General features: G+C 46.4%; 12 protein-coding genes, 2 long non-coding RNA genes and 7 pseudogenes across 45 annotated transcripts; 7 read left to right on the top strand and 14 right to left on the bottom strand.

The window, feature by feature from the left end:
- Positions 1-5,439: 5,439 nt before the first annotated feature.
- On the bottom strand, positions 5,440-57,349 carry Kif3a (kinesin family member 3A). Of its 4 annotated transcripts, none has more exons than XM_087194980.1 (18): positions 57,144-57,349; positions 54,072-54,345; positions 43,965-44,109; positions 43,726-43,810; positions 39,869-39,974; positions 30,923-31,062; positions 30,208-30,405; positions 29,695-29,869; positions 25,879-25,977; positions 23,890-23,961; positions 17,230-17,386; positions 16,674-16,854; positions 16,350-16,460; positions 15,877-16,002; positions 12,279-12,332; positions 11,792-11,860; positions 11,099-11,223; positions 5,440-9,005 (listed from the first exon to the last, which is right to left on the bottom strand). In XM_087194980.1, exons 1-18 carry the CDS (start codon positions 57,147-57,149, stop codon positions 8,957-8,959), a joined length of 2,172 nt encoding a protein of 723 aa, XP_087051106.1. In that variant the 5' UTR covers positions 57,150-57,349; the 3' UTR covers positions 5,440-8,956. The 4 variants fall into 4 exon arrangements, with proteins under 4 accessions (XP_087051106.1, XP_004836666.1, XP_004836667.1 ...); XM_004836609.3 differs by lacking the exon at positions 23,890-23,961 and adding an exon at positions 21,441-21,449; XM_087194981.1 differs by having other exon boundaries at positions 8,913-10,661.
- An 8,404-nt stretch (positions 57,350-65,753) lies between these two features.
- On the bottom strand, positions 65,754-67,147 carry LOC101706065 (U3 small nucleolar RNA-associated protein 14 homolog C-like; annotated as a pseudogene).
- A 1,470-nt stretch (positions 67,148-68,617) lies between these two features.
- Ccni2 (cyclin I family member 2) lies at positions 68,618-74,174 on the top strand. The gene is made up of 7 exons (XM_021241445.2): positions 68,618-68,943; positions 69,157-69,285; positions 69,693-69,767; positions 69,892-69,997; positions 71,039-71,179; positions 72,101-72,331; positions 72,879-74,174. Exons 1-5 carry the CDS (start codon positions 68,629-68,631, stop codon positions 71,086-71,088), a joined length of 675 nt encoding a protein of 224 aa, XP_021097104.1. The 5' UTR covers positions 68,618-68,628; the 3' UTR covers positions 71,089-71,179; positions 72,101-72,331; positions 72,879-74,174.
- On the bottom strand, positions 71,006-96,051 carry Septin8 (septin 8). Of its 10 annotated transcripts, none has more exons than XM_021241430.2 (10): positions 95,929-96,051; positions 85,325-85,445; positions 84,187-84,382; positions 83,689-83,875; positions 82,961-83,122; positions 82,088-82,184; positions 81,757-81,925; positions 81,436-81,568; positions 81,129-81,319; positions 71,006-72,316 (listed from the first exon to the last, which is right to left on the bottom strand). In XM_021241430.2, exons 2-10 carry the CDS (start codon positions 85,440-85,442, stop codon positions 72,151-72,153), a joined length of 1,419 nt encoding a protein of 472 aa, XP_021097089.1. In that variant the 5' UTR covers positions 85,443-85,445; positions 95,929-96,051; the 3' UTR covers positions 71,006-72,150. The 10 variants fall into 10 exon arrangements, with proteins under 10 accessions (XP_021097089.1, XP_004836658.1, XP_004836657.1 ...); XM_004836601.4 differs by lacking the exon at positions 95,929-96,051 and adding an exon at positions 95,383-95,634 and having other exon boundaries at positions 83,689-83,869; XM_004836600.4 differs by lacking the exon at positions 95,929-96,051 and adding an exon at positions 95,383-95,577.
- Positions 96,052-122,917: 26,866 nt separating this feature from the next.
- Positions 122,918-126,668, top strand: Sowaha (sosondowah ankyrin repeat domain family member A). Its single transcript, XM_004836599.4, has one exon. It carries the CDS (start codon positions 123,362-123,364, stop codon positions 124,952-124,954), a length of 1,593 nt encoding a protein of 530 aa, XP_004836656.2. The 5' UTR covers positions 122,918-123,361; the 3' UTR covers positions 124,955-126,668.
- A 5,032-nt stretch (positions 126,669-131,700) lies between these two features.
- On the bottom strand, positions 131,701-152,045 carry Shroom1 (shroom family member 1). 8 transcript variants are annotated; one of them, XM_087194976.1, is made up of 10 exons: positions 139,012-139,091; positions 137,910-138,111; positions 135,676-136,083; positions 134,410-135,378; positions 134,274-134,329; positions 133,889-134,080; positions 133,129-133,689; positions 132,905-133,043; positions 132,531-132,803; positions 131,701-132,416 (listed from the first exon to the last, which is right to left on the bottom strand). In XM_087194976.1, exons 4-10 carry the CDS (start codon positions 135,334-135,336, stop codon positions 132,099-132,101), a joined length of 2,466 nt encoding a protein of 821 aa, XP_087051102.1. In that variant the 5' UTR covers positions 135,337-135,378; positions 135,676-136,083; positions 137,910-138,111; positions 139,012-139,091; the 3' UTR covers positions 131,701-132,098. The 8 variants fall into 8 exon arrangements, with proteins under 8 accessions (XP_087051102.1, XP_087051103.1, XP_087051100.1 ...); XM_087194977.1 differs by lacking the exon at positions 137,910-138,111 and having other exon boundaries at positions 139,012-139,098; XM_087194974.1 differs by lacking the exon at positions 139,012-139,091 and having other exon boundaries at positions 137,910-138,559.
- A 5,409-nt stretch (positions 152,046-157,454) lies between these two features.
- LOC101705704 (polyribonucleotide nucleotidyltransferase 1, mitochondrial pseudogene) lies at positions 157,455-168,278 on the top strand (annotated as a pseudogene).
- Positions 168,279-170,650: 2,372 nt separating this feature from the next.
- On the bottom strand, positions 170,651-176,678 carry Gdf9 (growth differentiation factor 9). 6 transcript variants are annotated; one of them, XM_087194972.1, is made up of 3 exons: positions 173,792-174,328; positions 171,390-172,380; positions 170,651-170,784 (listed from the first exon to the last, which is right to left on the bottom strand). In XM_087194972.1, the coding sequence occupies exons 1-2, from the start codon at positions 174,183-174,185 to the stop codon at positions 171,428-171,430; spliced, it is 1,347 nt and encodes a 448-aa protein (XP_087051098.1). In that variant the 5' UTR covers positions 174,186-174,328; the 3' UTR covers positions 170,651-170,784; positions 171,390-171,427. The 6 variants fall into 6 exon arrangements, with proteins under 6 accessions (XP_087051098.1, XP_012934409.2, XP_004836649.2 ...); XM_013078955.3 differs by lacking the exon at positions 170,651-170,784 and adding an exon at positions 176,364-176,678 and having other exon boundaries at positions 171,074-172,380; positions 173,792-173,987; XM_004836592.3 differs by lacking the exon at positions 170,651-170,784 and adding an exon at positions 176,056-176,204 and having other exon boundaries at positions 171,074-172,380; positions 173,792-173,987.
- On the top strand, positions 176,651-178,299 carry Uqcrq (ubiquinol-cytochrome c reductase complex III subunit VII). Its single transcript, XM_004836590.4, has 3 exons — positions 176,651-176,799; positions 176,935-177,101; positions 178,103-178,299. The coding sequence occupies exons 2-3, from the start codon at positions 176,948-176,950 to the stop codon at positions 178,195-178,197; spliced, it is 249 nt and encodes an 82-aa protein (XP_004836647.1). The 5' UTR covers positions 176,651-176,799; positions 176,935-176,947; the 3' UTR covers positions 178,198-178,299.
- Positions 178,300-182,962: 4,663 nt separating this feature from the next.
- Leap2 (liver enriched antimicrobial peptide 2) lies at positions 182,963-184,018 on the top strand. The gene is made up of 3 exons (XM_004836589.3): positions 182,963-183,118; positions 183,309-183,448; positions 183,732-184,018. Exons 1-3 carry the CDS (start codon positions 183,062-183,064, stop codon positions 183,766-183,768), a joined length of 234 nt encoding a protein of 77 aa, XP_004836646.1. The 5' UTR covers positions 182,963-183,061; the 3' UTR covers positions 183,769-184,018.
- Positions 184,019-184,707: 689 nt separating this feature from the next.
- Aff4 (ALF transcription elongation factor 4) lies at positions 184,708-285,065 on the bottom strand. Of its 2 annotated transcripts, XM_004836585.4 has the most exons (21): positions 284,926-285,065; positions 252,209-252,335; positions 248,886-249,668; positions 247,156-247,200; positions 242,467-242,553; positions 213,722-213,758; positions 212,037-212,082; positions 208,874-208,928; positions 208,275-208,312; positions 207,688-207,850; positions 205,844-206,761; positions 203,267-203,355; positions 202,465-202,705; positions 199,174-199,268; positions 198,120-198,183; positions 197,877-198,013; positions 197,445-197,516; positions 196,487-196,580; positions 195,540-195,583; positions 193,300-193,517; positions 184,708-190,361 (listed from the first exon to the last, which is right to left on the bottom strand). In XM_004836585.4, the coding sequence occupies exons 2-21, from the start codon at positions 252,329-252,331 to the stop codon at positions 190,234-190,236; spliced, it is 3,477 nt and encodes a 1,158-aa protein (XP_004836642.1). In that variant the 5' UTR covers positions 252,332-252,335; positions 284,926-285,065; the 3' UTR covers positions 184,708-190,233. The 2 variants fall into 2 exon arrangements, with proteins under 2 accessions (XP_004836642.1, XP_004836643.1); XM_004836586.4 differs by lacking the exon at positions 242,467-242,553.
- Positions 285,066-294,960: 9,895 nt separating this feature from the next.
- Positions 294,961-317,160, bottom strand: Zcchc10 (zinc finger CCHC-type containing 10). Of its 2 annotated transcripts, XM_004836587.3 has the most exons (4): positions 317,020-317,160; positions 305,844-306,005; positions 298,196-298,237; positions 294,961-296,880 (listed from the first exon to the last, which is right to left on the bottom strand). In XM_004836587.3, exons 1-4 carry the CDS (start codon positions 317,058-317,060, stop codon positions 296,613-296,615), a joined length of 513 nt encoding a protein of 170 aa, XP_004836644.1. In that variant the 5' UTR covers positions 317,061-317,160; the 3' UTR covers positions 294,961-296,612. The 2 variants fall into 2 exon arrangements, with proteins under 2 accessions (XP_004836644.1, XP_004836645.1); XM_004836588.3 differs by lacking the exon at positions 298,196-298,237 and having other exon boundaries at positions 296,097-296,880.
- A 1,199-nt stretch (positions 317,161-318,359) lies between these two features.
- LOC147823012 (zinc finger protein 704 pseudogene) lies at positions 318,360-318,794 on the bottom strand (annotated as a pseudogene).
- A 23,481-nt stretch (positions 318,795-342,275) lies between these two features.
- On the top strand, positions 342,276-389,126 carry Hspa4 (heat shock protein family A (Hsp70) member 4). Of its 2 annotated transcripts, none has more exons than XM_004836584.4 (19): positions 342,276-343,447; positions 353,538-353,595; positions 356,253-356,393; positions 359,001-359,123; positions 362,688-362,787; positions 363,619-363,752; positions 366,053-366,297; positions 371,485-371,561; positions 373,548-373,699; positions 374,636-374,742; positions 375,242-375,375; positions 376,376-376,557; positions 377,694-377,783; positions 379,956-380,108; positions 381,499-381,624; positions 383,307-383,414; positions 385,237-385,356; positions 386,656-386,817; positions 387,025-389,126. In XM_004836584.4, the coding sequence occupies exons 1-19, from the start codon at positions 343,341-343,343 to the stop codon at positions 387,226-387,228; spliced, it is 2,523 nt and encodes an 840-aa protein (XP_004836641.1). In that variant the 5' UTR covers positions 342,276-343,340; the 3' UTR covers positions 387,229-389,126. The 2 variants fall into 2 exon arrangements, with proteins under 2 accessions (XP_004836641.1, XP_087051097.1); XM_087194971.1 differs by having other exon boundaries at positions 342,778-342,985.
- A 631-nt stretch (positions 389,127-389,757) lies between these two features.
- On the bottom strand, positions 389,758-391,512 carry LOC147823011 (phospholipase A-2-activating protein pseudogene; annotated as a pseudogene).
- Positions 391,513-391,582: 70 nt separating this feature from the next.
- LOC101704963 (phospholipase A-2-activating protein pseudogene) lies at positions 391,583-395,614 on the bottom strand (annotated as a pseudogene).
- Positions 395,615-396,815: 1,201 nt separating this feature from the next.
- On the top strand, positions 396,816-518,803 carry LOC147823010 (uncharacterized). 4 transcript variants are annotated; one of them, XR_015444865.1, is made up of 5 exons: positions 396,816-397,118; positions 412,403-412,509; positions 412,746-412,856; positions 413,122-413,262; positions 500,321-518,803. It is a non-coding gene; the product is annotated as an uncharacterized LOC147823010 (long non-coding RNA). The 4 variants fall into 4 exon arrangements; XR_015444864.1 differs by having other exon boundaries at positions 412,732-412,856; XR_015444863.1 differs by having other exon boundaries at positions 396,822-397,118; positions 412,406-412,509; positions 412,760-412,856.
- Positions 456,131-457,318, bottom strand: LOC110345472 (large ribosomal subunit protein eL30 pseudogene; annotated as a pseudogene).
- Positions 458,458-840,196, bottom strand: Fstl4 (follistatin like 4). Of its 2 annotated transcripts, XM_004836583.4 has the most exons (16): positions 839,986-840,196; positions 832,690-832,825; positions 803,362-803,395; positions 640,482-640,727; positions 567,794-567,987; positions 564,520-564,643; positions 509,484-509,650; positions 496,668-496,788; positions 487,095-487,256; positions 486,641-486,775; positions 485,416-485,442; positions 481,933-482,051; positions 479,988-480,134; positions 473,163-473,270; positions 466,754-466,863; positions 458,458-464,325 (listed from the first exon to the last, which is right to left on the bottom strand). In XM_004836583.4, the coding sequence occupies exons 2-16, from the start codon at positions 832,813-832,815 to the stop codon at positions 463,623-463,625; spliced, it is 2,523 nt and encodes an 840-aa protein (XP_004836640.2). In that variant the 5' UTR covers positions 832,816-832,825; positions 839,986-840,196; the 3' UTR covers positions 458,458-463,622. The 2 variants fall into 2 exon arrangements, with proteins under 2 accessions (XP_004836640.2, XP_021096981.1); XM_021241322.2 differs by lacking the exons at positions 803,362-803,395; positions 832,690-832,825; positions 839,986-840,196 and adding an exon at positions 641,499-641,939.
- Positions 840,197-872,923: 32,727 nt separating this feature from the next.
- Positions 872,924-1,066,905, bottom strand: LOC147823009 (uncharacterized). The gene is made up of 9 exons (XR_015444861.1): positions 1,057,033-1,066,905; positions 1,054,904-1,055,107; positions 1,034,770-1,053,990; positions 1,030,286-1,030,312; positions 884,914-884,988; positions 883,098-883,332; positions 882,904-882,979; positions 882,638-882,821; positions 872,924-882,562 (listed from the first exon to the last, which is right to left on the bottom strand). It is a non-coding gene; the product is annotated as an uncharacterized LOC147823009 (long non-coding RNA).
- Positions 993,156-993,893, bottom strand: LOC101709551 (mortality factor 4-like protein 1 pseudogene; annotated as a pseudogene).
- Positions 1,066,906-1,071,526: the final 4,621 nt, after the last annotated feature.

Below are 1,071,526 nucleotides of genomic sequence, written 5' to 3'. Positions count from 1 at the left end.
CAAGAGTTCAAAACCAGCCCAAACAACATAGTTAAATGCTGTCTAAAGAGAAATACAGGAGGCAATAGTGCAAATGCAGGGCACTCTCATTTTAAAATAGGGAAATAAATACGTAATATGTAAAGTTGATGAAGACAAAACGGTTGATAAGTGAGATCCTACGGTGATGGTTTTAGTTGTAGCTGGGAATTGGGTGCGTGGGGATTGATTGGACTACTCTGGTTTTATACATATTTAAAATTTTTCATAATAAAAAGTGAAAGGAAAACTAACAAGTAACGAAGAAATCTTTATAATGGTGGCCACTAGAAAAACAAAAAACCACAAAAGGCAAACTGGCTTGCTGGAAATAGTTTAGTGCTTGGACTAAGGCAGAGAGATGCAGTGCTGGAGACAATTGGCTTTCCATTATAAGTCTGTGTGTGTAAATAATAAAGTATTTTTAAATTAAAGAAGAAAATTTAAGAGACACGATCAACCAAGCATGGGGCACACATCTGTAGTCGCAGTACTGTGAGAGGCTCAGGCAGAAGGATGGCAAGTTTGAGCCCAGCCTGGGCAACTTAGAGACTTAGTGAGACCCTGTCTCCAAAAAATTTAAGAAGGCAGGGCATGTGTCTCTGTGTGAAGGCCCAGAGTTCAATATCTAGTACTACAAAAAACAAGCATCCAAACAAGCGTTGGCAAAAATGCAGAAAAACTGGAAACCTTTGTATGTTGTGGGTGTGATTGGAAAATAGTGTGGCCACTCTGGAAAACCTCAACCGGTTAAACATAGTTTATGACCCTGCAATTCCAATCCTATACATACTCAAGAGACCTGAAACATATGTCCACACAAAAACCTCTACACAAAGGTCCACAGCAGCATTATTCCCAGTAGCAAAAAAGTAGAAGCAACTCAAATGTCCATCCACTGATGGATGGATAAACAAAACATGGTACAGCAATACCATAGAATGTTTTGGGTTTTTTTTGTACTGGAGATCGAACTTGGGACCTTGCGCTTGCAAGGCAGGGAGCGGAACCACTGAGCTAAATCCCCGGCCCCATAGAATGTTTTTGACAATAAAAATAAAGTACTAACACATGCCACAAAATGGATGAACCATGGAAACATCATGCTAAGTGAATGTAGCCAGATACAGAAGGCCATGTGCAGAAGGAAATATCCAAAATAGGAAATCCATAGCTCAGAACAGAACAGTGGCTGCTAGGGGCTGCACGGCGGGGAGTGTGTGTGTGGGGGGAGACTGCTGGTGGAGATGGAGTTTCTCTGGGGGGTGGTGAGGATGCTCTGACTGCGCCACTGTGTAACAGACTAAAAAGCCGTGGATCGTGTGCTTCAAAAGGATGAACTGTGTAGTATGAGGATTATATCTTAAGAAAGCTGTTATTTAAGAGAAATTAGAGAGAAAACCAAAACCAAGTGTCCCTGAAACCTGCCTTTTAAGCCATGTTCTGTGCAAGAATATGGAGGGCCGGGGATTTAGCTCAGAGGTGCCACCACCTGCCTCGCAAGCGCAAGGTCCTGAGTTCGATCCATGGTACCAAAAAAAAAAAAAAAAGAATATGGAGCTAGGAACAGTGATTAAGCACGCTTTTCATCCTTGCTTACACGCGTGACAAAAATTAATACTAGCACTAAAATTACTCCAAAATATATAGTATCTTTTTAACCCTTTCAAAATAAGGGAAAAAAATCAAAAGCTTAAAGTCTCACCCTGACCACAGCCAGTTTCACCCTGCCCACATAAAATACCAGCATGCCAAGGCCAAGAATAACTAAGAGAGTCATGGAGGTTTCTAAGGCCAATCAGTGAAGATAGATGCTGAACATTTTAATTTCCTTTCTCCTTTGATTGAACCTTATTTGCATTCAACGGGTAATATGAGCTGTAGTCTGCCACAGGATATGAACTGTGGGTTACACTTTAGGTACGAGGCCAGGATGATAAAGGAAAAGCCGTCAAAAAGAAAGACTTAGAAGGGGCCTCAGGAGGACCTGTGCGGGCCCCACGGTAAGTTTCAGTGGTCAACATACAACTGACATTCCCATTTACCTCAGACAGGGAGTCCCGAACGCTGAATTTAAACACCCAACAATAAGCCTTCAAATTTCCAAGAGAATGAGACCACAGGAATAGAGGATGCATTTTTAAAAGGTGACTAAAGAACAACAGGATTAACTGAAGGTTAGGAGTCCCACGGCTGGCGCCTGCCTGGGGACAAGGGCCTCCCTGTGCGTGGACGACATGGCACTGACATCTCTCTGGTGCCAGCCGTCTCCAGCTTGCACAGATGGACAGATGGCCTCCAGGGCCAGAAATAGGTATTGGATAAAAGAATGAAAAAAACCTGCTAGGCTCAAATCTATGGCTGTCTTTCCTTGAAGCATTCTTGGGCCTGACCCTGCCTCCTCCACACGCCATCTCAGCTGGCCTCTTGGGGCAGTCCTCTGAGGATGACAGCTTCCGGAGCAAGGCACAGCTGGGCTGTCAACACGTAAGGTTGGCTCCTCAGCTCCTACCCGCTTCTTCTCTGTGCAAGGTAGGCACTTTCTCTAGTCCTGGGGCTGATGTCTTGCTACTTTCTAGGTGCAATTTATCAGCTCAAACTGGAGCTCTGTTCTCAGGTGGAAGAGTAAAGTCCCAGCTAGCTGTCACGCCCGACATCTGCTCCAGGCGTATTTTGCTTCAAATGCTCCTTCTCTCCTTAGCTCTCTAGAATCCATCTTTTCTTTTCTTTTCTTTTCTTTTTTTTTTTTTTTTTGTACCAGGGATCAAACTTGGGGCCTTGCGCTTGCGCAGCAGGCGAAACCACTGAGCTAAATCCCCGGCCCTAATGCATCTTTTCTAATTCATCCTTCCGATGTCAATTTTCACTCTCTCTGTTCCATCCTGTGTCCTTTCAGCTGGTGTTAAGCCAAACTATGTTTTGTCAAAAAAGTAAGCCCTAGAATGGCCAGAGGAATCGCCACTTCTGCAAAAAGCACACATTATAAAAAGCCTTTGAAGCCAGTCCACGACTCGTCACCGCACACCATGAGGTGGGAGTAATGAGGAGAGCAAGGAAGCAATGGGAGAAGGAGGAGACAGTTTGCTCCCAGAGCCAGCACCAGTCTCTTGGGTGCAAGAGACAGAGGAGCCCGCGCGCGTGGCTGAGGACTGTTTCCGCTGTCCGGGTGGCACGCACCTGCGCTCTCTCTGGCCGAGTCTGCCTCCCTCCCACTGACTCCACCGCGCTGGATCAGCCGCGTGCACAGGGTCCTCCCCTGATGACTGCTCAGACCTCAAACAGCACTTCCGGAGAAGCAGCCTTTAGACACGTGTGAGGCACGGAGCCCCTCGCCGCCGTGCTCCCCCCAGAGGGAGGCCACTCCCGGGCGCCTCCACCATGCTCAGGGCGGGCACGCGGGAGGCAAAGAGGAGACGCACACATGTGCCGCACGGCCCCGGCAGGAGGCACGGAGGAGGACACCTGGTGACTGGCATAACTCAGGAGCAGAAATCAGGGCCAACATAAAATTTCTGTAATGGCTCTGGTACTTTTATGTTGGGTTAGGCAATATCCTCTTGCTAAGATTGGTATCGACTCTGAGGAATATTTTATTCAGTTGTAAAGTCCCAGCTCAAGTCTTTTGTACAATTGGAGAAATAAAGCCTTTGATTATAGACTAAAATTTCCCCAGCCCTCCGAAGAGGGGTGGAGGAGGGGAGCAGGTGTGGAAGAACGTCTGATCTGTCACTCTGCAGTCAGAGTCATAAACGTGTTCAGAGTCATAAACGTGTTCGGGTGAGGCAACCTGATGTTCTGATAACGCTGACAAAAGTAACGTGAAGGTTGGTCACAGGAAGCCCAAGATAAATGCTGAGAGGAAACAGGTTCTTTTTGAAGTAGCCTCTTCATAATCATTTTCCCACACATTTGTTCTACTTCCGAAGGACCAAATACTTGATTTTGCTTTGCAAATGGAACAGCTGAAGAACAAGAAATTCAGCAATACTGTGACTGAAGTGTTTGGAGACTCCCCCAGCGAGCTCCAGGTTTAGGCGGCGGCTGCAGAGCTGTGCTGTGTTCCTGTCAGCACAAGCTAGCTGTGGTCTTCGCTTACTTGGACACCACTTTGTTTCAAAATTGGGATCAACGTGATTTACTGATAAAGATTAGGCCAGAAAATAGCAACAGTATTATTAGGACCAAAGAAGAAAGAGAGTAAGAACAAGTGATCTAGGGTCAAAACGAATGTATGGAAGGCGGCCACCAGATCTTATAGTTCTGTAAGCCAAAGCCAAATTAAAAACACCTTTTACCTGGTGCTCATCATCCCCAAGGGTGGTAAGTGGTCCCTTCATGCGGTACCACTGCTGGAGGGACCTCGTGAGGATGACAGCGGGCTCGGCAGGCAGGGGAGGGAGTCTCAGTGGTGCTGCGTGAGGAAGGTGGGGAGGAGGGACAGGAAGGCTGTTCATGACGGTGCAAGCACGGCAGGCCCTTAATTACACTGGCTGGACCTACTCGTTCGTAGAAGTATTGCAGGTGGCACTTGAGAGAAGAAAACAGGGCAAACTCTGGAATGGCCAGAGGACCCTCTTCGCTATGTAAAAAGCAGACTTTAAGGGGCTGGGGATTTAGCTCAGTGGTTCCGCCACTTACCTGAAAAGCGCAAGGTCCCGAGTTTGATCCCCGGTACCAAAAAAAAAAACAGGAGACTTTGAAAATCTAGTCTACAAATCAAAATTTCTCAAGGTCCACTCTGAATTTCTTATGACTGCCTAGCACAGTGGTTGGTAATCAAGCTTTGTCAAAAAAATCCAAACAAACGGGGGGCCAGGGATGTAGCTCAGTGGTTCTGCTGCCTGCCTCGCAAGCGCAAGGTCCTGAGTTCGATTCCCAGTACTAGGAAAAAAAAAGCAATCAGAACATATGACTGCCAATAATCCAAGCAGAGCTACTGTTGTGGAGATTCTCTAAGTTTATGAAGAGTTTTTGAATGAGACCACGGTACCGTTACCTCTTAACTTTCAGAGGGATACAAAGTTCTTTAAGATACAAACTGAGAATTGGTTTCTCTTCTCAAAGACCTAATTAAAAGGACAACAGAACCAGGATGAAAATATTTCTGGGCTGGGCTATGGCACACACCTGAAATCCCTGGGACGCTCAGGCAGGAGGGTCACAACTTTGCATCCAGCCTGGGCAACTTAGTGACCTAATGACACTGTCTCAAAATAAGAGAAAACTTAAAAAGAACTGGGGATGTAGTGAAGGTCGTGGGTTCAATCTCCAGTGTTGCTCCCAAAACCCAAAACCCAAAAGGAGCTTGTGAGATCACACAGGCCTCTCCTGACCGTGCAGCACCAAGAGGACACGCACACAGGTCCTGCGCACACACCAGGTGGGACTCAACACAAAGGAAGCTCAGCCAAGACCACCACGGCCGCTAGGCAAAAGGGTTTTATTTCATATTTAACCATGCCACGTGTATACATACAGTACTGATATACCCAACTTAAACACATACAATTTATACATGAAGCACAATCGAAGTGTGGCTTTTGAATTAAATGAAACAACTCACTGTACGATTTGCAATTTTGGCCAGTGCACAGTAGCATAGCAGTTCCACTGAAGTTATTCATGATTTAAACCAGGACTACAGTATGAGTTCAAAGGCACTAGATGTTTTCTTCTAGTATTTTAAGAACAAAGAATAATTAAAAAGGAAAACAAATGTATGATTAAGAAACTGGGTAGACACGAGTGTGCTTAAATGTAAACTCTACCCATTCCTTAATTCACAGCCCTGGAGGAAAGAGAGGGACTTTCCATAAGAGATAAGGGGTAAGAGATTAAGAAAGACTAAAAGGAAACAAAAGACAACCCCAAACCATAATCACAATTTTTTAAAACATGCTATAGATGAAGCAGTACCACCTCCTTCTTCCAAAGCAACCTTAAATTTCTTGTTGTCCCCTTTCCCCCTTTTCTGGAAAGTAAATGAGACGGTTTGTCAAAGAGATTCTACTGTACATGTAGACGTGGAAATTCCCACCTACTTTGACAAAAATGGGGAATATTATTATTTTTAATATCCTAATTATTCCTACATAATTACAGGCTTTCTTAAAGAACATACTACATCAAGGCTCCTTTCAATAAATAAATACTACTTTTTAAATTAAAACAATACTCATTCAGTAACCTATTTATATAGATGTGCCACTGATTTTAAATCTGCACATTGATTTCAAATAATGAGCAAGTCTGTTTATCTTTCAGGAAATTTAACACTGAAGTTATAAAATATTTCATTTGTGGCTACAGACATACAGTAAATGTGAAGAAACCACAGAGCGCTCTCACTGGAGCCAAATGAATGAAGTCCTAAAGTCCATATCCCATAGCATCAAATGGGTATCCAGGCCTGGCTTGGGTGTCTACTTTGGCTATTTCATGAAATGAATATTTAATGTCCATCTGGTATAATGACTTCTAACATAAAAGCTTTTTAAAAATTTTGCTAAAGAAGGCTGCTTTGAGAATTTCTCACTCATATGTCAACCTCTGATAGAGCTCTTTTTGTTATGGTAGTGGGGTACTGGCTTACATTTCTATCGTGCTTTAATCAGGCATGGGAGCACATGGCTGTAATGTCAGCTACTCAGGAGGTTGGAGGAGGAAGATCACAAGTTCAAGGCCAGCCTGGGCAACTTAGTGAGACCCTGTCTCAAATTAAAAATAAATAAGTAAATTAAATAAAGGGCTGGGGATGCAGCTCAGGGGCAGAGCATGCATGAGGCTCTAGTTTCCATCCCCAGTGCTGGAGAACAGGGAAAAGGAAAAAATACCTACAGTGTCTTCAAAGCTCAGTTAAAAAGTTACTCTTCCCTATGAACTGAACTGTTAAAGGCTAGAAACACGGACTTTTAAAAAGAGAAGGCATTGACCTTTTTTCCCACTGCTAAAATTAAGATTTCTCAAGAGTAATTACTAACAGAGCTAAATGTGCATCACTGAAAATGTTTTACAGTTACCAAGACGGTCTGCTCACATAAGCCTTTCAAGACATATATTCAGCCGAGTCTTCACAGTACTAGAGGAAAGTTACAGATTTCTAACTATTTCACACAACAGGAAGAAAAGCTGCCGGTGAAACTCAATTCTAAGTACCCACCACACACAGGACACGCTGCGCTCCACTCTGGGAAGCACTTTAAATTCGCAGACACATTTTACTACCACCTCCCCAGTAGCCCACCTCTACTCACCTGCAGTGCTGCAAACCAACAATTCACCAAGCTTGTCAGAATATTAATTCAATAAACCCTACCTTGGGAGGTCTCAAGACCTTTAGAATTAATGTGTTTTAGGACTGATTACATAACTTTGAAACACACAAAACATAATCCTAAGTGGTTTAAGAGTAGCATAACTTTCAAAAACTAAAAATTTTATAAAGTAGCCAACAAAAGAACCAATGACTCTATTACAACTTATTATACTTTAAGAAATGAATACAAGGGCCGGGGATTTAGCTCAGTGGTTTTGCCGCCTGCTGCACAAGTGCAAGGATCCGAGTTTGATCCCCGGTACCAAAAAAAAGAAAGAAACGAATACAGTTTTTATTTTGAGAGGAGCTTTGTGGGGGGAGCCCTGGGATTGAGCCCGGGGTCCCACGTGTGCTGGACAAGCACTAGCACCACAGAGCCACACCCTCGGCCCCAGTTCCGGGAGGAATACGGCCTGACCAGATTACTCAACAGAAGAAATTTAGGGAAGAACATTTTGTTTATAAAATATGAAAACAAAGTGTTTTAAAGGCAAAAGATTAAAAGTTTTCTGTTTCTGTTTTTGCTTGGTTGCATTCTTTTGAAAATGGAGACCCTGGTCAATTGGGAGACTCCCAAAATTTAAAACTTGGACAAAGGAAAAGGTCCCTAAGTCATACTTCAAAGTGAATTTTAAAAAATATACGTATTGGGCCGGGGATTTAGCTCAGTGGTTCTGCCACCTGCCTCGCAAGCACAAGGACCCAAGTTCAATCCCCGGTACCAAAAAAAAAGGAAAAAAAAATGTATAGTCAAAGATAAGTGACCAACATGTAGTTTCTCAATTTTGTGCAACTGTGTCTCCTTCACATGTTTACAATTCAATGTTTCAAGAGAACATGAAGCCAGAAAAACAAAAATATGTGTATTTAATCTGAACTCAAAGTGACAAAAAAGAAGAGATCTAGGTGAAACACATTTTCAACTTTTGTTTTAAAAATGCATACTTGCGGGGCCGGGGATTTAGCTCAGTGGTGCCATGCCTGTCTCGAAAGCGCAAGGTCCTAAGTTTGATCCCCGGTACCAAAAAAAAAAAAGCATACTTGCAAAGACTGTTAAATTATAAAATTTTCTACAGAAATTCAGTAAGGTCAGTCATCTCGTACTTAAAATGCCACTAATGTTATTATACAAAGTAGAACATACTTAAACAGGGCAGCTGGGCTGGTGTTAGGACAGAATCGTTTCTTAGATGTGCAGCCCACACAGTCACATTTAACAGTGCATCACAGGACAATTCAATCTGCTACTCTCTATGTGCAAAACAGGACAGACTTTTTTTCTTTTTTGAAATTCGGATTATCTAAATATACAGTAGCTGGGTAAATGGCCAACAGACTGATGCATACCCCTTACACATGAATGCTCTCCCCACTTTCCAGCACAGCACAGCTGGAGAGCGGTATGACATCTGAACAATCACAGCTGCACAATTTTAACGTGCTATATTATCTTAACATGTACAGTCTAAAAGTTATTAGGCAAATTATTATTTCCAGTCTTACTCCATGATTTATAGCTTCCATTATTTGAAATTACACAGAAGTCTTCGGCGTTTTAATTGAAGATTTTGTCCAGGCATAAGAACACCACCAACTTTTATTGTGACTTTATGTTTGTAACATTCACTGAAGTAAGGAATCAATTATGGTCTCAGGCTTTGCTGAACGCTTTCTGTTTGGAGAAGACAAAAAGACAGCATGAATGCTTTCATAGAAAGACTGGGATGTCAACGCTTTACATTATGTAGTGGAAAAGACAGGGTGGCCACAGTCGGGAATGGCCCGCATTGGCTCCTGCCCACTTTCCCGAGCTGGGGGAGGTCACCTATTCGGCACCACACCTTGGTGTTCCACAACAGTGAGGGCTGGGCAGATGAGAGTTTCAAACAGGACTAAGTAGGCTGCGTGCTTACCAGACCTTAACCTCCTAGCAATCTCATGTGAGGTCTGCTAATGGTGCAGATGGACTCAATGACAATCAGGGACACAAATATAAATCATCTCCTCACAGATGCACACACGGGGACCAAGGAGAATGCTCTATTAACGTATTCCATCTACTGCTGTTTTGCCCAGCACACTGAACTGGTCTCTAGTGAGGTGTATCATGTCGAGCATATCATGTAATTAATAGAACGTCACCAATAAGCCACTGGACACACGTGCCTATGTGCACGGCCATCTCGGATTCTCACCACGCAGCACACTAATTCTGATACACACAGATGCTAAGTTTGGCTCACACGTTAGCTCACATTTTTTAAGGTTAAATTTTTTCAAGGTACATAATTTTACAATGAGATTTACAGAAGTCATAGCATTTGTTATAGGTCTACACAGTAAGAAAAAGACAAGGAACTAAAATGTGAGAAATATCACGTAAATAATATGTATTTTTAGCTTTTTCTTAGAAAAAGAAAATTTAGAAACAGTGGGCCTTCGATTCCCACAACTAAATGGGAACAGAATAGCAGCCACCCAACTGGACAGAACTGTGCCTCAGTCTGTCCCAGTCTGCTCCACTGCCTATTTTTCTCCTACACTAGGGCCAACTGTCTTGGCATTCACCGTCACATTTACATTGTCAGTTTGCTTACCGAGAGGAAAATGACTCTATTAAAAGTGGAAAGCAAACGATCTATAAGAGCCAGGTGTGGTGGCACACCCTGTAATCCCAGCACTTGGAGGCTAAGGCAGGAGGACTGCCACAAGTTCAAGGCCAGCCTGGCAACATAGTGAGTTCAAGGCCAGCTTGAACTACATAGCAAGACCCTGTCTCAAAAAAGCAAAACACAAAACAAACAAACAAACAAACATCTTATAAACCTTGTGTTTCTTGTAAATGAAATGCTTGACTCCTTAGTATAAAAGTTTTTAAACCCCTCATCTAAATTCCAAAGAATACAAAAATTTGTGCACTTCTAACATACAACTGATTTCTCCCAACCTTAGGTTCAACCAGCCCAAATTTGTAAGTATTAGGTTATGTCTGAGAGCATGAGATTCTGTAACACAAAAACCTAAAATTATAGTTTCACCCTATATGTAACTCAAAAGTGTGGACCTGGCTGGGGATTTAGCTCAGTGGTGCTGGCGCCTGCCTCGCAAGTGCAAGGTCCCGAGTTTGATCCCCAGTACTAAAAAAAGAAAAAAAAAACCCCACAACCAAATAGGGGGGAAAAGCTTATATTTTACAATTTTAGGAGGTACAAAATTATGCAATCATCTAGATAAGCTGCTAGCCCAGGTGCCCACATCCCCATGTCCCTGGGCTTAGATGACTATCCCGGTTCACGACCCAGTCAGAACCCGTGTCCACAGCAGGCACCTTCAGTGGTGAGAAAACATATCTCTGATCAGTGACTCAGGAAATCAAGGTTCATGGGGGCAGTGTTTACGACAGAAAAATGGACCAGCTGAGTACACTACTTTGAAAGTCCAACTGAATAAATTATTTAGCATTTTACTAGAAGAATTAGTACAAGAATTAAGAAATTAAAGATAGTAGGGGATCTATTACACATTTCGAAAGAAAAAACTGAATTTAAAACAAATTCTATTACTCATGAAACAAATAAAGAAGTGAAAAGACCTTAATTGTGTAGCCAGAGTTCATTTACTCAAACTGTAACTACATAAGGAATTTTACTTTTACTATATTAGCCAAAATATTTATAATGTTAACTAACTTTTAATTTCCTTTGACTGTGTCTAGTTAGCACGTTTCCTTGCCAACATGTCACGGGTCCCAAGGACGGTCCTTACCTTCTCCCCGTCTTTGGCCTCGCTTTCCCCTTTGAAGTCCGAGGCCTTTCCAATTTCATCAAAGACTGGCGCAGACTCTCCTCGGTGTAGGCGAGATACACATGGGAAAGGTCTACTTCAGAGGGCTACGGGAAAGGAACAAAGGATGCTCTCACAGGAAAGAGCTAAACCACTCTTTAAAGTGGTTTAAAGGGGGAGATTTCAAACACCTAGAAAATGCCACAGAAGACACAACCAACTAATGTCTAAAGACACCTTCTAATTCTAGTAGCTAAAATGTATCCCCCACAAAATGGTACACTATACATTTCCTCAAACACAGGGAAAAATCACTGCTGTTTTCCCTAAAGCTAGTCCCTCTTCTTGCTGACCGAGGACTAGAAACAGCTTTGAGAAGGAAGAGGACACATTCTATTCCCTCACCACATTCAGACGGCCCAGAGAGCTGTGAAAAGAAGACTCCAAAGTGACTCCACTATGGTGTCAGAAATGTTAAGTCTGCCATCGTGACTGAGCAGGACATCAGGCAGAACTATCCTAATCACCTGATCCAAGAGCCCTTATTCCCAAAACACAAGCCTGCTGTTCACCAGAGCTGGTTAACAGATACCAGGTTCATAACACAATTTAATGACCCACATTCCTATAAAGAAACAAGTGTAGTTTTGGAAAAAAAAAAAAAAGTACTCTTACATCTTTCTCCTTTTTATCAGGTACTGGGGTTTGCTTCCTCATGTTATTTCCTGTGTAGGCAACACATTTCTCAAAAAAGAAAAGGGGGGAGGGGAAGAAATGTCTTAATTAGTAATTAGTGCTGTGAATTAGGCAAAGCGCTGTGAGGTATTCTGATGCTTCATTAGTAAAACATGACTGAAATGCCAGAGGAGAAAGGGACCCAGAGGGCATTCAGTCCCACGAAGCCCTGACCTAGACCATTTCTAAGACACGATTTCTGTGTTACCATTATTAGAAAGACATCTTATGGGTGAAACTCTTAGAGCTTTCAATGGCGCAAACAGCCAGCTGTGGTACTCGTGCCATAGGGTTGCCAGCCCTCTCATCTCTATTAAATTCTCACCTGATGCAGACTCTGCACCACCTCCCCCGGCAGCCAGCACAGCTCCTAGTCCACGTGAGGCACTGCACAAGTACCCCAGGAGAGGATAAAGGTAGTACTCACTAGCTGCCATTCTCCTATGTCTTCATTCCAGTGCACATAGTTTTCAATCATCTCCTTTTAAAAGAGCCAAAGATAGACTGTTTTTAACATTTAATAATAATATTTAAAGTATCAAAATATCCATATAACTAAACTTTAATGTTACATGGAAAAAGTTACATCTCGAAACACTGTGTACTGCATGATACCCTTTCTGGTGTAGATCTAAAATGTCCCTGCAAATTCTCATGTGTGTAAAAGGTGATTAGAACAGGGGGTGCTACACTTGCAGTGGATTCTTCCACTGATGAGCTCAGTAGCTAAATGTGCTGTTAGGAGGGACTTGGCTGGGTCATGACCTGAAAGGGCACATTCTTGTCCCCAGCTCCTCCCTTCTGTGTTTCATGGCTGCCATCAGTTGAGCACCTTTTCCTTTGCAATGCCTCTCTGTCATCCTGTTTCTGTCTTGGAGTCTGCCAACCAGGAACTGAAACCATAAGCAAAAATACACCTCTCCTATTTTAAGTTGCAGGTGTCAGGTACTGCGTTTCAGTGACAGGAATGTGACAAGAAAAGATGCTGCAATGAGGAGTAGGATCATTGGTATGACTGTACCTGACTGACTAGGTGGTTCAGAAGTCTTTGGAAGTGGTTCATGTGAGAAGTTTGGAAAGGCTTAGTGATGCCAGCTTGAGAAGCCCTAGAGAATGATGCAAGCTGAGCTTAATGGAAGATTCTGGTCAGAGCTCAGAGGAAGAAAATGCTAACAGAAATATGGACACTAAAGGCCAGGCTCAGGAGGTTTCAGTTGGGAACAAGAATTCCATTAGCAGTTAGACTAGAGGACATGTGTGGTACACTCTGGAAGAAAATTTGTCTACATTTTGTCTATATCCTGAGATTTTGCAGGAGAAAGAGGATAAGGGTGGTTGACTAATTAATGTGGCAGAGGAAATTTTAAACAACACAACATTCAGGCTATGGCATGGGTACTGTGGGCTGCTTTTTGTCAGATGTATAGTGAGAATCAGGAAGAAATCAGCAAAGCTCAATGATGTGCAAAGTTTCCAGTATGGCCAGAAAGGAAGTGCTCGCAAAGTTGGGGCAAAGGAGAGCATGGTTAATGAACGATTAGCATAAAAAAGAAGCCAAGTATTTTACGTCAGGATAAGAGAAAAGATGACTTAAGGGCATCTGAGGAATCAGCAAGACCCTCACCCTTCGCAGGCTAAAGGGTGCCCAAACTATAAAGTTTTTATTTAAAAAGAAAGCCCCTACGTTCCTGCTTAAGAAGGGCTTCCTAATGAACTGATTTCCCAGGATTCATTTCATAGTGCTAAACCATCTAGGCACTCAGAGGCCTCTGAAGCCATAATCCAAGGGGGCCTGGCTACTGCTCGAGCTGGCAGCAGACCTTAGTATCATCATCTACATGGTGCTAGTTTTCAGACATGGAGAATGCAAGAGTTATGAGGTCTGGGTAGCTTCTACCCAAATTCTGGAGGAAGTATGCCTCTGAGAGGGCTGTGCGTGCAGTGAGAGTAAAGGTCAAAGTGCAGTGGGGACCCCAAGATGTCAGAGATGTTAGAAACGTGGAATCTCTATGGGCCAGGGATTTGGCTCAGTGGTTCTGCCGCCTGCCTGGAAAGCAGAAGGTCCTGAGTTTGATCCTTAGCACCAAAAAAAAAAACCACAAAAAAACGTGGAACCTCTGCTGAGAAAGTCATAGGCAGGGACAGGAGCCAGCCCAAAAGAGGCTGTGACCAGCAAAACTGTAAAGGCAGGGGACCCAAGCCCTTTGGAGCTCACATCTCCCTACAACTTGCCCCAAGGGCTGGACATGGAATTATAGGATTTAATGTTTGCCCTGCTGGGTTTGCTTTGGTCACATTCCTTTCTATCCTCCTACTTCTCCCTTTTGGAACGGAAATGTTTACCCTACGGGATTTTATGTTGAAGTATTTAACTTTCTTCTTGATTTTTACAGGGGCTCAGAGATAAAAGAGTATGTTGAGTCTCAGAAGCGCTTTGGACTTAGACATTTTAGCCATACTGGAACTGTTAAGACTTTAAGGACTCTTAAAAATGGACTAAATGCATTTTTCATAATTAGATGGACACAAGCATTTGGGGGCCCAGGGGAAGAATATTATGGTTTAGATCTAAAATATTCCCCCAAATTCTTCAGTGTAAAAGGTGATTGGAACATGTGAGCCCTATGTACTGAACGTGCTGTTAGGAGGTAGGGACTTTTCAGAGGTGCTTCCAGGCTGCCATAGGTGAGCATTTTCTTCCACCAGGTCACCTGCCATCCTTTCCACCTCTTAGCCAGCTAATCGTGAACTATAACCATGAGTCAAAATCACCCTTTCTTCTTTTAAGTCATGGGTGTCCAGTATTGTGGCTCAGGGACATGAAAGTGACTGACACCTTTTTTTTTTTTTTTTTTTTGGTACTGGGGATTGATCTCAGGATCTTGTGCTTTTAAGGCAGGTGGCAGAACCATTGAGCTAAATCCCCGGCCCCTGACATCCTTTTTATAAATTTTAAAATACATATTTCTTGGGAATACATATAGATAACATTAAACTATAATAAAAATAAAAAGCAATAGAATGATAATACGGGAATAGAATAATGAGTACTCTGGGGTGGAAGAGGCAAAGGGATGGAAGAGGGTGGGGAGACATTTAGCTATGCGTAGGTTACTGTCAAGGTCTTAGCTTTTGTTCTGGGAGACAGGTTCACAACAAAATAACTAGAGAAGAGCAGGCCCACCAAGGACCAATAATGAGTGTGTCATGAATCCAGATTAATTCTGTACATCTGAGGTCCAAAGGAAAAAAAAATACTTAGGCTTATTTTCAGACAAATTTCTTCAAGCTGTATTGAGATTCAAAACAGATTTTTTACAACATCAAAATGTTAAGAGTTTTTATTTTGCTTTCACTGCTGGAAGTGAAATATGTTAAAAAATTTTAAATTTACTTGACATAAATTCTGGCTAAGAAAAAGAGGACAAAACTTAAAAATTATACTAGTATTAACAAGCACCATCCATATGGAGATGAATGGTAGACGGCTGCACAACAATGTAAGGTGGTTAATGTTACTCAACTGTATACTTAAGAATGGTTAAAAAAAATTTATGATGGGCCGGGGATGTAGCTCAGTGGCACCACACCTGCCTTGCAAGGGCAAGATCCTGAGTTTGATCCCCAGTACCGAAAAAGAAAAAAAAAATTCATGCTATGTATATTTTATCACACACACACTCAGAATTAGCACCCATAAGCAAGGAGAAATAGCCCAGAAGTTCTGTTTATTCTATGTATATGATAAAAAATGTTGAATCAATGAAGAGGCAAGTACTTTGGTTCTGACCGCATTTACCCAAACCTGAGTTACTCCAAAGGAGTGAGAAATTCTTAGGTACTCAAGAAGATAAGTACATATTGAGGAGAGTTAACTAAAGTGAGATATGATGGTATATTCAAGAAAATTATGTAGATGATAACTGAAGTGTAAATAATTATCAATTAAATCAGAAATTATATTTCTATGTTCCTTAACCCCAGCCAAGTGAACTGATATCTAGGTCAGAGAACTTCCCATGTACCTGATAATCCTGAGGTATAAAGTTATCTATAATAAGCATCTGAAGTCGAAGTTCCCGGCTAAGCTGCCGAATGTTCTCCAATAGGCCTTCAATTTCCCTCTGATGCTCTTGTTGGAGATCGGCCGTCTACCGGAAAAGCCATGAACATTTCATAAGCAAACGAGATTTTAAGTACAAAACAGTTAACAGCTGACATACAGTGCTAGTCTAAGAGGACTTCTGAGAGCTTACCCAGTTTTTTTACAAAAATAATGAATGGACAGAGTAACACTATCACTGTCCATTTCAGGTTATTAGTTACGGTTAGAAAAACCTAGCTTAATAGCTAAAATTAAAAATTGTACATAAAGGAGAAATACATGTTTAAAATTGTAAGCACACATTAAGATTACTTAGGAATTCTTAATCTTAATCAAAGGAACCTATTTTAAAAATCCAGAAATACATTAGAAGGTAATTTCAAAGAAACTAACCTCTGACTTTGCAGCCATCAACATAGTCCAAACCTTTTTTAGTTTCTTGGTCTTTCCTTGGGCTTCCTCTTGTAAACTGGTATATTTTTCTTCAATATCCAAGCGTTCTTGCTGTGATAAAATTGGCAAACTTCAGAATAGTTTTCGTTGCTGATCATCGATTTAATATTTAACAAATGACATACGTTTGGCAACTACTGTCCTCAAAATAATCTATAAGTCTGGCTTAAAATCTCATTAAGATTATCAATATTTAGCTTTCTGCTGGAAAAGTTAAAAATCTCTGGCAAAGTATTAAAACTAAAAGTCACGAAGTCACATCACCTCTTTTTCCTCAAGTTCTCTGCGAAGTTGCTCAGCTCTTTTTCTCCTTTCTTCTAGTTCCATATTAGATTCTTCAAGAAGTTTCTCTTGTTCCTCAGCTTTGGCCAGCAAATCAACACCACCAACAATTACCTTCTTCTCCAGAGCAGACAATTTTTCCAGCAAAGACTGATGCTCTTGTCTATTGATTAAAACGAGAATACCCTAAATGTATCAATCATCTACTGTTCTAACATTTCCCCAAATTTATTAAGAAATTGTATAATTTCAAAAGAGAATTATGTAACACCTCTACCAAACTGCATCACTTTGTAGTATGAATCAATTCATAATTTAATCTATAATTCAAATTCACTAATACATTTTCCTCCTACACAGAGATAATCAAGAGATCTAATTTTTAGAAACATATCACATGTGTGGGATCTTCCACCCCAAACAGCTATAATACAGACAAAAATCAGGCTTTTAACTACTATTCAATTTTCCTGCTTATATATCCTATTAAAAATAATGAAGTTCAATCACAAGTCCATCTCAGTTCAATAATACTCACTGGGCTTTTAAAAGATCTTTTTCCCGTTTCTCTAATTCAGCTCTAGCCTTGTTTCTTTCTTCTTCTTCCATATCAAGCTTTGTTTCAAGTGCTTTTCTCTCCTCATCAATTTTTGCTTGCATTTCAACCATCTTATCTGGAGAAACTTTCTTTTTACCTATTTGAGTCATTTAATTATAATAATTACCAAAACAAGTCACTGTTTCAAATTATCTTCAACAAAGAACTGCCATGAGTCCTCAATAATAGAAATAACCTCGGTAAATTTGTTAATTCATTGCTACATTCAAATTGTTGTCTCCAACTGTACAATGACATCTAAGAACCAAAAAAGGTAAGTGAAAGAGAAGCAAAATAAATGAGCAAATAAATAGGAAAAGAAAGATTAATATTAAAGCCAATAAAAAAGATGTCTTTTTTCCAAATAACATAATTTTTTAAAAAGTAAAATGATTCTTCAGTTACTTTTTCCTGATAATTAAGTATAAAATCAAGTGGCTTCTCAAAATTCCTTCATCCCAATCACATTAAATAAATGAACAGATCATATATAGGTATAAAATACAGATTAAAATATCACACAGAATTTATATGAGGTAGTTTAATTTGTTTTCAGAGGGCTTTCTATAATTTTTTACTATAAAAAATTACTAGAAAAACTACTACAGGGCCGGGGATTCAGCTCAGTGGTTCCACCCCCTGCCTCGCAAGCGCAAGGTCCCAAGTTCGATCCCTGGTACCAAAAAAGAAAAACTACTATATAAAATTACTAGAAAGTATTTTCAGGTAGGGTATACTTTCTTGTTTTTGTTTTTTTTGAGACAGGATCTCACTATGTGGTTCAGGCTGGCCTCAAACTCACAATGATCCTCCTGCCTTAGCCTCCTGAGTGCTGGGATTACAGGTGTGCGCCACCACGCCTGGCTGTCAGAGTATATTCTTTTTTTTTTTTTTTGGTACCAGGGATCAAACTCGGGTCCTTGCGCTTGCGAGGCAGGCAGCGGAACCACTGAGCTAAATCCCCAACCCATGTCATAGTATACTTTTCTTAGTTTTGGGGGGTTTTTTTTGGTACCGGGGATCGAGCTTCGGCCCTTGCGCTTGCTCAGCAGGAGGCAAAACCACTGAGCTAAACCCCCAATCCCTATCATAGTATACTTTTAAAGGAAGAAATTCTATACTAGTTATGTAGGTTACACAGTAATTATTTTAGGGCTGTAATTATTTTAGTAATTATTTTATTTTAGTAATAATTTTAGTAATTATTTTACTAATTATTTTAGGGTATTTTAGGGCTGATGAGCTATCATGCTATATCATCATACCCTAAGTGAGCAACTAAATAGCTTATTACTATACCAAACTCAAATCTTTAATCTCCTAACTCAGATTAAACATGCCAAATGTCAAATATAAGCAGAAAAAATAAAGCTGGAATATGGCTTCCAAAGGATTATTTTTATTTATTTGTTTTTGGTACCGGGGATTGAACTCAGGACCTTGCACTTTCGAGGCAGGCGGTGGAATCACTGAGCTAAATCCCCGGCCCACAACGGATTATTTTTATTATACTGTCTAATAGAGTGAAATGTAACAGGTACCCAATAAAAATTCATGGATGATTTCAGAATGATATTCATATAAAAAATTAAAAAGAGAAAACAAAAACTAGCTTAGTGGAATGATTGTGAAACTGAAGCAGTGATAATTCATCTCTAGAAACCCAATTTCTTAGAAACATATGTTCCTTCAGAAAACTAAACAAACTTTTCGCAGAATTGGTCTGAGGCTCTCCTGAAAGCTTTGTCATTCTTAACTTCCTTCCCAAAGGACTGGAGAAAAAGAATATAAACCAGAAGAGTTTATAAACTGTCATTGTCTCCACCCAAAATCCAGCCTCTCCTGCCAACGAGGAAAAAGAACTGAAAAATAATTATGATGGAGATAAAATACCTGAATATATTCTTTTAAGAAATGAAGAATCATTCATAGGCTTTTTAAAACTCTTTAACACAAAATTATATCAAAAAACTCAAAATACACTATCCTCCATTTCTGCAGAACTATAAATCTAGAGCAAAACCTAAGCCACAACACAAATTAAATAAAAGAGTAAACAAAAGCACTGATCCAAATTCATGCTGTGGTGTGGTGTGATTCATTGCATTCCGAAAGTCAGGACACGGACCTGGCTCTGTTGGCTTGTTTGGCACAGTCATCTGTATGGAACCTGTTGAATTACTGTTAAAAAATAACTTTTAAAAATAATTTAACTTCTATTCCCAATGAGGTCCTAGAAAATGTTTCCTATCGGCAATAATACTATTTCTTTTTTTTTTTTTTTTTGGTACCAGGAATCGAACTCAGGTCCTTGTGCTTATGCAGCAGGCGGTGAAACCACTGAGCTAAATCCCCGGCCCAATAATACTATTTCTTAGATATTTGAGGGAGAAAAGTATAAGTTTGGGTTTATTGTAAAAACCTGTAACTTCCTTTCCACTTCAGAATTACAAATACTTAAAGGAAAAGTGACTAATATGTAAAGATCAAAATAAGATGTATGAAGACATGGATACTAATGGTATGGAGGAAATGGTGTGATCAACGAATGAACCTGTACCTTTAGGCTTCTAACTGTTTTGTTAGTATTTAAAAACATAGCTGGCCAGGTGTGGTGGAGCATGCCTGTAATCCCAACACTCTGGAGGCTGAGGCAGAATGATCACCATGAGTTCTAGGTGAGCCCTGGCTACATAGCGAGACTCTGTCTCAAAAAAACAAAAAAAAACCAAGAAACCTCCAAAAAACATAGCTCAAAACCCATTAAGAGGCAGTAAAATTAAAAAAGATGTAAAAATATAAAAATTCCTGACTCTTGATGAATTAATACTATACCTAAATTATATTAGTAATCCAAAGTCATTCAGGTAATTTTTTCAAACTGATGCTTTGGCAGCAAAAATCTTATTGTGCTCTTCTAACATTCATGAAAATTAGCAAGAATACATAGCTACAGTTACTTTTTTTTTTTTTTTTTGAGACAGGATCTCACTACGTAGTTCAGGCTGGTCTTGAGCTCAACTATGTAGTCCAGGCTGGCCTCGAACTCACAGTGATTCTCCTGCCTCAGCTTCCCGTGTGCTGAGATTACAGGCATGTACCACCATGCCTGGCTAACTTTGAAGTCTAGTTAAGTAAAATGTTACTCTAGCAAGAATCACTCTGAAAAATCATTATATTTCTTCAAATAACACTTTAAGCTAAATATGAGTATGTGCCAATATCCTAACAAGATATTTCAGAACAAAGCATCACTAGAAGTCAGTTTTATATGTATTTTAAATGAATTTTTTTACCCTTTGTTTTGTTGGATAGAACCCTTTGTCTCCAGGAGGCTGGCTTTGGAAATAGCAGGGCTGCTTTAAGTCTGGGGGAGACTGGGAACCCAGGAAGAAGGAGCCTGCACTACAGGAGCACCAAGGTAAGCTGATGTCTCTGACCCTCCGATGGGAGAAGAGACTATATGTTATGTTAGTTACTTTCATTAGCTGGGTACCGGAGCTGTGGCTCAGGGACAGAGAACCTGCCCAGCCTGCACAGCCCTTGATCTGTGCTTACCACCACCACCGTAATGACAAAACTCTTCATCAACCAAATCAGTCTATCAAAAAAATCTTTCTAATACTGCATGGTAAAATTCAGTAGAAAACTTCAGGTAAATAAATCTAAAAGCAAAACAGCTAATGCCATAAAGAATATGCGATTATGCCAAACAGAACTTGCAACATTTTAAGTTGCCTCTGCCATGTGCTCTAAACAAAACTGTGAAGAAGAACAAGCAAGGAAAAGCAAGAAGGAGCAACTTCAGAGAGGGCTAACTGAATTAATTTCATTTTTATCTCAGAGCACTCATAAGCACAGGTGACAAGAACTTGATTGTTGGCTTTAAAAAGGGAAAAATGTTTGAATATGAAGTCATAACTTTACTTCCAAAACTTGGCTTAATGGGTCTTTAAGAATTTAGGGCAAAAAGGAAGCTTTTTTTTTTTTAAAAAAAAAAAAGCGAAAATTGAGAGATTTTTAAAATATAAAAGATGGATACTTACCTTGTAAAAAGTTGTTTAGTTTTAAAAATGCAATGTATTTAAAAGACAAAGTTCTTTATAAGTTAAATAACTGTACCAAGTGGAGTGCAAATCAATCACACCAACCTGCTTGATCTTGCAATAAGAAGTGGTAAGCAAATCGTAGACAGGAAGCATATGCACAGAGATGAGGAGGAAAAAAAGGAAAACATTATTTTCTTTGTAAAACAAAGAAAAATGTATAATAGCATTCATTTTTAGTATAAGTGTAGAAACCATTATCACAACTAAAATAGAGCTCATGTAAAAAGAAAACACATTCAGTACTACGAGAGATCTAACTCAGACAAGGATAGTAAGGTTGAGTCTACAACTCCAATCTGTACCAAGAGCTTACACTGCCTGGAAAACTCCTGTAAGTGTAACAGTTCAGCACCACGTGGCTATGCTAATGGTAAACATGGGACTGGGGGCCTGCTAAGACCTAGGAAATCATCTAAAAGGACAAAACAGAAAATTATTAGACAATTTTAAAAATCAGTAAGTTAAGAGTAACAAAAGTAACATTGTAACAAAATTTCCCAATTCAATGTTTCTTCTAGTATCCATAACAGGTGTGCCCCATTTTAAGAAAATCTAACACAAAAATCTGAACCAACTAAAGTGATAAATTAGTTTACAATAATTTGCACTGATAATCTGATTAACAAACAGATGGTTTTTTTGGTACTGGGACACGAACTCGGGACCTTGCACTTGCCAGGCAGGCACGGCACCACTGAGCTAAACCCCCAGCCCTTAACAAATTTAATGAAGAATGTTTAAAAAGACAGCAATTTCACAGCATACTTGATTTTCCAAATTGAGTTCGAAGCATTTTTTTAAGAAAAAAATCATTACATAAAATGAAGCATACCTGTATAGTAGCAAACTTGCACTTAGCCTATTAGGAGACTGTTAAGGGTAATCATAATGATGATTCTACAGAAGTGAATGACAACTGATGATTCAAGCAAGGGACACCTCAAAAAAGGCCATTCATGTTTTTTAAAGGAAGGATACAAACACACCAATTACACAAGCAACCACATGCTGGGACATCTCTCCATTTCACCAATACACCTAAGTTACAACAAAATATTATGAGCTACGTGTGTAAACAGCAATTAAAAATGCTTGAGTTGAAGAAAGTACAGCTCACTTCATAATGTACTTTTTCACACCACTAAGAACTAAGGTAAGCTGTAAAACAGAAAACTAAACTTTATTGCTTCTCCCTCAGGTATTTCAGTTTCTAATACAAAATTTTACCTCTATACAGTCTCTAAAGGAACTTTATGTGTTTTACAAATTGTACTCTGAAATGAATTTTTTTTGTTTCTTGTTTGTTTTTTTGAGACAGGATCTCACTACGTAGTTCAACCTGGACTTGAACTCACTATGTAGCCCAGGCTGGCCTCAAGCTCATGGTGATCCTCCTGCCTCAGCCTCCAGAGTGCTGGAATTACAAATGTGTCCCACCACACCCAACACTCTGAAATTGATTGTTTTGGTAATTTGCTTAAAAATTATCAATAGACCAAAACAGTTTTCATATTCTTGGAATTCTTCCTCTAGAAAGTTAAAAACATAAGAACAATAAACAATTATTTTTGTTATTAGTTTTGAAGAGTAAGTACTGTATGTAGATAATGCTTTAAAAGACAGTAAGCTGCAAGCTGGTACAAGAAAGTAAGACCTCCCCTTTCTTCTAAAAATAAAATATAGTAGATAAAATTAAATAATACTTTTCACTTAAATTAAGAAATTTAAGAAAAAGGCCTTTAAGTTTGAAGTCTAGATAGATCCGGCATCAAATTTTTTTTTTTGGTACCTGGGATCGAACTCAGGACCTTGCACTTGCCAGGCAGGTGAGGTGCCACTGAGCTAAATCCCCAGCCCAGAATCAATTTTTTCATGTGATTCTGAATTCCCGAGAATTGACCTTAGAAAATTTCTTAAAATCAGGTAATTTAGAAGTGGGGATAAATGTCCATTTGAAATAAAGTACTACTCAATTTATCTTTACTTATTTTAGACTTTACATTTTTCTTTGAGAGCCTTCAATCTTAAGCTACTGCTGACAATGGGACATATCAAAGCATACAATGTTTACAACTCCATGACATGTTATAATGGGTATGGTGTACTGCCAAATACAACCTGCACTTTTAGAAATTCAGAATTTGTTGATACATATCTCTTGTACTGACCAGGATTAAAATTTTATAATGAAACATAAAAAAGGACCCTAAGAATTGTTCCTTTACACAGCTTACTAGCTCTCTTTACATTATCTCAACTGTGAAAGCATGAATCTCTCTTCCATTGTCTCAAACATACGTTTTAACAATCATGGATAACAGGAAGCAATGAAAGGGGTGGGGATCATCACATGCTTTGCTCTATTCAGAAGTCCAACATGTATATGTATTCTTCAAGTAATGACAGGGAGCGGTGCAGCATTTCTCAAAGGAAGCCCATGGGTTATGGAAAAGCCAAAGCTCTGTTAGAGAATTTACGAGCTGCCACTCACTAGGCAAGAGCTTATCCAGAGGTTTCTCTATGACAGAACAGGTGGAGTCTGAACTACTGCTGCTGCTACTGCCTAGGAGACAAAGAAATGAGCCCAACGGGAACCAAACAAAGAGGAAACAAGAAAATGAACACACATAGAAAAAACTTTAGTTACAGAGAAAGAATTTTAAAGGACAATCAAGTTTTGTATTAAAGAACCAAAACTTACTTTCCCTTAAAACCAGTCTTGGTAGTAGCCTAGCCAGTATTTTCTACTTCACAAAGCCATAAGGGGGAAGTACAAACTATATTTCTTTAAAGATTTACTGTGATCAAATCCCATTACTCATCTAAAACAATCATTCAGAGGATGGAAAGGATGATATTAAAAAGAAACAAATCATTTGGTGACATTTAAATTTATTTAAACCATTTAGGTTGATAACTTAAAGGAACAAAGTTTTAAAACTTAGTTTAAAACACAGAGTGTTCCTGGAATGATAAATTACTCTTCATTACAGACAGGATGGTCGGTCTGTCTCCAATTTCCCTTTCTCCCTTCAAAACATCAAACTTTCAAATATAATTACGTATGTTTAAAGTTTGACAGCAAAACTGAAAAGGCTCACTGAAAAAATTTTAATTTCTAGCCTAGAAGGAAGGTATGGTACTATTAAATATTTTAATATATTAAACTGTGGTATTTTTCTACTTACAATTTTATTTATTTATTTATTTTGGTACCCGGGATTGAAGAAATTTTTTTTTGGTACCGGGATGGAACTCAGGACCTTGCACTTGCAAGGCAGGTGGGGTGCTGCTGAGCTAAATCCTTGTCTCAGATTGAATAAAATTTTATTTTTAATGAACCTATTATGTGCTTTGGCTTGGAAAAGAATGGTTTACTCTCAAAAACTAGGTGTGAAACTTTTCTCTAAGTCAGGAGTTGAGAAATATTTCAAAAACAACCCCCAGATACTGTAAATACCTTAGGCTTTGCAGACCACATGCTTTCATGTGAAAGCAGCCATAGACCGTACGTAAACAGATGACCATGACTACTTTAATAAAACTGTACTAATCAAAACAGATAGGGGTTGTATTTTGTCAGCTCTTACTCTAAGTCATGCTTTTCCTGTCTTTTGAGTTTATATAATTTTGGAATTCCGGATCAAGCAGTGATGGGTTTATTTTCAACAAGATCATTTAAATAAAACAAGCGAAATATGTACCAGCTTGAAAACAATGGGTCACATTAATGGAAGAGAGTTCTGAAATAAATATTAGGGTCAGAAGTTTGAAATGTAGGCCATTATAATATGTCTGTCTCTTTTGCACGTTACCTATATCCTTAGCATAATAGTCTTACTTTTTTGTTTGTTTGTTTTGGTTCTTTGAGGCAGGCTTTCACTGCATAGTTCAGGCTGGCCCTAAACTTACTATGTAGCCCAGTCTGGCCTCGAACTCGCAGCAATCCTCCTGCCTCAGCCTTCTGAGTGCTAGGATTACAGGTGTGTGCCACCACACCTGGTACTTATTCTTAATAATATATACATTGCAACAGAGTAAGGATGAGACATTTTATAAAGAAAAATAATTTTTAAATCCTCACATAAATTTGTTATTTAAAATTTCAAAGACTTCTAAAAAATTAACCTTGCTTGAGGAAAACCTCTACATTATCCTAATTTCCTAAAAATGTAGGTTTTTAACTCAAATGGAAGTCCCTACATAAAACTAAAATCCTAAGTAAATTTCAAAATGGTACACCCACTATCATAGGTTTTTACGACCCTAAAAGAAAGGCCAGATAGTATTCTGAGCCAGCTATAAAGGGCAGGTCAGAACGAGAGACAACTGCACAGCTGACCAGGCACCTGGCACACACCCTCCTAACTGATATGGTAACTGAAAATGGCAAAATAAAAGGTGTGTACTCTACTATGAAAGCATCATGAGGTAGCAATCCTTGTTAGCTTCTACCAATCAAACCCTGAGTAGTACTTACCCCTTCTCTTTTTCCTTTTCTCTCCATCTTCTCCAACCTCACCCTCTTCATCGTCATCTTCCTCCGACCCACTGATATCAGAGCCTGATATTTCTTCCCCTAGGAAATGTAACGCAATGATTTTTAGTCTAAACCATTGCCATTGGCTATTTAGGAAATGCTTATATTGATTTTCTTCACTAAGTCGCGCTTGTCCCAAATACAAACTTAAATGCTATTTAACTGCTCCTAAAAATATATCAGGTATGCTAATCTAAATAATTAAGATATACACAGAGACTTTACTTTTTTATTTTTTTGGTACTGGGGATCAAATTTGGGACCTTGCACTTGCGAGGCAGGCAGAAGAACCACTGAGTTAAATCCCCGGTCAGAGACTTTATTTTTAAAGTTTCAAAACAGAAATTGGACTGTGACCCAATTAAAATTTCAAACCATTATTTAAGTACAGATATAAATATGTATAAAGATCATGAGTTAGAGTAATTAATTCAGTCTTTTAAAAATGCAATCACTTTGAGGGAGCATTTTATTTTTATTTTTCTCTTTTTAAGATTCTGGGCTGGGGATTTAGCTCAGTGGCACTGCGCCTGCCTCACAAGTGCAAGGCCCTGAGTTTGATCTCCCAGTACCAAAAAAAAAGATTTAAAATAATTCATTCAATCAGTGGGTTTTTTGGGGGTTTTTTGGTACGGGGATCCAACTCGGGTCCTTGAGCTTGCGGGGCAGGCGGCGAAACCACTGAGCTAAATCCCCGGCCCTCAGTCAGTGTTTTGTTTTGTTTTTTTGGTACTGGGGATCCAACTCGGGTCCTTGCGCTTTAGAGGCAGGTGGGAGAACCACTGAGCTAAATCCTTGGCCCCACAATCAGTATTTTTTTAGAGTCATAAAACTGTCACCTAATACGGTGATCTCATTTTTAGGACTGTATTACAGAAATATTTCAAAAGCTGAGCTTATTTGTATAAAGACTGTTAAATATGTATTGGCAAGACAAAAAACATCCAATAAAAATTATTAAACTAATGTTAATACAGATTATTGCTATATTAACTTCAAATTAGTCATTTAAAAATATCACTATCCACAAATGAAATGTTTAAGAAAACAAAAGTAACTGGGGAGGTGGGATAAAATACACACAAATCACAACCAGGTAACAGTTGTTCCTATAAGTAAAGATGGAAAGAGAAGAGAGTCTTTGGCAAATAAATTACTAAAAGTATTTTGTTCTTTGGGCTTAGGAATAGTGGTGGCTTGGCAGCAACGAGCAAACACTCCTAGCACCCAAGCCTTAGTTTCTAAATACATTCTCCAGTGAAAGAGACCAGGGAGAAACAGATGATTCGAAGGTCTTGACAGGGAAGATACAAGATAAGCTTAAAACATCTTGTAGTGGGCTGGGGATTTAACTCAGTGGCACCGCGCCTGCCTTGCAAGCACAGTCACGAGTTCAATTCCCGGTATAAAAAAAAAAAAAAAAAAAAAAATCTTGTAGTCCCAGAAAGAAGCGAAGTGCTTAAAAATAACCTGATGGGAACATGCTGAAAGAATGGCAGCATGCTGAAGGAGCACCCAATAGCTCAAACTGAGACAATCTGAGAGACAAAATAAATAATGATAGTATTGGATTATAACCCATGGGCTAAATACTTGATGAAATAAATAAATGAAGGAGAAAAGACTCTTCTTCTTTAAAATAGAATTCCAAACACCAAGCACCAAAGGAATGGTGAGATAGAAAAGTTGTTTCAGAGGAAATGCTACAGAATTATTGTTAAAGGCAAGAACCATTGACGGAAGCTAATCAGTAGGAGATAGTACAACGAGAAATAACCTTTGCAGTCTCAAACTATTGCCCCACAAACATACTGATTACAAACAAACAAACAAATAATACAGCGGAGAAGCCTAATCAAATAACTGTGAAAAAACTGTAGACAAAGGAATGTTCTACTTAATACAGGACAAGTACTCTTCAAAAGTACAGAGTCTTGGAAGACAGAGACTGACTGAGGAGACTGAGATGTGACATACAAATCTAATGTGTGGTCCTACACTGGATCATAGACTTAAAAAAAAAAGTCGGAAGGAAAACAGGCAAAGTGTGAATAAAGTCTGTAGATTAGTTAATAAGTTCAATAACAGAACTGTGGTTATGTAAGTTTTATACTAGGAGTAACTGGGTGAGGGGTAGATAGTAACTCTCTGTACTATATATTCTATAATCCTAAAATAATTTTAAAATTAAAAGGTTATAAAATTGTTTTAATGCTTTTGCCTGCTTTTTATTGTTTATGTGATCAACCTAAATGAGATTATAAAAATCAGAGCACAGAGTCACAAGAAACAAATAAAATGAAATATGTTAAAAAATACTACTGCCAGCAATTCTACTTCTGGTACATTCTTCAATTTTAATGCAAGACCTGGGACAGGTGTTTGTATACCCATGTATGCAGCAGCATTATTCACACAACTCCAAAAGTAGAAGCAATTCAATTATCTGTGACAGATGAATGGATAAACCAAATATAGGATACACATACAGTGGAATATTTTCAGCCTTAAAAAAGAAGGAAATTCTAACATGCTACAATATGCATGAATCTTGAAAGAATTATACTATGTGAACAAGCCATACAGAAAGGACGAATACTGTATGACTTTACTTATACGAGGTACCTTGAGGGGTCAAGTTCACAGATATAGAAAGTGACTAGTGGTTACCAGGGACTAGGGTGAGAAAGAAACAGGGAACTAGTATTTGATAGGGACAGAGTTTCTGTCTGAGATGATGAAAAAGTTCTGAAGTTGGAGAGGAGTGATAGTTGTACAACAATGTGAACGGAGCTTAATGTGACTGAACTATAAACTTTAAAATTGTAAATTTTACCTTATGTTACCACATAAAAATGCAAAGCATAAATAGCAAAGGCATGAACTCAAGATCAACATTAAAAATCTTTAAAACATACTGGCTATAAATACCACCTAGTGGTCACATTTAAAATACCAAACTTCATTATCTTCATTGTTTTCCTCAATAATCTCACTCAAGTTCACTGGATCAGGACCTTCTCCCCACATTAGTGATGGGCTTAGCATCTCTAGATTCCAAGTCTGATCTAACCCAGTCTACAAGGGTATGGTTTAAAAGCCCTGTTTTCCTGGAGCTTTGTGCTGTCAGAAGGGCTCCATCTTCAGCATGAAAGTGCAGCACTCTACAGTGCAGCAAAGCTACCCACCCACCCTCATGAATAAGATCCTAAAATTTTCTATCTTTCTAGTATGATCTTGCTAGAAAATAATTTCCCAAATAAAAACTCATGTTCAAATTTAAGTATGAAAACATATTTTAAGGCCATGCAACACATTTTCACGTAGAACAAGCTTGGTTTACCCATGAGCATCTGATGTCGGTTTTTTTACTCAAACAATGGTGAGCTGATACCAATCACAAAGCAGGAACTGTGGTCATTTTCACCCAAATATACACACAGTAGAATTTGTTTATATAGAGACAAAATTTCATTATTCAACAAGTGGTCATAGGAAATCTACATAAGATTGTGGGGATAAAGTAGACAGTATTAATTATATTTTGAAAAAAATACACAAATATTATACAATCTTACTTAAGCTTAATATGAAAAAGTTGAACTATGTAAGTACCAGGTTGCTTTTCAGAAATGTTCTCTCAAATATCAATGCTGTGGGCTCAAAAAATGTTTAACATGTGGTTTTTGTTAGAACACTTAGTGGACCAGTATGTTTTTAGCTGACACTCAGATTAATATTTTGGGGTGAAGTTACCTTCTTCAAGCTTTTTCTTCAATTCTTCTATTTCTTTCTGAAATTGACGAAGAAGAGCATCCTTTGGATCTTCATTAATTCTAGCTTTATTTTTAATATTCTTAGCACGATTGGCATACCGTAATGTACTGATGGTTTCATCATAATTATAATCTGCTGGCCCAATATTTGCACACTGTTGAATGAGAAACACAAATCATCATTGCTTCTTGGTCTTTTGTCTAAGATCAAGTGTAGAAATACAAATCATTTTACACTACTATACATTAATGCCACCATTACAAATATATCAAAACAAATGTTTGAAGTACATATGCACTTTGGCCCTCTTGAAAATCGAGTGTCAATCACATGGGCTTCAAATAACACTACTGTGGATTAATAAACACAGTTTACTATAAAAAGATAGCCACAAAACAAAAAAAGTAAAATAACTGATTTTTAAATGTTATTCACATCCATTATGGGCATAAATCAGAACCTTAAATTTGCCTGTTACAAGTTAAGGCTTACCATCATGGTTTTTGAGTTTCCTCCTAAAGAATCCTGAAGAAGACGAGTCAACTTGGAGTTACGATAAGGCACATGAGTGCTTTTTCCATCAACCAAGGCAGAAATTACATTACCAAGGGTGGAAAGGGAAAGATTGATTTTTGTAGCTTCCTTTAAACGCTGTCCTGTAGCTCCAGTTTTTGCTTGTCTTTCTGAGCCCTAGCAATAAACAGAAATGAAAGTCAAGCTAAAAACAAAACAAAACAAAATATTCTTCCCAAGAATTTTTTTTTTTGGTACCAGAGATCGAACTCAGGTCCTTGTGCTTGCACAGTAGACGGCGAAACGACTGAGCTAAATCCCTGACCCCTCAAGATTTTTTTAAAAAGTAATTTAACAGTAAGAATAGATAAAAGGTGGGCCAGGGATTTAGCTCAGTGGCACCTGCACCTGCCTCACAAGCACAAGGTCCTGAGTTTGATCCCCAGTACCAAAAATAAAAAGATTAGATAACAGTAGGTGAGAGTCGATGAAACAAGACTGAACATAGGGGCCATTATACTATTCTATTTACTTTCATATCCACTTGAAATATTCTGTAGTAATAATACGTTAAACACACATAAGTAACATCTTAAAGATCATAGGTAAGTCACACTTTCTCATTTTAATCTTTATTCATTTATGAGATAAATATTATAAGAAAAAGTTACTCCTTTAGCATCACGCTACTTACAGCAAGATCCACCAGGTGCAGCTTCCCCATCCTGACGTGCATGTTCCCATCCACGCCCTTCTCGCTGCACTCAATGGTGATTGTGAAGATGGCGTGGGAGCGGGAGCTGTGTTCGTTCATGTTGGTTGCACCGACAGAACCTTTAATGGAGGAAAAAAGTTAAAGCTGTAACAGAAAGTTCCTTTGATAATAATTAGGTATCCAGATTAGATTTAAAACACTTAATTTCATCACAATCAAAGGCCAGAGGGCTGGGAATTTAGCTCAGTGGTTTTGCCACCTGCTGCACAAGCGCAAAGACCCGAGTTCAATCCCCAGTACCAAAAAAAAAAAACATGTTTTGGGCTGGGGATTTAGCTTAGTGCTTCCGCCGCTTGTCTCGCAAGCACAAGGACCCAAGTTCGATCCCCAGTACAAAAAAAAAAAAAAAAAAAAGCACAATCAAAGGCCAGAGAACATGACTAAGCCATAAAAGTGCAGATGTGTAGTTATTATATGAAAATTTTCTTTTCATTTCTGTTAAGAATATTTTCATATTAAAGATATACTTTTAGCACAAAGTAGAGTTTCCATCTCAAATACTACTGAATAAAGACATATTGTAAGCATTTATTTGGGCATGGTGGTGCACACCTATAGTGCCAGCTATATGAGAGCCTGAGGGAGGACGATCTCTTAAGCGCCACAGTTCAAGATCAGCTTAGGGAAAAAAAATTAAAACCTTAACAATTGAAAAAAATATTGCTAAAAAAAAGAAAAAATTATTGGTGATTCTGCTGTTTCTAAAGAGAATTATACTCTGGGACTAACATTTGCATTCGATAAAACAAGAATATTCAGTGCAGCATTGTTTGCAACAGTGAAAAACCAGAAACAACCAACAGGACAATGATTAACCAATAGTAGAATAGTCATATTAGCAGTCATTTAAAAAAAGGTACATCTGCACCAAATAACATGAAAAGATGCTCACAGAATATGAATTTTTTTTTTTGGTACTAGGGATACAATTCAGAACCTTACACTTGTGAGGCAGGCGTGGTGCCACTGAGCTAAATCCCTGGCCCAGCATTTGAATTTTTTAAAAAGCCAAGAGGGGCTGGGGATTTAGCTCAGAGGTTTTGCCGCCTACTGCGCAAGCGCAAGGACACAAGTTCAATCCCCAGTAATCCCCTGGCCAAAAAAATAGGCAAATAAGGTTCCACCACTCCCAGCCCAGAGGAACAGGCTTCGAGGCCCTGATTCCACCGCTCCCAGCTCAGAGGAGATGAGCCACAGCATTTCTCCCCCAGCCCTCACACTGAAAAGAGAAGACACATAAACAAGTCTCAAAACCAGACTTCCAGATCACCCACAGCAACCCCAAAGGGATAGGAGATGGAACACTCTGATACTCAACCACCTGGACTCCCTGAACTGGCAACAAAAGAGGATCTGGAAAAAAAGAAATCAGAAATAATTTCTCAGATGAACACCAGAGATTGTGCTCGTAGTGCAAGACACGATTAATAAATCTACAGAAGAGCTGAGGAACATGATGGAATCCCAACATAGGAAACAAATGGAATCCATAAAACAGATGCAAACAGATTTCCAGGAGATCAAAAATGCCATTGAAAGTCTACACAGCAGAATGAGCCAATGTGAGGACAGACTTTCAAATATAGAAGATAAGATTGCAATTAGTGAACAGGAAAAGAAAAACTGCTTTAAAATTGTAAGGGACCACAAGAAATCAATCCAGCAGCTGCTAGATAATGCAAAGAAGAATAACATAAAACTGACTGGAATCAACACAGAAACAGGAGAGAGTGCAGATGACATAAAAAACTGTTCACAGAAGTGATGGCAGAAAACTTCCCAAGGAGGGGAAAAGAACTTGACATACAGATAAGTGAGGCATACAGGGCTCCAAATAGCCTTGATCAAAAAAAATCTACACATAAGAATATAATTGTTAAGATTCCAGAAACCCAACAGAAGAACAAAGTTCTACAAGCAGTCAGAGAAAAGAAAAATATCACATACAAAGGAAAGCCCATCAGAATCACAGCAGACTTCTCAATGCAAACCCTCAAGGCAAGAAGAGTGACGTATTCCAAGCCCTAAAGGAAAACAGCCTCCAACCCAGATTGATGGACCCTGCAAAACTATCTTTCAAAATTCATGGAAAACTAAGATACTTTCATGATGAAGAGCACCTTAGGAACTTCATGAATACCATCCAGGGCTCCAAAAAATTTTAGACAATATCCTAGGAAAAGACAATGAGGATCACAACCCCAGGAAGCATAGCAGAATGAATCTGTCAGGCGTGACAAGAAATTAAATGTTAAGGGGGAGAATCCAACAAAAAGAAAAAGTCATGACAATGATAACTCAATATGTATCAGTTATAACCATCAATGTTAATGGTTTCTATTCACCAATCAAAAGAAATTGACTGGGACTGGGGATTTAGCTCAGTGGTTCTACTGCCTGCTTTGCAAGCCCAAGGTCCCAAGTTTGATCCCTGGTACCAAAAAAAAAAAAAAAAAAAAAAAAGAAAGAAATAGACTGGCAGAATGGGTCAAGAAGCAAAATCCAACAATATGCTGCATACAAGAAACACAACTCAAAAATAAAGTCATAGACTGAAAGTTAAAGGGTGGAAAACAATACTCCATGGGACAGGAACCCGAAAAAAAGCAGGAGTAGCTATCCTCTTTGCAGATCAAGTAGATTTCAAACCAACACTGATTAAAAGAGACAAAGAAGGACACTACATCCTTGTAAAGGGAACCATCCAAGAGGAAGAGGTGACAATCATAAATATATATATGCACCAAACACTAATGTGCCCAATTATATAAAGCAAATACTAATGGACATGAAAAGTCATATATGCACAAATACATCTGTAGTAGGGGACCTCAATACCCCACTGTCACAAATAGATCAACTAGACAAAAAATAAGGAAATAATAGAACTCAATCGAACTCTTGAACAAATGAACTTAACAGATGTTTACAGAGTGTTCCACCCCAAAATCAGAATACACATTCTTTTCAGCTGCACACAGGTCGTTCTCCAAAACAGACCACATACTCACTCATAGAACATGTTTAAGTAAATGCAAAGGAATTGAAGTTATCCCCTGTATATTATCAGACCATAGTGCAATGAAATTGGAGATCCATAGCAAAAGAAACCACAAAAATTTCATAAACACATGGAAATTGAACAACACACTTCTGAATAACCAATGGGTCACAGAGGAAATTAAAGAAGAAATCAGACAGTTCCTTCAATTAAATGACAATGACAGTACAACATATCGGAATCTATGGGACACAATGAAAGCAGTCTTACGAGGGAAATTCATAGAAGTGAATGCACATTATTAGGAAAACAGAGTGAGCCCAATTAAACAACCTGATGCTGAACCTCAAGCTTCTAGAAAAAGAGGAGCAGGACAAACCCAAAGTTCATACAAGGGAGGAAATTATAAAGATCAGAGCAGAAATCAATTCAATGGAAACTAAGAGAATGATACAAAAAAATTAATGAACCCAAGAGTTGGTTCTTCAAAAGAATAAACAAAATTGACAAACCCTTAGCCAACCTTATCGGAAAAAGGAAAGAAAAGGCCCAAATCCATGCAATTAGGAATGAAAAGGGTGAAATTACAATGGGCCCAGCAGAAATCCAGAGGATCAGGCCGGGGATTTAGCTCAGTGCTTTCGGCGCCTGCTGCGCAAGCGCAAGGACCCGGGTTCAATCCCCGGCACCAAAAAAAAAAAAAGAAAGAAATCCAGAGGATCATCAATACCTACTTCAAGAACCTATACACCAATAAAATGGAAAACAAAGAAGAAACGGACAGATTCCTAAATACATATGAATTACCAAAGTTGAACAAAGAAGACCTAAAACTTCTAAACAACCCAGTATCAGCCAATGAAATTGAAAACATAATTAAAAACTTGCCAACTGGGCCGGGGATTTAGCTCAGTGGTTTCGCCGTCTGCCTCGCAAGCGCAAAGATCCGAGTTCGATCTCCGGTACCAAAAAAAACCAAAAACTTGCCAACTAAGAAAAGCCCATGTCCTGATAGCTTCACTGCTGAATCCTACAAAACATTTAGAGAGGAACTATTGCCACTACTATTTAAACTCTTCAATGAAATTCAAAGGGAAGCAATACTCCCAAATTCATTCCTGGAAGCCAGCATCACCTTCATCCCCAAAGCAGAGAAAGACCCAACCGAAAAAGAGAACTATAGGTCAATCTCACTAATGAACATAGATGCAAAAATCCTTAATAGGATACTGGCAAATAGAATGCAGAAGGTCATCAAGAAGATCATACACCCTGACCAAGTGGGATTCATCCCAGGGATGCAGGGATGGTTCAACATATGCAAATCAATCAATGTAATACATTATATCAATAGAGCCAAGGACAAAAACTATATGATTATCTCCATAGATGCAGAAAAAGCATTTGACAAAATCCAACATGCATTTATGATTAAAAACCTTACAAAAATGGAATAGATGGTCTCTACCTCAATCTGATAAAAGCCATCTATGAAAAACCAACAGCCAATATCATACTAAATGGTCAAAAACTGAAATCCTTCACACTAAAATCAGGAATAAGACAAGGATGTCCACTATCACCACTCTTGTTCAATACAGTCTTGGAAACATTAGCCATGGCAATTAGACAAGAGAAAGAAATAAAAGGAATAAAGATAGGAAATGAAGAAGTCAAATTGTCATTATTTGCAGATGACATGATACTCTATATAGAAGACCCCAAGAACACCACCAAAAGTCTTCTAGACTTAATAACCAAATTCAGTAGCGTAGCTGGATACAAGGTCAACACACAAAAATCAATAGCTTTCCTCTACACGAACAACAGACTCACTGAGACAGAAATACAGCAAACAATTTCTTTCACAATAACATCCAAAAAACTGAAATACCCAGGAATCACCCTAACAAAAGAAATCAAAGACCTTTTCCCTGAAAACTATAGCACTCTAAAAAGAGAGATTGAAGATGATATCAGAAAATGGGAAGACATCCCCTGCTCCTGGGAAGGAAGGATCAACATAATGAAAATGGCCATACTTCCAAAACTCCTATATAGATTCAGTGCAATCACAACAGAAATTCCAGCAGCATACTTCACGGACCTTGAGAAAACAATGCAAAAATTCATTTGGAACAAGAAGAGACCCAGAATAGCAAATGTAACTCTAGGGACACGGCAGGGGGTATCACAATCCCCAACTTGAAACTATACTACAAAGCTACTATGATAAAAACAGCATGGTACTGGCAAAGAAACAGACCTGAGGACCAGAGGAACAGATTAGAAGATGCCATCGCTTCTCGGCCTTTTGGCCAAGATCAAGTCTAGAAGATGCCAAAACAACTCCAGACACACTCTGCCATCTCATCTTCGACAAAGGAGCCAATCAACCTCACTGGAGAAAAGATAGCCTCTTTAATAAATGGTGCTGGAAAAATTGGGTTTCAACTTGCGAAAGATTAAAACTAGACCTATAGCTCTCACCATGCACTAAACTAAAATCGAAATGGATTAAAGATCTAAATATTAAAATAGAAATGCTGAGGGCCGAGGAGTTAGCTCAGTGGTTCCGCTGCCTGCTCCGCAAGCGCAAGTACGCGAGTTCGATCCCTGGTACCAAAAAAAAAAAAAAAAAAATACAAACGCTGAATCGGCTGGAACAGAGGTTAGACAGAACTCTTGAAGACATTGATGTAGGAAAAGATTTTATGAACAAAACCTCAGTTGCCCGTGAACTAGCACAAACACTCAAAAAGTGGGATCTCTTCTCATTAAAAAGCTTCTGCACGGCAAGAGAAACCACCAGCAATGTGAAGAGACAACCCACAATGTGGGAAAAAAATCTTCACCTGCTCTTCCTCAGACAAAGCCCTACTATCTCAAATCTGTAAAGAACTTAAAAAGATCAGACCTCCCAAATTTAAAGACCCAATCCAAAAATGGGCATCTGAAATGAACAGACATTTCTCAGGCAAAGAAGTACAAATAGTAAATAAACACATGAAAAAATGTTCAACATCACTGGTCATTTGAGAGATGCAAATGAAAACAACACTGAGATTCCACCTCACTCCAGAAAGAATGGCTGCTATCATGAAATCTTCCAATAACAAATGCTGGCAGACTTGTGCAACCACTGTGGAAATCAGTATGGAGATACCTCAAAGAACTAGGACTGGAAGTCCCATTTGACCCCGCTAGTCCACTGCTGGGGATCTTCCCCAAAGAATTAAAAGAATCCTACCACAGTGATACGTGTGCACCCATGTTCATAGCAGCACAGTTTGTAATAGCTAAAACTTGGAAGCAGCCCAATTGCCCATCAACTGGAGACTGGATAAAGAAAATGTAGTTTTTTATAAAATGGAGTACTACTCAGCCATAAAAAATGAGAAACTAGAGGCATTTATAGCTAAATGGATGCACATTGAGGCGATAATCTTAAGTGAAATAAATAGGACACACATGTAAATACCAAATAGTTTCTCAGTGTGAGAAACTAAAAGTGTAAATAAGGACTAAAACGTATAATAGGTAATGTGAAATAGGAAGAAAAGGGACAAAGGGGAAGAGGAAGTGGGAGGGGTAGGGGAAGGGAAAGAAGGGAATGGAATTAATACGAGAAAATGAAAACATGGAAACAAAAGTCTTTGTAATTAGGGAGGTTTGGAAGGGTTGAAGGGAGGGCAGAGGAAGGTGGAAAAATAAGAACCAAGAGACATTATTATAAAGGCGCAAATTTCCAATGTTGAATGTCATTATATTTTATACCTAAAATGTACCAATGATTAAAATGAGTAATTGATAATGCGAAATAGGAAGTTAAGGTCCAAAGGGTAGGGGAAGTTGGAGGGGTAGGGGAAAGGAAAGAAGGTAAAGGAAAAATTATAAGAAATGGAAAAAATGGAAACAAAGTCTTTGTAACTAGGGAAGGGGGGGCGGGGGGGGCGGGGTGAAGGGAGCACAGGGAATGGGGAAAAAATAAGAACCAAGATGCATCATGTAAAGGTACAAGTTCCCAATGAGAAATGTAAATGTATTGTACACCTAAAATGTACCAATGAAAGAATTTAAGGAAAAAAAAAAGCCAAGTAAAAGAGGAACATACTGTGTAGTATGACCCCATTTCTGTAAAATATTCATTTAGAAATACTAACATTTGTGTATGTAGATTACATGAACAGACTATATAAGCAATAAGCATATATTTAGTTTTTCTTAAATTCTGAAGTACTCTAAAAGCATTAATTTTACCTAATTCCAAAATTATCTTCCTACTATACATATTCATGCAGAACTTTTCTAACCATGCTTTGATTTTTCCAATTAGGACATTATAAGTGTATTCTTTATTAGCACTTGACTATTAGAAGTCATATGACTTTAATGTAAACTGCACAAAGCCCAATGAAAGAAGGTCAATGAAAATGATCTGATCATACACATAACTGTACTGAAATGTCACACTATATTCCACAAACAAAATCTCTGTGTCAATAAAAATAAAAATTTAAAAAACCACTTTACTGGGGCCAGGGATTTAGCTCAGTGATACCATGCCTGCCTCGCAAGTGCAAGGTCCTGAGTTCAATCCCCAGGACCAAAAATACACTTTACCTTGAAAGAAATATGAAATTTTAGTTCATGATGTGCATGCTATAATATTTAGAGAAAAGCATACTGACTTTGTGCAATTTACTTTTTTTGCTTTGGTTTGGTTTTTTGAGACAAGGTCTCGCTAAGTTGTCCAGCTTGGCCTCAACTTTGTGACCCTCTTGCCTCAGCCTTCTGAGGGCTGGGATTACAGGTGTGCACCACTACTCCTGGTGTAATTTACTTTTGAAGTACATGAAATGATAAGGCAGAGGAAATGGTGGGTAGAAACATAAGAAAGCAAGGAGAGTAATATGTTAATGGAAGACTCATAAAAATGCTTGCTGTAAAAATGTTCAGCTTGCCTGTATGTTTGAAATTTTTCATAATGAATTGTTAACGAAATTAAAAATAGAATAACTGAAGGTCTAAAACAATTACTGAAAAGAAACACAGGGACTTATGATTCTATACTATATATTTTAGCTTCTTTTAAATAAAATGATGAAACTTTCCCCAAAGCTATACTAACCAGTAATGATACACATATGTTTTCACAGACTAGTAGGTCTTATTTTATCTTCCGAGGTTTTTTTCCATTTAACATTATCTCTTATGTGTACAGTATTTTGTACTATAATTACATAAACCAGAGTTGTACTGATGATTATTTAGATCGTTTATATCTGAAAATACTTTTCTAGAATATATATCTAAAATTAGAAACAATGGGCCAGAAATAACATATTTTAAAAATATCCACAGAGGGCCGGGCATTTAGCTCAGTGGTTTCGCCACCTGCTGCGCAAGCGCCAGGACCGGAGTTCTCTCCCCGGTACCAAAAAAAAAAAAATCCACACATACTATTAACACTATCCTTCAAAAATGCTGTACAGATTTCCATTCCCTCTCAGTACCTATATCTTCAAAGAAAAAATGAATCTGGGTATTTATCCAATTTGATGGGTGAAATATTTCTCATTGTTTTAATTTGCATTCTCCTGATTTCTTGTGAAGTTAATACTGTATCCTTATTATATATATGTAGCTGTATGAGCATTTAGCATTATTTAAAAGAAATAAAAATTTTGGTCAGCAAAGAAAACAATCTTGTCTTATCTTTCATTCACATATGTGTCCTTACATAGTAAATAGTCAAAGGGAAGTTTTCAAGAAACCTAAAAATCCAGAATCTATATGGCTAAGTGCCATACTAGTTATTTCTCAACCAGTCTACCCAACATCACAATTATTGCTATACTTACGATTTTTGTGGCCTAGTGTCATAATTCTATCCATATCATCAGCATTATTTACCACATAAGCTGATAAATCTTTGATATAAACTCCTACATCAGGTCTTTCTTTAACCTAAAATAAATAAATAAATCAATACTTTACACTTACATCAGTAACTTTTCCACAATTATTTATTGAACATCTACTATAAATTTGATACTTTACAAGACTGTGAGGATACAGATATGAACAAGATACAATCCCTTCACTTGTGGTGGTAAAAATTGATAGGATGAACATACAAACCATTACATACAAAAATTATTTTATTTCAGCTGTGATGATGCTATTTAAAAAATGCAAGTCAGACTACATTACACACCTAAGGTGGTGAAGGAGACAGGATAAACTGCCCCAAGATGATGCTTGAAAAACTAAAACTTGAAGAAGAAACAGGAGGGGTTCAGAGCAGAGAGGATAAGAAAATGTGCAACATCCTAAAATGGGGGTAAGGGAGACCTACACACTTACAAAAAATAAAAATCAAACAAAAGACACAGTAGCTGGAAAAAACAAGCCAGATATTTGGTTATACAGACAGAGAGAGACAAGGCTAAGAACAGTCATCAGTCTTAATGGTAATAGCAATCTGAAGCCACTGGAAAATTTCAAGCAGCTAAATATGACAATTAGAGCTGTGAGGGGCTGGGGATTTAGCTCTGTGGTTCCACCGCCTGCCTCACAAGTGCAAGGTCCCAAGTTCGATCCCCAGTACCAAAAAAACCCAAAAAAACAAAACACAATTAGATTTGTGTTGTGGCATTCAGGTAAAAATACCACCTTTCTAGGGGTTACTTTTGCCAATTTTGAAGAATGAATTTAGGACAGAATTACCTAAAATACAGATATTGCTGTATACACAAAATTCACTTTGGAGGGCCTAGACAACACAAGCCAACAGAATAAGGTGAAAAGGAGCAGATGCCTATGGCTATCAGTGGGGAAAGCCATTCCACAGGTAGTAACACCTCAGAGCCAAAGGCAAACTGTGAACAGTTTCAGGGGCAGAAGTTACGAAGAAAGATACTCCAAAGTGCAGGTGTTTATTTTGGATCTAGCTCAGGATTTTGTGTATCTTCTTCATAACAATTTTTAAGATTTATAAACTAGTAAAAATTATCCTCTTTCTGTTATGAGATATAAATTAACCTCAGTTTTATAGTAGTAAAAAGAGTATGGTTTCCATAAGCCAGTGGGCTTCAAACTGTGCCCTGAGAAGCTCCCAAGGATCCCAGTGGCACTCAGGGACTACTGTGGGACCCAGAGTCTCCAGGTGCGACAACTCCTAAGGACAGCTCCACTCCCACCTCTTCACATGTGCTTCTTCGGCATCAGGTGTGGACTGATAAAGGTGTTCAGATGCTTACACCTTGTTATGGCTTCTGTTTAGACATCCCCCCAAAGCCTCATGCAAATGAGGTGGAGCTATTTCGGAGGTGGCTGAATCGACAGTGTATGATTCGTGGTGCACTGCTAGGCCGAGAGCACTAGGATTAAGGGTGTGAGTGCTACCCACACTGAGTAATCTGAATAAGACAAAAGGGGCAGGAAGACTCTGTTAAGTCCCTCGTGCCAGCCATGTTGTCTCTCCTCTGTGCTGCCGGTCTGCCATCCACCCCGCCTTGAAGCCACCTGATTATGGACTGAAACCTCTACAAACTGTGAGCGAAATAAACCTTTCCTCCTTTAACTTTGGGTGTTGGGTATTTTGTCTCAGCAACAAGAGAAAAGTAACTAAGACAAACCTTTTTAAAGGTTTAAAAATGACTGGTTTCTATCAATGCTTCCCAAAGCGGGTGGGGGAGACTACTGTAAAGGACAATGTGTACATTTCTAATCTGCCAAACTGAATTTTTTTAAAAAATAGAAAAATCATATACTTCATTGCCATGGCAATGAAAATGGCTATAAAGTTTTCAATGGCTTTTGTTTGTTTGTTTTTGGTTTGTATTTTGTTTTGTTTTTTTGGTACTGGAGATCGAACTCGGGACCTTGCACTTGTGAGGCAGGCAGTGGAACCACTGAGGTAAATCCCCCGCCTATAAATGGCTATAAAGTTTTTAAGCACCTATTTTCACTTTTTGTGTTCATCTCACTGCCCACTGGAAACAGTCTTCAAACTAACATCTGTCTGTGAATTACTGGTTTTTATCAACTTGAAAGTTTTTTCTAATCAAAATATATTAATTCAAAATACAATAAATATAGATAATTAGATATAAAATATGAAGAAATAAAATATTCTACATTTGTAAAGTTAAAAAAGCTGGGTACCAATGCTGCCAGAGAATTTTTATCATGGGCTGGGGGTGTAGCTCAGTGGTACACCATGTTCTTAGTGTGCATAAAGCCCTGGGATTAATCCACAACACCAAAAACAAGCTCTTAAGTCATAAAACCCATGAACTTAATTTTTATAACAAATATAGTTTGTAACAGTAAAACAATGGGTCTTAATGAAGGCTGTTACTCCCACACCCAGAATGTTTTAGAAATCGGTGGGGGCGTTTCTGGTTCACTTGAAAAACAATCAGCACTTATAGTAAAGGACTAAGAGAGTAAAAATCCTGAGTATTGCCCCAAGCAGAATTGTCCTGAACAATGTTCGATGTCCTACCAGATATTCACATGGGCAAAAAAAACCTATTTATAATTATGTAAGTCTAAGACCGAGTTAATTACACCTATATATAACTTTAAAGACAAAGTGCTTTGCCATGGTAACAGCAATAACAACAATAATATAATATGGTAATAAATGAAAACTGAGGAATATTTTTCTCAGAACTTTATCAAGGGCTAGTTACTGTTCTACAAGGCCATGCCATTGACAGTGACACCAATCAACACTCAAGTCCCTGTGATGCTCTGCATGAGCAGCTACTGCAGCCATGGCAGTTCTATATGCCTGTGACTTCTTTATTATGTCATCAACCGTGTCCCAGCTAAACAACATTTACTCATTATTATATTATGTAGAAGGCACTGATTTAAACACTTTGTTTAAATTTGTTAACACTGGCATTAATCTTTTAAGGTGTATACTATTATTCTTTCCATTTTCACTTGACAAAACTAAAGCTCATAGAAGTGTAGTAGTTAAGAGGTTAAGAAATCAAGATCAGAGCCAGAATTCAAGGTAGGACTGCAGGACCCCAGAAACCACTCTTCTTCTTAATCCTAACTGATACTACTATTCACTTGCTACACATAAATGAATCCCTCTAAATTTGTTTCCATATCAGTAAAAGTGAACTCCTGGGAGTACTAAATGAAATAAACAACATAGTACAGCTAGCAACTACCATTAACTACACTGAATGCCCACACCACATTGTAAGAGCTCAGTAATGCTAGCTGGTATTGTTCTCATATATTTTTCTATACAATTCTGAAATGGTGGCTACTCTTATTCTATTCTGTTATTCTACACATATTATTCTCCTCTAATGATTTTAATGACAATGCAATGCCAATCAAAATTCCAATATTAATATTTTAAAGACTAATCTTCCCTTGCTGTTTGTCAATTAAAAATTTGGCAATATCTATCAAATCTCCCAATCATTTACCACCTGACTCAGCAGTCTTGCTTCAGTAATTATAACAAAAAAGTAACAAGTTTATTTAAAATATTAAAAATATCTTTTGTATTGGACCAGGGATTTACCTCAGTGGTTCCACTGCCTGCCTCACAAGCACAAGGTCCTGAGTTCGATCCCCGGTACCAAAAAAAACCCAAAAAACACTTTTGTACAAAAAGGACCGTACTTTGGTAAATATTCTATTGCTGTGGAAATTACTCCAATTCAATGATCCTTACCTCTAACCTCTGTGTCTGGTCCTTGCCCAGAAGGTCACGAACTTCTTCATTATATATTTCCAAATATGACACTCGAACCAAAAATCTATAAATAAATAAATCTATAAATAAATCTATAACTATTTTAGTACAAAGAAGGTGATAAAGTATTTATAAATTTTTTTAAGTTTCTAAAATGTTTATCTATATAGCTTTCCTATGTTTGCACTTCTCAATACTAGAGAACAATTCTCTTTTACCTTGTATCACCTTCTGCTTTTGCAATATGACCAAATATGTGTGCAAATGAATTGGGAATAATTCCTCTAAGTTCAGGAACAGCTCGAACACCTTCCATGGTAAAAGTTTTGCCTGTTCCAGTTTGACCGTATGCAAATATAGTCCCTGAAAATGAAAAAGAGAATCGGTCACTTTTTAGAGTCTAATGTTACAGAATAGCACTTAAAATCAAGTCCTTTGACAATGTACTATAATTTATTTCTTGAATTCAAAATTTATTCTAGTACAAAATTCACCTTTATTATCAAAATGTATAACATTACTCTGTGATATATGCAAAAGCACTGTTACAGTATCAGAGTCAATGAGATATTCCTAATTGTCAATGAAAAGTATCCTAAGACCTAAACGCAAAATCTTGCCAGATAGCTAATTGTAAGAAATTTTAAGAAATGTGTATATTATAAGAAATTATAAGAAATGTATAATTAATTGCTTATGGTGGGCATGAACTTGGAGAAGGCAAAGAAGTACAGCACAAGCATGCAGGCCCTAGAGCAAACAGACCTCAGTCTGAATTTTTATCTGCCACTTTTGGGCCACTTGACCCCAAACAAGTTATCTGCCTAGAGATTGTCTCTTCAGTGGTAACACAGGAAATACTGTTCCAGAGTAACTACTTCAGAGCGATAGTACGAACCAAATGAAACAATTTACTTCAAGTGATCAACACCAGGCCTGGTAGGCAGTACCAGTAAATGATAGCTTTTGCTTCCCTAAAATAAGTTCATTCCAAAAAAAATTTTTAAGTAATAGTTTTAAGAAATAGGAGCATTGGGCTGGGGATTTAGCTCAGTGGTTTCGCCGCCTGCTGCGCAGGTGCAAGGGCCCAAGCTCAATCCCCAGTACCAAAAAAAAAAAAAAAAAAGAAAGAAAAGAAATAGCATTAACTAAGAGCAACAATACAATTACTACAAGTAATGTGAGAGACAATTTAAACTTTCTAAATATTTACCACACATCTGAGCCTGGCATTGTGTAGGTACCCCAGAGCAGAATAACAAGACAGATAAAATCTTTTTTTTTTCTGGTACCAGAGATTGAACTCGGGTCCTTGCCCTTGTGTAACAGGCGGCGAAACCACTGAGCTAAATCCCTGGCCCAAGACAGACAAAATCTTAATCTTAGGACGTGTATAATCTTGGGGAGGAGAGAATGGGCAACAATTCTAAGTGCTGAGTACTGAGAAAGGAAATGTTCTAGATGGGAAGGACACAAAGCAGCAGAAGAATGGCTGGAGGAAGGGAGAAAAGGACAGGAAGATTGTCCTGAGTTGTAAGATAAGATCTGAAATACAAATAAGAATCAGATAGGTACAGAGAGAAGAGGGAAGAAAGAGAACTGATACTCTGAGAAACAGAAATGAAGTCAGAAAAGAAGAAACAAAGACAAAAAGGGAAGGTAGGTGGAGAAAGCTAAAGAACCCGGCAAGGCCCTAACCACACAAGGTCATGGTGACCCTATCAGTTTGGGTCTTATACTAAAAGCAAAGTGAAGCCACAGAATGATCTTTCTGTCAGAGCAGTGGCATCGTGATCACTTCGGCTATATTGCGGATGAAGTAAGGAAGCAAGGGTAGATGTGGAAAAACCAGTTCGAGAGGTAGAGTAGTGGCCAAGACAATGCAATACAAGATGGCCTAGGCCCTAGGGTGTGACACATGAATGGAAAGTGTTCCTGCACTATGAATAGCCTATCCAGCTAACAAATGACATCATCATTTTCAGACTCTTATAAAAATAATCACACCACAAACCACATTCTACACATAGAGCTCTTTTTTTTTTTTGTACCAGGGATTGAACTCAGGACCTTGTGCTTGTGAGAAAGGTGTGGTGCCAATCAGCTAAATCCCCGGCCCCACATAGAGATTTTTTTTAAACCTACAATCTTTTTCAAACTGCTAAGTATTTCAATCTCTGCCATTAGGAATATAACTTACTACATTCAAAGTAGCTAAAATATTATGAACTCTGAGAAACACAATGGATTATTAAATAATAAGCTGTCTAATGACAACAGCTACTGTTTTTTTTTTTGGTACCAGGGATCGAACTTGGGTCCTTCCACTTGCAATGCAAATGGCAGAACCACTGAGCTAAATCCCCAGCCCCTAAAATATTACTTTTAAAAATCTAAAATGGTACTTGGGAGACTGAGGCAGGAGCACTGAAAATCTGGGGCCAAAAAAAAGTGACTGAAATTTTTTACTGTCTCCTCAGTTCCTGGCCATGTATTAAAAATGCTAAAAGGTCTGTACAAAAGCCTGCACATGAATGTCCATAGCAGCTTTACTGATAATTGTCAGAACCTGGAAGAAACCAAGATGTCTTCAGTAGGTGAATAAACTGTGATCCATCCAATAAACTAATATTCAGCCCTAAAATTAAATGTGCTATCAACTCCAGAAAAGAAAGGGGGTAAGCTTAAAAGCATATTACTCAGTAAAAAAAGCCCATCTGAAAAGGTTTTATACTGTATGGCTCCAACTGTATGTCATTCTGGAAAAGGCAAAACTATGGAGGCCAGAAACCTATCGGTGCTGCCACGCTGAGAGAGCAAGATGAACAAGGCAGCACAGGAGAGCTGAGCCTAGCGGAAACCACGGTGCTTTGCACGCACTGTCGCGTTGGGTAGGAATCACTACACATCCGTCCAAGACCACAGAATGGACAACAGCAAGAGGAAACCATAAAGCAAACTATGGGCTTCGGATGGTACTGAGTCACACGTGTGCTTCTCTGCAGGAGGAGGACCATCATGGAGAAGGGAGTGAATGTGTGGGAGTGGGAATTATATGAGAACCTGCTGTACATTCTGCTGTGAATTTTACTGTAAACCTAAAATTTCTCTGAAAAGCTTATTAATTGTTACAAAATATTATTATTTAATTTAATTAATTTATTTATTTAGAGTCAGGGTTTTGCTATTTGGCCCAAGCTGGTCTCAAAAGCCCAGGTTCCCACATATGTGGGACCTAAAGGCACCCACTATGGCATCCAGGTAAAATTATTTTTAAATAATAGAAAGATTACATATTTGCCGTTGAGAAAGCAAGAAGTTATAGCTAAATGACATTTCAATAATGAACAGTAAACTGCATTATATATTACAGCATTATAATTTTTGTCCTTTTTCATGTTTTTCTATTGTTACTGACAATTTTCAGTTAGCATGAGACACTAGAAAATAGTGTCCAGGGCCAGGGATTTAGCTCAGTGGTTCCGCCGCCTGCCTCGCAAGTGCAAGGACCCGAGTTCGATCCCTGGTACCCAAAAAAAAAGAAAATAGTGTCCAAACTCTTGATACTCAAATACTATTCTGTATAGCATTTATTTTTTTTAATTTTTTTTTTTTTTTTGTACCGGGGATCGAACTCGGGTCCTTGTGCTTGCACAGCAGGCGGCGAAACCACTGCGCTAAATCCCCGGCCCCTATAGCATTTTTTATTTTTTTTATTTTTTTTGGGTACCAGGGATCGAACTCGGGTCCTTGAGCTTGCGCTGCAGGCGGCGAAACCACTGAGCTAAGTCCCCGGCCCCATAGCATTTATTTTTAAAACCATACAATTGTGGTTGGGGATTTAGCTCAGTGGTTCCGTCACCTGTCTCGCAAGCACAAGGTCCTGAGTTTGATCCCCAGTACTAAAAAACAAAAAAAAACAACAAAAAAGCATATAATTCTTTTAACTCAAAATTAAACTAGTGACATTTGTGCTTCCAACCAAGATGGAAAGGGACCAAATATATCTTCTTGGCTGAAACTGAGATGACAAAAACATGAAACAACAGTTTGCAAGACAGTGAACATCAGTCACTAAAGGACTAATTTCTAAAGGATGGAAAAGAGGTGAGGTGGGTCCTATGACTGCCCACCTTACTCTCTTAAGAGAAAATCTACTCATGGAACAGGAGGGGTCCTCGAGTACAGGCCAGCAGACTCCCTGAATTAAGGACGACATGCCAAGAGAGCTCCACAGTGCGACTGCAGGGCCGGAGAGGTGTGAGCTGCAGAGATCTCAGCCATCTGCAGAGTACCCCGAGTACTGACTAGCACAGGAGTGTGGAGAAACCAAAGTAAGCACTGGGGGAGACTGCCTGGCAGGACTGGAAGGATGGACACTCATCATTCACACGAGGCAGGAACAATATCTGCTCCCACCACACACACTGGAAAACCCCATGATTCACAGGAAGTCAGGCATAGTGTACAAAAGCATCTCACCTCAGTAGTGGAGAACAATTAACTCTGGACTACACATGGCTCTGGAATTTAGTAACAAATTTTTTAAAAATGATATGACCCATAATGAAGAAACGAATCAATCCATTAAAACTAATCCAGAGGGTTGGGGATTTAGCTCAGGGGTGCTGGTGCCTGCCTGGCAAGCACAAGGTCCTGAGTTCGATTCGCGGTACCAAAAAAAAAAACTGTCAGAACTGACACTGATGTTAGAATTAGCAGACAAATACAGTGAAAAAATTATGAAAATTGCCGGGGATTTAGCTCAGTGGTTCCACCGCCTGCCTCGCAAGCGCAAGGACCCGAGTTCGATCCCCAGTATTAAAAAAAAAAAAAAATTTATGAAAATTATACTCAATATGTTAAAAATTTAAGAAACATGAATGGGAGATACAAAAATCCAAATAAAACTTTTAGAGACGACCACTACGATGTGTGAAATGAAATATACAATGGACAGTGTTAGGGGCAGATTAGACACTGCAGAAGAAACCATTAATAAACTAGAAAATACAGCAGTAAAAGCAACCCAGAGAGAAAACAGAAAACAGAACAGAGCAGCAGTGACAATTCCCAAGCAGCCTAACTTCAAGCACTCCTACATGTCTTTGGAGTTTGGAAAAAGGTATAGAGTAGGAAGAGAAAGACTATTTAAAGAAATATTGGCTGAAATGGTCTCCAAATTTTATTAAAATTACAAATTCACAAAGCTTAATAAGCCACAAGCACAAGGAACACAAAGAAAAATACACCAAAAATATAATTAAGTTGCATGAAACCAATGATAAAGAAAATCTTAAAACAACAAAAACAAAAACAAAACCAGAGGACCAAAGGCATATTATATATAAGATAAGGATGTAGGCAGGCCTGGTAGTACTTGGGAGGCTGAGGTAGGAGGACTGCTACAAGTTCAAGGTGGGCCTGGGCTACACAGTGAGTGCAAGGCTGGCCTGAACTCGGTAGTAAGACCTTGTCTCGACCAAAAAAAAAAAAGGAAAAAAAAATTACGTGAAACAAAAACTGATAGAACCAAGGGCCAGGGATTTAGCTCAGTGGTTCTGCCACCTGCCTCGCAAGCACAAGGTCCCAAGTTCGATCACCAGTACCAAAAAAAAAATACACCAAAAAATAAACAAACAAAAAAACCCTGATGATAGAACCAAAAGAAATAGGCAAATCTGAAAATATAGTCAGAAAATACAATACTCCTCTCTCAATAACTGACAGACCACTTGAACAACACTATGAAACAAATTAACCTAACAGACATTTGTAGAACACTTTGTCCAACAATAGCAGAATGTACACACACACACACACACACACACACACATATTCTTTTCAAGTATACACAAAGCATTTACTAATAATAAGTACATTTTAGGATATAAAACAAGTCAAGAAATTTAAAAGATTTAAATCATACAAAGTATATTCTCTAAAATGAAATTAAACTAAAATCAGTAACAGAAAAATCTTGGAAAATAAATATCTAGAAACTAAGAAACACACTTTTAAATCACTCAGGACTCAAAGAAGAAATTAAGAGGTAAAGTAGAAAATATTTTGAACTGCATTAAAAAATGAAAACATACTATGTCAAAATCGATGAGTTCCCCTAAAACAGTACTTGGTAGATAATTTATATAATTAAACTCCTCCACTAGAAAGGAAGAAAGGTCTCAAAATAATGATTTCAACTTCTAATCCACACTAAGAAAGTAGTAAAAGAAGATCAAATTAAATGAGTAGGCGAAAAGAAATAATAAAGACCAGAGAGAAAGCAATGAAATAGAAAACATAAAAACAATATATGAATATTAAAACCATATACTGGTTCTCTCAGAAGATCAGTAAAACTGATAAACATCTACTGAGTCAGGAGAAAAACAGACACAAATTATCAATATCAGGAATGAGAAAGGTTTTCTCACTACATTCTAAGAATAACAAAGGAACAGTATAAACAACTTTTTGCCAATAACTTTTTGCTTCAATGAAAAAGAGAAATTCTATGAAAGATAAATTACCAAAACTCACTCAAGAAAAACAACGGATAACCAGAATAGCCCTTGATCTATTAAAGAAGCTGAATCTGGGGCTGGGGATTTAGCTCAGTGGTTTCGCTGACTGCTGTGCAAGCGCAAGGACCCAAGTTTGATCCCTGGTACGAAAAAAAAAAAAAAAGAAACTGAATCTGTACAACTTACAAATCTTCCCAGAAAGGAAACTCCAAACCCAAGTAGCTTTACTGATGAATTCTATCAATATTTAAAGAAGAAATAATGCTAATTCTAAATAAATTATTCTATAAAATCAAAAAGGAAATACTTCCCAACACATTTTATAAAGTTAACATTATTCTGATACCAAAACTGGATAAAGACATTATAAGAAAATATATATTCTTATATCCCTCACAAACATGGACGCAAAAAATGTACACAAAACTTTGGCAAATCAAATCTAACATTTGACAAGAATAATACTTCATGACCAAGGAGCAAAGCTGATTTCACATTGAAAAATCGGCCCGGGGATTTAGCTCAGTGGTTCTGCCACCTGCCTTGCAAGTGCAAGGTCCCGAATTCGATCCCCGGTACCAAAAAACCAAAAAAAACAAAAAGACAGTGAAAAACCAATCCATGTAATTAACTATATTAACAAACTTAAAAAGACGATTTTAATAGTTGCAGGAAAAAATTGCTTTTTTTTTTTTTGTACTAGGGATCGAACTTAGGACCTAGCACTTGCAAGGCAGGCGGCACCACTGAGCTAAATCCTCAGCCCATGACAAAGCATCTTTATGAAAAAAAATCTATAGATAATAGCACGCTTACTAATGAAAGAATTAATACAGTTTCCCTCAGTTCCAGAACAAGACAAAAATGTCCACTTCCACCACTTCTATGCAACACTGATGGACATTCTAGCTAGGGTAATCAGGCAACAAAAAGAAATTTAAAGGCATAAGGACTGAAAAGAAAGAAGTTAAACACTATTTGTAAACTGCATAATCCTGCATGTAGAAAATCCTAGAGAATATACATTTTTTTAAGCAAACCACACCAAAAAACCCTACTAAAATTAATAAGCAAGTTTAGCAAGGTTTCAAGATGCGAACGGGGTCAATATACAAAAATCAAATGCAAACCAAAATGCAATACCACTTAATGCCCACTAGAATGGCTGCATCAGAAAGATAGTAACAAGCATTGGCAAGGATGTAGCGAAACCGGAAACCCGAGCATTGCTGGTGAGAATGTAAAATGGCGCAGACACTATGGAAAACAATCTGACCACTCCTCAACAAGTCAAAGTTAGCATGGACTCAATTCCACTCCTATGTTTCTATTCAAGAGGGTTCACCTATCATCCTAGCCCTCAGGAGGCTGTCAATTCGAGTCCAGCCTGGACTACACAGTGAGTTCAAAGCCAGCCTGAACTATGTAGTGAGACCCTGTCTCAAAAAACAAAAAAATAAAAGAGGGGACGGGGATTTAGCTCAATGGCACCGTGCCTTGCCTCGAAAGTGCAAGGTCCTGAGCTCAGTCCCCAGTACCAAAAGACCCAAAAATCAAAAAAAGAGAGAGAGTTAAAAACTTTCAGAATAGAGAGACCCTGTCTCAAAATAAAACAAGAGTGTGGGGGGGATATAGCTCAGTGTAAAAGCCATAGGTTCAATCCCCAGTACTGAGGGGAGAAAAAGATGTTCATACCAAACCTTGTATAAAAAAAACCAGCTTAGGGCTGGGGATTTAGCTCAGTGGTTCTGCCGCCTGCTCCACAAGGGCAAGGACCCGAGTTCAATCCCCAGTACCAAAACACAACCAAAGAAAAAAAAAAAAAAAGAAAAACCAGCATTATTCATAATAGCTAAAAAGTAGAAACTATTCAAATGTTCACCAATTGACAACTAGATAAACAAAGTAAGTCATATCTATACAATGGAATATTATTTGGCCATAAAAATAAAGAACTGATACTTTCCACAATGTGGATAAACCTTGAAAACATTATGCTAAGAAGCCAGATACAAAAGATGATGTGTTGTAGGATTCTATTTATAGGAAATGACGGTAATAAGAAAATTCATAAAAAGAATAGTAGATTAGGGCTGGGGATTTAGCTCAGTGGTTCCAGTGCCTGCCTCGCAAGTTCAAGGTTCCAAGTTCGATCCCTGGTACAAAAAAAAAAAAAAAAAAGAATAGTAGATTAGTGGTTGCTTTGTGGGGAAGGTGTTGAAAGTGACTCCTAACAAGTACTGGACTCCTTTCTTGGGGTGACAGAATTGTTTTGGAAATGGACAATGGTGACAGTTATATAATACTGTGAATTTACTGAATCCTATTAACTGATGAATTATATACTGTAAAATAATTATGAGTACATTGTATCATTTTCATAAAAAACTGTATTTCCATATATTAGCAACATATAATCCAACATGAAATTATGAAAACAAAAATCAAAAATATATAAGAATACATTTATCAAAAATTGTATGACCTGTATATTAAAATCACAAAATTCTTTTTTTTTTGGTACCGGTAATCGAACTCAGGACCTTGCACTTGCCAGGCAGGTGAGGTACCACTTTTTCAAAACTGTTTTGGCATTTTTAGGTTCTTTGCATTTTTATCCTTTTTGTTGTTGTTATCGGGGTTCGAACTCGGGACCTTGCACTTTCGATCTTTGCATTTTTATATAAATTTTAGAATCACTTTAACGATTTTCACAAAACACTTGATGGGAATTAGGTAAAAATTGTGTTGAACTGTGATTCTCATAATACTGAGTCTCAATCCTTGAATATGATATAGCTCTCCACTTATTTAAGTCTTGTTTAATCTCATCAGAATTTTGCGATTTTCTGGGCTGGGGATTTAGCTCAGTGTTGCCTCACCTGCCTCACAAGCACAAGGTCCTGAGTTCGATCCCTGGTACCACAAAGAAAAAAAAAAATTCAGATTTTTTTTTCCTTTAAAAGCACCATTGAGAAAATTAAGATAAGCCACAAACTAAGCAAAAATACCTAGTCATAAATTTCAATTCAGAATATATAAAAAATTAGAAGCTGGCCAACCAAATTTTAAAATGGGCAAAATATTTTAAGTGACATTTCACCAAAGAAGATATAAATGGCTAAGTGCATGAAAAGATATGCAACATCATATAGTTACTACAGAAATTTAAGTTAAAACATGATGAGATTTTATCATTACAGATCCATTACAGAATGCAATAATTAAAAAGACTGATGATCCAATGTTGTCAATCTGTAAAGGAACTAGGACTCTCCTATCACACTGGTGTGGAGGGGAATAGCATGGTCACCACTTTGGAAAAGATTCTGGCAGCTTAAAAACCCATAAACCATCTTTGAAAATCTGGAAACAATCCAGACTTCCATCAACTGGTGAATGGATAAACAAAATGTGTTATATCATACAATGGAACGCAACTCAGCAATAAAAAGCTACGAACTACTGATAGATGCAAAGCAAGGGAGAACTTCCAGAACATGTCAAGTGATAGAAAACAGAAAAAAAGATGATACATCATATATGATGTCATTTACATAAAACTTCAAGAAAAAGCAAAACTATGACAGAAGCAGATCAATGGCTGCCTGGGAGGTAGGGCAGCAAATCAGCATAAAGAACTTTTGGGACAAGTAGACGTGTTCTAGAACTGGATTATGGTAATGATTTCGCACTGTATAAATTTACTATAACTCATCAAACTGAGTTGCACTGGTGAATTTATGAGGTAGTATGCCTCAATAAGGGTTAAGAAAAGTAAACTCTATATTTACTTACCATTGTAGCCTTCTAAAACAGAGTCAATAATAGGTCTTGCAGTTAAGTTATAAACGTCGAGTTGTTTACTCTCTGGTCCAAAAACAGTATCAAAAGTAAATGTCTTTGGAGGCTCATTGGAAGAATCAGCCTTGTGTACAGTGATGGTTCCCCGCATCTCCTCCACGCTGACCGCCTGCCTGTAGCACATTGACTTCTCTCTCTCATTGAGGGGCCGGCACCTAACAACCACCTTCACATTATCGCAGCTTTCTGGCTTCTCTGATTTATTGATCTAGTGGAGACAATTTTTATAAATAATGAAGAGAACATTTTACTTTTGCCCTTGATACATTAAATTTATGTTTGAAAAAAAGCTTTTTTGTCATCAAGCACAGGTTAGGACTTCAGAAATCTTGGTTAAATACAATTAAAGATCTTATACATAAATAGGCAAAGTTTTTAAAAGATATGAAAAGGAAATAATTTATTTTGTAATTCAAAACATGAGACAGAAAATCTAATTTATATACATAATAAAAGCTGTACAAGTAGAAAATGAACTAGCATACTAAAGATTGTCTTTCTGGGGGCTGGGGATTTAACTCAGTGGTTCCGCTGCCTGTCTCGCAAGTGCAAGGTCCCGAGTTTGATCCCCAGTACCAAAAAACCCCCAAAAATCCCAGACATCCTCTGAATTTCTTGCCCCTAGGAAAACACACGTGAACATGGTTAACAACTTTAATTCAAGAATATAAGTAGGTCTGGGCCAGGGTTTTAGCTCAGTGGTGCTGCCACCTGCCTCGCAAGCACAAGGTCCCGAGTTTGATCCCGGTACCAAAAGAAATATATATATATATATATATATATGCAAGTCCTTCGCTCCCCAAGACACCTAGTGTTACTTTCCAGTATGCATAAGTAAAATATTTATCATATATCCACAGATGGCTTCTCTACTGAAGAAAACACTTAGAACAGAAAAGAAACTCCAATGGCAGACGGGGAAAAATGGCTTGGTATGACCTAACCTTAGGATCATTTATATGCACATATAAAGTTTCAATTTTTGAAATTTTACATGGTTAAGAATCTACGTTAAAACACAACCTTTTTTTTTTTTTTTTTGGTTCCGGGGATCGAACTCAGGACCTTTCGCTTGCCAGGCAGGCGCGGTGCTACTGAGCTAAATCCCCAATCCAACAACCTATTATTGTGTTCAATACTTTAGTTGAACAAATATTTATTAAATGTCTATTGTTTCATACATTTTTTCAAGCATTAAAGAGAAATAAGTATAAGCCATGCTGTTGCTTTGACACTGTGACTGACAACAGATAATATCAATACAATAGTCTTCTCCCCATCTCTGCTTTCCTCACCCTAGTTCGGGTCAATATCGCTTGGGCCCTGTACAGCCAGCCTTCTAACTTCATCTTATTAGATAGACCTGCAGTCTGTCCTCCCCATGGCAGTCAGTTTCAACACAAATCTTACATCACTTCCCTACTGAACATTCTTCAATAGTTTCCCATAGATCTTGAGATAAATAAGAAAAACTTGAGTTGGGTCTGTGAGATCTAGCTCCCACCCGTGTCTACTTCTCCAAGCTTATCCCCCAAGATACTCTGCTTGTTGTTCAGCCACAGCCACCCATGGCTGTGGGTTTCATGGTTTTCTCTAGTTACCATGCTCCTTCTCATCAGTGGCCTTGCCACGGGCAGCTCCTCCCACTGTGGAACATCCTCCAAATCTCTCTTCATTTATGTAACATGCTCACCCTCCAGATCTCAGCTCAACAGCCGTTTCATCTGGGAACCCTTCCCTGACTAGGTCAGATGCTTTTATGGGCTGTGAAAGCACCCGGCTCTCCTCTCCAAGGACTCAGTTTCACAATTTTTGTTGATTAATATCTATCCTCTCTTGGTACACCAAAGATGCAAACAAGTAGTCAAGGGCAGGATTCAGCCCATAAATTTTTGTTTGGCTCGTAAGTATCTTCAAGTATTTTAACTGCTAAAATTGAGACATTTAGCAATTATAACAACTTCTAAACTCTCTTGGAAAAAAAATATGATCTGATATCTGCAGGCCAGCTTATCAGACATGGCAACGCCTTCCAGTTCACAGAACCCATGTCTACTGTAAGCACTCAACACTTCATTCACTGAGGCTGTGCCTTATCTCTGTGGACATATTTTTTTTTCTGAGAAGACAAGCTTCTCTCTTTCCAAGCTCAAGGACGTGGTTGATTTTGCTCAATATTGTATCTCCAGGGCCTAACATGCGCTTGGTGACCAATATGTACTGAATGAATAACTTGAAAGCAACGAAAAGAGGCAAGGAGCATTTAATGCTAAACGCCAAGCGCTGCTCTTACCTTTCCTGGGTATTATCTTACTTCACTCTGAACAATTCCAGGAGAAAGTTTAATTATGTGTGAACTAAGGGCCCAGCCAGGGCCTCACAACCGATAAGTAACTCTCCAAGGTTCAAGTTTTCTCCCTGGCCCTTTCCTGGACTCACGATGCCCCTTACGAAGGGCACAGTAAAATCCCTGAGATCCTGGAAGATAAAGCACCTCTACTGCCACTGCCATACCATCCACACAGAAAGGCACTAGGCGTACACTCCGCACGCAAGCCACAGCGCCCCTCGAGGAGTGACTGACAGCTGGAGCCCAGGACAGGGGGGTCAGGGGCCTGGACCGAGGGCTGGCAGCCTCGCCCCACCGACACCGAGGACCCCGCGGCCCGGCCTCCCGGGAGCCAGTGCCGGCCGGGCGTGAGCTGCAGCGCATCCTCCGGCACCCGCCTCCATGGCAAAGCGCGCAGACCCCCGGGACGGCATGCCGCGGGGACGGGACGCCGGCCAGACGGCCTGCTCCGGGCGCCTCCCGAAGCGGGCCGACCCCGCGGCCCCGACCCACCCGCCTCCACCTCGCCCGCCGCCCCGGCCCGGTCCTGTCCCGGCCCGCCCTGCCCCGCCCCACCCTGCCGCCCGCTGGCTCCGCGCTTCTATGGCAACGGCCGCGCCCCCGAGCCAGGCCGCGGGGATGAGGAGGAACCTCAGCGGCCCAGCGGCTCTGCTTACCGGCATGGTGGCCCCCTCCCGTGCCCGGCGGACGCCCCGACGGGGTGCAACCCAGCAACCCCGGGTTCGCGGGAGAGGCTGGTCAGAGACTCGTCGAAAACCTCCTTGGCGCTCTCGAGACTGCGGCTCCTTTGGCGAGAGCACCCAATGCGCAGGCGCTCTCCGAGCTCTCCCCGCCCAACTCCGGGCTCAGGCGCCCTCAGTCTGATGAATTACGCCTGCGCAGAAGCTTTTCGAGTCCATCTCCTAGGACGCCAGACTGAGACTGCGCTTGCGCGGCGCTCTCCTTTTGCTGAGCTATGTACCTGGTTCATACTGACGCAGACCCTGGATGGGAAAAGGGGGCGCTCCTACCATAGATCTCAACAAGGGGCAGTTGCAATACCCCGAGCATTAAAAACAGTAACAGTTGTACATTGTGTCTCATATGGAGAGCTCATATGGCTTACGTTACTTTGCTTGACTGCTAACTGATGACCTGGTTTACCATTAAGCTGCCTCAGAGCTTGTCCGCATTCTCAAGTGTATTTCCAGAGCCCAGAATAGAACCTGGCACGGAGTAGGATTTCAATAAATAGTATGAAAGAATCACTGATTCATCCTCTTTCCAATCCTAACCTCTCCCCTGAGCGTCGGCCCACTTGAATGTGTAACAGATATTTCGAGTTTAACATGTCCACTGTATAAATCCTGATCCCTCTCCACTTGCTTTCCCTTCTTTGCCTACCCTATCCAAAAAGTCCCTGTCAGCCGACATCATCTCAACAAATGAATTCTGAAAATTGTTGAGATCACTGCAATCTCTTTCTCACACCCAGTATTTCAACCCCTCAATAGAGCTTGTTGGATCTATCTTCAAAGCAGAACTGCTTACCGCCTCCCTCTCTCACATGCAGTACAATGGCTCAGAACTGTTTTCCTTGATTACACTCTCTTCCTCTTTCGCTATACAGTCAGCCCTCCATATCTGAGTTATGGATTCAACTAAGAGTAAATTTCAAATAGGAAAAAGTTTTGCATCTGTACCGAACATGCACAACCTTTTTCTCTTGTCATTGTTCCCTAAACGATACAGTATGACAGTTATTTACATAGCATCTACACTGCATCAGGTGTCTTGAGGTTATTTAAAGTATACAGGCAGAAGGAGACAGACTTGAAAAAAATATACAGGAGGATGTGTGTACGTTATATGCCATTTTGTATAAATTACTCAAGCATGCACAGATTTTGCTATTGGGGTGGTCTAGAACCAATTCACAACGTTTATGCAGGGGCCACTATATTTTCAGCACAGGAGCCAGAGAGATGGTATTAAAACATGAATCAGATCTTGTCTTTTCTCTGCTCAAAATTTTCCACTGATTTCCCTTCTCACAGAGAAAAACCACAAGCCTTCTGCTTACACTCCTCCCTCCTGTGCCCTCCACACTAGCCCCACCTGGCCTCCGTCTTACCCCATATTCCAAGCAAGCTTCGTCTTAGCATGCAAGGGTCGTGTGCTTGTAGTAGAAAATGAAAAAAAAAACTAAAGCCTTTTACTCTGAGCAAGTGAACTGTTCTGAGTGTTTTACATTCTTTTTCTTTAGTCATTTAATCTCCATGATAACCTTTTGAAAGAGATATTATTTATTCCTATTTTACACACAAAGAAACTGAGGCATAATGCTATTAAATAACTTTCCCAAGGTCATATATATGGGCAGTGATGAACCCCACATCCAAATCCAGGCATCCCAGAGAGCTCTTCCCTGGCTAGCACCCACCTAACCCACCACCTCACCTCTTTCAGAGAGTCTTATTCACACAACATCTCCTCAAGGATTCCTACTATGATCTTCCCATTTGAACGTTCAACCTTTGGAGCTGGGGATGGAACTCAGTGACAGAACACTTGCCTAGCATGCACCTGGTTCAATCTCCAGCACTTTGAAACAAAATAAAATAAAACTCCAACCTGAGGCCCGAGCTGTTCTTATCTCCCTTTCCTATTGTCTCCTAGTACTCGAAAGCATCTGATGTTCCATATGTCCTGTACATACACACAAACTTGACTGAGACATAATTCACATGCCATGCTCTACAATCCACCAATTTCAATTGTACAACACAATGGCTTCTACTATACATACAGAGCAGAGCAACTGTAACCCCAATCGAGTTTGAACATTTTTATTCACTCTAAAAAGAAATTCTGTACTCACCACAGTCACTCTGCCCTTGATCCTTGAACCTGCATCACACCCAACATCCCAGGCCCAGCCAATCACCAACTTCCTGTCTCTACAGATTTGCCTGTCTGGACATTTCACATAAATGGAATTATACAATATGTGGCATCTGTGAATGACTTCTTCCACTTACGTCAATGTTTTCAAGATTCACCCATATCGTAGCATGTATCAGTAATTCTTAACTTTTACGGCCAAAAAATTCCACTGTATGGCTTTACTATGTTTTTTACCTTTTTGTCTTTGATGCGTATTTGGGTTGTTTCCACTTTTTGGCTATCATGAATAATGCTTCTACAAGTTTCTGTGTGAATATTTGTTCTTTTATTTCCCTCGGGTACAGGGAAGCAGAATTGCTGGGTCATTTGGTAACTCTAATTTTGAGGAACTGCCAGGATGTTTTTCACCATTTTAAATTCTCACCAGCAAGGTATAATGTTGACAATTTCTCCACATTCTTGCCAACACTTGCTTTTGTGTAGAATAGTATCTCAATTTTTTAAATTATCATTTTCCTGATGACTAGTAGCATTCAGCATCTCTTCATGTGCTTTTTGACCACTCAGGTACCTTCTTTGGAGAAATGCCTACTCAAATACCTTACCTTATGGGGCCGGGGATTAGCTCAGTGGTTCTGCTGCCTGCCTCACAAGTGAAAGGTCCTGAGTTTGATCCCCGGTACGAAGAAAAAAAGGAATGTCAGATACTTTACCCTTTGTATCAGCTTTTTGTCACTGGGCTAAAAATACTTGACATACACAACTTAAAGGAGAAAAGATTTATTTTTGGCTCACAATTTCAGAAGTTTCAGTCTACAGAAGCGGGTGCAAGGCAGAAGCATCATGTTGAAGAGCATGGCGGGGGAAAGCTGCTCCCCACAAGACAGCCAGGGAGCAGAGAGAGCAGGACGAGAGCCAGGAAGCGCCAGAGACCAGCTACACCCCTCAGGGTCAAGTGCCACCACTGCGCTGCCACACTCACAAGTGGCTTTACTCACTTCCTAGGCATCTGTCAAGCCAATCAAATTGACCATCAAGATTAATTATCACACCTATAACTCAAGATATTATAAAAGTCAATTTGTGCCGAGGATGTAGCTCAGTGGCGCCATGCCTGCCTCACAAGTACAGGGTCTTGAGTTCAATCCCTGGTATCAAAAAAAAAAAAGTAAATTTGTAAAAAAAAAAAAATTAATTATTACGCTCATTTCATCTTTATTAAATTGTAAACAGAATTATTTTGCAAATCTCTTTTTGTGTGTGTGTGTGGTTTTTTTTTTTTTTGGTACCAGGGATCGAACTCAGGACCTTGCGCTTGCGAGGCAGGCAGCGGAACCACTGAGGTAAATCCCCGGCCCGCAAATCTCTTTTTTGGTTATATGATATGCAAACATTTCTCCCCCATTCTGTGGGTATCCTCTGAAGCACAAAAGTTTTAAATTTGGGGGTTTTGTTTTTGTTTTTGTTTTCTGTACCGGGATTGAACTCAGGACCTGGGGCTTGTCAGGCAGGCACGGCGCCACTGAGCTACATCCCCGACCCAGAAGTTTTTTTTTTTTTATGGGTACATTTTATTGGTACACTTTGGGTATACAATTCATTTACATTTATCATTGGGTGCTTGTACCTGTACATGATGGATCTTGGTTCTTATTTTTTTCCCCATTCCCTGTGCACCCTTCACCCCCTCCACCCTTCCCTATTTACATAGATTTCATTTCCATTTTTTTTCTTTTCTCATAGTTTTTCAAAAGTTTTTAACTTTGATCAAGTACAATTTGTATATTTTTCTTTTGTCTTTATGCTTTTGATGCAAATGTGAAAAAAAATCATTTCTTAACCCAAGGTCACAAAGATTTGCTCAGGTAAGAATTGTACAGTCTTATGATCTATTTCAAGTTTGTTTTTGCTCTTGCTCCTGCAGTGCTGGGGATCAAACCCAAATCTTCTCACACGTTAGGCAAGCACTGTAGCACTGAACTACATCCCCAGGCCTTGGGTTAGTTTTGTACATGGTATTACATGGGGGTCCAATTTCACTCTTCATGTATGTGAATATTGTTATCCCAATCCCAGTCACTGAACAGATTTCTTTTTCTCACTGAATCAGCACCCTTGTTGAAAACCAACTGCTCATATATGGGAATGTTCATGTCTAGACTCTCAGTCTGAGTCCACAGACCTGAACAGCTAGCCTCGTACTGTGGTACTGCTGTCTTCACTACCATGGCTTTGTTTTTACATTTTAAAATCTGATGTTGTGATACCTCCAACTTCATTCTTTTTCAAGGTCATCTTGGCCATTCTGAATCCTTTTTATCTCCTCGGGGATTGTAGGAACATAATTGTCAGTCTATGCAGAAAGGGAGCTTAAATGTTATCAAGGATAATGTTCAACCCACAGATCAATCCAGGGGTATTGCCATTTTAACAGTTTAAGTCTTCCAATCTGTGCATATTTGTTTACGGGGAAAAAAAACCCTTTTAATTAATTAATTAATTTTTTTGGTGCCAGGGATTGAACTCGGACCTTGCGCTTGCAAGGCAGGCGCCCGAACCACTGAGCTAAACCTCTGGCCCTACCTCTTCCTTTTGAATCTGGATACTCTTTGTTTCTATTTCTTTTTCTTATCTACTTGTCACCTACACAGTATTAAACAAATGGTGAGAACAGACTTTCTTGTCTTGTTCCTGATCTTAGTTGGAAAGTGTTCATTTATCAATAGGCACAATGTTAGGTGTACCTTCTTCATAGACACCCTTAATCAAGTTTAAGTTTCTAATTTATGGATTCACGAAGTACTTTTTATTTTGATGTTGCAGAAATCTCAGAAAGAAATACACAGAGACATAGAATTTGGATAAAATAATAAAATTTCTTCACACGAGCAGGTGGGAACGAAAGAAACAGGTCTGGTTAGTATCTATGCCCTTTGTTCAGCGTTTCCCTTTTTATATCCTTTTTAGCCATTATCTCATCCCTAGTGGTCTTTGATGTGTAAATACAATTCCAGTTCCTATTTACAAGTCAGAGACACAAGATAGGCACATATACATTGTAAATTCACCCTGGCCTGGTAACTTTGTTAGGTTAATGAAGTTACCGGTTAGAGTCAGGTAACCATCACCTCAAACAAGGAGTTATGGGAAAAGCAAATCTTAAAAGAACACATTACTTATTTTGCTTCTACAACCACCTTAATATTCAATCTATTATCTAAAACTTTTCTGTATCAATGAAAGGGTACTGGATTTTGCCAAAGGCTTTTTTTGTGGACCTATTGAGATAATTGTGTGTTTTTAAACATATATATATATGTATATATTTATTTATTTATAACACCAGGGAGACGGTAGCCTCATAGGAGAAGCTTAGGATGTGGAGCAATCTCTTTTTAGAAAAGCACTAATCTCATCATGAAGGCCCTCACTGAAACCTTATTACTTCCCAAAGTTCTCATCTCCAAATGCCATCACATTGGGAGTTACAGTTTCAACATATGAATTTTAGGGGGATGCAGCTTTCTCCCCATGAACAGCCATAGCAAACTAATATAACTGTTTAATGCATTCACATTTAACATTATTATTGACATTTCTGGATAGGTCTTCCATTTTGTTTTATGTTTTCTGTATCATCTCTTTTCTGTTCTTTTGTTCCTTTTTTTATTGCTTTTTTTCATAATTTTCTAGTTTAACATTTGAATTTTTAGTGTATTTTTAGTTATTTTCTAAGTGGTTACAGCTTACAATATGCATCTTAATTTATAAGACTCTCTATCTCAGATTCGTCCTAATTTCAGTAAACTACATAAATGTAACTCTCATATAGCTCTATTCCTTCCTCCCTTTTAAATTTTATTACTTTTATACATATTATATCTGTATATGTTGCAAGTCCAACAATGCTTTGCTATAATTCTCACATTATATAATTTTGTAGGGGGGTTGTTTGATTGGGTTCTAGGAATTGAACCTAGGTCCTTGCACATACAGGGCAAGTGCTCTACCACTGAGCTACATCTCCAGTCCAATTTTAAGTCTTTTAAATTTTCTAAGACACTAAGCGAGAAAGGAGATTTAAGTTTATATTTTATGGAATTTGCTGTATTAGCCTTCCTGTTTACTATTTTTGATTCTCTTCATCCTGTGGATTCAAGTTACATCCAGTGTTATGAACATTTTATACATGACCCCATGTCATCTTCTTTACTAGAATACTAACTGTACTTTTTTTGGGGGGGGGGGGTACCAGGGATTGAACTTGGGACCCCGCGCCCTCCAGGCAGGTGATAGAACCACTGAGCCAAATCCCCGGCCCAGCAACTGTACTTTTAAAAACTGTTTTTAAAGAATTGAGGTATGTTATGCACATATACCAATGTCCCATAGTGACTGTAATTACTGTGTACTGCAAACATGTGCTAATGACAATTTTAAAAAATAAAAACTTTTTTAGTAGTTGCCCTAGAGTTTTCAATATATATTTGCAACTAATACAAGTCTGCCTTTCAACTAGCACTGCGGTACTTCACAAACAGACCACGTGCCTCATAACAAAGTATTTCAAATTCTTCCCTCCCATGCCTGGTATCTTTGGTGCCATTCATTTCACTATAATTTATTTCACTGTAACCTATAATCATCAAATACACAGTTACTATTATTTTGGGTAAACTGTCATTAGAACAGTTTCCATGTATTCCTTCATAACCTTTTTCCTTTCTTTATATAGACCTGAGTTTATGACCTATAGTTTTCCTTCTTTCTGAAAAATGTTTTTTTTTTTAAACAAGGGTCTCGCTATGCAGTTTAGGCTGGTCTTGAACTCTCGGGAATCCTCCTGCCTCTGCCTCCCGAATGCTGGGAATACAGGTGTGCGCGACCACACTTGGCTTTTTTTTTTTTTTTTTGGTATTGGGGATCAAATTCAGGACCTCTCACCTGCAGGCAGGTGCTATTGTAAGACTGAGGGCCTTACCAAATGCTCCAAGGAGCTGACTGCAGTGAAGCACACCCGGGGATCCCAGCGGTGCCTCCAAAATGTAAGACCGAGGGCCTTACCAAACGCTCCGAGGAGCTGACTGCAGCGAAGAACACCCGGGAAGGAACACACTGGACAAGTTGGAAAGTAAAACAGACCTTAGTCTGGCCAGACGGCACTCCCAAAGCAAAGTAGCTTAGAGAGGCGACTAGCCCAGAGTCCGAGGCTCTTTTTATAGGGGGTTGCAGGGGAAGTTAACAGGCGAAATTTACAGAAGAGGAACAAAGGTTAGTGGTCAGCTGACACGTACTGATGGCCAGCAGATGTTTGTAGATTGTTCTATAGATAGCGTTGTCCGGAACATCAGTTTCAAACAAAGAGTTGAGTAATTTACTTTGGGACCTTTTGGCTGATACAGATCTTATCTAGTGTCCCAGAACTAACAAGCATCTTTATCTATTTACTCACATTCACAGTTGGGGCTAGGGGAGTTTTATGATTACAGAGTTATATGCAGTCCCACACTATGCCACTGAGCTACATCCCCAGCCCCCCTGAAAAACTTTTTAACACTTCCTGTGTAGCGTCTCCTGGTGATACAGCCCCCAACTTGTGGTTGACTGATAAAGAACTTCTTTCACTCTGGAGAATAATTTCACTGGACATAGAATACCAGCTTACAGGGATTCTTCTCTCCATACTTCAAATGTTCTACTCTGGGCCAGGGATTTAGCACAGTGACACTGCGCCTGAATGGCAAGCATAAGGTACTGAGTTTGATCCCTGGGACCACCCCCCAAAAAACCCCAAAAAACAACTATTCCACTCCACTCTCTTCTTTGCCTGTGTGGTTTCCGAAGACAAATCGAATGAGATTCTTATCTTATCTTTGTCCTTGCTCCTCTATTAAATTTTTTTCTCTCTCTCTCTGCTTTTTCAAAATTTTTTTCCTCCCAGGCATGGTGGTGCATGCTTATAATCCCAGCAGTTGGGAGGCTGAGGCAGGAGCATTACCTGATGTTCGAGGCCAGCCTGGGCTGCATAGTGAGTTCAAGGCTGGCCTGAACTACATAGCTAGAGCTTGTCTCAAACAAACACAAACAAATTTCTTATCTTTCATATTCTGACATTTTTCTTCCAGTTAAATAGATTTTTAAAAGCCTTTATTAGGGCCAAGGATTTAGCTCAGTGGCAGTGTGCCTGCCTTGGAAGTGCAAGGTCCTGAGTTTCATCCCTGGTACTGGGGAAAAAAAAAATTTTTTTTAAAGCCTTTGTTTCTAAAATGTGGCTTAATTACACTCCCAATGTTCTAAGTTGCTTTTGGAAGTGATCCTGCAGCACAGAGCAACCAGAGGAGGAGCAGTCAGGGCTCCTGGCCCTGGCACCTGAGGTTTCTTCAGCTGTTTCTTGTGATGTCCAGGGGGTCATTTGGATTGCTCTGGGTGACAAAGAGGTCTGACCTCGGGAAGAGCTTTCCCCACATCCTCTGCTTTTATGGGCTTAATGATATGGCCTGGCTCGGTCACAACCTTGCAAGTGGAAGGCCCTCTTGGTGTTCCACATGGATCCTATAGGGGTCTGGATGCTCCTTTCAAATTGCCTATGTTGGGTGAATGGGTATGGAAGTACCTGCACCTGATGAGCCGCTGCATAGATGTTGCGCTTCTCTTTGATACTCACATTTGGCAAATTCTTGTCTTTTCTTGGAGGGCCTTTAGGAGTTTTAATGAGAAATTGGCATCTCTTCTTGGTGCTAGGCTTCAGACCTATCTATACCACCCCACTCACCCCAGTCAGGAAGTGTCAGGTCCACATCCTTTGGCCTCCACAGCCTCCTTCTCTTTCGAGAAATCTTTGATGACATGGTCTCCAGCAAAAGCTTCCTTTATTATCTACTTTTGTTGTTTCTCCTCTTCGTCTTCCAATTCCTCTATTGCTGTGGGAACTGCCAACTGACTTCATGGAAGGAGACTTTGTAGTTAGGAGATTCTGAAGATCAATCATTTGCTCCTTCTTTTTCTTCCCCTTAGGGGCATCGGCCTGGTTATTTGGGTTTCTCTCTGTTCCCCTTTTAACACAGGTCTGGGAAGCTCCTTATTTTGAAAGTATACTTTGTGGCCCAGGTCTTCTAGATCTTCCAGAGTCTGCGCTCTCTCTGCTGCTGCAGAGGCCCCTCTTCCTCTGGGGCACATTCCTCCCTCTGGACCTGGAGAACTGTCCCCATTGAATTCACTTTTTGCTTCCTAGATTGATGGGGTTTTTTGGTTGAGTTTCTGAGTCAATGCCTTCAATTCAGATAATACCTCCTGGTTGCTAAAATCTTTTGTTTCCTGACTGCCCACTGGCCCAGCATCCTGGTTGAGCTCAGATCTTTTTCTGAGGGATCACCTTTCCTCAAATTCCTGTAACAGAATTTTCTCCTCTGCTCCTGGTCTTTCATCCTCTTCGATTTCACAAAACTGGACCATGGGCTCAGGTGGTTGTTCAGGCTCCTTCTGGATTTCACCTTTTGCATCACTGTTACAATTCCTGAACATCCAAGGATGTGGCCCATCTGCACACATTTGTAGTTCATTCACTACGTCAGGGACAGGAAGTTCTTCCTCTTCGGCACCTTTCTCCTCTTCCTCGCTCTCTGAGACTACCTGGAGTTTGTGTGTCAGTTCTTTGTTCTTCTGCCATTTTAATTTGAATACCTACACGGACTTCTTGGCATTTATCCTGCTTGCTGTGTCTTGAGCTTCCTAGATCTGTTGTTTCGTGTCTAACATTAATTTGAGGAGTTCTCATCCACCACTGTTTTAACTATTTCTTCAGTTCCTCTCTTCTACTAATTTTTCCATGTATTTTGAATCTGAATTTAATGTGAAATTTTTAATAAAATATAGTCTGCATAAGGAAAAGCAAAAATTACCCCATGATCAATTTTCACAGATAAACAGAAAGAATATTACCAGCTGCCTATAAGCTCCTTATATCCCTATCTACTCATTACCCATCCATTCCCTAGGTGATCCCCATCTTGACTCTAACATCATACTGTATATAGTTTTTCTTTTAAAGATACTTTATTAAGCCTGGGCACAGTGGAGCGAACCTGTAGTCCCAGTTACTGGTAAGGCGGAGGAAGGAGAATCGCTTGAGTCCAGGGGTTTGGGGCCAGCCTAGGCAACCTAGTGAGACCTTGTGTCTTTAAATTCAACTTTCTGTAGAAAGCAGTCATCCAGTACAAACTTTTTTTTTTTGATTTTTTTGGTACTGGGGATCGAACTGCGGTCCTTGCGCTTGCGCAGCAGGCTGCGAAACCACTGAGCTAAATCCCCGGCCCCCAGTACAAACTCTTGAGTATCCGTTCTCTTACACTCTATCCAATGTTTTTGAGATCCTTCCACGGTATTGGGTATGGCAGTAGTTTATTAGTTTTCAATAGTGTGTAGTATTGCATTTTGTGAATAGGACGCAATTTTCCGGGCATGGTGGCACACGCCTATAATCCCAGTACTGGGAGGTGAGGCAGGAAGATTGCCGAGTTTGAGGTCACCCTGCGCTACATAGCTAGACATTGTCTAAAAAAAATTATGTGTGTGTGTGTGTGTGTGTCACAATTTATCTCATTCAACATCTCAACTGGACAGTGAGCTTATCCAGTTTGGGGCTATTACAAATAGTAATTCTCTGAGCATTTTGTAGGTGTCTTTTTGTACGTACGTACACATTTCTGCTGGGCATAAACGCAGTAGAATTACTGGGCTATGTGTTCTACTTGTTTCCCCTAACGAGAGTGTGTTTATTATCTATTTTGTTCACTGTTAGGTCCAGCACCTAGCACTCCATGGCAGTCAACAAACATCCGCTAGGGCCGGGGATTTACCTCAGTGGTTCCGACGCCTGCCTCGCAAGCGCAAGAACCCGAGTTCAATCCCCGGTACCAAAAAAAGAAGGAAAAAACCCCCAAACAAACAACCGCTAACTAAAGAAATACATGGATGTACGAAGCGCTTTCGAGAGCGCTGTTCTGCGAGGTCCAGGCACACGCGGGCGGGCACAGCGCAGGTCGGAAAGGCCCGGGGTGGCGGGGCGCTCCCGCGGCTCCGTACCTGGGCTAGCGGCCCGGGCGGGCGCGCAGAGACGCAGGTGGGATCCGCAGCTGGCCCGGGCGGGCAGTCGGCAGGGGGCCGCGTGCAGGCTGGATCCTCCCCGCGCGGCCCGCCCGGCCAAGCTATAAGAAACGAACCCGGGCACCGCGCGCGCACGCGCGCGCGCAGCCCCACATGGCCTCGGGCGCGCAGCCTCCAGCCGGGTCGGAGCCGCGGGCTGAGGGGGCGGGAGGTGCGCGCAGTGCCGGGGGGCTCTCGGACGCGGAGCCCCAACGCCCTCCTCCTCCCCCGCCGCCCGCGCGGAGCGCGGAGCCCCGGTGGCCCCGCGCCAGGTCGAGTTCGGCCCCCGCCGCCTCCGAGGCTCGGGCGCCGCCGCCACCCCGGACGCCCTGCGACCTGAGAGGTCCCCTGGACGAGCGCCGGGTGCTGGAGCACCTGCACGTGGCCCTGAGGCGCGAGGCGCGCGTGTGGCGGGGCGGGAGCCTCCAGGTGCGCAGGCAGCCGACCGCGCCGCTCGGGGCCGGCCTTCCGGGCTGAGCCCCGACGAGCCCCGCGGGCGGGCGGGGTGCGCTGAGCCCCCTGGCGCCGCCAGCAGGTGCCGCTGCAGGGGCCCCGCTCGGGACGACGGGCGGGCGCGCTTTTCTCGCTCGGGGCTCTCGGGCCCGGGCCCCTCACACGGCGGCTCCCTCCTTTCTCCCGCAGCCGGAGATCCGCGGCGCCTTCCTGGAGGTCGTGGTGTGGTTACTGGAGCGAGAAAACGCCTTTCACTTCGCCCGGACCACTTTTAACCTGGCGCTCAGCATCTTTGGCCGCCTCCTGGTCTCCGTGAAGGTGGGCGGCGCGAAGGAGCGCGAAGGCGGTGGGCGAGCTGACCTGGGTCGGTCGCGCAGTCCCGGGCTCAGCCAGGCGCGTGGGGGAGCGGAGTGGGGCCGTCACCCCGGACCGCGGCTCCGCCCCGTGGCCTCAGGGCTGGACTCGGGAGGGCGGGAGGACCCGCCGGTACGAAGGGGGGCGTCCAGCGGGCTCCGAGGCCGCACTGTCCCCGTCAGTCCCCTGCGCAGGAACACTGACGGGGCCGTGCTCCCGACAGGAGCGTCCTCCCTGGGACTGTCGCACAGTGGCTCTAGTGCTCCTGCCTCGTGGAGGAACAGTCTTTAAAGGGGGGATTATTTTCTTAACGCCCTGCCCGGCCTCTCCAAACTGCTGCTGGAGTCTGCCCAAATGTGCTCGTGCTGCAGGTGTCGGAGTGTCATCTCCAGTGTGCCATAATCACGTGTCTAAGACTTGCTGCGAAGCTGAACGAGGAGGAGGAGGTATGTCCCCCTGGGGTCCTCGCTGGGCCGCGCTCGAGGGACTGCAGTGTAGCCGGGGTTCCTGAAAGGTCTGGAAATGTCACTAACTCCTGTCACCTCTGCTGACCACCTTCTGGTTTGTGAGACCCTAGAGGACAAGTGGAGAAGCAGAACTGAGGCCCGATCTTGCAGATTCTTCTGGCCTCGCTGGTTGATGCTGGCCAGGTGGATGCAACCTGCATTAAACACAGGTGCCTGCTGTTGAGAAAAACCCCTTTTGGACCCCGTGGCTTGATGTTCACCCCTAGAAACTATGTCTGGGGAAAGCTGCTCGAGTCTTAGAGACAGCTGTGCCAGTGAACTCGGTCCTTGGGCACTACAGGACCTTTCTCTGGGACGTGCAGGGGAGCTGTGTGCTTGGCCACCAGAGTCCCAGACCTCCCACCACCCTCTGACCTCTTCCACTTTGGTGATGGGGAAACCACTGCCATTTTCAGAGTTTCCTTGGGTTGATGTCTGGGTCTGAGGAAGCAGGGGGGGAAAAGTTTGTTTCCAGTTGCAAACATTCAATAAAAAATTTTAACTTTTGCTTATTAAATATAATTTGTACTCAAGTTGTTTTTGTTCAACCAAAGATCAAGTAAATGATCCTTAAAAGAAGTATCTCTAGAAGTTATAGTCGTAATTTGCTCATCTACAAAAGGTGAGAATGAGTCTTGAGTACACTTGGAACTTGAATGTTTACTCACAGACAACCCTTATTTAGTCCCTCTGGAGAACAGTCAAGTTTTCCTAGCCCCAAGCCACCTTCAACTAAGATTGAAGGGAAAGCATCTGTAGTTGTAGTGCTACAAAAAGCATGGGAAGCTTTGTTGACGTGCCTCCCTCAGAAAGCTCAAAGGCCTAAATTTCCTCCCTGTGAGTAGCCATGACAGGGCTTGGGAACAGCAATGGCAGAACCCATAGCCCCTGGAAAACCTTGGGTAAGTTGTTGTGGCTGACCACAGACTGCACAGCCCCAGCCTCCAGAACACCTGAGTCAGCTGGGATGCAGGGAGGATCGAGACCTGTTTGCAGAGGGTGGCCATGGGCGTGCACTACAAGGAGTCTCAACTTCCGGGGGAACTGACAGCCAGCTAAACTCTGGCAGGTGCTTCCTCTCCAACACCTCCTGTGGCAGGCCACTGGATGACCCTTTACTCAGGTCATGGATACCCAGTCCCTATAGATAAAAGAACAAAAGCTACTATGACACGATGTAGGGCTTTGGCCTCTTTATTTTCTTTTTACAGTCAATTCCACATGTAAACGACTTCATAAAGCACTATGGCCCCAGCTATAGCCCGAAGGAGCTTCTGAGGATGGAGCTGGTTATTCTGGACAAACTGCACTGGGACATCCACACCGGGACACCTCTGGACTTCTTGAATATAGTAAGCACGAGGAGGCATTGGCTGAGTCTCCCGAGACTCACATGTGCCTTTGGAACAGCTGTTCACGACACGGGACAGATGGCAGAGCACAGGCGAGCACATGTACTTGCGCATGCACCACAGTGAGGTGACCCACGAGGCTTACCGCTTACGGAAGAGTGAAAATGTGTCTTAAATCCAACACCATTCCACCAGCCTCTCATTTCTAAAGGACATTAAATTAACTTGACAAAGATGTTTAGATGGCACTATTATGGTGAGGTTCTTCTTAAATACACACTGCAAAAATATTTAACTTTCCATTCTATGAACTTTGTACATAAATATCTCCTTTTGCTACACTTTACACACATTCACTTAGCTGTCTTTATTCACCTACACACAAGCCTTATTGAAGCTTTAGACCATATTGATCTGGCACTTGAAAATATATCACACATTAGTTTGTTTTAGTTAGGGGAATGATATCATCCTTAAGGATGTGATTCTGTTAGTAAGGCAAAATTATGCAGTGGAAATGTCATAGGGTTTTGGTCTGTTATGAAGCATGAAGACTAAATCACTAAGGGCTGTTTCACTGTGAAAACTGGCCCAGGTTGCAGTCTAAGTCAAGCTGATACAAGTAACTTTTCTGCTACCTTGATCTTGAATAGTATGTTTTTATCTTCAAACGGAAACACTTGTCATTAGGTACTTTAGGCTCATGACTGTATCACAAAGCAGAGTGCTTTTTCCTCCAGGGTCGATGCTCAGAATGGGCAGTAAGCTTCAAGCCCCTTCTGGGACCTTGGACAGAAATGAAAAGGATTGGGCCACACTGGATGCTCCCTGATGGAAACTGAAATTGTTTGCACTTTTGGTCGTTGATAATATGAAGAGGAGGGGGTTTTCTGTTCTAACATTAAAAACCGTGGTCTCTAGTTCCATGCCCTAGTGATCCTGAGCCAGCCCCGCGTGATCGATCTGCTGCCTCAGACGAAGCCTTCCTGCCACGTCGCGTCCCTGACCAGGCAACTGCAGCACTGTATGGCGGGCCACCAGCTGCTGCAGTTCAAGGGCTCCACACTGGCTTTGGTCATCATCACCTTAGAGTTCGAGAGGCTCAAACCCGGCTGCTGTGATCCTATATCTGATCTGCTAAAGAAAGCACAGGTAGACGTCAACTTTGCCCCAGGCCAGGCTCTGTGTCCATTCAGCTGACACTCCAACCCTGCCAAGGGACCCTTCTTGACCCAGGTGTGCTCCAGAGGACGCTCTGGCCTTGACAGCTCTGGCAAAAGTCTTTCTAAGGGCTGGGGCACACACTCGGCCATCTGTGGGACATATGTTCCTCCTCTGGACCAATGGGGGTGGGTTTCTGGCCATGACGAAAACCTCACCTCAGTGGCAGCCCTTCTAGCAGGAAGGCTGGGTTGGGGCTGGGGGTCCAGCTTAGGAGGGAGCAACCTTCAGCTTAATGTGGAGGACTCTACATTTTGGACCTGTCTCAGGCTATTTGAATACAGCTGGGGAAGGGAGTCACAAGCGCTGGGGACAGACAGGTCAGGACGGAATGCATGAGTTGCTGAGGTTGGAGCTGGCTGTTCCTGAGATGGCACTTAATGCTCTGAGTTGCTTCATGTGCCTGTGGTAGCACTTGGCTGCCTCCTCCTCAGAACCTACGATGGTTCTGCTCTAAGCCTGGCCCGTTCTAACACAGGTCAGTATCGAGCAGTACGAACTCTGTAAGGAGCTTGTACAGCAGCACCTGAGAAGTTTGCCGTCATCCTCCCGTGCAGACAACTGACCCACTGCCACCCAGCCTCTGTGCCACTACCTGTGCTGCAGAACACAGTGGGACCCTCCTTGCTTGGACACCCGTGAATCCTTGGCTTTACTAATCCTGTAAAGAGAAGGGTAGCGAGCCCTGGAAGAGCAACTGAGGCAGTTCCTCAGTCCTCAGAACAGCAGGGGCAAGGGTCAGCAGAGGTAAGACCGACAGACAGGCACAACCCTGCCTTCTCTCTCCTGGTGAAGCCACGGAGATCAGAGGCAGCTCACGCTGTGGTCATTTTTCCTTCTCCTGCAAGGGTTGGTACTGGCCCCTTGGAGAGCTGGAGGGCAGGGGCTGCTCCTCACTGACCTCTTCTTGCTGTTCTACCTGCAAGAGCTGGCTGTGTCCTCCAGCCTCGCAGGTCTGTCCCAAACATGTGGCCATGTGCTTCTGTCCCAGCTGCCCACATCTCTCCAGACCCACTTTCCCTCGGCAGTGACTTACACCTTCTCAGGACTGGATCTTGATTAGGCTTTAATGTGTAGTAACCCTGAGCAAGCAATAAACACCATCTTCCTTTGACCCTGCTCCCCATCCTGGGGGCTGAACCCAGGGTGCTCTGCCACTGAGGTACAGCCCCAGCCCTGTTTATATTTTGAGACAGGGTCTTGCTAAGTTGCCCAGGCAGGTGGGTGCAAGCTTGTGATTCTCCTGCCCCAGCCTCTTATTCTGAAGCAAAAGACATTTTTTGAACTAGAGGAATGCCAAGCTAATGCATGGGTATCACTGGTATGCCAGTGAACTACAGGCTTGGTTCTGAAAGCTTTTTGTTGAGCTGGGAGCAGGTTTGCAGGCCCTGCCTGACCCCACTGCTGTGCTGTGAGGTTACTTGCATGGCTGAGGGGAAGGCCAGCTGGCTCTCTGAAGCCGTGATACTATTGAATTCTGGGCACTGGAGCCCAGCTGGCAAAGATGCCAGCTGGAGCTGTGTAAATAGTGTTGGGGACTTAAACGACAGCCACATGCTTAGAGGTGGTTTGTGAAGTCTCCATTGTGACTTTTTTTCTTTTCTGTGAATGCGCCATGCTGTGGAGGCTGGGGGTGCAGCAGAGGGGTCAGGGACCAGGTCTACCATAGTCATGTCGGTATTACACAGTCTGAGTAACCTTGACCTTTTCTGGACACAAATCTTGCTTTTAGGAACTTACATAAAAATAAACTTTGTCAGTAATGCTGCCTGGATCTTATTTTGCATTTGTGGCTACTGTGCATTTAGACTCGCTGGAGCCAAACACATGGAGCATTCTCCTGGTCCTGTCAGTAGCCATCATCTAGGCAGATCCTGGAAGACCACGGTGAGAAAGTGAGGGAAAGCACAGGGAGCTGACAGCCTGGCAGACAGCCCCCGGCTGTAGCTTTACCTATGGGAGGAGGGGGCAGGGAGGCAAGTGTCTTGGGATGCCCCGGGCTGTAGGCTGCTCGAGGCCAAAGCTGTCCTGAGCCTCCCTCCTCCCAGCGAGGGGCACTGGAGCAGGTGCGAAAGAGCTCGTTCCGAAGGCCCACACCAGCTCGGACTGGCTCAGGCTTTGGGGAGCTGCTGAGGCTTCTGGGCTTCTCAACCCAGTGGCTCCAGACATAAACTCAGTACTCAGAGCTGCTCCCACTCCGTTGTGGGGAGAGAGAAGCAGACCTGGGTACCCCCATACTGAGATAAGGGACAGCCTTGTTGCCATGCCTTTCTGCAAATGCTGTACCTTTCATTCGGGGAAGCTGGCAAGCCATCTTCCTTCTGTCCCCACCTCTAGAGGGTAGACCTTGTTGAAGGACTGAGGCCAAAGAACAGAAATGGAGACAGCCCAGAGGCAGATGGAGAGAGGGAAGCTCAGTGTCCGGGAACACCGTGGGGTTTCCTTAAACTTGTCCATCCCCAATGGGTAGGCGAGTTGTGCAATGCTGCTCCTATACCAGGGAGGCCCGGCTCCTTTCTCAAAGCTTAACACAAACTCCCAGCCACCTGCCTCCCATAGGTAGAGGTGAGCTGCACCTCACGAAGGGCGTCTGAATACCAGTCTTCCTGCCTAGCTCTCGGCTCCCCAACCTCAGTCCCTGTGTTGTCATTTTTTGGTCTTCCTAGGATCTACCTAGTGCCCAGCAAAGAAAGTGCTGCAAGAAATGGACTCAGGTGTGTGGGATTCAGCTACTAGTCTGCCCTTCCTTGGCCAAACATTTCCTGTGTCCTAGGACTTCCTACCTCTACAAAACTTTCTACAAAATTTCCAAAGCCCACACTGTCAAACTGTATACTTTAACAAGGACCAGATTTCCACTCTTCTTCCATGGTCCTACTTGGATGCCAAGGAGCAGCTAAATCCAGGAATTAAGGAAACAGACAACGCACATTCAAATCCAACTTCCAGTCACTTGATATGTGACCTCGGTAACTATGTAACCTCTCTGCCTTCCCTACAAAATAGGGAGAGTAATGATATCTGATCATAGGATTACGATGAAGATTAGAGGTGTTAATGCATGTAACACAACTGAATGCACACAAATATTAGTTGTCCTGTGTCCACCTTCTCTGATAAAAGTTTGCATTCTTTGAGCCAGGTGTGCCTTCTCTCACCACCTTAGCCTAGTTACCCTGTAAAGATTCTTGGGCCACAGACTGCATTTTCTCTTTTCTGACTCTTTCCTCCATCCTACTCCTTCCCAAGAGTGACTCACAGTTGCCTGTAGCAGGATTCACTATTAAAATGTAATTCCCACAGAATCACACAGACTAGCCTCCATCAAGTTCTCAGAAAAGACAAACTATTTACCACAGCTGTGGCATATTAACAGGCTTGAGAAATTTGTTAAATCAAAAGAGATGCCCAAAAAAGACACTATAAAAACTCAAAATAAATGCGAAATTTAATGGGGGAAAAAAAAGTACAAAGTGAATGGAGAGGAACAAAAACAGTCAATGAATGGAGTAAATGAATTAACAAGTGAAGCAGTTTTAGAAAAGCATGTTAACATAACATCACAAGGCACGCTCCCTCAGCCTCCTGCCCAGTAACGGGAGCCCCACTGACCAGGAACCCCCCTACACACAAACATAAGTGCAGTCTGCACAACCACAAACCATGGCCTCGGATCCCCTGTAGCGAGTGAGACCACAAATCCTGGCTTGTTTGGGGCGCTTCCAGTTCATGCTGCTGGCCTGGCACATTCATTAACAGCAGCCCCTTTCTCTCACAAGGCCCAGTTTGGACAATAAATTATATGGTGGTTCTACCCCAAACCAGTGTGGTTCAAGGAAGACGTGATAGTAAATTCCAACGTGATCCTCTATGACATCCCAAATAATGCTGGCAAATGTTGAGAAATGAGGGGTACATCAGATCTGCACATGGGGGTCATGCTCCATGACAGTAGTTTGTTAATGTCAAGTTTTATCCTCGTCCTGTACACCAAGAATTTGGTCTCAGCTCAAGATGACAAAATTCCAAACACAAACGGCAATGGGAGAGGTGCAGTGAGGCTTGCTAATGTTGGGGCTGGTGGGGCAGCTCGGTCTCCAGAAAGTGCAAGTCTGTTAGGGCAGGCCAGCCACCAAGCACAGCTGGGCCTTCTAGTACGCCCGGGCTGCCCTCAGCATTGCAGTGGGCAGGGGGCAGCATGGGCCACTCGAGGCCCACGAGCTCGGAGTCCCCTCACTCACAGAAGCACTGCACCTGCCGGGTCAGAGCCTCGCTGTCAGAAACACATCAGCTAGGAAAGGCTACTTGCAAGGGCAGGCTCTGAGCCAGGTGAGTATACCTCAGACGTCCAAGCAGGCTGTGGAGGAGCTGCTCGGAGTACACACCGGCCTGTGACAAGCAGGGCTACCTTTCAGACACCACACTGATACGTCAGTGTCCGAGCACAGCCAGAGGTGGATTTACTGTGAGGCTGATGAAGCTTCATCTCCAGGGCCCCTTCCAAGGCCCATACCTAATTTTATATTCTTATTCTTTTGGTTTTAAAAGTCTCCTAAATAGTTTAAGTTTCTGGCCCTAGTCAGGGCGTAACTTTATTTGGGATATCAATAAAACCTCCTCTACTGCCGGCAGGAGGAGCCCCTCAACTGTACAGGCTGCTCCTTTCCGGCCGTTCCCCAGTGGACCCACAAGAGCCCATCCTTCCACCTAACTTCTGGGGTGTGAGTTGAGACAATGTCTCCTATATACTTCAGGCTGGCCTTGAACTCATTATGTGGCCCAGACTAGCCTCAAACTAGCAGTGATCCCTCCTGCCTCAGCCTCCCGAGTGCTATGCACCACCACGCCCGGCTCTCCCTCCATCTAACTCTCAATGCAGTATCATCTCAGAGGGGCAGGAGGAAGCCCAGACTTGGTCCTGGAAATCACTAAAGCAGGCCAGGCAGAAAGGGAGGAATGGTGACAGGAAGAAATACAGTGGGCATGAAAAGCTACCAGCCCAGCAATACTGAGCACAGCCCGTAAGGCTCCCAACAAGGAGTGTGCCAGGCTGTGAGCTTTCGTGGTCCACCAAGAAAGGATTTCACTTTCATCTCCCAGTCTGATGTCCACCCTGATACTCCCAGAGGCTGGCAGCCCACTAAGAGCACGGAAGAATGAATGCTGCTAGCACTCTTAAAATGTTCTTCCGTAGAGTGCAGCCCAAGGGAGAAAAGCTACCCTGGCTGCTTTTTCTCAGATTGTCTTAAACATACCAGGCAGCTCCTTCTCTTTGCCCGGAAGGAAGAAACAATGACCTCAAGGCACCAACAGCCTTTTCCTCAGAGCCCTCTTGGAACTGGAAAGCCAGGGTTGGCCGGGAGTCTTATTTGGAATTAAACACTTAACACACACACATGGCTTGGTCCCTCTTCACAGGTGGCACCTTGGCCAGACAATGGCTTTGGGCTGCTGTTCCATTTACATTCACAGTAAAAATGATGGATGTGGTCTTGCTCGTGATCCACTTTTATCGGTAAAGAACTTTCAAACACTGTCATTACAGGAAGTTTATTAACCACCTCTCCCTATATGTTATAGGGGTGCTCTATACATGAGAAGGGTTTAGAGGGTTTTTTTTAGTTTTTAAAAACCAGGGAGTCTGTGTTACGTATGAAAATAATGGGAGAGGATATTATTTGTCTTTACGCTGGTGCCAAAATAAAAATTTAGAAGAGTCTCAAAGTTATTAATGAAATTAAACTCGAGGTTAGAAAAAAATTAAAACAAAGGGGGCCCGGGCAAATTTTGCAGCATGTATACCAGACCACAGGCCGCACATACGGCACTGCGTGAGTCACCATCTTGACGCCGAACAATTAGGCCTAGCACCACCGCCTGGGGCCTTCACTAGAGTGGCTTATAACTGCTCCATCAAGGAATAGTGACACTGTAAATGGAAGACCAGCCACTGGCTCTGAAAAAAATAAACCTCGTCAGTTTTGGATTCCAGCATTCACGGCTTCTGCACGTTTGCACAGAGGGTGTGGCGGCCAGACCGAGGGCAGCCTGGGGCCGGGCGGGACGGGGCAGGGGCGAGGCAGTAAACACTGGAGGCTGCGCGCCAGCTCCCAGTCCGTCCTCACGCCACGTTATGGGAGAAGGGTCACAAGGTGTAACTCAAGCAACTTAATACATGAAAGTCTAAAGTCCACTCTTGACATGTAAGTCTGTGCGTGCGTTAACTGAAAAATAAAAATAAAACAAACAGAACAAAAACAGACACATTAAAAGATACGCAGACCAAATCAAACAGAAGCAAAAGACAGCAAGATGGACACTGGGGAAGGGCAGTCAGTTTGGCATTTGTGACGGGCGAAGCAGAGAACTGGCTTCAGTTTGTGGCGTCCCAGGCTGAGGGTCAAGATCTGATTGGGAAGTAATTTTGCAGAAATGGATTAAAATTTAAAGAACAAATGCAACCAATCAAAGCCATTCAATTAAATGGTCATGAGAAGTAGCCACTTTCAGAATGCACGCCCAGCCCACCCCATTCCATCAACCAGGGCTGGGGGGAGACTGCTGGGGGCCACACCCAGCCCACCCACTTCAGCCTCCACGAGCCAGCGAGGGCAGAGGCCAAACTGACTGAGGCTTCCTGGCGTAGCCAGCAAACACAAAGGGCCCATCCTCCAGGCCCGGGCCCAGAGGACAAGGTACCAGAGAGCCCAGACCCGAGCCATGAGCCCTCCACTGAGAGCTGTGTCGGAACCCTGCGGACAGCTTGCACCCCCAACTCCCCACCACTCCAACCCCCCGGGCCTCAGGCCCAACCTGGCTACAGGTCCTTGCTTCAACTTCTGAGAGGTTTCTCCACAGCATCTTTCCTAGTCTCAGCCCAGCTTTTCTTTAATGAGTTGGACTGGGCTACGCAGGCAGAAAGCAGGGCAAAGTCACTTTGGTCCATGGACCTCTGCCCCTGGCACCCCCAAGGAGAAACCAGGTTTCTGGGCTGCCACCCCAACCCTCAGGCTCACCAAGCCCGGGCTGGGCATGGGGCGAGGGGGAGCAGCCACTGTAGAGGAGAGGGGAAATTCTCAAGACTGAGGGGAGCACAGGGCTGGGTTTTCCCTGGGGACAGGAAGGGATTTATCCTTCCCAGCAGTGCCTGTGGCCCAGGTGGGGCCACTGGGTATGGGGGTACAGATTATAAAAAGAAGCAGGCGTTAGAAACGACAACTGAAATGGGAAGGGGACCGAAAGAGGAAGGAAAGTAGAAGGGAGAGGAAGGGGAAGTAAAAAAAATTAAAATGTGTTATGTACATTACCAACTCAAATTATTAAAAATACAAAAGAGAAAAATCACTATTTCCAGTTAAGAAAAAAAAAAAAAAAAGACAACTAGAATCCAACTCCCAAATGCCTGGTTCTGGCCTGAGTTCCCCAGGAGAAGTGGTTCAAGTTTCTCTCTTCCAGTAAGCGCCTGCACCCCTGCGCTGTCGGGAGACAGGTGCCCTGTGCCTGCCTGTGTGACACGGCAGGAGAGACAGGGCCGTGTGTGTGGTGTGCACGGTGTGAGCTTGTGTTAGGGAGCACAGTGGGGGGGCACGGCGAGTGTCTGTGCCGGAGGCAACATCCCACGCCACAGCTAACCAGCCTCCACCGCCACCAAGGAGGGGAGGGTCTGCATGCACAGCTGCGGACACTCGCACGGAGGGAGCCCAGGGCGGAGGCCAGCGCAGGCCTGCCTGCTTACTTTCTCCGCTGGCACAAAAAGGATGGTGCCAGACCCAGGCTAAGGGCAGGGGAGAGAGTGCTCGGAGACGGGCACTGCGGTGTGGCCAGGGTGGGAGAGGCTCCCGCAGGGTGTGCAGGCTCCAGCTCAGGGTGTGGGAGCAGGCTACAGAAACGCCAGGGGGGCTGGGGCTGCAGCTCAGTGGTCGCATGCCTGTCCCACATGCTTGAGGTCTGGGTTCCAGCTCCATCAGCACACACAGAGGCCAAACAAAAATGACTCAGAGTCGCCCCACCTGGCCACCAAGTGGACAGCACCCCTGGAGGCTGTGCCATTCCCGTCTCTCTCTCCCTTCTCTACAGGAACAACTCCAGCTTCTCCTGGAGGGGCGGCTCTGCTCCCCCACAGGGGCTGCTGTCTTCTCAGCCCACATGGCCTCGGAATAGCTCCGTAGTGATCACAGTGTCGGGGGGTCCCCGCTGGCCTCGGTTACCACCTGCCAGCCGGTGTGGGGCCACCCACTGCCTCAGAGACTGAGGAGGGCTGCACCCTGGGCGTCCCCGCAGAAATGCCGACAGTCCCAGGCCCTGTCCTTCTGGCCTGAGCAACTTCCCCAAGACGCTACAGCTCCGCCTCTCAGGCTGTGCCCTGCCCGTGTGGCCCGGCCTTCTACACACTGCAGCAGAGAGGGCCCGGTGCTGAGCGCTACAGAATAAATGGGTGAGCCAGAAAGGGAAGAGGAGAGGGCAGGAGAGAGAAAGGAAGTGAGGGAGAGCACACGGTCACCAGAGAGAGAGAGAGAGAGAGAGAGACAGAGAGAGAGAACAAGCGCCAGGTGATGAGACAAGAGCACCAGTGTTAGAAAAAGGACAGGAGTGGGGAGCAAGAATGGGGTGGGAGAGCAAGTGAAACGGAGCAGAAGAGAGCGCTCGACGGGGAAAGTAGAAGCAAAGACCAGAGGAGCAGGAGACAGTGCGTGCACAGCAGAGAGCAGCACGGGGAGCCACCACCTACTTCTTCCTGTCCTTGTCCTTCCTCGGGGGCTGCTGTGAGGTGGCATGCACGGCCTGAGACTGCAGGGCCTCCACGGCCGCCTTCCTGCAGTTGAAGGCGCTGGCCTCCTCTTCCAGCTCCCGGCGCTTCTCCTCTACCTTGCGCTTCTCCTCCTGGTGGATCCTCTTCAGGTGCTCAAACTTCTCGTGCAGCTGGGTGAGAGAATGGCTCCTGGCACACATGTGGGAGAGCCTGCGCCCCGGCCTCACCCTGGCTGGCCCGGCCTCCCGCACCCGATGTTCCTGCTGCGGCCCAGCCAGGCACGCACCTCCCTCTCCTTCTCCTTCAGCTCCAGCTCCGTCTCCTTCACTTTGCTGACAAACATCTGCCTCATCTCTTCCTCCTTCCTCTGCAGCTCGCTCAGGAACTCTTTCCTCTTGGCCTCGTACGTCTCTTGCAGGCTGTGGAGACCCCGAGCAGAGGGCCGGGGCTGGGACAGTGGCACATGGTGCAGGGCAGAGCCCGAGCAGCAGACTGGGGCGGGCCCGGGGCTGAGGGGAGGCCGGGCTCCTGCAGCCTCCGCTTGGGCCAACAAGACCCTAGAGGGCAGAGGCCGGGGGGCGAGAGTGACCGAGAGAGCGGCTGTCACCTGAAGGGCTGGCTGTCGCCGTCACTGTCCTGGAAGCCCATCTCCTCCAGCTTGCAGCGCCGGTAGAGCTCGTAGTGCCGACTGTGGGTCTGCTCGCGGAGGTCCTCCATGTTCACCCGGATCAGCATCTCCCGGAGCTTCACGAAGTCGCAGTGGTTCTCGTTCTCCACTGAAAGCAGGGGCACGTGGGGCATGGGGCGTGAGGCAGGCACGCGGCGGGCAGGGGCAGACAGCGTGCGGGGCTGCGGCCGGGGCGATGCAGGCACACAGGCGGGGGGTGGGGGACGGTGCAGGCAGCAGGACTGCAGGGCGCGTGTCGGGCCGCACTCACCCTGCACCACTCCCCAAGGGTACTGCCGCGCTCGGACCAGCTTGTTGCCCACCTTCACCTCCTCGGTGCTGCCCACCACAGCGAAGGGCAGGTGTGCCTGTAAAGGGCCCGGGTACGCGTGAGCACTCGGGGGACATAGGGGAGCACTCTCTCACAGGCCCTGTGGCAAGCGCCTCACCTCTAGCTCTTTTTTGTTTTGTTGTTTTTGGTTTTCTGAGACAGGGTCTCGTTATGGGTTCAGACTGGCCTTGAACTCACTGTGTAGCCCTGGCCGGCCCGGAACTCTTAGTGATCTTCCTGCCTCAGCCTCCTGAGTGCTGGGATTACAGGCGTGTGCCATCACACCTGGCTTCCTCTAGCTCTTTTGACTTTTTTTTTTTGGTACCAGGGATTGAAGTCGGGCCCTCGAGCTTGCCAGGCAGGCGGCGAAACCACTGAGCTAAATCCCCGAATCTTCTAGCTCCTTTGGAGAAATGTTCCAGACCTTCCAATGGGATAGTGAGCTGAACCCGAAACCCTCCCCCTGGCACTCCCGACTCTTCCGGTTATTCTTTTCAGGGCCATCCAGCTCCCTGAAAGGTCCTGCAGGCTCGGCTCCCTTCCGGTTCCTAAACCCTGACCTCAGGTCTGCTCACGCCTGCAGGCTTTGGGCTCCCACCCTGCGGTCAGGCCTTGCGTCCCTCTGACTGGAAAGCCAAGTCAGCTCCTCCCCGGCCCCCAGGGGACAGGCCTGGCCGGCGGGAGGGGCCCATATGTCCATCCTGGAACAGGCCAGGCTGGACTCCTGGGGGACAGAGGCCCCCCAAGCTGCACCTGCAATCTGGCTGCTCCGAGCCCCTGGCCCTGGAGCCCAGGCCCTTGCTCAGCACTCACATTCATGACTGCGTTAATCTCCGCAACGGCCTCGTCGTCGGTGGGAAACTGGTAGATCTGGACCCCGTTGCTGACCAACTCGCCCATGATCTTGATCTTGAACTTGTGGAGCTCGCTTTTGGAGATAGTGTCAGCCTTGGCAATGATGGGAATTATGTTCACCTGCCAGACCGGGGGAGGGACACGGTTACAGCCCTGCCCCAGCCACGTCCCTACAGAGGAGCAGAAGATGGAGCTGCACCCGTGGACTCTCCCAGCCCAATCTGGCCAACCTTTCCACAAAGCCACGGGGGCTGCACTGTCCTCCCACAGCTCTCAGAAAGAACCCCAGGGGTCCACGTCAGAAAGAAAGGGCAAGAGAGGGAAGAGCTAGGAATCTGGAGCCAAGAGAACAGGGCAGAGAGGAGGCTGAGCTGGCAAGGGGCGGGACGCTGAGCAGAGGGCGCGAGGGGGGCGGACACTGTTCCAGGGGGAGGGAAACAAGCCGGCCAGGCTGGGAACAAGAAGGAAGGGGTGCAGGGCTAGACTCAGGGGCAGGACTCTGGAGGAAAAACCCCGAGGACCACAAGGGGGAGACAGGTGGTAGCAGTAGGGGCCACTGCGAGTGAGACACAGAGCGAACCAAGCCAAGGGGTTCTGAGTCAGCCCCCGCCCACGTCCCTGAGGACCCCGGGGGACGGCGGAGCTGCAGCCCCCCGTCCCGTTCTGGGGGAAGGCAGGGCACACACCTTGCTGTCCAGCTTCTTCATGGTAACCAGGTCCAAGGACTTCAGGGAGTGCCCGGTGGGCGTGATGAAGTAGAGGCACACATGGATCCTTGTGTCGTGGTAGTCGAAGAGCGAGCGGCGGATCTTCAGCTCCTCCTGCAGATAGTTTTCAAACTGTGCATCGATGTAGTCGACTATGGGCCTGTAACTACAGACAGCTCCGTCACCTGGGAGGCCAGAGCTCAGCCACAGCCTGGGGACCCCGGAGCCAAGCAGGCTGCCGCCCTTCCTGCCAGGGAGCCAACAGCTGTGCTCCCTCTGGTCAGGCAGCTGACCCCTTCTGACCCACCCCAGGGAGTGACTGGTCAGCTCATGACCACAGAGCCCCAGACGCCCCCGGACAGCTCTCCGGCGCCTCTGGATGTGGGGGCTCGGTGACCAGCCTGGGGGCAGCAGAGCAGCGGAGAAGTGTGGTCACCGTGGGAGAGGCCTGGACGGGCCGCCCTTCCCGCCTCTTGCCTGTCGTCCTTATTGATCTGGTCCCCGAAGCCCACGGCGTCCACAATGGTCAGCCTGAGGTGCACGTTGCTCTCCTGGAGGTCGTAAGTCTGAGGCCGCAGGCGCACGCACCCCTCGTGGTGACTGGCTTCCTCAGTCTCAAAGGTGGTGTTGAAGAGCGTGTTCATCAGCGTGGACTTGCCAATGCCAGTCTCGCCTGGAGAGCAGGACAGGAGGGAGAGAAGTGGGCATCAAAGGCTGGCACAGGGGCTGTCCTGGGCTGGGGCCGAGGCCAGGTGGGGGCGCAGGCAGTCTCAGCCCTGATAGGAGGAGGGACAGGCGGGCTTCCCACTCCATCCACGTCCTCAGCCCTTGTCTCAGGGGCCTTACAGACAATGTGTGTGGAGTGGTGGCTCAGTGGGGCCGTGCTTGCACGCAGGAGACCCTGGGCTTGATCCCCAGCTAAAGGGGTGGAGGGCGAGGGAGGAAGAGGGAGAGAGGAGAAAAGAGGAAGAACGAGGAAGGAAGGAGGGAGGTAGCTAGGCAGCAGACAGGCAGGCTGCTCATCTATCGCACAGCCTGCCCCGAGCCCCATCCCTCCAAGGCCCAGGATGGGCAAGGAGCTGCGGCAGGGCCAGGGTTCGAGCCCATATGCCCTGAGCTGCCTCAGCCCCACGAGGTTTGACTGTGGGGAGGGACAGGCAGCTGCAGAGGGCATATGGCCGAGCACTCCAGAGACAGCCACCCTGCGTGGGCTGTCTATTCAGACACGTGCTAGATGTTTTCTTACATGCTACTGTGACGAAGGGCAGAGGCTGGTTTGCCACAGTATTCTTGACACACAGTAGGAAGGAGTAAATAAATGCTTTTTAAATAAATGAATCTGAATCACTGCGATAAACACCTGCAGTCTGTAAAGCACTTTCTCATGTGCCAAATCCTGCGTGCTCTGCATGACAGCGCTGGCCTGGAGTTGGGCCCCGGCCCCAATCCTGTCCTGGACCCTGGCAGAGACACTGACCACACCCTCATCCTGCCTGCCCCTGCCCCGTTTTCCTCGGCCTGGGAAGCCCCACGCAGCTTGACAGGGGGCCAGGGTACCTGAAGGTCCTCACCCCCCTCTGTCTGAGGATGTCCCCGGCCAGGCCACGAAACTCACCCACACAGAGGATGTTGAAGCTGAAGCCCTGAGTGATGGACTTGCTGACCAGCTGGTCAGGGAGGCTGTCAAAGCCCACATGGCCACCCAGCGAGAGGCTCCGGGGCTCGGACTCCATACTCTGCAAGAGACAAGCAAAGCAAGGCAGTGAGCCCACTGGGTAACACGGGCAAGTGAGGGACCACGCTGAGCGGAACGAGAGGCCCTGATGGAGCTTGTGTTCCTGTGACCAGCTGAGGACAGGGTGAGGCTGCCACCCCTCAGGACCCCCTTCTCCCAACTACTCCATGGCGCACGCTCCAGCCGAGGCCTCCCATCCCCCAGGCCACCCCTGCTTCACACACAGCCAAGTGTAGAGCACACAATGGCCCTGCTGGAGGGCCTCTCCACTCCTGCCCTCTCAGCCCTACCCGGCCATGGCTTAGAGGGGCCGGGTGAGGCTGTGCGGGCCTGGCCTCCACAGAGAGGTGGGCAGCCAGCCCTGACTGAGCAGGGGCCTGGAGCTGGCCCACAGCACCACAAAGAGAAACCCAAAGACCCGGGGCAGAGATCAAGGGCAGACCCCAAGGTGTGTGCCCAGCTTCTCTGGCTTCCCTGGGCCGAGGGCAAAATGCTGTCCTCCAGGGAAGGGCCCAGGCTCAGCCACTCCAGGGCAGGCCTCACACAGCCCCATTTGGGCAGAAATGCGCCTCCTCCTTCGGGAGCCCCCCTTCCTGCCTCCCAGCTTGAAAGGACAACGGCAGGAAAGGGCCGCGGGCTCGGGCGCCCCCTGCTCTCAGCTGCAGGGGAGAGGAGACAGGAGCTGGAGGGCCGGCATGGGAGCTGCTGACAGTGCCATCACAGCCCTCACACAAATGCAGGCACAGATAGGTGGGCAGAGGGGCTGAGGAGCAGACGGGGGCCCTGGTCCTGCCCTGCACGGGGCCCTCCTCGGCACCTGGGCCCCTGACCTGTGCAGCCGCCGCCTCCGGTCCATCTCTCTCACAACCGGAGCCCGCACACACTCAGGTCCAGCCTCTGCTCTACTACCTACGCCTGCCTCCCTCCTCAGCCCTGCACCAGCAACGCCTGCGTGTGTCTGACAGCCTGGTGCCCATCGCACACAAGTCCAGGTCACCCCTCTCCAAGGACCCTGGACAGCCGACACTCCCTCCTCACTCACCACCTCTTCCCAGGGCAGCATGTTCAACTCTCCTCATTCAAGCCCAGGTCCCTTAGGGCTGCAGACAGCCCAGCAAAGGGGTCCCCAGGCAGCTCTCTCATCAAAGACAACACCTGGAGCCAGGATGTGCCAAGCCCCTCAGCATGCTGTTCCAGAGCTTCCTCGCAGGCTCGGTTCCAGCCAGCAGGTTACTTCTGAATTCCCCTTTCCAGCTCTGCCCTTCCCTGGGCTCCAGAGCTCTCTTCACCTTTTCCCTGGCACCTGCACTCACCTGGCCCAAGTACTTACACCCCATCCGGACCCCCACCAGTGTGACCCGACTCCTCACCGTTAGCCTCCCCTTACCCCTGGGCTCTCCACCTATGCCACAAGCTTCTGGAAGTCAGCTTCCAGCTGGGAGAGGCCAGGCTTCCCATCCTTGGCACCCTTCCCGCCCTGCACCCAGAGCTGGCCAGACGCCACCCATTCACAAGCTACTGAGTGTGGGCTGTAATCAGCACCTCGCCAGGGTGTCTGCCCACTGTACACAGGGCTTGATCATTTAGCCTCTGTTCCACCTGCCCGTGGCAGCTTGAGGATCAAACGGAGGACAGAACAGTCAGCCTGGAGCTTTCTTGCTTTTCAGGGGAGACTAAAAATCTCCAAAATTTAAGGCGTGCTGTGCTTGCAGAGAGAAGGCTGTGTGTTTATTCATCCTCTTCTTCCAAGGGTGACACAATCAGGATGCAATCCAACATCCTGTAGTCTGCCGCCAAAACCCACCGAGTCAGCTGTGTCTGGAAACCGCACATGCACACACACACACACACGCACACACGCACACACACTCACACACCCGCCACAGAGTGCTTGCAGAGAAACAGAGGCTATCTATGCCTCAGTCCCTACCCTACCCCCACCTGCCCCGCCTTCTGACAGTCCCGGGTTTCAGAGGCTCAGAGCAGCCCTCGGGCTCACAAAGCACCCCTGCCTGAGCTCAGCAGCCCCCGCTGCCCTTTATCACATGCATGGCTCTGGGTGTGGAAGACAGGCAGGTCGTCATTCCCGTGTCATTGCCCACACTGCGCTGTCACTAGGGGCCCAGACCTGGGATTATGTCTGCCCAGGAGCCTGAAGGACCAGTGGGGGCATCAGTCTATGGGGTGCGCGCGCGCGTGCACACACACACACACACACTTACACACTGAGGAACATCCGACCACTGGGCCTGCTGGAGGCAGTGTTCTTCCATGGTCTCATGGACTGCTGGGACCTCCCGGCTTTACTAAGAGGACTCTCATTAATGCCAGCCTCCACACTCACGTATTCGGCATCAACAACAAGTGATCCAAGTGTGCCGCCCACTCCAAAGTGCCATCCTGTGAGTGTCTGCTGACCTGAGGGGGTCGCACCTAGGAGGGGCCAGCAGCCCCCAAAGCAACAGCCTATACATCTCAAGGACCACTCAGAGATAAAGCCAGGACCCCTGCTGCCAGCCCTGCCGTTGGTGGGAATCAATCAGCCTGATTCCATGGCTGGCTCAGGTACAAGCAAGAGACCAGGGCAGAGTCTTTGTCACCATCCTGTGACCACTGGGGTAGCTGGCCTAAGGCAGATGTCTTCTACCAGCGGATGGCAGAGCCAGAAAAATCAGAGAAGAGAGAGCTGATGCTGCCCTACCTCTGGTGCTTCCCTCCAGCCCTGGTCAAGCGGACCCCGACTGCTTAGCGAGTTCTTCGGCACCTGTGACCAAAAGCAGCCGGAGTCTCCACAGTGCAACTCTCGATGGACAGGAACAGGGAGGGAGGCGGGCAAACAAGGGGACTCCAGGGAGGAATGGGGTGAAGGCCAGTGTCCCAGAAAGGAGCAGATGTTGGAGATGACGCCAGCACACCAAGTCCGCCTGTCTGAACCAAGCCCAGGGAGTTGCCGGCCCCTCACTCAGTCCTCCCTCTGGGCACCGGACCCCACCTGATAGGTGAGGAAACCGGAAACAGCTAGGGATCGAACCAGGCAGGACAGGGACTCGAGCGGGGACCAAACCTTTCCCCCAAACCACTCTGCTACTCGGCTCCCCTGCTCTGAGAAGGCTCCCAGCTCATCACTGTCACTCACCACACTCATCAGACACACCTGCCACGCACCAGACACTGAGACGGCTGAGGATGAAAACACGGGGCACCAGACCCTGGACTTCGGGGGGGCTGATTCTCAAATGCCCAAAGGTCCCACGCAAGTAATATAAACAGGCAGAGGCCAGGATAGTTAACAATGACAGTGGGCACAACAGGAACAGCTAACATTCACCTGAGCACTTGCTGTGTGCAACTCAGGTTTAGTCTCGCTGGGCCCACACCTGGGCCCTGGAAGGCCAGTGGCCATTATATAGCAAGAGCACTGAGGCACCGGGAGGCTCAGGGATGTGCACAGGACCAGGGCTCAGGGGAAGCCAGGATCTGAATGCACAGTGTGACGGGGAAGCCCACCCTTCTTGCCACCTGCTGGATGAGACAGCCGCTGATGTGGCCAAGAGTGGGGTCCCCAGGAGGAGGTGGGAGTGAATGTGTGTGGGGGGGGTGCAGTGCTCATGCCCATGGGTGTTCCATGGCATCCACAGCCACGCAGCTCCAGCCAACTATGGAGTGCAGGTCTGGGGTTGCTAAATCATCCCCTTTTCAAGAGAATCCCCAAATCTAGATCTTCATGTGAAATCCTCTATATTTTAAAGGTCGCCAACCAAGACAGACTGAGAGTACGGGGAAGGCCCAACATAACCTTCAGAGGCTGGGCTAGACCAGAGGCCTGGCAGTCTGCAGGAGGCTGAGATGGGTGGACACACCTCTGCCACCAGTCTCCGGGAATGGGAGACGATTCCAGGGGAAGGGACTTCAGAGAGCCTCCATCCCAACTCTGACCCTGGGTGCTCACTCAGGGGCCTCCCAATATCTGGGAGCTCTGAGCTCTCGGCACACAATGTGAGGCTCCATGGGGGCCACTATCCCCTCTCTAATCACTAACAAGCTTTTGGCTCCAGAGCCAAGCCCCAGGCTTCTGTGTCACCACTTCTTTGGCACATCAAAGACAACAGCCAAAATAATAACTGCTTGGCTGGCTGGCCATCCAGAACACAGTGGAGGACAGCACCTCGTTATGCAGCCCAGTGGATAACTAGGGCATCCTTTTCCTGATCAGGAAATGCTTGAGGTGAGCCTTCTGGATCAGCCCAAATTGCCTGCCCAGAGGAACTGCCCATTTCACCCAGAGACAAGGCGGGATTTGGGAGAGGAAACCATGTCCCATGGCTTGTCCACACACAAAACAGGCTTTTATCTAGAAGGAACGGGGAACATGCTGGACGTCCAAACCAACAGAGCCAGAGAAAGTGAGGATGAGCAAAGATACCCCAGTCTAGGCAGGCTGTTGGAGTGGAAGGAGAGAGGATACCTGGCTCAGGGTATGGGGTTCTTGAGTCCTGGGCAAAGAGAGCCCTCCAACCCCAGGCCTGCCAGTTCCCCAGGCCTCTGGGCTTGGAATTCCCTTTTTTTTTTTTTTTGAGACAGGGTTTTGCTATGTGGTTCAGGCTGGCCTTGAACTCATGTGGCCTTGGCTGGCCTCAAATTCACAGCGATCGTTCTGCTTCAGCCTCCCGAGTACTGGGATTCTAGGTGTGTACCACCACGCTGGGCTATTGGGACTCTTTTGTCCCCAGGCTCCAATCCTAGCATCTACTGGCCTCAGCGCCCTGCCAGGCGGAAGGGGAAGCCCACTCCCCACGAGCGCCAGCTCCGGAGGTCCTGTGAAGTCAGAAGTCACTGCGCCACTGGAAGCCTTCTCCACCCATATTCCAGGCATAAACCATCCTGCCCCAGCTCCAGCTGCCTGGGCCTTAAATAGCCAGAGCAGAGGCCTCTGGCCAGAACCCGTGGTCATAAGTACAACTGTCCTTGAGCCCAAAAGGAATCCCAGGAATTTTCCCAGGAAAGGCTTAGGCCCTGGTCCCAGGATTCCACAGCAGGCCTCTAGCCCGGGTCAGAGGTTACGGGAAGAACCAAGAGCTCTGTGTGTGGGAGGGCAGGATGGGGATGCGGCTGCCCTGGGTGTAAAGGGAAGAATACAGACAGGTCACACCTGTCCCTGCACCTGGGAACCAGTTACAGTGACAGCAGAAAACAGGAAAGACTGAAGCGGGGAATCAACCTTCACAGCACCTCCATGATGGCAGAGAAGCTAATACCGGTGCGAGGCCGGCGGGGCCACCAGTCAGTCTCGCAAGGCCAACCATTCTCGACCTGTCCTAAGAAGGGAAGGAACTCTGTGAGCACAACTACCCCAGGAACCCAGGTCGCCCCTTCCGTCTCCCGAGGAACTTCTTCCGCTTTCTGCACAGACAGCCAGGCTGCAGCAGGCAAAGAACTGGAAGAACTGGAGATGGCTCACTTCACACATCTCCTGTCAAAATCCAGTTTCCCGAAAGGGCGGGGAAGGGGGCGCATGGCAGGTCCCTGAGGTCTTGGCCATCACCCCATCCCTCAGGCCTGGGACACAAACACATTCTTGGGCTTTGAGAACGCAGATGGGTAAGGCACTTCAAGCTGCAGAGGTACTGGACCCAGGCGTTCGTACTGCTTCACTTGGTTCAGGGACTTCAGAGGCAGCCACTGCTGCCTTGCACCAGGGAAAGCCTGGCTGGAAGGAGGCAGAGAATGAGGCTCCAGCTTGGGAAGGGGTAACACGGGCAGCAAAGGTGCCCAGCCTTCCTTCCCAACCCGGGATGGATGACTGCTCTGCAGGGCCGAGGAATGCAGGGGCACTGTGATCTGCCTCTGCTACCTGCCCGCTCACCCCAGCACCAGGCAGAAGCTCAGGCTCGGCCCCAGCCAGAGCCAGGTGTGGGGAATGAACACAGGTCCACGCCCACTGCCCCTTCCAGGCCCCTCAGGAGACAGAAAGCCACCTCAACCAGTCAGGCCCCTACTCCCTCTTGCCCTGGTTCTCCCTCCCCTCTAACTTGCCTTGGACAACAGAGAGTTAGAGGCCATGTGTTCTGAAGAGGAGGACACTTAATCTGCCCCAAGCTGTCCAGGGGAGCCTCAGCTACAGCCTAGACGTCCCTCACCCTGTCCTCCATCGCTTCTTCCCAGCCACAGTTCCCTTCATGACCCTGAGGATGCAGATGGCTCCTAAGGAAGTCACCACAGAGCACCCCAGCTCACCTTGATGGCATTCTGCCCTTCCCCAGGCAGATGCACCTCCCTCCTGCCTGCACAGCTTCACATCTGGCTGTCTGGCAGAGCTTGTGCCCTGGGGGCCATGCCCGGAGATTCTGAGACCCAGTGGCTGCACAGAGGCAGGAAGCCCAAGAAGGCTGCAAGGGACACAGAGGCCAGTTGGCAGTCAGGCCCTTTGCTCTGTCATCCTGCTGCCGCTGGCCTTGCTTTGAGGTAGCTGGACTGCAGCCACAGAGACATTTATGGTAGTTACTGCCCCAAATCTGCACCTCTACCCAGCCCACCCCAGGGCTCAGGATTCAGAGGGCTCCACCACCACAGGCACCTCAGGGGCCTCAGGTGCTAGAGTTTAGGTCTTGAACCACCCTTTACTGGCTGATGGACAAAGTCTGCTTCTTCACCCAACCTCCGACTGCTGACATTAAAAACATGATGGGCAAAAGCATCCAGTGCCCTTCCTCTTCCTATCATCCAAAGTTTTGTTTGTTTGTGTTTAGGTACTGGGAGTTGAACGGAGGGCCTTGCACATGCTAGGCAAGCACTCTATCATTGAGCTATACACCCCCGCCCTTTTAATTTTTTTATTCTGAGACAGGGTCTTGCTAAGTTGCCCAGGCAACTCAAACTTATGATCCTCCTGCTTCATGCTCCCAAACAGCTGGAGTTACAGGAATGTGCCACTGCAGCCAGCCCATCCAAAGCTTCTGACAAAAGTCTAGGCCCTGGGTTGTCAGCTTCCATCTATTCTCTCCTCCTCGGCACTGTGATCAGTCTCTTCTTGCAGCCATCTCTGTTCCCACCTTGGTTAGTCGCTTATCCAGTGCTCCCTTGCACTGTGCTTCCACCCACCTCGCAGCCCTGGCCCACTCTAGTTAAGATGCAAGCAGACCCTACGGTGGGCACCCAGAGCATGGTCCAATGCCCCAGAGAGGGAGGACGGGGCACAGCTACCTCTGGGGAGCAGGAAGAGCTGCTGCTTTGCCCCTGGTGCTCATGCCTGACCCCTCGATGCCACCAGGCGCTGAAAGCTGCCAGACAACTCTCACTCAGCTTGCATTTCTACTTCAGAAAGGCTGGGCAGGGAGGTCACTGGCCATTTTCACAGGACAGGGAGATACTTTGCTGTGACAGGGGCCCTGGGCCCCACTGGGTATGAGGGCTGCCTCCCATACCCCTTGCTTCAGGACAGAACAGGCACGCCCTGGATAGTCTGCTTCTTGGGGAGGTGTCAAGATTACAGGAGTGACAACGGAAGTAACAGATGGTGCTGGGGATAAAGCAGAGATGGGGGGGGAGTGACTGGCTGGGAAGAATGCCAAGCATGAGGCTGAGTTGCCTCACGTTTCTTCCCTCTCCCCCTCACCTCTCGTTTTCCCCAGGCCCTGTAGGGTCCCTCACCACGGAGCACGAATCTCGTCCTACTCAATTCTGACAAGAGAAACACAGGAGCTGGCCCTCAAGACAGGCACTATGAGTGTCAGAACCAGAGAAGGGGCCAAGCAAGGGTGGACGGAGGACTGGCTGCCCAAGGGAGAAGAGGAAACTCCCAAGGACTGTCCCCACATGCACATAGAGCAGGCACTGACCCAAGCCTCGGGCTGAGCCCAGGGTCAGCCAGGGGTCAAGGCTGCTGAACCTGTGGTATATACCATGTTAAACACATACACCAAAGGGTGGGGCACACCTTGATCTCCAAGCACAACTCGGTCCCGTCTCCTAAGCTCCAGGTTCTCAGGAGACAGTTCCCAGGCTCTCCCAGGCTGGTCTGACCACTAAGCTGGCCAGAGGGACGGTGCTGACCTGCCACACCTCCACCGGACCCTGGAACTGGTGAGAAATCAGGTTCACTGAGGCTATGAGTACTCTCACAAACTCGGAAGAATCAGTATGGCTGTAAGCAAAGAAATGCCTCTCCCAGGATGACAAGCCAGTAGGGGACAATGGAGTCTGTGCTCCTAAATTCAGGCCAAACTCCACCCAAGATCTCCACCCAAATTCAACCCTGTCCAAATCCTCCCAGGAGTCTGGCGTGGAAGGCATCCGTCCCTCTGGCTTCACCAAGCACAGCAACCTAGGCCCCACACTCTTCCCTGAGTCAGGCCCATCTGCCCACCTCGAGGATAACACCCAAGCTCCTCACAGAGATGGTCCCAGAGCAAGCAGGAGGAAGGCCCTGCCCTCTCTGAGGACTCTCTGGATGTACAGTGGAAGGAAGCCCCTCTGCAGAGGCCTCGTCCATGGGCTTCTCACACAGAGAGAAGATCCGTCTTCGCATCCAGAGACAAAGATTTCACGTGCAAGTAATTGTAGCCTCACTATGTGCCGGATGCTGGTCATGTACCCCACCTGGATTCACCGAGGTGTTCTCCAATAACCCCATGAAAGAGGGGACACTTCTCATCCTATTACACAGAACACTGAGGGGTTAAGTACCTTGCCCAGGGTCACATGGCCAACAAATAGCATCTAGGAGCCATATCAAGCCATCTGATTCTGGTTCTTCTACATACCACTCCCACAGGCAAGATCAACTGTTAGAGCAACCTCTGGCCACAGACAAGACCCAGACGTAACTTTCTGGTCAGGTGGGCACAGAAAATGCACAGACACAGGGCTCGTGGCCTCCAGCAGTTCCAGGTCTATTAGGATTCACGAGCTGCCTTCTTCCAGTACACAAATTCCACGGAACAGCAAAGAGGTGAAGTGGACCTTGGGTTTGCCAGCTTCTGAGTCTGCTCCTCATGTAGTTTAACTTACTTCAGACACACAGGCCCCCTGCCCAAAGGGAATAAAATACCCCAGTCTAGCGAATGATGAAACCAAGAGCGCCTGTTTAGTTATGCATATTTCCAAAGTAGACCGACAAATGTATTTTCAGATTAAAGGAGAAATCTACATATATAAATTCAGATCACTGTATTTATAGCATTAATTACATAAGTCCCAGCTCCCTTATTTAGCCCCAGAACCAATTCGTTATCGGTCGCAGTCAGAACCCCCTCCCTCCCCACAGCTCTGGGGCCTCCCCCTCCCTCCCCCTCCTCCGCCTCCTCCCGCTCCCTCCCCAACTCCCTCCCTTCCCTCCCCTCTCCCTCCTCCTCTTCCAGCTGACCAGGGCCTCACATGCTGGCCAAGAGGACAGTTTCCTTCACTGTCACAGCCTAGCCTCCCAGACACACCCAGATCCAGCCTTCCACACCAGGGGACGTGCAGACACGACCCCTCAAAGGCCTCCCTCCCGGGTTGTGATCAAAAACCCTTTAGCAAGTTAGCCACAGCCTGGCTCAGGGCCAGGGACACCCTCGCGGGGACCCCCGGGGCCGTCAGCCCGGAACGCAGACTGGGACAAGAGCCCAGACCGACATCACACGGGCTGGATCTGGAGTCGCCCCAGCTCCTGGGGCACGGCTGCCAAAGACCCGACCACCGAGGCCCGACCGCCCGGAGTGGCACCCAGGCTCGAGCGCGGGGAGGGATGCGGAGGGAAGCGAGAGCGGGCGCGGGTCCGGGTCTCACCTGGGCGCTCCGTCCCCATCCACCCGCACCTGCGCGCCCGGGCCCCCGCGCGCAGACGGCGCCTCCCGGAGCGAGGGTCGCGGACCCGACCCTGCCCTCCGCTCACACCTGCCCGGGCCAGGCGGCTCTGCTCCCCCGCCCCGGTGGCCGCGCCCGCCCTGCTCGCCGCTCACCGAGGGCCGCTCCAGCTCGGTGGCCGCCATGCTGCTCGGGCACGGGGCGGCGGGCCGGGACGAGCCGTGCGGGACGCGCTCGCCGGCGCCGCGCTGAATGGATCCAATATGGCCACTTCCTGGAAACTCCCCTCGGCGGCGGGAGAGGCGCCCCGCCCCGCCGGCTGGCTGAGCGCTCGGGCCCGGACGCCGGGGTCTCCGCGGCGGGGCCGGCGGGGCTGCCGGGACTTGTAGTCCGCGGGGCGGGGGGCGGGGGGCGGGAGAGGCCGCCGCGCCCGACGCCCGGCCCGGGCCCACCTGATGATGCTGCCGCCTGCGCCCGGGCGGGACCCGGCGGGACCGGAGCGTCCGGCCCGGCGACCTTCCCGGCCAGGCAGCAGCCTGCGGGCCCTTGCGCAAGCGGAGCGCGGGATGCGCGGCTCGGGCGGGGGTTGGCGCGGTGGGAGAGGAGCTGCGCGCTCGAGGCCCGGACTGGCCCCGGGCTCGGACGGCAGGGACCGAGTCGTGCCCCGTGCGGAGAGGACCGCGCTGCCCTGCTGACCTCACCTCCCAAAGCGTGCACGCCACTCCGAAAACGGCTCCTTCGCCCAAACCCGAGGCCTCTAGGGCTCTGCATCCTTCTCCCGGGCTGTGCACAATCCAGCCCCAAGTCCTCCGAAACCCTCCTTTCCCCCTTCCCTCTTCCTTTCCTTTCCTGCTCTGTGAGGGACAAGCTCCACACCCTATCCCTCCCTGGCCTCATCCCAGGTGTGTTTACTCTCCGCACATCACCCCCCAGTATCTTCCCGGGAAACAGCCTCTTCCTCCCACCCCGAGCCCCGGGCAGGCTGGAGGCGCCGGAAGAATGCACACAGGCCCGAGTGAGCGCTCCCTGCCCTTCGTTTGGCTGCTGTGGTACCCTGGACCTTCCACCCCTAGTGGCTCTTCCCTACTTTCTCTCCCTGGCGACCCAGCTGACCTTCACCCCCTGGACTTGCCCAACAGTGCTTCCACGTTGTTCCCCCCCACTCCTGTTCATTCTGCGTTGTTTCTTCAACATTTCTACATGTATAATAGGCGAGAGCTGTGACTGGGGAGCTGGATCTACGGTTGGAACTCGCCTCCACCCCTTGTTAGCTCGTGGGCCTTACACGGGCAAGTTCTTAACTATGTCTCCCTTTCCTTAGCCTAAAAATACAGGTACTACCTGTAGTTCAATGATCACAAGCGACGCCCAATTGGGCAACTCGTGGACTTAGTGAGACCCTGCCTCAGAAAAAAAAAAGAAAGAAAAAGAAAGAAAAATGGCCTTAAATAGTAGTTGAAATGTTCTGTTTCATAACATCTCCTCAGGACTGGGGATTTAGCTCAATGGCACCGTGCCTGCCTCTAAAGCACAAGGTCCTAAGTTCGATCCCCAGTACCAAAAAACCCCCATAATATGTCCTTCTCTAGACTAGCAAGGTCTTAATAGAGAGAGAATTTATCCCTACTTGGGCATATTTCAAAACATCCACTGCCAGCAGTACCAGCAAGAGCTATGAGAAGGAAAAGCCCAGACTACAGCTCTCTTCCTTCTCTTGGGATATGTTCCCTCTATTAGGAGAATTTACTCCTATTTTCCAAACCAAAAATTCCTTCATTATCATTATGACTACTACTCCTTTTAGGCTGCTTCTGGACAGAACTTCTGAGGGAGTCAGGATTACTGATAGGGACCCGAAAGCTGAGCACAGTGGTACCTCAGTGCCTGTCCCGTGGTTAATTGGTTCCCAGGGGCAGGATGAGTACCAATTGCTTTAGCTAGGAAGGGTAGCAAGTCAGGAGCAGTCCACACCAACAAGGTCTAGTTTGCATGGCAAGTACCAAATGTCAGTTACCGGGACACATTCTTAGGGTCTGAGTACCAAATTCAGTGAGTTTCGAAGCAGTCAAGTACCCAGATAGGACTGTATGGCAATCATTTCTCACATGGCAGTGTTATTTCTTGTGACAGCATCTCCCAGTACTCCTCATCCTCCCAGGAGAGATCCATGGATGTTGCAACAAGAGATTAGTCCAACAATAGAATCTTGAGGAATGCTGAGTTCCATACCAAAGATAGTTTCTGTGGAAGTCCACAAAGCTGTCTGATCAGCTGATACACATCTTCACTGCCTGAAACATGCAGGGTGTAGTGGATCCTCAACTTAGCTGACGTCCCTTCCCCTTGCACCCCCTGACAAGTCTAGCACCACACTAACCTTGAACAGGACAGACCAGCACTCCAGGAAATGCTGCACTCCAGGCCTCTTGTTTATCTTTTATTTTTGTTTATAATTTACAATTTCTTTTGTTAGTAGAGGTTTAAAATGTTTATATTGTCAAATTTACCTGTTATTTTCTTTATGATTTTCATTTTTGCTTTTTAAAAAGGCAATGAAAAAAAAGAAACTGGGGATGTTGCTTAGTGGTAGAGTGCTTGCCTAGCAGCTGTGGCGCCCTGGGTTCTATACACAGCACCACAAAGAAAGAAAAGAGGAAAGAAAGACCAATCCAGAAAGAAAAAGCAGGTATAGTAGCCCTCGCCTATAATTCCAATACTAGAGAGACTGACACAGGAGCATCACCATGAGTTTGAGGCCAGTCTGAACTATATAGCCAGACCCTGTCTCCAAAACAAAACAAGAAAAAAGAAAGGAAAAAATCCTTTCCAATCTCAAGTTCATAAAAATATTGTCTTAGTATTTTCCTATAAAACCATTTTTGTCATGTTTAGGTAATGTGTTTTGAGTACAGCAAACCAGTGGTTTCCTCTTTCCTCACTGATACACAACACAAATGGTATCAGAGACTAAGTTTCTGCACATGTGTGTGGGAAGGGCATGTTTCAGTTCGGATTACATCAGTGACTTCAACAAGGTAGGAGTTTCTTTCTTGTATTGCCTAGGTAGGTAGTCTAGGGCTTAGATGACTCTCACTGTGCACCTTCCATCTCACTGCTGTGAATGTCCTTGTCATGATCCAAAACAGTGACACTTTATCTGCATTCCAGGCAGCAGGAGGGAACGAAGTTAAAACAGAGAAAATGAGCAACTGCTCTCAAGTGATTCCAGAACCTGCCACAGGCCCTCCTGTTTATATTCCATTGGCCAGAGCTGAGCAATGGTGTCTTTATTCTGTCCATCAGTCAGAAGATACCTGCAATTCTTCCATGTCTGTTTCTAGGCTATTTTTTTTTCTGTCACAGTGAGATATCTGAAGATGTTTTTCCCAAAAACTTTTAAATTGTATTTATTTTTTTGGAACCTTAGAATATAAAAATGACAAGCACGAAAATCAGTCATGTACCACCATTCAGGATTAACTACAGATAACTTTTTATCCTATCCATTCTTTTAAAATAAAAATTGCATGATTTTTTAAATAAAAGTGATATACAGTTGAAATAATTCAAACAATATAGAAGAGTTTAGACTATCTTAATGCCACTACCCAGAAAGGGTCATCATGAACATTTCATTTACATTATCCCAGAAAGCTTTCTATGAATATTATAGACAGGAAGAAAAACAACAGTGATATTTTACAGGAGTAGGGACCATAATACCAATGCTATTTAAATTAAAAATTATTATATTTAATTTTACTTGAATTTAAAAGGTGCAAAAGAGGAAGTAAAACTGAAGGAAGAGTTGAGCTTCAAAGAATGTTTCTTTTTTTTTTTTTTTTTTTGGTACTGAGGATTGAACTTAGGTCCTTGTGCTTGCGCAGCAGGCGGTGCAACCACTGAGCTAAATCCCCGGCCCCAAAGAATGTTTCTTGACCACCAAAGATATTACTTCCTAAAAGATACCACTGAGGTTAAGCAAAAATTGTTTAACATAGTAAGAGGTTAGTCATTTTCTTAAGGTACACATTTCAGTTTGTGTGTGCGTGTGTTTGTATTGCTCTGAAAAATAAGCTCTGGTGACTCTTCCCATCTCTCCTGCCCCCAGCTTCCTGACTTTTGTTGCTTGTTATTGTTACGTTGTCTAGGTTTACAACAATCCTATTCTGTTCTGTAAACATAATTCTATAGTTACTTAGCATACATTCTAAATTCAAATCACTTCAATGCTCATCACTGGTCCTTCTACCAAGGCCTTTCAATTTTCAAGATCTTTGTTTCTATTCATCTCATAACAGGCTGAATTTCATGGTTCAGCTGTTTTTCCAAGGCGGCTTTAGGATGGCAGTGCAGTGCAGTGGTAAAGCACTTGCCTAGCATGCACGAGGATGGTTTCCATCCTCACTATTAAAAAAAGTGTTTCTGGAGCATCTACACTGTGGCCATATCGTAATGTATATTATTCTTGAGTCTGACCTTCTTCCCCACAGAAGTTTGTAGGTTTTGCTCTTTACTATTTTGGGAAGCAGTCTGACACCAGCCTGAGTTCCTCCTTGTAGCTGACATATTTTTTCTGCTTAGCTATCTAAGGAAGTAATTCTTCGTCATTTCTTAGTTCAACTTAACTAGGAGGTATTTTAGTATTAAACCTTCTGAATCAAGCTTTTCTGAAAGTTATTTTCTTTCAATCTAAAGTTTGTGTGGTTTTTTTCTGCGTTGTAGTTCTGTTTTGGCTCTGTTTTTGGCTTCTCTTCTTTAGAGATAGCAATCCTTGTATTGGATCATCTTTGCTGTCTTTCACGTCTATTCATTCTAATGCTTTAATCATTTTGTCAGATTTAGCTTGTGCAACTCAGTAATTTGAGTTTCAGGGGATCCATTCTCTTTCTTGTTGGTTGTAATTTATTCATTGGGTCTGCAATGATGTTTATTTAATATCTCTGATTTCATCATCTCATCTTGGTCTCCCCAATTTATTAAATCGATGTTCCTAAGTAGTTTTACACTGCAAAGTAGTTGTAAGGAATTCCTTAAGATTTGGGGGGAGCAGGTGGAGGGAGGCTTGTCTTCTTTTGCCCTGATTTCTCCTTATTTACCATGAATATTTTGCAGCCTGTGTTTGCATTCCTTTCTTGCCATTCTGGTCCCATGGCCCTGTCCAAACCTTTATAATGAGCTGCTGAAACGTGACAGTGAAAGAGGAGTCAGGACTGTTGCCCTACTGTTTGAGGACCAGTCTGGTTTTCCTTCTGCCTTGAAGGCATACTGGGTCTCTGGGTTCTCTACACTGCACAGTAGCCTGAAAAGGGAGAGGGCAGCTCGAGGAGACTGGAGGCTGTTAGAATACCTGGGCGTGCTCCTACCCTGGGCTTTCCTGTAATGTCCTAGAGGTTTGTGCCACCTGTTTTGTTTTGTTTTGTTTTTTTGGTACCTGGGATTGAACTTGGGTCCTTGGTCTTGCGCAGCAGGCAGTGAAACCACTGAGCTAAATCCCCGGCCCCATGTGCCACCTGTTTGGGGCCGGAGAGGAGGATGCTACAGGTGTCTCCCAAGAAAGGGAGGCAACACTGGCCTTGGATCAGTGTCCCCACCTGGACTGTTGTTCTGGATCCCACATTTCTCTCAACCAAGCAGCTGGGGGCCCAGCTCCTGCTCTACCCTCCACAGCGCACTTAATACAGCCCATGCAGACGAGGAGGACGGTCAGGCGCCACTCACACCTGACTCCTTTGGGATGCGGGAGCAGGAGGGCGGATGCTCAGGAGTCTGACAGTGTCTGGGTATGGAGGGCAGGGCAGAGGTGTGCTGGGCACCCCCTGGCCACTCCAGGATCCTCTATACCAATGGTGGCAAAACTACATGTGTGCTGCAGCGGGCTGTTCGTATCGTTGAAAGCTCTAAAAGGTTCACCATTGCTGCTCTACGTCTTTGTTTGGAGGCCACATTTGAGGATTATTGTATTGGTTGCTAATAGCAAAATCTTCCCCTGCCCCCATTTTATCTGCTTTCTTTTATTTTGCTGGGAATTTAGACAGAGAACTTCTATGGGGAAGCTCTGGCTCAATGTCTATATCTAGAAATGTCTTACACATTCTTAAAGCAGCATTTGACTTAGCCTTCCGGTCTGACTTGTATCAACAGCTGCTAACTCGATATGAAGCAAGGGCAGACCCAAGGGACCTGCTGGGTGCTGGGCCTGAGATCACAAGTCTGGAGGTGTTCCAGCAAGGCAGGTAAACCTCGCCATTTTGCAAAACATGGTTCTTAAAAGCCAGATAGAGGAAAGACAGTCGGCAGCAGTACTGGCAGGTTGAGGCCTGGACCAGGAGTCCTGGCTTGATGGAGAAGCTGGCCAGAGGGAAGAAACTGTGTTCTGACTCCTGCCAGGAAGACCAGCCAGAGTTGTCACCAGTGCTGGGTGTGGGAGCCATGTGGCCCTTGGTCCCCAGGGGAACCGGCAGGAAACAGCCCTTCCCTGCCTCACAGCTTTCCGGGTGTCCTCTCTGAGTCCACAGTGGACCCAATGCTGCAGGAGGGGACGGATGGCTCCCTGCCTCCCGGCAGAGACGGGGCACCAGGAACACCTTGCAAAGCTCTGGAGACTTCTCTGCCTGTCCTCACAGAGGCAGTCCCCTGGCACATGGGTCCCTGGGTCCCTTGAGAGAGTCTTGAGTCCACAGTTCCAGGGATCCATCCAGGTTCTGTGGAGTCAGAAGTTTATAGCACTTAGAAGGCTTTAATAAGAATACAGTTATAAAGACAAAGAAGGTAACGGAATTAGTTCCTGATTCAGAATGAGAAAAGAACAGGACTTGGAAGGGACTCCTGGAAGTGAGAGGCCTGGAAATGTAAGTTTCTTGGGTTTCTTGAGGTTCAAGGTCCTGAGTAAACGAGCTACAAAGACACAAAGCTCCCCAGTACCTAAGGCTGTAGGAATCCCAGAAACAACTCCATGGTCCAGAGCTGCCCACTGGGGAAGAAACCCCAGGCCAGCCCTGGCCTGGAGCGGTGGGCACAGGATTGACATCTGCTTCCTAAGGAGCTCCGTGCACCTTGTTCAGGGACTCTGCCATGGGCCTGCCTGCCTTCACTCGGGTCACTGAACTCTGGGCTTCCCCGTGGTGGAAGGGTTCTGCTCTTTCAAGTTATTTATGGCCAAAATGAACTTTCTGGAAAGAAATATGTCAACTGTCCAGTAACCGAGGCGCTCCAGTCTACATAAGTGGAGGACTCTGAGATCCTCACATTACAGAGAGGACAGGCTGCTGGCTGGCCAGCCCACTTCACGGTGGCCTCCCTCCCTGCAGCTGTGAGCAGATGGGATGTGAGCAGGTGAGAGGAAGCCCCTCAGGTGACTCTGTTAGGCAGAAATGAGAAAGTTAAAATGGTTTGCATTTTTTGGAACAATGTGACTTCAAGAGGCATGAGAGCCATGGAGTGAAACAATGTTTCATGTTGTCCAAGGCACTAAAGGAAGTCATGGTGGAGGAGACACTTAACTAAAGAGGCAAATCAGTGAGGCAAGACTCAGAAGGTGCCTGCAGAGCAGTGATTTTCAAACTGGGGAACAAAGATTGAGAGGTCCTCCCACCTTTTTTTTCCTTTTTAGTACTAGGGATTGAGCCTAGAGCCTCGTGCATGCCAGGCAAACACTACCACTGAGCTACATCCTTGGCCATTTTATTTTATTTACTTTATTTTGAGAAAAGGATTCACTAAGTTCTCAGGCTGGCATTGATCTTGTGATCCTCCTCCCTCAGCGCCCCCATCAGTAGCTGGGATTACAGGTGTGGGCCCTGCTCCATCTGCCTTTCTATATCAGGCTCTCATTTCAACAAAGACTTCTTCAGCAGCTAAAAATACGTCTGAAAGCCACATCTCTGGGGAGAATTTATTCAGACTGACAAAACAGACTCGGAAAGGCTGCTGCTGGGAGGAATTGGAACCACTGAGGTGGAGTTAGGAAGGCTAAGAGGGAGAGTATTACCTGGCATGAAGCGGTTGGCCAGGGAAGAAAGAATTTAAAGGAACTGAGAGAAATCACTATACCTTGAATCAGGAATAGAAATACCAGTGAATAAGCTTTAAAGAGAACACAACCAACACACACACACACCACACACACACACACACACACACACACACACACAGAACAATGCTAGAGATGTAGTTCAGGCTCAGGGAGAAGACCCTGGGTCCAATCCCTAGTACCACAAAAAACCAAAAACTCTTCCTGGGGTCTCACTGACCAGAATCAAGCCCTGTGACTACACAGACATTTTCAAGATTGCCAGAAGTAGGCCCGTACTAACACAATATGTGCTCACTGGATTAGTGAGAATATTTTAATCTGCTGGAAAAGGAAAGAAGGAAAAAAAATAGGCAAAATTCCTGAGATGTGTTAAGTATAGATAGTAAACTGATAACTTGTGAGACATGCTAGACATAGAATAAATGGAACATGGGTGTTAAGCACTGGTTAAAAGGACAGAGCACACTGTTGCCTCCAGATAGAAAAGGGTTGAAACCTCAACTTACAAGGGAAAGATCATGCAATTCCGGACTGACAGCTGGCATCCTCAGGTCAGGGCCCTGGAGCTCCCCGAGACCCTATCCTGGCCTCTCTGGTGCTCTTCCCTACCTGCCCAAGGGTCACAGGCAGGCTGTGGCCGTGCCCCGGTGTGCCCATCCCTACATTTCTCCCACAGAGCATGTGTAGCTCCGGTGCCTTCTGAACACTGCTCGCCTTCGTTCAGCCCCAACTATGGTTTTCATAACCACATTGTGAGTGGAGATGGATGACTGGAGGGAGGGGTCACAGGGACACAGGGTCCAGGCCATCCGCTCCTTTCACCCTGCTCACACCTGATCCTACGTGGGTTAACCTGCCCCGTTCCACTCCCCTTGTCCCTCACTGCAGGTTTCAAGTGGAATCAGCAAAGTGGTTGATTAGAGCATCTTAAATGGCCCACGAGTCTCTATGTCTCCAGACAGCTTGCCTGGCAGAGTACTCAGAGGCCACACTGCACCAAGATAATTACACACATGACGAAAAATAGTGATTTGTCCCCAGAGGCTGGGCACATGGCTCTGTGAACACATGGAGTGCTGTTAGACATGAGAAAACAGAATATCTATTGGATAGGAGCCTCAAGGCACAAGAGCTCACCCAGTCTGGTCTTCTGACTCCAGGTCTGTACACCCAGTTCATTTTAGATAAAGGGAAGAGTTTTTTCTGATAAACTAGGGCCTTTAGAATTTGTTCTCATCTGTGAAGTCTCTCTTGGAGGGAAGAGGACGGGTGGGCTCACTTCTCAGGATCCTGCTGGCTCAGGCTCGTATGGTTATAGAAATCCCTGGACTGTCAGCTTTCCACTACTGTGAAAAAGCACCAGAGACAGCCAGCTCTTAAGGAAGAAAGGTTTGTTTTGGCTCACGGTTTCAGAGGTCTCAGTCCATGGTCACTTGGGCCTGTGGCAGCACAGCACAGCATGGCCGAAGTGGGAGGGTATAGCTGAGGAGACTTGTTCACCTCATCATGGCCTGGAAGCAAAGAAAGAGAAACAAGAAGAGGCTAGGGCTCCAAGGTCCCCTTCATGGTGCACACAGTGACCTAACTTTCTTCCACTAGCCCCTACCCCCTAAGGTTCTACCACTTCCCAGTAGCGCTAGGGCTGGAGACCAAGGCTTTAACACACAGACCTTCAGGGGACCTTCCAGATCCAAACTACAGTGTGGACTGACTGAACACTGGTGTCATTTACCATTCATATAACAAGATTTATTGAGGATTTACTACATGCTGTGCGTATGGGAATAAATCAAGCAGGTCAGAATTGACCATACAGGCAAACATAAAAATTTTATAGCAATATATATAATCCAAATCTGCCCTCAGCAAAGCAAAATATGTTGGCAGTCAGAGCACAGGGCACAGACATCAGCATTAGGAAGCCCAAATCCTGAGCCACCTGTGCCAGCAACCTGTTCGCATCTCTCGCTGCCAACCTGCACCTGTTCTCCCTCATCTGTCTCGCTCCCCCCACTGGGCTTGTGGGAGGCTGCTGTAGTTTTTGACTGGCCTCCAGACCACCACTGCTGTGCTCTCCCTGGCTGGCCCATCCTGCTGGTGGATCCCTAATGCCTCTGCCTGGCTCTTCCCGCCCGCTCCAAATGTGTGCTCTGCCCTGGCAAAGATGGCATCCCCTCCCTGGCCTGATCAGCAAACACCAACAGGAGGTGCTCTGGCATGGTGCTGCTGCCAGGTGGCCAGAGGAGAGGAGGGAAGGAAGAAGGAAGGACAAGGCTTCCCTGGGAATGGCATCTGGGCTGAGGCCCACGCCACAATTTGCTCTTGTTAGCAGCAGCTTCAGACACAAAGCATGAGCCCACCCAAGGCAAAACTCTCTCCAGGAACGAAGCCAGGCCTTGGGGAGCAACATGAACTCTTCCAGGCCCCCACTGAGCGACTGACAGCAGGTCAACTGGCATTACAAAAAGCCCATCTGCTTTCTCGGCATGCTCCTGAGCTGCCAGGGTTGCATGAGGAAAGAAAAGAGTGTCACGGCCCTGCTGCCCGACAGCCCACATCCTGATGGCAGACTCCCCAGAGTTGCCAGGCCGTAGCCCAGCCCGTGTTCCCAGTCACCACCCTGCAGCATCGGCCCTCAACCCACCCCGTCACACTCAGCTGATGCCTTGACCTCTTTTTGACAGAGAAAATCCATTTAGTCAACACGCATTAGCTAGGGCCTCCTGTATGCTAGAGCCACGGGGGCGAATCGGGTGTGACTCACACCCTGACAGGATGGTAAGGGGGTCATCTGGGGGGTGAGGCCAGAGCTCAGTGGTAGAGTGCCTACCTCACACGTGTGAGGTCCCACGTTCCATCCCCGGGATTGTAATGAAAACTAAGTCATGAGCAAGCCAGCAGGCTGGGCCAGCTTCAAGGCCCTTCCCTGAGCCACCCACCACCACTCACCCGGCCCTGTCCTGCGTGGGCTCAGAGGTTGCAGGTGCAGGGGCAGGCATCAGAGGAGGAGGAGCTCATGGCCTGCCGCCGACTGACCACTGAAGAGTGACCATTTCCACCATCTACCTTCCCAAACACCTGAGAGCCAGGGGTAATTTTACAAGATCCACAGCTGGACATGTCATGGTGCGATTTCCGAATTTCAGGGATAAATAGAAGACTTTAAAACAGTGATGGCGAACCTTTCAGAGCTTTCAAGGATACAAACAGCCCACTGTGGCACTCGTGCCATAGCCCTAAAAGCTCCCTTGAATTAAAAAAGTAGGCCACATACAAGAACAGCTAAACTCAGAGAGGCCTTAGACTTCTCACTGGCAACACTGGTTGCTTAGAAGAAAATTAGCCGGGTATGGCGGCGCTGTAATCCTAGCACACAGGAGGCTGAGGCAGGTGGATCACTGAGAGTTCAAGGCCAGCCTGGGCTACATAGTGAGACGCTGTCTCAAACAAACAAAAAAAGTCATGAAAGTTTTCAGGTAAAACTACCATATTTTCAACCCAGATTTCTTTAGTAAGTCAAGCTGGTAATTCACTATAAAGGAAAGTTAAAAATATTCAGAGTTTAAAAGATAGAAGGTTTATTTCACACTGGGTGTGGGAGAAAGGAGAAATAAGACCCACGAAGCTCTTAGTTTTCTTTGGGTTTAGGAATTTTAGTATGAACTGTGATGTATCATATCTTTACAGAATTGCACTTCCAGATTCATCTACTGAAAGGCTTAGAAAAAGGACAGGCCACCATAACAGTGAGAAATAGGGTAGAAAATATAGAACAGGAACTGGAATATCTTTATCTTATCACTCCAGATATCAAGGAGGAGTGAACACCAGAGGCTCTGAACTACCTGAACCATGGCTGTGTCCACTGGCAAAAAAAAAAAAAAAAAGAAAAGAAAAAAGAGTATAATATGAATACCATTAAGGATAATAACTGAAATGAATCAAAACACAACAAATATGTTTAAGTTCAAATATTTTTGAAACTTTACAGTTTGCCTTTGTAGGACACTAAGGACTCATTATTTTGAAAAAAAATTTTTTTTGAAAAAAAAAGAATCAAGGGCCAGGGAATTAGCTCAGTGGTGCCGCCACCTGCCTTGCAAGTGCAAGGTCCCAAGTTTGATCCCTGGTGCCAAAAAAAAAAGAATTTATCCTACCTTTCCCATAGGAAACTCAGAGTAACTACTCAGCAGATGAGGGGAAATTTCTCTCTCACATAGAAATTTTCCAGATAATAAGTGAGGGATGGTAGAATTAAAACAAAGTATCGTCATGTTGTAAACCCTAATAAAATCACATATCTAGGCAAAGATCATTGGTTTGCTCACATCCTAACAGAGGGACAAGTCAGTACTGTGTGTCTCTTTTTGGAAGTGTGCAATACCACCTGTGAAGGCAACTGCAAAATAATCTGATTAAGACTCTGGATCTAATCTAGATCTAACGACTGATATATGAGAATTACAGGGGACAAAGGGCCATGTCAAATGTCACAACAGAAATGCAATCCACAAAATCCAGATTCCAGAATCTCTACGAGATAAATACGAGTCCAGACTCATGCAAGCTCACACACACATAAAATACCCCAAAACAGGGCTTTTTGTTTTGGTTTTTGATTTTTTGAGACAGAGTCTTGTTATAGAGCCCAGATGGCCTTGAAGTCCCAATTCTCTTGCCTTAGTCTTCCCATGCTGGGATTATAGGCATGCGTCACCATGCCTGGCAAAATAGATTTTTTTTTTCAACAAAGCAATTCAAAGCAAAGGAAAAAAAAAGAGCTGGAGTAGTCATAGATTAAAAGGAACTCATGAGATATCAAACAGCCATGATTAGATCCAATTAGATCCAATTCAAATAAGAAAGCATTCATTCACAGACAGATAGATGTATATATCTGAAAAATTTGAGCACTGGTTGGTTTTTTCACATTAAGAAATTATGCTCTGCTAGGTGTGGTGACTCACTCCTGTAATCCCACCACTCAGGAGGCTGAGGCAAGAGAATTGTCCATGAGTTTGAGGGCAGCCTGAACTGCACAGTGAGACCCTGATTCAAAAAAAAAAAATATATATATATACACACACACACACACACACACACACACACACGCTTAACTTTTAGGTGTGTCACTGGTGATTTTTTCAAAAAGCCCTTATCTTTAACAGATATATACTTAAATATTTTCTCTATATATCTGTACAATATCTGGACTTTGGTTCAGAATAATCTGCGAGTGGTGCATCGTGGGTAGGAGTGTAAGTGAAGTAAAGTTCGTCAGCAGTTGATAATCACTGAAGCTGACTGATAGACATATAAGGCTCACTATATTATTTTTAGTCTTTTATATATGTTTGAAGTTTTCCGTTACAAAAAGGTAAAAAAAATCCTTGTGATATTATATATCTTTGGCTTTCATCCGTGACTTCTGGCTCATAACTCCCTCCCCAAAGCAGGGCATAGAAACTAGAATTTTGCTCCCTAAAGCAGGGCATAGAAACTCTGATTTCCAACCTTCACCTACAGCCACACACCACTCCACCTTGGATTTGGCCATAAAGAAATTCTTTTTTTTTTTCCATTAAGTTTATTGGTACATTTTCTGTATACAATACAGTTACATTCATCATTGGGATCTTGTACCATTACATGAGTCTCTTGATTCTTATTTTTTCCCCGTTCCCCTGCCCTCCCTTCACCCCCTCCACCCTTCCCTATTTGCAAAGAATTTGTTTCCATTTTTTTCTTTTTCTCATATTTTTTCTTTTCCATTTTTTCCTTCCCCCATCCCTCCCACTTCCCCTGCACCTTTAGACCTTTTCTTCCTGTTACACAATATCAATTATACATTTTTAAAAATTATAATATCAAGATCTAGGAGACATTACCACAGATTTTACAGAATTTAAAAGGATATAGAAAGCATATTTCAAAAATCTGTTTTGAAATAAATTTGACAACTTCTAAGAAGTACCTTGGAAGGCAAATTAATGAAACTAACTCTGGAGGAAATATAAAATTTGAATAGCACCTATTAAAGAAAGTATATTCCTGGGCCTGTGATTTAGCTCAGTGGTTCCACCACCTGCCTCACAAGTGGAAGGACTTGAGTTCGATCCCCGGTACCAAAAAAAAAAAAACTGAGATAAGGCTTACCAAAAAAAAAAGAAAGTACATTCCTAGCTTGAAAACCTACCTATATGACAACAGCAGGCTCATATACATTTTAACTGATAAATTCTATCAAACAATTAAAGCAGAAAAAAGAAGGAACACTTCTTCCCTCGTTTTAGGAACTCAACATTGTGCTAATCCTAAAACTGGATAAAGATAATAGAAGAAAAAAGTATGAACATAGATAGAAATTTGTGTAACAAAACAAACTATTAGAAGTCAGATCTGGCAGGATGTAGAAAGTGGTTTTGTTATAGGGATGGCAGTGTTGGTTCAGCATTGGAAGATCCACCCCCAAAAGTCATCATTTTAACAGAGGAAAGGAAAAAGCCATACGATCCTGTCACTGGTTGGAGAGAAAGTCATTGGACTAAATTCTACAGCTGTTTATGGTAAAAGCTATCAGGAGACTAGAAGCAGAACAGAACCTTCTCAACAGATTAAAGACATGTACTCCATACTTCCAGTAAAAACACCTTATATGAATGGAGAAGATACAATGCTTTCTCCTTAAGGTGGGGAACAAGGGCAGATATGCTTACTCTATCTGTCCATTAAACTTTGAAACCTAGGCCCCACCAAAATAGTCTGGCAATAAAATGACACAATTAAGATAGGATTGGCAAGGTAGAAGTGAAATCTTTATATGTAGATGAAATGATCATCTACAGAGAAAATACTAAGAAATCTCTAGGAGCCCCTAGAACTTGTATTTGAATTTAGCAGGATTAGAGAACACAAGGTATATATAAAAATTCAGGTCTGTGTATACTTACCATAAATGAAGAATTGGATATTGAAATTTGAAAGTTATGTAGGAGTACAAAGGACCTAGAAAAGTTAAAAAAAGAAAAACAAAACAGAAACAGTGTTGGAAGACGTTTAGTACCTCATTTTAAGACTTCTTCTAAAGCTACAGTAATCAAGGCAGTGTTGGTGTAAAGAAAGACATATAGATCATTTGAATAAAACAGAATCTAGAAATAGAACCACACATATATGGTCCACTGGGTTTTGAAAGATTATTTAACATAAGCATTTTATAGAATATAAACTCAATTCAAGAGCCGAGGAAGAGATAGTGTTTTCAGCAAACGGCACTAGAACACCTGGTATCTGTATATGAAACATTTACCTCAACCCTTTATTTCCATACATGAAAATAACTTGAAGGGATCTATGAACCTAAATATGAAAGCCTAAAAGTATAAAACCTTAAGAAGAAATTATAAGGGAAAATGTTTATGAATTCAAGGTAGGCAAGAACTACCTAGGATACAAAAGACATGATGTATAAAAGAAAAAAATTGATAAATGAGATTCCATCAAAATTTAGAACTTTAAATGACATCATTAAAATGAAAAGTAGTCCTTAAACAGACCATATTTCCAATGCATATAACCTATGACCAGAATATATAAAGAACTCTTACAGCTCATTAATAGACAACCCAATTAAAAAGTAGACATAAGAAGATGATAAATAGCCAGTACAGCACAAGGAAAGGTGGGCAACTCTAGAATCAGAAAAATACTCATCAGTACAATAACAAGATTGAATTATACACTCATTAGGGAGATGAAGTTAAAGGTTTTAAAAGCCTTGTCATGACTTTTTCTTTTTGTTGGATTCTCTCCCTTAACATTTAATTTCTTGTCACACCCAAATGGATTCATTCTGCTGGGTTTCCTGGGGTTGTGATCCTCATTGTCTTTTCCTAGGGTATTGTCTAAAATTTTTTGGAGTGCCAGTTTGGTATTCATGAAGTTCCTGAGGAGCTCTTTATCATGAAAGTATCTTATTTCTCCATCAATTTTGAAAGATAGTTTTGCAGGGTACATCAATCTGGGTTGGAGGCTGTTTTCCTTTAGGGCTTGAAATACATCACTCCAAGCTCTTGTTGCCTTGAGGGTTTGTGTTGAGAAGTCTGCTGTGATTCTAATGGGCTTTCCTTTGTATGTGATTTGGTTCTTTTCTCTCACTGCTTGTAGAATTTTGATCTTCTGTTGGGTTCTGGAATCCTAACTATTATATGCCTATGTGTAGATTTTTTTTGATTAAGGCTAGCTGGAGTCCTATATGCCTCACTTATCTGTGTGTCAAGTTCTTTTCCCCTCCTTGGGAAGTTTTCTGCCATCACTTCTGTGAACAGTTTTTTTAATGTCATCTGCACTCTCTCCTCTTTCTTCATTGACTCCAATCAGTCTTACGTTATTCTTCTTTGCATCGTCTAGCAGCTGCTGGATTGATTTCTCATGTTCCTTTACAATTTTAAAGCAATTTTTCTTTTCCTCCTCACTAATTGCAATCTTATCTTTGGTATGTGAAATTCTATCCTCACATTGGTTCATTCTGCTGCGCAGACTTTTGATGGAGTTTTTAATCTCCTGGAAATCTGTTTGCATCTGTTTTATGGATTCCATTTGTTTCCTAAGTTGGGATTCCATCATGTTCTTCAGATCCTCTATTTTTTTATCTGTGCCCTCTCTAGAGTTATTAATCATGTCTTGCACTATGAGCAAAATCTTTGCTGTCATTTGAGTAATTATTTCTGATTTCATTTTTCCCAGATCCTCTTTTGTTGCCAGTTCAGAGAGTCCAGGTGTTTGAGTATCAGATTGTTCCATCTCGTTTCCCTTTGGGGTTGCTGTAGGTGATCCAGAAGTCTGTTTTTGAGGCTTGTTTACATGTCTTCTCATTTCCACGGGGGGCGGGCGGGGAGGGGGGATGTGCTTCTGGTGCCTGTGTGGCTCACCTTCTCTGCCCTAGGAGCTTGGGATGGCAGTGGGGGAGCTTCCTTCCAGGTGCTGGGACCAGCTCAGCTTCTCTGCCCTAGGAGCTTGGGATGGCGGCGGGGGAGCTTCGTCCATAAAGAAATTCTCTGACCGTCCTGCCTGGTAGACTCCCATCTCAGAATGGGTCTTGCGCCACAGCTTGAGGATGGATTCCTGAAGAATCAGAACAGATAGGTCCTCCCTGGAATTCCTGACCCTATTAGAATTAAACCAGACCTTTCTTTGGGTCCAATCTCATTTCAACACAGTTGCCCATACTTCAATGACGCCCATGCAATGTAGGCTCCATAAAACCCCAGAACAGGGCTCAGGATTTCTGAAGAGCGGACACACAGAGGTACCTGTGGGTAGCCCGCCCAGAGAGGGAGTCTGGGCCTCTTCTCTACCTCGTTCTGTGCCTCTCTCCATCTTCATCTCCGAACAACCTTCACAGTGAACCAAAAACCGTGTTTCCCTGAGTCCCAAAAGTCACTCAAGAAAATGTATCAAATCTGAGGAGGGGGTTGTGGGGAACTCGATTTATAGTCTATGGGTCAGAAGCCCAGATGAAATGCCTGGGGCTTTCTGTTGGCATCTGAAGGGAGGAAGGCAGCCCTGAGGACCGAGCCCTCAACCTGTGGGTCTGAAGCTATCTCCGGGCAGATAGTGTCAGAACTGAGTCGGATCAGAGAATTGGATTAGAGCTAGAGAGACTGACTGCTGGCTTGCTGATGAAAAGAAATCCCCATATCTTTTGCAGTCAGGGGAGTCTACTTCAGAGGCCACAGTGGTCTCCAACTCCCAATCATCCTGCCTCAGTCTTCTGAGTGCTGGGCTTATAGGCCTGGTAAAACAAAAAAACAAGTTGGGCCGGGGATTTAGCTCAGTGGTTCCGGCGCCTGCCTCACAAGTGAAAGATCCCAAGTTCGATCCCTGGTTCCACAAAAAAAAAAAAAAACAAGCACTGATTTTCCAACAGGTGCCCTGAACATCTTTTCTTGGGAAGTTACTTAACGGGATGCCTCAAAAGTTAGCAAGGAAAAGGAAAGCTACAGCAGTCAGCAACTGTGGCTCCCACCTAGGAGAGCAGTTCAGGGCAGCCCCAGGGTGTGAGGCCAGCCAGGGCAGCAGGCAGGACAGAGGGTCCCCTGGGCGCTGGACAGGGAGGAGCTGGGGCACAGTGGTCAACAGAACAGACAGCAGGCTTGATGGCTTGGAAAATTCATAGAATACAGAAAAGGAAGTGGGCAATTACACTCCCAGAAAAACAAAATCGTAGACAGGAAGGCTGGACCCAAATGTGAAGAAACTAAAACAGCACAGAGGGGGTTGCAGTGATTACCATTTTTCATGGCTATTAGAAAGTCAACTTTGGGCCAGGGATTTAGCTCAGTGGTTTCACTGCCTCTTGCGCAAGCAGAATGATCCAAGTTCGATCCCCAGCACCAAAACATAAATAAATAAATAAATAAATAAATAAATGTAAAAAAATTATAAAGTCAACTTTTCATTTGGCTGTTATAATCAACTTAGAAGCTATTTAGTCAGCTTTCTGTTGCTGCAAATCAATACTTAAGAAAAGCAACTTAAAGGAGGCACCATTTCTTTGGGGTCTTGGCTTCAGTCTGTGGCCAGCCGGCTCCATTGCTTCTAGTCCAGTGGTGAGGCAGACACAGGGCGGAGGGGCTGGGAGAGGAAGCTGCTCACCTCACGGCAGCCAGGAAGCAGAGAGGAAAAGAGCCAGAGAGGAAGGGGCTGGAGACCAGGTATATTCCCGAGGTCACACCCACAAGCCACTCCCTTCAGCAGGCCCCAGCTGCTAAGTTTCCAACATCCCAGTGAAGCCACCAAGTGATGACCTCGTGGACAGACCAATCCACTGGTGCAGCTAGAGTGCTCCTGACCCAATCTCCCTCCAAAAGCCCCATCTCTGAGCACAGGGGTGCAGTTTAGATCTAAGCTATAACAGAAGGAACTTATGGAAGAGTCCACTCTGGTTAAGCGGAAGATCAAAGCTTTCAAGCTGGCCAATACATGTCAAGGTAAAGGCAGGCACGGCAGACATGGAGGTGGTGGCGGCGAAAGCCCTAGGGTTCCTGTCACACAGGGCGGAAGGCAAGGGACAGGTCAAGAGAGATGAGGCGGGGCACTGAGATTCCAGTAGAGTCTCTGAAGTTTGAGAGTAGACCTGAGAAAGGAGTCAGAATTGGCAGAGGGTGGAAAAGGGCCACAAAAAGCAACAGATGGCAATTCTGGATATCTAAGGTCGATAAACCAAGACCTTCGATATAAGCATAATAATTGGAGATGTGGACATAAGCACCGGCAGCACTAAAATCAAATGGCTAAGAGAGGCCCCTCTGGGGGAAAGCGCCCCAACCCCAGGGAATGCTGTACCCAGGCACTGCGGCATTCTGCTGTAAGCTCCTCCAAGCATGCATGAGCTGTGATCAGAATACTCAATGGATGTTTAAATCAAGAAATGTATGGGCTGGGGATTTAGTTCAGTGGTTCCGCCACCTGCCTCACAAGTGCAAGGTCCCAAGTTCAATCCCCAGTACCAAAAAAAAAGAAAAAAAGAAAAGAAATGTATTATAGTAAAAGACACCTTGCCATTAATCTCCTCAAAATCCTCCCCTTTGCATCAAAAATGCTTATCCCATCCTTCTTGCACTTTCTGAAGCAACCTGGAAGTCCTTTTTCGTGAGTGTCCTTACAAAGTGTGATTAAAAAAAACTATGATGACTGCTACTCCCAAATGCCAGCCAACAGAAAGGCAGGCTGATAAAAACATGATGGTGAGTCCCCATCCACCTTATGAACCCGGCACCATGCAACCTCTGGCTCTTCCTCAAAGTCAAAATGCCCATGAAAAGTAAACATTTTGAATCAGCTCAGGACATCAAGGCAGCCACTACAGCACAAGCAAAGACAGAATTGGGTCTTCCAGAGCTGCTTCCAAAAGTGCCAACAATGATGGGATAAATGTGTGCACCTCAAGGGGCAGTATTCCAAGGAGGGTTATTGGCCATGTGTCTTTTACTGTAATAATTTAAAAAATGTAAACATTTGCCATACTTTTCAATCACCCTGAGCAATGTTCTGATCAGAAGCTGTATTATAGAGGGCCTAGTGAGCCAGTTTATAGAATTTTACAGACACACAGGGACTAGGATTAGATCTACATGGACCCCTCTGGCTTCAGGTAGAAAATGAAGCAGGGGTGAACAATTCCAGGAGCCAAGAGGTGGTTGTGACAGAGGAGGAGCATGGCCAATGTGCAGGCTGGAGGGGTGATGGCCTGGCCCTGGGACTGAGGGAGCCGGATGACCATGAGGTGTAAAGGCCACCCACATGCAGAAGACTGAAACTATTACTAAACTAACATCAAAATGCATAGAGACATAGATGCTAAAACAGAAACAATCTACTGGATGATAAAATAGGTAAAACTCTTTTTTTTTTTTTTGGTACCAGGGATCAAACTTGGGACCTTGTGCTTGTGAGGGAGGCGGCGGAACCACTGAGCTAAATCCCCAGACCAGTAAAACTCTTGAAGACATAGGCATAGGCAAGGACTTTCTGAACAGAACTCCAATTGCATGAGAAATAACAATAATCAATAAATGGGATTATATCAAATTTAAAAAGTTCCCCACAGCAAAGGAAACCACCAACAGAGTGAAGAGACAATCTATAGCTTGGTAAAGCTGACAGAGGACTACTATCTAGAATATATAAAGTACTAAAAAATTAGATCCCCTAGAATAAAAGACCTAATCAAAAATGGGCAATTGAAATGAATAGACACTTCTCAGATGAAGTACAAATGGCCAATAAATGTGTGAAAAAATGTTCAACGTCTCTGGCCATTAGAAAAATGCAAATTAAAACCATACCGAGGGCTGGGGATTTAGTTCAGTGGTTCCACCGCCTGCCTCACAAGCACAAAGACCCGAGTTCGATCCCTGGTACAAAAAAAAAAATTAAGGTATATTATGTCCATGTACCAACTCCCCACAAGGAAAGTAATCATTAGTAACTGCAAACACATGCTAACAAAAATAAAAATTAAACAAGAAAGCGAAAATGTCTGAACATAACTTCAGGCTGGGGTTTTCAAGGTCAAGTTGCAAACAGGGCCACGTTCGTTCTCAGAACCTTGGTATTTGAAGACACCGGTTAATAAATTTGTTCATGTTTCTCACGAGAGAAATTAAAAAGAAAAAGAGGTGTCAAGAGGGTGGTAAGGTGGAATCACCCTCCAGGCTCGAGTCTATGCCAGTGACTGTCCATTTTATAAACTGGGGAGCTGGGGAGGGGCTGAGGGGCCGGAAGAGGAGGCCCTGTCGGCTTCCGGTCACGGAGAACGTGCCAGGCCGAGTGGCAAGGCGGAAAGCGCCCCTCTGCTGTGTCTCGCCCTCACAACCCTCCTCACTCCTGCTCTGTCTTCTCAGAAGGCTCCAGGTTCGCCGAGGACCAGAGCTCCCTCGTCTGGGTGCCCAACCCGCTCCCGGTTGCTTCGCTGTCTGGCCTCAGCGCGTCCTTTGATCCGCCTATCACCCCTTCCCACCAGGGCTGCTTGACAGAAGACAGGAACTGTCTGTCACCTACCAGCCCTTGCACGCTCAGTTCTTTAGGTTGAAGTGTGAAGTATTTCTCGTTTGTCTACTCAGTCAGCCTGCCGAGGCCTCCGGGGAGCCCTGACACCGTAGGAGTCCAGAGAGACTGGGCTGAGGGCCGGGTAGGGTGCTGCTGCCGTTGAAGGGGCCTTAGTGGAGAAGATGGGGAACGGACTTTGAGGAAACAACTCTGTGGAGAGACACTGCAGGCCCTCTGCCTCATTCAAAAGTAACTCTTGGAAGAGATTTCTTAGGATCTGGTTATCTTCATACTGTAGGGAAGTTTGTACCCCCAAGATGTGATACATATACCAAGGTTCTACAACACACCACAAACGCCCTGGCTCTCGGTTCAAACATGATCAGGCCAGATGTCTTCACAGTCTTGGGTCACCTGAGTCCTAAGGGCCTGAAGAATACCACTCATATTTCAGGATGAAATTCTCCATTCCAGCAAGATATGGACAAATCCACCATTTATATTAGTTTCTAGGTTTCATAACAAATTATCATGAACTAGAAAGCTTAAGACCATAGAAATGTGGTCTCTTACAGTTCTGCAGACCAGAAATCCAAAATCCAGCTGTCAGTAGGCTCTACTGGAAAATCTCTCATTATTTCTTCCTGCTTTTTGGTGGCCCAGGTATTCCTGGCTGGCATACTCCAACCTGTCTCCTGCCTGTTTCCCATTGTCTTCTCCTCTTCTGTCTCTTACATGGATGCTTGTCCTTGGATTGAGGGCCCATCTGAATAATCCAAGATGTTCTCATCTTTTTGGGGGGTTGTTTTTGTTTTTTCACCGGTACCAGGGCTCGGACTCAGACCTTGTGCTTGTGAGGCAGGCACAGCACCACTGAGCTAAATCCCCAGCTCCAAGATGCTGTCATCCTGTGGTCCCCCATTTATTTCTATCTGCAAAGGTCCCTTTTCTCAAAGGAGGTCACCTTCACTGGTTCTAGGACATAGATGCATCTTTTGGGAGGCCACCATTCGATTTACTATACCTACTAAGTGGAAAATGACAAGCAGAACATAGGACTTGTTATCTTTGGGGCATAAGCAATTTCTTTTAGTGGAGGAGACATAACCACTATTCTTTAATTTTTAAAATTGAATACTGTAGTGGAAAAACTACCACAAAAAAAGCAGCAGCAAAAAGCCCAATCCTAGGGAACAACATTGACATGATTGTTTTTGTCCTTGCTGTCACAACCACAGAGGGCTCTGTACAGACTGTGGTCTCATTGTCTCTCCCTGGAAAGCTTCTAAGGCCCAGTATGTTGAGCTCTCAGGACACTAGAACACTGTGATGTTTTGCCAAAATTTTCCAGTTTAAAAAAAAGAAAGAATTCTTTTGCTCAGGAAGCTCCAAGACCATTGCTAACAAAGGCAGACTGGAGAAGGAAGAGGAAAGGAAGAAACAGTGTCACACATAAATAACCAAGCACAGCTTCCAGCCTCCTTGCACTGAGAGAAACTCTCAAGGGCTGCTGTGTCAGAGACCACATGGGGCAAGGAGAGCTCTTCCTTTCCTGGGACCGAACTCAGGACCTTGTGCTTGCGAGGCAGACGTGGTGCCACTGAGCTAACCCCCCGACCCACCATCTGTAGTTTTTGTTCCTTGATCTGGCTCCAGCCATTCTACCTGGAATTGAAGCCCTGCAGTGTGCGTTAATGTGGATTTTTGTGCTGTAAACCATGCTGTCTTCACATCCTTCCCATCAACATGTGAGGAGGTAACCAGCAGTTTACATTTATAAAAGTCCCAGAAAAGCATCCTTCTCTACACTCTACTCCTAGTTCCTAAAATCATGGAACACAAACAACTTAATCCATTGTAACATATGAGTTGCTCACTGACTCTTAACCCAGGGTGAAAGTCAAGTATGTAGCCAGTAGCCTGTGACCCCACTTTGAAATAGAAGAATCAGAATGATGAGTCGCTACCATGTGACAAATTGTTACTGTTTGATCAATAGTTACTGCACGTAAGGTATATCTTCATCTGGTTCTGCTGCTACCAAAAAACACTTGAGATTGGATATTTTATAAACTAGAGGGGTTTATTTGGCTCATGATTCTGGTGGCTGGAAGGTCCAGACAGTATTGTGCTGGCATCTGGAAAGGGCTTCCTGGCTCTCACAATATGGTAAAGAAGGAAAAGGGGAACAGGTACAGTATGTTTGAAAGAGAACAAGCATGTGGGGTGGCCTCACTCTGTGTGTGTGCGTGCTGCAGGGACTGAACCCGGGCCTCGGCATGTGCGTGTGGTACAGGGATCAAACCCAGGGGCACTCTACCACTGAGCTGCATCCTCAGCCCTTCATTTTTTAAATTTTGAGACAAACTCTCACTAAATTGCCCTGTTGGGTCTTGAACTTGCAATCCTCCTGCCTCAGCTCCCTTCAGTGGGATTACAGGCCTGTGCCAATGTGCCTGGCTGCTGTGATGCTCTTGCTGTATAAGAATCCACCCCCATGGAAACTGATCCAGGCCTGAAAGAGCTAACCTGCTCCCTTGAAAAGAGGGTTAATTCCTTTCGAGTGTGGTTCCCCCCAGGACCCAAAATGGCTCTCCCTAGGCTGCCCCTCTTAAAGGTTCCACTACCCCTCAACACTGCCACTCTGGGGACCGAGCTTCCAGCACAGCAGCCTGGAGAATGAACCATGGGAAGCGTGGCTAAGCCACAGCAAGGGGTAGAGACGGCCTCTGACCCCACACTTCAAGAGACAGGTCAAAGTGATAATAGGCAATGTAAAGTGACAAACTGTCATTTCATCATTATGTATTTACCAAGTAACTGCTCTATCCCCAACTGATGAGGACACGGGATCTTGATCCTGGGAGCCTGAGCCAGCATGGAAACAGCAGCTGAAGAGACCTAGATTCACTCAGCACCACAGTGAGTCACCAGTGCTTTGTTAGGCGAGGCCAGCAGCAATGAGGACTTCACCTCCAGGCCACATGGCCTCGCAGGGAGAGCTCACCTCCCTTTCTTCCTCACTGTTCAATGTCACAAGCTACTACGCTGAGGGCTGTTAATAAAACTGTTCAATATCTACTTCGCTGATGATCTCAAAGTGGCCAGCAAGCAGGTCTTCTGAGGGCCTGGAACTGGACCCTTGTCTTCCTGGCCACCCCACTGCCACTCAGACCCCAGTGTGGCCCCTCCCTCAAACACTGCTCTCTGACAAGGAGATCTCAGCCAACTCCTGACTTTCAGTCTCTCACTACAACTTACACCAGACCATTTTATTTCAGGCTGTCTGTTAACAAGCTCTTAGAATTACTGAATAGGCAGCTGGATAAGAAGATGTCTCCGAATTCTTTCTACTCAACCAAGCTGCTAGGCTGAAGGCCAGTTAGGGACTGGTTATTTCCACAGCTCTATCTTTAAAGCCAGGACCACTTTCTGGCAAGGTGGAATGCTTTTGGTAGGTTTCGTGTTTCCAAAGTTGGGGGCCCTGATCTCCAAGGCCATCTGGATAGGTTGACCATGGTGGGATGGAAGTCTGGCCTGAGTTGCAGATTCCTCCACTCTGGCCAAGCAGGGGCTCCACTCAGGGACACAGTTCAACAGTACTTCGCAGGCCTCTCGACCAAGGCCCTTCCTAATGCAGATGCTGATCCACCTGAAAGAAAAACTGAGCCCCAGAAGGGTCCTTCCTCATTGGGAAGGTAGGGTGGGTAGAACCTTTTCAATTAAAACTTGCTTATTAGAATAAAACAGGCCTGAGAAGGGTGGCAAAGGACAAACACCACGGGAGATCTCCGAGCCAGGAACGGCTCTCCAAATCTCCATGGGCCAGGCCTGCTGGGTCCCTTCCTAGCAACCGAGCAACAGCCTGAACAGTCAGAGAAGCAGCCTCACAAATGAATCAGAGACACAAAAACTCAGTTTACTATAGAGCCACATGATCTGACATTGGTCGCTAAGATTTAAAAATAAAGTCCCTCTGACCATGGAGAGGACTGGGCTTCATAAGTTGCACGCATGAGAAAGGAGAGGCCCCTCTTTCTTCCCCTGGGCTGGTGAGCAAGAACAGAATCTGATTTGTTCTGGGAGGAAATCACGACTAGAAAAGCTTACTATCTGGGCAAAGTCCCTTGGCAGTACCATTGCTGGGCAGCCCAGACCCTCACATGCCTGGAGCTCCTGCCTCATGGGGCCTGAGAAGTTCTTCTTCTTCACCAGGCTGATGCCTTGACTTGACATGGGGACACGAGAGGGCAGAAGGGGACGAGACAGTCACCGACATCAAACCTCCACCGTGGCTTTCAGCGGGGCCTAAGTATGGAGTTCAGAAAGCAGCATGGGTGGAAACAGGTAACATAATATTATAGAACGTTATTACAGAGTTCTTTAAATTTACATTTATTTAATAATGTGGCTTTGAGCAACTGCAAAGTGCCTTCTACCTTGACCTCCAATGTAAGACACTGGGTTAAAAGCAAGTTGCTGTTCTATTGCCTTCTTCACATTCAAGACGCATGATGGAATTTTATCCTTGCTATAAGTACACATCTTATATTTGATTTTCCTAATGTTATGGGCAAACTCCTGGGTCAATGGAAGAATTGATTCTGTAACCTCACTGGCAATAGGGCACCAAAATTAAAAAGCAGCTTGGGGAACTGGATGTCATTGGCAACCTCACCCCAATGTTTGCTCAAACTAGAAGCTAATCATTTAAAATATCAAAGCTGAGTATGTTCAAATGCACGGGCAAAAGGTTTATAAGCTACACTCTTACGAATTTTCTCTATTAGACATTTGGAACACTGATACTAAATAATTGATGATCTAACTTTTCATGATAAATGAGTCCTTGCAGACAGCCTAGGGCTCCAGTTTGGCTTCAGCCAACTATCAACCGTGGCCTGGGGCCAGTTAGTTTGTATGGCTGGAAGCCTGAAGCCTACTCAGCATCGTCAATAAACTTTGCTTGGACCAGCAGATCCTGTTTAATCAGCATTGATTCCCATCTATTCTTGGTGATCCTAGTCACAATGAGTTCCAACCACATAACCAGTGAGGGGCTTTGGAGAGGAGCCCTCCCTCTCCTTACCCTGGAGAGAGCGGGCAGTCAGACTGACCGAGGCTCAACTACCCATGAGATCATGGAAGAGCCTTCAAGGGCCATAGCGATGTGCCATGAAAACGTCAAGAAAATAAAATATAATATGTCCCTATTGAAATAAAAATCACCACAGATAGTGACTTTACAAAATGTACACACTACAGTGCAAGTCTGCTTCTGAAATCTTTGGCATTCATCTCTGCCCTGCTCCAGAACCATCACCCTTGGCACCGCTCCCAGGCTCTTCCTAAACCCCTGCTGTATTACTGATTTGAACACAGTACTGTGAGGCATTGTTCTGAGTGGCTCACAACAGCCTGAGTTAGTAGCACTATTTACACGTGCCCTGCCCTTCACAGACGTGAAAACTGAGGCCCCAAGAGCACTCAAGCAACTTGCTTAAGGTATAGCCAATCCCGTACCAAACAAAACAAAAAACAACACACACAAAGAAACATCCCATGGGCTGGGGGTGTAGCTCAGGGGTAGAGCGCTTGCGTAGCATGTGTGAGGCCCTGAACTTGATAACTAGGACCACAGCTGATTCCAACTTTGCTTTTTTATTTTATATATATATATTTCAGTACTGGGAATCGAACTCAGGACCTTGCACTTGCCAGGTAGGTGTAGCGCCGCTGACCTACATTCCCGACCCTTTTTTATTTTAAAGTATATATATATATATATATATATACACACACACAAGCACACGATGGAGATATTTTTAAATGTTACTGGTGATTTCAAGTGATATTTTTTTCCTCCTTTATGTTTTCCTGATGTTTTACTCCCAAAAGTCTAGTGAAAACATTATTTTATCATGAGAAAATTGCTTTTAAAAGCGTCTGTTCTTTAAAATGTAACTTGCGCAACATACACTGCCACGCAGAGAGAATTGTTTTTGCTGTGAATTGCGCGAAGCGGTTCTCCAGCAGGACATGTAATTAAAAACTGCATATTGGTGGTCTTTCAAAAAATTACCAGTTTTCTTTTGTGGTAGTTAGATATTGCTTAAAGGGAAAAACACCCGAGCCTCAGGATCCACCGCCGATCCACTGCGGCATCCCTAGGGAACACACCCACCTAGCAACGGCGGTGGGCAGAGCCTAGGAGCCGCGCTGCGCCTTTAATTCCGGGACCGGGGTGGGGGGCGGCGGCGAATTTCCGCTCCCTGTGCCTCCCCCGCCGGTGGCTGCCGTCACCTGCACCGGAGCTCCGCGCACGGGATGGCGCCCGGCGCCCACTGCACCGAGCGGAAAGGCAGAAGCCTGGGCCCAGGGCCGGACGAGCCCCCAGCGCTCTCTGCCGGGCTCCATCCCGGCTGTGCGGCGCGGGCGTGACCGAGGTCCGGTTTCGGGGCCCCCGGCGGGCTCGGCAGGGCGGACGTCCCTTGCGGACCCCGATCGCAGCGGCCCGGGCGAGCGGAGCCGAGCCGAGCGGGGGCAGCATGGCGCTGGCCGCAGCCGCCGCCGCCGCGGCCGCCGGGGTGAGCCAGGCGGCGGTGCTCGGCTTCCTGCAGGACCGCGGAGGGAAGGTGCGCAACTCTGAGCTGCTCGGCCGCTTCAAGCCGCTGCTGGACGCCGGAGACCCGCGCGGCCGCGCCGCCCGCCGGGACCGCTTCAAGCAGTTCGTCCGCGACGTGGCGGTGGTGCAGGAGCTCGACGGCGTCAAGTTCGTGGTGCTGCGGAAGAAGCCTCGGCGCGCCGATGGCCCAGCGCTGTGGCTGCCTGGCCTCCCCGCGGCGCCTGCCCCGCCGTCGAAGGCCGAGTCCGTCTCCCCAGGAGACGCACCGTTGGCCCCGGCGCAGCAGCAAGTGGCGCCTCCGGAGCAGCCGAGCCCGCTGTCCGGGCCACAGGACACCCCGGGGGCTCCAGCCTCTGAGCCCGCCCGGCCCACCGAGGCGCTGGTGGGCTCGGCCCAGCAGTTCGGGGCCCCTGGCGTCACCGGGGCTCCAGCCTGTGCGCCCGCCCAGCCCTCGGAGGGGGCCCCCGGGGATGTCGCCCCAGAAGCCCGCGCGCCGTCGCCAGAGGCAGCGGCGCCCCCGAAGCCCTGCATGCTGCCGGTGCGCTGCGTGCCGGTGGCCGCGGCGCTGCGGGTCCGCGCCGAGGAGCAAGGCCTGCGTCGGCAGCTGTCGGAGGAGCCGAGCCCGAGAAGCTCCCCGATGTTCCGGAGGCGGCTGTCCGTGGAGGAGCCGGGCCTGGGCGCCGGCCGCTCCCCGCACCTGAGGCGCCTGTCGCGCGCCGGGCCGCGCCTGCTGAGCCCCGACGCCGAGGAGGCGCCCGCCGCACCACCGCCGCCCGCCGTGCCCCTGGAGCCCGCTGAGCACGAGTGGCTGGTGCGCGCGGCCGGCGGCCGGTGGTCCCGCCAGCTGCACGGGCTGCTGCTGCGGGACCGCGGCCTGGCGGCCAAGCGCGATTTCATGTCTGGCTTCACGGCCCTGCACTGGGCTGCCAAGAGCGGCGACCGCGAGATGGCCCTGCAGCTGGTGGAGGTGGCGCGGCGCGGTGGCGCGCCGGTGGACGTGAACGCGCGCTCGCACGGCGGCTACACGCCGCTGCACCTGGCTGCGCTGCACGGCCACGAGGATGCCGCGGTGCTGCTGGTGGTGCGCCTGGGGGCCCAGGTGCACGTCCGCGACCACAGCGGCCGCCGGGCCTACCAGTACCTGCGGCCCGGCTCCTCCTACGCGCTGCGCCGCCTCCTCGGAGACCCGGGCCTGCGAGGTGTAATGGAGCCAGACACGGCCGGCGGTGGGCCTGGTAGCCTCGCGGCGCGCCACCCGGTGCAGGTGGCCGCCACCATCCTCAGCTCCACCACCAGCGCGTTCCTGGGGGTCCTGGCTGACGACCTGATGCTCCAGGACCTGGGGCGCGGCTTGAAGAAGTCGAGCTCCTTCAGCCGGCTGTTGGGCGCCTCCCCCATGGCTCCGCGTAAGAAGACCAGGGTCCGCGGTGGCCTGCCAGCCTTCCCAGAAAGCTCTCGCCGACCCGCCGCGGGGCCGTTAGCTGGCTTAATGTCCAGTCTGCCCCCTACAACCTGAAGGCCCCTGGGGTTATGGCCTCTTTGATCTAATAGGCCTGCCCGCTGTGGTCTAGGCCTGGGCGTGACACCTGCAGGCCCGTCCTGTTTCCACCCTCCTCCTCTCATGGGCCTGCTCCTCTGCCCCTCCTCTGAAGCTCTATCTGTCTCCAGGGGTGGGGTTGTGGATCTCGGGTGAGAGGCTTCTGCGGAGAAACCCCGAATCAGGCCTGAACAGCGGAGGAGGCTTGAAATTTAGGGTCAAAGGTTAAGGGGCAGCAGCTGGTCTGGGCCCGAACGCTTAACCAGAGGCCTCTTCACCTACACACTCGCAAGCCGGAAGTGGAGCAAGGGTCCCCGAATTGTTCTAATATTGGGTGGTCAGCTTCAAGATACCTGGTAGTTTTGTAATTTGACGCTTTTATTCTGTTTTTAAATTGAAATGAGGTAAAGCAACTTTCATAATAACCTTTAAAATTTATATTTTTCCATTTTTAGGCAAAATGCTCAGACATTTTCAACCTTTTGGTAAATATTTTAGAATCCTATTAAAAAATAGATGATCAAGTCTAAAGAAAATTAGTCCCAACAACAAAACTTTAAAAAAGTTTACCTACCTCATTTTAGGCACTCAAGATTCTGGTAGCCAGGGCATGGTGGCATACACCCGTAATCCCAGCCCTCGAGAGGCTGAGGCAGGAGGATCGCTACGAGTTCGAGGCCAGACTGGGCTACATACTGAGTTCAGGGCCAGCCTGAACTACAAAGAGAGACCCTGTCTGAAAAAGTAAAAACAAAAAGTTTCTGGAGAGTCTTGAACACAGAGAAATCAGTGTGACCCTCCTGAATGTAACTACTTTCACTTGTACTGTTACTATTAGGAAACGAGCATCTTGGGAGTGAAAGTGATTTGACAGAGGAGATATTTTGGCAAATACTTTTAAACTATGGTGAAATGTCAATGTGTGTTTGGCATTACTAGGTGGCTATTTTGATATGGCATGAATATTTAATTTTTTAAAATTGTGATTTATTTGTGAATTGGACCTTTGTGCCATGTTTCTGAATCTGTGGTTTTTACATTTGGCTGAGCCATGCAGTACAATGGGTAAATATTCAAAGAAAAAAAAGTCAGCATTACACTGGAAAAAAGTGATTAAATAGTAATTGATACAATTACAGAACAACTCTTATAGGAAAGTTCTCAACAAATAAAAATGCATGATAATACATTTTTAAAAACATTTGAAGCAAGGGCCGGGGATTTAGCTCAGTGGTTTCTCTGCCTGCTGCAGCAAGCACAAGGACCCAAGTTCGATCCCTGGTACCAAAAAAAAAAAAAATTTGAAGCAGATGGTTTATTCTAAAATACCAAATGAAGTGTCTTTAAGTGACCTTGGATGGGTGGCTTATTGTCTCTGGCCCTTTGTTCCTGTCTGTAAATTGAGAATGCTTGTAGATATTGCCAAGATGTCCCAGGTTCGGCACAGTCCAATTTAAATGGCACTTTTTCTTTTTTAAAGATGTAAAGCCTATGTGGTCAACCAACTTTTTAACATTCTGCTTTTGCAAATTACGTTTGCATGTGGTTAGCTATATCAAATGGCTTTTATAGTACAAGGTAATGGGGCTTCCCTATTCCCCCAAATATATATCAGTGAGGCATTTGAAATTACAAAAGCAATCATTCATGGAATGTTTGATATAAACAATGAAATAAACAGTCCCCCAATTTACTCCTGCAAGTGAGATGTAATTCCCTTAAACATCCTTTGATTTTTGTATTTTTTTCCTTTTACCTACTTAATTTTTTCCTTTCCTCCTCATTCTGCATATTTCAAGCATTCTATTATTTAAAGAGTTTGGATTTCTCTACAAATAAGAGTCAACCAAATACTGATCGTAGCCAAGAACTATGGATAAGAGTAGGCCCAGATCTGACCCTTCTTAGTCTTCCTTGCCTGGAACTCTGGCTAGTTTCCATGAATTACTTCAAAATGCAAATTAAATCTTTTGCCTCTGCAGAAAAATTGTGGGAGGCAATAATTACAGCAATTTGAGCAGCTGAAGATCTAGCTGCCAGAATGCAGTATTGAAGAGTTTCTATGATAAGGGTGAGGCCTGACAGAGTAAGAAGGGTCACAGACATAGACACGACTTGCTTGAGAAAGACACAATCTAAACAAAATAGGGCTGCGGATTTACCTCAGTGGTTCCACCGCCTGCCTCACAAGTGCAACGTCCTAAGTTCGATCTCTGGTACCAAAAAAACCCAAAACAAAACAAAAAATGTAGCAGTAACTAACATTTATTGCACTTACATGAAAGGAGGCTCATTCAAACAACCAGAAGAATCTTTGTTTCTGAAGGGTCTCTTACTCCTGTAAGTCTCCAAGTGAAACAAAATATTTGGCAAGAATTTAGGATCTATAAGCCTAAAATTCAGGCGTTAAAACCACTGCTATTTCTTCACAGGCCAACTCTTTCTAAAACTATAAGGTAGTTAGTAGGTAGTCAGTAGGAAATCAGGGCTGGTACACACATGGATAGTTTTCAAGAACCGTGTGTGTGTGTGTGTGTGTGTGTGTGTGTGTATATATATATATATATATTTTTTTTTTTTTTTTTTTGGTACTAGGCTAGAACTCTTCCGAGGCAGGCGTGGTGCCACTGAGCTAAATCCCCGGCCCCCATATGTTTAATTACAAAAAAAAAAAAAAAAAAAAAAAAATCCAGCAGTAAGCACACCTGCAGAAGGGTATTCTCAACCGACAAAAAAAATGTTAAGGCAATTTAGGTAAGAATTGTCACAGGGAAAACAACTCCCTTTTAATGAGAAGTTAATTGTTGTAGATATGTATGAGTCAGCCTCAGCAAACTTTTAAATTTTACATTTCTTTTAGTGGTGGGTGGAGCTATTATTGAGCAAGACTCACCTAATGGAGATTCTGAGCATGGGAGATTATATATACATTGTGCTTATTAAGTGCCAGGCAGAATTTTTAAACTTTGCAATTAATCAATTTTTACAAAGTATGTACTCTTAGCACAGTGGACCCTTAGGAACTCATTCCTGAGGGCTAGTTGTAACTAAGTCAGTACAGCTGAGATTTAGATGTTTACCTGGGTACACGGTATAGATAACAAGAGGCAGATGAATCTTCCATTAACCTAATTAACCCAAGTTCCTATGTCAGGCCCGTTGTAACTTGAGGGGCCACTGTATCTTGATTGTAACTTGATTTTAAAGTGAGGAAGCTAAAGCCTAGATGAGTAGTAAGTAATCTGTCCCCGCCTCACACCAGTGGGTGTCAGTGGCCGAGTTGAGAAGGGTCCTGCTGCTCTTTTTCGTTGAGCTCTGGAAACAGGTGATGTCACAGAAGCCTTTTAGAGTTAGTGACCTTGGGCAAGTTGCCCGATTCTCCAAGCTCTCTCCTCTAGGGGACTACAAGAACCCATCCTGAGGGCTGTGGGGAGGGATCAGGCTCTCCCTGAACTGCAAGGCCCATCCAAGATATTCCCCTCCACAGGGGCATCGAGCTGCATTCCAAAAGGATATAAGACTGATTTGTGGATTTGCCTAACACGATCATCATTCTTTTACCATATTATTATATTCATAAGTGAGCAATTGACTGTACTAGGAAAAATGTATTCCCACAAAAGGGAAATTATCCCCTGTTCTGTGCGTGACATCACGTTAACTAAAACAGAAGCAACAATGTTTTTCTTAACCTACATGCCTCTAGCATCCATACCCAATCTTGTAGGCCTAAAGCGCTGCTATTCATTCAGAGGGGCGGAAATCACCCCTCCATGTGCAGTTACAATGCTGTGCCCACCCAGGGCCCACATTCTACCTCTCTCTTCCTCCTCCTCCCCCTCTGTCTTTTCCTGGAAGAATCTTGGTCTCCGTGAACCGTGTGCACACGTCCTCTGTGGCTCTCCACATAGCCTTTTGCCTGGCACTGGCCTCTCGCGCGGGGGCTGCCACGCCTCCCGACCTGAGCCCGTGAAGAGGGCGACCTGGGCTGAGCCTACCGGCCAGATCTCCCACCCAGGGAAAAGTCCTTCTCAGTGGGCAAGACGTGCTGATTTAAATACCGGAGCCAAGCGAGGAACGCGGGCGGCGAACACCGGCTGCACCGGGCTGAGGCAGTAACGCCGCGCCTGAGGATTTCTTTACAGCAAGCGCCCCCCTCGCCTCCCCACGACCCCAGGCTTCGCTGGCACCGCTCTCCGCGAGGCTCAGCTGCCAGCGACTTAAATTTCCTCCTCGGCTTCTGATTGGCATCTGAATGGGCAGCTCGGCGGTTCTCTTCCGGGACTCGAGGTGGCGCGGGGCGCTGCGCTCCGTGCGGAGCCGGTCACATCCCCGTCGGCAGGCAGAGAACCCGCTGCTCACGGCTGCGCGCCGAGGAGCGGCGGGGGCGGGGCGGGCGCAGAGGCTGCAGCCAGCTGCTTGTTGCCCGGCAACAATCCCAGGCGACGCCAAACCTCCCCAGAGCCTGAGCGCGCAGCGGGTGCAGCCGGGGTCGCGGGTGCGCCGAGGATACGAGGGCGCAGGCGGCTGAAGGAAGGGGCAGAAGCGCGGGCAGGGCCCCAAGCCACCCTCTTTTCCACCCTGGGAAACGAGGCGAACCTCTTCGAGAGACCCCCGCTCCCCTCCTCCGCACTTCGCAGCTGACAGTTCCCCCACGAAGGCCTGGTGCAAAGGAACGGGAGCCGCAGACCAAGCAACAGGCTCAGCTCCAGCCTTCAGACGCAGCATCCCAGGCTCAGGATCCCGCAAAGGCCCGGGCCGAGCCCCGAGGGCGCCGGCGGGGGAGGTGCAGGATCGCTGTAGGAGAGCAGCGCCCCCTGCTGGCTGCCTCCCGCAGGCCCGCTCACCCGGTTTCAGCCCCTTCTCTAGGCCCTGGGCGCCAATAAAGAACATCTGTGGTGAGCTCATTCCTGCCCTCTGAAGGAATAACGGTGTGGCAGGGGGAGAACCGGGGCGGCAGGAGCAGGCCAGACGGAAGGGCCGGCGCGGGAAGCGTGGTCCTACTTTTGGGTCTGGCGGGGTGGCGCACACAACCCTCATATTTACTTCTGCGAGCGAAAACCCAGTACAAAACCGGAGTTCAGTTCCACCAGAAGACAGACGCCCCTCTCCCGACCCCCAAGCTCCCCCCGCCCAACCCAGGCTGGGAGTACTTTTGTTTGAAACGCACAGTCCCCACTGGCTTAATAGAGGGCGTTAATGTGTTTCTAGGAGTATTTAACGGGCGAATGCAAAGGGGACCGTGCAGGGCCAAAGGCAGAAATCAGCTCAGCAGCTTCCATCCCGAGCGCCTCGGAGCGAGCCCGCTGGGCCGAGGCCCCTGGACAGGAGGCCCCGCCCACAGTGTTCAAGGGAGAGGAGCAAAGCATAATGTTAGAACCCGCAATGGCCTCTGCAGGAGTCCCATATGCTTTTTATAAAAAGGCACAGTGTGAGCATTGTTCTGTGCTCAATAGCGCGACTGTTTTAACTAATGCTTTTGGTATGAATACGACCATTTACAGTTCCCAACCCTATGCACTTTGTGACAATACACATCAGAAAACAAGCCCAGGAGCAGAAATTTCTCACTTGGGGGTCAGTTGGTTTTAAATACACAGACACATGCCTTTTAATCTGCCCAACTTCCAAAAATATCCTGAACCTTAGCATAACGATGTTCTTATTCTGGTGTTTGCAGCTATATTACCGAAGCACATTTCCACAGTTTTCTCTTTGAACCTGATCCTTGCACACAGGGCTGATGCACAAATGGGGTCTGCCTTGTGTTTCACACCGCCTCAGCCCATCCTGGGATCAGCCTTTCAGGTACACCAGAAGCTGCCCGTCTAGGCTCTCTGCCCCTGTATGCAAGGTCTTCAGGGGCCCTACCTCTCTCCTTCAGCTTCCACCCTCAGGTTCCCTACTCAGGCCTCCCTGATGGGGTGGGCAGAGAGCTAGGTGAGCTCAGTTTTGTTTTTGCTTGCTTGTTTCTTTTTTGCCGTATTGGGGATCAAACTCAGGTCCTTCCTGCTAGGCAAGTGCTTTACCACCAAGCTACATCCCAAGTACCACCCCCTTTAAATGTTTCTAAGGGCTTTAACTTGAGATCCTTCTGCCCCAGCCTCCCAAGTAGCTGAGATTATAGGTATGCACCATTATTATGCAGTCTTGCTATGTTGGCCAAGCTGGTCTTGAACTCATGGTCTCAAGCAAATCCTATCTCAGCCTCCCCTGTGCTGGGACTAGGCTCTACTTCAATATTGATAACATAACGGAAGAGGAAGAAAGTTGCTTCTGAGTCTTGGAATGAATGTCCCCAAATGTCCAAGTGTACTGGACATCTGCTGAGGTTTGTAGGCAGCAAAGCATCTGCATCCATTTTCAGTGTGTGTGTGGGTCTCTATCACTTGAGTTGTGAAAGGAAGGAGGCAGTATTCCTGCTGCCAAAGTTGGGGGTTTGGTTAAAACCAGCTGAAGATACCTGGACTCAGCCAGTCAGAGCCAGGTTTTGTGGTAGGGACACAATGACATGGAGTTGAGGGCCCAGTTTCTACCTGGTCCCTGCTGTTTTCCAGCCTGGTTCTTCAGTCTTCTCTACGTTGCCAGACCCGACTGATGATCTGCCAGGTCCCTCTCCTGCTCTGGACTGGTGTGCAGTTTGTAGAAAGACCCCTCCCCTTTCCCCCCATCTGTGCGCAGGAGACACACACACACACACACACACACACACACACACACACACACACCCCTGGGAAATTTTTATTGAAAAAAATAAAAGGCTGTTTTGCTCCTCTGACTTGTCTCTCTTCCCTCCAACCAACCCTTACAGGGGTCCTCTCTCACCACAGAAAGGGGGAAGGAATACTGCAGGGGTTTTTTTTTGTTTTTTTTTTTTTGGTACCGGGGATGGAACTCCGGTCCTTGCGCTTGGGAGGCAGGCGCCAGAACCACTGAGCTAAATCCCCAGCCCAATACTGCAGGTTTTAAGACCCTAAGTCATTCCCAGGTAACCCACAAGACTTGGGAAAGGTCACCTGGAACAGTGGGAAGGATTCTCCTGGAGGCCAGCTGGGCCTGGGTCCTCCCTGCTCAGCATCGCCCCAGATGGGGTGGGGAATGCTCCCCACCCCGATGCCTGGAACTAAACAGGGGGAGGAGGGAATGGCTGTTTATCCGGAGGACAGGTCCTCGGGGGCCGGGATGGCCTGGGAGAAAGGTCACTCCTGACAGCGTCCAGTTGGTCCTGCAGGAGCCGGACTCGCTCGTCCAGGCTGCGCTGCTGGGCCAGGACCGCGGCCTTGTCAGCCAGCAGCGTGCAGTAGGCGCGCACCTCCTCCGCCGGCAGAGCTCGCGCCAGCACCTCGCGCAGGGCCCGCTCGCGCCGCGACACGTGCTCCTTCAACTCCCTGGCATCCTCCTGCTGTCGCCGAAGAAGGCCGAGTCGCTGCAGCAGAGAGGCCTGGAGCCGCAGGGAGAGGGCGCTGTGAGCGCGGCTGCCAGGATGCTGCCAGCCGGAAACTGCAGCCCCTCCCCCGACCGGCTCTCCACCAACCCTGACTGGAACCCGCTTTACCCGCTCCTCAGGGTCGCCGTCTGAGCCCACCCGGGCCAAGGCGCGGTGCACGCGGGCCAGCCGACTGCCTAGCAGTAGCAGGAGGCCAAGCACGCGTTCTAGGTCGGCCATGAACCGGCTGAACCGCTCCAGCTCCCTGGGTGCACAGGCCTGAGCCACCGCTGCCTCCAGAGCTGCCCTGCGCCTGGCCCACGCTTGAGCCACGCCCTGCAGCTGCTCCTGCCTGGCGTGGAGGTCCTGCAGCATCTTTTGGAGGAGGCCTGCTAGCTCCACCTGTAGGAGGTGAGGGCTGGGTATTCAAGGGAGCCTGGGTCTCTCCACCCAGACGTCAGGGCTTGCCCTGCCCAGCCTTGACCAGCCCTCCCTGAGCTCACTTTCTTGACCTGGATGCTGACGTTTTGTGCTGGGAGCCCCTGGCCACATGGCTGGTTGGGCACAGGTAGGAGGGTAGCGTTTTCTGGCCTTGTCTCCTGAGAAGCTGGTAGCAGCTGGGTAAAGCTGAACAGACAGGACCTGAGGACAAAGCCACAGCTTCCTGGGTTGCCCTGCCCCAGACTCCAGAGGAGCCGAATCCTGAGTCCCTGGTGCTCTCACTCACCCTGGCTCAGAAGTACTTGCGACCTCCTCTCCTGGCTCCCTAAAGGCTGGCCACACTGTGGCCTGGGCCTCTGTTAGAGGAATCAGTCCATCCAGCAGGCCCGGGGGCGGCTCTGGGCTGGGCTCAGAGGCAAGAGTGTCACTCAGGGAGGGGTCCAGTCTGGCTAGCTCCTGAACCAGCTCCTCAAGACGCTGGCTGGGCCATGTTGGTCGGGAACCCAACTGGCCAGTGCCCCAGCCCAGGGAAGTGTGGTTCTGGGGTCCTGCAGTAGCACTGCCCGAAGGACCCAGGACATCAACTAGGGGAGGCTTGAGAGGGTCACTTTCTGCCGCTGGAGGGGTGTCGGGGGTCAGCAGTGCAGTGGAGTCAGTGGGTGGGATGTCCCCGTTTGGAGTCCCAGGGGAGCTACAGCTTGTGGGCCTGGAGACAGCCACAGAGCCATTCATCCCTTGCCAGTAATCCTCTGCCCCTGCAGTCCTTGGACACTCATGGAAGGGATATTTGGGGGGGTCTGTAGCCTGGCCCAAGCCAGTTCCAGAATTCTGGTCAGAGGCATGGACACTGGAAGCAGAAGAGACAGTGAATCAGAAAAGACTGGGCCACAGACGAGTGGGCCCTTCCTGAGCAGCCTGCTCCTACCCCCCACCCCACCCCATGCCACAGGGGTCCTTCTAGGAGAGGTTCTCTGCCCGGCCCGCCCTTTCCAGACATGCAGGTGTGAGGGGAGTGTCTCACTTTGTTCAGAGAAGAAGGAATTCACCTGGCTGGGGCTCCCTGGGGCAATCTCAGCCTATTCAGAGGGGCTTCTTCTAGGAACACTTCATCATCAGGAAGGGAGGGCAGCCGGGCAGGCTCTGTGCAGGTCTCTGCAAGCCTCTCTTCACAGTCGGCCAGGCTGCTCCGAGGGCCCGCTGCCGGACACACCAGGACAGCCTCCTTCTGAGGCAAGAACCTGCAGGCGGGGACCACACAGCGACATCAAAGGGGGTTCCTCTCGCTGCACCGGGGAAACAGCTGGGCAAGCAGTTTGCAAAAGGCAGAAGGCTGAGACTGAGGGCAGGTGGGGGGCCCAGGCTCCCTTCTTGAGCAAGAGTTGTGAAAGCTGCCTCCCCACAACTTTGTCCAGAGTGACCCATGTTGCTCACCTGGAAAACGTGGTTTGAAACAGTGGTCTGGGGCTTTCCGGACCTGGAGGAACAGCCTAGAAGAGCCAACAGCAGATGAAACGCAGCCATCGTGCGTGCTTCCCTCCGCCACCAGCCCGGCCCTCTATCTTCCCACCTGCACAAGGGCCACGACCCCTCCTGGGCCTGTGCAGGGACCCAGCACCTCGCCCGAAGCGCTCTGCCGCCGACTGCCAGGCCGCGGGGCACTGGCACCGCCGAGCTTCGCGGACCCAGAGTCCAGCTCTGCTGTGCTCTGGTGTTGGGTTCTCGGCAGCCCTTGGAACGCAGCCCCCGCCGCCCGCGGCAGTTCTTGGGGCTCAGGCCCGGCGAGGCCCGGGCTGAAGCAGGTCTCGCTCAAGCCTTCCCCGGCCGGCCCACAGCCCCGACCCACGCGATCCAGCTTCCCCGGCTCCGAGAAGCACCACTTCCGCTGCTGGCTGGCGAGGCGGCCCTGGCCCGCGGTTCCCGGCGCGGGGGCCCGGCAGTCCCCGCCCGGGTGGCTGAGCGAGGAGGAGCGCGGGTGCGCCGGGGGCAGGTGCGCCGGGGCCGCGGGCCGCAGGCGGGCGGGCAGGCTCACGCGGAGCTCCCTGCGCTGGAAGGACGTCTCCCGGAGCACCCTGCGCTGCGCGCCCCGCAGCCGCTGGCGGTAGGCGGCCCGCGAGGCCGGCGGGCTTGGGGGCTCGGCAGCCCGCACCCCGGCTTCGGCCTCGGCGGCCAGCGCGTAGAGCAGCGGGGTGGCCTGTCTGCTGAGCCGCCCCGGGGCCCCCTGGAGCCCACTGTGCGCGGCGACCGCTGGCCCGGGCCGCTGGGCTGCGCTCTGGGTGGCGTCGGGCGGAGCGGGCCCCGGGCCGCCCCACACCGCGCGCACGTAGTCCCCGTCCAGGTGAGGCAGGACGGCCGCAGGCGATGGGGCGCGCGGCTCAGGGCCGCCTGAGAAGGAGCTGTAGGCCGAGTCGGCGCGCGTGGACGGCGGCCCCAAGTCTGGGCTTCCAGGGCAGGCGGCAGGGGAGGCGCGCTCGCCCCCAGGACCCAGGGCCTCCATGGCTGTAAGGATGGAGGCTGGGCCAGGCTGGCTCCGTGGACCCTGCGGAAACAGAAGGCGGCGTGGTGGGCGAGGCGCTCTGAGGGAGGGCTAGGACAGTCTGCGGACGCGTCCGCCTGGGGACTTACCCGTCCCCTCCCAGGTCATGCGGTCCCTACCCCTCCCAGAGGGGCATCAAAGATGGCAGAGGCACTAGGACCAGTCCCAGGGAGCAGCTCAAGGTTGACAGCCCCTTAGAGAAAGGAGCTGGCAGCCAGCCCACGGCCTCCTGGGGCGCCCCTTGCTGTGGACTTTACCTGGTCCCTGAGGGGCTGAGACCAGACCCACAGTGCCACCCACCCAAGCTGCTTCCTGGCCACTCTTCAAGCTCCTCCATGTGGTCTTTCCCTGATGAACAATGACCCAGATGTTCTGAGATCACAGAGGAGCCAGGAAGGGTTGGGGACCAGGTCAGGGGCCAGAGGGAGCTTCACAGCCTCCCTCCCTCTGTTGTGTTCTAGGGGCTTCATATAAATATTCGTCTTGATCCCCACAACTGCGATCTGCAGTCTTGCATTTTACAGATGAAGACCCTGAGGATCTGAGAGGGAAACATGCGCCGGGCCACACAGCTGGTAGGTGGCAGAGCTCTGGCTGGGATCTGGGAATGCCTCCAAGTTCACGCAGCCAGAATAGATTTCCGGGGCCGGGGATGTAGCTCATTGGCACCACGCCTGCCTGGCAAGTGCAAGGTCCTGAGTTCGATTCCTGGCACCAGAAAAAAAAAAAAGCCAAACAAACAGAATAGGTTCCCAGGGGCAAACCCTGCAGAAGCCAGTTTGCCGCACCCCTCCCCCAAGGCCAGAATGTTCCAGCAAGGCCCAAACTATTGGCAGACTCCTGAACAATGTGCTCCCTGCTGCTGCAATTCCGCCCTGTGTCTGGGGATGGCCTGGTGACCTCAGCCCCTCAGTGGCCTGTTTCTTTTGCTCCTCCTATAGGGCTCAGCTGGAAGATCTCCTGACCTTGTGGGATCCCCACGTGCTTCTGCTCTCCTGTCACTCATCACCCTGCGCTGTAACTGTCTGCCTGCCTGTTACGCCCTCTTCCACCCCCGCCCTGAGCTTCCTGAGGACAAGCTCTGCCCTGTTTGCCACACAGTGCCTGGCATGCAGTCGGTCGATGTTAAATAAATATTTGTTGGTTGGCAAGGGAAGGAACAGATGTGCAGGGAGTAGGTTAGAGGTGGCCTTGGTAGAGAAGAAAGAGTGCTCCTTAGCTTCTGTCCTTCCTATCGGTCTTTTCTGGGGAAGGAGGCAGCACGGGGGAGGTGCTTGCCACCAGGGACCCAGGGACGCTGACCAGGTTGCTCATCCATTATTAGGGACAATCGGGCGGGCAGGCAGAGCAGTAGTGGCTGGAAATTGATACCTCCCCAGGGCAGCAGGGAGCCAGGGGAAGAGCTGGTGGGTGTGCCTGCGTGGGGTTAGGGCAGCTCTGAGGCCTGGGCGTCTGGGGGTCCCAGTGAATGATGGGGGCGCTTGCCTTTCTGGCACTGCATGGTGGGGACCACAGAGTAGGTGGCCTGATGCTGGGTCATTTGAGTCCCCGGGTGCTATTTAGAGTTCAGTCACCCTCCATCCACCTCCTTGAGGCCCAGCATGCTACAGATTGTTGGTCAGGGTAGAGAAGGGGTTACTAGTACGAAGAAGAAGTGTTCCCTAAAAGGGAGAGGCAGATCGGCAACATTCCCAGGACCTCAGCAGACCTGCACCAGGACATCTTGTTGCCACCTACTATGGGCATCCTCATGCCCACTAAGCCCAGCCCTGCGGGTTGGTCCTCACACTCCACCTTGGCGATGTGTTCTGCAAAGTGTTTCCATTCTGTAGACTTCAGGAGGAAAGAGGCTAAGTGGCGGCTCCTAGGAGGACAGTCACCTCTCCAAGAAGTCCACCTGGCTCTCAGATGCCAGCGCTCTCTCTTCCTAGTCCTTCTAAGCCCAGACCATTACCAGCTCATGCCACCTACACCTGCCCATGTTGACCTGCCACACACAGGTAAGGGTGATCAAATAGAGAGACGCCCTCAAAAGAGGCTGTGAGCATCTATCTTATCTGGAAGGTACTGTGTTAACTAAGGATTCTGAATTCATCAAATAAAAACAGCCTGAATGGGCAACCAAAATGTGTACACATGTTTTCTTAACAGCTAACTTGTTCCAAGGATGCTTTTGCATTGGTGGCCTTAGCAGCTGGATGTCCACACAGTATGCTCTCACTGTTTCCTGTGTAGAGACTGAGATGTGCTAGGCTGCAGCTGCTCGAGTGTGTGTTTGGGGGCCTCAGCACAACAGCAAGGAGTTTTCACCCTTTTCTGGCTACAGGGGGCCTCGCATAGTCCAGCCAGTGCCTGTGGCTGAGGGGCGCCCTGTCCTAGGGGCTCCAGCCTCAGTATTAATGTCAGTGTCAGCTGCAGAACCAAAGTCCAGAGGTGCCCAGGCATTTGACCAAGCCTCACCAAAGCAGGTGGGGCAGAACAGAATCCCTGCAAGCAAACCACTAGTCTAAGGCTTGGGGGCATTCCATGTATACCTGACGAAGGACCAAAAGAATAAGAGAGGACAAAGGTGAGTTCAGCGTTCAGAGTGAGGGCCTGGCGGGTGGAAGCCTTGTCTGGAAGGAGGAGGCAGGGGTTAGGGACTAGCCAAGGAGTCCAGTCTCTCCAGTCTGGGGCCCACACGCTTTTCCACGTCTATGGCAAGTCTGGCCGTGGCAGGCATCTGGATCTGGAGATCTGTAGAGGGTGGACCAGGCCCCAGGCAGACCCAGGATTTCAGTTAGAGGTGGAGACAGTTCCACTGGAGAAGGGGGAGGCAATGGAACAAATCCAAGGTAACCAGAGCGGGTCAGGAGAAGGGCCAGCCTCAAATGCCACGACGACGGGCCAGGAATGAAAAAACTCTCTCAAAGGCCACCTCCATCTGACCTCTCTGCGAAGGGCTTGTCCCGGCCAGCCCCTCCTAGCTGGTCTTCCCGCAGTACTTGGCTGGCTGTGGGGCCTGGGAACAAACTCCATCTCCCTGCCGGGCTGGGCTCCTGGGCCTGGGGCTGTCCTGACTCCGGGCACCCATGCTAGGTCTGACTGGGCTCCACACCCGTCAGGCCGGCCCTACATGCTGGTTCTCACTCTCAGCCTTGGAAATGACTTCAGCTCCTAGGAGGACAGTCACCTCCTCTGAGAGGTCCACCTGGCTGGCGGCACCTGGAGAGAGGCGGCCAGGCCGCGCGCACACGGCAGCGCAGCCGGTACTTCAGGCTCTGGAGCCGAGGCACGGGCCTGGCAACCGCAGGGGGCGACAGAGTCGCGCGGAGCGGCGAGACTTGGAGCCGAGGGCCGCTGAGCGCGTTTCTCGGCCTTTCTCCTTGGGTTCCCGTCGGAGGAGGAGGCTGGGGTGCGGGCAGGGACCCGCACGATCCCGGCCAGGAGAGACTTGGATCCTCCAGCTGCTCCGACCAAAGGACTCGGGGCGCCCCCAGCCCCGCCAGCGGGCGCGTCCGGCTCCTCCGGAAGCCCTGCAGTTCGGTGGAGGCGCGCAGGGCCCAGGTGGATCCCGCACCGGACCCGACGCCGAGTCGGCCCCCGGAAGGAACCGCGCAGCCGCCGCCCCCCGCCCTGAGCCTGCTCCCCGCGCACCTGCGCTCCGGTCCGAGGCGCGGTAACATCAGAACCCGGGCTCGGGCTCCCGACCCCAGCTCCGGACCGGCCGCTGCCGCCGCAGGGGAGGCGCCAAGTCCGGCCGAGGGGGCGGGAGCGCGGAGAGGCGCTGCCCGGAGCCGCCGCCCCTTCCTAGCGCAGGCTCGCGGTGTGCTCCGGACGGGGAGTGTGGACTGGGAGGGCGGACGGTGTGTTCCCCGGGGCACAGGCCTCCCGCACGTCCCCTCCCCGACCCCTTCCTCCGGGGCGCCCCAGGGCTTGCTCCCCCATCCGCCCGGGATGGCTCGATGGCCCCAGCCCCGAGGCCCGCTCTGCCTTCAGAAGCCCTGTTTCCAAAGCTGGTCCCATCCTGGACTCGCCGCGGGCTTCTGGCTCGCGTTCTCCTCTCTCCCATTTCTCCAACTCCCCAGTACAGGCCCTGCCGGCCTGGAGACCCCTCAGCGTTCTTTGGGCGCTAAACAGGGTCGCACCCTCTAGGGCTGGAGACTGGCGCTCAAGGCCTTCACGACCCAGAGCCCCCACAATGAACCAAGCTCCCTGCCCTGTCTTCTCGAAACGACCCCACGCACGCCCAGTCTGCCGAGAGTGTCCCATTCCCGGGATCGGGGTCCCCTGCCTCGCCCTGCCGCCGTTGTCTCGGCTGCCCCTTCTGGAGACTGCACCTGAGGAACCATCTGGGTCTGTCGGGCGGGGAGGCCACAGGGGCCGAGCCTGGCTCCTGCGCTGCCGGCCCAGCCTCAGGCCTGCTCCTTCAGACTCCATCCTGACTCGGCTGCAGCTTCAACTGGAGCTGGGCCTCGGCTCTGAGGCAGTGGCCGGGAACCTCTTAGCTTTAGATCTCAGTATACTATCACAACAGGCGGAACGCAGCGCCGCTACCAAAAAGTCATTTAAAAAATGCTCCAGTTTTTTACTTACAGCTTTTTTTTTTTTTTTTTTTTTTGTACGGGGGATGGAACTCAGGTCCTTGCGTTTGCGCAGCAGGCGGCGAAACCACTGAGCTAAATCCCGGCCCACTTACAGTTTCTGAAAACCATGATGGAGACACACTGTCCATGGCAGTTCTTATTAACCCACTCTACCCGCTTGTTCCCTTACTTGTTTTTAATGTATTACATCAAATCTCTACCCGAGTCCTCAGAAAACTGAGGTCCTATCCCCCATTCTCTCTTAGACTCTTCCTGTCCAAGAGAGCAAAGCAGCTCCCAGGGTCTGGAAGTTGGTCTCAATGCCAGCAAGCTTTTGGTGTTGCTACACCTTAGTGTTTTCCTGTTGTACACCAGCCTTCTCGCACTGAGACATCCACACGAAGTCATTCTGTAACCACCGTGGGTCGAGACAAGAGGAAAAGCCCTGTGCAGCCATGTCCGATAGACACAAACACAAACATTGTCCAAGTCACAAACACAAACACTCGTTTTCCATCCTCATCTGAGTAACTTCTGCTTCTTTACTTGCTGCAGCTTTAGCCTTCTTCTAGTTGTTCCTTATTAACCCCATTGAATTACTCTTGCTTCCTTTGCAGCCCATAGAGAAAAGTCCCGCTTCTCTAACCCTCTTGAAAATCACTAACGTGAGCCCAAATCCTGCAAGTCTTCTCTAACGCCCTTTTCCTAAGTGCCCGTGGTTCCCCGAGGATTGTTCTCCCTTGCTGTACCAAGTAGCAACCCCAGTTTGTTCACCTACATGTGTGTTCCTGGTGGTCTCTGGCTGGAGGACGTTGACACTTCTTACCTCTCCATTACATTAATGGAAAGAATCTTGGAAGGGAGAGAGGGATGGAACCACTGCAAACTGGAGTCTTCCCTAATGGTTTTGGGTGTGGAGGATGCATGGAGAGGGCAGAAACATGCATATATTTATATTTTTTACTATTAAAAAAAGACACCTGGGTGTGGTGGCACACACTTGTAATTCCAGCACTCAGGAGACTGAAGCAGGAGGATCACCAAGTGTTCAAGGCCAGTCTAGGCTACACAGTGAGACCTGTCTCAACAAACCAAAAAAGAAAAAAAAGGCAGATATTTACACCGTTCAGTGTATCAATTCTTTCTGAGGCTTGGGAGAGTCTTTGGAAGACTCTCTTCCTTTGGAAGAGCTCTGTAGGTAGATGGATTTAGCCAGGGTTAGAGCCCCAGGGCATGCTGGTCCTGGCCAGAGCCTGTGTCACACAGCTGATGGGTAGGGAGGTGGTAGGTCTCTACTCCATGTGGTTTGGCACTTTTAATCTACACTGAAGTCATCGTACCAAAGCAGCTGAAAGCCCCAAGTCCCTGCGGGTTCTTGCTTTGATGCTATATTGGCTTTCCCATTCTCAAGACATGCTATCATAGAACCACAACTTAAAGGACAGGAAGTTTGATTCAGCTCATGGTTCCGGTGTTTCAGTCCATGGATCCAAGTCAAAAACATCGTGGTGGAAGGGCATCGTGGAGGAAAGCTGCTTATTCATGCAGCCAGGAGGCAGAGCAAGAAGACAGAAGCCAGGAACAAAGATATACCCTTTTAGGCCACAGCCCCAGTGACCCATCTACTCCAAGCAGACCCCCCTCTGAACCTTTGAGACTTTGGGGGGACATATTAGATCCAAATCCTAACAGATGCCTACACTCTCTTGGTTGGATTTGGTTAGGGTGATGTGACAATGGTTGAAATCCTAAAGGCCACTACTTTGGTACTGGGCACTGTACGAAGGGCTCTACTCATCTTTTTTAAAACCTGTTATTTCTTTTTTTTTCCCATTAACTTTATTGGTACATTTTAGGTATAAAATATAGTTACATTCATCATTGGGATCTTGTACCTTTACATGATGTATCTTGGTTCTTATTTTTTTTTCCCCTTCCCTTGCCCTCCCTTCACCCCCTCCACCTTTCCCCATTTGCAAAGATTTTGTTTCCATTTTTTTCCTTTTCTCATATTTTTTCTTGTCCCATCTTTCCTTCCCGCTACCCCTCCCACTTCCCCTGCTCCTTTAGACCTTTTCTTCCTGTTACACAATATCAATTATACATTTTTTAAATTACAATATCAAGATCTAGGAGACATTACCACAGATTTTACAGAATTTAAAAGGATATAGAAAGCATATTTCAAAAATCTGTTTTGAAATTAACTTGACAATTTCTAAGAAGTACCTTGGAAGACAAATTAATGAAACTAACTCTGGAGGAAATATAAAATTTGAATAGTACCTATTAAAGAAAGTATATTCCTAGCTTGTAAACCTACCTATATGACAATAACAGGCTCATATACATTTTTTTTTTTTTGGTACCAGGGATCGAACTCGGGTCCTTGAGCTTGCGAGGCAGGCAGCAGAACCACTGAGCTAAATCTCCAGTCCGAGGCTTGTATATATTTTAACTGATAAATTTTATCAAACATTTAAAGCAGAAAAATAAAGGAACATGTCTCCCTTCATTTTAGGAACTCAACATTGTGCTAATCCTAAAACTGGATAAAGATAATAGAAGAAAAAAGTACGAACATAGATAGAAATTTGTTTAACAAAACAAACTATTACAAGTCAGATCTGGCAGGATGTAGAAAGTGGTTTTATTATAGGGATGGCAGTGTTGGTTCAGCATTGGAAGATCCACCCGCAAAAGTCATCATTTTAACAGAGGAAAGGAAAAAGCCATATAATCCTGTCAGTAGTTGGAGAGAAAGTATTGGACTAAATTCTACAGCTGTTCATGGTAAAAGCTATCAGGAGACTAGAAGTAGAACAGAACCATCTCAACAGATTAAAGGCATGTACTCCATACTTCCAGCGAGAATGCCTTGTATGAATGGAGAAGATACAATGCTTTCTCCTTAAGGTGGGGAACAAGGGCAGATATGCTTACTCTTTATCTGTCCATTAAACTTTGAAACCTAGTCCCCACCAAAATAGTCTGGCAATAAAATGACACAACTAGGATAGGATTGGCACGGCAGAAGCAAAATCTTTATATGTAGATGAAATGATCATCTACAGAGAAAATACTAAGAAATCTCTAGGAGCCCCTAGAACTTGTATTTGAATTTAGCAGGATTAGAGAACACAAGGTATATATAAAAATTCAGGTCTGTGTATACTTAGAAGCTGTTATTTCTAAGAAGTAGGTATCATTATGGCCCCATTTTAGAAGTGAGAAAGCAGAGACTTGGAGAGATGGACTATCTTATCAAGATTCGGTAGTTAAGGGCCAGGGATTTAGCTCAGTGGTGCTGCCGCCTGCCTCGCAAGTGGAAGGTCCCGAGTTGGATCCCTGGTGCCAAAAAAAAGATTCAGTAGTTAATATGAATAAAGGGAAATTTTAAGCCTATGATGCCTGGTTCCAAAAGCCACATTATCATGTGGACATGAGCAGTGGGAAGAACTGCAAGGTGTGGATGTCCATGCCGCCTTCCCAGGAGAGCAGGATTTGCACTTCAGTTTGAGCAGAACTGGGAATACTGGAAGTAAGCAGCAGCAGGACTTCCTCTCTGTGTGGCCTCAAAAGCCCAACATGTATGTGGGCTAAATTTCAAATATGACTTCCATGGGTTTATTGTAAAAGGGTTATAGAAATATTTCCTTCCTTGGACAACTTTTTAGAGGTGCTCTGCATCCTTCTTTTTTATTTGAAAGTATGTATATCTTGGAGCTCTTTCAAATATCAGTACACACAGCTGTTAATTTTAAACAGGCACACCACTGTCCATCATATGGCCATAAATAAATTGTATTATTTAACCCTTCTCTACTGATGGACATTTAGATTAATCTAGTCTTACTATTAACATTTCAGGAGTTGGCTGTAGTGGTACAGACCTGTAATCCCAGCCCGCGGGAGGTTGAGGTGGGAGGATTGCCACAAGTGCAAGGCCAGCCTGGGCTACATAGTGAGTTTACGACCAGCCTGAACTACACAGTGAGACCTTGTCTCAAAAAACAAAACAAAACAAAAAACCCCAACTTTTTCTTAGTAATGAATACCCTTGGTCATACATTTTGCTCCCATTTTTAAAGCTTAGTAATAGAAAGAATTTCTAAAAACTTAATTGGTGGGTCAAAGTGTAAATAGTAGATTTAACTTTCTAAACACGATCACAAAAACATCTTCTACCTCACATTCTTTTTTTATAAAATGTGTCTTTGCCACTACTCCATGATGAGTCGGAGTGTATTTCTCCATCTCCTTGGATATGCGGTTAGGGCTGGCAGTAATTGTGTTAATCAACAGAATAGAGCAGCACAGCCTTTAACTGGACTGGAAGCTTCTACTTCTTTTTTTTTTTTTTTGGTACTGGGGATTGAACTCAGGTCCTTGCGCTTGCGGAGCAGGCGGTGGAACCACTGAGCTAAATCCCCGGCCCTCCTTCTACTTCTCACTTTTGTAACTGCTCTGCATCACTACTCTAAGACCACTGTGCAGTGAGAAATACAAGCCATATGGAGAGGCCCAGAAGAGCTGTGTGAGACAGAAGATGGAGAGGAGAAAGAGACGCCAAGGAGCATGAGGCTTCAGGGCTGTTGGTTTCAAGGCAGCTTGGGAGTGAGTCACAGCATTGAGCACTCCTGCTTACTCCGGGTGGACCAAGAAGAGCCGCCTGACCAAACCCTTCCTCAATTCTGACCCTCAGAAATGTCAGCCATTCTGCTGCCTGCCTTGCAAGCACAAGGTCCCGAGTTTGATTCCCCGGTACTAAAAAAAAAAAAAATGCATGAGCCAAATAATTATAAACCACTAAGTTTGGGGTAGCTTGTTACATGGTAATAGATTACTGAAACAGGGTATGTGAATTTTCAGTTTTGATTGATGTTGGTGAAGACCTTACAAAGATATCGTACCAGTTTACATCCCTACCAGGAATGGATGAATGTCCATTTTCCTACGTCCTCGACAACACAGTGTATCGTCAGACTTCATGGTGTCGCAAATCTGGAAGGTGAAATGGTATCTCATTGTTTTTCTTTTATCATAAACGAGGTTGCACATCGTTCGGGGCATTTAAAAGCAATTAGTATTAACTTCTGTGATGTGTTTATTTCTGTTGTTCACTTTCATTAGATTATTGATCTTATTATTTATATGAGATCTCTTTACATATTAAGACAATTGAAGTTTTTTGCTACATCTGGCAGAAATGTTCATAAGTTTGTGTTTCTTTACTCCATGTGTGAGAGCGGTGGATCTATAATCCATAACTAAACTAACAGATGTATCTTTCTATCTTTTTTGGAGGCGGGTATCAGGGATTGAACTCGGGACCTTGGGCTTGTGAGGCAGGCACAGTGCCACTGAGCTAAATCCCTGGCCCCAGATGCATCTTTCTTAGCTGGGGGATTTAGCTTAGGAGTTCTGGCACCTGCCTCATAAGCCCAAGGTCCCGAGTTCAATCCCCAGTACCAAAAAAGAAAAAATAAAATAAATAAATAGCTGTATCTTTCTTTTAGGCAGCAGCTACATAGCCGTCTCACTATCCAGAGACTGTAACATACTGATTTAAGGACACTAGAGGCCCGAAATTGTTCAACAAAAATGATGCTTTCTGTTTTGGAAATGCAGCCGAGCATGAAACATTGTTCATACACAGAGGCCTACTTAAGTTGTAAATGTTTGCCTCTGTAGGTTCCTGAGAGTGAAGGCCTTTGAGGGAGGGCTGAGGTCCCGGGATTGAACTGGCGTTTCCTTTCCCATCAGCATTCCTAGGACATGTCCCCGTGTAGTACACACATTTCGCCTTTGCCCGGATAGCCTCTCTTTGCTTTGGTCATGATAACCCACCTTCTCTCTTCCAGCCCATCTCCCAGCCCCGGGCAGGGCTATGCCATCCTCCTGGTCTGTCATTACTCAACTTTATCCACCCGTCCTTGGACAAAAGACGATCCATGAGATATGTGGATGCAGGCTTCTCCCCTCTGCCGCCAACTCCAGGGAACCCCAATTTGCTCCCCTGGCCCCCTGGCCCATGTCCCTTAAGGTTCATCTTGCTTCTCCAAAACAGAAACTACCACAGGCCTTGAACTAGACTCCAGAGCGGGTAACGGCCTCCTCAGGCTATGAATGTCCAGACCATCCCTCTTGTTTCAGACCCTAAAAAGGGAATGAGATGGTCTCTCAAAGCCCCTCTCCTAAAAGTGCTCTGTGTTGAAGCTAAACCACCCAGAGCTCTGCTGAGAAGTCGCCTGCTCAGCATTTTCAATGGAAAAACAATCCAGAATCAGTGGCAGCCTGCCAAGTCCATGTGGGATGAATTTTGGCTGTTGGCTTTGGAGACAGAGAATACACCCCTGATACTCACCTAGAAAACCTGCAGGATCCTAACCCATCAGTTACACACAACAGACCTGGATCTACCCAACACACACCACACACACACACACCACACAACTCTTTCTTTGTCAAGGGAAACATTAAAAGAAGACAGAACAGAACAGAGCAACAACAAGGTAGTGAGTTACTCCTGGCTTTTCTGGCAGATCATCAAGCAAGATGAAAGGGAAAGTGTATATTTGCTGGGACCACTAAAGGAATTCTGGGACAGAGGGCGACCAACAATTATCTGGAAGTGGCAGAGATGAATTCACAGACAGACTCATTGCCCACTCTTGATTTCTCACAATGCGAGGGGGACAAAGAAGTCTTTGGCAAGTTGGTGTATCCGGGGGAGAGGAACCCAGGGCAGTAAGACAAGGTGAGCTTCAAAATCTAGCCGACCAAAGTCTGGATGCTAGTGGCTATCAGGACCTGGAGACCTCCCAACTTTCCCGAGCCTCCATATCTTTGTCTGTCAAACAGGGATCCTGCTACAAACCCTCCAGGCAGAGTAAATGAGATTTAATACATATATTCAGCCCAGGCTCAGAGTAGGCCACTGACAATGGTGCCGGTTTTCATTCTTTTTCTCACTTGAGATCATCCTGTGAGGAATACAATCTCATCTCAACCCCAGCCTCCACTGGATCTCTGGGATCTTTCCGGGGTTGGAGGAACCAAAGTATGAGTTTATCCCTGCCTGAGGGTGAACAAGGATGAAAGACAAAAGACACAGGAATGATCTAGAATGAGGGGTCCAGGGGGCTCTTTGCCTCTAGTGGACAAAGAGTCCCGAATATTTGGCTCAAGTTGCTTTTATTCATTTAGACATGGGAATAAACAATGAGGTTAGTAGAGGATTCATCTGCCTTTTGTTATCCACAGCATGTACAGGTAAACAGACCTCAGCTTATTGGCTCTTCCCTGGAACCTGCAGTGCACTAGCATGCTTGCTCGTTGCCGAAGGAGGCAGAGCTTGCTGTTTTTCTCTTCTGCGCTCACAGCGAAGGTCAATTAGGCCTCAATCCTCATTATCTGGTCTCCTACAATGGGAGTCTGTCACGCTGCTGTGCCTCCTCATCTGGACCTCATCCGCTGCACCCTAACAAGGCCGCAGGACACCCCCAAACACTTCCTTCTAACTGGGGTGAGGGGCCTTCTGTAGGTGAGAGTCTTTGGGAGACAAAGCCCCTCCTCCCACTTTGAAAGTTAGCCCGGGCACCATGCACATCTGAGACGGGCTTACAGGTAACAGAGATGCAGGGACAGGCAGCTCTCCAGCCTTCTGATGAACCCCATAAGCCTCCAGGCCTCCTTCCAACACATTCTCTTTACTGAGTCAGGCAGAGCTGGCTCGGAACTAAGACGTTTGCAATGTAGAACTACTGAGGTATGTTTAAAGGCTGGAGGCCAGTGTAGGCTGGAGGGAAATGAAGCCCGATCTGGGAGCGACTTTCTCCCTGGGAGGAGCAACCACCAGGCCAGAGGACGAGAGGGACCTTGTTCTGCCCTTTGATGTGGGTGGAAACCCTCTGACAAATCTCACACAATTGCAAAACGACCAACTCGGGAAACAGGACAAAGCTGCACAGGAGCGACATGGGGCAAGCCAGTTCCTGGTTCAAAGTCATAAACGTTTGCTATAAAAATGAAACAAGATTTCCCTTGATAAACATCAAATCAAAGGCAAGAAAATGTGGAGACTGGTTGTTTTTTCCTACTCCTGTACTAAGGAGGGTTGGCCTGGATTCTCCTTTTCTTTTCAAACCAATGCGGCTCAAAATCCTGAGCTGACACCCAGCCTGGGGGTCTGCCTGGAGGTGCCCATCCCATCGCTGCTTCCAAAGGGCGCTGGGTATTTTTTTCCCCCCCTCTTTTAAGACAGGGTCTTGCTATGCAGTTCAGGCTGGCCTTGAACTCACTATGTAGCCCAGACTGGCCTCAACTCAAAGTGATTTTCCTGCCTCAGCCTCCTGAGTGCTGGGATTATAAGCATGCACCATCAGGCCTGGCAACGCGGGGCAGTCTTGAAGTTTCCTTTTCTCTTCCCTGCCCCACTAGCAAGTGTCCCTAAGGGCCCACGGCAAGGCTGAGTCGCCTGACCCTGAGCTCAGCGTCACCCGAGTGAAGCCTGCCACAGGATCGCGCCGACGTGGAGCGCTTTGTTCCCTGCCCTACCGGACACACACTGCGGAATCTATGATCAGTTAGTTGTCTGTCTCCTGACTAGACAAAGAACGAATGCTTTGCTGGACGAGGATCATACCTGGCAGAGCCGGGCTCCACAGAAATAGCAGCGGCTGATGAATGAAGGCACATGGGAGGCCCAGCCCATGCAAATGGCTGTCTCTTCTCCAAGTTCATGGCTGCAGCCGGGCTGCGGGGATGGCCTGGCCTTGAAGCCTGGGGACCAAGTGAGCACGTGCAGGGTGTGTGGGACGAGTGCCCTCAGGGTTACGGGAGGTGTGCAGGACAGCAGGCAGCAAGGGGAGCAGATGGACTAAAAGGACTAATTTAATCACAGCTGATTAATCGAGTGCCCATGAGCCAACTGAGCCACACTTAAGGTGAGAGGCAGAAAACACAATGTCCTAGAAGCCAGAAAGGAAATGGGCAGCACTTGCCTCACTGCTGGCCAATCTCCACCCTGGCCTCGGCCACCCGTGGAGTGTCCGGCTGCTCTGCTGTGGGCAGACCCACTGCCAGCCCTCACCGGGAGAAATGGTATTAGTATTGTTAATTGACGCTACTAAAGACTGAATCCCAGGGTCTCTACACTGAGATACATCCCCAGATCTTTTTGTTTGTTTGTTTGTTTGTTTCTTCTTGAGACAAGTTCTCATCAAATCACTAAGTTGCCCAGGCTGGGCTTGAACCCCAGATCCTTCTGCTTCAGCCTCCCAGAGTGCCCAGATGGGAACAAACTTTTTTTTGGTACCAGGGATCGAACTCAGGACCTTCCAGTTGCGAGGCAGGCTGCGGAACCACTGAGCTAAATCCCCGGCCCCAGGAACAAACTTTTAAAGCAACATTTGATCCTATACTGGTCATTTCTTTCAGGTCTCTACAATTCTTGTCCTGCTTTCTGTTTTCAGTGTTTCTAGCAAACAGATGTGACCATACCTAGAGAGGTTCAGTCACGCTCAGGCACGGCAGTGAGGATCTAGGAGCTGCCGCCATGAAGGAAAGCAAGGATTTTCAAGAGTCCATTTGGATTTCTAAATTCTCTTCACTGTCTTTGGGATTGGATTAATAACCTTTTTACTGTTGGCAGTAGGTCCTGGTTCTGGGGAACAAAGAAAGATGCTTTTCAAAAATTGGTCTGTGCCTGAAAAGAAAGGATTTGAAATGAAGGCAGATGGCAACTCTCTGGTCTTCCTGGAGAGCTAGGTGCTTTACCTAAATTGTATTCACTTCACATGCCGAACAGGTTACAATTCAACAATCAAAAGACAAATAACCCACTTCTTACAAACAGGCTAAGAATACGAATAGGAAGAATTTTGATTTTCCCAGAGGAGACGTAGAAATGGCCAATAAGCTCAGGCAAAGATGCTCACCATCGAATGCAGCTCCAAACCGCCAAGAGACATGGCTCCCCGCTAGAACGGCTACAATCAAAGTCGATAACCAGTGTTGAGGGGGATGTGGAAAAACGGGAATCCTGCCACACTGCCGGCAAGAGTGAACATGACTCATAATAGCCAAAAAGTGGAAGCAACCTAAATGGACACCGAGCAAAGACTGGCCTGGCCCTGCAATGAGATGATTGGACACAGAGAAGCGAAGGCCTGGTGTGGTACCACGTGGATAACACTGCAGCACAAGAGCGTCACATGATAAGTGAAAAAAAAACCCCAGATGAAAGGACCACGTGTTGTTTTGTGGCATTTATATGAAATGTCCAGAATAGGTAAATAGAGAGGAAAAGTAGATCAGGCTTAGGAGAGGCTGGGTGGGGAGTGACTAGAATGGGGTCTTCCTGAGATACTGAAATGTTTGGGAATTACATAACAGTAATCGTATACCCTTAGAGCTGTACTAACAACAGCTGTATTGTACACCTTCAAGGTGAATTTGAGGGTGAGATTTCCTGCGTGTATCTGTCCACACACACGCACAGACTCAGGTATGTGCTCATCCGTGGTCCCTGACCTCACCCCATTCTTGCTCATGGTCTTCCTGTACAAAGCAGGAGATGGCTTCGCAGGGCCCCGAGCACTCAGCCAGGCTAAGTGTTGAGTCTGTAAATGCAGAGGCAGCCCGCTCATCCCTGCCCTCGCTCCCCACTCCCCACTTCTTCCAAGTGTCACCTGCCCACACACCTAGGTATCTTGGGAGCTGCATGATTTCAAGTTTATCTGGTGCCCATGACTTCAGAGATTCATATAGACGTAGATCATGTGACTATAAAATCTACCAAGGAGGGCAAATTGAAGTCTACTAATTATTAAAAATTAAGAGTCTTGGGGCCCGGGATTTAGCTCAGTGGTTTCGCTGCCTGCTGCACAAGCGCAAGGACCCGAGTTCGATCCCCAGTACCAAAAAAAAAAAAAAGTAAAGGACTGGAGGGGTAGGGATTTAACTCAGTGGCACCACGCCCGCCTCAAAAGCGCAAGGTCCTGAGTTTGATCCCTGGTACCAAAAAAACAAAAAACAAAAAAGTAAAGGACTGGATAGCTAGTCATGGTGGTGCATGCCTATAATCCCAGCACTCTGGAGGCTGAGGCAGGAGGATAACATGTTCAAGTCCAGTCTGGGCTTCGTAGTGAGTTCAATGCCAGCCTGAGTTATATAGCGAGACCCACTCTCTAAAAAAAAAAACAACAAAAAAACAAGCAACAAACAACAACAAAAACAGAAAAATGAAACAAAACCAAAAAAGATAAAGAACGAGAGTATAGCTCAGTGGTAGAGCGTTTGCTTAGCATGCACAAGGCTTTGAGTTCCATCCCACCACCAACTTCAAAAAAAAAAAAAGTAAAAGGAAACGGGTAAAATTAATGTCATGTAGAGTAAATATATGGGCATATTTAATATCTCCAATAGGTTCAGTATATCTACATATATCACTTCTATATGAAATCAGTATAATCAATGGAGATATCTATATTCTTTTCTTCATATTTCACGAGTCTCCCAAAGCCACTGAAATCTGGTCTGTACTTAGTATTTATAGCTCATCTCCAATTCTGACTGACAACATTTAATTTAATTTAATTAATTTATTTATTATTTTGGTACCGGGGATTGAACTGGGGTCCTTTCGCTTGCGCAGCAGGTGGCAAAATCACTGAGCTAAATCCCTGCCCTTGTCCACATTTCAAATGCTCAGCGGCTGCACGGGGCCGGTGACCACTGAATTGGACACACAGCTCCAGAGTGTGTGGTGTAATAGCAATAGTTACAGCGCTAACAGTAGAAACAGTGCTTAGGATCTACTTGGAAGCCATTGCTCTAAGCTTTTTACATGTATTAGCTCACTTGACCCTCACACAACCACATGAAATAGGTATTATTATCATCCCATTTTACAGAAGATGAAACTGAGTTCCAGAGAGATCAACTCATTTGCTCACAGTTACCTCCAGGATGTTCCAAAGGTCATGCTTCCAGCTCTTCTGCTACACCCCCTGGGGCCTGCCTACGATTCTCCAACTAGTGCGACTGTGAGAAGCGGCAATAAAGCAAGTCCTGCACTGCTGGCTGCCTGGCAGTGTTTACTTCCCGTGCCTGTGTCTGCGCTGTGGTCCATCTGATAAGCTGGAGTCCTGAACCGTTCAGACCCAGGAAGCCGTCAGATGTGCTTGCCAGCTCAGCAGATTTCCAAGATTCCTTCATCTCCCCAACCCTGCTGCAGCTCTTTACAAATATTTCACCAACTGGCAGTGGTCAAGGGCATGGACACAGCAAGGCCTTTCGAGGCTGATGATTTCCCCCATCACACACTGCAAGTTCACAGCACTGGTCTTCTGGGAGAGTGATGCAATCAATGGAAGCCGGGAACACAAATGTTTCCTTTTGAGTCATAAACTGATAAACCTGTTTAGCCTGTTTCTAAAAGTATGATTGGACTCACATTTTCTACATTTAGGCAAAACTTTGGATTACTTGCTGACAAGTGGCTTGGACCTGGTAGCTAACACTATGTAATGAGGTACTTTTTTATGTTGTACGTACAGTATAGGGGAAACAGCCCAAATATTGATGTTCTCTTGCTTTAGAAATGCTTCTACTTTCCTTGCCTCAAACTGGACAGGGATCACGAGATGCAGAAGTTTAGATTAGGTGAAACATGAAAGATGGCAGAGTGCTCTCCTAGCATGAAGAGGTCGTGGATTCAATTCACGGTAGTAGAAAACAAACTAGCAAACACAACTATGCTGCACTTTCTGTGAATCACAAAGGAATTGTAATGTGCTGTACAAACGTTTCTTTTCCATTTTCTCCAAGTAGGGGTTTGAACGTGGACTCAAAATGTGCTTAAAGACATCCCTCTCTGGGCCTCGGAGAACTGAGCACTGATCTCTACTAACTTTAGAGAAAGTAGATAGCAACCAGGCCCATACGGGTGAGAGAGGCTAGCACAGCAATGACCCCGAGCGAGAACTGGGCTGAAAGAGTGAACAGGTCAGGAAAGCATGAATCCTGTACCTGCTGGGGGTGGGGATGTCAATGGGAAGCTGGTGAGTCCCGCCTCAGAACCCAGACAGCCTGGGAAACGAGGACACCCTGACCGCTGCGGGGAGGAGATGCCATCCATGACCGGAATTGGCTCATTAATGTTCATGCCCATCGCAAAGCAGCTGGGTAACTGACCCTCTCTCTCTCCACCCAGCTGGAGCCTGGGACTGATTCTGCAGAAGTTTTCAGCCAAGTAGACCCCAGCTTGTGAATAATGATCTCTTAGCCCCTTGCATCCTTGCATTGCTAGGCTCCAAAAGCACCAGCAGCTGAGTGATTAACTTTGCCTCATCTATCTCTCCTCAGAAGACTGGACAATTCTTCAGTGGAAAAATGGAAAGAAACCAATAGGAGCTTCAAACAAAACCCTAGCCCACTGATTGACACTTGCTACTCTCTCTCACGCGGAGCTTTGACGGCTGAGGCCTTATGGTTATAAATGGACCTCAAAAGTCTTTTGAGAAAAGTCTCCAACATGAGACGCAAAGACCAAAACAAAGAGAAACAAAAGCGAGCAAATTTCAAAAACTTATGATTCCGAAGCACGTCATCTGAATGGGAATATGAAGACAAGGACTGAGATATGTTCTTACAATTTCATTTACTGTAAGAACCTAAGTTTCTTCCTTACTAGGTTGCCACCTATAGCTCAGAGCATAGGCCTTCTGACAAAGAGAGAAGACACACACACACACACACACAATCTGAGTTTTTTCCACATCTCCGTGTACTCATCTCCACTGCTGTAGTCCAAATAGCATCATTCCTCATGGGAAGCATAATTGCCCCTCAAAATGTTTCCTTGCTCTGGACAAGTCTGTGCTAAAGTATGCTGCATAGAACATCCAGAAGGGTCTTTAAAAAAATAATTCAACCATTTCAGGCCCTAATGATTGCACATTCTCAATGTCTTCTTGCTGGACATGGCATAGAAATTCGGTTCCCATATACTGTCCAACAGAGGTTCTGTATCATCAGGTCCATCTGCTTCTTCAGCCTCCACGCATCTGCCCCTCACCCTTGCTCCTCTCATGGCTGCTCACATCCGGGTTCCTGTTCTAGAGCAGAAGCTGCTCTTTACCTGAGGCCTCTGCCCAGAGTTCCTGGACATCACTGCTCCTTTTCTTCGTTGTTGGTCTCTACACTCTGTAATTGAAGTTCCATGAGAGCAAGTACCATGAATACCTCATTTTCTGTTTTCACACCACTTAGGAGAGCACCTAATACATACTACGTGCCTGTTACGTATTTTGTAATTTAAAAATTACTTTAGCAGATACACAAAAACAGAAATTGGACCTATGTGTGGTACACTATGCGATGTTTTGGTACATGTATATATTGTATAATGTTTCAATCAAGCTGAACTTGTCTATCTCCATGAGCATTTATCATTTCTTGATGGTGAAAAAATATTTATTGAATAATTAAATCAGAGTACAAAAAGCTTAAAGTTTCAAGGGGAGAGGTAAAGTAGTATAAGATTAAAAAAAAAAATACTGAACCATGAGGTATGTCCCATCAGGGAATATAAAAACACTGTTGGTATTAGAATTTACATTTCCCAAATTAATAATTGATAATTTGAAATAAGAAGAAAAGTCCAAAGGGGTAGGGGAGGTGGGAGGGGAAGGGGAAAGGAAAGAAGAGAAAGGAAAAATTATGAGAAAAGAAAAGAATGGAAACAAAGTCTATGTAAATAGGGAAGGGTGGAGGGGTTAAAGGCACACAGGGAATGGGGAAAAAATAAGAACCAAGATCCATCATGTACAGGTACAAGCACCCAATGATAAACGTAAATGTACTGTACACCTAAAATGCACCAATAAAAGAATTTAAGCAAAAAAAAAAAAAAAAAAAAAAAAAAAAAGAATTTACATTTCCCTTCATCCAAGTAGGTTTCCATGTGGGAAATTTCATTTTATCAATGTTACTGTCTTGGCGCCCCTATTGGGGTATAGTTTTGTAGGACGTTATCATTGAGGGAACTGGGTAAAGGATACATAGGATCTCTCTGCATGCTTTTTCACAATTGCATGCAAATCTCATTTAATTTTTTAAAAAATTTTAAATTAAACTTTGAAAAATTTTAAAATTAAAATTAAAAATTTGAAAAACTTTACATATAAAGATAAGAGAATATTCAATCGGCCTGCTCGTGTGGTGCCAGCCTGAAATGTGTTTCTCCACAGCTCGCTCACTGACCACACGGAGGGTAACGAGGGAAGCCAACAGCTTTCCTGGAGCTGAGAACATCGGACTCTGTTCTTAGCCACACATGGAGCCTGGCCCATAGTCAGTGCTGAATAAATATTTATTCAGTGAGATATTGTTTCTCAGAAAGCCAAAGTGACAGCCAGGCGCGGCTGTGAAGAACTCCTCCCGCTACCGGTCACAACATTCCAGCGCGGAGAGAGCAGCTCCGCAGACAGGCCTAGAAATGGCTGCCTGCTCCCCAGGCGCTGGTGCCTGCACGGTGCAGTTGACGCTCACCCACACATGTCTCACTGATAAATTATTTGACCCAAATTGCACTACATACTAAGGTAGGACAAAGAAATCTGTCAGGCCATCGAAAAAATCCTGTTCTTTAGATACTGAAGTGGGCCTGGTCTTACTAACAACTCTAGACTTTTTCTAAAAATTTACTGGTGAGCAGTTTGGCTTTCTTCTGTTTCAGTTACCTGTGGCCAAACGTGGCAAAAGTAGCTCAATTTTGTTTTTCCTTTACAATGTCATGGATAGGAGATGTGTTCTTACTGTAGATATTAGGAACCTCACCATAGGATTTTTTTCCATCCTTAGTAAATCAAGAATTTTCGAAGGGAGGGCAGGGGAATGGGGGAAAAATAAGAACCAGGATGCATCATGTAAAGGTACAAGATACCCATGATAAATGTAACTGTATTTTATACCCAAAATGTACCAATAAACTTAATGTAAAGTAAAACGAATTTTCACCTTTTCACTCAAAGGAACTCTTCACAGTTTCTTTTTAGCGACTTGAATTGCCTGTGTCGCTACTCTTACATTGGGGGCCTTTCCTAAGTCAGATAAAGTTTACTGAACACAAGCAGTACAATACTGCACCGATCAGTCTGATGGCTGTCAGCTACAATAAGATTTTATTTTTTATTTTTAGGTCCTGGGGATCAAACTCGGGTCCTTGTGCTTGTGAGGCAGGCGGCGGAACCACTGAGCTAAATCCCCGGCCCTACAATAAGATTTTGAAAGAGAGAATAGATTTGTATAACTTTTATTGCAGAAATTATAATTGCTCTACTTTACGATCAGTTTCTGTTAATCTCTTACTGTGCCTCATTCATAAATGAAACACCGTAGTTACGTATGGAAAAGACGAAGCATCTACAGGGTTCAGCTCTCTGTGGTTTCGGCAGGGACTGGGGTCTCAGAACTTATTCGCCAGGCCTGAGGGAGGCCACTACAACAGGTGGGTTGAAACAGCAGCTGCAGTGATAAGGACAAGGCGTCTGCATCTCATGGTTGTGGTTTTCCTCTATTTCAAGAACAGTTCATGGGTAAGGCAGCTTAACTTTTCTATCATCTCAATCCAGTCAGCAGGCCTATATACCTCAAAACTGTTTGGGGGATTGGCACTGTTTAAAGGGCTATTTAAAATAGCTTCATTTACTTATCATTTTATATTACAGTCCCTGCACAATTAAAAATTAAAAGTGACTACTGAAATTTTTTATATAAACCAAGCTCTTCTATCTGCACATTTTCCCTTTTTCTCTTTACGTCACCGTGAAGACCGTTTTCCCCATGAAAGGGTAGCTTCTTTTCCCACAGAACGCCTAAACTGAGCTCTGAACCAAGTGAGTGGTTGCTGCCCTTGAAGCTTATTAGTAAAACACAGAGCACTCAGCCAACCCAGGATTGATTTAAACTGATAAAGAGCAGGAAACTCAGAGCCGAAGGTGAAAGCAGGCCCTGACATGCACCATTGTTCCCTGGCATATGGGGCCGTGCATCACCGTTAGGTGACTGCCTATCTCATCTGGACTAAATACCAAAGCTGAATGCATCTATTTAAGGCAGATGTAGCTGCATCCTTGAATTTCCAGATTTAAATCACTGCTGTCCTTTCTCTTTTATTGACTACAGTGGCAGCTTTTATAAGAGTAACTGAAGAAAAGTAGGTTTCATATGGAAGTGAGAGTTGGAAGATTCATTGTTTAAGAGAATCTTTGAAGATTAAATTTAGCAGATAATCACCCCTGAATATTAACATTGTCCTATGAATTAAACTACATTTACAAAAGAACCTTAAAAATTTTTAAATGCCAACCTTATAGTTCTTCAAGCTATTATTACTCAGCTGTGTATCAAAATACAGTGGACCCTCAAGTTATGATGGGCCGACATACGAACAACCTGGGTTAATTAGGTTAATGGAAAATTCATCTGCCTCTTGTTATCTATAGCATGTACCCAGGTAAAGCTCCAGATCAGCTGTATTGACTTATAACCACCTTGAGTTACAACCGGCCCTCAGGAAACAATCAAGTTCGTAAGTCAAGGGCCCACTGTACTATGTAAAAAATTTTAGCCAATTTTAGAATTTATCTATAAAAATAATTATTTTTCTGTCCCCCAAACTTTGGCATTGCTGCTTATTTTATTTTTTCGGTACCGTGGATCGAACTCAGGACTTTGCACTTGCCAGGCAGGCAGTGGAACCGCTGAGCTAAATCCCTGGCCCTTATTGCTGCTTATTTTTAACTTTCTTTAAAACTACCTTTTCATTTTCTTCTTTTTGAAATTCTCAGACTTCAGACTACATTGCATACTCAGCCGCAGAACTAGGCCATGTGAAAAATAAAAGTATGGTGGCACATGCCTGTGGTCCCTGCTACTCAGAAGGCTGAGGAGGGAGGACAACTTGGGCCAACCAGTTCAAGACCAGTCTGGGAAACATACTGGTCCCATCTCAAAAGAAACAAAATATATACAAACAACAGCAAAACAAATTCCCTTGTTGCCACAAAACAATCGGAGTAATTAGCAAACAATGAGGAATCGTTTTAAGTCTCTGTATATTTCATTTGGTTAACTTAAAAGCAGCTATACTGAAGGGAAGGAGCCTTCAACTCAGCTCAGTTGTGAATTATCACCATTCCTCTCGTCCTCTCTGTTCCCGATATTTTTTTACTCTTAAAAATGACAGAAGGGGGCCAGAGATTTAGCTCAGTGGTTTTGCCACCTCTGCGCAAGCGCAAGGACCCGAGTTTGATCCCCGGTAACAGCAGCAACAACGAAAAAAATGACGGAAGAGCTGGGGATATAGCTTGGAGGTAGAGCCCTTGCTTAGTGTGCACAAGTCCCTGGGTTTGATCCCCAGCAGGAGAAGAAAGAGGGCTGAGGGGTGGCAGATGATGATACAAATCTTTGAAACACCGATTGTCTCTGACTTTTCATCTCCTTTACTAAAGAGTTGTGGCTGCTTCAAGCTACACCACTGTTGTGGCAAAGCACAGCAGCTCAGTGTTACATCCAAGTGCTACAGCTCCAGCAATTTGGAGATTCAAAAATGCAAAAGTGGGCTGGGAATGCAAGGTCCTGAGTTTGATCCCCGGTACTGAAAAAGAAAAAAAATGCAAAAGTTACTGGAAGAGATGGAGAAAACCCTTTTATTATCTGAGCTTAGCAGAGTTGCAGTGAGAGTCCGTTTATAAACAGTTGGGAGAAAGGAAGCTGAGAGGAACCTTTTAGGGTGGAGACATAGCTAGAAGCAGAAACTTAGGTAGAAACATCAGGTAGTAACGGTTATACTGTTTGAACAAGACACTTTTTTTTCTGCTGGCAGAAATTGAACTCAGGACCTTGTGCTTCTCGCCAGGCAGGCGTGGCTGCTGAGCTTCATCTACAGCCCTAAAACACTTTTGATACAATGAGCAGACCCATATGCAGCATAGACAGTCATAGAACATTTTGATACATTGGGTGAGAACACTGTGTACAGCTCAAATGGTTACATTTCTGGGACAGAACATCTTAAGGAAAAAAAAAAAAACATGAGGGAAGGCAAAAGCCTGTCCTATTGGGCATTATTGCTTCATCACCACCAGATGGGACAGTTATTTGGAATCAAGGCTGCTGAAAATTTCTCCCTTTGTTTCATTTCCACTTGAAAAAAGCTCCATAAGAGGGAAAGATCAGGAGCAGTTGACAGCATTTAGTCAGTATGTGCTACTTTGTAAGGTGTGCATTAAGAGCACACTAGGAAATGATTCAAAAATGAAATTAAGGCAATAATCTCATTCATAATAGCATCAAGAATGAAATACTAAAAGGGATTTAACCAAAAAGAGCATAAAACAGGCTCTGAAAATTCTAAAAATGAAAGGTGATCTAAATAAATGGAAACCATCTCATGTTCATGGTTGGAAGTGTGCTCATTCATTAAGATGGCAATAATCCCCAAATAAATCTATATAGAGATTCAATGTAAACCCTACTGAAATCCAGGCTGACTTCTTCAAAGAAATTGACAACCTGATTGTTAAGATTCACATGATTTACAGTGGACCTAGAATAGTTAAAACAATTCTAAAAAACTGGATATGGTGCTGCATGTCTGTAATCCTAGCATTCTGGGAGGCTGACGCCGAAGGACCCCAATTTTGAGCCCTGCCTAGGCAAGTTAGCAAGACTCAACCGGGGGAGGGGGGAGAGAGGAAGAGAGAGAAACATAGAGACAGAGAGACAGAGGATTTGATTTCAAAACTTACTATAATACAATAGTAATCAAAACAGTGCAATAGGGCGGGGATTTAGCTCAGTGGTTCCACCACCTGTCCAGCAAGCACAAGGACCCGAGTTCAATCCCTGATACCAAAAAACCCCCAAACAAAACAGTGCAATACTGGCATGAAGCTAGACATATAGGTCAACGAAATAAGAGTCCATGGGCCGGGGATTTAGCTCAGTGGTTTTGCCTCCTGCTACGCAAGCACAAGGACCCAAGTTCAACCCCTGGTACCAAAAAAAAAAAAAAAAGAAATAAGAGTCCAGACATAAATACACCTATGATCAACTGATTTTCAACAAGAGTGCCAAAACAACAGGAAAAAACAGGTTGCCTAAAAACTAATGCTGGAACATCCACATGCAAGACAGAGAAATATGGCAATGATTTCTTCAACAAGAAACCAAAAGCATAGGCAACAAAGGAAAAGACTGATAAACTAGACTTTGACAAAACAGAAAACTGTTGTGTAAAAAGACTTAAGAGTGTGGAGGGAGAGAAAGGTGAAGTAAGAAGAATTAAGATGTGTTGTGTATGTGTACCACTGTATCACGATGAATGTATTCATTATGTACTGCAAACATGGACAACAAAAATTTTAAAAGACAAAAATAAAATTTTTTATTAGTCCATTTTGCAATACACGATTACATTCATTGTAGGGAATTGGAACATGTACATAACATATCTCAATTCTTTTTTTTCCCCATCCCTCCATCCCCCTTTATAAAAATTTTTTAAAATTTAAAAATGAGGGCTGGGGATTTAGCTCAGTGGTTCCATCGCCTGCCTTGCAAGCACAACGTCCTGAGTTCGATCCCCAGTTCCAAAAAATAAAAACGTAAAAAGGCAACCCATAAAATGGGATAAAATATTTCCATATCATATCTCATAAAGGAAAATATACAAAGAACTCCTTTTTTTTTTTTTTTTTGGTACCGGGGATCAAACTCAGGTCCTTGCGCTTGCGCAGCAGGCGGCAAAGCCACTGAGCTAAATCCCAGGCCTACAAGGAACTCTTAAAAATAACGAAATGAACCCAATTGAAAAATAGGCAAAGGAAAAGAATAGACATTTCTGTGAGAAAAATATTTAAATAACCAGTAAGTACATGAAAAAATACTCAACATCATTAGTCATCAGGGAAATGTAAATCAAAACCAAATGAGATACCACTTCACATGCATTAGGATAGTTATTATATTTTTAAAAAGCAAACAGAAAACAAGCACTGGCTATGAGGTAGAGAAATTGGATGCAAGTTGGGTCCCAGCTCTTGGGGAGGTAAAGGCAAGAGGATCTCAAGTTCAAGCCCAGCCAGGGCAATTTAGGGACTTAGACCATGACTCTAATTAAAAAAATAAAAAGGCCAGGGATACAGCTCAGTCCAAAGGCCTTGGGTTCAACCCCCAGCACTGGCAGGGAGGGGCGCGGGCTTTGGAACCTTTGTGCTGGTAAGAATTTAAAATGATGCAGGCACTTTAGAAAACAGTATGCAGGGCTGGGCATAGTGGTGGATGCCTGTAATCCCAGCACTCGGGAGGCTGAGGCAGAAGGATCACTGACAGTTCGAGGCCAGCCTGGACCACATAGTGAGACCCTGTCCCCCAAAAAACCCAACCAAGCAAACAAGGAAAAACCAGTATGGAGTGTTTTTAAATTAAAGAATTTCCAAGTGATCTATCAGTTCCATTTCTAGAAAAAAATCTAAAAGAATTAAAAGTGGAGGGCTGAGGCTGTGGCTCAGTAGAACAGCGGTTGCCTAATCTGGGTGAGGCCCTGGGTCTGGTTCCAAGCACCACCCTACACACACAAATTTGACCTAAAAAAGAAATGAAATTCTAAAACATACAACAGCAATGTTGAAAACATTGTGGCAAATGAAATAAGCCAGACACAAAAGGACCAATATGGTTCACAAAGGGGACCCCAATAATTTCCACAGCCTTATGAGAAAAAAAAAAAGGGCCAATATAGAATGATTGCACATATAGGAGATACTAGGAAGGGTGAATTCATAGAGACAAGAGACAGTAGTGGTTACCAGGGGCAGTGGGAGGAGAAAAAGGTAAGTTACTGTTTAATGGGTAAAGTTTCACTTTGGGATAATGAAAAAGTTCCAGAGATAGTGGTGATGGTTGAACAACAATGAATGTCGCTGAATTGTATGCTTAAAAATAGCTAAGATGGTAAATTTTTATGTTATGTATATTTAACCACCATAACAAAGTGAAAAGATGCCCCATACAATGGAAGAAAATATTTGTAAATCATGTCTGATAGGGAGCCTTTTTTTTTTTTTTGGTACCTGGGATCAAACTCGGGACCTCTTGCTTGCAAGGCAGGCAGTGGAACCACCGAGCTAAATCCCCGGCCCCTGATAGGGAACTTTTATCTACACTACATAAAGAACTTTTACAACTCCCTAATAGAAACACAAATAATGCAATTAGGAAATGGGCAAAGGATCTGAAAAGACTTTTCTTCAAAGAAGATACACAAATGGCTGATAGGCACATGAAACATGCTCTAATTAGTCATTAGGGGAATGCAAATCAAAACCACAAGACAAAATTTCACGTGCACTTGGATGGCTACAATTAAAAGAGGTCAAACAATTGTTAGGAGGCGGAGAAATCAGAACCACATGCCTTGCTGATGAGGATGTAAAATGGTGCTGCTGCTTTGGAAAATAGTCTTACAGATCCTCACATGATTAAATATAGAATTACTATATGACCCAGCAATTCCACTTCTAGAAACAGATAAATTCTGAGAGAAATGAACCCCAAATGGATATTTGTATTAAATATTAACAGCCAGAAAAGGAAACAACTCAAATTGATAACAAAAATTGATATAGTAAATTATCTAGCCATTAGAAGATGCTACAGGTAGGTGAAGATTGAAAACATGCTAAGTGAAAGAAGTCAATCATAAAAGGCCATATCTTGTGTGATAAGATTCAAATGAAAGTATGGAGTAAGGAAATCTATAGAGAAAGCTTAGTGATTGCTTAGGGTTAGGAGTGGGGCTACACAGGGAACAGGGTGATAGCTAAAGAACAGTGTTTCTGAGGGGATAAAAATGTTTTAAAATGACATTGGTACTGGTATCCCATGGTTGTGGATATACTACAAACCATTAAATTGCAATATTAGATGGGCAAATTATACCATATGGGAATTACATCTAATAAAATTTTAAAAGTACACCAAGAAAAATCATTATCAAAAATAATTATTAGATTTTTTTTTTTTTGGTACCAGGGATCGAACCCAGGTCCTTGCGCTTGTGAAACAGGCGGTGGAACCACTGAGCCAAATCCCCGGCCCATCAAGAATAATTATTAGAGGGCCGGGGATTTAGCTCAGTGGTTCCAGTGGCTGTCTTGCAAGTGCAAGGTCCCGAGTTCAGTCCCCAGTACCAAAAAAAAAGAGAATAATTATTAGAGCCAGGCATGGTGGTCATGCCTGTAATCCCAGTACTTAGAAGGCTGAGGCAGGAGCACTGGTGTGAGTTTGAGGCCAACCTGGGCCACATAGTGAGTTCAAAGCCAATCTGAACTACACAGCGATGTCTTGTCTCAAAAACAAAAAATAGAATAATTATTAATAAAGAGGTGCCATACCTGCCTAGCAAGCACAAGGTCTTGAGTTCAATCCCTTGTACCAAAAAAAAAAAAAAAAGAATAATTATCAATAAGAATGAAAAGTACATCTGCATTAAGGAGTTATTTTTGGTTTGTAGGTTAGAGTTCAGAAATTTTGAAACAGAACAAAAGAAGCCTCTCTGAGATTTGAAATCCAGACACTGGAAAATAGCTACTCAGGGTGAGAGAGAGAGAGAGAGAGAGAGAGAGAGAGAGAGAGAGAGAGAGAGAGAGAGAGAGAGAGAGAGAGAGAGATATCTCCAGGAATCAGGAAAGATCTGACAGGAAACTTAAAACCTACAGAGAAATTGAAGAGACAGAACACAACACAGGAAAGGAAAGGGACAATCTGTACTTTCTCCCCAGCTCCCAGCTCATGGCTCACAGGAAAAGGAGATTGAAGCTACAGAAACAAAGTGGAAGCTGGGGACTCCAGAGGATTTCAGGGAGAAATGTGGTGGTGGAACTGACCAGCAGGTGCTGTGAACTGCAGGGAGTGCTTTGGATTCTGCTCCTGTGTGAGTCTTTTGAAAGGCAACAGCTGGTGAGTGACTGCAGTCCAAGCGCCTGCCATATCCCAGGAGAGAGTGCTTGGTCAGACGGCATTCCAGGGAATTGTTGATTGTTTGAATCCAGAAATCACAGCAGCCACAGAATGGCTTCACTTCAGGGCTCCCAGTGTTACATTTCCACAGTGACTGGGTGAGAGTCAACCACAGGAGACAGGAATGATCAGGGAGCCATTGTTAGGCTGGAAAGAGATGCCCTGAGGGATTGGAGCTAAAGGACACAGGTCCCACCCCCACCGCTAGAGGCCAAGCTCAACTTGAATCACTCTGGATTGGAAAGTCCAAGCATTGGCACCCTGCCCTAGTCCTAGTGCCTGCTAGTAGTGCCTGCATCCGGCATGGATATGGGGTCTGACTGCCTTATCTACCAGCATGAGCAGGGAATATGTCTTGACTTAGACACTGCCCCAAAATTGTAGATCCCAGAAAAAAATCACACATTCAAAATCAGAGAAAATCCTTTTGTATTTTTAAAATAAATTTTATTTTGCCCCTTTCCTCCCCCTCAAGCCTCCTCCCCTATGTACACCAGCCTTGTTTCCATTTTTCCCTTCTATTTTCACTTTTTTTCCTGTCCCTTCTTTCCTTTCTCCCTCCTTGTTTTTGTATTTTTGTATGTACATTATTTGTAGTTATATTTTGTTTTTGCTTATTTTTTCTTTTCTCTTTTCTTCTTCACCAGTTTATTGGGGCTTGAGGGATTTTCCTTTGTTCTTCATCCTTGTTTCTTATCTCTATTTCTTCTTTTTAAAATATTTTCTCTTCTCCCTTTAATATTTTCTCTTATTTTTATTCCTCATATAATTGTTTTTACTCCTTCTCTTTTTTTGGTACCAGAGATCAAACTTGGGACCTTGCACTTGCGAGGCAGGCACCAGAACCACTGAGCTAAATCCCCGGCCCTCCTCCTTCTTTTTTATCTTCTATTTCTCATCAGTTTTTTCTTTTATTTTTACTTAATCCTATAAACTTTCTTCTACTCCCCAGTACCACTTTGTACCACTTTGTACCACTTTGTACCACTTCTCTCTCCTCCTCATATCATATATAGTTTAAGGTATCAAGTTTTTGCTTTTGGATTCCCTCATTCCAAAACCCTATATTTTAAACAGTACAATCATAAAACTTTATTAATCCTTTGATAGTTAACTCTATAAAATTCTCATTGAATTTGTTTCTACCATTAGCAGAGATACTATTGTATGTAGTACATATTAACTGAAAGTCAATACCTTGGTTGTCTCAATGTTTATACCACAATTGTAGATTTCTTCTCTAGGGTTAGAATTGCCTTTTTTCCCAGTACCAGGGATTGAACTCAGGACCTTCTGCTTGTCAGGCAGGTGAGGCACCACTGAACTACATCTCTGGCCCAATAATTGCTTCTTATGGTATGTTAATATCTACTTTGTCTTGGATGATACTACTGTAGCTGATTTGCTTGCTATTACCAGGGTCACATAATTGCTATTTCTCTATAAGCCAACACTCAAATTACCTTTGTGACATTAACAGTACTAGAGTACATTCCCGAAGAACTCAGTTGGCGAAATTACACTGCATCCTCCCCTTTTAAATTAACTACAGTTGTTAGATCTTGGGGCTAAGGTAAAGTACTATAGTTAGTCATGCCCAAAGTGATAGAGGGGGAATAGCTGTAACTGGCAAACCTGCTAGATAGTTTGTGTTCTCTAAAGTAGAAGAATGAATTCTAGGAACAACGGAGGTTAAGAGTAGGAAAAATTTATTGAGATAAAGATAGCTTCTGTCTAAGAGAGGCATAAGGAGGACTGGAAAGTGGGTTGCCCAGGGACCCTGTTTCCCAGGGGGTTTTTATGGACGAAAGTCACAAGGTGAGGTAGGCTCAAGGTAAGACAAAAGTATAGTTAACTAGTAAGATTTCAAGTACAGTCACTTAGGTAGTATTGGTCCAATGGGAAATCACCAGGTAGACATGAGGTGGGACAAAACTATGATCAACCAAAAAGATTATGAGTATAGTTGCTTAGGTATTATTGATTAAATGGGGATGCACATGGCTCAGCTGTAGTACAGTCAGCTGATACTGCGGTGATGGTCACAGCAGTCAGCAAAACCAAACTTCCCCTCCCCAGCTCATGCCTTTGGTGGGTGACTGTAGACAGAAGGCTGCTGCTGTAGGTAGAAGTCCCGCAAACTACCTTAGAAATTGGTTCTTCTGATAAAGACATTCTTACAGGTCAAATAATTGATTGATCAATTAGACCTCTCTTTCCAGCTGGCTTTATTTTTTTGGTACCGGAGATCGACCTTCGGTCTTTGCGCTTGCGCAGCAGGCGGCGAAACCACTGAGCTAAATCCCCGACCCCCAACTGGCTACTTTTATGATACACAGGTCTGTTAGCAGTAGATGGTATTAAGGAACCTGATGTCCTAGCAATGAATGGTGCTTCATAGCCTCTCATTATCAGATGTTCCTTGGAATAGACCTGTTGGGGCAGTACAAATAGGAATGATTGACGGAGAAGGTATTGTTAACCAAACTAGAAATGTCTTTTAGTACTTTAAATTTAGCGGTTGCTGGAGCACCTAAAAGTTACACTGTACAGTCATGCTGGAAGCCTCTGCAGAGAACATTTTATAGCAGGACTTTGGCCATGCTATCGAAGTGGGGGTAAAATATACCCAACAAATACTTCAGGGAATCCAGCAATTGGTAAAAGAAATTGGGGTTACCAAGAGGACACCTCAGAAGATATTCACCCTTCCGCCAGACACTGAAACATGCTCCTAACCGGGCCAGGGAGAAACCTTATGCAGCTTTTAGGTTATGGACACGATAAAGTTTCCAGAGATGAAGCTGTTAACAAGATACAGAGGAAAAACTAAAAGAAAAATGTCCAGAGGCTGATCCATATGAAATAACAGAATCCTTCAATGTTGTTGCAAAGCAGATTTTTTGAAGTATTATTTTGAATGAATATAAAAGGTGTGATGGACACGATTTGACTTCACTTAGGAATATAAGTTGTAAGGTAGGTATGTTTAAAATTCTCCATGGATCAGCATTATTTCAGAGGGGACAAACACAAGTGCTTTTTTCTGTCTACATTTAGTTCATTAGAATCTAGTATAAAAGCGGATCAAATTACAACAGCTATAAATGAGATCAAAGATAAAAATTTCATCTGTACTATGAGTTTCCTCCTCATGCAACTAATGCAATTGGCAAAGTCACTGGAATAAATAGGAGAGAACTTGGGCATAGTGCTCTTGCAGAGAAACCTTTGTATCCTGTTATTCCCAAAGATTTTCCTTTCACTGTAAGAGTTACATCTGAAGTCCTAGAGTCAAATGGATCCTCTTCTATGGCATCTGCATGTGGAGGAAGTTTGGCATTAATGGATGCAAGGGGTCCAGTATCACCTGCTCTCGCAGGTGTAGCAATAGGCTTGATCACCAAAATCAATCCTGAGAAAGGTGAAATAGAAGATTATCGTTTGCTGTCAGATATTCTGGAGATTGAAGATTATAATGATGACATGGATTTCAAAATAGCTGGTACCAAGAAGGAAATAACTGCATTACAGGCTGGTATTAAATTACCAGGAATACCAATAAAAATTGTAATGGAGGGCCGGGGATTTAGCTCAGTGGTTCGATCTCTGGTACCTCCCCCCAAAAAATTGTAATGGAGGCTATTCAACAAGCATAGGTGGCAAAGAGGGAAATATTACAGATTATGAACGAAACAATTTGAAAACAAGCATCCAGAAAAGAAAATGGACCTGTTGTAGAAACTGCTGAGGTTCCATTACCAAAACGAGCAAAATTTGTTGGACCAGGTGGATATCATTTAAAAAGACTTCAAGCTGAAACACGGGTAACTATTAATCAGGTGGCTGAAGAAACATATTTTGTGTTTGCACAACACTCAATGCAATGCATGAGGCAAGAGAATTCATCACTGAAATCTGTAAAGATGACCAAGAATACCAAGTAGAATTTGGAGCTGTTTATACTGCCACAATAACTGAAATCAGCACACTGGAGTAATGGTAAAACTAGGCCCAAATATGACTGCAGTACACTTCATAACATACAACGTGATCCACGAAAGATTAAGCATCACACTGCCCTAGAATTAGAAGTTGCCCAAGAAACTCAGATGAAATACTTTGGACGTGATCCAGCTGATGGAAGAATGAGGCTTTCTTGTAAAGTGCTTCAGTCTCCAGCTACATCTGTGGTCAAAACTCTAAGTGACAGGAGCTATTATAATGGGAGAACCTATTTCATAATCATTACCTAATTCTTCCTGGTGCTTTTCTAAAAAAACAGAATTCCAGGGTGATAGTCTGCAGAGCAAAATTCTAAGATGGAGAATTATACATAGTGCAAATATATTCAAATTGTTTGTATCAGAGTGCTCATTTACATATGCCATTTTTTAAATTGCAAGAATAATCTATATTTGCTTATTTTTATTTACATTATAAATCAGTATTTATTAAAAGTAAACCATTTATACATCTTAGGAAAGATTACCTTTTTCTGTAATTCTGAAATACCCCAAAACCTTAAAAATAATAGATCAGGATGGGGGTGTAACTCAATGGTGGAAAGCTGCCCAGCACATGTGAGGGTTTGGGTTCAATCCTTAACAACCACGCACATAAAAAGAAATAACAGATCACATATGATACAATGAATCTCTTCCTATATCTCATTTTCTTCTTTATAGTTTTCCTTTAGTCATCGTATTTATGGCTTACCTCTCTGCTCAACAACTTTTCTTGCCTGTAACTGTTTTACAGACTGTAACTTGCCATTTTCAAAGCCAGGGTCTATTTCTACAGAGTGATTACCAGTATATACTAAGAAGTTGAGGCAGTTAATAGCACCCATTTTTGTGTGTTTTTTTGGTACCAGGATTGAACTCAGGACTTTGCTCGGGCAAGTCAGGCAGCGGCACCGCTGAACTAAATCCCCGGCCCTAATCTCATCACCCACTTTTAATAATATGATGCTTTTCAATTGGTCACAAAACCATAAACACAATAAAGTTACAAAAGGAATTCTCAGAAAGAGGTAGTATGTTTTTTGAATTTACCTGAAGATATAGAAATCATTTACTCATCAAAAAGAACTAGTTCAGGGCTGGGGCTTTGGCTCAGGGGTTCCACCACCTGCTTTGCAAGCGTGAGGTCATGAGTTCGATCACCGGTACCAAAAAAAAAAAAAGAACAAGGTCATTTTTTGAGTGGGTATATTTCCAACATATGGATATTTTTTGTTATAAGAGGTAGAAGAATCATGATTTTCAGTTACTGTTTGAAATAGTCATGTGTAGACGTTATTGATATAATTAACTACTGTCAAGTTCATCCCCATCATTTAAAATATATTTCCACAAAAGCAAACAGATGGAAGTCTTAAAAAAATCAAACAATAACAAATGCTGGAGAGGCGTAGGGGTTGGGGGAAAAAACACTTCTTCATTGCTGCTAGTAATGTAAACTGGTACAACCACTATGGAAATCAGAACGGAGGGTCCTCTAAGAGCAGTAACTAGAAATTCCATTTGTCTTAGCTATTGGCCTTTTAGGTATCTTCCCAAGAGAGTTAAAGACATCATATTACAGTGGTACATCCATAACCATGTTTATACCAGCATAATGCATAATAGCTAAATCTTGGAAGCAGCCTGTGTGTCTATTAACAGATGAATGGATAAATATGGTACTTACATACAATGGAGTACTAACTACTCTGCTATAAAGGATAAACTCGAGGCATTTGCAGAAAAATGAATGCAACTTGAGACCATAATGTTAAGTGAAGTAAATCAGGCACAAATATCACATGGTTTCTCTTATATGAGAACCCCATATATAAAGTGCAAAATAAAAGAAAATAGGAAAAAGAAAAATTTATTGTCATCCAGCATGGCCAAAGTATCTAGAAGCGTACCTTGACTTAGTATAACTGCCTTGTGTGTTTCATATGTTTTCTAGCTATTAATCTGGCTATTAATGTTATAAGGACTTATAAAATAAATGAATCTAATGCTGGCAAAAATTTTCTTTAGGGGCTGGGGATTTAGCTCAGTGGCACCATGCCTGCCTCGAAAGTGCAAGGTCCTGAGTTCGATCTCTGGTACCAAAAAAAAATTTTTAAGGCGGGGAGGGGGGTTGAGGGGAAGGGGAAAAAAGAACTGACATGTTTTGTTCAGGTACCAATTCCCACAATAAATGTAATCATTATGTACTGCAAAGATGTACTAATTAAAATTTTTAAAATTCTGAAACAAAATCACTACAGCAGCCTAATTGCACCTCCATGGCTTTCCCAAGGAGATACTGAAAATCCACACAAGAGCTGACAGATCCCAGAAGGTCTGCTCAGTGACACAACGCAGTCACAGGGAGCTTAGTGTAGGGGTCACAGTGCTAAATCCATCTGGAAATAAGCCTGTGGTAGTGGGCTGAGGGAAATCAGCAAAAAGCAAACAGAAGAAAGAAAAAACAAAATGATCTCAACTTTTATAAGAAGTTTAAAATGTATAAAGGAGAAAAAACACACTGTAAAAATCATGAACATAGCTTCTCTTGGAAAACTCAAGGCAATTTCCTTTACACAAAAAGGACAAGTATTCGACTCAAATAAGCCAGTTAATGGAAGAACTAATGTATAGTGTACCAACCATCACACTAAGGCAGCAAATTGGTTATGCTGCATCCTCTTGTCTCAGTGAATTTCACCTCACCAGTGTCCAGGCGGAGGAAAATTAGCTTCCCTTTCACTCTGGAAACAAAACCAAAGTTGAGCCAAGACCAGCTTTTAGAAATGCTTCCTCTCTCCCAAGTAATAGAAGTAATCTTTAGCCAGGGATGTAGCTCTGGGGCACCAGGCCTGCCTGGCAAGTGCAAGGTCCCGAGTTCGATTCCCACTACTGGGGGAAAAAAAAGTAATCTTTTTTATTTTTGGTACTGGGGATTGAACTCGGGACCTTGTACTTGCGAGGCACGTGCTGGAACCACTGAGCTACACCCCTGGCCCAAAAGTAATCTTTATTTAATAAAACACACACCACTTATGCCATTGACAGGAATTTATTTTTCAGTTACAGAAGACCTCAGCACTCGAAATTTGTAACTGCAACTCCAAGATCTATGCTAAGACATTTTCCCATCCAAAATAAGACTTGTGTGAAAAGAAAAACACTGCTCAAGGGGAAAAAAAATTAAGCTCTCCAAAGTAATTACGTTTCAAGTTTGGAAATGTAGCAACCACACAACCACTGGTTGCCTCCATTCACTGACAGATGCCACAGGACTGCTGGACCTCCTCAGTGTGCAAGGCAGTTAGAGATCTGACAGCGTCCCCGGGGGCACGGGTGGGACACTTACGTTGCCGAGCGCTCCGGCTTTGGTTCGGGGCGCATAGGTCAGCGACAGGTGCACCGCGTGGCTATCATGTTCTCGTACTCCTTGTAGGCGATGGAGGCGTCGGGTTCGATGGTCAGCACGCTCAGGGGGTTGTAGGCGGCGGGCACACAGGACGGCCGCGGCACCGACGCGTCCAGCTTCTCGTAGATGATGTTCTGCACCACGGTGTGGAGCGGGGAGCCGTAGCGGTGCCGCACTGCCCGCGGACAGCCCCCTTTACAGAACCGAGGGTTGTACCTCTGCGGGGCCACTATCCAGTGGTCCCACCTGAGCTGCCTGAAGCTAAGTCTGAAGTCGAGGAGCTCACACTCGTCGTGGGGGAAAAGAAACCGTTTGAAGTGTTGGCTCGGGGTGAAGGACTCTGGAAGCAGCGACTCCAGCGGTCCAGGGCTGAGGGTTTCCCGGCCTCTCCGGGGACGGGGACGGGGAGACCTCCCGCCCTCAGCAGGCCCCTCACCCGCGGGGCAGGCGGCCACGCCTCTGCGCTGGCCGGGGTCCCGCAGAGACCGCTTCCCGTAGCGGAGGGAGTACCACCGGTGGTGGGCCTGGGCGCTGGTGTCGTTCAGATAGAGGATGAGGGAGGGCGGCTCGCTGAGCAGCGCGCTGGACAGGCGCCCCGGCCCGGCCTTCGGGCAGGTGAAGTTGACGAACATGTGGACGCTTCTCTCGTTGGAAGCCACTAGAGGCTGGAGCAGGGAGGTCACATCGATCTCGATCCATCTGAAATTCTTTCTCAGTTCCAACTGGGAGCTGAAGGGGAAGGAGGAGGGAGCTCCAGGGAGAGCCTTGCCGGAAGCCCTCGGCTCTGCCATCACCAGGCTGCACACACATTTACCAGCGGAGGAAAGAGAAACGGAGCTATTGAGCGTGTACAGCAAGACCGATCTGAGCAAGTGTTCGACGGCAGCAACGCGGTCCAAGTTAAACAGCAGGTCGGCGGACGGGAAGATTCCTGAGGAGAAAAACCACCCGTCAGCGGTGCTTGCACACAGAGGAGACGGAAGTCCAGCTGTTGCTCTGGGAGAGAGAGCACTTTCCCAGCATGCACCAGGCCTGGGTCCCGGCCCGGCACCTCGAAAAGTAGTATGTAATCTCTCTTCTCTTTCCCCTCACTTCCTCATGCCTCGCAACCAAGAGGGAGAGGAGGAGAATACACAGAGGAGAGGTGACTGGTATCCTACCAAATCCCAGCAATCACACCTGGCCATTTGCTCCCTGGAAAAGTCAGAACAGCTTGATGGGGAGTTAAAGCCAGAGGGTTCCAGTCTGAACAACTCGCCCCAGATAGAAGCTAATGAGTAAAGTAGTGCTTTGCTTTTGGCAAATCTATACAAAGAAAAATCATCCTAGTAATTTAAAACACTTGCCAGGTGTGGTGGCGCACACCTGTAATCACAGCACTCGGGAGGCTGAGGCGGGAGGATCGCTGTGAGTTCGAGGCCAGCCTGGACTACACAGTGAGACCCTGTCTCAAAAAAACAAAATACTCACCAGGCTTGTTAAGACATTCTATGCCGGGGCCGGGCATTTAGCTCAGTGGTTTTGTCACCCACTGAGCAAGCGCAAGGACCCGAGTTCGATCCCCAGTACCAAAAAAAAAAAAAAAAAAAAAAAAAAAAAGACATTCTATGCCCAGTGAATGATGACAATTAAAAACATTTGCCTGCAAAGTTAATTTGTAACATTTGAGACTGAAAAACAAATAGAGGTCTTACCATTACTATAGTAAAATAGCACATGGAGGAAGGGGAATGTGTTTTAAACAGGCACAACTGTCCTATTCAGTCAAAATGGTTTATGTCATGAACTACTGAATATAGCTTTTTAACGCATTACTCCTCTCTCATACACAAGACCTTAAGCAGCTCCCACTATGGAGTAACACTCTGTGGGGTTTTGGGGTGGTGCTGGGATTGAACCCAGGGCCTCAACATGCTAAGCGTGAACTCTACCACTGAGCTACATGAGCTTTGTTCTTATAAGATCTACTGTACCCAGGGGGACTTCGGCTTTCCTCACAAAAAGCAACACCTAAGAGGAAATATCCTGTTTGACGAAGCATACCATTGGCTATACGAGATGTTCCAGGCACATGCTTAACAGCTAGGCAGCAGGGAAATAGATGCTAGCCTTCTCCAGCACTTTCCTCAGCCTTCAGAGCCGTTAAGTCCATTTCAGGTCTAAAATTCTAGTAAATTAGCCCACTAGAAACAATCAGATCAAGTACCGAATTTGTTTCTGATTAGACAGTATCATGCAAAATGAAATGCAATTCAAGAAGCAAAGCCCAGTTCTGTTCTGTAACTGACATGAAGACACTTCTATCATCCCTCCAGCCAGTTAAGCAAGCTGCTTCCACACACCTGTCCCCCGGTCTCCGGAAGCGAACTTCTGTGGGGGGTGGGGGGTGAAGAGTCGCACGGTGTTGTAGAGGTGACTTCTAGTGGACTTAGGGATCCCTTCCTTGGTGGCATATGTCTTATAGAGCTTTTTCATGTAGTGCAGGGCTCTGGCGTCTGGCTGTAGCCTAGGGGGCCCACTTCGACTGCCAGACAGGACCTTGAAGAGGGGCAGAAGGGGGTCAGAGCTGTGTTCCCCATCCACAGGCTGGAGCAAGGACCAAGGCTCTAGTTCAGATTCCAACTTGGCACTCACTGAAATCTGAGCTTCTTCCCTAGACGCCGGGCAGCCAAGCTTAACAGAACTCAGCCAGGCAAAGCAGCAGAACCGAAGGAGGAAGTTGCTGGAAAGCGCCATGGTGTGGGAAGGACATTTCCCTACACCAGGCTTCCTCCTAAAGGCGGGAAGGCCCTAGCTTGATCTCTTAAATAACTTTTAGGTGTGTGGGTGGAACAGCGTCCCTTCTGTAATCAGGCCTCAAGGGTACCTAGCTGAAGATACTTTTTACCAGGTCTATATCAATCAGCTGATAACACCCTATTTACTCAATTTGTCCGCAATGGTGCCGATTTATCTGTTGATTTAGCTCTCCTCTCCCCTTTTCTCTGTCGCTTACTCAAAACCGAGTCAGTGTTACATTAATGGACTATGTAGCTGAAAGTCTAAGAGTAACAGGAATTATCTTAAAACCTCTTTTTCTAAAAAGAGAAACTATGATTCTGTTTTGGAGACAGATTCTCACTATGTAGTCCAGACTGTCCTTGAACTCACAGCACAGGCTGGCTTCAAACACTGCGATCCTCTTGCTTCAGCCTCAAGAGTGCTGGGATTGCAGGCATGCACCACACCATGCCCAGTGAGAAATTAGGACTTTTATTTTTTTGGTACCAGGGATCAAACTCGGGATCTTGCGCTTGCGAGGCAGGCAGCACCACTGAGCTAAATCCCGGCCCTTAAAATTAGGATTTTTAAAACGCCCCATAGGTGCTTTCTGAAACCCTCGAGGCATGTGGAAAAGCGTAAGTACTCAGATTTGTTGGTGTGCAATTTAGGGTATTAGATTTACTCTTGTCAAATCCTGACCTCCCTCCGCTCTCTCTCCCAGGTGCTTAGAGTAAGTAATTATGTGCTGCGTGTTGATTTGGAGGGTGAAAGTCACAGTTGGCATGGAAATTCCAGTGAGCTGAGAACTGTTAGGTTGCTCATTCCTCCCAGGTTGCTTAGCATAGGATATGGCTTGGCATTTTGCAACTGTACTTTGCAAAATATTTTAAAAGAAGACCCTGAGCTGGGTGGAGTAGCATTATGCCTGTAATCCCAGAAGGCTAGATAGCCTGAGCTACATAGCGATACTGAGGATGGCTCAGAAGGCAGTGACACTGTCAAGAAAAGGAGGTGGCACGGCCTGGTGGTGCAGGCCTGCAATCCTAGCACTTGGGAGGCTGCGGCAGGATTGCTTCGAGTTCAAGGCCATCCTCGACTACCTAGTAAAACCCTGTCTCAAAACAACAACAAAAAAGCAAAACAAAGAAGTGGGCTGGGAATGCAGCTCCGTGGTGTAGAAGTTGCCTAGCATACCTGAGGCCCTGGGTTGAATCTCCATGTCTCGTAGCGTGAAAAGAAAAAGTGAGCAAGGGGGTCTGGGGATTTAGCTCAGTGGCACCGCGCCTACCTAACAAGCGCAAGGATTCCCAGTACCGCTACCGGGAAAGTGACCAAGGAAGGAGAGAACATTGCCCTTAACTTTGACTAACGTTAAAATCCACTATCTTGATGTCTTTACTTTGGTTAGCACATTTATCTACATATTCTTTGGTTGAAAGGTTCTGAGATGTTTGCAGGTGCTGTGAAAGAAATTTTTTTTTTTTTTTTTTTTTTTCAGATAGGGCCTGGCTATTCAGGCTGGCCTTCAACTCATGGCAATCCTGCCTCAGCCTCCCAAGTGCTGGGATTACAGGCGTGTGCCACGACGCTCAGCAAATGATGTATTTCTAACAACCCAGATGGAGGTAGATTTCACTACAGTATTTTTGTCCTTAACTGTTACAAGTATTTGTATTCCTGTCTTGGAGCTGAGGGCAGGCTGGATACATTTTAGAAAAATGAGGCAAAGGGGCACCAAGAAAAGCCGAAGGCGAGGCCATGGAGCGCAGCCCCGAAAGAGCCAATCCTCTGGAAGAAAGTCAACCCGCATAGATACGAGATACAAAACCAGTCTGTGCGGTACCTAGATCGAAAAAGCTGAGGTGCGTTAGCAAAACTTGAGTCACTGCCCGCCAGCAGGGATATAAAACACTCCAAACTGTTGAGCGAGAGGTTAGCCCAGATTACCCACAGCCAGCGATCCCATTAACATCCGAGACAGCAGCAGCCGCCAGGGAGCCAGGTGATGCGGGCTCCGGAGCCACCCGGCCCGGCCCACGGCCCCGGGAAAGAAGCTAGCGGTCGGGAAGCCATCCCCACCAACACCGTGTGTCAACTGCCCGACACTGCTTGATGACTTCTGTGGCTGAAAATGAAACGGCTGTGTTGTACCTTTAAGGCACAGGTCACAGGAGAAACGCTAGGCCTCGGGCCCTCGTTCTCCACTGGGTCACCGACGGCCTGAAAAGAGCCGAGACCGCTCCCTCCCCGCGTGCTCCGCGCTCCCCACGACCGGGAGCGACGACTGGGTGCTCCTCACGCCTCCGCGCCCCTCGCCACCTCCTCAGCATCCCGCCCTCGCAGCCCGGGGCTCCTCCCACAGGACGGGGTCGGGAAGGGTGAGCGCCATCACACGGGGACAGGGCGCGCGGAGACCCAAGTCCAGCACGTGTCACCCGGCCAGGCGTCCTCCCCTGGAGTTAGTGGAAAAATGGTGTCCCCCGGAACTGACTTCCGGCCTCCAGAACCGGCTTCCGGTCCCGCCGGAAGTGACGTGAGAGGCCGGTGGCTCCGTCTCGGCGGAGGGCGAGGTGACCCCGGTGTGCGTGTGAGTTGCGGGGGGATGCGGACACCCCTGGGGTGGGGGAGCACGGGGCGTGCGCGCGCGGGTAGCGGGCCGGGGGTCCCGCGCGGGCTGTGGCGGTCCCGAGGCTGAGCTGAGCGCCCCGACCTTGATCTGCAGGGCCGCCGCAGCCATGGGCCTCCACTTTGGGAATCTGACGCGGATGCGGCACATCATCACCTACAGCTTGTCGCCCTTTGAGCAGCGCGCCTTCCCGAACCTCCTCAGCAAGGGGATCCCCAACGTGCTGCGCCGCACTCGGGGGTCCATTCTGCGCGTGACGCCGCGTGAGTGCCGGGGCGGTTGGCCGGGAGCAGACGCCCTCCCGAGCAGCGGGGCCTCGTGCGGGCGCTGGGGTCCGGTGGACGCCCTGACGCCTTCCTCAGGGAGCTTTGCTGACAGCCCTTGAGCTGGTCACACGATGCCGGGACGACGGGCCGAAGGTCGCTTGCGTGACTCCAGCGTCTCACTTGGAGCTCATCTTTGCCCCTTATCAGTGATGACCGTCTTGTGTTAGATGCGCTGTAGACACTGCTTGCCAGTTGCATGACATCGTGAAGATGCTAAGGACCCCTGAAGTGTACACTTAATTTTATTTATTTTTGGTACCGGGGATTGAACTCGGGACCTTCCCCTTGGGAGGCGGGCGGCGGCCCCACTTTATTTTGTTTTGAGACAGGGTCTCGCGATGTAGTTCAGAATGGCCTCGAACTCAGGATGTAGCCCAGGCTGGCTTCAACTCACAGCGGTCCTGCCTCAGCCTCCCAAGTGCTGAGATTACAGGCATGTGCCACCACTTCTGGAGAAGGGTACATTTAAAAATGATATATATAATATATATTATTATATATGTAATATATTATATATTATTTAATATATTTTATATAAATATGTTTTGTTTTTTTTTACTGAGACAAGGTCACACTATGTAGTTCAGGCTGGCCTTGAACATGAGCCTTAAACACAACGGGCTAAAATGGTGAAATCTGTGTTAGGTAAATTTGATCTCAGTTATCTCATTAAAACTTTTTGTCCAGAAGCTGAGCGGTGGTGATGCATGCCTATAATCCCAGCACTTGGGAGGCTGAGGCAAGAGGATAGCAGGAAAGAAATGAAGACCTGGTGCCAAATTTTCCTTTTGGTTACATGTAAAATAAGTTTGTAACCTAAACCTTTCTGGAGGCTGCAACGTAATAGTAGTACTATATTTGTAAAGCTAGAGAGTAACAGGAGGGCAGAAAGAGGACTGTGTCTTATTTATGCTTTCTCTTGCTTTTGATTTTTAAAGCATTTGTAGTGTTTTATCTTGTCTACACATGGGGAACCGAGGAATTTGAGAAATCCAAGAGGAAGAACCCAGCTGACTATGAAAATGACAAATGAGCAACCCATCTGCATGACAGTTCCTGCTTCTGAAAAACTTCTTTGAGAGAGGAGTCTGTATTTTAATTTCTTGAAGACACAATAAACTTCCTATGGGCTGTGTGTGTTGTGACCTTGCATTTTTGTGACCAGAGTACTTGGTGACTGTTAATATTCAAGTTCACGCAGGACCCCCTCCTCAGCATGAGTCCTGACCAGTTTTGCCTAATGAGACTTTTTGTGAAGGTGTGGGCTTTATCCCTTACCATGCAGCTATTGCTGGTAACCGGTTTTGAAGGTGTGGTTTGTGGGGAGGGTTGGTTTTTGGCCCTCTGCTCCCACTGTAACCATAAAGCCTAGTAACTATACAGTAATTACTGTTTGTCAGGTTAATCTCCTAAACCATACAAATAAAGTTTTAAGCTTAACCTTTAAGCACCATTATTCCTATTTTTGCAGATGAAACAGACCACAGGTTAAGTAATTTGCCTTACATTATTCAGCAGTGAGTGGGCAAGTCCAGGACCAGTGTGTGTTCTTAAAACTTAAACTGCCTTTCCTCCTAAGGCAGGCTCTCCTTAGCCTGAGAAATCAGCTACGAAATGAGATGAGGTGATTCCTTCTATAACGGCTCAACATCCTAAGCATGGACTTTTTGGGGGAGGGGATACTGGGGGTTGAACTCAGGACCTTGCGCTTGCCAGGCAGGCGTGGTGCCACTTAGTTACATTTCCGGCCCTAGGGCTCACTCAACATCCTATGGCCCATTCAGCCTAAAATATGGTTCCTGGGAAAAGTGCCCCTGCTCCAGGGCCTTTGAATTAACCTTTTTAGCTGAAAAGATGCCATTTCCCCTTTACTAGAAGGGAAAGGGAAGTATGGTTAGGTATGATTGGCAGTTGTATGCTTCTGGCTCTGTACCAGTTTTAGAAACATCCAAGGATACTCCCTACTAGTCTTCAGCAACTGTCACAGTCTAGCTGAGCTGGCTCAGGCAGTGTCTGCCTTTTCTAATTACTGCTGTTGGTTTTAAGAACCAAAATTATGTCAGCAAAACAATTCACAAGATAAACTGCACTGATAGGCAGGATGTGGGGTGGCTTTGGCAGTCGTGGATTCAAACCCTTAAACTCACTTGCTCACTCTGATACAGGCCAGAAACCTGCATCCTTGAGCCTTAAAGTTCTCACCTGTATGGTAGAAATACTAAAATCCTTAGGTTGTGATGGAGAAGTGAGTAATGGTGGTGTCTCGTATGGTGACGCAGGCTTACCAGGACAGATAGCAGGGTGTCTTGGGCCCCAGGCGGGGTCATTTTCCTATTTAGCTTTTTGTCCAGATTTATTCCCAGGTCTTGTTGCCAGGTATTGCAACATGTTTGGGTCATAGACTCCTTTGAGAATCTGATGAAAGCTCTGGACCCAAAGGCCAGTATACATGACCCACCTTTACCTTGCATTACTCAGGTAGGTCCCCAGGCCAGGGGAGGACCACTGCTGGACAGGTGCCTCAGGTCTTTGTGCCCCAAGCTTCCTAGGGGACACGGTGCGCTCTTCCATATTCCTGGTTGTTGCAAACTGTCTCTAGTTCTTTGATTCCTTTGGAGTTACCAGCTCAAAAGAACCAAAGGAGCTACTCACCAGCTATTGAGCCTGTTGGTCTGAATCCCTTTTTATCCCAGGAGTGCTCTACTGAGGCAACCCTGATTGGTATAAGCCCCCGATGTACCGAGATTCTGCTTGTGGCTAAAACGGTTAGTCTGCTTTAGGCCCGTCTCTTGCCAAGGGGCTTCTGAGCGTGGCACCACTGATCTCACCTCTGCGCTGGGTGCTGTGGCAGTGGTTATGTGGAGTTGTAGCTTGGAGCTCCTGTACAACATACTGAGACCTGGGATCGTTCTGCGGGGCCATTCTATTTGTTGAAACCTACAGAGAAATTGCTTGCGTAAAGCTTTTAAAGGGAGGCAGCTGCTGTGGGGCTCAACGCTAAGAAGCCTTCCACCTGGAGCTCACAGCCCTGGGTGTGGTGCTTTTCAGTGACCAGTACGTGCACTTGTTCCACGTGCCTCTTCTTTCCCCAGTGCTTCTACTCTCATGGGTTAATGGGCTATCGTCTCCCAACACAGTGCCCAATGTGCAGGCCCTGAAGTCTGCCAGCCCCAGCCAGCAAAATTTTTACCTGGAAGTTTTTCCATTTTCAAGCTGTTCATCTTTTATTAGCCACCTCCTGCTCAGAGATAACAAGTTTCCAATTACTGCCAAGTCCTCATGATCTCCTCTCCTCCTGGAATGTATTTCAAACAGCTGCTCATATGTCTCCTCCTTTCTCCCATTTCATCCTGGGCACCTCAGAAGCAGAGTCGCTCAAGTTGTATCCAGAGTGGCCAAGCCCTCAGCTACCAAGTTTCAGTTTCATTTTCTTGTACATTAATCATGTGGACCCCAAACAGTGCTAGAGACCTGAGATCTACTCCCATCTGACAGGAGACAGGCTGACCTGTGGGCGGGTGTACTACGGAGACCCTAGGCTCCTGCCTCCCAACCAAGCATTCTTTCCTATGGCTGAGGCTGCTGAGGCCTTTTTACTAGAGAAGGAAGTGTGTAACCATTGAGCAAAATGCTTGACTGCAGAGAGGCCGTGAACTTTCAAGTATTTCTTAAATTTTAGGAGCAGGTCTTCAGTCTCAAGGTACAGGATAGCTAAAGGCAGGGCCTGTCTCATTAGCTATCTGCTGCCTGGATGCTGCTTTGCTTCTCAATTTTAAGATCTTTTTTTTTTTTTTTTTTTGGTACTGGGGATCGAACTCGGATCCTTGCGCTTGCGCAGCAGGAAGCGAAACCGCTGAGCTAAATCCCCGGCCCTGCTTCTCAATTTTAAAACAACCAGTTTGTGTAGATGTTGAGATACTTGCCCTAGCAGTGGTTCCCTCTGAGAACATACAGAAGGAGCCCGACAGAGCGAGACTGGAGCCCCTAAGGGTCCAGTGATGTTACTGCACCCATGAGGATGCACGGTCCTTTTCCTCATGCACAGGGGGCACAGGGGGCACAGGGCTAAGGCTCTTTCCTTGCTATGGTATTGGTTTTAGAAATTAACATAGGCAGTCTGATTCTGCTCGGAATACAGGAAGGTAGAATGGAGGATGAGGGGATTCATCTTTTGGATGGGTTTCATGTCACTGCAGGTGGGTGAAGGGGAGGCTGGTGCCGAGCCTAATGGACCCACCTGGTTCTGGGACATCACGTTGTTCAGTCTTTTGCTTATCTAATCGGATTTGTGTTCTTACTCAATGTTCACTGGGTGACCACATGGCCTCTCCCTCAACCCTGCAGAAGTTCTTCATTAGTGCCCTACCTGGGTTCATTCAGTGACCGACCTCAAGGATAAAGGGAGCAGCTAACTAGTCTTGAATTTGTAGGATTGGTGAGTTGGGTTTGGTAGATAGATCTACTTCTCAATGGTTCTGAAGTCCAAGCAGCAGTGTCTCCCTTCAACCCCAGCTCCATGGTCCCAAGAGGACTGGAACCAGGACAGGCAGATTTGTGGTCACATCCCACCCAATTCCAGCTTTGAGGTCCATCATACCACCCTATTTCACCTTGGCAAGAGCCACTGTTTGCCTGGCCACAGGCCTGGTGATGATTATCACACCATTTAACGAATACCCATGCTACTTAGGGTTTGAGACAGGGTCTTGCTGTGTAGTTCCAGCTAGCCTTGAACTCACAGCAACCCACTTGCTCCAGCTTCCCAAGTTCGGGGATCACAGGTTTGTGCCACCACACCTGGCAACTCATGATTTAGATCATGTCCTCTCTTGATCTAGAAACCTGAACTGGTTCCTACTAAAGCTAAAGGATGTTCTAGACTTTGAAGTTATCTCAGCACTATGCTTGTCTGCTGGAAGGAAATACTCGGCCAAGGCCTGACTCAACTACTGGGTTGAATGTCTTGTTACTTCCCAAGCTCTCCCACTGACTTTCTATTCACTTAAAAAAGCAAAACAAGGGCCAGGGATTTAGCTCAGTGGTTCCACCGCCTGCCTCACAAGCGCAAGGACCCAAGTTCGATCCCCGGTACCAAAAAAACCCAAAACAAAAACAAATCCCTACACTCCGTCATTTCACCTATGTATCTATACGGCTGATAAATGCCATGCCCCTATTGTTTGCTCTTCTGGGAGGCATCAGGTAGGCTATACTGAATTTACCTGGTGTAATTACCAGGGTGACAGCTCATCTATGCAGATGGGGGATTTGAGACACAGTAGGTTTTTTTTTTATTGCTTACATATGCTCCTTCAGAAGGGAGCTGAGGGTCTTTCTGTATTGTCAGTACATGACACATCAGTGTTCTTTTCCTAAGAAGGCTTTAAGACTTTACTGTTGGAATTGTGTTTTCATTATAGTGATTTCACTGAGCTATTTTAGGCTGTGTGTGCGCGTGTGAACGAGTGCATGTGGTGGGAATTCAACCCAGGTCCTCAAACATGCTTAGCACATGTTCTACCACGGAGCTACACCCACAGTCTGCTGAACTATTTTAGAATAGAAATATGGCCAGATTCCCAGTCTCCCTCAGGGGTTTCACGTGGCGTTCAAAGGAAAGGAGGGGCAGTGTGGACTTTTGATATAATGGGTTAAAGGGTCTGGGCCAGCAACACAATCATTCAAAGTCCAGAGGAGGGATCAGTAAACACGACGTGCCTGAAAGTAGCCCTTGAGGACATTCCTCTGGTAGACATTAACTTACTAAATCGATCCTGATTACAAATATAAACTTTGCCCCATCTCACCTGGCAACCATGAAAAAGGCAGATGTCAGTCTATAAAAAGAGCAGTAAGTGTCCTTGGCTTTCAGACTTCAACATCCTTCCACTGCCAAGATGTGGCACCTCAAACTCTTTGCAGTGCTCATGATCTGCCTGCTGCTGTTGGGCCAGGTAAGGAAGGAAATGCATGTGTATTTGTGGACGGGGTAGTGGGAACGGAATTCGAGTGGACCTTGAGAGCCAGACTCAGACCTGAGGAGTGGTTCCTATTCTGAGCCTACATTACTGGAGAATGTTCCTTCTGTGAAGGTGTGCAGCAGTCACTTCTTCCATACTTCAGGTGACTGTCTTTGCTCTACAGATAGATGGCTCCCCAGTACCAGCACTGAGCTCATCAAAGAAAAGGCCGCGAAGAATGACCCCATTTTGGAGAGGAGTTTCCCTCAGGCCCATTGGAGCCTCTTGCCGGGATGATTATGAGTGTGTCTCCAGGCTATGCAGGTAAGCCACACAGCTGGGTGCAGGCCCGGCCAGAGCCCTGGGAAACTGGGCAGAGGCGAGAGCAAGAAACACAGAGGCTGAAAAATAAAGCTGGGATGGAGGAGTGCCACCTGGGCTGAGCTGCAAACTCCCTGGAGAATTCCGCAGAGCCAAGAGCCACTCAGGTATCACACAAGAGTATCTTTCCTGAGACCAGATAGCGACCGTTTAAGCAGAGGAGGGAAGGCAGCAGAAGTGGGGACTCTGAAACTGAGTCTTAAAAAACACCTCTTTTCCCTCCTAGAAAAAGACGCTGTTCCTTGACTGTGGCCCAGGAATGATGTACATACCAGGGGAAGAACAAACAGCGGTCAGCTCCAACAATGCTCCGTTCTATGGAATATTGATTAACTGCATTTTGGCTGGAGATACACAAATGAAGCAATATTATGTTTTTAATATTTAAAGACATATGATGCTTTAAATCGGTCTCCATTTTTTCTTAGAATGTTGATATGTGGATAAGCATAACTAAATTTATCAGTTAGAGTTTATTTTTCTATGGATACTATTAAATAACTCAAATTGAAATTGTGGTGGTCTGAAATTCAAACTTGAAGATGGATTCACTTTGCATACTAAAGAAAAAAACCCAGCAATGCACAATACTGTGTTAGCTTCTCCATCTGGAAAGCAAGGTAAGAGTTAACATTCTTCAAGAGTCTTCTAAAGAACACAACGGGCAGGTTAAGTATAAACTTTTAGCAACAGCTTGGCAAGTTCCTAAGTTGTAGCCTTGGGTCCTGGCCCTTACACTTCAGGTAAAGAACTTTTCACTGAGGGATCAAGATGGGCGCCTGGCACTTGCCACCTGATGATGTGCATGTTTACCTATGACTCTCTGAACTTACCGTGAGATTGAGATCCAGTGTAATAAAACAATAGAAGCCTCGGCCAAACAGAACACCAAAAAGAATTTGAGATTTCTGTTGGAGTAGAGAAATGTAATCTACACACAAGGCCAATCTTACACCCATGGCCTGAAAGTTTAGAATTTCTGTAATTAGAAAACTGAGACCTTTACTAGTAGGACCAGACTTTTAAAAGAGTACGGGACCCTGGGCCAGGGATTTAGCTCAGTGGTTCCGTCGCCTGCCTCACAAGCGCAAGGACCCGAGTTCGATCCCTGGTACCAAAAAAAAAAGACTACGGGACCCAAAAATACAAAACAAAAATTGCACGAAAAGGGCACAGTGAGAGCTAAAGAAGTGTAAAGAGCACAGTGTTCATAAACTTTAATACAGAAAATCTATTTGATATTTATTAAACTTAGTTTCTCCAGCTATGGTTTGGCATTATACAAAGCATCTTAATGACACAGTAGAGTTAAAAAGATTTTTACAAATTGAAATGTTGATACCCTTGTCTCCAAATATTTTAATTGCCATAAATTTGTTTAAAAATACACATTAAACGCATGTTTGACATTCTAAACTTTCTATAATCTCAATACCACAAAATACATATAATATACTATACAGATGTGGAAAATCTAGTTAGTATATAATACTTTGCTCACCATTAACAGCTTTATTATGTGAAATGCACATACTGTACTGCTTAGAAACCCTAGCTGTTGGGCCCCAAAGTACCTCTGAAATTTTAATGTATTCCAACAAATAAAAATCACAGCATATAATTGAAATTTTGGTTGAAAATGTCAGATGCCTAAATATTTTGGATAAAAGAAATGTAAAACAAAGATTTGGATCATGTACAAAGCAAAGGCATCCTATTAGTCACTAACAGTACCTTTCTGCACAATCAACAGGCTTGTAATTTATCAACAGCGTTACTTCCCCTCCAAAACCCTCCCCAAATATCAAACAACTATTTACCAAATAATTTTCAAATAACATAAAAGGATTTTCAATAAATATATAAGCATTTCCATCCTCCATATACAAAATTTCTTAAAATCATCCGAAACGGAGGCTAGATACAGTATCTTCCTAACTGTGCTTACCAACTCCACAGCTGGCCCTCAGAGGTGGCGCCTTTTCAGACCCAGATGACTGGGCCAGCTCTGTTGGGGAGCCCCACCCCACCCAGTACTGTCGAATGCTCTCTCGTGTCAATGACATGCCAGGGGCGTGTGTACAGTTGTAAAATGGGGACACTTCTTGAACAGCAACAACAAACTCAACAAAGTGGATAATCCTGGCATCAGTTTGAAAGGCAGCGCTTCCAAATAGCTATTTTTGAGAGAGGAACATAACAGGTAGAAAATCCCAATGGTTAAAAGCTGCAAAGGAACCCCACATGGAAGTTGCAAGAGGTCAAAACCAAGTATTAGAATTTCTGGGTGGGAGATTTTCCACACTCATTTAGACAGCTTTTTTTTTGTTTTCAATAATGGTAATTTATGCTCAGCTGAACAATGGTGGCAAGGAGCGGTCCATGCTAACATTCCTGAAAATCAACTTCTTGATGTGATGACTGCTTAGGCTGCTATTTTAGGATACTTTAAATATTATGACTTGGTCAAGACTTAACCTGAACACCTTATTCTGTGACCAAATTCCATTTAAGAGGTGTTTAGATATCCTTTCTATTCCCTTTTCTGAAGACAGTTCTTTTTAATTAATCACACGTCCAGCATCCCTTTACCAACTTTTTTTTATTTTTGGTGCCGGGGATGGAACTTGGGACCCTGCGCTTGTGAGGCAGGCAAAAGAACCACTGAGCTACATCCCCGGCCCCCTTTACAAACTTTTACAACTTTCTTCCTGTCATTTGCTTGTTTGGCTTTGGAGCCCAGAAATCTAAATTGAATTTTTCTACTAGTGAGTGGGTGAAAAGTATAGTCACAATCATGAATAATTTGGCCTCTTATTACTGCATATTCCAAGCCATTCAATGATTATTTCTCCTGATTTTACTGAATAGCAACTTTTGGTGTGCAATATTATTACTGGAAAAAAAGTCTGCCTCTCCAACACTGATACATAAAGTTAAAATGGAACCTGTGTTCTGTATTATCCAAGGAATATGAGTCATGGGAGTCTATAGATTTGAAATGCTCTGGCTCCCCAAGTTACTTAGGGTTTGTTGTTATTCTTTGTTTTTTAAAGCATCATCACAACCTGCCTGAAGTAGTCATCCCCAGTAGATGTTCCTGGGACCCAGATGTAAACTCCTATAAATCAAAATACACAATGAAGCCATTTTGTTCAATTAGCTATCAGAAAATTAATCTTTCCCACCCTGTAAGAGCCCTATTACACTACACAAGGGCTCAAATATATTTTAAAAGTTAATTTACTACAAATAATATTAATTAAGCTTTAACAATCTAAAGGAATACACATTGCACCCTTGAACATTATTATTCAAGGTGTCAACAAGAAAGTGTCTTAGATCAATTTAATAAATAATGTGGAAATCGTTGCACTAAGCTAAAATACTAAACACACACATTTTTGACAAACTAATTTCATGTTTTCATACATACATACGTACATATATATAAAGTGTGTATGTGTACAGAATTTTAAGATCCAAAGTTGCATACCCTCATACCTGGAAGAGTACACAGCGTACCCTCCTGCGACACAGCTACGTATCACTGACTGAAGCGATCACTGACTTCTCTGAAACTCCACCGAGTACTGGCCTCCACAGCCAGAACTTTCATGTATAATAGGTGCCTTTGTAGGCTCTTGCTTCACAATGCAAGCACATTCATTAAAAGTTAATGTTCCAAAGTTTCTGTTAAATATGAAATGATGCTGCCCCATCTAGTTGACTAAAACCTTTCATGAAAAGAAATGAACAATTTAAACAGTGAATCTACTGAAGCACAAGTGTATCATTCAAAGTGCAGCCCAGATGCCTTTGTGTTCTAGTGCGAGATCTCCCCAGAAGGACAGGCATATGTAGGCACGTGCGCATGTTAGTTAACATTGCTTTTATGTTGGAGAATTAAAATCAGTGGTGCTCGGTCTTCCCCACTCTTCAGTAGCTATAGCTGTAAATTTATCTGAAGTACTCACTGCTTATAAAGTTTACTTCTTGGCTCCCTGCCCAGAAAAGGGTGGCACTGGGGCAAGGAGAGGGGTGGATGCTCTCCAGCCAGACAGGAGCCTGGGCTGGGCTGTGGAAGCTTGAATCATTTGGCGGGGAGCACTCCCCACGGCCCAGGCAAGCCTGAGCAGGACTACTCTGACAACTTTGTCCGCCGCAACTGGTCTGCTGGTTGCCTCAAAAGAGTTCAATGATGAAGGCTGTTGCCTCCTGGCATACAAGTGTGGTCTTAAAGAGCAGTCAACTGAGTAATTTTTAAAAACAGTTGCTATTTTCATAATTAACTGTGTATTAAATACAAGTCTCAGACTAAGTTTTTAGCTACTTGTCAAATTCAGTTTTAAATAAAATACTGAAGACACTTACTGAGAAGGGAGGAATGGTCACCTGTACAGGAGTTCAAAGCATGTGCTGGAGCACATGACACAGAGCATTTGAGAAGACAGAGAGGGGAGTGGTAGTTCTATAGACCATGACATTGAAAATTCAATTATTGAGGACTGGATTTTGATCCACTGCCCATTACCACCGGGTAGGAAAAACTCTCCACAATGAAAAGCTTCAAAAATTCATTCTATAAGAATTAACACAGTTTTAAGGAGGAAATATCTTAGAGCAGCACCATAAAACACACAGGAAACTCTGCTTTAAGAAAACATCAGTGTGACCCCAGAAATGCTCCTGCTGTCATTCAGGACACTAGAATGCACTGAACTCAGAGGTACCCTGCTGGCTGCTGCTGAACTGCAAATTAAGGAATCAGAGTCACAGAAGTCAGAGAAAGGAGGACGTACATATTCTTGATATTATTTCTACTAAAGAACTATCGTAACTGCTGAGGAAATGTCCTCTTAAGGAAAACTGTTCCTAGAACACACCAAGATTAAATTAAAAGATATCACAGGCAATTTCTCCAAGAGAAAAAAGTTAGCTTCAATGTAATTTGAAGACCTCAATCTTCAATAGTATGTAATAATAACTCAAAGAACAAAACCATTAGAGCTCGACACACATGAAGCCACAGGACAATGAGAGCTCACCAGCTTCAGAAGGTAAGTGTAACAGAGACTTGAGCAGAGAATGCACTGCACCACTGGACTTGGGGATCTTCGGTTCCTTCTTTCCCCTTTCCTGTTTCAAGCCTCACCAATTATCAACAAAGAGTAGGGCAGTCACTTTTCCCAACTGGATAGGTTCAGTTTTGGAATAAGAAGACAAACGATTTCTTTTGAAGCAACATTACCCAATTAGTTAGACTAAGTCATGTACTAAAACTAACTTTTTAAAAAATGATTAATCCTTACATGACCCTAAAGGAAGATTTAAAATGAAAGAAAATTTATTATTAATGGAGAGGACCAACCATGTGTGGACAATCTAGTCCTAGTGTAAAATTTTATCTGTAAACAATCCACAAAGTCTCCATTTAAAGATAAGATTTAAGGCACACCAGACATGATAGGGGCACTCAAAACAAAGTACAGAGGGTGCATTTCTCACCCTAGACTCCTATATGCACCTTGTAGGGAAGGGTACTTTGATATACAATTCTTACAGTGCCGGCTTCTTAAGCTCCATCACTGCTCTCCTCCCCTTTCCAAGAGCTCACACTGAACCATTAGTACTTTTCTGTGTGAATTTTCTGATCCTACAGCAACATCACTAATGGGGGCCTTTAAAATGGAGAAATTCATCATCTCTACATCAGGCATTAGCACTGTAAGTTGTATAGCAAAACCACACACACCAACAATATCAGTCACTGCATGCTCATATCAGAGCATCACAAGCGAGTATGGGGGAAATTTTTTCCAAAGAGATTTTAACCTTTGGATGTTATCAATTAAAGAGACATAGGCAGCAACCTTCAGGAGTTCAGCAACAAAAAGAACAGTTTTAATAAAATCCGTGAAGTGTAAGATTGTCCTTTCCTGAAACCCTTCAAAATGATATGCTTCTCTTAGAAAGTCGGCCTGCTCTCTTTTGTAATGCATTAAATGCAAGTTACAGTCACCTTGTGATTTCTATAGTGTTATTAACACACCTTCACAGTTTTTGAAATAATGCATACCAAATCAGACAGATTTCATTTTTTTTACATCCACACTGAATGTCATCTTCTCATATTTAAATGATTTCTCACGTGTAGAATATGTTTAGTACTTAAGCATAAATTTTACAACAATAAAAATTGTAGTTAAGATCTGAAATAATATCAGCTAGTAGAAATGGAACATTTCCCTATCTTACTCATAGAAGAGCTATCACAAAAAGATATTAGGTAATGAAGCTCCCAAAATATATAAATAAAAATGCCTGCATTACAGTTATGCTAAATGTTCAACAGAGTAAATTTATAAGCAGAAATAACTAAGTTTTAAACAAGCCCCAATCTGGGAACCTAAAAAAATTAAAATAAATAAAATTTCACTTGGTTAGTCACAAACTGCAACTGGAATTTCAATCATATTACAGATCACTAAAACCATCTTATCAATGCGCTGCAGATTTAACAGCATTTAAATAATTTTTCACATTGGGAATATTGAAGGGGTCAACTGATAGGATGGCTTTGGGTTAGAAACAACAGCACATGAACCAGGGAGGAGAAAACCATTCCTCATTCTTAGTGTTGACTAGGTGACATGTTATGGCAGTTTTCCTTTGTGATGTGACACAGTGTTGTGGAGAAAATCAGAGGCAACGAGAATGTGTTCAGTTCAAGACACCAACTTGGCATCCTGGCGAAGCCAGTGTAGTCCCTGCCGGGTATAACGAGCTAGATCTGTCATGATGCTTGCATTAAAGATGAGAGGGCCCATTACTTTATCCAGTTCAGCAAAGAATTCTAGAAAACCAAAAACATTCATTAAATAATGCACACTTTTTTGAACTTCTGTTTAAAATTGAGTCTAGACTATAAAACAGCATACACATGAAGCAAAAACACATACCCTCCCACACTAGCATGGTAAGTCTGCCTCAGGACGAGCATCCCCACTGTCTCGCAGGTCACGTTGTTCCCAAAGGCATGCAACATTTTAGAGAACGCATGGTCTGCAAGTGTTATATGTATGTGCAGAATATCACTGACGGTAATTATAAACTGCTATTATGCCTCAGAATGGAGACCTAGTGCCACACACATACACAGTGTCCGTCCTATTTGATTACTCAAAACATTCTCTATGTACTGTTTTTGTAAGAAGCAAATGGCATAAAACAGAAGTAATTTTTTAAAAATTTTGCCCTTTTTTATTACCACAAAGCATACTAACAGAATGTTATCTAAGGAAGATATTCTTTGCATGTTTCCCATAATAGCCCCTGTGAGGTTAGATAATTATGACAGTCTGCATCCAACCTGTGTACTGTAATTGTATGTCATATACCAACGATAAAACCCATATTTTCAGACAGTAGTTTAAAAATTCAAGGGATGGAAATAAACGGATTCTTCCTATGTGAACAAATAATGGTTGCATATGAAGGAAATTGGGAGGGAGAACACTGTCCTAGGATTTGATTCCGATGTAATTATGAGAACAGAAAAAAGGATGTAAAACTAGACATTAAGAGTGTTTTTGCCCATCTGCCTTGCAAGCACAAGGTCCTGAATTTGATCCCTGGTACCAAAAAATAAAAAACAGTATTTTTAGACATGCAGAGAAGAAGAGGGTTCTTAAAAATACTGCTTTTGGGGGCCAGGGATTTAGCTCAGTGGCTTCGCTGCCTGCTGTGCAAGCGCAGGGACCTGAGTTCGATCCCTGGAACCAAAAAAAAATACTGCTTTTTGGCCAGGGATTTAGCTCAGTGGTTTCGCTGTCTGCTGCGTACGTGCAAGGACCCAAGTTCGATCCCCCGTACCAAAACCAAAAAAAGACTAATTATTACATGCCTCCAAATGTGGGGCAATAGTAAATCTAGTGTACTGTCTATGGCAGTGGTGGTGAACCTATGGCATGTGTGGTGCAGCGGGCATGCTGAGCCCTCTGTCCGCACGCAAGCCAAGTCACCCCAGCAGCTGAGCATCAGACAACAGTTGTATTTTCTAAACTAAAACCTTAGTATTCAGGTATAATTGCAGTGTTGGCGCTTTGCAATATGTAAGTGGGTTTTGGGTTGCAGTCTGGGCACTCGGTCTCTAAAAGGTTCACCATTATTAGTCTATGGAGTATCTTTATCTAAAACACTTGGGGGATGGGAGTATAGCTTAGTGGAAGGGCACTTGACCATCGTGTACAAGGCTCTGGGTTCAATCTACAAAAAAGAGAAACACACACACAAACCAACTGCACATGAATTTCATCAATCCTCAAGATGTAACTAGTAGTATAAAGAAAATAAGAGACAGAACAACAAATTAAGTAACATAAGGAAGTAATGAGTCAAATCCAGACTAAGATATTCTATGACCCAGGTTCTCATCATCAATAGCATGTGCTCCCCGCACCAAAAGAAAGTGGGAGGGGGGATACTTAAAGAGGCTTATCAGTGAAATGTTATGTGTATAAACCTTGCTTGGATCTTGTCTGAAATAAATCCAGGGCCTGGGATTTAGCTCAGTGGTTCTGGCACCTGCCTCGAAAGTGCAAGGTCCTGAATTTGATCCCCGGTACCAAAAAAAAAAAAAAAAAAAAAAAATCCAACTGTTTTTAAAAAGTAAAAATGCATGTTTGAGATGATAGGGGAAATCTGATGATAGACTAAGTATGAAAGAACATAAAAGCTAAATGTTGCGTTTCTCTTTTACCTTTTTCTCATTATTACTCCTCTTTAGGAATACGAGAGGAATCTTTCGTTTACATCTGAGTGCCTGTTCATACTATAAGTATTTAAGTGCCATGTGATAAAAATAACACTGACTGATCGGCTGTTTTAGTGTTCCTCTGCAAAAGATCTATCTGAATAAATGCTATGCACTTATATTTGCAAATAAAATCTACTATATAATAAGCTGGTGTTCACATAGTACTTTCCCCTAAGAGCATTAAATACTTTTATAATTTTCAATGTTCTTAGTTTAGGCAAAAATAAACATTTTTATTTTGGTACCGTGGATCAAACTCAGGACCTTGAGTTTGCTAGGCAGGCACAATGCTACTGAGCTAAATCCCTGGCCGAATAATAAACTTTTAAGATGAAATGTTTCAACCTAATTTTAAGGAAAGCTAAGAAATTGTTTCTTTTATCATATAAATGCCTTCCATTATATCTAAAAATCCAGCATGAATGTTCTTACATATTAAACATCTCAAATGAGTAAGACATCTAAATGTAATCCAATTTTTTTTTTGGTACCAGGGATTGAACTCGGGTCCTTGCGCTTGCGCAGCAGGCAGGGAAACCACTGAGCTAAATCCCTGATCCTGTAATCTTATTTTTATAGTCAAATATTAATCATCCCACAGTATGACATACTGCCTTTTTTGTTTTAGTTTTTTTGTTTTTTTCAGACAGGATCTCGGTACATAGCAAGGCTGGCCTTGAACTCACTATGTGGCCCAGGCTGGCCTCAAATTCACGGCAACCCTCCTGCCTCTGCCATCCCAAGTGCTGGGATTACAGGTGTGTGTCACCATTCCCAGCTAACATATCACTTTTAAAGTGTGAACTGCACTTAATATACCAAAAAGACACATACTTGTCTTAAAGCAAGAGAGTTTAGCTTATGTCACCAGGATTGTGAGAGGTATTACTAGGTAATAACACACGCCACTTAACTAAATCATAAAAGTTCCTTTTAACAATTCTATGCTTCAAACTTTATCTAGAACTCCACCAACCTTTTTGCTCTTTGGAAAGCTGCTCAGCTTGGTCCCAAATTTCAGTGGCATAGAGAAAGTTGGATGTAACCTGAACATAGCTGGCTGCCATCTGGTGGATCTTCTGTGGAATGGTCACTGAAGAACCACTTGCTGAACTACTGCCCCCAGAAGAATAATTTCCTGAATTGCCTGGTGACAGCTTTGGAGACACAGGGGAAGGCATCCCAACAGCTTTGCTACACACAAGAGAAAATAGGAAGCTAGTTCATACAGATATAACAGTATGAGATCAATGTAGCACTGGCTCTTCCTAGATGAAGGCTTTTAAAATTTAAGGATTCTTTTAGACTACAAGGGTTCCCAGAGAAGTTCAATTTCTTCTAAGTAAGTACAGTGGTGCTTGAGTTCGTGAACTCAATTCTTTCCACGATTCTGGTCACAAACTGAACTGGATGAGATCTAAATCAAATTTCCCTGTAAGATCAACATGGACCCTAACCACTGAATTTGACTCAGTTCTTGTCCAATTTGGTTTGTGACCAGAATCACAGAAAGAATTAAGTTCGTGAACTGAGGTACCATTTTACCAAAGGTCATTGTGAATTATGTTACAGATATCTTTTGTTTTAATAATGGCAACAGAACAAGAAAGGAGAGATGACTGAAGAAGTCACAATACCATGTTGGTAGTAGTTCAAACCCTTGAAGCTTTCTCCCCTCATTCTAGCTCAATACTTTGCACTTATGCAGGCATGTAATTACCTGTTTTTCAGATCATTTGGTAGAAGGGTGGATGGAATTCACAACCCCCAAAATTGTGGTGGTAGGTGAGAACTTCTTGAGCTCCATAATTTCTAGCACTTTCCTAATTTAACCAAATTATTCAGAGTGAACAAAGAGGTATAGCTCCCTCAATCAACTGCAATCACCTCAAGCTTTCTGCCAACTAAGTATTTCTTAACATGTGTTAAAATATTTCAGTTAATTTCAGAGTACTAAAATCTGTGAAACTGCCCAAAACTATGATCACAACACTGAAAACAGGAAAACCGAACACAAGTTGGGGAAGAAATCTATTTGTTTGTATTTTTAACTGTAGTTTTAAGATTACAAATTTGGGGGCCGGGGATTTAGCTCAGTGGTTTCGCCGCCTGCTGTGCAAGCGCAAGGACCCGAGTTCGATCCCTGGTACCAAAAAAAAAAGATTACAAATTTGGTCAGGAAAATAAAAACAAGGCAAAGACTGAATGTCAATTCATATAAACATAAAAACAGAAACATACAAAATAAAAAAGGTTTCACAGTGTTTTGCCTCCTTTTGTGTGTGGTTGGGATTAGTGTGATATACGTAAAGAGGAAAAACTATACTCATGCCACTAATTCTGGCAATGCCAAGACTTGAATAAAGTGAAGTCCACTGTCATAAATCCAAGTAACTACAAAAATGAAACTGTGAGAAGGGCTAAAGTGTTGTTAAAAATTCAAATACCTGCAGATAAAATGCCTCATCTCTAATCATTTTATGACTATAGGGGCTGGGGATTTAGCTCAGTGGTGCCACCGCCTACCTCACAAGCGCAAGGTCCTGAGTTTGATCCCTGGTACCAAAAAAGGAAAAAGAAAAACAAACAAAAAGAACCAGAATCTGATCATTCTATGACTACATATATATATTTTTGGTACCAGGGACCAAACTCGGGACCTTGTGCTTGCAATGCAAGCGGTGGCACCACTGAGCTAAATCCCCAGCCCATGCTATGACTATATTAATTTATATTCTTCATTCACAAATCAGGAAAAAATAATCTTAAAAATTATTTGGGACGGGTGTAGCTCAGTGGTAGAACATGTGCTTAGAATGCACAAGGCCCTGGCTGGGTTTGATCCCCAGCATCAACAAATGAAGAATGAATTAATATAATACTTTAATAAAATTATTTTAATTTGTAAAACAGTAGATAACATTTTTCCATTTTTGGAAAGGTGATCCCTAGCCATTCTACTTCCGTATTATATATAAATAAGCCTGCTCCAAACGATTATTGTGTGTATGCGGCATTAGAGTTTTAACTCAGGGTCTTCACACTGAGCTACACTTCCAGCTCTTTTTTATTTTGAGACAAAGGGTCTCATCTAACTAGCCCACTCTGGGGTCGAGCTTGCAATCCTCCTGCCTCGGCCTCTAAAAGTGCTGAGACTAAGTTACGTGCCACCGCATTTGCTGCAAATGATACTTTATAAAATAAAATTTGACCTACCTTCCTAAGCCAGGGGATGGTGCTTGAGAATTATTGTAAGAATTCTGTAGAAGAAAACAGAACATTCTTAACAAACAAAGAAGCAAAAAACACCACAACATATAAAGTACTAAATACATCTAAAAGCACTAGGCCAGAGTTCATCTTATGAAGCTGCATCAATTGAAGACACTAAAATGTGTGTGTATGTGTGTGTGTGTATGCACAACAGAAAGATGTTACTCAGTGAGAGCTGGGATGTCCTGGAAGACTGCATGAAGAAGCAAGGGAATAATGAATAACACTCAGATAAAGGGAAAGGGAAGTTGCATAGGGAAATGAGTTACACTATGTACAAAGAGGTGGCAGAAAAGACAATGTATGTGACCATACAGTTTGCCTAAAGCATAGGTTTAAACAAGGATGGGCCAGGGATTTAGCTCAGTGGTTCCACTGCCTGCCTTGCAAGTGCAAGGTCCCCAGTTCGATCCCTGGTACCAAAAAACCCAAAAAAACTAAAAACAAGGAATAAGAAAGAGAGAAACCTAAAAGACCTTATAGGCTTGGGTAAGCAGTACAGACCTAACCCTAAGGACAACAGTGAACTACTGAGGGGCTCCAAGTCACAACCAGAGCAGACTTTTAGAAGGATTTATGTGGTGCTGATCTGAAAAAACCATGGAAAATGTTTTAGAAAACTAAAATAGCAGTTTAAAGAAGCATGGTACTAGAAATAAAAGATCATTAAAGAGATAAATATAGCTGCTGCATACAGCTACATAAGTTCTACAATCAGATATACATACATTTTAAAATTTTCCCAAAAAACCTCAAACATATTTGAGAGTTCTGAAACAGCAGCTCCTCCCCTCATGAGTCTTACCTATATATGCGAGTACTTCTAGGGTAGGAAAGGGGGACTTCACAAATTTTGTCTCCTGGGAGACGCTTCTCTTTTGCATACTTACCTTCAGGTGCTCTGTCAGTGTCTTTGAGTACTTCAGAGCATTTTCCTTCTTCAGTTTGAATAGCCGCAGGTACAGCAAAGACTGGCATCTTAGGCTAGCCAATGGAAAAGGCAGTTTATTTACCAGGACAGCAGATTTGCCACAAATGCACAAGCAACCTTTGTGCTGTGCAAGACTAGAAGACTGGCTCTCGCAAGTGTGTAAGACTGAACATGTGAGCAGACCTCGGCACAATCCCCGGCCCCCATTATCTAGTCCTTTAATACATTGTTCTTTCTAACTACAGACAGGTCTCTTTACTCTTCTAACGTAGACTGTTCTTTCAAAGTAATTAACTCAGGCAGGCCCAGGGATTTAGCTCAGTAGTTTTGCCGCCTGCTGCGCAAGCTCAAGGACCCGAGTACGATCCCGGGTACCAAAAAAAAAAAAAAAAAGTAATTCACTCATTTACTTACACGTTTATTTATTTCTGTCTCCTCAAACTAGACTATAAACACCATGATGAATAGGACCATCAGATTAATTCACAGATACATTCCCACTGTTCGATACAGAGCCAGGCAGAGTAAACTAAAATAAGTGAAATAATAATATTTCCCTGGCTAAGAACAAAGCAAACAAGTCACAACCTTTTTCTCCTAAGAAAAGGAGATATATGTGAATGCAGAGAGAGGGTACGAAAAGGAGAGCTTGCACAAGCGATCACTTTAATTCAATGAAGAGTTCTAGTATTAATCCCACCCTACCAGCGCATTCATCAAAACAGAGATGGATCAGAGATAGAGTGACAACAACTACGATCTTTCAGTAGGAATTTTAAGTTATTTCCTGCTTGACTCTTTAAGAACATGTTTGTGACAGGGTTACGGAAAGGTATGCATGGGCTACTCTCAGAATACACAGCACAATTTATCAAGGGACTGCCTGTTACTGAACAGAGGCTAGAATGCACACTCACCAAAGCACTGTCAGTCTTTTGTCTGCAGCCGTAGCATCTGGGGCCAAGTAATTCTTCAGCTTCATAGTGTATCTGTGAATTAAGATAACAAGTAAGTGATGAGTACAATACTTGAGAGTTAGTTTAAGAATTCCGTAGAAAAAACAGAATATACTTAATAAAAAGGAACCAAAAACATCACTGCATATAAAGTACTAAATATATCTAAAAGCATCGGGGCAGAGCTCCTTAAGCTTCCCTTGATCTTGACTTTGTCCTAAAACATTAGAGTCAAACCTAAATAAAACACCCACTGAGACATCTAGTTGTCCTTTTCCAAGGAAAATGAAGGATTAAGCCTCCTCTTCAGTTTACGTATTTGGTTACATCAACCCCTTTCAAATGGACCAGAGAAATATTACTGCCAATGATGTGGCAAAGTTTTCCACTTACTTGATGAGCTCCACTGTGTCTGAATACATAGGGAATGGGGATTTGGATTCCTGAGCATTCTTCTCTAATGCATTCCCACATTCAATAAAGGACACCACAGCATCAAGATAGTATACTGCTTTCTCAAACCTGTCAGACTACAGAGAGAAGAACAAAAGGAACGAGTAGTGCTTCACTGAAAGTACAAACAACAAATTTAAGCTAATTTGATTAAACACGTTAAGTGCAAGAATATTTACATACCAATGCATCTGCATTGTGCTTTAGCTTTTTTGCTTCTTGTAAATAATGGTCTGCTGAGTAATTTCTGCAATGTAAATTTTCATTGTAAATAAAACAGCAAATTTTTAAAAAGATAACACTAGTTTCTAGTAATACTGTTTTCATACTCTTAAGAAAACAAACATCATTAAACATTCATCTCACTTTTTTTTGAATAAATGTTTTTATCAGGTTAACAACATATACCCATGGCAAATGTTTTACTGAGGAAAACAGAAACCAAGCTCCCTAGTGTGCATGAATGCACGTATGCACATATTTATTTTTTGCAGTCCTGGGAAGTGAATCCAGGGCCTTGCACTGAGCTGCGGCCTCAGCACTTTTTATATATTATTATAGTCTTTTATGTATATATTATAATATATACTAAGACAAGGCCTCACTAAGCCTAGACTGGGCTTGAACTTGTGGTCTTGCTGCCTCAGCCTCTCGAGCAGTTGGGATTAAAGGTGTGTACCACCACATCTGGCTCGAGCTCCCTAGTATTAACTCTCTTGAGTTGTTTTAAAGATTAAAAGCAAACAGGAACTAGGCATGGTGGCACACCCTGTAATCCCAGCACTCAGGAGGCTGAGGTGAAAGGACTGAGAATTTGAGGGCAGCCTGGGCTACACAGCAGGTTCAAAATCAGCCTGAAGTACAGTGAGACCCTGTCTAGAAAAAAAAGGACAAGGTAAGTAAGATATAGGTAGGAGAAATAACCTTTTAACAGAAAATTAAGGAAGCAACCGCACAGGTTTTCCTTAGCCAAGAAAACACTTATTTTAACAGTGTTACACAGTGATATCAGCAACAGTTACCGCCTACTGGAAGGCACCTCATCCTGATCCCCCCAAGGGTCATGCAGTTCAGTTAAAGGAGCAGTAGTGGACTAGGATTAGAGGGTGCTTTCAAGTTAAACTCGAAATATTCTGTGGATCACACACAAATATTAGACCTCTGGTCACTGACAGATATTAACCGTTGACTTGAAATCATTTCTTAAACGCATTTTTAAAAATCATATTTATCTCACCTGTCATCAAAGGCAAGCTTTGTTCTCCGAGGCTTAGAAGCATCAGGAATTGGTGTAGATGAAGGACAATTAGAGGAGCTATTTGGAGCCTTTTCCTAACCAAAAAAAAAAAAAATACATACAGTATGTTGAAAACTGTGAGGAGACTAAAAATTAAGCTAACAGCATTTCCTCAGCCACTGCTAAAATGAAAACAAAATTCCACTGTCTTTGTTTTCTTTTTGAGACAGGGTCTCACCATGTAGTTCAGGCTGGCCTTGAACGACTGTAGTCCAGGCGGGCCTCCAACTTGTGGTGATCCTCCTGGCTCAGCCTCCCAAGTTACAGGTGGGCGCCACCATGCCCAGCCAATTCCACTGTTTTTGGTGTTAATTTCTTTGTTATAAAACTTTGTTAAACTTTATAATGTAAACTTTTCTGTTTTGTTTTGCTTTTTTGGTACCGGAGATCGAACTCGGAACCTTGCGCTTGCGAGGCAGGCACCAGAATCACTGAGCTAAACCCCCCGCCCTATAATGTAAACTTTTTTTAACAAAATGGGTCCATTTTATTATGTAACCAAAACATTCATTCTCATATTTATTGAGAATTTACTATGAGTTAGGCACTGGGCTAGGCACTTGTTGAAATATAAGATACAAACTTCATAGCAAAATGGCACTAGAACTTAGGGCAAAATTTACTGGTCAATGAAAACAGCTACAATATTTATTAGGTGCTTAATCTTTATCAGGTACTAAGTTAACTAAGTACTTAGCACAGTTCTTCATCCTTCAACTCTATGAAATAGGTACTCTTGTTATACTGAATTAAAAAAAAAAAAGGAGTGTCAAAGAGGTTAAGTAAGTTGCCTAAGTTCATACATACTGATGTATGATCTGATCTGGCTCGTTCTAAAAGCCCATCCACTCTTAAACTTTATTCTGCTATCAACGATTCCTTTATACAAGGGCTCTCTCTTTCCAAATGCCTTATATACAGCCCTATCCTTAATAAGACCAATATATTATTTTCCTACAGTAAAACACTATAAACAGGGCCGGGGATTTAGCTCAGTGGTCCCGCTGCCTGCCTCAAAAGTGCAAGGTCCTGAGTTTAATCCCTGGTCCCCCAAACAACAACAACAACAACAACAACAAACCCCCCCCCCAAAACCCCACAACATTATAAATAAGTAGAATTTACCCTATCAACGCACATATGTTTCAACAGTAGAAAAACCTGATAATGTGTCATTTACACTTGTGCTTAAAAACTACTTAAAAGGGACCATGTAATAATTTTTTTCTGTCTTGTAAGAGCTTTTCAGGTCCATCTATAATATTATGGTTTACTTCAAGAAATGAAAATAGAAGTCCTAGAATCTGAGAAATGCTGGTAAAGTTTATGTTTATAAAATGCCTATATTTACATTTACTTGAGGAAAATTGAAGTTTTTTGAAACTAAAAAAATTTCCACATATTTCAACATACTTTTCTCCTATAAAAATTATATGTAATTTTGGTTTTCTAGGTTACTTAATTTTCTTTAGTTGATTAAAAAAAGTAGCTTATTTCCTAAGCCATAGATCTTTCTTCAACAAACTCATGTAACTGCCTAAATTAAAACTGCCAAAGACTAACATTAACATCTTTAATAACTGTCAAGTACCATAAGCTCTCAGCATCAAAATGGTAAGGGCATATTTTATATTTTGTTGAAAACAAGGCCAGGGATTTAGTTCAGTGGTTCTGCCGCCTGCCTCACAAGCGGAAGGACCTGAGTTCGATCCCCAGTACCAGAGTACCAAATGACTCCATCTGATCAAACAAATATTTCCTAATTACCCAGTAAGTAGGTTAGGCACTGGAGAACAGACACAAATACCTATTTTCAGGAATGACAAAGTTACTGAAGGAACTTTCTTCATAAGGAAGACATAGACAGTGATTTTTAACTACATATGAGATACAGTACTAGATAAGCTCACTTAATAAATGCATTTTCACAAAAAGCAACAGATGATTTAAGAAACAATTTCAGGGCCGGGGATTTAGCTCAGTGGTTCTGCCGCCTGCCTCGCAAGCGCAAGGTCCCGAGTTCGCTGCCTGGTACCGGAAAAAAATGCCCCCCCCCCCAAAAAAGAAAGAAACAATTATAAGCAATGGGCATGATGGAGCACGTCTGTAAATCCCAGCACTTGGGAGGCTGGAGCAGGAGGATCACTGTGAGTCTGAGGCCAGCCTGGGCTACACAGTGAGACCCTGTCACCACCCACGACCCCCAAAATTGCAGAGACCTTTACTCCTATACTTTAAGGGATAGCAAATGGAGAAAGAGCCAGTGAACTGGGACAGGGAAGAAAGCTAACAGAGCAGGGTCCTTGGGACAACTCTCCAAACTACTACAGAAGGGTGTTTGGCTGAAGAAAAAACCTTCTGTACATCACAGTTTGAGAACTGAATGACCTCAATTTTAAAAATTTACCATGTTTAGTAAGGATGACAGTTTTTTGTCAGTCTGAATTTTCAAGTCTCAAACTACTCACTTAAGTCACAAATAATAATCCAGGGAATTATATTGTTAAAAATTTAAGGATTTAATTTTTTTTTTTTTTGGTACCTGGGATTGAACTCTGGACCTTGCGCTTGCAAGGCAGGCACCGGAACCACTGAGGCTATGGATTTTAATTTTGTCTAACATACTGTTTGCTCCCGTTGAGATCAATTTAGAAAGCAATGCTAAGAACCTAGTAAACAAACTGAGGGAGACAGTCTATTGAAGAACAGCCCTGAAAAAACTTTGATCCAAATCTTCATCCACAGACATGAAGAATATTCTTCTATATTATGCGTATGTGTATAATTCTGTAATAATTTCAGTGTTAGCTCAGCTAACTTTTTTTTTCTACTTCAAGAATCAAAGTCAAGTGGTTGCTTTTGTCACTTTATGTAATGTAACTTGATTAGAAAGTCTAATTCCAAGAAATCCAAAGCCCACTGCAAACCATACATACACAAGTACTCAATCTAAGCACCAGAATCATTTGGTACTTGTTTTTAAAATGTCATAACCGACTTGTCCAAGTTTCTATCTGAATTAATAGGCATGGGGACAGCTTACTCATTGCTTTCATGATCTTAGATCATTATATAAATTTATCTTCAAAATTGTCACATAGTATAGGTAGACTGTATAAGCCTATGAATTTAATGAGATGTTTACAAAAATTTCAAAGCACAATGTTACCCTGAGGAAGTCACATAACAATGAAAGTGGCTTCTGAAAAGCTCAAGTTCCCAATATTGTACCTTAGCCTCCTTGGAGCTACTGGAAGTTTTCCCTTCAGTCTTTTTCTGCTTTGATGCGGAGGAACTGTTTTTGCTGCTGCCACTATTCTCCTTGTTGCTGTTACTGCTTGACTTTAAGGAAGATGACTGACTAATAGTCCTCTTCCTAGAGCCATGCTCTGATTTTGGATCTTTTGAAGGTGCGGGGCCAGCAGGTGAAGGTAACAATTCCTTTTCTTTTGCAGCACTCTGTTTAGATGACCTGTCAAACAAAATAAATGCCGCCTTCATCTTTCACACAGTAATATGGGGGGATGGATTTTTTTTCCTCTCTCTTTACCCGCTTTCAAAAAAATTTTATTTGCCCCATTTGATTACTGGGATACCTAATACTGTAAAACAAAATGAGACTGTAAATGCCATAAGGGTTGGTGGGCATTTTGTCTTTTTCTTCATCCATTTCTTTTTTCTCCACAGTTGTATACCATTTTGAAAATATAACCTGCCACACACAATTAGTCCTTAATACTGACTGAAAGAACAGATGAATGATAAAAAGAGATTAATGTTCACAACTTAGCAACATGTCTCTGGTAAGTTATAATCTTGCCATCTACCCAGAAAGTGATAAAGTTTAACTATTACTCATATCCACCCTCTCTCCTATTAAAGAAAATAGAAAAGAAAAAGTAAATCTTAAATGCTTTCCACTCAGCATAGGCACACATGTGGTATCAGCGACAACATGTTAGAAAGTATCCAGGAACAAATGCTATACATATATTAACCACTCTGGCTGGCAACATGTTTTGGGGAGACGTACTCTCTGTTGCTGGGTGGCTTGTGGCCTGATGAGTTCTTGTCCTCTGTTTTGGGTTTTTTGCTCTCACTGGCTCGGTTATCATCTTCATTCTGGATGAAAAAATGGAAAACAGCAGCTACCGGGTCTGGTTTTTAAAAATCTAACTTCAGCTTTGACCACTAGAAACCTCCAGTTTATACCTGATAAAACCTCAGAAATAAGATAATGAGAAGGAGAAGAGCTCCTTTAAACAATGTATAATAATGAAGGTCTTAAGGCTGAGAAAGGTCTCCTATTTTAGATACATAGAATTTCCAAATACTGTAACAGATTTCCTATAGTTTTAGATGGCATTTTCTTTTAGGTAATGATTTTGGAAGAGAAGGTATTCCATAAACTTATAATTAATATATAACTCATATATCATGAAACTCAATCTTTGAAACTACAGAATTCTATGGCATTTGGTATATTCATAGTTGTAGAACCATCACCTTAATCAATTTCAGCACATTTTCATCATCCCAAAAAGATACTCTATACCCATAAGCATTCTTTCCCCATTCTCTCCTCCCCTCAGATCCAACCATTAATCTACACATTCTGTCTTTCTAGATTCTGGATATTACATATAAGCGGAATCACATATGCATGGTCTGTTGTGTCTGAATGTTTCACTTAGTGTAAACTCTTTGTAAGGCCCATTCATGTTGTGGTATAGATCAGTATTTCACACTTAGGGCTGAATAGTGGATATATTACATTTTAGTTATCCAGTCAACAGTTCACAGCCATTCAGGATGACTTTTTAGCTTTCTTCCTTTAAATTGCACCTGTTGGGTATTGTGTCTCAGCAATAAACAGAGTGACTAAGAGGACCGGGGATTTAGATCAGTGGTTCCACCACCTGCCTCACAAGCACAAGGACCCGAGTTCGATCCCCGATACCAAAAAAAAGTGACTAAGATCTAAAGTAATTCTATATTTAACTTTTTATGGAACTACCAAACTGTATTCTAAAGCAGCTGCACTAGCTCATATTCCTACTAGAACTGTACCAAAGTTCCTACCCTTCTAGATCTTCACTAGCATTTATTATAGTTTCAGCTTTTCAGTATAGCTAAGCCCAATGAGTTTTAAAAATCTTTATGGCTGAAATTTTAAGCAGTGGATCTATTATTGATATGACATTTGTAGGTGAATCTAAGTTTTACTACTGCTCTAAAAACCAGGCACAAGAACATAAATATTCTGTCATAAGAAAAGAGTCTGTTCCTCTGTACAAATGATTAAAGATGAAGAATGAGAAAAATGAAGAAATGAAAAAATGCTACCTACAACTTTTTTTTTTTTGGTACTGGGGATCGACCTTGAGGCTTTGTGCTTGTGAGGCAGGCACTGGAACCACTGAGCTAAATCCCAGGCCCTATCTACAACTTTTATTGCCTTGTACAAATGTCTCTTCTCAGTTTTACTGACTTTGTCTCCAGGAATTGACTCTGATACTTTATTAAAACCACGTGTTTCAAAAATCATAATCAAGTTTCCTGGTGTTATACACTTTATAAAATCAAAATCTTGGGCTGGGGATTTAGCTCAGTGGTTTCAGTGCAAGCGCAAGGACTTGAGTTTGATTCCCGGTACCAAAAAAAAAAAAAGTTACAAAATCAAAATCTTTGAGATGAGATCTCGCTACAATGTTCAGGCTGGCCTCAAATTTTCAAACCTCTTGTCTCAGTCCTAGTTGGGATTACTGGCACACACCACTGAGTGTGCCATGTTTATATGACTGTTATCCTTAAATCTTAGTCATGAGTTTTCTCATTTCCTGGGCCTACAAAAAGCTAACCTTAACTATACACCAAATTTTGGTCCTAAATTATCTTGGATGTACTTAAAAATAAGAGCTTGTGAGGTCCAGCAGGGTTTTCCCCCTGTGGTGCTCAGGATTAACTCAGAACCTCACATATGCTGGTCACGTGCTCTACCACTAGCTAAGCCTTCAGCCCCAGCAGATGTTTTAAGTTCTGAACTTTAAGGGAAAAAAGCTAGGCACAGACACATGCAGGGTGGGTGAAATTCTCAAGCGTATCAAAATTTTGAGGGCTTTTTGGTATCGGGGATCGAACTCGGGGCCTTGTGCTTGCACAGCAGGTGGCAAAACCACTGAGCTAAATCTCTGGCCCTAGTTGGTTTGTCTGTTTTTTTAAGCTGGATTTAACCAATTATCTTAAAAGTGTGACTTGGTTTGGTTATAAATAGAAGAGAAAGGGTAGAGGTTGTATCCCAACTAGAACCAGACACAACCAAATTTTTAAGAATGCTGCAAATGCCTCTACTCCACTCTCACTTCTACTCTGGCCATCATATACTGTCAACAGAGGTGACTGGCTCATTTCTTATTTAGTTAAAAACTATTCTGCTCTACCAAGGGAGACAGCACAGAAATCCTCAAGAGTCTGCTCTATATTAGTCTCAATTGGGCCTTGGGCTCATCCCACTATTTTCTCTTATAACTTAAGACCTACTCACTGAGATTTCCATAGCATTTCAGATAGAGATGTTTTTAAATGAACAACAACAACCACCTTTACAAACCTTATGTTTCCTCTTTCCTTTGTTGGAAACTTTTTCTGAGGCTTGCTTCTGAGCCTCTCTTGTGTGCTTTTCTGGCACATTTTTCTTTTCCCCCTTGGGTGGTTCTGTCTCTTTGTAAGGCTTTCCTGGTATTCTGGTCAAGAGATTCAGGTCAATCTTCACAATAAGTGGATACCTGTCATCAGGCTCACTGAGGGGTGAAAGGAGTTCCTTCTCTTCCATGGGAGAGAACATTCGTTGCCGGAAAAAGCTATCTTCTTCCTCCACAGAGGAGGGTTTCACAGGAGTCCTGTTGCTATCAGGGTACTTGGGAGTTTGTGAGGAAGGAGGAAGGCTTTCACTTTCATCTGAATCTGAGGATGAGGTATCTGTTTCTATGATTTCCCTTGATTTCTGGGAAGATTTACTTGTTGACTTATATTTCTTTTTCTCTGCTGTAGGTCGAGGGGAAGATTTGGACTCCTTTTTTATATTGGGTTTCCTTGAGCCTTTGGTGGCTGCTTTGTGTCTGCTGGAGGGCAAGCTGGTAGCCATGTCTACAGGGGTTTCACTTTCTATCTTCAGGCCTCCTCGGGGCTCTTCAGCAGCTGCCTTCTCAGCTTTTTTGGGTTGCTTTTTGCCCACAGTTCTCCTTTGTGTTGTGCTATCGCTCTGTGCGGGGGACTTCTGCCTCCCACGCCCACTTTCTGATCCCTTTTGGATGGTTTTGGAGTCTCGTCCAGGAGTAGTAGAACTGGTTTCTTTAGGCCCACCTGGCTCAGTGTAGCTATTCCCAGTAACCGGCTCACGGCCTTCCTTTTTGTAGCCTTGAGATGATGGAATGTTACTATCTACAGAAGAAGCTGGTGAAACTTTATGTGGGTTTACTTTATTCAACCAATTATCAAGTTGCCACTTGTTTGTGGGTGGTGGTTCAGGCTGAAAAACAGAGAAATATTTATTTTTTTCTTTTAATATTGAAGCTTTCTCCTTTACAATGTCTAGGAGTAAGAAAAATGTAATTCCTGATGAAATAAAAGTACCTGCTTTTAAAGGTTCCAAGTGGACTGAAGCATAGGGTGAAAGACTATCAGCTCCAATCACGTGAGTTAGAAGATGGGCTTACTGTTATACGTGGCCTATCAATAGCAAATAATCCTCTTCGGAATCCAATTTGAATCCATTATCAAGTACCAAGAGAGATTTTTATGCCCCTCTCCTTTACTGGACATTGAACTCGGACCTGGCACTGAGTTACATCTCTAGCCCATTTTTTTGCTTTGTTTTGAGGCAGGGTCTTGCTAAGTCACTAAGCTGGCCAGGGTGTGCTTGAATTTGCAATCCCTCTGCCTCAGGCTCCCAAAGTGCTGGTATTACAGGTGTGCGCTACCAAAATGGGCAAAAAGAAAAAAAGACTTTTTAAACCACATTTTAAGCTACAATAAAATTATACGATATGATTCACTTTGTATTGTTTACAATACCAATGTAATATGAACTGCTATGTTGACACACAAAAGACCAGGCTAAAGAAATCTAATACTTGGGGCTAGGGATGTAGCTCAGTGGTAAAGTATTTGTCTATTATACATGAAACCCTGGATTCAATCTTTAGCACTACCGACCCCCAATCTAACATTTTAGCGACCCATAATATGACCTTAAGTAGTTACTAATCTACGAAAAATGTTTGTTCAAATAATAAAGAAAATGAAGTATTTAGGTTTTAAGATACACAATTCAACTGTCTTTTGTCAAAATATGTAACCTTCTGTCCTTCTTCACCTTTTACATCTGAAGAGTTCTCCACAAGACATTGCTAAAGGCCCGGAGAGGGCCCGTGAAGGCGGCTGCCCCCCTCTTACCTCAGGAGAGGCGCTCTGCGACGGCTCATTGGCCTCGCTGTCACTGGAACTACTTTCACTTTCTGAGTCAGATCCAGAGCTGCTTTCAGATCCACTATGGCTGCTAGAATCATCCCTGGAATTGTCTGCTCCTTCACTATTATGATGTGAAGGTTCAGAGTTGCTAATGGAGGTGAAACATATAAATGAAGAAAAGTTTCTTTTACAGTGACAATAAAAAAATCATCCAAATCTGACAGCCAACTTTATTTACAATGTCTTCCTAAGCTGTTACAATTCAATGAACCTAGAACTTCGTTATAAATGAAATAAACACTTCCCTAAACAAATTTCTGATGTGCTATTCAGCTATTAATACTCCCATTTTAAAAAGTTTGAGGTCTAATTTACATATCATAAATTCACCCAGTTTAAATGTCTAATTTGATGATTTTTAAACACCTAGTTTTCAGTATTAATTTACAGAATTCTAAAACCACCATCACAATTGCCAATATTTACTTTATAAGGCCATTTATTATATCACTAACAATGTTAATCAGGCTGACCTTACCCCTCCAAATAAAATAAAATGAAAAGATGCCCACCTTCCTGGTGTACCTCTTGGCATTGTTTTATCACAGTCCTAAAATTAAAGCATAAGAAAGAAATCTGTGAATGAACAAATGGTACTCTATTTGTGTAATGTGAACACTATCCTGAACTCTTTCTTAATTAACAAACTGCTGAGCCCGGGGAATTTAGCTCAGTGGCACCATGCCTGCCTTGCAAGCACAAGGTCCCGAGTTCGATCCCCAGTACCAAAAAAAAAAAAAAAAAAAAAAAAAAAAAAAGCTCTGCACAGCAATAATCTCCTGCTTCATAAATATGTTTTGACTGATAATAAATGTTAAAGAGGGCCGGGGATTTAGCTCAGTGGTTTTGCTGCCCGCTGTGCAGTTGCAAGGACCCGAGTTCGATACCCAGCACCAAAACAAAACAAATAAATGTTAAAGAGAAGACAAGGAAAAAAGTGAAGGTTTACAGACAGTGTAGGAAAACTACAACATTCCAGTGTCAGGAAAATTATGAAAAGAATTTATTTCAAACAACTGGCTCATAAATATTATTATTCAATTATGATTTTTTGTAAAATCAAATGCAAACAAATACTGTATGACAGGGGAAATGATTATAGCAGACACACCTGTTCCCCATCACTGTCTTCACTGCTGCTTAGCTTTAAGTCATCCTTTAACATACTAGAGAGAAAGGGGAGAGAGGATTATTATTTTTGAAATAGTTTATCACGGCATGCCAAAGTATTAGTATCTATCAATAATACTAGAAATAATCACTGTGAGAGCCGAAGATTTAATTGAAAAGCAAAGCAACAAACAGAAAACCGAGAAAAGAATTTAATCATTTCATAAGCTCTAAACTGTCATGGGTGAAACAGTCACCTTTTTTTTTCCCAATTAAACATAAGCTATTTCCTATAAACTCTCCCATTTACTTCTCTTATCACCAACTTTTTTCTAAATGCATGCGTATACCCATTATATCACGATTTAAACAAATTAACACAGCCATATCCAACAGACCACTAGAGAAATGTAACTCCTAAATAAAGCAAGATAAAAGGTAAGTATGAACCAAGTCTCTTTGTTCTCAATGTTCCCAAAGGAGAGATTCATACAATCATTGGCAATGGGATAACGGTGAAAAACAGAAGAACACAATTTCCTAAGTCAATAAATGCCTTAGTGTGAAGAACAAATGCTCTCTGTAAGCAGCATAAATGAGCAGCTATGAAGTTTTAAATCTCCAGGTTCCAAGTCTTCCTTGATCAAACTTCAAATTAGTTTTGAAAAATACACATAAATATCATAAGCTGATATTTTCTGGAATTTGTTTTTAAAAGTAAAATTAAAAATTTAAGTTTTCCTTATAAAATGAAAACCATTAAACCTTAAATCTGCATTACAATCTACAAAACACTGTCTTTTTATGAGAGTAAAAAATTAACACAAAGTTTAGGGAGAACTGCATTTGAAAAATGTCTGAATTTCTCATTACCAGTTGGTTCTACTCTACCTTTCTTTTTAAAATGTCAGAAGTCTCCAATCAGTGGGATGGAAATCTTTCATTCCAGTAACTACTTGTACTTTTCCCTCAAAAGCTCAATCCACTTTTCTAAATATGACTCAAAAGTTCAAATTATTATACAAAATATCCCCTTGAAATAAAGTAACCATATGATTATATAATAAAGAAAAGTTGGGACCGGGGATTTAGCTCAGTGGTTCTGCCACCTGCCTCGAAAGCTCAAGGTCCTGAGTTTGATCCCCGGCACCAAAAAAAAAAAAAAGGAAAAGTGTTGTAAGATTGGCTTAATCAAAGGGGATGGAAAAAAGAGTTTTGTTTTTAGTGTTTTTTGATAGGGTCTCACTACATGGTTCAGGCTGGCCTTGAACTCACTATGGAGCCCAGGCTATCTTTGAAATCATGGCAATCCTCCTGACTCATCCTCCCAAGTGCTAAGATTACAGGTCTGAGCCACCATGCCTGGACAGTTTTGTTTTGGAGAAGGGTTTAGTGCATCTCTATGACTGACTTTCTATAAGGAAATGTACTTACCCTGAATTCTCCCAGGCCTTATGATTTAATAACGGCAGCTCAAGGAATATATTCACATATACAAATACAGTGTGTCAAAGGTTTTACTAAACTGCTCAGTGTCCTGCATGCTGTTGTTCTCTTAGCAACCAAAGTGGTATGGTAGGCATGCATCAGTTCTTTGATATAAATGGTAAATAAAAATAAAATTTGAATTCTTCAGCAGCGCAGGAGGAAGCTTCTTTTCTTTGTTTTGATTTTTTCTTTTTTTGTGTGTGGTGCAGGGGTTTAAACCCTAGTCCTCCCTTCTTCAACTGAAGAGGCTACTGTTAGAGATAAACAGTACAGTTTGTGATTACAGCATAAACAGCTGGCACTGTGACCACAAGGACTTTTTTATTAGTACATGTTTGTAATACATACTGGCTACATTCATCACGGGGAGCTGCTACATGTACATAGCATATCTTAATTCTTTTTACTTCCCTGCCTCTGCTTTGCTCTTCCCTCCAGCAAGGTTGGAATTTTGTTTCAAAAGCTGAGTTAACCTGTGGTTTTAAGAGTTCACAAGTCCACTCCTTAAGCCGGAATTTATTACCATCCAATACACTACCCTATTATTATTATTATTATTTTTGCAGTGATGGGGATGGAACCCAGGCAGCACAGAATTATTCAGTTGGTTTGTTTTCTCGGTACTGGGAACCGAACTTAGGACCTTGCACTTGCCGGGCAGGTGCAGCGCCACTGAGCTACATCCCTGGCCCTTTGCACAGAATTATATACCCAGCTCTTTTTCATTTTGAGACAAGGTCTCACTAAGTTGCCCTGACTAGCCTCAGACTTGCGATCCTTCTGCCTCAGCCTCCCAACTAATTAGGATTACAGGCATGTACCACCACTCCACCCCTTATTACATTTTGATATATATTCCTGGTTCTGCCAGCAAAATAAAAATAGGAAAATTTAGCCAGGAGTGATGGCACATGCCTGCAACCTCAGCTACTTGGGAGGTAAGAGGATCTCAAGTTCAAGCTCAGTCTGAGCAACTTAGTGATATCGTGTCTTAAAATAAAAAGGGCTGGGGAGTATGTAGCTCAGCGTGAAGGTCTTGTGTTTGATCCCCACTAGCACTTCATCCTCCCCCCAAAAAGAAAGGGAAAATTTGAACGTAGTACAACCTGGACTGCTTCAACATATAACACCTTAGTAGTGAAATGGAGAGCTTACACGGAAGAATTCTGTCTTCTTTAGGATTAAATATAAGCTATGAATATATACACAAACAGAAACACACTTCTCTGAGATGAGAAAAAACCGTGATCTCCCTGCAGGGGTAGGCAAATCATGACCCACAAGCCAAATCTACCCCACCACTGTTTTGTAAAGAAAGCTTTATTGGAATACACCCATAATCATGGTCTATGACAGTTTTTATAGTACAATGACAGAACTGGGTACACAGGACAGAGGCCATGTAGCTGTGAAAACCTAGAAATTTTCATTATCTGGGCCTTTACATAAAAGTTTGCCTACCCCTGCCTTAAAGATAAGTATATCTGCCCAGGGATGTAGCTCAGTAATAAAGTATATATGCCTTAGCATGCATAAGGCCCTGGGATCAATTCTCAATGCCACAAAAAAAAAAAAAAAAAAAAAAAAAAAAGATGAATATTGCTAATTATTATTCAAAACATTCAGATACTATAGATAGCTTTTAGCAAAGCAAACTTATTAAGCAATAAACTTACGATTTAGACTGGTGGCCATTTGAAGTTTTAGTAGGATTATATCTTTCTAGAACAAAAAGAAGGCTGAAATAAGCAAATGAAGTTGGCTATTTGGACTACAAAACATCAATCAAAATATCTACTCTCAAAGAAATATAAACTGAAACAATGACCTATTAATTCTGCATCCATTTTATTTTATTTTTTGGTACTGGGGATTGAACTCAGGACTCTGTGCTTGCGAGGCAGGGGGCGGAACGAGAGCTAAATCCCTGGCCCTATTCTGCATCCATTAAAATGGCAACACACTGAAATCCAATAATATGACAGGGTGGGTATGAGGAAAACAGGCATGCCTGTATGCTGCTGGTAGGACTGTAAACTCACACAATCTTTTTCGAGGACAATCTGTCATCTTATCTCATCAATACTGTAACTATACTGCTAATGACCTATCTCAATGAAACAAAGTTATTTTGTAGATGTATCTGGAGGAACAAACACATACAGAGGAATGGTTTTTAACAGCAAAAGCTGAAAATAAATGTTCATCAGTAGAGGACTGGTAAAAAAAAATTAGGATCCTTTCATATAACACAATTTTAGTATTAGAACAAATGAATGAGGCTTTATAGTGATGGTGATAAATTTTAAAATAAAGTGAGTAAAACAAGATAACAAAGAGTAGATGCAGTTTATGATCCTCTTTGCCAGAGTTAGCTTTGGGGGGAGAGAATGAGATGGCATAGAAGCAAAGATGAGACATTCTTAAAAGAAAAGCAGGGCCGGGGATTTAGCTCAGTGCTTCTGTCACCTGCCCGAAAGCTCAAGGCCATGAGTTCGATTCCAGGTACCAAAAAAAAAAAAAAAAAAAAGCAAAAATGTAAATGATCTGGTCTATAGCTCGATATTTTGTACATATCAACAATGTCAGGTCCCTTTTTTAACACAGCTATGAGGCAGAACTAAAATGGATACAAAGATATAGAAAATTTAACATTAAGATATGCTAGCTTCATATCTTTGCCTTAAGATCACTAATAATAGCTAGCAAAGGATCAAAAAAGTCCCATTTTCATCTCTCAAAACACCTTAAAAGCAGTATAAATCTAAGTTATTTAAGAAATTGTTTCCCTTGGCAAAAATAACTGTTTTGTTATAGAGCTTTATGGTAAAGTGCAGACATCTGCAATGGTTCCTGACCTTAGTACTACTGATCTACACATCTCTTGGAATCCCATATAAATTCCCACACGTTCTTCTAGGAGGTCAAGAGCTGGGGTGAAAGTAGGGTGTAGAAGACTGTAGATTTTCTACCCAGACCGTAAGACTCAGGAAGAACAGAGAATACATAAATACAGGAAGACCAGAGCCACAGTCAGCTAAAGTAACCTGTGCTTGCCTACAGTTTGACCCTAACAGAACCAAGTCTTCTTCATGGAAGGGGAAAGACAGAAGCATGGCTCTTGAGTTTATGAGGTGCCCATCAGATTGAATTTATAGACTTTCAACTATTACTTCAAATTAAAATAGCTTATTTTGATCTCTAATGACCTACAGTTCTATTTTTTTAAAGAAGCAATTACTATTTATCAGATCATGTAATTATAAGACATGGAAAAAGAATTACTAAAGTAATCTGAAGGGTGGCCCATATGCTCTATTAATAACTTAATTTGAAAACGAAATGGAAAACAAATACTCACTTTGTTCTCCAGGGCCAAAATTGGACTGCTGAGACTCCTAAAGAAAAGGAACATAAAGTTATACAGAGTGATTTTAAGAGAGAGCAGTTCATTAGCGGAAAATGCTTCCCACTACGTAAAAATGATTCTAATACACAAAAGAAAAAGCACTGAAAGAATGTGATGACTATTTAATTATGGAGGCAATTTTCTAGTCAATAATGGACTTTACCAGAGCATCAGCAATGCTTTATAAAGAGCTATGTTACTCGGTAGACTTTACCAGTCATCTCTTTTCAGCAGCACCTGCAGCACTCATAACTTAATTTGGAGGTCTGGAGAGCAAACAATTTCAATTTAAGAATTTTGGTCTTGGGCCTGGGATTTAGCTCAGTGGTTCCACTGCCTGCCTCACAAGCGCAAGGACCCGAGTTCGATCCTCAGTACAAAAAAAGAATTTTGGTCCTAAGGAAATGCTTAATATTTTACCACAAACATATACCAATAAAAACACCTTCAAACGTTGAAAAGAAAATGCTTTTTTAAAAAGGCAATACTAGGGCCAGGGATTTAGCTCAGTGGTTCCACTGCTTGCCTTGCAAGTGCAAGGTCCCGAGTTCGATCCCTGGTACCAATAAATAAAAAGGGAACGCTTCATAATTTTTTTTAAAAAGGCAATACTAAACACAGTATACTAGGCAAAAATAACTATATAACCTATAGATATTGAAAAAATACCACTTCTATAGATCCCCCCAAAAAACAAAAACCACATGGATATTGCCATGTTATTTTATTCCATCTCTCAATGTCCCAATATCTTATAAACCATTAGCTGTGTGAGAATGAGATGGTCGTCTATTTCTTCTCAAAAGTCCGATAACAGTTTAGCAACTGGCACTGAAGACGCATCAACACAAAATGTTACTGTCAATGAAAGAAACATGGCTTTCTAAGTAATATTCATGATTAGATGTTTTATGTACTATGAGTATTTCCAGGTTGAGTTTCTACTTGATACCTGATGTAGTGCTAAAATTATATAGAGATGCCTCAAAAGCCTACTTAAAAATAAACAATCTTCTTTTACAACATTATTACTTGTGGAAAAGCAATCCAAATAGTAAGAAAGCAAAATTATAGCTCTGCTATTTAAAAAATGTAAAACTAAACTAGGCACAGTTGTGCACACCTCTAATCTCAGCACTCTGGGAGGCTGAGGCAGAAGGATTCCAAGTTCAAGCCCAGGCTGGGCAACTTAATGACTTACTGAAAACCTGTTTCAAAAAAGGAGTGAAGGCTTGCAGGGAATGTAGCTCAGTGTGAAGACCATGGGTTCAATCCCCAATCTCTGCCTCAAAAAAGTTTGTAAACCTATGACCTAGTCATTGATTTTCAAGAAGGATGCCAAGACCACCAACAGAGAAAGAACTGTCAATTGTCCTGTTTTTCTTTTTTTGGTAGCGGGATCGAACTCGGGACCTTGCGCTTGCGAGGGAGGCGGTGGAACCACTGAGTTAAATCCCTAGCCCATGAAAGAACTGTCTTTTCAACAAATGGTGCTAGGGAACTGAATAGCCACATGCAAAAGAATGAAGTTAGACCTTTACATCACATTGTACAAAAAAAAGTTAAGTCAAAATGATCAAAGATCTAACTGAATGAAAAAGCCACTGCTGTAAAATTCTTAGAAAAGAAAAGAAAATTAGGACCAGGGATGTAGCTCAGTGGCATAGTCCTTGCCTGTCAGGCATAAGGTCCTGAGTTCGATTCCCAGTACCAGAAGGGGAAAGAAAAAAAAGAAAATTAAGAACTTCTGTACTCTAAAAGACAACATCAAGAAAGTGAAAAGAGAATTTACAATTTACACAATAGGAGAAAATATCTGCAAGAGGAGAAAGTGAAAAGAGAATTTACACAATAGGAGAAAATATCTGCAAGAGGAATTGGCATCCACAATAAAAAAAGACCTCTTACAATTCAAAGATACAAGACAACCCAATTTTAAAAATGAAAAAATCATCTACAATACTAAACATTTCTCCCAGGAAGAAATATAAATAGCAAATAAGTTCATGAAAGATGTTTGATATCATCCATCATCAGGGAAATATAATCAAACCATGATGAGATACTATTGCATATTCATTAGGATGACTAAAATAAAAAAGCCAGGCATGGTAGAACATGCCTGTTACCCAGGAGGATCCCTGTGAGTTCAAGACCAACCTGAGCTCCACAGTGAGTTTAAGGCCACACAGCGAGGCCTTGTCTCAAAAAAAAAAAAAAAAAAAAAGACACACATTGACAAGGATGTAGAGAAATCAGAAAGCTGGTGGGAATGTAAAATGGTACAAATGCTTTGGAAATATTCTGCCAGTTCCTCAAATGATTAAACACAAGTTAACTATAAGTTGTAGCGATTCTACTCATATTTATATAACCAAGCAAAATGAAAGCATATGTCCACACAAATACTTCTACAAGAATGTTTACGGCAGCATTATTCATAATAAAAAATTGAAACAACTGAAATAACCAAGAGCTGATGAACGTATCAAGAAAATGTGACTAGCAGGGTGTAGTGGTATATGCCTGTAATCCCAACACTCAGGAGGCTGAGGCAGGAGGATCGCTGCAAATTCAAGGCCAGCCTGGCCTACATAGTGAGTTCAAGGCCAGCCTGAACTACAAAGTGAGAGCCTGTCTCAAAAAACAAAAAGCAAAGGGCCAGGAATTTAGCTCAGTGGTTCCACTGCCTGCCTCACAAGCTCAAGGTCCCAAGTTCGAGCCCCGGTACCAAAAACAAAAAACAAAAACAACAAGGTGACTCATGTAATGCAATATTTGTCCCTGAAAAGAAAATACTCATACTTGCTATAACTTGAGTGAATGCAGAAGACATGCTAAGTGAAAGAGTCCAGTTACAAAAAAATTACATATTATAAAAGCCCACTTACATGAAATGTCTGGAACAGAACAATTTATAGAGATAGACTGCTGGTTGCTCAGGAGGGAGTCTAGAGGGAAAGGGTATGAAATTTCTTTTTGGAGTGATGAAAATGTTCTAAAATTGTGGTGATGGCTCTACATATCTATAAGTATACTCAAAACCAATGACTTGTACATTTTAAAAGGATGAATTAATTACATGGCAAGTGAATTTTTGCGAAGTGTAATACTGGGATTGAACCTGGGCCTTTGCACTGATCTACATTCCCCAGCCCTTTTAAAATTGTAAGACAGGGTCTCACTATGTTTCCCAAGATAGGTTCAATCCTCCTGTCTCAGTCTCCTGAGTAGCTGGGATTATACGTGTGCACCACCACATCCAACTCAATCACACTTTTTCAAAAAGCATAAATAGGGCCGGGGATTTAGCTCAGTGATTTTGCTGCCTGTTGTGCAAGCACAAGGACCTGAGTTCAATCCCCGGTACCAAAAAAAAAAAAAAAAAAAAAAAGTATAAATAGAAGCCGGCTGTGGTGGCACATGCCTGAAATCCCAGCACCTGGTAGGCTAATGCAGGAGGATCACTGCAAATTTGAAGTCAGGCTGGGATTGCTGTGAGTTTAAAAAGTGGTGCTGGGAAAACTGGATATCTACCGTATGTTGAAGACCAAAATTAAAGCCCTACCTCTTATCCCATACAAAAATCAAATCAAAATGGATGAAAGACTTGTAAGACCTGAACCTGGAAGTGCTAGAAGAAAACATGGGGGAAACACATGAAGCCATAACCATAGGCAAAGACATCCTAAACAGGACTTTTAGCACAGGAAGTATCAAGAATGAACAAATGGGACTACATCAAACTAAAAGGTTTCTGCACAGCAAGAGAAACAACTAACAGAGTGAAGAAACAGCCTACAGAATGGAAAAGAAAATCTCTGCCAGTTATTCTTCTGACAGAGGATTAATATCCAGAATATATAAAGAACTCAAATTCTTAACACTAAAAAATTAAATAGAGGGCCGGGGATTTAGTTCAGCGGTTCTGCCGCCTGCCTTGCAAGCACAAGGATCCGAGTTCGATCCCCGGCACCAAAAAAACAAAAAACAAAAAACAAATTAAATAGAACAATCAATAAATGGGCAAATGAATTGAAGAGACATTTCTCAAAAGAAGTACAAATGAGGGGCCAGGGATTTAGCTCAGTGGTTCTGGTGCCTGCCTCGCAAGCGCAAGGACCCGAGTTCGATCCCCGGTACAAAAAAAAAAAAAAAGAAGTACAAATGGTCAATAAGTATAAAAAAATGTCCATCATCTTTAGCCATTATGGAAATACAAATCAAAACTACACTGTGATCCCCATCTCATCCTACTCGGAATGGCCATCATGAAAAGTACAAAAAACAATCTGCTAGCAAGAATGTGGGTGAATAACGAACACTTCTACTCTGTAAGTGAGAATGTAAATTAGTATAATAGTCACTATGGCAGTCAGTACGGAGGTTCATCAAAATAACTAAAAATAGAATACCATATAACCCAGCTACACTCCTCTTTGGCATATACTTGAAGCAATTCAAGTCAGCATGCTGTAGGGATATACCTGCATACTCATGTTTATTATGGCACAACTCACACCAGTCACGATATATAACCAGCCTAGATGCCCATCAAGATGAACGGATAAAGAAAATGTGGTATACGCAATGGAGTGTTATTCAGCCATAAGAAAGAAAGAAATTCTGTCATTTACAAAGGGGGGGGGGGACAAAGGATCTGAAGACTACTGTGTTCATCAAAATGAGCCAGATCCAGAAAGACAAGTATTGCAAGTTCTCCTGAATATGTATAATCTAAAAAAGATGACAAGAAAGAACGGTGATTATTCCTAGACAGGAGAAAGGGAATAAGGAGAAAGACAGGCAGACTATTTCTTAAGGAAATTGTAAAACACCTCGGTAAAAGGTGCTAGGTAAAGAAGAAGGTACAAAGAGAAGATAATTTAGGTCTAAGCATGACAAATACAACTGTGTACCCAATTAAACAGTAATATATGTCCTTTTTTTTTCTTTTGTATTATTTTATGTTCACAACCCAATGCTTGGCATATTGACACAAAAAAGTTCTTTTGTATTTCCTTGTAGCACACACAAAAATGCCTGGAAAACCTAACAATAAAGGAAGAGATATAGGGGAAAAAGGAACAGCCAGAGAAAAAGGGTAAATCTGGATTAGCAACATATAATAGGAGACAAAGAAGAAAGAGACTGAAATAACAGTCAATGCTAATGAGAAGCCCAATGAAGATGAGAAATAAAAAATGTTAACTGGATTTGCCAAAAAAGGATTTGGATTATAATTACCAATCTGCCACTGATGATCTTTTTTGTGTGTGTGGTACCAGGGATTGAACTTGGGACCTTGAGAAGCAGGCAGCAGAAGCACTGAGCTAAATCCCTGGCTACCACTGATGATCTTAATAAAAATGGTTCTGCTGGTGTAGTAAGAGTAAGAGCAAGCCAAACTGGACTAAGCTGAGGAGAAGGTGGAGCAAAGAAAAGAGCAAATAAGAACGGATCTTTAGTAAGTTTAGGGCTGGGACATAACTCATTGGGTAGCTCTAGGTTTGATCTCTACATTAAAACCAAATAAACAAGGGCCAGGAAGTAGCTCAGTGGTTCCACCACCCGCCTCGCAAGCGCAAGGTCCCAAGTTTGATGCCTGGTTCCAAAAAACAAAACAACAAATAAACAAAAACTACTAAGTTCAGCTCTAAACAAGAGTGGGTAGAAAAGGATGTGCAATAAAGGAGTTTCGTTGTTTCTGTTGTTGTTTTGTGGTGGAGGGTGAGTCTTGCCATGCTGTTCAGGCCGTCGAGAACTCCTAAGTACACACCATCTTCCCACCACATCCTCCAGAGAAGATGAAACTACAGGGGCATGCCAACACCCATGGCTGTCACTGTTGTTTTTGTGTTTTTGTTTTATGGGGTTTTTTTTGAAACCGGGGATCGAACTCGGGACCTTGTGCTTTCAAGGCAGGTGCCGGAACCACTGAGCTAAATCCCGGGCCTGTTGTTTTTGTTTTTGAGACAGGGTCTTGCTATGTAATTCAAGGTGGTCTTGAACTTACTAAGTAGACCTAGATGGCCTCGAGCTTGTGACAATCCTCCTGCCTCAGCCTCCTCAATTCTGGGAATACCATCACACCCAGCTTACTCACTGGTGTTTTTGAGAGACAAATTCAAGGATGGTTAAGTTAATGATAAGGATACTGTAAATCTAGCTCCCCAAATATGTTCCTAAAACTTCCCACCACCTGCTGCCTGTAAACTGCTTTCAGACTTTTCAATGGCATGAAATTCTTTCTGATGTGTTCCTTATCTCCCCAGGACCTGCTGGCACTCTTCTCTAAGCCCCAGTTGGGGTTCTCTCCTCCAGGATACAATCCTCAAATATCCCTAGGTATGATAATTTTCTTATTCCTCTGTTGTATAATTAAACCTGGTCCATATGGTTAAGAGACTAAGTACCTGTTGAGGCTTCATAGAATGCTTTATACCATATCACACATGAAGCTGTATTCACTTGAAGTCCAGAGAGTAAGATGGGCTATCTGTAAAAGCAAGCCAATTGAAGTAATAATCAGTTAAGTAGGAGACTTCCAGGAAGATGGTGGAGGGGTAAGCAGCCAAGAAAGAGCCTCTCCCGAGATTTGGTGTCGTAACTCTGGAATGAAGCAGCGTGCGGAGAAGAAAGAGTGAAGTGGGTCTTTGGGACCCAGGAAGGATCTGAGACAAGAACTGAAGTCCACAAGGAGAGTGAAGAGACTTTAACGAAGAGGAAGGAGGTTGCAAGCAGTGCTCTCTCCCAGAGCCCTAACACTTGGTGAGGGAATGGTGGATCAAACCCACAGAACCTACAGACACACAGTCACTACTGGCGACCCCAGAGGTCTCCAGAGAAATGCACCAGTCGAGGGAGTTCAAGGCAGCAGGAGAAGAACTGACTGTTGTAGGCTCAAGGAATCCACTTCCAGCTTCATAGCCAGAAACCAGCCTGAACTTCAGAGGAACTAAAAGGGCTGGCTGGCGGGGATTATCCACTACCCCTCCATGAAGCTACAGCTGGGTTTGCTGGGATGAATCAGTTTGGCTCTGGACTCTATCTGTCTGTGCTGCCGACCAGTGCCAGCAGAGACACACCTTGAATTGGACTTTTTTGGGGTTTTTTTTGCTTTTCTTGTTTCTTTCTTTTTGCCCTCCTTTCTGGTTCTAGTTTTGCTTTTTCTTAGTTGTTTGAACACAGTTTATAGTCTTTTGTTGTTGCTATTGTGTTCTGTTCTTGTTTTATTTTTTCCTTCTTTCTCACCTGACTTCTTGACCAGTTTCCTCAAGTTTGTCCTCCACCCTTGCTTCTGATCACTTCCTCTTCTTCTATTTCTGTTTTTTAACCCCTAACCCCTTTTAATTCTTCTCCTCTTAGGGTAAAATTGCCATATTAAGGGCCTATTTATTGCATTCAGTTTTCAGATTTGTTGTAGATTTCATTATATAGCCACAAATCTAGTCCATATGGTTAAAGGTGGCAAATTAATAGTTGCCACTGTTTGTCACTCTCTAGGCTGTATTTGATGCTACTGTTATTGGTGATTGTACTAGTTTAGCCAAAGTGATATAACTGTGCTAATCAGTTGTTCCTCTTGTTATACCAAGACAGAGATTGTCTAAAGGTCTTTAAAAAAAAACAATCTATAGACCAGTGGCAAAAAACTGGCGACTGGGCTAAATAGGCAGAAACTTCTCATCCCTAATAAATGGAAGAGGAAGGATTTTGCAACAGACTCAAAACCCAAAAGCCAGCTACACCTGGAAGACAATTCTGAGAAGCAGTCATTTCCTAAGGGTTCTGAATACTGGCAATAAAGCTACTTGTCGTAAGCAAATTACAAGCATTGACCCAGGAATCAAACTTAAAAAAAAGAGAAGAAAATGAGAAGACACTTAAACAAGATGCAATCCCCCACACTTTCAGCTCACCAAAGGCAAACCCCAGGGGCATTCCAAAAGCCACCCACTTGGACTCTCAGAAGTTCTAACAACAGAAGTATCAAAGGAGATGAATGAGGCTCTAGAAAAAATCAAAGCAGAAATAATTTCCCAGAGATGGTGAGCAGAGCAGATACAGATAAAAAAAAAAAGAAGGAGAAGCTCAGGAACATGATGGCAGCAATGAACACACAGCATAGGAAAGAAATGGAATCCACGAAACAGACTCAAATAATATCCAGGAGATTAAAAAAATCCATTGAAAGTATACGCAACAGAATGAGCCAATGTGAGGAGAGAATATCAGGTACAGAAGACAGGATTGCAGTTAGCAATCATGAAAAGAGAGATTTCTTTTTATTTATTGATTGATTTAATGAGAGATTTCTTAACAAAAGCAAAGGATCATGAGACATCAATTCAGCAGCTGTTAGATGATGCAAAAAAGAATAACGTAAGATTAACTGGAGTCGTCCACTATCACCACTCCTTTTCAATATAGTTTTGGAAACATCAGCCACAGCAATTAGACAAGAGAAAGAAATAAAAGGAATAAAGATAGGAAAGGAAGAAGTTAAACTGTCATTATGTGCTGGTGACATGATACTTTACACAGAAGACCCAAAAAAGTCTGCTAAAAATCTTCTACACTTAATTAACAGATTCAGTAGAGTAGCTGGATACAAGGTCAACACTCAAAACTCAATAGCCTTCTTGTACACAAATAACAGACACTCAATGAGAGAGAAATTGGGGGAAAAATTTCTTTCACAATAGTATCCCCAAAAATGAAATATCTAGGAGTCAGTCTAACAAAGGAAGTGAAAGACCTCAACCCTGAAAACAAAAGAACTCTGAAAAAAGAGATTGAAGAGGATCTCAGAAAATGGAAAGACATCCCTTGTTCCTGGGTAGGAGGAACCAATACAGTAAAAATGGCCATACTTCCAAAAGTGCAATACAGATTCAAAGCAATCCTCATTGAAATCCCAACAGATATTTCACAGAACTAGAGAAAACAATCCAAAAATGCATTTGGAACCAGAATAGCAAAAGCACTTCTAGGCAACAAAGACGACAGGGGTATCACAATCCCCAACATGAAACTATACTACAAAGCCACTGTGACAAAAACAGCATGGTACTGGGAAAGAAAGAGACCCAAGGATCAGTGGAATAAATTAGAAGATGCAGACATAACTCCAGACATACTCAGCCACCCCATCTTTCACAAGGAGCCAACCACCCTCACTGGAGGAAAGATAGCCTCTTTAATAAATGGTGCTGGAAAAACTGGAAAAACAGATTAAAACTAGACCTATATCTTTCACCATGCACTACACTAAAATCAAAGTGGATCAAAAATCTAAATATTAAAACAGAAACACTAAACTTGCTGGAAGATAGGTAGAACTCTTGAAGACACTAGCATAGGAAAAGACTTTATGAACAAAACCTCAGTAGCACAGGAACTAGCACAGAGAATCAACCACTGGGATATCATGTTATTAAAAAGCTTGTGCACTGCAAGAGAAACCACCAACAGAGCTAAGAGACAACCTACAATGTGGGAAAAAAATTTTAGCAGCTGTACCTCAGACAAAGGACTACTATCCAGAATATATAAAAAAACTTGGGCTGGGGATTTAGCTCAGTGGTTCCGACGCCTTCCTCACACGCACAAGGTCCTGAGTTCAATTCCCCAGTACTAAGAAAACCAAAAAACCTTAAAAACCAGACCTCCCAAATTTAAAGACGCAATTCAAAAATGGGCATCTGAAATGAACAGACATTTCTCAGACAAAGAAGTAAAAGCAGCAAGTAAACATATGAAAAAATGTTTGTGGGCGGGGTTGTAGGGAGAAAGGAACCCTTCTCCATTGTTGGTGGGAGTGCAGACTGGTGCAACCACTGTGAAAATCAATATGGAGATACCTCAAAAAACTAAGATTAGAGGTCCCATTTGACCCAGCTAGTCCCCTGCTGGGTAACTTCCCAAAAGAATTAAAAGAATCATACCACAGTGATATATGCTCACCCATATTTATAGTGGCACAGTTTGTAATAGCTAAAGCTTGGGAACAGTCCAATTGCCCATCAACTGGAGACTGGATAAAGAACATGTGGTTTTTTATAAAATGAAGTACTACCATAAAGAATAAAAAACTAGAGACATTTATAACTAAATGGATGCACATGGAGGCCACACTGTTCAAGTGAAATAAATAGGATGCACATGTGTAAATACCAAAGAGTTTCTCAGGTGTGAGAAACTGAAAAGTGTAACTAAGGATCAAAATGTATAATAGATAATGTGAAACAGGAAGAAAAGGTCTAAAGGAGAAGGGGAAGTGGGAGTAGGGTAAAGGCAAGAAGAGAAAGGAAAAATGATGAGAAAAGGAAAAAAATGGAAACAAAGCCTTTGTAAATAGGGAGGGCTCGAGGGGTTGAAGGGAGTGCAGGGGAATGAGGAAAAAATAAGAACCAAGATATATCACACAAAGGTACAAATTTCCAATGATGAATGTCATCATACTCTATACCTAAACTACACCAATAAACTTAATGAATTTTAAAAAAAGATTGATTGGAGTCAATGAAAAAGCAGGAGATAGAGCAAATGACATAAAAAAACCTGTTCTCAGAAATAATGACAGAAAGTTTTCCGAACAGGGAAAAAGAATTTGACATACAGATAAGTGAGACATATAGGACTCCGATTAGCCATGATAAAAAAAGTCTTCCCCAAGGGATACAATAGTCAACATTCCAGAAATGCAACACAAGGACAGAATATTAAAAGCTGTTGGAGAAAAGAAACAAATCACCTATAAAGGAAAGCCCATCAGAATCTCAGCAGACTTCTCAATATAAACTCTCAAGTCAAAGAGAGTATGGAGTGAAGTATTTCAAGCACTAAAGGAAAACAACCTCCAACCCAGATTGACGTACCCTGTAAAACTATCTTTCAAAATTGATGGGAGAAATAAGATACTTCCATGACAGGGAGCACCTGAAGAAATTCATGACCAACCCAGCACCCCAAAATGTTTTGAAGAATATTCTAGAAAGAGACAACAAGGATTAGAACTCCGTGAATCTCAACAGAATGAATCCACCAGGCAAGGGAAGAGATTAAACAGAAAAGGAAAGAAGGAAGCCAACAACAGACAAATAACATGACAGAGGTAAGACAATACATATCACTCATAACCATGTTTATGGTCTCAATTCACTAACCAAAAGAAACAAAGACTGGTAGAATGGATCAAGAAGCAAGATCCAACAATATGTTGCACACAAGAAACACATTTAATTCAAAAACAAATTCAAAGACTGAAAGTCAAAAGATGGAAAACAATATTCCATGTGACAGGAACCCGGAAAAAAACAAGAGTAGCTACCCTATTTGCAGACAAATGGATTTCAAGCCAAGACTGATTAAGAGAGACAAAGAGAGTCACTACATCCTTCTAAAGCGAACAATCCAAGGAGAAGAGATGACAATCATAAATATGTATGTACCAAAAGGCAATGCACCCAATAATATAAAATATTAACAGACATGAAAAATCATATAAGTACTAATACAGTTGTAATGGGAGACCTCAGTATGCCACTGTAACAAATATACAGATCAACTAGACAAAAAACACAACAATGAAATATTAGAACTGAACCAAACTTTTGAACAAATGGACCTAGTAGATGTGTACAGTGTTCCAGCCCACAACATCAGAACACACAAAGCTGTACATGGGATGTTCTCCAAAACAGACCATATACTAGCGCATAGAACATGCTTAAGTAAATGGTTGCTTATGTAAACTGAAATTATCCCATGCCTATTATCATTCCCTAGTGCAATGAAATCAGAAATCAATGGCAAAAGAAACCAGAACTTCATAAACACATGGAAATCAAATAACACCCTCGTGAACAACCAACGGATCACAGATGAAATTAAAGAAGAAATCAGACAGTTTCTACAATTCAACAATAATGACAATGCAACATACTGGAACTTATGGGATGCAATGAAAGCAGTCCTACAAGGGAAATGTATAGTGGTGAATTCCCGTATCAGGAAAACAGTGGGCACAAATAACCCAATGTTGAACCTCAAGCTTCTAGAAAAAGGGCAAGTCAAACCCAAAGCTCGTATAAGGGAGGAGATTATAAAAATCAGAGCAGAAATTTATGCAATGGAGACTAAGAAAACAATACAAAGACTCTGGCGGGGATTTAGCTCAGTGGTTCCACCGCCTGCCTCGCAAGCGCAAGGACCCAAGTTCAATCCCCTGGTACCAAAAAAAAAAATCCAAAACAAAACAGGTAAACAATACAAAGAATCAATGAATCGAAGTGTTGGTTCTTTGAAAGATTACATACAATTGACAAACCCTTAGCCAACCTTACCAAAAAAAGGAAAGAAGAGACTCAAATCCATGCAGTTAGGAATGAAAAGGAGAAATCACAACAGACCCTGCAGAGATCCAGAAGAACATCAGTACCAACCTCAAGAAACTGTATTCTTAGGAGGTGGCACTTCTGATGTATCAATCCTCACTATTGAAGATGGGATCTTCAAGGTGAAATCTACAGCTGGAGACACCCACTTAGGTGGAGAAGACTTTGACAGCCAAATGGTCAACCATTTTATTGCTGAGTTCAAGCACAAGCATAAGAAAGACATCAGTGAGAACAAGAGAGCTGTCCGCTGTCTCCATACTGCACGTGAACGAGCTAAGAGAACCCTCTCTTCCAGCACCCAAGCCAGTATTGAGATTGATTCCCTCTATGAAGGAATCGACTTCTATACCTCCATTACTCGTGCTCTATTTGAAGAGTTGAATGCTGACCTGTTCCGTGGCACTCTGGACCCTGTAGAGAAGGCTCTTCGAGATGCCACACTGGACAAGTCACAAATCCATGACATTGTCCTGGTGGGTGGTTCTACCTGTATCCCTAAGATCCAGAAGCTTCTACAAGATTTCTTCAATGGAAAAGAATTGAATAAGAGCATCAACCCTGATGAGGCTGGTGCTTATGGTGCAGCTGTTCAGGCAGCCATTCTGTCTGGAGATAAGTCTGAAAATGTCCAAGATTTGCTGCTCTTGGATGTCACTCCTCTTTCCCTTGGTATTGAAACTGCTGGTGGAGTCATGACAGTCCTCATCAAATACAATACTACCATTCCTACCAAGCAGACACAGACCTTCACTACCTACTCTGACAACCAGCCTGGTGTGCTTATTCAGGTATACGAAGGTGAGTGTGCCATGACTAAGTGTAACAACCTGCTTGGCAAGTTTGAACTCATAGGCATACCTCCTGCACCCTGTGGTGTTGCTCAGACTGAGGTCACCTTTGATACTGATGCCAATGGCATCCTCAGTGTCTCTGCTGTTGACAAGAGTACAGGGAAAGGGAACAAGATTTCCATCACTAATGACAAGGGCCGTTTGAGCAAGGAGGACATAGAGCGTATGGTCCAGGAAGCAGAGAAGTACAAAGCTGAAGATGAGACGCAGAGGGATAAGGTCTCCTCCAAGAATTCACTGGAGTCCTATGCTTTCAATATGAAAGCAACTGTTGAAGATGAGACACTTCAGGGTAAGATCAATGATGAAGATAAACAGAAGATTCTTGATAAGTGTAATGAAATCATCAACTGGCTGGATAAGAATCAGACTGTAGAGAAGGAAGAATTTGAACATCAACAGAAGGAGCTGGAGAAAGTCTGCAATTAATTCTCACAGAATTAGAAAAAACAATCCTAAAATTCATTTGGAACCAGAAGAGACCTAGAATAGCAAAGGCAACCCTGGGCAACAAAGGCAAGACAGAGGGTGTGTCACAATCCCTGACTTTAAATTATACTACAAAGCTACTGCAATAAAAGCACTATGGTAGGGCCAGGAATTTAGCTCAGTGGTTTTTGCCGCCTGCTGCATCAGCGCAAGGACCCAAATTCAATCCCCAGTATAAAAAAAAAAAAAAAAAAAAAAAAAGCAGTATGGTACTGGCAAAGGAATAGACCTGAGGATCAATGGAACAGACTAGACAATGCAGAAACAACTCCAGACATATTCAGCCACTTAATCTTTGACAAAGGAGCCAAACACCTTCACTGGAAGGATAGCCTCTTTAATAAATGGAGCTGGAAAAACTGGCTTTCCATACGTCGAACATTGAACCTAGACCCACACATCTTTCACCACGCACTAACCTAAAATTGAAATGGAAATATTAAAACAGAAACACCTGAGCCGGGGATTTGGCTCAGTGGTTTCGCCGCCCGCTGTGCAAGCACAAGGACCCAAGTTCGATCCTCGGCACCAAAAAAACCCCGAAAGAAACAAAAACAGAAACATCAAATGTGCTGGAAGAGAGAATAGGCAGAATCCTTAGGACACAGGAGTAGGCAAAGATTTCATGAACAAAACCCAGACTGCACAGGAAATACTACAAACAATCAACAACTGGGACCTCATCTTATTAAAAAGCTTTTGCACAGCAAGGGAAACCACCAACAGAGTGAAGAGACAACCCACAGAGTCGGAAAAATTTTTTACCCGCTATTCAGATAAAGGACTATTATCTAGACTATACGAAGAACTGAAAAAAACCAGAGCCCCCCCCATTTAAAGACCCAATCCAAAAATGGGCATCTGAAATGAACAGACACTTCTCAAAGAATTAGAAATGGTAAATAAAAAAATGTTCAACATCACTGGTCATTTGTGAAATGCAAATTAAAACAACACCAGGCCGGGGATTTAGCTCAGTGGTTCTGGCTGCCTGCCTTGAAGGACCCGAGTTCGATCCCCGGTACCAAAAAAAGAAAACAAAAAAAACCAACAACACTGAAATTCCATCTCAGTCCAGAAAAAATGGCTGCTATCAAGAAATCAACCAATAACAAATGCTGGAGGGGCTGTGGGAAAAAAGGAATCCTTCTCCACTGCTGGTGGGAGTGCAGACTGGTGCAACCACTGTGGAAATCAGTGTGGCAATTCCTCAAAAAACTAAAACTAGAAGTTCCACTTGATCCAGCTATTCCTCTTCTTGGTATCTTCCCAAAAGAATTCAAAGCATCACATCACAGTGATATATGCACACCCATGTTTATAGCAGCACAGTTTGTAACAGCTAAAGCTTGGAAACAGCCCAAATGTCCATCAATCTATGAGTGGATAAAGAAGATGTGGGGTTTTTTTATATTACGGAGTACTACTCTACCATAAAGAAAGATGAGCTTCAAACATTTATAGCTAAATTGATGGTCTTTGAGACCATACTCTTAAGTGAGATAAACTGGATAAATGTGTTTAAATACCACATTGTATTTCTGGTGTGAGATACTGAAAGTGGAAATAAGGACTGAAATGTATAATGGATGTTGGGAAACGGGAAGAAAATGTTAAAATGGGAAGGGGAATACAGAAGAAGGAAGGGAGAGAGGAAGGAAGGGACAAGGAAAAAAGGTGAAAAAAGAAGCAAAAAAAATGTAAACAAAGCTTTTATACATAGGGAGGGGAGGGGGCATTAAAGGAGGGCTGAATGAGATAAAATAAGATTTTTTAAAAAATCAGTAAGTAGCAGAGCTGTTTTGCAAACACCCAAAAATTTAAACATCTGAATGTGTGTGTCTCCAAATTCAGTCAACAAACACTTACTGAACAGCTACTATGTGCCAGACATTCTAGGCATTGGCACATACTTTTTTTTTCTTCCCTGTACCGGGGATCAAACTCAAAACCTTGTGCTTGCCAGACAGGCACGGCGCCACTGAACTACATCCCCAGCCCCACTGGCACCTACTTTTCCTTTTTTTTCTTTTTGGTATGGGGGGATGAAACTTAGGACCACTGAGCTAAATCCCCGCTCTTCTCCTTTCTTTTTGGATATCCAGCTTAGAGAAGGGACAATATTTATTTACTTATTTTTTTGTTTTTGGTACTGGAGATTGAACTCAGGTCCTTGCACTTGCACAGCAGGCGGTGAAACCACTGAGCTAAATCCCTGGCCCAGGGTATAATATTTCAATGGTACAGGGTTATACCTGCAGCACCTAAACACTATCAGAGGCTGTTCCATATCCCCATTGAGCTCTACTGTAAGGTAGCTAGCTATCTACTGCTTGGGCAATGAATCTCAACCCTTGCAATGATTTCTCAAATACTTTCTCTCTTTCCCATGTATCAAGTGTTTCTTTACTTTTTACTAAATCATGATCAGCACATAAACATGATAAAATACTCCCATAAAATCATTCTAAACATAACCATGACATTTCTAGCACATTTCCCTGCTCTTTTACAGAAAATGCTTCAAAAATATTTTCTTTTACATATTCACTATCTCCAATCTTTTGAGCTCACTGTAATCCATCTTTGTCCACAGCTTTCTACTAAAAAATGGTTATCAGTAAGGAACAACTGTCCAATCTGAATATAGTACAAGCTTACTAAGTATCTCCTTAAGAAATAAACATCATAATTTCATAAATGAAACCTATACAGTCTGAGACCAAAAATATATTAAGTGGGATAAAGAGCAGGTAAGACATTTAGAACCTGTAGATACAGCAACAGAAACAATACAAAATGAAGCTACTAAACATTAGGACTGAAAACAAATGAACAGCATGTTACTAAATTGTGGGACAATTTAAAGGTATCTCATACATGTGTAAATGGAGTTCTTGGAGAAAGAAAAGATGAGAGGGGAAGAGAACAACACTCTGAATACTGTAAATAATTGCAAAAGCTCTCCAAAATTGATGGAAATTCCAAGAAGCTGAACAAATCCCAAGCACAAGAAAGATGTATCATAATTGAATAGAATAAAACCAGTGATAAAGATAGAAAGTATCCTAAAAGCAGCAAGGGTAGAGGAAAGGCACATTACATATAAACAAAGAAAACAATAGCATATCAGAAATAATGATCCGGGCATGGTGGCACACATGTGTAATCCCACTATTCAGAAGGCTTCAAGGCAAGAAGATTGTTTTGAGTTCAAAGCCAGCTTGAACTATATAGGGAGACCCTGTCTCAAAAAAAGAAAAAGAGAGAGAGAAAGCGAGAAAGCAAGCAAGCAAGCACGCAAGCGTGCACACGCGCACACACACACACACACACACACACACACACAGAGGGGCAACATCTTCAATCTAGAATTCTATACCCAGAAAAGTATCTTTAAAAACAAAAATAAGCCAGGCATTGTGGCACACCTGTAGTCCAACTTCAACAAAGAATGAAGAGAAGAAAGGTAAAATAAAGATTTATTTCGGACATACAGCAGAGAAGCACTAAAAAGAAATGTTAAAGGAAATATACCAGATAGGAATTCAAACAAATAGAAAGGAATGAAGAACAAAAGAAATATTAAGTACATGGGAGGGGGGGGTGTTCTTTTTTTGTGGTATTAAGGACTGAACCTAGAGCCTTCATAGTGAATTACAACCCCAGCCCTTTTGATTTATTTTTATTTTTGAGTGACTAAGTTACCCAGCCCAGACTCAAACATGGGTTCCTACCTCAGCTTCCCAAGTAGCTGGGACTAGAGAAATATTTTAAAACACCTTCTGTTCCTATTATTTAAATACTAATAAAAGACAAAATAGGCTTTCAATAAAACAGTAACGATACTGTAGTGTCTATAACTTAAATGGAAGTAAAATATATGCAACAATACAGATAATGGAAGAGGAGAAATGGAAACATAACGGGGAAAGTTTCTTATACAAGAAGGCAGTATTATTACAAAAAGAGACTGATAAAAGTACACCCCACAAAACCTTAAGTCAATATTAAGTAACACGACAGTCATGGCAGAAATTAAAAAAGCAAGATGACATTTTAATCCAACCATATCAATAATCACATTAAATGTAAATAGTCTAAGTACCCCAAGTAAGCCAAGCATGGTCATCCACCCCTGTAATCTCAGAACTCAGGAGACCAAGAGAGAAGGATCACTGTGAGTTTGAGGCCAGTCTGGGCTACAAAGTGAGTTCAAGGCCAGCCTGAACTACAAAGTGAGACCCTATTTCAAAAAATCAAAATAAATACTCCAATTAAAGAGTAGAGATGTTAAAATGGATTGAAAAGGCTAAATGAAGTTATATGCTACCTACAATAAATGCATTTTAAATATAAAGATAGAAATAGGTTGAAAATAAATGTTGCAAAAAAGTATAACATGGTAACATTAATTTTTTTTTGGCACTGGGGATCGAACTCGGGTCCTTGCACTTGTGCAGCAGGTGGGAAAACACCGAGCTAAATTCCTTGCCGGTAGCATTAATTTTTAAAAAGCTGGAATGTAGGGCTGGGGATTTAGCTCAGTGGTTCTGCCGCCTGGCTTGCAAGCACAAGGTCCCAAGGTGGATCCCTGGTACCCACCCCCCCCAAAAAAAACCCAAGCTGGAATGTTTATATTAATAACATATTTTTATTATTAAAGTTAAAAGCAGTCATTTCATAACAATGAAAGGTTGATTCATGAAGAGCTAAAACAATCCTAAATGCTTATAGACTTAACAAAACATAAAAAGCATGAAGAAATGTGCAAGACATACAGATGAATTCAGAAGTATACTTACTGATTAACTGTAACTCTCAAAAAATCAACAGATTAAATAAAATTAAAATGAGAATATAGAAAACTTATATAATGCTATAAATCAATTTGACTTAACTGACATATACAAGAACACTCCACTTAACAGCAGAATACACATTTTTTTCAAGTTTACAGAAAATATTTATCCAAAAAGACACCGGGGATTTAGCTCAGTGGTTCCGCCCGCCTGCCTTGCAAGTGCAAGGTCCCAAGTTCAATCCCCAGTACCAAAAAAAGGACAATATCCAGGGCCATGAAATCAATCGATAAATATAAAAGGATTCAAGACATACAACGTATGTTTTTTGACCACAATGGACTTAAACCACAAGTCAGTAACAGAAAATATGTGGAAAATCTCCAAATATTTGAAAACCAACAAGCTTGAAAATAATCTGCAAAATAAAAAAGAAATTTAAAAAACACAAAATATGAAAACTTTCAGGGTACAAAGCTTCACTTTGCACATCTACAGCACTAAAAGCCTCTATTAGAAAATAAGAAAAATCTCAATTCAATGACCTTAGCTTCCACTTCAAGAAATATTCTAATAAGAACAAATTAAAACAAAAGAAAGCAGAATGGCAAATATGAAAGATCAAGATGGAAATCAATACAATAAAAAACAAAAGCAACGAGGAGAAAAAGTGCTTTGAGAAGATCGATAAAACTGACACCATCCAACCACAACAATCAGAAAAAAGAGAAAAAACAAATAACCAATATCAGGAAGAACAGAAGTACTGTAGTATCATAACAGCCATTAAATGTACAAGGGATATTATTAAAATTTTATACCAATAAAACTGGCAATGAACAGACAAAAGGAAAAACTCCTTGAAAGACATACTGTAAACCACCAAAGCTCATCCAAAGAGAAATGGAAACACGAACAGCCCTATATTTATTAAAGAAACATAATTTTTTGTTTTGTTTTGTTTGTCCCGGAGATCGAACTCGGGTCCTTCTGCTTGCGAGGCAGGCAGTGGAACCACTGAGCTAAAATCCCCAGCCCAAAGAAACATAATTTTTAGTTTACAGAGTTACACTTTTTTCCATCCTTTGTGCCTGTGTGTGTGTGTGTGTGTGTGTGTGTGTGTGTGGTTCCTGGGGATTGAACCCAGGGCCTTCACTCTGTGCTATATCCCCAGGCCTCAATTTTTGAGACAGGGTCTCACCTAGCTGCTTAGTTAACCAGGCTGGGCTTGAGCTTGAGCTTGTGGTTCTCATATCTCAGCCTCTGAGAATAATGGAACCATGTGTGTACACCACCTCACCCAGGTGGCTCCAACTTTTGACTTTTAACCTAATCCTGTATCTGCCCCACAAAGAAAACTCATATCCAGAGCACTTCGCCGGCAAATTTTAACAGATATTTTTAGGAAGAAATAATACCAACTCTACACAAACTATTCCAGAAAATGGAAGAGGAAGAAGTTACATCCCAACTTATTCTGCAGGGTTAGTATCTGATACCAAAACCAGATTAAAAAAAAAAAAAAACAGTACCAAGAAAACAAGGCCGAGGATGTAGCTCAGCAGCACAGTGCCTGCCTGGCAAGTGCAAGGTCTTGAGTTCGATTCAGAGTACAGGAAAAAAAAAAAAACAAAGAAAAAGCTACAGATCCAGATCTTTCAGGTACACCGCTGCAAAATTCTAAAACATTTCTTTGAAAATCAAATGCAGCCGGATATGGTGGCGCACACCTGTGATCCCAGGACTTGGGAGGCTGAGGCAGGAGGATTGCTGTGAGTTTGAGGCCAGCCTGGGCTACATAGTGAGTTCAAGGGCAGCCTGAACTACACAGAGATCCTGTCTCAAAAAACAAAATACAACAACAACAAAAAAGAAAATCAAATGCAACACTATATAAAGCGGACAATGCATAATGAAGTAAAATTTATATAGGAAATATAATGTTGATTTAAAATTTAAAACTTAGCCAGGAGATTTAACTCAGTGGTTCCGAGTTTGGTCCCCCATACCAAAAAAAAAAAAAAAAAGCCCATGTTACTCATATATTACAGACCAATAAAGAAAATTCCTATGATCATATCCATAGATTCAAAACAAAGTATTCAACAAAATTTAGAATTCATTCCAAATGAGAGCTTGTTTGCAAAGAGGAAAAGAAACTTCTAAAACTTAATAAATACATCCCTGAAAAGCTTACCGCCAACATGCTAAGGGTAAAAGACCGAATACTTTTGGCGCTATGGTCAAAAATTAGGCAAGAATATCTACTCTTACTTCTTTTGCTCAACACTTACTAGAGGTTCTAGCCAGTACAAAAGAGCAAAGATATGAAAAGAGGCATCCTGAAATGAAACTATACTCCCTATTCATAGATGACATTATCATCTAGTAGAAAATTCTGTCGTTTTCCGCAAACATGCTACTAAGATTAAGTAAACTTAGAAAGGTTGAAAGATAAAGGATAAGACAGGCATGGTGGCGAATGCCTGCAATGCTAGTACTCAGTAGTCTGAAGCAGTAAGATCAATGTGAGTCTGAGGCCAACCTGGGCTATGCTGCGAGCTCAAGGCCAGTCTGAACTGTTTAGCAAGATCCTGTCTCAAAAAAAAAAAAAGACACATTAAATATATTTCCATAGACAAGCAATGAAAAATCAGATACCTAAAATTTTTATATACGCTAAGTCCACATATAACAGTATGAAAAGGTTAAGAGATCTATAATATCTGTTTCTTGAGAACTACAAAATAATACTAAAAGAAAGTAAGCCTAAATAGAAAGAAATTAAGTAGTGTTCATGAGTCAGGAGACTCACCATTGTTAATATGTCACTTTTCCCTATATTGATCCATAGATCCAATATAATCCCTGTGAAAACACCAAAACTTCAATGCTGAAACCGACAAGCTGATATTAAAATTCACCTTAAAATGCAAAAGGTCCAGATAATTCAAAGCAACTTTGAAAAATAAGAATATAAATGGACAATTTACGTTATATTCCTTTTTTTTTTGAAACAGGGTCTCACTATTACCACAAGATGGCTTCGAACTCATGGTGATTCTCCTGCCTCAGCCTCCTAAATGCTGGGATTACAGGCATGCACCACTACACCTAGCTAGTAAGTCTTGAGGTGAGGTACTCAAGAAAGGTTTGTACTGGCACCATAACAGATAAACAGATTAATGAAACAGAACAAAGTCAGAAATGTACCCTACATATATGGTCAACTACAACTGCAAACTGGTTGTGCACCCCTGTAATCTCAGCATTGGAGAGGCTGAAGCAGGAGGATTGTTATAAAATCAACGCCACCTTTGGCTACATAGCAAGTTCAAGGCCAGCCTGACTACATAGCAAGACCCTGTCTCAAAAACAGAAAGACAGGACCAGGGATTTAGCTCAGTGGTTCCGGTGCCTGCCTCGCAAGTGCAAGGTCCTGAGTTCAATTCCCAGTACCAAAAAAAAAAAAGCTTCACACAGATACTGAAACCAAAGAACATATGCAGATGATAAGTACATGAAAAGATGTCAATGCTGAGCCTATCAATTCTTAGTGAAGATGTGAAAACAACTGGAACTTTCATGTACTACTGGAAGGAATATAAATAAAATGGTCCAGCCACTTTTTTTTTGGTACTGGGGATTGAACTCAGGACCTTCTGCTTGTGAGGCAGGTGTGGTGATACTGAGCTAAATCCCCGGACCAGTCTAACCACTTTCAAAAGCAGTGTAATTTTTTTTTAAAGTTAAATAGGACTGATGATGTACCTCAGTGGTTGAGTACTTGCCCAGCACATGAGAAGGCCTAGGTTTGATCACTAGCATCATCCCCCAAAAGTTAAATACCATACAAGTAAGTTCAATACCTACCATACAAGTAACAACTCCACTCACAGGTGTTTATTCAACAAAAACAAAAATGTTTATTGAAAAACCTCTACATTAACATTTACATTAGCTTTATTTTTAGTAGTCAAAAATTGGAAACAATCCAAATGTCCATCAATAGATATATGGATAAACCAACTGTTGCACAATCATAAAACTGATACTGTCTTAGCAGTAAAAGAATGCAACAATACAGATGAATCTCCACTCCATGCTGAGTGGAGACAAAACAAAAAGGACAGTATATATAGAATGATTTCATTTACATAAAATTCTTGAAAATGCCAACTAATCTATATCGACTGGGTATAGGGTAGACAAGAGAGAACGGAGAGGAAGGGGAAGTACAAAGATCAAGATGCTATATATATAGGTACCAATGCCCCATGATGAATGTACTTATTGTGTACCACAAACATACACTAATTAAAAAATAAAGTTTAAAAATAAAAATAAAATAAAACATTTAACTTAGAAGACAGGAAAATTAGGCTACCCAGGATTACGTTCTAACAAGATCTATAAAGGAGAGGAGGGAAGGAGGAGGCAGGGAAGGGAGATGGGAGAAAGGGAGGAATTGCCTAAGAAAACATTTCTCAAAAAGTGTCCTCCTCCTTAAGTGGCACATGACTCTGCTACAATTATGCAGTTACTACAATTATCATACAATTAACACATCCAAAGAATATCATCAAGGTCCAGAAGTAGGCAAATACATACCTGAACAATTTAGAGAACCAGAAATGGAGAGCAGCATACATAGGAACTTGATGCACCACAAAGGTACAATTTCAGTTCTTTTATTTTTATTTTGTATTTTTGTACCGGGGATTGAACTCAGGTCCTTGCGCCTGCGCGGCAGGTGGCGAAACCACTGAGCTAAATCCCCAGCCCAATAATTTATTTACAAAAATGGCACAATGGGCTAACCATCCGGAAGAAATAAAAGTCATACAGAAAAAGTCCAGATGGATTCCAGATTAAATGTAACAAAAACAAAATAAAACTTTTAGAAAATTTAGGAGAATAACCTTGAGATGAGAGAGGCATTTTAAAATAAGAGGAGCTGGGAGTGGCGGTGCACACCTGTAATTCTAGCACTTGGGAGGCTGAGGCAGGAGGATCACCTCAAATTTGAGCCCAATCTGGAATACATAGTGAGACCCTGTCTCAAAAAAAACAAACAAAAAACAAAACACAAGAATAATAAATAATAAATAGGAAAGAAAATTCAGAAACAGTAAATGAAGAGACAGACATATTTGAGAAGACACAATTTAACATTTTTGGATAGCACAAAACACAAACATGAGGAAAATAAGACAAATTATTAGGAAATATTTGCAACATGGTTATTCAGTTAAGTATTTGTTTAAACACCTCTTATGTGGTAGGTGCTACCACATACAATGGCTGAGTAAGACAAAGAATACCCTTGCATTCATGGAGATTACCTTCTAGTGACAGATGATTCATAAGACTGATAACATACAAAGAGTCCTTACAACTGATAACCCAACAGAAACATGATAAGAAAATATTAGTAGATAATTCAGAGAAGAATTCCAAATTACCCTAAACATACAATGGCACCTATTGCATTTGTAAGAGGAAACTGAGTATTTCTTCCCAAGTCTGTCTTTAGCTACCTCATGTTGGTAGTCTGAACTCAGTCATGATGGAAATATTTATACCATGGAAATCAGCAAATGCAACAAGTCAGGGTTTATTATTTTGTTAATTGTCTGAATTTAAAGAGTGATAAAAATATTTAAAATGCAGATTAAACTTGAAAATGTGGCATTGTCTGTAGCCATTAGGTTATGAATAACAGGAACTATTAAGGAGATATTCTTCTAGTATTTAAAAACTATCATCAGGCCAGGCATTTAGCTCAGCGGTTTTGCCGCTTGCACAAGCACCCGAGTTCGATCCCTGGTACCAAAAAAAAATAAATTAAAATAAATAAATAAAAACTATCATCAGGGCTGGGGATTTAGCTCAGTGGTACAGCGCCTGCCTCACAAGGCACCTACCTACCTCACACGTGCAAGGTCCTGAGTTTGACTGGGGGAGGGGGGTGACGACACAAAAACAAAAAAAAATTTTATCAATTCAGCAAAGTCACTCCTCTCTTTGATGAATGAGTGAAGTTCCACTAGATAATGCTGAAACTAAAAGGGATCCCAATTAGTGAGTAAAATTTGTACAAAGATGAAAAATAATTTAATAGTAAGATCACATTTCAGATTTAATGACAATTCATTTATTGGGAAGTTAGCGACCTGAAATGAAACTCCATTTGTCAAATCGTGGTTGAACTGCAATGACGGACTGCATGTCGATATAAGTTCAGAAAAAATCAGGGAAAGCATTTTTAACATATAACTGACTATATAGAACTTATGATACAGAGCCCTGTGTATTGTTTACTATTTGTAAATTGTATATCTTCACTACCTATAAAATGTATAATAAATTTATATTTTTAAACAAAAAATAACTCAATTAGTGGTTGCCTAGGGATAGAAAACAAGGGAAGAGAGGATTATGCAGAATCATTAGGAAACTTTTGGAGGTTCATTCCGGTATGTTCAGAACTCCTGATATGTTCATTATCTTGATCATGATGATGGCTTCATGGGTGTATAGATATGTTGCAACTTATCAAATTGGATAATTTAAATATATGCCATTTGTTGAATTAGAAGACTTAATAAAACTATTTAAAAGAAGAGCACCAGGCGTGGCAGTGCATGTCTGTAATCCCAGCACTCAGGAGAGGCTGAGGCAGAAGGATCACCTCAAATCCAAGGCCAGCCTAACTGACATGAGATCCTGTCTCAAAAAAACAGGGGCTGGGGATTTAGCTCAGTGGCATCGGGCCTGCCTCACAAGCACAAGGTCCTGAGTTCGATCCCTGATATCAAAAAAAAAAAGGAAAAAAAAAATCAAACTGATAATCAATGAAACAGAAGTTACACCCCAGAAATAAACCCTCAGATTTATGCTTAACTGATTATTGACATGGGTACCAAGACAATTTAATGGGGGAAGAGTAAACTTTAACAATGAAAGGCCACTAGAGATGCACGTGGACAAGAACAATTCTGGGTGCCCACTTCACACAGCACACGAAAAACTAACTGAAAATGAATCAGCAAATGCAAGGTGTGGTGTTGTACACCTGTAATCCCCACACTCCGGGAGGCTGAGTTAGGAGGATCACAAGTTTAAGACCAGCCAGGAATTTAGTGAAACCCTGTCTCAAAATTTAAAAAGGGGTTGGAAAAAGAGAAAAGAAAGAAGTGAGGGGGAGAAGGAGAAAGAGGAAGAAAAGAAGGTAGACAGGTGGGTAAGTAGATACGTAGGTTGGTTGGTTGACTTCAAAGACACATGAAAAGAATAGAAAATGGTAAATCAGACTAATACTAAATTCAAAGAAACCTGGAGTATGAGAAAATGAGTATGAGAAAAGTAGACTTCATAATAAGCACTGATAGCAGAGATAAAAAGGGCCATCTCACATCGATGAAAAGGACTGATTTGGCACAGAAACATAGTAATCTCATGTGTGGGTAGGCACTTCATAACAAAACTTTTCAAAACGCATGAGGCAAAAAATGACAAGATTTTCTGAAAGGGGAAATGAGACGAATCCATAATGACAAGACGTAAACATTCCTCTCAGGGACTGATGGAACGAGTAGAAAGTCAGTAAAATATAGATGACTGATGAGATATGTACACTCTCAATAAAGTTGACGTAAGCTATACAGATAATATCTGGTACTATGAAACAGTAAATGAAAAGCTTATATACAGAGCTATACAACAAATTTCAATAAGCTAACAAAGACTGAAATTATACAATATATATTGTCTAGAAAGAAGACAAATAAATTAGAAGTCGCTTATAAAATATTGTAAAAATCTTCAAATATTTGAGGACAAATCCACATAAAGGAAGACATCACACAGAAAATTAGAAAAGTCCACTGCACTGAATATGATAAAAACAGATCATATAGGGGCCGGGGATTTAGCTCAGTAGTTCTGTCGTCTGCCTTGTAAGCGCAAGGTCACGAGTTCGATGCCCGGTAACAAAAACCGAAGCAAAACAAAACAAAACAGATCATATAAAAATTTGTAGGATTCACCTATAGCAGGACGTCAGTGAAATCAATAATTTTAAATACTTATATTAGAAAACAATATGTACAAACATTGTCATAAGCTTCTACCTGAAAAGTAAGTAGAAAGAAAAAGAATCACAATAAAAGCAAAAATCAAAGAAAGAGGAAACAGGAAAAAAATTCCATAAATCCAACTTACTAAACTTTAGCTAGAGCCAAGCATGGTGATGCACACCTGTAATTCCAGCACCGGAGGCTGATGCAGGAGGATCACCACGAGTTCAAGGCCAACCTGGGCTACTTAAGTGAGTTCAAGGCCAGTCTGAAGTAAATAGCAAGATCCTGTCTCAAAAAACAAAAACCACCAAAACTAAAACCACATTAAAAGAAAACTATGAGGGTATGTTTATGATCCTGGAGAAAGACAAGCCTTCTTTAACAAGATGTTAAAGCAAAGGCTCTAAATAAAGGGAAGAATATATTGTGTTTATCAAAATTAAAATTTTCTACACCATAAAACTTAGACAAGAATCTAACTGGGAGATATATTTGAAATTACTAATTATTAGAGTCCAGGATTCAAACAACACAACACAAAACCAAGAAAGAAGCCTTCTTAAACTCTTTAGGTACAAGATGCACCCCAAATGGCAGCAGGAATAAGCAGATTCATAAAGAATCTAATTGGCAAAAAGAATTAAACTGTGTTATATATATGTCCTCACAATAATTGCAATTATGTATTGTAAATATGTACTAATAAAAATAAAAATTTTAAAAGACCAAAAAAAAATCAAATGGATGTCAAATGTGCAAAGATGATGGCCCTTACCAGCAATCCAGCGAGTACAAAGGCATTTCCACTCAACAGATTGGTGTTTACTAATATCAAATGGTGACATGCATATGTGGAACAATAGGTACTGCAACTGGGGATACTGACTGATACAAACCCTGCAGCGTGACTACAGAGAGATTTTGAGAGTATATGGTGAATATACTTCATTAGATGTCAGCAATTCTCTCGTTTTACATCCTAGAGAACTGTAATGCTCCACGTATGGAGGCACATGCCTGTAATCCCAGCACACTGGGAGGTTGAGGCAGGAGGATCCCAAGTTCACATCCAGCCTGGGCTACTCAGTGACTTAGATCCTGCCTAAAAAGTAAAAAGAAACAAGGGCTGGGGATGTAGTTCAATGTGAAGACCCTGAGTTCAATCTCCAATACTACAACAAAACAAGACAAAAACAAAAAAACAAACACACAGCCACATAAGAAGGTATGAACAAAGATAAGTACTAAAGAAATGTTTCAAGAACTAAAAACTTGGTGACAACTTAAATACCAAAGAGAAATGACTAAATAAACTAGGATATTTTCATGTGGATGAAGTTAAAATAAAGAAAAGATCTCTATATGTAATAACATGGGAAGGTATCTATAACTACTGCTGAAAGATGATACGGAACAATGCATCTGTATAGAAATAAAAGAAAATGCTTACATGTAATGACTATCTACATAAAACTATATATAGAAGTATGTAAATATATATAAAAGGATTTGCAAAGGTACACAGGAAAGCAGCTCTGGCGAGAAGAAGGAGCAAGATTTGGGAAAAGCTATTATTCAGGTTCTTGGTCAACTTTCTCAAGGAGAATGTATTATTGTATTATTTATGTAACTACTGTATAAACTGATATTTAAAAAACCTGCTGATTTTAGATGTGCTTACAACTGCTGTTTAAGGAACTTCTTTCCATGGCCATTGAATGGCTGCTGCGCTCTAAGGGCCTCCCCAAGGAACAGTCTGAGAAGCCCCTGCCACCTCTGATCTAGAATACCGTAACAGTTTGCAATAAATATCAATGCTTTTTTTAAGTCTCTCTCCATATTACCTTCTAATCTTTCCTCAGTACCTCTCAGTCCAAAACGCTCTTGATTCCATTAACCTGTTTAAATTTCTTCATAGTAACTGTTACTATCTGAACTTATCTATTTCTTTAAATTTATAGTCTAGTTTCCCGCTTGAATGGGAATGATAATTTTGATCTTATATGCTTTTAACTGAGCCATTTAGAGCTTTTCTTACATTACCAAAGACACATTTTATTTACTTACCTTAGTTGGAAAAGGAAATTTGGAAGGTTCTGTTTTGCATGGTGTATGAATAGCCGTTAGAGGGGGAGGCCATGAGTGCGTCATCTCCTGAAATGTAATTATTACAGTTTGTTTTCAACCAGGTCAAGGATAACAAACTATACAGCTAAAAGCCAGATTTGCACTTATAAATACTGGTTTCCTGATTGCTCCTCCAAATTATATTTAGTCAGTAAGTATTGATAAAGCACAACTGGGTGCAAGGCACTACGGGGCTGGTAATAAAGGAAAGTAAAAAATAAATACTCCCTGCCTTCAAGGAGTTTACAGTTAGGATGATGAAATCTGTGAATAGTTTCAGTAATCAGCCTATAATCAAGTACAAGGCACAAAATAAAACACTACTGAGGAGAGTTTACTGGGGAGTGGAGGAAAGTGATAGGAAACAGCCAGCATCTACTGGGTGCCGTCAATGGAGCAGACAGTATGCTCAGTGACTTACATGTTTGTTGCTCATTTAGGACTCACAATGCCATTATGACACAGATAACCTGACTACCCTATATCTCTACCTAGGATGGAAATGAAGCATAAAGGTTCAATTCATTCAAGGTACTCAATTAGTAAGTAAGGGACACAAAATTTCACCCTAGAAAGTCTGACTACAGAGCACCATGTGCTAATAGAAAAATCAGGCCAGGTAAGAAAATCTGAAGAGAGTTCAAAAACACACAAGGAGGAAAACAGACAAGCAAGACCTTAAGTCCAATTTCATTTAATGCTTTCTGTCTAATAATGCCAAATATGCCCAAGCAGGGTTTAGATAAGATTACTATATGTCAGAAAAGTAGCAGAGAGAGAGGTATCAGACTTAGAAAGGAAAAAAATTTTTAAAAATTAAAAAAAAAACAAAAAGGAAAAAATGTTTTCTTTCTGGCATTTAGTTCAAAATAAGCCATCATGTAAATTAAAGGTGTTTTATAATGCCTAGGAATTTATCCTATAGTGATAACTACAGTTATATGCACATGCACATTTCAGGGGCTCACATTTAAAAAATGGAAATACCTAGGTATATAAACTGATTAAATAAATTGCCAGACATCCATACAATAGAACACCAAGCAGACATTAAAATGAGAGAAATTTAACTTCTGATATGAAATGATGTCCACAGTATACTGTTAGGTGACAATCACAAATAATAGTCCTATTAAATGTTTATATATGAAAATGTCTCTGGAAGGACAATTAACAGTGGATTCCTAGGGCCGGGGATTTAGCTCAGTGGTTCTGTCACTTGCCTTGCAAGTGCAAGGACCCGAGTTCGATCCCTGGTATCAAAAAAAAAAAAACAACCCACAACAACAACAACAAAATAAACAGTGGAATCCTTTGGGCACTAGAATAACAGAAAGAAGAGTCCAGGGCATAATACAATATTTACTAGAACCTCTTAAAATGGCCACCTGCACAGAAACTGCTCTTTACTCTCTTAGAATGCTCTTATTATTTCCTACATCCAGGTCGAGAACGTCCACTCAAAGTGTGCAGCTATCATTATGAGCACCATATCCCCAGTGCTCGGCACATAATAGGTACTTAGCATGCTTTGAACTAATGAATCAGTTTTTTCAATAAAACAATGGATTAAAATTTCTTAGATTCACAATGGGATTCCTAGAAACAGTATTACTACAAATTATAAAAATAAAAACAAGAAAACATGAAGGGAATGTGGATCTGAAGTTTCTTGCACACTGCACATAGGGAAAAGGAAAAGAAACAGAAACTCATGTACCCAAGGGTCTTAGCATTGGCATTTTCTTTTCTTTTTTTTTTTTTTAAAGCACTGGCATTTTCTATCTCATACAACAAAATACTCTCCCAACTGAAAATGTATTTTATTCCCTATCATCAAGTGACTGAGCATCTAATATACTCAAGGCTGTGTGTCAAGCTTTATATATATAAAATGTGAAATAAATGGTCAGCAATATCAAAGAGATAATTAAATAAAAGAAAATCTTTCAGGTATTAAAATTCCATGTATTGCTGAGGATTCAGGAGGAAAGATATAATGCTCCCTGAGACTTTAGATACATAGCACCTAAAAAACTATTACGAGATTAAAGGAAACAGTTATCACTGTGATCTAATATAGGAGGGAAAAGGTTTTCATTGGGATTCTAAGGAAAAAGAAAAATCAATATACTACTGAGGAGGAAGGAAAAATACGACAAGAAAAACTTCGCTTCATGGAAGTAAAAGAAACCAGGCAGGGTGGTGCATGCCTTTGATCCCGATACTCTGGGAGGCTTGGGGAGGAGAATTGCAAGCTCAGCCCCAGACTGGGCAACTTATTATTTAGCAAGACCTTGGCTTGAAATAAGGTCTGAAGATGTAGCTCAGTGTGAAGGGGCTGTGTTCAACTCCCAGAACCAGGGAAGGGGTGGTGGTAGGAGGTAAAACAGAAAGTGTATGGTTTAAGGAAACCAATTCAGCAAAAGTGGTCAATGGGTAGTAGGAGAGGTTAATATTGGCCTGTGAAGGGTCTAGAATGTTAAATCTGGACATTCTTTTTTCATTTTTTTGTTTTGTTTTGTTTTGCCTTTTGTGGTACTGGCGATCAAACTCAGGACCTTGTGCTTGGTTTCAAGGCAGGCACGGCACCACTGAGCCGAATCCCCGGCCCTGGAGACATTCTTTTTTCTAGGGATCTTACAGAGCCACTAAAAATTTTAAGAGGAAAAAAAAAATTAAGTGATGAAGACCAGGGATTAAAGAAAAGAATGTGGAAGCAAGGTAGAAGACAGATGAACAAAAAGACATGGAAGGCAGAAAGGACTCTGTTAAAATTATTAAAGCTTAGGGCTGGGGATTTAGTTCAGTGGTTCCGCTGCCTGCCTCGCAAGCACAAGGTCCCAAGTTCGATCCCCGGTACAAAAATAATTAAAGCTTGGGCCGGGGATTTAGCTCAGTGGCACTGCGCCTCCCTCGCAAGTACAAGGTCCTGAGTTCAATCCCCAGTACCAAAAATTTAAAAATAAATAAATTAAAATTAAAATTACTAAAGCTCAAGACAGCAGATATGCAAAGAAAGAAAGATACATTCACTGAAATCTCAAAGTCCACACCTAACTTTATGATTAAATAGAATATGAGAGGACGAAGTTAAGATATAATGAGGATTCTACACAAGCAGGGGGGGAATGCTAGTACTACTAAGACAGGAAGTCTGACAAGTATGACTTTATATATGTTGAGTCTAAAGAAGTAAACAGAAATTCAAATGGAAACCCAGTTAAGAAGCAATTCAAAGACATAAATAAAAACCCAAAGGAAGTCAAGGCAGGAGAGAAAAACTGATAGCTATTTAACAGATAAAGCCAATGAGGGTGGGAAAGGTAAGTTAAAGTACAGACAAAAGAGACTAGGAGAATATACCCCTACTTAAAATTTAAGAGAGGTCACAAGGCTTGCAAAAAGGCAGAGAACAAGGTGGCAAGCAAGGTGGATGGGAAATAAAAACAATAAAGCAGAACAATAGTCAAGAAAAGAAGAATGATGTTTTCAGAAAGGAAACTTTAAAATTATCAAACAGCAAAGGCCATAAAGAAAATAAGAACTTAAGCTGGAATAGGAGCCTGTAATCCCAACTACTCAGGGAGGCTGAGGTAGGAAGATTATATGTTTGAGGCTTGCCTAGCATGTATGAGGCCCAGGGTTGTATCCCCAGTACTGCAAAAAAAAGGGGGGGGTGGGTAAAAAAAGAGCACAAATTAAAGCCCCAATGTAAAGGAGAAGGTAATAAGGAAAATGGTAGAAGGAAAAGGAGATAGTAGTCCACTGAAGGAAGGAATGGGAGAAAAAGGGTTGAAGCTGTTAGTCTCAAAAATCCATAGTGAAGGCCGGGTATGGTGGTGCATGCCTGTAATCCAAGCACTCACAGGAGGCTGAGGCAGAAGGATTGCTGGGAGTTCGAATACAGCCTAGGCTACACAGTGACCTTAAGGACAGCCTGAACTACAGAGCATGACCCTGTCTCCAAAAAAAAAACAAAAACCCCACAGTGAAATGCAAGTAAAACAAAAATTAAAGAGCTCACCTGCCCCCCGCAAAAAGGTATTAGTGATATATGATAATTTTCTCCTCTGAGCAAAAAAGCAGTCATTGTTACTCCCTAATTCATTATACTTTCTTTCCAACAGAAGTTTTCCTTATCTAACAGAGGAATGCACTTTTTTGGTCATGTCCAGTTTTAAAATGTATCCAATAAACTTTCAAAATGTGCAGTGCTCACTCAGAGGAGCCCCTTTATTGTAAGATTTCACTAGTATGGACAGATGAATCACAGAGCAAGCTAGTTTCAACATTAATGGTTTGAATGATAACTACTGAGTTTTTTAGTGCTTCAAATTATTGACTGATAAACCTGAAAAAGTACAGTTATATTTGGTTTCTTCCTCTTTTCAAGCCAAACTGCTAAGATTAGAATTTGTTTTACTTAAAAACAAAGTCAACTCTTTGAAGGCAAATATTAGAGAAATTATGTGATTCAGAACATAAGCGTAAGCAGAAAAATTATTTATGATGAACACAATGAGATTACACATAAAATCAATTTGTTGCTTCAGATCCTTTGTGAAACAGGTGAAAGGAGGGTAACGGTTAAAATAAAATATTGAGAAGACTTTAAAAAAAACTTACTTTAAGAATTTCATCTACACAGCTCACATCACCAGAAGCTGATGCCTTAAAAGAAATGTGGAGAAACTTATTAGATTTTTAGTATTCACTGCACAGATTTTAAAACATTAGAAATGACATAGAATTTAAATATCCATAATCCCGCTATTCTAAATCAGAACATTACTTATGGAACCTTTGGACTACTTTCTCTAAATATAAATTTTAATTATCAAACTGCATAGCTTGAAAACTTTGTATTTTTTAAATTTAAAAATTTTTAATCTTTCTTATATTTTAAATAATTTTTAAAATGTAATTTTTCAGCTAAGTAGCTTATCCAAAAATTTAAGTGTATTCATATACAAAATATACCATTGTACCAACATGTATCTATCATTTCACACAGACTAACAGAGTAAAAGGAGTATTAATGAAAGATTACTGGTCTGGAACAGTATGGACATTTTACACACTTTCAATCACAGAAAGTAAAACTGCTTATTCTAAGGCACAAACAAGAATTAAAGAGCTGAACTCAAATCTAACATATCATCACTGCACTGTTCTCTGGAGTGGAGTAATTAGATGACAAATGCAACTAACCCTGAGTTTTCCAAGGGCACAGGAAAGACTCCTAAATGTACTCAAAAGGGCTGGGGATTTAGTTCAGTGGTTCCGCAGCCTGCCTCATAAGGGCAAGGAACCGAGTTCGATCCCCAGTACCAAAAAAAAAAAAATAATAATCACCCTAAATGTACTTAAAACAGTGTTTTATGTATTCCCAATTCCTCCCCGCCATTTTGAACTGTGAGCTTTAATTTTTGGCTACTGACATTCTTTTTCGAATTTTTCACTGCACAAAGTACATTACAAAAAAATTTCAACTACTGTAGAATGATTGCTTACTTTTTCATTTTAAATATCCTGTTTTAGTATGAAGTTACAGCAGCTATCTTAACCTTTTTTTTTTTCTTGGTACCGGGGATCGAACTCGGGTCCTTGTGCTTGCGCAGCACGTGGCAAAACCACTGAGCTAAATCCCCAGCCCCATCTCAACCTTTTTAAGTATAACTAGGAAAGGACAACAGTATCCAAAACTATACATTGTCATAGACCCAAATATCCCAACAATCACTACCAAGAACTATGGCCCATGTCTTATTCATGAGAACACTAAAAGAATAGAGAATTTTCTTTTTAAACTCAAGAGGAGAAAAACTAAGGTACTGGTGGATCATACTTTTATTCTATAACTGACTTGCCATTTTAATATTTGAATGTTAAATGAATGACATTTTCTCTATTTTTCCAGAACAGAAGCTCACAGCTTTGTTGTTTTTTTCTTTGGTACTGGGGATAGAACTTGGGTCTTTGCGCTTGCGAGGCAGGCGATGAAACCATTGAGCTAAATCCCCGGCCCAAACTCACAGCTTTATAAATCCACTTGAGAGTCAAGTATTTCTTAAGCCGCACCCCTCCTAAACTTTTATATTCTTTACTTTTTTTTTGAGACAGGGTCTTGCTCTGTAATTCAGGTTGGCCTTGAACTCACTATATAGCTCATGCTGGCCTCGAACATGCAGCAATCCTCCTGTCTCAGCCTCCCAAGAACTGGGATTACAGGCATGTGCCACCAAGCCTGGCTATATTCTTTACTATTAAGGCAAAAAGAAAGTTCAAATTCATAACTTCACGGCCAATTATTCCACATAGTCACAATGTTGAAATAGTCTAAATGTGTGACTCACATCCAGTGGCTGGGAAGGTATTTTCAACTTGGTGAGATGTGCTTTGGTGCTGGGCTTCAGCTCAGTCATGCTGTTGCCATGGGACTGGCTGCTGTAGTGCTCAGAGGACAGCTTTGGTTCCATGGACTCCTGTCCGTCCATTGGCCGCACATAGGCAGTGGGTTTCTGTAACATTGAACTGGATTTTGATATCAACGAAGGTGGGAAAGACTGATTTGAGTGCTGCCCACTTGAAAACGGTACACGGGAAGGAGAATCCCAATTGGCATCAGGGTCTCGAGGTGACTTGGAACGCTGATGTTCCTTGCTATGGTGATCACTCCCATGAGATCTGGAATGACTAGAGCTTAATGAAGAAACAGCCTGGGGTTTTCCAGGGCTAGACGATCGTGATTTGGAGTGTTCTGATCCATGCTGGCCTTTTTTCCGGCTGCTGCCATATGAGTCACGGTCATGCCTCTGGCCGCTACTGTTAGTGCTACTGCTAGCACTTGCACTGGTCCTCTGGCTACTATGTCCACTCTGTAAGCCTGAGGACCGCTTCTGAGACTGAGAAGTACTTGGTGCAGGTCCTACAGGAGTCCATTTGCTACTCTGATGAGAGCTTCCATGTCTCTGTTCATAGAAATTTGGTTTTGATTTTTCATCATCTGTTGTTGGTAGTGTAGGCTTGGGAATTGCAACAAGCTTTGGTATAGCCCTGTCTCCTATTAAATCTTTCATTTCTTCGTAGTTTCCCAGCATACTCTGAATACGACTTGATAACTTATCTTCTTTGCTAGTCTACAGAAAAGACAAAATAAGATTACTCTATTAGCATAATCAGAAATAAGATATGCTTCTAGTTAAGCTTCAAATGGAAAAGGGGCTTTTCTAAGTAAGTCTTCACCTCAAGTCTTAAAGTTAGTATCTACATGCAAGCTCTAAATATATAATTTTCATGGTGAAAAAAATTCACCAAAAGTATCTGAAAATAACCATGGTAAAATACAAATATTCTGTAGGACACTAAGAAATACATGTAATAGGTTCCAGGAGAGAAAAAAATAATACAAATTTCACTAATAAACATTCTGGACCAGTAGTAAAAGTCTTTCGAAGAACAGAAAAGTAATCCACCATTATGTAATAAGTTCCAGACCAGCAGATTAGCTAATTCATATATTGATAGTCTATAAAAGCACTATATCCCTTATAATTCAATGATATAGTTAGAAACAAAAATTTAGTGAAACAAGTTATACCCATTTAATTTTAATTACTTTGCTGCTGTGACTCACCAGTTAATGAAAATCTTAAAAAAAAATTAAGCAAATAAAACTCAGTGATAAAGTTTTAAATCCTGGCAATTAACTTGGACCAATAAACTCTGACTACTTTTAAAGTTAATAATTTAAGTTTCAAAAGTTATTCTTGGGAAATAAGAACATCCAAAACATCTATAAGCATTAGGACTCTTCCATATTGATACACATAGAAGTTTACTAATTAAAAAGAAATAAAAACTGAACCATCACTATTTGGGGGGGGGGGTACCGGGGATCAAACCAAACTCGGGACCTTGCACTTGCGAGGCAGGTGGGGGAACCACTAAGCTAAATCCCCAGCCCCTGAACCATCACTATTTTGAGATTAGCAAATATCAAAAATGATTTTAAATTGTTCAAAAAATCTGACGAAGAGCTATTAAAGACATCACAATCAGAAAACAAATCCAATTACTATACTGCAATTACAAAATAAATGGTAGGACAATTCAAAGATTCTGGGTGAGGGCCAGGGATGTAGCTCAGAGGCGCCATGCCTGCCTGGCAAGCCAAGGTCCTGAGTTCGATCCCCGGTACCAAAAAAAAAAAAAAAGATTCCAAAGGAAAGCTTCTGTTTGTTTTTGGTACTGGGGATCAAACTCCAGTCCTTGCGCTTGTGCAGCAGGCGGCGAAACCACTGAGCTAAATCCCCGGTCCGCTTTTGTTTTTTTTAATGTCTTTAATCTCTAATTTAATCCTCAACCCTAAATTCTTAATTCCAAGTCTTATATTACATTCACATAAATGATATCAGTATGACTGCCTTTAAATTGGAAAGTCCTTAAAAGCTCTGCATAAATGGCTTAAAGCTCTGCATAAAGGGCACATCATTTCTATAAATACCAAATGTTATAGAAGGGCTACAATGAGGATGTGTTACTTTTAATATCTCATCAGGAAAAAATGTCTAATACCCTCTCAATGTCATGTTATAAACCAACAATTATCACTACTGCTAAACCAGTGCTATTGCTATTAAACATAGTATAACCCTTTAAAATGTAAAACACCTGAAATACAAAGTCAAATCTGTCACCACAAAAGTTATATTAGAGTCATTAGAAGTGGTACTATTCACCTTTCTTTGGAATCTCAAATCAGATACAATAGCAATAAAAACTATAATTGATTCAATTTATCGAACATTTCTGACAATTTCAATATAAATGTGATAGTTAAATAAGTATTAAATGCATGAGAAGGAAAATCAAGAGAATTTACTCTATGATAACAGAAAAAGAATCCAACTTATACTCAAGATATGTTTACTCAAACATACAAAAAATTAATGAAACCTAGAGTAAACTAAGCTAATTAATGGCAAGATAGGTGGAGAAGTAAAAGTATCTATGAAATAGTCATCTCTGATTGATATTACAGCCAAAGAACACCTAGGAAGTAACTAAAGGCTTTAAAGGTGCAATCCCTTTCCAGTGTACAGCCAGGAGTATAGAAATGCATGTTTGAGCCAATTCAGATCCCATTTTTAAGAGTAAAGGACAAGCCAGGGATTTAGCTCAGTGGTTCCGCCGCCTGCCTCAAAAATGCAAGGTCTTGGGCCAGGGATTTAGCTCAGTGGTTCCAGTGCCTGCCTTGAAAGCGCAAGGTCCCGAGTTCGAGCTCCGGTGCCAAAAAAAGAAAAAAAAAAAAAAAAGCAAGGTCCTGGATTTGATCCCCAGTACAAAAAACAAAAAATAAAAAGAAAAAAAGTATAGCACAAAAGATTTCTAGGGTGCAGGTAATGCTCACTTCTTGAACTGAGCACTGATTTTCTGAGGTTGTTCATGTGGTAAAACATTACTCTTCAAGGCATAACACTTACTTTGTGTAGTTTTATATGTGCCCATTTATATTCCAAAAAAGCTTACCCAAAAAAGTATGTTCTATTTAGAAGAAAAGAAAATATATTAAGTGGTATTCATGATAATTTTTCTAAGAAAAAAATGAAAATCTAAAAACATTTTAAAAACAAAAGTGTCACATAGATGGGAAAAAATTCAAAACAGGACAACTTACAACTTTGTATGGCTCAGCAAAGAGAGGAGAGCTAGGTGGGAAGGCGTCTTCACCCTGCTGAATTTCCTGATTCCGCCTTTCCCTTTCTTTCATACGCAGCACATTCCGGTCTTCAAGGTTCATGTTGCTATAAAGAGAAACACAATCTTTATATCACACAAAGATGGAAAAATTAAATTTTCTATACTGATTTTGTCAGTTTAATACTTGAATCAGATTCCCTTTCACCTTCCAAGTAACAAAAGGCATTAATGCTGAAGTTGCCTTTTGGTAATGGCTTTATCAACTAATACCAACAGTCTTCTGCAACTATACAGAGAAAAAATGCTGGTCCAGAATAGTAGAACCCACTCCTCTACTGAAACATTTAACCTTATCAAGTTTTTTTTTTAATTTTTTAATTTTTTAAAATTTTTGGACAAGTACTCTACCACTGAGCTACACCACTAGCCCATCCTTACCAACTGTGTATATGTGTGGGGGGTTACTGGGGGATTGAAATCAGGGAGCCACATCCCAAGCCCACTCCCTCCTTCTATTTATTTTTTTGAGATAGGGACTCCCTAAATTGCCCAAGTCAGGCTCACACTTGTGATATACTTCCACCTCTGCCTCCTAAGTAGCTGGAATTACGAGAATGAGTTTATGAATTTTTAAAGTAGTCTGTTAGCTAAAAGTAGCTAAAAGATGTATATTCAGAGGAAAAGTAGTACTTAAAAGACCCCCAACCTTCAATATTTCCTATAAGCTCTCCCTGCTTCCGCTTCAGTAATCTACCTATTCTTTGCCCTTAGTGACATCCAACCCATCCCCAACAACTCAAGTTCTTTTTCTCTACTTTGTATCTATCTTACCTTGATTTCTCTTTGTCCCAAACATAACTTCCTTGACTTTCACTCTTATGGCGGTTTGACCTGAACTTTTTTGTTGCTTTAGTTTTCCTTAAAAAATTACATTTTTACTTTAAATGTATTAATATTTCAATCAACTCAATAAATGGCTAGAGGTATTCACTGATAGAATCTAATATTAATTTAGATTAGTAACTGTAGCTAAGAACTGTGTTGAAAAACTTTTGGGGTGAGGAGAAAATGCAAGTATACTTTCTGCAATCATAAAAATATAGGAGTGTCATTTCTATAATCATTGTATTTTCACTAGAACGAATCAAGGGAAATAGCTTATTTATAGTAGCAGGGGCTTTTGGTTAAATAGACAATGATGAAAAAGTTGTCAGAGCTTGACACGAGGGATTATTATCATATGCAACACCTTTTTGTATGGGTAGATTAAATCATCTGTCATGGCTGTGTTTAAAAGAACAAGTCCTGGGCCGGGAATTTAGCTCAGTGGTTTCGCTGCCAGCTGCGCAAGCACCAAGGACCCGAGTTTCATCCCTAGTACCAAAAAAATAAAATAAAAGAACAAGTCATGGGCCAGGGATTTAGCAGTGGTGCCACTGCCTGCCTCCCAAGTGGAAGGTCCAGAGTTCAATCCCTGGTACCCTCCCCCCAAAAAAGAACAAGTCCTGCTGCAGGCCAAAAGCAAAAATTAAATTATACTCATGTATCATTTCTACATTTCTAGCCTACAATTTTAAACCAAATCAAAAAATTAAAGTCAATCGAGGTAATTTTCTTTTTGAGACAGGGTCTCGCTATGTAAGTTCAGGCAGGCCTCAAACTCACTATGTAGCCCAGGCTGGCCTTAAACTCCAGGTGATCCTCCTGCTTCAGCCTCCTGGGATTACATACAGGTGTGTGCTACCACACCAGCTTTGGGTGGGTGGGTGGGGTTTGAGACAGACTTCCTCCATAATTCAAGCTGGCTTTGAACTCATGGTGAACCTCCTGCTTCAGCCTCCCAAGTGCTGGGATGACAGGTGTGTACAACAAGATAACTGTAATTATAAAAGTAGAATGGGCAGCAAAATCAATATACTCTTGAGGGCTTCTATTAGCAGGTCAAACAGTGAAAGCAAACATCCAAAAATAAAACTTCCTGATTTGCATAATTTAGTATCATGCAAGTAAAGTAATTTAATGGGGGGAGGGTGCAGAAAGTTCTAAGTGTGTCTAATGTATATTCAAGTTTTTCTTGTTTGCATGATATTCTAATAAACTTAGATAAGAACATAATCTATTTCAGGTATACTGAGTGGTTTCTTAAGTTTTCCTAGTACTTAGCACTCTAAAACCAAAACCATAAAAAGTATCTATCTTTAATGAATAGCATAAAACAGCTATACTTAAGTATTCAGAGACTAAAAACAATGAATAATTATCCTACAACACATTTAGGCTGATTAATAAATTTTTATTACTAACCATCAAGTTTCAATTAGGCCTCTTGAACTACGGTGCTGCCAATAAAGATATGAACAGTCTAAGGGACATGTTAACTACCAGTTTCCTTAAATTGCCTAAATTCAAATACTGAAAGATCAGGCTGGGGATGCAGCTCAGTGGTAGATTCAGGGCTTAAGGCCCTGGGTTCAGTTCCCACCACACACACACAAAAAGTATATGATCCAATGTTATGCATTCAACAGCACTAAAATAATCATTTAAGAAGATTTGTATAAGCCAGGCATGATGATGTGCCTGTGGACCCAGCTACTTTGGGACTGAGGCAGGAGGATCGCTTCTTGAGCCCGTAACACTGCCAGCCTGGGCTGGACAAAAGGAAAAAAAGAAAGAAGGGAAAAAAGGAGAGAGAGAAGGAAGGTGGAGAAGGGAAGGAGAAGAAGGAAGAAAAGGAGGGATTAGTTGTATATTTGTTGTAAAAGCAAATTACAATTCACAGAATAAAATTCCTTTTAAGATTTAATGCTGAAGAAATTTTGCTTCTTTCTATGAGCAATGGAAGGCATCCAACCAATGGCTTCCTTCTAATAAGGCTGGCAGAGAGCTCAAAACTAAATTAATTGCTTCTAAAAATATCCCAGTTGTGGCTTTTACACTCTATTTTTGTGATGAGACTTATTTTTGTTATCAGACTACTTTTTTCCTCCTATGTCTCTGATCATCAATGTATCTCTGCCTAAAATAAAGTTTTCCCCCAAACCAATAATTCCAGTAATCTGCACTCCACTAAAATTGACAATGAATTTAAGTGTGAGTCAATCTGAAGTATATATTTGCCATCCAGGCAAAACTATTTTACAGCATATACCTCAGGACATCTGCAATTACTAAACTGAAACAGGATTCAGTTAAAATTACTGATCTGCTGTATCACAACAAAATGTGGGATAAGTTAAATACTTCTAAAAGAAAATTAGCAAGATGAGAGTTATCTAAAATTTTAATTACTTAATGTGAATTGTTTCAAGTATCCATGAGGTACTTATGTTAAACTAACACTGCACATTATAAACCATTCTCAATGGACAAAAAACCAGAAATTTTCAACTTTGCAGATTTGCTGCTAGTGGTGATGATGGGGTAGGAAATTCACTGCTACCGATAGAGCAAATCAGAAGTAAATGAGAGACCAAAGACCTTGCTATGAGAGAAGAATTGTCGTCAGTGTAGAAGTGGCCATGGAGAGCTCTTCAGCCATAGCCAGAGGTGGGGAACTAGGTGATGGCCACCCAGCCCTGACTCCATATGGGAACTCGGAGGCTTTTTTTTTTTTTTTAACCTGGGATTGAACTTGGGGCTTTTTTGTTTTTAGAGCCAGGGTGCCACTCTGTAATTCAGGATGTTCTTGAACTCACTGCATAGCCCAGGCTGGCCTTGAACTCATTTCCATCCTCCTGCCTCAGCCTCCTAGTGCTAGGATTATAGGCCTGCACATCCACACACAGCTCAAGTAATTTATTAAAATAGAGAACAAGGCAGGGCACAATGGCACGCCCCTGTCATTCCAGCACTGAGGGGCTGAGACAGGAGGACTGAAAGCGCTAGACTATGAGTGTGCCACTATTCCTGGCCCTCTATAGTAACTTGTAATAAATTTTCTGAATTTATTATTTCTGGGATGCATATTGTATTCAAATATATATTAAATGTGTTAGCTTTCTCTATCTGAAAAGCTAATGTTAAGTCCGTGTACTGGCAGTATTTTTCAGTATATATGTTTATTAGTACATATTAATTTTACAAAATACTGGTTTTCATTGTAGCCGTGTAGTGTTTTATTATTGATAGTATTTATTTACTGGTATTGGGGACTGAATCGGCCTTCACACTGAGCTACATCCCAGTCCTTTATAATTTTTTATTTAGAAATAGGGTCTCATTAAGTCACTAAGTTCCCAGGCAGGGCTCAAACTTGAGAACTTCCCTCAACCTCCCAGAGTGCTGAGATTACAGGTGTATGCCACCACGCCGGATTTATTGGTCTTTTAAAATGTGCTACAGGGCTGGAGTGTACCTCAGTGGTAGAGCACCTGCTTAGCATGATGCCCTGAGCTGAATCCCCAGCACCAAAATCAAAAACAAATAAAAAAGAACAAAGCAAAACAGCAACAAGAAACTACCAGTACAAAAGGAAAGCATTTATTCTTTCACTCCTCTGCCTAAGCCATTTTAGTTCCTTATGTGAAGCATTCATTCTTCAAATTAGGGTTAGCTTAAATTTTGGGTAAATGCTAAACATACATTAGTGTCAAGATTACATAATCTGGCCTTCAAGGAGGAAGACAAATCCAGTTTCTGTTTTCTGAAACCCTTGCCCATTTCTAGTCATTTTATAAACGTTTACTGAACAGCAGTTAGGTATGCATGAGGGATAAAAATGATGGCCCCTCTAGTGCAAAAATAAGAATCCAGGACCTTCCCTGTTTCCCCCCAAATGAAACCTAACCTGAACATAACCAGCTCTGAAAACCAGAGATCAAAAATGCCAGCCCCAGTCACCTGTCCTCTGCTGCCATTACACAGTGGCCACTGTGTAGAATAGCGAGGTCCGATCTGCCTGGCGCTGGCCGTCACCATGGCAACGACCAACACTTACCTTTCCATTAGGTCTCATTTTCAGGGAAACACAGTTACTGTGCAACTGTGTTTTAGAAAGCTGGAGGGGGCGGGGGGTTGGTCCAAATTATTTTGATTAGCCCAATATGTGAACTAATAATAGTAGCTCCCCTTTGTTGTGTATTCGCGCCAGGTGCCGAACTGTTTGCTTCATGCATATCCAGGCCTATAGAAAAACAATATTGCTCTCAAATCTACTAAGTTGGCGTAGGAATTGGGTGTGATTGTCCTAAGTAGCCCACAGCTAAATTTTTGGTACAGAACAAGCTGCGGTTATGGTCTCAGCTAACTCCCACAATAAACTAATAATATAAGTATGACCACATATTTTAGAAGTGGAAACTGAGGTTTCAACAACAGCTTACTAAAGATAGTATAGCTATATGGGAGAGTCAAGATTTCTTAATAATTTTAATTATTGTGAAATACGGCACATGTTCAAAAAATCATACACCATAAATGTGCTACTTAATAAATTGATATAAAAGCAGCATTCCATACACCGACACAGATCAAGAAATCAAAAACTGGGGCCTGGGGGTGTAGCTCCGTGATAGTCTGCCTAGCATATGTGAGGCTCTGGATTCAATGCGCGATACTGAAAATTTTTAAAAGAAAGAAACAAGCTGGATGCGGTAGCACACGTCTAGAATCCCAAGCCTCAGGAGGCTGAAGCAGGGGGATTGTTGTGAGTTCGAGGCCAGCCTGGGGTCCATAGTGAGTTCAAGGCCAGCCTGGCTGCATCGCGAGACCCTGTCTCAAAAAAACCACACCAAAAAAAAAATTTCTTACACACTAGAAGCACCCTGATGCGGTCCTGGTCAGAACCTCTTTCTTTCCCTGCTAAAAGTAACCACTGTCCTGACGTCTGTGGAAATTACTTTCTTGCTTCTCTGTATTTTTACAATCTAACCATGTACTACAATTTAATATTTACATTAAATTGATCATGAATCTGCAAATCATGGTCCACTGAATCTTGCCTAACGTGAGCTAAGAATGTCTCTTGGATATGTGTGTCTATAATCAGTTTGCTGATGGTGAGCACCTACTCTGAACTCCAGCTGAATGAAACGCTGGCCACAATACAGAATCCCATTCTTCTCGTTGGTGGAGCTCTACTAAAATTATATTTAAATATTATTTTAAATTTTTCATCAACCAAATATTTAAGAAAATTTACTTTTGTTCTTGTTATATAAGAACCTATTGAATAGCTACAGTTTTGCCTATTGTTCTACAAAGTATATTTACTATCTGATCCTTTACAGAAAACGTTTGCTGACCCCTGGTCTAAAGCCTTGCTAACTTTTGGTTTATTCCGAGGAGCTAGCCTTTCAGATTTTTTTTTTTCTTTTTGGTGCTGGGGATCGAACTCAGGACGTTGCACCTGTGAGGCAGCCGTGGCACCACTGAGCTAAATCCCTGCCCCCCTCAGTCTTTTTTAATTTTATTTTATTTTAGTTCTTTTTTTTCCCCCTCAGTCTTAACGGCAAAAAAAAAAAAAAAAAAAAAAAAAAAAAAAAAAAAATCCCTTCTCTCCCCAGGTGTAATAAGTAGTACTCTCTTGAGAAGGCCATGCACCTCTAGCACAAGAGTGCCGTCTGCTTCCACAGGTTGGCTTGGTTATTCTTTATCCTCACATTGATTCTCTGATTCCCCAAGGAGATTGTTTAAACTATTCAGTCTAAATATTCATCCTTGCACTCTCGAAGGCTGACACAGGAGGATCACAAATTCGAGCCCAACTTTGCAATTTACCAATTTAATGAGACCTTGTCCCAAAATTTAAAAGGCTGGGGACAAGTTCAGTGCAAGGCCCTGGGTTCAATCTCCAGTACCACACACACCGGAAAAAAGTGTCGTGTGAGTCACCTCGTCCGTCATTACTGAAATAAAATTGAAGAACCAATACTTTTTTCTGATCGTTTGTTTCTTCTTTCTGGTTTGAGACACGGTCTTCCTATGTAGTCCGGGCTGGTCTTGAACACACTATTTAGCCCAGGCTGGTCTTGAACACACTATTTAGCCCAGGCTGGTCTCAAACTCCAGATCCTCCTGCCTCGGCCTCCTGAGCTCTGGGATTATAGCTTGTGTTACCGTTTCCGGCAAGAGTTGAACTCAGTTCTGTTTTAACTGCAAGGACCACGGATTGTTTTTTTGTTTTCCCGTGGACCACGTTGTGAGCCACCTACTATACTGCCTTGTACGCCCTTTGTGATAAAAATTAAACATTGTTTTACACTTGATACTGTTTATGCTTTTCAGGGGAGGAAGTGCTATAAGGCAAATTTTAAGGCTTATTTTGCATTTTTTCCCTCTGTAGTGAAGCCAATAAGCAACATGTGAGGTGTCAGAAATGCTTGGAATTTGGACATTGGACTTATGAATGCACTGGAAAAAGGAAATACCTACATAGGCCATCAAGAACAGCAGAACTAAAGAAAGCCTTAAAGGAGAAAGAAAACAGGTTATTATTACAGCAAAGGTAGGTTTACATGTGGTATCCAAAGGAATGTTTGTTATATATGTCCGTAGACCTTCTTGAGGTACTACACGTCTTGTGGCCGTTCTCCAGATTTTAATTGTAATACTAGCTAGTGCTTAGTGAATGCGTACTATGAGCCGGGCACTATACTCATTTCTTTCAAGTCGGAGCTTAGTTAAACCTCAGATAGACAGTGCATTACTGAGCTAGATGCTGTTTTTATCCTTAGCTGGCATGTGCAAGAAGTGAGGCACAGAAAGGGTCAGTAACTTGCTCAGTGTCACATAACTGGCAAGAGGAAAAGCTAAGTGTGAAACCAACCAAACTGCCCCTAGGGTCAGCGCTCTTAATCATTTTATTTTATTCCCTCAACGGTCAGTGAAACAGCATAGAACACTGGGCTAGATGGTACAGGCAGATCCAGAAAACCAGCTGGGTGTGGTGGCACAGGCCATAATCCCAGCACTCAGGAGGCTGAGGCTGCAGGATCCCTGCAAACTTGAGGTCAGCCCAGGCTCCATGGTGAGAGCCTGTCTCAAAGAAAAGGAACCAAAAAAAACCTATCCAAGATACAGTAAGGGTACGTAGATAACGTAGAGAGTAGTTTATATGATATGCTAGGATTCATGTTAATGAAAAGAAGAAGCCAGGCGTGTAGTACCCGCCTGTGGCAGGATGATTTCGCGTTCCAGGCCAGCCTGGGTGACAGTGAGTTCAAGACCAGCGAGACTCTGTCTCAAAAAAGAAAGAAAGAAAAGAAGGAAAAACTGAGTGTGGTGTGACCATCCCTGTCATTCTGGGAGGCTGGGACTGGAGGATTAGAAGTTGGAGCCCAACCTGGTCAACTTATTAACAACTTAATGAGACCCTGTCTCATCATAAAAAAGTAAAAAGAGGGCTGGGGATTTAGATCAGTGGTTCTGCCGCCTGCCTTGCAAGTGTAAGGACCCGAGTTCAATGCCAGGTACCAAAACAAAAAAACAAAACAAAACAAAAAGTAAAAAGAGCTAGGGATATAGCTGAGTGTGAAGGCCCTGGGTTCAGCATCCAGCACTACAGGGCCGGGGATTGAGCTCAGTGGTTCCGGCGCCTGCCTTGCAAGCACAAGGTCCCGAGTTCGATCCCCGGTACCAAAAAAAATCAATGCCCGAGTTCGCAAGGTCCCTGAGTTTGATCCTCGGTACCCCCCCACCAAAAAGTATCCAGCACTACATACATATACACACCAAGAAAGAAAACAAGAGAACAAAATTTTTAAAAAGTGAAATTTTCTTGGAAATGTAAATGATTGAGAATAAGTTTTTAAAAATTTCATTTCTTTTTCTTGAACAACCAATGGGTCACAGAGGAAATTAAAGAAGAAATTAGACAGTTTCTACAAGTAAATGATAATGCCAGTACAACATACAGGAATCTGTGGGACACAATGAAAGCAGTTCTAGGTGGGAAATGGATAGCAGTGAATGCCCATATTAGGACAGCAGAGAGAACTCAGTCAAATAACCCAATGCAGAACCTCAAGCTCCTAGAAAAAGAAGAGCATAACAAACCCAAAGCCCATACAAGAAAAGAAATTATAAAGATCTGAGCAGAAATCAATGCAATGGAGACTAAGAGAACGATACAAAAAAAAAAAAAAAAAAAATCAATGAATCGAAGAGCTGGTTTTTTGAAAGAACAAATAAAATCGATAAACCTAATAAATAAATCTTTAGCCAACCTTATCAAAAAAAGGAAAGAAAAGGCTCAAATCCATGCACTTAAGAATGAAAAAGGTGAAGCCACAACAGATCCAGCAGAAATTCAGAGAATCATCAATACCTATTTTGAGAACCTTTATTCTAATAAAATGGAAAACACAGAAGAAATGGACAGATTCCTAGATACATACGAATTGCCAAAGTTAAATGAAGAAGATACAGAAATTCTAAACACCCCAATAACAATGAGTGAAATTGAAAATGTAATAAAAAATTTACCAACAAAGAAAAGCCCAGGTCCTGATGGGTTCACTGCTGAATTCTACAAGACATTTAAAGAAGAACTATCGCCATTACTCTTTAAACTCATCAAGGAAATTTGAAAGGGAAGCAAGGCTTCCAAATTCTTTCCTGGAAAATTCTTTTTAAATTTTTATTTGTACACGTTTGCAGTACATAATTATTACATTCATCATGGAGATTTGGTACTTGTATATAACACATCTTTATTCATTTTTATTTGAATATTTAACCCAGCAGAAATTTATTCAGTTATATATTGTAAGATAAATTTTTTGAGGGGGGAGAAAGACTCTCAACTATATAGTGCAAGGTGGACTCCAACTGGAGCTGATCCTCCTGCCTCACCCTTCCAAGTGCTGGGATTACAGCCATGTACCATCACGCCCGGCTACTATTTTGGCTATTCTTATAAACGTGAATAAAGAGTACTCTCCTTTCACGTATGTATTTTTCATAAGATTTATACTGTGATAGTTTTGTTTTTCCCATTATAAAGTAATACTTGCTCTGTGTTCAAAACAAAAAACATAAAACAGGCACTGTGGCATGCACCTATAAGCCTAGCTACCTTCGGAAGCTGAGATAGGAGGATCACTTGAGTTCAGCAGTTTGAGGCCAGTCTGGACAACACAGTGACTCCATGTCAAACAGGGGTATGGGGAGCCTAAGTATATAATAGAGCTACCAATTTCACTCAGGTTGAGAAAGTAGCTCACTGGTAGAATACTTATTTACCATGCACAAGTCCCTGTGGCTGATCACCAGCACCGCACAAAGTAATAATAATTTTAAAAATAATTTTATTCCTGTAAAATAAACAAATAGAATCCAGAGGAGATAATCATATATATGTTTTTTTTGTTTTGAGATAGGGTCTCACTATGTTTCTCAGGCTGGTCTTGAACTCACTATGTAGCCCAGGCTGGCCTTGAACTCCTAGCACTCCTCCTGCCTCAGCCTCCCTTGTCCTGGGATTACAAGTGTGCACCATCACACCTGGATGAACTTTTTAAATAGACTGTATCAACTGATAACCCTCCCAGAAACTGCACTTTAACCATGCCATTTTCAACTATAGGCATAATGAGTCTTTAAATTGTGTTGCCAATCTATGATGTTTTAAAAAAATACTCAGTATCATTTGTTTATTTCATTTATTCAACAAATATGAGGCCAGGCATGGTGGTGCATGCCTGTAATTGAGAGCACTAGGGAGGCTGAGGCAGGAGGATCGCCAGGACGTCAAAGCTGGCCTGCACTACACAGTGAGTTCAAGACCAGCCTGAACTACATAGGAAGAACCCACCTCAAAAAACAAACAAACATGAGCCTAAATACAATTGCTAGGTGTTGTGCCAGGAGCTACAGAGAAAACAGCAATATACAGGTCGTTCTTGACCTTACCAGAGATTATTCAATTGCATTATATTGAACTTCTCTAATAATTAATTAGATTGTATATCTTTTTATGTGCTACTTAGCCATTCATATTTCTTCTTTTATGAAGTTTTATCAAGACTGTATTTTGTCCATTTTCTAATAAAGCAATACCCTTCTGATTATGTAATAATTATGCTTTTCCAACCTGTCATCTATCTCAAGGGAGGAATGTAAGATTGAGATAAGATATTAAATGATGCATCCTAATTTCACTGACTTTCCAGTTCTCTGCCTCCTCCTCCAAGCCTTCTTCTAAACTCTACCCTCAGGCCATGCCCAAATTTTCTACAGTTGCTGAAGATTAAGATACATACTGAGGGACCAGGGATTTAGCTCAGTGGTTTCGCTGCCTGCTGCGCAAGCGCAAGGACGCGAGTTCAATCCCCCATACCAAAAAAAAAAAAAAAAGAAATTGTAAACAGTTTTCCTAAGTCTGTTTGTTTCTCACTGCTTTCCTCTTTCACCTTAATCTATATTTGTTCAGGTTCTCTGGAGTTTTCCATTTTTTATTTTGGCACGGTAACTATTACGTAAGTAAATAATTTTTAATTTCTATGGTAAAAACACTGTGCTATCTACGTCTTTATTTCTGTTATCTATTACAGGTTGAGTATTCCTTATCTGAAGTGCTTGGGACCAGAAGTGTTTCAGATTTTGTGTTTCTGGGATTTTAAGCCTTCCAAATCAAATTCTTATTAGAGATACATGATCTATATCCACAGAAACCCAAAGTGAATCCTACAATGGACAATAGGGGATTTCGGTACTAAAGGAAGAAAAGAGGTAGTTTTGGCGGGCAACTTCTACCACCCAGAATAGTTATAATGGACCTTATCTTCAGGGAATTGTTCCAAGACCCCAATAGATGCTTGAAACTAGATGGCACCACATTTTACGTATAGGCTATGTTTTTTCTATACAAACATATGTATGATACAGCATGACAGCTCAGCCTGTATTCCCAGCACTCAGGAGACTGAAGCAGAAAGACACCACAGTCAAGCCAGTCTGGAGTACGTAGGGAGACTAGGTCTCAAAAAGGGGGGGCGGGGGGGTTGATGAAAAAACTAATAATAAAACAGGAATGATAATAATATACTGCAATAAGACTTATGTAAATTAGTTGGAATCACTGGTCTCAGGGGATTCATTGCTGAAGTCTTCATAGGGGTTCAATGCTTTCAGCACAACATGTGTCATTAACTGGAACATCTTTTCTGTTCATGTCCTCCACCAACAAACTGAATGCCTTTTCCATCTTAACTAAGCCCTTTTCACACACTGACAATAACTTTGGCAGTCAGATCCAACAGCAAAACAGGAGTTTCTTGCGTCACACTTTCATTTTTACCATAGCTCTTCACTACTTCAGCACACAATTTGTTTTCTTTCCTTACTAGGTTGTGAACTTTCACCTTTTTCCTTCAAAAAAGTACTTTACAAGGGGCGGGGATTTAGCTCAGTGGTTTCACCGCCTGCTTCGCAAGCACAAGGACCCGAGTTCAATCCCTGGTACCAAAAAAAAAAAAAAAAAAAAAGTACTTTACGGATTCTCTTTGGCATAACTGATTTGTTACCTTTACTACTCTTGTAATAAGGCCATTATTATGTAAAACAAGGGTTGCTTGAATGGAAGCACTGTAGTACTACAACAGTCAATCTAATACTGAGACAGCTACCAAATGACTAACAAGAGAGTAGCATATATAGCAGGGATATGACAGACATAGGGATGATTCAGGGCCCAGGTGGGACCGAGTCGGATGCTGAGAGACTTCATTATGATACTCAGAACAGCATGCAATTTTAAATTTATTAATTTTTTACTTCTGGGATTTTCTACTTAATATCTTCAGACCATGGCTGACTATAGGTAACAGAGGAGTAATTAGTGCTAGCAGCTCCATCCAAGTTTAACTTAGGAACTACACAAATTAAGCAAAGTCCACTTCTCAGCCATTTATATTTCTCTCAAGATTCTTTACCTCTTGGGAAAAAAAAACAAAACTAAGAGTTAAGAACTCCCGTAATCCCAGCATTCAGGAAGGTGAGGCAAAAGGATCCCTGTGAGTTTGAGATCAGCCTAAGCCACATAACAAGACCCTGTCTCAAAAAAAAAAAAAAGAAAAAGAAAGAAAAGGAAGAAAAGGAAGGAAGGAAGGAAGGAAGGGGGGGGTGGGTAAAGAATGAACAAACAACAATCTCAGCCGGATATGGTAGAGCCTGCCCTTCCTGTCTCAAAAACAACAAGAAAATGGGCCGGGGATTTAGCTCAGTGGTTCCAGCGCCTGTCACCCAAGCGCAAGGTCCCGAATTCGATCACCCGGTACAAAAAAAAAAACCAAAATGATTAAGAAAATCAGTTAATTATGATAAGCAAAGAAAGAGAGAATAACCAGGGCTGGGGATTTAGCTCAGTGGTTCCAGCAGCTGCCTCACAAGCACAAGGTCCCGAGTTCAATCTCTGGTACCAAAAAAAAAAAAAAAAACAAGAGAGAATATCCAAGGTAAGTGCAGTGGTACACACCTGTAATCTCAGGCTGAAGCAAGACTATCACTTGTTCAGGTTTGAGGCTAGCCTGAGCTACAGGCAGTGAGTTCAAGGCCAGTGAGAGACTCTGCCTCCAAAGGAAAATTCAAATTACTAAAATCAAGAATGGGAGAGGACAATACTACCAACTTTACAGAAATAAAAAAGAGCTGGGTATGATGTAGGTGAACACCCACGACCAAAGCACTCTGATAGGCTGAGGCAGAAGGATGGCAACTTCAAGCCCATCCTAGGCAACTTAGTGAGACCCTGTCTGAAAATCAAAAATAAAAGTGATTAGGGGTAGAGCTCAGTAGCACCATGAATTTATCCCCAGTGCCATGAGTTTGATCTCTAGCACAAATATTAACTAATTTTTTAAAGGGCTAGGGATGTACTTCACCTGAAGGCCCTGGGTATAAGTACCAAAACTAAGAGTGATTATAAGGGAATACTACAATTATAAGGGAATACACCAATAAATCAGGCAACAGACAAAATGCAAAATACTCCTTAAAAGACATAAAATACCAAAACTAATTCCAGAATAGGAAGCCTGATATACCTATAACAAGTAAAGAAATTTAACTGCTAATCAAAAAATTTCCTACAAAGAAAAGCTCAAGAATAGATGGCTTCATGGTGAATTCCAACAAATGTCTGAATGCTAATCCTTCACAAGTTTTTCCAAAAAGAGAGAAGGAAACACCTGCTAGTTAATTATAAAGGCCAGCCTTACCCTGATATCAGAAGCAGAAAGCCTTTACAAACATACAGAAACATCACACAAAAAGATGCTCAATATAGTCATCAGAAGTGCAAATCAAAACCACAATGACAGGGGCTGGGGGTTTAGCCCAGTGGTTTCGCTGCCTGCTGCGCAAGCTAAGGACCCAAGTTCAAACCCTAGTACCAAAAAAAAACAACCCACAGTGAAATACCTTTTCACACACATTAGGATGATTATTAAAAGAAAAACAAAGCAACACAAGAAAATAGTAAGTGATGGTAAAGATGTAGCAGAATTGGAACCCTGTGCAGTGCTTTTGGAAACATACAATGGTACAGCTACTGTGGAAACAGTTTGGTAGTCTCCCAAAATTTGTAACATAGAAAAATTACCATGTAATACAGCAATTTTACTAAGTATATACCCCCAAACAATTGGAACATTCAAAGAAACAAAGTAAAATAGAGGTACAGGCAATGGGAGAATATTATTTCTATTTGGCACGGTAAAAAACAATTCTAAAAGTGGACAGTGGTAATTATTATACAATACTGTGAATTAACTTAAATGTAAAGTGACTAAAATGGCAAATTTTATGCTATGTACATTTTACCACAATAAAAATTCAGTGAGAATATAGTAAAAATAAAAATATAAATATGCATTCCCAGTCGATCAGAAATTATTTTCTATAATTTTAAAATAAACACTAGCACTAGTTTGATAACTTTTTAATTCCTTAAGTTTTAAAAAATACTTAAATCATTTAGAGTAAAATGTGTTACTTTAAAACTTGTCCCTTTCAAGGCGAACTCATAATCTGTTACTACGTAGTTTTTAATTTTTCCTCCAACTGGTATCTTGGAACAATTTTCCTGAGAAATGGGGTCACTTAGCTACCAGCTTTATTACACTCCAAAAGTCAAACTGAGAAGAGCTAAGATTTCAATTATTTTCAACTTGGTGTATTACAACTACTATGCAACTATAACTTCACCACAATGCACTATATTAAAGCACAAAGCCTCATGAGTACAGATACCCCTCTTCAACTCATTTGGCAGGATTTCTCTGCCCACGAGAGAGTCTGAAAAGATCACTTAATACAAAGCAGGAAAACAAAGGTTGCTCACCTGGAGATCAGAGCCAAATTAACAAAACACCAAATCCCAAGACAGTATTTTGTACAGAAGAGCCCTTGTCCCAAAGTCATGAGACTGCGATAGTCTCCCCTCACCCCTCCCAGAGCTGGGGATCTAACACAGGGCCTCATTTGTGCTGAGCAAACACTTTACCACTGGCTACACCACCGGCCCCTAGTCTTCAGATTTAAAATAATATAGTGAAAAATATGAAAGCAAAGATAACAATTTCATATCATTTTTTGCTTTCTAATCTCTTAATCACAGCTTTATGTATTATCCAAATTTCTGATCGCGGTGTTTCATAAATCACTTAACTTGGGTCCTCAAAGGTTCCCAAAATTTATACAATTTCTCTCTAGTGAATGTTCCTTCCACACAAGTACTAATTCATGGACTCCTATGACTTTTCCTTAATCCTAACTTCCATTCTACAAATGACCTTGTCTTCAAAGATTAAGAAACAGAATATTGGGGCCTAGGATGTAGCTCAGTGGTGCGGCACCTGCCTGACAAGCACAAGGTCCTGAGTTCGATTTCCAGTACTGAAAGAAAGAAGGGGGGAAGGAGGGAAGGGGGAGAGCAAGAGAGAGAAAAACAGAATATTTATTAAACCAGGTGTGGTACTACATGTTTGTAATCCCAGCACTCTGGGAGCTAGCTGGAGACAAGAGAATTCCAAGTTTGAGCCCAGCCTGAGCAATTTAGGGACACCCTATCTCAAAACAACAACAACAAAAAGATAAAAAGAAGGGGAGAGGCTAGGGATATAGCTCAGTGTCAAGGCCCTGGGTTTTATCCCCTGTTACATGCCCCCCCCCCCCAACGCACGCACCTGAAGGAAAAGAATACTTATTAAAAATCAGAGTGAACCAGATGTGGTGGCGCATGCCTGTAATCTCAGCACTTGGGGGTCCAAGGCGGAAGGATCACTGCAAGTTTGAGGCTACCATGGGCTTCATATTAAGTACAAGGCCAGCCTGAACTACAGAGCAAGACCCTATCTCAAAAACCAAAACAGAGCAGCACCAGATCCAAGATGTTGGCCAGCAGGCGGCTGATGAAGAAGCTTGAAGAGACTGGCAAATTTGATGAAGCTAATTTATTGACTTGGCAAGGGCTTACTGTTCCTGACAACCCTCCATATGATAAGGGGGCCTTTGGAACTGAAATCAACTTTCCAGCAGAGTACCCATTCAAACCACCAAAGATCATATTTAAAACGAAGATCTTAGCTCAGTGGCACCGTGCCTGCCTTGCAAGTGCAAGGTCCTGAGTTCAATCCCTGGTACCAAAAAAATAAAATAAAACGAAAATCTATTACCCAAACATTGGTGAAAAAGGGCAGGTTTGCCTGCTGGTAATTAGTGCTGAGAACTGGAAGCCACCAACCAAGACCGACCAAGTAATCCAATCCCTCATAGCACTGGTGAACAATCCCCCGGCCTGAGTACCCACTCTGGGCTGATTTAGCTGAATACGCTAAGGACCGTAAAAAATTCTGTAAGAATGCTGAAGAGTTTACAAAGAAATATGGGGGAAAGCGACCTGTGGACTGAAATCTGCCACAAATGATTCCAGCAAGTGTGAGCAGAGACCCCAAGCAGTGCATTCAGACACCCGCAAAGCAGGTGGAAAACTGACAGGTGCCACAGCCTGGCGTTCACCTGTGTAGTTACTAACTTTCTACAGTTTTCTTAATCAAAAGTGACCTAGTAACCTGTAAAGAAAGGATTAAAATTTTTAGATATTCAAAATAAAATAAAATAAAAATCAAAGTGAAACCTTCTCATCAATCAACCGTCAACTTTCAAACTATCAGCATCCCTATCTCTTCTCTTCTTTCCCCAGGTTACAAAGGAAAAAAAATTATTATTCCTATCAAAGAACAGTAATCCATTTTTGTTATCTTCTAGACTTATCAGTACTGCCTTCTCTCCAGCAACTTCCATTTCTTCTCTAATGAATCTTCTGAACTCTTTCCATCTGCGTTCAAGCATATTCTTTTTTTTAAAAGGCAGGGTGGGGAGAAGCCTGATAATGTAGCTCACTGGCAGAGCACTTGCCTACCATGTGCAAGCCCTGGATTCTATCCCCAGCACTACAAAGAGCAGGAAGGAAAAAAAGGTCCTCATTGTCCCCAAGTCTCTTTCCAACAACTCCCCTCTCCCTTCTTCATGGAGGGAGGTGATAGTGATAAGTCAAATTTTACAATTTCTTTTAGGAACATAAAACAATCTTCTGACTCAGTTTCTTAAGGTACATACATGTTTAAAACTCCAGGAGGTGTCTTGAGACTTCTCTAATACACGAAGTCATTTTAATATCTTTATAAAACATTTAGTCAATACATTCTTCTGATGAAAAATCAGTAACTAGGGCTAGGGATTTAGCTCAGTGGCATCGCGCCTGCCTTGCAAGCACAAGGTCCTGAGTTCGATCCCCGGTACCGAAAATTTTAAAAAAATATATCAGTAACTCCACTACCGAAAATTCTCATTCCAGGATTTAAAACTGTCCACAGACCAATTCTTTCCCACTTTTATAAAGGTTCCAGGCTTTATGGCTGTGAAAATAGCCTCCATACCTTCAGATGCAAGTCTTTATTTAAATTAGTCCCTCTGCCTAGAATGGCCTCCCTTCTTCCCACTTCTAGATACATTCATTTCCAAGTTTACCACATATACCACTTCTTCTAAAAAACCTTCCAAAATTTCTCTGCTACTAAAAATCACTCTTTTCTCCAACCATTTCTTTATACCTCATCTGGCATTTAATACTTACCTTATATTAGGATTATTGTATTTAGTGTTATTCTATCTCTAATCTCTTCTTACTCCCACATTATAAGCTCCTGGAGAGCAATAAATACAACTGTCATTTAACTTCCCTTCTCTCCTTTCCCTTCAAGTGCTTAACCCAATGATTGGCATTAAAACAGATATTCAAAATGCTATGTGAATTTTGTAAGATCACTACTATAGTGTGACTCCCTTAAGAGCCAGGTGAAAATACTAAAGACTGGGTCTTCAGAATACGATGTCACTCATCTTTTCCTATCCACAGACAACCTTCGAATTCTTTAAGATTTCTGGTTATCTGGTAACAGAAAGAGTTAAGTCTTTTCTCTGTATCCAATATGTTTTTATTACTCCAGTAAAAGCATTATAATGATACTAAGTGAATTCTATCATCTTAAGGCATTTTTCTGAGGATTTACCTAAAACAAAAATATATATACAAGAAAACACATATATACAGAAATGATCACTTTCTATTTTGTCTAAATGCTATTCTCTCAAATATTTACCAAATATAAATAAAAATCTGCCTCTTCAGGACAGACTTATAATACACATAAGGTACAATGTTAACACTGAAGTTCATTCAAGAACTACCTATCATAGTGTCTGCCAAAAAAAAATGTATACGTCAGGAAAAGAAAAGCTTGTATAAATACGTTAGTACTAAATCTATGGAGACATCATGAGATTAATGCAAGTTACCTTTGGCCTCTACAATTACAAGAGGTGCTCAAAGTGGTGGCTGCTAGCTTTCAGACATTTATTAGTACAGTGAACTGCTGAAGTGGGTATACATTTTTTTGGCGGACTCTGTAGTCAGTCCAGGGAGGATGAACGTTCTAGAGACCGAGTGCCCAAACTGCAACCCCAAACCCACTTATTTATCACAAAGTGCCAACACTGTAATTAAACCTGAATGCTGAGGTTTTAGTTTAGGAAAAACAACTGTGAGCCTGCTATAGCACACATGCCATAGGTTCACCACCACTGAAATATACTATGCCAGAGGATATAAGAACCAAAACTATTTCTCTGCCCTAAGATTTGTTTGCAGATAGCATGACTACAGAAAAGCAGAAGGGAAAGCAAGGTGTTCTAGGCAGAGAACACCATGTTCAACAGCCCAGAAGAGGCGGAAGCAGAGCACTTGGGGAATGCAGAAAGATTAAGTACAGCTGAAACAGGGCTGGGGATGGGGTCTTAAAATAGAAGCTATGACTGGAGAGATACAAGAAAGGTGAGTTTTTCTCACATCAGACAGGGAAGGATACCATTTCAATCAAAATTAAGTTTCTCGGAACCCGAGTTCTGACTTCAATTATCTTTATTATAAATGTTAACAAACAGTATAAACATAAAATTAAGTATAAATTCAACATTACACCTCTTATGTAACTTTACAAAATTTAAAATAACTTTTTTTGTTTTGGTTTTTGAGACAGGGTCTTGGGCAGGCTGGCCTCAAACTTACAGTGATCCTCCTGCCTCATTCTTCCTAGCATGTACCAACATGCCTGGCTAAAATGACATTAATGTAACCAAAGATGTTTTGCAGAAAATAGACCAAAATGTAGTTAAATGTAGAAATTATACAGTTCCAGGTCTTGTTCTATATTTTTAAAATTGTGACTTCAGGGCTGGGGATTTAGCTCAGTGGTTCCGCCGCCTGCCTCGCAAGCGCAAGGACCCAAGTTCGATCCCCGGTACCGAAAACAAACAAAAAAAATTGTGACTTCAATAACACTAATGAAGAAAATGCTTACAAATAGGTTACATTAAATGGATTTACTAACTGCAAGTTCAGCAAAATTCAACCTTATACTACCATACCAGATAGCAGTTCTTAAATGCTGATTTTAAAGATACTTCATTTGTTAATTCTGTTAATCTATCTTCTTCATTTGTGCTCAAGTATCTTACTGAAATTTTTTTTTTTTTTTTGGTGGTAGTAGGGATTGAGGCCAGGGTCTTCACACTGAGCTACATCCCAAATCCTTTGTATTTATTGATTTAATTTTAAATTTCAGGTGGCACACACCCATAATCCCAGCACTCAGGGGGCTGAGGCAGGATTGCCACAAGTTCAAGGCCAGCCTGGGGTATACAGTAGTACAAGGCCAGCCTGAAATATATGGTGCAAGACCCCGTCTCAAGAAGAGCAGAGTAGGGGCAAACCACTTTCTTATCCCCCTTCTGTTTCTCTTAGGCAGAAGCTTTTTTTCTCCCAATAAATTTTTCCTACTCTTAAAAAAAAAAAGAAGAGCAGAGCAGAGCAGAGCAGAGCCGAAATGAAATAGGGTTTCATTAAGTCATTAAACTGCCCAAGCTGGGCTCAAACTTGCAATTGTCCTGCCTTAGCTTCCCAGAGTACAGGGATTACAAGCAGGAACCACCATAACCTGTTTAAAATCAAGATTTAATGTGTATCTATTAGCACTGCTGAAGTATGGAACAATACACTCATATTACAGTTTCATGTTAAGAAATTATAAAGATGGGATACACCAGATTCATCTCAAAGTGGAAATATACTAAGATGTCAGGGTTCTTTGGGGTTTTATCTACCTGTATTAACACATACCTTGTCATGACCCAATTTTATCCATCTTTCCCTACCTGAACTATTGCAAAATCATTAGTGCAATGCATTATAACCTAATACAAACACAATAAACAAAATCTCAACATAGCAACAAAATCCCAAGGGAGTATTTGGCTATAAAGCAGTCTCTTCAGAAGTTTCTTATGACTCAAAGCCCAAGAATCCTCAAAAAAAATTACAGAAAATAGAAAACTACTAAGAAGTTTTAAGAAAGGATAAAACTGCTGGGCATGGTGGCAAACACCTGTAATTCCCGCACTCAGGAGGCTGAGACAGAAAGATTGCTGCGAGTTTGAGGCCAGCCTGGGCTACAATGTGAGGAGGGAGAGAGGGGGAGGGGGGGGGGAGAGAGAGAGAGAGAGAGAGAGAGAGAGAGACAGACAGACTCACGCCTCCAAGAATTCAAGAGATTGAGGCAAGAGGTCTCAAGTTAAAGGCTGGCTTGAGCAACTGAGTGAGACTCTGTTTCAAAATAAAAATAAAAAAGGCCTCGGGGCCGGGGATTTATCTCAGTGGTTCTGGCGCCTGCCTCGCAAGTGCAAGGTCCCAAGTTCGATCCCCGGTACCAAAAAACAAACAAAAAAAAGGCCTAGGATGGAGCTCAGTGAAGAGTGCTCCTGGGTTCAATCCTTGGTGACATGCACACACATAATAAAAATTGCAATTTAGAAGAAAAAAAATAAATCACTGACACAGACTGAAGTAGATTACACTGGCAATAAGGAAACAAGGAAGCTGTCAGAATTATCCAGGGGAGAAAAGGGAGCAGTAGTAGAAATGAAGATAATGTGGGAGTTTTTTGGTTTTTGGTTGTTTTTTTGTTGTTGTTGTTGTTTTTGGTACTGGAGATGGAACTCGGGTCCTTGCGCTTGCAAGGCAGGCGGTGGCACCACTGAGCTAAATCTTTGGCCCCTGGTTTTGTTTTTTAGATAGTTTCACTATGTAGTTCAGGCTGGCCTTGAACTCACTAGGTTGGCCCTGAACTCACACCGAGCCTCCTGCCTCAGCTTCCTGAGTGCTGGGATTATAGGCATATGCCACCACACCCAGCAGAAATGAAGACAGTGTTGAGAAAGGGTTTGGACTCAAAGATGTTAAAGAAGTAGAACTTTGGAGGCCAGACAGATGTGAAAAGTAAAAATAGATGAAGGAGGGCCGGGGATTTAGCTCAGTGGTTTCGGCTGCCTGCTGTGCAAGCACAAGGACCCGAGTTCGATCCCCAGAACCAAAAAAAAAAAAAAAACCAGACGAAGGAAACTTTGCAGTTTTATGGGAAAAGAGATGATAGTGGTAGTGCTCCCCATGCAGAATTTGGCGATGAAGGAACATAAAAGTAGAATGGCTCATCTGTGCATGTGAACACTTAGGAGGATTATGTGACCAGCATCTGGCCTCATCTCATCCCCAGCTTTTCTGGGAATTCTCTCCCCGCAATCACACAGCCGTACTAGGAAGAGACACACTACCATACAATCTCACTAAGAACCAACTCCTTGGGGTAGTTGAGAGGTGGAGTTTGAACCCCCAACTACAACTAAGCCAGTGCCAAAGTCCCACCTGTTTTATATTCTGTTTAGTATAACAATATGATCTATTACAATAGCATATTATATAGTTAAATATAAACTGTACTACACTGAATAGTATACTCGTTTTAGCATTACATACTATGTACAATATGTATTAGGTAATGCATCTTATGTGTGCATATATAATAAACACATACATTATGTACATTTTTATGTATTCTACAAAGAAAAAGCCTTAATAGCCTCTAAATAGGGATCTTGTGACTTACTACTCAATCTTTTTTTTTTCGGTACCAGGGATTGAACTCAGGACCTTGCGCTTGCGATGCAGGCCCAGTGTCACTGAGCTAAATCCCCGGGCCTTTTTTTTCTTTTTTTCCAGTACCAGGGATTGAACTCAGGACCTACACCTGCCGGGCAAATGCAGTACCACTGAGCTACATCCCCAGCCACTTACTGCTCAATCTTAAGGAAATCCTACAACCTAAGTATCCACTAAGGTCCATTTAATCTGCTAAAATAAAGCAAGAAGTTGGGCCCGGGGATTTAGCTCAGTGGTTTTGCTGCCTGCTGCACAAGCATGAGGACCCAAGTTCGATCCTCATTACCAAAATAAATAAATAAGTAAATAAAATAAAATAAAATAAAATAAAATAAGAGTCACCAAACATTCTTAGGGCCACGGAGTAAATATTTTAGCTTTAGAACACCAAAAACAGACACAGACAATACATAAATGGGTGTGCTCTTTTCCAATAAAATTTATTTACAGGTATTACAATTTCAGTCTCCTTTAACACTCACTAGTCAAAAGCATTCTTTTAGAGCCAGGGATTTAGCTCAGTGGTGCCAGGCCTGCCTTGCAAGCACAAGGTCCTGAGTTCAATCCCCAGTAACAACAACAAAAAAAGCTTTCTTTTTATATTCTCTCATTATTTAAGAATATTAAAACCCCAGCTAGGCATGGTAGCACACACCTGAAGCAGAAGGACTGCCATGAGTTCAAGGTCAGCCTGAACTACATAGTGAGATTCTGTCTCAAAAGAAAAAAAGGGAGGACTGGGGATTTAGCTCAGGGGCACCACGCCTGCATCACTGGTGCAAGGTCCTGAGTTCGATCCCTGATACTGGGGTGAAAAAAAAGCACAAAGGTCACATAGCAATTCCTCAAAAGCAAAAAGAAAAATCTTAGCTCATACAGACCATATACAAAACAAGCAGTACGTTGCACTGCATTTATTGATCATGGTTTGCTAACTCTTGTACTAAGGCAACATAAAACTGCCAACCCCCAAAATTCATTCCCAAATATCCTCTCAGTATTCACTCAAATGTCAGACAAGAAACAAGGAAAATATCCCAGTGGACAGGAAAATATACCAGTAGACAGAACTGAAAAATTTTGCCTAGCTGATCAAAGATATCACTCCATTTGCAAGAAGGTTGAGTCAACAAGTGAATTTGCTGGTTCTATTACTTTTTTTTTTTTTTTTTTTTGGTACAAGGGATCGAACTGAGGACCTTGCGCTTGCGAGGCAGGTGGCGGAACCACTGAGCTAAATCCCTGGCCTGGTTCTATTACTTATAATACTGAGTTTGGTATACTATAAATTTTAGAATAATAATACCTTCTCTTTTCTAATTGGAAGAGTTCATTTTTTTCCCACTACTTTGTACCAGTTATACTAGGGATAATCACATTTAGTATTAAGCCCATAGTTTTCAGACTTGTGATTAAAAGAAACATCACTCTTAAAAGCAAAACTTAAGAGATAAAAACAAAAAGAAAAAATCAAGACTTAAGAGAACAGTGGCTTCTGGATGTGGCTGCAAGATATGAATTTGGCTCATATACCCTCAAGGAAAGAAGGTTGTTTAATGATATATAAAAATAGATTATGTTAAATGAAAAATATTTAATACATATGGAAAAAGTAGACCTATGTATATGTACTAAATAATCATGAGATAAATGGGGTTAATAACTATATTCAAATATGCTTTACTCTATTTCTTCCTATAATGTTGCAAATAAAGTATTTTACTACAATTTAGACTGCCTAACCAGAGTTAATAGTGCCAAGATGGACACAGAATCTAATGAGTCCCTTTTCTGAGATCTAGAACTGAGAATCATACCAATCTCTCTGTGATAACAGAAGACACAAGATTTGAAACTCAAAAGAGATTAGTCAAGTTTTACAGTTAGTCTGAAGCAAAAGAGAACTGAATATGTTACATCTCAGGCCAGAGACAGAGATACTCCTGACCAAATTCTAATCCCTAGATACAGCTGTTCTACTTGTGCTTCTATGGCTTGTCATCTTTCTTAGAATTCATGGTGTTATAGCTTGTGTCTCGATGTCTCCCTAAAAGCCTTATGCGCTCATAGGTGGGGCTTTTCAGAGGTCCCTGGATCTAGAGTGTGTGACACTGGGATTAAGGGTGTGGAACTACTAAACTGGTCCACTGATTGGTTTGGCAGTTTTTGGAGTAGAAAATGGGAAGGCTCCCCCTGAGTGTGAGTGCTACCTGCCTAGGGCAAGTAGCATATAATGGACAGGAAGACAGCTTCTGTGGTTGCTTGTCGCTTGCTGCTTTCTGCCTTCTACCTGCCATGAACTGTTTCTTCTCTGAGATGCCCCCCGGCCATGCCACTCTGCCTTGGAGCCAGCCAACTATTAACTGCAACCTCTATAAAGCATGAACCAAATAAACCTTTCCTCCTTTAACTTTGGGCATCAGGTATTTTTTTCTCAGCAACAAGAAAAGTAACTAAGACACATGGGATACCCAATATATTCCCAATAAATTCTTTTTTTTTTTTGCTTTAGTTAGGTATGTGCCATTCTCTTAACTAAAACAAAGTACTTAATGAACAATCTAAAGAGTATATTCAGGGCTGGGGATTTGGATCAGTGGTGCCCCTGCCTGCCTCGCGAGGTCCTGAGTTCAATCCCCATTACCAAAAAAAAAAAAAAGAGTATATTCAGATGAAAAGAGTTCTGGTGATCACAAATCACTTCAAGATGGTAGCTGTTATAGTCTGGTTCGAGAAGGTCCTGCAAAAGCTCATGTGCTAAAAGGCTTGGTCTCCAGCTTGTGGCATTATTGGGAGGTGAGACCAACAGAAGGTAGGTTACTGGGGGTGAGGAAGCCCTGGAAAGAGACAGTAAGACCCCAGACCCTTCTCTCTTCTTTTACTTCCTGGCCACTGTGAGATAAACATCACAGGCTTCTATAATGATGTACTGCCTTTTGACAAGTTTAAAAGCAACTAGGCCAAGCAACCATGGACTGAAATCTCTGAAATTGTGAGCCAAAATAAATCTTTGTTCCTTTCAAAGTTTTTACCTCAGGTATGTACTTTGTCACAGCGACGGAAAGCTAACTAACACTGCAGCTAAAGAAACAGAAAAGGATGTTATCTTTGACAAAGGAGCCAAACACCTTCACTGAAGAAAGACACCCTCTTTAATGGTGCTCGGAAAACTGGGTTTCCACATGCCAAAGATTAAACCTAGACTAGACCCATATCTTTCACCATACACTAAAATCAAAATGGATCAAAGAGCTAAATACTAAAACAGAAACACTAGCTCTGCTGGAAGACAGAATTGGTAGAACTCTTGAAGACACTGGCGTAGGCAAAGACTTTATGAACAAAACCCTGACTATACAGGAACTATCACAAAGAATAAACAAGTAGAATCTCATCTTATTAAAAAGCTTTTGCACAGCAAAAGAAACGGAGTGAAGAGACAACCCACACTGTCACAAAAAATTTTTGCCAACTTTTCCTCAAAGGACTAATATCTAGAATACATAAAGAACTAAAAATAAATCAGACCCCTCAAATTTAAAGACCCAATTCAAAAATGGGCATCTGAAATGAAAAGATACTTCTCAGATAAAGAAATAGAAATGGCAAATAAATATATGAAAAAATGTTCAACATCACTGGTCATTTGAGAGATGCAAATTAAAACAATGTTGAGCTTCCATGTCACTCCAGAAAGAATGGCTGCTATCAAGAAATCAACCAATTGGGGCCGGGGATTTGGCTCAGTGGTGCCCCCGCCTGGCTCACAAGGTCCTGAGTTAGATCCCCGGTACCAAAAAAAAAAAAAAAAAAAAGAAATCAACCAATAACAAATGCTGAAGGGGCTGCGGAGGAAAAGGAACCCTTCTCCACTGTTGGTGGGAGTGCAGACTGGTGCAACCACTATGGAAATCAGTATGGAGATTTCTCAAAAACTAAAACTCAAACTTTGACCCAGCTATTCCTCTTCTTGGTATCTTCCCGAAAGAATTAAAAGTATCATACCACAGCAATATATCCACATTCATGTTTATAGTGGCACAGTTTGTAATAGCTAAATCTTAGAAACAGCCCAAATGCCCACCAACCGATGAATGGATAAAGAGGGTGTGGTTTTTTTATACAATGGGGTACCACACTGCCATAAAGAAGAATGACTTTGAGACATTTCTAGCTAAATGGATGCACCTTGAGACCATACTCTTAAGTGAGATAAATCAGACACGCATGTTTAAATATCACATTGTTTCTCTGGTGTGAGAAATCCAAAGTGGAAATAAGGACCAAAGTGTATAATAGATATTGGGAAATGGGAAGAAAATGTTCAAAAATGAGAACAGGAAGAAGGGAGGGGGCAGAGTGAAGGAAAGAAGGGACAAGGAAAAAAAAGAATGAAAGGAAAACATGGTTTGTAAATAAGGAGGGGAAGAGGGGTCAAAGGGGGGCAGGAATGGGAAAAAAAGAACCAAGATATATCACATACAGATACAAATTTCTTATGGTGAATGCTATCATTACATATCGCTAACATGTACCAATAAGGGTTTTGCTTAAAAAAAAAAAAAAAAGGAATAGAAAAGGATGAATTAACTCAGAAGAATAAAAAGGGAAGGCCAAGGCTAAAATGCAGAGCTACCAATAAAAAGACGCTACCAAATAAATCAGTCTGTAAAGGAACAACAGCCAATAGAAAAGTAGAAAAGGATAAAAAAAAAAAAGGTAGAATTATAAAAGTAAAAAACCCCCCAAAAAACAGTACCAACAAAGAAATGGTTAATGATATCAAGTACAGAAAGATATAAAGGACTAAGCAATTACTATACAATTTGGCAACATATAGTACTATAGTAAGGGCAACTATCATTGGTATGGTGGAATGAGAAGCTAGGCTGAAGATTTAAGAGTGAATAAGTGCACAATACTATCTAAGAAATAAGTTTACTTTTAAAAATATCAAATCTGAATCAAATCAAGCTTCTACATGTAACTACCAATTTACAGAAAATGCAGGGGACAGAAGAACATCTTACACGAAACCACAAGGATGCCATCAGCACGATTCAGACAGAAATCTCACAGTGTAAATGATCAGATTTCTTCAATAAACCAATTCTATGCAAACAACAGCACAAAGATGGAAGGCAATGGGGCAATGGTCCTTGCCTGTAATCCCAACTACTTAGGACACTCAGAGGGATCACAAATTCAAGGTCAGCCTGAGTAACTTAGCAAAACCCTATCCCAAAATAAAAAATGAGTATTTACATCAATACAAATGAGTATCTACATCAATAGTAAAGCACACCTGGGCTCCAGGCCCAGCACTGTAATTTTAGCAATCTGGGAGGCAAAGGATCACAAGTTCAAACCCAGCCTGGGCAATTTACCAATAGTACCCAGACCCTGTCTCAAAAAAATTTTTTTAAATCAAAGAGGACTCAGGATGTAATTCAATTTCTAACACCATTAAACAATGGAAGGGAAACCACAGATGTTAAAAAAAAAAAAAAAGAGTTGAGACATTTAAATCCAACAGAACATATGGATCTAATCTGATCCAAATTCAAACAAACTAACGGCATGGTGGGGCACACCCGTAATCTCAGCACTCCAGAGGCTGAGACAGGAGAATTGCCACGAGTTCCGAGTTCCGTTCCGAGGCCAGCCCAGGCTACATAGTGAGTTCAAGGCCAGCCTGAACTACATCCCCAGACCTTGTCTCAAAAGAAAAAAAAAAAAATCAAACAGACTAAAAGCAAAACAAAAACTGTTACCAGGGAAATGTGAACATTGACTAGATATTGAAGATACTAAACAATTTCTGTCAACTTTTTAGTATATAATATTGTTTCAATCACTATCTTTTACAGACACATAATGAAATGTATACAAAGTGTATCTTTCACTGTCTCCCACTGACATATTGAGCTCTTTGTCACCCATCAGACTAGTCCCATAGTAGCTGTTTAACAATTACAGAGAGATACAAAGTGATACAGGGATTCAAAGCAAGTAGATCCTAACTGGAGTAGGCTGGGAAGTCAAGCAAAACTTTAGGAAGCCTGGGGCTGGGGATTTAGCTCAGTGGTTCCGTCCCTACCTCGCAAACGCAGGGTCCCAAGTTCAAGCCTTGGCAGACACACACACACACAAAAACTTTAGGAAGGCAACTATACTTGCATCAGGCCTTAAATGATGATGAAATTTTAACAGAAAGGAAACATGCGAGGAAAAAAATGACATCCCAGGTAGAAGAAATGGAAGCAACTGAAAAGAGGTGAGAAAGCCGCTACAGATGTATTGAGCTCTATTCAACTCTCTATAAAACTGTTCCTTCCTGAAGGATGCCATGAAAAGGAAAAGTCAAAGTAAACAGCATAACCCACCAAGCAAATTCAAATTAATAAAATGGTAGGTCAGCCATTTAGCCCCAAACTACTTCCAGGGAACCCTCAGGAAGTATAGTCTCTGGGTAACCAAACCATACTGGCTTTCCAGGGAAACCTATTGATGTCACTCCTCTTTCCCCCCTTTTCCCCTTCCTCTACAAGGAAGCTTGGCAAAAGAATTCATCAGAGTCTTCTACCTGTTCCAGGAAATGATTATTAAAATAATTACGTTTTTAAGAGTATCTACTAATAAGTTGTATCTCCCTACACCACAAGAAAACCACTACACCACAGTTCATTAGGCACTCCACGCAAGATAAAGTTACACGAGATGCCTTCCCCTCAGAACACTGCTCGGGTTAGACTTTGTTTTTTTTTCCTGTCCCCGGGATCAAACTTGGGACCTTGTGCTTGCAATGCAGGTGCTAGAACCACTGACCTAAATCCCCAACTAGACTTTTTTTTACTGAAGCAGAGCTAATGGAACAGGTAGATCTTTAAGAGTTTTTTATTCCTTCAAAAATAGATCAGGTGGGGGCTGGGGATTTAGTTCAGTGGTTTCGCTGCCTGCTGCGCAAGTGCAAGGACCCGAGTTCAATCCCCAGTACCAAAAAAAAAGATCAGGTGGCTGAGCGTGATGGCTCATGCCTGGGATCCTAGGAGGGTCACTGTGAGTTCGAGGCCAGCCTGGGCTACATAGTGAATTCAAGGCCATCCTGAACTACACAGTGAAACTCTCTCAAAAAACAAACAAAACAGAACAGGTAATCCCAACATTAAAATATTTTGGAACTAAATTTAGTGGTTCTAATATCTTCTATGTTTCAAAACCATTAAAATTCTCATGGGGCCGGGGATTTAGCTCATGGGTTCCACCGCCTGCCTCCCAAGCACAAGGTCCCAAGTTCGATCCTCAGAACCAAAAAAAAATTCTCAGAATATGAGGACAGTCAAAATGAACATCGAGACAAAAAGGAATGTAAATGATCAGCCAAAAGTTAATAATTGGAATGTCTGTTGCTCTGTTCTATGTACCAGAGCATAACTTCAAATAACAAAGATGGGCAAGTATAGGAGTTGGAAAAAGTGGAGATGCATTTCTTGAACCAAAGGAAAAAGCAGCAAGGTAACAGGTCAGGTTAGCTTTGAACAGTCTTTAGTCACTAACTACACCTTATTTGACAATAACTGAGACTGGCAAACACCCTTCCAGAAATCAAATATAATTGTTCCAACTTATGAGAGGAAATGAACAGGAAGGGTAAAATATGAGAGTTGTGGGAAAAACAAGAAAGCTTTATAAAGGAAAGTTTTTAGATATCTGTAGAATAGAGTTAAAACAAAAAAAAAAAATCTAAGCCATCAATTTTTATGATACAAGTTACACTTCTGGGTCACTGTTCAGGTGTGCCCTCCACATTTAAGAATGCTCTTTGATTTTATGAAAAATACTACAAAGTAAAGGAAAGGCCACATAAGTTTTGGACTCAGTTCTAAACCAGTGATGGCCACAAAAGAAGAAATACCTGTTTTCTTTGTTCCTCTCAGGTGCACATAAACCATGCCATTTACCTACCTCTTCAAAAGAGGTAAAATATATAACTTTTAGAAAGTTTCATCTTATATCTCCCATTCTGAAGATGATACTCATTTTTGCCCCTTCAAATACTGATTGCTTGGTAGCGTAGCTTTCTTTAATGTTACCTAGTTAATCCAAATTTTAGATTGGATAATTTGATATAACAATTTCAGGTTCAAAATGCTATCACATTCTAGGCCCGGGGATTTAGCTCAGTGATTTTGCCACCTGCTGTGGAAGCACAAGAACCCAACTTCGATCACCGGTACCAAAAAAAAGCTATCACATTCTAATCCAACCTAATAAATGTATAAAATATTAAGGAGGGAAAAGATAAACATGATACTTACCATAAAGATACTACAACAGACGTAAAAGAAAAATGACAATCCAAGGTAGAATATATTAACTGTTACAAAAGGGGTACAATAATTAAAAGGTACAGAACAGAGAAGAGTGTATGAATCTAAGTATGAGACTCTTAACAAGCAGAAAGTGAACTGGAATGAAAACACTGTGTCTTAGGAATTCTTAATTACACAGCTTCCCCAAAGCACTGTCAGGGAACCTTACACCCCCAAACTTGCAGAATGAATTTCAATTAAAACAGTTAAGGTCGGGGCGGGGATTTAGCTCAGTGGTTTCGCCGCCTGCTGCAAAAGCGCAAGGACCTGAGTTCGATCCCCGGTCCCAAAAAAACAAACAAACACTTAAGGTCTTTTAAAAAAAAAAAAAATCGAACAATAAAGACTTAGTTAGTTACCTTACCTTGTCCTCACTGCAGGCAAAATATGTATAAAGTAAAATCTGCCTCCTGTTCCTACCGAGTTAACAAAAATCAGCCTTCAAACCACCACAATCTGAATGAATCTGCTGGTCTTTTTTAAAAAATGCTTACAAAGGTTTTTAGTCAGTTCACTCTGAAAGATAATTAAAAATAACTTATTGAAATATGTTTTATGTTTAGAGAATGAAAAATGCAGTGACTGATAAGGAAAATAAACGCGAGAGATTTGAAGAAACAGCTTTGTTGAGAACCCAGTGGCCACTTGCCAACACTTCATTATGCACATACGACCAAAGACGATTCTAGGCAGACTCAGCCACAAAGCCTCTTTATCAAATCCCAAATTAAGAAAGTTCTCATAAATACGTGAAGGTGGATAAGCTAAAAAGCAGTTAAATAAAAGGCAGTATAAAGCTCTGCAGAATCAATATAGAAACACAGCGTTAAGCCTTTCACAACTAGGCCCTAAAAAATAGCAGACATTTTAAACGTCACACAAATAGCCTATTCACAGGCACTTATAACTTAAATTGTGTCAAGAAAAATAGCAGACACTTGAAACGGGACTGGCCTTAGTTTACAATCTCCCTATAGGCCAGCAGGGAATAAATCGCACAATCCTGAATTCTGACAAAACTACGACAACCCTAAATCGAACTCTTCGTCTTCGTCTGAACTGCACACACAAGCATTTCAGATCTGTACTTTCAACTCCCTAGAAATGATGTCGTCGGTGAATGGAAAGGCAAGAAGGCTACTCCCCAAACTCCTGTATCCCATTATCCAACCTCAAAGAGTGGAAGGAACAGCAAAGTGGAACAAAGCACTGACGTCAATTACGAGATTAACCTCGAGCACAGGCAGCTGAGGGAAAGGCCTAAACATCAATATCCTAGCGCAAGCTCTGGGGTAACCGGGAAAAAGCCCGATCGGAAGCTCGGGGGGGGGCATTCAAGGATTACACCCCACGTTTCCATTTTTAGTCAACCCCCTTGGCTCGTCGAAGGCGGTATTTTTCCTTTTTTTTTTTTTTTTTTGCAGAGGAGGGCGAGGTGGGGGAGGTGCGCAGGATCGCGAGAAGGAAAGCGAGAACTAGTTGGTAAGGATAGCCAGAAATCGGGGCCTATTTTCTCTCCCACCAGAATAACCTGAAATTGAGGCGGGTACTAAAAGGAACAAGTCGGCCGACGGGCTGTCTGAGGGAGGGGGATGGACCCCGGGAGGAAAGGTGAAGGCGGCGAAATGATGGGCGCCGGGAATGCTGGTGGGGCTCGGGCTGGCTTCTCTTTCTCTGCCGACGCGGGGAGAGCGCGGATGAGGCCGAGGCCGAGGCCGATGGCGCAGCCCCGCCGCCCGCCCCCCCGGCCGCCCCGCCGCCAGCCCTGCTCACCTCTAGCCCCGGCTCCGCTAGGCCCGAACCATCTCCCGGCCGCGGCGGCGGCGGCGGGGCTGTACCTTCACCGGACGCGCATTCGGGCCGCGACGGCGGGCTGCCCGGGCGAGGGCGGCGAGGGCGGCGGCGGCGGGTCAGGAGCTCGGAGCGGCGGCGGCGGCGGCGGCGGCGGCGGCGCGCCTCACAGGGGAGCGGCGGAGGCCCCGCCCCGCTCCATGACGCCGGGGCCCAGCCCGCGGCGGCTGCCTGAGCGGCGGGGGCGGGCTGACGCAGGCCGGGCACCGAGCTCTCGCCCCGTCCACGGGCGGCGGCAGCGACGATTTGGCTCCCGCAACTCGGCCCTGACTGACGCAGCCCCGCGGCCCACGTGACCGGCTGGGCGGGGCGCGCGTCACCTGACAACGCCGGGCCGGGCCGGGCCGCGGGGCTGCGGGCCGCAAGCGACGCCCGCGGTGCTGACGTGCGGCCGGGGCGGGAACCGGCCGAGGGCGCCCGGGGTCCAGGTCTGGGCCGCCGGCCGCGGCGCGCACGTCCCCCTTCGCCCTGCTCGCCGGGGAGGTTCGGCCGGCCGAGCCAAGCCGAGCCGGATCTACCGGTTCTGCGGCGGGGAGGGGCCGGCCCAAAGCCCCTTGGCAGCTTCCGGTGCTGCCTCGGGCTGGACCGGGGCCGTGAGCGGCAGGGCCGGGTGCGGGGACTTCGGCGCGGGCTGCGCGTGAGCCCAACCCGGGGCCGAGCCCGCCCGGGTCCCTGTCTAAACCGTTTTCGCCTCTGCTGTGTTTTTCTGGTTGTCATTCTGGACACTTGCTGCGCCCCTGTCGTGCCAGTGCAGGCGAGCCAGGATTGAACTGAGAATGAGGGAATAGCTACAGACCAGACGGGATTGAGGGTCCCGTAGGGCCAGTGCAGTGACTGTCCAGAGAGGCAAGCTCTTTCTTGCTCATGTGAAAAACACGTCTGTTACATGCTGCATTTGAAGGCGCCTAATGAAATTTTCTCCCCCGTTCGTCTAAGAAATGTATCAAAGTGCTTTTATCAGCCCCAAAAGCTGGTAATTCACCAGCATCGGTAGGATATTTTCTTTTTTGCGGGGGGGGGGGGCGGGTACCGGGGATCAAACTCGGGTCCTTGCACTTGCAAAGCAGGCGGCGAAACCACTGAGCTAAATCCCCGGCCCCGGATATTTTCATTTTTTAAAATTTCTAACTAACCACTACTTCTTTTAAGCACCACTCTACTCCATAGCCACATAAATTTTATCTGTATATAAATTAAGAATTTTATTAAGGCAAAAACGACAAAATACACTGAAAGTTATACGGATATAACATAGCTTCTTTAGCTATTGTACATATTTGTTATTTCCAGTTTTTTAAAAGTATGGATAAACTGGGGTTGGTGGAGCACGCCTGTAATCTCAGCACTAGGAGACAGGCAAGAGTATAGCAGAGAGTTTAAGGTCAGCCTGAACTACATAGTGGGACCACCTCAAAAAAAAAAATAATAAAACCAGTACAAACATCCATGTAACACTTTGTGATCAATGATCTCCACTATTACTTTGTTTTTTGGGGTTTTTTGGTACCAGGGATCGGACTCGGGACCTTCTGCTTCTGAGGCAGGCGCCGGAACCACTGAGCTAAATCCCTGGCCCCTCAACTATTTGTGAAAATTCCAGCCGGGAATTTAGCTCAGCGGTGCTGCTGCCGCCTGCCCCGCAAGCTCAAGGTCCTGAGTTCGATCCCTGGTACCAAAAAAAAAAAAAAAAAAAAAAAAAGATGAAGAAAATTCCAGGTCACAACCGCAGCTACTTAAAAATTCTGGTAACTTTTTCACTATCCAGTATTTATTAAACATCTAGTCTATGGTGTCTCTCAGCATAAGGATAAAACAATTATCAGCTGCTAGCTCCCCCAAATACCACCGAAATAGCTTATCGAACCGAACCGAACTGAACCGAGACTTGAGCTTATCCTTTGCGGACCAAGAGAGATCTCTTCCTTATTAGACCCTCGGTAGCATTTCCAAGAGGAAGGGCAAATTTTTTTTATCAATAAAATTCACAATGTAGTAGTGAATAAATTTTGGAATTCAGGGTTACTAATGAGAATTTTAAAATGTAGCAAGTGATAACATTTCACTGAATTATGATCCAATGAGTGCTTTCTGTCATCAGAAGCAATTTTGAATACTCTATTAACGCTGATCTGTAATGAGACTGTTTCTGTATTTCACTTTTTAAAACACTTTTTCATACAGACACTGCCAAATATCTGATATGAATCAACTGGCCTGTGATACTGAGAATGCTAGCTGCTTGAAAGAAATTTATAAAATTCTATTAGAATCTTCTCTTAATATATGCCTTTGAGCATATCATAGAAAATATGAATATTATTTTATTTGTTGTTCATTGATTAAACAGTTACCTATGAGTTGATATTAAATACAAGACAGTATTCTAAGCCTAGGCCTCAGAGGCAATAGTGAACAAAATTAGGTCCTTGTCCTCATAAAATGGGGCTTCCATTGAAGTGGAGAAGATTCACACACATACTTACATAATAAACTGTCACATGCAAATGGAAAGAGGAAAAATCAAGGCAAAAACACGAAATGAGAGCAGGGGCCAATTTAGGCAGGTTGGCCAAGAAAAACCTCTCAGACACATTTTGAGCAGAAATCTAAATGCAGTGGGGCCGGGGATTTAGCTCAGTGGCACCCCACCTGCCTCGAAAGAGCAAGGTCCTGAGTTCGATCCTCAGTACCAAAGAGAAAAAAAAAGACATCTGAATGCATCTTTTAATAAATATTGACTTCAAAAGAGGTGAGCATTCATTTTTTATTATTACATAACAAATTACACAAAGCTTCGTACCTTAGGGCCGGGGATTTAGCTCAGTGGTTCCAGTGCCTGCCTTGCAAGTGCAAGGTCCTGAGTTCGATCTCCGGTACCAAAAAAAAAAAAAGCTTCATACCTTAAAATAATAATCATTGATTATCTCTCACAGTTTCTGTGGGTCAGGAATTCAGGTGCCCTTGCTAGGCAGTTCTGGATTGGGGTCTCTCAAAAGGTTGAAAGGCCTTTGCAAGATGGTTCACACCCTGCACACTCAGGCTGGTTGGCCTTAGCATGGGTGTTTCCAGAGAGGAGCCAGAGGCTGTGATGCCTATTATGACATCACACCCTGTCACTTTCATTCCATTCCATTGGTCAGAGAGCTTGGCTGGGATTCCATGTGGGAGGGGATACACAAGGGCCTCTGGAACCGGAAGAGAGGACCATTGAGAACCATCTCTGAAGCTGGTTATCACAATCTAGACTATGATTTTCCCTCATGTATTTGTAACAATTCTGAGCAATTTCCAGAAAGACAAAAGAACCCATTAATGAACACTGAAGTGTTAATTTTTATATTGATTCAATTTTATTTCCTTATATACATAGTACAAACTGTTTGAAGCTCTATTAATGTATAAATTTAAATGTTTAACTATTAAAAGTATGAAAACTGGGCTGGGGATTTAGCTCAGTGGTTCTGCCGCCTGCCTCGCAAGCGCAAGGATCCAAGTTCGATCCCCGGTACCAAAAAAAAAAAAGTATGAAAACTGCCAGGCATGGTGGCACTTACCTGTACTCCCAGTATTCGGGAGGCTGAGGAAGGAGGGTTGTTGAGAGTTTGAGGCCAGCCTGGGCTACATTGTGAAACCCTGTCTTGAAAAATGAAATTAATTAGTTAATTAATTAATTTTAAAAATGGAGTTCCCTAGGTGTGAAGGTCTTAAACTAGAAATGCATTAAAAATTTTTTTCTTCTCTAAAATTATTTCTATTAGGGCAGGGGATTTAGCTCAGTGGCACTGCGCCTGCCTCACAGGCGCAAGGTTCTGTGTTCCATCCCTGGTACCAAAAAAATAAATAAATAAAAAAAAAAAATAATAAGACTATTTCTATTGGTACATGTGTGCAGTATTTAATGATTACATTCATCATGAGGAGGTGGTATATGTACATACCACATCTTCTTGTTTTTTGCTTTTTTGGGTACCGGGGATCGAACTTGGGACCTTGCGTTTGCCAGGCAGGCGGCAGAGCCACTGAGCTAAATCCCCAGCCCCACCGCACCTTCTTTTTCTGTGCCCTTCCCGCCCCACTCTCACCCGCTCTGGTTTCTTTAATATAGGGAGATTTCATCATCAGTTTATTCTTCAGCAAGCTTTGGGAAGTTGTCTTTCAAGAAATGTGTCCATTCATGTAGTTAAATAAGTAAAGTTCTCCACACTGTTACTCCTTTATTGTGTTTTTGGTGACACACTTTTTTTTTTTTAAAACAGAGTCTCGATAGATGTGTAGTCCAGACTGGCCTTGAACTCACTATGTAGCCCACGCTGGCCTCAAACTCATGGTAATCCTCTTGCTTCAACCTCCTGAGTGCTGGGATCATAGGCATGCGCCACCACGCCCAGCTATTTAGGGTTTTTAGTATCTGTGGAATCTGTAGTGACATTGCTGCTCTCAGAGGTCCTGATATTGGTAATTTGTATGTTCTTTTTACCCTGAGCAGTCTAACTAGAGATTTATCTTTTTTTCCCCCTTCAGTATTGAGCTACTTCCCAGCCCTTTTTTATTGTTCTTTTGAGACAGGGTCTCACTAAATTACTAAATTGCCAGGCTGGGTTGGAATTTGCAATCCTCTTGCCTCAGCCTCCAGAGTGGGGGATTAGAGATGTACACTACCACTCCTGGCAAGTTTTATGTTTTGTTTGGTTTGGTTGGTTTTTTTTTTGCTACCGAGGATCAAACTCAGGACCTTTTGCTTGCCAGGCAGGCTCGGTGCCACTGAACTAAATCCCCAGCCCAGGTTATTATTTTATTTTTGTTTGGCGGAAATTTTTTGAGACAGGGTCTCACTATGTAATTCAGGTTGGCCTTAACTCACTATGTAGCCCAGGCTGACCTTGAAATCCAGAAAATCCTCCTGCCTCAGCCTCATGAGTGTTGGGTCCTGAGGGTGTGCCCTCAGTTTTGGTCTCTCTGTCTCTCCCCCACCCCCCACCCCCGCCTCTCCCTCTGTTTTTCCCTTCCTGGCCACAAAGAAAGTGGTTTTGCTCTGTTCTCTTGCCATAACATGCCTTGCCACAGGCCTAAAAGCAATAGGCCAACCAGTCATGGACCGAAACATTCAATTCTTGGGCCTTGGAACCCTAGGGACCTCCAGCTCCCTGGTCTTTGAATTCAGAGCTAAGCCACGGGCATTTGTCATTCTCCAGATGCAAACAGCAGATTGTAGGACTGTAATTACATGGGCTGATTTCCATAATAAATTTATTCATATGTTTCTACCTATGGTATGTGTAAGAGGCACACACACACACACATCCTGTTGGTTCCGCTTGCTCAGAGAACTCCAGTAGGTCTTCTCTTTGCGTTATTGGTTTATGTAGTAGGTTTTTGTTGGTTTGTTCATTTGTTTTATCTCATCCCTCCTTTTTGGATTTCAGGAAGAAATCAGGTATTAGTCTTTTTTCTATCACTAGGACAAAATACATGATATACACAATTGAAAGGAGGAAGGATTTAATTTTGGCTCACAGTTTCAGGCATTTCAATCCAAAAGATAAACTCTCCAGGCTAGGTGTGGTGGCCCTGTAATCCTAGTACTCAGGAGGCTGAGGCAGGAGGATTGCTATGAGTTCAAGAGCAGCCTGAACTACATAGTGAAACCCTGTTTCAGAAAACCAAAAAAAAAAAAAAAAAAAAAAAAAGATCTCATGCATGCAAAGCAAGGTTTCTGCCACTGAACTACACCCCTAGCCAACTGAATACCATGTACTGTAGAGTATGAGAGAAAAGACAACAATGGGGTTATTTTTGGTACTGGAGATTAAACTCAGGACTTTCTTTTTATTTATTTTTTTTCTTTTTGTGCTGGGGATCAAACTCAGGACCTTGCGCTTGTGAGGCAGGGGCCAGAACCACTGAGCTAAATCCCCGGGCCAAACTCAGGACTTTCAAACTGAGCTATATTCCAGGCTTTTTTTTTTTTTTTTTTTTTTTGAGACAGGGTCTTACTAAGTTGCCCAGGGTGGGCTCAAATTTGCCATTTTCCTGCTTCAGCCTCACAGAGTGCTGGGGTCACAGGTGTGCACCACCAGGTCCAGCTAGTAATGACAATTTTCAGTTAAAGACTTTGCCTCTCCCACCTATTGTGGAAGAAAAAAGGCGCTGGAGGCTGGGGATATAGCTCAGCGGTAAAGCATAAGATTAAAATCATAAGATTAGCATGCACAAGCCCCTGGGTTCCATAAAAAATATGGGCCATAAAAAAAGTAAAAATAAAAAAGAAAGCATCTCTCCTGAATGAGTACCATGAAATTAAAGCACAGAAAGCGAAGATGGGAAATGTTGAAGGCAGTGATGTCCTCTTCTTCCAGATAGCAAGGGCTGTGGTCTGAAAGTTTTGTCCACTTTAAAGCTCACGTTGTAAGTTAACTGCCATTATAACAGTATTAAGAAGTGCATCCAGGCATGGTGGTGCATGCCTGTAATACCAGCACTCAGGAGACACAGGCAGGAGGATCTCCACAAGTTTTAGGCTAGCCTGGGCTACATAGCTAGACCCTGTCTCAAAAAAACCAACCAACCAGCAAACAAACAAACCAAAACCTCCCTTCCCCCCGAAAAAGAAGTGAAACTTCGAGGTCAGTAGGCCTTGAGGGTTCTTTCCTCAATGGGGGATTAATGCCATCATTTAAAAGGTGAGTTTGGGACCCTTTTTCTCTCTTGGCCCTTCTGCCTTCTGCCACATTGAAGCAGCTTCAAGGCCTTCTATGGACCCCAGCACCTTGATCTTGGAACTTGTCATCTTCTAGAGTTGGGAGCTAATAAATTTGCATTTGTTATAAGCAACCCAGTCACAAAATGGACCAAGACACCAAGGTTCCGCACTTTATCTAACCACTGTGAACACTATTATTCACAATGTGTCAAAAGCGTAACTAAGACAATTGTAAACATCATTCAACAGTGAAAGGAACTGGTGAGTGTCAGGTAAAAGGGCCGAAGACCAAGACCAGACCAGGGCACAACAAGCCTTTATCAGGGGAATAGATCTGCCGGGCTGTCTCTGAACAAAGGAGAGACAAAAGCAATATGGCCGGGGCAGGGAGAGTCTTTTCTAGAGACTGGGGTGGGGTGTGTAGGGGCTGAGGCGGGGTTGAGTGCGGTAGTGACTAGGGAATGGAGGAGCCGGTGACATCACTAGGTGGTAGGAGGTGAGTGAGTATTAGGTTACTTTCTAGGCGGGAACAGGGGCATGCTGGGAAGAAGGGTTTGTTCTTTGGTGGGAGCAACCATCTTGGCATGACATCACACAGGGGAGGGGGCAAGGCACCATAGGAAGAGGGCAGCTACTATATATAATAGCTGCTGAGGTGGTGGGAGACCTATCAGTGAGGGCCCCTGGGAGAAGAGGTAGGTTCCACAGCTGGACTAGGGAGACCTTAAGGTGAGCTGGAAACATTGTGGTCAGTCCCAACAAGTAAGGAAATGAATGGTCAGAGAGAAGGTGGGCGTGGTGGTGCGCGGTACAATCCTTGCACTCACTCTGAGGAGGATAGTACATTCCAGGCCAGAGTGGACTATATGGTGAGGAGAGAGGGGAGAGAGTGGAAGAGAGAGAAGCAGAGGAGGGAGGAGGGCAGAGGTTTAAAGAACACAGGAGCCAATCTGAGGGTCACTTTAACAGTCAAAGGTGAAACAATTTAAGCAAGAAAAGGATAGTGAATTTTTACATCCAACAAAATAAATACCAGTAAGTCCATCCAAAATAACTAAATAAACGGGGGGAGCTCTTTCTAAAAATAGAGTTCTGTTTTGTTTTTGTTTTGTTTTTTGGTACCGGGGATCAAACTCAGGACCTTGCACTTGCAAGGCAGGCACGGTGCCGCTGAGCTAAATCCCTAGCCCAAAAAGTAGAGTTCTAAGTAACCAGTGTATTGGTTTTTATTTTTTAAGACAGGGCCTCCCTATGTAATTACACTGGTCTTGAACTCACTATGTAGCATCCAACTTGTGGTGATCCTCCTGCCTCAGCCTCCCAAGTGCTGGGATTACAGACACACCACCACACTGGGCTTACACTGTGTTCTTGACAGAGTCATGACATAGTCAGAGCCCACCGAAGGGATAAAAGAAACTTCTGGGCCCTTCTCCTGTTACTCATCAGAAGCATGATTTGTGTTTTCTTCTGAGGCAGTCAAGGACTTAAAAAGTTGTTTTTGTGGGCCGGGGATTTAGCTCAGTGGTTCCACTGCCTGCCTTGCAAGCACAAGGACCTGAGTTCGATCCCCGATACCAAAAAAAAAAAAAAAGTTGTTTTTGCTAACTTTTCACTTGGGCCTAGAAGTGCCCAATAGGTAACTAAAAGTAGAGCAAAGCCTGACCTTCGTTTTATAACTCTGGTCAAATCTTTCTTAGCCGTGCACATAGGCACAGCAGTCAATTAGGGAGTGTCTGTCTAAAAGCTGGTAAAACCAGGTACCTAGCCTATCTCATTACCCTTCACCATTCACAATTTCTTGATTATAATAATTGTACTATGCTTATGTAAGATGGTAACATTAGGGAAAACTAGATGAGGTATATAAGGAAATTGGGCTCACTTTGTAAACTTTTTGAAGATGTATGATCAGTTCAAAATGAAAAAGAAGCCAGCGCCATGGTGCACACCTGTAATCACCTGGGTGGGCTTAGGCAGGAGGTCTGCAAGTTCAAGGTCAACCTGGGAAACTTAGTGAGTCCTTGTCTCAAAATAAAAAATAAAAAGGGCTGGGAATGTCTCTCAGTAGCAAAGTACTTGGCTACTACTATTTCCGAGGCATAGGTTCAATCCCCAGTACTGAAAAAGTTAAAAGAATAAATAAAACTTTGAATATGAAGCTCAAGCTCTTGCACTTCTGCCTTCGGTGTTAACTAACCCTAATGCTGTATTTTGAATCTAGGCCAAAATTACTATTTTGCAGTCATGCTAACAAAATGTTCACGGAATAGAAACCTGTGATTTAATGGCTCCTTTTGATACAGTTGTGGGTGAGAAATACTACACTCTCTGTGTTTGCCAGAGACTCACCTTCAACAGTTCTGCATTTATGCAGGTGTCATGGCTGAGTCTAGCTGTCTCCCCAAAGCCTCATGAGGTCATGGGTGGGGCCTTCTCAGAGGTGGCTGGATAAGAGTGTGATACTGGGATGATTCCTGGTGCAAGGGTGGTAGGATTAAGGCTGTGAATGTCACCTGCCCTAAATAGTCTGGGTAAGATAAAAGGGGCAGGAAGATGCCTTAAGGTCTCTTGTTGCTTTTGCTGTCTTCCACCACCATGAACTGTTGCCCCTCTGCCATGTGCCACCCTGCCTTGGAGCCAGCCAATTATGGACTGAAACCTCTACAAACTGTGAGCCAAATAAACCTTTCCTCCTTTAACTTTGGGTGTTGGGTATTTTGTCTCAGCAATGAGAGAAGTGACTAAGACAGCAGGACACAGAGAAACTCTTTCCAAGTCTCTACTTTGCCACTGATTGTTTTTTTTCAGAGAAACATGTGACTAGAAAATAATCAAGTTTCGGCCCTCCACATTTCTTCAGGTATACTTTTTTTTTTTTTTTTTGGTACCGGAGATTGAACTCGGGTCCTTGCGCTTGCGCAGCAGGCAGCGAAACCACTGAGCTAAATCCCCGGCCCCCTTCAGGTATTCTTTTTAACAGCTGTAACAGTAAAAATTGAAATTAGATTTTGTTTAAATGCCCTTACCTATAAAAAGAGTAAGAACTAACACTAAATAAATTAGCAAAATGTTAAAGCTGTGAGCACAAACTCTGAGTTTTATTTAATTGCAAGGGATGCATCCTGTGTACACTTTCTCTCTTCCAAATTCTTTAACTGCTAAAATTGCCCTTCCGGAGACTATAAACATTGTAACATGTATTTAATTAGTAATCTATTAAAATTACCTAGGAAGCAATACATTTCTACTGAGCCTTTTGAAATGATGCTTTGAAAGTTTATTTACAATAATTGAAAGCAGATGGTTCTGTAAAACACACAGGTAATTACAGGCTTCTTAAATTCACAACATAATGTATTTCAACATTTAAGTAGAAGACCATTTCCTTCAAAAGTAACTTTCCACTACTTTCTCATAAAAATATAAAAAAAAATCTGTACCTTTAAGAACCTATATTTGACCCAAATCAAGGTCATTCTACAAACATACTTCTTTCCAAAAAGTTTGAAAGGCATCACAGAATAATGTGATGTTAAACCAATCTCACAGCAATATTTTACTTTTAAGAAACACTGTGCAGTTTCCTTTTTCACATTTCATGTCAGATTTCAACAGCGTATATACTATATAAACACTGATTAACCCTACTTGTTCATTTATGCAGTGGACTTGTCATATATGACCAGTTACCATATAAACTGTCCTACCCTAATTGTAAAAATGGCAAAAGGCAATCTTTATGAAAGCTTCAAAAATCTTTTTAATAAAGGCAACCAACAATGTCCTAACTTTCTATAAAAAGTACCTTTCTTCCTCCTTTTTCTTCTCTTGAATTGTACCTTTTACAGCATGTTAAGACACAAAGATATTTAGAGTGCTTTTACTAAATTAGCCTTTTACATGGCTGCTTTCTTTTCTGATATGCTGAATTTTTACTAAGTTACCAAGACTAGATTCCTTAGCTTCAGATTTTTTTTGTCCCTATTTAGGTTGCTCTAGAATGATTTTCCTCAGAAAAGGGTAACTCTAAGAATTTAAGGAACCAGAAGGAAATGAATGACGAAACATAACAACTTGGAAATTGTAACATTCAAAAGTTATAAATATATTAATTCATTTTTTGAACTCTTATTCAGGACAAATAGAATAATTTTCTGAACATCAACATAAAAATAGAGTACATTTCTTAACAGTAGGAAAACTCCCAAGCTTACAGTAACGATGTACTAAATCTTACATAATAACACAGCCAGATATTCTGATGATTTATCCTGAAAACCTGTCCAACACATACCATTATCATATAATAAAGCAAGGCATTCATTTAACAGGGAGAAAATATAATGCTCATCACAAAAACAGATTTGCTGGATTTTCTTTCTTTTTTTTTTGAGATAGGGCCTCACTTGTCAGATTGGCCTTGAACTTACTACGTAGCCCAGGCTGGCCTCAAATTCATGGCAATCCTCCTGCCTCAGCCTCCCAAGTACCGGGATTACAGGCATGTGCCACCATTCCTGGCAATTTGCTAGATTTTAGTTTTAAATTCTAGAGATACATTTTATTTATTTATTTATTTATTATTTTTTATTTTTTTGGTACTGGAGATTGAACTCTGGTCCTTGCACTTGCACAGCAGGCGGTGAAACCACTGAGCTAAATCCCTGGCCATAGAGATACATTTTAAAGATTTAAAAAAAAGAAAAACAAGATTCACCTCCAAATAAAACTCTTTCTATATATAACTGATTATTATCTTTATGCTCTTACAATGTGAAACACTTAGAAACTTCTGAACTCTAGAAATTCTGAACAGTTAATCTATTTGGCTTTAACACTGTCTGCATTCTCTTCTGAGAATCACGTTGGTGTTTTCGGGTCCCTGGTCCAATATGGATGAGAAATTCTATTTCTTCTTCTTCTTCTTCGGTGGCTCATCCTCAGAGCTGCTCTCTGTGCTACTGCTGCTGCTGGGAGAGCTGGAGCCCGAGTCTGAGTCCGAGGAGGAGGAGGAGGAGGTTGAGGAGGAGGCTGAGGACAACGAGCTGGAGGAGCTCTCGTCGGAGTCACTGTCCTCGGAGGAGGAGGAGGCAGATGTGTCTTCACTCCCCGATGAAGAGTCACTGGCTGAACTGTCACTGCTATCACTACTGGAACTAGTTACACTCTTGGACCTGTCAGACAATGAACATTGTACACATGGGAAGCTGGCATTTCATAGGATCTTTAAAAGCAACCTCACAGGACATCATCTGTGTATCCCCAGTGGCGGCTTGGGCTCACCTCACTGCTATAAGCCATGCCCATCCCTTTACAAGGTCTTGCTGCTTCAGCAAGCATGGAGTTCACTATCGCCTCTCAGCCTTGCGGCTAAGATCAAGTGAAGAATAGGGTCACAGTAAGTGTGTCTCCTGCATTATGCTTCAGAGTGGAAAAGATGACAATAAAGTTGCAGTGTAACAGTTAAAATTTATTTAAACCTCATGCAGGCTAACAAATGCTTCATGTTCTCTTTTCTTTCTTTCTTTTTTTTTGGTACCGGGGATCGAACTCAGGACCTTGCACTTGCGAGGCAGGTGGCGAAACCACTGAGCTAAACCCCTGGCCCCTCTTTTCTTTTTTTAAAAGTGGTACTGGGGACTGAACCTAGGGGTTTGCACAAGCTCTACTACTACCACTGAGCTACATCTTTGGCCCTTTGTAAAATTTTATTTATTTATATATATATATATTTAAAAATTTTTTTAAGTTTTTGAGACAAGGTCTCACTATATAGTTCAGGCTGGCCTTGAACTCACTATGTAGTCCAGGCTGGCTTCAAACTTGGGGCAATCCTCCTGCCTCAGCCTCCTGAGTGATGGGATTACAGGCATGCACCACCATGCCCAGCTTATAAAATTGTATTTTGAGGTAGGGTCCCACTAAGTTTCTGAGTCTGGCCTCAAACTTTCAATCCTGCTACCTCAGCCCTTCAAGCAGCTAGGATCACAGGTGTGCCCTACTATGCCCAAAATATTCTTTATTTTAACTTCTTCAGACCAGAAATGGCTGGCCAGCAATTCCTAACCAATCTAATAATAATTCCCTTTTTTTTTTTTTTTTTTGGTACCGGGGATCGAACTCGGGTCCATGCGCTTGCACAGCAGGCGGCGAAACCACTGAGCTAAATCCCCGGCCCTTTAATAATAATTCCTAAAAAAAAAAAAAAATAATAATAATAATAATAATAATAATAATTATTCCTGTTCTAAGCCAACTTCTATCTCCAAGCCTAAGGACTCTAGAAAGATGTGGAAAAAGGATAAATGGTCCCAATAAATTCCAGGCAAGGGAAAAGAAAAAAAGCACAAAATAAAACAATACTTAAGCATGAATGGCAAACAAGAGACTTCAAATACAAACTTTATAAGTATTATTTCAAAATCAGTGCTCCATCCCTCTAACCAGTATTACTAGTCCTCTGTAGAATATTCCCAAAGCCAGGCATACCTTTTTTTCTTGGTCTTTCTTTCTATATTAGTTTCTCCAATGCTGTCAACACAAGAGGAACAAAAGCTCCTGTTAATACAGTGATTATACCCAGCTCTGACAAAGCCTGCTATCTCCCAGACTGTTTTACTTTAGAGAAACACTGTCTTTTATAATCTACACCCCGAGCACAGTACTTTTTGCTATAACCAAGTGGCAAGTTTCCTGTTGTAGACAACTTAATCAGCACTTAAGCAAAAAATTTCATCAACCATAACTTAAAGGCCAGGTAAATTAGTAATTAAGATGGCTGAATGCACAAATTTAATCCTTTTAAAATCTGGAACTGAACTACTTACTAAACAATCACCCAAAGCAAATAAACACAATAGCTGTAATTTGAGTTCTCAGAGTCAATTTAATACTGCAAGACTATGTTCCCTTATTTGTGTGTGTGTGGCTACTAGAGACTGAACTCATGGCTTTCATTCTGATCTATATCTCCAACTCTTTTTAAATGTTTTAAATTTTGAGATAAGGTCTTGCTGAGTGACTAAATTGCCCTAGGTGGGCTGGGACATGCAATCTTCCTGCCTTTGCCTCCCAGACTGCTAGCATTACAGTCTTACACCACCACACCCGATCCTCTTACATTATTTATAAAGAAGAAAATCTAGTGAATTTGAATGAAATGTACAGAAGGCTTGTTGCTATATTTCTTTCTTTCTTTTTTTTTTTTTTTTTTTGGTACCGGGGATTGAACTCGGGTCCTGGCGCTTGAACAGCAGGCAACGAAAGCACTGAGCTAAATGCCCGGCCCATGTTGCTATATTTCTGCCAATAAACGTGTATACCAATCAGGTTTTCAAATTACAGACTTTTTTTTTTGAGACAGGTTCTCACTATGTAGTTCAGGCTGGCCTTAAACTCAAGGGGATCTTCCTGCCTCAGCCTCTTGAGTGCTGGGATTACAGATGTACATCACCACATCTGGCTTCAAATTACAGACTTACTTCTAACACTATCAATATTTCACTGTCCTATAAATATAACATTTCTATATTCTAAACTTCTATGTTTTTGTTTTTGTTTTTTCTGGTACCAGAGATCGAACTCAGGTCCTTGTGCTTGCACAGCAGGCAGCGAAACCACTGAGCTAAATCCCCAGCCCATGTATTTTCTATATAATGTTTCCATCCTTATTTCCTGAGTCTTTGCAAATAAATACTTATATAACACTGTCTTACATAATGAAGTTACTTACTGAAAACAAGTGGTTAAAAGTATATTTATTAAATCACACCATAAGAATTTGTGATCCTTGGGCTGGGAATTTAGCTCAGTGGCACCACCGCCTGCCTTGCAACCACAAGGTCCTGAGTTCAATACCCAGTAGCAAGAGAAAAAAGAAAAGAATTTGTGATCCTTGAAATTTATACATATCCACTGTTTTATTATTAAACCTAAATCGGCAGTCTTTATTCAACAGAGCCAAGGCTAAAACTTACACAGTTCTATACACACCCACACACACACACACACACTTATATATATGTGTGTGTATATATATATTGGAGGGGGGGGTACCAGGATCAAACTTGGGACCTTGTGCTTGAGAGGCAGGTGGCGGAACCACTGAGCTACATCCCTCGCAGTTCTATATATTTTTAAACTAAGATACTTGTGTGATACAACTAGGAAAATAAATGTTGGAATGACGTTTTTTTGTTGTTGTTAGACAAGGTGTTGCTATGTAGTTCAGGCTGACCTTGAACTCACTAGGTAGCCCGAATGGCCTTGAACTTGCAGTGATCCTCCTGCCTCAGCCTCCCAAGGGCTGGGATTATAGGTGTGCACTACTATCATGCCCACACTGGAATGACATTTTTTATAACTCTTATATTTTATTTCAGACAGTGGTCTTCAAAATTTTTTGTGCTTACATTTCTAAAAATTTTTTTTTGGTAATGGGGATCAAACTCAGGACCTCGTGCTTTTAAGGCAGGCAGCAGCACCACTGAGCTAAATCCCCAGCCCAAAAAATTTTTGGAGATCTCATATGGTAGAATTTTTATCCTAAATTTGAACATTTGCAAAGCATGCATTTTATACATACTGATTGTGACTGTGTGTGTGTGTGTGTGTGTGTGTGTGTGTGTGTGTGTTGTGGGGCTGGGGATTGAACCCAGGGCATGGTGTGTGCCAGGCAAAGACTGAGTTACACCCTCAGCCCATATTAATGTTCTTTTTTTTTCTTAATTATTTTATTTATTGGTGCTGGGGACTGAGCCCAAGCCCTTCTATTTTTTAGACAAGGTCCTGGCTAAGTCGCTAATTTGCCCAAGCTGTGCTTGAACTTGTGATTCCCCTGCCTGCCTCTCAGCCTGCTGGGATTACAGGAGTGCACCCAATGCCCAGCTGCCCCCAATGATGTCTTTGTTTTTTGTTTTTTTGGTACCGGGACCTTGCGCTTGCAAGGCAGGCGCCAGAACCACTGAGCTAAATCCCCGGCCCCCACACTGATGTCTTAAAAGGAAAATTGCTGTATCACTTTCATTATCATATCTGACAGAAACTAAGTGCCACAATGATTAGATATCTACCTTCACTCACTTAACATATATAAACAAGTTTATCTTCAACAGCTGGTACTTTTACACTATCCTTTCTCTTCTCTTTACTTTCCCCATACAATGTATCCTAATATATATATTTTTTTGGTACCAGGGATCAAACTTGGGTCCTTGCACTTGCGAGGCAGGCGGCGGAACCACTGAGCTAAATCCCTGGCTCCTAATACATTTTTATACATGAAAATTTAAGTGATCACTTGTGCTGTTTCTTTGCAATAAAATACAGACATAACTAGAAATTTTACCTTTCCATTACCTGTAATTATATGGCTTTAAAAGTATTTTAAAGTTCCAAATTGAGTTATTACTAACACACAATTGATTAAAACAATGAGAAAATATATCATAAATCTGACTATTACAAATAATTTTATTAGAAATGCACTTCTTGGGGGGGGTGCAGGGGATCGAACTCTGGACCTTGTGCTTGTGAGGCAGGCGGCAGAGCCACTGAGCTAAATCTCCGGCCCAGAAATGCATTTTCTTAAGAAGAAGGGTTTTTTCCTAGTTTATGTAGCCATCAACACATTTTTTTTTCTTTTTTTTTTATTACTCAAAAAAGCGTTCCCATCCTCGGCTACATAGTGAGTTCAAGGTCAGCCTGAACTGCATGGTGAGACCCTGTCAAAAAAACCCAAAAAACTTTCCTTTTTATTTAGCTTTCTGACTCTGTGCTTACACCTTCAACACTTCACACTGATATTTGCTCAACAGTAAGGACAGCATGCTGGTGGATCTTGTTGGGAACTCGTGGAGGAAAACAACCACCACAGGCCCAGCTGACGCGCTGCTTTCGTCTTGGACAATCTACGAACTGGAGGTCTGCAGCGTGAGCCCCTCAACACCTGCGCACCCGCGTACACCACGGGCAGACTCCATGCTTTCCCCATCTCCTTGGCGGAAGGATAAACAAGATCACCAGGGCCTGGGATGTCGCCCTCTTTCCAGAGCACTGTGCGCCGAAGGAAGGCCTTAAGAGGCCAGGTGTGAGACACTAACCCTGGCAGAGCTGACTGTTTACTGTAAGAATGTAGCAAGACTCAGCAACAATGCAATTCCTATTTTTAATTTTTATAGATTCAACCCTAACAAACCTTTACTTCAGTAGGAAGATGAAAATAAAGTTTAGTTAAAAATTATCACATAATTCTTTGAATTCCTTCCATTTATATTCCACGAGTTACATAATAATCAGTGTGTGTGTGTGTGTGTGTGTGTGTGTATGAATGTGTACATATATAATTTATAAATATACATATATTCCCCCCCAGTGCTGGAGACTTAACCCAGTGGCTCACCCATGCTAATCAGGCAGGCAGTTTCCTACTAAGCTCCCTCCCCAGGCCACCTCTGAAATACATTTTTTAGACTGACAATTTAATCCATCTTCAATTTTAAGGGGAAGAAAACAACATACAAAAGAATTTGCTTCTATTTATGGCCATTCACATTCTCGGTACAGTGTTTTTTGTTTTGGGGGGGGGATTTTTAGACAGAGTCATGTCATGTAGTTGAGGCTGGCTTTGAACTTGCTATGTGATCCAGGCTGACCTTGAACTTACAGTGATCCTCCTGCCTCAGCCTTCCAAGTGCTGGGATTACAGGTGTGTGCTACCATGCCTGGCTTCCCTTTCTCAGTATGAATATCAGTATTTTGAAAGACTTTCTCCATTCTTACATGAAATACTATATCGAGGTATGATTAGGATGACTAAGAAGTATGCTTTCTTTAAATTTCTTTTGTGAAATTGTTGTAAAAAACAAAGTAGAAAGGAGAACCAAAAGGCAAGTCCTCATTCAGATTTGCTTTTGGAAAAAATGAACATGAATGCTGGTGATCTAGAATCGGTTATTTATCTCTGGATGACCCCTGAAGAGCTTTCGTGTGCACAGACTGGAAGACTGCGGGCTGGGCAGCATTTGCCGTACTATTGTAGAGCTAAAGTCCTCACGAAGATGCTGCTTCTCATCTGTAACACTAAGCAGACTTGACACCTTCCCACTGCAGCTTCTCTAAAACAGATACTGATTTCATAGGCATTTGAAAAGGTTTAGGCAAAGGATATAAAAGACTGCATAATTTTCCAGTCTCGCTCCCATTGAGTTTTCCTTCTAGGAAGTAACAACTATTATCAGGAACACCTGGACCTTTGGGCTGGTCCCAACCAAGTCCACAACTGTGGATCCACACCTTGGCTCAGCCACTGCAAACGTGGAGCTGGCTCTGCATTGTTTCCCCTCTCCTGGGCAGCAGAAATGCCAGCCAAACAACGGACCCGGTATTGGGCAAGGCAAAAGTCTGGAATGGGGATTCCATATGGCTGACTGGAGACAGAGTCACATCATAGAAGCTGAAGAAAGATCCACTGAGAAAGAAGGATCTGGAAGATACAACATGGCCTAGTAGAGGAAGAGCGTTGTTGGAGAGACTCAAAGAACACCAACAAGAAACACAGAGAGGTGGAGAATATCATAAAAGGAAAGAGACATTAACGGAACACAATGTGGTAACCATGTCTGAATTCTGCTTTGAAGATTCCAACCCAAAGAACACTGCTTAGAGACAAACACAGAACATTCCTAAAGGAAGAGAGAAGACTGAGTTTCGGTGGCAGTTGGAACCTTCATGGAAAACAAGGGGTGCTGCTCCCAGACTGGCCTTCCACAGTCAGCAGCTGGTGAGTGGCCGTGGTCCAGGGCCCACCACCACAAGCGCTGGCAGGACGCCAGCGTGGGGAAGGGCTCAGCAGTCCAGCCTGGGCCGCAGGGCAGCCTCTTGGCTACAAGCCACACTCCACACAGTCAAGTTCCCAGCGTGGATGAGGGCAGGGCAGCCACGGAAACAGCTGGAGGTTGAGAGCAGGCTGGAGGGAGTCTGCTGAGGGGCTGGAGCTTGTGAGCACGGATCCAGCTCGTGTGGTCCGAGGCCAGGGTCAGCCTGAGTTACCCAGGATGACTGGAAGGTCACACTGGCACCTGTCCCGTTGTATGTGGTTCTCTGCACCCAGCACCATTGGGGTGGGGGCTGCCACCTCAAACTTCCAGCAAGACCAGAATCACATGTTGGCCTGAGCTCTGCTCCTGACCTAGGCTATGGCAAACAGCCACATGTCCAAAACAATAGAAAACTTCCTATTTATTTATTTATTTATTTATTTTTGCTGTTTTCCTCTTTCTGGTCACCTCCCCCCTTTTTGTTTGTTTTTGTTTTTTGAGACAGGGTTACTCTATGTAGCTCAGGATGGCCTCAAACTCAGTGATCCTCCTGCCTGAGCCTCCTGAGTGCTGGAATTACAGCTGCGCACCACTATGCCTGGCTCACCCAACTTTTATTGCATTATTTGCCCCTTTAAGCATGTGTGTGTGTGTTTCTCTTTCTCTTGCCCTTTTCTTCCAATGTAGTTTAGAGAGGTTAAGAGAATTCTCCCTTGTCCCTTTTTATTTCTACTTTTACTTTGACTTCTTTCTCCTCTTTCTCATCCTTGCTCTATTTTTCTTTTCTTCTACCCTCTCTTCATCTGTCTACCTTTAACTTTTTATCTAATATTTATATTAGCCATAGAATTCTTTCTCATTTCTGTATCTCACTACTGATTTTACACCCATTTTTCCCTGTTATCGCCTCTAAATATATAGCATACCTCTACCACCATTAGGATCCTTTGCCCTCCCACTATTTCCTTCTTCCCAAACCACAAAGCAGAAGAATTTTTTAAAAAACAAAACTTTTGGCCTCAGATTTAGCTCAGTGGTGCTGCCGCCTGCCTCACAAGCACAAGGTCCTGAGTTCAATCCCCAGTACCAAAAAAACAAAACAAACCAAAAAGTGTGTGTGTGTGCGTGTATATAACTAAATAAATTTCTACTGGGTTAAATACTCAAATAAAAATGAATAAAGACGTGTTTTTATGTACATGTACCAACTCTCCATGATGAATGAAATAATTATGTACGGCAAATGTGTACTAATAAAAATTTTTAAAGAAATGAAATTTTTAAAAACCTATTCTCAATCATTTACATTTCCAAGAAAATTTCACTTTTTAAAAATTTTGTTCTCTCTTTATTTCTTTCTTGGTGTGTATATGTATGTAGTCCTGGATGCTGAACCCAGGGCCTTCACACTCAGCTATATCCCTAGCTCTTTTTACTTTTTTATGATGAGACAGGGTCTCATTAAGTTGTTAATAAGTTGACCAGGTTGGGCTCCAACTTCTAATCCTCCAGTCCCAGCCTCCCAGAATGACAGGGATGGTCACACCACACTCAGTTTTTCCTTCTTTTCTTTCTTTCTTTTTTGAGACAGAGTCTCGCTGGTCTTGAACTCACTGTCACCCAGGCTGGCCTGGAACGCGAAATCATCCTGCCACAGGCGGGTACTACACGCCTGGCTTCTTCTTTTCATTAACATGAATCCTAGCATATCATATAAACTACTCTCTACGTTATCTACGTACCCTTACTGTATCTTGGATAGGTTTTTTTGGTTCCTTTTCTTTGAGACAGGCTCTCACCATGGAGCCTGGGCTGACCTCAAGTTTGCAGGGATCCTGCAGCCTCAGCCTCCTGAGTGCTGGGATTACGGCCTGTGCCACCACACCCAGCTGGTTTTCTGGATCTGCCTGTACCATCTAGCCCAGTGTTCTATGCTGTTTCACTGACCGTTGAGGGAATAAAATAAAATGATTAAGAGCGCTGACCCTAGGGGCAGTTTGGTTGGTTTCACACTTAGCTTTTCCTCTTGCCAGTTATGTGACACTGAGCAAGTTACTGACCCTTTCTGTGCCTCACTTCTTGCACATGCCAGCTAAGGATAAAAACAGCATCTAGCTCAGTAATGCACTGTCTATCTGAGGTTTAACTAAGCTCCGACTTGAAAGAAATGAGTATAGTGCCCGGCTCATAGTACGCATTCACTAAGCACTAGCTAGTATTACAATTAAAATCTGGAGAACGGCCACAAGACGTGTAGTACCTCAAGAAGGTCTACGGACATATATAACAAACATTCCTTTGGATACCACATGTAAACCTACCTTTGCTGTAATAATAACCTGTTTTCTTTCTCCTTTAAGGCTTTCTTTAGTTCTGCTGTTCTTGATGGCCTATGTAGGTATTTCCTTTTTCCAGTGCATTCATAAGTCCAATGTCCAAATTCCAAGCATTTCTGACACCTCACATGTTGCTTATTGGCTTCACTACAGAGGGAAAAAATGCAAAATAAGCCTTAAAATTTGCCTTATAGCACTTCCTCCCCTGAAAAGCATAAACAGTATCAAGTGTAAAACAATGTTTAATTTTTATCACAAAGGGCGTACAAGGCAGTATAGTAGGTGGCTCACAACGTGGTCCACGGGAAAACAAAAAAACAATCCGTGGTCCTTGCAGTTAAAACAGAACTGAGTTCAACTCTTGCCGGAAATGGTAACACAAGCTATAATCCCAGAGCTCAGGAGGCCGAGGCAGGAGGATCTGGAGTTTGAGACCAGCCTGGGCTAAATAGTGTGTTCAAGACCAGCCCGGACTACATAGGAAGACCGTGTCTCAAACCAGAAAGAAGAAACAAACGATCAGAAAAAAGTATTGGTTCTTCAATTTTATTTCAGTAATGACGGACGAGGTGACTCACACGACACTTTTTTCCGGTGTGTGTGGTACTGGAGATTGAACCCAGGGCCTTGCACTGAACTTGTCCCCAGCCTTTTAAATTTTGGGACAAGGTCTCATTAAATTGGTAAATTGCAAAGTTGGGCTCGAATTTGTGATCCTCCTGTGTCAGCCTTCGAGAGTGCAAGGATGAATATTTAGACTGAATAGTTTAAACAATCTCCTTGGGGAATCAGAGAATCAATGTGAGGATAAAGAATAACCAAGCCAACCTGTGGAAGCAGACGGCACTCTTGTGCTAGAGGTGCATGGCCTTCTCAAGAGAGTACTACTTATTACACCTGGGGAGAGAAGGGATTTTTTTTTTTTTTTTTTTTTTTTTTTTTTTTTTTGCCGTTAAGACTGAGGGGGAAAAAAAAGAACTAAAATAAAATAAAATAAAAAAAGACTGAGGGGGGCAGGGATTTAGCTCAGTGGTGCCACGGCTGCCTCACAGGTGCAACGTCCTGAGTTCGATCCCCAGCACCAAAAAGAAAAAAAAAAATCTGAAAGGCTAGCTCCTCGGAATAAACCAAAAGTTAGCAAGGCTTTAGACCAGGGGTCAGCAAACGTTTTCTGTAAAGGATCAGATAGTAAATATACTTTGTAGAACAATAGGCAAAACTGTAGCTATTCAATAGGTTCTTATATAACAAGAACAAAAGTAAATTTTCTTAAATATTTGGTTGATGAAAAATTTAAAATAATATTTAAATATAATTTTAGTAGAGCTCCACCAACGAGAAGAATGGGATTCTGTATTGTGGCCAGCGTTTCATTCAGCTGGAGTTCAGAGTAGGTGCTCACCATCAGCAAACTGATTATAGACACACATATCCAAGAGACATTCTTAGCTCACGTTAGGCAAGATTCAGTGGACCATGATTTGCAGATTCATGATCAATTTAATGTAAATATTAAATTGTAGTACATGGTTAGATTGTAAAAATACAGAGAAGCAAGAAAGTAATTTCCACAGACGTCAGGACAGTGGTTACTTTTAGCAGGGAAAGAAAGAGGTTCTGACCAGGACCGCATCAGGGTGCTTCTAGTGTGTAAGAAATTTTTTTTTTGGTGTGGTTTTTTTGAGACAGGGTCTCGCGATGCAGCCAGGCTGGCCTTGAACTCACTATGGACCCCAGGCTGGCCTCGAACTCACAACAATCCCCCTGCTTCAGCCTCCTGAGGCTTGGGATTCTAGACGTGTGCTACCGCATCCAGCTTGTTTCTTTCTTTTAAAAATTTTCAGTATCGCGCATTGAATCCAGAGCCTCACATATGCTAGGCAGACTATCACGGAGCTACACCCCCAGGCCCCAGTTTTTGATTTCTTGATCTGTGTCGGTGTATGGAATGCTGCTTTTATATCAATTTATTAAGTAGCACATTTATGGTGTATGATTTTTTGAACATGTGCCGTATTTCACAATAATTAAAATTATTAAGAAATCTTGACTCTCCCATATAGCTATACTATCTTTAGTAAGCTGTTGTTGAAACCTCAGTTTCCACTTCTAAAATATGTGGTCATACTTATATTATTAGTTTATTGTGGGAGTTAGCTGAGACCATAACCGCAGCTTGTTCTGTACCAAAAATTTAGCTGTGGGCTACTTAGGACAATCACACCCAATTCCTACGCCAACTTAGTAGATTTGAGAGCAATATTGTTTTTCTATAGGCCTGGATATGCATGAAGCAAACAGTTCGGCACCTGGCGCGAATACACAACAAAGGGGAGCTACTATTATTAGTTCACATATTGGGCTAATCAAAATAATTTGGACCAACCCCCCGCCCCCTCCAGCTTTCTAAAACACAGTTGCACAGTAACTGTGTTTCCCTGAAAATGAGACCTAATGGAAAGGTAAGTGTTGGTCGTTGCCATGGTGACGGCCAGCGCCAGGCAGATCGGACCTCGCTATTCTACACAGTGGCCACCGTGTAATGACAGCAGAGGACAGGTGACTGGGGCTGGCATTTTTGATCTCTGGTTTTCAGAGCTGGTTATGTTCAGGTTAGGTTTCATTTGGGGGGAAACAGGGAAGGTCCTGGATTCTTATTTTTGCACTAGAGGGGCCATCATTTTTATCCCTCATGCATACCTAACTGCTGTTCAGTAAACGTTTATAAAATGACTAGAAATGGGCAAGGGTTTCAGAAAACAGAAACTGGATTTGTCTTCCTCCTTGAAGGCCAGATTATGTAATCTTGACAATAATGTATGTTTAGCATTTACCCAAAATTTAAGCTAACCCTAATTTGAAGAATGAATGCTTCACATAAGGAACTAAAATGGCTTAGGCAGAGGAGTGAAAGAATAAATGCTTTCCTTTTGTACTGGTAGTTTCTTGTTGCTGTTTTGCTTTGTTCTTTTTTATTTGTTTTTGATTTTGGTGCTGGGGATTCAGCTCAGGGCATCATGCTAAGCAGGTGCTCTACCACTGAGGTACACTCCAGCCCTGTAGCACATTTTAAAAGACCAATAAATCCGGCGTGGTGGCATACACCTGTAATCTCAGCACTCTGGGAGGTTGAGGGAAGTTCTCAAGTTTGAGCCCTGCCTGGGAACTTAGTGACTTAATGAGACCCTATTTCTAAATAAAAAATTATAAACGGCTGGGATGTAGTTCAGTGTGAAGGCCGATTTAGTCCCCAGTACTAATAAATAAATATCATCAATAGGGCTAGGGATTTAGCTCAGTGCTTTCGCCGCCTGCTGCACAAGCGCAAGGACCCCAGTTCGATCCCAGGTACCAAAAAAACCCCTATCAATAAGAAAACACTACATGGCTACACTGAAACCTAGTATTTTGTAAAATTAATATGCACTAGGGCCGGGGATTTAGCTCAGTGGTTCCACTGCCTGCCTCGAAAAGTGCAAGGTCCTGAGTTTGATTCCCAGTGTCAAAAAAAAAAAAAATGAATATGCACTAATAAACATACACATTGGAAAATACTACCAGTACATGGACTTAATATTAGATTTTCAGATAGCAAAAAAACCAGCTAACACATTTAATATATGTATGAATACAATATGTGTCCCAGAAATAATAAATTCAAAAAATGTATTACAAGTTACTACAGAGGGCTAGATATAGTGGCAGACACTCACAATCTAGCATTTTAGATCCTCCTGTCTCAGCCCCTCAGTGCTGGAATGACAGGAGCGTGCCATTGTGCCCTGCCTTGTTCTCTATTTTAATAAATTACTTGAGCTAGGTGTGGATGTGCAGGCCTATAATCCCAGCACTAGGAGGCTGAGGCAGGAGGATGGAAATGAGTTTGAGGCCAGTCTGGGCTACCCAGTGAGTTCAAAAACAGCCTGAATTACAGAGCAAGACCCTGCCTCAAAAAACAAAAAAGGAGTCCCCTCTGGGTTCACATATGGAGTCAGGGCCAGGTCGCCATCACCTAGTTCCCCAACCCTGGCTATGGCTGAAGAGCTCTCAGTGGCCACTTCCTACACTGAAGACAATTTCTACTGTCTTGTCTCATCAGAAGGTGCTCAAAATGCCCGTGGGGACTGCAGCCTGTCAGCATGTGATGCTCTGTTACAGCTTGTATCTAGATATCCCCCTAAAGCCCTATGTGGTCACAGGTGGGGTTTCTCAGACACAGCTGGATCTAGAGTCTGTGATGCTGGGATAAAGCATGTGTGATTACTAAATCATTTCACTGATTGGTTTGGCATAGATTTCGGAGAGGATAATGGGAAGGCCCTCCCTGGATGTGAGTGTTACCCAACCTAAGGGCAGGTAGCCTGCATAAAATGTAAGGGACAGAAAGAGGGTCGTTGGTTGTCACTTGCTGCCTTCTGCCTGCCATGAACTATTTCTCCTTTGTGATGCCCCTGTCATGACACTGTGCTTTGGAGCCAGCTACCTGTGAACTGAAACCTCTACAAACTGTGAACTAAGTAAACCTTTCCTCCTTTAACTTTGAGTGTCAGGTATTTTTGTCTCAGCAAAGAGAAAAAGTAATGAAGACAGAATTTGGTACCAGAAGTGGGGTTGTTGCTGTGTCATTACCTGGCCATGTAGTTTGGGAACCTTTGGAACTGGCTTGTGAGAGGAGTTTGGAAAGGTTTGGAGATGCTGGCTGAAAAAGCAGCCCTGGAATGCCTTAGAGTGTACTTGATGACAAATTCTGATCAGAGCTCAGAAGACCAGAATGTTGATAGAAATGCAGCCAGTAAAGACCAGTCTCAGGAGTTTTTTTCAATTCTTTTTTTTTTTTTTCCAGTACCAGGGATGAAACTCAGGACCTTGTTTTTGCCAGGCAAGTAAAGCACCACTGAGCTACATCCCCAGCCCTGGCTCAGGAGGTTTCTCCTGGGAAGGACTGCATTGCCCGTTGGACTGCAGATGATGTGTGTTATGTCTTGGCAGAAAGTTTGCCTGCGTTCTGCTGATGTCCAGAGACTTTGACTGAGATTGAGATTAAGAGTGGTAGACTAGGGCTGGGGATTTAGCTCAGTGGTTTCACTGCCTGCTGCACAAGCGTAGGGACCCAAGTTTGATCCCCGGTACAAAAAAAAAAAGAGTGGTGGGCTAATTAATCTTGCAGAAGAAATTTCAAGGCAGTCTAATGTTGAGGCCATGGCATAGCTAATGTTGGAGGCTTTTAGCCAGATTTACACTAAGAATTAAGAGCAAAGAGCTTAGCCGAATGATTTAAAATGTTTTGAATTTGGCCAGAAAGGAAACTCCAATAAAGTTGCAGCCTGCAAAGAAGGAACAGAGGAGAAATTGGTCACTGAAAAGACTAGCAAGAAAAAGCCAAGTATTTCAGAAGAGAACAATAGTAAAGTTGGCTTGAGGACATCCTAAGAATCAGCAGGACTCTACCCTTTGAAGCCTCAAAATTGCAAAAGTGAAAGATTTCTTTGAGAAGACAGCCCCAAGAACACCATGTTCCAGAATGGTGGTGGCCTATGGAAGCTATTCCTTGGCATATAGTTCATAGGTACTTGACCCCCTACAGCCAAGAGAGAAGGAAGCTTAGCTATTGCTCTAGCTGGAGGCAGACCTAAGCATCATTCACATGGTGCTGGCTTTAGGTGCATGCAGAATGCAAGACTTATAGGCTCAGAAAGGCTTCCACCCAGATTTCAGAAGAAGGCCTGAGAGGCCAGGCAGTTTGCCCCTGAGCGGGCAGTGTATGAAGCTGAGTGTGAGGCTGAAGGTACAATGGAGACCCCAGAAGTTTGGGAAAGCCAGGAGCGTGGATTGTCAAGGAACACTGCAAGAAAGGAGCAGAGCTGGCCCAAGAGAGAAGGTGTAGGAGCTAAAACCCCCACCAGAGCTGGGTGTGGTGGCATATGTCTGTAATCCCAGCACTGGGGAGGCTGAGGCAGGAGGATTAGCAGGAGTTTGAGGCCAGCCCAGGCTATATGATGCATTCAGGGCCAGCCTAAACTACACAGTGAGACCCTGTCTCAAAAAAAAAAAAATTAATTAAATAAAATAAAACCAGCAGCAGTCCCATGTGATAAGAGTCACCCAAGCGCCTTGGAGTTTACATCTTTTTTGTGCGGCGGGGCGGGTACTGGGGATCGAACTCAGGATTTTGCACTTTCGAGACATGAAGGGGCACCACTGAGCTAAATCTCTGGCCCTGGAGTTTACATCTTACCACAGATTGGCTCAGATGCTGGACATGGAACTACAGGACTTAATGTTTGTCCTGCTGGAGTTTGGACTTGCTTTGTTCTCATTCCTTTCTATCCTCCTATTTGTACCTATTGGAATGGAAATGTTTATCTTGTGCCACTGTATGTTGGAAGTGTTTTAACATTTTTTTCATCTGTACAGGGGCTCTCAGATAAGAGTTTGCCTTAAATCTCAGAGACTTTGAACTTGGACTTTTCAGTAACGCAATGATGAAACTTTTAGGACTTTGGCAACTCTTAAGAGATGGACTAATTGCCCTTTGCATAAAGGCAGGTACATGAGTCTTTCAGGGACAGAGGCACAATGTTATGGTTTGGGTCTAGATGTCATCCCAAAGCCTTATGTGGTCATAGGTAGGGCTTCTCAGACACAGCTGGATCTAGAGTGTGTGATGCTGGGATCAAGGGTGTGTTTACTAGATTCCACTGATTGGTTTGACATAGTTCTGGGAGAGGATAATAGGAAGGCCCTCCCTGGATGTGAGTGCTACTTGCCCTAAGTGCAGGTAGCCTGCATAAAATATAAGAGACAGAAAGAGGGTTGTTGGTTGTCACTTGCTGCCTGCTGCTTTCTGCCTGCCATGAACTATTTCTCCTCTGTGATGCTCCTGTCATGCCACCATGCCTTGAAGCCAGCCACCTATGAACTAAAACCTCTACAAACAGTGAGCTAAGTAAACCTTTCCTCTTTTAACTGTGGGTGTTGGGTATTTTGTCTCAGCAATGAAAACAGTAACTAAGACATTCACTCTGTTTACTGTACAGGCAATCACAAACATAGAGGGCTTTTTCTCTAAAATAAAAATCTTAAATAACTTTAATGTATTTATCATACCTAGAGCGGACACAAAACTTAAGAGGAATAGCTAATATGAAAGATGACTGAGTTGGGTGTGGTGGCACATGCCTATAATCCCAGCACTCGGGAGGCTGAGGTAGGATTGCCATGAGTTCAAGGCCAGCCTGGGCTATCTAGTGAGTTCAAGGCCAGACTAAATTACATAGAGAAACCTTGTCTCAAAAAAAAAAAAAAAAAAAGACTGAATCAGGTCCAAAAAGTCTTAACAGGCTAGAACTCTGTCTTTAATCTTTTTCTTTTGGTACCGTGGATCAAACATGGGACCTTGTGCTTTCGAGGCAGGTTGCAGCACCACTGAGCTAAATTCCCGGCCTGTCTGTCTTTAATCTGACAAGATAAAATTTAACAAGCATGAAAGTAAGTCTGATACTTATTTTCAAAAAATCAACATAAGACAGGAGAGGCCAGACTTGATGTCAATTTAAGTAGAAGATACTCAGGTTTATTTTAAAATTGTAGGTAGGAAGCTGGGAGTGGTGGTATTCACCTTTAATCCTAGCACTTGGGAGGCTAAGGCAGGAGGACTGCCATGAGTTCAAGGCCAACCTGGCTACATAGGGAGTTCAAAGACAGCTGGAACTACATAGGAAGACCGGCTACATAGGGAGTTCAAAGACAGCTGGAACTACATAGGAAGACCGTGTCTCAAAACACAACACAACACAACAAAAATTACGGGTAGGGGCAAAAGCAAGGATATTAGAAAAAAACAGGGATTAGCTCATCATAAACTTTTTTTTTTTTGGTGCTAGGGATCGAACTCAGGACCTTGGGCTTTTGAGGCAGGTGGCAGTACCACTGAGCTAAATCCCCGGCCCCATAAATTTTTTGATATATTTAACAGGCCACTTCAGGAGGTAAGAATATCATCACTGAAGCTTGCTTGCTTGCTTGTTTGCTTGCTTCCTCTTTCACTCTTTCTTTTCCTTTCTTTCCTTTTCAAGGCAGAATGTTATTACGTCACTCAGCTGGCTTCAAACTCCTGAGCTCAAGTGATCCTCCTGCCTCAGCCTACCAAGTAGTACAGGCACCCACCATCATTTCCAATATGGCAACCATGCCCAACTGTTACTGGAGGTCTTTAATCCAACTTAGACAAATCCTCTGAACACAGAAGAAAGAGTAGAGAATTCAGAATAGGGTTTAATTGGGCCAGGGATTTAGCTCAGTGGTTCTGCCACCTGCCTTGCAGGCACAAGGATACCAGAAAACAAAAACAAAAACAGGCCTGGGGATTTAGTTCAGTGGTTCAGCGCCTGGCGCCTGCCTCCTGCCTCCAAAGCGGCACAAAAACCAAAACAAAACAAAACAAAAAAAAGAGACAAAATAGGGTTTAATAGAAGAAATAATGCCAAAGAGTCTCAAGAGTCTATAATCTAGTTACATATGGGTAGACCTAAGTACAATTTAAAAGATAAAAATAATTTCATTCCAATTGATTTAAAGTAAATTGATAAATCCCTGAAAGATCTGCTGAGTTGGGTGTGGTAGTGCACACCTGTAATCTCAGCACTCGGAAGGCTGAGGCAGGAGGATTACCTGTTTGAAAGTTGGAGGCCAACCTGGGCTACATAGTGAGACCTTGTCTCAAAAAAAACAACCAAACAAACAAAGGCATGAAGCACAAAAATAAACCTTTCTGATGAATATAAAATAACAAATGTCTCTTCAGCTTTTCCCCTAAATAGATTCCTAAAACTAATGGACTCTTCCAGCCTATGAGGGCCTTCCTTGTCTGAATCTCTGGGGGACTTAAAGTCTGTATACACCATGACAGTTATTATCATACACGCCATATTTTCTTCCTAATGAGACCAGAAGCTCCTAAGGGTAATAATTTATCCCTAACTTCTTTTCTTTAAATTACAAGGTCTTTATTGCATTACTGGAGGAAGTTGGCCAGACTATCCCCTCCATCTCTAACTTCTGAGTAGCTCACGAACCAAAAATTAGGCACACTGTTAAAAATTGCACATTTACTTAACTTTCTGATACTTTTTTTTTTTGTACCAGGGATTGAACTCGGGACCTTGTGCTTGAGAGGCAGGTGGCAGAACCACTGAGCTAAATCCCTGACCAACTTTCTGATACTTCTGAAACAAGAAATAGCATTATTTAGATGCTAGAAGTCTTTTTTCACAGTGAATATTGGCTGGACTTGTCAATCCATCATTCATTTACCTCCTGTGATTTACCCACCCAACTCCTCACTGGTTATGTCCATCCATTCAATTGAGCTAGGAGAAAAACAAGATCTTTAAGTCAGACTTTTACAAACCCTTATGCATAGAGTTGGGTGTATAATCCATCGAGACCAATGAGGTGTGATAAATTTGTAGCTAAGAGAATATAAAAGACCCTAGATACTGCAGCCACTTGGGACCAAAATAGTCTCATGCTTGGAGCCAACATTCAAAAGGGCAAAGCTGACAGAGAGGGAGAATTGGGACCCTAGTGACATAATTTAGCACTCCTATTAATTACTATTATTCTCCCACTCTTTTTTTTGGTACCGGGGATCGAACTCAGGACATTACACTTTCAAGTCAGATGGCGGAACCACTGAGCTAAATTCCAGACCCCTATTGTCCCATTCTTGATCTCAGAACTCCCTGACTTCAAAGTCTTCCAAGTTTATTATTCTGAATCTGTAAGTCTTTATCCTTATACTGAAGGAAATCTCATCAGGCCTGAGAAACAGAGTATACGGAGAGAGAGAGAGAAAAAGAAAAGGAATAAGGATATCTGAATACAAAATAAAAAGAAGTATAAACAATTATGTACAGGTGTATGTAGTGGCAGACTGTAAACTATATATTACAGAAACACAAATGGTGATGACCTTAAAATGCTGAGAAGGGCCAGGGATTTAGCTCAGTGGTTTCGCCACCTGCTACGCAAGTGCAAGCGCAAAGACCCGAGTTCGATCCCCGGTACCAAAAAAAAAAAAAAATGCTGAGAAAATGAAAATGTGGCAGATGTTGGAGTGTGCAGATTGGTAGAAGAAAGGCAGTTAAGGGAAATCTGAGTGGACCTCTGCAATATCTGCGATTTGCAACCCTCTTCTGCCACTCTCTCTTGCTCATATGCACAATGGTCATCTCTGAGATCTTACCAAATTCTTAGCCCAGGGTCACAACGCACATCTGTAATCTCACCACTCTGGAAGGTTGAGGTAGGAGGATGGCAAGTTTGAGACCAGCCTTGGAAATTCAGCGATTTAACAAGACTCTGTTTCAAAAACCAAACCAAAGTCCTAAGTCCTTTCCTTCTCCAAATACTCTTGTATCAGGTTCCTTTCTCATCCTTGGAATCGCTCCTCAAATGCCACCTCTTCGACATGCTTTTCCAGTCTAACCAACCTACAATGGGCCTTTCCTTTTTCCATTACATCTATTTCCTGTAAAGCTTTTTATCGCCAGGTGTAACATGTGCACTTGTTCTGTTTATTAGTTTCTACCACCACAATGTAAGCTCTTGAAAACAAAGATTTTGTCTTCAACACCTCCTTTTCTTAATACTCAAACTCTAGCATACAACGGTAGGTACTGAGTAAATATTTACTGAAGGACAGAATGAATAACACAAAGCGAAAAGACAGCTGGAGGAAAGAGGAAAGAATTGGCCTTGCTGTTGGCTGGCTGTTTCTACGGAATGCCAAAGGAACAAAGTAAGAAAAGACAGCTGGGCTGGAGGCTGCACAGCGAGCTGAAGTTTAAGCTGTCGGGAGTAAAGATTGAGGTTTTTCCGGCCACGCGTGAGGTGGAAAAGGGACATAAACCACTGAGCGATCAACTCTTGACCGCTCCCTTCGCAGAAACCAAACCGTATTCTGCGAGATCAGTAGCCGGGGTCACCAAACTTAGCCCCCCGGGCCGAGCCACGCCAACCTGTTTGAGAAATCCCATCCTCCCCCAGTCCCTACAGGGGGTCCCACGCCGGCCCCACACCCGGCGCCTGCTCTCGGGCCAGCTGCCGAGCCTCAGCCCGCCCCCAGCCCGCCCGGGGACCGAGCCCGCCCCTCGCTTACGCTTGTCTGCGGGCTATGAGGCGATGCATGGGAGTCGCCATCTTAGCGCAGCCGGGCCTACCGCGCTGGCTTTCGGGAAACTCCACGGAGGGGGCGGAGACATCGGAGCCGGCGCCGACGCCGTGGGCGGGGCCAGCGGGGCTCCGGGCCCCGGGGGCGGAGTCCTGGGTGCAGGGTGGGGATGGGGTTGGTTAGTGACGTCTCCGGTGTGGGTTGTGGGCTTCCGTGGTGACCTGGGTTTTAAGGATGACTGCAGGGAAGAAGATTCTCGAACAAAGGCAATAAATATTTACAAATATAGGAAGGAGTGTTCCCAAAACTCGAAGTGGTCTGGAGAATAAAATACAAGCGGATTGTACAGCCCTTAGATCATCAATTGAAATAATGGCGTTGGCAAACCATAGACTGCAAGCATTGTTCTGTATTTTATGTATTTCAGAGGAATGTTTTCTATGTTGTTTTGTTTTGGTGAGACAAGTTCTCACTATGTAGTTCAGGCTGGTCTCGAACTTGGACTACCCTCCTGCCTCAGCCTCCGGAGTGCTGGGACTACAGGCATGTGCCACCACACCCTGCTCAGAGGTCTGTTTTTTGTTTGTTTGTTTGTTTTTTGTTTTTTTTTTTTGTTTTTTGGGTACCGGGGATGGAACTCCGGTCCTTGCGCTTACACAGCAGGCGTCGAAACCACCGAGCTAAATCCCCGGCCCTCAGAGGACTGTTTTAAAGGCCAAATGAGACTATGTAAGTGCAGCTGGAAAAGGACTACAAAAATATATTTTAGCAGCAACTACATTTAGTGTCAGCTCATGGAGATACTTTCTTAGAGCCACATTCTCTGAAATAAATGGGCCGGGCATGGTGGTGCACTCCTGTGTTCCCAGCACTCTGGGACTTCAAAATAACAGACTGTATAAAGTTATTTATAATGACAAATAACACCTTTCCATATAAGGTATGAGTTCAACTATTCTAAATATCTTTAGGAAACATAGACATATCACCACCACCAAAATGTATTTCCAACAACTTACTTATCAACAATTGAAACTTTCTTCTAGTTTTCTAAAATGCCAGTCAAAACATCTTTCCGCCTTGGCCTGCCTGAACCATGAGATAGATGCCTTGCTGATGAGCTTACAAATATTGCTTAGGAAATACAGTGGTTTTGCCCTTCTGACTTGCATGTTTCTATAGTTTTATCGATAAATTAACATTTTGCGTTGCCTACATGCCGGCTTGTCCTTCTACTTACTGGAATGCCTGTGAAAGTGACTGGGGGAGGCTGCCAAGAAGTGCTGAAGCTGCTGGCCTTGGGGCTGAACTTGGCTGACCCGGAGTGGTCACAGGGGCGTGGCCCGGTGAGCGTGCACGGTGTGCACGAGGTGGAGCGTGGTGGGAGCCGAGCGGCTCAATGGTGTCATCCCCTTAGCGTCGCTTTTGGCACAAGGAGTTTCTGTTCTGCTTGAATTGGGGATGGGAAGGTCCGGGCCCTGGACACCCACCCCGCCTCCTTCCAGGACCGCTGCGGCCTCATTTGGCTGCACAGGAGGGCTTCGAACCGACAGGCGGGTTGACAAGCTGGTCAGTACCATTGCTGCTGTCACCTTGTCCAGGTCTAGTTCCTCTGAAGACTTTCTTGCTGGACGCGCATCAATATTGGAAGAAACAACTTTTCGTTTTTGCTCAAGGAGACAGCTGGATCGAGTGTTTTCTTTCTCGTGGTCAAGGACCCGGTTGGCTTCCTTGGCGTCTCCCATTTTCGTATCTTCCTCCATGGCCAAGGGGAACAGGTGATGAGACATTTTCTTACCGGAGTCACGGTTAAAGACCTCAGCATGAGATGTAAAGGTCACCTCCGGCTTGATGCTCCCCACTTTCAGACCCCAGGTAGGGCCCTGGGGAGCGGCCCGGTCGGAGGACCACCAGACGCTCCTCGCCATCCTGGTCATCTCCGTCCACCACCTCCTCGTCTTTGTCGTCGTCCTCCTTGTCATCCTCCTCCTCTGCGCCCCCTCGGGGCTTCTCCTCCAGGCGTCCGAGCCCCTGCGCTGCGGGGCCGTGCTCCCCCCCCCCCCGCCCTCCTCTTCCTCCTCCTCGCATCGCAGGGCCAGCAGAATTCTCAGCTTCTGGTATAGTGAACAAAACTTCTACTTTTCATAAATTACAGTATCTAGTCTTCAATATTTGTATTTTATAGCAACAGAACAGGGACAAAGACAATGTCAAATGAGCATAAGTACTTTAAAGAAAGATAATTGAGGCTGGACGTGGTGGCACATGCCTGTAATCCCAGCACTCTGGAGGCAGAGGCAGGAGGATCGCCATAAGTTCGAGGCCACCCTGGAATACATAGCAAGACCTTCTCCCAACCGCCCCCCCACCCCCACCGAAAAATTGAAGCTGGGAGACTGAGAAGGGAGAATCACAAGTTCAAGGCCAGCCTTAGACATAACATGACCTTGTCTGAAGAAGAGGGTGATTGTTCACTGTAAGAGGGGAGGTGATTAGTTGTGGGAGTTGCAGAAGGTGATAATGTGACCTTTGAGCGCATCTTGTTCTTTAAATCTTACTCAAATATGGGTACAGTGGGGCCTTGGGCTTGCCTATAACCCCAGCACTCTGGGAGGCTGAGGCAGGGGGATCACAAGTTCAAGCCCAGCCTGGGCAGTTTAGCAATTCAGCGAGAGAGACCCTGTCTCAAAATAAACAGTAAAAAAGGGTTGGGGAGGTAACTCGATGTGAAGGTTCTGGTTTCAAACCCTAATACCATACTAAATCAATAAAATCTCACTAGGTATTCTGTTTTCTAGCTAGGTTTTTTTCGTTTCTCAGTGTATTTACGTAGGGATTTCCCATATCACTAGGTAGAGACCTGAGGCAGGAGGGGGCTGAGGAAAGTCTGGAGAAAGAAGGAAGGCCCCCCCTGGGGGTGCTCGCTTTTGGGGGATTAGACCTCCCTTCTGAGTTAAGCATTAGCCCCAGAACAGGATATCCCAGTCCAAATACAATGGGAGAAAGTAACCAGGTAACTTGTACACAGGAGTCTCTTCCACAGCCCTTGACCAACCCCACCCTAATTACCACCCCATTGACCCAGCTAATTCCAACTCACCATGGGCCTTGGACGCCTGAAGGTCCCTCCAAACACCATAAAATGACAAAATGTCTCCTGACCCAGGGCAGTGCCCAGCCAACCTGCACATTGGCAGGGGTCAAGTCCAGACCAGTCCTTCAATCCTGCCTCAAACCCTGATGCTTAAAACCTCAGCACCAATCCCGCTAGGACTGTGAGCTCGTCTCCCTGGGTGACTCCTGTCCTGTGGGGTGGATTTTCACTTTCCAAGACATTCTTTGATCTTGCTGCTCCTTTTGGGTGTCCTGCTCAGTTCTCCGTTCGGAGCATCAAAAGCCTGTACAAGCCCCCAATCTGGTTACTGACCTAGTTCATTCCTTTGTCTATTCGTTGTATGGATTATATAGATATTCCATAATTTATCCACCAGTACCTTACTGCTGGACGATTAAATTATTTATCACTATGATGGAAGAAACAGATTTTTAAACCCTGAGTCAAGTTTTTTTTGTTTTTTTTTTTTGGTACCAGGGATCGAACTCGGGTCCTTAGTTTGTGAGGCAGGCGGTGGAACCACTGAGCTAAATCCCCAGCCCCTGGCTCAAGTATTTTTGTAAAATGATTTCCTAGATGTGGAATTGCTGGGTAAAAACATATGCCCACGTTGAATTTTTCTGTTTTTAAGACAGGGCCCGCTAAATTGATAAGTTACCCAGCCGGGGCATGAATTTGCAATCCTCTTGCCTCAGCCTCCCAGTGCTAAGATTATGCCACCACACTTGATTTGGGTCTAACCTGTTTAAAGGGGAACAGTAATGCCTATCAAGATCAAAAGTAGGGCCGCGGATGTAGCTCAGTGGTGCCGTACCTGCCTGGCAAGCAAAAGGCCCTGAGTTCAATCCCTGGTAAACCAAAAACTAAAAATAACTAACATCAAAAGCAGAGCTGGGCATAGTGGCACATACTTGTAATCCCAGCACTCTAGGTGGCCAAGGCAGGACAATCATAAATTTGAGCAATTTGGTCACATAGTGAGATCCTGTCTCAAAATGAAAATTTTTTGAAAGAACTCAGAATGTAGCTCAGTCCAAAAGCCCTGGGTTCAACCTTTAGTACTATAATAAATAAATAAGTTGGTTTTATCCAAACTCACTTCCTTGCTAGACTTGAGGATGGATGGTATTGTTAAATGCTGCCTATTTAGTAAGCTAATAAAATATATTACTGGCTTATGGAGGGTAAGTATTTTCTGTATGTTCGCTGTTAAGTTAAACTTACTTGGGTCTGAGACTGTTTCCACACCCTCAGTCCTTATGTAAGGAACTGCAGCCTAACTTGGAACCCAAACAAACTGAACCCCTGTGAGAAATGTGTTCACTTGTCCAGACCCAGAGAATGGACTTGAGGCGAGAAGAGAGTGAAGAATGAAGCTTTAACTCTGGTCTCTGAGGACGAGGCACACCAGGTGCTCACAGCTCAAGAGCACTTTAAACCCGGCATGAAGGGCCTCCCTCTTTTCCCTCATTGGCTGAGTGCTGGGTGGGGACAATCTTCCCCAATGCCACCTGTGTGCTCCCGGGTCCCCCTGCCAATCTGCCTTTGCATTTCTTCATGTTGTCTGTTCTTTACTGTGGGACTTTCTCAGAAGATGTTCCTGTTTAGCTGAACTTGTACCTTGGGCTTACTATGTTTCTACTTAGCCTTAGCTATCATGTCTACGATTTTTTCTTTTCTTTCTTTCTGTTTTTTTTATCCCTAAGAATTGCAAAAGTTTATTTCTTTGATTGCCTTTATCGGGCCCAGTGGCACCGCACCTCCCTTGCAAGTGCAAGGTCCTGAGTTCAATCCCCGGTACCAAACAAACAAAAAACAAAAAAGATTGCCTTTATTACAAATTTGAAATCTGGAGCTGGGGATTTAGCTCAGTGGCACCATGCCTGCCTTGCAAGCGCAAGGTCCTGAGCTCGATCCCTGGTACCAAAAATAATTAAATTAATAAAAATAAAATCTGGAGAAGCCCTATTCCCACCCAAATCCTTGAAAAATATGGATAGAATAGCCAAGTTTTTCTTTTTTCTTTTCTTTTTTTTTTTTTTTTGATACCAAGGATCGAGCTCACACCTTGCACTTGCCAGGCAGGTGTGGTGCTGCTGAGCTACATCCCCAGCCCAAGTTTTTCATTTTAAAAGGTCATATTGAAAATGGTCAGCTGGGCGTGGTGGCGTAGGCCTGTAATCCCAGCCCTTGGGCTGAGGCAGGAGGATTGCTGGGAGTTCGAGGCCAGCCTGGGCTACACAGTGAGTTCAAGGCCAGCCCCGACTACACAGAGAGACCCTGTCTCGAAAAGAAAAGAAAAAGGAAATGGTCAAAGATGATCTCCATATGCATTTGTCCAACATCTAAGAAGCAGTGAAATTGTCAAGCAGCCAGGATTGGTAAGATCACTCCATGGTCCCGAATTGAGAGTTTAAATTCCTCCGAATAACAGGAAGTAGTAAAGTTTCTATGGCCCAACAAGGGACAACTGCCCGTTCAACTTCACCTGACAGCGACCGCATCCGTCCCTCTCCCTTTTTGGGTTTATACGTAGGCTCTTCTCTTCTTTTCATTATGAAGCTTATTGGACCAGGGATTTAGCTCAGTGGTTCTTCCGCCTGCCTCGAACGCACAAGGTCCTGAGTTCGATCTCCAGTACAAAAAGTAAATAAATTAAAAAATAAAGCTTATTGGAAACTTTGGAAAATCTAAATACACTGAATTATATGTGATTGAAGTTTCAATGAAAGTGCCTGATTGTTGTTCATAAACCCTGATTTCACAGAAAGTTAGAGGAAAAATGAAGTCAGAGAAGAGGGGCTGCAGGACAGAGATGGGGCTGGACCTGCAGGTCATCCCCAGAGGCCATCGGTCTGGTCTAACTGTGAGCCATGCTGTGCTACAGGTCACTGCCCAATTGCTGGGAATGTGAGTCAACTGGCAGAGCATACCCACACCCTTCTAACACCCCCGCCCGAGAGATCTTTGTTATTGCTGCAGACCTTAGCCTGAGGGAGCCCCAGAAGCAGGATCTCTAGAGTTTTTTCTTAACAAAGGCTTTCTTTCTAGTTTATTCCTCCCCAAGGTCCTGGTTGCTTAGAGACTAAATGCACGAGCATTGCTAGGCTCCGTGGCACATGCCTGTAGTCCCACCACTCAGGAGGCTGAGGCAGGATTATCTCCAGTTCCAGGCCAGCCTGGGCTATATAGTGAGTTCAAAGCCAGCCTGAAGTACACAGTGAGCACTTGCCTCAAAAAAATCAAAAATATGGCCAGGTTATAGTTCAGCAGCAAAGCGCCTGCCTGTCAAGCGCAAGGCACTGAATTCAATTCCCGGTAACAACATAAATAAACAGATCAATAAAATAAATGCATGAACTTTGTCATGTGTTTAGACCTTTTCATTTTTTGAAGCAGGGTCTCTCTATGTAGTCCAGGTTGGCTTCAAACTCTGGGACTCAAACCGGGATTACAGGTGTGGACCACCACGCCCAGTGCCCGGCGGTGTTCAGACCATTTAACTGCCAGTGATTTTTCCACCCAGAGTTAACTCATTCATCCTGAAAATGGACCGTTTTAAGTTTCTTTTTCTTACAACACCTAACTTGGGATTTTTTCAGTTGATTTGTAAATATTTTAATATTTTATATCAAATATAATATTTAATATAATTATGTCTTTTGTATATTACAGTTTGTTTCCTATCTTGTCTGTCATATTTTAACTGTGTGACCATTTACTCTGTGTGGAGGACTGAATTTTTTATATTTATGTAGTGGTACTAGTACTGGGTTCAAACTGAGACCTTGCATGCCCTAGGCAAATGCTCTACAACTAGGCTGCACCCTGCACTTGTGAGGCAGGCGACAGAACAACTGAGCTAAATCCCCGGCCCCAATAATCATTTTTAATAATCTTTTTCTTTGTGTGTTCTTACATTTGGCTCATACTTATAATGGCCTTTAAGTCCCAAAGTTATTAAAATACTTTCTTATAATTCTTTAATTACAGTTATAATAGTTTTGTTTCTAGGTTATACTCCTTAATTCTAATTTTTTATTCTAATTTTTATTTAATTGCGATACTACTTATTAAATAATCTATTAATTTTCTATTGGCTTGACATGGCATGCTCATGCACTAAAAATGTGCAAATTTAGTTTGTTTGAACTTTGTGCTTTCCTCCAAGGATCTGTTTGTACCACTGTTTTAGTTACCATGGTTTTATAGGATTTTTTTATATCTAGAAAGGCAAATCCCTCCTAATTAATTCTTTTCTCATTTATTTATGGCTCTCAGGCACTTGTTTTCCTAGATGTTTATTATCCTCTTCTCAAGTTTTCTAAAAATAATGTTAAGATTTGTTTTTTAGCCAATTTTAAAAGGATTTCATTATAACAAGTATGGAAAGGCAAGAAACAGAAGGAAGTATGACAAACAGAAAAGAAGAAAACGACATTATTCACAATGGCAGGATTGTGAGGTCACAAGAATTAACTAAAGTCTCCTAGGGCTGGGGATTTAGCTCAGTGGTGCTGCTGCCTGCCTTAGAAGTGCAAGGTCCTGAGTTCATTCCCCGGTACGGGTGATAAACACACACACACACACACACACACCCACACACACACATCCTACAATAATTACTTGTTTTCTTCATGACAAGACCAAGCCACTGTAGCTCTTTCCCATGGAGACACGTGGGTTTGTTCAGAGTGAGGCTAAACTTCAGACACGATGATTTTGTAAACTTTAATGAGTAGGAGCTGAAAAAAATCACAAACTTACAGAGAAGCTGCAGGTAATTTCCACCTATCTGATAAGAGCAAACGCTTCCCTGATCTCACACATGATTCCTCTATTCTGGGACGGCCCCCTGGCGTGAGCTATGGAAGATGTCCAGGAACAGAAGAGGCCAAAACTGGAGGAGAGGGAGAGGCCCGCTGACCCAGGTTGCCTAGGTCAGAAGGCTGGAGGCTCCCTTCCCTGGCTATTGTGAGCGTCTTGGGTTCGAGGGCTGAAACCAGAAACACGCCTGCTTCTGGGAGCCAAGTACTGCAGCTGCCCGGAACACCACGCTTAGAAGGCCGGATGCTTGGTTCACTGCTCTGATCCTACCTTGCATCTTGGCTTTTTTTCTCTCTGGTAGTACAGGGGGTGGAACCCAGGGCCTTCACACACATGAGCTCCATCTCCAACCCTTTTTATTTTCATACATGGTCTTGCTAAATCACTAAATTGCCCAGGCTGGGCTCAGACTTGCTATCCTCTTGCCTCAGCCTCCCAAGGGTACTGGGATTACAGACATACCCGCTTAACATTTTTACCTTTTTTTTTTTTTGCAGTACTGGGGATTGAACTCAGGACCTTGCGCTTACAAGGCAGAAGGGGGACCACTGAGCTAAATCCCCAGTCCAACATTTTTAACTTTTGAAAAGGTGCCTTGCATTTTAATTTTGCACTGGACTCTGCAAATTATGAAGCCAGGCTTGTACCAGAAGTTGCTGAAACTGTTTCCACGAGGCATGCTAAGCTTTGAGAACAACATAAATCAGAAGATCAGAGAGGATTAATTGTCCAACCTTTTCTGGAATTCAGGGTCTTTCCCTGAAGATTGGTGAATATTTAAAAAAAGAAAGAAAGAAAGGTTTTTATCCTTTTATGTTTTACAGCTATATTGTAACTCCAGGAAACCCTCATGTCCTAACTGAATTGGACCCTGGTCCAAAATTAAATGTCCTGGCACCCAACACTAAGAGGTCTTCTCCTTTTGGTAGCTTAGGAGAACTTGACCATGGTGGCTGAAAAGGCAGCAGTTCAGAGCCGGGTGACCATTTGCTTTCTGAGGAGGAGTGGCCAGGCAGGGGACTTGCCCCCTACGGGTGGGCATTCTGGGCCTCTGGGCCTGAGGCTGTGGCTCTCCAATGAGAAAAGAAATGGTCTTGCTCAGCCTCAGGGACGGGGTGAAAGCTCAAAGGTTGGATCCTGTTCTCTTATCTTCAGGCACAGCCGCTTAAGGCGCTTCGGTATCCTTGGGGTGTGACTTTCTGTTTTATTTTGTTTTTTGAGACAGGGTCTTGCTATGTAGTTCAGCACGGCCTTGGATTCACTATGTAGCCCAGGCTGGCCTCGAACTCTCAGTGACCCTCCTGCCTCAGCCTCCTGAGTGCTAGGGTAATAGGCATGTGCCACCATGCCTGCTCAGGAGATAGCTTCTTAAGCAATTAGAAAGCAGGGTGGCTGTGAGTTTAGGATTTTTTGGTTCCTTCTCTGGTGATTTAAATTATTTGCAATATGCCAGCTTGCCCAGGTTGGCCTCAAACTTGTGATCTTTCTGCCTCAGCCTCCTGAACGTATGGGATTACAGGGGAGCACCACTGCTCCGATGTAAGAACATCTAGATCTCAGTACTGAGAACACGCGCATTTCCTCTTTAGACCAAAGACCGCAGACAGTCAGGTACACCCCGCACCACACCTGTGCCTCATCTCCAGGCGCCTGAGCCCACGTGGCCTGTAGAGACTCTGTGCCACGCGCAGTCACCATGACAGCTATCTAGAAGGAGGGACGCTGGAGGGACATAAGAGGGGAGTGAACACTGAGCAGAAACATAAACGATGTACCTCTACCCTGGAACGGGACCTTTCTGCAAGATCCTTGTGTTCAGAAGGCTCACACCCAGGTGTGATGGGACGGCGAACACATGCCTTATGGAGGCAAATTCAGACCGCAGCAGGAAGCAAAGGGACAGGAAAAACCCTTCTTAATTCTCTGGTTTTGTAGTACTGGCTATTAAACCCAAGACCTCGAACATATTAACCATGCACTCTACCATTGTGCTACATTCCCAACCCTTTTTATTTTTATTTTGTTATTTTATTTTTTTGGTTTTTTGAGACAGGGTCTGGCTATGTGGTTTAGGCTGGCCTCAAACTCGTGGCAATCCTCCAACCACATTTTTTATTTTTTTATTTTTATTTTTATTTTTTTTCTTTGGTACTGGGGATCGAACTTGGGACGTTCCGCTTTTGAGGCAGGTGGCAGAACCACTGAGCTAAATCCCCAGCCCTTATTTATTTATTTATTTATTTATTTGAGACAGGGCCTCGCTATGTAGTTCAGGCTGGCTTTGACCTCATGACAATCCTCCTGCCTCAGTGTTCTGAGTGCTGGGAATATAGGTGTGTGACATCTGACACCCAGCTTCTCTTCTGCCTTTTTTTTTTTTTGGTATCAATTTTCGAACTCAGGACCTTGTGCTTGCAAAGTCTTCTGCCTTTAACAATGTTTTATTGTGGGTTTATTTTATTCATTTATTTATTGGTCCTGGGGATTGAACCCAAGGCCTTAAGCATACTAAGCACAAATTCTATCACTGAGCTGCACCCCCAGCCCTGTCTTGACAGTGTTGAATTTTATGTATCATGTGCTTAATTCCTGGTTAAAAAATACCTCCCATGGTAACATGTATCTGTAATCCCAGCATTCTGGGAGGCTGAGGCAGGAGGTTTGTAAATTTGAGCTCAGCCTGTGCAACGTGGTGACTTAGTTTCAAAATAAAAATTATTTTTTTTCAAAATAAAAAAATTTAAGAAGGGTTAGGGATATAGCTCAGTGCAAAGGCCCTAGGTTCAATCTCCAATGTGCACGCACACATACACACACACACACACACACCACAGACTTTCCAAATTCCGGCTCTTTTGTCTCATAAACGATGACCTGAATGGTTTGTCCCCCTGAACTAAATGCACACCAAGATAAATATTTCCTGTTCTACTGACAGACTGAGAGGCCCGTGATTACGAGAGAGCACATCTGCTGGCAGCAAGGGAAAGAAAGGATCTGTGGATAGCACCAGAGGCCAGTTTGAGGCCAAACTGACGCTGTACCCCATGCTTTCCACAGAAAGGCAGGGTTCCCAACTGACTGGTCTTGTGTTACTTTTGTCTCTCTTCCCATTCTTATTTATAAAACAAGGTATAATTACTCTTTACTTTGAGACCCTGTCTCAAATAAATAAATACCTCATCCCACAATCTTGTAGGATGTAGTAAATTGGGCTTAATGTAATTATAAGTTACTTAACCTGACTGCTACTGGGGACATCTAGGTGATTTTCTTTTGTCATTGAAACTGAAGCCCAGATAATACCTGGGGCAGGGGTGGCAAACCCAGGGCACGTGTGCTGCAGTGGGCTGTTTGTACCACTGAGATCTCTAAAAGGTTCGCCTTCACTGCCCTGGGGGCTTTGCTGGCACGGAGAATTGGGTAATCTTGGCTCTAATATCCAGGCCCTGGGTTGCTGACTGTGCCGTGTGTGTGTGTGTGTGTGTGTGTGTGTGTGTGTGTGTGTGTTGCAGGGACTGAACCTGAGCCTTGCTCCATCTGCATTTCTACTGCTTTAGCTCCTCGTTCCTCTTAGGCTAGCTGTCTCTTCCTCCTCCAGGGCATAGCTGGATTCAAAGCTGCACAGCCCCCATACATCACCTATAAACGCCTCCAGCGAGGTTGGTAGAGTAAGTGCCCTCCCACCCTTCCTCTCTCCCTCTATCTCTCTCTTTGTGGTATTGGAAATTTGAACCCAGAACCTTTGCACTGCGCTACATCCCGACCTCTGACCTCTTTTTTTCTTTGGAGATTGGGTCTCCCTAAGTCTCGATGTAGCCCAGGCTGGGCTCTAACTTGTGACCCTCCTGCCTCTTTCTCCCAGACAGCTGTGATGACAGTCTAAGCCACCACACCGGGCTCATCCCACTTCAGGTGTATTTCAAAGCCTGCTCAGGCCTCTCTGGGTTCCTTAGCTCCTTGGTATTCTAGCACACAGTTGTTTCTTTCATTGTATCAACACAATGAGACCTCTTGCAGGATGTCTTTCTAGTTCATGATGACAGTTCTTTGCACAGCTGAGTTGACTCTGCACCTCCAGTTACACCCAACTGAGTCACCGTGACTGACCCACACTGGGTAATCCGGCTTTCTCAGCTGGGAATTGTATATGAAACAGTCTTCATCCCTGCCCAGGGCTGGCCCCAAGGCTGCACATTCAAGCTGAAGGGCTCCAGTATATGGAGACAGGGAAATGCGTTCTACAGAGAAAACTGTGAATTAAGAGAAACTTCAAATTCAAGGGTCCCGAATGTCTCCATAGTTCGCAGGGGATGCACCTGCTCCTTGTTGCATCCTGGGAAGGGCCTGCTGAGTGGCCCAGGTTCGGCCACGGGACACTCTCAGCAGCCCACACTCCTCTCCTCCTCTGTCCCTCTTACAGCCAGCTCTCTGCAGTTCCCCTCTCCTGTTTTCACAGGAGCTGCCTTCTCATCTGTCTTCCCTGACAGACTGCACTTGGCACCTCTCCTTGCTGGGAGGGAAGAAATCTTTTTTTTTTTAAGCAAAACATTTACTGGTACATTTTACATGTACATAATGATAACACTCATCATAGGGAATTTGTACCTGTACTTGATATATCTGGGTTCTTATTTTTTCCCATCCCCCCCCTTCAACCCCTCTTCCCCTCCTTATTTACAAAAGCTTTGTTTCCATTTTCCCTCCTAGTCTCTTTTTTTTCTTGTTGCTTCTTTCTTTTCTCCTTCCCCCCTCCCTTGTTCCTCTTCTCATTTGAACTTTTTCTTCCCATTTCCCAATAACTATTATACATTTTAGTCCTTACTTCTATTTTTGGTTTCTCACACCAGAGAAACAGGAAATATTTAAACACACGTGCCTGATTTTTCTCACTTAAGAGTATGGTCTCAAGGTGCATCCATTTAGCTATAAATGTCTCAAGCTTATCTTTCTTTATGGGAGCATAGTACTCCATTGTATAACCCCCCCCCCCACATCTTCTTTATCCATTCATCAGTTGATGGAGATTTGGGCTGTTTCCAAGCTTTGGCTATTACAAACTGTGCTGCTATAACCATGGGTGCACATATATCACTGTGGTATGATGCTTTTAATTCTTTCAGGAAGATACCAAGAAGGGGAATAGCTGGGTCAAATGGGACCTCTAGTCCTAGTTCTTTGAGGAATCTCCACACTGATTTCCACAGTGGTTGCACAGTCTGCACTCCCACCAGCAGTGGAGAGGGGTTCCTTTACCCCACAGCTGAGAAGGGAAGAACTCTTACGTGGTAGAATTCTGCATTCACCACAAGGCTCTGGAGGAGGGAGGGAGTGGGCCAAGAAGGCTAGAAAAGTCTAAGCTGTTTTGGCCTACATACTTGGAAGAGTTGGCAGGCTCTGCTCAGGGGCAATTTTCTTAAAATTGTAGTTAGTATTTTTTTCCTTACTTGGGGGCCCTAATCACCACTTCTAGAACAATTACAGGGGAAGGGAGAACCTTACTTAACAGACTGTTAGAAGAAACCACCATCACTATTATTTCTTTGTCAGGCACTGTCTAAGCATTTTAGATTATCTTATTTAACCGTCACAGGGGAGGTTCCATTATTTCTTCAATTTTTCATTTTCCTGTTTTTTCGAGGCTCGTAGACTATGAAGCCATTTTCCCAAAGCCATTCAAACAATGCCATGGAGCACGTGGTCCTGAAGCCTAGTCCTCCTGGGAAGTGTGCTCTAAAAGCTCCCTGTATGATCTGTGTCTATGTGCATGTATAGATTCACCTTTACTTTCTGTCAAATATACACTTTTAATTTTTTTTTTTTTTAGGGTACCAGGGATCAAACTCAGGACCTTATGCTTTCAAGGGAGGCAGTGGCACCACTGAGCTAAATCCCTGGCCCATCCCTTTAAATTTTTTGAAATGTTTGGAATTTAATATGTAAACTATTAAATACTTAATTTCTCAGGAATATATTCTGGCCTTGAGGTGGGGATCTAAAAGTTTTTCTGGGGCCGGGGCATAGCTCAGTGGTAGAACATGTGCTTAGCATGCACAAGGCCCTGAATTTGGTCCCCAGAGCCCCCAAAATGGGTTTTTTCCCTAAGTAATCAGTTGATGTCCCAAGATCACCTTCCTCACTACTGATTTCTTCATTAGGACTGTCTGTGTTGGTGACACATGGTGAGCTCACTGGCTTGGAGGTTGGATCCATGTACAGGTCCGTGTTGGTCTGTTCCGACTCCTCCTCTCCCCTCGTCCTGCCCTCTCCTCCCTTTCCCAGGTCCCTTCCCATCCTGCTGAGACTACCTCCCTGTTTCTTAGTGCAGCTATTTATTTTGCTCTTTAAATTGTTTATATTTGATGGGCGTGGTGGCACATGCCTGTAATCCCAGCACTCAGGAGGCTGAGGCAGGAGAATCACTGTGAGTTTGAGACCAGCCTGGGCTAAATAGTAAGTTTCAGGCTAGCATGAATTGCATAGTGAGACCTTGTCTCAAAAAAAGCAAAAAAGTTTATATTTTGGGTCACTCAGAGATACCATATGGTATTTAACCTTTTGGGACCGATTTATTTCACTTAACAATACGGTCTTGAGATGCACCCATCTTCCAAATGACTGAAAATGATCGAAGTGGGAGGACTGAGGAGAGTTTCAGGCCAGCCTGGTCTACATAGTGAGACCTGGCCTAAAAAACTAATTAAAATATATATATATATTATGTGTTATATATTATTCTTCTTTATGGCCGGGTAGCACTCCATTGTGTGTATCTACCACACTTTCATTTCATTTCATCTTATTAGTTTATGTTTGCAGTACCTAATGATTACATTCATCATTTGGAGTTGGTAGATGTACATAAGACATCTTTTTTTTTTTGTACTGGGGATCAAACTTGGGACCTTGCGCTTTCGATGCAGGCAGCAGAACCACTGAGCTAAACCCCCGGCCTGACATCTTATTTTTTTTTAATTTTTTAATTTTTTTGGTACCGGGGATCAAACGCGGGACCTTGAGCTTGCAAGGCAGGCACTGGAACCACTGAGCTAAATCCCTGGCCCCCTGACATCTTATTTTTAAAATAAATTTTATTTTATCTCATTTCTCCCCCCAAGTCCCCTCCCCTCCCTATGTACAGAAGCTTTGTTTCCATTTTTTCCTTCTGTTTCCCTTTTTTCTTGTTCTTTCCTTTCTCCCTCCCTCCTCCCTTGTTCCCCTTCCCATTTGAACATTTTCTTTCCATTTCTCAATATCCATTATACATTTTTTTTTTGGTACTTGGGATTGAACTCGGGACCTTGTCCTTGAAAGGCAGGTGGCAGAACCACTGAGCTAAATCCCCAGCCCTCCATTATACATTTTAGTCCTTATTTCCACTTTTGGTTTCTCACACCAGAGAAACAATGTGGTATTTAAACATGCATGTCCAATTTATTTCACTTAGGAGTATGGTCTCAAGGTGCATCCATTCAGCTATAAATGTCTGAAACTCATCCTTCTTTATGGCAGAGCAGTACTCCACTGTATAAAAAACCCCCACATCTTCTTTATCCATTTGTCGGGTGATGGGCATTTGGGCTGTTTCCAAGCTTTAGCTATTACAAACTCTGCTGCTGTAAACATCAGTGTGTATATATCACTGTGGTATGATGCTTTTAATTCTTTCAGGAAGATACCAAGAAGGGGAATAGCTGGGTCAAATGGAACGTCTAGTTTTAGTTCTTTGAGAAATCTCCACACTGATTTGCACAGTGGTTGCACCAGTCTGCACTCCCACCAACAGTTGAGAAGGGTTCCTTTTCCCCACAGCCCCTCCAGCATTTGTTATTGGTTGATTTCTTTCTTTCTTTTTTTTTTTTGTACCTGGGATCGAACCTGGGACCCTGCGCTTGCTAGGCAGGCTCAGCACCACTGAGCTAAATTCCCAGCCCGGTCGGTTTCTTGATAGCAGCCATTCTTTCTGGAGTGAGATGGAATCTCAACATTGTTTTAATTTCCATTTCATGAATGACCAGTGATGTTGAACATTTTTTCATATATTTATTTGCCGTTTCTAATTTTTCATCTGAGAAGACATCTTTTTTTGTTTGTTTGTTTTTTGGTACCAGGGATCAAGCTCAGGACCTTGCGCTTTCAAGCCAGGTAGTGGCACCACTGAGCTAAATCTCCCACCTAAGACATCTTCTTTTTTTTTTTCTTTTTTTTTGGTACCGGGGATTGAATTTGGGTCCTTGTGCTTGCACAGCAGACGGCAAAACCACTGAGCTAAATCCCCAGCCCCGAGACATGTTATTTTTTAATCCCCTTCCTCTTCCCTTCCCACACCCTTCCCTCCTTTTTTATTTTTTTGATTTTTTAAGACAGGGTCTCTCTATGTAATTTACATTGGCCTTGAACTCACTATGTAGCCCAGGTCTACGTAGTGATGATCCTTTAACTCGTGGTGATCCTCCTGCCTCAGCCTCCCAAGTGCTGGGATTACAGACACACCACGACAATGGGCTTACACTGTGTTCTTGACAGAGTCATGACATAGTCAGAGCCCACCGAAGGGATAAAAGACAAACTTCTGGGCCCTTCTCCTGTTACTCATCAGAAGCATGATTTGTGTTTTCTTCTGAGGCAGTTGTGGACTTAAAAGTCGTTTTTGCTAACTCTTCACTTGGCCTTCGTTTTATAACTCTGGTCAAATCTTTCTTAGCCGTGCACATAGGCACAGCAGTCAATTAGGGAGTGTCTGTCTAAAAGCTGGTAAAACCAGGTACCTAGCCTATCTCATTACCCTTCATGATTCAGGACACCAGGATAAGAGATTAACAGGACATGCAGTTATGTCTGGACTCTCCATTGCCCTAGATCTAGGGTCACCTGGGATTCCAGGCAGAGCCTCACATGACTGAGATTGCTTTTCAAGCCAGAAGGATTCCTCCCATGGGAACTGAATTGTCCCTTGAGCTACAAGGATCCAACATGAGCTATGGAACGAGGCCAGAGATAATAATTGACCAAACCCTGGCCCACCTCAGCTAATCCTTAAAAGCTGTCTCCTGTTTTGTTGTTGTTGTTTTTTAAAATTTCTTGAGATAGGATCTGGCTGTGTAGTCCAGGCTGGCCTGGAACTCTCAGTGATCCTCCTGCCTCAGCCTCCTGAGGGCTGGGAATATAAGCATGGGTCACCACTCTTGGCCTCTCCTGCTTTCATGGTTGGACCCGTCTGAACCTCTGTAGCACAGTGTGTCTCCTCCAGCTACTCAAGTTGGAAGAATTTCCCTATTTGCTCTTAATTTCCTTGTCAGGAGACTGGCTTGATCTCTGGCGGAGCTGGATCCCCCTTTATTTTACCTTACTCTTTTTATTCTTTTTCTTTTTTTGTGGTACAGGGAGTGAGCCCCAGGCCTTCTCATTGAGCTACATCCCAAGTCCTTTTTATTTTTTATTTTGAGACAGGGTCTCACCAAGTCACTAAGTTGCCCAGACTGGGTACAAAATTGCAATCCTGCCTCAGCCTCCCACAGTGCTGAGATTACAGATGTACAACACCATGCTCTGCATCCTATTTTACTTAATTTTCTTCCATGCAAATTCATGCTTTAGTTTTAATTTCCATTACCATTTGTTATGGCTTATGTGTAGCTGTCCCCCCAAATCCTCATGTGGTCATAGGTGGGGCTTTTTCAGAGGTGGCTGGATCTGGAGTGTGTGACACTGGGATTCATGGCGCAATGCTAGGATTGAGGGCACTAGGATCAAAGGTGTGAGTGCCACCCATTCTAAGCAGCCTGGACAAAAGGGGCAGAAAGATGCTGTTAAATTCCCTTATTGCTTTTGCTACTTTCAACCCCCATGAACTGTTGCCCCTCTGCCATGTGCCTCCCTGCCTTGGAGCCAGCCTGCTATGGACTGAGAGCTCTACAAATTGCGAGCCAAATAAACCTTTCCTCCTTTAACTTTGGGTGTTGGGTATTTTGGCTCAGCAAAGAGAAAAATAACTAAAACACTCTGAGGCAAAGTCTCATGCTACCTGGTGATATTTTCTCTTGCAGTTCTTTTTTTTTTTTTGTATCAGGAATGAAACCCAGGACCTTAAGCTTGCCAGGCAGGAGCAGCACCACTGAGCTAAGTCCTAGGTCCTCTCTTGCAGTTCTGACAGGACATCTCTGCTGGTGGTGAAGTGGGTGTGACCTGTTAATAGCAAAGTCCAGGACATAAGAGCAGAATAGTTTCCAAAGCTCTGCACATGGAGCCAATCAGAGGAGGTGTGACAGCACATGCCTGTAATCCTAGCACTAGGGAGGCTGAGGCAGGAGGATTGCTATGAGTTTGAGGCCAGCGGGGCTACATAGTGAGTTCAAATCCAGCCTGAACTTCGTCATGAGATCCTGTCTCAAAAAACAAAGAAAGAAACAAAAACAAACAAAAATTCTTCTCATGAGAACTTGAACAAGTTTTTGATAGGACAGCCTAGACCTAATGTCACTCTGAAGAGCGAGGAATACAAAAGCAAAGTTGCCAGTGAGCACTTTGGTACTGTGTGCCCTCTCGCACAGTATTATCTTTTCATGCTGCACAGTGTGCTTTCCCCCTACTTTTACTTGGCCCAAACTCGCTCTGCAGAGCACATTTTTCTTTTTTCTTTTTTTGGGGGTACCGGGGATCGAACTTAGGACCTTGTGCTTGCAAGACAGGCGCAGTGCCACTGAGCTAAATCCCCGGCCCACACATTTTTTTCCTACCTTTAATGAACATAAAATCTGGCTACCTTTTGCTCTTGTTTTGACCAATTCTTTGTTCAGGACAGAAGGAACCTGGAGACCACCCCTAGAAGAAGCCTGCAGCACCCCGAAACTGGTAACTCTAGTAACCACTGAAGGTCAGGGGGACTCATCTCTGTGAAGTGGCTATCTTTGCCGCACACAAGCGGCAACACTTCTCAAATGTGATCATGAAAATGCTTCCCATGCTTTAAAAAATTCTATTGCACATCCTAGAGAAAGGCATTAACTTGAGGAACTGGAAAGGAAGCACATGCAGAATGGTGTGTGTGTGGGAGAGAGAACCATCAAGCCTGTGTGCTTTGAGTGAGCAAAGCAGTAATCTCTGCAAATACAGAAGCTCCTGCCTTCTCCTTCGTGGGCTGTTCCCCTCCCAGGCAACTCCTCTGGAGCGTGGCTGAAACTCTTCTTCCTTCTGCTCCGGCACTATGGTCCCGGGACAGGTGTCAGGGCCAGAGAGGCCTGTTTCTGGGAATAGTCTTCTAGCTCAAGACTTGAGTGTTTAGGATTTTTAGCTGCCAGGTACAGTAGAAGCACAAGGAGCGACCTTCCAAAACTAACGAGGTACCTTTCGTCTTCACTTGCGTTTTTCTGACTTGTCCTTTCTTTTTCAGTCTTCCTGTCACCGCTTCTCCCAAGGTCAGGCCCATAGGCACTGTCTGTGTGATGTGCCTCCTGACGCCCACAGTTGGGTTTGCAGCTTCAATTTCACAGTCCCTTTGTAGGTGTGGCTTGTACTTTCTATCTGAAGTCCCTCTGAAACTACAACATGCAACCCTGAACTGAGCAGATGTGACCAAACCAGACCCAAACAAATGTAGAGTAATGACAAATCTAGAGGGAAGGATGGGAGGGCCAGGTGTCCTATTTCTTATAGTTATCCCATGGTACTAAGAGTACTTTCCAGATTTTTTTTTTTTTTTTTTTTTTTGTGGCACCAGGGATCGAACTTGGGACCTTGCACTTTCCAGGCAGGTGGTGGCACCACTGAGCTAAATCCTCGGCCCCTACTTTCTGGTTTTTTTGTTCCATCTTATCTTTTCCTTGGTGGTTTTGAATTAAAACAGAGAATCCTGACTTAGTCCATTTTAGGATCTCCAGAACAATTCAGTATGCTGCCACATAACTTTCTATTTCTTTGCAATTACTGATGTTAACTTATTTTCAGTGCTCATTCCCAGAATCAGCCTGGCCCAATTTTTTTTATTGTAGACAGGGTCTCACTATGCATTTCAGGCTGGCCTTGAACTTGTGGCAATCTTTGTGCCTCGGCCTCCTGGACGCTGGGACTACAGGTGTATGCCACTGCACCGAGCTACAAGAGATCTTTTAGTACAGGTGGGGCCTTCCTGGGACACCTCTCATTAAGGGGTAAGATACATTTGCCAAAGTTGAACATGTGAGTCCTTCCTGGCTATTCAGAGAGTGTGCTAAGGCTATTGGAAAAAAAAAAAATCCCAAGGTATGTTCACTGGCTTAGACAGTTGACTCTAGAGAGGGTCATCAGCTAGAGTGTTTAGTGTTTAGGCTCACTGCTCCTTCTCCAAAATAAAGTTGGCCTCTGGTGAACATGACATAAAATATATCCACACTTAACAGACCAATAGTATTCCCAAAGGATAAATTATCCAGCTTTTGATGAAAAAAATGACTTCACCACATGTCTGCTCTCTGCTGAGTAGCTCATTTTTCAAGCATTTCAGAAATATGGGCATTATCTTGACACTCTTTCAAAATATCTCCACCAAGGAGCCTTTGCTGGATGAGGCCAGGTCATCTCTTCTAGGGGTAGCTTCGTGTCCCCAGGAGCAGACTCCTAATGCTGCCAGTGAGCGAGTCACCTTTCCCCTCGCTGTTTTTCTGTCTTTAGCCACAGGGGTTGGGCTCCTGTGCCATTCCCTGAAAAATATGTCACTGTCCTGAGTTACAGCTTGCACTGCTGGCCTTCAAGTGTCACACTATAATCATCTAGGCTATATTTAGATTTTGAACTCACACTGCACTTGAACACTACACGTCAACAAGAAAATAAACGTCCTCCTTCCCTTGTGCAGGTGGAGTGCTGCATGAACCTGGTGCTCCTTGTGACCCTGATTTCCTTTATCAAACTGCAAGTACTACTCTATCACTCTTTTATGAGGAAACCTGAAGGTAATACGAGAGGCTACAGTGCCTTAAAAGATAATTGTCCTACTCTTTTTTCTTTTTTTGGTACTGGGGATCAAACTCGGGTCCTTGTGCTTGTGCAGCAGACAGCGAAACCACTGAGCTAAATCCCCGGCCCAAAGATAATTGTCTTTGAACCCAGGTGTGATGGTGCATACCTATGACCCCAGTACTCCAGCAGGATAAGGCAGGAGGATCACAAGTTTGAGCCCAGCCCTGGCAATTTAGGCACTTAGCAAGATTCTGGTTTTTTTTTTTTGGTACCGGGGATCGAACTTGGGTCCTTGTGCTTGCGCAGCAGGCGGCAAAACCACTGAGCTAAATCCCCAGCCCTTAAGATTGTTTTTTTTAAAAATTATATATATATATATATATATTTTCTCATTGTTTTAGAACAATATATTCCATCCTAGGACAAATGGGCTGTGCTTCACTTCAGCTGGAGGGAAACCTGCACAGTACAGAGTCCCATGACCCCGACAGTTAATAGAAAACACGGTCACAAAGTTGTAGGAGTGAGATGGCAGCTGCTGCTTGGCAGAAGACTCCTGGGGAGGCCTCAACTCCAAGCTGGGCAGACTGGAGCAGGGCAGGCCCAGGAGGTGTCATGTTTCTCCTGTCAGCTGACAGCTCTTCCGGCTGTCGGTGGAGGTGGAAGGTCAGCTGCTCGCTCGGTGTGAAAGGTGGGGCTGGTGATGAGAGGGTGGAGCCAGCAAATAAGGAGACTTGAGTCCTGCCAGGAAAATCACTGGTGATCCAGGGGCCTGAAGAAGGGATCCGCTTATGTGGCCCAGAGAATTCCGAGTCAAGTCCATGCAGCACTTGGGGACGGGGACGGGGACGGGGACGAGGTGGGGGGCTGCTACCGATACTGCAAGCCACACTCAGAGGGAGCCACCCAGCTTTGACGAGGTCCTCTGGATGAGATCATGGTGCTGCTATAGAAACAGTTTGATAAGCCAGAGTGGGGTAAAGATGTCAGCCAACTGGAGTTAGAAGTGAACTATGATGGTAGTTTTGATATCAGAAGCATGTTATTGTTGGATGGTTGAGTGAAAAAACAAAGCAGGAGACTACACTGTGCTTTAGCACTTAACACAGTATATTTTTTTCAGATGATCTCACTGTGTAGTTCAAACTGGCCTTGAACTCACTATGTAGCCATGCACCACCATGCCTGGTTCTATCTTATATTTGTATTTATACTTTAGGATTACACAAAGTTGAACAGGTGTTTCTTCAGGACTTGTCAGTCTTTAAAATCGTAATACAATTTATTAATATTTCCTGGTGCACTTTTCTGTGGAACCAGATTGAGAAAAGCTGGTTTAACCTAACATAGAAAGGTACCCAGGTGTGCAGTGGTGGATGCAACTTAGTGTGGAGGCCCTGGGTTCAATCTACACACACACACACACACACACACACTCGCAAGCACAAAAGTTAACCTAATATTAAAAATGTCACAACCGAGTTCAACAAATATACCACAAAAATACAGAGTAGAATGACGCATTGATTTTTTTTTTTTTTGTCTGTATGTGCTTATGTGTTTTTCTTACTTAATAAGCCTGTACCAGGAACAAGAGGTTAAAAAAAGCAGTGGTATAGTTTAGGAGACAAGTGTTAAAACTTGCAGTTTGAAAATCTGTGCAACCTTGAACAAGATCCTGAAGTATAAAATGGGAAAAACAATACTTGATGAAGATTACATAAAAGATAATCTATGGAAGTCTCTGAGGACAATGTGTGGCACAGCTGGTAGGAGCCGGAGATGTGGTAATTGCATTACCGAGTTAGTTACTGGACTTTTAGAGGTTAAGAAAGTGGCATTAGGGCTGGGGATTTGGCTCAGTGGTTCTGGCGCCGGCCTCACAAGCTCAAGGTCCCGAGTTCAATCCCTGGTACCAAAAAAAAAAAAAGTGCGACAAGAAAGTGGCACTGCTTCACTAAGGGTTAGCAAAAAAAAAAAGAGGTGGGGATGCAGCTCAGCAGCTGAGTGCCTCTGGGTTCCATGTCCACTATGGTCCAACAACCAAAAATACTTTCGGGGGGCTGGGGATTTAGCTCAGTGGTTCTGCCACCTGCTTCACAAGCACAAGGACCAGAGTTTGATCCCCCGTACCAAAAAAAAAAAGGTAACAAAAACACTTTTGGTGGTTTCTTAGGACTAAATTTAATCACTGTATCAGAGAAAAATGTCTAACAACTAATTGCTTCTAAAATACTCAGATGCTTCTAATGAATTAAAAGAACTTGTGCTCCAATTGTAACTTCTAACATTAAATATTCTGGAAACTTTATTCCTTCTCAATTGTAGTTTTGGAAACTTACCACTTTGGATTCTTCAGAATTTTCAAATATCTTTTTCTGACTTCATTAATTTAAATATCCCAGAATAGCCTCTTGAGCTATAAGTTTGATGATCCAAGAAGTTATTTATAGCAGGGTGAGTACTCTCTGTGACTGATGTTAGTTACATTTTATTTTGGGAGGGATAACCCACAAATCATTAAAAAGATTGATAGGGCTGATGTTGTTTTAAACTGAAAGCATTGCCAAGGCCAATAGGGGAAGTGAGGTATGAAGGTGGAACACAGAAAGATCTGGATGCATTTTTTGCCAGTTTAGCTACAGGGTGGAGAGGCCTCCAAGAGAAAGCAGGAGGAAACAAAGTAACTCTGACCTAGTGATCTTTTGGGTAGATTAGAAACTTCAGCCCTGGCAGCCTGGGCTGTTTGTCTACTACTTAGTAACTGACAAACGGGAGACAGGAGTCTGCCATAAAATCCTTGGTGTTATCCATATTCCCCCCAGGAAGGAGAAAAATAGGAGGCAGAGGAAGGTTATAATTATTAATCTTTAAAAAAGGATTATTTTTTGAGACTCAGTCTTGCTGAGTTCCAGGCTGGCCTCAAACTAGGGGTCAAGGAATCTTCTTGCCTCAGCCTCTCGAGTAGCTGGCACTACAGAATGCACCAAGCCAGGCCAATTTCTTTTCTTCAAACTTTAAAAAATTGTGGTAAAATATGACAAGAGTCTTTGTAGCCCAGAATGGCTTCAAACTCAACCTTTTCCTGTCAGCCTCTGGATGCTGGGATTACAGATTTTTTACCACCACGCCCAGCTCCATTTACATCATTTTAGTCAGTGTGATGGAGTATATTCAGATGGTCGTGCAACCATCACTATTTAGCCCCAGAACTTTTTCATCAAACCAAACAGCAGCTGTGTCCCTGAACTGTAACTCTCTACCCCAGAAACCTTGGTTAACCAGTATTTCATTTCCTGTGTTTGCCTTTGATAGGTGGCGCCTACAAGGGAAATCCTACAAAATCTGTCCAACTGTTCTTTCACTTCACTTATTTCTAGTTTATCTATGTTTTATCATATATCAGACACTCATTCTTTTTAAAGGTTGCACATTTCACTGTATTACCCCATTTAAAAAATCCATTTGGCCTAGGTTTAGCTCAGTGGTTTTGCCGCCTGCTGTGCAAGCGCAACGAGCCGATTTCGATCCCCGGTACCAAAAAAAAAAAAAAAAAAAAAAAAAAAAATCCATTCATCCATTAATGGACATATGTGTTGTTTCTAATTTTTTGCCTATTGGGAATAAGGTATGAACACGGGTATACCAGTATCTGTACATCCCCTCTTTTTCTGAAGGCTTTTCTTCCTTCACTTTTATCCCTATTAACCATTCTACAGGTTACACCTGGTACTTCTCTTTGAAAACAGCCTTGTATTAGCCAAAGTTTAAGAACTTTGTGGTTAATTTGCAAATTTGAAGGCAAACGACTTGGGCTTTTGCCTTGTCCCCAGAGACTTAAGTCCCTCTTCAGTAGCAAGAAATGCCCAGGTTTGCCTCTTTTAAAAAGAGGGGGTGCCAGAGTAATAAATGTTTTTCTTTGCTCACTATTTTTTTGGAGACAGGTTCTCTATGTAGTTCACGCTGGCCTTGAACTTGCAGCGATCCTCCTGCTCAGCCTCCCAAGTGATTGGATTACAGGCAATGCTACCGGGGGGCCCGGCTGAACGTTTTTCATTTTTTGAGACACGGTCTTGCTACGTAGCTCAGACTGGCCTTGAACTCACAGCAATCCTCCTGCTTCAGTTTTCCGAGTGCTGGGATTACACCACAGTGTGCACCATCACGCCCCGCTATCAGACTGTGTAAATATGAAGCACATATATTTTTGAGGGCCCTTATAAATCATTAAATATTTAAAACAAGAAATTGAACCGTGTTACTGGAGACTTGGGAATTCAGATTCCTTCTCCGGAAGTCTCTTTAGGTAATTTATCAGAAATGCTTACACAGCCTTGTGTTCCCGATTCCGAGCTGACTCCCCCTCTCCACCTGGAGCACTCCCTAACTCTCGGCCGCCCCTGCACTCCCAGGAGCCCGTGAAAATGAGCGACCCTGAAGCGGCAGATCAGTAGCTTCCATAAACCTGCCACCGAATAGTATGACTGGCCCTTCCAGAGCGGGTAGCATGTCACTCCTGGGCCTCCCGCGTCCAGCTCTGGTGCTTGGGATGAGTTCGGGTTAGAGAGGGTTAGTCCTCCAGCCCGCTCGTCTGCCCTAAGGACACGGGTGATTCGGAGAACGGTACGGTAGGACCGATAGAAAACGAGGAGTGACGGAGTGGATTCCTCCCTTCTGCGCTGGTAAGGCCGCTGCATCACTCTGACTCAGCTCGACTTAAGGACATACTCAGGGCCGAGTCTCAGCGGCGGGCCCTCCCATTCTGGTGGACAACCCCCGATGGGAGAGGAGCTCGCGGTCTCATTCCGGGGGATTAACAGAAGGCGGAGCGCCGACAAGGCCCGCAACGGAAGTTTCTTTGAGAGAAAAGAAAAACAGCGGAAGTACGCCGACCACATCGCTTCCGCCCCTGGCCTGAAGCAGGCTCTCCACTCTGTCTGGAACGGGGAGCGAGGAAGCGCTTCACAGTCACTTCCGTCATGAGCGCCGTGCGGCTGACCTGCGCATAGGCTCCAAAGGCCAGCTTCGCCTCCAGGCGTCTTTCGGTGGCCCAGTCCCTTCTCAGTTCCCGGGCCGGAAGTGAGCGTTTGCGTTTACGTAGCCGGGGCGGGGCCTCAGGAGGAAGCATTTAAGGGCCGGGATCTCGCGAGAACATTCCGTTCTTGCGCGGTTCTCGCGCTGCGGCTCTCCCGTCGCAACGAGATCCTTCGAGATCTTCTCCGCCCACGCTACCGGCGCCTCTCTTGCGGCCGCTGAGCCGGAGCCCTCCTGAGTGGCGCCCTAGCCTGCGGGTCTCTTTCCAAAGACCTAGGCGCTCGCGTGGACTCTCGTCCCCCAGTCTACGCGGCCTGCTTCCCGCGCGCCAGCGCCGCCAGGGTCCGTGTCCTGTCTCCGTGACCGGACCCGGGCCCGAGCCCGACCAGTAGCCGGCGCCATGTCGGTGGTGGGCATAGACTTGGGCTTCCAGAGCTGCTACGTCGCAGTGGCCCGTGCCGGCGGCATCGAGACGATCGCTAACGAGTATAGCGACCGCTGTACGCCGTAAGTGTGAGGCGGGCCGGCCGCGTGCACCGGGTGGGGAGGTAGTGCTTGCACCAGTTGGCTCAGGGAATGCGGCCGCGGCGATCTCCTGCGCTCCTAGCCGGGGGCCCAGTGGGATGCCCCCCCCCCCGTGCTTGCCGGGTCTTCCGTGACTGTGACCCGCAGTGAGCTTGGGTCTTCCCCGTCTCGAGGCTTCCCGCGTGCTCGAGGTGGTGGTATTAGGGGAGGGAAGGCTGGTCTGAAATATGGAATGGACCGAAATGCTTTTTGTTCCTGGCATGGGGTCGTCTCTTGAGCCCAACAGAGGGCTCAGGGCTTTGCATACAGTGATGAATAAAAAAAGCTGTTTGACTGAAACGGGTTTTGGCGATTGCCGGCCGCGAGACTGTGGAGCAGTCAGAGTCCCACGTGAGTGGGGGCGGGGCGGCCCCCGGAAGAGAGGCAGGAGGACTGGAGGCTTCGGGTGGGCCGGGCATCCTGAGATGGGGGTGGCACGGATAGCCATCAGAAGGGGCTTTAATAAAACCAGTGCTGTCTTGTTATCGTTGCTTTCACTTTTGCTTACCACATCATTTCAGGATTTTGAGCTGTACATGCTCATTCTCTGCCCAGTCTGTAGGCATCTACTTCATAGCGTTGCGATTTCAAGATAATGCATTCCAGTCGGGTGTTGGGTACAATTGTTCATGAATGACTCAAAGGCTCAGTTTGATTTCTAGAACCTATACTGAGTTATGGGACCAGTGTAGACAAAGCTCCAAAAAAGATGACTCACCCAGGTCTTTATTTGGTTAGAGTAAGAGTTTCTCTTTTGAATACATGTAGGTGATTTTAATCCTCATCTTTCACTTAGGCAATATCTTGTAAAAGACTTTTTATTAAAATTCGACGTTTTCAGTGTGGTGGTTAAGGTTCTCAGTTCTGACGCTCATCATCATTTTCACCTTGAATTATTTTTCCTCCAATACTGGATTTGGGATAGAATCCAGGGCTTCCTCTACCGCTGAGGCTCCCCTTCCCCCACAGCCCTTCACTCTGAAATTTTCTCACACTTTTTGTAGCCTTCTAGCCAAACTATATTGCTCTGTATACTTCACTACTCAGAAAGTTCAGTACATTCTACTTGCCACATTTCAATCCCTCTTTATATCTAACTGATATACTTCACCTGAAGATTCGTCCCATAATCTCATATCATAGTTTGATGTTGTTTCCCCAAGTTTGTTTAGTTTTTTAACAGCTTTATTGAAATGTAATGTGCAGTTTACCATTTATGTAGTCACAAAACAGCGCAACCATCACAGTAAGAAATTTTCATCACTCTTAAAGAAAACCCGACACTCAAGCTCCAGTCTCCATTTTGTTATAACTTTTAATAGCGGGTATTCTAACTTGTATTGTCAAGGAAATGTGCATTGATATTAAAAGAAAGTGTTAAAGTTTGTTCTTGAGCATTTTATTATTAATTTCCTATTAGATATTGCCTTCTTTGGGTCCTAGTTTTCTTTCTCTGTAATGATCGCCTTCCTGAGGAACTAAAAGGGCTAGACAATTGAGTTGGGCATGTAGCTTCTGCGTCCTTGCCTGCCTAAAATTGAACAAACTTGAGCTCCAAAGGGGACACACAAAGAGAATACCATTAAATGCCTTAAATTATGCCCTTGTTCCTATATAATTCTGTTATCTGTGTTCATATGTGGGAATGCTATGCATTCAAGTAGTTTTCCTAGTATGGGGAATTGAACCCAGGCATTTACATTGAGTTAATCTCCCTGGCCCTTTTTATTTTTTATTTTTGTGGGTTTTTGAGGGAGGGTCTCTTAGTTCAGGCTGCCCTTGAACTCACTGTGTAGTCCAGTCTGGCCTCGAACTCGTGATCCACCTGCCTCAGCCTCCCAAGTGCTAGGATTACTTGCTTGTGCCACCACACCTGGCCCCAGCCCTTTTTAATTAAAAAAGGATTTTTTTTTTTTGGTACCAGGAATTGAACTCGGGACCTTGTGCTTGCAAGGCAGGCAGCGGAACCACTGAGCTAAATCCCTGGCCCTAAAAAATTTTTTAATTTTGAGACAGGGTCTTGCTGAGTTGCCCTGCCCAGCTTCAAGCTTGTGATCTCCATGGAGCCCAAGCTGGCCTCAAACTGGTTGATCCTCCTGCCTCATCCTCCAAAGTGTTAGGGTTACAGGAATGCAGCAGTACCCCTGGCTCATTTTGGCACATTTGTACTTGTACATAACATACTTTGATCACCCCTCCTCCCAGTTTCACAGTTGTTTTGAAGGGGTTTCATTTTACATTTTGATAGCCGATTTCTTTTTTTTTTTTTTGGAACTGGGGATCGAACTCGGGTCCTTGAGCTTGCGCAGCAGGCGGCGAAACCACTGAGGTAAATCCCTGGCCCCATAACTGATTTCTATTAACTTAGATTTCTGTATTGGAGTCTTGGGCTACTTAGAAGCCCCCCCCCAATAATAGCAGAAAGCTTGATTTTTGTACAGATGATGGGAAGGTGGTTTTGGATCTCAGGTGCAGATGCTGTGTGATGTAGGCTTGTTTAGGGTGGAAGTGAGGTGCAGAGAGGGCCTTGAGGGTTGGTTTTGGTGGATGTATCTCCTTTTAAATTGTGAGTGTAACTTGGATTTCTTGTTTTTTTGAGATGGGTTCTTACTAAGTGGGCTGCCCAGCTGTGTAGCTCAGGCTAGCCTCATGATTCTTTTGACCTCAGCCTCCTAAGTACTGGTTTAGAGTCTTGTGCTCTGGATTCTGTTTTGAGGGTCCAGTGAAATCTTACCCACAACAGATCTTTGCCTGACCACTGAATTCAAGTTCCCTTCATGTTAGCAGATGTTGGATGCAACCAATGTGGCAGCCATCGCGCTAAGTGCTGGAGGCAAGATGGCGAGCAGATGAGGTCCCATGGTGATGGAATAGTTAGTGAAAGAAGCCGCATGCTAAGTATGAGTATATAATTACTAACTGGTAAAGGACAAGGTGGAAAAGCACAGAATACAGTGAGCGTGCCAGGGAGATTTAGTTCAAGTTGGATTCGGGGTGGAATTGGAAGAAGTGGAGGATGAGTAGTCTAGTTTGAAGGTCACGGTGGGTTTGAAGAAGAGCTGTTATAGGTGGAAGGGGCAGCAAGTGTTTAGACCTGAGACAAGAAGAGTTTGGCACCCTTGACTGACTGTGAGGATGGAGGCTCACCCTGAGTCCTGGTGAGGAAATGGCCTGAGGTAATTTGGAGGAATCAGCCGGGCCATGCACACACCAAGCCCTGTTAAGTGTTTTTATATGGGCACAGAGTGAAATGATTCGATTTACTTTTTTTTGGTGTCCAGGATCAAACTCAGGACCTTGCGCTTATGAGGCAGGTGGTGGCACCACTGAGCTAAATCCCCAGCCCCATTCAATTTACATTTAAAAAATGTGGTTGGCTTTTGTGAGGAGAATGGATTTATTTGAGAGCCCAGGAGGCTCTTACAGTACTTACTGTGTGTGGAAGTTGTTGGTTTCCATCAGTGTGATAGTGTGGGAGAGAAATGAGTGACTGCAAAACATTTTTGGGTTTTTGATTATGAATGTTTGCATCGAGTTACATTGTTTTGAGCTTGAGCTTTGGAATAAGATGAAACCCCTCCCCCCTTTTGATTTTTTTTTTGAAACGGGGTCATTTTATGCGGTTCAGGCGGCCTTGAACTCATTTTGATCCTCCTCCCTCAGCTTCCTGAGTGCGGAGATTACATGTGTATGCTCCAGGCCCGGGAAAAGCCTGGTTTGTTTTTTTTATTTAGTTGGATTATTACAATAGTAAGGGTTCAACCTTAAAACCTTTTAGAATAAGAATGTTGGATTACAAAAAATTTCAGGAGCTGATTGGGCCATACTTTCCAGAAGGAACTAACATTTAATAGGCTAAAATTAGTTACTTATGAAGCTCTGTGGATGAATTGTTCACATCATTTTCACGGACATGAAATAATAGGACCTTGAAGAGGTGCCATGATTTAACAGTTGATCTTGAGAGCAAAAGATGAAAAGTATGTATACTTTCTGGTTAATGGAAAGTGACATCTGGTCCCTTATTTGTGCAAGAAAATTACTCTTTGAAACTAATGTTTTTATACATTGTGTATCTCAAGGAAAGCAGCCTGATAACTTGGCTCCTTTTTTTGGGGGGGGGGGGTGAGTCAGGGTCTTGCTATGTAGTCCAGGCTGGCCTTTAACCAGTATGTAGCTCAGGCTGGCCCCAAACTTGGTGATAATCCTCCTGCTTCAGCCCCCCAAGTGCTGAGATTAGAGGCGTGAGCCACCACGAGGCTGATTATGAAGGTTTCTTAGAATCATTTAAAAACTAAAATACTTTGGATACAAAATCATTGACAGTAATCTGCAGGAATTTAGTCATTAGGTTCCATCTTGGGTTTCCTAAAGTAATTGTTTTTTCTTACTTAAAATACTAGTTTGGTGTAACAATAAAAGCACTGAAGTACTAAAGTGAAACTAAGTTGCCATTCCTGATTATTTGTTATTTATCATCATAACCTTTTACTTCTGCAAATACATACATATGGTATGTGTGTGTTGAAACACAGGATCATACAATATTTTGTAATTGTTTTTTCTCTTACAGTTCAGACGTTTCTTTTCAAAGTCAATAAATACAAACTTGGGGTCGGGGTTGTAGCTCAGCAGCACATCGCCTGCCTGGCAAGTGAGAGGCCTTGAGTTCCATTCACAGTACAAAAAAAAATACACACTTGGGAGGCAGAGGTAGGAGGATTGCCTTGAGTTGGAGGCCAGCCTGAATTACTACATAGGGAGACCCTGTCTCAAGAAACCAAACACAAAAAAGGTCAATAAATACAAATTTATCTTCCAGAATACTATGACTATGCCATGTTTTCTTATAATTGTCTCTAATTTTTTTGCTATTACATACAGATAGTTCTTCAGCAAGTAATCGTGTCTATTTGTGTTTACATATTGATGTCTTTTCATATGTTGAATTTCCAGAAGTGAAATTGATAGGGCAAAGAATGTGCTTATAGTTTCAGGACATATTGCTGGAATATGTTTCAGAAATTTAAGGGATTAATTTGTGTTAGGAACATACGTGATTTCTCTATGTCACTAAAGTTATGAGGGTTATGAATTGAAACTGTATATAACTCTGGTCTTTTTCTTGAAGTGCTTAGAATAATGCCTGGCATATAATGCACAATGCCAAAGTTTTCTGGTATTGCAGTTAGTTCTTGTATTTTTTATTAATGCTCTTTATTACTGGGTTAGATGTTAGGATACTAAAGTAAAACCTGGAAGTTTGCCTTTCAGCTTGTAAGCTGTGCGCCTTTTAATACGCAAAGCTTATTGATTAAGGATTTGGTGCATTTTAGGAAGTGTAGACCTCAAAAGTATGAGTAGCTTGGTGGGTTTGGTATTAAATTTTGTTACTTTGTAGCAGAGCTTTAGTAAACAGACAATACTGAGTGAGGTAGTATCCATTTCCATGTCAATTTTGCCCCAGCTCTTATCTGAGAGATTATTGTGAGATTAATGGCTCTCCTGATAGCCTGAGAGTGGCTCTGCACACATTTAAAACTACCTTTTAAGGATCTGTGGGACTGTGGGGTTTTTTTTGGGGGGGGGGCACTGTAGTTTTTCGTAGTAATATCAGAATGTGCACGAATATTTGGTCAGTAGTATCTCTTATCCAGGAGGGAACAAGTTACAGGACTGAACAAATGTGCTGTTTCTAGGACTCAAAGTTTAGAATAGAGGGATCTAGAACTTAAATTTGAATTAACTTCCTGTATGTCAGGAATTCAAGTTAATAATTGAAGTTAATGTAATTTTTTTTTTTTTTTGACACAGGGTCTTGCTGTGTAGTTCAAACTGGCCTTAAACTCACTAGGTACCCCAGGCTGGCCTCGAACTTGTACCAATCTTCCTGCCTCAGCCTCTCAGGTGCTGGAATTACAGGCATGGGGCACCATGGCTGGCAAGTCAGCGTAATTTGAAATGAAGGAAAAGTAATGTCAGACAGCAACAGTATGATTACTCTTTGGGTTTGTACAGCATTCACTTGGCATTGTGTGAAGTAGACAGGAAGTATGAGATTCCTGCTCTTTGGAGGTATAACTGATCTAGCAGGAAATATGAATGACATAAAGCAACAGTGAATAGCATAAGTACGAGTTTACAGCACAGATTTAAAATACTTGTTCAGAGGAAAGCTATGTCAGTGGGGGCTGGAGTGACAGGAAAGGCAGAATGGGATTTGAGCAGTTGGGGTCAAAATACACGGTGGAGCTGAGTGTGGTGGCACACACCTGTAACCCAGCACTGAGCTCAAGGCCAGCCTGCAGTACATAGCAAGATCCTGTCTCAAAAGACCAAAAAAGGGGAATGGGGGTAGATGTAGCTTAGTGGTGCTGCGCCTGCCTAGCAAGTGCAAGGTCCTGAGTTCGATGCCCGGTACCAAAAAAAAAGTTACGATGGCGAAGATTGGGATAGTCTGAGTGAAAGTAAGGAGTAGAGAAGGATTCAGCAGGGGCTGGCAGGCAGTAAAAGCACTTGTATGTATGGGTTTGAAGTCTGATAGCCTGGAGTTTGAATCCTGGACTTCACTAATTATGTCTCTGGGTACATTACCTTGGATTGCTTCTTTGTCTGTAAAGTGAGTTAATAATAGTTCTTTTCTCAGAATGTTAGGAAGTATCAGGTGTAAGACCTTAGCACACTGCCTGGGTTAAGGAGACAGTAATGAAATACATCAGACAAGGGAGCTTAGCCTGCTGGGATGAAAGAGGCTTTTTGTGACAGTGTTCGGATGCAGGCTGGGTGCAAGTTTTGAGAATTCTTGCTGAGGGATAGTAGAGTATAGGTTTTCTTTACCTATTTTTGTCATGCTTGTTCATGTCAAAATCCTCAGGACTTGCTGAGGAGAAGCAAACTAAGCAGGGTATTGTGGCATTTCACTTTGTTTTTTGAAGGGCTTTTTTTTTTTTTTTTTTTTGGTACCAGGGATCAAACTTGGGTTTATCCGCTTGTGAGGCAGGTGGTGGAACCACTGAGCTAAATCCCCGGCCCTGTTTTTTGAAGGACATTTAAGGACTGGATTTACTTGGATCGCAGAGGACTATTTACCTGCATGCTAATAGTTGGCCATGTACAGTGGTGAGGGTTGTGGAATTTAAGATCATCTCTCTTTTTTTTTTTTTTGCCTTGATATCATCTCTGTTTTCTTCTTTTGGTTTGTGCCCCGGGGCTCCACTCCCTTAACATGGAAACATTGAACTAAGTTTGAGTTCTGGCCCTAATACTCAAGTTAATCTTTTTAGGCTTTCTACTTATTTAACTACTGGGTGTCTTTGTGTAAGCTTTTAGTTTCAAAACACTTAACTTGGTGTTGTTTTACATATTAAAAACTCAGGGAATTGATCGTACTGGTACTGATCCGGGAATAGGAATGGGGAATAGGAATAGCTCCTGAGAGACAGGAGGGGTCCTGAATGGGTTGCCCTCATTTGCTTTTCTTTTTTTTTTTTGTATTGGGGATTGAACTCAGGACCTTGCGCTGTGAGGCAGATCCGGTGCCACTGAGCTAAATCCCCAGCCCTCATTTTCGTTTTTTAATGAAATTAGGATTTTTTTTTTAAAGTCCCAATGAATAGATAATTGTAAAAATGGCTGGCTAGATTTCAGTGGACAGGTTGAAAAGGTGAAACAATTTTCAGAGCAATCTAGTTCTAGTTGGTCTGTTTTTGTGTGAAACCCACTCTTTGGCTTTCTTGGAGCTGTAATAGCTAATATTATTTATGATATGCCAGTCTCTGATATAAACCCTATAAAAGTGTCTTGTTGCATTTAATCTACGGCAGTCCTGTAAGATAGGGGCTGATCTCCCCCATTTTAGAGATGAGCAAATGGAGTCTCAGATGAAACACCAGGAGCTGCACAGCTAGAAAGGTGGCTCACACTCTCATTCCAGCTCTTTATTGATCTACCAAGTTGATGCCAAGGTAGAAGAGCTTTGGATTTCTTTTTTTAGTACAGTAGTTGGTTTATTACTACAGGATTTTTTTTTAGAACGTAAGAAAACAAAACAATGTAAAAATTGGTAGTGATATATTTATGATAAAATATACTATAATTGATGATTGTATAGTACGGTAAGGAAGGTTATATTTTCCCACTGGAGGATTTAGGACTTGTTGGAGGTTTAATTCCTGTATTACGTGGCAAAGACTGAGGCTCCATTAGTGACATTTGATTGCTTTTAAGAAGTTGGGAACTATTTGCAATGTCTATGCTTAGGCCAGAAAAAAGGAGGTTGAATAATTTGAACCGAGGGATTTATTTGCGTTTTCAAGATCATGGAAAGTGTGAAGAAGGCAGGTGTAGACTTTAAAAGTAAAAATACTCATTGACTTGGAGGATATTGTCTAGAATTGTGAAGGTGAACCTTTTAGAGATGAGAACCCAAACTGCAACCCAAAACCCACTTACCTCACGCAAGGTGCCAGCCAGGGGTGTGTGCCGCTGTCCCTAGCTCTGTGCCGAGGCGATGCTGGGCAACCTGGCTTGAGTGCCGGCAGAGTACACGCACCATGGGTTCGGTCTAGAGCAGTGTCGTTGGGGAACATTATTCCAGAGGATGCTTTATCCAGTAGAGTATTCCGTGGTGATGGAAGTGTTCTATATCTGCCCCGTCCAAAACAATACCAGGAAGACACACATGGGTGCTGAGCACTTGCTGAGGTTCCCATGCTGGCCTTGAGCTTGGCGTCCTCCTGCCCCAGCATTTTGAGTGCCTTGGATTTTGAGTGCCTAGGCATGCAGCACGGCACCAGCTCCATCCAGCCCCTTTTTCAGTTTCTGAGGTTGGAAGAAGTAGGGGTTCTGGGAGGATAGAGAGGGTCAAAGCTGGAGTGTGTGGAGACATTATCTACAGTTCTTTCTCTGTTGTTTTCAGGTTACATGACCTTAATTGTTAAAGCTGTTTTTCAACTTGGTTTTCCCCTGTAAAATGGGAATAAGATAGTGCACTTCTGAGGATTAAACAGACAGTACACGGAAGCAGTGAATATGGTCATTACTAAAGTATGGAGGAGAGAAAAGCTTGTTGACTTAACAAGGAAGTTGAATCAAAAGAGTTTTGTGGTTTAGAATTTTTTTGGTGAAGTAGATGAATTGAAGCTGGGTGTGCGTAAGCCTATAATCACAGTACTTGGGAGGCTGAGCTAGGATCGCCAGGAGTTGGAGGCCAGCCTGGGCTACATTGTGAGTTCAAGGCTAGTTTGAGCTACATAGCGAGATCCTGTTTCAAAAACCAAAAAAAAAAAAAAAAAAAAGTGGGAGTTTGATCGTATTTTAGGTGAGGGAAGGCAGCTTACTGGAAAAGGAAGTGACTCGAGTAAATAGTGTACAGGGCATGGTTTTGGAGGGAGAATGAAAAACAGAAGCTAGAATAGCAAAGTGTCAACTTCAATACAGCTGGCTTTTAAAGGTTGTACACCTTTTTTTTTTTTTACAACTTCAAGTGGATTTTAGTTTTGCTTCTAAAAGAATCAGTAAATAGATCAAACCAGTGTATGAATTGGTGATTTAGAAGAAAGTTAAGTGAGAATAAAGTTTTTTTTCAGTAATTCTGAGTCCTTGGAAGTTAGCTCTGGAGAAACTGTCATTTACTTACTACGCAGTAGGGCAAGCCTTTTTAGCATTTGTAGATTATATTCTTGGTGAAGTTGTGAACTATCTTCAAAACAAGAACAGTATTTAGTTGATATATTGATGTGAGAGTTTGAAATTGAAGAATTAGGAGGTAAAGATTGGCTTGTCTGCCTCTCTAGTATTCTGGACAGGTGGTTAGTCCATCAGACTTGTACTCCAGCTTTCAGTAACAGCTCTCAGAGGCAATCCATTCCATGGACAGTTGTATTCAACAGAAAGGTTCAAATCGTGGACATATTATGTATTATGTACTGTTAAAGCATATGACTTTTTAGCGGAGATTCAGAAATCTTGCTGTGGTTTTGAATGTTATACTGCAATAACGTTTGATTCTTAAATGTTTGTTTTTATCTTCTAGGGCTTGCATTTCTTTTGGTCCTAAGAATCGTTCAATTGGAGCAGCAGCTAAAAGCCAGGTAGAATTTTTTTTTTTTAAATCACTTATTTCTCTTGGTTGTCCCTGACAGACCCTAGGTGTACAGCTGACAGTGGCAGACCTGATTCCTCTTACATATTTGAGTGAGAAACGAACAGCTCAATAGTAGCAATATCAGTACAATATGCTTATTGCAAACTGTTACCATGTATTTTTGCCCAGATCTTATTTAAGCAAGGCTTGTTTGATCTTGATATTTTATTTTATTTAATTTATTTATATTTTTGGTACCGGGGGATCAAACTCAGGTCCTTGCACTTGCGAGTCAGGCGGCAGAACCACTGAGGTAAATCCCCAGCCCTGTTGATCTTGTTAATGAAATTTCTGAAGGAAAGAAGATAATACCTCCAGAGACATATTAAAGGATGTATCTCTAGTTTTCTTTGTAAACCAGGAGCCTGATGTATCTGCTGGTTTCTAAGTAGCCAGAGCAGCAACCCCCCAAGAATTCCATTATCCTGGAAGTTTATCTGTAAAATTAAGTACTTGCCTGTTGATCTTTTTATTGTTCAATCTGGAGCAACATTCAGAATGAGTAATGCTTTGTTGGCCGTGATGGTGCATGCCTTTAATCCCAGCACTTGGGAGGCAGAGGCAGGAGGATCTCCTTGAGTTCAAGGCCAGCCTGGGCTACATAGTTCAAGGCTGGGTTGAACTACATAGTGACCCCCCTCCCCCCCAAACTTTTCTTCAGGGACTACAATTTATGAGCCTAAGAAAATTGTGCTTGGTCAGTTGGTTTTTAATTAAATTGTTTTATAGTTTTATTTGCAGAAAGTTCAAGTTATCTCAGGAGGCAGTAGATGACAAATTTTAGGCTATTTTCAAATGTGTTTCCTTCTAAAATTCCCGTCCTGTTTTTAAACTTGCTTTTGTTATTGAGAGCAGGTACTGTGCTACGCTGGATGCCCAATGCTGGGTTGATGTGCTCATTGTGTACAGAGTTTCTCCTTGGCAGCCTGCTCAAGTGGGGCCTGTTTGGGAGGCCTCCTCTGCCTTTAGACACAGCTGATGCTGATGAGCCTGTAGCCTCTCCTCCGAGGGCTTCTTACCTCTGTATTGGGAGGAGGAGCCAGAGAGCCTTAATCACATAATCCTTCTGGAATATTTTAAATGTCTGCCGGTATTTTTCTCCTGTAAGTTTTTTTTTTTTTCTTTTTTTCATGTAGTCCAGGCTGGTCTTGAACTCTCAGCTGTCCTCCTGCCTCAGCCTCCTGAGTGCTGGAATTATAGACATGTGCCACCACGCCTGCCTTTGTCCCATAAGTTATAGTTTACTTTAGAGGAATTAGAAAATGTAGATGTAAAAGTATAAGAAATTTGGAAGTCACGTTTTAACCATTATGCAGAAATCAGTGTTCATATTTTTTTTTTCCTTTCTGTGCTGGGGATTGAACCCAGAGATGTATGCTAAGTGTGCACTGTACCCTGAACTATGGGCTACAACCTAGGCCCTTGGTATCTTTGTGTGTGTGTGTGTGTGTGTGTGTGTGTGTGTGTGTGTGTGTGTGTGTGTGTAGCTCGGAATTGAACCCAGGGCCTTACACATGCTAGGCAAGGGCTCTACCACTGAGCTACATCATCAGCCCTTTTTGTTTTGAGACAGGGTCTTGCTAAGTTGTGTAGGGGGTCCTTGAATTTTTTTTTTTTGAGATAGAGTCTTGCTCTGTAATTCAAGTTGAGCTTGAACTCCTGTAGCCCAGGCCGGCATGATGATCCTTCTGCCTCAGCCTGCTGAGTGCTGGGATTGCAGGTGTGCTCCACCATGCCTGGTGGGCCTTGAATTCGTGATTGTCCTCCCTGAGTAGATGGGATTACGGGCTTATTCCATTGTGCCTGGCTAAGTCCAGTTTCTCCTGTGTAAGAAAGTAAGGTTATACTGTGTAAATACTTGTCTTTTCATCTAAAAAGTCTTCCTTGTGTTATGGTATTTTTTTTTTTCTTTTTGGTACTGAGGATCGAACTTGGGACCTTGTGCTTGCGAGGCAGGTGGTGGAACCACTGAGCTAAATCCCCGGCCCCTTTCGATATTTTTTAAAAAAATAAATTTTATTTTATGTTACCACATTTCTCCCCCCAAGCCCCCTCCCCCCATTATGCTTTTTTTATTATATGAGCGTATCATTACTTATTTCACCATTTTCCTATTACAGAGACATCCAGCTGTTTCCAGTGTTCTGCACTTATGAACACTGCTATCCCAATAATCCTTTGCTTTGCTTTCATATTTGTCTACTCATGTGATCATTTTTCTTTTAGAATTTCTTTAACTAGAACTTCTAAACTGATACTGTATTGCTGAATTTGTTCCTGGAGAATTTGAACCATAAATTATGGGCATTTAAAAAAGTTAATAGTTATTTTATGTAAATATTCATTAGCAATTTAAGAACAGAAAATAATCTTTGTTAGTGTAATTACCTGGCCTCGTGGAGGAGGAGCTGGGCTCTGGTCTTGCCTGCCATCGAGAGGCCTAGCCGGTCCCTTGTCCCTCAGGCCACATGCAAGTGAGGACCCTGCAAAAGGCTGTGTCCGAATGAACAAACCAAGGAGAAATTTTCTGAAGCTAAAACGATGCTCACTTAACCTGAGGCCACTGTAACAGTAGTCTTTCCACTCTATTCTTCCTTCTCTTAGGTGATTTCCAATGCAAAGAACACAGTCCAGGCATTTAAAAGATTTCATGGACGAGCATTCTCTGACCCATTTGTGGAGGCAGAAAAATCTAGCCTTGCCTATGATATTGTGCAGTTGCCTACTGGATTAACAGGCATAAAGGTAAGATTCTCAAGATAATCCCTTATGAGTGAAAAGCAGCATTTTATCAGCTTGTTAGTACAGTATCGGTACCTTTTTTTTTTTCCCTTAAATTCTTTCATCGGTATGTTTTAGGTGTACAGTACAGTTACATTTATCATTGGGTGCTTGTACCTGTACATGGTGTGTCTTGGTTCTTATTTTTTCCGCCTTCCTCTGCCCTCCCTTCACCCCTTCCACCTTTCCCTATTTACGAAGACTTTTTTTCCATTTTTTCCTTTTCTTGTAATTTGTGGTTTGCCTCTTCCTGGTCCGTCCTCCACCCCGTGTCCATGGCCACCGCCGCACCCGAGGAGCCCTTCCCTTTCCATGATCTGCTGCCCAAGAAAGACTGGGGCCAGCTCGTTCCTCTGCCGCTACCTGGAGTGTGACGGGCGGGGCAGTGCTCGTCCCTGTCCTGGACACCGGGATCGACCCCGGGGCCCCAGGGATACAGGTTACAACTGATGGAAAACCAAAAATCACTGATACCATTGATACAGTAGGAAGTGGCGATGTGAATACTGCTACCGAAGTGTCAGTACCTTTCTGATGGAAGTTGTAACGTTAATACTTAGGAAAACTATTTTTGTTTTTATGGTATTGGGGATTGAACCCAAGTCCCTGTTTTTCTTTAATTTTAAATCTTGAAAATACAGATTTTATTCACTAACAGCCAAAACTGAGAGAAGCTTTATCATTTAAGAATGTTTCCATTAATCATCAACTCTATAAAAAAATTCCTGCAAGAATCTGTAAAGTTTGCTGCTATTTAAAAATACGTAGAATAAGCACTAGCTTTTTCAAGGTCCGTGTTTGTAGTAATGATTGGGTTCTTTCTGGAGAGTTGATCTGTGTTCAAACACATCTTAATTCTGTGAGCCTAAGTCCTGGGGGTGTTAGGCAAACACTCCATCCTGAGCTGTACCCCGGCACATTTGAGGAGAGCTTTTGCTGGTAAAGAGCATTTGACGGTTTCTGAGAGATCTGGATCTCGGTGGAAGTCATTGGGTGTTGATGCTAATATTAAGTGTTACAGGCCTAGAGAGTGATGCCACTTTACATTTGTGTGATTCGCTGAGGCAGTGGTCTTTTTAATGTTATTTTGAGGAATGACTTGCAGAAGAATAGGCAAAACACTTACAAGTCATTAGGCAGATGGGGGGCTAATATACTTTGTAGCAGGACTTAGGTTTGAAAAAAAGATCTCTTTTCTGGGGAAGAGAGGTCAGGTCTTTATCTCTGGGGCATCCAGAGAAGTCTCTGTGTGCCAGTAATAAACAGATAGCAGAAGAGATGAGGGGCAGGCACCTCTGCCTCTCGCACTCAGAGGTAGCGAGATGAATCCAGGAGCATGGAGGAGCTTTCCAGGCAAATGAGTTTAGAGAGGTTTGGTGTTGACATCCCAGGTGGAGAAATATGAACCCTAAGAATTGGCTCAGAAGCCAAGAAATGGTGAGACCTGGGAGGACAAGGTAGTTGTGCCAGTGTAGCTGGAAATTCAGTCAGATTTAAGAGGGGGAAGATTCTGATAAGAACGGTCACTGTGTTTATTTAGTTAGGGTATCTGTGGCAGTGATCTCAGAACAGAATGGCACAGAGAGGGATAAAGCTGGAGTCTTAAGAGGGCAAAGGATTTCGTCATAAGTGTCACAAGAAGTCAGAGGAGAGATACTACTAAGATGATGTAGGGACCCACTAGGTCCAAGTATGGGAGAAAAATTGGCCAAAGTTAGACACGAAGCAGGGCACAAAGAGGACAGTTTAGAAGGGGCTTAGCAACAAGGCCTACTTCCCCATGTTTATCATGTAGTAAAGTTAGAAAGTGTTAGATTCTTGGCAGGGTATGGTGGTGCATGCCTGTAATCCTAGCACTGCAGAGGCTGAGGCAGTAGGATTGCTCCCCAGTCTGAACTACGTAGTTGAGACCCTGTCTCAAAAATAAAAAATAAAAGAAACTTAGATTCTAACCTATGATCAGTTAGGATTGAGCTGGCGAGTGAAGAGAATAAGCCGAGTTGGGACAGCAGCCAAAAGAGAGCCTTTTTCTCTTTGCTTAGTGACTGGGTAGGGTGGCCAAGAAGGAAGGGATTATCATGGGCCGCCATTCAACATTTAAAGTTTGCAACTCTTACCGAGATTGCAGACTTTCATCCAGGGTAGGGCTTTATCTAGAAACTTTTTTTGGTTTTTTGTGGTACTAGGGATTGAACCCAGGGCCTTTGTATTAAGCTTCATCCCCAGTGCTCTTTGTATTTTTTATATTGAGACAGGGCCTTGCTAAGTTGCCAAGGTTGGGCTCAAAGATTGTATTTTAAAAAGTTTTTTTTTTTTTTTTTTTTTTGGTACCAGGGATTGAACTTGGGACCTTGCATTTGCGAGGCAGTTGTGGCACCATGGAGCCAAATCCGCCCGCCCCCATTTTGTTTTCTCTTTTTAGGAGGGTGATGGTGAAAGTTTTCATTCTCCCTCTGCCTCCCAGAGTGCTGGGCTTATAGGCCTGTGCCATCGCTCCTGGCTGTTCATTTTAGGCTGTTAGAAGACTAGGATATGATGAAGCGTACTGTGGCTTGTTTTGTTTCCTTGCAGGTGACATATATGGAAGAAGAGCGGAATTTTACCACTGAGCAAGTGACTGCCATGCTTCTGTCCAAATTAAAAGAGACAGCAGAAAGTGTTCTTAAGAAGCCTGTTGTTGACTGTGTGGTTTCGGTGAGTTTGATCCTATTTGACTTAGGAACTTTGATCAAGAAGCACAGAAAAGAAACTTCTGATTGCAAATCAAATTGTTTCCATCTTGCAGGAGGGTGTGGTGGTGTGCCCTCCTGTAATTACAGCACCTGGCAGGCTGAGGCAGGAGGACCACCTCAAATTTGAGGCCAGCCTGGGCTACATACTCAGGCCCTGTCTCAAAAAACAAAACAAAAAAATAAAAACAAATGAATTTGGTTTTGTTTTGTCTCCGGATGTAACAGTTACCTCCAGTGTAGATTGGGCCTGTGTAAGCCTTGTCTGTGTGTCATGGCTTCTCTCCAATCCCACCCCTTCTTGATTTGCTTTAGTACTTAGCCGTACCTGGCATAGGGCAGCTACTTGTTTGTATCAGTTGAATGTTCCCAAGTATAAATGGCTGTCTTTTCTCCATTTCTGTTTGCTGTCTGTACCAAGAGCAGGAGACCTAGCCTCATCTCTTCTGTATTCCCGTTTGGGTGGAAGCCTGGCTAAATGTAGCTTTGTTAAAAGGTGTGATCGAGCAATACAGCGAATGTTGAAATAAAAATCATTTATCATAGTAATTAATTGCCCTCAAAATACTACCGGTTGTTCTGAACACACTTATCCAGTCATTCTTGTTTGTTTGTTTCTTGAGTGTCTTTATTTGCCGTCGCATGCTCTGTACCCTGAATGAATTAAAATCTTCCATGGTCATTTTGACTTTGGGGAAGAGCCAGAAGTCATGTGGTGCCAGATCTGATGAACAAGGTAGATGAGGACTCACTATAATGTTTTATAAGTGCCTTTTGTTAGCTGGCCCTTGGTAGCAGCATTTTGTGGGGAATCTGGCCAGGAATGAATGATTAAACTGTGGGACAAAAGTGCATATGCTCTGTGAGGATTGAGTGGTTAAACTGTGGGGCAAAAGCGCACCAACTGCGAGGCAAAAGGCACATAGGCTCTGTGAGAACAAATAATTAAATTCTGGGGCATAAACTATGGGGTAAAATCACACAAGCTGTGTGAGAATTGAATGAACAACCGGAAGTTCAGATTAATAAAGTATGTTGTGTCTGCCCCCCCCCCCCCCCCATTTCCCAGCCTTGAGATAGCTCTTGGCCCAAACTGCTTTCCCCCCTTAGACTGATATCGTAAATACAAGCCAGGGAGTTCTCCACTTGGTGGCTTTTTCTTCTCCCAGAGTCTCCTGATGGCTGGGTGCTCTTGGTGGAGAAACAGCCCCTCTGGGCCTGTCAGTGACTGAAGTAAGTCATCTCCGGGTGATCTTTTCATCCTCCACACAGCCTGTGGTCGCATAGCGTGACAGCATTTCCCATAGTTTCAGTTGCACCTTGGAAAGGCATGAAAGATGTCCCAGAGCTGCTTCAGAAAGTGGTAAGAATGATGGGCTAAGTGTGCTCAAAGTGAAGGGGAGGATTTGGAGGGGAATTAATGGCAATGGGTCTTTTAGCTCAGTGGTTTTGCTGCCTGCTGTGCAAGCACAAGGACCCGAGTTCGATCCCCAGTACCAAAAAATAGGGGGCCGGGGATTTGGCTTAGTGGTCCTGCCACTTGCCTCACAAGTGCGAAGACCCGAGTTTGATCCCTGGTACCAAAAAAAAAAAAAAATGAAGCATTAACTCTGTATTTTGATCACCACATGCATGCTTATAATATGGTGGAGTCTCTAGTAGCTATTGGCTTTGCCACTGAATCTCCTCCTCCTCCTGCCATTGTTACCTGGTAGTTTAGCTTCATAATTTTTGTGGTTGTTGTTGTTTTTCGTGGTACGGGGATTGAACTCGGGTCCTTGAGCTTGGGAGGCAGGCTCAGGGTGGAACCACTGAGCTAAATCCCCAAGCCCTGCTGTTGTTTTAATGTTAGTTTGTTGATTGGCAAAGCAAGCACTGTAAGGTTGCTTTTCCTTCTCAGAGCCTGGTAATTCCTTGGTTATCTCGTAATGTAGAATTGTTGGGAGTAATTGGATCATAGCTATGTACCATGTTTTGGGGATGGAAAGAAGAATAAAAATGCTACGCCAACAGCGCCGAGTTGATGACTTGGGTTTCTCAGCGGCTGATGTACTGTGTTTCTCACATGTGCCACACCTTTGCATTGGTCCCCAGATTTGTTCCCATTTCTTCATCTCATGCCTTTAACTTCGATTCTGAATGATGCTGACGTTGTCTTTGGCCACACCACCCTGAATGCACCTGATCTCATCTGAATGATGTTGGAAGTAAAACTTAATGTGAAATAGTGGAGTGCCTGAGTGACTTTCCAGTTAAAAAAATTCTGTGTGGAGGTCCTTAAGACCCCACTAGAGCTTTAGTGATTTGCTAGGAAGGTTGAGCATATAGCTGGACTCTTGGAGTAAGCTTTATACAGTGAAAGGATACAAGGCAAAATCAACAAGGAAAAGGTACCATGACACAGCTTCTGGAGGAAATGAGGCACAGGCTTTCAAGAGTCAGGCCCAATGTGCTTACTCCTCCCTCCAGCAGCAAGGTGGGCTAACATGAAGTATCCTCTACCAGGAAAATTTGGTCTGAGTGGAGAAGCCTAGGGTTTTTTTTCTAGGATTCAGGCACATAGATGCCCTGTACCCAGCATGGACCAAGCTTCTAGAGTCCCAGAAGATCAGGTTGTCAGCATAAGCTACATTGATTGTGTCACATTTTAGGCCAAGTGAGCCACTCTTAACCAGTTAGGGATTTCTTTTCTTTTTTTTTTTGGTACTGGGGATCAAACTCAGGACTTGGCGCTTCCGAGGCAGGCCGTGGAACCACTGAGCTAAATCCCTGGTCTGGATTTCTTGTTTTTTTAAGTTAACTTAGGGGGAACTCTTTATTAATAAGTTCCTAGATGCCAGTGGAGTTCTTTTGTTAAAAAAAATTAATTTTATGGGTACATTTTATTGGTACACTTTAGGTATACAATTCGTTTACATTTCTCATTGGGTGTTTGTACCTGTACATGATGTATCTTGGTTCTTATTTTTTTCCCCATGACCTGTGTGGCCTTCACCCCCTCCACCCTTCCCTATTTACATAGATTTCATTTCCATTTTTTTTTCTTTTCTCATAGTTTTTCCTTTTCCTCTTTTCCTTCCCCCTTCCCCTCCCTTCACTCCTTCGTCTTTGGACCTTTTTTCCTATTTCAAATTATCAATTATTCATTTTAATCATTTTAACTCTTGTTTACATTATCAGTTTCTCACACTAGTGAAACTATTCGGTATTTACACTGCCAGTGGAGTTCTTCAGTGCCATGCAAGGGTAAATTTTGCAGGCAGACCTTTGTAAGGACAGCATTCTCTGGCCTTCATACTAAAAAAACTTCAGGTCTTGTAATTGTCATCTGCTATGTAATGTATAACGTAATGCAGTATATGACTATACATTTGTCCCAATACTCTTGTTGAATATTGTAACTTTTTCTAATGGTTTGAAATACTTTCTTGATCATACATAGAATAAATTGCTGAAGGTATTCGACGGTGGTCCAGGATTTTACTCATGAAATGTTCATCATGTAATAAATTTGCAAATTTTTTTGTAGGTTCCTTGTTTCTATACTGATGCAGAAAGACGATCAGTGATGGATGCAACACAGATTGCTGGTCTCAATTGCCTGCGATTGATGAATGAAACTACTGCAGGTAAGATGAGACTACATGTTTTTGCTCCTTTGATTAGTGTTGAAAGTTGTAGGGTCTTAAAACCAGGATTCCTTGCTCTTTATTTTGCTTGGAGGGCTGCCATTCTTGTTTACAACCTGTTTGTCATAGTGTGTTTGGATACTGTGTCATATATGAAGAATTAATGTCAGCAGTACTTCTTCTGTACGCTTGCAGTATACACTTTGGTATTGTTTGAAAAGGAGCACAGTTACTGTATGTGTGGCAGTGCTTTAATTTCAAGGTTTTCTATCTGACTTGTGGACTGGTATAATCAGGAATAGGGGGGTAAAGTACCAAGCATCTCAGGGCTTGAGTATGTAGGAATGTAGTGGAGAAACTTGTAAAAATTTTTTTATTTTTGATACCAGGGATTCAACTTGGGACCTTGTGCTTGCGGGGCAGGCGGCAGAACCACTGAGCTAAATCCCTGGTGAGCACGTAGGAATGTAACAAGGCACAAGTGTTTAAGAAATGGAAGGAAGGGGCCAGGGATATAGCACACTGGCACTGCGCCTGCCTCACAAGCGCAAGGTCCTGAGTTTGATCCCTGGTACTAAAAAAAGAGAGAAAGAAATGGAGGAAGGAATGTCTGGACAATTGTCATAATTCATGGGAAATTGTCAGCTTTTAACTCTCTGAAGTTAATGTTCCTCATGAATAAATTATGCAATGCTTATAAAGAATTTTATTCTATTTAAGGTATAATACATGATGCAATCCCATTCCTATATGTAAAACTTGTTTTTTCTACTTAAATAAATTCTATTTATTACCTAGATGCTACCATTGTGGTTTTTTTTTTTTGTATAGTTGCTCTTGCATATGGAATTTATAAACAAGATCTTCCTGCCTTAGAAGAGAAACCAAGAAATGTAGTTTTTGTAGACATGGGGCATTCTGCTTATCAAGTTTCTGTATGTGCATTTAATAGAGGAAAACTGAAAGTAAGTATAGTTTTTTTCCTTAAGATTATTATAAGTGTGGTAATTACACATTTTTGAAAGACAAGTGGTTAACAAGTTTTGTGTTACTAATGGAAGCTTGCTTTGAGCCGTCTGAAGTAGAAACTAATTATTGTAGAGGAGAATGACGATTGTAGGTCCAAAATAATTCATCAAGCATTGTCATAGTCCCAGGTGGGATGGAGCATGATTATATTTCCAGCCACTGTACTGCCCAGGGTGATGCAGGAGGATCACAAGTTTGAGGCCAGCCTGGGCAATGTAGTGAAAAGTTGTCTCAAAAAATAAAACAAAGAGTTGGGGATGTAGCTCAGTGTTAACGGGTTTACCTACCGTGTGAGTCCCAGGGTTCCATTGTCAGTAGTGAGGAGGGAGGAAAAGACATGGCATGGTGTGCAGTAAACAGACCTTCAGGAAAAAGCTCTACAGTTACCCGAGTCTGGGCCAGGGAAGTAGCTCAGTGGTTAAACATAGTCTCAGTTGATTTTGCTGGTTTATGGTAGTTCCACAGTAAAGGATAAGATCAGTCCTCCATCTGACTAAGATGCTTTTATCTAATGTTTGCTTTAGTTGAGTTGTGTATCAGAGTTCTTGGTACCAAGGTCTAAATTGGCTCCTCTCCCAAAATTTGGGACTGGTAGGGAGAGGGACTAGTGCCAAGTAAGTATTTGGTAGTTTTGAGACTCTTTGTTGAGTAGTCCTGCTTTCTTTGAAAAATAGACTTGGCTCCACTTTATATTCTGGTTTACATTGTTTAGGTCTTTTTTGTTTTTTTGTTCCAAGTGTCGAACTTGGGACCTTGTGCTTGCAAAGCAGGTGGCGGAACCAGTGAGCTAAATCTCTGGCCTGTTTTAGGTCTTTTTAAAGCAGAAGCAAATCTTGGTTAAGAAATGAGAAGTTTTTGATGTTTACAGCTATAGATGATGGCTATTTCTCAGTATTTAAACTATAATAAAAGTATTTCTAAAATCCATTTTATATTTTCACCCTTTTAAACAGAAGATTCTGGCTGTAATTTAGCCCAGTTTTGGATCAGAATGATAAGTGTCAGTGATCATCTGTGTTTAGTTTCTAAATTGTCTTTCACTGCTGGGTTTTACCTGTCAGTTTACAAATCTTTTGATTGCTTTTAAATTTAACTATAAAAATACTCATTATTTTAAAAAATTCCCCAAACTTGGAGAATATTTATGTGTAAAGAAAAGGTGTTATTCATAATCTTAATGCTCTTAACAGTTCGGTGTATTCCTCCTGCCTCTCCCCTCTCCTTTCACCTCTCCACTTCTCTCTCCTTCCCCTCTTTTTTTTTTTTTGGTGGTACTGGGGATTGAAGCTAGGGCCTTTGCACTGAGCTACATTGCCAGTCCTTTTTGTTTTTCATTTTGAGACAGGGTCTCACTAAGTTGCCTGAGTTGGGCTGAATTTGTGGTTCTCCTGCCTGGGCCTCAGCCCCCTGACTAGATGGGATTACAGGTGTATACCACCTTGCCTGGCTTGTTCTAATTTTTTTTCTTGGTACAGGGGACCAAACTCAGGACCTTGCACTTGGGAGGCAGGCAGTGGCACCACTGAGCTAAATCCCCGGCCCCTAATTTTTTAATAGAAGCAAAATTGAAATCATTGTTGTATTCAGTTCTTTGTCCTATGTTTTTCCAGTTAATATATTAAATTCCTTAATGGCATTTTGGATTCTTTGAAGAGATTGTTTTTAGTTACTACTTATTTACCCTTTTATTGAATTTAATTAGATCTAATTTGCATCTAATCTGCTACAGATTTTAGAAACTAATAAGCTTATTGGACTTGTGCGAAATAGAGACCGAATTGTCGCCAGGGCTTCAGTATCTTTCTGGTAGTAAACTGCTTAGGGTAGCGGTTCACATTACTCACAGCTTTGTGATAGCGGTAAGACTAGAACTGTGTGTGGCATCCGGGCTCTGTCCCGGGATGTATAATTTCTGTGAGGGTCGGATCAGCAGAGTGGAGAAGGCATGGATTTTGAGATCAAGTTTTGGTTTTAAATTCTACCCCCACAACTTTAGTCGCTTTATGGCCTGCGGGTGTGTCACCTGTCTAGATCTGCAGCGTAATCTGTAAAGGAGGGATTTGCAGTGTCTGTTTTTCAGGATAGGTTTACCAGGGATTAAATGACACATGCTTGTTGCCTTGTTTCAACCTTGAAATGCACACTTGCTTTTTTTCTGAATAATCTATATATGTATCGTGATAGATTTTAGAATTAATGGTTAATTGTTGGATTAATTATCTTTTTTTTTTCTAAGGTTTTGGCTACAGCATTTGACACAACACTGGGAGGCAGAAAATTTGATGAGGTGTTAGTAAATCACTTCTGTGAAGAATTTGGGAAGAAATACAAGCTAGACATAAAGTCTAAAATCCGTGCACTATTACGACTATCTCAAGAGTGTGAGAAACTCAAGAAACTGATGAGTGCAAATGCTTCAGACCTCCCTTTGAGCATTGAATGTTTTATGAATGATGTTGATGTATCTGGAACTATGAATAGGTAACAGTATTCCTATTTTGATGTTAAACTGAATCGTGATTTTTAAAAAACTTACTAACCTTATTTAATTGTTAAAATTATGATTGTTAATATGATAACTTCAGGGCCGGGAATTGAGCTCAGTGGCACCGTGCCTCCCTCGCAAGTGCAAGGTCCTGAGTTCGATCCCTGGTACCGAAAAAAAAAAAGAAAAGAAAAGATAACTTCAGTTCTATGGTTAAAAGATCTAGGCCATTTGGGACTTAGTTTTTAACTATGTTAAGGTTGGGTTGGATTATTAGTGGAGGCTAATGTTTTTGTTTTGAGTAAATACTCTACGAAGTTAGTAGTTCTGACTCATATACATACATTAAACATATGTGAGTTATCAGTTTTCATAAAACGAGGGCAAAGAGCTTAATGCAGAATTAGGTTGAATTTAATTTAGCCATTGATTAAGAAATTGTTCTTTTTCAGTGGTTCGGTATCACTTGATAGCAACAGGTGTTTTTGTGCAACACTGCAAGAATTGTGCACAACTGACCTTTAGGGCTATTCTCAGAAAGAAAACCTCAGTGTTACTGTTGCCTGGTTGTGTCGCTTTGATGATAGGAGTGAGTTATTCTTTTAGCTGTGAGCTCTGCTGATAGATTTTAGTATACGTGCTGCTGAAGCGAGCACTCTGCTGATAGATTTTAGACAAGAGCATTAGCTTGTTTAGAGAAAGCTGTCTCAGTGATCCTTAGAAAATGGAGACAGCGTTTACTGTTGCCTAGTATCCAAATTTTTACTTGTCCTTTCTCTTACATGAAAGTAATAGCTTTCATTTTTATCGAGCAGCGGTTTTTGTGTGTGTGCACATATGTTTTCTAGAGACAGTGGCTAAGCCAGTGTGTTTCAGAAGTTGTTAGGGAGATGTTACATGTTTACAGGGCCAAGTGATACTGTTGCAGAAATCTTGGAAAGAAATAACACAGAGACACGGAATTCGGATAAAATAATAAAATTTCTTCTCACTAGCGGGCGGGACTGCCAGAAACCAGTCTGGCCAGTATCCGCACCCTCTTTGTTCAGCGTTTCCCTTTTTATATCCTTTTTAGCCATTATCTCATCCCTAGTGGTCTCTATGTGTAAATACAATTCCAGTTCCTATTTACAAGTCACAGATGCAAGATAGGCCATATTACATTGTAAATTCACCCTAGCATGGTAACTTTGTTAGGTTAATGAAGTTACAGGTTAGCGTCAGATAATCCTCACCTTAAGCAAGGAAAAGCGAATCTTAAAAGAACACATTACTTATTTTGCTTCTACAACTACCTCAATATTCAGTCTATTAAGTTATCTAAAACTCTTCCGTATCAATACCCTTTAAGTAGAAACTGGTTTGCCTATGTGCTGGTTTTTAAAAACAGATGACACTGTGTTGGCACTGTGAGAACATAGATCCGTTACTCTCTTTTTCATTTCTGTCTCTCTCTACTCCTCCTTTCTCTCTTTCCTCCTTTCCCTCCCTCCATCTTTCCCTTCTTTCCTTCTTCCCTCTCGAGAGTCATAGAGCTAGTCCCAAGCTAGTCCTCAGTCCCTTTTATTTTTTGAGATAAGGTCTTGCTGAGTTATGCAGGCAGAATTTGAACTTGTGACCCGCCTGCCTCAGCTTCCCAAAGTGCTGGGATTATAGGTGTGTGCCATTGCGCCTGGGTATATGCTCTATTTCATAGCCTTTATTTAGTCATTAACCCAGTAGTCTTTATATTTTAAGATTAACGACACCAGATTATTTGTGACATTATAATGTTTCATCTAACTTTTTCATTTTTAAAGAAATTGAGGTAAAACTCACACACCATGAAATTTACTACTTAAAAGTCTGGCATGGTGGTGCGTGCCTAAAATCCCAGCACTTGTGAGGCTGAGGCAGGAGGATCGCCCCAAGTTTGAGGCCAGCCTGAACCTATATAGTGAGTTCAAGGCCAGTCTGGACTACTTAGCAAGTAGTCCCTGTCTCAAATAACAACCCCCCAAAAGCAAAAGTGTATTTTGACATAGGGTTTTGCTAAGTTGTTCATGCTGTCCTCCAGCTTATGATCCTTCTGCCTCAGCCTCCGAAGGAGCAAACTGCCATAGATTCCTATGGCTTCCTATGGATTCCTGAAGACCAGCACATGTGGTGGTGTTCCTTCACTTTATAGTTTGTCTCCACGTTTACACTTACAGTTCTCTTCACTGGCCAGAACACTCTTAGCTCATGTTTCCTCACCTGAGTGCCTTAAATAGTGTGGTAGTCTGTTTTCTTTTGCTGTGTGGTCTGGCTGTCAGAAGTGTGACAGCTTACTTTTCTGTTATTCATTACTTGTTCTCTTTTGCCTAGATACTCAGGTGTTTTTGGTGGGGTTTTTTTTTCTCCCCTTGGAAGACTAATAATTTTACTGTAGTATGTTTTGGTGTTGGTTGTTTTGGACCAGTTTTCCACAGGTAAACTGTGCCTTTGTAGTAGTTTCACACCATTACACATTTTAAAATTTGAATGTTCTTGAATTATGATGTCTGTTCTGTTTTCTTTTCTTTTTCTTTGGGACCTTACCTTTTCGAGGCAGGCAGCAGAACCACTGAGCTAAATCCCCAGCCCTCTGTTTGTTGTTTTCATGCTTTAGTTTCCTTTGAGAACACTTGTGTAATTATGTTGGGTCTTCTTTGTCCATCTTCTGTGGCTGTTTTCTTTTTCAGTCCTTCATAGCGTTATTTAGTGGGCATGTTCTTGTATACATTCTGCTTAGTTTTCACTTCTAACATTTGTTTTTTAAAAACTTGTTAATTCTTTTCTAACCCTGATGTATTATTTTCTGTACCATTTTTTATTCTGAATGGGGTTCACAGATCCTAAAACTGTTTTGAAGTGTAAAATTCAATCATTTTTAGTATATTCATAAGGTTGTTCAACAGTGACCACCGTCTAATTATGGAATGTTTTTGTCACCCCACAAAAGACCTGTTGTAGTCACTCTCAGTTTCCCTCTGAAACAGGCAGCTACTAATACACCTTCTGTCCCTATGGATGTGCTTGTTCTCTTACTCTTTATTTTTAGGTGAAATAAGCATTCCTGAGCCTCTGGGAGGGAGTGTAAGGGCCTGTCTTGTTTTACTGCTCCAGGCCATCCTCTTGTTTTCATGGAATCTTGTGCATGCATGGGTGCATGTGTGTGTTACTGGGAACTGAACCCAGGGCCTACATCATGAGCTACATCTCCGGCCCTTTTATTATTATTTAAATTTTGAGACGAGATCTTGCTAAGTCACAAAGGTGCCCAAGTTGAGCTTAAACTTGCAGTCCTGCCTCAGCTTCCCAGAGTACTGGGATTACAGGAATGTACCAATGTACCCAGCTTATGAAATTTTTTAAAAAGTATGTGGCTTTTTAACTTTCCGAGATTTGCCTTCCCTCCCTCATGTCTTCCTTTGTCTTCACTGCTGTTGCCCTGCTCATTTTAGATTTTCTTGTTGCAGTTTTCCCTCAATATATTCCTTTTTCCCTTGAAGGGAACTGTAGATTGGGCCCATCTTGCTGTTGTCCCTGTGTCCCTTACCAAGGACTCTTTATGGTCTTGTTTTAGAGTATGCAGATGCCTTCTGATTTTGCCTGCTGTTTCCACACGGGCCTGCTTAGGTTTGAGTTTTCAGGTACATTGTATGCCATTTTTTCTTCAGTTGCCTTTTACAGAGCAGATAGCAAGGAGAAACTGTGGCTGTCCGTGGTTTACTTCTGCCTTTTAAAATTTTTTTTGGTACTGGGGATTGAACTCAGGACCTTGTGCTCGCGAGGCAGAGGCAGGCGGCGGAACCACTGAGCTAAATCCCAGGCCCTACTTGTGCTTTTTGAGATAGGATCTCAGCTATCAGGCTGACCTTGAACTCACTCTGTAGCCCAGGCTGACCTCCAACTCGCAGCGATCCTCCTCTCTCAGCCTCTCCCGAGTGGTGCGAGTACAGGCCCGACAGCCATTTGTGTGTGTGTGTGTGTGTGTGTGTGGTGTCACACAGGAACTCATACGTGAATATCCATTGCAGCACCATTTGTAATAGGTAAAAAAATGAAAATAACACCAGTGTCCATCAGTTGGTTAGTAAACAAAATGCGGCTTTATCGTACCGTGGATAATCATTTGGCAGTTTATGGATAATCATTTGGCAGTTTATAAGAAAATGGTGCATAGTACATACTTAGTTGTGGATGAAGTTTGAAAACATTATGGTGATGACAAGCCAGTTTCAAAGGATCAGTTATTGTATAGCTCAATTTATACGAGATATCTAGAATAGGCAAATCTAGCAAGACAAAAAGTATATGAGTTGTTTATTAGACCTGTGTGAAGGGTTGTGGAAAAGAACATTGCAGGGTAATGAAAATATCTTTTGGGTGATAATTTGAATCGATTATGCTGATAGTCGCACAGGTCTCACTGAATTCCAAGTGGCAGCTTGAGAGGCTGACATGTGAGAATTGGGAGATGGAGATCACCCTGGGCAGCATAGCAAGGCCCTGTCTGAAAATAAAAATGAGAAGTATCACTTGCCAGCATGCGTGAAGCTCTGGGCTCCATCTCTAGTATCTTAAAAAGAAAATCACTGAGTTAAACCCTTTAGGTGAATTTTTTTTGGTACCGGGGATTGAACTCGGGACCTTGCACTTGCAAGGCAGGCGGCGGAACCACTGAGCTAAATCCCCAGTCCCCTCTTTAGGTGAATTCTGTAGTATGTGAATTATGTTTCAGTAAAACTTTTTATTTTATTTTATTTGGTACTGAGGATCGAACTCAGGACCCTCTGCTTGTAAGGCAGGCACGGTGCCACTGAGCTAAATCCCAACTAAGTAAAGCTTTTTAAAAAGAAACTGTTGAAAACATTTGCCGCTGCCATTTTCCTATAATCTTTTGTTCCTTTTTTTTTTTTTTTTTTTAATGTGCTGGGTATTAAACCCAGGGCCTTATATGCTAAGCAAGCACTCATACCACTGAGCCAAGCCTCTAGCCCCGATTTTTAATGTTTTTTCTTTTTTTTTTTTTGGTACCGGGGATCGAACTCGGGACCTTGTGCTTATGAGGCAGATGGTGGAACCACTGAGCTAAATCCCTGGCCCTGCCTGGTTTTTGATTGTAGTCATCTATTGCACATGAAGTGGGGTGTGATTTAACTGCTGTTGTTTTCCAACAGAGGCAAATTTCTGGCGATGTGTGATGACCTCTTAGCTAGAGTGGAGCCACCACTTCGTAGCGTTTTGGAGCAAGCCAGTAAGTACTTCTGTGAGGAGTCCTCTGTGTACCTCAGACTTTTTGGAAAGTATTAGCATCTTCTTTTCCTCCCAGGCAGCATACAGATACTTGTGCTGTGAACTACTTGAGCTCCTTATTTTCTTTTGATCTTTATTTTCCCTCTGGAATGCCTCTGTCCCCAAAATAATCTTTGATAAACATCTCAGAAAATTTCTCTTAGACATCTAATTGAGACTCAAAGGTGGGTATAAGCTTTTCAGTAATTTACTAAAAATTGGCTTTTGGAGTGCTGATGGGATAGTCTTCTAAGCTTTTCAGTCAGTGAATCCTTGGTTAATGGAAAGAGATACAGCAAGAGGAGGCTGTGTTGCAGTACTAGGGCTCAAACCCAGGGGTGCTGTACCGCTGAGCTACATCCCCAGCCGTTTTTAGTTTTTATTTTGAGACGTGGTCTTGCTAAATTGCCCACGCTGCCTTGAACTTGAAGTCTTCCCGCCTCAACCACCTGAGTAGCTGGGATTACTGCAGGGTGGGAACCGCCTCACTGGGCAGGGTGCTGAAAGGTGGCAGTTCATTTAGGAACATATCGTCACTTTTCTGAAGTCTTCCTGGAGACAGTATTTTCTGTGCAGTACACCGTGTGCTGCTGGTTGCTAACTGTTTCAATGTTGAGATGCACTGTCAGCTCAGCATGGGCTTAGGTCTTAAGTCAGATTGATACCTCCCACCCCCCGCACCCCTTGTTTTGCTTTTGAGAAAGGGTCTTATTATGTTGTGCAGGCTGGCCTGGAATTCCTCCCGCCTCAGCTTCCTGAGTAGCTGGGACTGTAGGCATACCACTACACCTGGCTCCAGCCACCCCTGCCTTGAGACAGGGTCTCGCTATGTAGTTCACTAGGCTGCTCTTGAACTCACTGTGTAGCTTAGGACCAGCCCGTTTTTAAAAATAGTCCTCCTCAAGAAATTGTCAGTGGGTGTTAGATAAAATATGATCAGGAAAACCACAGGTAGTGGTGACACTGAGCTACAGGGCCTTGGTGTATGGTATCTTCTTACGTTCTAGTAGGAGACTACAGTAGGTCCGTGACTTACGCACAATCGAATTGCAAACTTTCACAGATAGGGATGGACCTCATGTTAAGAATCCTAGATGTGAACAAATCAAGGAAGTAGCTCACGTGTTTGCTGGACACTGTTGCAATTGTGCTGTTTGCATTACTGTAGAGTGGGATAGTATACAGTAGCAGTACAGTACAGTCGGACTTACTGTACTTCTGGTGTGTGTGTTTGGTTTTTATGCTTTACATTGTATATTTGTGTCAAAGGTGTATAAGACTCAACTTTGTCGAACTAAGAAATGAATCTGACTTACAAACTCTCCCTGAACTCGTTCATAAATCAGGGACTTACTTTACCTGTGGTTTTGTGTGTGTGTGCATGTGTGTGTAGGTGTTGTTATTTTTGTTTTTTTGAGATGGCCTCACTATGTAGTTCAGGCTGGCCTTGAAGTCACTATGTAGCCCAGGCTGGCCTCAAACTCATGGTGATCCTCCTGCCTCAGCCTCCCAAGTGCTGGGATTATAGGTCTGTACTGTCATGCAGTCTTTGTACCTGTTTTTTAATCTAAGCTATGCTAGTGTCACTAGATGTGATTGTGAATACTCTTCTTTCTTTTGCGCCAGGTCAGGTGACTTAATATTTTGAAGCCGTTTACAGCTAGCGTATGTGAATGATTGTACTGTTGATATTTAAGGGCCTGCAGGACGTAGGGTATGCCTGGCCCATGTCACCTAAATCCCACTATTGCTACACCACTCTTCACACCTACTGATTTCCAGATGCTGTGTACCTGCCGTGTGCGTGTGTGTGGTGGTGGGTGAGGGAGTGGGGGAGTTTGGTTACAAGTCTGTGAGTAAGATCTGACTGCTCTTTTATTTCATTATAAAACAATCTATAATGATTTAAAGATTCCTTTCATCTAAATGTCTAATTGTTTTAACGTAGAGTTAAAGAAAGAAGATATTTATGCAGTGGAGATAGTTGGTGGTGCTACACGAATCCCTGCAGTAAAAGAGAAGATTAGCAAATACTTCGGTAAAGAGCTCAGTACGACGTTAAATGCTGATGAAGCTGTCACTCGAGGCTGTGCACTTCAGGTGAGGTTTCTTCCCTTGCTAGGTTGCCATAACAAGGTGACAGTAGTTTATGTGTCTGCCTCATAACCTGAGTTAGCTCAGGGGATCTCGGGATGGTCATGGTGTCTCCCCTGCCAGGTTGAGGTTCTCAGGGTGTAAGACTCTGCAACTGTGTGTGTGTGTGTGTGTGTGTGTGTGTGTGTGTACTGGGGATTGAACTCACGACCTTGTGCTTGTGAGGCAGGTGTGGCACCACTGAGCTAAATCCCCAGCCTCGCTGAAACTTTCTTTTAAAATGTAGCAGAGATGATGTTCATGAAGGGAATAGTGCTGTATAATGCCTTAGGAGATGAATAAATTGACTTAGAAATGTGGTAGAAATATGGATAATTCTGAGGATGAAATACTGCTAGAATTTAGCATATTCTCTTGTCTGTGAAATAGTCTTGTATATCAATTAAATAAGGGTTTGAGGGTTAATGGAAAAATAAAAAGGAATAGTAAGGACATGAAGGTAATTTGACTGATAGAAGTTTATCAGTCTGTAAAACTGCTTGTTTAGACACTGTTAATTTATTAATGCAAATATTTAAAAATGAGAGCCTGGCATGGTGGCCCATGCCTGTAATCCCAGCACTTGGGAGGCTGAGTTAGGAGGATTGCTGTGAGTTCGAGGCCAGCCTGAACTGTGTAGCGAGACCCTGTCTTAAACCAAGAAAAAAATAAAACCAAACAAACATACAAAAAAGGTGAGCACCAGTGATGGTGTCAAATTATTATTTGTAAGTCTATGATATCAGTTCATAATGTCTGTACTTTTGTGTGTGTGTGTGTGTGTGGTACCAGGGATCCAACTCTGGACCTTGTGCTTGCGAGGCAGGCGGCAGAACCACTGAGCTAAATCCCTGGCAATGTCTGTACTTTATCAAATGGAATTTTTAAAACTTACTCTTCTAGTGTGCCATCTTGTCACCTGCCTTCAAAGTCAGAGAGTTCTGTATTACTGATGTGGTGCCATATCCAATATCTCTGAGATGGAATTCTCCAGCTGAAGAAGGGTCAAGGTAATACCTGTGTTAATCGTATTGATATTTAGAGTTAATGAATTAAGTCTGAGTAATACATTGCCTCCTTTTCAGTTTACGCAAAGTTGTCATATTCTGCCATAGTCCATGGAGCAAAGTGATCAGTTACTGTAGTCAGAATAAATTAGTGTCCTTATTTAGATTCCTCTCCTTGATTCTGCCAAAATCATCGGTGTCTTCTATGTGCTGATTGAGTTTACTGCTCTTTTTTTGGTACTGAGGATCGAACTTGGGACCTTGCACTTGCAAGGCAGGCAGCGGAACCACTGAGCCAAATCCCCAGCACCCCCACCCCACCCCACCCCACCCCACCCCGTTTAGCTGACTGTGCATATGGAGTCTTGGAAGTTCATAATGTGGAAATAAACCCAACCAATAAGAGAGAAACTAGAAGTGTACAATAATAGCAAACCCAGAATTGGTCAAAGAGTTAGGAACATCCTAAATTTGTATGTTTTTGTCTTTTTCCTCTATTTAGTGACTGTGAAGTCTTTCCAAAAAATCATGCTGCTCCTTTCTCTAAAGTCCTCACCTTTTATAGAAAGGAACCTTTCACTCTTGAGGCCTATTATAGCTCTCCTCAGGATTTGCCTTACCCAGACTCTGCAATTGGTGAGTAGAGTTGAGAATTGAAATAGCAAAAGCTTGTATGTACTTGGAGAACTGGGATAGCAGAAAGAACAGGTGCAATATTCTGAAGCTTAGGTACTTTAGATTACAAAGTAAAACTTCTAGTCTTATTAGCAGGTTCATAGCCAACCAGGTATTGTTATTTAACTGACTCTCCCACTGTTGGGGTGGTATTTCTCAGTTATGTTCATTGTGGCTATACCTTGTGCATGAGGTGGTGCTAGTCAAAGAGTTAAAGCGTGTAAAAGAGTAATTCCATTTTGACTGTAGCATACAATTAAGAGATTGATACACAGAAAATCATTAGGAGATTGTTAGGCAGTATCAGTCTACCCTAGGTTTGGAGCAGTATTGGCTAGAGTCTATGTGTGTAGAGAAAGCCTACATATACAAACTGGTAACTTTTATAATCTGGAAATAATACAAGTTGAGAAGAGAAACTCGAGTTAGACAACAAAGATTGTAATACACAAGTAAAACATCGGTAGTGTCAGTGGTACTTAGAAACTGTGGCAAGAAATTCAACCTACTCTGCTTTCCTCATCTGTAAACTAGGAATGATAATTAATATTTGGCAGTGTTGCGGGAATAAGCAAGAAAGTAGCACTCTTAAAATAACTACATCTAGAAATGCCAGTTTCTTGATAAATGACAAAAGCAGTGTGGCATCTTTGTTTTTGGAGAGGAGAATGACAAAGCTGTGTGTTGTAGGAATCAGTCTAGCAGTAGTATATTAAGAGAGGAAAGGCAACAATTTAGGAGGTGTTTGAGCCGTTAGGTGGGGCAGGATAATAAGAGATTGACCATATATGAGAGAGGAATCATGCTTCAGTAAGAGCCCTCGACCACAGATGAGGCTCATTTGAAGTGCCGCACTAGTCACTGGCCTGTCGTTGCCTATGATCGTGACCCGGCAGCGTGGGCCGTATTCCTGTTGGAGTTCATGCTGTGGTGTGTTCTCTTTTGTCTCCTGTATCCCTAGCTCAGTTCTCTGTTCAGAAGGTCACTCCGCAGTCCGATGGCTCCACTTCAAAAGTGAAAGTCAAGGTCCGAGTAAATGTCCATGGCATTTTCAGTGTGTCCAGTGCATCCCTAGTGGAAGTGCACAAGTCTGAGGAAAACGAGGAGCCCATGGAAACAGATCAGAATGCAAAGGAGGAAGAGGTAATGTGGACATTTCGTCAACCAGCAGTGGTGAACCTATGGCGCCTGTTACTTTTCTTTTAAGACATGAGTTATTTAGAAGCAGTGAGACCTCATTATTTAGGGTTACTTGCGGTGTTGTCACTTTGCCATGAATACGTGGGTTTGGGATTGCAGTTGGGCACTCTTCTCTGAAAGGTTTGCCATCACTGCCTTAGACCATTACGATGGCCCGGAGGTGACTTTCTGAAGTTGTAGCAGGTAGACTGGGTGACAGGTGACAGGGGTGGAGCATTGTGAGAGCCGCTGAAAGCTTGGACACGTGTTGTCCCTTCTCCCAGCAGAAGCGCACCAGCAGACGATCTTTATGGATGCAAGTGGGTCATAGTTGGCTCTTCGCTTCAGACCATACATATCTCAGCTTGAGCGAGTTAGTTTTGATTCTGGTTATGGAGCAACACTCTTGATTTTATTTGGGCTGGGCCCAAGTGTCAACAGTGTTCAAAGCCTCCTGGGTCATTGTGATTCACTGCAAGGCGCTGCGAGCCACTGGTTCAGCGCTGTCACGGACTTGTCCTTTTATCGCTGTTGAGAGAAGTCTCAGTGTGTCCACCTCTACTACATGTGGTGGTCATACCTCTGGGGATGAAGAGGCTGGTGTAGGAAGGATGCTGCTTTTGTGAAGAAGCTTGGCAAGCCTCATGCTGTCTTCAGATTTACTTATTTTTAATTTTTAATTTTTTTGGTACTGGGGATCAGACTCGGGACCTTGCGCTTGTGAGGAAGGTGTGGTGCCAGTGAGATAAATCCCTGGCCCTTCACATTGCATTTTGCAGTGATGCCACATTGTGTATTATGAGTACTTCATGGTTTACAAAGCATTCCATAATCATTCTCATTTATGTAGGAGTAGAGTAGGGCAGTGGGGCAAGTGTTACCCCAGTGGTACAGATGTATTTATTAGCTGAGAACCAGAGAGGAAAACTTTGTTGTTCCAGGTAACGTGTGATATAGCTGGACTTGGAGCCTCTGTCTTCTGATTGCTGGTAATTCAGCAAGAATTCCATATCATGTCACTTTGTCAGTATGTCATGAAGGTTGCTTAGTCTTTCATTAATAGTTTTTAGTTTCAAAATTTAACTTGATCTATTTTTCAGAAGATGCAAGTGGACCAGGAAGAACCACACGTTGAAGAGCAACAACAGCAGACACCAGCAGAAAATAAGGCAGAGTCTGAAGAAATGGAGGTATGAGTTATTTTGACTTTCGGTCTCTTTAGTACACATGGTTTTGGGTGAGGGGCTGTATCTTGGGAGGTGGTTATACTGTATTACTTATTTGAATCGTTTCTTTGCAAGATTTTGTAGTGGATTTGGAAAGTGCTGTTCATGTTGAAAAGTGCCGTTTGCAAGATGGTTTTGAGTTCTGATTGAGGTGATAATAGCCCCTTAGCAGCCCTGGTTTGCTAGGCTAGTGTCTACTATTCCTAAGTCTCACTAACTGTAATTTGTTACCGATAAACAGTGAAACCTGTTATTTTTTCCAAATTTTGTTAGCTGCCTTACTTTTGTCTTCTTATTGAAAGATAGGTAAATGACGTATTTAAGTACATTGTGTAAATAATGCATTTATCCTAAAATGAATGTGTAACCTTTGTATCCTTTACCACTGATTTCTTAATTTTGCATTCTTAAATTTGTTTAACATTGAAAATACGGTTTCTTTCAAGTTACTTAAGAAATTGGAATGTATGATCTCACGATCTGAAGAGTTTCTCATTGTGGTATTTACGAAAATTTGACAGAACCTTAAAGTGGCATCAGTATGCTACCCATTTTCATGTCAGTGAGAAATTTTACTTGCTTGACTTTAGTTGTACAGGTGTATTAAAAAGGAAAAAAAGGACAGGAGGTCATATTTGCAAATTCCTTAGCTGGCGGAAGACCTTTGGTGTTTTTGGGTGGGTTGTGGACAGCAGAGGGAGAGAGAAGTTTCTGTTCTCCAGTGTGTTAGCAGAAGCTGAGTAAGGAGAAGGAGGTGCCAGGCCCTGTGTGTCCCCTCTTCCCCAGGACCCTGTTGGTATTGCAGTTTTCCGGGGGACTGTTCATTCGGCGTCCACAAGGTGGCTCAGGAACTGAAGTGCCTTTTAATAGTATTGTTTCTAAGGCACATGGAATAAAGACACAAATGTTTCAGTAGCTAGCAAGTTACATGGCTAGGACGTGGGGAAGTGACATCGATTGCAGTCTTGCCTCACATCATAGAACAAACTGAGTTCCAGATGAATTCAGAAAAGAAACACTGACAGTTTTTAATTTTTTTGTGTTTTTTTGAGATAGGGTCGTACTATGTAGCTCAGGCTGGCCCCGAACTTGTGGTGATCCTCCTGGTTCAGCTTCCCAAGTGCTGGAATTATAGGTGTGCTTCCACCATGCCTGGCTTTAAAAGACAGTTTTGAGTTTGAACATTTTTCTAACCTATGGATGGTTTTAAGCTTTCAAATCATAAAAACAACAAAAGTAATCATAAAGGAAACGATGGATATATTTGACAATAAAAGAAAAAGACAGTATAAAATTGGAAAAAACTAGAAGACTCATCGTTTTTTGGGGGGTGGTCACTAAAGCCTTAAGGTCACAGTGGGTAAAATACAAGTAAGCAAATGAGCGGTAAGTATGGTATGAAGTATGTGAAGAATGGTTATTGATCCAGAAAAATAGAAAATATCTGAGATAAAGTTAAGTGAATTCCCATATGTGGACCTTGTTTAGTAGTATGGATTCTCAGTCTTTGTGAGAAGGTAAGTAGCCTGTTTGTTTAGGTAGGAATGGAAGAAAAATTTAATTTCATATTTTGTGGTGCTTGGGATTGAACCCAGGACCTTGCACTTGCCAGGCAGGTACTGTACTCTACCATGGAGCTAGCCTGAAAAAGTATAGTGATTGTATGTTGACTGTGGGATTGCAGACGGTTAGATATATAAATGTATATTTAAAAATTTTAAACTTTCCTAATAGTGTAGGATAATTAAACTTTCTTAATAGGGTAGGATACACATGATAAAGTTTTCCATCATAACCATTTTTAAGTGTATGTAGTACAGTAGTATATATATATATTGTGCAACCAATCTTTAGAACTTTTTCACCTTGGAAAATGAAACTCTATACCCCCTTAAACTATTCAACTCTCTATTTTCCCTCACCTCCTTGCCCTGAAAACTACCATTAATGTGTCCATCTCTGAATGTGACTACACTCGTTGTCTGTCATTTTACTTTTTATTATTTACTTAGTGTGATAGTCCTGTTAGTCAGTCATCTGAAAACTAAAGTTTTAAAAAACGCAAAAATGTCTTTTGAAATTTGACCCATTGTGAAATTTAAGTTACTCTGTATGTTTCTTTCTTAATAATTTTAGACTTCTCAAGCTGGATCAAAAGATAAAAAGATGGACCAACCACCCCAAGCGAAGAAGGCCAAAGTGAAGACCAGTACTGTGGACCTGCCCATTGAGAATCAGCTACTATGGCAGATAGACCGAGAGATGCTCAACTTGTACATTGAAAATGAGGTTGTTATTTAAAGTCCTTGAGAACAGTGAGCAAATAGATGAATGTGACCATAGCCTTCAGATTCTGTGCCTGGTGATATCTATGCATTTTTGGTAGTTTGGACTTGGCGAAAATAGATTTTTAGGGGAAGGGGAAATCTAAGTAGTAGATCCAGTGTATGCCAGAATTCTTCATGACACAGACTAGCACATTGTCTGTGTTCCTGGAAGCTCTGATGTGAGATTGTTGACAATAATGTCTTTGGTTTAGAAGAGGTGTTCGATTTGAGATGGGTATTTGTTCAGTAGAGATTGGGGTGTTTGGGGTGGTTGATCAGGAGGATAAATCACATGGCATTAATGTTAGCACTGTTTTGGTTGTTCTGTTTTGCCTATTGACTGTTGTCAGTCAGTTTGTAAATAGAGCTTTTCTTCTGATGGTGAACGATACAAGGTTTGGGGCCCTTTGAAGCACATTTATTTAATTTAATTGTTGCCTGAGATTTCTTATCAGGATCACATAGTGAATCTTAGAATAATTTTGTTTTGTAGCATTTGTTTGCTTGAATAAATTTGTTTTTTTCATGGTATTTTTTTGTTTTGTTTTGCTTTTTTTTGGTACTGGGGATTGAACTCGGTACCTTGTACTTTCGAGGCAGGCGCTGGAACCCCTGAGCTAAATCACCGGCCCACCTTGTGATATTAAACCAGTAGTTTTCTTATCTTAAATTCTTAACCATATTTTATTTTTTAGTACTGGGGATCAAACTCAGAACCTTGCGCTTGTGAGGCAGGCTCAGTGCCACTGGGCTAAATCCCCTGCCCTTTCTCGTATTTTAAAAATCTTTGTCTTCATATTCCCATTGTTCATTTTGTGTAACCTTATCTGAAAAGCCCCCCCCCCCTTATCGGCTGCACAGTGCTAGGGATGAAACCCAGTGCACATGTTAGGCAGGTGCTCTGAGACCAAGCTACCAGCTAGCCCCTAGCTCTTTGTTCTGTTTTTGGTTTTGTTTTTTAAAGACAGAGTGTTGCTGGGTTTCTCAGGCTGGCCTAGCTTGCCATCTGTCTGCCTCCCCTCCAAGCAGCTGGGAGTATAGGCAGGTGTGATGTGTGTACCACGCCTGCCTAGCACGCCCTTCTTTTTTTTTTGCTACCGGGGATTGAACTCGGGTCCTTGCACTTGCGCAACAGGCAGCGAAACCACTGAGCTAAATCCCCGACTAGCACTCCCTTCTCTGTCTTCAACATGTGTCCACAATTAGTTGTCCAGCTCTCCTTTGTTTTGATGACTCACAGAATTAAGAGGATTTGGGGAAGAAGAGTTCTCTACTTTTAAGTTATATTTGTTAATATTTAAGAGGAAATTGTCATAGTTTTCCTAGTGTCTAATTAATTTATATGTTCTCAGGGTAAGATGATCATGCAGGACAAACTAGAGAAGGAGCGGAATGATGCTAAGAATGCAGTGGAAGAATATGTGTACGAAATGAGAGACAAGCTCAGTGGTGTATATGAGAAGTTTGTGAGTGAAGATGTAAGTGTACCTCAGTGTGCCTGGGTATTATGTGTCTTCTAGGAGCATTTTCGTACGTGTTTGAGGGGAATTCTGCAGCTGTGTATACCGCATTTCCCCGACAGTAAGACCAGGCCTTATGTTAATTTTTGATCCAAAAGACATAACAGGGCTCATTTTCAGCAGATGCCTTATTTTTTTTATATACAGCAGGTCTGCATTTATTCAAATACAGTCATGTCATCCTTTTCTAGAACATGGTCCTAACTCTCCAAACCCTGAATTCTGGACTGAGTTTCTTGCGACTCCATTTTCTGTATAACCACTAGCCCCAGTTCTTCAGGTCCAGTGACAGAGCTCTCCTTAAATGAGCACTTTTGTCCATGCAGCCTGCTCACCACAGTGCATTGGCAACACAGCTGTCAGTGATTTTATCCCATGAATTTTTCACCCAAGTCATGACCTCTTGCAGGTTGGCTGGCCTCACAAAATTTCCATTAAATCAAGTGTTAATTGAAGACTTCTAAGACTGGAGTGGCAACACAAATGATGACAGTTGGAAAGGATGGTTCACACGAAAGGGACGAAAAATTGCAGGCACCAAATTTCAGAAACACTTCTTTATTTCACACAGCTGCATTAAGTATGTTCATTACAACACATGACACACTGAATTGGGAAGATTCTTATTAGACACAACCACGTCTAATAAGGCATACTTGTCAATAAGTGTGCATGGTATTTGTGCACCGTGTCTGTGCTCCCATTGGCCACGTGGCAGTAACTCGAGTTCATCTGTTTACACAGGCATTTACCCCTCATCCGAAGGTGGCTGACTAGGTTTTCACAAATACTCATTTATGATTTATATTATCATTAAGTGTTAATGTTATAATTGTATTTAATTATATATTAATATGATTTCGTAGTTCAGGATGTGTTTTGCAAAGGTAATGTGGCTGTCTGGCTGATTTTAACTGGGGCTTATTTTTAGGGTAGGGCTTATTACAAGCATCCTGAAAAAATTACAGTAGGAGTTATTTTCTGGTTAGGTCTTATTTTTGGGGAAAGACAGTACAAAAATTACTAAAAATGTACCTTTTTTGAAAAGGAAGTTTTACATACTTGTATTTCGTATTTTGTTATTGTAGTGATTCCCAAAGGTCAGTCTGTGTGCATTACTTTCATGTATCACTTTTTTTTACGTATCACTTTTTGACATATTTGAAAGCTGTTATTTATGTAGTGTTTCTTTAGATCAGCTTTTCCTTGCTATTTAAGTCACTGTAATTCTAAAAATTCCCAGCATACTCAAAGTCACTTACAGCAGGAAGAATAAAGTAATATACCCCCTTGTACCTATCAAACAAAAAACACGTGTCATTTGGCTTTCTATAATCCCCAGCCCCTACTTGTCTTGGTTTTGTGTGTGTGTGTGTGTGTGTGTGTGTGTGTGTGTGTGTGTGTGTGTGTGTGTGTGTAGAGTCTTTTGAGACACGATCTCACTGTGTACCCCAGGCTGGCCTCGGACTCACAGCGATCCTCCTGCCTCACCTCTCGAGTGCTGAGACTACAGGTTTGCACCATCACACCTGGCTCTTGTCCTGTATTTTAAAGCAAATCTCAGACATGTCAGTGCAATTTATGCCTGTGATTGCATTGGTGGTTTAATTTGCAATTTACAACATTGTCTTTATCTTTAGGATCGTAACAGTTTTACCTTGAAACTAGAAGATACTGAAAACTGGTTGTATGAAGATGGAGAAGATCAGCCAAAGCAAGTTTATGTGGATAAATTGGCTGAATTAAAAGTAAGTGGCTCTTGGGCCAGGGATTTAGCTCAGAGGTTCCGTTGCTTGCCTTGCAAGCACAAGGACCCGAGTTTGATCCCTGGTACCAAAAAAACAAAAACAAAAACGAAAACAACAAAAAAAAGTAAGTGGCTCTTAAGAGCAGAGTTATCCCAAAACTCTGTGCCATATGAGGATAGCAGCTCAGTGTGGGGAGGAATTTTAATGTCATGTTAAAGAACACAAACTGAAAATACTGTTTTGGAGAACTGCACCCTTTATGACTTAACACATTACCACTGGGTTGAACCACTGATGGTACATGTGTGACTGACTGTCCCATCAGGCAGCATGCACAGTTGTGCATGTACGGGCCCTATAGTGAGCCTGTGAAGCTCATTATCATTCTCACTTTTAGAGCCTCATAAAAACAGCAGTGTTTCATTGAATTGGAAATACAGTGCGTTCTTGGTGTCCAGAGGCGAAAAGAGTAGCAAGACACAGTCACCGTCCCAGGGGCCCTGTGGTACCATCGGGGCAGGCCATGTATATAGCTTTGTATATAAGGGATCGGTTTGTTAACCCTTAGGGTGAAGCTACAAAGAATTATCCAAAATGAGGCCTTGTATTTGCACAAAGAAGCCCATGCACCTGAAGGAGCATCTCCCTTTAGTTTTAGCCCTGGGTTGTTTGATTTCTCATGGAATGGGGCCATGATGACCACTCTCATTTAGGAACTTGTGAAGGACAGTCAGTGTTTGGTCAGGAATGGTCACAGTCCACATGCAGTGCTTCCTGTTGGATGTTGTGTTTTGTCTCCTGAGAGATGTCAAACATGACAGCAGAGACCAAGAGCTTCACCTTCTGGGGCCAGTTTATTTTTGTCTCCGTTCTTTCCATTCCCGGTGTGAAGCAAGTCCTTCATGTTACGTTTAATCCGAAAATATTTCAGTACCTTTATCACATCTAAAAATCATCCTTAATATCATCACACTTTAAAACAACAAAAAACCACAGTAGTATTCGGTTTTCAAGTTCCATTGCTTCACAAATGATTATTACCATTTTTTAGTTACTTTGAATCAGAATTCAGATATGGTCTATACATTTTACTGCCATGTCTCTTTAAGTCTGTGGCTCTTTCCATTACTTCTTTTCCTTCCTCACTTTATGAAGAAATTGGATTGTTTGCCCTGCAGGGTTTTCTCCCAGTCTGCATTTTGCTGATTTTCATCTCCATAGTAAACATTATAGGTAAAGTAGTGTTTAGATCTAGAGGCCTTGTCAGATTCAGATGTTATTTATCTTTAATTTAAAAATTGTCAATTTTTAGTGAGTATACTTTATATTTAGTTTTGTGTTTCTGTATTTAGGCAAGTAAATTTTAGTTGTCTCCACTGTGTTTTAAGAATGAGCTCAAAAAAAAAAAAGAGAGCTCAGATAGCTGAAGCCACACCACAGCAATCATATTGAGGTGTACTCGCGCCCAGCTTTATATTTCTTTTTCTTTTGTACTGGGGATCGGGCTCGGGTCCTTGCGCTTGTGGGGCAGGCAGTGGAACCACTGAGCTAAATCCCTGGCCCCCAACCTTACATTTCTTTTTTTTTTTTTTGGTACCGGGGATTGAACTCGGGTTCTTGTGCTTGCACAGCAGGCAGCGAAACCGCTGAGCTAAATCCCCGGCCCCATCAACCTTACATTTCTAATGGTCTAGGGAACATATATATACCACAGGAAGACTAAAAAAGGTATTTTAACCCATAAACATTCTTAGTTGTAGTAGAAACAGTGAAACAGTTAAGGTGCTTGGTGAAGAATTTGTGTATTCTCTTTCCTGTGAAGAGTTTAGGTCAGCCTATAAAGATACGGTTCCAGGAATCTGAAGAAAGACCAAAATTATTTGAAGAACTAGGGAAACAAATCCAACAGTATATGAAAGTAATCAGCTCTTTCAAAAATAAGGTACCTATTTTTTTTCCTTTTCCCTGCTCTTGTTATGATAGAGTGAAATTTTGAGACATTTATGCGTAGCATCTCTTGGTTCTCTTTAGTTGCTGTTTAATGCTTTCATTTTGAATGGTAACTAATGTGTGTAAGGTTTTGAAGAATCTTGCTAAGAAACAGGGTTTGCTGACTATCTTTCATACATAGAATCTGGACTGGAGGAATATTGTTGAATTCCTTTGCTGTGAAATGCTTCCTTCAAGTTAGACCTAACATGCTGTGTGTTGGGCTTTGGGAGAACACATTAGCTTGTGATTAGGTTGGTTTTGTGGATTTAATGTAATACTCTCCCATCAGTAAACTGCTTAGCGGTTTTTAGTACTATGGGATATACACTCAGTAATGGAAAAACCTTGTGAAGTAGGCAACAGATTATAAGTAACTTGTAACTCCTTTAAACCTCACTTTCTTTAAATCAGACCTAAGGTTATTAAGTTGGGAGAGCTGGGATTCAGCCTGAAAACCCTGACTCCAGAGCTTGAGTTTCATTAGATTCCAGGTTATTATTACTATTTTTGCTGGTGTTGGGTATTAAATTCCGGAGCTTGTGCACGCCAGGCAGGTGGGTGCTCTACCACACACCCTACCCCTCCTCCAGGTTATATATATTGGCAGTCTAAGAAATTTTAATAGTTATAAATTGAGTGTGCTTTAAATTTTTTAAAAATTTTGCTTGTGGAAATTTTCCTCTAGAAATTACATTCATTATTGTTTTGGGGCCAGACTAGCATGCCTACACCTTACTCCACATCTAAGGAAAGTTTTTACATTGTGAAATGAGTTTGTTTTTTAGTAAAACATGTGCAGTTGTTTATGCTGTTGAAGCCTTTAATTGCTACTTACATGTTTTCTTGGCCTTTGAATCTGTTGCCTGTTTTGTTTGTTTGTTCGTTTAGACAGGGTCTTACCGTATAGTTCAGACCAGCCTTGACCTCACTATGTAGTCCAGGCTGGCCTTGAACTTGCAGTAATCCTCTTGCCTCAGCCTCCTGAGTGCTGGGATTACAGAGGTGTGGACTGTGCCTGGCTTCCCAAGTGTTCTCATAATTCGAATTCTGTTTCTGTTCTTTAATGTTGAACAGCTTACATAGACTGAATATTGAGCATCTCCCCACATGGTTAGGCTGAATGTGCCTCACTGTTTGAAAGATTGTAACTTTTTGGAAGATGGTATTTGGGAGTTGGTAGAGCACCAGACAGTATCAGGGAGGGAGAGTATCATCCCTTGACACTTACCTGATTTCCTGCTGCTTGTAGGAGGACCAGTACGATCATTTAGATGCAGCTGATGTGGCAAAGGTGGAGAAAAGCACAAATGAAGCAATGGAGTGGATGAATAATAAGCTGAACCTGCAGAGCAAGCAGAGCCTGACCCTAGATCCCGTTGTCAAGACAAAAGAGATTGAAGCTAAAATGAAGGTAGTTTATGTCTTGAAGTATTCGGCAGTCTTTTCTGTCAGCTTTGTTACTCACAGTGGCCTGATGAGGTTTCTAGGAGGGAAGTTCACATTGCCTCTTAGCTTCTGGTGTGGGGGCCTGAGTGGCAAAGGGTGGGCATGGGCTCCGCATTTGTGTCCAGAATTTGTTAACTCATGAGAAACCAATAGTTTCCTCTCACCATTCTAGGAGCTGGCCAGTATTTGTAACCCTGTAATTTCAAAGCCGAAGCCCAAAGTGGAACCTCCGAAAGAGGAGCAAAAAACTGCCGAGCAGAATGGACCAGTGGATGGACAAGGAGATAGCCCTGGCCCGCAGGCTGCTGAGCAGGGTGCAGACACGGCTGTGCCTTCGGATTCGGACAAGAAGCTTCCAGAAATGGACATTGATTGATTCCAACACTTGTTTATATTAAAATAGACTATTATAAAGCTTTAAGTTGTCAACTTTGTTCTAAATATCAACTAGAGCAAGCGAATACTGGAGATTTCTTAGTCAGTTTTTAGGGAATTTTGGGGGGTGGGGATATAGGTACTGTATGGAGCATTTTGACTTCTAAATAGTTAGATACAGAAATGAAGTGCATTGTATCTTTTTTTCATAATGGTACTATTTAGAAGCCCAGTTAGTCTTACTGAGCTTATGCTTCACTCCTTTTATGTTTAATCATGCTTCTACAACTGCGTTTGTTTTGGAAAGTTGAACTATAGGAAAGCTGTAAGTTGTTTCCGAGCAGGCTTTACATCAGGACATGTGGCAGGAGCTCTGATCATGCTTAGAACTCTGTCATAGAGATTGCTGCAAAGGCTTCCCGCCTTGGGTGGGGGGGGAGAGTGGGGGCGCCCCCTATTTCCGAGGGTGGAGTACGGCCTGATGTGGAGAACATAGAGCAGCAGACACACTGTGTGTCTTCACAGTTCACCTGTACTTCCAGCCCAACCCTGTCCCCGTCCCCCCAAGGGCTCCTGTTAAAAACGCCTGGGCGTGTAGACACCCCCACCTGCCGGGAGCGAGATTAAACAGAATTTTAGACTTGGAAGTGCTTCCTGACGGAAAGTATATTCACTAATACCCGAACATCCAAATCTGAATGACTTTCTCTTCAGAAGTTTAGGATTGGGCGGATACGCTTTCCAATACCGGCATGGTGAATTTAATAGGAGTTGACCCTTGTTCACTATGGTGTAAAGATTTGTGTCCTGGCCTGTCTGTCAGGTGGGAGACGTTCTGTGTAAACGAGGTTTAGCTCCCACTCCTAGGGTAAGAGAAAAGTTCTTTTTAGCTCGCTCACAGCTTGTACTAAGTGTTAGTATCTGTCACAAATCTGCCGGTTTGTACATGTTAAACAGCTGACAGATCCCACAAAAGCTAAGATACACTGGATTGTACCAGATGAATCTGAAATTAGTCTTAAAGAAATGTGTACCCGGTGTTAGGGCAGGAGCATGTTCTTAACTGTGCAGCCAGGGTGGGGTGCATCAAGCATTCCCCTGGCTGCCCTTTGGGCAGTGTCGATAGACAGGAGTGAGGCATTTTGGAAACTTCAAAGGAAGCCTGCATTAGAGGCCAGATCTGGTACCTGCCTTAGAAACTGTGGCAAGCTTTGTTGGTTATGTTTTGGATCTTTGTAATAACTGATAGTCTGTATGACAGAGTGTCTCTGTTAGTTTTGGCGTATGTTGTTTCAAATAAGATTATACCTTGCATAGTTACGAGTCTCTGTCCATCTCTGCGCAGAAGGATTTCTGTCACAGCTCTGCAGTGCTGGAGGGAGAGTGCCACGGAGAGGAGTGAGGGGAGGCGCACTTTGCTGTGTAGCCCCAGGCGCCACGATCCGGACCCTGTCCTAGTGTGTCCTTTCTCTGTTCTCTCCCTGTTGTGCTTCAGGAGTCTCAGCTGGCCTGCCGGGAAGCCAAGAGCTGTTTGAAGTGGTGGCTGCAGGAATAAGCCAACTCTTGAGCAACTGACTCCGTCTTTAATGGCCATTTCTTATAAATATGTGTGTGGGGAAGGGTCTGGGTGCTGGGATGGGGATGAGTTCGAAGTTTAAAGTTAAAACTAGAAGTAAGATGCCGTGGTCCGCTGGCCCTGTTCAGCTGGGTTGTCAGACCTGTTGGTGCATGGAGGCAGGCCGGGGAGGGGACTGCTGACTGCGGGCCGGCATTTATCCAGGCTGCATGTCCAGATTGGTTTGTTAAACTCCAGGCACATTCTTACACGGAGGGAAACGTTCAGTAAACGTGAGACAAGTCTAGGAAAAACTAATAAAAGAAACCTGTCTTACACTCAAAGGAGCGGTTTTCTTAATTTCGTAGCACAGGCCTCGGTGTGTGTGTGTGCTTGTGAGTTAGCAGGTAACTTCTCGAGCAGAGCCCTTTATCCAGGTGCAGCTACCATCTGCCAAGGACCCGTCGGGTAACACTGCTCGCTGGTGATGACAAGGTGCTCTTTCTCTGGTTCATTTTCCCAGTCTCCTCCCCCACCCCCCAAGTATCGAGGATTGAACCAGGGCCTCCACTTAGAGCTACTTACACAGCGTTTTTTTAAAAAATTCAGCTATGAGACTGGGTCTTGCCAGGTTGCCCAGGCTGGGCTCAAACTCCTAGTCCTCCTGATTCAGTCCACTGGGCGTACAGGTAAGTGCCACCACCTTCTGCTCTTCCAGCCTCGGCCAGTTCCGCCTGATGCACGAAGCATTGTGGGGCCTTTGAGGGTTTTGAGCCTCAGCAGAAGGCTGGTGGTGGTGTGTTAAGGTGAGTGCCAGGAATGACACCTGTCCAGAGAACAGGACACAGTCTGAGTTCTCGGGTGCCAGTTGCTGCTCCAGATGTGCAGTTCAAGTGTGGTGGTGGTGGGCGTGGAGAGGGCTTGAAGCTGTCAGACCAGCTGTCCCGCTCCCTGGAGTCCTGCCTGGTCCTACGGCTACATTAGGAGCCACTTAACCTGTGAAGACCGGGAAACTGGTCAGTAAGGCTCGCCACTTGAGCCCTGTCTTACCATGAAGGCCAGGCCCTGATGGAGGGGAGCATGGCCCAGCCAGCTCGTGGTCCGCCAGAGCCGGGGATCTTAAGGCATCCTGGGGTCACTTGGGAAGAGGAGCCCTGTTTACCAGGAGGGTCCCAGGGGCCAGCATGGCCCTCTTGGAGAGGATGTTGCTGCAAAGCAAGGCTGGTGTGCAGTTTTCCAATGGGTCCCTTGAGCTTGCTGGGTGTGAAGAGCATTTTAGAGCTGGTGTGGGGTTGGTGAGGGTAAAGCAGGGGCCTTAGACCTGGTGGCTTTCGGAAGGCTTTTCAAGTGTGAAAGTGGTCTTGGAAGGGAGGCGGTAGGAATAGTCTGTAGGACTATAGGCCTTAGATCTTGTCCCCCAGCACTGGGATAAATAAGTACAGGCCCTCACACTGAGCCATCTCCAGCCACCCCCCCCCCCTTTTTAATCACTGCAAACATTTTTATTTCTCCTTTTTCTCCCTCTCCACTTTACAAGGTCTGAAATTGTACTTAATCCACAGTATTTTTTTTTCTTCCTACCGGTAACCAGTCATGTAAAATGTAAGACAAAACCTCACTAAACTAATCTGTCTCTCCCCTTTCCTACAGCAAATCCAGGGTACATCTACAGCATTCACTTTAGGTAGTTCTGATACTGGGGCATACTTTATTTGTGAATTGACACCTAAAGATTTCGCTAACTGCAGCATTTGAATGAATCGTCACTGATCAGTGTCCCAAGAGCCACAGGAAGTCTGAAAGTGGCTTGCAGGTCTTGTACAACTTCCAAGATTGTGCTAATTACTGACCAGCATTGAGCTTTTCCTTCAATGTTGTGGTCTTTATGAAAACAGAATAGTTCAAGGTCAGTGTAGCCAGAGCAATATTAATGTACTTAACTGTTCTCTCAGTTTTAGCGCATGGGAACTTACTGATTCCCCCCGGGATATCATGAGCTTTTGCTCCGCCCAGCCAACAAAGCAATTGCAAAAAGTCTTGAGAGGAAGCAGCTGGTTTGCTGGGTTCAGAAGATTGATAAGATGACTGCTGAAGTGAGCCCCTTTTCATTGCAGAAGTTCTCACTCTGGGGTGCTTAATTGACAATTGAAGAATGTCAAGTTCAGGAAATAATGTCTTCAGGCCAGTTAATAGCTTTCCACAAAATCTGTAGTTGGTGGCTGTGGGATTTTCTGAAGAACTTACATATTGGAGAAAGCATCTTTTGAAGAAGCACCAAGTTATCCTCATTTAACTTCTCTTTGGGTGTCATTAAGTTCCTTCAGTTGACCTAATATTTATGTAGGGTTTTCTTGTTCAAAAGTGACAGCCTCCTTTTTAGGGAAATAAATGCTCACTTTTAGGTCCAGCTGACTGATAGGCACTTGTTGGGAGCAATCTTACATAATTTTTGGGGAAAATCATTTGATTAGGCCTAGTTCTGCCTATAGGCCAGCTATGGCATTTCGAGACATGGCTCCATTTTGGCCTCTGGTCACAGCTGGACCTCAGTGGTCCAGTGATGCTGTGATGCTCCAGGACAGAATTTCACCAGCTGAAGACATCCTGGGAGGAACAAAATATTCATCTGCGTAGTTCCTCATTGTTTCATTTCTGCTGCCCTCCCGTCTTCTGTTACATCTGCTTCTCCCAATGTACTGAATAAAGTTTTGGCAAGCTTGGGGCCTTCATCTTTGCTGCCCAGAGGAGCACTGATCAGGGCCAAAGCTCAGCTTCTCTTAAGTCTCAATTTTGTCTTCCTTTCCTGTATAAGTTAATTCACCTTGTGCTGCTGGAGCTCACAGGAGACTAGGACTTACTGCACAGGTTCTAGTAATGTCCCCTTTCCCTGTTCCCTACAGGCACTATTCCCTGTGAATGGATCAACTGCCGTCACAGTTATGCCTGTATTTGGCAGAACCTGGCACATACCGACCAGCACCTGTAAATGGATCTGAAAAGCTGGTGTTCCCAAGACTCAACATTTGATCTTGTATTATCAATAATAAATTTAACACTTGATCAAAAAACATGGGATTCAAATCATTCTTCTGCAAGAAGTTACATGCAGTTACCAGGGATCATCACTAATATTATAGCACAATTAATATGTTGGTCCACCTTCACTGACAGGAATTGAGAAAACAGATTCTTTCTCTTCATACAAAACTTGTCCAGGTGTTTGCTGATTAGCACCAGGTGAGCCAACAACATCACCCATTTTCATCCATCCCTTTACTAACACTCCACTGATAGGCTTCAACGTTTCCCCGTTTCTGCTGAGACGAGTCTGTCCTCTAGTACCAGGTTCATTCAGATGTTCCCTCCCAGGAAGCTGTTCAGCATTAATGTCCCCAGTCACCAGTCTTGGAATCAATGGTTGCCCGAGGGAGCTCTTTTTCAAAAGCCTTGATTTCCCCAGCACTTGCTGTGCGATCCATGGATTCTGTAAATACTCTAATAATACCATCACCTGCACCAACCACAATATTACCATTGTCCAGCACAGAGCAACACCATATGGATTGAGCTGGAAGTCCGATTGTTTTGAGCACATTCCCTGTGTTTCCATATCCTCCGAGATCTGTCTTCTGTTGTCACAAGATCTGCAATTTGGAGAAATAGATGTGCTATAAACATAATTTATATGTGCATAGTACACCTCAAGATACTCTCCAGTGATCTGCCACTCTAATACTAGCATCATTTGCACAGGAAAGAAATTCTGTTTCACTCAAAATTGCCAAACCTCTTACTCAATCTTCATGCCCTGAAAAGTCTCTCATGACTTCCAGCCTTCTACAATTTAATAGTCTTGTCTGCTGATCCAGTTAACATTAAGCCCTGTTCAGGTAAAATCTTTACTGCCCGTACCGCAGCTTCGTGAGTAGGTGGGTACTGGTGCGCACACCAAGTTCAGTTTAGATCTTTTAGCAAGAGTGACAGGACATTCAGGCAGTGTCCTAGGACGCCAGAAAGAGGCAGGCCCGGGGCTCCACTGCTAGTTAAGTTGAGGTAGTTACTCTGTGGGTAGTGACAGGGCCATGTGAGGTAGGGGGCAGGGGGCCCAATGATGACTTTTTCCTGCAGTGCTGGGGACTGAACCCAGGACCTCCATGCTGGGCCAGCTCTAACCACTGAACTACATGCCCAGCCTGCTTTTGTTTTTGATCTGGCCTTTGGTAGTACACTCATCTGTACACATGATGTAGTTCACTCATTTTTAAGTGGCTTAAACAGAAAGGTCTTAAAATTTTACACAAGTAATGTAGGTTATAAACTGCATGGCCACCCATGTTCGAGGAAAAAACAAAACAAAACATGAAACATGTTTTCCATTAAACCCAGAAGGGCGCTGCCAAGTGAAGCAGTTTCCTCTCCAGGTGGGATTGTGGGTGGTTTTTGATTATTTTTGCTGATATGTTTTCTCTAAGGTTAGTAGCATTTAGGAACTTCACAATGTTAAAAAATTAGAAATGTATATAATGGAAGTGGCTCCAAGGTTCATGCTTGGAGTAACCACTGTGACTGGACTCGAAGAACTGTGAGTCTTGGGTTCGGGAGATGGGGCAGTCGGGGCGACACAGACATCAGGAGTTGTACAGCCGTGAGCTGCCCTGGTGTAGGGAATGGCCTGGTGGGATGCGGCAGGAGGAGGAAATGGGACCTTTGACAGAAGGCGGGAGCTGCCAGAGCGTGCGTGCGTGCGTGCGTGCGTGCGTGTGTGTGTGTGAAGTGGCCGTGGCCAGCAGAGCTGGACGCCCACTCAGGAGGCTGAGCTGCTCGGTGCTCGCCTGGGCGGCTGGTCACCAAGCCTGGCTGGTGGGAACGGAGGAGCAGCACGCTGGGCAGGGAGGACGGCAGGGCCTGTGCCGCGTCCCCGTGCTTATCTGGAGGCCGGGAGTGTGGAGCCGCCCGCGTGCCCGGGCATCCCCGGCAGGGCGGCCCCGGGGCCTGACGGGCAGACCTAGGCTGCTGCTGTCCTTGAGCCGGCTGCTGCCAAAAGTGTGGAAGTGGAGGACGTGACCCTTTGAGCATCGGTTCGGGAGACAGAATGGAAAGAATAGGCGACAGGAGCAGCACATCGGGGAGTAGAGGAGCCTCCCTCATGTGTCCGGGCACCAGGGAGGGCCGGGCCGGGCCGAGGGTGGTGGTGGACGGACAGCCGGAGTGGCCTCCCGACTTCGAGGTTCCTACCCGGTCAGTCCTTCTGCGAGCAGCCTGGCAGGGGAGGAGCCGGAGGGCTCTTCCCTCCTGGCTCCTCCGGAATTGGCAAGGTCCAAGCACAACGCAAGAAAAACGAGAGGCGCTGCCTTTGTCTGGCCCTTTTCCCTGAGTTGGGCGAGGTTGCATCTTCTGAGGGCCAGGCAGGTTGTGAGATTTGGAATCTGGGCCCACGGAGGTCGAGCACTGAAGCCGCTTCTGGTGTCGGAAGTTAGCAGGCCTTCACCCAGCACACCCTGAAATCCTCCCATTTGTGTTTATTTTCTACACGCACTTGAAATTTTCCTTGGAAATCTCCTCATCTCCTGTTTGGACTCCGCTAAGACCTGGGAAGAGAGCGCTGGAAACTGGGGAACCACGCCCGGGGCGGTGGGCTGTGTCCGGTAGGAGGCCCCGGGTCAGGGACCCTCAGCCTCGCCAGCCGGGAGGGTTCTCGGCCCCCAGCGAGGCGCACGAGGGGCCAGGAAGCCGTGTGGGCAGCTGGGCTGTGGCTTCCTCTGGGACCGCCCGGCAGGATGGACCCCACCGGGCTTCCTGCTCCTGCGGGATGGAGAAAGCGCTTGGCGCGCATGCATGCAGGAGCGCCGCCTTTTCGGCGAGGAAGACAGAGCATTTGAGCTCGTTTTGAACTCGACCAGCCCTCTGCTTTCCGGGTGAAGAAAAGGCCAACGCATGTGAGCGTCCCGAGGCAGGGCCAGCAGAGCCTGCTGGCTTCGGGGTGTGGGGCCAGGGTGGCTAGAGTGCGTGCTTCAGAAATCTGCCCTGAATATCGGGTCACAGTGGTCCTTCCTCACTTAGGGGGCTGCTTGAAGCCACGGAGAGTACCACGGCTCGTTCATCCCGCGCTTCTTCCCACGAGCACGCACCCGTGGTAACATTTCATTCATAAATGCGGGGCAGTCCTTCCCGGGTCTTGAAATCCAGGTGCTGCTGAGTTACAGGCAGACGGTACATACAGCAAACTTGCCAGGTGGGAGGACTCACACCCAGGGCAGGGCCGAGCAGGACCGTGAAATACCATCACACCACTCAGCATGGTATGCATTTAAAAAGTATAAATTATTTATTTCTGGAATTTTATATTTAACATTCTTGTAGTTCTTCCTTTCTTTTTTTTGATACAGTGTTTCACTGTGTAGTTTAGCTGGTCTTGAACTCACTCTGTAGCCCAGGGTGGCTTCGTAGTAGTGACGATCCTCCTGCCTCAGCCTCCTGAGGGCTGGGATTAAGGTGTGTGTCATGACAGGCAGGCACTAGCGCAGGCGTGAGGCAGCCCGCATTTAATTTTCTCAAACTGGTTGACTATGGGTAACTGAAACTGCATAGGCAAGACAGTGAGTGAGGGGGTGTGCTGGGTTTGGACTGGCGTCCTCCCCTAAGGTTCAGTGGGATTTTGACTTCCGTGAGCTGCAGTGCTGATGCTGCCACGTGGGGGCGCCCTCGCTCTTCCTCTGCCCCGGTGGCCGACCTTCAAGTCAAAGTCCTTGGCGGTGCAGACTTCCTGCGGAGTCCCAGAAGTGAGGAGGATGGAGACCATCACTGCCTCTTCCTCAGGGTAGCTCAGCAGCATACGCTGAAGGACAGTCCTGAGGAGTAAGAGAGGAAAACAGTGCTCCTTAAGAAAGACCAAGGAAAGCCAGACCTGGAGGGTCAGACCTCTGGGAGGCTGAGGCAGGAGGATGGCAAATTTAAACCCAACTTGGGCAACTTAGCAAGATCCCATCTCAAAATAAAAACTACAAAAGGTCTGAGGATGTAGCTCTGTGGGAAGGGCCTGGGTTTAATCCCTAGTAATGCAGAGAAACAACGACAATAACCACAAAACCTGGAAGATGTGGAATTTTGTGGAAGCTGTTTCCTACTGCAGGACGTTGCATACCCAGCCTGCACTGGCCCCAGGGATGTGGGCTTCAGGGTCCCTGGGATAGGCTCTGGCTCGCCTCCGGGTGCCTCTTACTTCCCTGGGGAGGGCGTGAGTCTGCTGCTTCCTATCTGGGGTCTTTCTCCAGACATGCGGGAAGCTCCTCCAGCGTAGCTTTTGCCAAGTTGAGTACTTTTATTTAATTCTCTTTTTTTTCTGACATAGGGGGTTGAAACCAGGGCCTCACACATGCTAAGCAAGTTCTCAACCACTCAGTTACATTCCCAGTCCTTTCTGTTTTTGAAACAAGGTCTTGCTAAGTTTCCCAGGATGGCATTGAACTGTGATCTTCCTGCCTCAGCCTCCCGTGTAGCTGGAATTATTAGTATGCATTGGCGCAGCTGGCCTAGGGTTTCCTTCTCTGTCTTCAGAGCTCACAGTTGGCAGAGCCTAGCTTTGGGTCCACACCCCATCTTTCCCAAAGTGGGGGACACTTGGTGGCCTGGAGGGGTCTTTACAGGCGATGTTTCCAGGTGAGGCATCCACGTGAGCAATTTGTTAAGTCAGCTTCAGCGCAGCTGCCCTATGCAGCTTTTAAGGACACTTAAAAGAGGCCCTAAATTGGCTCTCATGCATCAAGCAGCTCTGTTAATGAAACTGCTTCAGGTTAATTGGAGTTTACAAAATAAATGGCTCAGCAATCTGGCCTGGCTCTGAGGGCAAATCCCCCTGTGCCCGAGCGGCCAGGGCAGGTGCTGCAGCAATCACGGGAGGGGACCCCGCGGGTGCAGCTCCTGGGGAGCCCGAGTTGTTGGTTGCCTTGTTCGTCCTTCCACAAACCAGGGCCCACGCTGTCAGCACAGCTGAGTCCAGCAGGGCCCGAACATGAGTAGGTGATTAATGGTCAGCACAGGCAGCTGCAGAGCCTCGGAGGAGATGGGCCAGGGGCCAAGAGGCGCAGGAAGTGAGGGAGGGGGCTTTGTTCAGGGACCGGGGATGGCTTGGCCACAGCCCGCCGGGACTGAAAAGCAGCTCGGGGAGAAAATTCAGGGCAGCACTGGCAGAGGCTGACCACGGCCTGCAACGGGCACGGTGACGGAGGACCCGGCCTCGCCTCTTGGCAGCAGCTGCTTCCCGAGGGCTCGGGGCGGCGTTGCTCCTGGGAGAGGCCCTCCCAGACTGGAAGAAGCTGACCTGCTCTGAGTCGGGAGTGGTGAGTGAGACCAGGTGACAGGGGCCACGGGGTCCCGGGGAGGGTCTCAGGACACCCGGCCCTGAGGCCCCGGGAGGGGAGCGGGGTGTGCTGGGAGAGAGCGCCTCCGAGCTGGAGCTGCAGCCCGGGTGACGAGCAGCAGCACAAAGGGGACTCGTCTGTCTTTCTGTGTAGCGCTTCCTGGGGTCCAGGCCTCAGGGGCTGCGTGAACTTCTGAGTCCCGCCCAGGACAAAGCAGGTAGCTCTTCCTGGGAAGCGCCATCCCGGAGGAGGTGGAAATCACTGGGGAGGAAATTGCTGGGCTCGGGACACGGGACACGGGACACGGGACGCGGGACGCGTGCCTCTGCAATCCTGAGACAAAGGAGTCGCGTTTGAATCCGGATGGGAGCTGGGGGGTGGGGGGTGTCTGGCTATTTTGCTGAGGGCGTTGGTAAGCCCGAGTAGGTTGTTTTTACACTTTAAAATTACCTTTATTAATACAATTTTAGATGTACACAAGATAACATGCATCATAGGGAATTTATACCTGTTCATGATATATCTTGCTGCTTTTTTCCCACTTCCCCTCCTTTCAACCTCTCTGCCCCTCATTATATATAAAAGTTTTGTTTCCAGTTTTTCTATTTTCTTTTTCTCTTGTCCTTTCTTTCCTTTGCCCCTCCCCCTCCGTTGTTCCCCCTCTCATTTGAACATTTTCTTCCCATTTCCCAATATCTATGATACATTTTAGTCCTTATTTCTACTTTCAGTTTCTCTCACCTGAGTAACAATGCAGTATTTACACATGTGTGTCCGATTTATTCCACGTAAGAGTATGGTCTCAAGGTGCATCCACTTAGCTATAAATGTCTGAAGCTCATCCTTCTTTATGGCCGAGTAGTACTCCATTGTATTAAAAAAAACCCCACATCTTCTTTATCCAGTTTCCAGTTGATGGGCAATTGGGCTGCTTCCCAGCTTTAGCTATTACAAACTGTGCTGCTATAAACATGGGTGCACATATATCGCCGTGGTATGGTCCTTTTCATTCTTTTGGAAAGATCCCCAGAATGGGGATACCTGGGTCAAATGGGACGTCTAATCCTAGTCTTTGAGGCATCTCCACACTGATTTCCACAGTGGTTGCACAGTCTGCCCTCCCACCAACAGTTGAGAAGGGTTCCTTTCTCCCCACAGCCCCTCCAGCATTTGTGGTTGGTCGATTTCTTGATAACAGCCAGAGTAGGTTTGAAAGGTAGCTGGGTCGGCTTTGCCTGGAAAGGGGCCTGGCTGTTTGCAGGGAGGAACCCCGGCCCGGAGTTGCTAAGGAGGTGCAGCTAGGTGGCAGCTGTGGGGCCGGAGCGCTGGGCCTCGGCCTTGATGAGTGAGCGATCCCGATGCCAAGTGAAGGGGATTGGCGGTGGCCAGGCTTATGGCCAGGTTTCCATGGTGAGGGCAGCTCCTGCATGCTATGAGTAAAATCAGAGGGGACCTGCTCTTTAGGAAAGACAGCATTCTGCATGGGGTCATGGCAGGGCCAGGTGCGGGGGCCCTGATGGTTTGGGGACTGCAGTCCCTCTGTCCCGACATCCTGCGGTAAACAGGGTTGGGCTAACGTTTCTCTGGGAGGCCTGGTCCTCAGAAGGGTGGAGTGGGGAGGTCAGTCACCAGCCCCCGACAACTCTGCGGCGTGGCTGTACCCAACGCGCCGGCACGCGCCAGGCCCTGCTCACAGGGTCTGCCCTCTTGGTCGGGGGACAGTTTTCCTTCAGGCCTGTCCCGTGTGTCCTGTCCTTTGCGCCTCCTCTCTGTTCCTAGAGGATCCACATTTGCTAGCTGTGATAATTTCTCTCCTTGTGGTCACCGTGTGGATTTATATTTTCTTTTCACATTGGGCTCCCGGGGGACCAGCTGGGCACCGTTTAAGGAACTTGGGTGGAGGCTCCTGGTGCTGTCTCATTCCTGCCCCTTTGGGGGCCTTTTCTGGCAGACGTGGGGGTGATTAAACAGCCCTTTCTTTTCAGCCCTCTTGTGTTAAAATGGCCCAGTTTAGTTCCTCACCAAAAGCACGGGCGCCTGGGACTCCTCCCTGAACCTCTCCTGGCTCCTGGCCGGGGTCTCATGGTGGGGTGGACCTGCCTCTGCCTCGGAACTTCTGTGCACCAGGAGCAAAGCTGGGCCCACCAGTGCCAGATGGCTCGTTTCCGGCTTTGTTCTGATTGTCTAACATGGCGCCCTGGTGCTCATGACATCCTCACTTCCTAAGGCTGCTGTGACGAGGCCTTACCAACTGGTGGCTTAAATAGCAGATTTATTCTCTCATAGTCCTGGAGGCCAGAAGTCTGAGACCAAGTTTCCTTCTTTTTTTTTTTTTTAAATTAATTTTATTGGTCCATTTTAGGTATACAGTATAATGACATTCATCATTGGAAATTTGCACCTTTACATAGTCTCTCTTGGTTCGTATTTTTCACCCTTGCCCAGCCCTCCCTTCAACCCCTCCATTCCTCCCTATTCATAAAGATTTTGTTCCTATCTTTCCATTTTCTCCTATTAATCCCATTCCCTTCTATCCTTTCCCCTAGCCCTCCCACTTCCTTCCCCTTTGCCCCTTTTCTTCCTATTTCACATTACCTATTATACATTTAATCCTTATTTACACTTTCAGTTTCTCACACCAGAGAAACTATTCGGTATTTACACATGTGTGTCCTATTTATTTCACTTAAGAGTATCGCCTCAATGTGCATCCACTTAGCTATAAATGTCTCTAATTTCTCATTTTTAATGGCTGAGTAGTACTCCATTTTATAAAAAAACCACGTTTTCTTTATCCAGTCTCCAGTTGATGGGCATTTGGGCTGTTTCCAAGTTTTAGCTATTACAAACTGTGCTGCTATGAGCATGGGCGCAGTTATATCACTGTGGTATGATTCTTTTAATTCTTTGGGGAAGATCCCCAGCAGTGGAATAGTGGGGTCTAATGGGATTTCCAGTCCTAGTTCTTTGAGGTAACTCCATACTGATTTCCACAGTGGTTGTACCAGTCTACACTCCCACCAGCAGTGGAGCAGGGTTCTTCTTTCCCCACAGCCCCACCAGCATTTGTTATTGGTTGATTTCATGATAGCAGCCATTCTTTCTGGAGTGAAGTGGAATCTCAGTGTTGTTTTCATTTGCATCTCTCGAATGACCAGTGATGTTGAACATTTTTTCATGTATTTATTTGCTATTTCTACTTCTTTGTCTGAGAAGTGTCTTTTCATTTCAGATGCCCATTTTCGGATTGGGTCTTTAAATTTGGGAGGTCTGATCTTTTGAAGTTCTTTATAGATTCGAGATAGTAGACCTTTGTCTGAGGAAGAGCAGGTGAAGATTTTTTCCCACATTGTGGGTTGTCTCTTCACACTGCTGGTGGTTTCTGTTCCTGTGCAGAAGCCTTTTAATAAGGAGAGATTCCATTTGTTGATTGTTTGTGGTAGTTCACGGGCAACTGAGGTTTTGTTCATAAAATCTTTTCCTACACCGATGTCTTCAAGGGTTCTACCCAACCTCTGTTCCGACTGGTTCAGAGTTTCTATTTTAATATTTAGATCTTTAATCCATTTTGACTTTAGTGCATGGTGAGAGATATAGGTCTAGTTTTAATCTTTGTCAAGTTGAAACCCAATTTTTCCAGCACCATTTATTAAAGAGGCTATCTTTCCTCCAGTGAGGGTGTTTGGCTCCTTTATCAAAGATGAGATGGCTGAGTGTGTCTGGCGTTGTTTCTGCATCTTCTAATCTGTTCCACTGGTCCTCAAGTCTGTTTCTTTGCCAGTACCATGCTGTTTTTATCACAGTAGCTTTGTAGTATAGCTGCAGGTTGGGGATTGTGATACCCCCTGCCATGTCTCTGTCACCTAGAATTGCTTTTGCTATTCTGGGTCTCTTCTTGTTCCAAATGAATTTTTGGATTGTTTTCTCAAGGACCAAAGATTGTTTTCTCAAAGGTTCCTTCTGAAGGCTGTGAGGGAAAAGCAGCTCCAGGCCTCTCTCCTGGCATCTGGTAGCCTCAGGCAGTCTTAGGTTTGGAGGTGCCCATCTCCCTCTGTCTCCTCTTCATCTTTTTTTTGTTCCTATCCAAGCCCCCTCCTTTTTGACACAGGGTCTCATTATGTTGCCCAGGCTGGTCTTGCAGTCCTGGGCTCAAGAGATCCTCCTGCCTCAGCTTGCCAAATGGCTGAGACTGTTTGAGCCGCTGTGACCAGCTCAAATTCCCCGTTGGTAAGTGCGCTAGTCCTGGACTAAGGCCCACCTGAATGACCTCATTTTAACTTGATTAACCCTAAAGACCATTTCCAACTTTGGTCCTATTCTGAGGTACTGGGGATGTAGACTTGCCAGCCCTTCGTTGTTCAGGCCCCTTCGAGTGTGCATTGCATAGCAGTGGTGCTGGCCGAGGTGTCAGGCGCCACCCTGTGAGCAGCCCTGCGGCTGCCATTGGAGCACAGCTGCCAGGACTGTTGCTGGGAATTGGCTGGGGGGTCCCACATTTCCAGGCTCCCTCTCGTGGGTCTCCCTGGTCCCTCTGCACCTTGCTTCCTCTGGGGACAGGTGTGAGGGCGGGGAGCTGGGCACCAGTCTCCTGCAGTCCCCTCGTGGGCAGCCTGGCGAGGTTCTGGAGAAGCAGGCAGAGGCCTCTCTGTGAATCACGGCCACCTCTGCGCACCCGCCCTCCTGCTCCGCCACGCCTGTGTGCCAAGACCCGGCCCAGTGTGGGTTCTGGAGGGCTGGGAGGGGCCCAGTTGGCTGGTTTGTGTCACCTGAAGCCTAAGCTCTTGAGGGCGGGAGCTGGTGACCCTTTTCCTGTCTGCCCTGAGGACCGGGGTCTTCCTGGCCAATCCAGGTGGCGCATCTTCCGCTGCACACTGCCCTGAGGGACCAGGAGCTGGCTTTTTGTGCATGCTGGTCCCTGGAGTTGAGCGCTGTCACTAGGGCATCAGCTCTGCAGTGTAGCCTTGGCTTCAGGCACGCAGGGCAAAGTGGCAGCAACCGAGTTTCCGATGTAGGTAGGTCTCACTGCAATTAACATTTATGAGTGGCAATAAAAGGGAAGGCTGGGATTATATCTGCAGTTTCTGAGCACGAGCCATCATTTTACACACTCAAACATCTGTTTTAAGATCACAGCAGAGAGTGTTGGGTAATTGGCTCCCTTTTGTCCTGGGCCCATCAGTTAGGCCCCATCAACTTTATTGTAAACTCGGGATTTATTGGTAAATAACATTTTGGGAGCCTGACCCTGTCACCACACCAGGGAGCGGGCGGGGCCCAAGTGTGTGTTTATCAGGCTTCCCTGGCCAGGGCTCTGTGAGAGGCCTGAGCTGGGGAGACACGCTGATGTGCTCCAGGGGAGGTGGTACAGCCTCGTTCTGTGGGTTGGCCCGTGGGACAGTTGGGGACAGCGGCCTGGAGGCTGAGGGAGGGTGTGGAAGTCTGGAATCAGGTCCAGCCTCTGCCCTGGCTTCACGACACCTGTGTTGGCTGATTGTGGGCACGGCACTTCAGTTTTCTCTGCCTCAGTTTCTCTTTTGCAAAATGGAGCTAAGTGTCCTGTCTCCTGGAGTGACTTGAAGATTAAGGACAGTGGATGTGGGATCCCACAAGTGGGAGCAGGACCAGGGCGGCCGAGCGAGGGGCTGAGGCAGACATCTGGGGGAGCAGATGGCCATCTGAGGGAACACTGAGGGCTTCGGGGGAGACAGCTGCTTCCCCCACAGCCCCAGGTGACCGCCTTCCCCACGGCAGGTGTGGGCTGCTGGGAGGGAAGGTTGCAGGGTGCATCCTGCAGTCCGGGCTGGAAAGGCTGGTGCACTTGCTCTTCGTGGGCCTTTGAGCCCTTCTGGGATTCACTCTATCCTGCAGTTGTCCCAGCGACCCCTTCCCCTTGGCCACACCCCTTCTTCTCCTGTTGGCCTGGCCACCCTGCCCCTGCTCCTGCAGAGGGCTGAGTGCTGAGCAAGGCCAGGAGTGGGCTGTGCTGGCTGTTGGGGACCTGTGGGGTGTGCGGTCCTCTCCCCATGTAAGGAGGGGCTGGCTGGGATTCTGGCCACACTTACTTCCTGTGCTGTGTGGTGGAACATTCTCAGGAGATGGGGATCGGTGGGGAACCCAGTGTGTCTGTGGGCCTGAGCTCCAGGGCATGGGAGGACAGAACACCTGGCTCCAGGCCTCTCTGGGTCCTACATCTTCGGTGGAGCCAGGCTGCACCAGGCGGTTCCTGGGAGAGCCATGGACAGGGTCAGAAGGCCCAATCTGGCCTCCCTGGCTGGGGTTGGCCCAGAACTCCCGAGGGTAATGGGCTTCAGCGGGGAGCACACAGACAGCCCTGAGCCGGGGGGCCACACTGCTCTGTGACCTGGCCCTGGAGCTGGAATTAACCTCTCCCAGCCTCTGCTCCCTGAGCTGTGAACTAGAGTAGTCAGCAAATCCGCCCGTCGGGCCTTGAGTTGGCACAGGACAGTTGCCTAGTGCTGCTGCACCTGTACCTGGTAAGGTCGGGTAGATGTTGGCAGTTCTCACTCATCAGGTAATTGGGCTGTTGGCATCCAGGGAGGTGGAAACCCACCGAGGGCCTGTTGTGAGGCACAGAGAACACAGCTTCTGCAGCCAGGCAGGGCCCAGGTCAAATCCTGCCTCCATCACCCGTGTGGCAGTTGGGAAGTCGCCCTCTCTGGGCTGCCTTTCCCTATCTGGAGAATGGGCACGAGAGCTCTGCCTACCTCACAGGGGTGTCATGAGAAGTAAATGAAACACGATAAGCATGGGGCTCAGTAAGTACAGATTTTCTTAGTAGTAGTAATAACCACATACGAGGGGACATGCTTTTTTTCTGAGCCTCCTTCACCCCAGGTGTCCCTGGCTCAGCTTTGTGGAGAGGGAGCGAGGCCCAAAGCTTCATTCCTCACCCTCACTGTCCTCTGACAGCCTGCACACCAAGCTTCTAGTTATGGCATGGCCCCTAAATGGGCGTGATCAGCCTTCCAGCGATGCTTGGGTGGGGAGTTCTAGGGACCACTGGGCCACTCTGCTGTTTTGTTTTGAGACAGGGTCTTGGTGTGTAGTTCAAGCTTGCCCTCAATTTATTATGTAGCCTAGGCTGGCCTCAGACTCACAGGGATCCTCCTGCCTCAGCCTCCTGAGTGTTGGGATTACAGGCATGTGCCACTGTGCCCAGCTGAGGGCCACTGTGTTTTGGGCTTGTCCCTCGGGTGCTCAGAATCACACTAGGGCCTGAGAAAGGCTCAGTTGTTCCTCCTGTGTCCCCCGCTCAGCCTGGTGCTCTGGCCATGGAGGATGACTAGGGTGGGGACTCTCAGGTGAGCACGGAGGGGCTCTGGAGAGCCGTCTCACACCCCCCTTCCCTGAGGGGCCAATGGGCGGAGCTGGTCAGCAGTGCCCTCGGGGCCCGTGTCCATGTGGGGAGAACGCAGGCCGGTGGGCATTTGCATCCTGGGCAGGAGGTGAGGCGGGTCGCTGGGCCCATCTTGGCTATTTCTTGTCTGGGATGGATGGCGTTGCCTCAGAGCCCCAGTCTGGTGTGAGGCAGATGTAGGAGCTGTTTTCTCTCACCCCTCTCTGCTCGGCTTGGCCCGGCCCGGCCCGGCCCGGCCAGGTAGCAGAGCATGACACTCCCCGAGTCTGCTGTGCACGCGGCCCTGTTTCTGCCCCTGTAGCCAGGAGCGCAAGGGCAGAGGGTTTGAGGCAGGCTTGGCCACGAGGCTCCTGTGTCCAACTCCTGTGCTCTGGGCTAAGTGTCCGTGAGGCTGAGGTGCTGCTGGCCCACGTCCAGGTCTCTCATTGCTAATGGGGCTGCAGCCTCGTTTGTCTGATTTATGTTTCAGATTCTCCTGCTTTAGGCCTCTTCTCAGCAATTTAATAATGATCCATAAACTAGGCTCCTTGGACTTAGATTTGGAAGGTCTGTATCTCTGGGGACCCCTGAGATTTTAACACATTGCTTGAAGTAGCCAGGGGACGGCGCTTCCATCCAGCCGGTATGTGTGTGCTTGTGTTTCTCCATCTGGAGTGGGATCCCAGCCTGGCCCCCCTAAATGTCTGTGGTTTCCCTGTAGGTTCCTGAGCAGGTTGAGTCAGAGGTGGTGTTGGTGGCTTTGGTTTTTGTTATGGTTTAGATCTAGAAACCCTAACATGCCTCGTAGGAGTCCCCCCAAGACCTCACGTGTTCAGAAGTAGGGCTTTTGAAAGGTGAATGGATCGTGAGGTTGCTCTACTCATCAGGGGATTAATCCACGAGGAGTTCAGAGCTAAGTGAGCTGTTAGAGGGGAGGCCGGCTTGGAAAAGGCGGGTCCCTGGGCTGTGACCTGGGAGGATCTCTCTCTCTGCTTCCTGGTCCCCATGACGTGAGCAGCTCTCCTCCACCAGACCCTTCCACCAGGCCCTTTCTGCCTTGGAGCCAGCTGACCATGGACTGAGAATGTGAGCCAAAGTAAACTTCTCTGCCTTTAAGATGTGGGTGTTGGGTATTTGTCCCAGTGAAGAGGAGAGTGACGGGTAGTTGTGTCCTCTCCGGGTATGGTCCTGCCAGGCTGCGCTGAGTTTGAGTGTGCTGCCATCTCTCTCTGGAGACAGTCTCTAGGGGACTGCGGGTCCCTCCAGGTGGCCCTGAGCTCATGTAGAAGGAGAAAAAGTCCCTCTTCCTTTTTCACTTTTGGGGGTCCTATGGCCAGGCTTTTGGGGTCCTGCCACACTGGCGTTTATGAGAGACGGCTTTTAGGTTTTGATGCATAGCCCTCTCCTCCCTTGTCCACCAGGTTCAGTCATCAGGGCCAGTGCTGGCCACAGCTCCTCTCTCACTGGCAGGGTTTGACTCTGGGTCAGCTTCCTCATGCCTGCGCTTTCTCCCTCAGGAATCCTCCTCCCATGGAGACACCTCAGTGTCATGGCGGATAGGGACCGGGGAAGGCGGTGTCCTCCAGGCCGTCAAGAAACATCTCTCTCAGTTTTCCTCAGGATTGTTCAGGGGTGTTTTTCTCCGAAGGCTATGGAGGGACCTGCAGGACCAGGGCTGTGTGTGGGGGTGAGGACGGATGAGAGAAGATGGTGCTTCGGGCTGGGGGGGCGGGTGTGTGTGGAACTGGGGCAGTGAGTCTCACATCTCCTGGGGGAAGTCTGACGCTCATTTTGCTAGTGTCTCTAGGTTTGACATCCCTCAGAGAAGCCCAGAGGGTGTGCCTGGGAAAGCATGCTGGGATGTACCTGCCCGAGTATATGGACAAGTGGCCCTGAGTCATTAGGGTTTTCTAGCCAGACGAAGTCAAGAGGGGATGGAGGGGTGTGTGTGTGTGTGTGTGTGTGGCTTTGTTAGAGGGACTGACGAGTTAGTCATGGGGTAGAGAAGGCCCTGACAAGCTGTCTGTAAGCTGGAGCAGCAGGGAAGCTGGGGGAGTGGCTCCATCCAAGTCTGAGGGCCTCGGAACCAGGGAAGCCACTATTCTAAACCTGTCAGAGGTCAAAGGCCTGAGAACTGGGGGCCACTGAGCTGGGGATTCTGCTTCCCGAGGGCAGGATGGAGGTGAGTCCCGGCTCTAAGACGGAGAGGTGGGAGGGGAAGGGAGAATGAGCCAGTTTGCCTTTCTTGTGCCTTTTCGGTCTACCCTGGCCTTCGGCTGATTAGTTGGTGCCCATTCACTCTCAGTAAGAAAGGATCTGCCTTACTCAGTCCGTTGATTCAAGCACTGATCTTTCCATAAAACACCCTCTGGGTTGGGTGTGGTGGGGCACTCTGAAATCCCAGCTCCTCAGGAGGCTGAGGCAGGAGCCCTGAAGGTTCAAGCCCAGCCTGGGCAACTTAGCAGCACCCTGTCTTAAAATAGAAAACGATGAAGAGCTGAGGATGTGGTTCATGTGAAGCCCTGGGTTCAATTTCCAGTACCACCAAAGACTCCCCGCAGAAAACAAAAAAATGCCCACAACCCACACTTTAGGATATACCTAGAAATAATGCTTCCCCATGTATCTGGGCTTCTCTCTTTTTTTTCCTTTTAGTTTATTGGTACATTTTAGGTATGCAATACAGTTACATTCATCATTGGGATCTTGCACCTCTACATGATGTATCTTGGTTCTTGTTTTGTTTTTTGGTACCGGGGATCGAACTCGGGTCCTTGCGCTTTCGGGGCAGGTGGGGAACCACTGAGCTAAATCCCGGCCCCCATTGGTTCTTATTTTTTTTCCCCTTCCCCTGCCCTCCCTTCACCCCCTCCACCCCTCCCTATTTGCAAAGACTTTGTTTCCATTTTTTTCCTTTTCTCATATTTTTTCTTTTCCCTTCTTTCCTTTTCCCTACCTCTCCCACTCTCCTACTCCTTTAGACATTTTCTTCCTATTTCACCATATCCATTATACATTTTGATCCTTATTTAAACTTTTAGTTTTTCACACCAGAGAAACTATTTGGTATTTACACATGTGTGTCCTATTTATTTCACTTAAGAGTATAGCCTCAATGTGCATCCACTTAGCTACAAATGTCTCGAGTTTCTCATTCTTTATGGCTGAGTAGTACTCCATTTTATTAAAAAACCACATCTTTTTAAAAAAAATTTTGAACCTACACTTTTATTTCTTTCCAAAAACTACATTTTTCTTAAATTCTTTTATTGGTACATTTTAGGTGTACAATACATTTACATTTATCATTGGTTGCTTGTACCTGTGCATGATGTATCTTGGTTCTTATTTTTTCCCATTCCCTGTCCTCCCTTCAACCCCCTCCACCTTTCCCTATTTACAAAGACTTTGTTTCCATTTTTTCCTTTTCTCATCATTTTTCCTTTCCCTTCTTTCCTTTCCCCTGCCCCTCCCACTTCCCCTACCCCTTTAGACCTTTTCTTCCTATTTCAAATTATTAATTATTCATTTTAATCCTTTTAATCCTTATTTACACTTTCAGTTTCTCACACCGGAGAAATTATTCGGTATTTACACGTGTGTCCTATTGATTTCACTTAAAAGGATGGCCTTGATATGCATCCATTTAGCTATAAATCTCTTTAGTTTCTAATTCTTTAAGGCTGAGTAGTACTCCGTTTTATAAAAAAACCACATTTTCTTTATCCAGTTTCCAGTTGATGGGCACTTGGGCTGTTTCCAAGCTTTAGCTACTACAAACTGTGCCGCTATAAACATGGGTGCACATATGTCACTGTGGTATGATTCTTTTAATTCTTATCTGGGCTTTTCTTAATGCAGTCACATTGGTACCTACAAATAACCATCATAACCATCCACACTCTCACTCAGGGAAGAATGGGGGTGAGGTGGTGTCAAGGGTCAGCCTTGGGCCACGGACTTCCGGGCAGAGTGGAAAGAGCATGCTGCTTTGGGAAGAGTTGCATGGCCTGTGGTGTGAGAACCCAGCTCTTGTTCTTGTTTATAAAATGATTCTTTTCACTGAAGGTGGATAGTTAATGAAAGGAGCACTTGGTCCCAGACCTCATGGGGCACATACTCTATTGGGGACAGACATTTAACAGCTGCACATATGAGGACATGTTATAAATGTGTCGAGGACGGTGAGAATGGACATGGTAGGGAAGACTTCCTGCCACGGAAGCCATGTTGAACCTGAGGGCCTTGGGTTAATTAAGCGGCTGTGCGGTCAGAGAAAGGACACGGTGTTCAGGTGTCAGCCCCAGCGGAGAGGACGTGGTGGCTCTCTGTGAGGAGGAGGGGCAGTGAAACAGTTCTCTGGGGCTTTGTGACCCTGGTCACTCACACAGGTCATTCTTTGTGGGTGTGGCTACTCCGGACATGATGCCAGGTGTTTTTTGCTTATGGGAAAATCTTGTTCAGAATAAATGCCTTGGTGGGGGTGAGGCTATCCTTTCCCCTTTGCTTTATTCATTGCTGTGAATTGCAGTCGAAGGCAGCTTAACAGTGAAATTGTTGTAAAACAGCAGAGAAAACATTTCTTTGGGTATTAGTTTTGTTTTAGTAAATTACGAAGTAGTGATTTAACTTGCCACCTTCAGGATTATTTCTGCCTCTCAGTGGGGTAATATCAGCAAGATGTACTTCAGCTTTCAGTTTCTAGAGAACACAGATAAATAATCTCCCAATGTGCTCTTGGACAAACTAAATTACCTGTGATATCTGACATCCAGAACCTGGGCGATGTCCCTGGGTTGTGCGGGCGAGGGGTAGGGGACTGTGGAGATTTGTGGGAAGCCTGCAGCAGAGGGGACAGAGAATGAGAGATGGATATTGGTCCTCGGCAGAGGCCCTGCCTGTGCGGGGGGTATGTGGGGTGTCCAAGGGCATCGCTAAACCACATGGTGGCCAGAGTAGGCGGATGTGGGGTTCTAGAGAAATGCAAGGAGGCTGAGCCTAGGAAGGGGGAGCTCAAACAGCTCGTGGGTGACGTGGGCTCTTAGCCCCCCATAAACTTCCCGATTGTTCAATAGAATCCTTATTGTCTCTCCGAATCCCTATTGTGTGACTGTGCGGCACCGCTGAGGTAACCGGCCCTCACCTGTCCTTCGGGGCTGAGGCACGGAGGGACCCAGGGACTCGAGTGCCACCCAGTGTGGTGCCCACAGCACAGCGTGGTGAGCGAGTCTGCTGGAGGCTGCCAGGGACTCTTCCCTGAGCCTCGCAGACTGTGAGGACTTTTCCAAGTAGGGAAGGGGAGGAGGAGCCGCGTGGGCAAACGTGCCGAGGTGTGGAGTCCTGGACTTTCTGGAGGGGAAAATGGAACCACGTGGTGAGGTGAGAGAAGTAAAATGGCAGAAACACGAACACCCAAGGCGAGGCTTTTATGAAGGGACCGAGCTGCCGGGCTGTCTGGAACAATGGCAAGAGCAGCAACCAGGGCCCGGCTGGGTGAGGTTTATCAGGGCTGGGGGAGTGTGGCAGAGGCAAGAGCAGGTCTTTGTTCTCTCTGGAGTGACTCGTTTCCTGGAGGCAGGGCCATTTTCTCTGGCAGAGAGCTCTACCGGAGGGGTCTCCGGACTGCTAGCTGGCTCCTCCTCCTGGCCTGGCTTGAGGGGTGGGATGGCGCTGGGCTCCTGGGGGGAGACTCTGAGGCCTTCTCCCCAGCCTAGCCCTGCATGTAGAGCGGCTGCCTGTGAGAAAGGGCGAGGGGAAGGGGCAGCAGAGCAGGCAGCGGGTAATCTGGGATCCAGGCCGCGGTGCCCCTCGCACGGAGACTGTGTGGCTCTGGGAAAGCCACCGAGTCCGGAGCCCACTTCCTTGTTTTAGAGTGAGGCCGTAGCCTACGTCACGGGAGCCCCAGTACGCAGAACTGGGGAGTCACTGCCCCACGGACGTGCAGCTCTGTTTCCAGCCTCACCTGCTGGCCCTGGGGAAGAGAGGGTGGCTGGATGGTCAGAGAGGCGCTAGCTCACCCCTGGGCATGCGTGAAGCTGGGAAAGCTACCTTAGGAGCTGCTACGGCCAGAAGCACAGAAGGTGGCCGGCTGTGTTGGGAGGAGCCCAGGCGGATGGCCGCAGGCCTTTGCCGAGATGAGTATGCAGGTCTGGGGCTGGACTTCACTGCTGGGGGCGGGGGGGTGCGTCATTTTCAGAGCCCCTTACTCTCTGTCCTTCATGTCACGGTGCTCAGCAATTCCGCTGGCGAGCTACCAAGCACATCCTTAGCCAATACTTGCTTGGAAAGGCCTTAAATGATGACGGTGACCTCATGTTGATCTGGGCTGGGAAGAGTGGGGTAGGGGCTGGAGCTGCGCTGGCCATACGGGAGCCCCTGGGTGGTGGGCTGCCAGGTACTCGAAACGTGTGTGGGCTGAATAACCAGACATTCTGAGTACAAAATTCACCTGGACTGTGAAGACTGGACAAAAATGTAAACTGGTTTATTAATTTTTAATACGGAAAAGAGCTCTACCTTGAGTATATATTTCTACTTCGTATCTCCTGTCTCGTTAACTCAGCGTCCTCTAAGCAACCTTCTCTCCCTACCTCTCCCGCTCTCATACTCTTAAAATATCTATAATGAAATGATATTTTAGATGTATTGGGTTAAGCAAAATATATTAATGCATTTTCACCTGTTTCTTTTTATGTTTTTACACACGCCTACTAAGAATTTGAAATCCTATGATTCACGCTGCCCTTCTCTTGGGTAGGACCTGTCTAGAGACTAACGGGAGGAAGTAGTGAGCCTCTGCTGCTGCTTTCTTATGCTTTCTGAGCCTGTTAGCAAACCACTGGTGGGTCAGGTGGTGAGAAGTTTGGTGTGGCACAGCCAGAAGGTGCCATGCATGGGTTCCAGGTAGGGGACCCACTCAGGTGTACCGTGGAGCTCACCACGTGGGCTGCTCACGAAGGCTGCTCTCACTAGACTGAGCGGTCTGTGGGTGGGGAGCGGCCCAGCCTCTGCTCTGCAGCCACCGAACAGCCCACAGTGGCTGGCTGGACGGGTGGCAGGGTGGCTTTTCTGAGGACGTATGTGACACAGAGGCTGAGGACAGTGCGGTTGCATGAACAGAGGGCTGGATGGAGATCAGAGAGGTGGACGGAGTGGTGGTTGGGTGGATGGATGAAAGGATGGATAAAGATGGAGAGATGAAACTGGATGAATAGATGAAAGGAGGATGGGTGGACAGTTAAATGGGTGGATAGAATAGGTAAAGGTGAGACGGGTGATTGAGCAGATGGATAACTGAAAGGTAGGGCACTGGAGGGTGGAGAATGCGGAACCAAGTGAGCCCCATCTCAGCACAAGGAGTGTCCAAGGCCGATTGAGGACGCCATCTTCTGCCCTCAGGTGTACACTTCTCTCTCCTAACTCTGTGTTTTGCCCACAGACATGTTCCAGACATGCTTGGAACTTCCCCAGCCTTTCCTTGGATTCTCCAAAGAGTTCTCTCTCGTTGCTATGACTATGCTAATGAAGTCTTTCTTCCTAATTAGAGCTGTCAGCTCCCTGGTGGGCCACCTCTTCCACTCTGTGGGGCAGGCTGGGACAGGATGTGGGAGGGAGTGTAGATGATGTGTTTGTTAGACTGCGTGTGGGAAACTCTTTATGACGATCAGTCATCTTTCTGTACAAACATCACAAGACTCTACTAATAATTAAGGAATCAAGAGTGTGGTTGCAAGGAAGAGGGAGGAGAAAGCCACTGAAGGAGTCTGAGTTGATGGGACAGAGGTACAAGGTAGAAAGACACTCCCTTTTAGGTCCTTGTTCCTGATCTTAGGGGAAGGCGATAACTGCCCACCGAAGAGCCATGACCTCCTGGAAAGTTCTCTGACAGCCCACTGTCCTTTCTCAGCAGTCCTGGGAGGCCACATGGAAACCTCAGTCTCTTCTGGGGAAAATGAATCTCAGAGAGAAGGAAGGACTGGCTGATATGTCTGAACCCGAGTTGTGTCTCCAGAGGTAGGAATGGGTGTGGTGGGAAGTGCTGGGGTCTCTGGTCCCTCCTGAGGTGGGGAAGGGAGGCCAAGACCTTCACTGTCAGCTGGCCAGGCTGTGGCCCTGCCTAGGCCGGTGGTGGGAAAGGGCCACTTCCCCTCCAAGGCTGCGAGGCTTTGGATTTTCTGCATCCGCCTGGGCTTTCGTTGTCGTAATCAGCTCATCATCAACTGGTTATCTTTCAAGCACGTTCCTTGCAGAGGTTCCCTTGTAGGTGCTGCAGAGGGACGAGGGCCTCCTGCACACCACGGCGCCTGCTGCACTTCAGGAGCTGTGAACGCCGCAGCCACCAGCAGCAGCTTCCCCAGAAGGTGCACAAACCTTCCGTGTTCCTTCTCCTATTGGTGCAGAGAGGTGAAATGCACATGGGCGCACTCGTACCCAAGGGTCCCTGGGGCGCCGGCCTGCCCGCAGGCCTGAGATAACCTAGCTGGACTACTAAACTGGAGAGAATTACCTGACGTAAGGTCCAGGCAGAGCCTTCACTTTTTGGCCCACACCTGTCCCCCTCCAGCCAGAGCGGGTGTCTGGGGCTCGTGGTCCCCATGCAGCCATGAGTGACAGACGTTTCCTTAGGTCTCAAATCTGACCAAGCAGCTGTTGAACTTCCCTGGCCTGGCATCTCCTGCCCTCTCCTGAAGGTGTCTGCTTCCTCCAGGACAGGAGGTGCCTCGGGGCTACCACTACTGCTCTGCTGGATGACGCCAGAGATCTGGGGTAGGTTTGCTTCATGGAGCTCAAAGCCAGAGGCTCTTCCTAGCAGGAGCTGAGGTCCAGATTTGTTCCTGGTCTGTGGGGGGAATGAGGACAAGGGACAGAGGCTATTTCTGTGGTTGTGCCGTCTTCGAGCCTGCAGTCGCAGTTGAGCATCTGCTGTCTTGGATTCTGCAGCAGTAGAAAAGGAAGGGGCTATTGATCCGGAAGGCCCAACTTCAGAGAAGCCTTGGTGGGTGTTGGAAGTGCCCCAAAAGGAAGGCTGCTGCCTGCTGTGCCCACACCGGGGCAGGGATGTTGTGCACAGATCGGGGCAGAAGAGCCTGTGAACACAGGGTTGCTCTCAGGCACGCTGCCCACACTGAAGGGAAAGGGGACGCTTGGGCTGGGTGTGCCCAGGCTGGTCCGACTCAACGTTCCCCGCAGGGGCAGGGCCACATTTGCTCCCGATCGATCTGTCCAGCTCCAAAGCTGGGTGCTCCAGAGATGGAGCAGGTGCCTAGGTAGCCACACTCAGCCCAAAGTCCCCCTGCTGGCTCAGACTGTTGGTCTCCAAGTGTAAAGAGGGATGGAGTAGAGGAGCCAAGCACAGAGCTTCTGGTCTCCTGGGTGGCATTTTGGGGGTAGCTCCAAGACCCAAGGTGGTACCTGCACCAAAGACTGGCGCTGCATCGGCAGGGGTGCCAAACTCAGACTGTGGCTTTCAAACTGTCAAAAGCTGAGTCCACGGAGCTGCCTAAGGCAGAGTTCCCCAAGTGAGAGAGCTGCTGAAGCCGGGTCAAGGGCCAGTGTAGTGGACTCCTGCTGCTGCCCGTAGGCAGCCCCGAGTGTGGGTGGGGCATCGGCTTCTGGATGTGGTGGGAGGGGGCATGGCGCGTGAGCCCAAGGGTGCTGACTGTTGAGGGGTCGTGAGGCTGGATGTCACTGTGGGCTGGCGAGGAGAAGGGCCTGCTGGTGAGGGTGCTGCGAAGCTCGTGGTGCCGTTGCTTCTGGTGGCCATCCAAGCAGCACCGGGAGGGGACTGGCCAGCGTGGGGAATGCTGAGGGACTGGGCATGGCAGGTGGCTTGCCAGACTGGCGTACGGAGCTTGAGGCTGGGGTAAAGCTCATGAGAACAGCACCGAGAGCCCCAATGAGGAGTGGCTGAGAGGTGGAAGAAGTGCTAGCTGTGTGGCTCGGGTGCTGGCCGTACTGCTTACCCCCAAGCCAAAAGCAGGCTTTATAGCAGACGTGGGGGTATGGGCTGTGGGGATGGAAGCCACTGTAGAGGTGGAAGTGGCCAGACCAGTGCAGAGAGGGCAGCTGTCTGTTCAGAGAGGCGAGCTGACAGGGGCACAGATGTGGGTGGCCCACTGCAGTCAACGACGGGCTTGAAATTCAGGGTCACAGTGTTGGTTGCGGGAGGGCCGGGCTGCGAGAAGATGTGGTGGAGGAGGAAGCGTTGAAGGGAGGCTGCTTGGCACCCCACAGGGCATCTTGTGCCTGGGGTGTGGGCAGGGGGAGCTGGGGCTTTGGCAGGTGTCTCAGCCTGAGGGCTGGAGGTAGCTCGGTGTGGTGGGGTGGCGTGCTGCGGAAGCCGCTGCGGATTCAGAGTGCGGAGAGGAACCTGCCATGGTCCCTGGCAACAGAGCCAAGAGGGGTCAGGAGGCTGGTGTCTCTGAGGTCAGTGGTCCATTCCGGCCAGTGCTGGGCAGGATGCCTCTGCGAATTCCGCACATGGTCCGCAGTGGGTTAGCACGGGGGGGGGGGGCACGGGTTGTCGTGGTGGTGGAGGCCGGCAGGGACTTGGGCCAGCACAGGCAGGATGCACAAGGAGGCAGTGACCAGCTTGTCCTTCCGGACCTTGTTAGTCCCTGGAGCCCAGTGTTCTCTCTGTCCAGGACTTCCGTGGTGGTGGGGTACGGGATCTGGGGCTGGGGAGGCAGGGCAGCAGCTGGGTCTTCTGTCCCGGAACTGGAGCTTCCAGGTGTCGGCAAGGCAGCCGGCGAGTTCTGCTCTTTCTTTGCTTCCTGGTCGGCCTCATCCACCACCAGTGTTGCTGAAGAAGCGCGGTGACCACACCTCTTCTGCAGTTTGCTTGGCTGGCCTCTCCTGGGTCTGGGGGCAGGGCTGGAGAAGGAGGCTGAGTCAGGGTGGCCTCTCTTGCACAGCCCTGAGAGGGCCCAGTAGAACTGCAGGGAATGTGAAGGTGTCTCGGCGGGAGCATGGGCTGCCAGCCTCATGCAGGAGCCCACACCAGCAGCGGTGGTCGTGCCCTCAGATGGCTGTCGGAGTTGTGGAAGGGAGGCCTCTCTTCAAGGGCCCAGGCTTGGGCACAGCAGAGGTAGGGTCCTGCTTGCCCAGCGGGGCCCAGATGCTGACCACTCCCCGCCCTTGGCTTTGGGGCATTCTGGAGGGTGAGGACAGTGTTGAGTTCATTATCCGCTGCGGTCAGTCTGCAGCCGGGAGTGCAGCAGCATCCCCGAGTTGTGTGCAGTCCGCCTTCCTGCAACAGCCACCCTAGATCCCCGGGCCTGCTGGAGGGGCGGCTCTCCCAGGAGTCAGGACAGAGCCACAGGGTGGAGCTCCATGGCCTGGTGGGAGGCCTCCGGGAGGGCTGGGAACAGGCGTGGGGAGCTGGGGGTGCGCATGAGGGGTGCTCTGGGCTCAGCCAGGTGCTGGGAGCTGTGCCTGGGGCCCAGGTCGGTGGGGTTTAGCGGGTCGGGTCCTTTGAGCCAGGCTCTAGGTTTGCGTTCACCATGGACTTGGGACCAGGACCAGGTTCTGTGACGCCCACATGGAATGACCGAGGACAAAGGGCGCAGACCTGGGGCACACTCGGCCCCCGGCTGGGCAGCCCTATCAGAACCAGGCCCGGCACCAGGCCCAGCGGCGCTGGAGACCTCTCCTTGCTCATTTATGTATCCATCCGCCCATGTATTTATTATTTATTTATTTTGGTGGTACCAGGGCCTTTCAATTTTTTAAATTGAGAGAGTCTCACTAAATCGCTAAATTGTTAATTTCCCAGGCTACCCTTGAGTTTATGATCCTCCTGCCTCGCCCCGGGGGCAGCAGTGGGGGATTGCAGGTGTGTGCCGACTCCCCCAGCTTCCCTGTCCTCTTAGTTTGAGGGTTACACTCTCCAAGCCTGTGTACTAAGACCTTCATCCCTAAGTAGTTCTTTTGTCATTTCTCCGCTGTGTGATCAGAATAAAGCAGAACGCCCTTTTATTAAGACAATCTCAGTAGGGCTGAACATCCAGAAGACTCGAGAGAGACGCTCCGAAACGGGAAGGGCAAATGAAGGCCTGTACCGAGGGCTCCTCCTCAGGCTGCACAGGGAGTCAGCCGCCCAGCACGCTCGCTCTTCAAGTTCTTGCCGCCTGCCCGTTTATCTCCTTGCAACCCCCTCTTCTGGCAGCTGCTCTCATCTTGGCTTTATCTTCCAAACGCTTCATCTCTGGGCCGGCTTGCTTCCCCACTGGTCCAGCTCTGGCCAAGACCTTGGAAGCAACTCTCCGCTTCCAACCTTCACTTTCCTTCCCTGAAGCAAAGTCGGCAGTGGCTCCCCGCTCATTTCCCGCCTCCTGCTCTGCTCCCCGCTCCTGGCCGGTGTACTCGGAGGAGCCCAGCCTGGCCGTGCAGGCTGTGGGACGTGGGGTGCCCTGGGCAGGCGAAGCTGGGATGCCAGGAAAAAGTCTGGGGTGTGCGGCCTCTGGTTGGTCTTGGGCCCTGAGGCTCCCCTTTCGAAGACTGTGTCGGTGCCCTTGGCCGGAAACCCACTCAGCCTAGTCAGTGGCAGAAATTATTACAAGGACATAGAAATAGTTTTTAAAATCCAGGAAGAGCGCAGAAGCTGAATTTAGGACCCGGCTGGGAGTAGAACCTGGAAAGTTGTCAGTCCCCTTCCTGCCCTGCCTTTCTACCCTCCTCTTCTTTCCTCTTCTCCTCTCCCCTCCAGCTTTTCCTTCTCAGCCACGAGGAGGAAGATGGCCACTTTGTTCCTCTATAACTATTGCTAGTAGTATTATTAGCAGCCCTGGAGATAGAACCCTGTGCCTGTGTATGCTAGGCAAGCCCTTTTTAAAATTTTGTGACAGGGTCTTGCTAAATGGTCCAGGCTGCCTCAAACTTGCGATTCCCACCGCAGCCTCCAGCGTGGCTGGGATCGCAGGGCTGCGCTGCTGCACCTGGCCGACCCAGGCTGTGTTTTGAGGTTCCTGGATTACTGTGTGAGTAAGAGCTACAGGGCCGGCTCTTTGTTCTTTTTCTCTCTCATGTTTCCTGCCCTCAAGAACAGGCCCTGGCAGGTACAGGGGTGCAATGAAAGAATGAATTGGGGAATGGGTGAGAAGCTGCCGGAAGTCTCTTCTCCAGGGGCGACCTCATGGGGAGCAGGGAGGAGGAGGAGCTGGGTCACAAGTTTATCCGGAAGAAGGAACATTTGTTACGGCCACTGCCTGCCTCGTTCTCCTACAACCGTCCACCCACATAGCGCAGGGATTGCTTCTTTGGGGTGTGTGCTAATAGGAAGGAAAGGGCCATGCCTGGTGAGCTCCCTACGCCCCTGCCTGCTCCTCCTGGGCAGCAGCGTGACGGTGAGGGCAGAAGGCTGGTGACGAGGCAGGAAGGAGGAGGGGATCAGAGAAGGGGTCTTGGGGTAAGGGTTGAAGCAAGAAGATGGTTATTTTGATGAGAAAGACCTGTGGGTAAGGTTGAACTTCTAGTCTTAGAGAGTCCTGAGCTTGGGCCCTGAATATCTCTGCCGTGATTGCTGAGAATGGGGGTGTCTAGGCCTCAGGTTATGCGTTAGAAGCGGGGGAGTCCCCCTGGGCTGGATGGAGAGGCGCCCCGAAGGAGAATACCTACCTCCACCTCATCTTTACCTAGGGTTGTCAGATGAAACGCAGGGCGCCCAGTTAATGTAGTTTCAGCTAAATAGCAACTCACCGTTTCAGTAGAGTGGATTAGGGACCAACTGAATTACCCAGTTCTGAGAGAGGCCCCTCAGAGCATGGGGAGGACTTCCCAGTGGGGAGGCAGGGAAGCACCACCCCACCCTATACCAGCCCCAAGACATTCCCAGCAAACGTGAAGTCATCAGGCCTGAAAGCAAGACCCCACATCCCTACCCCATCTTGCTCCTTAACGGAGCTGTGAGCTAAGCAAGCTGCCTGCATCTCCTTCCACGGCTAATGGAAAGTTCCACAGGCTCTGCCAGACACAAGAGCGAGAGGCATACTTGCCTTCCAGCGGCTCCCAGCTGGTCAAAGGAAGTGACTTAAGTGTCCAGGAAGCAGGGTTCAGCCAGCCTGGGGGGCTTTTCTAAGTGGAGAGGGAGGGGCTCAGGCAGAAGGATGGATGGGAGTGACCTGGGGGATGTGGTCGTGCAGGAGATGACCAGAAGCCGAGGGCAGCAGGCTGGTGTCACAGCGTGGGAGGTGTGAAGCAGGGAGGGTGAGAGAACCCTCCTCCTCAGCACTTCCTCAGCGCCCTGTTAGCAGGACTCTGGAAGAGCTGAAGGACAAACTCTGTTTCTGGGCTAGAAACTAGGCTTTGGGAAGCAAGTGTTGTGAAGGAGATAACCTCTAGGTATTTGTGCTACCCTTAGACTAGCCTCATTTATTTCTGGTGGAAGGTTAAAAACTATACAAATAATTTTAATGGACACCATTATGTTCTCATCACAAAATAATGCAGCACAGTTCCATAATTACTCATAAATGATCACTGTGCGAACAGCTATTAATTAGTGAATAGCTTTGGAAAAAAACTTCAATAGATTTGGGAAGCACTGTTAATAACCCATTACGATATGTCTAGGGGTCACATCACCATGTCATGTCAAAGCTTAGATTTATGATTCTGTTTTTAATCATTTCAAAATAATTAAGAATGTGCTGTGCATCTGACTGGGCAGATTTGAGGTACAAAAACCATATATCTGCATTAGAAAGGGAACGGATCATTTCCGGCTAAAATGGAGATCAAAGCTCTTTCGACATCCATTTGGCAAGAGCATGCACATTTTATAGTTTCTCAAAAGTGGAAGCGATTTTAGATAAATAGCATTCAGCTTTTCTTTCCCTTTCCCCATGGTCACCTTCTCAACACGCCTAGGGAGGAAAATCACAAGTTGTCAGGAACTTCTGACCTTGATTTGGAATTGTGGGGAGTCTCGCCAGGCTGTGTCCGTTCTTCCAGCCAGGAAGGGGGCCTGGGGGAAGTGATAACTCTTTCCTCTAAGGGACCCCTCGTCTTATTTTGCAGGGGCTTGTGCTGGAGTCCCCTTTAGCCAGGCGGCCTTCCTGCCTCCTGGAGCCTGGGTTGTGAGGGGACTCTGTGTGGCCCCCTCGCGGGTGTGCTTGGAACCCTTGTTGGGGAGAAGCCAGAGCTAGTGGTGACTGAGTGTCTGTGTGTCGCAGGCTCTGTGGACACCTCGCGCATGTGATCACAGCACTCCAGGGGAGCAGGTGTTGTCACCTTTGCCTCCCAGTGAGGGCACTGAGGCTCAGAGAGGAGAGGGATTCCTCCAGGCTGGGGAAGGAAGCCTGAGGTTGGAGAGCTCCCACAGGCCATCTGATGGCTGATGCTTTGGAGGTCACCCAAACAGGCCTGGACACCTCTAATAGGATGCAGGGACTCACCACCAAGTGACCCGCCGTGTTCAGCATGAGTAGTAAGCAATATATGCTTATTTTTAAATCCAAAAATGCACATAAAGTAGAAGACGATCATTTTTTCTATGCCCCTGCTAATCCTGCTCCTCAGAAGAAATCACGTTCAGCAGTTGCATGCATATATAAACATGTAATTTTTTCCGTGTAAGTAGGGTCATACTGTCCTATGATGAGCTTTTCACGCAGCAATCAGTTATGGGTATCTTTTCTTACATGTGCATGCACCTACCTTATTCAACGCATCTGTTGCCTATTGATATATCTATCATTTATCTACAATATTTCTATTTATCTGTCCAGTTGGTTCCATCTTCATACTATTCTTCAGAACAGATCTTACCGCTTCTTACCACCTCTCCGTTATTTGGACTCCATACCAGCCTCCTCAGTGGGATTCCTGCTCTGCCCTGGGCCTGTCCTCTACCTTATTCCAAGCTCAGCAGAGGTGGCGAGCCTTTGAAGATGCAAACTAGATCATGCGAGTTTGTCACCTCCCCGGAGTGAAGGCCTGGCCCTCTCACGGCAGGGAAGGCCCTCTGTGTCCACCCCCTCTGGCCATTCTGTTCCTTTCCTCTTTGCCCTCCTGTTTGCTGTACTCTGCCAAGCTGGGCTCCTTGCTGTTTTTTTAACTGCCAGGGCTGCTGCTGCTTCATGCTCTTTCTGGAAAGCCATGCAGCTTCCTCTCTCTTTGCTGCTCAGAGTTTTGCTCACATGTCAGTGTAAGCTGTCACCAGCACGCTGTAGATGGATGTGATTTCTTGGGATGATATTTGAAAATTATGTATACATGCATTCCAAGTCAAAGCCAGAATTGTACTTACTGAGTAACCAATCACAGCATTCAAATTGAATGAGAGGGCTGGGGATTTAGCTCAGTGGTTTTGCCGCCTGCTATGCAAGCACAAGGACCCGAGTTCAATCCCCGGTACCAAAAAATAAAAATCAAATTGAATGAGAAAACAGACAAATACACTTTATCGATCTGTGCCTACAGGTGCCTGCACTGTGACGACGGACTGAGACCCTAGTGTCTGGAGAGTGGGTTTTCTGACAGGTTGGAAAGGCCGGGGTGGCGCAGAGTGAGATGTCTGAATTAAGCACAGTGATGGGGGCGTACTGTGGAAAGAGCATAGGGTCCAGGAAGTGGCTCTGTGTGGCCCGGATGGAGTGGAGGAGAACATGAAGGCGGTGGTGAAGGAGGGGGGGGCTGAGGTGCACATGGGTCATCCAAGGGGCTGTCACCCCAGGGGAGGGCGGGACTATGGGTGGTGGGAAGGGTGGGCTCCAGATACCTAAGTCTTAGATGAAAGAGTGGCTGTTCCTCTGAGGACACAGTGAAAGGCGGGTATTAGTGGACAGGGACCCCCTGGGCCTCCTGAAGACCCCGGGGCAGTGGTCTCCATGGAAAGCCAGGTCTCAGTCTAGGAAGAGAAGGTATCTAGGGAGAAGCTGGTTTTGGGGAAGAGCTTCTCATTTGCGGAGCAGAAGGCTAAAGAACTTTGTCCTGGAGAGCTAGGAATATTAAAAGTCCAGCCAGGGGTGGTGGTGCACACCTCTAATCCCAGCAATCGGGAGACTGAGGCAGGAGAACTGTTGCAAGTTTGAGACCACCCTGGGCTACACAGTGAGTTCAGGACCAGTCCAAACTATATAGGGAAACCCTATATATATATATATAAAAAAAGAAGCAAAACCTTTATTGGTACATTTTAGATATACCCAATGATAACACTCATCACAGGGAATTTGCACCTGTACATGCTATAGCCTGCAATAACATTTCTAGCATTTTGTACTTATTTTTCTTCACAATTTACCAATTTATGTTTAATCAGCATCTGATTGAAGTCAAACAAATCGCGGCTTTCCTTTTACATACTTAGTCATGGCCCGGATATCTCAGCTGCTGTGTCACCTCCCAGCTCCGAGAGAAAACACCTTTGGCTCTGGGTGCCTCCCCTCTTTCCATGAGCCCAGTTGGGGACCTGGGTCCAGGGCAGCTTCTGGCTGTATTCCCCCACCCCGTCTTCCTTCTGAACAGCAGACCCTTGGCATAGGTGTTGGCAGCATTGCAGAGGGCACTGGTGCTGTCACCGGGCTGAGGAGCCACCTTTTGATGGTTTCTTGCCTGTGGACGTCAACAGGACTCCCAGAGAGGGCTGGCTGGCCTCTTGAGAGATTTCTCCTGAGCTTTTATTCTTGCTCCTATTTCCGGGGCAGCCCAGTTTACTTGAAGGTTGAAAGGGAGAGCGGCTATAACAATGTTTGACAGGTTTCCTGGTGCGCAGTGGGTTGTTTCTGTGTTAGTCAAAGGCGTCCTCTGGAGGGGAGGGGCCGGCGCGAGTGCCCCGCCTTGTTGCGCAAGCGTTGACCGCTGCTGTCCCGGAAGAGGGTGCCGAGCACGGCCATGAATCACAGTGCGAGAACTGCTCATAATTGCCTTCCATGTGTTTTCACTTCTCGAATTTAAAACCATTTACTGCTGGGAACAGATGTTAAATTCAGGACGCTTGTCAATTGTTGGCGCTATACACAAAAAAGATGCTTAAAATTAGAAGCCTGATTGAATTTTAAGTACTGTGATCACGGGGGTTGGAAGGAAAATAATTAAAATGGCAAACAAATTTATTGTGGGAGATGGGAATAAGCAGTGGGAAGAAAAGCTGAGCTTGAATTTGAAGGCTCACGGTCCGGAGGTACAATAGGGATTCTCTAATGATGATTAAGTCAGTTCATACTTAATTGTAGTAGAAGCTCTTTGGCCGTACTTAAGTAACACTAATACCTAAGGTGTTCATTCATAACTTAGATAATTATAAGAACAGTGTGGTATTGGGTACCTATAATGTGCCAGGTATTGGACTTAAACCTTTATATATCTGAGTGATGTTTAGATATTTGGTTATTCTCCAAGGCCAGGAAGAAATGTTAGCTCTGCTCAATTAAAAACTTGTGATAAAATTATATAACATATAATTTGCCATTTTAGAGTTTTTTTGGGGGGTGGCATTCAGTGTGCTCCCCAGGCTGGTCTAAAACTTGAGGTCTCGGGATTGTCCCACCTCAGCCTCCCAAATAGCTGGAACTACAGGTGTGCACCACCATGCACTGGTGCGACAGACTTTTGTTTTGTGTTTTGAGACAGGGTCTCACTATGTAGTCCAGGCCAGCCTTGAACGCACTATGTAGCCCAGGATGGCCTCGAATTTATGATCCTCCTGTCTCGATGTGCTGAGTGCTGGGACAGGCATGCAACACCATGCCTGGCTTGAGACAGACATTTCGAGCCTAGAATTCAGGGTCATTAAGTTCTTTCATAGTGTACAACTATCCCCATGATCCATCTCCAGATTTTCTCATCACCCTAAACAGTAACGCTGTACCCATTAAACAATTTAAGTTTTTATGTTCCTCTTCCTGCTCCCCTGTAGCCTCTCTGGTCCTTTCTGTTTCTATAAATTTGCCTCATCCAAATTTTCCAGGGCTAGTGTCCCCTAGGCCTCTCCCCTGACTCCAAACCCTCTTGTCATGAGCAGCTCAGTTATTCACATTGTGACCCTTGTGGAAGGCAGCACCAAGCAGCTGGCCTGAGACATCTCTGGGCCTGCTGGGGGCCCAGAAAGACAGTTGTCATCAAAAAAGCCAGGACCTCAGCCACCCAGCTGAGGTTGACCTGCCTCCCCTGCAGAAGTCACGTGCAGGCTCCCAGCCCTGCTCCCCATCCTGTCGGGGCTCAGAGGGGGCCATCCTGTGGAGTTCACATCCCTCACATAGCACAGGCCAGCCGCAGTGGGTGCTTTTCATTCTTGGAGCCCCAGCTCATTCCTGGGGCTTCCTGGATTCCAGGCCTTGTGACGTTTCTGTCCCTTTTCCAGGAACACTGGTTCCCCATTGTCTCTTCTGCTTTGAAGAACTGTTAGTGCTTCAAGTCTCAGCTTGGAAGTTCCTTCAGGAAGCTTTCCCTGATCTCATGAGGTCACATATCCTCTGCTGGGTCCGGTGCCCACTGTCCTCCTAGCGTGTCCTATGTGTCTTGCATCATGGCACTCATTACATTGGATCGCCTGTCTGTCCACTTGTCATTGACTGCAGCAACGCCACCATCAGTTCTGTGCCTGGCACAGAGTTGATATTTGGTAGGTAAGTGTGGGACGAGCCCCCTCCACAGCCCCACTGCTCTGGACAGAATCACAGCGTGATGCTCCTTTGCCACCTGCTTTGACTGGGATATGCCTTGGGTTTCCCCTGGTACCTGTGCTCAAAGGGCCATCTAAGCACATGTACAATCCAGAGTGGGCATGTATGAAGGGTGATTATACTAGTCAGCTTTCTGTTGCTGTGACAAAATACCTGAGAAAAACAACTTTAAGGAGGAAAGGTATAATTTGACTCATGGTTTCAGAAGGTTCAGTCCATGGTTGGCCAGATCCATGGCTTTTAGGCCCTTGGTGAGGTAGAAACATCACGGGGAAGGGCATGGTGGAGGAAAGCTGTTCACTTCAGGGTATCCAAGAAGTAGGGGAGGGAGAGGGAGGAGAGAGAGAGAGAAAGAGAGAGAGCGAGCGAGAGCACGAGCGCAGTATTAGGGTGCTTCTTTCATTCCATCCAGCCTCCTACCATATTGGGCGGTGCCACCACTTTCAGGGTGGGTCTCCCCAACAGCTGGCTGTCCCACGTGCAAGTCCTCTCTGGAAACATCCTCATAGACACACTTCACTGTGTTGCACAGGGGCTTCTCAAGCTAATCAAGTTGACAAGATTAACCATCACAGTGGCAGAGAAAGGACAAGTGGGATGGCGCAGCCACAAGGGACTTCACCTCTAGCCTCAGCTGCTGATGGTCCTGCTCAGGGACCGTGTTTTCATCCTCAGAGGAGGAGATGTGTTGTGTTGTGTCAAAATGAGTGTGCATTGAAATTCTGGTGAGAGCAGGTCAAGACTCAGTTTCCCTATTTGCTGCTGAGATTTGCTTCCCAGACAGGAAATTCCTAGCTGTTCATGTGAAGTGTGAACATCACAGTCCAGCTTGCTTCCTGTTGTTGTTGCTGATGGACTGTGAATGAAGTGAATTTTAATTTTCCTAAACTTGCAAGTGTTATTTCAGTTGGAAACGAACCAGAGATGTCCTGTTTCTGCTTTGTTCTCTGCTCGGTGTGGTGGGTGAGATGATGATTATATAAATACTGTCAGGCCTGGATCTTGCATAAGGATGTCATGGGCTGGCTCTCCTGGGAAGGTCTTTGGGAATGTCACAAGGTCAGAGTTCAAGACTTTGGGTTCGACGTGGAAGAAGTGCGGCCAGTAGAGTCCATCATGATAACGAAGGAGTGACATCTGACTTAGGAAAGTCATAGCCTTCATGTCTCTTGTCATTTAATGAATCCTCTTGCATGAGTGCATCTTGGAGGTGTCTGTGTGTATAACACAGAGTGATTAAGACAGACCCTAAATCAAAGGCTTCTCTCTTTTGTAAATCAGGGGTAACAGTCATAGCCTCCTGGGTTGTGAAAATACAGTGAGGTAAAGCAAGTGCTCATCACTAGGCCTACTAGCGCAGCACAAATGCTAACTATAGGGGGGTGTAGTTTTAGTTCCATTATTTTTTTGGTACCAGGGATCGAACTTGGGACCTTGCGCTTGCGAGGCAGGCACCAGAACCACTGAGCTAAATCCCCGGCTCTCCATTATTGTTTAGAATTGCTGACACATTGAACTTGGACTGTGGTCTCCCACCTGCTACTAGGCAGATTCTGGTCTCTAGAGTCTTTCTTCTTCCCAGAGTAGAATCAGTGACTCTGATTCTGGGACTAATTTATTCTGAGACCAAACAAAAAGACTGGGAGGTGCTCCAGCCAGTCGTGTGCCTCCTTCAGGAAAACTCTTCTGTCCAGGAGGATCTTCTGACACTGAGTCTGGGCAATCCCGAATTATCATTGGTGCACTTCTTGGCTGGAGAAGCCCACTTGTGCTGTGAACCCATACTGTGTGCATGTATACTTGAGCGTATTCAGCCAAGGAGGCCCTGCTATGGCTGTTGGGGGTCTGGGATTGGCCCAGCTGTCTAATGTTAGTTAAAGCTGCTGCTGTGACAGATGTTCTTTTGCTTAGAGATTCATTTTGGGGTATTTAGTACAAAAAACTTGAGGTAAGCAGATAGTGCTCAAAGACTCATACTCTACATTAAAACCTCTTTATTAGCAATCTAGTTTAATGGGCAGATCATCCAGAGTCCTTCAGATAGTCATCTGCTACCAGTTGAACGCATTTTATCAGATAATGGTGTGAGAAATGGTGGGCCCTCATCCCTGGGAGATCTGAAGTTGCTCTTGGAGCTCCAAGAATCTAGCAGAAGTTGTTTTTTAGTGTCTAAAATTTCCTCTGCTCTCTCCACTCTATCCCAAGGCTGCTGGTTTTTATGGCACACACACAAGATCATGGGTGAGGAAGCTGAAGGGGAAAACCCCCTCCCGGAAGCTGGACTCTGTTGGTTGTTTGCTCTGTGACCTTGTTACCTTTCTGGCCCATAGGGATAATAGTACTTTTATGGTACTCTAGGCATCCAGAGTTCCCTCTCAGCCCTGGGGTGCAGAGAAGGCCTTGTTTCAGATGGGAGAATGGGAGATCACCTCAGCACTGACCCAGCCTTTACGGGGGTGGAAGTGCTTTGAGTTCTCAAAGCTTTTCATTTATCTTTGGGACACCTAGGGTTCTCCTGGGTGAGAGGCTTGGCCCCTCTAGGGCTAGAAACTGTCAGGATAAACAATGTGATGTTGATCAACCTTCCCTCCTGTTCTGCCTTCTGGGGTCTTGCTGTCTCTCACTGGTATTTTGTTCTTAGGAAGTTCTGGAGAAGTCTGGAGGATGGCTGGAAAATGTAGCTGAAATGCTCATCATTCTCACAAGCATGTCCCCTCCTCAGGTCGCCAGAACCTGGTTTGCTGGTCCACCACAGAATTCTTTTAGCTTTTGTCTTTTCCATTATGCATCTGGAATATTATTTCTCTCCCAAAGCTTTAGGTAGCTGGTTTTCTTAAAACAAGTGAGAAAAAGCTAATTAAAATGAGCCAAAGTAGAAAAGATACTGAACAGTTAAGATCTGAGCTAGTTTATCCAGCTTTACAAAATCTTACTTACCTTGAATAATATTTCCATGTTTCTTCTCATTCTTCCTATGTATTCATACATCAAATCAACATGCCATGACTTGCTCTAGTAAAGTGGAACTGAAGGTCAAGAATCCAATCACCTGGTAGCCACAGGGACACTTTTGTGTGTAACACTTGACTGGGTAACAGATGGAATTTGGGTTATGGAATCTGTCAGAGCCCACAGTGGTCTTCACCATAATTCTCTCAACAGAAGCATGGCTGCTCATCTGTAAAGCCCCTGTCTACCTTCACCGGTTCCCTCAGGCACATTCCAAGACTTGAGGAGCTGGTGGGACCTACGTGCACCTGGCTTTCCACTCTCCTGTGTCAGAACTTCCTTCCTGGTATCAAGAGTCTATTCTAGTCTTTAGTGTGAGGAGTGGGCTTAGCAAAGCAGTGCAGGCTCATTGCAGGTCACCTTCACCCAGCCGGGAAAGAAATTCTACCCACTCGCTGGCTTTCCCCTTTCCCCTGGACCCAAGCCTATAGATGCACACCGCTCCTTGTGTAGGATTTGCAAGGGCACCAGGAAAATGCCCTGTTGCTTAAAACTCTGCCCCCACCAACTTGCGTTTGTGTTTAGTATCTTGGAGCTCTACCCTTCAGGTGCTGAGGCGGCCCTCCCTCCCCACCCTGAGAGTTTCTTTATAGCAGTGAACACAGCCCGGGTGGGCACTGTTGACCTTCTAAGGTCAGGGCTGGGTCCTGGGGCCAGAGAGCCAGAGGCTCCAAAGCCATCCAGGCCGGGAGCTTTGCTCAGTGTGACCGTGTCCCTTTGCTTCAGAATGATGCAGCCCTTGTCAGGCTCGTGACAAAGGACTTGGTCACTAGGTGAAGAGGTTTCTGAGGCCCTGCAGTGTGAACTGCTTTACTTGGACCCTGTGATTCAATAAATCTTGGGATTATGAGGCTGAAAAGAAAAGTTGCAGATTTGTGTCTGTCTGAGAAGTGGGTGTGGGAGGAACCATTGGTCTCTGGATTCTCATGGAGTCGGTCCATGTTTTTTAACCACCTAGCTGATGCATGTTCCTGGTGAACCCTAATCCCAGAGAAGGGAGAGTGATGGCTAGGCCGGAGGCAGGGTGCTACACAGAGACCGAGCTACTGCTCCTGTCTGCTTCCTGCATTTCCAGTGCCACACTTTCCCAGTTTCCCTGAAGATGGGCATAGGGGTCTGGCCCTCTCCTCCCTGGTATCCTGACTTCCTGTCAGCCTGTACTGCTCTCTGTCAGTCCCTCTTGAGCTTCTGTGGCTCAAATAGAGGGCTCAGGCCCACTTATTCTCCTGCTGTAGGCCCCACTTTGTTCTCTTGGCATTATCTGTGGCTATCTGGGGTGAGGGGAACGGGCCGTCTGTGTGCAAAGGGATGAGCTTCAGGCAGGGGACTGACTCAAGTCGGAAGGCCCAGTTTTCTTCAGTGTCCTTGTCTTGCCTTAGTGACTCACAGGTGCAAGTCCTGGGCTAATGAGTCCCAGAGGAGGCCAGAACTTCCAGAGTCAGACGTTTGTGGAGCCCGACGAGCTCCTCTGCGGTGTCCCGGTTCCTGTGGTGATTGGATTGTCTGCTCTGAGTTGAAGCCTCTCCAGCGGTTGTCTTTTCCAGACTGTCAGCTCCTCATGCCTGCTCTGCCTTGTCCACAAAACTCAGGCCTGTGTGCTGATTCCTGACCACTTCTGGGAATTACTGAAGATGCCTGGATGGAGGGTGTGTGAGGATGAGAGGAAGGATCCCAGCATCTTTCTCTTAGAGGCCAGTAAGACAGGTGACACATGTTCCCACAACCCAGAAAACCAGGGGAGCATAGACAGCCAAGTCAGAAAGTCCTATGGGGCTCATGTCTGATGTGGGAGGTACGGGCCTGAAACCAGATTTCTCCCTTGTGCTACAGGCAGGCGAGGCGGCAGCCTGCAAGCAGGAGCCCCGGGCAGTCGCTCCAGCCAGGAGCCTGGTGCAGACAATGGTTCAGCCAGTACCTGCAATTTCCAGGAAAATCAATTTAGATGACAAAATCAAAAAGGTGGAATTGGAGTGAAGAAAATGGCCCAGAGCTGAGTGTCTTCAAAGGGAACTGGGGCTTTCAGGCAAGGATTTCATGTTTTAACAATTAAAATATTTTATTAGCACCTGTTTGCGGTATACGATGTTTACATTCACCTTAGGGAGTAGATACATTTACTGGATGTATCTTAATTCTCTTTGAGCTGCTTTCTGTCCCCTTACCTTTACTGCCCTTTTGTGTCTACATCCCCTTCCCACATTTTCATTTTGTTTAAGTTCGTGTTTGTGACGCATAGTGACTACATTCACGGTGCGTGGATGGTACGTGCACATGACACATCCTCATTACATCTGCGTCCCTCTGACCTCCTCCTTTCCCCTGCCCTCCATTCTCTCGCTCCCCTCCCCGTTCATAAAGGATCTATCTTCTCGTTGCCTTTTACCTTTCATTTTGCTCTGTACTTTATTTTTTAGTTTTTTGAGACATGGTCTTGCTGTGTAGTTCAGGCTTGCCTGGAACTCACTATAGAGCCTAAGCTGGCCTCGAACTTAGGGCGATCCTTCTGCCTCTCTGTACTTTATCCTTTTGATTGCTCATATGAGATAAACCATATGGTACTTAAGCTTGTGTGTTTGGTTTGACTTAACATTATGTTTTCAAGTTGCATCCATCTTCCTACAAATGACTCAAGTTTATCCTTGATGGCAGAGTGGTAAAAACCACATTTTCTTTACCCATTCATGTGTTGATGGACACATAGGCTGTTTCCAGTATTTGGCTATTATGAGCTGTGCTGCTATACACATGAGTATGCATAGGTCACTGTAATATGATGTCTTTAACTCTTTCAGGAAGATTCCTAGAAGGCAATAATTGGGTCAAGTGGAATTTTCATTTTTAGTTTTTTTGGAAATCTCTGTTCTGATTTCCATAGTGGTTGTACTAGTACATTCCCACCAGCAGTGGGGAAGGGTTCCTTTTTCACCATAGCCTCACCAGGATTTGTTATTTGATTTCTTGATGGTTGCCATTCTTTCTGGAGTAAAATAAAATGTCAGTGTTGTCTTAGTTTGGATTTCTCTAATGGCTAGTGATGGTGAACATTTTTTTCATGTGTTTATCGGTCCTTTGTACTTCTTCTGAGAAGTGTCTGTTCATTTCCGATGCCCATTTTTGGTTGAGTCTTTCATTTGGGGGGGCCTAATTTTTTGAAGCTCTTTACATATTCTAGATATTAGTCCTGTGAGGGTTAGCAAACCCTTTTCCCATTCTGCAGGTTGTCGCTTTGCTCTGCTCCTTGTTTCCTTTGCTGTCAGGCACAGATTTTACACCCATCGGTGGTGGACACTGGACACTGAGGAGCCCAGTGCCTCTAGTTCTCCCTGAATGTTGGGCCCTGGGTCCAGTCCAGCGGCGCTGCCTGGAAGGTGACGTGGAGAGGATCTTGACCCAGGCTGTCCGCGCGGTCAGACTTTACGTTAGGCTCCAGGCAGGAGGGAGGCCGGTTCCTCAGCTATGAAAAAGTGTGTGAGGGACGAGCTTCCTCCTGGCTGCCTGCAGTCAGGTCAGAATCACTTTGGCAACTCTCTCTGGCCCTTTTACCCCTCTCTCCATTGTGCTGCCTGGGGTTGGCATCGCTTGAGGCCGGGAGGTGCCACAGGCGGAATGGCAGAGGCTCCTGTAGGGAAGCAGCTTGGTGGGGTTGTCCAGGAGGAGAACTGAGGGACTATGTCTTCTGACCACCACAGAAATTATTTTTGTTAGAAAACAAAAATAAGCTATTGGGGCCGGGGCTTTAGCTCAGTGGTTTTGCTGCCTACTGCGCAAGCACAAGGACCTGAGTTTGATCCCCAGTACCAAAAAAAAAGTGCTATTTCATCTTAGCACATATGTAAGTTTTACGTTATGATTTAGTATTGATTTTATTATTTAATAATTTTAAAACTTTTTCTTTTGAAATAAATATGTATTCACAAGAAGTTACAAAGTTTTCCTTGATGGTTACATTTTATGTAATTACATGTCAAAACCAGGAAATGGCATTAATTAGTATGTGCTTCCGGATAATTTTCCCTCCAGTATTAGGGACTGAACCCAGAGAAATGTCATATAAATGGAATCATGCCATGTGTGACTTAATACTTTATTGCCTTTTATTGATGGGTAGTATTCATGCTATGGATGTCTGACCATTTAAACTATTAAGGGGATTTTTCCTTTTTCCAATTTTTGGCTGTTATAAAGAAATCTACAATGAACAATCATGCACAAGTGTTACATTTTTATTTATTGAAAATTTCTGGGTCCACCTCAGTTGCTGGTCATATGATGAGTATTGCATTTAGTTTGTGAAGAAATCGCCGAACTCTTTTCCAGAGTGGCTGTACTATTTTATGTGCCCATCAGCAGCAATACATGAGAGAGTTTGTTGACATCCTCGTTGGCAGTTGGCATCATCACCATTTATTTCCGCAGTTCTAATGGGTACGGCGATCACTCCTGTGATCTTGATCCATGTTCCCCTAATGGCTAATGAAGCTGAGCATCTCTCATGTGCTTATTGCCATCTGCATCTTCTCTTTGATGAAATGTCTCTTGGTGTCTATTGTTGTTTATTTTGAGGGTTATATATTAGTCTGGTGGGAGGTGTGATAGGGAAACACAATTTTTTTTTGCTGTTTTTAGTGCTGAGTGGATACTAAGAATTGAAATTTCTGATCTTAGAATATTCCGATATGGACAAAATAGCCGTAGTAGTTTATACTCCCTCTAGTGCTTTTTGGGGTACTCATTTCCATATGTCTTCATGAATATTTAATGTTATTAAATTTATTTTTTGGTGCCAATTTGACAAATGATAATAGACCCGACTCTTTTTATCTGCATTTGTCTGAATATTAGTGAGGCTGAGCATGTTTTTTATGTCTTGTGGTGTTTGTATTTACTCTTTTAAGAATTACCTGTTCACGGGCTAGGGTGTAGCTCAGTGGTAGAGTGCTTTGCCTAGCATGCACAAGGCCCTAGGTTTGATCCTGGGCACCGCAAAACAAAATCAAAACCAACTGTAATCACATGGATAATTTATGTATTTTTCTTTATCATCCTTTTAAAAAAGGAAAATAACCGGAAAGGTTAAAGTCCTCTTTGAATACCATCCTATGTCTTAACACATCACCCAAACTTAGTAACCTGAAATGACCGCCAGTTCCCCGGGAGGTGGGCTGGGTAGCTGAGCTGATTTGGACTGACTTCCCTCGTGCACCTGCGGGTGGTTGGTCCAGATGGCCTGGCCTGGGGTCGCTCTGCCCTTCTCCACTTGGCTGTCATGGCCTCCTGTTAACGCATCCTGGGAATGTTCTCATCACAAGGGTGCGAGAGACATGCAAATGCTTTTTGAAGAATTTTCTTAGGCCAATTTTGCCACTGTCCATTGGGCAAAGCAAGTTGCAGTAAAAGGTAGGGCAAGAGGACACTCCTCAAAGGCATAGACACATGGAGGCATGAAACTTTGGGGCTGTTGGTGCACTCAAGCTACTTACTGTAATCTACCCTTTGGTCACAACCAACCATCTCTCTCCCACATGCAGAGTATACTGATCCCTATTCTGGGAAACCGAAAAGGTGGTTCCAGTCACACCAGTCACACTTGGGCCTACGACCTGTGTCTACATCAGGTCTGCATGTGGCTCCTGGTTGTGGCTCCTGGGGTGCAGTGTCTCTTGGTCTGGGGATCTATGACCTAAAAAGACATACCCCCCTGCTGGGATGTACAACGGGGAGACAGACAGCACAGTTGCAACAGATGCTCCCACTTGAAGAGGGGAAGAGGGCCGGGGATGTAGCTCAGTGGGGCCATGCCTACCCGGCAAGCACAAGGTCCTGAGTTTGATTCCTGGTACAGAGAAAAAAAATGAAGAGGAGAACAGGAGGTACATTATTACTTCATTGTCCGTAGCTGGGACAAAATCAAGCTGAGAGAGTGTTGCCAGCTTCCCCTACTTGGGCAAGACTTCACTTTTCGATACTTCTTACTTCAGGGATGGTGCCCACCCCTGATTAGCACTTGTTCTGTCCATTGCAGTTGGCTTTCTAGCCCATTATTCCCCAAGATCCTTGGTTTCACCCACTGAGATGTCTTTCCTTTTCCATTACATTCCTTGGCTATTTTTGAAAAAAAAAGATTCTTCAAGCAATTTCATAGCCTTCTTTCTGTCCATAGGCCTTTTCTGCATTTGGAACAATTTCAACCCATACTGGGGCACTTCTTATTATGCAGCATTCTCAAAAGCCTTGTGGGTTTTCTTTGCATCTGATTCCATTTAATGCCGTTTGTCAAAGGCCACAGCCAGAATTTTGGAGAACTTCATCTTTTCTATGCTGAATCACTACTGCCTCGGGTGTGTGAGATAATGTTCTTAGGATTTCTTAGATTTCTGTTTGCCTAGCCGAGAGGAGCGGTAAGGCAGGACTACATGCATTTGTTCAAGCTTCTGCTCTTGTCCAGCTTCCCACTGCCCGATTGGCCGAGGCAAATCACATAGCTGAAGCCAGAGTCACAGTACGGGCAAACCCTACAAAAGGCACGGATTCCGGGAAGTTTCAGAAATTAAGGTTTTAGTGCAATCCGTCGACCGTAAAAGGTAATTTTGAAAAGTTTGATGTGATTTTTAGTGCGTGTGTTCATAAATGTGAACGGTATATCATTCTGCATCTTGCTATTTTCCCCTAACGATATCTCTTTCTGTGATCTATTCCTTTTAACTGCTGTAAGGGTTTCATTGGATGAATACATAGTGCATTTTATTGAGCCATTTCTATGATAAATGAACATTTAAGTTATTTCTAATTTTTTCATTATTACTATATTTCATGTAGTCTAAGATGTACCTTTTGCATTTTAACATTTTGGAGAGTTATAGTATCTTACAAGTATTTGGAAGTTTTATGCTCATTGGTGTATAAAATAGTGATGCATCTTGTAATTAGTATCATCTTAGTCTTGATGAAATATGGTATAAACAATTATGATCACCTTGCTTTGATTGATCTTCAGATCAGTGTTTTCATTTGTACTGTCCCCATTGCTCTCCTTGCCAATACTTGATTCATTTTTAGAGCTTTCATGATTTGCCAACATGATCGATGTGAAATTGTATCTCACTGAAGTTTTTTTTTTTTTAGGTACCAGGGATCGAACTCGGGACTTTGCGCCTGCAAGGCAGGCGGCGAAACCACTGAGCTAAATCCCTGTTCCTCACTGAAGTTTTAAATGTGGTTTTCTTTTCTTTCTTTTCTTTTTTCTTTTTTTTTGTGGTAACAGGGGCTGAACTCAGGTCCTTGCGCTTGCGCAGCAGGAGGCGAAACCACTGAGCTAAATCCCCAGCCCCTAAATGCAGTTTTCAGATTCTTAGAGTTCATATTTATCAGCCATTTAGGCTTTCTTTCTACGAGTTGTCCATTTATAGCTGTTGCCCTTTTTTTAATAGTACAGGGGGCCAGGGATTTAGCTCAGTGGTTCCGCCACTTGCCTTGAAACCTCAAGGTCCTGAGTTCAGTCCCTGGTACCAAACAAAACAAAACAATAGTATGTTTTTCCTTATTGATATATAACATTTATTTATACATTATAGGTGCTAATCTTTCTTCAGTACGTTGCAAATATTTCCTCCTGTCTGAATTTTTGTTTATAGTGTTCCTTATTGTAAAGGTAATTTAAATTTTGATGGGGTTGAAATTTAAGAGTCAATGTGGTTTTCTTTTTGGTATCAGGGATCGAACTTGGGACCTTGTGCTTGTGAGGCAGGCGGCAGAACCACTGAGCTAAATTCCTGGCCCTAAGAGTCAATGTTTTTTAATGGTTTTGGATTTTTGTGTTTTGTTTAAAAAATTCTTCAATATTACTACTATTCTAGTAGTTGCTGCTACAATTTTTTGAGCAGTTACTGTGTCCCAGACACTGTTCTAAGTGTATTAACTCATTCAAGTATTACAATAAGTCTATTGGATAGTTATTATTATTAACTCCACTCTATACTTAGGAAATTGGAATCAAGCAGCCTGTACTAAGTTAAATAGTGCTACTCCCCTGCAAAAGTTATTACACCGTAATTCCTGGGACCCAAGGGTATTAGGTCACATAACTAAGAGACGAATGTTCCTTTATGTGACAAAATGTGAGGTTAAGGCGCCTGAGAAAGGAGAATGGCCTGGATTATCTGGGTGTGTCCCAAATGCAGTCACAGGATCAGCATGAGAAGGAAGCAAAGGGAGGTTCTATCATACATAAGAGGCAATATGACCACAGAGGCAGGCACTGTGGTGATGTGGCTACAAGCCAAGGACACCAGAAGCCACCAGAAGCTGAAAGAGGCCACAGATAGATAATAGCTTTTCATGTTGTTATCTGTGTGGTTTTCTTTTTTCATGAATGATCTATTTTCCCTTTGGGTTATCTTTTTCCCTTAGAAATCTTTATTTAGGCTGGGTGCTTTGTAATGTGTGGAAAATAAATATATTTTCCAGTGTGCAGCCTGACTTTTTTTTGCCTTTCAAACTTTTATATTTTTATTTAGCCAAATTTATCATGTTTTTCACTATTGTAATCTAAAAAGATTTTCTCTAAGTTCACATGTTCTTCTAATGCTTTGATTTTTCGGGATGTTTAGGTTCTTCCATCCATTTGGAATTTAGTTTTGAGAACAGTGTATAGGGAGATAATTTAATTTTTTCTCCAGAACGGTAGGTCCATTGCCTCAATACCATTATTAATAGGTCCAGTTTTCTGCCCATTGATTTGAAATGCATTATAGATCTATATCTGAATTACATTCCTCTAGTTCGTTTATCCTTACTCTAATGCCAAACAGTTTTAATTCCTGTAGGGGTTTTCCCTATAGGTTTTTTTTTTTTGCTATTTGGTAGGACAAATTCCCTCTCTTGTCCCAGAATTTCTTTTGACTACTTTTGTATATTTACATATTCTCATATACTCATAATTACTTTGTGTAATCTCTTGAAAAATTTTACTGGTATTAGGATTGTGTTTGCAATGAAATTATAGATTATTTGGATGAGAGCTGTTGAAATCTTATTATAATAAAATTTCATCTTCTTAAAAAAATGGGTTTCTGTCTCCAGTTAGGTCATTTAAAAATTATCCTTCATTTAAGTTTTATAGTTGTATTATTTCTTGCACATTTCTTATTAGGTATACTCCAAAGTATGTTTTGGTACTAATACCTTTCTTTTGCTACTATGCATTATAATTGGTTAGTATTAGTAGATAGGAATTGTTGATTTTTTGCCATATACAAATTTGATTTGGTTGTAGTGAAATGTATGCATATTTAACTTTGTTTCTAGATTTTTAGTCATAGAAAGGGAAGTGTTCTTTATTTTTCTGAATGATGAGATTGGATATTCACCCATGCCTTTTTCTAATACTTTTATGTATGATTTTTTGTGTGTGTGTGAGACAGTGTTGCTATGTAGTTCATGCTGGCCTTGAACTCAGTATATACCCCAAGCAGCCTCGACCTCATGGCAATCCTCCTGTCTCAGCCTCTTGAATGCTGAGATTACAGGTGTGAGCCACTACATTCGGCTCTTTTTTCTTTTCATTTAGACCTTTGATCTGTTTGGAATTTATCCTGGAGCTTGGTGTAAGCACTAATCCACTGTGTGTATGTGTGGTACTGGAAATGGAACCCAGTGCCACTGAACTACATCTCTGGCATTTTAAAATTTAATTTTACTTCAACATTATTTTATTTAATGTCTTGCTGAGCTGCTCATTTGCCCAGGCTGGGCTTGACCTTGTGATCCTCCTGCTTCAGCCTCCCAGGGTGCTAGGATTACAGGTGTGAGCCACCAAGGCCAACTGATGCAGTTTTATCTTTTTAGTCTATGACTGTCTGGTGTACCAACACCATTTTAACCCTTACACCTCTCTCTTCCCCAGTGATTTGAGGTACTGTTTTAGTGTAGGCTAAATTTCCGTGTTTCTGAATTTTCTCTTCTGATCCCTTGGTCCGGCCAGTCAGGACCACACTATTTTAATCCTCGATCCTTTATGATGTTTTCGCTGCTGCTAGGGCCATGTGTGCGTGTGCATGTGTGTCTGTGTGTGTGTGTGAGAGAGATTTGTTTATCTGGCATCGAGTGGATCCTTTCCCTCTGTAAACACATCTCTGCCTTCAGCGGTGGGAGACGTTTATTCTCCTTCCCTCTTAATTTTCTCACGTGGTTTCCATCTCCTGTTTCTTGGACTGCTGCTCTGGAAGGGATTTGGCCTCTGCTGCATTCTTCAGCTCATTCTGCAACTGAGCCCTTTAATGAGCCTTTTTAAATATGAACAGCTCAGTTTTTATTAAAATGTTTTTTTGTAGCCTACTCTGTTAGTGTAATAGTTGTGCTATCCTCCCATATTTTTTCTCAATTAAAAAAATCTCCATACACCAGAAAAATCATTTTCTTTTTTTTTAATTCTTTCATTGGTACATTTTAGGTATTCAATACAGTTACATTTATCATTGGGTGCTTATACCTGTACATGATGTATCTTAGTTCTTATTTTCTTCCCCATTACCTGTGCGCCCTTCACCCCTCCACCCTTCCCTATTTACATAGACTTCATTTAGAAAAATCCTTTTCTAATACCTCTATTTCCTTCAAATTAGCACGGAGGTTTGCTGAGTTTCTTTTCTTGGGTTGGCATTGCTCAGGCGTTTGGTGATCACCTCTGCTCGCGCATTCTGAGTTGAGAATCCCTCACTTCTGCTGTCTCTTTGAGCAGTACGGTGTTGGCATGAGTGGCAGTCGCCTTTGTCACTGGCTTTGACAAGGACAGCGTGGGGCTGATCTGGGCACAAGCTCGAGCCCTCTCCTGCTGACTGCTGAGGACACTGCTCCGTTTGTCTTCCCCAGGAGTCTGCACTCCCTGCTCTCTCCTGGAGGCAGCTACACTTTCCGCTGCCCCAGGGCTGCCTCTCTGACCCCGGTCTACAGCTCTGTCCAGAGGCCCACGCCTGCTCTGGGTTTCCTACCTTCAACATGAAATATCTTCGCTTGTCTCTTCCTCCTCCTTTCTCTGCCACCCACTTTGGTTTCTTTTTAAAATAGCATTGTTTTTATTGCGTGCAGCATGGCGCTCTGTTCTGAAGTACTTGTACATCGTGGAATGGTTAAGTATAACTAATTGACAAATGTGTTACCTCTTGACTTGTCTTTATCTTGACCAATGGTACTTACCTCTGGAGCACTTTTGTTCTCTTGGAGTGTGTCTTGCAAGGATTCCTCATGTCTTGGGTCAGCCAGAGTTCCTCCTCCTTGCTTTTGAGCCCAAGCATATATTTATTCTTAGAATTTTGGCCAAAATTTTAAATGAATTTGTTGAAGAAGGGGAAGAATGTGGCCTTGATTTAGTTGAAACTACAACTCCATTGTATTTTCCCCTTCTTTCTTTCCTTGTTTTGTAATTTCAAAAAGAGATTTTTTCAGGTTTCATGGCAACTGTATTTTCCCTAACCTTTATAAATTATGTTGTTCAAACACATATAACATAAAATTTGCCATGTTAACCATTTAAAAACATACAGCTCCGTGGTATGAAGTACGTTTGCAGTGTTGATAACCACCACCACCATCCACCTCTGTAACTTCCCATCTTGTAATGCTAACTCTGCGTCCCTTAATCCGTAATGTCTTCTCTCTTTGCCCCAGCCCCAGGAAGCCAGCATCTGCTCTGTGTCTGTGGCTTTGACAACTCTGAGATTCCCACATAAAGGGAATCATACCTTTCTCCAGGCACACTGTCTCTAAGGGTTATCTATGTTGTCAGATGTGTCAGTTTTCTTTCCTTTTCCAGGCCAAATAGTGTTCTGTTGAATATACATTCCCCACTTCGTTTATCCATGAATCCACTGGGTGTCTCATTGTAGCTATCATGAATAATGCTGCTGTGAACGTGAGTACAAATACCTCTTGTAGACCTTGTTTCCAATTCTTCTGTGTACACACCCAGAACTGGGATTGCTAGATCATGGCATAAGTTCATTTTTGTTTTGTTTTTTTTTTTTGGTACCGGGGATCGAACTTGGGACCTTGCACTTGCGAGGCAGGCACCAGAACCACTGAGCTAAATCCCCGGTGGCATAATTTCATTTTTAAGATTTTTCAGGAGTCACCCTGGTGCTTTTTACAGCTGCTGTACCATTTCACATTCTCGCCAACAGTGCATCAGTGTTGCGATTTTGTCCCATCCTTGCTAACATTTGTTATTTTCTGCTTTTTTCTTTTTGGTATTCTCATCCTGAGAAATGTGACATGGTACCTCATCTGATTGTAGTTTTGTGTTTCCCCACTGATCAGAGATGCCGAGTGTGTTTTTGTGTGCCCATTAGCCATTTGTATATCTTCTTTGGATAAATTTCTAATCAAATTTTGTGTTTATTTTTGAATCAGGGTTTTCTTTGGTGTTCAGTTTTAGAAGTTCTCTATGTATTCTGGATGTTACTCTCTTCTCCAATATATAATTTGGATTTTCCCACTCTGTGAGTTACCTATTTGGACCATTGAGATTGTGTGTGTGTGTGTGTGTGTGTGTGTATGTGTGTGTGTATTGGACCCGAAGCCTTGCACATGCTAGGCAACTGCTCTACCACTGAGCTACATACTCAGTCTCTGGATCCATGATATTTTTTAAATTTCAGGAGGTCTACTTTGTCTATTTTTTCTTCTGTTGCCTGTACCTTTGGCATCATATCCGAGTATATTCTATTTCATTGTCTATATTTATATCTTTTAGCCAGTACCACACAGTTTTGATTACTGTAGCTTTGTAGGAAAGTTTGAAAGCTGGAATGGTAAGTTCTCCAGCTTTGTTCCTCTTTTTCTTGAGATCCCTTGGTGGGATTCCATATGATGTTTAGTATAGGTTTTTTATTTCTGGAAAAAAGTCACCGATAATTTAATAGGCATAGTATTAACCACTTTGGGTAATAATGACATCTTAACAGTATTCTTCTAACCCATGAATGTTGCTAGTCAGATTTCCATTGCTATGAGAAAACACCTGAGATAGGTAACTTAAAGAAGAAAGATTTATTTTGACTAAGAGTTTCAGTCCGTGGTCACTTAGATCTGTTGCTTTGGGCTTCTGGTAAAGCAGAATGTTTTGAAGCAGCACATGGTAGAGCAAAGCTGCTTAGCTCATGGTGGCCAGGAAGTGGGGGAGAGACAGACAGACAGACAGACAGACGGACCAGGGTCTCAATGCTCTCCTCGAGGGCACATCCCTTCAGCTCCCAATAGTACCGTCAGCGAGGGACCATGAAGCCTTTAGCACATCAGTTTTAGGAGACATTTAAGACCTAAACCATGATAAATGGAGTATGGAGTATATTTTGGTTTACTTGTGTCTTTAATTTCTTTCAGAAATGTTTTTTAGTAAAAGCCTTTTACCTCCTTGATTAAAGTATTTCATTCTTTTTGATACTATTGTAAGTGGAATTATTTTTGTAAATTCCTCTTCAAATAGTTTATGTATGTATTTTTTTGAGACAAGGTTTTGCTCATCTCGTAGTTCAGACTGGCCTTGAACTGGCAGCAATCCTCCTGCCTCAGGCTCCCAAGTGCTGGGATTACAGGTGCTTGCCACCAGGCGCAGGTAAATTGTTGGTTGTTAAGTATAGAATGCAGCTAAGTTTTGTGGGTTTGCTTTGTATTCTCCCCCTTTGCTTATTCATTTATTAGTTCCAACAGCGTTTTTGTGTAATCTTTAGTTTTCTACCTAAAAGCATATAATCTGAAAATAGTGGTAATTTTTTTCTTTTCCAACTTGGATGCCTGGAATGAATTTTTGTTTATTAAAAAAGATTAGAAAATAATTCCCACTCTCCAGAGCTATATTTGTTTACAAGGACAGTTTATTGTAACTTGTGGTATATACTTGTTTATTTGCATTTTAAATAATCAAAAGTATAGCAATGAGCTAGGTACTTAAAATAGGAAATGTCATAAAGGTTAGAATTATCTCAGATTCATAAATTATGTACAGTTGAGGTTAATTTAAAAATTTTGTTCATTAAATGGAAAAGTACTGAGGTGTGTGTAGCAAATACCAAAGTAACCTTCACCTACTGTGTACTGCTCTGCTTTAGCAAATGTCAGTGATATGCTTATTTAGCTTAATTCACTTCAGATTGATATTATTTAGATTAAAAATAATAGAAAAGATATTATGCATACCGCTGTGTTCCCTTACATGCCTTCACCTTATTCTCCCCTCCCGAGGTCATTGTTAATATGGATTTTTTTTGGATATTCATTATCATGTGTATTTTTGTACTCTCAGAAACTCAGGAATATAACAATGTCAATGTATAGTTAAATAGTTTGTGTGTTTTAAAAACTATATAAATGGTGTGTTGTGCATCATTATGTAATTTGCTTTTTAAATGCAACAGTATATTTTTGAGATTTATCCATGTTAATAAATTAATTCCCAATTCATTCATTTAATATTCCATTATGTAATTATACAACTTATCTATTCTTTCATTTAGGTTGTTCCCAATTTTTGTTTATTAGAAACAGTGGTATAATGAACGTTCTTTAAATGCTTCTTTGTGCATATGTAGCAGAGCTTCTCTAGGGTATATATTTAGAAAAGTGACTGGTGGATTGCAGGGTATACACATCTTTAACTTAATTAGATTTTGCCAAATTGCCCTCCAAAGCGGTAGCCCAATTTGCACTTCCACTAGAAGCGTGGAAGCCACCCTATTTCCTCAGGAGCTCATCAGCGCTGGGTGTTATTGGACTTGTTAATTACTGCCACTCTCATAAAGGTGAAATTGTATTGCCATGTAAATTTAAGCAGCATTTCCTGATTATTCATGAAATTGAGCAGTAAACTTTCATTTGTTTATTGGACATCAGGTTTCATTTCTGTGATTCTTATTCATATATCTGTTCACTTTTTATTGGGTTATCTTTTTCTTGTTAAGAATTTTTTTTTTTTTTTGGGTACCGGGGATCGAACTCGGGTCCTTGTGCTTGCGCAGCAGGCGTCGAAACCACTGAGCTAAATCCCCGGCCCTGTTAAGAATTTTTTATGTGGCCTGGACACTTGTGTGTGTGTGCATTTTGCTGGCGATGAAAGCCAGGGTCCTGTGCACTGAGACAAGTGCGACCTCCCCCAGTGCTAGACCGAATAGGAACTGTTCCTTATGTGACTGTAAATGCCTCGCCTCAGTTTGTGACTTGTGTTTTCACTTTATGGTATCTTTTGAAGTATAAACATTAAAAATTTATTTGTGGCCGGGGATTTAGCTCAATGGTTTCGCTGACTGCTGTGCAAGTGCAAGGACCCGAGTTCGATCCCCGGTAACAAAAAAAAAATTTATTTGTAAAATAGATGATAGAGTCATATGGTTAGCAATATTTTAAGTAGAGATGACATGACTGGCCAATTTGTCCAGCCGCCCAGCACTATTATTCATATCTCAGGCATCCTTCCTGAATTTCTGTGCATCTACAAACAATGCACAACTGTGCCTCCTCTTGCACATAAAAATATAGTTACATTTATCTTTATGGTTCGTATTGTTAGCTATTTTTTTTTTTTTTTGGTACCAGGGATTGAACTCGGGCCCTTGCACTTGTGCAGCAGGTGGCGAAACCACTGACCTAAATCCCTGGCCCTGTTAGCTTTTTGAGAAGTCATTCTTACTCTGAGTTTTGAAGATATTCTGTTTTCTTTTAACTTTAGCTTATTTTATTATTGATAGTTAATTTGTTTTAGCAATACTAATCAAATTGCACATATTTATTGCTTCTATGCACTGTTTTATTGGTTTATTGTTTATTTTTCTCTCAAGCTATGCAAGTATTTTAATCCCTGTAGCTTTATAAGAAATCTTATCTGATAAGATCAATTTTGCAGTTCCCTAACCTCCGGATAGTCTTGGTTATTCTTGGCCTTATTTGAGTTTAGTTAGGATTTTTTGGAATTACATAACATTTGTAGATTAATCTGAGGGAGAACTTTCATCTTGAGGACATTTGGCATTCCCAGTCATGATCACATGTGCCATCTTTTATTTAAGTCTTTAAAGAACATAATTTGTCCATAAAATGCTTGTGTACCTTTTGGTTGGATTGTTTTCCTGTGGAGTGCTGTATTTTTTATGTTATAAATTTTGTGTTGTTTACAAATTACATTTTATAATTGTTTGTTGCTGTTATAGAAGATCACAGATGAATTTTGTGTGTCTGTTGGCAAAGCTGTCAAACTCTTACTCTTAGTTGTGTTTTTAGAAGCTTAGATTTTCTACATATTTACAGCTAACAATAGTGATATTTTTGGTTTTTTCTTTTTTTTATGCTTGCCATTTGTCTACCTACCTACCTATTTTACTATACAAGGGGTGATCAGAATATACAGTGAATATTTAAATTTTTAAAAAGATTACAGTAGAAGACATATTGCCATTAATCTCCCTCAAAATTCTCCCTTTCACTTCTAACACGCTTATCCCATTGTTCTTGCTGCTTTCTGATGCGGTTCTGAAGGCTTTTTTTGTAACTGTCTTTATAAAGTATGATAAAAATAGAGTAAGTGCTGCTGCTGAGTGCCATCCAACAGCAAGGCAGCTTGTAAAAACATGAGGGTGAATCCATGTGCACTCTCGTCAATGAATGTGACACCGAATGATTTCTGGACTTGTGGCTCTTCCCCGAAGTCAAAATGACCATGAAAGGTAGGCATTTTGAATGGCTTCAGAATATCCAGGCAGCCACAACAGTGCAAGTAAAGATAGAAAAAAGGAGTTCTAGAACCGCTTCAGGCAGTGTCAAGAACAACAGGATACCACGTTCGAGGTGCGAGGGGAAGTGTTTTTAGAGGGATTAATGACCATGTATCTCTTACTGTAGTGAAGTTTTAAAAATGTAAACATCTATCATATTTTCCCATCAAAGCTCAGGACCTCCAGCACCATCCTGAAAGTAGAGGAGATGGTAAGCATCCTTGAAGTGGGTTTAACATTTTACCTTAAATATTACATATGGTTTAGTTACCTTTCTTAGCTGAGTCAGTATTAGCTGCTATAATGGGTCTGTAATAAACACAGGTTTATTTCCTGCTCACTTAAGTTGGGAAACATTTAACTCTGATGAGTGATTGATTCTTTAAAAGATCACACAGGGGCCTGGATTCTTTTCGACACCAAGGGCACCGGAGAGTAGGAATGAACGTGGAGGAGCACAAGAGGAGGGCTGCGTGGGTCAGGCTCAAAGTGATGCACACCGCTTACACCTACTTCCCAGTGGCCAGGACTTAGCCACAGGGCTGCACAGAACTGCAAAGCGGGTGGACACTGTCCTCTACCTGCGTGCCAGCCGAAGGAGAAATGGGGTTTGTGAATGGCCAGGTGGTTTTTACCATAGCCCAGCGCATTCATGACTTTACTTTGTCCCACGCAAACGCGATCCAGTATCCTCTTCCCAAGGGACACAGGCTCGGGTCACATGTAGTTGCTACTTCCGGTCAAGTTCTGGGAGACCTCTGGGTGACCTGCAGGCCCTGGTGCAGGTCCTTCCATGTCCTCTGTGAGCTGTGAACCCAAAAGAGAAGCCCCCAGTGAGCGACTAGCACTCAGAATTTCCACTTGGAAGAGGACAGAAGAGGCTGTGCAGCAGTGGCTGGTCAGTAGCGGTGACCAAACGGTGACCAAAGGTGCCCGGTGTCCCTGAGACCACTCTCCCCACCTGGCTTCAGGTGCCAGCAACCTCACTCGAAGATCATTGTCACAGATAATTCTCAGCTCTTATTTGCTTCCCAAGGAGATTGCCTTTTATTTCTTATTAGAAACTTTAAAAAATGATAAATGAGTGGGGGATTTTGTCAAGCCCTTTTCTGTTTCTACTGAGGTACTCACAGATATTTTTTCTTCTTTACTCTGTTAATATTAGTGAGTTATATTAATAGTTTCCCTAAGGTTGCTCTATCCTGGGATATGCCCTTCTCGGTCATGATGTATTTTCTTCTGAAATTGGATTTGCTAGAGTTTCATTTAGAATTTTCCTATTGTTCGTAAGTTAGATTGGCCCATAATTTTCATATCTTTTACTGTTCTCTGGCATTTGTTTCAGGGTTTACTAGTATCATAAAATGAATTGAGGAGCTTTCCTTTTTTATTTTCTGAAACATTCTGTATGAGATAGAATTGCCCCTTAAACTGTCTGGGCCTGGTATCTTTTTTTTTTGTTTTTGTGTGTAGATTAACTATTGATTTGCTTTCTTTTATAGGCTTATTTGGGGTTTCCACTTGTTGAGTTCATCTCAGCAAATCATTTTTTTCTCCTAGCAAACAGTGCCTTTAATTTAAGTTTTCATATGAATTTCATGAAGTAGTTCACAATAATAGTTGTTCTTTAAAAAAGAAAACTGCAAAATCTGTAATAACAATGTCTTCTTTTTCATTCCTAATATACTTATATTCTTTTTCCTGATCAGTCTTGCTCTGTTTTCTATTTTGTTAGTTCTTGCAAAGCACTAGTTCTCAGCTTTTTAAATCCTTTTCAACAATTTTTTTTTCTACTTTAAAAATTTCTGCCATTACTCTTAAATTCTGATTTTTGCCTTCTGGGCGGGGGATTTAGCTTCGTGGCACCGCATCTGCCTCGCAAGCTCAAGGAAGGTCCTGAGTTTGATCCCTGGTACTGGGAAAAAAAGTGGTTTTTGCCTTCTACTTTCTTTTGGGTTAACTCTATTGTTATTATTTATCATTATTTAAAATTTTTTTGTTTTTGTTAGTGCATATTTGCAGTACACAGTGATTACATTTGAAGAGAAAAGCCAGAGCCATTTCCCCCTGAGTGCCGACCCTGCCCCACGTACTTCTGTGCCTGTGATTATGAAGCCCCTGAAATGTGTATGCTGTGCAGGACATTCCAGATCCAGGGGCATTTGGCCTCTGGAATAGGAAACCTCACCCAGGCCCGAACCTCCTCCTTCCCTTTAACGCCCTGTCAGCCCTTCGTCCCCGAGAGGGAGCTGCTTTGGGCACTGTGGAGCCCTCGGCCCCTCTCAGGTCTTTATCCTGAATAAAGCCTGTTCTCGCTGCAAGGTTTTCTTTCTCTCTCTTTTTGTTTCTTACAACATTCATCGTGGGGATTTGGCACATGTACATAACGTATCTTAATTCTTATTACGTCCCCATCCCTCCCCTCCCTCAAACTTCCCTTCTCTCGGGCTCCTTCCCATTTGCAAAAGATCTATCTCGCTGCTTCCTAATTCTCTCTCTCTCTCTCTCTCTCTCTCTCTCTCTCTCTCTCTCTCCTCTCTCTCTCTCCCTCTGTCTCTCTCTCTTTCTTTTTCTTTCTTTCTTTTTTTTCTTTTTTCCTTTCTTCCTTTCTCTCTCTCTCTCTCTTTCTTTCTTTCTTTCTTTCTTCCTTTCCTTTCCTTTCCTTTCTTTCTCCTTCCTTTCATACTTGGGATTGAATCCAGGGCCATTGTACTGAAGTACAGCCCCAGGCATTTTTTAAAGTTTAAAATTTTGAGGCAGGGTCTTGCTGCGTTACTGAGTTGCCTAAGCTGGGCTCACATTTGTGATTTTTTCTTTTTTTTTTTTTACTTCCATATAGCCAGCTCTAGTGAGATCCACCCCCTCTGGCCAAAGGGAAAAAAGTGTTTGGCCTCACTTTCCTAGCTCTCCTTGTATGGTGAGTTGTGTATAGTTTTGAGTTTGGAAAAGGTTGTGTTTTCTTTAATTTCAACAGGTAGGGTTCTGTATACATCTGTGGATCCAGCGTATTTATTATATGGCTTAAATCTATCTCCTAGTTAGTTTTTATTTGTTCAAGATAATTATCCAGAGAGCTATGCTAAAATTTTCTGCCATGATGGTGCATTTGTACCATCGCAACACTATCAGTTATGTCTCTCTCACACACACATGTTCATGTATTTGAGGCTATATTTTTAAAAATTATGTGTGCTTTATTGAGTTATGATTCAAGTACTATAAAATCCATGCCTTTAAGGTGTGAAATTCAGTGCTTTTAGTTGTGCAGTTATCACCACTGTCTTTTCCAGACTGTTTTCGTCTACCCCTGAAGAAACACTACCTTTCAGTTGCCACTCTGTTTTCCTGTCCCTCTCCCCCACGAATCTGCTGGCTATCTTTATGGATTTGCTTATTCTGGGCATTTTATATAAATGGGCTCTATAACATGTGGCCTTTGGGTCATACTGTTTTCAAGGTTCACCCAGGTTGGCATGAATTGGTACTTTGTTCCTTCTTGTGGATACACCACGCAAGGTTTCCTCATTTATCAACAGCTGAACATGTGGATTTTTCTTACCCATTCATTTTTTATCCTTTAGTGTGTTTGCATTTCACAAGGTTCTCTTATAAAGAACATGCCGCAAAATTGTATTTCTAGAATTTAATCTAACAATCTCTGTTACCTGGCATCCTTCTCCTGTTGTGTTTGCTGTTGTTGGGATGTGTTTCTATTATCTTAGTTTGTCATTTTTATTTAGCAGGCTTTTGCTTGCTACTTGTTTTTCCTCCTTTCTTTCCTTCTACGGGATTGATATAGAAATTTGTTTGTTTGAGTGTCTTAATTCCCTGTCACTCCATCTGTTAGCTTAGAAATCTTATATTCAATTTCAGAATCTAAAAATATTTCCTTTTTAGTGCTAAATAACATAAAGGCTTTCAAATGCTTTAACAGTGATTACTTCCCTGCCCTCTTTTTTGTAATTGTTTTTCAGAAGTTTAATTTCACTTTTATGACTCCAAATTAGTAATTCTTATGATTTACAATTATTTAGAGATCTAAATTTTATCAATTTCTTGCCTATTTTCACTTTTTGCATTAATTTTAATCTCCTGAAAGTACATAATTGGAGGGGTTTCTGGTGCTAATACTAGGTTAACTTAATGTCTGTAAGCACTGCAAGATATCATTCCATTGTTTTCTGTATTTTCCTATTGCTGCTAAGAGCTGTGTCCACTGGGTTAATGGTCCTTTATAGCTGTACTATCTTTCCTCCCTGGTTAACTTTAAGATTACTCTTTAATGACCTACAATTTTATATATTGTGGATTTATTTTTATTCATCCTGTTGAGGATTCATTCTCTGAGTGTGTTGACTCATGAATTTTATCCTGTCTCAGCCATTATTGTTGGATATTGCCTTTGTCCAAATGCACCCAATTCTTTACCTGGAACTCCCATTAGATGTTTATTTATTTTTGTTTTTTAAAATGCTTTATTTTTATTTATTTATTTTTGGTGCTGGGGATCAAACTTGGGTCCTTGAGCTTTGCAGCAGGCGGCGAAACCACTAAGCTAAATCCCCAGCCCTAGATGTTTATTGATATTTTCATTTTGTCCACTATATTTTTAAATTTCTCTTATATTTTTCATTTCTTCCTCTTTTTTTTTTGGTGCCGGGGATCCAACTCGGGACCTTGCGCTTGTGAGCAGGCGGTGGAACCATTGAGCCAAATCCCTGGCCCTATGACTATAAATTCTTAGGGAAGGCCTTTTCTCTCATCCAAGAAACAGTCAGAGTTACTTTTCCTGGTTTCCCTAAATCATTACATAAATATCTCTCTAAAACATTCTTTCCCCAAAGATGGGATCACAGGTGTGCACCACCATACTCAGCAACTTTTTGTAGTTTTTGTTTCCTTCATCTACACATTAAAAAGTATTTGTCCTTGGTTCTGCCATCTGCCTCGCAAGCGCAAGGTCCCGAGTTCGATCCCTGGTACCAAAAAACAAAAGAAGACAAAAATATTTGTCCTATTTTCACCAGCATTTCTAGATAGTAATGGGTTTGATTTTTGAAACACGGTTCACTGTATTGCCAGAAAGAGAAGGCTTTTGTCGGACACCAGAGGAGAACTGAGTCCTAATTGGGCTCCTCCGTGAGCACAAAGGAGAAAGACTGCACTCAGGGGTGATGCGTATTGCATATTAGGGAAAAGTTAGACGGCTGAGGTTAGGTTGATTCTCAGAGTATGCTCGAGTGGATACTGAAAAGCAGATGAAGCTGGTGTTACTTGATTGCTTGTGCCCATGTTTGGGTGAGTAAAGGCACGATGAGCCAGATGTGTGTGTGTGTGTGTGTGTGTGTGTGTGTGTGTGTGTGGTCTCCTGGGACTGCCCACATGTTAAATTGATCCTGTGTCTCTTTGTCATTCATCCTCATTTCTGCCCAGGTCTGAGTCCTGGAACAAGGCCGGGTGGGGGTCGGCTACTGGTGATGCCCCAACGTGGAGCTCAGGACCCTGGCATCGACTGCAGCCTTTCAATAAATATTTTAACATGATGCACATAACGTAATGAATAAAATTAGATACAGCATATATAGACACTTAGTGAATATTATAATCACCACCAGGCCAAGGGACAGGACATCACCAGCACCCAAGAGCCTCTCTGTGCCTCTTAACAGCAGTCTCTTCCCTTTTTTCCTGGCTTTGGGACTTTGGGGTAATCATTTTCTTGACCCTCTTCATGGTTTTCTTACTCATCTATGTCTGTGATAAGTTCAGTTAGTCCAGCAGTTTTTGAACTGTATCTTCCCTTTTGTTCAACATTATGCTTTTGAGATTGATTTGTAATATTGTGGATAGCTTTTCTTGGTTCCTTTTATCACTGGATTCTATTCAATGAGTATATTATGATTTGCTCGTCCATTCTGTTGCCGAAATGCATTTGCATTGTTTCTTGTCTTTGCTCTTCCAGCAAATGCTGCAGTGACTAGTCGCGAACATGTGTTCATGCATGTGGATGGGCATGACTTCCTGCTGTGGGTAGATGTAGGAGTAGACCTGCTGGAGTTTAGAATGTGCACATTTCAACTTTAAAAAATAATGACAAACTGGCCCGGGGATTTAGCTCAGTGGTTTCGCTGCCTGCTGTGCAAGCGCAAGGACCCCAGTTCGATCCTCGGTACCAAAAAAAAAAAAGAATGACAAACTGTCTTCTACGGTGGTTGTGCTCCTGTCAGCCATGAACAACTGTTCCTTTTGGTCTATATTGTCTAAATCATTTGCTGCTCTTGGTCATTTTAATTTTTGCTAGACAAGTTGGAATATATTTGTATCTCAGATACATGTGTATTATCTACATGTATATACTCTGTTAGCACTTTTATTTTAACTTTTATTTTTTGTAGTGCCAAAGATTGATACTTGGGCTCTGCACAACTGAGCTACACCCCTGACTCTTCTATATATATTTATTATTTTTGTTGGTGCACATTAGTGATACAGAATAATGAGATTTATTTTAATATGTTGGTATGTGTACAGTATATAACGTATTTTGATTATTTTCATTCCTATTACTTTCATTTCTTTTTTCTACTCTCCCCCCAATTCCCTTCCCCATCTTAAAAAGTCTACTTCTAGTTTTCTGTCATTGTTCCTTTATTTATTTATAAAATTTATTTTTAGATGCTTATACAAGAGAAAACATGTGATATTAACATTCTGAGAGTAACTTATTTTGCTTAACATGATGGCCTCCAGCTCCATTTGCTTGCAAAAGACATGACTCTGTTCTTTATGCCTGAACAGTATTCCATTGAGTATATATATACACCACATTTTCCTTGTTCATCTGTTGATGGGCACCTAGGATATTTCCACAGCTTAGCTGTTATGAGTTGCACTGCCACAAACCAGTTTATGCACATAACACTATAGCATGCTGCCTTTATTTTTAATTTTTATTTTTTTTTGGTACCCGGATCAAACTCAGGACCTTGCACTTGCGTGGCAGGCATGGTGTCACTGAGCTAAATCCCTGGCCCTGCCTTTATTTTTTTTTTTTTTCAGGAATATACCAAGGAATGGTATAGCTGGATCAAGTAGTATATCTATTTTTAGTTTTTTTGAAGAATTTTCACATTTATTTCCGTAGTGTTTGTACTAGTTTATGCTCCCACAAACATTGTGGGAGAGCTCCTTTTTCCTTGCCAGCGTTCATTGCTTTTTGAATTCTTGATGATGGTCATTAGACCTGGGTCAAGATAGAATCTCTGTGTAGTTTTGATTTGCATTTACCTAATGGCTAAAAATGTTGAACATTTTTTTTTTTGGTACCGGAAATCGAACTCGGGTCCTTCCGCTTGTGAGGCAGGTGCCAGAACCCCTGAGCTAAATTCCCAGCCCCGTGTTGAACAATTTTCTTGGTCATTTTTACTTCTTTTTTTGAGAGTTCTCTGTTCTTATTTATTGACTGGAGTATTTTTTTAATTGCTTTCTGAGTTCTTTATATATTCTAAATATTAATCCTCTATCAGGAGAGTAGATAACAAAAGATTCTCTCCTATTCTGTAGTTCGTCTCTTCACTCCATTGACTGTTTCCTTTGTTGTGCAGAGGTTTTTAACTTCACGTGGTTCTGTTTGTTGATTCTTGATAGCATTTCCTTAAGGAGTTGGGGTCCTACTTAGGAAGGCTGTGACTGTACCTGTTGCTTCAAGTGTTTTCCCTGTGTCTTCTTGCAGCACTTTCAAAATTTATGGTCTTGTGATTAGGTGTTTGACTCATTTTGATTTGATTTTACTACAGGGGGATTCAGATAAGGACCTTGTTGCAATTTTCTGCGTGCGGATAGTTTCCCAGCACCATTTGTTGAAGAAGCTGTCTTTTCTCTTTTTTTGACTCCATTGTCAAAAGTCAGAAGAGTATAGGTGCTTGGGTTATTTCTGTCCTCCGTTTTATTCTCTTAGCCTCCATGTATGTTTTTGTGCCAGTACCATATTGTTTGTGTTACTATGGCTTTGTAGTACACAGTCATTCCTTGGTACTTGACTACTTTGAGACTCATCAAATTTGGTGCTTGATGTATTTTGAAGTGAAAATTCTGTCCTGGTGCTCATCGTTTGTTTGGCACTTGATATGCAAACCAGGACTTGTTGGTGTTGATTGCCTTGTGATTTGCTACCTTTTCCAGCCAAAACAATTTGTGTGGTACTCAATATTTTTGGTACTTGTTATGTCACCTGGAACCAATGAATGGTAAGTACCAAGATACCACTATACTTTTTTTTTAGACAGGGTCTTACTCTGTAGCCCAGGGTGGCCTCAAACTTGCGGTGATCCTCCTGCATCAGCCTCCTGCGTGCTGGGATTGCAGGCCTGAGCCACCACACCCAGCTTGTACTTTATTTAAAAATTTTTTATTGATACATTATGCGTAACAATAACGTTCATCGTTGGAAATTTGTACCTGTACATGATATATCTTACTTTTTTTTCCCCCATTCCCCTCCCCTCCCTTCAACTGCTCTTCTCCTTATTTACGAAAGCTTTGTTTCCATTTTTTATTAGAGGCCAATTTCCTCCAACTGCCTAGAAAGGGGGACTGTGAGGGCTAAAGAAAAACATAAGACGACAGAGACTTGCATAACTTCAAAGTACCTGGGGGCCGGGAGGTCAGTGGCTCAGAGTGAGCAAAAGCAAGGACTCCGAGCTTGCCACTATTTATTGGGTACACACAATCATTGGAGGGAACATCGGTGACTTAGGGGGCCTTGGCCATCTTATGTCTGATCCTGTGCAAATCTCGTGCTGATGAGCGGAAAGGAGAGCATCCCGCCTCAGTAGGTGGAACGAGCTGGGCCGATAAGGAACTGTCCCTTCCCAGGTGAAACCTTTCTCTTTTGTACTACTACTCGGTTCTCAGGGAACCAGGATGTGTTCAGCTGGTGTTATTTTGCCACCACAGCTTCTCAGACCATGGCGGCCTCAGCTGTGACCCGAGGCAAAACAGAGTTACGTTTCCACACGCCATAGCTGGCTCTCGGGCAGGGCGACGCTGGGCCTTAGACAGCTATGGTCATCCTTTCATTAAGGAATGATTTTTCCCCCAAATTGCTCCTGACAATTTTTTCCCTTCTATTCTTTTTTTTTGCTCTCTTTCTTGTCCCTTCCTTTCACCACTGTGCTTTGCAATCGGGTATTGTGATGCCGTCAGCATTGCCCTTTTTGCTCAGGATTGCTTTGGCTATTTTGGATCTTTTGTGCTTCCATATGAATTTTAGAGTTTACTTTTTCTAGCTCTGTGAAGAATGTTGTACTTTAATAGGGATCACATTGAATCTGTAGATTGCATTTGGTAACATGGCCATTTTAACAGTAATAGTTCTGCCAACCCATGACCAAGGGAGGTCTTTCCATTTTCTAATGTTTTCTTTAATTTCTTTCTTCAATTATAGAATAATTTTCATTATAGAGGTCTTTCACCTTCTTGCTTAGGTTGATTGCTTGGTATTTTATTTTGTTTTAAAGGTATTGTAAATGGAATTGTTTTCCAGATTTCTTTTTTGGTGGATTCTTTATTGGTATAAAGAAGAGACATTGATTTTTGTGTGTTGATTTTGTATCCTGCCACTTTGCTGAATTTGTTCATCGGATCTAAGAGCTTTCCGGTAGAGGCTTTAGGCTCTTCTATATAAAGGATCACATCATCTGCAAGTAGGGATACTGTAGTTTGACTTCTTAGTTTCTTAGAATTTGTATCCCTTTTATTTCTTTCTTTTACCTAATTTTCCTAGCTAAAGTTTCAAGCCAGGACCATATACTGAAGAGCATATATTGAACAGGAGACATAAGAGTAGACACCCTTGTCTTATTTCTGATTTTAGAGGAAATTATTTAAGTTTTCCATATTCAGTATGAAGTTGGCTGTGGGCTTGTCATATGTAGCTTTTATTAATTTGAGGAAAGATGTTTCTACATCTGTTTTCTTCAGGATTTTTATCATGAAGGGATGTTGAATTTTGTGAAAGGCTTTTCTGCATCTGTATGATCATGATCATGTGATTTTTAAACATCTTTGATTCTATTTATGTGGTGTATTACATTTATTGACTTATGGGTGCTAAACTACCCTCATATCCTTGAAACCAACTTGGTCATAGTGTATGATTTTTAAAATATGTCGTTGAATTTTATTTGCAAGAATGTTACCGAAGATTTTTGCATCTATGTTCATCCAGGATAGTGGTTTGTAGTTTTCTTTTTTGGTGAACCTTATCTGGTTTTGGTATTAGGGTAATCAGTGCTGGCTTCAGAGAGTGAATTTGAAAGCGTTCTTCCCTTTCAATTCATGGAAAAGTTTCAGGAGCATTGGTATTAGTTATTCTTTAAAGATTTGGTAAAATTTAGCAGTAAATCCACTGGATCCTGGGCTTTTCTTAATTGGGATTGTTTTTATTAATATTTCAATCTTATTGCTTGTTAATGATCTGTTTAGATATTTACATATTCTTAGTTCAATTTTGGTAGGTTATTTGTGTCTAGGAATTTATCCATTTCTAATGACTTTTGTAATTTATTGGAATGTCAGTTTTCATAATAGTTTCCGATAATCCTCTGGATTTCAGTGGTACCTGTTGTAATTTTGTCTTTTTCCTCTAAATTTTATTAATTTGGGTCTTAACCTCTTCCTTTTGGCAAGTTTGACTACTAAGGGATTATTAATTTTTTATATTTTCAAAGAACTCTTCGACTCATTGATCCTTTGTGTTTTTCTTTTAGTCTCCATCTCATTAACTTTCACCTCTGATCTTATTATTCTTTTCTTCTACTGGATCTGATTTGTTCTTTTTCTAGGACCTTGATATACTTCACTAACTTACTTATTTGGGATCATGCTGTTTTTCTGGTATAGGCACTCACAGCTACAAACTTATTTCTTAGAACTGCTTTCATTGTGTCCCATAAATTGATATGTTGTGTTGCCATTATAATTTTTTTTTACCTTTACATAATGTATTTTGGTTCTAATTTTTCCCCATTATCATTTGATTCTAGGAATTTAAATTTTTTTCCTTGATAATTTCAGTGACCCACCATTCATTCAAAAGTGGTTGTTTAGTCTTCATATGTCTAATTTCTGTGATTTCTTTTTCTTTTTCTTTTTTTGGTATCAGGGATCGAACTCAGGACCTTGTGCTTGTGAGGCAGGTGGCGGAACCACTGAGCTAAATCCCCAGCCCTTCTGTGGTTTCTTCTGCTGTTGACTTCTGTCTTCAATACACTATGATCTAAAAGAATGTGTACAATTATTTAAATTTTTGTATTTATGAAGCCTTGCTTTGTGGCCTAAAATATGGTCTATTTTGGAGAAAGTTCCGTGGGCTGCTGACAAGAAAGTGTATTCTGCCATTGTTGAATGACTCTGTAGATGTCTGTTAAGTCCACTTGATCTACAGTGTGGTTTAACCCTGATGTTTCTTTGTTGATTTTTTTTTTTTTTTTTTTTTTTTTTTGGTACTGGGGATCAAACTTGGGACCTTGTGCTTTTGAGGCAGGCACTGGAACCACTGAGCTAGATCCCTGGCCCTTCTTTCTTGATTGTTTTTGTCTAGTTGACCTATTTGTGAGAGTGGAGTGTTGAAGTCAGCCACTGTAATTGTATTGGGGTCTATCTGATACTTTATGTGAAATGTGTTTATGAAATTAGGTGTACTGAGATTTACTGTGTAGATATTTACAATCATATCTTCTTGGTGAATTGCTCCCTTTACCAATACATAATGGCCTTCTTTGTCTCTCTCTTTTTTTTTTTTTTTTGGTACTGGGGGTCAAACTCGGGTCCTTGCGCTTGCGAGGCAGGTGGCAGAACCACTGAGCTAAATCCCCGGCCCCTTTGTGTCTTTTAATTTTAATTTCAAGTTTACTCTGTTGGATATAAGTGTAGCTCCTCCTGCTTGCTTAGGGGTTTCAGAAAAGGACATTCCTACAATATGTCATAGTCAAACTATGAAAAATTCAGAAAAAAGATATTAAAGGTGATCAGAGAGAAATGCCAATTCACTTACATCCTTTCAGTCTAAGTCTTTGCAGATGAGATATGTTTCTTGCAGATGACATTAGTTCAGCCTTGTTTTTGATACAGTCTCCCAGTCTGTGTCTTAGGTATGTACTAATTCTTATCATTTTGTTGTTTTTCTAGGGCTTTATTCATTTCCGATTTTCATTTGTTTATTCTGCAATGAGATTTATTCTTTCCCTTGATTCCATAGTTACAATTTTCCCCTTTTATGTTTAGGATTCTCTTATGTACTTTCTGGAATCCCAGCATAGTGGTAATGAATTTCTTTATACTTATCTTGTAAGATATTTAATTTTTCTTTAGTTTTGAAAGAATAGCTTTGTGAGATATAGTAGTTTAGGTTGACAATTATTTTCTTTCAGGGCTTGAAATACAGCATTCCAAGCCCTCCTAGAATGTAGAGTTTCTTTTGAGAAATCTCCCATTACATTGATGGTTTTACTATTGTTTTATTTTATTTTATTTTTTTCCCTATAAAGTTTGATAGTTATCAGCACATTTATTTAAATGGAGAAGTTTCTCTTTCACTGTAGACATTTATGTTTTATATTACATGCAAAAGTAAAAATCCAGCAAAAATGAAAAAAAACCACCACATTTTGTAATGTTACAAGCAAAAGATAGACTTTGAAACCTATTTAAGTGGATCCTTTACAAAACACAAGCATGAGACAAATTCTAGCTACAGGGGAATACTTTTATTACAGTAAAACCATTGTTTTAATGTTTATCTCTAACAGTTTTTTGTTCTGTTTTAGTTTTAGTTTTTTTGAGACAGGGTCTCACTATGTAGTCCAGGCTGGTTTTGAATTCCCTCTGTAGCCCAGGCTGGCCCTAAACTTACAGGCAATCCTCCTGCCTCAGCCTCTCCAGGGAGGTGATTATAGGGAGACACCACCATGCTCAGTTTCTGCAACAGCTTTTAATAATCGTTCTTTGTTCTGATCTTTTTGCAATTTGTCTATGACATATTGTGGAGAGGTTCTTTTCTGGTCATGTCTATTTAGGAGTTCTAAGTGCCTTCAGTACCTGGGTATCTGTTTCACTGCCCAGCTTTGGGAAATTTTCTGCTATCATTTCAGTGAATAGGTTTTTTTTTTTTTTAAAACAAGCTCTGGCAAGTTTTATTAATGAAAAATTTTGCATGGTTTATTTTTCACCGGTCTGTTCTGGCATGCTTCTAATGAGATCAGAATCACCTGGATCAATGGTGGCCAGTGTGCATACTCTGTAGTATTTTCCACATGCTGTGCCGAGTTCGATATTATTGCCACTGTAGTGATGGACACCAGTTTTGGCCAACATGGCATAGTACTCTATTTCAGATTTCCGTCTTCTTTGCGGCCACCATCTGCCAAAAGCAGCCAGTGAATAGGTTTTTTATGCCATTAGCCCATGTCTCTTCACCCTCTTGTAGACCAGTGAGTCTTAAACTTGTTCTTTTAGGGTTTTCCAAGTGCTCTTATAATCTTTTTCATTATTTATTTCTTTTTCTTTTCTTTTTTTACCGTCTGAATGTTCTAGTACTATTTATATACAAGAAAGGAGAGGGGCGGGAGGGAAGATTTGAGCAGGTATGAGGAGCAAGAGAAGAAAGGAGAGAAAGGAAGGGAATAGAATTTGGAAGTGAGGAACAGGCAGGCACCAATGAAAAGGGCCAATGATTGGCCACGAACGGGCCAATCAGCAGGGAGCAGCCGAGGTTTAAACCTGAGGCGGGCTGGCTCCTCCCTGGAGCTGCGCAGGCCTGGCTGTGGATCACCCTTTGGCTGTTGGCCCCTGGTGGGTGCCGCCAGGCTCTCCTGGAGGCTCCGGTGTTCTGCTGCTGCCCACGAAGAGGAAGCTACGGTGCTTTGAGTCACTAGGAACACGAAACGTAACGCTGAAAATAAGACCACGGTCAGTGTGGCAGGCAAAGCCCAGCCTCGGGGGGCAGCCAGCAAACCGGCGAGGCTGTCTTCACCCATGGAGTTGGGTTTGGGTCAGATGCAGTGCCCAGCACACAGGAGGGCACCCTCCTGATGTTAATGAGGCAGAGAGATAAGGGGGTTCAGTGAGAAAGTGCGGCTGGAGTAGCTGGGCTACCGCAGGCAACAGTGTCCTTGCTTTGGACCAGGTTTGTTGGCCACATAGACTTGGATTTGAAGCCAGGCTGTGATTCCTCTCTGTAACACGGGGGTTGCAATGACACCTACCTTAGCGAACTGTTGTATGATTTAAATCAGGCGCTTAGCAAGTGTCTGTCACAGGGCCGGGACATTTAGTATCCTGGGAAAGATGAGAGCAACATGTTTGCATCACTGTGATGATGGTTCATTTTGTGTCACCCTGGCCGGACCACTCTAAACTCAGTGTGTCCCCACCCCTAAGTGTGCATCAGACTTCTTTGGGGAGGTGACCAGGACACCTATACCTGGATTACGATGGGCCAGGGGAGCAGGCGCCCGAGTGGTCCTGCCTACGTCAGTTTTTGCTTTAACAGCTACCCACAGACTGACAGGAGGAAAAGGTCACTTTCCTCACGTTTTATTGTAAAATCCTCAGAAAAAGAGCATTTACAATGACAATACTTTATGATAATCTGTGAGTCATTTTTTAAAAATCAAGTGGTACTGCAAATACGTCATGTGTTCAATACCAATGTCATACGTCAAAGTAAACACAAACTTATTTCAAATGCCACATACTGCTACTGTGTTGGTACAAATTTCTACTAAAGTTGATGTATTAAAAATAATTTATATATATTTTATAAACAAGGAAAAATTCACATGTATAATTACAGGAGACCTTTCAAGAAATACCGGTGATTACAGAAAATATATTTCGGAGTTTACACAACTGCTCAAAATAATGCAACCTGCCTTGACAGAAGCTTGACAGATGAGAGATCTGAAAGTTTTCTGAGGTGGGGAGGGGTGAGAATCTTAACAGATGTGTGTGGCTTCATGTCTTGAGGGTCATTTGATAACACGATAGCATGAGTCAGTGTGCGTGACCACTTCAGCAAAACTCCATGCCCAGTTCTGCTTTGAGGTCCTCTCACATGACCTTCAGAAAGCACAAGCAGCAGCAGAAAGGTGGGAAGCGATGGGGCGAGGGTAGGAAGGGAGAGGGCTGGCCAGCCCTGGGGGCCAGGCAGCGAGGCTTAGCAAATTTTCTCATCTTGGAATTCTTGGCCCCCCAACCAGCCAATTCTGTATTGGTCACCCTTACTCAGAAACAGCCCTGATTTGAAGGCAGTGCCTCCAAAGAGCAGCATGCTCTGCTGCTGCTGTAGTGACACGTGGTGTCACCAGGCTTGGGATGGGGCCAGACCACAGAGACTGCCTTGTGGAGTGTGGGCGGAGTGCTCCACAGCCCTCCAGGGCAGGGCTCACTTCTGTGGGGCCACATGGGAGAAAGATGGTCCCATATCCATCAGCATGAGTCTAAATAGAAGGGTGTGTGAACTGGGACTTGGTGTAGAAAACAAGAAACAGGGTAGACACTCTGGTGCTGGCCCAGGAAGCCTCACTATGGATTTTGGGAGTTAATCCCCACTCTCCCTGAATTTCCCATAGTTCCACACTCCATATCGATTAGATTAGGCTTCCCTGCTGGCTGCCCACAGACCTGAAGGAGGACGCAGAGGCCTAAGACAGTGCTTGCTCAGCTCTGAGTATCTGCCGGGTGGCTCATGCCCAAAGCCTGCAGGCCCAGGTAAGATGTTCAGATCCTCCAGTGACTTGGCAGGTAAGCTGGTGAGGAGAAAAGGGAAGGGGGCTTGTGGTCCACCAGCTTCTCGGAGTCTTGTAGTCACACCCTGAGGATAGGCACTGTATTTTTTCCCCTTTAAATCTTTTAAGCTTCTCTGTTTTATGATCCCTGTGATGTGGAGAGAAAACGAGGCAGTTACTGACTTTCTTGAACAAAACTGCTATGCCTACACGCCAGTCTCAGAGCAGATCGTAGCATCTGGCCTTTGAGCAGCTTTTCACTGGAACCCAAAGCAAGGAAGCCCTCTGGGTAGGGGCCGCCGGGGGCTTGCGGTGGGAAGGTCCTTGCTCCTGGATGGTCGCACCTGCCCTGGAGTGGCTCATGAGCAGAGGGTGTGAGACCTAGGGTGGGGCACAAGAAAGGGAGAGCATGGGCAGGAGTGGAGGGAGGCCAGGAAGCTCCCTCCCCAAGAGATGAGGCTCCGCTGAGATGTCCGGGCCTCCTCTTGCGGACAAAGCAGCTCCCCTGATAGCTCTGAGTGAGCGTTCTCTACTCGTGATCTCCTAACTCCCACAGACTGTGTGTCTGGGTCTGGGGGGTGATTCTGGGCAGCGCGGGGCTGTGTCCTGATGGGTTCTGATTGCGCTTGGAGTGGGATCAGGGGTGCTGGGTGGGGAGGTGGGCAGGGGACTTCCTGGTCAGCACTGTGGTCATCTACATCCCCTGTGTGGCCTCCTGGCCCGAGGGCCGCATATTCGGGTGGTGCTGGGGGGACAATGTGAGGTAGATTGGTGGATGCATAGGAGGGAGGGGGAGCCCGCAGCTCCCCTGGAGGCCTGAAGGGGAGGGCTGGAGACGTGTGGGGTTTTCCTAGGGAAGATGGTCCAGGGTCCACGGCATTTGAATGACACACATTGTGAAAAATGAATCTACTACACTTCTAAGCCCCTTGTAGAAAAATATATCCAGAATGAATCTGTTTCACATCTCAGTTCTGAAATCTCCTTTAGTTCACAGGTTATTGGTCAGTAGAAAACAAGATGTGCCCTACAAAGCCAGTTCCTGGCTGCCTTCCTAAATGGAGACTCGGCGGTTACAATGCTCCTGGGTAGCAGGCTGTTCTCGGCTTTATTTGGGGTTGCATGCTATGTTCCTGGGTGTCTCCCTGGAGCTGGGAGCCCTTTTTTGGCACACACGAGCAGGGAGATGGGGCGATGGCTGGGTGGGGTGGGGAGCACAGGCACTGAGCTCTGTCTCTGCCAGTGCTACTGTGGGTCAGTGGACCGGGCAGGGGGTGGGGGGGGTTGGTCTGAGTAGTTGGCCCCAGCCAAGACTTTGGAAGGCTCTTCCGACTTACTCCTGTGGACTGGGCAAGGGAGCCAGACATGCGAGTGGCTTGGGATGGAAGAAATCAATGTGGGCCAGCTCCAGGCAGAGCTAGGTCAGTGTGGCTGAGGCTGGCAGTGGCCTTCGCCAAGTCAGGTATGGCCTGCCCTCAGGCCTGCTTATGCAGGAGGTTCCTTCTGTTGGCCAGAAGCCGAACATCTCTCGCCATGCTGTCCATTTGGGGTTGGCTGGTTGAGCTTTTGGATCTAGAAACTTCATGCAGAGTCCTGCCTGTTTGGCCAGACGGAAAACCGGAACCTCCATTTCAAAGCCTCTATATTGCCATGGGTTCACACCATTTGTGTTCGTTATTCTGGAAAAAGAGAACTACTGAATTTTTGTGAAATCAGCTGTACTTCACAATTACTAATTATGTTTATGTAAGTAGCTTTTTGGTGATTCTTTTGGTAGATCAGCCTTCCTTTAATAGTGCAAGCTGTTAGTTGATCTTGGCTCTTGTCAGCAGGACCACTTGCCGGTTTGGTAGAGAAAGCCCACCTGTGGTCATGTCGGCTCCCTTTGTGGCTTTCAGACTGTGTGTAAGAGCTTCTTCAGGGGCTGAAGTGGGGAGGAAGGTCAGGCAAGCTCTGGCTGACTGTCCCCTGCCTCCCATCACGGCAGATCTATTGGTTTCAGTGCTAGAAAAATTTGTTCTCCTGCTTTTGTGCCTCTGCATCCGGGGACTGGGACCTTGCAGCTCTGAACCAGGCTTTAGGCCTGCGATTTCCTGCTCTCAGTCTTGTCCTTCCTGCTGGCAGGAGACCTGTGGTGGGCACCATTTCCCAGACCTTTACTGTGAGGACAGTGATTGGCAGGCACGCTTCCCAGGCGCACTCAGAGATGGAAGGAACAGTGGCAAAGGAGTGGTTGGGGTGTAACTCAATGCCAGCACTCCCTGGCTAGAAGGCCAGCCTGGATTGGATTGGTCTTTTCCTTGGGAATCCTGTGACCCCGAGGTGCTGAGGTTCTGGCCTCGTAGTTGGGGAGAGGGCTCTTCTTCCTCCTTGAGGCTCAGAGGCTCGTCTTCTGTCAGGGGCTGATGGTATTTCACCAAAAGGAGAGGTTCATGAACACTGGAGAATTTCAGTGATAAAATGGGAGTTTGGGAATTAATATATCAAGATATTGAGGCTGGAAAAAAGAGGCAAGATGTGCTAGCCTTCACCCCAGCTTTGGACCTCAGTATTCCCAATCTATCTGCATGTCTTACCTTAAAAAAAAAAAATCAACAATGTGAACACGCATGTAGGCACACTCCTGGGAGTCGTATGGGACAGGGACTTCGTGGCCCAAGAGACAGGAGATGTAGGAGAGGTATGGCCGATGTGGAAACTGGCCCAGGGGCAGGCGGCTTGGGCAGTCAGGAGCGGAGAAGGGACTGGGTGTATGGAGAGTGATACAGTCTGTGTTTGCAGGATCATAGCAACATTGGCAGGTGAAGGTGGCTAAATCAGCTGAGGTGTCTGGGGCGGGACCACCTCTCCCAAGCCTGTGGGGCTTACGGAGGGATCAAGTCAGAAAGCATGTGCAGCGCTGTGTGGGGCTGGGGCCCCAGAGCCAAGTGTCGGGGCCACAGGCAGAAAAGAAACCCAGCTTTCAGAGGTGCGGCCTCCCGAGCCCGGGGCTCATGTCCTTGGGGCTTCTGCACTGAGCTCAGAGGCCACCTGCACCTGGCCAGGTGGCATGAGTCCGCCCTGAATCTGGGGTACCGGGCCTGACAAATGAAACATCCCCTTTTCATGGTGAGGAGCAGGCATGCAGGGCTTGTCCCAGTCTCTCGGGGTTCCCCGAATAGGACAGAGTCTTCGCCAGTGTGGTGGTCTGATCTGCATTCAGGGAGTGGGGGCAACGGCACAGCAGGCTGCTGCGGCTGGATACCCATTGTTCTTTCCGGCTGTGGAATGTGCCACTGTGATCCTCAGAGACGTGGCCTAAGGCAGGGAAGAATACAGCCGAACCTTGAAGGGCGTCTTTCTGCTTACTAGCATTTGAGATTATAAAAAATTATTTTTTAATCAAAAATTTCCAAAATAAAGTGAGTGATTTCCCCTTCCCCCAAGGTGCAGTCAGTCAGTCACATTGGCTCTCCCTCAGGCTTACAAGTCAGGTGGGAAGGAAAGCAAGCAGCAGCTGAGAAAGAGGAAGTGGTCCCGAGCCAGGGGTGATGGCCCTGGCCCCTGGGAGGGAGGGTCCTGCTCCTGCTCCTGCTCAGCCCTGCCTTTGGCGGCTGCTTCAGGGTCTGTGGGACAGGACAGTGACACGGGAAGGCAGCCGACAGGTGTGTCAGCCTGGAAAGCGGGGGCTTTTGGGTCGTGGCAAACCCAGGTGATTTGGCCTGCAGCCCGGTACAGCAAAGATTCCTTTACACAGCAGCAGTGTTCTCGTCGTAGCTCAAGACGAAAATCATTCTTCCTAATGAAAAGACCCCGGGCTCAGGAGCAGCGCATACCTTATACTAGGAGACTTGCAAGGAGATCAGTGTTGAACCACAAGGTGGATACGGGTGTTTGCTTTTGTCTGTGAAATGGGTAGCGTGCCCGCTTGGGGCTGAGGCGTCAGGACTGCCCAGCGCTGCCAGGCCTGGGCTCCCTCAGACCTCGCCCACCCACACCACGGCGGCCGCCTGCCTCACGCCCGCCACCTGGCACCGCAGTGCGTTCCGCCTCCCGCTGACCAGGAACAGAGACTCCTGGCCGGGTGTGAGCAGGTACTGTCCGAACAGCCCGCTGTCCCTCAGGATCCTGCGGGGTCCCCCCCAGGGCCAGGCGGGCCCCGTGGGTGGCTCCTTCAAGTTCTTCAGCACGCCCGCCTTCCCAGTGGACAGCTCCAGGAAGAGCAGCCCGGGCGCCGCCTCCAGAGTGGCGTAGATGTCGTACTGATTACCCTCGGTGAAGGAGCGTTGGAAGGCCAAGTCGGAGATACCCGGGCTCACTCTCAGGTCGTAGAGGGTCTGGATCTCCCCCCGCGCCGTGACCTCCTGCACGTACAGCCGGGTGCTGCTGGTGCCGGCACTGACGATGAAGCGCCCGTCGGGGGACACATGGGGGGTGCCCGTCACGTCTCCATTGGGACCCAGCACAGAGTCCGTCACACTGTCGATGAGCAGCTGTGGGCTGGCAGGGGTGTGGCTGTCCTGCTGGCACTGCACAAAGAAGTAGCCGCCCAGGTGGGTGTGCGCCATGGCTGCAGGCACACAGCCGTGCTGCCCCAGGCTGATGGTCTTGAGTGGCATCAGAGTCTCCAGGTCGACTTTGTGCACCGCAGGCTCAGACTTGTTGAAGAGGAAGCCAAACCTGGGGGCAGAAGAACGGAGGTCAGAGAGCAGGAAGCCTCTCCAGGGCTGAGGGATGCGTCATCCGTCCTCAACGACTGCATCCTCATCTGTCCCTTTATCATGGTCCTGTGAGTGACCTCAGAGCCTATTAACAAGACGCACTGTTCCACAGGGGATGCTTCCTACCACACCGCCTATGAGGTCATGACAGCTGCTATTCAGTGACAAATGTTCCTGGCCTCGCGCTTGTCTTCAGGGTGTGTTTTTTCATTGTTGGGAAGTGAACCCAGGGCCTTGTGCGAGCCAAGTGCGGTACCACTGAGCTACATCTGCCTCTCTCTTTTCCTCCCTCCCTCCTTCCCTCCTTCTACCTTCCCTCTTTCCCCTAAAATAAGACCCAGCTGGAGAGTAATCAGCCTTGAAAACTAGAGATCAGACATGCCAGCCCGATCAGCCTGTCCTGGCCCTCCTTGACACCACTGTTCTCTTGTTTTGGGGCTGCTCTGTAAGGCAGGGAAGGCCGGGACTGGCTGATCAGGGAATTGAACCCAGGGCCTTTACATTCCCAGCCTAGTTTTCATTTTATTTATTTTTTGTTTTGAGACAGAATCTCACTAAGTTGCCGAGGCTGGGTTCGATCTTGTGATCTTCCTGCCTCTGCCCCCCGAGTAGCTGAGATCACGGGTGTACGTCACTGTGCCCGGCTAGGAGTGGTTTTTAAAGACAGGTAAAAGGCCTTCCGTGGCTTCTCCCTTGGGAATGCCTTCGAGTGGGCCTCCCCCAGGCCTGTGTCAGGGACAGTAGGCCTGGGATGCGACGTGAGCATGGGGGAAAAGGGAGAGAGATGCCCACCCCCACTGCCTGCGTGAGGACGAGAAAGGCAGCCCCACGTCCTAGCTGTTTCTCGGATGAATGGGCGGGGCAGGATGGGAGGACAAAGATACAGCTGAGCAGCCACAGATTTCCTACCCAGGCTCTACTCTGGGGCACTAATCATGTCTCATGCAGGGAGGGGGAATCGTGGGCAGGCTGCCAGGATAGTGTCTCCCTTGGGAGCGGGTGGTGCCATGGTGCTGCCTTGCTGGCCGCAGAGGCCGGGCCAGGCTGCTTGCTCTGAAAGCCTCATCGACTAAAAGAGAGTGCCTCCTTCCTAGGCCGAGGGAAGGTTCCATCTACGAGGGGATGCTGTGGGAGCAGCTCAAGCAGGTGGCTGTGGCTCACATCTGGGCTTCTGGAAACTCCGGGGAGGCTGATTGCAAGTACATAAAGGCCCGACCCCAGGTCCGACTTCCCTGTGACCCAGAGAGCCCGTGCCGGATCCCTTGGCCTCAAAGCTTGTTGGTGCTGGGCATACCTAAAGGTATGGGAAAAATCTCTTCTACAATTTCCTCTTGAGAAGCTATATCTCAGAGTGGGCAAAATGCTTCCTCCCTCCAGGTGCTTCTTAAAGCATCTGTAAAGAGCCAGAGCATGGACCCTGTGAGACAGAAAGCCCAGGTCTAAGAAGGAATTTAACATAGAAGACACCGGGCTGCCATGGCTCCCAGCCCGATCTGGCTTCTTTGTCCAGGTCTTTGTTAGTACAATCTCAGGCTCTTCCCAGGTGCTTTCTACTGGAAGGGGGTTCATGAGGTGGTTCTTTTCCTCCTTGGACAAGGGTTACTGCATGAGTTCTCCAGCATCAGCTTGCAACAGCGAATCATTTCCTGGAGCAAGGTGCTTGACATCAGAGTCTAGAGACACATAAATAGTGCCATGAGATCTTTGGCATCTGGAGACTTAGAGAGCAGGGAGGACTTTACAGAACATGTTGGGGCTTCTGAAACAAGGAAGGGGAAGGGCCATGCTGGGGACAGGGCTGCACTGGGGGCCACGGCTATTATCCTTAGGTTGTTACTTTGGATGGGGCAAACCATGGCCGTCGGGAGGCCGTGTCTCTTTGTGGGCCCCTGTACAGATGTCCTGGGGCCCCCGGGAACCATGGGTGGTGATTGGCCGGGAATGAGGCAGAACGAGAGATCGAAAGGAAAGCTGGGTTTACATTTAGTCTCTCTGACAGGCAGTTCATGCCTGTGTGACTTGGGTCAGTTTCCCTACTTGTGAAATGAGCCCAGCCCACCTCTACTAGATTGTGTCTAGTAAGTAGAGGATGCTTGGTTAACCACTGTTGTTTCCCTCTTTCCTCTGAGACTTCTGACATCACTGGGCCCCTGAAGGTGTCGGGGAGTGGACACCCCTTAACTACAGCAGAGTTGCTGAGCACTGAGGACTAGGCTCTGGGTCTGCTGGGCCAGAGGTGGATTTGCTTCTCTGTCCCTCTCTGAGGAGTCCAAAGCCTGTCGAGGAGGAGTGGGGAGAGGGAGAGGAGCCAGCCCCACCTGGGCAGGGCTGGCTCGTGCAGGGCTGGGCAGAGTGCCACTGCTCAGAGGCGGTCGGGGCGGGCTCACCTGATGTGGTTGATGACGAGGTTTGTTGGGGGAATGAAGAAATCTTCCACTCCTGAAAAAGGTGTTCGGATGAGGTGCTGGCCCTGGCCAGCGCTGGCTTCTGTGATCACCTACAACACAGAGCAGGATCTTTGTGAGGGCCTGCCACGGGGAGGACACCTGGAGACATCTGCGTGCTCTGGTGCAGAGTCCCACCGGGAGGTGCTTGGAGAGAGAGGGTGGCCACACCTGTCTCAGGCAAGGGTCAGGGGCCATGAGGGAGCTGCTTAGGGACGTCAAGGGCAGGGACGGTACAGGAGGTGGTGGACAGCAGAGGAGCCCCAGTCCCCCTCTCCTGCTGGGTCAGCCCCAGGATGGCAGACAGGGACCTGAGGGCTGGTGTTGGGCTTCTGAGATCCCCAGAATGGAAACATCACTGATTTTTGACAGGTAGCCCCCGCCCCCAGGTAATCCCACCTTCTCCACTTCGAGGCCACCTAGAGAAAGAGGGGGAGTGCTTTTAATAATTAAAACGTAAGTGGTGGAATTGTTTACTGGGAATTTGCATTCAGTGCCAGGTGCCTGGGCCACCTTATGGGCATCTCTGCCGTCTTCAGAACTGGTGAGAGAAGGCAGGAATCGGGCAGGGCTGCCACTCACAGATGCCGCTCCTGCTGCCGGGTGTCTTGGAATTAGAATGCGGGGGAGGCTCTGGCTTCACAGAGGGACTTGCTGTGAAAACTAAAGAATCAGGCCTTGTGCTCTGTACAAATTGGGAGTGACAGAGGATGGCTGCCACTGCTTCCCTACAGGCGAAGCTTTCTCCACTGGGGACTTGGCAGGGGAGACCAGAGCCGCTCCCTGCTGTGTGGGCGTCAGGTGAAGGGCACTGGGTGTGTGTGTGAGGTTAGGAACAGAGAGCGGCCGGGAGCTCTGTGTGAAGCCTGACCCCTGCCTTCTGGACATGCGCATCAATCAGCCTTCAAATTCTAGGCCCTTGCGCGGATACAGGCAGACTCTCGCCATCCGAGTGGCTTTCCAGCTCGCAGGTGCCTACGGCCAAGGGCAGCCCCTATGGGCAGATGGGGCAGGCTCTGGGCCCCACACAGAAACAGAGGCATTTTTCTTGCTGATGATTTGGTAGCTGTGTATGCAGAATGAAGGATCAGGATTTCTGCAGCCTGGGGCTGGGCCTGCAGGGTGAGGAGTCTCTCTCTGGCGTGGGCTTCCCACTCGCACAGCTCGGAGCTCTCCATGCTTCTGCCCTTTAGAAACGGGGCTGACTTCTGGTTTTTACTTTCACGACAAAACAGATAGTACCCGGCCTTCCTCCTCTGGCAGGTTTGAGTTTTTCCCGCCATGCTTCCCTCTGAGTCAGCCGGCATGATGCTGGTGTGGGAGACATGCCGTGGTTTGCAGTCTTGGAGCAGTTCTGAAGTTGCACTGGGTTATTTTCCTGCCATTTTCTTTTTTTACAAAATGGCCAAATGATACTTTGGTGGCAAGTCCTTGGGAGAAAAACTGATAGAACCGGGTATTAAGAGCAGATGTGGGTTAGGAAACTGATCTCAGAGCATCTGAGGGAAAATGCCAGAGGATTCCAAGGCGGTGCGCAATCACGGCTGATACCAGGCTGTCCTCTCAGCCTATAATGGAGATGGAAAATTACAGGCTGTCATCGGACCGTGTCACGCACGCTTCGCCGCCCTGACACCCTATATTCCGAGGCTGCTTCATCAAAACTCAGTACCGCGGGCCATGGCTGCTGTGGGGCTGTCAGCCTGTTCTCCGAGTCCTGTGTTTCTCCTTGGCCTGGTCTTGGGTCCTAGCGCAAGGCTGGGCCCACAAGTGTCCCAAAGGTAACTGTTGAGCCCACAGTTTTCCAGCTCCCTGGGCTTAGTAGAATGAGCCTCATTTCCGCACATTCCTCTGTGCAGCCCTAGCAAATTTTAACACATCTCTTACTGTCCCCACAGTTGGAAAGAATATTAGGTGGGTTTGCTAATATAAACAATGTGGTGACAGATGCTGCTGCAGCTGAATCTTTGGACAGCTTTCGGGTACATTTTGAGAAGTGAAGGTGGTGGTGAAAAAGTACTTTGGAGGCTCTGGTTGATTCTCCCCAGTGGTTCCCCACAAAGCCTGCGCCGGGTGACGTTTCCGGGAGTTTCTGGTCACACTGGTTTCCTTAACGCAGACCTACCGCCATGGACGTAAGTTTATTTAAACTCTATTTTTTGGTGGTGTATTGCATTTCCTAGACTTGCGATTACAGTGATGGTGTTCGTCATTTCTAATTCCTCATATTAAGTTGTTTTGCTGTTGGATTTAGGAATATTTGTTATATTTAAGAAATTATTTTTCTGTTCCTGTGTTTAGGCTTTTTATCAAGAATGTCTGTTTAATTAAATGTCTTTTCAACATTTGTTGAAAATATCCTTTTTCCTTTTTTAATTTGTCGGTGTTATGAATAATGTTTACTGATTCCTTACCTCATTCTGGAGGTACACGGCCCAACTCTATTTCTAATATGTGCTTAGAATTTCGTTTTTGTATTTGTAGGTGAGATTATAGTTCTTTAAATGCTGTTTTTAATTGGTTTTTATAATTACAGTTATACTGGCTAGGGTGTCATACATTTTCTCTCCTATAGTCTGTGAAAGCTCCAACAAACTTAAAATTATCTATATTTTGAAGCCCCAATAAAACTCAGATGTACATTTTTAATGGTAGATCTTTAATCTTAAAAATAACTTCTATGGTAATTGTTCTATTTCAAGTTTTCCTTTTTTCAGGTCAATTTTTTTTTTTTCATTTTGTAAGCATACAATTCTTCGGTTTTAAAATTTTCCACCCCAGAGTTGTGAGGTTTTAACCATTTTATTCTCATATGTCTGCAGTAATGTCCCTCGTCTCATTCCTCATTGTGTCTATTTTTATTTTTTCTTCTTTATTAGGTTTGACAGGGATTATTCTGTTTTGGTTTTGTTTCCTATTAATGTGAGTTCTCATTCTTAACACTTTGTTATTTTTCTAATTTCTTAACACAAATACTTCCTTTGCAGGGTTTCTTTGCAAATATTCCTTGCATACAGATTTCTCAGTGTTCCTATAGGTTTTTTTTTTTTTTTTTTAGTACCAGGGATTGAACAACCTTGTGCTTATGAAGCAGGCACAGTGCCATTGAGCTAAATCCCCAGCCCTAATGTTCCTATAGGTTTTGATATGAAATAGTCTCTTTTAAAAATACCTTTTGATTTTTAAAATTGCTTTTTGATTTTTCTAATAGCTATTGAGGAGTGTTTTCTTAATGGGTTGCCTTTTAATTATTTCTAATTATCAGATAATATAGTCTATAACATCTGATTTCACAAATATTTAAAAATTTTCTTTATGACTAATGATATATTTTTGTATATGTGAACAGGTGAAAAAATTCAGTCTGACAGACAAAAAGTCTTCTGCATATTATTAAACTCAGCTCCTCGGTATTGTACAGATGCTTTCTTATGTCACTATTTTGTCTCTTTGGCAGGTATAATCTAAGTCCATTTTAAACCAAGTTGTCATCTCACATAATCACTCTTGGCTTACTGTATTTAGCTATGTTGTATGACACATCAGCTGTTCATATTATATAATCTCTCTCCTGCTTTTCAGAGATTTTAACATCAAAGACCACCTTGTCTGTATTCATGTTCCCTCTCCTGCACATCTTTTTACCTCTGTTCTCACCCCTCTACATTCACTTTTTATTATCATTGTTTTATTGGGTCTCTTGTAAAAAGTTACTTTCTTTTTGAAAGCCCAGTCTGATCATCTTTACTTTTTTTAGAGTAATGAGATATTCACTCCTTAACATTCTCCAGTAAAGAGAGATTTTTGAGTATTTTTTACTTTCTCCTTCTAACCTCCACCCCTTACTTTTTATTGAAAAAACCTGTCATCATCATCTTTTACACCCTGACAGAATTTCTCAGCAGTCTGTCCTAATTCAAATGCCTCATTTATCATGTGTGCACTTATACTGTATACATTTCTGGAGTCTTTCCTCATCTCTCTTTTAAACCTTCCTCTCTCAGTCCAAGAACACTTGTTTCTTCATTTTCTCGCCATCTTGATGTCTCTGATCTGGTTGGTCTGATGTTGGTCTCGTCTCTTTCCTCGGCGGGGGGGGTGTGTGTGAATGACACAGCCTCTGAGTTCTCTCACACCCTTCTTTCTTTCTTCTGACTGGACATGGAAATGATGCCTTAGCTGGGGGAGGACTCATGGACTTCAGGCTTTTGATCCTCATGGTGTGTAGATGGGGCTCCATGGTCTTCCAGCTGTTGTTGCAGTTGAGTTCAGTGCCAACCTGATTGTTTTGTCCTTTATAGGTAACTTGTTCTTTCTGCCTTGAAAGATTTTGCCTAACAACATTTCCCCTTTATTCTTGTAGTTCTGGAATTTTACTAAAAAGAACACTGCAGTGTAGATTAGAACCTGTAGATTTTTTGGTCTACATGCTTAAGTTTCTTCAATTCGGAACTTTTATCCCAAATTTAATATTGGATTCCATTTCATTGTGACCTTCTCTATGTTACACTTCAGTCTTTTCAGATGTTTGCTCTGTGTTTTCAGGTTTTTCTGTTGTTCTTTCAGGCTATTTTTAGGGGGAGGGGCAGGGCTCAGTAAAAACCATGCACTTTCTAACTCACCTACTGCAGTTTTAACTTTTTTTTTTTTTTGGTACGGGGGATCGAACTCGGGTCCTTGCGCTTGCACAGCAAGTGGCAAAACCACTGAGCTAAATCCCCAGCCCAATTTTAACATTTTTTGTTTCACTTTTAGTTGAAGAACAAAACAAAACAACAAAACTTTTCTTTTCTTTGGTGGACCTTTTCCTTGGATTTCCTTTAAGTGCTTTCTTAGCATTTTTTATTTCATGTCCCTGGCAGCTCTATTTCTCTGGACATGTACTGTGTTCAGAGGGACCTCTGTTACGGCTCTTAGACCCTCTGATAAGTTGTTATTGGGACCCAGGACAGGTTGGTGGCACTCTTGGGTGAGTGTAGCTCAGCTGACAGAGGTGAAGCAGTCTTTCTCTGGTACAACAGGAGGTAGGTGGGTGGTCAGTGCCTGGGAGAGAGCTGGTTCTCATCCTGGTCCTCCTGACTTTGGAAACAGGGCACAATTATCTCCATTTGCAGTTCTCCTCAAATGGGTTTCTGAGAGAATGAAACTATTCACACATATCACCCGTTGTATGTAATGGATGCATTCTTCTCCTGAACATCTAGAATTCTCTTTGAGAGAGTCAAGCAAACAGGCATTCCAATCACTTTATGCAGGGCTGATTTCTCTCATGGATTCCTAGTGAGAAACGCTGGGCCAGGCACACACAGGAGTGTGTAGCCCCTCCCCGTCTGGTAGAGGGAGGAGTCCTGCAGATCTCTGCAGCCTAACCTCTTCCTGGGGGTAGAAAGTAAAGGGCAGGGATCTGAGCGTGTGGGCTGCACAACCACACTGCTTGGGCTGGGTCACAGGCGAACTGCTTAACTTTCCTGTACCCGGCACACCGTGAACACCTGGTAAATGCACTTTTGTTTCTGGATATAATCTCTGAGGCTGCTTCTCCCCTTCGTTAGCCAATGCTACCATCTGCATAGAGTTTGTCCCACAGAAACCCACACTGAGGCTTAGTCCAGCCTCTGATGTGGTGGTATTGAGAGGGGGGGAGACCTTTCTGAGGTAATTAGGTCATAAGCACTCCACCCTCTTGGAGGGATTAATGAGCTCCAGGGAGGATGGTTCGTATCACAAGAGCAGATTGTGATAAAGGACATGGCACTTCTCAGTCTCTTCAACACGGGCTTTTTCTGTGTGCACCCCCTCCCCACGTCTCTACTAGGGAGAAGATGCAGCAGGCAGTCTTCGCCAGAAGCTGACCAGATGTAGCTGTCTGATCTTGGATACAACCATGAGCCAAAAGAAATGTCTTTCTTCTATAAATTACCCAGCTTTGGGTATTTTGGTATAGCAACAGAAACTCGATGAGGATAGCCAGCATCTATGACTTGCTATTTTCCAACCTGCCCAGCCCACGGGGAAGAAAGCCGTGTCCCCCTTCTTCCTGCCTGGACCCCAGGGACTCATCTTGCTTGGTTCTAGGAGTTACTGGCTCAAGAGAGGCAGGTATAGTGGGTCTGGGTTGTCATGGAGTCAGTCTGTCACCATCAATATCACTGTCTCTAAGTAGGCCTGGCTGAGGATACTTTGTTAATTGCCTGGCAGGGGCAATTCCCTGAGGCCATTTCCTACTTTCTTCTTGAGCCTTTATGAAAATATTTTAGGTAACCGTGAACAGTGACCCAGGGAAGCAAGAGACATTTATTTTACAGGAAGAGCCCTCCAGTAGGGCAAATGCAGCTCCGTGTGCTTAACATACCTGCAGGCTTGGCTGGGACTTGTGCATCTCCCCCCAGCTCAGGACCCACACCTGGTCATGCGACTTGTCATAGGATAGCTTAGCTGGCAGAGGGTCCACACCTATGGACTTGAAAAAAAGTGGCGAGCAGTTGGTCATCTGGTGGAAGCTAATGTGATGGTCATTTCCGGGCTCTGTATCCACGGACATCAGTCACGGGGAGTGGAAAGCCGGCTTCTCGGGGATCCCTGTCTGGAAACCCAGGCCAGAGGCCTCCCCTCCGGCAGCCACTGTCCTCAGAGGCATACAGTTGATCAGTAATGTTCTCTCTTTCTCCCTCCCTCTCTCTCTCTTTAAATATCCTCTCTTTTGAGGACTTACTTTCTTTCATATTTTACTTGAAGGCACCCAGACCAACTGTGCCAAAGCCTGCACACAGAGGTTTGATGTTTACCACTCGGGAACCAGCCCCAGGGCTCCCTCCTCCCTCCTCCTGGAAGTTCTGTGGCCCCCTTCACACTCAGCACGTTTCCCTAGCTGCTCTGTGTCTCGACTCGACTCGTGGGCTGGTCCTTCCCCGGGGCATGTGAGGTGGGCTCTTGCGTTCACTCACTGTCACCCCTTTCTCATCTTTGTTCGATTCTGAGTAGCTTTTTCTTGTACATCCTTCAGCTGAAGCCTCTGGGATTCTGATTGTAGCACCGGGCTGACCCTCTTTAACTGCAGAATCTGAAATTCTGCTGTCTGAAGAAACCGTGGCCTCTTCTGGGGCCCTGTCATACGATGTAAGCTTTCTTTCTTTCTTTTTTTTTTTTGGTACTGGGGATTGAACTCAGGACCTTGCACTTTCAAGGCAGGTGGTGGAACCACTGAGCTGAATTTTTTTTCTTTTACTTCTTAACAGTGTAGTTGTATAAGTTCAAAAACTTTATTCCATAGTTCTCATATCACTAGACTGTGAGTCCCAGGTCATCTTCTTGCCATTCATTGGCCAACATCCTACTTATTCCCTTTGTTCACTAAATATGCCGACGCAAGATTCACTGTCATCTTTTCTACTACTCACTTGGTCACCAACTTTGGTGCCTTCAAATCCATCCACATGGCTGATTTGTCCAAAGCCTGCTTTCTTAGTTCCTTCTTGATTTCAGTGATCTTTTCCTCTACCCTTCCTCAGCCATCATAACCTGTACCTTGTCAACGTAATTTCTTTTTTTTTTGGTACCAGGGATCGAACTCAGGTCCTTGCGCTTGCAAGGCAGGCGACAGAACCACTGAGCTAAATCCCCGGCCCTGTCAATGTGATTTCTGAAATTTCAATTTCAGCAAACCATATTGAAGCCTTTCTGGTTGCCTGCAAAAAAATGAACCATCTTTGCACACACTGGTCAGAACTTCTCTGAAGAGTGTCTCAGAGCCCCTGTTCACGTCTCCTTAACTTGTTTCCACCAAATTTCCATCTTTTCCCCTCCATCGAAGTGCTCTAGACCTCCACGCCAAGTTCAGAGATCACACTGTGACCCTTCTTTTGATGTTTCAACAAGATTTCACCTGGCTCCCTATTTCATTTTAGAATCATTTTCTTCCTTTGTCTTCCCATCTCCTGGCTCCTGCACTTCCGCCTGACCTCCCACTGTTGGTGTCTCTGACCTGATTCTTCCCTTGTACACCCTTCTTCCGGTACTGGCTGCCAGTGACCCTCTGTACTCCGGTGGCCATGGGGTATTTTCATCTGTGGACTCTGCTGACATACGTTTAGGCTCCCCTCTTCACCGCTTGAGGAGCCCCGTCCTCCCCTACTCTAATTAGGAGCTCCTGTTCCCGAAGTCTCAAGGAGAGGCCATTTTTGTTTTTCTAGAGTCCACCAGGACCCTCCCTGGGACCCTCCAGGGAGCCCAGCTTGTTCTGTTTCCACGCTACTTCCCTTCATTTGCAGAAGGCTTTGCCACCCAACATGGTCTTTTGCTTCCCAGAGCTTCTTAACCCATCTTAACAATATCACCTGGACATTTTCTTTCTTTCAAGACAAGAGTTCAGGCTGGCTTGGAACTCACAGTGATTCTCCTGCCTCAGCCTCCCGAGTGCTAGGATTATAGGCATGTACCAACATACATGGCTCTTGTTCTCTTAAAAAAGAAAAAAGCCCTTCATGACTCCACATTCTCTTCCAGCTTCTCCATTTTTCTGCTCTCTTCTCAGCAAGCTTTCCCTAAAGTCTGGACAGTAGCTGTTGTTTGTCCTTTCTGGCTAACCTTCCCCCATCAGATTCATATTCCTGTTCTGAGGCGGTACAGAGGAGAAGGGTGAACAGCTACCCCCAAAATCTCTTAAGTTCAAAAGAGAATTTTCCATAGGAGGAGCGAAGGTCTGGGGAAGGGAAGAGGTCCTGGTGAAAATAGCAGATTCTTGGTTAAAAGCCTTAAAATGAGGGCTGAAGCAGAGGCAGCCTGAACCTTCTAGAAGCACTGCTCAGCCTAGCATGGGAAAGGGGAACCCTTTCTGTTGGATGACAGTCATTTAAAACCTCTACAATTTTTTAGATAAGATGTGTGGATTTAAAAAAATTACCAGGCATTCTTAAGAGACAGTGGATATGATGTAAAAGAACATTAAAAGACTGACAGGTGATCCACAAAAAGATAATTAAGAATTTATATATAAATAGAAAATGAAGTTGAAATTTAAAAAGTGAAAAATGAAATACCTGAAATAAGATCTCAGTAAATAGGCCTTGTTAAATCCATATTAGACACAGCGGGAAACATGTGGATAGGACATACCCAAAGTGAAGCAGAAGACACCCAGGATGCAATGGAAAAGTCTAATTAAAAAAAAGTAAAAACTGGGCCGGGGATTTAGCTCAGTGGTTCCGCTGCCTGCCTCGCAAGCGCAAGGACCTTAGTTTGATCCCTGGTACCAAAAAAAAATAAAATAAAATAAATAAAATAAAATAAAATAAAATACAAACAGAGTCCCAGAAGGAGGAAAAGGCAAGGGAGAGAGAGACAGAAGCAGAATATGTGGAGAATTGCTGAGATTTCCCCAATCTGATGAAAAATAATCAATCCACACAGTCAAGAACCTCTGCAAACCCCAAACCAGAATAAATGCAAAGAACACCATACCCAGGCATTTCATAAACTGCTAAGGATCAAAGAAACAATCTGAGAAGTAGAGAGAGGAGAAAGGGATATATTACCTTCAAGAGAACACCAGTAAGACTGAAAATTGGCCTATCAGCAAAAACAATGGGAGACATAGGATGACATCTTTAAATGCTGAAAGAAAATCTAGATTCTTTGCCTGGTGAAAATAGATATTTTCAAACAGGCAAAAACCGTGACTCTGTTACCAGCAGACCTATACTATAAGAGCTATTAAAAATGATCCTATGGGGCAGGGATTTAACTCAGTGGTTTTACCGCCTGCCTCGCAAGCGCAAGGTCCTGAGTTCAATCCCCGTTACCAAAAAAAAAAAAAAAAAAAGAGATCCTACGTACTTCAGGAGAAAAGAGCACTAGAAGGTAGATATAGGGGTGTGATTGCCTGTTCAAATAATATGTCCTGGCTGGGGATGGTGGTGCATAGCTGTAATCCCAGCACTCGGGAGGCTGAGGCAGGAGGATTGCCATGAGTTCAAGGCCAGCCTGGGCTACATAGTGAGACCTGGTCTCAAAAAACAATAAAACAAAGTCTTGTGGAGTTATATATAGAATTAAAATTAATTATAATAATGCAAAAGACACGGGAAGGTTAAAGTGTTCCAGAATTATTGGAGAAATGAAATAACAATTTATATATGTTGGTATTGGTGTAAGGATGCATGATATAACTCTCTGGTGTTAATAACTACATAGAAGAGTGACAAGCTAATAGACAGGAAAAACAATTAAAATCTTTGGCAAATCAAAAAAAAAAACCCAAAACAAAAGGAGAAAAAAGCAATACAAATATGTAGGCCCAATAAAAAGACAGTAGATACAACTCAGCCATATAATTACATGAAGTATAAATGGATCAAAACTTCCAGGACAAGACTGAGATGATTTAACTGGAGAAAACCCCCAGATCTACCCTAAATCACTTTAGGAAAGAATACTTTAACTATAAGGACATGGAAAGGTCAAAAGTGCAAGGATGGAAAAATTACGATAGAAGAATACCAATCAAAATAAACCTGGTTTAGCTCTAGTAGTCTTAGGCAAAAACAGACGTTCAGGCAAGCAGTGTTAGCAGATATAAAGATATTTTCTTAAGAGTCTTGGGGCCGGGGAGTTAGCTTAGTTGTTCCTCCGCCTGGCAGGCGCAAGGCCCCGAGTTTGATCCCCGGTATCCCCCCAAAAGATATTACAGTTTTAGAGCAAAAATGGACAAAACTTTGAGAAACAGATAAATCTCCCATCACAGTGGAAAATTTTAACATACTTCTTAGCAGCCAATAGACTAAGAAGACGAAAATTCACTAAGGCCAGGAGATGTGAACAACCCAGGGAATCAGACTGGCATCGCGGACACACAACACCACACCGGGCTGTCAGAGTACACACGCCTTAGGGCACACACGGGACATTTACCAAGATGAATCGTAAACCCCAAAGGACTGAAATTATTCAGAGTTGTGTTCTCTGGCGGGGAGAATCAGTTATGGAAAGATAGGCAGAAAACCTCCTGCGGTATTTGCCAGGAGAAACCCTAACCGGGCTGATGCCTGACCTCCTGCGAACGAGGAGCTTGCACTGGGCAGCTGAGCGTCGGTGAGGAGAGAGACGGCTCTCACTTTAAGTTCATACCCAGTCCTTCAGGGGCCTCAGTGCCGCCCAGCAGTCCTACCCCTGCACCTGGTCCATTCAGTCCCACGTTTAACTTTGCCTCTCTCCTCAAACCTTCAGCCTTGGTGGCAGTTTCCTTCTAATTTCACTGAGAAAATAAAAGCAACGAGATGAAAGTTGGTCTCAGTACCTCCTCCCCATCACCTTGGACGGAGGCCTCCTCATTTCCTCCTGTTCCGGTGGAAGAGGACTCTCGGGAAAGGCTGGCATCTCCTGGGCTTGGACTCTGCGGACCCTGCCTGCTTCAGCGATGCAGGGGTGGTTACTGCTCTGCAACCGTTCCTCTGGCCCCTTCCTTTGGCCACTGCCTCGTTCATCTACTTCTTTTTACTTGAGTGACGAAACCTCTCCATATGGCTGCCTACAGCCCCATCTCCACTCCCCTTCCTGGTATTTAACCAGGATCCCCTCCAGCGGGCCCATGTTCACCACTGTCACCCTTTCTGTCCCTGTCCAGGTGACAGCCAAGCCCAACAGCATCTTCATATCACACGAATGTGCTCCACTAACTGCTAACTCTCCCTTGAAGCACTCTTCACTCTTAGGAGCTCTCCTAATTTTCCTCCTGCCTTTCAGGCCACTCCTCCTCAGGCTCCTTTGTTGGCATCCTCCCTCCTTCCTGCTCCTTAAATGTTGGAGTGATCCAGGCCTCTTACCTTTGCCTGTTCTCTGTCACCCTCTACCCTAGAGCTCTCTGTAGACTTCAGACCTGTTTGGTCTTCTGCTTTCTTGGTGTCTCTATTTATATATCTAATAGCATCAAGCTAACTTCTCCCTCTGCTCTACCCCCTGCCTGCCCAAAGTCTCTTTTACCAGAGTGTATTTGTTTCATGTTGCCACAGTGACAAATTACCACGATTTGGGGGCTCAGAACAACACAGATCTATTCTCTTACAGTTCTGGAGACCAGAAAGTCCAAATCAATTTTGCTGGGATAAAGCAGCATGCCAGCAGCGCCATACTCCTCCCAGCGCTCCAAGGGAGACACGTTTCTTTGCTTTTTCCAGCCTCTGTGGCTGCATCCTTTGCCTGATGGCCCTTCCTCCAGTGCATGTGCCATCTTGCTTCAGGAGCACACAGACGCCTCCACCCCGGGGGACAAGTTTCTCTCGGCCTCCCTCTGAGAAGGACACTGCGAGTGCACTGAAGGCCCACCCAGATAATCCAGGTTAATCGTCTGGTTAGAAAATCCTCCATCACATCTGAGAAGTCCCTTTTACTATATAAATGGACATCCACAGGTTCCAGGGCCTAGAATGTGGTCGTGTTGGGGGCCCCTGTTCAGCCTGCTACGCATCGTAGATGGCACCATCATTCTGCTCAAGTCAGCAGACACCTGGATACTTTCTCTCCCAAACCTTACGTGTCAGAAAATCTTTTATGTTCTGTCTAAAATCCATCGAGAGCCTAATCATTTCTCACCCGCTTTGCTGCCACCACCCTCTCTTGATGGGATTAGTCCCACCAATCCCTTCTTTCTCTGAAAATGTAAGTCAGGATACGTCCCTCTTCTGATTAGGGCACTCCAGTGGCTGCCTAGCTCACCTTGGGCTTTTATTCCAGGACCTAACTGGCCTCCCAGACCCTCTGTGAGCTTGCCTTGCTGGCCCCTGCCACTGCTCTCCCTGTCCGGCCCTCGAGGCATTCAGATCTAGTGCTCTGTCCACCTCCCGAGGGGCCAACTCAAGGTAGCCGTACGGTTCCTCTGTCCCATTTCATCTGGTGTTTCACAGCCCTCCCGCTTACAGTTTGCTGAAATTTGGATTTTTGTTCTGGGATCTCATTGAGAATCAAAGTTCTGGGGACTGCCGTGCTCATTCGTGGCTATTTTTAGAGCACCCGGAACAGCCTTCGATACAGAGTAGCCAATGAATACTCAGTGAATAAGTGCGCAGGACTCTTGGGGCCTGCAAGTGGACCACTGCTCGCAGAAGCCGGGGAAGTGCAGGAAGCAAAGGCGAATGCGGCAAGCTGTGCCCCAGAATTCGGAGCCTTTCCCCCCTTTCCAAGTGTGTACCTGTAGGACTTTCTGGGCTTGAACATCGACCACAAGGACTCTGCTCAGTGCTGGCTGGGCCACGTAGATGTACCGGTTCCTGACGTTGACTGCAGATGCCCACTGGCACCGCTGGGTGGCGTCTCCTTCTCGGGGACAGATTTCTTCCTGTAAGGGGCGAGATGCCATGAGTGTTCTTCCTTCCTCCCCCGACTCTCCGCGGTCCCCTCTTCCCTCTTCCTTGGGGCTGGCAGAATGTTGCTCACAAGCCTTTGCATGTCTCCAGCCTTTCTCCCACCTCCCCAGTGACAGGTCCCCATAACCCCGTGTACGCTCTCCGTCGTCAGCACTCCCTGTGCGGCACTGTCTCCCTCTCCTTGTCCCTGCCGCTGGCCAGACAGTTCCGGAAGAGTGCCCCTCACTCTGTCTCCACTTCCTCGTTGCTCCTTGGCCTTAGTCCTTACCCACAAAGCTGACACTGTGCTCACGAGGTCAGTACGGACTCCCTAGTCGTTAATACAACCTGAGGCACCACCTGATGGTGCTGACCACTGCTGCTTCTCTCCCTCCCCGCATCCCCATGCTGAGCCCTCTGCTCTGTCTGCAGATCTATGGAGTACCCAGATTTTTCTTTTCCTTTCTAAAACTCCCTCCTCCATTGATCTCATCGAAGCCCATGGCTTGAAATACAGTCCACACGTCCGCAATGAACTGCCTTGTCCACTCGGGGCCGTAATGTGCATCTCAGACTTGTACATCAAAACCAATGGTCACATTCACCCCTCTGGTCTGCTCATCGAATCACAAACTCAAAGCTCTGTTGTTTTACTTTCCTAGACCAAAACCTTTGAGGTTACCCTGGAGTCTTCTCCCCTGCCTTCATCTCCCATCCAAGGCGTCCTAAATCCTTTCAGCCTTACCTTGATCACTCCCTCCTCAGCACATCTGCCCCTGGCCCCAGCCACGCTGCTGCCCACAGCTCCCAGACTCTGCTCCCTGGTTCTCGCCCAGCCTTCCCGGCCCAGTCTCCACAGCCCAACCGCAGGATCACAGTAAACCGTGAGCCCCGTTGTGTGGCTCAGCGTCGCCCTCCCTGATAGCATTCCTTCTTGCTCAACATAAAACCCCAGTGTTTCCCGAAACCCGCAGGGCCGTCTGCAGTTTGGTTCCTGTGTCCTGTCTCCCTGCTCACCGGCACACTTGCTGTGCCTCCTTCCACACCGGGCCCACCAATGGCTATCCTCCTGGCCAGGAATGCTCTTCTCCACATAACTGTCGGGTTTATTTTCTGTTTTCTTTCAGTGTTCTGCTCAGATGTCACCTTCCTGAGAGGCCCTTTCTGACCTCAGCTACTTCAGCTACCCTAGCCCTCCTTACTCCCTCACTTCTGCTGCAGTTCTCATTTGATGCTCGATTTTATCCATTTATTTGTCCACCTATGCATAGTCTGTCTTCCTGTACTACATTGCAGGTCCTACTTAAAGGAGCCCAGAGTATCCTATGAAACCAGGTGGGAAATGAAACAGAAAGCAGCCTGGGGTGGGAGGCTCAGCCCTGGGGAGTCTTCTAGACAGCTGGATCCTGAGCAAGGAAGGCCTTTTCTGGATCTCCCACTAGCAATCATTTCTTCTGCCTCTGTCCACGCCACTGTCCCTTTCTACTTGGCCTTGTGTTTCATTTATAGCACCTCTGCCGCTCTGGGCGCATGTGTGAGTTCATGCTCTCTGTCTAGGAGAGGATGCCTGTGCGCCAGCTGTCTGTCCACATTGCTGTCTCCACCCTATGGCCCTGAACTTCGGGAAGCCAGAAACCCACAGGTGTCCCTGCCTTGCCTGGGGCTCAGTGCGAAGCAAAGGCTGCTAGATGGTGAGAGGAGAGGTGGATTGCTCGGCCTTGGAACGATTGGGAACCACCACATACAGCTGGTGGAATTTAAGACCTGCATGCCCCAGCCATAGAGACTCACGTAGCTCATGAAAATCTTCTCTGTGGGTTTGAGGTGCCTCTGGATCTCACAGTGCACAGGGTGGATGACCACAATGCCATCGTCAGAGAAGACGTAGAACATGTTTCCCACACTGAGGCCTGGGAAGGGCAAACACAGCACGGTCGGGCCCCTGTAACAGGGTCCCCCAGGCAGGCCACATGCAACCCGGAGGACACAAGACACAGGCAGTTTGGGTGCCACTGGTGCAGGCCCACAATGCAATTCTGGCAGAAGTGGGGTGGGATGAGCGGCCGGCTGGAGACAGCCTGCTTGGTGGTGGGAGCGAGGGTGGGGAGAAAGGGCTGCTAAGGCTGAGAATCGGTGAGCCCCTCTCCAGCCCTGCGGTACCAACGCTGTCCTGGACACACACAGTTGCCCTATGTGGTATCATCTAGCACTGGCCACCAACGCAAGTTTACAGATAACCATGGCCTTGGCTTGGACATTCGTTTGGCCTTTCCTGTTCTGAAATGGAAAACATCCCTTGGTTGGTTGGTGTAGATTAGTCAAAGCAGAATGGATCAGATGGTGCCAAAAAGGTACAGGATTTTGTTTTGAAAGCATTTATGTACAGCGTTGTTTCTTGTAAGTGGGGGGCTAAGGGGGTAGGTGGATGGTACTGCTTTCTCCACACTGGGTCCCGGTGTCTACCCCTCCTTCCAGACACTCCGGGGGGCCGGGGTTGGCAGTGCAGCACACACCCTGGCCTTCCCGTCTGGCCCCGCGGTGCTCTAGGGCTGTGGCTTTTTGGGACAACATACTTGGGCCTTAGACAAGGGACCTGGGGAAGACAGCCCAGCCGATGACTTTAAAGATGAAGAGACTGAGGACCGAGGAAGGGAAGGCCTTGGCTGGGGCCACCGGCCTCTGGGGTTCGACCGTGAGCTGGAGCTCTCACTGCTGTCCACTCACTCTCTCTCCCTGAGGGCAGCCATGGCGCACAGACATGTACCGTCTAGCGTTCCTCCCATTTCTCCTTTCTCTCTCCCTCCTTCCATTTCTTCTAATGCTAGAAAATCAGGATTTGTATAAATTCTAAGAAAAGTATGTAAGTAAGGACTCTTTCCTAGCAAGCTGACAGAGCTGGTGCTGTGGCGTAATGGACTATCTGGGTAAGTTTTTAGGGAATTAGAAAAGAGTAAAACTGGAAAATAGGAATCGTTGTCTCGCCTCCTTCCAGAGCCTGCAGCACATGTCTTGGCCTCAGGCCCCTGGTGACTGGGCAGTGTCACTGTGCGTGGCGTGGCCTGTGCCCCTAACAGTGCCAGATGAACTGGCATGAGTGCCTGTGCTGAGAGGGCTCTGGGTTGGACGGCCCCTGCCACTGTGTGTAGCTGGAAGCCAGCCCTGCAGAAGGTGCTCGGCCCAGCTCCTGATGGGCAGTCCTGGGCTGTCCCTCAGGAGCCAGAAAGCTGGCTATCTGCAGATGCCTTGTCTCAGCCTCCTGGCTTCTCCACGTCTAGAGCCAGCGTGCCAGCTCACCTTTGCTCTGAACCACTGCACAAATGGCTTCCACTCACACCCAGGGGTTGGAGGGCTCCAGGTCCCTGCTAAACCACAGCCCCCAGGAGCAGCCTCCTTGGGCTGGTGGGAAAATCGGCAGCTGTAAGAACCAGCGTAAGATGGCATCTTCCGTGTGCACGTCGGTTTGCGGCAGTAACTACATTTCCAGTGGAGCGCAGCGCCATGCTCACAGCGCGGGAGTATGAGGCTCCACAGATACACATTCGACACGTAACCGGCTCCCAGGAGAGCCAGGCTCATGACCCAGCCCCAGAAGCTTCTGTTGAATCTAGCTTCTGCTAAAAGGGTCTGAAGGAGCTTTTTGCTTTTGTCTGCTCTCACCATCTCCCTGCTGCTATTGAGATTTGAGTGTGCCATTAGGCCTGTGGCCCTTCCTTTTGGCGTCTGTATTCCCTGTCTCCAGGGTGGAGCCCTAGCAGGGAGGGCACAAGTGTCCAGCTGCCCACGCATGATAGGATTTTTTCGCTGCAGCATTGCTCTTACTGCTAACCCTGTGCCCTGAGAGACCTGTGGGTCTGACACGGGCAGTGGGTTTCTACAGCTCATTTCACACCTCTCAGGGCCTCCTGCCTCCTTCCCAGCTCTGCTTCTGAACCTTGAGGCCCTTTGCAGCAAGCTCTCTTAGCAGGACACCACCTCTGAGGACAGCGCATGAGCGGTGTGCATTGTGCCCAGCGGTGAGGCTCAGGCTGCAGTGAGAAACGAGGGGTGGCTCATGTCTGGCAGCTGCTGCCGGCAGCGACTCCTCACATTCCGGGTTCTGCCTCTCAGACCTACAGCATCAGCTCTGGTGCTGACTTCCAGGAAACCATTTTGAGGCTGCGTCTGCTCGTACACACCAGATGGCAGGGATGCCACGTGAAGGGCTTTTGGAAAAACAGAGGAAACACCCTGGCTCTTCAAGAGGGAGCTGTGTGCTTAACCTGCAGCGCGGGGTTTGTCTCCTGCCTTTTGCTCCACTTCTGCCCACCCAGCTGGAGACCAAGTCACCCGAGGGCGATGTGGACTCTGATCTGGTTCAGAGGTCACAGGATGGGGACGGGATTGGGGACATGAGCACACACAAGCAGCGCCCCAGCTCTGCCCCAGCTCCTGTGTCTTTGTGCTATTCTCAAACCACCCGAAGTTGTCAATATCAGACCACTTTTGGTGTACAAAAATGGCATTTACATACGGCTCAATCCAATAGCTAAAGATTTGTTTCATAAATAAGATATGCTTTTGAAAATCTATACATTGAAAAATACATATTTACACAAATCGTTTGTTTCTCTGTAGCATTTTCTCAAAGCATAATTAAGGCACAGTTATTGTAGATGCCAGGGGGAATGTACTTTTTTTTGGGTGGGGATGTCTTTTAAAGTTAATTTTATTCATTTAGTTTTTAGCAGTGCTGGGGACTGAACTCAAGACCTCATGCATCCTAGACAAGTGCTCTGCCACTAAACGATATCCCCAGCCCTTTGGTCTTTAAAAAGCAACATAAGATAGGGGCCGGGGATTTAGCTCAGTGGTTTCGCAGCCTGCTGCGCAAGCGCAAGGACCCGAGTTTGATCCCCGGTACCAAAACCAAAAAAAACCATAAGATAACAAAGCACAAGACCTGGCGTGAATATCAGCTACTGGGAAAAGTCCGAGGCCCAGATCTGAGCGGGAGCTTCTGCCATGCGGTCTGCTTCGCCAAGGTGATAAGTAGCTTTCGATGGAAATTTTCCATTTAAAAAAATTGCCATTAAATACACCAAGAGGTTTTGATTTGATGTGTGTACCATTTGAGTTTGACTCTGGCCTCCCTGCACCCATCCTGTTTGGCTTGTGGGCCCTACTGGTGCACTGCTTCGTGTTCGCAAAACTGACAGCGGCTCACGGAGACGTGGCCCTTCACAGACCCACAAACACACATGGTCACAGGCACGACACAACAATCAGGTTTGGTACCTTCCTCTCTCCAAAGAATGTTTGCCACTGCACCGCAGAGTTCGGACAGCAGGGACGTGATTGCCAGAAGGGAAGAAGGAAAGCGAGGTCAAACGTGACTGTAGCGCTTCACTCTGCCCAGGAACACACTGCTACCTGCCCGTGATGTACAGAATCTGCATCCTCCACACGCTTCCAGGGCTTAGGACCCTTTTGACTCCTAAATGAGTCTTGGAAATTAGGACCCAGGATCGCAACAGTTAATGAGATCCCCATATTTTGTGAATGATAAGGAGTAAAGGGATTTCTCCCAGGTTTCCTGAATTGGTTCCAGGAGGACTGATTTCCACTAGGATTCTTCCAGGAGGAACATGGGAAATACTTCTGATTGTCTCCTTTGATTACAAAGGCTTGGCTTGGAGTCTTTGAGGGGAAGAGACTGTGACCAGCACCCACACTCACCAACTCTCACTTGGAGGCGTGGGGCAAGGTGGCAGTGGCTAAAGGGACAGCGCACTTACACACCAGATGGGTGACCGTCCCTGGGATACGGGCCACCACGCTCAGCGGTGCGCTGAGGTCCTGCAGGCCCTCCTCATCCGTGGGACACACGTTCCCAGGATCCCCCAAACTGGACAGTACTGAATCCTATATAGTCTATTTCTTCCTACATGTGTGTACCTATATAATATTTTATGTTAGGCACAGAAGAGATGAACTACAACTAATAGTAAAATATGACAATTATAACCATATACTGGAATAAGTTATTTAAGACTTACGAATTTTCTATTTCTGGAATTTTGGATTTAATACTTTCAGACCATGGGAAGCAAAACTGCAGATAAAGCAGGACTACCACAGGATGAGCTAGCTCTGGGTCCCTGAGAATTGCTGCACCTGGTGGGTGGACGCCTGAGGAATTTTGTGACCGGGGGCAGAGGTTCTGGTCACATAGCACCAGGAGGCAGAAGTGGGGCTGGGACGCTGGAGCCCTCTGTGGTCCTGCATGCCGTGTGCCGTTCAGAGACGTCTGCGTCTCCAGAGCTGACTAGGATGCCGGGTGGGGGGGAATCTGCACACTTTGGGAGCCCCAGTGCCCCGCTTTATGCACAGAGAATATGAGTTTACTAGGGCCTTCAGGGTTCATGGTTGAAGGCCGTGGCCCTGGTCATTTTGGGGTATTTTGCCACCTGACACCTCCCAACCGGCTCGGCCAGGAGCTTCAAGGCAAGAGCGAACTTACGGGTCTTCCTGGCCGAGTCCTCGATGAACAGTGAGGAGATGTCTTCGTCCACACCCACTTCATTCTTGGCAATGCAGGTATATGCGCCTGTGTCTTCATACCGAACGCTGCCAATGTGGAGCTCGCTCCCGTTGGCTGCAGAAAGAACAGTGCTCGGGGTGGCACACTCAGCCAGACAGAGCCCTGGCAGGACACAGGGCAGCCAGTGTCCCTTCTAACGTGCCCAGGAAAGAAAGGCACAGCTGAAATTACCCAAGGGTGACCTGCAAACTGATGACACTTTCTCATTATGGCTCTTGAAAGTCTCCCCAAACTATGTAAGCCCAGGTATCAGGGAATCTGGGGGAGACATCTGTTGCCTCCTTAAATATTGGGCACAGAAGTGAATCCTGCCTCTCATTTGCATTCCTGGGGCTGGATGGGAATAGCCCGGAGGCACATTGGTAGTTCTTACCCAAAAGAGAGAGCTGTTTGGACATCTGGGCCGAGACATCCATGCCATTTTTCAGCCAAGTGATTCTGGGCATGGGGATGCCCTCCGCGTGGCATCTCAGGCTGGCCGCCACCCCGGGCTCCTGTGCCTGGGATTCTGGGTAGACGCGGATGACTGGTGGCACTGTGGGTAAGAATCGGCGCAGGTTAGAGAAGGCCCTCGCCTGGCCTTTGTGCTCATGGCGCAGTCCTGACCCTGTCCCAGCGAGTGAGCCCGGGAGGTGACTCTGGAGTTTGCTTTCTCACCAGCTTACAGTGATCCTCTTTGGCAGCCCAAGGTCTGAAAGAAAGGGCTGTGAAATGGATTGCAGGCAGTAAACACGTCAGGCATTGTACCCTGTAATTCACAGCTTTCATCATTATTCTAAATATGATCAGAAAGACATCTAAATAAATATTTAATGCCATTCAGCTGCTACATGTAAAAGCAATGGTCCCTGGAATTTATTTCTGAATGAATAAAACTCAGATATATTATTTCTGTTATCAAAACCATTGGACAGGAGCTTAATTTCTTGTAGGAAATGCTTTGCAAAGCACTTCTGGGCACTGACAGGCAGGGTGACTAATTACATCACTGCTCTGTGAAGGCCATTGATTTTCCAGTGGGTCATTTTTATTTCACTTCCCAAGTCCTGGAGCCCAGGTGAAAGGCCAGGTGTGCCCTCTTTGGCGGGGGAGTGACCTGGCCCAGGGCCACAGCAGTTAAGCATGGGGCTGAGGGGCCAGACAAGCTTGGGTGGGCGAGGCTCTGGTGCCTCCCACAGTGCTCTGGGCCTTCTCATGCAGGCCGGCTGTGGGCAGACACCGGTAATGATGTCTGGAGGACCCTTCTTCCTGCTCTTAACTCTGGGCCCAGGAAATAAATTCAACATCATTTTCAGTGGCAGTGAGGGTTCATATTTATCCATATGTTTTACTCCACATATTTCCAAAAAGAGGGTTGTAGGAGTCTATGTAAAGCTACCAGATTATTAAACTAAACAAATGAGTATATGACAGACCTTTTGGAGACGAGGGAGTTGGATTTTTCCAAAAGTAGACAACTGTATTGCCCTAGGGGCACCTAGAAGTTTCTATTGTTCAATATAAAAGGCATCCCAGGACTTTAGGAGACAGGATTTTTCTTGGGATCAGAGCATCCAGAAAAATTATGCTTATGTTGGAGGACACATTGGCAGAGCAAGGTAGTGGAGCTCCGGTGATCTGTGCCGGGGTTGGCAGAGGACAAGAGAAACTCCACTGCCTCTTGGGAGAAGTAAACTGAGCTCCTGTCATCAACTCAGCTTGAGTTTCAAGCCTTTCCTTGGCCAATCTTGGGGGCAAAGTTGGGGAGCAAAGGTGAAATCCAAATGGATAACTGGCAAAGGCCATGCTCCCTCCCTCCCTCCCTCAAATGGCCCAGAGCTGTGTCCACAGCATGAGTTCAGAGCACATCACGGCCTACAGCACAGAGACCCAGGAACACGACTGTTGGGTCATCTTCCCAGTTTCTCCTTGTTAAATGTCACCTTGGGAGAGCCTCAGGATATGGCAGAAGGGCCTCATCCCAGACCCGGCGAGTGGGGATGGAGGAGGTACGCGGGGCCAGCAGCGCAAGCCTGTCTGAGGACTGCTTAGAACATAGATGTGTGTCTCCCTTCTCTACCTCCTTGGTTCAAAGAGGAAACAAAGAAACTTCCCTACAGCTTCCACTGGCGAGAGGGAGACATGGGGCTCAAGCTGAATAGATAGAAGCTTGGCTGGGAAGTTATAATTAAGAGCACAGAGACAGGCTGTGCGGTGATTAGAGAAGGTGGAGAGCAACCCGACTTCATGACTTGTCGTGGCCAGGAATTGGCCATCAGTGAGCTTGGGCTCTTGCTGGATCACCTCTGTTCGTACAGGTCTGCCTACAAACCCCAAAGTAAACTGCAGAAAGTTGAAGAATCAATAGAGATGGAAGCAGAAACAAATGAATCAATTAGAAAGCCAAGAAAGAATAACTGATAAATAAATCTAAAAGCTAGCTGTTTATAAAAACCAATAAAATCACTAAAGTCTGATAAGTTTAATAAATGAAGAGAAATAGAGAAAGAGCACAGAGTGCATTAAAAATGGGAGAGTACTGTATTCAATTATGGGTAATAAATGTGAAAATCTTAATGAAACATCATTTAAAAGGGAGCTTTAAGGTACCAACATTGAATTAAGGAGGGAATATTTTGAAAAATTTAATGTGCTAACCCAAAAGACACTCACATTAGTTTTATAGGAGATTTCCTTTGTAAAATGGAAGGATTGGATAATTTCTAGAGCATACAACAGGGAAGACATTTCAAATTCCATCTAGAAACTAGTAGAACCTGGACATCAAGGTCTAACAGAGAGAGACAGAGTCACAGAGAGAGAAGAGGGGCAGAGAAAGGCACACAAAAGGGTCAGCTACAGACTCGGGACTAGGTAGACCACAACCCTAAGTACACTGTTAACAACTCAAATCTAGCATGGTATTGAAAGAACACACTGAGACCGAGTGTAATATGTTTCAATGGCTAGTAGGAAATCTATAATTAATCATATCCAAAGTCGAAGGCAGTCAGAAGAAAAACCATTTGATTTTCTTGCTAGACACTGAAAAAGCTTTTGAAAAAAATTCAAAATCCATTTCTTGGGTGGGGGGAACCTCAATAAAATAGGAACAAATGGTATTTTCCTCCTACAATTTTCCTCCTATCTCTACAAAAGGAAAGAACGGCAGCATTCTTTCCAGAATGAGGAAACATTAAGTAAGGAAAGAGAAAAAGGAGAAAAGAAAGCCAGTATGAGACTCTGACATTATACAGGGTGTCGTCGGTGGAAGGCAAAAGATGAGAGGCACAAATATTAAAAAGATGAAAAAAATATTTTATGTGGATATCTTTCAGGTAACAAACCAAAAAAAAGGGGTAAGGATTAATTCAATAAAGAGGTTGGTACCAAAACACACAAAAGTAAAAACTTCCACACATATATATATATATATATATATATATATATATATATATATATATATATATATGAGCTATTACCAGGAAGAAAATAGAGTGGACCTAAGTGAAGAAAAATATAAAACCTCCCTGATGTCATGAAGCGTCTGGAATAATTGGACAGAGATGTTCTTTCATAAGAAGTCTTGCCATGGTTAAGAAACACCATATGCCACACTAAGCCATGCATTTAACCTAATTCCCATTTCAGTCCGTTGGGTGGGGTCCGACAGAATCATTCTGAATCTATCTAGAAAGGGAAAAGCTGTATGAGCAAAACGAGACCACTGTTGAGAAAATTTGGAAAGTGACAGCTTTCCAATTGATGATGGTCAGATGATGGTCGCTTTGGTAAATCAGACTTTACAAAGTATTACGACGCCAAAGGGAGGCTGAGGGGCTCTCATCTGTGACCCAGCACCATGTTCGTGACCGTGGTGGATTTTGCAAAGGTGCGATTCTGAAACGCCAGCCAGGTGTCAGCACCGTGCACACAGCAGTGACGGGGCCTCAGTCCCTGAGCTCATGGGGCTTTCCAGCTGAGGGAGGTGATGTGACACTCAAGTATAGGGGTGAGGATCACTCCCAGGGGCAGCTTCGGAGGACAGGGACAGTGGTCCCCGAAGACCAGGAGAGCGGGCTCCGATTCTCCCCACCTCACTCAGGAAAACCTTACAGTCTGGATGCCCGGGCTGCCTGTCTTTTTGCTGGTACAGGGTTTGTCCAGGAAAATGGGAACTCAGGAAATGGGCCTGGTGTCTCCATAAGTGATTTGTGGACTGGCACCCACTGGCCTTGGCCTTAGCACTGATCTTTGACAGGAAGCTGTGGATTCTCAAGGTTTTCATACTCCAACATCTACCTCAATACCTGGGGGCTTGGGAAAGCACCATGCTGGGCCCACCCTCCGGGTTTGAGTCCCAAGGTCACAAGGAGGGAAGGAATTTGCAACTAACAGGCTCCAGAGGAGACCTTGAGACCGCCCCACCTCGGAAGCCTTTTCAGACCAATTCAGCTCTAATTTTGAACTGAAAGGCATGGAAATGCTCCAGAACAAAAGAAAGCCAGCTAAAAGCCAAGGGTGTGGAATGAATCATCCATGTAAAAATGCCTGACACTTTGGTCTCCGTGGGCAGAGGTCTGAGTAAGACACTTTCTGCTGGTCGTGAGGCCTCCTTGAGTTATGGACACCCAGGGGCCTAAGAAAACTCCTCCCCTGTCTTCATCCCTGCCTCAGGAGGACTAAAGAGAGGCCCCAGACATCTGCCCACTCCAGCTCCCGTGCTCTCTTCCTCCTCTGCCCTGCACCCAGGCCATGCCCGTCTCCAGAAGGGCCTCCTCTCCTGAACCCGTGCTGTGCCTTCTGGACCTCGTGTTCTGCCCATGGCAGGGTCTCCTGTGAGAGTCGTCCACTGCTTGCTCCCACAGAAAACTGCTTTCTCCTGGTGCTGCTGCTTCTGCAGCCTTCTGGGTGGCAGTCCCTTTCTCTTCCTGCCTCTGGGTTAGGAGGAGGGGTAGGAGTGCTCTGTGGCCCTCATAATGACTTCTAGACCACTCTCCTTCCCTTCTCCAGAAAAATGCCCAGTTTTCAGTGCCAAGGCCTGCCCACCTCATTCCTAGATTCCTCCCTTCCCGCCCTTTTCCTGGACTTGCCTCGAGCCTCTTTCTTTCTCCTCAATTTCCTGTTTTCTACTCGATCTTCCCTGTCACCCTAAAAGATGCTATCTTCTCCTATCTTGAAAACGGGAGGTACTCTTTTTACTCCAACTTCTTTTGCCAACTACTCCCCATTTTCCTCCTTGCATGTGCCTTGAGAAGTTGTTCACGCTTGATGGCTCTAACTTCTCTCTTTCCCTCTCCCTTGAGCCAATTCCAGTTACAGCATACCGTGCCACTCTCCTGAGACCGCTCTTTGTGGGACTGTGTGATTCAAAAGTTAATTACTCCCCTAGGTTCTGTTGTAAATTTGATGGTTGGAGTGTGTTTGCCTTGGGACAATGGACAATCAGTAATAGGGCGAGGTTACTCAGCCATCTGTTTGCCCTAAAACCAAATGTCCCGGGGCCCAGTATCTATAGGACAGTCTGTAAACAGGGTGGTCGTAACTATTAGTCAGGATGTCTGCTGACCATCAGCATGTGACAGTGAGCCACTAACCTTTGTTCTTTTTTTCTGTGAATCCACACGTTAAACGCCCCCTTAACCCCCTATAAAACAACCTCGGACTCCGAGCCAGTTGCCTCTCTGAGCTATTTTGCTTCGGGAGTGCCGTCTGGCCAGACTAATAAAGGTCTGTTTTCCCAACATGGCCGGTGTGTTCCTTCCCGGGTGGTCCTCGCTGTAGTCAGCTCCTTGGAGCATTTGGTAAGGCCTTGGTCTTACATTCTGGAGGCACCGCTGGGATCCCCAGGTGTGCTCCACTTCAGCTCCTTGAAGCATTTGGTAAGGCCCTTGGTCTTACATTCTGGAGGCACCGCTGGGATCCCTGGGTGTGCTTCACTGTAGTCAGCTCCTCGGAGCGTTTGGTAAGGCCCTCGGTCTTACAGCTCTTCTTCAGGGGCCACCACTCCTACATGCTGGTCCTGACCCAGGGGATACTCCCTGGCCTCATCCTCTCTGAGCTGCCTGCAGCACTGAACGGGGCTGAGCACCCTTTTCTCAGAATACCAGCTTCACCTGACTGTTGCCCCGGGCCTTCCTAGTTTCCTGCTGCTCCCATGCCTCCTCTTTCCTAGTTTGCTTTGCTGGCTTTTTTCTCCCCCCGCCAGGCGACACGGCAGTGTCAGAGTTCTGGGTCTGGACATTCTCTTATCTCCATCACCCTTTGGGGATCCAACCTGGCCCACTGACTTTCTATACCATGCATCCTCTGATGCATTTGATTTTACCTCCAGCTCGGCCCTCACCTTGAACCCGAACTCAGAAACCCACCTGCCAGCACAGCACCCCGGAGCGCCCCTGCAACAGACACCGCATGTCTCTAATGTCCAGGGAGCTCCTCCTCTCCCCTCCTATCTCAGGAACGGCCCCTTTCCTCTTCCGGTTGTCAGACCAGAACTTTTGGGAGTCACCTTTGACTCCCTCACTGCCTTCACACCACTGTCACCTGCTCAGCGAAATCTTCTCGTGTCCTCCTATGTAAAGTGTGTACCTTTCATCTGACTCTTCTTTCTCTTTTGTTTTTCAAAAATTCCTCCTTCGCACCTTTACCGCTGATGTGCTTCCCGAGGGCAGGCCTTGTGCGCCCAGTGCTGAGCTGGCCTGCAGCTGGAGGCAGCTCGGTGGGTGTTTGCTGGATGAGGTGATGGTTAAACCCTGCAGGGTGCCGTGCAGTTGGCAGCAAAGGGGGAAAGAGCACTTTCAGGACAGGGAACAGTGAGGGGGTGCCAGGGAGTCAGGAGGACCAGTGTGGTGGGGAAACAGGAGTGTGTGGAGCATGGGGTAGTGGCAGTGTGGCAGGAGGGGAGGCCCAGAGGTGGGCAGGGTCAGGCTACAGTGCACGTGTGTGTGTGTGTGTGTGTGTGTGTGTGCACGCAGGCGCGCGTGTCTGAGGACAGATGTGTGGCACTCGTGGGGAGGAAGCCGCAGTGGGCCGGGCCTCCCCTTGTTCTCCCGAGCGGTTGCTGTGGGGCAGAACGACAGCGCGCGGCTCCGGGCACCTGAGCTAATGCAGGACCTAGGCTCCCTGGGTCTTCGAAGACCACTGTCCTATAGCAAGAGTGCAGTGACACGGAAGGCAAAAGCCGAGGAACTGAGAAGCCAAGAGGCCCATCTTCCCTTGAACTGACTACTAGCTGGTACTGGAGACTGAACCCAGGGCCTTGCACTGAGCTACATCCGCAGCCCTTTAGTTTTTATTTTGAGGCCAGATCTCATGATATCCACTAAGGTGCCCAGCTGGGCTTGCAGTTCTCCTGCCTCCGCCTCTCACAGTGCTGGGACTTCCGGCATGCACCACCGCGACTGGCCAGGAAGTTCTTTTCTAAGTCACTGCTCAGTGGGGTGGGAGCTTGCCACTGCTCAGAGGATGGCAGTGTCCTCCCCGGGAGATGAGACAGTTGCCAAGTCTGCGGTGGGGAGGCACAGGCCTGGCTCGGCGTGAGCGCCTGCTGCCCCTGCTTGCCATGGGCAGAACCCGTGGCTGCTAAGATGCCAGTCTGGAGCCAGCCTCTGCCCAGGCCGGGCAGGGCTCCACACAGGGGCTCTGCGGCTCCTGTCAGAGCAAGGCGAAGGGTACAGCTTTCACCCAGCCACACTGCAAGGACACAGCTGTTTCCCTTCGGCTCTGACCTGCCCTTTTCCTTTCGGGTTAATCTGAATACTAAAAATAATTTGTAGTTAATATATCCTGGGCAAACGCATTGTTTTCTTGTAAATTTGCAAAATCTTCAAATGAAAAGACAACAGCCAGGCTCATTTTCTTTGGGAAACGTCTAGCATTGCTGAGGTAAAAGGCAGCATAAATATGTCCTTTAGTAAGAGGTGCAGTCACAAAAGCACCAAGCTGGGGTAATAAACGGCTTTGGAGATTATTATTGTGTTCTGGGAACGAATCGCTACTTGTCTGAACTATGGGGAGGTCGAGGGTATTCTTAATTTAATGGATTAATCATTTATGTCTCAAGTTCCTGCTCCTCCTAGGAAAGCAATGTGGGAGCTTGCACAAAGTTATAAATCATGTCAGGTTCGGGCCTCATCTCTGGGAGGCCTGGGCTATGGGCAAGTTATACTAATAATGTGAGAGAAGCAGCAGCTGCCTGAAAGGGTTCCCCTTGGGCCACCAGGTCACTGAAGAGAAGCTCCCAGAGGACGGTGGCCCAGGCTATGCCAGGGGTGCTACCTGGATCCTCTCACCATCGGTGTCTACCAACTACAACTAATACGGCTTGAGATAAAGCCCCACATATCCGGGCTGGCCCACCTTGGACTCGGCATCTCATGCCAGGCATTTCCCACTCATTTTATGCATATCATTTGTCATTGGGCCCAAAGGCAAGAGATACCATTGTTGGTCCCATTTCACAAGTGCATGTGCCTACTTGTTTAAGACTTTTTGCTAAGAAAGCAGCAGCCCAGCTCTAGGCCTGGAAGGGCTCAGGGTTCGTGTCTTCAGCCTCTGTCAGCGGGGCTGCCAGCTCGAGTCTGCTCGTTGTCTCGGGGAAAACGGCCCGGGGCCTGCTCCTGCCCACACAGCTGGCCTGGCTCCTCTCTTTTCCTTATCAGCCTCCCATTCCTGTCTTCCTTCTGACGAAGGAGAAAAGCTAGAGTTCGGGGCACACAGCAGTGCTGTCTGCTCAGCCTCAACTCAGCAAGCCAGACGATCTGCTGGGTCAGAGGAGACCAAACTGGACTCCAACCGCACAGCAGGGCACCTGGACTGAAGTTCACCTGAGCTGCTCAAGTGCATCCTTTGTGCTCTCGACTCAGGCCTGAAGTGGAGGTGTAAAGGCGCATCTCATGCTGCCCTCTTTCTCCTCCCCACAACACTTCCTGGCAAGACAATGAGCCTTCCATCCTGAGCACTGCCAGGGCCGCTCCTCCCCCAGCTTGCCCTGCCTCCAGGCTTCCTTCTCTGGCACTAGGCTGTGGCCTTTGGTTCTTGCAAAGCGGGGTCAGCATGGGGAGGTCCTGGCGTATCTGCGATTGCACTTTCCCAGGCTTGTCTGTGGACCTGAGCCACCTGGAGCAAAACATACGCAGTTGTTTTGCAACCAGACATGCAGAGCATCATCAGCCTCTGGTCCGCAGCTGTCCCTAGACCAGCCCTGTGGGAAGAGTTGCGGACATTGCCTGCCGGCTGCACGGTAGCCTCGCCCCTGAATCCCAGGCTGGTTGGCTCACCCAGGGTGTCATAACTAGGAGCCCTTGGGTTACATCTGGCACAATGCAGATTCCTCATCAAAGGCCAACAAACATAGCCATAGCTTTAATGCCTCCTTACGCAGAATCCCAGAGTCAGCGGAGAGGAACTGCTGATGTAATAATTCTCAACACCTTGCTCATGTTATTGTGGGCTCAGCAGCCATGGCTCAAAGGATTTGGGGCTGACTTGTGCTTCCACATTATTCCCTAGTGCATGCGCACCCTGCTCAGGCCTGCGGGGTGACAGGAGGGATGGGTTTGGCTGGACAATGCTAATGCCCCTGGGTGCTGATCTTCTGTAGAACTGTGGGCAGACATGGCTTGTTAGGGTGGCTGGAGTGGCCAGGCTAGAGACCACAGCAGCTCCCACACTATGTTGTCTGTGGGGTACACTCCACACTGCAGGCGTTTGTTGGGGCCTCAGCAGCTTGGCCTGACTTGTCCGCATCCCTCAGCACCCTGGCCCTCGGGTTCATCACCCGAGGAGGTTTTGCGTAAAGTCTCACGTGACGACTAGTCAACAGGCCCAGCCTTTCCCAGCCACTTATAAGAGATGGGATATTTTGGACTCAGAGATTTCTTTAGGATGACAGAACACAGGCAGGGGGTTGCTCTGAGCAGCACTGGGGGATCTCGCGGAGACATGCGCGGAGCCATTTACTAACCATTCACCTGCAGGACGTGGGTCTGGAACAGCTGCTCATGGCCGGCGGCGTGGCAGGTGTAGTTGCCCATGTGGACGGTGGTCACCTTGCTGATGTACAGGGAGTCCTCCTCCCCGAAGTCCTGCACGGGCAAAGAGGACAGTGAGAATGGCCTTTCAGCCCAGTAGGCATCTCTGGCTTTTCCAGGAAAAAGGAAATCTTATAGCTACAGGCGAGAGGCTTCCGGCCGCCCCCTGGCCCAGCCAGAGCAGCCTGCGGGGTCCCCTCTCCTCCACACTGTGGGGGCCCCGGCCCTGTAGCCCACTTACGGTCTTGCTCACCTGGCATCCCCATCTCCCTCCCTCCAGCTTTCACTAGAACAGCCCCTGGGCCCCTTCCACTCGCTGCCTGCGCTTCCCAGGGATCTGCCCACCTGGTGGGGAGCTCGGATGCTGGGAGGCGCCCGTGTCCAGCAGGGGTCAGCAGACTTTAGTAAAGCTCTCCATGCTAAGTATTTATCAGTGAGTCTGATGACTTCTATTACTCAATTCCATCCTGACAGCATTAAACAGCCATAATGACAAGTGAATTACTAAGTGTGGCTGCATTCATGATGTTTTATTAAAGGCAGTGAGCTGGAAACCACAGGCTGCAGTTTGCCTGTCCATGGTTGATCCCTCCTGGATCCCCAAATTCTTCTAGGTAGCTTGCAGGGATCTGAGTAACCCAGGGGAAGGGGAAGAAGAATATGCAGCAAACCAGAAAATCAAGGGAGGGACATAAAAGGGAGCCAGAGGGCAAAAGCCCAGGGGTCTGTGCAGCCTCACAGGCGGATCTCATTGTGCCTGGGCCCAGGGAGGGCACACGGGGGCTGCTGGCTGTGTCGGAGTCCCCAGCGCAGCACAGGAGCAGAGCAGCAGACTGCCCCGCCAGCTGTGCTCTCGCAGAACGGGGTACAGTGCTGGCCCTTCCTTCCAGGTGCCAACTGCAGATGAGTCAGGGTTGGAGCTGCCTGGAATTCCATGGAGATCCCCGACCAGGTTCGGGTTTAGTTTCCAGACGTCTTCCTTGCAGCTGTGGGACAGAGGCTGGTGGGTGAGAAAATGGGCTGTGTGCTGCTGTCTTTGAGGAAGGATGTGGAAGCCTAGCGGCCGGCTCCAGGAGACCCACGGTGTGGCTTGAGATCCGCTATTGGCCCCCAAGACCCTCTGGGCGCTGGTTTCCCACCTGCCCATTGGGACACTATGTGTTCCATCTGCCTGACGGGGGTTCGGTGAACACTTTCCCATGACATTTTTGGGGGATGTTATTCTTCCTGTTATTAAATGAAAACACAAAACTCCTCTTGAGCCCTCGTGCAGATGCCATCCTGCCTGCCTTCCCCCTGCCCAGCTGGGCTTCCTCTTCCACAGAAACACTTCGGGGGCAGGGGAGGAAGGCTCCAGCCATGGTGTGCAGGCTCTGCCCCCTGAATCTATGGTATTCACACCCCAGAGGTCCAGCCACGACCACCAGGAGTCTCTGAATTGCTTTCTGGGTAATTAGCTCACACAGGGGGTGAGAGAGGCACAGGGCAGGGCGGAGGCAGGAGGGTCACTAACGATACACGTGGCTGGCTCAGCCTCAGGAACAACGCCCCCGCAGTGCTGGAGGGGGTTGACTGAAACCTCGCTCTGCCTGAGAGCCCCATTTCTGCCATTCGGTGGAAACCTCAATAATGAAAATAAGACAGCAGATAGCTGATTTGTCCTGTGTCATAACAAAGCCATAAAGGTTTATCCCTGAGCTGCTTATGAAAGTTAATGGCTAGTCAATGCTGGGATGACATATTTCTAGTCTAAGTGGTTTCCTGCATCAAAATCCGAGTCTGGAGGAAAATATGTTTTGCAGGAGTCTGTGCAGCGGGAGGCCAGGCATCCTGAGAGGGCTGGGGTTGGGTGCAGTCCCCCCTTTGGATCAGGGGCTTGCAAACTAATTGGTGCCCACGTGTTGGGAGTCAGGGCAGACTCTGTCCCCAACGGCAGCGCGAGAGCTTCCGGCAGGGAGCCCAGCGCTGAGCTCCTGGTGTTTTCCCTCAACACTGTCTTCCTGAGTCTTCTTCACACCCATGGACTCTCACTGAAGCCAACCTCAGGCCCCCTTGCTCTCATCCCTACTCGATGGGGTTGCTGGACACGCGTGGACCCCACTTCCTCAGACTGCAAGTGGCCGAGCCCAGGCGGCTGCCCCGAGTCTGAAGCTCCTATGATCACCCGAGAGTGGTACCCTGTTAGCAGCCACACACAAGAGGTTAATCAAGAGCCAGAACTTGGTATAATATCTGCGGGTTCTGCATCCGCAGATTGAAGCAGCCACAGACGGAAAATATTCAGGAAAAAGAAAATGTCTGAGCTAGGGGTGCTGGCCCTTGAGTTGGGTGTGTGGGAGCTCATTCGTAATCCCAGCACGCAGGGAGGTTGCCGTAGGGAGTTGGCAAATTCAATCCCAGCGGGGGCAACTTAGCGGGATCCAGCCTCAAAGTAAAAAATAAAAAAGGGTGGGGATGGAGCTCAGTGTGAAGGCCCTGGGTTCAATGCCTAGTTAAAAAAAAAAAGAAAGAAAAGTCTGCATAGACTTTTCTCTTGTCGATGCTCCCTGAGGAGTACAGTGTAACAACTGTTTCCATACCATTTGCACTGTGTCAGGTAGTGTAAGTCATCTAGGGATGATGTGAAACACACAGGGGATGCTGGAGGTTATAGGCAACCTACACCGTTTACACAGAGCATCGGAGCAGCTGTGGATTTTGGCCTCCCCTGGAGTCCGAACCCATCCCTCCAAGATATCAAGGCGGGGCTGACTGTGTATCACCTCCTTTAATCCCCGGGGAAACCCCTGAAAACCCCAGACCAACAGCAAAACAAAACCCCAGTCCCTGCAAGGCGAGTCAGCAGGGCACTCCCTGAGAACATATTCCAGTTTGATTTCTCTGAACCACACCCCCTGTGTTCACCTTGGGCACAGCCACTGTCTTCCCATGGGGGGGGGTGTCACACACCCCCACCGCTGCCCTCCTCAGTCTCCTCCCCAAATAGCCCAGCATGGTCCTTTCCAAGCTGGTACTGTTTCCTTGTGCAGCCTGTCCTCAGGCCCTGAGCCACGGAGGGCCCCTGGTCAATTGCAGCAGGTGCTGGGAGGTGCCACCCTGTGGTCCCAAGGCAGGGCCTCCTGCCTGCTGCCCTTCCAACCCAAGCCTGCCCATCCGTCTTGCCCGACTCACTGTCCTTCAAGCGTGCTCAGTCTTAGCTGGCCCACACTCTTCACGGCGCTCACTGCCGCTCAGCACAGTGCTGGGGATTTACCTCCTGCACTGTCTGTCTCCCCGAGGCAGCTGAGCCCCATGGAGGAACAGGGCACTGCTCGGGCTCTGTGTTCAGTGCTGTCCCTGGGGCCAGCACAGTGCCTGGCACACAGTGGCTCTCAGTGAATACTGTTCAGTGAACAGTAGGCTCCAGTTCTTCGGTTTAAGGACGGAGGTGCCCGTCTCCTGCCTTCCCATTCCCAAGGTGATTGGCCAGTCATGTGGAGTTAAAATGAAGTGGCCGCAGGGAAGGCAGGAGACTGGCCTCAAGCCTTGTCCCTGCTTCCTTGCCCTGTCTTGTTGGGCTCATGGTTCTTTGCATTCCTTGGGCCAGGGCCTCTGGAGTGGACCGGAGAGACTCTCAGCTCAGAGCAGCAGGAGAAGGGAAAATCAGCACCTACAACACAGTTCTCTGCTCCCTCCCTCTGCTTTTCCCGCCTGCCACGCAAGGGTCCTGCGGGCAGAGGTGTGTGTGCAGCTCTCGGGTGATCGGTGGACGGGGTCCATCAGCCCATGAGGACAGCAGGAGCTGCTGGCTGCATTATGGCTCTTCTGGAAGCACGGAGCTTGTTAGCAGCCTGTGGCGCAGGCTCTGGGGAGAACCTGCCTCTAATAAATAAAATAAAGCCTCTGGGCTAAAACAATAGGCATCATATAATTATAGAACAAAGCGCATATTGTTTTCTGGATATGAATATTGGCTAGAGAAATCAAATTTGTCTCATTGGATGTGAATGACTTTAAAAATTGATTTATAAGAAGCTACATAAAACTGAATCTGCAATTCTTCCTCTTCTGAATGTTCTTTGAGAGGTGTCTGAATACTGCTATCAATGCTTGATTGCACCTCTGTAATTGTGTTTTTATGGATAGCTTTTTTTCCTCTGATGCATAGAAATGTATTAGGAAAATCAAGGTTCTTTCCAGAAATAAACAGATGCCAGATTAGACAAATTCTTTGTATTGATGCACATCCATTTTTGGGAAAGAGACAATTTTACTTAAAGACATGGCTTTCATCTTTTAAAATGCTATTTGCTAAGTATCTCCTCTTATTAAAGAAAGTAATTAAATGAGACATAACTATTAAACAATAGCTAAGCCAAGATGACATGGGGGATGCTGTCACAGTGACACATGAGAGTCAAGTATAAATCTATGAAAATGAGTCATCAATGCCACATACTTCATGACTCAGTGTTAGACACAAGGACTCCAGAGTGATACTAGAGTTTGGCTGGCAAGATTTTCAATGTTACAAGTTAACACTCCGAAACATTCATTCAGGTCTTTTCCAACTTTGCTCTTCCCAGGAGCACTCAGCTCTCTCTGGGGAGGAGGGAGTATAGGTGGGATCTCTCTGCCTGCTCCAGCTCTCTCCTGTCCCCTAGAAGGCCACTCACCCCAGCATCTCATCAGCACCACCCACTGAATGCCAGGGACCCCTGCACTGGGTGATCTGCAGAACGCTGTGGGGCTCAGGGACATCTGCATTCACATGAGCACACGTGCACTGTCCAGACCAAGCTGCAGTCACTCGCATGCGTGCCGAGCACACGGACACAGGCAGGGGATGTGAGGGTGACCATGTGTGAGCCAGCACGGACACACCAAACTCTGGCTCTCGCCTGCTGACCACCGGACCAACACTGGCCTTCCTGTGCTGTCCCCTTCTGCCCAGCCCTTCGGAGGACAGACTCACCATTATGCAAGGACACGGGGGCCAGTCCTGCCAGGAAGGGCTGCAGTGGATGTGTCTGCAGCTGGGTGGGCCTATCCTACCCCTCCCAGGCTCTGGCCCAGGGTGGGGGTCAGAGGCACGGAAGAAGCTACTGTGGGGAAAGCTCCTGGCTTCTCTAGGATTCAGGGTGTCTGGCCACTGGCAGACCGGTGACCGCGGTCTGTCTTCATTTCTGTGCATCGCTGTATCACCCTCCGGGAATCGTGTGGCTCATGCCACATAGCTGGAGCTCAAGTCCCACTCGCTGAGTGAAGGGAGGTGTGTCAGCACGTATGCTAGCTTTTGAGGTGCACACCCACATGGAAGCACAGTGAAGAGTGAACCCTATTCAGAGGGAGGGCTGGCCTTGCCCTCAGCTCCTGGGAGGTGGTCTCAAGGCCTTGGGCCATCCTGGCTCCTGAGGGCTCTGTTTGCTCGGGGTCTTCAGGCCAAGCAGAATGTCCTGCCTGCTGAGGGGCTGTGGGCCAAGGGTCCCCACCATGCCAGCGGGATGTGTGGGGGCTGGGTGAGCTTTCCTGGCTGGCAACCCTTCGCATACAGCTACGCACTGGTGGTGGGAGAGCCATGTGCCCGTGATTCTCCAGGAGAGGACACTGGAAGCTACACATTTGGGATCCTCCTGGATTCTCCTCTTGGCTGATTTTAATCTGTGCTCTTTCCCCACGATAAACTGTTAACTGGAGCATAACAGCTTTCAGTGAGTTCTGTCTTTCCAGCAAGCTACTGACTCCAAGGGGGGCTTGAGACCCCCACTTCCCAAATTGCAGTTGTGGGGGAAGTGAGATGGTCTTGTGTACGCTGCTCTCTCCAACTTCACTGCTGTCTAAACTCAGGATGTTCTGGCCCAGTTGTGCAAGTGCTGAGATTCCACACATGGGGGACAAACGGGAACACCTGGTACCCAGGTAGCTGTAACCAAAGCCTCCCGTCTGAGACATTCCTCTGAGCACTCGGCTCATCACAGTGGCAGAGGCCAGAGGGTGGACACCTCCTGACTGGCCAGCACTCCAGACTGTCGTGAGGTTGGGGTAGCAGCTAGTGCGGCCTACTGATGAAATACAGGCCTGAGCCCCCGAATGGGGCATTGGATCTTTGCCCGATCACCTGGTATGGCCAGGGGCAGGACTCAGGTGCCCATCAACTGAAGCTTTGGATGCCTCTGAACCTGCCTGGGAAGCCTACATCCCCTCTCCTGGAGACGCCTGGAACATGAGTCCCCAGGTTAAGAAGGCCTTACAAAGAGTACCAGCCCCTGGCTCTAACCTGGGCTACACTCACAGCCACGACAGCCAACTACTTCCTTGGAACCCTCCGGGAAGGTTTGGTTAAATTCTCTTCTATGGCTCATTTCTGGGACCAGGACTTTCAGTCAGGTGTTTCCCTCTGGCTGGTGTTTAAAACTCTCACACAGTATTGGAGGGAGACTGGCAATATCCATCAAACTGAAATGTGTCACTTCGGAGAACTTCTCTTACAGATCAAAGAGGTATCAGAAGCATGGTAAATACAACACGGTTGGCAGCAGACAAAGCCTGAATGCAGGCTGAATGTGAGTGTCCTTGCCTAGGCTGGGGAAGGGGCACTGGCCAGGGTGGGTGCTTGGCATGGCTCTGGGGCTTCAGGTCCGGCTCCTCATGTGGTGGGCAGAGGCCCCTTGGAGGAAGGGCTCCAACCTGAGGCAGCCGAGGGAGGAAGGAGCTGGTTAGCAGCCTCCGCTGGATGGGCCTCTGGCGGCAGTGGGAGAGGTGGGCTCGGGGAGGCAGAGACCCTGTGGACAGTCTTGGCCTGTGCATTCTGAGTCTAGAAGCAGAACCAGAACCTTCCTGAGGGACTTCTTTCTACCTTAGAGTTGGGGGTGGAAGCAGCCACCAGGCTGAGTCAGGCCCTGAAGCCAATATGGAGAGGGAAAGGAGATGACCTAGAAGAAGCTACCCAGAGAGCTCCCAAAAGCCAGGCCAGGTGAGCTGCTCGGGGCAGAGATAACTCCTCCAGCTCCTCGGGCTGGTGTACCAGGGCCACGGGGTGGCATCTTCTAGATCGGGCCAGACAAACACGGTCTCGATTGCTCCATCCAGAGCGCAAGGGCCCAGATGTTTAAATAAAACCAGTGTCTTCAACACAAGCTGGAGAGGACTGACCACAGCCCGAGAGCGTCAAGCATAGTGTTAGCCAAGATTTTATAACAAAATGTACCTCGCCACTCAATGAGATGATTTTAATTCGGAACCCACAACCACTGCCTATTGCGTGCAACAGCTCTCCATGCTAATCGAACACCTCTCATCTTTTACCGTGGATTCATGACTGGTTCATAGAAAGACAATAAAAATTAAATGAGTCATGAGCGCATAAATCATTTTCTTTTGGTCTTTTAAATAACTCACTTCCAAAGAAGCACTTTCAGAGAGAGTCTGGTTCATTAGAATTATTTGTTCCTGGTTTTATACCATCTAGGCATGGGGAAAAGCGAACCTTTTAACACACCCTTCAAACAATGCCACAGATACTTTCTTCTAATGGGCTTTGTGTTTCTGCTTTTATCGCTGTATTCTGCCTGCCCACAATTTGAAAGCCCCAAATAGCGAGATTCAGTGGGAGAAAAGAAATCCACACACACAACCAAAAAAGAGTGGTTCTTTCAAGTTATTTAAAGTATACTGAATGTATGGTAGGGTTTTTTAAAAAAAAATGAAAAATACAATAGAAAAATGTTTCCTCTCCCTGAGAAAATCCTGGTTAAACAATCCCACCTGGTGGTCCCGGGTTATGCTGCTCCCCTTAATTACTGCGGCCAACGGCCAGCAGCTGATGAGAGCCCAGGGCTGCACACTTGGCCCCACGGTCAAGTGGACGTGTGCAGCTGCGGCGAGGCCCGGCTCTAGGTGTTGCGACGCATGAGCGAGGAACCCAGAGAGAGCAGCTAGGAGGGCGGGCTGGCTCAGAGTCCTGGGCAAGCTCCGCGCCCCTGAGCATGTGGCTCCCCGGCCTTGTGGTGCACTGGTAAGGGCTGAGGAGATGCTAGCAAGTGACCAGCACAGGGCCTGGCGCTGTGCACGGGAGCAGCTCAGTGTTAGTGGTAAATTCAGCCCATCTTCCACTATCTGACTTTGGGGCTGTCCTACCCCTGCTTCCGTCCCTTTCCTGGGAAGGTGTCTGGACCCTTAGGATCATAGGGGCAGTGAGGAAAGTGACGAGGCAGAGGGAGGAGACATCGTTAAGGCAGGACACGGAGACTGGGTGACCGGGTGTGGGGACTGAGCTCACGCTGCCCTGAGTGGCCGCTGTGTAATCTGGGAGGTTAGAGAACCACAGGGCCGAGGCACGAAATGGGTTTGCATTGTTTCCGCAGAAAGTGAGGCAGCGCCCCCACCCGACCCAGCACGCCCAGTGTGAGGGGCCGGGCAGTGGGAGAAGCACATGGATCTGCCTCTGAGACGGGCCCCGCTCCGGTCCCTGGAGCTTATGTCTGGGCTCTCGGGGGATGGGCGGCCAGGGAGGGGTGTGGGCCTGCTCAGAGAGCCAGTTGCTCACTGGGCTTCTGTGTAGAACGTGATGTCCCAGAGGGCCCCAAGTGGGTCCAGAGAGCCCTCACAGGTTGCCCTCTCCCTGCTCCCCAGCAGCCCTGGTACCTGGACGGAGAAGCTCTCCCTGGGGAAAAGCTTCCATCCTGGGCTCTGGTCGCAGGGAGATGCATGTCATTTGTGTCCTAGGCGTGGCAGCATGCCTGCCCCCAGCACTGCATCATGTGCAGGCCAGGGCAAGGCCAGCACTGGCTTCTGGTGCCCACGGTGGGATGGCCCATGGGGTCCGATGGCAGGGACTGCGTGCTCCTCAGGGGGAAGCCTGGCCCAAGCCCGGGGCAGGCAGAGATCGGGGTGCTGCTGTGGCCACCCCAGCTTAGCTTCTGGGGCAAGAGCAGCGACTGTGGTTCCTCGAGATGTATGTGGGTGAGTGTGAGTGTGTGTCGCCTGTCCAGACCTGTATCTGTTTTGGTAAAAAACCAGACTGTGGACCAGGAAGCAGACAAATTACAGGCTGCCCTTTCTTTGCGCTGGGGAATACCAGCAGGAGCAGAAATAGCCATTGTTCATCCAACAAACAGAAACATAATCCAGAGAACCACAGTGCGAGGCACCGGCCGGCGCCCTGCTGCTGCCCAGTCTGGGGTTTGCGCTTGTCCTCTCCGCTCTGGGGCTTGGAATTCTCCCCTGCAGGCCGAGCCGGGAGTCCCCCGGGGCTTTCTCAGGAGCCACACACAGGGCTGGGCTTCCGAAGGCAGAGCGCAGACCCAGGCAAGGCCATGTGCCACGCAGCAGGAACTTTGCACGGAGGCCACAGGTAGCCTGGGCCATCACTCCACTCCAAATGCGCCAATCGGGAAGTTAGAGAGGAGAAGGACCAAGAGCATCGTTGCAGGGCTCGCCGCAGTTCTGGGATCCTTCTACTCTACAAAAGGCTCAGGACTCCTGGAGCACCTACCTTTGAGCATGTTAGTGCGCAAGGCCCTTTGTATTGTGGCCCAGCTTGAGCCTCCAGACTCCTCTCTCCTGATTATCCTGGCCACCAGAAGCCCCCGCCAGAGCGTAATAGGCATCTGTGGAAGCCGGTGTGGGGCTTTTGTGGCTCACTGGCACTAGCGAGTCAGTCAGTACACAGGACAACTCCCCACGTTGGCTGTCTGGCCGGGCACGTACAGGGCTGCGGAATCGGAGCAGTGCCTTCTCACTTGCCTCCGGGCTGCAGGGACACATTCGTTTTCTGATCAAATATTATTCTGATGCTCAAGGCACCTTTGATGTTTGCAAGTCAGAAAAGTTTAATTACATGTGTCATTAGGATGGCATCCGGTAATAGCTCTGTGACTGAATTCATTAACAGAATTCTTAACAGATAAGACAAGACAAATTAATATTTTGTTGCCCATGAAAACGTCTCATTAAGAGAGTAGTGAAAAAGTGATTAATATTTTGTTGCCAATCAAGATGTCTCAGACAAATGACAAAAAAGGAGGCCCACACCTCTTTGTGCTCTCTAATCTCCCTAGCTCGGTTCTGAAGGCAGATCCACTTCCCAGTGGGTCACTAATGATGCCACTGCCACTGCCACCAGGGATTGTAATTCATTGCTCAGGATGGCGGGAGGGGAGTGCTGGGATTCCGCAGGCTCAGGGGTTCTAGGAGCCCCATCAACCCCGGAATCTTTGCTCCACAGTGTTGCTCTCCTGGGCTGTTCTCCCCTGACCAATTCTTTTTTTTTTTTTTTTGGTACCGGGGATCGAACTCGGGTCCTTGCGCTTGCGCAGCAGGCAGTGGAACCACTGAGCTAAATCCCCGGCCCCTGACCAATTCTTGGTATGAAAATGTCCCGTGGCTCCTGAGGATGTGGCTCTGTCTTCTCACTGTCCTCAAGAGGGTTTGCCACGGCTTTGGGCCCCAGGCACTTCCTGTCAGTCCAGAACGCCTGAGCTGGCTGGACACCACCATCTGCACTTCCCCGTCGGCTCAGCAAAGTCCAGTGCTGCTTCGGATAGCGGAGGCGGCTGGTCGGTGTCTCTCTCCCCGGGTGAACCAAGGCTGATGAATCAGTGTCGTCCCCAGCCCTTACTCCAAGCCACAGGGGAGCTCTGAGTTGTAGCTGCCTGCCTGGGAGCCTGCTAGGCTGCTGCGGGCTGCTCCTTGGGGATTCAGGCTACAAAGTACTGAGTTTGTTGTTTAACGGCAGCTATAGCAATAGGATTAATGATAATGTTTGGCCTTTATGTAATATTATATGCTAAGAATGTTACCTGTGTCGTCTCACTGAATCTTCACTGTTATTCTACGAGGCAGGTACTATTATTTATCCCCATTTCACAGATGAAGAAATTGAAGCTCAGAGGGGTCAAAGGTCCTTTCCGAAGTTACTCAACCAGTAAGTGGCGCAGCTGAGCCTAGAGGTCAGGCTCCTCTGGCCCTGGGACCTGTACTCTCTCTAGCAGACTGTGGCCTACTTCCCCGTGGCAGAGGGAGGTGTGTGTATTTTGTGCACTTTATGTGTGCTTGCATGCATTTACAGGCTGCTGACTTAACAGCAGCGTTTGCTAGGAAGTAATGAGGGGCCATTAATCTTTGGTTGTACCCACAATTATCCAAATTGCTAACCTTATTGTGAAAAGTAGAGATGCAATTGAGCTGGTGCTGCAGGCATGTTTGAAGGAGGAGAAAAAACTCTCAAGGTAATTTAATTAGCTGATGGAAAGTATATTAAGAGGAGTTTTGCCTCTGCCTTTGTTCTGGGTGTCCTCAAATACAGCATCAAGTAACGCGCACGGACACTGAGACAGTTGCAGGGGGTCCTGTCCAAGCCCTCATTCAGTCATTACTGGACAGATGCACTGAAGAGTGGACACTCCACCTTGAGAGCTTTGGCACACACAAATATGCACCCACCCACCCACACACACACACACACACACACTCGGCCACGCCCAACTCTTTACAAATAGGACAGTGAGCCAGCCCAGGCGGGCTCAGGCCTAGAGGACCAAGAGCTTTACCCAGCCAGTGCCAGCACTCTGGCCTGAGCTGCACTGACGGTCAGAGAAGTCTCGGAGCTGGCTGTCCGCAGCACAGGAAGCAACCCCGCCCTGCGACAAGGGGCATCCTTTGCCCTCCAGAGTGGTTTTCTCTTTTCATCTTCATCCCTGCGTCTCCAGGGTGCAGTCGGAGGGCCTAGAGAGTCGCAGAGTCCCAACTTTGGGGGCTCCTGGAGCATTTCAGGCTGGACTGCTCTCCTCAAAAGCAGTCTCAGCACTGGAAGGACCTTCAAGGTCATGGGCTTTAGCTGCCCTCTTGTGGCCAGCAGCACTGTTGGCTACTTGAGCTTGGATGGTCCAAGGGATGGGAGGCTCACTACTTCTAGGGATGGCTCCCTCCACTGTGGGGCAGGGCTGATGGCTGGCATAGTGCTCTGTCTAGACCTGCGTCCCTTATGGGACAGCCCTTGGTCCTGTGTGCTGGTCCAACCCACGGGGCCACATGGCTCAGGTCACTCCCTCTGCCCCATTCCCTCTAGATGTTTGCCCACGGGTCTTCTGTATGCGGGCAAGCACCCCATGGGGCATCTGTGCTGTCCTGAGTCCAGGAGACCAGGGCACTCCCCTCTTCTGCCTGAAAATTATATTCCTGTTTTGCTGCCCAAGCCCAACAGCTGTCCTGGCAACTCCCCTTGTGGGTGACATCACTGTCCTCTCCCGTGAACTTCTGGGAAGCCGCACCACCCCTCGTGCCAAACCCGGACCAATAAATACACTTGAATTATTCCACTTCTTCAAGTCCAGGGGAAGGGAGGAATGGCTAATGTTGCTTTTCTTATAGATCGATTCCCCAAGGATCAGCAGGTTAAAGAATTAGTCATCAAGTGCATGTAGGTGATGTCAGGACCCCAGCCCGGCCACTGGTGTCCTCAGAGACAGAAGATACCCTGCTGGCCACACCTGGCTGTCTGCACTCAGCTGCTCCTTTCTGCCAAGCAGCGCCACTGGAGTCAGTGGTGGCGAACCTATGGCATGCGTGCCACAGCGGGCTGCTTATCTCATTGAAAGCTCTAAAAGGTTCGCCATCACTGGCTTATGCCATCAAGCCCTCATTCCCTGGTCTGGCAGAGAACATCCCCGAGGCAGGTCCCTCCCGCTGGCCTCTGCCATCACTACACACTTTCCCACGCAGCTGACTTTTCCGGGAGGTCTGCCTGACTCCAAAAGTGCCAGCTGACTTACATTGATGTCTTCCAAGTCCAGGAAGTTCAGGGTGAGCCCGTTGCGCTTCCAGACGATGGGAGGCCTCAGGTCCCCGCGGATGGCGCAGGTCAGCACCGAGCTCAGTCCCACGGTCACGGTAGTCACACTGACCCTGTCCTCGGGGGCAAGGCTGAGCTGAATCACCTCTGTGGAGGGAAAGGAGACGGATTCAGCTGTGGTCTGGGGGCACGGAGTCTCAACCCCAAGCCAACGGCCGTTAACTTACTCTGGGACGGGGCCCAGGAGGGCGAAAGGCCCCTGAAAATGCTAACGGTGCTGATTAAATGTGCCAATGGGCATGTTGCTGCGCTCTGAGTCAAAACGGGATCCACAGCTGATGTGAAGAGCAGCGCATGGGCGTGGGGTTTCGAGTGGAGTCAGAATGCTGGCTGCCAGGACCCCGAGGCTGTGGGACAGAGAGCAGGGAGTGCGGCCCAGAGCTCCGGCCTGAGGAAGCTGGAGCCCTGCCAAGTGCAGCCCAGGTCTCCGGGGTGGGCCGGCCGGGGTCTCGTCCATCTGGGGCAACGCCAAGGCTGCACTGTCAGCACTGTCAGCACTGGGGAGCGAACTGCCTGCCCTTTGCAGGCTTATTTCTGCCTGAAGATTCACGGAACTTGGAGTTGCATTTCTGTTATGTGACCATGCACTGTGGCCTTTAATTTTCCAAAGTGTACTTCAGGCTGACCAAGTTATGAATCCTTGCCATTTTACACTTGATAACTGGCATTAAAACGAATCATTCTTTCGGCAAATGGGCAGGGTCTAACGTATTTCCCGGCCATTACAGGCTTTTTTAAACTCTTGGGATTCCTGAAAAATTCCCCAAACTTGGGCTGCTCAGACGTAAAAATAGGCTCAGACTTGAGGGGGCAGTCACCAGCCCATGAGGGGACCGGCTCTGCCCCCGATCTGCACACTTGGAGGTCACACAGCGGGGAGGGGCAGGCGGGCTGTGAGAAGCCGGTTCACCCCAGCTACGCCCTGGGGCGTGGCGGCCGGCTGGTGTGTCGCACAAACACAGGGGACAAAGCACAGCGCTGGGAGCTGGGCCCGGACTCAGCGGACTCAGCGGGAGCCTTGTGAGCTGTGACCGGCAGCACCTCAGGCCGGCGCAGAGCAGCCGAGCCCCGCCCACTAACACGCAGCGGCCGGGCTCGGCCGCACGAAGACGAGCGATTTGGACGCCCGCTGCTTCATCGGCGATGGAGGGATGAACAACGGAGAGATGGAAATAAACAAGCAGAGCAGCCAAAGGCCAGTGGGGAGGGGCGAGCCCACGCTGGGAAAGTGCGACTCGGCCGCGGGAGGAGAGATAAGCACCAGGTGATGGATGCAGATGAGACGGGCGTAATATTTCACAGACATTGAAGCGACCGGACTTCAAGTTCCCTCTTAAATCACATCCTGCTTGCGGCTCTCCGCCTGTGAGTCACAGTCACGAGGCTGACTGCTCAGGGAGGAGGGAGCAGGCGCCACCTCCCCGCGGCTAGGGCTAGGCCAGGGCTGCCGAGATGGGTGGGAGTGAACCTGTGGAAAGGGTTCAGCTCCCGCTGTACTTCCGGCTCGGGACTCCAAGCCCAGCTCTCGAGCGTGGAGAGGAGGACTCTGTCCTCGTCGGGCGGCCATGAGGCTCCATGCTCTGCAACCAGGGAGGGATGAGGATGTCCCTGCTGTCCCAGGGGGTGGCGGGCATGGGGAGGGAGACGGGGTGTGTAGGTGAGGGGTCCCGGGGGCTCTAGAAGGAAGCTGCTGTCCCCCACAGCCTGCTCCCTACCCTCAGCTGGGTGCTGAGAGCCCACGGTGGATCCCAGACTGAGGCCCTGGGCCCCCAGGGGTGCTCCTGGCAGTGGGGACGCAGGAGGCCCAGGCTGGCTGGGGAACAGTGTCCTGGCCACAAGCTCAGGCCGACAGCTCAGCTAGGCCCGAGGTCAGCTGTGAGCGCCCCGGGAAGGACAGCCGGGGCCTCACCGTGTACACCTAGGCCGCAGAGGGTGGGGGTGGAAGTCGGGCACGCCCACACCGGAAGCCTCCTGGGTCCCTGGAGGCGCCGTGGCTGGGGGCGGTACGCGCCCCCCCCCTTCCTTGCCCATCATTTGCATGCGTGAAGATGTACACTTCACAGGAAAAACTTGCTTGAAATGAGAATGCGTGCATACTGTCAGAACCTTCGTAATTCTGCTCCTGTCAGCTACACAAATATTAACCAAACAGCAAATAGTTGGATCATTTAAAGTTTCATTAAATGAATGTTTTATTGGATTTAATTTATGTCAATATTCCCCCGCTCCTTTTAAAATTCGGGAGAGATTTATGGCAACTGCACCCTCTCCCTCCAGCCTCCCTGCCTTGTGCTTAGGCTCCCAAGCCCTGCCTGGAGCCCTGTCCCCGGCAGGCAGTGGTGAGACCAGGGCTGACTCTGGGGTGATCGATCACCAGGGGAGCAACATGAGACCACATCATGCGGGGCCCAAGGGGTCAGCACAGCCAGAAGAGGAGGTGGCTCTTAGTTTCCACAGTGGGGACTCTGAGGGGGCTGCAGGCCTCCTGGGCCCTAGGCAGTGTCATTTGCAGTGTCTGGCAGCAGAACATGGCGGCACTCGCCTGTCATCCCAGGATTCTCCGAGGCTGAGGCAGGAATATCCTAAATTCAAGCCCAGCCTGGGCAGCTTAGTGACTTGGTAAGACCCTGGCTCAAAATTTAAAAAAAAAAAAAAACACTAGGGAGGGAAAGGGGTCAAATCCTGCCCCCGAGAGCCCTGGGAAACAGAATGGTTCCCACCTTCTCCTCTGGAGCCATCACTGAAGCAATCCGCTGGCCGGATTATCTTGCCCGGCCCAGGGCCAGGGACTGGGTGTTGGGAATGATGTCAAAGATCCAACAGAAGGGCAGATCGACACCCTACAACCACACTGGGATGTAAGAGGGCCTTTGTGTCCTCCTTCCGTCCCTATAACACGCATCTGGGAGCCTGGGCTTCGTGCGCGGTCAGGGAACAGGGGAGTCACACTGTGGGGACTACGCTGTCCATCCTGACTGAGGCGAAGCCCAGCCACCCCCATCCCCAGAGAGCCCTGGGAGCAGCTTTCTTGGGGAAGGGCTGGTGGTGGCCGTGCGGCCCAGCTGGGGACCTCACAGTCCTCGTGAGCCTTCCCCAGAGGTGGGGCAGGTCCTGGGATGGGTGGGCTGCCCTTAGTCCATGTGTAGCGATCACATTCCTCTGACCCTCACCCTTGCTGCAGCACAGATGAGGGCAGGGGACCAGCTCAGTCCAGGCCCGGTCCTCACCCTGCTGGGCACCCGGTGACCTGAGAGGAAGGTACAGAAGGCCAAGCAGCTCTCCAGGCAGCTGTCTGACAAAGGGTCACCGAGGGGCCCTTCCAGCTCCTGCAGGCGCTCTTCCTAGGGCGACGGACATCAGTTTCTTTGGCTACTATGGGTGGAAGTTTCTAGGGCCTCTGGGAAACCAAGCAGCAAGACTGGCCTGCCACTCAGCATAAGGAGGGGACAGTGAGTGGGCTTGGGCAGAGGTGACGCTAGGTCTGGGGCCTGAGGATGTGTCCGCCTAAGGGGCTGTTGTCCTTGGCAAGAAAGGACCTGGCTGTGGTTCAGAGTGGTCCCTCAGGGCGGAGCTCTGTCTCCACAAGGAGGTGATGCCCCTGCTCTGAGAAGCGGCACTAGAAAGCTGCGTGGTGAGCAGGGAACTCGAGGGGGACAACCAGGTTGGGGGTGCTCGTAGCTCAGATACGCATCTCACTGGGGGTCAGATCTTCCAGCATCTGGGGCTTCTCTTGCTTTCCCCTGAGGCAGGAGGCAGAGGGAGAGACGCACCGTGCTGAGGTCTAGTCTGTGGGGTGGTTAGCAGCAGACGGACCTTCCTGGGCCACTAGCCAGGCGTTGTGTCCTGCAGTAGCTGTTGGGCAGTCCATGCCTCGCATGGTGCCTGGCTCACATTAGGTGGGGCTGAGGCCAAGACCCCTCTCTGGGGCCCCCGACCACAGCAGCAGCATGAGGTGTTCCGGACACCACCCCTCACCTGCCGCTGTACATTTGAACTTGGAGAGGAAGGGCAGCTGTAGGAAATGAACGAGCCTTCTATAAGCAGGCTAACAAACATCTTTCCTGATAGCAGGAGGCCATACAGTTTTAGTTGGTGGAGAATTGGGTTTTAGTTCCTATTACAGCTTTCCCTTCATCTCAGGCGCTATTTCTCGCACTGACTTGAACTCGATGAGACACTCATAAACCCATCAGCACCCACTCAAATAGGACTCTGGGACTGGGTAGCAGTAGAAATTAAATTTTTCAAATTCTTGTCAAGTCGGTGTTAGTTTTCTTATGTCAGAAAGGTACTAATGGAACACATTCCTACCTGGACATTGCCATTTTTCAAATGATGCTCTCGGTGAAAAGACCCTGTCAAAAGCTCAATCAACCTGCCCATCAATATTTTTGACAGAGCCTTGAAGGGTAAACCTAGGTTCACCTGCTCGAGAATTAGGGCCACTCACAGGGTGATCCTGGGCCAGGCACTTAGGCTGGGTCAGAGGCTGCAGCCTCTCCTCACGTGTTGCCTCCCTGGAACCAACTCTTGAGGCAACCTGGGAGCCACCAATGTAGTGTGACACTTACGAGATCGAATACTGATTTGAGCTGGCCCTGGTCCTGTGAGCAGGGCCACACTGTGGAGTTGGGGAGGGCAGAGAGTGTGCCACGTCTCCTGACCAAGCAGGACTTCAGCTAGCATTGCTGAGCGGGGCTGCTCCTGCTCTCCGGGGGCACTGTGCTCAGGGTGGGCCTGTGCTTTTTGTCTCCTGTTTTCTCCACCAGAGAACTGCCACCCTGGGCTCCTTTTAAACGTGGACGGGAGGCTGGGGACAGGTTTTTGGCCAGACGTGTCCAAAGCCACCTAAAGGGCACCTGCATGCATCTGAGAGTTCCCCTTTCTTTATGCATTATCAGTTTCTGTTTTTCTGTTATTGTCACAGTTCCCCTTGCTTGCCTCATTGTGGAGATGGCAACAAACTTCTTAATCAATTACCTGCAGATCTGTCAGTAATTTACTTGTTCAGTGGCTCTGTGCTGCTCAGTGTTACTTCCACCTTTATTACAGGTTACATCACGTTGTGCTGTCTGGTGTAAACGTCGTTTTTACTTGCATAAAGACAGAGACCAGATCTATTTCCTCTCTTTTGTATCCTCAACACTTCATATAATGCCTGGCACACGGAAGGGACTTAATAAGCAGTTTTACGCCAGTGAGTGATTGGTGCTCATTCAACCATTATTTATTGGGCACCTAGTGGGCACCAGGAGATAGTAGGAAAATCCTGGCAGGCAAAGCAGACCCAGTGCCTGCCGACCTGGCCCCGCTGGCTCAGCAGGGAAGACAGTGTTAAGTGCGGATGGAGAAGAAACCCAAGCCCTGTCTGTCTCAGGACTCCAAGATACGAAGGCCCTGCTCTTGCGGAGACCAGCTGCCCTGTGGCGCGGACCCCTCTCCATGTCCCCAGCGCTGGGCACCCCGGGGTGGACGCAGAAGGCACACCCGTGACCTGCTCTCAAGCTGCCCCCGTCTAGTGTGGCGTTTTCCTTGTTGGCAGGAGGGGCTGGAGCAGGGCCCGCTAAGCTCTGGGCCAGTGACTTTTTTGGCTTTTGGAAAACCACACCTCATTGTGACTGCTGTGTGCAGAAAAACGGCAAATTAGAGCTAAGCTTGGTACCCATAGCTGTGACATCACCGTCCCAGGGAGCTCTGGGGTCTGCAGTGTGGCGGGGAGCGGTCAGTGCTGACATGGCCAGCTCAGGACCTCCTGGTCAGCAGGGTGCACGGGCATCACGGAGCCAGGCACCAGCTCCCCCTCCCCACCTGCCGAGCGTCAGTCTGGGAGTCGGGGCCTACTGTCTCCCACACCCTCCTGTGTCTGTTCCCAAGGATGACAGAAATACCAGAAAGCATCTTAGCTGCCAACTGTTTTGCTGGCTGGGGGGAGGGGGTGATGCTTTGCCTTCTGCAATTATACACTGTTTACTCAGAATCTCAGAAATCTGTCTGGACCTCTAAGGTTGGATCCAAATCCTCCCAGGCAGGCAGCTCCTACCTCCCCAGCAAGAGGCTGCCACACTATTACTATAGACAGACAGAAATTCAGGCAGTTAGACAGGGCCAGATCCTCAAGGGGGTCAAGACAAAGGTGAAACACACCACAGCTGCACTGGAGTCACATCAGCTGAAAACCAGGCCTCGGGATAAAGACAAGATGACCAGACCCGCAAACTTCCTCAAAGAACAGACACTGGGCCTAATGAAGTCTAGATAGACATCAGCCACCCGGTGGGTGACCAGAGACCTCTGGACCCACCGCTTCCTAGGGGAATCTTTGTTCTTCCCGTGCACGCTTGTTACGTGACTTGTCTCCCGACTGGACCACCGTTACCCAAGTGACTGTACCTGTAACCTTATTGGACAATGTGGCTGTGGCCCACATTGTTCCCAGGTGGGTTTCACCCTCTGTAAAGTGGGGTCCCCGGCTACCCTCTAGGGAGCCCTCCTGCCCCTCCGGAGCTTTCCTATCAATAAATATCTTCCTGCTCTTAACCTCCGTTGTTCCTAGGACTCATTCTTCGACTTCTAGAGAACAAGAACTCGGCGTATCATACAGTTAACAGGTTGGGAGATACAGTGTTTCATATTGCATCTCGGTATTATTTCCTGTAGCATTATGTGCTCCCAAGTTCCGGGACATCTTCTAGTTTTCAAGTATTCATTTAGACTATAGGTCAATGTGAGTGGGCCAGGGAGTGCCTCAGTATTTATCCAAACTTTACTCTGGATGTAAAAGCCAGAGGGGTTCATTGGCCAGGAGAAACCAAGCAGAGCCCCAGCACTCAGGATGACTTGGCTTGCACCACCCCCTGCCGAAAACAAATTAACACAGATTCAGTAGGTGACTGAAGCAGACTGCTCTCCCTAATATGGGTGGGCCTCATCCAGTCAGCTGAAGGCCTGAAGAAAACACAAGGGTGGGTGAGAAGGGAGCTCCGGCCGACTGCGAAGCCTGAGCACGGGTTTCAGCCTGGACTTGTACCATCAGCTGTCCCGGGTCTCCTGTTTGCCAACTGCGGCTTTTGGGATTTGTCAGCCCGTGTCATTGTGGCACCGATTCCTTCTAACGGATCGTGTTGTATAGCTACAGATAGCTCTGTCTCTCTCTCTTCCTGGCTCTGTCCCTCTGGAGAACCCTGAAAAACTCATCCCCGTCTTCCTCCCTCCTGCGGGGACGGTGTGGTCCTGCGCTGTGACAGCGCCAGCATGGCCTCCTAGTGTGAGACCTGAGTGACTCCATTTTAAAATTTGGCCCCATTTTAGAGTAAGGTGGCCTAGACATAAATTCTAGTTCCAAAAAAAACCACAAGATGCACTTTGGCCACCTGCCTGTGATAATGTTCAACAGTCCCCTAACAACTAGCCTAGCAACAGCTAATCGGTAGCTGCCTCAATGTCCCAGATGCTCTTCTCGATGGCCTACAACAGCTAATCAGTAGTTACCCCAATACCCCAGTATCCCAGATGTTCTTTTCGATGACTTGAACAGCCGTTTACAGTTCAGCGTGCAAGGCCCAACCAATTAGGTTTAAACGTTCAAAACTTGCTAAATGCTAGCCAATTGTGTGATTTGCGTGTGATTTAAAACCCCACCTTTTTGAAACCCCGCGCCTTGCTGTAACCTCTATAAAAACCCCTGGTGTTTTAGAGTCGGTGTCGGATGAGAGTCCCTGCTCGAGCTTAAATAAACGACCCTTGTGTGTTTACATTGAAATCGGCTCCTTGGTGGCCTTTGGGGACCTCGTGATCTGGGCACACTAGCTGGTATTGGCGGAGAGTGGCCTGACCCCATCAGACCCGATGAAGGTGAGAAATCAGCCTCTCCTGCTGTACACTGCTGAGATTTCAGGGTTTCTATGGCAGCTGGTGTTATAATTACATAACGCACCCCCTCAGAAGGGAAAGAAATACAAGTTAAGGTATTGCCACTGAAGAAATGGCAGTGAGATGTAGGAGGGACCTCTGAGAGCCCCAGCCGTGAGGTCAGGAAGCCTCTGAGCCCCTTCTGACAGAAGACTCAGCTTCCACTCTAATCCCCCGACGTTCTCTGCAGAGGGAGCTCATTCCCTCACCCACACCTGTTTCCACTGCTACAGCCCAGCCTCCCTGCCTGAGGGGGAGGCTCGGGGTGGGCTGGGGAGAACGTGCAAACAAATTACACGGTGTACTAAACTCTATGGCTGCAAAGAACAAGCCGCTGCGGTGAGAGAATACAGGGGAGGCCCATTAAGATGCAGGTGGTGGTGGTGGAGGCTCTGTGGACGGGAAACATTTAGGTGCAGACAGCAGCCAGGCCAGGCCCGGGGGAGCTCGCTGCGAACACCCCGAGGCAGGATGGGCGCTGAGGAAGACCAGCCCGAGAGGCGGAAGGATGGGAAACCAGGCAAGGGAGTGTGGCTTGCAGGCCGCCAGAGAGCTAAGAATGGCCCGTGGGTCAGGCGGGCCCAAAGCGAGGATTTCTGGGTGTAATTCAAGGCGTAGGAATGTGCCTGGAAGGATTCTGAGTCCAGGAGGAATGTGATCTGATTTGCATGCTAAAAGGCTCACAGATCAACATCCAGGCCTTTGAGTGAATTGCTCCTTGCCAGGGAGAGGACACAGTGCAGGATGCAGACCAGCCAGCGGGCAAGGGCGTCGTTCGGGGGAGAGACAGTGGCAGTGGTGGAGGGGCGGAGAGAAGCGGACGGGGCTGGGCTCCCCTGCAGTTGGGAAGGGGGTCAGGAAGGGTCCTATCCCCGCTCCGTCCCCTTCCAAAGATGGTGCAGTTTTCCAAGCTGAGGCAATCGGGGAGGGAGCCCGGGGACCCGGGGCAGCACGAGGTCTTGGCTGACATCCTAACCTCCCCAGGCGTCTGCTGTGAACCGGGGTTAGAGTCACTCTCCGGGCCTTCTCTGGGAGTAAGATTTGAAGATAATTTCTACACTGTGTGGCATTCTCGTTACAAAAACCCTCAGGGAAAAAGAAGAATAGATTATTTTCTACTCCCCTCTCCCTAAACTTCCGGGACCCGCGTGTGTCCCGCAGGCATCAGAGCGAGAAGCCGCAGAGGGAGGCCCACCTCTACCCGGAAGCAGAGCCGCCACGTAGAAGTGCAAAATGGAGAAGCCACTGGGTCTTGAAAGAACATGAATAAATATAACTTGTTTTCTGTTTAATTATCCAGCCTCCTGAGATTGCCAAGGCACAGCCGTGTTTTGTAAACAGGCAACAGCAGACCGTTTTGGAGAGCAGTTTACATCTGTTTTTGATTCCAGCTCCCGGGAGCGCCCCGCAGCGCCGATGAACTCCTGGCGCGAGTGCTGGGCTGGCTGGCCCTCGGAGGCCCTGCTGAGCGGATTCTTTAAAGGAAACCTTGGACTCAGTTCCCCATCAGTCTGGCTGCTGAGCACCTTGGCCTCCACCCTGTGGTCCAGGCCAGGCCACATACCCTTCCTGCATGGCGCCCCCTGGTGTTCGGCTTCTCAGGCGCCCCAAGAGGCTGCAGCTCTGTAGTAATGTGACAGGCCGCCCAGGTGGGCCCAGCTGTCGGGAGGGGAGGGGAGGGGAGGTCAGCAGGTTGGCGGCCCTGGTAGCCGGGCTCGGAGGTTGGCAGAGGGGTTCAGGGTCCGAGTACAGAGCAACAGGAGTGGGGCAGGGCAGTGTGGAGTTAAGAGGGGCAGCCTCTGGGACAGTGCTGAGAGGGCCCTGGGTGGGGCTGGAGGCCCCATAGCTATGGCAAGGACGTTAGGTTTTGTTTTACGAGAAGCCATTAGAAGGTTTTAGGCAGGAGGATAAAATGCTCTGCTTCACACTTTTTTTTTTTTTTTTTTTTTGGTACCGGGGATTGAACTCAGGTCCTTGCACTTGCGAGGCAGGTGGTGGAACCACTGAGCTAAATCCCCGGCCGTACTTCACAATTTTAAATGCTGTCTGTGCATCAGCTGAGGAATTTTCAGCTAAGTTAACTGAACTCTGACTGGAAATGGGGCTGACTAAAAAGGAAAGCCTATCACTGAGTAACGAGAAGGCCGTGGTCTCGGGGCTCCCCCTTCCTGCCCTGCTTCCCTCAGCATGCTGCTTTGCTGCCCGTTTCCGGGAGCCAGAGGCACAGTTCTAGGCCCCGCATCAGCTGGGAGAGAGGACGTACACAATTTCAGAACAAGAAACTCCCCAAAGGCCCCAGGCGATGTCCCCTCATGTTTTATTGGCAAGACCTGTCACAGGGTCACTCCTAGAGCGATGATGGCAAGGGCCATCCCGGCCCTGGCGGAGGGGAGAAGACTATCAGGAAGAGAGAAGGGAAGCACTCTGTGGTCCAGTGAAGGGGACAGATGGGGCCGTGGAGGCAGCAGAGACCTGGCAGGAGGCCGCGGTCCAGGGGCTGAGACGCGGGCACCTGCGGAAGGGAGAATGAGCGGATTTCTTGATTGATGCGACAAGGAGACGGAGTGAAGGGGAAGAATCAAGGATGAAGCCTGGGGTTTTGGCCTGAAAAACTGGGTAGGTACTGGCCCTACTTACAGAAAGTCTGAAGGAAAAAGAGCAGATAATTCAGATGAAACCCCTGGCTCTTTTTCAGTGTGGTGGGTGGCCTGAGGGGTGGGGAGCTGACTGTGTACATTAGGGGCTCAGGAGATGGTGAGCGGTCCAGGTTAGGGACTCGGCTTCAAAGTCATCAGTGAAGAAATGATATTTAAAACCGTGGGGCCAAATGAGATCCCTGTGGAGAGTGTAAGGAGGGGGCAGCAGGACTGAGGGCTGGGACCCACCGACATTTAGAGGTGGAGGAAGAGCAAAGTGTGTAGCAGCTCTGTCCGGGGTGGGGCGAATCTCCAGGCAGTGAGGCTTGAGATCCGACTTTGTGTTCGGGAACATGGAGACCATCTGGGACCTGTAATGTGTCATCAGAGTGTTGGGGGATAAAGCCATCCTTGGATGGACTGAAGAGAGCAGGAGGCGAGGAGGAGGAGGAGAAAAAGGGGGAGGAGAGAAAGGGCTCTTAGGGTTTTGTGAAGGGGAGCTAAAAAGTAGGACGGCAGGTGGAAGTTAAAGGCGAGATGGGTTAGTTTGTCTTTTGAGGTGGCTCTGTTTGCAAGCCAACGGGAATAATCAGATATACAGTAGAAGGAAAAGTTCATGATGTAAAAGAGAGGAGGGGACCCTCAGAAGAAAAGTCTTTGAGGAAATGGGGTGGGGGAGCACTCTGAATAACGGGGGCCTGGCCTCTAGGGGGCAGAGACTTGGAGCTGCGTAACAGAAGGTGGGCGGAGCACGGGTGTGGACGGACACAGGGCAGCGTGGATCTGTGGATCTGACGTGGGAAGAGGAGGCAAGACCTCCAGAGCTGTGTGGTGCATTAGGAACCACAAGGCCAGCCACACCGATACTGTGACTTGCACGCCCCTAAACTAAGCACCTGTCTCTGTCTGCTGAAAGAGTCCTTTCCTAGGCATGAACGCGTACACCTGTGGACAGAGCTCTGTCCTAAGTAGCCCATGTCTTTGGGGAGTAGCCTGTGGGAGGCCCGGGTGGGCCCTCATTGTTCCTCGCCCTGAGCTTTGCAGGGCCTGGTGGTCCCCCTGATGCGCCTTGTGGTGGTCAGGTCTCCATGGGGGCAGCTGAGTGGAGGCCTGGGAAGAGTGATAGCACCACGGTCATAGTGATGACACAGAAACCATCCCTTTGGCTTTGCTGAAACCTTTCCTGTGTCAGGTAAGATGCATGGCAGCAAAGCTTTAAAATATTGGGATGTGATAAATCTCTTTTCCTTGGAGGGACATTTATCCTGTCTTTGTCTTAGGTAGATTCTTTAACTTAGCTTTCAGAGAGAACCCTGTAATGTATGCCTGATCCAAGGACAAGTCTTGGTAAGAAAAATGCCTCTCATTTCCCTTCCAAAGACTCCTCTGCCATCTGTCATTTTGGAGATCGCCACATCTTGACCCATGGCAAATTGCTTCTTGGTGCTGACGTGGAGCCCGCCTCCCGGGGCCCAGGCGGGGTCTGCCGGCCGGCTGAGTGAACCAGCAGTCCATTTTAGGGATGACCGAGTCCAAATTGCGTCCACCTCTCTCCAACTTTATAATCACAGCCACGCAGCCCTCACACCCTTCTGAGTCACCCTGTTCTCTTCATCCCCTCCTCCACAGTGCCTGGTCAGGACCTCACTGTGTGTGTGCTGGACAGAAGCAGTCTCTCTGGGAGTCTTTCCACAGGGCAGCAGCCCTCCTCTGCCTTGGAAGGGAGTGAGCTCTGTGGCTTGGCATTTAAGGTCCACTAACACCTTATTTCCAGCCTTATTTTCCCAGCTTTGAGCCAAACTGAACTCCTGGTTGTTCTCCCAATGTGTCCCTCGGCTTCGCCACCCTTGCGGAGGAGCTCAGCATCATGCAAATGTGAAACCAGGGAAGCTGGTGGAAAATCACTGTGAAAGCTCTCGGATTTCGGCTTTCCTTAAATCTCTGCCCTGCCCGTGCCCTGCCCTGCCTCTGAGAGTAGTCAGTACAGCACCAGGCCTGGACTCCGCCAGGGCACCTCTCTGGAACAAACCCACAGTGATAGAGAAACTCCAGCCATCGCTTAAGTAGGAATGAAACTAAAGTTTCAAAAGATTATCTGGAGGGTTGATTTTGGAGAAGTGGCCGGCAGTCCAAACACAGGGGAGCAGCTCCCTCTCTGGCTAGGGACTCCGGGACTGCAGCGGGGACTACCCGAAGGGCATCTAGCAGCTCTGCAGGGCTAGTCATCAGCAGGCGCCCCCACGGGGAGGACAGGAAAACGGGACCCCAAGAGGATGGTGGCCAGACCAACACCCCAGTTCCAGGGGATTCCGGCTCAGCAGCCCCAGGGACTGTGTTCTGTCACCAGTCTCCCTGGCACGGTATATGCATCCTGGCAACAGGATTCTGATTTCTGTAGGTCTCGTGTGTTTTGCTGGCGGCTGTGGTGCTGGATGCCTTTGATGTCAGAACCAAACAGTCTCATCAGCCCAGGAAAGCTGCAGGGGTTGAGCGGGCCCTAAGCAGCCTGAGCAGCAGTCAGCCTGCTGACAAACGGCTCCCGCAGCAGGAGGCCTCCGTGAGGATGCTCACCCATGCTGCGAACCTGCAGGGGAAGCTGGGTTGGGCCCAGGCTGTGTGTGTCTTTTTCACATTGTAAAAACAGGCTCTGGCTCAGGATCAAGACCTTGAGTGTTTGGGACTAGCCCCGAGTCTGTGGCTGCTTTATAAACACCTACCACTTAAACATCCCATGCAGACGCCCACCACCTGCACTGCCTGCCCTCCTGCCCTGTCTGGACCCCGATTTCACTCCTGGCACCATGCTCGTCATCTGCCTGACCTCTGACTGCCTGGAGCACCCCCTGAGGCTATCTTCCTGCCCCCGAAACCCCATCTGTGTGCAGAGGCCTGCCCCAGCCTTCTGTGGCTGTCCACTCTGGCTCATGGGAAGGGGAGGCTTCTGGGAAACCGGCCTGCCAAGGGAGGCTCAGTGGACAGAGGCCGGGTGCTCCTCTCCCAGGTCCTGCCTCTGGCAGGGGTCCTGGGAGCTGCGGCTGGGGAAGGGGCCTCATTGAGACCCCCACCTGGCCCCAGCTCCATCGTCTCATTAGCTCAGTCTCCCTGCAAAGCAGCGGAAGTCACTGGTGGCCACTGGTTGCTGCTGCTAAACCGGGGGCTTCGAGAGAGCAGAGTTAGTCTTGGAACCCAGCAGATCATTCCTGCTTAAACAGATAAGGTGTGGTTGGAATGCAGTCCTGCCACTCCCCTGCCCTACAGAGTCCTGCTGGGAGCCATGTGCTGCGAGGGCTGAAGAGCCTGCAGCAGCCTGAGCTTTGCATCTGCCGCAGTGCCGGCCTGAGTAGTCTCCAGCCTTGCTGCTGGCCCCGGAGTCTCCACCCTAGATGGCTTTTCTCATCCCTCACGTCATCCTTCCCCTGCTGGTTCCCCTTTCCTGGGCCTAGTTGCACCATCCTTCCTGGTTCCTTGGCCCCTGGGTCTGGTCACCTCCTACTTCCCAAGCCTTTGGGCTCAGCCTCCCTTGCACTCCCATAGCCGAAGACCAGAGCCTCTGCAAGGCCTCCTGCCTCCAGCCCCATGTCCTGGACACTCACCCTCAGCCCTGGAAACCCCTCACCTGTCCTCCCTGTGCCTTCCTGAGATTCCCAGGCTGTCCCCTATCACACCGTCCTGTTGCACACTGAGCTGGGGTCACAGTCTTATCAGGGTGCCCTGTGCCAGGCTCTGGGGAGACCACATGGGTGGCACCCAACACGGAAAGCACTGGCTGAGAAAGAACACTTAACTGGGTGCCCTGGGGTAGTGGGTAGGGTCAAGCATGGCAGGAACTGTCTCTGCCTGGTTTCCTGCTGCCTCCTGGCACCTCGTGTGGGGAGTGGCACTGAGCCAAACCCAATAAGTACAAGTGAAGAGGAGGAGGGCACAGGAGGGCACAGGAGGGCAGGGGAAGAGCTAGGAGCTTGCGGTGGTAGGGAATGGGATGCATAAGTCATGGCTTCCTGGATCCTCCAGGTCCCTGTGTGGAGGTCCCATTGGAGAAGCCACCTCATCCTGCTCTCCCAGGTTGGGGTCACCCTGCAGGGGAAGGGAAAACTCGGGATCGCTCAGCTGGGAGGTGGTGAAGCTATAGCCGGGCTCAGGTGCCCTGCCTGAGCCTGCTGCCCAGCACAGAGGGTGGGGGCACACTCCCAGGGGTCTTACTGTGCTGTGGCGACGTGCTGCCTCCCACCCATGGGAAGGGGGCCCTTACAGGACTCCAACCTGAACACATTCTCCCTAAAGTCCAGCAGTGACGCACAAGTCCTGGTCGTGCTGCCTCAGGCCCAGGTCCACAGCGAGGTGTCTAAGCCCTCAGTAAGCGTGAGTGCACCATGGCTGTCCAGCTCAGTGGCCTCAGGGCTGCCAAGTGTGGCTCCCATGATCTGTGGCCACAGCACCCCTCCTCATCACTCACTAGGCATGGTGAGCCCTCCCGTACTGCCCAGAGGGCTCTAAGCATGGGGAACGGCAGATCCCAGGTGTGGGGTCCCTGTGGGCAAACACGGGGAACCCGGGCCACACGGTAGGCGCATCTACCATGGCTTCAGGGTGCAGTTTCCGGGGACCTGACCTCGGGAGCTACACATGGGTGTCCTTGCTCCCGGGGGTTCCACAGAAGAGCCAGGGAGCTGTGGGCAGGATGGCTGTGGCATCCCAAACACTGGCCCAGTGAGCTCCTTGCACACAGTGGGCAGTGCCCAGTGGAGGGCACCCAATAGACGTGGGTGGCTCTGAAGGTGGCCTGGCCCCTCCTGGCTGACAGGAGCTAAGCGCCACTGCCTGAGGGTGGGGCTGAGGGCCTGTCCGGCTTCGGCAGGGGCTACACAGCAGCCTCTGTCTCACAACCTTCCCCTAGACCTGCTGTCCTACCAGCTCCTACCTCAGAGAGAAGATGGGGCTGAGGGTGGTGGAGCACAGATCTCAGGGCCAGCAGAGCCCAGGACCTTCTGGCAAAGGCTGCAGAATTCCTCTATTCTATGGGGTGTCTACCTCTGCCCAGCCTATACTGAAAGAAATGGGGACCCCCTGGCAGCAGACAGAAAGGGACAGTGGCTACTCCTGTCCTCTCCTTGCCCAGCAGGCTGAACGTGGAGGTGTCCTGGGAGCTGGGCACACACTCTGGGGGATCAAACCGGGCCCCCTCAGGCTCAGCCTACAGTGGCCACAGCAGTGGGGTCTCTGCTCATCTGTCCCAAGGAGGCCAGGCCTAGAACAGTGACTACGACTTGTCCTACATCCCTGGATCCTTGCTAGGTGTCCTCAGCCTTGGCAGGAACTCCTCCGGGTTCCTCAGGGGACCCAGAAAGGGGTGAGCATGCCCCTTCTCCAGCAGGGAGGTCCCCGAAAGTCACAAGGGTCCCACTGGGCAGGGCGGCTCCTGTCTGCATTGCCTCTCCACCTGGAGTCTCTGTGATCCATTTCTCAGAACCAGGTCGGGAAAGAGCAACAGCAGAGTAGGAGGAATGCAGTGATGTGTTCAACAGGTCCTGGGGGAGGGGAAGTCAAGGGGCAGAGGAAAGGGGGCAGAAGAAGGGAGGAAGGGCTAGGTAAGGGGAGGGGAGACAGAAGAAGCCTCGAGCAACGTCTGGTGGGGTGGGATGGGGGGGTGGCCTGGGCAGGCCCTGGGGATTGTGTCCCTGGGGTCCACAAGGGACTCTCCCTGAGCTTGGGTTAGGAGGATGAGAGGGCCAGCCCAGGGCTGAGGCGAACCGGGCAGTGACAGTGAGGACAGCCCTTTCCCAGAAGGCACTTTCACATCCACGGGGCCATCGGGCCCACGGGGAGCCTGGGCAGAGAGCATTCACCAGCCTCAGAGCGGCAGAAGCTGAGGCCAAATACTGGACCCTGACGTGCGAGTGGATCCCTCCCACTGGTGCCCAGGCTGGTGCCAGCAAGGAAAGCACTGTGGCTCCAGCCAAGCCTGGGATGCCCTCGGCCAGGGAGGACTTGGTGTTGCGCTCCTGCCAATGGGGACCTGAGTCCAGCACTAAAGCTTTGCTTCGGCAACTCGCCGAAGGGTGGAGGTCGCTACGTTGTTGGCTGGTAGCACTTGGGAGGAAGGAGGTTGACAGGCCTGGTCCTCCGGGGAGGGGTGTTTGCTGGGGCCAGAGCTGAGGCAAGTCCTGGGAACAGAGTGGCAGCTTCTAGGATGCAGGTCCTGAGGCTCAGAGGTGAACTTTCCCAGCCTTGCAATTTCACTGCCGAGTCTGGGTGTGCCGAGTCTGGGTGTGCAGAGCTGAGGGCTCCCTCCAGGGAGCAGCTTGCCGCTGTCCCCAGTGGTTTTGCCAACACCCTACACTTCTCCTCAGCTGTGCCCCTGAGGTGTTGAGCCCCCAAACTCTGCTCTGAATTGTGTTGGTTGTGTATTTAGCTTCCTAACTAGGTCATGGGCCCTGGAAGCTCCGCCTGTATTTTTTTTTTTTTTTTTTTTTTTTTGGTACCGGGGATCGAACTGGGGTCCTTGCGCTTGCACAGCAGGCGACGAAACCACTGAGCTAAATCCCCGGTCCCATCTGCCTGTATTTTAAAACTCTTTCATTTGGGCTAGGGATTTAGCTCAGTGGTTCTGGTGCTTGCCTTGCAAGCGCAAGGACCTGAGTTGGATCCCCGGTACCAAAAAAATCTTTCATCTGTAAATCAACCATTTAAATTCTAGAATTCAATCTGATGGCACCCTGGGTTTTGTGTATTTCAGAAGTGGCTGCTCTCACAATCACAGTAAAGGTCATGTCGCCCTGTCCTTTCTAATTCACCATGGGTCCCCTCCGTCTCTACAGCTGCGGGCTCCATGGGCCCCTCTGCAAGCTGAGTACCAAACACTAGTGTGGCCGAGCAGCCAGATGCCTACAGCAGGAAGCATGGCTGGGTGGGTGGTCTTCCGCTGTGCTCTCCAGTGTGTGCAGACATCGGGGTGATGATGCCGGTTCAAGGTGCCAGTCTCTGCCCAGAGCTGGGAAGTCTAGCCTGGTATCTGGGCGTTTTTCTGCAACGTGGCTCTTGTGCAAGACATCGTCTCTAAGGTGTGCAGGGGTGTGTGCCCATGAGGCTCTGCTGTCACTGAAATTTGCCAGGGGTCCTTCATTTAGCCTGGATTGTCTGCTTTCTGAATTATGTGCTTTACTTGACATTTTGGTGGTAGTAAACAAAAACCTGGCAATGCTAAATTGGAACTCTTTTTTTTTTTTTGTACTGGGGATTGAACCTATGCCCTTTTCACTGAGCTGCATCCCTCGTCCCCCCTTCCTATCACCTATCTATCTATCTATCTATCTATCTATCTATCTTTGAGACAGGGTCTTGCTCAGTTGTCCAGGCTGAGCTTGAAATTGCAGTCTCCCAAACTCACAAGTTTTTTAAAAAATTAACTATTTTGAATTGTGAAATTTGGGGACCGCAGGTGTCATTCTGATGCCCCTCTCTTCTGTGGGCATCCCTGTGGGGGTCGGGCTAGCAGGGGCCTCGCCATGCTGACCAGCTCTGACTGGCTGTATTGAGAAGGTGTCTATGCCACACGCAGGCTGAGCAGAAAAGCACAGGAAGGTTGACGAGCTGGGTCTTCATGGACTGGGGGAAGGATTTGCTTTTCCTATCACCGGCCCTCTACCCAAATGTGACAGAGTTAAAAAAAAAAAAAAAAGTGAGAACCAAGGGACTCAAATCAAATGCTAGCCATTACGTAGTACTTGCTGAAAAAACCAACCAGTCATCCCCCTCAAGTGGTAAAGGTGGCTGCACTTTGAGACTTGGGGTAATCAGGGCAGAGCAGATGAACCACCACGCAGGCGCCAGGATGAGCACCATCCACCAAGAAGGGAGGCTGCCTCTCTGCTCTTCCCGAGACAGGGAGGAGACGACGGGATTTTCCCTAATCACGAGACAAAGGCATGAGAGTTGGAGGAGATGCCAAGCACTTGCAAAAATGAGCAAAGATGTCTTTGACCAATGAAAGCAATAGTATAATTTGAGGTAGTGAAAAATTAAATAACCCAAGTGCCCCCTACCAGAGGATTGGCTAAATACGTTATGTTTTGCCCCCAAACAAGGTATCATACAAATATTGGCAAGAGCTGGGCAAACCTGTCTGTACTGACTTGATGCAGATTTAAGTAAGAAAAGCAGACTGCAAAACAATAAGCGGATTCTGATCCCCGGTCACAGAAATACCTACGCCGGTGTTTATACATGCAGGAAAGCAAGCAAATGATCTACACAGTTGCCTTCAGGCCTGAAGATGTGTGGGCAGTGGGATTTGGTTATCTTTCAAATTCTTACATGCAATTGTATAAAATTAGCACATATTACTTTGAAATAACAGATATCACTTCCAAAAGTAATGGAAAGGAGGCCCTCAGAAGCAGTGCTGTCCCAGGGTCTCATAGCGACCAGGAAGGAGAGTAGGGATGAGTTCTTAAAAAATTCATGCTTGTAGGCCTGGGCGCGTAGCCCAACGGGACGTTTGCTTAGCGGTTTCCCACACCTCAGCAACAACAAACTCATGCTCGTTCCGTTTGATGCTCTGGTCCAACTCCTTTGCCCTGCTCCATCCAAAGTCTGCTGGACCTGCTAATCCTGTTTGCCTTTGAGCTCTGGAGAGGTCTACAAGGCAGTTTGTGTGTTCTCGCTCATTGCACTAGGTTGCTGGCTGCAGGGTGGCCTGCAGCTCAGACTTTATGACATTGGTTTGGTGAACACTGAGCTTACAAAGCTGACAGAGAGAGGAGGTCTGGAATTTGATGGCATCCATTGCTGACAACCAGCTTCCAGACGGAAACCTCCACACCCATACTGGCTCTTCTCACTCCTTCCCTCGCTGGGTCTTTATTTCAGGCCAGCCTTCCTGGGCAGCCTCAAACTCCATAAAACACAAGAGTCTACCATGGCCCTTTCTGCAGGGTTTCACCTCATTATCTCCCTAATCCAACATGGAGACAGGAAGAGGAACACAGCCCCCCTCCGAGTGATTTAACAGGATGCTTTAATGATGTATTGAGAATGAACACTGACCCCAGGTAAGAGGTGCTAAACCGATACTTTAAAAACACACCCTCCATTTCGTTCTGATGGACTATCCTCCCTAAATCACTGTGTTGTCATTTTTACGATGCCGAGCTAGCTACTGAGGCTATAGGACTGTGAAATGTCATATAAAAAAGCCAATAAGAAAAAAATAAAATTAAGTTGCAGGGAGCGTGCATTAGCATTTCAAAAATGTTCTGTTGCATTATGCTATTATTCTCTCTCTGTCAAGGGGCAGCGGGATCCCATCCTCCCCATAAAGAGCCTGTACCACCGAATGTATGAGTGCTCTGTCGCTGAAACGGTGTGGCGGCTGAAGGGCATAGTTACAATAAGAGCGAATTTATTCCGGACTAAATTTGATGGGGCACCGGGGCTGCCCGCCTCCTCTGATGACAAAGTCTTGATCGCTTCTCTCCTTGTTGGCTCAGGCCTATGGCTTTCAGAGTGTTGACAAATTAATGTTTTCAGCACTTCTGCCCGGCGAAGCTGTTGGGAGCTGGTGGGATGTCTAAGTGGGGCATAGCGCAAGGATTTCAGGCCACTGAAGGTGCACTCTGGGAGGGAACACTGGGACCCAGGCCCCTTCCTCTCTGCTTCCTGGCCACCTTGACGTAAACAGATTTTTTTCCACCATGTGCTTCCGAAGTGATGTACTCTGCCACCACAGGCCCAGAGTGACAGGGCCGTGGGACTGCGAGCTGAAACCTCTGAAACCATGAGCTCTTTCCTTCCCTTAAGATGATTTTTCCCTCAGGTGTTTTCTCACAGTGACAGAAAGCTAACTCAGTGGGCATGACGGGCTGTGGTACCTGGAAAGGGTGAATTTAGTAATTCACGATGGGCCGGGTCTTCAGCATGGGGAGGCTCTGGAAAGCTCTAGCCCCTTCCCTGGAGCTCAAGGATTTGGTTCTCTGAGGGAAGGTCACATGCGAATTTGGAGTCTAGCTAGACGTGCTTCATAAGCTCAGCTTCCAGGCCTGGGCCAAGCCAGATGGGGTGCAGGGGCTGCGGAGGGAGGACACCCCACCTTCCCCAGCCTGGAAGAGCTCTCTGGGTCTCTCAGGTAACCGTGGGAATGCTATTCCTTTACCTGGCTCTGAACTGGCCAAATGGGGGAAGATGAATCTAGTGCCTGGGTGGTGATTACACTAAAGCCATTGAGGTAATTGCAGCACTTTGTCTGGAACTTTTCAAAAAATGGACTTATTCTTCAGGAGCTATGGGCTTAATGGAATTCCACTGTATTCTTTTCCAACATGATGAGCTACAAAAGGTGCTTCTGTGTGGGGAATCTGTTTTCACTTGAGAAATGCTTCTACTGGGCTTCCTGCCTCTCCAGCTTAGGAAGCACAAGATTCTTAGCCTAGCAACGTGGCCGGAGGAGGTTATGGGGCAGCCAAGGCTGGAGACAGCACACAGCACAGATCCGCGATAAACTTCCTGCCATGAGCAGCTTTGCCTCTTATTTTTTCTTTTTAAAAAATATATTCAGCATCAAGTCTAGCAAGTGAGATTTTGCTCTGAATTGAATTTTATCCTTAATGAGATACAGGATCCCTTCTGTTCTTTGTAACAGAGAACTTGAGAGTTTTTATTACAGAGTGAAACAAAGCTTTTCACTGTTTTCATGTTTCCTAATAACAGCCTGAATCATATTCTGAATTTTTATGCAACTAATTATGACCCTAACTTGGGCATGAAAGATGTTTACGATCAGAAAAGAAGTGACATATTCGGCCTCTGCGCAGGTGTAGGATGAGCTTTGTGGGGATGATAATCAGTTTTCTAGGTCACGAAAGAGACACGTGCAGGGTGCTGGCTCGGGCGCCCAGGGGTGGAGGAGGGAACGAGGGACACCGGACACACCTCCTTTTATCCCGAGAGCAGCCCGCGGTAGGCACGGTGCTGTAGAATCCAGACCTCCTTGGGCTGAGCGTGCTCAATGGTCGAGCATCTGCCTAGCATGGGTTCCATCCCCAGTACTGCAAAAACTATCTGCTGGATGACCCAAAGGACAAGAACACACGGAGACGAGTGGATTAATGGGGGAAAAGAGAGACATCGCCGAGGGGAAAAGAACAAGGAATGCAGGCATGTCAATTCCCATCATCACAGTGAAAGCCAGAATTATGATTTTTGCCCTTTAAACTTTCAGTTCAGTTAAAAGCAAGGACCGAGAATTAACTGCCTGGCCATTTCTTGAACCCCTTAGACACAGGAACGAGTGCTTGCTTAGAAGCAGCAGCGCACATAACACTCACACTCGCCAAAGCCCCAGCGTGGCGTAGACCCATGGGAAGGGCCACTCACTGAGTGACAGTAAGGAGGAGATGATGGAGAGCCCCCTCGAGGGGCGGGAAGTCACGCGTGTGCCCGCCACGATGCCTGTTGAGCTACACAAGTGTTTGCTGAGGCCCTCAGCTGACTAATATACATGGGTTGTTCATTTGCTCAGCATTATGTTTAATCATTTAATTTTGCAAGCGTTTTCAGACCTTTTAATCACCCTAATATTCTTATTGCAACATATTACTAAGCCGTTGGTTCAATTAAAAAGTGTCATCTGAAAGTAATTTATTCTATAGTGTCATTAAGTGGGTACCGCAGATATGTTTGCGCTTTAGAGGAATAATAACTCTTCTGATTTTATTAGTCTGTAATCGAGTGTGTCACGTTAGCACTAAAGGCGATAGACACTGCAAGCAGTATCTGCCGGCACGTATGCGGCCGCAGGTGTGTGGCTGCCTCTCCCAGCATCGTACAGAGACTTGGAGAAGCATTTGGAAACTCAGACGCTCTGTAGTAATTGGCAAATCTCGGTGTCCCTGAAAATCCAGCTTGACTTTGTGATCCTGATGATGTTGGCGACAGCCCCACCTCTAAGTTCCCACTTTGGTTCCTCTCTTCTCCAGAGCTGGAAATATGATGCAAACCACATATCTAATTTACATTTCCCAGCAGCTACAGGAAATGGTAAAAAGAAAGAGGTGATGCTAATTTTAATAGTCTATTTAACTCAATATATGGCCGTGTTATCTTGACATGTAAGCGGTATAAAAGCTAGTGAAATAGCTCGCGCTCTGTTTCCACGTAAGGCTCCACGATCTGCTGTGTGTTCTGGGTGACTGCCTGCAGTTCAGGTGCTTGGTGGGCACACAGAGTGGGTGGCTACCATACTAGCGACACACAGGTTTGGGACGATGGGACAAGCATGAGCTTTAGAATCTGACTGCCATGCCGGGGACCTGGGGGCCCCAGGTGAGTGTGTCTATGGAGCTCCTGATTGAGGAGGGAGCAGCTTGGGGTCAGTGCCACCTGGGACATCTGACGGCAGAAGCTGGGAAGCTGGGACAGAGGTGCTGGACAGGGGCCTCTGGCCACTGCTGACCTCTGGCGCTCATCTCACTGTGAGGCTGCAGGAACCCAGCAGGCCCAGAACGGGCTGGCTGGCAGAACTGACAGCTCCAAATGGGTCGGCAGCCACACATGTCCTTGTCCACAGGCTTTTGTGTAGCCAAAGGGAAACCCGGTGTGCAGGGATGGAGGAGACCACTCCTGGGCTGAAAGACAGCGATGCTAACCAGAGAGGGTTCTCCCCATCTCACCCCCGCCCTGGGAGGCCCTTTCTAACCCTGCACCGGGAGACGGGTCCTGGGGGCTGAGCCTGAGCCTGAGGCCTTGTCTCTAGCTTGCCGTGTGCCAAGGGCAAAGCCCTACCCTTCTCAGGGAGCAGAGCAGTTCATGATAAGGACACTTGGATCTTAATGCTTGCACTCTGAGGCCTAAGTGCTCATTTTTCTTTGGCAAACTCCTCACCACGGCCAGGGGCTCACGGTGTTGTTTGCAGATGTCTCTCTGGGCCGGCAGGATGCTATCTGAGTCCAGTGAGAGTGGCCCAGGGCAGTTTCCATCTCCTAGAACTTTGAGCAGTTATTCCCTTGGGTGTGCCCCCTGTCTGCACCTAACACAGAGCCTTCAGAAGTCAGGGACAAATAAGGAGACTAGCAAAATCTTCATACCCTTCTTTGCTCTTGCAGAATGCTGTGGTTATTAATGTCTCACTCTTGGAAAAAGGGCTATCTGTGCTGTTTTGTAAGAGAACAGCAATAAAAAAGGGAATTAAATTAGCAACTCCATATGAGCTTCTAATCCATTAAGGTGCCTTCAACTCCATAACCTGTTACCTTAAACTCCGGCTTAAGTGGTTTCAAGAAAATAGCAATATTCTGCCTGGCCCCATTGCGCACCCGTTAGTATAAAAGTGATTGAACATCAGCCTGAAAGACTCAGGGTAGAAGCTGAGGGGCTGGGCCCAGGCCAGAAGGCTTGAGGCAGGCGGGGTCTGCTTGCTCTGCCTGCTCACCTGACCCCTCAGTTTAATCCTTCCCAACACCCCGTCCACACACTGGCTCCAAGAATCAGTCAAATGCAATTACACACGTGAGGTGGCCTCTCCAACCCCCATTAAAAACAGGAGACAAAACTGTCTTTAGAGAAAAACATCACAAAGAGACAGCATTTAGGAATAAGGACTGGGAACCAGTAACGGCTGCTAAAAATTACTGAGTGCCCGCTGCGCACCAGGCTCTGTGCTATGCGGAGGAGCCGCTACGTAATTGGTGGGGTCCAGTGCAATATGAAAATGCAGAACCCCTTGTTTAACAAACTACCAAGAGTTTCAAGACGTGGACAGCAGTGCATGCAAACAAGTGCGGGGCTCTGCTGACTGCCCAGGTCGCGTCTGAGGCTTCATTTTCCCGAGTCTTAGGACTCTCTCCATTTGACAAAGGAGGAACTGAGGCTCCGGGCATTTAGGAGCTTGCAGAAACGAAGGCTTCAAAAGCAGAGGAACAGGTGGGAGAGCTGAGTCCTCCCCAGGACAGGGCCAAGTTTCGGAAGACGCCAGACACCTGCAGCAGGCTGTGCCGGAGTCCTGCTGTGAGCACTGATTCAGTTTCAGGGAAACAATATCATTTGTCCCATTAAATTAATGTTGTTAATTGGAAGTTTATTGGTTTTGCAGTTTGTTTTTATTTCATTTATAAATTTGCGTTAGCTTCATGGTTATAAAAGAGCTCCCTACGTAAGGCACGTGCACCTAGTTTTATGTTTGTACATATTTAACTAACATTATCCTAAACATAATTTCAGTCAACAGAAACTGCATTTCTCCTGTAAGTGGGGTCTACACATGATGCATAGACGGTAATCATTTTTCCTGAGGTGGGAGCCACAGGGCTGCTCATAGCTCTGCCCCTCAGGTCCTGGCTGCTGGGCAGCTGGTGGAGAGGGAGGGGAGGAAGCGAGGGAGGTGCGGGCAGGTGGCTTCTCTGAGCAGGTGGCTGTGGAAAAGCTAGGAATCCATGGGGCTGGAAGGTTTGTCTGGCCCTGGCTCCCCACCGGGCTGGTATTTCCCAGTCCTTTTGTCTGCCTCAGCCCTGGGGCTCTCAGCTTTGGAACACAACACCCAGAGACTGGCCCTGGCCCAAAGGCCCGAAGAGGTACACCCAAGGGCTCAAAGCTGTGGTGAGGAGCCAGCTGTAGCCCCTCAAGGCTGTGGTCCCCAGCTGACCCTGAACAGGTGCCTGGGGTCAGAGGCCATCCTTCCCCACCCCCAGCCCCTTCATGGCTAAGTCTTGTTATTCTGTGCATACTCCTGACAGCAATTTGACACCAAATGTATTTCCCACAGAAATGCATATCAAAGACTTGAGCAAGAACATTCAAAGGAGCACTATTTATACTTTCCCCAAACTGGAAACCACTGTTATATTGTCTGACCGTGCCATGTTCTTGTGGCACGTCCTTACAACGGAGTATTATCACCGGTGGGAAGGAACCGACCTCTGCTATAGACGAACTTACCACAGACGAATCTCACAGACAGTTTTGAGCAACAGCCAGACACAAAAGGGTCACACCCAATGGTTCCACTGACAAAGTTCCCAAACAGGTATAACTGCTTTGTGATATCAGAAAGGTAGGAAAGCATGATGTATGGGAGGAAGAAGGTAGAGCGACCGGGAGAGTAGAGATTTCTCCCGTTCCTCTGATTTAAGAGTGAATCCCTGTTCCAAGGACACTCGGTGTTGGTGTACAGATGCCTAGGGGACAGGGATCTGTCATTCTCCACTGTCCCTGTCACCAGAGCTGGGTCCCCTCTGAACTCAGTCCCAGCCTGGACCTCATGGTCCTCACCGTGGTGCCTACTTCATAGAGGAAAAATGCCTCAGTTTGGCTCCTTTATCTTCTCTGGTTTCACAGATTGTACCCAACACTTGGGGGGCCCAGGAGTTCGGTGAGGAAGAGCGGGCAGAGCCCAGCATGGCTGTCACCACTGTCTCCCAAGGGTGCGGGGACTGCAAAGGGGCCCAAGGGAACATGCATGTGGTGACGGAGTCACTGGGTATAGGACTGGTCAGGGCGTTGGAAATGCCACAGGGCCACCAAGAGCCTCAGACAGGAGACACGGAGGCATCCCGCCCCAGTCCCTGCTGGGTCATCTTCTATGGGGCCTGTGGTCGGGTGAAGAACGCTCCTCCCGCTTTCATGTCTGCTGGGACCTCAGAACGTCCACTAACTTGAACAAAGTATCTTTGTAGATAAAATTACTTAAGGGTCGATTGAGGGTGGGCCCCAAGCCCAATGACAAGTGTCCTTATAAGAGGAGGCGAGGACACAGGGAGAAAACAAAGTGGCTGTGTGGAGACATAGGCAGAGCCTGGGGTTCAGCTGCTGTAGGAGCCCAGGATCCCTGGGGCTGCCAGGGGCCCAGAAGGTTCTGCTCCTAGAGCTTCAGAAGGGAGCACATTCCCCCCAGCACCGCGGCTTCTGACGTCTGCCTCCTGGAGTGCGAGAGAATCAAAGCCAGCTGCTGGAAAGTTGTCACGGCTCAGGAAGCTCAGGTGGGGAATCAACTGACACCACCCTCCGGGCCTGCGGGTGTCACTCATGCCGACCCCTGGCCAACCGCGTCAGGGCCCTTGGTCGCAGAGATGACATTACACAAGCGGGTTTAGGTGGCAGGTGGGCATAGGGAGGATGGGCAGGAGGGAGACCGTGAAATCTCCAGCCACAGGCTCAGACCAGCTCACCCTATCCAGCAGCTGTGATCTCAGGATTCGCTACCTAGAGCCCCGCCACGAGTATCCATGAGCTGTCACTCCCAGCCACTTGGGAGGTGGACTGGGTCATGTGGGCACAAATGAGGCTGGAAGCCACTCCCCAGCTGCTCTGGAAGCCACAGCTGATGTGGCAGTGCCAAGTGCCCAGCCCCAAGGAGGACTCTGAGACGCTGCCCACCAGTCAGAAAGCTCTGCAGGGACCGGGACCACGGCCTCCTGGTCTGTTCTTGGGGTTCCCCAAGGTCTAGTGGAGTCTGGCGGCCCTCAGCCCCAATGCTAAGCCACACCCAGAGCCACAGGGAGGCCACGTCTGGATCCCTTCACCCCACGCCCAGCCACAGCGCCTTCTTCCCTCAGGGAGGGGCTGCACCCTTTACAACCCCCCCTACAGTAGATCTCCACTGCTTTTCAGTCTCTGTCCTCCAAAGACTGCAGGTTCTGAGCGCAAGAACCACACAGGTCTTGCTCACCATCACAGTCCAGGTGGAGGAGCTGGGCGGGGGGCAGGGGCGGTGAGCCTCGAGCCCACACCCCGGCTCCCCCCAGGAAGCTCTGCGTCACTTGGATTCCACCTCGTCCACCAGCCTGGGAGCCCTGAGCTCTCTCTCCTGTAACTGAGGTCCTGGGTCTCGTGTGATCCGAACGAATGGCCCTGAGCACGACGTGACAGTCACTGAGCCGGGGACCCCCCAGGTCTCCGACGACTGTTGCCTAGACCCTTTCTAGGAAAATGTCTCCCACAGAAGTGGGATGGAGGAGGCAAATGCTATAGCAATCAAAATGGACGCCCTTGGGCTCTGCTAAGCACTTGACACGCATTGCCTTCTGGGGCCCTCGGAACACTTGGGAACAGGTACTATTATTGCCCCTACTGTACAGATGGAAAAGTGAGGTGAGGCACCCCAGCTCTGCAGGTCCCCTGCACTGAGCTCCTCCAGGCCACTGCAGTCCTGCTGCAGGACTCTCAGAGATTTGGGTGAAATAACCAGAACCTGACAAGAAAAGCAGACAAGCACAAGGGGACTGGAGCCAGAAGGGAATTGGCCGGGGAGGGATTTCTACCAGTTGAGGGTCTGCACTGGGCAGGGTCCCCTGTCCTGGTACTTGGCTTTTCCCTATTTTCTTTTTTCTGGTACTGGGGATCGAACTTAGGACCTTGCACTTGCAAGGCAGGCAGCGACACCACTGAGCTAAATCCCCGGCCTTGCTTTTACTTATTTTCAAGGTGTGAAAGGAGCTGCTCCTGGAGGTGGAAGTAGACCTCTCCCCGGGATGACAGACGCCCTCTCTTTATGCACAAGGGGCTGGTGATGCCGCAGGGTTGCCGGCAGAGACCTGAGTTGCTTTGCTCATGGGCACAGACTGATTCTGCCTAACCAGGGCTGGATTACCCCAGGCACCTCACCTGGGTTCAGTCTCATCCAACCAGGCATTTGTCATCCCTGCTGTAATCCCCCAGTCCTGGAGCCCCTGCTCTGACAGGGCCTGTCCTGATCTTGTCACTGCAAGGAGCAAATAGTCTATTTACCAGGAGGATGATTTTCCCTAAGCAGATGCCACGATCCCGCCCAGCTCACCTGACCTGTCAGCTTCTGAGAAATAGTTCTGGAGCAGAGGGGCAGGGAACGCCTGTTAGCACCAGGCTGGGGCCCTGGCAGGAGGTGGTGCACCCCGTCAGAGCCAACGTGACGCTGTTTTCTCACCTGGCCATGACTGCTGCCTGCAGTCTGCCCACCAGGGACAGCACAGGGTGGCGGAGGCGGACGGGAGCCCCTCCCCTCCGCAGGGTCTCGGAGGACAGGAAGAGTGAGGAGATCTGCAGGGTTCCGATGGGACCACGCTGTGCGTGGAGGGTCCAGCTCAGGGGGGCCGGCTCTGGGCTGTGCAAATGGTGGACAGTGACCTGGGCCCCGCCTCGGAAGGATGTGCTGCCTGGCGAATGACAAGGTAAACACAAGAGGTCCCCGAGGCACAGCTTGTGAGAAGAATATTGCAAGGTCCAGATCCACGGTTACAGGCTCTTTTCTTTTTTATCACTACGCGTGTGCAGTAGATACTGTTCACATTCCTCGTGTGGAGTTGATACCCGGAAGTACACATCGTAACCCTGTTTTCGCCCCTCCCCTCCCTACTGCCCTGCCTTCTTCCCTCCCTCTCTTGATCCTGCTCCTCTGAGAAAGATCTGTCTCCCTACTTCTATTACATTTTATTTCCTCTCGATTCTTGTTCACGGCAGACATCGGACGGCCTTCCCCCCATCCGATCCCCCAGGGAGAAGCAGACCCTGGTGTTGCTCGGGCAGGATTGAGAACGGGTCCTGCAGGCGTCTGGCTCTCCCTGCAGAAGGAGCTGGTGGATGCTCACAGGAACCTCCCTGGTGGAGTCTGGATGGTGGGGCGTCAGCCCGCAACACCGCATGGGACTGGGTGAGGGGCAGGTGACAGGCACATAGAGGGTGTGGGGCTTCTGGGTGCTGGCCTTTGTCCCACCCTGATGTAGCCCCACCCGGGAGGCTCATCTGTATATCTGGAACTTTAAGTGCATCCCAAGTAGCAGATCTTCCAAGCCCGCCCTCCCAGGTCAGACTGCTGCTAATCAAAGTGTTGCTTCCTTTAATGAGATTGAGTCAAGTCATTAGAAATACTGTCCCTCCACTGAGTGTGACATTCCTCTTTCTTGACCCTAAGACAGGTGTCCCTCGGGGAGAAAACAAGATGGGCAGGGAAGGGTGTGGGCAGCGGGTGGCAGCGGGAGAAGTGGCTTTGCCTTCAGAGGCTCTGCAGCTGCGAGCCCTGCTGGGCTGGCTTCTCCCAGCATCCTCTTGGCTCTCTCCTTTTCTCCTCCTCTGGCTGCAGGTGCAGTGCCCCTGTCCCCAGCTCGTCCCACAGCCACTGCCCAGCAGCCCCTCCAGCCCAGTTTCCATGAGTCCTCAGTCCTCCTCCTGGGGAAGACTCAGGCATCCAGGACCCGTCGGAGCCCCCACCTGCTGATCTTTCCATTCCCTGCTTTAAAATGGGTAATGACCCAACTGGAAAAACTGGAAAATGTCCCTAACATTCTTCAAGAGTTAGGTTTTCACTTGGGCAGGGCCCCAGGGGAAGACCCCGGGACGGGACGGGGGTCTCTGGGTGGGAAGTTGGGGTGCTGGGAAGGGGCTGGCTGGGTCTGAGTCCTGCTGGGGGCAGGGAGTTGTAAGTGGGAGGGGCGAGGAGCTCTCCGAGGTGTGACCTAATGAGACCTCATGGGCGGTCGGAGGCATCCAGATACGGTGAGGTGGCAGACAGGGAGCACCTGGAGCAGGTGAGTCCAGGGGACAGGAAGCCCCCTGGGGAGCCCTGAGAGCGGCCAGAGCAAGGCAGAGTCAGGATGGGCACTCTTGACGCTGCCCTTACTGTGCCCGCCAGGTCCTGGGGGACAGGGAAGTCTGCACAGAGCGCATTGGCCTTGCGAGGCAGGCAGGGCTCCCTTTGAAAGGAGAGACAAAAGGGGAAAATGCTTCTGAGCAATGAGAAGACACACGGAAATCATGATGGAGACATCACCGCTAAGCCTCATAATAGGAACAATATTTCAGTTTTGAACAGAGTCCTGGCCGAATAAGGGGAACCGAATAAAACTTGAAGGAGGAGCAGCCAGGTAGCAGCCTGCAGGGACCCAGCCCTGTCCCTAAAGGCCACCTCTGGCTCCAAGGCTGTCCCTTCCCATTCCCTTGGCTCTGAAACATCAGCCCTACAGCTACTCTGGGTGGGATGGGGACCCTCACATTTTCCTCTCCCCAGTTCCAGAGGAGTCGTCTCTGGGTCTGCCACACCGTGTGCAAGGCCTGTCTCCGCGCCTCCTTGATTCCCAGCACACGAGTGCTTCTCTCCTCTGCGTGTGGATTCCCCGTGCAAGCTGCCTGCAAGTTGCAGTCGCTGAGGATTGCTCAGACCATGAGGTGGGATGGGCCCTGTGCAGCCCTGGCTGGCTTGGGTCCTCTGGCTGCACCTAGCTCTGTACCCTGCACAGCTGCAGAAGCAGGGGCTGTGCTTCTGGAGGGAGCACATCGGAGCCGTGCCCGGGCACAGTCTCTGCCACAACCCGCCTGCTGGCCTCTCAGGACTGACCACAGCCCCAGGCATGGGCTCCTGGACCTCAGCTGCATGGGAACTAGCACAAAGAGTCAACAACTGGGACCTCATCTTATTAAAAAGCTTCTGCACTGTAAGAGAAAACACCAACAGAGCTAAGAGACAATCCACAGAGTGGGAAAAATTTTTAGCAGCTGTTCTGCAAAGGACTAATATCTAGAATACATAAAGAACTCAAAAAAATCAGACCTCCCCAAATTTAAACCAATCCAAAACCGGACAGACGTTTCTCAGATGAAGAAGTAGAAGTAGCAAATAAACATATGAAAAAATGTTCTACATCACTGGTCATTTGAGAGATGCAGATGAAAACACCACTGAGATTCCACCTCACCCCAGAAAGAATGGCTGCTATTAAGAAATCAACCAATAACAAATGCTGGCGGGGCTGTGGGGAAAGAGGAACCCTGCTCCACTGTCAGTGGGAGTGCAGACGGGTGCAACCACTGTGCAAATTAGTATGGCGATACCTCAAAGAACTAGGACTAGAGGTCCCATTTGACCCAGCTATTCCCCTGCTGGGGATCTTCCCCAAAGAATTAAAAGCATCATATCACAGAGATGTATGTGCACCCATGTTCACAGCGGCACAGTTTGTAATAGCTAAAGCTTGGAAACAACCCAAATGTCCATCAACTGGTGATTGGATAAAGAAGATGTGGTTTTCTTTTTTTTTTATAAAATGGAGTACTACTCAGCTATAAAGAACGATAAACTGGAAACATTTATAGCTTGAGGCCATACTCTTAAGTGAAATAAATAGGACACACATGTGTAAATACGGAATCGCCTCTCTGGTGGGGGAAACTGAAAGTGTAAATGACGACCAAAATGTGTAATAATGTGAATTAGGAAGAAAACGTTCAGAGGGGAAGGGGAACTAGGGAGAGGGGAGGGGAAAAGAAAAGAGTGAAAAGGAGAAAGCACAGCCTCCCGGGGAGACAGCGGAATCAGCAGTCCCCCTACCAAGGCACTGTCCGTAACTCAGGGCTGTGCTCAGTCCTGTCCTGGGCCCGAGTCCAGCGGAACCTGAGCTGGCTCTGCCTCGGTGGGGTGTGCGGTCTGGGTGTGTAACAAGGTCACGACACAAGGATGGCTGCTCAGTGTCCCTGGGAGCGAGGCCAGGGTTCAAATTCCAGTTCTGGGAATTACTGGCTATGCAACCTTGGGCAAATTCCTTAACCTCTCCGGGCCTCCGTTTCCTCTTCTATGAAATGGACATCGCAATAGATCTGCCTCATGGATGTTCTGTGGAGATTTAACATGTGAAAAGCATTTACATTGTGCCAGGTGCGAGGTGAATGTTAGTTTATTGCTGTCAGAGAGGAACAGCAGGCACGGCCTCGGGGAGGCCGTCCTAGATCTCCAAGTTCAAGCACACAGGAACACTTGTATCGCAATTTAGTTTTTTGCTGAGGAGATTTTGCGTCCGTGGAGCTTATTTTAGACGTGCATCCACATACTACAAGTTAATCACCTCTTCAGTCTTGACAAGAGCCTTGCTCCCCCACAGCCCGTGGCTGAAAAGGGCTTAGGAAACCAGCTCACGAGCTGTGTGGCTACTCTGTCCCTCCGGAGGTGTCAGCTCAAGGCCACAGCGTCGTCACAGGGACCCCTCACTGCGATCCAAAGGGAGGGAACACAGGGCTGGCTTCTCCGAGGTGCCCCGGCGTGGACCATAAGGACTCTAACACACAGCGGGTCTGCCTGGCTGCTTTGTGGAAACAATTTTGGTTCTCTTTGTTTTCACTCCAAGTGCCAGCATCGGGAAGTTATAACACACTAATCACCTGGATACTGTCCTCAAGCCTCATTCTTCCTGGGTTCAAATGGAGTGATTTTAATCCCACAAAAGGAAAACCTCATTAGAGAAGTATTGATTTGAAATATCTTCCCATCTCTTTCACTTACAAACAGCCCCTGGGCCGTGGGCGGCTCCTGCATTGCTGGGCTGGGCAGATCGGCTCTCATAGAGCTCGGGCAGAAAGCCCCAGCTTCCGGTGGGTGGCAGCTTCCAGGGCAGCTGCTTTATGGGGGAGTTTGTGGGTCCCAGCACCGGCCCCCCGCCATGCACATGTGCATCGGGGTCACTGCCTGGGTGCCGGCTGGGACGGAGACAGCAGTGTGCCAGGACATGGGTGTGCGGTCCCCCTGGGCTCAGCCCCGGCCCCACTTCTCCCCTGCTCCCTTGGTGGACCTCACACTGTGTCCACGAGAGAGCCTGTGCCCTCGGGATCTTTGCCCACACTCTCCCTCCTGTCACTGGTTCCAAATCACCCTCATCCTTCTAGATGCCTCCTTAGCGTCACACACTGCCTCCTCCGAGGAGCCTCCTGGCACGGCCGGGTCCCACACACTCCGTGTCCAGCCTTCTGCCCTCCCTGGCCCTGGCCATCAGAGTGGTGCAGAGCAAGGGTGCTGTGTTTTGGAGTGGGACTGCCTGGGTTTAATCCCAGCTCTGCTACTGGCCGACCTCAGTCACCTCATCTGTCAAACGCGGACAAGGACGGTACCTTGTTTGAGGACTGAACAACAGAATATAAACTACTTAACACAATGGCCGCACAGCGGGATGGCTCAGTGAAGAACAGTTACTACCCTTTGCTTATTTTTACGGTATTTCAGCCTCACCTCTCACTAACTGGGTAAGGCCAGGGTCCCGTGGAGTCCTCGGCTCTCAAGAGGAGTCTGGGGAGGGGCCGAGACAATGAAGAACCGTATTACGCATGCTGAGGCTCATCCGGAAACACAGCCACATCCCGAACCCACAGACCAATCAGGCCCTGCCCAGCGTGAGAGGGCCGGAGCCTGCCGCAGTCCAGGGCTCCCAGACCCACGGCGAGAAACTCAGGACACGGTGCTGGCTGGAACGGGGCCCTCCCCCACTTCCTGAGCAGCTGGTGGCCTCGCGCTACTGACCTACCCAAGTGGCTGCCCCGGCAGGACAGTGGGACAGCACTGAACAGGGCAGGGGGACAAAGGGCCCTACCTTGTGGGTCTCGGGTCCACCCGGAAAACTGCTCACGGGTTATAGGGAGAAGGCTGCCTGATCTTCCCCCAGAGCCAGCAGGCGGGTCGTCAGTGGCTGCTGTCACCCCAGGGCACCGTCCTGTGCTGTCCCCTCCTGTCCCTGCAGCCCAGGCTCAGGGCCCCCTGTGCTGTGTGGCACTCTTTGGCACGGAGCATCTCAGGAGCAAGGGCAGCTCAGTGGTCTCCCTGCCAGCCCCGGGAGCCAGGACAACAGCGGAGACCTGGGAGGCCGAAAGCTCTGGAGCCCCAGGGCCGGGAGATAAGGTCCCAGCTCCCAGTGTTCCCGGTTTGAGTGCTGAGCGAACATGCACTGTTGAGCCCAGTCCTTGCCTAAGCTTTCCTTCCCTCTGCACCTCCCTCTCACCTGGAGGCAGAGCCCTTTCCTTCTGTCCGGCTGCCCAAATCCACCCCATCTTCATTCCGCAAGGCCCAGCCCAAGCCATCTTCCTCCAGGAAGCCCTCCCGGCTTTCCTGCTATTTCCTCAGCACCTGCTGTCCTGTGCCAGTGACTGGTGCTGAGGCTACTTTAGGAGCCGGGCATGAGACATCCTCAGGTGGAGGGGCAGGGGCCCTACTGCTGTGGACACCTGCTCCCCACTTGCCCCAAGCCCGGCACTGTCCAGCAGCCTGTCCCAGCACAAAGACAGCCCAAAGTCTGATATTCTGCTTCCAGAATTGCCCAAAGCCCGGGCCCCTCCCCTTGGCTGGTAACGTGACCTGACCTGACAGTGCCATGCTCCAAAATGGGCAGGGGGTTTGTTTCACCTGGCACAGTCGACCGCACAGTTATTTATTTTGACTCTCTTGGGCTGTCAATTCACTTGATGAGAAACAGAAATGGAGCAATGGATTCTGAAACAAAAAGAATTTTGTCTCAATTGCATTTGTATTCAAATGGCTGAAATAAATTCCAGCACCTTCCTGAGTACGCTGGGAGCAGCGGCTCAGTATGAGGGGGTGTGGATGGCTTTCTGTCCCCAAGAGTGGCCCAGATGAAAAACAAGGCTGCAGAACGAGCCCCTGGCAGGCAGTCTGTTAGCCAGCCACGCAGGCGCACCCCTGGGAGGGACCCCGTCCTATGGCTGGGCGTACCCCTTTGCAAAGGCAGCCCAGGACCAGGAAGCGGAGAGGGAATAAACAAGACAGCGTCACCTCTGCACAAGCTGGGTGGGGAGCAGGTGAAGCTAGGCTGCTCCCCACGCACACAATGCACAGAGCTGCAGCAATCAGCAGCAGCAGACTTAACCCTTCTGCTGCAGGTGTGGGCGCCTGGGAAGATGGCGTTACAGGGGGCTCCCAGCCTCCTCTGCAGGGAAGAGACCAGCCTCCAGCCTGCTTTCCCGTTAGGGCGGCACCCCTGTTTCTTGGCCTCGGGGCAGGAGTCCCTCTGGGAGACCTCCGTGGAACACTTTCCTCGGGGCCTGCGGACCATGATCGGGACACCGGAAGCCCTTGAAGTTTGGCTCCCAGGAGCATGTCTAGGTCTCCGAGGTGTGGGCTCACTGGCTCGGGGCAGAGCAGGAGTCACGGGGGCCACAGGGAGGGAGGACACCAGAGGTGTCTGAGAGCCCTGGCGCCCAGCTCAGTGGCCATCAGAACCCCTGGAGACGGGGCAGGTAGACACATCGGTGCCCAGCTGCAGGACACCCGCCCTTCACCTGCACTCTCTTGCTCACATCTGGCAAATCCATCTGTAGGCGGCTTTCCTTTGTTGTGGCTCTCTGCAAGGGGACCTGCCTGAAATGCCCAGGCACTGGGCTGCTGGCTGGCCAGCCTGTGGGACAGCAGCGGAGCAGGCCCAGCAAAGCCACTGTGGTGGGCTTCCACAGCAGCCCTGCTGCCCAGCCCCAAAGTCTCGCCCCGGGGCCACGGCTCCATCACACCATCCTTCTCCAGAGCCTCCCCCCGCGGACACACGGCGTTGCTAAGATCAAGCACCCACTTGGAAACAGTCTGGTCACAAATGCAGCACCATGGAAAGAGGTGACGATGCGCTAGTGAGACAGACACGGAGGAGAGGTGGGAGAGAGGGGGAGGTTAGTGACCTGAACAGGAAGTGGTGGCCAAGGGGCCATCTGGGGGCTGCTGAAGACCTGGACACTGGAGGCCTGGATGGGGACACGCAGAGAGGGACACTGGCACCTTGGGCCGCCCCGCCCTCCCTCAGCCAGGTTACAGGATCACAGCCACACTCATCGGCTCCAGGCCGTCCCAGCTGCTCCACGCTGTGCCAGAGGCCGCGTACCTTGCAAGGCCTAGAATCTTTTCTTCCTGGCCCTCTACAGAGAAAGTGTAAAGGGCCAGCAGGGAAAGGGGTGGAGGAAAGGACCAAGCAACGGGGCGGCGAATGACGGTCAGATGGGCCAGGGACTGAGGCTGTGGACCCCATAGGCTGCAGCTTCCTTGTCCGTACCGTGAGGTGGAGCCCCAGGGGGAAGAGCCAGGAGTCAGGCTAAGGGCGTGGCTGAGAAGAGAGGACTCCTTGAAGGTGCCTGACCGCTCGCGGAAAGAGGCCACAGGCAGTACATGGCGTCAGCTCACAAGCCCTCCAGTTTCAGGCCTAACCTTGGATCCTCCAAAATCTCTGCTTCTGCTTCCTCCCCTTGGTTAACTGCCCCGCCACCTCCACAGACTGGGCCTGTGCTCTCCGGCCAGGCCCAGGCACTGGCGTGAGGAGGGCGGACAGAGGAGCCTGGACGGAGCCCGGGGTCACGCTGCCTGGCTGCTGGCCCGAATGGGGACAGTTCTCCAGTTCTTTCCCTGTCTTAGTCCCATTTCCCCGGAGCCCAGCAACAAGTCAGCTGTGCCATGCAGGCTGCTCTGCCCTGTGGCTCCTGCCCTTCTGCTGTTGGCCCGGGGGGCCTGGACTGCAGCCTCCCTCCAGGCCCCAGCCCTGCCTCCATGCCTTCCTGATAGAAATGCACCGCCCTGAGGACCAGCGCTGGGGGTTCGGAACCTGCCCGGCACTGCCCGAGGCCAGAGCCTGCTGCAGAAGGGCCTGAGGCAGCCCCAGCTCCCTGGCTCGGGGGATCAGATTAATCCCCACGGTGTCACAGCCAGCCCAGGGCCAGCCTGTGAATAAAATAGAAAAAGAGTGTGAAGTTAAATAGCAGACTCATCCCATGAAACTCTCACGTCCCCGAGATGAGATGATTCCCATTAACCAAACACCTTCATTTTCAGAAAACCCGTGTTCACAGCTTGCTTGGTAGAGCCTGCCCCCACAAGTTATGATTTATATTTCATTACAAGGTGAAAAGAGGCAAAAAAAATCTGCACAGGGCGAACAAAAAAAGCCCACTGACTCTTTTCAGCGACTCCTGGGTGTTTGATTTAAAGGGACATTGTCATCTTTAATGTTTTCATCCTGAGGAATTAGGGAGCACCACCGAGGTAATTTAGAAGCTCCTGATTTAGGGGCAGCCTCCCTGGTCTGGTCTCACTGTATTTCCCTTTTTATGGTTCCAGAGAGTATTTTCTGAGAGATAATAATGTCGGGTGATATTTCTGCTTTGTCATATGGCGGCCTGAGAAGAAGATTAAAGTAGGTCCTTTATTCCCCCCGCTCTGAGGCCAGCTGTGTACAGGGGAAGACTGTCCTGGGGCCCCTGCCAGCCACTTCACCTTCTCCAGGGCACCCCTGCCTTCCGGTGGCCCCGTGGTTGAGGCTGAAAGCCAGTGGCTGCCTTTCCCAGCTGGGAACCCTCGGAGTGACCTTCCCTGACTCCACCCAGCCACTGGTACCCATGTCTGCTCCCACTCTTGCTTCGAGGCTCAGGCTCTACTACCTCCCAAGTCCTCAGCCCTCAGCCTGGCCTGGGGGTCTCCTGTCAGCCCTTTTCTAACTGGCCACGATCACACCGCTGTCTGTCTGCTCCCTTGGGTCGTCCAACAAGCCCACATTCAGTGGCCTGCATCTGCAGCCGGTGGCCGAGGACATTATCTGTCCACTTAAAGCTGCACCTTGTCCCTCCCAGGGCCACACCTAGACTGCGCTTCTCACCCGCCCCCGTGCAGTCAAGTGTGGCACATGACTGTGCTCTGGTCAAGGCCTGCACACAAGTGCTTGCTGGGCCCCCAGATCTACTACGTCTTCCCCTCCCTGCCCCCCCACGCACTGGTTGAGTGCATTTGGCCACTTGGCTAACGCAGGTCCTTCTGTTCTTGTTCGCCTCTCGCTTGTCCATGACACAGGTGCCGCCTGGCCGTGCTGGGAGGCCTGGGGCCTTCCCACCTGCAGTTTTGCATAGCTTGTTCCCTCTGCCTGGGGCTCCTTCCCTCCCTCCTTCCCGTTTCTGCCCGGGAATGCCACCAGGCTCACTGGTCGCAGGCCTCTGGTCCCTCTGATTGGATGTGTTCTACCACCCATTCAGTGCTTCGGTCATCATCCCAGACATTTTGCTTGGTCTCTGAATGCGTCTTACTGTCCCATAGAAGAGAGAATTTCTTGGGCGCAGGGACCAAATCTCACTTAGGAGCAACTCATCTGCGTTGGGAGGGCCTGTGAAGAGTTCTGAGTGCTGACCATGGAGGGCACTCCGGATGTGAGACTCTCTAGGACATTCTGATGCCTCAGTGAAGATGGAAAGAGGACCCCTCTCAGAGCCCTGCTCTCTGGGAGAGAAGGACGCCCCTAGGCACCCTCTGTGTCCTGCCCACCACCCTTTTGCTACAGCCATCTACTGGCTCTGGGCCAGCCCCACCCCATTTCTGATGGTTGTCACCTGGGTGTAACCATAGCTTCTCCAATTCCCCTTCTGCGTTAATACCTGGTGACTTGAACAACTATGTTGATTTCCCTGCCAACCCTTTGCCTTACAGGTTGTCATTCCCATGACCAAGTCCTAGAGTCTACACATTGTATGGCGGCCTGAAAAACCCCACCTTCAGCCTTCCCATCTCTTCTGCTTTATTCCCTCCCATATGGTATTCAGACTTCACTGATTCTTCAATGAAGAATGGAAGACCCCACAACCTTCTGATGGATGATGTCACTCTTCATGATGTCACTTCCTTCTTACTCAGCTTGTATTTCACAGAATTTAAATCATGCAGCTCAAGTCCTCTGCTCCTGCTGCTGGCGCAGCCCTGGTGGAATCTGTCCGGGTACTCCGCGCTGACACCAGTGCGGGTGAGCATGGCTGGGCAGGCCCTGCGGAGCTCACTGCCATTGATCTCCACCCCCCCCCCCCCTTGTTTCCAGCCTGCTCTTTTCTCAAGCCTCCTGCTCCTTCCGATCCTTTCCCTCAGGAACTCTGCTTCCTGATTCAATGCCTGTCTATGCACTTCTGTCTCCTCTCATGCTCGGGGTTCTCTCTGCACGGTGGCTGCAGCAGCCACATATCCGGGGCCACCCCTTCACCTGGGCTCGAGATTCCATCTCCCCTCACCCAAAGAACTCCTTCTAGCCCCATCACCTCCTCCTTCCACAGCCTCAGTTCCCCCTTTCTACTTGATTCTTCCTATCAACATGACTGTTACTCCTGCATGTTTAAAAAGAAAACCTCTTGGGCCGGTTATCCCCTCGGTACTGCCACATTCTTTCGTTCTTCATCCCAGAAGAGGCTCAGCAGAGTTCTCTGTATCTCCTTTTGCCATTCTCTTCCCACTCTATCTAGACCTCCTTCCCATAAGACTTCTGTACCCTTCCCATGCCCCTCCGTGGAAACTTCTCTTTCAGGTTACCAAAGACTTCCAAACTACTAAAGTCCTTCTCTCTTCTCCGTCTTCCCCTTAAGTGACCTCCCAGCTGGCACAGCCAGACACTTTCTGGCTTGCGTCTTCTCTTGACTCCCGGGACAGGGCACTTCCCTGACTTTCCTCTTGTCTCTCCGGCATATTCTTATGCTTTTCTTCATGTCCCCTCCCACCCACAATGTTCTTGAGCTCTTCCCCTTGGAGATTCTTCAGGCTCAGTCCCGGATGCTCTTCTCCATCTACGCACACCCAGTGATCGCACCCAACCTCACACTGTAGATCTAAACACTGTCAACATCCCAGGCCTCCCACATTTCCATCAGCAACCCGTGCAGCACTGCTACCCAGCTGTCGATGACATCTCAGAATCAATATGCCCCTAAATTAGGTGCCTCCGGATCCTCCTTCCCACCCTACTATCAGCACTGCTTTCTCCACCTCAGTTAGTGGCCTCCTTCCTCCCAGGCGTCATGACAAATACTCCTCGACTCATCTCTGTGCCATCACATGCACCCTGTCGGCAAACCCCTTTGGCCTATCCTTCAAGATGTATCTATAACCCGAGCTCGCTTTTCTCCCACTGTGCCCATCACCTTGGCGTTGGCCACTGTCCTCTCTCAGCTGGGCTGCTGCCACAGCCTCTTAACCATTAGCCTGGCTCTACTGTGGCTCTGTAACCGTCTTCTCAAAACAGAAGCGAAGTGATTCTTCTAAAATACAATCAGATCGTCGCTCTTCCACTTGAAGCCTTCCAGTGACTTTGTTCCATGCAGCATGAACAGAGTCCTGCACTGGTTTCCAGATCCTCCAGGCTGACGGACCTCAACCCCCTCCCTCCACCCCTCCAGGCACCAGACCTGGTCTCAGCTCATGGCTGGGAATGTGCCATCCTTTGAAGACTGCGTGGTCAGTGCCCTCCCCGCTCAGCACTGGTTTCCCTTTGCTGCCTGCCAGCCATCCTGCCTGCCCTCCCTGTGTGTTCTCAAAAGCCCGCCCCCCCCCATGCCCTAACCTATGGGTTTCTGTTGCTTATCTCCATTCCTCCCAGCAATGGGAGTTCCGTGAGCACCAGGAACTTGGTTTTGAAACCTGCTGAACTGCTGTGGCCTAGGACGGCGATCAGAAAGTGGACGTGTGAATGGCATGGTGCTGGTTCTGCAGGGGACACCTCCGAGGCTGCTTAGTGGAATAGCCTGATCACGCCTTCCAGAATCACCAACTGAGACCTTGATGGAAAATATTCTGAACAGGATGCCCACCAGAGCCAAGAGGATGATTTTTCACACTAAACAGTGTCACCAAAACTGATTTTTCATGAATGCATCGTATCCCACACGCAAGGTCTCAAAGCATTTTGCAAACGTGTATTAGCTGAGTTTTACAACATTCCTGGCTGTCAGAAGGAGAATCACTCCCCTAAGGAAAGAAAACTGCTCTGTTTTCATGATACTGGATGCCTCAGGATGCCAGGAGCGGAGAGTGTGCCCACGTCTATTCTCTAGCCAGTGTGTGTGCTCATGGGTGGCACGTGGCCCTGCATACACGTGGATGGGGCTCTGGAGCCACCGTGACTAGTTCCAAATCCTTGGTCTGCTGGGGTCCAGTGGGGTGACCACAGGCAAGGGTGATGGTCAATGCTGACCACCAACTTGACTGAATTAGAGATGTCCAGAGTGATGACTGGACTATGAGGGGATTAACCTCATCAGTGGATTACAAGTTCATAACTGAATGGGCCTAGTTAGAGGAAGCGGGTCATGGGGGTGTGTGACTTTGGGGACTGTCTGGTCCCACCTTTTCCTGTCCGGCTTTTCCTTGTTCCTAGTCCGCTTCCTGGGTGCCATGAGATTAACAGCTTTTTGCCATCATGTTTCTGCCTTGGAGCCCACTGAAGATGGACTGAAATGCCTGAAACCGTGAGCCAAAGCAAACCTTTCCTCCTGTAAACTGGTTAGATTAGGTACTTGGGTCACAGTGACAAACAGCTGGCCATACGGCAAGTTACTTAATCCCTCTGTGCTTGGTTTCCTTTCTATAGTGGGGATCTCAGGTACCCTTTCCATAAGAATTGTTACTAAATGTGATGATGTCAAGCTGGCTATCAATGAAGGTTATTGGCTTAACAGACATCACAGCACAGCGACTGGGCACACTCTCCTGCGCCTTGCTTCCTACTGGTGAATCCTGTGTACCTGCCCAGCCCCTGGCTCCCTGTCTACTCAGAGCCTACAGGAGACGCCTCATTCTAGTCCTTCACAGACTCTCCTGGACTCTACAAGCCGGGCGCTTGTGCTGGGCCGGATGTTGGTGGTGCGGATGGACAGCGCTGGACCCTCAGTCCTCCACTCCTCTCTGGGTAGATCCTCTTCCCAGCCAGTGGTACTTTCAAAACCACATCTGCCAGAGATGAGGCACCAGAGGGGCCCTGGTGAAAGAGACTGGGGCCGAGAGGCAGTGTAGTTTAGTAGATGAGATCCTCGGGCTTGCAGCCGACTCCCCGATTCACGGCCTGCCCTGCAGCTCTCTGCGTCTACACACAGGCGAGTTGGTCAAGTGCACTTTGCCTCTGGGCCTCATCTGCAGAAAGGGATAACGACAGCTCCTCCCCTGTTGACTGCTGAAAGGATTCATAAACTCACTGAGAACAGATTAGCATCGGCGACGGATGCTGTATTATTACCTGCAATTAATTATGTGGCTTCCAAAGCAAACTCCGGGACATGCTGTGAGCCCCGTGATGCTCTGCTCCAAGGTGGGAAGCCTCTGCTGCCTATCAGGCGCCGTGTCCTGCCCACTCCGAACATGTCCCTGTCGCTGCCGAGGGCCCTGAGCTATTTCCTTAGTAGGGAGCTTGTGGAGAGTGGGCCGGGCCTGCCCTGTCACCACCCTCTCTCCAGGACCCAGCCCAGAACTTGTCTGGACCACGAGCTAGGCACGTATAGACACAAGAGACCAAAGGGCAGTCACCTGTTGCTTCAATTTGGGTCATTTCCTTAGACTCATGTTTGCTCAGAGCGGAAGCCTGAGAGCTTCCTACCTTGGGTTTGTGACTTCCAAGACCAGGGCTGTAAATCTGGTAGCTTCCTCCAATAAATGAAGCCACGGTGCTGAGCCATTTGCCACCGGCTGTGGGTGTCTGTTTGTTCTGGGAGCTCAATGTCCTCTGTGGAGATCTGAGGGACAGCTGATTGCCAGGCCACTCACCCTAGAAGGCCCCCGGCATCAGTCTTGCTTGAGGATCAGCAGCAGGGACTGGGATCCAGGGAGCCATCCTTATACCCCAAGGTGGGGCTGCTGGGGGCTGGGCCAGGGACCCTGTGGCTCTAAGGACCACACCACTCCCCCAGAATGAAGACTACTTCCTGCACACTGGGCAGCTCGGAAGACACCTGTGGGTATCACAGAGCCTGGGGAGGCCTTACCCTCCTGAGACATCGTTCTTTAAAGCAGTAGGATTTGGGCACGGTCCAGGCCACCACAGCTCATTAAGTCAAGCTAAAGTCAAGCTGCCTGGGCTCTGGGGCCTGTGAAGATTTTGACTGGCCAGCAGCCTGGCTAGGATTGCTTACGGAGGGGCTGAGGCCTACAGTCTGGGAGCCAGGCATTCTCTGCTTGGGCCCAGTCTCCGCCCTTCACTGTAGGTGAGATCAATAACCAACCTCCCCGGACTTCGCAGGGAGTGGACACAGGGGCGTGTAGGCTCAGGGGGGGCCACACGGCCAGAAATCCCCAGTCCCCCTTCCCAGGTCCATTTAACCTGAGTTCCTCCCTCCTGCCGCAAACCACTGTTGTCAGAGCTATTAATCACAGCACCCCAGCTGCCTGAGTTCTCCCTTTTCCGCGTGCTGACTGCTTCCCTGTCGCATGTGATGCTTTCAAACTCTGCCTAGGTGGCGCTGGCCAGCAGGGAGGCAGGGAGGCTGGGGGGGGTGCAGCCACGAATGTTCCCAAGTGGACAATCAGCCTCTGAAGGATGGAGAGCTGGCTTCAGGGGACCCGGGGCCCTGCTCAGCCCATACCCTCACTGTGCATTTGGGGCACGCAAGGGCAACATCGTGAGAGGAGGCACACTGGCATTCCTCTCGCATTACAGCTGCCGACTGCCTTCCCGAAAAGGCTGCTGTGGGAGTTCAAAACCTCGCCTTCCCGGCTTGGGTCTCAGAAGGTGCACACCCATGGCGGAAAGAAAGGGAAGTGGAGACTTAGTGCTTGTGAGGGTTGGGGAAGACAGGACCCCAGACAAATGAACAGAACTTGGAATTATGACTTAGGCAGGCCGCAACCAGCCAGGCCGCCTATTGGGCAGACAGGTGTGTTTAGGTGGAAGACACCGGGTTACTGCTGAGGCTGCCTGAAAGGAGCGGCCACCATTGCTCCTCTTCCTGCTCTCCACCGTCCTCACTGTTGGTGACATCTGCACGTCCCATTTCCCCTGAAGCCCGAGGGCCGAGCTTCGTTGGGACTGTCTATTCAACAAGGATCACCTACTATTTGCAGCACAGGGACTCTGTGCATGCCCCAGACCCTCAGGCTTCGGTGGTCCTTGGGGAAGACAGGGCAGGCGTGGTCAGCATCTGGAGCACGGGCAGATCCGGCCTCACTGGGCGTGCTCTCTCCCCAGGTGGGGGTGTGACCCAGAGAGGCACACACTAAGGTCTCCCACAGCACCCACAGGTGCCCCGGCTGGTGGAGCCCTCGCCAGCACTGGGTTTTCTCAGTGTTGAATGCTTTGGCCTCTGCTCCTTTTGGGCCCAGCTCCTGCCCACTCCCATCTGTTGGCCTGAAAAGCCACTGGCCCTCAAAACCTTAAATTCCCCATCTTGCGCCAGGCGCTCAGTGCTGTCAGCCTCTGCCCAGGGCAGTGCTCTTCTCTGATGGCCAGCAACCCTCACACAGTGCCTGCCAGGCAGTGACCCGTGGCACGGGTGTGCTGGGTCTACCCGGTGGGCAGGGATGTGATCTTTCTTGCTGAGCTACCAGTTTCCTGACTTTGAACCTGCTGCAGCACCAGCATAGTGTAAGCCCCACTGCACAGAGGTGGATTTCGAAGGTGGGGGCCAGCAGAGGGCTGGACAGGGCAACGAAGAGGAGTCCCTGGAAGTGCAGGCATTGGTGGGAGCTGAGAAGGGATTGACACTGGGTGGGTTTTGGGTTCCAGAGAAAAGCATCCTCCATGGGGGAGTGTGGGACACCTGCTCTGAAAAATAGTCCTGGCCTTGGGGCCCAGCCTCCCCGTAGAGCCGGAAGCCCTGAGCGTCACCAGGAAGCTCTGTCAACCGCCCATGGAGCCACTGGACAACAATCCCACTCCCCTTCTGGTGTCATCTGAAAGGGATCTGGGTCACACACATCTGGAAGCACCTGAGAACTCCGGGGTGAGGAGAGGGGCGTCCGCCATGGCCTTGTGCAGCGCTGGCCCACAGTGGGCTCGCAGTCAGCAGTGTTGCTGGGGTGGACAGCGGTGGGGCTCTGCGTGGGCAAACCGTGGGCCCACCCCCACCCGTGGGGAGGGGCGAGACGCCTCTGTGTCCACCCCAGCTGAGTGCAATTGAGGCCCAACAAGTGTGCAAACAGTTGTTCCGCCTGAAGCCCTGTCTGCAGACAAAATGCACCATCTGGAGCGGAGCGGCTTCTGAGGCTCAGCCCGCCGGCTGCCCGGCTCAGCCCCGGTGCCCACATCCTCCCCAGGCAGATCCACAGGGCTGTGGGGTGATGATCAGAACTGCTGCTGAGGGCGGGACTCCTGGCTGTGGCCCAGTGGAAGACCATTACCGAGCACCTCCTCTAGGGAGCGCCACGGCCCCTCGTGGTGGCCGACGGGCCAGTGGTCTCAGCTCCCCGCCCTTCTGGCCCACAGCAGGAGGAAGGCAGATCCTCAGGGAAGTCCGGACAGAGGAGAGCAAAACTGTTTTCCTGCTGGTGTCTCTGCTGAGCCCAGCCTGAGGCCCAACAAATTACTTAGGACTGTTTTCTGGTCCCCATCACAGCTGAGATCCCGTGGGCCCAAAGACGACACCCGGCCCTGGCCTGGATGAAATAAATGGGAACTCAGGGCTCACAGCACCCGACCACTCCTAGGCGTGGCTTCTGCTACCATCAGAACTTCGGCTCCTCCGTCAAGGGGAGCCCCCTCCCGCTCGCCCTCATGCTGCACTTGCCACGGTCCCCGCTTCCTGCTTCTCCACAGCACAAACAGCCAGAAAGACCACCTCCCGCCAGCACCATGACCCTCCGACCGCAGCAGCCCTTCAGACAGGGAAGGCGGAGGTGGTCGGAGTCCAGGCTCATTGCTACCAAGTTCATTCTCATTCCACTCTGCCTCCCTCCCTCCCTCCCTCCTTCCCGGCCCCCTGACAGCGCCCAGGGAGCATTTGGTAAGGGACTTGCTGGGCGCCCTGCTGAACAGGGGGCTGAGGAGGAGGGGCAGTGGAAGGTCAGGTATGGGCAGAAGGAGTGTCCTAAGGACTGTGGCGAGTGAGTAGGATCGTGAGGGAAGCCGGGCAGGCTGAGGGGCGACTCCGGTTACACGGCACTTCTCTGCTAGCCTAGCTATGTGGAGCCACGGTGGGCCCCCAACCTGGCTAGGGCCAAATGTGGGGAACAGGATGACCTAGATTGCTCTTCCTTCTTTCAGGAACCCTCGCAACCACTCTTTACAATTGAAAAAAAAGGCCACCATGGTCCTCAAACCTTTCAGCAAGCACCTACTGTGTACAGGCTGGATGTCCTGGACATGGGAAGCTCTAGGCTTCTCTGCCGTGCTCTGCTGGCCTTGCCTCCAGCTGGTGCAAAAGCCCAGGGCAGTACCAACGTTTCCCGATCTCACAGGCAGTTCCTGTTTCTCCTTTGCCCTGTGCCCTCTGCTGCTATCTCTAGTCCTGTGGCCTCTGCCTATGTGCCAACCACCTGCCCTCCTCCTCGCCTCAACCCTCAGCCCAGACAGAGGCAGGGTCTTGGGAATGGCTCTGGGCCAGGAGGAGGCACCGTGGCCTCTGGAGCTGGAGAGCTGCTTGGTTACAGCCATGATGAGGGAAGGGCCGGCAAGCCAGGAGGGGTTGCCGAAATCCAAGATGGCGAACCAGCCCATGCTCTGGGCCTTCCAGCTCCTGCTCACCTGCTATAGGTAGCTCATAGGTGCTGGGGCATGCAATGCTCCTTTCTGTCTACCTAGGGCCTTCTACCCTCAGGGTGTGGCTCTTCAACCAGCTTCCACCTGCTGTTGGGACTTGAGTGTCTCCAGTTCCAAGTGTGGCCCTCAGGCTGCTCCCCCAGCCAGTCTCTGTGTCCCCTGTGAATGGAGCTCCTCATACATCTCCACAGCTCCCTGACCTCCGGACAACCCATACCTGCTGGGGCCTCATAGTGCTGGTTGTGGGGCACTGTCACAGAGCCTGAGAACAGAAGGCTGGCAAGGAAGAAAAGACTAACAAGGCAGAGGACAAGTGACTGCTCCCCAGATCCTTCCTGGGCCTATACAGCCTCGGGGAGGGTTTGCCTTTCAGAGGCATGCCATGAGGGGCCTGGGCCACACCTCGGAATACCTGGCCATCACAACCGCCCATACTGAATGAGGGAGCTGCTGGCAGCCACAGTAGCAGTAGGCGGGGGCGTGGAGCTTTCCGAGCCTCCCCTGGAGCCTGGGAGGCAGCCTCAGCCACACAAGGCCCCTCTGAGATGCTGCCTTTGGATGGTTCAGCTGCTCACATGCCCAGCCTCCCCAACTCTCCAATCCAGGGCAGCAAGCTTGGAAATTAGCACTGTGACCTTCACTGCATAAATGCATGTTGAAGTCCTCACAGAAACTTTGCAAAAACACTGAGATTTGCAGCCACGGTACCCTGTGCGATCCTGGTTAAAAAGCTGATGTTTCAATCTGTCTTATTTTGTATCTTTGTAATGAAATTCTTTGTTTCCTCTGGAGCCATTTCTAAGTATTTACTAACATCCAGAGAGCTCCTCTGTTCCAAGCAGAATTTTGAGTTTCTCCACTGTGCATTGAACCAGCCTGGCCCTGTGACCACCACTGTGAGACCACTGTGCAGCTAAGAGCAGCGACAGGCGCAGCGTCCAGTCACCCCACCCTGCTTCTCCCTCCAAGAGGAAGGTGTTAGGAAAAATCACCACAGCATATTTTAATGAGTTTTCTTTGCAATTTGCGTATAATAGGTTTTCAATAACAACCTGTAATTAGTTCATTTTCTACTATTCAATTGCTCTGCACTGAGGCCATTGACAGCTTCCAGCTGGGATCTTTGAAAATGGAAAATGCTTGAAGATTCGACTCTAGACAATGGGTAGAAAGTGCTAGGCCTCCCAATGCAGCTGTTAGTAGCACAGCGTTGGAGATGGGACAGAGGCAGTCTGGGATTGAAACTCCCAAGTATGAGGGCGGGAAGAAGATGGGGGGGGGAGGGGGAGGAGGAGGGGGAGGAGGAGGAAGCGGAAAGGGGGAAGGTGGCTCAGGGCAAAGTAGCCAGCAGGCATCCCTTCTGGCTCGGGATCCACCGCCCATGGTGATGAGGGCAGCAATGTCTCACCCAGGACTCCAACGCGAGCCCGCCACCCCTCCTCTTCGTGGGGTGAGGCACTCACTGACACCCGCACGGGGCCGCCAGTGGCTTCTCTAGCACGGTGGAGCAGTACTAGGATGTGAAGCCTTCACCCAGCGAGGGAGCCCAGGAGGACAGAGCTCAGACAGCAGGACAAGGGCTCCCGGGAGACTTTGGATAACACCTTGTGTACTTCTGTGTCCAGATGTCATCACTGAGCCTGTCAAGGGCCACACCCAGCTCTCTGTCCACGGGTACCAGCCCCCTCCCCAGTGACTGGGCCAGCACCGGCGGTGACGGGGCCCCAGCTCTCTGGCATAGTGGAGCCACTGGCTGGGGAGCATCCTCCTTCGGATCTGAGCTCAGTAGGCCTTCTCTGAGCCCTGGCTTCTTCCTCCGCCACTGCACCCTTGGCCTCCTCACTCCTGGGGCCACACTAAGCCCCACCTGTCTGGACGCCTTTCCCCACCCTGGTGCTCAGGTTTCAGCTCAGATGTCCCTTCCTGTCCCAATCCCAGGACAGTGGGTGCCCTACATCCAACCTGCGCTGTCTCAGCTCCTGCCTTGCTAATCTGGTGGTCTTTCTTTCTGTGCTCCAACTGCTCGCTGCCTGGATTGCAAGGCAGGCCCGGTTTGGTCTTGCCCACTGGCTGCTGTGTCCCCGGCTGGTGCTTGGGGTCCCTGGGACCGCCTGCCAGCTAAATGTCACCTCCTCCTAAGCTTTTCCATCTCCAACCCTTGGCTTTTGCGTGCTGTGCTGGCCCTGTCAGGCTCCTTCAAAGACACCGCAGCGGAAGGCCCGCCCTGTGCGTGCGCACTCTATGCCGGGCATCGCTGCACCCAGAGATTCCCTTCTGTCTCAGAAGACTTTGGCACCGGCCTCCCCAGCCTGCCTCAGCGGCCACCCTTGCACAGCTCTGCAGCAGGGAACAGGGAGATTGGGCCTCTGCTCTCCGTGGCTTTGCTCAAGACCCTGCCTGGCAGCTTGCCAGCGCCTGGCTTGGGGCCGGCCCTGCCCACCAGGTCTCCTGCCATGGTGGAGGCTCCCAGACTGCACGCTCTGTGCGTCTCTGTATCTTTGTGACACGGCCTGAGGTGGGAGGGAGGTGGCCATGGGGACCCGAAAGGGCCTGTGCTGGATTGTTTCTCGTTCCAGGCGCTGAGCCAGAGGAAACCCAAACCCACATTCTGTGCCCATGGTATTTCCCGAGGTATGCAGATTGGCACAGACGGAAACGCTGACCTCCAGGTAGGGTGTCAGGAGCTAGGGGGGCTGTGTCTGGACCCCTCAGGCCCACTGTCTCCTCAAGGATGTGGCCCGAGGGCTGACCTGGCAGGGCTGAGGGACGGTGCTAAGCAGGAGCTGTACTCCGCCTGGGCAGCTGTCAGAGCAGGGGGTAATAAGCAGCAAGCAGGTGGCCTAACACCTAACGGCACGCTTGTCCTGAGGAGGGCAGAGGCCAGTTAGCAGCCCTGGGAGCAGAGGAGGGGCTTTCTGGAATGAGCAGATTTAGGCTCCATTGACACGGTGCCATTAGCTCACCCCTCAGGGCTTCACCGGTCCCCGGGGACATCTGGGCTGCTGGTCTGCACTAGCCTGGCCGATCTCCCCTCCGGATGCCCAGCGGTGGGCTTCAGCTCCCTCTCCCGGGGACACACGGAGGGTCTTGGAGATCCGGGTCATAGTCACACCACGTTTGCACCCCCAGATTGCCAGTGCGTTTCTCCATGGCAGCCTCTCTGGGTGCCTGTGGCGTGCTAGGCACAAGAGCGCCTGCCCTCACAGAGCCAAGGCCTGAAGGGGGATGGACAGCGATGGCACGGCCCATGAGGTGGGCTGGGGACCCACTGAGAAGTCCTCACTGTCCCCCTCTCTGCCCCATCACTGGCCTGGCCAAGGCATACTCCACACCTAGCGTATGCAGCTTCTCTCTCTGCTAGCCACCTCACAAACCATTGCACTGCCTCCTACTGGCGGTTGTGTCTACGGCACAGATGGGGAGTTTGGAGCTGGTTTAACTTCTCATAAAGATTGGCCCGGAGCCATACAGCCAGGAAAAGGCCGCACAAGGCTTCAAACCAGGTCTGACCCAGATTCCGGGGTCCACTCTGGTAATAGCCGGGCCCCAGGGCGGTTACAGCGCAGAGACAAGTCCAGGGCTGTGCTCACAGAGGTAGAGTGGGGGGCTCAGCAGAGGGAAGACGAGTTGAGGAAGACTTCCTGGAGGAGGGGACCATCGGGCTGGGCTTGAAGTGTAGGGAAATCAGTGTGGGGATAGTGAGCCTCCTCACTGGAGAATGCAGAAGAGCTACCAAGCATCTTTAAACGCACGAGAAGCTTCTGGCACCAGATATGTATGTTCAGTCCCCATTGTGCTACCAGCTGGCTGTGTGACCTTGGATTGGCTACTTAACCTCTCTGAGTCTCAGTTTCTTGGTCTGTAAAAGTCTCATAATATTTACAGCAGACACATATGAAATGTTAGGTGTCTCTTTATATAACTGGAGTAGTAAGAGCCCGTTATCAACTGCAGGAATGTTGACAAACACAGTCACTTAGATGGTTCACTGACTCTGGACCTGGGCCTGGAGCCCGGCCTCGGGCACTCAGCAAATGCAGCATGGCCCTCAGGTCCTCCTTTGGTCCCTCCAACTTGAACTGCTTTGTGACCAGAGCAGTGAATCAGTTTTATTGACCACTTCAGTAGCCAGTCCTGCATGCAGTAGCGGGATTCTGGCTCTGGGGTTAGAGGAGTCACCAGTACCAATGCTTTTGACCTCAGTCCTCTCCAGAGAAAAGTTTGGATAAAGCCCAAACTACCCAAGATCGCGCTCTTCATACCCAGCGCTCAGGACCCAGTGGGACGGGACAGAGCAATGTCCCCGCCACCTGAACTCCATGAACTCACCCCTCGCGGTGAGCAGCTGCACAGTTTCGTCAGCGGGCGTGCTTGCACTGCGGGATTTAATTTTACACTGTGCTCGGAACGGGTGGAGATGAGGACAGGCTGTCAAGGAGTGAGTGGACGTCTGGGATGGAGCTGGGGAATCTCCATTCGCGGGATGAGGATGAAGATGGGGAAGTTATACCACTCTGCAGCCATGATGGCGGAAAAACAGTTGCAGCTGCGCGGTTCATCTGATTCAGAGTTGCCTTGGCTACAGAGCTAGGGCAATAATCAGATTAAAACAGTGTTTTCCATTCTGCTCGCCTGGAGCTTGCACGTGCCAAAGGTGAGGGAGGGTGCCCGACTGCCACCCTGACAGTGCCCTGTGCAACATCTGCAGCGTTATCATGCAAAGCCCTTTATCCTGTGCTGCTGGCGGCCCAGACCCTTCCCTGCAGCCGGCACGTGCTCTGGCGTTGCCCTCCTAGGATTAATTAAAAGGACAAGCATCTTTTCTAAAAAGGCAGCAAAAACTTCTAATGAATTTAAAGAGAGAAAGAAAATCCTCACTTAAACAAGATTTTTTTCCCCCATGATTCCAACCTGAGCATGCAAGAAAGCGCAAAAGCATGCATAATGGGGAAGCTTGTGAGACCTGCGACTTTGAGACTAATTGCCTGCCATGAACAGGCAGGAGAGCCGCTCATCTTGCTCAGCAGTGACCCTGGAGCCTGGGTCTCTGCCACAGCAGGCAGGGACAGGCGGTGCTGTTCCCTGTTAGGGAGGCGGGACAGGGAAAGGGCACTGGGCCTTTAGTCTCCAGACCTGCCTTTGATCTGGGAAGCCCAAAGAACGCTCAGATGATAGACAGACGGAGGAAGAGGGAGGCCCCCCGCATACTGTATTCCCGGCACTGTGCGAAGACTGGTAACTGGGAGTCTTAGCTCCACCTGACAGCCAGAAAGAGACGGAGCTGACTCTTGCAGCTAAGGCACCTGCCCTCCAGCCCTTTTTCCCTCCAGCCCTTTTCGGAGCCGGGAAGGAGGCATAGCCCCACTGTGAACCAGTTCAGCTCAGCACGGGCAGCACCCCCCACGGCTTCCTGGCCTTGCCCTCAGCCAGTTGTGGATGACGGCAAACACGGCTCAGCCACGGCTGGACCAGCTGGAAGGGAAGCCATGCACCCGAAGCTCAAAAATGTATCAACACAAGTCACTTCTGTAGGGAAAACACCCCCGAGCCCATCAGCCTTCAGCAGAGCAGCCAAATCTGCCTGTCAGGGATATAGGGCCGTAGTCACCACCCTACAGACTCCATCCTGCTTTGTACCCAAGGCTATTGGCAAAAATAGAGAACAGAAAACAAAATTTCAAAGTCTCAACCACTGCCAGCCCATCGGTTCCTGTTTTTAAAATTAAATAAAAAATGTTGTGGCTGAGATGTGTGAGATATAACTTTCTGGGTTTTAGTGAGATTTCTTTAATGCCCATCGATCGCTGGGTAATAAGTTGTAGCTATATACCTCATTTCAATTACCTATTTAAAATTCACTGAACCATAAATCTATTCCTACAGCTCTGGGAATTTAGTTTACAGCGCCTATGACTTTGAAAACCCATTGATCTCTGGGTGCTCCGAGTGGCTCATGTCAAGCCTTTAAAGCTGGGTTAACTCATTTTGTGGCTTCTTTAACGGCTGTGAGTTTACATTTTATTGCATATCTATTATTTGGGTTGGGCTGTGATGGATGGTTTCGCTGTCTGGTTCAAAACAAGCCCAAGGTGACAGCAGCATCTAATTTGCTTTAAAAATGATGTTTATAAAGATTTCCAAGTGGTAATCCAGGGATAAAGGGAGCAGACCGTATTACCCAGTGTAAGACGCAGGGCTGGGGCGGTGTTGATGCACCTGCTTTTTTAGGGTAGCTCATGTTTGTAAGGACCTTCATTGGGGGACTCAGGGGACCTCGTCTTTCATCCTAGGCAGTAGGGATATTTACATTTCTTTGAGAGTAAAGCCAAGAGCTTGCTGTGTTGTCCAAGACTCATTCACGGGAATCAAGCCCATGGAGTAGAGGCTGCTGCAGGCCCAGGTGTAAGGGCTGTGCCCACGCAGTGCCATTCTCTGCTTATGGAGGCCGTCATGGGACACATGAGTACTGATGCCTGGTACATCCCCTAACTTCCTGAAGTCTAGCCTGGGCCTCTGGCTCCTAATGTGCACTGATTTCCCTCACTGCTCCTTTTCCAGAGGGGGCTGAACCTGAAAAGCATTTTGGGGAACATTTTGGAACCACCCCCAGAAAACATGCCACTTTTTTTTTTCTGACTTGGAGGGCTGCAATTGCAGTGTGCCCTCGCTACTCTGCTCCTCTCCATGTTCCATGGGATTAGAATCATCCAGGATCTTGGTCTGGGGAGGTGCAGGGAGAGAACAGCGCAGGGAGCGGACGCGGCGGACAGGCGGATGGGTCTCTAGCGATAGACAAGTTAGGACTTCACAACTGGATCTCTGGAGAAGAACAAAGCGCCCCCAACTCTTTGGGTGGCATTTGTGTGCTATAGACTTCTGTGGTGTAAAAATTCCTACCATGATTTAAAGCTACCAACTATCCAACTGTTTGCTTACAAAATTCCTGCTAAGTGAGCAGTCAGCTCTCTCCAGCCAGGTCTATGGAGCTGCTGATACTTCTAAGCTCTCTAAACTTTAGAGATTTATTTACGGGAATAAGTTCCTAGGTATCCTGGTAAGTCTTTCCATGAACGAGTATAACCAGATGTGAGTTTCCTAGTGGGGAAGGAGGAGGAGGATGAAGACCACACGGAACCACAGTGTATCAAGCAAAGCCGTGTCATTGGTGCTTGACCTTGGCCTTTGGTACCATGGATGCTCTGACCTGGGAAGGTCTCCACCCCACCCACGTCGAGCACATGAGCACTTCCCACTGTCGTCCAAGTACCCCTGCTATTGGCCACAACAGCCTGTCTTGCCATAGAAACACGACTACTCCTAACAAAGTCCTCGTGACTGTTTGCAACAACAGCTCAGAGAAATGGCAACTATGAACGAAGCGGGAATACCCTTCCGAGAAATGAAACTCCAGCTAAGGTTTGGGGCTGAGGGAGGACAGTGCATTCCTTGGTTCCGGGTACTCTGTGCCCCCAGGGGCAGTCATACTCACTTCCCTGGGCACAGCCTGGAGTTAGTGCCGTGAGCGCGCAGAAATGTTCAAGGGCACAGCATGGCAATGGCACACGTGACCAGCTCTGGGTTAAAGAGGCTTTCCCTCTTTGGGCCACACATGTGCCCTGTGGCTCCAGTTTGGCCTAGTCCTGCCCTTCCCTCCCCTAGCTGCTGTCCTCTATGTGCTGCTCTTACACCTCCTAACATGATTAATCTGATATCAGTGGGTCCTGGAAGATCACCTTGGGGCAAGGTCACAGGTCCTTGAGACATCCTGGTCACTCGGGACCTACTCCATATTCTCAAGAGCACCTGCCTTCTGAGCTTCTCCTGGGAGCTCCCTTCCATTTTCAGCTTGGAGCCTCTCTCTCCACTGTCCCTGCGTGAGGCTACTCCCCACACTGGGCAGGGCTCCCAGGGGGCCCAGCTGCAGCCTGAGGATAAATGAGCCCTAAAACATGTCCTTGTCATAGGGAGTCACAGAACCCTCACGGCTACACTGTAACCACAGTCCTGGGTCCCTCAACAAGTGAAAAACCTTTATCCAAAAGGAACAGAACACCTGCCTCCTGTCTCCTTTTGTGCTTTTCTTACAGCTCAGGCTTGTTGCAAAACAAAACTGCTTTCACCTCTAAAAGAAAGGCACCTGGGAGACAGCTCAGGACAGACTCCAGGCCCGACCCCGCTGCGGTACTGGGACATCAGCAGAAACAAGTCCCCGAGCGCCCCGCACCCACCCTGCGGCTGGACTTACGGAAAGCAGTGTAGAGCTCGAGAAGGGTCAGGGAGCTGTCACTGTTGTAGTCGTCAAATCGGAGGAGGTCACCTGGCGAGCATCCCTGCAGGTCCCCATCCAGGTCCTGCTCCTTCAGCACGTGCTGTGGGATAAGGAGCGGACAAGGCCGGAGCCGTGTGAGTTCAGTGCCGTGGGGATCGCTAAAAAATGACTCAGGCTGAGCGGGGACCCAGGGGCAGCTCAGTTGGCATCTGGGTGCATCTCAAGCTCCTTGGTTTTGTCTTTCTACTCCCTCATTTTATAGATGGGGAAACTGAGGCTCAGAGAGGGAAGTGACTTCCTTAAGGTCACACAGTGGTGGGGGTAGAGCGTGCACCAGGGCTCAGGTCTGGCCTCTCCCTATCTGACAGTGTAAGAAGGGAAGACTCTATGAGACCACCTGGTCTACCCCTTTGGAACGCTGAGGGGAAGACAGAGAAGGCCCTTCATCACAGGAACCCTGCAGAGTACCCTACCTCAGCATGGGCACTAAGGTCCCCCGCCAACCCACTGATCAGAGCTGCTGCTTGCAACTCCACTGCTGCATCTGCCGCTCACCAGCCCCTGCCCTGGCAACCACGGGAAATGGCGGGCGCAGTCCACTGACCGGGCCTGAGCTCCACGGCCTGCCACATCCTGCCTGGGCCGCAAACATCTGCCACAGGGGCTCTGGGTGGGCCCTCAGAAGCTCCTCCCTGGTGGGTGTCTGGGCTGCAGGACACAGAGGTCTCCCTGCATGGCCAGCCACATGCCCGGGGCAACTGAGGGGGAAATTCCACCTCACTCAGCTGGGCCGGAGGCCAGAGTGCTGGAAAGCAAAGGTCTGCCCAGGAGGATGCTCCGAAGGAAATCTCAGCAAAGAGGAAATGATTTGATTTTATTTTGGCAGGGAGAGAAGGGTACAGGCTTTTTCCCTTTGTTTAACACTCCCAGCTTGGCCTGCTATATTAAAGGCAATTTAATGTGATAACGTTAAAAAAAATGACTCCTCACTCAGCAAGTGAGAGTGTTCGATAAAAGGGAAATCAACCATAACACCTGAGATCAATCTTCCAAAGATGAAAATTTCCCTTTGTCTATTTCTGCATTGGAAATTGATTAACTTTTCATAGGACCAATGAGTTTTTCCCTGGTGCCTTTGATTCGGTGTCAAGGAAAGGCTCGCGTTAGCTGGGTTCTGCTTGGTGGATTTATGGAATGGACTTTAAATATATTACATTTTAAAGAGGAAATTACAGTCCAATTACCACGCTTGTTAATGGCTTCCGACCATCAACGAATCCAAGAAGGTTCTGTTCATCTAGTGGCTACCTAGGAGCCGAGTGGGTGTGGCTCCATGTGCTCAGGCCACCTCTGTTGGCACACTGGTGCCACTTGTCCTTGGTGATCTCCATGCACCTGTACAGGCAACTACCCGGCAGCCCCTCCTGCAGGTGGCCAGAACTCACAGGAGCTGGGCTTTCCCAGTGTAGCTGGGGTCACCTGTGGGTCCCGGGCTTGCCCCTTGGGGCTTAGCTAGAGCTGGGCACCAAGGGCTGACGGAAGTGGTGACACCCTGGCAGCTGTGGGCAGTAGGCCTCTTGGCACGTGTGGGTTTGCAGGCCTGCTCGGGTGTGGATGAGTATAGGGGGTTCCCATTGCGCTCCCTGAACATAGGCTTGGGCCCGCCGCAGAAGAGGCCCTGACAGAAAGAAGCGTGCAGGCTAGAACTTCAGACAATGGCCTCTCAGGGTTTTCGGGTATCTGGTGTCTCCACAGTCCTTAGGACCACGGGAGCCTTCCGGTGAGAGACCTTCTTCTACCAGGGAGACCTACCAGTCCGCTTGAGTTCCATCAAGCTCTAGCCAGTGACCACAGCTTGGGCAAGTTATTTGGTTCCTGAGAGCCTCAGTTTCCTCATCTGAAAATGTGAAGCGGGCCAACAGCAGTCCCTACCTATGGCAGATGGCCAAAAGGTTAGGGGAAATAGTCACGACAGAGTTGACGGTGATGACAATGATAATGACCACCATCATCTACTGAGAACAAGCCACGTGGCAGGCACTGGCGGAAGCACTTTGTACACTTCAGCTTCTTTAATCCTCATCACAACCCTGTGGGGTTTACAGGCGAGAAACCAAGGCCCAGCGAGGTAAGGCCCAAGATCCACTCGCTCATAGAGGCTGGAGGCAGCCCTTGACCTCAGCCAGCTCGAATCTAAAGTCTGCATCCTTGGCCACAATCCTACATGACAAAGAACTGGTCTGGGCTTATTGGCCTTAGGCAAGGGGTCTGGCAAAGGCACTCTCCCCCCTTCCAAGGGACCTGGCCACTGCCTGGAGAGGCCACTGAGTCACAGTCAAAATTCTTTCAACTGGTATCAAAGGTGGGACCTCATTCTAATTACCTTTCCTCTGGGTGACCCTCCACTGTCTCTGGGGAAGCCCTGACCCCACTTTCTTACACATCTTTAAACCTTGCCAGTATGGCCCCAGGGCCAAAGGCCCTTAACAACAAACAAGCAGAGCAGGAGCCGAAATGCAGGCCCCTCCAGCTCGTGCCAGTCCTTCTGCCACCAGGATCCTCCGTGCAGCCAGAAGTGGCTCTGGCCTTAGGAAATACTATCATTGTTCTCTTGCTTTTGAGGCTAACTACCCTTGCAGCTGAACCAAGGGATGCAGGTGCTGCATTCAAACCCACAGCCTGTGGCAAGCTGCAGGTTTCAGTGCAACATTACCCCAGACCAGTGATTGGAGGGATAGTCACAGGACTTCCCACAAGCAAGCTGGCTGGGATTTGGCTCGCTGCTATTTGGGGACCAAAGAACAGTACTGTCACTGGGCAGAGGACTCAGGGACCCCCAGGTTAAAGCTCCAGTGGTGTTTTCTAGAAACTAAGCACCGCCTCCCCTCGACTTTCATACAGAGGAAAGCAAGGGACTCAGGAGGACAAGACTGGTTTCCTAATTAAAACATCAGTCTCCAGCCCCAGCCGCCAGTGAGGGTTTTGCTGGATGGCTGCCAGGATGTCACAGCTTGTGTGTAAGCAGTGGCTGAAGGGAAGAAGCAACTGATATCGTTTTGTTTGTAGGATGTTCTCAGAGGTATTGAACACAAGCTGTATGATTCCCAGGAGGGTGGGAGCAGGGCCTCCTTGGTGCGCTGAGACAGAGATAGTTACAATTCACCGGCCTCCCATGAGTCGCTCACGTCTCTTCAACAAACAGAAAGCTAAGTTCTTCCAAAACTCGGTTTTTACTGAATGCTGTGCCCACCTGAGCCAGTTCGGAGCTGCTGAGGTGTCCGTTTCCATCTGTGTCCAAGTCCTTAAACAGAGATTCCACCAGCAGGCGCTTCTGGGAGGCAGGGTCTGGTCTGCGGTCACCTGCTCGCAGTGGCTGCCTACGGGTCTGCAGCGCCAGAAGGACGTTCTTCAGGCGGGCATAGCCGGCCATGGTGCACATGTTACCTGGAAGAAAAGAGGGTGCTACAGTGAGATGCCCATCAGTTGGCCATCCGTCCCCCGCACCAGGGGTCACAGAGGGTCACAGTGCAGGGAATGGCGCCACTGAGGGAGAAGGGACTTGTCTGTCCATCTGCCGCCAGTCCATCCCATAGGTATTTATCGAGCACCTACAACAAGTCAGACGCACGGAGATTACCAGCCAGAACGAGAAATTCTTTTGGCAGAATTTACAGCGGCAGCCCCACAGCGGCTTTAGGAAAGCCGGCCCCAATTCCATTTTGTAATAGCTTGTTTTTGTCTTAATCCTGCCTCAAAGGCTGCTTTTGAATACTTGGCCTCATAGATTAGGGAGTGTTAGTTTACAGGACTAATAAGCCCTGTTTAAGGAAATGAGGCACACGCCTGGAACCCGAGTACTCTAAACAAACGCGCACACAAGTCCACGACCAAGAAACAAAAGGAAGCTTCAGGAAATTAAACCCAGAGTGAGTGCACAGCGCTTTACCCTTAGGCCTTTGTCACACGTGGGCTTGCTGAACGGCATCAGAGCTGCACAGTGCTGAGCAAGTGAGGCTGGTGACACCCCGCGACACGACACAGTTTATCCTGCCGGTGACAGCCCACCGGTCTGAAGGCCACACAGGGCACAGTGGGAGTGAGGCTGTAGGACGTCACAGAGTGCCACGGCTCTGCCTGTGCCAGGCTTTGGTGCATCCTGGGGCGCGGGGGTCCTCACTGTCCATGCCAGGTGAAGGCGGATGGGTTGCTGGGAAGGCACAGTCTGGGGCCAGGGGCTCTCTTTCATTCCAAGGCCAGTTTAAGGCACCAGGTGACCGCTGAAGGCCAGAGAGTCTGCAGAGAGCAGTGCTGGAGGATATGGACTCTGCCAACCCCTGGATTTGTGTCTCAGGTTGTGTGAACCTGGGTCAAGAGGCCGTCATCTGAGAAGTGGGGACAAGAGCACATCCCACGCTGGCTTGTTACGGAGAAGAACTATGGGAGGGTCACCAAAGGCTCTGCACTTAGTTTGGCACTGAGGTCATGAGACGTTATCCGCTGTCACTGTAACCACATTGGCTGAAGAGTCACAAACGGAGAAGCCACAAACCGAGACAACTCCGCGGTGGGAGAGGGGTGGGAGGAGGGTCTGCTGTCTCTTGTTCTCTTCCTCCCTCACCTTCTCACTGGAGAAAGCCAGGGGGCCCAGATGCCTTCCTTTGTGCTTGTTTGTATTTCTAGATTTTCTTCCCATTTGGGGTCAATTGATTCCCATCAGAAACAAATCCCTGTTACCATTTCCTCCTGCATGTTTATGTAGAAAAAGTCAGTTGCTATGTTCAGTATCATCAAATCTATGTGCTCCCTAGGAGTCGCTCCTCTCCCCTCACCGGGTTAGCCTCTCTCTTCTGCCTGGCCGGAGATTGATTCCTGGGAGTTTGGGCCACCGGTTGGCACACCCAGTTCTCAAGTCTGCACGGCTGTGCAGGGCTGAACGTGGGGTCTCGCCCTGCTGCAAAGCCACCCCTGGGCTTTTCTTCCTGCTAGGCCTGAAAAGGCTCAATTTTGGGAAAGGAAGACAATAGTCTTGCCCAAGTCTAGCCTCTGACTCCTCAAAGGGGAAAACCTGATCCTGCCAAATGCGCCAGAAGTAGGGACACAAACAGGCCTGGCGATGGCAGTGTGGAGGTGACCGGTGACGGAAGTGGCTAGCAGAGGCCTGAGGTGGCCCAGCCCGGAGGGACCCTTGGACGCAGACACTGGGAAGCTGGGGTACTCGCCAGCAGATGCGGTGTCAGTAGGACGCTCTCCTAGGAAATGACGGTCAGCAATGGAACTCTGAGAACGTGACACCCGGGCAGGTTCTGAAGGTCAGGCCAGGGAAGCCAGCTGGGCAGTGACAGCTCATCCTCCATGGTCCTCACAACCTTCCGCACAGACCTTGCTGGGGCCTAGAGCTCCCTGCGCAGCCTGCAGCCCTGGGCCAGGGGTCCGCAGCTAGATAGCGCATCTAGTACCATCAGGCTGGGGAAACCATCAGTGGGTCCTGCTGAGGCCACTTCCTCAGGCTCTGGCCTCCTGTCCCATCCTTAGGGTTCACTGTGGGCTCGCAGGCTCCCAGCTTCCCCACACTGGCAACTGCCATGTGTCTTGAAGTCAACCAGAGGGCAGGGTGTGGATGCCCCAAGTCTCCAGGATCTGGGCTCCAAAGGACGGATGAGGTCAGAGCCCTCCCTCCTTTCCTAGCATTACTGACACACCCTGTGCCGGACACTGGGCAGCTGGCTAAAGACAGAAGGGTGCTTCAGGTGCTGGGCATCGTGGGTGCCCGTAGAAGGAGGGCTAAGGAGGCCAGGGTGAGGGAAGCCCGTCACGGCAGATGTAAAATGCCACAGAGTTATAGGAGAAGGAGCCAGAAGGAAGCCAGGCAGCAGGAATGGGGTGCACAGAGGAAAGCAGCGCAGTGTGGCGGGAGGGCATCACTAGGGGGCAGTGTGGAAGGAGGGGCCGTAGAGGGTTGCAGAGGCAGCTCACCCCCCACCCCCACCCCAGGGTCTGCAGCTCACTGATGCAACTTCCGGTCTCATTCCCCTCGCTCCCCGTTCTCCCTCCCTCCCTCCCTCCTCTCTCTCTCACAGCCACACTCATGCTAGGCAAGTGCTGTGCTACTGAGCCACATACATCCCCAGTTGTCGTTAGAATGTTTACACTTTGAGACAGAGTCTTGCTAAAGTCCCTGGCCTAACCCTGAACTTGCAAGTCTTCTGCCCCAGCCTCCTGTGGGCGGGAGCGCCTGGGATCACAGGGGTGCGCCTCCATGCCTATGGTAGCTGTCCTCTCCTTTCCTGAGGCCCTCTCAGTGCTGGGGTCCTGAGTGAATGGAGGGGTGCCCAGAAGAGGATCTTCAATCCTCTGTCCCAGGACCAGTTGTGCTGAAAATGAGTCACGAGAGAGGACCTTGCCTACACTCAAACCACGAGGTTATCTGCTCAGTGTTACTGAGCTGCTCTAGTTCTCTCGGCACTGGAAGAAAGCTGCCTTGGCTTGGGGGCGCCATGTCTGTGACTGTGGGCTCCGAGATGTCCTTCAGTGCCTCAAGTTCAGCCTCCTTCACCGAGAAGCCTTTTGGTGCTCCTCTCTAGCAGAAGTGCCCTCAGGTGTCTCCCTGCCCTGCCCTTACTTCCTGCCTGAGTTCCACAGAGCTGGTGGCCTGGGAGAGAAACTCCTTCCTTGCCCTCTTCCAGCCCCAGAGGCAACTTTTCCTCCCAAGGCAGGACTTGGTTTCCAGGCAGGACGGCTGTCTTCCTGGGGAGAGTCCACCACGTGCCAGCTTTAGTTTTTTCCCCCTAGTGTTAGGGATGGAACCTGGGGCCTTGTGCATGCTGGGCACACCTCTCCCACTAAGCTGTGCCCCTAGCCCTGCGGTCTGAGGTTCTCCCATGATGCCTCTGGTTTCACTGTGGGGTCAGACACAGTGGCTCACCCACCTGGAGCACTGGACACTTGGGAACCTTCCACACCTGGCCTCTACTCAGAAAGCACTGATGAGCATAAGGAAAGAGAAATAAACAATCCCTCCATCATCTGTCTCCCAGAGTTGGCAGCCGTCAACACACTGCTGGGCAGAGGTGTCACGCGCCTCTTAGTGCAAGGAGTTCACTGACTGGCTGCATGCAGGCTCTGAGGCCCGGCCCAGCAACTTCAGATCTTCTTGCCAGTCTCAAGTTGCACTCAGTTTGGGCCGGAGAGGATCAGCATCCAGTGTCAAGCCTTTCTCGTCTTTACAGGGTCCTCCCTGCCCACCCAGGTGCTCACACAGGCGACTGAAGAGGCAGGGGTGGAGGGAGAAGCTGCAGTAGCAGCTTGCTCCCACCCGGGCTTTGCATTGTCAACCCCTCCCTCTACCTGCAGTGCTTGTGCCGCATCTCCACAGAGTTCACATCCTCACTTCGCCTCGGCTGTGCTTTGTCACCTGCTCTGTACTAGAAACCCCCAGCTCCACGGCCCTCTGCCTTGGCCCTGTTGGGAGAGACTAGTTCTGGGAGGGCAGGTCTGGGCCCTCTGGCTGAGGGTGGCGTCCAGTCTTTGCCTGGGCTTCAGTGCATTTGGCTTGTGCAGGAGGAGGGTCCTTGGGTGGTAGGTGGCAGAGGCTTAGGGGCCACAGTGCCTCTCCCTGGCACCCTGCAGGTACTGACCAAGGTGGGAGACCCTTGCAGTGGATCCCTGAACCAGTGCCCAGTTCCCACTGCAGGGGCCTCTCTGGCCCAGCCTGGGGTGAGGGACTAGGAATGCAGCTCAGTGTCCACACCGATGGATTCAGAGAGAAGGCAGATCATTCTTCATAATGATCTGAAGTCTACGCCTTGAGTAAGGCTCACCAGGGCCTTCCATGGAAGAGCAGGGTTGACACAATTTGCACTGCAGAGGTTTCTACTGTGGTACCTCAGTACTTAGTTCTGAGGTGCGTTGAGTACCCAAACCAACAAGTACCAAACAAATTATTTTGGCTGGAAAGGGCAGCAAATCACCTGGCAACTGAAAGTGGTGAGGCACCCTTGCATGCTGAGCAAAGGACAGGTACTAGGGCAGAATTTTCACTTCAAAATGAATCGAGGACAAAATTCGCCAAGTTTCAAAGCAGGTGAGGACCCTGTTCAGAGAGTCACTTAAGTGGTTCCTGTGTGTGTTGGTGGTTTCCAGTTTCCAGGTAAAGGGAACCTGCATTGCCAAAATAAAGAGATGTTTTTCTTTTGCCTTTCTGGGGACCTGGGCTATGTCTGGGCTCAGGCACAGGCTTGGATTCCCCCAAACATCCCACCCGGAGGATCTAGGGGGCAAGCGGCGCTTGGGGAGATGACCCCAGGAGGTGCTGGGAGCACAGGAAGAGGGACGGGAAGGGAGAGTCCACACAGGGCACGTTATGAGCAGTCTCCACCGGTGACCAGGGCACACTGGGAGCTCAGAAAGCATCCAGGACACATCTTAGAAGTGCGCCACTGCGAGAGGAGGGAGCTGGGGTGTTTTTTACCCACTTCCATCCCTATGGGTTGAGGGCTGCTGTGGGGAGGGGCTGGCTGACTCCAGCTCGTGCCTCTGAGCCCCTCATGGGAGGACTGAGCATATACCCAAGGCCAGGAATAAGGCGCAGGCGCCTGAGACAGGTTGGTGCTGGTGAAGGACACGGGGAATTGTCTACCTGAGCTGCACGTGACCTCTGGGGTAGATGACGGCACTCGGATGAGGCACTACTGGTGTCTGCACCCCACATCTGTTCAATGGGACTTCAGGCTCTGGGCAGGCAGGGATGGGAAGGGCCAGTTCCCCGTGAGGCAGGGCACAGTTCGATGCTTGCTGACTGAGCTAATTAGTGACCAAAGCTGGGGACCGGGGAAGGCTGTCTCAAAAGGCAGCAAGGGAGACAGGGCCCTGTAACGTCCTTGGTCCTTGCCTGCGGCTTGGGGAGAGACAGACCTCTTCTGGTAGCTATGGCTACCTGACACCATCACCACTGAAGACAACCGTCACAAAGCTGGGCCAAGCACTGCCAGGGGGTCAGGAGACCATCTGACCTCGGCTCTGATGAGCTTCCACGGCCCTCATTACCTCCCAGGGTCAAGACACAAAAGGAAATATGGGAGGACACTGCAAGCCCCTGTGGGCAGCCAGGCCTGAGGTCTCCCCTGGAGGAGAGGGCTCTGAGTGAGAGGAGGTGTAGCTCATCTCTCTTTGTGCCCTTGGCTGTGGGACGTGGGACAGGGTGACAACAAACAGTGTTTATGGATCCACAGGAGAGGGAAGACGGCTTGGGTTTTCTCCAGCCCTTCCCACTGCTCAGGGCCATGCCTACTCCGGGCCCTCTCAGGGCGGGAGGCCGGGAACCCTTACCAGCCTCACCGCCACTGCCCAGCTGGCCTGGGTGCCCTCCAAGCAGTGGGACCTGCCTGGCTCTGGCCTCGGGTTCCTGCCAGCACATGTGTGGGGCTCCTGCTCCCTGACCAGGCCTGCTTTGGCAGATAAAATATTGATCGGCCTGCTGAGAAGCCCCGAGTGTGATCCTATTTTCATGTCAGAACTTGGTAATGAACTACATTTTTCAAGCCCGTTCTCCATGAGAAAGGTCAGTCGCGGATCCGGCTAAGTTGTTATGACACCTCATTAATCTAGTTCCCTCAATAACTGTCCCTCTTTGAAGATTCTAATGCTCTCCCATGCCGGCCTCAGTCCCTCCACGCCTAGGGACACGGCCGTGGCGAACATGCAGGCGCAGCTGCACTTAATTTCTGAGCCAAGGGAGACAGGAAGCCGGGAGCTGCCTTGAATGCAGTGTCCATCAAAGGAACTCTTTCTGTTGCAAAACAAAGGGGAGTGAGGAGACGCTGGGATGCTCATCAGCTGCACACACCCTAGCCAGATCACGCCTCAAAGGGGCATCGTCCTTCTCCACAGGCGAGGGCCAGGCCGGGGGACTCCAGGGTCAGGGAAGCCGTGTGAAGTCCTGCGTGGACAGGACGACGCACAGTGGGAGCCTAGCTCTAAGCCAGAGTGAGACAGGCCCGTGTGGTGACAGGGCCAAAAGGGGGCGTCTCTTGATGCCTCCTCTTTCCTCTCAGCCACGGCTTTACCAAGCCCTTCAGCCTCCCTCCCCGATTCCCCTCACTGCTTCCTCAGCCCATGGTACTCCTCCATCCCCTCGTGCACACGGTGTGCAGGAAGTGGCTGTGGACGGCTGTGCGGCGAGGTCACTGCGGTGGTGGGGCGGGGGGGCTTGGAGAGTAGCTGCAGCCTGAGCTGATGAGAGGACAACCCCAGCCACCCCGGGCCACAGGGCGAGCGGTCCAGTCCACGTGGCCTTGCTCACAGATGCTCCACTCTCCCTGGGTTTGCCAAGGGATGGGAGCCCCAGCTTCTTAGTGCAGTGATGGCCCTACGGAGTCAATTCTGGCCTGCCCAGCCGGGACGATGGGAAAGTGGTCAGCCACAGAGGGGCTTGGACACCAGGTCTGTCACACAGGAGAGTCTCCCTCCAGCTGTCTCTGGTGGGCACAAGGCGACTCCCTGGGGAGCACCTCCAGTCTTGCTGTGGCTGTCCAGGACAGCTCCAAACAGCTCAGCAAAGAGGCCAGGCTGCGGATGTGTGCCCGACACATCAGCCCACCTGGGAACACCCAAGGGTGCATTCAGCCACATCCCAGCTCAGGAAAGGCCTGATCCTCTGCCTGGGCTTTGCTCAGTAAGGACAAAGCTGCTCCCGGGGAGCTTCCGCCTGGGGTGAGCTTTACACAGAGGCAGAAGGTGAGGACAGAGCAGCTTTGGGGAACGGCCTTCTGGAGACACAGCACCTATGGCAGCAATCCCTTTCAGGGCCAGGGTGGGCGGGGCCAGGGTGGGCGGGGCCAGGGTGAGGGGAGGGAAGGAAGGGCTGAGGATGGTGCTGGTGGGAGGGCCATGCTCCCAGGGGCCACCAAGGGGTGTGGACGACTCTTCTAAGCGACACACAGATCAGCCCTTCAGAAACCACACAGTAGCCAGCCGTGCACTCAGGCCACATGCACAGAACTATGGCCTTCTATAACCTAGACTCCTTGCAGGGGGGCTGGGACCAGAGCTCAGTGCCTCAGGACCACACCTGGGAGGAGCTCGAGAGGGTGCAGGGAGAGAAGGATGTGCCCCTCTGCTAGGCCGTCCTTGGTCTGCTCATGGGCAGGTGTCTCCTTCCCCCAAACATTAGAGCCCGGTTTCCACATTCCCCAGCTAGCCTGATAAGTAACGTCACATGCTGCCCTGACAAAGCTTCGATCTTTACCACTGAAGCAAGAACGGTGTAATCGTCTGGCACCAGCGTTACAGCTGAACGTGCTTGCGTGACTTGGGTCGGTTTCGATGTGTCATTCTGAGGTCTATTTTGAAACCGCTAAGCTGTGCAAAGAGCAAGAAGCATTTTATTCTCAGATCTAATTTATGAGTCGCCGTAACTTTGCTGAAGTTTAGCTTAAGAGGAACAGATGTTTAACTTGATGTAAATTCATGCACACTAACAATCTTTCGGCTGCCATTTCTGGGAAAATTCAATTAACAATAAACACCAAAGCCAATGGGCTTATCTTCTGGATTCATTTTCGCTAACACCATGCAGTTAGTTCCACTGATGGTGTTGACTGAGCCACACAATTCTGGGAGTCCCAGGGACGGTGAGACACCCACGACGCAGCCTTCCCACAGTCCCTGAACTGCAAGTCGTGCTGTCTGCTGACCCCAGCTGGCCAGGCCTGGGACTGCAGAGTGAACTGGTCACTGTTCCCTGGGCTCACGCACCCCGTGGAGGGGTCTAGCTGGAGCCACCGGGCCTCCAGCCTTTAAGGTTCTCCCAGACTGGCTCCTTCCACATCCCCCTACCCGGCAGCAAGCTGCCTACAGAGGGCATCCCCAAGTGTCCCCTCGTCTTTTGCTCAAAGTGGACTTTGCTGCCAAGGCCGGGTCCATGGAGCCACTGCCCCTCCAGCCACAAGGCTTTGCAGAGCTTGTCTGTCCTGTTTCCCCCAGACTCTACCTCCCGAGGCCAGGACTGTGCCCCGTCTTTGCAGCTCTCTGGTGAGTATCACCACTGTCTTAGAACACAAGCCTCAGAGTCCCATGGTGGCCACAGGTCCACCAGGTATCACTGCCCGCCCACAAGGCTGGAGGGGCTCGGCCTGCCTGTTCCACCCTCAGTGCTCTGTCCAGGCCACCTCCTCACTCACCAGTGCCAACACCAGCACGAGCAAGGAGGATGTGCTCATTAAACGAGAGGACTGCGGTGCAGGCTGCAGGGCCGACTAGCAGCAGAAGCAGGATTAGAACCCTGGTCTCCTGACCTCATTCCATGCTCTTTTAACCCCATAACCCATAACCCCATAACACAGAGGCCTCACAAGACCGGAAGAGGGACCCGTTCACTCTTTCCCTAGAGGAACCCCAGGTCAGGTCTGGCTGGGAAAGGGCCAAAGCTTGTAGGGGAGCTGACAGGTCTAGGTGAAGTAGGTAGTGAAGAACCTTTGGTAGGGTCTTCAGGTTTGGTTTGTTTCAGAATCACGCGAACTCCCTTTAAAAATGCCAAGTTTGAGTCAGGAGTGGTGGTGCTCCTAGGGGGACTGAGGCAACAAGGTCACAAGTTCAAGGCCAGCTGGGGCAATCTGGCCAGAGCCTGTCTCAAAATAAAATTAAAACAGAGCTGGGGATGTGGCTCAGTTGCAGAGTGCTTTGAGGCCCTGGATTCAATTGCCAGTCACACACACACACACACACACACGCACACACACACACACTCTCTGGGTCTTACCTCCAAGTGGCTTTGGGATAAGGCTCAGAACGCTGTATATGCAGTCCCTGGTGGTCATGTACAAAGACAGTCCACAGACCGCCCACTGACCACACTTACAAACAGCCTTTTACCAAACATACTTATCTGGCCCCAACAGGGTGCACATGGCTTGGGAACAGCCTCGCTCCCAGGAGGGCTCTGGAAGGGGACACTCATCAGGTATTAAGTGAGGAAGAGAACCCAGGCTCACAGAGCCGAGAGCTCTGCCAGATGTTCCAGCCCTTGGTCCCGGGACAGCAGGAAGGTGACCGTCCCTTTAACTGGCCAGCATAAGGTGCAGCAGAGGAGGATGTGGACAGAAGACTGGATTCTGGTTTTCCATGTGGACCCGTGAGTTGTTCATGGGTGTGGCCGGCTTTGTGGTTGAAAGGGTTGGTTCCTTCAAAGGCCGTGTGCTGGCACTCGGCCACGCCACGCTCCTGGGCCAGGTTTGGGACAGGTGGGCACTTTGGCAGCCAAGGACAGCTCAAAGCATCCTCGTAGACATGGCTGAGTCCTACTGGATGGAGCTCCCTCGCCTCCCAGGACTCCAAAGGGGCAGCATCAGGCTGGCCAGCTGTCCTCACTCAGTCTCTATCTGCTCTTTTCCCTGAGGGTCCACATGCAAGATCCCAGCTGCTTTTGAATTCTCTGGGTTGAAGGTACAAGGCCCACTTTGGGAGCACCGAGTCTGCACATCAAAGGCTCCACGGGAACTTCAGCCCAGGCCCAACACTCACACAGCCTGCGGACCCCCTGCCTCATTCCCCAGCTGCTCTGGATGGCAGCAGATCAAGCGCGCTCCAGGGTCGGTGGAAAGAGCCACCTTCGCTCGTAGCTGAATCTGCGGAAAAAACCTCATGTCAATTTTCACCCCAGCTTCAGGTAATTTAAATGAACAAAACCACCCAGACCTTTGTTAGATAAATGATACATTTGCTCACGAATGTCTGGTTCAATTGATGTTGCTATACAATCTCCTGTTTGACATTTACAATCCTCTCTTTTATTCCTATTAGAGAAAGCAAAATTGGTTGGATTCCTGGGAGAGGGATTCATATATACTTTTTATGGCTGACTGGCAAATCTATCAGGTGGCCCCAGAGTGAAAAGAGTAATGTTTGAAAACTTGAATAAATGCCTCCTGGCATTAAGAACTTTGTTTTTTATTGTTGTGTTGGTAGAAAACACCCACACAACCAGGCTCCTTGATAAATCACGGACCCCTTTTGGAAGATGGACACTAGGGCCTTACAGACTCAGGTCTCACACGGTGCTGTCCAGAAGCCTGGCCCTCACACACACCCAGGGGAGAAGCGCAGAGCTTGCACAGGGTGTGGCCACCGGATGGGGAATTCAGAGGGCACGAGGAACCGGAGTGGACAGCCCCACCTCCCACTCCCTTCTCTTGATTTGTTCCTGAGACTTCCGTGGGGGACTCCATCCCCAACATCTGACCAAGGGGAAAGAGTCTTGCTGTTGAGAGGCAATACCTTGGCTACTTGGGTGCCAGCGATGACTTGAAATGCAGCTGATTTAAGCTACGGTGGCCTTTCTGTGGCCACCAGGCTGAGTGGTAGGACACATCCCCGAGGACACGGCAAGGCCTGAGGTGGTCACTATCGAGAGCGAGGCTCGGGAGTTGGTCCAAGTGAACACACCACTCACCGACACACTGTGTGAGTGGGCCCTGAAGGGCAGTGTGGTCCCCAGGATGCACTGCAGGTTCTCTGGGGTATTTTTGGTGGTCACAGCAACTGGAGGGGCCTTAGTGGCACTTAGCAGCCAGGTATCAGGGGTCATGCCGCTGGTGGCACTGTCCTGCTCAACAAACCCTTGCTTGCCTGATACCTCACTGGAGTTTTTAAATGTTCTAGTTACATGCATACAGGAAGGCTATTGATTTCTGAGTCATGACCTTGTATCCAGCTACACCACTGAATTTGGTTATTAAGTCTTCTATGTAGAGTAGCATGTCTTCTGCAAATAATGATCATTTAACTTCTTCCTTTCCTATCCTTATTCCTTTTATTTCTTTCTCTTGTCTAATTGCTGTGGCTAGCGTTTCCAGAACTATATTGAACAGGAGTGGTAAACAGTGGACACCCTTGTCTTGTTCCCGATTTTAGAATGAAAAGTTTTTGTCCATTTAGTATAATGTTGGTGGTAGGTTTGTCATAGATGGCATACATCAAATTGATATAAAGACCATCTCTACCAATCTTCTGTAGAGTTTTTAATCATGAATGGGTGGCTGTTGGACTTGGTTAAACACTTTTTCTGCATCCATTGAGATGATCATATGGTTTTTGTCCTTGGCTCTGTTAATATCGTGTATTACATTGATTGATTTGTGTATGTTGAACCATCCCTGCATCCCTGTAATGAATCCAACTTGGTCATGGTGTATAACTTTCTTGATGATTTGCTGCATTCTGTTTGCCAGTATCTTATTGAAGATTTATGAGTCTACATTCATTTAGGGAGATTGGCCTGTACTTCTCTTTTTTGGTTGGATCCTTCTCTGGTTTTGGTAGCAGGGTAATGCTTGCTTCTTTCAATTTCATTAAACAGTTTGAGAAGTAGTGGCATTAGGTCTTCTCTAGATTTCTTGTAGAATTCAGCAGTGAATCTGTCAGGGGCTGGGCTTTTTTTGGGGTAGATTTTCAATTACACCTTCTATTTCATGGGCTGATATGAATTTATTTAGAATTTTTATATCTTCTTGATTCAGCTTTGGTAATTCATATGTATCTAGGAATCTATTTCTTCTCTGTTTTTCATCTTATTATTAGAACACAGGCTCTTGAAGTAGGTATTGATCTTCTGGATTTCTGTAGGATCCGTTGTGATTTAACTCTTTTCATTCCTAGTTGCGTGGATTTGAGTCTTTTCTTTCCTCTTTTGGATAAGGTTGGCTAAGGATTTGTCAATTTTATTTAATCTTTCAAAGAACCATTTTAGAGAATCACTCCTCCAGAAGCAAAGACCTCTGAGGACTCACACTGCCAGCACGTTCCAGCTGTAACAGGTCCTACAGGCACAGGAATCCACGCTCGCGTGCCAGCGTCAGATCACGAGTGTAGCTGGTGCCCGAACACTTACACACGGCAAGCCATGTTCCACGCACTCACTTTTATTGCACCATATTTCTCCTTTTGTGTTGCTGTTTTTTTAATGAAATACATATTCACTCAAGATAATAAAGGGGGAGGTAACTTTAGGTCTGATAGGATTAAAGACGTGATTCGTATGCACAGCCTGAATCTGGCCTTGCTGCTTTTCCTGCTCTGGGGAACTGGTGTAGCATGGTGGGGAGCAGTGCGCAGGTGGTGAGGTGCGAGTGTGCACCTGCAGTGCGAGTGCACGTACTCTCTGTCCCCGTGCATGTGCTATGGACACCTGCGTGGGAGCTCAACCTGTGCAGACGAAATGCAGGAAGGCAGAGCATGTGGAGCCGCAGCCTTGGCCATGGAATAGGTGCGGCCTCTCGGAAGGTGGCAGGCAGCAGCCCCTGTGGGAAAGGGCTGGAGCAAGGGCCTGTGAGGAGCAGAGGCCCCTGGTAGGCCCCGCAGCGCCTGGCCTCCTCCCCCATCCTGCAGCTGCCACACCAGAGCACTTTCCTGTCTGTTCTTCCGGGACTCTTCCAGCCAGGCACACACTGGGGCTCTCAGGAGAGGAGACGGGGGCGCAGCAGAGCTCTGGCCGGTGTCTCATGCGCCGGGTGTGGCCTGCGGTCTTTCATCCGGGTGTCCCGAGGCTGTTTGCTCAGACACAGTAACTGTCAGGTTCTGAGCCAAGCCAGGCAACCAACAGATTTTCTACACAAGGAAGGTTTGAGGAGAGCACAGACGGCAAACTGATGCCAGAAAGGAGCTCCCCAAGGCCACCACCTCCACACTCCGCTTGCACAAGCTTGGCCAGGCTCGGGCGCATTTGCTGTAGACGAAGGGTGTCAGACGGAGACTACTTCTGGGTGGTCAATGAAGCCAGCCTTGCTATAAGCCAGAGACCCTTGCCCTTAGGTAGACTCTCAGATGGCACTTGAGTGAACTGCCCAAACACAGGGCTTTAGACCTGAGAGCACTCGGGAATCTCCCGAGCTTTGAAAATTTATTCTAACCTCTCCAACTTGGAAAACTGAGAGTAAATCCTGGGTCAGAACAAAACAAAGCCCCACGCTAAGTCAGAATGAGGACGCCAGCACTCCAGGGAGAGTCCTGGCTTACACACAGAGCTAGAGCGTCAGGGAAGAGGGCGGGGAAGGCGTCCCTCCCTGTCACTGCTGGCCGGGCACTGCCCACAGGGAAGGGGCCGCGTGGAGGGAGGACCCGGGCCGCTGCTCCTGTGAGCACTCAGCCCTTCTCAGCAGCCCGGCATCTCATCTGTAGTGTTCCTTCCCAGACACGGCTGAAGCAGGAGCCTGGTGGGATTTCGGATGTGCTGACTCTTACTTTCCTGCACCTAGAAACCTCTTCTGCCCTCTCTTCGCTTTCCATATATTCCTAAGTTCTCTGAGGCCGGGAGTGAGGCCTCCTCACTGCCTTGTCCAGCGTGGAGCTCTGGATGTGCTGAGAGGACTCAGGACCCACGGGAGATGGCAGGGAGCGGTGGGCCCGGCGGCTCACAGCCTGCAGCCCTTCACCCCCGGAGCAGGGCAGAATTAGAGCGTTTGCCTTAGGATATGTTTACCTGTCTTTGTTGGGTTCGGCTTTGAAAGTGTGATTTAAATTTTCATAAAGAATTTTCATGTGGAAGGGCAAATGCTCTCTGGGAAATGGACTACCTTCCTCACCACTTCATGCTGCTGCTGGCCCCTAAAACACAGGAGCCATCGATTAAAGAAGCCAATCCCACACTCACATTGATTTTTATGTTTCCTATGAATGATGCTCTGCTTGATGAGTACAATATCTGGGTGAAATTCTGAAGAGTCGAGTGAGAAACTGTCTTTCAGTCCTTCTGGGGGCCTCTAGCCTCAGGGATGAGTGCAAAGGACACTGGGAAATGGTCCTGATCAGTGCAGATGTCGTCTCTCGCGGTCGCTCTCCCCCTGCCCCAGGGCGGTGCCAACAGCTCAGCCCCAGCCTACTCCTCCCACCCCGTTTGCCTCTTGGAGGCTCCTATACAGCCAGCTCACCCAGCTCGAAGTCTGCAGACCCCAAGAGCAGTGCTAAGGATTATAGTGTGACGTGGTCCAGACTCAGGCACTAATAGGAAACCAACACCCAGGAGCAGCAAGAGGCCTCCATATAGACCAGGGCCTTGAGATGGATCTGGCTCTCACCTGCCTGGCATCTGATGCCCCACATTCTCAGAGGCTTTTCTTTGAAGCCCAACCTTCCTGCTCTTGTAAAGAAGCTCCAAGAGACAAGAATAAAGCTGGGAAAAGGTCCAGGAGGCCGTGACGGGAGAGGGAGGATTTTCTATGGCATAAGGAAGACGCTGGACCTTGTGCAGATGTAGGGGCAAAGACTATCATCACGAATACTCTGGCAATCTTGCCTCTTCCTGCCACAGCCTTGGTTCAAGGATCCAGCCATCTGGGCTGACCACCTCATCTAGGGCCCAAGAAAACAGACGCCACAAAGATGGGGCTTTCCAAGCCCTTGAACTGACAGAAGAAACCTGTAGCCAAGCCCCAGGCAAGAGAGCTCTCAGGGAAACAAAAGCGATGCTCACGGAGGGAATTTCCACAGGAGGCAGTGGATGACCAAAGTCCTGGGCAGGGAATGCTGGGCCAGGGGGAGGGTGGTCTCTGAGAGGGATGGGAGAGAAAATCTAGAAAGATCCATGTTGTAGGGCCTACGGCCACAGAGCTTCCAGACAATAGCTGTTCTCAGGAAGGACAAATGAGCTGGATTCATGGCACCATGTCTAACCTTTGGACACTGGAAGCCAGGCCTCTGGGTACCCAGGCATTGCTTAGGGAGGAAGCTGAGAGCATTTGGGTGTCTCCACTAGTAATCGGTCTTGCCTCCATTCGAAGTGAACCCTTGCTTTGGGTGTACGGTCTAGAACTGGCTCAAGTTCTGAGCGGATAATGCAACAGAGATGATTACGTTCATGTAGTCAGGCGGTTGGTTCACGCTCAAGTGCAGCCCCACATCACAGTCAGCCAGAATCATTTTCTTCCACACTTCAACCCCACCCCCGCCATTTCCCCTCTTCCCAGAGTCTCCTTTAAGTGACACTGTTGGTTTCAGCCTTTCTGATTGGTCACACCTGTCTCTTTCAAAAGGCAACTGAGCAGTGGTTGTGCTTGGGTGGGGACTTGGATGGGGCCTGGTGCGGCCACTTCTGGGTGCTGACAAGGTTCTGTTTCTTGAGCTGGGTGCTGGTTACACAGATGTGTTCCCTGTTGGAACTCACTGAGCCATGCACTCATGACTTACGCATTCTTCTAGATGTGTTACACTTCAATGATGTGCTTATTCAAACAAGGTAACCTGGTGCTTCCCAATATCTGAAAGGTATCTATTGCTGAATCTTATTCTCAGCCAAGCCCGGGCCTGGGCACACTGTGAGGTACAGTGAAGGGCACAGTCACTGATGTGGAAGCAGGAGCAGCTTGCTGATGCCTAAGACGGCCTGGGGTCCACAAACCACACTGGACTCGGTCTCCCTGCCTCCAGTACCAAGGCCACCTACCTTCCTGGGAACAGTAGTGTTTAGACCTCTCAAGCCTGGGAGCCCCAGGGAGGAAGCTGCAGTGGGAACCTGTGAGCAGCTGCCGGGCAGCCCCAAGAGGCAGAGGATTCCAGCTGCCTAGGAGAGTCCTAATCCTGGCCTCCCGAGGAGGGTACAAAGGGAACTCAGTCCAGGAGCGAGGACAACACTGTGCAGGCCACTGTCCACACCAGCCCTGCCAGCGAGCCCCCTGAGCACGCCATACCCTTCCAGGTGTCGAGGCATGGCTGGCAGTGGGGTGGCTCATGGCTCAGAGGCACTGGCGAGGTGGCGGCTGAGTGCTCAGTCTGCTCCTGGTGAGGGTTTGCCATAGTCCTGGTATAAGGGGTGACCCCCTGGAGACCCTGAGCAAGTCTCCCTGTCTGCCTCCCTCTCCTGAGCTGAGTCCCTCAGGTTTCCAGGACTGAAACGAGGACTCAGGCTCAGCCTGCACTTGACCTCCTCCGCACTGGCTGTGTGGTCCTCCTGCCCAGCAGGCACCGCCATGGAGCTGGCTGCAGCCGCACCGCAGGTTTGGTCCTGCCTCGCCTGCCTGCAACTCAGCACTGGACAGTCCTGGCCTTGCTCCTCCGGGGCCTGCTCAGCAGGCTCTCCCCTGAAACGCCCTCCTGCCAGAGTCCTGACTTGTCCTTCTAGGACAAGCTTCTCCTGGTTTCAGGGCAATCGGGGTCCAGACGCTGCCCTTTACCATCAGTGTTCACTGCCCTGTGCTGCTAATGCCCTTTCTGATGTAAAGGGTGCCACCTGCCAAAAGGAGGGGGCCTATCTACCGACAGCAGGCCCCTCCAGCACAGGAAGGCTGTGTTATGTTACTTTCTGCCCACAGGGGATGTCTGGTACCTGTGGGAACACCCTGACGAACCCCAGGCAGTGGGGCGTACAGAGGGCTTACCCTGAGGGAGCAGAAGGACGTGCCCTCCGCAGTGGACATAACTCATAGCCATTCTGCACATCTGCTTTGGCAGGGATGGGTGACCCCGTAGCCTGGCCTGCTGTGTAGGCACGGGCTGTGTGAAGTACCTCCTGGGTTTACCTGGTTGAGTACAGACCGGAGACGCACCAGGCAAAGCATCTGAACCCTAACCACTGGGTGGTGCCCTCCTCATCTTGAGGCCCTTGTCTGTGTTCCCCAAGCATCGGTGCTCATCACTGCACCAGTGCATGCAGAGCCCAGTACTGTGAAGGCCGGCCAAGCCCTGGGCCTGTCACAGCTCAGGGAAGGGGACTCGGCTCCCCAGAGACACACACCCCGGGCCTGCAAAGAGCAGCAGCACAGCTGAGCTGTGTCCCTTCGATCTCTGTGAGGGTCTGCTTCTTTTAAAGGGAGTGCGGAAGGGAAGGCCTCACGGATTCCATCACCTGCTCCTGGAGGCTCAGGCAGGGCTGGCAGGGACTGAGGAAGTCCCTGGCTAGACTTGTCACCAAGCCCTTCCATCCTCCTTAATACCTCCTTGCCTGTCCCTTCTCCCGAACCAACCCTAAGGCCACCGTGCCACCCTGTCCCACTGCCGCCTCCTGCATTCTGATTCTCTTTAGCAGGGAGAAGCCCCATCTGTGGGGTCACGCCGTCCACACTGCACCCACAGCTTCCCAGGCCTCTGCGGGGCTGGTGGGCGGCTGGCGCGGTGTGTGTTGGAGACACCGGCTCCTGATGGGACGAACGGTCTGCACTGTGGTGACGGCACACCCACCCCTCGGGCTCCTGGAAAGGCCAGGCCTCAGCCCTGACGGTTTGGCCTGGGACGATCCGGTGAACCATGGAGGGAAATCAGGATCGCATTCTAGGTGGGGCACCTGTGTCCTCGGGGTCCTGCGACCCAAACGACACAGCCAAGGATACATTCCCGAACTAAGATTTGGGGCTGGACAACCCGCTGCAACTAATCTGTGCTCATACTTCTCCCACTTTTTAAAGGCGACGCGGTTAAACACACGCCATGGCACTGGCTCTGCAAGTTTAATTTCGGGCGCCTCAGCACTGCATGGGAGTCTGAGACATCTTCAAGGAGCAGATCTGGGTCCACTTATTTGGATCGCATCCACCTAAGCAAATGGCCATGATTATAGCTTCTAAATGACTTAGTAGAGCTAATGGATCACAGAAAATAGTGTAGGACTAAAAGTAAATATAAAATGAGAGAGTTGGCCAGCTTGAAAGCTGGGCTGCTAAATGGGAACACCAGCAATAACTGCATTTAAAATGCCACCGTTTCTTAAGGAAATTCTTTTCCCAGCATATGCCTCTGAGTTTTAAGCTGGATGTTAGAGTCGCTACTGTACACCTCTCAGAGCTTTAAATTGCACCAGGCAGCAGCAGACTGCTGTTCCATTCATCAGAGAGCAATCAGAAGGCCAGAGAAGCATCTTTTCCAAGGTCAACTAACTCCATGACTTGGCTTTTAAGATGATAGGTAGTGGGCACTTGGGGGATACTCTGGAAAAACAGAAGGAACTGAACACAGCTGCAGCTTCAGCCCACACGTCCCTTGTAACTGCAGGCCTGGCAGGTGTCGGTGGTTAGCATTTGGGTGGGGGTGCCGGGCAGGGGAGTGTGAGGGTGTCCGTGCGTCACAGATGTGTGCAAGTGTGTGTCCTGAGGCGCCCACGGGAAGATGGCTGCTTAGCAGGCGGATACAGAAAGTGGGTTTAGAGAGGGGCGGAGGGGCCTGCTGGATACAGCCGGGGACCTCGGATGCCCCGCCTGCCCCAGGCAGAGAGAGAAGGCCGGCTGGGTTAGGACTCCGTAGGAGCCTGCTTTACCCTGTCTGCCTTGTGGCCCTTACTCGGCCTGAAGTGTGCTCTGGAAGCTGTGACCTGCCCACTCCCTGGGCTGCCCAGGACCTAGGTGAGTGCTCCAGCTCCATCTGCTCTGGCAGGTGCTGCTGGGGAAAGACCTGTTGCGAACACCTGCCTGGACTGCTCCTGCAGGTGCAGGTGAGGGCGGCCTCAGGACTGGCCTCTGTCATGTTACAATTCCTTGCCTTGGTCACTGTCAGGGGTATTTGGCTCTTCCTCCTGCCCCACTGTTTCTCTGGGCTCCCAGAAACTCTGGTTCCTTGGGGGATGAGCTGGAGGGGAGTTCCTGGCCATTGCCGTGGACTCCGTCCCTGCAGCCAAGGCTGGCACAGAGGGAGCCAGAGAGGTCTCTGCTCCTGGTCCAGCCGAGGCCCTCCTGGCTCCAGACCTCTCCCTGCCGTGGCCTGATGCCTCCCCACATTGGCCCACAGCCCCACAGAGCCTTAGTGGCCCAGGGAGAGCTTGTCGTCATGACTACTCCTCTTTTAACCTCCCAGCCTCAGCCAACGTCCCCGGCTCTCGAGCCCCTGCTGCCCAAGCCATATGCACGGTTTTGCCTTGACATCCTGCCCGTCCCCAGCCACCGAGCCCAGCTCAGGCCATTCGTGCCTCTCACACGCCTCTCAGAGGTGCTGGTTTCCTCCGCGCTTGCTGCCTCTCCTCCAGGTCCAGGAATCATCAGCACCCCTAACAACCACAGCGGCCCCGGGCTGCCAGGCTCCACATCTGCCCCCGCCAACTCTCCCTCACACAGGAGCAGAGGAATCTGGGAGTTTCCTGCCACACTCGGGGTGGAGCCAACCTGCCCCTATGGCCTGGCTTGGTCTCCAGCCTCATCCCTTTCCACTCGCAGAGAAGTTCGGGGGACCTAGAGTGACCTTCAGTTCCTCAGAAGGGGCTGGGTCACCTCAGGTCCCTGGCACCATGGCGGTGATCTTGCCCTTTTGATCATCTCTGGGTCTCAGGGGCTGTGTTGACCACTTCTGGGTAGGTCAGCCTGCTCCTCAGCGCTCTTTGAGTACCTGGGCTTCCCCTTCAGAGCAGCGATTGCCTCTGACCCCTGGACATGTCCACCATGCTCCCCCATCATAGACTAAGAGCCACAGGGGCCCTGGCACGTGCCAGCACTCACAAGCATGTGCCAGATGAATGAAGGGAGGAACAAGTGGATGGACAGAGGACTGCCCACAGCGGCTTTTGCGGAGACACGTATCACCTCTGAGGGTCCAAAGTGCCACGTCTCCCTTGCGTGAACATGAACATTCCAGCCTCAGGCGTCCCTTCTGCTCTTCTGCAAACCCTCCTCTGGGCAAACCCAAGTCCTAAGTGGGGCGGAAGCACGAGGGCCTGCGGCTGGGACCAGCCTTGGCCTTGGAGAGCCGTTTCTCCTTCCGCTCAGTGTGGAGGAGTGGGGACAGGCCCAGCAAGGCCCAGCGCTCTCCCTCCTGTGTGCTCACAGGGCACAGGGAGGGAGGGAGGGAGGGAGGGGGCCTGGCTTCCCCTGGGAGTGCAGGGCCCGCCAGGGGTCAGCGGAGCAGCACCAGCCTGCGCCCCAGCAAGCCAGGTCTTCTCGCTCCAAGCGTCTTTGCATTATCTGCCCAAACGGGGCCAGAAACCCTGTCCCAGGGCTAGCACAGAGGAGGAGCACTGTGGATGGCAGAGGGGCTCTGGATTCTAATGGCGCCCGTTCTCAACCCCTCCAGGGGGTGGGGTGTGGAAGTCAGTGGGAATCCAGTCTCCCGGGGGGGCTGGATCCCAGCGAGTCCACCGCCAGAATAAACATCCCTCTTCCTGGTGGCAGTGTGTGGGGCGGCATGAAGTGACTGTAATGGAAGCATAAGTCGTCCTACTTCAAAGCAGTCACTTTAATATTTTGTAATGACCATTATAAGCCCATTCTGTACTCACCGCTAATGAATGGCTCAGCCCCACATCCCACTTCCCGGTATCTCTAAAGGCACCGGGAGGAGGCCGGGGAGCCATGAAAGAAATGGAAAGATGTGGTAGTAGATGGGCCTATAACCCATTTCTTTGAAGCCTAATTGATGGGAAAAGCTTCTGGCCCCTGAGAACTTAAAGACCCATCAAGGAGATATTTGATTAAGTGGCCCCGTATCACAGACCACACGAAACTGGAAATCATTATCCAGTAATTGCAAATACATTAATAAAATGATGATGTGGGTTTGCTCAAGACATAAAAAAGGAATCAAATAACTCACTCAGATAACTCCACAAAAATGTGAGTCTGCCCTGAGACGACGGCGGAGGCCGGAGGAGCCTGGGTCTGTTCTCCAACACGGAGCCTGGCCCGACTGGTGCAGGGCGCAGACGGAGCTTTAGGCCCCGCCCTGGACGGGGTGTGGCTCAGCGTGGGCCCAGGGCGCACGACGCCAGCACCCCATTCACAGCACCCCTCCCAAGAGCCCCTGCCAGCCCAACTGTGTGGCACCCGGGGCCTCTGGAGTCGCTGCTCCTGGCAGGGGCCACCAGCCCACCCACGCCCAGTTTGAAGTTGTAGGGCGTGGCAGAGCCCCTTGGACAACTTCTCCAGCCAGTGTCTCCCCACTCTACTAGAAGGGAAGCAAAAGCTGCGCGCAATAAGTCAAACCCATCCTACGGTATTAACTACCTGAGGTCAAGACGAAGCTGCCCCTCTGTCTCCCTACTGGGAGCCGCGCTGTCCCGCAGCCTCCCGCAGCACCTCCCTTGCATGTGGCCCGGGGTATTCCTGCCAAGGCCCCGGGACAGTGTGAGGAGGACTGAAGGCGGAGCCAGCGTCCCGGACCTTGCAGGGAGGCCCCTCCCCCTTTGCCTCCCATGCCTGCCTTCCAGGGGAGCACACCCATCACCAGTACCTCTACAAACTCTGGACCTGTCCCCTTCCTGCTCACGGCTCTACCACCAGTACCCGGTTCTCTGCTTGTCCACATCCTTGCTGACCTTTCAGGTCCACCCTGAAGTGTTCTTCCTCTAGGAAACTCCGGGTGTGAGACTTAGATGTGCTGTGTGACCTCGGGTTAGTCGCTTAACTTCCCTGAGCCTTAGTTTCCTCATCCACAAAGCAAGAAGCCGAAGCTTTTATTGTGCTGACCTCTCCGTGGCTCCAGTGTTCTGCAACCAGCCCCATCCCTGCGGCCCATCGGGGGCATCACTGCGTCCCCGTGCCCAGTCTGTGTTCCGGCTCTGTTCTCTGGACCCCAGATCCCGTGGGATCTCTCGGAGCCCTAAGCCACCCCAGGGATGCAGGGATGGCTCTGCAGCTTACACTGCACTCATGGGGCTAAGGGGCACCAAGAGAAGCCAGAGGAGGCAAGCTGTTCACTTGCTCATTCGCTACATTTTTACCCCAGACAGCGGGTGAAGGCTAGGCCCTGGGGCTCTTACCCCTGCACGCAGGGACGGCAGCCGCAAGCCGTGGGCGCAGCCTGTGCTCCTCAGCCTGCTGGACGCCCAGCCCAGGGAGCTGGGGGCCTAGGGCCTTCTCACACCTGTGTGCATGCATGCGCACGCACGCCAAGCACCGCCTCCACGTGGGGACAACACCCACGCAGCCCAGCCGGCTGAGGGTGGGGTGGAGCGGGGAGTTTGCGTGGGACTGAGGCAGCTGACGTCCTGGGCTCCCTACACCTCTTACTTCATGGGATCTGCCTTAGCAGCCCCCTGCAGGTGTAGGGGTGATGGAGGGGTGGCGCCTTCTCCAGGAAAAATGGCCAGTGCCAGGCAACGAAAGGGTTTTTCTCAATGAGCCTGGACGGCTGCTAGTTGGGGTGTTCTCCCTCCGCGGAGAAAACTAGGAAGAACAGAAGGTAGGGGCCCAGGCACCATGACTGAGTCTAGCTCCCATCCCTTAGACTGTACGGGCCTCAGCTGTAAAACTGGTTTGCTTTGTTTTTGTCATGCAGGGGATCGAACCCAGGGCCTCATGCACACTAGGCAAGTGCTTTGCCATGAAGCCACAAACCTAGCCCTAGTTGTAAAATTCTGCAGAGGCCAGGCACGGAGCAAACCAGTTCAATACAAATAGCTAAACTGTAACCCCGATAGTTTCCCTTTCCTGGTAATTATGAGAACATCTGGAAGAAAAGGAAAAATAATGACCACCTCTGTGTCTGCAGATTCCCTTTGTCCTCGGCCTTCCTGCTGTGTATTTGTGCATTGCGGGGATCGGGGTGCCCCTGGCCCTCAGGTTGACTCCTCTGGCCATCTGCTGGAAAATTCTCGTTTCCTGTTGCTCAAGGATCCTTACAGCATACAGCAGCTGCTCCCCACCCTCCCTAGAAAGCTGCAGTGTCCTTAACTGTCTGAACGACGTGGGACATACGTGCTTTTCTTCTGGCAGAAGTAGCCAAGGGACTATGTCTTAGTTATTTTCCTCTCATTCCTGAGACACAGTACCCAACGCCCAAAGTTAAAGGGGAAAGGTTTCTTCAGCTCACAGTTTGTAGAGGTTTCCGTCCATAATAGGCTGGCTCCAAGGCAGAGTGGCACAGGGCAGAGGGGCATCGCAGAGGAGAAACCGTTCAGGGAGCCCACAGGGTAGCAAAAGCAACAAGGGAACCTTAACAGCTTCTTTCTGCCCCGTCTTAACCAATCTATCAGGATTAGGGCAGTGCTAAATCAATCAGTGTAGTGGTTTAGTAATCACAGGGCCTTAATCCTAGCATCCCACACTCTAGATTCAGCCACCTCTGAAAAGGCCCCATCTAAGACAGCATGAGGCTCGAGGGGACATCTGGACACAAACTGTAACAGAGCACTTCTGCCAGCCCATCGCACTGGAACACACTCTTGTTCTGTGGGTGACCGTCATGCATTATAATGAAGCCGCAGGCTGCCCATCCGGGAAAATCCACTTAATTTCAATTAGCAAGAAGCAAAGCCGGGCACAGTTTTCCGTAGCAATTGTGGAAAGGCCTGGTCTCTGTGTGCTCTGAGAAGAGGACACGGAGTCAAATGAGGAGGACTCGGAAGGAAGATGGCTCCTGAGGGCCATGCGCCCTGGCTGGGGCTGGTTCCTCAGTGTGGACAGGAAACCAGCATAGCCCGTGCTGGGGCTCTTGGCAGGTTGTCCCAGAGCCACCTCCCCAGAGCGTCACAGAGAATCAGAATATAGGGTGCTTTTCAAAATGCTGTACTGTCCTTCTGACCCCTGGCATTTGGGAATCTCAGGCCTTCTGAGATCACATGTACTAATCTGTTTCCTGTTGCTATAACAAAGCGTCCGAGGCTGGTAACACTATTTAACAAAGAGGCTTACTTAGCACACAGTTTTGGTGGCTGGAAGTCCCAGGGTGTGTGACGCTGTTTGGTCAGTGACATCACAACAGTTGGAGCATACCCAGTAGTGTTCACAAGGTCCAACAGAAAGGCATGGAGATTCAGGGTTGGGCTCCCTTTCAAGTGCCCTAAGTAGGGTGCTGACGGGACTGCACTGATACCCTCTAGAGGGCCCAGGACTTTCCAACACTGCCACGCTGTAGCCCTGGCTTCCAGCCCATGAACCCTGAAGGGCAAACTACACCCAAGCCACACGCAGGCCAGGGCACCATGCATGGGAAAAATACCACCTCTGCCACGCGGCTTACTACACTCGAGAGAAGCTCTGATCCTACACTTGAAAGGCACGGTTTCTACGACGGGGGGCTGCAATTTGGTGATGTTTATTTCGTTGTGTTCCAGGCAGTAAAAGACAATTTTATACAGGGCACGGTGCCTACTTCCTGGGTTTCTGTTTACTCTGCCAGGCTTAATTCTGTGTCTTCATTCTGCAGGCAGTGGCTGCCATTCAACTGCTAGATGGTGAATTTCCTTAAGCAGTTTCCACTTAGCTAAGGCCAGAATCTTAGTGGGTGGTAATAAATATCAAAGCACAGGACAGTTGCAGGAAGGAAAATAAACAAAAAAGAAAAAAGCCCAAATCAAATATGATTATTGATCAACACTGAACTGCCTTAATCATTTCTATGCTAATTCTAAATATATACATATATATATTGGCATTTTCATTACATGAATATATTGACATTTTCAGCTGAGAAAATATATCGAGCAATTCAGAACTGGAATCTTTGGAGACCAGAAAATAAATAAAAATACAGTAAAGGCACAGAACAGAAAAGGCAGTGGATTCTTCTAGGAGCGAGGTAGTCTGTGAAACATTTTTCAGATGTCTAATGTGGCACAACTTTTGTTAAAGTTTTAAAAGCAAAACACGCACCTAATAAAAACAGAAAAGCAAAACTTTAAGACGTGCATACCAATTAGATAGTCTTTCTGGTCTGGTCCCTGTGGGCTCAATTCCTTCCCTGTAACTTCTGACTATATGATCTATAGCATTCATTTTTACCTTGTTAAGTTCTGTAACCAAAGGTAGTTAAGTGTGAGTTTCTGTTCGTTGCCTCTAAAGTGACAGCAAAGGAAGACCAGCCTGGTGACACCCAGCGGCCCGGTGCAGACACGGGAGCAGCCTTCACAAGCCACATTCTCCCAGAGAGTCACTGCGCCATGGGGAGGAGTTTATTTTACACTTCATGGCCAAATGATTCTCTCTCTTTGCCTTCCTTCAGTTACTCGAAATCATGACGTATTTCAGCTTGCTTACTATTTGGCCCTGCCTTTTTGTTCAGCAGTCTTCCCCAGAATTTTTAACTGCCTTAAAAATGTACTGAGAGTGAAATTATGTCACTTGCAGGAAAATAGGACACCACACTGCACTGCACACACCAAGCTAGACACTGCGGAGAAAGACGAGCATCACATTTTCACTCATATGTGGAAGCTTAAAAAGAATGACCTGGAAATAGAAGAGGGAACAGGAAGGCAGTGTGTCGTGTGTGCAGGGGACAGATGGGAGGGTAGACATAATCAAGGCCCAGTATGTGTCAGACTGAGACCCATTCATTGATACCATGGCATGTGTCAACGATTACAATAAAAATGGATTCAGAGTGTTCTTTCTGGAAACTTTTGGCTTTCTCTTCTGACTTCAGTGGATCCTCTCCCAGGTTTCTTTTTCTCTTCAGTCTCTGTTATCTGTAAGGTCCTGCACACATAGTTGCCCAGGCTGGACTGGAACTTGTGATCCTCCTGCCTCAGCCTCCTAAGTGGCTGCGACTACAGGTGTGTGCCACCACACTCAGCTCTCATTTCCCAGGTTTCTTACATGGTTGTTCCATGTTGAGTTTTATTTCACTGCATATCTGGCTTAGTTCTACTTTTTCTTGTATCAGCTTTTTTGGAGATTTTGTTTTTAATTTTTTGGGTTACATCCCCCTCTTTTTTTTTTTTTTAATCAGAAGGGAATTTTTTGTGTCACTGCACATCTGAAAATGTCCTTATTTGATACAGAATTCTAAATACAGCATTGCTTTTGCTCAGATATTTGAGGACAGTTACTCTACTACCCTCTAGAGTTAATGCCAGCCTTCCAGCAGCGACCTCGTCCTTCGCTGATCACACGTCTTTTCTCTCTGGGAACGTCAGACTCTTCTCTTCTTCTTTGCTGTTCTGAAATTTCAGGAGATGTAGGACAGCAGGTCTTCCGTCTTCTCCCCTGCTCAGTTCCCAGGGAGGCCTCTCACTCGCTCAGCGCTGGCAGCCTCTCTTCTGTTCTCCCTGTGATGATTTCCTCCTTTCAGGTTCCTTCGCTCTCTCTTCCCGAGTTGACTCGTCAGTGGCTGTTAATATCCCTGGACTGATCATCTATGCTTCCCACTTTCCTCCTCACCTATTCCGTCCAATCTATGTTATGGAATACTTCAAATTTTCTTGGACTCCTTCTTCACAAAAATTTTAACTCTAGCAATCACGTTTTTAATTTCCAGGAAATATTTCCTCTTCTATTTTTCCTTTTTCACAGCAGTCTGTTCTTATTTTATGGAGTATTTTCCTCTCAAGTCTCCCTAAGGGATTTATTAGATTTTAAGAGGATTTTTGTGCTGTATTCCCCAGGCTCAGTTGTTCTTTTAATTGATGCCGGTCCTGTCTCTGTGTCCTTGTTTTCTCTGAATGACTCCTGGTCCCTTTCTTCTACTCCATTGGGGTGTCAGTCAGCAGACACTGCGGGCTCTGTGGCTGTGCTGCCTGGGAGGGCGATCCTGGCTCCTCAGGGGCAGGTTTGTCCCTTCAGAGAGCTCAGGTGAGAGTGAGCAGGCAGACAGTTGGTCCTGCCCAGTCCCCGAGGACTTCCGTTTCCTTGAGGTCAGGTCGGTGCTATGGCTATCCCTTTCCTTCCTTCCCAAGAGGACCTTACACATGACGGTTACTAACTCATAAAGACAAAGCCAAACAAAAACCTCTCAAAACAAAAAACCCTCACTGTTCATTACGTGCTCTCTCTGAGGAATTTTAGAGCTGCTTTATTTTCATTAGATTATTTATTTCTCATTTGATTCCCTAAACAACCCAGTTTCTGGTTTAAAGAGGAGGAAACGTTACGATAGGACTCCTGCCTGAGTTGACACCCCGGAGCAGAGTGGAGCCAGGAGGAGAACTCAGAGCCTTGCTCCGTCCAGCACAGTCCTGCTTTTGAGGCTGCACAAACCAAACACTAACTCCCAGGAGTCAGGGCCTCCACACACTGGCCTCTTCTGGTCCCCTCCATGTGGTGCACCTTTTAAACTCAAAGCGCAGGGAGCTGTGTCCTCCAGGCCCGGCCATGAGCAGAGACCGCCTCCTGTGGGCATGTGAAGCATGTGGCAAAGCTTCTGGTGCGGAGCCTGGCTGGGGAGGTGTTGTGCTACACACAGGAGGGCAAAGCTCAAACATAGCATGTGGTAAACTCCAGCTGGGCCGGCTTTCACGCCCCAGGTCAGAGCCTCCATTAGCACCGTCAGCAGTGGCAACGTCACCACAGATGTCCTGGCTCAGGGCTGCTGGTTATGGGGGGCTGGCTGGCCAGCTTCCTAGAACTCCAAGTCTCATTGTGCTCTGTGGTCAAAGACCCTAGAGTCCCTGGGAAAAAAGCCACTCAGAGCCCCAAACACATGCAAGGCAGGTGATCCCCGGCCTTGACCAGGGCCTCACCCCACAGACCCGTTATCTGTGAAGCTTCCAGGCCGTGGTGCCAGGGACTTCCTGCTCAGCATCAGGCGGAGCCCTGTGGCCAGGGAGTGTGTGCAGGGAACAGAAGAGCAGCCAGGCGGGCTCTGTCACGGACGCAGAGCCACCAGAGTGATCTGTGGCCCTGACAGAACAACCTTCTCCCTTTGCAGTTCTGAGCTCTCTGAAATCAGTTATTCATTCAGTGACCTGCTAGGAGCCACACAGGGGCTGGGTCATCATCTTCACCTTACGACGAAGCAAACCGAGGCTCAGGAGTGAATATACTTGTCCCAGTCTTCCAAAGACAAACTAGACTAGCTAGAGAAATTAATTTTCTCTACTACTTTCTTTTTTAAATGTAATCTCCACTTTGATCTAGAAAGTTGATCCGGGTGTAATCAGCAGCCCAGTGGTTATGTAATAGAGATAAGTCTTGATCTTCATTATCCTCAGAAAGCTAGGATTGACTGACCCTGGGCCACGCTTTCCAGTTTGGTTGCTGGTTCTGACTCCCCCGACCGGTCACACACGGGTGTGCACCAGGTGTCTGGGTAGAGGTGTGGAGGTGCCCAGCTCCGGCTCAGGCCCTGCTCCTTCAGGGGCTCCAGGCCCCTTCCCAACACTTCTTGCTCGCAGGACTTGGATCCGTACGTGGCATCTCCCTCACAGGCCAGGATTCAGAAGATACAGAGATGCAGGCACACAACTGCAGAGTCCTTTGCTTTCCAAACTGCAGATGGCCCAAAGTCCCCTCAGAGCCAGATGGAAACTCTGAGGGTCCCCAGGAGACCAGGCAAGAACGGATCCTGGTGCTTGGCAGAAAGAGGCAAGTAACCAGGCCCCAGCCTGCAGAGCGGTCCCAGGGTCTGCTCAGCAGCGACCTCCCCGCCCCCAGACCACCTCTGCTCTGCCCTCCTCTTCCCTCGCTGTGCTCCGCAGTCCTCTCTGCTTTAGAAATGTGTGGAATGTGAGATCACCTGGTCTGAGTAGATGGAACTCCTTAGCTGCAGCCAGAGACAGTAATGAATTTTACAAATAGCTTTCTAGAAGCCTTCATTCAAGTTCACAAATCAGGCCCAAAGCAGCCCCGGTTCTCTGTCCCCGCAGATGGAGGTGGCTGGCCTCTCATTTCAGGCAAGACCGTCTGTCTTGGGCCTGATCTTGTTCCCCTAGTGTGGAAAGCTCAGACTGATCCCAGGTTTCCCAAACTGCCTCCAATTGCAGGGAAGGGAGACCCTCCTGCACACTGAAAGGGCCCGACGTACTCCTGCTGGAAAGCCACAATCATGCCTGCCACAGCCAGAAAGGACCCGAGAGACCGGCGAGTCTAACACCTCACTCAGAAGACAAGAAAACCACGGCCCAGCCCTGTCCAGAGCCACAGCTAAGAGAGCAGGATAGTATTTCAGCAGTGAACACTACTGTTTCCTCGTTTTCAGCAAACTGTTTTTTTGCTTAAGTCCTTCCGCCACTAAGATCAGATACAGGGTCGAGCGTTGGACTTGGGGGAGGAGATGGGACACAGAACACAAAGGTGTTAGATTCTTGGCTCTTGAACCGCAGGGCACCGACAAATTTCTGGAAACTAAGGCTTTCAACTTACAGAAGACAGCCTTTTGGAAAAAATAATTTATTTCTAAAGCTCTGAAATCTTGGCTTTTTGTAGCAAGAAATGGAACTACAGAGTCCACAAGTCCAGTGCATGTGCAGCGGAGCTGGGAGGGGCGTGGGGACTGAATAACCAGCTTTCTGCCCTGGCTGGGGAGCAGTGGGGGAGACAGGAGAGATGGAGAGTCGCTGAGAGGACCTTCTGGTTAGTGTTCCTCGGAGGGGTGCTCCAACCCCCTGAGTTGTTGGGGATCCCAGTACAGGGGCTGGGAGCTGCAGGAGAGGTCCTGAGTCTGGCTGGGTGGAGGCGCTGGAGGGCGGGAAGGGCACCGAGTGCACGGGGCATCCAGGCGGGATCTGCACACCCCACTGCGTGTCCCCCCAGAGGCTCGTGGCTCTCCTGTCCTCAGCTCTGAACTCACGGCCTGCCTTCTCCCCTCCTGTGACCAGTTACCTACCAGTGCCTAGGTCTCCTGTGTGCAGGCTGAGGAAAACCCCCAAGGCATCACCAACTTTTCAGTAACTTCCGCTCCCAGCTGGGTTACTGGCCTTGTGTAGCATTTGAGCATATTCGGGGAAAGCTCACTGTTCTTATGTCCATAGGCCCAGACAGGAAACACACCCTGTGACAACTTCAGTCCTCTCTGGAAGCTCACACACTGGAGAGGAGCAACGCGTGGCCCCGGGGGGACCCAACACTCTTTTAATTGCTAGATAATTGGGTGCAAGGCTGCTCCCCATCTCATGAGCCTGTGCAGGGTGTGTGTGTGTGTGTGTGTGCGTGTGTGCGTGTGCGCACGCACGCACACATATGCCTTTTTTCTGTTTCCTCCTCCTCCTTGCAGTTCTATCTCTCCAAGGAGCCTCTAACAGGCCACAAATGCATGACCCCCCCACACCAAAGATTCTAAAAGCCCAGCAATTCAACCCTCCACAATGGATGCTGCTGCGAGACCTAGGGTTTGTCACAGCAGGAGGGACCCCACAGGACCAACTGGAATTTTTTCCAGTCCTTCGAGAGTGTCATGCACCTTCTAAGGGTGATGCTTATAAGGGGTATGGAGGGAGTCTCCTGGGGGCTGGTGCTGCTCCCAGGAACCACAATCTCCCCTCTGCCCCCTTCCCAGAGGACCTGATGTACCGGAAGGGCCATGCAGTGGGAGAGGTGGGTCTGCCCACCCCAGGCTCCTGGCCTGCACCCCCTTCCTCTTCCCCCCACCCTTCCTCAACCTTTCTCCCAAGGTTTGGGCTCCTGCAGTCAGAAGCTCTTCAGCATTGGTAAACACTGCATTTGCAGTGAGTGACAGGCACCCTGCCTCTCCAGGGTGCCACGTTCTGTGTTTCTTTTGAATTTTCAATACAGTATTTTCTGTCAGTTTGGTGTGGCTCATTTTTTAAAGCATACTGTATTTTGCTCTTTTGGAGAGATAGCTACTCTTCATTATTGCTTTAACTATTTTAAATACACTGTAAAAAACTATGTTTTAGACAAAGACACACAGTGTCCAATGGCTAAAGCTTTTTATGAAAAGTGGCAAGTCCTGGTCCTATTCCTCCCACTTTTTTCCCTAGAAGTTTCCCCTTTCAGCCCCTTTAGACGGCCAGTTTAGACCTTACCTAAATTTTGTATTTCTTGTCTTTATAGGGCTAGGCATCTGCTGCCTTCTCAGGGCGGAGGTAAGGATTTCCCTGCCTTCCACAATGCACTGTCCTCACCCACTACAGAGCGGCACTGGCTGTCCCCACTCGCCAACAGAGAGACGCTGTACTTCACTCAGCTCGGGATTCAAGGTTCACATTATTAGGTCTCGAATATGCCCAACAAGTGCAAAATGGAAATGTCTTTTCTCCGGACTTTTCCCTTCACACGAGATAATTTTTGGTGATGGAAACCAAAAAGAAGGAGAAAGCAAAGGTCTGGGGTGGCTGGGGCTGGACTGCTCCAATGCAAGAGGAGCGGGGGTCCCCTCTGCAACCCAAGGAGGGCGAGCCTCTTTTCTCAGCCTTCCAGGGTCTGGCAGGAGGGAGGATGGAGCATCGCCCTCAGATGAGGGGGAGGGATGCATGGGCATCTGAGGGCAAGCGCTGAGCAGGTGGGGACTGGGTACCCATAGATCTAATTTCTGGAAGTTTGACTTTATATCGTCATCACTGGACAGTGCTACAGTGGAGGCCACAGAGCCAGAGAGAAAAATATGCACACATACACGCACGCACACATGCTCTGTGCCTGACACTGCGCTCCCTGAAGTTCAGTCCTTTTGAGCAGTGGCCAGAGCCCCAAACACGCCAGATAGTGCTCTGTACGCACTGGACAGAGCTGGTCCTCCTCGCCTCTGCCCCGTGAAGGATCAGACAGGCCACAGCTACTGACCAACAGGGGCAGGAGACCAAGGGTACTTTGGAAAACAGGCACCTGCCGGGTTCTGCACTGTGCGGGGCCGCACTCCCGGGTCTGCTCTTTGATCTACTCCTGCTAGCTGGGCTCTCTTTCCCAGAGTGGAAAGAGAAGGGGCTAGAATGATACACACAGATGGCAGCTCCTGTTGGCCCCAGGGCAGAGCCAAGATAGGAAGTGGCCAGCTGTTCCTAAGAGGGGTGCAGGAATGCTTTCCAAGTCGGTTGGGGCTGTTGGGTATACCTGGCAGTTTCCTGGCCCAGCCTCACCGCTGAGTGTGCACAGAGCTCCTGGGTGGAGCGGATATCCTGGAGGGCCTGTGGCCCAGGCCAGGGGCCCCTGCGTTCTGCCCAGCAATCCTGAGGTCACTCAGAATTCAGTCTGTGGGTCACCGCTGGGTGAGGATCCCATTTACCACTCAGGGAGAACCATGTGAACTCCTTGTGCATAGGATTGGGCTGTTCCCTTGTGTGGCCCAAGAGGGAGCCCCAGAGAGTGGTGGGCAGAGGGCAAATAATCAGGAGACCCACCATTGGGGTTGGTGTGACCCAGTGGACACAGCACCGGCGCCCCTGTCATGTGACGTCTCGTAATTCACAGGCTGCTGCTGTGCCATGGAAACCTTAGGTCCCTTACAATAAACCTGCAGCCCAGAGCACATCCTTCCTCCCGATGGAGAGCAGACACGGCGCCCAGGGGATGGCAGCAATGCACATGCATGCATGGGCATGAAGCACTGTCACCGCCTATGCTGGCCTGGGCCACATGCCTGCTCTGTGCCTGCTGGCTCCTGCCATCCTCTCAGGGGGCTCTGTCTCCTGTTAATTGAAGCTGGGAAGCCTCATTGTCTGCAGCACTCTCTGGCTGTGGTCCATGCTGGACTCCTACAAGTGGATTTTAGTGATCCCAGGCTGAGGACAGTGTGTGGTTTACATGTTCAGTGACTGGCAGTGTCCTGCTAGGGACTTGGGTAATACAGGATGCAGATTTTTGGGCACTGGCTGCCTCTGTTAGGCATTCATCTAGCACAACTGTGGAGGGCTGGTGTGCCAGCTCCCTGGGCATTCCCCTCAGCAGAAGCCCCCAGGCAGTGTATGGAGTTCTGATGAGCGAAGGCAAATACTTCATGGACCTAAAGGGAATGGGACTGAATCTTTCTTTGGGCTCAGGAGGCTGCCACACTGGTAGAAATGTAGGACCCACATTAACACCATCAAATTGACTTGTAAAAGAAAGTAGAAATAGGTTCTCCAGTTATTTGGGTTTTAAGGGCCAAGAAGGGGTTTCTGATCCTTGATGTTAGACTTACTGTTCTTTTTCCCATTCTGGGGCTCTATCTACTTTGTTTTTCCAAGGCTCGGAACCAGCACCCAAGGAGGCATAATTGTACCTGGGAGGAGGTATCTGACGGGGGCTTTCATCAGTGAGGACCGGGTGTCTGGGCTTCATGGCCAGCCCCCGCATGGGCTGTTTATCTTTCAAGGGGAAGAGTGGGCTTTTACAGAGGTGTGGGAGCCTGGGTCCCAAGGGGCTTTTGGGGGCAAGGGACCAGTTACATGCAACTGCTGTCCAAATCCCTCTGCAGCCAAGAGCTCAGGGTCCCTGTGGTAAGAAGCCCTCATAATCAAAAATAGTCTCGAAAAGCAGACTTGTGAGGGAAGGCTATGTGCAATGCAAAATAATTTTCATGTGCAACAGATTCAATTCCAAACAAATAATACATGCCTCCCATGGGATGGGCTCTGGGGACTGGGATGCGCTATCATCAGCCACAGCTACCTGCTTGTGGGGTTCACGTCTACTGGGGTTCAGACAAGCTGGGTACTTTGGGTACACCAATGTGAGCCTGGATCTGAAGGAGCTTCTAAGAAGAGTCACCGGGAGGGTGCACCTATGATTTGAGAGGAAGGAACATGTCATGGACAGCCTTGGTGGCCAGGCCAGGCCCTGAGGCCAGTTACTTCCTGTGGGGAGAGGCCAGGTGACCGGGGACCGGACATGTTTCCTCAGGTGGCACTAGGAAGCAGAGAGGCCAATGGGAGGAGCCAGGCGACAGTGGAAGGTAGTGGCAACTGAAGGGTGGCTGCTTTGTAAGTGGCAGCTGCAGGGGAGGCCACAAGACTGACTTCACAGAGAAAAGGGAGTGCAGGTCCAGCTGGGGCTGCAGGTGTGGCCGTGGCCAGGCCGTGGCCAGCCCCAGCCCCAGCCCCGGCCCCAGCCCCAGCCCTGGCCCCTGCCCCTGCCTCCTGATAGGGATGCAACCTCCCTTCTTGCAGTCTTCATGGCAGGGGACCCTCCACAGCTTCCTGTGGGGACTTCTAGAAAGATGAAGCCAGGCAGACAATGTGATCATCTAGGCCGCCTCACGCCTCGCTTTGCCTGCTCTTCAGAAAGTGCATTTGCTGATGGCTGAGCTTTTAGAAGGGCGTGCAGTCTCCTTTCCAGCTTCAGGTCCATCTTACAGTCCAGGGTGAGGGTGACAGGGGACACGGAGCTCAGCTAGAAGCCCAAGGGACATAGTGCCAGGCTGGGGCACACTGGGACCGAGGGACTCAGGCAGGGACCAGGAAGCCGCTGGCAAGTTGGAGAGGGAGGGGAATGTGTGGGAAATGAGGTAACATTAGCCTCAGGTAGTGCTACGACAACTTCCATACTTTGACAGCTTTTTTACTTTCCCCATTGGCTCCCCCAGTATCCTGCCACACCCCTATTTGTCTACCTCCTCCAGACTGAGTTTCCCCCCTGCTTCTCCCTGCTCTAGCCCCCAGCTTCCCCAATGGGTAGGCAAGGTCCCTCTCCCCTGCCTGGGCGTGGATCCCATTTACCACTCAGTGAGAACCAGGTGAGCTCCTTGTGCATGGGATCGGGACCCTCATCATCTGCTCTCAGGATTGCTGGCCAATATTGATAAAGGCCCCTAACTGGCAGGAAACCACCAGACTGAGACCTGGCTGGGAGTCAGGGGATGGATTTCTAGCTGGGCTGGGTCTTTCTGTGTGTGTTTTACAGCAGGCGGTTAAGAAGGTGCTGGTTTCAGCAAAGGCTTGGAGTACTACTCTTGTCCCGTGTCAGGCAAAAAGTCCCATGGACTTTCCTGACCACACAACTGCCATTTCTCCTTGTCACCATGTCAGCTTCCATGAGCCCTAAGGCCTCAGGCTTTTTGTCCAGCTCCTTTCTGATTTGCCACCTCTAGTGTCCCTCTCTAGCACCCTAAGCCCCCGGGATGGGGCAGAAGTAGTGCGGTGACACCCACATGAGGTCCCCAAAGGAGAAATGTGGTCACGCCACACAATGCCCCTTCCCAGGCCTGCTGGCACCTTCTCATCCTACTGCTGCTGCCGGCCGTGTTGGCAGCACAACGATGCCCCCTGATGACCACTCAGCTCTGACCCTGGTGCAGCACCCTGGCCAGGCAGCCAGTGGTCAGCGCAGCCCGGCAGTGCATACAGCTGGCCCAGAGCTACTGCCCGGCCTGCCCTCACCTCCTGTGGGAGGCCGGCTGGCCCCACCGGTGCCTGCCCTGTCTGTCTCTCAGGCCAACTTGCCTGCCTGTCGCTGCTGGAACAAGCTGCTGCAGGCTTTGTGCGCTACAGTAACAATCTGCTATCTTATTATTCTGGAGGGCAGAAATCCAAAGTGGTCTCACAGGACTAAACTTAAGGTGTTGGGGGGCTGCATATGTTTTGAAGGCTCCAGGGGAACAATTCATTCCCTGGCCCTTTCTAGCTCCTAGAGACTCCTTGGTCTGCGGTCCCTTCTTCCATCATCAAAGCTGGCAACGCAGCATCTTCAACTCTCTCCTGGCCCTGACTCTCTTTTGCTGATAAGGACCCTCAGATAACAGTGGGCTCACTCACTACAATCTCTCCCATGCAAGGGTGGACAAAGGCCTTTACCACCTAAGGAACACAGGCGCAGGTGTGGGGGACTGGGATGTGGACGTCTTAGGGGAGAGGGGAGGCACTGGTCTGCTACTGCACACCCAATTCGGTCCATGAGCCAGCCTGAGAAGAGCAGAGCAAACCTCAGGAAAGCGGGCCAGCGCATCCCTCCCACGGTGCACTGCAGTGAGAAACAGGATGGACATGTGAAGACCAGCTGACCTGGGGATGGATGGATAAATGTGACGGCTTTCAAAACATTCAGTCAAGTGAAAGAAGCTTGTAGTATGGACTATAGGATTCCACACCGGCGGAGTTTTAGACTGGGTACAGGTAATGCATACTGATAGAAACCAGACTAACCAAGGGATTAACTGCCCTTGGTGGGGGTGACTGACCGAGAAGTAGCCACGGGGGGACTTTGTGGGGTCACGGGACATTCTGCAACTTGACTGCTGCAGTAGTTATATGGCGAGACGCATTCATCAAAACTCACTGAAGTGGCCACTTAACAATGCCATTAGCGCTTTGATCCTAATAGATTTACAGTACATTCTGAGAAACCAGAGACACCCTCCCACCCCGCATCCTACCTCTTCTTCCGCTTTTAAAAAGCTTTTCCTTTATGAGTCTTTGGCTCAGTGAAAACCCTTCTTGGGACCTTTCTCTCCCTGCTCCTCGGTTGCCCATGGCCCCAGCAGCCTTTGTCGGAGCTTTCCAGAACCAGGGAGGGCAGCTTCGGTGCAGCAGAACTTCCCCTGGACCTCACACTGTCTGCATTCAGAGCCGCCTCACCCCTTTGTGAGCTCGCACCTCAAGGCTCCAATGCACTCTATTTTCTGATGCCCAGGAGGAGGGCCCAGAGTCCAGATTTCCTACAAAGCTGCCCGGACACAGCAGCCGTCACCAGGGGTACTGGGGGCGGCTTCCCCTCCACTTGCTTGGGGCTCAATCGGGGGCGCATATCTGCCCTTTCCTGTCTGTCCCAATCATTTGCCTGTATTGAGCATTCTGTGTACCATCTCCTCTTAATCCTTTTTTTTCTCTAAATATAAAACAGGTTTTCTGGATATTTTCCTTCCACCAGTACCTAGCGGTTCCTTGACCTTCTCAAGTTTGTTTATGGTGAGGAAGAAAGAACCCACCATGAATTCAAAGCCCATTTCAGGAGCTGACCTTAATGAGGGAAAATGTGTTTCGGCCCAATGATTATTTTGCAGAATCTACATCTGAACATATCCTTGCTTCAGATCTCAAGTTAAAAAACATAAACATTACTATTAGTGTCTTTCAGAGTTTGTTTTTCAGGCAATGAAAACTTTTTGCAATAAACCAGCTTTCATTGTTTGTGAGCAATCTTTAAGTTTACTGAGTTTGATAGGCTAGAAAAGGAAACGAGACAAGGCAATAAAATCCCAATAGCAAAGATTCCATTGATGTGATTACAGCTGTAGAAAAGAGGAGATGACACATTTAAAAAGTAAACTTCTCTTTACATCATCCAATTATGCTCAATAAAAATAAAAACAAGCTCAAAGGAGAGGTAATGTTTCCCACATCCACTTTAATTTCAGGCAGTTAAGAGCAGTAATGCATTATTCTTCAAAACCAATAAATAAAGTTCCAGAGTAATTGGAAAGGCTCCTCATCTATTCCAAGATGGTGTGTCCCTTCTCTGTCGTGTTTACCGATTATCACCGTGAGTAATACTCCCTAATGCAGCGAGTTTAATTGATATCTTACCTTGTGTTCTGATTTTTTTCCCACGGCAAAACTTGGGGAATTAAATCTTTGAGAATAAAACTATTCAATCCCAGTACCACAATGGAGTATGAACTTTTTTTTCTCTCCTTGGCGTTTATAAACCTCGAAATTCTGCTCTGAGGGAGAAGCTAGTTTTAGAAATGAGTTAAATGACCCAGAGTAAGAACATCTGATTGACTTTTTCTGAGCCTTGCCCCTGAGAATGAGCTTGGATGGTGACCGCTGACTTTGTATCAGCTTATAAACTTCCTGAGGTGAGTCGAATTCCAGCCCTGTGGCGCCCACTGCTCTCCAAGCTTTCTAAGAACTCCTATCATCTCTGGATAAAAAACCATCCTGGGAGTGGGCACCCCTTACCTCTGACCCTTTCCATGTTGAGATCTGATGATTAATACAATAATTTTTCCCCCTTCTTTGCAATTCTGGGGATTGAACCTAGGGCCCGGGCCCACGGTAAGCATGCACTCTACCACGTAGCTACATCCCCAGTCCTTTTTAAATTTGTACTTTGAGATAGGCTTCGAAATGGCCCAGGCTGCCTGGAACTTGTGATTCTCCCGCTTCAGCCTCTGAGGAGCTGGGGTTACTGGCATGCACCACAGTGCCCAGTGATAGTTCTGGGTAATTATTTCCTGCTCGCCACCAACTGAGGAGCAGCCTTGACTCTGCTGTCACAGCACCAGGGTGAGTCCTTTGCTCCTCCCAAGTGACACCTCTTTCCTCTTTGCCAGCCTCAGCCCTCAGTTTCCAGGGGGCCCATTCCCAGCCCTGGCCAGGAATCTCAGGGCTCCGGAGCGTCTGCCCTGTGCATGTTGCCCAAGACTCGGGAGTCTCTTGCAGGCTTTCCTTCTCTTGATCCTGAATGTTTTCTTTTACCCCAAATGTTCCAGCAATTCTCGGGGCTGGAAGGTGTGAGCAGGTAGCAATGAGGAGTCCGCGGGAGCTGTCAGCTTTCTCCTACTGATGCAGTTCTGCCTCCATACAAGGCAGAACTTCTTAGATGTTTTTCTGGAAACCACTGGAGAATTTTCAAGAGTCACCATGACCAGGATGTGGCTGCTGTGAGTACCAAGAGGGCTGAAACCAGGGGCGACAAGGATCCTGCACTGCATGTGACAGTCCTTCATAACAATAAAGTGTCAGATGTCCCCCTTGTTCTAATATCCCATGGACATTCATGTAGGCCGAAACATATTTATAATTATTGGAGCCGAGAACCCACCTACCTCTAGCTATAAATAAGCACAAAGCATTTTCTGCATGGTTTCATATACTTGGAATTTTCCTGAGCTACAATTATTATGAAAACCAAGGGAAGAGTATATGTTGTTTTGTTAAAAACTTCATCAAAGGTTGCTCATCATTATCTCGTTGCCACTGGCAATACAGTGTGTGGCATCTGAGTTGTCACTTCGTGCACCTGTATTGGCTGCATTTGTAGGTGACACTTTCGTGCCAACATCTGGCTGCTTCATTATGAATTCTGCTGTGGTTGTGAGCATCTACAGATAGAAATGCATACTGTTTTACCACAAATTACTTTCTTTATATTTCTTATGTATATATCAATTAGTGCACCATGTTTTGAGATTATATGCGTAAGGAGATTATAGTATCCATAATTTTCATTTCAGGGCTACAGATGGGGCATTATGAAATATTTGTTCTTAAAAGTGGGCACGGCATCTGAAGGCGATGAGAACCAGGCTTGGAGATTTGGATGTGACCCTGATCACTGCTCCAAAACGAGGGCAGGGGAGCTTTGTGTGTTCATTGTGTGTACATCGGTTCATTAGTTCTCACTCGCCTGTTATTGCCCATTGCCCAAACGCCTGCTAGGGTCCTGGAGCTCCGAGTTCAGGGCTTCTGTGACAGGTCCAAGTTGAGCCGACGGGCTGCTGTGTAGCTGTACATAAGGGAAGGGCAACTCTCTGTATGGGAAGTGGAAATGCCATCCTCAGAATCCACAAAGGCAGAGGGCTACCCACAGGAGAGGGCCTCCGGGGCTGGGGGCCACACCCACGACTCGTTCCCCGGTTTTCCTGCCTAGAAGCTTCTAGCGTCCTCCTTCCTTTGTCTCAACAGCTAGTTCTTTCTCCTTCCCCTTCCTCCCTTCTTCCTTTGGGTGCTGATGACTACTTTATTAGTGCATATCAGTTATACCTGACAGTGGGTTCTGTTTGGCAAATTTGATCATGCATAGCACGATCATTTTCCCCCCTCATTACATCCCTTGCCTTTCCTTCTCCCTTCCTCTTCTAACAATCTCTCTTCTACTTTCACTACTCTTACCATCTCCCTCCCTCCCACCCTCTCGCTCTGATTCCACACAAGGCCAAACATGTGATATTTGACTTTCTGAGCCTGCCTTATTTTGCTAACACAACAACCTCCAGTTCCATCCATTTTCCTGCAAATGACACGATTTTGTTCTTTATGGTCTCAGCAGCTCATTCTTAACCCCAATTACTTTGTACGCTGAAGCCATTAACTCATAGTTTTATTTTAACTTCACTAATTTCTGTGCTTTTAACCTATCTCCTTTTTACCACACTTAATTTTTAAATTCATTCTCCTTTTATTCCTTTCTTTTCTACTTTATTTCAAGTTGAGTACCTGGGATTTAAATTCTAGTCTTCTAATTCCTTTCCTCATGTCTCCTGTAGCTGTCAGATTTTTAAACCTCTTATTTTAAACCTGATCTGTCTTATTGATTTCCCTCTGTTCTAACTTGTTCCTGTTCTTCTACCATTTGGGGTTTTAGGCTCGCTCTATCATTTTCAAAGAAAAAAATTACTTTCTTTATTCTTTTCTCATTCCAAAGAATCTGGATGCTCCACAGAAGACAAAAAACCCAATTGTGTACACAAATAACATCATGGTTAAGCGCTGTGGTTGCGGCCAGCAACGGCAGGTCCCAAATGCCCACAGGACAGGTGGCTCTGCTTTCCACAGGGGGAGTGTGATATGGTAGGGATGTCTTTCCGGAAGCCCCCGGCCCTGCTTCTTTTGGGGATGCACAGGTCGGTGCAGGTCACCTGCAGCAGCCCCTCAAGTTTGCTTTTCGTCCTCTCTCCCTGGAGATCCCCACCCCGGATGATTTCCCTTCTTAAACCTTCTGCCCACAGCCTTCCCTTCCTCTGGAGGCGCCATTCCCCGGGAACCTTCCGTGACCCTCCAGCCCACAGCCTCGAAACCCTTACCCGTCTCCCAGGTGACTTCATTTCACTTTCCTCGCTTTTTTAATTTAAAACAACATCTAACCCGCGTGTGGGAGGCCGAATGGGCTGTTCCTGAGCCTCAGCCAGCGCCCCTGGCCAGCAGCCAAGAGGAAACACGGGCTATGGGCGGTGGCACCTCAGGCCCAGGAAGTGGCCAGCCCGCTGGAGGTCACTCGCCTGAGGCTGTCGAGGACACGCGCTCCCCACGGCCTGAGTGAGGGTTAAAGTGGATTGCCAGCCTGACTGGAAACACGTGCCAGAGATGACCCGCAGGGGGTCAGCGAGCGGACGGGGAGACCCAGTCGCGGGGCGCCGTGTAACAGGGTAGGGACCGGATAGAGCCGAAGCAGGAGGAGGATGCCCGGGAGCACAGGTGCCCTCCCTTCCTCCCTCCCTCCCACCCACCCACCTGCTTCCTGGCTGTCTTGAGCGTGAGCTGTACTCACCACGCCCTCTTGCCCTGTTCTGCCTCAGGCCCCCAGCAATGGCTCCAGCCCACCGAGAACTGAAACCTCTGAAACCCTGCCTCCTTCAAGGCGACTTTCCTGGTATTTTGTTGGGGTGATGAGAGGCCAACAGCCTCCCTCTGTTACCTTAACAGGGTGTGCAGGCTCTCGCCACCGTGAATGGCCCAACTGAGCTCAACAGGCGCCTCGTGGTGGGGTTAATTCACAGAGAGTGTATTTCCCAATAATTCACCAGCCTTCCTGCTGCTGTTTAGCCCACCTCTGGGGCCTTAAATGAGCTGCCAGGGATAGATCTTTAAATAACCCCGTTCCTATTGAACAGGGCAGCCTGGCTAAGGTGGTACCCAGATGACACATGCCACTCCGGCATCAGCAGGCAGGTTGACAACTCGGAAATATAGAAGCCAGTGTGCTGGAGGGGCGGTCAGTGTCTATTACTGCTCAGCAAGGGCCATGCCAGAGAGCACTTTGAGGGCTGTGCTGGGGGTAGCTCAGTGATACAGGGCTGGCCTAGCACGGGAGAGGCCCGGGCTTTGACCCCCCAGCACCGCAGTGCTCTTGGAGCTGGGCTGTTCCTGCGAGTTCAAGTCCCCAGCCTGCTGATCAGCTCTAGAGTCAGGTTCTTGTGGGAGTGTGGGGGGCTCACAGTGCAGCCCGGTGTCCCGAGGCTGGAACCTGGGGGGTACACCGAGCATGCTTCCAGAAGACAGCCAGCCCCAGGCCAGAGGCTGCAAGGGGCAGACTGGGTCCTGTGATCACAACTGCCCACCATCCTGTGGGAAGCACCCCATTAGCACACAGCACGGGGACACGGTGCAGTTATAAGGCAGGAGTCTAAATGAATCCTGAAGGAGATAGTACATTTTTTAGCCACTTAATCGAATCTGTGGCAGTAAATCTTTTAGTCTTCTCTTAGCATTTAGAATTTCAATTTACTCCATGGATTTTTGTGCTCTGCGCACAGTGAAAATGAGCATTTGTGCTGAAAGCTTCTAATCAACCATTCTCAAAATGTCAGGGCCTCGTATCTCCAAAGCTCGCAGAAATCTTTGTGTCTGTGGTTTTAAAAATATATTCTTTGTATCCTCTTTCTCCCTTCCAGTTTTTAGCATTCTTTATCATGGTTTAATCAGAGTCATTTTTGATCTTCATCTCTCTTAATCTCCTTAGATTTCTAAGGTGAGCTTTCCATTTCAACCCAGCTTCTCCAACCTGCTAGGATTCTCAGTGGCCAATCCTGTGATGGAGACTAGCTTCTGTGGGAAGCGCTGCTCAGCCTGTGGTTCTCGCACAGCGATGGCCCAACTGTCCCGTCTTTGATGAAATCAGTCACTTTTCTTTAACACTGTACAAGTCCACAGTAAATTAAGCCATAAACCTGTTCTCACTTTATGAGGCCTTGGAATTTGGAGCACTCTTGGAGCACACTTTTTCTAAAAAGCTAATTTCATGGAAAAGCTGATTTCTAAAAACCAATCCTAAATGAAAAAAAAAAAACACCTCACAAAATATCCTGAAAGAAATACAGTTTTGTTGACTTTAATGACAAGCAAATGTTTTATTTAGCCAAAGCTGCTTTTTCATACTTTTGTGGCAAAATGGAAAAGCCCTCCAGGCAACTCCTGACCTGGTGGGTCCACCAAGCCCAGGATAGGTCCAGGGTCCCCCCTCGCACACCCTGGGCCCGCGGGGGCTGCTATCACATGAGTGGCCACTGGGGGCAGCGCACCTCCCACCTGCGGATCTGCTAATCAGCGTCAGGCTGCCCTGACACCCGACATGAGGCAGCCGTGTTCTCCATTGATTTCTCCCTGGCCCTCTGATTTCCGATGAGCCTAATCAGCTGTGTGGTCTTGAGTCCTTGCTCCTTGATTTGTCAGGAGAATGAGTTATCTGAGGCGACGCTCCCCATGATTTGTAGGTTGGAGAACTCAGCCATACTGCTGTGACCTTTTCAATATTCTGTTATTAGAGGGGCTGGCCATTTCAGCTTCCTCCTGAACAAAGTGTCTCCAGCATGAGCTGAGAGGGAGAGGGGCCTGTTAATGAGAGCGCCGAAGGCTGAAAAGGTCGAGTGAGGGCCACTGGTATTAACCTTCACAGTCCGCAACCGCACCCCGCAGGCTGAGGGCCTCACAACCCCCAGGGCCCAGTGGAACCCAACAAAGGGTTGGGGTTCCGCTCTCAGGTCCTCTTCCGGCCCATGCTCCTCCCACCACTGCCCCATCCAAGTGGGTGGCCCAGCTCTCCTACCAACCTGATTCACGTCCCTTCCGGCGCTCAGCCACAGTGGCCCTTGAAGGCCGACTGGGACACACCCAGCCCCTTTCAGCCCAAAGCCTGGGCCTGCGTCTCTTTGCCCCGATTCTAGCCAGGCTGCCTCTTCCTCCAGGTTCAGATCTCGGCTCAGACTTCATCTCCGCAGAGGTCAGGAGATGCGAACCCGGCCTCATGGCCTTCATTACTTACCACGGTCCCGTGGTCCTGTGTGCATTCCACGCTTCACACGTAGCACCATAAGGCAAGGGACCAGACAAGGCCGCTGCTGTCCCCACAGGGCCTGGCCCAGTCACAAGAACACGGCAGGTCCTCGGTAAATGCCCACTCACTGAGTGAAAATGGCAGTGCGGGCGATTACTAAATAATCCCACAATCCAGAGTCTTCTCCGGCCGCTGCCACCCTGCTCCTGCCTGGGCCCGCCCTGTCCCTTTCCTCACCTTCCTTGGACACCCGTTACACACGCTCCAGGAACATGAGATGCTGGGGGAAACCTGACACCCAGAATCCACTGCAGTTCCTCAAAGTAGCAGCAAGGGGCTAAGCTGGAACAGAAATTTCTCACACAAGCACAGAGCACCAACATAATGTAGAGCAATGAAACCATTTTCAGCACCCAAGGTTTAGCCGAGTGGGGTGGCGCACACCTATGATCCCAGCACATGGGAGGCCGAGGCAGGAGGATCACAAATTCAAGGCCACCCTGAATATACAGGGAAAACCCATCTCTGAAAACAAGCACAACAAACAACCAAAACCTTCACTTTTTAATCATACATTTAAACTTGGGCTTGTATTGAAATGTTGAGGTGAAACCATCAGGATGAGAAGGAGCTGCCCCTGTGATTCAGAGCTCCCCTTCAGGGCCTGTCCTGAGGAGGACTGTGCGTTAGACTTTTGTAGAGCAGTCTGAGGTTGAGAACATCTGAGGAGAGCTGAGCAGAGGGAGGGCTGGAAGGTCCATCTGAACGGGTTAAAGCACCGTGGGGGGAGCGTACCCTGAGAGGCGCAGCCATTTGTCCCACGGACAGCACACACCTCAGCCAGAAACCCGGGTCCTGAGCCTGAGCTTTTCTGTCTCTGCCGCCCGGAAGTGAAGAGGCCTGCTTCCCTCTACCTGAGCCACTGGCTAAAAGCTCATGGAGGGGAGCTGTCTCTGAAGCAGCGTGGGAGAGTTGGGTCCAGGATGTCTCCCCAAAGCCCCACAGTAAACAAGGAAACAGCCATACGACAGGCGTCCTTCTTGCAAGTTCTCTGAGAATCCAACCCGCACATTCCGGGAGGGGGGCCTGTGCTTCCATTCCTTTCCAGATGGTGGGCTTTTAGAATGATAATGTGCAACCATTCCCCCACCACATTCTTCTGCCAGCGCTTTCGCCTCAAATCTCAGGCAGCGGCAAGCAGAGCCCTTGAACAGCCGCCCTGTGGCCCTGTTTGCCTCCCCGGCTCTCCTGTGTGCGCCCTGAGGATGAAAGATGTTAGGAGCTGGAAGGAGGCAGCTTGCCCTGCCACTGTGGGTTTGCTGCAGTAGCCCACACCGGGAATTTAGAATCAAAGATCAGGAGAGTAGAAAAAGAAATTAAAGCCACCGGATTTAAAGAGCCCGCCAGCTATGATCCTTGAGAGAGAACAAATCGAACAATTCCACAGGTGACACGGATGTACCTGAATAGAAACCTAACCCAGTTGCACACTCTTTCGGCTGGTGGGCTGGAGTTTTGTTTTCTACGCTCTGCTGTTGATAAACCCAGGCCTAACAGGCAGGATGGAGATCCCAGGGTCTGAGGCCAGGCCACCATCCTGTCCACCCTGCCTTGTGCAGCCGCCGTGTCCAAGGAGAGCAGTGGCCTCTGCCCCGGCTCCTGGAAGGTGACTGCTAAGCCCTTGAAATGTGCAGCCCGATGGGAGCATCTTTGTTTACTCTGGGGTTTGGCAGAGCATACGCCAATCATGTGATTTATGGCAAGGGGTGTGGACCACGCAGAAGCAGCCCGCCCCTGCGGTAGCCGGAGACTGCAGTGAGCCGTGTGAGCAGTCAGCTGAGTCTAGGAGGCCGTGGCCCAGTGCCATCTGTGGATGCCAGGGCTCAGAAGAGCTTCCTGGCGTGGCAGTGAGTGGTGTCCCGAAGGCGCTCCTCCTCCGCTGGGGCACGTCCTGATACTCCCAGTGGGTATCCGAAACTCTGCAGAGCACCAACCTCGTATAAAAGCAGCAAAACCCCCAATCATTGATCTGATGACCGAGACAGCTACTGAGTGGCTACCAGGTGGGTGGTGTACACAGGGCGACAGTGAAGGACGATCGCACTGTCACACACTGTGCTGGGAGGATCAGCGACTCCTCTGGAGAGCAGGCTGGAGGCTCTGCGCTCTGAACTGTCCCCGTCCTGTCCGATGTGGCTCTTCCTGCTGCCACTTCCTATCTGCACCCGTGTCCTGGGTATCCAGGCTTTCCCGAGTTCTGGGAGGCCTTCTAGCAAATCACTCAACAGCTGGTGTAAGAAGTGGCCGTGGTCTTGGGACCACACAACTGTAAAACAGATCCATAGAATAGGAGGGAAGCCAGGGAGGGTGCAGGTCTTTAACGCCCAGCTGAGCTCCACCACCACAGGAGGTGCTAATCACAAGCCAGTGGCTTCCCTGAGCCCGGAGGCAGTCGTGTAGCACAGCGGAACCTCAAGGTGGCCGCCCTGGAATCCAGCCCCATGAACAGCTGGGCCCTTGGCCTGCTGCCAGATGCAGATGGCCCTCCAAGCCAAAGCCCACCGGGTCCTCTCCCTGTTCCCTGGCTGTGGATGTGTCATTGGCTTCTCCTGTGGCCCATTCTGATCATTTTACCTCCCCGAATGAGGAGCAGGCCAAGACTTTTCCTGCTGCCTCCTGGCTTCTTGCAACAGGGGATTTTCCAGGAGACTGTGCTTCAGGGACTCAGTTCTTATGGTGGGAAAGCCAATCTTGAGCCAAACACGGGTGACTGTGCCAACAGGTGTTGGCTCCTGAGGTTGACTTGCTTCCACACCCACAGGTGTGTCACCTCCTGGATGCCACCAGCCTCCGAAGCTCCCCAAGGCTGCCCTTTCCTTGTTCAAGTTAACCTCTCTCTGTCTTCCGAAGTTCAGTGTACACTGACATTTGAGACTTGGCCAAAGAGAACCACGCTTTTAATAAAACCAGAAGCCCAGCACACAAGTGGCTGGCTTGGTAACTGGCATCCTGCTGGCTCACAGCACACACAGTCCTCTGTCAATTGCCTCCCTGGACTCCTCACCCCGGTGCCTCCTCAGTAGGGCCTCTCCTCTCAGAATGCCACAGTAGGAGGGGGACTAATGGAAAGCCAGGCCAACCCCTAATTGCACAGGAGAGAGCAGGTGGCTGGCAGGGGAGGGTGGGAAGTGGGTGAGGCTGGAATGCCAGGTCCCTGCACCCAGCTGGGCCTCACCCTCACAAGTGGGCACTTTGCCATGGTTTGATTTCAGAGACCAGCAGGCACGATGGTCTGGAGCATCGCCGTTCGGCGCAATGCACTTGTGTTATTTGATTTCCTGGGTGAAGTCTGTCATGTGGCCACCCGGAAGCAGAAGGGCTTAGTTAACCCGTCAAACCCCTGCCTTGGACAGGTCCATAGCTGAGGCACTTCCGGCGGTAGAGGGCGCAGGACAGCTGAGTGCTGATGCAGGTGGAGTGGAGAAGCACCCACGTCCCTCCCCCAGGTATCACTGTGGCCCTGCTGACGGTGACAGTCCTGTCTCAGGCCTATCTCTCTGCCGAGCCAGACAAGATAATCTTGCTGGGGTCCCACGTCCCCTTCTCCGGGAAGCTGCCTGCTCACCCCAATTCTCATTGTCCCATCTCCTTAGTACATGCACAGTGTTGGTTCCCAGAGCCCCACAACCCTACGGTGAACCATAACCTAATGATTTCCCATCTGCCCTGATGATCTCAGAGCTCTCCGGGGCAGAGGAGTGGGGTGACACTGCCACCCCATTCCAGACAGGGGTGATATTGCCAGACAGGGAATGACAGGGTAATTGGAGTAATGGCAGCCACACCTGGAAGGGGCTTAGGATCTGGATGATTGCTCTGTCAGCCTGAGATGGGGCATGAGAGATGGGGGGTCCTTTGGAGGGGACAGGAGGCTGAGGGGGTGCCCCACCCTCAGAGCAAAGGTAGTGGTTCTAAGAACAGGGAGAGGGAAGGAACAGCAGGGAGACTAGAGGAAGAGAGGCGGGTGGGTGCCGAGTCACCCGGGTCGGGGGCTGCCCTGTCTAAATGGGGACTGAGTCCAAACTGAGCCCCAGCACAGATGCAAGCTTGGACACTGGGCCTCAGATTGGAGCCTCCTGGCCCGGACCTGGTTTTGGGGATGCTGGGTGCCTCGGGCAATTCCAGAAAGCTGGTCCTAAAGAGGGACCAGGCCCAGGAGCTGTGCCAAGGCACTCAGAGGAGCCCTGCACTTCTGTCCAGGAGCCTTGAGAGGAGGCAGAAAGTGAATGAGGCCGATTACGGAGAGGACACTTCACTTTGGACCAGGGCTAAGTGGCACTCATAGTGGGAGCAAGGAAATCGGTTGTAACAAAAGACAGAGAGAGGCCACAGTGTTAGCACGGATGGGACACGGAGGGAAGGAAGGTTTCCCTAGTGGGCAGTCACCTGCTTGCCCTCTTCAGACCCACGGTGTGCACACACAGGAGGAAGCCAGCCTCAGCGTGGAAACACTGCTTCGGGGCCAAGGCCAGCTGCACAGTGATAGCCGACTATTCCGGCTTCTTGGTTTCTCCATCAGCAGAGACAATGAAGAGATAAGAGTGGTTTGAGTTTCCTGAGGGGCTCGGCATCACCCGGAATTCACGGCTTTCCTCTGTTAAAATGAGCCCCATGCTGAAGCAGGCCCTGAGAGTCTGGGGGGGCGGCCCCAGGCTGAGCAGTTGCTGGGGGTGGGATGCTGCACTGGCACCCTCTGCCTGGGAGGGAGGTCCTGATCCCAACCTTATCCATGCAGTCCAGGATGGGCCCTCAGTGTCCCTCCACCGCCCTGCGTGGGGAGTAGGGTGGGTGAATGGCCCTCAAGGTCAGCAGGAAGCATTGTCCAGCTGTGCTTACAGCAAAAGCTCTTCCCTGTTGGCTGGCACAGAGCTGTGAAAGACTTCCAGAAGGATCCCCCTCCCTGCAGGAGGCATGGAGACTCAGCTAGAGAAAGGGCCAGGTCACTGCCTCTGCCTGACCTGGAATGGGGTCACTTGGACAAGGGCACGCTGAGTCCCATATCAGCCAAGGCCGGCCTGCTCTGGGTGGTAACTTAGAAAGGGCAACTTCGCAGGATTGAGGAAGGTCCTCTCACTCCCTCCCCAGCCTCTTAACATCTCCCCTTCTAGAGGAAATAGTGATAGCACTATCATGATTATCCTGATTAAACAGGAGCCCTTCCAACCATCTTCTTGGTGAAATTTAAAAACCTTCCTAGTTGTAGATGGAACTTTGTGTCTTCCCCAAACTTGTGTGTTGCAGCCGAATGCCAATGCCAGGGTGATGGCATTGGGGTGGGTCTTGGGAGGTAATCAGGTGATGAGGGTGGAGCCTTCACAGATGTGATCAGTATTCTTATCAGAAAAGACACAAAAGAGATAACCTCTCTCTGTCTCTCTGTATCTGTCTGTCTGTCCATCTGTCCCTCCCCCCCTTCCTCTCCCCACATCATGTAAGGACATGGCCATCTGTAAACCAGGAAGGGAGTGCTCATCAGACACCAGAATCGCTACCACCTCGATCTTCCCAGCCCCTAGAATTGTGAGAGGTAAACTCCTCCAAGCCATCTTGTCTACAGTGTTCCAAAGATGATTCGGACACCCGGTATTTCAGCACGCCGGCCTCATATCCCTACTGACGGGGATACTCCGTATTGTAACAGCTTTACGCTAGTTTCAGGTGACGCGGGGCCATAGACTGCGGGGAAATTCGCCATCCCAACATTTTAGATTCGGGTAGAAACTTGAGGGGCCATCAAGTTCACGCCAATCTAAAAATGAGTGGGCTGAGTTCTGCGAGTGAGCTGGCACCTGACCTGTGGCTGTTTCAACAGTGACACCAGCTTCTCCTGAAGGAGCTACTTCTCAGCAAATGCGTCCTACACTGCACTCCTGAGCAAACACCAGCTGCTCTGTGTGGACTGGGAGCCCGGTTCCCAAGACAGTGAAGGTCTGAGTGAAGACATCAGTTTATAAAGTGCTGTTTTTTAAAAAACAGTGTAGCATATGTTATATAAACGTGAAGAAAAAACTCCACCTAAAGTTATATACTATACTATTATCTGTGGTTCTCCCTGATGGTAAATAACTTCTATTTTTCTCTTTCGTGCTTTTCTATATTTCCTAAATTTCTGGAAATAATACATAATGCTTTTGTAATCAGAAAAACAACAACATAAAAAGAAAGCAATTGGAGTGACTTTTAAAGGCTCCTTCAATCAAAGTTTTCCGACCTCATGCTAGGTTCTTATTGTCTGAAAACAGCTGGAGCATTGGAGAAAACACGAAAGGAAATAAACTGGTAGTAGAAGGTGGAGGAGGAGCTTTAAGGCAGGTGGTACTTTGTGACAAAAATGCACCTTATTCCATTCCTGCTCCTGATGGGTACAGTTGATGCAGTAGAGGCAGCTAGCAAATATACCCCATTGTCTAGAAAACTGGCTTTCTCTCACAGCTGGCATCATATAGGCTAAGGTTGATTTGTTCTTCCCACACTGACATGGCTAAGTGAGATGAATCCTTCTAAGGAGAGAGTGGAGATAGTAGAAAATAGTACATGTTTTTGAAAGAGCCATGGGCCAGGAGAGCAGACATACTGTGTGTCAAGTGGTATTCAGACTCAAAAAATGGAGAGGTATACCATGTTTACAGTTTGGAAGACAGTCAGGGAGATGTCAGTTCTCCCTGAGCTGACACGTGGATTCCAGGCAATCTGAACCAGATTTCCAGCAGGTGTGAGAGAATGCGCCATGCTCTTGACAAACTGACTCTACAAGACCTCAGGACAGCTGGAGTGCCCTCAGAGAAGAGTGAGAGCTTGCCCCCTGGGAATTGGCCCTTACCCCAGAGCTCTGGACGTTAAGACAGTGTGTCATGGTGTTCCGATCAATTAAACAGAAGAAAGAGCTCTACAATGGGTTTTTGCAAATGTGGGTGTGTTACAGGGCAGTGATGGTAAGGTAAATCTCTAAGGAAACAGATTTTTAAATACATGGTGCTAGTGCAATGTGGGATATGTATTTCAAAAATAAAACTCAGCCTATACTTTATACCATTCACAAGAAATTAAACCCCAGATAGACTAAAAAAGAAACACAGATTCAACTTCTGGAATGCAGCCTATAGACCCGTTTTCCATAGAAACAATCATAATTTATAGAAGGATTAAACAAAAACCAAAATCTCACCCATCCCAAACCCAACCATTTGAAGTGCTTGGAAATATTTTAATGGCATACAGCACACAAAGAAGCACGTATTAAAGAAAACATACTAATTCTCAGGAAGAACAGTGAGAGTCTTCTGTGAACCATGACCTGCCTGCTCCTCCTCTCCCGGCCAGCTCAGTGTGAAGGAAGTTCAGGTCTGGACGGGGGCGGCAAGGAGGCCAGGCCAACTCCCAACTCCTACTCGAGGTCTGTTCAGCCTCCCCAGGAGGGAGGTCAGGATGCCAGCACATCTCATTCTCCCTGGCTCTATGATGCAAAGACTAAATTTAAGGCAAGTACAGCTGAGGAATCGGCACCCCTGTCTCCCATCAGGTCCTGTCTCTTAGGGTGGAGGCCTTACCGCTGGCATGGCAGAGCGAGGATACTGGAACTACACTTGGCTCTGTGCAGCTCATGCACAGCGCAAAGGTGGGTGAAGACAGCCAAGATGATCAGAAGCTACCAACTTCCCCACCCAGGACCCCACTCATGAGCCATGGGTGTCACTCTTAGAGAGCGGAGGCACTAGCACCACCCCAGGCTCGACAGCAGTGGCTTGGAGATTTTGTCCAGGGGTAAAAATGGGGCAGCACCGACTGAAAGGAGCTGACTTGATGTGGAACAGATCATGGGAATGTTCAACCCTAAGGGTGCTCTTAAAACAAAGAAGGTTTTGGTGGTAAGTGGTCAAGGGGAGGCTGCGAGCTCCATAAGAGCAACAAACTGAACTGTAGGCTAGGTATTCTACCAGAGGGAAAAAAAGAATATGTAATACAGGACCAAAGGCCCATAAAGCATGCCAACATATTTACATAGGGAGAGTACCAGAAGGAAGGGGGAGAGAGAAGAGGACAGGAAAAATATGAATACATCCAAGAAACTAAAAAAAGCTCCAAGCAGGAAAAATATAGAGAACAAAGCCAAAGAGAAAAATTAACGTACATGGAATGCCAGTACGATTAACAGCCGACTTTCCCTCAGAAACAATTGAAGTGAGAAGGCAGAGAGATGACATGTTCAGTGTGCTGAAAAAAAATCCAGCAAAACTGTCAACAGGGCCGGGGATTTAGCTCAGTGGTGCAGCACCTGCCTCGCAAGCACAAGGTCCTGAATTTGATTCCCCGGCCCAACAAAACAAAACAAAACAAAACAACTGTCAACAAAAAAATTTATACCCAACAAACCAAGAAATTTTGCAAAAATTCAGACAAAATAAAGAAATATATAGATGAACAAAAACTGGTAATTAATTGCCAGCATACCCACCCTACGAGAAATGCTAAAGGAGGCTTTTCATGTGGACAGCAAATGACCTCAAATGGTAACTGAAATCCACATTTAAAAGAAAGCACTGACAAGGGCCAGAGATTTAGCTCAGTGGTTTTGCCGCCTGCTGTGCAAGCGCAAGGACCCGAGTTCGATCCCCAGTACCAAAAAACAACAAAAAAAAACTATGAAAGAAAGCACTAACAAAGATAATTATGTAATTACGTTACAGAGTAAAAATGTATATTTATTTTCCAGTCTTGTCTTAATTGATTTTAAATGTAATTATAAAATAATATATAGGCAATACTGCCAGGCCTATAACACATAGAAGTATAAAACAGTTGATCAAAACAGAACAAAGGAGGCAGGTAGGTACAAAATTGCACTGAACTAAGGAAATTAGTGTAGATGGTAACAGTAAAGAAAACCAGCAACAATAAAGGATAAGCTTAATATATAAATTCTATATATACACATTTATTCTCATTTCTTTTCTCACCTTTGAATGAAGTAGTAAAAATTTTAAAAATGTATCATTGAGTTATTAACATACATAGGTGTAATATGTATAACAATGCTAGCAGAGCAATAGGAAGCGGAAATAAAGGTATCCAGGAGTAATATTTTTATATCTCAGTGGCATTAAGTTAATATGGATCAAACATAGATTCTGGTAAGTTGAGCTGTATATGTTAAGTCCTGGAGCAGTGTCCAGAAAATAACTCTGAAAAAGTAGTGAAAATATCATGGAAGGACTTAAAATGTTACAATAGTAAATATTCTCTTTGTGCAAAATAAAGCACTAAAGGAAAAATAAAACACAAAGGACATGAGATATATAGGAAAATAAAGTAAAATAATAAAATGCATTTCTAACTAGATCAATAATAATATTAAATGTAATGGACTGAGCAATGTAATCAAAAGGCACAGACAGATTGTATAAAAAACAAGATCCAAATATATATTGTCCATAAAAGACATACTATAGAATTAAAAAATAAACAGGTTGGAAATAGAAATAAATAGAGATGGAAAAAGTTGTAAGAAAGCTGAATTAGCTACAGTAATATCACATAAAACTGATATTAAAACAAAAATATACTATTATAGATAAATAATGATAGAATCAAATCTTCTAAAAGATTTAAACATTTTAAACACACATGCACCTAACAGAGTTCTAAAATACATGAAGCAAAACCTGACAGGATTGAAGGGGGAATAGACAATTAAACATACCAGTTTGAGGATTCAAAATGTCACCGTTAGTAATAGCTTTTAATAATTCTAACTAGGCAGAAGATCAACAAGAAAGCAGAAGACTTGGACAAAAGCATAAGTCAACTGAAAGACCTCTATAGAACTTCCTAACAGTAACAGCAGAAGAGACTTTTCCTCAAGGGTACATGGACATTTTCCAGGATGGATCCTAGCTACATCAGAAAGCAAGGCTCAGTAAATTTAAAAGGACAGAAGAGGTACAAAATATGTTCTCCTACCACAACAAAATGAAATTAAAAATCGCTATCAGAATGAAACTTGTGGAGAGAGAAGAGCATGTGGACCAGAGCAGCGCAGGTGCAATCAGGTCCCAGTCAAGGCCTCACACAGACCCCAGCAGCTTGGGCCCACGGGTCCCAGCCAAAGGCCTGCCTAGAAAAGCTGCACAGGTGCACAAGCAAGAGCCAGAGGCCACCCAGATACCACCCTAAGTGTGCACAGGCCCCAGCCAGAACCCCACCCGGACAACAGGGCAGTGCAGGGATCCGGAAGGCCACCACTCTGCACCCAGGAATCGGAGCAGTGGTGAGGAGCAGAGAAAGGCCTCTTGGTGGCTGCTGAGAATGGAAGACCACTGGGTGAGCAGAAAGTCACCTCAACAAAGGCGCAGCGGGCTGCATCTGTTGAAATGAGAAGACACATAAACAAGTCTCAAAAACAGACTTTCAGAAAATGCAATTTGTAGAACCTACAGATTAAACACCCTAGAACCAAACAAACAATTGACCAAAGAAAAATTACAAGGGTGAAAATACTTGGGAGATAAATAAAAATGAAGACAAACATAGCAAAACTTATGATATATAGTGAAAGGAGTGCTTAGAGGCAGAATTTACAGCTGTAAATGCCCAGATTATGAAAGGAACTAATCTCAAATCAATCACAAAACCTTTCACACTAACATCATGGAAGAAGCAGGTAAAACTAAATCCAGAGCAAACAGAGGACATAAAAAGTAACTATTAAAGAGAAAATTAATGAAGTAGAGAATATAAAAAACAATAGAGTAAATCAACCCGAATTTGGTTCCTTAAAAGGACAAGGAAATTGTGAAAAGAATAAATCTTTGTGACTTTGGGTAAAGTCTTCTTAAATATGTGTGACATAAAGACAAAAGAAAAAATAAGTAAACTGGACTTCACCAAAATTAAAAAAAAAAACCTTCTGTGCTTCCATGGATAATATGAAGAAAGTGAAGAGGGAACCCATAGAATGGGGAAATACATTTACAAAGCATATTTCTGATTAGGGACCTGTATCCAGCATAAAAACGTCATACAACTACTCAACAATAGACAACCCAAGTAAAAATGGCCAAGGATCTGAATAGGACAGTTCTCCAAATAGGAAACACAAACGGCAAATAATCACTGAAAAGATGCTCAACATCATTATCCACCAAGGAAATGCAAATCAAAACCACACAACATCCTACTTCACACCACTAAATGGCCACAGTTAGAAAGACGAATAATAACAAGTGTTGGAAAGGATTTGGATAAACTGAAACTCTTATACCCTGTTGACAGCATGTAATATGGTACGGCTGCTTTAGACAGCAGCCTAACAGTTCCTCAAAAGGTTGAACATAGAGTAAACATATGACCAATTCTATTTGTAGGTTTATACCTAAGAGAAATGATAATTATGCCCACACAAAAACTTGTACACAAAAGTTTACAGCACCATTTTTCATAATAGTTATAAAGTGGAAACAACTCAAATGTCAACCAACTGGATAACATGTGATATATACATAAGAGGGAAATTTTATTTGGCAATAAAAATGAATAAGAACTGGTATATGCCACAACAAGAAATGTTCTAAGTAAAGGAAGCCAGTCACAAAGAGCACAAATTGTATGATTCCATTTTTTATGAACTGTCTGCAATAGGCAAATCTATACAGGCAAAAAAAACAGCTCAGTAGTTGCTAAGGCTGCTAGGGGTGTGGTGGGGGAGGGTGGACGACCAGGGAGTGACTGTTAATGAATGCAGTTTCTTTTTGGAGGGTGTAAAATATTTAAAAATGGGTTACAGTGATGGTTGTACAACTTTGTGGATCTATTAAAAGTCATTGGCTTATATACTTCACATGGGTGAAATGGGTGATATGTGAATTATATCAATAAAACTTCCACACGAAAAAAGCTGGGCATGAAAGGCAGAACTGTAAAGTAGAAATGATATAGAATAACATAGGGCCTTGGGGGGCTGGGATCTATTTTATTTTATTTATTTATTTTTTTGGTACCAGGGATCGAACTCGGGACCTGGCGCTTGCGAGGCAGGCGCTGGAATCACCGAGCTAAATCCCCGGTCCTGGGATCTGTTTTAAAAGGCACAAAATCCACTTACTCTGATGAACTCAACTACATCAAAATTAAGAAGTTCCATCCTTAAAAAGAAACCAAAATAGGGTGAGAAGTCAAGCCATATATTGAAGGAAATATTGTAATAAATTCAAACTATAAAGAATGACATACCTAGAATAAAGAACTCCATAAATCAATACAAAAAAGACAAACTACTAGAAATGTGTGCTAGGCAGGTACTTCACAGAAGAAGAAATAAAAATGGCCAGTAAGCAAACAACATAATGCTTAGTCTCCTTTGTAACCAGGAAAGTGTCAATTAAAGCCACAACAATGGGAGGCCGAGGCAGGGAGATTTCAAGTTCAAGCCCAGTCTGAGCAACTTAGCAAGACCCTGACTCAAAATAAAAAAGAAGGAGTTGGAGAGACAGCTCAGTGCACAGCTCTGGGTTCAATCCCCAGTACAAAACAAAAACAAACAACAACAACAAACACCACAATATGATACCATTTCATACCTACTAGACTAGCAAAAATTAGAAATGTTGGATAGCACCAGGTGTCAGCAAGGAAATGTCTTTCGGGGTGACCTGGTGAACAGTTCTGGAAGTGTGGCAGCTTCCCTTCAGGTGAGGAACCCTCGCCAGGTGCCCTGGTGGACACACACGACCATGATGCTCAGCGGCACGGCGTGGAAGAGCCCTGCATGGGAGCCATCAGCGGTAGGATGGGTGATCTGTGGTACCCTCTCGTGAGGGTATACTCAGCAACAAAAATAAACAACCGCCAACTGTGCTAACTGTAGATAATCTTACAAACACGATGCTGAAAGAAGTGAACCTAAAAAATCCACAGCACTTACATGAAGTTGTAAAGCAAGAAAAAGTAAACCATATTGAGACATATATTTATAAATATAAAGACAACTGTAAAGAAAAGCCAGGAAATGACGATCTTGGAAGTCAGCACAGCATCACCTCCCAGGCTGTTGCGGGGAGCAGGGAGGGAGAAGGATTTCTTAAGCCCAGGCTGATCTCTAAAACACGGCTTTCGTTAATTATTATTCTTTTAACTGTGCAAATGCATTTGTAGCCCACTGTCTGGATGCCATAGCTCATCAGAAGAAGTGAAGAAAAATATTTCACATCCAACAAGTAGCTTCCTTTCCAATCCTCTGAACACGCCGTGGGTCACCGCTGTGTTCCCTGGATACAGCTGTGCGGGGTGTTGCTAAAGCTCTGAGCCAGAACCCCGGAAGAAGAGGGAAACCTGTAGCAATGGACCTAGACTTGGGGTGCCCTTGTGGCACCAGGTAAGTGCGACGTGGACTCAGGTACGTCCTGCCAAAGTTGAGAGGAGCATGGCCGCCACCAGGCAGAGTCCCTCCCTCCAGGTTTCCTGGCTGCAAGCCAGCCTGTCACTCCCTGGCCCCTGAGCACGAGTGTGCCGCATGCTGGCCCTGGTCCAGGCGGAAGACACAGTGGCGGGTCCTGCAGCTCCCACCACTCCAGTTCCACGAGGGTGGGCCTGACCCATGAGCACTGAACCCACTGATTATTAGGGCGCCAAGGAGAGGGAAGCCCAGGGCTGCACACTCGAGCCCTCCGAACAAAGCCCAGATCCGGGCCCAGGGCATAAACCTCAGAAAGCAGTAAGTTGTCTATTAGTCTATCTATGAATATTAATTTTGTGGAGGATCTTAAACACATGGAGACTTCAGGGCTGAAAATTCTGTCACTGGGAATTTGTGTATGATTGATAGAATGGCTTTTGTTGGGCTAAGTTTTTTTTTTAACAGCTCTGAAATGAAGCTTAAAACAGCACCTTCGGTCTGCGACTTTATCACTCCTGTCGAGGGACTTAGGATACCTGGTGGGCACGAAGTTCAAGGTGGATATAATAAGCAGGAGGCCCCTAGGCTATCTGTAAGGAGATTGTTTTCTTCTGATGCCCACGAAGAGAATGAATTTTAGCCTAAAACCCATTAACTCTTCTGTTCTGTTTTCAGAATTTACGGCCTCCCTGGGGATGTTCCTTAGCCCTAGACAGGTGCGTAGACATGATGGAGAACCTGGCTTATTGCTTTTCTAATGTTCTCCCAACTGGGCACGGGCTCAGATGGAGGTGTGTGTGTCCATTCATACACGTGCGCTCCCTGTGACCTAGGGTGTAAGTGGGAATTCAGCTAGGTGTGGGGGTACAGACACCTACGTGAGCAATGACACCAGAGACCTCGCCCCTTCTCACATGAAATCACTCCACACTGCCACAGCTCTGGCCTGCCGGGATCCATCTGCTCACCTCAGCTGTGCGGCCAAGCCACCATCCTATCTTCCACGTCCCTAATCTCAGACATCTTACCCATCGTGGAACTCCTTGGGCCCTCAGAAACTAAATGAGAAACAAATTGGGGCTGGGAACAGAAGGTAACATGTAGGACTGACACCTTGTGCTTAGTGAGCACTCGGGATTGGCCCCATTTCATGGACTGGGAAACTGACACTCAAGAGCTTACCCACCCAAGGTCGTGGAGCTGGGAGATAGAAGATCTGAGGTCCTAGAGGCCATTGCTTGGCTTCTGGGCCCAGGCTCTCTGTACTGACTCCCCCTGGCCTGTGTGGTGAAGCTGTGCCGTGTATTCAGGGGCTCCTAAAAGCATCTGTCCTCACTCCAGGCTGCACACTGGCTGGGTGCTGCAGCGCGGAGAATTCTGAGGCAGGGCCTCTGTTCTCTCTGGCTCAGTGGAGAGTCATGCGCAAACCCCTCAGCTGTGTGACTTGATTGTCCAGTGAAATGGGGGTGGAGGTGAACACGTATCAGCTCCATGCCCATGTTGATATGGGTCCATCCACGTAAAGATGGGGAGCTGAGTCCCTGATAACCCCGGTTGGATGTGTAATGTGAGAATTAAACATTTTTAAAACATTTTTTAAACTTTTCATGGTGCTGGGGATCAAACCCGGGGCCCTGTGCATACGAGCAAGGCCTCTACCACTGAGGCACACACCCAGCCTTGACATAAACATTTGCTGACTTAAATAGCACCTGACATGCCTCCAAAGCCTGAGTTTCTTCCTCACAATGTGGGTAATAATTTCCACCTCCTGCAATGACTGTTAGTTCCTGACATGCTGCCTTCTCCTCCTACTGGAAATGGCAGACAAGAACCCCGAGAAACAATTCATTTGTTTGTTGATGAGTCACTTATAATCCAGATCATGATTGTATGAAAAGCCAGATTCCTCGAACAAAAGACAAACCTGCCGGCTCGGGCGGGACCAACCCCACTCACTTGACCATTCAGAGTCAGATGGGATGGTTCTTCCCCCAGTTCTTCCACGTCCCGAAGTCTGGAGAGCAGGGGCGACGAACTAGCGAACTAGCTCAGCCCTTGTCTAATCTCTGCTGGGGATGCGGGTTAAATCGTTAAAAAGCTACAACTAATAGCTGTGCCACATGCTAAAGGATGGGGCCGAGGGGAGGAGGAGGAGCGGAGAAGAAAGGGGAGCAGAGGGGGCGGCGGGAGAGAGGCGTGGGGATGAGCAGAGCCTGGGACTGCCTGACGGCTGTGCCATGGCTTCCTGCATTTGGAAATGAGCCCCGAGCTCCAGATGCGCCCCAGCCCTGAGGGGGCTCGCACCTTACCATCCCTCTTGGTCATCCTGGAGCGCAGGCCCTGGCTGGGTCACAGAGTGGCCCCACGAGCCACTGGGAGGAGCACTCTCTGTCTCACGGAGGATGCTGTTCAGCACACCCTCTCCTGCTCAGTCTCCTGGTTCTCCCGTGAGACTCCCAGGGCCAAAAGCTTCCAAGCACCGTCTCACTGGCGGTGGGATGGTGGAAAGGGACCCTTTCTGAAGGACGTGTCCTTTCTTGAATCCGACAGAGATTCTTGTCAAAACTGAACCTCAGTCCTGTGAAATGACAAGCCAGTGGCCACCTCCCTGGAAAGAGTATTTTTCTCCAATTAACTGAAGTCATGGATCTGCCTGTCTGACCGAGGCCCCAGGGGATTCTGGGAGAAGACGAGACATCCCATCACTCAGCAGGGGCCACCTCAAACATTTGCTCTGTTAATTGGCCGCTGCCTTATTAAGAGGCCACAGCCATCTTTACTGATTTCCAGGAGCGACGACTCCGTACTCTTCCCCTGCTGTTGTAACCAAGGCGGCTGACTTAATCCTCTGATTCCTGTGTCTTTGAATTTGACAGCCTCCTGGCTGGCCCAAAATACACAATTCCCAGACTAAGGCACCCTCAGAGAGGAGACGCATCAGGACCCAATGGGCACCTTGCACTCTGCCCGCCTCCCTCCATTGTGTCCCTTTTTTCTGAGACATCTGACTCCTTCATCTACCTTTGGGTTTCCTCTTCTTAGGCTTGCTTGCAATCTTATTTTTATTATTATTTTTTGCATGCTTGTCATGTCAAAGCTGTTGTTTGAACTACTAAGCTTGTTTGGAAGGAAGACAACTTCACTTGGAAGACAGCCGCTAGCAGAAAACACCTTTCGGGCTGGTAGGTAGGTGACAGGGTGAGGACTTCCACTCTGAACCCCTGTGAAGTCCTCATGCTGGGCCGGGGGTGGCAGCTGAGAGGGAGCAGGCGCAATGAGAGCAGAGCCAGCATGCCATCTGTGCCCTAGGGACTGGCGCCACAGTGGGAGAGTCGGACTCAGACTTTGACATCCAGGCTTGTGCCCGCATGGGTCGTGGCAGGATGGCAGTGGCTGCCCCCAACAAAGGACCAGCGTGTCCTTGGTCTCCTCATCTGCCAAGTGGGCCCAGCAATGGTCCTTACCCTGGAGGATCAAATGTACTACAGACATAAAGTGCTTAGCCCCGGACACGGCACGTAACATGGGCTTTCTAAGCTAGTTGTTTTCCTATCCTCCATAAATCCAATCTTTGGTCTCTTAAAAAAAAAAAAAAGCGGAGACATGTAAAATTGCAATAATTTGCTTAAATGTATAGGATTATAATCAGAGCCCGTAGAGTCCCCAGGGAGCTGGACCCAAAGGAAACCTGATGGCCTCCTTTCTCCCAGTGATTCCTTCCCAGCCTTCTAGGGCACATTCAAGTGTGCTCGCGTTTCCTGCTAATGGTTTCTCTAAATGAGTGTGTGGGCTCCTGCTGGCGTTTTGCACAGGAGAGAATCCGCAGTTTCCAGAGTGGCCTTTGCTTTCCTTTCTTACAGATTCCTGTTTTCATGAGGCCTCCCCAGTAGCCACAGTTGTTTACCCTGACAGCCACAAAACTTTTTAAAATGGAAATCGTGTTCATTTAAAATTGTTAGGGGAGTGTTTACTGAGACATGCTTGGCACATACACAAGACGGTCCACCCATCAGAATTCGGGGGTGGTGAGCGTGGGGACATTGCTGAGAAGGAACAAGGCAGAAGGACAGAGACGGGAGGAGCCGCCGAGAAGGCTCCTCCTGTGCCGACGAAGTCTATTGCCCCGAGTGCCCCGGCAGGAGTAGGTTTTCTCTCCCTTGCAGCATGCTCTTTGTGGTGGCCACATCACAGAGCCAGGTGGAGATGGCCTCGGGTTCAGAGACTGTGTGAGAATCATTCCTTTCAGTAAATGACTGCGTATGACAACGCTTGGTGTCTCACTTCTACCTCTTTCCCTTCTGGGGGGTGATCACTTTTAGGTAGTTATCTGACGAGCCCCACGGGCAGGCCTGGCGGAGGAGGAAGGGCGCAGGCCCAGCTGCCGGCGACTCCACACGATTTCCATCTGCTGCCGTCCTGCTCATTCGCTTCCCATCCACGCTCCAGGGTCAGGTCCAGCCCTCTTCTCCTCCCAGCTGCTGCTGTGGCTCGGCCCATAGGCAGCAGGGACAGGTGGGTGCCAGCTTTGGTGCTGTCCTTTACCAGCTTAGTACCTGGGAAAGTAATTTGGCTTCTCCTTGCCCCGAGATAAATGCCAACTTAGACGAGGACTGCCTGAGACCCATAAAGTACCTGGCACGGCAGACGGGGAGCCTGGTGGATGCTCCGTGAACGGTGGCCACCATCTTGTTCGCTCCACTGTGCTGGCTGCTCTGTTTCTTACTGCTCATGGCCTTGTCCCACAGTGACCCCAGCCCCCAGAAGGCTTCACCTCTGTCTCTCACACTGCAGTCTTTGTTTAGAAACGGGGTTTGGCTCCCATGCATTTTTCTCTTAATCGTCACAGTTTTGCATGGAACCGTGAATCCATGCTGCAGGGCTTCCTGCTTGCCCTGACACCCTCCCCTGCCATCACCACCCAAGGGAGGTGCACGGGGTTTTTCGTCACCTCCCCATGTCCTCAGCAGGACCTCTGGGGGGCACTCCAGCCACCACAGTGGAGGCAGGGGAAGACTGACTTCGGGAGGGCTCACTGTAACGGCTGATCCTGCCAATGGTACCTGATGCACCAGCAGAGGCAGGAGCCAGGGCTCCTGGGTGCAGCGTGGGTTCAATCTGGGCTACATGGATGGGGTTCCTGGAGAATCGCTTTGTTGGGCTTTTTGAACATGTTCAGTCAAGAATTATGCATGATTCGTTTAAACTCCCACAAGTGAAGGAAATTAAGTGCACTTAACTTTATAATTTACTCTTTGAAATTTTCGTTAACTACATTTGAAACAATTGTTGAGACAACTTCTCATCTCAGGGCCCCCTGTGTTCTCCGTAGGCCTGGAGAACCATGGGCTTCCTTTGTCACACTCTCTGATTCGTCTCTGGATTTGGGGGGAGTTGTCTTTCCATTTTTTCCCCAGCCAAGAAAATAGGGAGGCATATAATCCAAGCTGTCCCCTTCGGAGCACAGATCCCATTGTTTCTACAGGTGGGTTGCCAGGGAATGGGTGCAGAGCTCTTAGGTCAACATTACCTCAAAGATCCAGGGAAGCTCCTCCCGGCCTTCTCGCTTTCTAATGTTGTAGAAAAGTCTGAGGGAAAATGTTTGCCTTCACATCAGACGTGTCTGATGCTCATCTTTGGTGTGAATCAGACGAGCAGTGGAAAGTCACCCCTGGTGAACCTGGTCAGCTAAGGCCATCCGACCTCAGATTTCCTTTCCAATCTCACTTTGCTCATTATGTCCATTTGATTTCCTCCTGGCCCTTTGTGATGGCCAATCCGCAATATGTTACATTTTCTCCCTCCCTCCACACACACATCACATTCTCTCACACTGTTTCTCAACCCTTTTTTCTCCTTTTCGATGTGACTTGGGAGAGGTTTCCAAATGTGTATTCTCCACGTTGGAGAACAGCTGTAGGATGGACCTGGTTAATTTTGCCCTTTACTGCTTGAAATGTAGGTGGAATTTTTGCCATTGTATTTCAGATTCCTTATCTGCTCTAGCTTCCATTTTATTTCTGATTATAGTTAGGCTGATTTATAAACAAATTTTTCATCTCCTTTTTCTTGAACTAACAGTAGAACTCAGTTGCTGTCTAAAATGTGCTTCTGTTTCTTTTAGCGATCTTCCTGAAAGCGTATTCTTTTGCTGCGACTTGAGTGAGCAGAAGCTGACTTCTCTTTAATTCTTATTCCACCTCTGCTTTCTCGCGCTACAGCCCTGGGGACAGTGTCCAGGCTGCAGAATCAGAGCTGGATCCACGATTCCTGCCACAGAACAGTGGCACTGAAGAGGGCTCCCAGCTTCCCTGGACCCAGCACTGGAGGCTGAACAGTTGAGAGGCACCTGCTCATGGTCCACATAAACACGACGACATGCCCCTGACCCTGGCTGATGACCAGCCTACCCCCTCCCACGTCCCTTGGTTGGAGTATTTCTCCTTTCGTAGCTTTGCAAGAGGCTCTTCCTTGGTTCCTCTTTCCTGAGCATCACCCACCTGTTAGGATAGGTTCTATCAGCAGGCCCATCCCACCCTCTGATATCTCATGGGAGGTTTCGTAAGGCTCTGGGCAGGCTCTGAGGGCTCTCACAGACCTGGGCCTGAACAAGTACTCCCTGGCTAGGTGTGAATGAGATCTCTGCACATCTCTACAAAAAGACGTTGGATTTGTTCTATTTCAGTTGAAACCTGGATTGCTGGATGAACCACACAGCATTGAGAAACAGAGAGAAACTGGAGGAGAGGGCGCAGGGAAGAGACCACCAGGGCCAGGATTTTGGGCCCCACCTTAGCCAACTGGAGGGGCTGGGGTGGACTGAGGACAAGGCATGGAAGAGGAAACAAAGGACCCTGAGGAAGATAAGCAAAGGGAGACATCTGTCAGGTGCTTGGGGGAACCTGTCTTTCCCGCTACAGAGAGAAGTACGAATTTCAGATGCTAATGCTTAAAATACGTGGACAGAGTTCATTACATCTGGCTATTTTAATTACCAGCAAAGTGATTTTGCCCTGTTCATTTAGAGCATGCTTCCAAAGGAAGTTTTCACTCCAATTATCTCCATTAATGAGTGATCAGGAGGCCTCAAAGTGGACCAGAGCACGAGAAGAAAAGCTGATGGCAGATTCCTGAGCAGGAGATGCCCATGACCAGCAGTTGCTGGGAAGCCCTTGACTCCTGTAAGCCTTGAGAACACTCAGTGTCCTGTGCTGTGCAGCCTGATGCAGGACGGGGCACAGCTCACTGTGTTAACCAGGACTCTGCAGATGGACCTTTTCCACGGTGCTGGCTGAAGACTCGACAGCACAGACCAGCGTGCAGTGGTCTTGTGCTTCAACTGTCCAGACAGCCTGCTTTGCACAGACTCTGGGCTGAGGGAGCCCTTCCTTCCCTCCCTGGGCTCTGCGCTCTGACCCCTCTGATTTATCCTGCTTCCCCGACACAGAGGTAAGTGTTCCTCTCTCTTTGGAGAAACAAAGATGGTCCAAACTGGGGCACTGCTGCCCTGTGCAGTAAAGCAGGCAGAGAGGCTGGGTGTCCAGGCCAGCCACAGGCCCAGGGACAGGGCAGCCCGACCACCAGGCCTCTGCCTAACTCCTGTACCCTTTGCTCCGACCACCGGCTCCCTTAACTCTGCAGGTCCCAGGGGACAGAAGCCCCGGATGGGACCCACATCTAGTGATGAGCGAGGAAGTCCTTCCCCACGCCTGTGAATAACCAGAAAACACTCTGGGGCGGCTACAGAGCCAACATGTTTGAGTAGTGGCTGGGCTGACAGCTGCTGAGTTCGTCACACAGATAATTAGATAAACTGCTTGAGCACAGAGATTCAATATGGGATGTCATTTAGCGGCTGCTACTCGGGGGCCTTGATCTTAATTGAAGACGCAATAGGGGAGAACCTTAAGGAAGCCCCAAATCAACTGCTTCTCGCTCCAGTAATTAAGACGTTCAACTCCAAGTGATCACTTGAAACCTGCCAGGTGCTGGGCATGCGCTCTGCTCCGAAGGGCTTGAGCCACCTGAATCAAGGGCTCCCTTTCCTCCTCACGGGGCCTTCCCCACAGAGCCTCCCGAAGGACCCTCGTGGGCACAGAGCTCCATGTCGCTCCCTTCCCTGCTGCCCCGGTGTGCCCTCAACACCCCTGACGACCCTACCACCATGGAGAACCCAACAGGCCCTAGGGTGAGTCCTGCCCGAAATCCACAGTTCCTTTGCTGGGGCCTTGGATTTGCACTCCACAGAGGCCTTCTAACTAGGGCCACCCGTTCCTGCCACATGGGGACCTTGAGGGGACCATTTCTACCCCATTTAACACACAATCACCGACTTGTGCACTCACCTGAACATGAGTAGAACGACTCCACTGAGCAAGGGGAAGAAGCACACGGCAAGCGTCCCCACTTGTAAGGACACCCAGTAGGGAGGGGAGTGGGCAAGCTAATGAGAAATTTAACGGGAGGAGCGTCCTGCTCTTGGGGATTCAGATGGTACCTGGATTCCCTTCGGGGCTCACACCCGGAAGCCCCTCAAACCCTGCAGGCCTCCCTCAGAGTTAGAATGGACCTGGAGACGCTTGGGCATGAGGTTCTGGGCAGGTCACTTCTTCCAGCCAGGGCTCGCCCTTTACAGGCTCCCGGGGATGTGGTGAAGAGCAAAGGCCCCCACGGCCACCTCTTGGGGACCAGAGGGAAATACTGCATAACGGCAAGGAGCATGGGCTTTCAGGGGCCGTGGCTGTTCTGCCCCGTCTTCTGTCTGATCCCTTACTGTCCCTCCGACTACTCTGAGGTAGAAACCCCGGCCTCCTCGAAGATTCCCAAAGCCAGCAGGCAAGCTCCCAGCTCTCGGCCCTCTCGAGTGCTGCTCCTTCTGCCCAGGATGCTCCCTCAGGCACCCCCTTGCCTCGCAGCCCGGCCTTCCCGCCTCCTCCAGGTCCTGGCTACAGTGTCGGGTGTTGCATCAGGAGCTCTCACCAATTGCTTGGCCCACTGCTTCCTCTGTAGGACACTTGTCACCACCCAACCTGCTTTCTCTAGTTTGCTGCCTGTCTCTCCCAAGATGGCACCTGCCTGAGGCGGGCTCTCCTGTGTTCCGCTCCAAGTCGTACATCTCCATAGATGCGTGCCCGATGAAAGACGGCAGCGGGGTTCAAGTGGACAGCACTTTGGTTCACAGCACACTTAAAGCCATGGAGAAGCGGGTGTGATAGAGGTGGATGGAGGTGGATGGAAATGTGGAGCAGGCCCATGGAGGAGACGCGGCTGGGTCTTTGCCATGAGACAGTCGAGTGTTGGAGGCATGGCTGGCACGGCGAGAAGGGATGAGAGAGGGAGAGACCTGGGGAAGACGGCTCTACAGAGAGGCAGAGGCTGGGCTCAGCCTGGGGGCTGGAGGACCAGGGCTACAGGGAGGGTGACAGATGCCACTGCAGGAGCGATGCAGGACAGACCTTAGAGGTGTCACCTACCTGGACTTGGCATTTAAAGAGCCCAGGCGACCTTAATGGACTTGGTGGCTGTGGAGAGGAGAGGACAGGAGGGCAGGGGAGAGGGAAAGAGCTTACATGGTACTTGGGAGGTTGCTGGGACAACAGCCGGCTCCTTTTGGCTTTGGCATGAGAGAAACGGAGGCTCTCAGAGGCCAAGACACTGAGGAGCACATAGAAGAGGGGCTGGGCTACCCGAAAACGGCAGGAAACAGCGGCAGGGGAGCCTTGGAGGCTGTAACTTGTTTCCAAATCAGTGAGGCTTTCTCAGCTCAATAACTTGTTAGCAATTTTTAATTACTGGAATGCAATTAATCTGTTCGGAGTGCAGCAGCTCTGTGAGGTGCGCTGCACGTGCTCAACTGATAACACTCCTGCACATCTGCAGGGGGCTGGCACGGAGGCATTTTCTTGCATAAAATCTAGAGGAAACAGTCAAAGAACATACTGTTTGTTTTAAGTCATGTTCCTTAATTCTGGAAGCTGATACCACAGATCAATGACTGAGCTCCAGGAGAGGCTGAGGCGGGGTGAGGGAGGGGTGTGGCCACATTTTTGGATCAGTCAAGCCCTTATTGTTTGTGGTGATGTTGGCAGAGTCCCGGGTGGAGAGGACATATCCACACCAAGAGGCTGTCCATAGGGATTCTCATTTGCCCTTGGGGTCGGGGGGTTGTCTCTGGCTACAGCAGCCTCCAAATGATGGCTCAGAAAGCAGGATGCTAGCGACTGGAGCCCGACCTTTCCTGGAGCTGTCAGTCTCCTGAAGACAGGCCTGGCATCCTGATCATACTGGTACCTCTGGTCCTGGCACAGCCCTGGCACCCAGGGGGAACTCAGTAAGGATCTGAAGCTGGATGTCTTGGTGGAAAGTGACCAAATCCTCCTCTGTGGAGCTGAAAAAGGAGGCCAGGAAGGGGGCAGAAGTGTGTAGGACTCAGAGGGCTGGGGCAGCAGCAGTGGCCTCTGGGCAGAAGTGTGGGCAGAACCAGGTGAGCAAAGGCAACCAGAAAGGCAGGGAAAGGAGGGTGGGGAGAAAGCAGAAGCAAGCGCCAGCTAAGAGCCAGGCCAGGCTGAGGAGAGATTGTCCTAAGGGCTCTGCTGACCTTCTGTGGGAAACTGGTCTTGCTTCTGATACCAGCGGCTCTGGGGTTTGGGATGACTGATCTGGATTTGCCCGGAGAGGACGGATGCAGCAGGGTTCCTGCTGATGGGCAGGGCAGGGACACGGCCGCAGGAGGCCCTTCTCACCCCTGGATCCAGACTTCTGCCTCTGAAGCAGGATGTCTCAGGGAGAAGGGAGGGAGGAACCAACTGGATCTGCTGGGATCATGCCCTGGTGGACTTAGGTAAAATAGCACCAAAGCTGTGGGTGCTGCCACCGCCGCCTCCTCTCTTCCGTTTTTTGGGCAGTATGGGGGACGGAACCAAGGGTCTTGGCCCTGAGCTGTCTCTTTGGCCCGCCTGCCCTTCCTCCCTCTCCTTTTCTTCCCTCCTTCTTCCTCTCTCTCCTTCCTTCCCTCCTTCATCCCTTTCTCCCTCCCTCCTTCCCCTTCTCCCTTCTCCCATTTTCCTCTCCCCCTTTCTTCTTTGGTTCTTCCTTGACAGGCTCTCCCTAACTCACGCAGTTGCCCAGGCTAGGGTTGAACTTGTGACTGTCTCAGCCTCCTAGAGTGCCGGGATTACAGGGCTGCACCGCCATGCCACTTGTGGGTGCCAGCGGCAGGTCCCTGGCCCCAGTGTGGCCATGTGTGCAGGACTCAGGGGTCAGACCTGGCCTCCCCGGGCTTCAGGTCCCCATTTGGAATGAGAATGTTGGGCCAGCTTATCGTACACCCACCAGCTCGGGTTCCAACAGCCCTGCTTGGTGCACAAGGCCCTTCTGTCTTTTTCAACCGGGCCACCCCGCCCGCACCCTCTGAGATGCACCCTGAATGTCCCCTCCGCTCAGCCCATGAACCCTGCGCTCAGGCTCCACTCACACTGCTTGTGTGTGTTCCAGACTGGACTCGGGGACGCCTGCTGCTCCCCTCGCGTCTCTGCCGACCCTCGAGATGAGCCTGGGTGACTCACTGTGTTTCTTTTCAAAGACGGGGCCAGCCGGAGAAGGGGATGATTACATACGACCACTTGTAGGTCAAACTCTGGCCGAATTATTCAGTAAATACACATGGAGGCCAACGTGCTTCTTGCCCCGTGTGCATAGGCGGCAGCTTGGCTCTCCACCTTTCATTCCACACCTGGTGATGTGGGGAGGGGCCTCTCGCCTCTCGTGCGGGGCCTCTTGAGCAGGTCCACTGTTTGCAGCGACACCGTGCATCATCCCCACGCTTTCCACCTCGGAGAGGAGTGACGGCCATGCACAGGCTCAGCTCCCTCACCATCAGGATACTCTACGAGCAGGCGTCATCATTCCCATGTCACAGAAGCCCAATGGGACCCTCGCCTGCCTCACTGCCTCCTCAGCCTGGGCTCCCTGCAGCTCCCTCCTTGTCTCAGGAGCAGCTCGGGCAGAGACCGAACTCCCGGTGCGCAGACAGCTCTCAGCCTTGCACTTGGTTCTCACTCCCTGCGGGGGCCGGGCTGGGCTCACACCTCCAGGGGTGTGAGCAACTTTTGCTGGAAGGGCAGAAAAGACTTGCAGAAGTATAAAAGTGCCCCCTGGAAAGCGGAGCCTAATTTAAGTTCTTAAAACACCAAGACTCAAAGAAACAAGAACAGCAACAGAATAACTAGACAAAATCTGATCTGCTAGCTTGCAACGGAATGTTGAGATCTATGCCTATTTAGTAACAAGGAAAAAAAAAGATTAGTAAACCTGTAGCTTGTGTGATTTTTTTTTCCCCCATAAATGGAAATGATTTCCTCTAACTTTGCAAGCTTGGGAACTCGCCTCTGACACACCAAAGCACATCTGCAGACCTGCTCCGGCTGAGGAGGCCACAGGGACCACCTAAAACCAAACCTCCAGCAGGCTTTTCTCTCCCATAATTTCATGGATTGTTTGGAAAACTGCAGTGAGAGAGTGGTGAGGGGCAAGCTCATCTTCTTGAGTAGTGTGGGAGGTAACACATGAACTGAAAACCATGTCAGAAAAAACAATTTGTAAAGGAACAGCTAGCACGGAAACGGGAATGCGATGTTGCAAGACAACTTTTCCAGCACAAACTATACCAAGTCAAGCAGTGAACCCACCAGACATCTTGGAATTCTCTTGGTAGTATAGGGTGCTGAGGAAAAGCACACCCAATTTTGCCACAAGAGGAGGAAATACGCCCCTCCCACATCGCTCTGTGCCCTTGACTTTCACTGAAAGACACCTTGCTTCGGTCTGAGGAGTCCCGGATCAAAGATACAGATGAGCTGAAGCCAGGCTTTTGGGTTCAGGCTGATTTTCACACATGCTAATGATCCCTAAATGATATTGTATTTCATGCGGTATTCATAAGGAATCCCATTGCCATAGCAACTGGAATGTGATAGCAGAAGTTTTCTTATAAATGGGACTTAGCATGCTGCCTGTCTCCTCACGCAGACTGGCAAGTGTCATGTGTCCCTGACCAGGCGCCGGCAGAAGCCTCCGCTCAGGGGCTGGCCAGAGGGGCCGGGCCCAGCATCAGCCACCACTCCTCTCCCCTTCCTCTTCACACTCCAGCCCCACGGGATGCTCCTCAAATTGGCTTCAGGGGGTGATAACGTCCTAGGGAATGGAATCGTAAGTTCTCTTTGTGAAATCTAGTAGGAACAGAGAACGGAAGATGGACAACTAAAAATTTTTGCTTTGCATGGAAAATAGGTGTTTTAAGTTTCCTGTTTTAAAACTCCTTGGAAATTTGGGAGAAATGACAAATTGTTATCTATGGAGCTCAAGCTGGCATCAAATATGCTGCTGCCATCAGGAGAAAGGCATGGCTGGAAGTTCCCCTTACTTCCTTTCCCTAAGACCCCCTGTCACCTAGCTCCTGGCAGAGCCTCTGTCACTTGCCTGGCCCTGCTCCCTGTTGGAGCTGTGGTTCTGGTGAGGAAGGGAAGCACTCGCCCAAAGCTCCCCTTACCCTGGCCTTCCTTCGGCATAACCCCTGGGCACGTTCTGGAGCAGCGCCAGAGGAGGAGGCCCCTGGCCTTCCTGCCGGCCAGGACTGCAGCTGACCCTGACCCTGAGGCCCTGGAGGCCTGGGCCAAAGGTCCAGGAGGCTGTCCTCCGGGTCAGCATTAGGCCTGGCACTCAGGACCTGCAGCACGCACTGAAACGTCCCCCCGAGTGTCACAGCTCCCTCTGCTCTAGCCCGCGGTCACGCTGGAGGAGAACAGCAATGTGGCACGTAGGATTAATGCCAAACACATGCAATGCGCCTGGTGCTCTGCTGCCTGGTCTCAGCTTTTCCTTCACTGCTCCCCACCGCCGGAGCTGGCGGGGCGACCTCTAGTCCATTTTACAGTGGAGGAAGAGGCTTCTCCCCACAAAGCTGGGGAGAAGAGGAGCCCTCATGCCACCCTGGTGTTTTGGGGAGCATGTAGGAATCGAGAAGGATTTTGAGGGGAGCAGTGCCACAGGGCTGAGTACGAGGCAATTCACAGACTCTGCCTCAAAAGGATTCAGCGGATGAATTCAATCAGCATGAAGCAGAGCAGAGCACCGAGCTGCTCGAGCCGCCCCACCCCAGCTCACCCCCATTGTCCCCCGGGCAGCAGGTTTTGTGGTTGCTCTTTTCCTCGTGTGAAATGAGAAATGCTGTTTGAATAACCGATGGTGAGGGAGGCTGTACACACTCTGATGCAGAAATAAAAACCTTCAGAAAGATGCAATTTGGGAGATATTGGAAACCAGAGAACGGAACATCAGTCTATAAAATGCAACACAGCCAATAAAGCTGGAGCAACTGGTCAAGTGTTTTAGTATGCACGGTTGCCAAGGAGTCAGCAGGCACGGGCTGGGCAGCGCTTCCAGACCGGGGACATTCGTCTTCGGCCCGTTCTGGCCTCATTTCCATAAGACGTCTCATGATGCTGAAGCACCTCAGCATTAGAGTCATCAGCACAGCCATGAAAGTGTCCGAGACGATTCCCATCACAGGCTAAATGCACTTTCCAGGCCCACGCCACCACGGCCGGCGGGTGAGGGCGGGAAAGGGCTTGAGATGTGGGTGCAGGGGCACCGAGCAGAGGCGCGGGAGACATCACCGAGCTCCCTGCCCTGGCTGCGGCTTCCCTTGCGTCACAGGCACGTGCAGGGCAGTCACCCAGGGTGTGGACTGTGACAGTGAGGCTGAGCTCAGCCCCTTCCTTTCGGGGGCCCAGCCCCTGACCGCTGGGGACTGCACAGAAGCTCCGCTGGTCACGCTGCGGGCACCTGGCCAAGCTCACTCTCCCAAACCCCTTTCCCTCTGTTCTGCTCCCCAGAGCCGGTCTCTGGCCCTGTGCGGCCCCAGGGGGCTCCTCTACCCACGACACTCCCCACCTGTCTGTGGTCCTGCTCCCACCCGCTCTTACTGCTATCAGCCCAGGCACACACTCTACCTGGGCCTCGCCAACCCAGGAATGCACCTTCTGACTCTCACATCCGCGAGTGCCCCGTGAGTATCCACCGAGCACCTGGCTAGGTCCCGAGTAGAGCAGCACGGGCCACAGAGTCACAGCCGCGTGGCTCTCGTCACCCACTGGGAACCGGCGCCGCCCTCTTCTGACACAACCCCAGCACAAAGCGGGAGTCCTTTGGCCCCCTCTCCATGGATGTGGTCTGCCGTACAGGTCCTTCCCTCTACCTCCTCCATGCGCATAACCGGCAGACTCAGCACCCAGGTCGCTGGCTGAAAGGGCACTAGAAGGTCCATTACAAAACCCAAAAGCATAAGGCAAGAGCCGTCTCCCTACCTTTGAGGAAACAGTCTTTGCTGTGCCTGACGGCAACTCTCTTTCCCAGCAGGCAGGCGGCCCGGTGGAGCTCACAGTGATTCTCATAGAGCCGCCCGTCAGAGCCACACACGGGCAGGTAGCGGGGCCTGCACGCTTCCAAGCACCGGCAGGAGGGCTCCCCGGTCTCTCTGCTGAGCACACACTGGCTCCCTCGGCCACACAGCTTCTTCCTGCAGGAGGCCAGTGGCCCATGGCCAGGAAATCCTGCAGGACACAAACACAGAGGGTCAGACACAGGCTGGCAGGCTGGGCCAGGTTTATCTGAGCCAGGGCCATAGAGCTCAGTGGAGTCCTTGTCCCCTGCCAAGAGGTGGCCACAGGTGGTGAGAAGGGCATCTTGCTGTGCAGAGCTCAGGTGTCGTGGGTCACCTGCTCCAAACATCCCAGGTGTGACACCTGCCCGTCCTGGAACCCAGGAGCTATGGGAGCCCAGCGGAGGTGGGCAGGGCCTCAGGCTCAGAGGGTCCTGAGGGCTGAGGTGAGGGGCTTTTCTTCAGACAGAGCGGCCAGGCTCCACAACCCACTCCAGGCAGCAGCAGCACATCTCAGGGAGGAAACTGAATGGGAATAGAGGCTTCCAACAAAGGCAGGGAAGGGAACCCAAACTGTGCTTCTAGGAGATTGGAAACCAAGCAAAGGAATCTAGCTTTGATACCGTGGGCACCGGGAGCCACTGCAGGGTCTAGAGGGAAGTATGGCATGCGAAGGAAGTGGTACTCTGTGTTGAGGACAGGGCAGGAGGCAGCCCAGGTGGGAAGCTGAGCTTTTCCTCGGGAAGAACAGTTTTCCAGAACAACTGCCATCAGCTGAGGCACAACAGGCCCCCACCCCACACCTAGTCTTTTCTAGCACAATGCTGTGGCTGTGGGCAAGAAGTCTGAGGGCCAGCAAATGGCAGCTGCCACATTGCTTGGGCTTCTCCTGCACCTAAAACGTAGCCACAAGGATTTTGGGAAGAGAGTGCCCAGTGCTCACCCTGCCGCCGGAGGGCAGGTGGCTGGGCGCTTCTTTCTGCGAGGGCCACTGCTAAGCGGAAGGCCGAACAGGCATCCAAACCAGCATCACGATATCCACAGGAGTCTAGAGGGAGCAGACTGTTGCCGGGCTCCAGGAATGGCAACACATGTGTAGTTCAGAATTGCCGAGAGATATCGAAGTATAAATAATTAAAACACGAATGCAGGTTTTATGGCCACAGAAGTCTTTGCTTTACATTCTAATTAAATCCTCGAAATACTCAAGACAGAATGGCCCCACCGCATGGGCCGAAAGTGTCTAAGGAAAAAAAAAGAATTGTCTCTTTCTTGTTTTTGGTTAGGTCTGCTTTTTCATCACTATAGATTTGAAAGGAAAAAAATTAGTTATTGGCAGATTAACTGTTTGACTCAATAACTCATTTAAATTCCCCCAGCCCTAGCAAACTAAGAAATATCGACTTTCTCTTGAACTATAATAAACTAGAAGGTCGGCATACATCAGTGCAGTGTGAAAGTGCAGATCCCGAGCAGGACACGTGAGTCTCTGAAGCCACTTTGCTAATTGTTCGCATGTCACCGTGAAGGCTCCCTGGCAATCCTTGGCCCCTCTGCCACTGTCCTGTGGAGGCTGACAGGTGGCAGGCAGGAAGGGAAGGGAGCCGAGAGCAGGTTCCTGCGGGGCAGGCTCTGGGCTCCTGGCCACTTTGCTAAGGTGTGTTTGATTAGTGGGGTTCCCTGGGTTGTCGGGAAATGGGTTACCCAGCAAGTGCTGGCGGCTGCTGACAGAAACTAACAGAAACTAATGCTCTCAAAATATCAGCCTTTGTTTCCTTCCCAAGGCAGGGTGAGGACACAAAACACTGCCCCCGGATCACTGTTACGACAAACTTCTTGGGCAGACAGGACGGGAACAGGCTAACGCAGAGCCCTGTCTCCCAGCCTCCGGCCCCTCTGAGCCTGGTGGGGATGGCTCTGGCCGTGCTGATCCCCGCATTGCTCTGACTCATCCTGGGGTCCTTCCCTGTATGACGCACTCGCCACCAGCACAAGCCCAAGTGTCCCCTCCGAGTCCCTGCCCTAGAGTGTGGGCCTCACACTCTGGCCCCAGGAGGCCCCACAGGTGCAGGGTCTCTGCCTTCAGTGGCCCCAGGACACTTAAGTTTCAAGACACACGAGAGGTTTCAGAGCTGATCTCCCGATGGGGAGCAGACTGGGGGCCATACGCACTGACCTTCTGTGGTTTCTTCTCCTTCTGTGTCCTCCACAGGGGCGGGAGGGAAATGTAGGACGGAGGCCTGAAGGTGTGTCTGGATGGCAAAGGCACCCAGAGTGCTGGATGGCAGGCCAGGAGGGGGCTCTGGGAGACCACTGAACCTAGCCAGGCAGTCGGGGGCTTTGCCACGTGGGAGCTCCTCCTCCTCCGCACCACCCGTGTGCACAGACGGCAGTGATCACCTGGAGGACCAGCTGCCCACACTGAATGGCCGGCAGCTGGACGCCCATGGCCTCTCCACCGGCTGTGCCAAGGGTTGGTGTTAAGAAAACACCTGTGCCCCCTTGCGGCCAGGGAATTCGTTAAGAACACTCAGGTTCTCTCTGTCCCGGAATCAGCTGTCACGGGTAAATATTTGATTCCTAATTATTTGCAATTAAGACAAAAGCAGCTTTCAAGCCCTGCGTGCGCTCTTTATAAAGGCTATGGACAGCAGGCCTGAAGGAACGCTGACAGCACCTCGTGCGGGGCCAGGCCTAGGACCTGATCACCCACCACAGACACTGACCAAGGGACAGTTTCCTCTTGAAACGAGCCCCTTGCCACCACTTCTACTTCGTCATTAAGATGGAATGAATTCCCCATTCCTACGGGGATGAAGATAAAACAGTAATGGAGAAAGTAACCAAGCGAGACCACTGGCGACTGCCTACAGTATTTATGAGGACAACCGTGATGCACGAAAAAGATACAACATGCTTAATTTATAATCATAAAGGAGGTAATTTACCCAGGTTAATAACTGATCATCTCGCCAAATAAGCTGCTTTTCTACACTAATTAAATTTACTGAACACGGGTAGACAGGGGAATTGTTACATTAGAGTGGCGGGAGCGACAGGTCCATTTGCACCAGTTGGTACTATTGCCTCACTGTGTGACAATTCATGAGAGTGTCACAGACCAGGGACTGCCACAGCACAGGTCCAGGGGGTGTGGTCCAGCACGTGTGGAAGGCAAGCCTGTTGCCCCAGGTGCAGGCATTAAAAGGGGTGAATCCTGAGACACGTCGCAGAGGGGAAAGCTGCCTTTATTTACTTGGCGCAGGACACTGACTCAGTCTCTCTAACTGGTTTCTTGACCCCAAGAAATCTTGTGAGCGCTCCCTTCTCAGAGACTGTCCCCTCAGGGCCACTCGAGGGAAGCTATGGTCAGAGTGTTCCCTCCAAGACTCGGTGAAAATCTGATGGCACTGTATTACAGGATGGTCAGGCCTCGAGCAGCTCAATGCTGTTACTCCAGGAGTGGGATGGTTTCCATGGGACCAGGCTCCCGATGGACAGGATGAGTCTGGTCTCACTTCTCCATGGTTTCCTGTGTGTTTCACATCATGACACAGAACACAGGTCCCTGCCAATGCCAGGGCCATGCCCCTGGACTCCCAGCCTCCAGAACCATGAGTCAAATAGACTCCTATTGCTTATATTTTACCAGTCTGTGGTGTCCTTTATAGCACTAGAAAATGGATTAAAGAGCCAGGGAAACCCACTTGGCTTTTTCCACTTTGGGATGCTAGCTGCCTGCAGGCCTGTTTCACCTGTGTGGTTTTCTGTGTCTAGAACGTATCTTCACTTGCCCTGAGCAGAGCTGAGGTGTCCTGCATTGCCCACACAAGGGCCCGGGGTGAATCCCCACGAGCTCACCTCAGCCCTGGCTGAGGAGGTCACTGCAGCCAAGAAGGGGAGGATGTGGCTGTGGAGGACCAGAGACAGTGAGCCCAGTCCAGAGAACCTTGAGAATCTTATCTGCCCCCCGCCACCAGCCCATCCTGGCACAGCAACTGCGTCCAGCTTCTGCAGACAGAGACACGTGTATGTGACAGGTGGCCACCAGGGGCACACACAGCCCCTGGGGCTGGGGGCTTGCACGTGGAGGAGCCATGTGTGGACAGAGAGGTAGAGAGGTCAGGGTCTGGGATGACGGCCCTGTACACTTCCCTATCCCAACACGTTCACACTCAGACTTGGCCAAGGCATCTGGAGGGTGCATTCAATTCCGACTCCCTCAAGGCACAGTGCTTTGTGTATGGCCGCAGAGCTTGGGTGGTGGTGAGAGCCACTCCAAGGCTCTGCTCTCCAGTCCAGTGGCATTTCTGACTACAGGTGGGCTGGGAGGTAATGACAGGGCACTCGGGAGGGGCTGCTTGCCAGCTCCGCAGCACCTGCTCATGCAGCAGGTACCTGCTGAGCATCTGCTACGGACCTGCTAGGAGCCATGGACCCAAGACGGACCTGATCCTGTCCCCTGTACTAGGATCCTGGGGGGGACACACAACAGGATCAGCACACAGGCCAGACAAAGGTGGAGGGAAGCATACGCCAGGAAGGAAATAGAGAGGGAGCTGCAGTGGGAGAACGTTACTCCGGTGGTCAGGAAAGCCTCCTGGCCTGGAGGAGGGTGGAGATCTGACCTGAGAGTGAAGTGGAGGGGAGAGCACATCAGCTCGGGCAGCCTAGAACCTTGTGCGCAGGGTGAAGAGACTGGCACCAGCCGAGGCCTGCTCCTGAGGTAAGCCTTGCCAGGCCCTCGATGTAAGCACTGCGGTGTTTCCTAGCAGTGCACCTGGGAAGCGGCCGCAGTCCTGTCTCCCAGACTTTCAGCCCTGGGCTCTACTCCTGGCTCAAAGACCCATCCTCTAACAGCCTCACAGCCCATAGAGCTCCCTGCACCCCAAGGGCTGCTGGCAGGGGCACAGCAGTCCTCCCGGGGTGCTGTCCACCATCCTGATGACCCAGGTGACCCATCCCACCACCCCGCAAAGTCTGATCACACTGTGTGGCTGGGAAGGGAATCTGATTCCTCCCAAGGACATGCGTGTGTGAAGGCCCAGCCAGGGAGGGCAGTGCCTGAAGTAACTGCTATTTCCTGAGGCCCGCGAATGGCCAGGCACCACACTAAGTCCTTAGAACCCATGAGCTGGTCTGACTGCAGTGGACTCACAGGTCTGAGTGTGTTTGTGCAGGAATATATGCCCATTTTACAGAGAAGGAAATGTGAGTGGCCCATGGTCAGACGACAAGTAGGTGGTGGGGCGTCGAATCACATCCGTCTCAATCCAAATCGCTCAGATTTGGGATAATGTGCTCAGCTGGGCATACAGCCCCTACCCCAGGGGCCATTTCAGCAAGGTCCACACACACGCCAGTGCCTCTCAGCTCGACCACCTCCTGCCCCCACTCCTGTCATTTTGCACAGAACTGTCCTGGTGACTGCTGGGCAGACATGATGACCTCTCAGGGACCACAGGGACTTCCAACACAGCTACGAGCACAGCCTGAAAGCTAAGCTCTTGTGTGCATCGTGAAAACAGACGATTCGTTCTGAAGGACCTGACCAAATCCTCCAGGTCCCAAAGCTTATCAGAAGCACATAGCTATCCAGGGCTGGAAGGTAACGTAACCTGTCAGGTGCAGGCTTACAGATCCTAAGCGATGTTCCTACAAATGGGCTTCAAAATAAACCACTAAGTCAAAGTCAGAAATGGCTGGGATGTGGAGCGGAGAAGACCTTGATCTGTCAGTAGCCCCTCAATTCTGCCCAAAGAGTTTGTACCTAGCTAACTTTGTATCACACCAAAGCACAAATAGGCTCCCGCATCTTGTCCAGTGTCGCCGGGCAGGGCTCTGGAGGCGGTTATTTCTGGTCACCACACTAAACACAAGTGTCAGGCAATACTTTTGAAAACTTATGAACACTAGGCATGGTGGTGCACGTCAGCTACTCAAGAGACTGAGGCAGGAGGATCACACAAGTTCAAGGCCAGCCTAGGCAACTTAGTGAGGCTCTGTCTCAGAGAAAATAAAAAGGGCTGGGGAGGTAGCTCAGTGTTCTCTGGTTCAATTCCTGGAAATGAAAAAAAAAATCTTACAAACATGATAATACGAAGGGAGCATGCATCAAAGATTTTCAATTTATTAGGAGGGAGAAGCTAGGCGGAAGGAGAATGTGAGGGATTAAGTGGGCACTGAGGAAGCAGGCTTGGATGAGACGGCCATGCACAGCACGCAACGGGTGACTGACTTACAGGCTGAGAAAACCGTGGGCTCTGGGTTTCTCTTTGCCACCAGGATGAATCGTTTGCATCATCACCAGAAGCAAACGAGCGAGTTAATATGAGTGGACAGTCTGGGTCTTCAATTACAGGAAAGTAGTGAGCCGAATGGAAAAGCACCCCATAGCCTGGGTCAGCGACTCATCCTTGGTGAGTCTGTTAAACAAGATTCCCGTAGGACACTGGGAGGCCTTGCCACCTCCTTTGCCGAATTCCCAAGTTACCAAAGCGCCTACGGTGATGGAGGTCACCTGTGCGGGCTGCCAGAGACCCTCATCCTTCTCCCCTACTGGGACGCCATCTTGCTTTGGAGCCCTTAGTCTCACAGAGAGACCTTGGCTGGGCCACTTCGTTCAGCTTCAGAGAGCCTGTTGTGGACCAAATGTGAAGTCTCCTCTAAGCACTCAGATCTGCAGGGCTCTATCCTCAACAGCTGTGTTCAGAGGCGGGATCGGTGGAGGCGACTGGACCACGAGGGCTTTAACATCATCAAGAGATTGTCCTACTGATGAGAACAGAGTCCGATGCCTTTCTGGGAGGTGATGAAAGCAGAGGGGGGGTCCTAGTCAAAGGGTCCTGGGGCATGGCCTTGGGAACTATGTCTGGTCCCCAGCCTCTTCCTTTCTCTCTGCTGCCTGGGTGGCATGAGGTCAGCAGCTTTCCTCCTCCCTACCTCCCCACCGGGATGTTCTGCCTCACTACAGGCTAAAGCGATGGAGCTGATGGACCATGGGTGGAAATGCTGAAACCACGATCCAGAAGAAACCTTTCCTGCCTGGCTGTTTTGCTAGGTAATTTTGTCACAGCTACGCAAAGCTGACCAACGCAAAGATAAAGCCAACTCTCTCTTGTGGCAGGAGGTGGAGACCGAGGCCTGAGCACCAGCTGATCTGCGGCACTGTTAATGACGTCACCAGGGCAAGTCCATGTCAAAACCTGTCACAGAACCCAGAGTCCCCCAGTCGGGTCTTAGGTAACACCCAGGTAAACCAGTTCCGGGTTCCTTGGAGCTTTTTAGCTGTGTGACCTCGGCCCAGTGCTACTACCTCCTTTTATTTCCAAGCAAGAACAACAACGGTCCTTCCCTTGTAGGGTTGCTTTGGAGGCTGAATGAAATAATTCATGAGCTTGGCACACAGTGAGTGCTCAATTAAGAAATTCTGTATGAGTGAGCGGCTGGATAAATAGATCTGGAAAGGAAGGAGCCATTGGGCTTGACCGACTCATCTCCTTGCATACAAGCGTGAGGCAGTTACTGTCTTCAGGAGGCCAGCTGCAATGGAAGAGTGAAAATATTTACACTGCAAGGACTGGCTGGCTTTAGAAGGCTGACTGAAAACTGCATGCTTCAAAATACCCCAAGGAGGTGCTTCCCCCACCATTTCCCTTGGACCAAGGATTTGTCCGAGCCATCTGACTGCAGCCCGGCTTCCAAAGTGGGGGGATCTGAAACCACAGCCTCGCGGTGACCAGAACTGATCATCGGAGGACAGACCGGGCCGGCCCCACTCAGCCCCTAAGTGTGAATGAGCTGCAGCTCAGTTGCACCGGTGGACTCACCTGGGCCCTGAAGCTGCACGTCTTGCAAGCACCTTCCACCCGCGTTGCGGACTTGAGTGTTTCTCTTCCTTCCACTTGGCCTTTGTCCCTGGTCTCTTCACACAGAAAAGACCTCCCAGCTCTGGCCTGGGGCAGGACCCCGGCTGGGGAGGGCTCCGTGGACCAGGGTCCCCCTCTCTTCCACAGACTCAGCTGTGGAAAACAGCAGGTGAAAGATGGAGTGTGAGGGGGGTGCCGGAGATCCGGAGACCCCTGGCTTTGGAGGAGCAGACATGGTGGCAGAGGGGGCGCGGAGGGAGTGGCGACGCAGATGCAGAAGGCAGTGAGTGAGACGGAGACCTGGGCTGTACCTGTGCATCTATCTCCCAGCCGTCAGGGCCGCCCTCACAGGGGACGTGGGAGGGCGGCACAGAGAGCCCCGGGGAAAGAGGAAGTCACCTCACCCCTGTGAATTTAGGGTATCAGCCGAGAATGTCTTCTGGCGATCCTAAAACCACGAAACATCTTCTTTACCTTCTATTTGCGCCATCAAGTCACCCTAACGGGCTTTTGAAGGGTTATTTCAAAGGCCTTCTTGGGAAGAAGAGCTCTATTAAAATGTGGAGTGCAATAGGATTTTTGCCCCTGGGAGTTTCTTTTACAAAATAGCTTTGTTTTGGAGCACTTCCTCCAAATATATTCCTCCCTCTGAGTTCCTTTTCTTTGCCCAGAGCCTCTCTAGCTTCCATCTGTCTTACGCTGTCACCAAGCCCCTCATTTTTCCTCCAGGTACCAAGCTCTCCTGTCACTTTCTCTGCTCCTCGGGGCTCCCTCTGTCTCTGAGCTGAGGGGACCAGATGCCGGGGCTCTTGGTATCTTCACTGTCTCTCTGACACCCCATTACGTGGGCTCTTCCTGCCCGCCCCACCAACTAACAGTTCAAGGCCATGGCCCCTCAGGTTGCCTGCAATTATTTTCAGGACTGCTGCAGAGTCACTCAGTATGAGCCGCTGCGATGCCTCCTACCACTCTATCCCTGGAGACGCACAAGCCCAGAAGGGATGCTAAATTCTTCTAGGACCCATTGCCTGCAGTGCAAGGGCTGCCCCAGGTCAATCCCTTGTCTTGGTCAGGTCACTGGTCAAGATGTGTCTCACAATAATAATAATATGCTCTCCTCCTTGATTATTCTTCTAACGACAAAAGAGGGAGTCCAATTAAAACATGGACCCCTGTAGGTCAGAAAACGACTGTTTTCTGACCAGTACAGTGTAAGTTTCTCCTAAGATCTGCCCTTTTCTCCCAATGGGATTATCAGGTATAAAAATATGTGCTGGGTAGTATCAAGACAAATCTTAGGAATAGTATCAAATAGATCATTTCATTTCTTCTGTCTTCAGCTCCTGTCTGGCACACCTAAGCCACACAGCTGCTGAGGGGTCTGGCAGTGGGGTCTGAGGTTCTGGGGAGGTTGGCTTTCCAGGCTGCATGGATGGGCTGGGGCTGCTCTTGCCCTGGGACCAGAAGAGTCCAGGGAGACCAGGGAATGGGGGCTTCCTCCAGGTGCCTTGATGGGGACCCCACATCCTCTCTCCTTCTGCAAGAGGCCGGAGGGTCCGTGATGGCCCTATCCGCCCACCACTGCTTTAAGTATGTCTGGGTTTGAAGTAGGCCCCAAAGATTAGGGGGTGGACAATAACCCCTCCATCGAGAGAGAGGAAAAAGGAACAAAGTCAGCGTCGCTGGAGGAGATGACAAATTGATAACTTAATAACAACAAAAGACCAACACTCCAGGAGAACCAAGCAGAGTACAAAGAAGGTTGTCAAGAGAACCCTGATTTTTGAACCAAGAAAATTAGAGAAATTTAGGGAGAGGATCGTCACCATTGAAACTCAAATTAATGGCTTCCAAGATAAATTAGAGGGTCTATCTTAAAACTCAGAGCAATAGCAGAAATAACAGAAGTCTTAAAACATAGGACTCATTCCAAGTAAAAACTTTAAGGAAAAGGAATACAAGAAAATTCTCTAACTATGTCAACTTAGCTGATCACAAAGTCAGAAGCCAGACCAGGGGTACTTGTTACCACTGTCTTTACTCAAAAAAAAACAAACAAAAAAAACGGAAATATACTAAGGTAAGAAAAAGAAATAACCATTAAGAAAAAGACAACTAACCACTATTTCTTTCTGCTGATCATGTACGCATATACTTGGACAACCAAGACACTCTAGTGAAAGAAGATTAAAATTATAAAAGAATTATGGTGAAGTAGTTGGACAGCTGATAAATGTGTCAAAATTAATCACTCTTCTCTACATTAGCAATAAATAATTAGAAACGGAAAAGGAAAAACAGTCTACTCATAATAATGGTGAAAAACCATAAAACATTTATGAATAAGTTTAACAAGAAAGCTACAGGACCTATGTGGAAAAAGACGATAAAATTTTATTGAAGGTCATAAAATAAGATTTGAACAAATGCAAAGACATCTCTTATTCTTGAGTGGGAAGACATCACCATAAATTTGTAAATTTAATGCAATCCTTTTGGAATTGTATAAGGAGATCTTTAAAAACGTCATTTGAAAGAATAAGTACCCTCAGATAACCAAAAAAAGTAAGAAAAAGAGTAGTGAAAGGGATGTGCTGTACCAAATACTAGAACATCAAACCAGAAAGCTGTGGTGATAAAATCAGTATGTGTTTGAGGTAGGAATAGACAAATAAGTGACTATAAATACAGCCATAAAATAGAAGGGAAGACCTACAATAAATCCCAGAGTACATGAAAACTCTATGGATTACCACACAGACCAATCCAACGGCAAAATGATGACCCTTGGTGAATAATGCTGGAGTGACTAGCTCTCCACCAGGCATCAGAGAACACTGGAATCCTATTGCACACCACATAAATCAAATTCAAATAACTGTACATTTAAATTATTCTTGTTAAATAATGAGGACATAGACAATGATACTTTGTGGACAGCATGAACATTTATGCTACAATGAACAACCATGTACTCATTCATCAATTTAAAGAAAAAGAACAGTTTTGCTTTTTTTTTTGGTACCGGGGATCGAACTGGGGATCTTGTGCTTACGAGGCAGGCGGCGGAACCACTGAGCTAAATCCCTGGCCCCAGTTTTGCTTTTTGGAAATTTTAGTTTGTTAGTACACGGGCGTAGTACTCAGGGTTTACGTGCCTTGTGTGGAGTTGGTAAATGTACGTAACACTCCGATTCCTCTTTCCATCCCTGCCCCTTCCCTCTCTCCATCTCCGTATACCCTGCCCCTCTGAGAACAATCCATCTCCCTACTTCCTATTACTTATCTTTTATTTTGCTCTTTACTTTTACTCTGGGTTTCTCACACAAGAGATACCATGTGATATTTAACCATGTGTGTCTGATTCGTTTCACTAACATTATGGTCTCAAGGTGCAACCATTTTCCTACAAATGACTCAAGTTTATCTTTCTTTATGGCAGAGTAGTTCTCCATGATTTGCAAATACCACATTTTCTTTATCCGTTCATCTGTTGATGGACATACGGGCCACTTCCAAGATTTGGCTTCTGTGAATTGTGCTGCTATAAACATGAGAGGCATGTATCTCTGTGATATAATGTTTTTTTAACTCTCTTAGGAAAATACTTAGAAAGGAAATAGTTGGGTCAAATGGAACCTCTAGTTTTAGTTTTTTGAGGAATCTCCACACTGATTTGCACAGTGGTTTTACTAGTTTACACTCCCATCCACAATGTAGAAGAGTTCCTTTTCCCCCAAAGCTATGCCAACATTTGTTATTATTTGATTTCTTGATGTTGGCCATTCTTTCTGGGGTAAGATGGAATCTCAGAGTTGTTTTAATTTATATTTCTTTAATAGCCAGCAATGTTGGCATTTCTCATGTATGTATTGGCCACTTGTACTTCTGTGAAATGTCTATTCATTTTGCTTCACCATTTTGTTTTGTTTTTTGGTACTGGGGATTGAACTCGGGACCTTGTGCTTGCGAGGCAGGTGGCAGAACCACTGAGCTAAATCCCCAGCCCCTGCTTGACCATTTTTGATTGGATCTTTTATTTGGGGAAGTCTAATTTTTTTAGTTCTTTATATGCTCTAGATATGAGTCCTCTATCTGAGGAATGGCTGGTAAAAATGTTTTCCCATTCTGTAGGTTGTCTTTTCACTCTGTCAGTTGTTTATTTTTCTGTGCAGAAGATTTTTAATGTAATTCGATCCCACATGTTGAATATCCCCATTCACACCTCCCCAATTCTATTCCCTCCAGTCCACTCAGAACCATTATCCTGAATTTTGTGCTTATTATTATGTTTCTTTTCTTTGTAGTTTTATCTCACCTTTGTATTTCTGTGGAATGTTTTACATGTTTTTGAACTTTGTATAAATGAGTCAAACTGTACTTTCATGAGAATTCTTTTGCTTTTATACTGTTTACCTTTGCATACATCTGTAATTCATTCATTTCCACTTCCAGTACTCATTGTACGCTCTTATCATACTTATTTAAATAGCCCAGATTGGATCGTTTATTACATTTTCTGAACTCCCTTTTCTCTTGTTTCTTTACTTTAGATGGAATACTACATGTCTTCCATGTTTTTCCCTTCTACACGTTTAAAAAATATACTTCCTCATTCTTCTACTGTTTATATCACTAGAAATGTCAAATGATCCCCAAGTCTAAAGTTAATACTTCTACCCTTCATGAGGAACCTTGGAACAAATGAACCCCAATTGCTCTTTTCCTGCCCTAAATACTCGACAAGTGTATATTCTAAGCCTGTCTTTTTTCCTTATAATACCTTCTTACATTTCAAATTATGCTAATTAAGTTTGCCTAAAATGTCTATTTCATTCACACATTTATTATTGTTGTTGTTGTTATTATTATTATTAATTTTCGTTGCTGGGGATGGAACCCAGGCTCTGCATGCTAGGTATTATTATTATTATTAATTTTCGTTGCTGGGGATGGAACCCAGGCTCTGCGTGCTAGGTAAGTGCTGTACACTGTGCTGCATTGCCAGCCCCTTGATGCTCATTTTAAACAGGTATTTATGCTGGGCCTTTTGTTTCTTTGTGAGTGATATGTTTATCCTCTTCGGTTCAGCCTTCTTGCTGGGCGAGCTGGTGTACGCCTGCCTATCGCAGCTACTCAGGAAGCAGGATTGCTTGAATGCATGAGGTTGAGACTAATTGGACAGCATAGTGAGATTCTGTCTTAACAAACAAACAAAAGACCTCTTGGCCTTAGGCAGTTTCCCTGTGATGTAAGTATGCATGCTTATTTGTATTTATTCTGCTTAGGGTTCACTGGGTTCCTTAAAGTGAGGATTTATGTCTTTCATTGGTTCTTGAAAATTGTCAGCCAATCTCTGTTAAACAGTATCTACTCCATTATTTCTCTTTTTAAAAAGGTATTCCGATTCAACATGTTACATGTATTTCTTATCTCCTTCACATTTTTCACCTTAAGCATTTCTGTGTTCTATCCTGTATAATGTTTTCAAATCTACCTTCTAGCTCCGGACTCCCCCTTTAGCTAGTTCTAATCTGCTGTTACACTCTTGCACTGAGGTTTTAATTTTAAATTTTTATTTCTAGAAGTTCAATTTAATCCTTCACAAAGTTGATTGATTTCTATCATATTTTCTATCATTAAAATATTAAACACATACATTTTATATTCTGTGTCATTTTGCTATTTATATATCATGCTGGTTCTTACACAGTACTTTTCTCCATGGTGTTCTGATGTATTTTTTTAAAGAGCTCACATTTCCTGGAAATTAGTCTGTGGAAAATGTTGAGATGTAGTTTAGATATGAGCTCTTCTTGATGTGCCAGGCATCCGAGAGACCCACCAATCTGGGTTAAACTAAAATTTACAGTTGAGATTTTTTAAACTACCCAGAGAATTTGCATTTGAGCTAAAATCCCTTGTGGAGATCAACATATAGTTATAAATTATCAAGGGGCTTTCTCATTCTCTCTCTACTGGGTGTTATAATTTGAGAAAAGTACATTTTCTTATAGTCTTGGGGGAATAGGTAGATTCCTTTCTTGTTCACCCTGACACTGCAGATGAAACCCTTTAGTCCCCAGATTTGTAGAGTGAGGGTCTCTCCAAATAGCTCCACCTTGGAAGGCTCTTGGGATTTGTCTGTGGTACTGTGAGCCACAGAAAGTGTACGAGGCAAAGCTGAAGTTCACCCAGTTTGTCAAAACCTCCTGGTGAAGTCAGCCCATTTTGTCTTGTTGTTCTGGATTCCCAATTTCATTTGCTTTTTTAGCTTCCGAGGATTCCTTTTTTTTTTTTTTTAACTGGTACATTGTTTAAAAAGATTTAAAAAATATTTATTTGTCATATTACCAGTGGCAGAAATCAGACCGTGACTTTTAAAACTAGGATTCAACCATCAGAAAGCACTTGGAGGTAAGTGGAGGAGTGCTATTTCAAATGCACCACCACTGCGCCCTTTGGAGAAGGGACCTGAGCAAGTCCCCCTGCAGGGGACTCTGGGGGAGGCTGGGCAACAGCCAGACTGCCTACTGAAATTGTCCTGAGGCCACTTGCATGCTAAAAGCAAATCTAAACTCTCCCTTTACTAGGAATTTAAACAATAAAGAGAAGCCTATTAATAGGGTGCAGTGGAGAAAAAGAAGAAACAGATACATTTGTCACCAGTAACCCTGGCTACCATCTCCCACCTCTAAACCCTGAGTAGAACCCTCAGCATGAGTACTTTCCTCCGTCCAGAGACACAGCTGGCAACAATCACGAGGTCAAGGGGTGACCCTTTCTGGATCATTTCTGGAAAGAGAAGTCAAAGACTGAGTTGAGTTTGAAGGACTTACGGAGGAGACCATGCCATGCTCTCCACAGGCCTCTGACTTGTAGTCATCGGATCACCGGTCATGTTGGCAGGGACAGGTCTGTCCTGACTGGTCTGGGCAGCAGCATGGAAAAGTGGGGGCTTCATGGTCACTGACACATTTACACCTCAAGGGAGTCATTCTGTAATGGGCATCAGCTCAGTCTTATTCATAGTAGTGAAATTAGACAACATTAAAATCAAAATATCTTCTAAGCATATTAAATTAACCTAAACAATTCTGTCTTGAATTCACGATAATATACGATGACCACTTTAAACACAAAAGAATGAATTTTCCTTTTTTGTCTTCCAAGGGAAAAAAAAAAATCTAACAATGGTGTTGTCTTCGAAAAACCATAGTAAAGAGCAAGGTGGAAGAGCTTCATGGCGGCCAAGGGGACCAAGGCTATCACACAGAGGGGGCAGAGGAGGAGGGGTTCTGGTAGGCAGCTGAGATGGGATGCGGTGAGGTGCGGGCATATAGGAAGTTGGCTGAATGAGGCAGCACTCTTAATGGGGGAGAGGGACATTATTTTACATATGGAGAGCTGGCAGAAGATACAAGCATTGAGGATAATGGGATCTAGGCTTCTCACTGAAGAGTTACAAATATGAAAAAAGGGAAACCATAGAATGAAGATTAGATTAGAATGGCAATGGAGATATTGAGGCAAACTCAGTTTCAAGATAGACATGTATGAATATACATTTATGCACCTGTTTCTTATTGCTGTTCTCTGAGATCTGCAAGCAGCAAAACCAGTAGCAAGAAACACACTTCATTCCCAAGTCTTAGTGTCTAAATACAGCTCACCTCTAAAGGGACCCGGTTCTTCAAAGACATGTCTAATTCCAGGCCAGGGCGAGGAAAGAACAAGAACAGCCTGAACATCTTGTGCCAGAAAGTAAGTGAGCACCTATAGGATACTGCGACATACCACAGGACACTGCGACCAGTTTGGAGAAATGCCTATGGGGAAAATTGGGGATATTTTGAGCAAGAAAATACAGTAAATAACAAGAGTAACAGAGAGTGAGGCTTTCTGTGTATGGAATCCACGAGTCCACCTTGGGTTTTAAGAAGTGAAGAACATGGGAAGAGAGAAAACTTTTTACAGTAGAATTTCAACTAGAAAATGTAGGACAAATGACAGAATTAGAAAACTATACCTTGGTAAGCATAGTACTGATTAATGCAGGAAAAATACAGTACTACATGCTAAAATTAGTGGGTGAAGGTAAGAGAAATAACAGAACATTTACATAACCTCAAAGTACACAGTCACAACCACTGTTAATTCTAACAGGAAACCGGGTAACCTTACAGTGGAGGAAGTGGACTGACATCCTCTTCCACATGTGACCAAAGTTAACGCTGCCAGTGATGACCCACATTGACACTGGACCTACGTGCGGGAGAAGAGCAAATCATAACTTCTGTGACCTTCCCGCCCCAATCTGCAATCTCTGTGTAGTCATGAGGAGGCAAGACAAACGCACATTGAGGGGCATTACTGAAATAACTGGCTTATAGTCTTAAAAAGTGAGGAACATGAAGGTCTAGGAAGGATGCAAGAATTGTTTGGGATTGAAGTGTGCAGAGAACAAATAACAACTAAGCGCAGTGAGTGCTCTTGTTGTAATTCTCTTTCTATAAATGACATGAGGAGACTTGGCAAAACCTGAATGAGCTCTTCGAGTGAAGGATATGTGGGAATTCTTTGTATTCTTCTTGCAATTTTCTAGTAATATTGAAAATTCTGAAAAACAATAGGTCAACCAATATTGGAAGGGGTGAAGGCAGGACAGGAGAATGGGGAAAAATAAGAACCAAGATATATCATGTAAAGATACAAATTCCCAATAATCAATGTCACCATATTGTACACCTAAAATGTACCAATAAGCTTACTGAATTAAAAAAAAAAGAATTCCATGCTAGGTAGGATATAGAAGTTTGCAAACTATTGTTGTTCTTACTATTAACAAGAAAAGAGGAAATAAAAAAAAATTCGTATCTTTTTAAAGCCATAAAATAGTAATGAAAGAATGTATGTCTAAGTGAACCAAATTCCACAGAACAAACCTTAAATTGAACAAATACATATGTATTATATATGAATGTAATATATTATTACATATTATTATCCATATTATCCTGTACATTATATATTCATAGATCATATATAATATATAATCTGAAGTAAAAGATTAAATGAGCTTCAATAAGAGTAAGAGCTGATTGGTCACAGGAGAAAAAGAGAACAAAATATTCACAGGAGAAAAAAGGAATAATAGGGCCGGGGATTTAGCTCAGTGGTGCCACACTTACCCGGCCAGCGCAAGGTCCTGAGTTCAATTCCCAGAACAACAACAACAAAAAATTATAAATTCACAGGAGAAAAAGGGAACAATAAATTCAAAGAAAGGTTAATAATGAAAAAGGTACAAAATGAAGCACAGAAAGAAACAAGAATGAAAACAATTGAGTAGCTCCTTGGGGAACAATATGAATAGGACAGACATCCATGTAATCGGATTTTCAAAAGGAGAGGAAAGAAAGAATAGGGCAGAAGGAATATTTTAAAAGATTTAAATATTTAAAAAGATAAAATTTTGCAAAACTGATGAAAGAATCAACCTAACATCCAAGGCCAATAAACACAAAGGAAAGCACAAAACAAACTTTCACTTAACCACTGAAAACCAAAAAGAATAAGAAAATTTAAAAAGCAGCCAAAGGAAAAAAAGATACATTATCTTCAAGAGAATGAAAATAAGAATAATGTTTAACTTCAGAAATAACAGACATCAAAGGACAATGAAGTAAGCTTCTAGCTTGATAAGAAAGAACAAGCAGAAAGAATACCAAAGGGAATATTAAAAAAAAAAATAAAGAAAAGAAACTAGTCATCAAATTAGAAAACAAATAATAGAGAACAGTTAGTGAACCTAAAAATTTATGAACCAGTCCTAGCAAGTCTGATCAATGGAAAAAGTGAAATTTCAAATTGCCAATAATGTATCAGGAATGAAAGAAGAACTGTTGCAATAGATACTACAGATAGGAAATTTATTAGGTGAAATTATGAACTTTATGTCAATAAATTTGACAAGTTAAACACAATGAAAAATTCTGTAAAAGCATACATCGTGAAACTGGTCCAATATGCTTGTAGCTTAGAAGACCCCATATATTTAAGACATTGGTTCTTCTTAGATTTATCTATGGACTTGACACACTCTCAATCATGGTGCCACCAGACTTTCTGAGGAAACTGACAAGCTGGTTCTTACGTGGAAATGCTCATGGAAATAAAATTTGTCTAGAACACACAAAACGGTCCTTGAAAAAATAACAAATTCAGAGAACTGGTACTATATTTATTGAAGAATTACTACAAACCTGATCTACAAGGAAGAGGATGTGGTACCTGAATAGGAGCAAGAGGTCAATGAGGGTCCAACAAGAGTATCTCTGATCCCTGGACTTCTAAAAAACAGCTTTATTGAAATATAATTGGAAAACAATAAGCTGCACCTATAGGAGGTGTACAGTTTAACAAGTGTGCCTCCATGCACCCGCAGATTCATGCCATAAGCAAGGTAAGGAACACGTAATCAAGTTTCATCTTGCCCCTTTGGAACCCTCTTTCCCATCTCTCCTTCCCTAAATCCATCTGTCTTTTGTCATTACATATTACATTTCCTGTAACTTTATACAAATGCAATATACAATAGATAACTCTTATTATTTATGGCTTATTTCATTTTGCATAATTACTTTGAGATTTATTAATGTTGCAGTATAAATCAATACATTTTAGCTTCATCAAACTTGGCCATGTGTCAGTAGTTCATTCATTTTTATTGCTGAGTAATATTCCACTGTATGGATCGACTAGAGTTAGTTTATTCAACTATTAGTAGACATTTAGCTTGTTTCTATCAGTTTACAATTTAAAATAAAGCTGCTATAAACATTTATGCACAAGCATTTGTATGGACCTATGCTTTAATTTCTCTTGAGTAAATTGGAGTAGAACAGCTGGATCATATAGGTATATGTTTATCTTTTTAAGAAACCGCCAAACTGTGTTCCAAAGTAATTGTAACATTTCACATTCCCATCAATAATGCATGAACATTCTGGTTCCCCCATAGCCTTGCCAATGCCTGGCACGGTCAGTCTATTACATTTTAATCATTTTTAATAGGTGCAGAGTGGTGTCTCACTGTGGTTTTAATCTGTATTTCCTAATGGCTAATGATCTTGAGCATCTCTTTATGTATATATATGACACCTATAGGCATTTATCCAAGAGAAATGAAAGCCTGTGTCTACAAAATGATGTGTTCTAAAACGGGAGCTTTATGTATAACAGTCCCCAAATGGAAATAGGCCTAGTACACAGGAATGGAATCCCTAAATAAATGCTGATGTACTCTTATAATGAAATACTATGCAGCAATAAACAGGAGCAAATGCTGATTTACCCAACCACATGGATGCAACTCAAAAACCTTATGTTGAAGGAAAGAAGCCAGACAGTGAAGACTCCTAACTGTACAGGTCCATTTACATGACATTCAAGACTAGCTTAACCTAATCGAGGATGCTAGAAGCCAGGCTAGTGTTTGCCTTCATGGAGGAAGAGGTGCATGGATAGGACCATCAGCCCATGCCCCAGGTTGATGGAAATGTTTTATATCATGACTGGCATGATGTTGTCGATGTGTGAAAGTTACTGATAAAGACCTGTGCATTTCACTGTATATAAATGATACTTCACTTTTAACCCAACCTACACTCAGGTTTTAGTTTTGTTCCCAACATGTTTGAGACTGATCACTATGAACAGAAATTTAAGAGATTGTTTCTATTTCTCCCAAGCCCTAGTTGGCCCCCTGGAGCCTCACACTTACATGGGTCAGGGGCAGGCGCTGGTCCGCCCTGGATTCTGAGGCTGGGACGGACTCGCTCCTGTGTGAATTCTTGTGAGCAAGAGGCCAGCAGGAGTCTGATGTGGCCCAGGAGGTGCTTCTGAAGCCAGCCGGTCACAGAGCAATGCTGGCCGGGCTCTGCTCTGGGACATGGCCAGGGTGGCTCCTGGGTGCCTGGCTGGTACTGCCATTCAGGGCCCTGTGGGTGGGTGGGTGGGGGAGCAGCGTGCTTCAGATTCAGTGCCACGTGGTTGTTGTTGTGAAATTCTTACTAATTGTTTGGACTTGTGCTCCATAAGAAGCCTGGTGGGACAGCAGAGAAGGTGCCAGGGGCTTGGAGGCCAGCTCAGGTGCCACCTGACTCTTGCTGCCTTCTCACCTTCTCAGGCTGGCTCTCTGCTGCCTGCTGCCCTGCCCCCTGCCCTGGGTGCCCCCCACCCACTACTGCTGACCTGGCCTGGGACAGTGATCATTGTGTTGGAGGATGAGGACCACGTCCCGCCATGGCCTGGGGAGCGTGGGCAGGGTAGCGGTGGGACCCACAGCTGGGCATCTCCCGGACATCGCTCACCCAGCCAGCTGGAGCATTCGGTGGGAACCTGGGTTCAAGTCAGGCTCCTAACATTCTGGCGTGGGGGTGACAAGCCCTTGAGGGCTGCCCATCTGCAGGGAGCCTGAGGGACAGTGACTCTGACTTTCTCACTGCTGGCTGGGGCCCCACACGCTGCCCTTCGGAAGAGGTAGCAGGTCCTGGTGCAGCCATGGTAGGGGAGACTCCCACCTGCTCTCCCCTTGCACGATCATGGGTTGGACAGCTGTGCCCCTGGGATTCACATGTCCCCGTCTGCTAGGCTGTCTTCTTGGTGGAACAGCCTCAGGAGGTGGTCACGGCCTTAACAGTGGCGCCTCTGGCAGGCAGGTCCAAGAAGTGGAGCCACCTCTGACGCCACCTGCTCTCTGTAGGAGCAATTCCTAAATCCACTCTTGGGAGAATAACAGCTATCTTGATCGACAGTGCATAGGGCACAGGATGGGTGGGAAGTGCTGCAGGCTCCTGTGGGTGGGATTATGCTCATTCACTCATTCATTCATCTATTCAAATACTATTGAGCCTTAGGCCAATTCTATATGCTGGAGATGCAGCAGTGAATGATACATTTAAAAAATCCTGCCAGTGGAGGGCTTATATTCCACTAGAAGAGACACACAGGAAGTGATAAGACCTGGGAAGAAAAGGAAAACAAGCAGACGGGACGAGAAGTGAAGGGGCACAGGCTATTTAGACGAAGTGGTCCAAAAGAGCCTCTTAGAGGGCACATGCATGGAGGGAGGGGACGCGCCAGAAAGAGTCTGAGGGCAGTCACAGCGCCAAGTCCCCAGGGTAAGTGACTGGGGTGTCCAAGGAGGAACAAGAAGGGTACTAGCGTGAGGAGGGCGGAGGGAGTGGCTGAGGACAAGGCCAGGTTGCGAGGGGACAGGCTTCGTGGGTAGACTGGGCTCCATCCCAAGGAGGTGAAGAGGCACAGGAGAGCGACGGACAGGATTTATGTTCTTACATGTGCATGCTGGCTGCTGGGTGGAGGAGCCATTGAAACACAGCAAGCCCAGAAGCAGGGAGACTGGCCTCAGAGGGTCGTGGGGTTGTTGAAGCAAAAGACACAGGTAGCATGAACCTGTGGGGCTCAGAGAGGCCTGGAGGCCTGGGAGGCGGCGCTTGCTGGGGGCCTGGGGCCAGGCAGAGCAGTTGAGAATGACTGTGTGGGTTCGTAGCTGAAGGACAAGGATGATGCTGTTACCATTCACTAAAAAAGGAAAAGAGAACGAGACCAGGACTGGGGGGGGGGGGATGGATCGAGCGAGTTGCCCCAACTACATGAGGAACAAGACGCCTCCATCAAGGGGGCCGGGCGTGTGAACCTGGAGCTCTGGAGAGCAGCGCAGTCCAGCGACCGGGATTTGGAAGATTTTTAAAGACGAAAGTGGGTGATGTCGCCGAGGGCCTGAGAGCAGACAAAGCAGGAAGGGATGTTAACTTAACATTTGCAATTAGATAATTATCAAATGTGGAAATTGTGAAATTAACAAGTCCACCTCTGATGAGAAAACAATGCCACCTCTGATTAGATCAAGTGCTTGGCTTGAAAAGGATGCCTAATTAAGTTATTCAGACTACTTTAAGAGAAATTCTTGCAAAGCGTATTTTATTTTTTCTTTTCTTGCTACAAGTTGTTACAGCTTGGAAACGATGCCCGAGGCCTGGGTGAGCTCACTGCTCTACCGAGCGAGGATTATCGGGGTGCTCTGAAACCAGGAGGCCTCAGGAACGGGAAGCAGGTTAGAGCTGCAGGCCCTGTGCGGGCTCCCGGGCTGAGGCTTCGCAGGCAGGATCGCGTCGGGGCAACGGAGGGAGACAAGATCCGTCCCTCCGTTTCCAGCAAGGCAGGTGTCAGTCTGCGGGGGCGAGCCAGCGACTGGGCCTCCTCAGCGCCGGCCCGGCCCGGCCCAGCAGCTGTGCACCCAGCGGAAGCTTCAGTCCTAGGGGTCACAGAGGTGGTCGGAAGCCCGTGCACCCCGCTCCGAGCGGCCCGGGATGCAGACAGCAGGGACGTCACGCGTGTAGCTTTACCCAGGTCCCAGCCCGGGAGCCCCGTGGCTCTGGGGTCACGGAGCCGTCAGAGCCTCCCGGGCGAGGGGACTGCGCTCAGGTGGGTAAGCAGAAGTGACAGACAGGCGGTGGCATGGGCGGGCCCAGCCTTCGCCCGCAGTTGCCTGATTGTGTCGCCCCCTGCCCGCGCCGCTCAGCACCGCAGGGAGCTGATCTGACCCGTAGCTGGCCCTGACCGCGCGGTCACCCGGAGCTGCCCCTGACCGCGCGGTCACCCGGAGCTGCCCCTCCCGGACAGCGCGGGCTCGGGGGTCCCGGGGTCTTGAGCGCCACGTCTGGAAAATGGGGACTGAACCGTCACTTGAGCTCAGAGGAAAGCACAGGCAGGAGCGAGGAGCACAGCACCATGTCCGCCTGTCCCCAGTGACTGCGGCTAAGAAAGGTCTCGGGGCTCCCGTGTGTGCCCTAGATGACCTGGTTATCAATTTTGAAAACATTTTACTATTTTAGCTTATAAGCCATTGTAATAATAAACATTTTTACTGTGACCACAAAATGCGTTGTAGCCGAAGCCTGTGGCTCGTCTCATGAGCTGTCCTCGAGCTACCTGGATGCCCGTCCCCACCGGGTCCTGTCCTCCAAGGAGCGAGACCGCTCCGCCCTGGCACATGCGACTGACAGACAAGGCCACCCCTGGGGACAGAGCTGATGACCGCATCACTACACCCACAGGCCGGAAGTTCAACAGTGGCCCGCAGCAGAGTCGTCCTGAGATGGTGAGAAAAGACACAGGGAAAGCCATTTTGAATCGGAGTTCAATTTGTTCAGAAGAAAACCTGGATGAAGGACACCGTTTTCTTTATACAAGATGCTGCCCAGTTGCCAAGCCAAGAACCCACAGGCCTCAGTTGGCCCAGAGTGGGTGGTTTAGTTCTGATTTACAGGAAGGCGCTGGAGCTGGCCGAGGTCCTGGGGGAGATGGGGCTGAACGTGGAAGGGTGGGAGGCCTCCCCCAGGGCTGAGGACCCCATGAGGCAGACCATCCCCTGCTGGCCTCAGCCTGCTCTGTGTTGGGGGAGACGGAGAGGGAACAGTCTCGACTTCTCTGAGCCCCCTTCTTCCCTGATGAGCCACTGTCCCCAAATAAGGGGGCTGCTCTCACAGAAAGTCCCTTCCTCCAGTCAGAATCTTCCAAACACATGAAGGGCTCTTGCACCACGAGCGGCAGCCCCTCTGCCCCAGGGAAGGATGTGAGAGCAAGCATGGCTGTGGGTCTGCAGATGTTCGAGCCCAGGTCTCCTGCCTTCCTGGGGCTCTGCTGACCAGGGGACCTGGGGCTCCTGCATGAGGAGCAGCTGCCACTGTGTGGACTCGGGGCAGGTGGGCAGTACTGCTCTGCCGGCTCTGCCGCTCCCTAGTTGGACCATGTTCTGACATTGGTCTCCAGGCACAGATGGTTAGAGAAGGGACTAACCACCTGATTACACAGCCCACGGCCAATTAGCTGAGAGGACACCGCGCTGGGCCACAGTGGGGGATGGTCAAGACTGGCTTCACACCTCCTGTAGAAGGGGGCAATGGGAAGCCTGGGCCCAAGGGGAAGGTGGTGGAAGTGGTGGCAGGGGCTGGGAGGAGCAGGCTCTGGCTGAACTGTGAGCCCCAGCCCTGTTTGCCTGCAACCCTAGGCAGCCTGTCTCAGTTCAGCTGTAACCAGACATCCACAGGGCTTGTGACCTCCGTCTTCAGCTCAGGCAAAATCAGCGCCACCATGACTCAAAACCAGCCCAGGGTGGAGGTGTTCCTCCTTTCCCAGTGTCAGCGCCAGCTGTGACAGGAGGATGTGAGACGCCAAGCTGTGAAGCAGTCCCCACCCGGAGTGGGGAAGTTCAGCTGCATGGAATTGGAAAGTAGCCCAGCCTCCAAAACGGTAGATTCCAGCCCCTGACCAGCCTGCACTGCCCACTCAGGGTCCCGGCAGTGGCACAGGCCCAGGATTACCGTCCTACTTCTGCTCTGACGGGAAGTGGGGTGACCCTGACAGCCACGTAACCTCTCCGAGCCCCATTTCGTACAGCTCCAGAGCACAGATACCAACCAGTCCCTCCCACGAGGGACAGAGATGGCTTGTGTACAGCCCCTGTGAACTAGGGGCGACCAGAAGGGGCTTGGTAGCTGGAAGGGCTCCTTGTCTAATCTGCTCCCCCAGCCAAACTTGATTCTCAAGGAAAGATGCCAGAAGCCCAGGGGAGCTGTCCTTCCCAGTGCCTCTAGTCACACTGCAGGCTGGGGAGGGGACAGCTGGAAGCGCAGAGGCCCAGGCTCCAACCCGCAGAGCCGAGGCAGGATCTGCACACGTGCTCTGCTGCAGTCAGTACCTGGCCGAGGTGGGGCTCCCAAGCTGTGGCCTCCAGGTTCCGCCGCGGCATAGCCGAGCCTCCGGAAGGTCCTTGTCTCTCACTGCCGGGGAGGCTGCGCAGGTGCATGCTCAGAGGCTTTTGTCTCTCCGAGGGCCTCCTAGAGAGGTGTGTGACTTGGGCCTCCCGGGCGGTGCGCCGGACCTTGCCTTCCACGGCAGAGCCTTCTGGAAGAGCTGGGCATGCGCAGACGGCGAGAGTGCGCGAGGGAGCGAGGGAGCTGGGGGCCGGTAGTTCCAGGACTCTCCGAAGCCCTGGAGGGAGAAGAACCTCCCTCTAAAACTAGCTCTTAACTCCCATTAGTCTCGAGGTCATGAGTCATGTGCCATGGTGGGGGAAGTTACTTTTTTTTTTTTGGTACCAGAGACGGAACTCAGGACCTTGCCCTTGGGAGGGAGGCACGGTGCCACTGAGCTAAATCCCCGGCCAGAAAATTACTTTTAAGAGAAAGGATTGTGAGTGATTTAAGTGTATCCTGGTAATAGCACCTTCCTCGCTCACCTGCACCCTGAAAAACCCTACATGTATCTAAAAGGGACTGCAGCCAACCTGAGAAGACCCAGGCAGGGCTTCCGGCCCTCTGGGATGTGGCTCCCACATGTCACGGCAGGGGACGAACCTGTGGCACTGTTTGGGCTGTGACCTACAGCTTGGGGTTATCCCAGGGTCCCAGAGCCGGCACCTTCCTGAGCTCACGCTGCTGCCACCTCTGACTGGACCTCAAGTGGGGCTGCTCAGGGCTTTTGCTTAACAGTCCTGGGTCGGACCCCGCACACAGCCAGCAAAACAGGGATGACAGAGGGGTGGGTGGGGTCGGGTCTGCTTCAGGCTCTAGCTGTCCACAGTGAGGCATCTGCCAAGGACAGACTAGTGTGTGAGACAGGTAAACTGAGGCAGTGGTGACGTGCTTAGCTTGGTGGTAGCCACAGAGCCCGGGGCCCCTAGGATGAGGCAGCCAAACAGCAGAAAGACTGCCTGGGGTCAGAGGTGCCACCTACAGGGTTCCTGTCCTCACTGTCTACAGAAGCAGCCCTGTCCTGGGCACCAGGCACAGCTGAGGGCTCTCACTCCGGATGCTCCCTTCCTCCAAGGCCCTTAACCTTGAACTTAAAAAGATTGCATCTGTGGCCTCCTAGGTTCCCAGCACATGGCTGGGAACAAAATGCAGGGCTCCCCTGGCCCCCTACGGCTTCACCGCTAACAGAGTACACTGTTAAGACACGGAGGTGCTGTCTCTGTTTGCATCGGTCAGCTGTTCATCATGGAGACCAAATACTTGAGCCCCACAACCTAAGGAGGAGAGGTTTATCTTAGCTCACTTTCAGAAGTTTCAGCCCATGGTCAGTGGGCTCCATGGCAGAAACATGGCAGAAGGGCACGATGGGGGGAAGATGCTCAGTTCATGGCAGCCCAGAAGGAGAGAGAGAGAGAAGGAGAGAGGGAGGGAGAGAGGGAGGGAGAGAGGGAGGGAGGGAGGGAGAGAGGGAGGGAGGGAGGGAGGGAGGGAGAGAGGGAGGGAGGGAGGGAGGGAGGGAGGGAGGGAAGGAGGGAGAGAGGGAGAGAGGGAGGGAGAGAGAGGAACAGGAACAGATCCTTCTTCCAGGCCGCCCCAAGTGAACTACTTCCTCCAACCAGGACTCACCTCTGAGCAGCACCATCAGCTCTGAGCTGAACAATGGAACAACTCGCTTGATGGGTTCAGCACCCCATGATCTAATCACCTCCCCAAAGCCCCACTTTAGAAAACACACGAGTTTCTGGAGGGACATTTTTGACCCAAGCCATGACACTGTTACCACGTGACACGCAAATCTCTCGTCCTCAGCAGCGTCCTTAAGCCTCAGCTGTGGTTTTCAGAGACAAGCCACAGCCACCTTACCTACAGGCGAGGATTTCGCTTTGTCTGGCTCTAGTGGAGGCCGCTGAGGACACCACACAGGGGTCGGAAGAACTCCACACTGAGGTCTCCATAGGATGCACCCTTGTGAAAGCCTCTTCTGTGGCACATCCCAAACCTGGTCCCGCATGTGACTCGACTGGTTTCCCCACGGTGGCCTCCATGAGTGGAGATCTGCTCTTAGGAAGGCCCCCTCAGTCTGCAACTCTAGTGAGGCTGAGGAAGAAGGCCCCGATGGGACTAAGAGGGCTGAGCTCTTCCAAGGACCAGGCTCTATGCAAAGCCCTAAGAACACGACCTCGTTGTACATCCGTGGCGATCTCAGGGGGAAGGTGTATTATTCCCCTTTTACAGTGGGAAAGCAGACAGAGGGAGGACTGCCAGGACTGTCTGGCATCAGACCTTGTGATCATGACCACCCCCCAGGAATAATGGGGGAAGGAGCAAGCCTGTGTCGATAGACGAGCCAAAAGAAAGCCTCAAAGATGGGGGCTAACTCTCACCCATTCTTCCTCCACAGAGTTAGGCCTGCCCTCTGGGTTGTAGATCCTTAGGCTCCGAAGCTCCCAGATATCTTAGGCCATTTGTGTTCACTGTATTTAGGGTTTCTGGACTCCCCAAGTTGCCAGGAGGTATGGAGGACTGGAGGACTGACCCTGGTAAGCCAGTGACCTTCCAGAATCCACTGGTGGGCTCCCCATAAGACGCAGCTCAGTTACCTGTTTCCGGGAAATTGGGTCTGCAGCATCCTTCACACATGCTTGCTTTCATGTCCCGATTATTGATGAATAGCAAGTCACTGGCTGTAGATGCACACCACCTACCATGGGTGTTTGAGACGTGGGCTGTAAATAAGTGCTCGCAATTCCTATTTGAGAAAGACTGGCGAGCCGTCAGATACACAAACACTCAGGAAATGTGAGGCACAAGTTCTCCTCACCCAAGCAATTTCCCATCTTCAGATATAAACCTACTTGGGGGTGGAATCAAAGTTGGAAGTGAGATTTTCACACTTGGGGCAAATTTTGCAAAAGAAGAAGAAGCAAGTGGAGAAAAAACAATTTAGTTAATTGTTTTTGTTTCACCTGCTGTTCATGTGTGCAGAAAGCTGGAGATCCATCCAAAGCCTGGACTTGTTCTGGCCAGAGGGGCCCTGTGGGGTGGGTCTCGCTGCTTCCACATACAGTCCAGTGTCTCACAGGGGTTGGGCTTGCAGAAAAGTGTTGTTTGCAAAGGGTTCAAGGAGTGGCCCTGGGATGTGATGTTTGTTGCCATGGAGATGAATATAAAGTCTCCTGTCTTCTCAGCAGGACCTGGGACAACAATGGCCAAGGCAGAGCCCTTAAAAGTTTGGTTACAAATGCATTCATGAGCTAGCGAAAGAAGTAGGAGAATAACTGTTCAGGCCTGCCTTGTCTCTGCAGGGGCTGCTTTAGACAAACTCGTTGTATCACAATTGTACTCTGTAGAACAGAAAGGTGAAACGTGGCTTTCCAAAATAATGAACAAGTTGGCTTTCCCCTTCCTTCCTTCCTCCCATTCCTGATGTACCTTTCAACATGAATCCACTTGGTGGAATTAGAGGTTACAAAATCATTCGTAGCAGTCAGTGGCTGCTTATTGAGGAACACACCCATAATTGGATATAGAGATGCCTCTTTGGCTGTGCTTAACTCTAACTTGGCAAAACTACGGAGTGCTTAGCGAAGTCTTCAAAAAGGACTCCATGGATGAGGTGTAGAGGAGAAGGCACCTTATGGAGACAGGAGTCCCCAGCACAGTTCTGAGTCTCCACATTCCCTTTCGGAGAGACCATGGTCTAAGCCCACAGGGAGCGGTGAGGAGTCCGGCCAAGCCCAGCCTCCAGCTGACCGGCCGAGATGCCAGACGTGTGAGTGACTGTGGCCGGGACACTCATTACAGCCTGCCAGCCCTGGAACACTACTGAAACCGCTGAGTAACTTCAGTCAACACATCCCGAGACAAATCACCCTGCTGAGCTCTGTACAAGATCTGAATTCACACAACTGAGAGGTGTGATACAACAGGGGCTGCTTTCCACCACCAAGTTTTGGAGTAATTCATTACACTTTAGTCAATACCTGAACACCACACAAAGAAAACTCACTGGCCACCAAGGACTAGGTAAAAGCTGTTCAGAGCCCGAGAGAAGTCACTGGGGGCTTTTTCTAGTAATCTGGGCACTTACTGAGTGCTTACTCTGGCACTTAGACAAGGCACTTTGGAAACGTTTTCTAGGGAATAATTTGTTTATACGCAAACTTTCCCCAAGAACCCAAGGCTAGGTACCAAGGCCTGCGAACTGACACAAACACTGGTGGTTGATTAATGCAGATAACAATTCTGTGCAATAGAGGGCTCAGTGGTTTTCCAATCATACTCGTCCTCCCATTGCCTCCATTCTATACTCAGAGGAGCTGGGCAGAGCTGGTTTCATTCTGTCTTCCTCCTCTTCCTCTTCCTCTTCCTCCTCCTTCTTTTTCTTTTTAAATGGATGAGAAAAGCGAGGCTCAGAAAGGCTGTAATTTGTCACTTCCAGGTAGGTTAGTGGAAGAGACAGGACCTGAACCCATGGCCAGTGGTCTTTCCTTCCACAGGGCACCCCTAAACATGATTGCCAGTGCAGAGAGGGTCTCATGGGGGCACATCTACCTCCCTGTACTATCTCCTCAACACAGTGAGGATCAGACAACATCCTACAAGGGAAATAATCTCTCAGATAGACACGCACTGTGTGAGATGTGTAACACCTGCTTTTCCACGTCTCCTCTACAAAACCCTTCTTAGGGCTGGAATGGGAGGACTAAGCGTTCATGTTCCTCTGAGGACCGAGGCGAGTGAAGCACTCAGTGAATCCTTACTAAATGGGGGCAAACATTACTCACTTACTAGACAGTTATTTCTCGAGCATGTGCTATGTGCTCTTCCAGGAGCCAGGGATTCAGCAGTGAACAAAATGGGCAGAAACCTCTGTTTGATGGGATGCCATGTAGCTGGCCAGGCCCACTCACTAGCCAAGTAACTGCTTTTTCATGTAGCAGCCTAAGATGACACTCTTTTCAAATTCATCCCACAGTGGCATGACAAGCCATTGCCCTTCAGGGGCCCTGACAGTACAGCCAAAATGACAAACCACTAAATCTGGCCATTGGCATATGCTTTTGTGCCTTGCGGTGTGTGGCCATAGCCCACATATTTTAAGTTTATGGAGGGAGTGGAACCTTATTCTTGGATTCTATCTCAGTAACGGGCATCTGGCTCCACTATGCTCCCCGCCCTGGAATCCTCAGGCTGTCACAGGGGAAGGAGAAATTCCAGGTTTTGTAATGCAAGGAAAATCTAAGTCCTTATCTCTCAGTGAGCTAAAAGCCAGAGCTGAAATCTTGCCTGCTTAACATTGGAGCTCATTGCTATTCACCAAAACCCAGAGAGTTCCCCGGAGACCTGCAGAAGCTAATAGTCTTATTTGTTTCTGAAGCAGGGGACACGTGCACATCCATTCCACCTACTGTCCACATTAATGTCATTTTCTGGTCTGGTAGGCTTAGACAGGGGAGGGATTACCTGGTCGGTGGCATTGGGGCACCCTTGTGAGGGAAGGGCACCCCTTCAGGCTTGGAGATTTATCAGAGTACTGTCTTTGATTTTTTTGAAGACTGTTGGTTAAGGTGCCTGTCATGATTTCTTTTCCTCCATGAAATTTTCATTCTCCGATTCATTCATTCAGCAAGTATTTATTGTCAACTAAGTCAAAGGCAGCATTCTAACTCAACACAACAGGCTGGGGTGGCCTTTATATTCTAGTGGGGAAGTTTAGAGAATACACAAGCAAGAAATCAACATGTAAGAAAAATATCAGATGATAGGGAGTAGTAGGTAGAGAATCAAAATCCATCGATTTGATAGGTAACTAGAGGATAGTAATTCTGGCGATTGGGAGGCTGCTTCGAGGAGGTGACACCTGAACTGCGATCTGACAAAGAGCTGACTTTGTAAAGAGCAGCAGAAGCATCCCAGACAGAGGGAAGAGCTGCTGCCAGGGCTGCGGTGTTCCTGTGAGGCAGAAAGTCTGGGGCTCCAGAGGGGAGGGGGTGGGACGTAAGATCAAACAGGGAGTGTGGTGGGATTCCAGGGGCTCCACGCCCCCCAGAGGGAACAGCTTGGGGTTTCATTTCAGGTGTGATGGGAACACGCTGGAGGGTTTTCAGCAGGAGGTAATGTAATCTGATTTCCATTGAAAACGGATTACTCTGCCTATTGCATGGAGATTGGACCATAATAGGGCAAAAGAGGAGGGAGGGAGGGAGGGAGAACGACGAGCTGCTTTTATGTTTGTCAGGATGAAAGATGCCAGTGGCTTGGACTAGGGCAGAGTGGTGTGGACGGAGACAAGTAGACAAGATGTGAGCATGTTTCGGAAGGAGAGTTGATAAGACTTGGCTGATGGATTGGAGGCAGAGCTGTGGGGGATGGTTAGAAAAGTAAACGGAATGTTTTTCAGAGAAACTAACTCCACATTTGAGTATATTTCACCGTGTCTTTTCTAGTTACATAAACATACATATGTATTTTTTACAAAATTGGAATCTGGAAGTAGTTTTACATCGTGGTTTTAAAGTTAACACTCTTTTTGTGACTATTTCCACAAGTCATAATTTTTAATGGCCAAATAATATCTCATCGGGTAGAGCATATCATAATTTCTTTAACCAATCACTGTTTGACATTTGGGCTTCTTCCAGTGCTTCCGCTATTATAAACAAGGCTACCATAAACATTCTTGCACATAAATCTTTAGGCAATCTCTGATTTTTTTTGCAGCTCAATAAATCGCCTGAAGTGGAATTACTGAATCAAAGGCATTTTTAAAAAGGTGATTTGATAAATAGGTACTGCCAAATGACTAGCTCTAGAGTCGGTACCGTTTCATACTCTCATTGACTGTGCTTGGGCACTCCCAGCTCATTCTGCCTTTGTGAAAACCAAGTTTTATTAAAAATTGCCAATCCCATAGCCAAGAAATATATTATGCTGTTGTTTTGATTCACCATCTTCTGATCACTAGCGAGGTCTGGCATCTTCCCAACACTGAAGGATTATGTTCAGCGGGGATGTGTGCATGTATGTTCTCTGTTCCTGCTCTTCACAAGTATTTCTCTTTGAATAGCCAGTTTTTTTACTCATTACTAAGAGCTTTTGATATAGCAAAGTCTTCCCTAACTCCAGCTATTTTTCCCCAGTTTTTCATTTGTCTTGTAATACTAAGGAATTAAAAGATTTTCGCCTTTCCAAATAGATCAACTATTTCCCTACTTACATCTTCCTTTTTGGTTTGGATTAGAGGAGCCTCATTCATTTGGACAAAAGCCCCCAAATACCTACTCATTTATTTGAGTGTTTTAATGATTTTATGTAGTTAACTTTTTAAGCCACTATTTTCCAAGTTATTTCTGCAGAACATGAAACAAGTCTTATAAAATATTCTTTGGTCCAATAATCCAGAGAACAGCAAGTACTACAGTTCCCTCCTGGAGTTGTCCAGTGCACAGCACATCCCAAAGTTTTAAAGTTGTCCAATAAAGAAATCTGCTTAACTTTGCTTATCATAGTGTTTCCTTGATTTGTCTCACTATAGGACCCTTTTCTGGTTATGGTAATGACGTCCCATGAGTGTTTTGGGACAATCACTTTAGAAATGCTACTGTAATTGACTGGCATATGGAAGGATCTCATCTTTTATCCCAGGATCATTTGAAATTAATCTATTCCTTCCTCACATTTTTAAAGTTAGCATGATGCATTCTAAGGTCTGTTTCTTTTCTGTTCAGTTCTATCGGCGTGTTACGTTAAATCCTTACACTACAATTTTGCTTTTTATTTTTCTTTCTATTCCCAAGTGATGGCTGCTGTTGTGTTATTTGGTACATAGAGCTTCATGACCACTGTATGGTCTTTATGGATTTTATCACCATAAAATGATCTCCTTTTTTCTCATTTCATGTGTTTACCTTGAATTCTACTCTGTCTCTAAAACTGTTACCCTACTTTCTCTTTTGTATTTTTGACTAATAAGTCCTTGTTCATTCTTTTCTCCTTTAACCTCCTGGGTTGGGCCATTTGGCTTTCAGCATATGTCTCTTCATTCTCTCACTCATCAAAAATTTATTGAGCACTTTGTATAATGCCAAGCATTCGGCTCTAGGGAATACATTGGTTTTCATAAAACAAACATGGTGCTTATCCTCATAGAAATTAAAGTGAAGAATGAAACAAAGAGATTCATCAGTACGTTCATAAGTATATGTAAAATCGCGATGGTGGTACCTGCTCTATGGTATATGGCGTGATGAGTGCTATAAAAATTTACCCTGGGCTGATTTCCTTTACTTTGGTGGAATGCTGAGGAAAGATTTGCCTAAGGAAGGGACTTTCAGGCTCAGAGTTGAAGGACGTGTTTGTTAACTAGACTGGGAATGGAGGAGCCACTGGGGTGTGAGGATAGAGGATGACCAGCGGCCAGAGGGAGTTTGTTGCCAGTGGGTGGGGCTAGGGACAGGGAACAAGGAGGCCGGGTGTGCGTTGAGGCTGGAGAATTTAACTGAGGTCACACCGTGCACCAACTTTTAGGTCCTACCAAGGATTTGGGCCTTTATTCTAGGATGGGGACAGTAATGAGGGTTTCAGCAGAGGATTTACAAAGAGCGATAGACTGGAGATGGCTGCTCAGGAGGTAGCACATCTCTTCCGATTTTGTGCTGCGTGATGTCACTGGCCTGCTCTGTTGGAATCGTCCGACTGGATTTACACCATGGAAGTCTGATTGCTCTCTTCGGAGAGCCAGTTATTAAACATGTACTTGTCCACTTTGGATTCACATTATCAATTGCTTTTTGAAAAGAGATCACTCTGTTATCTGGGCGGAATGTTCATTCCAGGGGAGCAAGAAAGAATACAGGACACTGGTGAGGAAATCATGAGGTGGGTCTGGCAGAGAAATAACTGTACCTTGAATTGGAATGGTTTTAGGAGAGACGGAGAAAAGAAGATGGATTTGAGAAACTCAGGATACAAGGCCAAATGGATTCAGGGATAGGTTAGCTGAGCTTGCGCAGAAGAAAGCACTGACAAAGGTGGCCCGGGAGGGACCACGGCTTGTGCAAGTGGATGAGTGGTGACATCATCACTGAGGTAAACTCGAGGGAAGAGCAGGTCTTCGTCCCTTTGAGGAAGGAAGGCTGGCGATGGGAAGACCAGGGGTTTGGTTTGGACAATCTGAGTTCAGGTTGCCTGTGAGGTGCTCAAGTCGCAGTTGCCAAGAAGGAAGTTGGACAAATGGGCCTGGAAGTCAGAGCAGGGGTCCAAACAGGAGCTGTAATTCGAGGGACGCAGAACTGGGCAGCGCCAGAACCTCTGGGCACGGCAGAGGTGGCTTGAGGTGGGAGGATCACTGAAACCTCATCTCCAAGATTAGAGTTTGAGGAAGGGATATTTAATAGCAGACATTTACTGCAAACAGTATATAGCTAGCTTGTATTATTTTGAGTCAATTTCAAAGCCTTTACCTTTACATTTGGAATTTTAAAATTTTCTTTGCTTTAAATTTTTCATTGTTTCAGTGATTGATGTTTCCTTGCTTTGTCTTTCTCCTTTTTTATTTTTTGTGTACCATGAACCAATTTCTTTCCTTCCTTTCCCTCCTTCCCTTCCTTCCCTCCAGTTTAGAATTTATAGTTACTGCACTATTATATATAACTGTCATTATATATGCTTAATTACATCATTGACTGATTTTGAATCTGATCTATGTTTATGATACAACTTCTCTTCCTAAACTATTTAATTCTTTTATCAATTGAGTGGAGTTTGACTTAAGGCGCATTATTTTTCAAGTAAGAAAAATGTCTACATCCAAACTTGCGCACATCTCAGAGTATTTTTCTTTTAGTTTCACACACGAACAGCATCTAGGCAGAGCACAAGACTCTTGGATTGCAACCTTTTGTCCTGAAAACGCTCCAACTGCCGTTGCATTATCTTCCGGCATGCAGTGCTTACAGACAAGAAATCAGGAATTGATTTGATTTTTTTTTTCCAGGATGCTAATAGAATTTTTTTGTGTGTGTTTATTTCAAAATGCTTTCCAGGTTGTGTCTATGGAGTGGGCAGAATTGGTCAGAAGAATACGTTTTGATGGAAGGAATTATATTAGAGATTGCTAATAGAAAAGAACTTCTATCGAGGGACACATGTACAGGTCACTATGATGCTGAAGAGAACAGACCCAGGGAAAGGAGTTTGGTGGAGTTGAAACTGCAGGACCTTTACATTCAGATGATTACAGGCGTAGGACGAGTGAGGAACATGGTGGGTGTTTGACTAACATGTCAGTGAGGCCTGAATTGCAGGCACATCGTGCTGACAACGGGGCTCACATATTGTGCAAATGACATTTTAATGAGGGAAACCCACATGCAAATGAAAGACATTAGAATTAGACGGCGAACGGCACCTATCTAGTTAGTTCCACCTTTGGGGAGGATTCGAGGATGTGGTAAATGTACCGGGCCACAGGCCCAAGTGAAGCTTTGTGAGAAATAACTGGGATCCTATGCAGAAGGCCAGGATGAGCACGGATGGCCAGGGCTCCCGGAATCTCACACACATTCCATTCCTCCTGCCCACCTGGGCGGGATGGGTGGAGATGATAAATTGTGTACCTGTGACGACGCCGTCTCTCTTCCTCCAGCCACGGGTGACACTGCCTGGAAGGACACTTGTACAGGGACATGGCAAAGTACCCTCTCCTGTGGCCTGCGACCAGAGCCACGCTGCTAATGGGGCTCCTCTCCCTGCCCCTGCTAATATCCAGGAGGGGTGGGCCACTGGGAGCTTAGATGAAGGACAGGAGTGCAGTGAGAGTATCCAGGAGTATCTTTTCATTTTCCTACAATTACATGAGCCCTTTCAATCTACTACCTATCAAATTTAAATAAAACATTCTATTTAGAAGCCTTTTCACATGACCAGGTCCAGACCTGCCCATTTTCAGTTACTCCCTGTGCATATGAGTTTCTATTTGGTATCACTACACAAGCTACTCCAGGCCTCTGGGTGAGAAACGACCAATGCTCCATGCTCCAATCCTCATCTTCTTGCTGCCAGCTGGGGGCTGAACTGTCCTTCACACCAATAAAAATGAATAGCTCACGATTCTCAGGTTGCTGGAAATGTGAAAGAGAATACCTTGTCTTCATCTCTCCTGGCCCAGGAATATCTAAGTGTTAACTCCAGGGGCACCTGGGGGCCATCCCTGTCCTCTGGGCGCTGTGCTCTCCTTCCCTCTCAGAGGAAGAGGTGCTCCAGACCTTGCACCAGTACCCACGACAGCATGATGCAGTCACTATCCAAAGACAGCCTGTGCCCAGGGTCTGCCTGGCCTGGATATGCGCATCAGCAGATTTGGTTGTGCCAGAGGGAAAGGCGCGAGGGATTTTGTGGCCTCAGCCCATCTCTACCTACCCCAGACCTACACCATGATTGCTAGAAGTCCCTCTCTTAGGAATTCACCCCCTCAGCTACAGGGCACAGATCCCTGGGAGGACTCAGATGTTCATCTGTTGGCTCTAAGCAGGGAAGACGGTTCAGTCACATTATGAACCTTGGGGAGCAGAGCCCTAACAGGGGTGCACACTGAGGGCAAAGAAGAAAGGAAGGAGGTCAGTCCAGAAGCACAGGCCCTGGCCAAGGAAAATGGCAAGTCCAGCTGGGAAGTAGGTACAGGAAACGGTGTGGGAGCTCTGGGCCACAGATGTCCATACTCTGGGTGCTGACAAAGGAGGAGGCATCATAAGGCCAAAGGATCTGGACATAGTGGTGGCGGTGGGCAACTCGGGGTGCCCACCGGATGTCTTACCTGGCCCACTTCCAAAAGGGGTGTGGACTACAAGGAACTTTCTCTTGGGGAGGTTCAACATCTGTTAGCGTCTACCTCATGGGCCCAAGCAGAGCCCTAATCAATCAACCCAAAGTGGCTTGGGGCTGCACTGAGCTCTTCCGTCTGGCTGGTTGACAAAGCTGTGCATGGCACTATCAGGCTTGACCCGAGACATCAATTTTGTAGGAAGCAATCAGCACTGGCCTCCGCGCTCATATGTCCTTGGGATGGAAAGGCTAACAGTTTTCCAAGGGGCTGGGCCGCCTCTATGCAGGCTCAGCAACAGGGCAGAGGCCTGGCTCACGCCACTGGTGGAGAACAAACTCTGAGCAGCCTGGGAAGGGCTGAGAAGAGGCAGGGGATGAAGGTGGAGATTGCAATGGGCCCAGACCAGATGCAGCGTGGAAGCCTAGGGGCGACACAGAAACCAGAACCAGGCTCCCAGCTCTCACGTGCCACTTTACCACAGAACCACTCGGAAGAGATGTGTGTCCCGGAGGCTATGATGCAACAGTCCACTCCCGAGGGCTTCGGTCTCCCGTCTCCGGGACAAGGTCAGTCCTATTCTGAGGATGGGGAGAAAAAGGAGGAAAACGCTCCTGGTGTTGGGGCCTGCAGGCATGATGTATGTCTGGGGTTGTCCCCCAGAATAAGCGGACCCGCCAGAACGAGATCTTCAATAGGATTTGAGTGCAAGTAGTTTAATGAAAGGCAATCCCAGGAAGCACTGGTAGGGGGATGGGGAAGTACGACAGGGAGAGGAAGAACCCAAAAGGAAGACCCTGGTGAGCAGGTGATTGATCCTGGTAATGGACTCAAATGAACTGGGCCCGCACCTCTGAGAGGTGGAGGTGGAGGTGGAACTTACCTCTTGCAGGTGGAAAAGTATGGCCCAGTTGGTGTCATCCATCTACTAAGTCATCGCTGGTTAAAGGTGGCTCCTGGGGATTAGCTTCCTGGCGCTCCTGCCCAGGGGTATACAGTCGCAACTGATGCCTTCAGTGTGTGGGGAACAGTGAGCCAGGGGGTTAGGCTGGGCTGCTGGCCTCTGCTCTGGTGGCCAAGAAATGCTGCATGAAGATATGGTCCCACAGCGAGGGAGGGCTACAGGCTGATGAGCTGGCTTGGGACCAGAGAGGCCAGAACCCTGACTCCCACTGTGATGGTGCCACCAGGCCTGGCTGCCTCCCACCTGTGCAGGCATCCTCCCGCACAGCAGCGACGGCTGGCTCTGACCCCCGCACAACAGCACCATGCATCAGGCTGAGTCACTTCTGAGTTGCCGGTGCCCTGCCTATGATGGTGAGCAGCTGGGCCGGTGGGAACCAGGATCTGCTCCTCCTCTGGCTCCACGTGGCCTCATTCCCCGGGTGTGAGCTGCCGATGAGTGCTCTAGAGCCGCATGCCAGCACAGGGCCAGGGGGCATCCTGCGAGCGGGATGAAGAGATAGCTTCCTGCAATGTCTCACCTGATGATGCAAGATGGCAGTAACCTCCTGACGGCTAATTGCCTAAGGACAGCTACCATCTGTGCCACGGAATAATGAGGTCCCAGAGACCCCAGCATGCGTGCTCACTCTCTCTCTCTCTCTCTCTCTCTGTTTGGTTATGAGAAGACATAACATAACGAGACTGCAAATTAATGACACAGGCATCCCATTCAGCTCCCAATAATTTCTCTTTTGTTGTTAACTGTACAGTTGTGAGATCTGGCCATTAAGTCATTAGAATGAAAGACTTCTAAATAGATCCACGCTTGCATGGAGTCTGATCTATTTTTATTGAATCTCTTCTTCTGCATCTTTTCTTGAGATGTGATGTTGATTTTTTAAATCTACTTCTATTTATCAAGATTAAAGAAAAAAAAATCCCCATCTATTTTTGACCAGAGTCAATAAAACCGTGTTCAGTAAAACCAATGCAATACAGCATGGTGCCATTTTTAAAATTTATTTTTTAAAACTCCCACAGAGTGATACATCATCTTGAACCTTGGCAGAAATGGGAAGAAAAAAACACAGAGGCATGTGTGCTAAGAACCCCTCAATGTCACAAGACCCTCAAGTTTCCTGTGTTCCCTTTTCTTGAATCAGAGAAGCTCAGTCCGGCTTTCAGAGTCAGCAGGACAACAACCCTTCACTGGGTAGGACGGCATTATCAACTGACCCGACACCAAAGCTCCCCACACTTGATGTACCTTCTATTTCACTTTTTCTGCAGCATACAATTGTATGCATATCTACCTCAAAGCAACAGCAGGTACCTTCATATCTTATTAAATGTGAACAAAGCCTATGAAGTCAAATCTGTACGTGTCTAAAGCACAACTTTCCAGATTCCGTCAATCAGAAAACTGTGAGCTCCAAATGCACCTGCGGAAATGCCACCCCGTTCCACACGGACACTGTTATCCCCACCGTCCCCAGACTCCTCTGAAGAATGTCTTCCGCCCAACACCTTGCGCTCGACAGGTGAGTGGGACGTTCTAATTAAAAATCAAACGCGGGGAGTGGAGTCTGAACGTGGAATTTGAAGGCACTTGAAGTCCAAAAATATCTGATTGTTCCTACGGAGATTTTCCCAGGCGCAAGAAACTGATACGGGGAGCTCAAGTCTTCTAACTGCTGTGAAGAAGAAATTCCAACATTTCAGGGTTCCCATCTGGGTAAAGAGAAACCCAGATGTTCTCAACTTCGAAACCCGAGCCGAGCCGTGTCCTCACGCTTTCTCGCGCTGAGGCGACTGGAGTTGGGAGCTCCCTGTCCCCTCCCCTAGTGAGTCTGCTCCCATGGCTGGGCAGATGGCTAACCTTCAGACTCCTCCGCTGGGTGGGGAACACTAGGCCTCTGCCACAGAGTTTTCAGATAGTCTCTGGGCTGGGCGTGGCTCTCTGCCTGCGGTGGGTGGGAGATTCTCAGGCTCTTAACTAAAAATTCTAGACCAGCCCTCGTGGGGTCAGCCTGATGTTCTCGGGGGTGGGGCAGACTTGCCAGTCCCTGGAATCCCTGGGAGATCAGGCCCTGTAGCGTCTAGGAGGTCCCGTTTCCATCCCTCTCCACGCACCATATTTGAACTCAATTTTGCTGCCTTCGGCCACCCTCACCTCCAACCCCACCCCACGGCACACCAGGCCTTGTCTGGCCTAGACTTCTGCACACACCATTTTCTCTGTTCAAAATGCTTCCCCGACGCCCTTGCCTTAGAGCCAGCTGGCTTTCATCTCTGAGACACTTTCCAAGCCTCCATTTGGGAGGGCCGCCTGCAGCAGCTCCCCTTTTCCTCCCAGCTCCTGGACTGGGCTGCAGTTGGTGCTCACCGTCAGAGCAGAGCACGTGGAGGGGGCAGCCACGCCCAGATTGTGCCAGCTATACCCTGGCTTCTTCAGTGCTTGGGTCACGCCAGGTACTGGATGCATGTTTGTTAAATGACCAAAGAACTGAAAGGAAGGGAGAAGGGAAAAGAGAAATGTATGTACAGACAGATAGGTAGGTGCTGCACTCTGTCCCACACACATTATGCTCAGCCTCAGTTTCCCTTCTGCTCCACGTAAGATAATCGAAGTTCTATGCTATGCCCTTTTATTTCCTCCCTCTTGCTAGGACCATGTTTCCCCCATGGTGGTCCTGTCCAGGCCTGGGGCAGTCACGGATTGCAGCAGCTACTTCATCCTGGCTCTCTCACCCTTGGTCCCATGTGGTTCACGAGCTCTCAGGGGCTGGGCAGAGGATGAAGGTGAAGTAGGGCTCCTGCGGCACACGGGGTGGGCTTATCCTCGGAGTGACGAGCTCTTTCTGCAATACATGGCCCTTGTTAGTGCTGGCCTCGTGGAGCAAGGGAATGGCGCAAATGCATGGGAGGCGAGTGGCCCCTCACCTGCTCCACGGAGCTCCCAGCATCCTCCTTCCTGCCCGTTTCTGAGGCCCAGGGAGGGGTACGGTGCTAGCTGCCTCTACCCCATTCAACCCCCAGGGCCCCAGAATATTGCCATTCTGGGCAGAGCCCAGGGCAGAGCCATGGAGAGGGAGAGGTGGAGGCGTCTGAGCAGGGCCCGGAGGCCACATTCGAAAACACAGGCTCCAACACACAGCCCTCTCACAGGGCGAGGCCTGGGGACCCAGCCCCCCAGACCCTTTCCAGCATCATCACATTGACGTGCAGGGCAGGTTTGCTCTCTTTCGGCATGGGACACACTATCTACCTTTAAAAATCAGAGGAGTGGAGGGGGCAGCTGCCAGCTCAGAAGGCCTTGCTGATGTGGGTCCTCCCAGGCTGGCCTGGGGGACGGGGCTGGGGCATGACTACGGTATCAGATCACTGCTCGGGCAGTGTGGGCCGTGGACACAGGTCTAGCCTCGGTGGGTCCCCTGCTGGTCTGCTGCCCCAGTGGGCTGGCTGCAGTCCTGGAGTGCGCTGTCTCAGCCGGGTCCGCGTGTCCAGGGTCTCCTAGGCACACTTGAGGGGCAAAGTGCATCTCCGAGGGGCCAGCTGGGCTGACCTGGGGGCCGCTACAATACCAGCTGATGGCAGCCTGACCCTCCGGGTACAGGCTGGGCTGGGTGCCTCGGTATGTGCCACACTCACTGGGCATCAGCGAGGGACTTTCTTCCCGAGGGGTAAGCCCTCTGGGGTCCCCCCAGGTCTGTGGGTCTGCCTATCAGAGCTGTGGAAATATTTAAACAGAAGGAAATTCTCGGGGATTATTGAATTGAGCTCTGAATTTATGTTTGAATTTTAAAGAAGGAGAAAAAGACAGTCCTCTTTAAACAACTTCTAGGAAAGGTTACAAAACACAGATAATTTACATGTGGGAGCAGATGGCAGGCTGGGTACTGTTCTAGGCAAACCATGTGTCCCCCCAGCAGTTCTTTTTAATGGATGCTACAAGTTTATACGTGGTTCATAAACTCAAGGGCTGGTGATTTCCCTGACTGATTGACTAAGGTGTAAAAATGATGAGTCATGACCCTCATTTCTCCCGGGGAGACTCTTCTCAGAGCCATCTCTCTTCAGGGACTACTCAAAGCAGCTTGAGCCCCATCAAGCCCTGTGTCCAAAGGCAACGTCTGGCGGGTGCCCACTCCAGAATTCTGCCCCTGAACAAGCTGACCCTCGTACCTGAGGCTCTGAATCCATGTGTCCGGAGCCCAGGCCCCTCCTTGGCAGGTGAGAATCCTGGAGCTGGTCCTCTCTGGGCAGGCTCTGTCCCACAGTCCAAACTTATGCCAAAGGCCTTCACCCAAGGTTTCCATTTGGCTCCCAAGAGACATGCCACTGTTGGGCCTGGCCCTGCTCCTCACCAGCCGTGTGGCTCAGTACATCCTGTCCCTTCTCTCAGCCTTAGTTTCAGGGACTCAGCCCACTCATAGTGCCTTTGTGTAGCAAGCTGGGGGCACCGGGGAGAAAGCAATACACAGAGGTTGGGGAGGACAGAGGGCTTGTACAGAAGTATCATTTCCTTTTCACTTGCCAGGAGCCTGGGGCACTGTCCACTCTGGGCTCCTCTGCCAGTGCCCTGGAGTCACTCAGGCGCCGTGACTTCCTGTTGGTGGCAGAGGTGTGACAGCTGACGTGTGTGATGCAGTGTGCTGGCCTCCCATGTGACAGCACAGCACTGCCAGCCCATGTTACAGTTCAGGAAACTGAGGCACAGAGTGAGGAAGTAACTTGCCCAAGGCCCTGCATGGCTAGGGGCTAGGCTTCCAGCCCTGGTCACGTAGCCCCCAGGTCTGCCCTTAAAAGCCACTCTGCCATTCTGCCTCTTCTGAGGGCAGATCTTTTTTCTGATATGTGAAAACAGTACATAGTGCATGTCCCAAAATGTTCAAACCCCATGCTTGATGGACATATCCTGGCTGGCAGTAGGGGCAGAACAATATGCTTGGTCACATCCAGGGACAGATTCCTACCATTCAAATTCTATAAAGTGCACAGAGCACACAATGAGCAACCATGTATGCGGGATTATTATTTTTAAAACACCATTTTAGTGTGAGCTACATAATCTCAGCATCCTAGGGGAAATTTCCTAATTTTTCAGCAGGGCTTTTCTTTATTTCTTTCTTGGAACAGATGGCAAGATTTTTATCTCAACTTCAGTGAGCAAACTGTTATTGCTACTCTTTGGTGCGTGTGTGGGTAAATCATGTTTCACATACTAGCATGGAAGTAGCTGTGTGCAGTCAGTTGCTCACACTGGAGATGCGCGAAGACACTTTGAATTAAGTGCCTTGAGGAAACAGCGCTCATAAAGTAGTGAGAAGACAGCACTTCACTCATTTGCCCCTGCTGAAGCCATATGCCGCTTCCCTCCCCAGAGCTGCCCCTCCGGATGGTTTCTGTTGGCTCTGTTGGCAAAGCCATGGCTTCCAGCCTTTTCTCTACACCATCTGCCTTCCACAGGCCTGGCCACCTTCCTTAGTGACCCAGGAGCTCACAGGGCCCAGCACCTCCTGGTCGGAGAGGAGAAGCATCCAGGGCTGCTGCCAGGTCCTCCCCAGATGTCACTCAAGCCCGGGTGGCTTGCTAGTGCGTTCATGCTCAGGGCTTCCTGGGGGTTATGTCCGGGCACACGGAGTGAAGGGGTAGTAACAGCAAATGCCAGTTAGGGAACACTGGGGTGCTCACAGCCATCCAAGCTCCGATTTCTGTCGGTTTCCTTACTATAACATCTTGGGGAGCAGATCAGCACTCCTACTTTAGAGGCAGAAGAGTGACAGCACAAGGACAGCTCCCAGTCACACAGGGTGGCTAGGGCTCTGAACGTCGTCCTGGTCGTCTGGTGCATGAACCTGTCAGGTGCTCCTGGCACAATGAGGTTAGGCCCCAAAGACAATGAGACAAATTTAAATTCAGATTCCCAGATCCAAGGCTCCTTTTAAGTCACGGCTGTTGCCACCAGTGTTTCAGGTAGTCAACTGACTAATTCACACCCAGATGTTTAATGGCTGGGGAGGTAATTCAGACAATGGGTTACCAGGTTTTCCTTCCCAGATAGATCCCTTTAGAGACCCGGGAAAGAGGTTAGTGCAACACCCAGCGCTGCAGAGCTGGCAGAAGTAAGTAAAACCACTGCCAAACTGCCCGGGATGCATGGGCTTCTTAAAGGCCCAAAAAGTGGACTAGGGATGGGGCAGGAGACTAGAGCCAGGGGCTGTGACCCAGTAAAGCAATGGGGAGTGATCAGTGCACAGGGACAAGTGGGAAAGAGCATCTCAGAGGACCAGGTAGCGAGAGAGCCCAAGGCGGGTTTAGGGGTCAGCCTTTCCAGCTGGGGAGCTGAGCACTTCAAGCTCCACAGTGGTAGCTCCTCTGAAGTCTTTCTCAGATGGCCCACTTTCCCCCTGGGCCTCTCTCCTTCTGTCCCCTCCTCCACCATCACCACGCAATTCATTTTTCCTGCAGCTGTTGTAAGCATTGGCAGATTCAGGAAATTCAAAGAATGTGAAACAGAAGGCAAACTGGACTTTATGCTGAGTAAAAGGAATCCATGGCAGTTGCTCCTCGTCCCTGCCCCTGGGATTCCACCAGGCCTTTACTGGGGACATATTCTGGTCACTTGTTCTAGCTGAAGTTATAATCCAGGCTCCTTTTTCTGGGTTTAGTTCAAGTTTGATTCAAATACATGCAAGGGATACTGTGTTTGGCAGCCACTATATGAGTGGCTTTGGAACACCAACTGATCAGCTGCCTTTGAAAGAAGAATTCTTTCTGCTAAGAGCTCTATCCACCTTCTCCACCAAACACGAATGCCAGCCTTTCCTGTACTTCTATGCCATAGTGGGAAAGAACCCAGGATGCAAACCTATGACCACCACACCAGTTTCTATCCAAAAACCTTTCACAGCAGACAAGCTGTAAGATTCATCTACTTTATGATACGCAGCATGGACATTCCCAAGGGAAGGCAGTAGGCAATTCAACTGAGGTTGACCCCTCGGAGCTTAGAGTAGAGGCTCCTCAGGCGCTCAGAACACAGCCAGGCTTGGGACTTAATGACTGGAGCAGCCTGTGGGCTCCAGCCACCCCTTCCTCTTAGCCATCTGTGCGCAAAGAGCACTCACAGCCCGCAGGGCCCAGGAGAGTGCCGAGGACCATCAGCAGTCTTGTCTATCTTCCATAATTCAGGAGAATCAGGGTTTAAAAAAGTGCACGCGCAATAGACATAATTTACATGCTGCAAGAGGATGAGCTGGCATCTCCTCACATCGTCAAGTTTAAATAACAGTGGTTTCACACCACATGTAAGCGCAGCTGTCCTGAGCGGAGCAACATTAGCTCCATTACGACAGGAGGTGGTGCTTTTTCCAGCTCAGCCTCCCCAAGAAAACATCACACCTGCCATCTTGGCACCACCACAGCTGACTCGATGCAGGAGTCTGCAGGCCCCTTTCAGATCAAATGCATCAAGCTGGGCATTCACGGTCAAGGGGTGCGCAGGGCTGCAAGAAATGGGAAGAGAATGAGGTGATGCCAGTGCTGAGTGCACACTGGACCAGCCCCAGACTCCAGGTGTTCGCAGGTACAAGCTGTTCACACCAGAGGAAGCATTCAGAGAGTGGATGGAGAGACTGGCACAAAAGGACTGAGGGGTGGGGGAATGTGGGGGTTGAGCTCAGGCCTGAGCAACTTGGAAGAGAACCCCCTCTCCAGTATGGCCAAGTCCCTCAAGGACAAGTCCCACTAACTTAGGCAGGGCCTGTGCACTTTAATTAGTTCCACTTACACTGGCTGATGGTCAGTGTTTCTGTCTCAGTTAAGAAACCTCTTGCAGGCCTCATGTACACAATGGGAAGCTTTGAGAATGTCAGTAGCAACCAGAAGCCAGCAGGGAGGAAACAGCAGAAACACAGGTATGGCCCAGAGCCACCAGCTCCTTTATACCAGGGCTCGGCCAGGATCTTTGAAGCACTTTGTTGAGTATGGAGCAGACTGATCTCACAGAGGAGAAACTGAGGTCCAGAGAGCTGAAAAGGCTCCTCCAAGGCCCCCGGGGCAATCCAGAAGGAACTAGAACTGGTTAGTCATGTAGAAAGTTTGGTCTTTTCTGTTTTTTTTCCCCAGTGAACTTGCTGTAACTTTCCACAGAGATGACAGAGTTATGAGCACCAACATGGCTATTGCTAAGGAGAAAAGCATCTATCTGTCCTTGCAACTGTGCCCCGTGTTACATCTGCAGATGCAGACATAAAAGTCTTCTTTTCCTACAAGAGCACAGGTCTGGCTGGGGACGCAGATGTTTAGAGCAACTTCCACTCAGTGGGCTACTGGAGCACAGAGTATGGAGCCCCTCTGACCTTGTGGAGGAGTGGGCGATGGTCAGGAAGGTCAAAGGAAGCCCCCGATGGCACTCCAAGTGCCAAGGTCCAGACCCACATCTCACCAGCCTTGCTGGGAGCCCTGGTACCCACCTGGGTGACCTGGTTGGGGGGCATGCATGCTGTCCGTGTGTACACACACGGGGACCAAGGGGATGGCCGGGCTGTAGGAGCTGAGAACCGACCCTCACAGACTGGCGCCTATTAGGAGATTGAGAGGGGACAATGCACTGGGACCCATTCCTCTGAGAAACATAAAAATGCCAGCTCACTCTGGATGTCACTCGTGCCTATCTGATTCCCCAGGGAAAAGAAACTTGTCTAAGAAGATACAGGCTGTGTGTGTTGCATCATCCTTTGCTCATCTCTCTCAAGTACCAAGCCAAAGAATTGAATTTTTTAAAAGATGACAAAGGTATTTGTGTTGCACTGAGCCACAGGAGAAAAACAACACAGGAATACTTAGCAGGATCTGCAGCCCAGGGAAATTTTCTTGAGCTAAAAGATTTCTGTGCAAGCAATTTCTATAGACATTTCTTATTTAAATGGAAATTCTTTCTGAAAGACTAACAACAATAGCTAACACATCCAGTCCTTTACTAAGTGCTGGGAACTGAAATGTTTGTGTGCATTAACTCGTTTAATCTCACAACTACCTGTCTGATAAGGTAGGTCTACTTTATAGATGAAGGAATTTAGGCTTAGAGAGGTTATGCAATTAATCCAACACCACTCAGCTTGTAAGTAGAAAAGTTAGGATTTGAACCCAGGTACTATGGCTCCAGAATCCATTATCTGATCCAGGAATGTTCTATGAATGCTAAAATACTAGAAAGCATTGGATTAAGAATTCCTTATAGTGGCCCGGGGATTTAGCTCAGTGGTTCCGGCACCTGCCTCTCAAGTGCAAGGTCCTGAGTTCGATCCCGGGCACAAAAAAAAAAAAAAAAAAAAAAAAAGAATTCCTTATAGACCCAATGTTCTTCACAGCTGGTTTGGAAGGATTCCTCTAGGTGATTTTAACAAACTCTGACATAGTCATGGTGGTCTAGCTCAGAAGAATTCTGAGAGGGCTTTTATAACAGGGAAGAACGTAAGCACCATACTGCTCCAAGCCTCCTGAGTCCTTCTGTCAGGCAAGGAAAGGCTATGCTGTCTTTCAGTGGGAAAGCAGGGGCTGTATGTAGGTAGCCCCAATAGACACTCTTCGAGGGGTCCCCAGTTAGCTTAGTGGGGTATGCTGGTGCTATTTCTGCCCTGAGGTGCCACACACGATACAGCTGTGCAGGCTCCAAATCATATCTGAGGTGGTTAAAGTAGAGCTTCAACTTGATTGGCTTTAGAATCCCTGGGGATTGGTGGAGCACATTTCTAGGTATGTCTGGGTGGGGCATGGAGGTGTGGCCTTAGAGTCTATGTCTGGTCCCTGACCCCTTCCTCTCCGGTACTCTTTCCCTGCTCTGCTTCCTGGCTGTCATGAGCTAAGCAACTTTGCTCTGCCACATCCTTCTGCCACGATATCTCTACCTTGGAGCCAGCTTACCATGGACTGAAACCGTGAGCCAATTAAACCTCACTTCCTTTAAGTTGTGTTTGTTGGGTATTATGTCTCAGCAATGAGAAAGCTGACTAATGCAGAAAATTGGTACCAGAGAAATGGGATCACTGTTCTAACTATACCTGACCATGTAGTATAGATTTTAAAACTGGTTTGTGGGAGAAGATCACAAAGGTTTAGAGAAGTGGGCTAGAGAAGCTCTAAAATGCTGCAAAGAGAGGCTGATGGGTGATTCTGGTCAGCACGGAGAAGAGCAGAATGCAGACAGGAATGCAGACAGTAAAGACCTGGCACCGAAGGTTTAAGTTGGGAACAAGGACTCCATTGACAGTTGGACTACAGGCCATGTGTGTTACATTGTGGCAAATATTTTGTTTACATTTTACCCATGTCCTGAAACTTCATGGGAGACCAAGATTTCGTGCAGTGGACTATAATTATCTGGAGGGGGAAATTTCAAGACCTAACACAGGCTGTGGCATGGGCACTGCTGACTGCTTCTAGCTAGATTCATAGTGAGAATCAGTGGCAAAAGGCAGAATAGAAAAAATTGAAAGCCTTAAATTTTAGTCTAGAAGGAACCATGTGTAAATTTGAGGCCAAAGAAAGTGTGGCTAGTAAAGAGACTGGTGCTATTAAATAGAAACTGAGTACTTTGTACAGAAACAAGGAGAAAGATGCCTCGAGGGCATTTCAGGAATCTGCAAGACCCCACCCATAGCAGGCTCAAGACTACAAAGACGAAAGTCCCTGGGATCCCTGCTGGAGAAGGGCCTCCTAGAGAACTGGTTCCCTGGAATTCATTTCACCATGCTCAACCACCCAGGCATTCAGAGGTCAATGTTTCTATCTCAGGCCAAGGGGTCCTGGCTACTGTGTCTTCTGACACCAGAACTTGGCTTCATGGCATGCAAAATGGAAGAGTTGTAAGGTGAGGAAAGCTTTACTCAGATTTCAAAGGAAGGCCTCTTAAGCCAGGCAAGGAGGCCTGAAAGAATAGTGCACGAAACTGTGGGAATGAAGCCAAAGGCATAATGAAAACCTCAGGAAGTCAGAGATGCCAGAAATGTGGAACATCAGCTGAGGAAAGCTACAGGCCATGAGTGAAGGCTGCACAAGAGAGAGGGCTTGTGGATTGCAACTGGAAAGGTCCTACAGGTGGGATCAACCATGCCTTTTGGAACTATTTTATCACCATGTGCTATGGATGCTGGACACAGAGCTACCCGATTTAATATTTGCCCTCCTGGTTTTTGATATTGTGTTAGTCTGATTCTTTTCTATCCCCCTATTCCTCCCTTTTGGGATATAGATATTTGCCCTGTGCCATTGTACCTTGGGATTATGTAATTGGTTTTTGTTTGTGTTTTATAGAGGTTCATAGCTAAGAGCTTGCCTTGAGTCTCAGAAGTGAGTTGGACTTGGATATTTGAAAAATGCTGACACTTTGGGGAAGGGATCATTGCATTTTTTGGTGTACACAGGATAATGTATTCTATTTGGTAGAATTATGAACTTGCTATTGTCTTCATTTGGAGCTTAAGTATGGCTTAAGGAGATGTATTTGGGCAGCAAGTTGAAAAGAGGTGGGATGTGGCAGTTAGGATGCTGCTGCATTGCTTTGTTCCATCACTCCTTTCTGCCATGATGTCTCTCCTTTGGAGCCAGCTAACATGGACTTATATTGACCAAATCAAGCCTCTCCTCCTTTAAGAGTAGGTGTTGGGCATTATATCTTAGCAATGGGAAAACTGACTAATACAATATCCAAAAGACAGGTGTGATGGTAACAGTTCTTTCTGGCAGAATCACTCTGTGTTGTGTCTCACTTAGTCTCTCAGTCTTCCCAACAACCTGACAAGGCAACTGAGGCTCAGCGATAACATGACTTGATGGAGGTTATACAAATAATTCGTCATGAACTTGGATTCGATACCAGTCTCTAGGATCTTGTTGGAGCACACACGCATTCAGAGATGAATAAACAAATGAATATATCCAGACCCAAGTCCAGGGCTCTTCTCGGTGTGCTCTATTGCATCCCCTATGCCACTCTTCTTCTACACCCAATGACACCCAGGAAGTGAGAAGACCAGACCTGGAAATGCAAGTCTCTCTCTTTCCTACAGGCCTTATTCATGAAAAGGGACTGGAGATGAGGAGACTTACTGACACCACCTTAAGTCTGTAGTTCATCACCCTCCCCATCGTCTCCCTGTGAAAGTACAGTGGGACTTCAGTTTTGAACTTAATTTGTTTTATTTTGGGAAAGATGGCTGCATTTGTGTTTATGTGGGTGTGGTCACGTTTGTCACCTGCTGCAGTTTTCAAATGGAAGCAAAATCTTGTCAAATGCTTTTGTTTGTGAATTGAATTGTTTGAATGTTCTCACTCCTAGACAATGGAACATGTCCCTGGGAGCAGCCTTGCCTTGCACTTCAGCAGGGAGGCTTCACAAAGGGGCTATAGTACCTCCTCTGTGCTATCTCAAGACAAGGCCCTATTCTTGCCCCCGGGTCAGATCTTGGGGCTGACAGTGACTCTTGCCCAGCCAAGGCTGCCAAGATGGGGAAGGAGATGGAAGAGAAGGCAAGCCAGCTTTTCCAAAAGCTGCCAGCTGGAGTGCATGGCTAAGGGCCACAGCTCATGCCAGACGAGGGCAGCTGATCCCCCTGGGGATCCCCCATGCAGGACACAGGCTCTGTGTGACTGTAGGTTCATTTTATGACTTCCCAGGAAGAGGATGGCAGGTGGAGCAGATGGAGTTCATGGAGGGCCAGTGGCCTGAAGCATGGCTTTAAGTTCTGAGACCCATTGCAATATTTTTATGTTTCATGAGAAGTGAAAATGGCTAAGACTGGTAAGGAAGAGGCATACCAGCAACACAGCAGCTGTCAGAAGAAACCCATAAACCATTCTTGGCAATATAAATATCACGTTTCTTCCTCAATCAGTGAGTTTTAATGTATTTATCTAGCTGAGCCATGATGGATACAGTCTGCCCAAATATATTACATGGGGATAACACAATCTCTTATCCAGAAACCCACCATATTATAGATACTATCAAGACACTTTCTCAAAAGTGTTTCGTACCCTAGCAACCAAAGAAAAAGGGGGGGGGGGAAGCAACAACAACTAAGGCATAAAAATTACATTGCATCTGCAATACTTTGTTGAAATTGGTTTTGCAATAAACCATGTATTGTAAAAACAAAGGTTTAATGATATATGTTTGGTGGAAATCTGATTACAAAGCAAAAACACATACATCTAAGTAAAGTTGCAGAGCTTTTAAAAATGAAACTTGGCAAGAAAGCCCAGGACAGGCTCTGTCTGTAAGGGTGCTGGGAGTGTGGCTTTGTTCCTAGTGTGTGGGGGGTCTACATGGAAGAAACCCCTTCCACCCCACACAACTCTAGCCTCTGTTGAGAAACTGAGCTGTCAGCAGGAATTGCTGGAGCTCAGAAGCTTACCGAGATGGCAGATGGCTGCCTGCACACGTGAGCCATTTACCAAGAAGTTAAAACGTGGCCATCCCAGAAGGTGGCCTTTCCCTCACTACCTGGGGATTCTGGGGGATTCCTGAGGCAGCCCAAGTACAAGCCACAGTGACCATGATACTAGGTTCTCAGCAACCACACAATCTCCGATGACCTGGGGTTAGGGCTTGTATCTAGATATCCCCCAAAGCCTCATGCAGTCATAGGCGGGGCTTTTTGGAGGTGGCTGAATCTAGGGTGTGTGATGCTGGGATTAAGGGTGCCCCACTCTGAGTGTGAGTGCTACCCACCCAAAGGGTGAGAAACCTGGATGGAATATAAAAGACAGAAAGAGGGGTGGTTTGCTGGTTGCTGCTTTCCTGTCTCCTATCTGCTTGCCATGGACTGTTTCTTCTCTGTGATGCCCCTCTGCCATGCCACCCTGCTTTGCAGCTAGCTGACTATGGAGTGAAACCTCTACAAAATGAGCCAAAATAAACTTTACCTCTGTTAGCTTGTAGGTTTCAGGTACTTTGGCCCAGCAACAAGAAAAGTAACCAAGACACCTGAAATTTGGCTGTTCTGAATCCCACCCAAGACTACCTGTCACTGGCTGGGATGTGAAGGTCTTTGTTCTTTTTGGTGGGTGTGGGGGACCCTCAGTAGCCAGAGTGGGCTGCGACAGCTGAGCCCCTTAGATGTGAAAGCTGCCAGACCACTCTCCTCTGTCCTCTGTCTCCTTTCCTAACCACACTCTGAGTTCTCCTGTTTTCCCTTGATTCCTCCTCATCTGTGACAGCACAGATGAACCTGGAAGATGTGATCCCAAGTGAAGTGAGCCAGGCACAGGGAGATCAAATGCCACAGGACTCACTCGCATGTGGAGTCTTAAAGGCAATCTCCTAAGAAGCAGAGAGCAGAACCAGGGTCTCTAGAGCCCTGGGGAAGAGGGCACACCGAGGAGTTGGACACTTAGTCAGTGTCAGACAGAAGGTGTAAGTTCAAAGGCTCCCACTGTACAGCATGATGACTGTGGTTAACGATGATGTATTGTTTGCTTGAAGAACACACAGAGTGGGTATTAAGCATTCTCACTACAAAGTGCTAAATATGAGAGGCGATGTGAATTAGCTAGATTTAACAAATGCACACTTGGAAGCATCATGTGCATAATAAATACATGTTATCCGTTCATCAAAAAATTAACAATTAACCAAACATAGGAGAAATAATTCCCTCCCCAACCCAGAAGTCCCTTGAGGGCAGGGCCACATCTTGCTCGACTCAGTGTCCTGACTTCAGCGTAGATCTTGGCACACACTAGGCCTCATCATCACGGCCTGGCTAAATGAATGCATGAGTGCAGGCTCCATTCCAAGGTGGAGGCAACAAAAGGGAGAGCAGCCCCTCCCTGCCTGGACATTTCTGGGCGTTTGCAGCAGGGCAGGTGGGGAGGGGAGAGAGGTGCACATGGAACAGTCAGGAATCCTCCCGCATTTGGATTTCCTCCCTCTGAAATCCTTCCCCTCCCCAGGCACCTCTGCACCTTAGTACTTCCCAGTTTTCTCGCTAGGAAAAAACAAACAAACTTGTCACCTCAAAGCACCAGGCATATTATCTTGAGAGGTATTTTTAGGGTCCAAGAAAGTAAACAGCAAGAAAATGGCTCACCCAAAAGAACAAATGGGAAGCTGCCACGCACAGTGGACTCTGGAGGAAGGTAATGCATTGCAACTGCCAGTGTGAACACAGCAAAGGATGAGAGAAACGTGATTTCCAAATGCGCATGTGCATCAATGATCACACTTCACCTGAGCTGACCGCCTTTTCCAATAAGTTGGCCTTTCGGTAAGGGCGGGGCATGCAGGACAGAAATGCCTCTCAGGGACAGGAAGTCAGCAAAGCTCTAGGGAGGGCTCTAGGCAGGCAGATTTCAAGAGCAGGCGGGCCGTCCATGGGCCTTCCGGTCTTAGAGGAGCAATGACCAAGCCAAAAAGGCAAAGAGTTGGGGATGTGGAACTATGAACCAGATTTCCCTGGTGGAGCCTGGATTCCACAGCCCGGCGACGGGGCTCCTTGGCAGGGTGGCCCCTCTCAGCCAGACCCTGTGTAGGAGGGGCAGCCTCCACAGTGCCCGAGAGCGCTCCCTCGGCACCCTCAGGAGCTCCCAGAGGCAGCCTCGGTGGCTGAGCATGTCTCCCTTGGGTCTTGCCAGCAGCAACTTCCACAGGTGCTGGTCACGAGGCAGGGTCTGTTGTTTTGGGGACAGTGATGTTAGCAACTTGGGTGTTTCCTACAAGGCTCCCCAGCCCCAGGGATTAACAGGCTTTTGAGGTACTTTTCTGACACCTGATAACCCCAGGGGCCCTCAGAGGAGCTCTTCACGGCCCCTCTGTAGCTCTGAGTTTTACCTCATGACAAAAGCATCACTCAATGATTCATATGAACATACATCCACCACACCTGCGTGAGCATATGAGCGTGCGCACACATGTGGACAATGGGCTGATTCTCTGCCCCTGACACCCACACCTAGGCTTTCCTTGCTCAGAACACAATCCTGGCATTTTGGGTTAGGTCCAAAAAGTTCTTTCTTTTTTCTAGAAAGACATCAATACTCAGAGTACAATGTTATACACAGTTTTACTTAAAAAAAAAAAAACCCCAAGGCTTAAGTAACAAGCCACATAAGCTCCCATTCTTCAGGATAGCTTTGCCCCAGCATACAGAACAAGTGCCCAGTATGCCAGGCCCATGACATGAAAGGTGCTTTAGCTGAGATGTATCAGAAACACACACCGCCTGCTGGCTCCCAGAGGTGGCAGGACCCCTGAGCCCGTCCTGTATCTGGCTCCCTGGTTCTCCGGTGCCCTCCTTGTTTCTGCCCCTCAGATCTTTGACAGTGCAGGAATTTGTTGAAGGCACCATGAAATATGACTGAGGAAATTCTATCCCACACACCCTTAGCGAGGATGGAGCGAAATGCTCTGAGTAGAATTGACAGCCTACAATTTTCTGTAACATTTTTTCCTGGGGTGGGTAGGAAGAGAATAGAAGAGAAGAGAAGAGAGAGGGGAAGAGAGAAAGGAAAGTTAAGAAAAGGAAAAATAATTTCAAGTTCATTCATGATTTATCTGCTCCCTCCCTGCGGCTGCGGGGAGTTTTCACTCCACTGCAGGATGGCCTTGCCACGCGCAGCTGTGAACACTTCAGCCAGTGTTAACCACTTTTTCGTCGGTTGCTTCCAGTCCTTATCATGCTGCACAACTGGGCAGAATGTCACAGGCCTTTTGGGACACACAGGTGGGTCCACCTGGTGTGAAGACTTGTCTTATTCCCCACACTAATGCTATTCTCTGGAGATAAAAGGAAGTCGAAAGTATTTGCAATCTGTGTACTTCCCATTTTCTCCAGTCTCTCCAGGATCCAACGCCTTCCCTTTGAAGTGCTGTGAAGTCCTAAGCGGAGGTGAGTGAGGGCACCCGGGAGCCTTTTAGAAATGTCAGTTTCCATGTTAGTCGCCCAGCAGCCAGGCCAATTGGCTACCTCTCGGCTGCCTGTGTTGTTGGCACTGACGGGCTCGCTGCAAAGCGGTGGTCGGCATCTTCAGTCTACACCCCCTGTGCAGGGTCCCGAAGTCCTTCCCATGCGTTCCCCCATTCAATCTGCGCCTGCCATCTAATCAAGGGTCCTTTAACTTCCACAGGAAAGGGGACACGGTGACCTTGGAAGGAGTGGATGTGGCCATTAATCAAGACAGGGGTGAGAGCAACGTGTACAGCTAAGCATCAGATTCCAATTAGTGCACAAAGCTGCATCCTGGGATGAAGGGGTTAATGCCAGTGTCACCGGGCAAAAGACACACACGGGGAAAATTCATTCCTACAGCCTGGCCTTTGACAAGCATCCATCTATCTATACGTTCAGCAGAGCTTTCCCATCCCATTCTGCATGGTGAACAGTCATTGTTTAAAAATGTCACGATAATAATCAGCTTTTGCGGCAAAGATATGAAAAATGTATTGCAAGATCAAAAGGATGATATTGTCTTCCAGCAGATTACACATTCCACCCACAAAAAGGGCTAATCTGATGTCCTCAGAGAGGAAATAGGTAAACATTTCCAACATTACCGCCATCTGTGCCTCATTTCTTGGGGCCAGCTCAAGAAAAAAAGTTATTTATATATTAATAAAAAAAGAGTGATTTTGTCCTTAAGAAAATAGTACTGGAAGCCTTGCAATATGGGACTTGGGCTTTGCAATCCTAGCTGAGCACACCCAGGAGGAAACGGATGTGGTAGCTCAACCTTCATGGCTAAAGTGAGCTGTTCCCCTCCCAGTTAATTGGCTTCACCCCACATTGAAGCCAGTCATGGAACTGGCCAAGGCAGCAACTCAGTCTTTATCTCAGGAAGGAACTTGACGGAGCTCCAGAGAGGAGCCTAGGGGCAGAACCCCAGCCTCTCTGCGTAGGGCAAGCCACAGGCCCTATCTGTGGGCTGGGTGACCTGGCCTCGTGGGCATGCCCAGGCAATGGACAGCTGCTTGCCAGTCCTGGGGCCTCGCAGACACGAGGGCGCTGCTATCACTGCTGGCACAGCGTCAATAAACCCAACGACCGACAGGAAGGAAAGATAGTTTGTAAAACCTGTGACCCTCAGGTTGCGCCAACCATGTTGCCTTGGGCCAGCCTCTCGTGAAGGCAGGGAAGAGCTTTGAGGAGCAGGGCGGGGAGCAGGCGTGGATAGCAGCTTCCCACACCATGTTCCAGAGGGAGGGGTGGAGATGCGCAGGGGAAGCGAGACACCCCAGTTCCCAGTCCGGCTGGCAGTGATGCTGGCTCAGATCTCTGCCTCTAAGGCAGGTCAGCGTCACCCTCCCTGCACCAGAGACTCTGAGGTGGGGAGGGGGCAGTGCCCTGGGGGACCTTCAGCCTGTAGACATGGAGAAACTGGGACATTCTACAGGTTTCCTGCATTTTCTTGGGCTTGGGTGTCTAAAACAAAGGGCATGTGTGTTTATTCTGAGGCTGAGAACAAGGACTAGGGGTGGGCAGGGTGGCAGCCCACTGGCAACTACCCACAGAGCCCGTATGGAGCTTGATCTCCACACCCAGAGTCTGATGAAGGTAACATTTTTAAATTCCAGATCTTAAGGAAACATGTGTGTAGGATTTCCAGTGTCCATTTTAAATAACGCAATTTGCAAAAAGGTTTGTTGTCAGAAAGCTACTTAAAATCGAGTAAATTCATTCAATGGATAGTATCAAGTATCTGCTAAGGAACCAGGAGAGTTAAAAAAAAGAAAATCGAAAAACAACCTATGTCCTCAAGCAGCTTGTGGTGGGAGGTGGGGGGTTATAAGCAGAGAAAGGAGGCCTGTGGGTAACCCCGGATCACCAGGGGCCATGCTCACACTGGCGGCCAGCTTGGGCTACGTGGAGTGAGAAGCTTTGGCTTTTATTTCTCACTTTAACTCTGATGTGCTCAGGATGACACATGCTTAACGGGTGAGCTGAGTTTTTGGATGACCATCTCCCCTCTCCTCAGGCAAGGACTAGGGTCATACTTTCCCTTGGGTCCCACAGCAAGCAGCAAGCAGGGCAGCAACAAAGCTCCGTGGGGCTGACAGCACCATCAGTGGGTAACTAATGCCTCTACCTGATCTGGAATCTGAGCCCCTCACGGCTCTCCACATGTTCTCAGCTCCAGTGCTGGCAATGTCCAGCTCAGTTAATGGCACCTGATTGTTGTTTTTCACACAAACATGCATTTCTTTTCCCTTCTTTCTGTCTATGAGCTCCATGGTTCTATGCCCAGACCTAAACCCTATCATTCCCAAAGGAAGAACAGGACATATTTTAGAGCAAAATTTGGAAAAACAGGCATCCAGTGGGACCCAATATGACCCTAAGTGGGTGTGGCGGTCTCTGTGGAAACTTCCCACAGGCATTATTCCCACAGACCACAGGGTGGGTCTGGCTTCTGGTCACACTGGCCGCCAGTGTACCTCAGTCTTGTCACTTAACAAGGAAGAGCTTGAACCCTTCCCACTCTGGCAAGCAATGAGATCCAATACTCTTTCTGTTACATTTCACTTGTGACACTGGGCTCCCTAGTTTTAATTGCATGTATGGGGTATTTGTTTTAAAGCTGCCTTAAAAGTTAAATAAAGTTTTGGGTACTGTTACAGAAGTCAAACCACATTTGGAGGAGTGCTTTTGTGAGAGAAATGCATTTTCGTTTCTGAAGGTCCAACCAACGCCTTAGCAATAAACTGCTGGGAATAAAACCCTCCTGTGAACCGAGGACTGCTTGCACAAATCACTTACTCAAATTCCATCTGTCGACACTGCTCTGCTATTAAAATTCCAATCCACAGGGAAAGTGCCACAAGCGACTAGTGTGAGTTCCATTCCCGCGTCTCAGTATGGGGACCCGCCACCCACCCTCCCTGTCACAACACGCCGATTGCCTTCTGAAGTGGCTCTTCAAGAAAACGGGGGTGATGCTCACATTCTCAGCATTTTGATCTCTTTCAGGGGACTTCATTCAATTCCTAAGAAGTTTACTGGGGGCTTCAAACATTCCTTGTTCCATATCCCGCCTCCAGTGTCATTGCCCACTTCTGGTTCGTCGACGTTCATTACCGTCTGTCCTGGAAACATCTTGGGATGAATGCAGATTTTTCCTCCCTCCAACAAACAAGCAAACATGCTCCAAATGACCAAAGAAATTCTAAAGTTATAGCTCATCATTGCTGCTGCTGGACTGGACATAGCTAGGATTCCCAGTAAAATACTTTTTATGCAAGTGCCCTTGGACAGAGGTCAGAAGCTCAATACTTTGCCACTCTCACGCCATTCATATCTATGCATTTTTAGGTCATTTATATGATTTATTATGCTATTTGACCAACGTGAGTCATGTCTCGGAAATTTTCTTCATTTGAGAACTCCACCATTCTCCCAACACATTTAAAAATAAAAGACCGAATGACCTAGGGTGTTTAAATAACAACGTGATTCCACGCTCTCATAACCACGCCTCAGAAGCTTTGGACTCTCAGTTGGTCAAGGCAGGCTCTAGGCCTAGGCAGGTTTAGAGGGAGAGCTGTGCCAGACGCACACCTCTGCTGCCAGCCATGGTGTGAGAAGTAAACCGAGGTCTCGGGCAACGAGGGGAAGGAGCCACTTTCAGAAAACATCTGGCCTTGTCCTGAGTCTGTCACAGGCATTGGCCACAGAGGGGGCAGTGGGACAGAAAAAGGCAGACACAGACCTTCATGGCCACTTCTGGACCAGGAAAGAAAACCGGGGACAGCTGCTCCCAGCACATTCTGTCCTGCCCCTGGGGCTCTGATGGCAAATGGAGCCTCCTCAGAGAGAAAGGTGGCCAGGTGAGGGACCAACCAAGTGCTACTGAGCAGGTGCGGCCTGTGGGACCCTTGAGGGCAAGGCTTGCAGCTTGGCAGCCCTTCCTCCAGGCCCCGGGGAGTTCCTGGGAAGCACTCCAGCTCTGTGCCCTTTTTGGTGCTGCGCTCAGCGCATTCCTGCTCTCACCTCAAGATGTTGAAAATGCCTCACTTATCTTTTGGTCTATCAGCCACTCAAGTGGGCTGCAGGCAGCGCATGTGGAGGATGTGGTGGCTGATTCCACAGCTTCCGTGTCACTCCAAATGAGGAGTCTAAGACACACCTAAAATCCCATGTTCATGTCAAACACTGCCTCAGAAGAGGGATGTAACGTATCCTGACCAATGAAGTGTGAGGGCACTAGAGGAGGATTAGGAAGAGATAGTCTCTCCTTCCTGAGGCTGTTAAGAAATGGCGAATTAGCCCCTGATTTGTGGAACCCGTATCTCTGGCAGCCCCCGTGGTGGCCAAGGAGAGGTGGCTGGGAGGAAGGCGGGGAGCTCTGCAGGGGCCGTTCCCCTAATCCTGACTGCAGAGGGGCCTGAGCCTAGGCAGTGACAGAGGCGGACGGCGGGTGGGCGAGGGACAGAATACTCAGGCTTTGCAGGGGAGGCCTGGGCAGGAGTCTGGGCAGGCCCAGCACTCTCAGACCGCCAGAGCTGGAGCCGAGACCGGGCCTTCCATCCCCACCCACTGGTCCTGACCTCGGGAGCGAGGGCCTCTGGGCTTCTTGTTCAGACACTGCTGGCTGTGAACTAAATGCTCCTAAAATGTTTCTTATATATCACAAATGTTTTTCTACCTTGAAACACTCGGGCGGTTTCATTTGTTTTCTGAAATAACAAAAGCAATTAGACTAATTGTCTTTAGAATGGGGCACTCGCAGGGAACAACCTCCACACCACGGGAGGGAGGCGACTGGCAGATTCTTTCCAGGCTCATAATTTATGGAGCAATTTGCCTGTCTTGCCACTAGCACAAGCGCGAGCTTCTCGGGAAGAGAAAGGTACACCAGGTGCCAGGGCCTCCCTGGGCAGCCTCTTAGTTGCTCCTCTTGTTGGGAGGCTGGAAATAAGATGTGGTTACTTCTCACCATGGGGTTCCAGGGCACAGCCCTCTCCACTGAGCGCAGCACATCTGGGCACCAACAAGGACCCAGCGGCCTTGTCTTAGTCCCCTGTGGTGTTGCTGCCTAGTCTATGGTGTCCTGGTTTGCACACAACTCCATCCTAAGTAGGTGGGCCAGACCCCCGCGCACCCTGGCCTTGGCCATGGCTGCATGTATGTTGGTTAACTCCAGAGGCTGTTCATAAGCCGTGCCAGGGATGGTAACATGTTGGGAGTGAAAGAGGAAGGACCTGGCCCTGTTACTGCCTTCACTCTCCTATAACAACCCACCTGGAGCTACTGAGGTTGCCTCCTGAGGTAGAGGAGCCCAGAGCTGCCTTTCTTCCTCTTGCCACATTAGCATCAAAACAGCACCACCACCACTCAGCCGAGTTAGCTACTCAGCGAGCCATACCCCAGGCCTAAGGTCCAGGTCCAGTCCTGAAATTCTTTGTGGGGCAGCACTGGACAACCAAGAATTGCCAGACCTGCACCATAAGACACACATAGCAGGGTGGCATAGGAACTGAACACGCAGATGAACAAAAAACAACCATTAAAAACCCCAAACAAAAAACCGAGGTAATCCATGAGAGAAAAGAAAACTAGAAGTAAAAGCAGAATTCAAACAGAAAACCAAAAGTGCTAATATCCTTAACTGCTTTCAAGAAAGTTGCATTTCTAGAAACCCCAGAGTTGACAGTGTGCTTGAAAATTAAAGCAAGAATCAGCCTAGCACTGCACTTTCTGTCCGTGACACTGCTTGCCTAACAATGACAGCTTTTAAAGTATGACAGTGCTGTTTTATCTTCTTAGACACCCAGTCAAGCTACTTCCCACCCTCTCTGTATGAGAATGGGCATCAGACTTGCTCTCGTCACTAAGCATGTGAGCAGAGTGATGCGTCACTTCCCTGCTGGGTCTGTGAAGAGCTGATGAGTCTCTTCATACCCTCTCCTCCTGATCCACAGTGACCTGGGGGGCCGACGACTGAAGGACTCTGGTCCCAGAATTACTGTGTGGAGCAAAGAACCCCTCCATGTCAGCATCACGGGGGAGGAGCAGGCTAAGGTGTGTGTTTGAGGAGCTCTTATGCCATCACTAGTTTGTATATCATAGCAGTTACACAGCCCTGACTGCTGGGAGGGACACTGTCATTGAAGCCAATCAGTCAATCAAGAATTTAAAGACAGAAAAAAGCATTTTCAGACACTTGAAGGATAGAGCGTTGCAACCCTGTGCACTCGTTCTTAGGAAATAACACAAAAGTGTACTCCAGAAAAAGGAAAATGCAAGCCAAGAAACGAAATTCAGGATATCCTAGGAAGGACAGTGGAACCCCAAAGAATGCTCTTGATTAGACAAGAAAAAAAGGCACCGGAAGAGGGAATTTTAGGGAAAGAAATGACTGCTGATGGCAAACAGAGATAGTGTGAAAGCTTGCTCGGCACGCTGCACACAGGGAGGGAGGTGAGCACCAGAGGGCATCTCGCAGTCCTACTGACGCAAATGTGACTCTCGTGTCTTCCTGTTTTGGAATCCTCTTACAGACAGTGATGTGGACCATCCAGACACTGGTCTGCCGGGGATGGATCTTGACCACCAAGTCCAGCCCCAGCATTTAGAGACGAACAGACTAGGGCTGGGACAGGCACGTGAGTGCCCCGAGGCCCCTCAGTGAGTAGCAGGGACCTGAGGGCCACGGCTTCCACCTTGAACTCAAACCCCATGGTGCTCTGTCCCCCACACTGTTCACGTTGCCGGGATTCACACCAACAAGCTGGGGCGGGGGAGCCACTGGCCATGACCGCACCTCCTCAGCAGGGGCTCTGGGGCTTCCACAGGGAATATCACCCAATTCCAGTTCTGCCAAACCTCCCCCATTCCCGTTTCTCTGGACACTTTTCCTCCCGGTGGGGACAGCCGTTGATTTCCTCTCTAGAGAAGACAACCTTGCTTGTCTAACACGCTCTAATCTAGCACTCTGTTCCTATAGTTTTTGGATGCTACCGGAGAGATTCTGATTTGAAAAGAAAAACAATCAGTGGTGTGTTTGTAGAGGCGACACAGCAATGCCAGGCTGGCAGCTCCACACCACCCAGTCTGCGGAGTGAGTGACAGAGCGCAGTGCTGGGCTCTTATTTCATGGCCACAGAAAGTGGCTCTGTTTGGCCAAGCCAGACACAGTGGATCCTCGCTGGATGTAGGATGTCCCTCTCATGATCTCTGATATGAAGTGTCCCTCACACTCATGTACTGAATCATGAGGGCACTGACCATCAGTTAATGCACTGATGAGTTCACAGCCCAGTGGGCTACCAGGAGGTGGGCCCAAGTTGGAGGGCTGGGTGGTGGACATGACCTTGGGAACGGTGTCTTTTTGTTGGCCTTTTTTTCTCAGGCTCTTTCACATACTCCCTGCTTCCTGCCTTCCATGAGGTGAGCATCTTTCCTCTACCACGCCCTTCTGCCACGATGTTCTGCCTAGCCGTGCACCTAAAAGCAATGGCACAGGCTGGCCATGGACTGAAGCATCTGAAACCATGAACAATAAATTTCCCTCCTTTAACTTGTCTTTCCCAGGTGTTTTATCACAGCGATGGAAAGTTCTGTGAGTCTCAGATCAATCATGCTTGGGGTAAGGATACCTTGGATGGCCACGGGACACCATGCCGGCCTTCGTGCGGCTGCCCAAGTGCTCATGAGGTCAAGACGCTGGTGGGGCCAGTCTCTGCTGCATCAACAGAGAAGCCTTCCGTACTAGGGGTCTTGAATAAAGGAGTAATATCAGAGAGAGGTGCTCTGGAGCAATCTTGTTACAGGAGTGGCACCATCGACCCCACAGTAAGGAAAACACTTCAGGTCTTAACTCCTCCAGCTATACTCTCTTTCCATGCTATTCTTGGTCACGTAGAAAGAGAGCTGCTCCCCATCTTCAGCGGAAACTGAGAAATGGGGCACAGGGCATCTAGACTGGCATCTTGCACATAGGTGCTACCTAATAATTAGGGAACAGGATGTTCACACAATGCGCCTGTGCCCCAGCCTTCGGTCCTTATATCATCCTCCCTCCCCACACCCAGCAGCTGCAATCACGGTGCTCACGGAGGGAGGAGAGAGCGGAGGTAGAGCCACATACTTGCTGAGAAGTAGCTAGCGCTCTACCCAGCAAGAGCACACAGTGCCCTCAGAGGCTTGGGCCATGAGACTGGGCCACTGCAACTCCAGACCACATGAAGGAGTGTCCCTAGCTCTACCAGGCACTGTACACAGGCCAGCAGAAAATGCCAGGCTTTGCTCGTCTGTGTTAATTCTATTCTGCAGCTGCCATCAAAGGCATTCTGTGCATAAGGATGGGCAAAACTCCACGGCTTCCATGACTTATAGGCAGGCACTGCAACATTAAGCAGCTATTTGCAATGAAGGGCCTTCATTTTCTGCTTCCCTACCCTGGCATTAATAAGGAAAGCACATCTAATTGCCAAGAACACTCGGTGCACTGAGAGAAGGCTCTGAACACCAGGGTCAGTAGACGGGTCTGGCATAGCAGAGATTAATCTTAAATTATTTCTTCTTTCTTAGCTGCTTCCTTTAAAGGCAGTGAACAAACAGCAGTTCCTTTGTGGTTCTGAGCGATTATCTCATTGAACCAGTCCTGTAATTTGAATTCATGGCACCCCTGGACTCCCATGGCCCTCACATTTTCCTAATGTTAGGGTCCCCTAGCCTGTTCCCAGTGGGGAGAGGATGACAGGAATGCTTTTCGTGTCGCAGGGCTCACGAGGCTCCTGTCCAGCCGGGGCCCCAGGGTGCGGCCACAGCAGGCAGCTAAGTCTAGAGGGAAGGGAGCTGGGATTTCCTGGTGAAGAGCTCAGTCTAAGCTCCAGGTTTGTGTCCTGGGCTGTTTGTTCCACATGGGCAACACCTGCATGGATTCCCCAGTTCTCCACCAACAGGTGGGAGAGAAAAACACAAAACAAAATGCCATTTATAACTGAAAACTCATTATTGGGAAGGGTTCCGCAGTAACAGGGCAGCCTCCATCATCTCAGAGGTGCCAGGTCTCCAGGGCCCTCCAGGGTACCTTTCCTGCCTCCTGTGTCCCACCTCCCCCTCTCCCTGCCACAACCCTCCCGTCAGAAAGCTATTTTATCTCTGGAGAAGTTTTATGCTGGGGATATATGACCAGAATACATGAAGGTCTTTTAAATTTATTTTCAATAGCTCTGCTACTCTCTCCTCTATGAAATATTTAGCATTTAACTCGTTATTTCTGCTGCTGGCGAAGTCCCAGGTGCAGGTGGCTTTGTAGAGATGGTAGAATGTCACACCAAGGTAATTGTTTCTCTTTATTTCCTCTAGATAAAGAAGAAGTAATAGGCAAGTCTGAATTATCGGGCGGGGCCTCCGTTGTGGGCTCTAGCGATAACATAAACCAGGAGATTGAATTTGGAGTGGGCGCATAATCAGCTCCCCCCCACCCCGCCCCGGCCCACTTCAGGAAATTTGCCTGGGAATGAGTCTGCACTGGCTTGGCGAGCCCTCTGCTACCCTGCTTGAGTGTGCGTCTGACAGTCATTGCTTTCTAGACACACTCAGGCAAAACTGAAGAGAAAGAGTCTGGGTGGATGGGAACCACTTTTCAGGTCTCTCTGAGGAAGAGGCAGGGCGGTACGGTGGAGTGAGTGTGTGTGAGTGTGTGTGAGTGTGTGTGTGTGTGTTGCGTTAAGGAGCCAAGCTCAGGAAAGGAGTAGAAGGGGAGAAAAGAAAAGTAGAAGCAAAGAAAGGGTCTTGAGGTGCGAGGAGGAGGACTCGAAGGGCAAAAACAAGGAGAACAACATCTAAACCAAACGGAGTCAATCTGTAAGTCTTCAGAAGCATTTGGCACCTAGCAGGAAGTAAGCTTCTTTAAGCTCAATTACAAAAACAACGATGGAAGCCGAGAGCTAGCCGAGAGCCAGCGGCCAACGCATCTGGGACCACACGTTACCTCCGCTCAAGCTCCGCCCCTCGCGCAGACATCACTGCGCTCCAGGGTTAGGGCACGGCTGGCCCGGGCTTTGCCTGAACATTGGTCTCAACCCTCGGTGTAGCAGGGTCTTCTCGTTACCTCATACCGATGTTGTAATGTCCCTTAGAAAAATTCAGGATGGAAAACAGAGTTTCTTTTCTTCCCTTCTCCAAGCATTTTAAGTAGATGAGACATAAATATTCATGAGTGATACAGGAAAGCTAGTGAAGAAGTTGTGGTAGGGAAAACAATTATGTGAAATTTTTATAGCACGTTCCACTTACCTCTCCGGTAAACTCTGACACCAGGAAAGAAGGGCACCAAGTGTCAAATTGATTGTCCTTACCCACGTATGTGCGGCACCATGAGATTCCTTCCCACTGTGTCTCTCTGAGCCCACTCAACCCCACTACTATCCTATTCAGAAGCCGCAAGTTGACTTTTCTAAGGACAGTGGATCTCACTGACCCTGGGCCAGTGAGTTACCCACTGAATGAGCTTTAGATGGATATACAGATGTGGCTATTGCTGGAAGGCTGATTTGTAAACTGCCTCTTGTAGCACAGTGTGATCTCAACGAGCAGCTGGTTGAGGTTAGGGGCCAAACTTAGCCCAGGCCAAACATACTCAGTCTCTGGGGTTGAAGTCAGGGGATCCTGATTCACTTTAAGACCAGGTGGACCAGCACAAAAGTATCTGACCCACCTGAAGGTTACACACATGACTTCAACCTCTTTGGCAAAGTGCTTCAACATCTGACTCTGGGACACAGTAGGTGTTTGCTAAGTCATCTTATTACCCAAGACGCTTGTGTCCTTGCAGTCCTGTTCTGCCATCTCACTCTGCTCAAGAAGCCAATGGATTGACACCACTGTTTTTTGTTGTTGTTGTTGCAGTCACGGAGACTGAACTCAGGGCCTCGCATATACTGGGCAAGTGCTCTGCCACTGAGCTACATCCTCAGCCCTTTGTATTTTTTAAGCCAGGATCTTACTACGTTGTATAGGCTAGCCTCAAACCTGTGATCCTCCTGCCTCAGCTTCCCTGATACCTGGGTAATACACTTGATATGCAAACATCTACCCAATATTTATGTTTCAAGTTTGGTTTAAAGTATCTGTTCAAATGGCCAAGGAAGAGACAAAAGAGAAAGAAAAAGTTTTCAATATGTTGCTAGAATCTGCTAACACTTTACTTAGTTGGTCTACAGGAATGATTCTCATTTCTAAGGGGAACCAAATTTTCATAAATGACCACTCAATAGCTCTATCATTTTCTCTCTTAGTCTCTCTGCTATTCTAATGAATGCCACTCCTTCCAGTTCTTTCCAAGAGCTTGCCATTGTATGGGGTGTGCACTTCATGCTGGTGTGCTGGTTAGTCTGTATTTAACGATTTTCATATGTCCCATCTCATCTTTTCAGCAAACCTGTAGAGATAGGATTTATCATGTTCCCACTTGTAGATGAGGAAACAGACTGAGGAGCCCAGAGGGCTTGCCCAAAACCACTGATCTAGGATGCGAAATAAGCAGTGCGATTTCCAAATGCTTCTCTTAACAGATTCCCAGGCCTTGTTTTTTTCCTCAGGAGGACACAGGAGGACATGACCCTTTATCATCGTGCCTGCATCTCTTCTCTCAGAGAACCTGCTGAAACTTTAATTGGCATGGGCAGCAACTTTTCTGAAAACATCTTCCTCAAACTTATCTTTGAAACCCTACAATTGGCCTGGATAATTGGTAACTCTTTTTGTGGATACCGAAGCAGACCTCTCACTGGGGACATTTTACCTTTCCATTATGGAAAAGTTCCCATTGTTTGGCCTGTGTGACTCTGGCAGCAATGACATCTGAGGCAGATGCCAGTCCATGGATGCCAGTGGGGCAATCTTCTCTTTCCAAATCTCACTCTAGTACATAGCATTGGGTAAAGTGAGTTTCACTAGGAAGCAAGTTATATTCTTCCACTGAAGGTCCCCATTGAACCAAAAACCACTCTCAATGTTCCTCCAAGATTTTACCAGTGAAAAATACTCGGGAATGAACTGTATAACCAACTCCGTGATTTTTCCCTCTTAATAAAATTTATGCTGTGTAAAGCACACATGGTGGCCCCATTTGGATTTAGACTCATTCAGCTCCCTTCATCCTTTATGATTTATGGTGCGAAGGTGCACACAAGCAGGCTAACAATGCAGTCTTGAGTGCTCATCTGAAATTCTAACTGTGTTGGTGAGCAAGGCATCTGTCTCTGGTCTGCTTCTATAACCCGCGCGGGTTCAAGCCTCAGGAAGAGGCATTCGTAACTGTGGTAACAGGCAGGGATAAATAATGTATTTTGAGAAGACAGCCTCATTTTGCTGCAGTTGTTAGAATGCATTCCCAATATTATGGGCTTGCAAATTTAATCCTAATTTCTTCTGTGATTTTTCTCTTTAAGATTCTCCATTGATCCCGGGAGTCAAGAAAATATATAGTTCATCATCTTCCTGATCAACAATAGCTGAGTTCCCCCAAGTTGCCTCATCCATTTCCTTCCATCGGATCAGGACGAGAGTTTAATTTTTCATGAAAAGCAAAACTGTTGCTTTCTCCACAGCCAGATAACTGGGGTAATTGCTCACACTCACACTAATGCAGTTTCAGCCGGAGGCTCCTGAGGCCCCTGCGCTGACCTGGATTGTGAAATGGGAAGGAGGCTGCCTTGTCAGGGGGCCGAGGAGGCGGGGGCGGGGCGGGGTGGGATCCTGCCCTGACCCACCCACCGCGTGTAGAGAGGAGCCATCTCACCTACAAGGCGCTCCAGAGAGTACAGATAAAAGGGACTTCTTCCGTCACAAATGTGAATATTTTCCATGTGAAGTAAGATTTATTTGGACAGTTCTTTAAGTAAAATGGAGATTTCAAATGCTGAGAAAAAAACTGAGAAGTTTAAGTGTAATAAAAATGCTAAGACAAGTCTGCCTTCTGTGTTACCAATACCCATGTGATCGCTTCTTAGCATTCTTTTATGTTGATTTGCCTTTTTGTTACTTATCTCCCTCTGCCAGAGTGAGTCTTAGGAAGACAGGGACTTCGAGTGTCTTGCTCAAAGCAGGGCCCCCAGGACTGAGCCCAGTGTGAGGCACACAGAAGGAGCTAAGTCAGTCTCGGCTTAGATGACCGAGTCAACCAGAAGCCACCAGCCCAGGGCTAAGGGGACGGTGTCTGTAAACACTGCCCAGGACTTCTCTAAGAGTAACTTTCCTTTCTTATCCAAAGAGAGCAACACAATAGTCCCCGACGTAAGACAACTCCAATATTCGTCCACTGGTAAGCTGATGAACAAAACATGGTAGACAATGGAATACGTTCCGGGAAGGAAGGGCTGATACCAGCAACAACAAGGCAGGACCTGAGGAGCACCATAGTCTCTGAAGGAAGCCAGACGCAAAGGGCCACTGTGGGTGGGATGCCCACAAAGAGCAAATCCACAGAGACAGAGGGCAGTGGTGTCAGCAGCGGCATCAGCACTGGAGGTGGTGGTGAGGGGCAGCAGTAAATCGCCATGAGGTTTCTTTTGGGGGTGACGGGAACAGTCTAAAACTAGCCAGTAGCGATCACTAGACAATTATGTAAATATATCTAAAAATCCCTGAATTGCACAAATGGTCAAATATGATCTCAACTTACATTCAAAATTATATCTCAAGATAGCTATCAAATTTTCTTTTATTAAAAATGAAGCCCTAGGTTAACAGCATGAATTCTTTTTCTGGTCTTTGGGAAAGGCACAGAGGTACGGATGATGGACCCACTGTCTGTGTACAAAATAAATGTCAAACAGAACTGCAAAGAATTCAAAGAGGTTGACATTCCTCCCTGAAGATCAGAAGAGAGGACACTGCGACAGCATTTCACCCAAAGTGCCACCCAGGAAGGCCGGCAGCAACGATCAAATGCCGGTGCTGCTGGCTACACCCATGCCTGCTTGTGGCTCGCAGAAGGCAAGGGGCAAGTGCAGAAGCCAGGTGGCCCGAGCTCAAGTCTTGGCTCTGCCCTGACCGGGCCTCTGACCTCCGGCAAATTACGTCTTGTCTCTAAGCCTTGGTATTCCTTTCTGTGAGATGGGGATATCGATCTCCTGGCGTCAGGCCTGTGGCTGGTGCAGAATGAACGCTGTATAAATATCTGCCATTTCTGTCCTTTGAGCTTCTCACAGAAACTGCCGAGTGAAACATGACAAGAGCCCCACACAGTCGGCCTGCTGCGCTGCGGGGGCAGGCGCTGTTCCGAGCGGCCTCTAAGCCAACGCATGGCTTTCAGCATCTCCGAGGCTCGGCCTACATCGAATCCTGTGCTGTCCAGGCTGCCTCAGGACCCAGGAGCCTAATTCCGGACCCTGAAGAAATGCTTCAGTGCGTGGTGGGTCTCTTTTCCTGGGAAGAGGAAGCTTGATTTTTGAGTGAGATTTCTCCTCCCGGAAGGCTTCACCTGCTTTGCAGCAGCAGTTCCAGGGAAGGGCAGCCCCTGGCACCGTGCAGCAGTGTCTGCATGTCACCCCAACGGCTCCGTGTGTGGGAGACAGGCCAGCCCAGGCACACGGGCAGCTTCCTCTGCGGCACAGGCGGGCAGGGACTGTGGCTGTTGGCCTCCCGGGGCCCAGGAGCTAGTCCAGCAGGTCAGCCAGCCATGCTGTCTGCTGGGGACATTCTGGGGACATCTGGGCTCGAGTGTCCGGTCCTGAGCTCTCTGGCCTTCAGGTGCTGAGGTCCTGCTGGGGCTTGGTTGTAGGTTTTATTTCTAATCCTGATCATACATGAGCCATTAAGCAGCACCATGGGAGAAATCCTCACAGGTGGCTCAGTGCTGAATGTGTGCTGAGTGCTCAGTGCCAGGCTCTGAGCCACTGTCTGGACTTGCAGGGCTGAGCATGTCAGATGCAGCCCTTCCCTGGTGGAGCTGGGAGTCCCCAGAGGGGTACAGAAGTGACCCACTGGCAGCCAGGGAAAGGTCTGCTCCTGGAGACAGCAACTTGTGTAAAACACAGCGGGGTGCAGACTTCCAGCTCCCCGACTCCCAAGCCTGGAGGGGAGCAGCTGGCAGCAAACAAACTCAAGAAGAGGCAGAGAGCCAGAGCGGAGCCAGCCTGGGGCTGTGCACCTGGGGGAGGAGGGAGGAAAGGATTCAAGGTGGGGAAGGAAAAAGCTGGAAGCATTACCAGCTGGGTATGTCTGTCTGCGGAGGTGCTGCCTGTCCTGCCAGCAGAGACTGCTACTCGATACAAAGGGTCCGTGCAGCAGAGGGAAGCCGTGACCTGCTCAGGTTGGAAGAAAAGCCACGAGAGTGTGTTTATTAAAGCAACAAGGAAGCCAGACAGTAATGCCAAGAGACACAGACCCGAACTCGGGTTTCTGGTGGGCACTGGTCTACCACCGGGACCAGAGAGCAACATTTACAATGTTAACTGAGACGGTGGGAGAGGCTGCCCGAAACCGCCAGGCTCCTATAAAACATTCCTGGCAAGGTAGGAGCTGCCCAGGGCTTCCTGTGGGGTCAGCACTGATTGCCACAGACCCTCAAGGGCCACAGAAATGTGCACCTTCTGGAGAACGCTGCAGAGCTGACAGGCGGCCCCTTGCCTTGCCATGGTGTGCACCTCTTCCTGCCTGAGCACAAGTGGGGTGACCCTGGCACAGCTCACAGGCCCCCTGAAGCACAGATCCCATGTGCCCAGCCACTGGGAGAGGCGGAAGGTGGCAAGAGTCTCCTCTGCAACAGCATGGAGCCTGCAGGGCAGGAGGTGAGTGAGTGGGGACCCCAATTCCTCCCTTGGAATAGAGGCTCTGGGTCCCCTTAGGCCAAGTCATCTGCAGCTGGGCAAGAGGAGGGAGGTCCCAGGCACGGCCACTAGGAGGCCTGCACTCCCTTCCGAGCTTGACTCTCTGGCCCGTGGATAACCTAGATAATCCTCGCTGTCCACAGAGCCAGGTGTAGGCTGTCCGCAGAGGCACTGTGCAAGAACCTGCGGGTTCTTGTGGACCAAAACCGTCTTTGGAAGAGCATCCAGCACAGGGCACATGGCTGAGGGCTGCAGGTACCCATACCCGCAAAGGGCACATCCTGCAGGGGGCCCATGGCAGTGCCCACCCCAAGGAAAAGGCCAGAATGTGCTGGCTGGAACTCGGCTGGGCTCACGGGCCCTGTGGGTGGGTTAACCATCCTCCCTTCGCCCACCACAGCCCACCTTGACCTTGGCCTCAGCCTGGCCTCATTATCTGCCCCGGAGACCACAGTAGGTATAGGAGCAGCCTTTTCCTTGTGGTGCTCTGGCAAGGTCATGCTGCTTCTGCCCGCAGTTTTAGGCACGAGAGATGCGACACCAGCAGGTCATGAGGGCGGTAGGGGTGTCTCGGAGCAGAGCAGAGGGCGCTGGGCAGAAGACAAAAATCTTTCTTGCTGTGGCTTTCTTGCGATGGCACACAGCTGCTGTGAGGGCTCTGCCGCAGCTCCTCCCTAGGCCGGTGGCCATCCTGCGAGGATGTCCGCTCCTCTGGACCCTTCCCCAACTCCCAGGAGAGATCTGCCGCCCCCACAGATGTCCCCACCCGGGTCCCAGCAGCCTGGGTACCCCTCACTGCCCTGACGGCTCTGCCAGCACCCGGCCCGCCCAGGAAGCAGGTCCACCCAGGTCCCCTGTCCTCTGGTGTGGTTCAGCGAACTGAGCAATTTGGACACCTTTCGAGGGGCATGTGCTCCTCAGCAAACAGGAGTGACTCAGGTGGCACTGTCAGCTCCTTGAGCCCTCTTGGCAGAAAGGAGGGAAGAGACAAGCTTTAAGAAGCACATTTTACTGAGAGGCCTTGCGTGGAGCTTTGCAGCTGAGCTAGAAGAGGCAGCTGAGACAGATAGGGGGTTTTAAAGCAATCCAGAGTTAAAAATCGCTGTTTTCTTTAGTCGTTATGGAGGAAGAATGGAAGAAATTCACTAGCTTATATGGAAGAACTTGATTCTCCTATGTTCATAAGGGCCATTGTGTATCAAAGAAAATCAGTCTTTTGTATGAGGTTTAAAACGGTTCATCTTAGAATTTGCATCCTGCTTTTAACAAAATTCAGAGAATCTCTACTCTCCGGGCCTCTGTTGTGTTACCTGCATTTTGCGGAGGACTTATGACCATTGGCTGTCTCTTAAGTGACAGCATCATGTGACGAGGGGAGCCTGTGTCAGCACTCCGGACACTTCTGATCAGTCATGGGCTGCAAGTGACGTCGGCATGAGGGCCTCCAATCCCTTCACTCTTAACTGGCACGTTGGTGTAAGGACAAACTGAGATTCTGAGTGTAACGCCACAGGGCCATCTCAGCGTAAGCACCTTGTATTTATTAAGCAGCTGTTCTCATTATGGGTACATCTCAATTCAGGTGTGATTCTCAGGGTAACTTTACCCAGAGAACTTGCCAGTTCTTCTCTTGCTTTTGTCTCTTTGTCAAGGACTTCAATACATTACCCTTGACAAGAGCTGTGAAGTTTGGTTTAAAAATGAAGTGTGACCGTCTGGGTAGTGCCACTTCTCTGCCCAGAACATGATTTTACAAACATTGTAGAACACCAGGAGTTCCTCTCCCTGGCCACGGAGCGGACCCTGCAACAGCCTCTGACGTGGGAACACTTGTTCTGTTATGTATGAGCTTCAGGAACGACTAAGGTGCAGGCCCTGACACCCTGTCACGTTCACAAGCTAGGGTCCCATGTGGGTTTGTCTGATGGGCAGCGGGCACTTCGGGGACCACACCCAGGTCCTCAGTAAATGCTCTAGACCCGTTGCAGGCTAAAGAATCAGATATCGTGCGCAAGGAGGGGGAACTGCTGAGGTTTGCTTTGAGTGCCCTGGAACGCCTTCCCACTGTCCGTGGACACAATGCCACCCCGAAGCACAAGAATCTCAGGGTTGCAGCCTCATTGCCCTGATAAAGTAGTAGTCACATGTGCTTCTTCCAGAACACAAATTCTTTCTCATGAGCAAACCTCCATTGTCTCCAATTCTAGGCTAGGGAGACTATCTTCCCATGGGTGAATGGACATAGTCCCAAAGGGAGCAGGGAGTTCCAGCCCCTAGGAAGCAACATCGCAGCGAGATGAACTCACACTTGTGACCTGGAAGCTTCGTGGGGCCATGCACACAACACAGGCTGATGGATAAGCTGTGAGCCAGACATCTGTGCGGTGGTACGGAGAAGAGTTTCGAGAGACAGAGACAGAAAGAAAAGAGGGAGAGAGGGACGAGGCAGGGTGCTGACTGGGAGGGTAAGAAAGAGGACTAAAGAAGGGAGAGATGGTGGGCAAGGAGCAGGCACCTGGAAAACCTTGAGGGAGACAGAGAGGCGGAAGGAGAGAGCGGAGAGGAAAGCGGGGAGAGAGGGCGCCAGGGAGGGCGTGATTGATTTCCCTGAGGACGGGGAGAAACGGACATAATTCCAGTGGGCTTTCCCTCCTGAGCTCTGTCCTTCAGCCTCCCTTCAAACTGGCTCACTCATCAGCCGAGTCTGAAAAAGCTCTTAGGAGATAAGGTGAAGAAAAATGTGCTTGCCCATGAAAAATCCGTCACCAAGCCACGTCACTCTCACCGTCTTGGGTGAAGAAAGCGAAAACAACTCAGGCTTCCCTTTCAGGCCAGGGTCCGAGAAGGACCTGGAGACCGGGCCCCAGCCTAAGAGCGGAACCTGCAGCGGAGGAGAGGAGGAGCTTCCACGAGGCTGTCTTTGGCTGGCACGCACGCACGCACGCACGCACCCCGGAGCTCTGCAAACCATGCAGGTTATGCTGCCCCTATTTGGCTGAAGGGGAAACTGAGGCCCGGGGAGGACCCTTGCCCAGTGTGACGAAGTGAGGACAAGGAGGAGAATGTGGGGCTTCTGTACGACGTGCAACACCAGCAGGGCCCCAACGGCCGCCCCGAGGGCTCAGCTGTCTGCAGGCTGCGCTGCCTACCTACTCTGTGGTGGGAGAGGCTCTGCTCTGGCGTCCAGGACAGCAGGGGAACAGCACTCCGGAGGACATGCCAGTGTGGGGGCCGCCTCTCCAGCCCAGGCACAGCTCTCCTGGGCCCGCTGCCTGAGTCCCACTTCCTGCTCTGGGCACCTCAGCCCTGCCCGGATTCCCGAGTCCAGGACATCACACCCGGACAGGGCGGGCCCCTGTGATTCACGTCTGTCCGCAGGGGCGATACAGTGTGAGCACTCTGAGGCTGCACCAGTCAGGGGGCCGTGGGCCGGACAGCAGGGTCTGTGCCAACTCGAACCCTCTGCTGGGCACCTATCTCTGTGAAGGCAGGTGAGCGTCCGCCTTGGAGCCTTGGCTTTCACTACTAAATGTAGGGTCCTGTGAGGCGTTCTGAGCTGCTGATAGAGATGTGAGCTTGCTACCTGCTCTGCAGCAAGTCCTCCCTCGGTGAGGGAGTGGCAGTCTGCAAGGGGACTGCCTCTCCCTCCGCAGGCTGCCAACTTCCATCTCAGATGCACCAACCCACCCGACACTGCTGAGCTGAGCCTGGGCCCAGTGCTCCACTAGCCAAGCAAGGACCAGTTCTGGCCCTCTGGGGTCTGCTCTGTCTCCTGGAATCCTGCAGAGCACTGGGTCTGGCTCTGGCACTCCAGGACATCTCCCCACTCCCCTGGGCCTCTGATTTGCCATCTCAGAACAATTTGCCTAATGCAAAGGTGGAGCAGGAACTAAATTCAGACCTTTCCCCACACAATGGATGTTTGAAAGGGTCAGGAGCTGACCAGAACACCTACCACAGTCTACTAGTGTTTTACAATTTTGATTTTTGCTGGAATAATTATCACGTGTGATATAGGCTCTTCCTCTAAAGGCAAGGAGAAACGAAATCATCCATGTGAAAGGCCCTGTCGCTGGTAAGGAGTGGACACAGATCGATGATGGGCATGTCTTTCTGGTGTACAATGGAAACTGTGTTTATCTCTGGATAAGAAAAAAATATTCTTAAAAATGTAGATTTAGAAGAAAATCCCCAAGCGATGCCAATGTTTATGCTTGAGGAAAATGCAAACCTAGTAGTAAGAACTGCCCTGGGGCGGGCCTGAGGGCGTCGGCAGCTGATGAGCCACTTGTGCTTCAGAACCCACCTCCACCCTCTTCTCCAGGGCCCAAGGACAGCCCTGGCCCAGGCCAGGCGGCCCACACCTCCCGCAGCCTTGAACCACTGCCCCTGCTCTCTGGCATCTCGAGACTGCCCATCAGAGTCACCCCAAAGCTCCTGCTGCAGGACCTGCCCCAAGGCCGCCTTGCCAGCCCCTCGCTGGGCCGAGTGCGGAGTACTGGAGGGCCAGGCCACAGTGTGAGATCAGTAGGGAAAGCTGTCTCCCCCAGCCCTACTCTGAGTCCTGTCCTGGCAAACAGCGATTGCTCCTCAGGCCTCCCAGCATCCAGGATTCTTCAGAGAACCCCCAGGCTCGGGACCTCTGAACTCCCGGAGAACCCACTTCTCAGTTTCCCTCTGCACGGCAGCTGACCAGCTTGACCGCTCTCCACTCCAGAAGCCTTGTTCCTGTTCTGAGGTTTCCACCGTGCTGGGTGGCGGCTACCGCTGAGCATCACATTAAGATCGATCACCTCGTCACCCACAGCAGGTCAAGCAGAGGACATGAGTGCTGCTGCCAAGGCAACATGGAGCAGGGTCCCCCTCTGTCAAGAGAGGAACCCTAGTGTCACCAAGGTGTTGTCCAGGAGGCTCTGTGAGCTCGGATATTGTCCCTGGACCAGGAGAACTCTGGGCGAGGGTCCAAAGTGTTCTCAGGAGACGACACTGCCAGGCTCAGGGACGGTGCCAGTCTGAGGCACAAGACATGCCGACATAGAGCACACGTGGCACTGCATCCGGGCAGTGGACACACACGTCACTTCCAAAGCAGCCCTTGGCTGCTCTGCTCCATGTGGCCCAAGGGAGCTCCCTGCTCAGCCTGCGTGGCCCTGAGGCCCACGCTGCCGACCCTGGCGGTGACGAAGGATGGGAGCCATTTGTCATCAACATCCGAACAAGCAGTGAGGTCAAAGGCTTCCCTCTGCCCCGGAGGCAGGCCCATGTGGGTGCTGCCACCATGACATCACCTCCCGCAGCTTGTCCGCTTTAGGATACGCCTGCTTCTGCGCTGACCTTGATGGCCGGGGCATCACATTGGAGGACCCAGCACAAGACAGTCTCCTCTTTGTCGAATTTCTTTCTTCCCTTTTTAAGACTTTATTCTACCTGGGCTTGCTTATATGTATGTTCTGCATAGTCAATGTCCACCTTGTAGCCCACATGATTAAAAAAAACTACACGTGCCCTAAAAAATACAGAAATGTCTTAGAGTGGATGTGTTTTCTCAGGTGTTACAGAGCACCACGAATGATAACCTTACCCACCTCTTACGTCACGCTGATCTGTAAGTGCACGAAAGCACATAACACACACAGCAGAGTCTCTGATACATAAGCATTGTTATCAATCTTGCCAGAACTTGACTCACTTTTCAGATCAGATTTTGGTTTTGTTGATCTTTATTACTTTTTTATTTTCTATTACATTCTGCTCTTGTAATTATTGTTTTTCAAGTTCCTGAGTTGAACTCTTGGCTCTCCCTAATTTTCTTAAATGGTACTGAAGATATGTCCGGTTACACCCATTGACTGTACCTGTGAAAGTATGCATGGTCCTGTTACGTTTCCTATATGCTTTCTCACAATAAATGTAGAAAAAAAAAGTGTTTAAATATAAAAACATTATACTGAAGGCTATAACCTTCCCTCCAAGTATCACTTTAGCAGCACCTTATGGACTTTGATAGGTAATGAGTTCATTATTTTTCAGGTTTAAACTTTCAGTAATTTTCATTATGATCTCTTCTCTGACCTTTGAGTTATCTAAAAGTATGTTTTAAAATTTCTAGATATATGGATTTATATGGGTGTGTTTATGGATTTACAATTTCACTGTATATAAGTCAAAGAATATGATCTATCAATTATTGTGCTTGGTATTGGTTGAGGTTTTTGTGGTCTAGAATATTGCTAATTTTTGTAATGTTATATGCAAAAAATGTAAACTAGGTGCACAATTTTATATGTAGTAATTGGACTAAATTTACTATCATTTTCAAATATCCAGTTTGTTTGTTGAACTTATCATTTTGGGAAATATGGATTGAATATTCCTTATCCAAAGGCTTGGGACTAGAAGTGTTTCAGATTTCAAAGTTTTTCAGATTTTAAAATATTTACACAGACTTTACCTGTTGAGCATCCTGAATCTGAAAATCCCAAATCCAAACTGCTCTAAAATCAGAAACTTTTTGAGCACCATGTCAGTACTCAAAAGATTTTGGATTTCAGAGTTTTGGGTTAGAGGTATTCAAGCTGTAGATATTAAAATATCCCATTATGATTGTGGATTGGTTGATTTTTGTCTGTACGTCTCTAGGATTTTTCAAAGCATCTATTTAGCAACTATGCTAAGTGTATATATAGGTTCGTGCCTGCTATGTCTTCTTGGTGAACTTTGTCTTTTGTCAATGTGGAGTAAACTTAATCACGTATTTGTGCCTTAAAGTACACTCTGATGTTAATGCTACTACAAAGCATTTTTTCTTTGATATTTGTTAATATATATTTTCCATCCACTTTATTTCAAATTTGGTCTCATAGTTATATATAGCCCTTGTAAACAGCACATCTCTGGATTTAAAAAATTTAGTCTGAAACACGTGTAAATACCAAATAGTTTCTCTAGTGTGAGAAACTGAAAGTGTAAACAAGGATTAAAATGAGTAATCGGTAATTTGAAATAGGAAGAAAAGGAACAAAGGGGTAGGGGAAGTGGGAGGGGAAGGGGAAAGGAAAGGAGGGAAAGGAAAAATTATGAGAAAAGGAAAAAATGGAATCAAAGTCTTTGTAAATAGGGAAGGGGGGGTGAAGGGAGCACAGGGAATGGGGAAAAAATAAGAACCAAGATGCATCATGTACAGGTACAAGCACCCAATGATAAATGTAAATGTACTGTACACCTAAAATGTACCAATAAAAGAATTTAAGCAAAAAAAAATTTAGTCTGAGAATTACTGTTACCTAACAAAGGAGTTCAAGATATTAATACTTGTACTGATATATGCAGATTCACTTTTGCCATTTTGCATGCTTATATATTCTTATATAATTTTATTCATATATATTATTATTTATTATGTTTTTACTTATATTTATTTATTATACTTTCTCATCTATTGAATTGATTGGAGGCTATATATCTAACCTTTTTCCCAATCTTCTGCTTTGGAAGTTTAATTCTATTTCTATTCTTTCACAGGTTACCCTTACATTTTTTAATGAGTTTCAACTTATATCATAAAGTTTATTAAAGCATGTTATTTCCTTAAATAACACAAGAATTATAAAATGCCTGAATACTGATCATTACCTCCTATCTTATACTTACATACCCCCCCAATCAATAATTTTATTATTGCTGCTTGCCTACAGTCAGAGTTTACTTATATTTTCCCATAGTTTGTCAATTTTCTTTCTCACTAGTGCTGTTTATATGCCCTTATTTTCTTTTGGGTTCAACCACCATTCTCTTAAAGTATATCCCTTAATAGTTCTTTCAGTAAGAATTTGTGAGTTGCAACCTCACAAATCTTTATCAGAAAGTGTCTATCCTTGATCTTGAATAGAATTCTAAGTTGACTATTTTCCCTTGTAACTTCTTGCTTATGACTTGGTGTGTTGCTTCGATGTAGAAATTTATATCTTTCTTTTAATTTTTAAAAAGGCTTAGCAATTATCACTTCTAATCCTCTTCTCTCTTTGTCCCTGTATACTTTCCTTATGGACTCCCCCACTATCTCTTCAAAACACTTAATAATATATTTTGACAAGGCTCCTTAATAACATTTCCCTATATCAGTATTCTTTGTCACTATCTGTTTTATATTTTCCATCTTGGTGTCTCTCTAAGCTCTTTTATGGTAATTTTCCCAGCTCTAACTTCCATTTCACTCATTTCCTCTTTAGCTATACCTAGTATGCTTTTGAACCTGTCCATTCAGTTATTAATTTATTAACTTTAATTTCTAGAAATTTTAGTTTTTCAAATTTTCTTATGTTTCTTCCCTATAAGTCTTTCTTTATAATTCTCTTTTCTCTTTTTACACTCAAATTATTTCAAACATGGATTGAAAAAGTCACATTTACATTGCTTAACTATCTGAAGATGTTGGAAGAGCTAATCCTCCAATGTCTCAAGTTTGTTAATCTGTCCTCTTCCTCATAATTTGTAACTTTATAATATGGGCTCAGATTTTCTTTTTCCCATAGGCATACTGTACATTCTGGTATGGAGATGTTCCTTTAAAATGGATTTACATGTGTTTCTCCTAGGAGTCCTAGGGGTTTTTGATCTTGGACCTACCTTTAAGTTTATTTCTAGGTTTAGAGTCCCTGTACCATGTAGATAGTGTAAGTTCAGACCTTATCCTTCTGTGTGGTACAAACTCTGGGCAGATCACAAGTTACTCAACACATTGCTGGCCCAGGAGATAACACTTTCTCTGCCCTCATTTTCACTGCAAGGGCAGGCTTTGGGACTTGCCTTATATAGGGGCCTTTCCGTATCATACAGGTCTTGAGCCACCTGCTGCCCTGCCATGGATGCTAAAGCCTCTGCTGTGAGTACTGGTGGCTTATAAATGAGCCTGGCACTGTCTCCCGCTGAGCATTATTTTGCTCACTAATCACTGACTTTGGGCATTCTATGTTCATTTCAACACCTTGGACTTTCCATGCTTAGCCATATATTTGGGGGGTAAATTTTTTTCTTAGCAATATTTGAACCAACATTTCTATACATTTGGAACGAGGACAGTGGAGGGGCCCCGTGTCACCTCAGGTCATCCTTCTGCCAGACATTGATCCCCAGTGCTTTCCTTCAATATTTGCATTCTTTTGAGACAAAAACTAGCCCCTGGCCACTACTGCTTCAAAACCCACAGTTAAAAGAAAGAAAACCCCATAGTGAATCACAGAGCACTCTAACGCCAGACCTACTAGGTGCTGGTTCTCAGCACTACAGCCACAGGAAGACCTTCGTTCCTGTAATAGTGCTAGGGGTAGGCATAAGCAACCACTTTACAGTTAAGAATACCGAGGAACAGAGAGTTTAAACATGTATGCTATGAGTAGAATAATACCTTAACAGAATAGAGAACAGGAAAACATTTCTATGTCCCCTGCAGTCTGGGATGCTGTAGGATTCTACTTGTGATGGTCTTGCAGCCTTTACTGGCCACTGGGACCTCCACAATGGACTATCCTGCCTAAGGTGATACTTGTGATGTCTTTTTTACAACACTGTTGTATAAATGTGTAATTTCACTTCCTTGAAAGCTTTCAGTGCCCAGCATGGCAGAGGAACGAGCTCAGTGAATCACTGGCATCATGACTACTGCCTCCAGAAGACAGTAACAGCATCAGAACCCTGCACTCGGAACACATTTTCAGGCATTTCTGCATATCTTGCCAGTGCAGAACACACCGAGAGGCAGGCAATAGCTTTTAATGATAAAGTGTTCAACAATGGCATCCTTAGGATTCCTACCACAGATTTTGATCAACTTATCCTGAATTCTATGGGGTAAAACTATCCGGAAAAAAAATGTGAAGGCCTGATGTCCTTTTGAAGAGCATGGCTTGGTTTCTGCACACGGTTTTACTTCATGCAACACTAAAGAGAGGCCTGCGGCCCATGTGCTGAGGAAACCCGCTTGTGGGCTCTGACGCTATGCATGCCCCTCGGGAGCACAGAGGGCACGAGGGGCTCACACACCAAGGCACTTCACACAAACGCTTGTATCAATGTGAAAAGTGAATTGTGTGTTTTCCCTCCTCTCAAGCCCAGAATTGTAGGTTACCTTTAGTCAATATTTTGACTAGAGCGGCTATAAACAACTGTCTCCATTCCGAGGCAGAAAAGCAAACATATCCACAGTGAATAAACAAAACAGACAGAGTGTTTCATGCCTGGGCCCTGCAGCACTGACACAGGAATCCATCTAGGGAATAGCAGCCAGGAACGTCTGCAGGAAGGATGAACACAAATGCCAGCCACGTGCACATGCAGGTAACCTCTTGGAGAAATCTGTGGCCAGTTCCAGCCTGTCCACCGCGGCTACAGGTGGAAGGAGAGGGAAGGAGTGGGGCCGCTGACATGTGGGATCGGTTCCAGAGGGCAGCTGCTCCATCCGTGGAGGGATATAAAACAAGACTCACACAGCAACTCCCAGGGAGTACGTGCAACCCTAAGACTGGAATATCTATGGATACCTCTAAAACAATGAGCAGACAATTCAAATAACCAAGGTAAAGACTTCAGGTGGTAAAATTTGTTTGCTTCTATGTGTATGCATTTTGGAGGGTGTAATGCACTTCCACCCCTTTCAAGTGAGAGAACCGAGGGCTCTCTGGGATTTACGGGCAAGTCAGGATCAGCACAGTGAATGGCAGTGATTAGCCCTTGTCCTGGTCCGGGCCGTCCTGGGGATTAATGAGGTATTAAGGGAGCTGTGAGCCAGCCCTGTGTAAACTGGTGACCCTGTCCATTTCTGCTGCCATCTGACCCCATACTGCAGTCAGCATGTGCCTCTGACAGCCCCTTTACTGTATCTCAATGCTGGCAGACAAGGACTCCAGCTGATCAGTGTGGTTAGAATTATGTTTGAAGTAGGAGTTCTGGGGCTCTGAGCATGAGACTGAGTGCATAGGCTGTGGCCTTGGCCTGGGTAGCTCAGAGCGCGTCCAGGTCCCTTAGAGACTTGGCAGTGCCCACAGGCAGAGCAAGGGTGAATGTGCTTTGTTGAGGTTCAGCTGCTGGGAGCAGAAAGGCCAGTGCCAGGTCTGGCACGTGGCCTGAGATTCTTTCCCCCAACCGCCCATTTCAATCTGCACTATTCTATTCTCCAGCACATGCCCCGAGACTCAAAGCCACCCATGCCCAATCTCTTTAAAAACTAGTAATGGAATTATGTGAAATAAGCCAGGTGGGTGTAGGAAACACTCTGCAAACAGTTGAACAAGCGAAGCAATCTTGTGGATTGAAATCCAGCACGCTTTCTAAGATGTTTACCCAGAAGAGAACCGCCCAATCCTGTGGGCTCCACTCAGTCCTCTCTCTCCTGCTAGAAATTCACAGTCTTAAGACAAAAAGCACTAATGGCTTAACTTCTCCAAACCTGGCCACACTGGTCTCCTCCAGGGGAATCTCAGGGAACTGTGTCACAGGCAAAGATCCACGTGGCCAAGTGAGATTCTGAATCAACCTGGGTCCTGGGAGAGACGCCTTGCTGTTTGCTCTCACATCTGAGTCTGCCCACAGTACCCCAGCAGGTGGCCCCTGTGGAAATGATGGTGAGGGACGTGCACAGGGCCAGGGTAAGCAGCAAGGTGATCCTGCCTTTGCCGGACACACCGATCAGAGCCGTCCCGGGGAGGCAGGCTCTGGGAGATGCAGACCACTTGCTGCCAGTCTTCCATCTTCCCCTGCTCAGGACCTGGCCTGGCTCTTGTCTACTATGGTGGGGACCAGCCAGCCTCCCCATTCATCCCCAGGAGCCCTGGCTCTTTCCTGCTGCCTCTTGCCTACCCTCCTCTTGCCCACCTTCTGGTTTTGAGCGCCTTACCCCTAACTCCCCTCTCGTTGCTCACTTAGGGTGCAGCTGCCACCTCCTCCTAAGCAAGGGGCCCTCAAGCCCACCTCACTGCGGTGTCCTGCCCTGTCGTGGACACCTGTCCTTCTGGGCACCACTCCCAAGTTCCCGGAACCGCCCGAGGTCAGAAGCTGTGTGCTGTTTGTGCTCTTTTCTCGTCCCCAGTTCTGCTAAACCAGCACCTCGCATGGGGCAGGCCCCCGTAGCACTCAGCACCAAGCTGGCAGGTGGTGTGGACAGTGTCGAGGGCAGAGAGGATGTGGTCACTGATGGACTTTGAAAAAGACTCTGGGAAGCTGAAGCCACAATCTATTATGTTTAGGAGGATAACTTTGATGTGCAGACTCTGGGATAATAAACCTAGCTTTTATCAGTGTCTGTGTTACAGTTCTTAAGGAGCAAGACCATGAATGTCAAGTCCTGTGGAGAGGAACATTTCTCAAGCATTACCTTACAGAAGACAGAGATGCAGGATTTCAGGGTGAGCCCATGGGAGGCGGTCACCCTGACGGAGAGGAGGGATCTGGAAGCCCCAGGGCACCACACACCCAGGCTCCAGCTACAAGGGGGTACTGACTCATGGGTGCTGAAGGGTATTATGGGAGAGCTGGCACCACCTGCTCCCAGCTGCCCCTTGGTCCTGGTGCGTGGAAGTCGGGTGCCATACGTGCAAGCGGACCCCAAAAGTCACAGAGAGCCCAGAGCTAAGCCCTCTGCCATCTCCTGACTCCTTGGCTCTGCAGAAGCACTTCCTCGGTAAATCCTCTCATGAAAACTTTCCCCTTTGCCTTCTAAATTCTGGCTTTCTGGAGAATATCTCCCACTTGAAACAAAACAAAATTATACAGCCATTATTATGCCTTCCATTAAAGAGCAAGGGAAACATCAGTGCACGACACCTCGGAGAGCAGCAGGTCACGCACCTGAGTGGGTTTGAATCAGGTTCCCCCTGGCCAGAGATGCTGATCCGGCCGCAGGCCAGGAGCTGACCTCAGGGGAAGAGGCCTGACAGCGATGGAGAAGGAGATGAAGGCAAATCCGTACTAGCAGCCGCACACAGCTTACTGAGCACATATTGGAATGCAGGGTTCCAAAGCCTTGTGCCCACTCCTCGGCTCTGGGTGCCCACTCTGTGAGGAAGGCATTGTTACATCCCTCTCGCAGGGGAGGAGACTCCAGCAAAGCGGCTCTTTCAAGGTCACCCAGCTCCAAAGTAACAGAGCTGGGGTGGAGGTGAAGCCTTCCCTGCTCCCTCCAAGGAAGCTCCTCCTTCGCTGAGTCCTAAAGCCCAACGTGAGGTCAACATCAACAAGCACACACGCGCACATGCACGCACACACGCACAGAGACAGCCAGCACGTGCAAGCTGGCACATACTCCTTGCACGCACGGGTAATTTTCTTCATATTTCACAATCAGTGACCGGTCAGAATGGATCACAGCCAAGCCATAAGTACCCAGCTCAGACCCAAGGCTGTTCTCATGGCTGTGCTACAAACCAAGCCCGGATCTGCCAAGCAGCTCTTCCTATGCCCCTGTCTAATCTGGTCCTGGGACGGTTGGCTTGAAGCTACAGAAACAGCTCCAACATGATTCAGAGAAGTCTCTGCTTAAATGTCTGCAGGATCCTGACCAATGGAACAGAACCTTCTCGTGGCTACACTCGCTACTGGGTGCCGAAGGGGCTGGGAGATGTGGTAGATCGCTCTTGTAGCGTGGCAGACAACTTTGTTGTTTTGTGCATCCACGCAACAGTCAGACGTTCATGATGAGGCCGATAAGGCCGGAGCACCAGGGAAAGACTGGTACGAGTTGCAATTACCAGCTGCTTCCGAAAATCCAGGCAAGGAATCAAACAACCTCCCAGGGTTTTAGTTCAGCTTAAAATCTGCTGTTAATAACAGTGGCAACTTATACTTGCTTCAGTGAAGCACGCTCTTACACGATTTTAAATTCCTTCTGTGACTGAGCACAGCCTCAAATGATTAATCCTGTGCTGGGGATTTGGGGCCTCTGACACGCTGCCAAGGCCATGCCACACTGAGCTGCTCACTCGTCCCTTTAAAGTCCTCGAGGCAGTGATGATCCCTGCCCATCCCACCTCCCATGGTGCACATTTCAGCTGGACGGGGGATCCTGCAAAGCAAGGACCTAAATGCTGCCCGTTCATATTCTGACATTCATTTATTCCATCAGCCGTGTCTGCACTGTGTACCTATCTTTACAACTGGCCCACAGAGCCTGTAAGGCACGCTGCCTACTTCCTTTTATCACCTTTTGTGGGCCAGCCAGCAAGGCAGAGGGTGCTTCTTAAAAATCTACAGCATGGGATAAATATTTGCCCTGCTTCAAGATTAGAAAGGAAGCTCTGCAAAGCCTCCCTGGGTCCCATTTTAAATTGAAGGTGTAAGAGATTTTTCATCACGTGAGCCTGGCTCTCCCTCTTCCTATCCCTGCGGCATTCCCTTCTTCACTCATCTGCTCATCCCACAGTCCCTGGAAGGGAAACTGAGCCCTGCCTCTGCAGAGAATGGGCTTTCGTGGCAACCGGTGGACTCGTCTCAAGCTCCAATATCAGCAAATCTTAGAGCTGAGAGCAGACCTCGTACTTACTGAGCATGGGTCTTGCGCTCAGCCCATCGCCCAGCTCTGCCTCTGAATGGGAGTGACCAGGCCAAGGCCATGGGTTCAACTCTCTCCTCAAAAGAAGCCTTTCCTCATTCTGTCTTTACAGAATGACCCAAAACACAAAGCTCTCCCCAAGGCAATATGGTTGAGCCTCCAGATTTTGGGGTGTTAGGGTATCAGGGGTACAACATTCAGCATGCTAACCCATACAACGATGGAGGAGTTTATTTTCCAAGCTTGAGCTCTTAGGCTATTTTATGAAATAGCTATGTCAAAAAAAAAAAACCTAATAAGGTATTAACCTTTGAAGATATAAAAGCTGATCAAACAACCAAACCCATTGCTAAAACAGATTTCCTAGTGACTAATTCTACTCTCTAATCTTTACGGATAGTGTAGAAGATCACATGCCAATTTAGCATAATTAAATTCTCCAAAGGAAATTGTCCAGAAAGGAATTAACTGGACACACAGTAGGAAGTCATTCCAGCTTTCAACATTCTTGTGAAACACAGTTACCAACAAGACTCTTGTTTGCTTCATAAAAACATGTGCTATAACTTTTGAATTTGCTTGGCATCTCGAAGAAGGAGGAGATAAAAGGGAGACTCAAACTGCTCTGTAATTTCAGCCAGTTGCAGATGGAACATGGCCATTCTCACAGTGGGGACCCGGCTCCTGGGAAAGATGAAAAGGGAGGGCAGATCGCAAATAGGTGGGCCCCGAGATGACTTCAGTCTGCGGAACACAAGGCCAACGAGCTGCATGGCTGGGAAGAGAAAATGTCTTCCGACCAGAAGCACACAAGGGAAAATGGGGTGCAATTTGTCACACGCTTTACAATTTTAAGGAAAAAATGAAAAGCAAGAGCAAACTTCTTTTGCTGTTGATTGGAGCACAAAATTGGTCATGTTTAAAGGACAGTAGAGGGCTTTCTTATTCTGCAGCTCGTATCAGCTACCTTAATCAGCTCAGGCAGTGTGTTCCTACGGGGCCTCGGGGAGGAGAACACAGTCCGAGAGAACTCTTTGTCAGGGAGTTAAACTCCAAGTGAGAGGAAGGAGGTGCAGGTGTAAACTGAGGACATCCAAGGAGGAGCCATGTTTGACACTGGATCTGTCTTTAGATCAGTCTGGATGACACAATTCCTTAATGGGCACCTTTGGAGTCTGAGGTAGACAGAATTCTGAACATGCTGACCCCTCAGCCTGTATCCCACATTCAGTTTCAGAACAACGACTGCAATGAGATGCCACTCATGTGATTCTGTTCTGGGTTTTCACATGGCACAGTCACAGTTGCACTGTGTCCTTCAAAAAGACATGTAGAAGTCCTAAACTCCAATATCAATAAGTGTGACTTTATTTAGAGATAGAGTCTTTGCAGATACATTCAAAGTGTGACCGATACTTGGCTTTTCGTTACAGTGACAAAATCCCTGAGATAAACAACTTCTAAAGAAGAAAAGTTTTTTTTGGGTCACGGTTTCAGAGGTTTCATTCCACAGGTTACTTGGCCCTGTGGCTTTGGGTCTATGGTGAGCATCATAGTAAAAGGTGCGTGGTAGAGCAAAAATATTCATCTCATGCTGGCCAGGAAGCAGAGAGAGAAAGAGGTGGGGAAGGTCCTGGGATCCCAATATCAAGGACACACCCACAATGAACTAAATTCCTGCCATCAGGCCCCACCTCTTACAGCTGCCACCACCTCCCCAAAATACCACAGCTGGCAATCAAGGTTCAAAGACATGGGGCTCTGGGAGACATTTAAGATCCAAGCCGTAATACAAGGTACATGCAAGTCTTAGGGTGGGCCCTAATATGACACGATGGGTGTCCTTATAAGCAGTCAGACATGAGGGCAGATATTCCAAGAGGGGAACAGATGACAGAGAAGGAAGATGCCACATGAAGACAGAGGCAGAAACTGCAGTGATGCTACTACTGTACTAAGAAAGGAACCACACAGCCGGGGCTTCCAGAAGCTTTATGAGCCTAGGAAGGATCCTCCCTAGGAGCTTTCCAGGGAGCAAGTCCTGCTGACACCAGGGTTTTGCTTCTAGCCTCCAGAACTGTGAGAGAGCAGTTGATTCCCAATGCTTCAAGCTATCCAGCCCTAGGACATGAATACAGGCACCGCTGACCTTAGCACAGGGAGTGATTCAGGGAACACGGGTCTAGTGATATGAGCCCTAAAAGTGCAGGGCTTCCTCCAGCTGGGGCCAGAGAAGAAGGCACAAGAGCGACTCGTGTGCCATTGCCGGTGAGATTGGAGGGTGACAGAGGACAGGAAAGCACATGACCTTTAAGGGAGAGTGGCCTCTAGCTAACAGCTGGCAAGAAAACGGGGCTCTCAGTTCTACCTCACAAGGAGCTGAATTCTGTCCGCAACCTGAATGAGCTTAGAAGAGGATTCCCAGAGCCGTCAGATGACACTAGAGCCCAGCCCAGACCTTGATTTTGGCCTTGTGGCACCCTAACCAAAGAACCTCGCTAAGCCCACAAAGACTCCTCATCTACAGAAACTCTGAGATTACAAAGTCTGCCAAGCTTGTGCTACTTTGTTACAGCAGGAACAGAAAACACACCCAGACTGAGAACGTTCAATGTCTGCGTGTGTCATTCGCTTCCTTCTTCTTTCCCTTCTTCTTCCTTTCTTTCTTTCTGAAGGGGCCTGGGAATTTAGAACAAAATCAGAGATTTTTCAAGAGAGAAATCAAAATGGTCACAGATAACGGTCCCTCAGGGATTCCAAGGGAAATAACCCACAGAATTACACCAGAAACAGAGACGGAGGTTGGTCACACAGGGTGTGTTGGTAAATGCTGAACAATCAGTTCCATGGGTAAAGGAAAAGATCACTTGTAAAGCCCTAATTTGCAGCATTTGCCAGTTCGCATGTGTGAATGCTCCTACTGTGGCCAATTTCACCCAATTGGCTCATAAAACGCCTGAAATTTTAATAATAAGCTCTCATGTACCAATAGGATCCAGTCCTACCATACCGCTAGGATTCACAGGCCAAAGGGAGAGGAGCTGTCCTGAAGGACTCCAGACAAATGGATGGAAGATGAGGAGTCCTAGCTCCGAATGCAGCCACCTTCCTGGCTCTCAGGCCTCATCCCAGACCTCTTCAGTCTCAAGCAGCTTGCTTTGGGCAATTCCAGCCACTCACAACTTCGTTTTGCCATCTGCATCCGATGACTCCTAAATCTTGACCTTGACTCGGCCTGTGTTGCGTTCCAGTCCTACACAGCCAAGCTGATGTGCTGCTGTCTCATCTCCAGTGGGCACATCCAACTCAACAGGCTGGAACCAGGGTCCACCATCTACACTGAAGGACCTGCTCCTCCACCAAGACCCCAATTTTTGCCTCCAGTCCTTCCATCCAGATGTGAAGGACAGGAATCTAGGTGGCATCATTGAAACTCTTTCTTTGTTCCTTTGCATGTCCAGTAAGTCACTATAACTGATCAGAATGCTCCTCAGACACAGGGAAGAGTTGGTGGAGGACACCTATTTCTCCCACAGCTGTGATCACTTGATTCCGACCGGTGGAGTGGCTCATCTGTGCTGTGGCAGTGACCTCCTAATTGCACCTCGCGCACCTGTGCCCTCACCCTCACCCTCTACAGCAGAGTGGCCCTTCACACCCGTGTACCTCGCCACATCACGTGGCTGATGAAAGCCCTTTGGGGTTTGCTCTTAGGAGAAGGCTGATGTTCTGCGCTGGACTCTGGGTCCTGCTGTCCTGGCCCAGCCTTCCTGTGTCATCTTGGCCCATCTATTTCCTGTTCTCTGAGCCCTCAGGCCGGTGAGAGCTCTTGTTTTTCTCCCGCTCTTCTCCCAGGCTCTGCCTCACAGCCCTTGCTTACCACCTGCTCTCCGCCTTCACAACACTTCCTCGGTGAAGCCCTGATTTCCCCAGACCAGAGCGGGTGCCCACAGCGCCCTGTTCCCCTTCATAGCGCTTACGATCACGGCCGGGACTAAAGAAAGATCGACACATATGTTGAATATGTTGAATGCCTGCCGCTCCCCAAATATGAACTCAAGGGAAAGGGGCTCTGTGAGTCTACTCATCCCTGTATCATCACAATATGACAATGACCTCTTTGTGCAGAGATGGAGAATATTTTTAAATAACAATAAGTGAAAAATAAGTACTAAGTGAAAAAAATCAGGTCACAGAATAGAATGTGCGGAAAGACTCCAGTTTTGTGGAAACAACGTAAATGTATTAAGAGAGAACAGGCTGGAAATAAATCAAAATGATAAAGACTATCTCTAGGCAGTAGGATTACAAGTAATTTTTCTGTTCCTCTCTCCATATATATATTTGTACATTCAAATTTTCTACAAAGGACACGATTGGTTTTTATAATCAGGAAAATAAAAACCACGAAGAGTATTATATGCTAAACATGGCAGCAAGGGCATCGGGTCGAGATTGCGTAACAGAAAGGGTCCTGCCCCTTTTCTGCATTCTGCGGTTGTCAGCAGGTCACCGAATAAACGAGCATGCCCACAGCACACCTGTGGCAGCAGCGGGTTCTGGCAGGCGGACATCTGCGTCCCAGAAGGTACCTGCACCGGCAGGTGCCTAAGACAAGACTTTCTTCCCGAAGTCCAGCCCACATGACAAACGACAGGGAGAGAAAAGCCCCTCCATGCAGTTCCCTCTTAATCAAAGCCCAGGAGAGATTCCTAGCCATTAAGCAGGATTTTTATTTCCATCGGAATGAAGACATTTTAGAATAAATTTCTTACGCTGTACCTAAGAATGGATTTTAAAAACAGGCAATGCATTCCCCATAGCTGCTGGACTTTTTTTTACAAGAGGATGAGAAACTGCACTTCTACATCTACATGATAAATTAAGGTTCCTACCAGCAGAGGAAGCAAAGGAAGGTTGTTTATAACATTAATGCTCCCAAGGCCTGAAATCTTTGCATCAGGGTTGCATATCAACATCTGGCAGAAACAAATCAGTTGTGAGATAAAATCCAGTATATTCTTCAGGTAGCTTTATTTAAGGCAAGACAACTGTGAGGTCTCCGACAGCGGGCAGCTGGGCCGCCTGTCAATCCTGAGCGGGTGGCGGGGGTCTCCTTTACAGAAGGACCTTTAACTTTAGAAAGTCTTTGTTGAACGCAAGGTCATCACAATTGTCAGTCAAACTCACTTCTTTTGAAAAATGCTGACAATTATTTTGTAAAAAAATAAAAGCTTTGTCAGTTTATTCGATTACCCAGGGATTTAAGACATGGCACAAATACGCTCTTACTCAGCTGCAAAGGTTTGGTCTAAGTGCGCCCCTAACTTTGGCTGACACGGAGTGTTGGATGAGCGGGGGACCTTGGGTCAGGTCAAGGCAAAGGCAGGAAGGTCGCACTCCGCCATTATTAGCTTCCTACCCATGAGCACAGAGGAGCTGACCCTATCAACCTGTCACTCTACAGAGTCGGCAGCTCAGCCTACGGGAAAGAAAGAAGGGACAGAAGATTTGAAGGGTAGAGCGGGGAAGGAGCAGAAGAAAGACTGGCAGCTCGTTTAGAAGGGTAAGAATAAATGGAAAACCAGAGCGCAAGTTTGGGTGCTGGAATTCCCACCCTCCGGGATGGTTCCTGTGACACCTGCCCACTCCTGGTCTCAGGTGTCTCACCTGTGTCATGGGGGGGTCGCAGTGCTCAGGGTCACTGTGAGGGCAGATGTGACTCACTAGGAAAGCTGTGAGGATCGAGACAGGGCACAGATAAAGGTGAGATTCAAGCTGAAAACCAAGCTGTGCAGGTATTCACCTCTGTTCCCAGGGCCCATGACAGCAGCTGGCACACGTGAAGCCCTTCCGTAAACACGGCCTGGATAAATATCTGGGGAGGGCTGGCTAAGTCAACGAGCAGCAAGCATGTCTGCAAGGCTCATCTGAAATAAATTAAACTGGGTCTTTAAAAGCAGGCAATACAAATATTAGTTTTGTTGTGTTTTTAAATAAAAATGAATGAGGAAGCATGCTGTACCAGCCACCTCTTTGTGGTCTTCCTAAGCTTGCTGAGAGAGTGTGGGTCCATCGGGTCCATTCTGAAGCCAATCAGAATGCCGCACCAAAGGTGCTCAGGATCTGCCCTCAGCACCTCAGCAGGCTCTGGTCCTCTTTGGAAAGGGGAACAGCGCATGAGAAGCCCAAGTCTAGCCCTATCCCTGCACAGAGGGCTCTCTCAGACCCCCTGAGAGGTATCCCTGCTCTCTTGGGGGTGCCTCCTGTCGGGGTTCTGCTCCCACGGCAGGGCTGTCCAGCCCACAGCGCATCCCCCCAGGCTTCTGGACTCTTCCAAGGCAGAGCCCTCTTTTTCTTCTCCACAATGCAGCAAAGACCTGCCTGGCCTTCTCCATCATCGTTTTCAGAGTTTTTCTTCCCTAGGTTCCTCTTCTCTGACTCTCAACTACAAAGGAGCCTGATGGCCCTGCACCTGTCTTCTGCTCATTACAATGGGCACTCTCTCTCACACACAGAGAAGCAAACCACTTGGCAGGTGCCAGTTTATCCCAAGAGTCCTGTGGAGGGCACTGGGACCGCTGAGTGTCCCCTCTCGCTGTTTGCTGTTAGTTACTGCTCTCAGCCAGGAGTGTGGCTACTGCAGCTTCCACTTGTTTTCTCCTGGAAATGATTCATTTCCTACTCACAGAGACCTACAGTGAAGGAGCACAGGGGCTCTGGTCACTAAACACAGAGTATCTCATTATGGGTAAGGAGCCCGACACGGTCATGCACATACCAACTGGGAACACAACACACCAGGGCAGTGTGCAGCCAGCATAGTGTGCCAGTCCTGCTTCTGCTACCACCCCAGGCAGTGGCCACTGGATAAGGGCCTTGACCCAGTACTGCCTGCTTGCCACCTGGACAGGGGCCTCAGAAGTCATGCCAATGTCCACTGGCTGCAAAGCCCTGGGCTCAAGGGTCTGACACAAGCCCCAGATCCACGGGCTGGACATGGAAAGCAGGCACAAGATCTGACATGCCGGCCTGAACTCACCATCATAACTGATGTTGGAGAGCCCACTGTAGGGCAGGACCTGGACCAAGGCAGTTCTGTGTTCTTTCTTTGAATCCTTATAATAAGTCTATGAGAAAGGCACCAATATTATCCCCACTTCCCAGCTTGGGGAAATGAGCCGCAGTGGGCTTAATGAATTTGTCTAGGATCACTGGGTTACTAAGCAGCATGGTCAGACGACAGAATGTAGCTGTCTGACCATTAATGCTGTTAACCAGTAGACAGCAGCATAGACCAATGCTCCACACACAGTGATTCCATACAAACAACTTGTTGGCATCCTGTATTACCAAAAGCCAGCAACGCACAAGATCCAGGGGCAAACCAAATGCAATCCCGTCCATTTCTGTAGAAGTAATTACCTTTCAAACCCAAGGACTATGTTTGAGTATTTCCAGGTTGGCTACAAGCTCATGTTGTCCAGATGGTACCTTCCTGCAAGCTCTCAATGATTAATTTATGACTCTGGAGTTTATTACTGGACCTACCCAGCAACGGCCTCAAGCACGACCCGAGAATACACCACCAGCTTACAGGAAGATCAATTTTTCCAGCAGAAGGAAAAACCAGAGACTCAGCCCTCTACCCAGGTTTTATCACCTGCTTAAAGGGAACTGGGAGAAAACAAAACATTTTAAAGGCAGGAGGGAACAAAAAGTAGAATGCATGTTACTGAGGATGCTGTCTTCATGAAGTTTTGAAGTCCTTTCGTGGCAGGGGGTGTCATGATTCTGTCCCCCTGCGCCTACCGGCGAGTCGGCAGGGCACGCCCAGACCAGGGTCAGAGGAGAAGCTGCATTGCAGAGCTAGGAGGTTTGTCCTGCTCATCTCTCTGGCCTCAGACCCATCTGGGAGCTGCAAGCATGACAGCCAAGCCTCCATACAAGGAGGTTTCTGTACAGCTCTGGGGTGGTCACCCTTCCCAGGAGCCATTCGTACAATGCCTTCTTAGCAACTGATATTTCTGCTGCTTAGTCACCTCTCAGCTCCAGCTCAAGTATTGTGAACTTGTTTGCTGGGCCTTGGATGCTTTCTCTGCAATGTCATGAAACACATCTTCAAGGTCATGGCCAAGACTGCTGAAGGACAAGCGCCTTTGTCCACCACCCAGAACAAGGCTGGTACCTCTCTGCAGTTTGTGGTCTGTCACAGTCGTGGGCCTGGCTGCAGGATGGGACTGCATCCCTGGCTTTGGATGTTACCAGCTGAGATTCCCAGTGCCATTCGCCTATGACATCACATGTGCGCTTGTGTTTCCAGCCAGATCTCAAGGCCCTGAGGACCAAGGTGTACCTCTCCAGTGGCCAGTGCCACTACACTGTCACGTCAGCCACTGTTCTCGCCACAACCCGCAGTCCCTTCTAAGAGAACTGCCTCAGCCACAGACTCAGCTAAAAGGGTGGCTCTGGGCAGCCATCTTTATACTTCTTGACTTCCTGGGACCACACCTGACCCAGACACACACTCCCCGAGGCCAGCAGGACCAGTTGGATTCTGTTCTAGAAATTTAAACTTAAAAAAAAGGCAAGTGGTGAATGAAGCAATTTATCCCAGAACTGAGATTCAAAGAAGGTCTGAGATAGCCCTGAGGTCACCCAGGAACGAGAAGGGGTCCGAGTAAACCTGAGAATGAGGAAGCCGAAGTCACAGGTACCCAGAAACCGTGAGGCAGAGAAAAGAAACAGCCACAGAGGGGCGCTGCTGGCTGCCCTGGCCACAACAGGAGAAGCGGGAAGACACGGGGAGAAATCAAGGCCCTGAGTGCCAGTCAAGGCAGTGACAGAGTGAAGTCTGAGGAACTACGTCCATGCAGTTCTAGAAGGCAGGCACTGCTGGGAGCCAGCTCCACTCTCACGTCTCACCAGGTTCAGAGTTTTCCGCATTCTGAGAGATTCCCGCCTCCCTTTCTGCCTTCCGGTCACCCCACGGTCACCTCATTAACTGAGCTGAGAAAGGCTCTGATGTTGTCGCCACAGGTCTCAGGATACCCTCGAGGGCCTGCACTGGGTGGGCCGTCCTCCTCGTCCACAGCCTGGAGGAAGCCCAGGGCTCTTGTTCCACCCGGCACCTCACCCTTTCCAGTGCCGAGGCGCCACGGTCTGCCTCCCCCGCGTGCCCCCTCATCGCTCTGCCAACCACGCAGATCCCCCACTGCTCCGTCCCTATCCCTGCCTGTGCAAATGAAACCAGTACCCGGTACCGAACAAAAGAACTACGGTCTTGCAGAGAGGGCTTGGGTCTCAGCCACCATCCAGTATATTGTTTTGACTTATTTTTTAACAGGAATCTGATAGAGAATAATACATCTTCAACAAATTTTACACACTAGACTTCTACCACCCATGTCATTGAATTATGTCTCTACATATCCTGAAAGGTATTTAGGCAGCTCACATGTACTTTTAAATCCCCTTTCCCTCTCTATCATAAATTATGCATTGTGTGCTGTGAAAGATAAATGTGTGCATTTGCACACATGTGTATATTCTGCGATGCTCAGAAAGAAGGCACTGGGCTTTGCATGGGAGGCCATGGCAGCCTTTACTGCTAACAGCGGCAGTGCTGGAAAGGTGACGGCAAAGGGTTGAGTAAGACTTTCCACCTTCTCACTGACTCTCTCAGAGAACTGCTCCTTTGCCCCTGTTCTTCCTGGCTTCCCTCTCTCCCACCTTTTCTTCTTTCTTGTACTGGGGCCTCATACATGATAAACAAATGTTCTACCACTGAACTACATCCTTAGCCTTTTTTATTTTGAGACAGGGTCTAAGTTGCTGAGGCTGGGCTTGAACTTGTGATCCTCCTGACTCAGCCCTCAACCCCACCGCCATCAGTAGCTATTATAGGCATGCGTCACCAGGCCAGCTGTGGCAGGCATTTTGTTCAGATGATGCCTGGCCCGTGGTGGTATTTCTTGCTATACTTCTATTCACGTCATATACTAACAGGGTAGAACTCTTTCTGTACGTGCCATGTATTAATCACTTTTTTTTGGATGCTGGGGATCAAACTCAGGACCTTGGGCTTGCAAGGCAGGCACAGTGCCACTGAGCTAAATCCCCTGGCTGCTTTTTTTTTGTTGTTTTAAAATTTTTTAAAATTTTAATATAAGTAGATATTAATAAAGAAAACATAAAAGCTGTTCTGTGAAAAAATAATTTTTCATAACAAAAATGATTAGAGAATAACAATGGTAAATACACTGTGTATCATGATCTAAAAAGAATTTATTTTCACGTGCTAATCTCTCACCTCATTTCCTAATAATACTATACCTGTTTTTGACCTAAAACATTTTAAGTATTCTCAAAGTATCTCACATTCTATATAATTTTGAACAATTTCTTCCTATTTAACTATATTTATTATTTTCGGTATTTATTTTTCACCTTCAGTTTCTCACAATAGAGAGGCAATGTGTTATTTACATATGTGTTCAATTTATTTCACTTAAACGTATGTTCTCAAGGTGCATCCATTTACCAGGAAATGTCTCAAATGTATCCTTCTTTATGGCTGAATAGTACTCCATTATACATAGAAAACCTCCATCTTTTTTATCTATTCACCCGTGGATGGGCACTTGGGTGTTTCCAAGATCTAGTCATTACATACTGTGCTGCTATAAACACGGGCATGCATGTATCACTGTGGTATGATTGTATTAATCACTTTTGGAGACAAAAGTGAGATTGCATTGATTTATCAGAGAGTGCATTAGAACAAGCAGTGACACATTCAATTCACACCAACTTGAAGGGCAAGACCAGTGGCAACAGATGCCATAAACAGTAGGCTGTCCTGTACCCATCTCTACATTCAGCAAACGAGAGAAGCAGCTGGGGCTTGAAGATGCACTTGGGAGGCAGAAGTGCATGAAGCGAATTCTTCCGATAGAATTCTTCCAATTCTAGTTCTATGGGAGTGGGAGCTAGTGAACCTGACCCAGCCACCCAAGTGGACAGATGGCAAGGACAAGGACATCCAACATCCTGACTGCTGGCTAACAGTGAGTGGGCACAGACTGCTTCTTCAGTAGTGAGTGAAAGAGACAGGTATTCCCAATAGGAGACACGGGACAAAGGAATGGGGAGGAGGTTGGGGTGAAATTGTACCCTGAGACACAGAGAATACCATCCTGCAGAGTCCCTCTGAACTGCATGGGCAGAACCAATACAGTCAAAACGGCCACACTTCCAAAACTGGTATATAAACTTGATGCGATCCCGATCAAAATACCAATGACATTCCTCACAGATCGAGAGAAAACAATCCAAACATTCATATGGAATCAGAAAAGACTCAGAATAGCAAAAGTAATTGTGGGTAACAACAGTAAAAGCAGGAGGCATTACAATCTCAGATTTGAAGTTACATTAAAAAGCTACTGTGATAAAAACAGCATGGTCCTGGCATAAAACCAGAAGGGTGGATCAATGGAACAGAAGCGAGGAAGCAGAAACAACCCCAGACTCATTCAACTATTTGATCTTTGATGAAGGGACCAAAAACATACACTGGAGGAAAGAGAGCCTTTTTAATAAATGGTACTGGGAAAATTGGATATCCACATACAGAAGATTCAATCTAAACCCATATATCTCACCTTTATTAAACTAAAATCAAAATGGATCAAAGATCTACACGTTAAAACAGACATAATCTGCTGGAAGATAGAATAGGTAAAACTCTTGAAGTCACTGGCATAGACGAGGACTTTCTGAACAGAACCCCAATGGCACAAGAAATAATACCGAGAATCAACAAATGGAATGATATCAAATTAAAAAGCTTCTGCACATCAAAAGAAACAAACAACAGAGTGAAGAGACAACCTACAGAACGGGAAAAACAATTTCTACCAGCTATTCCTGAAGCAAAGGACTGACATCTAGAATATACAAAGAACTAAAAAAATTAGACTCCCCAAATAAAAGACCCAATCAAACAATGGGCAACCGAAATGAACAGACACTTCTCAGAAGAAGTCTAAATGGCCAATAAGTACACGAAAAAATGTTCAACATTGCTGGCCATTAGAGAACTGCAAATTAAAACAACACTGAGATACCTTCTTACTTCAGAAAGAATGGCTGTCATTAAGAAATCAAATAATGGGCCAGGGATTTAGCTCAGTGGTTCTGCCGCCTGCCTTGCAAGCGCAAGGTCCCAAGTTCGATCCCCAGTACCAAAAAAAAAAAAAAGAAAAAAAAGAAAAAAGAAATCAAATAATAACAAATGCTGGCAGGGCTATAGGGAAAAAGAAAGCCTTCTTAGTGGTTATAAACTAGTATAACTGCTATGGAGATCAGTATGGAGATTCCTCAAAAAACTAAAAATAGAAATCCATTTGATTGAGCTATTCCCCTTCTAGGCATCTTCCTAAAAGAGTTAAAGTCATCAAATTAGAGTAATCCACACATACTCATGTTAATAGCAGCACAATTCATAATAGCTAAATCTTGGAAGTGGCCTATCATCAAGAGATGAATGGATAAAAAATGTATTTATACAAAAATATTTTATACAAAAATTTATGCAAAAATGTGGTATTATACAAAAATGTATTTATGCAAAAACATGGTAATGGAAACAACACTGAGATTCCATCTCACTCCAAAAAGAATGGCTGCTATCAAGAAATCAACCAAGGGCTGGGGATTTAGCTCAGTGGTTTTGCCTCCTGCTGCGCAAGCACAAGGACCTGACTTTGATCCCTGGTACAAAAAAAAAAAAAAAAAAAATCAACCAATAACAAATGCTGGCGGGGCTGTGGGGAAAGAGGAACCCTGCTCCACTCCTGGTGGGAGTGTAGACTGGTGCAACCACTGTGGAAATCAGTATGGAGATACCTTAAAGAACTAGGGCTGGAAGTCCCATTTGACCCCGCTATTCCCCTGCTGGGGATCTTCCCCAAAGAATTAAAAAAACCATACCACAGTGACATATGTGCGCCCATGTTCATAGCAGCACAGTTTGTAATAGCTAAAACTTGGAAACAGCCCAAATGCCCATCAACTGGAGACTGGATGAAGAAAGTGAGGTTTTTCTATAAAATGGAGTACTGCTCAGCCATAAAAATGAGAAATTAGAGACATTTATAGCTAAATGGATCCACACTGAGGCCATACTCTTAAGTGAAATAAATAGGACACATACGTGTAGATACCAAATAGTTTCTCTGGTGTGAGAAACTGAAAGTGTAAATAAGGACTAAAATGTATGATAGGTAATGTGAAATAGGAAGCAAAGGGGCAAAGGGGAAGGAAGTGGGAGGGCTAGGGGAAAGGATAGAAGGGAATGGAATTAATAGGAGAAAATGGAAAAATAGGGAACAAAATCTTTGTAAATAGGGAGGAATGGAGGGGTTGAAGGGAGGGCAGGGGAAGGGGGTAAAATAAGAACCAAGAGAGATTCTGTAAAGGTGCAAATTTCCAATGATGAATGTCATTATATTGTGTACCTAAAATGGACCAATAAAAAGATATAAAAATGTGGTATTTATACAAAATGCAGTAATACTCTGCCATAAAGAAGGATAAACTTGAGGCATTTGTAGGTAGATAAACGCACCTCCCGACCATAATGTCGAGTGAAATAATCAGACACACAAGTTTAAATAATACATGATTCCTCTTATATGAGAAACCCAAATTATAAATAAAGAGCAAAATAAAAGATAGATAATAGGAAATAGGGAGATCTGCTTCAAATGAAAAAGGGAACAGGAGAGAGAGGGAGGCGGAGGGAAGGAAAGGAAAAGAGATTAAAAACCTAACTGAAGGAGAAAATGGAAAAATTGCAAATGGGAAGGGCAGCGAGTGTTGGAGGGAGCAGGGAAGGATGAAGGGGAAGGGGATGGAAAAGAATTCAGATGTGCTGTGTACGTGCACCGACTCCCGCGAGGAGGGTCATCAGGAGGCCCTGCAGATGTGCTACAAAATTAGACTTAAAAAAAAAGATGAAGTAAAATTATGTCAAAATGCTAACTGGTTGTTTAGAAATTGGGATTTTAATATTCTTAATTTGTACTTGGTATATTTTCCAACTTCTCTAAATCAACAATATTTTATAATCAGAAAAAATATTAAATAAAAAGACATCAGGATAAAACAAACAAACAAAAAAGAGTTCTCTCAGAAAACGGCCCATTTAGGGTCCTGAAAAAAATGTACTAAAACTTCTGGACCTCAACAGGGTGACTGAAACCATAGTTTCAGAGAAAAGCAGACATTCCTAGAGGAGGAAGTGACGATATAACAGGAGGATGGATCTCAAAAGAAGAGAAGGAAGGAAAAGCGGAAATCAGAGTGAGGGGACCCAGGACAAGGAGACTCTGGGAGGCAGAGAGCCCACCTGCACTACCAACACTTGCTTGGGAACCGGTGCCTAGCAGACCGGAAGTGGTGAGTAGCAGGCGGGAAGTGGTGCTAAACCAGATCCCAACTCAGAGAAGGCAGGAGACTGCTCAGGCAGCAACAGCACTCCAGTATCCACTGTAATTTCAGTCAGCAAGGCTGGAACACACAGCAAATAATAACACATTTTTCCTAAAGACCAAAGCACAGATTAAAAGTCTTTATCACTTTTTCTTCTGGAACACGGCAAGCAATCTATACCTCTATCTAGCAAAATAAAACATGGGAGGAACACAGATAAAGTACAAGTGGTTGTAACAATTTAGCAACAAAAAAGAAACAGCAGTTAGTGTGTGCCGCCCCCCCCCCCGCCCCGCCCCGAAGAAACAAAATAAGCCCTCCTTTCGGCTTTTATTCTGAAATACAAAATACTGGAAGATAATGGAGCAATGTCGATAGAATCGTAGGGGAAAATAATTTTATATAAGAAGCATGGGCAGGAGAGTTTTCATGTACAATACCATTATGCTCTTGGATGTGCAACATTCAAGACAATGTAACACTCATGCATAAGCTCTTTGCTCACAAACACTGCTCTGAAGATGTCATAGAGCTTAAGAAAACAAGTATTCTCTGAAACTACAGTACAAAAGAACCCACAATAGTCTATGCAACCAAATAAATAAGAGATAAATCTAAATAAGTACTATGATATGGGTTAATATGATGAAAAAACTGTCAAGTTTTTGAAAGAAAAGATATTTAATTGATTTATCTCTGAATCCCTACAATAATAGAAAGTAAGAAGAGATAGAAGGGTGGGAAGAAAAATCAGAAACATAGTTAAAAGTTAAAAATTAATTACAATGATTTAACATTGGTATTCAAGAGATAATATTTTAATAGATTTGAGACACAAAGAATGAATTTAAACATCCTTAAAATTTTTTAAAGTGACCTTCAAGAGATTTAAGAACAGACAATATACAAAACAAAACAGTGAAGGATGACAATAACACCTCATAGAGTAAACTACAGAAAACAAGGAAAGGCGTAGGAAATATACATTTTTTTAAAGCTGAAAGAAGTAATTTCAATTGTAACATCTATTATAATAATGAAGTAGGTTAAATCATGCTGCCATAAAATAAAAGACTCACAATGGCTCAACAAATATTTGATTTCTTTTCTTAAGTGGTGAGCAAAATGTGAGTCAGACATGGTGGTGGATGGCTATAATCCCGGCACTCAGGAGGTTGAGGAAGAGGTTTGCCATGAGTTCGAGGCCAGCTTGGGCTATGCAGTGAATTTAAGGCCGGCCTGAACTACATAACAAGATTCTATCTCAAGGAAGAAAAAAAGGAAAACATAGAAAGATTAAAGGCTGGACAAATACAAATCAGTGCTTAGAATATAGTTATGTGCTCAGTAAATATTTGTTGGCTAAAAAGGAATTATAAAACTAAGCTTGGTAATAACAACATTAGACAAAGTAAATATGATGGCAAACAGCTTTCAATGATTCAGAGTAATGAAAAATAAAAACTGAGCTTCCAGCTTATTTTTCAAAGTGAGGCACTGGTGGTACAAACTGAAGAGAAAACATAGAGACCGTTGCAGCTCTAGCTCATGAAAAGTAACACAAAGCAAAACTCCAACTAAAGAACAGCAAATTAAACCCAGTGCCCTTTAAAAGCAAAGCAAAACAAAAACCAAAACCAATAACACACCATGAATTAGGAAGACTTATTCTCAGAACTCAGTGATAATGTGTTTGGGAGAAATGGATTTCACATGTATAACAACAATAATACCAATTATTGCTAACGGCAATATTTACTGAGAAGCTATCAGTATCCTTATTTAAAGATGAAGAAACCAAGACATAAAAGGTTAAGTAATTTGACCAAAGCCCCCACATCTAGGAAGCAGAATGCTAGCCTTTGCACCCAGGAGTCCTCCTCTGGAACGCACGCTTTACCCTCTCTGGCAGCAGGTGTGTTCCTACCTACAGTGCCACGGTGAGAAGCCAGCCTCTCTTCCTCCCGACAAACAGAGGGAGGTGTCTGACCGAGCTGCTCCCACGGTGATACTGCAGCCTTGAGTGTGCAGCCCACGGTAAGCACAAGTATGGCACTGTGCTGAAGAGTCAGCCCTCCCTCCCGGGCACCCACCTCACTTCCGGAACTAGGACATAGCAGCTCAGGCGCTGGGCGCAGGGTTAGCAGCCTGAAAAGTCTCACCACTACAATCGGACAGGAGAAAATAAACCGTCAATAACATTTAAAAATGATAACAAAACATTGGAAAGAAGCAGGGAAAGTGACTGTCTTTTATGGGAAAAAAACCTCACGATTCCAAAAATTACTATTAGAATTTATCAGAGAATTGAGTAAGGCCCTGTTCACAATATAAATTACCAAAAAACCAAAAATAACAGAGAAATATCATGGTAAAAAAATCAGTAACAACCAAAATATAAAATGCCTATGAGATATGCAAAACACATCTGAAGAAAATAACAAGTTTATTGAGAAAAATAAGACACTTGAATAAACACAGAAACACCATTTCCCTGAGTGGGAAAATTCAGAATTGTGAAGATTTTAATTTTCTCCATATTAACCTCTAACAGTAGCCCAGTTCCAATGAATATCCCATGGGGTTTATTTTTGGAATATAACAAAATTATTTAAATTCACCTGCAATTTTTTTTCAAAATTGTATTTGGAAAAGACAATGTGAGATGTTGTCTAATCTGATATTAAAATGCATTATAAAACTAGGGTGACTAATACAACGGGGCCATGGGAATAGGAACAGACAGGCCAAAACAACAGGCGGAAAATTTCAGGAAGACACATATATGAAAGGTTTCACTGCACAGCAAAGAAGAAAGGACAGATATATTCTATTAAATAGATGTTGAGACAATTTGATAACATGTAAGATAATTAATCTCTGACTCATGGCAAACATTAAATTCTGAATGGATTAAAAATGCACAAACTGAAAGTATGGTAGCATGAAAAGAAAATGTAGATGAATATTTATATAATGTTTGACTTGTGAATTAGGGTTCTATAGAGAGAAGAGCCAACAGGACGGGGATATGTGTGGGGAGAGGTCTGGGTCACTTTTCTCATTGCTGGGACAAAATACCCGACATCCACAAGTTAAACCAGGAGAGGTTTATTTCAGCTCACAGTTTGTAGAGGTTTCTTTCAGTTCCTAGTCAGCTGGCTGTAAAGCAGGACAGCGTGGCAGAGGGACACGCAGAGGAGAGACAGACAGTCCCTGGCAAGCAGGTAGAAGACATGGAAGCAACAAGCAACAAGCAGCCTGCCTTCCCCCTCTCTGCCTTTACATTCCATGCAAGCTGGAAGTCTGCTGATTGGTGCCACTAACACCCAGGACAGGGCTTCCATTTTTCACCCCCTCGATCTTAGCACCACACCCTTAATCCACATTCACACACCCCAATGCAGCCACCTTGAGAACTCCCCACCTATGAATGCATGGGGCTTTGGGGACATCTAGACACAAGCCATGACAAGGGAGGAAGATGAGGGGAGGGGAGGAAGGGAACGGGAGAAGGGCTGAGGCTGCAGCTCCAGTCCAAAGGAAGCCTGCTGCAGAAGTCCCTCTTCCTCCTGGGAGGCCGGCCTTGTTTTGACTCAAACCTTCAACTGATGAGATAATGCCCACCACCCATGTTGGAGAGTCAGCTGGTTTACTCAAAATTTATTGATTTCAATGTTAATGTCATCTAAAGACGCCTTCACAGAATATCTACAATAATGTCTGACCAAATATCTGGGTACCATGGCCTAGCCACGCGGACACATAAAATTATTATCACAGCACAAATACACATACCATGGGAGGACGACTGAAAAATGTGACTAAATAAACATTTTAAAAAATGCTTCTCTCATGTCAAACTTACCATAAATGAAATTAAAGACAAATGAGAAACTGGGAAAAATTTGCAAAAACATTTTTTCTGAAAAGGGAATTAATATACAGAAATGTTATTTTACAAATCAGTAAGAAAAAGAAGAAATACATCAACAGAAAAAAAAAAAAAAGACCAGGAAATGGCCAAGGCACAGAGAAATCAATACAAGTAGCCATTAAACATGAAAAAAATGTTCATCATTACCAATAATCAGAGAAAGGCAAATTAAAACAATGAAATACCATGTTGATACTACTGAATTAATAAAGATTTTTAGAAATGTTAATTCCCAGCGGTGGATAAGTGAAGGGGAAATGGCATTATCTTAAATGTCTGGTGGGTGTGTGAACTGAAATAACCTTTCAAAATGGCAATTTGATAATATGCTTCTGATGATCTAAAATTCTGCATGCATTTTGCTCTAAAGTCCGAAAATTTTATCGCCTGACTCTATGTTCAGGAAAACACAAGGGCTCTATGGAGAAGGATCTCAAACCGAAGATGCTCACTGCTTGTCTTTCCTCAGCCCTGCCCGAGAGAAAAGCCTGGTGGGCTAAACCTCCACACAGCGATGGCTTTTAATGTCTGGACAGTCATTTTGAAATATTTTTGTGTGCTTTGTTGTAGTTTCCAAATTGACTACAGTGCAGATATATTAGTTTTGAAACTGGAGGAAAAATTAAAACCTTTCTGAAGACTGGATTACAAAGGATGTCATTCTCTGACCACCTTGGGAAGGAACAAAAGGAGCAGCAATCTCTGGTGCAGTTACTGCTCCTCGGAGTCTCCCATCCATCCACGGAGAGGCTGGGTAATTAACGCTGCTCCAAGATCAAAGTATGGAGGAGAGGTCTCAGGAGAAGGAGACACCTTTGTAAAAAACCAAGCTGTGTTCAGGACTCACCTGTCAGGCGGGGTCTCCCCAGCTCTGGAGGTCTAGGCTGCCCACCCTTAGGGTCTCCAGGTGGGCCTTATCACGTAACGCTGCTCACCTTAAAATGCTCCCATTTGTCCTGCTTGCTGTGTAAAAACCCACAACGCATCTCTACCCCAGGGCTTCTACAAGTCGGAATGTGCTCACTGCTTCCTGGACACGCAATGGCTAACTGGGCGCCAAAAGCTGTCCGCACAGGGGGATCCCTCCCAAACACTCCCAAGGTGGGCACCAGGTCCTTCCTGCTCACCGAGCACCTGGCCCCTTGTTAGGTGTTGCGCTGGCCTACGGAAGCCTGTGAGGGTCAGGGTATGCAGGCTCTTGTGCTGCCAGCCACCGAGCTGCTGGCTTCTGCTCGCCCTGCAGAGCACACAGAGGATAGCCAGAGGGCTGCAGTCCATTTCGAGGTGGCAGGGCTGCCGTGTGCCTTTCTGAGAAGGGTAATGGCAGTAATAATGGTGCCTGCTGGCCCCGCGGGCATTTTACACGCAGTAACTAGCTGTACTTTTCCAACCAGATATTATCCCTCCTTCCCCAGCAAGTTGCCTCTTACAGAGAATTTTGTTGTTTAACAAGAATCATTCTGGCCCTAAGAGGTACAATCAGGAGCAAGAATTCAAAATAAGTCATCTCCAAGATCTTATAATCAGACAGAGTGGGCACGGAGCCTTTGACCACGCCTGTCATGTACCATACTTCATTTTGGATCTAATTACAATACTCTGGCAGGGAAGGTAGATGTTAGCCCTAACAAGGGGAGCTACAATTTTGTAAGGAAAAAAATTATATGAAATTACTCGGGATAAACAAACAGCTAAATTAGACTGTGGGCGCTATGGTGTTAAAAAAAAAAGTACTAACAACTTGAAACAGACACAAGGGAAAAGAACTTGAACTTGGAAAATACATGCCAAAGTGAGTTGCCCTATTTCTTTAAGCATTTTTTTTTCTTTTTCTTCCTCTTCTCCTTTTCTCTCCATCCCCTGACTTTCTGCCTTTTTTTCTGCTTGCAGTAGGGTTTTATTCCTCACCCAAGACCCCAGGGTTTGGAGGAAGTGGGTGCAGAGGTGGACAGGCTGAGGTAGCTCAGTGGTGCAAGACATCACATCGGACATCGGCATGGGCTTGGGTGCTGGAGTTCACGCCGACCTGTGCTGCTTCCCTTCCTTTGTCCCAAGCTTGTACCAGGGCCATGGAAGCTTTCAAGTCAACCAGCACTACTGGTGCTGGGCTGGACTGTGTGTGTGCGCATGCTTGGAGTGCTCAGGGAGCACTGAGTGAGCTCGGAGCTCAGCACTCGGAGAGAAGACAGCACAGTGCTGTCTCCATGGAGCGACTACTCCCGAGTGTCTCACTGACATCCACAAGGTGCTGAGTGTGAAATCAAGGGGCGCTGGGTGCCTGCTATTGGAAAGCACAGGGCTTATCTTGGGCCTCTGAGGCGGGGAAGAGTGGGAGGTGCTTGATGGGAAGGGGTGTTCTAAAACAGGTGCATCGTATAGGTATGCATTTCCTACATGCTCACCTTCCTGTTGCACTGGCGGTAATCAGTGGGGTTGATGCAGAGGGCTCACCAGGAGACAGCCTTGCTGCTTTCTGAAAGAGCATGTGCGAGGGAAGCTCTGGGTTCAAAGGCCCTGAGTGGATCGTCGAAACTTTCTGAAGCGTTTTTGGCAATGGAAAGGAACTGACATTTTTCCCTGTCAAGCATCTACTATTCCTCCGTAGGGCCAGGGCACCCTAAAGTGCTATATGGGAAATTACTCCAGCCGCACTCTGATTGGCTGGGTCCCTAGCAGCAGGGGGAAAGGTGCTCCCCACCTGCCCTCAGGTGCAGCCATTCCTTCTCTGGTTCATGGATAGGCCTGAGCTGGTCTGGGCAGAGGAAACCCCGGGGTCTGGGCTGAAGCACCAGTGGTGGGGTCATCACTTGCTTCCCTGCTGAGCCACAAATCCAGGCCAGTGGCCACACTGGATTTCCCACTTACAAATTCCTTCCTCATTGCTTAGTTTGGGTTGGTTTTCTGTCCCCTGCCTTTGGAAATCCTACCTCACAAGGAACTGCAAGCTCCACACAGGCAGGAACTCTGTGCTATCTGCCAACTACCTCCAGCTCCTATGAGAGGGCCTGGCAGCTCGCTGGCTCCCAAAGACTCTGGATCTTGAGCGAAGACGAGAGAGTGGATGTTCAGCTTTCACATGGCGACTATGTGAGGTGCTGCATATTGGTGCGGCTGTGTCTAGATGTCCCCCAAAGCCTCATGTGGTTATAGGTGGGGCCTTTTCAGAGGCGGCTGGATCTACAGTGTGTGATGCTGGGATTGATTCATGATGCAATGCTAGGATCAAGAGTACTAGGATTAAGGGTGTGTGTGCTACCTGCCCCAAGCAGCCTGGATAAGATAGAAGGGCCAGAAAGTGCTGTGGTCGGCCCTTGTTGCTTTGCTATCTTCTGTGTCTCTTCTGTGATGCCTGTCTGCCATACCACCCTGCCTTGGAGCCAGCTGATTACACACTGAAACCTCTGCAAACTGTGGCCCAAATAAACCTTTTCTTCTGTAACTTTGGGTGTCATGTATTTTGTTTCAGCAACGAGAGAAAAGTAACTAAGACACATATGTTAGCCAGCTACCTTCAGCAGTCCCAATGCGTATGTGCTTCAAGGCATCATGTTGTCCAGGATAAATACATGCAATTTTACCTGTCAATTTAAAAAATAAACTTGAATTAAGAGAAGTCTTTGTGGAATCACTGAATGAGTGATACAAGTGCAGACAATTGCATCTTTTTTTTGTAAATTTGCTATATGTTAGCAGAAAAATGATTCTCAATAAACATTATTCCTTTTCTATTTTGTTACCCATTATCTATAAACTTTCTAAACTAACTCCCATAGATGGATCCCATTAACTCTTTATTTGGCTATTAATGTCTTTGTGAGTATTTTTATCAAATTTCTTTTTATGGAAGAGGCAGTATGGGCAGCCAAGGTATTGCACCCATTTTGAATTCGTAGGTCAGAAGGTCTCTAGACATTCTGGCCATAAAGGACCTTCACACGTCATCTGGTCTCACGTCCTGCCTCGGGGTAGACAGCTTTATAAACTGCAGATTCATCCCAAGAGCACAGGGCTGCGATGGAAGACAAATGCCAGGAAGCAGAACTGTGATAGAAAACACCCTTAATGGCAAAGATGCAGAAACGCTGGGAGACGTTCACAATGTAGAACAGGCGAACAGTTCTGCAGACCTCTGCAGTTCCCCTCGGGGACAGACACCGGTGGGGGAAATGATCCTGGAGGAGCAAGAATTCCACGGAGAGAGAAAAGCTGGCATCCACTTGCATGCCAACTGTTCAAGACAAATAGTTTCGGGACAGGACTGTGGAGGGTATAATTCCTTTGCTGGTCTATTCACCCTTTAATCACGCTAAAAATCAAAATAATTGCTTCTTTGCCTGTTCTAACTCTATTTTGCTGGATTTGAGCCCGAGATGCCTATTAAATTTTCCAAGAAAATTGGTGAGCATTCTTTCTTTAACCACTCTCAAAGACAGTAAATTACCTATTTGCCACAATCTCCTGGGAATTGGGATTAAAAAAAATAAAAACAACTCATCACCTTCCCTTGTAGCATCATTTTCTCTACCTTAATTCACCCTTGTTGTCCATTTCTGGACCCTTGCCAGCTTTCTCACATCCTGCCTAAATTTTAGAAGCCAGAGCATGACATAATGCTGATGCAGATATCTCTCCGATGTGACTTGCAGCCTAAACAATTTTCAGGAGCATCTTTCACATTTATTGGTTTGGTGGCTGCCACTTTTTAAATTAAGCTAATTGATTATCTAATTGACACATTCTTAGCATGCATCTGCCCCAGTGGTCCTTCAAAGCTGAGCGGCTTTAGCAGGGGCATCCAACATGCATTCTAGAGGCCACAAGTGTCATTAGCAGAGCACACAATTCAACCAGTCAGTGATTTGGAACTAAATTCCCTGAGAGCAAGGATCACATATTTTGATGTTTATTAACCCTTGAGGCACGTGGGGGGGGGCTATTATTTTTGTATTTTAATTTACTGGGTATGATTAATGTATTCTAGTCTAAACCATGTCCCTCCAAAATTTAGATGTTGAAATCCTCATCTCCAATGTGACTACATGTAGATTTAGGATTTTGGAAGAGGTAATGAAGATTAAATGAGGTCATAAGGGTGAGGAGACTGGTGTTCTTCCAAGAGAAGAGGCTTTAGGAGGGTGGGAGGTGATGGGGCTGAGATCGAGTCCACCCCATGTCCTCGAGGAAAGGCACAGATGCAGCTGTCTGCAAGCCAAGGAGAAAGGCTCCCCGGAAACCAATGCTTCTGGCACCCTGACTTCAGTGTATTTTTCAGCCTCCGAAACTGAGGAAATAAATTCCTGTGGTTTAATCCAAGCAGCCAGTGGCATTTGGTTATGGCAGCATTTGGTTATGTGGACCACCTGATAGTGGATCTGTCTACAAAAGAGAAAGCTTAATGGGCTTGGAGTCATGGCTGGAGCTGTGTGGGTGGAGGATGGGTGGAAAAAGCCAGCTAGAGAAAGTGGGCTGTGAACGCCAGGGGCTGGACAAGGGACGATATATAAGGTTTCCACTTGTTTCTTAGAGAAACTGCATCGGTGTCCAGGCCAGGTAGACTGAGGTCTGAATCCTGGCTATGATGCTTATTACAAAAGTGACAGTGAAGGTACCCTCCACGAGGCTGGTTTCCCTACATGTGAAGTGAGCATAACTACCCTGACCACATGCTGCTCGTGTGTTGATTACATGTGTTAACGCATAGAGCCTGACACCCAGGAGCTGTTCAACACACAGAGGCTGCTCCTCCAACATTTTCACGTGCTCTTTCCACAGCAGTCCAGCCCATAAGATTTAGTGGTAACCAAGTCTGGTGGACATTCCTGTCTTGGAGCTCACTCACAGTCTAGTTCACCGAAGAGATGATGGACAGTGAACAGGGCTGCAGGTAGTAACAACGGCTGTGAGTCTGTGGGCAGTGGAGGGAGCTACATGAGACGTGCAGCAGCGATGGCCTCTCTGAGGGTTGGCTGTGGTGAGAGGGCAGCAGCCACAGGCAACCCGAGGGCAGACTGTCTAGACCGGTGACGGCGAACCCACGGCACGTGGGCTGCAGCAGGCTGTTTGCATCACAGAAAGCTCTAAACGGTTCGCTGTCACTGGTCCAGACGAAAGCTGGGGAGGCACCAAGATGGTTCTTTAGTGGGGCAGAAAGACGCGAGTTGATGTTTCAGGAGCACAGGGAGCTGGGACACAGGCACAAGAGCGAGTAATGCGGGGCCTCGTGGGTGCTGGGGAGAGCGTGGATTTCATCCTAAGCACACTGGGAGGCCATTTGGAGTTTAAGAAGATGCAAGCATCATTATTTGGGTTTCCCAGTCTGCAGAACAAAGGAAAGAGGCCTTATGAGGGCTGACCTGTGATAGGGCCAGAGGCACAATCCCCGGCAGTGCAAGAAAGAAGGATCAGAGCAGGGTCAATGCCAAGGAGCCCGTGGCAAGGCACTACTTGTCACTCTGCCTCCTCACAGATGGCCGCCACTTGGGGAATAAAGGGCAGCAGGGTACTGTGGAACTGGAGCTTTCTTAAATCCAGCCTCTTTGGACCAGCCCCCGCCATACTACCTGGGAAACAGAAGACCTTCCAGAAATACCCCCTAAGGTGGGGCGTGTGATGCTACAGTGAGTCGCACATATGGAGCTGAATGCAGGAAGGCCACACGTGACAGGCAGGCTCCACAGGCCTTCTGGCACGTGTGCTGGTGTCCCCCCTCGAACCAACTGGCTTGGGCAGGACAGCACTCACTGGGACCTGCTGAGGATTAGAACAGTTTTACCTCACAGCACTTGAAAGCCCTTTGGAGCTGCCTAGTCTTGCTAACTTGTCTCCTAGGTGAGGCATCTTCGAATGGACCCATGTACCACCAATCTCACGGATCCGAAGGGCCTCTGAAATGCCACCTTCAACTCTGCTACCTGGAGTCTCCCCAGTCAATGGGACTGACAGGTGCCACAGCGTTTCCACTGTTGTGGCAATTAGGCCCAGGGTAGACGCGTCAGTCAGCTTGATGTCTGAAGGACACTCATTAATTCCGGATCCCTCTGGTTACACATGCTAATAATGCTTGGCAGCCACACAGGTCTCCGTGTGAATGAGCTTAACCTGCATATTCCGCCCAGCCTGCTGAGGGCTGGCCCCGCTCCCTGCACGGCCTGCCACCATGTCTGCTTGGCCTGTGCCTGACCTTCTTCTCTGGAGGAATCCCAGAGCTCTGTTCAGAGACAGCTCTTTTGTTTTACAGACAATGGGAATGAAGAGCTGCTTAGGGGAGAATTAGAGCAAAGCTAAATTAGGAGCACCGAAAATATCCTGCTCAGTAATGGTCTCCAGTGCCGGATCTATTGCTCTCTCGTTTGCTGGTGAATGGGGGAAATGTTTTATTCCTTTAAAGCAACCTCCTCATGGTCTCCATTCTCCTGAGACTGGCAAATGATCGTCAGTAACCAGGCTAGCCTTGGCAATGAGGCCCTCCTTTCTAACAAGCTATGGCTCAGCTGTGTAATTGCCGTTTAAAGAGCACCTTGTCCTAATTAACCTCTTCAGGGAATGAAAACAGAAGCATCAGGAATTTCAGAGTTCAGAGGCCCTGTGCACAAGCCCTTATCACACAGCTGAGGAAATCGAGTCTCGGGATAATTAGGGCCTGAGGTCACACAGCCCTCAGCAGAGCTTCAGGACTGGACTGGATCTTTAGACCGACTCCTCCAAGCTCCACTTCCTCCACCAGCCAGTAGGAACTGTCAGTGTTCTCCTACTAGCAGTTCATCACTTCAAAGATCTTGATCAAAGACATTAGTTGAGCATGTATTACATGCTTAGTAGCTGGTCATTAGGGTCTGAAGAAGACATAATGTTTTCATTATTTCAGTAACTACAGTGGACCCTTGATTTATGAACTCCTTCGCAAGGGCTGGTTGTAACTCAGGTTGGTCAGTGAAGCCTCAGGCTCCTGTACACAGCCTTCAGAGTCTCTCTCCTGTGCACAGGCAGCTCTCGGTGTCCTTAGAGAGACACTGGCCTAGGATTTTTCAACGCCACACAGGAGAAGATGCTGTAATGTTCCTTCCAGAACTCTTTAAGGGTTAAATCTGTATCTCAGACCATCTGAAAGCACAAATGCCTGCCATTCTGCTCATAATTTAAGACGTTGGCCCTACATTAAAACTAAAATTCCAGTCATAACTAAATTGTTCATATGTCAGGTTGGTCATACCTGGAGGGTCCACTGTACATGCTGTGCACCTATCATGTGCACCCACGGAAAGGGCACTGGAGAAAAGCGTTACTTTATGGGTGGATTAACAGTTTTGATTACTGGAAATGACTAAAATGAGGTACATACACAGGAGAGGTGGATTAGATGAGGTCATCAGGGTGGAGCCCCTCAATGAAACCTTGTGACTTTATAAAAAGAGAGACCAAAAGACGGATATGTGCACGCACGCACACACGCACACACGCACACATGCTCCTTATGTCCTGCCATGTGATGTCCACTGCCTCAGGGCTATGCCAGCAAGGCCACTATCGGAGGTGACACCAAATATGGACCTGAACCATGAATCAAAAAAAACTTTTCTTTATAACTTACCTGGTTTATGGTATTGTTCTATTGGCAACAGAAAACAGACTAATATAGATCCTCACCGGTGGCACAGAGTAACCGACAATATTCAATGATGTGATGTTTTGAAAGGCTAAACTCAAGGCCCACAGGAAGTGACTGATACACTGTAGTTATGTTTATTCTACTTGTTACATAGCTGGGGAGATGAGGTCACCCTGGAAGCCAAAGGGGTGGCCTGGGTCTTAAGATGGGATGAGTGGTGAGGAGGAAGCAGGTGGACTAAGAGGAAGCTGCAGAGCCATGGACCATGGCTGGGTCTTGGAGGAAGAAAAGAATAGAGAATTTATTCACAGATGGGAAAAGTTCATGTTTTACTCTGTTTTGTTGTTGTTACTGTAACAGAATACCACAGGCTGGGTAAATTATAAAGAAAGGAGATTTGTGGAGCTTATGATTCTGGAGGCTGGGAAGTCAGATAGCAAGGTGCTGCCATGTGGGAAGAATTTTCATGCGGAGTCATCCCTTAGCAGAAGGCCAGAGTTTGGCAAAAAAGGATTAAACTTTCATAAGAAATCTACTGCTGTGATAACTGACCCACTCCTGGGATAATGATATCAGCCCGTTTGTAAGGGTAGAGCCCTCGTGACCCTAATCAATTCATCAGGTCCACCTCCCAACACTACCGTATTGGGGATTAAATTTCTTATTGGGGATTTGGTGTACACATTAAAACCATAGAACTATACAGCCAGGAAGAAGGAAGCACCAGGAGTAGAGTGAGATTTATCACTAGAGGATAAACCAAGGGTGGCCTTGAAGTTAGGACCGACAAACAGGGAAGATTCTCAGTGATGCCTGGCAACCACTGAGATCTCCATTGCGAACAGGTCAATCCTAAACCCAGCTGGCCGAGTGTGAGAAAATAATGTGTGTGGACAAGATGGAGAGTGATGCTGTGCCACTGAGGGCCTAGAAGGCTTGCGGGAGGTGTGTTAGCTTCCTGTCTGTGTGACAAAATACCTGGGAAAGTCAACTTAAAGGAGGAAAGGTTTATTGCAGCTCACAGTTTAAATGGTTTCAGTCCATGGTCAGCTAGCTCCATTGTTTCCGGCCCTGTGGTGAGTCAGAAACGTCACGGCAGAAGGACATAGCAGAAGAAAGCTGCTCACCTCATGGACAGTAGGAAGCAGAGCATAAAGGAGCCAGAGAGGAAGGGGCTGGGGACCAGATATAGTCCTCAAGAACATGCCCCCATGATCCACTCTTCAGATATGCTCTAGGTCCTGCTTCCATCGGCTCCCAATATTGCCATAAAATTATGACGTCGTCAGTGGATCAATCCTTTTAAGTTAGAGCCCTCAGGTCCAAACGCTTCCCCAAAAGTGCAACAACTGACAAGCAAGCCTTCAGCACATGAGTTTTGGGGAATATTTCAAATTTAAACCCCTGTCATTCCAACACCCCAGAAGTCTGAGGCAAGATGTTTCCAAGTGCAAACTCAGTCTGGGTAACTTAGCAACTCAGTAAGACCGTGTCTCAAGATTTTAAAAATGTTTAAAAAGGGTTGGGGATGTAGCTCAGAGCAAAGGCCCTGGGTTCAACTGCTAGTACCCAGCCCCCCAAAAACCCAACCTCCCAGCCGTAACCAAAAGCCTTCGTAAGGGGCTTGGGATGAAGCCTGACCATGGGAAGCAGCAGGCCAATGAAGGATGGTTACAACGACGAGGAGAAGCCAAAGTCCTTGGCCGAGCTTGACGACATAGACGCAGGACCCAGAGGAGCTTACGAAGGGGCTGAGGATTGAAGTTTGGGTGGATGGAGCTGCTAACGGGCTCTGGAGAGGAAGTTTTCCAACAGAGGGACAAAGGGCAGCGAGTGCTTAGCATCAGCCGAGGAAACAACAACTGTTGTGGACAAAGACGAACCTTGGATGCAACCTCTGTCCGGGGAAGCCCATCAGGCCTGTGCAGCTCTCTCCAAAGCCTGCTAATGTGCCGATTCACAGTCTTCACATGTCCCTACTGCCTCTTGTTTTGCTTCTACGGTGCAGGAAAATGAGAGGTTTCAGTGGAAGATAAAAAATTATCCTTTATTTTGATGCTGTTTGAACACCTTCCACTCTCTGGAGAGTGAGGGGTGTATTATGGTGCTCTGTCTAATGCCTGGCTAACGAAACCAGAGAATCAAGCATTAGTCAAGGTTCCGGGAGGAGGGGTGTGGCTGTACGTCTCACAGAGACATAAACTCTCACCACAAGCAGCTTTGGACTCCTCATGAGGACCAGGGTTCACCCCCAAATCAGGTGGAACTAGTTGGTGTCAGTCTCTCACCCACTAGACGTCACACACACTCACACGCACAGAGTTACACACGAGTGCATTCACTATACCACTAACCAATGTTATGCACATTCCAGACACATAATGCTGTTACACAACAAGGAATCATCTCTGAAAATGCAGGTCAGGGTGATGTGCTAAGACCTATAAACCGAAGAGCTAAAGAAGCTGAGTAGCAAGACTCATTCACATTTTTTATAGCTTTCCCCCATATCACACTCTCCTTATTTGGAAATATCAAGGTACCAAATACACAGCAGTGCATCAATGTGCTCAGGCAAGGGAACTAGAGAGAGAGAACCAGCGCAGTGCACGGTTCAGCCATGCACATCAGCTGTGGCCCAGATAAGAGGGTCCGAGTGACCCTCAACCACGTGGCACTGTGGCCTCGGCCTTGCTTGGTCTCCATGCCCCACCCCCAGGAGCACTGTGCACTCGCCTGCAAGTCTATTAATAAAGACACAAATATCATTAACCTGGTTCCCTCAAACCAGACAGTCTGTGCTGCAAACAAGGGCGATCCCTTGTCATCAGGTTTAGTTCAACCCCCACAGCATAACCTTTGTAGTATCTGCCATCCTCTCAGGAATTTGGTTAGGGGTGTACATCATGGGACAGGTGGATGTGATCACAGGTAAAATGCTACACTCTCTCAGACTTTTTCAGTGATAATTCCAAGCGCATGCCAGGGAATGAGTCACTGTGAGCAGAGGAGGAGTCTCTCTGGAGAAGAGGAGCTGCCTAGCCGGCCTTCCAGGGGCTTGCAAACCTCTGCACTGTCTGCCAACTGTCCTGGTCTTGAGGCTTCCTCCCCGGTTCAAGGTCTGGCCATGCTGAGTTTCAGGTGGTCAGTCAGGCCGTGTTCTCTCCCCCAGGATGACTGCACAAGGGATTCTCTTTGCTCCTAGTTCTCTCCTCCACCTGGCCCCCTCTGCCCTGCTGGGCCAGCTCCCTCTGTTCTCTGGTTAGATGTCCTCGGGAAAGATATCCTGACTGCCTTGCCTGAATTAGATACCTCATGCATGTTCTCATTCTCCATGTCACACAGCACTGTCATTCTAACTTGCATCTGCTCTCCTGAGGGGCCCCGCCAAGCTTGTTACAGGACCACTGTGTCCCCAGCACCCAGGGCAGGCCTTAGCACATCCTCCTCTATGAACAGTTGTTGAATCGAATTGACTTGGTCAGGGGACAAAGTAGGGGTGGTGCTGAGACGCCAGCTGATCCTGACCTCACTCCTCTGCCAGCCAGGGCCGCTGAGCACCAGGCAGCAGCTCCACAGATCACATAGCTCCTTCCCGCTCAGGTGACTTGACTCACTGTGGCACAACGTCCCCACAGTGACCGGGTGTGAGTCAGAATAACAAGGACCATCGCCTCGCATTTTAGGAGTGAGACATCTAGCAAGATCTAGGCGTCTCCTTTGGACACAAGCTAGATGGCAAGTCCAGGCCCTCTTGCCACTAGATGTGGCCATGGAATGAGGTCCTTTCCATCACCGAGGGCCACGTCAGGTACAGCCCCTGGGAGGCTCCCACGGGCAGGCCTCCGTGCCCTTCCCACACTGGCTGGAATGCTGACGCCCAGGGCAACCCTGGAAGCTGCTCCCAGCCTGGTCCCTGAATGTCCACGTGGAGGACAGCTGCACCAACATTCTGAACACCTGCCCAGAACTCTTACTGGGCCAAGAAGTAAACTTCTATCGTGTTAAGCCACTGAAATCATGGAGCCGATTTGTCACTGTAGCCTACCACTCTCTACAGGTGCCCCAAGGCTCCGAAAGGAAAAATGACTCGCCCGACAAATTAAAAACAAATGCCAGCACCAGAATCCATGTTCCAGTTCAGAATTGCCACATGACTCTGCAAAACAGCGTGCGTCACAAGGCGCTACATTCAGCTGTCTCCTTCTCTCTCTTCCTCACTAGATATAAGTCTGCTGAACATGAACACGAGACCAAGACTCCACCCTGCAAGCGCCATGCCTGACACAAGTCGGCCAGTATCTCATGAAGCACACTATGATACGATGCTTACTATGGCTGAGCACTCTTCTACTGCTCCTATGAGCACTAATTCATTCAGTTCTCTAATTCTGTAGGGTATGGTGTGTATTATCATCTTCTCCATTTTACAGGTGCAGAAACCGAGGCCCATTGCCTCCCTAGTGACGCATCCTGCAACTGGAAAACTCCCCACCCAGATGGGACATTTCCAGCTCTAAGCCCACTCTTGAACAAACGGGCTCAGCAAATAGCAGAGAGGTTGTTTAGTTGTGTTTTGTTTTTGTTGTGCTATAACACCATTCTTCCATAATAACATTTATTTTCTTTAATTTTGTTTTGTCCTGGGGACAGAGCCCAGGGCCGCACATATGCTAGGCAAGCACTCTACCACCATGCTACCTCCCCAAACTTGTAACATTCAATTTCTATAGAAAAGGAAAACAAAGCAATAATGTGGTGAAAAGAAAATCTTGTAGGTTGGTTTTGTACAGCACTCCTCTGAACACTGCTCCAAAGCACAGCGGAAAGACAGTCCTGGCGAGACCACTTCTGTTTCTCTAAGGCAGCAAGTCCAAGCTTCTGGAGTGTGACACTCAATTTGCTTGTTTGGGTTTCGTGACACTTTTCCTCTTGCCCTCCTCCAAATGCAGATAAAACTGCCGTATTCTGCATATTTGTTTTTTGTTTGAAGCAAATGGTTTTGAGAATTCTCTGCCAGCCCTTGAGACAACTGGAGACACCCGGGGGTGCCTTAAAATCCAGGGTGGGAATCACTGATTTAAGGGAGAAAAACACTTCAGGAAAAACCAGCACATCAGCGTCTTTGGAAGCTGCAGGGGGAGCTGAGAGTGCTTTGGCCCTTCCAGCCCATCAGGAGGCACAGAAATACTTCCTGCTTGTACAGACTGATATCACGGTGAGAACAGGTGAAAGACGCCACGCCCTGAGGACTCGGGGTCCTGCCTCAACTCCCATGCCCTTTGCTGGTTGGTTGTTCTGGGACCAGGGCTGTACACAACCCTAAATCACACGACACGGTGTGTGCCAGCCTGGGCTCCCTGAAGAGAAAGGGAAGCTTGGGAAGAGCAAGGCCAGCGAGAGAGGACCCCACGGCTTCCTGCAGGAGACCATTGTATGGCAGACTGCCTGCAGGTGGATCTAGGGGTAGGAACTCTGCTCACACTATCCTATCTGCTCCAAACAAGGTCCCCTCGAAGAGCAAGACCCCGTGGTGGAGGATACCTTTGCTAACAGAGCCTGGTCCACACCCCAAGGCAAAGACCTAGCAGGCTGAGCAGGGTGAGATTCAGAGCAATGCAGATCCTACATATTTTGTCCATTAACACTCACAAACCCTGGCCTGGAATCTTGCCCCACTGCCCAGCGCCACGTGGACCTGGACCACAGTAGGCAGTGCCCAGACCTGGACAGGAGCCAGAGTCTCCTATCCGGGAGGTAAACTGGACTAGGCTGAGCCCGAGTGAGGCCAGTGTTCTGTGCCAGGACAGCTAATGCATAAAAGGATGGGTCCCAGCCAGCCACCTGACGCTCTGCTGGGGTCTCCCTGGCCAAGCACGGTGGGACTTTCTCCGTACACCATTTCTCTCCATCCTCCTTGGCAGCAAATTCCGTTCTGGAGAAAGTGCTGCTGTCTGCCCCCCAGTGTTACAAGTCAGAGAAGCCAAGCAGCTGGTCCTGGACCTCCGGGCCTAACCACTGCGGTCACAGGATCCACACAGTGCGCTTTGGGGTTGTACCTGCCAGTGACTCCGAAGGCCTTGGACATGCTGCTTCCGCCACAAGCCCACAGGGAAGAAGCAGCCGGGGGCTGTGTCTGCGGTGTGGGCTCCCCTGCCCCAGGGAAAAGCTGAGGCCTCCCTGTGACTTCCAAGTGGGCTTCTCGACTCCAGGGATGGAGAGGCGGAAGGAATAACAAATCACCTTATTGGCTGAGGCTATGAGTTACAACCGGAAATAATCAGTATGAGATGAGAAAACAGAAAGGGAAGCATGAACATTTTCCAACTGCCAGTCAAGATGCAGTTTTCACTACCACAGGTTTAGTAACAGGAATGGAAATCACCAGGCTTCTTGCTCATAGCTGTATTCTCAAGTGAGTGATATTAAAAGTATTCCAATGAGCTCACTCCTGGCATCCATCACCACAACATGAACCATTTCAATAATTTGCAGGCTTTTACCATGGAGAAGAAGCCAAGCATACTGAAGGTCCGGATGGCGAACAGGGTGTAGCTCACAGGGCAGCTCCGCAGTGGGCAGAACAGTGCCCCGCAGTTGTCTATGTCCTAATTCCTGGAGGCTGTGCATATGTTCCCTTACGTGGAGAAGGGGACTTTGTGGATGTGGCTAAGGAAGGAGGTGGAGATGGAGAAATAATCCTGCATTATCCACGTACAGTCACAGGGAGGCAAGGGGCCAGAGTCAGGGAAGCAGGTGTCAAAGTAACATGGGGCCACAGCTACAGAAGCAGGCAGACTCTAGAGGCTCAAAGATGCAAGGAAATCGATTCTCTGGAACCTCACTCTTCCCAGCACTGCGCTGTACTTGTGTGAGGCCATACAGACCAACCACTGCAAACAACTGCAGGAATCCTCCGGCGCTGCTCAGTACCCTCACATTATCTCCTCTGTGCCGTCTTTTACAAGTTCATAGCACAAGGCATTGTGTTTAATCCAATCTCCAGACCTAAGCACGGGCAGAAATAACCTTCCTTTTCCATTTAGAGCATGTGGCAAAGTGGCGCGCTGCTGAAGCCAACATCCTGTTGGTGACGAGCTCCCCAGGAAGACCGTGGTAAAGAGTCCTTGGGGGGGGGGGGCGGTCTCAGGCCACTCTGGGCTTTGTAGTGAGGCCTTCTCCACCCACAAAGACTTCTGGTTCTCCAAATACAGGGAGAAAGAGGAACACATGGTACGTAGTGTACCAGCTGGCCTTGCTCTGATGTCCCAGGCCAGAGCACTCATTAACAGTGTCAAGAGTGGCAATGTCACCCACAGACATCCTGGCTCAGAGAAGCTGGTCATAGGGGACTGGCCAGCAGCCTTCTGCAGTACCAAGCCCAATTCTGCCCTCTGATTAAAGGCTCTGAAGCACCTGGAGAAAATCAGCCATTTAGAGGCCCAAACATGTGCAAGGCAGTTGATCCCCGGCCTTGACCAGGGCCTCACCCCACAGACCCGTCATCTGTGAAGCTTGCAGGCCGCGGTGCCAGGGACTTCCTGCTCAGCATCAGGCAGAGCCCTGTGGCCAGGGAGTGCGTGCAGGGAACAGAAGAGCAGCCGGGCGGGCTCTGTCACGGACGCGGAGCTACCAGGGTGATCCGTGTGGTCAGGGTGCAGCTTGACACCTTGGTATAAGCTCAGCAAAACTGATCCTGGACTCTGAACTCCGGAAGAGTAAATTTAAGTGGTTCGAGGCACCCAATTACCCAAGTTGGTGGTGATTCATTACAAGAGTGACGAGAAACTAACACAAGCTGTTTAGCACACTTACTTCCAATGCCTGTGCCTGGGCAGACAGGCAGCAGAGCCCCTCAAGGGCAGAACACACAGCCCCTTTGCTGTCACCTTCATTTCATACCACAAACGATTCCCTCTGAGGGCCTCCCCAGCACCCCAGAGAGACTCTTAGAGCCTGCACGAGGAAGGGGGCGCAGTGAGTGCACCGCAAGAGTCTTCCCTCCTGCCCGCCTCCCTCTCCTGTGGCTCCCAACCCACCCAGACCCCACTCGAGCGAGAACACACATCTCAGGCCAGAACCAGTCACGGTGGGAAACACACTGGTTGCTTTTAATGCTCACACCAAAGTAAATAAAGCAAATCCTTTATGAAATGAGAGTTTGCATCTTCAAGTTAACAATTCCTCCTAACCTACTGGATACAAAACTTTAAATATCACTTAAGTTTCAGAAAAGGTCACTAAGAAACCCCTTCGCCATTTCTCAGCGAACCAAGACCTGCTCTGCCCTCAGCAATCTGGTACTAACCTGAGTCAAAACTGGACCTCAGGATACAGAGTTGATCTCACCTAAGACATTTACCTGGAGTAATGAGCCCCTTACACTCTGATGTATTTCTTCATATTTTTATGCCTGGAGATGGAGTTTCTCAGCATTCTATTCTGTGTGCACCCATAGCTACCATAACTGGCTAACCATTAAATCCAGAACCTGGTGGGTCCAGTCTGTTGAAAGAACACATCCCCAAGCTCAAAAATAACTTTAAAAACATAGATTATTTACTTCCTTTATTCTGCAACACTTGCTGGGGTGCAAACAGATGATTTGTGGTAGTGTTTGTGAATGTCCCCTTTTTCTCCCGACGCCTCTCACAACCCCAGCTGTCCCAGGCTTCTCTTCCTACAAGTCCTTTAAGCTCTTCTTCGCTCATAAAATCTCTGGCTTTTCCTACATGCAGCCTCCCCTTCACCCTTTTAAAGTGTGAGTCAATCTGCTACTTAATGAGGAAAGATGGAGAGAAGAGAGAAATTATGGACAGAACTGTGCCCTCCCCAGATCTACATGTTGAAACTCTATACGGCAATGTGGCTGAATTTGTAGTCAAAACTTTGAAGGAGGTCACAGGGGAGGCACCTAACCTGAAGGGATTATTAGATGATTCTATCATTTAATCTTATAAAGTGGCCTTTTAAAAAGAAGAGACACCAGAGATCTCCCTCCGCTTGTGAGAACACAGAAAGAAGGCAGCTGTCTACAAACCAGGCACAGTCCTCACCAGAAACCAAATTGGCCAATGTCTTATTCTTGGACTTCCCAGGCTCCAAAAGCAGAAAAATAAATTTTAGTGCTGAGTCCCAGTCTGTGGTATTTTGTTATGGCAGCTTACTGTGGTCAGGATCTGAAATGTCCCCCAAAGCTCATGTATTGAAGCCGTGTTCAGAAGTGGGGTGTAACTGGATCAAGAAGCCCTAACCTTACTGACGGATGAATTCATGGATGGATCCATAGCTCAGTGGGCTCTTAGGAGGTGGTAGCAACTCTAGAAGGTAGGGAGAGGGAGTCACTGGGGTGGCCCTGGAAGGGTATATTTTTGTCTCTAGCTCCTCCTCTTGCTCTCTTCTGCTTTCTAGCTGCGTGGGCAAGCAGCCCAGCTCTACCATGTGCTCCCAGCCATGATGTGCTGCCTCACCAGAGGCCCAAAACAACGGGGACCAATGACCGTGGACTGAAACCTCTGCAACTGTGAGCCAAGATAAACCTTTCCTCCTTTGTTTTTTCAGGTTTCTGTCACAGCAAGGGAAAGCTAACTAACACACAAGCTAAGCAAAGTCAAGCAAGAAGCTAGAAATTGTGTTAGAAATGATGGGACCTTCTTTGGTGGACTAAAGAAGGTGAACAGAGTAAGCATTCGAATATTCACGAGGGTCACACTGTGCATTCAGAGCGCATGCCGCATGGTGCTGTTATTTAAACATGGGTGGAACTCCTCCAGGGCAGGGTCCGCACTTGCTCATCTTTCTGCCCCTAGCCTCAAGCAGAGGGCATTACACCCAGCACAGCTCTGTAAGTGCACTCTGGCGGATGGACAAAGAAATGCATTAACTGAGCACGCAGGTGAGGGTATTCGCATGTACTAGTCTCTATTTGGCATCTGATTTTTATCTTCCTTATAGAAAACACTGTGGGGTAACTATGAAGGAAAAACAAAAGGATAAATTTGAGTCACGTGTAGGAAAACAGATGCACCTTGAGACCCTGATGTTAAGTGAAATAAATCAGACACACAAGCTTAAATATCACATAACTTCTCGTAAATGAGAAACCCAAAGTTTAAGTAATTTAAAGAGCAAAAGGAAAAGCAGACAATAGGAAACAGGGAGATAGCTCTTATGTAAATGGGAACGGGATCTAGAGATGGAGGGAGAGTTAGAGTTAGGGGTGGGGAAAGGGCATAAAAAGGATTAAGATGTGTTATGTACACGTACCTACTCTCCATGATGAATGCAATCGTTATGTGAAAACGTGCACTAGTGAAAAAAACAAACTGATTTAAACTGAATTTCTTAGTTACTTTTCTCTTGGTGCTGAGACAAAATACCCAACATTCAAAGGTAAAAGGAAGAAAGGTGTATGTTGGCTCACAGTTTGCAGAGGTTTCAGTCCATAGTCAGCTGGCTTCAAGGCAGGGCAGCAAGGCAGAGGGGCATCGCAGAGGAGAAACAGTTCATGGCAAATCAGGGCAGGTGGAACACAGCCAGCAGTGATTTAGTAACCAGCAAGTGACAATAGCAGCGTCCTTCTGCCCTTTTATATTCCATCTAGGCTACCTGGCTTAGGACAGGTGCCAAATGAATCAGTGGACGAATTTAGTAATCGCATCCCCTTAAACCTAGCACCTTTAATGCTAGCACTGCACCATGAATCAACCCCAGCATCACACCCTAGATTCAGCCACCTCTGAAAAAGCCCCACCTATGACTGCTGAGGCTCGGGGGGGACATCTAGACACAAGCCATAACACTGACTATTCAGAAATAAGCTTTTTGATCTTTATTCTATACACATCTGTACTTATCTCATTTAATTTTCAACTTAGAAGCTTACAATACATACTTTTTATTTAATCTTTGTTTTTAAAAATATTTATTAGGATTTCTCTCAGGGTCAGCCTTCTACATTTTTATGCATTCTTTTCCCATACTTCATTTTTCATCAGTACACATTTGTAATGCATAATGATCACATTCCTCGTGGGGACTTCGTATACGTAATAACACATTTTAATTCTTTTTTAATCCTCCTCCCCTCCCCTTCCTCCTTCCTCCATCTCTTCATCCTCTTCTCATTTCCAAAAGATCTGGCTCCCTGTTTCCTATCATCTGTCTTTTACTTTGCTCTGTATTTATATTTTAGGTTTCTCATATAAGAAAGAGCACTCTTTAAGCTTATGTGCCTGATTTATTTCACTTAACATTATGGTCTCAAGGTATATCTATTTTCGTACAAATGGCTCAAGTTTATCCTTCTTTATAGCAGAATAGTACTTCACTGTATATAAACACATTTTCTTAATCCTTTCATCTATTGATGGACACATAGACCACTTCCAAGATTCACCTATTGTGAACTACGCTGCTGTAAACATGGGTATGGATACATTGCTGTAATAGGATCCTTAATTCTTTCAAGAAGAAACATACTCTTTTCATAACTTGCATTTTTTGCCTTAATGCCACAATGTAAACAACTTTCCATTTCAACAAACATGCCTGTGCAACATTGTTTTAAACCACAGTTTAGTATGCTGTGGTAGGGTTCGGTTTCATTTTAGTCAATTACTTTTGAGGGACATTTAAACATATTTTATAATAATCAATGTTGATAAATATTTTAAGAAATTTAAAATTATTTAAGACTAACTTCTAAATAAAAACAAAGAACTGTAACACTGCATTTATAAAAGATACGTGGTATATTCAATAACAATGAAATGATTAAATATGTATATTTGTTTTTACTTATATATAAAGATGTCTTTTTGTTGTTTCTTTTGGGCCAGTTATTATGTTCCTGAGAATTCATGTTATTATTTGCAGCTGTAACTCATAAATTTTCACTCTGGTATGTATCTCTACCAATGGATCAACCTTTCTTTTCACTATAGCATAATCACTATATTCTTTATCACTACAGACTATGTCACAATTTACTTGTCCACTTTAGATGCTAGATCTTTAAATTATGTATGATTTTAAATGGTTATGAATAAAGCTGCCAGAACTTGCATTTTCCTGTCTCTCAGTGCAAGAATGGTGGAGATTCCACGGGACTGCCTATGTGTGAGTGGAACGTCAGAATGCCAGGACACTGCTTTCCAAAGAGCTGGGCCAGTTCAAATTTTCAGCAGCAGTGGAAAAAAGGCATCAGCTCGTGCTTTCTCTGCAGGATGGCCATCTATATGTCTGGCCCTTTGATTTCCATGCAAAGTTTAGTCCCAACCTGTCCAATGAGGGGCACACATACTCCTGAAAGAAAGTTAACAAGCTGATAATTTGGAAGGAGAATAAAAACCTCTTCACAATACTGAGATTTCTTATCTATTAATTTGTCTTTCAATAAAGCTTTATATTTTTCCATGAATATCTTATACACTAAAAAGTTATATGAATCTAGAAAATGTTAAGCTATGTCCTTAGTTGTTTTTATTATTTAAAAAAGTTTTGAGACAGAGTATTGCTAAGTTGCTCAAGCTGACCTCAAATGTGTGAGCATTCTGCCTCAGCCTCCTGAGCAGCTAGCTGGGGATCAGGCCTGCTCCTCATGGCCTGCCTGTATATATTTTTGATGTTAAGTAATTACGGTGTCATTATAAATTACATTTGCCTCTGTTGCTGTTATACAGATAATATAATCGAATTCTGAATACTGATTTTGTATTTAACAACATTATTAAGATATGTTAGTTATTCCTAATTTATTCAGTCTTTGGAGTTTCCTATAAAACCATATCATTTGTGAATAATCAGTTTTTACGCTTCCTTTCCATTGTCTGTAGTTTTTGTCTTGCCTTACTGCACTTTGTACAACTTCTAGTGCAAGTTAAATAGAAATAAATAGTAGGCAATGTTAGCCTGCTCATAATCTTAAAGGGAATGCTTTCAAAATTTCTCTATTAAGGATAGGGTTTGTTGTGGAATTTTTCATTTTATGGTTTGATATAATTTCCAGCTTAGAAAAATATGAAAAGTAGTATTATGTGAAACCCTGTCAAATCTACCATTATTTTGCCCTATTGGCTTATTGTTCTTCTCTCTGTACATATGTATATATAGGTATACATGTGTACATACACACATACATAATACATATATGTGAACACACACAAACACACATTTGGGGAAGTCATTTGAAAATAAATTAAAGGCATCATGTGGCTTTAACCCTAAAGTATATAGTAGTTCCTAATGTCAAGATAACCTTCTACAGTATGACTGTACACAGCAGTATTGTTACATCTAATCCATGGTCCACACTTTAATTTTTCAATTGTCCCAATAATGTCCCGATAGCTATTTTTCTTTCCTACTCCAGGATCCAACCAAGATCACAGGATACATTTAGTTGTTATGTCTTTTCAGTGTCCTTTTATCTGGAACAATTCCTCAGCCTTGACTCTGTTTCTTGACCTTGATATTTTTTGAAGAGTACAAGCAAGTTATTTCGTAGAGTGTCCCTTAACCTAGATTGGCTTGATGTGTCCTTGTAAGATTTAAATTATAAGGAATGACATCTTGTTCTTCTTAGTACATCATATCAAGAGGCACACAATGTTGGATTGTTCCATACTAGTGATACAGGCATTTTGTGTTTAAGGTAGTATCCAACGGGTAGCTCCAAAGTAGAGTTACTATTTGTCCCTTAGTAGTCAGAAAGTAATATGTAGAGAATTATTTCCATAATATGTAACTATTCCAGGTAGTATCAGTCAGCTTTCTCATTGCGGAGATATAATACCCACATTTACAACTTAAAGGAGAGGTTTAATTGGGCTCACGGTTTAGGGGGATTCAGGGCATGGTCAGTTGGCTCCAAGGCAGGAACACCATGGCAGAAGGGAATGGAAGAGAAAAGCTGTTTAGTTCATGGCAGCTGGGGAGTATGGCAGAGAAACAGTGCATAAGAGGAAGGGGGCAGGGACCAGACATAGACCTCAAGACTATGTCACCGTGACCCTCCCAGACACACCCAGAAGTGTGCCTCACTAAACTCTGGGTGGATCCCAAAGCCAATCAAGTTGACACTCCACCCTAACCCCCACCCATGGCCCCTCATCAAATTTTGACCTTCGATTTTCTGTATCAACTGGTGACTTAAAATTCTGTCACTGTTTCTCTTTCTTAGCTGACATTCTACCAGGAAGAGCTTTCCTTTATATCTTTTTGTTAGTCAACTATAAGAGTGCAGACTCACGGATTCCCGTTTTAGTTGATGTGCTATAATCCTATTCCAGTTCACTGGTTGAACAACTAGTCTCTGAAAAACCCAGCGGTTTGGCATAACACTTACTTTCTATCTGTCATAGTTTCTTTGGATTGAGTTCTTGTTTGGACTCAAGAGTGGATTCTTGCTCAGGATGCCTTATGTGGTTAAAGTCAGATGCAGCCGTTACTGGAAGAGTGAGGCTGGCTAGCTGGAGCCTTGCTGAACATCTTTCTCTGTGTGTAGTTGCAGAGCCTCTCCCTGTGACCTCTCCTTGCTGGCTCTTTTAGATTCCCTCACAGGGCAATGACTTCAGGGCAGACTGTTTCATATAGCTGGGCAGAGCTCCAGTGTGAGGGATCCAGCCAGCAAGGTGGGAGATTTGTCACTGTTTATGTCTAAGCCTTAAAAGTCACACCGCATCACTTCCACTATAGTTACATCCCGTCCAGATTTAAGCTGAGAGAAATAGATCTCACCTCTTTGCCGTAGCAAAGACAAAGACATATCATAAGAATATGTTTAATGGGGAAATTGCTGCTACCATCTTTGGAAAACAAACTGCTCCCCTCCATCCTCTGCTCACAATTCACCTCTCTCCTACATATAATCCTTTCCCTAATGTCGCCAAATCCATTAGTGCAATAGCACAGAATCTAGGCTCTTGTTAGCTAAATGGGGTCTAAGTTCTGACAAAACTCCTTGGGTGAACTCCCTTGGGTTCAGCTCCCTCTTAATCTGAAGATGTATTAACTGAAGAAGCACATTATCCTCTGCCCCCATCCATTCTAAATACCAAAATGCAATAGTGGGATAGGTAGAGGACAGCTTCTATAAATATCTCTAGTTACAAAGAAACAAAGTGTGAGTGTCACATCCATTACTGATCTGTAGCAGTTCTGAAAGCCAGTCAGTAATTTTTTCCATATCCTTGATCAGGACTCAAGTTTACTCTTGCTAGGAATACTTCCCCATGGCTCTTTGCTCCATATCCTGAATCATCCACATTTTCTATACAAAGTAACCCACATTTGTAGTTAAGTAGTTTTCTCAGCCAGCTTCCTGCCCATAGGAGTTATAACATTCAGGAGATATTTCTTTTGGTACTGTCACTTTCAGCTCAAGCTTGCAAAACTGTTCGAAAAAAACTGTATGCATTTTTAATGCCCTGCTTATAAGGTCCTCTGTGATGGTTAATTTTATGTGTCAGCTTGGCTGGGTCATGATGATCAGACACGTGGTCAAACATTTTTCTGGATGCTTCTATGAAGATGTTTTCTGGACGAGGTTAACATATCAACAGGTGTACTTTACATAAATCAGATTACCTTTCATAATGTGTGTGAGCCTCATTCAAGCTGTTGAAGGCATTAATAGAACAAAAATACTTCCCCTAAGCAACAAGGAGCCTTTGGGCATGGACTGCCACCCTTCCCTGGGTCTTTCCTGCCAGCTTATCCCATCAGACTTTGGATTTGCCAAGCCTTCGGACTTACAGGAGCCAATTCCATATGCTGTATATCCTCTTGGTTCTTTCTCTCCAGAGAACCCTGAACCCTAATATATTATCTTTCAGACAGAAGCCAAACCCACAAATCTCTTTGAGATGAACTCCACTGCGCCCGGGGGTTCTGTGAGGCTGCTATGGAACAATACTCTAGGATACTAGAAGCCCACTGGTTAACAGAAAGGCACACTCTTAAAGTCCTCAGAAGACCTCATTTTTCTGGAGAAAAAGGTTTATGATACCTTCAATATTTTGGAGGTTTTAGCAACAAATCTTACAGCTTCTCCCCACGGACTTGCTCTTTGCCCTCAAACCCTGGTGTGTCATCTTTTACCCTCTTTGAGGGACTGCGGATGGAAAACGGTTTGACTGTCAAACCCAGTGAGTCCTGGCCCCTTTCTGCTTGTTTGTTCTTTAGCTCTCTTTCCCTCTCTCATTTTAGCATAGGCAAAAAGTAGTCAGGGAGACTTTCTACACGCTGACAATCTCCTCAGCTGAATCGGGGAGCTCATCTGGTGTAATGCCTATTGCATTACCACAGGTGACAATATTGGCACACTACCCATTTCCCCAAATGAATGGTCCTCTTTCAATAAGCTTCTTAATAACAGTTTCCTTCCCTGCTGGGAAGTTCTCTGGGAAGCCTCCCAAAGGCATTTCAGGGTCTGCTAAACAGGCTCACACTGTCACAGGCTGCTCAAGGCCCTTCCTTCTTCTTCTTGAGGTTACCTGGTCTCCAAACCAATGCTCTGTGCATTGAGTTTCCATTATGGCACTTTGCCATATCCAGGGCCTTGATCTAGTATGATTATCTATTGCTATGCCACAAATCACCACAAAGGTTACTGACTTGAAACAAGAAATTTTCAGTATTTCCATGGGTCAGGTGCTTGCTGAGGGTGCAGCCAGGTGGCTTGGGCTCAGGGTTTGCATGTAGTTGCTGTCCGATGGTGGCGGGCATGGCACTGTTTCTTAACTTGGTCTCAGGGCGTCTGTGTGGTTCTTCCAAAGAGCACAACGACACTGGGAAACTTAATCTACATGGTGGCTCAGGGCTCCAGGAGGACTATTCTAGTCAACATAGAGGAAGCCAGCCTACCTTTCGGATTCAACCCTGGAAGTCCCAAACATCATTTCCACCAAAGTCCCCAGATTCAAGGGGAGGGGATGCAGGTCCTGCCTGTCTACAGGAAGGAGGTCAAAGTCATATTGTAAGAAAAATATGTAAAATGGAAGATGCTGCTGTGGCCACCTTTGCAAAAATAAAGCCTGCCACTAATGGATTACTATCTTTATTTTTCTTTTTAAAGTTCAAGTTGCCTAGTGCAAGTACTTTCAAGCTTGTTACTGTTTCCTTTGGACAAGTTTTCACGATTCTTAATCACTGCCTTACTTTCTGACAGAAAATAATGTTCCAGATGCACTGTGAACTTTTTCTGCTCTGATACTGGATCAACCATCTCTCCCAGGAGACTTGCTCCCTGCAATGGAGAGACTGGGCACAAAAGGCCACTGCTAGTGTGGAGCTGCCACTTCGGTGCCTCGTCTGCACACATAGCTCAGAAGTGCCGAATGCACATGACAATGTGGGGGTCTTGCTGAGGTCCCCAAAGCCAGTGCAGAAGCGCAGGGTGCACGGCAGACTGTCATCTTTTTCAACCCGCTACCTCGTTCCTAACAGTGCAAAACCTGGCTCTCAGTACATTAACTGTTTGTTGTTGGGTTTTTAAATTGTGCCTCACATTAAAGAAGTTCTCGGGCAACCCACTTTCTGGTCCCCCTCTGACTCTCTTAGGCAGAAGCTGTCTTTCTCCCAATAAATTTTTCCTACTCTTAACCTCTGTTGTTCCTAGACTTCTTTCTCTGATTTTAGAGAACACGAACTCGCGTTTTGGATATCTAGCAGGTTTGGGAGTTCCATCTCTTCCCCTATATCATTTTGGAGGTCTTCCACTGAGATTCCTGGTCAGAGGTAAGAGCTTGCTTTCATAGGTTCTAACTTTGGTCTCCTTGCTTCATAGATTGTAACTTTTGTTTCCTAGGCTCTGGACATTTGTTTCACAGATTCTGGTTTCTGTTTCATAAATTCTGGCCTTTGTTTTGGCTTTTGTTTCAAAAGTGTCTTAATTTTAGTTGTGATTTAAATGTTTGCAAATTTCTTGTTTTTCTTATGCACTGTCTTTTGTTAAAATTATGTTTTATTCTTGTTCTGTGTGTGTTGCACCTAGACTTAGTTGCTTAAAAATGTTGTAAAATGGGTCTCTTATGAAATCATCTCAGATAAAAGCAGTTCAGGCTTTTATCTGTCCCTTATAGAATGCCAAACAGGGATTACTCTGCCAGCTAGTAATTGCCTTTAGGGCAGCTGCCACTCTCAAAGCAGAGGACAGGTTTCTCTGGTTGCCCTCTGGAGAATCCCCACTCCCACTGACATCAATGGCAGGTGGAATGTTGACCAGACAGGCAACTGGGTTCCTTTGGAGACCGATTTCTGATTGCATGGAACTAGCAAAAACTGAGGTGACAACTGAGGGTTCATGGGCAGGGCCACTCTCTGGCGGATACCCAAAGGTTCCTCAGAAGAAACTAGCTCCTGACAGCCTATCCGGGTAATCCGCAGAAAATCTCCATATCTTGTCCCTATCTGGACTCCTCAGTGAGGTGAAAGGGGAACTCTGTCAGTGATCATCAGATATCCTCTGTCTCAGAGTGATCTGAAACGATGCCCTCAGAGCCCGTTCTTAAGCATCCGTTAAGAGTGGAGCTACAGGTTTAGACTGCTTTCTCTATTAGTAAGACCTCTAGACAAACGTAGAAAACGTACCTTTGATAGGTTAAAAGCTACCTGAACCTTTTCTCCCCTCAAGGCACGGTCTTCATCACTTATGTGTGTAGGGGAAAAATGCCTTTTCCAATAGGTTATAGACTTGGGAATGTTGACTGTGGACTTATAAATGCTATATGATGATTTTTGGATGTTTAACCAGCTTGAGCTTTAGTTGGACTTTTTCTCTCTGCTAATGAGTTAAAAATTCCTCTTAAACTTTTCTCCAACTTGTTGGGAGTTCATTTGAGAATCCCTTGTAGTCAGACCACTCCCCCTTCCAGAAAGTCAGACTAAGGCAGCTTGCAGTAAGAGTTTTGTTTTACACTAGGGAAAATAGCAATCAGTAACTTGCATTTGTGTTTTAACATGCTAGCTAGAATGTGGGACTATTTTGGTCAGTCTTTCTCTTCATTCAGGCATACGTAGGAAGTTGGTAAGAGCTCCTTTACTATGTAGATTGTGGCTGCTAGGAGGACCTCTGAGTTTCAAATACTTAGTAAATTTAAAATGGACCTTAAAGGAGTAGCCTTGCATTGCAACTAATAAAAGTGGCCTAAATGACTGGATAGACAACAGAAATTTCTCAGACCTTTCTCTCCCCTAGGGCCCAAGGCAGAATCTCTGACTTACCACCTCTGGAGGTGATCTCTTTTGAAGGAAAAGTGCCCTAATTTGACTGCTGACCTATTTTCCTCTTTCTCTTTCAAGGAACTAGAAAGCAGTGGTTTAAATCTCCTGGTTTGCGAGCAATACTTCCTTCTCTAAACATGATTGTTATGGGCAAAGTCAGTTGTAACTTGTGCTTTAAGAGTACCTACTGGAGTAAGGATATGAGTTCTCTGAGGAAGATGAGATTGTGTGCTGGTAAAGGGTAGATAGTCCAGTCCGATTTTACTTTCTGGTTCTCTCTCCAGACGGTAGCTACCTACCCTGGAGTGGTATAAACTTTGGGGGATGCCCTGGGGACGCCCTAGGGGCACAGGAATCAAGGAGAGACTTATGGGACGCCATATTTGTTTCTCTTGTTTCAGATTAGGAACTCCATATCTGAACCTCTTACTTCTTGGGAATATATTAAGGAGGAATTTAGGACTTCTCTACACCCACGGGTAGTACGCCTACCTCCTAAAGCCAAGCACACAGAGAAAAGTACTATGATGCTATCTCACAATTAGAATTATACTGTAAAAGAGAGGAAATGGTCAAAATCATCTTATGTTGAGATTTTCTTTATATTAAGAATTCTTGCTTGTATTCAAATGTAAATGTGGGACATAGAAAAATGAGAGACACCTCACCCTTAAGACCTCTAAGCCTGAGGCTACTCCTCGCCCTAATCACCAGGTTCTGAGGGTGGAGTTTCAAGCCAGCCATAATTAATCTCTAGAAGGCTATATCCATCCTTAGCTAAACTGTTCAGGTCCCTCAAAGACAATATCCCTTCCAGGAAGTAAATGGCAAATATGGGACTACCTGTGTTCATGTGTCTTTTTCTCTCAGTGATCTAAGACAGATCAAATGAGACCTAAGAAAGTTTTCAGATGACCTTGATATAAACATTGAGGTCTTTAGAGGACTTACTCAGACCTATGGACTAGATTATAAAGATGTAATGTTACTCTTAAATCAAACATTGATTTCTAATGAGAGACAAGTATGTTACAAGCTGCTACTACATATAGAGACAAATAATTATCTTAATTTTAGCATCTCAAAAGACAGGCAGCCAGGGGAACAACTGGTTCCTACTAAAACACATACAGTTCCTATACAAGGTCCCTACTGGCCTGCCAATCAGATAGATTAAAATAGAAGACATTTTCAGGCATGTATTTTTGAATATCTAAGAAAGATAAGAACTGAGTCTTTCAATTATTTTAAATTGTCAACTATTTTACCAAAAAAGAAAAAAAAAAGCTGAAAACATCCCTGGATCCTGATTTGATACACTTATTCTCTTTCAAGATTATTGGTTTGATTTTTCTGCTTGGCAATGCAATGAGAGTCAATCATAGCTTTTGTCTCTGGAGACATGTTTTGCTAAGGATCGAAAATCGACTCTGGAAAAGCTCCTGATCTTAATTGTCCTACACCTGAGATGGCTACAAAGCTGCCAGAATGGTGAGTCTCCCCTCCCTGAAATCCTTCCAGAGTAAAGCTGACCTTCATTTATCTCTGGGCCATATAGAAAACTGGTCTAGGTTTAATCCTGAAACTCTCAAAAAACAAATGTATAAGTTTTAGTACAGATTAATCTGTCTTTCAGCCCTCAGGCAAAAATAGAGAATGGTAGGAATGGTTAACCCGGCTCTGGCCACTCCCTTGCACCTCTAGTCTGCTGCCACTGGAACTGGATGAGATAAAGTGTAAGGGGCACCTTAGATTGGGAACAGAACAAGAAAGTTCTTGTTCTTAGATAGAATAAGAGAGATAGACAGGGAATGCCTTCTTTTCCTTTTTCTTTTTCAAAATTAAAAAAAAAAACTGCGATAGGTAGACATCTGCAGCACAGCAGGTTGGAGCCTAGGCAGGCTTTCTTCCCTCACTGCTTGGAATTCACACTTAGCTCCAAAGAGTGTCACCTCATCTCTTCTACATGCAAACCTGGCTTGAGTGGACCCCACTGGAGATATTTAAAATTACCTTTAACAGTTTGTCCCTTTAGAGCTAACAGTTAACACGTGGCTATCAGCAACCATGAGAAGCTGGTGTAGCTGGGTATTGCAATCAGATAAGCCATCAGCGTAAGGCTTGTCTTAAAACTGTCTTTGCTTTCACAGGTGTAGATGATTTTTATTCCTTTTGATTCTTATTATAAGAGATCTCTGTTAATTGATCTACAAAGTTCTGACTAGCCGTTTTTATAACTGTAAACCTAAAAATTATAAAAGTTGTCATAATTCAACTTGGCCAAAAGCATCTGAGTGCACTCTGGTTTATAAACAAGTTGTCTTATGTGTGTGTCTGTCTGTTCAATTTGTTACAACATGCTCAGCTGTTTTGTTTGAACTTTTTCTCTGCATTTTGGATTTTTTAAGATGTTTACCCCTAATTATAGATAAATGTCACTAAAGACATGCTTCTCCCAGGTTGTCAGACTATCCAAATAATGTCAACTGGTTTTACAAATACAGTACATATTGTTGTCTACATATAATATCTTGGGAATCTTTCATTGGTCAAAATAATGTGTTGTTATGATCTGGCTCTAATAGGTTATCTAAAAATTGGTTAAGATAATTAAATAAAGACTCTTTGGCTTAGGAAAACTACTGGACAGGACTCCCGTTGGTAAATAAAGGAGCAACTGCCTGGAAAAAATTTATTCCAGCCTTTGTTCACAAAGGGGACCCCAGTAATTTCCATAGCCTCGTGGGAAATACATTGCTAAACATACTATTGTGATATGTATACATTGGTCATGGTCTAAGTTTTCTGTGGGAAATCAATAATGTTTTATTTAAAATGTCCTTGGTATAAAATTAAGGGACATAAGGTTTCATGTAATGACACTCATTGTTATTTCTTGGTATATATATTCATGCCTTCTGGGTGTCCAAGTCTCCTAGGACATTGTTTATGGTAATGATCTTTTTTGACTCGGGCATCTGCGTTTCTCTTGCACTCCAGCTACTTGTGATAAGAGGTACATGTCAAGCCAGCATGAGAAAACCAGTCAAATAATAGTTTTCTTAAAAACTTACATGATATATGTTATATGTGTCAGCACACTTAGGGATGTTCAGTCACCAAAAAGTTGAAACAATGTCACACAATAAAATTAGAGGCTAAACATTATGAACTCCTAAGGTACATTTATAGGCCAATATGTATGTTCTTTATAGATGGCATCCTACTAAAGGATAACAAATAAGAGTTTTCTTTATGTCATTTAATGTCTTGTGACCAGATGGAGGTATTTGACTAAAAGACTATTTATTTTGTACTAAGATGGACATGTGTTGCAAAGAAAATGTCATGATTGTCATGCTAAAATACTATGTGTAGCTGTTGATCTTAACTTTCTCTACAATATATAACTGTTGTCTATTAACATTCTACAGGGATTCAACTACTAAAATAACCATGGTTGGTAAAAAATAACAGCCCTCTAACTGCTTTATACTTCAAAAGTGCTTGATCTTTTAACTATTATAATAGTTAAGCTCACTGCTCCTACTGAAATACTTATGTCACTGATCTTCTCTTCTGGGTGTTCAACAACTAAAGTTTGGAGACCAAAACTAGAAAGGTAACTGGGCTAAGAGGACAGCCAGTATTTTGGCCCTGGCCCCTCAAGGTCAACAAAGAATCCAGGACATGAGGGAACCTTTTCTACAGGATCCTACATCTTTGGTAAGTCACTCAACCTCCTGAGCAGGGAGATTGCTGGGCACCAGAGGACAAATGTACCATGTGCCAAAGGAGGGTCACAAAGAGGGAAAAAAATCTCCCATATTTTCACTGAAAGTGACATGGGCAAGCAAGGCCGTGACCCATCCTGATGGCTGACACTGACAGAGGAGCTGAGAGTCTCTATGCATGGTTCCAAAGTAACGCCCGAGGAGATTTAACTGACCTTGATAGATAGCAAGAGGTTCATATTGATTGACACAGGTCTCACTTTAACTTGGTCTTAAACACCCAGAAGAAAAGAATAACCAAGAATATAGAATAATGCCATAGTAATAAAGCTAGATATAAAAGGGGCTCCAGTCACTGACCCCTTCTGGCAGTTTCTAGCTACACCAGTAGCTGACCACAGTTATGGATCATTAGGAAAAAACTATGGTAAAATGCATAAGAGCTCAGCTAGAGTTTTAAATTTCTTAAGTGAGATTTGTTCTTCAAATTGTCTCTTCTTAAAGTATCAGACTTATAGATAACCTTTATCAATGAAAGAATCTAAGAGCTAAGTTACAATCGCTCACTATTCCAGTATCTAAGTGTGACTTTCTCCCCAACCTGCCCTTCCATTCTAGTGTGCTCATGCTTAGATTTTTCATGCTCTAATTTCTTAAAAGTTTTGCTTATTCTTGCCTAGAAGCTGCCAAACTCCAAGCAGTCATACAAATAGAACCAATGACAAATGCGCTAGCCTTCTTTTACCGGGATCCACCAGATCGACCTTAAACAGCTCATAACTGCTAAACTATACAATATGACTTCTATGTTGGATTCTGAAATCCCTCAGACCTTCTCCTTATCCTCTTTGTGCGAGGATATTACTAGCTCCTCCCAATAGAAACCTTTGTTGGCTATATTCATAGCAGTCCTGCTGAGCTTATTATTTACCCCATGTATTCTTAACTGTTTCTTTGGCTTTGTCTCCTCCAGACTTGCAGCTATAAGGCTACCAAGATGACAATGCCTGGCACCTATTGAGGGCCTTTAGACAGACTCTCTGTAGGGTAACTCTGACTACTGATCACAACTACAATCCTCTTCAACTGGAAGTAGCCAGAACAGTCTTCGCTCTTTGCCCTCTCACAGCAGTTAGGGGTCCTTCTTCAGAGGGGGAATGTTGCAGATAGGTAAGTTAATTAGATAACTTGTAGACAGTTAGACAGGGCCTCCCTTAAGGCACCAGCCCTCCAGGAGCCAACACAGCAAGGAGCCAACATGCAGAACAACTGAGGCACATTCACTGTTTAGCATTATAAAAAGAAGAGGCACTACGTCCCCTAGAGATAGCTAGCAGTGATTGATATATTCTAAATGGGAAATTCCTTGTATGTGATTTGTCTTCCCATTTGATCCCCATTTAATCACTATTACCTGGGTGACTGTACTTATAATCTTATTGATTGGTCATAGTTTTGTCCCACCTCGTGTCCACCTTGTAAATTTCCATTGGGTCTTATAGTTTTGTCTCACTTTGTACCCGCCTCACCACATGGCTCTGATGTATAAAACATCTCTGAACCATAGGGTGGATGGGCAACCCACTTTCTGGTCCCCCTTCTGTCTCTCTTAGGCAGAAGCTTTCTTTCTCCCAATAAATTTTTCCTACTCTTAAAAAAAAAATAAAGAAGTTCTTTTCTATTTAGGGCTCCTTTTCTAAGATTTTTTTTTCTATAATAATAAGAGGACCTAGATACTTAAGATGCTTTTCCTACATCTGTTGAGGTGATCTTATGAGTTTTCTACTTCAAATTGTGTGATGAAATACACCAAGAGACTTAAATTGGCAACCAACCCAGTTTTGAGGCAAATCCAAATTGGTATGTTTTATTATCTCTTATTAATATACCTCTAAATGTAGTTTGCTACTTTTCACTTAAGACTTTTACATCTATATTCATAATTGGTCCTTCCCTTCCCATACTATTCTTGTCAAGTTTTGGTGCCAAGAAGAACTTAGCCTCAAAAGTGTGCCCACTTTTTCTGTGTTCTTGAATAGTTCATATGAAATTGTAGTTGTTGTTCCTCAAATATTCATTAGTATCCACTAGTACAATACCTGGATCTGGTTATCTTCTTCACCAGTCTGATTCTATGCCTTTATTATAAGTCCCATCAGCTTTTATTTCTACTTGAGAAGGTTTGGGCAGTTTTTTCCCATAAATTTGACCATTAAAACTTCCAAATATATTGGCAAAATAAAGTTGTCATTGTTCTAATTTCTACAGATTCAAGAATTACACCCCCTTTTGCATTCCTGAGATATATGTCTACTTCTCTTCTTCTTTCATTACTTTTCTTATAGTTTTAGTCTTTTTTTTTCCAGAAAAATCAGCATTTGACTTTGTTGATCTTTTCTGTTTCATTTCTGTTTCCATTTTATTCATTCCTGTTTATTATCATTCCTTATTGTTTATATTCTTCTCCTTTATATGTTCTTGCTCTGCTACTCTTTTTCTTTCTTTGGATGTTTAACTCATTATATGCAGCCTTTATTTCTATTCTAATGGAATTATTTAAAATTTTGTAATAGTTCCACTGTGATCATGAATTTGCCTATTTCTTTTCACAGTGCTGCCAATTTTTACTTTGTATCTGTTGAAGCTATGTTCCTTGGTGAATACATACTATTTGTATCAGTTATCTTCCTGGTGAATTTAATCTGTTATTATTTAGTGATCCTCTTGCTTTATTATTCTAGTTTTGCAATACATAATGTTTACATTCCTTGTGGGAAGTTATTATATGTATGTACTTAACACATCTTAATTCCTTTTCACATCTTCTTGCATTGTTGTTACTTGTTTTTATTTTTTGGTTCCTTGGATTAAACCTGGAGCCTTCACACTGAGCTTCATCCCCAGCCCATTTCATTTTTTGCTTTGAGGCAGGGTCTCACTAAGTTGTTAATATGCCCAGACTGGGCTTGAACTTGCGATCCCCCTGTCTCCGCCTGAGTGCTGGGATTACAGGTATGCACCAGCACATCCAGCTTTAGTTTTGGTTTACTTTGCAGTGATTGGGATAGAGCCCAGGACCTCATGTGAACTTGGCAGGTTTTCTGCTCTGAGGTACACCCCCGGCCTCCGGGACCTTCTTCGGATCATCTCTCGCAATGCTTTAAGGCCTTAATTTTTCACTTCAAAATACCTATAATCAGGCTCTTCTTGCTGTTTTCCTAGAATATTCTTTTCTATCCTTTACTTTCAGCCTTTCTTTGTACATTATTACAACTACTACTACTACTACTACTACTACTACTACTATTTAGAAGTGCTGGAGATTGAACTCAGGGCCTTATGCCTGCTAGGCCAGTGCTCTACCAACAGCTGTATCCCCAGGCTTTCTACTGCAGATGCGGTTCCCCTCTACTATAAACAGCTAGGCTTTTTTTTTTGTCTGTTCTGATAAGTACTGTCTTTCTATTGGAATATTTTGTATATTTATATTCAGTGTAATTACTGATAGTATTTAAAATTAGCGCTTTATCTTTTATATTCTATTTGTTCTATTTAAAAAGTTTTCATTTTCTTTACTTCTTTCTGGATTTGTGAAGTATATTTCTCATTCCATTCATTTTCTATTACTACATTTGAAAGTCACACTTGGTTTTTTCTCTCTGCCTGCTTTTAGAGTTATCATTTTGTCCCCATGATGTACAAAGGAACATAATTTTTTGTTTATCCTCTTTGGGATTCTTTGGACTTCCTCTATCTAAGGGTAATTTTCTTCTTTTAGTTTTGTAACATATTTCCAACCGTTATCTCCTCGGATATTACTCTTCCTGCTTTCTCCTGTTCTGTTAACCAAATACAAGCACTTCAGTCCTCACCTATACCTAGGTCTGCAACTCCTTAGCTTTGCCTCCCTCCTGCGTTCTGGGGGAAATCTTCAGCACCATCTTCTAGTTCTCTTCAGTTACATCTAATGTGCTCTTAAATTCACACATTGATTTTTAAAATTTTAATTATTTTTTCCATTCGTAGAAATTATATTTAGGTGTTGAAAAAATTACCCAGAAAATTTATTACAGTATTATGGTTTGCTCATATTTTCAGCTTCCCTAATTTCTTAAAACACATTATGTCTATTTTTATTCTGTATCTGTTAATTCTGAAGTCTTTATAGTTCCATATCTACTAGCTCTCACTTTGGCATCTTGCTTCCCTCTATATTTTTAATTTTGGCTATGAGATTATACTGCTTGGATAGTGACTGTCAAAACTACTGAAGTCTGTGTAGAGCACAGCTTTGTGTCGGTGCTGCCAGGTACATGGGAACGTACCCGGCCAGGACTGCTTCAAACCTCATTCTTGCTCTCAGACTTCCCAAGTCCAGTCTATGAATTCTTTTTGAAAATTCAATTCATAGTTCTTGTCCTTTTGACCTCTACCCAGCAGGTCTGAGGCAGGCAATTTTCTTCCTCTTTCTGAGGAAGACAGGCCATATTTATTTCTACTATACCCTCATTCTAGAGCCTTGGGGCCTGCCAGAGTCTTGGTTATAGGTAGAAAGGGTTTTCTCCCCATATCTCTCGGCATCATAAAAATCAAATCTCCAGGTTACCTGAATTGGATAAATACTCTTATAGCAAAAGATTGCCTCAGAGCCTGATTTTCAAATTCTGTTGAGTTTTCGGCTTTTCAGAAATTCTTCACTTTCCTGCCTTCTCACTGATGTTTTTAAAGGACTGCTGAAATATTTTATCCATAATTTAAAATTGTTTGAAGTGGGAGAGTCAGCTAAGGTATTCAGTCTCCCACACAGAAACAAAAGCCAGCACAAGGAGTTCCAGTTTTCATCTTATTATTGCAGCCTCTCCCTGAAACAAGATAAATGTGATTACTTAGTTGTGATGAAAGAAAATAACTTAGTCTGCTTAAATTCAAGGCTTCCTAAACCAATGCATTTCAGCTGCAACTCACAGACGATATCCCAGCTCTAGGAATGTAGGTGCATTTAGTGCCAGGAAAGACAAACCCAGGTAGCCCCAGCCCGAAATGGGGGTGAATAATAATGGATAACATGTGACCTGCTCAGAAGGTGGGTCCAGAGTACACTAAGCTTTCTCGTATGGATTTACTCTATGCAGTTGCTGTATCGTGTAGATGGAACTATTACCACTGTTTCAAAGGCAAGAACAAGGGCCAGATGAAGTCACTTTCCAAAGTCATATAACCAGTTAGTTGGATCACAGTCAGAACCTGCATATATAGTTTTGAAAAAGTACACTGAGAACATAATAGTAGATGATGTGTGATATGTTAGGCAGTTTTTTACCACTGTGACTAAATACCCTAGAAAATCAAGGTAGAGGAGAAAAAGTGTATGTTGGCTCACAGCTTCAAAGGGTGCAGTCCATGGCTGGCCGGTTTGCACTGTTGTGGTCCTCGGGTAAGGCAGACAATACTAACAGAAGGCCTTGGTAGAGAAAAGCTGCTCACCTTATGGCAGCAGGGAAGCCGAGAGAAAGAGGGAAAGAGCCAGAGAGGAAGGGGGCACGGACAAGGTATACCCTTCAAAGCCACACCCCTAGGGACTTGCTTCATCCAGTTAAGCCCCTGCTTCTTAATAAGCTCATTTAGCTAATGATCTCATCAGTGGATTAATCCAGTCGATGAAATCAGAGCCTTCATGATCCACTCACTTACAAGAGGGCTCATTGTGATTCAACACAATGAGCCTTTGGGAGCCATTTTGGGTCTCGATCATGACACGGGAGAAATGAGTACCTATGTGATGGTGGCTGGAGGTGGTGCAGATGTGCCAACTGATTCGGCTTCTTTGCCCTATATGAATGAGGTCTTTCTCCCCCCTTTTATACAGCATCCCACGTTACATGGTTATTTACTCTTACCATGCCTGTCTGAGGCTGGAAGGGCATATCGTGTTCCTCGATCCTCTGAAGAGGGACCTTAGGGTCCCCATGCAGCCCTTGACAATCCTGCCCTCTTACTATTACTTAGAATGTTGTTCTAATAAACCTCCTGGGTTTGATATAAGTCCTCTCACAGCACAGCAGCCAGGTAATTGGGGGCCATCAGTCTTAAAGATGGGGTGAGCCAGGCAAAGCTGTTCACAGAACCAGTAGCCCTGTACAGGCAGGCAACACGTGCCTGCCTCTTGCCTCTGTTAATGACATTTGGGGAAAAGGAAGTGTGGGAGGGAGAATAAATCATGAGATAGCTTTTATAAAATGACTAATAAAGAAATAATGGGAACCCAATAATTACCAATTATGGAGGCAAGAGAAATCATAAAAATAGTAAAGCAGAAAATGTACAAAGCAAACAATTAAGATTACTTTATTAAAACAATACTTGCAACTCAGCAAGCATTAATTCTCACCACACAAGGGCAGTAACTATTTATTGTGTGAGTTTTGCACATTAAGAAAATGACACAGAGGGAATTCATAAGCTTCTTTAAGCTCTAGGACACTTTTGAGCCCAAATTTAGCTGTAGTCACGCTAGGCTGAAATGTCACCTCTCATTAAATTCTAAAGCAGCTCAGAGAACACACCATGTGTAATATTTTTCTAACACCATGTGACTGATTCTGGAGGAGGCCAGTATCCTTGGGATAAACACACTGATTAAAAATATACTTTAAAATGGTTCTTTTTTTTAACCCAGTGAACCAAAATATATAAATTACAGCTATTCTCGTCTACTGAGTTTTAGAAATGTATATTTAGATGTAACAGATTATCAGTTGGAAATATCTTTGGAAAGTAATTACTTTGCAGTATATGTGGACTGTCTTTTAAGTGCTTAAAGCAATTGCTCCACTTTAAAGACACTTCATAACTTGACATAAAGAGGTTCACCCATTAGTTACCAAATCTGAAGTTTGCTTGCAAATTGATAGCCCAGACTGAGTGAATGTTTACAGATCAAGGAATAAATATCAGAAATTAAGGTCATAAAAGGGAAGGTTTAGCTGTCTAAACCAAGAACCTACTTCTGATACCTCCTCCTAGAGATTCTGAAAGATGGGAAAGATTCACCCTAAATTCCCTACCCAGGCCCTTGCTGTCCTCTTACTGACATCGGACTCTCCTATGCTCTACCTGAGTACAAAACACATGTTTACCAAGGGCACACAGGTAATTTAGTTAGGGTGGCTCTTTAGGAATTTCCACTTGGTCAAATTTCTTTTCAGAACAGTATCTTACGCCTGGTCTCAGTAGTAGGGACGCTAGGGGGCGTGGCCAACAGGGGAGCACGCGCACTCCAAGGACAAAGCCAAAGCCGCTGGCTCGGCAGCCTGTGGCTGCCATGAGGCCGTGTTTGCCCAGGGTTCTGAAAGCATTTTACCTTCTAAGATAACTTGTAAATTTGGATAAGTATGTAAGATGTCTTCCTTTTCAAATGTCGGTGACACATTCAGACCAGACTATAAAACAAACTTCCACAGGCCCCCTTAGAGCTCAGATCTGAGTTGTCCCCCTAATACCGCGTGTGTTCAGAGGCAGGGCTTTGGGAGGGTGATTCCCTCGTGGGGGCGCTGCTGGGAGGTGAGGCTCGGTGAGAAAAGGCGGTCACTGGAGTGAGAGCTGGAAGGACACTTCTCCCAGCAGTCTCAGTCTCTGTGTCTCTCTCTCCCTCTCCCCCGGCCCCCAGCTTCCCGGCTGCCACGAGGTAAGAAGCCTTTCTCCACCGCACGCCCTTCCACCGTGCCTGTTCTGCACTTAAGCCTGCCAACGATGGACTCAAACTTCTGAAACCGTGAGCCGACGAGAAGCCTTTCCTTTAACGCGGAGGTGTGGGGTATTGTCTCTGTGACAGGCCAACAGTGTAAGTCGGACAAAACCGGGCTGCAGGTTGAGTCTGCCTCAGAGTCACCAGTTTCTGACCCATCATGAAAAAAATACGAAACATGAAATGGACTTGGGGTTCTCAAGAGAAGCCCTTGGTTGCCTTTCTTACAAAGAGGCAGATGGTTTGGGGGATTCCCTAAGCAGGGTCTGCTATAGCTCAGTGAAATTTCTGCCACTTCTGGAGGACCCAAAATGGCTGTGGGAGTGTTGATAGGGGAAAAGAGGATGAAGCCCTGCAGAAGGGAGTTTCAGGTATTAGCGGCAGACAGGAGAGACACTGTGTGGGCAGAAGTCTCTTCTGGACCCTTGAACTTGAGAGCAGAGCCACAAAATCCCCACCCTATGCAGGGCACAGAGTGAGGCCCCGCTGGGCAGTCTTGTGCTCCTGCCATTCATTCCACTGAGCCCACATCCTCTGCCATCAGCGTCCTGACAAAGGAGCAGATCTCTGCCTCTTCCCTACAGGGGCAGAGGAGAGGGTGAGTTGGGGGCGCCTGGTGGGGTAGCTCAGGGGTAGATACCTGTCTCGTGGATGTGGAGCCCTGGTTCAATCCCCAGCACCACAAAATTTTTTTTAAAATTGAAAAAACAAAGAGGGAGAAAGCTTCCCAGTTCTGTATCAGCTAGAAAGGCATTCCTTCTCTGTTTCCCTAGGTCCCACTTCTGCTGTACTCACTGGCGTCAGCCACACCCATACAGCCGCCTGCTCTTGCTAAACTTTCCAAAGACAGCCCCTTTGTAAATGGCCTTGCGGACTTGCCTAGGGACAAAAGTTGTCCAGACCACATCCTAGGGAAGCCACAAGAGAAAGACACAGGGACACCCCGCCACAAAGCTTTACTGACAGTGAGGGTCAGTGAAAGAGCTACCAACTAGATGAAAACATGCAGGGGGAAAAGGAAAAAGAAAAACACTGGTCCTTTTGAGCCCTGTATTTTCCCACTGCTAGAACAGATCACGCTGTGGGACCACACTGGACTGTCATTCTGAGAAATGAACTCAGAGCGGCACATGGCTGGTGGTGGAGGCTTTAAGGACAGTTGTCATTTTGGGCCCATCCCAGGTAGTCTCCTTTCTCTTGAGGCAAGAAAACAAAATATTTAGATATAACTTAAAACAAAAGTGAAAACACAGAATGTGGTTAGCTCACTCAGCCAAATCTACGGCATGACAAATAGACATTATGCCACCCTGCCCTGAGAGAGAGGAGACCCCAGCCTAAAGGGAGAAGCAAGGAAAGAGAGGAAAAGAAATGCCCCAGGAAGCCCCAAGGCTGAAGACCTGGCTCAGATGCTGAGACTTAGCTCTGCTATTCACCATGGGGTCTCAGAACCACTGCTTCACCCTCAAGCCTGTGACCCTGCAGGGCATATCCGCGTGCATGTGGGTGAGTGGCTTGATGCCACAAATGGCAGAGCAAAGAAGAGGGCTAAAGCCCCCACCATGGGCACGGTCACTGTGATGGCCAGGACTCAGGCAGGCTGCCTGGTGCAGGGGCTCAGCCACGCAGCCCACTGGGGGTCTGACTTTTTGGAAACCCAGGGTTGAGACTGAGAGGATGGGAGGACCTAGACCCGCGTGCTAGGCACATTCAGCGTTCTCTCTGATCCCTGAACAGGGCTCGGCTTCGAGGAGCCCCGCCCCAGACTCCCAGGGTCTCTGATTCGTGACACCCCCGTCCTAGCAGATCCTGCTGTCAGCCGTGGATAAGCGCTCGGCTGAGAGATGTCAAACAGCATTTACTTTTCTAAGATGACTTCATCGGCTCGCTCTCTCCCAGGACTCTCCAAATTGAAATCTGAAATTTGGACAGATGGGTCAGCACCAGACAGATCCACATCCAGAAATCTCTTGGGGAACAAATTTTTATTTAATTATTTCCTAAAAGCATTAGATGGTTCTGAGCTTATTAAATAACAATGACAATAGAATGCTACGGTTCGACCTTCTTGGGATCAAGGCACAAGGAAATATTGGTCACCTTGTGGTTTGCGTGGCTTTCCTTCATTCATGAGTTATCCTATTCATTAGCAATCCCGTAGAAGACCTGGGTCAGCAGTGGGGACATCAACATCTGGAAAGTGGCGTGAGATTCAAACCACACCACTTGATTTAGCTAAGAGCCTGTGGAGGGTCACAGCAGAGTCAGAGTAGAGTTCTCTGTTCGGGTCCAGCCCCAGGGACATCTGTAGCTATCAGAAAGTGCTGCAGAGCTATCTGGGCAACACCTGAATCTGGGCGTTACTCTACAGCAGCATCCGACAGGTGGTAATGAATGGGTTTTTCTGGTTTTCACTGGCTCTATTCTAAACTGTCATCATTTTAAACCATGAAATATGTCAAGTGATAATTAAACCTCATCACAGACAGGTACTATGAAAATGATTAACTTTCACTATTTCTTTCACGCACACATTTTAAAGATTCTGAATTCCTGAAGGTATGGGATCATTACACAGACAAATGAGAAAAGTTGACTTTACGATAATTCTTTTTAAAAAATAACCAAAACAAGAACAAAAACTCTGTGCTTCCTCACTGGGTCTTAATTTGCAAACTTCCGCCGTAAGCTCTTATGTAGAGGAAACCTTGTGGGAGGAGCACAAAACTGAGGTCAAGGTCCCCAACTCTACTCTTAATTAGCTGTGTGACACGGGGCAAACCTTGGCCATCTCTGAGCACTGCTTTCCTCCTCTGTCAAGTGTAAGTGACATCATCATCACTCTTTCTAATTCACAGCTTTTCTAGATACTATTAACTGAGAGGACAAACAAGTAGCTATTTGGGTGCAAAAGGGAGACAGATAATATTTTAAATTCTGTACAAAGGGGGGAGAGTCGGATGTAGGCAGGCCTACCGTCTGTAAAAACAACCCGAAATCTCAGCTCATTTAAATCTTGGCTGAAATGTCAGAGCATGAAGTTAGATCTGTCCCTGTCAAATAAAGATCTCCTCTTAGTCCCAGGACTCCCATTTTGTCTCTAAATCGTGCCGTGGCTCATCTAAGTGATACAAATTCCAATGGTGGGGCCAAGCAGCCGGATGGCAATGTTGCTTGTAGCAAAAAGGGAGAGTGAGCAATCATTACGATCAGTAAGACAAAGAGATTGAACTGTACTTATACTCCCACAATTCATTTCCCAGGCTTGTGGATGGTTTTAAAGACCCAGTCTTCTGAACTCGGAGGTCTCCATTTTGCTCTAGCAACTGCACCCAGACAGGGCTCCCCAACAGTGCCCCCTACATGAGCTCAGTGAACCAGTTGTAATTCTTTGATCAATTTCCTAGAGTTCAATGGCTCCCTCCCCTTTTTTTCTATTTACAAAATAAGATTGTAATGCTTATCTCAGAGGGTGTTGATGAAGACTGAAAATGTTTCCATTATGAAACCTTCTGATCTACAGAATTTCTGTTAAAGGAAGAAGACTTTTGCCCTCAAACTGTCTTGAATGCTCAAATGGGAAAGTGCTTATTAAAAAGTGGCCACTGAACAGTGACTCTGACAATGGGGAAACCTTCACCTGTAGCCTGTATTCTCTCACTTAAGGTCCTCTTAGAAGCAGCCAATCCAGCTAGTCCCCATCATTCTCTTCCCAAGAAGGAAGAAGATTGCATGAAAATGGAAAATAAAAGCTTTTGACAAGGCTTTCATCTGGGAAAGTACTGAAGCCATCACTGGTATAGGAATTTGCTCTTCACTTTTTGTTCTTATGCATTATAGCTGAAAGGCTAAAGAAAGAGGATTACATTTGGGCCCCAAAGAAAAGGTTCGTACCTCTCCTTGTTTTGGGTAGTAGACAGTTCACCTCACCAGGTCATCCTACATCTACCCCAAGGAATGGGGTAAAAGAACACAATACCCAGTCACCAGAGATAGCTATGATGGACAAAAATTGGGTACAGTGAGGCCCCAACTCACTGTACCAGTTCTGTTTTGGGAGAACATTTGTACATCAGATTCATTCATAAGCTGGAAAAAGTGAGTATTATATACCTTTGACACAAATATATAGTGTAAAGTATAAAAAAACCAAACCTCTGCATCACCACTGATTCTCCTCTCTCTTCTGGACATCCTGGGCTCTGACTGAGCACTGTAGTACTGGACATTGTCACACTGTACAGTAAGCACATGGCAGCACAATTGTGACAATGTCTGGCAGATACGTGAGCTACTTCCATGATTTGTTCACATATACGTAATGTGAGGTCCAGTCATACCTGTGTGAACATTCACAATTCTGATGTTCATAAGTCAGGGACTTACTGTACCCGGTATTTGTCCCTGGGATATGCATTCAAACTCACACCCGCATAAGCTCCTGTGACCTGGGGTCAGCAATTAAATCTCTTTGTCTCAGATTCCTTCTCTGAGGACAGAAAGAGAATGCCTTCTGTATTACTCACTTTCTCATCATGGGACAAAATAACCAACGTCTGCAATTTAAAGAAGGAAAAGTTTATTTTGGTTCACAGTTTGGGTGGGTTCAGTCCATGGTCTGTCAGCTTAGCCAGTTCTAAGGCATGGTGGAGGGAAAGCTGCTCATGTCGTGGCAGCCAGGAAGCAGAGAAAGAGGGGAGGAGCTAGAGACAAGAATATATCCTTCCAGGGTATGCCCCTAGTAACCTGCCTCTTCTGACCAGGCCCCATCTCTGAACAGAACAGTCAGCTATGAATTCATCAACAGATCCATCCATTGATGAGTGCAGCATCTCCATGATCCAATCGCCTTCTAAAATCAGGACCTCTGAACATGAGACTTTTCAAGGATTTAGATCTAAGCTATACCATTTGGCTCCCTCCCCAAAATAATGTCCAATACATTATGCAAAATATATTTAGCCCATATCAAAGAGTCACCAAAATCTTAACAGATTCAGCAGTGCCGAAAAGTCCAAGTCTAAAGTCTCCTCTGGGACTAAACACAAACTCATAGCTGCAAGTTCCTATCAGAACCAGAGAGTGAAACACTTCCAACATACAAAAGCATGGGATAAATATTCCCCTTCCAAGATGGAGGAATAAGAAAACAGAATGGAATTAGACCAAAGTAAGACTGAAACCCAGCAGGGCAATCATTAAATCCTGTAGTTCCATGTCTAGCACTTGGGCCAGGGTGTGTAGAGATTAAAGTTCCAGTAGTCTTGGGTACCCTACCTATAAAGCTTTATAGCTTTATACTCTTGAGCCTTTGAAGTGTGGAGTCTGGGCAATTCATAAGATGCCTTCAAGTCATCTTTTCCATTGTCCTGATGCAAAGTACTTGGCTTATTTTTAACGTTTTTTTTCTTTTTTGGCTTATTTTTAATATTAATGATTTTAGCAACCATAGTCTCCTCACTCTCTTTGGCTCCAACTTTAGAGGTACTTCCTTTCTGGCCAAGCTTTACATCATTTAGTTCTGCTTTTTACTCCCTATTCTCACTGCAGGTCTTGGACAAATAAGCCTGAAGTATCTATGCCACAGCCTGAATGTTAGAATGCCTTGAAATTTCCTCTGCAGATTAATTAGTCCACTGTCTTTAATCTTAGTGTCCTGAAAAATCTCAGGACATGGGCAAATGTAAACAAATTTTGTCATAGCGAAACTTATACAGCCTCTTGTCCAACTGCCAATGGAGTCTTTGTTCCCAAGTGAAACTTTCTGAGCCTGGACTTTACTGTCTGCATTTTTAGCAGCATTCTGGTCATATGAGTTCCGACCAGTATCATCCATCAAGCACTGTTCACAACATTCTAGGGCTTCTCAGGCCTGTGTCTTCAAACTTTTCCAAATTCCTCTTGCAAACTAGTTCCAAAGACTTCTGGACCACAGTACAGTAACAGCAATTATCCCACTCTGGCTAGCAATTTTCTGTATTAGTCACTTTCTTGTGACTAGGACAAAATACCCAACATATGCAACTTAAAAGGGAGGTTTATTTTGGCTCACAGTTTCAGCAGGTTCAGTCCTTGTTCAGCTAGTCTGAAGGCATGGTTGCAAGACCCTGGCTAAGGAAAGATGCTCATATCATGGTAGCCAGGAAGCAGACAGCAAGGGGAGGAGCTAGAGACGAGACTAGACCATTCCAGGTCATGCCCCCCAGTGACGCATTTCTTTTGACCAGGTCCCACCTCGGAACAACACACTTAGCTACGAATTCATCAGTGGCCTAATCTGCTGATGAGTACAGCACCCCCATGAACCAATCATTTTCCAAAACCTCCACCTCTGAACATGAGATTTTTAGGGGTCATTTTAGATCTAAACCATAATAGTCTCTCTCCAAAGTGTTAGATGAAAATTTGCTGAATCTAAGCCTAATTTGCAAGCAATCAAAATCCCTTTGGGGGTGGAGGGTATGGTAGATGCCCAGATATAAAATAATTAAGTGTCTGGTAATATGCATAGCACAGTTTTTGAAACTTCTTGCTTCCATACCCCTTTTCCAGGCATGGTTCCAATGTCATTTAGGGATCTTCTTTCTTCTCACTCTCAGTTCCTGATGCGCTATGCAAGGGTGCAGCTGGTGACTCTCACTAAACCAGCAGCAAATGGCATTTCCCTGGCCTCAGCAATTGGTGCAGGTGAGGTAGATCCAAACTCAGGGAACCCTAGCAGTTTTGCGGGAAATACTGCACCAGTAGCTCTCTTTTTTTCACCAGACTTGAACTTTTTTTTTTTTTTGGTACCAGGAATCGAACTCAGGACCTTGCGCTTGTGAGGCAGGTGGTGGAACCACTGAGCTAAATCCCCGGCCCTAGACTTGAACTTTTAAAGAGAGAGACTGGCTAAAGAGAAGCCAATGCAGAGGGGCAAAATGAAAAGGTCTTTGGGGTTTACACCAAGTATCCTACGGGATTGTACATATATGTCCAGTAAGTCCTCTTTTTATTAGAACTAGTTGAGTGGGGCTATATTCTTTGGAGCAAAAAGTCACCCCGATACAATATACCATTAAGGGTCAAAGGAAGTCCCTCTGTTAGTATAACCACTGCTACGGTTTACAAGGTGTGATCAAAATATATGATGAATATTTTAAAACTGTGTAAAATTTATAATAAAAGACCTATTACCATTAATTCCCCTCAAAATATTCCTCCTCACTTCAAATACACTTATTCCACCATCTGGTCACTTTCTGAAGCAGTTCTGGAAGTCCTCTTATGTGAGTCTTTAGGAGGGGTGATTAAAAATATAGTGAATGCTGTTGCCAAGTTCCATGCAATGGAAAGGCAAGGCTTGTGAAAACATTATGATGTGTTCTCTAACACTTTATTCCCCAGATACGACACTGTAAGACTCCTAGCTCTTCCCTAAAGTCATTATTACCATGAAAGGTAAAATGTTTTAAGTTGATTCAGGACATCACCACAGCACAACAAAGATACTTCCAGACAGGACTTCCAGAATTGCCTCAGAAAGTGGCAAGAAACAATGTGATAAGTGTGTTTGATGCAAGGGGGAATGTTTTAAGGGAGATTAATGACAATGTGTCTTTTATGCTGATAATTTTTTAATTAAAAGAGTCCCTGTATTTTTTAATCACACTGCACAAGCATGAAGTACCCCCCGAAGACTCATGTACTGAGGGGGTTAACTGTATCAATAGGTTAATCCACTGAGGAGTTCATAGCTACATGGGCTGTTGGGAAGGGGGTCTAGTTTTAGAAAATCGGTCCCTGGGGCATGCCTTTGAAGGGCGTATCTTTTCTAGGGTTATTCCCTGTTCTCTCTGCTTTCTGGTTGCCATGAGTTAAGCAGCTTTCCTCTGTCACACCCTTGCATCATGTTATTTCTGCCTTGAGCCAGCCAACCAAGTACTGAAACTATAAGCCAAATAAAACCTTTTTTCCTTCTAGTTGTGTATGCTAGGCATTTTGTCATCTTCTCCTTTGGAGAAGAGCCCCTGAGACTTTGCCTCCACCAGAACAGAGAGTTGCTCTCCTAGACTCAGATGTTGACTCCACTGAGCAAATTCACACTGTTACAGAGCCACCTGTAAAGTGGCTGGCACACAGGTAGCCTTTCTCTCTTCAGGACACACAAGCATCTTCTCAACTGACTCAGCTACAAGGGCCATGCCTTGTCAGCTCTGCATATCAACCAACCTCCCATCAGCTCAAGGATTCCATTAGCATCCAATAAACTGGTGAGAAATCCTTTCCACAGGAGAGTAGCTTCTCCATTTCACAGTAATCATCAAATGAGGTTCCTAGACATGGCACTGGAGCCCATGAAGGGGCTGGAGAGCAGCTGAAGGCCAAAGAAAGACCTGATGAGCTGCAGCCTCCAGGGAAGAGGGGAGGCAGAAATCAGTGGTTCGTAGGTACACCAGCTTCATGCACACGTAACCATGCCTACTGCAATAAGACACCACCCCATACCTCCCCACTGTTGGCTGCAACTTTGTGCCAGAAGGCTGTGTGTCGCTGTCCACAACCCACCGAGCCACTGACTATCCTACCTGCTCATCTCTGACACATGTGCTCTGACTTCCTGGCTATCTCAAGGCAAGCTGATCTTCCCTCATGCACAATTCAACAGCATCCAAAAGTGTGTCTTTATGCTGGCCCTGAAGAATTTCTTGGAAGTGAATGGCAGCCTTGGCCAAGAGGAAAACCCAAACAGGAGTGTGGAGGGACAGGACTGAGATAGTATACTCGGGCTCTCCCAACCTTGGTTGCCTGATCTGCCAGGGCCCTCCAGGGGCACTATGGCCCACCCACCAGAGTGTGTACCCTAGAAGACAGACACAAGGTGAAGCCCTCGCCACATCCAGGGGGAAAAGGGCCAATGGCTGCATCAGTGAGCAGCCAGAGAGAGGGGGGCCACCCAGGAGAGTATGCTGATGGTCTTGGCAACTTCCAGGAGACTACTCACGCTCCTGACTAGTTCCAGTGTCGGCTCTGTTCCTGCAGAAGCATAAAGACTACAGGTTTGTTGAGAGACAACATGATCTGAAAATAATAAGGTAAACTTGATGGGGTTTTCAAAGAATTTTTAAAAGATGAACTAATTTTGATGACAAGAAGGGAATTTAGAACATGGTCAGTTGGATTCCGAACCTCATTTTCCAATGAAGAAATTGCTGGGCAGCAATGAGACAAAAGAGACAGAAACAAATGGTTTTTAAGCCACAGATAATTAACCCCAGAGGCTTGCTGATGGCACATTAATATGCTGGAGCAAAGAGCCTCACAAGATTTGAAAGGGGCTGCAGTGTTTACACAGAGGAGATCATTCCAAAGGTCCTCAAGAACAGAGAGACTCTGTCGCGGGGGCCAGGCAAGGAATGAAGGTGACAAATGTCAACCTTCACTTCTGTTGGGAGCTCAGAGAGGAAAGGTGAGCCTCTCGGGCAGGGCTGGAGCTCAGCAGGTCTCATGGGAGCAGCCTCCTCCCCCTCCCCTGGGCCTTGAAGGGTGGGGGCAGGGTGCTGCAGGGAGCCACTGCCCTGGGGGGAACTGATCACAGGGCCTTGTGAGTCTGCAGTGGCCGCTAGCCTCGGGGATACTGACCTGGCTGCAAAGGTGACTCCAGATCAGCACCTGTGTTCTGATACTGCAGTGGGAATCCCAAAGGCGACACCTCAACATGCACGAATCACTGCACAGGGTTTCACTGCCCTGCCCTGGCTCCAGCTTGCCCATCACAATCATGAAGACTGAATGGACTTGGATGAACGCCTCTCAGGCACTCTTTAGAAGAGGGACCCAGACGCTGGTAGAGAGAGAAGGCTAAGGAGAAGGACCCCTGCAAGGGACTGACGGGAGGAGCGAGCACAGCGGACAGGAAGCGGTGTCCTGGAGCTGTGGGGTCCACAGCCACACAACCCAGAAGCTCCGTCCCTCCAACTGCAATGAGGAATGGAGAGGTGACACAGAGCGAGGTCAGTCTTGGGATCTTCCAGGACAGAGCACTTGTAGTGCCGCTGTGTGTCAGGGAGAGGGGACTCTGGAGAGGAAAGCCTTGAGCCTTGCTCTCCCAGCACTCACACTTACGTAACAGTGCCACAGTTGCCCGGACCCAGGCTACTCCCCCCGAGAGTCTGGTGCTGTGGCCCTAGGTGAAGTGGTTCCGTCAGCAGCCCTGAGCTGTACACAAGAGCGTGCTGATTCCACGACCCTGTGCCGAGCTGAACTTCCCAGGGGAAGGGAGAAACAGCCCTTACTCGGCCCAGAAGGCCCGTAGATCCAGGGGTCCTGTGCAGGAGCAGGTGTGAGGGTTGTCTTACTCCAAGCTGGTCTTTCCAGGTCCAGGTACTTACGATACTTTGAAGAACTGTGTGGAACAGAGCCTGGAAGTTATCCACAGCCTGAGAACCCTGTGGATGATTCTGTGGTTGGTCTCTAGGAAGGACCCTTGCCTGCCTCCGTCCTTGGGAAGGTCTGAGTCATGACCACAGAGCTTTGGTATGATACAGTAATTCAGAGAAAACATGAAGGGCCTGTGTGTCTGTGATGCTTAAGGAAAATGTCTAATCTTGGTGCCTGCCCAGAAAGTCCCTGCTCTGGGGGGAGAAAGTTCATATGCGTTTGTCCTTGAGTTCTTAACGGTACCATCAAGAAGACTGTAGTTTGGTTCTTCTGACTATGAATTATATTGTGACAGGTAGAGAAGAAATTTAAAGCAAGGCCGACAGAGGAGAGGGGTAGGAATGGGTTCAGTTTAAAACAATTCTTCAGGGAAAAAATCAATAGGCTACAGCATCCAAAGTCACAGGTAAGCCTACCTAGAGAGGAAAGAATGGGTTCGGTGACTCGAGAACATTCTCTATATCTATGGCCAGATCTGTAGATGCAGGAGAACAGAGATAATAAAAGTGACCAGGTCACTTAGCACAATTGGCATCAGGCATCCTGTGCCAAGGGCTCTATATGCATGCTCATCCCGTCTCCATTAGGCTGTGGGCATCAACTGAACGCCTGCCCAGCATCCTTCCTGTGAGGACCAAACCAATCCCTGTGGTTTGGGTGAGGAGAAGCTTGCAAACCCCAAGGGGAGAACATGTGGTCACACCTGGCCAATCACAGTACAATAATTAGCCCTCACCCCACCCGGCTCCCCCAGAGATTGGTTGAGAATGTGTACCATGACACGAGCCTAGCAAATCTGAGTCCTTGCTGGGAAATTTTCTGATTTCATTCTGGGGGGAAAGAGTTTCACCCTCTGGTTGGTGAGCAATCATGACTGGGAGCTGAAGCTGCTTGCAGCCATCTTGCAAGGCTACTTGAAAGAGATCAGCATGCCAGAAGAAGGAAGAAGAGGGAGAACATGAGAGCCCTTGTGTTAGGTATTCTTGAAGCTATATCTGCTCTTGAAGTTGGATTTCTATAACCCAGAGATGGAGCTAATGGGAATACTATTAGTATTCCCGTTGTTTTCAGATAAGGTTGAGTAACTTACCCAAAGTCGCACAGTCAATAGGGAGGTGAGATTCTACCAACTGCCCACTGGTCATGATCAAAACCGCTACTGAATCATTGCACTTAGGCAGAACACTCCAGCCCGCAGTGCCACCCAAATCCTTCTCAACTTGTAATAACTGGGTGCAATGCAGACGTCCATCAGCTGAAAATGGGCAGCAGTACCCAGGAAGATCCCACTGTTGTGGACTTAGGAGTATACAGAGATAAATATCATTCCACTCTGTGAGCCCAGCAAGCAGAAAAAATGAGCAATGCTTTCCTGTCTAGGAATAGGAGTGAGATGGGGGAGAAAAGGCCACCGCTTCCCCCTGCCCCAGGCACCGTCAACTCCGGACGGCTTCCTTTTACATTTCCTCCATCTGCAGCCATTAAAGAAGTTACCTCAAAGAACCCAGGTGTTTATTAATCTGTTCCATGCCAGAGTCAGCCACTTCACATTCTACTGAGATAGATTATTCAGGCAACTGAGAGATCCAGAAAACATCTGCTAAACAAAATCAAAATTAATAGTAAACAGAATGCAGTTCTTGATAGCTCAAGTTCATCCAGATGCAGAGAACTATAAAGAGGCTATTAGAAGGAGGTGCCAATTAGAAGAAACTAATTCCAAGGGTTTTCAGAAAGTGAGGCTCTCACTTCCCATTCTGGACTGGCAGGTCATGTTTATTTTGTTTATCTGCATTGCTAAGCAGCTAAGCAGCCACAGTCTTCCAGGCTGCGTGTGTGTGTGTGTGTGTGTGTGTGTGTGTGTGTGTGTGTGGCTGACACTCCCTTCTTTCCTCTTCCCTGGAGACAGCGACACAGCTCTCCGGGAACCAAACCAGGCTGGAACAGAATGAGTGAGCCATCAGTGGGAGGGTGAATAACACAGTGTGACACCAGTGTCCACCCTCAGACTTGCAGCCCCTAATCACAGCATCTGAAATAGCTTACAGGTCACTCCCTGTTCCTACAAGATGGCTCACAAGGGCTGAATTATCCCAGCCACTTGCTCGGCTCATTCAAGTGTTCTCTCGTGGCTATAATTCAGTGTGATGGCATCAGTCAGGGGAAAGTACTGGTGTGAGGAGACGATTCTGGCCGTCACAATCAGCACTGGTCCTCAGAGTGGACATGGGAGTGTGTCTTGGAGAGGGAAGGTTGGCACCACTTGCTGAACCTTCAGAAAAGGTAGAAATTAAATTGTGGGTGTCTGGAGAAACGAGTAAAAATACTTGTGCTGGAAAGCAGACAAAGATGCAACCATAGCTCCTTCCCCAGGCAGCTAGTACAGGCAGGTCCAGGGCACAGGGATCAAGTTTAATACAGGACTGTCCTGAAGGAGCAACGGCTCCATCTCCCTGAGGAGGGAACGTGCCCTGCCAGGAGATGTCCTGGAGGTCTTCAGTCCCGTCCTAGTCTCTACTGCCATGCCTCCCTCAATGTTCCCTGAGACAGTCCTTACCACAAATCTAACTTGGACCCAAAGCCCCCAGCAACTTCTCTTGTATAGGTTCCTCTCAGCTCTGTAGGCCTGGCAGCCAATGTTACGCACAGAAGGGGTGGGATGTAACAAAGGAATGGCAGCTCACTTAAACAATGGCCACCCATCAGAGAGAGGTCCAGGGCATCAGAGGAGTATTGGCTCACAGGGAGTTCTTGTCGCTACTAAAAGTTAACAGGGAAAGGGAGAAAGAAGTCTCATGTAAAAGGTGCTTGTTGGGAACAGAGCTACATAATTTTTGGGAAAAATCATTTGGTTAGGCTGGTTCTCCTGCCTACAGCCCAGCTACGGAATTCAGAGACATAATTGCTTTTTGGCCTCCGGTCACAACTGAGACCTCAATGATCCAGTGATGCTGTCTGTGATTCTCCAGGACAAGAAACATCCTGGGAGCTGAGAACATCCTGGGACGAACAAACATCTACTCAGTTCCTCATTGTTCTTGGACTGTTACCATCTTGTTTACACAGGATATATTGAACTCTCTGCAAGTCATTTGTTACATCTGCTTCTCCAGATGTACTGAGTACTGAATAAAAGGTGCGGTAAGCTGGGGGCTTTCGTCTTTGCCTCCCAGAGCAGCACTGATCAGACCCAAAGCTCAGCTTCTTCTCAGTCTCATTTTTCTACCTTTCCTGTAATTCACCGTGTGCTGCCGTGGCTCACAGGAGACTAGGACTTAACTGCAGAGGTTCTGGTAACGTCCCCTTTGCCCTCACTACATTTGGCGCCCAACTTGGATGTGAATCGGATCCGGGGTGAACTCGCCTGTGAGACAAACTTGGAGTAAGAGAGACAGCACACGGATCTCCCAGGACGATTTCCGGACTTGGACGAGGGACATTGGTGGTAAGTGTGTCCAGCTGGGGGTAATTTTCTATCTGTGCTGAGTTACAACTATGGGTCAGTCTCTGTCATCGGAGCAGTGTAACTTTGCCAAATTACTTAAGTCGCTGTTAAAGCAAGCTATGTACCCAGTACCTAGAGATGCTGTGATAGATTTGCTAAAAGACATACAAATGTATGTCCCATCTTTTCCCCAGGAAGGGGCAACTAACTTAATAACATGGGAACGTGTAGGTACCGTTCTCTGTGAGGCCTGGCGAAGGGGTGATCATCTCTCCCCTGAACGCTCCCAACTTGGGCCTTAGTCCACTCTGCTCAGAGGTCAGAGTTGCTAGCCATTATATTTGTGATTGAAAACTTCCCTCCCCAACCTCTTAATATTTTAAGTGATTCCTCTTATGCAGTTTGGTTGACTCAAAGACTGGAAGGAGTTATGGTCTGCTCTACCTTAGAGCCTAAATTATTAAACTTGCTTTTAAGATTACAAAAGGCCATACGTCAAAAAATTGCTCCTGCCTTAATAACCTGGGGGAGAGGTTTTGCCTGTGTCCTAACAGATAATGATGAAACCTTGTGGCTGCCCTCCTGGAATGTGAGACCGTGGGTCACACTGGTGGAACCACCAACATCTTGGAGAACGGGTGATAGCACCCCGGCTGAGAGTGATGAGCCAGCTGCACCTGAGCGACCCACCTCACCAGCAACGACCAACAGATCCACAGTGGGGGCCAGGATTGAGATGATGTCCCCAGAGGAAGAATAAATATAGATTAAAAGGGGGGGCACAACTTGAAAATATTCTTTTTACATTTATAGGTATAAAAGCGCTTGCATTCCTTCTGATTCTAATCTCAAGAGATCTCTGTTCATTGACTACAAAAGTTTTTGACCAGTCTTATATACAATTATAAATCTGAAAATCATTCAAAGGATATTATAATTCAATTTGGCCAAATATATTTGAGTGCACTCTAATTTTATAAATTGTCTTATATGTTTGTCTGTTGTCTGTCTGTTTGTACAGTTGAGCTCAATTTTTTTTCTCTTTTCACCTTTTGAAAAACAATTTTTTTTTCCTTAAAAGATATTCACCTATTATTGGATTGGCTTACAGATAAATGTTATTAAATTAAAGGCATGCCCTTCTTCCCCCAGGTTGCTAACTGATCAAAGTGCCATTGAGAAGTACATAGAGACCGTGGGTACTCCCTTTGGTGAATAAAGAAGTGGCCGCCCAGAAAATAATTGTTCTGGTCTTAATTCACTAAAGGAACCCCCCTAGTAATTTTCATAATCTTATGGGAGACACACCGCAATAAATATTATCTATGTTATTATAAACTGATTACATTGGTTATCATTGAAGTTTAAATTCTAAATATGTTATTATAAAATGTTTATATTGGTTAAGGTTCTAAAAATGTTATTGTGATATGTCTACATTGGTCATCTTCAAAGGATTAATTTCTGTGGCATAAACAAGAGACTGTTATTAGAAAGATCCTTTTGGTACCAAACCACATTGAAGAACATCAGGTTTTATGTAATTGTGATATTGATTACTGCTCCTTTTCTGGTGTACAAAATATATTCATGCCCTCTAATTGTATGAGTCTTCCAACATATTGTTTATGGTAATAACCTTTTGATTCAGGTATTCGCCTTTCTCTTACGTGCCAGCACCTATGATAATGAGCACACTTGTAGGCTGATATATTTTCCTTAAATGATATCCTATAAAAAGATAGCTACTTAGGGATCCAACCTCAAGAGCAACCATAATTGGCAATAATAACAGTTTAACTATATTTTTATTCCAAAATGCTTAGTATCCAGGTAAAATTATTATAGTTGAGTTCACTACTCCTCTTACAGTGCTAATGTTACTGATCTTCTCTTCTGGGTGTTCAACAACCAGAGTTTAGAGACCAAAACTGAAGAGGCCTCTGGGCTAAGAAGGCAGCCAATATTTTGGCCCTGGCCCTCCAAGGTCAACAACAATAGCGAAAAGATCCAGGTCATGAGGGAACCTTCTCCAAGATCCTACATCTTTGGTGAGTCACCCAACCACCTAAGCAGGGAGGTTGCTGAACACCAAAACAGTAAAGAGCCAACAAAAAGTGTGCCAAAGGAATGTCACCTGGAGGAAAAAACCTCTCATGCTTTCGCAGAAGGCAACATGATCAAGCAAGGCCGTGACATATCCCGATGGCTGACACTGACAGAGGAGCTAAGAGGGTCTGTGCATGGTTCCAAGACAGTGCCTGAGGAGACTCAATTGATCTTGCTAGAGAACAAGAGGTTGATTTTATTTAATATAGGTCTCACCGTACCTTGGTCTAAAACACCCAGTAGAAAAGTATAACTAAAGACAATAGTTATTTGAGTTCAACAAAAGTTTTAAGTTTTTTAGCCCAATGTTTAAAAACAAAAATTTGTTAGATTTTTAATCCTTTTACAGCCCCAATGGAGAGAAATTATGCTTACTATAGACAGCTAAGCCAGTCGAACACACTATAGATCCTCACAATACATAGGGACAAGCCATTGCTGGGTGTGCTTGCTTTTCCTAAAAACCCTTTCACATAAAACAAAAAGAAAGGGAGATATGTCGGGAGCAATGCTACATAATTTTTGGGAAAAATCATTTGGTTAGCCTAGTTCCCCTGCCTACAGCCCAGCTATGGAATTTGGAGACCTAACTCCATTTTGGCCTCTCAGTGATCCAGTGATGCTGTGATTCTCCAGGACAAGAAACATCCTGGGAGCTGAGAACATCCTGGGAGGAACAAACATCTACTCAGTTCCTCTTTGTTCTTGGACTGTTACATCTTATTTACGCAGGATGTACTAAACTCTCTGCAAGTCATTTGTTACGTTTGTTTCTCCCAAGGTACTGAATAAAAGGTGCGGTAAGCTGGGGGCTTTTGTCTTTGCCGCCCAGAGCAGCACTGATCAGACCCAAAGCTCAGATTCTTCTCAGTCTCATTTTTCTACCTTTCCTGTAATTCGCCGTGTGCTGCCGTGGCTCAGAGGAGACTAGGACTCACTGCAGAGATTCTGGTAACGTCCCCTTTCCCTGCTCCCTACAGGTGCTATCTGCTCTGCTTGTGTCATGGGTTACTGAGGGTCAAGGACAATCGAGGACATGAGAACTCTGAAGACTTCAGGACTCCAAGAAGTTGTTCCCACTGTTATCACCACACCGTCTATGCAGGTGCAGCGCCTGGTGCCGAGCGTGTTAAGGAAACAGCCCCCACTCCCGCTCTCTAGAACAGGGCTCGAAAAGGGTGCTCCAAGGAAATCCAACCCTCAGCATCAAAAACAACAAAGTTAATTTAGTTCAATCCCAAGGGAAACTGAGTTTGGGAGACGCTGCATATTACATTTCCTGTTGAGAGTCTTATTTAACATAGGAAAAGTCCTGAGAGGTTCTGCAATAAAAACATCAACAGCAACAACAAAAACTAGCTCCAGTTTATTGAGTCCACCATTTTCCAAGTGTATTAGTGTCCTAGGGCTATTGTAATCAAGTTCCCCAAACTACTTGGCTTATAACAGCAGAAAACTTTTCTCAAAGTTCTGGAAACCGGAAGTCCAACCGTAGGTTACTAACAGGGCCACTCATCTCATCCGTTCATCTCCCCTCCCCTCCCCTCTCCTCTCCTGTCTCCTCTTCTTCCTCCTCCTCCTCCTCTTCCTCCTCTCTCCCCCTCTTTCCCCCACCCGTTCTAAGGGATGATCTTTCCTTGCCTCTTGCTAGCTGCCAGCGGTCACCAGCAGCCCACCGCCCCGGGGTCAGTCACATGCCATTCTCGTGTGTCTGGGTCCAAATCTCTCTCTTCTTCTACGGACCCCACTCACCAAGTTAGAGCCCACCTTAATCTCATGTACTTTCTCCTCATTACATCGGCTAAAACCCTACACATCTGCTTTTGAGGAACACCATTCAACGGCAACCCCAAGTTTATTTGAACGTGAAGTATTCATCAATGCACCAACGAGTAGTATCTAAGGGACATCCACAGAACAAGCCTTAAAAAGTACCTTTTGAGAGCCAAAGGTCTCAGTGCCTTGCTTGTGTATCACCAAGACAGGACCAGAGTAAAGAGACAATACGCATACAAAATGGGTAGCTTGTGCTAGGTTCAAGAAACAGTGCTTGATCCATCACTGGCCCTGGGCTGGAGCTTCGCTGATGGGGATATAGGGATGAACGGGTCCGTGGGGGGTCCTGCTTTCCGGAAAGGAATAACCACACCTCTCTGGGCCCACATGGGCCTGACAAACTGGCCACTCTTCATTATCCCACTTTGGGTTTCAGGTCAAGTCAGAACAAGGACTCAACCTGGAGTGTGTGTTGCTAGTCCTGTTTGACAGAATAATCAGGTACTGAAGTATTAAGTGTCTCTATTATATTCATACTCATACACTGTTCAGAGATCAGCAACCTCACAATCCGTCAATAATTCTCAGACCCAAAAATACTTGGAACCAATAAGGGTCCTCTCCCCCTCTCTGGCTCCCTCCTTCCCACCCTCCCTTCTGCCGGCCTGCCTGCCTGGTTATAAGCACTGACATCAAAGCACTGAGCTGTCAGGAACTCTTAAGCACTCAACTTTGATAGGAACAAGAAAGAAAGACATCAGTTCACAACCAGAAGGGAAAAGTTTATGTGATGTAGGGACGAATGTGTTAGTACAAACCCAAAGCATATGTTCCCAGTCAACCAGGTGTGAAAGCTGATTTTTCCAGAGGGGGAAAACTGTGGATAAGAATAGCACGACCTGGCCATGCCTCTTTCTACCCTCTAGACACTCTCACTCTTCTGGGGATTTGAAACCATAAGCTCAATCAGAACTTTTTATCCCTTTGCATGGTAATATACATGGTTTTCCCATAGACTCAGCCTTATTAGAGATATTTCCAGCACAAGAACAGTAAGATTCCAAACAGGTTAAGTTTATGTGTGATTCCTTAATGCAATTTAATACCAAGTATTCACACCCAGGAGTACTCACATGAATAGCATATTATTGAAAACCAGTGTTCCCAGCAACTTCTCCTCCCATTATGGCTATTTCTCTCCAACTTACATGGTCACACTGCCAACTGTAAACACAACTTTCAATTTTTAAAAATCCTTCCCTGCACCCTCTGCCTTTATCTGGTTTCATTTGGTGCAGATAGCCAAACAACGCAGCTCGCCCTATGGGCACAGTTCGGAGGACATTATGTCCCAAACCAAAGAGAACGGCAAACAGGTGGAAGCTAGAAAGTTCATCCTAGAGTTACATTACTCAGATCCTCTGAGTTAATGGTTTCAGAACCATGGACAGCGCAACCAGCGGCACTCAATATAAATAGCACAGTACTTCAAGGTTATGTTCTTAGCCTCTTAGAAACACATGCTGATAGCCGGGGATTTAGCGCAGTGGCACTGCGCATGCCTGGCAAGCGCAAAGTCCTGAGTTCAATCTCTGGTACAAAAAAAAAAAAAACAGAAAAGAAAGAAGCACATGCTGATAATATGGCTATCTTAGGTGTTTCACTGTATCATATAACATAGGAACTAGGAGGCAAGAATGTTAGATTTGGGAGCCAATATGGAATTTGCTCATTTTTCCCCCTGCCCCTCTTTACTGGAATCAATGCCAAAGAGAAGGAAATGGCTAAGGCAGCAAACCATACTCTGGATCCAAAATTCACTTTTATTTCTGACTTTACTCCCATCCCTGCAATAAGGAGATCGCTTTCAATGATTCTACAAGTCACACAAAAGATATCTTCTTATTAGAGACTAGGTATTACTGAAAGTGAATAAGGGAAATTTCAATTTCCATTTGAAGACTTCTGAAATTATTATCCATATATGCTTACCTCAGAGACCAGAAAACAAATGTGCTAGAGGAATGCTGGCAGAGGAAAGAGAACCTCACGGAATCGTTTTCAAAGGGAAATTAGTTGCTTATTTCTATTTCAGCTTAGCTGAAGCTGTAAAAATCTAATCAGAGATATTTTTCACAGTGGCATCTCTTTCCAGATATTGAAATACCTCAAACCGTAAACAATTTTTGTTATTGATGTTTTTGCCAGATGAAACCAAGTAATTACTTCAAACTTGATTTTCTTAAAACATGAGCCTGTTCTCCAGAGAGGATGAGAGTGATCACAAATGAGCTGGTTCCCCAGAGCCACCTCTGACACCTGAAGACGGAAACCACAGCTCACAAGCAAACCTGCCCTGAAATTCTTGAGTCTCAAGAGCCAAATCCCAAGTGGTCATCACCCAGAAAAGGCACGAAGAATTTTCAAAGAATAGCTGTCAGTGGTCCAAAGTGTATCTTGGTTTCAACACACTACTTCCAAGATCCCAGCACTGAGAATGAAGTGGGTATGAACCCATTTTCCCTACCTTCTCTTCTTGTGACTTCAAAGCTTCTGGATTCCTGAAAGAAAAGAAAGACTTGTGTTTTAGAAGAATAATTCATATGTACAGATACTTGCAAATACTTCACCTCTTGCTAGTCACGTATTCACAAAAAAGGTGGTCAAGCTAGTAAGAACATGAAATTTAGCAAAATTGGTGACACTGATCTCATGAACACACATATCTATAACTGGGAACAACTTATTGATCTGAGGGCTTAGGCAAGAAAAATACGTTGCTGATCACATAGTTTTTAATTGCCACAGTTTACTTCCAAGGTCTTCCTTAAGTGGTACTTAGGCCAGTCCGAGTGTCAAGTATGACACTGTACTCTCCTCTGCCCTCTTTGCAGGTGCTCTTACAGGACCTGGGGGAAAGTACTCAGAGGATCTGACCAGCAGCAGATTCTCCTTGGTGTCACACCAAGGACCCCTAATTGTTTGTGTGTGGCTCACTGGCATCATCTGGTGACTAATTATAGACAATTTGTAGTTTCCAGAGGCTGGAAACCGTGACACTACAAAATGGAGCTCTTAGATTTTCTTAATTCAGTTTCATATTTTTGACGCCAGCTATGTGCAGTACAATAAACAAACTGTTTCAAAATTACTCAGGTAAAACAGACCCTCTGCATTAATATTCTCAGTTGAACAGAGAGCTGCAGAAGAAATACAAATCACTGAGAAATCAAGGGTGATTCGCCTTGATAAATACCAGTATTTCAGCTGGAATTGCAAGGAAAGGGTTTTTAAAAGACCTTTTCACTACAGCACTGAAAATGGGCAGGTTTTCTGACAGGAGCAAGGGAGGAGGGACACGGGAAGGGAGAATGGCAGAAAAATAGGGAGTATGGTAAGACCCGGAAGGGTACCTCGGGAAGAAGGGAGAAGTAATGGGAGAAAAGGCTGGAAATGTATATTGTAGTTTCTTAACTAACAAAAAGTATCTACAATTTATCATAAGTGACCGGATTAGGATAAAAAGCTTATGGTTGAGAAAAAGGCAAAACTCCATGCTAGTGCAGTGCCTCACCGCCACAGCACCAGCACCATAGCGTTTCAAGCAAGTGACATTGTCTTTCACGGGTTAGCATTCCGGTCTAGCATCCTCCTGTGGCCAGGAGGGGAGGTGGTATTAGATAAGAAACCGAGGAGGCACTGAAAAGTGTGTCCTGCTCTTTCCATTCTTTGCCAGCCACTTCTCTAATAACCAGAAGCCCAAGTGGAGACCCATGGGAGCTCTATGTTCCAGGCTGAGCTGAAGTCCATCACATGCCACAACCAACAATGTACCTGCAGAATGCTGAGCCTCTGGGAGCCCTGTCCAGGTAGGGTGCAGGGGAGAAGGCACGGAGATGTGTAAGCCATGAACGGCATCAGGTACAAAGCAAACTCGGCTCTTCCCCAAATGCTCCTCAGTGTCCTGAGGCAGGGCCAGGGACCTCCATTCCTAGAGACTATGTGTAGAATTTGTGAAATCAGAGATAGTCATACTAAGCTTTTATATCTCCAGGAAAAAAACTCACCCGATTTTTATTGTGGCACCATAAAATCTACACACTAACTTAGGAAAAGCTGACATCTATGTAATGTTGCATCATCTTCTCTAATAAAATGACATTTCTAATAATTTCCTCAATTCTATTTTTGCTTCTTTCAAGAGTCTTTATTTTCCTTGTGTATTTCTGAATATGCCTTTTAAAATATTTTTGTTATTCTAAGTAGACTCTTTCATTACATATTCTAAATGGTTTTTATTTGTATATATGATGGCAATTGATGTTTCATATTGATATTATAACCAGCCATTTGATTATATTTCTTATTGTTTGTAATAGTTTTTCCATTGATTCTTTTGGGATTCCTATTTGTACATTATGTAGCCTGCTAGTAGCAGTAATTTCTCTCTTTCCAACTCCCATGTTTTGTGCTTGCTCTTATCTTACTGCTTTCTTTCTTTTTTTTTTTTTTATGGTCCCGGGGATTGAACTCGGGTCCTTGCACATGCGCAGCAGGCAGCAAAACCACTGAGCTAAATCCTCGGCCCACTGCTTTAATTCTTTAATCCAATGTCAAATGTTGCAGACACAGTGGACATTTTTATCTTGTTTTTGGCTTTAAAAAGAAAACCCACAGCATTTCTCTATTAAATAAAATAAAGTCTTTTGGCCTGAGGTATGTTTACTATATTAATGAAATCAATATGCATGTTACCGTTTTTAAAATAAGTGTGTATTCTAGCTGAAAATAGCTTGTCCCTTACTCATTTATTTACCGACTGTTCCCTCTTCTGGAGCGAGAGCCGAAAGGGAGCCAGGCTCTTTTCCACTCCTGCATCCTCCGTTCTTTAATAGAGCAGATGCTCAATACATATTTGTTGAATGAAAAATAAAATAAAATACATATGTGTTGAATTTTACCAAGTACTTTTCTGCCTTTATGGAGATGATCATATGAGCTTTTGCTCCTTAGCTCTAATTAACCAGATGATTTGTATAGTAGATTTCACAATATTCCACTATCTGTGTTGTTCTCGAATGAGCTTTTCTTGGTCATGATACAGTTTTTAAAATGTTCTGCTGGATTCTTTTTGCTGTGACTCTTAATATGATCTTATATTGATTGGTCTATAAATTTTGTATTTATATTCATACATGAGACTGGTGTATCATATTTTTTCAGACCCAGGAATTTTAAATGATACTAGCTTTACAGAATAAATTTGGAAGTTTTCCTGTTACTATATTCCAAAACAGTTTAAATAAAAATAGGATTATTTGATCCTTCAAGATTTTTTCCACCTCACTTTTTAATATTGAGTAAAAGGAAAGAAGAGGTCAAATTTCTCCAACATCTTACATTTTGGTCAGTGGCCAGCTGAAATTTATAACTCAAAATTTAATCCCAAATTGGGGCAGGCCATGGTCACAATCTCGCTGCTTGACACAGCTGCAGTGAAACCAGGACTCCGTCTTTTGCTCTCGCTTTCCGCGGTAGTGATTACCTTGGTGCTGTGCTCCCCGGGAAAGCACTGAAAAGGATAAAAGTCCTTACTTCGGAAATGGCTACTAGGCCGGGATTACAGGAAGAAATTGTAAATCCATTTACAGAAAAGCCCCTCACTCCTACCTCCGTGAGTAGTGGGGACCTGACATCCACATGCCCTGACTGCACAGAGGGAGACTGGGACATCAACAAATTCCTGACGCAGGCGCCCCACTGTCTGGCACCTGGTCACCCTTGGCCAACACCCGCAGGGCACACAACAGTGAGATCTGACGAAACTTGGCCTAATGAAGTAGCCTGACCTTTCTAAAATGCTTCCTGTTCCTCAAATGCAAATCTGATAAATTAGCAAGAGTTCACATAGCACCTGGAAGAGTATTTAGAACTGGGTGATCTAAAATTGTTTCTTAGATGATATCAGCTTTTCTTTAACTCTGTATGAAAACACACTGTGTATGGACCCACTGCTTACCAAAGCCTTGTGTAACCAAAACATATACAAGTAAAGTGGTTTCAGTGTAACTCAGACAGGCAAGCTGAGCTGCCCACCCTCCACTCAGTGTCTGCCTCATTCTCTCGTCGCCGACTCCACACCTCCTCTCAGGACCTGAACCCACTGGAGCTGGACTCCGGCACCAAATGCTAACAACATTCCGTCTTTGAAAATAAAGTAGGGCCAGGGACTTAGCTCAGAGGTTCCGGCATCTGCCTCTCAAGCGCAAGATCCCAAGTTCGATCCCCGGTACCAAAAAAAAAAAAAAAAAAGTAAAGTAATGGTACTGAATTCATAGCGATACTATGAAAATTAAATGAGATAGATTTCTACCTTAGGCAACAAAAGAGTAATGTGTACTGGACTAATCTTTATGCTAAGAAAATCTGTAAAAGAGGAATTTTCAAAATAAATTTTTGAGAGCATCTGACGGTAACTAAGGCAGCCAGAACTCAAAGGGCCAATGTTTGGGAAACCTTGGAGCACCTGTTGTTTTGTATAGAAGCCAAGTAGAGAGTAGTGTTCTAGAACTTAGTGAAGTCCTTTAGAGTTAGGATAAAATTTGGAGTTCTGGATGACCAAAGTTACCAGAAACTGATGGTAAAAATAAAATCCTGGAAAAAGGGCTGGTAGAACACTTGCCTAGCATGTGTGATGCCCTGGGTTTGGCCCTCAGCACTGCAATCAATCAATAAACCAATATCCTGGAAAACGGAACCAGAAAGAAATGAATCCAATGTTCTGGACACAGCTTCCCCTTGAGTAATATGATTATGGCAGAGATTATGTCATATAAAAGCAAGAGCCCAAGATCCAGGTAAAAACATGACCTCAAAGTAGCCCTAAACAAACATATAAACAGCTTCAAATCACTCCTAAATAACAAAATCTAAGCACAGGTTGTGAGGGTATCATGGTGCTAAGGAGACAGAAAAGAAAGGCCCTGGTCATTGCGGCAGGCTTTGTCAAGACTACACATGCTCAGATCATTTCTATTCCTGAGAGGGTCCAGATGATCCACCAGTATTCTATCTGTCTAATCCTTCTGTGGAAGGCAAAATAGTCATCCCTAAGGCTTTTCACACAGAGTTTCCAGCATCCAAACCAAAATTACCAACCATGACAAAAAAAGAGCATCAAAGGGCTAAAAGTCAAGAAAATAGATCACAGAAAGACTCATTGGTTATCCACATCCTAGAATCAGCAGACACAAGCTTTAGAATAACTATGACTAATATGTTCTGAAAAACAGGAGGTGCTAAATTTTACCATAAAACTAGAATCTATAAGGAAAGAAATTCTATAACTGTAAATTAACCTGAAGAATTTAACAGAGAGATTTAACAGCCAATTCAACATAACTAAAATGAATACACAGAGGAAACTAGAGCAGGAGGAAGCAACCAGACTGAAGATCTAAAAGGAAAAAAATAGGAATGAAAAGCACAGAAAAAAGTACAAAATACATACGACATGGTGAAAAGGCCTTTCACAAGCATGTAATTGAAATTTCAAAGTAAAAGGAGAGAAGAAATTGGACAGAATCAATATTTGAAGATATACTGGTTGTGAATTTTCTAAAAGTCATGAAAGACATCAAACCTGAAATCTGAGATCCTCTACAAACCCCAAGCAAGATCAATATAAACAAAATCATCCCTAGGTACTTTCAGCAAAGTAGCTGAAGATTCAAGAAACAGAAAATCTTAAAAACAGCCACAGAGTGGGTGGTAGATGGAATGAATGTTATCTACAAAGGAACAACAATAAGAATGGCAGCTGACTTTTTAGGAGAAAACTAATAGAATTAGAAGACAATGGATGATGTCTTTAAAATTCTGAAAAAAATCATAATTTTATATCCAGTGAAAATACAAGTATGAATAAGCTAAACAACATGAAGATAATGATGCATTTAGACAAATAATAACAGAGAATATACTGCAAACAGATTAACACAAAAAGCAGTACTAATGGGAATTCTTCGGAGAAAAGGAAAATTATTGAGACGAATGTATAATCATGCAAAATGGAATAAAGAGCACCAGAACAAGTTTGTTTTTTTTTTAAGGATGATAAAAAAAAAATACATTTTGGCCACCTAACACAACAGTAATTCTTTATAAGGTAAGAGAATTATATAACTAAATTATGTGACAATATGATCACAAAAGGTCAGAAGGTCACATGGACTTGAAATGTTTTAATGTCCTATGTACTAGCACGGTTCAAAAATGGTAAAAATAGTTCTGTGTGGCCAAAGGACTGGAATAACATTAAAAAGTGTCTAATACAAGACAAGAAAGAATCTGAGGGTCAGAATAAAAAAGAGAAAGAATAAATTTTTAGATTTAAATATAAACGGGCCAAGTAATCCAATTAAAATACAAAGATTGGCATAATAGATAAGACAAAATTCAACTGTATGCTACAAAGAGCTACATGATAAACACAAGGAATACAAAAAGGCTGAATTTTAAAAGACAGAAAAGATAATCCATATTAACTTCAACAAAGGCACAGTTGGTATAGATAAAGTAGACCCATAAGTATCAGCATTCCACAATAATGGTTGGAGAATTTAAGAAATCTGTCACTAGTTGATCGAATAAGTAGAGCAAAAAAATCTGTAAGGAAATAGAGGAGGTGAACATTGTCGTTAATGAACGACTTCGCTGCTACACACTGAACATGGTGCCCAGCAACTGTGTAACTGTACTACACATTCACCTGAGGTATTCATTCAGCATTTATAAAAATCGACCCTATGCTGAGCCATGAGAAGGTTCACACTATCAAAACCATACAAAGAACATGTATAGTTTTTTGCCTATATGAAAGTAGAAATCAATGACAGAAAAATGTTGAGAAAGATCTCCAAATATTTGACCCATGAATTCAGAGGCATGTCACATAATTTCCCTTGAGAAAATCATAAAGGAAGCAAGATACTTTGATCAGAATGGCAACATTTTAAAAGCTGTGGTACGTAGTTAGAGCAGTGCTGAGAGGGAAATGATAGCCTAAAATGTATGTTAGGAAAAAAAGCTGAAAACTGATGACCTAAGCACCTATTTTTAAAAGCTAGAAAAGTAACAATTGAAGCCCACAAAAGGTAGAATGAAAGAAATATGAAAGGAGAAGAAATAAATAACAGGAAAAAATTGTACCAGAAACAAGTTCGTTCTTTGGAAAGATTAATAACTTAATAAATCCCTAAGTAGGCCAATCAAGAAAAAACAAGACAAAAAATTTACAGGTGAGCAACAAACCACACAGAGTCAGTTTCTGGTGTTGCCACAATACAATGGGGAACAAACAGCCTTTCAACACTCGGTGCTTGATCAACTGGTCATCTACCCAGAAAAAATAAAACTCGATTTCTTACCTTACAGCGCACATAAAAATAATTTCTGGTGGGATGGTAGATCTAGGGCTGAGAGGTAAAGCAATGAAGTTTCTGGAAGGAATCATCAGAGAGCATCTTCAGGACCTACCCACGACCTCTGAGGGGATGAAAATTTCTTAAATAGCATGTGAAAGCAAAATCAGAAAGGAAGGGAATGATAACCCAGACTTTACAACAATTGCGACATTTATTCATTAAAAGATAGGATTAAGCCGTGAACAGGCAAGTCACTGAAGGAGGATATTTGCAATCCATCTATCTGACAGAGGACTCTTTCAGAATATGTAAAATACTTCTGCATAACAATAAGAAAAGCGCAAATAATAAAAAAAGTCAACAGAAGATAGGAACAGGCATTTCACAAGTTAAAATTACAATGGAATACTGGTATATGAGGTGCGATAGAAAATTACGGTATTTTGGGGACGGGATTTAGCTCAGTGGTTCCCCTGCCTGCCTTGCAAGCGCGAGGTCCCGAGTTCGACCCCTGGTACCAAAAAAGGAAAAGAAAATTATCGTGTTTTTAAAAATGATCATAGCAAAAGACACACTGTCATTAACTTCCTCAGAATACACCCCTCACTTCAACACACGCAACCCCTCATCCTCGGCACCTTCTGAAGCCGTTCTTGAAGTCTTTCCTCCGTGTCTTCAGTGGCGCTGTCATGGCTGCCTCCGTGCTGAGGTCCTGAATCTATTCAAAACATTTCACTTCCATGATCATTTGACTAAGAGGAAGAGCCAGAAGGCGCGATGTGCCAGATTCCGTGAAGAAAGGGAAGGCGGACACACCCTGTTTTTACAAATCTGCCCTTTCCCTGGATGGCACTCAGCAGCAGCATTCACTGTACTGTTTTTAATCACACCTTGGAAATACACACATACAAGAGGGCTTCCTAAACTGCTTCGGAAAGTGGCCAGAACGATGGGATGTGTGACTGAAGCAAGGGGGAAGATTTTAATGGCAATGGGTCTTTTACTATAATAAATTTTTTAAAAAAATTTAAACACACACCGTATTTTCAGTCACCCCTTGCATACCACAGAATAGATCCCATTTTTAAAAACTTGAGAATAGCAAACATTTACAAAAATATGGAGTTAGAATTTCCCTACTCTCGGGCATCAGCCCCGGCAGGACCTTGCTGGTGAGACTCTTTCCCTGGACACAAGGCTGCTTCCTACGGGCCTTGTGCTCACTTACCTCAGGGGGCCCTTTCTCCCTCATTAATCTTTCAATAGCTCTTTAACCAATTCCCAATATTTAACTTTGTTAAAATAGCTATTGTGCTTCCTGTTTCCCTGACCCAGCGATTCCACCCCTAGGGAAATGCCCATCGGAAGTACGTTCGTGGAAGCACCAAAGTGTGTGTGCCACAAATGAAGGCAAACACACCAGAGTACAGTTTGTAGGACTTTACTGTTAAGGCAGGTGTGGTGCCACACATCTGTACTCCCAGTACTCCACGGCAGGAGAATTCCAAGTTCCACCCTAGCCGGGGCAACTCAGTCACTTAGTGAGACTGTCTCAAAAGTTTAAAAAATTTTAAAAGGGCTAAGGATGTACTTCAGTGCAAAGGCTCTGGGTTCAGTCCCTAGTGCTACAAAAATATATTGTTATAAATTTAGATACAACCAAAACCAATCTCCAGTAATTGTTGAAGGGAAACCTTTGGAAGGAGAATGAGTGGGGCACTGGGTGGTTTCCGGGGTGCTGGAAATGTTCTGTATTTCATGACCTTAGTGATGTTCACTGTGTAATATTAATGGAACTTCACACAAGATATGTGCACTTTACTATATATTCTCTATGCTTCAATAAAAAATTGGAAAGTAAAATAACACCAATTACCCAAGGGTAAATGCAAGAAGGCTGGGGAGTAAAGGGAAGAAACCCCAGTTCCTAATTTACAAATGAGGACAGTTCTTGCCTTTGTGTGAATGTCCCTTCCAAGAACACACGCTGAAATGCAAACGCCACTGTGACAGTAGGAAGAGGGGAGGTCTTTAAGAGGTGTTTCGGTCCTGGCTCAGGGTGTTATCATGGGAATGGGTTCATGATTAGGGGAATGGGCTCCTGATACAAGCGTAAGTTCAGCTTGATTCTTCTGTCTTATGAGTACAGTTCTCGCCGTGTGATGCCCTCCATGGCCCTGTCATGACACAGGAGAAGGCCTCTGCCAGATGCTGGGGCCATGCTATGGGACTTCCCAGACTCCAGAACCGTAAGAAACAAAGCTCTGTTCTTTATCAATTACTCAGTCTTGAGCGTGCTGTCCCAGCAGCAGAGAGCAGACTAAGAGAAAATAGATTTAAGTTTTACTGAGGGGAAGGCTACAACCTGCTGAAGATCACATGAGGGAGAAGCCAGAGCTACACTCATGTTTCTGAAGTCCTAACCCACACTCTTACGCTTCAACCTAAGTAATCAATAAATATTTGCAAGAGATAACACAGGAAGTAAGAGTTGGAGCTCTAAAATCAGATGCATGAGGGCTTGTCCCCATCAGTTGTTGTCTCTGCCACCTTAGCTGAACTGTTTAACAGTACAGGCAGAAACAGGACATTGCGCACAGATCAGCTGCGATGATTAAATGAAATAAAGAGACGCCTGCACCATGCTCAACCTGGGGTATGAATGGACAGTCCTCAAATGCCTGCCATTGCCATCCCTAATGAACATAACTGCAGAAGAGGGGTAAGGCCACTTCGAGGAGGTAAATAAGTTCAACAGCTCCCTCAATTATTGAGGCAAAACAAGAATCCGTCTTCCTAGTACTGGAAAGAGCAACTCCCTAAAAGCTGCAGCAGAATTATACAGAACAAAACCAGCAACATACATGACACCAAGGCCCCGGATACACTGCCTAAAGAAGAAATTATTTTCTGCAGAAGCTTCAAACCAGATGGTTATAAATGAGAGTGAGCACACGGGCATTACTTAATGACTAAATTTCTTTAACTAAAAATCTAATTTTATTACGGTATAAATCACACTTTCCCAAAGTAGGGAATTAATTTTAGATTTTTCATTCACTGTTCATAACCTCTCCACACATCTGACAGCCAAATCACTTTAAATGTCATTTAACCAATACAGTACAACAGCTTCATTCCTCATTGTACCCCTCCTGAATCCATTATCTCTCACTAAACTGTAGAAGAACGTAAGCAAAAAAATTACCACTCCATAAAGCTGGATTTTATAGTGCATCTGATCGGTATAATCTTTAATTTCGAATCAACGTAATGTGAGTGCTGAGTCATATTCTTCATAATCCAAAAATCTACTGCAGATTCTCAACTCCAGGGGAAAAAAAATCCAACACAGTCTGAGAGCTGCTGAAAGAGTCTGAATGAAGATCGTCAGGTGCCATCCCCGGAGCTGAGGCTTGGGGAGAGTGCTGCCTTCCCCGGACCACAGCCCCAGCTCCTCATCCATGTTTCCGGCCATCCCTGCCGGGAAGAGTTCGCCCGCCCGGTACTCTAAGGATCACGAGATGCAGTGACTTCCAGGGGAACACTGGCCACATGGGTCAGGAAAGTGGGGAGTCGAAAGCACTCACACCAAGAAGAGAAAGGTGTGAAAGGGGAAGCGAGTGGAGCCCAGCCTGCCGGGACAGGTGGGGACTGCAGAGGTGTCTGTGCCCACTTCCTGCCCCTCGCCTCCACCCAGCAGCAGAGGGGCTGAGGCAGAGCCCAGCTTCGGGGTTCTTCAGACCACAACTCCCTGCATATGCTTATAAAAGGAGACCCACACGTTCAACTTATGAGTCACTTAGTATTGAGGAGAGGGAAGCCTTGCTACCAGCCAGGCCTCCTCGACACTGAAACCCTGACATTCAACTTCCACGTTTTCCTTACCTGAGATGCTCTCAAAAGTAACGCTTCTTTAACAAGCTCCCCTACAAGTTTTTCCATTTTTCATTTGAATTTTTAAAACTTCACTCTAACAACTTTCATTTTTGCTAGCAAGACACCATTCTGCAATTAAAATCTTCACTCGGGCTGACAGAATACAGCTAAATAAAGCAGTGCCGTATGTGGCATGTATCCCATCACAGGCTCCCACTCACTGAGCATACACCAAGCGCTCTGTATACCTCATCTCATCTCATGGGCATGGCTGACATAGGGCAGGACAACCACTGGGTTATTACATTTCCCAGCACCTCATGCCTGAGTCTTCAAACCCAGAAGATGGGGCAGGGTGGGGGATTAACCCTAAGCTCAGAGCTAACTGGAGCAATACACCTTTGAGGGGAGAAGCTGGGCATCTCTGACTCCTCTAATCATCCCACGCTTTCACCAAGTGTTCCAGAAAAATACCAAACACATCCAGGATACCTGCAAGGGGAACAGCTACGCTGAATAGAATTTCTGGTCTGTAGGAAAATGGATGCACCTTGAGACCATAAAGTTAAGTGAAAGAAAGCAGACACACATGTTTAAATACTGCATGGCTTCTCTTATATGAGAAACCCAAAATACAAATAAAGAGCAAAATAAGAGGTAGATGATGGGAAACAGGGAGACAGATCTGCTGCAAAAGGGAAGGAGACCAAAAGACAGAGGGAGGGGAGAGGTAGGGGATGAAAACCAACTGAGGGTGTTCTGCTCACACACCAACTCCCCACAGAGAATATAATCATTACACGCTGCAAACGCATACTGATAAAAATAAACATTGAAAAAAATAAAAGACAACAAGGTGGTACTGGATCCTTCGAAATGCTATTTAATTGAGGGGTCAGAGTTCACCTCCTGCCTGGCGGAGAACAGTGGTACAGCCCCTGGGAGTGCTCCAGTGAGGGGGCAATGTGTGTGGTCCTGGGTCCACTGGCTTTCTGCCATAGAGGTCAGCTGAGTTGGGAGAAGCAAAGCCAACACTAGGAAACCTTCAGATGCTTAGACAGCTGAGGAAATCTGGCACAGGCATGGGTCCTGACACCTTCCAACCAGCCCAACCAGGTGAGGCCTTCCAGAACTGAAGGGAGAGGGCCGGGCAGGGCTGCTCAGGCAGAGAGGGGGAGATCCGTCAACATTTAGGGGCTGAAATACAGATGGCACTGTTAGCAAGCTTTGTGTGCCTGCTACTCACCATCTAACCATGGACAGATCCATGGAAGAAAACAGGAATTCACACTGGGCTGGGAGGTCTAAAATAGCTAAGCCAAAAGTTTAAATGGAGGTTTAGCAAGATCACAAAATAATCACATCTGGATATCTAGATGACTTTCAAAAAAACAGCAAAGCAATCTCTGCTACCTTACCATTTTAAAAATCACCATGATAAGCTCATCAATAGGTCCCTGTGGGCACATCTGGGAACACTGAGTGTACCGTGTCCATTAAGGGGGCTGTGAGACAGTCCCAGCCTCCAGAGGAGCTGAACAGCTTGATGCTGTTAGGTATGCTCCAGTAGCGCAGCCCTGAGGAATCAACCAGACACCTCCTGCTCAGTTGGCCCATCTGTGGAATGGGCAGGCGGACAGCCCAGCCAGGATGAGCTCAGAGATGTCTCAGAAACAACGGTAAAGTCCACAGATGTTCTTTCCAAGACTTTCTGATTTAGGGCAGAGAGTGACTGGCGAGGGAAAAAGAGACCACACTGTAAACCGAGATGGTACCAGTGGTGATCTCCAGGCATCAGAATAGGAAAACAGTTTGGGGATATTTGCCAGGCCTTCAGGAATAAAATGACTGAGATGTTAATAAAAGTAAATACAGGAAAAGGCAGGCATGGTGGTACATGCCTGTAATCTCAGCACTCGGAGGCTGAGGCAGGAAGACCCTAAGTGTGAGGCTAGCCTGAGCTATATAGTCAGGCTCTGTCTCAACAAAAGAAATAATAAAATATAAGGATTTAGTGATTTCAAGTTCTAGGTATCATTTAAAATTTTGTGCTACAAGCTATTTGTTTACAATTAAAGAAAAGTTAGCGCTGAATTCAAGGCAAAGCGATGAGTAAACACTAAACTGCATTCGATGAAATCAATGCCAATAAGCACTTGATGGCCCACCTTGTTAAACACCATCGCCTGCACACGGCCACACTGAGACCATGAAGCGAGGGGGGCAGGCACTTCATAGTCCTATCTCTCTGCCAACCTAGTACATTAAAAACTAGTGATCTCCTTGATTTGGAAAGTGATCCACATCTCTCCTAGGAAGACGCGATCAGCGGGACCAGGACTTCCAGAGCACTTGCAGCCCAGAGCGCTAACACAGCAGCCCAAAGGGCCACTTTCCTCCTCCGTGGTCACTGTCACCAACACAGCCAGGGCGTGGCAAGACACTGGCCGTCCTGGGCAGAACTTCCCCATGCAAAGCCATGGTCACGCTGGCCCCACAGCCCCGAGCACAGGGCCTGGGCCCTTCACACACCTTATGGCCAGGAGGAAGTCGGGTTATGTGAGGGTCTCCTGTGAAGGATACAGGGTACCAGGGAGGTTTCGCACCAGGCTCTCGGAACACAGACCCGGAACCTGCCCACGCTCTTCCTTTTGTAGATAAGCGAGTCCCTCCAAGGCATTCCCCATCCTGAGAAGTTGCATGTCCCCTGGCTGTTCTGCTCATCGGGTGAGCATCTCTCCCCTGGGGACTTTGTCCCAGCAGCCCATGCTCCCTGGGAAACTCAGACCGCCTTGTAGGCACCTGGGGGAGGACTGAGGAGAGTAAGGACAGGCGACCCAGGAGAGGAAAGGGCAGAGCTGAGGCATTAATTACTCATGGTCCTCTGCGGGTGCCATCCAACAGATGACGTAACTTAACATCGACCTACTTCACAGGATATTATAATGTCACTCTTTTTTCTTTCTACTAGCTGCAAGCCCAAGATGAGGTTTAGAATAACCTGAGCCTGGAAAATTAAAAGACAAAACAGGAGAAAGGCTGTCCCTCAGCACAGTTCTCATGTCAAAGTCTATTTCCATTCCTGCTTCTGCACAGGGAGCGAGAGGGTCACCAAGGGCCGATGCTCTCCATACATAGCCACTGCTAGAGGGTCCTGCTGGGAGGGACAGACAGACCTGGCGGAAACCTAGAGAACAAGGAGAGCGAGCTGGGAAAGGCTGCCCGGGGCCAGGCCCGGAGGGAGTGGTAGCTGACGGGAGTAAGCTGAAAACAAAGCTCGGAAGTCTGGGACCAGAACTCCCTGCTCCCGGAGGGGATGTAAGGACCGGCTGAAGCTTTCCAGCTGGACACGGCCATCTTTCCTCCCCTCGGATCCTCCGGCCTCCCAGGCATCTCCTCCAGCTCTTCTCTTCCCCAGGCTTGCACACACATTTCCACTCATTTCCCTCACCTTCTCTCCTCGGGTTGCTCAGCCCCCGCCCGGCTCTCAGCAGGGCTCCGGATGGGTCTCCTGAGCAGTTTGTTAACTCATCCCTTCCACTGTTCATGCATTCATTCATCCAATAAATGTATCCTGTCTTGGGGACCCGGCAGGCCATATCCTTCTGCTCGCACATGGAGAGGCAGGTAACAAGCAAGCAACAGTGCACACAACACCCCACTGTGAGAAGCGCCAGGAAGAGCTGAGCAGGGGGAAAGGCTTCGCTTCTTCAGATAAGGTAGGAGGAGGTCCTCTGCGGGCTGGTGATGGGGTCCGAGCCTGACATCTGTCTGCTCAGACGGGTCTGTCCCTCCTTCTGCCCAGCAAACAAGCATTTTTCTCCAGTGTCATCTGCCCCCCTCCAGCGACTGGCACCAGCATTCAGAATCAGCAGCGGAACTGGGTGTGGTATGCAGGCCTGTCATCCCAGCACTCTGGGAGGCTGAGGCCTGGGATTGCAAATCGGAGGCCTGCCTGGGCAAGTTAGTGAGACCCTGTCTCAATCCATCCATCCATCAATCAATCAATCAATCAGTAAACAAAGGACTGGGGATGCAGCTTGGTACAAAGGTCTTGGGTTCAAGCCCAGCACTGAAAAAAAAAAGAACCAGCAGTGGCCAGAAATGAGGCAGTGAGGGACACCACAGCAGTCCCCACTGCTTTTGTGCAGGGAGATAAATGCTGCCCCACACCGTGGCGCTTTGATTAGAAGCCACTTTCATCGTGCCACTATAACACTTACATTTAAAAAAAGAACTTAAAGTAGTTTAAATGAAATGAGTTATATTTAATTAAAAAGCCTTTAAGGCACTATACGGCTCTTTTTCAATTTTCTTTTATAACAGAGAAGGAAGAAAGGCACCAGTGGTCAGCACGGGGTGGGTCTGATATTTACTCAGTAGCTGGCCCATCCGAGAGTCTCAGGGAAGACTGACAACCTATCCCCCACGCTCTCCTCTGTGAACCTCATCCTCAGGGTGAGATTAAGTGTAGTGCCTATGAAAAAGCGGCGAAGTCAACACAGTGGCACATATCTGTAATCCCAGCTATTGGGAGGCTGAAGCAGGAGGATCACAGGGGAGCCTGGGTAACTTAGTGAGACCCTGCATGGATGGACGAATGGATGGATAAAGATGGATAAAGAACTGGGATGAAGCTCAGCAGCACAGCACTTGCCTAGCAATTGCAAAGCCTTGCCTTCAATCCCCAGTATCACAAAAACAAAAACAAAAAGATGGTTGTGAGATCAGAATGCAGGAAAGTGCAGAGAGCACGCTGTGTCACTGCTTGGCTGGAGAAACACCTGCCCCACACCTGCCAGTCTGGGAGCCAGCCAGCCCTGGTCGCCCTACCTCCTCGGAATGGTCTCCCACGTGGTGCGGAGGCACGTGAAGCTTTTTCCTCCTGAAGAGAAACTGCTGAGACAACGGCAAATGGGCCTTTGGTCTGCGCTTCACTCATAGCTAACAAGTCCCCAAACCAGCGGCATCTTAGGTAGTGCTGGGCACCCAAGTGCTGTGTCCGCAGCACAAGGCACAGCAGCCAGGCTGAAGGAGGGGCTGTCAGTGCTCCCCGGCCTCTGGGGTGGGGAGGGCAATGGCTGGGGAGGACAGGTACAGATGGTAATGGCTGGGACTATTGACCGGTGAACCCCCTTCAGCACTGATCAGGCTGGGTATGGTGGGGAACACCTTGTAATCCCAGCTGCTCAGAAGGATAAGCAGGAGGATCACAAATTCAAGGGCAGCCTGAGCAATTTAGTAAGACCCTATCACAAAACAGAAAATGCAAAGGGCTGAGGATGTAGCTCAGTGCTCCCTGGGTTTGATCCCAAGTACTGCTGCCAAAACAAAACACACTGATGGGAGCGGTTCCCTCCCACCCCATCTTCACCAGCCCAGGCTGCCTTCCATGACTTTCTCTCACCGTCTGGGCTGCCTCTTAACTCACTTGCTCCAACTCCTCTTAACTACTGGGGTTCACTGTCCTCGCGTTCTGCAAGCATGGACCCTTTGTGTCCTGGCCCTGTGCCTTCCGGGGCAGCCCCACCTGCCACAGGGCTGTCCCCCTCTGCCCTTGCAGGCAGCTCTGATGCCCATCCTCTCTGACCACCCAGGGCAGCAGGTGCAGTGTCCTGATTGCTCCCGCACCTGGACCGGGCGGGCAGCCTCTGAAGGAGCCTCCGTTCCTTGGCCACAGCCCAGCCCTCGCTCCGCAACAGCACCTCCAGGCCAGGCGGAGCGCGGCGCCTCCAGGGCCTCACCTCAGCACCACCTCCTAGCAGAGCTACCACTTTCCCGGGGAGGTCCTGACCCTCCGAAGCCCTTGCCTGCCAGTCAGCAGCTCGGCTGCTGATGCTGGGAATTCCGCCTTCCTAAGGTCAGGGGCCCAGGGCCCTGCTTCTGAAAGGGAGGCTGCTGTCATCAACCCTCAGGAACCTCGGACGCCCAACTCCTAGAAGCAGAGCCACCAACCCACTGCCTCACGCGGAGACTCCGCCCTGAGCCAATGCCCGCCTTCGCGGCGCACGTCACGGCGATGTGTCCCGAGGCCAGGGGCTGCAGCGTCCCCACCAGCACCCTTGGAGAAAGGCAAGGAAATGCCACCAGGGCGTTCATTCTCTGGTCCCAGGAGCCCCTTCCTGGCGGAGGGCGAAGCCAAAAGCAAGGGGTGCGGGGCACTGGGGGAGCGAAGGGGCAGCAGAGGCAGAACACACCCCCCAGGGAAGGGCAAGAGGCTACATCCAGCCTGGCCCGGGGAGGGGGCTCTGCTGCCCCCCAAGAGGTGAGGATGCCTTCTTGGATACGGCATCATGTGCTCTGGCCTTTCAAAGCTCACTGTCACCAGGGGTCCTGTTCCTACCTCAACAATAGGCACCGAGAGTAACAGCAGTGCTGTGGCCAAGCGCAGCGGTGAGACAGGAGGCCAGACACAAGCCCTGCTCCCCTGCCCAGTACAGGGGAGACCGCCCAGGGCGCATGCCAGCCAAGCCCCAGCCTCCACGCGTTTGTGTGAGGATTCGCGGCATCTCACAGAATGTCTCTGAGAAGCCAGTGACGTCATCTGCTTGGAGCGCTGGCAAAGCAGGGGCTGCTATCGTTGACAGCTGTGGAGTTCAGACTTCCACGCTGGGAATCAGAATTCCTATCAGCAATCTCCTCCTTCTTCCCACAAGAGAAAGATAAGTAAGAGGAACCATTCGGCCCTCAGCCCTGAGCTCCAGAGCCGCTCCCATTCTAGCCTCCCTATCCCTCCCTGCACCCGCAGGCGGCCCTGGCTCCTACTCTCTCACTTCTGGACAGGCAGACATAGGCACCGTGCAAAATCGGAGTTTCTGATGCAAGAAGACTTCGCACCTTGCCGGGAGCAGAGCCGTGCCTCAGAGCCAGGCCTCCTTACCCCCGAAGCTGAAGCGCCACGCTGCTGCTAGAAGCCACAGGGTGGGAAACTCTGAGGAGATGCATGTGGTTCAGCCGCGACTCTCCTTCCATGTAGCCTTTCTTTCTCCCCAGGACAAGTCCAGCTGGACCTCAGCTGCAACAAGGAGCCTCCCTACAGCCCCAGGATCATACAGCCACAGCCGAACCCCAAAGTTGCTCCTTCTTTTAGTCAATTTGATAGGCTGTGGTCACAAACCACCTCAGACCATTGTGTTGCTGTAAGAAAACACCTGAGGCTGGGTAATTTCTGATGAACAGCAACGCACTGGTGTGCAGCTGCGGAGGCTGGGCAGGGGCGGGGCAGCCAGCACCTGGAAAGGGCCTTCTCACTGCTTCCTTCCATGGGGCAGGGGCCAAGGCAGGGTGTGAGGGCACAACAGAGGCAACTGTAGCCTCAAGCCCTTCTGTAGTGGGCACCAGTCTGGACACTCACAAGGGAGAGCACTCACGGCCTCACGAGCTCCCAGGGAGCTGCGCTTCCCAACACTGCAGCTCCGGGGTTGCTCTGTGGGGGATACATCCAAACCCTTGTGCAGGCCCGGGAGCCAGGAGCACAGCCCAGGATTCAGGGAGGATCATCCCGGTCGTTGGGAAGATGCAGTCAGTCCGGGAAGCCTGGGCCTAGGCTGCTCTCTGCGGTATCCCCGCAAAGTCGGGCATCTGAACTCCCTGCAGCAGACCGGCCAGGCTGATGAGGTGAGGGAACCCATGAGACGGGTGCAGGAAGGCGGGTGGCCAAGACACAGCCACCAGGCGGGCCTTTCTGCCTGAGCCCTCGCTCGCTCGCTGGAGCTCAGAAGCACCACTCCATAAAACGCCGGGCCCTGAAGGGCTCAGCTCAGGCTGCCGCCGCTCCCCCTGCCCCCCAGCACTAGGGATTGAACCCAGGGCCTTCCCCCTGAACTGCAGTCCTAGCCCTCTTTAGTTTAAGACAGGCTCTCACTACACTGCTAAGTTGCCAAGGCTGGGCTTGAACTCACGCCCCCCCACCTTAGCCTCCCGGGGTGTTGAGATGACAAGTGTGCGCTGCAATGCCCAGCTCGGCCCACGCTTCTTTAGGAGCTTTCTGGGAGGCTTGGGACCATCTCCTTAGCATCCTCAGCACCGCAGCTAGAGCGATCTCCCTCACCCTTGGCCAGAACAGCACTTCCCTGCACGGGCTTTCTTCTCAGAGCCCCAGACGAAGCAGGCTGACACTTCGCCAGCTAATGAGGCTCTCACCCGTGAGAGTCGGGTGCACAGGCCGGACCTCTAGGGAGGGAGTTCAGAGCCCAGAGCTGAGATCCCGGGGAGGCGGGGCCGCAGCCACAGGCTGACGTGAGCCGACGAGGTTGGGCAGCAGGATCCAATTCACGGCTGGGTGGAAAGTTGATCTCTAGAGCGAAGAGGCAGAAGAGAAGCGGTGGAGGGAGAGGATGCAGCTCAGAAGGAGGGAGAGGAGAAGCCAGACACCTGCGCCTCTACCCCCAGCCCCCGTGCATCCCCAGGTTAGTCCCAGGAGAACACCCGGGGCCTCGTGGTAACCCTTCTCTGTGCACCGGCATCTTAGCAGGTGGTGTTAGCTTTTAGTCACTGTGAGAAAAATAACTTGAGGAAGTTTATTTGGGCTCATGGTTTCAGCGCTTTCAGCCGTGGGCAGGCGGCTCCATTGCTTTAGGTCCGTGGCAAGGCAGAAACATCATGGCGAAGGGCCTGGCAGAGGGCAGCTGCCCACCTCATGGCAGCCCGGTAGCAGAGAGGGAAACAATCAGAAGAGTGGGGCGGGGCCCAGAGACAGTGCCCAAGGCCACGCCCCATGATCCACCTCCCACTTCCACGGCTCCCAGGAATGCCGTCACATTACGGCTCATCAGTGGGTTCAATCCGCTCAAAGTCAGAGCTCTTGTGATCCAATCACCTTCCAAAAGTCCCACCTCTGGACACGTGAGATGGGGGGGCGCATTTGAAAGCTAAACAATGACAAGTGATTCCGCTTCTGGCCACCAAAGGATCCGTGATGGATCCCCGGGACAACGAGCTCAGCCGTCCTCCCTATCCAGTACTTTCTCTCCACACCCCCGCCCAGAAGGCATGGTCCTGGTACACCTCACACTATGCTTGGAGCGTTCCTCCTCCTCCTCACACAAACACTATGCCCAACCAGATCTCAGCCACCATCTCTCTCCCAGGCCCCCCGCCTCCAAGAGGGTCCTCTGTGATCCAACCCCGCCCAGGGCCTCTGCACCACACTCTCATCCCCCCACCATCTGGCCCATTCTGCAGGGGAATATACTAAGCACTGTCTTAGTGGTTCACCAGGGACAAGTATAGAGCTGATTTCCTAAAGCTGTACGATTGTGCTTTTTCTTTTCTCATAATCTGAGGGTGAGCTATCAGCCCATGGACATAAACTTCCTGCAGAACATAGCTCACGGCCATCTTTACTTATAATACAAGAACAGTCATTTGAGAGCATTTACATTTAATTTCTCCATATATTTTCACCTAGAGTATATAATGAATCATACATAATTCTGTTCTAGTCAGCATGGCCTTTGAAGTACTTTCATGCCTAAGAATTACTGAACCACTGGCTACGACCGAGTGGGCCAGGACAGACACCTGGGCTCACAGTGGGCTCTACAGCAAGGGCTGTGACCCCTGGAATGACACTTCGGGACACTGCAACACCCTAAGCAAGATGAAACAGCACGAATAAGCAGCCGCATCCCCCCCCCCCCGCCCCCGCCCCACCAGCTGAAGCCCCGAGAGGACTTGGAAACCACTGAGCCAATAACAGGGACACAGCCATATCTGGCAGAAGCACCCGAGGGGAGAGGGCCAGAGGGATGTAGGCCCCAGAAGCAAGTTCGGGGTGGGGGCAATGGAAGGGACCGGGATACTCACAGGGCTGCTGCACTCAGCACTGGTCCATCCTATGCAGGTGACACTCAAAGGCGCCAGCTCCCTCCAGCCACCCTCTGAGGACTTTAGCACAGCTGAGCCGTGGCCAGGACGGACCTGAGATGCCAGATCTCTGCGCCGCAAGTAGGGGTCTGTGTGGACTGGGGCACGTACTCTGCAGGGGCGCAGGGGTGGGATGGGGGGAGCAGGAGCTCCCTCCTCCTTTATTACTCAGTAAGTAGACCTCATTTTCTTCAGGCTAAAGTGGAGCATTAAATTTAGTCATTCTATCTTTTCTGTGTGAGAAAAGATCCTTAACATAGTTAATTCCTTCGGCTGACTCAGAATCCATTCTGCAACAGCCAATGTCTCCTCCCCACCCACCCCACCCCGCTTCTGACACCCCAGTGGCTTTCAAGCTCCCGGGATGGAATCACGAAGGCTGCTTCTCTTTAACCACTCGGCTAGCTTAGGACAGGGTGGAGCACACAGGTGGATGCTCAGAGGAGATCTTGGCCACTCAGATTTAAGACACTAGGTCTCCCCAGTTGTCCAGAGCAGCTCGGGGCTCAGAGACCCATCCAGGCAGGTGGAAGAGAGGACAAACCAGAAGTGCTTCTCTGGGGCACAAAGGCATAACCCTCAATGATACCACCAGCCACGTACACTCAAGTGCAAACCAGAGATTCCCACCCTTCACGGCAGCATAAGGGACAACCCAACAGGAGGGAGGAGAGGAGGAAGCAGAAGAACCACAGGCACATTTTAGAGGCACTCGACCCACAGCATTCACCCTAAGGCCACTCCCATGTGACTCCCGTATCATGTCACGTGAACGTCTCCCTGCCAGGAATGGATGCTCTTGAGATGCGGAAGAACACAGACGTGGATGTCTTTTAGAGACTTTCATGCATGCTTGAAATGCAAGGCTAGAAGGGGAACTAAATAGAAAAAGTAGTTCTGCTTTCTTGACAGAAGCAACCTTTAAATGACAGCAGGGTTCACACAAGCTTTTAGTCTAATTGTTTTAAGACTAGTGTCAGGAAGAGGCATGAGGACTTACACCTATTAACTGAAATTCCAAAAGAGAAGCTCTGCTCTCAGCGCCCTCGGCCCTCCCTCTGTGTGGGGACTGCTGGCAGCGAGCACCTTCCCAGCAGGTCTGCGCAGGCTATTTCCCCTGGCCCTGAAAATCCCAAGCACAGACAGCGTTCAGCTTTTGTGTGGAGCTGCACTTCACACTCTGGACTGTTGCTCCTGGTGAAGGTCTGGTTGGCTGCCAGGGTGAGGCTGGCCTCTCTGCAGAAGGGACAGCCAGAGCCAGGAGGGCCCCACGGACCACTCCGGAGAATGGCACCCGAGCTGGGCTGCCACTCCACTCCCACACGCAGCCCATAGAGCTCGCTCGGCTTCTACTGGTGCAGCAAGGGTGTTGGAAGACTTGAGCTTGTCACGGGGATTCTGCTACAAGGCCAAGCCTGGGGGCAGTCAGAGATCTTCCCCTGGAATTCCTCCTGTGCGGAGTCTCACCAACCCCAGACATCTCGGATAAGCCCTGCATGATGCCCAAAGAAATAAGAATGGATGGCTGACTTATTCAGCTACTAGACAAATATGTGAACGTCCTACTGTGCATCAGTTTCTCCTGGACACCGGGAAGAGGTCCCTCTCGCCCAAGAGCTGCCTGCCACGGAGCCACGGCCAGCAGTGATGAGTTCCACACACCAGGCCTGGATGCAGGAGTCGTGCACAGCACCGTGGAGGGGGCTTAGCAGGGTCCTGAGGCGAGGGATACAGAAGCACAGCTCTGACCCCGCGCTCTGAGCACCACTCTGCCCGGAACCACACATTAACCATCTTAATTAGTCCTCGTGGCAGCTCTGAGAATGGGGCTTCTATTGGCTGCACTGTACTCATGGCGATGCTGAGGTCAGAGAGGGTAAGCGGCCCTCAGTCACACTGCTGGCAGGGGAAGAGGTAGATGTGAACCGCCAAGACCTCTGACTGAGGGCTTCCCGAGGCAAGGGCAGCACTGGGGATGCCTCAGACAGCAGCACGGAGAGCTCAGAATGAGACAATCCAGTCCGAAGAGGAAAGCCAACTAGGGGTTTAAAAGCCACAACACATATCCTGGAGGAGTAACTGGGAACAGAACCCACAGGGCGAGCGTTAGTAAGGTTGGGTTAAGAGGGGAAGGGGGTAGCAGCCACTTCTCAGGGCCCAGAGAGGTGCCAGATCAGGCTGCTGGGCCAGGGCTGGCCCCACCGCCAGCCAAGCAGGAAGCGCAGAGCACGCTGCACAGAGCGGGGACAGATGCAGCGTCAGGAAGGCAGCGAGGGCGGCCGTGGCGGTGCCCAACCATTCGGAAACTGGACACTTCCCTCTCAGGTGCCAGGGTGACCAGCAGGGAGGGCTCTGTCAGCCACAGCAGCAGCTTTCATCTCTGGGGAGGACCCTCGGAAGGGCCTCATTTGGATGCAAGGCTCTCTCGGAACAAGGAAGAAGGGAATCCAAAGGCTCCATCTCTAGCCCGGCCCGCTGTCTCACAGAGCTGCTCCGGGTCAAGGGAAGAGAATTCTCCCAGAGGCTGGCTCCCTCCCACCAGCACCCCGCCTGCCACCCGCCGATCTCCCTTCCCAGGCAGAGTTGGGCTGAAACACAGCTTTCTGTTGAAGAAAGAAGACCTGGGCCCCACAGGCCGTCACCCTCCTGTCACGAGCAGCACTCTTCGCTTTTCCTGTTCACCGGAACTGAAACCAGGCTGCCTTTAACTGCAGGGAAGAGACCGAGCCCCTAGTGCTCTCCATGCCTTCCTGACTCCTGACTCGGGAAGGCCTCGGCCGAAACACTCACGGCCGCCCAGAGAAGCGAGGCTGGCCGGACAGCGGCTTCTCAGCCACCTGAGCTCCCTCCCCGCAACACCAACACCAGGACCAAGGCGCCAGCTCCCAGTCTGGTTCCTGGGCGCGCCCGTTCAGAGCACAAGACCCACGTCCCTCACGCCCTGCATTTCCAAACCTGCTGGCTCGGGATAAGACAAAGCCCAGGAGCCTCACAGGTAGCAGAGACCACAGTCACAGGCAGGAGGCCAACGGCTCTGGCTTGGCAGGGTAGGAAAGCAGAGCCCACCCGCGCGATGCTGCCAGCTCCCCCCAAAATGGAAATCACAGCCCCATTTACAACACATGGCCTGATGTCCTGATTACAAGGGCAGGAACCTTCCTAGAGCACCATGGATTATTTAGCAGCAAAAGCATAAATAGATGAGTAAATGCTAAATTAAGAGGAAGAAAAATAATAGTTTTCTGCGAACTCATAAGTGCGCATTTTCCTGGGTCACAGAACTTTTCGAGGCCAATTAAAACCATGATCTCAAAAATACCAAGGGGTATGCCATCTGCTAAATGTACAGATGCAAGAGCTTGGTAGAAGCAAGGACAGAGAAGAAATACTGAACGCCAAGAACACAGGCTGTGACCTTCTCTGTCTAAGGCACACACAGCACAGACCAGTTGTGGCAGTCCCCAAACAGCCTGTGCAGTGCCTGGGCTCAGAGGGGAGGCAGGAAGCCAGCATGGTGCCACGTGTGTAGTGGGTGTGCTGGAGCCTGGAGGCTGGCAGTCCTTAGCACTCCTTTAGAACCCCCGACTCGGGATCTGAAGTCATCAACAGACCAGCCAGCGAGGAGCTGGGTCCGGAGACCCAAGGGGATCCACCTGCTTAAAGATCGGTGAAATTGACTCTGGAACCCAGGTTTCTCATTTCCTTTCCCTCAACCCTTTCCTCCCTTCAAGGCAGTCTCCTCAAGCCACTTCCTGGTAAGACTGCAGCCTGCCCACTTCCCTCTTTCCGAATTGCAGTGAGCATCCCCACCTCAGCCAAAGCTTTCCAGTGCCAGGATCCATCCAACTGGGTTCTCCTCCTTGCATGAGCTCCCAAGGGAGTCCTCTAGAGCCTTTCTGCCCAGCATCCCTGGGAGGGGCAGTATCAGCACCACCCAGAGCTGGTGAGAAATGCAGCCTTTGAGGACTGCGTCAGACCCACTGCATCAGATTCACACCGTATCAAGTCCTGGACCCCTGGTGAGCACACGGAAGCTTGGGAGTCCTGGGGCAGGACACATTCACACTAACTCTGCACTAGGAACACTCTTGGGAGGATCCGCTGCCATCCTTGGCCTGGAAATGATGGACACACTCACATATCTGCATGTGGGAGGTCCTGCCCTCATTTTATTTGAGAAACTAAAACATGCACACTCTGTGTTATAGTCTGAATTTTAAATGACCTTTTCCCACCCTCAAAACTCACAGATGGAAGGCCTGGGTCCCCAGCTGAGGAAGTCAAGTGATTCTGGACTGAACCCTCTAAAACCTTTAACCAAAATAAGTCTTTTCTCCTTTAAATTGATTTCTCTCAGCTATTTTGTCGCAGTGATGGAAAGCTGACTAATACACCTGACACCGAATAATTAGCAGAGAGCCATGATCAAGCGCTGAGGGCCCCTCGTCCCCCAGAGCACTGCGCCTGCATAGACGTGTGGATCCTGAAACAGGTGCAGTAGGTAACCCATGGCAGTGCACCCTGTACTGAGAAACCACCCATAGTCTCAGTGTCTTTGAAAGCAAGTCCAGTGTTGGAGCCCAGCCCACTGAGCGCTTAGGACAGATGACATGGCAGAAATACACAGGGGAGACACCGGGCTGGGCTGCAGGTGAGCCTAAGAGCATGCTGGGCACCCAGCCTGGACCTCTGTCTGTTCACAGGGAGGAGGGAATTTCTTTTCTTCATGCCCACAGAGAGGGGAGGCCAAGGGGGAGGGCAGTCACCACAAGACTGGGCCCGGAATCCCAGGAAGAACTTCGCTAGAAAGGATGGGGAATGTTGCCTTAAAGTCAATACGATAAGTAAGAATGACAAAATATTTTTGAAAAGATTAACACCCAGTCTAAGAGTCCAAGTACTCCTGAATGCCCCGCCAAGGCAGGGGTTCAAAGCCACCTGGCAAGGACAGGAGCACCATGTCTGGGGCCCATTCCTATGTCGAGCAGCCAAGCTGTCACTTACTCAGGATGCTCCAGGGGCCAGAGAGAAGGGGAGTCCAGCTGGAGTTAACTGATGCCACCCTCCCTAGTGTTTTCCTCAAAGACTTTGCTTTGAGTTTGCAAATATGAAAACACGAGGTGTGTACCTCCATTTTTCTGGTCTGTAAGCCCTGAGGCATATGAGACAAACAATGTGAGGAAGCAATATCAGCATTTACATTTACAGTCAAGCAGTCCATGGCAACATAAGCATGGGAAGAGCCATTCAGAAGAAGTGAAGTAAAATGCACGAAAGTGCCAGATCATGAAGGGTCGCTCCCCACGCAAGTGCGGCATCCAGGGCCCACGGGGGCTCCCACACAGGCCCTGTGGGGACAGTCCCCACGTCTCTGCTCACATTCCCCTGGTTTCTTGATTCCCTGAAATAGAAAATTCTAACGAGATTGATTTTACTACAGGTTGAGTATCTTTATTTAAAGTGCTTGGGACCAAAAGTGTTTCAGATCTGTTTTGTTTCTGTTCTGGATTTTAAATATGGGCAAACACATGAGCTATTTGGGGGATAGGACCAAAGTTTGAACACAAAATTTATTTCTCATATATAATAACGTGAGGTGATAACTGAGGTGCAGTGCACCCCAGTTCCAACTGCAACCCAACCCATGAGGCCGGGGTGAAACTTCCTAGGTGTGGCATGGTTAGGGATGTGCAGCCTGTACTCTATGCACCTTGGCAGAATATAAGGAAAAGGAGGAAATTATAATGGTATTTTGACATCTTAGTACATTGTATCCTCCGGAATTGTATTAGCATTCTAGGCCACGTTCTGCTACTCAAGTCTTATTAAAGAGGCACTCCACCCAGCTAAGTTTCTTTTTATCTACAGCTAGAAAATGATAAACTCCTTGAAGCTATCTTAACTTCACCCTTTATACATAAAACAATAATTTGATAAAATCCACACTTGCTATAATTACTTTAAAAATATGCAAACACACACCCATTGGTCATTTAATCCTTATTTACCCTCAGGACATTCAAGTCACTGGCATAATAACTTTAGAGACAAATCAGATCTTATTAATGCTTTCCAAGGACTTAAAAAAGTTTAATGAATATTTTGTGAAATACCACTATCAGGAAGAAAACACACAGAGAAGCATTTCACTGCTGAGTTCCTGAGAAAGGTTTTTGACTTATTTAGTGTCAAAAAATTCTGTTGGTTTTGATTCTTCCAGAAAATAAAACTGCCTGAGGAAACTGTCAAAAGGCTTTAATATGGACAGTGAGTTGTGGGTATGTTAATAGCTACAATGCAAAGAAGAAACTACCCAGAAACTATTACACACAAGCGTTTTGTTGGGTATTGACAGGATGCAGGAGTACCTGGCCGGCCATTCGCTGGCAGTTTTTAGGGGAGACCTACCCAGAAAAGGCTTGGCTGTGTGGGGAAGTAAAGCCACCCCTCAGGGTCTGATGGTTCAGGCTGGATTTTGAAAGCATGGGGAGGATTTTGTGACTGAATGTGATACTAAGCACTGATGGACTTAAAAACAAAGTGAGATTCTGTTTTGCTCTAGAATTATTAGAAACTACAAGGAAGAGGAAGAAAAGTAAGACAGGCTTCATCCACATGCTAAGATGAAAGAAAGAAAGACAAGATGGAAGGACCAAGAGTTCAAAAAAAGAGACGAGGAGGTGTCAAAGAAGGTTGTAGAGAAAAGGGAAGAACCAGAGCGTACCTTGGAGCAGGGAAGATTGGGAAATGTGGCGAGGAGAAGCCACACGGTGGGCAGGAGGACCAGAGTGAGTAAGGCCACAGGAGGGGCAGGGCCTGGAGGTGCACGGAGCGTGACAGGCTCAGCGAATGGGTCCACAAGAATCAATGTTGTGCTCTCTGGAGGCAAACATCACCGAGACCCTGCTGTGCACTCTGCCCACATGCAGGGTCATCATCTCCTTCTTCATGGCCCTACGCAGACTCGGTAAGTACAAGCCAAAACGCTGCCACAACAAAAGCCATAGCCAAGAAGTACGATCAACAGGACCACTGTCCCTGCATTTAGGGTCCTGCAGAGTCATCTGTCCCCTTCCCGAAGCAGCCACATTCCTAGACTTGGCAGCCAAGAGCTGGGAGACGTAGGGGAGACAGCGCAACCCCAAACCAACAGGCTCCCCTTCCTCACTCTGAGCAGGACCTGTGCGTTCTTACCGGTACACAAGGTATTCAGGTGTTAATAGCGCAGAGAAGAGGGCCCTCGGTGATGCTAACTTACCTTCAGTTTACCTCCAGGAAAGTCTTACCTTCATTGGCTTGAATCTTAATTGAAATAAATGATTCAAGATGGCGGGCCAACAAGCCCCAGGAGTGAGAAGGCTAAGAATACCTGTAGGTCTGCCTATTTGTTTTGCTAGTGAACATCCGGCAGTACTCAGATAACAGTTAAGTGATCGTTTTCCCTTTGTGCGGGCAGGAGTGTAATGACGAAGCCCTTCCCACACAGGAAATGCTGTTCTCACCAGCACGCCTGCCACCAGATGCTTTCAAAGGAGCATTAAGGTGTGTCCTTCATGGATTAAGACGACAGAGATAGTGTTACTATTTAATCATCTGGCCACCATAGCACACCACACCAACTTCAGCAGGAAAAGTGTGTGCACGCGCGCGCGTTAAATTACTTCTGACTGAAGACTAAAGCTTGCAGGTTTGGGACTGCATGACAATTAAGTAGTAATGAAAGAGAACATTAATCCTACTATTCACTATGTATTGCTATTCACTCTCCCGGGAATGCTGACTTTTTAAGGTAATTTTCATTTCTCATCCCACAGGATGGGACACAGGTAGAGAAGAAAGAAGATGGGCAGGTATGGAGTGTGACAATGGGTGCCAGAGAAGTCCCTGATGAGAACTGGCATTCATCACGCATAGAGAAAATCCCGGGTGGACTGAATGAAGGGGTGTAGTCGTTTCTTAAGGTTCAGCATATGCAAAGCATTTCCTGAAAAAAAAAAAAATCTGCATTCTCAACGAACCTCAAATTCTTGCGGTAAGCAGAGCTGGGGTGCAGTTTACGGATCCTCTTCAGAGCTGAGGACCAGGGTTCACTGAGCAATTAGCAGTACCTCCAGACCCTCCAGGGAGGTATTTGAGAGCAAGTTTTTTAAGTACTTTAGAAGCATTTATATATACCTAGCATGCCATTAATCATTCTTATCTGTTCATTAAAGCAGTCTCCCTTAGGGCCCTGTCTTGCCGGTTCTCTTCTCAGCCTGGTTTTTATCTGTATACCTAAAAAGTCATCCACTTCCGTTAAAACATATTTTATAATTAAAATGTTTCATTACTTAGCATGGATGTATTTCACCCAGTTAGTCTGTATTTCCTCTGTCTTATTGAGTATACAGAGTGGCCATTCTTTTGAGAGTCTTGTGAAAGACTAAGTGTGCCATTGGAGCGTGGTTTGGGAATGCGTTTTCAGCATTTGAGAGACTCTGCAGCCATTAGTCACATCACGATACAGACCCTCCTGTCCATAGCAATACATGTTGCCTCCTTTTGTGCCCTTCCACAAAAGAAGTACAATTTTAATTCACACACTGGTCTAATGGATCTGAACTAAAAGTGGAAGAGAAATCAGATACTGTACCATGGAAAAGCAATCAGTTTGAAAGGTCATGTCAGCAGTTATTTGACCATACCTCTGCTTGCGACTCCCCGCTACTGACATTCAGGCCTCTGCTGGTTCCTGGGTCCATCCATCCCAGTGCAGCGGGTAGGGAGACCCCGAGCACTGTGAGATGCAGCCAGAAGCCTCCTGGTTTCATTTTGTTGAGTCTGTTGAGAAAATGACAAACGCTTAGCACTCCACATTGTAAAGTGCATAGCACATCACAATGAATTAACACGTGTTCAGAATGGGGTTAACCTGGGTTTAAAATCCAGCACTAACGCCACCATCATACTCTGGAGAAGTTACATGACTTTGGAGCCTTAGTTTACTCATCCCTAAAAGGAAGGCAATACGAGGTACCTCACAGGGTTGCTGTGAGAACTGAGGGAGTTGGTGTCAGGCATAAAGCAAGAGCTCTATCAATGTGGAGTTACGTACGGTCCCACGTGAAGTGCCACCTGCCACTGCACCTACAAGAAGCAGGGGAGGCCAGCTGGGTCACCTCTATGAGGCATGCCCGTGCTTGAGTCCCTGAGATAATGTTCAGGGCTGTGCACACTGTTAGTGGTCAAGAAATGCTGAGGAATTATGTTAAACCTGTGACAACTGGTTTGTGGCTTATCTTCCAGTTGAAAGACGGTGAGCTTAAAAATGGCATCATAAAATCTGATATTTTATTTTCAGAGATTTTTGTAGCAGAATCCAAGCATCCAATGACAATGGAATTTCGAGTAACTTTAAGGTGTTTCCTTAAACTCACTTGATAAAATTATTGTCTAAGTTCCCCCCAAAAAAGAAATAGGCCATTCAAAGTCATCAAAGAATTATATGGATAAAAAACTAATGTTGACTGCAACAAATGTTTACATGCTTACCATGAAGACACAGACTATTCTACTTTTACTGCAGATCACACCCAGGGCCTTGTTCATGCTAGGCAAGCACTCTACCACGAAGCTACATCCCAGCCCTAAGTGGACTTTTTAAACAAAAGATTCCCACTGTGGACATATTCCAGCCCTAATTGTATCTCTGTGTAGGAGGCAGAGCCACATAGAGCTCATCACGCAGTACCGACTCTTCCTCCGGGAAACTGTAGGGCTACTGACTTCTGCATACACCACACAATTTAGTGCTTCATTACAGGTGGTCCACACTGCTTCCAGATCCTGGCTGGGGATACGAAAACACACAGGGCTCCTTGGAGGCAAGCAACCAGTGCCACCTGGCCCAGGGCTGGCCCAGAACAGGCGTCCAACTCAAAAACAACCTGGTAGTTGAGGGACTTAGCAGCTTGAGCAGTACACCCCTGCTCACGTCCATAGGCAACAACATTTCAGAACCCCCCATTCTAGCGAGAGTAGAGACTGTTATCAAGCACTCCTGCCACGTTCCAGGTTTCCCTCGGCTGCCTCTTCCCCTTCGCTTTAGGTTCCAGCTTGAGACACAATGCCCATAGCGAGAAGTCAGACCAAAAGGTGTGGGAATACAGCAGGAGCTTTTGAAAAGGCAAGGTTATAAGGAACGGCCATCTTTTAGGAGAAGGTGTCTCTTTGTTTGAGAGACTCTGGAGGGCCATGCTCCTACATCTATTTCTTCAGCTTTCACATCCATGAGCAAAGCTGAGCTACGGCGGGGAGCAGTCCAGGTGGCCAGGAAATGTAACCTGAAGGTCACAGTCTCAGTGCTGGCTCTGCACCCCAAAGATGGCAGAGTGGGGAGGCACTGTGGAGCTTCGGCTGCCACCAGGTGAGGACTGCAGCACTGACAGCAGCCAGCCTACTCTGCACCCCAGATCCAGGGCTCTTGCTAGGGTGGGTGAGTCCTTACAGGGACAAGGAATAAGGTACCCAAAAAATCACATTTGGGACTGAACAAGAATAAAACCATCTTTCCCAGATTGCAACGGTTTTTTCTAAAAATAACTAGGGCAACTCCCTCTTCCCCATAAATTATCCTCTTCTGAACACACAGCCACTTTCCAGAGACTACAGAAAGCGGCTAATGGGTTTTTGGAATTTTTAAAAGCCAGCCACAGTAATTCAAGACTGAACTAGAAAGACATGGCTTCCTACTGCTATATGAATCTTTCCCTACTTATCTAGAACCAAATATCGCTCGTGGGATAAGCACACGTATTAAAGGTCTGTGTTCTTCCTTTTTCATGCCTCCTGGACCAAATAAACCAAAAACAGTAAGATAATCAAAATTCATTCTTGTTAATGTACAGGCATCAATTCCTAGAGTTATGAAAAACACACGTCACCAAATGTAGCCTTTCATTTTCAATCTGACTAGCAATCTAAGACCAATTACATCTTGTGTTTTATTATTCACAGATGGCACTAAAATAAGATCCTTTCATTTCAAATGTATTTTGGCAAGCACCAAATCACTCCAGTTAAGAGGCACCTCCAGAGTGCTGGCTTGTGGTTGAGCTCCAGCCCTACCATTCCTGGAGTTGCAACTGGCTTTATATGGTTTTCATTAGTTATTTGAGTCAAGCTGGTGGCACACACCTGTAACGCCAATACTGTAGGAGACGGAGGCAGGAGGATCACCAGTTCAAGCCCAGCCAGGGCAACTTAGTGACTTAATGAGACCCTGTCTCAAAATTTTAAAAAATTTTTTTAAAGGACTGAGAATGCAGCTCAGGGTTCAACCCCTAGGTTCAACCCCCAGCACTGCCCCCCCAAATTATTTGAGGACAGGAAAACATGTGAACCAGGCCAACTAATGAAATAATCCTAAACAGCTTCTTTGTAAAACTGAGTGCTATTTGCCCACCAGTAGGTCTGATTTCATTTACACAGTGTCTTAAATGTCATTTTATACTTATGGTGATTGACAATTCATTACATCTACAGCAGCAGCAGCCTAAAAATTTACAACTCAAGTTTTATGACAGTCCAGTTCGTAAAAAATATTGGATCTAAATCAATTTTGATGATCTGTCTAATAAGCAAATAGACGCTATGTGGCCAACACAAAGCAAGTACTAAGTGTCAGACACTGTCTCTAAAGGCTGTGCGTACTCAAAATCCTCATTTCTCTACTCCATGAGGAAGGCGGTAAGTAGTCCCTCATCAGGTGACAAATGACATAGGGTCACAGGCAGGTTGTGAACCCTGCCAAGGCCATGTGGCAGCAAACAAGTGGCAGAACTGAGACTCTACGCCCAGCGGGTGAACCGTTATCTATGCTCTTAACCCCCATCTCATACTCTTAACCCTGAGCAGGATTTTATCTTGGTAAATAGCTGTCTAGTATGACAGGGGAAATCCGCATAGCAAGGCCGGAGCCCCAAGTCCCTGTCCTCTGAAAGCTGCTGAGAGTCGAACCCCTGTAGCTGTAATGGCTCAAACAAAGCCAGAGATGAGGAACGAGGAGGAGGAGCTAAACTGTCACTCTCCTGCCTCCCGCCCCAGGAGACTCCCCAACACATTCTCTTCAGCCACCCCTTCGCTGCTGTGTTTATGGGTCAAGAAAAAAATACGGTCAAAAAACGTCATGAAAAATTGCACAGAACCCTAGGCAGCAAGAGTGTCCCTCAGCTCACAGGGAACACAAAGCACTTTGGGGAAGCCAATCTGCTACCAAGCTAATACTTCTCAAACTCATATCTCCCTGTTGGCTCTCAGAGGAGGAAAGAGATGAAGGTCTTCATAAGAGAACTAGGAATGTGCCATCCTGCATTCACCAACTCTTTCAACTTGGGGCTCCTTTTGAGATTAAGTTAGGTTTATAAGATTTATTCAATCCTACCTTAAGTCTTAAGCACTGACTACTAACCTACTCAGGATTCCCCACAGAGGTGGGACTACTTTCTTCCCAACAACTTGGGAAGTACAATTATTTAATAGTTAAGACATCCTCTGCCGCCAGGTACTTCACCATTTCCTCTGCGGTTTCCCACATGAGCCTCAATACTTCCCTGCGGCCGGGAGATGCAGGTGTAAGTCTGGCTGCTGCACGCAGAGGATACCAGAGGCCATAAGCCCAGGGAAGCCACCTGAGGTGTGAAGCTAAGTCTGGACTAAAACCCCAGCGGCCGGTACCTGGGCAGATGCAGCGTACGTGTGTCATCTCTGTCTAGACAGAGTTTGCTCTTTTCAGTGCTGAAGGAGCCTCACCAGGTTGTTTACCCTCTCCTTGTGAAAACCAGGAGTTTCTGGTGTTATAACATAAGCTGATATTGGCGTTATTCTTTTTCATATTTAAAATTACAGAGCTAGGACAAATAATGTAACACTGCAAATATCAACTTGTTTTGGTAAAGAGAGTTGGAAAAGCATGACACAGAAATGCAAACGTTAGGGAGATACAGGTATTAATATGAAGAGTCGCAAATCTTCCACACCCACAGAACATACAGCAGGGTGTGAGCAACAGGGTCAGAACCAGGGAGAAGCTGGGACATAGTTAGGGCCTCTCTTTTCTATGCCAGAACCAGCTCGGTTGGGAGCAGCGGGGATTCTGGCTCTCAGCGATTCGGGCACACTGTTCACCAATGTTCTCTCTCGACTTCTCTTCCAGAACTCAGTGACAGTACCAGGCCAGTCATCTGGATTAGCCACAAATAAGTGGCTCTTCTCTGTAGTCAAAAGGACTAGAAGTTACAGATGGTGTGGGGGAAAGGAGGGACACTGTCTGATATCTGCGGAGAGCAGTACGATTTGTGATCCGGTGATCCTGAGGCCTTACAGGCCTAACCCTTCTGACTGAAAAACTGCTCTCGCAAACCCCCTGAAGTGGGCTGCACTGTACACAACATGGCAGGCTGGCAATCAGAGATCAGCGGGAAGCATCCAAACCCTGCTGTCCTCTTCTGCACGTCCACCCAATGCTAAGGGGAACAGGAGAGAAGAGCACGACACAACCTGGACCCCAGACCAGAAGACTGGATGTCCATTCTTCTGAAACAATTAGGACCCTAATTTTAATTTATGGGTGTTTTAGGAAAAAAGAAAATGGTTCCGTTTCCTAAAATGCCAACCTGGGGAAAACAGTCATGAAAATATATTAGGTTAATCTTGCAGCAAGCCACAATGAAGTTACATTGCATTTGCTGTTCATTATCTACTCTGCCTTTCCCAACACTGATACATGCGAGGCATACATCATTCTATGTATAATATGGACATTCTTATTTACCACAAAGTTTAACACACACCTCTGCTTCCAATCACCCTTATCCTTGCAACCTGCAGAATATAACGCTTTAGTACATTTCTTTTATATAATTTTGTTTGACGGTCCATGCCTTGTGTGGTACATTAAGAGGCAGAAAATGTAAGCAAAGATATGCTCTTGAAATTTCATTGTTAGCAAGCACACGATTGACCCCCCCCCCCCCGAGAAGCAACACAAGAAAGCTGAACATACAGAAAAAGTATCCCAAGACCGACAAGGTAGGAACTAAGATTTTTCTGAAGTTCTGGCTGTTTGATGCCAGGCTCTGGGCTGTGCTAAATCAAACAAAAGACCACAACACAAGGTCACTTGTTAGACTCTTCCAGTCCCGAGGAGGAGGAGACCACCGAGGGATGGTCAGTGTAGGAGTCCAGCCTAAGCCTCCAGCGGGCACGGCCAGGGGGGTGTCTTCTCCCAGTGCCCACCAAAACAAACCACCGCTTCTCTGGAGGGGGAAAACAGCCTTCCTGGAATTACCAGAAATTGAGGATGTCAATACAATTCTACGAGGGAACACAAGCCAGTGGGGCAAGTCTTGCTACATGACAGCAGGTGGACTGTCTTCTTGCATGACCGCTGGCGCAGTCTGAAGTCTTGGGGGAGAGTGGCAATGTCTGGGCCTGCATGGGAGGAAGAACGTGGACACTGCACTGGGGACAGCGGACGTGGGCTGGGGATGCTGCAGCGCCCCCTCCCAGGACCGGGGTGAGAAGCAGAGCAGCCGCTGGGGAGCTGGGTTCAGCTGCCGCCCCCTCCCAGGTGAATCCTCCCCGGGTCACCGCCCAGGTCGGGCAAGCACAGATGCTGTCCCATCCCGGGGTTACGAAAACAGTGTCAAAAATCATCTCTGGCTTCCCTAAAGGCCGGTGGTCGGAAGAGAACTTGGGACTTTCTAGAAAAGTCCTAAATTTTTCCGGATCCCTCATCTCACAGCCCCCACACCCCCACACACAGAATCCTGGGGGAATTTCGCTGTACGTTTTGGCTGGCAGTTACCTTGCTGCCTCCTATTGAAATCCTGTTTGTGTTTGGCCTGGAGAACGTGGACGGCCGCTGGTGTCTCAGGGCTCCATCTAGCACGGTCCCTGGTGCACACACTTGCCGCAGATTTACTCAGGAAAGGGACGAAAGCTACTGGCGCTGTTTTTCACTCTTCCGAAACCTCGGCGGAAGCGACACCTAGAGGGGAGCGAAGGATAGGCCGCAGCAGCGCCATTCCTCCGTGTGGGGTCAGTTGGCACAGGGAAGTCGGCGGCAGCGCTGCGGGACCGACTCCGGGCTGAGACAGCCCCGGCAAGGCCGAGTCCCCAGGAACTTAAGGGGGGCCTCGCGCTGCCCTGGATGCGCGCCCAGTTCGGCACCGCGGGAGCCCACTAGGTCCCGCCGGCGGCTGCCCCCAGGAGCTGCAGGACTCCAAGTCCTCAGGTGGCCTCGGGTGACCCCGCGCGGGGCTCCGTGGCGACCGCCTTACAGTCCTGAACTCAGGCCACGCGCCCGGCTCGGAGCGCTCCTGCCCCGAAACTTGGAGCGGAGGGATGGAGCTGAGTCACAGTACAGCATCTCAGGATCAAGTGCCCCGCAGAGCCAGAGGTGCAGGCTGCGCCCGGCTCTGCCCAGATTCCCTCCTCTAGCCGCCTACGCCGCGAGCCCGGGGTGCAAGGCTCTTCGTGGTGATGCAAATTTCACGGCAAAGCCGGGGAGGAGTGCGGAGGATGCCTGCCCCGGCTGGGAGCCGATGGCACGGGTCGGGTCCGAGCCGAGGGACCGCGCGGGGTCCCGAGCCCGAGAACGGCGCCTGCAGGGCTCTGGAGCCGGGCGCCCCGCGCGCCAGAGGGGTCGCCCCGGTGTCCAGCGCGGACCCCGGCCGGAAGCCCGCGGCGCCCTAGCCAGCACCTCGAGTCCCGCCGCGCGCAGGACAGTCCCGCCGAGCCCCGCGCTGTGCTCCCGCGCTGCGGCCAGACGGGCAAACTTGGCTCGGCCGGCGCGGGCAGCGGGGACACGCTAGCGCCCGCGCCGGGCCCTGCCTGCAGCAGACGCGGGCGCCAGGACCCCAGCGCCGAGCCGCGGGACCCGCTGGCCGCCGGCGGTCTGGCCTGGACCCCCGGCCCGCTCCGGGACTGCGCCCGCTTACCTGCGGCGGCCGGGGCCGAGCGGAAACCCAGGTGACCGGATTCAGGCGGGAGCGAGGGGCGCCCCGTGGGGGCGGCGGCGGCGACCGGCCCCGCGCCCTTCGATCGGTCTCTCGGGCTGCAGCCGGGCTCGGGCGCGCGGGAGGCCGGGGAGGCTCCAGCTCTCGGAGCCGCTGCTCTGCCGCCGTCGCCGCGGCTGCCCTATTTCTGCCGCCGGGACCGGAGCCCGTGACGTCACCCCCGGGCCCCGCCTGCCCAATCGCCGCCACCTGTGCGCGCCGCCCGCCCGCGGGTCCAACCGCGCGGCGCCCGAGGCAGGTGCGCGGAGCAGCAGGGCGCGCACGCGGGGCTCGGGGCTCGGCTCACGCGGGGCAGCTTCGGCCTGCAAGGGCGGGGCCGGAGGCGCTCTCCGCCTCGGCTCGCGGACCGGTTCCCCTCCCACACCCTGCTCCTCTCGTCAGCTCCTTCCCGGGAAGGTTTGCCAGGTTGCGTGTTCAAGCTGCACGAGTAGGAGTAGTCTCAACCCGCAGCCATTGCCTGTGGAGCCCAGAGCCGCCCGTACCCCGGACCAAAGACGCTGTCCTTGGGTTCAGTCTGGTGACACCCCCGCTCTGTGGAGAGCCAACAACCCGTGAGAGAGCAAAGTTTTTTATTTCTCTCTCCTGAATCTGTCCTCTCTCAACTGCAGCAGCTCACAAGATCCCAAGCACAAGGGGGCAGTCCCAGGTGACATTTGCCTTCCCTGCTAAGCTGAGACAAGAGGCTTTTCATCCCTGAAACAAGACATTGTCCCTGTCCTGACACCATTCCCAAGCCTGGATCTCTCTTCAACAGTCACAGCTTTTAAGAGCAGTCCTGGTGCCCAAAGAAATTGGAAACATCTTTGTACCGGCCAGCCCCCAGCACGTCCATGAGCATACTGTAGCCCCATCCTGGCGTCACACTTGGGAAGGAGTGGCCTTCCAGGCCAGGCCAGGCCGGGACAGGGAGCCCTTCTGAGGGTCGGCCTCCTGCTCTGGTTTTCGGTGCCAGAGAACTTCATGGCTGAGGGGAGCAGTGAGTTGTCCCCATGTCTGGTATCTCTCCTGGCCTGCAGGAGGGAAAGAGGGTTTTGTGAGGATCCGGTTAAATGTAAAGAGAAGGGGAAGAGTAATAGAGGACATGGACGGAGGGGTGTTACACTTGCTCTTTCCTTCTGCTGAGCCCCACCTCTGTGCCAGCCACTGTGTGAGTTGCAGGGGACCAAGCAGTGTGTGAATGGGCCAGCACGGCCCTGACTTCATACAGATCTTCCAGCTGGGATGCAGCCCTCCCTCTACCACTGCCCAGCTGGGCCACTGGTAAAATGAGGGTCTGGACAAGACCTGGGTGACTTCCAGGTCCTCATCTGCTGTGACTTCCCATGCGGAAACCATGATTTGTGCTTGGAAAGACAAAGGCTACCCCATCCTTGGTGCCCCTGGGCCTTGGCCAGCATGAGATCATAAATTACCACTGAGGCCTCCGTGACTGGATCTCTGAGGCTGGCTGGAGGCCAGATTCTCTGCAGCTGCATTTGGGGAGGGATGGCACTCTCCCTAGTGGGAAAAGGAAAGGAGACTGGAAAGGGGAACCAGAGAAGTTTGGGAATGTGGTGGAGAGGGAGCCCCACTGCTCAGAAGCGGGGATCCACACTCGCTCAGATGTGGAGGGGAATGGAGAGCAGACTTCTGCTCTCAGCTCTGAGCACCATGTTCCCGAGTTAGCCTAGTGGCCGTATTACATAATTGAGGCCGGGCATTGGGTAGTGTGTGTTCTGTTTTGCTTTTTCATAACTCAAGGTCACATGTAAGTCAGGGTCTGTAGAATGACCTGGATCTGAAACAGCTCTATTCACACAGCAGGCAGCACCAGGCTTTTTCAAGCTTCCCGATGAAGAAGGAGAAGGTAGCTCTGTGAACCAGATGTACGGCCTATCCCTTGGAGATGACACTAACAACTGAAGTGAGCTGTTGTGACTACTGTGCATAAAGTAAGAGCGGAATTAAAAGTCACCTTGGAATAAAAAAGGTGAAGTGTGAATGACGAAATAAAACCAGCCTCCAGGGAAGCAGCCTCAGAGGCCAGTACACTCTGACACCTCCTTGAACTGCTCTGGATTTTACTTCCCTGGGCAATTCTTGCTTTAATAATACAGCCCACACTGGAAAATAGGATAGATTTCACACAGAAAAATTCAGAATTTGCCTGAAACTGTGTTTCAGACCTTGCAAGCACACTGCTTCTCGGTAGCCAACTAAGATGCTTGGTGAAAAAGAAAAAAATTAAATTTTGAATTTCACAGAGTTCAGTAAGTTTGGAATGGTGGAACTAGGAACAACGTTCAGATGAGTGTCCTTAGCCTTAACCTAAACTACTGTTCAGCCATTCAGATTGAGAGACACACAAAAGACAGTTATTAATCCATTTCTACAAGATCCAGAAGCTTAAACATCCCCAGTACTTTTATATAAAGTTTTAAATATTTTTTGTATCTCTGTTCTTATCAAAACCATGGCTCTATGACAAAAACTGCTAAAAAAAAAAAATGTGTGACTCCGATAGGTCATTTAAGATTACAGTTGCAAGACAGCCAAAAATGTCATATTGCCATGGGGATTGGGTGGAAACAAGGCACTTCCTCCAGATTCAACCAGAAGTGTCCCCATCACAAGCCAAGGTCTGGTCACACCGGGGTGGCCACCATAGACTGGTCAGACAGTTCTCAGAAATGGTCACTGGGAGCCAGACTGGGAAGTCACGTGAGAAGGTGGGAAAAGGTAGGAAGCAGTCTTGCTTGTCTGGCATAAATTAATATCTGCAAAAAAAAGTCTTTATAAATTTTCAATCCAAGCCATACCATTATTGAAGATGCAGCCTCATGCCTGGGAGCTCCCTGGCCAGGAGGCACCAGGACTAGACCCCTGACCTGCCCATGCCCACCTTCGGCTCCATGAGCATGGATGACTCACTCCCTTTCGGGGTTTTGTGTCTTCCCCTCTCATGTGCAAGTTGTGGACCAGTGGAGTGGGAGGCGCTTACACTAAATGAACCCCTAAGATTGTTTTTTTTTTCCCCGAAAGTTCATGCCTTTATTATGCTGGCATTTCTATAGGGCTACTCTGAGTTTTAAAAAGCCATGATGTTAAAGGTTTCCCCTAAGTCTACTATTAATGCTGATTTCTTAAATGATGATTCACTGAATCCTGCAGAAATTCAGGAAGTACAGGCAATAAATTCAAAATCCTAGCCCTAAAATCCTACTCAGAAATAATTGTTTCGAACTTTGATTTGGGGAGAACAGTAGTCACCCTAGACACAGGTAAGATATTTGTTCAAGAGATAACTGTGATTGGGGGAATTTTTCAAAGCAATGAAAAAGTGGTGTAAAGTAGGAATTTTGATGAAGAAGTTGGGATAAATGAGAAGACAATGATGGAAAGGGAGTTGTGAATGGTAAAAGTGGAGGGAGATGAACAATGAAACCTTTGTCTGTGGTATTAATTCAGAGACAAAAGTTCCATCAAACTCCCAAGGGCTAGACTGATGGTGCAAGGGACCTAAGAAAGGCAGTAGAGCTAGGAGGAAATAAAGCTCTGCCACTCTAAGAAGTCAATGTACACAAGGCAGAATTTGAGATGAAAAGCCCGCGCCTCCAAGCCACAAAGTATCATATCCTGTTGAAGACAGGGGGATGACAGGAGCCTGGCAAGAGGAAAGGAGGAGGAGCCAGTGCATTTACTCAGAAGGGAAACACGAGCCAGGCACGGCGGTAATCCCACCACTCTGTAATCCCAGCACTCTGGGAGACTGAAGCAGAAGATCACAAGTTCAAACTCAGCCTGGGAATCTGGTGACCTAGTGAGAACCTGTCTGAAATTAAAAATAAATAAATAAAAGTACGACTGGAGATCCGATTTTAGGTGTCATGGGAGCCACTGGAGGATTTTCAACCAGAGGATGGCAACATCATTATATATTTTTAAAAACATAGCACTGTGGCTGGTGTATAAAGGTAGACTCAGGAGAGGGAGTAGCGGCCAGTGGCAAGAGTGGAAGCAGGAAATGCCAGCTGTGGAGAGGCACAAAGCCATGTCTACCCCATTGTCATCACTGATGCCACCAAACCAGCACCTAGCACTTCCTGATTGCTAACTATGCAGTGGACACAGTGCTTGTGTTTCACGTATTGCTTCACCTATTCCTGTCATTCTGGAAAATCCCCATTCTTATAAATCAAGCTGAAAGAAGTCACACAGCTCACCTCAGGCAGTTTGGCCAGCAAACGGCAGAGCTGGGATTCAACAGAGAACCTAGCCTCATCCTCGCTATGGTAACTCGGTATCAGTCACACATTGCGGATATGAGTGGGCAGCCAACACATATCCAAAGTTCGAGTCCTACAAACAGGTACTGGGAGAACCTCCTGTTCTGAACCTATTGGTGTATTCACTTAATTGCCCTTAATTGTCCTTGTCATACAAGATGAAAACCAAGCATGTCATCGTGGAGGCTATAGGAGACTCTGATGGCTGCATATTCAAAATACATTTCTCTCTTTTTTGCTGCCTATGCAGCATCAATTCTGTGTAGGGGCCTCACCTTCAGCACGGTCTGAGCCAACCATGGAGCTTTTGCCAGTAGCTTGCTAAGTGGTAAGCAGGAGCCTGAGTTCTACCAAGGAAATGGGGAAGTCCACTGGGAGAGTAAACAGATGCCCAATAGGAAATGGAGCCTGGTTTCCCTCTTGATATTGTCATAAACTACAAAGGACCTCTAGACCATGGCCACCAACAGGTGATCTTGGAAACAGCTTGGTTGACCCATGGAAGATGGAAGAACAAGGAAAGAAAAGAACTGAAGTCCTTAACGAGCCACTGAAATAACCAGCTCTGAAGCTGTTCTGACTTAAGGCTTCCTTTTCCCTTATTTTTTACAACACTTAGTTTTCTACCTCAATTAAAAATATACCAGATGAAAAAGAAGCCAAATTTTTTTTTTAAAATCTGATTTGATTGGCTTCAGAAACACAATATGGGAGGCAAGCATTATTTTTCTGACATCATTTCATACTTTGCCTGTCAGGATGCGCTGTGTACTTCATTTGCGGAAGAACTCCACGCCAGTCAAAGGTGGAAGTCCGGACTTCAACCCAATGCTGAGATGATGCCAATTTTCAGTTATGAAGACTGTAATTAACTGAGACTCTCTTGTTTCCTGATTGCACAAGATAAAGACAGTGGGCACGTGACAACCGACTTGAACAGGCTGCTTTAGAGCTGACAAATTCATGCACACACATCAGCATTGCCTAGCCATATGTGACTTGCAAACGCCTTTCACTGCAACCCTGCTCAGAAAAATTTTAAAATAGTTTTGCCATTTTGATGTAGTATATGACAAAGGAGTGATTTATAGCTTTAGGCAAATTATATCAACATATTAAATGCTGTTGTCTAAAGTTTGCTTTAATGCAATCAGTAATATTTGTTATAAGTCCTTATAAAGTTTATTTTACCTCATTTAGCAACAAATACACAAATTTTGATTTGTAAATTAAATTCTATGAAAAAACCCCATAATTTTCTAGCAGATACACTAAAATTTATGTCATATATAGTTTAGGGACTGAGTGCATACCATAAAGAGTTGAGACAGCATTAGTTATAAGCCAAAACTGTCTACTAAGAATTGATCTCTAAAATTCTTAAAATTTATGCTTAAAAACACTACTGATTTATTTTTACAATTTCTATGTTTTATTTATAAATGATGGGAGGGGAAAAATTTCATGCCACTATTTACAAGCACTCTGCAAATAACACGTTGTGTGTTATCCACCGTGTGGATAGAGCCTTTATTCTCAACAGTGAAAAGCCAAATTGGATATAATTGTCACCCTATTTTCTTTTTTTTAACACTGTTCTCGAAGTACCAAAGACATCTTGATATTCTATGTAAAGGTTTTTATCAGATGAATACAATTTACAGATTGGTGAAGGTAATTTTGAACCAGAATTGTAGACTTGCCATTTTTTGCTTTTAATTATCTTGTATTTCATCATCAGGTTCCATATGTTTCTAGTCTTTAAACCCAGTCTATTGTGGGCACAATCAAACATATATGACTAAGAAGGGAAACAATTTAAAATTTTAACAGTTGCAAGCATCCCAAAAGTCAGTGCTTTTCAGCCAAAAGAAAAATTGAGTAAAGAAATCATAAGTATCTTTATCTGACCCCCACTTACCCACCAAGTGTGCCCACTTGTTACACCCCGACAGGCCTTGGGTTCTTATCACAAATGAAAAAATCAAATAGTCTATCACTGATTGATTTCCGTTTTGGTTTTTTGTGGGTTTTTTTTTGCAATACTGTGATTTGAAACCAGAGCCTCACACATGCTAGGCAAGAACTCTACCATTGAGCTATATCCCCCACCTTTTAAATTTTATTTTAAGACAGGGATTTCCTAAGTTTCCCAGGCTATCCTTAAACTTGTGATCCTCCTGCTTCAGACTCCTGAGTAGCTGGGATTACAGGTGCACACCACCATGCCTGGCTATGTACTGATTCTTTTCATTAACTTTTTAATTTTGAAATAATTGTAGATTCCTATTCAGTTGTAAGACAGTTGTAAGAGATCTGGCATATACTTTACACACTTTCCTCCAGTGGTGACACCTTCACAAAACCATGTACAACAGCACAATCGGAATATTGACCTTGATGCAGTCAACAACCTTTCTATCACAAGAATTTCTCCTCAGGCAGTTTTATAGCAATGCCCATCTCCATTCCCTCCCCATCCCTAACCCCTGGAAACCACTAATCTTATTTCCAGAAATTTGTCTTTTCAAGAATGTTATATAAAGAATTACACAATGTGAACCTTCAAGATTGGCTTTTCTTCACTCAGGATTATCACCCCAATATTCATCTGAGTTGTTTCTGTATCAGTAGTTCATCCGAGTAATTTTCCGTGGCATGGAAGTATCACATTTGTTCAACCACCTGGATACATTTTTTCTGTTTGACTATTGCAAGTTGCTATAAACATTGGTGTACAAGTTTTTAATCAAATGCAAATTTTCATTTCTCTAGAATAAATACCCATGAGTGCAATTGCTGGTTTGCACAATAATTGGATGCTTCATTTTTTTTTAAAGAAATGGCCAATTTTGCATAAAAGTGCTTCACAAAAAAAAGAATAAGAAAAAAAAGAATTGCCCAAATTGTTTTCCAGAATGGCTGTTCCATTTAACATTCCCACTAGTGATGTATAAGTGGTTCCATTTCTCTGCAGCCCTGATTGCATTTTATGTTGTTTCTAGTTTTTGTTTCAGGTTTCATAGCTCATTGTGATTTTAGTTTGCATTTCCCTAATGGCCAGTGATGATAAACATCATGTCAGGTGCTAATTTGTATCCTCTTTGGTGAAATATCTCTTCATGTCTTTTGACCATTTTCTAATTGGATTCTTTGTTTTTTACAAAAACAGTCTTGAGAGTCTTTATACATTCTGGATGCTAGTTCTTGGTGGATATGCAGTTTTAAAATGTTTTCTTCTGGTCAATAGTTTGTTTTTTTAAAATCCCCTTAACTATTCTTTTGCAGAGCAAAACTTAAATTTGGAGGCAGTCTAACTTACCAATTTTTGTATCTCACTTTGGGTAGCAAGTCTACACCTATGATTCCAAAGATTCTCTCCTATTTTTTAACAAGCTTAATCAGTTTACATTTTATATTTAAATCAATCATTCATTTTAGATTAGGATTTTTTTTTTTTTGGTACCGGGGATCGAACTCGGGCCCTTGTGCTTGCGAGGCAGGCGGTGGAACCACTGAGCTAAATCCCCGGCCCTCAATCTTTCATTTTAAATGAATTTTGGTACAAGATCTAAGTCTCAGGACTTAGGTCAAGATTCATATTTTTCCTACAATTGTCCATTTGCCCCAGCACCATTTGCTGAAAATACTGTCTTTCATTTACTGACTTGCTTTCACACCTTTGTCAAAAATCATCTGAAAGGCAAGGGTCCCTGAATAGCCAAAACAACCTTGAAAAAGAATAACAAGAACTTACACTTCAAACTTACTACAAAGCTACAAAAATAAAGTCAGCGTGGGACTGGCATAATGACAGACATATGGACCAATGGAATAGAATTCAAAGTCCAGAATCATCTACTTGTGGCCAATTTATTTTTGACAAGACTATTCAATGAGGGAAAGAACCGTTTCTCCAACCTGTGGTGCTGGAACAACTGAATATCTACAATAGATGAATCATCTTGACTCTTTACCGCACATAAAATACAAAACTGCAGTTAAAATTGATCAGTGACTTGAATATAAGTGCTAAAATAAGTAATTCTTAGAAAAATAAACAGAAGTAAATCTTTTTTTTGGGTACCACGGATCAAACTCGGGACCTTGCACTTGCAAGGCAGGGGGCAGAACCACTGAGCTAAATCCCCAGCCCAACAAGAGTAAACCTTCAAGACCTTGGACTTGGCAATGGATTCTGACATGTAACACCAAAGCATGAGTAACAAAAGAAAAAATAAATGATTTTATCAAAATGAAAAACTTTTGATGCATCCAAAGCTATTATCAAGAAAATAAAAAGCCAATCTACAGAATTAGAAAATTATTTATATCTAGGATAAGTACAGAACAATTAGAACTCCACAATAAAAAAAACAAACAATTCAATTAAACCCTGGACCAGGGATTTAAATAGACATTTCTCCAGAGAATATATACAAATGCCCAAATATTTGCCTTATGAACATACAAATCAAAACCATAACAAAATATCACTTCACATCAACCAGGATGGGTATAATAACTATTTTAAGAAAAGAAAAATAAGTGTTGATGAAGACGTAATAACTGGAAACCTCCTACGTTGTTGATAGGAAGATTCAGTTACTATGAAAAACAGTTAAACATAAAACGATAATATGACTTAGCAATGCACTGCTAGGTATATGCCCCAAAGAACTGAAAACAGAAACTCACAAAATACTGGCCCATGAACAGCTGAACTATTGACAGTAGTCAAAAGGTGGAAACAACTCAAGTACCCACTAATGGCTGAATAGACAAACAAATGGTAGGACATCCATAAAATGGAGTATCATTCAGCCATAAAAAGTGTTATAGTGTGCCTGTACAATTTCATTAACATAAACATCTAGACTAGGTAAACTGGAGAAAGGGAATGAAGAGTAACGATTTGAAAGGGTATGAGATTTTATTTTGGGGTGATGAAAATGTTTTGGAGCAAATAATAGTGCTTTCGCAACATTGTGACTGTATTAACTGCCACTGATTTGTTCATTTCTAAATGGTTCATTTTAAGAGTTCCATCTCCATAAAAATAAAATAACCAGTTAGACATATTTTATGGATCTATTTCTGGGTTCTCTATTTATGTTCCACTGGTTATGTATTTAGCCCATTCTTTTATCACATAGCTTTGAATACTATAGCTAGATCAATCTTGAAATAAGGTAGATTGTGTCTTCCTACTTGATCCCCCCCAATTGTTTTAGCTGTTTTTGGTCCTTTATTTTTTCATATAAATTTTATAATGATCTTGTCTCTATCTACAAAAAAATCTTATTTGGATTCTGGTAGGAATTTTGTTAAGCCTCTATATCAATCTGGGGAGAAATGACATTTTACTATATTGAGTCTGTCTCTCCATTTATTTAGATCTGTGATTTTAATCATCATCATTTTACAGTTTTCACTTCTCATGATACACACTGTAAAATTCTTTTTACACTTTGTTGAATTCTCTGGGAATATTTATTAAGAATTTTTGTCCCTATAGTCATGAAAGATGTGAATCTTTTGTTTTCTTTTGTAGTGTTGTCTGTTTTTGGTATCAGGGTAATCCTAATGTCATAGGATGAATTAGGATGTGTTTGTTTTTCTTCTGTCATCTGAAAGAGATTGTTTAGCATTGCTATTGCATCTTAAAATATTTGGTAAACTTCTCCAGTGAAATCATTAAGCTGGAGCTTTCCTTTATTGGAGGGTTTTAAATTATTAATTCAATGTCCTTAATAGATAGAGGACTGTTCAAATTATCTATTTAATATTGGGTAAATTGTAGAAGTTTTTTGAAAGAATTGGTCTATTTCATAAAAATTATCAGACTGGTATGTGTATGCTTATTGGATTACTTTATTCTTCATTTGATGTCTGCATAGTCTGTAGAGATAACCTTTGTTTCATCCCTGATAATGGTAATTTGTGCCTTCTTTTCATGCTTTGCCAACTTTGTTAGAGATTTGTCCATTTTATTGATCTTTTCCAAGAATCATCTCTGTTTCATTGATTTTCTGCGTTGGTTTTTCATTTTCCATGTCATCAGTTCCTGGTCTTTATTTCTTTAGTTCAATTTGTGTTGGGTTTATTTGAATCTTTTTCTAGGTTCATGAGACGTGAGCTTAGATTCTGCAGGACTTTTGTTCTTTTCTAATGTATCCATTTAGTGCTGTAAGTTTCTCTCAGCACTACTTTGTGTCCTACAAATTTTGACAAGCTATGTTTTCATTTGCATACAGTTTAATAAATTTTTTAATTTCTCTTGAGACTTCCTGTTGACCCTATTATTTATTTACAAGTATGTTATTTTGTTTTCAGGTGTCTGGAAATTTTTCCTATACTTTTGTTATGGATTTCTACTTTGATACTATCATGGTTGGAGAACACCCTTTGTTAGGATTTAAGTTCTTTCAGATTTTCTGAGGTTTGTTTCATGGCTCACGATTTGGTCTGTTTTTCTACATGTTCTGTACACTATTTGTAATAATTTGTATTCTGTTGTAGCTGGGGTTAATTATTTATTATGTCCTCTTGGTTGATGATGTTATTAGATTCTTCTATTCTCTTGCTGAGCTTTAGAGAGGGTTACTGAAATCTCCAAAAATGATTGTCTATTTTTCCTTTCAGTTCTCAGTTTCTGCTTCACATATTTTACAGCTCTACTGTTTGGTGCATACACATTTAGAATGCTATTTCTTCCTGGTGACTGCCTTTTCTATCATTATATAATGTCCCTCTCTATCTCTGCCATTTCCTTAACTCTAAAATCGACATTTTCTGCTGGTAATAGAACTACTCTGGATTTTTTGAATACTGTTTGCATACTTTTAGATTTAACCTGTATATTTTTAAAAAATTTGATATTTATTGGTAATTTTAAAAATACAGACCTTTGCAAGCTATAAATAGGTACCACCTTTAACATTTTTTTCAGCAAGAAAGATACTGAAAAAGATGTAACATCAAAAATTCAGAAATAAGGGGCTGGAGATTTAGCTAGTGGTCCTGGTGCCTGCCATGAAAGTGCAAGGTCCCGAGTTCAATCCCCGGTAACCCCCCCCCCCCAAAAATTCAGAAATAAAATGGGAGATGCATACTGTTATAAATACTAATCAATATTTTTCTGGAAGTTTTGATCAACAAAGTAAAATATGAAAAAGAAACAATAGGTTAAAACACTGAAAAGAAAGGAAAATACAATTGCTATTAGATTATATGAATGTCAACATAATAAAACCAAGTGAATTAATAAATGATAATTACAGCATTCACCAAGTTAAAGAGATATAAACTCCATATGTAAAATAATAATTTTCTTTAACCTTGGTTTTTTTCTGGGAATTTATATTTTATATTCAAAATAAAACATGCTCATAGCAACAATAAAGACTTTAACATATCCAAAGAAATGGAAATCCTGTGGAGTGAGCTCTCATACCATATTGGAGTGAAATCAGAAGCCAAGAGCAGAAACATACTGAGAATACAATAACTTTTTTCCCTCTCTTTTTCTATTAACTTTTTCATAGAAGGGAAACCATACGATGTTCAAGCTTGTGTGTCTAATTTATTTCACCAACATTGTAGTCTCAAGGTGCATCCATTTTTCTACAAATGCCTCACATTTGTCTTTCTTAACAGCAGAGTAGTACTCTATTGTGTATAAATACCACATTTTCTTTATCCATTCATCTGTTGATGGGCATATAGGCTGTGTCCAAGAATTTGCAATTATGAATTTGGCTGCTATAAACATGGGTACACATATATCAATGTGGTGATATTTTTAATTATTTTGAGAAGATATCCAAGAGGGGAATGGCTGAGTCAAATGAGATTTCTGTTTTTAGTTTTTTGAGGAAGTATGGGTTTACACTCCTATCAACAAGGAAGAAGGGTTCCTTTCTCTCCACAGCCTCACCAACATTTGTTATTGGTTGATTTCTTTTTCTTTTTCTTAAATTCTTTTATTGGTACATTGCAGGTATACAACACAATTACATTTCTCATTGGGAATTGTACCTTTACATGATGCATCTTGGTTCTTATTTTTTCCCCATTCCTAGCCCTCCCTTCACGCCCTCCACCCTTCCCTATTTACAAAGACTTTATTTCCATTGTTTCCATTCCTCATCATTTTTCCTTTCCCTTCTTTCCTTTCCCCTGCCCCTCCCACTACCCCTACCCCTTTGGACCTTTTCTTCCTATTTTGCATTATCGATTATTCATTCTAATCATTGGTACATTGTAGGTATACAATATAATGACATTCATCATTGGAAATTTGCACCTTTACATAATCTCTCTTGGTTCTTATTTTTCACCCTTGCCCAGGCCTCCCTTCAACCCCTCCATTCCTCCCTATTTACAAAGATTTTGTTCCTATTTTTCCATTTTCTCATATTAACTCCATACCCTTCTTTCCTTTCCCCTTCCCCTCCCACTTCCCCTTCCCCTTTGCCCCTTTTCTTCCTATTTCACATTACCTATTATACATTTTAGTCCTTATTTACACTTTCCGTTTCTCACACTAGAGAAACTATTTGGTATTTATACATGTGTGTCCTGTTGATTTCACTTAAGAGTATCGCCTCAATGTGCATCCATTTAGCTATAAATGTCTCTAATTTCTCATTTTTTATGGCTGAGTAGTACTCCATTTTATTTTTAAAAACCCCACATTTTCTTTATCCAGTCTCCAGTTGATGGGCATTTGGGCTGCTTCCAAGTTTTAGCCATTACAAACTGCTCTGCTATGAACATGGGTGCACATATATCACTGTGATATGATTCTTTTAATTCTTTGGGGAAGATCCCCAGCAGGGGCATAGTGGGGTCAAATGGGACTTCCAGTCCTAGTTCTTTGAGGTGTCTCCATACTGATTTCCACAGTGGTCGCACCAGTCTACACTCCGACTAGCAGTGGACCAGGGTTCCTCTTTCCCCACAGCCCCGCCAGCTTTTGCTATTGGTTGATTTCATGATAGCAGCCATTCTTTCTGGGGTAAGGTGGAATCTGAGTGTTGTTTTCATTTGCATCTCTCATATGACCAGTGATGCTGAACATTTCTTCATGTATTTATTTGCTATTTCTACTTCCTTGTCTGAGAAATGTCTGTTCATTTCAGATGCCCATTTTCAGATTGGGTCTTTAAATCTGGGAGGTCTGATCTTTTTAAGTTCTTTATAGATTCGAGATAGTAGACCTTTGAGGAAAAGCAGGTGAAGATTTTTTCCCACATTGTGGGTTGTCTCTTCACACTGCTGGTGGTTTCTCTTGCTGTGCAGAAGCTTTTTAATAAGAAGAGATCCCACTTGTTGATTGTTTGTGCTAGTTCACGGGCAACTGAAGTTTTGTTCATAAAATCTTTTCCTACACTGATGTCTTCAAGAGTTCTACCTAACCTCTGTTCCAACTGGTTCAGCGTTTCTATTTTAATATTTAGATCTTTAATCCATTTTGATTTTAGTTTAGTGCAAGGCAAGAGATATAGGTCTAGTTTCAATCTTTGTCAAGTTGAAACCCAATTTTTCCAGCACCATTTATGAAAGAGGCTATCTTTCCTCCGGTGAGGGTGTTTGGCTCCTTTGTTGAAGATAAGATGGCTGAGTGTGTCTGGCGTTGTTTCTGTTCCACTGGTCCTCAGGTCTGTTTCTTTGCCAGTACCATGCTGTTTTTATCACAGTAGCTTTGCAGTATAGTTCCAGGTTGGGGATTGTGATACCCCCTGCCATGTCTCTGTTACCTAGAATTGCTTTTGCTATTCTGGGTCTCTTCTTGTTCCAAATGAATTTTTGGATTGTTTTCTCACGGTCCATGAAGTATGCTGCTGGGATCTCAATTGGCATTGCATTGAATCTATATAGCAGTTTTGGAAGTATGGCCATTTTCACTCTATTAATCCTTCCTACCCAGGAGCAGGGGAGGTCTGTCCATTTTCTGATATCATCTTCAATCTCTCTTTTCAGAATGCTATAGTTTTCAGAGAAGAGGTCTTTGATTTCTTTCATTAAGATGATTCCTAGGTATTTCAGTTTTTTGGATGCTATTGTGAAAGGAATTATTTGCCCTATTTCTGTCTCAGTGAGTCTGTCATTGGTGTAGAGGAAAGCTATTGATTTTTGTGTGTTGACCTTGTAACCAGCTACTTGACTGAATTTGGTTATTAAGTCTAGAAGACTTTTGGTGGAGTTCTTGGGGTCTTCTATATACAGTATCATGTTATCTGCAAATAATGACAATTTGACTTCTTCATTTCCTATCTTTATTCCTTTTCTTTCTCTTGTCTCATTGCCGTGGCTAATGTTTCCAAAACTACATTGAACAACAGTGTTGATAATGGACATCCTTGTCTTGTTCCTGATTTTAGTGTGAAGGATTTCAGTTTTTGACCATTTGGTATGATATTGGCTGTTGGCTTTTCATAGATGGCCTTTATCCATTTGAGGTAGAGACCATCTACTCCAATGTTTTGTAGGGTTTTTATCATAAATGCATGTTGGATTTTGTCAAATGCTTTTTCTGCATGTATGGAGATAATCATATGGTTTTTGTCCTTGGCTCTATTGATATAGTGTATTACATTGATTGATTTGCGTATGTTGAACCATCCCTGCATCCCTGGGATGAATCTCACTTGATCAAGGTGTATGATCTTCTTGATGACCTTCTGCATTCTATTTGCCAGGATCTTATTAAAGATTTTTGCATCTATGTTCATTAGTGAGATTGGCCTATAGTTCTCCTTTTTGGTTGGGTCTTTCTCTGCTTTGGGGATCAAGGTGATGCTTGCTTCCAGGAATGAATTTGGGAGTATTACTTCCCTTTCAATTTCATTGAAGAGTTTAAACAGTAGTGGCAGTAGTTCCTCTCTAAATGTCTTGTAGAATTCAGCAGTGAAGCCATCAGGACCCAGGCTTTTCTTAGTTGGTAAGTTTTTAATTACGTTTTCAATTTCATTGAGTGATATTGGGTTGTTTAGAATTTTTAGGTCTTCTTCATTCAACTTTGGTAATTCATATGTATCCAGGAATCTGTCCATTTCTGTGTTTTCCATCTTATTGGTGTATAGGTTCCAGAAGTAGGTATTGATGATCCTCTGGATTTCTGCTGAGTTTGTTGCAATTTCACACTTTTCATTCCAAACTGCATGGATTTGGGCCTTTTCTTTCCTTTTTCTGATAAGGTTGGGTAGGGGTTTATCAATTTTGTTGATTCTTTCGAAGAACCAATTCTTGGCTTCATTCATTTTTTTGTATTGTTCTCTTAGTCTCCATTGCATTGATTTCTCCTCTGATCTTTATAATTTCCTCCCTTGTATGAGCTTTGGGTTTGTCCTGTTCTTTTTTTTCTAGAAGCTTGAGGTTCAGCATCAGGTTGTTTAGTTGGGCTCATTCTGTTTTCCTAATATGCGTATTAGGAAATTCACCGCTATGAATTTCCTTCGTAAGACTGCTTTCATTGTGTCCCATAGATTCTGATATGTTGTATTGTCATTGTCATTTAATTGAAGAAACTCTCTGATTTCTTCTTTAATTTCCTCTATGATCCATTGGTTATTCAGAAGTGTGTTGTTCAATTTCCACGTGTTTATGAAATTTTTTGAGTTTCTTTTGCTATGGATCCCCAATTTCATTGCACTATGGTCTGATAATATACAGGGGATAACTTCAATTCCTTTGCACTTACTTAAACATGTTCTATGTGTGAGTGCGTGGTCTATTTTGGAGAATGATCCATGTGCAGCTGAGAAGAATGTGTACTCTGATTTTGTGGGGTGGAAGACCCTGTAAACACCTGTTAAGTTCATTTGTTCAAGAGGTAGATTGAGTTCTAGTATTTCATTACTTATTTTTTGTCTAGTTGATCTATCTATTTGTGACAGTGGGGTGTTGAGGTCCCCCACTACAATTGTATTAGTGCATATATGACTTTTCATGTCCTTTAGTATTTGTTTTATATAGTTGGGCGCACTCGTGTTTGGTGCATAGATATTTATGATTGTCATCGCTTCCTCTTGGATTCTTCCCTTTACAAGGATGTAGTATCCTTCTTCAACTCTCTTAATCAGTATTGGTTTGAAATCTACTTGATCTGCAAAGAGGATAGGTATTCTTGGGGGGGTTCATGTCGCATGGAGTATTGTTTTCCACCCTTTTACTTTCAGTCTATGAGTTTCCTTTTGAATTAAGTGTGTTTCTTGTATGCAGCATATTGTTGGATTTTGCTTCTTGATCCATTCTGCCAGTCTGTTTCTTTTGATTGGTGAATTGAGACCATTAATGCTGATGGTTATAACTGAAACATACTGACTTATCCTTGTCATGACTTTTTCTTTTTGTTGGGTTCTCCCCCTTTCCATTTAATTTCTTGTCATGCCAGATGGGTACATTCTGCTTTGCTTCCTGGGGTTGTGATCCTCAATGTCTGTTCCTAGGATATTGTGTAAAATTCTTTGGAGTGCTGGTTTGGTATTCACAAAGTTCCTAAGGTGCTCTTTGTCATGAAAGTATCTTATTTCTCCATCCATTTTGAAAGATAGTTTTGCAGGGTACATCAATCTGGGTGGGAGGCTGTTTTCTTTTAGGGCTTGAAATACATCACTCCAAGCTCTTCTTGCCTTGAGCGTTTGCATTGAGAAGTCTGCTGTGATTCTGATGAGCTTTCCTTTGTATGTGATTTGTTTCTTTTCCCTAACTGCTTGTAGAACTTTGTTCTTCTGTTGAGTTTCTGGAATCTTAACAATTATATGCCTATGTGTAGATTTTTTTTGATCAAGGCTATTTGGAGTCCTATATGCCTCACTTATGTGTATGTCAAGCTCTTTTCCCCTGCTTGGGAAGTTTTCTGCCATTATTTCTGTGAAGAGGTTTTTTTAGTGTCATCTCCACTCTCTCCTGTTTCTTCATTGAGCCCAATCAGTCTTATGTTATTCTTCTTTGCCTCATCCAGCAGCTGCTGGATTCATTTCTTGTGTTCCCTTATAATTTTGAAACAATTTTTCTTTTCCTGGTCATTAATTGCTATCTTATCTTCTATATCTGAAACTGTGTTCTCACATTGGCTCATTCTGCTGTGTAGACTTTTAATGGAGTTTTTCATCTCCTGGAAATCTATTTGCATCTGTTTTATGGATTCCATTTGTTTCCTATGTTGGGATTCCATCATGTTCCTCAGCTCCCCTCTAGATTTATTAATCATGTCTTGCACTAGGGGCACAATTTCTCCTGTTATCTGAGAAATTATTTCTGATTTCATTTTTTCCAGATCCCCTTTTGTTGCCAGTTCAGTGGGTCCAGGTGGTTGAGTATCAGAGTGTTCCATCTCATTTCCCTTTGGGGTTGCTTGCTGTATATGATCTGGAAGTCTGGTTTTGAGACTTATTTACGTGTTTTCTCATTTTGACTGGGCGGGCAGGGGGGGTCCTGTTGGCATCCGTGAGGCTCACCTCCTCTGAGCTGGGAGAGGTGGGCCAGGGGCCGGGAGCAGTGGTAGGGTTGGTGGCCTGAAAGCTCCTTCCTTTGGGCCGGGAGCGGCAGGACGTTTGGTGGCCCGGAAGCCCCTTCCTCTGGACCAGGAGCAGTGGGATGGCAGCTCAGAAGCCCCTACCTCTGGGCCGGGAGTGGCCAGACAGACGGCAGCCCAAAAGCCCTTTCTTCTGGGCTGGGAGCTGTGGAAGGGATGGTGGCTGGGAAGCCCCTTCCTCTGGACCAGGAGCAGTGGGACGGCGGCTCAGAAGCCCCTACCTCTGGGCAGGAATTCTTTAAATGCTGAGAACTTGATTAGCTCCAGTACAGTGGTCTGGTGGTCCGGTGTCCTCTGCCTCTTTGTAGCGTGGAACCAGGTGGCTGTCTGCAGCGGGCTGATTTGGTGATTTCTGTGTGACTGGCGACCTCGGGACCATGTCCACAGACCTACCTGTCTGCAGTGGGCTGATTCGGTGTTTTCCTCTTGGTTGATCTCTTGATGATAGCCATTCCTTCAAGATTATCCTTTAATTCCTGAAGCATATTTTCTCTGGATTTATTTGAATTTATCTTGTTTATAATTTGCTATTTTTCTTAAATCTATATGTTGACTCTTTGGGAAGTTTTCAGCCATTTTAGTCTTTTTTTGGGCCCTGTTCTCTCCCTCCTCTCCCTCCAAGACCCTGACAACACAGGTCCCAAGGGTTGCATCTATTTTCTCCTTTCTGTTCAGAGTCACTAGGCTGTTGTTGTCTTCAAACTCTGTCCCTTCCAATCTGCTACTGAACACATCCATTAATTTTTTATTTCAGTTTTTGTAATTTTCAGGTTTAAACTATTTATTTGGCTCTACTTTATATCCTGTGTTTCTTTGCTGAGGCAAAGAAAATCACTTTGTTTCAAGTGATTGAAATTGTTTGCTGATCCATTTTTATGAAAGCTACTTTAAAATCTTTCCAGGCAATTTTATCCCTTCTGTCATCTATGTTGGCATCTACTGATTGTAATTTTCATTATTTGAGATCTTCCTGGTTGTTTGTATGATGAATGATTTCCTTAATGAGATCTGGACATTTTGAACGTTGTGTTCTGAGACCACAGGTCTTATTTAAGCTTTCTGTTTTATCCAGCTTCCTCTGACATTGCTCCAGCAGAAGTGGGGGAGGAGTGGCATCTGTTTCTGCTAAGAAGGAAAAGTCCAGGTTCAATACTCAGCTTCCACCAAAGGGACTGGGCTCGTTCCTAGTGGCAGGATTGGAGTCCCATCTCCTCATTAGGCCTGTGCTGACACTGTCCTGCCAGGGAAGGGCAGGGATGTCTCACTGCAGCTCACCACATGGCCTGCACTGACATCATGGGGTGTGGGAGGCAGAATGGCCATATTACTGAGGGAGAGCCAGTGGCAGACTCGGTGCTAGGCTTCCTCAGTGGGGAAGAGGAAGGGTGCTTCATTCCTGCTGGGTGAGTGGAAGTCTGGGTTCCCCATTTGGCTGTTATATTGGAAACATCCCCTAGGGGTCCACATGTTGTGGGCCTGACTGCCAACCTGTGATGCTACTGGAAAGTGGCAGAATATTTAAGAGGTGGGCACAGTTTGAGGACACTGGGTCTCTGGGGCGAAGCCCTGGAAGGGGATATCGGGACCTTGGCCCCTTCTGTTTCTTTGCTTTCCCAGCCATCACGAGGGGAGCAGTCCAAGAGATCAGGGGCTGAAAACTGTGAGCCAAAATAAACCTTTCTTCCTTAGAAGGTGATTTTTCTCTTATATCACAGTGGGGGAGAGCTGACTAACACATTGGCCTTCTCCAACACTAGTCTTTGGGGGGCTGGGGTACCTTGTTACAGTCTAGTGGATGGGGAGTCTAGGCACCCCACTTTGCCTTTTTTGTGTGTGTGTGGGACTAGGGTCTGGGGCCAGCCCAACAGGTTTGCCACAGCCCAGGTGAACAGTAAGATTTGTGAACCTTAGAGGGGGAGCAAGGAGAGTGGCACAATTTCTCAAGCAGATGAAACAGTCTTTGCCCCTCCCTGGAGAGACTGTCATCCTGTCCTTAGAGCTTGCCTTGCTTCCCACGCAAACCCAGCACTCTAAATGAGGTCAGGAGGTTCCGGGCAGAGCAGAATCCCAGAGGAAGGGGAAGACCCCTTACCCTCATCATCTGTAGAAGGGAAGAGGAATGAGTAGGGAGAAGCCTTTAACCAGGCCCTTCTCAGGGGGCTGCTTTCTCTCTACCATGTCCTCTCTGATGGCAAAGGGTTAGGAGGTCCTATAACAAGTGAAAGCAACATGCATGCTTTCAGCTATCATCTCCTTGCCCCCAGTCCAGACTGAGCCTGGGAGACAAACGTGCTCACCCCTCCAAAGTGATCTTTCTCACAGACTCCAAGGGGTTAGCACCTCTTAGGGTTTGGGTCTTAGATGTCCCGTAGAAGTTCATGTGTTGAAGGCTTGGTCCTCCATGCAGCAGGTGACTGGGAGGTAATTAGACCCTGAAAGAGTCACCCAAGGTGGATTCCTGACTTAATGGTTTGGGGAGGGGCTTTAGTACAAAGGCAAGCTCTTTCTGCTTCTTGGCTGCCATGAGGTGAGCAGCTTTGCTTCCCCACTTGCCTTTCACCGTGTTCATTCTAGTCTCACCTCATGCCAAAGCAATGGGCCACACAACCATGGACAGAAATCTTGGAACTAGAAGCCAAAATAAACCTTTCCTCCATTAAGTTAATTTGATCTCAGGTGTTCTGTCACAGTGACAGAAAGCTGACTAGCACAGCACCTGAGACAGGAACCTTCTCCAGGCCCCAATCTCCTGACTCAAGCTCTCTGTGAGCCAGGAAAAAAAATCAGAGTTGAGTCTTTGGAACAAGAAGAAAGACCATAATGGTTCGATTAACATTAAAACGTGGGTCCTGCTCACATCCAGCATTGCATGTCAAGCAAACACAAAGGTGACAATAGGCCTAGTGCAATGACAGAGGAACCCACAGTTATTATGGTGACAAGGCACAGGCTGCCCACATGCCATTTGTTAGGGCTTTTCACACTGATGATGCATGAAATTATCCTCCCGGATGGAGCTGTGCCTGCATTCACGCCAGCTAGCAATGCAGCATCCTCTCATTACCCCTTTGGCCACAAATCCACCTGGAGAGGTATGATTAATGACATGCTCATAAAACCTGGGGGAATGGACCATCCCTAGTGCCCTAGAAGAGTGGAACTGCCACTCTCAGTCACATTAATCACTGCACGTCAATCCCTGTTTCCTCACTGTCACACCTGGGTGAGCCACTCCATGGCCTCCAAGATGTGACAAAGTTTTCAGGACAGCAGAATCTGCTGCTCTTGGAGACATCTTGTACCTAACTTCAAAACAAGGTCAGAGTGGATCTCTAATTATCCCAGTACTCTCCTGGCTCCGAGACCTGCCAAGAAGGTGAGGAAGGGAATGGGGTGTGTACATCAGGAGAAACACTAAATGCAGATTCATTTCACAGCTGTAGTCTTTTTTGATTTGTTCGTAATTTTCTACACTACTGCTTCCAATTTGATACTGTTTGGGCCTGGGATGACAATAAGAATAGGATAACCGATGATGAGCTCAAAACACTGAACACAATCTTACCCACCCCGCACGTATGTACAATCAATATGTCACTTGGAAGAAGGAACCATTGGCCACTGGGCAAAGCTGGGGATGTAAAATGTCACAGAATTCAAGACGCATTTCTTATGTACTTAGGACCTGTCACCGTAGATGCCTCACTGCTCTGGAAGAGAAACAAGGCTTAATGTTTCATAATCAATTGCCTCAGACAAATGAACTAAAAGTCCAAAAAGACTATAGGAGGAATTCCCACATGACCCCTCTTTCTTTGCTTGACAGAGGTGCTAAGTACTGTTTTCAGGTTATATACTGCACAACTCCAGAAGGTACAATTCCCATCGTCTACACTGTGATCTAACACTTCCAACAGTGATGAAGTCATTACCCTACAACCATATGTAGCAACCAAGTTGCTAGTAATTTGGAGTTAGTATTCCTAAGGGCTCATGGAATGTCACAAAAATGTATCACAAAGACCCAACCACCACAGTGCCCACATTGACAGCCTAGAAAATCCATGTATAGATCCATGAATTACTAATAAAGTTAACTTTCTGCCACTGAGCTCAGTAGACATTCTGGTCAATAAAGCCATCACATAGAAACATGCACATGTTATCCACTTTTTTGGTATGCATCTGAATATCATTAAAATTTCCTAAATTTAACAACTCCTTTAAACATGTTCTTTCTTGGTTGAGAGGCACTTCAGCAAGCTTTTTTTTTTTTTTGGTACCAGGGATTGAACTCAGGACCTTGTGCTTGGGACGCAGGCAGAGGAACCACTGAGCTAAATCCCCAGCCCCTGTCAATCTTTTAAGAAGAAAACCTTGCAATATTTATTAAAATGTTAAGATTTTAATACCCTATGAACAGCACTTCTGCTTCCAAGAACACTATAAAAATAAGTTAATATGCATACATATATTTGCATGTTTGTATATATGTGTGTGTATCTACATATATACATAAATATGTTCTTTATAGTATGGTTCTAAAGCAAAAAATGAAGTAAATTGTTTCAGTGTATTAGGGACTTGCTAAATAAATTATAGTACATGCATATGTGTACACAAACAGCAAAATACATGTAGCCTTTAAAAAATCCACTATCGCAGAATTTGTTTTTGGTACCAGGGATTGAACTCAGTACTTTGCACACGCCAGGCAGGCGTTGTGCTGCTGAGCTTCAGCCCTATACCAAATTTAAAGACTCTACTATTGGTATTTGTAGAAGGCTACTAGTTCTCATCTTTTTTTCTGGACTCTGGGAAGCTCAGAGGAATTAGTTGTCATGGTCACCTTCTTCACGAGGTCAAAGAAAATCCCATTTCCCAGATTCTTTTGCAATGAGACACACTGCATAAGACTTCCAGGTGGAAGTGAAGCAGGCTCGGAGGGGCATTTTCCTGGCGAGGAGAGTGGTCAAGATAGCCTCCTCCACCACTTCCAGACTGAGGTCCTGACACAGTTGTGGCATCAGTGTTAGCCACGGGGACTTCACCGGAGCCACGGGCAGCATGCAGGACTCACCCGTGGCAGCAGTGGCTGCCTAGTGGCATTTTCTCATCAGGTCCGTGGTGCAGTGGAGGTTTAGCCACTGTGCAAGCCATTGCTACTTGCTACTCCAAACCTTGCTACTTGGCCCTCTAACACCTGTGTGAGCTGCCTGGTCTCCTTTTAGTGAGCTCCTTTTCTTTTCAGTGAGCCGAGTCAGCTTCCACTGCCGGGGAAGACCCCTGATCCGTAATTGTTAACTTCATCACTTTGACTTTTGAATAATCCACACTTTCGTATACCCTCTAAGCCATGATTCAAATGCCAGATTGAACTCTTCAGAGCTGAATAAAAGAATGTATGCTCAAATTTTGTGGGGCATCATTGCATGCTAATACCCAACCCAGTTTAAGGAGCATGACCATTTCTGTCTTCTCAGCTAGACAAGTTTGTACAATTATGCACAAATACTTTATTGCATCATGCCCTTGTACTATAAAAATGGATAAGAAAAGAAAATGTTGATATTTACAAAAAAAAACAAAAAAAAAAACAAGGTCTCATACGCTTAATAAAACTGGAATGAAGAAATCACTGGGGTACCCCACGGGGAAAGTCTTTTCAGCCTTGAGTCACCGCTCATGGGACATAGGCTGGTGGACTTCATGTTTGGCTGCAAAGTATAAGAGCAAAATGAAAGAATACAAGTGAGACACCAGAATAATTTAGCTTTCTGAGATTGTAATCCCCTTAGAAAATTTATGTCTATTATTCACTTTTGCATATTTAACTCGAACATCTTTTCAGAAATGCATTATGTGCGAAAGTAGAAGATTGCCCATATGTCCTACAGTAAAATAAGGATATAAGAGATTGCGTGTAGGTTTGAACACAGCTTTCAAGCATGTATGTCTGTTGTATCGTAGATAGGCACTGAAAACTCTGGATATATACCCTGCAAACTCTAAAAAGGTATTAACTGTATGGGTAGAGATGGTAAAGGAATTTTCCTTGTTATTTCACACAGTCTTGAATTGTTTGAAATTTTGTAATGAGCAAGTGCAACATACTGTTGTAATCACCAGAAACCTTACGGATATACGGTCATTATGGAGAAAAGGTACAATGGCTTTTCAGAGCTTTTCAAGACCTGAAGCCATTGGGTGGGAATGAGCTCCAGGCCCAGGTGACAGGAGACTTCTGTCCTCTCCCTGACCTTTTAGGCTGGAACAGCGTACCCTTGACTTACGCACAAGTGGCCGGCATTTGGGTCATAACTCAAGACTTTGATCATAAGTTAAAACTAAAATTCCAGTTGTAACCCAAGTTGTTCATATAGTCAAGCCAGTCGTAACTCGAGGGTCCACTGTATGTGGTCTGGTGCCTGTCATGCCTTCCTCTGGGACTTATGCCTTGATCCCTAATATTACAGGGTGACACCCACTATCACAATACAGGGATCCTCTGCAGTTCTTCACAATGAACACAGGGCTCAACTCTAAACCAAGGAAAAGCAGGTAGATGGTCCACCCCAGACAGAATCTCCTCCCTCGGAGCTGCCAACGGATGCAGGAACCGTGTCCTGTCTTACCAGACACTGCCTGGCTGTACAGTGTGGTGTAAGAAAGTCTGATGGGTTGTGTGCTGCACTTAGGGAGATCTTGGCCCAAAGGGAACACAGGCCACAGCGCTCACCAGTATCCGAGAGAGTAGGGCGAAGAGAGCCTTACTTCCGTGCTCTCAAGGCGGCAGACGGAAAGCTTGTGGCAACTCAGAAGGATGAAACTCCATGCGAACAATGGCCAAGGTAGAATCAAAGCGTTCTTACTTTTAGAGCTTTGCAGGAAGGCAACGTGTACTTTCTAGCATTTCTTTATTCTCCTAGTAGTTTTTAAAAGTCTCCTAAATTCAAGTGGTTATCAAAATAAAACGATGGTGGGAAACGGGTTAAAGGTATTTAGCTCTGTACAGTCTATACTCGCCAGGGCACAGTGATATGCTTTGCTAGGACAAAAGAAAGTTCACTGGGCGAGGACACCTGGTGTCCAGCGGAGACGTGTAACCTGTGCTTTCAGCCGGAGCAGCCCTTCTCGTCACTAGAGTTCAAGTTTGCAGCTGTGCTGAGAGAGACCACTCTGCTGCTCATCCTTCTCTTTGTTCCAGCGTGTAAGCAAAAAGTCTGTTTTCTTTTTGTTTTTAACCCCGTGGCAAGGGCAGAGACTGAACCATGAAACTCGCCGTGGAGTTAAAGTGCTTGCTGAGATCCCTCTCCCTGGTCAGTTAATGTCTCAGTGGCCTTTTGCCCCTGCCCTCTCTCTACAAGGCTGTGGGTTCAGCACTGTTCTCCACAAACTCTGCAGGTGAGGCTCAGAGGCTGGGCTCCCGGGGCGGCAAGAGCACTGCAAGCGCTGCAGGGAAGCTCGGCCACGGCCCCGTCGTCCACGGTGGCCTGGCGACGGGAGCGGGGCAGAAGAAAGACCACTCTGAACTTCTTCTTCAGTGTTCACTGACATGAGGCCAAGTGACAGCCCCTTGTGCCTCTCTGATTCCTTGCCCGGCACTGCTGGGAACCCGCCTTGCTGGGTATTTGCCCCACCCTAGGCCCATCTCCTGTCTTCTTCCAGCTCTGGGCCAAGTCAAGGTTTTATATCATCCCTCTGCTAACTGTGGGGAACATCTTGGGGACCGGAGAGTCTGGCGAGAACAGGGGAACCATTTCTTAGACTGTCACACTCTGTAGGTAAGCAAGAAAGGTGGATGAGGGTGACCCCTTCGCAGGAGAGAGGAGAGGGGTCAACGACCCAGTCTGCAGACAGAACTGTTGAGACTTGAGGGGCATAAAGCACGAGAGAAAGACATGAGTTAAGGCTGACACCAAGATGTTAGGGTAGAGGAGCTGGGTGAATGCAGTGCCATTTATCAAGATGAGAAGGAAGTGGGGCATCCACACAAAGAGTCCTTTCCCTCATTTTACATTGTCAGTCTTCAGAGACAAAGAAACTTCTGTCATTGCTGGTGTTTTAGGGACCACTGGTCACATGGATTTAATTCATCTGGTGTCACACACAATCCAAGAAAGCACAGGAAAAAAAACAACAGAAGAAGTAGGGTCTTCTGTGGGAGAGATGTGTCCCATCTCCCATGCTGCACGAAGAGGGGTTCACTGTCAATTGGGGGTCCTGCTGACTGCTAACTTAACGTCTGCACCCCACCCTGTTGGCTCTGTCTTCCACTCACCATGGTCTTGACCACACTGGAGGCACTACAAAAAGATACAAAAAAAACCAACAGTGTTTCTTTCTGAATCTCCGAACAAGCCACCACTTAGAGGCATGATCAAAAAATACGGTGAAGCTTAGTTTCTTAAAACTTTTATTACAGTAAAAGACATATTGCCATTAATCTCCCTCAAAATACTCCCCTTGCTTTGAATACAGTTATTGTATTATTCTCACTACTTTCTGAAGCAGGCGTGGAAGCTCTCTGGCATGTCTTAAGTTGTACTCTTGTGGGTGCCTCAATGTCCTGAATAGATTCAAAACCTGTGCCTGCCACAGTCACTTTGACTTTAGAGAAGAGCCATGATGGGTTGTTTTTTTTTTTGTTTTTGGGGGGGTTTTTTTGGTACTGAGGACCGAACTCAAGACCTTGCACTTGCCAGGCAGGTGCAGTGCCGCTGAGCTAAATCTCTGGCCTGAGCCATAATGTTTTTATAAGCCCCCCTTTGCATCAGATGGCATGTAGCAGCAGCATTCACTGTATTTTTTAATTTTCATACTTCCTAAAGACACTCAAAAAAGAGGACTTCCAGAACTGCTTCAGAATTGCTTCTCAGTCTTTTGGCTAAGGTCATGGGCAGAATTGCTTCAGAAAGTGGCAACAATAGGATACACATGTTTGAACCAAGGAGGAGTATTCTGGGGGATTATTGCCAATGTATCTATTCCTGTAATAGTTTTTAAAATTTAAACATTCACCTCATATTTGATCCCACCTCAAGCACTCCACTAAAATGACTTCTGTTACCTCAGTGTCACCTCAGTGAATTCAGTTTCATGAATTGACTACTCTCCCCACAAAAAAAGAAATGAGAAAGTGGCCTTTTTTTTTAAGTGAAGAGGAATTGTCTTGGGGTACATATAAAATATATAATCTAGCTAACTAAACTTTCTTGAATTTTTTTCATTGTAATGTCTTTTAAGAGGGGAGAAAAGGTGGACCACGGTTTGAACACGGCTGGAATCTCAACTACTCCCCTGCCTTTCCGGAAACAGAGATCATGAAGCCTGTGATGGTGGAGCCCGTACAGGCTGCCAGACAACCCTGGAGTGTTGTACCGAAAATCCTAGACGATAGCGTTTCTGGAGAAAATGTCTGAAGAATCACCTCTTAAATCCACAGGTGATTCCTGCATTCCTCTCCAGGCTACAACACACAAACACAAAACACCGCCGGAACCAAGAAGCAAGCAAAGAGGCACACAGTCTCAAGCCATTGCTAAGGGCTTATGCACATTTCTCATCAGAAAGCCGTTCACTGTAGCCTCCCTCTGTCCTCCTCAGGGTTACTTCACTGCTAAACCTAAGGCCATGCCCATCCTAGCATTCCTGGTGATCTGACTCTTCAACTCACGAGAAATTAGCAGCAGCAACTATGAAAGGAACAGAAATAATTCTAGAGCCAGCACATGCCAGTGAGTAGCACCTAAAAGCACGAGAACAAAGGAGGTGATAAATAGAAATTAAAAAGGAGAAATAAGAATTGGAAATCTATGGGGCCCAGTAGTGCCAGAGCAGATACTCTTACTCCGTTCATAGCCCAAGGGGCTGGCACCACATAGCCATGTGGTTTCCTGAAGGACAATCCCAGACACAGCAACCGGACAAGGGGCTCTGACTAGGGTGCCAGGGCTAACCTCTTCCACAGTAAACTGTCTCTCTGGGTTCCCCCTTACCTGACCTCAGTAAGAGGGGTCACAGATCGCTCGATAAAGTAGGCATTTGTCAACCGCCTACAGCGCCCCTCACGGCTCAAAGCCTGGGAAGAAGGTTAACACAGCTGCCTCCTGAGTCCCGGATGTTCATGAGCCACACACTGCCTGGCCTCAGAGCGTTGGACACAGACACTGCAGGCCGGAGAAAGCGATTCAGTGTTCACTTTTTCCAAAAGGACATTTTTTGGGGCCAGGGATTTAGCTCAGTTGTTCCACTGCGTGCCTCGCAAGCACAAGGACCCAAGTTCGATCCCTGGTACCCCAAAAAAAAAGACATTTTTAGGCTCACAGCAAAACTGAACATACAATACAGATTTGCAGTGTACCTCCATTGGCTCACTTGTGTGACCTCCCCTACTATCAACATTTCCCGCCAGAAGGGTGGGTTTGGTACGATTTGTGAACATTCAGTGACACTTCTTCATCACCCTCAAGCCCAGTTTACTTTAGGGTTCACTCTCGGGGATGTCCGTCCTGTAGAACTGAACAAAACATACATCCACCATACAGTACCATGGAGAGTCGTTTCCCTGCCCTTAAAATGCCCTACGTGCCTCTTCATCCCTCCTTCGTCCTTAAATCTCTGACAACCACTGATCTTTTTACTGTCTCCATATTTCTGCTTTGTCATATAGTTAGAATCATACAGTATGTAGCCTTTTCAAATTGCCTTTTTTGACTGAGTAATATGTATTTAAATTTCCTCCATGTCTTTCCAAAGCTTCATAGCACATTTATCTTTAGCACTGAATAATATTCCCTTGTCCAGATGTACCTCAGTTTATCCATCACCTACCAAATGACAGACGTCTTGGTTGCTTTTCCAAGCTTTGTCAACTATGAAGAAAGTTGCTATAAATATACATGTGCTGGTTCTTGGGTGAGCATGTTTTAATTCCACTGAGAAAATACCCAGGAGTGTGATGGCTGGATCTATAGTTAAGAGCACGCTCAGCTGGGGGATAAAAAGATTGTTTAATTTTGTAATAAAATGCCAAATGGTTTTCCAAAGTGGTTTTTTATGTTCACACCAAGCAATGAGCGTTCCTGTTATTTCACATCCTCACCAGCATTTTGTATTGTCATTGAACTGGTTTTGACCATTTTAATAAGCATGTGGTAGTATGTCATTGTTTTAATTTGTATTTCCCTGATGGCATACGATGTGAAGCATCTTTTCATTGGCTTATTTGCTATATGTATATCTTCTATGGCAAGATATCTGTGAATGTCTTTGGCCCATTTTTTAATTAGGTTATTTGTCTTATTATTGAGTTTGAACAGTTTCTGTATATTTTTAATAGCTCATTCTAAGATGGGTCTTTTGTAAATGATATCTCTCAGTGTGTGACTTATCTTTTCATTCTCTAGACAGCATTGCTTGCAGAGCGGGAAATATACATTTTAATGAAATCCAGTTTATCAATTATTTTTTTCATGGGTTGTGTCTTTGGTGTTATACCTACAAACTCATCACCTAACCCAAGTTCATCTAGATTTTCCCCTCTCCTAGGACTTTTATAATTTTGCATTTTACATTTAGGTCTGTGCTTCATTTTAATTTAATTTCTGTGAAGGATGTAAAGTCTGTGTAAATTTTTTTTGTATGTGGATATTCAGTTTTAGCACCATTTATGTCTTAGTTACTTTTATCATTACTGAGACAAAATACCCGACATCCAAAGTTAACAGGGGAAAGCTTTATTTAGCTCATAGTTTGTAGAAGTTTCAGTCCATAATTGCCTGGCTCCAAGGAAGGGTGGCTTGGCAGAGGGGCATCGCAGAGGAGAAGCAGTTATGGAACCCACAAGGTAGCAAAAGCAACAAAGGAGAAAACAAGCCTCTTTCTGTAGCTTATATCATATCCAGGCTGCCGGGACTAGGGCGGTGCCACCAATCAGCATACTGATTTAATAATCACACACCCTTAATCCCAGCATCACACACACTAAATTCAGCCACCTCTGAAAAAGCCCCACCTATGACCACATGAGGCTTTGGGGGGACATCTAAACACCAGCCATAACAATTTATAATAAAGATTATTTTTGCTCCATTATTTTGCCTGATCAAAGTATCTTTACACAGTCTTAATGTCAGGCAGTGTCAATTCTCTTTGTTCTCGTCCTTAATATTGTGCTGGCTATTCTGAGTCTTTTACCTCTTCATAAAAAACTTTAGAATCAGCTTGTTGGTATCCACAAAATAACTTCTATAAATCAAATTGGGAGGAACTGACATCTTGACAGTACTGAGTCTTTCTATCCATGAACATGGACTATCTCTTCATTTAGTTCTATTTTGGTACCAGGGATCAAACTCGGAACCTTGTGCTTGTGAGGCAGGCAGCAGAACCACTGAGCTACATCCCTGGCCCTATTTAGTTCTATTTGGATTTCTTCCATCAGAGTTTTGTGGTTCTTCTCATATAGACCTCATATGTATCTTATCAAAAGCATGTCATTTCTGAAGGCTTTGATGTAAATGCTACTATGCTTTTCATTTTAATTTCCACATGTCCACTGCTAACATACAGAAAAGCAATTGATATTTGTACCTTAACCTCATATTTGCAGCCTTGCTATAATTACTTATTAGTTCCAAGAAATTTTTGTCAGTTCTTTAGGATTGCCTCCATAGAAAATTATGCCATCTGAGAAAAAAGATATTTCCAATTCTTTCTTCTAAATCTGCATACCTTTTATTTGATTTTCTTGTCTTGTTACATTAGCCAGGACTCCAAGTATAATGCTGAAAAGCAGTAATGAGAGGAGACATCCTTGCCTTGTTTATTATCTTAGTGGCAACGCTTCAAGTTTCTCAACACTAAGTATGATGTTAGCTATATGTTTCTTGTAGTCTTTACCATGTTGAGGATATCTGCCTCTGTTCCTAATTTACTGAGAGTTGTTTATTCATGGGTGTTGGAATTTTTTATCAAATATTTTTCATCTATTGTTATGCTCTTGTGACTTTTCTTATTTAGCTTGTTGATGTGATGGATTTCATTAACTGATTTTTAAATGTTGAACCAGTCTTGCGTACCTGGGACAAATCCCATGTGATTACAGTATGTAATTCTTTTTATACTTTGTTGGATTTGATTTGCTAATATTTTGTTGAGGGTTTTTGCATCTATGTTCGTGAGAGATACTGGTTCATAGTTTGTTTTTCTTGTAATATTTTTGCCTGGTTTTGGTATTAGGGTAGTGCTGGTCTCATAGAATGAGTAAGTGTTTCCTCTCTGTCCATCTTTGGAAAGAGATTTTGGAGAATTAGTATAATTTATTCCTTAAATGTTTTGTAAAATTCACCAGTGGACACATCTGGGGTTAGTGCTGTCTATTTTGGAAAGCTATTAATTATTGATTCAATTTCTTTAATAAATATGTCTATCCAGATTGTTTATTTCTTCTGTGAGTTTTGTCAGACTGTGTTTTTCAAGGAATTGGATTGTTTCATCTAGATTATCAACTTCGTGGGCACAGAGTTGTTCATAATATTCCTTGATTATCCTTTTACTGTCACAGGATCTGTAGTGATGTCACCATTTTCATTTATGATATTAATAATCTATGTCTTTCTTTTTTAGCCTGGCTAGAGGCTTATTGGTTTTATTGATCTTTTGAAAGAACCAACTTTTCATTTTGTTGATTTTCTCTACTGATTTCCTGTTTTCAATTCTTGCTATAATTTTTATTTTCTTTTTTCTCAATACTTTGAATTTAATGCTCTTATCTTTCTAGTTTCCTAAGGTAGAAGTTTAGATTATTGATTTTAAACCTTTCTTCTTTCTAGTTACATGAATTTGGTGTATAAATTTTCCTCTATGCACCACTTTCAGTGATGTTATGTTTTAATTTTTATCCAGTTCCAAACATTTTAAAATTTCTCTTGAGTTTTATTTAATCCATGGGTTATTTAGAAGTATATTGTTCAATCTTCAAAAACTGATGAATCTTCTAACTATCTTCTAAAAAAATTCTAGTTTAGCTCTACTATGGTCAGACAGCAGACATAGTCCCATTTATATTTTAAATTTGTTAAGGTATGTTTTATGACCCAGAATCATCTTGGTGAATGATCTATGTGAGCTTGAGAAGAATGTATATTCTTTAGTGCTCACATTTTATAATCAGAAACAAGAGCGACACTTATTCTGATGAATACTGCTATCCAGACAGTATTTAATCAAGCCATAGACATACTAAGTAAACACAGTGTGACAAAGATATAATCAATTAGGAGAAATACCCACACTTATGGTGACAATGGGTATCTTGCTGACATTCTGTTTTTCAGGGGTTTCATTTTTATTATAAAATTATCCACACTCTGAGGTCCTATGCTTATGCCAAGAATAGATTTCTATACCAGAAATATTCCATATAAAAGTGTTTGTTCCCTGTAAGTCTGAGACAAATGCTGTCTCAGTCTTTAGACTGAATAATACACATACCTGCAGACCCCCCCCACACACACACACATTCATACCACAGAGCACACATATGTTGAGTCGGGTCACAGACTGTTGATGTTATGAGGGCCTTTAGCAGTGATATAGATCAGGGTCCTTGTAAAGGGCAAACTCAGACAGAAGGAGGGGAAGGAATTTTAAACCTCTCCCTGCTCCCCAGTTCAAGCATGCTGTAATCCTGACTCACAGACCTGTGTAGTTCACAGGTTTTTTTGTCCCCAAGGCCTCATTTCCTCAGAGGTAAGCTTTCTGAAGGGACACACTACAAGACGCCTAGGCAAGCTGGAGGCCTCCAAGAATCCCAAAGGCTCTGAGCCACAGGAAGTCACCCCATTTGAACACTGGCTCTGGAAATCTCTACCTAAGGATGTGCCCCTTCCTGCTTCAACAAGCCCCTGCCTAGAATCTTCTTTCCCCTGCTGAGGATTAACTGTTCCACATCTTGGGCAGGAAATGAGTTCCTTGCTATTTATTGTGGGAAAATCCTAAAATGAAGTCAATGCAGCAGTAAAGGCCAGATAAGCTGATGTCTCTTTATTAATTCATGAGGCACTCTGCAGTCCACCACTGTCCATGCCTAGATTGATGGAAACTGAAAAAAAATGCAAGTTAAATTATGTCTTTGATAACTCCTGCTTAACTGGCCTGTCAGGGACCAAGAAGATTAAACATCTGTGATTTATTCCCATGTTAATCTCAATAAACACACGCACTCACATGCGCGCGCGCGCACGCACACACACACACACACACACACACACCAGCTAATGAGAAACTGCACCAGACTGCATTGAAAACACAGTTCTAACATTTTCAGCATGGAATCAGAGAAAGGCCAGTGCAGACAGGCCATGGCCATAGGTTCCTTATTCCTTTCTTTATTCCTTCCTTAATTTGTTCATTCAACCTTTCTTCATCAGCTTCTGTCCTAAAAGGGAAAGAGATTCCCAGAGACCTAAAGTTTGTTAATTTCCACCAGTCTGATGATAATTAATCCAAATGTGTTTTTGAGCAATTCCTGACAGCTTCAGCTTTATCTCTCATGGGCAAAACAGGCTGATGAAAACAAGTTCCCTTTTCCAAATTCTTTCCCCAAGAGCAAAAGTTGAAATTGGGGTGCTTAATAATAATAACAGCCACTATCTACTGACTCTATGCACTGGGCGTGACACAGGGTTCTTCGCGTGAATTATCTTAGTGAACATCCATCCAACTTTCTGAAGTGTCTTGTTTACTTTTCTTGTGCTGAGAAAAAATACCAGACACTCAAAGTTAAAGGAGGAAGGGTTTATTTCAGCTTGTAGTTTGTAGGCATTTCAGTCCATAAGTTGGCTGACTCCAAGGCAGGGTAACATGGCAGAGGGGCACTGCAGAGAAGAAACAATCTATGGCAAATAGGCAGGAGACAGTGAAGCAGCAAGCAGCAGCAGCAGTAGCAGGAGCAGCCCGCCTGCCTTCCTTCTTTTCCCCATAGATTGGTGCCACCCATACCCAGGGAGGAGCTTCCATTATCTACATCCCAGCATCACACTTTTAATCCACATTCACACACCCTAATCCAGCCACCTGTGAAACTCCCCACTTACGACCACATGAGGGGCCACATCTAGATAGAAGCCACAACATGAAGGAAGTACAATTTTGCTCTTTTTTCATACTATAAATCTGCTCAGAGAAGTTACACAAAATGCCCAAAGCCAAAGCCCAAAACTCTTAAGGGTTACCTCAGACTGGATTCTCCCAGAAGCAGGTCTGAGACAAAGAATCATGGGCAAGTACATTATTTAGGAGGTGGATCTCAGGAAGCCCTTGTGAGAAAGTAGGAAGATGAGACAGGACATGGAAGAAAGCCAACAAAAGTTTTGTTATGGCAAGGTAGTACTGTGAACAAATGGACCTGGATGCCCTGCAGAGAACTCAGACACAGTGTAAAAGACCTGCCTGTAAGTTTCCTTCCCACAAAAAGTGATGAGGGAGTCGGGGTATTTACATTCCAATCCCATATCTCATTAGTTGATAGCCACAGCCAGGCGACACTCATTCTCTGGCACAGAAAATCAAGGCATATGATAGTCAAATGGAGAATCAAGGTATATGATACAGTCAAGGCGCCAACAGCACCTGCTAGAGCATCCCAAGGTGAAGACACACCACACGTAAAGTCCACAGGCAGGAACAGCCTAGGTTCCTGCAAAGAGAAGGCTCTGGCTAGCAGAGTGATCAATGCAGTGTGGTAGGATCTGCTGCCAGAGAGGCCAGGTTATGCAGGGACATGTGGATCTGGTTAGGGAATCAGCATTTTATTCCAAGTATGGTAGCCATGCCCCACGGAGTTTTGCATCAGGAAAGTGACTTTGATGTGTATCTTCAAATGATCATTCTGGCTGCTGGATAGAGACCAGACCGCAGGGCGCGAGAAGGAAGAGCAGTTAGAAGATGGTGACATTAATCCAAGTGACAGATGTGTTGGCTTGTACTGTGGTAGCATTTTAGCTGTGGTTAAATTTAAGGTACAGCTTAAATTTACACTAGACAATAATTAATAATGGAACAGTTGTGGAGTATAAGTGAAACAGGAGAGTATTTATTGATCTGGAGAAGATTAAAGACATGCAAGTTCAAAGCAGTATGGAGGGAAATTCAGAAATCTAGATTTAATAAGTTATTAAGTCTGAGATACCTATTAGTTAGTATGTTCTTGAGTACAGGGCTCTAGAGTTCTAGAAATCAAAGGAGAGGTCAACTCTAGAGGTCAAAGGAGAGTTTGGGTAAATTGGCTACACTGTGCTGTAACCACCTCCACCTTCCTTTGTGAAATCTCTGAGACTCACAGGTCAGTCTGGCACATAGTGTGGAGCCCTCGCACTGTCTGAAAGAGGCGGTAGACTCAGAAACACAGAGGAAACCTGGGGTGCAGCAAGATCAGTAACTCTGAGCTGAGATGACCCGGAGAAAAATTAGCACCAGGAGATACTGGTTACTATAGTTACTGCCTGGGAACACATTATATGACATGGACAGGGGCTTTGTGTTTTATTTTGGTCCTCAGATGCATGGAGTGGAGTGAATCATATTGCTCAATTCAATGCACCCAATCTTCATTGGACTGTGCAGAAGTCTTCACTGGTTTTCTTGTTATTTCTCCTGGTACCCTGTTTCTGTATCAGCTCCACTTTACCCATAGGGAGCATCTCTAATGTATTAATTAATGTCACTACCTATCTGGACAGCCTTGAAAAATATGCAGCATTGTCTTTAAGTTTGTCATTACAATTCAAAAGGTTATAAATCCCATTTTCACTCAACACTGTGTCAAGATTCTATTTCTATTACTATCTGTGTATCTGCTTTATTTTTACCAACTGCTGAGTACTTTGTAAAAAATAAACAGATACACAGACTGCATTTTCTTTCCCATTCTCCTAAAGAAGGACCTTGGATGCTCCAAACTTCTCCTTCATAAATATTGCTATAAGAGCTAGCATCTTAAAAAATAAATTTTTAGTAGGTAGCCTTTGTCAAGAGTGCAAATTTCCCTTTCACTCTGTTTCTTTCAGAGTTTTTAAATAATGACTGGGTGCTGAACTTTATTAAATGTTTCGTTTGCATCTCCTAAAATGATCCCATTTTTCTTCTTTATCCTATTAATAAACCAAGCCACATTGATAGATTTTCTAATACTTGAACTTTCTTGAATTTCTTGGATAAACACAATTTCCTTGTATGTGTTTTAAAGGAGAGGCTTTAGATTTGACTTGATAACATCATATTTGGGATTTTTTCACATCTATGTTCATAATGAAATGGACCTAATCTTTTTTTCTTGAAAGAAGAGGAAACAAGTATGGGAAACTAGCCAGATAAAATTATGTGAACAGTTTTTCCTTGACTTCTGTTTTTATCTAGCAATGTTTCAAGGTTGGGATTATATATTCCTCAACAGTACTGTATTGTTAAACATAGCTATAAAACTATCTGGAGCTAGGACTTTCTTTGAAAGGGTGACAGCGATTCTACTTCACATTTGTTAAGAATTATAGTTCTGCTAATGTGTTGGGCCACTATTGGCTATTTTATATTTTTTCAGATCTTTATCTAATTCATCTTTTGTTTCATGTTTTTACTCGCGTTCAGTAAGTACATATTGTTCATTTGTATTCCCTCCTTTTCTATGAGTCTTACCAGAGGCTTTATTATTCTTTCTAAAGAACACTTTCAATGAATTTCCTAATGTTTTTCTGTCTCCATTATTGATTTCTGACTTTATTCTTATTTATGTCCTTTCTTCTTTTTTATTTAGGATTACTGTGGGTTTTTTTGAACTTTGTAATTTGGAAGCTATCCTCTCTTATTTGCATTCTTGATTTCTGGAAAATTTATTTACTTTAAGCTATAAATTTACTTCTGAGTATTGCCTTGAACACGACCCATGAAATTTAACACAGTACTTTCAGTGGCATCTACGTCTAAATATTTGTTTCTCTTTTCTTTCTTTTTGTAGTTCCATGCTATTTTGTGTATTTACAAAATTTCTAAAGAAACAGAATTTTTAATTTAATTTAATTCCCTCATGGCTAGAAGTCTTGTGTGTACGATGTTGACTCAAATTTACAACACTTGTAAATTTAAACAAGGCTTCTTTTAAGGCCACTATAGTTTCAATGACCCTTCTAAATTTCACGTTAAAATGTAACAGCCATTGTAACAATATTAAGAGGTAGCTCTCAAGAGGGGACTTGGCCATCAGGAATCGAGTAAGACCATTACCTTGGGAGTGAGTTAGTTATCAGAGGAGCAAGCTCACAAAAGGACAAGCGGTGATTATTCTCTGCTTCTCATGCACCATGCCTTCCCCTCCAACCCGCTCTTATGCTGCAAACTAGAGCCATGTTCTTGGGCTTCCAAGCCTGCACCAAGTAAATTCCTCTTTGTAATCAATTACCCAGCCTGTAGCATCGTACTATAACGACAGAAATAGACTAAGATCAGAGGAGCTAGCACATTTGTTTTTGTTTTTCCAATGTATACAGAAAAAGGAAATAGTTTGTTTCTTGGGATGGATAGAGATGGATACATGAAATTAGTATAATCTTCTGTATCTTTACTATATATTTTTGTCCTAGTTTTTAAGGAGGTGCATCAAAATCTTTAAATATAATTTTTAAAAATAATTTCTCATCCTACCTGTCAGCAGCTTTATGTTTTTGATGTTACATTGTCAGGGGCCTACATGTTCATGATTTTTATACTTCTTAATATATTATTCGTTTTGCCAGTATATAACATCCTCATTTTCTAATATTTTATCCCTCAAATTACTATTTTTATGATATTAAAATTCCTATCCTTACTACTGGTAAATCTTTGCCTATTCTTTCTGCAGTTTTTTTCTAATGTGTACCTTATAAACAATATATTGCTTGATTTTTATCTTTTTAATTCAATTAGAAATTCTTGGTGGCTTTATTAGTAAGTTTATAGTATTTATAACTGTTATAATTCCAATTGACAGTTGTTGCAAATCTAATTTTGCATTTTCATGTTTTCTACTTTGCAAGCCTTCTTTTTATCCCTTCCTTCTTTTATTTAAATGGCTGGACAGAACTTCTCTTGCTAGTTCGCAAGTACGACATTCTATTTGTCTTTTCCTAGGAGTCATTCCTAAGCTATTAAGAATGGTGCATTTTCCCCTATGGATTCCTTAACCTATTGATATATATTTTTTTCTTCATAAAAAGAACCTCAGAGAAATATACAAAATCAAACCAAAGGGACAGAGAGGATGGGTAAAAGGAAGAAGCAAGAGGTCAGTGAAGAACTGAAAAGTGACAGAGAAAGAGAAGTTGACGTAAAGAGTTAGGTCTGAGGTAATGAAACCAAGGACTTCTGCATACATGACACCCATTAGTTCCCTTTACATAATGTCCCCAAGACACTTATTTTTCTGCTCCTGATTGGGAAAACATTTCCAACTATTTAATAATTTCAACTGAGCAGTCACTGTTCTAGGCCCACTTTTGAAGGCCTGGAGACAAGTAACGAACAAGGAGACTGTGCCTGCCTAGAGCTCCCAGAGGATAAGCAGTTCAGGAAGCAATTGCTACAGAGGAGGGGACATGCAGGACACCTGGGAACACTCAGCAGGGAAGAACTTCGCTGCTCTGCAGGAACCAGGAATGCCTTCCTTCCAGGGCTGAGCTTCAAGGACATGACTCCTCCCCCACACAGGCTGGCCTCACCACTCTCACTGTGCTGGCCACAGGCCCTCTCCATCTGGCGGGCTGTGGGCAAAATACTGCAGATGTGGTCACGGCCACGATGCCTGCACGCAGCACAGAGCCAGCCAGGTTCTCTCAGGGCACTGCCCAGGACTCACAAGGTCCCCTCCCTTTCTGTCTCCCCAGCCTGAGACACTGAGTCACTGCAGACCAGTGTCAATGGGAGTGACCGCCCTGTTCCTCAGGCCTGTCCCCTCTCTGCCTCTCTGCCCAGGGCCTCTGTTGTATTTTCTGCATAATCATACTCACTAATTTAGATAAAGTAAGGAAGGACATCTTGGAAGGGATGAAAGCAGTTATTACTGTTTCTAAGAAGCTGTCATAATTGCAGTGAGGCACGCCTCAAACCCATCCACACCGACTCTGACGAGCAGAACATTGGGATGGACACAGGGAGACCATGTGCTCTGGCTTTAGAAACAGTTGCCTGACTTCACCACTCACTGCCGCTGTGACTTGGAGGAGACCACTGAACTTCTCTGCGTCTTGGTCCCCTCCTTTGGAAAGGCACTGTAATAGCTCATTAGGTTAGTGTGAAGATTAAATGGTACACGCGGAGCCCAGAGCCTGGCACTTAATCAGGCCTAGAAGAGTAGCTGCTTGATATTCAAGTTAGAATTAGCATTAACGTTTGGATTAGCTTGGTATTACTATGTTACAGGCTGACCTGGTGGTACTAAGGAAAGAGATAATGTCGCTATTTTCTCAGGTTAGAAGTAAATTTTGGGTAGATGCTGTCTATAGTTAACCACAACATGGCAAAAAAAAAAAAGTGGTTTTCACTATATGTATAATACCCAGCCTAGAGTATTTAATAATTATTTCTAGAACTGGTTTGAACAACATATAAATCTTATTCATAAAGATAACTTTGTAATTAATAAGATTACAACATTTTCTTCATGGACATCTGTTATCCTAAGGTTTGTTTCATTTAAGTATCCAAAACATCTGGTCGTATTTTTATTAACCTGTTCTTGTTCATTTGTTCATCCATTTATTCACTCATTATTTATTCAACAAATATTTCTGGGATGTCTATCAGAAAGACATCTGCACAAAACAGGCATTTGATAAATATTTGTTGAATTTTTAAAAATTATATTACCAGAATCCAATCATACATATGTCTGAATATATTTGTAAATAAAATCAACACTGTTTTACTTTACTTAAACTCTGCAACAAATTAGCTAATCTATAACCAATAAAGTTTTATCTCTTGAAGATGGTTTTAGAAAATTTTCATTCTATTAAACTTTCTAGATTGCTCAAAAGGATTTTTAAAAGTTCAAATTCCTTGTATAGTCATAGTTCTACAAATAGATAAGCTCAGTAAATAATCATTTACATTTCTGAAATAGGAGCAACTCTTTTTTTCTATCTAATCCTCAATTTTTACCTATTTTAATTTCCCATCTACAGGTGAAATGCTCAACAATGATATTAATACTTTCCAAACATTTTCCCTCCATGACTAATCACTTCTGAGTTTACTGAAGGTGGCGTGAATTCTGATTTGCGCAATTTTTTTGTAAGTCAGACAACCAGAATAGACACTTTCAAAGGCAAATGCCGCAAAGGGAGTTGGGGAGATGACACCCTGTCGCCCCACTAAAATGTCTCCCTGAAAAAATCTTACAGGTTGATGAGTTTAATTACCCTTGATTTTCATTCCTGCCTTTTGACAATGCTAAAATCTTCAGGCTATGAAAAATGCTGGTGTTTGAAGTCACAGCAGTAGTCAGAAGGAGAAACCGGCATCTCAGCTGCGCCCTGTCACAGTGCCAGAGCCCAGAGGACCACCGGGGCTGAGCTGTGCTGGAGAACGGCCTCGGGCTTCCTCCATGTGCCGGCCGTGCAGGCCCAGTCGCTCTTCCACCAGAAGCCAACGGCCTATTTAACTATATGCACGGAGAAGTCTTGATATACTGTTCAGGTTTAGCATAATGCATCCTATAATTTAGGATCGTGGATATACCGAAGTAGAGAATATCCGTGGGCACTATGCTGAGTTGAACTGAGCATTCTTTTTGGGGGTGGGGGGAGTCGGGTACCGGGGATCGAACTCGGGTCTTTGCGCTGGCGCAGCAGGCGGCGAAACCACTGAGCTAAATCCCTGGCTCAAACTGAGTATTCTTAAAGTGATACAATGATAGCAGCTCAGAGGTGGGCCAGGGTTAGAGTTGGAGAAAGACGTGATTATCAGGGTGTCGTCTGAGAATGCACAGATGTGTCCTATATTCTGAGAGTGGGGATGGTTGCGTCTGCGCAGATGACTAAATTTCATAGAACTGCTGTGGATGTGGGTCAGTGGTACGGTACTTGCCTAGCACGTGTGACGCCCTAGGTTCAATCTCCAGCACCCACAAAGGTTTTTTTCATAGGAATACAAATATATGCATGTATAAGTGTGCATATAAAAACTAGGGAAATCCATATAAGGTCTGTAGCTGAGTTAAAAGTCTTGTTGTGATGTTAATTTCCTGGTTTTAACAATGCACTCTGGTTGGGGAAGTATCATGAAAGAAACTGTAACTTTTTGTAAGCCCAAGACTATTTAAAAATAAATTTTATAAAAGATATCAACATGCCCTTGTTCACCAATAACTTTTCAAGGACCAAAAGATGAGTGCGAGCTAACTAACCCATTTTGGAGAGCAGAGGTGTAGACACACGCCTTATCTCTGCTGGTGACAGCAAGTGGAAACTGTGTTACTGCACCACACGTGGCTTTGCCATCATGGCCCACATTTCTGCCACAGGTGAATGATGCAGTAGTGAGGTCTGAAAGCGGATGTTTTCCCAGTGTCTCCACTGTATTACAGAGAACTTTGAGGAAGGAGACTTTTAAGCCCAGAAGCCCTGACCCCTGCTCTTGGCTGGTGTCACACCCTGGCAGTGTGGCAGGCAGGGTAAACGTAACCAGCAGGGACCCCACACCTGGGCAGAGAGGCCAACAGGAGGGGAGAGGCCTGGTAGCCATATCACGCTTCTGAGCAAAGCTGGGGTACTCAGCCTGTTTGGGGAGTCATGCATATGTGTGGGGGATGCGGCCTGAGTGACGTTTGAATAACATGTGAAGTAGAGTCACAGGATGCTGGCCCTGAGGGCAACGCTTCCATCTGTGGGTGAAAGCAGATTTCAAATCAACACGGGGAACTGTCCGGCAAGCCTTCTTTGGTAAGTAACGAGTTCCTAGACACGGGAAAGAGCAACCTAGATCCAGTGACCACCTGTTGGGGACACTACCAGGGGACCTAGACTAGGATCCATCACACTCCGAGAGGATGACAACAACGAGGAGGACACTGGGAGTGGGGAGCCCTGATGTGAACCTAGAGTCCTGAGTGGTCGCCCCACTGTTTTACTCCCTTGGTATTTCCCAAGCTCCTCCACTCTTCAGTGGTTCATGATGTTCCAACAGAAGCCTCACTTTCCCAGCAGGCCGGAAGCGTGGCACCAGGGCCCCAGGGTCAGGAGGAAGCTCCGCAAACATCTGCAGCCAGCCAGATGGCCGCGCTGATGTGCCCACAGCGAGAAGCCAGCCTGCCGGTCTGTTCAGAGTCCTCTCGCACTGAGAGTCCATATATTTCATGACCCCCGCACTTCCTGGCACAGCCTCCCCGCAGCGGTGATTCATTTCTCTTCTGCAGCTTTGCCAGCGTTCAGGTTTTCTACTTAGTTCTCAATGAACTAGCTATCATAGTTATAGCTCCCTAGAAAATGTCATACAGTAACTCTGTCAGGGTTTTTACTTGCTTGGATGGATCATTTTATTTCAGCAAGGTGTTTTATTAGCTTGGAGAGTCATGAATCACTTCAAAGGTAGATGAAAGATGACCCAATACATACACTTTCATAGGGGATGTTGCTCCTTCCATTGAAGATCGTGACTCCTTGATAAGGACATGAGATCAATTTGATTTCATAAAAATTACAGAAAATAGAATCATATCAATATATCCACATACCTCCCAGGACAGAGCTGAGGAGCTGAGTCCAGCTCCCACCTGGTTTCCACCACTGGGGAATCATCATCAACTCACAGGGATGTAACGGCCCCCAACAAAGCAGCCCAAGGCTCCTTCCCAGAGTTGTAAGTCTTCCTGGACCCAAGCAACACCAAGGACTAAGACCTCAGGAAGCTGGAAGTGGCTTTGAAAAAGGAATTATATTAGTAAGGCTAGGTTCTACAATATTGCCATAACAACTAAATCCTTAATTCTCAGTGGCTTACCTCAAAAAAAGCTTCAGGTTTCAGTGAGTTTTGGTCAGGCCGCATTGCATGGTGACTCAGGAATGGATCCAGTCCTCTTTTATCGTATTATAGCAGAAGAGAAAGAGAGAGGGGAGAGGGAGGGAAGGGAAGGGAAGACCCTCACCCACCAGTAAATGCCAGGACCTAAAAGTAACCCCACTGTCTTTACTCACCGTTCTCTGGCCAGATACTGAATATAAGAAGGTCAAAGAAGCAAGGGCATAAGCCATAAGCTGTCTCTGCCACAAGGCTCTTCTCTGAGAATGGCTTTCTCAGTACCTACTTTCCACCCTGAGCTTCATTCAGCTGAGCTGATGGCCACTGGGCTCCAGGTTTCTTCCAATGTATGTGTCACCTTCACTTCTGTGGCTGAAGAACAACCTGGCTCCACAGCCCAGAAAACCTCTTCTGAAAGCAAAGCCAGGGGTTAGGCGTGCTGGGCCTGGGAACATGGTTGAATACTGTGGCTGAGAGATCTGTCTCCTTCCTCTCTTCTGCATTCCTAACCTGAAAACACCCTTCCCTGGGAAGATGCAGCGTAAGTGAGTGCAGCCCTGCCTCTACCTACTAGTTTGCTTGAGGGCCTGTCCAAAGCCGGCAGGCTGGGGTGCTACAGCCCCAGGAGTGGCCCTCACCTGTGCCACTCAGGTGTGTTATATTTTGAACCTGACCTCATGGTTTCATACTGGCGAAAGTCCCCTAGAAAAGTCAGGGATGGGGCACCTCCCTATATTATCACTCAATTAAAAAAAAAGATAATCACCCAAGGAATAGCTTCTAAGACTCAGCAGAATCTCATTTGCTTGTAAATCTGCCAAGCTGCACAGATATTATATTGTACTATTATGGAATTCATCCTATAGTATCTTCAAAGTAAAGGATTGTCTCAGTGAGCAAAGCACTTTTTTCTTTTCCAAATCCTGTTTTAATTAGAAAATTCATGGAAAATATAGAACGATTGCCCCATAGCCACTTGAAAAAAATATTTGTTTGGAAGCCTTGAAAATATTGGTGAACTGAAAAAGAAATTGAACTTTGATATTTTTCTCCCATTTTATTATTCCCCATTCCCTGAAAAGCCTTCAGCATTGTATTTCTGTGTCTTGGAAAAAAGGATGTATCCCCTTCTTAGAACCTGTAGGTAGCCTAATTATATGCAAATCACAGAAATACATATCTGTGGTTAAAGGATATTTAAAATGCTAAAAGCTTTTTCTCAACTGTTAGCTGTTTTTTTAAAAATGGCTATTTCAAGAACCTGGAAGCGCTGTCACCATGTTCTCCTCTTTCTCAAGCACATGCAAGAAGCCTCCCTTGTAATAATGCCTCATGGGCTGTACTTTCTCAAAACAGCTGAAGTGGGGACCACAGTTTGAATCTGGTTTTGAAGCAATTCTATATTAATCTTTCTTTCTTAACAGTGGCAATTTTCCTCACTGTATTCAGCATCAAAATATAACACTATAGAAACCAAACAGAAATTAAGTTGTTCTCATTCTGAAAAAGATTTCTTAATATTGTCCTTTACTTCTTGAAAATGTTGCTATGGATGCATTTTGAAAGGATCATTATTTCTCTGATATCTGAGATCTATTCTAGTCTCCTGGCTATAAACACTATCAAAATGCTGACGGTTCCCAAGTTTCTACTTCCACTTCTGAGTTCCAGGCTTACATAACCAACTGCTCATTTACATAACAAACATTCTCTTGGTTGTCCAATGGGTGTCTCAAACTGAGCACATTCAAAACCTAATTTCTCATCTTCTACAAAGCTGCTGCTCCCCAACTTTCTCCTCTCAACAAAGGGCCACACCATGGTTCTAGTGTCTCGGGTGTAAAAAGCCTTGCTATTACCCTTAATTCTGTGCTTTCTTTATATTGCATTTCAACTCATTGGCTGAGTTCTATTTTAAAATATGTCTAGAATGTGATTAGTTGTTACTGTCTTCCCAGGATCACCCTGGTCCAAACTACCACCATTACTTACCTAGAGTTTTGCAGTGCTCTTCTCCCCGATTCTCCCCTCCGACTTTCTCGTTTTCCCATCGCAGCCAGAGTGGTCCTTTCAAGACATCAAGAGGATGATGTTACTGTGATGCTCTAACTCCTCCAGGGTCTCCCATCTCACCCGGCATCACAACAAAGGGCTTAAATGGCCTCTAGGACACCCCCTTTGGGCCTCATGTCCTACAGCTCTCCCTGACCTGCTCAGTTCCAGCTTGAGTCAGCCTGATCCTCACGCACATCAGCCTGCTTTCCGCTCCAGCTCCTCTGCCTGGAGTGCTCTTCTCCAGATATCTGTAGAGCACTCTTGCTTCAAGTTTCTGGTCAACCATCACCCTGCCTACTTCGACTGCAACAGCGCCCTCCCTTCTGTGCCGCACCTTCCTTAACACTGCTCATCGATATCTCATATTGTTTATCTTCATCTCACACACTTCATATTGTACTTGTTTATTATCTGTCATTTTTCCTACTAGAACTGCACAAACTACACAAGAGTAGTTTTTTCAAAAAATCTCTTTTGTTCACTGCTATGTCCAAACACTTAGAACAGCATCTGGCACGTAACAGACATTGAATAAATATTTGTTGAATGAATGACTAAGGTTGCCTTCTGTGAGAAAGCAACATATCTGGTTAAATTAGGAACTAGTGCTCACTTTCATGCTTGATCACACTCCTCATTCATAGATTTGTGGTAGGTAAACCAGTGACTGGCCACAAGGGACTCCTAGTGAGAACGAGCAGGTGCTAGGCCTGTTACCAAACTTCGAAGGTGATTCCAGCATCCCGTGTCCTGGTGCCCAGCTCACCGCACCCTAGAATAGGCTCCTAGCTGGACTCACTGCCAGCAGTCAGTCACGACAGGCACACTTAAGGACGAGCGTAAGTGTGTCACGTCAGGAACCGGGAGACCCCAGGAAGATCACCCATCCCTTGGGGAAGAGAGTTCCAGGCTCAGAGAGGATAGGGGTGACCAGACTACAGCTTCATGGGTGCCAGGAAATCAGCCTCTCTCCTGCGCCCTTGTCTGTCAGGGAAGTGTTCTAAGTCAAAATTCAGATGTATTTAACCTAAAGTCAGCACACCTGTGGACAGGAGCGTGACAAGAAGAGCACCTTCTTCCTCCATTCCCAGACACACTTGGCTCGGTCTCCTCCAAGCTCAGCAAGCTGTAGGAGTAAACTAGGTTACAGGCCGAAGAGATATGCATGAGCTGTGTTCCAAAAGAGAAGGGCTGAGGGACTAAGTGGCCCGAGTTATGCAAGATATCTGAGTTGTGCTGCTAATGCGGCCTTGCTAATAGCTACACAGTGGCTGGATCTGGGGACACTTGGGCCCCTTTGGGATGACATCTTTATCCCCAGTGGTGCCCTGGATACACTATGGTATCACCAACCTGCAGAAAGGGCTGCCCAAAGGCGGAGCACACTTGAAGTCAGAGGTCACCAAAACAAGTGAGCACAGTGCTTTAGGGGGGGTCCCAAGAAACTAAAAACTGTGCTGAAATTTTACTATGTCCTAAGCAGAAAGGGTAAGAAATCCTTCCATGTTTCGTTCACTCTTAGGAAGTGACATCTAGAGAGAAAATGAATCAGATAAAAAGGAAAGGCAAATTATGATATTAAAAATTCATTTCCATTTAGCAAATTTGCTATTAGCATCACAATTCAGGATATTTTAATAATTATAGCCTCAGATAAGTGGCATAATTGGATGCCTCACTGATAGGATTTAAGGAACATCAGAAAAAAATCCCTTCATCAAAACTGTGTCCCTAACAGCCTGAGCTCATCCGCAGGAGCAGAACGTGCCCAGGGCTTTCCAGCCTCCTCTTCTAAAACCCACTTTCCCAGGGGGCTCAGCAGCCAAGGCCCAGCTGTTCCTCACCAGTGCATGGGGCATGTGGGGATCTGAATCCTGAGACTGGGCTGAGCATGGGTCAGAAGGTGAGGCTTCCAGGTGGGCACCCTGCACCCCAGGAGGCTTGTGCTCCCCGTGTGTGTGTCCTCACAGACCAATCTACAGCACTCAGGAGGAAAGCAGGTGCTGTGTTTCTATCTAAATGATTCAACACAGAGTAAGTTCACAGGAGAGATGGCAGGAGCTGAGGACAAACATCCTTAAGCCAGGGAGTTATCTCATCCGTGATGAGTTATCACATCACGGTATAGCATCAGGAAGGGCACAAGTATGCCCTGTCCTCCACCAGCTCAGCCTGAAAGTGCTGGCTGAGGCCCTACCTGGCTGAGGACTCACCTGCCTGCCTCCAGCCAAGTTGCTACAGAGCCTCTGGAACAAGTAAAGGATCCTATAGCTATGTTATCTCAAATACCCTCTTTCACACTTTAATGGGAACCAGGTAAGGGCACTTAAGGGCACTTAAGCCCCACTTCAAGCCATCATTCTGAAAGTCCCCTGCCCTCTGCTTGCACCACTCTAGCTCAGAGAAAGTGAGTGATGGTGATGCACACCGTCATACCTTGGCCAAGCTCCCTATGATAAACAGGGGGATTTCTGGTGTGCGAGGCTAAGCCTTTCTGTTCTCCCAGCATAACAGTCATCAAGAGTTTCCCATGAGTCTCAAGATAAAGACCCAAATCATGGTCTCACAAGCCCTTAGTGTTCACTGCACACTCAGCTCCCAATGTTCCCTCACTACTGCAGGACACCATGCCCTCTCTTCCACTAACACATTTTTCTCTCTTGGTCCTCAGTTGGTGGAACTGTAGCTTAAGTTTCATTGTGGAAGGATGGGATGGGATTAGAGTATGCTAAATTGCAACCAAGCTTGATTTTTGCCAAGATTCAGCTGTTTTTCTTTAATGAGCATTCTTCGTATTGTTACAAGTTTTAGGTTCTCCACAGTTCTGGAAAAGCTACTATGAACAGGTTTTACCAGTATTCTTATTGTTTTTATGTTGTAGCAGATCTTCAGAGCTCCTTACTTTGCCAGTCTAGATGTACTTTTGCCAGTGACTTGATTTTTGACAAATGTGTAAAGCTAACTCAGTGGGTATAGAGTAGTCTTTTCAACAAGTGGACAGAAACAGACATCTATGTGCAATCCATAAAAATAATTTTGATCTATACCTTAGACCGTACAAAAAGCCTTAAGACAAATTGATCAGAGATCTAAATGCAAAGCTTTAAAACTACTAGAAGAAAATCACAGAAAATCTCCATAACCTTGGTAATGCAAAAGATTCTTAGGTACAAAGCTAAATAAATGATCCTTAAAAAACAAATTGCTAAATTGGACTTTATAAAAATTAAGATCTTCTGCTATTCTAAATCAATGTTAAAAGAATTAAAAAGATAAGCCACAGGTTAGAAGAAAATATTAGGAAATCAGACACCTGATAAATGGCATAACCAAAATACATAAAATTTTTCAATACAAATCCTAAAACAATGCAATTTAAAAATGGACCCAAAATTGGCCAGATATTTCATGAAGGAAGACAGGCAGATAGTACCTGAACACATGAAAAATTGCTCAACTTCTGTGTTCCTCAGGGAAGTACAAATGAAAGCCATAATGAGATACCACTACACATCTATAGAATGGCTAGAATTAAAGAGATTGTTATACCAACTGCTTGTGAGCATGTGGAGCCACTGAAACTCTTAAAGGCTACTGGTAGAAATGCAAAATTGTACAACTCTTTTGGCAAACAGTTCGGCAGTTTCTTAAAAAGCTAAACATTCATCCAAACCACTCTACTCCAAGGTATTTAACCAGGAGAAACGAAAACACATATCCACACAAAGATTCATACTTGGATACTCATTGCAATATTGCTCGCAGTAGCTCAAAACTGGAAACAACCAAAAAATTTATCAACAAGTGAATGAATAAACACATTTGGTATATCCATTCAATGGAATACTACTTCATAATAAAAAGAAATAAAGAATTGATATATCCAGCAAGACAAATGACCTAAAACTAACCACAGCAAGCAAAAGAACTTAAATTTAAAAACTAGTACATGCTATGATTCAATTCATATAAAATTCCAGAAAATTTAATTGTATGCATTTGTTCAATACAAAGTTACCTATAGTGGTAGATTGCAGATACGTGGTTGTATGGGATGATGCGAGGGCTAGGATGAGTGAGAAAGATGGATCCCCAAATGTCCCCAAGATGTCTGTGTTCATTACCTTTATTGTGAAAACAGTGTCACATCACATATGTCCATCAAAACTAAAATTTTAAATATGTATATCTAATTAAATGTCAATTATTTCTCAATGAAGCTGAAAAATAATAAAGCCTGAGGTCAAGTGAAATCAATCAATGTGTGGCTTATAAGGTCTTTAGTTAGGACTCCTTTAGAATGAATGCACGGACCAGAAGAACTTCTTGATGAACAAATGGTCTGTAGGAAACTGAAGGCCGAGCTCTCACAAAGGCCTAATCTCAACACAGCAGAAACACAGTTCCAGGGAGAGAAGCACAGTTGAAATAAATTGTAGGTGTGACTCTTTGAGCATTAAGTGAGCAATTATAAAATACATAGAAGTCCCCAAGTGTTTTTAAACATGAGTTGTATTGGTAAAATTGCTGTCAACCTGGGCTAAATGGCACGAGACTATTCAAATTGAAAAAAAGCTCTCTGGGTCCTTCACTTTCTATGAAAATTAAGCAAGGCTTAAGGCTTGCTTAAATTAAGAAGCAGGCTGAGGAGACTGCCGAGAAGTCTGCTGAGCTACCCACAGCCCATCTCTTCAGGAGCTGCCAGAGAGTGACAGGTAGTACAGCACAGGCAAGGCCAAGAGCTGTGAAAACGTCCAACTGGGGCATCATTCCAGAGAGTAGACCATGCTCTAATCAAGCAACACTGCTGTTCCAGAGGGACTCCTGCTGACACTTCTGCTCAGCACGATTTCAGATTGTGGATCAGTGACTGTTTCGAAGAGGAATGTTTACTGCTGTCATCCTACCCTTGTTTCTCCACTGCATATGGATGTGTGATAGGCAGGTTTCCTCCATGTTCACTGAGTCTCCAGGTCAGAAAGTGCTACATGGGATTTCATACAGATTACAAGACCCTGGATTTTGAGCCTTATGCCATGGGGGATGAGACCTTTGAGGGACTTCAGAGGGAGTGGGTGTATTTTGTATGTAGAGATGATGTGAATAATTTTGACCAGAGGGTACACTGTGGTATATTTGTTACACAAATGGTCCTGATTCTATATCTATACAGAATGCATCTCTGTCCAGCAAGATAAAGAATTTATCTCTAGTCCTATTGAATCTGGGCTTTGTTAACTATCTTTTACAGACAGGTTGCAGAAGAAGGGTGGTGTGCCAGTTCCAACCCTAGGCTTTATGATCCTTCCTATTTTTTTTTTAATTTCTTCTTGGATCCGTGCTTGTAGCATGACAAAGGCTTGGGCTAGCCTACTAAAGATGACAGATCCTGTGAAAGAGAGATGAGGTGCCTGAGCTGACAGCCAGACAACCTACAAAAACAAAATCATCTGAATGACCTGGAGCTAATCATGTGTGAATGAAAGAGCCCAGCGAAAACCAGAAAAACTGTCCAAAGGAACCCCACCTAATTGTCAAGCTGAACACTATGAGCTCCATAAATGCTTGTCATTTAAGCTACTAAAATTTGGAGTGCTATATGAGTCAGCTCTCTACTGCTGTGACAAAAGACCTGAGAATATCGACTTGAAGGAATGACTCATTTTGCCTCACAGTTTTACAAGTTCCAGTCCGTGGTCACTTGGCGCGATTGTTTCTGGGTCTGCAGCAAGGCAGAGAACATCAAGATGGAGAGTGTTTGCGGGGAGCAAAGCGGTCTCCCTCACAACAGTCAGGAAGCACCAAGATAAAGGAAGGGGCAAAATATATCCCCCAAAGCACACACTCCCAGTGACCCACTTCCTCCAATTAGGCTCCACCATTGGAACTTTCCACCACCTCCCAATACCCACGCAAGCTATGTATGCATCAATGGACTGACTCACTGATGAGTGCAGAGCCCTCGTGTTCTGAGCACTTCACAAAGGCACCACCTCGGAACACTGCTGCGCTGGGGACCAAGCCTTCGGTCCGTGAGATTTGGGAGGGTGAGAGCCAAACCATAACAGGTGACCAAATATATAGCACTACATAACAGATACTCGTGCATCCTTTTTTAATCTTCACAATGACCGAAAAGATCCATGTTATTATCTCTAATTTAGAGACAAAACTAAAGCTTACGGCAAGTTTCAGGACCAAGGCCATATGGCTAGCAAGTGTCTTTATAGTTATCAGAGTTTTGTTTTTGAACAACATCTTGGTTCTCCTTACAGGTGCTTGGTGACATTAGGGTAAAGGGGAGGCATGAACTTTCTCTGGACAATAAAACTCAAGTGGAACTGGATGTGGTGGTGCACACTGTGATCTCAGCACTCTGGGAGGCTGAAGCAGGAGGATCACAAATTTGAGCCAACCTGGGCAGTTTAGTGAATTAGCAAGACCCTATCTCAAAAAAAGAAAAAAAAGACAAGACAGAGGAGTCCCAAAATGGCAGAGCAGTGAGGGCCAGCAACTCAGCTTCTCCAGGACAAAGTATCGAGAGTCTGGAAAGCAGCAGCTTGGAGAGGAATTAAAGAGAGTGGAGGCCACCAGGGAACCACGAGGGAACTGACAGAGGAGAAGAAAACAGGATTAAGTGCTACAGAAGAAACAGATCACACGCGAGGGGACACCCCACAGTGCCGCTAACAGCAGCTGGCTGGCCACCAGCTGGGAGGCAAAGGGAAACTAACAACATTTTCGCTCACGGAGACCTGGAGAACTACATCCGGACTGAAAGAATGATCGGCAGTTGGAACCAGCAAGGAAAGTGCGGGACACTGCTTCAGAGCGGCCGTCCACAGTCAACAGCTTGGTACAGGTGCCACAGCCACAATCAGGGAGCAGGAGCTAGGGGGACGCGACCGGTCCCAGAGCAGCCCCTGCCTGCTTCACACCTCCAGCCTCCCAGAGTGAGTGAGGGGCCCAGTCACGGAGACGGAAGGCAGTCGGAGGGCAGAGTCCAGGGCTGGTGCACACAGAGCCGGCTGCGCGCTCAGGGGCCAGGGGCAGCCCGAGTTTCGCAGGACTGGGAGCTCACCCTGGCCCGTGTGCTCACTGTAAGCCCACCTGGGGCTCCCGCGCACCGTTCTGGGGTTCTGGGGACTCCACCTTGGACTCCAGCACAAGCAGAGACGCGTCCTGGCTTGAGCTCTGCTCCTTAACCCTTTGGTGAGGAAAAAAGCGATGTGACCAAAACATTGGAAAACTGTCTTTTACTAGTCTTTATTTGATTGGATCATTTTTTCATTTTGATTTTACTTATTTTTTTTATTCTTTGCTGTTTTCCTCGTTCTGTACATTTCCCCCCACACTTTTGTTCTATTACTTTACCCTTTTTTCTTTCATGAGTGCATGCGTGTGTGTGTGCGCGCGCGCGCGTGTGTGCGTGTTTCTCAGCCTCCTGCCGCTTTTCTCCCAGTATAGTTTACAGAAGGTAAGGGAATCCTCCCTTGTCCCTTTATACCCTTCCTACATTTATCCCATCTCTTCACCTGACTTCTCTCTCCTGTGTCTCAGCCTGGTTTTCTTTTCTTTCCTCTCCCCCTTTTCATTTGCCTCCCTGTAACTTTTTCTCTAGTATTTGTATCAGTCATAGACTCGCTTCCCATCTCCATTTCTCACTACTAGTTTTGCACCCAGTTTTCCCTGTTATCCCCTTCTAAATATATAATATATCCTACCATCATTAGGATCCTTTGCTCCCCCCATTTCTTCCTTTGCATACCACAGAGCAGAGGACTTAAATTTTTTTTAAATATATTAAAAAAAAAAACCTTTTTTTTCTTTTTCTCTTTTTTCCCCCCCTATGCACCACCCCATCCCCAACCCCCTGGGCTTTAAATAAGTGATTCTATAAAATTACTCTTGAATGCTGTTTTCACCAGTAGAGGAGACACAGCCATCACATTTAGTGCACATTAGCTGTGGGTCAAGACGTGGGCTGTCATGATGCTTCCACTATAAATGTGGATTTCTTCTCTAGACTAAAGGGAGACCCAAAACAGAGACTCATGGTGTGGCATTTCTCAGCTAACCCCGCTAGATCCCACTGGAACGGCTTGGCTGTTACTGCCGAGCTGATTTGATTGCATAGGAAGAATCCTGACTCAGTTGACAGTTTTGTGCCAGTGGACCTGTCTGCCAAATCCACGTAACACACCCAGGGGGAGGGACTGCAAGAGCTCCTCACCCCAAAACTCGGACTGGATCAGACTCTGCAAGAATGCTCGCAGCCTGGCAGAAAGAAGTTCCGAGTCTGAGTTGGCTTCGGTGTGTGGCAGAGGGATCAGAGGGGTTATGGGGGGTGAGCACCCAGGCTCTGGCAAAGAAGCTACTTGGGGATCATATGCAGGGTCTCATTGGAATATTTAATCTGTGTTCCCATCAGATATTTTCTAGGTTTAAATTTTTGTACGTTTGATTCATTTAGTAATGTGGGGCTCTGTTCTTTTATGGTTTCCTGTGTTGATTAGGTTGTTACTTTGCGTACTTGTTCTTCCACTGGCTGTGATTTACTAGGTGTCCAGCTTCTCTCCCTCGTCGCAGCTCCCTATCTAGTTTCTTCACCTCAAGTCCCCAAGACAATATCATTAACATATTTATTCTTTTCCAAGCACATAAACTCCTCTTCCCAGGATTTTAAACTCCCCATACTTAGCTGCCTCACAGTCACCCCTGTCTTCTCTAGTATTATCCTCAATCCTCCCCATCCTAAGCCTTTGGCTCTTCCATATCTTACCTAGATCACTGCCCTGTCAGCAGGTCTGGCAACCACACAGCTTTCCTCGGTCGCAAAGTGAACCCCCTTTGTCCCATATCTTGTCCTTGCCCCCACAAACATCCTCTGAAAACTCTCAATACTCACCCTTCAATCGACTAAGAGTATCCAATAAAATCAGGCCCCAGACCAACCTTTTCTCCTCATCTGCACCATCCTCCCCTTTAAACCTCCCGCTTAATGTCTAACATTCCTCATCCAACCACCTCACCCACCTCATTGCAGAACAAACACAAACACAAACTATCCCAGTGTGCACAGAGAACAGACAAAGAGGGGAAGTGTAAATCCAAGGACTATTATATGGAAGCACTGTAAGATTGAATCTGTGAATGCTATTATAACCAGAAGTAATTGTTTCAGAAAAACATAGGGACAGTGTCAAAATCACTTAAAGTAAATAACAGAAGGAGTAAATTCTTGCACTGGAGACACAAAGCTGAAAATTATTCACAGGAGAGCAACATCCTACTAAAAATCTCCATATAAGCCACAAATTCTCTTCACTTCTCTAGTTCCCAACCTACAGTGACTCCCCCCCAAAAAGGGAGGAGAAAAGAGTTGAGGGGAGTGGGGAAAGAAGGAAACAGAAGATCTCTGAAACCTGCTCTCAACTCTCTGAAGGCAGAGCAAGTGATCAGAAGAGAAGAAAACAAATACAAGTAGCAGATATCCATGAAAAGTTCATAGCAGGGATGAAGAAAAGAGATGAGTTCAAAGAGGAAATGAGCCAAAAGGTCACAGCGATTTCACTCAATGTGCCCAGAGTGAATTTGGGGGAAATAGGTAAAACACTGGATGAGTTAGCCAAAACGGTTCAAAATTTGAATGACAGATTCAACAAAGATATGGAATCCTTGAAAAGATGTCAGACAGCAATACCTGAAATAAAAAGCAGTACAGAATTTACACATTGCAGAAATGACCAGTGTGAAGAGAGAGTGTCTGATATCGAGGACAAAATAGTGGATTATGACAAAGAGCTCAGAGAAGCCCAAAAGAAAATAAGAGAACAAGAGAAGACTATTCAGCAGCTACTAGATGACAACAAGGAGACTGATCTAAGGATAATTAGACTTAGAGAAAAACTAGACGATAGCACAGACTGATTCACTAACATGCTTAGAGAAACCATGGAAGAAAATTTCCCAAATATAAGAAAAGAGTTTAAAATACAAGTAAGCAATGCTTATAGAATACCAAATAATTATTGTAAACAAGAAGCTCACCAAGGCATATCCTTATTAAATTACTAAATATCCAGCAAGAAAAAAAAAAAACCAGAATTTTAAAAGCAGCTGGAGAAAAACAAAATAATCACATATAAAGGTAAACCAATTAGAATCACAGCAGACTTGTCAATCTTTCAAACCCCTACAGGCCAGAAGAGCTTGGGAATTTCAAGCCCTAAGAGCAAATAACTTTCAACCCAGCAAAGCTACTATCCTTCAAAATAGATGGAGAAATAAGATATTGCCATGAAAAAGACGAGCTCAGAAGATATATGAGTGCTAAACCAGCTCAAGAGAAAATTGTTGGGGCCAGTGGGCATAAGGGAGGTTCTGTCAGCCAAGGTTCCCAGAGAAAAGGCCACACGTGGAGCAGGCGTTAAGAAAGCAGGAGGCAAACTTTAGTTTCCCAGTATACCACATATAGTGGCTGTTATCAGTGTTCCTGAGATAAATAAGACAAAAGAACTGTGCAATCTTGCATAGCCGTGTGGTATGTGTGTGGCTGTCCATGCTGATTCTTTATTATTAAAACAAACTCTGTCATGTGCCTGCGCTAAATGATAAGAGTTGTGTCCTCAAGTGCCCTCAAGAGCCCTCAGACACCTGGGCTTTGACACATCTGACAGTGCCCTCCTACAAAAATACCGAAGAATATTCCTGATACAGCTAAAGACAGAGAAGAAACTAGTAAAATCAATGGATAAACAGCAACAAAAAACATCAGGAAAAGAAAAACAAAGGATACACCAACAGATAAAGAAGTCAATGGTAGCAAACAACCAATACATCTCAGTAATATCTCTCAATGGTTACAGCCTCAACTTTCCTTTTAAAAGACACAGACTGGGCCGGGGATTTAGCTCAGTGGTTCTACCGCCTGCCTGGCAAGTGCAAGGATCCAAGTTCAATCCCGGCACACAAAAAAAGACACAGACTGGCAAACTGGATCAAAAAACAGAATCCAACAATCCATTGCATTCAAGAAACTCTTCTAATCCAAAAATATAACCATAGACGAAAAATTAAAGGATAGAAAACAACATTAAATGCACCAGCACCCTGAAAACAAGCAGAGGTAGCAATTCTAATATAAAATTATCTTTAAGGATGTTATATCACCAATACTCCTCAAGCTCTTCAATAAAACTAAAATGGATGGAGTGTTCCCAAACTCATTTATGGAAGCCAGTATCACTTTGACCCTCAAACTGGATAAAGACCCAACTAAAAAAGAAAACTGTGGAACAATAACAGCAAATACAACGCAGCACATTATCAAAAACATCATACATCATGATCAAGTACATTTCACCCCAGAGATGTAAGGACAGTTCAACATACATAAGTCAATAAATGTAATACATCACATAAAAAGAAGGAAGGTCAAAAACCATATGATAAAATCAATAGGTGCAGAAAAGTCTTTTAATAAAACCCAATACTGCTTCATGATATAAATCTTGAGAAAACAGGTATAGAAAAACCATATCTGAACATGATTAAAGCTATATATGGCAAATCAATAACCAGCATCATATCAAATGGGAAAAAGCTAAAAGCATTCCCCCTAAAATCATGAACAAGACATGGATGTCCACTATCACCTCTTCTATTCAACATAGTACTTGAAACAGTAGCCAGAGAAATTAGGCAAGAGAAAGAAATAAAGGGGATACATATAGGAAAGGAAGAACTCAAATTATTATTATTTGCAGATAACATGATACTCTACATAGGAGACCCAAAGAACTCCAACAAAAAACTTTTAGAATTAATAACTAACTTCAGCAAAATAGCAGGATACAAGATCAACACAAAAATTCATTAGTGTATATCAACAATTAATAAGATATGGAAATCATGAAAATAATACCATTTACAGTAGCTTCCAGAAAAATTAAAAACCCAAGAATTGAGGGGAAGGGGAAAGGAAAAGAGGGAAAGGACAAACTAAGAGAAGAGAAAAAAAATGGAAATGAAATATATGTAAACAGGGAAGGGTGGAAAGGGTGAAGGGCACACAGGTAATGGGGAAAAAAATAAGAACCAAGATATATCATGTAGAGGTACAAACACCCAATGAGAAATGTAAATGAATTGTATACCTAAAATGTACCAATAAAATTAATTTTTTAAAAAACCCAAGAATTAACCTAACCAAAGGAAATAAAAGACTTCTGCAAAGAAAACTACAATACTCTGAACAAGTAAATAGAAAATGGAAAGATGTCCCCTGCTCCTGGATAGTAAGAATCAATATTGTCAAAATTGCTATACTCCAAAAACTGCTATACAAATAAAGTGCAGTCTCAATTAAAATACCGACAGCATACATTCCAGATCGAGAAAAAAAAATCCTAAAATTCATATGGAACCAGAAGAGACTCAGAATAGCATAAGCAATTTTGGGCAACAAGAGCAAAGCAGGAGGGATAACAATACCTGACTTGAAGCTGTGCTACAAAGCTATAGTCCTAAAAACAGCATGGTACTGGAACAAAAATAGATACATGAATCAATGAAACAGAACCAAGGATACAGAAACCTCACCAGACACACTGATTTTCAACAAAGGGGCCAAAAGCGTATGTTGGAGGAAACACAGCCTATTCAACAAGTGGTGCTAGAAGAACTGGTTATCTGTGTGCAGAAGACTGAAACTGGACCCTTATCGCTCACCGTGTCCTAAATTAAAATCAAAATAGATCAAAGAGCAAACATTAGAACTGAAACATTAAACCTACTGGAAGATAAGACAGGTAAAACACTTGAAGACCTACATGTAGGAAAGGATTTTCTAAACAGAACCTCAGTAGCACGAGAAATAACTGCAAGAATCAATAAATGGGATTACCAAACTAAAAAGCTTCTGTACAGCAAAAGAATCAATCAGTAGAGTGGAGAGACAACCTACAGAATGGGAAAATAATTTTGCCAGCTACTCCTCAGACAGAGGACTAGTATCTAGAATATACAAAGAACTCAAAAAAATTAAACCACCTCAAATTAAAGTGCCAGTTAAGAAGTGGGCAAGAGAAATGAACCAGCACCCTGCAGAGGAAGAAATACAAATAGTCAACAAATGCTCAACAGGGCCAGGGATTTAGCTCAGTGGCGCTGTTCCTGCCTCTCAACCGCAAGGTCCTGAGTTTAATCTCTGGTACCAAAACAAAACAAAACAAACAAAAAAATGCTCAACATCTCTGGCCATTACAGAAATTCAAATTAAAACAATGTTAAGATTCCATCTTACTCCATAAAGAGTGGCAATCATTAAGAAATCAAACAATAACAAATGCTGGCATGGCTGTGGTGAAAAAGGAACCCTCCTGCATTGTTGGGAATGCTAACTACTACAAACATTATGGAAATCAGTATGGGGATTTCTCAAAGAACTGAAATTAGAAATTCCATATGATCCAGTGATCCCTCCACTAGGCATCTTCCCCAAAATGCTTACGACATCATACTACAGTGATACATGCACACCAATCAATGTTTATAGCAGCACAACTCATAATAGCTAAATCCTTGAAAGAGCTTGTATAACACCAGCAGAAGATTGGATAAAACAAAATATGGTATCTATATACAATGGAATACTACTTGGCTATAAAGAATGACAGACTTCAGACATTTGCAGGGAAATGGGTGCACCTGGAAAATATCATGTTGAGTGAAATAAGCCACACACACAAGCTTAAATACCACACGGTAGCTCTCATTTGAGTGAGGCAAAGTACAAACAAAGAGAATAACAAAGGATGGATCAAAGGGGACAAGGAAATGGATCGCTTGCAACAGGGAAGTGATTCAAAGGAAAAAGTGCAAGGGGTGAGGAGGAGGGGAAGGGGAAATAAGTAAAATAAAGACGTGCCATGTACAGGAACGTAATAACCTAATAACGTAAACATTATACGCCATAGCACGAGCTAAGATTAATAATATCAACAAGAATGAAACATGGGACAGGGGAGTTGGAGGAGGAGGGACGGAGGGGGAGGGAGGGAAGAGGATTAGAAAAAAAAGAAACAAGCCATGGTACGTACATGTAAGCACTCCCCAGGTAACTGCAAGTTGCACAAACTGCAAACGTGAACTGATAAAATTAAAAATTAAGAAAAGGAAAGGAGAGAGGGCTGGGAATGTAGCTCAATGCAAAGGCCCTAGGTTCAATCCCCAGTGCTGCAAAAAACAAAATAAATGCAAAACCTTGAATGGAAGCAATGTATGTCACTTCCAGCGGAAAGAGTATAGAAGGAATGCAGAGTCTGCCGCACTGGCTGCCCTTGGCCCCGGTATCCATGATGCTCCTGAGTCTGGTCCTTCAGCTCAGGTCTCTGGCTGTGACCTGAAGGGCCGCCCCCAACCAGAAACAAGGGACGTGAAGCATGATGGCGAAGTAACCTCGTGCTGGTCTAGGTCCCTGAGACTTGGGGTTGTCTCTACCGTGTGGCTCAGACCAGCCTGGCTGATGAGGTGGCTGAGCCAGGGTAAGGCCCAGTTGCCCTGGACTCCAAAGCCCCCATTCTTATTCACAAATGAATGGGTGAATAATTGACTTTTGTCAAAAGACAAGGCCAACAGTGCTAACAAATAAAAGAGAGAGGAAAATGAAGAGATTGCAGACAACAGATTGATGTCCTTTAGGCAGCAGGGGTCAAAGGAACAGCATTCTATAGCCAAGGTTCAAAACATCTAGGAGATGTGGAGAAACGGGTCCCCCATCCCAGCACCCAGAGCTGCGCCGGACCACAGGGGAGAGACCCAGCTTCCACCACCCCTCCCAGGCATCTGGAAGAATCAAGTCGCAGGCCAAGCAGGCAGTGGGCACGGCCAGGCCCTCTCTGTGCTTGAGGGGCCTCCCCAGTCACAGTGCAGAGAACAGCCTCAGACCGGGCTGTCCAGAGTACGCACTGAGGGGACTCTGGGAAGGGCGGTCCTCCCAGCCCCGCCATCCTGCCTTCCACCCACTGCGGATACTCTTCCCCTAAAACAGGATGGGAAGGGACGGCTTCTCAGCACACCAGCCTCTTTACCTCAGAAGCCACCAAGATTGCCTTGGTTAACTCACTCTGATCCTTAATGTGACATCTCATGACGCCCACCAGCAACGTGGAATCCAATTCAATTCATCTGCCTCACTGTGAGTTCTCCAATTCAAGTGACTTTTCCAGATATCAAACTTTAATTCTATGCAAATCAACAAATGCTTATCTAGGGTCTATAAAGTACACAGTTCCAAGGCCAGCAAATAAATAAAACATCCTCTCTGCCTCTAGGGACCTGCAATCTAGGGAGGGAGAGAGATACAAGTGAAAGGGACCAAAATTCCAGGCAGAGTCTGGTCAAGGCTAAAATCAAGGTACAGAAGCGGCCGGTGAACAAACAAGGGAAAGGGAAAGACCCAAACTCTAATTTCCTCTTAGTGACACAGAGCTCACTCGTCTGTGTTTCGGTGTGTTGTTTTCTACAGTGCAATCCTCAGAGTTTTTGTAGCGACTCTGACAATGACTGTAACAAGAAGTGCAGGGCAAGGCTGTGATGTGGCACCAACAGGGCCCACCGTGGGAGGGCAGTGGGCTCTGTAAGGCCCCAGGGAGCGATACTGTCTTCCAGGACCTGCACCCCTTCTCTGCGGGTGGAGGGCTCCCTGCTTTTGTCCTCTCTTCTTTTGTCCTCCTAACTTACATTACACACAGCTGTCTGGGGACTGGGGGCTTCTCTGCCTTTCTGCTAAGTGAAATAAATCCCCTGCATGACGATAATTTTCCCCTCCATGGGATTTTTTTCTCTCCAACTACTTCAAAGCTTTTGGCTTAGTGGTGGGAGTCGCTGCAACTCTGCCTTCAGACAAACGACGACTCCAGTATTACCTTTCCTAAAACTACTGAGGATCTACTCTTCACATCCAGTAACCAGAAGGGGAAAGGAATTTTCATATACTATAATAAATACAAAAGGCAAACTTTATTAATTCAGATCCCATTAAGATGAATCATAGTGAGAATGCAGCGGGCAGACTGAGGAGCCTGCCGTGTATGTGCGCGTGTATGCCAGTGAGTAAGACCGTGTGGCTTGGAAAGACACGGTCCTGGTTCCACTGCTCGGAGATCACAGGGTACACGCTGGAGTACCGCACAGTGGTGCTTCGTAAACGCAAGCTGAATACAAGTAGAGCAATCCCACGGCAGTGCAGGTAAATAAGAGGGAACCTGTTCACAGACAAGAGGGTAGAAATTCAAATGTTCTTGACCTAAGCCAGCAGATTTCTCATTATAGCCACATATTCATTCATTTAGTCAAGGAATCTATCCAACGCACATTTATTTTTTTTAATTAATTTTATTGGTGCATTTTAGGTACAATATAATGACGTTCATCATTGGGAATGTGCACCTTTACATAATCTGTCTTGGTTCTTATTTTTCACCCTTCCCCTGCCCTCCCTTCAACCCCTCCACCCCTCCCTATTTACAAAGACTTTGTTTCCATTTTCTGATATTAATTCCATTCTCTTCTTTCCTTTCCCCTGCCCCTCCCACTTCCCCTTCCCCTTTGCCCCTTTTCTTCCTATTTCACATTATCTATTATACCTTTTAGCCCTTATTTACACTTTCTGTTTCTCACACTAAAGAAACTATTGGTATTTACACATGTGTGTCTTATTTATTTCACTTGAGTATCACCTCAATGTGCATCCATTTAGCTATAAATGTCTCTAATTTCTCATTTTTTATGGCTGAGTAGTACTCCATTTTATAAAAAAAAAAAAAACCAAAACCACATTTTCTTTATCCAGTCTCCAGTTGATGGGCAATTGGACTGCTTCCAAGTTTTAGCTATTACAAACTGTGCTGCTATGAACTTGGGTGCACATATATCACTGTGGTAGGATTCTTTTCATTCTTTGGGGAAGATCCCCAGCAGGGGAATACCTGGGTCAAATGGGACTTCCAGTCCTAGTTCTTTGAGGTATCTCCATACTGATTTCCAGAGTGCTTGCCCCAGTCTACACTCCCACCAGCAGTGGAGCAGGGTTCCTCTTTCCCCACAGCCCCGCCAGCATTTGTTATTGGTTGATTTCTTGATAGCAGCCATTCTTTCTGGGGTGAGGTGGAATCTCAGCGTTAGTTTCATTTGCATCTCTTGAATGACCAGTGATGTTGAACATTTTTTCATATGTTTATTTGCTATTTCTACTTCTTTGTCTGAGAAATGTCTGTTCATTTCAGATTCCCATTTTTGGATTGGGTCTTTAAATTTGAGAAGTCTGATTTTTTTACGTTCTTTATAGATTTGAGATAGTAGACCTTTGTCTGAGGGACAGCAGATAAAAATTTTTTCCCACATTGTGGGTTTTCTCTTCACATTGCTGGTGGTTTCTCTTACTGTGCAGAAGCCTTTTAATAAGAAGAGATCCCACTTGTTGATTGTTTGTGCTAGTTCATGGGGAACTGAGGTTTTGTTCATAAAGTCTTTTCCTACATCAGTGTCTTCAAGAGTTCTACCTAACCTCTGTTCCAGCCAGTTCAGCCTTTCTGTTTTAATATTTAGATCTTTCATCCATTTTGACTTTAGTTTAGTGCATGGTGAGAGGTACAGGTCTAGTTTTAATCTTTGGCAAGTTGAAACCCAATTTTTCCAGCACCATTTATGAAAGAGGCTATCTTTCCTCCAGTGAGGGTGTTTGGCTCCTTTGTCGAAGATGAGACGGCTGAGTGTGTCTGGCGTTGTTTCTGCATCTTCTAATCTGTTCCACTGGTCCTCGGGTCTGTTTCTTTGCCAGTACCATGCTGTTTTTATCACAGTAGCTTTGTAGATTAGTTTCAAGTTGGGGGTTGTGATACCGCCTGCCATGTCTAGGTCTCTTCTTGTTCCAAATGAATTTTTGGATTGTTTTCTCAAGGTCCATGAAGTATGCTGCTGGAATTTCAATTATGATTGCATTGAATCTATATAGCAGTTTTGGAAGTATGGCCATTTTCACTATGTTGATTCTTCCTACCCAGGAGCAAGGGATGTCTTTCCATTTTCTGATATTGTCTTCAATCTCTCTTTTCAGAGTGCCATAGTTTTCAGAGAAGAGGTCTTTGATTTCTTTCGTTAGGATGATTCCTAGGTATTTCAGTTTTTTGGATGCTATTATGAAAGGAATTGTTTGCCCTACTTCTATCTCAGTCAGTCTGTTGTTTGTGTAGAGGAAAGCTATTGATTTTTGTGTGTTGACCTTGTACCTAGCTACTTTACTGAATTTGGTTATTAAGTCTAGGAGACTTTTGGTGGAGTTCTTGGGGTCTTCTATATAGAGTATCATGTCATCTGCAAATAATGACAATTTGACTTCTTCATTTCCTATCTTTCTTTCTCTTGTCTATTTGCCATGGCTAATGTTTCCAAGACTATTTTAAACAGGAGTGATGATAGTGGACATCCTTGTCTTGTTCCTGATTTTAGTGTGAAGGATTTCAGTTTTTGACCATTTAGTATGATATTGGCTATTGGTTTTTCATAGATGGCTTTTATCAGATTGAGGTAGAGACTGTCTATTCCAATTTTTGTAGGGTTTTTATCATAAATGCATGTTGAATTTTGTCAAATGCTTTTTCTGCATCTATTGAGATGATCACATGGTTTTTGTCCTTGGCTCTATTGATATAGTGTATTATATTTATTGATTTGCGTATGTTGAACCATCCCTGCATCCCTGGGATGAATCCCACTTGGTCAGGGTGTATGATCTTCTTGATGATCTTCTGCATTCTATTTGTCAGTATCCTATTAAGGATTTTTGCTTCCATGTTCATTAGTGAGATTGGCCTATAGTTCTCTTTTTTGGTTGGGTCTTTCTCTGCTTTGGGGATCAAGGAGATGCTTGCCTCCAGGAATGAATTCAAAAGTATTGCTCCCCTTTAAATTTCACTGAAGAGTTTAAACAGTAGTGGCAGTAGTTCCTCTCTAAATGTCTTGTAGAACTCAGCAGTGAAGCCATCAGGACCCAGGCTTTTCTTAGTTGGTAAGTTTTTAATTACGTTTTCAATTTCATTGAGTGATATTGGGTTGTTTAGAATTTTTAGGTCTTCTTCATTCAACTTTGGTAATTCATATGTATCTAGGAATCTGTCCGTTTCTTCTGTGGTTTCCATCTTATTGGTGCATAGGTTCTGGAAGTAGGTACTGATGATCCTCTGGATTTCTGCTGGGTCTGTTGTCATTTCACCCTTTTCATTCCTAATTGCATGGATTTGGGCCTTTTCTTTCCTTTCTCTAATAAAGTTGGCTAAGGATTTGTCAATTTTGTTGATTCTTTCAAAGAACCAATTCTTGGCTTCATTGATTTTTTGTATCATTCTCTTAGTCTCCATTGCATTGATTTCTGCTCTGATCTTTGTAATTTCCTCCCTTGTATAAGCTTTTGGTTTGTCCTGCTCTTCTTTTTCTAGAGGCTTGAGGTTCAGCATCAGGTTGTGTAATTGGGCTCGCTCTGTTTGCTTAATATGAGTATTCACTGCTATGAATTTCCCTCGTAAGACTGCTTTCATTGTGTCTCATAGATTCCGATATGTTGTATTGTCATTGTCATTTAATTGTAAGAACTGTCTGATTTCTTCTTTAATTTCCTCTGTGACCCATTGGTTATTCAGAGGTGTCCAACACACATTTTTAAATTCCTGCTGTTTCAAACACACTTTTAGGGACTGGGCTTACTGTAGCAGACGAGGCCCCAGGGAGACCCCATTCTATGGTGACAGAGACAATGAAGAAGCAGACAAACAGACTTAAAATCAGGCTCTGACTTGTTCTATAAAGCAGATGAAGCAGTGGTAGCAGTACCAGATGGGGAGTGGCCTGGGTGTGGTACAGGACTCTCTGAGAGCATGGCAGGTAAGTGGGTTCTTCCACTGTTGGAAAGGGAAAGGCTTGGGGCAGAAGAGAGAGTGAGTACAAAGAATCTGGTGTAAAAGGTGCTGGGAGGGGGAATGGGAGCATGGAGTAACTTAAAAGGTGAGAAGCATGCTTACAAAATTGATATTTAAAAGAGGAAGACTTGTTGCCAATGTCTACATATCTCAATTTGAAGGATTCAAAGATTCCTCAATTTGGAGATTCTAAAACCACCCTTTAAGGCCCCAGGTGGCCGCGGCGGGAGCAGACAGAGGGGGCACATGGGTCAGACAGCCGTGGCCTCGGAAAGCCCCTGCCCTCTCTGTCCCAACCCACTTCCCCAGGAGGGCCTACAGGGGTCAAGTGGAATGATTTGCTGGTGCTGGTGGCTGTCAGTGTGGGCAGGGAGCCAGGTGTGGGCCCTTTGCCAGTCGCCCCAGCACTGGGATGTAACCTTTTGAGGCTGGCTTGCAAAACCAATCCATGAGGACCAACCTAAATTGGCTGGGATTTGGAGTGCAAAAAAAGAGGAACACTCATAAATTGAGGAGTCAGGGAGAAGCTTCCTTACTTCAGCCTGGTGGGTCCTAAGGAACACTCAAGGACTAGAGACGGTCAGGAAGGACTCATCCCTCTCTTCTGACACCCAGAGAGGGCAAGTCCTGGTGTTGGGGCTCCTAGCCTGGCAGGAATGGAGAGAAAGGAGTACAGGGTGGGGCTCACGGCTCCAGGGCCCCACCCTAGGTGAACTGTCATCCAGACACCATAACCAAGCCTTATGGCGGGAGACTCACGAGTGTATGAATGGATTAAAATGATGGTTTTCCTTTCCTGGACTAGGGATGTAAGAGACACTGTAGAGACCATGACAAAATATAATGGTTGGTAAGGGGCATTAATTTCTGCTCGTTATATTTGTTTTTCCAAGAAATATCCGATCCTAAGGATTTTTTAAAAACAAATATTCTATACTCAAATTAGTACAGGAAAATGAGGCTTTCGCTTTTCCTTTGTAATTCCATGGACTAACATTGCTGCTGGGATCCCTCCGGGGACTTTCAATCCATTTCAGATAGAGAGAAATCCCACAACAATACCTTCTGTTAATAACACTTTAAATTCCACGTATTCTTAGCTCTCTGAAAGTAATTCTGCTTTTAACAAGACTTTTTTATTAATTAGTTTCTTCTTTCAAGATTCCAGCCCTCCAAAGATGCTTTGAAATGTAACTTTTCCTTGCATTACTCTTTTCCTTAGAATAGCCTTCTTCTCAGCTTTAGAAAGAGTACGATAATAACCCATTTGGAGCTTAACAGCAAAAAACATTAGTACTAATACTGCCAATTTTCTCTTACATCAAAATGCAAGAACACCGTGAGATTTTGATTTTGACAGGCTCCAAGGCTGAAAAGATAGATTGTTCTGTAGGGCTTCTTAGGGTAAAATTGAGTCAAGTTTACGTTAGCATGAAAATTAAATTGTGGCTATTGTCATAATGGAAATTTCTTACATTTATAAGCCAGTCTTTTCATCAGAAACTGAAAAGAGGGGAGATATGTAGCCCTCTACTTCTCTTGCTTAATTCTGTATTCTGCTTAGTCTTTTGATGTTAATAGTTTAAATTACTCTGAGTACTTTTCCACCATGAGGGTTTTAGTTCTTCTTTCAAATATCTATAGATATAATGATGTGCTTCCCCCAGATGCCATGAGAAGTTTTATGAACTCTTTTAGAAACCTTCCCCAGAGAAGGTGCATTTAATAGACGAAAATGTCATGTTTCATTAGTACATTTGTGCTCACACAAATTTAGTCTTCGGAAAAGATAGTGCTTGTAAAACTGAAACCAAAATTGACAAATTATGCCTCTGTTTTAAAAGCTGGAACCCTCCAGTAGAGAACATTCTCACACATGTCAGCCTAAATCCATAAAACATTTATTTTCCCCTGGAATAAAAATTCTCCTGCTAAGACTTTTTCCCAGGGAGACAAATCTAGAGATCCAAGTCCTGAGCCTGGGAGGTCAACCAGCTGGCTTCTGGGAGTTTTATCCATGAAATGGCCCCCAGGTGGATGTGGAGTCAGGAATGCCTTTTTCCTCACGGGGTATATGATAGCACTGTGACATTAATGACATCTCACATCCTCACTGATCTCTGCCTTCAGAACCAAAGGCCAACAATGCCTCATGCAGAAAGGCCATTAAGTTAAGGAGCCAAGTTGATCCCATCCACTAGAGACACCGATTGGCTGAAAGGTTGTAAAATGTATCTTGCAAGTGAACAGAGCTTCATAAATAGAGATTTACATTCTTAAGTTCAGGTCCTATGAAAATACTCTGTCCAGGCTTTCAGCAGCTTTGCAAGTAGATCCAGAAATGCAGGAGTCTAGCAGAGTATCAAGATCTACAACTCCGGACTCAGGAGATAATTCAAATCCCGAATCTGCCACTTAGGGACTGCTCAGGGACTTTGGTCAAGGGACTTAATCTGTCTGAGTTATTTCCTCAAGCAAAGGGATATTGTAAGGGCTATATCAAATGTTCTTACTCACTTATGTAAGAAATAACTACTGAAAACCCACAGTGTGCCTGGGACCAGCCTATATGCTGAGAAGACAGCAATGAATAAACAAATAAAGATTGTATCCTCATGGAGATTGATACTTTTAATGTTTTATTTTTAAATTAGTGAATAAAATTGTATATATCTGTCATGTACAGTATGTTTTCAAACATACATACCTTGAGGACTGGCTAAATTTAGCTAATGAATGACATGCATTACCTCACATAGTTAGCATAGTGAGAATACTTAAGTCTATTCTCAGCATTTTTCAAAAATACAATACACTGTCATTAACTACAGTTACCACGTTGTATGTGGAGTTCACATTTTAATTCAAGGAAACAGATAACAAACAAATGTATCTGTGTGTATATTTGAGTGGTGGGAAATACTAGAAAGAAACATTTAAAGAGCATCATCCCGCTTGTGATGTTGAGAACAAACTCTAGAAAGGCAGAAAAAGGGAGACCAGGAAGATCAGAGCTGTTGTGATAAACAATTCAAGCAAAAAATAATGGTAGCTTAGAGTCGAGGGAAGGACGAGTCAGAGTCTCCAATTAAAAGTGAAGATGACAGAATCTGCTGAGGGTTTGAAGGTGGAGTCTAATAAAAAGCAAGCAAACAAGAAAAATTCCAAAGTTTTAGATTCAAGAAGTAACAGACTGAGCACTGGAATCGTTAACTGAAATGAGGAGGCCTAGGAGAGGAGTGGGTGTTTATATGAGAGCAAAAGAGAGAGACAGTGAATGAGAGAGAGAGACAGAGAGAGAGACAGAGAGAGAGAGAGAGAGAGAGAGAGAGAGAGAGACCATATGAGGAAACCAAGAATTCAGTTTTGGATACATTTATTCTGTGATGCCTATTAGATACACAAGTAAAACTGTTGAGGAGGAACTGGGTAAACAAGTTCGGACTTCGGGGTAAGACGTCACAGATAGCAATATAAAAAGGAGAACCATCGGTGTAGGGGTGGAAACTACATCAGCCCAAGGTATAATTATGACTTCTCTGTTGAGTACTTGATCCTAAATATATCACACAAAGGGACACAACTAGTAATGTAATAAAGTTTTATGTTTAGCAGTTAAAAAAAAAAACAGATGACAGATGGAGGAACATCAAGAGAATTCCTCATGTATCATCAAGGCATTCCACACCACACTGCTTCTGATCGGGATCTCATTTCACAGGACGAGAACTGTGGAAATGTGCTCAGACACAAGATTCACTCGTCTTACCTCACACTCGGTGGTGAGAAACAGCTGGTCTGAAAGAACAGTACAACGGCATACCCAGGACTCAGTTATGGCACCAGTCAGGGGCCAACACCGAAGAAGGCCGGGATTCTGACTCACACAATATGGAGATACACTGAGTGAGCAACCAATATGTGGCCAGAATGCATGGGTCTGGGAGTCAAGGAATGGAAGGAACAGGGACTCCGCTTGTGATTACACTTAATAGTCCACTCAGGATTTTTCTGTGCATGCTTGCAACTTTGATCTCTGCTGGTGTGGAGGTCTTGGTACTCAAGGGAAGCATATGTCCACCAGGAGGCACAAAATGATGCTACTGTATTGGATATCCCCCTGGCTGGGGGGCTTCTCATGCACATGAACAAACAGAGAACTGCTGTAACAGGAATACTGATCCTGTTTGCAAAGGAGAAATTGGGCTGTGGCTGCACAACGGGGCCTAGAGAGATGTCTGAAACCCAGGGGATTTTCTATCCCTCTTAGTACCTTTATGTCTTCCCCAGGTTAATGGGAAACTACCATAAGCATAAAAAGCAGAGCCATCGTGGAATGAAGGTTTGGGCCAACTCACTAGTGAAGAACCCCATTGAGATACGGGTGAGGGAATATGTACAGGCCAACAAGACAGTGACAACTGTGGCCTTCTGACCAGAAACAGTGCCTGGAGTTCTGTCTATTTTCTCTCCTGCATGTGTATATTTTAACCAATTTCATCTTTCCTTGCTCTTCTTTCTCATTATTTTATGAGGGAGTATTAATGGTAATTAACTTCATTGTTAAATCGGTTTATATGGAATTGCAACTAAATTAGAAAAATCTTTAGCTTCCTCAGAGATGAACCCGTTGACCATTGGGATTTTGTGTCTTTCCTTTTAGGGGAGATAGTAGGTTTATTTCGACAAAGGATGACTACATCTTGCTAGATAAATGCATTCGGTTTTGAAAGTTTAAATATGTGTGTGGAGGCTGAATTCCCGAGGGGGTGGAGTGTGCAGGTAAATCAGCTGTTGACTTCAGCTCCAACCCTCTCTTCCAGACTCTTCTCTATGAGGCTGGTACTAAGGCTCCAGATTTTTTCTTTGCCACCTGGATTCCTGCTACAGAGGCTCGAGAGGGAAACCAGAGGGGAGGAGAAGCTCTCTTAAACTATTAGCCTCACCCCAGCAATAGCCTTTACCCTAGCAGTGGCAGTTGAGTCCAGGCTCCAGCTTATTCCAACACCAGTTGAGTGCTGTCTCCTCCTGACATGTCTGAGTGCCATCTCCCCAGCGACACCACCTTCCCCACACACGACCTTCTAGTTGATAACCTATATCTCTTTTGTTCCCTGGCCTCGGGTGAGGACTGCTTTCTTCAGTTGCTGTCAGTAACAACAAAAATATCTTGTTATGGTTTCCATTTTTCTGACTGAACTCCAGAAGTACTGAATATGAAGAAAGTACTTCAAGAAGCACGCTGTGACCAATTTCATTAAATACTGCTCAGAGGCTGTGTAAGGTGAGGACTGGGGATTGACTCCGGCATTCAGAGTCCAGAGGAAAAGAGTTTAGCACAGTGCTCTCCACTGTACATGTTCATCCCATGGTAATGGCCGCTCTTTCCGTTCCTATCCTTATTGCTTTCTGCTGGGAGAAAAACTGTCTGTCCTCACTTCATGGCATCCCCACCCTGGTATTCAGTGGCCAGACTCTGTCAACACAATGAGCAATCACTATATTCATGGCCTGGGTACAGGAAGGGAAGAGGTGAGGGCAGGAAAAGTATTTCATCCTTAGGTACTCACAGCCTGCAGAAGGTGGAGAGGCTGGTGACAGTACATCTGCTGGAGGTCCCCAAGACCACTACCATATTCAGGGTCAGGATGGCACTCAGCAGACGGCTGCACTCAGAGCTAAAGTTCATTAGGATAACATGTGCTCCCTTAGGCTTTCCCTCCCATGCGGGGCCACAAAGGAAGCTCACTGTTCCCCCGAGCGACACTCATGCCATGTTTCTGCCCAGGCAAGTTTATCAGGGCCAAGCATTTTATCTAGGGCTAGTTGCCCAGAAAAGCTTTGCTAGCATACAGCAATATTCTAGATCCCAGGAAGAAAGCAGGTGTTTGACATAAATCTCATCATCTGTATAAACACATTAGGCATAGGGAACCACCCTCATCATTCAGGAGCCAACCAAGCTCCCAGACACCAGCCACAGGCAGCCTCACAAGCAGCCTTGGGTAGGGGTCTCAGGCCTGCCAGGGTAACTCCTTTCTGCACAGTGCAAACTGCTTCCTCAAGTACCCAAGGACTCCATGCTGGCCTCGTGGTGTTTTCAGGCAATCCCTGAAAAGCATGAAAAATAGACAAGATGGACAGCTCTTGTCTTTGTGGCAGCAAAGAGGTGAGTGATGGTACGGGCTCAGAGACCTGAACAGTCCAGAAGATAATTCCAGGTACCATATGGAAATTGCCAAAAGTAAACTCTAAGCTTATGTGCAAACAGGCCATAGCCCATCACCTGCTTGCAGAATAGGCCGTCTGCTCAGGTTCCAAGCAGATGGAAGCTGCCCTTGTTTGCCAGTCTCTGCACATAGGCCCTTGCCTGCCCCTAAGCCCCACAGTCTCTCCTGCCACAGGCCCTCCCAGATCCCAGCCCCCACTTCCCTGAACTACGGCAAGAACTGTGGCAACACCCTTTCATTTCTGCCACTGGGTGCCTTGCCTCCCTCTCCTCCTACCAGGCTGTATGCTACCACCACCCTCCCAAGCAGTCAGCTTCCTAGCGTTGCCAGATGGGTCAATGCCTGGTGATTCCAGGCCCTTCTTGTCCTGCCCAAAGAATTGGCTGGGATAACTGGTGAAGAGGTAAACATAGCTCTTGTTTAAAGTAAAGGAAGGAAAGGAAAGACTGAAGAAAAGAGCAAGAAGACATGCATCCTGCGTGCAGGATGGGCCACTGCAGGAAAAGGACAGCGGGACAGGAAGATCATGGCAAAGTCCATGGCCTCCCAGATCCTATCATCAGAAGTCGTTTTGCCCACACATCCTGGTGGTGATTGACAGGCTACATCCTGTTGATCAGCCTCCGTTCTGGCTCAGGTTACATCCTGTTTTCAGCCAGCCTGCCGAGCCCTAATCTCCTACCTCACTGGTGGCCACAGCTAGGGAAGATGCATGTATGTCCATAGATAACACTGTCCAGAACTCAGAAAAGTCAGTTCAGTGAGATGAGCTAGGATGTCAGGGTGGCAGGTAAGTGTTTCTGTTGATTCCATAAGTTGGAAAGTCTGGTCAATTCAAAAATCCTCTGTTAGCTCCCTCAAGTCTCCACACTAAAGCCCAGACTCCATGGCACAGTGTGGCACAACTGCTGCCTTCTCATTTGTTCATTCACCCACTCACTTGCTCATATTTCTGCTTAGTTGTGGTTTTACGGCTCTGGGGATCAAACCCAGGCCTTACACATACTAGGTGATTGCTGCTTCCCAGCCCACATTTCTGACATTTTTTCATGTATTCAACACAACTAGACCAACCTTGATCCCTCCTTCATGCCAACTGCTTCTAGGGCATCTGAACCTAAAGCGAGCATTCCCTATCCAGGGTTCCCATAATACCTGGTCCCCATTTCTTAGAGGATTGCTGAATCTCACCCAGTGATCTCTTCTCATGCACCATCCAATGCAGGGTACAAAACAGCCCAAGTTACTTACTACAGAAAAGCTGGACATCCTGTGGGCCCTCCACGCACATCTGCCAGGTGGAAAGCCCTCCTGAGTCCCATGGGGGAAGGTCCCACCTTCTAGTCATCCCATCCTTGCTTCCTGGCAGAAGGCAGGGCTGGACACAAAGTCAAGGCAATTTTCTAGTTGCCACAGAACCAACACCACCACATGACAGCATTTCGGGTCCTCTGCTAACACCTTTAGAGGCATCACCTCTGCTACCTCTGCTGAGAGAGGCAAGTGCCCTGTGCAGGGCGATGTAGCTGGTCACGGGTAGGGTCAGGACTGAACCCAGACCTGAGGGGCTTTACAGCCAGGTCCTTCGCCATGGTGTCCTGTAGCCTCCTACTCGGACCTGATGCCCAACAGCCAGACAGAGCAGAAGCAACCAGAGTGAGCGGAGTGATGAGGGCACCACGGGCTGCCTCCCAGGTGAGCCTGCTGTCGTGGTTGGCAGTACTGGCACCGTGTTCCTAGAGGGAGGCTGATGAGGAGGGACAAGTTCGAGGGAGGGCCAAGCCCCATCGTGGCTCCCTGGCATTGTTTACGATGCCCAGCTGTCCAGGAAGGGCAGACTGGGCAGGGATTAGCAAGTGCCCAACCTCCTAAACCCTCCAGGACACCCCTAAAGGATGTAACAGTGCCAGGAGCAAACCTGTGTCCCACAGGCATATCTTCTCCCACCACAAGAAAATAAAAGGAGACGGAAACAGCCCTTCCTCATGCCAACAGACCGGCGTCAGATGTTTCACATCTGCAGCCACCAGAAGGACTCGGCCCTGGACCCCACTGAGCCTGTGATCTGTTCCCAAATATGTTAACATATTCCAAAGCCAAAACGTAAAGTGATTTACTCATTGAAAATCAAAGGGGAGAATGTCTGATCATCCTGTTACTGAGGAAAATGAAAAAAATCTTGACCTGACAATTGTCACTGATAATGGGATGTACTCGACTTGCATGTTCCTTGGGCTGATTATTGCAAAATGTGATTTTAGAAATGCTGCTAATCAGGAGGAACTCTGGGCCTCCCTGGGACAGGAGCAAGGACAGGGGAAATTCAAGCTGGTGGGGGTTTACTCCCATGAGAAAGCCACAGTGACTCCTTACCGCCAGCAGGGTAGGCCGGATGTCTGAAGGACCCAGCATCTCAGGCTCGGCCTCAGAGCCTCTTTGTACAGAAGCGGCTGCTGGAAGCCCCAGCCAAGACCAAGGCAGGGTCTATCCTGAGAATCAGACCCAAATGAGACCACCAAGCCGTTCCCAGGAGATGAGCTCTTGCTTGGCATGGAGAGAGCCACCTCTCACTGGTGGCTCCTAGTCGTGTCCCCCCGCTGGACAAGTGAGACACACAGCACTCTGTGGGTGCTCAGAAGGACCCCAAGGTGGCACGTCCCTTCTTGGCCCAACTGTCACCCTCTGCACAGATAGTCCCGCCCACAATTCTCTGTATCTAGAGGTGAGGAGGCGCGCTGGGTCACCGAGCTCTGTCACGACACCCATCCGAGTGGGACTAAGGGATCCTCTGATGCCATGCGAACCCTTCAGCAGCAGAAGTACGAGTTCTGCCTCCCGACAAGAGCAGGTAAGCTCCCCATTCTTGCTCCCAGCCCCCTAGTTTGGCACTGACCACAGGGCCCACCATACTGCATTGTCACCACTTCTTGGTTCCTTGGAGGCAAGAAGTATTTTGGATCAATGACTGAGAAGACACACTCCACCATGGGTAACTCAGTATGCGTGTTAGTCAGCTTTCCGACACTGTAACAAAATACCCAAGCTAATTAATTTATAAGGAGAATAGGATTATTTTGGCTCATACTTTCAGGGGACCCAATGCTTTCAGGCCTTTGGTGGGGATGCAGGGTGGCAATGGCAGGGAGCACACGGCAAAGGAAACTGCTCATCTCTAGCGACATGGGAAGGACTTACTTGCTAACCACCAACACTGACGGCCTGGACGGCCACCTGATGAAAGGACTTCCAAGGCAGAAGAGTGCTCCTCTCCAGCTACCTGGGTAATGACACAGGAACAGCTGCCCTGGGGGTAGAGCTGAGAACAACCCAACAGGAGCATCATTTGTCACTGAAGCCACATGAGGGGAGTTCTGATGTATTATAAATGCACTGTAGCCTACCAGACTCAAGACATCTGGCCCAGCCAGGGAAGGTGGGCGATGGGGTAGCTTCCCGCAGGGAGAACGAGAGTGCAAAGTCCGATGTTTAACCGGCACTCACAGAACTCATGCTCCTGTCCCGTATGGCACATGTGTTGATGGCGAGGCCTGCATGGAGGCAGGGCCCCCAGGGAAAAGCCACCATGTCCTCTGCCATAGGAGGCAAGGCCTGGGTACCCTCACCCCTATGGTCTGCCTGGGCACTATCAAGCCACCTTGGTGGGAAACCTGAAAGCTAACGCCAAGATGTCCTTGGGAGAAATATCGGTTCAGCCTTTGGGATGTGGCTGAAGCCTGCGCACATCACAGAGAGGCAGAGAGGAGATTTTCACAGTCCTTATGTTCCCAAGTACCTTCTAGGCGCATCGGCTGAGGGCATGGGAAACACAGGCACAGAAAGACAGCCAAGGTTTGCAGTTTATCTCCAGACCTGCTGCAGGCACTGGGAAACTCTAATGAGAAAAGATGAATGTTATGTTTGTTATGCAGGGAGGGTACTGGTGGACAGTTACACCCGCCATCCCCTAAATTGGAGCTATTTGTTCTCATAGAATTAATTGTAGAAATAAATAAAATTTATCTTCAATATTTGGCATGTGATCTTAAAAATTAGAATTCATGAGCTCACATTTTCAATAACTCACATATAAATATAGACAAACGGATGTTCTAACGCAAATTTAATATACAGTAGTTAAATTAATGATTTTTCTCAGTTCGTTTTTAATTGGGAAAAAAAATCCTCACAGCCACACCGTATAAATCAAACTTGCCCGGCATGCTGGCGTGATGGAGAAGTCAGCACGTTCGCAGGCAATGCATCAAGATCTGCTTTGCTCAAAATAAATGGCTCCTGTTTCCAGCTCCAAATGCAGCCTCATGTTAATGCATATTCATAACTGGGCATTTCTTTTTTTTGTTTTCTGGATTGAAAGCATAACCAAGGACGTTTGTTCCCTGGGGCCACATGGGTCTGGAAGGCTGTACTCAGTACGATTAAAGATGTGATAAAGCTTCTTCCACTGCCCGACACACGGTGAGGAAGGGCGCTCGCTCCAGGACGGGGCCTGGACTGCAGGGCCCTGTGTGCAGCCCTCCCTGCTGGGGCAAAGGCGGTGACACGGGCACAAGGAGACCGTGAAGGACGGGACCCAGGGCACGCGCACGGCTCTGCTAATTGCTCCCGCTCGCAGCTCATCTCGCCTCATCCGCAGTGATTGCCTCCTGATTTCATGCTGGATGGCTATACTGCTACCGGGAGCCTCTTGGTGAGTTTGTGGACCATGCCAAAAAGGCATTTTTATCACGGGTTTAATGCCCCATGGCTGACAGGGAACAGGCGAGAGACAGAAGTGATGCTGCCGTTCAGGCATTACAGGGATCATTAAGCTCTGCGTTAGGGAAAGGTCTTGTTTTCAGTTACATGCCCAGCGCAGGGCTGAAAGCGATGGGTAAGCAGAAGGTAACAGGGGGACGCTCACCTTGCCTGGCCAGCTGCTGCCCCGCATCCCCTTCCCTGTCCTCCTTGCCCAAGGAGAGGCAGAGTCCAGAGAGAGTGCCAGAGCCCAGGGCCCCACCTAGCTCCGCCTATTGGCTGTCTGGGCCAGCAGCTTAATCACCCTCCAGTCGCTTACTTGCTTCTCACCCACCCCAATGTCTAGGCAGAGAAGGCAGCCCCTGGCCCCGACCTCTCTCTCACACCCCAGACCACTCCTGCAACTGGGACTTCAAAATTCTCTCCTCCAAGCACCCACTGAGGCCTTGCTTTGATATCTGGTAGAGAGGTACACACAGGTTCTGCGTGGAAACCAATCCCTGGCCTTTCTTTCTGCCTTCCAGTATCCAGGGACTCAACCCTGTGATATAGAGTTTGTGGAACATAAGCCTTCAACCACAGGACTCAGAGCATTTCAAGAAACAGGGAAACTGTCCTTATGGTACAATTAACTGATGTGTGGAGAGCACCCATGATGATAGCTGTCTGGAGAGATGGCTCCGTGCAAGGAAGAAGCCAGGCGTAAGTGAGGGCTGCATAATTTGCAGATGACCTGGGGCGGCTGTAAACAATGAACAGCCCCAAATTATTATGCATTCTTTTACTAGGCACCTTGCTTTTTTCCTAAGAGAAGCTCCAGGAATTGAGATTTGTGACAAGATTTAAATGGCAGCCACGTCCCTGTGGTCTATACTCAGAGGACCTGATCTAAAGAGCCTATAAAATATTTTTATAAGAAAAAGTTGGCAGCATTTGCTTCTGAACCATGTGAACGGGACCTGTCCAGTGCTAACAGGGTCAGCCAATCAGAGGCAACAGAATCCTAATGTTCAAAGTTCCAGAGCAGTGGCTCCTTTGGCACTAGGATCATCAGGAGCCCACCCATGGGGACTGAGCATCTCTCCCTGGGCGGGGCCATCCACTCTTCTGGATAGTCACTGGATTCCTTCTACTAGAAATCTGGCTTCCCTTCCCTTCCCCATTCAGGTCAAAGTGAGCATGCTTTACATAGGGCACCTCAGAAGGGAACGGCGGCCAACACTGAGGCAAAGTCCTTGGTTAGCTGGGGACGCAGAAATAGTCCAAAGAAAGAACCTTTGCCCACAGCAGGGGCCACCAGGGATCTAGCACAAGCTGTGTCCACAGAAAGAAAAAGCAAACAGAAGTGCAGAATGTGTCAGGCAAACCAAGAGAGGTGCATGTATTTGAAAGCAGTGCAGGGCTGCTCTGATATTGCTCTAGGAACACGCGCATTGTTTTCTGGTGTCGCCACAAGCTCTGCCCAGGGTGGAGCTGCTTTCCCCTTCTCTTCTTTCACTCGTAGACCACTCAGTGGGATTAACCCAGCCTATTAGGCACCCGCTGTATGTAAATGGTGAGTGGAATGGAGGCCTGACACCACTGCCCAGGTACAAGCCAGGCCAGCGTAGGCAGACATGGCGGTCCCAGTGCCCCAGTGAGGGATGCCAATCGCCCTGCCAGCAACTGCCTTAGAAACCCCATTCTCACTCTGCTCCAGCCGTGTCCCTGAGGCTTATCAGCTCGGACATATTCCCGACGCATTTATGTTTCTTATTCTCCCACAATCACTTCTAGCGGGGCATAATTTCCCCGGCCAGTGGTGCAGTTGTCAGATCCCCCGAGTACGAGGTCTGCATTCATGGCTGTGAAGTCGCCCAGTACAGCCCTCGGAGGGGCCCACTGGACAGCACGCAGAACTGTTCGGGAGCTCCTGTTTTCTCCTCCGATGCCAAAGGAAAATCACAATTATGAGTGTCCTACACATATCCCATGACAAAGCTACCAGCCCTCTGGCCCTTGCTGGCTTGGAAATATGTTACGTACAAAAGTTAACAACCCAAAATCCACAGCCACACTGCCTACATCCAGATCCCAGTCCCTCGCTCACTGGCTGCCTTTTAAGCAGTGTCTTCAAGCTCTCCTCAGTCTCTTCATCTGTAAAATGGGGATCAGAGGAATGCTCACCTCAAAGAGTGGCTGACAGGGTTAAATGCATTAACATTATAAAAGGTTTGAATAGAATAGTCTCTGGCACCCAGTACGTGCTTTGTAAGTATTTGTGGAAATAAATGAGGCCCATCCCTGGTACTCCATTTGGTCCAGCATCAGAGTTGATCCTATCTGTTGGATATAGCTCCAAAACCGTGCCAATAACAGTTTGGATAAATAATATGCACATCCATGTCCATGTGGAAGGTGACACCCATGCACGTCCCTTCCCTATTTACAAAGGCCACATAAGATGGGCAGTGGGACATTACTGTCCCCATTTCAGACACAAAGGGACTAAGGCAAAGACAAGAGAAATGACTTTCTCAAAGTTATGAGGCTAGAATAGAAGCAGAGTCACTTAACTCCTCTATGACCCTCTTTGTTAACTCTGACCTGTATATCAGGAATGACGGTGTGAACAACCCAGGCCCGCTGCCCTCAGGCTGCCATGGAGACACATGGGCTATGGCCTGGTATAGAAGTAAAATAAGATTGCACATTGGAGCAGCAAGGCATGAGAGGCCAGTTCAGCATGGACACTGGAGGCAGGGAGCAAAGGCTGAGTCTTAGAGGATGAGAAGTTCACCAGGTGCAGGACTTGGTATGGCAAAGGGAGTGCAAAATAAAACAACCACAGGCACAGAGAAAGGAGTGGTGCCATGGCCCGGGAGCTGCAAGCTGCTCAGTGGGTGAGCCTGTGCCGAGGGTACCCACAGGGGAACTCAGACTGAGGTTGAGGCTGGAGCCAGATCAGAAGGGCTGACATGCCTGTATCAAGGAGTGCAGATGCCAGTTTGCAGGCAGCTGGGAGTAGACACTAGACCAGTGATGGCAAACCTATGGCACACGTGCCGCTCCTCGCTATCGGTTATTATGGAAAACTCTAAAAGGTTCGCTATCACTGGGCTAGACTGAGGGATGTGGGCTAAATGATCAGACCTGCATAATAGAAAGATTAAGAAGAGTACTTTACAGACCAGACTAGGGAAACAGGAAGAGCACTCAAAGGCTGGGAGACAAGGCTGGAGCTCTATGTATATTAAATCAATGAGCACTTATTGAGTGCCCATCACTGTATCTGCCAGGTGCTCCTTCTGTGTGAGGAGGAGCAAGTGGTGATGAGCTCTTCACCTGGGGTGGTGATAGTCAGACAGAGAGGACCTCTCAAGGAGAGGTCCCCAGGATGGAAATTTCTTGAAACTTACTGCAAACTGGTAAGTCTTAGAAAGTCTTCTATCCCTCCCAGTCATCAAGGAATGAGACAACAAATGCAAACATTTTTGAGTTGCCAAGACCGTAAGGTAGTTTGTTTACACATTTTCCCTATTCCCCAATTGCACACATTCAACTCTCAAATCTAGATGTAGTTTCTGTGAGCACAGATCCAAAATAACAGTCGTCTAAATAAAAGAGACATTGATTTCTCTTTTGCTCAACAATTTGGGCACCACTGGTCCACACTGGCACAGCAGACGCATGGTGTCAGGAGCCCAGACTCCTCCTACAGGACTGCTCCATCCTCTCCAGGGTCCGGGATGGTTTCTCTTCCCCTGTCACTCCCCCACCTACCCATCCATCCTAACTGCATTCCAGATAAAAAGGGAGGGGAAGCCAGAAGAAACAGAAGGCACAGTCTTTCGGGGAATATTCTGGAAGGGGTGCACATCACTGTGCTCAGCTCCCGTTGGCCAGGACTCAGCAAATGGTCAAATCCAGCTGTCAAGATGGCTGGCGAATGAAGCGATGTGCCCAGCTAAAAATTGATGGTGCTCAAAAAAACAAAAATGGATCTTAGGGAACAATCAGTTCTCTCTGGCAAAAAAAGAAAGGTTTTTGTGCTTTGTCATTGACTTGAAAATGCTTTATGACTGAGCCTCCCGACAGTCATTGTTTTCCACTTTCCCCATCCTTGTCGTTCTGAGGGCAGAACGGAGATTCTATACACAGGGCTCACACAAAAGCCAGACAACTAGATTTAACCTTCAAGGGGGATAAATAGGTTTGGCGTGGGACTCATTCTTTTCTGAATTCAATTACTCTGATTTCCTCGGTAAACACGTGACTTTGGTGGGAACTGTGGCAGGGCCCACGGTCCTGAGGACTTGCAGGGAAGAAACTTGCACTTACCTATTGACTTTCCTTGATGTGGTTTGTGAGGCCATCGACTGTGGTCCCAAGCTGGAGGAGGTGGGGGCCAAATTTTACAGCCTGGGGAAATGAAACCCTGCAGCCCCTCACGCAGCCTGGTCCTTTTGCTCCTGGAAAATGGGAGCCCTGGCCAGCCCTCCTCCCCCAGCAGAGCACTGCAGCCACCCCCTTGTCATCTGCCCTCCCCGTGGTCCTCAGAGATTTCCAGCGCTCTGTACCCCGCTTTCCAGCTCCCCACTCCATTCTCTCCAGAGTAGCCCTGCTGGCTGGCCTGTCTCCTCTCCCCCACCCCAATCTGCCCTTGACTCTGCTGCAGCACCAACTCCTCAGACTCCATCTTGGGCTGCCCCTCCCTCGTGCAGACTCTCCAGTGAGCTCCACCTGGGGTGGGAGCACCCTACCTTAGAGGTACGAGGTCCTCATCAACAGCAAATGAACTCCTAAATCCAGTCTCTACATGAAATTCATAAAACATTGCTTGAGACAAACCACAGTGCCGAGTGGCTACTTCAGCTTCAGTAAACCTTTTAACTAAACCTACGCTGTTTTCACAAGAGGCTCAGTATACTCGGGTACAGCCATGAGTGCTTCTCTGAGAACTATGGTTTATTCCAGCTGCAGACAGAGCATATGCTGTGTCGAGGGTACAGGTGAGAAGATCCTCTACACACACTGAGCTTCCTTCTGGGGAACACAGACCCCTCAATAAAGGGAAAGCGTTTCTGAGGGTCCAGGTCCCTGTCCATCTGGCCCTGTCCTACATATTTGAGCCTAACATTTTTCGTTTGTAAAATCCAACCCACAAGCACGGTGGACAAGTGGTTTCAGCATTTCCACTGCCCCAGCAAGATGTCTCCAAGCCTCCCCAAGGAAACTCCCCTCCCCGACTCGGCTCGCCTTCACCTTCCTATCCACAGCTGCTGCGAGCATGCCCATCTCCTCTCTCTCACATAAAAGGACCCCCTCCTCCAGTTCCTTATTTTAAATTCCATTCATGATCCAATATGGATCCAATCCTCCTCCTCCAAGAAGCCTTCCTTACTTCCCACCCTTCCTTGCATCCTATCATATATCCAGGACAGACCTCATGTTTTGGATCAGAGAACCAAGGTTGATTATGCCACGTTGACTGATTTTGTTTCTCGAGCAAGATACTCCTTTCCTTATTGAGGGATCATGACATATGTCTCTTCCATCTCACATATGCACAACATAAGAGATCGATAATACCTAGTGGTTGATTATAGTTATTGAAAACCTGGCCGTTGATTACAGCTATGAGAGAAAGAATAAATCATTTTCAATTCCTGTCTGCATGCATACAGCTGGCCCCATGAAGGGAACATCAAGCATCTGGATGGATGATAAATTCCACTGATGTTCCAGCTGTTTCCAAATATAAAGATACAAGGTAAACAATTGGCAGGATGAACTGAATGTTTGACTTTTCACATGACTATTTTGGAGCTATGCATGTACCACTTAAAATCTTTTCTGTAAACCTTTGCCCATAGAGATAGTGATTCATACATTCTCTCCTCCCACAATGACCAAACTCAAAACCTGGTATCTACTCTAATCATTTTGCTCTGCTGCTCCACTAATATGGGATGACTCAGAAAGAACAAACCATCCTTTGCTGCCGTATTTCCTCTACCCAGTGGGGGCATCTCCGGATTTATGCCATCTCCCAGAAATCCTGTCAAGGATGAGCTAAGTATTTGAGAGGGGTTGGGAGGCCAAGGAAGCTCTGAGCAAGGTATCCTGAGCTTGCTAATCACACTCATGCCGTGCTCTGGATCCCAGGCCACTGAATTGGACTTTTCCACCCTTTAACCATGTTGGTTTTCACAATTTCTCTGAAAAATCAATTTAGAAAGGCATTTTTGGGGAAAAGCAAATAAAATTTTGTTACTGAATTGTACTTAGAGAAAAATGGAGTACTTTCCATAAAAATGCACTTTGACTATATTGCAATTTCATTTCTAATCTGTATTTCCTATGCCAAAGCATTCTTTAACGGATCAGAAATACATAATTGCCAGCCGTATACGCTGTTCCAGCCTCCAGAAACACTGTGTCCCTAACGCCTTCTCACAATGCCCAGGCCAGGCTCCAGACAGACTGCTGTGCCGAGGGTCAGCTGCGACTATAGAGGCAGCTCTGACCCATGTCTATGTTCTGAGCTGCCCAGAGCTGAAAACCTGAGGACATGGATACTTCCCATCATCTCTCTGCTCACTTCTGCTCGCCTGGGTCTCAAGAAGGAATCGGGACTGAGCCGTGGTTGAACTCCACTTGGGTCTAAAGGCTCACAGCAACACATGCTCACATTACCCCTGCAGGGCTGGACTTTCGAGGGTGAGGTAAGTGGAGGAGAGGCTATCTGTTCCTCAGACCAATTCACTCAACAAGCAGAGAAGTGGTACACATGGGCTGCTCTGTAATTAACATCAACAGGAGGCCACGGCCTGTTCAGGGAGAACAGTGGGGACTGTCCCAGAAGAAACCACTCCAAAGTGCCAGAGGATGTCCCTGTGAGTGGGGAGGCAGGACAAGCAACTCAAGCTATGGCTTTCTCTTATTTACTGGACACCTACCATGGGCCAGCAGCGTGAGACACTAGCGGGATGCTATACCATGAGTAATACAGATGTGTGCTTGGTCTTATGAAATTTACTGTCCAGAAGGGGGAACTGATAATGAACAGGCACCTATACCAAAATGCTATGGAGAAACAGAGGAAAGAGCTGGAAAGCAGGGTACAACCGGAGTTGCAGGAGACCTCCCTGAAGAGGTGACTTACACTGAGAACTGAAGGATGGCTAGGGGTTTGCAGATGGATACAAGGGTAAGATTCTGTTGGAGCAGAAAGAATGTTCCAGAGAAGATAAAGAGCATGTGCAAAGGCCTCGAGAAGAGTGGATCCACACATGCACAGTCCTGAGAGAAGTCGGGTGTCTGGACTGCGAAGCAGAGACCCTTGAACTTGGGGAGCTTCAAATCCTGTGGAGTCTGAGCAGGGACCCTCTGGTGGTGGGAATCCACTGGAGGATTTGAGCAAGGGCATGGTGTACTCAGATTTGTCCTGCCTGACAGCCCCTCTGGCTGTGAAGGATGGTCCGGGACTGCTGATACATCCAAGTGAGGTACAGGAAGAGATGGTAAGGGCCTGGGCTCAGTCCCCAAAGTTATGTCTTACAAACAGAGAACTGGCCTACAAGAACCTTTCTGGAGGATGCTGATGGAAGAAGCTGTGCTGCAGTGGGAGACGTGGGCCTGGACTTCCATGTGTCCCGGACGAGATCCTCACCTCTGGCCTCGAGGAAGGAGTGCCTTCCTCACCTCCCTGGCCAGGTGGGTCCTCTGCCATCTGCTTTCACTGCCCTGTGTGCTTCACACCAGCAGTTCACACGACAGTTGTGGTGGCGCCTGCCTTAGAGGGGTTCCACTCTCTCTCACCCCCATGCAGGGACCTCCGTGGGGCAGCACATCTACAACAGCACTCGGCGCTTAGTAGGTGCTCGATAAACGCTTGTCTCATCTGTGTGGGCTAAATATGGGTAAATACTTTGTTCTAAGTGACATCTCTGGCAGGTGGAGAGAGACCTCCATTTGCAAGACAATTCTCACTCCTAACCCACTCTCCTGGGTGGACAGAGCCTGGATGGGGCCATTGCTTCTGCTTGGCTGGGAGATGAAATCCACTGAAAAGTGGGCAGCAAACAGTCTGAACTCTACGCTGATGCTGAAAAAAAAATTCAAAAATAGAAATACTTTTAAAGACGGACCATTCTGGAGCTCAGAAAACATGCTCTCATAATTAGAGGATTAGGGAGCCTTTTATGGGAACAGAACTATAATCATCATGCTTTATCACAAGGAATCACATACAAATTACACAATTATAAAAAAATTTTCACACCTTCCAAATTACAATACCCTGCACACCTTCTGAGGAAAGCTGCATCTTTGTTTCCACCCAGAGGGAAGAGAAGATTCTAACTTGACATTTTGAGAGAAATCAGCATTGGTTAGTGTTGGCAGTCAGGGTTCACTAACGCATTGACTCACTTGGGGGCCCCAGCTTTGTCCTCCTAAGGGCTCTGACTGCCCCCTCGACATGGACAAATGTTCCCTGTGCCAGACGTGATGAGACCCACCTGAGGACTCCAAAACTCAGACTCAAATACCTCTTCCATCCCCAGAAAAGTTACAAAAAAGGATCAACTGACGATCCATGTGCCTGGGATATAGGGGCAGTAGCTGGGTGGTGAGCTCGAGGACCAACCCTCTAAAGGGCATCCTCTATACCACACTGTCCCCCAGGACCCAGAGGGGGCCCCAACTGAACGCCACAAAGTCCCAAACTCACCTGAGAACCTGAAGGTGACTCTACATGGATAACACACAGCACTCTCTGCACCTCATCCCACAGAAATTCCCTACTCTCCTCCTCTACTCAACCCCTCTACCCACAAAATACTGACTGAACACGTACTGTGTGTCAAGCACATTGCTAGGTCCTGGGGTGCCACAGGCATAAAAGAGGCATGCTGTGTGTGTTAGCTTTCTGTTACTGTGACAAATTACGTGAAGTAATCACCTTAAAGGGAGGAAAGGTTTATATTGGCTCACAGTTTTTTCTATCCATTCTCTCTTGGTCCCAGTGCTTTGGGTCTCTAGTGAGGCAGAACATTACGGTGGGAGTGCAGGGCAGAGGAGGATGCTCACTTCCTAGTGACTGGGAAGCAGGACAGAGACAGGAAGGGGCCTGGACTACCATAGCCCTCTCCGGGCCACACCCCCAATAACCTAACTTCCTTCCACTAGGCCCTGCCTCCTAAGGGTCCCACCACCTCCTCAGCACCAGGCTTTTAACACACAGGCCTTTGGAGGACATTCCAGACCCAAACTGTACCACGTGGTTCCTGCCCTCTCAGACATTACAGTCTGGTGGGGAGACAGACACTGTTCAACAGCCTCCTGCATAAATGCATGCACCTGAGCTCTACAAGGAAGAGGATCACTGCCCTCCTGGGGCTCCTGGTTGCTCCTTCTGTTCCAGTATCTGTTAGCCTTTCTCTTATGTCTTAGTCCATTCAGGCTGCTATAAAAAAAAAATAAGAGCGATTGGGTGGCTTACACTTTGCAAACTTACTTCTCATGGTTCTGGAGGCTGGAAGACCAAGGTCTGGGGCCAGCAGCTCTAGCAGCTGCAGAGGGCCTGCTTCCCAGTGTGCAGGTGACCATTTTCTTTCTGAGTCCTCATGCAGTAGAGAAAAGGAGTGAGCTTTTTCTTGTTCCTTTTACAAGGGCACAAATCCCAACACGAGATCCACTCTCATGATCTGATCCCCCACCAAAGGCCCCACCTCCTAATGCCACCACCTTATTACGGTTTCGACACATGAATTTTAGGTGGCACAAATGTTCAGTCCATTATACCTTCTTTGGAGCCTGCATGTTGCGGCATCAGATGAGGGCTTGGACCTCCAGGTCCCTTCCAGCCTAGGGATCCAGGCTTTCTAGCAGCTATGAGGAAGGAACACCACGGCCTGCCAGGACTGCCATGATTTTGCTTTTCAAACAACCCTTGTCCTTCAGCTTGTTCTCCCTTTCCATCATCATCAGGAATACCATCTAACTAGCAGCTCTGAGCACCTAACAGCAATGAGCACTGTTAGCACATTTTCTCCCTTCACGCCAGCTTCCAAACTGTTACCATCACCATGCATGTCAAGTTCTGGCTCACATTCATGGTCTGTGGTCCCAGCACCCAGCATGACAGCTAGTCCTCTCATCCCACACAATGAGCTCAAAGGACAGAGAGACACAGCTCCATGCTGTCAAATGTCAGAAGGGAAGGCAGGCTTTCCAAATGACAAAGTACACAGAACTTTTTTATTTCCCCTAAATAATCATTCCACCCTCCAAGGAATTGTACATGAATGATGGTTCCACTAGAGCAGTCCTCTCCCTTTTCTAATAGTGGAGGCCAGGGGTTGGAGACCTCCCACCACTGACCTATGACTTACAGTAGGGAGGTAAATGAACTCAACATTCAAGTCCCACTCCTGCTTCAGCAAAGCTAAAGCAAAGCTGTGCTGTGTGGTTTGAATGCCTCTCCCAAGTTCATGTATTAGAAACTTCATGCTCAATTCATATGTTAATGGTATTTGGAGGCAGGGCTTGTGGGAGGTAATTAGGGTTACATGAGGTCATGAGGGTGGGGCTTCCATATGGGATTAGTGACTTTATCAGATGAGGAAGAGAGCACTGAACTAGCACACTTGCCCTGCCCTCTCCCATTATGCTGAACCAAGGTCCAGCTGATACCACATCATACTCTTAGATGTCTCAGCCTCCAGACCTGTGAGACAAATCAGCTTCTATTTTTTATATGCCACCCACCATCTGGTACTTTATTACAGCAAAAGAAAACAAACTAAAACATCACTTAAACCTGTCATCAGCAGGATCCTAAAGCAAAGCTTAGAGCCAGGTACCACTCCTGTCCCTAGAGGCCTGAGACAAAGCAAAGACAACTAAGGATGAAAGACAACCCTTCCCTGCAAACCAGGAGTGAGTAAAGAATGTGGGAAAGGGAGATGGATATATGGAAGTCAAGACTCCACAGGGCTCAACCATGGAGAGGCCTGATTTGATTCTTGCTTCTGCTGGCCCCATTTATGACGAGGCCTGGCCCACCTCCCCTACCTCTTCTCTGAGACCAAGCCACACTTCTCCCAGCACTGCATTTCCATTTAGGCACTGGGCCTGTGGGTCAGCACTTCACAGGTACTGTGTGATTTAATCTTCACACACACTGCACAAGGTGGCTCCTGTCCTCTCCACCATGAAGACACTTGGGTTTGGAGAAGTTGTACAGTGAGCCTGGGACCACACAGCTGGTACATAGGAGCCTGTGGGAGAACTTGAGTAGCCTGGATCTTGATTTCCATATTGTCCCTCCCCACACACACTCTTTTCTCACTCCTAGCTTTGCGGGGGGAGCGGGGGTATGTCTCTGGCCTGTAGCTCTCCTGGCATTGTCTGGGGCTCCTAAGGACGGGCCTGGTGTAGGCCTCTGAGTTTGCCTTAAAATGCTTCTAAGGCGCTGTGTCTGCCCTCTGGAGTCTGCTCCACCCACTCCGCGGTCTATGTCTGGTACCTCCGGTCAGGAGGACCCTGCCCTCAGGATTCCCCTGCCCTGCCTTGGCTCCCAGTGCAAGCTGAGGTCCTTCCCCTCCCAAGTCCTTTTTCTGGGCTCTCCTTTGAGCATGGTGCACTCCTCAGTTTCATTAGTTGTATCCTTCTCCCCTGCCAAAATGTCAACTCTGGTCATTTCTGTGTTGTCCACTTCTCTGGTATGTGGCTGAGCCTCGAAACTGTATCTGTTGATAAAATAACTACACGTGGATGGGTGAAAAATGGACAAACATATCCTCACGTACCTCTAGGTCATCTAGGAGGCCACGGAGAGGGAGGAGGGGAGACCAGCTGGACAGTGTCCTCCGGACAAACACTTTCCTGACAGTCTCTGCAGCAGGATGTGACCGTGGCTGTGTGTGCATGGACACCGTGGGTGGAAGGGAGACTGGAGGTCCTGGTGAGGAATTTTCAAGGTGTGAGCCCTTCCTGAGATGCAGCCTGGGCTCCTGAAGCCTGAATGGGCCCCAAGTTTGCGTCTCCACAGAGAGCCCTCTGGGGAGAGGAGCTCCAACACCCTGGAGCTGGCCCCTAGAAACACACGACGTGGCCACTCATCTGCAGTGCCCGGAACACAAGATGAGGAGGAGGATCGAGTGGAGGGCAAGGGGGGGCTTGGAACCCGCCACGGCAACCGTGGGCACAGCTTTCGCGCTGCTCTCCTCCTTGTCCCTGTTGTGAGTAGCAAAGGTGTTACATAAGCGGAGATGTGCTCTGTGGGGAACTGAGCTGGGCCTGCAGGCAGGCCAAGGGATGGGAGATGCACACAAGAATCCTCCATCCAGTAGCCTGCAGCCAAGGCCAACTCAGGCGGCCCCAGGTGAAACCCAGCCCACCCAGCTCAGCCGCTCCCCAGAGGCACCCGGGCAGCCCAAGTGCTGTTCCACTGGCTCCCTTCCCTGCCCCAGACTGCGCTGATGTCTCTCTCCAACAAAAGAGTACATTTGCCCTCTCTGACTCAGATACAATGGAAGAGTGTCGAGCCCTACTCCTCATTTGCATGAATTTCCAAAGAAAACCCCAAGCACATCAACAGCTAATGAGGAGTGAAAACAGAATCTCCACTTGTCAGAATCTATTTCTTTTTAAGAGGCTGAATTTATAAACTCAGTGTGAAATGGGCCCCCTCTGGCACGGACAGAATGCTCCATGAAGATAGCAGGTTTGGTGATCTACTCATCTACTGGGCAGGATCTGGCCCTTGGGGACAGCAGGAAGGGAGGGCCATCTGCCGGGGCCCAAGGGTGGGTCACCATCTCCAGCCCAGCCGGGAGTTTATCCACCCACGTGACCTTGCAAGGTCCCCACCTGCTTGAGACAAACTGGGATTCTCAACCGCACCTTTCCTGCTGGAGAACCCGCCACATCCCATTCTCCCAGCCTCGGTCCCTGTCACCAGGGGAAGCAAAGGACAACTCCAACACGTGAAGGCTCATCTCCAAGGGTTCAACTTCATCATACCAGCTTTACTGATTTCCATTTGCCTTCTAGCACTTTCTTCACGACAGGTTCTTTTCTCTCTTTTTTCAGTTTAACTCGGTGGGAATTTATCAAGCACCCACTGTGTGCATAGCTGCATGGCAGAGCCCAAACAGGGACAGTCTATGACCCTTGACTCCCACGGTCAAAGCCATCAAGAGAAAACGACTTCCTTATATGTTGTTCATGTCCAGGAAGCACTCGGACAGGGTCAAGGATCACCCTGAAGGGCAACGGGAGGAGCCGAGACCCCGCTGGAGACTCCCAGAGGCAGCACAGGAGCATCTGTATGGGAGCACTGAGCCTCAGGCACCAGACTCCGGAACAGGAGGGGACAGGTCGTGTCGTCACACGGACAGCGACAGGCTCAGTCACCTGGCAAGGAAAAGCTGGTGCACAGTCACAGACCTCGGTCAGCTCCACCCTGCTGGCTGGCTTGGGCCAGGCACCTGACCCCTCTCAGCACCTATGCACTCTTCTCTCTGTCTCAAGCTACTCACAGCAAAGAGGGTCAAACCCCCCACCCAGCCCCTGACTGTGCTGGAGGGACCAACAGCTACAAAGTAAAATGAGGCCTAAGGAGCCTGAGCAATGGTCCTGCGAGACCCAGAGTCTCATCCAAAGCAGCTACTTGGGAGGCCGAAGCAGGGGAATTTCAAGTTCAAGGCCAGCCTGTGCAACTTAACGAGACCCTGCTTCAAAATGAAAAATTAGAAGGGCTGGGGATGCAGCTCAGTACAGAGGCCTTGGGTTCAATCCCCAGCATCCAACCCACCCCACCTCACCCCCCCCACACAAGGGGAGCAAAATCCACCACACCAGGCACATGGCCTTTGCTTTCTCCGCAGAGAGAAAGATTTCATGCTAACGCCAAGGTATCGACTATTCTGACCTCTCACAGGATGACGGTGAGAAGTGCTGCACCTTGAAGGACAGTATCTCCAGGCAGCCAGAGGGAAAGGCAGCCCATGGTGTCCCCGAAGGCTAGAACATACTGCAGCCCAAGTCCCCGGGGCCCAGCCCTCTCCTTTCCAATGGTAAATAAAGGGTTACCATTGGAACACTTCAAACAGCTAAGACCAAAGGTACATTCACTGTGACACGGTGTCCTGGGGACACAGGGCCTGAGGAATCCATGCCGGAGCCCTTGCTCCAAAGAGGAAGGCTTATCAGGGCTGGGATGCCGGGGGGACATCCCCTTCTGCAACCAATGCTAACGACATCAAAAACCACCCTGGGAAGCTCCCTGCTCAAACACAAGTGCTATTACACACCAGGCACTGCGCTGCCCTCACCGAACCCTCACCAGTACTCTACGGCTAGTGTTCATGTTTTTGTTTTATTCATAAAAAATGGAGGCTCAAAAGAGTTTGCTACTAGCTCAAGAAGTGATGCCAGCTAGCCTGTTTTCATGTATAACAAACAACTAAAAATACCTCAGTTCCTTGTACAGTGTTCACCTCATCAGATCTGCAGGCCAGCTGCAATTTGGCTCATCTTATGATAGCTCAGCTGCACCAAACCCAACTCCACACTTCTCATTGGATTCACACCTGTCTACCATCTTATTTTGTGGCCTTTGCTACATAGTCAGAACTCACTTGGGGCAAGCTTGTCAAATAATAGACCGAGTAGCACGAGAGAACAAGACAAATCAAACCAAGACCCAAAAGCTTCTGCTCATGTTGTGTGCACCAATGTTCTAGTGGCAAAGGCAAGTACATGTGATGTGTGCAGGCACTCTGCCATGCCAAAGACAGATAATTATATTTCACAATGGAGTAAATACCCAGGGACAATGCCCCAACCTGCCGCAGTCAGACAGCTCCCAAATGGCAGAGACCAACAGTGAAGCCAATTTTCATTATCCTGCTATCCTAGGTAATGGGTGACTGTGTTAGTCACTTTCTTGTCACTTCACAAAATACCTGACATTCCCAACTTCAAGGAGGAGAGATTTGTTTTTAGCTCACAGTTTCAGAGGGTTCAGTCCATAATTAGTGGGCTCCAAGGCAGAAATGGCATGATGCAAGGGCAGAGTGGAGGAACGTTACTCAACCTATAGCAGCCAGGAAACAGAGAGAGAAGAGAGGAGCTAGAAGCAAAAACACACCTTCCCAGGTCATGGTCCCAGTGACTCATTTCTTCTAACCAGACACTACTTCCTAACAGCACACTCAGCTGTGAACTCAGTGGATTAATTCACTCATTGCTATAGTGTCTCCATGATCCAATTGCCTTCCAAAAGCCTCATCTCTAATCACATGAGAGTTTGGGGGGACATTTTAGATCTAAACTATAACAGAGACTTCTCAGGCTCCAGTTTTCTCATCTATATATTGGATGTAACGTGATCTACTTCACCAGGGTCTTTAAGGGTTAAGTGTGAGAAAGACTTGGAGGGCATTCAGTTCTACATTTAGGAAAAAGTCATTCTCAGCCCTCATTTGCAAATTTCACAGGATTCTGACTCTTTCAGATACAGTATCAACAATGTCAGAAAGACAAAAAGGCAGTACTGTCCTGCAGCCTTGAGAAGGCTGGGCCTCTCTCTGCTAGTTCACACATGACTAATCCTGAGGCACATTTCATGTGAATGAGAAATATCAATGTCTCTGTCATGATTATGACAACTGTCAAGACCTGGCCGACTTGACTGCCTTCAGGATGACATTACCTATTGAATATGACATGCAGGTGAGAGTCTGGTTAGACACACACACACACACACACATACACACACACACGTGCATAACCACTTGCACATGCACATGGCAGCCACAAGTTCCCTCGATGGCTGAGCACAGACTGGCACTGCTGGGGAACACAGGTGCCCACAGAGCACTTAGTGTGGCATTGCATAATCATCTGTCACTTATCCTCCCTGATTCTTGGTTCCCCTGCACACATCCTCTGGTTGGTACATTTTGACATTTTATTTGCAGATCAAAGCAGCAGCAGGGATCAAACTTATAAATAGAAATCATAGCAGATACACAAAAATCATGTTTCCCACCAAATGAACACAACAGAACACGTCTGCATGTTTTCCGCAGCAAAAGGGATGGGTGCTATCCCTTGTGAAGGAGAACATCTTCTATGGAGGCCCAGCTGGGCTTCCCGAGATGCTGTGAGGACTCACTGAGGAAATCCCCGTAAATCACACGGTGCTTGGCCTGGCTCCTGCGAGTGCTCAGCAAACTTCCTCACTGTCATTTGCTCTGCACAGCCCCCTCAACAGGAATCCCCAGAAACCATCCCCCAGCCCCGACTTCCCTCCAGGTTTTGCACAGATTCTGGAACCAGAGATCCACATGTCCCTAAGGAGCCCATTTTGGTACTGAGCACACATCACTGCAATCTGATTTTAGGCATCGCTGTGTAAACATACGATCCTTTAATTCTATTTCAATTCAATTATGCAAATCTAATCACACATTCAGCTTCAAACCATTTTTTTCCTCTTAAAATCTGTCCACCAATGGCCAACAGAACCTACTACCAATCCAGGACTTGGAGTGACAGACTCCTAGCATCTTAATTAAGAGCTAGAATATGCTATCACTCCCAGCCTGAGCCCAGGGCCAGGCCAGCAGTGGCGGCTGAGCCAATATGCTGGTAACCCCAGAACCTTAGAGTGCCAGGGCAGGAGACAGGACTGAGAACACCCTGTCAGGGTGTTCCATTCTGCTCCACGGGGCTGCAAGTGTCCAGGAGGTGCATCGAGGACTCTGCATGGGAAGAAGGAGGTCAAGGGAATAAGCAGGAATGCAGGGCCCCACCTCCATCTGTCCCCAGTGCTGCTCACCAGTTACCTGTTCCACAGACTTGCGGGGTGGGGTGGGGGGTTCATGGAAATCTTAGTTTGGGAGAAAGGATGCTTGAATGAACTGGTTAACTGGTTAACCGACCATGTTCTAGAATTCTTGCTGTAAAAATGGAGACACTGGAAAGAAAAAAAGTTGGCAAAATCTCTGGGCAACTAGGAACCAGCTAGCCAAGAGTAGAATCCAGGGTGGGGTTGCTCCCAGGTGCACAAGGGGCCTGGGCCTCACCTGAGGAGAGGTGGCACTGGAGCTACTTCAGAAGGCAGGAGGCACACGGCCGGGGACAGCGTGCCACACACCCATGGCTCCTCTTCTCAGGGCATAGGGATAGAAGGTGCTGTGGGCAGGACCCTGGATGGGACCAAGCTGCCACCCAGCCCTGCTGTGTCAGCTCTCACAACCGGGAGGCCCTGTGAGCAGGGAGCCAGGCCAATGTGCTGAGAGCTAGAGGCCTGCAAAGTCTTAATATGACCTGTCATAGCTTATTAACGAGCGATGGATAATGTCTGACAAATGACAGGAGACAAATTGTTAAGCAATATGCAAATGTGCCCGCAGCAGAAATGGAAAACTACTATTCTGTAAAAAGCTTTTATGGCTGCAAGAAAATTCAGAGATAATTTGTCTCTGCATCTCCTCAAATTCTAATCTCGATGCCAGCTGTGGCAGAATGCTGTATCTGTCATGGGTCTGATAGGTCACTGTAGAGAGGCTCCTGTGTAGACACCAACTCGGAAGGGCCAGCAGGGAGGAGGTGTTCACAAAGGCAGGGCCAGGCTCAGTCACGGCTCCCGGGCTCAGCTGCCTGTCTAGGGCCTGTCACTTGGACAAGAACAAAGATCAGCCGGGAGGGTCTCTGAAAGGCATGCCCGTTGGGCCCTTTCTGAACCCCGTGCAGGCCTCACTGGCCGCTTTCTGCCAGACACTTCGGTAAAACATCAGACAGGGTGTGCCAATGATCACAGTATGCCCTGGCCAGAGAGAAGGGCCAGTCTGGATGGAAAAGAACCTGTGCCTGGGGAATCTTCCAGAGGGAAGATGGAGCCATGACAGCCTCTGTGGAATGCCGCAACTCGGTGTAAAGCAGAAACAAGCCAAGAGGGAAGCTGGGCAGGACCCCAAGCAGAATGGGAAGGGAAGGTCGGGAAGTCACTGCAGGTAAAATGTGGCCCTTGAACGGAAACGTCTGGACAGAACTCCCTGAAGTGGGGAGAGAGACTTCAGATTGAACAAGGGATGTTGCCCTGCTAGTGACTCCAGAGCACACACAGCACATGTGGCAAGACTGGAGCTTTATTCAACTCTGCTTCTTTGTTTTCCCATGGAAAGACTACAAGGGGAAAGTCTCTGAAGGAAAGTGGCTGTGTTCCAAACACACTTACGGGCAGCTGCTATTTAGCACACCAGACTGAGGGCAGACTGCGCCAAAGCGGAAGGCTGCAGGGACAGAAGAGGCTCTCCAACATCTGCAGAGACAGTAACTAGACTGGCAGTGGGAAATGACTCACTGCCTCTCCAAGCTGAGGCGAGGCAGGTGATGGAAAGGGAGCAGGGCCTGACCTGGCCAGGCTGGACCCCAGCAGCTGAGCCAGGCAATGGCAGCCAAAGGACACAGAAGAGGCTCATAACAGAAAACTGGCAGTGGTCTGTAGGATGAAGAGGGAAAATGGGAAACCGAGTCTCATAGCTAACCTGTCTGAGGGTCTCATTGTTGTTGTTGTTGTTGTTGTTGATCATGCTAAATAAGATCAGCTTCATGAACTGACTGGCCATTCTGGGGTCCATGGGCACAGCTCTAGTGAAGGATCAAAAGTAACGAGTCAGGACCCTTGGAACCCTCATGATTCTATGCCTCCCCACAGGTCCAGGCCGGGCTCACCACGACTGGGGACTCTGGTCCCCACACAGCAGGCTGACCACAAACATTTGGTGATGACTGAACCAGGAAACAGAACCTCGGCCCTAAACTTTACATCCCCACCAAAGGGGCCCAGCGGGATAAGTTGCCCATTTTCACAGAAGGCAAGAAGCACCTAGCTCAGTGATGGTGAACCTTTTATAGATGAGTGCCCAAAACCTACTTTCAGTGCAACCCCAAACCCACTTATGTAGCACAAAGTGCTAACACTGCAATTAAACCTGTGTACTGACGTTTGAGTTTAGAAAAACAACTCACACATTAACATCTTAAAAGAAAAATAACATGCACATCTCTGACCTAGACAATACCCAAATATTACAAGGAATGTCTCTGGATGCAAATTCACAGCAGCTCAAGACCTGCCTTCCCTCAGTGGAGGTGCCCGGGTGGGCGTGGCTAGGCACTGTCACCAGTGTGGTTTTACAATACAGCGACCCTCCTCGGCGACTCACTGGCAACCCAACAGGTTGGGGGTGCTGGGATTGACAAGAGAAACCCAGCACCTGTGCAAGCAGCATCTTCCATCTTCTCTCCTCCCTGCGAAGGGTCCTCTGGGTCCCTAGCCCGAGTCCTTGCACACCTCCTCCTCATCTCCCTTGCATTACTCGAGGACTTTACTTGTACTCCCTTTCTCCTCTGTGTCTGTCATCTCCTCAACCAGAGGGAACATGGGCTGAACCCCAACACCAACTGTCTCATAAAGTCTGCCAACAAAGAAGGTACCCAATAATGCCGTAACAGGAAGGCAGCACAGTACCATGGTGAAGGGCACAGAATTGGCACCGAGCATAACTCTGTCCCTTGGTCTTTGTGTCTTGACTCTGTTAATCTCTCCAAACCCCATCAGATGCACAGGACTATAATACCTCCACAACAGAGTTGCTGGAATAACGAAACCAACCTCATACCGAGTACTTAGTGCATAGGGCATGGTTTATAGGTAGCATTCAAGAAGCGATCCCTATCATCATGCTTAGCATTATAATAATCAATATTAGAGCTGGGGATTTAGCTCAGTGGTTTCGCTGCCTGCTCCGCAAACGCAAGGACCCGAGTTTGATCTCTGGTACAAAAAAAAAAAAAAAAAAGATAATCAATACTAGAAAACTGATTGACAATGTTTCTTTTACTGAGTATGGATGACAAAAAGTATGCTCAGGTGAGTTAAGTATCTTACTTTAAAAAAAGCTTCTAGAGTTGCTATACTAGCATTGCCAGTTTTTCAAGGAATAATACAAAATACACCACAACTTCATAACCAAAGACTTTGCAGACATTTAAGATTCTCTGAAGGTTTTCAGTCATCATGGAGGATCCCGATTGTATTAGTCTGTTTCTGTTGCTATAATGAATTACCTGAGGTGGAGTGCTTTGTGAAGAGGGTTATTTTGCTCACAGTTTTTTAGCCTCTGGTGGAGCCTCACAACATCACACTGATGGGAGCAGGTGCAGCAGAAAACACGTGATGAGATGGAAGACAGGGAGGGAGTCAGGAATCAGGCCGTGTGCGTGTGTGTGTGTGTGTGTGTGTGTGTGTGTTACTGGGGATTGAACCCAGGACCTTTTCACTGAGCTACATGCCCCAGCCCTTTTTTGTTTTGAGACAGGGTCTCGCTAAGGATGGGTTCAAACTTGGGATCCTCCTGTCTCAGCCTCCTAGAGTACCAGGATTACAGGCCACCATCCCTGGCTCAGATTTGCTCTTTATAACAACTTGCTGTCCTGAGAACTAACCAGGGTCCCCTGAGAACTAAATTAATCCCTTCTGAGGGCAACACCCACAATGACCCCACCATCTTCCAGGAGATCTCACCCCTAAAGGACTCCACCACCTCAATACCACCATGCTGGGGACAGTGCTTCTAGCACATGAACCTTGGGGACAGGCAAACTACATCTAAACCTAGCACTGACCACCTGTTGCACTAGGGAACTTCATAAACACCAGGTAACAGAACACTACTGTTGCTACGACATTCATCCAACCTGTCTGGAGTAAATGATAGACTTGTATGCACCGGCACACACTGCTGGCCAGACCCTCCCACCAGCACGACAGGAAGCAGGATCCACCAATCCCACCCCTTCACAGTGCCAGAACCCTCAACCCCCGGAGCCAGCGGTGCTGCTCAGGGAAAGGAGTCTGAGGAATCATTTTGAAGCAGTGCAGAGAGGTCCCACTTGACAGCAACTTCCCTGATTCTCTGGAAGCCCCTGTCCCGATAGGGTCTTTGTGAGGCCACACCCCGCCCACACAGCAGGCTCAGGGTGGCCTGGGGCCCCGCCTCGCATGGCATCAGCAGCAGGTCACAGACACCTGACATCGCCTGCTTCCCCTGGGGATCAAATCAGACCCAGCTTGGTAACAGGGGTGGGAGCTGCCTGACCACCCCCTTCCTCGCTGCTGCTCTCTCATCCCATGCCCTCACCCACCCAACGGCAGGATTTGTCTAAATCACAGGGATGATTCTGTGCCCCAGTTCCTCCCCGATCCCACCTGTGAGCAGCTGCCAAGCTCCTGGCCCACTGGATGCGCCCCTCTCCTGGATGCCTCGCCAATTACAGAAGAAGTTGGCTCACACAGGCTGATGAGACCCACAAAATCCCTGGAGCCAGAGAGCGGCTGCTGACATTTCGAAAGGTCAATCAATCACTCCATTTCATGGAACGTAATCATCTCCTGGGATCTAAATGTAACAATAAAAGCAAATCGCGCCAAACAATTGGGGAAAGTGATGCACACAGAGGCGACGGCCATGGTTGGTTTAGAAAAATCCCACAGGCTGGCCAGGCAGACGGGCCCTCAGGCCCAGAGCTCTGGGTTTGACACCTACCTGTGCCATTAGCCCTGAGAAACCCTTCCCTCTCTCTGGGCCCCAAGGATGAGCTAAGCTGGCTTCAGGATGCTGTGCTCCAAGGAATGAACAGAAGTTTGTCCAGAGGAAGTGGAGGGGGTCAGAAGGAGCTCTAGGGAAGTCATGCTGGGCCCTGAGCCATGTGCCCAAAGATGGTACCCTGGGGTCGGCTTGCTATGGGGGCCTGCCTCACACGGAGGGAGGAGGCTTGAGCTTTGTTTCCAAGATATAAAGAGCCACAGAGCTGTGTCTACCCAGAACAAGGGAAGGGGGAGAGGCGGTAGTGACCTGGAGGATCAGAGGTCCCTGATGCGGTTCCCTCTGAAGGACACGCAAGGTCAAGACTGGTGCAGGTTCAGACGCCTTGCCTGGCGTCCCTCCTCCCCAGGCCAGGGATGCTCATCCCTGCTTCTCTGCCTCCTACGACCTTCTGTGCCACACAATGGCCCTGGTGGCTTCGCTCTTGTTCACTCCACATCCCGTTTGACCAAGCACCCCCAGGTCAGGAGCTGTGCTCTATTATCTCTCCCGGTCCTGATGTTTCCCCCAGGCCTGGCTGTAGGCAGGTGTTCCACAAGCATGTGCTGGACCCTCTTGTCTTATCCCGCCAGGGTCCAGTACAGAGGCCCTCGGGAATGTGATGCTTGGTCAGTATTTTCCAGACAGATGGTTTCATCCGAGATTCATGAGCACCACACCCCATACCAACTCCCCTTGCCTCTGTTGTTTTAAGGAGAGATAAAATGAGACTTACCCCAAGAGTGGGCCTATAGCAGGGGGCTGCCTCACAGATGTGCCTGGCATCCTCCTGAACATCACCTGAGTGCTCGGGGCTCTATTGTAAGCCCTCCCCGTCCACAGTACCCACCTCCTCTCCCTACCTGCTGCAGGTCTCTCACATTCTCCCCAACCCTACGCTCTCCCCAGAAGCAGGGGCCTCCCCGCTTTCTCCAAGTTCACAGCTACCTCTGGCCCCAACCAGTTAGAACCACCGGGAAGCGGCAGCCCTCCGAGTCCAGGCCCCAGCTAAGGCCAATTCCACCGCCCTCTGCGGGATCTGTGGGGTGGCAGGGGTCCTCAACAGGTGTAAAGCCCTGCAGGTGTCCCTGAGGGGTTGGGGATCACGAAGTTAGAGCTGCTGTGGCCAGAGGTCACGGCCGTCAGGTTAGTCTGTGACTCCCTTGAAAGCTGGGAATGTGCATCCCCAGTGCTGGGAACAGAACCTAGGACAAAGTCTTGCCAGTAAAGAGCAAGAAAAGAGGGGCAGAAGGGGGGAAGGCAGGGAGAAAAGGGAGGGAGGGAGGAACTCAGCCCGTTATGGACAGGACAGGCAGCAGTGCAGGTGCCGGCATTTTGGGCCTGGGGCTGTGGACCTTCGGAGGAAGGCTCTGGCATGGCCTCGTCTGTCTCCTCTGTGCCCCCACCAGCATGTGGGTGGGCTCTGCCCTGTGCTGGAGCACAGTGCCACACCAGAGCCTCTCCCCAGGCGTCACCTGCCCTGGACATCGGGTCCGCCCCCTCTCCTCCTGGGGTGTGGTGCGGCCCTGCTCCAGTGCAGCAGACCTCGCAGGCCCCACAGGCCGCTCACAACCTCCCGGCGGCGCGTGGCAGAGAGCACACAGGACACAGGGGAGGCCCGCGTGCTCCGCTAGCACCTGGCCCAAGCAGCTGTGTCTCCCGGAAGTAACTTAGTAAACATGAACCCTGACCAGTTAGTTCGGCCCAGGGGTGGGTAGAGCTGGGGGTGACGTGAAGATGTCACTTATGATGTGAAGATGTCACCTTGGTAATAGTCTCCGGGTGACGGGGCTGGGGAGGAAGGCGAGCTGGTCATGGTTTTCAGGATAAAGGGAAGCTGTGAAGCTTCTAGAAAACAGAGTTCACAAGAGCAAGGGCCTTGCTGCTTGCTCACCACTGTATTCACCCCAGGCATCTGGCACGCAGCAGACACGCAATAAGTATCACCTGTCATTATTGAGTATAACATCAATCCGTAACAAACTTCCCCAGAGCGTTTAAAAGGCTGTGACTTACAAATCATTCCAGCCACAAAATTCTGTATGCACAGCCAATATGAAAGCGATGCACAGCTGCCCTGCACAGGCAGAAGGAAATGTCTCCAGGTGCCAGGCCACTGCACCAAGCCCACCCGACCACTTTAGAGGAGCTGAGGTGAATGTGGCCAAGCACTCCCCACACAGGAGTCACCAGAGCAGCGCCAGCCTTGAGAGGCCAGCTGGCGGTTTCGTCAGATGAACTGCATTCTCTCTCTCCTTTACGCATAAACACCACATTTGTCTTCTACTTGAGAGATGAGCTCTACAAGGGCTGACTTCACTTATTCTACAAATGCTTTTTCAGTATATTTTTCTGGCACTGGCAGCAGGAAGAGCACTTTTGGAGATGTTTATTTTTCCTCATGAAACGCAGCGATGCAGCCATCATCGCTCCTGGTTTACACTTGGGCCCCTCATGGATTTCAGAGCGGCTGGGGATCCTAAGTCCACTTTCTTGGGACAATAGCTTGCCCGAATTGAGTCATCTTTTCAGCCTTCTCCTCCCTCACTGCCCAGACACCTGGAGAAACCTGGAGAAATGGCAGCTCTATCTCAAGCCAGATCAAAGGCCGGAGGCCTCCCTGCACAGTGCTCGTGCTTCAGCCAGCTTTGCGCGAGCTATCCGAGGAGAGCTATCACCTTTATGAAGGTCATTCATTTCATTTTTATTGGCTAGGAGGTGAAGGAGCTTTGACACATCTCTGTCAATCTGTGGTACCCAAAGTGCTCTCCCTGGGGCTCACTCAGAGGAGAAGTGACTACTGCAGACTGGAGGTCTCTCTGCTCGCTCCAGAGGCTCTTGGCCGGAACTGAGGCTGGCAAGGGTGGCTCAGGGAGCACCAGGAGGTGGGGGCAGTACTCCAGCCCCCATGGGGGAAATGGGGCCCCTCTGCCTCCCACATCAGCCACGGGCCCTCTCCTCAGAAAAGGAGAAACGTACTTTCCAGCATGCTCACCACGATGACAGTGGATTGCATCTAACCAAACTATCCCTTCCTGGGGATCTGCGATTTGAATACCAAATCAAGGGGCTTAGCCCAAGACTCACCTCTTCATGAAGCTCGCCCTAGCTCTCAGCCTGACATGGTTGTGAAACACTGTGATTGGGCCCTTAAATGTTCCCCAAAAGCTCATGTGCTAAAGGCCCCACCAGCCTATGGCACTACTGGGAGCAGGAAGAACCTTTAGCAGGTAAGGGCTGGGTCCTTGAACCAGATCCTGGGACTCTGGCCCCTCTTTTTCTCTTTCTTTGCTTCCCAGACAGCACAAGGTGAGTATCTTTTTGCTATCAGAGGCCACGATGTTCTGCCTCATCACAGCGCAAAGTAACAGTGCCAACTGACCATGGACTGAAACCTGAAACTGTGAGCCAAAAAAAAAAAAAGCTTTCCTCTTTAATTTGATTCTCCCAGGTATGCTGTCACGGGATGGAAAGATAACTAAGAAAGAAATCAAGGTGCCCCATTTGTCTGGGAGAGTCCGGGTTTATCCCGACAGTCCCTCGTATGTATTAGTAGCACCCACTGCTACTCAGGTGTCCCACTTGGGCTGATAACCGGAGGAGTGCCCTTTCTCTCACTCTTACCCAGGACCTCATCAGACTCAAGCAATTGCTCCTTTCTAATCCAGTGTGCATTCTGCATCCCTGGGCCAGAGCCTGGCCACGCGAAGATGCCCACAGAGCATGGCCTGAACCTCGGCACCCGGCTGTGCACCTTAGCTGTTGTACAGACATGCCAAAACCACAAGCACATAGGCGAAGCCTCTGAGGACGAGTTGTAGCACCTGTGGCTTGGAAGACGGCTGAGTAGCCAGGCCAATTTCATAAGGTGTGAAGAAATATCCTATTTCTCACACAAATGAGATGCTACCACCTCATCTTCGTCCCAACACCTAAAACTAACACTGTGAAGAACAAGCAAAATTCACAGAATGAATGACCAAATGAGCACATGTCAAAATCAACGGGTGGACAGAGGACACCTTCATCTAGCTGTGCTCTGTGTTAGAGTCATCTCGCTTTGAGCTGTGAGGCTTCTCCAGGTATGGGTCAGCGGGGACACCTGGCAGCTTCCTCCATCAGGAAATTTAGGTACCAAAGAGCAGGCCAGCCTCTCTTGGGTCCCAGTGCTGGAAAAATGGGGAAGCCTCCATCCCTGGAGGAGGAAGATGATATCTGAGAGGGCTTCACTTTGAAGACCACCCAATTTGGGATGGACTCCTTATCTCACAGCCTGTGGGCAGCTCTTGAGTAGCCATGTGGTACCGATTCTGGGTGACAACTCAGCCCCTGCCTGAACAGGTCCACAACAGCCCAACACATTGGGCTGTGACTCAGTGGAGGCACTGACAGGAAACCCAGAAGGCCTGGGAAGGAAAGCCAGGCACACCTGTACAGGTGATCACTGAGAGGGTTGAGAAAGGGTAGATGCAGGGGCTGAGCCGGCCCAATGGAAGTGCCAGGCACCATGGGGCCTCTTCCCTGGCAGAAGGACAGCCTGACAGGCCGGGGTGCAGCTCCCCAGGGGAAGAGCACTGCGTGGCCCACATCTGGAAGCACACAGTGCTCAGAAGTCAGAAAGAAAGGGCTAAGATTGATTCACTCTCCCAGCACCTATGGGGGCAAGCGTGGACCTCAGCCCCAAAGTTGCAGAAAATAAAACACAGTCCCTGAGAAGTGCTGGCCGTACCTAGTTTTCTGAGTCATGTTCTCTTCAGGGAACTCATAAAAACTATAGACCCTGCCCCAACTAAAATGCTCCTGTATGATGCAATCACCTCACTGTGTTCCATCTCAGAGGCTTTATAACCCCCCAAAGCCCACCTATGGGTCCTGGGTGAGGAGACACTACACAGAAAGAAAAAATGGTGGAAGGAAAGGATCCTGACATTCACTGGGCTAGGGGAGTCAACCCTCCTGGTAACAGTGTTCTGAGGTGTTAGCTTAATTTTATAGAAGAGAAGGGAGACTACAGCTCAGAGAGGTGGTGTAACTTACCCAAGGGCACACAGCTACAACATATCCAGCCCAGGGGTTTGGACTTTCTTCCCCATCCCAATGCATCCCCAAGAAAATTAACCGGGGATGCATGATAACTAAAGAGGATGCGCATTTCAATTCAGAGCAGGCAGTTAAGATACACCCAGGGCAACTCAGAGCTATAATTCCCTACTGCCGCCACTCATGATTTATGCAGATGTTTCCCATTAGCTCTAATAGACGTGGGGAGCATAAATCTTGGGGCGCAGCTCCAGACAGGCTCTTGTGATCTAAATGCCACTAAAATCAATGGCATCATCCTAGTATTGATATGGCAATTGTGGTGCTTTGTAAATCGGTCTAATGGGGCCATGAGGAGGAGCGGAGCAGACTTGCCAGCTGCAGTCAGCTCTGCGGTGCTCCTGCTGGGGCCCTGGCACCCCTAGAGAGGCAGCCTAGGGGACTGGACTAAGAGCGTGATTCCAGAGCCTGGTCAGTGGGTTCAAATCCCAGCCCCACCTCTCACTAGCCATGCAACCCGGCAAGCTGACGGAGGCTGTCTTCACATCTGCAAAATGGACACTCAAGGGGGTAACACACGTGACCCCTGAGAACAGTGCCCGGCTCAGAGGTGAAACATGTGAAAACCATTTATTAAGCAACTACCCTGTTTGGTCAGAAACACAGCTGAGCCTCAAAGTCCTTGGTTGGTCTCAGACTTGTCCTGGAAACATTCTGGGCAGATTTCAAAAACAAAGCCCACGTGGCAAGGGACTGGGACTGCCGAGGGAGCCGCTCTGAAGGCCACTGCCCGTCATGCTGTGCAGTCCCTAGAATATAATGACCAGCCACTCAGCTCAGGTCCCGCAGGCTGGCCATAGTTCTCACAGCGCTCACCTCTTCCTCCCCCCGCTGCAGGCCAGATGGATATACTGTCAAAACTCTCTGCAAGGCTAGAATTGCACCCTACCCGTGACAGTAGAACTGAACCAATACTTCGGTATTTTAAAACAAAATATACAGAGATCTTGGTTATCCAAGGAAAACAGGTACCAGAACCAGGAGCTTCAGGGAATTTACTCAAAAAAGGACAAAGTCCACAGTGAAGAGTAGAGAGAAGCTTTTATTGAGACTCTATTTTGAAACTGAAAACTGAAAATTATGAAGACACGCTCATTTTTAGCATCAATGTTTTACGTTCATGTGATAAGTGCAATTCTGCCAAAGATCAGAATAAACAAAGAAGAAAGAATGGGCAACATAAACATTCCAACATTCGCTTTGGACAAACCCATGAAAAAGCAAAGCACATGATCTCATGGAAAGTAAATAGCTCAAGACCTCCCTCCTTGGACTGGCTTCAACTATCCTAAGCCAACCTAAGCCTGAAGATCTGGAACTGACTGGCATGACTGTTGCACCACAGAAAAAAATCTACAGAACCTGGAACAGAAGGAGAGAAAAAAAAGACCACAGAACTCCCATGACAATGCACTGGATCAAGGAGCCCTGAGCTCAGGTTAGCGATCAGACAGCTTTGGGGATAGCCTTCCATTTTCCCGGGCCACTCCCTGTTCAGTCCAACCTAATCCCCCAGGAAGCTTCAGTCTGGAAATGAGAACCAAGCAGCTGGATCCGACATGGGAGGCGATGGGGAGGCAATGGCAGAGACCAAGGCTGAGTCCTGATCTCTCGCCTGAGCAACATCGGAGTACTTCGGAGAAGAGAAACAACTGAAACTAGGAGAGACTGGATAGCTTGCCATCTTCCACAATGAAACCAGCGAAGAATCCAGGGTTCGGTCCTTCATACACTATCACGGCAGACGACGCAAACCCACAGGCATCAGACCTCCTGCAACCCAGCCTAGAAAGGGCACCTGATGCTGTCCACCCACCCTTGCCACCCAGAACACAGCAGTCCCAGAGAGAGTCACTGCCAGAGTTTCCCACAGGGCCAAGGTGTCTGGTGGGGAAAGCCTGCTTCCTCAAGACCCTTGCCCACTGACCCAGGGAAGAAGTGAGGAGCTGGACACAGCACCAGGGGCCCTGAGTGACATAACAATGACTCTACAAAGACCTCCCTGCAGCCTTGTCTCAAAGCGGGGTAAAAAACAGTACCGACCATGGCTGTTGCCCAACACGGTCCCTCCTCTCTAGCAACATAACATACCACTGCATAGCACGGCCTTTCCACCGGCCAAATACTGTGCAGCCCATATCCACTTCATCTCTCACTAACTGTGAATCTGTTACCCATTCCACAGACTGGAGAGCAGGATGTGTGTCCAGGAAGTGATGCAGTCTCAGATGCTAATGTGTGCCTCCTGTCCCGGAAGCCCTGCCCTCTCACTGGGAACCTGAGTGCTCTGTACGTCTGGTGGCTGGAAGAGTGTGTGGCACAGAATAGGTGCTCAAAAAAACACCCAACATTTCTCCTTAGGCTGTATCTATACTTCACAATAACCTGGAGAGTTGGAAAATCTTGGCAAATAATTTCAGCTTTGTAAAACTTCTGCCAAGTCATGATATGTGAGTAAATCTTGGCTGTGAACTCTTGGAAGTGGAAACCGAGTCAGATCCTCGGTTTACCCTCCCAGAGCACCATGTGTTGCTCCTGCTTTGCATTCAGCTGTGCTACATGCATGATTCACTGAGTCACGTCTGTCTCCCGATTGGGGTAAGTGTAAGTGTTACCCCAGGATCGTCTCCATGACTGGCACGCACAGGGTACTCCAGGAAGAAGAGATTAATGACTCGCAGGCGGGCTGGCATGGCTGGAGCGCGGTAGGAAAGCAGACGGCAGCAGAGGGACTGTCGCGTTCGCCTTTGACCAGCAATGACGACGCAACACCAACGCTCTTCTTCTAGCAGTTTATTCAGGAAAACTTAACATTCTTTTTCTTCTACCCCTGGGGAGCACCCGTCCCTAGAATAAGTACCCCTGAACCAACCAATCACGGATAGTCATGTGGCGAATGCGGATAGGTACACGTAAGAGGGGGCAGAGCATCAGACACATCACAGCCAAATAAGGAGTTGATTATCATAAAGAGCTCTCGCCGTCGGGATGGCGGAAGGCGGAAACCAGCGCCATCTTTAAGGCGCGGCACACGCAGCTCTCCACAGGGACGGGCCCCCAGGAGCGAGATTCCTGCACTATCCAGATGCCGTGGCTTCTGAGTGTCCTTCAGGATCTCCACGTGGGGTCGGGGCATATGTGGCTGCCTGCTTCAGCACCTTCACTGCAAACTACCCCGTCAGATCCTCAAAATGTTCCTGAGTCATTTTAAATATGGAAATTTTATCCTAAACTGAAGAAAATCCTCTGAAAAAATTATGTTTTGCTTTTCAAATGAGCAAAGATTTTCAAAACTATGAAAGCAAACAAATTAGGGTAGAAGATCTCCAAATAATCACATAAACTCCAATTTCTTATGTTTTAACATAAACATCAAAATAATAAACTCAGGCATGTATGGGGAGGGGGAAAAAATCAGCCTGCTACTGTTGCATTCTTTGGAAGATAAAACCTAAATGACTAAATTGGCAGTTTATTAACAGGAAAATTATGCTAAGTAGTTCCATGTTGATGTCAAGAATTTTATGCAGCAAGTTATGGCGCGGTACCCTGAGCGCTTCATTTGCATTTTGTCATTTAGAGAGAACAATGACTCCAAATGAGTGCAGCATGTTCACATTACACACCCAAGAACATGTGCACAGACAGGAATATCTTGGTACCAGAGTGATTACGCCTTTTGTTCATTATGCTCCAGCACAGGCTCAGCAAACAAGGGGACAGATTAACTTCACTTCAGCTGGTAATGAAAGGGCCCAGGGCCAGAGCTCTTAAACTTCTCAAAGGTCAAACAACCACAGCCCACAGGAGTGTATTTTCAGGATTCATTCACCTGGTTTGTTTGGGCTCAATGGGAACTGGGAGGTCTGTGACAGGTAAATAAATACCCACCCTGCACCACATTACGGAAGGCCTATGAAATCTTTCCCAACCATGTACTATCCAGAAAGAAAGACAAGGAGACCTTTGTGCAGCCCACACCTGCTGAACCTCTGCTCCCCAAGGCTAATCCCACCGACTGTACATTTCCTAGCCCCTGGTTTGTTCAACTGACCTTTACTGAAAATGCAAATTTATTGAGCATCCACCTGTGCTTAGTCCTCCACTAGGTGAAGAAGCAGAGGAGGCATAGTGCCAATCCTTTAGGAGCTTTTGGACTAACTGAGGAACGAATTCAAAGCACGTAGCATTGTTAGAAACCCTGTGATTGTGTGTACACAAGTGCTGATAGAGTCCAGCTAAGCATCTGCTGTGGTTTGAATGTATCCTCCAAAACTTCACATGTGGGCAACTTCAAGCTCGAAGTCATGTTACCATGGTTGATGGTACGCAGAGCTGGGGCTTTGGGGAAGTAGTTAGGGTTAGATGAGGTCATGAGGATGGGGCTCCCATAGTGTAATTAATGGCTTAATAAGAAGAGGAAGAGTGAGTCAAGCTAGCACCCTTGCTCCACATTATGAGGTCTTCCATGTTACAATGCAGGAAGAAGGCCCTCACCAGATGCCAAGCAGAAGCCAGGGTCGTGCTCTTGGACTTCCTAGCCTTCAGAACAACGAGCCTAAAGAACTTTTATTGCTTATGAATTATCTGGTCTTAGGTATTTTGTTATAACAACAGAAAATGGACTAAAACAGGGTCCAAATATATGTGCAATCAATCAATCAGGCCATGGACCATGGATGGGTCATTAGAAGAACTAACTCCGAACTGAGAACTGAAGAATGGGTCAGATCCTAGCTCATCCAGCAAAGACATGGAAGGCCCTTCCAGATGGAAGGTACTGCACCACAAAAGGGCAAAAGCAAAAAGGAGCACAGTATCAGCACATACCATCGAGAAGAGCTGTGTTTATTTTGTGCAAGTCTCATTTTTTCCCCCCAAAACTTCAGGCTATCCAGAGACAGGCCTCAAACTGTGAACATAACTGATTCTAGAGTTAGTGTGGCAGAAAATGATGCTATGTGTTCACCAAACCTCACTTTACATCCCTCCTTTTCTGGGAACCTGGAAAACTGTACTTCTACCCCTCACCTTTACCCCGCAGTCAGCCTGGACCAATCTGTGAACTAATACTGTGTGAAAGATAAACTTTTCTCATTTAATCGTACTGCCTTTTTGAGGATGTTTCACTGCGGTCTAACCTATTTTATCTTGACTACTACAACAGATAACCATTCCCATTACTTACATCCTAGCTGCGTATAATTGTTATACCATCATTCAAAATGTACTAATGTAAGGCCAGCTATGTGCCAGGCTTGATGTTAGGCACCAGAAAGGCAAAAGTGAGCAGGAGAAACAGTCTCCTCCCTCGTAAGGCTTATAGTCAGGTGGAAATCAACCAGCAATAGTAACTTCTACGATTCACAGAATCAAATTAAGTTTTCTAAAAAAGGGACCCTTTAGACACAGCACTTCTTAAATTACTAAATTGGACAATTTCATCCAAACCAGGATTTCATTTGGTCTAAGAATTTGTCCATTAGCCAATGCCCAACTGGACTTTTGGCAACACTCCCCCCCCCACCCCGGTTTCTGAAAGTCTGTCTTTCTGAGCCAGAGTGGCCCTTCAGGCAGTAACTCTCTGGCCTATAAATGGTTTCTTCTGGCTCCTATCTATAGAACAAGCTCCGGCAGTTCATCAGTACTGACAACTATCTAAAATAGGTAAAAGCTGGAAACAATCCAAATGTCCACCAACAGGTGAATAGGTACACAAACTGTGGTCGATCCATCCCATGGAATATTACTCAGCAACAGAAAGGGGCCTTATAGCTCCTTATAGGGCTGTAACTTCAGAAGTTCAAAAGACATCTATGGGAGACACACTTTTTTCTCTTCAGAGCAATTCAATTACTTTCTACAATCAAAACACAGGAAGTTTCCATCACAGCAAAAAGTCCCCTAGTGTCCTATCCTACTCAACTGCACCAACCTTGGGCCAGTGCTAATCTACTCTCTGTTACCATAGATTAGATTTGTCTTTTCTGGAATTTCAAATCAATGAAATCATATAGTATGTATATGTTTTTGAGCATCATCCATGTCATCACACGTGTCAGTAATTCATTCCCTGTATTGCCGAGCAGTCTTCCACTGCAAGGATGCACCATAGTTTATCCATTCACCTGTCGATGGACGTTTGGAACATCCTCAGGTTTTAACTATTATGAATAAATCTACTATAAACTTTCAAGTACAAGTTGTAAGGTAAACATGCTTTCATTTCATTTGGATAAATCACCAGGAGTGAAACGGATGGATCTTATTATAAGTGTATTTTTAAATCTATAAGAAAATACTACACTCTTTTACAAAGTGGTTGGACCATTACACATACCCAATAAGGTCTGAAACTTCCAGGTGTTCCATGTCCTCTCAGGGGTTAGTAGTTTTTTATTGTAGCCATGTAATGAGTGAGTAGGAATATCTCCTTCTTGTCAGAATTTACATTTTGCTAGTGACTAATCATGTTTGTTATGGTTTGGGTCTTAAGTGTCCCCCCAGAGGCCCATGTGTTGAAGGCTTGATCCCCACCTGACGGTGGTGCTATTTGGAAGTGGTGGAAGCTTTAGGAAGTAGGGCCAGTTGGAGGAAGTCATTGAGGGGATGCCCTTGAAGGGGATATTTTGTCCCCAGCCTTTTCCCCTTTTCTCTCTCACTCTTTCTGCTTCCTGTCTGCCAAGAAATGAACAGCCTCCTGGGCCAAATGTTCTGGCTACCATGATGTTCTGCCTGACCACTGGCCCCAAAATGCCTGAGTCAACCATGGACTGAAACCCCTGAAATCATGAACCAAAATAAATCTTTCCTCCTTTAAGTTGATTTTCATAAAGTGATGAAAAGCTATAGCACAATGTTGCACATCTTTTGTGTATGTTTATTGTCCACTCACATACTCTGTGTGTGTGCAAAGTATCTGTTCAAATCTTTTGTCCACTGTTATGATTATATCTAGATGTCTCCTTAAAGCTTCATGCGCTCATAGGTTGGGCTTTGTGGGAATGGCTGGATCACGGGGGCATGATACCCACCAATGGCTTAGTCCACTGATAAGTTCATAGCTAAATGTGATCTGGAAGGTGAAGCCTTGTTGGAGGAAGTGGACCCCAGAGGGAATGGCTTGGAAGGGTCTACCTCCTTCCCTTTTCCCTTGATGCCTCTCTCTGCTTGTGGTGCTACGTCATGAGCTCTTTCTCCTCTGCCATGCCCCTGTGCCATGCTGCCTTGCCTTGAAGCCAGGGGTATATGGACTTAAATATCTACAGACAGTGAGCCAAAATAAATCTTTCTTACTTTAACTTGTGGGTGTTGGGTATTACGTCTCAGCCATGAAAAAGTAACTAAGGTGTCTATTTTTAATGAGATTTTTTTATCTTTATATTATTGAATTGTGGGTGCTCTTTATATATTCTGAATATAGGATTTTGTTAAAATATGTATTGAGAATATTTTCTCTCAACCTCTGGCTTGTTCGTTTCATTAACAGTATCTTTAAAAGAGCATATGATTTTAAATTTGATGGAGTCAAACTTCTCAATTTTGTCTTTTTCCAGTTCATGTGTTTTGTGTCCTAAGGATATTTACCTATCCCAAATTCATAATGATTTCTTCCATTTTTTTTTTCTGGAGGTTTTATAGTTTTAGCATTTACACTTAGGTTTATGATCCAGTTTGAATTAATTTTTGTGTATGACATGAGGTAATGATTGAGTTTCATTTTTTTTCCGTATGAGCATCCAGTTGTTCCAGCACCATTTGTTGGGAAGATTATCCTTTCTCCACCAAATTACCTTGGCATCTTTATTGAAAATCAATCAAGCACATACACAACAGTCTATTTCTGGGTTCTTTCCTGTTTCACTGATCTGTATGTCTATATTTATGCCAATATCACACCATCTTGATTACTGTAGCTTTACAGTTAGTCTTATAATCAGGTAGTGTAAGCCCTCTGACATGTTCTCTTGTTAAATGGTTCTAGCTATTCTTGGTCCTTCCAATTTTATACAAAATTTAGAAGAGTATCTTTAGGAGATATTTGGAAATGCAGTAAATTTCACTGTGTTGATTTTTCCAGAAAAAAAATAAGCTCCAACTAGATCCACAGATGAAAACTCAGATGCAAGTTGGAGGTTGGTTAGTTCTGTGCAGTGATGGGGAAAATGGCCTATTACTGAGATGCAGTGCTGCTCTGTCAGTAAATGACTGTGCCACACAGAGATGTGTTCTCCACGACCCTCCCACTCCTCAGATCTCTGATTTGTTTTGTTGGAGAGAGGAACATTTTTCGGGCACCCGTCATAATTTTAAATTGTTAACCGTAGATGCAATCAACCTTCCAAGTCCTGCCCCCACCTTTCTACTATCTTTTACCAAATTCTGGCTCACAGGCTGGGGTTACCAGTCAGAGTCTTCTCAGCTCTGGGAGCGGTGGCCTGGACCACACACTGCCACTCGCAGGAATGTGCAGGGTGATAATGAAACACAGTGACGCATGTGGAGACTGTGCCAATGTCAGAGGCTGTTATTAACAGCACCCTTCATAGGACCTGAGAGGTGTGTGGGTGGATGAGACTGGAGCTGTCTTTATGACTCCAAAAGTTTAGTCGCTCATGTGAAAAGGGCTCTCTGCTTTCTGCTGGGCATTGGGTGGACTTTCATTTGTTGACACTAGGAAACCAACTTTGGGGAAAACAAGAGAACAGGGTCTGGATCAGGAGTTCTGCAAACACCCAAGTCATTCTTGAGACAAATTTTAAAAAATAATCACATTCCATCATCCTTCTGCTTTCATCTTGTGCTGAAGCTCGGAGCCCAGACTAAGCCAGCCAGGAACAATGCTATCATCAGGCGACCCCCATGACTATCACCTTCTCCAGAATGCTAAGCAATTCTGCTTATGATTAGCTGAGGAAATATCAAGGGGAGACTGTGGTCATCTCATTCATGTGGAACCAATACCCAGATGAGCAATCAGTGTCCCTAAGCCTGGCCTCTGGCCCTGAGCCCATTTCACTCACATATACAAGAGGAAAGTCAGGCTCAAAAGTGATTGCATGACTCATGTGAGCCATGCCACTCATCAAGAGCTCACTGAGATCCTAGCAGATGCAGTTGTCCTGGACACTGGGCATGTTATGCCTGGTACTGAGGGAGGGCATATAGCACAGCTGACGGTCCCTGGAAGAACTCTTTGAAAAGATGGTCCTGAAGCTGGTGAATCCTCCATCCCTAGAAAAAGGCAGCATCTCCATGTATGTCTTCATGGGAACATCACCTCACCGTGGCACAGCTACCTTCACTGTTACGGCAACCAAAATGATCCCAACCTCCTGTGTCTCCATGAGTCAGTCAAAGGAAGATGCAAAAGAGTTCTGTCATCTTGTTTTTTGTGGCTCTAGGGATGTTTTTTGAGGGGATTCTTTCAGCTGTGGGCCTTAAAACATTCTGATATCGTGTGTGCTGAAATAATGAAGGGATACTCAGAAGAGGCAGGGCATCTGACTCCGAATAGAGCTCCTTAAGTGGGAAGAAGATCCCAGCAGGACAACACACCTTCAGCTTCAAAAAAGGTTTGAAGGGATTCAATTTGTAAAACCAATCAGACTTCAAATAATGAAAATAAAACCAGTGTGAACATTTTTTTTCTTTTACCCTCGTCCTTTGCTGAATGAAATTAAGAAAGGCATATCACCCCTTCATGTGCAAGATAAAGCTCTGTTTCATACGAGAGCGGTTTCATGTTTTCAAAGTCTCAAGCCTCTCTATGCTAATGTTTGAATTACATCTGAGCTGCAAATCAGAGCCAGTGGCATGTCACTAAGTTAACTATGTGTTCGAAAGCCAGGTGGCAGGTGGGGATCCACCATTTTATTCTCAGTCACGTCTTCACATTACACAGACCACATCCCACATCCAGAGCTGACTCTGGTCCAGACAAAGAGAAGATGCAGGGCCCAACGAGCCATCAACTTTTAGAAGTAGCAGGATAGAAAACGAAATGGGAAAGCTCCAACAGGCAGCAACTTTTACAACAACAAAAAGCATTTTAATGACTAGAAGGAGATTTAGCTTGACCCTAGAGGAAGTGGGAAGACATTGCTACTTACTGGTGGGTTAAGGAATTGTAGCAGATTGATCAGAATATGATAAGGAAGGAAGAAAGGAGAGAGGGAAGAATGGGAACCACATGACTTCCTCTCCCATCACTGAACAAGTCACTTTGCTGGAACTGTATCCATGCATCCTGAAGAAATCCAGAGGCGACATCAACATTTCAGCAGATCCTTACCGGGAAGACCTGGGGAACAGTCACCAGTGTTGTGAGGTAAGCTGGGAAGGGACAATCTCACGGATGATCTCTCCAAGAATGCAGGAACTGGGACAAGCTCCCATACAAGGTCAAGGTGGGATAAGGAGCCTTGTCAGGGCAAGATAAATAAAGACACAGCCAGTATCTTAGCTCTTAAGGCCAGAAAGAAGGCTGCAAAGCGAGATGCCAACTTCTTCCCCAAATCTGGACCTGGTACCATTCCGTATACTACTTAGAAAGGACAGTTCACCATGAATCAGAGTCACCCTAATGTAGAAAGCTGAAATAAACCCTTGGGTCACAGTACAAGACAATGAGGCTGGAGACAGGCAGAGGATTCCAGGACACAGCCCTAGGGAAGCCAAGAGGACAGGAGCAGACCCTGGTCTGGAGAGCTTACCATCACCCCTCAAAGCCCCACTAGGAACTAGGGGCCCGGCAGGTAATGGACTGGAAAGAGAAGCAAGGTAAGTCAACAGGCAGGTTTTGCCGGCCCTTTCTGCATGCAAGGAGAAATGCGGAGGTGAAAAGGAGCCAAAGTAAGGATGGCGGGTGACCCAGGTCGGGACATTCCATCACGCCCGACCCAGGGCCTTAGAGGAGATGGCAGTCCGGCCTGCACAGGGAGAGCTGCACCTTTCAGTCGCTACACAGGATCACATCGCTTCCAGCCTGAGAACTGTATTTTGAGACAGAACAGTGACCAGAAAGAGAAGTCATCACCAAAACATAGCAGATTACAAGTGCTCAGCAAACAACCGCTGGGTAGCAACGGGGATCACTAGTCAAAGATCAGGATGGGAACTCAGGGAGCCAAACTCTCCCAGAGGCAGATCCCACATCAGCACCTCTGCAGTCGGAACACTCAGGGTCTGTGACCCTCAACCAGGGAGGCAGCACCAGGAAATCTCGCCAGAGGGACTCACTCCACCATAGGGTTTAGAAACGAGGTGCTGGGCTAAGCAAGGTGTCCCCGGCTTTATCACTGGCAGCAGGACTCCATGCTGCCTCAGCAAGATGACCCCGAATGCAGGGACAGGACTGGCAAGACAGAACCTAAAAGAGGACAGAGCTCCCTGAACCTTGAAGAAAAACTTGTTCTAAGTAGAGTCTGCTTGGGTGGCATACAACTGTCCTGCATATGGCAAGTTTTCCCCTGGGAATGGCAACATGGTGTGAAGTGACTCAGAGACACAATGTCTGTAACCAGACTAGACTACTGGGGACAAAGAGTAGGTACAGGATCAGATAATGTTCCTTAGTTGCAAGCAATGTGTATCAGGGAAAAAAAAGGGGGAGATGGTAAAATAAAAGAAGAAAAGGAAAGAGGAATTTATCAGGACAAAGCACGTTGCAGAGAAGCAAAGACAGGGAAAGGAAAGGGGATGGGAAGAAGGGGATCCTTGGGAAGGACCAGCCTCAGATGAGCCCAGGAACTGCCTGGGTAGCGTTTGCTCAGGGGCCGATCCTCACAGCACAGCGCTCGAGGCAGCTCCACTTTAGATTCTGAGTCTAGGGAATGATGTCTGACAGCCCAGCCATGTCCAAAAGCCATGAGCAACAGCCCCCAAATTAGGGAGGGGAAGATCCCCAAAAGGCAACAGGGATACTCTTACCACCAAAAGGAAAGGAGATGCCAAGCAGCTGAAATAAAGAACTTCAACACATGCGAGCACCCTGGCCACCTGTCACATGCACGCCAGCATAGAGAGATCAGTGAACACACACACACACACACACACACACACACACACACACACACTCACCTATTCAGGCAGCCCTATAATTTGAGGGCTTACAAGCACAATGTCAAGGTTTGAATCCTGCTTTGACTCAGGCTAGACATTGGCAGAGCTACTTGAACTCTATGATTATTCCTTCATTTGTAAAACAAGGATAACACCTCTATTAAAAGTTGTTGGGAGGACTAAATAAATAGTGCATGTGAAGTTTTAGCACAGTGCCTGGCACCCAATAAGTGCCAGATCGGGTGCCCAGTGTTAACTGTGGAGTTTTTCCACACATCCTTTTTTTGAAATTCACCCACCTAACATTACCATCTCAGCTCCTCTCAAAAGGAAAGCGCCCCAAGTCATTTCTAGTTACTGCATCCAACTTTAAGCCCAAGATCTCTGGGTAACATTCATTCCTCCCACCTCAATACTCTCCTACCTACAGACTAAGTGGTAAATTTACCCACCACCAACACACCCTACTAAGTGAAGGGAGAAGGGAAGAAGATGAATTTTAAGATTATATGGTTCAGAAAGCAAGGAGATAGAGCCTGGACCTTTGTATGCCCACATCCATTCCCCAGCTCAGAGAGGCAGATGCCAGACTCCAGAAAGACCTGGATTTAGAGGAAAGTGTTTTAGGAACAGAAGGGACAAGCTCAGTAGGCACATCTCGGAGCACACCAAACACTCCTGGCTCCCATGTTGGCCTCACCAGCCAACCTTCACACAACTGCTGTAGTTCCACGGCTTCGGAAAGAGCAGCATAGCCAGCTTGTCATCTGGGAAACCGCCTGTCCACTTACAACGAGTAAACGGACTTTGAGAGTGCAAGCCCACACAAAGTTAAAGTAGGGGAAGCCTGGCCAGAGCAGTCTTTCTTAGGATTGGATTCCCTGTTTACAAACAGGCTGAAACCCAAGGCATGAGACCAAAGGCCAAGATGAAAATGGCATGGAAAAATAAAACTGCATCCACTTTTTATTCCTAGGGCAGTGGCTAGAGAGTTCCAAAATGGAAAGAGTAAGTGCAAGATCCCAACCATGCTCATCTCACCAGGACACTCTTTGCCCTCCAAGGCCTCAGTCCAGTAGTCACACAGAGCAGCCGTGGGGTAGGACAACCCAGCATCCCTCACCCACAGTGCCCCACCCGATTCCACACCAGTCAGGAGAACTCCAGACAGCCATTCCCAGACAAGCAGTGTCCTTTGTCACTGACTGACACAGCTGCTAGATGCCTTCTGGAGGGAGCATGGCCAGGCCCAGATGGCTTATTAGAAACACAATGTATTTGTGATGGCAAACCAGCCACGGAGGAGAGGCGCGGGCAACTTAACTGACACATCTGAGCCTCCCGTTCACTTTGAGATGAATTTTAGATTTCATCTTGGCTAAAGAAACCAGCCCATCTGTCCTGCTTCTGGAGCAATTAGGGAACATGGAAGAACATGAAAGGCAGAAAATGAAACAAACAAACAAAGAGTGAGAAATGACACCAAGAAAGGGATGCTTAATGCTTCGGATGTGTCTGAAGGAAGAACACACAAGAGGCAGCCACTGGAGAGTGGGCATGCAGACTCTGGGCCTGACGAGAACAACTTAGGGCCAGAAGGCTGGGCTGCTCTCACTCTGTTCTGCTTCGTGACTCCCAGGCAGTCAGGGATTAGGGGGCAGAGAGTTGGCCTGTTGACCTTTTCTATCAGCAGCAGAGAGAAGGGGCAAACAACAGGCACAATCTAAGGTGGGCAGTTCTTTCCGATACACTGAGAAGCTCTCTCAGGAAGGAGGAGATCAAATCTTTTATGTCCATGAAACCTCCAATAATAGCCCACTTATACTTCAACCCACCCAGGACTGAACTGGATGGTCTCTGGTCTGAAAGCAGGGTTTCCCGCAAACAAGTTCTCTATCTATACTCTGGGAGAGATCCAAACATCTCAATCAGTCCACATAGCACCCTATAGAATGGAGACCCATCTAAAGATGAGAACATAAAGGGAAACAGGTCAAGAGACATCCCCAGGCCACACAGCAAGCTAAGGACATAATCAGCGTGACACCTCATCTAGCTCTCTTTTCACATGGCATCCAGAAACCAGGAAGAATATTTCTGACAGAGTTGATGGGCTAGAGTTTGACACATGGTGTTAGGGCTTAGATATGGAATGTTTCCCAAAGACCCATGTGTTCAGAGGTGGGGCTTCTGGAAGGTGACTGGATTGCAGGGGTGCTGTGCTCATTGGTAGTTTAGTCTGCTGATGAGTTCAGAGCTAAATGTACCATTAGGAGGTGAGTTCTGGTGGGAAGAACCAGGCCAGTGAGAGAGTGATCTAGAAGGGTGTATTTCCCTCCCCAGCTCTCTCTGCTTCCCCCTCTCTTTCTGCTTCCTGACCACCATGATGTGAGCAGCTTTCCTCCTCCACCCAGACCAGTCTGCCATGCCACTTCTGCCTTGGAGCCAGCAGATCATGGACTGAAACGTTGGAACTGTGAGCCAAAATAAACCTCTTCTTATTTGAGTTTTGGGTGTCTAGTGTAATTCAGTGATGAGAAAGTGACTTAAAACACATGCACAGGGGTTAAAACCAGATTGGGAATTCAGATACTGGCTAGGGTGGGAGGCCAAGGGAGTTAAGGAGTCACAGCTAGCTTCGCACCACCTCTTAAGAGAAGCGATAAGGAAAAAAAGAAAAAGAGACCAAGCAGGGCACAGGGATTGCTGGTAAGGGTGGGCAGCCCACTGAGTCACACAGCATCACCCCAAGGGCATAGGGAGCGGGTCACACAGAGAAGTAGACAGGCTCTATCTGCAGCTTTCTATCTAACAGCTTTCTGTTAAATCTGGTCAGAGATGTACTTCAGAAGAAATAAGCATTTTCTATTTATCTCTAAAGCTGCCATCGCTTCTTCATTCTAAGATATCAGCCCCTCTAGAACTTCTCCCAGAGAACAGGAGAGACCCAAGGCCAGGCACCATCTGATAAAGAACCCCACCTCCACCTGACAGTGGTTCTGAGTGAGCCCACCTGGCAGATTCTCACCGAGCACCTGTTGCTGGACCCCTGAGTCCATCCAAAGCCGGGTGACACACTACGTAGCGTGCAGGCCTGCACCAGCCTCAAGGGCCAGGAAACCCTCTGCCACACTGTCTGCAGTCCCCCTCAACATGATTATTAGAGTGAGAGGGAGAGGAGGGGTCGTGGTTAAGGCTGCGAAGCGGGCCGTGTGGCTGACGGCTGCTGGACCCGCACTGTGGGCCTTGCACAGGACAACACCATTGTCAGAGGCCTGAGACCTCCCAGCAGAGAAGACACTGGGCAGACCCAGAAAGCTAGAGGAGGACTTCGGTTTTGCTCCCTGCACATCTCTGAAGCCTATCTCCAGGGCTTCTTTCATGTCCCTTCACATCCATAGTCCAACCCCAAGAAGAGGGCAAGAAACTTCGAGAAGGCCCATCCATCAGCAGTCTCCATTCACCCACTCCTGTCAGCAAAATTCCTCTCCCACCAGTGCTGCAGGCATCCCTTGCACAGCCTGCTCCTGAGCTCCTTTTCTAGCTTGCTTTGGATCAGCCTCCCATTTCCTGCTGCCTGCTCAGCTACATACCAATCCTGTGCTTTGCCTGAATGGCACTCTTTGCATTCCTGCTACCCACAGCCCAGGGGTCCCTCAATGCTCCATCCCTACCTCCAATCAGATCGCTCTGAAGGAGAAGGCCACTCAAGCTGCCTCAGAATAATGGCCAGACCCAGAGGGCGCTGGAGCAGACTGACGGAGGTGGCTCTGGCTTCTCAGTGTGTCACTGGTTCCAGTTCACCACCTGGCCCTTCATTCCACCCATGGCTTCTATGTTCAAGTCCTTAATTTCATTCCCACCCAGACAGCTCAGCCCTACCTACCATAGTGCCCAGGCATGTGAGAGATTCTCCAACATGGCCTGTGTTAACAAATGGATGTCTAGATAAACTAAACACATCCTGAAGGCATTTTTCCCTCAAGAAGTCTATGTGATTAGTATAACCTTTTGTATATCACAGTCATTCTACTGTAGAAAACCAGCTTCATTGGTCATATCTCTCAAATCTGGGTCCCACAGGGTGTAATTTATTTTTTAGGATGATATCTTTGCATAGAGGACTTTCCTCTTGCATTCTTGAAATCTGGAAATGTTGCCAGACCACCAGAACCTACTGGTTAATCTTAGCACTGCTGAACAGGATACACCGAGAGTACCTTGTGATGTTCAAAAATGCATGCACAAAGCATAATCTATGAAGTAGTCTTGCCAAAAATACTGAACCCAAATCAAGGTTCTGGAGCTGGCTTCCATTTGGAGGAAACACAGAGGACAGAAGAGGAAGTTAAAGGCTACTACTGGGAAGGTAACAGACAAATCCATATGGTGGACATTTTGTGAAATGATTCAGTCTATAACACATGACAAAATAGAAATAAAATGGTAGTGTGCCCTAGATTAAAAGAGACTTTAGCAAAATACCAACTCTATTAGTTATCTATCACTGCATAACAAACTGCCCCAAAATAGAGTGGCTTAAAACAACAATGAAGTCACTATCTCACAATTTCTGTGAACCAGGAATTCAGAGACAGGTTAGGTGGGCGGTTGTGGTTCCGATCTTTCATGGAGTTGGAGTGAAGGCGTGAACTAGGACTTGGATTCACCCAAAGACTTGGTGAGTCTTAGGATACTCTTCTGAGTGGACTCACTCCCATGGCTGGTGAGCTGATACTGGTTGATGGAAGAAGCCCTCAGCGCCTCCCTGTGGACTTTCCCATGGACTGCTTGAATGTCCTTGCAAGGGGCAACTGGCTTCCTGCTCAGAGAACTCACCGGACAGCAGGAGGCGGAAGAACCAGTGGCTTTGGTGACCCAGCCTTGGGTCATCTTATCTACTCATCTTATTTCTGACCCATTCTTTGTTAGGAGCAAGTCACTCAATCTACCCTACATTCCAGGAGAGTAAATTTAGTCTTCATCATTTGAAGGGAACAATACTTTTTTTAAATATGAGGACATATCTTTAAACCACCAAAGAAAACACACATGGGGATTCTGTTTGCATGGTGACTAAGACAAGCTAATTGTAAAGGCATTTTGTAAACATTCAGGGAAACTATATTATGGCTCAGCATTAGAGGATTCCAAATATAAGCATTAATAATTGTATTAGGCTAACAGTATTGCAGCTATGAGAGAAAAAACTCCACATTTTTAAGAATGTATGCTACATATATAGAAGATGAAATATGACATTTGAGGTTTGCTTTAAAACACACCAGCAAAAATTAAAAGGAAGAAGAAAAAGAGAGAACATGAGAAGAAAAGGGGATAGAGAAAGCAAATGTGGGAACATTTCAATGATTTACAATCTGGTGATAGGTATGTGAGGAGGGGGAGTTACTGTACTTTCTACTCTTATATGTTTGAAAATGTGCATGCTAAAAACTCTTTTCAAAAGTGATAGGCCGGGGATTTAGCTCAGTGACATTGCACCTGCCTCACAAGCTCAAAGTCCTGAGTTCTATTCCTGGTACCAAAAAAAAAAGTGTTGAGGCTATAACCATAAATTGATCTCATTTCACTACTGTGCCTGGAATATGGCAGACCTTTCCAATTTCCTTACCCATATCTTTTCTCAGTTTACTGTTTTCTTCTATAATATCTTGATTTCATGTATTTCATCTGCTCTGCTGTTTGCTCTAAGTGCCCTGGTTACCCATGTGTCAAGATCTCGCCCCTCAGCCTTCATGTCTATCATTATAGTCCTCACGGACTCCTTTGCATTCAAGAAAAGTAACCTGGATGCTTGCTAATCACCTTTGTAGGTAACCAGTGTGGGTGGAGCTTTTAATTTCATATCAAGAAGTGGCCTTCATGACCTCCTTCTTCCCTCATAGTATGGAAAAAAAATCCCTCTTTACAAATACCCATCAGAATGGACCCAGAAGCTTCTGGCGAGGCCCAGAAGCACCTCATGCCTGACTCCATCCCATAGTCAACATGAGTTTAGAAAGAAAAGGCCACAGTATATTCCACATTGGCTTTTTTTCTTTCTGTCATTTTCCTTCACCAAAATACATGCTTTTCTCTGAACAACCTTTGCTTTATTCTTCTATTACTAGTGATGGAACTCAGAGCCTTACGCCTGCTGCGCAAGCACTCTTGCCACTGAGCTACATCCCCAGCCCTAACCTTTGCCATTTCAAGTCTGTGTTTCTGAGTCACATTCTAAAGGTCAATTATCCCTTATCAGAATTGCTTGGAACCAGAAGTAATTCAGATTTCAGATTGGTTTTGGATTTTGGAAAACTTACACATACATAATAAGATATCTTGGGGACTGGACCCAAGTCTAAACACGAAATTCATTTGTATTCCACATACACCTTATAATGTAGCCTGAAGATAGTTTTACACAACATTTTAAAATAATTTTGTGCATGAAACAGTTTCATGATGTGGAATCTTCTACTTGTAGTGTTATAGTGATTCTCAAAATTTTCAAATTTTGGAGCTTTTGGAATTAGAGATGCTCAACATGTATTAACAAGCATGTGGGGATTTCTCTGCAATGACAGTAAGAAGGACATCCTTGTCAACATGCCAGTGGAAGTCTATTTCCTCACAAGTAAGATAGGGCCTTGATGATCAAAGAAGCACCCTTCCACCTCTTCACCACAGTGTGCACTTTCTTTGAAAACCCCACAATTTATAATGTCTTAAACATCAGGGAAGTATTTCCTAGAGACCTGCCCTAGTGCTTCAGTTTACCCAAAAGGGGAAGAGAAAAAACAAAGCTGAATCATCTGGAATCACTTCTCAACCACTAATTTTCCAACTCCACCGGACAAGTCCACAGCCTCTGTGGTCCACGTGCAGAGAAAGGCAAGTGCTGGGTGGAACTTTCTGTCGTCTACACTCCACCAGCCCTGGCCTTTGCGCCATCAGGTGCCAAGTAGGCAGGACTGGATGGTGCTTGGAGGCTGGAGAGAACCAGGAACAGGAACCAACTGCACAGGGCCTCATGGACCATGCCAAGGAGTCCTGCACGGGGCTTTGTTCTTTGAGAAAAGGAAACTATGGAGGCTATACTCACTAATATTCTAGAAAAATATTTTGACCCTCAGTATGAAGGGAAGAATTGGAGGAAGCAAGACAGAATGCAAGAAGGTCTCTTAGGAGATTGTTTATCGAGTCCAGGTGCCAGTTACCATTTGAGTCCAGCAGTGTTCACACAAGCAAGTCATGTAGGCTTTTCTGGACCACAGGCGATGATGGGAGTGTCAGACATGTTGCCTCTCAACTTTCATCAAGACAACGGCAGAGCAAGAGCAAAATTTAAACAATAACCTTGAATCTGCTAATCTGGAAAAATAAACTATTTTGCAACCCTAGTGCTTTGGTTATCCATCATATATTCGTTGCAAATCTTCTTGTCACCCACAATACCACAGTCCAGACATGTGGTCCCAGAAATCTCTGAATGCTAGAGAGGGCAGCAGAGTGCTGCAGAGGGCAGGGAGACAGGGCACATGTGACAGACAAAGGCACTTGTTCCTCCTGATCCTGCCTACCACTCCTTACCTGTATCTGCAACTCACTTACGTCTAACCTGCAGCTTGCCTCCCAGGGAGTAGCACAGGACACTTTTGCAGATGGACACCAGTTTTTTCAGTGCTGACCGTAGATCCAAACCAGTGAGAGGCTGGTTTGTGGCAGAAGTCAGGATTCTACCACAGAGAACATGGGGATTTCACTTGTGCGTAGGAAGGCGGGGGGGGGGGGGGGGGGGGGGGGGGCGGGGACACCCTTGGAGCCTTCCTAGCAGTGTCTACATTTCTCCAGGCTTAGAATAACCAGATGGCTCTTAGGAGGGCTCCCCCTGTCTCCGGTTCCTTGAGGAGAAGCCCATCATCAGCATCCCGGCCAGGCTGCCCTCACCCGTGGCTCCTGCCAAGGTAGGAATAAGTAAAGACCACCAGGATCCCTCTCCAGCCTTTTCTCTCTTCTCTCCCTCCCACTCCCTCCCCTCACACAGTCCCAGAGCACAGGCACTTATTGGATTACAGGCTCCCTAATTAGATTTCCTTGGAGTTTTTTCTCTGAAGAGTTCAGTACTCTGAACTGTGAACTTACTGGGGCCTGCCGGTTTCCTACAAGAGCACTTTGTATCCCAGACCTCAGCCTCCACTTGTGAAGGGCATGGAAGAGGTGTGCTGAGCCTCTCCTCTCTCCTCCCATGACCTGGACATGCGTGTCCCCAGTGGCTGAGGATGGGTCACATGAATGAGTCTGCGGCCTGGAATAGGCTTCCTATTCCCTCTTCCTGCACCAGCCTCCTCTGCGTAGCCACAGTGGTAGAGTTAAGAGCTGCTGTCTTCATGACCACAAGGACTTACTTTGCTTCTCTAAGTGGCAGGCTGGACCCTGATGGTATCTTTACCTGCCCCTTCCCTGCCACGCCCTCTCTTCTCAGGAGACCAATGTACTTGTTCAAAATAGGACCACATTCTCAGGTGGAGCTGGGAGAAAAAAGAAGGATTTTTTTTTTTTCAGTGAAAGAAGGAAGTGACCATACACAGGCAGCCAAAAGACCCCAGAGTTGCAGGCCTGGCATGCAGGAGTCATGGACACCATCCCTGGCCACCCACAACAAACAGAGCCCTTACTTCAATGCAGAACAGAGCCTTGGCTGGGCCTCCCCTGATCCCACCTACTCTCCTCCTCATCCTTGCCCTGCTCCTTCTGTCCAGCACTTCATGGGGATCCTCACTTGGGGGCCACAGCAGCCCTGGGGAAGGAAGAGTTTGCTGCCATGGGCATCATGAGGTTGGTGTTCACTGATTGATTGCCTTTAGCCAGCACACCCCAGAGAAGAGCCCGCTGTGCCCTCAGAATCCACAGCTGCCAGGCAACAGCACGTCTGCTCAGCTGGCTACAAAGCACCTGCCATTTCTTTTACAGAGCACCAAATCCAAATTCCTATTAGATTCAACTCTCAGTTACAGAGAACTGTAACCCAGAGGGAGAACTATAAATGACCACACGCCACGTGGAGGACCATCCAGAAATCCGCCATGTAGAGTCTAAGAGACCAAAAAGGCTTTGGCTTTTTAAACGTTAAGTGGTTTCATGATGGAGCAGGCCTGGCCTCATCATGGAACTGGGCATGCTGGTGGACACTGGGGAGTGAGTGAGTCAGTGAGTCAGTGGTTCCTTCAGCAAGGAACAGCTACAAAAGCAACTTCACCACCAGCGGAGAATGGAGGTTCCACTCAGCAGTGTCTTTAGGAAGATCTCCATGTTTACCCTGCCCGATCAGAGGAAAAGCTAAACCCAAACTTCACCTGCCCTGGCAAGAGAATTTCTGGGAAGAACAGAAATTATGCAGTTGGCTCTTTTTCCGTCACTAACCCAGCCATCCTACACTCTAGCCTGGGAGCCCGTCTCATCTTCCAGGTGCCCAGAGAAAGGCAGTGGCCCTCGGGAAGAAGAGTGCACCATCCTGAGCGCAAACCATGCACCAGGCACGATGGTAACCATTCCGTAGGCATGATCTCTCCTCTCCTCTCATCCATGCAGTCGTACCTTTCCGCTGTGACAAAGGTACGGTACTTAGCTCCATTTTCCAAATGAGGAAACCAAGACTCAGAGCATAAGCAGTCAGCTAGTAGAGTAGAACTGAGGTCTGGGCCACACATAGCTTTTTTCCCCTAGTACCCAAGGTCTTTGAACCTAGCTATATCTCCAACCCTTTTTCAATTTTTTACTTTGAGACAGGATCTCACTAAGTCACTAAGTGGCCCGGGCTGGGCTTGCACTTTTGATCCTCCTGCCTCAGCCTCCCATGTGCTGGGATCACAGGTGTGCGCCACCAGGCCCAGTCTCTTAACCACTAAGCAATACTGCCTTCTAAAGGTGGAAGAGAGCTGTTTCAATCTGTTTCTACCTGGGATTGACACATTTCCAGACTCCAAGGATAGGCGAGGCATTCTCTCCTATAAGCTTTTGACTGAAGCTTCCCCTGCCCGGTATTTAATCCATAATGTGAGCCAGATTCATTTTGCTAATGCCTTGATCTTGATATTAAAACGCATGTGACACTCAGACCCATCTCCTCAGCCTGGCCCAGACGCTGTGCCAACCTGCCCCATTCCCCCACCCCAACCCAACCTCAGGCCATGCAATGTTCACCTGCTGATTGAAAAAATGCAATTAGGGGATATAGAAAATCCATTCTGCATGGTGCCATCTGCATTCTCTTCTGACAACTAATTTGATTGGCTCTCTGTAATCAATAAAGCACTCACACTGAAGCCGGGTAATTCACCTCGATTTTTCCTACACCATTCCTAAGTGAAAAACAGCCCAGGCCTGCTTCTGCCAGTGCCCAGGGCCAGGTAGTGAGGCTCTAGGAAAACAAGCTCATGAAACACTGAGTGAACGAAAGGTGCGTTGGTGCCGGATCGACAAGGCCATGGCCCACGTTGAGTGAGTGGGTGCTCTGGGCTGGAAGTAGTGGCAGCCAACCCAGCCTAGGAGGGCTGGTGAGATCAAGCTGTGTGCACCTGGGAAGAATCTATATCTTAATATTCCTATCACGTGGCAGAGTCTGGAGATCAGTCTCTGGATGAGCGGATGGACAGAAAGATGGATGGATGGGTAGATGGGTTCCTGGGTATATCAAAAACATATGGTGTAGCAAAGGAAGGAAAAAGAGAGAAAAGGGAGAAGGTTAAGAAGGCGAAGGAGCTGGCACGATTGAAGTGAATGGAAGACAAACTCTCCTCCCGATTAACAGGTTTCCAGATAATCCTCTGCTGATACCGTGATCCTGGTGGACAATGATCACATATGTTAGGTTAGATTCCACAGAAGCTGAACCTAACAGGGATTTGTATTTATGTGGTTTACTCAGTAAATATTCTGTAGGAAAAGGGCATGAGGAAACAGAGTATGCAGAACAAGAAGCAAGAATGGGCGCAGTTGCAGCTGGGATGAGTCCTCAGCTTCATTCTGGATGAGTTCTGAAGCACGAACTGCCCCACTGAGTGGTCCCACTGGGAGGCACCTGGCCTGGCCTTTTGCTCCCCCCTGTTAGTTACCCACTGGCTATGGACTGTCCACCCACTCGGGGCGGGGAAGGTGGCAAAACGCCTTGAGCAAAGGTCAATTCCTTGAGGACTGTGGCCTGTAGCTGCCACCATCCACAGCACCCAGGGAGTGGCAACTCTGGCAGGAATGGGATCGGGACAGGTACCAGCGGTATCCACGACATTACGTATTGCACAGCAGGGTCCAGAAAGTCCTAGGAGCTCAGAGAACCCCCCGCTCCCAGGTGGGAAAGCTAGGGCTCAGGCTGTTCCAGCGAACTTGGGGGTCCACACTCCCTCCTCAGTTGCATCTTATCCACAGCTGATCTTTACAAATCCAACTCAGAAGGGCACACTCGGCCAGTGCGACCTCTCTCCACCAGCCCTCAGTGAGGGTAGGTGGAAGATGGGGTGTAGAAGAGGTTTTCATCTTCAAGAAGACAACCGTTTAAGTTGGCTTCTGACACCTTTGGAGGACTCCATCAAGCTGCACTCCCTGGAGCCACCGCCTCCCTGGAACACACATCTATGAGCACGGCACTTTACCGTGTGGCCTTCTGCCATGTGCAGCCCTGTTCCCTCCTCCCTCCTACCCTATGAACTGGATGGAGGCCATGTGGGCTCTGCAGTGTCCCTGCAGGAACGGTGCGCCTGACAGAATGGGCTATTTAGGCAGAACGCCTGCCTGCATGACAGGAGTACACACAGAGAAGATCGAATGCCACAGGCTGAAAGACGGCACATGTCAAGTAGATTTATCATCATCCCACTGGAAAGTCTTCCTTGAGCATGATTTGTTTGCTGCTTCTAGATTCTCTAAGACTAGCAAAGAAAATGTTTGAATATTCCTTTTATTTTGGTCCCAAACAAGAGCCTATTAAAGGAGCCAACCCTCACAGGATAAAACATACCGGAGGACAAAAACCTCTCCTGCTTCCCAGAAGCCAAAAAAAAAAAAAAAAAGTGCAAGTACAGTTCAGACTCGGGAAGTCCTTGGCCACCTGAGGTGAAGACCAGAGACCAGGCTGCCCAAGCCCCTGTTACCAAATGAGCAGGCTAAGAACCTGCAGAAGGTAAGGGACCAGGTCAGAGGCCCAGCTAAGACCAGGACCAGGCCTAGAATCCAGGAATTTAGAGGGCCCTTCTCCCAGAAGCCTTGAGGGTCCATGAAAAGATTCCCACCTTCTTGGTAGAAAATCTTTACCCCGTACTATCTGTAACACGGTGGCTCTGGCATGGTGACTTTGTTCAGCTTTTCCAAGGGATGTTATTCGGGGTGTCATCATCGATCAAGGAACGGTGACTTTAAATGCAAAGACTCTGGAGTCACAGGCCTGTGACCCGGTGCTGAAAGCCTCTACTACCACCTGCCTTTGGGGCTTGGGCCAAGCCACTTCAGCGCTCCATACGTTGGTTTCTCTGCCGGAGTAAGAAGAGTGGTGATGATCATGAAGGTCTCAGGGGTTATGTGAGGGTTACATAATGCGGTTCACATAAAGACCGCACTGTGGCTCCTTTGAGATCTAGACATAAATTTTCAACTAAATGATAGCTGCTGACATTTACCAATCTGACTTGTTATTCTAATTAGCTGTGAATAGATACTACCAGGCAAAGATACAGGCAAATTCAAGTCACATCCTTCACAAATTGTAATGAACATGTGTTGTTTGCCTTCCTAAAATCCCCCTAAAGAGCCCCCTGCTTCCATTTGACCCTCAAAAGCTAACTGTGCCCTTAGGAGAGTTTATGAGCGCCTTCTGCCCATCAGTGATTGGCTTTGGGGTGGTCACATAAGCCAAGCCAATCCAAACAGGCTGGGTCTTGGGGACTGCTGGAAAAGTTCAGGTAAAGATCTTTCTACTTCCTGCTAGACCTGGAGAAGGAAGTCTGCAGTCCTGGAAGTGGCTGGCAGCCAGCTTGGGCCCATTTAGGAAAGAAACTCTGTCCTTGGTGACATCACTCAGTTCCTGGAAAACTTCCCCTAAACTTACATCCAGTTTTGTTGTTGTCGTTGTTGTTGTTGTTTTTGGTACTGGGGATCGAACTCGAGACCCTGCGCTTGCGAAGCACATTGAACTACATCCCCTGCCCCTACATCCAGTCTTTTCTATCAACTAAACCAGTACATTTCTCTCATGACTTAAGCCAGTTTTATTTCAGAAAGGGATGAAGAGGGTCACTTGCAAACCAAAGATTTATAACCAGGACAATGAGCTTAAAAGCCAAAGCCCCATCTTCCCCTTTTCAAAGTCAGAACTTTGCTAAGCACAGTTGGAACTCCTGTCTTAAGATCAAACAGCATGAGTCCCCTGGTTCCTCTAAACCCTGGGTCAGGGCCGTCATTCTGCGGTTTCCAGCCCCTGTGTCAGGGATGAACCAGCTCCTGCTGTGTGATGAGTGCCTCACATAATCGAGGCTTTGATCTTCTGAAGCCCTCAGCCCCCGCTGTGCTGCAAGGTGCTGCAGACAAGGCTGTCACCAGGCACCAAGACATCCCTTTGTAGGTCCTACCCTGCTACAGAGTGTGTGGGCGATGACACCATCAAGGAGACGATGCTGTAACCGAACTCAGCACTTTGCTCCAACAGAAATCAAAGCCCTGGCTCTTCACTCTTCTCCCTAGGAGCTCAATATCACACCATCCGGGACAAAAGGCCACATTAGCAGCTTTGCAAATTTCCCTCCATCTGTTTCCCCCTTTCTGCTGTTTGGGCTGAGTGTAAGCAAGGGTGGCTTGAACTGAGATGCACCCTTGCTGCTCCCTGAAGTGCCAAGGGGATTGGAAACTCTGAGCAATTTCCTCAGGGTGTTCTAAAGATTTCACTTGGGTTTCCATGGTAATTTCACAGAGCTGGCACTCAATAGGTGTTTGCTGGACTGAATTTATTGAAGAATAAAAGTGAATTGGATAGTCCCATACCTGGCCTGTATAGAAAACTCCCTGGATCATCAAAGAGACAGGCAGGGAGTTGAGGCAGAGCAATTCTACCAACAATGGGGTTGAGCTGGTTTGTTTTCAGGAAGGAGAACTCAGCCCTGTCCCTTTTCTGCCATCTGTACCCGGAAGATGATATGGAAGGAGGGCTTTCAATCAGAAACAAAAACCCAGTTGTAAAAGATATGCTCACTCCTGGCCTATCCTCCTGTGGAACTGCAGAAATGTTTCCAGAGCGAGGGAATTCACTTCTTGGTGAAGGCAAAGCCCTTTCATTGGAAATATCCCCAGGGCCCTCTGTGAATCTAGCTTCCCTTCCAACTGGAGTATACTCAAGCTTTGCCTTTATTGGAAAATATTTTAAACCCAGATTAGAACTTAGCAGGCAAAATAGCTGAATAAGAGCAAAAAGCGAAAAGGCACCAGCCCCAACAGGGAATCAATAGCACGTAAATCAATAAGCACATACGGAGAATAGCTGCAAAAGTACTTGGGGAGAGGGGGGTGGCTATGTTAAAATGTAAAAATCCATGGATAGTATATACACAGATTAATGGTTTTTAGCCAGAAATGCAAGAAAACACAAATGCCATCTTTTGCAACCAGGCCAGAGCCTATGACAGGTAGGCTGCATCGCCAATAAACTTCGGCAGAAACGTGGAATTAAACATTGATTCCAGCTTGCCATGCCCTTTGACCCCTCAAGCTCATCAAACTCATCCATAAAAGCTTTGTTCAGGGTCAAAGCAGCCTGGCGGATTCATCCACAAACCAACTCCCGTTCCATTTGCTAAAACTACCACTCAGCTTTGTTAAAACTACGAACTGTCACTTTGTCAATAGGTACAGCCCATTTCTGAGGTCAGATCGATTCCAGAACAAAGTTTTGAGTGACAGCATCACCCCCTGGAGGGGTTCCAGGACTGCTTGCTTTTGCATCCCCCTCACGTTAATGACAAACAAGTTGCCCGTGATGGATATACCTGCAATTAATATTGAAGGGACAGTTAATGATTTCAAGGCACTGCTACATAGGCCTCATATTTCAAATTTAAAACTCTCCTTTCAAAGTAGGATTAGTTTTCAAAGCCTATAAATGAATGCTAATATATTAGGCAAAACAAGTTTTTTAATGCCTTGGAAAATAAAGCAAAGAAAATTAATATTAAGGACTCCACTCAGTTGAGACAACCCCATTATCCTTGAGACACTCAACAATGAGGCTTTGTACCAGAGCCTTGTCTTATCAGCCCTTGTTTCAAAGGATTTGAGATCCACAAATCACAGATTCAAAAGCATTTGATACATACATCATCCCGAAGAGCACATCAGTTAGCAAGCACACTTAAGTGCATGTGTGATTCTCTCCCCCTCCTCTTTAGTCCACTGGAGATTATAAACAAAAGTTCACCAAGCTACATGGCTCTGTCCCTCTCTCAGAGACATATGAAGACAGCCATTTGAATATTTCTTCTAAAGAAGAATTAAGAATATGCAAAGCACAAGAAAAATGCATTTATGGGCCGGGGATTTAGCTCAGTGGTTCCGCCGCCCGCCCAGCAAGCCCAAGGACTGGAGTTCGATCACCGGTACCAAAAAAAAAAAAAAAAAGAGAGAGAGGAAAAAAAAAAATGCATTTAATAACTAAACTGTAAAAATCAGTTTGCTTCCTGAATCTGGGGAAATTGCTTTCCACATACAATGACATTTTTCCCCAAGGCAGAAAAAAAATAATTTCTGGTCCAAAAAGCCAGACAAACTGCTATCAGGGACCAAACAAAACAATGATTCCAGGCTAAATGAACAAGAACCAGAGTAGACAGAAAACCACTACGTATTGTACTACAAAAAGATATTGACACTCTACAAACAGCTGTTCTGCTTTCACCTAGAAATCAAAGAGAAGCAAGACAGACATTTAGGTAATAAAATGGCAAAACTAGCTATTAAAAATCACAGTGGGGGCTGGGGATTTAGCTCAGTGGCACTGTGCCTGCCTGGCAAGTGCAAGGTCCTGAGTTCGAGCCCCAGTATCAGAAAAAAAAAAAAAAGCAGAAATCACAGTGGCGATCACTGCCAACTGCCAAGCTGCCTAGTTCAGCTCTGAGAATACAGAATAGGTGAGAAGTCCCTGCCCCAGGCTTCCTGAGGGGCTTGGAGAAGACAGTGCAATAACTCCCCCTGTCCAGAAGAGGCACTGTGAGAATAGAAAAGAAGCTTCTCTGTGATCAGACAGCACCCAGTCTAGAGACCACCACAGCCATTCCTTGTCATGCCACTCATTCCTGTTGTTTACATTGTTCTGACATGGACCTCTCATGCAGTCACCTTCAGGGACTGGGTCCTTCTGTCTTCTGCAGCAGTGGGAAAGGGGAAGGCCTAGAAACCTAATGAATGGGGCCAAACAATGCACATTTGCCACCCAAATAATAGAGCAAAAAAAATAAAGTCTTCCCTTTCCAACTTTCTCTAGTTAGCTTTGACCGGCAGTGGAAGCTAAAGGACTACTCCCAGAGAACCCAAACTCAATGATTCTATCAGAGGTGTGGCTCCTGGTAATTTAGTGACATTTCATTGAAATGTTCATCCATCCTAATTGCAAATCCCATATCACAGAGCCACAACTGTTAGTAACAACCTCTCATGTTGTGTAGAGACCACTGGTTCTTCCAGATTTACCCTTATAATAAATTGCCTCAACCTGCCCACCCCACCCCACCCCAATGTATGAGTTCAACATGAGGCTCTCAAGGCCTATTACTGCCAATTAAAAAACAGGTTAAGAGAGTATGTAAACTGAGATGGGTTATGTAATCAGGCTCTAACAAGACCCAGTGATTAGAGAACAAATCTGGGTTAATTTTCTGTTTCTGTTAGCATTACAAAGCTGCTGGGAAAGGTCTTAGTGTCCCTGGTTGTCCTTCCCAACCTTCCTCCTTCCACCTAGTTTCTGTCCTGGCCCAGGTCCTAGGGGAGATCGGTAGAGGGCGTCTTGTTGAACTGACACTGGAGAGTGATTTTCCACAGACTAGGGGTGATGGGTGAGGAGTTTCAAGGCACCTCAATGGCTAAGGTGTTTGGTTTTAAACCCCCAGACTCTGCCTTCAGCCAGCTGGTCCCCACCTCTGAAGTCTCTAGGAGGAATCGCCTAGAGGACAACAGGAAGCTTCTAAAGGGCTAACTAGGGATTTGCAGCCCCTCCCCTGAGCTCCCAGGGAGGTAGGCAAACCGGCAAGGTACAAGGTACAGTGGCCTGGGGTGCAGGCACCAGGGTGAGCCCAAAGCATTTCTCCTGACACTCAGGCAAATGGGACCATCTGACCAGTTCAGGCCTTGTGAAGGCAGGGACAGCACCCCAGCCCTGCCTACCCAAGCAGCTGGTGAAAAGGCAAACTACGGCAGAGAGTGAGATGATGGATGAGGGATCTCCAAAAGAGAGTCTTGTGAGAGCGGAGGCTGTATAGCCAAATTCACGGCCACTGGTCCTTCGAATGACTAGAGTAAGGAAATTCGTACACCTGATTCTGGAACAGGTCACACAGGAAACTACGGACCCTGAGCCACATCTCAAGGACAGGCTATCTGGGGCCAAGACCAGGCCACAGGCAGGGGGCAGTGAGGTGTGAGGTGGAAGACCTTCTCTGGAAGGGGCTGGTGTGGCCAAATAGCAGATCAGAGCTGCTGGTCATGATCAGTCAGCACCCAGAGGCACAGGCATTGGCTGGGCTCTGGCTCCATGAGCAAATGCAGTGAGGAACGAATGGCAGAGGTGCGCAGCAGGAGCAGGTAGGGGAGCAGTGCAAGGCATTGGCCAGGTGAAGCCAGAGTGCGTGAGTTAAGCAATGGTCCTCTTCCCTGGAGAGACTCACAAAGTGAACTTCGAAGAGATCAGGCTCCGCTCGGTTCCAGCCTGTTCCTGAGTCTGAAAATGTGCTCCCCCACCCAACAAACAGCCCCAGGCACAGGGGCAGGTGTTACAGCAAAGACTGCGTTGCTGCCCCCATTTGCCTCCTCAGTTGAGCATGCTTGAGCAGCGCACGACCTGCTCAGGGGTGAGCTGCTAAGGGACATAACAGCCATGGCCCAAAGCAAAGGACGGAGGCCTACCCACATGGCACCGACTCTAAGGACATGTTCACACTTGGCCTTTCCTAAGCCTCCCACACCCTGTGGTGGCGAGGAAGCAGGGATTACTGGCTCCCTTAAACCTCCTAATTAGAGTGCTGCACCGGGAGCCTGCTTCCTAAGAACTGTCTGACAGCCACACTCGGTGCTCCCCCAGTCTCTGCCACTTTCTTCAGTCCTGTTGCAAGGTGGGGGTGTCAAAGATAAAAGTATCACATCATCACTAAATCACCCCGAGCCTTGGAAATGGCCGGAGTAAGACATAAGGCAGAAATTCTTAACACTGGTTATTGTAATAGCTCAAGAGACCTTGCGAAAATCTCGTAACAAAATGCATTGAATCCACTTCCTTCTTAGGTACCATGCGTTCGGCAGAAGGGAACAACCCTCAACATTCTCTTCTCCCCAGGTTCCCACTCCAGACCCACAGAAATTTACTCCCTCTACAGTGTGAGCTGACTGCAGATATCGGGAGGCCTGGAAGGAGGACAGTGAATAAAATCCTATCTTGAGACAAGAATCCAGGTGAAATTAGATGAGTTTTTCTCAGGGCAGTGTCAGAAGAAGATAATACTGGGAAGGTACAGGACCGGAGGGACCCCATGAAGTCATGCTTTAGGTAGGTGCCTGACCTACGAATTACCTATAAAATCCAGGGCAGGTGCTGACTCCGCCAATTAATTATTCAGAAAGGCCCAAAGCAGTGGGGAATTAATGCCAAGCACTGGTGGGGGGAAAAACATGGCACAATTTTGGTGCCCATTTCCTCCTAGTCCTGATCTCCTGGGATGTTTGCCCTGTCCAGAAGTGAGAAGATTTTCCGTCTCCCAGCTCACCCAGCTAGAGGGTGTGGAGGCCCGGAAAGGACAAGTCAGGGTTTATAGGCTCTGTCTCTCTCAAACAGGCTGGGGTCACAGCCCATGAGAAAGGAAAAGCACGAGAGAAAACAAGTCCCTGAAAGGAGAGCAAGAACCCCACCTCCAGGGGCCTCTGAGAAGCTGGCCACTTCCCTGTGGTAAACTCCTCCCACGTCACTCAGCCTTTGAGTTTCTTCCACTGAAACATCCAGAAGGTGCTGGACCCAGTGCCCAGGAGACAGTCTCAACAGTGAGCATTTCTGCTATTGTTCCTTGACTCGGTCCCAGGGCTGAGGCACAGGGCACAAACCACTGAGCTTGATCTCTGATCTGGGCCAGGACAGGACAGCCACAGCCTACGAACACAGGCCGACCCCTGCCAGTGAGCAGCCCTCCGCTTAGGTCTGCCATGGACCTCTCCTCACTTTCACTGCAAGAGGCACCTGGAGTCTTTGCCCTTGGCTATGGTCTAAATATGAAGAGTCCCCCAGAGGCTTCTGTATTAAGGGCTTGATCCCCTGTGTTCAGAGGCGAGGCCTAGGGAGAAGGCTGGCTCATGAAGGCACAGGCTCCATGAGTGGATGAACCACTGAGGAGTTCACAGCTAAACCAGCTATGGGGAGATGGGGCCCAGCTTGAGGAAGGAGGTCATTAGGGACATGCCTGGGGAGGGTGCTTCTCGCCCTAGCCCCTCCTCTCTCTCTCTCTCTCTCTCTCTCTCTCTCTCTCTCTCTCTCTCTCTCTCTCTCTGGGTCTTCTGCCCTTTTCCCGCTCCCTGGCCGCCATGAGGTGAGCAACCTTCCTCTGATGTGACCTTCCACCATGATGTTTCTACTGGAAGCCACCTGACCTGGACTGAAACACAGAACCAGGAGGAGCTATAATAAATCTTTCCTGCATTATGTTGTGAGTATTAGGTGTTTTGTCCCAGCAATAAAAAGCTAATGGACTGTCCCTGCCCAACCCCCATTCCCATCCTTCCCACCCTTCATCCCCCTAAACATCCCACCTCTGTATGAAGCCTCTTCTGACCCCACTGCCCCCAAGCCCAGCCCTCAGGGCTCTCCTTCCTCAGAGCTCTTCTCTGCCACTCAGGCTTGTTCCGGAGGCCCTCAAGCTAAAGCTCTCACTCCTCAGGCTCCAAGGAGGCCCCAGGAAGCAGGACACAGGCCATTGGTCCATGTTAGTACTTCTGCAAGCCATTTAGGCTAAGAACAAGATACTCTGGAGGAATTCTATCTCCCGGAAGGCGGTGCCTGTTCATCAAAGTCAATACTTAGGGTATTTCAGAAGCATTTGTCATTCTAGTGGCCTACTTATCAACTTCCCATCTTGTAAATATCTTCCTCTAGGACTAAGAACTGTTTCTTGTCGTTACCTAAGGAAATTGTGAAACACTAGTGTTGAATGGAACAGTTGTCAAATCCGGCTTGGGAGTGCCCCATAGAGTACGAATTAAACGTTTTCTTCATCTATCCATATTGAACAGGCGAGGCTGCTACGGCCAGTCATTAGAGAGACAGATGCTCCCTGGTTCTGTGGCGCAGCTATAACAAGAGGCACAAACTCTGGTGGCAGATGGAGGGGAAGGGAGCAAGGATCATCATAAACAAACTGGAATTAGTGACTGTCTGAAAGGTGTTGGACAAAATAGACTGTGCCTAGGATAAATGGTCTTTTTACAAAACGCTTTTGGGAGACTCGACAGCCATTTCTCCTTCCTCCACCCAAAGCTATGCGTGAGAGAAGGCAGACCACCTGCTTCCGCCGGAAGGCTGTTTGCCGTGGTGCATGGGTTTCAGAGTCTTTGTCTAACAAAGTCTAATGGGTCAGTTGCTAATGGAGTCAAACAAAGACAGACTCACAGAGGGGTCAGCAGTGCCACGCTCCTTCCTCATCTGTGCACTCAATGAAGGCCAGAGTCTCAGGGGGTGGCAGAGGCTGCTAGAGCAGCCACTCTGTGAGTCTCATCCTCCCAGGCACACACCTAAGAGGGCTGCCTACCTGAGATAGGAGGCCAAGCAAGGATATTCCCCAAGCGTAACAAAGCGGGTAGACCAGCAAAGGGAATGGGCTGGTTTTGCCCTACCCGCTAAAATCACTCTTTCAGAATTGAATCCTTGGACTGCAGCCAGATTTGGGGTAGAATAGTAAAACCATAGGATCATCTCCAGCTTCAAAAAGCAAAACCACCAGCTTAGGACCAACACAGCACCTCTATGGACTCCTGGCTCAGTGCCCTGGGGGCCAGCGTGAAGGCAGCAAAGGCAACCACACTCTGACTGATCCTACGGTGTTCCCAGTAACCAGCCAGCCATGATGCCTGCTCCCAGATGGATTTCCTTCCCCAGCATTAGTGGGAAAGAACTGAGATGGAAGTCCTCTCCCACTGTCTATGTAACAGTGATTATTTGTCACTATTCAGGGCTTTTGAGGACTGGAGTATAAGATGAGGGCCAGTGCTGGCTGCACAGATGTCCAGAATGGCACACAGAGAAAATCCACCACAGCCTGCAACCCGCCACTTGGCCTTCTCTCCTCACGAGGTCAAGAGTGCAGTTATTTGCTCAAGCTCTGACCCCCACACCTCCTGTCTTTATGTGAATGTTGGCTTGGAAGGAAGAAAACACAAGAGCTCTGCCTGCTGCGCAAGCGCAAGGACCCGAGTTTGATCCCCGATACCAAAAAAAAAAAAAAAAAAGCCTATCCGAAAACACAAGAGCTCTTTCTGATTCTCACATAAATGAGTCTAAGTAGGATGGTCATTCCAAAATAACCTCTGTGGGGCCAGGGATTTAGCTCAGTGGTTCTGCACCTGCCTCGCAAGCACAAGGTCCTGAGTTCAATTCCCGGTACCAAAAAATAAAAAAATAATAATAACTTCTGTGAAGGAAGACTGCACCACAATGAGCCAGCTGCTTTTATAGAATCACAGAAAGTAAATGTGTTATAACAACTTAAAGAAAAAGCCTTCTTTGTGGTCATTTCAGAACTAGAGGTTCACAATTCACAGCAAAGGCCAAAAGGGCAATAAATGGGCCATGGACTGAAGAAGCAGCCATCTCCTCTACTCTGCCCAGTGTCCGACCCACAGGAAAAAGCCTTCTGAGGGGAGAACAAGGCCTTGCTCAGAGCCACATGAGCCAAGGATGTGGCAACTGGCAGATATGGTCACTTCTGGCCAGTGACGTTACAATCCTCATCACTGGGTCATTTTCTTCCAACTTCCTTGAAATAAAGGAAGGGAGACCCAAGGTTCGTCAGTCTTGGGGGATTCCTACTGCCTGGCTCCCCCACCAAATTGGCCACCCGGGGACCTGGAGAAGACTCTCAGACACTTGTATAGGCAGCTGAGTTAAGCCAGGACCACTGCCAGGGACTAGCATGGAGCTCTGGGCAATAGGGTCCATCCAATTGGGGTACTCTGTAGCTCTTTGATCTTAGGCGTATCCCTTCTCTCCCCTGGGCCTTTGTGTCCACATTTGTGTGTGTGCGTGTGTGTGTGTCTGTCTGTCTGTCTGTCTGTGTGTGTGCAGTGATCCAGAGGGTCCGGGACTTACATTCTGTGACTATAACCAACTGTTCTCACTCAACCCTGTAGCATAAGGTAATGAGTGGCTGTTTGCAGGCGCACAAATACCAGGAATCACAGTGTAACTAATGGTTTAAACTGCAAACTGTGGATTCAGAAAAACCGGTGTTCCCTTAACTTCTCTATGCTACAGTTTCTATATCTAGGAGAGATGGGGTAAGGAGAATGCAATTAGAAAGTGACTATAAGTATTAGCACAGTGATTAACAGCAGGGAGCCAGGCAGGACGTTCCACTAGTTCACATCAGCCCTGAGGGTGCCAACCCAAGGTCCTCTGCCAACACAAGAGGCAATTTATACACAGCACACAAAGGTATCAAAAGCAGACAGAAGAATCAGACTTACAGCTCAATCAGCCAACCCTAGCCAAGAGAGCCAACTGGAAACATCTCAGGAAGTCTATTCATAATTCTGTGACAAATTAGTGAAGAAACAAATATAAGCTATCAGCTTTTACCCTAATCAAAATGAATACGAATTTTACTAGAAAGAATAATCTCCTCAAAATAGAACTTACAATGATTAAAACTTCACATTGAACATATACATACATACATATATATATATATATATATATATAGACAGAGAGAGATCAAATTGTTCAGATAAAATTTCAATCTGCAAATATTCGTCCAGGAAAATTGGATTTGATAGAAACAATGGTGACAAAAGAAAATTTACAATGCCAGAAGCTATAATGGATACCATTTGATTGATGTATTAAATCCTCTCTGTACAATTTATGGAAAACAGAGTTAAAGTCACTGAAATAACTTCAGTAAAATACAAGTATTAGAAATAACTTTACTAGATAAGATAGGAACTGATCAGGAATCACATGGTTTAATGAAACTCACATCGGAAAACCCACTATGTTTGCATTCACAAATACCAAGCCCAAGATACCAGGGTCAACTCCTCAAGGCGAATGGTCCCACTTGGGAGGTGGGCAGAATGCCAGGGCCCACTAGACGGAGTACCCTGAACCCAGTGGCTCTCAGGCACACAGACGGGGCTGATCTGGTTGATTCCGCTCTAACTACCACTTAAGGTGGCCACGTCTGGACACCATCCATGTTCCCAGCATTCTCCAGCACCATCGATGGATCCCTCCCACCACTGCCCCACCCTTTTGTTCAACTGGACAAGTCCTCACCTTGGCTCCTCACAGCGTCATTCTTGCCTTGTCCTGCTTCCCATCCTGCCTTCAAGCCCCAGGCCCAGCGCCTCCTCACTCCCCTCTATGGTTTTCATCCCTCTTGCCATTCCTCAGAAGCTTCCCCTACCAAGGTCAACAATGACCTCTATGTTGTTCAACTCTTGGACTGCCACTGTACAATGCAAGGTGGCATGTTCACAAATTCTGGGGATCAGGACAGGGACATCTTTGGAGATCATTCTTCAGTCTCCCACAGCCTCTGAGAAAAATATTTGCCAATGTCTGAGGCCAAATCCCTACCCTCCAACCTTGCGATGTTTTTCTCTGAGTGGTGACCCGTGACCGCCTGGCTGTTTCTCCCTTGCCCATGGTGGGCAGAGTATACTGCCTCGCCCATCACTGTTCGGCCTGGCAGATGACTTGCCTCAACCAATGGGAGGTTAGCGGAAGTGACAAGAACAGAGGCCCTAAAATACATTGAAGTAGTTTAGCATGGCTCCTATACTCACGGTCCACTAGGAGAACAAGCCCCCTCCTGCTGGCTGCTGCCTTTTGAGCTAGGACGTCAGAGGAACCACATCAAACCGCCCTGAATCCAACTTTCGGGGCCCCCAACTGCTCAGCCAAGTCAGATGTATTGAGCTGAACCACATTCAAACTAAAGATTTGTTTTAACTCAATATAATGAAGATATCATCATTTTAATGCATACTCAATATATCCATTTTTTTTCTAAATTAAGTCTTCAAAATGCAGTGCATATTTTATGTGTACCGTGCATCTCAGTTTGGACTGGCCACATTTCAGTGCTCCACAGTAATGGTGGGTGGTGACAAAAGTGCTGGACGATGCAGGGCTAACCCCTTGCTTTAGAATGTGCAGTACTTTAAGTCATAATTTTCCTATCGACTTCTAAGCCTTAGCTAAACGCTGAGAAAACAGGAAGGGCCTGGCATCTGTTAGAAATGTTTGCTGAGCTAACAAAGCCCAGCGGTGCCACCGCTGGGAAGCACTTGGAATGGTATGAAGCATGGTTGGGGTTACACAGAGCCGTCTCTCAGGGGAATGAGGTGAAGGAACTGAGAAACACAGACCTCAGAGCATCTCAGACACTAGTTAATTCAGGGATACATCATTTGTATGATTTTCACATAAATTTGAATGCTGAAGTCAAGAGGTGATAACTCCACATATGTACAATGTAAAGTAAAGCTAACCAATTTGTATGGACTACAAGGATCTCAAATCCAAGGGCTTGCCTCATTTGAAAGGTGGTCAGATCTCACCGCTGCGGCATGAGGGCAGCCTGGAGCCCTGTCAGAACCAGTAAAATGATTCATTATGTATATTGTATGCACAGTTTTTGGTGGTACTGGAGACTGAACGCAGGGCATTCACACTGAGCTGCATTCCTAGCCCTTTTTATCTTTTATTTTGAGAAAGGCTCTCACTAAGTCACTAAATTGTTTGATCTGGGCTCTAAGTTGCTATCTTCCTGCTTCAGCCTCTCAGAATGCTAGGATTACAGGTGAGTGCCACTGCTCCCAGGTATACGCATACATTTTGAGAGTCACTCTGAGTAGAGGGAGGCAGTATAAGTAATACCTGGCTTTGTTTCAGTTGATTATGAAGAAAACAATAACACAAACATTTGTGACATCCTTACCATGTACCAGGCCCTGCACTCAATCCTGAACTGATTTCATTCCTCCCCAACCACTGAGAAATGTACTACCACTGTCCCCACTCCACAGACTGCGCAACTAAGACCCAGCCAGGCTGAGAATCAATGCTATTGCTGACTTCGTCGATTTTGTTACTATTAAAGTAGTTTGATTATCAATAATCATTTAGAAAATGTAAAAAGATCTCATTCAAAATATGAACAAAAATATAAAATATTCATAGAATAAACATGTACAGGAGGAGATAAGACCTACAAACACAACAACCAAATTTACTACATAGGGTGGAAGAGAAGATTTAAATTCATGTTCCAGCACCAAAAAAATCAATACTCTTCTCCCTGAGTAGAAGTAAAGATGTTACTTCTCCTCAAAATAATTATAAATTCGATGAAGATTCAATGAAAATCCCAAGGGATATTTGCAACATATGTCTACAAGTAATTGATATTCATAGTAAATAAAAAGCCCTTACAAGTCAATAAGGAAAAGACAAACACTCTGTATTAGTGATCTGCGGCATACAGTTCACCCAAAAATTTAGCTGCCTGAAATATAATGAACATGTATTATCTTACACAATTCCAAGGGCCAGGAAATTTGGAGGCGCTTACTGAGGTGGTTCTGGCTCCCTTCTCCCGCAAGGTTGCAGTTAACTGTCAAACAGGGTACCATCACCTCGAGACACGGCTGGCTGGCCAGTTGGCTGCCTGTTCATGTGAGATGTTAGGTGCTCTTCCTGACTCTCAGTTCTTCTCTGTAGAGTTTCTTGGGCATTGCAAACATGGCACCCATCTTTCCCTACAGAAAATGATTCCAGACAGTGGAAACCGCAATGTCTTTTATGGGCAGAATTTGGAAGTCACATATCTCTCCTGCCATACTCCATTCTTGAGAAGTAAATTACTACATCCAACCCACATTCAAGAGGAGGCAATTAGGCTCCACCTTTTGAAAGGCAGAACATCAAAGAATGTGCAGGCATATTTTAAAACCATACTCATACTCAAGTAGGAAAATGAGCAAAAGATATACACAGGAAATTCAGAAAAGATTAATAAGCATATAACAACTTCAAAGTTTGCTAATAATCACAGAGAAGCAAATTAAGCAAACAGATGCCACGAGATTGGCAGAGATAAGAAAGAATGACAACACTTTCTGTCGGTGATGGCAGGGAAAACGGGCCCTGCTGTATGTGCTTAGTGAGACCATAAATCCACAATCGTTTCAGAGAAACAGTAACAGCCATCAACACGTGACTGTCTTCGACCTAGCCATTCCACCCTGGGAATTTATCCTCAGCAACAAACAAACAACAATGACAATAACAAATCAGAAATGTGCTCAAGGATTTTAGCCACCCAACAATTTACTGCAGCAATGCTTTTCACACACAACACATTAATGTCTGTAAAGCCCAACGACAGGGCCTACTAATTTGTGATATATACAAATATAACCCCATGCAAATGTAAAAATTTTTAACATACAGAAATAAGGCACAACATAATCCTATTTTTCAGATTCTCAAACTGTGAAGCAAGGTGCTTTGGGGTGCTGAGTTACCTCACACCGCGCTGAAGGATATTTCAAATTCTGCGGGGAGACATAGCGGTACTTCACATTTTGGATGCCTCATGAACTACTATTGAGAGTTAGTCGATGGTTTCCACATTCAATGACTCTACATTCTTTTGTACGTGAGATGGGCAGTAATTTTTGTTTCCCAGTATGCTTTTCTGTTTAAAAGGATGGCAGAAAAAAATAACATTAGATGCCAAGATGTGTTTTATCCTTGGCTGCTATGCAAAAGCCAGACAGGCTAAGTACTTTTTCTCCATTCTCCGCCTGCACCCTGCCTCAGCTTCCCTAGACCTTGCAAAAAGTCTGTGCATGCAGTAAGAGCAAGAGGCTGTTCCTGTGACGACACGGGCTGGAAGGGGCAGGATCCGGAGATCAGCACCCTTGTATTAGCTGCATCCCAAGGAGGCCCCAGATCCTCAAGGAGGCTAGACCAGGGATGCCAGAGCGGCCAGGAGTAACTACACCGGAAGCCATGTCACTGGATGTCACGGGCCACAAGGCCATCCTAGGGTCTCCACCTTTCTCATCTCACCAGGACTGTGGGGTTCTGGGAAAGAAGCAGGCCTCCTGCTTTGCAGTAGTCATGGACTGGCCAGTGACTTCCTTACGATCACCACTGTCTGTTGCCTCTGCGGCCACTGTGCTGAGACAAAGGAGCCTGAGGCTGCAGGAATAGCCGACCCTGGGGCTGTGGCCCCCTCTCTGCAGATGCAGCACATCTAGGACTTATCACCTGCCCTCAGATGCCCAGACAGGGCACTCTCCATTAAAAGGTGATGGGAGAAGCTCTGCCTCTAGCATTCCCTAAGACCCCATTCACATCACATGGACTGGGGCCTTTAAAAACAAAGACCAACAAATCAGGCAAAGGACTTCTGCTTACAGCTGGGCCATGCAGTGTCATGGAGGCAACAAAGCTCCAAGCCTGTTCCTTGCTACACTGGGAGAAGATAGAGATTTAAAAAAAACCTGGAGAGGAACGAAAAATGAGTATCTCAGACTATGATTCAGTCCACAGGCAATATTTGTTCAGCCATGATGGCTTGATGTGTTAGCAAAGCAGAGGAACAGTGAGCAGTATTTCACACACTGACCTTCAGATTCAAGTCACACCATAAAACAGAACAGCATGGCGGGCTGCAGGCAGAGGGATGTGGAGAAGTGACCTTCGGGCCCAGCATGGCGGAAGCTCCTTGCACACGGGCATCATCCCATTAGAGCTCAGCCATAATTGATCACCGCAACAAATCAATGTGAGTGAGGTCCCTTCCACAGCTCTGTACAAACCGACTTCATAATGAAATATGAGTTTGTGAAGTTTCTCATTTTGTACCATTCTGACATTTCTTGCAATGTGATTAAAATATAATAAGATCAAATAGAAAATACTATTTGCTCAATCACCTCCAAACCTAACACAGTCAACAGTCCAATTCCATCCAGGAACAAGTCATTTCCAAGACTCCATAAAGAAGCCTACATTTAAATTTCATGTTCTCTGCTGTTACTGTGAAAAATTACATGTTTTAAGTAGAGGACAAATACAGGGCAGGCCAATTCTTGTTATAATAAATTTTATTCCAACATTCTCAGTAAATAAAATCTCCAAGCCCCAGCCAATGAATGGCTGCTTCAAGGTTCATTCAATAATACATAATTCCATTCCAAATAATGATTTGCTCCATTCCTTTGAAGTCTAATTCAAGCCCCATTTCCCCTCAAGAAACCCTGGGTCCCAACTATTGTTTCCTTCTTCCATACTCCTCAGAACATATACAACCCTAAATTGTGTCCTGGCCCCTAGGTGTGCGTCCCTTCTCTTCCCAGCTTGATGGGGCAGCTCCTCAAGGTCAAAGGACACTTTTCCCTTCTCTAACATCAACTGGCGAGCCTGGATTCTTGGGTACCCAGCCAGGGTTAGCCAGGCTGCAGGTGCTTGACAGTTATTTACTGATTGACAGAGCCCATGATGATGGCGTTTAAACCGTGGCAGGCTTCCTGCCCGTCCGTCTCCTGGACTGGGAGTCCACATCACACCAGTCATCTCTAGTGACGACATGTTATCCCCTGGGACCTCGACACCTACGATCATTTCACACACTGTCGGCTGCATCTATTAATTTTCTTACTGTCAGAGACAGTTAAGGGAGCCTTTGCGGAAATGGCTAAGGATTTGTAAAATGGAAGGCTGTTTGTTTGGCTTCCCCTGACACATGAGCTTAGGAACTGTGTGATTGTAAGTACTGGAGTGAGCTCTATGACTTGCCAATAATTGACTCCAGGAAGCAAGAACACAGCTTCGAAAGAGAGCATTTTCTCAGTGTACCCGTAATTAACAGTCCACAGAGCACCTGAAGAACAAACCTAAATCCTGAGGTTGGATTCTCCTGGATCCAGACCACCCTTAACCCCAACAAACCATAGGTTAGATCAGCCTCTGGACCTGTCTGCCCAACAACACAGAGAGGGCCCCTCCATGCCTTCACAGGGCTCACACAGGTGACCAGCACAGGTCAGCTGACAGCACGTCAGCCTCTGGACACACGGTGTGGGTCTCCAAGCAGAGCAGGAGCCCCTAAATCATAGCTCCAAACTTTTATTTCCACTGGATTTTGGCTATAACCCCAGGATTAAGTTAGATCAGTGACTTCGAGTACTGAGGGGATCCTTCAAAACCAGTGTTCTAGCCCTGTGCCTCTGTAGAATGCACTCAAAGCAAGAATCAGAAAAACCTATTCGAACTGACTTTAGCAAATAAGAGAACTTACTGAACCAGCTATTCAGGAACTCCAGCTCCACTTCTTGTAAACTTCTCTGCTCTGCTGCCCTCCATGTGTAAATTTTGTCTTCGGGTCAGCTTCCCTCGTCACAAAATGGCTGCCAACAGCAATCAGGACTCCATACTTCACTTTTCTCATCCAAAGGGAAAGGGAACGTAGTGTGTCGGGCCACAGAACCAGAGCCTTAAGCTTTGCTCTCACTGAAACGTCTCCCTGTCCCTCTAACTAGCAGGGAGTAGGATTTCCCATGAGACCTGAAGGAGTGTGGGACCGAAGCTGAGGTCACCGCAGGGTCCTTCTCCTCCTGTTTCTGAGCAGTGGTACCAAAACCTCCAACCTTTGTCCCATTCCTGACAGTTTTCCCCTCTCCTTTGCAGAGGCCTTCGGGAACCTCAAACACTTTTGCTGTGCCATTCAGTCTAAACCAAACCGCAGAAGTCCCAGAAATGCCCAGAATCGTTCATTTCCCACCTGGGCTTGTGAATCATGAAATCATCAGCCACTCCGTACACTAATTCCTCTACCAGCTGGAACATGTACAGTAGCCCTTGCAGGTGTATCTAAGTCAGGGAGAGTCCACAGGCCCTGTGCACCTCAAGAACAGCTGGCTAATGCTCTGCCACTGGGAGTGTGCTAAGCCAGCCTTGCTCAGTTCTGCCTTTCCGTCATCTTAGAGTTCCTTAAGCGGCCCTAACAGACTCTTACTGTCTAAAAAGAGCCAGATCATCATCCGAGGGCACAGATGGAGCCCCAGCCCCCTTCCTCTGCTCACATACTCACCTGAGTCACAGAGGAGCCTCCCGTGACAATCCCAGAGCTCCTTGGCTCCTCCACCATGATTCAGGGGACACCCTGCTTCCCCAAGTGCCTTCCGTACTTTTGAGTTTATAAAGCCCCGTTCCAGCTCCTCACCACCTCCCTGACCCAACCCTGGGAAGAAGGAAGGCAGACATTGGCAACCTTTCCACAGAATGAGAGAGAATGAAATTCAGAGAGGGAGGCAGGTGGCAAGACATATGCCGAGACTCAGAGGCAGACCTCTGACCCCTTCCCACCTTGGCGGACTGCCTCATTTAGGCCCTGGCAATACTTGTGGAACAGAACAATGTGGCAATGCCCAGCCCATGTTCTGCTTATCAGAGTGAAATCCTGAGCCCCAGCCAGCCCAAGGCAGGAAGCCCAGTGGGGTCATTTCAGAAGTGCTTTGTGCTGCAGTCCCTGCCCAGGGGCAGCCAGGGCTGGCCACAGAGCAAACCTTCCCAAGCCTCAAAGGTAACTGCTCAGAGAGCCAGCCTCAGAAAATCCAATTTGCGTTTCCTCTTGCAGTCTTTGCTTTGGTTATTGCTTTGAGATTTCTTTTGCGGTGAGTTGGGTCTTTGATTCTCAGTTTGGGTCTTTGGTGAATGCAGACTTTTCCTTCCTCCTTCCAGCTCCCAGTAGCACCCTTGAAGGGTGCTCAACAGAGAGCTCTGGGATCAGAGCTGCCCGGGTTCATGTCCTGGTGCAACTTCTTTATTCACTCACCTACTGAACCAATTCAACCCACAACTACACAGTGAGCACCCACAGCACACCAGGCACTACTCAAGAAACTGAGGACCCAGCAGGGGACAAGCCAAAGGTCCATCCATCTCATCCCCTAAGACCAGCCCCCAGGGGAGCCAAGAACTGGCTTCCAATTCCTTTTGCAAATCCAAAGGACCCTAGGATCTCTCTCCTCAAAAGAATGCACATAAACACAGGCCCAGAAAACCATGTGCCTTTGCAGAGGGCTGTCAGGCCCCTGAAACCCACAAGTAGAACCCCTGGAGTCTGAGAACACCAGGTCCAGGACCTCTGAGCAGAAATACAGGGTCCTCTTCAGTGGGCGGAGGCCCCGAGGCTTCAGTTCAAATACCGCCATGATCTATCGAAGTCCTTCAATGGATCATAATCATATTCGACCCCAACCCTCAGATCTTGACTTTCCTGCATTCCAAAGCCAGATTTTTACAGGTGAACGTCTTAAGATAAAAGAGTAAGAGAAATCTGCATTCTGGAATGTGGACTGCCCTGTGGGAATTGAGGGTACAAGATCCACATCAGACTTGCAAATTATCTTTCCCTCACATACACAGGGTAACAATTTTCTCCAGGTGAGCATGAATATGCCATGCTATGTAGTCCCTATGCTCCTGAAAAGTTATACCTGAATCAAAATCCTGCAAATAAAACCACTTAACATGCACTAAGGGAGCTCACTACTTTATAAAAGCTGGTGATGAATTCTTTCACTAAGCAAGGGAAACTTCAGAAGGTGCAGAAGTCTTTTGTTAGACTGGATTTCTGTAGACTTCTGTAAAATGGGTAAGTGTAAGTGAATAATAGCAGGGAGAAAGAATTTAAGGAATTGGGTTTATAACTGTCATATATCCATTCATCCAAGAAGAGTTGATCTTAGAAAATACAATTTTTTATTATCTATTGTAAAGCCCAAATTAAGCAGTGTACAACTAAATCCTGGAGGTTAGCAGGACACGGATGACCTAATTCATCATGAAAGGATCCACCATGATTCATAGGGCAGAACAGGGCTCTGATACTCAAGATCAATGGGTCCAAAGCAGTACTGGGGTACAGCAAGCAAATGGATACCTCATTACATCGCTGCCTGTGATCTCGGGCAAATATCAGGGCCTGTACCCCAGCAGAACCCTGGAACCAGCAACAGAGGGGACCGGACTCTCAGTGGGAGGTGTGGAGAAGCCACTTATGACTCTTAGAAAGGCCCCTGATAGGCTGGAAGGAAGGAGAAGTGGCTGAACCCAGAGGCAGAACAGCAAGAGGGCATCCAGCAAATGTGGCAGGAAAGAGGTACAAAATTAGAGCCTATTTAAGAGGTTAATATGGGGCCAGTTTGCAGAGTAAAAGCAGAGATAAGATAATGCCATTATACAGAAAAGTCAATAAGGAGGGGCAGCCATTTCGAAAGGGATAGCCAAACTCCAGCTGAAATTAAAATTGCAGTCAAGTTGAGAGCCATGTGGACAGAGAGCAGCCACACAGTGGCAGAAAAAGGACAGCGCAGGGAAAAGTCCCAGCCCAGTATGATGGTGAGCACTATGAGGGACTCGTCAATACCTGTCAGACACACACCCAGTTTGGGGGGAGGGGGGTTATGAAAGAGTAGCTTTTCCAAACAAGTGCCAGGCACAGTGTAGGCACTCAGTGAGTGCCTGGTGCAGGGATCAGCAGAACAGGCCTACAGGCCAAGTTCAGCCCACAGTCTGTCACTGTCATGCCTCATTCCCAAGGCGACATCAAAGCTAACAAGCAGCAGTGTAACGTGAAGACTCTTAGCAGCTGGGTGTGGCCCTTGGGCCGGCCTCCCAGAAGAGGCCAGCTTCCAGGCAAGCAAAGAGGACAAGACTGTGGAGACAAATAGGAATTCACGCCAGGTGGAGGACCCAGCTTGAGCAAAGATGCAGATACGTGAGTGGGACCAGGAGATGGCCAGGGAAGGCAGAGGCTCTGGGGAGGGAGGACGTTGAAAAGGTCACTAGTGACGTAAACTGGACTCCTCCAGGAGACAGCCCTGAAAGGAAGACTTGAGGGCAGTAATACATGTGAGAGGTGGTCCCTGGGAAATACCAGCCTCGAGGTGGCTCCGGAACTCTGGAAACTCTGGGTGTATCTTAAGGTTATCCCTCCCAAGGTACTGAGGAACTGGAGTATTAATATCCAACTCCCACCAGCCATGCATTTACTGAAGGCTGCTCTCAGGGAGGAGGGAGGCACCAATAGCAGTCTCTTGCGTGCGCTGGCAGAGTGGGATCTACATATCTATGCCAAAGCCCTCAGGCATAGAGACAAGATAGTCACCCAAAGAGGGAGAGCCTGCTTGTGTTGAGAGGGTAAGCCCCAAAGGGCACAAGCAGGGAGTCAGTAGCAGCATCTGCTGCGGGGTCAGCCCTGGCTGTGGGCAGCCCTGAGTACATCAATGCTCAGGCATCCACTGGTCTAGCGGGATGGGACACAAGAGGTCTCTAAGCCTAGACGTGGCATGGGCACAACTTAGAAAGCCACTGACCACAGTACAGACAGCTTACTGGCATATGATTACGGGACAGTCAGCTGAGAGCTGCATGGAAGACTTCTGCAACCTTCTGAAGGAGTGAGGATGAAGGCCAGGGCCAGGCTGTGACACTGGGGACGGAGAGAGGGAAAACACACACACAGTGATGCTCTGGAGGCATCAGTGGTGAGTCCCGCTGTGCTAATGGGCAGTCAGCCGAGCTAAGAAACAGGAGCAGAGAGGGTTGGTCCTGGGAAATGTCTTCAGGGGCAAACGGCAATGGTGGGAGAGGACTGACTTGAGCACTGTGTGCCTCCATGGTAACTGGAAGGAAGTCCAGAGCTCCAGGGTGAACCCACGACTGAACCCCAAGCACATGGATTTCTGGAGAGTCTGTGAGCTTCCAGCTGAAAACAGGCACAAAATTCCACATGCCCCTGCAAGTGAGTATTGTGTGGAGGAGATGCTCTGTCACTTTCACTGACTGTCAAATCTGTGAACTCACAAAGGACAAGAACCAAGTTCCCAAGAACTGGTGAAGCAGCCACTCCGACTCTCATGAGGCCTTGGCCTGAGGTTGGAGAGCAAGAGAGAGGCCAGAGACCCCTCTGAATACACGGGAATGGAATCTTCCCCACATTTCACAGAAAACTGTCAGCACCAGAAAAATCTGAGCTGCCACGGCTGCGGGCACACATTCTGAGAGAGCCTCATCTTGGCTTTGCTGTTGCGCCTGCCCCAAGACCACTACCGACCTAGCTTATCTGCTATGCAGGGCTGCAGACAGAGCCACTGGGCAGCAAGAAGATTACCCTGGATCTTCCTTCAGAGAACAGAGAGCCTTCTGTTATGGAAAATCCAAGAGAACATAAAGCTCCAATTTAAAAGGGCTTTGAGAAGTGTCACGGGCAAGAAGTCAGCTCCACTGCCGGGCACCCTGATGCTCAAGAAAGACAGCCAGGGTTCCCTGAGTCTTCTGTCAGGTGTTCGAGGCCCTCTGGGTCTGTCCTGTGATCAGAAAGACTGCTGTCTGGAAAGCTACATTGCTTTTCCAAAAGGACACATAGCCTTTTGCAAAAAACATCAGCCTTTTGCATCCTCTTACCTTCTGATAGCCATAACAGAAGTTTCTAGCTTCAGCAAAGACTCCGAATAGTGCTTATTAAATGATACTTGGAAAAGCACATGTGAACCTAAACCTACTGGACTGGGCCCAGGTACACATCAGAGGCGGGGCCTCGAAATCATCCTCGGACTGCGGAGATGGATGCCCACCCTACTCCTCACCAGTTCCATCTGGTCACTCGGTCAGGTGCCTGGAAAGTTATCACGCCCGCACGTAACAGAGGAGCAGCGATCCTGGGGGACGGGAAACGTGCCCAGGGCTGAACAATTCCAAGGCGGTTATAAGGACAGAAGGGACAGTATTTGCTCTCACTGTGGATCTGTGGCTGCTGTAATCGCTGTGACTGTATTCTCCCAAGTACAGACTATTTGGAGCAATATCATGATCCCAGTGTTTCTTCCAGCTTTGACACGCTGGATTCTTGACCTCCGGAAAGCTCCACTCTGAAGGCCTGATCGTCCCTGCCTGGCTCTTTCAAAGCTACCATGGCCCATAGCTCACCAGTGGTGACGAGAGCAGAGGAGCTCTTGCTGTGTCCAATGCAAATCACCATCTGCACACCCGCAGGGTTGAGGATGCTATGAAGGGGTCGTATCCACAGGTGAGGATTGCTATTCTTTAGAACATTTACAGAAAACAATTCCTTAAAAGTGAAAGATCCCCTCAGTGTGCACCAAGAGAGCAAGAATGGCAGTTTGCGGAGATCAGATAAATCTGCTGACAAATCAGTTCTGAGATGAATCTGTAATTTAGCTGAGCAAGTCCTAACTGCCATAGTAGGTTTAATCACTATACTCTTTTTAAACGTCCTTATTCTTACTCATACATTATTTGATTTATTCTCACAATGGGCCATTGGTTAAAGTTAGGAAGCATAAGAAACACTGATGTTAAAATACAACAAATTAATGGAGACTGCAAAAAATTGTAATAATTATGCAAAATCGCCCCGGGATGATTTTTGCCAGGATGATAAGTAAGTCGCATCCATCTGATCAGAAATCACATACAATATATCTAGATGTCTCTGGCACTTTAAAATGTTTAAAAAAGAAAATATAGTGACAATTATACTCTATTTAGCTTTTCATTTGTTGGTAATAAAGACGGCCCACACATGCAATATGTTATTTGTGGCAAAGTGCTTACAAATAACAGCATGAGGCCATTTCTTCTATCTTGTCATTTAAAATATAATGCAAACATTGCAAAAATAAACATTTGTGGTTCTGTAGTGCACAGTGCAAAAATCTAAAACACCAGGTCATGAAAGCAGCTGCTGTCTGTCTGATGCCGAACCACACAGTTAAATTCCAATCTGCATTTTAATATATATTACCCCTCCAAACATGTCAGAATTTATTTGTTAGCAAAGCATGTTTTTTCTTGCATAACTAATTAAAATGAAATTAAATTAACTAATGCCAGCAGAGCACTTACTGTGGTTTCTAATATATAGAAAGTACAAAATAAATGTTACCTATTATTTTTATTATTATAAAATTATCATCTGTTGGTAAATGGGAGGAGGTTTAATTTGTTCTTATTTATAATTAATATTATTAAATGCCATTTGTGGAAAAAACTTCATAATATAAACTTCAGTAATACTAGTCTCAATTTTTAATTAAAATTTTATCCTATTATATACCACTCAAAAAATGAGGAAGTGATTTGAGAGGGCTGGTAGTTTTCTCTCATTCTGGGATCTAGACTCGGGCCTTGCACATGCTAGACGAGAGCCCTACCACCCAGCTGCACCTTAGCCTGTTGCTAAGTGATTCTGAAAATGCTCACGGGGTCTAGCACAGTGGAGCGGACCTATGGCCCATGTGCCACAGTGCACTGTTGGTACCACTGAAAGCTCTGAAAGGCTCCCCATCCATTGGTGCTGCTCTAGAAGATCAAATTACTGCAAAGGAAGTTTGTGCGACTGCAAGTGGAATTGAGAAGCAGCCGGTTCCCAGCCATTCCTCTCCACTCTTGCTCTGTGCCCACCTCCACAGAGAGCATAAAGGGGTTTTCTTCCCCTCTGACTTCCAGTTCAGAAAAAGGTGAGAGGGTAGAAAGGGAAGCGAAAGTATTTCTTTCCTGCCTCCTCTCCTCCCAGGCATCAATTTAACAGTAATGACATTTCTTTACCTAAAGCTACAACAACTTTAGGGACCTGGCCCCCTGGCCTACAGCTCTCAGTGGGTCTCAGAAACAGGTCCTTCTTGGGCCTCTCCCCTCGAGGGGAAGTAATAGCTTACTGTTCATACTAGATCCTGGGCACTTCATCAACCTTTGATTGGTTCCCTTTGTCCTTCTCACAACTTTATAAACAGTCCTTTCATTAACCTCTGTTTGTGGGAATAGAACACAGGGCCTCAAGCGTGCCAAGTAAGCACTCTACCACTAAGCTACACCTACTCTTTTGAGTGTGTCATTTTTTCCCTGAATTTTAAATTGCTACTGGAAGTATCCTTAGGAAACAGGACTTAAAAATGGGATTAAAGGCCAGGAATTTAGCTCAGTGGTTCCACCGCCTGCCTCGAAAGTGCAAGGACCCGAGTTCATTCCCTAGTACCAAAAAGAAAAAAAAAAGTAAAACTTTAAGGATTCTTTTGGGCCGAGGATTTAGCTCAGGGGTTTCGCCGCCTGTTGCACAAGCACAAGGACCTGAGTTCGATCCCCGGTACCAAAAAAAGAATTTTAAAAATGGGCTTAAAGAATTGAGTTACTCATTTACGTGCTAAAAGCATGGATAAGCTTCTTCTTTTTTTTTTTTTTTTTTTGAAATTTAAAGAAAAAATGTATTGAAGATCTGAAAAACAATTCCTAAAAGATTGACTTTTCCAGAAAACTGTAGCTACACAATGCATTGCGTCTATCATGTTAAAACGTGCATTAAACACAAATACAAAAACCATGAAACAACTCACCATTCTTCAACAATTTGAGCAAAGAGAAAATGCCTAAGGAACAACATGAATGACTTGCAAAGGATGGGCTCTTTAAGCACCATTTAAAAAAAAAAAAAGCACAAATGGATGAATGTGTTCAGTTATATACACTGAATTGGACCTTTGGCACTAGGAATCAGAGCATTTTGTCATATAGCATTAACACGTATTATAAAAGTACGTAGTGTCAAAGGAATAGAACCACCAGCATTCAAAAGCAGCTTTGTCAACTAGGCAGTAAAACACTACACCGTGTCTCTTTGTCGTCCATCATTGAATACACTGGTAGCAACTTCGAAATGAAAAGAAAAAAGAAAAAAGGAGCTGCAACCCCTTTTATTTTCTCTATTTAAAATCAAAACAAACATCAACTCTGTTGTACACTAACGTCTTCAAAGTATATCATTTGTACAAGAGAAGAACTAGGAACAAAACATGTTGACAGAGATCCAAACATGGGTGAGAGGGCCTCACACTGCTTTCCGATGGTACTCAGGAGGGGCCACTTCATAATCACTGGCACTAAACAAAGTTCCTGAATTCTTCGCCAGATGCTTGAGGAAATCATGAAGATAATTCAGTAATAAAGCAAGGCTCTTCTCATCCAGAGATGTGTAGGCCAACATAGCTCTAATTCATACAAATAATCTCAGTAGATGTGGTGCTCCGTACACCTGCGTCATGGGTGCCTCAGGGTGATCAGCAAGGATCTCACCGTACTGTGGTCTCTCAAATTTGTAGAGGAGCTGAGTGCCCAGCAGCACATTGAAGTATTCTTTTATCCCTGCTACAACCTCATTAACAGCATACTCCTTATTATCCGTATTTCCTCGAGATTTCTTATAATTTGCATAGTCCTCTAGAATGGAATCCACATTCTTCTTGGCAGGAAGGTAAAAGAGCTGTTTCTGTCTGGTAATTAAGTCCCAGTCATCAACAAGCCACGGTTTTAACTCTTCAGGGATCTTTACTTTAACTTCAACTCTGTTCATCAATGTTTCTTCATTTTCAACAGTAGGATCTACCCGGGCCCTCTTCTTCCAAGGAGGCTGAGGTGTCTCACTGGTACTGCCACCATCTCCATTACCAGGGGTTTTTTGTTTGTTCTTTTTTGTTTTCACACCAACATTTTTCTGTTGCAGACCAGACGTCCTCTGTCCTGGAGCAGCCCCTCTCATCTTTCCCTCTGCATACTGCTCCTGATTGGCTTTTTGAAGTTCTCGCTGTTTCTGTAGATTGGTGTCCACATATTTGAGTACTCTTTCTGGAACCCATTCGTCCCAATTTTTTTTCCAACCACTGTAATGTATAAAGTATTTTACTTGTTTGTCCTTTATGGCAACCTTTACCCACTTTGCTTCATAAAGAAGAGGCCCATGAAAGCACAGTACTCGTTCACCTTCCTGGAACTTGGGTTTCGGGTCCTGCTTGGGCGCCATTTATAAGTGATTCGCCCCCTCCTTCTCCCACCACCCCCGACTACCGCCCCCTACTCTCTACCCCACCCAAGCTCGTGTCAGACGTGCACTCCGGCACAGCCGCTCTACATCCTGGGCCCGATTTGCCAGCGCCTGAAGACCTCACAGCGCCGCAACTGCGCAACCACCGCCGGCCCAGATAAGCTTCTTTCTGAGAATAGACAGAATAGTTATACTCTGTGACATTACAACTCAGATTATCACTAGTGATCACATATGACTGAGTGCAGGTAAAGATAAAGTGTTGGCAGTTGAAGTAGCTCTGGGACTTCTCATTATAGTAGGTGATTACAAAGAGCCTTGGATGGGCTAACTGCGGCCTACTAAAGAGAATACAGGTAGTCCTCATTTAACAACCTACCTATCTAATGACTGATCAGACTTACGACTCACATTTGGACTTCCAACACAGTATTATAAGCAGCAATACAGCCTTATGATGGCATCTTCTACTTTCGTATTTGATTCTATGTGTGAAAGTTCCACGGATTCCTCAGTGAGTAGACTGTCTACAGTATACTGTTTGCAGTATGTTCTCAAAAGTGAATAGAGCCCTTAGACCTAGAGGCTATAGATCCAAATGCTGAACAGTTGATAAAAGTAGAGTGGTAAATGAGTGAACTTTTGCCATGCTATCATGAAGTTTATGAAGCAAAAAAGAAAATGACAGAACAGACCACACTAATGGGATTCCTCTCAAAAGCTAGGCCCAGGACCCTTACTACTAGTTCTTTCATTTCTACTTTGTCATCTCCCTTACCTGGGCCTTCTACGCCTCCTGATCATAATTTCAATGATGATACTGGCAAGGTCGCTGAAGGACTCAATGACTAAAATGTTAGCTTGAATGTCTTCTTTTTGTACAGTTCTGTACATCTTGTTTATAGAGTGTCAATGTCTTTTTTGTACAGTGTGCCTGATTTATAAGAACTGCAATTTTTGATGATTGTACTATACAGTATAGTACTATACTTTTATGTCCTGTTATACATTATGGTACTGCATGAAAGAGTTATGCAAATAAAGGCAGTCATCAAGTTGGAGTTTCCTTTGACCGTTTGTTTGTCCTATATATTGTAATCTACATACCATGCACAGTTCCTCATTTAATGACAAGACAGGGAAAACAATGAAAACTTTCAATCCTTGAGTGTTAAAAAATAGATAAGAAACCAGGAAGACTTCATGACAATTTTTGGAGTTCCTCATCACTTACAGCTGGGAGGCAGACATGGCTGAAGGTCAAGAAAAAAGTGTAAGTATGAACATTATACAGTAACAGGACTGATGAATACACATCTTTGCCAGATCTCTAATGCTACAACAGTGGTCCTCAACTGGGAGTTATTTGCCTCCCAGGAAACACTGGGCAATATCTGGAGACATGTGGGGTTGCCACAACTGTAGGGGTTTTGCTGCTATCTAATAAGTAAAAGCCAAGGATGGTGTGAACATTTCACAATGCGCAGAATATGCCCCACAGTTATTTGGTCCAACATGTCAGCAGCGCCAATGTTGAGAAACACTGTGATAAGGTAAAGGCATTAGAACAGAAGATAGAAGACCTGGGCACATGGGATAGGGACATTTGGTAGACAAAAACATTGAATCCCTAAATACTCTTGATACTTCTTTGCTAGCTGACACATTGAAGTAGACTCATGTTCTCACATGAGAAAGCTACATGTTATGGCTTGTATTTGGATGTCCTCCTAAAGTTTCACGCAGCCACAGGTAGGGTTTTTCAGAGGTGGCTGGAGCTAGGGTGTGTGATGTTGGGATCAAGGATGTGATGTTGGAACTGATCCATGGTGCCATGCTAGCATTAAGGCTGCCCCATGCTGGGTGTGAGCGCTACCCACTCTAAGGGTGGGTGGCCTGGATAGGATATAAGGGACAAAAAGAGGGTCATTGCTTTGCTGCCTTCTGCCTGCCATGAACTGTTTCTCCTCTGTGATGCCCCTCTGCCATGTCACCCTGCCGTGGAGCTGGTCAGTTATGGACTGAAACCTCTACAAACTGTGAGCCAAAATAAAATTAACTTTGAGTGTTGGATATTTTGTCTCATGAATGCAAAAAGTAACTAAGACTCTATGCTTCCCTTGCATAAAAACCTGCCATTCATTTATTAATCTAACAAATCTCAGTAAGAAAATCAGAAACCGTTTGCTTTTATATGACAGGGACAGCAATATACCTTTATTATCTTATCTGGAAGTTATTTTATTCACTCTCCTGTTCTCTGTCACAATATAGTCTTAATTATCTTGTTAGCCCACAGAAAAATCACAATAGTCTATTATATTTATATTATAATTCTAATTAGACCTACTGAGCAGGAATGTGCTTACTAGCACAATACATATTTTAGCAAGACTTGGGTGAATAAACCCCACAAAAACTCAAGGACCTGTCATATAAGTGACATTTTTAAGGTGGCAGTAACATAGAACATATAGGTATAGATTCTGTAAAATCACAAAAATGTTGTGTTTCCTTCCACCACTTACTGCAAAGAAAAGCACAGCATTTGGCTGGGTCTCTTTGGGTGTTGAAGGAAGGCTACCGCCTCTGGGTATCTTGCTCTAATCTCTTGCTAGATAACTATTTAATCTTCCAGTTTTGAGAGTTTCTACAGAAAGTCTTGGCTATAAATTGCATTATCATTTGGTGACCTAGCATATCCAATTATACCAGAAATATCTGTGCCAGATGGAGATGTTATATAGAACAAGTCCTAGTAGAGAAACTGTGGCACAAATCCCAGGGTTTCAGAGTAAGAATTCATCTAATAATACATCTTTGTTACATAGCTTCTGACCACCTACTAAGCCCTGGCCATGACCATGCACCAAATCATTGTATACCAAGCGACTATGTGACAGAAACCACCCAACAAGAAGTGAGTTATGTGATCCACTGAACCATAAACACAGAATTCTGTTGTCAGTGGAAATGATGTGTACAGCAACAAGCCTGAAAATGTCTAGAAAGCAAGAGTAGACTGTATAGTATGTGGCTTAGAATCCCAGGGTACTTATTCTTAATGCTTCACTACATCTGTCTCAGCCCACACCTCACAAGCAGCTCCCTATACTCAGTAAGTAGGAGAGAAACAGATAGTCTATCTTACTGGTAGTTTGCACAGCATGCTGAAATGAATCAGAATGGACAATTCATTGCAATTTCAATCAAGGGTGACCCTAAAAGACAATGGTGAAAGGAAATCACCCCAGTGGACAGAATCTCAGGAAGTACATGTAGTTACCCATATCGCACGGAAGAAGAAAAAGCCTGCTAAACCTACTGTATTTATAGTGTCTCTAACAAGCAGACAGCAGATCAGCAGATCGGGAACACAGAATAAGACTGAAACTGTGACACAAAGACAGGTAAGAGAAAGGACTGCACAGAGTGAGTTTAGAATATGCGAGATGATATCCACATATCCCACATATATCCTCACCAGAGGACACTCACTGCACAGACGGCTCCCAGGAATCACATGGGTGAAATAATCCTCCCATGAGTGTGCCCACCATGTATTTCCCAAGTCAGCCCACTACATGATCAGGAGGCCCATGTAGCCCTGGTGACGGGAACAAAAGGTAGTCATGTACACAACTCTGCCTTGTTCCTGTATGAACAAAGGTTTAGGTAACACCATTAGTTTTAAAATTAACAATAAGCCCACCAGTTAGGGTGCTGGCAGGAGACCAGTAAATAGTTGGTGAAAAAACAAACCATATTGAATGGATGATGAAAAACCCAAGTTAAGTGATCAACTTAAGCCTCACAATCAGCTACAGAGCAGACTGCAGTATGTACACTTCATTTTAATTGTTCGCATTATTGTCTTTTACCCACCCACTGCCATACACAAAGGACAAGAGCAGATGTCAACATTTTAATTCCTGGGAAGAGTACAACTGGGTTGACATCATAGTAACATCCAGTAGCTGGTGGGACTTTGCATTTCCATTGTGTTGGGGCCACAGGTTTTTCCCTTCAAAAGAGCAGAGCAGGAGCTAAAAGTTCCAGATAGTTTCCATCTGCCTTTCAGAGCTACTATGTACCTTCTCCAGCCTGCTCTGTTTCCTGGGTGACTGGCCTACAGATTCCTCTGGCTTTTTGGTTGCTTTGTCAAAGGGCAGTGCCACCAGGAATCTGACGATAGGAGGAAGCAGAAGTGACAGTGCTGATTCCCCCAGCTGCCTATATGGCAAATCTCAGTATAGAATAGCACCTCATGGCCACATATCCTATCTGAAGCCTGTCTGCTAAGACTGCAACTCTCCCCGAGTTCCAGAAACAGCTCCTTCTGCTTTTGCTGTCAGACCTAAGGGTAGCAATGGTTTTGCCCCAGATTGCATCTTCATTGTCCCTTAATCATGTCCACATCATTATCAACAGTCACTTCTTTACCCTCCCTTAATTACCATTTTGGATTTTCTGTCTCTTTCTTGTTAAGATCCCAACTGATACAAACACTTTCATTTTTCAGAGCAGAAAACTGAGGCCTAATGAACAGATGGGCCCAGTGCCTCCTTGGCGCCCCTCAGAGGCACTCTGAGGACCTGATCACACAGAGAACAGACATCCAAAAGCTGCCCTGTCTGTACGCAGCTCACAGGATGGTTTGTAGGCTGCTGAAATGCTTTCAGAGAGGGAACCAGGGTTAATGCCAAAGTCAGCCTCCAACCCAGCACTCCAGGGCCCGAGTACAGAATATGTTCCTGCCATGCACTGGCAATGATTCCACAGAAGAGACCTGTGTGAACAAACAGTGCTATGAACCTGATTTATCAGCCCCTGGCTTCAATGTGTGGTCCAGCTTCTTCTGCCTGCATGACCCTCAGGGGGGCCTGGAGAGCCACCTCTCAGACAGCATCTCAGCTACCGACCACTCGTTCACACACACACACACACACACACACACACACAGAGCTCTTCCCCATGTACCAGGCACTGCAGCAGGCATGGGGATATTAGTGATTTTAATTATTTCATAAGACCAATGAAAGATTTCCTAGCTGATACAGTGTGAATAAATGTCCTACAAAGTCCATGTGCTAAAGCTTTGGTCACCAGCCTGTGGCACCACTGAGAGGTGGCGGAACCTTAAGGAGAAGAGTGAGAAGAAGTTATCAATGGGGGCATGGCCTTAAAGGGGATATTGGGACCCCTACCACTCCTCTTTCTATGATTTGCTGCCTCCCCAGAGGTCCAAAAGCCATGAGGCCAACTGATCATGGAATGAAAGTTCCACAACTGAAAACCAAAATAAACCTTTCCCCCTTATAAGTTGATTCTCTCACTTTATCACAGTGATGGGAAGCTAACCCACTAGGCAAACAGATCACTTGTAAAATATATAGGAAAAAGTTAAATACCCACAGTGGAAAACTACACAGCTAATAAAGATAATTATAAAGAGTTTGAAACAACACAGAAAGTGGTTATGACAAAATAAGAGAAAACAAACAGAATACAAAATTGTATATACAGTATGCTTTACACAATGTAAGGTACTTAAGGAAAAAAGAGACTGGAAGGAAATGTACTAAATGTTAATAGTGGCGTGCAGGGGTGACATTTATCTGTATTTAACCACTTTCTTACAGTAGGTAGAAATTCCCTTCATTACTTTAACTATGCAAGTGTTTTCAAAAGATAGTTTAAATAATCAAACTGTAGGTGTTAAAAAAAAAAAGCCCCTTAAGGATCCCAGAACCAATTCCAGCCCCCTGCTGAGACAATGACCTTTTGGTTTGCTTTGCTTGGTTTTCTCATATACATGGAAAAACAAAGTTATATTTATGGAAGATTTTTAACAGAAATAGTATATTACACAAGTTATTCTGCAACCTCACTTTTTTACATAAAGTTTGTGGATCTTTCTACAACACTGTACACATACACAGATTAAGGGTTTTTCAGCTCTAATAGTCGGCTCTAGTATGGCTATTCATTTATTTAATACTCAGGACATTTAAGGCAGCTTCCACTTTGTCACTGTTAAAAACAAACAGCAATGAATAATCACATAGGTATCTCTTTGCCCACATGGAAGATTGTGTTTCTAGAATAGACACTATGAAGTGGAATTTCTACCTGGGGTTTGGATAGTTTAAAAGTTCGCATAAACAAGTCAGATCCCCCAGACACCCCTGGCTACTTCAAGAAAAACTAGAGTTCTTAGCTGGTCAATGGGCTAGGGCAAAGGAGGGGGGTTTCGCACCTTCCTGTGGATCCTCAGGGCAACTGAATGCCTGTCCAGCAACCAGGAACACAGACCCTCCACATCTGCACATCAGATACACCCCCAGATCAAGACATTCTTCTTGGTTCAAGCCATGACCAACAGCATCATTTTCTGTGTTCAGATCATGAAAAGATACACAGCCTGGGAAGAAATGTCTCTCAAAGAGAGCCCACTCCTACTGGAGCTCACATGGACCTTTGTGTGTCAGGCAGAAAAGAACTGGTTTCTCTCAATAACTGTCCCTTTCGGGACTGAAAAGCCATGCACGTTAATATCCCAGATACTCGATTTCTGGAAGGAACACCACTCGTTCTAGAGTATAACTGCTTTCTGAGAAAATTTTGTCTTCAGCTGAAGAAATAAAACAGATCCCAACTCAGCACAACAACAGCTAAAGTGGGCTCTCTCTGAGCCTTGTGCCCCAAGAAGGGTCCCCAGGAGTGTGCAGCCTATGGGAGGAGGGATGGCACAATGTCCACTCTGTTCACCTTACAGGCTGCGTAAGGGGGAGAGGAACTCGCTGGCCTTTCATGTGCCAGTCAAGGCTCTCTCTAAAACCTCCCTTTGAAAGGCCCAGAATTGGCCTCAGAAGGGCCTTTGAACTCCCAGCACTGATTCCCTTTATCCAAAGCAAAGACCTATGCCCAGAGTAGACCCCAGCATCCTTCCCGGGCTCTTCTCCTGTGACTCCTCTAACAAGGCCCACGCTGGAAACAGTCCAGTGGCATGGATGAAGGCTGGGCGTGAGAAGCTGGGACAAGTACAAAATGACATCATAGCAAGACAAGGTTCAGTAGGACAGGCTACTTCTTGTGTCTATGGGGGAACAGAAGAGAATTTATGGAGGACTATTATAAGTTACTCCCAGCTTCTAGTCACCATTTTGAACTTGCTATCAATTCAGGAAAACTCTACAACTGAGTCCATGCTGTCAAACAATTGCCAATCCTCCAAAACAAACCCCAAATCCATGTCTGTAGCTCCCTCCTAGTAGGAGCCCCTCACCCTTCTCCCAGGAGACAACCACAGTCTGAACTGATCTCCCGGCTTCCTCTCCTGTTCCCAATGGTCCACTCTACAGTGAACAGAAAGATCTTTCATTATTAAAAAAAATTACATAATGTTATTTTCTTGCCCAAAAACTTCCAATAATTCCCCACTGTTCTTGGAAAAATTATAATTGAGCACAGTCTCCAGGCCCCAAATGATGGCACACCTACCTGTGCTCCCCACTCTCTGCTCCACTCTGTGGCTCCCTGCTGCTTTCACTGCTCCTCAACAAGCCAGGCTGGCCCCTGACTCAGGTCTGTCATACGCTCCCCAGAAGCAGAACCACTGCCTCCCCGATGACTCCCTTCCTCCTCTCATTAGTGTCTACTCCAAAGGTTCTACGGACTCCACCTGCCTACAGTAACCTTCCTTCCACCCCACAGCCTCCATAACCTTATCCTGCCTCAGGGTGGCTGATGAATCCAAACCACCATCAGAAATGATTCTGGGTGGTGGTGGTGGTAGTGGCGGTGGTGGTGGTGGCGGTGGTGGTTGTTTTTTGAGTAGGAAAGATCCTTTATTGGGATGGACACGGAGCATATGCAAGTCTATAATAAAACTGCTAACAATATCAAGGGGCACGGCGCCCTGCATGGGGACACACCAGGCTGCATGGCTGTCCCCACCTGGCCCACCCTGCCACCTAGCGGCACAGCCCCCAGCTCTAGACACTCGAGGTCACACTTGGTCCCGGGTGGGGGCCGGGGGCGGGGAGGTGAGGACAATGTTGTTTTAAAAGCATCTACCAACATCACACTACTGGGTCTGAGTCCCCTTTAACCAATGTGTGACACGTGCTCTCCTCCGTGTACTGTCAAGTGTCATCCACTGGATGGGCCCGGTGAGGACCTAGCCTGGCTCGTTCTTATCTTGTAACCCCAACACTCAACACAATCGATTCTTTTAGCACTTTCTGTTGGGGCTTCCAGGCCCATATTGGGGCAAATTTTACATAGCTTTTCATCAACTTAAGCTTCATATGCACCAGTAATATCTGCTACTGTATGTTCCTTACAACTCACTTAATTCCCAGAATAACTCAGCGAATAGGTACTCTCCTCATCCCCAATTTGTTCTCAGGACAGTGACTCAGGGGTTCTGGTAACTTGTTTACAAGCTGGGAAGAGGCGGAGCAGGGCGGCCAGCCCAGGGCAAACGGCCCCAGGTACAGCGCTCACACTAAGCCTGTGCTACCTGCAGATGACCTGGCCCACAGAAGGGGTCAGGGTTCTCTGCTGGGGAGGAAACTACGGCTCAGAGTGGTGCTGCAAACTCCAGACCAGGTGGAAAGTGAAGCCAGGATTCTGACCCCCAAAGTCCTGTCCCACACCATGTGCAGCTAGGACCAGACACCCATGGATGTATGACTGGATTCCTCAGACCCTTTCTGCCTACCTCCACCAACGGTCTCAGCCTTCCGCACTGGCCCCTGGTGATCATTTCTAGCCTGCTCCCCAGGGAGGGAGATTGTCTCCCAAGACTGAGGAGCTCTCGGCACCCTCTCTCCTCCCACCCACGTCACACACCACTAGGTGGTGCAAGCCGCGGCAGGAAAGAGATCAGACATTTTGCACCCAGGGGCCCTCAGGGCACTGCAGGGAGCTGCTACCCATCAGAGGCAGAACAAAACTCACAAGAAAGCATTCCATCAGAAAGTCGATTGTATAGAAGTAGAACACAGAACGGTGGTCGCTAAAGGTTAGGAAAGGTAGAAAGAAAGAGGATAGAGGAGGTTGGACATGGTCGTGTTGGGAAGAATAAGCTCTATGCTCCCGGACACAGTAGGGTGGTCATCATTCCCAACACCTTATCATGTTTTACAGAGTGCTAGAGGACAGGGGTTTGAAGGGATAAATATTTAAGGAGAGGAAAATGTTAATTACCTTGATTTGTTCATAATACATGACATATATGTAGAGAATTATCCTTCTGCACCCCAAAGATCTATACAACTACTACGTGTCCATATTTTTGTTGTTGTTATTGTTGTGGTGGTGGTTGTGTTTGGTACTGGAGATCGAACTCAAGCCCTTGTGCTTGCAAGGCAGGCACCGGAACCACTGAGCTAAATCCCTGGCCCTATGTGTCCATGTTTTTAAAATGAAACACAGAAACATTCCAAACGAAGTTAATGATTGTTAAGCAGTTGTGTGTGTGATGTGTGTCTGTGTGTCTCTGTGTGCAATTGTGTGCTAGAAGGGGAAGGACGGGCCTGTGTGTGAGTCACTGACCGCTCTCCCACCTCTTGGGCTGGAGACCTCCCTCCATTCAGAGTGCAATCTCTTAACTCAAAAGCATGCTGCAGAGACTGGGGGATACAGTACACCCACCATGCTGCCCACCAGACAAGGCAGCTCAGCTGGGGGCTCCCCTAGTCAGCCAAGTGATTCCTGCCACGCTGCATGCACCCTGCCCGTCAACCTGGCTCAGCCCAGGACCCGTGAACGCCCACCCAGCCAGCATGCTCACCTCCCGGTTCAGCTTGCCATCAACTCTGGGAAGTCTCAAACTGCAGACAATTCATCGGGGGTTACTCGGTACCTTCTAACTAGTGTTACGCAGTGATTATCTGAGGCTATTGATACTGGCTTTAATCAGTAATTACAATCCTCACATAAAATATTTAATAACTATTCATAATACCAGAAATTTGATTAAGGTCAGAGCATTTTTCTTGGATTTCCACATGGTCTCCTGAAGGCTCAGCTGAGTTTATTCCAAGCAGGGATGAAGACAGTCGACCCAATTACCCACCAAAGGCAGTGGAAAACAGCAAAGTCATAGTCATCAACCTTGCTCCTCTGAAATGCTTCGTAGCAGCTCCTGGAAATGGGCGAAGGCCACCGACAGATGAGTCACAAAAAAAGGAAATACAAGTGGCAACAAATCTGTGGGAAAATAATTAGCCTCACTGGGAATCAAGAAATATTCATTTAAATCAGACACTGTTTCTTTCATCAAATTGGCAAAGAGTTGTTGGACAACTATGATTCTGCTGCTGTTGGTATAAAAAAAAAAAAAAAAGCAACTGTCTCTGGGCCATGACAACCTCGTCTGCCTCATTCTTCCCCCATCTGAAAATGCAACTGTCCTGCAAGGAATCACTTCTCAGCCTACTGCATCGTGTCAGAGGACATGGAGCTCTATTTTCATTCCCTCTGTCGCCGCCAGCTACAGAAAACGGCCAGAAGTAGAGCTGTGACCCAAGATGGCAGGTCACAAAGGCCCCTCACTGCCTTCAGTGATTGGTCAGGGACAGGCACCTGACCTGGCCGGGGTAATAAAGTGCCACCCTGTGATCTTTCAACCTGGGGTCAGAAAGAACAGCTTCCATCCCTCTCCAGTGGAGAAGCTGGGCCGTGTAAGCCAGGGCCTCACTGTGACACAAGCGTAGGTTTCTACAAGCCAAGACCTAGGCTAACAATGAGCTGGTTAAGTCTTCCTGTCGTACACAGTGGCAAACGGGTACCCAGGCCACAACCCTCAGGCCTCTGCCTGTTTCACTCAGAAACGACAGTAATTTGCCTGAGCTCTCATCCCAGCCGTCGTGAGCGCAATCTAAGAAACGCAAGCTGAGCGTGAAACTGGGCCGCCATCTTCCCCTGTGGGAGGGAGGAGGAGCAGCGCCCCTCTCTGTCAGAGAGCTGAGATGGCTGGCCAGAGAACACCCTTCCATAAGAATTCAAACTACTGCTTTGCAACATCATTCTGAGACTCAGCACCACCCCACTCACACACACAAAAGGCTAAACGGGTTAGCTTTTGAGAAGTAATTTGCAAACTTCTAGAAAGCCCTTTAGGGATGCTACAGTTTGGATCTAGAATGTTCCCCTAAGGCCCGTACGGTAAAGCTTGGTGCCCAGCCCATGGCGCTGCCGGGAGGGGATGGGACTTTTAAGAGATCAGGAACAGGAGAAGGTTTCAAGTCCTCCAGGGCATGACCTCAAAGGAGTTTGTGAGGCCTCAAGTTCTTCCCTTTCCCCCCACATCCTGGCCATGGAATGAACAGTCTTGCTATGCCATGTGTTCCTGCCATATATGTGCTACCCCTTCCCCTAGCAGAGTCCTAAAAGCAGTAGGTCCACCCAATCATGGACTAAAACTGCCAAAACTGAGCCCAAATCAACATTTTATCTCTATAAGTCGATTGACTTCAAGCGTTTGTTACAGAAGCAGGAAGCTAACACAAGGTGTTGGAATCCAAGGGAAAAATAAAATTACTTTCATGGAGTTCCTTTTACCAAGTGTAAAGGAAACAGTAGAAATTCCTTCCCACCCTCACCACTACAGTCCACCCCATTCTACAGTGATGAGCTCATGGGCAGGACTTGGAAAAGCTCCTGCTGTTTTGGTGGACCTGCATTTCTCTCCCCTGCAGTCAGACTCCCTGAGTTCAAACCCTGCCTCTCTTACTTACTCATTCTATGGTCTTGGGCACATTGCTTAATCCCTCTAGGCTCAGCTGCATCCTTTGAGTTATGAGGTTGAATTAAGGAATGTTTTCAGGAGATTAGTCCAGCACTTTGCAGCAGGGGACGCCTTAGATAAATACTAGCCATTGTCATTAATAATAGTACCAATGATCTAACAATGCAAGTATAAAATAGATGAGTAGGGCATACCTGGTGAGAAACAGCTTCAGCATTTGAACAGGTGGCCTGTTGATATTTATAGCTACCCTACCCACATACTGACTCTATTTTATGGATACATAAACTGAGGCCAGAAACAAAGTGCTTGCCCTGAAACCCCCGTCTCTAAAAGACAAAGCAAAGCAGGGCTAAAGGTCCCACACCCATCTTTCCACTCTGGGGAGAACACCCATTCTTAGAAGAGTACTGGTCAGGGAAATGCACTTTATAAACATAACGTGAGCTAGGCAGCCCTGGCATCCCATCCTGCAGCTGAGAAAACTATGAAGCTACAGAGGACAAGTAACTTATCCGAGGTCACACAGTGCAGCAAGAACACTGTCAAAATCCCAAGCTGGTGATATTAATAAGTCATATCACTGCTCTCTCTACTCCCAAGAAAAAGCTTTTGTTCTTGCCTGGCAGCAAGGCAAGAACTAAACAGGAGCCAGTGAAATGGTGATTTGGGGGAGAAGAAAGATACAGACCCCAGGGGAGCAGAGACATGAGGATGATGGCGACCCAGCCCACGGGGACCATCTTTCTGCTCTAGAAGGGACAGACCCATCCGCATCACACAGTGCACTGCCACCTGCTCTGCACAATCAGTTTCACAAACCCTGCTGAGCTCGGCCACTGAGGACTGTTGCTGAGGATGGCGTGGACTTCAGTCACTGCCACGCTGTCCTCTTCCTTCCGATGCTGCCCGCTCCACAGACAGGCAGTCTCAAAGCCAAGAGACCAGCTCCAAATGGAAATACATCCTCACTCAAAAAGAGACCAGACAGACCAAGGGTGACCCACCAAAGGAGACCAGGCCTAGGAATCCCTGAAAAGACATCTTCAGCAGGTAACTCACCTTTCACCCTTCCCAACCCTCACAAGGCTCAGATGGACCACCCAGATCCCCAGTTCAATGCCCACAGGAATGAGGGGAGAAGGAGGTAGAAGGTGCCCACCTCACAGAAGGGCAGCACAAGGTCCAGCAGGGAATGAGAAGTATTCACGGGACCCAGAGCGTGAAGAGCAGAATCAAGGGCCAAGCTGTGTGGCTCAGAGGACAGAAATCACGGCCTTGTCTGGGACCAGCCATGGTTACTGAAGCCCAGTAGAAGAGATGACTTGCATGGTTTGTTTGCAGGGGTCACAACCAGCTGCCTCTTCTCCCAGAGGGTCATGGGCTGACATCTAGCTGGCAGATGCCAGCCCCATGGGAGTCAGGTTTGTGCTGCTGTTGGGCAGGAGTTAGGAGAAGCATAACACCTTCAAGGGATTTGTGGAGCCACCATGTATCTAAGCATTCCTGCATGAGTTCAGGCACACGTCTTTCTGCTGTAGGTCACAGGAGCCAAAGAGTCACCACCCCACCTGGGCCCCTAGTAGGGCCCTGTGTTCTCAGAGCATCGGGATTCCTCTGTGAACAAGCCCAGTCCCTGTTTTCTATAACTCCCAGAAGGCCTTTTCCTCCTTGAGTGCCACAAGCAAAGCAGGCCATCATGTACCTTACAGCTTCCCTCCCTCGGCTAGGCCTGCATTCCAGACCAGCCCACTTTTCTGAAGTAGGGAGGGAGGGATGTTTTCTGTTTTAATGGCTGCAGTTAAATGTTTCATGGGCAAAAACTGAGGCCAGATCACTTTATAATCATTCTTCTGGCTCCTGCATAATTGATGTCCCTTATGCACTTTTCATGATCTAATTTATCTACTTTCTAAAATATTTTGTAAAACCTGAGTCCCATCTGTAATGATCTATGTCCCATTATAAAGTCTACGAAAGGATTTGCTACCCAAGCTGTATTTGTGGGCATAAACTAAGCTGTGTTAGGTGGAGGCAAGATTGTTTCTACGGGGGACAGAGGGAAGCAAATGTAGCCTGCGCTTGGAAAACACAGCTAGGGAAGAGGCAGGGTAGGTGGAATTCCCCAGAAAGGCTTGCCCTGAAAAGGGAAGGTGGAGACTGAGGGAGCAGAGGGGACTTCCTAGGGGCAGCTAGAGAAAGACCACCTGTGTGGCCCCATCAGATGTCAATGATGACAGCAAAAATAACACAGAAATAATGATAGCAGCTACCATGCTGTTCAGACTAAATACCGGGCACTGTGCTAGCACTTTCCAGGCCAAGGGAAGGTAAGATGAGGACTATCCCATTTCACAAATAAGAGAACTGAGGCTTGGGGAAATATGATAAGTCACTTGCTTGAGGTTCACAAATGGGGATGATGAGATTCAAACCCGAGCAGTTTGATCCAGAGCTCAGGCTCCTAACCTCTGCACCACTCTACGTCTCCGGGTGAATCTGGCTCCTAAAACATGTCTGTCCCATAAACCTAGAAACCCCTGAGTTTCAATACCCAATAAACTAGATATTTAGGCAACAGTTACCAGATTCACTTAAAAAAAAAAAAAGACATCTAATGTAATGTGAATCTCAGATAAACAGCAAATAATTTTAAAATATTATTCATTCTTTACCTGAAATTCAAATGTAGGGCTAAGGACGTAGCTCAGTGGTAGAGCACTTGTCTCACGTGCCTAAGTCCCTGGGTTCAACCCAAACCCTAAAAAAGAAAAAAAAATCAAACGTGACTGAGCAGCTTCTATCTTACCTGTCAGTCTTGTTTGGGATACTCCCAATGTGTACCAGTCTGTGATGCAATCTCTGGAACCACAGAAAACTGGGAAACAAGAGACAGCCACAGTGTGAGCCAGATCTGGCTGGTAGAGGGCCACCGAGCAAGAGCTGCAGAGGAGCACAGGATCTCAGCTGGTCCAAGATGGGGGGAAGAACAGCCACAGGAAGAGAGAGAGGCTGCCCTCCCAGCACACCCACTCCCCAGCTGCGAGCTCCACACCCTGCACTTCCGCTCCTGGGTGCAAGCAAAGACTCCTGGCTGGAGCCAGCACCTAGAGACTCCAGGGTTGGCCCAAGTTCAGACCAAGTCTGTCTCCCAGGTGACACTGCCCAGAGCGAGCCACCTGCTGTCCAGATGCTGACCCAAGCCAAGGAACTCCCCATGCACATCCCCTCCCTGCTCAGCCCTCCCTTCCTTAGGAATCCACCTGCCCCACCTACCAATCTCACCCTTTCTGAGCTGTCCTTAGAATTTATCCCTTACAACAAACGTCTGCCCATTTTATTATTTACTGTGCATGTAGCACACAGCCTAGAACACAGCTAGTGCTTGCTGAATGAAGGAATGAGAGTTACTGTGGTTTTGTCCAACACCCTGCTTTCTATACATCTAGTTCCCCAGCAGAGGGAACCCAGGGCTGCCCAAAGAGGCAGAGTGAAAGCCCCTCAAGAGAGGCGTGCTGTTGTGTCTCCCGACACCCTCAGCACTCAGCCCAAGGCCTGCCTCAGAGGAGACTCAACTACGATTTTTTTTTTTTTTTTTTGGTACCGGAGATCGAACTCGGATCCTTGTGCCTTCCAGGCAGGCAGCAGAACCACTGAGCTAAATCCCCGGCCCTCAACTTCGATTTACTAGAGAAGTGGCTACCAATGGGGAAGACAGGGACATGGTGGGAGAGTCCAGACCTGGGAACGTGCCTCTCTCCTGGCTTCCACGCGTGGCTTGGACAAGTCATAAACGCTCTTTCCTTTGGTTTCCTTCGCTGAGGAGCCAGCCGTGAGCACATGGCTATGAGTGCTGGGATTGTGCGGTGATTACGCCACCATTGTAATATTGTATCTTGCGCCTAGAGGCACACAGAAGGCTGGGAGTGAGTGTGGTTGCCTTAAAGCTTTGGTTCTTTGCAAGTTCCACCTGCCCCAGCAGCCTCCCAGCCTGGGACCCGCCCTACCCTGACAGTGATGAGCTCCCTCTCTGCTAGCCCAGCCATGGGGTGCTGCTCATATCTCTGTGGCTTCTCGAAGTCCGGTTGCCTTGAGCTGAAGCCAAATAAAGATGGATATTCCCTCTCTCACTGCAAACATAACACCTCAGTCAATCTCCTGGCACCTGAACCAGGCTCATTGTTCTTGCTCGGAATTCCACAGATGCTTCTAAACACTTCCATTACTTCTGAAGTTTTATTTATGGTTTTTGTTAAACCTTTACTTTGAAGTTTGCCATTTTAAACATTCCCTGACTGAGTGAGATTTATTTGGGTTCCTCTCACAGAAGCTACCTGTAATGGACAGAGCTAAAATCAATTTATAGGCCTCAAGAGCAGCTGACAACTCATTTTTATTGGGAGAGGGTTTTCTCAGGAAAGGGGCAGGAAACATTACCACCCTAGAAACTCCTCCAAGAGGCTACAGTGCTGGCACCTTTTCTGTCCTTTCGCAATTATGGAGTTTCTTTGTTTTTGTTTTTTTTTTGGTACCGGGGATCCAACTCAGGACCTTGCTTGCTTTCAGGGCAGGTGGCAGCACCGCTAAGCTAAATCCCTGGCTGTCCTTTCAAAACCAGCTCAATCAAGCAGCACTAGAACTGCTTCTCACCGGGCCAGAAATGGAAATGGGTACACCAGACTCAGAGGGCTCAGTGTGCTCAGGGGGACATGCGCTACAAGTCAACCCAGTGATTCAAAAGCAGCCAAGACAGGAAGTAGCAGCAGAGCAGCGGAAGTCAGCCATGTTGCAAATTCATTCAGTGTTCTAAACTCCCCTTTTGACAGAAGCCTTGCCTGCATCTTTTCAGGCCTTATCAAATAAATTAGGAAATCTCTTTCTTTGAAGATCAGTGGTATAGAAAGGACTTTGAACTCTTAATATCAGGCATTAGCTGGATAATGTTACGTTTTATTAAGAATGAAAAGAATTTACCAATTTTCTTCCTGAAATTCTCTCTGGACTCCATAAGGAAGGTAATCACTAGATAATTGCTCAACGACTCTTCTGGTCCATTCAAATCTATTGAATTGTTTAGAGAGGGAAAAGGCAGAAGTCCCTTGAGGGACCAATTACTAAAATGCTGGGACCTGCAACTCGGCAAAAGGCACAATTCTGGAAAAAGTCGGGATACCAAAGAGACTGGGTACATGAGTTAGTGCTGTGAAAATAAAATACCACAGTTAGGGTGGCTTATATATCAGACATTTGTTTCTCACAGTTCTGGAGGCTCACATCCAAGATCAAGGTTCTGGCTGATTCTGGTTCCGCTGAAGGCTCCTTTCCTGGCTTGCAGATGCCCATTTTCTTGCTATGTCCTCAAAGGACAGGGGAAGCTCTGCTGTCTCTTCTCATAAAGACACTAATACTGTTGGATCCAAGGCCCCACCCTTTTGACATCATTTAACCTAAAGTACTTCCTTAGAGCCCCACCTCCAAATGCAGCCACACTGAAAATTAGGGCTTCAACATACAAACTTGGGGCGGACACAGACATTTGGTTCACAGCACTGGATTTGCCACAACTTGGCTCTCTGCTTTCAGGAAATCCCTCTTCGGGGTTTCATTTCCTACCCACACCAGGTGGTCCAAACCTGGCCATGTTCTCTGCCCTTACTCTGTGCCTCCTCGGTCCCCAGGACACGCTACAGGAGCCCCCAGCAGGGCCAAGTGCCTCTTCCAAAACCACAGTTCTGAGTCCTTTTCCTACTCAAAACTTCAGTAGCTCCCCTACCACACAAATAATTACGTCTGTAATTCAGAAAAACGTCATATGCATGATCAGAAAAAAAACCGTGAAGTCAGGTAGATCCACATGCAAATTCTGGCTCTGTGAGTAACTGTGTGACCTTAGGTAATTTATCTCTCCCCTCTGAACCTCAGGTTCCTCATCTGTAAAATGGAGAAATGACAGCTCTTACTTCTTTGGTTTGTAGCAGAGACAAAGAAAAGGAATGCTGGGAAGTGCTTAGCAGAATATCTGACATTTAAAACTTCAAAAAAAAAATTAGTGCTGATTCTCAATATACTTTCTAGGGATCTCTTAGTGATCTCATCCTATCTCATGACTTTAATCCTATCTAAAAGCAAATGGCCCTTAAACTTATAACTCTGGCCCTCATCTCTCTCCAGAACTCCATACAGGGAAATCCAGCTGATGTATGTATATGTTGAAATATCACAAAAGTAAAATATCAAGAAAAAGAAATCTCCCATGTTGAGAATTAAAGCAGCTCTCACCACCCCCACGAGCCACGGCCGCCAAGCCACTGCCGCTCTCTGCTTGGGGCTACAGCAGCCTCTAACCTTTCTCCTGACTCCACCCCTGTCACACAACACACAAGACCACACCTTTAAAACAGCAGCCACTCTACGCGGCTCTGCTCAGAACCCAAGCTGCTCAAGGCCAGCCCGCCGCTGTCCCCTCCATCCCTCTGCCTCGGCCACACTGGCCTCTGTGTTCCTCAGTGCACAGGCACATTCCTACATTAGGCTCTTGGGCAACTGCTACTTCTTCTGCCTGGAGTGCTCTCCCCCAGACAGTAGCCTGGTTAATTCTTTACTTCCTTCTCAAAGCACCCAGAAGTCATCTGTCCAAAGAGATCTACATTGCTACTCTGGTCAAAATTGCAACCTACAAGGACACACACACACACACACACACACACACACACACGGTGTTCCCACCCCCTGTTCTGTTCCACTCATTTTTTTCCTTGCACTTACATCTTTCCAATATACTACAACGTTACACATATTTACCTTTTCATTGTCTCTTTCTCCATGCTAGATTGTCAACTCACAAAGGCAGGGTGTTTCTGTTTCATTCACAGCTATGTGTCCCTTCCCTAACATAGCATCTAGCACAGTAGTCCCTCAGTAAATGCTTGTTGAATGAATGCAAGTCCACTCACTCACTTATACATGCATTGCACAAAACCCCAATCCACTTTCCCAGGACATTCCTCTACAGGACCTCTCACCCTGCTCTGTCTACGCATCTAAGTTGTGTGTGCCCTTTTCCCAGAAGCCTTGTCCACCCCAACCCCACCAGTGGAAATCCCTCCACAGACCTGTTCTCCTCCTCCTCCTCCCCTATGACATCTTCGTATCCTTTCAGCTGCTCCAAGCCTCTCCTCTGGCCACCTTCCCACTCTGCTGGGCACTGTCGTGGGGGACAGTCTGCCCTCTGGTCCTGCTACCAGTGGGCTTCTCCATGTCAGAACCACATTTGCCCGTCTCCTTCTCACCCGCTTTGCCAGGCACAGCTCAGCTGTTCCAGAAAGGTTTGGAAGTCAACTAGCATCAACTCCATCTGCCTGTAAATTTAAAAATCCAAAGTAGACCCTAGTTTTGGAGAGTCAGCTAACCTATCCTCTTCAGACAAGACTGGCAGGTAAGGATACAATTACCTTCCTCCTGCCTGACTCAGAACTTCAGCAGCAGCCCCAGAGGGATCACACTGCCCTCCCCAGAGTGCCGCCTCCACAGTGCAGCCCAGCTGCAGCCTCCCATCCAATGTAGCTGCTGTGCAACCCCCCACCCCTGTCCCCTCAGTGGCATCCACCAAGCCTATTCCTCCCAGCCCATGAAGAAGAATCCCATCCACAACTATGTAAATTCTGGAACAGAAAAATTATACATTTGCTGCAAACATGGGGATCTACATGGCACCATGCACCAGCTGGACGGGTTTTTAATCCCTGAAGTAGTGAGTCATATTAGTCCATTTCTTGCTCCAAAAAAGGAATGAGACGACCTCACACATATCCACCAGCCCTGCCCTGGGAAAATAGGGGACACACCACCTGTGACACCTCAAAGTTCCTGTGTCCCCAGAGTTGTCTTATCTATGCATGTCCATGTAGGAATTCACATAAAAACAATACCCACATTTCCAAGACTCCGGTTGACTCTCACTGCCTAGCTCCCACTGGACCAGGGCATCGACAGCACCAAGGTTAGGTGAGGAAAGCAAACTTCCTGTGGTAGCCACCTTCTCTCACTTGCTCATCTTCCTAGAGGATAATGCAGTGGAAGTCATGGAAAGTCGAAAGAGAGGGATTAGGTTAAACTAGACGTCCCTCCCCAAGTTGACACTGATTGTATGGCCCAAAGCAGCAATCCAAGTTTTATTTGCTCATAAACATTAATGGAACCAAACCTCTGGGAAAGGAATAGGAAAAGCCAAATGCCAGAGAGTGCAAGTAACACCACAAAACGTGGGCTCAGAGCAGGAGGGGAAAGGTCGGAGCTCTGGGGACAAGGCTCTCAGAATCTTCCTCATTGATGGACTGCCCTTTCTGGCTTCGGGGCACAGATTTGGGTAGGCTTCCTAGTTCCTCGGAATTCTACAAGTGATCTAGTGAGGGAAGAAAGAATAGAAATATAATAGGCATGCTCTTAATGACCAACCTCTGCCAAAGAGCAGAGGTGATTCAAGTCCACCCAGCAGGCTCTTCTTCACCCCGTACCTGCCAGAGGACCACTCTCCTGATGCAGAGGTAAGCTACTCGAACAGCGAATTATTTCAGAGACAACTAAAGTGACACCAGGAGCTCACACAACCTCTCAAACCCTGCTGTCATCCCTAACGTGGGGAACACCTCACTCCCTGCACAGGGGTTTGGGGATGGTGCAAAGTGCGGTGCGCTCAGTAAATGTGAATGCAAGCATTGTGCTGACCTCTGGTATGCATTCACTCATTGGATCCTTTCAACAACCCTGTGATATAGGAACTATGATCCCCATCTTATAGACTGGAAACCTGAGGCTTATGGAGTCTATCGCTCTGGTTTAAGATCTCACAGCTTGAGCATTGCAGAGTGACAGCTAGAACCCAGATTGATGCCAGAAGTTAAGCTTTTTAAGCCGCAAAGTACCTGACCTGATTCCACAGCGTCAGGCCCAGGATTAGCACACACTGGCTGCACAGGCAAAGACCACTCTCCGGGTCTCACGTATCTCAGCTGCAGACCCTCAGGTTACAGATGCCTTGTGGCCTGGCCCAATGGACTTCGCCCCACGATTGTTCTCCCCTCTGACCAGGAGGGAACTGCAGGGGTGTGGAGGCCACTGGTCAACCCCTTAGCCCTCTATCCACTCTTCAACTTAGAGGGTGGAAAAGAAAGAGTATTTTCTTTCACAATTTCCTCTCTCACTTGAATATTATATTTCCGAAAGGTGTTGGGTTTGTAGAAGCCTGGCTCCCCAGAGGAATTCCCGAGAAGCCATCTGCTGGTGTGCTTCTAAGACCCCTTGGCACATAGAAATGTAGGACGCTAATCAATCATCCAAACCGGAGCTGCTCACTCTTTCCCTGGGAGACGGGTGTGCACACGCCCTTGAGCTCGAGGGCTGCATTACCAGGCAGGCAGATTTGGGCTCTGCAGATGCTCCGGCCATTCTGGGGTCATTTCTGAAGTGGGTCGGGTCAGGTCTATCCGAGCCAGCAGCCTGACCACGCTAAGGCGAGAACAGGCCTTGGGGAAGGGAGTCATGTTTATGTCAGAAATGCCAAGGGGCTGCCACTATGTCTGACCCCAAGGCTGGTCTCACCCCAGATATAGTCAGGGATGTAGACATAACACCCACAGGGGTCAAGTCACAAGGTTATTCCCAGGAGGTCAGCTCGGAAGTGAGGCTACACAATGCTACACTAACCCTTGGAATAGCTGCCTGGCTGCAGCAAGGTCTGTATGAGCAGGATCTGTGTTCTGTCTGAGCCACATCAGGCCACACTCAGATGGTTCCTCTAAGTATATCCTCCTATCTAGGACGGTCACTGGTTCCATTTATCACATAGGGAATCGAGGCAGTATTGGTTAATGACGGGCAGACAAACCAGCTCCCAAGTAGCCTAACATGTCATCTACAAAAGCCCGAGAGAACATCTGCTCACCCACTTAGTTCTGTCAGTGCAGGAACCCTAGACCCTGAGAGACATGAGAACTTGTCCAAGGACACACTAGGAGGCCCCAAGTCAGTGCCCTACACAAGCACTCCCCAGAACTTCACAGGGTCTACCCTTGTTAGCCTGCAGGGAGAAGATGAAGAAGTCCACCCCAGAGCCAAGCAAGCTCTACCTCTGAAGTGGTTCCTCCTGATCCCTCTGTAACTCCCCCAGCTCTGGGGGTTTCTGTCACATGTTCAGGCTGCCCCTAGTGCCTTGACAAAGAGATTTTCAAGACTGGAAGAATTGCTTTTGATATTTCATCACCATATGCAAAAATAAGGCAATCAGAGCAGCCCAAGCCCATGAGCTGTTGCACAGGAGAGGGGATTTGACAGATGGAGCATTTCTGCTCACATCCTGTCCTCTGAAACTCTTCCTGGCCCCAGGTGAGCTTCATTTGGCCGTGAAGGTGAACGTACAGACTGGCCATGCAGCCAAACACTCCAAGCCAACCAGGAAGCAACTGGTCTGCCAACTCAGGTCTGTGAGCAGGTTCCACAGAGGAGACCTGCCACACAACGCCGGGTGAACAGACCCATCTGTGCTCTGGCTCAAGAAGGGCTGCTTAAAGCTCAGAGGAAGCCACAGCAGGCCAGATGGTATATGCCCTGCCTACGTTTCAGTGCAGGAGCAAATTGAGAGCAGATGAGTCTGCATGGTAGTTCACAGGAGAATATAAAATGATCAGAGTGCCGCAAGGTTTGTACGCAGGACAGGAGACTCCCATAGTATTTTCATAGGCTTTCTGTAACAAAAAGGAACAGTGGCCAAGCAAGTTTAGAAAACACAGGATTAAAGAAAGTTTAAGGGCTGGGACTGCAGCTCAGTAGTCTAGCACTTGCTTTGAATGTGTGAGGCCCTGGGTACCATCCCCAGCACTGTGAAGGGAAAAAAAGAGAAAGTCTAAAGCACTTCTGGAGCTTTTGAAATGCTCGTATTTTTTTGGGAATCTCCAAGAAGGAAGCACAGAATGTGGTATTTCCCAGTATTCAGTTGCCAGCATCTTATAGGACCAACAGGACCTTCTCGGAGTGGGGAAGGCAGATGGGAGCCAGGAAGCACATACTGGTACTTCCCAGTATGCTGTTGCCATAGGCAGCTTTCACAGAGCATCTTATAGGACCGGTGCAGTGAAATAGTGTCTGTTGTGGTTTGGATCTGGAATGGTACCTGTCACCAAAGCCTCATGCACCAAGAGGCAGGGCTCGTGGAAGGTGACTGGACAATGGGACACTGTGGCTAGCTTGCTGTTAGGAGGTGGGGCATGCCTAGAGGTGGTTCATTGGAAACGTCACCTGCAAGTGTGTATCTCCCTCCTCAGATCCTCCCTTCTCTTTGCTTCCTTCCATGATATGAGCAGCTTTCCCCTTCCTATGCTCTTCTTCCACCCTGTTCCTGCCTTGGAGCTGGCCAACCATGCAAGGACTGGAACTTCTGAAAATGTGGGCCAAAATAATCTCTCCTCCTTTAAATTGTGGGTACCTTATTCTAGCAACAAGGAAAGTGACTCAGACAGGATCTAATGAGATTCCAAGGAAAGACACAAACATTCATGGGAGTCAAGTCTCTGTGAGAGTTCGGAAACTCTACTCCTCTTCTGTGAGGCCTGAATCCCACACCTGGGAATGGTCCCAGGGAAGGAGGTACAGTGCTCCAAACCTGGGGCTCTCAGGGACCTTCGGTGTGGTGTGGTGGGACAATGTGGTATGCACAGTGGGAGGGGACAGCTGGGTCCTCTCTGGAATCTCACAGGGTCTCTCCTGACACCCTCTCAGGGTTGACTGAACCCTGTTCCGGGAACCAGGCCTTTCTTCTTTCCCTGGCCACCTATCCTTCCATTTTGCTCACCAACCAACTCTACCCCTTTCACTACCAAACACTTTCCAACGTGTCCCTTATACAGATAAGGCAAGCAACCAAGACCCCTGCGTAACAACAGAGAACTCTGTGCTACTAGATTAACAAAGTCAAGCGATTTTGAGAAATTGTGGAAAATAAAAGTACCCCCCCCTTCCCGGGCTCCACTGAAGAAGGGGCTGCGTGGAGTCCAGGACTCCTCAGTCCCCTTCAAGACCCTTCCTCTCCTCAGTTCTCCCTAGGCATCTGTCCAACCTCGCTCTTCCCCAGGGCTGGCACCTCTCCCCTCAACGAGTGCCCTCATCTCGGCCCTCACTGCTTCTCTCCAACCAGAAATCCATCTCATCACTTGGACAATACTCTGACGCCCAAACACGCCCCAGGACACCAGTCTCCGCCAGTTACCCCAGCTTACCTCCCGCTGCAAACCTCCAGTCAGTCATCTGTCTCTTGACCCCTAGGGAAGCCCAGACATGCCATTCCTCCCCTGTCACACACCTGTCATCCAAGAGCAGCACTGACCCTAGGTCCCCACCCGAGACCATCCAACATCTCTCTGTAGCTGGGCCACAAGCACAGCCCACCAGCATGCACGTCTAATTCTCGTGCGCAGGCGCAGCCCACCCCCGACGCATGCGCAAGCCGGCCCATAGCTGCCGCATGCTCAGTCCAGCCCGTCCCACCGTACGCACAGCGCAGCAAAGCCAGCGTTCCCTGTATTCTGAGGTGGTTTGCTCTTTCAGAGGTTCTTCTTCTCGGCTGAAAAGGAGCAGGAATGATATCTTAATGGGATTCCAAAAGATGAATTCTAGAAATTCAGAATATTCTAATGTTTGGAATTCAGCTCATCCAGCCCCCTGGGTTCCCAGAGGGAAAGTCGGAATGAGAAGAGTAGAGGGAGTTGCAATTCTGAGAGAGTTCGTGCAAGCAAGGTTTTATTTCGTATTTTGTTTTGAATACTAGATTTTATTATTGTGAACAAATGAACCTTTCTCAAATAGGCGGATCCTAGGCATGGCTCTATGTTAGCTGAAAAATGAGACTGGGGCCATAGAGAACATTCCATGAAACTGCCCTAAACAAATGGAGGACAGTAGAGGAGGAAACTATTGACACACCTTGTACAGGTATCCGGCCCCACTCCTGCCCAGTCCAGCTTGGCTCCCTAGTCTCTGACCCAGCTGCCTCACTAGAACCCGCAGTGGCTGTACCCAGCCACACCAGAGGCCATCGAAGGACGAGCGAGATCCAGGACATCTCTTGCCCCCTCAGATCCATGGGCTACTACAGGCCCATGATCCCCAAACACAGCACCCTCCATACCTGCTATGCTTCCTGGTTCCCGCCTACCTCCCCAGCCTGGAGCCCATTTACATGGGCCATGAATGAGTTAATTCATTCACTGATGGATGGGGGCCGGGGAGTGGGAGTGAGAGTGCTCTGCACAAGCTTCTCATGATCTCATCACTGTGCCAGGTGGGTAGCTGGGAAACCCTCCTCTTGGCCCGGCTTGCATAGTTGCCCCCACCTTGAAAACCAGGGAATAGCCAAAGACCATATGCATGCATGCACCACACTGTTCATTCTTCCTGCCTACATTTCCTAGGGAAACCCGACATAAGACATGGCAAGGCCAAGGACGGAGACAATGGCGGCCAAGGACCAACTTCCCAATAGCACTTTGGCAAGGAGGAAAACAGCTGGTGATGTTTCATCACTAACCCTACCCTGAGCACCCTTCTGTCTGTCTCAGCAAATATCCCAGTTTGCTGAAAGAAGACCAGAGGCCTGCGTGAGAGCAGCGTGAGGTTCCTGGCCACAGAGAAGCCCTGGAAGTTGTTATGGACCCCAGGAATTCAAGGGAAAATATGGGGCGTGTAAAAATAATGGGGTGCAGAAACCTAGAAGGGGCCCCTGGGGGCCAAGAAGATTCAGAGAAAAGAATATACGAAACAAGTTACTTTGGAAAGGATGCAGCTGCAAAGTGACCCTGCCAAATGGCAGACACTACTTTCCTGGCCAAGGCAGACACGGGGACAATCCTACACCGAGGCTCGGGAAGGTGAGGGCCATCTGCTTTTGCCTCCCATTGCCCTTGTAAGCCCCATAGCTGGCATTTTTGTCCTCCCCAAAGAGTATTTCCCTTTCTCAGAACAACTACTTTGCAGCCCTTTCTTGAGGGGCCTTTAATGGCTTTTGAAATACAAGCCTGGAGCTCCAAATGTCGCCTGGCCAATTTGCTGGAACACTTCACCTCCCCAGAAATCTCTTCGCAAATGATTTTCCTTCTTTTACCACAAACAGAGCCTTTGGAGCAATGGGCCTTTTAATCAACAATTATAAGAAGTTTTAAAAGTCACTTTTAAAAGGCTGTCACGGTGAGCCTGCTCAGCTCTTCCTTCTATTCCGGAGGGACTGCCTGGTGGTGGCAGGAAGCAGGCACCAGCGGGAGGTGGGGAGAGGGGAGTGGTGTCATCCATCACTCGGTGACAGCCCCCTAGTGCCCAGGGGTCCTCCGAGCACACATCTGCAGCCCGAGCAGAGATGGCGTGATTTATCACAGGCGGGTTGGTGCTCTCTCCCCGTTGGGTTTATCAGTTTACTAGCTGCTTCTCTGCCTACCAACCTCCCAACCCCACACACAAGCACACACTGCCATGACTTCCATGCTGTATCTCCACCCCAGCTCCATGCATCTGAATGCTTCCCTGAGACCTCATTGAACTCAAAATATCAAGGAAGGTGTATATTTGCGCTTATTTCCTCAGGTCAGCTCTCTAGCTTCTGTGCCTCAGCAAATGGCACTCTCCTCCCCCAGGCCGAAAGCCCTGCCATCACCTCGGATTCCTCTTTTTCCACACCATCGTACCCCCATCCAGTTCCAGCTGAGGGTCCAATTGGCTTTACCTTCAAACCACATCCTGCGCCCTTGCCACTACTGCCCTCTTTCCGGCACTGCCACCTCTCAGCTGCATAATGGTCAAGCCTCCTCTGCGTCCTACAGCAGCCAGGAAGCCCACCCTGCAGCCAGCACAACCACAGCAATGTCCCCACCCACTGCCGCCAGGGCGGGATGGGCTGGGTGCAGCCCCAGGTCCAGCTAGGGGAACCCCTCCCCTCCACCAGGTAGTCTGAGGGTGGGGAGGCTGAGAGCCGTCATGGGGCAGTGAGGCAGTGACCACTCCGCTCATACTTAGCTCTGAGGGCCCCAGTGGGACAGATCCATGTTCCTACTCCCTGACCCACAGGCCAGTCAGTCCTGAGTCACCTGAATGCCCATGCTTTGCCTTGGGAGAGCTCATCCCAGTGCCACCCAGGCTTGTTAACCAGCTGGCAATGTCTGTTTTGCACCTGACTTCCCGCTGGTCTTTAAGCTCTGTGAGGGCCAGGGCTGGATTTGTTTTGTTTGAAGCTAATCCCTAGGATGCACAGTAGGTTCTCAGTAAATGTTGACTGAATAAATGCATAATTCTACAATTCTTAAGCAAGAGGCTGCCCCAAGCCAAGAAATCTAGAAAACGAAAGAGGGCAAGTGTTGGATCCTTCCTGGATGAGGTATATTTCAACAGAAAGCCTTGCAGCTGAAAAGTTCGGTTATCTTCAGATACAGTATCCAGGGGGAAAAAAACAAATATGACATTTAAAACTAAATTCATGGCAAATGCAGCATCACGGAGGGAAGGGAGAACCTTTGTAATGCTCCAGGGAGAAGTCTAGCTGCTCAAATCCTGGTTACCTGGCAGAGGCATCCCAGAGTGGGGAGGGGTTGGCTGCATCCCCAGGTACCTGTGCTGCATGCCCAGGTACCACGGAAGATACTGCTCGCCAAGCTGGGGCCCCTCCATATTTCCATCTCTGCCCAGGGCCATTGACATCCTGGCCCAGGCCTCTTCCTGTTCTCTTTAGTTCTGGAAATAGGTTGCTTTATCTGCAATTTTTATTCTTTTCGGGAGCCATCCTGTCCTCTTCTCCTTGGGGCCTAGCAAGACTATCAATAATAATTTCTTTCCCCTAGCCCAGCCTCTGGCCACAGAGGTGGGCAGGAATATCAAGCGAAGGCAGTCATAGTACCGCATCTTTCCACAGGTAGTTGGTCTAGGTGCAGCAATGAAGCCAGGCCAGTCATTTCCAGGCTCCTGCACTGTATGGAGCTTTCCACTGATTTGTCAGGCTGCAAACACAGAGCTGGCCTCCCTGACTATATCAGAGAAGCCCCCTACAGCGGCTAAAAACTAAACAATCAGAGAGAATAGAGCCAAGGGAGAAAAAAGAGAAAGATCATCATTTGTGTTGGAGATTCAGCCTTGCCTTAAGGCAGACATCTAAATCTGCCACTGATTATAAGCAAGCATCAGAGGACTGTACCTTTCATCCTCAGAAGTTTCCCAGACTGACCCGTGTGTCCGAACGAACTTGTCTCCTCCGACTCTAGGCCAAGCGATTAAGCTCAAAGTGTGCTTGCAAAACCCAGCCACGGAGCAGGCACAGTGATACAGAAAAACTGCAGCTGCACCCAGCCTCTGCGATGCAGCCCAACCCCAGGGGCGCCCTTCCCTGACCTGTGTTTTACATTCTGCAACCAGGAAGCTGTCCACACAAGAGCCACAATTTCCATTTCCCTGCCACACCCCCTCTCTCCATCTAAATGGGAACAAACTCGATGGACCCCCTCGGACACTCACCCGTGCCTGGGGAGCAGAAATATGGTCTTTAGGGGCAGAATGTGGATGCCCTCTCAGCTTTACTTCTTCCCAGTCGTCACTCAGTGTGTGTTTAGTCCCGATCTTGTGCCAGGTACTCCACTAGGCGCTGGCTATGAAGACCCTGTACCCCACTGGCTGTTATCTCCCCACTGTGTTCCCTTGCACACTCTCTCCCATGTCACAGGAGAACACTCAGAGCTCCATGTCCACAGGGTCCCAGTGACAGGCACCCCCGTGATAACTGAAAGGCACAAGAAGAACCCTGATTTTCAGGCCTAAACTATGAGATGGCAAGTTGAGGTTTTGCCCATAACTTCCAGGTTTTTGTTGAGAAACCCCAACTCCAATGCTACAGGCAACTGAAATCAACAGCTGCAACTTCCCATGACATTTCCAGATTTCCAGAATGTGGCCTCTCTGACCTTTGCTTCCCCCATATTCCATCTCCGACAATTGGGTAAGATTCTAAATCTTTGTACTCGATCACTTTCTGCTCAAGATGCCTAGAGTGGTTCCTGTTTCTCTCTTCCCAAAGGACTTTGCCCATACCTTGGGGGAAGGCAAGACCAGGGCCTACCGGGGCTGCCCAGATGAAAAGCTGTGTTCATGCAGGCCCGTCTGGTCACACTGGGCTCAGCCCTGCCAGGACACAATGTGTGGATCCACTACAACAAACCAAATCAGCATGGCCAAAGATGCCATTGAAAACATGGCAAGCCCACGTGGGATCACACATGACAAAGTAAGTGAGCTTAGACTGGTGGGTATGGTATGCCTAGAAACATACACATGCACATGCGCGCGCGCGCACACACAGAATGAAACTATCTCTGACCCCTAGATACTAAAATGGCAAGGCAGAACAAGCGTAAAACAGTCCAGGTGCTAATTAGTCATGCACATGACAGGTGAAAGGGGTATGGGAATGTCTCCTATGCCAGCACCAGTCACCCGCTGTCATCTGCGGGGAGCCCGCCGTGGCAGGGGCCTCTTGCCTCTCTTTGTGACTCTCAGCACTGCTTGTGTTAGGATCCCCTTCAAGCCACGCACAGAGACTTCCTCCTGATACCACCTCTCTCTTAGACCCAACCTCATTGCCTCCTTCATTTCTCACGTCTCTTAGCTTGTCCTTTCCAAAATTCTACATTTGGCCCCCTCAGTCTTCAGACTCAGTACTCCTTCGTCCGTTCTACTCACTCCCTCCATTTTGCAGCCCATTCCCCCATCAAGTCTGAGAGCTGGGCCTGTGGGCGGAGAACGAAGGAGAGCTTGCTCTCACCGTCAAACACCTCCCAAGTAGGGGCAGTCAGGCCCCTACTCTGCCGGAGAATCCTCCCTGGGCATAACCCTGTGTTCTATGAGGCAAGAAGTCTCTGTCTCCATTTTCCCCTTGGGAAACATCACCTGTGTCCCCTGCGCTGCCCCACCTTGGTACGTGCCCCATAAGGAAGGCATATGTGGAGCTGCAGCCCAAGGGTGAAGAAGACACAGAAAGCCCACCCTATCACCTGTGCGTGCAAAAGGTGTCTGCAAAATGTGTGCCACCACGGTAGGGCAGTGAGGTTATGGGGCTATTTTTCAAGAGCCTCTATTTTTATAAGATCTCTTCAGTAAAAAGAAAATCAGCAAATAGAAAGACATCGCTGGTCCCTGAAGAATCGTTTTAGGGCTGAAATTACACATGCCCACACTGTGGGAGAAGTCTTTTCTCATCCTCTCCTCTCCTCTCCTCTCCTCTCCTCTCCTAGAGAGCTGCCCACCCAAGGAGGCCCTGCACCCTACTCTCTGCTCAGCTCTCCCAACGGAATTAAGATTTCCCTGATGCCGGTATTGAACACTACTTCGAATTTGAGCCATATGGAAACAGTGGATGTAGCTCCTGCCTCGCCCTCGGTTTCCTACCACAGGTGTTTGCTCAAAGTTTCTGCTGTGGATCTTGAAGCCATCATCTCTATGTGGGACAGTGTGCAAACTGAGTCAACATCCCAGTCAAGCTGGAGGGCAGAACCCCTGACCCCCAGTGCAGAGGTCCTTTCCAGTTCACCAAGCTGCCTGCCTCCCCATGTAGGATGCACAGCCTAGTGGACTTTGCTGGGATCACCCCAGCCCACACTGCTGACTTTTCTATTATCTTCAGTTCTAAAAACCTGTCAAACTCATCATTTCTGACTCACAAAATAAATTTATTTTTTGAGTCATGTAGGGAAAAATTGAAGTTGAATGCTGTGAGGGTAGAGCTTTTGTATTGGTGTCAGGAGTCTTGTGAAGTCTAATGGAGCCATTCTTTGACAACATTATCTGTGTTTGGCTAATTTGGTGGAGTAGACACCGTCCTTTATTGAACAAGAAGAATAGAATGCCTAGTCCTGGGAAAGCAAAGAGTTGGCCCATTGTAGATAATTTGCTTCCACTATTCATGTGGCAGATAGGCACTCAATTATACAGATGTTCATAGGTAAATTTCCATTCATTCTTTTATCACCTTGCAAATGAAATAGTCATTTTTAAAATAGCTTGAAGCAGAGATGTGTGTCAGTAAACAAAAGGGCAGGCTTCCTTATCAGAGGAAATTTTGTCCTGATTATTTGTTCTTCCACCTCACAGAAAGCTCTGCCACTCATTCACAGCCCCTGTCAACATGTGTCTTATTAATGCAGACCGTGTTGTAGATGAACAGCCGTGGGAGAAAACTGTTCCTGAGCTCAACACTCAGGGGTGGAGGACAGGAAATGCCCCTTACCCTAAGGAACCCTTGGGTGCAGCTGGGTGGTAGCACCAGGGGTGGGAGCCTCAGATGCCCATGATGCTGCCCCCTGACCAGGGAGTGGGAATAGGAAAATGTCTGCCTCCTTAGCAGAACTAGGAGCAGCCTAGATGAGGGCACCCACTGTACTTGGATAGGACAAGTACTCCAGGGACCCTGTAGCTAGATGTCACCTGAAGAAGCCCAGACCTTGCAGAGCGCACCAGGTTAGGGTGGATGCCTGGGCTCGTGGTTGGAAGTGCTGCAGGAAACATGTGTGGTGTGGGCAGTGCATCACACTGGTGCCATGGATATTCATGAGCACCCTGTCGGCCTCCACTTTCTTCCTCAGAACAATCACAGGATTCCTTTTGTTGTCCAACAGCCTCTTCACACCAAGTGGTCTGCTGGGTCCAGACAGCAGGCGGGGAAGGAAGCACGCATCTCCTGGCCTCTCTGCTCCTCCATCTTCCAACAGCAAGACAGGGCTAATATTTACTTCTTGTAACTAAAATGTCTGGGGCCTTGGGGGGAAGCTGCTGCTTTCGAAACGTAAGCACAACCCCATGAGTACCACTTGCCTCACCAGCTATGTAGACGGAGACTGTTCAAATTGCATTTCTGCAAATGGAATTTTTCTTCAGAGAGCTTCTTCTCGAAACATTCTTTTATGATGGCCTATGTAAGGTCAAGGGGCTCCCGACAACTTAAATGGAGGACAAATAGAATGATCAAAGAGGATGTTCTGCAAACAGACGCTTAACTCACCAGGAGGCTGCTCACAACTGAAGGAGGCCGCTTCTTCCCCTTGGAACTTAGCTCACTCGCTCTTTGCACCAGCTGAATTTTGTCTCTGGAAGTCAGTGAGGGTGGTCTGTAACCAGTAAAGAGCTGTAGATGTGTAGTGTCAAGGTGACACGTGGAAACCAAAGGCCATGCGGTCAGGGAAAGAGAACCACGGGGCTCCTCTTGACATTTCCATAGGCACAAGGTCACGTCCTCTCAACTGAAAACCCAAATGGAACTGAGGGAGACCCACATCACACATTTAGATAGCAGCTGCTCACAGCTCATAAGACTGTCTAGTTCCTTGATGGTAGAGATGGCATCTTCTTCTCGTGCTCAAGGGGGCACCATTTGAGAGAACCTTCTCCGTCTCTACCCTGAAGCCTTCCCAGCCCCAGGCTTCCTGCATGCAGCTTCTCAAGCACTTGGACCCTCTCCACCATCTCAGCATCCCATCTCTGTGTCTCCACTGCCAGCCACTGCAGACGCCTTGAAAGAAAGGGGTCCTCCGCAGCAGCCTCAAAAAGTCCTTGTTGACTAACACACTGAACTCCCCGTTTCTAAAGCATAAAATATGAAATCCTCAATTGAGGTTTGATTTCTTTTTTTTTTTTTTTTGGTACCGGGGATCAAACTCAGGACCTTGCGCTTGCCAGGCAGGCAGTGGAACCACTGAGCTAAGTCCCCGGCCTTGAGGTTTTATTTCTTAATGTCATCAAATATTTAATTTCCCCCCAAGGATTCCAACTACTGTAAAAATTGTGATTCCAAACTAGAACATAAGATTCTCCCTTCTTTATGACATAGCACACTTGCAACAGAATGAAACACGTGGCTTTTCTAAAGAGCCGGGGTGCTGAATGTATGTGGGATCCACAGGGCAAGATGCAGGCAGAACAGGCAGAGGCAGGGCACAGCCCCAGGCCAGGGCAGGTGCCAGTGGAACACAGCCATGGCCCTCAATCTGGGCCACATCTGGCAGAACTCAGACTCCAAGCCAACAGCTCCAAGGCTCAGATGGTCCAAGCCAATTAACTACTATGTGACATGACTCACATCGTCTTGTTCTCAAACTCACCCAGGCTTGAGGGCCAGTGTGGGGCTGGGAACTAACGAGAACACCTGCAGCTGGAAGTCCAGATGTTCAGGGACTTCTGTGTGAACTTCACTGTATTAAAAATAAAATCAAAAAATTAAAGAGAAAAGTTAAGTATGCTATCTTGGCTTGTATCCTTCGGAATGACTTTGAAAGCCTGATGGCAAAACCAAGCCTTCTGGAAATTTCTTTTTCCCTCACCCATCTCCCAAGGTCATTGAAAGAGGACATCCAGGAACAAGCTGGGATCTCACTCTCTGTCCCCTCTGTGCTTCTGGTTCTGGAGGAGATGAAGAGACCCTGGGGCCTATGTGACCACCCAAACACCACGAGGGACAAAAGCGCCTTTGTTCACTCCTCTGTCTCTCAATCACATGAAACCTGAATGAGCCTCAACATTAGAGTAGGAAACTGATGAATCCAGTGAAATCCCCCAAACCACATGGACCATAGGATGCATAGTCACTAGTAAGTAGCTTAATCTTCTCACTTCAAGGACAGTTGTTTTGAGCAAGCTGTGTGAACTTGAGCCAAGAGCCAGAGCAAAAAGGTCCATCCCTTGATAGTAAGATGACCTCAGGGCGTAACGGAGGTCCTGGCGCTGAAGGTAGGGGTGGGGTGGGGTGCACACAGCTGTGTAGAAAGAAATCCCAGAATGCCATGCGGTCAGATGAGACCAGTCTGCAGCACAGGAAGGAAACGAAGGGAAGGAGAGGGCACAGCCTGAGGACTCCACCTGAGGCGGCTGAGGCAGAACTCAGAAGCCACCATGACTGTCAGGGGCTGCTGGAAAAAGAAAAGTCGGAATTGCTCCTCTGTGCAGGGGGCTCCCAGGGCAAGAGCCAGACCTAGCAGGCACCGCTGGCTTCCTTCCCATCCGTCCTTAGACTGAGCACTGCTGCTTGCCAGGCCTGGGGCTGGGGACTGGGGACATCACAGGCACAAAAGGAGACAGGGCTGCCCTCGACTTAGACGGGCCGAGCACAGTTTCAGACGTGTGATGAATGACACAGGTGGGACGGGCACTTCGAGGTGGTAAGGGTGCCACATGCGCGGCGGCACTTTCCCTCCAGACTTGGGCCATTCTTACAGGCGAGGACAGCGTGGGAATCCTGGCTAAGAACTCCCTCTGTGTGCACCTGGCTGTGCAGACCTCTGGCTGCGGAGGGCCTGAGACCTGGAACTGCTCTGTGGGCTGGCCGCCTTCACAGGTGACATCCCAGGACAGCTCCAGAAGCTCCAGGCTGCCACAGTCCTCTGGGTCACAGTGCTCCCAGGCACGACGGCTACCGTATTTGTATTTCACAATTTTACTTGCCTTTTCCATTACCCCATGCCAGATGAACTGGTCCCAAATACCACCTTTATCCCATCATTTCAGTCCTCAAAAATTCTGCACTGTTTCCAATCAGACACTCAAGGACTGCTCCGTTGCACACCCACACCAAACTTCAGCTCTTTCTTTTCAGTACTGGGGCTTGAACCCAGGGCCTTCACAGTGAACTACATCCCCAGATACACATTGATTTATTTACCAACTCAGAGTTGCAATTCTCTTGCCCCAGCCTCCCCAAGTGCTAGGATTACAGGGGTGTAGCACCATACCTGGCAAAACCTCAACATTTAAGAAAAATATCCTTGGGTTCTAATATAGAGAGTGAACAAGTTTATTTATCATAACTTAGGCCTCTTCATAATCCCCTTGCATGGTGCCCCCCATGTTCATTCCTGCCTCAAGCTTTGGTTTTCTTCCTAGAGGGCCCTCCCGCATCTTAATTATCTCTGTCCTTCGAGGCTTGGTCAGTGTTTACTTCTTCTATGAAGCCCTCCTGGATTGCTCTCATAAATGAGGGCGTGGCTAAAATTCCATCCCGAACAAAGCATTCTGGGTACCCCCGTGGATGCAGACACAGGAGACAAGCTTCCATGGGCACTCTCAGGAAGCATACCCTCTCCCTCATCCAACCCTGATGCCTGCCTGGGGCTGGGAATTCCTCACTCACAAATCATCCAAAGGCTGGAAACCAAGAGCTCATATCTGCAGTCAACCAGGGCTAAGAAGCTTTAACTGTTTCCAAGTTTGGGCACTGGGCCTTCAATGAGGTCTCTTTTCGCCTTTGCACCTCTTCTCTTTCTCTGTCCAGGACTAAGCACTGAGTTCCCTGACTCCCAAGGTTCCCAGGATTCTCTCATTCCCCATCTACCTTCACATCCTTAGGGATGCCTTCCAGAGCTGTAGCTTTAAATGCCATGTAGAATCCTCTGGCTTCTATTTTTTATCAGAGGCTCAAAATGTTTCCCCTGAGCTCTGTCCTTGGTCATATATTCCAGATCATCTGCAGTGTCCCCACTGAACTGTCTAAAGGAATACCCTAAATTGCACTCCTGGTAACCGTCCATGTTAATTACCTTTTCTTTACTGGGACAAAATACCCGACATATACAATTTAAAAGAAGAATGGTTCATTTTGGCTCACAGTTTCAGAGGGTTTGGTCCATGGCTGGCTAGCTCCAAGGCAGAAGGATCACGGTGGAAGAGCACAGTAGAAGAAAGCTGCTCATCTCATGGGAACCAGGAAGCAGCAGCAGAGAGAGGAAAAGAGCCGAAGTGGAAGGGGCTGGGGTCAAGACATACCCTTCAAGGGCATGTCCCTACTGACTTACTTCCTCAAACTGTGCCCTACCTCCTAATAGCCTATTCAGCTATGAAGTCATCAATGAATTAATCCATTGATGAAGTTAGCAACTTCATAATCCAATCACCTCTCTAGGCTCCAACTCTGAATATAACTGCATTGGGAATTAAGCCATCAATACATAAGACTTTGGGGGATACTTCATGTTTAAACCATAACACTGGAATGTTTTCTGAACTCTAGACGTGGTGGACAGGCTGGGCCATGCATGGTAGTACTTCTGATCTGAATAAAGAATGAAAACACTGAAAGGTTGCGAGAAGATTGACTCCTTTGGGGCTAACTTGTTACTTTTCTGTTGACTGGCTTTCCTGGAAAAACAAACTCTGAGCAAAGGAGAAACTAAGACAGGCCGTGAGCATCTTAACTGTAGATCCACACTCATCTCTAGCCAAAGGCATCAGCCCTCTGCCGCACAGAAGGGAGCCCACCCTCCACCCTGTCCTGCAGAAGTAGAATATAAGCCACTAATGCAAGCAACAAACGTACCTTTGAGTTGTCTTGTGGCCACATTTTCTAAAAAGGAAAAAAGAAATGTAAAATTAATTTTGATAGTATATTTTGTTATATAACTAGATGTCCCTCCCCACAAAGCCTCATAGGTGGGGCTTTGGGAGGTGATTAGATTATGGGATGTGGTACTAACCACTGGATTAGTCCTAATCTGATGATTAATTAATCTACATTGATGAACGTAGAGCTGACTGTGATGTTGAGAGGTGAAGCCTGGTGGGAGGAGGTGGTCATGGGGGGCGTGGCCTGGAAAGGGCCTATGTATACCCTTCCCTCCTCCCTTGATCTCTCCCTGCTCCCCACCACCATGTTGCGAGCTAGTTCTCCTCTGCCATGCTGCCCTGCCTTAGAGCCAGCTGGCCGTGGATTAAAACCTCTACAAACTTTGAGCTAAATAAACCTTCCCTCCTTTAAGTTGTGGATGTCAGGTATTGTGTCCCACCAATGACAAAAGTGATTCAGACACATCTCATTTGACCCAGTATATCTAAAACACTACCACTTCAATCAACAAAAAATGAATTGGATATTTTGCATATTTTTGGTACCAAACCTTCAGGTTTGCAGGTGCATTTTATAGAACATCTCAATGAGAGGTGGCCACATTTCAATCGCTCAACAGCCACATGTGGAATGGAATGCGGGGGCCCAGAACAAGCAAGCTTTGTCTACAGTAGATTTAAGAAAAGTGTAACGTCAGGGATTTAGCTCAGTGGTTCCTTATGCAAGCGCAAGGTCCCAAGTTTGATCCCCCATACCAAAAAGAAAAGTGTAATGTCAAATCTGAGCTGCACTCTGTTCTGATGTGTTTAATCTTTCTACAAAATGCAGGTTTTCCTGCATTAAGATTACAAAACAGAGGCTGCATTGATTTTTCTTCCATTTCTCCACATTTCTCTCGCAGACTCCTTTGCAGAGCCCTGAATTCACTGCATGTGTAAGTGATAGCTCCAGTTTTCCCAGCCAAGGAGCAGAAGCAGTGTTGTCTCCTCCTCCCATGGCATTGCTGTTATCAGGCTCCAGAATTTGCTGGCTTCTGGTCCACCAAGAGACCATCATAGTTTACTAACTGACTTTAACATGGATCTGTTTCTAATAGTAGAATTAATGAATCCTATAAACTAGTTGAGCAGTGTGAAAGCAAATCCCTTCCAAAGAGATAAGATGTTTATTTGGAAATTTGAGAGTGTAGCTGAGTCACACACCTTCATATTAACAAATCCTTTCCCTGGCTTCTCTGACAAGTTTATTGTCCCGAGACAAATACCCTGCAACCGGGGCTGCAAAACCAGGAGGTATCACTAACAAGGACAATGACAGCCTGCGGAAGTGACGATGCACAATCTGACACTAATATTCCTTGTGCTTGCCTTCTAGGGGGGAGTTGGTGTGAGAAGAGTGAGAAACTCGACTGAATTTAGTACAGGAGTGTTTCCTGAGGGGCACCTAGGTCCTAGCATGAAGCCCAGGGCTAGAGAGAGGAGAAAAGGAGGAAAAGGCAGTATGTATAGCTTCCATTTGGAGATTGCAAGGAAGCTTCACTTGATTTGAAGGGCAAAAGTCTTCCAGTGTTCAGCTCGAAGAGCAGGTTCTTCCGGAAGCCCAGTTGGGTGTGCAGACCTGGGTGGGGTGGGCTGTGGGTGTGCAATAGATAACCTGTGTCCCTTGCTCACCTTGCAGGAAAGTTAAACCACTCAGCGAGGAGATACATCAGATGGAAGAGGATGATCAGGAAAAAAGATTGGTCACAGACTGCCTCTGAGCTCTGAAAGAGAACCTAGAACTTAGTGGGGATCTAGGCTTCCCCTCTAGAAAAAAGAAGGGCCAGAGAAGCCTCCGAGAGTAAAGGAAAGCAGTACACAGCAACTCGGTCTACGTGTAAGGTTAGCCACAGGCAGCACTCAGGGATTGGTGAGCAACACCGTGGTGTCACTTTGAAATAGATTTCTACAATGAAATAGTTTTAACTTACCTGGAGGAAAAAAACAAGGAAGCTGGATAACAACTAGTGTTTAGTAAGGATATTTCTAAACTCTGCCTACGTGTTCACATTTTCTTATGTTTTTCTCTAATTTATACGTCCCCTTGTGCTGCGTACATGGTTGTGAGCAATATGACTTGTAGCGGGTGCCTGGAGATTTCAGTGGCCCACCAGAACCAAGGCCAAGGCTCACTCAAGACCAGCTGAGTCAGGACCTCAGGATGAGGAGCCTGGATTGACATCAAGATGTGACTCTAATGTGCAGCCGGGATTGAAACCTATGAGCATCCGGCTGGTGGGTTCCTCTCTCAACCCAGAGAGGATTACAAGGTAGAGTCAAAGGAGGACTGAGCAAAAGTGTTTATTGGAGCGGGAAAGCAGAAAGCAGCATGTATTTGTAAAGTGAAAGTAAAAAGCCCCCAAGCAAATGTACCGGGGAAGGAACCTGAACAGGCTGTCAAAGGGAGTCTCGGCAGTGTAGGGGTTTTACACACAAAAACGACTGTGTCTCAGCCAGGATGAGATCTACCTATGGGGTTACAAGCAGGAAACTTTGCCTTAGAAGTGAGCCTACAGGAACTCAGGGTATGCAGCAGGCACACTTTTGTTAACACCGTTGATTGCAACTTTAAACAGAACAGAGACATCCTTTAGAGGGGTAGGAACGTCCCATACCTGGGCAAGAAAATGCCACCGATCTAACAAGGACTTTGCTTGTTGAGCCTGCAGTGCCCTGGCCTTGGCCACTGTGTCCTGTACTGACTCTTCTCTGGCTGCCTGTCCTGTGTGTAACACTCTGCCAGAACACTCTCCGTACCCCCTGCCCTCGTGGGCCAGCGTCACTGAGAAATCTCATCTTCCCACAATGTCTTGCTCATCCTCAACATCATGTTTTACAGAAGCTGATTATTTAGATTACTGCTGGGTGCCTCTCGTTAGGTTAGGAAAATGATACCCAAACCTGAGAAAACAGAACCTAAGCCCAACCAGACTTGTGGAGGCCACAGGCTTCATTCTCCCTAAGTGTCTTGCTACCTCCCTGTTTCATTCTCCCCCCGAATGTATTTTCCATCTGCTAGTGGAAGAGAGGTATGGGTCTTTGCTATCTCCCTAGGGGTAAAGTAAGTCCAAGGGGAAAAGGTAAGTATCAACTCTAGTGAATGGGGGAAGAGTCTCACAAGCCAAGTTGCTTGCTCATGGAGTCAGCATGGTACAAGACTGAGCCCCTATCGTTGGAATCTTTTAGCAATGACTGAAAAGTCCAAAGAGGATTCTTGAGTTATGCTTGGCTATGGTACTGAGTTAGGGAGCTTTCTGTTGCCATAACAAAATACCTGAGAAAATCAACTTAAAGGTGGAAAGGTTTATTTAGGTTCATCATTTCAGAGGGGTCAGTCTGTGACCAATTGGCTCTGCTACTTCTGGGCCTATGGTGAGGCAGAACATCATGGCAGGGACCGTGTGGTAGAGGAAGGCTACTCATTTCATGGCAGCTAGGAAGGAAAGAGGGAAAGATGGCACCCCAGCAACCTACTTTTTCTTCCTCCTTCCAGCATTGCCACCTGCTAGGGAACACACCTTCAACACATGTGCCTTTGGGAGATATTCTAGATCCAACTATCCTAGCTTTTCTTAATCTTATTAGAGAATTTAATGTCAAGATGTCGGGATTAAATTGCTTTTATGGAAAAGGTACATAGTGCCTACTTCCTAACTCAGGGCTTGAGGTCTAGACTGCCTACTGCTTTATTCATGGCTGAGAAGTGGATGCGACATTGGCCCTGGGTGACAAAGCCTGGGGGTTTGTGGTTTGTGAGAGCAGTGAACGGAATATGTTACATAAAGCTGTCCCGAGAGAGCAGGCTATGGCACAGCTGAGCGGATAACTGGCCAGCCTGTGTGTGGTTCTATGCCATGGTTTCCTCATTCTGCTGGATATCAGAATTACCTGAGGGAAATGGTTTAAAAACACACCTTCCCTCACCCTTGCTCCAGATCTACCAAATACCATTGGTAAATACTTTTGCAAACATTTCTGAAACAAAGTCAGGTTTGGAAACCCCTAATCCGCCGGGGGTTTCTCCTTTATCCACAGGTGGGGAAGGGCAGACTGACTGGCCCACACAGCAATGCCCTGAAAGCTGTGTCTTCCGGGTGTGAGAACCCAGACAGGTACCAAGGGGCAGAAAGAGACATCTGCACCCTGCTAGAGTTGGCCGTGCAACCCCACGCATGACAGGAACCACTAAAGAGACTTAAGCGCGACATCAGCAAAGGCCTGGAGAACAATTTCAAGCAAGACATAATGACATATCTAGCATACAACGCAGAGGAGAACAGGACGGAGGGAGATGGGCAGGCTCTGGAGAGCCGCGGGAGTTTCCCCACAGCCCGAAGGGACAAATTGGATTGGCCTTCACAGAGAGAGGAAGGCATTCCCTGCCAGTGAGAAAAGTGGGAAAAGGCACGAAATGTGTACCCAAGAAGTTGGTCTGGCTGACGGAGAGGATGTCGAGGTGGATGCGGTTTCGAGAGGGGCACAGATGCGCGGGGGAGTCTTGCACTCTGGGCTACGGCAGCTGCACTGAACACAGCTCCAGCTTCCCAGGACCAGCTGGGAAAAGTCGGGGTCAGACAGAATGTGGCCAGGTGAGCAGGTCCGCGCCATGAGATTAGCTGCTTAGGATGCAAGCTGTCTCTGCTGATTCAGATCCTTCCAAGGTTTGCCAAGCCTCAGTCTGCTCAGCGCAACTCCCCCTCCTAGAGATAAAAAACCCAGGGAAAATCATTTACAGCAAGGATGCTGACCTGGCACTTGCAGGGACCTGAAGGACAGGATGGTGCATTGATTGGCTCCTGGGTCCTGCAACTCTCAGATAACCCACGGGGTGGGCCAGTGCCCCAATCCCCACTGGGAGCTCTGGGCGAGCAAGTGATGGAAGTCGGCCATTGACAGCAGATAAAATATTCTAGCTCTACTGTCATTCTGAGCAGAAAATAATATTATAGGTTGGTGTTAGGTCATTGGTTAATTAGGTAAAGTGAGTGACTAGATAGATTTTAAAGCCACACTTACCAGAGGCTCCCCAGACGGAGGCACTGCCATGTCCTCACTGATCTGAGCTCTGGAGATGGAGAGATGAAGGCTGCAGCGCCCACAGTGTCCTCCTACCAGGCAACTCCAGGGAGGGCCCAGCCCTTGGTGCTTAGCTGGAGCTCTGAGCTAAACTTGGAGGGGGTGATGGAGAAAGAAGGATCCCTCTAGGACCCCACCCCAAGCTCCCTGCTCCCTGTGAATACCCCAGCGCAGGCCTAACACCTCTCTTTCCCTGTCTAGTAGCATCTTCAGGACCCCTCGAGCCAACCTAAGAAAGCAACAAATACTTCTACAGGTCATCCTCAAGCTGTATTATTGCTCCTGAGCACACCGGGTAAAGCTTTTTACTTCTACCCATGTCTCATTATGTCCCAGCAACAACCTTGTGAAATTGAGTCTCTTTTATGCATGTAGACAAGAGAGTTCAGGTCACATAGGAAGTAAGGACTGGAGTCAGGTTGTGCAAATCTTTCCTGGTCTGACCCCAAGGCCATGCATTTGCTATGATCAATGGAGCCCCACAGTATTGAACTGAGCCCAAGGAGGGGACAGAAACCATGCTAGGTCCTCCAAACAGAGGAGATGGTGCACTGTGAACTGCTTAAACAGGTGCTAGAATATGATGAGGTGACTCAAACTTGTTAATGCAAGAAGCCAACACCTCCCTTAAGGCTGGGGTTCACAAAGGAAGGACATGGCCTCACCTCAACCTGGAGTCTAAGAGGAAGGAGGAGCTGGGAGTGTGGAGAAGGAAGGGTCCCACTTCCCAAGCTGCCTGGCCTCTGAGACACCCCTGGAAGAGAAGGAAGTGATCAGGAGAATGAGGAATGACAAGGGTCCCTTCTCTTCTCCCCTCTGACCTCTTACAAACAAAACCCGGCCAGAAGCCACCAGGAAATGCAGCCTGGGCACTCTCAGGCCAGAGCATGGAGCTAGAGGGGTGGCAGAAGCTGAGAGACACCAGGTGAAGAGCCAGCACAACCTGACATAGCACTTAGAGTGTCCCCTACCAGAAATGACTCGGTCTGCCCAATCACCTGTGTCTCTGGTGTGATGATTGTCCCCGTTTTAGAGACAGGGTAAATGAAGCTCAAGAGCCCATATCACGTGTTCAAGGTCACCCATCAGAATCTGAATTCAAATCCGTATCTGCCTGGCTCCTAAGCACAGGGAATCAGGCGTGTGACATGACAACCTCTCCTAGGAGAGCCTCAGTCCAAGATTGTCATGGCACATGGGCCATCCTGGTGAGGCCCATCCGAGGTGCAGCCTGGTTGCCTCTTCAGACAATGTGAGCTCAGGGGTTATGTGCATCTCACCAGCCATGTGCTGCAGCTCCCAGCCTCCCTCTCAGCCTCAGCATAAGGCTGGGCTCTGGAATCCACAGCATTTTCTCTGCAAGCCCTGTCTGGACCAGGAGCCCACAGGAAGGCCATGCAGGACTGGAGACAGGGAGGCAGCGTCACCACAGAGCTCAGGCACAGCATCTGAAGGCCTGGGGCTTGCTTCTGTGGGTCCCTCTTGATCCCATCCACATCCCCACCTTCACCCTGCCTCCCTGCTGCATGGGCCCATAGAGAGGGGAGCCAGCTGTGTCACTGGGGAACTTAACAAGGCTAATTCCACTGAAGCCTCCATTAACTTTACTACTTCTCTGTAAGTGCTCCATTGTAAATAATGATTCTGCACCATGGAAACACACTGCTGGAATCTCCCGGCGGACATAAAATTAAATCCAGCTTCCACGGCCCACTGATGGAGCACATTGTGATAGCTGCATAATTTTCCAAACCACAGAGGGCTGTAAGCATTTCCCACCCATTCCAAGGGAAGCTCCAGTTCAGTCTGCCTTAAAAAACGGGCCTGTGCATTTCCATACCTTCTGCTCCAACTTTGTACCAAAGTCCTCTGTCTGCCCAGACTGCTGTAGAACTCCACTCACCTCAGAAAGCTCAGCATGAAGCCCACCCAGCCTGCCAAACCCTGAGAAAAAGACAGGCATGATAGTGCATTGATTGTGTCAACTTGAGTAAGAAACATCTACCCAAAGTGGCTCAGCATGGTTCTGGGTGTGGAAGACCCACTCTAGGGACGATCGTAGCCAGAATGCTGTAAAGGGGAAATGAAGAAGGAAGACCCGCTTCTGGTTTTTTTCAAAGGAGCTCCAGTCTTTGCTCTCACCTTGGACGTCATCTCCCGGCTTCCAGCGCAGGCCCTTCAGCCTTCCGATGCAGATCCTTTGGCTGGGTCCTTCAGATCCCCAGAGCGCAGAGAGACCTTTTGCACTTCCACACCCAGCTCTGGGCAGCCATCGTAAGCCAATCCGCAAATTCTTAAGCATCTTGTATTTTTGCTAGTAAACATGGACTGATATAACAGGTCTGAAGACAGCGGACACACACCTCATCAGTAGGGTTCTCGAGCCAGACAGACCAGACCAGCCCTCCGCTCACGCACCCACCCCTTGCACAGCCTCCCTGCCTGTCTCAAGGCTCAGCCTCCTCCTGCTGTGTGTCCCCGCCAGGCTTGGGCAGCGTGCATCTTCTTCCCACCCCTGCAGAGTCAGCGCAGGGTTCTGCTTCGATCAGAACCACTTAGAACCAGATCGGGAAAGCAGCCTATCCTTTGATAATAGACAACTAGGAAAGAACAAGAACAAGAACATCTCTCTGGTATGGGAGGAAACCTTCCCTCCTGGCTGTTTTTAGACAACTGGGGCCCCCAGCCTCTGCTCTCTGCTTGCTGGCTGCAAAGCACAGAGGTGTCATCGCGGAGCTCGCAGGACCCTCCTCCCAATCATATGAGACACTTTCCCGGCTCTGCAGAGTGACATTTAGGCTGAGGGTCTCCTTGAACTTTAAGCTCTACTTTAAGTGTCTCTCTGTGCGCTCTTTATTTGCTAACTGCATGGCAACATCTGAGTTACAGACAAGTTTTGGTGACCGGGGAAACTCACAACAGGCACAGGTCAAGTGGAAACCAGGCTCCCCCTGCACATTGTTCTACAAGAGACCTGAAGTTGTTCCCAACTTCACTTTCCAGTGCTGACTTTAAAAACGAAAAAGAAAAAGTCTGGGTTTTTTTCAGAAACTAGAAAGCCTTGAAGAATTTTCAAGCTGGATGACCCAATATCAACTGTCCCTGGCCAACGCTTCCTTGTTAATCAACTGGCAACGTGACAGCCCCTCTCTGCCCTTGAAGATGTGATTGCCTTTAATCCTCACCACAGCCCGCGTAGGCATTATTAGCTTCAGCTCCATTTTTCACCTGGTGACTCACAGGCACAGTGACTTGCTCAAGGTCACTCAACTCTAGTAAATGACAAAGGTGAGATTCAAACTCGAGTCTTCTCACCCAGAACCCTCTTCCTAGTGCAGCGCAGCTCTGGACTTGCAGGGCAAGGTCTCAGCAGGTGGAGACCTACGTCTTTCGGGAGAGACCCACACCTCTTCCCTAGAAGACCCTTCCTGCAGAGCAATGTGACTTACCTGGCAGGCTGCCACAGTTCAGCTGTCGCACTGCATTTCTCTCTGCTTATTTCTCTCCCTTGTGACCCTCAGTGTCACCACCATGTGCCTTTACATTAGATCCCAGAAGGAACCCCAGGGCGAATCCCCCATTTGTGACGTTTATGGAACTGGCCATTGTTTATGCTATTACAGAGCCATCAGACTCAGAGGGAGCATTCTTCCTGGATACAACATGGGTTTTCTTCCCTTGGGGCTCTGGTACCAACATTTATCTACTCATATCCTGTGCCACTTGCAGTTTTTCTGTGAACATTTAAATGGTCTTTCAGTTTTAAGTCCGTGATTTACGTTACATCGTCTGTTAGCCTCTGTACAAGACAGAAAACTGAGTTACTGTACAAGAATGCCATGACCGAGATCCCTAACTCCATGACAAAACCAAGTACAGCTGGAGCTTTTGTAAGTTTTGGTTTCTGGGCTTCATGATTCACTTCCTTTCTAGGCAACTGAAGAGCTGTCTACCAACCCACCAAGCAAAATTTGTGGCCAGCCCTGACTGGGGGATGAAGTAGGAACCAAGATCTATAATTCTCCTCTCCCTGCAAACTTCTAAACTTGCTGGAGGAAAAAAAAAAGACACATTAAACTATTAGAGAGCAATGTAATGTACATTATAAATAAATAGGATGTTCTAATAAATAGAGTCATATTTTCAGAAAAGGGCAATAATTGGCGACATTTAAAATTTGCAGGGAAGTTATAAGAGAAAAAATTGATTCTTTTTGAAAGCTATAGTTTTCAAAACTTGTTTTAATGCATCCCTTTAAGATTTAGTACAAATTCTGCTATAGGCTATTGTCAGACTTTGGAAATTTCACAAGTTTAGGAAAAAAAGAAATTATTAAATTGTGAAACCATTGATTAAAGGAAGAAGGCCCTCTCTTTAGAAGAAAAAAAAAATTCTGATTGGTAACAGAATTATTGGAGAGATCTGTGATGCTGTGCTTTCAACAAAAGGGTGAGGGTTAATCCTTACTCATCTGGATCCGGCCAAGTATGCACTAAAGACAGATTCTCTCTAGAACAGAAGGACATCATGGGACTATTCGGACAGCAAGAAGAGCAACAACAGACAGAATGAGAGCTCCTCATGCAAAGACCATGACCAAAGGAAAATGCATAGAGATATTGCTCCTCGCCTTTCCATCTGTGGATAACATTAAAGCCAGCTCCAGACAAACCAAGAGTCCCAGAAGAGAGAGAGCAGACTGGAGAAGCAGAGAAACCAGTAACTACTCAGTCCAAAAAGCTGGATCCCTCAGATCAAGAGGAACCAAGGATGCAGCCCCAATCCAAGGCTGAAGGCTTGGAAGTGCCCTGGAGAATCGCTGGTATGAGTCCATGTTGGAAGGCTAAAGAAGCTGGAGTCTGATATCCACAGACAATGGCAGCAACAAAAAACATACCTGCTCAATTAAGAATTGAGCTTGTGGGCCAGGGATTCAGCTCAGTGGTTTCTCCACCTGCCTCACAAGCACAAGGACCTGAGTTCGATCCCCAGTACCAAAAAAAAGAATTGAGCTTGTGCGTGGGTGCCGACTTAGTCACTTTTCTCTCATTGCTGAGACAAAATACCCGACACCCAGAGTTAAGGGACGAAGGTTTATTTGGCTCACAGTTTGCAGAGGTTTCAGGCCACAATCGGCTGGCTCCAAGGCAGGGTGGCAGAGGGACAACAGTTCATGGCAGTGGAAGACAGCAAAAGCAACAAGGGAAGGAAGAGGGGCCCTCAACAGCGCCTTTCTGCCCCTGTAATCTTATGCAGCTTACTTAGGATGTGTAGCACTTGCACCCTGGATCCTAGTGCCCATGAGCCTAGCAGTGCAACATGAATCAATCAACTCCAGAAAAAGCCTCACCTCCAGCTGCATGAGGCTTTGCAGGTGGTACATCTAGACACAGCCACAACAGGGGCTGGCCGCCCCGTTCTCCCTCTTTTTGTTCCATCTGGATGCCCGCCCTGTTGGATAGTGCCACCCACAGTCAGGACAGATCTCTTCCTCCAGTTCCCTGGCCCACATGCCAGTCATCTCCAGAAACAGCTTACAGACACTCCTACCAGTGTGCTTTACCAACTTTCTAGGTGTCTCTAAATCCAGTCAAGTTGATGACAAAGATTAACCATCACACACACAAAACCTCAGGGCTAAGGGATAGAGGAGTCAAAACAAAAACATGCTGGATACCTGAGTCACTGTGTAGAGAGAAGTTACCTGTTACCAGGAGCGTCCAAAACACAACACAAAACAGAAGTTTCTACCACACTGAATTAGGCCAGTGACATTTGAGATGTTTACTTTTTTTTTTTACAGCAGCTTAATATTGTCACATTACAAATGGTGAGCTTCCTATTCACCCTCAGTGTGATTTGTAGCACTCAGAGATGTCTAATGGCTGAAGATGTGCAACAGAAAACCGACACATTTCTATGTCTTTAGATCTTGCCTTAGACGATAATTTATACAAAGTAGCCAGCCATGGCCATGATTTTTTCAAGAAGAAAAATCATATTTTAAAATTTCAATCAGGGTTATTTGTAATATATCATTCTGGTGAACTTGAGGAAAAAAGAAATTTATTAAAGGTTACTGAACAGATGATGATTGATGGATGCTAACAGAGGTAAAAAATTGAAGGGGGTAGATATTTACAGGGCACAATGTTAGTATCCACAGGTTACCTACTGTTGTACAAGGTACACACAATTTTTCGCCAAAGGATTCAGGTTGCCACCAACTGAACAGCTAATCGAACTTAGCAGCCCTAATAGTGGGGAAACAGGCATTATGAACCTCTAGACACCATGCAAAGTGAAGCACAGACATCATTATGAAATATTCTTACCCAGACAGTTAAACCCAAATGTAATCAAGTCTTCAAATCAATTCCGCTTCCAGGCTAAGCCAGGGGCAGAAGAACACACAGGATACCGCTGTGAGGAAGTGACCAGATGGGCCAGAATGTGAGGCCTTTCTCACAGCTGATCTCTCCTACAAAGCAAGCCAATCACATGGCAAAGGGAGAGGCTTCAGAGATGTAGAAACTAAATCAAAGCATGGACCTTGTGCAAATCCCCACTTAAATACAATTATAAAAAGGCATTCTGAGACAATCAGGGAAATACAGACTGAATATGAGACAATATTAAGGAATTACTGTTAATTTTACCCTATTAAAAAGGTGAAAATAGTAAGGTTAAATAAAAAAATGTCTTTGTTTCTTAGAGACTTACACTAAAGGATTAGGAAGGAAATATTCTTAAAATTCTTTTTGCAAAGAAAGAGAAAAAAGAGATGAGTAAAAAAAGAGGAAGAGAAGCAGAACAAATTTTTGTAATAGTTAAATCTGCCTGGAAGGAATCCAGGGGTGAGGGTTCCTTATGTGACTTTTCTCTCTCTTCTTTTGCTTCTGGTTAACGTTTTATGTACTAAAGGAAGTTAAATAGCTCTGAGAGTCGCCAGAAAGGCCGGAGAACAGGCCCAGAGGTACAGCGGTGAGAAGGTCTCCCCCCAAATCTGCTTCAGAACTGGTCCTGTGAAGCCACCGCAGACAACTCAGCCAGAGCTGTCATCAACACCTGCCATGAGCCACCACCAGTAGGACCCCCGCCCACCGTCACAGGTGCCACCTTCTCCAGACTGGGGTCCAGATGGTCCCCTTCTGTACCCTGGTTGCAAGGGAGGTGAGAAAGCACAGGCATTTTCAATTATACATATTAAGAAACAGGTTCTGGGCCGGGGATGTAGCTCAGTGGCACCGCGCCTGTCTTGCAAGTGCAACGTCCTGAGTTCGATCCCCGATACCACAAAAGAAAAGAAAAGAGGTTCTGCTTTAAAAGGTGGAAATTCCCTAAGAATAAGGGAGTGATTCAGAAAGCCAAGAAGAATGCAGATATAACACACTATGTGCATAAACACACATAACTGAGTGATACTGTGCTTTTACCTGTGGCCCAATTCTTGGTACTGACAGTAGCAATCTTGCTCCAGAACCTGTGCTCCGAATCTGGGCACCAACACCCACCTACCAGACGGTGGGTGCAAAGCCAGGGAAAAGCACCCTAGGCATACAGCCTTGTCACCTTGACGTAGAAACTCAGACCGAAGCCCAAGAAGCTTCTTGGAAACCAGTCATCAAAGACAGGAAAGACTTGAGCTGAACCTGTAGGAGGGAGAATGGAGATGGAAAGCGAAAGAGAACAAGAGTTGGACCTAGATAAGGTAATCGTGTGGTCTGGTGTTCTAGGACCACCCAATAGGTGCCCATCACCCTAGAATAATTATTAATAGTGACCCCTTTTGTTATCAAAACAATCATGATTGAGGTAACAAATAATATGGACCACCCTAGAAACAGTGGGAGCAAGAGTCTGAAGGCAAAAATTAGCAGTTCTGGGGTGAGGAGTGAGGGACATCACGGAGAGCCCTGGTCAAGTAGAGAGCCTGGGCACGCAAGGGGGCAGGGGAGAGGCTGCTGTGAAGCAGTGTCAGGCTGATCACACAGGGCCTGGACACCAGGGCCAGAAGGTCCTACTTCATTCTGGGAGCGCTAGGAAGGCCCTGAAAATTCCAGAGCAGTTTGCAGAACCCAGCATGCTCAGAGAGGATAAGGAGTGAAGGGCTAAAGGTTAGGGTTCTGTTCCAAAATTCAGGGGCCAACAGTATGGTGAAGCAAGAGAAAGGAGCAGGACAGGCACAGGGATCAGATACCAAGTGTCTTAGAGGAGCCCAGAGGAGTTCCAGTAGGAAGGGAGGAATAAAGACAGTGACCTCGGGGGTCATGCTTGTGCACATTCTAAATCAAACCCGCTGCTTCCTTGAGTAACAGAGATGACTTTTCTCCCAAGAGTTAGCATTGCAAGAAAAAAGAGAAAAGCTGATATGACAAAACGTTAGGAATTACGTCTTTGATGTATGAACACTCCTCGCCCCTTTGAACTCCTATAAACAGGGTTCACTCCAGAGTCCCTTGATGTGTCTAAGGTGCACATCTTCAATAACAAGAGGTCTCTGAAGGTAGATTTCCTCTTACGATCATGGGACAACTTCCATTTCAGGGCGCTTGCAGATGTTTCTGATTAATTGTTAAGTTAGCCTTTTGAGACCTCAATTTATATGCAGCATTGACAGGTGTCTGCAAATAATCTAGCAGAGGAAGAAGAGGTCCTTAGAAAATGAATGTAATAGTTTCAACTCATGGCTAGAAGAGCATGTTCTTACAACCCACAAGCTTCATTCATTCATTCATTCATTCATTTAAAACTGCTCTAAGATCCAATTAAAATCATGGGTTACACACAGCAGAATTGTTTATCTCTTCACTACTAAGAGGAGAGAACAGACTTCAACACTACATAAATCTAGAACGATGAGGCTGGAACTGTATGAAATAATGTAGGGTCCCACGTGAAGCTGGAAAGCTGAGGATGCTGACATTCCATGGACTTGCATGGAGATTCAGAGACACAACCATCTTGGGAAGGTGTTATTTCAAAAGGAATATGGATCCCATGTTTAAGAAGTAGATTTTAGTCCTTCAGTCTACATTAAACCCTCTTTCTTAGGATCTCTGAACCTTTACTTCACCTAAAGAAAGGCAAAGAGAAAGAAAAAGGGAAAGAAAGGAAGAAGGGCCAAAGGAAGGAAGGAAGGAAGGAAGGAAGGAAGGAAGGAAGGAAGGAAGGAAGGAAGGATGGATCACCTCCCAGAGAAAAGTTAAAGACCTGCATACATGTGGACAGAAAACATGCATTTGTTCATTCATCCTTTTGACAGTATCTATTGAGATCTTACTTGAATTTCAGCAGTGAACAAAAGAGTGTCTCTGCCTTGGATTAACTTCCATTGGGGGTATAAAGTGGGGCTGGGGACCTGAGCATAGAAACAGACCATTAATAACAGGCTCATAGGCTCAGCAGACTAATCTGCAAGTCTAAACCATAGGAGCTTCTGCAGGGTCAACGACAAGTAAAAAGACAGAAAGCAGGATCCAGAGCTGGCCACCACCAGGCACTCTGGAGCCACCCATGTACCCCAATCAACTCTGCAAAATCAGCTTCAGCCCTCTGGGAAATGAGTCAGAGTCAGACATCAGACGAGAGTATCCCACAGCAGCCTGTTGGTCCAGGGAGCTACAATCACATTCCACAGGACAGGGCTCTAGTGGTCTCCCAAGCAAAGTCCCTGTACCCAGAATCACCCTTCCCTCCCCCTCCGTTCTGCTTCCCAGAGGCTGCTGCAGGCTCCTCAAACAGTGAGACCTTAGCCCAAAATGAGTCTTTAGGGACAGTCACAGCATCCACCATCAGGAGATCTCATGGGAGGCCCTGCCCTCAGGAAATCAAAGACCCAGTTGTCCAGCATGGCCAAGCAGAGCTCATAGAGGGGCAGTGTGGTGTCACAGACAGACCACCCTCTCCTTCCTCCTTCTCCACCAAGCTAAAAACCAAGAGAACCCCGTTTGGCCAGGAGCCCACTGGGATCCACGTTCCAGTCCAATCCCCTCTCTCCATCTCAGGCCCCCCTCCTGCAAAACAAGACAGTTGACTATATCACTGAGTGGTTTCTCACCAATGCCAGCATATCTCAGAACTGGGAGCAAACTACAAGGCATCCTTGTGGTCCCTCAGAAGCCACCCTGCCTTTGGAGTAGGGTCCCAAGTCCCCTCCATTTTCATTTGTTTTACATACTGAATATCTTTGTAAGGCTTAAATTTTTTTGAAGTTTGGCTGCTAGATAGATATTATGCCACCAAAGAGTTAGGAAAATACCCAAAGCATTCCCCCTACTCCCACGTCACTCAGTACAACACTTCTGACACCAGATGTGGGGGAGGGCTCCCCACACATCATGCAGTTCTCCAGAGGTCCCTGAGTTTCCTCTGATTCAATTCAATTCTCATACTGTCTGCCTGGAAACAGGGTCAGATCCCACAGGTTAAGGGTTTGGGTCTACAAGATTGCACTTCAGATACCAATTGCACACCCGTCACAAGTAGGAGGTTGTCACCTACACTTTTGAACAACTGGTTATGAATCGAGGTTCCCACAAATGTCATTCTGTAGGCACGATTGATTAATTCATTGCTCACTGTGATCAACCTTCAGCTTTCCTCTTCTACCTGGAGGTTAGCGGGTGGGGCTCAAAATCTCAACCTCCTCATTAGGCCTTGGTTTCTGGTCACCAGACCCCCATCCCGAGGCACTCTAGGGGCCCCAGCCAATCATCACCCCATTAGCATATAAAACAACTCTTAGCATTCTGGGGAGTCCACGGGTTTTAGGAGTTCTGTCCCCGGAAACTGGCAAGAACAGTATGTTACTCAGTCTTCAGGTACTGTGACAAAATACCTGAGATAATCAACTTCAAAGGAGGACAGCCGGGTGTCGTGGTGCGCCCCTGTAATCAGAGCACTCCGGAGGCTGAGGTAGGACTGCTACCAGTTTGAGGCCAGCCTGGGCTACGGAATGAGTTCAAAGTCAGCCTGAACTATATAGTGAGACCTTGTCTCAAAGAAAAATAAAGGAAAGGAAGGATTTATTTTGGCTCCGAAGTTTCGATCTATGATCACTTAGCCCCGTTGCCTTTTGGCCTGTGGGAAGGCACTATATCATGGTGCAAGTGTATGGTAGAGGAGGCCCGTAAGCTTCCTGGCTGGAGAGCAAGAAGAGAAAAAGGGGTCAGGATCCCAATATGTCCTTCAAAGGCACACCCCTAATGACCATACATCCTTCAAAGAGGCCCCACTACTAAAAGTTCCACCACCTCTCAGGGACATCATGGGCTGGGGAAGAGGGCTTTAACACATGGGCATTTGGGGGGGACACTTCAGATTCCAACAACAGTCAAGAGCAAATACAGATTTCACAATATCATAGCACCCAAATACATCTTACCATATTAAACAAAAGGTGATTCGTCACTCAGCTCCATCGGAGAAGTTAAAAGACTCAGGGCAAAGATGGCCAGCTCCTTTCCATGACTCTCTAGAGGTGTCATGGGTAGTCAAGCAATCTGTGTGCCAGCCCCTACCAGGACAGCCATTATCAATGTAACGGAGCCTGGATTTTCCTGCCCAAAACATGCAAGCATCCCAGAGCAGGGGACAGGTGGAGTCAGACTGTGTCAGAAAAACCACTCCCCCATGCCAGAATGCCGATCCACTTACTTGCCAAGGTCGCTGCGTGGTATTTCAGCACAGGACTCCCACCAAGACCTGACTCCAGGCTCAGGCAAGGCAAGAACATGATCTGTTCCCCACTCCCCCGGAAGTGGCTGAATATGAAAACAGATGGGCCGTCCAGGTGTTAGCCAGCCGTTTCCGGTCGTTCCCTGGAATCACTCATGACAGCCACAGGTTAGGAGTTCTGGGTGGCAGAGATGGAGGGCCCAAGGCCTGGCCCAATCCTCTCCTCAGTGAGACTCTGAGGTTTTACTCTGGGACTCGGTGCCTTGCCTGGCTTGTACAGCAACTCCTGAGTCAAATCCTGAGTCTTGCCAGTCAAATCTAGGCCACGGGTCTCCCCAGTCCCCCACTCCCATGCCACTTTGGAGGACACATGCCCTGGAAGCCAGCAGCTCACTCCCTTTTCTCAACTATGTATTCAAGAAATAAACCCTGCTGATCCCTTGCTCCAAAAAGTTCTGAGGCTGAAATAAGGATCTCTCAGGTGGCACCAAACTTCGGTTTCAAGGTGCTTTTCAGGAAAATCCTCACAGAGTTAGCACAAACTAGCTCTTCATTGCATTTCCTCTACCACTGCAGCCATTTACCACGGCATTGACCTTTGCCCCTAGGTTAATTATAAATAGTTTCGTCTATTGGAGAATTGAACTGAATTAGCTTGGTTTTAATCTCTCATCAATAATTCAAATGAGCATTTCCCACAGATGAAAACTACAACTGTCCCGGATGGAAGGAGGAGGCCCCTAACCCTCTTGAGTGTTCCCTGGGCAGGGAGGGGCATGGCCTCCCGAAGTAGGCCCTGACGACATCCCCGTGCTTGAGTGCCCTCGGGATGGCCTGGACCTGGGCCAGGGAGCACAGACGATGTCCCAGGTTGGTGCGACCCTGTCTGACAGCCCATTAGCCCCAGCTGTCGGAGACATCTGCCTGCTCTGATTACTGTCAGAGCGGAGGAGAAGCGACTCCCCCCAGCCTCGAGCTGTCTCCCCTGGGCTCCACTGTCATCAAGTGATTGTGGTTCCACTTGAAGGCACTCAGAACCCATCCCTGGCTGCTATTTATAACGTTCCGGTGGGATCAGCCGGTGAGGCTACCCGAAACAGCACCAAGTTCCAGCCGCTGCCTCCAGGCAAGAAACAGGCAACCTCTGTGCTGAGCAAAATCCATTCATAAAAAATATATGCACCATCAGGTCAGCTTTCACCGTGCTCCATGCCTGGGGACCCTGGGGTACACAAGAAGGACATTGAAACTATGGCAGCTTGCGATGTCAAGGGATGGATTCAGGTGACACCCCCATGGCTCCCACCCAGGCCACAGCCAACAGGGCTGCCTTTGATATCCAAAATTATGTTGCTCTGGTTGCAAAGGAGCTGAAAATCCCAGCTTCTGACATGAATTGGGGTACCCAGTATTCATTTCCAGGGGCTGTGTAACAAACCATTACAGACTGAGCAGCTTCTAACAAAGAAAATCACTCTTTGATAGTTCTGGGGCCCAAGAGTCCAAAATTCTGCAAGGCCATTGGGAAGCCACCAATGGCTCTAAGGGAAAATTGTTTGTTTGCCTCTTCTAGCGTCTAGTGGCTGTCAGATCTCCTTAAGGTACAGCTACATCACTCCAGTCTCTGCCTTTAGGGTCACATTTGCCCCCTTCTCTGTCTGCGTCTCCTCTCTGTCTGTCTCAAATTCCCCTTGATCTTTCTCTTCTGGTAAGAACACTGAAGCTAGGGCCCACCACAATAATCAAGGACTCCCACTCCATCACAAGAGCCTTAGTTACACCTGCAGAAATATTTTTTCTACATAAAGTAACACGTGCAGGGTTCAGGGATGCAGACATATCGGGGGGGGGGGGGCATTCATCACCCCAACCTGTGGATAAAAAAGCAGGAGCTTAGCTTTGGGGTCAGGAAACTCTAGGTTTGAATCCCAGCTCTGCCATTCTCTTAGCTACTAAAACTCAGTCTCTTCTTAAGATGCTGCCAACACCCAGTTTAATTCCAATAAAAGGGCCCAGCAGGACAGAGTTCTGAGAACCAGCTTCGCACTCCTCTCTCACCACGGGCTTATCTGCACGCGGAGTGCCAGTCCCACCCCAGGCCAGGAGGGAGCAGTAGCTCTGTGGCTCTGACAAGATGCCCTGCCATGGAGCCTTGTGTCCCCCACCCCAGGGAATCTGCTCTCTCCTGTCACCTCTCAGAAGGCCACATCACATCTTCTCAGCTCTGGCACCTGGCTTCCTTCCCACTTGTTTCTGCCTCGGTGCCCCCAGCAACACCAATCGGTCTCCATCCAAGCTTTGTTTGCTTTTAATTACTAAGCCAACCAAACGAGCCCCCAGCACAGCCGAGTACAGACACACCTGGCTGCCTCCGACAGGTAACGAATCGCTCAGCCATGTTCAAGGACAAGTTTCCTGACAGCAGCGGGAGGATCGACCGAACCAAGCCAGGGTGAGCTCGGAGGTCAGAGAATATTGACTGGGGAGCTGCATCCCACCCTGAGAACACCCTGCCTCCCCTCATGCTGCCCCTGAGCTCAGCTGATTTCACTGCAGATAGGGTCTCAGGACGACACGCTTCTGACATGGGGGATTGGTCTCACTGGGTACGCGAAGGGGACATTGACCACGTCTCTCGCTTATGTCTGCACTAGGACGGAGACACTTTAACAGCACCTGTGAGTGACCAAGAGAGGAAAACTGGAGTTTTGCTTAAGGCCAGGGAGCAGATGCATAAATGTACAGACCACTGTTGTATTATTTTCCTCCAAAAGCTGAAACGGCCCACAGTGCCCTGGGTTTCTCCCAGACATCCCATCCCCAGTGCTGTGTGCTCCATATAAGGCTGTTCACATATCTTCCTGGAGCCATCTGCAAGCAAGAGGAGGTCCTCTTCAATGACCCAGGAGATGGCAAAGGACAGAGCAGGAGGCATGAGCACAGCCAGAATCCTGCGCGGCTCAGGGATCATGATTTGCCTCAAAACCTGAGAAGCCAGTCACACAGGGCATACCCACAACCGTCCCAGCCCCTGCGCATGGCAGAGCCATGGGGCACTCAGAAGAGCCAGGACTCCCTAAGTGGCAGTGCCATCAAGGGAAGCTGAAGGGGAGACTCCCCCAACTCCTGCCCTGGAGTGACATGGGGACCCTGCCCCATGGGACACAGAGCTGTGGGCCTTGGGGACACACGGTTGGTGACACACGGTTGGTGACACTTCAGGTCCCCTGCTGAGTGTAAAGCTGAGACTACTCCCTGGATGGGGGAGGGAGCAAAGGTGGCTGGGGTAAGCTGACAGCTCAGTCAGCTTCCTGGGGACCAGAGGCACCACGACTGTGGGGAGGAAAAACAAACATGAGCCAGGCTCAGGGGTGCACTTCCATAACCCCAGCTACTTAGGAGGCTGAGACAGGAGGATTGCAAATTCCAGGCCAGCCTGGGCAACTCAGTGAGACTTTGCCTCGAAAAAAAAGAAAAAACTAACACACTTTGACCCCTTTCCTGTGAGAATTATAAGTGTGTGTGTACAGTACATACACACACACACACACACACACACACACACACACACCTACGAAGTCAAGATTACTGCACATTAAAGTGCTAGTGTTTCATCCTCAGTGCTCCGATTTGGGATTAGTTTTTTACCCTGCTTCATCTCTATTTTACACATTTTCTGTAATATATACCACATTACTTTAAAAATGAGTGGAAGTGCTATTTTTTAAACCTTATAAATAAAAGGAATAGGCCATTTTACCACTAGTCACATCCCCGAGTCCACTCTGTAGGAACCTGTGCCCTATCGGTTACCTGTTTGTAAAAGTTTAGAGGACAGAGATAAGCCAGATGTGCCCCGGGCCAGCTGGGTGCTGAGCACCGTGAGCACTATGATCCTGCAGGACCAAGGAAGACACTGGACCATTGCCCTCCTCCCTCACAAATGCTGGAGCCCAGACACCACTGTTTATCCCATTTAAGAATAACCGAAAAGAACAAAATAGATTTCATAAATCACTTAGTCTTTACAGCTTCCTCCTCCAGGACACACATGCAGGCTTCTAGCAAAGATGATGCAAAATAACAAGACAGATGTAGTAACTAATGCAAAGTGCTTGGTTCACTAAACAAAGAGCTTTCGATGTTGTAACTCAATTTATGCTGGCGTATTAGGACCTGAATGGGGCTAAGAGAAGCTGTAAAACAGCAGTCTTGACGTCAGAGGGCTGAGTGCACCCAGGCAGGAGACTTCCCGGGCCTGCGTGCTTCCCCCACACACTGCTCCTTGGAGACCTCTGAAAGGGGCTGCCTCGTCCTGGGATGTTCACAGGGATTCTCTCTTTCTTCCAAGGAAAGACTCAAACATTTCTTGGTCCCCATGCCTAAGTCAAACAACCCTTTCTTCCTTCTGAGCGCCCTCCCCCCACATTCATCTATTCAGCCCCTCCTGTAACTAGACGGCTTCTGTGTCCACCATGATGAGTATGGAGAGGCGTCAGGCAGCTGTCGATGCTCGGGAGCTCACAGGCTAATGGGTCCCCTCCTGTTGTGGGCAGAGGAGAAGACAAAGGGCAGTGGGTCTGCCATCCCTGCTGAACACAGAGTGCTGGAAAAGAGCCCAAAACTGCTGGATCCCCGAAGGTCTGCAAAGAAGACCCTCACCGCCACGCCTAAGGGAGAGGCCTTCGCAGAGATACAGGCCTGCACCAGGACCCTTTCTTTCTCCACCCTCACAGCCAAGGTCCCGCTGCCCTGCCCAGCTGATCGCCTCTGTGATGGGAATGGATCCAGTGACGCACCTTGGTTTGGGACTCCCGGGAGGCCTTGATAAGGCCTCAGCCCTCTGAGGGCCAGGGTTCCCATGTAGGGTAGTCAGAGTCAGCCCGGCTCTGAGCAAGCTTCTCTCTCATGCAGGCTCCAGGGAAAACATCAACAAGTATGTGCCTGCCTCTGTGAACCTATGGGCCCAGGAGCTCATCAGAAGCCTAGCCCAGCAGCAATGGGTGACCTCATTCTGTGCTCGGGCTTGTGTTTTCAGTTGAGACAAAAGGTACAGCGGGCTGAGAGGTCTGGAGCTGCATGGTGATGAGCTAATATGCCAGTGAGAAGGTTTCTCGGCCATATGTCAGGACAAGCCAAACAAGCCAGCTGCATGGTACTCTATGCGCCAGGATGCCACCCAGTATGGCTGAAAACAGCTCCCAGAAGCTCCAGCAGGGATCTAGCTAGAAGCACCATCCACCATAGGAGGACAGAGGCGCCATCACTGCCAGCCCAGGGGAAAAGTGTGGGCAGAGGGCGCTGGCCATACTCACCACCCCTCCGTCCCCAGAGCCTGCTCTGCCCAGATGAGGCAGGGGGCTTGGACACACGAGGACTGTCTCAGGGGTCTTCCATGTGATTCTCACAGGCACACAGGGCAGCCACCAGGACCGAAGATCAGCCCTACTTCCCGGAGAAGGAAGCTGAGGCTCCGGCACAGCCAAGCCTGAAAAGGACAGGTCTGGTAGCTGATGCTGGCCTGCCTTGGTCCTCCCCATCACACTGCAGAACCTACAAGCACCTTCCTCTGTTAGCAGGAGCATCTGGACTCAAGCATGGCCTGAGCTTCCGCTCTCCTGCCATCCATCCGTTTAAAGGCTGGGTCCAGGAACCGGGAGAGAGCTCTTCCCTGCGTTCTGCCCCTCACCTCCAGTCTGACCCTGTCCTCCCCATCTGGAAAAGGCCAGCTGGACTAGCTGGTATCTAAGGCCCCCAGGCTCTGCTCCCTAAATTCTCTGAGCATCTAGATGTGCCATACCTGTCAGAGTGCTGGAAGACACAAGATTGGGGCCCTCAGAGGGAGGGAATGCAGGACTGTTTCTGCCCCAGTGCTATAAAAGATGCTGAAGCTTCCACGACCCTAAAGAGTGCCATGTGCTTCCGGGATGAAGTCACAAGAGAGCTGGGCCCCAGAGAAGGTGCGTCCAGGTGGGCCACGGGTGGACATCTCAAGAACGCTGTGTCCCAGGCCAGTACAATCTGTACATGGAGACTTTCCCGGAGATGATAAATCAAAGGACAAAGGCCCTGCATTTCGAGGTTACCAAATTCCTTTTAATGACTCCTAAGTGCTTTCTTACAACTTTCTATAAATCTACCAGCTCATCCCCACCCCAGAACTCCACAGGCAACCTCATTAGGAGGCAATAAGTGGGAGCAATATTGATATTTCTGGCTATTCGCATTATTAATACCATAACCAGTCATACCGCCTCGTAAACAACTCTTATAGGACATTTAGCCCAGCTAAGTCCAAACGAAGTTAATACTATTGCTAATTATATCTCTATAAACTTATTTTATGGCAGGGAACAAGGGCTCTTACATCCTCTGATTACTCAGTCGCCAGAACCAGAAGGAAGTAGGAAAGACTTCATGGAAACATGCCCTCTGGGGATGATTCATTATGAATCATTGTGGTTTGCAACAGCACAAGAGCTATCTAGAGATTTTTCTTAAAAGAAAACAATTGTAATTTGTAGGAGAGACTATCTCAGGCAGCAAGAAATGAGGGAGGCCGACACAGTGAAAGTGCTGGGCAGAATTTCGGAGCTTGCCTTCTTGGGTCTGTGTGTCCAAGGGACAGAAAGGGGCCGGAACAGGCCCTGTCCCAGCTGCTCACAGGTGGAGGTGAACACACGCACGCCTGGGATCACTTTGTGACACTACTCATGTTTCTTATTGACTCAGTGCCTCACTTGGTGTATGTGGGTGCGACCGGAGCTCGTGGGAGGCTGCAGAGGAGCTCAGCCTGTCTCGGGAGGCAGTGCCAACCTCGGCTCTCTCCTCCTGGATTGTTTGGGAAACATGGTTCCCAGATGAGGGTCAAAAGCTCCCAGGAAGCTGTGAATAAGAAAATAAATGCTTTTCTTTATTCCCTCTCTAGCTGAGCTCAGACAATTTACTGTATTAAATGTCCCCTTGCACTCTGGAGAACTAGAATTGATTTTTTTTTTCTTCTTAAAATTGCTCATTGGGTTGCTTAGGAATTTCTCTGGGTGTTGTTATCAAGTTGTAAATTACAGTTACGAGAATAATCACAGATCGATGGCAGTCATTCTGAGGGAGGGCCAGGCCTGCATGAACATAGGCAATCGAGGCTTTTGACAGACATTTATGGTAAATTATCTTTAATTCAGATTCAATTAATTAAGAACAGTGAGATCTCAGGCAGATCCTAAACAGGAATTTATTTTTTCTCTGCTTCTGGGGTAGTCATCACTGCTATTCACCAAATACTATATCCCCAATTCTCTACTTCATCTGCATGTCTTTTTCTGTTTTCAAAGTTAAGCAAGGACATGGGATTTGTTCTGGCCAATAAAATGTGAACACGAGAATTATGTATTAGTTCGAAGTAGCTGCTTTTAAATGGCTTGGCAAACTTTTTCTATGGAAGGCCAGATGTACAATTAGGCTTTGTGGGTTCCATGATCGTGGTCACAACTATTCAGCTCTGCCACGGTAGGCTCAAAGAAGCCATAGTAACAGGTAACCAAATAAATGCGGCTGTGTTCCAATAAATCTTTATTATGGACACAGAAATCTGAATTTCACATCATTTTTGGATGTCACAAAATGTTATTCTTTGACTTTTTCTAACCATTTCAGAATGCACAAACATTCCTATCTCAGAAAGCACAAAAAAACAGGGGATAGGTCAGACTCAGCCAAAAGGCAATAGTTTCCCAACCCCATTTTTAAAACGAAAATAAAAATAAATCCATGAGTGACTTGCTACATTCCCTTCCCTTACCCAGAAACCACAGAATCACTGGTAGAGGTGAATCCTCCTTCAGCCAGGATCCCAGAGTGACCAGGATGAGCTGAGATCCCGATCGCTTCTCACTGAGAATCAACGTGAGCAGAAACTGTACTTTCATTGTTAAAGTCACTGAGATTTGGGGTGTATTTGTTACTGCAACTCCTCGCCTCTGAAACAGTCCATGAAGCATTTTTTCTAAGAGAATTAATGGAATAGACAAAATAGCACTATTAATATTTAGCAATATTAAAGGTTTATTAGGAAAAGAAATGATTTTTCAAACACACTTAAACATCTTTTGTAGTACCTTTCTCATTAAAATAATAAATTATGCACAAGTGATTTTAATCTGTTCATTAAAGCAAATCCTTAATATGCAAACACTTGACATCTCCTAAGTCGATTTAGAATCAAGGTGGATTTTTTACAACCATGACTCTGCATTTCCTTTTCAAGGATATTCACATTTAGACTGGTCTTTCTCCTAATGTGTCCCATCAGTGAGGTTGACAGTTTACGCAACTCAGCATCTATCAGCCTTTCTGTCTATAGTCTAAAAGATGAGTAGGAAATAGAAGTTTCCAAAAATAAACTGTTCCAAATACTACATTTTCACAATACATGATGGAGAAAGAAAGAGACAGAAACAGAAAGCTATACCCTGTGGCTGGGCACATCTCCTGACCTCTCTAGGTCTCAGTTTACCCATCTGTACACCGGGAGGTGGAGTAAATGACCTGCATGAGCTCTTCTCACTGAGACACTCCAAAACTAGATACAACTGCAAGCAGACAATTTGAAACGAATGCTTTTACACCTGACTACAAAAACAAAAGAGAAAAGACCTTTGGACGCGCCTCAATCTATTTTATAAGAACCTTCACCTAAGGAGCCAGATATGCCCATTTTGAGGCCACCGAATTAGCTTAGAATAACCAGGAAGTTAGCAAAAGGAGACATACAAGTGAACATACGAGAAATGTTCTGTTTCACGAGCAATAAAACGATGCAGATTTAAAGACTGAGAGACTCTGTACCATCTACTGACTTCGCAAGGATTCATTACGAGGGTCCTGCCCCATGTTAATGAGGATGAGGAGTAAAATGGTCTTGTGCTGACGGCAATGTTGGTCAGCATGGCTTTTCTCAAAGGCAGCTTGGCAATGTGAATGGGCATACTCTTCGGCCAAGCAACCCCACGGTATCGACCACTTTTTCTAGAGAAAAAAAAAAAATGGAAACACACCACAAAATGTAGATAACAACTGATGGATGCAACATCATTTCCAATGACCAGAAACAAATTAGAAACAGTAAATGACCCAAGGCAAGACACAGTGTAAATAAAAGATGTAAAAATAAATAAAACTGTATAAAAAACTATAAATAAATGATGGTATCTTGATATAGTGGAAATGTCCTTCAGCCATTAAAATCAATGCTGCCATATATAATATATGCTTAATTTTTGTTTTGGGAGAAAAAAAGTGAAAGTTGTTTATATACATGAAAAAAGGAGTGCAAATTTTTCACCAAAAATGGAAGTAGTAGTTATCTCCAGAGATGTTAATTTTCTGAATTCTAGTTTTGTTTTTAATAGTTTTTTTCTGGAGAATAAAATGTGATTGTGCTAAAATTTTTTAAAGTATAAATCTATATATGTATTGGCTTTAAAATGTGTTCTTGATGCAATTGAAAAGTTTTCTTTTAAAGTCAGCCATCAAATAATATGTATAGTTAGGTCATGTTTCGAAAACTAAGAAAAAGACAGAAAAAATGCAATAAAAAGTAATTGTTACCTCAAAGGTAGCACAACGAGTGATTCTTTGTTTTGTCTCTTTTCACTGATTAGTCTATGCTAAAATAATTTCTATAAATTATTTTCTCTAAAAAAAGAAATAGAAGAATCTTTTTCAATACAAAGAAATTGATTGATAAAGTCACAGAGTTCCAGCAGGTTTGCCCTCAGTACTAACTGAGTCGCCTAGACGGGTCCCCTCACACACATCCACACAAGAAGTAACGCCTTCCGGGCCTGTGGATTCACTGCCTGACAGAATGAAGTCTTGGGGGCCGATGCCAGGAATAAACAAAAAACAAACAAAAGAATGCTGTCTTGCCTGGTCCACTCTGTGTTGCAGTTCTAAAACACGGAAGGCTAGATGCTGCATGAGGAAAAAGGGATTGATTTAGTTCATGGTACTGCATCTGTAGGGCCCCTGGCTGCTCTTCCACGGAGAGGGTAGCAGCATCGCAGGACGACGCCAGGGTGGGGAAGAAAGAGGGGATGAAGGGACCCGGATGCTCCCAAGTCCCGCGAGAGCCGGGCGTTCGTTCACCACAGCCTGCGGTGCGCTGGGACCCGCCTCCTGCCACCACCACGCGGAGGAGTGAAACAGCAGGAGTGTTTCGATTTTTCTGAGTCCTGCTTTTAAAATGTGTCTCAGAAGTGTATTTTGCTTTTAGCTAATCTAACATCTTCATCTTATAGAGTATTTTGTCTATTTTCATTTTATATGGTTACTGATATATTCAAGTTTAAATCTAGACTCTTACTTCATTCCTGTTTGTCCTGTTTGTTTCCCTTTTATCTTCTTTTAGATTAATGAAGTATGTTTATTATTTCATTTTTCTCTAGTCTTAGCTTATTAGTTATACATTATTTTACAAATTTTATAGAGCCTATCCTAAATTGAGTGCATTCTTGATTCTAATGAAAGCCTAAAATGAATTAGCATTGTGTATTACTTCCTAAACAATAAAAGAAATTTACAACACTAATTTCATTGTCTCCCTGCCTTTTTTACTTTTTCTCATGCTTTAAATCAATATATATTTTAATCCCAGAAGACACAATTGTTCAAATTTTAAAATATGAATATATACACACATATGTATTATATGCTTTCCATTTTTTTTCACTCATTCCTCAATTTCTATACTTCACCTGGGATCAATAGCCTTCCATCTTAAAAAAGGAAAATCCTATTTCTTTAGGATGAGTCTACTAAATACTTTTGCACAATTTTTGTTTACCTGAAAATGTGTTTTGGAAGCTTTTCATTGGATATGGAATTCTAGGTTGGAGATTATTTTCTTTCGGCCATGAATAATGTCATTCCATTGCTATTCATTGCTATTCTTATTCATAGCAGGAAATTTGTCCTTCCTTCCTCTATGTCTTTTAACAGTTCTTTTTCTTTGATTTTTTGGCAGTTTTACTATGCTATGCCTAGATGTATTCCTTTTAATTTATTCTATTTAGGGGTCATAGTGCTGCTTGAACCTGTGACTTGCTGTTTTCATCAGTTTGGGAAAATTCTTGGCGATTGTCTTTTCGAATATGGTTTTCACTCCCTCTCTCCCCTTCCTGGGCTCCAATTACACAGGCTAGACCATTTCACCATATCCCACTTGTCTCTTACTATTTTTCTATATTTTTCCCACCGTCTTCATTCTGGAAATTTTGTATTCATCTTCTCACTAATTTTCTCATCCACTACATTTCATATGTTGTTAAATCCTTCTCCTGAAGTCTCAGTTATTGATTCTTTAATTTTCTAATTTCCATTTGATTACTTTATAGTTTCAAATTCCCCACTTGTTTCTCAGAGCCTTGCACATATTAATCAGAGTCATCTCAAAGTCCTCTTCTGACAACTCTAACCCCCAGGATACCAGCCTGTAAGTCTATTCCACAGCATGTATTCTCTCTTGGTTTTCTTTCAATTCTTGTCTTACTGTACACTGATTTTTACAGACATTGTGGAGAAAATGAGAGTCTCTGGATGATGTTGCCTTGCTCAAAAGAGCCTTCGTTTTTGTTTCTGGGTTCAGAGTAAGGAGAGATGACCTTAATCTAGGGAATGATGAGCTGATTTAAAGGCCATCTTTGGCTTTTGTGCGGCCTGCCTGTCTCAAACACTTTACTGAGTCAGGAGCTGCAACTGAAACCCAGGGTGTTTACCAAGGACCTTCCTACTTGGCAGAACTTGAGCCATAATTTTTTTTCAAAGTCCTGTAAAAATGCCAAAAGCTGTGCTCTACTCTTCAGACCTTTACGGCCACTTTCTGCTCAGCTTCTCAAGAGCTGTATTTAAGTCAGCAAATAACTTGGGGGGGAAAGACACCAGATATCTGGCCTTTCTCTTCGGTTTTCTCTTCTCTCAGGAATCTAGGGCCTCTTGGGTCAAGATTTTGTCGCTTTGATGGTTTGCAGAAGACTTCAACATATGTTTAATCAATTTTGTGGAGCTATGCTCCAGTTATGATGGCTGTAAAACAAGCTCCTCCAAAACATAGTGGCTTCAAATCATGTCGTTAACATACGATCTCCCACAGTCAGTGCGGTCAGAAATTCAGGAGCAGCTCAGCTGACAATTCCAGCTTGAGAACTCTCAGGAAGTTGCAGGTCCAGGGTGGCTCCTACAGGGTTCACCTCAAAGACTTCTTCACTCACTTGTCTGAGAAGGCTGGAAGATCTAGAATTTGGGCTCCTCCAGCTTCTGTCCTTATTCTTTATGTAACCTCTCTATGTGAGGGCTACCACATGGAGGCTACAGGTTACCTGAACTTCCACAAATTAGCTCAAGAAAAGGGGCAAAAAGGACAGCCACGTGGGAGGTTCTATGGTACAGTCTCGGAAGTCATGCAGTTTCACTTTGGAGCATTCTCTTGGCCGTGACTCTTACGAAGCTCTGCCAGTGTAGGGAAGGACATAAAAGCTGCCTCTCAGGCAAGAGCTGGGCACATGCATGGGACAGCTAGTGATGCAACCATCTTGGAAATATAGTGGCTGCACCTTCTCCAGCTGTTCTCAGATCAGCTCCTGCCACTGCCAGGACTAGACACTCCGTCCCCACCTACTTGGAATTTTCCTGAGTTGAGATGCAACTCCATGACCGTGTTCTGGTGAAGGACACCTCTGTTTGGAAGCTCATGCTTTGGCTCGGCTCAACCCACCCATCTTGTCAAGTGTGGACGCATCTTGTCAGAGGCCCCATGAGACCCACGTGGCATGTCCAAGTCACGACCTGACTCTTCCGCCACCTTACTCAGGCTCACCCAGAAGCCTGGTTCTCTGACCCCAGCACAACAAGGAAAATCCAGAACACTTCTCCTTATCTATGCTGCCTTTACTATAGTCCTACAAGCCGATACTTTGCAACAAATATTCTGTAAAACCCCTGGTCCAACAAGATGTGGATTCTATTTTTACATTTTTTTTTCAGAGAACTTTACATACTATTTCCTCCTCATTCAGATTCATAATGTATTTTAGCATAAAGCCCCTGATAGTCTGGGAGCAAAATAAAATCTGTTTAACTTTGTTCCAAGTTTTCTAAACTTACTTAATCAGGAGAACTGGGGAGAGGGTATCTTTTTCTTATACCAGTTACCACTCCGTGAACACTATAGATCACCACAGTGTTGGGCAGAGCTTGCTCAGATTTTGGGACCGTAGACTAAGTGGTGCAAGATAAAACATTCTGCCTCAAATCCCCTTAAGGGCATGAGGTCAGGGCTGACCGCCCTTTGGCTCAGTGGGTGTTGCAAAGATGAGGTGTGTACCATTTTCCAAATTAGCCTGATGAATGCATCAACCTTTCCTACCTGCCAATAACACAACAAGAAGTTTTAAAATCCTTTTGTTTACTGTTTGCCAATACACATGGGGCCATTAGCCAGTTGGCAGGCCTCGTGTGAGCTTCGTATCTGTCAGCTTGCAGTGAGCTGCCCACTCTCTAGTTGAGAGCCATGATCAATCTCCCGTCAGTGCTAGAGGATTGCAGGGGTGAGGGGTGGAGAGAGCAAGGTGGTTTGATGAGCAAGTGAGCAACAAAGAGAAAGAGACAAAGCCTTCCCTCTGACCTCTGCATCCGAGAGTCCTCCCACCCGGCCTCATTCCGGCCTTTGCTGCCTGTCTGTTCTACCAGTCTCTTGATAATTTAGATGCTCTTCCAATTGAGAGCTGTGTTGTTTCATAAAGCAAAGACAATCAACTCTTCCCCAGTGCCCCAATAGCCTCTCTGTGTGTTTACTTGAGAACAAATGCTGTTATAATTTCTTTGGGGAATCAATATCTTCCAGTGCATATGCACTGCCCTATTGGAGGTTCAGATCGTACAAGGAGAGAAGGGGAAATTTATTGCCTTGTAAATGCTGGCAGAAGGTAGTAGCTTTAGTGAGAGCTGTAATTAAAGTTTTGCTGATAATAAAAAATAGAGGCAATAAACAATCACACAGATTTTCCAGTCCTCAGCCCCAGAATGGCTGAACCATCACAGGTCCTCAACCCTGGTGGTTTGTCGAGCAATTAGTGTTTGAAGGTGAAGGTCTTGTGCCCCCAGAAGCTGCCAGCTCCCAGACCCTTGGGATGCCCTTCACATCCTCCCGGGCCCAGCTGGCTACAGGCATTCAGTTTTCCATCTGCTTCCACCAACTTTATGGGCAGCAGGCAGCAAGGTCAACCTTTATTTTACCAACTGCTTCAAAAGATGGCTGCTCAAGGCAGAACGCTGCCAGGCTAAACGCCAGTACGGGCTTTGAGAACAAAGATCACAAGGAGAGGACAAGGACTTGCACTCCAGAATGATGTGAAGTGGACAAGGAAGGACACTGTTTCTCATCGACCTTCGGCAGGGATCCCCATCCCAGGAATTCACTAAGCCATCCACAACAGCACACGGACAGTTCCCAAAACTGATCACTTATCTCGCGACTGAGCACTTTCTGTGCAGTTTTACGTCTGTTCTAGGCTTGGTGGAGGCAGGGGAGTCGCAATGCTCAGAGAGGACAAAGGCCACCCTGTGCCCCAAGGAGGCTAAGCAATGTCGGCCGTGTCTGTGGAAACCCAGTCTCCCTGCCGTGGCTAAGGAGAGTCATCTCCTCCCTGTGATCTCTGGCTGCTGTCTGTCTTCAAGGTTTCCTGAACACTGGGCATCAGAATAAGGTCAACTGGCCCAAAGGAACCAGAAAATATCTCCTCCACCACCACCCCAGGTTAAGGTCCCCGCAGCGAGGAACTTTGCCTGTAATCTCCTGACCATCGTTCAATAAATATTTGCTGAGCCCCTACTATTTCCCACACATGGTATCACCAGTGAGCGGCACCAGATGCTTGCAGGACAAATTAACGCACTGACCTCCATACATGCCCAGATGCTCTTCCAAGAGAAAAGGTCTGAGTCTTTCTCAGAAATAATAGTGTGTGCTGGATGAGCACTTTCACTCTTTCGTTCGGCTCTCAAAACTATGCCCAGGGAGGCAGAGACTGGCGGCAGAGGGCAGCAAGGCTCAGAGAAGTCAGTGACACACCTAAGGTGGGGATCACATGGCCAGCAGATGCAGGGGAAGAGAAACGCTGGGGCCAGTGATGTTCCAAAGCCCATGGTCCTCCTCTCGTCATCTGTGCCACATGAGCTCCTCACCTGCCAGCACCTGTCTTCACTCCCCAAGGTCTGCTGAGGAGGAGCTGCCAGGTGCAAAGAGCAGGTTGCCCCCAAGTCCTTGAGAAGGCAGCTGGGCTGGAAGTAAAGAAATAAACACTCAAGGGGCTTACTGTCCAGAGCGGACAGGCCTGGCTGGGACTACCAGCTGGTCCTCTACCACTGAGCTAGGTCTCCAGATCCCCCTGTCTCACATTCTACCCTCTAAACTGTTTAGAAGATTAAGAGCTTTCTGGGATCTTAAGTAGAGTCCCTTGTTAGCATGCATGCTCTACTGAAAAAGGCCACAAAGGCAGCCACCACCCCGAGCACCAACCAGCAAGGGGCCCTTAATGGCAGGGCTCTTCCGGCCAGTGTTAGGCACACCTGCCCCCTCCGAAGCCAAGACCCTTGGGCAGCAGACCCAGCTAGGCACTGGACATGATAGTCCAGATGAGGTATACAGCCTGGGTTTCCCCAGAACACAGGACCCTCCAGGCACCTGACCCTCTGCCTGAGCAGCAAGTCCCAAGTCAGGACTGCAGCGATTCTGACAACTGCCCTGCGACCTCTTTCTCCAGTAGCCTGGAACATGCACTAGCCTCACTTTGATCATCTCCAAATGGGTGAGGGGCTAGTCCTGCCTCACAGCAGCCCCCAGGTCCCCTCCCCCCCAGGGAGCAGCTCGCCTGGGAAAGTCCCAATCAAGTGCCCACACCTGCAACTTTGCAGCCCCGTGGCTTCCCCAAGGCCCCCAGTGATCCCGGAAAAGGGTTTCAGACCTCGGGCTGCGGTGGCGACCCTGGGCTGCTGATTATCCAGTAAAATTACCAGCAGGCACTAAATCTATCCTCAGTTAACCCGGTGTCTTTAATAATAAAAGAGACTTTGAATTGGGGATGAATACAGTGTCTCACTCCCTCACTCTCACCGGTCTCCTGTCACTGTGCACTTATTAATACAATCGCAAATATACGGCTCCCACTCAGCCACTAAAATGCTCCTGTTGTTCCTGCTAATTCAACAATAAAATGTGGCTGTGCCAGCCATGAAAAGTGGGCTGTCATGTGACTGGGGCTCTGTGGGCGGTGAGCCCTGAAGTTTAGGGTCAGAACCAGCCACAAGGAGCTAAGTCACCACGGCCATAGGCAAAGGCACAGCCAAGCAGGACCCCTGTGAGCCACCTAAACTGACAGAAGCGTCCCCACTGTACTTGATTCCCACTACTACTTAACAAGTAACCACACACCCTTGAATTATTTCACAGTTCTGCAGGCCAGAGGTCCAGGCACACATCAAGCGGATTCTGCGCTCCAGGGCTCACGGGGCTAACGTCAGCGTGAGCTACATTCTCCGCCGCAGGCTTCACTGGGGAAGAACCCACTCCCTGGCTCGTTCAGACTGTGGGCAGAAGTCAGGGCTTGAGTTGTAGGACTGAGAGCCCCGCTTTCTTGCTGGCTGTCAGCCAGGTTCAGCTCTGGGGTGTCCTCCAGGTCCCAGGGGTTGCCACTGTCCCTCCACCAGAGGGCAGCTCACTCCACCAAAGCCACCAAGGGACCCTTCCTGCAGTCTTACGCTGTCTGAGGAGTGATGTCCATGCGCAGGCAGGGGTTCTGCGGCAGCTGGACCTCAGCTCTAACCCCACCCCCTTTCCCCACACGCCAGAGAAGAGCCCCGGGAAGTGCAGCAGCTCCTCCTCAGACCAGCTCCAATCCTGGCCAGGGGAGAGGCAGGTCAGACCGCGGCCAGCTTGGCTCACAGCTCACAGTGCGCTCAGGGGAGGCAGCGAGGCGCTCAGGGGCGACCCCTCTCTGGAGGGTAGCATGGAAGGATATTTTCACGAGCAGCCTCTTCGCTGGGTAGCCATAGTTACATTCAACCCAAAGGAGGTTCTTTCTGAGACCTTCCCAGACCCTCCTCAAACGATCTCCCATTTCTTTCCCACTGGGTTGTGTCCTTGACTGACTCTGGGCACCCAAGGCAGCTGTTGACAAGGTGCCAGCAAGGGGTAAAGACTATTCCAGGAGCACTGGGCTGGGAGCGGGGGTGACAGGCACAGGCAGAGTCCTCGTGCCTCACCCCAGATCGGTGGCCTCATAGCCATAGGGCCTGCTTGCCAAGCTCCTAGCTGGTGGCTCCCCGGGCTCCGAGAGAGCAGGAGGCGTAGACCCTGCCCTGCCTCCAGCTGCCCAAGCCCCTCTCACCAGCCTTCTCCCTGTCACCCATTGCCCGCATCCCTCAGAGCCTTGTTCTCTCACTTCCGCTCGCCCTCTGCTGTTGAGCCTGGGCAACATGGCCACATGTCCCGGGACACTTCTCCAATGCAGAGGCAGAATCTAATCCCCTCCCCTCCACTGTGAGTTGCTCACAGTGAATCCGCTCTAATGGATAGAGTACAGCAGACATGATGCTAAATTACTTCCGTGGCTAAGTCACAAAAGGCAAAGCAGCTCCCCCTGACTCCGGGTCATGTGAAGAGACCATCCAATCACCACCTCCAGCTCCACTCAGGAGAGGGAGGAGCCTGGAGGCCCAGCCACTGTCTGACTTCAGCCATGTGACAGAAGCTGCTGGAGAAGCCCGTGTGAGCCCAGTGGGTCCCGAGCACCGCGAGAGACGATGGTAGGAAATAACTAGGGTTGCTTTACACCCTTGAGTGTAGGTGAGTTTTTATGGAACACTGGAACAGGACTCAAGTCAGACTCCCAGCTCCTCCTCTCTCCTTCACAGCCACCCCAGGAGGGGCTCTGGGCACCCCCAGAGTGTTCTGCCGTGTAGATCGGGGCCCCTGGGATCAGTGCTCAGGTTCAGGGCCCAGCTCTTTCACCTCTGGCTGTGTGACCTTGGCCAAGTTTCTTCTGTGGACTCCAATTTCCACATACATAAAATTTCGAAAATAAAAAATGAAATCAGTGTCAAACGGAGAAAATTCACACCAAACTCCTGGCAAATAGCAAGCACCTGATAGATGGTGACTGTCATTATTCTCATCTCCACCATTGCACACATGAAACACTGTATCCCACCCAAGTGGGCCATGGGCAAGACCATGCTGACCTCTGCAACCACTCCCTCCCAGCCTGAAGCGAGGTCCCCAGTGGACACACAACAGATACTTGTTGAATGAATGAGTAAATGCATCAAATGTAACTCAGCCGGCTTCCCCACATGTCCACAAAATCAGTGTCCCAGCCAGACAGTGGACGGGCCATGGAAATGGGGAATGGGGTGTATACCCAGAGACGAGCCCATGGGCCAAGCGGATGAAGGCAGAAGGGTGGCCCACATGCCCTCCCAGCCTGTGAACATCTGGTCCCAGCCAGCAGAGGAGGACACGCCCACGTCACCTGACAGAGAGAGGCCAGTATCTTGAGTGCCTCAAAGCAGCCACCTGAGTGCCAATGTTGTTCCTGGCCGGGGACACACACACACACACCTGAGCCAGACCTGAGCCCACTGACTCCTGTCTCTGGTCATGGGGACTGTCAGCGGCCAAGGCCACCAGCTAGGGGACTCTGTGGGTGGTGACTCCCCTAAACTCTCTCCCTCATGTTTGCCCAGGCAAGTACAGAGGACCCTTAAGTTACAACCGGCCTGACATATGAACAACTTGAGTTAATTAGGTTAGTGGAAGATTCATCTGCCTCTTGTCATCTATAGCGTGTTCCCAGGTAAACATCCAGATCTCAGCTGTATTGACTTACACCAACTTGAGTTACAGCCAGCCCTTGGGAACCAATCAAGTTCGTAAGTCAAGGGTTCACTGTACTATTCTGCAGACCGGCCTCTCTGCAGCCTACTCAGTCCCTTCTGTGGTCCAGCCAGCAGCGTTGTGGCCTTCTCAAAGACCTCTCCACCCTCCTACCTCCACCTCCTCAGGCTCAGTGAGTTCCCTCAGTCTAGTGGACTCGGTGGCTCAGAAATTGAGAATCCAGCAGGGTGTGGTGGCGCATGCCTGTAACTAGCATTCAGGAGGCTGAAACAGAAAGATTGCCTCCATCCAAGGTCAGCCTGAACTACATAATTAGATGCTGTCTCAAAAAAAAAAGAAAAGAAAAAAGAAATTGCCAGTCCAATGACAACCATAAAACACTCGCTGTATGTAGGGGAAGTCCTGACTTAGAATCTCATCTCTACTACTTGCTGGCAACTCAACCAGGGCCGCTTTAACCCTCTTAAGCCAGAATTGTTTACCTTTGCATCTCTCGAATGACCAGTGATGTTGAACATTTTTTCATGTGTTTATTTGCTATTTCTAAAAACCCTTAGCCAACCTTATCAGAAAAAGGAAAGAAAAGGCCCAAATCCATGCAATTAGGATTGAAAAGGGTGAAATTACAACAAACCCAGCAGAAATCCAGAGGATCATCAATACCTACTTCCAGAACTTATATGCCAATAAGATGGAAAACACAGAAGAAATGGACAGATTCCTAGATACATATGAATTACCCAAGTTGAATGAAGAAGACCTAAAAATTCTAAACAACCCAATATCAACCAATGAAATTGAAAACGTAATTAAAAACTTACCAACTAAGAAAAGCCCGGGTCCTGATGGCTTCACTGCTGAATTCTACAAGACATTTAGAGAGGAACTGCTGCCACTACTATTTAAACTCTTCAGTGAAATTGAAAGGGAAGCAATACTCCCAAATTCATTCCTGGAAGCAAGCATCACCTTCATCCCCAAAGCAGAGAAAGACCCAACCGAAAAAGGGAACTATAGGCCAATCTCATTAATGAACATAGAGGCAAAAATCCTTAATAAGATACTGGCAAACAGAATGCAGAAGATCATCAAGAAGATCATACACCCTGACCAAGTGGGATTCATCCCAGGGATACAGGGATGGTTCAACATATGCAAATCAATCACTGTAATACACTATATCAACAGAGCCAAGGACAAAAACCATGTGATCATCTCCATAGATGCAGAAAAAGCATTTGACAAAATCCAACATGCATTTATGATAAAAACCATAAATTGGAATAGACGGTCTCTACCTCAATCTGATAAAAGCCATCTATGAAAAACCAATAGCCAATATCATACTAAATGGTCAAAAACTGAAATCCTTCACACTAAAATCAGGAACAAGACAAGGATGTCCACTATCACCACTCTTATTCAATATAGTTCTGGAAACATTAGCCACGGCAATTAGACAAGAGAAAGAAATAAAAGGAATAAAGATAGGTAATGAAGAAGTCAAATTGTCATTATTGGCAGATGACATGATACTCTATATAGAAGACCCCAAGAACTCCACCAAAAGTCTCCTAGACTTAATAACCGAATTCAGTAGAGTAGCTGAATACAAGGTCAACACACAAAAATCAATAGCATTCCTCTACACGAACAACAGACTGAGATAGAAGTAGGGCAAACAATTCCTTTCATAATAGCATCCAAAAAACTGAAATACCTAGGAATCATCTTAATGAAAGAAATCAAAGACCTCTTCTCTGAAAACTATAGCACTCTGAAAAGAGAGATTGAAGATGATATCAGAAAATGGAAAGACATCCCCTGCTCCTGGGTAGGAAGAATCAATATAGTGAAAATGGCCATACTTCCAAAACTGCTATACACATTCAATGCAATCCCAATTGAAATCCCAGCAGCATACTTCACGGACCTTGAGAAAACAATCCAAAAATTCATTTGGAACAAGAAGAGACCCAGAATAGCAAAAGCAATTCTAAGTAACAGAGACATGGCAGGGGGTATCACAATCCCCAACCTGCAACTATACTACAAAGCTACTGTGATAAAGCAGCATGGTACTGGCAAAGAAACAGAACTGAGGACCAGTGGAACAGATTAGAAGATGCAGAAACAACGCCAGACACACTCAGCCATCTCATCTTTGATAAAGGAGCCAAACACCCTCACTGGAGGAAAGATAGCCTCTTTAATAAATGGTGCTGGAAAAATTGGGCTTCGACTTGCCAAAAATTAAAACTAGACCTATATCTCTCACCATGCACTAAACTAAAATCAAAATGGATTAAAGATCTAAATATTAAAATAGAAATGCTGAACCGGCTGAAACAGAAGTTAGGTAGAACTCTTGAAGACATCGGTGTAGGAAAAGATTTTATGAACAGACCCTCAGTTGCCCATGAACTAGCACAATCAATCAACAAGTGGGATCTCTTCTTATTAAAAAGCTTCTGCACAGCAAGAGAAACCACCAACAGTGTGAAGAGACAACCCACAATGTGGGAAAAAGAATCTTCACCTGCTCTTCCTCAGACAAAGGTCTACTATCTCGAATCTATAAAGAACTTTAAAAAATCAGACCTCCCAAATTTAAAGACCCAATCTGAAAATGGGTATCTGAAATGAACAGACATTTCTCAGTCAAAGAAGTAGAAATAGCAAATAAACATATGAAAAAATGTTCAACATCACTGGTCATTCAAGAGATGCAGATGAAAACAACACTGAGATTCCACCTCACTCCAGAAAGAATGGCTGTTATCATGAAATCAACCAATAACAAATGCTGGCGGGGCTGTGGGGAAAGAGGAACCCTGCTCCACTGCTGGTGGGAGTGTAGACTGGTGCAACCACTGTGGAAATCAGTATGAAGATACCTCAAAAAACTAGGACTGGAAGTCCCATTTGACCCAGGTATTCCCCTGCTGGGGATCCTCCCCAAAGAATTAAAAGAATCATATCACAATGATACATGTGCACCCATGTTCATAGCAGCACAGTTTGCAATAACTAAAACTTGGAAACAGCCCAATGGCCTATCAGTTGGACACTGGATACAGAAACTGTGGTTTTTCTATAAAATGGAGTACTACTCAGCCATAAAAAATGAGAAATTAGAGACATTTATAGCTAAATAGATGGACATCGAGACGATCCTGTTAAGTGAAATAAATAGGACACACGTGTAAATACTGAATAGTTTCTCTGGTGTGAGAAACTGAAAGTGTAAATAAGGACTAAAAGGTAAAATAGATAATGTGAAATAGGAAATAAAGGGGCAAAGGGGAAGGGGAAGTGGGAGGGGTAGGGGAAAAGAAAGAAGGGAATGGAATTAATATCAGAAAATGGAAAAATGTAAACAAAGTCTCTGTAAATAGGGAGGGATGGAGAGGTTGAAGGGAGAGCGGGGGAAGGGGGAAAAATAAGAACCAAGAGAGATTCTGTAAAGGTGCAAATTTCCAGTGATGAATGTCATTATATTGTGTACCTAAAATGGACCAATGATTAAAATAAATAATTGATAATATGAAATAGGAAGAAAAGGTTCAAAGGGATAGGGGAAGTGGGAGGGGCAGGGGAAAGGAAAGAAGGGAAAGGAAAAATAATGAGAAATGGAAAAAATGGAAACAAAGTCTTTGTAAATAGGGAAGGGCGGAGGGGGTGAAGGGAGGGCTAGGAATGGGGAAAAAATAAGAACCAAGATACATCATGTAAACGTACAAGTTCCCAATGAGAAATATAAAGGTACTGTATACCTAAAATGTACCAATAAAAGAATTTAAGGGGAAAAAAAACTCATTAGTGAGATAGCTGACACCCTTTTATGTACCAAGCCTTCAAATTCCAGGGAGCATTTTACCCTTCCAGTACAACTGACCTGGTAGTGAGGGCTGCCATATTGGACAGCATAGCTGTAGAGAACTAGAAGAAAGGGAAACATGGGGGACGGAATAAACCAGTGGGGTGGCCCGCCGTGGGACAACGACTGCAAGAAGAGCCTAGGTTCTGTACTGAACCTGCCTCTGACTGAGGTCATCTCTAGACCTCACCCTTCCCACCCACAAAATGGAGACATTGATGTTGTCCCAAATTCTAGACAGACCCAAAATTTAAGGCCGACTCTTGTCAGAGTGCGGGGCTTGGCTTGCCAACACCGGCTTCCGTAGACCTGAAATCTAGAGTCTCCCAGTAGCAACGCCTGGGCCCCAGAGGTTCTATGCCCACCACAGAGCTCCACAAGGGGGTCTCCGTGTTCACTCAGAGCCTGCCGGGGAGCTGGGTGGGACGCCAGGGACCCTATCCCCACTCCAAATCCACCCTCACCAGCCGCCTCTATCTGGGAAGGGCACTTTGCTGTCACTGTGAGTCGAGGAACTGCAGTTAGATAAAATTAGTGCTGCCCACCCCTCCCAAGCTGTCAGAGGAGCTATTTTGAGGTCCCTGCTGTTGAGTTCATCTTCACATCCTTTGCATTGACTTTTTCCTGTGCTGCATTCCAGAGCTGAGTCACCAGAGAGGAGGGTCCTGGTGAGTGTTCTGTTCTGGCAGCTCCCTGGGTCCCTGAGGCCCAATGCAGAGCTAGAGGAAGGGACTTTGAGGAATTCAGGAGCAGGTGGGGACTTGAAGTTTGCACATAGCATGTGAATGCAACCTATAATCCCAGCTACCCACAGTTTACAGACATCAAAGCGGAGGGGAGAGGAAGAGGAGGAGGAAGAAGCAGCCGAAGTCAGGCTGGGTGACCTGACATTAAAACCCAGCAAATCCCTGAGCTCGGGCCTGCATTTTTTAATACCTGGTCCAACAGATGCCAGGTGAGCCTCTGCCAGCCCCGTCCCCCCACTCTGGCTTGGGGCATTCACGGGCACAGTACCTTGCAAGGTGCCAGGCCTGCATATGGTAGGCTCAGTGGCCCACGCTTCTCTTCTGGAGGCAGAAAACGCTGGCAGGCTGACCTCCGCTCATCCTTCAGGGCTCCATCTCCTCCTCCAGGCAGCTCTCCCAACCGAGTCAGGTGCCCCTCCTCTGAGATCCATAGTGCCCCCTAGTGTACTGGCAGTGTTTACCACCCACAAACCGGGGAGGGACTTGGCAGGTTTGTGTGGCCAACGCCTGGGATGCAGTTGGTGCTCTGTAAATTCTCGCTTATGAAATGAGCTTGCTTCTTAAAAGCAGCCACCCACATGGCCCAGGGCACTGACACACACGCTTCTCACAAACTCAGCAAACCCGCCACTCCTGAGCCCTAACAGCAAAGACCCCGCTGAGAGCAGCTTTGAAGTTCAGAGCAAGGCTGGGGCAGTTTCCTGAGGCCTGGGGGGGGGGGGTAGAGACAGACCCCTGGAGCCTTCCCCACGCACCCCAAGAAACCCACACAGCACTTCTAAGAGGAAAGGAAGCCGGCAAAGCCACCAGCTGCCTCCCTCCACAGCCATACCCCCAGAGAGTTTAAAT

This window comes from Heterocephalus glaber, unplaced genomic scaffold, assembly GCF_053883595.1.
Source record: "Heterocephalus glaber isolate CG9 unplaced genomic scaffold, H.glaber_assembly_v1.0 deba00001606, whole genome shotgun sequence".
Lineage (NCBI taxonomy): Eukaryota > Metazoa > Chordata > Mammalia > Rodentia > Bathyergidae > Heterocephalus > Heterocephalus glaber.
The sequence above is the reverse complement of the archived record's forward strand: the minus strand, read 5'-3'. Positions and strand labels throughout refer to the sequence as shown.

Bases quoted from the DNA above. Each gene is read 5' to 3' on its own strand.
- Aff4 (XM_004836585.4), bottom strand. From the start codon at position 252,331: ATGAACCTTGAAGACCGGAATGTGCTGCGTATGAAAGAAAGGGAAAGG. The intron at 242,554-247,155 runs GTAAGTTTTTTT...ATTACATTTCAG, and splicing joins GTGTAGATGAAATTCTTAAA to GAGATGACGCACTCATGGCC. The intron at 198,014-198,119 runs GTATGTAAATAT...TTCTCTCTGTAG, and splicing joins AGCACAATGCAGATGCATTG to TCTGACAGGTTTGAGAAAGC.
- Gdf9 (XM_087194972.1), bottom strand. From the start codon at position 174,185: ATGGCGCTTTCCAGCAACTTCCTCCTTCGGTTCTGCTGCTTTGCCTGG. The intron at 172,381-173,791 runs GTGTGTGGAAGC...TTTTCTCCTCAG, and splicing joins TTCCGGAGACCGGGGGACAG to GAATCTTCCCGTCCGCCGAC.
- Ccni2 (XM_021241445.2), top strand. From the start codon at position 68,629: ATGGCCTCGGGCGCGCAGCCTCCAGCCGGGTCGGAGCCGCGGGCTGAG. The intron at 68,944-69,156 runs GTGCGCAGGCAG...TTTCTCCCGCAG, and splicing joins GGCGGGGCGGGAGCCTCCAG to CCGGAGATCCGCGGCGCCTT. The intron at 69,286-69,692 runs GTGGGCGGCGCG...CTCGTGCTGCAG, and splicing joins GCCTCCTGGTCTCCGTGAAG to GTGTCGGAGTGTCATCTCCA.
- Hspa4 (XM_004836584.4), top strand. From the start codon at position 343,341: ATGTCGGTGGTGGGCATAGACTTGGGCTTCCAGAGCTGCTACGTCGCA. The intron at 374,743-375,241 runs GTAATACCTGTG...TCCTCTATTTAG, and splicing joins CCAGCTGAAGAAGGGTCAAG to TGACTGTGAAGTCTTTCCAA. The intron at 383,415-385,236 runs GTAAGTGGCTCT...TTTCCTGTGAAG, and splicing joins ATAAATTGGCTGAATTAAAA to AGTTTAGGTCAGCCTATAAA.
- Sowaha (XM_004836599.4), top strand. From the start codon at position 123,362: ATGGCGCTGGCCGCAGCCGCCGCCGCCGCGGCCGCCGGGGTGAGCCAG.
- Kif3a (XM_087194980.1), bottom strand. The intron at 43,811-43,964 runs GTAAAAGAGAAT...ATTTATTTATAG, and splicing joins AAAGCAGAAGGTGATACAAG to ATTTTTGGTTCGAGTGTCAT. The intron at 11,224-11,791 runs GTAAGAGTACTT...CCTTTCCCGTAG, and splicing joins CTGATAAAAAGGAGAAAGAT to CCCTCTGAAGTAGACCTTTC.
- Fstl4 (XM_004836583.4), bottom strand. From the start codon at position 832,815: ATGAAACCAGGAGGCTTCTGGCTGCATCTCACAGTGCTCGGGGTCTCC. The intron at 496,789-509,483 runs GTAAGTCAGCTG...TTGCCCGTGCAG, and splicing joins TGGACTTGGAAGACATCAAT to GACTTCGGGGAGGAGGACTC. The intron at 466,864-473,162 runs GTATGTTAAGCA...TCTGTGTTGTAG, and splicing joins AGTCCCAGCCAAGCCTGCAG to GTGATCACAGAAGCCAGCGC.
- Septin8 (XM_087194978.1), bottom strand. From the start codon at position 94,159: ATGCTATTTGTTGGCCATGTGACCCTGGGCAAG. The intron at 81,569-81,756 runs GTGACAGCCGCT...GGGTCTCCACAG, and splicing joins GGCGACAGCCAGCCCTTCAG to CCTGCAAGAGACGTACGAGG. The intron at 81,320-81,435 runs GTGCGTGCCTGG...TCTCTCACCCAG, and splicing joins TGAAGGAGAAGGAGAGGGAG to CTGCACGAGAAGTTTGAGCA.
- Uqcrq (XM_004836590.4), top strand. From the start codon at position 176,948: ATGGGCCTCCACTTTGGGAATCTGACGCGGATGCGGCACATCATCACC. The intron at 177,102-178,102 runs GTGAGTGCCGGG...TGATTTTTAAAG, and splicing joins CATTCTGCGCGTGACGCCGC to CATTTGTAGTGTTTTATCTT.
- Zcchc10 (XM_004836587.3), bottom strand. From the start codon at position 317,060: ATGGCGACTCCCATGCATCGCCTCATAGCCCGCAGACAAGC. The intron at 306,006-317,019 runs GTAAGCGAGGGG...TTCCCTCTGTAG, and splicing joins CTCATAGCCCGCAGACAAGC to TGAAGCCAATAAGCAACATG. The intron at 296,881-298,195 runs GTATGCCTGGCT...ATTGTCTGACAG, and splicing joins AGAAAGACCAAGAAAAAAAG to GTCCAAGAGTGTAACTAGTT.
- Shroom1 (XM_013078972.3), bottom strand. From the start codon at position 135,336: ATGGAGGCCCTGGGTCCTGGGGGCGAGCGCGCCTCCCCTGCCGCCTGC. The intron at 133,690-133,888 runs GTGAATTCCTTC...TTCTGCTTCCAG, and splicing joins CCCCAGGGAGCCCCAGCCAG to TGTCCATGCCTCTGACCAGA. The intron at 132,417-132,530 runs GTAAAGCGGGTT...CTGCGGCTCCAG, and splicing joins ACGGCGACCCTGAGGAGCGG to GCCTCTCTGCTGCAGCGACT.
- Leap2 (XM_004836589.3), top strand. From the start codon at position 183,062: ATGTGGCACCTCAAACTCTTTGCAGTGCTCATGATCTGCCTGCTGCTG. The intron at 183,119-183,308 runs GTAAGGAAGGAA...TTTGCTCTACAG, and splicing joins GCCTGCTGCTGTTGGGCCAG to ATAGATGGCTCCCCAGTACC. The intron at 183,449-183,731 runs GTAAGCCACACA...TTTCCCTCCTAG, and splicing joins TGTGTCTCCAGGCTATGCAG to AAAAAGACGCTGTTCCTTGA.